At 39.4% G+C, this 1,087,709-nt stretch overlaps 12 protein-coding genes and 1 long non-coding RNA gene across 41 annotated transcripts in view; 6 read left to right on the top strand and 7 right to left on the bottom strand.

The window, feature by feature from the left end:
• The first annotated feature begins 6,549 nt into the window (after positions 1-6,549).
• On the top strand, positions 6,550-100,222 carry LOC109420223 (transmembrane protein 184B). Of its 5 annotated transcripts, XM_062853801.1 has the most exons (10): positions 6,550-6,682; positions 31,245-31,788; positions 77,011-77,176; positions 77,242-77,500; positions 85,388-85,557; positions 85,630-85,796; positions 85,886-85,960; positions 86,030-86,114; positions 95,720-95,923; positions 96,272-97,542. In XM_062853801.1, exons 2-9 carry the CDS (start codon positions 31,573-31,575, stop codon positions 95,896-95,898), a joined length of 1,317 nt encoding a protein of 438 aa, XP_062709785.1. In that variant the 5' UTR covers positions 6,550-6,682; positions 31,245-31,572; the 3' UTR covers positions 95,899-95,923; positions 96,272-97,542. The 5 variants fall into 5 exon arrangements, with proteins under 5 accessions (XP_062709785.1, XP_062709782.1, XP_062709786.1 ...); XM_062853798.1 differs by lacking the exons at positions 95,720-95,923; positions 96,272-97,542 and adding an exon at positions 99,743-100,222; XM_062853802.1 differs by lacking the exon at positions 95,720-95,923.
• Positions 100,223-116,992: 16,770 nt separating this feature from the next.
• On the bottom strand, positions 116,993-117,724 carry LOC115265746 (uncharacterized). The gene is made up of 2 exons (XM_029871692.2): positions 117,567-117,724; positions 116,993-117,503 (listed from the first exon to the last, which is right to left on the bottom strand). Exons 1-2 carry the CDS (start codon positions 117,568-117,570, stop codon positions 117,073-117,075), a joined length of 435 nt encoding a protein of 144 aa, XP_029727552.1. The 5' UTR covers positions 117,571-117,724; the 3' UTR covers positions 116,993-117,072.
• A 13,189-nt stretch (positions 117,725-130,913) lies between these two features.
• Positions 130,914-153,012, top strand: LOC109420225 (natterin-4). Of its 2 annotated transcripts, XM_062853796.1 has the most exons (3): positions 130,914-131,271; positions 151,894-152,142; positions 152,488-153,012. In XM_062853796.1, the coding sequence occupies exons 1-3, from the start codon at positions 131,265-131,267 to the stop codon at positions 152,916-152,918; spliced, it is 687 nt and encodes a 228-aa protein (XP_062709780.1). In that variant the 5' UTR covers positions 130,914-131,264; the 3' UTR covers positions 152,919-153,012. The 2 variants fall into 2 exon arrangements, with proteins under 2 accessions (XP_062709780.1, XP_062709781.1); XM_062853797.1 differs by lacking the exon at positions 151,894-152,142 and having other exon boundaries at positions 130,945-131,271.
• Positions 153,013-153,685: 673 nt separating this feature from the next.
• On the bottom strand, positions 153,686-173,090 carry LOC109409967 (NFX1-type zinc finger-containing protein 1). Its single transcript, XM_062853795.1, has 5 exons — positions 172,739-173,090; positions 169,449-170,047; positions 167,515-169,335; positions 154,229-154,543; positions 153,686-154,163 (listed from the first exon to the last, which is right to left on the bottom strand). Exons 1-5 carry the CDS (start codon positions 172,932-172,934, stop codon positions 153,999-154,001), a joined length of 3,096 nt encoding a protein of 1,031 aa, XP_062709779.1. The 5' UTR covers positions 172,935-173,090; the 3' UTR covers positions 153,686-153,998.
• A 4,302-nt stretch (positions 173,091-177,392) lies between these two features.
• Positions 177,393-191,901, top strand: LOC109420228 (uncharacterized). Of its 3 annotated transcripts, none has more exons than XM_019694563.3 (7): positions 177,393-177,609; positions 177,817-178,103; positions 187,179-187,238; positions 188,847-189,391; positions 189,857-190,373; positions 190,442-191,198; positions 191,266-191,901. In XM_019694563.3, the coding sequence occupies exons 2-7, from the start codon at positions 177,843-177,845 to the stop codon at positions 191,655-191,657; spliced, it is 2,532 nt and encodes an 843-aa protein (XP_019550108.3). In that variant the 5' UTR covers positions 177,393-177,609; positions 177,817-177,842; the 3' UTR covers positions 191,658-191,901. The 3 variants fall into 3 exon arrangements, with proteins under 3 accessions (XP_019550108.3, XP_019550107.3, XP_029725815.2); XM_019694562.3 differs by having other exon boundaries at positions 177,812-178,103; XM_029869955.2 differs by lacking the exon at positions 177,393-177,609 and having other exon boundaries at positions 178,024-178,103; positions 187,436-189,391.
• A 2,375-nt stretch (positions 191,902-194,276) lies between these two features.
• On the bottom strand, positions 194,277-195,025 carry LOC115260243 (U3 small nucleolar ribonucleoprotein protein IMP3). Its single transcript, XM_029861173.2, has 2 exons — positions 194,788-195,025; positions 194,277-194,709 (listed from the first exon to the last, which is right to left on the bottom strand). Exons 1-2 carry the CDS (start codon positions 194,922-194,924, stop codon positions 194,301-194,303), a joined length of 546 nt encoding a protein of 181 aa, XP_029717033.2. The 5' UTR covers positions 194,925-195,025; the 3' UTR covers positions 194,277-194,300.
• A 770-nt stretch (positions 195,026-195,795) lies between these two features.
• On the bottom strand, positions 195,796-196,947 carry LOC109410039 (kxDL motif-containing protein CG10681). Its single transcript, XM_019683579.3, has 2 exons — positions 196,689-196,947; positions 195,796-196,627 (listed from the first exon to the last, which is right to left on the bottom strand). Exons 1-2 carry the CDS (start codon positions 196,853-196,855, stop codon positions 196,054-196,056), a joined length of 741 nt encoding a protein of 246 aa, XP_019539124.3. The 5' UTR covers positions 196,856-196,947; the 3' UTR covers positions 195,796-196,053.
• Positions 196,948-215,148: 18,201 nt separating this feature from the next.
• On the top strand, positions 215,149-705,678 carry LOC109409965 (lateral signaling target protein 2 homolog). Of its 10 annotated transcripts, none has more exons than XM_062853793.1 (7): positions 215,149-215,290; positions 216,797-217,384; positions 232,090-232,650; positions 251,741-251,929; positions 675,159-675,437; positions 695,195-695,616; positions 703,421-705,678. In XM_062853793.1, exons 3-7 carry the CDS (start codon positions 232,234-232,236, stop codon positions 704,565-704,567), a joined length of 2,454 nt encoding a protein of 817 aa, XP_062709777.1. In that variant the 5' UTR covers positions 215,149-215,290; positions 216,797-217,384; positions 232,090-232,233; the 3' UTR covers positions 704,568-705,678. The 10 variants fall into 10 exon arrangements, with proteins under 10 accessions (XP_062709777.1, XP_029725810.2, XP_062709776.1 ...); XM_029869950.2 differs by having other exon boundaries at positions 215,167-215,360; positions 217,225-217,384; XM_062853792.1 differs by having other exon boundaries at positions 215,167-215,360.
• LOC134288567 (uncharacterized) lies at positions 447,875-455,298 on the bottom strand. The gene is made up of 2 exons (XM_062853788.1): positions 452,617-455,298; positions 447,875-452,557 (listed from the first exon to the last, which is right to left on the bottom strand). Exon 1 carries the CDS (start codon positions 454,117-454,119, stop codon positions 452,905-452,907), a length of 1,215 nt encoding a protein of 404 aa, XP_062709772.1. The 5' UTR covers positions 454,120-455,298; the 3' UTR covers positions 447,875-452,557; positions 452,617-452,904.
• Positions 612,819-621,950, top strand: LOC134288566 (uncharacterized). Of its 4 annotated transcripts, none has more exons than XM_062853785.1 (3): positions 612,819-619,262; positions 619,354-619,431; positions 619,529-621,950. In XM_062853785.1, exon 1 carries the CDS (start codon positions 612,907-612,909, stop codon positions 615,052-615,054), a length of 2,148 nt encoding a protein of 715 aa, XP_062709769.1. In that variant the 5' UTR covers positions 612,819-612,906; the 3' UTR covers positions 615,055-619,262; positions 619,354-619,431; positions 619,529-621,950. The 4 variants fall into 4 exon arrangements, with proteins under 4 accessions (XP_062709769.1, XP_062709771.1, XP_062709770.1 ...); XM_062853787.1 differs by having other exon boundaries at positions 619,507-621,950; XM_062853786.1 differs by having other exon boundaries at positions 612,819-619,431.
• Positions 705,679-731,543: 25,865 nt separating the features above from the next.
• Positions 731,544-738,056, bottom strand: LOC134286912 (uncharacterized). The gene is made up of 4 exons (XM_062848608.1): positions 735,321-738,056; positions 732,743-735,277; positions 732,427-732,523; positions 731,544-731,971 (listed from the first exon to the last, which is right to left on the bottom strand). Exons 1-4 carry the CDS (start codon positions 738,054-738,056, stop codon positions 731,544-731,546), a joined length of 5,796 nt encoding a protein of 1,931 aa, XP_062704592.1.
• A 61,256-nt stretch (positions 738,057-799,312) lies between these two features.
• LOC109409964 (hepatic leukemia factor) overlaps positions 799,313-1,087,709 on the top strand; it is a 682,849-nt gene continuing 394,452 nt past the window's right edge. The window contains exons 1-2 of one of the 10 annotated variants that reach the window (XM_062853779.1): positions 799,313-799,879; positions 831,083-831,496. In XM_062853779.1, coding sequence (XP_062709763.1) covers positions 831,393-831,496 — 104 coding nt within the window. In that variant the 5' untranslated portion in view covers positions 799,313-799,879; positions 831,083-831,392. Of the gene's footprint in view, positions 799,903-830,790; positions 831,497-1,087,709 lie in introns of all 10 variants that reach the window. The other 9 variants (XM_062853780.1, XM_062853778.1, XM_062853774.1 and 6 more) reach the window with 9 other exon arrangements.
• Positions 825,138-827,277, bottom strand: LOC109397963 (uncharacterized). The gene is made up of 2 exons (XR_003897549.2): positions 826,722-827,277; positions 825,138-826,659 (listed from the first exon to the last, which is right to left on the bottom strand). It is a non-coding gene; the product is annotated as an uncharacterized LOC109397963 (long non-coding RNA).

The raw sequence follows: 1,087,709 nt of genomic DNA, 5'->3' as shown, positions 1-1,087,709 counted from the left end.
GGCTAATTGTGATTTCCATCGTTATTGGCATGTGATAGCAGCCTACAGAAAAGAGAAAAGTTCATCTCTAAATAGGTTTTGCTGTCGTCGATCGGTGGCTCAAACGGTGAATCAGTTGGTCGGTAGTCGAACCAGAAATGTTGAAGACCACTAGAGTTGACCGTAAAGTTGTTCAATCTTCTTGATTTCATTTGTTTACCATTAGAGTCAAGCTTTTATAATTGTATTGTTAGAGCAAACTTTGCTAGTTTGTACATTGCATTTATTCAGTTTTTGCAGTGTTGAATTATTGAATTATCTTATATCACCTTTTAATAAACCCGAATGTAAAGAAAAATGCAATGCATCGTCACACTGATAATGCCAATCTAAAGGATTATTGCATGACAAGTGTGGAATTACTGCATTTCGCATTGCAAAGGTTGATATTCAGTCTAATTCGTGCAATGTTATAATGCTTGTGGTTACTTGGGAAATAACATGCGAAAGAGAAATGGCGTGGAAAATGTGATCAGTGAATAGATGTGTGAAAAAGAAAAAGGTGGCGACGCTAATTACAGAGCAGTGAATGTAATTTATGTGAAAGTGAGGTATTTAAAATGAAATAGCCAATAAAATGGTGAAAATCAAATTGTGAAAGGGAAACCCGGATATAAACAGCGGGTATCATTGCCCCGCTTTTGTGCGCTCTCTTTTGTGCTTGCTGCTGTTCATTTCTGTTCAAGGTCAAGCGCTGAAGGTCGTTCGGCGCGATTGAATTGTGCTTGTGGAAATGTACTTCACAGCATCACAGAGGTATGTTATAATAGAAGATTCGAATAATGGATTGAGTTTGGCTGATCCGAAAGGCTGACTACTGCAATGAATAGAGTCACTGTGACTTACAAGGTGAAATTAAAGGTAAGTCTCTTTTATGTTGAGATCCGTGTACTGTTACAATGTCGGCTTATGTTCGAATGGTAAGAATTATGTCTCAATCTCAATGTGCAATGCAAATGCAACGCAAATGGTATTTCCTCTGTAAGGGGCGAGAATCCATGCGGGAGATGGGAGTACTACGAATCATTCAATACCTTTAGGACTAGATTTGCTTTTCGGTAAAGCCATGTGCAATATGAATGATTATTTCCAAGAAATTTCCTGCTTTCCCTAGCATGAGTACCTATGTGTTGTATTTTGGCGTAAATATTTATAATGTGGAAAAATCAATCTAGTGCCCCGTATCAGAATACATCAGTATCCTTTGACTTCTCCATCAGCCAATGGTTTTGGAACAGTACATGAAAAAATCGGTGTGAACAAATCAAAAGGGTTAGACGCAAAGTCGTTGCCATTGAGGGCGAATGGGACGGTCGAGGAAATATCCACCGTTGCTCTGTTGCGTTGCTACTAAGATGGTAGTCTCGGATTCTGCTTCATATTGTGGAGCAGAACCATATCGTTGCGTATGCTCTCTTGCGGTGCATACACTGATTGTTTTGCAGCCTCTTCTGTGCAGCGAAGGTCGAGATTACCATCTTCAAGGCCGCGAGGCAGGTTGTTGGAGAGAGAAGGAGGATAGAAAGAACAACACGTCGTCCCGTATCACCTTCAGCTCGTGATGTTTTTCTGTTACCTTGACGACTTGTTGAGATTCGGGTCCAAAATCTCCAATGAAGTGTTGAAAAATAATGAAAATGTATTCTATTTCCGCACACAAGCGCAGATCAAGCAGTGGTTCAATTTCGGTGGAAGAAGAGATGTTTAGGAACTGGTAAACTTGATTTTTTTGTCACGATCTTCAGGGATTTTATTTTAATCTTGAAGTTATAGCTATATCGTTGATGTCACTACATTTTGTCATTTTAAACATGTCAACATCGAAACATTTCTGTACGCTAACACGAAAGCCAATGATACGAATGACGTTCAATGTTTACAATCAAATTTGAAGTAAGTAGACAAGGTGTTCGCGTATGCCGTGGTTAAGCGAATACTTAGATTCAGATAGATGCGAAATAAGCCTCACTAAGATTGGGCTGATAACAATTGTTATGAATGGCGTTGAGGTATTTGGTATTACAAATGTTTTAAAAATAAAGTACCAGACGAAAGTTATGGTATATTGACACTCTGGTGATCTTGCTCTTATATGATGCAAAAAGTGAACTTCTCTTGGATAATGTAAGGAAAACGTGTAAATGTGAATAACTCTGGGATATCAAGAAAAAGTAAAACATCACTGTTCTATAACGCTTTTGTACGAGGTGTGTTGGCTTGCAAATTATGTGAGATTTGTATCATTTTTCTTTAAAAATGCGAGACGAGAGTTAATTATTAGAAAAGGATCGCTTTTGAATAATGCGAAGGAATAGAATCGCTCTTGAATGATGCGTAGTAAAAGTTAAACGACCCTGAATGACCCGAAAAGTTATTATTCGCTCTTGGATGATGCGAGTTAACAGTTGAACGCTCTTGGATGATGCGAAATACCAGACAGTCGCTCTTAAATGAGGCGAGAGTAAACAGCTCTTGGATGATGCGAGAATATAGGACCGCTCTTGGATGATGCGATTGAAATGGTAAAAGTTTTAAAAAGATATGAAAAGGTCACTTTCGCTCTTGGATGATGCGAGATAATAGTTGGTCGCTCTTAAATGATGCGAAAAGTAAATCGCTCTTGCCGAAATAACAGGCAATGGCTCTTAAATGAAGCGAAAATAAACAGCTATTAATGATAAAAAAAATCGCTCTTGGATGATGTGATTGGGCGGGTAAACGCTCCTAAATGAAACGAAATTTATTTTCGCTCTTGGGTGAGATGACAGTTGCTCGCTATTGAATGATGCCAGAAGTGAATCACCCTTGGATGATGTGAAAGAAAACAGATAAATGCTCCGCAAGAAAGTGAAAAGTTAATATTTTGCTGATGCGAAAACACTGGAATGTTTCGAAAGATAATTATTGCTTTTGCTGCCATAGACATTGATTAAAAAAAAAAAAACTCTTTCAATCGACGTTGAGATGATGCGGAGAAGAATGTGATGGTGTTATTTCTATATACTGGTCGAATTGTGATTTAAAGTGGTATGTTCGTCACTCTTAAATGATGTGAAGATATGGAATAGAACTAGAAAATTATCTATGATGCCTTTACTATACTTGCCTTGCAATATGTCAGCATGTTAGAAAAACGTAAAACTCATTGCATAGAATGTCTATTAGACATTTTTACCTTTAATTAACCCTCCAAAGATATAAGAGAAGGTGCACGACGCTGGAGTAGTGCACGTTCCGTGTTCATATCTGGGTTATATTGACCCAGTGTACGTTCATTATCGGTCTCGCGTTAGCCTAATGAATAAGTCCTTGGATTGCCAACCCAGAGAACAACAAGTTCCATTCTTATTTCAATTGGAAAATTTTCCCGACTTTCTGGGCATACAGTATTATTCTGCTCAACACACAATACAAAAAAAAATCATTCAATGACTGTCAATGGAAGTTCTTCAAATAGTATCTGTGAAAGTGCTTATATTTAAAGAGAGAAAGGCCAAATCTAAAAGTTGACCCGGAAAGAAAAACAAGAAAGACGTTCAGTATTCTAGGTGCGCTGATAAAAAAACAGTCAATCAGGGAACAATCTATGTTTGGAACTATGTATATTGTGATCGCATCAATAAGTGACTAAGAAACAGGTATGGTGTAACCTCACGAGAAAAAAAATGATGATGGGTGAGTCTAGTTGGCGTAAGATGCTTATTACTTTTCTACTTTAATGACTGTTTATACCTATTTACGAAAGAAACAAAAGTATGAAACACTTGTAAAGTCATTAGTGCAGTAAAACGACAAAAAAAAGTTTAAGAAGGCTAATGTGCAATCTATTCATCAGAATTATCACGGTTATTCTGTAAGTACTGCACGAGTGCCGGTTGGCACGTTATGTTTCAGCCAATAAGGCAGTGTAAGTATCGGTTGACAAGTATCCGCATGAAAAAAAGGAAATTACAGTAGACATTCGATAACTGCAACATGTTTACGTTTCACTTAGCAAATAAAATTCGATAACTGCAACAAGACGTCAAAGAACTGTCAGTTGATGCAGAATACAGCCAATGTGCATACAGAAATCATCGAACTGCAGCAAAAGTGCATGTGAAAATCTTCGCATCGCTGTAGACATTCCTTTTTGACGGAAAGCGGTGCGATAACTGCAAAATCGTTGCACTTAGCGGACTTGTAGTTAAAAAAGCATTGCAGTTAAAGCGTTTGCACCGAGCGAACGTCTATTGCACTGAGGTGATTTTAAAATAGAGAGAAAAAGGCGGAAAGCCGTAAAAAAAAGTGATTGGAAAGAATACAAAACATAGGCTGTAGATAGGAAGTCGAAAGTCGAGGAGTGAAATAAATTGAGTTAGATCTAGTGAAAAAAACTAAGGTTGTAGCTAGAAGTTTGAGTGGAGTGTTAATTCCAGAGTAATCGAGTGATAGGTTCCGTCATATTGACCATCACAAGCGAGTTCGCCCTTTACAGTTAGGTGGAACGGTGTTTATACGAACGATTTGGACGAAGTAGCGACAAACTTGGAAGTTGGCTGCACAGTTAGACTTGGGAATACTAGAAAGTATCGACGTTCGATACCGCAGTGGATTATATTGAGCTCGTGATTCAGAAGTATGGAAGAGGGAGCTAAGCGGAAGAAGACAAACTCTTTTTTTTTTGCTGCAAGGTAGATTTCCGAAAACGGTTTTGATTTTTCTGGATCCGCACAATTAACTCTACATATACACTGTTGTGATGGCAATGCAGATAAATACAAAATCACCAATATACGTTAGCTATGCATCTTACACTGACCATTTTGTACAATCAAATGAGCGATTAGAAAAGGCTACAGTTAATAATGTAGAGAATTCAATACAAAGAATAAAGAGATGGAGATGGAGATCAATCATTTGGTATGGTGAACCGAATCATATATTCGAATAAGTAGGTTTCATTTTGGAATAAGCAAAATTTCATGCTATTTAAAAACATATTTTAGGCTGTGATTCATGATAGTACTGCTGTTAAAACATATATAACATTGTTCATATAACACCTACAATCACAGTAAATTGTTTTCGAAATCAGAAAAAAAAAACAAAATAACAATCATCACAATATGGAAAAAAAAATCGAACAAAATTAAAAGAATCACATATTAAATGCTTGAAAACTATTTGATTATGCCCAAGGTAAATAGGAATAGAAATTATAATATAGACTAGTCAATAGAGAACATGGATAGCCGATAATTATGCAATTATAAGTTTTGATTCTAAAAACGGAGGCGAATGTAGGATTATTTTGTGTTGTTGTTGTATTTGGCATCGTAGATTATCAGCACATCTTTACAGTATATTTATTTAGGTTGTGCGTTTATAAGTACAATGGAACAAGTCGGGAATGGAATATGATGCTGACCTAAAGTTGTTGAATGAGAGAATAGACAGATTGTTAACCACTGCCGGAAAGTTAGGATTTGCAAACGTTGGCTCGTAGCATCCCATGTATGATTTCGAGCTCGGTTTTCAAATCAATGTGGAATTGTGACAAAACCAAGAACGTTATTTCTGTATAAACTAACACAAATCGTTAAACGCATCTAACATAGTCGCATGTATTTAGTGCTTGCAGATTTGTAATGCTTTTAGGCAGGTGCATTTGACTGGTTTATAGAGATAAATTGGGGCTTGCTAAAATGGTTTCAAAAAACTTAAAGTAGATATTCATTATTCATCTTTGAGAGAAAAGGGGATGTGGTAGATCCTCTAGTTATAGCATTCGGTTCTTATCATGCCGAACCGCGTGCGGTCGACGCGCACACGAGAGCTACACGAATATAAGTGCTTGGTGATTGACTGAGGCAGTCTCTCCCCTACCGTGCGCTAGAATGGATCGTCGGCTTACGCAGCGCGCATAATATTAATTATATCTTCCAAGGTCGTTACCACAAGGCCCTTTTATTTTTTTCTTATTTTTAGCTAATTCTACTTATTCTGGATTATTATTATCGATAATTCAAGGAAAGTTAAAGAGCTACTCAAAATTATTGGAAAACATGAAAAATAACCCAAATTTACAAAAGGGCCTATCTGATTTGAAGGAAAAATTTCAGTTAGGCCCTTTTATTTTTTCCTAATTTTAGCTGATTTGAAATATTTTGGATTTATTTTTATCTATAATTCAAGGAAAGTTAAAGAACTACTAAAAAATATTGGAAAATATGAAAAATAATCAAAATTTACAAAAGGGCCTATCTGATTTGAAAGGTAATTTTCAGTTAGGCCCTTTTGAATGCAGTTAGGCCCTAAAAGATTATTCAATTTCAGATAGGCCCTTTTAGAATTTATTTAAAATACGGGTAAAATAGCTCTTTTCTCATTGATTAAGGTGTTATGGGATAGCTTAGGTAGATATTGATAGGAATAGTGAAAAATCGGGTTTGTTTACATTTTGCAGATAGGCCCTTTTCAAATGTTACGCTAGAATCTTTCGACAAGACGTCACTTTTTTACCTTTTTTACGCTCCTTGCATCATCCTCATCATCCGCGCATTCGAGTACGGGACGTCGTCATCGTCGGAGTTGTCTCTTTGTCCGTCTGTGCTGTGCGTGGTTTCGATTGCGAAAAAGTTTTCCTTCATTTTCCCTGCAGGTAAAATTGATGAAAATTTGGTGCTTTTCACCGTGGTTTCGTGAGTGATTCCGTTTGTGGGGTGCAGCAAGATAAAATTCATGTTCTAACGTGGGAAAAAGTGCTGTTGTTTTCGCCTGAAACTGGTCCTAGAGAAAGTTTTTTGGACTGTGCTAGCAGCTGCTGGTGAAGAAACAAGATTCTGACTTTTTTTTTCATTCCGTGGTCTTGCGCGAAAGTGTGTTGGGTACTTTGGTGTAATGGTATTTATTGTGGGGGAAGCGCAGGAAAAGTTCGGGTTCAACATGATCAGTGCCATACGGAAGTGATAATGGCTTGGATTTGCTCTGGAAGACTGTGAAATAAGTCGTGCTGTTGGTGTTTGACCTTGAGGATTCGGAAAATACAGGTGCCTTCCGGCCGTATCCTTGGTGAAAATGTCTGCCGTCGTCACCCACTTTGATCCTTATGGTTGTTTTTGACAGACAACGGCAGAAGGTGGTGCTTTGAGAGTGGGTGGTAAAAAGGAGTGATGTGGGAATAACACAACGTCAAAATCAATAACACGCAAGGATTTTCCTCCCAGGATATTAGTCTCCAGATGGTGTAACTCAAACATCCTGGTAAAGTCCCCTTCCGTCTGAACTAGGTAAGTGGATTAATTTTATCTGACTTAGTGCTAGTGTTTAGCGTTTTATGTTTTATGTTGTGCGAGCGAAGTTCGCTCGAACCGTGTTCGAAACAACTTTTTCTTTCACGCTCTAGAAGTGAGCTGATGCCTGCTATGTAGCAAAGCCTACAGCCTGCAATGCAAAAGGCAACTCGCGCAATCACCTTGAGGGAATCAGTAACAAACATCAGCTCCAACAGCGACCGCACCGCAGCAGAAGCAGAGCGGAGTGTAGATACGTCTTCTCGTTGAAAAACTAAAACTAAGTAATACGACGTCAATGACGACGACGACGACGACTAGCGAGGACCGGGGAGGGGGAATACCCACGTATAAAAGTCGTCCAATCTGTGGTTGTAAAAGTATGGATTGACACTGAAAAATGTGTCCAGTATAGGTACTGCAGATAGCATGCTAGGTTTGATGTGAACTTTTCTTGAAAATAAGATACATACATATTGTGGTCTGACATACTAATCACTCCTCCAATACACCTGAATACACAGACATTGCATTAGCCATGTGTAGGATAAAGTCGATTGATTGCTCTTGGCTTGGGATTAATGTTGGCTATGCTTTATGCCAGAACAAATCGTCAAGGTGGCGCGGATGATAAAAAGCAAATGGATTTGGTGAACGTGGGCCCATATAGCCGAGGCGGTAAACGCACGGGTATTCAGCATGACCATGCTGAGGGTGACGGGTTCGATTCCCGGTCGGTCCAGGATCTTTTCGTAAAGGAAATTTCCTTGACTTCTTTGGGCATAGAGTATCTTCGTGCCTGCCACACGATATACACATGCAAAATGGTCATTGGCAGAGGAAGCTCTCAGTTAATAACTGTGGAAGTGCTCATAGAACACTAAGCTGAGAAGCAGGCTTTGTCCCAGTGAGGACGTTACGCCAAGGAGAGAGGAGAGGAGGATTTGGTGAACAATAATACAAAAATTTAGCAAATTCATAAAACTTATCGGAACATTTTCTGGGCCTCTCAGATTTAATCATTGTCCTAATTTGTGGTATCGTTGTTGCTGCATTTCGATGCGGACTACTTGTAGCAATCACCGTTGGCTTTACTTATTTACCACTTTTAGTCCTGAGCACCCACGGTGGTGCCGAGGGCCGAATTGAAAGATCTCCATCCTGGACGATTGCTCGACATCAGCTTGCCCTTGTACCAGGTCAAATTTCTGTCAACTTCCTTCATTTCGCTGTTGAGGCTGCGCCGCCATGAGCCTCTGGGTCTGCCTCTGCTGCGATGTCCTGCTGGTTTCCAATCTATCGCTTGCTTGCAGGTTTCGTTCCCGCCACTGTGTAGAGTGTGGCCAATCCACTTCGACTTCCACTTTCGCTCCAGAATTTCTGTCACTATCGTCTTTTGATGACATTGATGATGGAGCTCCTCGTTGGAGATCCAATTGTGAGCCCACGACGTACGAATTATATACCGCAGGCATCTATTGATGAAGACCTGCAGCCGTTGAGTATTCTCCACTGATACACACCAGGTTTCACTGGCGTATATCAGCACAGATTTCACGTTCGAGTACGGAATTCGGATTTTGTTGCGTCGACTAATCTGGTTGTTTTTCCATACATTTCTTAAACTTGCAAAATCAGCCCTCGCCTTCTTGACCCGTGCACCTATGTCGATCTTGGTGCCACCATCGGTCGCCATTTTTGGCTATCAAGATATTGGAAGCTTTCAACTTTCTCTACTACTTGCCCAGCTACCGTGAAACTGGAAGTGTTGACCCTGTTAACATTCAACGATTTGGTCTTGTTGGCGTTGATGGTAAGACCTGCCGCTGAGGAGCGATTGGCAAAATCACCGAGCTTGCTCTGTATTGAGTTATTAACACGTCTGTTTTGGTTAATGGTAACAGTGGAAGTGAAAATTTTTATTTAAACATCTATGCATAGCCTACTACAATTTGTTATTCTAGGGGGTCTGGTACGTTTGGCATAAGGCCGTTTGGCATAAGAACATTTGGCATAAGGACGTTTGGCATAAAGGACATTTGGCATAAAGGACGTTTGGCATAAAGGACGTTTGGCATAAGGGACGTTTGGCATAAAGGACGTTTGGCATAAAGAATATGTGAAATATATTTTCCCTCTGGAGAAAAAATAAAGAACAGCCTTCAAGGGAAAGAAGGCAAACTTGTTGTTGGTGCATTATATTGGATCTCATATTTTCAAAATAACCTTTTGCTTCCATGAATTTGTTTTTTTTCGGAAGGGGAATGTTCCTTCTTTTGTATATAGGCTGTTCTTCATCGATACAAGCAATTTAGATTCCGGTAATGGTTCTTTCTAGCAAATCATCCTTGTCTGCATATTATATCCATAAAAGTTATGGCATTATAATGTATTATCCTTCTTTTGTATACTTATCCTTCTTTTACGTTAAGTATGTATGTCACTTTTTACTGAAATCATTTTATGCCAAACGTACTTTATGCCAAATGTCCATTATGCCAAACGTCCTTTATGCCAAATGTCCTTTATGCCAAGTGTCCTTTATGCCAAACGTCCTTATGCCAAATGGCATTATGCCAAACGGCCTTATGCCAAACGTACCAGACCCATTCTAGGTTGCTACCCACTAGCGTTCGGTTGCTATCTAACATCCCCGCTCAACCGAATAGTCCTAATTTATTCCTAAGCGTCTCGAACTGTCCACGTGGTAATCCTTTGGTGAACAGATCTGCCAACTGCTGATTTGTTGGGATGTAGCAAATCTTGAACAGTCCTGCTTGCAGTTTTTCGCGGATGAAATTGTAGCGTATGTCAACATGCTTCATCCTTCGGTGGTCACGTGGTTCCTCAGCTATACAAATGCAAGACTGGTTGTCTTCGAAAAGCGGTACGGGCTGCAGCAACTTGACTCCAAACTCCAGAACAAGATTCCGTAGCCAGATTGCTTCGCAAACTGCATTACTGAGCGAAACATATTCCGCCTCCGTCGAAGAAAGTGCAACTGTACTCTGCTTCCGAGTCGTCCATGAAACTGTTCCACCAAAAACTTTGAAGACGTTTCCTGAGATCGACTTGCGGTCATCCGAATCGTTTCCCCAATCAGCATCGGCATAGCCCTCTAGCGGTTGAGAGTCTTCTAGTCTCCGGAACACCAGTCCATGATTCACGGTTCCCTTTAGGTAGCGAAGAATGCGCTTGAGGTGACTCCAGTGTACGTCCGTAGGTGCTGACTGAAATTTGCTGAAAAAGTTCACAGCTGCACTGATGTCGGGTCTTGATGAGAGTGCTAGGTACGTCAAACACCCAATCAATTCACGATACGGTTGAGCCGTTATCGGTTCATCCTTACGCCGTTCCAATTTTAGATTTGGTTCCAATGGTGTAGCGGTTGGTTTGCACTCTCTCATGCCAAATCGTTGCAGCAGGTCGCCGACGTATTTGGGCTGGCTTATCTTCAACAATCCTCGTGCTTCGTCTCGGTCTATTTTCAGGCCCAAAAACATCTTCAACTCTCCAACATCGGTCATTTCAAATCTTGATGATAGCTTCTTTTTCATTTCAGCAATCAATTCCATACGGCTTGACGTCAGGATGATGTCATCAACATACAGGAGAAGATAGATTACATCGTTCCCCTTTCGCCACCAGTAGAGGCAGCTATCTAACTGCGAACGTTGGAATCCAAGCTGTAGAACGAACTGATGAAATTCTGAATTCCAGCTTCGTGGGGCCTGCTTCAATCCATACAGGGATTTCTTCAGTTTGCAGACAAGATCGGGATCAGCTTGCTTGAGTCCTTCGGGTTGCCGCATGAAGATTTCCTCCTTCAACTGTCCGTTTAGGAATGCGGTTTTTACATCCATTTGATGGATATGATACCCCATTTGATTTGCTACCGCCAGTAGCACACGCACCGTGGTTCCTCTTGCTACTGGTGCGTAGGTCTCGTCGTAATCGAATCCTTTCCTCTGGGAATAGCCCTTGGCGACCAGGCGGGCCTTGTAACGGTCGACATTCCCAGCCTCGTCGTTCTTGATTTTGAACACCCATCGACAGTCGACGATGTTCTTCCCGTGCGGCTTCGGAACGAGTTCCCAGGTCTCGTTTTTACGCAGTGACTCCAGCTCACTCTCGATGGCTGTCTTCCAATGGTTCCAGTCGTCTCGCTGCCGTAGCCCTTCAATCGTTGTCGGCAGGTTCTCTACGAACGATTCAGCATTCAGCGCAAACGCCCACGTCGAATCGTGGTCATCGGAAACACCTGAGAAACATTCAGCAGCAGTAGTTGCCCTTGAGCCGGTAATAAAATCTAAAAACTTACCGGGGAGTCTGCGCTCCCGTTCGCTGCGCCTCGTGACCACTTCTGCGGGGCAGTTGACACGTTCTGGTTGCGAAGGGAGCGCGCCGGTTTCATCGTCATCAACAGGCTTGTCATCATCGGATGTCAGGTAATCTTCAAATTCATCTCGTTCTTCTTGAGATTGATAATCGATCGCATTAACAGGCTCCTCAGGTTCGGAGTGCGGTTCCAGTACCGCATGGTCATCCGAAGCTTCCGACTCCGCATAGCTTCGGCACAGCGTCCGGCTGGACACCTTCTGTTCCTCAGCACCACGCCTCTTCTCGTCGAATATCACATCTCTCGAAACGAATATCTTCCTCTTGCGCGAATCCCAAATTCGATATCCATTCGTAGTGTAGCCGACCATGATGTTCTTCTCCGATCGCGCATCCAACTTGTCTCGCTTCTCCTTTGGTATCCAAGTGTACGCCATTGATCCAAAGATCCGCATCTTATCAATGTTGGGCTTCTTTCCATACCATGCTTCAAATGGTGTTTTCTTTTCTTTTAGAGCTGACGTCGGACTTCGATTGGTAACATATGCAGCAGTAACCACCGCCTCGCCCCACATGGATTTGGGTAAACCAGCATCCTGTAACATCGACCGGGACTTCTCCAGCAGCGTGCGGTTCATCCGTTCCGCAACACCGTTCTGCTGGGGGCTATATGGAACGGTTGTCTCGATGCTGATGCCTTTACTGCGGCAGAACTTGCGAAATGATTCTCCGATGTACTCGCCGCCGTTGTCGCACCTCAACCGGGACACCTTGGACCCGAAGAACGCTGTGACCCGAGCATAGTATTCCTGAAACTTCTCGCTTACCTCATCCTTGCTTCGTAGAAGGTAGACCACCGTGAAGTGACTGAAGCCATCTATGAACGTCACGAAGTAACGCTTGTTGTCCCAGGTACTCGGTTTGAATGGTCCACAGACATCCGAATGCACCACCTCTAACGGCCGTGTTGGGCGCCGCTCAGCAACATCATCGAACGATTGCCTGGTTTGCTTCGCTTGAATACACACCTCGCATATGCACCGACCGGGCCAATCGGAAATCCTCGCTGCTGTCTCTACCATACCGTGCTTCCAAAGAGTCTTCATGCTTGCTTCTCCGAGGTGACCAAACCGCCGGTGCCACAAATCGTACAAATCTTGCTTTGCAGCCATCGCACCTGGCTCGGAAGATGCACCTCCACTCTCACGCAGCTCAATATTCATCTTGTACAGCTGGCCGGTCCGCTGACCTGTGGCAACCACGCGTCCATTCTTCAAAACCGCCACTTTACCGTTGGAAATGTTCACAGCCATGTCGTTGTCTTCAACTCGTCGCACGGAGAACAAGTTGCACTCCAGTTCCGGGACGTACAAAACTTCTTCAACCACCGCCGGGAGCTTCTGGTCACCGACGATCATGTTCACTCTCACCGTCCCCGCATATTCCGCTGTAATCGCTTGACCAGATTTGGCTACTGATATACGCACCTTTTTCGCCAACGGGTGTAGCTCCTCGAAGAACGCCTTGCTTCTAACCATATGGTCGGTGGCTCCAGAGTCAAGATACCAGTCGACATTCATATCCGCCGTTGTCCTGGTAACCGTAGACAAACAGTCCGCCGTGGTAGCGACGAAAGCCAACTCCGTTTCCTCGGCAACGTTTGCCCGATATTTTGACTTCCGATACGATTTTCCTCCGCTTTGACGGTTGCCTTGACGACCAGACTCGTTTGGTGAAAAATTGTCCGGACACTCCGCTCGCTTGTGCCCAAACTTACCGCAACCGTAGCACTTCAGTCCCGTCTTTTTACCTGCAAACGCCGCATCGCTCACGTGTCCAGCTTCATCATCGTGGCTTGAATTCGCTCTCTTCACTTGTTCATCCAGAAGCCGCTTTTTCACGTACTCCAGAGTTAGCTGTTGGGGTTGGATCGTCTCCAGAGCAGTGATGAGCGCTTCGTAGGACTTCGGAAGTGCCAGCAGCAACTGACACACGACGTCTTCTTCCTGCAGATTGACTTCAACCGCCCTCAGCTCGCGCAGAATCTTCTCGAACCGCAGCAAAAATTGCTTCACATCGCCACCTTCAGGCAATTTCAGTTCTTGAAACCTTTTCTTGAGGATCAACTTGCCAGCGATTCCCACACGTTCGAAAGCGTTCCGGAGAGCGTCCCAGACATCTTTGGCCGTCTTCTTATCCTTCACGTATTCCAATTGGTCTTCCGCGATCCGATGAATCAGCAGGTTCTTGCACTTCCGATCCAGGACCCATCGAGCTTCGAGCAATTTCTTCTTCTCGGCACGTACCTCAGCAGAGTCGGTCGCCAGATCCCTCGAATACTCCTCCTCGTCGATGGCCTTCGTCAAGCAACCCAGCATGTTCTTGTCCTCGAGTAGAACTTCGATCCGGAACTTCCAATTGCCAAAGTTGGATCCATCGAACAACCAAAGCTTGTCCTCCGTCATCTTGATGAATTTCGTTGCTTCCGGAAATTTAATTACCTTTCAACTCCTTCCTTTCTGTCCTGGGCCAATAACCTATTGAGTTATTAACACGTCTGTTTCGGTTAATGGTAACAGTGGAAGTGAAAATTTTTATTTAAACATCTATGCATAGCCTACTACAATTTGTTATTCTAGGTTGCTACCCACTAGCGTTCGGTTGCTATCTAACACTCTGCATATCAGAGCGCCGTTGAGCTAGGAGAGCAACGTCATCAGCCAATTCGAAGTCATTTAGGTGCTCCGTGGCAATGGGTTGCCACAGCAATCCACGATTTGGCTCACGATCAATCGCACCAACCAGGAACTCATGGATTACGATGAGGACCAGTAGCGGTGATAGCAAGTAGCCTCACTCCAGCAACAACCCGGATGGGATCGGCAAAACACCGTTGTGCAGTACACGGTCACGGTGCAACACGGTCGGGATGGTTCCACCTTCACCAAAAAGCTCTACGTAATCTGTCTGTTGCAGCACTATATATCTTCCAATTCCGCGGGTGATACAAAGTTTCACTATCAAACGACCGATATCAGTAGAGACAACTATTTAATAACACGGTTAAACGAATGTAAACGATGTTTGAAAACCACGTATAAAACAGCTACAATTACAATGACAGTGTTGCCAATTTCCGGCATCCAGTCGGCCGGAAATGTCGCGGTTTCCCATATGTTGCAAAATAATGATGCAGTAGTTGTGCAGATACTACGGGGTCAGCTTTGAGCATCTCAGCTGACAAGGGTAATGCGTCAAACCCTTGCCGGATCATGCTGAGGTGTTGATGGCGTGGCCGACACTTGAAAAAGGTTTCCAAAGTATTCGAACCAGCGTTTGAAATGGTCAGCCGGGTCGGTCAGTAACTGTCCAGACGTGTCTTTCACGGGCATCGTAGCATTCATCTTAGTCCCGCTAAGGCGACGTGAAACATCGTAGAAGAGACGAATGTCGCCGGTGTTTGCAGCTGTCTTGCCTTCGTCGGCTAGGGAGTCCACCCACGCTCTTTTGTCCCGTCCACATGAGCGTTGCACTTCTTTCTCGAGAGCCGAATAGCGCTGACGGGCTACGACTTTGGCTCCTCATGTTTTCGCTCGTTCTATCGCGGCTTTGGCGTTCCTTCGTTCCTCTATCTTCCTCCAGGTATCATCTGTGATCCACTGCTTTTCCGGGTGCGTAGCTCACCCAAATTATTCTCGCCGGTGGCGATGATGGCGCTCCATTGATCTTCTACGTTTCCACCTGCTGGAACATCCGCAGCACGGTTCTCAAGCTCCTCGACGAAGGACCTTTTAACCGCAGCGTCTTCCAGTCGGCGTGTGTTGAACCGGCGCCCGATTTTCTCTTCTTGTCAATGCAGTGGCGTCTCCGAACCTTATTTTTATCTGTTCAACGACTCTAAAACTTGAATTTGCGGAGAATTCAGGATCAGAATCAAATTGAAAATGGACGGAAACGAAGATTCTTGTCATTTTCTACAAATTACATGATAATTTGATGACAAACTTCAAGAATTAACGTTCGTAATACATTTGAGGTTAGGGAGTAGCCACTGTGTCCTGGTAATGCGCAGTCGGATCTCACCGATTAGGAGATGGTGGTCGGGCGCAATGTTGGCACTAGGTACGTTCGTTCCTCACATCAAGAAGGCTCCATCTTCTTTTTTGACTGATGCAGCAGTGATACAGATGTGGTCGATTTGATTTTCCGTGACGCCATCGCGGAAAACCGTGACTTCACTTTATGCACTGATCGATGGGGAAAGAGCGAACCCCCAATCACCCCGCCGCATAACTCTGCAAATAGCTATTTCTCCGAGACCATGACGTCCGATGACGTGCTCATATTCCGAGCTGTCGGAACCAACCTACGTGTTGTAGTCGCAACATGAGGATCTTGATATCACCTTCCGCCCTTTCGGAACCTTGTCCACGACAGCATTCAGTTGACTGTAAAAGTTCTCTTTGTCATTCATTTCGGTAGCATCGGTTGGCTTTAAACGGACCTAGTCCATTTTGTAATTTGAGGGTAGCTTTCCCACCAATTCCTGAACAAACATAGGGTTATTTAAAAATCCGCCAGCTTAGCCGCCTCCAAAATTGCTTCACGGTTATTGCGAACTGCATAAAAGCTTTTAAGCGATCGGCCCGTCGCGCTTGTGCATTTCGGACCTTCGTAAGGAGCGTCTTCAAAAGTTGCTCCCGTCTACCAAAAATACGGCGAAGGACATTGATGATATCCGGTACCGAATTCGTTAAGACCAACCGGCTACGAACCGCTTCAAGGGCATCGCCTTGAAGACAATCTTGAAGTCGTTTTACATAGTCCATGTTTAACCCTTTCCTTCCCATGACTTTGAACGACTATATCTATGCCAAAAAAGCGTTTACGAAAAAAGTGGTAGAATAAAAATTATTGCCAATTGGCTTAGTTTTTCGAAATAAATGAAAAAAAATTTGGTTGTAAATCAATAGGTTTTTGATTTTTTATCAATAGTTCAACTATTGAAACAAGTAGTTAGTAAGTAGTTGGGTTAACCTTATGAGGTTATAACCATATACTAAAAATTATTGCAACATATTCATCTAATTCCGTTTGTCCGGAGTTCGTCGATAATCGATGGTGCTCTAGAGCAACCATGGGAAGTAGAGGGTTAAGAAATCGCAGGCTTCACTAGTTGTATTTTCAAAGCAACTTATGAACATTGCCTACTTCTCTGCTTCGCCTTTTTATACGGGTAGTGTTGAGAACCACTGGATTGACTCTAATGCTCTCGTCGTTCTGCGCGCTCGTCGATAGCATTTCGTTATGCCTTCGGTCGATGCACAATAGCAGATATTATTTGAATTAGAAGTTTTGTAACCGCCGTTTTGTATATACTAACTGGGTCAACAAAGTCCATTTTTTTTGGTTCAAGGCTTTTTTGATTCCTTTTAGCGTCCAAAACAACTGTGCGGAATTTGGGAACGATTGGTTGCTTCCCCGTATTCCGCATTGCGATTGAAATTTGTATGGAATTTAGTATGGGAAAACGTGCTTTTTTTGCATTTTTCTCATAGATCGATTTTTTTGTCTAAAACGATCTAACTAATGACGTTAAAGTATAGCCTAGGATAAGCTAAAAAACTTTGCCAAAGACCGCAAAGTGATCCGACGCTTGTGAAAAAAGTTATTCGCTTGGTAACTTAGGCCAAAAATTGAGATTTTATTATTGATGTTATTCCTTTACATGTTAAATGGCACAGGAGCTAATATAGATCGAAAAAGTTTTGTTCCGAGTTGATGCGATCAAATTTTAATTTTCTCCATACAACGTTGACCCACTCTATTATATTATACGTGTCGTCTTTGTAATGTTATTTTAATGTAAACAAAGTTACCTTTTATTGTGTTTGTTTCGCTACAACTGGGAGTTTCAATAGACAGTTGTCTCCCGAACTCCAGGTCGTAACAGGTAGGTTCTTCTACACGGTTTGGTGAGCTGCTAATTGTTCATAGGATAGGGTCGTGCATTCTTGCATTCCGCACGATTCTTCCGAATACCTTGCGGTCCTTAGGAAACCAATCAAAATTTTCTCGTCTCGGGAGATGCGGATTAACTGCTTTCAGTGGAGTTTCATCCTCGTCAACTTCACTGTACTCTTCACTCTCCCTTAACGAGCAGGGCGGTTTGGACAGCGTTCCACTTTTACCTTGGCCATGCTGCTTTAGCCGGAACTGGACCTTTTTGCCGAACGACAGTTCGTTATCGCTTTTCAGTTCCTCGCCTTTAGTAGCACCTTCCGCCTCTCCGAAAATACTCTCCCCTTTTCGCACCTTGGAACTGTTCGCACAGCTTCCTACGTTCGCTAGCAAACTTAACTTCTTCTTGTAGCTGTCTCTCCAACATATCCCGTTCCTCCTTCAATAGATGCTGTTTGATCTCTCTGTCCTGTTGCGGCTGCTTCACGCGGAATTCATTTTCCTTTTGCCGGTGCTTTTCTGAACGATACACTTTCCTGAACGATACACTCCTTTCAAGTCGTCCTTTTCGAAGGATCGTTTCCTCCTCCAAGCTTTTGTTTGTCCACGGATCGTTGCTCGGCTTCTAGCTTACGCAGTTCTCTGTTTAGGCCTGCTGCTTCTTTGGAACGGAAGATTTGTTTGATTCTCTATCGCTCTTTGACTTCTAATTCCCGTTTTAGTTACGAAGTCCTCTTTCTCCGGTGATTTTGGGACTAGTAGTTGTTGCACTTGTCACAGCTCCAATCCGAATCCCTGCTCGCTTCCGTGACCCCGACGAAAGAGAAGTGTGCCCACGGTTGGCAGGTATCACCTTGCACCATGTCGCAGCTTTTGACTTGTTGTACTTCATGCAATCTCCTACGGTCGAGTCCATTCTTTGAGGTTGAATTCTTTGTTATACCTATTGTCTGGATTAATTTGAAGAAACTGTCTTTGGAATCACTGAATGCGTTGACAGCTGTTAATGCATACGGTGATTCCAAGAACAATTTCCTAAAATTAATCCGAACAGATTTGAGTTCTTGAAAATTTGAGGAATGGCAGCCCATATGAGTGTTTCTTTTTCATAGGCTGTACCAAAAAGAAAAATCTTCATTTTTTTTTATTTGTATAACTTTTTAAATGGTTGGTCAAAGCATTTCCATCTCACACGTTTTTCCCAATCAAGATTTAAAAATTTGTTTCGAGACTGGTTGATCGCACCACGAATTGCGAGCATTATTATAATTACATTTACGGTCACTGATCGCTGACCATTTTTCTTTTTCGGCCATCACATGGGAACGTCCACCACCGAAAAAAAAACTGCAAACTTCATTCAAGGCCCTCAGCAACAACAAACGTGTGGTGGTATATTTTTTCCGCGATGCCATCAGATTGTGCCATTGATGTGTAAATGTTTGCATCACGAGTTTGAATTCTGACTTTTGTTTTAAACTGCGATATTGTGCAACGATTAGCAACAGCAAAAAGTTTTACTGTTTTTTTTTGTGGTAGTAATCAATAAGCATACACATTAGAAAACTCGCTTGCAGACCACTAGTCTCGTGTGAGGGGTTAGCTGATTAAGTCCGAGCAGAGACTTTGGTTCGAGTAATGTTCAGGCAGCCGAACATACCTGGATATATGCCGATGCTGGCTGTAAAAACAATCTGACTCATCCGAAATATCAGTACTTTCAACATCGTGAGAAGGTCGCACACTAACGGTTATCATTTTCTATTTTATCAAAATGGTCAGAAATATCAGTGTGGGATTCACAAGCTTTCGCTAGATACCCCTCAACAGAGTAAAAATAACAGTACAACAATTCATCGGCGAAGGAGTATGTTAAGTGGCTAAGCATACGTACGTATACTATTTGCGCCGTTAGTGCTTTTGGAGGATTATTCGAAACGAAGTGTGTGTGTGGCAATTTAGGTATATGGTATTAACAACTTCAATGTGAGAGCGTTTCTCGTCACCCAGCCAGTTGGCAATGATAAATTTAACTTATTTCCGAAGCTTGTATAGAAGCAGGTAGTGCGCTGTTATCAGCCTTGGTATTGAGGAGGTACTTCGTTTGATAACGCATACCAGATCTTATCAGTAGTGTCTCTGTCGACTGCCAGTTATTGTACGAACAGCGTAATTGCTATTTTCCGCAAGTTGTTGATGAGTAACAGTGGAACACTGTTACCTGTTAGACATAAAGGAACAGTTTTGATTTTTTTTTTGCTTTTGAATAGTATTGATGAGAAAGCGATTTACTCCTAGAGTTGCGCTCAATCATGTGTGTGGTACTAACTACAGTACACTTCCTCTCTTCCGCTTGTAGTATTCTCTATTCTTTGCCAGTTCAAGAACACAGTGACTCAAAGTTCTGCTCAAACAGCAGCAAATTAGGTATGAAATCATGAAACTCTCGCTGTTTGCACCATTTCATTGCAGAAACGGAGAATTTATCAACTCCAATACAACAATCTAGCTCACTACTACAAATCTACTACTCCACCATGCTATTGTTATATCTTCATTGTCGGTAATTGTCAACTCGATCACTGTGAGTGGATTATGAATTTGTACTTATCAGCACATAGTTTTCATATACTTTCAAAATAATGATGTACATCACTTTTCAATATTGGAACGGTACAGCTATTGTCTGTAAGAAGATCCAAAAAAGATTTGATATGTGTAAAAAGAAGATAGAACATTTCATATATTTTATGGAATATTTTGCCATACCCTGTACAGCCAAGTGCTTGGACCTTCGTATGAGGTGTTCCGTTGCGACCGTGGACCTAGAAATAGTCTTGAGAATATTGGAGGTGGTGTTCTTGTTGCGGTAAAAAAGAACTAAAATCCAAAACGATCGATAACGACTCCTGGGCAAGTGTGGGTTCAAATCGAACTGTCTGACCGCAACGTGTACTTGTGTGGGATTTACGTTCCTCCTGGGGCCCGTAGCATAATGAAAATTTTACTAATGATATTAGTCTTGTAGCTTGTAACTTGTAATTTCCTGTTGCATAAAAATCCTACAAGTACAAGTTACAAGTCCAATATTACAAGTCGGTTGGACTAATATTATTATTATTATTTTTTCTTTAATTTTTATTTTTGTGTATTTTAACTTAAATGCTAATTCTACACTCACTAATATTATTAGTAGAAATTACAAATGTCTGTTGCATTAACAAACTACAAGTAAAAAATATTAGCTATGACTTGTACTTTTTCTTACAAGTCTCAAACGTCTTGTAAAATAATTTACAAGTTAATTTGATTCTTGCAGAAGTCATATTTAGTTTGAAATATATCGATTTTCCATTTTCATGAACTTATAGGATAAAATTTAGGATCAAACATTTCCAGATTGAGTTTAAATAAGGGCGAAAGTAACATGAGAGAGTTCTCTTCATCGACTCTCTCTTCTGCAAATTAAAGTGACAAGATTCAAATTCAATTGAGCTTTTTTAAACTTAGACACTATATTGCATCGTAACCTAGCGATTTATGACCAAAATGTGCAACCATACTTGCATCTTGTCACTTTAATTTTCTACTTTAATTCCAGATTTCGACGATTAAGTTCAGTACTATGTATCCATCGGCTTTGTATTGAGAGATAATTGCGTTAGTGTACACGTCATTTTGTACACAAAAATCATTTCTGCTGAGTTTCTCAAGTCCTCCAAAGTTTCTACAATACCCATCTTTGAGTGGTGGTTCTTGGCAAAGTTGTGTATTATGGTCACTGCACCAAATCACAGTCGCCGCGACTGTAAGCACACGTGAAGTTGCAGATGCGAAATAAATTTGAATCAATTGTTTATATTGCGTATCATTAAGCTAAATAAGAGCTACAATATGCACTAATTGGAATCGAGTTGCGACACATAACAAAACCACTCGATAAAACAATAAAAGAAAAATATAAAAAATGTGTTACTTTATTTGGTGATTGGAATACCATACTTTTTAACAAATTCATTTCGTTAGAGCGGCCGGAAATGATCCGAATAGCACATGGTTTTGTTCATGTATCGTATCCAAAATGCAAAATCTCGGAATTTATGACGTTATTTCTTTACGAATATCTTCTTAACTTTTATTTCATTTTTCTTTTGGATGTTACTCGAAAAATACAGAAAATGAACAAACAACAACTGTCATTTCAAATTAACAGTGAAATATCGGATGAACTTTGACAGGTACACAGCAAAAAAAATTCTTGTGATATCGCATCATTTTCGCTGCACATCAGTCGCGTCGTAAAAGTGATGTAAACAATTGCATCATTTTCATGCAACAAATTAGCCGCCGCAGCTTGAGAGTGGGTCTAGCAATAGCTAGAACCGGATCTATAGATGAATCATATATAAGTAAAATATTGGCATGGATTCGTACACAGATCCGTTGATTGTCAGGCATATCCCTTACCTCTCAGCTATTTTACTGAATTAGAAGAAAGGTGATAAATATGATACTGCTTCTAGGTATCTGCTGGAATTGGTTTGTTGATACTTTCCGGTGCCAACCAGGGTGTGCATGGTGAGTGTGATAATTGTTGGAAAACGATGCAACAGAGTGAAATTACGTTCGAAAATGAATACATAACCAGAAATTACGCGCCTAGATATTACAAAATTATTTGCTGTGTAAATGAACCAAAACAACTTGTATTTTTATGGTCACTAATATTACAAGTGCTAATAATATTAATGGAAAATCGAGCCTTTATGCAACACAAATTATTAGCATTTGTAATATTAGTACTTGTAACTTGTAACGTGTAGCTAATATTATTAGCCCGATTATGCTACAGGCCCCTGACCGCACCCGCGATATCGCTTTGATTGACGCACATATCCTATCGACTATGCATATGGTTGATGTAGCGACTGCTACTGATGAGATTATTGTGATCGGAGAATTTAACCTTTCCGGTATTTGTTGGAAGTCGTCCCGCGACGGTTTCCTTTATCCTAATCCAAGCTGTTCTACCTTCCATGCCGGTGCAACCCGTCTTATCGACAGTTACAGTACGCTGGCCGCTAGTAATGTACCACTGAATGGTGATGTACTAACCACGATTGGTGTTGATGATACAACGATTGTGAGAGCAGCCAGACAATTGGAATCATCGACCGACGGTGTTCCATCATCTTTCCTAAAAACGCATATTGACGAATTAGTCGACCCTATCCAGTTGGTGTTTTCTTTGTCCCTAACTAGCGGATTTTTTCCTTCAATCTGGAAGAAGGCAATCGTGTTTCCCGTTCACAAAAAAAAAGACGATCGAAAGGATGTCAATAATTACCGAGGAATATCATGTCTCTGCGCCATCTCGAAACTATTCGAGCTTATTGTTATGGAACCGCTGATGTCTCATTGCAAGCCGTACATCAGTGAAAATCAACATGGTTACATCTCGGGTAGATCCACTACCACCAATCTCTTGAACCTTACATCTCACATTACGGACAGCATGGCTGAACTAGCCCAAACAGATGTGGTCTATACAGATTTGAGCGCTGCATTTGACAAGATTAACCATGCTGTGACGATCGCTAAACTTGAAAGACTAGCGATTGGCGGCCAGACACTACGCTGGCTCTACTCCTACCTCACAGAACGCTTACTGACGGTTGGACTTGATGGGCATATCTCGGAAACTTTCAAGGCTACTTCTGGAATACCTCAAGGAAGTCATCTGGGTCCCCTAATTTTCCTGCTGTATTTCAACGATGTCAACTACGTTATCAAAGGCCCACGATTAAGCTTCGCACACGATTTGAGAATGTTTCTGCGCGTGCGTTCTATCTGTGATGCTACGATGCTTCAAGCTGATTTGAATGCCTTCGCGAACTGGTGCAGTTTGAATCGTATGGTTAACCATGAAAAAATGCACCATTATTTCGTTCTTTCGGAGAAAACAGCCAATCCTGTTTAACTATCAGTTACACGGGACAGAACTAGGATTCATCTTCCGTATTGCCAAGGACTTTACCGACGTCTACTGCCTTAAGTCACTCTATTGCTCGCTCGTTCGTTCGACTCTTGAATATTGTTCCGCTGTCTGGCTTCCATACTATCAGATCAGAACGGCATAGAAAGGATTGAATCGGTTCAGCGTCGCTTCATCCGTTTTGCACTTCGCGTGACCCTCACCGATTGCCGAGCTATCATAGTAGATGTCGATTGATACACCTCGAAACGCTACAAACACGCAGAGATGTTGATAGAGCGATGATAATCGCGGATTTGCTGCAAGGGAGAATAGATTGCCCTGCTATTCTTGCACTGATCGACATTAGTGCACGCAGCAGAAAACTACGAGCTAATGCCATATTGCCATGTTACGATTGCCGCTCCGACGAACTCTTTTTGGACAAAACAGGGCAATGATTGGCCTGCAACGTTGTTTTAACAGAGTATTTTTATTTGTTTATTTATTTGTCACCGTCTTCAGAAAAACTGTACAGACTGATTATTGCTTATACTAAATTAATTCTAATAAAATTTCTAAATCGATCCCTGCTTACATTAAAATCAAAAACTTCGACTTCGTCGAGTGCATTGAAGCACCGTTCAAGCGGATGGTTTTGTCCAAACACGGTGCGATGTCGAGCAGCCCTGAAGAGAGATCGCTGGCGCGTTCGTCGTGCCGGTACGAAAAATTGAGCTTGCTGAAGCAGCTCAGGACAGTCAATTCGGTTGCTCAATAGATCGAACGCAAACATCAGTTGAAGATACACTCGACGCTTGTGCAGTGACTCCAACCTTATCAGTTGGCATCGTTCGTTGTACGGAGGCAGCTGTAGCGGGTTAGACCATGGTAGTCGTCGTAAGGTATAACGAACGAAGCACCGTTGAACCCGTTCGATACGTCCAATTTGAGTTTCGTGAAATGGAGCCCAGATCTGAACTGCATACTCGAGTATACTTCGGACAAGCGAGCAATAAACAGTTTTGAGAGCGTACACGTCATGGAATTCTGAAGCATTTCGACGGATGAACCCGAGTACCGCAAAAGCCTTAGCGGTTGTTGATGCCACGTGCTCGTTAAAACTTAATTTGCAGTCCATTATTACTCCTAGGTCCTTGATAGAAGTTACACGGTCTAACGCAATACGGTTTGCTCTGTACGCAAAGTCCAACTGTGAATGCGATTTGCTGAAGCTGATGACTTTACATTTGATTGCATTCAGTTCCATTCCGTTTGATGCGTACCAAGAAGCTACAACGTAGCGTAGTAGCGTCAGGTTTTGACTTCCATCTTCCCAGGCAAACCATCCGTCGTAGTTTTATCAAAGAACTCACCTCCAGGATAGTGGAATGAATTGTATTGTAGTTGTTTTGTTTTGTTTTAAGTATTATTTATACTGTTATTTGACCGAGCTTTGTTGTTATTTTTAAATGAAAACCATAATTGGGACAGTAAGTCTGTTGATGCAATAATAATAAATAAATAAAATATTATGCACGCGTTGCCTAAGCTGTTAGTCTTATTCAACGATGAATTAGTAAAAAAGCAAATGTTGAAATAAAAAAATATCATGAAGTGGAAGGTATCTTTCAAGATTCGAACTGAGAATATAAGATTGTCAAGCTCATTTCTTTACCCCACAACCACATCTTCATAGTGGAAAGATGATTCCCAAAGTGGTCAACCATATGAGTGTTTACAAATGCAGCTATCGGGGATAGGGCTACATGTCTGGCGTGAGGGACCTGAATCAAAAGTAATATCGCTTATCACATCAGCGTTTCCCGAGCTGGAAGCCGCGATCCACTGGTGGGTAAAGTGAGAACATAGAGGTCGGTCTTAGTATTCAGGTTTCCAGCGGTTTCAAGACAACTGCATATTCTAAATTTGCGCGCTAAACTGAGCCGAAAAAAGAAATTTTCATAATTTTTGGAATCCGGGAACTAGTTTGAAAACCAATTTGAAGTTCGTGTGGGATCAATAAGTTGAATTGCCCCATGGTAGATTTTGTTCTGGGTAAAACTTACTTGCCATTAGTTGCCAAATGGCGAAATAAAAGAATCTGTTTGAAATTGATTTAAGGTATAAAAAAGTATGGAATACAGCGGTTTTAAAAAGGTACTCTTTTGTATTAAACTTTAAAAACATTTTTTTTGAATAAAAAAAAAATCATTGAAATTGGGTTGCGAGTTTCAAAGGCTCGAGAAACGCTGGTTTATCACATTCTATTTTTAGACAACTGGAACCTGTAACACATACTTACATACATAATGTATCGGAATGTGTTTCGCATTGGCTCGCGATACAAAATCGGTAAGTGAGTGCATACTCGTGTTCTGTACTGTCGACCCGAGCAAAGTTTAATAACGATTGTATACCAAAATCAGTTAATAAATATCACACATAATTTACTAAAATTATTTTCAGTTTAGATGAATGTTGTTGCCTCAACAACAAAAATATTACCCATCGCCACGAAACAGCCAATAAATTCTTATTTCCCTCTGCTCGGGACGTGCACCCTTTGGTGTGAGTGTGTACATTTTGACCATCAACATATAAGCACGATAAGACACCACTTATCGATTACAAAAATAGAAATGAATTTCACAATCTTGCCTAATGATGCGATAAGATTGCACCGTATTGCGCATTTCCCACTCCACTAGACGCCTTTCGCAGTTAGCATAAGTGCGGCATCGTGGATAAAACTGCGATTTCGCATCGAATCGTGTCGGTGTCTTCTGCGCACTTATACATTTTAAGATGCTGAATAAGTGCGCACATGACACGGACACGATTTGAAACGAAATCGCACTTCTATCCACGATCCCGCACTTATGCTAACTGCGAAAGGGGTCCAGTGGAATGGGAAATGCGCAATACGTTGCAATCTTATCGCATCGTTAGGCAAGATTGTGAAATTCATTTCTATTTTTGTAGTGTGTATCTACAGCTACATGAAAATTATAGTCGTTGATGACAGTGGGTGCCAAAAAAAAACTGCAGACCGAACGCTCACAACCGGAATTGAATCAAGAACCTTTGGATTGCTGGCCCTACCCACATAGCAACATGACTAATTCCACACCTTGACGCTGAAGTGGCAAAAAGCATCATTAAAATACGTTGTGATTTTTTGCCTCATCAAAATTGACGGTACTTAACTATTTGCAGATGATATAATAGGAAAGGGTCTCCAGTTAGCCTAGTGGTTAAGGCTATGGATCGCCAATCCAGAGACGGCGGGTGTGATTCCCGTTCCATTCGAGACACTTTTTTCAACTCCTTGGACATAATGTACACTGAAAGACGGCTTGCAGTTATGACAAGCAAAAAAATGTTTTCAAATTTACTATGGCTAAACATAATCTTTAACCCATAAACGCTTCTTGTGTGCATTATGTTTCCTCTCATATCAACCGGTTCGATAGCCGAGTGGTAGCGTGCGAGCCTGGTGATCTCAAGATTCTTGGTTCGAATCCGGTTGCCAACAGAAACTTTTTAAAATTGTAAATCGGGTCCATGGTCAAATTGAAAACATTAATCTGTTGAAGCCGTTTTTCTGTGTATCATTGTGCTTGCCTCACAATACACAAATTTATGCAATGGCAGGCAAAGACAGCCCTGCAATTAAGAATAACTGAAGAAGCTAGTGGAATCCCACATTTCGGTTTGAAACGAAAAAATAAACAAAACCTCCAACGCTAGCCTAGAGGAGTTGGAGAATTACTCCACAACAAGTACGTCTTCAATAAATTATTTCTCATCCTGCGAGGTACGCCCTGATCCACTATCCAGACAGGCCTTATGCTTGAAATGGGAGGATAAGTAACTGCAATTTCTGGCAGGTACCGCGTTCAGCATCTGTGTCATCATAAAAGATAGCAAACCCACCGGATAGTTGTGGTTGATAGTAGGGTTCAAATATGTGCTCCTGATTCGTCCGGGTATGATACCGCGATTGGGCAAAGGATTTCTGGGCTCGGACATCTCCCTGGCTTGTTGGCTCTCCTACCATAATCGAGGAGTTCATAATACCGATAAAAGCTGCAATTATGTTTCCCCGAACAGTTCCTTATTATATGTTGAAGTTGTCTTCTGATATAGGTCGTTTTGAATGTGGGAAGAAGTAATTCGAACTTACTTCCTACTTCTCTTGGTGGCACTAAATACTAAGGATACGAATATTGCCACAAAATATCAAAATACTGGTTGCAGTAGATCATCCGAAATCGAATCGAAATCGAATCGAAATCGAATCGAAATCGCATCGAAATCGAATCGAAATCGAAGCGAAATCGAAGCTAAATCGAATCGAAATCGAATCGAAATCGACATTGAATCGAAATCGAATCGAAATCGAATCGAAATCGAATCGAAATCGAATCGAAATCGAATCGAAATCGAATCGAAATCGAATCGAAATCGAATCGAAATCGAATCGAAATCGAATCGAAATCGAATCGAAATCGAATCGAATCGAATCGAAATCGAATCGAAATCGAATCGAAATCGAATCGAAATCGAATCGAAATCGAATCGAAATCGAATCGAAATCGAATCGAAATCGAATCGAAATCGAATCGAAATCGAATCGAAATCGAATCGAAATCGAATCGAAATCGAATCGAAATCGAATCGAAATCGAATCGAAATCGAATCGAAATCGAATCGAAATCGATTCGAAATCGAATCGAAATCGAATCGAAATCGAATCGAAATCGAATTGAAATCGAATCGAAATCATATCGAAATCGAATCGAAATCGAATCGAAATGAGATCGAAATCGAATCGAAATCAAAATGAAATCGAATCGAAATCGAATCGAAATCGAAATCGAATCGAAATCGAATCGAAATCGAATCGAAATCGAATCGAAATCGAATCGAAATCGAATCGAAATCGAATCGAAATCGAATCGAAATCGAATCGAAATCGAATCGAAATCGAATCGAAATCGAATCAAAATCGAATCGAAATCGAATCGAAATCGAATCGAAATCGAATCGAAATCGAATCGAAATCGAATCGAAATCGAATCGAAATCGAATCGAAATCGAATCGAAATCGAATCGAAATCGAATCGAAATCGAATCGAAATCGAATCGAAATCGAATCGAAATCGAATCGAAATCGAATCGAAATCGAATCGAAATCGAATCGAAATCGAATCGAAATCGAATCGAAATCAGATCGAAATCAGATCGAAATCGAATCGAAATCGAATCGAAATCGAATCGAAATCGAATCGAAATCGAATCGAAATCGAATCGAAATCGAAATCGAATCGAAATCGAATCGAAATCGAATCGAAATCGAATCGAAATCGAATCGAAATCGAATCGAAATCGAATCGAAATCGAATCGAAATCGAATCGAAATCGAATCGAAATCGAATCGAAATCGAATCGAAATCGAATCGAAATCGAATCGAAATCGAATCGAAATCGAATCGAAATCGAATCGAAATCGAATCGAAATCGAATCGAAATCGAATCGAAATCGAATCGAAATCGAATCGAAATCGAATCGAAATCGAATCGACATCGAATCGAAATCGAATCGAATCGAATCGAAATCGAATCGAAATCGAATCGAAATCGAATCGAAATCGAATCGAAATCGAATCGAAATCGAATCGAAATCGAATCGAAATCGAATCGAAATCGAATCGAAATCGAATCGAAATCGAATCGAAATCGAATCGAAATCGAATCGAAATCGAATCGAAATCGAATCGAAATCGAATCGAAATCGAATCGAAATCGAATCGAAATCGAATCGAAATCGAATCGAAATCGAATCGAAATCGAATCGAAATCGAATCGAAATCGAATCGAAATCGAATCGAAATCGAATCGAAATCGAATCGAAATCGAATCGAAATCGAATCGAAATCGAATCGAAATCGAATCGAAATCGAATCGAAATCGAATCGAAATCGAATCGAAATCGAATCGAAATCGAATCGAAATCGAATCTAAATCGAATCGAAATCGAATCGAAATCGAATCAAAATCGAATCGAAATCGAATCGAAATCGAATCGAAATCGAATCGAAATCGAAATCGAAATCGAAATCGAATCGAAATCGAATCGAAATCGAATCGAAATCGAATCAAAATCGAATCGAAATCGAAACGAAATCGAATCGAAATCGAATCGAAATCGAATCGAAATCGAAATCGAAATCGAATCGAAATTGAATCTAATCGAAATCGAGTCAAATTCGAATCGAAATCGAATCGAAATCGAATCGAAATCGAATCGAAATCGAATCGAAATCGAATCGAAATCGAATCGAAATCGAATCGAAATCGAATCGAAATCGAATCGAAATCGAATCGAAATCGAATCGAAATCGAATCGAAATCGAATCGAAATCGAATCGAAATCGAATCGAAATCGAATCGAAATCGAATTGAAATCGAATCGAAATCGAATCGAAATCGAATTGAAATCGAATCGAAATCGAGTCAAATTTGAAACGAAATCGCAATCCAAAAAATTTAACATGTGTGGTAGAGTTTTCTTACTGTCAACAGTCTACCTTGAACGCATACTTTTCTAATTACGCTAGCAGAGTATCTAATCAACAATGTCATCGCTACCGCGACGCTGAACCGTTATTTAGTGGCTGTTTTAGATCGAAGGTTTGCAGACGGTGGTCATCTTCACAACACCACAATGGCGAAGAGCTAATGGTGAAACGAGCTAGAGTTGGTCTCACCTTTTTTCATCTTCTACCGAAGCTAATGGCAAAAGCTACAGTAGCATCGTTCCACATTGTTATTGCTAGCTGTTTCGAAGAGCGTCCAATACCTAGCCACTATCAGCACTTGGCTTGCTTCGCATCGCGTCATGGTGCTTCCAAGTGGAAAGAATTGCCATTCGGGTGGTGCTGTACCTAGGTACTACCGTACTCCGCACGGCAATGCTTGTGGTGTGGTGGGTGTGTAATTTGTAGTTTCCTGAATGAATGCTATCTGTTTTTCAGCGAGTTGCTTCAAACTTGTTCAACGAAGGGGACGACGGTGTTGTCAAGGTTGCATGGTTTGATTATGGTTTTTGGCGAAAATTGTAACGTTTTTGCTACACACAAGAATAATAAAAAAGGGGGGTTTGGTAACTGTGGTTGTCTTGTGTGTCTGTATTACGAAATACGGGAAAAATCTATCACGAACCATACATCTTAATATTGTTTGTTTTTCTTATTCTGTTTTACTAGAGATACTTAGAAATCTTAATGAAACCGTACTAACGCAAGATTATCAATTCTCCTTCTCGTTTCAGTGCGACTTGCATCACACATCGTCAACCACCAACAGCACGCAAAGTGAAAAGTGAAAAGCCCCAGAGTAGATTTTTATTCCCACCATTGCAATTGCATTGCTTTGGGTGGGTATCGCGCAATTACGTTATGTGCCGTGTTCGCGTGGCGTGGTCTCCCGTCTGCTGTATCTGAAACGCTCCCCAGCGCCCAGCCCCAGCTTGTTATCGCATTACACCGCAACAACCAACAACGGTTGGGTCGGGTTGATCTCGTTTTCCACGGCGACGGCGACGACGACGACGACTATTTGGGTGATCTTTGTTATTGAATTTCTTTCAGTTTTCAGGTTTTGTAACAGTGGAAACTGGTGCAGAAGAAGCAAAAGCTGGGAAAGTGAAAGTGTGTTACAACTGTGCTGAGGGGATCATTCCGGAGGGTCACTGTGCGGCAAAGTGCGTTCTAAATGTAGGTTACAACAAGTGATAGTGCCAAGCAATTCCCAGAAGTTGTATAGGGGAAAGCTGCGAATCTTAGTCGAAGCCTCTTGGCTCAAATCTGTGAAAGTGAAATACGGTGAAGCGGATAAGGTACTGTCCGGGTTCGTGCACTGTACTGCATCCCGGTTGGACAACGGTGGCGCAGGTGTCTACGGGAGCAAGGCAGCAACATGAGCAGTACGGAACATCCACCGGGAGATCTGGTCAATGGTAGTACGATCAGCCCGAAGCCGACTATTGTTGTCCACCATAATGGGGCAGCGGCGGCGCTGGGCATCGATCCGCTGATTAGCCACGTCGGTGATGGTATCTTTCTGCAGACGAAGACCGCCCAGGGACTGGCGGGCATCTTCGTGTGGATTGCGCTGTTCATCACGTGTCAACAGGTAGGTGCCGGTGTTGAATTATAAACTTTTTTAATGTATGATGAATGGGATATTTTTGAGTACTACCAGTGACCGTATGTAAAAATCATATGTTTTAAAATTTTGATAGACTGCAAAAAAATCTCAAGAGAATAGACACTAGCACCTGCTCAGCCTTCTGAAATACTTCTCTGCTCAATGCCTTCTGAAATACTTCTCTCCGGGTAACCAGATGCACACTCTTTCCGGAAAGGGAATTTCGTAAGATCACTCGTGATTCTGAACTCAAAGTAAGGTGTCCAGCTTTAAATCAAAAATGACTCCAACGTACTTTACCTGTTCAGTCACATCGATTTCAGAATCAAAGAGACGCAAAAGTCGAACGCGATTACGGTTTATCCTTTCCGTGAAAATAACAATAGAAGTTTTACTTGGATTAACCGAAAGGCCATATTGGCGATACCAAACGGTTACAACCCTCCGCATCAGGTTGAAAAAGGTGTTGATGCACAATGTTAGATAGTCGTCGGCAAAACCATAAAATTTAATAGGAAAACCACTATTATTTATTTGTTCACTATCTTCGTCATGGACGCACAGATTGTTTGATTAAACTAGGTTCCTAATTCTATTCTTAAACTCTTATTTAGACATATTAAAATCGAAATCTACACTAACTACATTAAAAGCTTTCAAACACGCACAAAAAGGACTATTTTGACCATAGTTGGTTCTATGAAGCGGGATTGCAAGAAGCGTTGAGCTACGGAATCGTCTCGGTGGAACATTTAAGGGAATTTCACCAAGAAGTGTAGAACAATCGATGTTACCATTGAGGAGATCAAAGACGAACAATCCTTGAAGTTTAACTCTCTTCGTCGCCAAAGATTCTAAATTAATGAGCTGACAACGGTCTGGATAACTTGGAAGGTTAGTTGGATCCGACCATGGAAGCTGCCGCAACGCAAATCGCAAGAATCTACGTTGTAGACGCTCAATCCTTAACGTTTATTATTGAGTTGCTTCAATAGCGTGTCTGCTTCGAGATTCCACAAAAGTGGCGATAAGACTCTCTCTTGGAGACATCCACAAACACTTAATTTCCTAATTGCTGCTTGACGCAATGTCGCGAAGAGATGTCGGTTTTTGAGCATTTGGTGCATCCAATTGGAAATTATTGGATATATACCATGACCCCATGCGGCTTCCAATATGACATCGGTAGGCACGTTGTCAAAGGCACCCTCGATATCTAAGAAAACACCCAAGCAGTATTGCTTTTGTGCGAATGCCTTCTCGATATCATAAACAACCTTGTGTAAAAAAGTTACACTGGACTTGCCAGATAGGTAGGCATGTTGGCTCATATGAAGAGGCACGTTGGCCAGATGTACATCACTGATGTATAAGAAGAAAAAAGGTCAAACTGATAGGTCTGAAACTCTTTGCTTCTTAAACTTTACAGTAATAACCCGCCACGATTTGGGAATATACCGTGTAGCACAACTGCAAATAAGTTTTTTTTTTCAAAACATGTTTGCCATAATAAAATCTCTTCTGAAGCAAAATAAATCCTATCTGCTTCATTAGTTTTGAAGAAGCAAAACTCTTTTGTGCCCACTCAATCGATTCTATAGTTACAACACTCCGGGCCGAAGCCAGAGATTCATAATTGCAAGAAAAGATATCAGGTTCATTAGAAGATATAATAGTGAAATCGCCATTTGGTAAACGAATATCATTCACTAGAAAATCATTAGATTTTGTTTAACCGACTGATTTCACTCAAACTGCACAGCAAAAAATATGAAAGTTAAACAGCATGTAAATTGAACATTAATTGAAATTTGCAGCAAAAAAATGTAAATTACCAGCATTTAACGTCAGCCGAGCAGCCCGCTGCTGGTCAGACGGATTGTTTACAGATTTTAAAGCATATTCGCTTGAAATTTACATGCATCTGCTATAAATCACTCTCCGTCATCATAGCTAATCGAACGGCTGCTCGTAGCTATGACGGTTTCCCCGTTGTCTCTCTCAGTACACTGCTCTCTGCAGCAGCCGAAGCAGGTCGACAATTCGTTCGTTTTGGTGGAAGCAGTTTAGCTTTGACTGTCTGCTACTCAACAAGCTGAGATAGCCGAGAGTAGTCGGGCGAGTTATTCACATCCCAAGGATCTGAGTTCGATTCTCGCTCAGAGCTCAATTTTACTTTAATATCTGCAATGTAATTTTAGGATCGCACAAAAATTCCCATCATATACGACGGGGTCCTATTGTTACATTCGATTTGTCGTAGTTTTACAGGTTTTTTTTTCGTACTGTGTGGAAACATTAAGTACAAAGGTTTTTCCAGCCGGATCGTTCAGCAGACCGGAGAGGTTTCTTGTAGGCCTTGCGAGCCGATCTGAAAGCCTCCGAGCCAGCCGAACGTCATCTGTTCCAACTCTTTTTACATTGTTTCCTGAGTCCTCTCTTGTAGTCCTCACAGACCGCATGTAGCAAGCTTCTTCAAAAGCTTACATAATAAAAGTCGTTGTAGTATCAATTCAACGGTATCATCTAACTCACTTGCAGTGTCAAAAGATGGTGAAGATGGAATTTGGACAAAAATACAGGAGAACTTATTTAAAATAAATCCAAATTATTGAAAAATTTTGGCCGATACTTGAAGAGGCGAACTTTGCAGTTCTTGTTGAGTGAATATATAAAGGATGATTTTAAACTAAAAGATACATTTACTGCGTTTTTTCAAGGAAAAACAAGGAACAAGCTCACCGATCATCAATCATTTACTCGAGCACCCGTCGACCTATCGCTTGAAACGATACGATCGTGCGACACTATTTTTCAACACTCGCATACACAGCAAAGAACAACATAATACTAGCAAATAAGCAGATAATAGCGAACGCGATCGATTATGCTGCCATACTCACCCCTTACAGGAGCGATGCATGCACAGCAAAGAACAACACAATACTCTGTTCAAAAAAGATGTAGGGTAGTTAATCAAAAGTTGAACCAAATTGCGGCTTTCCGAAGTAGCGCAAATTTTGAGTGATTTTTTCTCCCACATGGAAATAATTTACTACGGTAACATATTATGTACGTGAAAGCCACGGGTATAAGCTTTCTGTTAAGTGGTAAAAAGTTTGTATTTGCACCGAATTTCATTTGAAAATTCGATTATTCGTCAACTATGATTTTAATCTTAATTTGAACCATCGTAATCATAATTTGAACCAATTTTAATCTTAATTTGAACCACTGGCGGCAGCAGCTCGAGCATCTCCCACAACAGCCAATTTCGTGCTGAACAATAGAAAAACACATGGATCTGCTAATTCCCATAACTATTTTTCATTAGGCAGTAGAATTTTAACTAAGAATATTCTAAATTCTTCAGGAACTTGGAAACAAAATTTGGATTTTTTCATCCCCCAAGAGTAAACAAAACAACCACTAGCGCAGTCTGCCGGCCAACACGGGAAGCTCGCCCCCGTTTACTAGTTCAAATTTAGATTACAAATGGTTCAACTTAAGATAACATTCTCCAAGTAAGAATTACTTAAATTTGATAATTTTATGACAAATAATGCGGAATATTACTCGGTTGGTCAATTCTACGATAAATAAGCTTTCATTTGACTTGTTTACATATTGCGTGTGATACAATGCATGAGCTGTACGAGTGCATCGAAAATGTGCTTTCTCTGGGGGGAAATGGGTGAAATTACAGTGATTTTTCAATTGCCTGTTTTCTATGACAAAAACGCTTTTTTCAATGCTTTTAAAGTCCATGTTATCAGGTTATATTACGGAAAGCTGTTTAACATCTTTTTCGGGACAATATTTGCCTAAAAAGTACGTCGTTTTAATGAATTTCGAAATGATTCAAATTAAGATTACAATTTGACTAGTTCAAAGTTTGATTTCTTACCCTAGTGATGATCAGATAAATATTTATTGATCTGACACATGTCAATTGGTCAGATCGTGACTAATTCTGCTAAAGCAAAGTGTTATGTCTAAAGCCTGGAACACATAGCGTCCGTTTCGTTGAGGTTTGCGTTTTTTTGACAGTTTTCCCATGAGAAATGTGTCAAACTACTGTCATGCACACGCAAACGTATGCATTGTGTGGGCCCAACTAACAATCACTCATTTAACAGGCACCGTTATGATGAATTAATTCAGCATAATGTTGAATAACATTTGAATTATTTTCACGTACAACCTATGTTCGGGTTTTGTTCACACAAATTTGGAGAAGTTATAAGGCATCATGTTGTGCACCAACTTAATTTTTTGTTGTCAAAACGTTTTACAAATGTACAAGAAAGTTATTATTAAGCTTTGGCAAAAATGACTGAAAATAAATAAAATGCAAAAATGTTGAACTCTCACGAGAGTAATTATTTGCTCTCATTTTGAGAACACCTATTATGAAATAAGAATTACATATAAAATTACCTAAATCCGGATTAGAACTCGAGACCTGTCGATTGCCAGCCGCATGCCTCCCTATCTGCGCCATCCTAGAGATGGTGAGATACAGCACCCAAAGCAAAACATAATCTTCCCATGACTCAATAATGATCACTCCTGAACTTGTGTTCAGCAGTGGTGAATTAGCACAGCACGAGGTAATCAACTGAACAACGCCTTATACTTCAACAGCTGTTCAGCTCAAAACACGTGTTTTCCATTCTGATTTCGCTGTCAGTATTTTTATCGCACTGTGAGAAAACTTGTATCGAATGCGGCCAAAAAGTGTTGGTGCTTATTGAAGATATTGTTTCCAGACAAACTAATTGCGATATGAATATGTTTTTATTTTTATTATTAAATATCGATCTTCAAAAATGTATGACAATATGTGGTGCGGTATGGTCTTGGACATGGTGCATTCACAGCATCTGTTCAGGTAATCTACTCATGCTCAGTCGAAGATCCGTTAAGCAATTTTTTATTTATACTTTTGTCATGAAATCTTGATATTATGTTCAATAAATAGTGCATAAAGATGTATAGGAATACTTGAAATGTGTCGACTTATGAATGCTGTTTCGTTATCTAGTTGGCTGTGGGAACAATATTCAGTAAACACGACAGCACTGAAATGTCAAATGCATGGATCCAAGCGTCTCATACAATCGAACTGCTACGGAAGATAAAAAAATATAATAATCAAGGTACAAGATATCTTGTTACAGACTAATAATAATAAAAAAATGCCTCATTTTTACGTTGATTACGTCTCTTGGTACTCAATGTTACCAATTCTATTTTGTTTTATTTTATATGATTCATTTAAAATTTTGGTTCTTAAATAACTTGTTTGTCTAAACAGTTTTAGCCATGATTTATCCCATAATCCGAACAAAGTTTCGAGTCAAACTCTGACGGGCTGAAGGCGTTTATTTGACAAGTGAAAAGCACATTGTTCAGGAGCATATGCTTATCGATACATCAGCTAAATAAGATGCAGACAAATGTTTTGTTAAACTTTTTTGTTAAGGAATCAATGCTTGTCGAATAAATTTCTTGTTAAATTTTTGAAAAGTGTTTGAATTTATCATTGTTGATACCGATGAGGAAAGTCGAACATTGACTATTTTCTCAATTGAAAGATCATTTAAACAGTAATGTGTAGAGCATAATTTTAGTTCAGCTATCATTACCATTACTAAGCAACAATTCAGCAAGCTTGCTTGTTTGTGACTTGCAATTGTTAGTTGGGGGGCACTTAACACTTCCTCTCTAGCAGAAGGTTGGGCGGTTGCCTATGTTAAGTAATCCAAGATCTGTACTACTCAAAGCTCAACTGCCGTTCTACGCTTAATTGTCCCATGTTATATGGGATTCCCATATTACATGGGACAATTGGGCGTAGAACGGCAGTCAAGCATCCGTCATCATTTTTCAAAAAAAAGAAGTTTTCTCGCTGTAAATCAAAATATCGACCATGAAAATATATTCACTGCATTCTACTCCTCATGTCATAGCAAAGAGTTTTGTTTTGAACGAAAAAACTATTTTCAAATGTTTGATGATGACGATGATTTCAATGACGAAGTACTCCATCAACCTGGACCTCATGTCTGAGCTGTTATAGATGATATGGTGAGTATTAGCCAAGAATTAGTGGAAAGCCTTTTGAAGTGTAGTATGATATGACTTGTTTGAAAGCAAACGTAGGGGGTGGTACATCATGCGGTAAATAAACCGAACAAAAGACGAATTGTTGAGGTTTCCAGCAGATATATTAAGGTGAAACATCAAGGAATCCCATTGCAATTTTGCATACAAACTTTAGAGGCACAAATCTGACGAACGAAGCATCAAACCAAGCCGCACTTGTTTATCCTAGCTTTGCTCACTTGCAAAAAGAGGCAGCTTTTCCAAATCAAGAGCATTTGTTTACGAATTTCCAAGATTGGTGCTCTTGAAAACGGGAGTAGGGGACGAAGTCGGCCATTGTGGCAGCCATGTTTGTGTTCTCTGAAGTTTCTCCTTAATAGAACGCAATCGGTGAAATACCAGATTGAAAGTAGTGAGTTGGATTTGTGTATGGTGAGATGATCAATTCTCCATTTCTGCAATGAAATGGTGCAAACAGCGTGGATATTATTATTTCTTGATTAATTTGATGCTGTTTGAGCAAAACTCACCATACAAAAATCCAGCTCACTACTTTCAATCTAGTACTTCACTGATTGCGTCCTATTGTGATAGCACATACATCTCTGGTGGTTGGTTTAGAGATGAGTGTACACACCACATTTTTTTCGCCGAAAATCAGCAAATTTTTGCTGAATTTTGCCGAGCTGTAATTTCAGCAAACCGTTCAACAAAAAAAAAACTACTGAACATTTCAGTAATTTCAGCTGTCATCGCGATTGTTATCGGTTTACTGGATGATCAGCAAAATGTGCTGATAGCAACGATTTCGTTGTTGACAAGCACGCATGCTCGCGGCATGATACGCGAGTTTGCCATTTCATTTTAGTGAAGGTAGCAAACACCGAGTTCACAAGATTTCCTAGATAGAAATTCTATTTACAAAGCAAGGTTCTTGTACTAAGGCCACTTGGGATGCACCATTTTGCATAAGTCTGCAAAGATTGATCGATTGATTGTTCTTTTATGCTGAAGATTGATCTGAGCTAGTCTAACCGTAGCTACTAAACTTTTTGCAATCACAGCGCAATAAAGAACAGCAGCATTAAAACCAGATCGGTGACGTTTGGAAAACGCTAAAGGCGAGGATACACAGAATACACTGTGAAAATCGCATAATGCGAAACCATATAGGTGAAAATTTAAATTAATTAACAACATCTTCATAATCCCATCAATTATTATTATTATTATTATCTTTATTTACGAGATTTTCCGCCCTGGGCTGGTTCATCTCGGAAATCCCATCAATATTTAACCTTAAGTTTAAGACTAAAGAAGAGCAGCTGATTGTCTCAGAGAAACACAGCACCTTTGCTTCGGTTAGAGCAGTAAGGGCAAAATACTGTGAAAGGCGCCCTGGTACTCCACTGGTGCCGTTAGCGGTTAGGTTTTTATTAGAATCCCCTAACCATTCATTCCTAGGCATTGTAAGCCGCATCACACCATGAATTAGGGGTCACCTGTTAGTGGACCATTACCACCGGAACAGGCGTCCTGTCGTGTTGTTTTTAGCCAATTGAGAGAATCGCTATCAACACTACACAGCTGCATATCTAGGCTGAACGAGAAAAGAAGTTAATATTGATGATCAAGTTCTTACGGGCTCGAACAGCCGTGGGTGTTTAGTCTTTAGTACTGAGTTGTTCCTTGCTTTGCACGCATTTGGTGGAGACGTGCGGTAAAAGCCAACTTTCACATAACAATGGTCGGTACTAATATTCCCTCTCTCTACCTCGGCAAGGTCGTGGCTGGCGCCGTTAAGCCTGGAACACATAGCGTCCGTTCCGTCGAGGTTTGCGTTTTTTTTTGACAGTTTTCCCATAGGAAATGTGTCAAACTACTGTCACGCACACGCAAACGTATGCATTGTGTGGGACACTTTATTGTACCGTTAAAGAGAGCCTCTGAAGGTTGCATAGTGAGAATAGTTGACCACTCTAATTATTATTCAGTTGATTCATCGTGCAACTGTCATTGGTTCGGGTCAATCACGGAGTATCAACCATAGATATGTGCAGTCAGTCTACGACAAGCTAAGATAAGCTAAGAAAACACTAAAGTAGTCAAAATTTGTAAGTTATATAATGAATCTAATCAAAGCGTAGCATACCTATGAACTGTGGTTACCATCGCCCTTTATATCACGTAATGACACCATAACAAACGCCACAAAAAGAAGGGATAGTCTGTTTCTTATAGCTACCTACGAAAGGCAGCCGAACCCCAAAAAACAAAAAATAAACTATGACAGCAGAATTATGCCATCCGAAAGGAGGAACAACTAGAGGGGTATATATCAACTCACTCATCCGTCACGGAAAGCTTGCAAAACACGATAAACAAACCTCAAACATACATTAGAAGCGAATAGAGTCAGTCGGCTCCACCATGTGTGTGGTAGCCGCGTCCGGCAAGCACGAGAGTGTATATAAGACTAACTGTTCTTCTGTTACGCTGCGTGGAGTGAGTCGGCTGTCGTGCCTGCACGAAGGTGCCTGTATGCGAGCGAGTGTACTGTTCAAAGGTGAACGGGTAAGACACTCGTCACCACATCCCCTTTTCTATCATCTAAGTTCGTGCATTAGCTTGAACTTTTCTTAAGTTCGACTAACGCTTGTATTAATCTAGTATCTAAACATCATATCCGATAATCACCACTTCAATACAATGATTTGATGTTGCATTTCACGAATTAACAATACATATTTACTGCTACTCCGTGAACATCTAATAATGTTCCTGATTGCTGCTTTATACCATCCTTTATACATGAGTTATTATGAGAACTACACTGACTCCTGTATCTCAGCTGACATCTCCTATCACTCCTTCCTTGAAATAGCGTATCTGTTTATTAGGGATTCAGTTGACGTGCCTTCTTTGTATTACTTGTCAGACAAAACGAGATTTTCTTATGATTAAACACCAATCACCATTTGACCAAAGGTTACGACAAACAACTATAATCGTAAAGAGTTCTCAGTGCAAACATTCTGAAAGTACTTGTATACCTATCTCAACACGATTTTCTCACTTGTCGTTCAACTTGCTTTTCCTAATCAATCAGCCTTTTCAAAGTAAAGACATCTGCATTCATAGAACAGATAGTTTTGCTGGACATGTGACTGCACCTGACTGTTGATTGGAGTGGACGTTACCCTACTAACAAAAGTAGCTGCATAACGCCTTTGGAAGAAAGTTCACTTAAACTCTCATACAGCAAAAATATTAGTGGGGTAGTATCTGATCATTACATTTTTTTTCTACACTTGTTGCTCCCCTTACTTCCCATTGGCTTACTATACATTATTACACTATTGATTCTCAAGTTACGAACTCACTAGTTCCTCGTGGGCTTGACACTCAATGGCCTATACTTCCTTATCGCTCTTTATAGATTTTGGTTTTCCATTGTCCTAGTCAAATGCGAGGTCAAATGCTTTCTGTTACACTGATTGTTAAATACACTTATATAAACAAAATATCAACATGTTCCATGCTCCCTGTATGTTTTTTTTATTTCTCATTCGTGTGAGCACAATGCCAGACGACGGACTAGATGGAATGCTCAGTTGAAAAACTAACCTGATGGTTACATAATACAGTCAAATCATTAACCATTTTAACAACACGGGTCCACGAGTCTACAAAGCCACGTATCCTTCAAAACTGCATAAACATGTCATGTGAGCGGCCTGTCATGACGCAAATGACATTTTGGGTTCTGGATATTTCTTCCACTTGAGATACGTTTTATGTGAACATCCAGTGCAACCTGCGTGGTGATTTCCAAAGTATGCAGCTTGAAATTTTAGAACCATTCATATTTTAGCTTGATTTCGCAGCTGCATCGATCTATGTACTCGGTGGCCAGACTTCCCGAAATACAATTACTCTCAGCAGTTCCAGTTTTATTACGGACTTCACCTCAGGCGAATTTGATCACCACGCTTACCGTTCCCTACAATGGATCAATCAGCGCTTCCTGTCAAGTACAGCCTCAGTGAATTCAATCACATGATTTTCTCTGTGGTTCCAGTGAATTTAATCACAACTCCTCATTAAAGTCCACTGACATACACTTGGTGGTCAGTTTCTCTTTTCTTCTGCTTAGTAAGCACCTTCATAAATAATAAATATGAACTTACTCTGCCAATAGCCATTTTCCATTATTATATCGTCGTGTGTATGTATTTTTTTTTTTTAATATGAAAAGTATCTGGACTGACCATGAATCGAACCTGTCATTCTGAGCTTGGTCTAGCTGAATACCCGCGCATTCGTAGTTTTGGCTGTATGAGCGAATATAACTACTTTGAATCATTGTAGAACTCTGCTTTAACACACTTTTGTACAATCGTTCCAATCAACTTTTCTTTTTCTTTTTTTTTCTGTATTAATGCGATTTTAATCCCATGCTAGTTCATCACGGAAAACAACAATATGTATGTTGAAATTCTGTTCTTTTCAATTAAATTACTCTTTGTATACAAGTTTTCAACAATCATTTGATATGTAGTAAATATATGTACGCAATAAACTAGATGTACATTCATTCCTTATGTATGCCTAAACGGGCATCTCCTAGTGGCAAAATTCACTAGACGTTCTGTACTATGTAACTGTTGCAGTTCATTTTGGAATCACTGATTTTTTTTTTTTTTTTTTACGCATAAACCGTTGATTTTTTTTTCTGGGATTTTCTGCCGTAGGCAGGTTCATCCCGGACAAAACCGTTGAATTCTATATGACAGATTTAACAGTTGGCGTCATAAAGATCTGCTGACCCAGAGCTGCCATTCACTCTGTGTTCCATACTTAGAATTCTGTCGATCCATTGCAATTCACCGATTCTCAAATAAATTTATGTAGTTGTAAAGCAGAAGCCCTAACTCAAATAACGAAGTTTTGTATTTTTGATATCGCGTTTTAACATATGGTAGTTCCAACATACATAAAGATAATGTGTTCATACTGTATCAATAATAAAATATCAACTGTGTTACATTTTTGGATCAATCATATTTATAGTTGCCTCTATGGGTCCACTTTTTTTTTGTAACTGAAACAACAAAGTAGGTAATGCTTCGAAACAATGTATACAAAATACAAATGTATGTTTGATAAAATGATTCTAACGTAGCAAGGGAACAAAAACAAGTCTTGTATGCGTTTGTTTTATTGTAAGAGGTTGACCATCCTGATAACATTTTCTAGCACAAAGGCATTACCATAAACCCAATATAAGATATTATTGGTGTTTCTTCACGCAAGTTAGTTCAACCAGAATCCTTAAGGTGAAACATCAAGAAATCCCATTACAATTTCCCATACAAACTTTAGAGGCACAAATCTGACAAACGAAGCATCGAACCAAGCCGCACTTGTTTATCCTGGCTTTGCTCACATGCAAAGAGAGGCATCTTTTCCAAATCGAGCGCATTTGCTTACGAATTCTTAAGATTGGTGCTCTTGAAAACGTGAGTAGGGGTCCAAGTCGGCCATTGTGGCAGCCATATTTGTATTCTGAACTTCTTCTCTATGATCTTTGGTTACCTAATGCGACGAAGCATGCTTATCAACCAATTTTTTTTCTATGAGCTCTTCCGGCTTCTATCAACTGAGACCTTATGTACCGATAGATCTGGTTTTCTTTTAGACTCGTGTAGCAGATGTAATGAAACACTGTATAACTTAAGGAAGCGAACATAGATTACAATTTTAAAATATTCTTTACCGGACCAGGAATCTATCCATGTCACTCTCACCATAACTCTGCAGAATAGTTTTTCGTTTGATTCATCGCATCCGCTATATATACTTCTTTTAGGCACTCTTGATGAATGCAAGCTCCTCTTATTTCTTTTATGCAATATACTTCTTTTTCTGTATATAAGTGAATTTAATCACTCACAACTTCCTATGTTTTCAGACGGTCACTAAGTGAATTCAATCACAGTTTATCATATGAACTTTCTAGTGAATTGAATCACATGCCTTTTCGTGGTGTTCAAGTGAATTTAATCACAATATCCTGTTTTTTTTTACAGTGAATTCAATCACAGACTCTGTATTCTCAGTGACTTATTCATTTCCTTCTCATTACCTCATTAGTGAATTTAATCACGTTCCTTCCTATGATTCCCAAGTGAATTTAATCACAATAACATCGCAATAGTATTTAATGAACTTAATCACAAGCCTTCATGCACTTCCAGTGAATTTAATCACAAACCAATCACAACCTGTGCGATATCAGTTTTATTGAAACGTTTAGCTTAACAAATGTTTGATACATGACGTGGATTTGGTCTGACTCTGAAATGCACGACAACTTCACCAGAAATTCCGCAATTGTTTGACGTGTGATGGTTTAATTAAATCCGTTGATGCAACTATCTACCCCATGAGATATCACAAGATTGATTTAAGCGACTGTGACCAAATTCCATGAGAACTCCTCGATACTTCTTCGAGAAGAATGACTTGCTGAGACTTTTGCTGAATTTAATTCAAACCCAAAAAAACCTGATGATCGATGACTTGACTGTACTTTCTAAAACAAGATGAAAGCGTTAAACCCAAATGCGAACATCTAAATAAGTTTCCTTTTTTTTTGACTATTTATCATCAGCTCATGCATATTCACAAAAAAAAACTCGCTTACATCATATGTGCCACGTATAAGAAAGCTTCTCAAATCGCTGTTTTCCACAACCACATGACAAACACCAAGAGCCTCCACAGAAAAACGTGAAAGTTTCGCCACTGACTTGTACGATGAGCACACGATTCAATAGGTGATAGAAGCTTGTAGGAGCTGATAGACATGTTGTAATAACACAGCAACATTCCTACTGAATGCACTCATTCAATCAAAGATTTTATAAAATCAAGAGTGAATTTATTCACAATTTTTCACGGTATTTTTTCCCATTATTAGTGAATTTAATCACAATGACACCTTAGTTTTTTCTGGCAATTATTTGAGTTCACTCAACTAGACCTCGTGCAGTTCCGTTTTTTTTTTTTTTTTTAAACAAGGTCACTTACTGTGTTGCTAGATGCATCATATCACATTTTATTTGGCATAAAATACAACAATTCCTAGATAAAGATTAATCAATCAATCAACGTCTCAACGGCACAAAATATGTTTATCCTTAAAAACATTTGAATCATCCTTCCATTTCCATACTCAATAATAATAAAGTACATACCCGTCAGTGCAAATCCTTCATCACGCCAACGCATCTGATGCAGCCGAGGCCACAATCAATATACAATGTTCTCCTTCACCGCGGCCCCCAGTAATATTATGATACACACCTTCAAACAACAGCAGCAAAGACACACAGCTACACGATCTGCGTTCCCTTGCTCACTTGCTATCGATCAAAAGCACATTCATTGAAAACCACACTCTTCTTGCATGTTGCGCGCAGGGAACAATGGTACAAGGTCACCATTTATTTTCCTGCACAAAGCACCCACGCTTCAACCGGCGTCACATCGTTGCTTTCTCTTTTCTTTTGTTCGCTGCTCATTTCACAATCTTGCTGGCGACCAAATCGATGCACAAATTACATTATTTGATTCTATTTCAATTATTCAATCACATTCACGATCAAATTATCAATTCACTTTCTTTCACGCTATATTCCCATTTTCTACGATGAAAATGTATCACGTTTCCCCCGCATGAACGAAAATCACATTTTTTTTTTTTTATTCACTGCACAGCAACTTAAACTCTTTGAAGAATTCACGATATGAAAACACAGAAAACAAACGAAATTTAATTCAATTGAAAATATTTCACTTCACAACGCAAAACTCGTTTTTTTTTTATCCTCGTCGCCACTTGTGGTAGCCGCGTCCGGCAAGCACGAGAGTGTATATAAGACTAACTGTTCTTCTGTTACGCTGCGTGGAGTGAGTCGGCTGTCGTGCCTGCACGAAGGTGCCTGTATGCGAGCGAGTGTACTGTTCAAAGGTGAACGGGTAAGACACTCGTCACCACAATGTGTAGACGATGTAGGCTACCGGAAAATATGTTTATTTTGCTAACTTCACGTGGGTTGAAGTCCCTTCCCCACGGCAGGACTCAACCCAACACCCTCTTATAATGTATATATAACACTCTAGAATGAGATGTGTGCAGCACAACATTAAAGAACACTTGCATATGCAAAAATGCTTGTAAATGTTTATAGGCCTGTAGCAATTACGTTGTTGAATTTTCAGTTAACAGTATTGACAATTAATTAGGCTACGATTCAAACTGAGATTCAAGCTGACGGTTTTTTTGGTGGCATCCTTATGCTAGACTTTTATTTTCGATGTTAGGTATGTAACTTCGTGTGAAAACGAATACATAATAGAAAAAAATACTATGATATTCAGTTGACGCATGACACTGAAACTATCAATTTTCTTGTACCGGAATCATTGCCACACCAAGTTATACGGAGAAACCTTAGCGTTTGAACAAACTCAGACCTAAATTTGACTTTATGCACACGGGGTGGTAGATTCCACCCTGCATGGCCGGATTGATGATGGACGAATGATGTAAGATGCCTTACGCCCCAGATATATGCAGATATGGCCTCCTCACTGCGTCATTCAGTCATTCATCCGTAACATATGTGCGCTATAGTTTGGGGAGTGTTGTGTACGGAGTACGTAAAATGCGGTCAGCCAGGAAAAGAGGAATAAGTTGTTTTGGATTTGCTTCCAGTTTTCCTTCTCTCCCCCACTAGCAGCCGCAGAAGACTGAACAACTGTGGAGAAACTGCAAACTACAGTATCGAGCCGAGCAGCTCCAAACCCAAGCCGCTGTGGTCATCATAACGGATCTATAATCCGGTGCAAGAAGAAGAATGTGACGGAAATAGAGCTGTTGTGTGAGCATTTTGCCGCTATGATAACCAATCTTGATGTTGGAAGCAAATCTGCTGATGGGTGGTTGGTTGGTGTGAATTTGTGATACATTAGTACTTGCTTCAGGCGTCACGTGTGATTTTACAGCGGTATTTTTTACCCGCAGGTGTTATGCAGAACTATTTATTGACATTTCATAACTATAGCACAAATATTTCATACTGGTATGCAGTTATTTATAACTGCATTGCTTGGGCTTCTACGAACAGTGCACTTGCAGTGCGCAAAGTTGCTCACAAGTTTCATCCAATTTCTCTTGAGAAAACCTTCTTAATGCACTTCTCTTTGTATTTATATTCTTTGCGAAGTCAAAACAAATTAGCAATTGATCATCCTTGCATTTTGCAGAGGGAAATATACGAAATCTTCAATGTCGCCCAATGAAACAGCTGGTCAAGATTTATGGAGCGCCATCGAAAGTGTGTTGTTTAGTTTCTGTTGTGAAGGATACTTTTCCAACAATTTCAACGACCAACCTTCAGCTGTCAAGCCATCAACACATTCACATTGAATGCCCGAGTGAGTCCAAACCTATGAAGCATGATGGCTTTTAATCACACTTGTGCGTACACTGAGGATACTGCAACTCCGAAATTCATACGAATCAACTATGATTTTTTGCCACAAGAAGTTCTTGCGAAAACCATAGTAATGAACTATGATTTTGGATTCAAAGCGCCAACTATTATTGTCATACTGTTACTGTATAAATTTCATTGCACTCACGTATGAAAATCATACCGATAATGTATAAAAACTGAAACTATGTCTCATGACTATCATACATATCTCGCGCTTAGTATCATACAGGCGTATCTACAATGATCGATTTCTCTTCATCGATTTTCTCTTTGTTCAATAACTTGGCCGGTAAATAATTTTCGGTTGTTTTTGTTGTTTTAGAAGCTAGTCGTAGTCGTCATTTACCGGAATAAACCGAGAGATCATCCGAATATTGGTCGCATTTCCCGGAATAATCCGAAGAGAAAATCGATGAAGAGAAATCGATCATTGTAGATACGCCTGTATGATACTGAACGCGAGATATTTTTATGAAATATTTTGCACAAATAAAAAAAAAATCGCAACCTGGAATCGAACCAGGGAAGTCAAGATTGGCGAGTGCGTGCTTTACTCATTCGACCATCGACGCTTCGGAAGTCGAAGTGGTTAGAAGCCAATAAAAGGTTATGTTGTTTTATAGCAATGGTGTTTCATAACACATCTTATGATTTTCATACGATCCTTCCCATGAGATTTTTCATACGACAAATGTTATGGATTTCGCTTTTCAATGTATGAAAAGCATACGAGAACTATGAAATGATGAAAAAAAATAAAATTAACTGGTTCATAAGATGTAAACTATGAAAAACATACGAACAGTATCCTCAGTGTACGTACAGTCTTGAGTTTCAAAAGTAGAGGTTTCCTTTCATTCAAGTTTGTTTTCGTTAAAGAAATAAAATAAACAGGATTTGCTCAACCCTGACTAGAACGTTATTGCCAAGCAACCCGTTAAGTGAAGGCGTGGTAAGAAAATGCATAAACCATTTATTTAGGAATAAAAAATAGGAGAAGGTCGTTCAATCGCTTTGTTGAGGAGCGTTATCAATTTCAAATTGAACAAAACTTCCGTTATAGTTTATTATTTCATATAAAGTTTCGTGACAGGCTATAAGAATTTTTTAGAAAAAAAAGAAAATAAAGATGGTACCTACATGTGACATTTTTACAAACAAATATATTTGAACGCGAACTAGTTAACTAGTTAACGAATATTTTGGCTAAAATTACATAAAACCTACAAGGCACGGGCAGTTTTTTTTTACTTAGTACACGAACCATATTCTACCAACAGCTGCATTCAAACCAGCAGCAAAACAGAGAATGTATAAACCTAATATTTCATTTTGTTTCCCGTGTAGTTATTGTGGCCGTTCTACACATTCTGTTGATCCAACCACCCAGCTCAGTGTATATTGGGCAGTTGTCGTCTGTTTTCAACATGCAGCACGCTCGCTAATTCTGCCTGTCTATGCCTCCGATACCTCTTCGTTTCTTTGCGCTGTTTGTTGATGGCGGAAAAACATGTTCCACGGCGCGTAACATTTATTCGCGAAAAAAGCAACATGAAGTAACTGCACTATACAGCAGCAACCACTGAGAATATACCAGGGCAGTCAGTAGTGGTTGGCGAAATGCGACCCACGGGCCACGTTAAGGTTTCTCTTCTACATGCTGGCTCCTAATAAATTTAAAATTTTGAAAATAAGGCTCAGATATCATAAAGACAATGAACATGACGAATATTTTTAAAATTTTCATACACCAGTTTTGGTGATGTATCTAGTAATACCTACTAAAATGTTCAGGTTTTCTGTTTGACCTTATTAGAAAAATAAATGCGTAACTGTAGGCAGTGCGTCTATAACCAAATAAAAAAAACTGAGATTGTTAGAAAATTTAATATTACCCGAAAATCGCAATTGGAAGGTCACGAGAAAATGAACTCGTACTTGATTCGATTTTAAGTATATGTTAGTGTTTTCCTTACAAAATGCAAATACCTAAATTCTTCACATGCGGAAAATATTTTACCTTCATAAATCTTGAAAATTAATTGTATTTTCACACATTTAATTTTGAATATCTATTTCTTTATTTTATGACGAAATTAGAAAAGCTGAACACAGCCAGAATAGATTGTTTACCTTTTGCATAGGTTGGTGTATTGAACATCAGTAAAATCGATAATAGAAACTACCGAAATAGTTCTGCTGTTTTAGTTTCGTCAAAAAAGTACCGAACAAATAATTAATTATTGAGTGTGCAGACATAAGAATGATAATATGATTGTTGTTGACATGTTATTCAAACAATTGACTACAGAGGTTTTCAGAAAGTACCTGATCGAACACTTGAGGGCATTTCTGATGAACGTGTTACGTAGTTTCCGTAAAATGCTTTTTTAGGGATTGCTGAATATTTTCATACAGAAGTTATAAAGCAATTTTTAGTGTAATTAGTGGCTATTTTTTTGTAATAGCTTATGTAATACTTTAAACCATTCTATGATGAACAATTGTATTGAGTTCGCGAGAAGACTGATTTATAGCATACTTTCATGTTAACCGTTCATCAGGTTATCAATAAACCCGTAATTTGACGTGTCGCAAGCATGGGTTTGGGTTACTTTTATGTTTTGCCACTTCCGGTAATCTGAAATGTGATCAGAGTCTATTTTCTGGCTAACGTTCTTCAGGTTATCGAAAAAGCCTTGATTTTATGCGTCGCAAGCATGAGTTTGGTTCACTTTTATGTTTGGCCACTTCCAGTTAAACACCTGGGCCCTGTAGCATAATCAGGCTAATAATATTAGCTACAAGTTACAAGTTACAAGTACTAATATTACAAGTGCTAATAATTTGTGTTGCATAAAGGCTCAATTTTCCACTCATATTATTAGCACTTGTAATATTAGTGACCATGAAAATACAAGTTGTTTTGGTTCATTTACCTGTCAAAATTCATCCGACAGTTCACTATTAATTTGAAATGGCAGTTGATATTTGTTTATATTCTGCATTTTCCGCGTAGCATCCGGAAATAACTTCATTTAGTCCGAAGTTTTGCATTCTTTATACGATAGATGAAGAAAAGCATATGCTGTTTGGATAATTTTCAGCCGCTCTGACGAAATATTTTTTTACAAAGTATGGCACTGCAAGTACCTTGATTTTTAGTAAAATGTCCCAAAGATTTAATAGTAATGGTTGAAAAGCAATGTATAAAGATTTAGCAACATGTATTATGCTTCTTGTTAAAATCCCAAGTGATCTGGGATGCAAAAAATGAGCTTTTACCTAATTTTATATGTCGCAACTCGATTCGAGTTAGTGTATGTACACAGACAAACAGACGTAACACTCTGATATTTTGCATCGTACACCGATTTAACGGTCTATTTGAAAATTTGATAGTTGGCCAACTCACCACCCGTGGCGCTCGCATCGTTTTTGCTCGAGTTTGACGTTTGCCCACTACCGCCACCTAGTTGATGGTCAGCCAAACTCAGTCCTTTTAGCATTGGACGAACATGTTTCCGTGACTATGATTTGATTCGAAAAATGTGCGAAGTGTTACGTCTGTTTGTCTGTGGTATGTATATTGTATTAAGGCGCCAGCACCAAACCGAATAGCGACGTTTTGACTAGCGACACTTTTCGACTAGCGACACTTTTTTTCAGTACCGGGTGAGGCGCGCTGTGTGCGTTCAATGTTGCACTATCATATACGTCACTTCCGATGTATGTTGTAAACAACCCAAAATTAGCAAAAATGTTTTTCTCAAAAAAAGTTTTTTGATTTCCAACCGAATTCATAATAGCTCTTGATTAGCTTAATGATGCGCAATACAAGCAATTGATTCAAATTTATTTCGCATCTGCAACTTTACCTATGCTTATGCAGTGACCATAATAATCATAACTTTACCAAGAACCTCCAATTAAAGATGGATATTGTAGAAACTTTGGAGAACTTGAGAGACTCAGCAGAAATTATATTGTGGATACAAAGTGTACATCAACACAGTTTTCTCTTCAATGAGTTTCGAATACATACTGCCAAATTTAATCGTCGAAAACTGGAATTCAGGTTGACATGTTAGATAAATAATATCTTTTGAGTTCATCAAAATGGTAAATCGATATATTCAAAACTAAATATGACTTCTGCAATACTTAATTATTTTACAAGACCTTTGAGACTTGTAATCAAAAGTACAAGTCATAGCTAATATTTCATACTTGTAGTTTGTTTATGCAACATACACTTGTAAATTCTACTAATAATATTAGTCCATCCGACTTTTAGTATTGGACTTGTAACTTGTACTTGTAGTATTTTTATGCAACAGAAAATTATAAGTTACAAGCTACAAGACCAATATTATTAGTAAAATTTTCATTATGCTACAGGCCCCTGGAACCGGTACCGCAACACTACCGGTATTTTTTAATGTGGTTAGCGCCTGTCAACCGTTCATCAGATTATCTCGAATGCCGTGATTTGATGTGTCGCATGCATAGGTTTGCTGTATTTCCATATCTGATCTCTTCCTGGTCCTGAACACCAAAATGACCATAACTTTGGAACGGATGAACCTATCCGAAACGTTTTCAATAGGAAACAATTGAACCAGATTCTCCATCGTATCAATCGTCGGTAGCTATAATCGATCGAGATTTACTACCAAAAAGTGATGTTAGATATTTATACACACACACAGAAATCACCTCAATTCGTCGAGCTGAGTCAAAATGTATATGTGATAAGATCCTCTGCACCTTCTATCAAAAAAGCATTTTTTTGAGTGAACATAATACCTTCTCAGTTCACTTAGAGTACGAAAAAGTGCAAAAGACAATGTTTGTGATGTAGATCAATACATCAATACTGCACGTGCCTAACTCTATACAAAAATTCAAAATAATCGGTTTAAAATTGACTTAGTTATAGTGGCAAGTGCTTAAAATAGGTACACCTGCCCAAATGGTAAAAGACCCTATGTGAAAATGGCGTACAATCATTTTGAACTACAGCCTCTCCCATCCCTCTTAGGGGTGTTTCCAATTATTCATGTAATCTTTTACCACTAAGTTGAACAAACTCGTGAGTACAATTTAAGAAAAGAACTGTAACGAAAATCCAGTGTGACTAATTACCAGAGAAGGTAAGGTAAGTAATTACCAGAGAATCTCTTGCGGGCCCATGGAAGAATTTGATGAAGAATTTCAAGGTTATTGTCATTGGAAACTTTCTGTTTAATTTTCTGCCAGAACCCATGATTGAACTTCTGAAATAATTTTGTGTACGGCTTTTTAGCAAAACATTACAAAAGTTAGAAGAACCTCACGACAGAATTCAAGCGCATCTCTTGAAGGACTTTTTACGTAATTCTTAGCGAGACATACAGGGGATACTCAAAATAACTGGACAGGTAAAATTTTCACTTTAAAAAAATGTTCAACTAGCTGTAACTTTTCGAAAAGAGCATCAAATATTCTCAATTTTTTACTGTAAGTTCATCAACTAGTTGTGTATCAGTTGTCCAAATTTGGAAAAGATCGGGCTATTCTACACGAAGTTAGAAAGATTCTAGAAAAAGGTATAATTATCCGATAGACAACTTCGAGCTGTTATACTCCGGATTCAACAAACCGAATGCAATGAAATTTTGATAATTTATGACTAATATAATGAGCTATTAAAAACTCGATCGAGAGATATGCGAACTACAAAATATTTGAATAGTCCCTTAACGTTAGTAAGGTCTTGGGGTCTTTTCTGACCTTTTTCGAATTTTAGTTCTCTGTAGTTTTTGCTTAACAAATCCTAGCAATCTGAAATTTTCTGACAATTATTTTTTCGCGGAAATAAACTTTTTCCAAAAATAAAAAAGCATTGAACGACCCCTAGGGGCGCTCCTATAAAAAAAGTTACAAATAAGACCCTGGGGTCATTTTTGACCCCATACTTTGAACAGCTCGCAAAAATCAGTGGCTTGTCCGATTTTGGATCTCTTTGGCTCAAATGAAAGGGCGACAAGTCTAGTTTTCAAGACCACCGGAGAAATCCGGATTTGGCCACTATGACCATCGGGAACCTGCTTCAACTGAAAAATGCCGGTTTAGAGACCCTAACTTTGACAAGCTATAACCTTGCAACCAAACAAGTAATCAGGACCGTTCAAGAATCATTGGAAAGGTATTTACGTGGACTTTGATTAGAGACATTAATATTGACTAATTATTGAGAACCGGTTTCGGAAATCCGGAACCTCCGAAATATTAGTTTTCATCGTTGCTCAGTGAAGAGAATTGTCAGACAAAAGAGGCACAAAACAAGCAACAAAGAAGGTGCGACAATTATTAGTAACAGATGGTCGGCGTTAAGTCAGAGGGGACCAAGTAACAAAATTGACGAAAATTAGATTTTTAGGGCATTTGATTAAGAATTACTTAAGCTACTTGGAACATTCACCCAATTTTCTTAATGTTACAATTAACGAGAGTTATAGCACAATTTTCTTTTGATTGAACTGAAAAAAAATCGATAATAGTGTGCAGTCAGAGTGGACCATATGCTTGTTGCCAAGAGAGTTGAAAAAATTTGTATTGGTTAAAATCCAATAAATGAAATAGTTTATCATCAAAATGTGATACGTTTCTAAATCGTATGACTCCCTAACGTATTTTCTGATGAATATTGATCAAGAAAGCACGTGAAATTCCATTTTATTATGGTCAATATCGTAGTTTACAGATTATCTTGTTGAAGCATATTGTGGCATTTCGCGTGCAGACAGAGTGGACCATGTGTCTCCAAGAAAAATAGTTGAAATTACTTTATTCTTCGTAATCCTTTCCAAATCAAAATATGTTTGTTTAGTAACTGTTGGGCATCATATTGAAATATACCAATACCCGTTTGATGAAGAAATTTATTTTACCGATTATTTAGGAATTGTGTACTTGGTTCACTCTGTCTGAACGAATTTTTGAAAAAAATGCCAGTCCTCTGAATAAATTATTATGAACTGTGTAACTACAGTATTTCAAAAACGTACCGAACTATGAAAATACATTCAAAAGTTGCTAGCTATTAAATGTTCAAGTTAAAAATTCTTAAATAGCTTATTAATTGACTACCCTTTATGTGATATTGAGCTGTTGTACTTGGTCCACTCTGACTGAACATAACAATTGAAAATGGTAATCAACAGTGTAATAATAAAAATATCAAATTTCAAACTTTCTGCTCACATCATACACCACTCCTATTAACTGTTGTCCTACTTGTGCATTATTTTTTCATCAAATATGTAAAAACTTGAGTGTGAACTGTAGTTGGTTGAAGATTTTCGAAAAACCGTTCAGTCAGAGTGGACTAAGTACAATCAATTACTAAGCAATTTCTCGGTTTCAAGCTTTATTTTACGTTTTTTCGTGATCAATACAGAGCAATGCTGCGATGAATAGTTATTAAGATTTATGGCAAAAAATCAAGAACATTTGTTGAAAAACTCAAAACTTATAGAGTTGCAAACTTTAAGGTCGTTTTTCTAGAAATTAAGTAGAAAACACATGGTCCTCTCTGACTTAACGCCGACCAGATAATGACATGATCTCGAAAATTTTTGTTGCAGACAAAACGGAAGCTGAATTTGTTGCGTACTTTTCAACTCGTGAATAATCAATTATTACCAACCCAAAGTTGAAACTGTTTGATGATAGATCTTTAGCAGAGTTGCAGTGTTTACCGACTCGAAGTAACCGTTCGAGAATCACAATGCAAGGCTTAAAAAACTCGTGGTGTACGATGTTTATCCTATTATTTTCAAGTTGGGACAAACTTATGTCGCATTGGGTGGATTGTCGCAACAAATACAGGTTGCGACATTGTTGCGCGATGGTTGACTTTTGATTCACTGTCGTTGCTATGTACTTGAAAATCCACAAATGTATTTCCTTTATACATTTTATTGCATAACTTCTCTGCACACTTCACTGAAATGAGAAACATTGTTTAGTACCATTTTTGAAGGGTTCTGGGCAGGTCTGGTCAATGCTGAACGGGATACAGGGATTCCGGAAGGTAGTCAATTGGATAACGACAATAAACTTCGTATAGTTTTCGCTTCAAAACCCGGCGCCACATGGTTCAACCTTCGTGGATTTTCATGTCTGTTGTTCTTGTGAAACACAAAAATCCCTACTGGAAAAAAGCCTGCTTCTCAACTTATGTTTATGTTATGTTTTATGAGCGCTTCTTCTGGTATTTACTGAGAGCTTTTCTCAGCTATTCATTATTTTGCATATGTATATCGTGTGACAGGCACGAAGATATACGTAAGGAAGTAAGGGTAATTTCCCTTACGAAAAGTTCCTAGCTCGACCTGAATGCCTTTACAGCTATGGTTATAGGGGCCCCAAATGAATAGTCATATTGGTTCCACGTGGTCACCGGAGTGGCCACCGGAGAAATCCATATTAAATTGCTCTCAGATTTTTACAACAAATGTAGGATTTGGACAGCTCAGTTTTAATCATTTACATTTATATTAACATTTATTATCCTGAAATCATCCGAGAAAGCTGCAAAAACAATTCTGAAACATGTTTTGCAATATGCCAAACTTCAAGTGTTTTACTAAAAAGTTGCAATGGCTACTTCTTCATCCTAAACTGTAGTAACATGTTGGGGTCAACAGGCACGGTAAAGGCACACTACGTCAGCGTGGTGAACCTAACATAACATCTTACTTAGGACATAGGGGAATCAACGTATTTTGGACACAGCGTTACGCCAATATATTTTGGATACTTCCATTTGTTTTTGCCGTAAGTGTCCAAAAAATATTAACGCGTTGCTGTGTCCAAAATATGTTGGTTGCCCTAGATGGTGTTTTCAACTTTCTTTTCAAAGGAAAATCTGAATAATTTATATTGTGTTGCATATTGGGAACCATTTTGGACCATCCTAACTCAAAATATTGGTGAAACTATTTAAAAACTATTGAAAAACTTTCCCAAAGACACCGTATAGCTACCAAAAAGGCACCGTATAGCTAAAAAGAAGGCATCAAAGCTGTTTCGCCGTTTCTAGCTCCAGAGCCCTAGTGGATTGTATTGAGGTGGTTCGCATAGTTGCTGGAGCTGAGAACTACTGTTCGTAATAACTGGTTAATATCATCATAAAAGTACGTTGCTGAAAGAGTTTTTTTTTGCAACACGTCGACAGGTTGTAAACTGTAGTATATTGAACAAATTGTGTGACGTATTTATATTACTTTTAGAACAGATAAATGATACCAAAAATGCTCAAACAATGCGTCAATTTCAAGTTTTCCAATTAAAATTCCGTTGAAATTTAATACTCATCATCATCATCAATTGGTCCCACTTTGTTTGATTCGTCGCGGATAGGTAAATGGATCGCATGAAAACGCAAACAGAACCGATGCCATCAGAGCAGTGACATTTTGGTATCATAACAACAACCTCCCAGCGACTGGCTCCAGCGGTGGCGAAGCTCGAGAGAACGAAACATAAAAACTTAAAAAAAAAATGTGACTGACGGTCGTCACGATTTGCCACGAATAACATGTTCCAGCCATGGGCTCTTCCTTTTTCTGCTGTTTCGTTGTGGCCTATCGGCTGCCGATGCCGGCCGCCACGCGAAACGAAGCTCCAAAAGAGCATCCAACTTGCAGAAATCCAAATGGCACGCCGATCGCGCAATTTCTGTCGATTCGTTGAACTGCGGTCCTCACTGGATGAGTATGCGGAGTGTAGCAATTCAACAATAACAAATCACGAGCAAAAAAAAAACAATGCCACCCATGAGAGCCACCCTACCGGGTCACTATGGTCCTTGAAGTCTAGTGGCTAAAATGCTCCAGAGTACCAAAGGTACTCTGTTATTTCGAAGAATTAGTACATCATGATGGTGATTTGATGTAGTAAGTAGGTGTAAATTATGATTAACACAAAATCTTTTGACCTTTTTGAAATTGACTTAAATGATGAACAATACAAAGACATATAAATCATAACCGGCACATCGGAATTTTTTGGCCACTTGGTATGCCATAGTGTCCAGGTGTGACGTAGAGGCACCATTTAGTGAAGCCTCGTCGACTGCAGCAGTAGATACCTACATACACTTCGCGGCAGTTGACCTTCCCGCTTCAACACCAGCTAGCAAGCCAGCCAGTCAGTGCCAGTGGTCGCGAGGGGGTTTTAATGGCTTCGATCTTGGTCGCGGTGGAACTATGCGCACGGGGATGTTGTTGTTGGTGTGTGCAGTGTGTGTAATGCGGACGGACCAAGATTCCGTCATCGAACTCAGTGACCAGACCAGCATTATTGTATTTAGCTCTCTTTGTTCTTCACTTGCCCGGCAGAGTTGTAGCCATGGTAGAGGAAAGGCCAGTATCGAACCAGTTTCGACTTTCGGAGCCAGCCCAGAGCAGGTTTGGTGCGAAATAGTAGCGCGTGAATGAATTCAAGTTCGCATTTTTTGTGATGAAGCGCCACCGCAGGATGTTTCACTCGCTACAGCATTATCATCATTATTAAGAAATGTGCATATCATCAATCATTATTATTGGTCAGCAATACTATTTTAAAGGCAGCATTTAACAGAACAACTAAGTTAATTTACTTGAATGCTTTGCTGAAATGCTCTTACTTGAAGTGAAATTCTTAGAGTTTTTTTTTGTGCACCTATGCAGAGCTTTCTATAATATTCTTGAAAAGAAAAATTTTCTTTTTATGGAGAAATTATGGCGGAATTCATGTTTTATTTGGTAATACTGCTTGAATCTGAGTCACTCACTCATGTATCCTGAGCAGCCCTGAAAATACATAGGATCAACTTTAAAGATCTCAATCCTGGGCGACTACTCGCTACAGCCTTGAACTAGGCCCAGGCCAGACTCCTATTGATAGACAACTATGCATCAACGCTACAAACTACCATTTGCCAAAAACAAAAATATTCGTTAAAATGTTATAGACTCAAATTGATGAATATAATTTCAAATTTTATTTCGGTCAAAGGCCGAACAGCCCGACAAAATTTCCACCTCAGACTTGCGATCTCGTTGCAACAATACTTGTGCGAACAATGCCGTGCACGTACCCCCAATCACATTCGTTTGCGTTGCAATGAACTTTGCCTTGTGGTGTAGCTAGCGATGCGAAAAGATCGGGAAGTTCCCACACGTTCGTTTCGACACTCTACAGAGGCATATCAAATGCGGCAGACTTGCGGCTCCGATTGACGACAACTGGCCCTATATATTTGAAACTGTCAAAGTTCATAGTTGGTACGGTATGCTACCGCAATATCGTGAAGACTAAAACTAAGTCCACGCTCACGTACGTACGAGAACGGGTGGTTGAAGTTTCGTAATTGGATTGGATGCATTTATCAAGATGATGCTTCCAGCAGAGAGGGTAACTCAAAAGTTGTTCGAACGCCGTGTTCATGTCCAAAATGCAAGCAATCATTAGGTTCAACGTTAATTACAGTGTGTATTTTAATGACCTTTTCTGGATTGTTCACCATCAGCTACCTATCAGGGCGCTTTTTAAAATTAGTTTCTCGCGACGCCGTCGACGGTTTGAAATATCACCCTACATTCAAAATTTCTACTGGAGCCGATGACGACGCATGCTGGGGAATTACCCACCGAAAACAATACAATGCAATTTGGGTGCCAACGGATCCGGAACCGACTGAATTTATTTTGACCATGAACCAAGTATGAACGAAAAGTTGGTAGCGAATCACGGTGCAAGTTTGTTTGGGGTGCTGATCGGTTGTTAACCTGGTTGTAGTACTTGGAGCAAAACCGTTGGGACTTATTTTATGGATAAATACAACACTTTGAATGTTTCAAAGGATTCCTCGGAGTTCTGGGAAGTTTTCCGAAGGATCTTAGAAGGTCTTGTAAAGAAAACTCCTACAGCAGGATTTTAGTGGAAAAACTGAAGCAATCCATAAAGACGTGTCCAAGAATAGCTGGAAAACCTGCACACCTTATATTTGAAGAAATTTTTGTGAAAATTTAAGGACATACATGCTAGAATCCCAAAATGGCCGCCACAATGGCCGAATTGGCACCTACTCACGATTTCAAGGGCACAAATCTCTTCGTAAACAAAGCCAGCGCACCTGATCTTCTTATTTTAAGCTTATTACAAGTGAGCAAGAACAGAATAATAAAATGCTTTGTTGTGTGAAGCTTGCTTCTTGAGATTTGTGCTTTTGAAGTTTTAATGCACTGTTGTAGCGGGATTTCAAGACGTTTGTCCTTAAGGCAGAGTTAGAAAAAAGATGGTTAACGATTGCAAGAACAAATATAGCAGCTCCTGAAAGAATTCTGGATGCATCACTAAGAATGCAACGCTTTGTTTGTTTCCTGCCTGATCCCTTAGGCAGAGATCCAGGGTAAATCTTTTGAGGAGCTGTGCGCCATAATGCTTGAGGAGTCTCTTCAGGACAGGGTATTTGAAAGAATTTTAGGCAAAATTTTAGGAAAAAAAAAAACTTAAGAGAGAGTACAACAGACGGAATTATAGTCAATTTGGATAGATTTCCAGGAACTTCTGGTGAAACTACTGGAAGAGTCTCTGATGGAATCCGCTCAACAATTTCTTATAGATTTAGATTTGCTGACAGAATTTCGAGAAAATTTTATAGCGAAATCTGTACACTTTTTTTTATTTATCTAAAAAAAATCCGATTTCCTGGAAGTGTTACTGAAGAAAACCCTCGAAATAAAAACGACGAATGTCTAGGAGAAGCTGTTTTTATGGCTACCTTAAGATAACATTAGGCAAAACATCTTATTGAGAGCAGTTGTAGGTAAATTTTTTTGGGAGATTTGGGAAGTACCAATAAAGATTTCCCTGAACAAGGAAATAGTAGATACCCTTGTTATTGGTAAATATTTTTTAAAATAAAATTTCCAAATACATAATATTAGACTACTAAACTTTGGTCCATTTTTGGAAGAAAATTCAGGAGTGATGGTTGGATAAACTTCAGGTAAAATCGGTTTTACAAAACCATCAAATTTAGCCAGGAATTTCTCTAAATTGTCGATTGAAAAAGTTTACATACGTTTTTTGATAACTTTGACAGAAACATCTTTTCGACATGACTTCCTTGAAGTTCATGCAGTTCATCAAAAACTTTCTCAAGAATTTCGTAGAAGTTTGTTTATATTCGGAAAAATCCGGGAACCCGAAAATTGAGTCTGAATGGCTCAACCTGGTTTTACAGTTCCTGGTTGATTGATGATTCAAATTAATTTTTATTTTTTGAAGTAACGATTACTGTATCTATTTATTACATTTTCTTTTGTAAATGAACTGTCAAAATTTAGTAATTTTAACTAATCAAAATTTATCTTGATTTGAGAATTCAAAAGTAATAACCATTCAGTTTCAGTCGAATTTATCTTATCGACTAAGTATTTTTCCAACCATGAATCGGAGATAAAGACACAGAGGAAATTAGATCTCATAATAATTATGTTTTCTGCTGCTAGAGCTCCGTAACTGCAATCCACGATTTTTTTGCCCCATCTCCGGACCAGTTGTGCAATTTTTCGATCCGTTGTGATACATTCGCTTAATTTTCTCACTATTCAAGGCTGTATCAATCAGCAGCATGGTGTATCATTGGGAAATGTCCGACAGGTGTTGTTTTTTACCTGCTATTTTTTTTGTATCCATTTTGTTTCTTTCATCTTGTTACGATCCATCCACTCTAATTCGAATAGCTGAACGATCCATCATTAACCGGAACTGTTTTGAATTTGTCGATTTTTCACATTTTTTTTGTGTGACAAATGGCAATCAATAACGCATTGAGAAAATTAGTTCATATTATCTGGGCACAACACGTACATGTACCCAGCAACCTCATTAGTCACAACATTAAAATCGTCTGATTTCTGATTCAAAGGCTCAATCATGATAAAGCAAGAATTACACATATCTCGATTTCCCCGCATGATTTACATAAATTCAGTTGTTGAGTGTGGTTTCAAAGTTTATGCATTTTTCAAACGCGTTTATCAAAGCCAAGCTTAGTGCTTGGCGTTTCGCTAAATAGACATGACGCTGACTTGCGTCTTCAAATTAATATTCTGTCTAAGTTGTAGTAGGTAGGTAATTAAAGAGAGCCTTACTCTTTGTCTTTACATTAACTATTGAATTATTGGCTGTGTTCGCATCTTGATCCGGTTAAGGATCTTGTCGGATTTGATCAAGGATAAGAATAGACAAAAAGTAGAAAAGTTTTCATTTAATGATTGTTCACGTGCTCAACGCGAAAAACTGAGAAGCATTACTTCAAAAAGCAAAAGAATAAGGAAGATTGTTAAGGAACTGTAGTCCCCCTCTAAACTGTAACATTCTGTAACAACCAAATGACATGTCGGAGTCGATTACGGTTACACTCACGACCAGCCCATAATTTTGCCATCTCATAATCGTAAGACTGCTTGTTTGGTTACTTACTGTGCACAAAGCTTCCTACATTGCAGAGCATTACGTGCCTGAGCCGTCGTTCCTGGGAACCACACAGTGCGATAAAAAGTTACGCGTTCGCTTGCGGTAGAAGCTTTTTTTTTTGCCATATCGTTATACGGTTACTCGAATGCCAGTTTTAATTATGGTGGTGGCGGTGTGGGTGGGTGTCGGGTTAATCACGCGACGACGCTATCAAGCAGCAACATTGTTCCTGAAGTAAACGAATGTAATCCAATCTGCTGCTGTGCGCGTTCATGACTGTCGTCGACGTTAATTTTGCATAGTCCAACGTTCAATTGGCATAGCTTGATTGGTCAGCTTAATAACCGATAAATCTTTGACAGGCTCAGGTTCCTTGTTTATCTTCTCTGCAGTAGTCTGTTATGCGGAAAAAGATTAGTGAAATCTTAGTTCGTCTGTATTTGTTTATTTATTTATCAGATATTTATAGCTGACGTAGTGCCCTATTGGACAAAAGAGCTGTAAATTAGGTTAAGTAGTTAAGATTAAAGTAGCAAACTATAACTTTTTTATAGAACAGGCAAAAAATCTTGTCCCAAATCGCAGAACAAGAAAAAAGGCTACAAATCAGAACTCTAGGATCAAGCCAAAACTCTGGTTGAAACGTAATCTATGATTATTGTACAAATTTATCAATATGTACTTGATTCGGCAAACTTCACGATGGATCAACTCAAACTAAGCAAAAGACATACTTCGCGTCGTTATCATACCGTTCTATCGCTTCTACCCGCAGACTGAATTAATTTATTTGCTTTGAAATTTATGACCCCAATCGAGGGCGTTTGGGGATCACTTTTGGACTAATCACTTTCCAGCACGCACAACAATAGGCTAATTTCGTTGGTATGTACTGTATTGGCGCTCTCTAAAGAGTACAACCGTTAATCGAGCCAAACATCATCATCATCAACAACATCATCATAAAATAGACGGCGGAAAATACGGCGACCGCATCAAGGTATTGGTGTCTGTGCGACTTCCGTACTTAGCATAGTTACACGCGCAGACTTGTCAGCACTTTTTTTAGTAAGAAAAAAAATCGGGTCCAAGTCTACGCTGCATACACATTTTAATTTTTTTTTTGTATAAACGAAAGTCTGCGAGAATATGAGAAGGCCGGTTTCAAAGGCACGCTATTACATACATTTTTGCCAAAATCTACGAGGGGTAAGGGACTCTGAGATGACTAAAATTTGGTCTACAACGATTATGAACGGCCCCTTGCTGGGATTGCTCCTGAACAGCCCCCTCTTAGGAATTGTTTCTCCCAGAATTCTTATTCTTAACAGAATTCGTGGTGGGATTCCTCTAGAAATTTTTGCTGCGGTTTCTCTAGAAATTTCTGCTGTAATTCTTCAAGGAATTTTAACTGTTTCTTCTGCACAAATTCCTCTGGAAACTCATCCATGAATTATTCCGGGGGATTTTTATAAGAATTCCTTCAGATAATATTTTTTCCAGTTTTTCTTGGGATTCCTTCAGTTACTCCTGCTGGAATTCCCCCAGAAATTCCTCCTAGAATTACACCGTGAATTCATTCAGGAATATATCTAAGGATTTTCCTAGGGATTCTTTCACAATTTCCCCTTGGGATTCCTTCAGGAATTCCTGCTACTATAGACGCCTTCAGTTATTCCTCAAGACATTACTCGAATTCCAGGAATTCCTTAGGCGATTTCTCCAGGATTCATCTTTAGATTTCTCTATAGGTTGTCTTCCATGGATTTCCGGGGGATTCTTTTTTGGATTCCTGCTGAGATTCTTCCAGAAATTCTACCGAGGATGCATCCAGGGATTTCTACGGAGATCTGTTTAGGGATTCTAAAAACCCTATAGACTACTTCAGTTATTTCTCAAGAAAACACTAAAATGATTTATTCAGGAATACCTCAGAGGATATTCCAGGATTTCTTTACAGACTTCCCTATGGGGTGGCTTCCATGGATTAGCACTTGGGGTTGGGATTCTTCCAGGATATCCTCGTAGTGCTTCTAAAAGAATATCTTTTGGTAATGTCTAAAAAAATATCTGGTTATTTCTTTGGGAATTCCTGCAGATTGTCTTATTAAACTTATTATTGGAATTCTCCCGGAATTCATGCTAAAATTTCTCAAACCATTTTTTTTCCAGAAATTGCTCTACACACTTAAAAATTCTGAAATTTACACCAGACATAACCATCAAAGTATGTAAGCATTTGTAAGACTGAATTACAGATTGGACTCAATTTTACGCGCATCATGTATGTAAGTACTGGTTAGCTGCGTTAGATGTCAACAAATCCATTTCGCCAGGAACGTAGAATCAGTATCATATTTATCAGCCACCTTTTAACTCGGTGAAATAGCCGAAAGGTAAGTGATATGGTTCACAATCAGCAAATACGGTTTTTTTTTATATCTGTTAAATCGGCTCTAGCGATTGTCTAAGAAAAAAAAAGTTTTATTTTGGGGTGTCGTGGAAGACGTAAATTTACATGTTTTGACCTCTAAATTTGTGTTTTGAAGGCGCTCGTATATGTCAGGTTCAGGACACCTAAAATTACATGATATTTTCTAGGTGTGTAGATATTCCCCTAGAACTTTTGTTTTGGAAACTCCTCCGTGGATTTTTGAAGGAATAGCATCCGGAACTGTAACAGTGATTTCTTCGCAGATTTTAATGGAAATTCCTCTAATGATTCATCGAGGAATAGCTCCAAGATTTTTTCCACATATTCCTCTAGGAACGCCACTAGGGGTTTCTTCGGAGATTGGAATAGGGTTTTCTTTAGAAGTTACTCAAGATATTTATTCAGAAACTTCTCTAGAGGTTTCTATAGAAATTAAGTTAGAAATTCCTGTAGCCTTCCGTCCTGTTATTCCTCAAGTAATTTCTCCAGCGATTCTTCCAAAATCACACCTGGAATTTCACTAAAGATTTCTCTTGTGATTCCTCTTGAGATTTTTTATAAGTTTAAAAGTGTCCCGACCCAAATTGCACCACGGAAAATAGTGTATAACTTTACAATGCATGCATCAAAATGGCTGATTGTTTAACCATATTATGTGTAGATGATGCCATTCAAATTTCATCAGAATCGGTTAGGTATTGACGGAGATATCTCCGGTGCGAGAATATAAGATTTTTGGAATCTTGTACACTCATTCTGAAAATAATTCATGCTATAACTTTATTGTTAGTGTGCCAAAACGTCTGATTAACTATAAGTTTTCAAGATAATAAATATTAAGTGGTAAAATTTTCATCGAAATCGGTTGAGTACTTATTTTTATAAAATTCAAAACTCAAACCGCTTAAGGCGAAACTGGAAGCATTTTCTCATTTTTTCGGTTTTTAATTTTTTATTAAATAACGAAGCAATATTTTCAAAATCGGTTTTCGTGTACATGTAGAGTATGGATCAAGGTATCTTCTGAATTTTTTTGAGGTGGAAAATGTTTTCCATTTTTGCAGAAACCATTTTTCGTGAAATTTTGTTCAAAAATGGTTTCAGCAAAAACAAAAAACATTTTCCACTACAAAAAAAAATCAGAAGATACCTTGATCCATACTCTACATGTGCACGAAAACCGATTTTAAAAATATTGCTACGTTATTTAATAAAAAATCAAGAACCAAAAAGTGAGGAAATGCTTCCAGTTTCGCCTTAAGAGTGAATTTTGGGTACTTCTTAACAATTTTGAGGAGGTTTGATTGCACTATTTCAACCATAAAACTGTCAATATTCCTGCGATTCTCAATAAATTTTGAAAGTGCTAACCTTATATAATAACATGTTTTCAATTTTGAGCCATTTTGGCTTAACACTTTCAAAATTAGTCAACAATAAACAATGCTGCATATTGCGAGTTTTGGCTACATATACGACCAAAACATTTTATCCGTTTGACCAAATCGAATGAAATTTTAATACAATATTTCTATATACATACGCTATCTACAGAAAAAAAAATCATTGTAACCGGTTCAGTATTTCTCACTCAAGCGTTACATATATGTTAAATATTTGTTATTTTTATTCTTTGTACAAGATTCCCAAAATCTAAATTTCTCGCGTCTGAGATATCTCTGTCAATACTAAACCGAATCTGACGAAATTTGGATGGCATCATCTACACATAATAAACTGTTTCTGGTCGAAAAATCAGCCATTTAGATGCATGCAATCAAAAGTTACACATTATTTTCCGTGGTGCAATTGGGGTCGGGACACCCTTTAGGTATAGGTATAGATTATTTCACAGAAATATCTCCAAAGATTTTTCCAGGGATTTCTCATTAAATTTCTCCACGGGTTTCAGGGGAATTGTGCTTCCTATTGTGATAAATGTACAAGCGACAGAGGATGGTTACGGATTAGAATACATTGGACATTAGCGGAATAGCAGCAGAACCATATAGCCACAGCTGTAAAGGCGTGAGTATCCAGCATGCCCTGCTGAGGTGGACGGGTTCGATTCCTGGTCGGTCCAGAACTTTTCGTTAAAGATATTTCCTTGACTTTCTTGAGCATAGAGTATTATCGTACCTGCCACACGATATACACATGCAAAATGGTCATTGGCAGAGGAAGTTCTCAGTTAAAAACTGTGGATGTGCTCATAGAACACTGCTGCACGCTATGTCCAAAGGGAAGTATTATGAAAATCGAATGTACCTCAAATGTCTTTCCCTAGGATCGTAGCTTTGGAACTCTAGTTTCAGAATCTGTGCGGTTTAAAATATTTCATCTTGGGTTTTTTGATATTTCTTATTTTTTATCTATTTTCCCATACAAATATCGAAAAAAGCCATTTTGAGGTCAATTTCGTCCCATATAAAAATGTATGGGAAAAAACCCAAGATGGATCATTTTAAACCACACATTTCCTGAATCTAGAGGTCCAAAAATATGGTTCTAGCGAATACATTTTGAGGTACATTCACTTTTCATAATACTTCCCTTTGGACATAGCGTGTGCTGAGAGCAGAGGAATCAGAGCTGAAAGCAGGCTTTGTCCCAGTGGAGATGTTACGCCAAGAAGAAGAAGAATCAGCGGAAACAGAGCCAGCTGTGCTTACCGTTACCACTTCCATTTCCGTCTACCGTCTTCTGTAGATCATAAAGCTTCGAGAAAGCTGTATTTCAGTAGGTGGCACAAGAAGAACGAGTGAACGATTCGGTAGTTCTGATGTATGAGTAAAGCATTTAGTTTAAAAATGTCCCGATTTTGTTAGCCTAAAACGGTACCAGAGGTTGACAAAATCGGGTCATCATTGTAAATGATGCATATGTAAACCTTTAGCAACCATGGCACATAGATCGGTTTCATAACGCTTGGGTGCAAACTGATCCCTATAGGAGAGCAGTTACTGATAGGAATTTGATGTACAGATGGCAGCAGTGAGCAACGGATTTGGTTTAAAAAATTTACACAGGTTTTGAAATAAATATTGTTGTGGGATAAGCATCTGTAAGCAGGATGCATTCGATATAGGAAAATTCGATCAAAGTTACAGAATTAAGCCGTTAGTACACAGGGTTAAATATTTGCCCAAAAAGAAAACAATGCGCAAACATCTTGTTTGATTCGATCGAAATTTCATTAGTGTTCATTAGTGTCAAACTGATGTTGTTTCTTGAGTTCTTTCCTTGTCAAATATTTGACCCTGTGTACTTCAGGCGTTACTGAAGGCGTTCAAACATTGTATTCCAGGGACAATGAGAGTACATATTGTGTTTTTTAGCCTCGGAATCGATTCCTTCATTCAAAGTTATTGATCACATTATATTCCTTCCGAACAGTCTACAATCATAACTATGGGTCTGTCTGTCCATAAGCTACGTAGATTCATAGGGAGGTGGGGCTGAGGTGGGTTCTGGACAAAGTTTACGGTGCGGTGCAAATTTCGAACATTTTGAACGAACAAAAGTCTACCAGGGAGAGAGGGGGGTGTCTGAAATGACTAAAAATAGTTTATAGACAGCGTGTAGTTACCTACTCTTTCTTGGGTTGCGTGAGAACGCTGAAAAAACTGGTGAAAATGCGGATTTTATAGCAGCAGTATGAACAATAAGTTGTGTGTAATCAAATTGTCTTCCATTCTCGTACAACAAGCTGATTTTGCAATTCCTGATCAAGATCACGAGATGAAATGCATGGATATAGATAGAACAATGCTCGGTTTATCCCCAAAGACGAGAGAACAATGATACAACTGTTGCTTTCGATTCGATATTGACGCTGAGGCACATCCACAGATGAGCCTAATTAAGATTTCTTATAATCCGTCACTAGTGAGCAAAACCAGCCTGATGCTTATGCATTCAATAGAAGCAATTAGCAATAGCTTTCATCGTTGCTTACTACAATTGTAATTTGCGTTTGAATTGATCAGGTAGCGCCAGTTTGTTACAATAACCCAGCTGCCGTCAGCGCCAACGCAAGTTTGATGAATGACTGTATGCAGTTGTCCGATCAATAATATCGATTCAATATAATTAAAGTTCAAAGGCTAAGGTGGCAACTAATTCTATGCTGTTCGTCCGCAGCACCATGACTAAGACTGTCAAGAATACGTCAATGTAATAATTACTGGTGGTAATACGAACACCTTTCATCTTTAGTGCAAGTTGAAATCCAAACATTGAACATCAACCAGTCTAATGAACAATACAGATACTGAACACTAAAATCACAATATGAATATGAGATATCAAGCGTCGCCACTAGACGGCGGTTAAATATGAATGACCAATGAATGGTTTGATATTCCCACTAATAACAACAACCCGCAGACAGCTGAGGTTGTTTCGGAAATACTGAAGCTGGTAAAGTTTCTGTGTAGGTTGAATTTCGCACCAAACAACGCGTATGTTAGCACGAGCCGCACGGGTTGATTGTGTTCCGTTTACAAACATGCAGTAGCAGTGTAAATTTAACGCTAGAGAAGCCACGCCGAGAAAGTTACACATGTAGGTAGCTATGTGTGGTAGCACTACTGGATATAAGCCTACACGGGCAGTAGGGCGCTAGGGCTAATCGATCAATACGTGTATATTTAATCTGTCTAACCTGATAAGTTTCCGAGGTGAAAAGATGATGCTTGTAACTTTTAATTTCAATATGTGTTCAAAATACGATTTTATAGTGAAACATTTTTTGTTAAATTGCTTAATGGAGCCTACCTAACACTGTTTATTTTCTTTTTCGATAATAACTAAGCCTTATTTACGTATAGAGAGCATTAATCTAGTTAGATAGTCCGTCTATCGATATGCACGCAGAAAAAATAGGCGTTTTTAAAACAATAAAACGCATGGTTGATTATCAAACTGAGCATTTACTTCTTCCAAAGTTATATTTCTTTGTTCTTACTTAGAGTTTATCGATCAAAACAACCAATTCCCATCATTCCATATAACGTTAAAATCTTCATTTGTTTCAACAAAATGGGGACCATAAACATGGCCCGGAAGCACTTACACATATTTAAAATTCTTACCCCAACATCGCCACAACGAAGAAAGTGTAGCAAATCTATCACTCCAACTTCCTGGTGCAGTTTTGGCCGTGATGGATAACGTGCAGCAGGTACTCAAGACAGCATCCACAAAAAGTTTATTGGTTTCGATTTTTTGCCTTTTTATACGTTCTCGCTTCCATCCGCTTGTCGAGTGTCTAAAAATATATTTGCGAGCTGCCGTCACCAACACAATCACTATCCGGCTTTGTTAGTGGCAAAAGTTCAGTCGTGTAAAACAATCTGTTATTTTATGCTGAAACTACCAAATCTCTGTTTATTCTAACAAACTGTCAAATATTTCAGCAAATGAAAATATTTGTGTTGTCATTTTTTTCCTGTTGGGTACATTTCCACTGCGACCAATTGTTGATTATCATACAATGGAACAGTTCAGTTTAAACTAGAAATCAGTTTGGAGACGAACCAGCCTCGGGCTGAAGTCTCGATAATAAAGACATGAAGAAATCAGTTTGTCGCTATAGCAAACTGAATAATCGGTTGCATTGAACTAGAATTTAATTGTGTTTACAATTTATTTTTCTGCGTGTGTATTGCAAAACAGTAAAGTTTCTTGTCTCACGTAGCCAACGATTTACTAGCCGACGAATAATATATTTCGATTGAGATCGTCATAGGCTGTCACGTACCATGGCTGAAGTAACGATCTCAGAGATTTTCTTCAAACTGAGTACTCTATCCCATATACTTGAACATTGTTACAGCAGTGGAATTGTGTCAAACACACAAGGTAGGCTATGGTGGTCTGTTCATTTCCTATCGGCCGTTTAAGATATTTCAATAATCCACATTGACAAGTACAGCCGAAGTTGTATATAAAACTATGAAGAGGGTTTAGTATGAGCTAACCAGTGTCAATGTAATGATGACTCAATTTTGTCAGCCCCTGATTTTATCCACTCCAGATTTTGTCAGCCCCTGATTTTAGCCACTCCAGATTTTGTCAGCTTTCTTAGCGGATGTTGTCAGCTTTTTTTACCAATGTGTTATACATGCAGCGCTCCCATTGTAAACTTAATACGAATTCAATTTTATGCCTTTCGATGTCTTATACAAATTGCATGAGACAAGCTTGGTGGTCTACTCATTATTGTTTTTGATTCATATGCAGAAGATTCTGGGTGCAGACCCTGGCTCGTTCCTTTCCTCTTACTTTGTATTTTATCTAGTTTCGCTACAATCTCTTATCTACATATACAGGGGATGGTCAAAATGTTTGGGATAGGCAACTTTTTTTTCTGTCACAAAAAAGTTCAACATGCTATAACTTTTCATAGAGCGGATCAAAAAATCTCAAATTTTGACTGTTTGTCAACCTACTATATGTGTATCATTGGTACAAATTTGGGCTCGATTGATTAATATTTCGCAAAGTTAGAACCGTTCGGGTAAAACACTATTTTTTAGACAACTAATTTTTGAGCTGCCATATCTCGGAAACCAGTGAACCGAATTGAATGAAATTTTGAACGTACACTAAAAATATGTAAATACTTCACAAACTATTAAAACATAGGTATTTTTTAAACGTTGAAAAAAATTATCATGGTTTGACACTTTTTGGATTTTTCTCGAAAAAATTTAATTTTTTTACATCAATGTCAATAAATTTTCGTGTTGATATCCAAAGATTTTCAACTTCTGTTCAACTTCTTATCTCTAATCAGATATATTAGAGCCTATTTAGATTGAAGGAAGAACACATTTAGTAATTTTTGTGTGGTATTGTAAATTTGACTTATTTTCTTCTATATGTGTAAAAATTTCAATATATTGTTGATAAACATTAAAAAAAAATCATTCAATTCGGTTCACTGGTTTCCGAGGCATGACAGTTCAAAAATTAGTTGTCTAAAAAATAGTGTTTTACCCGAACGGTTCTAACTTCGCGAAAAATTTATCAATCGAGCCCAAATTTGTACCAATGATGCACATATAATAGGTTTACAAACAGTCAAAATTCGAGATTTTTTGATGCACTCTATGAAAAGTTACAGTATGTTGAATTTTTTTTGAAGGAGAAAAAAAGTTGCCTATCCCAAACATTTTGGCCATATTATATCAGAATCTACTAGTAAAAAATAAATTTATACCGTAACAGGCTGAATACCGCACTATGGCCAAAACTCCGGGCTGGCCAAAACTGAAGCTTCTACCCTACGGATTGAAGAAGCCGTTTCCCTTCCTTCAAACTTTCACAGCACAGTATAAATCTGTCATATAACGCCTACAAGTTATGCAACCAAGGGAACTGTGCCGCTTTACAGTAATCTTCACACAATCTATCACTTTTCATCTGGCATCCACGCGCCAATACGTGAACCCGTTTACAGATGCAGTGAACTCCGCGGTCTGTTGGCAACAAGCGACTGCAATCATTGTTTCTCTCTCCCCATCCCACATTGAGCTGCAACCTGACGTAGCAGGCGCTATTGTCGTCTAAAAATAGAAGATCATCAATCAATATCACGCACTGAAAATGCCTGTTCGTCCCAATCAGTTATCTCATTGGTTCCGTGTGTGAGTGTAGCTGGTCTAGCGATACTACAGTAGCATCTACGGGCGGTTAATCAATTTTCTTTCTCATTTTTTTGTGTCTTATGGCAAATTTCTTCACCACGGTTTAACCGGTAAGCTAGACTTCCCCATACCTATAGTTAAAACTGGTTTAACGCTTAAGCGATGGTGAAGAAGTCGGCCCTTATACAAATTACATAAAAATCAAACCTTTTTCTTAATGATGTTACGTTTCATTTATTTTGCATAATATTACCTGAGAGCTTTCTTTACCAATTGACCATTTTGCAATCGTATACCTATCATGTAGCAGGCACAATTATACTGGCTAACCCTTTATCCAACTTTTTAAACCAATATCGTATCAGATACAGTCTTCATTCGAGACATTCCTTCAGGTTCTTCTCCTATGATTCCTTCAGAAACTTATGTTGAATTCAAGAAATTCCAGAGATTTTATCCAGAGGATTCCCCCAGGAAGTTCCTCATGGGAGTCGTTAAGAAATTCCTTTTATTGTTCCTCCAGGATTTTTTCTTGGTTTTGGTATTTCCTTCTAAGATTTCCCAAGAAATTTCTACAGCAAATTTATCCAGAGATTCCTCCTAGAATTTCTTTTGTTGTTCCTCTAGGAATTCCTCTTCGGGTTACTCCAGAAATCCCTGCTGGGTTTTCACCAGAAATCCATCCTGATATTCATCAAGGATCTTCGGCATGGACTTCTTCAGGAATACCTCCAAACATTCCTCTAGGGATTTCTCCAGAAATTCTCCTAGGGAAGATTTTTTTAGGAATTTCTTTAACGTTTCCTGCTGGGATTTGTTCCTGTTGTTATTCTTCGATTTCATCACAAATTCATCCTGAGATTCTACAAGGAACTACTGCAGGATATTCTTCGGGGATTTTTCAGGAAACTCTCCACAATTTTGTTTACTGATTCATCTGGAAAATCCTCTAGTCGAGAGAACCTTTGTAAGTTTTTTTTTCAGAATGCGCCGTACAGGTTTCTCTAGAGAACCTGAGATTCCTTAAGAGATTTCCCGAAATTCTCCAGGAGTTCCTTTAGGGATTCTACCGGGAATACAGATATATACCTGAAAGTTTCGCTAGGAATTTAACATATAACTCTATCTTTCAGCATAAGTTATCCTTCTTCTTTTGAAGAGTTGCTCGGTCCGACGTAATGTTTTGATATAAAAAAAAAACACTGATGCTTCCGAAGTCAAATGCGTTGCTCTGCTCTATTAATATCAAATCAGGTTTTTTCTGTCTTCTAGACACAAATTGTCGCACAACACAATTAAACGTGTATGTTACAAACAACATATCCAACACAGCATGATTCATAGTATGCTTTTTGATGAATGATTTTCATTCGTTGACAGCAAGAACTAAACATTATAATCCATGCTGCTCAAACTGTCTTCGCTTCCGTTGCAATCTTCTGTTATTTGATTTGGAACCTAAAGCTTACAATTATTATATGCTGCAAAAAAACTGTGCTCCACTATTTTTATTCTTGTCGTAACGTTCTCCTCGTCTTAGTGTTTAATGAGCACTTCCACAGTTATCGGCTGGAAGCTTCCTCTGATAATGGCCATTTTGCATGTGGGTAACTCTCGCTGAGACCGTCCCACTATTTACACCATGTCTTCAAAAATGTTGAAGGTGGCGATTTTCTGAAAGTCCTCCCCAAAAAAGTAAGGGAAATGCATTTGGTTAGTCAAATTGGTGGACCTCCCGTTAGTTAGAGCCACAAGCATTTTGGCGGACCCCTCGATTTTTGTCAATTGTTGGTTCATTTAAACCGTTATAACTCGAAAGTTTCGCCAGAAACCACCTAAAAACTATAGGTTGTTGAAAAGAGAGAAGATAGGGCTACTATTTACAGTTATAAAAAGTTGGGTCGGCCATATTGATTTTGGCCGCCATCTTGGATTTTTATACCAAAACTGTTTTTTCACCATGTTGGCAACCACCGATTTTCAAAATTTTTGCGTCAATCGAAAGAGGGGACATTTTTACACAACATATCAAAAATTTAGAGATGTATCTTTTTCCTATCAAAAGTTATCTGCACTTTTGTGAATCATGCCACTTTTGCGCACTGGGCCAGGTGCCGATTGTTTACATAAATGCAGCGTTATTTCACAGTGTTGACGAACATTTATTCTAAATCTGAATCCACTAATAAAAAGTTGAAAGTTTCAGCTTTTCAAAACACCAAAAAAGTTTAAAAAGCAATGCCCGCATCGTTGAGAAACAGTTAAAAATGAGAACGATCCTCCGATTTGCCCTAATTTTGCTGCAGGTGCGATTGTGTATACAAGCAGGCGCCAACTTTGATGCTGTTTCGTGTCATTGCCGGTGCGCATGAAAATGTATGGAGAAAACGTGTCATGATTTACAAAAGTGCAGATAACCAGTGTACGCAGAATAAGCCACCGCAAGCGAAAAATAGGCAACAAAGAAAGCACGGCAACAACGTTTTGTTTTTTCGTTAGCAGATAATGACAAAATCACTCCCGAGTTTGTTCACAACAAAAACGGTAGCAATATTTGTCTCGTTCTATTCACTTCGTGATTTTCGCATTGTTTTACAACTGAAACTCAACTCTGAGGTTTGCAATAGTCCTATTTCGTCCAAATGCTTATGAATTCGATAATGTGGGTCGAAAATTTCAGCAGAAAAGCCGGAATATCCGCACACACACGGCAAGCGATGTTTGTTTTATTGCTCTCATCGCCTGACATGCGTTTGTTGCGAAGCGCCTTTGTTACCGACATGCACCGCTTAGGACAAAGCGTTTGTTTTTCGGCGTGATCCGTTTTTCGTACCCTGCAGATAACTTTTGATAGGAAAAAGATACATCTCTAAATTTTCGATATGTTGTGTAAAAATGTCTCAGCTTTCGATTGACGCAAGAAATTTGAAAATCGGTGGTTGCCAACATGGTGAAAAAAATGTTTTGGTTCATAAATTCAAGATGGCGGCCGAAATCAATATGGCCGACCAAACTTTTTATAACTGCAAAGAGTACCTCTATCTTTTCTCTTTCCAACAACCTATAGTTTTAAAGTGGTTTCTGATGAAACTTTCGAGTTATAACGGTTTAAATGAGCCAACAATTGACCAAAATCGAGGGGTTCGCCAAAATGCTTGTGGCTCTAACTAACGGGGGGTCCACCAATTTGATTAACCAAATGCATTTTCCTTACTTTTTTGGGGAGGACTTTCAGAAAATCGCCACCTTAAACATTTTTGAAGACATGGTGTAAATAGTGGGACGGTCTCAGCGAGAGTTACCCATGTGTATATCGTGTGGCAAGCACGAAGATACTTTATGCTCAAGGAAGTCAAGCAAATTGCCGAATAATTCCTGAACCGACCGAGAATCGAACCAGTCATCCTCAGTAAGGTCATGCTGATTATCCGTGCGCTTACCGTATCGGCTGTATTTGCTATCAACCAAATTTCTCGTAGACGAGATAGAGAAGTGCCTAATAAATAATGATACCACCTTACGGCCGTTTCCAATTTCAAACTAACTATGTTCATTGGATAGTATCTGCTCCGACCGAAACATATTACGAGGTTTCAAGGAAGCGATACATTACGTTCTTCTTGTTAGGCTAAAAGGTCACGTTCTAGAAAGGGAAGCATCGGCTGTAAGTATACCTTGCGGAGAAACCCACATGCTACGTGTGGAACGACTGCGTTGTATATGCTATGCAATTGGGCCTTCGAACCCGGTAGCAGCTCGAGCTCATTCCCCCTAGAGGAATAGAGACGCAATTCTCTTGTAAGCGTGGGAACACAGGAAAACCCGTGAAATTTATTGAGGCTAGTAGTGTTTTATGCTACAGGATTAGTTAGTGAATGTGCGAAATCTACACTACATACATTTCGTGATTGATTATCATGCTGAGCTTGTTAGCAGTTCACACTATTTAACTTTCAAATGAGAGTCCGAATGAAATAATTTGGCATACATCTAGTCAAGCACCCGTCTAATGTCGAATTCGTTTTTGAACCTGGGTTAGAACTGGATTGGCGGAAAATGTGTAAACAAGCAAACGTCAAACTAACTCAAACAAACTTTAGTACAAGCGAAACCGAAGTCGGGTTGGGGTTGAAACTGTGATCTCATCCAGTTCCAACCCAGGTTGGAACTGAATCAAAAACGAAAACGACATAAGTATGTTCGTACCCTCATCGGTCGCGTAATAACGAAAGTCGTATTAATCACTACTTATTGACGTCCAATGGAACACATCGTCACAAATTGAACTAAAACGCGGGGTCCCGGTTGTTGTTGGTCATTTCAATATAAACGAGTGGCAACGAGGACAGTCGTTGACGCTGACACATCTATATCAACACACCGAGATGCCGAAGCAGATATGTATGTAGATTCAAATCATCAACATCAACGCCAACTCGGCAGCTGTCCGAAGAGAAGAAGCCAATGAATGCAAATCGGAGCCGATAAATGAATGTTAATTGATAAGCGTTCAATCCTTGTTCCACCTCGTTGTTCCGGTTGTTAAATGACGCATTCTTGAATGTTAGGGGGGATTTGTATCAGGGAAGACTAAGATTGAAAAACATGGCATTTTAAGAGTTGTAACTTGTTATTTGATGACAAAACACGCTTAATGGATTCATATCCTTCTTGCAAAAATATAAGTCCAGTAATTTGTTCAAGTTAGTAAAAGGCAAGTATGAAAAATTGAATCTCCTATTCCATACCACTCCATTTTTGTGAAGCTACATTATCTTACATTACGATACATCGTAGTGTGTTACTCTATATCATGATAATGGAGTTTGTCAACCGATGGACCCAATGTTTTAGTAATGAACTATAAACAAATTCTAATTGGCTAATTGATCCCCCTTTTGTTTCTCTCATTTTCCAGATCTATCAACACCTCCGATGGTACACAAACCCCCAGGAACAGCGATGGATCGTTCGGATATTGTTCATCGTCCCCATCTATGCCACCTACTCGTGGATTAGTTTACTATTTTTCAACTCGGAAAGTGTCTACGTATACTTCTTCACCGTGCGGGACTGCTACGAAGGTAAACTCCGCTCTTCCTTCATATACCTACTTTATTGTTTTATTGAAAATCATCCTTTGTCACAGCGTTCGTAATCTACAACTTCCTGTCGTTGTGCTACGAATACCTCGGCGGTGAGGGCAACATCATGTCCGAAATCCGCGGCAAACCAATCAAATCGTCCTGCCTGTACGGGACGTGCTGTCTGGCCGGAAAGACCTACACCATTGGGTTCCTGCGGTTCTGCAAACAGGCCACCCTGCAGTTCTGCCTGGTGAAACCGCTGATGGCATTCATCATCATCTTTCTGCAGGCCTTCGGACACTACCACGACGGTGACTGGAGGTAAGATTTGTAGGGGGTGGGGATGGGTCAATTCAAATTCAATGAAATGTGGTGTGGTACACGTGTAGAGTGCTGTCAGGAAGATATGATAGTCACTAGAAGAGGGCCGGCAAAACAAAGGGCCATTGTCGCAACCGAGAAAGTGTGCGCTGCTGCTGTAATCGAGATTATGAGTGATTGACATAGGGTTTTGCGCGCAGTCAGTGCGGTGTGAAGTAAATGGAGTCAAGGATTCACAAGCAAGCAATTTCTCTAACAGGTCGTGGGCAATGTTTGGCTCTCAGCTGCGTCATTCTCTGAAATTGTGGAGCTGCTGATTTATTGATTTTGCAATTATGAGCATGAAATTCGGTTTACTGATTTTTTTTGGTTTCATAATATTTGAGGCTCTACATCACGGTTTTCCAGGCTTGCAAATAAGACCTTCCGCTGGGATTTATATAAGAAAATATTCGGTAATTTCTCTCTATAATTTTCCGTAGAATTCTGCTAGGATTCTTAACATCTCCGTGTTATCGTGTAATTTCGAACGATTGCACGCTAAAATTTTGATAACCTTTTGCTAGTATTACACGTTTTACATAAGTAACAACGTATGGTAATGACTAATTCGCAAACAGGCTTTCCAAATGTACATCCTTCTCGCAACAGCCCGCGCAAGGCTGAATCGACACTCTCTTATGTGTGCAGACCATCTCTCGTTACCGTGTGCAACAGCATCAGTGAGAAATGTATCGCCAACAGCACGCACACGCATGAGCGAAAGATGTATTGAAACAGCCGCTGCTTCGGCTGCTTGCCTGACAGTTGCATACTCGAGTCGTATCGAGCCGAGTTGGAAACGTCGTCAGTATTGTTGGCCGCATGGCGATGACAATCTTCGGCTAACCAAGCCGGCTGTCGCGTAAAGGGTGTCATAGGCTGTCACGGTTGCACATGGCTTAACGCTAAAAGTTATTCACAAAATATGTGCTCAATAAATATTTTTTTACAAACATGATATGCCTTTCACAAGATGCCCCAGGGGCGAAAAGAAGTTTGTGCCAGCGTTTGTCAAAATTGTAATCTGGCTAAAATATACCACTGATGTGAGATTCAACTCTCTTTTATATTGAAAACATGGCAGTGCATTTCACATGCCAATAAAAAATAATGCTATGCAAAATACTCTACTAGAATAAGACTTACAGGTACATAATCTCTATTTGAAAAAATACATAATACATGAAACGCGTCGATAATTTTGAGCGTGCGATACACCACGATACTCGACACGTTCATCAGAAGTAAAATGCTCGGGCCGAGCGCAGGGATTTTCGTCACTTCGTGTCCAGCCAACGAGAGACGGTTTGGGCTAGAGCCGAGGTTGTCATCGGCGAACGAACGCACAGCGAAAGCAGACGATGTGAGCAGTTCCCGACAGTGATGTTGTAGGTCGCATGAGTTTTATTCTGTGGGCTGTCATGAACCATGCATTCACAAGGCTGTCATGGGAATAAGAGTGTGACAGCCATCAAAATGCTATCATGATGCGGTACTTTTGGGAAGCCTGTTCGCAAATGTCGTGCACATCCCAAATCTGTCAGAGTGCCCAAAAGTGTCAATTTCCTAAACATGTCAAATTCATGTGGACTACGGCGTGGTTGACGTCCTTGCTGCCCCGCTGGTTCCATCTTTTAATTTCGTGTAATCAGTAGGAACTCATACCATGATTTCTCCTAGAATTCATCCCGGTATTCCATTCAGGACTCTCCCTGAGTTCCTTTCAAGTATACTTCTAAGTATTATTACAGGAACTCCTTCCGGGATTCCTTTGGAAGCACGTCACGCAAAACGAAATTTTCAAACCCCTCTCCCCTCTTCGTACGAGTTTCTCCTACAGTGATAGACATTCATTTAGCCGAGGCTAAAAAATTTTTTAAAAAGTGTCAGGAAACTCATACAAAAGATTTTATGATAAAACTTTTTTATCGTAGTGATAGTGTATCTAGTACTGTTTTATAAAAATGTAATACATCACACTTATATATACACTGAAACAAAAACGAGGGTAAAAACCCTTCAAATGTCATTTTTTGCCTAGACATTCGTTTAGCCGAATTGTACAATTTTAAGAATTCCATAATAAAAAACCATCAAATTTCGAAAAATATCCAACAAAGTCATTTTGTATGGTGATCTGCATTATAGATCGACTTGTAAATCATGAATTAGATCGTTTTTAGAAGTGTTGCAATATTAATTTGGCATGCATCTCATATAAATATATCATAATATTGTAAATGTTTCCAAATTGAGATTTGATGTAGTTATTTTAATCGGAAGTGTTTCAAAAGAATCCAATGAAAGTTTCATGACCGAAGCAAGTTTAAAATTTATGAAAAACAATGTTTTTCACAGAAAAAAAAACGCAAACCATAAAAAAATCACGTTTTCAAGTATTGTTTTGATGAAATATGATGGTTTCACTTGCATAAATCACAGCGTTTACTACTATTACGTCTTCTAATAGCTCCCAATATCTTCTAGACTGTATTCTGGCTGAAATAACATACATTGAACGGCTCATATTTCAAGAAATGGCACCGAAAGTATTCAAATTTCTAGCATAAACTACTTGTTTCATAATTTAGACATTCTTTTCAAATAAAACATGTTAAAAATGAATATGGTTCACAACTAAGACTCATTTATAATATATTTCTTCAGATTGAATGAAATAAGCCAATTGTTTGACCTTATCTTGCATTTTTGTATAAGCACCTGCTTTTGAACAAACAGGGTACAAAAAATCTGACACTTCTTGCAGTTCTTTCACTTTGCAGTCTTCTAACTCATTTAGTAATGCTAGTATCAAACAGGTATACTCCACGGGCATTAGGGCACGTCTTTATTTCAATGCAGAACTATTTATTTTAGCTTTTATCAACCCCCTTTTTAAAGTTTAACCAACCAAAAACTATATATACTTATTTTTTTCATAACATTTCATGCAATAATTTGAACATTTCTTACAATAATTCTGTGCCATATTTTCAAAACTGCTAATCTAGCTTACGTTTGAGTGTTTACAGAAATTGTTTTTCTTAAATAAATTTGTTTATCGTCGCTTCTCCTTATCGGGACATTTTTTTATAATATTTCTCTGAATTTCACAAATAAATAAACTTTTAAGGTCAATTATCTTGCTAACACGTCATAAACTAAATGCCTTGGAGTATATCCTCGAAATATACTCACGAAACTGCAAAAAATCTATTGAAAACCAATTTTTCATTTACCTCGGCTAAACGAATGTCTAGGCAAAAAATGACATTTGAAGGGTTTTTTACCTTCGGTTTTGTTTCAGTGTATATGTAAGTTAAATGTATCACATTTTTATAAAACAATACTAGATATACTATCACTACGCTGCCCATAATCGCATAGTTGACGTAAGCGCCACTGTATTTTTCAGCACACTTTTGAAATTTTATCAATAATTAATGAAAAGTTTATGATTTTTTTCACGTTGATATCTAGCTAGTGATTAGATCTTATGCTCTATTGAATAAAACTGGCCCCAATTATGCACATTTGATAGATATTAGCTTGTGAGTGTTGACATTGTCAATGGTGGTTACGTCAACTATGCGATTATGGGCAGTACGATAAAAAAGTTTTATCATAAAATCTTTTGTATGAGTTTCCTGACACTTTTTTTGGTCTCGGCTAAACGAATGTCTATCACTGTATATTTGTATATTTGTCACAATGGATGGCCCCTTTAGGGTTTCCTTCATAGATTTCCCCAGGGATTCCTTCCTAGATCCTTCCAGGGGTTCCAACCGGGATTCTTTCATTGAATTCTCATGGAACTCTTTAAGAATTTCTACCGGGATTTCTTCAAAAGAAATCTTCTAGCTTTCAATCAGGGATTCCTGAAGGGATTTCTTTAGAGATGTTCCTATTCCTGATTTTTTCGTTAATTTATGCACATCGCTATTCTTCCAGGGACTTCTTTTGGCAGCTTCTCCTGGGATTTCTTTCGGCGTTTTCCCAGGATTCTCCCACACACTTAAATTCAAAAATTGATCTCGGTAAACGGTTTGCCGAGAATCCAACAGCTGATATCTCGGTAAAGTATTTACCGATTCTCGGTAAAGTTTTTACCGAGATTTCTGTAAACCATTACCGAGTCTCGGTGAACTTTGCTGAGTCTCGGTGAACTTTGCCGAGATCTCGGTAAAAAGTTGGATTACCGAGATATCGGCAAAGTTTTGACGACATCTCGGTAAAACTTTTACCGAGATTCAGTGAAAACAATTACCGGGTTCTCAGCTGTTGGATTCTCGGCAATCCGTTTGCTGAGGTCGGCGATTTAATTTAAGTGTGATTTATCCTTCCCGGGATTCCTTTAGGTATTCATCCTTGAATTTTTACAGGTATTCATCAATTCTGTCAAGAAAGCTTCTGGGATTTTTTTCTCCCGGGATTCTTTTACCGAATCCTCTCGATATTTTTTAGGAATTTCCCCCAAGACTCCTTCCGGGTTCTTTCCCTAATTATTTCAAAGATTCCATCAGGGCCTGTACATAAACCACACACCAAAATTTGGCCTTCTCAGACCCTCTCCCACCTTCCCCCTCGTAGATTTTTGTCCTTAAAAAAATTTTGAAATTTGTATGAACCGTAGATTTTGGCCAGTCTACCCCCCTCCCCCCAAAACGTCTACGTGGTTTATGAACGGCCCTTCAGCGATTTATCTAGGATTTTTGTGGGATTTCTCCTAAAATACTTTCACGGAATTCTTCAAGGTTTCCTTCTGGAATTCATCCCGGGATTCCTTTATTGATATAACCTATGATTTCTTAATTGATTTTCCTGGGGATTCTTCCTACCTAGCTTCATTCAGATAATCTTTCAAGGATTCTTCCCGGGATTCCTTTAGCTATTTCTCCTGGGATTCCTTCCGACATTCTTCATTATTTCTTCCCGTAACTCTTTCTGGTATTCCTTCAGATATTCCACCTGACATTAATTTGGGGATTCTCCCTATATATTGTCAGGGATTTTTCATAATTTTCTTCCGGGGTTCCCTTATGGTGTTTTCAAGACAAGGACACCGTCTTCAGCCTGCGGTTGTGCAGACTAAACGAAACACAATACTAGACAACAGACTTAATGAGCATGCAATAAAGAATACGGTAAAATCGAGAAAATTTTCATCGCTCAGAGAGCGAATCGAACCCTCACTCCATAGTATTGTAAGATTATGAGTTTGGTGGCACTAACCGCACGGCCATGAGACACCACGTTGATTTATCCCGATATTCTTCGCAGTGACGATTCCCTATCTTCAAATCTACCTATTCTTCGAGTACAGATTTTGAAACTATATGAAGTTATGAGCTTGTAATAGGAGTACGATGGTTTAAAACAGTAATTTCGGTCATTTTCGTATTATCTTTGATCGTAAATTTGCCGGAGTTACTGATTTTTGGATCGTAGAACAGGTGAAAAGTGGGGTTAGGAGACGCCACTGATTCTTCGATTATTTTTTTCTAGCATTTTTCCCAAGATTTCTTCAATCACCATGTTTTTCTTGGAAATTTCTTCTGGGATTGCTTCATGGATTGAGAGTAGAATTAGCAAACGTTAAATACACATTTAAAAAATGCTTTATGGATTCAACCAGCACTTTTTTTTCTGGAATTCTATTGGGAATGCCTCCCACGATTCCTTAATTGATTCCTCTCGGAATTTCTAGAAAGATTTCTTCAGGGATTTTTTCCGAGATATTTTCTGGCATTCCATCAGGAATTCCTACCGGCTTTTCTTTAGGGATTGTCTCCTGGGACTCTTTCAGGAATTCTTCCATGAATTACTTTCGAGATTGCATCATGGATTTTTTTAAGGATTCAACCTAGATTTTGACCCGAAATTCCATTAGTTGTTTCTTCGGAGCTTCCTTGCGGGAATTCTCTTTCTACATTGATTTTCCCAGGTTTCCTTTAGTGGTTCCTTCTGGAATTTATTAAGGTATTCTTTTGAAGGTTCTTCCCGGGATTCCTTTAAGGATTTTTTTCCAGAATTTTCCAGGAATTGATTCCTTCATTGCTTCTCCCGACATTCCTTCCAGCAATCCTCCAGAGGTTTATTCAGGAATTCCCTCGAGGATTTCTCTTGCAATCTTCCAGGAATTCCTTCAAAGATTTCTACCACGACTCATTCATTGTTCTTCGTAGAGTTTCTGAATGGAATTCTGCCAGAAATTCTTCAGAGATTTTTCTCGAGATTCTTTCAGGGAATCCTTCTAAGATGTTTTTAAAGATTTCTCCAGGAATTTCTTTAGATTTGTTCTACATTGATTCCTCTTGGGATTTCTAAAGGGATTTCTTCAGGAAATTCTTCCGTGATATTTTCCGGCATTCCATCAGGGATTCGTCCTGGCTTTCGTTTATGGATTGTCTGGGACTCTTTCAGGACTTGGACTGGGACTCTTTCAGGAATTCTTTCACGAATTATTCTCGAGATGGCATCATAGATTTTTTAAGGATTCATCCTAGATTTTGTCCCGAAAATCCATTAGTTGTTTCTCCGGAGCTTCCTTCCGGGAATCCTCTTTCTACATTTCTTTTCCCAGGTTTCCTTGAGTGGTTCCTACCGAAATTTATTAGGGGATTCTTTCAAAGGTTCTTCCCGGGATTCCTTTAAAGATTTTTTTTCTAGAATTTTCCAGGAATTGATTCTTTCATTGATTCTCTCGGCATTCCTTCCAGCAATCCTCCAGAGGAATTCCCTCGACGATTTGTCTTGCATTCTTTCAGGGATTCCTTCAAAGATTTCTACCCGATTCCTCCATTGTTCTTCATAGATGTTCTGTATGGTGTTCTGCCATGAATTCATCAGAGATTTCTCTCCAGATTCTTTCAGGGAATCCTTCTGTGATTTTTTTTAAAGATTTTTTTTTAAAGACACGGATACAGTCTTCAGCCACAGGCTCTACAGACTGAACGAAACTTAACACTAGACAACAGACACGACATACATTACGAGCACCAGTGGATACGAGGAAGAAACATTTCTTACGAAAAGTTTCATCACTCGGAGCGAGCGAATCGAACCCTCACCCCATAGCATGGTACGATTATACGCTTGGTGACGCTAACCGCACGACCACGAGGCTCCACCAATTTCCAGGAATGCCTTCAGATTCTTCCCACATTGATTGGGGAAATTTTTGATTGGTCTTGGGATTCTTTCCTAGATTTCTCCTTTTTTCAGGGAATATCCTCTTGAAATCTTTCTTCTCCCGAGTTTTCTATCGGGATTCCTCCTGGGTCTTTTTAGGGATTTTTCTAAGGATTCTTCCAAGTATTTCTTCCGTGATTTCTCCTGGAATTCTTCGAGCGAGGGGTTCCTCTTGTGAATCTTTTCGATATTTCTCCAGGAATATCTATGGAGATTTTTCCTTTGACTAGATTTCTCCAGATAATTTTATCCGTGATTCCTGCGAGGATTACTCTAGGGAGGAGTAGGAGGTGTGTAAAAGGCTCTTCGATAGTGTAACGAAGCGGTATTTATTATGTATGAGAAAATATGCCACGTTGATTGTAAGGATATGGCCAAGTGTATCGTTATTAGGCTTCTTGTAACGTTATCTTCTATACCTAATATAAACGGTTTATTACACAATCATAAAAACATAATGTTCATAAACTATCCCACTCGCATAAAATGTCATGTAATTTATGAACCGTTCATAAATTTGAGGAAATTGAAAATGTGAATTGCGGGTTTGCTTTTCGTGATGACCGAAGCACACATGTGGCACGTACCCACCTACCAACATATGTACAAACAAAACACATTTTCCAATTTCCACACTTTTTCGTTCAATTCCAGTGCCGATGGTGGCTATATCTACATCACCGTCATCTACAACATCTCGGTTTCGTTGGCCCTGTACGGACTGTACCTGTTCTATTTCGCCACCCGGGACCTGCTGACGCCGTTCGATCCGGTGCTCAAGTTCTGCACGGTGAAATCGGTTATTTTCCTCTCCTTCTGGCAGGGTAAGTAACATTCGTCCGGCACAAAACCAAGAGGAAATTAATTTGAATCCGGTTCTCATCCCACGCATGCAGGTGTCGGACTGGCCATCCTGGAAAAGGCTGAAGTAATCTCACCCATTGTGGACGCTGGTGGTTCAACCACATCGGCTGGTACGGTGTCCGCCGGTTATCAAAATTTCTTCATCTGCATCGAAATGCTGTTTGCGGCGATTGCCCTGCGGTATGCGTTCCCGTACCAGGTTCGTACAATCAACCAATCAAATCTGCGGTTTTACTTACAGCAGTGATAGAGGACCATTAATTTCCGCCCTTCCTTCGTTGCTTACAGGTGTATGCCCAAAGCTGCATGACTGACGCGCACGGTAGATCCGTGACGATGCAATCAATATCCAGCAGTTTAAAGGTTTGCATTCCCATTACTCGTGCGCTCCCAAACCCCGTAATCACCCGTCTTATTAAATCTCATTTTTAGGAAACGATGAACCCGAAGGATATTATGACCGACGCGATACACAACTTCCATCCGCAGTACCAACAGTATACGCAGTACAGCTCAGGTTAGTGGCATCAGCATAAAAAAACTGTGTCAAAACTCAAATTGCTCATAATGAGGCTCCCACTATAACGTATGCTAGCAGCTATACGTTCCGCCAGAAAGCAGAAATTTCACTTTTTTCTTCAAGACATTCATCATCTGCACGCTATACGTTATTGTTGAATTCTATTGTTTCACATGATACACTGCCTGCCTACTGCCTACAGAAACAGATTGGTAAAACGGCAGAAAGAAACCGAAACCTTCTGCTGGATTATTTCTTTTGCTACTGTTCTTTTGTTGTTGTTGTTCCTATGGCTGTTATTGTTAGATGTAGTTGAGCTGCTAGCGGTTTCAATTATTTTAGCTTTGATTCTTACCTTTCATATTCATTATGCTATTCGATTCTTGCGATTTTTATTCTTTTTTGAGTCAATGATTTTTTTTAATTTTGCATGATGATTGTTGTAGTTTTTTTTATTGTTTACGTTTTGTAATCATATATTTGCATGTAGCACAAAGTCTCAGGATCTGCTCATGATGGTTGAACTTTCATTTCTACGACAATGTTAGGGACTGAAAAACATATCTTTGCTTTTCCCTAATTTACGTCCAATGGAGAATCATTCTCCATTGCAGCGGGTTCTGAACGAATATCCTCCTATTCCCCTGAACGGAAAGTGCCAACGAATACAAAAAAAGTTATAGAAGGGGATAGAATGTTTATGTTTAGATTAAAGTAAAGTCGAATAAAAAGTGCAAAATCTAAACACAAAAACTGAAATAATAATTTTCTACGGTTTCTTATAAAAAGCATTTGAGCTTTCCATTCCCAACTACCTTACCTTAGGGACAAATATGCGGTTCCTTTTTTTTGTCGATTCAAGAGCAAAGGAATCGTATATGAGTCCATCCGCGGACATTTATTCATTTTTAGGATTAATGATGGCATAGTATGAAGACTACAGTGGGTCAACATTGTATGGGAAAATACAAAATCCCATACAAATTTCAATCGCAATGCGGAATACGGAGACACAATCAATCGCTCCAATATTTTACACAGGTTTTTTGGACACTAAAAGGAATCGAAAAAGCTTTGTTTCAAAAAATCGACCTTGTTGACCCAGTCTAATAAAGACCATTTGCCTTCATATTATTGCAAATAAAAATGCATTTATTAGGTTGACTTTGGGTATTATCGGTAGGTTTGTTCTCTTCGTCAAGGGGTATTTTTGTATCTAAATTGCCCGAATCTTGGTCGTATTATAGTTCAGCTTGGTTGGGAAAAATTTGACGCCAATTTAGAGTTTATGTAATAGGTTACAATAAAAAAACCCTATGACGAAGAGAACAAAACTGCCGAAAAACGTAAGTTCCCGTATATGCATAAAAGACACATTCCACGCACTTGTACACCGCGGTTTTTGAATTTCAGTGAACGAAATTTCTGTGCTCCTACTGTCGATTTTAATTATTTTTGCACCAAAATAAAGATAATTACTTATACTGCCCCTCTTCGCATGTCAGTCCCATGTTGTTTTTCAAAGTGCCTACGTTTTGTAATATAACTCCAATTGTTTACAAAAAAGTGTATTCATGTGATGTATAAACTTTTCGTGGCACATTGATCTGTGAAATGAGGCGAGAAAAATACCAAATTTATTTTAAATGTGCTCGTGAGAGACAAAAATATGATTTGCATTAGAAACAACATGGGACTGACATGCCAAGAAAGGCAGTATATTCTTCTTATAGTACTGAAAATTTGAAAACTCTTTCTAGAAAGTTGCAAATTTCCTGGCGTTCGCTCAAAAATCGTATTTTTTGCGATGGTGTCCCGTTACGCTGTATTTCTTGATTTATTTCGAAGTTAAAAGGCCCAATTCCCAATTAGAAAGCATAAATTGAATCTTCTATTCAAATCTAATCGTTTGATATGCTGGTTAGCATGTATTTGACAACATAAACATTTTTGGAAGCAAAAGTTTGATTCTCGCGCAAAACGTAACGCGTGGAATGTGTTATAGCAGCATTTTATCATAATATTGATTGTTTGTATCCTCCATCGCTGTTTTCTCGACTTGGTGTCTGAAAATTAGTTTATTTTATTGAAAAAAAAAAACAGATGGCATAACCAAATATTCCAGCAACAATGGGCATAGTTGTATTTAGGTCTGTGATTTAGGGCTTCATTACCAACCAAGAACATCCTGAACACCATGACATTTGGAGGAACGAAATAATCGACATACCATTTGATCTAAAAGCTGAACTTGGATGTGGGTTACATCTATATGTATTCATTTAACTTTTGCCAAGAATATCAAAAGGTGTTTTATATTCTTGGATGTTCTAGGTGCTCCAAACTGTCCCATAGTGAAGTCCTTAAAATCCACAATATAATGTATTTTCGCCACGAATAATAGCATTGCATATCCTTCTGGGATCCGTGAAGCTCTTGACATCTGCAATGTCATTTATAGATACTATAGGGATATTCCAGGTCAGCCAAACTACCTTGGAGTTCAGAACTTCAGATCTACACTCGTAACAAGTACCATATCTGTTATACTGAGTAACGTTGCATAATCAACCGCAGTTACTGGAGTAATCTGAAGTCTACTAGCTTAGGGGCCATCCATTAAGTACGTCACTGTCCTAGGGAGGAGGGGGGGGGGGTTGTGAAAGTGTGACAAACAATGTATTGAGTGTAGGAAAAACCCGTACGAAGGGGGGAGGGGGGGGGGGGTGAAAATTCCCAACTTTAGCGTGACGTACTTAATGAATGCTCCCTTATTACAAACCTTTGCGACATACAGGATCGCCCAAACTGTTCTATAATGAAGTCATTCAAATCTACAATAATAGCTTTATATGTTTTCGTCATAAATAATAGTATTCCATAGTCAGCTAGGATGCGTGAAGCTCTTGAAATCTCAAATGTCATTTATAGACACTACAAGGATATTCCAGGTCAGCCAAACTACCTTTGAGTTCAGAACTTCAGATCTACACTCGTAACAAGAGCCATATCTGTTATACTGACTAATGTTGCATAATCAACCGCAATTACTGGAGTAATCTGAAGTCTACTAGCTTATTACAAACCTTTGGGACATTCAGGATCGTCCAAACTGTTCTATAATAAAGTCCTTCAAATCTACAAGAATAGCTTTATGTGTTTTTGCCATAAATAATAGTATTGCATAATCTGATGGAATCCGCGAAGCTCTTGAAATCTCAAATGTCATTTATATACAGGGGATGGGGATAGGATTTAATTCAATTCGGTTTACTGGTTTCCGAGATATGACAGCTCAAAAATGAGTTGTCTAAAAAATAGTAGTGTTTTACCCGAACGGTTCTAACTTCGTGAAAAACTATTCAATCAAGCCCAAATTTGTACCATTGGTGCAAATGCACATATAACAGGTTGAAAAATAGTCAAAATTTGAGATTTTTTGATGCACTCTATGAAAAGTTACAGAATGTTGATTTTTTTTGTGGGAGAAAAAAAGTTTCCTATCCCAAACATTTTGGCCACCTCCAGTACACTACAGGGATATTCCAGGTCAGCCAAACTATCTTGGAGTTCAGAACTTCAGGTCTACTCTCGTAACAGTAGCCATATCTGTTATACTGAGTAATGTTACATAATCAACCGCAGTTACTGGAGTAATCTGAAGTCTACTAGCTTATTACAAAGCTTTGCGATATTTAGGATCGTTCAAACCGTTATATAATGGAGTCCATCAAATCTACAAGAATAGCTTTATGTGTTTTCGCCATAAATAAGAGTATCGCATAATCTGCTGGGATCCGCGAAACTCTTTAAATCTCAAATGTCATTTATAGACACTACAGGGATATTCCAGGTCAGCCAAACTATCTCAAACTCGTAACATCAGCTATATCTGACATACTGAGTAACGTTTCATAATAAATCGCGGTGACTGAACCAACCTGAAGTCTACTATATATTATTATGAACCTTTGGGACATTGAGAGTCGTCCAAACTATCCTGAAGTTCAACTCTTGATAGTAACAGTACTCACAATAAACTTTAAACTGTAATCTATAATCGCCCTAGATCATGAGTCATTTCAAGATAGTTTTGAGATATTCCAGGTCAACAACACTACTCCGGAGACCATAGCTTCATGTCTCTACACTTGTGATAATAGCTTTTGCCACTACTTTAATTAGTGTATCCACTGTACTTACCATAGTAGTTGGAGGAACAATAAGCGTTGTTATATATTTTTGGGATATTATGGGCATCCTTACTGTTATGAAGCTTAGTTGATAAAAACAACCACTGTGACATGAGGCGATTTCGTTTTAGATAATGTTGTAATGTTACACAATATTTTTTTTTTGATAATTTAGCTATGTCGTAGTCTCTGATTGTATTCTGTGAGCTCCAGTAAGTATAATAGATTATGCAACATAACTCCGTATAGCCAAAACAGAAACTTCAATTGCTGTAGATGCTAGATATTAAACATTATAATAGTTTGGATAACCCCGGCTGTTCTTACGATGTCCATTGAACATTCATAAGATTTATTGGATAAGATAGATTACATATCGTAGCTTTGTATAATGAATGAACCTACCGTTGCAGCCGTAGACTTTAGAGTGTAATCTCAAGAACGGTTTGGATGACCTAGGATATCCCAACAGATGCGATACTGTCTATTGGATTTGCAGAAGGCTTACTGGACATGATAGATTACAAATAGTAGCTTTGTATAATTAAAGAAGTTACCGTTACACCCGTAAACTTTAGGATCTAAACTCAAGAACAGTTTGAATGATCGAAGATATCCCGACTGATCTGATACTGTCTATTGAATTTTAAGTAGACTCACTGGACATGATGGATTACAAAGAGTAGCTTTACATAATGAAAGAAGTTACCCGTATGCTTTGGATTCTATACTCAAGAACAGTTTGGATGACCTAGGATATCTCAACTGATCTGATACTGTCTATTGAACTTTCAGAAGACTCACTGGACATGATAGATTACAAATATTAAGCTTTGCATAATGAAAGAAGTTACCGTGGCTCAAGACTACGCGCAGCAGTTAGCAGTGGCTTTACCAACGGAAGAGCAGCTTGGCGCAGCTACACTTGAAGATGGCTGGAGGGACATCCGATCCGCCATAGGTAGTACCTCGGCTACAGCACTAGGCTTCGCGACTCCGAATCACAGAAACGACTGGTACGACGGCGAATGTGAACAGTTGAAAAACGAGAAGAATGCAGCATGGGCGAGAATGCTGCAACACCGTACGAGAGCGAATGAGGCACGTTACAAACAGGCGCGGAACAGGCAGAACTCAGTCTTCCGGATGAAGAAGCGCCAGCAGGAAGAACGAGATCGCGAAGCGATGGAAGAGCTGTACCGCGCTAAGGACACACGAAAGTTCTACGAGAAGCTGAACCGCTCGCGCAGAGGCTTTGTGCCACAAGCCGACATGTGCCGAGATAATCACGGTAATATTCTCACGAGCGAGCGTGAGGTGGTCGAGAGGTGGCGGCAGCATTACGATGAGCACCTCAATGGCGACGTTGCAAGTACCGAAGGTGGCGTGGTAACAGATCTAGGAGTATGTGCACAGGACGAAAGACTTCCGGCCCCTGACCTTCAAGAGATTGAGGAGGAGGTTGGCCGATTGAAAAACAACAAAGCCGCTGGAGCAGATCAACTACCAAGCGAGCTTCTAAAATACGGTGGAGAAGCACTGGTGAGAGCACTACACTGGGTCATTACAAAGATTTGGGAGGAGGAAGTATTACCGGAGGAATGGATGGAAGGTATCGTGTGTCCCATCTACAAAAAGGGCGACAAGTTGGATTGCGGGAACTACCGCGCGATCACACTACTGAGCGCTGCCTACAAGATACTCTCTCAAATTTTATGCCGCCGTCTATCACCGATTGCAAGAGAGTTCGTGGGGCAATATCAGGCTGGATTTATGGGTGAACGCGCTACAACGGACCAGATGTTCGCCATCCGCCAGGTGTTGCAGAAATGCCGCGAATACAACGTGCCCACACATCACTTGTTCATCGATTTCAAATCGGCGTATGATACAATCGATCGAGAACAGCTATGGCAGATTATGCACGAATACGGATTCCCGGATAAACTGATACGGTTGATCAAGGCGACGATGGATCGAGTGATGTGCGTAGTTCGAGTATCAGGGACACTCTCGAGTCCCTTCGAATCTCGCAGAGGGTTACGGCAAGGTGATGGTCTTTCGTGCTTGCTGTTCAACATTGCTTTGGAGGGTGTAATAAGAAGAGCGGGGATAAACACGAGTGGGACGATTCTCACGAAGTCCGTTCAGCTGCTTGGTTTCGCCGATGATATTGATATTATTGCTCGTAAATTTGAGACGATGGCGGAAACGTACATCCGACTAAAGAGTGAAGCCAGGCGAATCGGATTAGTCATTAATGTGTCGAAGACAAAGTACATGATGGCAAAGGGCTCCAGGGAGGAATCACCGCGCCCGCCACCCCGAATTCATATCGACGGTGATGAAATCGAGGCGGTTGAAGAATTCGTGTACTTGGGCTCAATGGTGACCGACAACACCAGCAGAGAAATTCAGAGGCGCATTGTGGCAGGAAATCGTGCCTACTTTGGACTCCGCAGAACTCTACGATCGAATAAAGTTCGCCGTAACACGAAGTTAACCATCTACAAAACGTTGATTAGACCGGTCGTCCTCTATGGGCACGAAACATGGACCCTACGTGCAGAGGACCAACGCGCCCTTAGAGTTTTCGAACGGAAGGTGTTGCGTACCATCTACGGTGGAGTGCGGATGGAAGACGGGACTTGGAGAAGGCGAATGAACCACGAGCTGCATCAGCTGCTGAGAGAACCAACCATCGTCCATACCGCGAAAATCGGGAGGCTACGGTGGGCGGGTCACGTCATCAGGATGTCGGATAGCAACCCGACTAAAATGGTTCTCGAGAGTCATCCGACCGGTACAAAAAGACGTGGTGCGCAGCGAGCTAGGTGGGTCGACCAAGTGGAGGACGATCTGCGGACCCTACGCAGAGTGCGGAACTAGAGACAAACAGCCATGGACCGAGTGGAATGGAGGCGGCTACTATGTACAGCAGAGGCCACCCCGGCCTTAGCCTGACCGGTAAGGTAAGGTAAGTACCGTTGCACACGTAGACTTTGGGATCCATACTCAAGAGCAGTTTGGATGACCTAGGATATTCCGACTGATCTTATACTGTCTATTGAACTTTCAAAAGACTTAGATAGATTACAAATCATAGTTTTATATACTGAAAAAAGTTACCGTTATACCCGTAGACCTTAGGATCTAAACTCAAGAATAATTTGGATGACCTAGGATATCCCAACAGCTCTGATACTGTGTATTGAATGTTCAGAGGACTCACTGGACATGATGGATTACAAATAGTAGCTTTGTATGATGAAAAAAGTCACCATTACACCCGTAGACTTTAGGATTTAAACTCATGAACAGTTTGGATGACCTAGGATATCCAGAATAAATATTCTGCATGATATTCTACCCTTTTCATGCTATTGAGCACCAAAACAACAGAAAAACGTAGAAAAGGTTCTATAATAACGCTGCATTCATTTATGAGTGAATCTACGGATGGTACAAATTTCCTAAATGGAGGAGTTGAATGAATGAATCTAGGGTTTATTTTTTCAAGAATTCCTCTTAGAATTTCTTCAGGGATCCTTCTAGGAATTTCTGAAAATGTTCCCCTATAAATGATCGATTATTACTTATGGAATTCCTATAGATACATGTATATAGATTCTAGATATTTCACTAGAATTCCTCTATTAGATTTCCCAATTCGGCCTCCTCTATGGATTTCTCGGGGGATCCTCTTGGGATTTTTTCCAGGATTGCCTCTTGATGTTCCAATACGAAAATCTGAATGGTATAGCTTCTGAAATCCTTTTACACATTCTTGTTTGAAATTCTCTTGGAATTCATGCTGGAATTTATCAATAATTTCTGCTGTGATTCCTCCTGGAATTGCTCCAGATATTATCAGTTTATCCGGGAATCCGTATTCGTGCATAATCTGCCATAGCTGTTCGCGATCGATTGTATCATATGCCGATTTGAAATCGATGAACAAGTGATGTGTGGGCACGTTGTATTCGCGGCATTTCTGCAACACCTGGCGGATGGCGAACATCTGGTCCGTTGTAGCGCGTTCACCCATGAATCCAGCCTGATATTGTCCCACGAACTCTCTTGCAATCGGTGATAGACGGTGGCATAAAATTTGAGAGAGTACCTTGTAGGCAGCGCTCAGTAGTGTGATCGCGCGATAGTTCCGCAATCAAACTTGTCGCCCTTTTAGTAGATGGGGCACACGATACCTTCCATCCACTCCTCCGGTAATACATCCTCCTCCCAAATCTTGATAATGACCCAGTGTAGTGCTCTCACCAGTGCTTCTCCACCGTATTTTAGAAGCTCGCTTTGTAGTTGATCTGCTCCAGTGGCTTTGTTGTTTTCCCGAGCAACACACATGATTACAAAACAGTTACGACAGCGCATGTAAGGGTTGCACAGAAGTCACTGTGATTTACTGCGCAACCCTTACATGCGCTGCCGTAACTGTTTTGTGACCATGTGTGTTGCTTGGGTTTCAACCGGCTAACCTCCTCTTCAATCTCTTGGAGGTTAGGGGCTGGAAATCTTTCGTCCTGCGCACGTACTCCTAGAACTGTTACCGCGCCAACTTCGGTGCTTGCAACGTCGTCATTGCGGCTCTGCGCGAGCGGTTCAGCTTCTCGTAGAACTTTCGTGTGTCCTTAGCGTGTTTTAGTGGAATTAACTGGAAATTATTGTCGGTTGAGAATTTTATGTACGGTTATTAATTTTACTATGGAATCGGCAGTTTCCACCACAAAATTTATTTCAGTGTGTCTACTAAGTGCAACTACAGTTATACCATAATTTACAAGTCAATTTCGTTTGAACGAAATGGGAACTGACGGACTAATAATTGTTACAGAGTGACTATAACTGTGCAAATTGCTTAAAATCATGCTTATTTTATGACAATAGTGAAAATCTAGTCTAGGTTGAAATTAAATACTGCACAATCCATCTTTGATGGTGGACAAATGTTCACTCCCTAGATAATAATATAGAATCTTGTATTTTATTATTAGTTATTATAATTACTCTACTTCTTGCACTCTGAGTAGAAAATGTCCGATGGCAAAATAGCCTTTTAAATCCAGCCTTTTGTCTGGTATGGGAACATTTACCCTGATTGATTAAGCGTATTTGGCACACGTTTTTCTTATCATCATTCATATCCTTAGGGGAAAGCGGTCAACAAAGAGACGTAGCAAAACAAACAAAAGAAAGTAGCAATCTCTCAATAAGTACAAAATAAACTCAGCAAACTATCATGCTCTAAAAATATTTAAAGAGTAAAGACATTTTAAGCTCGATAGCTAGTACGTAAAATTTACTATATAGGATTGATCCCATCCATTGTAGGGTAGCAAAAACAATTCCGACACATTTTCAATATTGAATGATGCTGGAAATAAAACATTTCAGAATGTCCATCACCGGTCTATCTTGCAAATAAAATAAAACTACCGAGGAAATCACAGGCAGCTCAATACCTTCAAAATTACTATCAACTACGTGAGGATGAACTGTACATAAGCGGCTACAACAGCAGTAACATCAACAGCAACAACAACGCCTTATCGAACACAGGGAATCAATTCTGAAGTCTCTTCGTTCCACAATCTTTGTGTCAGTATGTAGTAGGCTACAAGCACCATGTCACGTGGTACTTGATTCCCACACATGTTTTTATCATTTTTCAACCAACACCGATTTTGTTATCTTAAGCCGATGGAATTAGATTCTTCGGGGAACACACTTTGTGATTTTTTTTGTTAGTTACATCATTTTACTGATATTGATTTAATTTCAGTGACAACACTCATCCACAAACATTCACCAAAGCCGGCAAAATATGCCCAGCATTAGTCACGCCTTTATAATTTCAGCCTTTATTACTATAGCATTCACAAGCCCATTTTAATTTTGTTTTCTTCATTTCTTTCCTATCCATTCATTATTATCTACAATTTGCAGAAGTTGTGTCCCAGCAGCCCTACGAGCGCCTCTAACTGCGATATTGGCTTAAATCAAACCTGACCGCAAACTAACTAACGAAACAAAACAAGTGCCTTCCACCTTGGTGGGCAATGGGAGAGTGAAATCTTCAAACTCAACTGAAAAGAACTCTTTGGTGATCTACAACTGCAGTAACAACAACCGTCAAAGTACATTTTATATTTTAATCCTATGATAGTTTAGTAAGAAAATTCACAGCTCCTGCTCCTTCTGTCTCGGTAGCAAAACAAGCAAGGAAGTTAAATTAAACCTAAAGCTTTTAACATATTTTTCACATGAATTTAACTGAAATTGATCAAACTATTTTAAAATCGGAGAATATTCAATGTGATTCCTACGCAAAACTCTTAAACCGTAGGATTGCAAACGCCGCTTAGGAAATAATCGTGAATGATACTTATTTTACATAGTTTTACAAAGCAGCATTAAAATTAGTAAGCGGAATGAAAACACGTGTATCATAATTAAAGACTTTTGACCTACAGTAAGCAATTATTAGCAATAGAACAATATAGTAACAGCATACATTTAAGACCGTTTGAACCTTTCAAAACTTAGTCTGTGCAACCCGTGAAAAGGTTCTCGACTACCTAACTAGCCCAGACTTTGAACGTACTTATAGGAAAAGCATAACAAGCTTTCTCCTGGTTTTAAGCAAAAAAAAAATGAGCAACTATTTGGAATTCTCTGACATCTGAGAAGTAATATTTGCACGCCAAATATCATTTCCTAACCTTTAATCCACCATTCGCTTCCATATTTGCCTGTTCGTTTCATTTCGTCTTCTGACCCTCAAACTAAAATCATCTCTTGTCTGTAAAAAAAGCTTACTTTCAATGTGATCTATTGATGAATGCTTGCAAATATTACTGCTTGGATTTCTTTCATCTGCCTGCTATTTGAGCATTATCTGCATTGGAATGTACTTACCTATAATAGATGTGTTCGTTTATGTTTGGATTCAAGTGAAAATTAGCGATTTCATTTTTGTTCAATGATGAAGCATGTTGATGTCAAATGTAACGAAACAGTCGTGTTGTGCAAGGACGAAAGGTAGAGTAGTAGGTCGATGTCGGTAGCTGAAAATGTGAAAATTATTGTGAAAGGAAAGCAGGACGAAGGTAAACGGTAGGGGGCGATCGGTGCAAGCACCTTCTATCAACTCCCCTGCTTGTAAGTAAGTACCTTTTTAAGACGATTAAGTAAAAAAAAATATTGTATTTAAAATAGTCGCTGTTGTTTGTATGGTTGTTACATATTGAAAGAAAATTTCCTTATGCATGCATTTTCCTAAAATTTGAATAAACACTGCATTCTGTTTCACGTGATTGATACGTAGGGTAAGAAATCAAACTTTGAACTAGTCAAATTGTAATCTTAATTTGAACCATTTCGAAATTCATTAAAACGACATACTTTTAAGGCAAATATTGTTCCGAAAAAGATGTTAAACAGCTTTCCGTAATATAACCTGATAACATGGACTTTAAAAGCATTGAAAAAGCGTTTTTATCATGGAAAACAGGCAATTGAAAAATCACTGTGATTTCACCCATTTCCCCCTAGAGAAAGCACATTTTCGGTACACTCGTACAGCTCATGCATTGTATCACACGCAATATGTGAACACGTCAAATGAAAGCTTATTTATCGTAGAATCGACCAACCGAATAATATTCCGCATTATTTGTCATAAAATTATCAAATTTAAGTAATTCTTACTGGGAGAATGTTATCTTAAGTTGAACCATTTGTAATCTAAATTTGAACTAGTAAACGGGGGCGAGCTTCCAGTGCAGTGTGATTTTTTTCCTGCTAAAACGTGGATTCGGACCATTGTGCAGTGTTGGCCAACAGACTGCGCTAGTGGTTGTTTTGTTTACTCTTGGGGGATGAAAAATTCCAAATTTAGTTTCCAAGTTCCTGAAGAGTTTAAAACATTCTTAGTTGAAATTCCACTGCCTAATGAAAAATAGTTATGGGAATTAGCAGATCCATGTGTTTTTCTATTGTTTAGCACGAAATTGGCTGTTGTGGGAGGTGTTCGAGCTGCTGCCGCCAGTAGTTCAAATTTAAAATTGGTTCAAATTATGATTACGATGGTTCAAATTAAGATTAAAATCATTGTTGACGAATAATCGAATTTTTCAATGAAATTCGGTGCAAATACAAACTTTTTACCACTTATCAGAAAGCTTATACCCGTGGCTTTCATGTACATAAAATTTTGCCGTAGTAATTTTTTTCCATGTGGGAGAAAAAATCACTCAAAATTTGCGCTACTTCAGAAAGCTACAATTTGGTTCAACTTTTGATTACCTACCCTATGTGTATCAGCAGGAGCAGAAAAACTATCGCAGACAAACAAACATAACACGGGTGAGATTTCCATCAAACCATGCTTCAAACAATCGTTTTGAATTCACGAAGTTGAACATATCACAACCAGAGGCGCGCGCATAGTTTTTGTTGGGAGTTAACGTTTCACACTAACGTTTTCTGTTGACGTTCTGTTACGATAAAATCCTCCCTGCTATGGAGATAGCCTAACTCCGTTCTATTTTGATCAGGTCTGCTGCAGACAGCCAATACGAGAGGATGTAGGTTTGAAACTAATTTTAAACCACTAGTTTAGGCAAATCAACTAAGTATCAATTGTTTTAGGTAGAATTCAATCAATAGTTCAATTGTTCCACCCATTCCTTATTCACATTAACAGTCTTCAGCAGTCCCGATCAAAATAGAACGGAGTTAAATTATCTCCATCGCAGGGAGGGTTTCGTCGTAACACATGGTGTACAGATAAGCTTAGAGGCCTTTACTGGTCCTCGGGCGTTGATCAGCCGCCCTTAACATGGGCGACGTTGTTTGGTTTTATGTTTAGGAGTATGCAAATCAAGTAAGCAATAGTTTATTGTTCTATCTTAGGGTCTTAAGAGTAATCGTGCGCGAGGACGGATAGCAAACCCCAGGTAAGTCAAACCTCATGGCATGCAATTTTACGGTAATTTGTCATTCAGTATCGACTACATTATTGGTAAGTTCTGCTGTAATAGTTAACAATTTACACTCAGCCATCATCATGAATCAAACAATAGCCCAGTTTAGATCAAAGAATCCATCGATCATATCTCGCGCTCAGTATCATACGGGCGTATCTACAATGATCGATTTCTCTTCATCGATTTTCTCTTTGGTTAATAACTTGGCCGGCAAATCATTTTTGGTTGTTTTTGTTGTTTTAGATGCTAGTTCTAGTCGTCCTTCATCGAAATACACCGATAGATCATCCGACTATTGGTCGTATTTCTCGGAATAATCCGAAGAGAAAATCGATGAAGAGAAATTGATCATTGTAGATACGCCTGTATGATACTAAACGCGAGATATCATCTGCTGCATTGTGTGGATTTCAATTTGTTTTCACAGGTGGTAAAAATTCACGCGGCATTCGGGTGTCATCGTACGATCCGGATGATCCCAGTAATCAGCTGACGCAGGGTGGTGGAAATGGCGGATCAGGTGGCACCAACCAAAGCGGAGGAAGTAGAAGCGGAAGTGGTAGCTACAGTACTGGCCACGGCAACTACATTGCTCCACCTACGCTCGGTAGCCAGCGGAAATTTATGGTGGGCGGAGGAGGTGGCTCCCAGAAGGTGGCTACCATCAGTCAAAATTATAACGAGAAAACGATGCTGCTAAGTAGCGACGATGAGTGCCAATAAGAATGGCGTGTCTCCTAGTCGAGGATTTTCTTTCCTTGTCATTCCTTTTCTTTTGTTTTAAATTAACCCTGATGTAGGCAAGAATCATGTTTAACTAATTTCATGTAAATGTTGTAATTTTCCAAAGGTAGAAACGCTTTTAGGCGAACATGAACTTAAAGCCTATTAAGTGGGTTTAGGGTAGGCACCAGTGGCGTCGCGTAACCTCACTTTTTACCTGTGCACCGACCCTAAAACTTGCAATTGCAGGGGATTTATGATCAAAATCGAAATAGAAATGAGTGGAAGCAGCTATTCTCGTCATTTTCTTATTATTACAAGCAAATTTGTTGAAAAAAATCAAGAATTTATACTTGGTGCACAGGTAAAAAGTGAGGTTACGCGACGCCACTGGTAGGCACATATTCAAACTATGGCAAATCACATGAACGACGATCCAAAAAGTGACAATGGTCAGGCAGTGTAGTTATTTATATATGATACATAAAATTATCTTTAGCAGCATTTGTATACATGACAAACAAGTAAAAGTTGCTCTAGCGGCACATACAATTGCGCAGGTGATCCTTTATTAATGTAAACTAATAAAACACAAACCAATTACTCACAAAAGAAATGGTCCGAATTGCAGTTTACAATGACGGGGGTTAGTAAAGGCATAGTATTTTTGTGTATTATAAAATTCAATTAAAATACTATACACAAAACAGAAGATACAACATTAAGTTGTTGTATTTGAAACAGGCACTCTCAAACAAAATGAATAATTTATACAGGATACAAGCTTTTTTTTAGTTGAAAACAATAAGCAAAGTGCGAAATATAGCTAAAAAGTACAATATTCCTGCCATTTTTAAACACCTAACAGAAAAAACGGCATAGAATGATGATACAATGACATCGGTAGACAAATTCCACACATACTGCTTGTTTGTACACTGAACAAAAAAAAACCTCTAGGCATGATCGGATCAAAGGATAATCAGCCACGTTTAGTATTTAACAGATTCTTATAACATTTGAATGAGCCTATTGATTTCAAAAGTTACACAAGTAAAATTGCTTTTTTATTTTTTTCAAAATCCGAAAAATGATGAAACACAGTAGTATGCATACAATTATTGTGCCATCGAAGTCGAAGTACCAGTAAACTAACTTATAAGGGCAAGTGAGGAGCTGCCTTTGTTTGTGGCACTGTTTACCACTCGGTGTGTTGAAACACAAAAGCACTAGGCAAACTGGTGTATATGTGAGAAGTATTGTTTAACTAAGTATAAATAGATGATGACATACGTCGGTCTCCTTCTCGTTCGATGCTGCATATAGCATTGTGAGCATTACAGTAGCAGAGAGCAAATCATTATATAGAAAACGTTCTGCTTTTAGTACGCTCTGAGAGGAACAATGAAATGGCGACGTAAAATACACATACAGAGAAGAAAGCTGGTGTAATTTCTAAAATAGCATATATAATATATTGAAAATTATTTTAAAGAGCTTAATTTTTTATTGTTTAATATCACATCTCCAACTAGCATTACTTCCCCATGTACCAAGGGGAATGACATAGCCTTTTTGAACTGGAATATCCGCATTTATCCGTTTCTAACCGTCGCTAACCGTTGCTAAGCGAGCTGCTAAGTGAGCAGAAATTAGACGGTTAGAAACGGATAAATGCGGATATTCCGGTTAGAAAAGGATATGTCATTCCTCTTGCCATATACAGTGCCTTTGAAAACAATACCTAACAGAAATAATATCAAGCTAATCTCATTATCATAGATAAGTAACCCCTGAATTTGGTATTTAATTATAAGCGAAAAACAATAATTCGCTAAAGGATGGGAAATTTTAGTATGAAAATGTTTCAAATCAAACCCAGACATTTACGGCATCTAAACATTACACATGAGCATGAGATGACCGTACAATTCGTAGTTTCTACTCCGTTACTGACCAGAATAGTCAACATTGCGCAGGAAACCAAAAGGAAGGGTCCTGGGTGTAGCTTTCCATCCTCAATGTTACGGCATCTAAACATTGACACGGATCATTATCTTGGATTATCCAGCGTCACGAGTTCAAGAAATAACAAAGCGATGCGTTTATTTCTCGACCAAAATGGTTTCTACACATTATCGCTAGAAGCTACAAGAGAGGATAGGAAAAGACCAACAGATCCTGTCAATGTCAACAGTTTATGGGAGTTCATCCATGAAACAATAACTACAGCAGTGCAACTGTGAAATGTCATAAAACACTGGTTAAATGTGACAATGATGGATTCCGTTTAGGCTGGTTTAGACTGTTCAATTAAAACGAGCATCTCACTTGAAAGCTTTTCGAATATGTGCAATCCAAATGGAATCATGTGTTAAGACTAAGCAAATGACTTGAGTGTCCACCTGAATGCATTTTAGATGAAGCAAGTGTTTACATTGTTCAACTTGACAGATGACTTGAATGCAACTTACTTGAATCGCGGGTTTAGTAAGGACAAGTGAGATGATTTCGTTTGACTTGAATGAAAAAGTTCAAGTCAAGTGAGTTCGTCAAGTAAGATGAATGGTGGTGTTTACACACGTTCATTTCGCATTCAATTTGGGACTTTCAGTTTAGGGTAAGAAATCAAACTTTGAACTAGTCAGATTGTAATCTTAATTTGAACCATTTTAAAATTCATTAAAACGACATACTTTTCAGGAAAATATTGTCCCGAAAAAGATGTTAAACAGCTTTCCGTAATATAACCTGCTAACATGGACTTTAAAAGCATTGAAAAACGCGTTTTTGTCATGGAAAACAGGCAATTAAAAAAACACTGTGATTTCACCCATTTCCCCCAAGAGAAAGCACATTTTCGGTGCACTCGTACAGCTCGTGCATTGTATCACACGCAATATGTGAACACGTCAAATGAAAGCTTATTTATTGTAGAATCGACCAACCGAATAATATTCCGCATTATTTGTCATAAAATTATCAAATTTAAGTAATTCTTACTTGGAGAATGTTATCTTAACCTTCTTCGTGCATTAGCTTGCGCTCACCTCGCTAACCTAGTACACGTTTAGGGGTCATAATTGTAGGAATAATATGTGTTATAAAGAATGGTTATGTAGATATACTGAAGATTAAGATTAAAATATCTGTTTTGAAAATCTTTACATATACAATCAGAACTAAATTCAAATTCAATTACATGATTTGCGCTAGTGTGCTAGCTCACATTTGGAACGATTCGGAAAATGGACAGGCTCGAAGGATGAACACGAAAGAAGCGCGTGTGCTGCTGCACGAGCAAGTTTCCAAGAACCGACCTGAACGTCGCCAGCCAGCTGATGGATGATACGCAATATGCGGAGAGGAGAAAGGGGGTTGAAAGAGAAAATTCATTTGAATGGGCATAAACGGGAGAGTGGAAAAAGACAATCAGTTTGTAGAATGATGTTATGAAGTGATGTTGTGCGTGTTGTTTGTGAATTAAAAATTGTGCAAAATAAAAAAGAAAATGGAGTATGTAAAAGTGAAATTTTACTTGTGTTTTCAATTTAAATTCACGAATCCCGACAATGGCACAGTCGGTAGTGTTAATTGAAATGTAAGTTTTTTTAAGTGAAATAATAACAAATGTCCGAAAGATTGGTCGGTGGAGTTTTATTTGATTTTGGAGAGTGCTCCGAATTGTTGGGTACAGGACGTCCAGCGCGGACCGATACAAGGTGCTCGATAAGGTGAGTCGATATTTTGTTTAGTGTGATGGAGGACAAATGATTGTGACTAGAGGATTGCACTCGGTAAGTTTGGTAGTAGCGAGGTTGCTAATGATGACAATTTATGCACAGTGTTAGCTACGGAGTGATCTTTTTCAATTTTTCGATGCTTTTGAAATCTTCGGTATGTAAGTAAAATATATAAATAATGATTTCAGGAATCATGCAAGGGCAATAAGGCATTTTATGAGACGTTTCAAATCAGCTGTTTTTTTTTTGAATGTTTACCAGTTTTGAAGTCCAACCGGTGGGCCCATCTCGGCCCATTTATTTACATTTTCGCTAGCATAACATGTGATACGGGCCCATTTAATAAACGGGGTTCATTTATCTGCAAAAATGCGTCAAACCGCCCACTATAATTAATATCCGTAGACCGTGGGATGTTTTTTCATCTGCTAGTGACATCATACAGCTCGGGGGATTGAAACATGTCGCATTGAAAACCGAAACATCTCTGCCAGCAATAATCTGATCAGCGCTCACCACATGTTATGCCACTTTTCGAGAAAACAAAAAATTCAAATGTAAACAATAACAATGAGCGGCCCACTGGTAGAACGTCTCGTAAAATAGCTTATGCAGTTTTGTTACAGCTGGTGCGGATTTTGCGATTTTTACGTTTGGTCATTCGTTGGTTGTGGGAGTGCAGTGGGTTGTTGTCATACAAATGGAGCCTTGCGCTGGAAATGCATGTGCACTAAGTAATTGTTGACAAATTTATTGCTGTGTTATTGTGAAATTTAGCGATTTGCTATTTATATCGCGTAACTTTTCACTAGAAGAAAACGTCATGTAATTTAGTGAAGCAAGGGAAATATTCAATGAAAAACGCAATATATTTTGGAACTACAACCTAAATGCAAGGTTCGTCACCAAACCAAACCTATAATTTTCACAATAATAAAGGAACAATATTGAAGAAGTTTAAAAAAAAAATCGGCCACGATTGTTAAATATTATATTCCGTAAAGTCTGGGATGTTAAATCCAACTCTAGTTGGGATTTGGTCAGTGTGTCCAAGAGGAGCACTGGCCCCGGATGGGTAAAAAAACCCAACTTTAGACCTGAATTGAAAAAGTTGGTCGTCGCTTCATTGGACGTAGATCCGGATGGATCAAAAGGAAGGTCGAAATCCAACTCTAGATCGGAGTTGGTCAGTGTGTCCAAGCTGAACACTGGACCCGGATGGGTCAAGAAATCCAACTTTAGACCTGAATTAAAAAAAAAGTTGGTCGTCGCTTCATTGGACGTAGATCCGGATGGATCAAAAGGAAGGTCGAAATCCAACTCTAGATCGGAGTTGGTCAGTGTGTCCAAGCTGAACACTGGACCCGGATGGGTCAAGAAATCCAACTTTAGACCTGAATTGAAAAAGTTGGTCGTCGCTTCATTGGACGTAGATCCGGATGGATCAAAAGGAAGGTCGAAATCCAACTCTAGATCGGAGTTGGTCAGTGTGTCCAAGCTGAACACTGGACCCGGATGGGTCAAGAAATCCAACTTTAGACCTGAATTAAAAAAAAAGTTGGTCGTCGCTTCATTGGACGTAGATCCGGATGGATCAAAAGGAAGGTCGAAATCCAACTCTAGATCGGAGTTGGTCAGTGTGTCCAAGCTGAACACTGGACCCGGATGGGTCAAGAAATCCAACTTTAGACCTGAATTGAAAAAGTTGGTCGTCGCTTCATTGGACGTAGATCCGGATGGATCAAAAGGAAGGTCGAAATCCAACTCTAGATCGGAGTTGGTCAATGTGTCCAAGCTGAACACTGGACCCGGATGGGTCAAGAAATCCAACTTTAGACCTGAATTAAAAAAAAAGTTGGTCGTCGCTTCATTGGACGTAGATCCGGATGGATCAAAAGGAAGGTCGAAATCCAACTCTAGATCGGAGTTGGTCAGTGTGTCCAAGCTGAACACTGGACCCGGATGGGTCAAGAAATCCAACTTTAGACCTGAATTGAAAAAGTTGGTCGTCGCTTCATTGGACGTAGATCCGGATGGATCAAAAGGAAGGTCGAAATCCAACTCTAGATCGGAGTTGGTCAGTGTGTCCAAGCTGAACACTGGACCCGGATGGGTCAAGAAATCCAACTTTAGACCTGAATTGAAAAAGTTGGTCGTCGCTTCATTGGACGTAGATCCGGATGGATCAAAAGGAAGGTCGAAATCCAACTCTAGATCGGAGTTGGTCAGTGTGTCCAAGCTGAGCACTGGACCCGGATGGGTCGAGAAATCCAACTTTAGACCTGAATTGAAAAAGTTGGTCGTCGCTTCATGGGGCGTAGATCCGAATGTATCAAAAAGGAAGGTCGTAATCCAACTCTAGATCGGAGTTGGTCAGTGTGTGAAACCTGAGCACTGGACCCGGTTGGGTCAAGAAATGGAAATCTGTTAAAAGAAATTATGAAGCAAATGTTGGAATTTTTTTCCAAGCTTGACGCTAGATTGGAGCAATTGAGCCTGAACACCTCAATCCAAGATAGTGTAAGTGAGGTCAGAGATTATGAATAGTTGGAAATGGAAACCTGTTAGAAGAAGTCCTGAAGCAAATATTAGAATCTTTTTCTGAGCTGGAGCTAGATTGGAGCAATTGAGCCTGAACACCTCAATCCAAGATAGTGTAAGTGAGTTCGAAGATTGTGAATAGTTGGAAATGGAAACCTGTTAGAAGAAGTCCTGAAGCAAATGTTAGAATCTTTTTCTGAGCTTGACGCTAGATTGGAGCAATTGAGCCTGAACACCTCAATCCAAGATAGTGTAAGTGAGGTCAGAGATTATGAATAGTTGGAAATGGAAACCTGTTAGAAGAAGTCCTGAAGCAAATGTTAGAATCTTTTTCTGAGCTTGACGCTAGATTGGAGCAATTGAGCCTGAACACCTCAATCCAAGATAGTGTAAATGAGGTCAGAAATTAGGAATAGTACGATATGGAAACCTGTTAGAAGAAGTCCTGAAGAATATGTTAGAATCTTTTTCTGAGCTTGACGCTAGATTGGAGCAATTGAGCCTGAACACCTCAATCCAAGATAGTGTAAGTGAGGTCAGAGATTATGAGTAGTTGGAGATGGAAACCTGTTAGAAGAAGTCCTGAAGCAAATGTTAGAATGTTTTTCTGAGCTTGACGCTAGATTGGAGCAATTGAGCCTGAACACCTCAATCCAAGATAGTGTAAGTGAGATCGGAGATTATGAATAGTTGGAGATGGAAACCTGTTAGAAGAAGTCCTGAAGCAAATGTTAGAATCTTTTTTCTGAGCTTGACGCTAGATTGGAGCAATTGAGCCTGAACACCTCAAATAGTGTAAGTGAGGTCAGAGATTATGAATAGTTGGAAATGGAAACCTGTTAGAAGAAGTCCTGAAGCAAATGTTAGAATGTTTTTCTGAGCTTGACGCTAGATTGGAGCAATTGAGCCTGAACACCTCAATCCAAGATAGTGTAAGTGAGGTCGGAGATTATGAATAGTTGGAGATGGAAACCTGTTAGAAGAAGTCCTGAAGCAAATGTTAGAATCTTTTTCTAAGCTTGACGCTAGATTGGAGCAATTGAGCCTGAACACCTCAATCCAAGATAGTGTAAGTGAGGTCAGAGATTATGAATAGTTGGAAATGGAAACCTGTTAGAAGAAGTCCTGAAGCAAATACTAGAATCTTTTTTTCTGAGCTTGATGCTAGATTGGAGCAATTGAGCCTGAACACCTCAATCCAAGATAGTGTAAGTGAGGTCAGAGATTATGAATAGTTGGAGATGGAAACCTGTTAGAAGAAGTCCTGAAGTAAATGTTAAAATCTTTTTCTGAGCTGGAGCTAGATTAGAGCAATTGAGCCTGAACACCTCAATCCAAGATAGTGTAAGTGAGGTCAGGGATTATAAATAGTTAGAGATGGAAACCTGTTAGAAGAAGTCCTGAAGCAAATACTAGAATCTTTTTCTGAGCTTGACGCTAGATTGGAGCAATTGAGCCTGAACACCTCAGTCCAAGATAGTGTAAGTGAGGTCAGAGATTATGAATAGTTGGAAATGGAAACCTGTTAGAAGAAGTCCTGAAGCAAATGTTAGAATCTTTTTCTGAGCTGGAGCTAGATTGGAGCAATTGAGCCTGAACACCTCAATCCAAGATAGTGTAAGTGAGGTCAGAGATTATGAATAGTTAGAGATGGAAACCTGTTAGAAGAAGTCCTGAAGCAAATACTAGAATCTTTTTCTGAGCTTGACGCTAGATTGGAGCAATTGAGCCTGAACACCTCAATCCAAGATAGTGTAAGTGAGGTCAGAGATTATGAATAGTATGAAATGGAAACCTGTTAGAAGAAGTCCTGAAGCAAATGTTAGAATCTTTTTCTGAGCTTGACGCTAGATTGGAGCAATTGAGCCTGAACACCTCAATCCAAGATAGTGTAAGTGAGGTCAGAGATTATGAATAGTTGGAAATGGAAACCAGTTAGAAGAAGTCCTGAAGCAAATGTTAGAATCTTTTTCTGAGCTGGAGCTAGATTGGAGCAATTGAGCCTGAACACCTCAATCCAAGATAGTGTAAGTGAGGTCAGAGATTATGAATAGTTGGAAATGGAAACCAGTTAGAAGAAGTCCTGAAGCAAATGTTAGAATCTTTTTCTGAGCTTGACGCTAGATTGGAGCAATTGAGCCTGAACACCTCAATCCAAGATAGTGTAAGTGAGGTCAGAGATTATGAATAGTTGGAAATGGAAACCAGTTAGAAGAAGTTCTGAAGCAAATGTTAGAATCTTTTTCTGAGCTGGAGCTAGATTGGAGCAATTGAGCCTGAACACCTCAATCCAAGATAGTGTAAGTGAGGTCAGAGATTATGAATAGTTGGAAATGGAAACCAGTTAGAAGAAGTCCTGAAGCAAATGTTAGAATCTTTTTCTGAGCTTGACGCTAGATTGGAGCAATTGAGCCTGAACACCTCAATCCAAGATAGTGTAAATGAGGTCAGAAATTAGGAATAGTGCGATATGGAAACCTGTTAGAAGAAGTCCTGAAGAATATGTTAGAATCTTTTTCTGAGCTTGACGCTAGATTGGAGCAATTGAGCCTGAACACCTCAATCCAAGATAGTGTAAGTGAGGTCAGAGATTATGAATAGTTAGAGATGGAAACCTGTTAGAAGAAGTCCTGAAGCAAATACTAGAATCTTTTTCTGAGCTTGACGCTAGATTGGAGCAATTGAGCCTGAACACCTCAATCCAAGATAGTGTAAGTGAGGTCAGAGATTATGAGTAGTTGGAGATGGAAACCTGTTAGAAGAAGTCCTGAAGCAAATGTTAGAATGTTTTTCTGAGCTTGACGCTAGATTGGAGCAATTGAGCCTGAACACCTCAATCCAAGATAGTGTAAGTGAGATCGGAGATTATGAATAGTTGGAGATGGAAACCTGTTAGAAGAAGTCCTGAAGCAAATGTTAGAATCTTTTTCTGAGCTTGACGCTAGATTGGAGCAATTGAGCCTGAACACCTCAAATAGTGTAAGTGAGGTCAGAGATTATGAATAGTTGGAAATGGAAACCAGTTAGAAGAAGTCCTGAAGCAAATGTTAGAATCTTTTTCTGAGCTTGACGCTAGATTGGAGCAATTGAGCCTGAACACCTCAATCCAAGATAGTGTAAGTGAGGTCAGAGATTATGAATAGTTGGAAATGGAAACCTGTTAGAAGAAGTCCTGAAGCAAATGTTAGAATCTTTTTCTGAGCTGGAGCTAGATTGGAGCAATTGAGCCTGAACACCTCAATCCAAGATAGTGTAAGTGAGGTCAGAGATTATGAATAGTTGGAAATGGAAACCAGTTAGAAGAAGTTCTGAAGCAAATGTTAGAATCTTTTTCTGAGCTGGAGCTAGATTGGAGCAATTGAGCCTGAACACCTCAATCCAAGATAGTGTAAGTGAGGGCGGAGATTATGAATAGTTGGAAATGGAAACCTGTTAGAAGAAGTCCTGAAGCAAATGTTAGAATCTTTTTCTGAGCTGGAGCTAGATTGGAGCAATTGAGCCTGAACACCTCAATCCAAGATAGTGTAAGTGAGGTCAGAGATTATGAATAGTTAGAGATGGAAACCTGTTAGAAGAAGTCCTGAAGCAAATACTAGAATCTTTTTCTGAGCTTGACGCTAGATTGGAGCAATTGAGCCTGAACACCTCAATCCAAGATAGTGTAAGTGAGGTCAGAGATTATGAATAGTATGAAATGGAAACCTGTTAGAAGAAGTCCTGAAGCAAATGTTAGAATCTTTTTCTGAGCTTGACGCTAGATTGGAGCAATTGAGCCTGAACACCTCAATCCAAGATAGTGTAAGTGAGGTCAGAGATTATGAATAGTTGGAAATGGAAACCAGTTAGAAGAAGTCCTGAAGCAAATGTTAGAATCTTTTTCTGAGCTGGAGCTAGATTGGAGCAATTGAGCCTGAACACCTCAATCCAAGATAGTGTAAGTGAGGTCAGAGATTATGAATAGTTGGAAATGGAAACCAGTTAGAAGAAGTCCTGAAGCAAATGTTAGAATCTTTTTCTGAGCTTGACGCTAGATTGGAGCAATTGAGCCTGAACACCTCAATCCAAGATAGTGTAAGTGAGGTCAGAGATTATGAATAGTTGGAAATGGAAACCAGTTAGAAGAAGTTCTGAAGCAAATGTTAGAATCTTTTTCTGAGCTGGAGCTAGATTGGAGCAATTGAGCCTGAACACCTCAATCCAAGATAGTGTAAGTGAGGTCAGAGATTATGAATAGTTGGAAATGGAAACCAGTTAGAAGAAGTCCTGAAGCAAATGTTAGAATCTTTTTCTGAGCTTGACGCTAGATTGGAGCAATTGGGTTCTTTAGGGGTATACAGATTATTACATAATCGGAATCTCCGTCCAAAAATTAGTCGAAATCCAAAATTTCATGATTTTTTATGCCCGGGAACTATTTTTAAAATGCATTTAAAGTTTGTATGGGGAAAATTTTTTGTTCGGGGCGAACTGTCACTTTATCGATTGAACTGTCATTCTATCCACGGAAGTTAAAACTGTTTTGTTTATTTAACCATCAAAACAAAGGAATTGAAACGCAATAAAATCACCTTATACTCAGAAAAATGAGCTCTTTCGATTAGGCTAAAGAAAATAGCAATATTCAATTCGTTAAACAACCCAATTGAGCCTGAACACCTCAATCCAAGATAGTGTAAATGAGGTCAGAAATTAGGAATAGTGCGATATGGAAACCTGTTAGAAGAAGTCCTGAAGAATATGTTAGAATCTTTTTCTGAGCTTGACGCTAGATTGGAGCAATTGAGCCTGAACACCTCAATCCAAGATAGTGTAAGTGAGGTCAGAGATTATGAATAGTTAGAGATGGAAACCTGTTAGAAGAAGTCCTGAAGCAAATACTAGAATCTTTTTCTGAGCTTGACGCTAGATTGGAGCAATTGAGCCTGAACACCTCAATCCAAGATAGTGTAAGTGAGGTCAGAGATTATGAGTAGTTGGAGATGGAAACCTGTTAGAAGAAGTCCTGAAGCAAATGTTAGAATGTTTTTCTGAGCTTGACGCTAGATTGGAGCAATTGAGCCTGAACACCTCAATCCAAGATAGTGTAAGTGAGATCGGAGATTATGAATAGTTGGAGATGGAAACCTGTTAGAAGAAGTCCTGAAGCAAATGTTAGAATCTTTTTCTGAGCTTGACGCTAGATTGGAGCAATTGAGCCTGAACACCTCAAATAGTGTAAGTGAGGTCAGAGATTATGAATAGTTGGAAATGGAAACCAGTTAGAAGAAGTCCTGAAGCAAATGTTAGAATCTTTTTCTGAGCTTGACGCTAGATTGGAGCAATTGAGCCTGAACACCTCAATCCAAGATAGTGTAAGTGAGGTCAGAGATTATGAATAGTTGGAAATGGAAACCTGTTAGAAGAAGTCCTGAAGCAAATGTTAGAATCTTTTTCTGAGCTGGAGCTAGATTGGAGCAATTGAGCCTGAACACCTCAATCCAAGATAGTGTAAGTGAGGTCAGAGATTATGAATAGTTGGAAATGGAAACCAGTTAGAAGAAGTTCTGAAGCAAATGTTAGAATCTTTTTCTGAGCTGGAGCTAGATTGGAGCAATTGAGCCTGAACACCTCAATCCAAGATAGTGTAAGTGAGGTCAGAGATTATGAATAGTTGGAAATGGAAACCAGTTAGAAGAAGTCCTGAAGCAAATGTTAGAATCTTTTTCTGAGCTTGACGCTAGATTGGAGCAATTGAGCCTGAACACCTCAATCCAAGATAGTGTAAGTGAGGTCAGAGATTATGAATAGTTGGAAATGGAAACCTGTTAGAAGAAGTCCTGAAGCAAATGTTAGAATCTTTTTCTGAGCTTGACGCTAGATTGGAGCAATTGAGCCTGAACACCTCAATCCAAGATAGTGTAAATGAGGTCAGAAATTAGGAATAGTGCGATATGGAAACCTGTTAGAAGAAGTCCTGAAGAATATGTTAGAATCTTTTTCTGAGCTTGACGCTAGATTGGAGCAATTGAGCCTGAACACCTCAATCCAAGATAGTGTAAGTGAGGTCAGAGATTATGAATAGTTAGAGATGGAAACCTGTTAGAAGAAGTCCTGAAGCAAATACTAGAATCTTTTTCTGAGCTTGACGCTAGATTGGAGCAATTGAGCCTGAACACCTCAATCCAAGATAGTGTAAGTGAGGTCAGAGATTATGAGTAGTTGGAGATGGAAACCTGTTAGAAGAAGTCCTGAAGCAAATGTTAGAATGTTTTTCTGAGCTTGACGCTAGATTGGAGCAATTGAGCCTGAACACCTCAATCCAAGATAGTGTAAGTGAGATCGGAGATTATGAATAGTTGGAGATGGAAACCTGTTAGAAGAAGTCCTGAAGCAAATGTTAGAATCTTTTTCTGAGCTTGACGCTAGATTGGAGCAATTGAGCCTGAACACCTCAAATAGTGTAAGTGAGGTCAGAGATTATGAATAGTTGGAAATGGAAACCTGTTAGAAGAAGTCCTGAAGCAAATGTTAGAATCTTTTTCTGAGCTTGACGCTAGATTGGAGCAATTGAGCCTGAACACCTCAATCCAAGATAGTGTAAGTGAGGTCAGAGATTATGAATAGTTGGAAATGGAAACCTGTTAGAAGAAGTCCTGAAGCAAATACTAGAATCTTTTTCTGAGCTTGACACTAGATTGGAGCAATTGAGCCTGAACACCTCAATCCAAGATAGTGTAAGTGAGGTCAGAGATTATGAATAGTTGGAGATGGAAACCTGTTAGAAGAAGTCCTGAAGCAAATGTTAGAATCTTTTTCTGAGCTGGAGCTAGATTGGAGCAATTGAGCCTGAACACCTCAATCCAAGATAGTGTAAGTGAGTTCGAATTCGAAGATTGTGAATAGTTGGAAATGGAAACCTGTTAGAAGAAGTCCTGAAGCAAATGTTAGAATCTTTTTCTGAGCTTGACGCTAGATTGGAGCAATTGAGCCTGAACACCTCAATCCAAGATAGTGTAAGTGAGGTCAGAGATTATGAATAGTTGGAAATTGAAACCAGTTAGAAGAAGTCCTGAAGAATATGTTAGAATCTTTTTCTGAGCTTGACGCTAGATTGGAGCAATTGAGCCTGAACACCTCAATCCAAGATAGTGTAAGTGAGGTCAGAGATTATGAGTAGTTGGAGATGGAAACCTGTTAGAAGAAGTCCTGAAGCAAATGTTAGAATGTTTTTCTGAGCTTGACGCTAGATTGGAGCAATTGAGCCTGAGCACCTCAATCCAAGATAGTGTAAGTGAGGTCAGAGCAAAGGTCATAGATGGTGAAATGGAAATGTGGTAGAACAGGGGTTTTCAGACTTTTTGGCTCGCGGTGTACGATCTAAAAACCGCTGTGTTAGAAGAAATTTCGAAGGAAATGTAATTTATTTTCGAGCTCGACGCTATTTAATTACACTATCATTAATGTAATAGTAAGCAGAATATTCCTCAATCCAAGATTTTGTTATAATTGCATTTCATGGATGGCTAGATATAATAATTTGATAGTAACTAAAAAAAAGAACCGAAGCGTAGGTTTTTTTAAATTTTTACTTTAAATTTAATTGGATTGTAGAGTGTGTCAATATTTGTGGTAAGTATTATATAATATTGAATATAATAATTATTGATTTCTCTTTTCAGGATTTCATCAAATCTGGAAAATCAAGTGTTAACATATACATTGATTAGAAGAAATTCAATATAAAAAAAATGCAATGTATCCTTTACTTAAAAATGTAATTTCTTAAATGTATAATTACGCTTTCGACATTTATATCAAAATTGTACGTAATCAGTAATTTTAGATACAGGAAATTCATTTGATATTTAATCATGAGAAGAGTAGGGGTGAAGGAAGATGTAGGAATAATATGTGTTATAAAGAATGGTTATGTAGATATACTGAAGATTAAGATTAAAATATCTGTTTTGAAAATCTTTACATATACAATCAGAACTAAATTCAAATTCAATTACATGATTTGCGCTAGTGTGCTAGCTCACATTTGGAACGATTCGGAAAATGGACAGGCTCGAAGGATGAACACGAAAGAAGCGCGTGTGCTGCTGCACGAGCAAGTTTCCAAGAACCGACCTGAACGTCGCCAGCCAGCTGATGGATGATACGCAATATGCGGAGAGGAGAAAGGGGGTTGAAAGAGAAAATTCATTTGAATGGGCATAAACGGGAGAGTGGAAAAAGACAATGAGTTTGTAGAATGATGTTATGAAGTGATGTTGTGCGTGTTGTTTGTGAATTAAAAATTGTGCAAAATAAAAAAGAAAATGGAGTATGTAAAAGTGAAATTTTACTTGTGTTTTCAATTTAAATTCACGAATCCCGACAATAATGACCCCAATGCACGACGAGGGTTAAGTTGAACCATTTGTAATCTAAATTTGAACTAGTAAACGGGGGGAGCTTCTAGTGTTGGCCTGTAGATTGCGCTAGTGGTTGCTTTGTTTACTCTTGGGGGATGAAAAAATCCAAATTTAGTTTCCAAATTCCTAAAGAATTTCGAACATTCTGAGTTGAGATTCCACTGCCTAATGAAAAACAGGTATGAGAATTAGCAGATTCATGTGATTTTTCATTGTTTAGCATGGAATTGTCTGTTTTGTGAGTTGCTCGAGCTGCTGCCGCCAGTAGTTCAAATTAAGATTAAAATTGGTTCAAATTATGATTACGATGGTTCAAATTAAGATTGAAATCATTGTTGATGAAAAATCAAATATTTCAATGAAAGTCGGTGCAAATACAAACTTTTTACCATTTAATAGAAAGCTTATACCCGTGGCTTTCATGTACATACGATTTTGCCGTAGTAAATTATTTCCACGTGGGAGAAAAAAGCACTTAAAATTTGCACTGCTTCAGAAAGCCGCAATTTGGTTCAAATTTTGATTACCTACCCTACTTGGATCAAGTCACTTGCACCGTTTAAACCAAGAATTAAGTAGAAAGACGTATTGACGCTGCGAATAAGACTTTTGATCCGGACTGCGTATCCAGCTTAAGTCCCGTAGCTTGCAAACACAAAGAAGCCTGCTTTATATAATACGCTGATTTTTTCAATTACCATCAGGCTTGATAATGCTCCTCGAAATCAAAAGAGTTTTGCAACATGTTCTAGAGCGGTGTTTTGCTTTTGCCTCGTCGCGAGGGAGCGAACGAACCCCAAACAGAGAGGTAATAAAAACTGAGCGAGGAAGAGGGGAACAAAAAAAGAGCCGATGATTATTTCGGATTATTGAGTGCGATTTTCGCCTCGAGAGTCTTTCTTTGTATGGGAGTGGAACTCGCGAGAGCTTTTTGAGTGTGAGTGGACGTGAGAAACACAACAAGCAATTATGAGTGTTGGACGAACTCCTCGCTGCGCGGCAAGCTCGCGCTCGGTGCTGTTGAGGATTTGCGTTGTGATTTCTGAGTTTTATTTTAACTCCTCAGAAAAACGCCAAAATCGCTTCCTCATTTTCTCGCGAGTGAGTTTCTGTCAAGCCTGATTACCATCAACGGCCACGAGACGTGGATGCCAAAAAAGGCAGACCGAAGTGTGGCGCAGACGCGTGAATCACGAGATGTAGGAAGTGTACAAAAAAGAGAATATTGTGAAACGTATATAATACGGCATAGCTCAGTGGGCTGGACACGTACTGCGAATGCCGAAATAAACAATGTTCAGCAGGGAAGTAGGTAGAGTTCGGCTACATATCGTTGAAAAATACCTGAGAACTAGGGTGGCCCACAGTTATATGAAAAACAAAAATTTCGAAAAATGTCAAGCCTTACCTCCTAAATCAGTTGTTTTGGACTCCCAGGAGCTACATTCAAAATTTGAGCAAAATCGGTTGAGCCTAAGGGGGCGCTCAAAACGCTTGAAGTTTGTATGGGAAAACAGGGCCAAATGTATGCAGAAATTTTAAGATTTCGAATTTTGCCGCTAGGTGGCGCTGTAAGAGTTCAATAATCAAACCCTTTGGTATTATTGTAGATGACCATATGCCAAAGAACTTTGTCGAATACCGCGTAGTGATCTGACGGCTGTGAGAAAAGTTATACCCTAGGCAAAGTGAGGCAAAGTATTGAGATTTCATTATTGATATTATTCCTTTACATGTATTGGAAAAACGACAATATAGTTTATCCTCAATTTACCTAAGGTATAACTTTGTTCTCAGACGTTGGATCACTTTGCGGTCATCGATAAAGTTCTTTGGCATATAGTCATCTACAATAATACCAAAGGGTTTGATTATTGAACGCTCACAGCGCCACCTAGCGGCAAAATTCGAAAACTGAAAATTTCTGCATACATTTGGCCCAGTTTTCCCATACAAACTTCAAGCGTTTTGAGCGCCCCCTTAGGCTCAACCGATTTTGCTCAAATTTTGAACGTAGCTTCTGGGAGTCCAAAACAACTGATTTAGGAGGTAAGACTTGACATTTTTCGAATTTTTTGTTTTTCATATAACTGTGGGCCACCTTACTGAGAACCCTAAACGTTCGGAGAATCTGGAAAAAACCGTCTAAGACCGACGAAATTTTAGTTCTACTATGTTAAGTATCAAGATATGAAACTCCTCTAAACCGCCCAACTGCTCCGTGTACAAAAGAAATATATTACGCCTTGGAGAAATTACAATGGACCATAATTTTGTCTCACGTATGTATGGCTTACAATTTATTCTCATATTTAAATTTATACATCAAATACACACAAACACATTCCATTTTATCGCTCACACAGCACATCATAGGTCGGCAGCGACACTTCCGCTCCTCCATAGGGAATATAGCAACATCCGTGCGACCGTTGCACCTTGCCAATGGTTTGAGATCCTTCATGGAAAGCCCGACCGACGTACAATAATTCGCCATCAGCAGTGTTACCTCCCACCACAGCATCCGGTGGGATATTTCCGCCCGATGCACTATCCCAAATCAGCTCCTTCTGGCAGAGAACTTCAAAATTTTCGACAAACACTTCCTCTCCTCCATATGCAATATAGGCCGCATTCTTCTGGGGAATCACCTTGGCCGGTAAGACATCTCCGGCATGATTTGCTCGTCCAACATAGAGCAGTGTACCGTCACTATCCTGTCCACCGGATACCATGTTGGGCGGATATGGCCCGTGGGCGTTCGTCCAAACCCATTTGGTTGCTGAAACAACCGTTGAAGTCCATTATACTGTCGATCAAACAACACGATCAAAGATTGTCTTACCCATTTCCTGTTACAGTTCAATCGATTGTGCGTACACCGCGAATAATGTTCCGATACTGACACGTTGCCAGAGGGTGGAATCGTAAAATAGGCTGCTCGTTGGGAGTCTATAGAAAGATGGTTCTACCATATATAGGAGGAAACTGTTTATCTCTTTCTCGGGGCGAATTGTGTTTGTAACGCATACAAGTGATACAGCTCTTATCTACTATTCATTGAGCTTATTTGCACTAGATTTGAACAACTGGTTCAATTCTTCTTCATCATCTGTGCAGGTGAATGGTTCATTATCGAGCCATTAGTCACCGAGTAAAAGCACCCTGCACCGTATGAGTATTCTAGAAAGTTGTTGCCTTGTTGGATTTGAACAACGCATTCAATGTTTTGTGTTCATAAAAACGTTTTACCAGAACGGTTTCACTTCGTTTCCGGAAATATTCGCTTGACTAATGATGACTTCACAAATTAGTCAATATTCTGCGATTCATCGTCACTTACAGAATTGATACATGAAGAATCAGCGAATGGTTTTCTCGTAGAAAACTTCATGCTCTGGCATTTTTTATATATATGACATCAACCGGGGTCTCCAGTTAGCCTAGTGGTAAGGCTTAGGATCGCCAATCCAAACCCGCCGATTCCCGTTCCGGTCGGGGAAATTTTCTCGACTCCCTGGGCAATGCCAGTGGGCATCATTGTACTTGTCTAACAATGTACAAATTCATGCAATGGCAGGCAAAGAAAGCCTTTCAATTAATAATTGTGGAAGTGCTCAAAGAACATTAAGTTGAAGAGAGGCCGGCCAAGTTCTAGTTCCCACTAGAGAGCCATAAAGAAGAAGATCAACCGATGTAAATATGATATACATTTTTGTGCTCAATAATAAATGTAAATCTAAAACCTTTATAAAGCCTGTATCCGCAATATTCGGGACACAGAAGTACGTCAGTAGCTCTGTAATGAATCAGTAAAATTGGCCAAATAATTGACTGAAAACTCTTTGGTGTATGTTTATCATTTGTGCCAAATTTCATAAAAATCGATGCATTACTTTTAACTGTGGATGGAAAACAAACAGACGTGGTTTTAAGCATTTTGTACAATCATGATCAATTTTCATTCGCATACTAGATGGTTCTTTTACACTACAGTTAAAAGTTCTGTGATGATACTTATGAAATTTTGTTAGCAGTTATGATACTTATAGAGAGACTTTCTTGCAAAATTTCATCAACTTTGATCAATTGGTTTGAAAGCTACTGGTATTAATAGGGGTGGGTGTTAGTAAAAAATTTTCGTGTTTTTCATGTGCGATTTTTGCCTATTTATAACTTTTGAATTTCTCTGTCAATTTTCATGAAATTTTCACAGAAGCTAGTTGATTATGTGTATATTATGCCTGCCAAATTTGATTATTATTTGTATAGTACTTTCAATAGTACAATCGAAACAAAAGAGGTTGCTGACTAATTTCTGTCTGAGGGGCTAAAATCACGATCAGTGCCAATAAATGTTTCCACTATAAAATTGTTGATAGCGCATCGATTTTTTTGAAATTTTGCCTATGCAACAAATGTAGATTGAGAGGTTTGTGTTCAAAATTTCAACCATTTCCTTTGCCAAATTCAAAAGTTACAGCCAAGCTTGCTATTTGATGAAAACATTCGCGAAATGATGCGATTTGCTTTCGACAACGAATACGTTTTCACCCATCCTCGCTTTATTCAATCAACCTCCCATACGAGTAGCACACGAACGGTCTCAACACTGATCAGCACAGTTGACTCTTCCTTTTCGCCGTTGAGCCGTTGCGTTCTAGCCAAGCATCCCTTTTCATCGCTTTCGATGCTTTTCGACAGCTTATCGCGAAGCATCGTTGGCTGGAAGCTTTATTAGTATGGTATCGGTACATGCGAATGTTGCTTCTGTGTGCGTGTCGAGCGTTCGTGCCGTAGCTTCGCAAACCAACCTATTCGGTATGGTTCGGCTGTTCGGGCGAGCGTGTGGCGGCACATGAGGCTGTGACCATAGTGGGTAAGGTGAGATGCGATCGGATGCGATAAGTTATGAGATGAGAAGAGGGATGTTTGATAGGCCATAGTGCATGAGGTTTTCAATGAGGGTGCGCATGTTGTTTTCACATCCTTTTTCGCCTATTTCGTGCGCATCAACGACTCGCGTGATTTGATCGATGAAGTCGCTTGTATGTTGAAGCGCTTCTTTGGATGTGGGTAGTGAAATGATCGTTTCATCTATAAGAGCGGAAAGATAAAATGCACCCGCTTTTTGTTTTGCGCGGGCCGTTTTTTTTTGCTATAACTTAGTCAGTTTTGATCCTGTTGCAATTGCAAAAACCGACCAGTTCAAAATATATCTGGTGTAACTTACAAGATTGAGATTATTGAATTAATTATTTGAGAAAAGAATGTATAACATGTAATTATATCCGCGTGATGTCTTTATGTATACACATATTTTTACTTTCCGAACTGATTTTCGGCATTAAAACATTACTTGATTGTGCTGACCTCGGCAAAAAGAAACAAAAATTCGGCAAGTATGTATTATTGGATATAGGTTTTTTTTATTACAAAATTTTCGGCGATAGCTATGAGAAAAGATGTCTCTAATAACTAGGGTCTGGGACCATTTGGGCAGCAGCACCTATTTTGGGCACTTGCTGCTATAACTCAGTCAATTTTGAACCGATTGACTTGATTTTTGAGACACGATCAGAAAGGCACAGTATCTAGCCATGTACAAAAATTCAAGTCAATCGGTTTTGAATTGACTGAGTTATAGCAGCAAGTGCCCAAAATAGGTGCTCCTGCCCAAATGGTCCCAGACCCTACATAATATTCATCATAAGGACTGTATCGTTAATTATGAGTACACCTTTGAGGCCCTGTATTAAAAAGGCTAAGTCTTATTTTGACAACTGCTGTGTATGTTGCTAGCGTTGTAAACAAAAGATAACCTTCATTAAAAGTTAAAGTTGTTTCTCAAGTGGAGCAACGCGAGTGTTTACGGATGAGAAGCGAAAATCGATTGTGACCAGGTACTGCTATGAAAAATGATTATCGCAAAGAAAATTAGCAAAAGTTGGAGGTGTTAGCGTTTTTTCTGTCCAAAATGCTGTCAAACGATTCGGTATGCGTAACACACTGATAGACTCACCCGGACGGGACAGAAAACCAGGTGCGTTCAAGTCAAATTTGGACAGCAAAATTTGCAAAATCTTCAAAAGAAAAAAGGAGGTATTCATCATAGATTGCGCAAAAAAGTGTGGAACGACTATTGGTATGGTTCAGCGCGCCAAGGAGCGTAATTCCCTGAAGACTTACCCAAAACAGAAGTTTCCAAAAAAAAAAACAGTCAAATTCTGGCGGATTATGTGAAAACTCGGGCTCGGAAACTGCACCACGATATTTTGAGCAAAAATTACATGTGCATAATCATGGATGATGATACGTATGTAATATTGGACAACAAGGCACTTCCAGGGGTTCAGTTTTTCACTGTGAAGCATGGCACTGATGTTCCAAATTCGGAGAAATCGATTTTTTGCAAAAAAGTTGGGAAAATGTATTCGTTTGGCAAGCAATTTGTCAAAGTGGTATGAAATCGTCACCTTTCTTCACCGTCCCAAGTATGAACGTCGAAACATACCGGAAGGAATGCCTCCAGAAATCAATTCTGCCACTCATCTGAAAGCACAAAGGCCCTACATTATTTTGATCGGATTTGGCATCCTGCCACTATGCGCGTGACACCTTCGACTGGTATGAAGAAAACAATGTCCAATTTGTGGAAAAGGAAATGAACCCTTCAAATTGCCCGCAAATTAGGCACATTAAGAAGTATTTGGCTTTGATGAAAGGGAAACTACGGCAAAAGGATAGAGGAGCAGAGGACGTCATCAAATTAAAGAAAAACTGGTCCAACCCAAGCAAAACCATCGACGGAACGGTTGTCCAAAACCTTATGAAGAACACCAAGAAGAAGGTGCGAAAGCTGGCAAGATCCACGAAAAGTTAAATATAAAATGATACCATGGGCTTTTCTGATGGTCAATAAACAATGTAATTGAATTTAATTTACAAAATAAATAAAACATTTTCAGATACAGCAATTTTCAGGTGTACTCATAATTAACGATACAGTCCTTATATTAGGTAAAAGAGTATCAATCGAAATTGATGTCACACTCTTTTCGTTAAGGGATCTAGTTTTGCCTGACAAAGAAAAAGCAGAACTTTTCAATCAGAATCCTTTTAGCAATTAAGTTGAATACCATAAAACCTTAAACTTTCTACCTTGCACATGAATAACATGCACTGAACAAACGACCATATCAAACATTGATCACTTGATTCAAATCCCGAACAAAAATGTTTTCTTATACACATAAAATAACAAAATTATGCTGTAAAAAAACTTAAACGATTTGATGGGATACTATTTTATATGCAATGAAATATGTTATTTTACATGATGATCGATAGACAGTATGATTAATTTTTATTACGTCTGGTCCATCAAAATGCATGTCATGTGAAAAAGCATTGAGTAATGTTTAAAAACAACAACATATTAACGCATTTTATATTACCTACTAGCATTCCCAACTCATTAAATCCGCATTGCTTTACATACACAACGAGCGCAATCATAAAATCCATACCCGACAAGCATTCTCTTGCGTTCTCTTGCGATCACATGCGTCGAAGCAGCTCCATCGCATCTGCGCACTCATCGCAACTCATCTACTATGTTCGGTTCATGCGTTCTGCATATAGTTTCCACAGAGTGTGCTTCGCCGCTTATCCGATCTCTTTTCTCTTTGCATCGCACCTCAGCCACTATGTGCTCAACGTCAGATGTGTGCAAAATCGTTTGTGATTTACATCATGTTCGTTTTGCCACCTCTTTGCTGCTGGTCATCGCTGATCAGTGCACAGTTCAATCGCACGCGATAAATATACAGTTGATGAGTTGTGATGAGCACTAGTGAGGTGATAATTTGCATCATTGGTTACAGCGCTGACAAGCAAATCTAGGGGCTGTACAAAATTCAATGGCGCACATTGTACTCTTTCGTTGCTACAACAAACAGTACTGCACCGATTCACATGAAATTTAGTAGGCGAAATGAACACATCACAAGATGTTATTGGACAAAATTTGAGCAATTTTAATGTATCTATTGCAGAGTTACAGCTGTATTTCTGTGTCCCGATTATTTCGGATACAGGCTTTACCTACTTCCCGTGGTTGCACCAACGATTTTCGGCGAACTCCAAAGTCCAGATAATCAAAATAAGATGAATATGATACGATGAAACAATTTTTAGAATATTATTGTAACTTTTATTGGGGACTTTCTTTGCCTGGTATTGCAGGAATTTCTCCGGTCTCTGACATCCAAGTCTTTAGGACCGTTCACAGATTACGTCCAACATTTTGAGAAGGGGGAGTTATTTTTTTTTTCTAAGCAAAGAGGGTTTTTCTGCTCAACACCTCAGGTCCAGGTAGTGTGGGGTCGGGGACCGTCTCCTACAGGCAAAGTATTCTCATTGTCGCCAAACCCTACGTCTCTCCGGAAACCACCAAGAAGATACAGTGAGTTGACCTTTTCGTAGGTAAGTGAGACCCTATCGCCTATCAGACAGCACACAGAAGGACGAGTCGACCTGCCCCGACCTTACCGGGGACCCCTGCAACCACGGGCTCGGATCCAACCCATTAGACAGACGCCACGACAGCAACGTTACCATGATGTTTTCCACGAGGCAACTTATTCGCTATAAGGGTCGAGTTCGACCACAGGGCACCGGTATGACCAACGTACTCAATTCCGAACTCTTGTACCACCTCTTGTTTAGCATCTCAACTAGCCCCTCCTCGAGTCCACGTGTCACCTCCTCTGTAGCTCCAAGACGATGTGGTTAACAGCCAAGAAACGACATTCCAGCCAAGCTCGTCTTAATCTGTCCTAACACATCATGTCCGGAGTCGCGTCCCCTTCCGCATGTGGCAATCACGCATTGTGCGAAAACACGGGCACATGAACAAAACGTGTTTCGTTTCCTCTAAACCTGCACAAACCAGCATGCGGGAGAACCCGCATGACCAAAACGGTGTAGATACATACTGACTAAAGCAACCATGACCCAAAAGGACCTTCAGTCAGGTGGAATGGTACTTCCCCATGGCGCCTATTGACCCAACTATCTACCCTCTAAATTAACCTTTGGGTCCTTTGTTGGAACTGTCTCTAGCACGCTGCCATTTAACCATTGAGGCCAACCTGACAGTCCTGCGTATTTCCCTTGTGTCGCACATTTCGATGTCTTTTATACAACCACACACAGCCAAAAATAATTCAATATGTCATCTTTTCATGCTTAGGGAGCATTTGCTAAGATTCACTCAGAAATTCATGCTGGAATTTATTCAGTGGATTTTGAAGGAACTTCTTCAGGATATCATCCTTATTCTTCTCTAGGAAAACTTTTTCTTTGATTTCTGCAAGAGTTTCTCTAAAGATTCCAAAGAAATGTCCTGAAGTTTTCGTAGGGATACGTCCAGGTATTCCGGATGGGATTCCTCCAGGATTTTCTTCAAAGATTTTGCATGATGTTTTTTCCAAAAAAAAATTGTTGTGATGCCTCTAGGGTTTTTAAAGGATTTTTTATGATTACTTCAGCAATTCCCTTTGAGATTTTTTCCATGGATTCTCGATGTGATCTCTCTAAAAAAAATTGATTAGGATTCCTCCAGTTCCAGTCATTCATGCTATAATTCCTCCAGAAACTTCTGCATGGATTTGTACTGAAATTTCTTATGTGATTCCATGAATTTCTTTAGGAAACGCAAGAGACCTATATTCATAAATTTACCAGGAATACTATTGCCTTCCCGTTAATAATTTCTTCGGGGATATCTCACGGATTTGCAGGGAATGCTCATAGAATTTCATGATATAATCCAGGATTTTTTCTAGGGATTGTTCTAGGGGTTTCTTCGGGGGCTTGTCCACTGATTTCTCAAAACGAAAATCTTACAGGGATTGATCGGAGAATTTCTCTAGCAATGTTCTGTATGGTTTACTCTAAGACTAAGCGGAATTTTCCAATGAATTTCCCGTTACTGGCGTTAGCACTTCCCAGTATCACATAATAAAGAGTTTCTATTGCTATAATGTTTGGAGTTTAATGGCTGGTATTCCAAGAGGGATGTTATGTCAAGAATAAGTAGAAGATGTAATAGCTGTGCTGTTAAGAGCTAAATAACATTTCATGTACAACTTTGACACCAAAACTCTCTTAAAATTTTGAAACAGTATAATACTAGACTGAGTGGAAGCTTGATTCCAGGAGGGGTGAAATATAATAAAGACTGTTCTATAAATCATACTTATTATTTAAAGAGCAAAAAGTTGGAACCAAAAAATACGAAATTGTCCCATAAACTCGTTAATATTACAACTCTCATCAAACTGAAAAAGAAAAACAGTGTTTGGATGATCTCAAGATATCATATTCATATTAAAATATTCGAAATTGGTTCATTGAAACGCATAACATATGTGTTTATTTCTTATATACTATGCTACAGTAGGGGATACTGGGTAGACTTGATCCCTTTTTCTCAATTTGCCTGTAACTTTGGGGACACAAAACTAGATCTGATTTTGATAAAAAAATGGCGGGTAAACATCTATTGCAAGTTCATTAACAACAGAAGTCATTTAAATTATTGTTAGACTTATCAAAACTACGATTTTTATGGAGGCATGTCTTATGATGTATTTTTCAAAAATGGGTGACACTTGATGCCCTTTTCAGCACATGGTTCATTTAAAGGGAAACTAACTCCAGAAGTTTCATATTCATTTTCTTGTATTTTTTGATAAATATGGTGTATTTCAAATTGTAAGATTTTCTTAATTTTTAAGGATATGCCGTATTTTGAAAATGGGGCGACTTGATCCTCCTTTTCATGGTTTGTACTAAAATAATAATTATCTTACACATTTTATCATTGAATATACTAGAATTCCAAGTATATAGAGGCTTCCGAATAGAATTTTATTTTTCTCATATATAATGTGTGTGTAATCCTCGACGTCTAAAAGCTGGTCGCAGTGATATTATATACCCAACAGGGAATAAAAAAAAATCCTCGAGGGTTCAAGTCTCCCCATGTCACTGTTGTGCAAACTTATCTGCAAAAATTAAAATATTTGTATAACATCCTTATTTGGATAAATCTTGGGATAAATGCGTTTGATAGTATTTTGTTTGAACTATGTGCTGTGAATTTTTAACACAATTTGGTTCAATTTACACAAAGTTATTGAGATTTTTCAGAATCGCCCAAAAGATTTCTGAAGGACTGAAAACAAACTACCGTGAGGTCGTCATTCACCGCTCATTTTGGGTCAATCATACAAAAATAATCAAATGTTAGTAAAGTATCGTAACAAAAGTAAATGTAACATGCTGCCACGTTAAAAAAATATCATTTCATAAAGTTTTTATATGGGAGTACCTGAAATCACGTTCTTTAAAAATATTTCCCTCACTGCGCTGCAGGGCAGCATGGAAACTGTTGAGGACAAACAGCGGGAAAAATATATAACAGGTATAAAACAGTTAAACTCGTAAAAAAGTCCATTTCGACAAAATAGGATGAACTGAACATCATGAATCATCAATATTAGGGTGAATAAAAGTTATGAATAGTTTATGTGGCTTCATGAAAAAATAATCCAGTGAGCGGTGAATGGATGCATGAGCGGTAATAGGAGCCAAGAGATAACACATTTCAATTTTATTTTTTTCGATTGTAAACATATTTTACGATCGTTGCTGCTAATTAACATTTCATTTCAGCAGGATTCAGGTATAGACTGTTTCAGAAATTATAAATACACTTTGTTTATTAAACTAAATGAACTGTTCTTATGATTTTACCCAACTTCTTTCAGAGTATAGCATATTGTACTCCATATTTTTATATTTCGTTTAAATTGTCTTGATATTTTAAAGAACAGTCGAGTTCTCTAACAAATAACTTAATTTTTTAAATTTGCATTTGCACAAAGGTGTTTTTAATGATTTTAACATTATTCATCACTAAATACTAAAAATTATCTAAATTTTAATCACATTCGATTTCTCAACAAGTTGTCTAAGAAATGCCTTGATCAGAATTTGGGAGAAATCGATAAAGGCATTTCCACAACATTTTTTCGGAGATCAAGTTTCTTAATTTTTAAGGTTTTCTACGGATCATAAGAACTACCACACAGTTTCTCAGCTTTCCTGAACGCATTTAATCTAAACAAACTTATTTTTTCAGCTCATTCGATCCTTCAGATGGCAAAGCTTGTCATACCATAAAAACGAATGCTGTAAGCAGTTATTAAGACATTCGTTTGCTTAACGTTTGTTGCTACTGGTGTTGTTGAGAAATTTGAAACAAAAAATTTTGTATTGAGAAGGCCCGTAATGGTGGTTCTTGGTCAAATAATCCAGTAAAAATTATTCTCACCAATCGAGAAATATCTTTTATTATCGATACAGCAATTTTTATTGTGTTTGGAAATTAAATATTTTATCTGTGAGATTTTTTACTTTTCTACCATGCTACATTTTTTGACCACTTTGTGCAACTTCAAATTTTAATCATCTAGTTTACAGAGCCCTATTTTTTAACTTTTACCAGAAACATCAACAAAATTGATATTATTTGCTTCGTTAGTATGTTTACTATAAGAGCTAGAAGAAACTTTTGTGGATATTGTGCTCAAATTGAAATGGCAGTTAATCGTTAGTGTATTTATAATTTCTGAAACAGTCTATAAATGTATCGTACGATATAAATAATATTTTAAAAATATGTAGCTGTGGCGAGCGTATCACTAATATGTACAGTAGACGTTCGATCGGTGCAAACGGTTTAACTGCAATGCTTTTTAACTGCAAGTCCGGTAAGTGCATCAATTTTGCAGTTATCGCACCGCCATCCGTCAAAATGGTGCGCCATGTTAGCCCAAATGAACAGTCGGATGAAGTTCACGTTCATTTTACGTCAGTTGCTGGTTTGTTGACACCATGGTTGACACTGTCAGGCGTTGCAGTTATCGGATTTTCGTTCGCTAAGTGGAACGTAAACATGTTGCAGTTATCGAACGTCTACTGTAGCTTATTTGACGTACGATGTTAATATTATTTTATATTTCAGATTATCAACCGAAGAATCTAGTAATTCAACCAAATGCCAACAAGATGACGAGGAAACCAGGATGAATTAGGCAGACAACTGATTCGAAGCAGTCTAACAATGGTGTGCCTGCGTTAACCAAGCGTATCCTTTGGAGTTTACCCTTCCACTAACAACACCCAAATTCCCGTGACACCTAGGCCTGAGAGATCGTAGAGTTGTCTGCATTTTTCATAGGTGTCCAAAACTAACCATCCTTTCCCATTCCTCAGCAGTCGCAAGGACGTGGCCAGGACAGTGCTCGACCATTGGAGGATTGCGTCAGTCTTGTCTAAGAGTCAGAGATTAGTCCCAAATCTCCGTGCTTTGGATCGAACGGGAAGGAGGCAACCCTCATAACAGCGGTCTAGGACTGTACCACCTACGAATTTGTGCGACTCGCTTAATGCTAATGCTAAATGCTAATGCTAATTGGTTTGGAATTGACTGCGTTATAGCGAAGAGTGCCCAAAATACCGGCCGCTGCCCAAGTTCGCTACCCTATATGCATAAATTTACCAGGAATTCTATTGCCTTCCCGTTAATAATTCCTTCGGGGATATCTCACGGAATCCTCATAGAATTTCATGATTTTATCCAGGACTTTTTCTAGGGATTTCTTCGAATATCACATGAAATAGAGTTTCTATGGTCATAATGTTTGGAGTTTAATGGCTGGTATTCCAGTAGGGATGTTATGTCAAGAGTAAGTAGAAGATGTAATAACTGTGCTGTAAAGATCTAAATAACTTTTCATGTACAACTTTGACACCAAAACCAAATTTTGAAACAGTATAAAACTAGACTGGGTGGAGGCTTGGTTCCAGGAGGGGTGAAATATAATAAAGACTATTCTATAAATCATACTTATTATTTAAAGAGCAAAAAGTTGAAACAAAAAAAAAAATACGAAATTGTCCCATAAACTCGCTAATATTACGACTCTCATCAAACTGAAAAAAAAAAGTGATTGGATGATCTCAAGATATAGCGCATTTAGTTCACCACTGAACTATCGCACGAGTTTTCAAGGGTGCGAACACGTAAATAAATGTGCGCGATTGCAACCAATCAACTCGATGTGTTCAGAGCACTTATTCAGCATATACCAAAGAAATAGGGTGCCGAAGACATCAACTGGATTTGATGCAATCGCGCACTTTTATTAAAGTTTTCGCACTTATGAAGACTAAGTGCGCAGTCCAGCGGTGAACTAAATGCGCAATATCATATTCATACTAAAATATTTGCAATTGGTTTATTGAAACGCATAACATATGCGTTTTATTTAATTTTTATATACTATACTATAGTCAGTACACTTTTAGTCAGAGAAAAACTCATTTTTCAATTATAACTGCAATTTGCTTGCACAATTTTGATTGTTGATAAAAGTTTATGATTTTTATTTTATGTTGTATTACACACAACTTGTAAACTAAATAGTGTAAACAATGCGTTGTTTCACTGAAACTTTGATTTCACAGATAATCAAGTGTGCATTATGTGGACAGGCGATTTATACAGAATTATCATGTACCTAATTGCAAAAAAAAACATATTTCATGGTACGACGTGTACATTCCCGACAGTTAAATTCCACGTCCCGGATTAACTGAATTTATCGCGTGTTCCGAAAATATTCCACTGCATCCTCCCGTTGGCCGTTATGTAAGTAGCGCCAGCTCAGCATTGGTATGGTTTTATTATAGTCTTTCCTGTTGTCAAGATATTGTGCACTTTGTGCAATAGGTACACCTACATGGAAAAAGGGGGCCAACATTTGATCGAACGATTGATACGATTAGCGGTTCTCAAATGGTACATCACGGACCTCTTGTTTGGTTGTCTGATAATAAAATCACTCATATCTACTATGTTCGGCTCGTATAAAAATCGTTGGAATTTTGGCATAAAATTTATTTATGACTGTTATATTATCCAGATAGTTGTTTGATTAAAACAAGTTTAAAGATGTGTCCATGCTAGAATGGAAGCCAAAGCAAAAATACAACCATGAAGTTCATTAGTACATATGTAATACATAGATTGTGACGATGGGTATTATCGGCAGGTTTGAGTTTTTGTCGATCAGGTTTCCTTAAACTAAGTCGTACAATTCAGCTTGGTTAGAAAGGATTTCAGGTTAATTCGGAGTTCAACAGCTTTCAAAAAACCCTCCCATGACGAAGAGAACAAAACTGCCGATAACACTAGTTTACAGCATTTTTGAACTCGGTAAGCTAATGATCGTTTTTGGTGTAGAATCATGCCCTGAGTTCGAAAACCACAAGGAAAAAAAATACAGTAAAGCGAAATTTTTTTCGACTTTCCATACAAGGCTGATGATTTGAAATTAATTTTTTTTCTATTTTTAAGCAAAGTCGCTCACTTCACACATGTCATTCTCCGTAATCGTTGATCCGATTGCGCTGATTTTTTTACTGTAACTCGCCTACATATAATATGTCAAATTAACGTTGAGAAAGAATTTTTAAATTGTTTTTTTCTTATTGGAAAAAATACATTTCTTCACATATTTTTGGAAATTTTGCTAAAATTTCAGGAGATCGTCTCTAAAACTCGTCAATATCTTGAATTTCATCAATCTGACGCAAAACCTCCCTTCAGATGATCGAATGGTATTATATTCAGCTTTTAATTTATGGAAAAAGATTTAAAATTGGTTGAACAAAATGAAAGATATTTGAATTTTAGTAAATTCCATATTTTAAAAAGTTGTAAAACTCGATATTTAGCTAAAACTCAAAAACTGTTCTACTTAAAATTTTTTGAAGCTCGGTTTCGAAATAAGCACTAAATTGTGCTTCAAAAATTTTGGTCGTTGACAAAAGTTCACGACTTTCGTTTTATTTTGTAAACTTGTGTAATACACAATTTCCCTTACATTGTCATCATATGCTTTCGAACAAAGTGTTGGAACTCCTGAAAACTGAACAGGTGAATGTGAATATCGACAGAGTATTATTACTCATAGAAACCTATACTTGCAAAACTGATTCACTGCATATGTAAAAATCCCACATTCTATCCCTTTGGGGCCATAAGACCTCCCAAGAAGTTCCGCTGATAAAAGGTCTACCTACTGTGTATCACTTGTTTGTGATAATGTGCGCATCGAAAATAAATACATAAACACGATATCAGTGAGAAGCTGCACAAAGATAACGAGTTTTATCAGCCGACCAACGGCTCAGGTCATTTCAATACCACCTGGACGACATGTGTCTAATGAAACTTCTTGTCGAGGTGTAGATTTTAGCAAGGTTCGAGAAGCTCCAGAGTTGCAGTTAGACGATTCGCTCCGGGCCAACCAGTACGCATTACGCAGAAGTGTCTCGACGGACCATCCCCAAGTGTCCCCCATTTGTGCCATCTGTAAATACCTACTACTAAGCAATCAACATGACCGGTAAGTGTGCAATCGAACTATACTATCATCACATCATATACCTTTTGATTATACACCGAGTGTTTGATATTGGTTCACTTCAATAAGTGATAATAGTTGGAGCTGTTATCGACAACAAGGCGGCTGTTTTATATATCTTAGTGAGGCGAATTCATCGTAAAGAATGTTACTACTTTGTATATAATAGTTTCAGCCTGTTTGTTTCGGATTATATATCAACAACGAATTATAACGAAACATCTGCACGTACCTATATTTCAAAATGATCAGAAAGCGAGATTTCAAGAATAACTGTCAGCAACTGGTGATTGGATTGGTATAATCGCTAAATGATAATCCTCGCCTCACTTGTCTAAATGTGCCTGAGGTAGAATTGGTTTACGTGTTATTACGAGACTGCATTAGATAACCCTTTCCTTCCCACGACTTTGAACGACTATTTCTATGCCAAGAAAGCGTTTCCGAAAAAAACGCTCGAACAAAAATTATTGCAAATTGTCAAAGTTTATCGGTCAAAAACGATGGTGCTCTAGCTATTTTATGTACATTTTTTAATCGTAAAATTTTTAATATTCAACCAGTTTAAAACATGTAGTTTAAACATTTAGTTGCATTATGATGACTTGTAACGTAAGGGTTTTCAGCCTTAGGTACGCGGAGCATTTCATATCAATAAATTGTTTTGTGGAGCACTTATAATAGCGCCGAAGCATACCTCATGAAAAAAATAGCATTATACAGGGTGTTGGGTTCGTGAGTGCAAACTTTTTAAAGGGTGATAGAGGACCATAAATGGTGAAAAAAAAAATGTTCTACGCATATGGTCAAATCTCAACCGTTACGTAGTTATTGAACTTCCCACGTTTTTCACTCTCATTGACTTAACTGGCTATAACTTGAAAATGGTCAAACTTATCGCAATGTTTTATCCTTATTCGAAAGATTATTAAATTTTCTATCAAATGGTATCTTTGAATCGATTGGTTTAATTAAATAACATAAGTTTTCTAGAGCAAAATAGCTCAAAATAGAGTGTTTTAATTTGTATTTGTCAATTTTCTTTGAAACATGCGTAATAAATAAAAATTCTTTCTTTGGCAAAGTGGTGGCCCCTGTTCCACTTAAAAATTCGTTCTTGGACACCAAACTTCTAGCTCTTATCGTTTTCTTGCAATTTTGATTTAAATGTGCGACACAGTGCGCAAAAAAGTGCTTACCTTGACAGTTGCAAATTTATGACCTAAAATGCGATGTTTAAATAAAAATTGCAAGAAAACGATAAGAGATAGACGTTTGGTGTCCAAGAACGAATTGTAGAGTGGAACAGGGGCCACAACTTTGCCAAAGAAAGAATTTTTATTTATTACGCATGTTTAAAAAATAATTGACAAAAACAAATTAAAACACACTATTTTGAGCTACTTCACTCTAGAAAACTTAGTCACGGTGTGTCTGGTGGACAACATTATTTAAAAAAAATCGGTATCGCTAAGATACCCACCAAACGAAAGCTAAGGGTCCCACCTTTCATTTGAGACTTAAATGAGAAAGTTCTATCGGCGGGTCTAGAACATTTTTTTTTTGAAATAGTGTGATGTTTTTTGTATTTTCTCGAAGTACTAAGTAATAACGAAAAGCAGTTTGTCCATTGCCAACATGGCTTTCCGACGGAAGGTTTTTTATATGATGTTAACTACACTTCCCACAAAAGCATAATAGTCCCATGTTAATAAAAAAACCAATAAACAGTAGTCAGTTTCGTGGTTATGGGCAGTAATGCTTAAAAAATTGTAATAGTATCAAGCAGGTGGACATGATGAGTTCAAATTTCAATTTACATGTGTACCACATCTTGCTCTAATACTCGTAATTATTATTAAATCACTGTGTTGATCCTTATAGAGTGCATTTGGTAAAACTTTCAATTATTTAAAGAATTTTATTATTTTCTCTATTGAGCAATGCACGATATAAGCACAGACTAACAGGCGTAACACTCTTAAATAGGGCTTGGCACATGCATTTAACGATGAATTCAAATTTCGTTTGATTTCCGCGATTCTTTCACCAGAGGTGCTAATGTTAGAGTGCTTTGATGTTTGCAAGTGTACACGTTGCTGAGTGATACAAACGAAACTTACAGGAGACATGTATAAAAGTGTCTCAGGTGGGTCACGACACATAATTTCACGCTAACGCCGCTCAGCACTAAAGTGCATAATTTCCAGAACCCTTGCACATCCACAAAATCAGCTCCTGTGTCCGTAAAATCGTTAAATTCGCAAAAAAATTTGTACAGTAATCTAGCTAGATTTACTAGTGACCTTGGAAAACAAATAAAATATCGACATTTCGCATCTAGACGAGTGTACGAGCTGTTTTTGAGAATGTGTAACTGTAACACACTTTTGTGTTGCCTGGAAATTATGCACTTATGAGTAGGGCTTACACATTTTAGTGCTGAGCCGTTTTACTGTGTTGAGAAAGTCGGTCCTACAATAATGGAGCAAAACTTAAATAAAAATTGCGTTGATTTATTTAGTTTTTTTGGTAACATAGGTACTTTTTCATAATATCTAATTATTATCCGAGATTTTTGGTTCTCAAGGCCGCCATTAACATAATCGTCATCATTGATAAATCAAAAGCGGTTTTCTCGTCCAATACAGATATTTTCGTATCAAAAATGTATTTACTGTACTGCTGCAGGAGAATGGAGTACAGTGATTACATTTTCAATGCAAACATGAAATCTCCCTTTTACATCTTTAGCAGAACTGCAACGAGCACTATCTTTTTGAATCATCGGTAGTAGTACTAGGTCTGCCGCGTTTTCTCGTAAATTAAGAAGAAACTGTAGTTCTTTCAGCACTACATGTTTCGCAATTACAGCAAATATCGATACTCTGCGTAGAAGACTCAAATTATATTTATACTCAAAGAGAGTAATTCTAAAGGGTATGATCTCATCATTGAACGAATAAACTTTAAATGAGTAATTGCGATATATTATCGTGGGATAATACCAACTTCTATATCTGGTATATTTCAGAAAAAGTTGATCAATAATCTCAATAACCTGCAAATACAAATAAAAACAAATTGGGACTTTTCTATTTTATTCTGTCTTTTTTTGTATGCTCAGCCATATAAAACAAATATCTAAATCTGTGAATATCAACTACCTTCGATGATATTGATGGTTGCAGAAAAAGCTTCTTCAAACACAGCACGCACACCTTGGTACGGTTTTCATCGTGACTATGATTTCATGTCATAGTTGTTTCTCTAAAAGTTTGGAGCAAAGCTATGTTGAAATTGAATTTCTTTTATTTTTTATGATTAAATACCTAATGTTATACCACACAGCAATCCTTCAAATTAGCGAAAAATGTTAATTGCTTTTACAAGTACCAGAAAGGGGCACAAAATGAACGTATAACCGCCTATAATGGAACGTAGTTATTTTATCTAAGCTATTGCCAATTTAGAGAAAATTTTCCACTTTACGGAAGATTGAAAAGCTACCGCAGCTGTCAGACTGATAATTTTCACCAATGTATCATCAATCAGTCCAAGGATACCTTGGATCGAGCCTTGGATACGACGCCGATGATCATTGTTTGTTGTTGTTTTTCAGAACATTTCACTTTGCAAGCATACTTTGATTTGACCAAACTTTTCAATGATACGATCATTTTCATGGCTACGGTAGGACTTTGACAGCTGCGGTAGAACTCGGCGGCTACCGCAGAGTGGAAAGTTTTCTAAAAATCCGCAATACTTTGTTGATCGTTATATTTTTATTGACATCCAAGTCATGGCCTACTACGACTATAAAACTTTTCGAACATTTGGCACTGTCGATAAAAACGAGGAGAACGACGGTCGAAATAACTTCTTCTACATGTCAATAAGGAGAAGATGGTTAACACATATACCTAAATATTGGTAAAATTCTATTACAACTCCCTTAAATATTTTTTTTACACTTGTCTAGGCAACATTTTGTATGGAAATTTTTGAATATGTTTTTACCCGTTTACTCTTTTAATATGATACGTTACTAATGAGGGACTTCATACGAGCCCATTAGCTTACACTCAAGGTTGAAAGGATGAAAATGCAAGTCTTAGACACATTCCACGCGTTACATTTTGTGCGAGAATCAAACTTTTGCTTCAAAAAAATAATATGTTGTCATATACATACCAACCAGCATATAAAACGATCAGATTTGGATAGAAGATTCAGTGTATGCTTTCTAATTGGGAATTGGACCTTTGTATTTCGAAAGAAAACAAGAAATACAGCGTCGCAAAAAATTACGAATTCTGACCGAACGCCAAGAAATTTGCTACTTTCTAGGAGCAGTTTTCAAAGTTTCAGGTACTTTTAGAAGAATATAGATAATTATCTTCATTTTTATGCAAAAAGAATCAAAATCGACAGCAGGAGTCCGAAAATATCGTTAAATGAAGTTCAAAAACCGCGGTGTAGAAGTGCGTGGAATGTGTCCTTATAGTAATAAATTTTTGAAAAAAAAAATTGTTCTAGGACCGCCGATAGAACTTTCTTGTTTTAGCCTCAAATGAAAGGGGGCACCTTCAGCTTTCGTTTGGTGGGTGTTTTAGCGATACCGATTTTTTTTTAAATAATTTTGTTCTACCAGACACACCGTGTAGTTATTTAACTAAACCAATCGATTCAAAGATGCCATTTGATAGAAAATTCAATAATCTTTCGGATAAGGGTAAAAAAATTGCGATAAGTTTGACCATTTTCAAGTTATAGCCAGTTAAGGCAATGAGAGTCAACAACATGGGAAGTTCAATAACTATGTAACGATTGAGATTTGACCATATGCGTAGAACAATTTTTTTCACCATTTATGGTCCTCTATCACCCTTAAAAAAGTTTACACTCACGAACCTAACACCCTGTATATTTTCCTTAATTCAAAGACACCGATTAATCTCATACTAAGAGAAGTCTTCTCTTTCTGACTTAATTTTTTATAAACATCGCTCGCTTTGTCGATGATCACGATGACCGGAGTATATGGGGTAATTCTCTGGGGTTATTTTTTACAGATCCCTTAGCTATGACAACATGTTTGGCGGATGTATGCAAACTGCTTATTCGACAGACTTTTTCTCAAAGCTTTCTAAACAAACACCTTCAAGATTTCGTATGATTCCTTCACCGAGAATTGTAATATATTCCAGATATTTGTGGTAGATGCCTTATACTATCTTGGCATGTACTCAGCTGATTAAATTCCAAAATTTGTATCAAATACCATCAAAAGGTCTTTGTAAATGCTTCGGCAGGTTACCGACAAGATGTGTGATAAATTATTTCTAGTGCTGTCATGGTAAAATCCAACTAACGTCAAGTTCCACGATTTCAGCGATACATTCCCATGGATGAATAAGGTAGCGAACCACTTGGGCAGCGAACGGTATTTTGGGCACTCTCCGCTATAACTCAGTCAATTCCAAACCAATTGACTTAAAATTTTGTACACGGCTAGATACTACATGTATCTCATCGTGTTACAAAAATTGTGTCAATTGGTTCAGAATTGGCTGAGTTATAGCAGAAAAGTGCCCAAAATAGGACCCCTGCCGAGATGGTTCCACTTCCCTACCTGGAGGAATCTCTTAAGGAACTGCTTGAGCAATTGATGGAATAACTTCTGAAAGAATCTATTGAACAACTTTTGAAGTAATCCCTGCTGAAATTTCTGAAGTAATTCTAGGAATATTGAAGATGTCTACTGATATTTATACTTTCGGAAAGAAAGTATAAGCTGAAGAAATTTCAAAAGGAATTAAAAAAAATCAAAATGAATCTCTGAAAAACATTTAGAAAAAAAAAACAGGAATATTTTAAAAAACCATAAATGATTTTTTGAAGAAATTCTAGCAGGAATACCTGAAGAAACACCTAGCAACCCTTGGTGAAATAGCTAACAAACCTCGTGAGATATTGAAAAAATCCTGGAGAAATCCCCTAATAAAAATCCTAAACATTTTTTTATGAATACCTGGGTGAATCCATAGAGAAATTCCAAGAGATACACTTGGAGAAAATCCTGGAGGAATTTCTAGGAAAATACATAAATAGAGGAATACCCGGCAGAATTTCTGATAAAATCTGCGTGAATTTCTACAGGAATCTCTGCAAAAATATCTTCCAGCATTTCCGTAGTTTTCCCGTATGATTTTCAAAATAAATCTACGAGGAGTTTCCAAAGGAACCCCTGAATGATTTTTTTTTTTGAAGAATCCCTGGGAGATTTTTTTTTCAGGAACTCGTGAAAGATTTTTAAATGAATCCTTGTTGAGAAACGTAGTAATCGATGCCTTGGACAGGTTGCTTGGGTAGACACCTAGCAACCTGTTGTTACGGAAGCTCAATAGCACCACACATTTTTTCATCACTCCTGTATCATCCTGTATGTTCGTTCAAAGTAATCCATGGAGAAATTTGTAAAGAAATCTCTAGAGGAAAATCTGCTGATATTTCTGAAGCAATTATTAGTCGAGCTTATGATAAAAGTCATGAGAGATCTTTTGAAAGAATCCCTCCAACAATTTGTGAAGGAACTCTTGGGATAGTTTATATAGAAATTCAGTCAGAATTTCCCAAATGGATGTTATTTTGTTTAAAAAGAGTCTGAAGCAATTTCTAAAGAAGTCCCAGGACGAGTTCCTAACAGAAATTCAAATTTGAAAAAAAAAATCCCTGGAACAATTTCCAAAGCAATCTTCGGAGAAAGTTTTGAAATATTTTTTTGAAAGATCGTTTGAGAAAATGATTAAAGAAATTTCCGATGGATTTTTTCGGAAAAAAATCTAGAAAATCCCGAAAAACATAGGATAAATCTTTGAAGGATTTTTTTTTAATAAAACCTCTGAATGTATTTCTGCAGAAACTCATAGACAACTTTCTTACACTTGTCTCACACTTGTAAACTTCTGGAGGAATCCCTATTGGAATTTCAGGAGAAATTGGAAGTTGCTTTCGGAATATCTGGTGAAATCCTTATAAGACATTCCAAAGTAACCCCAGTACAAATGTTTGAATGAACTTTTAAAACATTTTCTGAAAAACTCTGAAATAGTTTCTAAAGGCTTTGCTGAAAGTTTTATTAAAAAAATCTCTGTAGAAATTTTTGAATAAATGTCTAAAGAAATTTCTTAAGGAATCTCTGAACGAATTTTTGAAAGAATCACTGGAGGAATTTCTGCTCAAATTCATAGATATTTTTTTTAAAAAAAAATCAGGAATTTCAGAAGTAAATCATAAAAGATGCTCTTAAATATTTCTTGTGAATTTCTAAACAAATCTGTGGAGGAAATTTCCGAATAGACGGGCTTGGTGGTCTAGTGGCTACGCTTCTGATTCGTATGCAGAAGGTCCTGGGTTCAATCCCTGGCCCGTCCCTTTCCTCCTACTTTGTATCTTTCTAACTACTTTCTCTCGCTCTTACATATACAACTCATGTATATTCATATGTTCATAGCCATCGCTAAAACCAGAAACGAATTGAAAACGTCGTTTCCCTTACTTCTAACTTCCACAGCAGTGTATACAGGGTGTTAGGTTCCTGAGTGCAAACTTTTCAAAGGGTGATAGAGGACCATAAATGGTGAAAAAAATTGTTTTACACATATGGTCAAATCTCAACCGTTACATAGTTATTGAACTCCCCATGTTTTTGACTCTTATTGCCTTAACTGGCTATAACTTTAAAATGGCTAAACTTATCGCAGTTTTTTACCCTTATTCGAAAGATTTTTGAATTTTCTATCAAATGGCATCTTTGCACCGATTGGTTTAGTTAAATAACTAAGTTTTCTAGAACAAATAGCTCAAAATAGTGTGTTTTAATTTGTTTTTATCAACTATCTTTGAAAAATGCGTAATAATTTAAAATTCTTTCTTTGGCAAAGTTGTGGCCCCTGTTCCACTCTACAATTCGTTCTTTGACATTAAACTTCTATCTTTTGTCGTTTTCTTGCAATTTCGATTTAAACGTCGCATTTCAGATCATAAAATCGCAATTGTCATGGTAAGCACTTTTTTGCGCACTGTGCCGCACATTTAAATCAAAATTGCAATAAAACGATAAGAGTTAGAAGTTTGGCGTCAGAGACCTAATTGTAGAGTGAAACAGGGGCCACAACTTTGCCGAAGAAAGAATTTTAATTCATTACACATGTTTCAAAGATAATTGACATAAGGTACCCCGGGGCAAGTGAGAATCCGGGGCAAGTGAGACCTACGGCTAAAATTTTATCTATTTTTTGTTTTTAAGGCAAACATTCTTCATGGAAAACATAGGTATCACACCAACGGATACTTTGAATTCAAAAATTGTTATTGTTCCCACCATAAAGAGACCATATATGTTATTGTTGTTCATATGTAATTTTCAATTCACTAAGTGAGATTAACGTACTCTACTATATTCGTCGTTTAAAAATAGGATAACAAATTAAGTAAAACTTTTTCGATTGCATGATAATATTTGGAGTGCTTCCAAGTTATTTTAATCGAAAAAGCTGTAATTTATTATCATCTATTACCTTTAGCACAGATAACAGATGTTTATGCTAGTACAAATTTTTCGCAGAATCCTGTGTAAATGTTCGAAACGATATACGTTGGCTCACTACCGCCATCTACTCAACTGATTGCGGCATTACATCTAACTTGAATGCAAGAATAGTTCAAAGTTCCAGTTTCATTCAAGATCGAATACAATCTTGAATGTAAAATTGCGTAGTGCATGCAATCTTGAAAGCGATCACTGACTATCGATCACTGCGCCATCTCTAAATGATTGCCACATGAGTTTCAGCTGCTCGTTACATACGAAATGGCTGTTGAGCATTTTTACACACATTGCCAATATAAGCATAAACGTCTGTTATCTGTGGTTAACTGCTCTCACTTGCCCCAGTGCATTTCAGCATCTGGGGCAAGTGAGACCTATGAGAGTAAACAAACACAATTTCATAGTTTGATCTCGCTTTCTTCAGCCTAAGTCGAAATTCACACAAAAGTGAAGTAAAAATCGGTGCCTTAAGTAATCAATCGTTGAATTATACTTAATTACATACTTCTGTTCTAATGATGAGGCTATTGTTTAAAATGGTTAAGTCTTGGGAGCAATATATTTGTTCGAAATCATCTATTTTTCATATTTTCGTCTAAGCAAATTCCATTATTTTATCGTTTTTTGCTGCATAATGAGTTTTTGTGAATGTTAAGGAATTGGCCATATGTACAGTATAAAAAAAAATGGAAAACGACGTATTCTAAGTTCACGATTAAAAAGTCTTTATTTAATGATCGTAAAATTATGTAAGCGAAAACATAACATCTGTAAATCTTGAAAAATCTTTTGGCGAGATACATCAACTACGTAATATGAAAAACAAGTTTGAAAATCTTTCGGCATTTAACTTTATGGCGCTGTTTGTATAAATGAAATCATTTTGTTTTGCACGAGCTGCTAGAGTTCAATCAATTACATAATTTATGCACGATACCACAAAACTCTTCCAACATAAATCGCTAAACATAGTTATTCGCATAAGATATTTATAATTTATGCTACCTTACATATATGCAGCAACTATACTAAGCCATTTGTACAAAAATTCCGAATAGGTCCCACTTGCCCCGTGTTACGGAGTAAATGAAGATCTCGGGTAGAACAGACGACAGTTGTGACGACTGTAGTATACGATCTTCTAAATGTTTCCAAAGCTTTTCTGGGCGACAGTTTACAATAGAGCTCGTTCAGTGAAGTTCTAGATTTTTAGCTGATGGCTGGAAGGTAAATTCTTCGTTTCTGCATAGAAATTATGCAAAAATCGTGGGTATTATGATTCCTTGCCTTATTTAATGCAGTTAGAACAAAACTTTGAAAACCTTGTTGCAAGAAATAGAGAAATGGAGAAAACAATAACACAGGTACCCAAAGTTTTGCTCAAACAGCATTAAATAAGGCAAAGAATCATAATAGCCAAGCTTTAAGCGTCATTTCATTGCAGAAATTGAGCGTTTACCTACTCACTATAGAAAAATTCATCTCATTACCACAATCTAGTAGTTCACTGATTGCATCCTATTGGTGGTAATTCGTCCTGTTTTAGGCGCAAAATAAACCAAACATTTTTCTACACATGTCGTTTTTAAAGTTTGGATCACTACCTTTGTTCACAATTCAGAGAATAGGCATAAAATGTGAAATCATCTAGAGAAAAGTGCTCTCTTAGTTTAGGAAAATATGTATGCAATTCCTAATTAAACCTTAATTCATTTTTAGTTTCTATACTTTCGCTTCAGTTTGCAAATTTTGGATGGAAAGTGTATTAATATTCTGCAATAGAACATTTATCATTGGGAAATCTGAAAAATACTGCTTAAGATCAAAATTAGCTCTTCACATTTCCACCTGCAACCAGAAATAGAAAGATCTGAAAATTACTACCCAAGATCAAAATCAGTTCTTCCACACATTTATCTATAACTTGAGCTTGAGCTTGAGCTTGAGCTTGATTGACCGCCCGTGGATGCTACTCCAGTATCGCCAGACCAGCTACACTCACACAAGGACCAATGAGATAACTGCCGGGGACTAGCAGGCATCTTCAGTGTGTGAGCGTTGGTGATCTTCTATTTTTAGGCGACAATGGCGCCTGCCACGTCAGGTTGCAGGTCAATGTGGGGAAGGGGTAAGGAAGTGATGATTGCAATCGTTTGTATCCACATCTGGCCGAATATACCTCTGCGCCAGCACAAATTCATGCGGATGTTGGAGTGTTGGTGGGAATTGGTTGGCAGAAGGTTCACACATTGGTGTGTGGATACCAGAGGAAGGTGATAGAATTGTGTGTGTGTTTTTTTTTATTATTATTTTGAAGATGTGCGGCACAGCTCGCTTGATTGCATAACTTGTAGGCGTTTTCTAATAGGATTGTGACACTGTGCTGTGAAAGTTTGGAAGGAAGGGAAACGGCTTTTTCAACCCGTTTCTGTTCTAGCGACGGCTATGAACATGTTTATATACATGAGTTGTATATGTAGAGAGCAGAGAGAAAGTATATAGAAAGATACAAAGTAGGAGGAAAGGGATGGGCCAGGGATTGAATCCAGGACCTTCTGCATATAAATCAGAAGCGGTAGCCACTAGACCACCAAGCCCGTCCTTCTTCCACACATTTATCTATAACATTCGAAAATTGTAAGATCTGAAAACTACTATTCGAGATCATAATTAGTTCTTTCACACACTCATCTACAACATCGCGGGGTTCGTTCAAATATTACGTAACACTAAAGGGGGAGGGAGGGGGTCTAGCGCTGTGTTACGCTTCATACAAAATTTCAAAATTTTTCATACAAAAGTTGTTACGTGGGGGGGGGGGGGGAGGGGGTCTAAAATGGCAAAATTTTGCGTTACGTAATATTTGAATGAACCCCGGGACCAAACCAACACAACTACCATGACTCGCAAACACCTTGGAAAACGTAGAACTTGATGCTCTTGTTACCTCCTATTTTCAGATATGAGTCGTAGTGCAGTGGCAATATCACTGCTCATAAATTACAAGGTCATAAGTTCGATTCCGGTCGCGGCCTTTTTTCTTTTTTTTACTCTAGTTTATCTGTCAGATCATTTTATGATATTGGTTTGATGTGATACAGCCCAGATCTCCCCAGATATAAGTCTGTTCTTATAATATCAAAATGAGATATTATTATGTTCTTCCCATACTAATTTTTGATCTTATTTTTGATCTTTTATCTCTTATGTCAAACAAACCAATAGCTAATTATGATCTTGAGTACTTCACTGAGGAATATCAAATTATGATATTGTTTTGATTTTTACTTCTACTCGGGATCCGACGTTTCGGGCCTTTATTGCTCCTTTTTCTGAGGATTAGAATGGGTTAACGTTTTTTTGTCATGAGCTGGTCTTCCGACTGCAAATGCCGAAAACCATTCCAATATGAAAAAATATTTCGAAAATATGTTTGTTTTTAGATTTTTTTATGAAAAATTATCTGAATTGCTGAAAATTCTAGTGGAATTCATAGGGTAGGGTTATTTCTTTCCTTGTAACACCGCTAGCCATCATGGTTTCTCATAGCGGAAATCATGATGGTTACAGGTCGCAAGCCCTGGTAAAGTGTGGAACGTTTTGATGGCTGTGATTCCTGACCATCATGTAATCAAAATCCCAGGGATACTCAAGTGACCATACTGTTGGGTTGTGGGGGTTGCGTGTGTGGGGTGCAGATATTGACAAGCATTGCTATGGATCGTTAGGGCTGAGTAGGAGCGGGGAATGGATCTACGATTGCTTAATTGCGATTATACCTACTTACTGGTATAGTCGTGGTTCAGCAGTGGTGGTGCCGCCTTTCGCTTGTGTTCGGCCTAGGTGGTTTGTTTAGGCGGTGCGGGTAGGTCTGTATGTACTTCGTACGTGCAGTGCGTACGGCTCCTACGGCTCAGCATTGTGGTTACTTGGGTAGTGTAGGATAATTGGGTTTGGGACTGAGGGGGTCGTCATTGATTCTGCCGACACCATTGCGTGCTCATTGTTGACGGTTGTGTTGGTGACGATTTCTTCAGCTTTAGAATCTCATTTATTCCACGCACAAACTTTGGGAGGAGGGACTGCTTTGTAATGCAAGAGAGGGATTTAAACTCTGCGTTACGGGTTGGGTGAGGTCATGCAGATAGAAGCAACCCAGGTGACCATGCGGCTCGGGTCGTGATGGATGCATGAGTGCAGTGTGTGTGGGGTGCGCTACCCTGTGGGTGCAGTTGAGTCCGGGTTGGAGTGGAAAGAGACCCTTCTCTACCCTAGATCGGTTTCGGTTGTACGGACGGGGTAGTGTTTGGCTTATTTGTGACGTGTTGTGTGGGATTTGCGGCCCGAGCTGCGCGGTTACTTAGGAAGTATTGTGCTCTGCAATCTAGATTTTGGTTTTAAGATGAAGCTATGGCTGGGCTGTGCCTCGGATTTGTTGGGCGCAGGTCGGGAGAGCTGATGGCGGTTTGTGCTGGAGGGTTTGCTCGATTGGTTAATCACTGGTGGTGGCCAGTTGATTGACTTGTCGGCGCTGCCTGTCATTTGGTTCTTGGGGTTTGTGCTCTCGAGATTCGGGGCGTTGCTTCGTTGTATCTTCGCTTTAATACTAATATTTCTTGTTTGATTTAACTGACTGTTATGTACAGGCGCTTAACTCATTCTATTTCATAGATTGCCAGATTTAAGGGTAATGGTTCAATAGGGTGTTAGCAATCAGAGTGGATTAGAACGAGTTGGCGCCTACAATACACCAACACTAACACACATACACCAATACTTACACGCACACATGCACCTACAACTAGCTGTAAAAGACCAGTGGGCGGGACAATGGTGCCTACCCAACAGTTGTAGGTGGGGTGTTTGGCTTAGCTACATGACTTGGTCCGGCAAGCCCATAAACATCAATTGGTAGACGTATTGCCTAGTGAAAAGACAACGCAGATGGGCGAAAGCCAGGGGATGCGTTGATAATAGCAGAATAGCAGAATAGAAAAATTATCTGAATTGCTGAAAATTCTAGTGGAATTCATAGGGTAGGGTTATTTCTTTCCTTGTAGAACTCACGAAAGAATATTTAACGCTTTTCACAAAAGATTTGTAAAAAGTATGTGCAAGATTTTAATAGTGTTTCCCGTAAATTTAGCAAACCTTGGATTTTCTGAGAAAAATCATGTGAAGAGGTATGTGACATTCCAGAAAAGAAAACCTGAAACAATTCAAAACTATTTTTAGTTCCTCTGGACCTCTCATTACAGTAATGCTCGTTGCATACTGGTTCTAGGGCTTGCTTTCAATAAGAATTTTTTGCCTTGTACGCCTGTGTACAAAAGTTCATTCACTTCTAAAGCTATTTTACTGACCACGATTTTAGCACGGGTCGAGATAAATTTTAACTGCATTATTTGATTTAGAATTTGTTTTGGATCGATGTTGGCGTTCCGGTATTACGGTCATCTTAGGGAATCGGACCGACACCGGCGGAGATGGTCTAAAATTTGCCGGAATAAAACAACACAGACAAACAGCCGTAACACTTCGAAAAATTTTAGTTTCAAACTACTAAAATGACTGAGTTTGGCTGACCATGAACTAGGTGGCGCTAGTGAGTAAACGTCAAACACGAACAAAAACGATGCGAGCGCCACGGATGGACAGTTGGCCAACTATCAATTTTTCAAATAGTTTGTTAAATCGGTGTACGATGGGAATTATTAGAGTGTTACGTATGTTTGCCTGTGAAAACACTATAATGCGATATATCAAATCATGCCAATTTTTATTATCTTGCTCAACTGCGTCGAATTGATTTCGGATTTCAAATTCAAGATGGTGGACAAAATTTGAGATGGCCATTTGTTATGGGTATGATATCCGGAGCCCATAAATAATAAACAGAAAATCCAAGATGGCTGAACGAAATTTAAGATGGTGGGCTGAAACCAAGAGGCGATTTTTATATGGAGTTTTTGGCAATAAGGGTATTTTTCTTAAATGGCGTAGGCACAAAACGTCGAAAAATGTAACGTCGAATGCCGAAACGTTGAATACCAGAACGTCGAATGCCTGAACGTTGAAAGGTACAGAACGTCAAAAACGAGTAATCAAAACAAATAGTGAGAGGAGCGTATCTGGTGTGCCTTTGTCTTCCACGCCGAGAACCAGGTATCGAATCCCACTCACATAATGTGAGTTCTTCCTTCGGAAGGGAAGGAAAGCGTGGGTCCCAAGATTAACAAGCCTTGCACTAAAAATACAGACACAAAAAAACGAATTCCATTTTGTCCTTTCGACGTTTTATCTTTTTGACGTTTTTGACGTTTTGGTATTCGACGTATCTAAAAAAATAAAAATGGTAAATTGATTATTTTAAAAACGCTGGTGTCTGCGTTTTTTTTCTTTCGGAAATATCATTCATAATTTGTTAAGGTATTGCAGTGCCTTTGATTGCTTTCACGCCTTCAGGCAGTTGCTACCTAAACCTCAGAGCTGCCTGCTGGCACTCTGAACTTTTCGCGTTCGCAAAAAAAAGTCATAAACATATCGTCCGGTCTCGTGGTGAATCATTTCGCCATGATTTACGGTCTGGTTTTATATTTCAAATTATTAGGGTAAAAGCCCCCTTCTTCGGCCTAGTACCTATATTCATCTCATTTTGTCTCAAGGACTAGAGATGTGCGCCGTCGAGATTTATTACTTCACGCCGCCGGATGTTTTGATTTTCTAGCACGCCGCCAGCTTAAAACTCATCACGCCGCCGAACTTAGAATTTCCCCAATAATTTTCAGAAAATAATCGATTTAAATTTAAACGCTCCCAAAATGAATGCATGTCATTCATTGCCGAATAAACAAAATATTTCGTTCAATGATCTTGTTGAGATTTTAGTTACTTTTTAGTCACTTATATATCATCATATAAAAATCCTAGCAAATATCATATTCTTCACACAAGGAGTATAAAGCATGCAATGACAGCCAATAAAATGCCTCCAAAATCCCTCTAAAATCCCCTCGGACCCAATGTAACGCATCTGAACCCCCACTTGCACCCGTTTAACGCACGTGAGATCCTCGGAAACCCCCGAAAACGTACCAGTAACGCCTCCAAACCCCGTCGAAAATCCTCTGAAACTCTCTGCAATGCTTTCGAAAACCCCCCGGAGATCTTCTGGTACCTCGCGGAAACCCCTGGGAACCCCCTGAATTTCCCCTGTGCAGACGCGCCAACTTGATCAAAGTATTGGGGGGGGGGGCAAAATCGCCAAATATTGATGGGGCAAAACCATGATTGCCCCCCCCTAAGTTGGCGCCTATGCCCCTGTGACTTCCATTTGCTCACCCTTATAAACACCCTTTAGCCGCCGTTGCAATAGTTACCGTCATTATTAAATATTCTTATGCACAATATTGGTTCTGAGTAGCTTTCCCTTAATTTATGCAGGTCATAAAAAAGGTGCATGAATCAAAAAGTGCATTAAAATAACATGCATAAATTGAGGTTTTAGTGTATTTACATTCTCATATGCAAAGTATAGTTTGTTAAAATGTTTCGCTATATGAGATGTAAAAGAGCGAAATATTGTATTCTCATTTTTAACGCCGCCGCCGCCGACGACCAAAAATGATGTTTTAACCGCGGCGCACATCTCTGCCGAAGCACCAAAGCAAGCATCACAGCGGTGCCAGACATCAAGAAACAAGTAGTTAATTGAATGAGATTTGGTCACTACAAATACGATGTTTTTTCAATCAGAATATGGTCGTTTCTTGGTTTAACATCTTGGTAATCGAACTTCTACGCAAATCGATCAATAATTTCATTTTCCAACGCCATTTCTTTCAAAATATTTGGTTTGGTTTTCATCTAAATATGCTGCTACCGCCCAAGCTTTACGAACTATCATCCAGTTCGGCAGCACTGATTTGCCAATCAGCTGTGAATGTATGCGAGTGCAAAACGTGGGGAGCGAGCATAGACGATTCGTCGCGCCGCACATTGTTGTGACTTCTCCTTTGCGAGAGAGGAAAACAATCACAATGAAACTGTCACCTGCTAGGAAAAGGGAGTGCGTTAGTGGGTGAGTGCAGAATGCTCTACGATGAGAAAATGTGAGAGTGGTTGTGGAATTGCTGTAAATACTGTTGAGATGAATAAGGGGCCACCCGGTGGACCGCGATGAGATGAAAATTTTACGGTGTGCTGAAGATAGGTGCGAGTGGCTCGCGATTTGTGATCGCAATTAAATCAAATATTGAAGGTAAATCCCACTCTAGTGCATCGTAAGATCAACAGTGGAAGTGAGCACGTGTGTTAAAGGTTTGTATCATTAAGTTTGAAGCGTATACATTGCGCTGTGAGTGATTTTTCATGTTGCACATCCTTAATGAGACTAAGATAGGCACAAATACCCTACTTGTATCCATATGTAGAGGATGGATGTGTTGTGTACCTTCTCTACATATGCTCCAGAAAACTTGTTTATCCACAATCGCAATAATTGGGGTCTTCCGCATCTCTTCGGTACTGCCACTACAGCCCCTTGGCATATGTATTTAAATCACCTCCAAAACAATAACACTAACCCACCTCTCTCGGCTAGAGAAGCCACCTAACGCCCAGCCCAGCCCAGCCAAAGTCGAACCAGATGTAGATCGCGGAAACGTGCGCGTTAAAGTGCAACATCACCGGAGCCCCGATTTGAACCAACTCAATTATGGCTGATAGTTGCAAATTTTCTGTACCCTCCCGCCCGTACTTTACGTTGGTTGGTAATAACTAATTAGTGGGTAAAGTTCGCTGTTTTTTTTTCGTATTTTTCCACGCTGGCAAGTTAATTTGGCGATAAATTTAATTTTCACCCGCTCCACTTTTCATTATATGCATAAAATACAGAATGTAAAAAAATTGAAACAGTTTTAATGCCCGTTAATAAGAAGAAATATACCAACAATGTCTTTTAGAATCATTGGAATTATAAAATTATTTATGTTTAGATTTTTTTGGCTCGACAAAACCAAACTAGCATTTTTTTAGGTCCCACTTGCCCCGGGGTACCTTAAACAAAATAAAACACACTATTTTTAGCTATTATGCTCTAGAAAACTTAGTTATTTAACTAAACCAATCGATTCAGAGATGCCATTTGATAGAAAATTCAATAATCTTTCGAATAAGGGTAAAAAAACTGCGATAAGTTTGACCATTTTAAAGTTATAGCCAGTAAAGGCAATAAGAGTCAAAACCATGGGAGTTCAAAAACTACGTAACGGTTGATATTTGACCATATGCGTAGAACAATTTTTTTCACCATTTATGGTCCTCTATCACCCTTTAAAAAGTTTGCACTCAAGAATCTAACACCCTGTATAACGCCTACAAATTATGCAACCAAAGCGAACTGTGCCGTTTGACCTTCAAATCACCACACAAGCTATCACTTTACGAACACTATAAATATCCCCTATCCATGGATCGCATCACCGACCCAACGGTGACTCCCAGGTCTGGTTGTGGGAACGCAGAGGTGCTCTCGGTCTCTAGTAGCAACAAGCAGCACACTCTAAACATTCCATTCCCTTCCCAGCTGACTATAAGGACTTGGCCGGTGCCGTTATTGATAAAAAATGTATGAGCTGCTTAAATTGTACTATGAGAATAAGTGGAGTGCCCCATTTGAATCTCAGTGAAATTGGTACCAGCTCAGATCAATCACGGAGGAGCAACCATTGACGTGTATAGTCAGATTTGATCGTTGATCGTTTTTTGATCGAAATCCGTAGAGGACATTTCCGAATAAACCCATGAGAGTTTTTTTTGAAAGAATCCGTGAGGGAATTTTTGGCCGAATAGTGGGACAAATTTCTGAAAAAAAATTCTTCACGCAAAGATTTTTAAAAAGAATTTCTAAAGACATTTTTGAAAGATTTTGTAAAAGAATCTTCAAACGAATGCCTAGCGAAACTTCTGAATAAATATGCAGAAGAATTTCTGAAATAATCCCTGAATGAATTTTTCTAACAATCTCTGAAATGATTTGTAAAAAAACATTGAGGAATTGGTAAAGCAATTCATGCCAGATTTCGTAACTAGACCATTGATTATGCGTCGTTTTCAAAATTTGTTACTGAATTATTTGTGAAATATTTTCTGAAATAATCTGTAACATGATGATTTGATTTGGAATGTTTTCTTCGGAGGCCGTCGTAATAAAGGAATTTCTTATGTAATTTGTAATGCCTGGTTTAGATAGTGTAAGTGACTTGATTCCAGTCAGTTGAAAATACCCAATAGAATGCGAATTGAACGTGTAAACACCACCATTCATGTCACTTGAGCAACTGACTCAACTTGAACGAAGGTTGAACATGTTGAACTTTTTCATTCAAGTCAAACGAAATCATCTCCCTACCTTGTCTAAACCGGCGATTCATGTGAGTTGAATTCAAGTCATCTGTCAAACGAGATGCATTCAATTCAGGTTGTTTACTTACCGCACGAGTTGAATAATGTAAACACTTGTTGGAATTGAGATGCATTCAAGAGCACGCGAGTGGACACTCAAGTCATTTGCTTAGTCTAAACACGTCATTTCATTGGATTGAAAATGTTTGAGAAGTTTGCAACTCAGATGCTCATTTCAATTGAACAGTCTAAACCAGGCATAAAGATTTTTTTTAAGTATTTTTCGTATTAGTTCGTAAATTAATTCCAGGGTAAAACCTCGGAGACATTTTCAAGGGAATCCCTGCATGAAATTCTGAACTTTTTGATTTTTTGGGACATTAATGCATGCAAAAAACTTAATTGTATTTGTCCACTGCTCAAAATATTGGCGTTTGAATCAACCATACATATTTTCGGAGGCAAAATATTTCGATCATACCAGCTAGCGAGATAGTGATTTATCTATTATTTAGCGAGAATTACTAATATATGCCAAAAACTCCGAGCCTATTATTGAAAACTCAGTTTTCATATGTTTTGATACATTTTGGTATACAATTTAAATAAAAATAAAATAAAAAAATTGCTTCGACTTTCGAAAATTTAAATATCCACTAAACCGAGGTATACCTGTAGAGGGTTAAGGACCATGTTCAACAATTCATTTCCAAAGACATCCAATTGTTTCCATGACAAAACGGTAAAACTTATATTAGCAAAATTTACAGTTTCGATACATTGAAAAAAAAAATCCTGGCCAAAAACTCTTTTGAAGAATTTATGACAAATCAATGGAGAAGACATTTGTGGTAGTTTCTAGAAAATTTTCAAAAACACTAGACAAAGTTTCTTAAAGAGTTTTAACGGCATTTTTTTAGAGAATTGTGGATTTTCTTTTTAGAAATTGCTAGAATAATATTTGTTGTATTTTCTGAGTAAAACTTTGGGAAAACTTCACGAAGATTGTTCCGAGGTTATAATTTTTTCCACCACGTTTCCTTTTAAATCATTTTTATTTTCAATTTATATCAAAATTCACTGTACTTCCACTATTCAAAACTTGTTTACCCATACAAAAAAACCTTGCGAATGAACTGGCGAAAGCCGTGTTAATCTGTTTTATTACCTTCACAAGTTCAGGCAGAAATTCTTCTAATAATTCTTCAGGAGTTTCTACTACCGAAAGTCTACACATTATTTTTCTCTCCCTGAGGATTTGTGAAACATTATATTTCAGCACAATTCTGCTATACTGAAGAAACATAGAAAACATGAATCCTTCCTATTTTCGCTGTTGGAGCGGACCTGGTTGGATGGTTAGAACACGTGATTATCACGCCGAGGACCTGGGATCAAATCCCACTCCCGACAAACTCACAAAATGTGAGTACTTCCTTCGGAAGGGAAGTAAAGCGTGGGTTCCGAGATGAGCTAACCCAGGGCTAAAAATCTCGTTAATACAGATAAAAAAAAAATTCGCTGTAGAAGTTTTCCTAAAATAATAAACTCATGAAAACTGCTTGTCCCCCCACAACATAACTCAGGCCAACCTCCTCCCATCGGGTTCATACACGGTTACCTTCGAAACGATCAGCCATCGGGATACGAACTATCCTACGGATATCCGCCTGTACCGACTGAACCGATCCAACACCACCCATCGCCACCACCAAAACAAGAATGTGATGAATTGCCGCCACCATCACCATCCTCATCGTCCTCCAGTAGTGATGATGATGATAATGAAAAAACCCATTCGCAAACGGAATTTGTCTTTCAAGATGATCTAATCGGTAAAGCAAATAGTTTCTCATCTATCTCTCTGTATTGCGCAATGTGACTAAGTATCATAACTAGGGTAATTCTTGCTAAAACCAGACCAACATTTATGTCTTCGAATTCCTTTTTGTATTTTAATCTTTTCCACATATGAGTTCGAAGACAAATTAGAAATGTTGATCTAATATAAGCGTAACTTTCTCATCTAACCTATCCTATTTTGAGTTGTTTTACCGTGTGACTAATATTTCCCGGATGGTATGGCATTCTTCACTAACTTGTTATGTGTGGATTCTATTACTTACATAAAATTTATCGCAAACAAAAACACACTTCTAATCCCATCCCGTCTCTTCCAGGAGGCTGCTGGCAACACTGCAACGTGGAAGGTCCCTTCCCGACCAACATGGTCCGTGCCGGAGTGGATGCCGACGGATCGGTCATCTTCGCTGGGCGTGCCTTCCACGAGGGCGAGATGATCCCGGCCAAGGTGATCCCATCGAAGAACGCGTGCTACATCTGCTTCGGCGGTGAGGAAATCCTGAAGGAGGACTTCGAGGTGCTCCGTCAGGGTGATTTCGTGTGGGAGTTTGCTGCCAACGGTGTCGTGCCGGAGGGTGCCGTCAAGATGGGAGCCACCGTCGATGGGGAACCGCTGTATATGGGCCGTGCCCTGCACTGCGGAACGCAGACCCCCGGCAAGGTGCACTCGTCGCACGGTTGTCTGTACATTCCGTTCGAGGGCGCCGAGATCAGCCATGCTGAATATGAGGTTCTGTGCTTGAAGTAAGATGGATCTTGAAAAAAAAAAGCGTTTTGGCCAGGAATTATAAGAGTTTTTTGTTTGTGAGTAAATATACATGTAATTTTTGTAAAATTTTAAACTGGACTTTTTTTAACACGCACTTTTTTATTATTCTTCATTTGAAGGTGGAAGCTTTCAAAACAGTTTCATAAATACAATTTAAAATTCTTAGGCTCCTAATCAGCAATCGTGTTTACAAATAGGAGCAGGGCGAACAACGATAATTAAGTGATACAGTACCACTGCTAATCAACATTGCTTGAATAAAAGCGTAACGTTTGTATTAAAGAAATATGATAACATCTTGTTGTTAAGCTATATCAGTGTAGTTAAATACCCACGCTTTTTGCACCATTTCATTGCAGAAATGGAGAATTGACCTTCTCACCATACAAAAATTCAGCTCATTACTACAAATCTAGTACTACACCGAACGTGCCCCATTATAAGCATATGAGGTTGTACAAGGAGCCAGGCTATAACTGCTCGGTGAAAGATAAAATAGTGTTCCTTTTATTATTGCTCACGGTTAGATCTTGGCATACCAAGTCTTTGTATGTAGTCTTTGCTCCTTGATGTTGTACAAGAAGTATACCTTTTCAAAAAATCCGGTCATTCGAGGAACTGACTTTCAGAGAAAGGGGGAAATGATATTCGAAAAATCGATATTTGGGGAAAGTAGCCGAATCGACTCCAAATTCTCCTGAATTAAAGTAAGACGGGTCATTCGGAAAAAAAATCACGTACTGCACTTCTATATTTGCGAATAAATATATTTGTGTTTTCGTGGAATTCTATAAACTAGACGAGTATTCCTCTTCTGAAGAGAAAGGGGTTTATCAATTCATTTTAATCTGCTACTAGCGGCATATAATTCTCGTTACTTATATTCATGGATAAGGAATAAAATTGTACGTAAAATTCATTTTATATCGATTGTTAGAGACGTTTGTTAAAAAATCTGCTTGAAGGTTTTAAAATGGTGCGATTACCGCATAAAATGTAAATATTATAGCTTTATATTAGTATCGTTAATCAAAATCCTGCATCGTGTCGAGTTGTCTTTCAGTAGTATCCGGTCACCTCTTCCTGATAGCACAAGCAGGTCCGATGCGGATACATCGACCCGTGGCAGAAGCTGTCGCACTGATGCCCACATTCCTTCACCACGCGGCACATGTCCTGACAGCCACCGAATCCAACCTTTTCAAACTCATCCGGATGTTTGATCTAAAAGAAAGACAAATGCTAGACTTAATACCAGATCACTATGCTATGCACAAACCGTTCCGCACCTTAATAATATTCATATGCTCTTCGCACATCAGCTCCAGCGTGTCGCCGATGGCCGAGTGTTCTTCCAGTCTTTGTTCAATACTTTTCCAAATCTTGCTGCAGCCCGCCAGCAGGCTCATGTTGCCCACCATGTACAGACCGTTGCGGGCCCGGGACAGTGCCACGCAAATCCGATTGCGAAACGCCAGGAAGCCAATCGAGCCGGACTCGTTGCTACGGACCAACGAGAGCAGGATAATTTTGGCTTCCTCGCCCTGGTAGTTGTCCACCACCGTTATCCGGATGCCGTGCAGCTTTTCGTGGCCCTTGCGTTCCTGGAAATTGATTTTGATACATCAAGTAACATCATACATCATAAGTACCGTGGGGTGTCCTAATTTCGTGTGTCTATGATTATGATCTCAAAATGTTATCAGTTAGCAAAATTTGGACCCGCACAAAATTAGGGCACGTTACAGCATACCAGTAAAGCCGTTAGTACACAGATCAAATATTTGTTCAAAAAGAAACCAATGCTAAACAACTTCTTTTTTGACACGATCGAATTTTCATTAGTGGCAACCTGATGTTGTTTCTTGAGTTCTTTCCTTGTCAAATATTTCACCCTGTGTACTTCAGGCCTAAGTAATATCGACAAAAGTATAGGAGAAAATTGAGCCCATAGTTTGTAAATTTCGCTAGTGTGGGAATAGATATAAACTTCAGAAATGCCCCATAAATTAGGGATTATTTTGTTTTTCTCTTGATAGACACGAGGAAGAGCGGGATAAGTGCCTTCCCAACGAACATTCACTCATTTAACCAATATTGCAATGACATTTTTATTCCACATTTGATTGAATTACAGTTTAACATTATTTCATCACAGCTTGTAATCAAGCGTTGTTCAAACAAAAGTGGAGAAGTTATTCAGCAATCTTTTTTGCAAGCGCGATACAGCCGGAAGTAATCTGTGTTATATCAGCCTCATATTAAACTTGTATTTAGCTATAATAACCTGCTGCGAAAACAAAAACAAATTGAAGTGCGAGGTGCAATCATGTTTATTTGTCGCATCTCAACGCATTTATAACACACATGCTCTTCTAAAAATTTCTCAACTTGGGATTCGAACTCGTGATCTCCCAATCGCCCGTCGCATGCCTTGCCGACTACGCCATCCTGGAATTGGTTAAGTTGCTCGTTGAAAGTGTAACATCTTCGCAATGCTGTGAAACATCAATATTCAGATTTATGGAAAGTTGTAAATATTTATTTAAAAAAAGTTGTGAAGATGACTGCAACTTTGAAATTGCTACGAAAATTAGCAAATGTTTCGAATGTTTTGCATTGCAAACATCAATACATATTTAATAATGAGGAACGTTCCAGTACTGCTCTATTATAATCACTTTGACCTGTTGTTCAATCGAAAAGTGATAATCGAACAAATAAATCATAAACCCGTTTAAATAGCTTACTGTTAAGCCATTATTGAACGTTCCCACAATAGCTGAAGTATTAACATCGCAAGATTTGTTCAACTTATGTTTACCACAATAATCAGCGTTCGGAAACTGTTGAACATAAGCTTTTTAACGCTTAGAAAAAAGTTTTTCTTCAGCATATATTAAAGCTAGTAAGGGCAAATCGAACAAACAAAAATTGATGACGTTTTTTAAGCTTATAATTAAATTGCTGTTCACATACGTGCCAAATGTTGCATTTTGGCTTATTTACAATGTAAATAGCATCATTTCAGCTTATTATTCAGCATTTGGTATTGTTCAGCTGCGGATGTTATAAACCAACAATAGTTCGACATGTATGCTTATTAATGACTTTGAATTGTTCCTTGGGTTGCCGTGTGCAGCATAGTTGTCCCATGAATCCATATTAACATGTTACAACTGGTCGGCGTTCAGTCAGAGTGGACTACGCGATTTTGTGGTCAGGTAAAGATAAGCTGAGGAATGGGGCACGTTCGGTGTAGTACTAGATTTGTAGTAATGAGCTGAATTTTAGTATGGTGGGAAGGTCCATTCTCCGTTTCTGCAATAAAATGGTGCAAAAAGCGTGGGTATTATGATTCCTTGCCTAATTTGATGCTGTTTGAGCAAAACTTTGGATAACTATGTTGTTTATGTTGCAAGAAATGGTGAAAATAACAACACTGTTGCCCAAAGTTTTGCTCAAACAGCATCAAATTAGGCAAGGAATCATAATACCCACGCTTTGTGCGCCATTTCATTGCAGAAACGGAGAATGGACCTTCTCACCATACTAAAATTTAGCTCATTACTACAAATCTAGTACTTCATCGATCTGTCCTATTCGTTAAACATGAACATTTCGGCGTTATTTTGATGCAGATGTGTCATTACGTCAAAATCAAAGAATAATAGTTAATCTGAAAATAATGCCAGAGATTTGAAATTTCAAGTGCTTGCAGAACCTTTCCTTGAAATCATTGAAAAACAGATGGTCCGGTTTGACTTACCGCCGACCAACTATGCTGCACACGGCAGTGCCCCTCTTCCTTCCTTCCTTCTGACAAAATGACTTGGTTTTTGTATTAGATTGATACGGCTAATACTGGACCTATCAACGACGTACATGCGTGTCGGGGATCTCAGTACTGTGTATTTCTGGGAGATTTCGGTGTTGCAGCAACTAGCCTCGTTCATCGATTCCATATAGCATACAGTAGAGCACTATCTTCGTCAGTTTCGGGCAATGTTCCTCCAGTTTCCCTAAACGTGTATGGATTGCAGATTTTCTTCAACCGCGTGCAGCCAGCGCGTTCGCGGCCGATCACGAAGTCAGGGTGTCCATTCCAATTCAGTTTTCCGATTCCCGAATTTTTCGCGGGTATGGACTAACTTCGCGAGTATGTACGAACGCAAATTATTGTTGTAGTAGGACGCTCCTCAGTGTATTTTGTATATACAGTTTTAATTTGATCTATAACTTGATACTAATTTTATAGATTTCCTGATTTCATAAATTATGATTTAAAAAAAACTTACTAACTCTACAATCACTGGTATTAATTTCCCCTTCTTACACGAAATTTAGGATTAGAGTTAGTTGAAAAGGTTCTTTCTATAACAAGGAAATGGAATCTACACGGTGTTCAATAAGTTCGGATACACAGTAAAATTGAATTTATTTCCCATCTGTAATTCTGATTTGCAAAGTGAATGTATTCATTGAAAGCTCATATAATACTGATCAAATACAGTATATGTTTTGAAATAAACTGTCCTTAATCCTTTTGTAATAATTGCAAATGTGTATCAAGTTCCTTTCGGCCGGCACGCACGTCTTTCTTTGGCATTTGGTCTAGTTTTTATTGATTAATGATGTTAAGTTAAATCAAATTAGGTTGTTGTCCTCAGCATTAGTGGTAGCAACTATGACCATACGAAATAATGTATAAGATTCAGATTGGGTGAAGTACGAAGTCATTTTATTTTGATCTTTGGAATTGCTTAAATTGTCGCTGTACCTGTTTTTATGATTTTTGTATTGTAAAAAAGCAAGGCAGCGTTATATCTCAATTTAATTCTTAATTATCTTTTCCAAAACATGATTATATCCCTATTATGGCAAATTTTAACCAAAATTGGCTTTATATAATGTATTAATGCCTTTTTATAGATTTAAGCACATTTTGACTAAACTTGCAAATTTATTGCCATATCATCACTGAAATAGCAGTGTGAAATTTTTGTCCATTAATTTAGTTATTTTAATTTAGTATAGTGAGATGTAAACTCAAAAGTCAACATTTTATACTTCTGTAGCATGAGCAATTTTTCGAAAATTATACCAGCGTGCCGGAGCTATCAAATATTAGATACATCTAAGGCTTATCAAAAAAAGTAGAAAAAGACGTTATTCAAAACCATGTGCTGCATTTGATCAGTTTTATATGATCTTTCAATAAATACATTTACTTTGAAAATCTGAATTACAGATGTGAAATTATTTCAAGTTGTATGGTGTATCCGAACTTATTGAACACCGTGTACATGAAAATATTATTGAAACTGATGTCACCGTGTCTGATTTTTTTCACGAAATTTTTGTTGAATATCATTAAAAAAATCGGTAAAAAAATATCGAAACATTGTTGGTAAACCTGGTCTTTAGACACTAATGTATCAATTATTTGCTACATTTTATGAAAATCTCCATCTAACTTTTTGTTCTGCTTCCATTGTCATTTTAAACAATTTACTTGCTGAATCCAAAATCTTTTGACATCGATTTTCTCCGAATTTTGAAGTAAAACGTTTTAGTTCTTTTCCAAGATTAAATAATATCTTGAGGATATTCAACATTTCTTCCTTTAGGAAGTACTCCTTGGGTTCAGCCAAAAAAAAAATCATGAAAGTTGTACCTACAACTTCTTTTAAAATGCTTAAAATGCTAATATTGCCGTAAACATATCAGGGATTCTATTGTATTATGCCTCTCAAGAAAAATCAGAATATGGCGGTTATCTACCTCTGGCTTCTGATATTAGCGCGACAGTCACTAATCATAACAGCGTCACCAGATTTAAAAGTATATTATTCCATTATATGGGGTTTGACAGCAAGAACACTCATTCCACTGAGCCACTCTTGCCGTTTGTCACAAATACATTCAAAAACATCTGTCACTTCGCGAAACCCACGTGCTTTTGTTTTTGGCGGGAACACTTTTTCTTTTGTTTTGCCTAGCGACTGTCATGCGGCGGTATGCCCTGCGAGCGTACGACCGCCGCAGGACTCTAATAAAAGATAAGCGCGACAATATACTCTTCCGGGGATCCGAGCGATGCTTCCAGGAAGTAACATTTTGAAACATTTCTTCACAGATTCCATAGAAGATTCTTCTGTGGCTTCTACTACTATACTAAGGAAATCTGTAGGAAATTTCTTATGGGATCCCATCAGAGAGTCTTTCATGAGCATGAAAATTCGCTGTAATTTACAGTGTTGTACTTACTCTTCAGAATTTTATTTGAATTTTACCTAAAGCTCCTCTAAAATTCTGTACAGAAGCGGATAGGCACAATATCACTGTTTTTCAATAATTTTCTCCTTGACTTCTGCCAAAGGGATCAAATTTAAGAGATCTGGCAGAAATATATGAAGAGTTCCACTAAGAATGTCACCAGAATCCCTCCAGAAACTGACACATTTTTTTTTCAAACGTGAAAATCTCTTCGCCGTAAGTTACTTGTGCAGGTTTACTGAGTTCGCCAGGAATTGCGATTTTCCTAACAAGACTCAAAAAGTCCATCGTGACATCTTGCAGAAATCTGAAAATTTCGCCTAAGAAGTATATTCTGATTTCTTTTACATGAATTTATCAAGATCCAACAGAAAATACTACAATTCCTGAGAGGCTGCCTTTCTAAAAAAACATATTCAACCGGCAACTCTGTTAATGTTGTTATCATTCTATTCAAGACTTGCTTGACACTAATGATAGACACCATAAAGATTTTTCCCAGTGCCTTTTACAATTTCCCGTGTTTTTCCCGTATTTTTCCCGGTGGTTTCTAATTCCCGGGTTTTTCCCGGTTTTCCCGTATTTCCCGGATGAATGGACACCCTGCGAAGTTGCCACCTCCACGTGGTCTCATAGTATGGGTCTGCTGCTTTTACGCGGTAAATATTAGAGTTAGAATATGGCGTCCTTGGTGATAATTGTAGGAATAATCTACAACTTTGCCGAACACCACATTTCAATATTAGGTTTCTGAACTGAGTTATGGACAAATGAGTCAAACGATTGCCAGGTGATTTTTTTTTGTCGGGTATATTATCACTGCTATTTTCCACTGCTGTCGTTTTTTGACCAATTTGTTTCACCCTATGTCTACTATAGTGAACATTTACCTAATAGAAAATATATATTGAAATCGAAGAATTTGGTTGGTTTGTGATTTAGGTTATATTTTTCCCTTGTCGCTTCTTTCAAAACAGGTGAGTGTGTATTTTGCCCCGGCAGCAGAAGATATTTCCAAACAAGATTTCTGATATAAAAAAGAAGAAAATATAAAAATGTTAAGCATGTAGATACAGCAAAACTACTTGCATGTGTTCTAGAAATATCAGGTTTTAATCGACCTGCAATAAATTACTCATTAATCTTATTTTAGATGGTGTGAAAATTATAATTTCCATGCACAAAAAACGGAGAACGCAACTTTTTCGTGTAAAATCAAGTATAATTTTAATTTCGAATGTTTCTTTCCTGAAACTACGTTTTAGATAAATGTACTAGGGAATTGGAGCCATCTCGGCAGGGGTCCTATTTTGGTCACTTTTTTGCTAAACTCAGCCAATTCTGAACCAATTGACACAATTTTTGGAACGCGATGAGATACGTATAATATCTAGCCGTGTACAAAATTTCAAGTCAATTGGTTTGGAATTGACTGAGCTATAGCGAAGAGTGCCCAAAATACCGGCCGCTACCCAAGTGATTCGCTACCCTATATTCTCAATTCATTAAAAGTTCAAAAAAGTTCGCATATTTTAAAATATTGAGGGTGTCCATTCTGCCCCGGGTGTCTACACTGCCCCGCCTACCCCTACACGAGGTAATCTGTTATGGCTTATTTCTTTTCACTGAATCGTACGCTGCTTCAAAATCAATGAATGATGGTGCGTCTCCAAGTTATATTCGAAATTTATCTAGGACCATCCGCAGGTTAAACATTTGATCCGCCGTTGATCGACCGTCACGAAAATCAGCCTCGTATTTGCCGACGATGGACTGCTTAAAAGGTCTTATTCTGTTGAACATGACACAAACTGAGAACTTTCTCCCGATTCCCCTGCTTAACACTGTAAATCGACCAGTCTTGGTTCGCAATGTGGCGATTCGGTTCTCTAAAAATTCCATCCACACGGGTTTTTGTGAGTAGTAAACTGTAGATCTTCTAGGTCCTGATACCTGGATGTTTAGGATGCTTACTGAACTTGTTAGTAGATAACAATTCCTCAGCATTGTTATTCGGTGCCGGTACATGGGATTCGTCCCGCGAAACTGCGTCACTGATGTGACCATTTCAGGCGCTAATTCCTCATGGAGTTCCTAATTTTGCTGATTGTATTATGTATGTATGGGAAAATAGGCTATGAGGAGTGTCAAACACCTGCCAAAACTGCTATCTTATTTATGGATGATCCCTGATGGAATATTGCTTGAATTTATTTATTTATTTATTTATTTGTGTTTACATCAACAGACTTTCTGTAGTCCCAATGATATTAAGAACTTAAAACTATTTAAAAATGTCACAAATCACAAACAGAAATTACATTACGAGTCACATGTGTACAATATTTCCTACTTAAAATTATGTTAAGTTATTGAAAAAGTCAGTGAACCTTCGCTTTATTACGTTCCTTGTCAGATGGAAGTCAAAGACTGATGCCACACGGTTGAAAATACGTTGCAAACCTAGTAGAGCACTTCTTATCCCGTAATTGTTACGGCGAAGTGGAAGCCTCAGCATCGAGCTGTTCCGCAGCAGCCGTGGTTGAACATTGATGTTCACTTGTCGTAATATAGAATCACAATCTATTCGCCCTTGAAGAGTATCGGCCACGGTCAAGGCTCTACAAACATCCCTTCGTACACGCAGAGGTTGCAAATCAATCAACTGACACCGCCTTTCGTAGCTCGGAAGGCGAAGCGGGTCCCTCCATGGTAGCCTACGGAGCGCGTATCGGATAAATCGACGTTGAACTGATTCGATTCGCTCAGTGCCGTTATTGTAGTTAGGACTCCAGACTGCTGATCCGTATTCCAGCGTTGATCTGACGAGGGAGCAGTAGAGCGTTTTCAGACAGTAAATGTCGGTGAAATTTTTCGCAACTCTGAACACAAAACCCAGGGTTCTCGATGCTTTATCTACGACAAAGGATATGTGGTGAGAGTATGTTAGATGCGAGTCCAACAGCACGCCCAGATCTTTAACACACTGCACTCGTCCGATAGGCGTGTCAAATATCTTGTAGTCGAAAGGCACTGATTGCTTTTTTCGCGAGAAGGAGATGCATGAACATTTTTCAGGGTTAACGGTGAGACGATTAACTTTACACCACTCTGCGAAACAGTTGACCTGCTCCTGAAGTAAGCGGCAGTCTGTAGTTGAATGGATACGCAGGAATAACTTCAGGTCGTCCGCAAAGGACAGCCGAGGAACTTTGAGAACCAGATGCACGTCGTTGAAGTAGATAAGGAAAATCAACGGTCCCAGATGACTACCTTGTGGTATACCTGACGTAGCGCAAAAACTCGACGAGCGAGAGTCTCCTATTGCCACTATCAATTGACGTTCTGTGAGATATGAACGGAACCATCTCAAGAGGCTACCACCAATTCCAAGTCTATCAAGCTTAGCAATCGCAATGTCGTGGTTGAGCTTATCGAATGCGGCAGATAGATCAGTGTATATCGCATCCGTCTGAGTGCGCTTAGTCATACTATCGGTGATATACGACGTGAAACACAGCAGATTTGTGGTTGTAGAGCGACCAGTAGTAAACCCGTGTTGATCCGCACTTATATATTGTTTACAATGCGCATTAAGGAAACCCATAACAACCAGCTCAAACAGCTTCGCTTCCGCATTGAGTGATGTGATTCCGCGATAGTTGTTAACATCTCGCTTGCTTCCTTTTTTGTATACAGGAAACATCTCAGCCGTTTTCCAGCACGATGGAAAAATGCCAGTAGACAGAGAGAGCTGAAAGATCAATCGAAGTGGTTCCAGCAAATGTCCAATGTTGTTCTTCAGGAAGACAGATGGAACACCGTCAGGCCCCGGCTTGAACGAAGTTTTTAGCTGTGATGCCGCTTTCGAGATAGTGTCCACGTTTACACTAGTAATAATGAGCGTTTGATTAGCCAAGGGAACGTTTCGTGCTGCGCTGGCGATGTGATCAGTGGAAAGCTGTTCGTTTTCAAACACACTTGCGAATTTTGTAGAAAACAGATTGCATATTTCCTCTTGCGTTGAACCGATTACGCCGTTCAATACCATGGACGATGGCAACCCTGCTTCTTTACGCTGCTCGTTCACGTGGCTCCAGAAGGATTTCGGATGCGATTTAAGCCGTCGCTCTATTCTCCTCTGATATCGTTGGAAGCAGAAACGACTCAAACGCTTGTATTCGTAGTTCAATCTTACGTAATAGTGTTTCAGTGGCATAGTGCGAAATTTAGAAAATCGTTTAAGGGCTGCCTTTTTGGTCCTTTTCAGCGATCGAAGATCACTGGTCATCCACGGAACCTTGAAATCAGTTCGTACGACTTTCTTTGGAACGTGTCGATCAATGACATACCCCAAGATGTTGGAAAAGGTTTGCGCTGCGATGTTCACGTCGAATGCATCTAGGATGAGCTCCCAATCCAGGTCAGACAACACTTCAGCTATGCTACGTATATCAGCTCTCCGGAAATCGTAAGACACAGCAGATCGGTTGTTGATAAAATCGCGAATGACATTTGTTTCGATGGCGACTAATAAAGGTGGATGATGGCGAATAACCTTAACTAGAGGAGCTGGTGCCATCTAGATACTAGGAGCAGTACTGCGACCACTCACAAAACAGAGGTCAAGCACACGGTTGCTTTCGTTCAAAACGCTATTGATTTGAAATAGAGTGGCGGTACTGTAGCTGTCTAGAAGATTTACCGCTCCGACGTGAAAAGTAGAATGCTCGTGATCAGCACGAAGAAAACCACTGTGAGTTGGGAACCAAGCTATGCCGGAAAGGTTGAAATCGCCCAGCACCATCGTTTCGTCACAAAGATTTGCGATATTCGTAACAACTGCGACAGAGTTACAATATGCATCGATAAGATCCACATCTCTAACCCGATCCGGAGGGATGTATAACGCGCATAGGAAAAGTTGGCGGTCGCCAAGCTGGATTACCACCCAAACTTGTTCAATGATGTTCCATGAATCGTTCTCGATCAGCCTAGCTTTTAGCCTGGAATGAACTGCTACGAGGACGCCTCCTCCAGTAGCCTTTCGACTGTTATTTGCATTCCTATCGCATCGGAAAACTTCGTATGCATCTCCAAAAATGCAGCTAGAGGTAGTACGGGGGTCTAGCCATGTTTCGATTAAGACGATGACATCGAAGCACTGGTCCAACACAGCTAAATGGTAGTCTTCCAGGAGGCCGTTCATCCCGCCTACATTTTGGTAGTAAACTGTAATGTTCGAGGGGTCAATTTGCCGAGGGGTCGCAGCACTGGAAATCGGGAAGCCATCATGTGGAGAAGTAATAACTTGTTGATTATACTTGCCGATAGCTGAAGTTCGGAAGGCCCCGTCAACCATCCCAAACACAGGACCGGGACGACTGCTGGTCGCTGGCGGGAAGGGCTCGACTGTGCTGGGAGGATCAGGGGCTTCCTCAAGACTGGCGGCAAATGTGCGTCCCGGTGTCGAATCGGAGACTACGTTGGTCGAAGCTGAGCAGTGGGTGGAACTGTGACGAGTTCGAGCAGTGTCGGATGTCGTTTGTCTGGAAGGAGTACCGTCGGTTTTCCTGCAAACCGAAATGCTTTCAGGTGGCGCAATGTTTATTGGTTCACTATACTTGCCGATGCTAGGAGCTCGGAAGACCCCATCAACCGTCCCAAACACAGGACCGGGACGACTGCTGGTCGCTGGCGGGAAGGGCTCGACTGTGCTGGGAGGATCAGGGGCTTCCTCAAGACTGGCGGCAATTGTGCGTCCCGGTGTCGAATCGGAGACTACGTTGGTCGAAGTTGAGCAGTGGGTAGAACTGTGACGAGTTTGAGCAGTACCGGATGTCGTTTGTCGGGAGGGAATACCGTCGGTTTTCCTGCAAACCGAAATGCTTTCAGGTGGCGCAATGTTTATTGGTTCACTATACTTGCCGATGCTAGGAGCTCGGAAGACCCCATCAACCATCCCAAACACAGGACCGGGACGACTGCTGGTCGCTGGCGGGAAGGGCTCGACTGTGTTGGGAGGATCAGGGGCTTCCTTAAGACTGGCGGCAAATGTGCGTCCCGGTGTCGTATTGGAGACTACGTTGGTCAAAGCGGTACTAGGAATTCGGAGGACCTCGTTGATTATCTCTATCTCAGGACTAGGACGACTGATGGTCTCCGGCGGGAAACGTTCGACTGCATTGGGAGACTCCAAGACTTCGTCAGGGCTAGCGGCAAACGTGCGTCCTGGTAGCGAATTGATGCGAATCACAGTAGAAGCTTGATGTAGCAGGGGTAACGGAACCGCTTGTCTGGAAACCGAAAAGCTTTCAGGCGATGCAAAACTTGATAATTGATTGTACTTGCCGGTTTCAGGAGTTTGGAAAACCTCGTCTCCCAGCTCACACGCAGGACCGGGACGACTGGAGGTCGCTGGCAGGAAAGGCTCGACTGCGGTGAGTGGAATAGAGGCTTCCTCAGGGCTGGCGGCAAAGTTGCGTCCCGGTGTCCGGATATTAAGGATGCGATGGTAATTATTCGGAGAAGACGAAAATACATAGTCTGCGCTGCGTCTAGGTTGCGATAATAGCGTCTTGTCTGGTATCAACACAACGGTTCGACCCCCGTGGTTGGAGTTGAGTATTGAGATGGTCCAGGCACTGGAGAAATTGTCACGGTCGGCGAGTCCAGACGAGGTAACCACATGTTTTTTGAGTTTCCGTTTTCAAATTCGCGGAACAGAATTCCCTTAGGCCATGTTTCTGCACTCAGTGCAATTTCACGCAATTTAGGATCTAATCCAATTTTGTACGAGATGAAACTCAAGCGACTCATGTCAGCATCCTTTTTGATCAGCGGCACAACCTTAACAAGGTCTTCACATTGTACACAATCCTTGACTAACTTTTCGATAGATTCTGGTTTAACACTTGGATGGATGCGAGAAAGATACAGCCAGAACAGTTCTTTGGGTTCGGGAACTGTAAGAACCTCGGTAAAAGCGTTGTCCTCCGTTGCCACTTTAGTGCCACCAACAAGTGGTTTACTAGGCGAGATTTCATGGCGGCGTCGTTTCAGTGGAGGTTGACGTGGGGGAAGTTCAGGCTTCAAGAGTGTCGGAGTTGACAATGCAATCCCCTTTGACAACTGAGCAATCTGCTGTCCTTGCTTAGCTATTTCCTTCCTTAATTCAGCATGGGCCTGTTCTTGCTTCTCGGTAATCGCCTCGAGCGCACAGCCAAAAGACACCTTGGCTGATTTGAACCGACAACATTTCATGAGCTTGGCGCATTCATCGCACATCCAAGCTAAATTTGGACAAGATTGAACAATGTTCATGAAAGGTTTGTTGAGCTTCGCGTTGGCAGAGCACCGTAAATGGATCATCCTGTCACAGAACGCCATACAAGTAACTGATTCTTCATCTGATTTAACAGGCTTAGCGCAATGATCACACGCAGTAGACATGATGAGACAGATTTTGTTACACCGGTGGAGATGCTCTAACTTGCACGCAAGAGTTGGATGCAACAGCGTAGCTATGTCTATCCGAAAAGTACGGTAGCCGGAAAAGTGCACAAAGGGAACAGCGAATAGGAAAACAGAGTTCACTGACGAAATCAAAACGACGTTTTCTCTATCAATTCACTATCAATACGTAAATTTTCACTGCACTAATGTTCACACAACCTTTAACTACAGGTCAGAGCAAAATGCGACTGTTTGACACGGGTAAACACAGTGGTAAAGTTACAGCAGAAAAATAACGATACGGAACGAAATCAAACAAAGAAGAAGTGTGAATTTCTTATACATACAGTATCTTCGTGCCTTCAGACGATATACGAATGCAAAAAATATCAATTGAAAAAGAGAGCTCTCAGTTGGAGGAAGAGCTAATAGAACACTAAACACTAAACTGAGGAGCATTCCATCCCTGCTGCAAGCTCTATCCTATTAAGGAAATTATTAAAACTCATGGATGAATCTCTGTCCAAATTTAAATAAATCTCGCGTTCAGTATCATACAGGCGTATCTACAATGATCGATTTCTCTTCATCGATTTTCTCTTCGGATTATTCCGGGAAATGCGACCAATATTCGGATGATCTCTCGGTTTATTCCGGTAAATGACGACTACGACTAGCTTCTAAAACAACAAAAACAACCGAAAATTATTTACCGGCCAAGTTATTGAACAAAGAGAAAATCGATGAAGAGAAATCGATCATTGTAGATACGCCTGTATGATACTAAGCGCGAGAAATAACAATATAATCCTTCTGGTATGAGCTTAATGACACCACTCACCTGCACCAGATGCAGCATCTGTCCATTGTACGCCGTCAAAATGACGATATCCTCCGGTCGATAACCCTGCGCAACCAGATATTCTGCCAGCCCGAGTACAAACTTGCCCTCGAAACTGTTCTTCTTGGACTTTTCATCGTCCCTCCCAGCTGCATCCTCCGGGACGGTATGCGTGAAAAAGAACATATTCTTCCGCATACCTTTCACTTTCGGTCGCCCCCGGACCGTGTCACTGTCCGTCAGGTTCCGATAGATCGTTGGTCTGATCAGGTCTGCCATTTCCGGACGCATCCGGTGTTGCTCCTCCAGGCAAACCACATTGACCTGGTTTTTGATCATGCGCTCGAACAGCGATATGTCCATTTGGTAGCGTTGCGCTAGGGCGTAAACGCTGGTGGTCGGACGTAGTTGGAAGTGGTCCCCGATTAGGATGCAGTGTTCGGTAAAGGGGGTTAGAGAAGCGACGATGTGCGATTCCAGGACTTCCGCAGCTTCCTCAATTAGGACGATGGGGGATTTCAGGAGTTGCAGTAGGCTGTGATTACGGGCGGCGAAGGTAGTCGTCATACCGACTACTCGGATGTTCTTGACGAATTCGTAGTTCGACAACTGGTTCAACTCATGGATCCGACGGGATGATTGCTGGAGGCGATTGAGACATTGCACAATCTCTTCGCTGCTGCCCTCTTTCTGGAGCTTTTCGAACTCTTCCATTTGTTTGAGATATTCTTGTTTGCTGTTGTAGTAGCATGTTCGCAGACGCTTATCGATTAGCACGTCTTCGTTGAGCTGCTTAACGTTGTAGCTGTCCAGTAAGGCATGCTTCGATTGGCTGCCCATGCGAACGATGCTATTGCTGTAACGTAGAACCCCGCTCAGGAACTGATCTAATGCATGGTTGGTCAGACAAATAAGCAGAATTTGATGCTCGGTGTTCGACAGGAGGGCCTGAACTATTTCCTGACCAATAAATGTTTTCCCCGTGCCGGGAGGTCCCTGGATCAGAGCAAATTTGTGTGTCAACGCCAACTTGAACGCTTTGTACTGTGAAGGATTGAGCCCGATCGGGGATCCGCTTTCGGGCCACTCGCTTGGAACTTTTACATTATACAACTGCCCTTTGTGGCTGAACATGGCCTTGCGGTCCCGGGAGATGTAATCCGGGTACTGATGCTGCGATTGTGTGTCCACAATGTAGGACTTCAGTGGGAACGTGTCCGGTTTGAGATTCTTCACCACGTTAAAGACGTGGTGATACGGCTCGAAAAATATCTCACTCTCAATCATCAGAAGTTCCCGGTTGAATATGTCGTTCATGTTCTCCACCTTGATGATCTCCACACAAATGTACCCATTGGAGAGCTGCTCTCCATCGCGGTGACTGATGATGGCCACAATCAGATCGTCAAACTGCACTCCGGAAGAGAAGCAAACCATTGAACCGTGCATCAGACGTTTGGAGTTCGCCAAACCCCACTTACTGAAGCGTGTCGATTTCCCAGCACCAATGGCGCGCTCCATCGGATCCAAATCCACAATTACCAACTCTTCTTTGGCGGACCGACGATTCACATTGCCCGGAAGTAGTAGCTTGACGCACTCGTGAACGCGAATGTTGTCCCCGTAAAAGGGCTTATCGGAGCCACTTTTGTTGTGCGTTACGTACGCCTCTATGCCTTCCCGGAGCGGGATCATAAAGTCTTCTTTCAGCAAATTTAGGTGTACCTCCAGATAGTGGTCTACCGAGGGAAATTTTCCACTGACGATGTTCGGTTTCAGTTCCGCCCCTGTCCCTTTCAACTCTTCCAACGTTGGATATATCTGAAATAGGAAATACATGTTTTTTTTTTAACTCGATGAGACGATGATCAATTTTAGTGTAGAAACATGTCATGAGAGCAAAACGGGATAGGAGAAATATGGTCAAAACTTACACTCCAATTCTTTACACTGCTACTGGGTACGACGCCTCCAGCTCCAAGCGCGTCCGCTTTTACGCTGGCCTTCGCCAACACCTCCGTAAGTTCTTCCAAGAACTTCGTGATCCGCTTCCTGTCGCCAAGAATCCTCCGAACATTTCCAACCACTTTCCCAACCGCGCCCAGCATGTCCATCACGCTAACGCCCTGAACCTTGCCCTTGTTCTTCTTCTTCCGGGCTTCCGCCTGGTTAGTACTCCGTTTGAAAAACATGATCAAATTGTTCCAAAAGTTTCTCTCCTTGACCAACACCAGGAACAACTCCTCGTTGATCTCGAATACCGGCAGCGCCGCGATCTTGTTCATAATCTTCATCGTTACCAACATCAGCTCGTCGCCGCACTTTTCCTGACTGAAAGTCTTCACAAATTGCTCCTTCTGGCTGTAAATATCCAGCAATACCTCCCGGCTTTCATTTTCCGACAGATTTAGCAGCTTCGAATAGGGAATCTTCTGCACGTAACCGTTCTTATCTTCTGGCAGGTGAAATTTCGTTTCCGAAGTTCCCGCCGACTGGGCCGCAACAAACGGATCAAAATAATTTCCGCCGACATCTGGAAATCGATCAAAATCCTCAAACTTTCGCATATTCCATCAAAACCCAAACACTTACGTTGAGCACATAGTGGCTGAGGTGCGATGCGAAGAGATAAGAGATCGGATAAGCGTCAAAGCACACTCTGTGGAAACTATATGCAGAACGCATGAACCGTACATAGTAGATGAGTTGCGATGAGTGCGGAGATGCGATGGAGCTGCTTCGACGCATGTGATCGCAAGAGAACGCAAGAGAATGATTGTCGGGTATGGATTTTATGATTGCGTTCGTTCTGTATGTAAAGCAATGCGGATTCAATGTGTTGGGAATGCTAGTAGGTAATATAAAATGCGTTAATATGTTGTTTTTAAACATAACTCAATGCTTTTTCACATGACTTGCATTTTGATGGACCAGACGTAATAAAAATGTATCATACTGTCTATCGATCACCATATAAAATAACATATTTCATTGCATATAAAATAGTATTCCATCAAATCGTTTAAGTTTTTTACAGCATAATTTTGTTATTATATGTGTAAAAGAAAACATTTTATTTTCTCTGTTCGAGATTTGAATCAAGTGATCAATGTTTGATATGGTCGTTTGTTCAGTGCATGTTATTCATGTGCAAGTTGGAAAGTTTAAGGTTTTATGTTATTCAACTTAATTGCTAAAAGGATTCTTATTGAAAAGTTCTGCTTTTTTTGTCAGGCAAAACTAGATCCCTTAACGAAAAGAGTATGACATCAATTTCGATTGATACTCTTTTACCTAATATAAGGACTGTATCGTTATTAACCATCAGAAAAGCCCATGCTATAATTTTATATTTAATTTTTCTTGGATCTTGCCAGTTCTCGCACCTTCTTCTTGGTGTTCTTCATAAGGTTTTGGACAACCGTTCCGTCAATGGTTTTGCTTGGGTTGGCCCAGTTTTTCTTGAATTTGATGACGTCCTCTGCTCCTCTATCCTTTTGCCGTAGTTCCTCTTTCATCAAAGCCAAATACTTCTTAATGTGCCTAATTTGCGGGCAATTTGAAGGGTTTATTGCCTTTTCTACAAATTGGACATTGTTTTCTTCATACCAGTCAAAGGTGTCACGCGCATAGTGGCAGGATGCCAAATCCGATCAAAATAATGTAGGACCTTTGTGCTTTCAGATGAGTGGCAGAATTGGTTTCTGGAGGCATTCCTTCCGGTATGTTTCGACGTTCATACTTGGGACGGTGAAGAAAGGTGACGATTTCATACCACTTTGACAAATTGCTGGCCAAACTAATACATTTTCCCAACTTTTTTTTTGCAAAAAATCGATTTCTCTGTATTCGAAACATAAGTGCCACGCTTCACAGTAAAAAACTGTGCCCCTGGAAGTGCCTTGTTGTCCAATATGACATGCGTTTCATCATCCATGATTATGCACATGTAATTTTTGCTCAAAACATCGTCGTACAGTTTCCGAGCCCGAGTTTTCACATAATCCGCCAGAATTTGACTGTTTTTTGGACATTTCTGTTTTGGGTAAGTCTTCAGGGAATTACGCTCCTTGGCGCGCTGAACCATACCAATAGTCGTTCCACACTTTTTTGCGCAATCTATGATGAATACCTCCTTTTTTCTTTTGAAGATTTTGCAAATTTTGCTGTCCAAATTTGACTTGGACGCATCTGGTTTTCTGTCGCGTCCGGGTGAGTCTATCAGTGTGTTATGCATACCGAATCGTTTGACAGCATTTTGGACAGAAAAAACGCTAACACCTCCAATTTTTGCTAATTTTCTTAGCAATAATCATTTTTCATAGCAGTACCTGGTCATAATCGATTTTCGCTTCTCATCCGTAAACACTCGCGTTGCTCCACTTGAGGAAAAACTTTAACTTTTAATGAAGGTTATCTTTTGTTTACAAGGCTAGCAACATATAAACACACAGCAGTTGTCAAAATAAGACATAGTCTTTTTAATACAGGGCCTCAAAGGTGTACTCTTAATTAACGATACAGTCCTTATGATGAATATTGTGTACTTATTAGAGACATCTTTTCTCGTAGATATCGCCGAAAATTTTGTTTTTTAAAAAACCCTATACCCAATAATACTTACTTGCCGCATTTTTGTTTCTTTTTGCCGAGGTCAGCACAATCAAGTAATGTTTTAATGCCGAAAATCAGTATAACAGTCTCATATTAATTTAAATTGAAATCAACACTCAGATAGCCCAATTCGGAAAGTTAAAATAGGTGTATACATAAAGACATCGCTCACGCGGATATAATTACATGTTATACATTCTTTTCTCAAATAATTAATTCATTAATCTCAATCTTGTACAGTTACAACAGATTTTTTTTTACTGGTCGGTTTTTGCTATTGCAACAGGATCAAAACTGACTAAGTTATATCAAATAAAAAAACGGCCCGCGCAAAACAAAAAGCGGGTGCATTTTATCTTTCCGCTCTTAAAGATGAAACGATCATTTCACTACCCACATCCAAAGAAGCGCTTCAACATACAAGCGACTCATCGATCAAATCACGCGAGTCGTTGATGCGCACGAAATAGGCGAAAAAGGATGTGAAAACAACATGCGCACCCTCATTGAAAACCTCATGCACTATGGCCTATCAAACATCCCTCTTCTCATCTCATAACTTATCGCATCCGATCGCATCTCACCTTACCCACTATGGTCACAGCCTTACCGTCGAAAAATCGTTTGGGGTTGGTACGCAACGATTCCAGCAGCAAGCTGGCCGCAGTGTCAACATCTTGCCCAGCTTCGGCCGAAGGATCCTTCTTGATGTCAACCACAAAATCGTCGATATCCTTGCTGAACCAATCGTCGTCGTCATCGTCCAACGGCGGCGGTGGCGGTGGGGCTCCTCCGGTGTTGGCCATTTTCCACGGTGCGTGTTGTTCGCGGTTCCGGTTGGCCGGTTTTAGAACCGGCGGAAATAAAGCGATTTTGTTGCGCGGAGGAGAAGCGAGCGTTTTTGGCTCGACCGCGGCAGAGTAAACAAAAACAAGACAAAGATGGTGTGAGTGCTGCGTGAGTGGAAGACTGGAAAGTTTCCAGTGAGCGCTAAGCATGTATGTCGTAACATTTGCAAAGGGGATATTATTAGAGCCGATGCACATGGGCGGTGCGTCCACGCAGCGTGCACGCAAGTGCGTCCTGAGTTACACTCAGAAATAAAAGTATACACGGAATTACTATTATTTATGCATTTTGTATCCACATCTCTCTCACTCTCTTTCTGTTTTCATGCTATCTGCCGTTTAGCCTGGGTTGAAGAGAAGTGTTTCGTCAACCCAGGTGAAGCACCAGATAGCATGAAAACAGAAAGAGAGTGAGAGAGATGCAAGGGGAATGACATATCCTTTTCTAACCGGAATATCCGCATTTATCCGTTTCTAACCGTCGCTAACCGTTGCTAAGCGAGCAGCTAAGTGAGCAGAAGTTAGACGCGGTTAACGACGGTTAGAAACGGATAAATGCGGATATTTCGGTTAGAAAAGGATGTGTCATTCCCCTTGGAGAGATGCGGATACAAAATGCATAAATAATAGTAATTCCGTGTATACTTTTATTTCTGAGTGTACACACAATCAGCCTCCTGTCACGCGGCCATGTTTTTGAGGTCAGCATCAAAATCCAGGAACGATTATTGACTGTGGCTGAATCATATCAATAACAATTATAAATTTTATGGAAACTTTATTCCCGTGACGAAGACGAGCTGATACTATTACGACTTCATTTTTAAATAAATAATGGCGAAATTAAAAATCATGTTTTGCTTAAACTAATGATATTAAAAGGTGAAAAATAAAAATTGGTTGTGAAAAAAGTTTCGCCGCTTTTGATTTTTGCTCCTGGAATTATGTTTATTTATAAACTTTGCGCTGTCATGGGGAACCAAGCCGCCGAGCCGCCGCTATTGTGTTCAACGAGGCGGCTGGAAGTGGGAACCAGAGATGTTGGCTCGTTATTTTCCTGTGGGGCAGTATTGCGATGACAGGAGGCTGCACACAATCAAATGGAGAATGCACACGAGAACGCAACGCTGCCGCGCCGCAACCGCGCCACACCGTGTGCGGCACGCAATACCAACGCATGCCCCACAGGAACGCTGCGGCGACGCAGCGTGAATTCACGCAGCGTCAATTAACGCTCGTGTGCATCGGCTCTTAAGCCTGGAACACATAGCGTCCGTTCCGTCGAGGTTTGCGTTTTTCTGACAGTTTTCCCATGGGAAATGTGTCAAACTACTGTCGTCACGCACACGCAAACGTATGCATTGTGTGGGGCACTTTAATCGTCGCAGCAGAACGATCAGAACCAACTCGAAGTTAAGCCTGGAACACATAGCGTCCGTTCCGTCGAGGTTTGCGTTTTTTTGACAGTTTTCCCATGGGAAATGTGTCAAACTACTGTCACGCACACGCAAACGTATGCATTGTGTGGGGCACTTTACGCCGAATTTCTAGCGTAGCATGTGATAAGGGCCTAAGCCAAAAATGTAAACAAACGAGATTTTCCGTTATTCGTATCAAGTTTCACGTAATCTATCTATACACATCCTCACCCACGTCAAAAACCTATTTTACCATGATTTTTTTTGATGATTTTTCAAAAGGCCTAAGTAAATTCATAGTTGCTTTTGGGTTTAAGTCGAAGTAATACATTATTCGAAAAAATATTTGGTAGTGGTTGTGCCTCGGGTTGTGCACAATGGGGACTACTATTAAGCCTACCAAATATTTTTTCAGTAAAAGCTTTCTATTTCAAGTAATTCAAGTTTAGATGCTTTTCACCATACAAAATAAAATGGATTTATTCCTGCTGATCAACTGTGGGTGTGCGTCAAGCGCACTGAAAATATTACACGTTCGAGCCACATGTTTCAAACATGAATTTTCACCACTTGGGAAACATCTGAATTTAACGTGTCAAACCAGTCATAAATCTACTTTTCGAAATCATGTGTAAAACACGTTAGTTTGGCATCATAAATGTCAATTTTTTTTAGAATATCAGTACCAGACACCCTGCTGCTGCGGGTCCCTGTTCACCAAAAATGAAGTATGCTAGGACATACTTACCGCGGGCGAGTTCGGTGATGTACATTACGTTATAGGCGAACCATCTCCATTATCGATACATAAACATACTTTCAAACACGATAAAATCATGTGTAAAAGACAGTGGTTCAAATCCTCAACTATTCAACATCTGATTCAAAGGAAATACACGTTAATATAGCGTGCTGTTTTGAACGATACATTAACGTGTAAAAGAACATGGATGAGGCGTGTCGATTATTTTCAGTGCGGGTAGTCCATTAAGTTGATTTTAATACGAAAACGGCTACTTTGTAACGGATACTTAAGTAACCGGTGGAATACAAGTAGTCGGTAAATCTACAATATTTATAAGCCTACCAAATATTTCTAGATTGAGTTTAAATAAGGGCGAAAGTAACATGAGAGAGTTCTCTTCATCGACTATCTCTTCTGCAAATTAAAGTGACAAGATGCAAATTCAATCGAACTTTTTTACACTTAGACCACAGACAAACAGACGTAACACTCTGGTAATTCACATCGTACACCGATTTAACGGTCTTTTTCAAAATTTGATAGTTGGCCAACTGCCCAACCGTGGCGCTCGAATAGTTTTTGATCGAGTTTGACGTTTGCTCACTACCGCCACCTAGTTGGTGGTCGGCCAAACATAGGCCTTTTAGCATTGGGCGAATATGTTTCCATGACTATGATTTGAATCGAAAAATGTTCGAAGTGTTACGTCTGTTTGTCTGTGCTTAGACGCTAGATTGCATCGCAACCTAGCGATTTATGACCAAAAAGTGCAACCATTCTTGCATCTTGTCACTTTAATTTGAAGAAGAGAGAGTCGATAAAGAGAACTCGCTCATGTTACTTTCGCCCTTATTTAAACTCAATCTAGATTTTTTCAGTAGTTTTTTCAGTAAAAAGGACAGCAACAATATCGATCATCACAGAGAACAGACATCCAGGCTAGAACAAATTTCATTCGGAAAGTTGTGTAAGGATTTGAATATTTACTTGAGTAAAGTTGCAAACCAATACACGATGACAACACTAACGCCACCAAACACCATATTGCCACAGTCAGTGGTGAATTGAAACATTTCAAGTGGTGAATTAAATTAGTATGGGAAATTAACCGATTGCAGCGCCACGCTATTGCCACTTGTGTTGCCGATTTCAAATGGCCGTTAAATTCCTTACACAGTTTCGGAACTGGACTTGGATGTCTGTTCTCTGTGGTAGAATATATGATCCGTCTTTTTCGTGCATGTGTGTGGTCTGTCAAAATGACCTGAGAAATGTCAAACCTTTTCATGGCTAGCTTTGTTGGTGTAATTAAGAATACAAAATAAAATGGATTTACTCCTGCTGATCAACTGTGGGTGTGCGCCAAGCGGGTAGTCCATTGACGTAAAATGAACGAAAAATTCATTTGACTGTTCATTAGGGCTAACATGGCGCACGATTTTGACGTTTGGCGGTGCGATAACTGCAAATTTGTTGCATTTACCGGACTTGCAGTTAAAAAGCATTGCAGTTATTGTGGCGTTAGCACTAAATTGGTCTCCGAAAAAAACTTAATTGACTTCCGCTGCCTTTCCTAATGCGTTAAACATTACGTCGGAAGTAGTGCGCTGTACAGAAAACCAGATTTACTGTACAGCGCACTACTTCCGACGTTATGTTTAACGCATAGGACAGGCAGCGGAAGTCAATGAAGTTTTTTCGGAAATCAAATTAGTGCTAAACGCACAATAAACTGTTTGCACCGACCGAACGTCTACTGCACACTAAGATCAGCTCGGTATTTTTCCCATCTTTTTACTGAGTTCTCAACAGCAGATTTAGCTCGGTACGCTCGGTTATTTATTTTGCGGATATTCTGTAAATGAGTTACCGAGCTCAGCTCACAAACTGTCAAAAGTTACTGAAGCACGGTAAATATCGTTACTGGTGAACGGTAAATACGATTACCGAGTGTACCGAAATAAATCTGCTGTTGAAAACTCAGTAAAAAGATGGAAAAAATACTGAACTCAGTGAAAAAATTACTGAGCTGGAACATCTGAATCTTAGTGTGTGTATCAAAATAAAGACCCGTGCAAATCGATTATCGATAAAAAAAATGCATGAAGGTTTTTTGCTTCAGTTTGCATTGTTTTATTACCACAGTTGATTTCTGTTCCATCACAATCCTATCCCCCTCGTGTGTGGACCATGTGGATCATGGTTTTAACGTTCTCCTTTCGGCTGTCATTCGTCATTCCGCTTTTTACTTCGGCGCGTGCCTTTTTCGCAGCAGCAGCAGCACAGCAGCGAAGCCGCAAAAGGAAGCGAAAGCACTTTGTGAAAATTTTCTAGTTTGTCGGCGGTCCACCATTCCCAGTCAGTGTTCTAGTTAGCTTTAGTGCTGAAAATAAGTATCAAATTGAAGTGAAACCGGGCTTAAAGTGAACGCCAAGTGACGAGCTTTCGGAAAGTGGTATTTTTTATACAGGTGCGTTGTTAGTGTTTGAGGAAAAATGGATTGAAAGATTCGGCTGATGAAGCCACCGGGTTTCGGCTGGGGGGACGCCATTTTAGTTTGGAAGATCATGATTTTCTCGTTTGATGGCGTGTCCGGTTAGAACGGGGAAAGTGATTTTCCGGTTATATTTCTTGTGTGTTGAAAACTGGATTTCGTTTTGTTTATTTTCCAGAGCAGACACGCTGAATCAGTGGCAGTATAGTATGACGCGCGGCGGTAGAGGAGGATATTCGAGGGGTTCCCGTGGGGGAAGTTCCTACCGTGGGGGTGGTAGCTATCGCGGATCAGACCACCACGGCAGAAGTAGTTACAACGGGCGGGATAGTTCCCGCAATCGTTACAGTGGCGGAGGAGGAGGAAGCTACGGCGATTCGCGGTCGTCCCGTTACGATAGCGATCGGTATTCTAGACCGGATAACCGCCAGGGAGGTGGGGGTGGTTATAAGCGCAACGATTCCTACAAGGTAAGTGTTGATTACATAATAAATCGAATCGATATTTTCAATATTATCCTAGAATGTATCGTAAAATGTATTAAGAAAAAATATAAGAATTAGTTTTAAAATCGACTTATGTAATTACATAGTGTTACCAATTTAATTCCTATTCAAAATCTTCAAAAACTACCAACAAACTATAATACACAACAGATTGTAATTTAGAAAACAAACAAATCGACAATAATTTTTCATTAAGGGCCTATCTTACTTGATCGATTCATCTGTAAAATTAACTTTATGTTAATTTCCCTGGGCTTGGATTATATCTTCCAGGAAGCTTTGATTTCAGGCATGTGGTCGATGGCCTTTGCAGTAATGATTAGAATAGCTGAATGTATAATCAATGGCAAACAATTCTGTAAGAATCAGATCTCCAAGTCATCTGATATAGTTATACTGATCATGACGCTGCATAGTATATCGAACATTTGTCGAAGTCATTTATGTGCCGGGAAAATATAATTCCAAGTTGGAGAGAATATTACAAACTGAGGGAGGGTAATTGGCCCAGTCAGACCCCTGAATGGGCAATGTGGGTTAGTTTATGGGAATGCCATTGAAGGTTTGTAATATTCTCCGAGGCTTTCGAAATCCAACAGGGCGCGTCCCCGGGTTGCGGATAGGGGGAAAAGGGAGATTTTTCACATTTGTACTGTAATCAACCAATGTGGTATTATCTCCTATGGTGTTGTAGTGCGAATGAATGATCTCATTCTATGGGAATTCGAACCTTGTAATGTATTGTTTATCAACTTCAATTTTCTAAGCTTGATAAGGTTTTGAAGACAAACATGAGATGAGAGAATTGCCTAATAGGAAAGTCACATCAGCAAAGCTTTTACATATGCAAATGCTATCCATGGGGTCATGTCTAGCATTTAATATGTATGGCAATGACTGGTTCTTACCTAGCAGGGGTACTACAAGACCACGCGGACAATTCGATTAAAGGCTTAATTGGGGATAATATATTTTCCAGAACTGAAGGGACATTTTTTCCGGGGTGACTGGCGAGTCGGAGAGGGTAGAAGTTTCCGTTTGTTATAATTGACAAAATAAACAATCGGGCGCTTTTTCTTTCTATGACTTGCTTGGTATTTTGTGGATTATTGTTTTTTTGGTTTTGGAAGGTATGCGATTCACTATTGAGCCTTAAAATTATTTTGCATCTGAATAGCATTGATATCGTCAAGTCTGCACCAACACCCTAATCCCACACCAAAATACCCTTTTCCTATCCCATGGCGTTTATGTGGTCAGCAAAGACTATTCAGCCATTACCCCTCCTTATCATCGGCTTTGGACTGACTTGCGCTCTCATTGCCCCACCAAATGCTGCAAAATGAAAATGAAAATGAAAAATTAACTTTATGTTAATTTTATTCATCTCCTTTGTATTTTAACCAAAAAATCTTTAAAAAACGCAATACACATTCTGTAATACAAAAACAAATTAAAACACACAAATTTTGAGCAAATTGCTCTAGAAACTTAGTTATTTAACTAAACTAATCGATTCAAAATTGCCATTTGTTAGAAAACTCAATAATCTTTCGAACAAGGGTAAAAAAAAAACAGCGATAAGTTTGACCATTTTCAAGTTATAGCCAGTTAAGGCAATTAGAGTCAAAAACATGGAAAGTTCAATAACTACGTAACGGTTGAGATTTGACAATATGCGTAGAACAATTTTTTTCACCATTTATGCTCCTCTATCACCCTTCAAAAAGTTTGCACTCACGAACCCCCTGTATAAATAACGCTGACCCACTCTAACGGCTATGTGGGTAGCAAGCGTAAACCGGAGATCGGTTCGGGAAGACTTCCATCGCTAAGGAACTGTTAGTTGAAGCTGGATGAAGTCAATGCCGAAGAGTATTCAAGTAAGGTTGGAAACACGCCAACGTGATAGCCATCCCGAAGGCAAACAAGGACATCACCAATCCAGGTAATTACCGACCGATAAGTCTGCTGAGCAGCCTAAGCAAAGTTTTCGAAAGGGTAATCCTCGCACGATTAAATCGTCACCTGGAAACGGAAGAAGTCATTCCAGCGGAGCAATTCGGTTTCAGAACGATTCAACGGTGCACCAACTCGCTCGCATCACGCAAAAGGTAAAACACGGATTTCGAACGGGCAAATCAACTGGAATGATTCTTCTCGATGTGGAAAAAGCCTGACTCCGTGTGGCAAAATGCCATCGTATATAAGCTCTTCCGATCGAACCTCCAACTCTACCTGGTCAAGATTGTGCAATCGTTTCTTTCTAATCGGACTCACGGTTGCCGTGAATGGTGAAAACTCTAGCACCCACAACATCCCGCCCCTTTGGTGTGCCTCAAGGACCAGTCCTGCCTGAGTCCGATTCTCTACAACGTCCTCACTTCTGACGTACTGATGGTAGACGTTGTATCGTACGCATTCTTTGCGGATGAAACTGCTTTCCTAGCGTCGGACAAAGATCCGCAAATAGTCGTTACTCACCTCCAAGCGGCGATGAACAATCTCCAGGAGTTCCAACGAAAGTGGCGAATCAAATTGAACGCAGGAAAAACGCAGTCGATTTTCTTCACGAACAGGCGTGTTGCTCGACACCTTCCCCACAGGTCGATTACGGTCAATGGTCAGCCAACTACATGGGACGATGAAGTCAAATATCTTGGAGTGCTGTTCGACAAGAAGCTGAAGTTCGACAAACATGTGAGCTACGTCGCCGGAAAGGTTGATCGGTCTACCAAAGCGCTGTACACCCTGCTGGATCAACGGTCGAAGCTGCACATTAAGAACAAGCTGCTGGTGGTCAAGTGCGTCATCCGACCAATGATCACCTATGCATTGGCGGTTTGGGGAAGCTGTGCTAAATCTCACCGCAAAAGGTGAAACAAAACAAGCTGCTCAAGATGATTCACAACTTAAACCCTCGGTGTCCGACCGACGATTTCCACAAGCTGGCCGAAGTCGACACCGTCGATGCAAGCATTGAACGAGCCAAGAGATCCTTCAGGACTTCCTGTGAGATGTCAGCGAATCCGCTCATCGGAGCACTCTTTCCTCAACATCTGTGATACTAGTTTTAAGATAATCTGAGATCTAGGTTTTTTTTGCATTATTTTCCCTAAAATAGCCGAACCTAGCTAGTAATTTTTGTTCTGTGTATTTATGTCTCATAAAATGAATTGAATTATTTTCTCCCCTGGGCTTGGATTATATCTTCCAGGAAGCTTTGATTTCAGGCATGTGGCCGATGTGCTTTGCAGTAATGATTGAAATACCGTCTACCCTCGTTGGTTTGACCGCATCTAATCCAGTGTTGGTAAAATCACACTCAAAGCAGACTCATGAACCGTTCCCGCGTGAGCAAACTCGCGCGCGATTCTGAATCATTTTCTCACGCGCGAGATTTTCATGCAAAATCTCGCTCTCACGAGTCAAGCGCCGAAATCTCGTTCGCTTGTAAAACGAATCCAAATCAATTTGAACGACATTCATTGTTATTGTATGTTAGATTTACTTTTGTTATATCGTATAATCCTAAAAACATTGATGTAAATAATAAGAACACCAAGAAATAAAGCAACGAGTGAAATGGCGAGTCAACTCATGCATGATTTTTTCGGCGGTGAGTTTGGCGAGTCAAGAATCGATCGTGAAACAACTCAACCATGAGATTTGAGAATTTGAGTTTTTACCAACACTGATCTAATCTGAACACTTTTTAATTTGACCCCCGCTAATCTGCACATCGTTCAAACTAAAAATTGTTCAAACGTCATTCTGCTCATGGAACGGGGTGAAACGGAACGCAGAATCAAAACAAAACAGCAAAAAGGGTTGCCATCAGTGTGTTTCACGATGCCCACAGGGTTACTAGAAGTTCAAATTAAAAAATAAACCCCGTTGGTTTGCATGAGATGTCGTTCAAACCAACGGGGGTAGACGGTAGCTGAATGTATAATCAATGGCAAACAATTCTGTAAAAATCAGATCTTCAAGTCATCGTCATCTGATATAGTTATACTGATCATGATGCTGCATAGTATATCGAACATTTGTCGAAGTCATTTATGTGCCGGGAAAATATAGGTAATTCCAAGTTGGTGAAAATATTACAAACTGAGGGAGGGTAATAGGCCCAGTCAGACCCCTGAATGGGCAATGTGGGTTAGTGTATGGGAATGCCATTGAAGGTTTGTAATATTCTCCGAGGCTTTCGAAATCCAACAGGGCGCGTCCCCGGGTTGCGGATAGGGGGAAAAGGGAGATTTTTCGCATTTGTACTGTAATCAGCCAATGTGATATTATCTCCTATGGTGTTGTAGTGCGAATGAATGATCTCATTCTATGGGAATTCGAACCTTGTTATGCATTGTATATTAACTTCAATTTTCTAAGCTTGACAAGATTTTGAAGACAAACATAAGATGAGAGAATTGCCTAATAGGAAAGTCACATCAGCAAAGCTTTTACATATGCAAATGCTACCCATGGGGTCATGTCTAGCATTTAATATGTATGGCAATGACTGGTTCTTACCTAGTAGGGGTACTACAAGACCACGCGGACAATTCGATTAGGGGTTAATTGGGGATAATATATTTTCCAGAACTGAAGGAACATTTTTTCCGGGTGACTGGTGAGTCGGAGAGGGTGGAAGTTTCCGTTTGTTCCTCTCCTCTTCTCCTCTTCTTGGTCTTCTTGGCGTAACGTCCTCACTGGGACAAAGCCTGCTTCTCAGCTTAGTGTTCTATGAGCACTTCCACAGTTTTTAACTGAGAGCTTCCTCTGCCAATGACCATTTTGCATGTGTATATCGTGTGGCAGGCACGAAGATACTCTATGCCCAAGGAAGTCAAGGAAATTTCCTTTACGAAAAGATCCTGGACCGACCGGGAATCGAACCCGTCACCCTCAGCATGGTCATGCTGAATACCCGTGCGTTTACCGCCTCGGCTATATGGTTTCCGTTTGTTATAATTGACAAAATAAACAATCGGGCGTTTTTTCTTTCTATGACTTCCTTGGCATTTTGAGGATTATTGTTTTTTTTTGGTTTTGGAAGGTATGCGATTCACCATTGAGCCTTAAAATTATTTTGCATCTGAATACAGGGTGTCTACTACCTGGAAAAACCTGGAAAACCGGGAATCCTCAGGGAATTTTATTTAACAGGGAAAAACCTGGAATACTCAGGGAATATCTTGAGTACTCAGGGAAATTTTACTCCGATAACAAAAACATGTATGAATAAAAACGAAAAACCTGGTAGTAAAAATCAATATAGAAATTTCGCTACAAGGATTTTTTCCAGAAATTCTATCAGGGTTTCTTTCTGGAATTTCTTTAGAAATACCTCCTGGAATGTCTCCCAGGATTTCTTATAAAATTCTTTCCGCATTTTTGACGCTATTTTTTCTTGGTATTCCTTTTTGATTTTTTCCGGAAAGGTATACTTTCGGATTCCTTCCATGATTCCTGAATTCCAACCGATTTCTACTGGAGTTTTTCACGAGGATGCTATTTCTTCTCGGAGTTCCTCCAGTGTTTTGCTCAAAGAAATTTTCCTAGGATTTCTACCAGAATTTATCCCAGATACTCTATAAGAATTTCTGTCGGGATAAATCGTGGAATTTCTTTCGGCATTCCTCATGGAAATTTTACACGATTCCTTCCGGTGTTCCTCTTGGGACTTTCCCAGAATTTCTTTCGAAGTTGCTAAAAATGTTATTCCTGGGGTTTCTACTATAGTTCCTCCAAGGCAGGGTTTCTGAAGGAGTTTTCACGAAGTTACTGCTAGAGTTCCTTAAGAAATTTCTTTCATTTTTTCCTGTGATATCTTTAAACAATTGCTTTGGGCTTTCTTCAAGATGTTCTTCCTGGTGTCCAACAGGAATTTCTTAAAAGTTTTCGCGAACTTCTCTCACAAGATTCCTTCCGATGTTGGTCATGAGATGTCTCTCAGAGTATTTCTTAGTTTACCCTGGAATTTCTCCTAAGATTTTTTTTTCCAGAGTGCCTTCTGGGATTTCCACAGGAGTTATTGCTTATATTTCTCATTGAATTCTTCTCTTGCATTCTTTCAGAGCCAGGCTGTTCCTTGTAGTTGTACCGGATTTTTTGCAGTAATCTACCTGGATTTTTTTTACAGATTTTCTCTGCATTATTCCTAAAATTCTTCTCGGAATCTTTACCAGAAATTGTCCCGAGATTCTGGATTACTCCTTTAGAGATTTCTACCAAAGGGATTCTTCTAAACAGTTAAAAAAAATCACCGACTTTGGTAATGTTTTACCGAAATCTCAACAATTAAGTTTGTTTTGCAGGAAAAAAATCGGTAAAGGTAGCAACTTTTATCTAAATTCGTTACAGTTTGACAGATAAACGATATCACTTTACCGAAATTTGGTAATTTTTCTTTCTGAGATGACCGAAAATGAGTCTACGTAGTTTATGGACAGCGCCTTATAGGAAATTCTTGGTGAAATATTCGAGAGAATTCAAATAAAATCTTGCGAGAAACTCCGCTGAGTGTTATTGAAAAAATCTCGACAGGAACTTCAGGAAAAACCTGAGAAAAAATGAGACATCTCGAAAAAAGTTCTAGGTAATAGTAATCCTGAGAAGAAATATTAAGGACATCCAAGGAGGAATTCTGAAAACCTCATTGAATCCTAAAAGCAGCTACGGACAAAGTTCCGCGAGGAAAACAAAAGAAATATCGGAAAACTATCGATAAAATCCTGATATAAGCTATTGGATAGCTATCCCGGGAAACCACTAAATAAGACACGGACACTGGCTTCAGCCGGCGGCTGTACCGATTGAACGAAAACACGGAGTGGCTATTTTCGGCAGTTTTGTTCTCTTCGTCATGTGGGGTTTTTTGAAATCTGTTGAACTCAGAGTTGGCATCAAATCCTTCCCAACCAAGCTGAATATTATCAAGTTTCAGGCAATTTGGCCGACATAAATCCCTCATGACGAAGAGAACACCCCTGCCGATAATACCCTAAGTCACAATTTAAAATTTAAAAAAAATACTGGCTTATTTTTTTAATTACAAACTTTCAAAATTTCATCTGGAAAAACCTGGAAAACTCAGGGAATTTTATTTTGAGTTATGAGTAGACACCCTGGAATAGCATTGATATTGTCAAGTCAAATTTTGGCCATCTCAGACCCAGCCCCCCCCCCCTCCTCCCTCGTAGACTTTCGTCCATACAAAAAATTTGAAATTTGTATGGAGCGTAGACTTTGACTAGACCACATCCCTCCCCCCTAAAAGTCTACGTGGTTCATGAATGGTCCCTCAGCCATTACCCCTCCTTATCATCGGCTTTGGACTGAGTTGCGCTCTCATTGCCCCACCAAATACTGCAAAATGAAAATGAAAATGAAATTATTTTCAATCATTGCAACATTATACTTATATTTGCGGGCCGCCCATTTGCGGAGCTGTGCGGCCAATTATTATCTTTTCATTCCAGAAACGACCGTTTTGAAGCAAGAAGTGTCCCAATGGCCAACACAAACGGGACTTGTCCGAAACACACAAGATAAGTACAACAATTTTATAATCAGGCACCCAACTCTTTCTACTAGGGTATCGCGCCACTTGGGCGGTGGCTTCTATATTCGTCTGTTTTCCACTATAACTCAGTCAATTTTGAACAAACTGACTTGAAATGTTGTACACGGGTAGATACTATACCTATCTCACCACATTCCAAAAGTTGTGTCAATTGGTTCAAATTTGACTGAGTTATAGTGGAAAACAGACGAATATAGAAGCCACCGCCCAAGTAGCGCGATTCCCTACTTTGCTAATAGATAATGCAATATGCATACTTTATTATCAATTATTTGTTTGTTTGCGCGTTTATTTATGACACTATTGAAGCATTCGTGTCGCCGCGGAATAGTTTACAATTTATCTTATTTACATTTTTCAATTCACTTTAAAGTATCTAACACTGCTTTTACAATTGTGTATGTAAACTTGTATCTTAATCATGTTCATTATTAATAGCAGTCTGATAATCCAAGTCTAGTGATTTTTTTTCCCAAGGAATAGAAAGAGTTGGTGTCATAATCAATACAATACAGTCAACTTTCGTTCGTTGCACTAAGCTCGTAGCCCAGTTATTGAAAGACTTTCACTAGGTGGGCTGAGTTTTGAGCTGTCAAATAATCTCTAACAATAGAGATTCAGGGCTACCAACCTTGATAAATCATGCTTCACGTCAAAAAGTGACGTTTGACTTCGTTTTAACTGGGCTATAGCCCACCTAACGGGCGCCCAGTTAAAACGTAGCCCACCTAAACGTAGCCCAACGACCGAAAGTTGACTGTACTTGAAACTGGAAACTCCTTATTTCCCCCTATGGGTTATAGGGAGGGGCGGGACATTCGAGCCTACTCATCAGTGGAAAGGACTTGCTATGCTAATCGGTTTAGCATAGGGCAGATACAAGTCTACTGGTAGACGTATCGCCCAGCGAAACAACGCAGATTGGCCACGGCCCGGGGGTGCGTTGATTATAACAGAATAACAGAACAGAAAATGAATTGAATTATTTTCTCAGTTGAAAGGTAAACCAAATCTCTGAAGTGTAAATGTGAATAGTAGATATAAGAAAGTTGAATTCTGGACAAATAAATTAAATTGAAAAAGTAACAAGCACTAGTGAAAAATCATTGGTTGGGATGTCAATACCCCTTCCGGATTCGCCAGACCTAGTTCGCCATCTTACCAATAAATGTCGATGGAAACAGTAGTGAGTTTGAGTATTGCAATTTGACACATGAAGAAATGAATCACATTGAAACAAAACATCTCCTAGAATAGATTATTATACAATCTACAGAAGAAGATTGAATAAATTTAAGTGTTAACAATACAAAATGTTAGGCTAAACTGCATCCTTAGATATAATTTTCCAGATTTCACAGAAACAAATTAATTCATTTTTAGGAATATTTTTCCAGTTACAAAATTACAGAATTACAAAACACTAAGCTGAATTTTATGTATTGTTACAGGATTCGCGAGATCGCCGTTCTCCCGACCGCAAGAGACCTCGTACCGAACATACTTCTCAGGTAATTATTCTATCGAAAGAAACAATAGGTATTTGATGCGTCCACAGAAAACTGAGGTTTATAGATTTCAAGACAATTTCAAAAAGAGCGCTAACAGTTGTTCCATTATTTTGCAATTCATAATCGACATTGGTTTTTACTTGAGCTAATCTATTTTTTTCTGTTTACTGTACCCTTTCACAAATCCTTATTTAAAGACGAAGAAGAGTAATAGAACAGATAGTATGAACTATTTTCACAAGCTTCCTCTTTGAGACCAAAACTGTACGAAACCTTGAACGAAATAATCTTTCAAAACTGAAAAGCATTACCACGATTCGAACAGAATCGGAGAACGAAAAAAAAGTGTCACAAGTTTGGTTGCATCGAGAGAGAAGCGCAGGAAATGCTTGAAAGAACCGGTTTGAGTTAGCCCCAATTTCATCTCCATCCAAGTAATCGAACGAGCAAAATCTGCACAGTCTCCGGATTGACCCCGATCGATGCATGGAGAGTGAAATCTATCGGATTGGGAACAGAGAGCAAGCGAGATTTGCACGAAGAGAACGGCAGCCTTTCTGTAGAATTTTCCAGTGCACCCAAATGTTATTGCGATTCAGTATTTCTCAAGTGGAATGAATATCAAATGGACTGTGACCGTCGCCAGCCGCGTTCCGGCAAACCCACTACCGCCAAGGGATTGAATGCGATTTTGAGAGTGAGATCAGTTTTGTGTTAGAGCCACGTGACGCGAATAACATCTCTTCGAGTCCGATCTCGGCCAACCTTCGTGTGTAGCTGTTGAACAGAGACTATTCCAATCCTCGTCAGGATCCGGATGAGTGTGCGCAGCTGGAATGAGCCCTACCTTGTTATAGCTAGTTTGTGTTTGTCCACCTTTGCGCGATGGCGTTTGTACCAAGTGCGGAAACGAAGTAGGAAAAGACATATAAAAAACCATTCTTCGACCTTCGAGATGTGTAAACGATTGGGAGATTCCTTCAACGATGAGCTTCTTGCGGGATCTAGCGCGGAGCCGGATCCGAACAGAATATGTTATGTTGTATTTTTTTCCTAAAGCCAGCGCATAGAAGCTGACCGCTTTCCAGAGGAATCCTGCACCCGCGAAGCTGATAGGGCTTCTGAAGGGCAGCGGCCAGGATGTCTCCTCATCTGTTTGTGTTTTCTCTTTGTCCTACCAACACACTTGACTCATCGCGTGGCTACTGAAATTACTACCCACAGTACAAGACACAGAATGCGGGGGACGACCAGGAAATGTGTGGTCCGAATGTTTCTTATCTTTAGCCAAAATAGAGAATAACTACTAAAAAAGCTCACATTATAGCACCAAACCACCAACAATAAATCAAAAATATAAAAATACCAACATCCAATACTCTTACTCATAACTAATTTCTCAACCTCAATCTTCATCAACTCCGATATCTTTCCTGCGCCTGTATGTACCGATTCACGCACTCACACACACAATCACATGCAATCATGCGAATTGTGCGCTCAAATGTGTGTTTGTTCCGGATGTCGTGCGGAATGTTACGAAATGATCGGTTCCATCTTCGGCGATCGGCGGCAACATCATTCATTATTGGATGTGATAACCAACAGGGAGGTCGCCGAGATTATGGTGGTAGCAGCGGAGGCGGAGATTATCACCGCAGAGATAGTAGTGGTGGTCGCGGTGGCTCTTCCAGTCGGTACCACGATGGTGGCAGCTCATCCTACGATAAACGTGGCAATGATCATCATTCTTCGTCGGTTGGTAGCAGTGGCGGCGGCGGTGCAAACCGTGATCGGATGGACAATCGCAGCAGCAGCCGGGGACGCGGCGACAGATCCCGCGAACCGATGGGACCGCCGCGATCGGTTGTTCCGCGGAGCAACAACAACCGGGGACCGCCGATTCGTACGTCGATGGGTTCGCGCGGGTCGGCACCGATGTCGACGTTGCGTCGGGGTTCCACAAGAGGTAGGCTTACGAGTCGTTTCAGGAACGATGGACGCCGCGGGATGATCACCAGCCGTATGGGCAGCAGGCGGGACGTGCGGCCGCCAATGCCCAGGAGACGGTTCCCACCGACTCGGGGCGGACGTGACGGCATCGGACGGATTACCAAGCGAACGATCATAGAGTCCTCCAGGGTGTCCAGGAAGTAAGTGTTTTTATAGTATTTTAGAAACAGTTCGGGTTTTGTTCATATTTCAAAGGAAAATTATTGTGTTAGTATGCGCTCAAAATTTGGAAAGTAGGGTCTCAGTGTCATTAGTACTCTTACGCTCCCATGTTCATTATATTTTAAAACAAGCGATTACGGCACCGATTGATTCCAACAAAAATACAAAAATAAGAAGCAACCAGCGCTTCAATCCTTTGTTTTCAATAGAATGAAATTAGGACATTGGAGGAAACCGATGCCCTACTTGCGTTGCACGAATAAGTATGATTAGCTTCGTCGGAAAACCATGTTTTTCCATTACAACTTTCAAACAAAACAAAAAACACCGGAGACGCAACGTATTACATCCAAATTTTAGAGATTACACAACAGGGCTTGTTGTTCGTATTAGTGGAAGTAAAATAGAAGAAAATAGACTGACTCAAGTCCTCACACTAACAGGGCTCTTATCAAGCGCGCTCTGGCTGCTGCCAAGGAGTTGGATGACGATCAAACAACAGAAAACGAAGGGGAAGACGATGATGAGGAGGAAGTTGAAGTGAAGGAGGAAGCTATGGAGGGCGACGATGAGGAGATCCAAGACGAAGCTAGAGAAGACGAGGAAGAAGAGGAAGATGATGGGGATAAAACTGTCAAGGATGAGGAGGAAGAGGAAGAAGATGCCGAAGAGGGAGATAAGGCCGAAGAGGACGCCGAAGACAAGGAGGAAGGTGACGACAAGGCAGATGAAACCAAAGAGGGTGAAGATGGCGAAGGCGATGAAAAGAAGGAAGCTCCCTCCACTCCGAAGAAGACCGTCAAGAAGGTGGCTGCCAAGCCGAAGGGTACCCCAGGAAGCGAAAAATCCACCGACAAAGACGGAGAAAAGAAGAGAGACACCAGAATCAACACAAAGTACAGCAAGTCCTACATCAAGTTGAACTGTGTTCAATGCCACACTAAGTGCATCACCTTCAAGGTAATATGTATTATTCACTTAAATTGAAGATCTTCAATAACCGAATTCCGCCCTTTTTCTATTCACAGGAATATCAAAACCACTTGTTCCGCGGATTGCATCGTACTGCGATGCGTCGCATCGCTAACAAGACCCGTGACAAGCTGATTGAAATGCGTACGGCTCAACGGGCAGCCCAGAAGGAGGAAGACGAAAAGGTCGACGAAAACAGCGAACAAAAGTCGTCGTACTGTCTGCTGTGTCAGCTGAACTTCCGGCAGCCAAAATCTGTCCATCAGAAATCCGATGGGCACAAGGAGATGAAACGATTCCTCATGCCGTACTGTGCCACGTGCAAGATCGGGTTCAAGAGCCCCATGGCATACGAAGCTCACCGGGCATCGCTGGAACATCTCAAGTTCAAGGCCCGCATCGAACGATACGCCAAGGAGGAAACCGGCGAGGATGGCGCCGAGATCGATCTGGAGAACTTTACCACTGTCGATGAGGTAGGCAACGTGGACGAACCCACCGACAGCAGCAAGGACAATGCGTCCACACCGAAGAAGGGCGATTCCGTCGGAAGACCCGGATCGGACGACGAGGATGACACCGACGACGAAACCGTCATCGGTGGAGAACATGTCAAGAAGGTCGAAGTGCAGTACTGTGACCTGTGCAATATGTATCTGCCCAGAAGGGAAGACCCGGAAAAGATGTTGGCGATGCACTGCAAGACCCGATCACATCTCAAATTGTACATCCGCGAGCGAGAGGATAAGAAACTGCGGGAACGGGCCGAGCGAATCCACAAGAAGAAGCTTAGCGATGCGAAGGCCAAGAGAGGTAAGATAATTGATGAATGCAATCAACTAAAACGGATCAATTCAAACTTCTTACTATTTTTTCACAGATGCCAAGAAAGAGAAGGAAACCAGTGTTTCTGAGGCTGATACCAGTGTGAAGCAGGAAGCCACCGAGAAGAAGGCCGGCGAGGAAGGGGAAGGCAAGGATGCCACCACGGACGACCAGATGTGGGAGGTGGTCGACAACGACATCGGAGATTTGCTGCGTGAAGTCGGTGGCCCAGGAGAGGACGCCGAAGAGGAAGAAGACGACGAGAAAGCCAGCTCCGAACGGTACGATAAGTTCAAGCACACCGAAAAGAACGGACTGGACCAGAGCAACATTCATGACAGCACAGGCGAAGAGGAAGTCGCATCGACGGACAAGAAAGCCGGCTCCAAGAAGGCCACAAATGGCGACTCCAGCGTAGCCGACAAAGAAGTCAAGGCTGAAGCCTAAACCGGCGGGTGGACACAAGTGTTTGATTGTAATTGTGGTAACAATAGTGTTTTGCTGTAAGTCATTAAGGTAGTAAGTGTATACCTTATCTCAGTTTTATATTTCCAACCTTCCTTTTCATCGATTAGGATAAGAATATTGAACTATTATACATTAAAGAACAAACTTAACCGTAAAAGGATAATGCTAAAAGCTGTCGTAACTATAGAACCTCACATTGAAATAAAGGAAAATTAAAACCAAATTATTCTGTTCTTGTTGTCGTGAGAACGTGCATGGCGTAGCTCGTAGCGATTTGAGCTAACGAGTTTATTTTGTTCTCGATTTGTCAACCAATAGGTATGCCGTCCTCAGTGATTGTTGAACACCTTTGGAAAAATGGAAGCACATGGAAGCATTTTTCCCATTTCTTGGTCAAGTTGGTAACATACGGCTCTTGTGAATGCCGACTACCCCCCGCTTGACGGTTCACAACTACAACGAGGTACTTATATTGGCAAGCAAGCGACGGCTGTCATCGGATAGGGCTGCTTGCAAAGTGCTATCCTAGAACATAGTCCGTCGTCTATCACCTAAAACGAATGAGTTTGTGAGAAGCTAACAAACCTGCTGTAACATACACTAGAAATTGATATGTTTTTATTTGAAGTGTAGAACAGCTAATTTCATTACACATACTAATGCAGTGCATAAGGGGGTAACCTGACAGCAAGGAATAATGTCCCTTGCTCCTACCAAAGTTTAACTGTTGACAGAAGTGAATAGATTAGTTCTTCTTAAACTTCGACCGTGATCCTGACTAGACGTCTTTCTTAAGGCAGCATCCATTTATTACGTAACGCTAAAATCGACATTTTTTTACCCCGGAATAAGACCGGTGGTGCTCCACGGACACGAGACATAGACGAACATGTTCGAGGAGGACCTGCAAGCACTCGGAATTTTCGAGCGACGCGTGCTGAGGACGATCTTTGGCGTTGTGCAGGGGAATAATTTGTGACGGAGAAAGATGAACCACAAGGTTGCTTAATTTTACGATGAACCCAGCATTCAGAAGGTGGCCAAAGCCCGAAGGATACGGTGGGCAGGGCATGTTGCAAGAATGCCGGATAAGAACCTTGCAAAGTTGGTGTTCGCTACTGATCCGGTTGGTACAAGAAACTACAAGAAGGCGTGGAGCGCAGAGCAATGAGAGTCTAATGGAGGTGTGGAAGAGATACTTTGTGTGCGTGAGATCCGTGTTTGGTGCAAAACATGTCACTACTACAAGCAAAGCGAGCTCCCATAAGAACGCGTGTCAAATAGTGACGTCACTATTTGTGTTTACATTTTTCTTTGCATACTAATACATAGCCATCTCTTCTTCTTCCCCACCTGTAATATACTCTCATTGGGTGTACACCGCGTCCACCAATCAGCGTTTGCAAAGTTGTCAATATTTTTGTTTTTATACACGCACACCAATGCAACTACACCAAAAACGTTCGTTTTTTTCAGCGAAAAGTGTAGCACGAAACGGTGTAGCATCGCCACAAAAACGAAAACGACATATGGTAAAACCGAATACTACTTTATCAAGTTATTTTCCCATACTAACGGCATGCGTCACCGACGGTATCGCCGCCTGTTGAGCTAAGGTGGTACCATAGCTAAGGTGGTACCGTTGTATAAAAGTGTAAGAGTGTATTGGTGCGAGTATGAAGATTTACACACACTATCATGAATGCTTCCACCTTCATCCGTGATGGCGCTGCTAACAGTGACTCCCGATTGTCAGCAGTGCTGCAAGTCTTCTTGATAAAGAGGTCTTCGGTAAAACGGAGTAACTTTGATAGTTTTACAGCAAATTTCCTTAATATTTTTCCATGTAACAGTTTGTCACCTAGTTTAATATTTTCAAAACAAGTAGGTACTGATGTATCCGTTATCGATTGCAATTGAAAGATTCGATGATTTTTAATATTTTGAGTGACTTAATTTGTCATATGAGCGAGAATCAGATTTTAAGTTTGGTGTAACTTAGTGCCCCAAAAACACATCAAATCTTAAAACATAATCACAGATTGGAACCTTAGGAATATGAACATGATTAGACAAGTCTTGTTGATCATATCAGAAAGAATTTCTATATCAAAACATGGATTTTTGACTAAATTTTGTATATAAAAATGAGTTTGTGGGTTACTGAGTGAAAAACACAATGAGTTTAGCTATCAAAAGCTATAGGGTAATTCATGTATTTTGGACAGGCTGAGGACAACGTTGACAAAATCGTCCCCTAGCTTCCTTAGAAAGCAATGAATTAAATGCTTTGGCTGTTTTCCTACTCTCCGCATTGACCAATGTGGCGCTAGCTTCTATGCGCGAAAAATCGCTAAAAGTAAATCGCAAAAATATTGTATGGCGAATAGCATCCAATGGCGTATTTCTCGAAGTGGAACTCCATGATTTAGCAGTATTTATGGCTAAACATAATTGCCCTGTCCAAATTATATATACCTGAGGGTGTCCAAAACTGTTATAAGATAAACTTCACAATGCCTGTCGCACTATCAAAGTTACCCCGTTTTACGGTAGGTATGTAGGTATGTATGCCATTCCAACACTAACGAATAAAACTTCATTTAACAAAACATCCATTTATTACATCTCAAAGTCGTCCCTCATGTCATTGTACTCCAGCACATGCTTCCGTATCGCCGATCCGTCCACCCACGTCACGAAGTCCTCCAGCGTTCGGGGTACCAAAAACGCCGGGTCCTTCACCACATCGGCACCGACCCGGACGTGGCCGTGCTCGATCATCTGGGTGGCGTGTTTGATGTTTTCGGACATTTTGTTGCGCAGCAGCACCACCGGCACCCGCCTCCGACAGAACGACGAAGCACTGATTTTGCTGGCATTTTCCAGATCCCACTTGGTCGGGATGAGACCCATGACGTATAGCTTTTCCAGCAGCAACCCGCTCATCTCCGTTCGGAAGGGGTGCTTGGGGTCCACTTCGGCGATTTTACTCGCCAAATCCCGGATGTTTCGTGACAATTTATTGTATCTACGAAAAAAGCAATAGCGACCGTCGTCATTCGTTATCAAAAATGTTCGAACGGTTCGAAACCAGGTAGATACTCACGTAGTGTAATCCTCGCGCCTTTGGACGTTGTATTTTCGCATCACCTTCGCCTCGTTCAGATTGTTAGTTTCCTTCCAGTTGAAGAAATCGACCTTTTTGAGCAGCTTCTGCTCATGGAATTTCAGTTTTCGCACCATTTTACACCAAATTTAACTAATAAGCCCTCTGCAAAGAAATTGAGTAGTAAACGAAATACAGAACAACGGGCTTGAGGACTGATTCAAAACAAAATTCTCGAAGCTGAGTCGGAGCATGCTTGTGGAACATGTTTTGACAGTTAGAACCGTGCTGTCAAAATTTGAAAGGGGTAAGAATGTTGACTGCAAGAAGCAAATTACCACAGTTTATACTGAATTAGTGCACGGAGAAAATCAGATGTTCATGTTGGTGCCCAGGAACCTATTTTTTAAGTTTGAATAAATGCTAAACGTACGACACTGATTCTTCATTTAGGCCCTAATGAACTGACATTTTCGATTTCTCTTCATCGATCCTCTCTTTGTGTTATTACAGATTGTGTATTGAGTTTTCCTTAAATTTTTGGGTTGAAATGCGAAGGAGATGACTACATCTTGCTATAAAAACAAAAAGAATAATGATTTTGTTCGTTTTGACCAAGAGTTAGCGAGAGAGTCGACGAAGAGAAATCGATCAAGTCAGTTAGGCCCTTATGAAAAATCATTGTCGACTTATCTACAATGTAAATGCCGTGACAAGTTATATGGCTGCGCTAGTGTTGTCCACGCTAAAATAAATAAATAATTTGAACAGACAAACAGACGTCTCACTCAACCCACTCCCCAGGCATTCCCATTTTTAACGGACTACTTAAATATTCTGTAGTTCGTAATTCTCTCGCTCATGGTGCTCGCATCGTTTTTGCTCTTGTTCGACGTTTGCTAACTAACGCCATCTACTTAATGGGTTTGCGAAACACAGCGTAATTAGCATTGGGTGATTATACTTTTGTGACAAAGATTTTAATCGTTTTCAATAAAAGGAATAACGTATTTTTAAGGTGAAGCCTTTAAACATTTATTATTGTTTACGTTTAAGTGAAAGGAGATATAATTAACGAAACACAGATTGTATTTAATAAATAGATTAAATTAGCTGATTTTAAAACTACTTATGGAAACTATTATAATTTGTACATGTAACTAAAAACTAAAAGTCTGATTCATATATGCTATTAGTAGAGCTTTCAACACATAATAGAAATGACATATGCTAAATTACCCACGTCAAACCATCCTATCGCCACCTCTAACCGGTATCCGAAGTACACTCGGACGAATCGTTCGAGTTATCCGTGGAGCTGCTATGCGTCGACAGCAGCGAGCTCCGCTTCGGATCGATGGGGCTGGTTTTGCCCGACTTTCGATTTTCCGGGCTTTGTTCCATCTTCATGTAGCTAACAGTAGTATTCTCCTGGCCCATCTGTCCACTTCCGCTGGGTTTCTTTTTCTCCTTCTGGGATCCTTGCTTCTGCAGCTGCTTCACGCTTTCAACCGAAGCTTGCTGCTTCACCGGAGTGGCCGTCCGCGATGGATTACCCTCGTCCAGTGTTTCTGCTCGGCTGGCCGTATCGATTTCATCCTCCTCATCGAAGCTAATCGTTTTATTCTTGGCTTCTGCTTCGGCGAAAGGACCCGGGTACTGGGTGCTAAGTTTCCCCTTGATGTTCCGTATTTTCTTGAAGATGTAATCCAAATCCTTTTTCATTTCATTGAGCAGTTTGGTGTGCTTCTTAAAATCATCGCTCGCTATCTTTAATCGGCTCTGACTCAGCGCATTGCAGTTAAGCAGCATTTCATTCGTTTTCTCGAAACGCTGCAACCTGAATACAAAATTATTACAGAAAATCGATAATTTCTTCACACCCCCTTATAAACACTTACATCTGCTTCTGAGCACGTATCATCACTTCGACATCGGTTTGGTTCACCAGTCCGGCCAAACCTTGCACGAACACTTCCGGCGCGGTATAGTTCTGGAAACATTCGATGCTAAATTCACTCTCCGGCCGGCCGGAGTGCATGCTGCTGCTCATTTCGGAATTATTCATAGTTCCGCGAATGAAAATTAAATTTCCGTGACTGAAACTGTTTCTACACAACTTTGTTTGGGCTGGTCAGCTGTGCACGAAAATAATCCAAACAAAACATTTTTTTTTGACAACTGGAAAGTGTTGATTTTATAAAGGGCCAAAGCACGATAATGTTGTACCACAGTTGATTATTGTGTCACACGCACGCTCGTTCAAATCGACACAAAAAATCAGTTGAAAATTGGGTTGTTTAGTAAATTAAATATTGCCATTTTCTTTAGCCTAATCGAAAGAGCTCATTATTCTGAGTATAAGGAGATTTTATTGCGTTCCAATTCCTTTGTTTTGATGGTTAAATAAACAAAACAGTTTTAATTTACGTGGATAGAATGACAGTTCAATTGATAAAGCAACAGTTCGACCCGAACAAAAAATTTTCCCCATACAAACTTTAAATGCATTTTAAAAATAGTTCCCGGGCACCAAAAATGATGAAATTTTGGATTTCGAATAATCTTTGGACGAAGATTCCGATTATGCAAGAATCTAGATAGCCCTAAAGAACCCAATTGGGTTTTTAAATTTTGGAAAATACATTGATTTTTGATTTTTAATGAATGGTGATTTGATGTTGCATGAAGAAGAAGAAGAAGAAGAAGAAGAACCCAGGCTGCACTATGTTGCTATATCTCCAGTGGCTATGTGAGAAAGGACACCAATCCCAATAAGCGATATCCGAGGCGATATCATACACACACTGTGGGCTAAGGCTCAACTAAATAAAACGCCAAATTTCATCTTAACACACTACCCAAGTAACCACAAGCATTATATCATTGCACGAATTAGACTGAATATCAACCTTTGCAATGCGAAATGCAGTAACTCCACACTTGTCATGCAATAATTCTTTAGATTGGCATTATCAATGTAATGATGCATTGCATTTTTCTTTACGTTAGGGTTCATTAAAAGGTGATATACGATAATTCAATAATTCAACACTGCAAAAACTGAATAAATGCAATGTACAAACTAGCAAAGTTTGCTCTAACAATACAATTATAAAAGCTTGACTCTAATGGTAAACAAATGAAATCATGAAGGTTGAACAGCTTTACGGTCAACTCTAGCGGTCTTCAACATTTCTGGTTCGACTTCCGACCAACTTAATCCCCGTTTGAGCCACCGATCGACGACAGCAAAACCTTTTTAGGGATGACCTTTTCTCTTTTCTGTAGGCTGCTATCATATACCAATAATGATAGAAATTACAATTTGCAAACGTGCAGTGTGCGAAAGGTGTTTTAATCGAGGTTTTGATTTTCTTATATTGATTAAATATCTTCTTAAATGCATTATGTATTTATTAGAATGTGATGAACTACTATATTCTATTACATACGAAATATTCGTTTTGCCCTCTACTGCAATTATTGAGACATAATGAACAGTTTCCTTTTAGTTTTTTTTTTTCCTGTTCGGGTGAGCCACTGCGACCAGTATTTAGATCTTTTGTGGCATTACCCGTATCCTTAGTATTTAGTGCATGTCGTACTACTCCATTGTCATTGAGAGGCAATGAAGCATCGATTTCTGTACAGTTCCTGTTTTGTTATCCCAGAGGTGTAAGAAATCGATTGCGGTGAAAAGGTTCCGTTATCATAGAGATTTAAATCTCAGTGAAAGAGCGCCCCTAATCAAACACAATCCATTTGCATTCTGAGAAAAACAAAACTTTGGTACTGATATTTATCCATGCATCGGAACTCTAGCCCCATCCATGTCTTGCTTCTAGTTTAGTCCCAGGACAACAAAGAAAAACCCGGGACTTTAGGCTAGTTGCAAAACTCTGTCAAATTAGAGAATGTGTTCTGCAATAAGAATGCACGTGAGTCCTTGAATTACCAGAACTTAACAGTCCTTGATAGGTTAGTACGCAATCAGATACGTAAAGCATGTTTGTTTTCCTAACATCAAGTGTAGTCTCGGGTAGGCAAAGTCCGATTCTTTAACTATCAGCAAGGCAGAATAAATGCAATTTTTGAAACTGTCACCAGTAACAAGGACTTTGTACCATGAATCCTTATTACCAAAACACATTACCCCAACTTGACAAACCGGATGTCACTAGGGTTCGGTTTGGTAGATCTTGAACCGTAACGCAACACATAAAGGCGATCTACCAACGTTACGGGCTCCGTTAAAGATCGAGCATATTTTAAACCCCCTCAACCATTCATCCATCAGCACGGGTCGCCTGACACCTTGGATTGGGGTTCCCTGTTTAGTGGACTTTTACCCCCGGAACAGGTGGTCCGTAGTGTTATTCTTAGCCAATTGAGACAACCGCTACCGACACTACACAGCTATCTAGGCTGATCGGGAAAAGAAGTAAACATTGATGGTTAACTTCATATGGACCCGAACAGCCTTTTAGTTAGTGAAATATCTGTTGTTATCACTGCAGCAGAAACGCTCCAAGGCGCCAGCGCATATGGAACTCATCTAGCGGTCTTTAACACTTCTGGTTCGACTCTCGGCCCGGCGACAAAAAAATAATGGTTAAAACATTCATGTGTGGGGGCATCAGTACCGTCGATAACGAAACAGTGCTAAAAATAGATTTTTGTTTTGGTTTTTCGTGTTGCACGAATCAAGCATGTGCAAATGCAAATGTACAGCACATGCACTTATGTTACTTTAGCAATGGCTGTCAGCGTGCTGCAATATGTGGCACTAATTTGATTTTAGTGGGGCCCTTTTCGACTTTAATATTGCTTCAATGAGGTGTTTAAAGTAATGTAGCATTATATTCACAATTTTAATTATCAATATATAGCAAAATTGATGCACTTATATACGGCTTCGTGGTTACTTGGGTAGTTTGTATTCCAACATCTGTACTAGCTGGGAGCGGACCTGGTGTGATGGTTAGAACACTTGACTATCACGCCGAGGACCTGGGATCGAATCCCACTCCCGACAAACTCACAAAATGTGAGTTCTGCTGAATTGGTGTAGTGGCAGCCCCCTGGTAGAATAAGTAATAATATTGAACGGTTAATCCCCCGGCTGATGCGAAGACAAATGTCAGTTGAGTGACTGCTTAAGTGTATGTGTATAAGTAAGAGGACGACCAAGCATTATGCTGAAGATAAATGTGTATTATTGTTTATATATAGGATACTGCAAGATGACGTCACGAAGCTATGCACTGACAGTTCACAGAGCTTGTTTACATGGACTTAGTTTCTGACCAAGTTCCGGCAAAATTGCTTTTCGATAGAACTTCGGAATAATGAGAGTTGGACGATTGGTTTTGTACTAGTAGAGCTGAATGTACTCGATATTTACGTATCACAATGATATCGGAACGGAAAACGAGATTTAAATTTTTCGCCGGTCGTTCAAAATTCTAACACCTTGTAAACAAGCTCGCTGAACTGTCAAACAAAGTGAGGTTAGACCGGTGCTTGCAGTACTCTATTTTAGTCCGCACTACTCACTGGTTGTAAATAGATGTTGTCGGGAACGCAATCATAGTTTGCAATCAATTTGATAATTCACGAAAATCCCGGGACGTGTTTCGGTCGGTCGGTTCGATTGTGAGACCGTGTGCTGGGATTCCAACAGGTTATTGGCCCAGATATTGCGAACGAAGTGCGTTTTTCAGATGTGCAATTTTTTTGCGTTCAGTGGACGTTCCAGACTGTTTGTTTTTGCCTCCCTCGGGCGAACCTAAATGCTGCAGTCGAAGAGCTGATGCAGATTTAGTGTTTTTTCTTTTTTCGGGAGAAGTACCGTTGGCGGTTATGAAGGCCAACTAAAACGATATAGTGGTACGGATTGTGTAAACGAAGCCAGTGAGTTAAATTGAGGAGGAGTGGCCGGCAGTTGCGCTGAATGTAGAACAGAAACAATTTGCCGCCGGGTTCATTTTGTTGTTTCCCCACCTGTAAGAACGTTTTGTGTGTGGTCTACTTATAGCTACCTATACTATGGGTCTGTCTCAATTGGGATATTAAAAATAATTTTAATTAAATTTGACAGTTCGAAAATTATTTTTCCTTGATTTTCGAACTGTCAAAAATAATTCTGCTCCAGAGCAGACTTATATTTGACAGAACGATAATTTTCGTCCTCACCGGCTCGCGCATGCGCACGCTTGTCCACTGGTGTTTGTTTACATATCGGCTTGCGCTTTTCTCTTTGTTTCTCTCTTGCTTCGATTTTGAGGTGGGCCCGTCTATGCGTCCGTAATAAATATAATGTAATCATTTTTATCATAGAAATATGTGTATGGATTTGGTATGGATGAAATTTTGTTTAATTGTACTTTACTGCCTATGATCGCATATCAGTCCTATATTTGCTGGGTTTCCTATTCATATGGGACAGTTATGCGATCATGGGCAGTTTATCCTGCTGAAGTCCGTAGCTTGATTGGCGACGGATAGCGAAGTGTTTTTCGTTGAATATAGTTCAAGAAGTCGGCATTAGATAAATATTTCGATCGTGTTGATTTTCTTCCCTGCTCATAAAAATCAGTAGGTATTTAAGCTGTTTTCCCTGAAAGGGGATTCGAACACATTCTTATATTTACTAGCTGCCTCGGCAAACTTCTACAACTGTTGACCGCCCTCTAGATTAGTTTTATTTCGATCATGGTGAATTTCTTCCCAGCTCATTGAAAAACATTAACTTCACTATTTTCATATTTTTTTTTATAATGTTGATAACTTTTTCGACGTATAAACACTGCCACCAAGAATACGGGTCGAACCGTGCAAGAGTCATGCTGATGGGTTTATCCGTTCGTGAGTTTTGTTGCCTCAAAGGGACTTCATTTTTATATACACCCAAACCTTGTTTTACGTCCACTTTTGCTTTAGCGAAATAAAAATCTACTGCCAAATAATAATCAAAAAAGACATTTTCATATTTTTGTACACTTCTCCTAATCACGGAGATGTTTTAAAAAATATAAAAATGTTGAATTTGCTCATTGTCTTGGCGGTACATTTTTTTGTCGCTTAGCCAAGCATGGACGTAAAAAAAGGACGAGGTGTATATATATTTATAATTTATATTTATAGATAGGAAGTGAAGTGGTCGTAAACGATCGAACGTATTCACGCTACCTCTTGATTCCCTTTTTGTGTATGTGAAGTCAACATAAGGAAGTGCAAAAAAGGATTTTTTTCTGCGCACCTCTTATAAATATTTATCCTAAAACTTCTCCAATATTTCGTCCAGGAATCCCTCCTAAAGTTCCTCAAGGAATTTCTCATTTGCAGTACTTGCGGAAATTCTTCCCGCAATTGCTCCAGGAGTTTCTGAATTTCTCTGGAAGTTTTTTAATGAACTTCTCTAGGGTTTTGTTAGGAACTCCTCCGGAAGTTCCCTCAGAATTTTCAAGACACCCAGGAACAATTCCTCAAGTTTTTTCAGGAATTCCTCACAAATTTCTTCTATATTCTTCCGAAAGTTTCTTCAGGAATCTCCCTAAAGAGTCACATGCTGGAGAAATTGTGCTACGGAAGAACCGAAGAACCATCAGTGAGAATTTCTAGTGAGAGGCAACTTGGAGGAATAAATGAGGAAAGCATCGAAGAAATTTCAAGGCAAAATAATATTTTGTTTTTAAATTTTCCGACAAGTTTTCATTTCTGAGCGGAATCATTTTTGGTAAGGCAACATTGTCAACATCGATCAACATTGAAGTGTTTAAATTGGACCAGAAAAAAATTAAATTTGACAGCACAATGATTTTCGAGCTTTGAAATAATTTTCGAACTGTCAAATTTGATTAAAATTATTTTTAATATCTCAATTGAGACAGAGCCTATAGTGAGACTGTGTGAAGGGAGGTGGATTAAAACATTTGCTTGTGTGGACACAGAATATCGTAGTGCGCAGTGGTCCAAAAGGTGAAAATTGTGCGACATTGTACCAGTTGTGAAATGGCAGAGGCGAAAATTACCTTCGATCGGTTGAACTAGTAATCCTACATTATAGAGATCTGCGGAGGCGGCCATTGTAAGCCAATCGTGCAGAAAGAACTGTCAAAGTGTGAGCCAAATGAACAGGCTGATCGTTCGTAAGAAGGCGTCGATTGAACGGTATTGCAATCCGAACTAAATAAATTAAAATTATTTATTTTTAATATCGAGAAATTGACGGTATATGTAAGTTTAGTAAAAAGATAGAATTTAATTAATTCTGCTTTCAAAAGCTCAAGCTTATGACGAAACTTTTGTTGCTGCACTTCTCGAAAAAACTTTCATTGCTGCTTCTTGCTTTAGTTCTGCCGATATGTTTAGCTTAACACTTTGCAATAAATTTCAGATTTCATCGATTGCTCCGCTATTTTTTTCAAAATTTTGAAAAAAAATTCTATCATAATTAGAAAATGTAAACAAAACAACTTGAACCACTACGAAGTCACGCACAAAGTTTGAACATCTAGCTTTGCAGCAAGTGTTGGCAGCTGATGCAAACAAAATGAACAGCGTTGCCGAATCGACATATGTAACTTCCGCTTATCTCTATGTAGAGGATTTCTAGGTTGAACGATGTCAACTGGTCGACATGGAGGTTCAGGATGGAGCTCTTGCTTATGAAGGAAGATCTTTGGTTGATTGTGAAGGATCCAAAACCGGAGTCAGCGGACATAACCCCAGCTTGGACTAGGAGAGATGAAAAGGCTCGGGCAATGATTGGGTTGGCGTTGGACGATAGCCAGCTAATCCACGTCATGGAAGCCGTTACTGCGAAGGAAATGTGGGAAAAGCTGAAGTCCTATCACGAGCGAGGATCATTGTCCAACAAGATTCGAGTACTCCGGAAGCTTTACTCAATGCGGTTGGAGGAAAACGGAAATATGTCGGATCATCTGTTGGCGGCGTCGGAGCTGGTTCACCGTTTAACTAGAATGGGAGAGTCGCTGAAAGAACACCTGGTAGTGGCTATCCTGTTATCGAGCCTGCCGGAGTCCTACAGCCCACTCGTGACAGCATTGGAAGGACGTCCAGAGGAAGATCTGAAGGTGGATTACGTCAAGGGCAAGCTGCTGGATGAGTGGAGAAGAAAAAGTGAGATTCGTGTGCAGGCTAGTGCGCAGGAGAAGGATCAAGAAAGCGCAATGAAGTCTACAGCGCAGTTTGGAAGCCGAAGAAGTGTTCGAGTGTGCTACTACTGTGGACGAGGAGGCCATTTCCAGAGGAATTGCCCAGTGCTGTTGGAGGAGACCAAGGCTAGTATGAAACAGCAAGAAGAAGCAAAATCGATAAGTGTGGAGCCTATGGATTCAGGAGCCGATGGTGTTGCTCGACAAGTATGCTTCGCAATGACTACCGAAAGTGCTGTGACTCCCGGAAAATGGATAATTGATACTGGTTGCACGAAGCACATGACGAATGCGATTTCAAACCTCGGCTGGTGGAATCCTTGTAGCGAAGATGTGATATTAGCGGATGGGAAAAAGGTCAGAGCAAAAGGTCATGGTGAAGGTAGAATTTTAGGAGTACGGAAAGATAGCGAGCAAATTGATGTCACTTTGAATGAAGTTCTTTATGTGCCTGGATTGTCAAAGAATGTGCTGTCGATGAGCCAGATAACAGAAGATGGATTCAAAGTGATTTTCGGTCACAGGAGTTGTCAAATCATGGACGGTGATACAGTGATTGCAGTAGGTGAAAAGAGCGGGGGTTTGTACTATCTTAAGTATTAGGAGAATGATTCAGACTCAGTTTTGATCCAGGAGGAGTTAACAAGTGACACGATGAGATTGGGGGGCTGCACTAAGGAGGAGTGTTGAATTGGTGTAGTGGCAGCCCCCTGGTAGAATAAGTAATAATATTGAACGGTTAATCCCCCGGCTGATGCGAAGACAAATGTCAGTTGAGTGACTGCTTAAGTGTATGTGTATAAGTAAGAGGACGACGAAGCATTATGCTGAAGATAAATGTGTATTATTATTGTTTATATATTTTAGTCCGTACTACTCACTGGTTGTAAATAGATGTTGTCGGGAACGCAATCATAGTTTGCAATCAATTTGATAATTCACGAAAATCCCGGGACGTGTTTCGGTCGGTCGGTTCGATTGTGAGACCGTGTGCTGGGATTCCAACAAGTTCTTCCTTCAGAAGGGAAGTAACTCGGCACCCTATGCAACAACGGCAGCAGCAGTGCTGCTGTTAAATCAAAACAAAAAGCCGTTCGTTGGATCACTACACTAGTTTACAGTATTTTTGATCTCGGTAAACTGATAATCATTTTTGGTTTAGAATCATGCCCTGAGTTCAAAAACGCGAAGAAAAAAAATACAGTAGAGCGGAAGGTTAATGATTTGAAATCGATTTTTTTTCTATTTTTAAGCAAAGTCGCTCACTTCACACATCTCATTCTTACTAATCAATGCTCCGATTGAGCTGATTTTTTACTGTAACACGCCTACATATGATATGCCAAATAAACGTTGAGAAAGAATTTCTAAGTTGTTTTGTTCTTATTGAAAAAAATACATTTCATCACATATTTATGGAAATTTTGCTAAACTTTAAAGAGATTTTATGGACGATATCGCCAATATCTTGAATTTCTTCAATCTGATGCAAAACCCTCGGCAAAACCTCCATTCAGATGATTGAATGGTATTATGTTCAGCTTTTAATTTATGGAAAAAGATTTTAAATTGGTCGACCAAAATGCAAGATATTTGAATTTAAGTAAATTTCAAATAAAAAAACGATCATCACGATCGAAAACGCTCAACGATCAAATCTGACTATACATGTCAATGGTTGCTCCTCCGTGATTGATCTGAGCTAGTGCTAATTGCACTGAGATTCAAATGAATAAGGGCTGGGACACTCCACTTATTCTCAAAGTGCAATTTAAGCAGCTCATACATTTTTGATCGATAACGGCGCCGGCCACGTCCTTACAGTCAGTTCGGAAGGGAAAGAAATGTTAGAGTGTGCTGGTTGTTGCTACTAAAGACCGAGATCACCTCTGCATCCCCACAACCAACACGGACTGGGGTATTTGTTAGACGGAAAGGATGGGAGATCTGGGAGTCACCGTTGGGTCGGTGATGCGATCCATGGATAGGGGTTTATTTATAGTGTTAGTAAAGGTGATAGATGTGGTGTGTGGTGAATAAGGTGAATAAGGGCAAGCGGCAAAGCACGCTTTTGGTTGCATAACCTGTAGGCGTTTATGTACACTGTGCTGTGAATGGAAGTTAGTAGGGAGGGAAACGACTTTTTTCCAATTCGTTTCTGGTTCTAGCGATGGCTATGAACATATGAATATACATGAGTTGTATATGGGTAATTCTCACTGAGACCGGCCCACTATTTACACCTTGTCTTCAAAAATGTTTAAGGTGCCGATTTTCTGAAAGCCCTCGCCTAAAAAGTAAGAAAAATGCATTTGGTTACTTAAATTGATGGACCCCCCGTTAGTTAGAGCCACAACAATTTTTGCAGACCCCTCGATTTTGGTCAAATGGTGGCTCACTTAAACCGTTATAACTCGAAAGTTTCTCCAACAACCACCTCAAAACAAATTGTTGTTGAAAAGAGGAAAGATAGAGCTACTATTTACAATAATAAAAAGTTGGGTCGGCCATATTGATTTTGGCCGCCATCTTGGATTTTTATACCAAAACATTTTTTCCGCCATGAGGGCAACCACCGATTTTCAAAATTTTTACATCAACTGAAAGCTGGGACATTTATACATAACATATATAAAACAATTAGAGATGTTTTTTTCTTCTTTCAAAAGTTATCTGCAGTTTTAAAAATTAAGCCACGTTTTCTCCATACATTTCCATGCGCACCGTCAACGACATGCAACAGCATTCGAGTTTACGCCTGCATGTATACACAAAGGCGCGTGCCGCAAAATTTGGCCGATTCAGAGGTTTGTTTCCGTTTTTGAATGTTTCTGAATGATGCGGGCATTGTTTTTATAACTTTTTTAGTGTTTTGTAAAGCTTAAACCTTCAGCTTTCCATTAGTGGGTTCAGAATTTAAATTCGTGTTCGTAAACACTGCGAAATAACGCTGCGTTTATGTAAACGGCCGGCACCGGGCCCAGTGCGCAAAGGTGGCATGATTTACAAAACTGCAGATAACTTTTGAAAGAAGAAAAAGACATCTCTAATTTTTTGATATGTTATGTATAAATGTCCCAACTTTCAATTGATGTAAAAATTTTGAAAATCGGTGGTTGCCCTCATGGCGAAAAAAATGTTTTGGTATAAAAATCCAAGATGGCGGCCAAAATCAATATGGCCGACCCAACTTTTTATTATTGTTAATAGTAGCTCTATCTTTCCTCTTTTCAACAACAATTTGTTTTGAGGTGGTTGTTGGAGAAACTTTCGAAACTTGGCTCACTTACACCATTTGACCAAAATCGAGGGGTCTGCAAAAATTGTTGTGTCTCTAACTAACGGGGGGTCCATTAATTTGAGTAACCAAATGCATTTTTCTTACTTTTTAGGCGAGGGCTTTCAGAAAATCGGCACCTTAAACATTTTTGAACACAAGGTGTAAATAGTGGGCCGGTCTCAGCGAGAATTACCCATATGTAGAGAAGAGAGAGAGAGAGAGAGAGAGAGAGAAAGTGGATAGTAAGATACAATAAAGTAGGATGAAAGGGACGGGCCAGGGATTGAACCCATGACCTTCTGCATACGAATCAGAAGCGGTAGCCACTAGACCACCAAGCCTGTCTGTTCTCAAATTTTCACTGTAAAATGATTATCTAGTTGTGTATCAGTGATCCAAATTTGGAAAAGATCGAGCTATTCTGCACGAAGTTTTAAGGACTCTAGAAAAAAGGTATAATTGTCCATTAACCAACTTTGAGCTATTATATCTCCAGATTCAATGAACCGAATGAAATGAAATTTTTATTATTTATGACTTGTATAAAAAGCTATGATAAACTTTTGACTTAACTTAAAATTCTTAACGCAGAAGAAAATTACAACAATTAAAGTATTTTTCTAAAAAAACACCAAATTATCCAAAACTTTACCATCGTTTCAAAATTTAAGCTGCTTATGATAATTCATATCCATTCCCTCTAATTGACTTGAATATAAATATGTTTTGAAGGAAAGTAACAACATAGCCGGCAATAAATTGAAAAAATAATGGGATGCATATTAAAACTAGACCAATTTACTAAAAAAATATAAGCAACTTCACGAATTAGTTACATGGGTCTCCCCCAGGGCTCATGCTTAAACCCCCTTCTTTACAACTTTTACGTTAGAGACATCGACGAATGTCTCGTGGAAAATTGCTCGCTACGACAGCTTGCGGACGACACCGTGGTCTCTATCACCGGACCAGAGGCGGAAGATCTGCAAGGACCACTGCAAGATACCTTAGAAAATTTGTCTGCTTGGGCTGTGAAGCTGATCTCAGCTGATCTCGGCAGATCTAGAGCTTCAATTTTTGGGTAGGGAACTCACTCAAAGTCTTTCACATATGTATCTGGGGGTCTGGTTCGACTCTAAAGGCACCTGGGGAAAGCACATTAATTATCTGTATCAGAAGTGCCAACAACGAATCAACTTCATGCGTACACTTACCGGAACATGGTGGGGAGCCCACCCGGAAGATCTGATAAAGCTTTATCGCACAACGATACTGTCGGTTCTCGAATACGGTAGCTTTCAGGGTAGCTTTTGTTTTCAGTCCGCCGCGAAAACACACATCCTGAAGCTAGAACGTATCCAGTATCGTTGTCTTCGGATCGCGCTAGGCTGCATGAACTCGACGCACACAATGAGTTTGGAGGTACTACACACTTAAATTAAATCGCCGACCTCAGCAAACGGATTGCCGAGAATACAACAGCCGAGAATCCGGTAAATATTTTCACTGAATCTCGGTAAAAGTTTTACCGAGATGTCGTTAAAACTTTGCCGATATCTCGGTAATCCAGCTTTTTACCGAGATCTCGGCAAAGTTCACCGAGACTCGGTAATGGTTTACCGAAATCTCGGTAAATTTTTTACCGAGAATCAGTAAATATTTTACCGAGATATCAGCTGTTGGATTCTCGGCGAACCGTTTACCGAGATCAATTTCTGAATTTAAGCACAGACAAACAGACGTAACACTCTGATAATTCCCATCGTACTTCGATTTAACGATCTTTTTCAAAATTTGATAGTTGGCCAACTACCCACCTGTGGCGCTCACATCGTTTTTGTTCGAGTTTGACGTTTGCTCACTACCGCCACCTAGTTGATGGTCGGCCAAACTTAGTCATTTTAGAATTGGGCGAATATGTTTCCGTGACTATGATTTGGATCGATAAATGTTCGAAGTGTTACGTCTGTTTGTCTGTGATTTAAGTGTGTATGCGTACATGCTTCCGTTTAGCCGCGTGTAAAGTGTACGCATATCGCCTCCACTTTAGCATCCTATTCAACAGCATATGCCAGTGTTTCCCAAACTTTTAGGAGGTATCGCCCCCTTGGAGCTTGACAAAAAACATTTTCGCCCCCTAAAGAGATTTAGTTTTTCCATGATGAAAGTCTGAAAATATGCTTAGCGGAAACCTTTGAAGGTCAACTATTTGACACAATAGGACAAAATCGGAGAAGTACTAGAATTGAAGTAATGAGCTGAATTTTTGTATGGTGAGAAGGTCAATTCTCCGTTTCTGCAATGGAATGGTACAAAAAAGCGCGTGTATTATGATTCCTTGCCTAATTTGATTCTGTATGAGCAACTTTGGGTAACCACAAGCTTTGAACACTTTTATGTTATTTAGTTTTATTATTATGCATTCGAAACCAAATGTAACAATTTTCAGGTTTCTAGAAAATATTTGTGCCGCTCCTGGTGCCGCTGGTGATTCACACTCTTGGTGACGACGTCCTGCTGCAAAATAAGTAACTAAAATAATTATGGGCAAATAAAAATAAAAACAAAGCCGCCTTACCTTTTAACCCTTTTAACACAGTTCTAGCGCCTCGATTCAGTTAACTTTTGATACAATCAAGGAAATGAAGGAGAAATCAAGAGAAAACCATTTTTTTGTCTTTGCTGCGCACAGTACTCGATAATAACAAATGACGGAGCCTTTGGTTGTCATTTTACTGGCGACAGAAGATATACAATCTCCTCAGTAAAGTCTAGCAGAATGTTCGGTAGAAAATTGATTATCGTTCAGTACGACACAACATGATTGCCGACTATTCAGTAATATGTCACTGAAACTTTTGACAGTTCGTCTTTACCGAACACATCGGTACAAAAAATATATGTACACAGTTAATTATTTCGAAAAAAAATACGGAAGTTCCGTAACTAATTTTGCTGATGTCGTTATAACCAAAGTTTAATAACCGAGTGCACAGCAATTTAATACCATTGAAGAAGTTATCCGCAATAAAAAATACCGAACATCGAGAATAGGATTAAGTGTGTAGTACTTTACTGGTTGCGTCCTATTGCGGCAAAACTGGTATTCAACGTATGTAAATTAGTATCGCGCTCATTTTCATTGAGCTGTAATGCAAATGTATTGATTGTAAGCATTCAAAAAAAACTGTATTATTCCATGTACAGTAGACGTTCGATAACTGCAACATGTTTACGTTTCAGTTAGCGAACAAAATTCGATAACTGCAACGTCAGATAGGCGTCAACAACCCATCAATTGACGTTAAATGAACGAAAAATTCATTCGATTGTTCATTTGGGCTAACTTGGCGCACCGTTTTGACGGATAGCGGTGCGATAACTGCAAATTTGTTGCACTTACCGGACTTGCAGTTAAAAAGCATTGCAGTTAAACCGTTTGCACCGACCGAACGTCTACTGTAAAATAATACATTTTTGTATCATGTTTGTGCTATTAATATTGTTGAACATTTGCGAACACATGTTATGCTCAACCAGATGTTTTACCAGTATTCAAAAAGGGGGTTCTTCAACACCCGAGATGTTTGATTACAAGTACCGTAAACTGGGGTGTAGTTGATCAGTGGGGTGAACCTGATCACTCAATTACGCGCGGATATCGACTTTCAAGGAAGCAACAATTATGTTTTAATCATTCGCAATCCAATGACGTAACATTAAAATGGAATAGTAACTTTCTTGAAAGTTAATATCCGTGGGTAATTGAGTGATCAGATTCACCCCACTGATCAACTACACACTTAGGTTACGGTACTCAAATAAGACTGATGGGAAATTGAAGAACAATTACAAAAATATCTTTTATGCAAAACGTTCAACTCAGGAATATTGGTGTTTTTTAAATGTAGTCAGCTTTGATCAGTAATTGAAAATTAAGAAAATCCAGTGATGTGAATTCACAAGCTTCCGAATGAATTGGAATACGTTTTGTTGTCAAATAAGTAGATATGCAAACATGTAGTCACTACTCGGTTTTGAGAAAAAAATTCAAAATAGCTCCTAGTAATTAACTATGTTTGGAATTCCTCCAGGAAGCTTACTTGAAATATGTTCAAACAATGTGTGACTTTCATTCGATAATTGTTCTAAGATTCATCTTAAACTTGATGATTTTTATTGAAATTTTCATGAAAAAACGCATACATATAAATTAAAAACAAAACTTTCTTATCGAGTCAAAAAAAAACCTGTTCCTTTTATAATTTTGCAAAAAAATTATCATGAATTTTCGCCACAGAAGTTGGCAAAATGTTAGATTCTTAAACATGGCGGCTTCGCACCCTGGTAGTTCATATAAACATCGAAAATTCGGTATAATTTAGTCATTCTAGGAACAGACATTTTTCAACAGTCCTAGAAACAAAACATCTTGTAAATGTGAAGGAGTTTTAATGATTTAGTTGACATTCTGGACTTGTATTTCAATACGTTTGATATATCTCAATTATTTAAAAAATCGCCCCCTTTTTAAGTATTTTCGCCCCCCCTCTCTCCCATTTGGTTTTTCAAATTATCGCCCCCTTCGACCTGATTTTCGCCACCCGGGGGACAATTTCGCCCACTTTGGGAATCACCGGCATATGCGATACTGTGTATCGTTCTCAAAGTCCTCTACAAAGAGATCGTTTACCGAATACAGGAGAAGATTGACGCAACTCTCCGACGGCAGCAAGCAGGATTCCGTGCAGGACGATCCTGTGTGGATCATATTCTCACGCTCCGTATCATTCTGGAGCAAATCAATGAATTCCAAGAGTCTCTCTACCTGTTGTGTTCATTGATTACAAAAAAGCTTTGGATCGTCTCAATCACGGAAACATATGAAAAGCCCTCAGGCGCAAGGGTCTCCCTGAGAAAATCATCGGTCTTAATGAAGCACAATAGGTACAGGGCATTTTCATGCAGAGTATTTACTGTACAACGGTGTTTTGTCCGATCTCATCCGGGTCGTTGCTGGAGTGAGGCAAGGATGTAGGAGTGTATCAAACAATTGTCCGTACAGCAATTTTTTGGTAAAAATAATTTTTCATTCTAATGTTCATAACTTTTTTATACGTCATTATCAAAAACGCTGAAATTTTGACGAATCATGAATCATATATTAAAGCTCCATTGGTAAAATTTTGAGCGAGATTGAATAAGTTTTCTGAAAGTTATAAAACTTTTATTAAAACTTATAAGATTTTCGATCACACAAGTGGCATTTGGAAATTTATCACATTTTGATCAATAAAAGTGCCAAGTGTTTTCAACGTTTTTAAACTCTCTTAATGTAATATTTTTACACAGGACCTACTAAACTACATATGAAGAGTAGGTCCTATGTATTTTTCGTTCAGTTAATGCACTTTTATTGGTGGAAAACGTTTGGCAGATTATATGTGCTAAATAAGGTAAATTTTTAAACATCGTCAACTACATAAGCACGTTTTTCATATTTTTGTAGTGAATATAAAACCTCTAAAGTAGCTGCATATGAAAACCTTAGGTATCAGCTGTAAAAAATTGAAAAAGTTTCATCGAGTACATACTGAGATATAATGTTTTAATAATGTGTTCAAAAATCTTATAAGTTTTTTTAAAAGTTCTATAACTTTCAGAAAACTTATTCGATCTCGCTCAAAGTTTTACCAATGGAGCTTTAATATATGATTCATGATTGGTCAAAATTTTAGCGTTTTTGATTGACGTATAAAAAAGTTATGAACATTTGAATGAAAAATTATTTTAACCAAAAAGTTGTTGTACGGACAATTGTTTGATACACTGTAGTATCACCGCTACTGTTCCTCATCGTAATCGACGAGATCCTTGGTGAGTTCGATTGACCGTGAACCAAATCGTGGATTGCTGTGGCAGCCCATTACCATGGAGCACCTAAATGACTTCGAACTGGCTGATGACGTTGCGCTCCTACACACCAAATTCCAATTGCTTCCAGCACAAAAAATCAGTAAAATAAATTGCTGAATTTCAGCAAAACTTTTGCTGAATATCAGCACAACGTTGCTGATCAACTGTCAAAATTGCTGGGTGGTTCAGAAAGTTGAAAAATAATTGCTGATACTCAGTAAATTTGTATTGCTGAATGAAATCAGCACAAAAAAAAATCAGCAAAGTTTGCCGAATACCAGCAAACAAAATTTGCAGTGTAGCTCAACGGCGCTCTGATATGCAGAGCAAGCTCGATGATCTTGCCGATCGCTCCTCAGCGGCAGGGTTACCATCAACGTCAACAAGACCAAGTCGTGGAAGGTTGACACGGTCAACCCTTCCAGCTTTACGGTAGCTGGGCAATCAGAGGGAGAATGTTGAAAGCTTCCAATATCTTGGCAGCCAAAGGGGGGCCGAGGGTGCAAGGTTGTTAACCGATAAATTATCGACAGTTTAACTCATCGCAAACTCGATAACGATAAAGGTTGCTCGATGATCTCTCGATAACGATAATCAAACGATAAATCAACGCAAAGATCAACGTACCTTCGATAACTTTGCGATAAATCTAATTACCCTAGTAACGGCATCAACAACGGTTCAGATCGCGAAGAAAATTTTTCGGAGACGTTATCGAGTCGATAATCGTTATCGTTATCGACGATAAACGATAACAGACGTTAACTTTATCGCCGATAACGATAATTTATCGATTAGCGACCTTGCTAGGGTGGAATCAAGATCGACATGGGTGCGTGGGTCAAAGATCAAGTAAGCAAGGGCTGCTTTTGTGAGTTCAAGAAATTTATGTACAATCAGATTAGCCGACGCACCAAAATCCGAATTTCCAACTCGAACGTGAAATCTGTGCTGCTGTACGCCAGTAGGTAAAACGTGGTGTGTATCAGTTGAGAACACTCACCGGCTGCAGGTCTTCGTCAATAGATGCCTGCGGTACATAATTCGTGCATGGTTGCCTCACAATTTGATCCACTCCATTGTCGATGTCATCAAAAGCCGATAGCGACAGAAATTCGGGAGCGAAAGTGGAGGTGGGTCGGCCACATTCGACACAGGGGCGGAAAAGAAAACTGCAAGCAAGCGTTAGATTGGAACCCAGCAGGAGACATAGCAGCAGAGGCAGACCCAGAGGCTCATGGCGACGCAGCCTTTACGAGGAAATAAAGAAACTCCACAGAAATTTGACCTGGACACAGGTCAAGACGATGGCTGGCAATCGCCTAGGATGAAGATCTTTCAAATCGATCGTCTGTATCACAGTGAGTGCTCAGGACTGAAACAGACAACAGCCTTCAGGTTCACAATTCTTGATGATGAATTCTCTAATTTTGAAATCATTAAACAGATCAAATACAATCTGGTTTGTTGAGTACAATTAATGAAAATTTGATGACCAGCTACATATAGTTACAGTTACCTTGCATAAAGTTCCTTGCAATTCGTCCATACCTGACATCCTGTTCCACGATGTGTGCCGGTACCAAACAGTCGGTAAATTCAATTCCGAAAAGTAATGCTGTCGACCGCGTGCTCGCTATTGAGCTGTGAGCCATGGCTGTAGCACCTATTATGCAGCACGCACGATGCAGAATTGAGCGTCGCGATAAACCGACGAACGGAGAGAAAATCGCATTTTCATCTCCTCTCGCACGCACGGTATGAGCGCCGCGACGTCGGCGTTTTGCAGTAGTGCAGTGAAAATGCACGACTGCAACAGCAACCAACAAAACATATGATCTGGCATACAGCAGCAGAACGAGCAGCACGCGGTAAGCCAGCCAGCCAGCAGTGCAGAAACTCTTTCCTGCATCGACGTCGCGACGTCTAACCAACTCCGATCGATCCGAGTGGATCCAGTCGGCAGCGAGCAACGAGCCAATCGGCGACGACGACGGTCGGTCGAGTCTCCTTCATTCGCCGTTTGGAGCGCGCTCGGAGTGGTTGCTTGGTTTATAGACGTGTACGACCGCGTGGTGCATGGTGTTTGTTCTATTGTACAGAAGAACCGTGATTGTTGCGTAGCGTGAGTGCCTGCCTGCAGACAGACAGAAGAATAGCCGGTCCGCTGCGGTCCGGCCTGTGTTCTGTGCTTGGTTGGTACTATGGGGAGAACGAAAATTATTTCCACGTCTGTCCGTGTCCATTTGTTGTTGGTTTGGCAATAAGCAGCGCGCGGTGACGGGATTTGAATTATTTATGTTTTTATTCGTTCCGGTTCGTAGAACACGCGTCCACCGCCGCTCAGAGTGCTGTTGCTGCTGCAATGGTGAAGTGCTTGGTTACACCCTCCGACGAGGTATCCAGAAGTTAGAAGAAGCGAGATTCCGGTGTTGTTTTCGATGGGGCCAGGCGTGCTTGGTGAAAGGATGGAATTCTTTTCCGCGTAGAAGCAGTAGTGTGAACTAAGAGTTAACAAGCTTTTCGAGGTTGATCAGAGATTAGCGATCGCCGCCTAGCTGATACGGTTGGCCGAATTTAGTTTTTCGTCAACCGTGGAGTGCCCGATTGGAATAGTGTTGAAACTGAAGCCCGCGTTGTCGGCTTTAAAGTGGTTGCGATCATAAATTACATCAGTTAATTGATTGTTGTGATAAGCCGAACAAACACTTTGGATGAGACCTGCGAAAACTGCTTGAAGTGAAGGAAAAGAGCCTTTCATTCAAAACGATCTGCGCTCAATGATGAAACTCGTGATCGCGTGAGGCTGATGAAGATTCATTTCGTACGTCCGTGACAGTGATTGCAGAAAATAAAATCACGGCTGGAAAATGGTTTAGAAAACCGGAAACCCGCCGCCATAAAAAGTGTATTCAGAGTGTATTTTTATCTCAACTGAAGAATCTCCACCGGCTGCAGCAGAAGAAAACGCGCCAACCGCTCGCTCGAAACGCTCCGAAGCAGTGCAAAGCCGACTTGTATTATTGCATCAAACGATCTACGGTGGGTGGGTGCAAGCCGCTGCCGTTTGCTCGTCGGTCGTCAGGCTTCAGTGAGTTCTATGAAAAAGTAAAGCACCGGAGTTTCGATTATATTTTTCGGATTGTGCAAAACCGTTGTAGGCCGTGCTGGCTGTCTATTGAAACATGGCGACCGTTTTCCGCCCAAAAGCATCATCAATCGAATTGCTACCAGAGGTGGCCCCAAGCGCCGCAACGCAAGTTCACTCCAGAGAAGTTGTTATAGAGATGCGCGAAGAGGATTTAGGTTATGTTTATTTACATCACGCCCAATAACAATCAATTTTTGCGGTGAACAAAATTATATTTTCGCGTGCGTGTTAGTTTGATTTGCCCATAAGATGTCAAGCATATAAGTGACGTCATGCTTTGCACTAACACACTTTCACGTTCTTTCATGTTGCGCTTTGTTTCCCATGTTTTTCTATTTCCTTGAATTTGCTCGATTGGGACCGCGTTTGACGGTTCAATTGGAACCTTTGGTTTCAGTCTTCGCGCATCTCTATAACAACTTCTCTGGTTCACTCCACCTAAAATAAACCGGCTTCCGTCTCTTCCACCCACTTTGTTAGGGCAAACGTGCAGAATCAGCTGTTTCAGAGAATAAATCCACCAAAGGGGACGCGTCCCTTCCTGCATGTTCGCGTGACAATAGAAAGTGACCGTGTGCCGATTCTGTTGTCGAGTTGTTGCTATATCTATCGCTATTGCCGGTCGTGGTGACTGTGTTGCACTGCAGGGAAGAGAAGTTATTGCTTAGTGTGCGAATTTTTATTGTTTGAAGAAGAAAAGATACCGACTGGAGAACGAAGAGAGCGCAAACCACCCCGAGCTCCGCGAGTCAAGGTTATTTGGATACGGTTGCCAAACTGAACCTCCTGCCTGTCTTAGGACGGACTCAGCACCGGCGGATGGTGTGTGGCCTTACCATTGGCTTTTTTTTGTGTGTGGCTTTGATGTGTGATTCTGTTATACTTTTTATTCGTTTCTGATGTGATAGCTGGTGATACGAGAGATTGCCTGCAGCTGTTTGTTGTGTTGTGTGTGCTCTTTTTTAAGTGAGACGGAAATTACGACGATGACGATGAGAGTAAAATACGGATAAGGTGTGGTGTTGACAGCAGCCTATAGTATAGACACTAGCAGCAGTGTTTGTTCAGGTGAGAAAAACTTTTTCTAGTGGGGCAAGTGCTTCAGTTTCTAACTAAATCAAAGACATATTGATGTAATATCCTGCTAAAGCAGCGACTTCTACTCTCTAGTCATAGTGCATGATGTCTAAACCTCATAATAAAGTGTATCAGTTTGGGGCCGTTCATTAATCATGTAGATCAAATCACAAGATCACACCTTCTTCCCCTCGTAGACTTTTGTTCATTCTGTAACCCTCGAGTTTACTACACTACAACTTTCGAACATACTACAAAAACCCAGAATAATCCACTTAGTGGTGATAGTGCCTCTCTCGTCGAATACAAGAAATAGACAAAATGATCGGAAAAAGGAAGACTCACACTTTTCGAAAAATTGTCAACTGGCTGTAACTTTTCGTAAAATGTATTGAAAATTTTCAAAATTTCACTATTAGTTGACCAACTAGTTGTCTAATGATGGTCCAAATTTGGGAGAATTCTGCATAAAGTTAGTACGATTCTTTCTAAAGATAAAATTATTGGATAACCCTTTTTGAACTCTAGTTTCATTGAACCGCTACTGTTTTTTTTTTCAAATATGGTCTAATATTTTTTTTCTATATGGGATAGACAAAATGATCTGGACAGGAAAAATTTTAACTTTTCAAAAAATGGACAATTAGTTGTAACTTTTCGAAAAGTGCATCGAAAATCTTTTTTTTTTGAAAGTTGATCAACTAGTTGTCTATGAGTGGTCCAAATTTGGGAATGATCGGACTATTCTACAAGAAGTTGGAAAGATTCCAGTGATTGGCATAACTATGCGATAGCCATGTTTGAACTGGTCGGGGTTCTGCTAAACCGAACCAAAGACCATTTTTTGAAAAATTAAGTTTTCTTATCCTTTGGATGAAGAATAAGATGATCTTCCTTCCGTAGAAAAATCCAGTAATTCTGACAGCTCTTCGTGGAGGAAATTCATAACTTCTGTTTGGCAGAAAATACAAAAAAATAAAATTGCATCCAACCAGAGTGAACTGTAAACCATTCCATAGAATCAGCGAAACATTTTAGTTTTGGTCCAGATGATGAACATTTCAAGTTCTCCTCATCGTCGTCAGATTTCTAACTTCTAACCGACTCATAGTAACAATCTATGATAGAGTTGAACACGTAATTAGAAATATGGATGTTGGAGGATCCACTTATGTTTCGATGGCGCTGATCACCATTTTTCCAAATCACATTCAGCCAGACCGAACCAAATCCACTGCATTTTAGAATCATTTTTTTTCTCAACAACACAAAAATCAACTGGTTTTAAATATGTACCTGGATTATGTCGACACTCCTCATACTGATAATTTAACACAGGAGCCGTCATTGAACAACAAGGCTAATTTGAATAATAGAGTTTGAAAAAATCAAACCCTTAGTTCGCTTTGGCTGATCGAAAAATGGTGCTTTCACGAAAACCATCCTTGAGAAGAAATTTTTAAACTTGATTCAGACTTAACGACTGACCTTCAGCTAGGTAAAATGACCTAGAGGTAACGGCAGAACATTTTCATGGTTTTCTTCAACTAGCATAAATTTGAAGTACACAAATTGCTCCACTTTCACATCGCAGGACCTCAGGACATGCAAGGATATCATTGGACATAATCACTCTTGCTCTGTGCCTGCACATACATTGCCTATGGAAAAAAAACATGGGTGGGAAGGGCTGGGCTGGGTGGGCTTCCACCGTTCATATTTCAAACTATTTTGAGACCTCCGTACTACCATACTATACGCGTCGTTTCTGACTGATGTAAAGGATTGTGAGTGATATCGATTTCAACTTCATAGACGATGAAAAATCAAGATTTTTTTTACAATCCGGATGGTTTCCTCTAAAACAAATAAACACAGTCAGCCACACTGAACTATAAACCATATTCCAATGTTTTTGTTCAGCCAGAGTGAACTGAGTGCAAAGTACCAAGAAATTAAATGTAATTATATCAATGATTTCATATAATTTAAATGTATACTTCATCTCTGATGGTTAATAAAGGCTTGTAAGTTACATATGTGAGGAAAAGCTTCAAATAATCTTGACTGTGGTTTATTTGTGACTTGTTGAACTTTAAGCTTAATTATTTCGGAATAATGTTTTTGGCGCTTAGTTCGGTTTAGCAGAACCCCGGCCAACTGTTCTATCTCCGAGTTAAATGAACTAAATGAAATGCAATTTTGAGCATCTGTGGCTTCTATAATGAGCTTTGAAGAACGAAATTAACGAAAGATATTTAAATGAAATATAATTATCATCTTGAATTTTCGAACGATTTTGAATTTTTGGCTGATTTGGTGTTATATTAGAAAAATAACCTGTTTGTTCTCAACTAGTTCTAAGTATATTTCTATAGGCTCGCGCCGAACCCGCCCATAATCTAGTACCGCAAAATGGACTAGACAACTGTAGTAGTGCTAGAAACTTATAGAGTTAGGTTTGAATTAGCTTGTAGTAGTAGCCATGAAAGCTTCCTGCTTGAATAGTCTTAATTTAAGAAATTAGTCTAAGTTGAACTCCCAAGACATAAACTACTTCTTAAATTGTGCCTTATCCAAGTTCCAAGTCAATAAAGTTATTCCTAGAGTGCCAAAAGTTGTTCTACTGTGAAGAAGAAATCCTCCTAGTGGCAGTAAGCTGTAACACCGCGAGCTTTGTGGAGCGTGAAGTAGCTCAATATCCTATACCGCACAGCATAGAGCTACTCTACAGCCAGAATCCGATTTTCCACCTGTGAAATTCCACCGGAAATCCCGAACCTGCCCCAACATAACCTAATCGCTATAATTCAATTTCTTAAGGGATTCCTCTAGGAATTTATTTGGAGAATCCTCCAGGAATTCCTTCCAGAATTCCACTAGGAATTCCTTCGGGTATTCCACTAGGAATCTCATCAGGGATCCCACTAACAATTTCTTCAGGGATTCCACTTGGAATTCCTTCACGGATTAATCCAGGAATTCCTTCAGGGATTCTTCCAGGAATTCATTTAGGGATTCTTCCAGGAAGACTCTTGCAAGAATTCCTATGCGGATTTCTCCGGGAGTTCATATGACGATACCTCAAGGAATTTCTTTCGGTATTCCTCCAGGAATTCTTTCGATACTTCCTCCAGGAATTCCTTTGAAAACTCCTGCATGATTTCCTTCGAGGATTTCCAGGAAAAGATTGAGGATATCTGCCTTGAGCATTCGCTAGAAAAAAAATCTTGAGTGATCCCTGAGGGAATTTATTGAGAATTCTGTGGGGAAATGTCTTGGGTCTATCCCTGGAGAAATTTCTGGAGCAATTACTGGAAGTATTACCGGAGGAACGTGTGGATGTATTCACAGAGAAATTTCTTGAAGAATTTACGGAAGAATTTCTGGAAGAATTTCCTGGCGAATTTCTTGCGAAATACCGCAAAAAAATTCGGAGAAATTTCTGCAAAATTTGAAGAGCAATCTTTTGAGGATGAATTTTGGGAGAATTTCTAGATTTACTCCCAGAGAAATTTTTGGAAGAATTTCCGGACAAATTTCTGGAGGAATTTCTAAAGGAGTTCCCGAGCTACTTACTTAGGGAATATCTGGACGAATTTCCACAAATTCCCAGAATAATTTCTGGAATAATTCTCGAAAGAGAATTTCTGACGCAACTCCCAGAGGTATTTTTGGAGGAATTCCCAGAGGAGTTTCTGGAGGAATTCCCGGACGGAAGGAGCTACTTCACTGAAGTATTTCTGGGAAGATTTTGTGAACGAATTTCTAGAGGAATTCCCAAAGGAAATTCTGACGGAATTCTCTGAATAACTTTTGGATGAATTCCGAGAGGAAACTCTGAAGGAAGTAGGCAGTAATTGGAGTAATTTCTTGTTGAAATTCCGATGGAATTTTTGGATGAATTCCTGCAAAAACTTCTGGAGAAATTGAGTGATCCCTGAGGGAATTTCTTGAGAATTCTGTGGGGAAATGTCTTGGGTCAATCCCTGGAGAAATTTCTGGAGCAATTACTGGAAGTATTACCGGAGGAACGTGAGGATGTATTACAGAGAAATTTCTTGAAGAATTTACGGAAGAATCTATGGAAGAACTTCCTGGGGAATTTCTTGCGAAATACCGCAAAAAAATTCGGAGAAATTTCTGCAAAATTTGAAGAGCAATCTTTTGAGGATGACATTTAGAAGAATTTCTAGATTAACTCCCAGAGAAATTTTTGGAAGAATTTTCGGACAAATTTCTGGAGGAATTTCTAAAGGTGTTCTCGAGGGAATATCTGGACGAATTTCCACAAATTCCCAGAAGAATTTCTGGGATAATTCCCGAAAGAGAATTTCTGGAGCAACTCCCAGAGGAATGTTTGGAGGAATTTTCAGAGGAGTTTCTGGAGGAATTTCCAGACGGAAGGAGCTACTCGAGGAATTCACTGAAGTATTTCTGGGAAGATTTTGTGAACGAATTTCTAGAGGAATTCCCAAAAGAAATTCTGACGGAATTCTCTGAAAAACTTTTGGATGAATTCCGAGAGGAAACTTTGAAGGAAGTAGGCAGTAATTGGAGTAATTTCTTGATGAATTTCCGATGGAATTTTTGTATGAACTCCTGGAAAAACTTCTGGAGAAATTCCTGTAGTAATATATTGATGAGTTCCCGAAGGAATTTCTGAATAAATTTATAAAGAAACTTCTATAAGAGTTCAGAGAAAAATCTCATAGGTATTCCGGAGGAATTTCTTGAGGGATTTCTTGAAGATTTTCCAGATGAATGTCTCAAAGAATTCCTTGAGGAATTTCTGGAGATATTTTCGGAATTGTTGAAGAAATTTCTGGAGCGATTCCCGAAGAAATTTCTGGAGGAACTCACTTATGTTTTTCTGGAGGTATTCCCAGTGGAAATTTAGGGAAGAATTCCCGAAGCCATTTCATGAAGATTTCTCGGCGTAATTTGCAGAGGAATTTATTGAGGAATTCTTTAATCAATTTCTGGATATACTTTCAGTGGAATTTCTCGAGAAATTACCAGAAGAACTCCTAGAAGAACTGCTGGAGAAACCTCTGGAAGGAGGAGACTATTTTCCTGCTTGCCATTCATCAGGTTATCGAAAATGCAGCGGTTTGATGTATCGCATGCATGGGTTTGTAGCATTTTCATATCGGTTTCCTTCCTGAGGTACCGGTCCGGAACACGTAAATGGCCATAACTCCAGAATGGCTGGACCAATCCGAACCAGTTTTCAATAGGAAACAATGGGACCAGATTCCGCACTGAATGAACCGTCATTCATTGAAATCGGTTGATGTTTACTGCCAAAAAGTGATGTGAGTTTTTTTGTACACACATATACATACACACAGACATCACCTCCATTCGTCGAGCTGATTTGATTGGTATACACACTAAGAAGGGCTCGGCAAACGCCGGCACCGCTGATTCTCTGCAAACATTCATACTGAATCTCGGTAAAAAATGACGTTTGTTAGCTGAATTTCGGCAAAACATTTCCTGAACCTCAGCAAACCAACAACGTGATTGCTAAGATCTTATTGAAAAACAAGTTTGCTGAGCCCTCGGTGGTGCCAATCTCGGTAAAAAGCAAGAAAAATTGCCGAGATTCAGCGAAAAAAATTAAGTGTGTATGTGACTCGACCCTCTGGATGTTCTTTCAAAAAGTCAGTTTTGGAGTGAGCATATAGCCTTTCCAGTACACTTGGTGTATGAAAAAGGTAAAACAAAAGCGTTCGGTAAATCATGCTTTTAAGGAGAAACTTAAAAATATACCAATATGGCTGCCACAATGGCCGACTTGGACCCCTACTCACGTTTTCAAGAGCACAAATCTTAAAAATTCGTAAACAAATGCGCTCGATTTGGAAAAGCTGCCTCCTTTTACAAGTGAGCAAAGCCACGATAATCAAGTGCAGCATGATTCGTTGCTTCGTTCGTCAGATTTGTGCCTCTAAAGTTTGTATGCAAAATTGCAATGGGATTTTTTGACGTTTCACCTTAATCATGTGTTTACTACAACTTTAAACAAGTTTAAAGAAAGGATTACGATGCAAATCCTGATGAAATTTGAAAATTAGGATGGAATATTAATAAGCTCGTAGAAAAACGGATGGTACTGTAATAATCTTGACTAATTTGATGGATACATACTAGTAAACTCTGGAGAAAACTTGTAATTTCGAGAACTCTTTCAGTGACTACAAGTTTTTTTTTAGATTTTTAGGGATATGCTTGGAATTAGATTTATAATTCGTTTTGTAATTCCCCTGAGGATTTCTTCTGAGCTTCTATCTAGGGTTCTTCCTTGTATTCCTAACGGGGTTTCTTCTTGGGCTGCTACCGCTATTCCTTATTTAGATTCTTACAGAGTTTTACTTACCGAATTCTTTCTGTGATTTCACCCGCAGTTTTTTCTTGAATTCCTGGAGGTTTGTTTTAATTTCTTTCTAGATTTGTCCAGCAGTTTCTCCCAAGAATCCATCCAGGGATTATTCTCGATTTGCTCCCGGAGTTCTTTCCGGGAGTTTTGGCGTTCTTCCCAGGTTTTCTGACAGTCGTTCATGGGTTTGTACCAGAGTTTCTAGAATTTCTAGAGGAGTTTCTTAAATGAAACTTCCCGGGATATCTTCCAGAGTTTCTCGGGAGATTTCTTCCGAAAACCCCATTAAAATTCTCTTAAAATTCCTTCGAAGATTTATATTTGTGCTTTTCCGGGAAAACTTTCCAACAGTTTTTCCAGGGATTTTTGCGGTACTTCTGGAGCACTTTTTTTCCAAGCTTATCTAAGAGTTTCTCGCCACATTTCTCTAGTAGTTCCTTCGGAAATTTCTCTTAAAAGTTTGCAGACTTCTAGGGAGTCGTAGGAAAGGGCAATAGAAGGTTGCAGAGATGATTTTCATGAGGTTTGTGGGGGTTTTCAGGGGGTTTAACAGGGTGTAAAAAAAGTTTCTTGGTACACGCCTATAAGATTTTAGGGGGCTCAGCGGGTTCCAGAGCACTTTTCTATGGGTGTTTCAAGAAGGTTATGGATTTTACGGATTTCAGGTGTTTTTAACAATTTTCAAGGTTTCAGTTTGAGAGCGTTGAAGAAGAAGGAAAATTGTGTATATGTTTGTACCTAGAAAGGAATTAAATAGAGGCACTGAGCTGGTAGCTATATCAGTCAGTGCCTGGGATTGGAACAAAAGCCTTGTTTTTTGTCGTTTCAACAAATTTCAGGGATGTTGAGAGGGTTTCAGGGACGTTTTAGGGAATCTCAGAAGCATCCAAGAGATTTTTGGGGGCATTTCTAAGGGTTCCAAATAGTTTCGGAGGTATCGAGGATATCAAAGCTAATCTCAGAGAATTTCAGGGGTCACAGACTATCGAAATAGGAATCGAAAATATGTGAAGATTCAGGTTACTGAAGTCAGTTTCACTTAATAAGTGTTTTTCGAATACTCGGAAACGCAGTTGCGCAATTCAATGATACGAAGTTCCATAATCGGATTCACAGCTATCACAGGCAAATGAATCAGCTTGCTGAATATTCGCCATGTGATAGCTGAGTCGGCAGTGGCCAGTTAACGCTTTGACCAGCATGTTGCAATTCTGCTTTGACAGATTTGTTAGATACTTTGCAACCCCTAGAGATGGCTCAGTACAATATAATTTTGTTTGACGACATGACTCCAAACTATTCCAGTATTGTTTGTGCTGAGTGGCATGGCAGCCCAGGTAATCTGAAACTTTACCCAACACTTCGATACCGGAATAGCTGGATCAGAACCAATGAAGTCATGTGATGCTCCAGTACAAGCTAACGCATCAGCCATTTCATTTCCAGCGATGCCAGAATGGCCAGGTACCCATACATGGTAAAAAGCGTTTGCGTCAGCTTCTCGATTTGAGTTCGACAAGCGATAACTATCTTTGACCTAGAGTTGGCCGAAGCAAGTGCATTCTGGCTATCTGAATAGAAGTATATTACTTTGCCGATTACGTGCTGCTGAAGTGTCGATTGCACTCCGCGCATAAGAGCAAGGATTTCGGCCTGAAAAACGGTGCAGTGTCTACCAAGTAAATATTGCCTTAGCTCACGAGAATAAACACCAGCACCTGCTCGACCTTCGAGAGGGGAGCCAACAGTGAAACATACGATGCCGCCTGAAATACTTCTTTCCAGATATCCAGATGTCCACTCTTCCCGGGAAGGGAATTTCGTGGAAAATGTCCTATATGGGAAATTACAAGCAATTGTAAGATCACTTGGAGCAAGGACAATTTTGTCCCAATTTACCAAAAGTGGAAACAACGAGGTGTATGTAGATGTGTGGTTCACAGGAGCTTCCTCTAGTAAACCGAGTACCCGTAGATGGTAAGTGCAAGAAAGTGCTTCTTGTTTGAGATGAATGTGTAGAAGAGCAACGTCAAAGAGAACTTCGAGCGCTGCCGTGGGAGTTGAAGAGAACGCTCCGCACATCGCCATTAAGCACATCCTTTGCAGATGGCCTAATTTTGATTGGATCGTTCTCATTTCGCTCTTTTGCCAACACACAAGGCATCCATAGGCAAATATTGGCCGAACAACAGTTGTGTAGATCCATTTGATATACTTGGGTTTAAGACCCCAAGTTGTACCAAAGGTTCGCCGGCATTGCCCGAAGGCATTACAAGCTTTCTTGATTCTGAACTCAATGTGAGGTGTCCAGGAAAGCTTGGAATCAAGAATGACTCCAACGTACTTTACCTGTTCAGTCACATCGCTTTCCACGGACCAGCACGAATCCATTTTAATCGATGTTTTTAATTTACTTGATATTTTTGTATACTATTCCTTTTCATGTGAGAAACCATTTTTTCATATCAAAAGTTCATATTTTGTCTCGACTAACTTTCAAATAGGGCCTATGAAAAAATGGAACACAAGCAAATAAAAAATTATAACACGGAAACGGCTTGTTCGATCGGAAAGGTGTCTTCAGCAAAGTTGTAGAATAATATATGGCGGCTCTCAGAAAAATACACATTGAAAAATTTATTTAGTTTTTCTTCTGAAAAAACTGAATTTTGTTACTAAAAATTAAATATCTCAAAAAGTTATTTTTTTACCTTAGTGTTTTTTTGTGAGAATAAAGTTTATTCTGTTAGCTATCATCTGTGAAATTTTTATAGTGGTAAAAAAATGTACAAAAAAGTTACGGCACTTTGAACATTTTTGGTTGCGTGTTTTTATAGAGTGCATGACGAATTTCCCGCAAACTAGATTTTGGGGTTGGCAGCACCCTCTCAGATTTCAATGGAATTGTGTAGGTATGAAGACTATGTACTTTAAAGCAACGTTGCATACTTTGTTGTTTTTTTTTTTTAATTTATCTACACTAATATTTGAAAAGGGCTTAAGTTTTTGACTATTTTATTTATACCAATAAAAATAACATGACCTGCAAAAAAGTGTGGTATGTGTGACTTTAAGGAATTTGTGTAAACTTTCAAGTAAAACATTGAAATATTGAAAAAACGATCACGCTAAAAAAAGTTTAAAAATAAATTAAAGTCAATTTGGAATACATGCCCATTTGCGAAGTTAAATTAATCCTATTTCGGAGAACCAAACCCCACACCAACCAATAAGAATAGAATTCAAAATGGATCAAAGTAATTAAATTGCTATTATCTAAATCTAACCCAACACAAAATGTTTTTTTTTGAGTCAAACCAATTTTTGGGTATTTTTATACGTGGATTTTCACATATTGATATTGAACATAGCTTTACATGTTTCAATTATGAATCTATCCAATACAAAGAATATAATTTAGGATTCTCTTTTGAACCAGAACACCAGATTTGTTACACAGAAATTCAGAACATCAACCAGAAGTCGAATTTCAACTTAAAAAAATTCTTATTCATAAGAGAATAAAATAAATACTTTGCATTAGATAGACTTGTAATTTAAACATATGGAGCTATGTTTAATTTAATATCTGTAAAAACGCACTGGATAAAATCTTTTGTTTTCTACCGAAGAGAAACACGCAAAATGATGACATGAAGTATTTGTTGTTAGGAACCGTCCATTAAAGACGTAGCATTTTAGAGGAAGTTTATGATATTGCTAGGAGCCTTCTATTAGGTATAGGAGAATATACTTTAAGAGGGGAGGAGCTGTCAAAAATGTTCTACTAATGCTACCGTGATTTCGAATGCAGCGATATGGTCAAACTCAAACATTACAGAATCCTTGAAAAAGGTCCAATAAGAACCGAAACGTCGGGTTAAGAAAACATATAGTTCTTTTTGATTGACCAAATTAGACTGAATTGCCAATTAAAGATATCATCCAACGTACAGTCGATCACCCAAAGAAAGTCAAACTCAAAGCAATAAACAAGTACGACCACGATTCTCATCAGTCAACGAGATTGAAACTTTTACTACAAATCATTTTATTGCAATAGGTAAATATCATTTAAAATAAAAAATCAATAATTTTGCTTTCGGGATGAAATTGATCAGTAAATGAAATACCTTTGCATGTGCCAAAAATATGTTTTCCACCTGAATTAACAACCCCAGAATGCGAAATGCTGCGCAAAAGTTTAACGAGTTTTCTCAATTTTTAATTATTCAAATTTTAAATTTAATAAATTTCATGAAAACGCCTTAACCCTCTACTTCCCATGGTTGCTCTAGAGCACCATCGATTCTCGGCGAACTCGGGACAAATGGAATTAGATGAGTATGATGCAATAATTTTAAAAATATGGTTGTAACCTCATAACGTTGATCCAACCACTAACTACTTGTTTCAATAGTAGAACTATTGATAAACAATCAAAAACCTATTGATTTACAACCAACAATTTTTTCATTGATTTCGAAAAATTTACCCAATTTGCAATAACTTTTGCTCAAGCACTTTTTTTGGAAACGCTTTTTAGCATAGATATAGTCGTTCAAAGTCGTGGGAAGGAAAGGGTTAAAGTATGCACTTTTCATACTGAAAAAGTGATTACTTCCGAAAAGTGCAATTTTATGTATAAATTTAAATATTTATAGAATTTTTGATTATGAAATCGTGTTTAGCAAATACTTGGCAGCTAAAAGGATCCATTCGAATATTCATAAAATGTGCGATACAGCCACGGTAACAAAAGTTTGAAAGGGTATTTGAGGTTCGCCAAACACACAATTACGGAAAATAATGAATTTAATATAGAAATATGTGACTAATTGACTGTAAAACATGTAACTCATCATTCAATAATCCTTTAGCCGGATGATGGTCATTTTCTACAAATTGTTTTAAGTTTAAAGCAATATTTTTAACAAATGAACATGACCCTCACGTCGATCAATTTCATCCCACTGATCAGTTTCACCCGAAATCACGGTACCTCAGAAATGCTTTTCTTCAAAAGTGCGCATCTTGCGATATATGGTAAAATTTTCAATAATTACAAAAATCTCATGTTTTGCAAATTGAAATAATTTTTCTTATTTGCATTTTTTTTACTTTTAAAGCGTATTGACATTTTTCAATGTTATGAAAGTTCACATGATTATCTAAAAGTCACCCATACATAACTTTTTTGTAGGTAATGTCATTTTTAAGTTATATTGAGTAAAAAACGGTCAAATACTTTAGACCTTTTCAAATATTAGTCTAGGTAAATAAAAAAAAAAACAACGTATGCAATCTTGCTTTAAAATACGTCTTTAAAGCTAAGAAATTCCATTGGATTCTGAGACAGTTTTGCCAAACCCCTACGGCGAGTTTGCGTGAATTCGTCATACACTCTAAAAAACACACAACCGAAAATGTTCAAAGTGCCATAACTTTTTTGTACATTTTTTACCATTATGAAATTTGTACAGATGGTAGCTAACAGAATGAACTTTATTCACGAAGGTAAAAAAATAACTTTTTGAGATATTTAATTTTTAGTAACAAAATTCAGTTTTTTTAGAAGAAAAACTAAATAAATTTTTCAATGTGTATTTTTCTGAGAGCCACCATTTATTAATCTACAACTTTGCCGAAGACAGTTTTCCGATCAAACAAGCAGTTTCAGAGATATGATTTTTCATTTGCATGTGTTCCATTTTTTCATAGGCCCTATTTGAAAGTTAGTCGAGACTCAATAAAAAGTTTTAATATGAAAAAATAGTTATTTATATTGATTAGAACAGCTGTGCAAAATTTTATGCAAATCAAAAATGCAAAAATAAAAAAAAAATGTTTTTTTTTGTGCTGCTTCGTGGAAAGCCTCCATTACGGTTTTGCCTTTCCGTAAAAAGAACAATAGATGTTTTACTCGGATTAACCGAAAGGCCATATTGGCGACACCAACCCTCAACTACCTGAAGGGCGCTTTGCATCAGGTCGAAAAGGGTGGTGATACACATACCGACTAACAATGTTAGATAATCGTCGGAAAAACCATAAGTAGGAAAACCGCTATTATTGAGTTGCATCAATAGCGTATCTGCTACGAGATTCCACAAAAGCGGTGACAAGACTCGCCCTTGGGGGCATCCACAAACACTCAATTTCCTAATCTCTGCTAGACGCAATTTCGAGAAGAAGTATCGCTTTTTGAGCATTTGATGAATCCAATTGGAAATCATTGGAGATATGCCATGTCTCCGTGCGGCTTCCAATATGGTATCGAAAGGCACATTGTCAAATGCACCCTCGATATCTAAGAAAACACCCAAACAAGATTGCTTTTGAGCGAATGCTTTCTCGATATCGTAAACAACTTTGTGTAAAAGGGTCACAGTGGACTTTCCAGATTGGTAAGCATGTTAGTTCACATGAAGAGGCACGTTGGCCAGATGAACATCACGGACGTGATGATCCACAATGCGTTCTAAGCATTTCAGAAGAAAAGAGGTCAAACTGATAGGTCTGAAACTCTTTGCTTCTTCATACGACGCACGACCCACTTTCGGAATAAACTTCACAGTAATATCCCGCCAGTATTTGGGAATATACCCTGTAGCAAAACTGCAAACAAGTATTTTTTTTTTTCAAAACATGTTTGAAATGATCAAATCCCTTCTGAAGCAAAATAGGATAAATCCCATCTGCCCCAGGAGATTTGAAAGGAGCAAAGCTATTAAGTGCCCACTAAATCGATTCTATAGTTACAATACTCCGAGCCGAAGCCAGGGAATCGTAACTACAAGAAAAGACATCAGGTTCATCCGAATATGTAATATCCACACATCCAGGGGAGTGTGTACTGAATAAGCATTCCAGAACTTCCTCATCAGAGGAAGTCAGATCGCCATTTGGCAAACGAAGTTCGTTCACTCGAAAATCCTTAGATTTCGCAAGGATTTTGTTTAACCGACTGACTTCACTCAAACTGGAAACATTTGTACAAAGATTTTTTCAGCCGGATCGTTCAGCAGACCGAAGAGCTTTCCTGTAGGCCTTGCGAGCCGACCTAAAAGCCTCCGAACCATCCGAACGTCGTTTGTTCCAACTTTTTCTACATTGTTTCCTGAGTTACGCCATATCAGAGTTCCACCAAGGGGTTCCTCTTGTGATCTTCACAGACCGTAGCGGGCATGCTTCTTCAACAGCTTCCATGATGAAGGTCGTTGTAGTTTCAACGGCATCATCTAAATCACTTGGAGTGTCAATGGATGGTGGATATCCATGAAATTTGGCCGCAGCCAAATCAGTAAAGAGATCCTAGTTGGTTGACCGGGGATTCCTGAAACGCAAAGTTTGTGAAGTAACATTTTAAAAAATATGTCGATCGATGATCAGATAAAGATTCTTCATTTGACACATGTCAATTGGTCATCTCGTGTCTAATTCTACTAGAGCAAAGCACTACCTATGTCTAAAACTTCATCTCTAGCAGATACCTAGAAGGTTGGGCGATTGACTATGTTAAGTAATCCAAGATCTGCATTACTTAAGTTCTTCACCAAACTGTAGCCACTCAGGTTAATGTCTGAGCTGCATTAGCATCACGGCCAATAATTAGCGGAAGGACTTTTGATGTGCAGTATGCGATGACTTGTTTGAAAGCATCCGTAGTTGATCATGCGGTAAATACACCGAACTATTAACGGGTTTCCTGTTGAGGTTTTCAACAGATACATCGATTGTGATAGCACATACATCTCTAGTGGTTCGTTCAGAGATGAGTGTAGCAACGATTGCGTTGTTGACAAGCACATAGGCTCGAGGCATGACACGCAAGTTTGACATTTCATTTTTACTGAAAGTAACAAACACTGGGTTCACAATGTTTCCTACATAGAAACGCCCCTTAAGGTTCTTGGACCTGAGTCACGGCTGCTCAACTCCCATGGTACAGGCTGTTGCTGTTTTTTATGCTGAAGATTGATCTGAGCTATCCTAACCGTAGCCACTACCCAAACCAGGCAACAAAGAATAGTAGCAATAAAACCAGATCGGTATCGATTGGAAAACGTCAAAGGCGAGGATACACAGAATACACTGTGCAAATCGCATAATGCGGAACCATATAGGTGGAAGTTTAAACTAATCAATGACATCTCCAATCCCGCTCTTATCTAACCTCAACTTTGAGACTAAAGAAGGGCAGCTGATTGTCTCGGAGAAACACACTGCACCATTGCTCCAGTTAGCGTAGTAAGAGCATAACACTGTTCCGAACTTTTGTTAAAGATTTTCCTTCTCTTTCTCTTTGCAGTGTCTGAGTGCTTACTACATTCTAGAATCCCGTCCAAATGCCTTCACCAAATTAGTGCGACGTATCGATAAACCGTCATCACGCGGAAACAGCAAAGTGGTGTTTACTGAAGAAAACAGAAAACCACCAACCCAAACCCTTACAATGTCCAAAACGATCGAAACGCGCCTGCAGAGCAACGAGGTTCGAATTCCGAAGAAGACGGAATTCGACGTGTCCTCGTCGGCGGCGCCCAGTCAGTACTTCAAGAGTTCCTTCGCCCGGTCGTTGTCCTTCAGCCAGAGCGGAGGCAGCCCGTACGGTGCTGGCGGCGGTGGTGGATCCGATCAGCACCACTTTACCCGATCGCTCGATTTCGAGGTGAACTTTGGGCTGGCCACCATCCCGGATCAACCGTCGGCGCAAACGACGCCGTCCGCCTCGCCGGTTTACGATCCGGAGCGCGATGGCGGTGGCGGCGGCGGCATCGGCAGTAGCAATGCGAAAACCAAACTGGTGAACGGAATCGCCACCAGCAACGGAGGGGTCGTCAAAACGCTGTGGAACTACTCCAAGGGATCGGTGAGTATTTATAGACTGGTAGCAGCAGCGGTGCGTTGCGTTGGATCGGCGAGCTCTGGGTTTTGTTTCCCCGTTAGGGAATTTCGGAAGCCTCTAATGAGCGTGCATCATCGACCCAGTTTCGTCATGATTGTGGATGAAATCATCACGTTCACTAGCGATTTTCAGGGAATGGTTATTGTCTGGGGCAGAGGTGCTCAATCTGGCGAAATGTCAAAGATAATGTGTGTTTCGTAAAAGTTGTTCATTGAGATGAATGGAACCGAAGTTTAGTTCCGAAATATTTTTCGAACGAAATTGGGGCTATGATGATTAACCTGGGCTTGTTAGGGAAATATCTGTAAGTAAAAAGAAAATCGGGTTAAGTACTGTTCCTTTGAATTCCACTAACAATTTGCATCCTTTGACAGATACGTATTTCGACCTCAACTGTAAAGTCGTCTTCAGTGTCTTGTACTTGAGTCGAGTCAAGTACAAGATACTGAAGACGACCTTACAGTTGAGGTCGAAATACGTATCTGTCAAAGGAGGGAAATTCTTAGTGAAATTGGGGTGTTTTATAAGTAACTAAATGTGTTGAAGATTCATGAAACCCTTTACCATAGATTTATTTTGTAGTGCATTTCTAAACTTGATATTTATGAAAAACGAAGTTACAAACAATGCACAATGGTCCGAGGACCGTATTTATCTGGAAAAATATTTATGCCTTGAATATTAGTTTGTATATGCTGTCTTCGGGCAAGTTTCTTTAAATATATTTTTTTTTCTATTTTTTTTTCAGGTAAAATAAGGATGATCCAAATCATTCTCAAAATCATAATGTAAACTTTTTATTGTTTCCATATGTTCTATAAAGTTGGAGATGAGTTAATTCTAAATAACTTTGCCGAAGTAATCACATTCCTATCTCTTATAGTTTTCTTGATATTATTTTTTAAAGAAAACAATTAGAGTGACACCCGAAAAAAAGGGTTTCCTTGTATAACTTTTAATGCATTAATTTCTCGAAGTTCTAGTGCATTCAATATGCAACATTTTTTCCAAAGACAGCAAAGATCTATATTCTCAATTTAAAAAGTTAATCATGGTTTTCTTCTAGAAATGGCTTGTTTTTGACACTAAATATCTTAGAATAGCGCAAGCCGATTTCAAATCTTTAAGTCTTGTTCGAAAGATCTAATTCACATCAATGGTGTGAACACGAAAAGGGTATTTTTCGTTTAAAGCGTTCAAATTAATTTTGAAAATATGTGTTATCAGAAGTAAAAAAGTGATTAGAATAAAGTACCATTCAACCATTAAAAAAATATTGGAACAAAACCGTTTCTTCTGAGGAATTTCAATTTCTAGTCGAATTCCCATAGAAGAAACGGTTTTCTTTCATTATGTTTTGATAGGTTATTTTTTTTTGAAATTTTGGTGAGATCAATTGTAATATGACCGAGTGACGAATGTCAATTTCAACAATGACCGAGCGGTTTAGTTCACTCCTATACAGTGTTTTTAAATAATAAATTTATGATTCGATAATAATTGGTTTGGTTATAGGGCACTGCATGAACTTTCTCTTTTACTCTTACAGAAATTTTGTAAACAACAAGACCAAGAAACGTCAAAATCCCATACAAAATCAAAACTATGCAATGCCCTTTTGTAGGTACCGTCATTGGGGGTAACATTGATCGAAATTTTTCATCTTTCTTGATTAATTCACGTTTTTGGCCGTTCGTCCCACCGTGCGGCGGCCAGGGAGGTTTTATAGGGGAGCGCAGAGCGGGGTGTCAGGAGATCTCAGCGGTGTTTCAAGTGAATCCCAGTTGGTTTCAAATGTTGAGCAGATACGTGATAGCACAGGAAATCAAACTGTCTTTTACGGAGATTCGAAACGGATTAAATATATTTTTCTCTCTACCTGTCAAACAGAATAATCCAAGGCTAACTTGATCTTGCACAACATAATGTATAGTCCAACTGTGGTCCAACATCAAAAGGTACCAGGTGGTCTCAGGGACGTTTAAGAGGGTCTCAGGGTACTCTTTAGGAGCTTTAGGGGGTTCCATGGGGATCTCAGGGGAGTTCTAGTGGGTCTCAGCGTCATTTCAGGGGGTTTCAGGGGGTACTTCGAGGCTTCAGGGGCGTTTCAAGGGGGTCTCAGGTAGTTCCAGGAGGTACCCGAAGGTCTCAGGGTCGTTTAATGGGGTCTCAATTGCGCTTAATGGAGTCTCAAGGGATCCCCGGGGTCTCATGCAGGCGTTTTGGGGATTTCGAAGGATTTCAGGTGCGTTACATGGGATTCGTGCAGGCTTTAGGGGGATTTCGAAGGCATTTCCGGAAGTTTAAGTGAATTTCCAGCTTGTTTCAGAAGCGTTACGTTTGAAATGCCCATCCATTTGAAATTCTCGTGAATCCACTTTTGATTAAATTTTAAGGGTGGTACTGAAACCCTTCTGAAATGACCCTGACCTAAAATGCCTCGAAACGGCCCTGAAACCTCCATAACCCCATTGAAACGCTATTGAATTCATCATCAATTTGAAATGCCCCTGAAAAGCCCTTGGAACGCCTTTTAAAGTGATCTGAAACGCACCAGAAAATGCCTTGAAACACCCCTGAGAAAACGTTTTTAGAGGAAATCGATCGAACCTAAAACAACTCAATCTTTTAGGGCAGGGGTTTTCAGAACTTTTGCCTCGCGGTGCCCTTTTTAAAATGTAAATGCTGCTCGTTGCACCGGTTAATAAATTTTAAAGCATGAAGATTTAAGCTAGCCTAAAATTCTGTTTTTCGTATGATACCATTTCAAATTGCATGTATTTGTCATTGAAAAACAGTATATGATACTTACTAAGTGATATATTTTTGGTACATATATGATTATGGCACAAGATTTCTTCTCAAACTTTAGCAATGTACTGAAAAGTTAAAATCGTTACTGAATTCATGGAGAAATTCTTAGGAAATTTCCTGCAGGATTTTTGTGGATTATTTTCTAATAACGCAAGCTTTTTACTGGAAACACTTTCTTTCATAAATTCCTTTCAGACAACCAGTCGTGCTCATATTTTGGGTCATTCTAGGAAAATTTTCAGCCTGATGTTTGGTGAATAACTTGTGAGGTCATGGGTTGATATTTTCTCAGTTCATTGGTGACACTGGAGAAGTAATAATAATTGGACTTCATCTGAAATTTTCAGCGATGTTTGTAAAGGTCTATCAGCAATTGCTTGTATGCTTACAATTAAAAAAAAATAGCTCCAAAATCTATCCACCACCATCTAAAATCAGGAAAACTCGCAATAAACAACACGAATGAACCATAGTACAAAAAGTACAAGATAATAGAAATAAAACTTACAGATAAACCACAAAACATAACCTGACAGTCCACAGCCCAGCAAAGCGTGCTAGCGGCACGCCTATAATGACTATTTTTTTTTTAAACCACGAACCATAGTCCAAACATAATAAAAAAGTTTTATGCCTCCCTGAAGAAGGCAAAAAATTAAGGGCCGAAACGTTGAAAGCTATAAAATAAATCCGCCTAAAAACAGTCAAAAACATGTTTTGACCGGAAAAAGCCAATTACAGAGGGACCATAAATTAAGTCAGTTTTTAAAGATCTTCTTCTTCTTCTTCTTTATGGTTGTACGTCCCCACTGGGACTTGGCCTGCTTCGCTTCAACTTAGTGTCCTTTGAGCACTTCCTCCTCTCCTCTCCTCTTCTTGGCGTAACGTCCTCACTGGGACAAAGCCTGCTTCTCAGCTTCACAGCAGTGTTCAATGAGCACTTCCACAGTTTTTAACTGAGAGCTTCCTCTGCCAATGACCATTTTGCATGTGTATATCGTGTGGCAGGCACGAAGATACTCTATGCCCAAGGAAGTCAAGGAAATTTCCTTTACGAAAAGATCCTGGACCGACCGGGAATCGAACCCGTCACCCTCAGCATGGTCATGCTGAATACCCGTGCGTCTACCGCCTCGGCTATATGGGCCCTTCCACAATTATTGAATGAAGGGCTTTCTTTGCCTGCCATTGCATGAATTTTTATATTGAGAGTCAAGCACAATGATACACTATGCCCAGGGAGTCTAGAAAATTTTCCCACCTGGAACGGCAATCGAACCCGCCGTCTCCGGATTGGCGATCCATAGCCTTTACCGGGGCCGGATCATAACGTCCGAGGCCATAATATCCGGGTCATTATGGCACGTTTTTTGCGAAATAACGTCCGAAAATTTAGATGCGTCATAATATCCAATGTGCCTTCTTACCTAGGACTTAGTGGCGCACCTATACGTTTGGACGTTATGCCCCAGAAAAACGCGCCATAAAGCCCTGGGACATTATGGCCTCGGACGTTATGATACTGCGCCGCCTAACTGGACTGGTTTTAGAAGATGACACTTTTTAAAAGATTATGATCCTGGTGCTTTTAGATGGGGTTAAAACTCCTTCAGACATCCTTGAATACTCTGAAACTTTGAGGAACTCACGAAAATCTCCTGTCCCTAAGTATTTTAGAGGCCTTGAAATCCCCTTATACACTTTAACAGGCACCTGAAAACTCTCCTGAAATCCAATGAAAACCCCTGATACATCCTCGAATGCCCTGAAACATCTAGAGACCCACATTAATGTCTCTAAAAATCCTGAATCACTCTAAGGCCTCTTTGAAAACCCCTGAGAGCCCCTGAAATCCTCTGATACTATTCCTGAACGCCACACACCAATCAAACCACTGCCCTCCGCCCTAAATGCACCAAAACTTCTTGGTTCCTCTGAGATTCTCTTAAACGACCCTATATACCTCTGAGTAGCCGTGAGATCTATTGAAACGTGCCAGATAGCCCCTAAAAACGATTAAAATGCCCTTGAAAACCCAGAACCCTTTCAGTACCCTTGGTGTGACCCTGCAAATCCTTGATGTTCCTCGAGACGCTCTGAAACGCCTCTTCAACCCTCTTAAAACTTAACGAAGTCACCTAAGACTTCATGACATCTCTTAAAACTGCCTGAGACACTCTGATATGCTCCTGAAACCCCTGAAACTCTCTGAAGCTCTCTTAAATCCCTCTGAAGTACTCCTGAGCTCCCATGAAATCCCTTGAGCTCTTCTGAAATACCAATGGTACCTCCCGAAACCCCCAAGAAACTCCACAAGACCCTTGAAATCCATTGAAGCCCCTTAAACCCTCTAAGTCCCTGAAACTCCCCTGGATCCGCCTAAAATTTCCTGTAACCTCTCGGAAATCGCTCTGAAACTCCTGGAAGTTGCTCTTTTTTCAATGCAGCACTTGTGAACCTCAAGCACTTGAACCGCTTCCTTGATGCATTTCGAGTGCAGTAGCCTACATCAGTGTGACTAATTTGTTAGTGTCAATCAGCTCAAATAACGCTCGCTATAAAGTATCCAAATCTGGTTGCACTCGTCGACATCCGTACCCGGGCAAAAACAGCCAAATCCCCATATAGGAGACAGAAAGCTAATAATCAACCGATCAGCTCGTGCGGGCCAAAATGCCGAAATTTTCTTCTCGCGACTGTTGTTGATGGTTAGTAGCCAAAACATCACGCAATGCCTGTAGGAGCTAGATCTTCCATGCGTCGCCTGTGATGGGCCCAACCTAGAATCGCTCTCGCTCGCAGCGCTGCCCAGCCCTATTTAGATCGTGTGTGGCGGAGTGTGATACTTGGCATGCCGCCGGGCCGGAGAAGATAGCGCACATTCCTTCGCGCCTCGATTGCCGCCGTCATCATCATCGTGTGTCGTCGTCGTCGTTCCGGGTCGATTACTATACCGCGGCGCGGGTTCTAGAGGATGAAGATGATGTTCGCCGGCGGCGGTACCAATTAACATTTGGCCATCATTGGAGAGAGGTGCCGAGTGAAATGCATCTGTTTGATTCGGGCGGGCTTTGGGTCTCCGCCGGTCCGCGCCGCGCCGCGGAATGTAAGCGTGTGGATCGCGAAAATATCTTTTTCCTCCCGGCGGCGGTGGCGGCAGCACCCGAAAAGAAAAGATAGCTAGTGAGCGTGCCGGGAGGAACGAAAATTTATTACTCATAAAATCATTAGCATGGGATGGAACCGGGAGGTGAGTTGATTTTGCTGCGTTCAGTCAGCTAGTGGCGAAAGCGGAGGAAATAATCACGAGACGATCTTGTCGTGTTGCGATACGATCTCGGGAAGAATGGTGGGATCTGGGAGTGTAGACGAGCTGTGGAGTTCCACTTAAATGATGGTTGAATTTAAAAATACAGTTTTTCAGCTGAAAATACTAAAAAAACAGGCAGAGTAATCTTATTTATATGATGTCATGAATAAGAGTATGATAAATATAAACTCAATCGAAAATACTACATGTATTTTATTAGACAAAGAATTTCAAATGACAAAAGTTACTTCATGAGCAAGTTCATGAGTTACTTACTTGGATCAGGTATCAGTAGGTATCAGAAGGTTGACTCCAGAGGCACGTTCTCCTTCATTTGTGAAATTTGTGCCATCACCAAAATAACAACCTATTTCATCATCTACCTGAGTGATAAGCAAGGAAACAAGGATTTGGATGGGGATAGGCACAGGTAGGGAAATAGGAAAAATACCCTGGAAGAGGGTACTAACGCACAATGGGTTCAAACAGCGCCCTGAAAAGGGTACTGTAATAACGTATACAGCGAAAGAGAGTCTATAGCTTTTTACCACAGCGGGTTAAGAACAACAGAATATCCTGAAGATTCAGGTTTCTGAAGTCAGTTTCACTTAATAAGTGTTTACCGAAGACTCGGAAACGCAGTTGCGCAAAAACTGGACAGTTACATTTCAAATGATACGAAGTTCCATAATCGGATTCACACCTATCTCATACAAATGTAACAGCTTGCTGAATATTCGCCATGTGATAGCTAAGTCGGCAGTGGTCAGTTAACGTTTTGACCAGCATGTTGCAATTCTGCTTTAACAGATTTGTTAGATATTTCGCCACCCCTAGAGATGGCTCAGTACAATACAATTTTGTTTGACGACATGACTCCAAACTATTCCAGTATTGTTCGTGCTGAGTCCAGCCCAGGTGTCAATCTGAAGCTTCACCCATCAATTGGATACCGGAATAGGCAGCTCAGGACCAATGAAGTCATGTGATGCTCCAGAGCGAGCTAACTCATCAGCCAATTCATTTCCAGCGATGGAAGAATGGCCAGGTATCCATACAAGGTGAACAGCGTTTGCTGAATTCAGCTCATCGATTTGAGTTCGACAAGCGATATCTATCTTCGACCTGGAGCTGACCGAAGCAAGTGCTTTAATAGCAGCCTGGCTATCTGAACAGAAGTATATTACTTTGCCCATTACGTGCTGCTGAAGTGCTGATTGCACTCCGCATATAAAAGCAAAGACTTCAGCCTGAAAAACAGTGCAGTGTCTACCAAGTAAGACTGATGCAGCCTTAGCGTACGGGAATAAACACCAGCACCTGCTCGATCTTCGAGAAGGGAGCCATCAGTGTAACATACGATATCGTCTGACATATTTCTCTCCAGATAATCAGATGTCCACTCTTCCCGGGAAGGGAATTTCGTTGAAAATGTCCTATATGGAAAATTACAACCAATTGTAAGATCACTTAGAGCAAGGACAACTTTGTCCCAATTCACCAAAAGTGGATAAAACGAGATGTGTGTTGAACTGCGGTTCACAGGAGTTTCCTCTAGTAAACCGAGTACCCATAGACGGTAAGTGCAAGAAAGTGCTTCTTGTTTGAGATGAATGTGTAGTGGGGTAACGTCAAAGAGAACTTCGAGCGCTGCCGTTGGAGTTGAAGAGAACGCTCCAGACATCACCATTAAATTAAGCATATCCTTTGGAGATGACCTAATTTTGATTGGATCGTTCTCACTCCGCCCTTTTGCCACCACACAAGACATCCATAGGCCAATATTGGACAAACAACAGTTGTGTAAATCCATTTGATATACTTGGGTTTTAGACCCCAAGTTGTACCAAAGGTTCGCCGGCATTGCCCGAAGGCCATACAAACTTTCTTGATTCTGAACTCAACATGAGGTGTCCAGGAAAGCTTGAAATCAAGAATGGCTCCAACGTACTTTATCTTTTCGTCACATTGATTTCAGAATCAAAGAGACGTAAAGGTCGAACACCATTACGGTTTCGCTTTTCCGTGAAAAGAACAATGGATGATTCACTCGGATTCACCGAAAGGACATATTGGCGACACCAACCCTCAACTACCTGAAGAGCGTTTTGCATCAGGTCGAAAAGGGTACTGATGCACATACCGACTAACAATGTTAGGTAGTCGCCGTTAAAACCATAAGTAGGAAAACCGCTATTATTGAGTAGCCTCAATAGCGTATCTGCTACGAGATTTCACAAAAGTGGAGACTGCCCCTTGGGGGCATCCACAAACACTCAATTTCCTAATCGCCGCTTGACGCAATGTCGCGAAGGAATGTCGGTTTTTGAGCATTTGGTGAATCCAATTGGAAATCATTGCAGATATACCATGACCCCGTGCGTCTTCCAATATGGCATCGAAAGGCACGTTGTCAAAAACACCCTCGATATCTAAGAAAACACCCAAACAGGATTGCTTTTGAACGAATGCCTTCTCGATATCGTAAACAACTTTGTGTAAAACAGTAGCAGTGGACTTTTCAGATTGGTAAGCATGTTGGTTCACATGAAGAGGCACATTGGCCAGATGAACATCATGGATGTGAAGGTCGACAATGCGTTCTAAGCATTTCAGAAGAAAAAAGGTCAAACTGATAGATCTGAAGCTCTTTGCTTCTTCATACGATGCACGACCCACTTTCGGAATCAACTTTACAGTAATATCCCGCCAGGATTTGGGAATATACCCTGTAGCAAAACTGCAAACAAGTACTTGTTTCAAAACACGTTTGAAATGATCAAATCCCTTCTGAAACAATATAGGATAAATCCCATCTTCCCTGAAAGATTTGAAAGGAGCAAAGGTATTAAGTGCCCATTCAATCGATTCTATAGTTATGATACTCCGAACCGAAGCTAAAGAATTATAACTACAAGAAAAGACATCAGTTTCATCCGAAGATGTAATATCAACACATCCGGGGAAGTGTGTACTGAATAAACAGTCCAAAACTTCCTTACCAGAGGAAGTGAAATCACCATTTGGCAAACGAAGTTCGTTCTCTTGAAAATCCTTAGATTTTGCAAGGACTTTGTTCAACCGACTGGCTTAACTCAGACTGGAAACATTTGTACAAAGGTTTTTCCAGCCGAATCTTTCAACAGACCAAAGAGCTTTCTGGTAGGCCTTGCGAGCCGACCTGAAAGCCTCCGATCCAGCAGAACGTCGTCTGTTCCAACTCTTTCTACATTGTTTCCTGAGCTTCGCCAGATCAGAGTTCCATCAAGAGGTTCCTCTTGTGGTCTTCGCAGACCGCAGAGGGCAAGCTTCTTCAAAAGCTTCCATGATGAAGGCCGTAGTAGTATCAACGGCATCATCTAAATCACTTGGAGTGTCAATGGATGGTGAGTATCCATGAAATTTGGCTGCAACCAAATCGGTAAAGATATCCCAGTTGGTTGACCGGGGATTCCTGAAACGCAAAGTTTGCGAAGTAACATTCACATGCTCAAAAAAGATGTAGCGATGGTCAGATAAAGATTCTTTATCTGACTCATGCCAATTGGTCAGCTCGTGACTAATTCTGCTATAGCAAAGCGTTATGTCTAACACTTCCTCTCTAGCAGTTGCGAGTCAGCCACGTAGCCGCCGGCTAAGAATAAGACTACTAACCCCAATTCAAGGTGCCAAGCAACCCGTGCCGACGAAAGAGTGATCGAGGGAGTGAAAAAGATGCTCGATCGTTAACGGAGCCTGTGGGGTACCTGGGCACCCCCCCACAGTATTTCGTCCATTACCGCGTTAATGCAGGGCTCAGGCGTGATTCTTTCCCGTGCAACTCGTGGGATTAACTATGAAATCTAATCAAAATCAAACAAAATAATCAGGAGGTAGTGGCGAGGCTAACCCTTTTCGCAAGAAGTGGGTAGGCGAGGTCTCAGCCTAGGTCTCAGCTAAGGAACAGCGAGGAGTCAGGAGCGGGAAGCTGCGCACACAGCTCCAGCGTGGGAGCTCCGAACCATTCCCCGGCTAGCCTGCTGGCGGAGACGTGGATGATGAGGCCATCAACCAAAAGCGAGAAGGGCTGTCCGCGATTAAGGTGGCTGAGCAGCAGCTAGGCAAGATCATCGACTTTGCGTCCACGAAATCAACATATTCAAGTAATGATCTGAAAACGGCGCTGTTGCGACTTCATAAGTCGATGGACGACGCCAAGCAGGATCACGTGAGACTCGTGAAAGTTGCAGCAGTGGTGGAACCGGCGAAAGTAAAGGCTACGAAGTCTACCCAGACGGAAGCCTTCGCTTTCGGAGGAAGTCCAAAAAGTGTGGCGGATGCGACTGCTTGTGACAAGCACTCGCAGATGCGGGTGAGGCAGCCGTCAGGTGAGGAGCTGTCTGGCGATACCCGCAAAGCTAGAAGAATACTAACCGCGAAGGTCGGCAGTAACACCCCATCCAGGTGTCCCGGAAGGCTGGGAAAGGTGGGCCTGAAAAGGCTGGCCCGTCTCGGATGGAAGGGAACAGGGAGTTGCGACCGTTGTTAGGTCCTCAGCAACCTCAGAGAAGGATGAAACAAGGACCCACCTTGGATGAAAGTCGAGCGGAGGAGGAAGAACAAAAAACCGCAGGTCGAGAAGATCAGGGTCGCCAAACCAAGAAGCCGACGCGATCGTCATCAAAACCGAACTGTCTAAGTACTCGGACGTCTTGAAGGCGATGCGAAGTGACGCCAAGCTCGTTGATCTGGGAGCCGACGTGCGCAGTATTAGACGTACTCGTACCGGTGAAATGATCCTTGAACTCGAACCCGACAAGGAACGCAGGGGTCCCAGGTAACAATTTGATGTTGATTAAGCGCTTCTCTAGCTTATGCTAATCAGCCTTAATTTGAACAAAAGCTGTGCAAAAGAACTGTAAACATTTGTTCAGCTCTTATATACCCAATTTTGGTGATTTTATCCAGCCATAAGTTGATTTGAGCTCTCCATGAAGCTGGATTAAGGTTGAAGAAGCGCTCATATCTGAGCGAAGAACGCTTTTCAGCCTTTATTCAGCAAATGGGAATGATTTATGATTCTATTTATAGAACAGATAAGGATCAGTCGAAGCTTTAGAGTCGCTTAATCATCTTTAGTTCAGCAATTCATCATCACTTATGCAGCACTACCAAATAAAAAAAAAAATCAGAATTAGTCCAACAGCATTTAAGCCAGAATTGCCAGGACTCTTGGTCTAGATGTAGAATAGTAGTTCATAATTGCTGAAATTGAAATATATAAATGATGATTATAATTGAGAATCGAACTTCGGTGCACTGATTCATAGTCACATACCTTAGCATCTGCTCTACCTGAAATGGTAAGAGCTTGGTGATTTGTGAAAGAACAAGCTATACCGTCGTGTCTGAATAAAGGTTGAGCAATTTTGAACAAAGGCTGTGTTGAGGTTGAATAAGCGGTTGAAGTAATTTGTTACGAATGCATAGACTAGCTGTCAAATCATCATTGTTTTGTTTACAGTTCAGTGCTCCTCGCTTCGCTTATCGCAAAACAGCGCTGCAGTCAGAGAAAATTAACAGAAACACAGGTAAATATTTATAATTAATATTCCACGGTGTGGATAACAAGTATCTGTTATCTATTTTTAGAGAACGCTGGTAATTTCGCCGTTGTCGAAACGGTAGAACGCGGAAACACGACGACATGCTCTAAATTATGGATGTTGCTTGTAATGTACTCAACCCCATAGATAGTTTTGAAATCCTCAATATAGGGTGGATGTACCAATTATGGCACTATCTAAGAAAAACTATTTGTACAAAAATAACGAGAAGATCTACGAATGTCATCAATATGTTAAAAGATAGCTAAGTTTCCACACTTTACAGGAAAAATATAGAAACGGAGCCAAAACTACTTTTAGTATTTATTACAGCCTGTGCCAATGATAAGAACCCTGTACCAATTATGGTTACATTTTTTAACTTCGGTTCCTTTTCGCACCATTTGCATGCATTCCTATTTGCACTATTTCCATGGAAGCCGAAATTTTAAGGGAATTGATTTATTTCTACCATAATTTGAGCAAAATGTGGAATTTAAAAGAGTGCAACCATCTTTTGTGAACGTGATCTGTTGTTCACAATTTTTTTTGCTGGTTTACGCCGTTAAAGGGTGAAAATCAACTATGGCGAATGATTGGTACTATAACCAACACTTACCCTACTTCTCATACATCAGTTAAGTAGTAGTGTTGTTCATGAGCATCAGTTGAACAAATAGTTACTGCAACAAATAATAGCAAGAAATGCTTATAAACACACTCATTTAGAATATCTTTCAAGACTACAATCCCTACGTTATTAAGGAAACTTTTCTATTCTACTCTAGATCGATGAATTTCTTATGGAAGATGGGTATTTATGAGGGGAGTTGTTAATTTTTCAATGTCCCGAGCACACAGTTTTCCTTCGTATCCGAGACTTCCATCTCGCCATCCGATTAGACAACGTTTCATAATTCCAACCTCAAGCAAATGAAGGGAATCTGCTACCACAAAATCCTTAATCATGTCGAAACCAGGTACTTTCAAAATTGAAGAATTGGAGACGACAAAATCCCATTCTTTATTTTCTGAAAATATGGTCTTCAACACTTTTTCACATTTCTCATGTCTTTTTTTAAATTGCGGTAATAAGTATCATTCACTTTGAATGTTATTTTTGATTTACATTTTTGTGAATTATTATGATCCGCACAACTTTCTCACTGATGGTTTGTTATTATCATTAAAGGCTTAATAAACGAGTCCTAGCGCATAACTTTCAATATTGTAGAAAGGCTGGATAAATGGATATAGAGAAGTTGGATAATCTTCTATTGAGTATCATATTCAGCATACTTTGATAATCTGAACAAAAGATGCTTTGTAAACTCAACAAGCTGCTTTTCAACTAGATGTTCAGCTTCCGGCTTTTTCAGCTGTTGGCACTATTAACCAACCATTGTTCAGCATTAACTCTCACAGTTCAGCTGCCATTGTTACTTGGGGTGCCACCTACAAAAGTTTGGCGGAATAGGCCCCTGGCCAAGGGATCGAGGTGAGGGCTGTTACAGCAGACACGACTCTGGTGAAAAAGCTTGACGAGGTCACCGAAGCAGAAAAGCTCGTGGCGGCACTGCGGCAATAGTGTGACCATTCGACTGACTATGTCCATCATACTGCTGCTTGGGGGTTGTGCCATGGGCAACAATGCTGTACTGGTATGGCGTGATATCTGCCGTATCAACGGTTGCACAGAAATTTCAGAACGAGCTTGCTGCAGCCGTTGGGGCCGACTTTCTCCACGTATTACGATTCTTTTGCGTGGTGAGCTGTTCAACCCTGTGTCGCGATGTTCACCTTCTCTTACGAATACTAAATCGAACTCGCACTACTGCCGCATGATCCTTCGGCCTCCGACATTTGGTTGATCAACGTCTAGCTTTTGCTGGCGAAGTTGTCGTTACTCCTCCATAAGCTGCTTCTTCTCCTCGATCTGGAGCTGTTCTTCTCCAAGTTTCCATTTTTCAGCTCTTACGGTTCTCTTAGCTCATGCTCCTTCATCACCTTATTCTTCCCCGATTACCTTCAGTTGAGCAGCCGCACGAGCGCAGGATGTTTGACTCACCGGAATTGAAGGAACTTAAGAACTTGTCAGCTTTTAACTGCTTCGTGCGTTTTGGTTTATCGACGCCTGCACATGTGAAGAGTTCTGATACGTGTCACAAACGACCATGTGGGCGTCTACCGACTCCGGTCGATTGCGTGTTTTGTATCATGATCTCCATCCATTGCTTCTATCTTCACGGCTTTTTTAGCCCGTATGAAGTTGATCATTCTTCTTTTCCTGGTCAATCTAGATAGCTGTGTAGGTCGGTAGTGGTTAGTTCGACTGGCTAGGACCGCCTGAGTGCACTAGTCAAGTTACCCCTAGTTCCTGGTGTTATGCGGCTTTATGCTTGCCGTGCCTAGTAATAAATGGAATGAAACGGTTCCTGTGGAGTACCAGTGCGCCCTTCACAGTATTTTGGCCTTACTGCTGCCCTAACCGGAGCAATAGCGCAGTGGACCTTGTGTTTCTCCCAGACAATCAGCTGCCATTCTTTAGTCTCAAACTTGAGACCGAATAAGGGCGAGATCATGATGATGTTATTGATTAGTTTAAATTTTTACCTATATGGTTTCGCATTATGCGATTTACACAGTGTATTCTGTGTGTCTTCGCCTTTGGCGTTTTCCAATCGATACCGATGAGGTTTTATTGCTGCTGTTATTTTTTGTGCTATGATTGTAAAGAGTTTAATCTTGCCTAGTTTGGGTAGTGGCAACGTTAGGATAGCTCAGATCAATCTTCAGCATTAAAGACCAGTAATGATAAATCTTTGCGGACTTATGCAAAATGGTACAACCCAAGTGGTTTTAGTTCAAGAAGCTTGCTTTCGTAAGGGCAATTACTATCTAGGAAACCTTGCGAACCCGGTGTTTCCTAATTTCACCAAAAATGAAATGGCAAACTCGCGTGTCATGCCTCGAGAATGTGTGCTTGTTAACAACGCATTCCTCTCTGAAATGATCACCAGAGATGTATGTGCTGTCACAATTGATGTGTCTGTTGGAAACTACAACAGGAAATACGTCTATTGTTCGCTTTATTTACCGCATGATAAACCATTCCCTATTGATGCTTCGCATACTGCACTTCAAAAGAGCTTCCGCTAATTGTTGACAGTGATGCTAATGCTCACCATATCATCTGAACCAGCTCATATACACATATTAAGAGACTCCAGTTTGGTGGAATACTTAAGTAGCACAGATCTTGGATTACTCAACATAGGCAACCACCCAACCTACATGGTATTTGCTAGAGGAGAAGCGTTCGACATAACGCTTCGCTCTAGCAGAATTAGTCACGAGTGACCAATAATTGGCATGTGTCAGAATCTTTATCTGACGACCATCGTGACCTATTTTTTTTTGACCCCCGCATGCTCAATGAACATTGCTCATCTATAAGGTATGCGCACAGCCAAATCTGGCCAAAGAAAATCAAGCAGTAATAATTCATTCCAACTTGTTCCCAAACCAAAAGCAATTCATCGTAAAAAAGCATTAATTTACTTTAAATCAACATCAAGACATTGCTGATTTGACTTGTTATATCCGTCATCTCGAGTTTTGAGCTTAAGTCCTTCCGTAAAGTTTTGCACAGTACCTTCGACCGCATGCCAAGAAATTTTTACCACCTTTGTGTCAAAACCAATCTTATTTTTCGATGAAAGCTGTCGTTCTTGACATTTTTTGAAGGTTCCAATTCACGGTTACTCAATATTTTTCAATTGGGTTGAGTTTTGAAGTGTATGAGATTTTACGTTTTTTGGAAAAATGCAGTACAATTTCTACATAGTTTTCTGCATACAAACGCAAGCATTCTCCGCCAAAAACAGGGGACAAAAATCATTTCAAATCAATACACAATATCTAAGCTTTTGAATAAGGGGTGCCAGCCATTTTTCCCGACATTTCCCGTAGTGAAAAAGGTGATTTGCTGTACATGTATTTCTAAAAGTTCGGTTTTTCAAATCACAAATTCATATTGTTTACCAAACTATGTATTTCTTGCCAAACTTCGATTTTTTCTTGCTCTTAAGTTGATCTGCAACCTTTCCAGGTTGTAATGATGTATAGAACCGAATACTTGAAAGCTAACTTAGGTCTGCGGGGACGGTCGCTTTCATGTACATTGTGAGATTTTCAGCACGTTTGTGCAAAAACTTTTCGAGGACTTCTTGTTCCCTTGACTCTATTTTAAACACAATGTCAAAATATATCCCAAAGTAAATATTTTTCGATTCCTTACACAATAAGCTTTCATTTGCGCCAGAGATTGCCACGATTCGTTGAAAATAGAGAAATTTCTATCCAAAATGCGGTGGCTAGATTTTGCTGTGTGCATACCTTATATTAAGACCGTGCGATCAAGGCAATCATAACCATCGCATGTTTTTTTGTTCTGAGCAATGCATTTTTTTCCAACGTCGTATTTTCCGACAGTTTTTCGGGCAGTTATGCAGATTTTTGAAATCGCTACTGCTGCCGGAAGCTATTTATAGCTGGATCGTGCATCGTCTGTCCTCTTCCGTGGAGTAGGTATGTGATGGAAGTGTCTCTTGACGTGGTGTCATACCTAGTACCTTGAGGGTATCTTACAGTGCAGTGCAGTACAGCAGTGGTTGCATCAGTTGGGAATTCCTTTCCGACGCGATCGATACCCAGCCGGTCAACCAGTAAGGGAGCAATTACACTACTCGACGGATGTATGGAACCATGAATAATATTGCGTAACATTAAAAAAAGAAAATAGCACCTATATCATCTTGAAGTTCTGTCGTATCTGCCAATTTTAGCTTAATTTCAAGAAGACCGCCTAAAACAACAAAATGAAGTCCAATTAGTGTTGGAGAGGTTCTGAGAGCCGTCATATAATCTGAATAATTGTGTCTTGGTTTTACGATGATTCTAAAGATATCTTTGAATCTATTTGACTTAAAAGTGTGACTTAGGCGAATTCGGTTTCATCACACATGCAGATCACCAGGGTTTTGAGATATTCAGGGTGATGCCACGAAGTTTATACACTTGCGACCAGCAGTGTACTTTCCTTTCACCTGAAAATGTCTTTCATTACGCGAGTGCGTTTCACCTATAGGGATACCAACGCGCTACACCTCAGCCACCATAGTAAAACTTTGACGAGTGGGGTACAAGAATTACATATATCACAGCAGCGTCTATTTTTGAAACGAATGCCCACGTCGTCGGACGGCGACGTCGGACGGCGACGCGGTGCATAAGAAATGGAATTACTGAAGCAGATCCAAGAAGATTCTCTCGCGACGGGAATCGTTACTTTTCCGGTGTTTGCTGCATTAAGTGCACTAGTGCTGCACACCTTGTCGTCGGTAGGTACTTGCACTGCACGCACATGCAGTTGGAACTGGATTATGGATGATTCACCGACCGGGATCATACCTATGAACGTTCTAAGAGGGGGGAATGGGATCAATCAAGTCCAATGATTGATGATGCTCCCGCGGATTGTCGCCATACGGTTAATGCGTCGTCGTCGTCTTCGTCGGACGCACGATGGTATGGTGCATCATCATTATGGTGCAGACTTTGGAGATTATTTATTTTTGTGTGATGTTTTTGAAACATAAACAAGGTGAATTTATGACTTGTGTCTGTTTTGTTGCTATTTAAGAATTGGAATGTAGGTCGATTGCTTGCGGTGGTTGGCTGTGAATACGGAAATTCGGGATAGAATTGGATTTTCACGGGAGTACTGAATTTCCTTTCTTCCAAGTTTAGAGTACATCAGTAGACTTTAAGCCTATAAATCGTTATTCTACAAACCAAGGAGAATTGAGTCCAATCAATCATTCTCCAATACTCCACCTTTCGTATGAACACGCGCAGACGCTGTGGTATTTACAAAGTGCTGTGGGCGAGCGATTGCATCATCATTTCCTCCCTCTCCTTTTATTTACCAGCATTCTGACGTAGCAGGCGTCATTAGTGACTAAAATAGAAGCCCAAGTAACAATGAATGCTGAACAGTGAGAGTATTAGCTGAACATTGGCTGGGTAATGGTGGCAGTGGCTGAATACAATGACAGCTGAATATAGGTCAGAAATATTGCTTGTTCAACCTCTTAAATCAGCCTTCATCATCTCTGTAACCAGCTTCGAAACGTACACCAATACGCAGAATTAATCATCTGTTGTTCAACCTTTAATCAAATAATTTTTGACAGCTGGCCCAAGCCGTGTTTTCCCGGAGTCCACATAGCTTCTTCAGCCTCAATCAGGCTTGTCCGCACTGAGCGCGTGAAAATTCTGCTCTTTTGATTTACACCACCAAAACCATAATATTTATGTAATCTTTCTATCTTACCTGGTAGAAGGATGTTTGAATATCCTGAATGTCATTTCGAACTGTCAAAAAATCGCACCACAGTGCCGTACTGAGCGCGCAAAGAGAAATTCACTGGGGTGAATTCACCCGGGTGGAATTCTCTTTGCACGCACAGTGTGGCACTGCGGTGCGATTTTTTGACAGTTCGAAATGACATTCAGGATATTCAAACATCCTTCTATCAGGTAAGATAGGAAGATTGCATAAATATTATGGTTTTGGTGGTGTAAATCAAAAGAGCAGAATTTTCATGCGCTCAGTGCGGACAAGCCTGGCCTCAATACAGCTTTAGTTCAACTTAAGTTCTTGATTATTCAGATACAACAAGCATTGCTCTCGTTTTCAAGGATATGTATACATTTGTGTGTGGTGTAGGTGATATGGTGAGTGATATAGTTCCGAGGAGTTCCGAATTCTATTCCCAGTTTTCCCATAGATAAATTTATACATTCCAAAGCATCTCTTCTGGAAATAGAAAGCCGCAAATGCTGAAAATGTGTTCAAAACAAGTTTTTTTTTCAAATTTTTTAACCAAATTCAATAATTTTAGCGCGTATTAAGCTTTAAATCAGCCTTTCAATGAACCTCAAACCAGCTTAAGGTTGGATAAAATCACCAAAATTAGATGTTTAGGGGCTGAATAAACGATTGTACATCTTGTGCTCAGCTTTTTTCAAATGAAGGCTGCTTTTAAAATGGTTGAAATAACGATTTGTCAGCATCAAATTGTTACCTGGGAGTTCACCAGCACTTTCGCACTAAAGAGACCTGCTAATCTTCAGCAGTCACCTCATATTGGTTCCTAGCTCCTAGGGTAGAAGAAGCTTTAATGTGTTTATTACGATAACATTCATACTTTAGATCTATTTTACGTACACGACTGTTGTCAATATTCTTACCCTTTTTTCATTCTTCCGCTTTCTCCAGGACTCCAGAACGGCCTCTCCGGCAGGAACCCCAACGAAACTCGCGATGGCAACAGTGGCCGCCACTGCGTCCCTAGTTGCAACGCATCCACCATCCGCATCTTCAGTGTTGCCGTCCGGCTCCGGCTCATCGTCGTCCACGCGAAAGAGCGTTGAAGCCAACGAGATCGAAGTTCTACGACTACGAAAGGTAAGCCGGGCATCGATCGGTCATTGTGATCGATGATGGCGCTGACGTTTGTTTTTTTTTCTCATTTTGTGTTCCACGCTTTGGGGGTAACTCAGAACAGCTGTTGGGTCCGTCTATATGGGGGGAATACGGGGCGCACAACCGTTCGTTATTAGCCTTCCAACAGCCTTGGCATTTTCGACGATCGCGATCGCACCAGTTACTGCTTGGCTTTCATTATTGTTATTATTGAAACTGGCGTTCGACCATTCATTTGCTGTTGCTGCTGCAGACGCTGCATTCGTAAATAACAAATCGGCGAGCACGCCATTAAAAATAGAGAGCACCAAATCTCAGCGATCAGTCAGTGGGTCGATCGTTGCAGGGAAAATTAGCTGGAAAACCAAATGATCGCAAGGCGATCCGGAGGGGAGTGGGCAGAAGATATACAGACTGAGAGCCATTCAGACTGTTCTAGATTTAAATTAATACATGCAACATGGAATTCTTAAAAAAAATCTTTAATGAAAAAGTTTTGACCGAAAAAAAGTCTGTTAAAGAACAAGGTTGCCAGTATCACAGAATTTGAATCACAATGAACTGTCACTTGTCAACTGGCATTGGGCGTACTTGTATAGGGCATTGCATGAAATTCTCTCCTTTCTCTTTCACTCTTACAGAAATTTTGTAAACAACAAGGCCACGAAACGTCAAAATCCCATACAAAATCAAAACAGTGCAGTGCCCTATTGGAATTGAGAGAGGCCATCTTTTCATTAAAGAATTTTGAAATTCCCTTTATTATGTCGATTGAGATGACTATGAATGGCACCGCTTCTTCACGTTTTCTAATGATTTGTCATTTTAATTCGACTCACCTCTTTGATTCAGAATCGCCCAATACTTCGCTGATCTAAATTAGGCAAAAAACGAAACTACTGTTTATAATGGAATTTCGTGCCCATACCAGTCGCCAGTCGATCAAGATAAAGATCAAACACCAAGGCGTTTCCTCTCTTTTCTTTTGAATCTGCAGGCAGCGCCGGCAAATGAATGCTATTTTGAACGCGCTACCAGCTGTTGAGATCTGAAGAAAGGAAGGTTTTGGAGGAAGACGTTGGCTGGGAAATTAGATCAATGAAATGAGATAATTTTCTCCGGTTCGATTCGAATTATTGGCAGTGTTGTTGTTTGGGAGATCTGTGAGTTAAGAGTAATTGCTTGATTTCAAACACGTCGTGTTTTGTGGTGTAGCTGCTGAAAAGTTTTTTACCGATGAAGGCAAAAGTTGAGAAAAAACATTGAAGTACAACGAAATTGACAAAAATACGAAAACAAACAAAATACTTACATAATATTTCCTTTTTTTTTTACAAAAATACAATCAAAATCGAAATCCGAAATCGAATCGAAATCGAATCGAAATCGAATCGAATCGAAATCGAATCGAAATCGAATCGAAATCGAATCGAAATCGAATCGAAATCGAATCGAAATCGAATCGAAATCGAATCGAAATCGAATCGAAATCGAATCGAAATCGAATCGAAATCGAATCGAAATCGAATCGAAATCGAATCGAAATCGAATCGAAATCGAATCGAAAATCGAATCGAAATCGAATCGAAATCGAATCGAAATCGAATCGAAATCGAATCGAAATCGAATCGAAATCGAATCGAAATCGAATCGAAATCGAATCGAAATCGAATCGAAATCGAATCGAAATCGAATCGAAATCGAATCGAAATCGAATCGAAATCGAATCGAAATCGAATCGAAATCGAATCGAAATCGAATCGAAATCGAATCGAAATCGAATCGAAATCGAATCGAAATCGAATCGAAATCGAATCGAAATCGAATCGAAATCGAATCGAAATCGAATCGAAATCGAATCGAAATCGAATCGAAATCGAATCGAAATCGAATCGAAATCGAATCGAAATCGAATCGAAATCGAATCGAAATCGAATCGAAATCGAATCGAAATCGAATCGAAATCGAATCGAAATCGAATCGAAATCGAATCGAAATCGAATCGAAATCGAATCGAAATCGAATCGAAATCGAATCGAAATCGAATCGAAATCGAATCGAAATCGAATCGAAATCGAATCGAAATCGAATCGAAATCGAATCGAAATCGAATCGAAATCGAATCGAAATCGAATCGAAATCGAATCGAAATCGAATCGAAATCGAATCGAAATCGAATCGAAATCGAATCGAAATCGAATCGAAATCGAATCGAAATCGAATCGAAATCGAATCGAAATCGAATCGAAATCGAATCGAAATCGAATCGAAATCGAATCGAAATCGAATCGAAATCGAATCGAAATCGAATCGAAATCGAATCGAATCGATCGAATCGAATCGAAATCGAATCGAAATCGAATCGAAATCGAATCGAAATCGAATCGAAATCGAATCGAAATCGAATCGAAATCGAATGGAAATCGAATCGAAATCGAATCGAAATCGAATCGAAATCGAATCGAAATCGAATCGAAATCGAATCGAAATCGAATCGAAATCGAATCGAAATCGAATCGAAATCGAATCGAAATCGAATCGAAATCGAATCGAAATCGAATCGAAATCGAATCGAAATCGAATCGAAATCGAATCGAAATCGAATCGAAATCGAATCGAAATCGAATCGAAATCGAATCGAAATCGAATCGAAATCGAATCGAAATCGAATCGAAATCGAATCGAAATCGAATCGAAATCGAATCGAAATCGAATCGAAATCGAATCGAAATCGAATCGAAATCGAATCGAAATCGAATCGAAATCGAATCGAAATCGAATCGAAATCGAATCGAAATCGAATCGAAATCGAATCGAAATCGAATCGAAATCGAATCGAAAATCGAATCGAAATCGAATCGAAATCGAATCGAAATCGAATCGAAATCGAATCGAAATCGAATCGAAATCGAATCGAAATCGAATCGAAATCGAATCGAAATCGATCGAAATCGAATCGAAATCGATCGAATCGAATCGAAATCGAATCGAAATCGAATCGAAATCGAATCGAAATCGAATCGAAATCGAATCGAAATCGAATCGAAATCGAATCGAAATCGAATCGAAATCGAATCGAAATCGAATCGAAATCGAATCGAAATCGAATCGAAATCGAATCGAAATCGAATCGAAATCGAATCGAAATCGAATCGAAATCGAATCGAAATCGAATCGAAATCGAATCGAAATCGAATCGAAATCGAATCGAAATCGAATCGAAATCGAATCGAAATCGAATCGAAATCGAATCGAAATCGAATCGAAATCGAATCGAAATCGAATCGAAATCGAATCGAATTCGAATCGAAATCGAATCGAAATCGAATCGAAATCGAATCGAAATCGAATCGAAATCGAATCGAAATCGAATCGAAATCGAATCGAAATCGAATCGAAATCAAATTGAAATCAAATCGAAATCGAATCGAAATCGAATCGAAATCGAATCGAAATCGAATCGAAATCGAATCGAAATCGAATCGAAATCGAATCGAAATCGAATCGAAATCGAATCGAAATCGAATCGAAATCGAATCGAAATCGAATCGAAATCGAATCGAAATCGAATCGAAATCGAATCGAAATCGAATCGAAATCGAATCGAAATCGAATCGAAATCGAATCGAAATCGAATCGAAATCGAATCCAAATCGAATCCCAATCGAATCCAAATCGAATCCAAATCGAATCCAGATCGAATCTAAATCGAATCCAGATCGAATCCAAATCGAATCCAAATCGAATCCAAATCGAATCCAGATCGAATCTAAATCGAATCCAGATCGAATCCAAATCGAATCCAAATCGAATCCAAATCGAATCCAAATCGAATCCAAATCGAATCCAAATCGAATCGAAGTCGAATAGAAATCGAATCGAAATCGAATCCAAATCGAATCCAAATCGAATCCAAATCGAATCGAAATCGAATCGAAATCGAATCGAAATCGAATCGAAATCGAATCGAAATCGAATCGAAATCGAATCGAAATCGAATCGAAATCGAATCGAAATCGAATCGAAATCGAATCGAAATCGAATCGAAATCGAATCGAAATCGAATCGAAATCGAATCGAAATCGAATCGAAATCGAATCGAAATCGAATCGAAATCGAATCGAAATCGAATCGAAATCGAATCGAAATCGAAATCGAATCGAAATCGAATCTATTCGTAATACAGTCTGAATTTACAGTGTAGGCAGTTATTTTTGTAGTTTCCTTTTACAAAATTTAATACATTTGTTCGAAACTATGTAGAAACATATACAACGAATTCCATAACAGAGTGCACCCAGTTGAAACTATGTAGATTCGCAATTTGGCGATACACTGCTCGCCTCAACCTGTGTTGCTGTTGAGCATTCTCCTTCTATTAGATTTGAGACAATTTAAACTCTGAGATTGCGCCATCTCGACCATACTGTGTACCATCGCTATCCATGTGTCGTCCTGCCGGACTTTCAACCCAGAAGGATGACGTTGCTGTCGAGTGGCATCTTATGGCACGTCCCTCAGAGCATAATTTCAATATTCATTGTACAAATCGAAATTGATGTTCGCTGCCAACCCCGGATGAACATTTTACGGAACCACCGGTTAACCGGTTGTTCCTTCTGCTTCTATAGTGAAACATTTTTGGCAACCAACCGACCTCGAAGACAGTTCGGTTTATGGGTAACGAGGAAAATTTTGAATACCGTTTGCCAAACCGTCGTCGTCAACGGGAAGTTGCTGTATCTAACTAGTTTTCTGCTGCGCGGATGAAAGACGCTTTAAATTGCTGGGATATTATAAATTGTATGTAAGACCTGCTTCACGCTAGGCTTTCGGATAGAAATGCGCTCGATATAAAAAAGGGGGAACTGCAGTGTGTGAGATAGAGAGTAATGAATTCATTCATTCAGAGGCCAAGCTAGGTTTGTTTGAGGTCGTAAATTTCTCTCTGATAATTGTTTACGACGTTTACAGCAGGATCAGTTTTGAATAGCTTTAAATAAATATTCGAAGTTTATGATGATATGGCGACCGTTAACAAATTGCCATATTTTGGTGATGGTTCTATAAATCAAGTTTTCAGTCCATTAGCAATATCTTCCTCATAGGTGCGCCAAATTATACCAAGGCTTTGTGGCAACCGCCTATAATGATACACCTTTCCAGTTGAACGCACTCCACAGTAGATTGGATATTTCAGGATCAGGAAGCTATATCCATTACGCTCGCCTAGCTACCGAGTGCACAGAACTGTATCAGAAGCTTTCACTACCTGACCGGACAGCCAGTTGAAAATCAAAAATTAAAATTCAATAATTAATCGTTCTAGCAGGTCCAATTAATGTGGCGGTTTGCTGATCAGGGTGACCAGAAGTTGCGATGCGATGAATACTTGTTCAGTTGCTGGTTCAATCGTACTTATTTGGGAGTATGAGACTTATAATTAATCTACGCAAGTCATTTTATTGGTTTTATCAAAGATTTAAACCAGTTTGCTTCCTAAATTTAAACTCTTCATGACTTAATCAAGCCTCAATAAAACCTCCAATGATGGACTAAGGGATTGGCATCTGGGATTTCCAGCATTCCTGGTAATATTCAAGGTCTTGTCATAGAACAATTGCATTAAATAAGCTTCAAAACTGTGTTAAAACTATATTAAAACCATTTATGTTCAAAGAAAATAGTTTTAGCTTTATCATATCTTTAAGAAGGTTTTAAAACAGTAACCAATCCGGTCACCCTAACGACAATGTTCTAGCTTGCTAAAAAGTTGTGAAACTTGCCGTGGTTGTTGTTGTTGTCTATACTCTCGATCGCCGAGCATCGTACTCAGCTCAACCGCCGCATGGCACGGTTGTTTTACTAGTTGGTGTCTACTCCCCGTAGGTAGGTACCTACCTACAAACGAAATCAAATGCACGACATGGATCGTTGCACTCCAGCAAACACTCTGCTCTTCCTCTCTTGTCTCCTCGCTGCCACCATCAGTTCACTCCAAGTCAGGTGTAATGTGTTTCAAGCGTTCCAAGCGTTCAGGCCAAGTAGGGTACGCGTCGAAAAACGCGAAACTTCATCACTCTCGTGGCAACGACAACAACAGCACGTTTTTTGGCATTGCACCATGTAGCCGAAACGGTATCTACCGTGACTTGGGCGACGCAAGATCTTGAACCAAGATCACGGAACAAGATCTTCGCGGGAGATTTGAGTTTTATTTTTCTTGTGATGAACGAGGGCGGTTGGCACTAATCTATTTTGAAGTGCCTAAAATTTGGAACTATGGAGGAGAAGTTAAGTAGGTTGAAACAAAAATTGAAATGGAATGGCAATCAATTGAAGTGAATGGCGTTCGAGTAACTTCCAATGGGTGTAGCCGATTAATGGCTATCGGATTGCATTCTAACAACAAACAAATGATAACTCAATGACATTTTTGTTGCAAATAACAATCTAATGACATCCAAATGCCTCTTGAATGGTAAAAGATGGAAAACAAAATGGTATTCGAATGACATCCTAATGGCCCCTGAATATCAATCGTGTGACCATCAAATGGTAATCGAGTGGCAATCAAATGGCAATCGAATGACTATCACCTGTCAATTCAATCATAGAGAATAAACTGGCTGTCGAATGGTAATTGAATGATAATCCATTGACTAACGAACCGCAATCGAATGGAATCCGAATGGCACCCGAATGGCAATTGAATGGCAATTGATTGACAATTGAATTGAATGTTTGTTTCGTGTTGTGACAGTTTTCACACTTTCATATGAAGGCCCGATCAATAACAGCACTGGCCATCGAGTGGCAATCGAATTAGAATCGATTGCCACTCATTGGCAAACATAATGGTAATCGGATAGCCGTCGAATGGCAAGCGAATGACAATCGGATGACAATTGAATAACAGTTGAATGACAATTGAATGACAATCGAATGACAATCGAATGACAATCGAATGACAAACGAATGACAATCGAATGACAATCAAATGACAACCAAATGACAACCTAATGACAATCGAATGACAATCAAATGACAATCAAATGACAATCAAATGGCAATCAAATGGCAATAGAATGGCAATAATATGGCAATAGAATGGCCATTGATTGGACATCGAATAGCAATCTAATGGCTACGAATAGCAATATGAATAGCGATAGAATGGACATTCAATCGTAATTTTATTAATCATCAAATGAAAATCAAGTGGCCATAAAATAGCAATCTAATGGCAATCAATTGGCAAACAATTGGCAACGGAATGTTCATCGAATGACATTGGTATAGCAATCAAATGACAATCGGGAAGAAATTTCATGACGATTGAATAGCAAGCTCATCGCCATCGATTGACAATCGAATGGCAATCGGTTGATAATCGAATGTTAATCGATTGACAATCGAATAGCAATCGATTGACAATCGAATGATAATCGATTGATAATCTTATGACAATCGATTGATAATCGAATGACAATCGATTGATAATCGAATGACAATCGATTGATAACCGAATGACAATCTATCGAATAGCAGTCGCATGGCAATCGTCTGACAACAGAATGGCCATCGATTCGCCATCGGATATCAATTATTAGCCATCCAATAACAATTTAAATGGTAATCCAATAACAATTTAAATGGCCATAGAATGAAAATCGAATAGAAATTTCATTGGTCATCGTGTGACAATAGAATGATTATAGAATAGACAACTAATGGCAATCGATTGACAATCGAATGGCAAATGGTTGAAAATCGCATGGCAATCGAGTACCATTTGAATGGCAATAGAGTGTCGATCAAATAGCATTCTAATAGTAATCGCTTGACAACCAAATGGCAATTAAATTGCAATTTAATCAACTGATAACCAACGTTCTAATGTCAATCGAATGGCATACAAATGTCGATCTAATGGCAGTCGAACAGTCATCGAATGACAATCGATTGGCCGTTGAAATTGCCATTCAATGACAATCGAAATTTTGATCGTAATTTACTCGAATGGCAATCGAATAGCCATAAATTGGTTATCGAATGGCCACCGATTGGCCATCGAATGGCGATCGATTGACAATCGAATAGCAATCAAAGGGTAATCGAGTGACAAACGAATGACAATGATAAGGTAATCGTATGGTAATTGAAGAGGAATCCAGTGTCAATCATTTAATATTCGATAGATAATTGATTGGCGATCATATAGCCATTAAATGGCATTTGAATAGCAGTTGAATTGCAATCGAGTAGCAATTTAATGGCCATCATGTGACAATAGAATGACAATCGAATAGCAAACCAATGGCTATCAATTGACAATTGAATGGCGAGTGGTTGAAAATCGAATGGTGATCGAATTGTCATCGAATGGCGATCGAATTGATGATAGATTGGCAGCCAAATGACAATAAAATGGTAGTAGAATGACAATCGAATATTGATCTAACAATCAATTGAAATTCGACGTTACAATGCCAATCGAATGGCAGTCGAATGTCGATTGAATGAAAATCAAATAGTCATCGAGTGGTAATCGAATGACAATCAAATGGCCATTCAATGACAATCGAATGGCAATCAAATACTTGATCGAAAAGCACTCGAATGGCGATTGAATAGCCGAATGGCAATCGATTGGAAATTGTATTACAATCGTGTGACATTCGATTGGCGATCCAATAGCCATCGAATGGCATTAAATTGGCAATCGAATGATAATCGAATAAACAACGGATAATTATCGAATGGCAAGCAACTGTATTGGCAATCGAATTTCATTCAAATGATCATAGATTTAGCGATCGAATGAAATTTGAATAGCAATCTATTAATCATTATATTGAATGCCAATGGTATGGCAATCTAATGGCAGTCGACTAGTCTGCACAAGACAATCGAATTGTAATTGATTAGTCATCGAATGGAAACCGAAATAAAGTGCGGTTGGAATAGAATAGCAACCGAACTAAAATGGAATTGGAATGGAATTGGAATGGAATTGGAATGGAATTGGAATGGAATTGGAATGGAATTGGAATGGAATTGGAATGGAATTGGAATGGAATTGGAATGGAATTGGAATGGAATTGGAATGGAATTGGAATGGAATTGGAATGGAATTGGAATGGAATTGGAATGGAATTGGAATGGAATTGGAATGGAATTGGAATGGAATTGGAATGGAATTGGAATGGAATTGGAATGGAATTGGAATGGAATTAAAATGGAATTGGAATGGAATTGGAATGGAATTGGAATGGAATTGGAATGGAATTGGAATGGAATTGGAATGGAATTGGAATGGAATTGGAATGGAATTGGAATGGAATTGGAATGGAATTGGAATGGAATTGGAATGGAATTGGAATGGAATTGGAATGGAATTGGAATGGAATTGGAATGGAATTGGAATGGAATTGGAATGGAATTGGAATGGAATTGGAATGGAATTGGAATGGAATTGGAATGGAATTGGAATGGAATTGGAATGGAATTGGAATGGAATTGGAATGGAATTGGAATGGAATTGGAATGGAATTGGAATGGAATTGGAATGGAATTGGAATGGAATTGGAATGGAATTGGAATGGAATTGGAATGGAATTGGAATGGAATTGGAATGGAATTGGAATGGAATTGGAATGGAATTGGAATGGAATTGGAATGGAATTGGAATGGAATTGGAATGGAATTGGAATGAAATTGGAATGGAATTGGAATGGAATTGGAATGGAATTGGAATGGAATTGGAATGGAATTGGAATGGAATTGGAATGGAATTGGAATGGAATTGGAATGGAATTGGAATGGAATTGGAATGGAATTGGAATGGAATTGGAATGGAATTGGAATGGAACTGAAATGGAATTGGAATGGAATTGGAATGGAATTGGAATGGAATTGGAATGGAATTGGAATGGAATTGGAATGGAATTGGAATGGAATTGGAATGGAATTGGAATGGAATTGGAATGGAATTGGAATGGAATTGGAATGGAATTGGAATGGAATTGGAATGGAATTGGAATGGAATTGGAATGGAATTGGAATGGAATTGGAATGGAATTGGAATGGAATTGGAATGGAATTGGAATGGAATTGGAATGGAATTGGAATGGAATTGGAATGGAATTGGAATGGAATTGGAATGGAATTGGAATGGAATTGGAATGGAATTGGAATGGAATTGGAATGGAATTGGAATGGAATTGGAATGGAATTGGAATGGAATTGGAATGGAATTGGAATGGAATTGGAATGGAATTGGAATGGAATTGGAATGGAATTGGAATGGAATTGGAATGGAATTGGAATGGAATTGGAATGGAATTGGAATGGAATTGGAATGGAATTGGAATGGAATTGGAATGGAATTGGAATGGAATTGGAATGGAATTGGAATGGAATTGGAATGGAATTGGAATGGAATTGGAATGGAATTGGAATGGAATTGGAATGGAATTGGAATGGAATTGGAATGGAATTGGAATGGAATTTGAATGGAATTGGAAATGGAATTGGAAATGGAATTGGAATGCAATTGGAATGGAATTGGAATGGAATTGGAAATGGAATTGGAAATGGAATTGGTAATGGAATTGGAAATGGAATTGGAAATGGAATTGGAAATGGAATTGGAAATGGAATTGGAAATGGAATTGGAAATGGAATTGGAAATGGAATTGGAAATGGGATTGGAAATGGAATTGGAAATGGAATTGGAAATGGAATTGGAAATGGAATTGGAATTGGAAATGGAATTGGAAATGGAATTGGAAATGGAATTGGAAATGGAATTGGAAATGGAATTGGAAATGGAATTGGAAATGGAATTGGAAATGGAATTGGAAATGGAATTGGAAATGGAATTGGAAATGGAATTGGAAATGGAATTGGAAATGGAATTGGAAATGGAATTGGAAATGGAATTGGAAATGGAATTGGAAATGGAATTGGAAATGGAATTGGAAATGGAATTGGAAATGGAATTGGAAATGGAATTGGAAATGGAATTGGAAATGGAATTGGAAATGGAATTGGAAATGGAATTGGAAATGGAATTGGAAATGGAATTGGAAATGGAATTGGAAATGGAATTGGAAATGGAATTGGAAATGGAATTGGAAATGGAATTGGAAATGGAATTGGAAATGGAATTGGAAATGGAATTGGAAATGGAATTGGAAATGGAATTGGAAATGGAATTGGAAATGGAATTGGAAATGGAATTGGAAATGGAATTGGAAATGGAATTGGAAATGGAATTGGAAATGGAATTGGAAATGGAATTGGAAATGGAATTGGAAATGGAATTGGAAATGGAATTGGAAATGGAATTGGAAATGGAATTGGAAATGGAATTGGAAATGGGATTGGAAATGGAATTGGAAATGGAATTGGAAATGGAATTGGAAATGGAATTGGAATTGGAAATGGAATTGGAAATGGAATTGGAAATGGAATTGGAAATGGAATTGGAAATGGAATTGGAAATGGAATTGGAAATGGAATTGGAAATGGAATTGGAAATGGAATTGGAAATGGAATTGGAAATGGAATTGGAAATAGAATTGGAAAAGGAATTGGAAATGGAATTGGAATGGAATTGAAGCTCGAAGCTCCTGAAATAAACTTAGGAAATAATAATGGTAAAGGAGCAGATACCATGACTCTTCCTAAACATAATTCTAAGAAGATTGCAAAAACAAAGGCAATTCCATTTCGAACCCTTCCTCTATGTTTGTATACTCAACTCATATAATTAGACCCATTGTATGTAACTATTGTCAGAAAAATAGCAAACCACTAAACATAAACCCAGGCAGGTACACCAACATCAGGTGTATCTCACGACTTCGGAGGACGCTTGCTGGCTGCGGCTGACGGGGGTGGTGGAAGACCGCATGCATGCACGCTCGGTGCATGCGATACATACCCCTCGGTACCAATAATGGATGGCCAAACATGTGGATTTGACAGGCGAACAATGATGGTTTATAATAACAGTCGCAGTTCTCCGAGGCTTGTTTCAACTCACCAAGGACAACCCCCGCGTAGAACTGGCCGGTCGCCGATCGACCATCAGACAACTATTCCAGCAGCGCTGTCCCCCGCACCCATTCTACCGGAGTCTACAGAAGTCGTCCACACAGAAGTCGCGGATGTGGACTTTTGGACGTCGTCGTCGTCGTGGGAAAGTCATTGCGATCACATTCTTCACTATTCTAGCACGGTCGGCGGCTCGCTAATGTACCCCCCTCGCACAATTACCGGGAATGTAAATTACGGCAAATCGAAGCCAATCTCGTGCTGCCTCTCGTCGTCGTGGAAGAATTCAAATCCAACCGAGTCATTAGAAGCCACCGCATCATCGGCGGAGAGCCGCTGAAATGAGAACCATCGCAATGTGTTGTAGTACCTAGCAGTGAACTGCATTCAGCAGGCAGAGGTTTTGTTGCTCCGGGGGGCACTACTCGCCGGCTCGTTATTGATCAAATAGGCACGAGAACCTTATGGTAAAGGAGGCGCTATGCACTGCTTGCTTACAGTCAGGTGAAAGGATGCGAAACTTGCCGGAGAAATCGTGACGTGGATAACTTTGAACCGCGACGACGATGGCGATGACGGCATAGTGCCGACCCACATTCGATCAGTAATATGGCTTCTGAGTGGTGATGATGGTGGCCTACAGTAACATATGTATAACAGAGCGTGGACTAATTTTTGACACGGCCTTGACGTTGGTGACCTATTGCTGTTTGGTAATAGCGGGCTGCATGCATATTTGGCATGGCAAATGAGTTTTTTTCTGCTGTTTTAGTCACGTTTGATGTGGAATGTAAACGAAAATGGCAAAACTTTGAAAGATTTATATTAGAGTGGCAATCCGTATTATGGGACATAAAGGGTCACGGTACCATGAGTAATTCTATGCTTTCTAATTCACTATGGTCGAAAACAATTCGATAACGGCACTTATAAAATTGGGATCACCCTGCTGAACAGATGGAATATAAGTAAAATCAACAATGCAATGGCTGCTTTGCAAATACCGAAACCACGAATCACGGATTCAAAGCTGAAAATGCTAGTGTGAGGGTTAAAAAAAACTGTAACAGGATTTCTGAAACGTTTTTGGGGCATACATTATTGGTGAAATTTATAGATGAATTGTCGAAGAAATTCATGGCAAAGTCACTTACGGCAACAGCAATCAGTAGGTTGTTTAAGAGAGATTACTTAGAAAATTGTATTGATGAGTTTCTGAAAAAAAAATTCTATTGGAAATTTGTGATGAATTTATAGTGGTATTCATGGAGGGATTGCTACAGTTTCTTTGAAGATTTATGTCAAAAAACGCTTTGGCATTTCTTGAAAGGCTTTTTAGAAGAACTCTTGGAAACATTCGTGAAGATTTGCGTGTATTCCGCTTGTGATGAATCTTTCAATGGAATTTCAGGGGGAATACTTGTAGAAGTAGAAAACGGAATTAAAAAAAGGTAAATTTTTGGAACATTTGGAGATATTCTAAAATGAAGTTTCTTTTTTTTTGAAACAATTAAAGAAAAAAAAACTGCTGGAATTTATTTCAGGGTTTTATTATTGAAAAAAAAAAATGAATCACTTTGAGAGAAAGTCAAACATTCAAGTAGAACTAGGGTTTGGCATATTTCCTTAAATGGTGTATAAAAACAGAAATCCTTATGATCAAGAGTGTCACAGAAACCATTCTTGCCTATGGAAGTATAACATAGAACATTTTATGACCAATAAATTATATCAGGAACACTGCAAGGCGTTCCTGAACAGAAACACTGCAACAAGATATCCAAAACTGTATTCAAGGATTACTATAAGGATTACTATAAACTTTTGAATAATGATAAATTGTATGAATTACCACGATTTTTTTTTTCAGTTGGAGTTCTTTTAGTATAAATATTTAAATAATTTAAATTAAATATTTTTAAGAAATATTTAAATGATTGGTTCAGATTTTTTCTTTACAGGGTTTTTACTTGAGAATTCTTTCTGATATTGATTCAGGTATTTCTTGGGTACTATAGGATTGTGAATTTTTTGTTTTGTATAGGGTTTTATTGATTTTGTTTCTGAGAATTCATAGTTATAGATTTCTACGGCACATACTTTTTGTTATATTACTGTAAATTAGTATTGCATAATACGCTACGCTGTAACATATATAGGAGATGTTCATACGAGATATTTTTGATTTCTTTGGGAATTCCTTCTGGGATTTCTCCAGGGTTTTTTTTATTCACCCAGGGATTCCTTCAAGAACTTCTTCCGGGACTCCTCCAACAATTCCTTCAAGAATGCTCCAGAAACTTCTTCTAGGATTTCTCCAGAAGTTCCTTTAGTTTCTTCTGCGATTCCCTCGGGATTTTCTTCTAAGATTACACCAAGAGCTCCTTCATGAAACCCTCAAGGTATTTCACATAGAGTTTCCTGCGGGACTTCTTCAAATGTTATTTCGGTGACTGCTTCGAGAATACCTTACAAGATAAATTCCTTCTTAGATTCCTCCAGGTACTCCTTGCCTTCCAACAAATAACATATTTTATATTTCCCCCCAATCATTATATCGTAGTAAAAGAGTTTAGGAGAGTTGAATACACTCTAAAATTATTTTTTCTAAAAATACGGAAATAAAATTTTTCATGATATAAAAATAAAAATAAAAATATTTCAACAGCAATTTTACAATCCCAAAATGTTTTCATTTTAAAAATTCGGTATCCAAATAGGCGTTCAGTGTAGGGATGCTAAAAAATTAAAATTAGAAAAATCAAAAACCCAAATTCGCAAAATAGCGAATTGAAAAGAATCACCTTCTAAAACACACCCTTAGAAAATTAAACCGAACTCGGTTAAATTTGAACCGAGTTTTTATCTGCTGAACTCTCGGTGAGCTGTTCGGATGAAAGCTTGATTGATTGATTTGTCTTTATTTAAGAGACTTTCAGTCAGATGAAAATCAATTAACCGAGTGTTCTTTACACATTTAATTTGGCCCTAAACGTCAAACTTACCGAAGTGGTCGGTTGGATCCAAAGCAAAATAAAGAAACCGGAGATCGGTTGTTTTGGAATATTTTCGGAGTTTGGATAAAAAAAACGAATAAAAATAATGCCGATATATTTTCTTCGCATATTTTATTAATCACTCATTTAAAACAATCATTAGGTTACATTTTATTTGAAGTAATACGGATTCCGAAAGCATTTTCGTTCCAAATGTTGGTTCCATATTACCGCGGAGGAGCTTGCTCGCATCCTGATGTTGCGCGTGGGTATTGCGGATTTTGCCCCGTAATAGACTCACACGCGGAAAATTTTGTTCCACCAAAATATTCTCCCACTGTATTTCCCATAAGGCTATCTGACGTTTAATCACCTTTCTCTTTTTGGCTCCCGAGGAGGATAGGTTTGTTTTCATAGGGAAATGTTTCCCTATGTAAACATTAAACAAAACATTGCTATCTTCTGCTGCTGCTTGAGAGAAAAGGGTGATGAACGCCAGATTGCCTTATGGTCCACTGCACGAATTTATTCTGGCCTGCTTACTCTCACACGAAATTTGACGTTTGAGAGGTGTCGACACCGCTCAAACGTCAAATTTCGTGTGAGAGTAAGCAGGCCAGAAAAGATTCGTGCAGTGGACCATAGATTGGGTTTTGTCACTGCTAACGAAAACAACATTGAACGTACGCTCTCCGTTGGTGCAATGAATATATGGTTCGTCCTAACGAGCCTGGATAAAACAAAGAGGAGAAACGTCAAAATTGGAACAGTCGATTTGCTGTCATCCCCATAGTTCCAATCGAGCAGGAGACCTGACAAAACGATAAGGATTCGCCACTTTGGTACTCGAGACACTTTAGTTCGTTCAGCTGCTAACTGCCATGCAAACTGACGTGTGAGTATTTATTTTTTCTCTTTGAAGATTTGCTCGAAAGTCTATCAACGAATAAAAAATGCAATATCAACTGGAACAAAGTAGTAATAATGGAATCAAGCACACGTTATTTTGAACTTAAACGGTAACATTCAAATTATAAAATCACTTAACACCATTCTCAAGTTGACTCCTTCCGAATTCGCAAACGCAGGGGCTGTAACACTAGTGATTTCCAAATAATTTCCACAAAATAATGGAACATCCATCGGGACCAACGTTGAGAAAAACAAACACGGCTCACCAAATGTTAACCGTTATGTGTCCGACAAACTTTTTGCTTTTTTCTACACCGTGTATTTTAAATGGGTGCTGGGTACCCGGGTACCCTGTCGGCCTCATAAGGGTTAAGCTCGCCAACTCGGTTCTCTCGGTATCTGTCTAACATAATTTGTATGTTCTCTGGAAGAACCGAGCTTTTCGGTAGTTAATGACATATGAATCTGTCATTTCTAACGAACATTCGGTTTCATTCAACAAAATATCGAAAACATACCGAAACCCTCGGTTTATCAGTTGCAATCGATTAAGTTCGTTTAAAAATTTTACCGAGTTCGGTATTAAAAACTAAGAGTGAATGTTTAAATAGATTTCAAATGACGAAAAAGGATATTTAGATCAAAATAAAAATAAAATGGGTATAACAGGGATAATTGAAAACTTATTTGCCAGACTGTCCGGATGTTTCTGGCCGCAGAAGATGGACGAAGGTCAATCAAATATACTGAAACGTCCGGACAGTCTGGCAAAAAAGTGTTTAGTTATTTCTTGCCGAAAACCAATCGATGAACCACCTGCACATCAAAGCGCGGCGATTAAAACAATAATAACAATTAAACATAAGCAAAACCTGCCCTACTGCTGAGTACAATCTAATAGAGAACCCGTGGGTTCAAAACTGACGATAACGACTTTTTCTCACAATTTGTTCATTTTTAACACGTTGTGCCCAAACCTTCATAAACCTTGCATTTGCCAAACAAGATTATGTTTCTATGTATATTCGGTGTACGGCCATTTGGTCGCATATCGTTTGACAGAGCGTTGTTTAGCCGAATGCCATCTGACCGAATGAGTCGTTTAGCCGAATGCCGTTTGTCCGAATGTTGTTCAAATGAATTCATAGACTTTTTGAGACCTTTTGCCATTCTTTCTAGTTTTACCAATTGGGGTATTAGTTTGCGCGTAAGCTGATAAAATTTCATCAGAGATGTTTCCTTCCTTAAATCATAGGTTGTTATTTAGAGCAATACTGATGTGCGAAACAGTCGTATGATCCTTTTGACCAAATGGCGATCGGCCAAACGGCATTCGGCCAAATGACCGGAATCTATTTTTATGGACATGACTGGGATGGGACCGCATAAATTAAAAAAAAGTTTGCGCTGAGGGAATCTAGTTTCCGAGAACAGGTCTTGCTCCTGTAATTGAGGGGGTTTTCAAAAAGTTCTCAAATAAGGGGGTTCCAAGGGGCTCTGGGGGCGTTTCAGGAGGTGGTTTCAGGAGTTTTCAGGGCAATTCAAGGGTTCTCAAGTGTTTCAAGGTTTTTTGAGTCATTTAAAAGAGTTTCAGGGTGTTTTAGGAACATTTTAGGGGCGTTCCTAGAGATTTTAGGGACGTTTGGTAGCATTTCAGGGGCGTTTCAAGGGGTTTATGAACCCCATGGACTGCAACGCCTCTGAATTCCGCCGAAAATGCTCTGAAACTTAAACTTCCTTAGATGCCTCTAAAATCCCCCTTAAACCTCTTCGGTCCCCATGTAACGCACCTGAGACGCTCCGAAACCTCCGTAACACCTCTGAATTCCGCCGAAAATGCTCTGAAACTTCCTGAAATGCCTCTAAAAACCCCCTGAAACTCTCACGGACCCCATGTAACGCACCTGAGAGGCTCCTAAACTCCCGAAAACTCCTCCGTAACGCCTTTGAATCCCTCCAAAAATTCTCTAAAACTTCCTGAAATGCCTCTGGAATCCCCCTAAAACCACTTCAGACCCTATGTAATGCACCTGAGATTCTCCAAAACCCCGAAAACGCCTCCGCAACGCCTATAAAACCATCCTAAAATGCTCTGAGACTTCCTGAAATACCTCCGAAACCCACTTGAGACTCACTCGGAACCCATGTAACGCACGTGAGACCTACGGAAACCTGCGAATACGCACCTGTAACGCCTACAAAACCCGTCGAAAATCCCCTGAAACTCTCTGCAATGCTTTCAAAACCCCCCTCAGACCCCCTGAGATTTCCCTGGTACCCCGCTGAAACCCCTTGGGGCCCCCTGAAATGCCCCTGTAACTTTCCTTTGCTCTCCCCTATAAACACCCCCTGGCCACCGTTGCAATAGTTCTCGTCATTATTAAATATTCTCATGCACAATATTGTTTCTGAATAGCTTTCTCTCTTTTTATGCAGGGCATGAAAAAAAGTGCATACTTTAAAAGCGCATAAAAATAGCATGCATAAGAAGAGGTTTTAGTATATTCATTGATTTCATGATCAACCATGCTACGAATAATTTTATTATGATTTGCAACTACTAGTTTGTACTAACTCTTTTTTCTTTTGTTTCTAGGTGAGTCCTACATTTTCGATGGGATTCGCATACAATATACTCTTAAGTTCAAGGGTAAGCCTAGTTTTAGCAGGGTAAGTATTTTTTTCATTTCTTATTATTTCCGGAGAAATTTACGGAGAAACAGGGATGGCATTTGGCACTGAAAATGTGCACATTGCAGCTCATTTTCATATTAAAACCGCGCACACTTGCTCAAACACTGAGGAGCGTGCCATCCCTGGTGAGAAATTCGCAAAAAAAATCTCTGAGAATATTCCCGCAAAAATTTCTGCACAAGTTCTTTGGCAAATTCTCTTAAAAGTATCTCTGGGAAAATTTCCCATGAAAGGGTTCCCTTCAGGAAAATTCTTTTAAATTTTTAGAACGCACGCCGTGCGGGTCCTGAAAAGGTAACTTTGTATTAGTGAGGAAACATGACAATTGTTTTTTAAATGAATTTGTGATAAGTTTTATTTTAACCTACTAAGGAGTAGCCCCTTAGCATTACATTTGCTAGCTCTACCAAATGGCACTAATTGAAAAGGATAGTTAATGCAGGAAAAATATGACATTGAAGTGACAAATTGTTGATTCGTACAAAAATGTTAACGGATTAAGCGCCTGAATGCCAATCTATTTAATTCAGCTCCGGCAGGGTCATCAAACTGTTGGTTGTTGAACTTGATTTTTGCTTCAATTTGCTCTATAAATGGGAACAAACAATCGAATCAAAGCAATTTCCTGCACGCAACACGACACTAATGGAAAAAAAACTCCAAAAAGCATCTATCAGCAGAACCCCATTCTTGATCCATTCTTTGCTATCGAAGTATCACACACTTGAAAGTAAGAATCGCTGAATGGAGTTCGCTATCACACCGCAAACGCTGCCGTCTTCATTCTGGTTACCCAACCCTGATCACGTTCCAATATGAACGTCTTCATCAACCAGCGTAGTGCTTCGATTTCCATTCATTCAGCAGTGCTTGGCAGTTGACGGTTGGCACACACCAATTGGACCCGTGTCGTGTTCACGAGAACCGTAGATAAGCGTTGTGCTGATGCTATGCAAAAGATTCTGCATTGTTTCAAATTCAAACTGCGAACGACCAGAACTTGGCAACTTAGTTATACTGCTTAGAGAGCAGCAGCAGGAGCAGCCGCAATTAAGCCGTCACATGTGCTGCTGATGCAGCATGGCTCCATACCTCACAAACCCATGCTGCCGGTCGCTATCGTGACAAAACGCGAAGCCTAAGCTGACAGGTTGACGTGATTTGCAGTTTGCAACTCGCATTCTTTGCTGCTTTGTTGTTTGGGTGGTGGGATTACCTATAGGTAACCTGGCACTGAGATTAGCCGGGTCGGTCGGGAATCGGTTCCGTATGGGTACGGTAGCGAGTGGACTACTTTAATTGGATTTGTTCAGCGGTGGCAACCCGAGTAGAATGAAGGAATAACACTTTTACATTTAGAAAATTTTTTGAAACAATTTTAATGATACTTATTTTAAAATTTCTTGTTCAATTTGCTATGCAAAGCACTCTTCGGAACAAATTTGACAATTTGTTTAAATTAAAACTTCTTACCAAATTTGTTGATTCCTCTTTTCGCTGGAATGCTTTCGTCTGCTTTAGTAATTACCAGAACTTTCTGAACATCATTCAAATTATTCTATGTTATTATAAAAGGTATATGCCTTCCTGATCGGGAACGGCTCAGACGGATCCCACGCGAACCATTGCCTGTGCCTGTTTGAAAAGCTATAATTTCCAAATCAGCGATTTTCATTTATCCTCAGTTGTGCTGACAGGTCGGATGCCGATGAACTTTTCAATCGAACTTGCAAACTTTGTAGTACTCATTAAAAGAAAGAACTGGAGAAAATTTCCAAAGAGTTGTTACCTAACGAACTACCGTTGAAGATGGCTATCGAAAAGAGATTCCACAAAACTTTTTGATTCTGTCTGGCAAGTCTGGGCTGGTCTTTCGACAGTGACACACGTTCGTTCTATTCTGGCGAACGGACAGAGGGGCAGGCAGAGGCTCGTCAGGTTGCTGCGAGGAGCTCGGTTGATACATGTACTGAATTTATAACGAAGTGCGCATTGCAGACGCCGAACAGTTCTCTGTTCTCTGGTCGAAGCAGTTCTGCTGCCGGGTTCGGCCTGTGGGGATTTGGTGTCTGTCTCGTCGTAAAGTATGGTCGGGCCTAGCAATTAAGGCCCGATAGTAGATAGTGTTGTGCATCCCATAAAATATTTTGATATTCATGAAAGGCACCAACCGGCTCGGACTACTAGAACGAACAGTGAGTATTCGAGTGTGAATAGGTCACACTTTGGGGCCGCTGATAATCATAGATTCCGATTGATCATGATCATGCTAGCTGATAGCGGGGAACAGTTTGAAGACAGGTTTATGCACCTGTTCATAATTTGTTTTCATTTACAATTCCATATTTTTATTCGTACGGTAAACGAGGTGTGAGCAACACTGACTTGTATTCCGGAAAGCCAATCACGTAGTATCGGTTTGTTTGATTTGAGTCAAACAGTCGTGCAATCAGAAGGAGGTGGAAAACGAACAGATCGTTATCTTCTACCGTTGGGATTTCTATTACACTGCAGATTTGAGCACAGGGTCTTGTACCATTTGGGAAGGTGTTCCTATGTTGGGCACTTGCCGCTATAACTAAGTCAATTTTATGTGGAGCGGACCTGGTGTAATGGTTAGAACACTTGACTATCACGTCGAGGACCTGGGATCGAATCCCACTCCCGACAAACTCGCAAAATGTGAGTTTCTTCCTTCGGAAGGGAAGTAAAGCGTGGGTCCCGAGATGAACTAGCCTAGGGCTAAAAATCTCGTTAATACAGATAACAACAACAACAGTCAATTTTATACTTTTGGAACACGGAGAGTTACATACTTCTTCTTCTTCTTCTTGGCGTAACGTCCTCACTGGGACAAAGCCTGCTTCTCAGCTTAGTGTTCTATGAGCACTTCCACAGTTATTAACTGAGAGCTTCCTCTGCCAATGACCATTTTGCATGTGTATATCGTGTGGCAGGCACGAAGATACTCTATGCCCAAGGAAGTCAAGGAAATTTCCTTTACGAAAAGATCCTGGACCGACCGGGAATCGAACCCGTCACCCTCATCATGGTCATGCTGAATACCCGTGCGTTTACCGCCTCGGCTATATGGGCCCTGAAGTTACATACAATATCTTTAAATAGTATAAACTTTTTTCAGTTATAGCCAAAAGTGCCCAAAATAAGTTGATCTGCCCAAATGGACCCTGCAATACGTTGTTTTTAGACTGTTTGAATACTTCTACTTCTTCACTGACTGTTCGGTACTATTTTTGATGAAATTGGAACAGCAGAACCTAGCAGAACTATTTCGGTAGTTTCGGAAATAATTTTTTTTGCAGGTCCAATACAAAAACATTTAGAAACGCGAGAAAAGGGTAAATAATGCTGTTTCGTCCAAATACTACCGAACTCTTCATTCAAAATTAAATGTGTAACAATCCAAATTTAAGTTAAAATAAACAAAGAGGAGAAGATGGGATAGTTTCAATTTACTTCGGCCGCAAGCGGAAAAAAGAAGATCGACCAACGAAATCCGTGTTGAGTGGTTCAAAAATTAGGCATCGCGAGTGGACTTGAACAGCGAAAAATAAATGAAAACCGTGCTTATCGAGTACCCGTCGCGAATGTAACGTTTTCCGGTGCAAGAAACGCTCCCGACCAGAGGGCAAATCTGTTGGTTGGTGCGGATTTGGAAAAGAGATGAGTAGTTCCGTGAGAAAACTGTGTTAAAAAAGCATGCTGCTATGGCAACAGAGGCGCTGTGCGCTAGTGTATTTACTTAGATCACGAAAACATACAATTTACTTCAGTTTCGGGAATTGAAAAATGTCGATATTAATAAGGTTTAATCCGACGGGTTATCGGTTGTGCAGTTTGTTTGTTTGCTTTTGGTTGTTGAGCTTGTTAGGCGAAGAGCGTAATTTGAAGGAAAATAAAAATTTACATTCTTATAAAGTTGTTCAAGTGATTGTTAGTGTACAAAGAAAAAAGTAAAAGGAAAAAATGTGTACATCGTAACGTTCCGAAACCTGGCATGCGTGCAAAAGATTGTTAGCAGGATACTACAGCAATTTCTATGTATCTATTAAGAAAACTAGTTGGCTGATGAGACGGAAATGGAATCCGTTTCTGTTATTGGTGTACTCAAAGTGCTGAATTTGGTGAGTTCGTTCTGATTTGAATTATTGTAGTTGTAGATATCACAATCACGATTACTATGTGTATTCCTTTTGGTATATTTACTATTTTATTTTCTACTAGCTGGCCCGGCAAACTTTGTCTTGCCAAGATGTGGGGGTTTGACATCGGTTCAGTTTTTACAGCACAGCACTCTAGATTGATTTTATTTCGATATGGGTTGAGTTTGCTCCCAGCACATCAAAATTCATAACTTTCACTATTTCCACGCCTTTTTAGTTGATTTTTGTTACTTTTTTACTTATAAACACAGCCACCATGAATACGAATCGAACCATGCAAGAGTCATGCTGATCGGTTCATCCGTTCGTGAGTTTTGTTGCCTCAAAGGAACTTTAAACTCATTTTTATATATATATAGATGTATTTTTTTGTTTTTATACGGGAAGGGATCACTTTTTTTCTCGTTTCAGAGAGCGAGTAAAGGCGCTTAAGCCTAGGCTTTGTAGCCTGGACACGAGGGTTAAATTCCTTTGTCCCATCCCAGGAAGATGAGCATCGACGGAGTGACATTAACCTTCTTAGCAAAGTCACTCCCAACGTATTTATTTCACATTCATCCTAACATACTATGCTGAGCGGTTGGTACGAGATGTCCCCGTTATATAGCTTTATTGTGGCATCAATATCCACAACAAGACGCTGCACAGTAGGCCTGGCCGCTTCAATTCTTGCACTACATCTGCGATGTGCTGCAAGCATTGATAATGACAAGAAAAATGATAGAAGTAGTCGATTCTATCATTTTCCAGGATTCTTTCAATGAATGGCTGTGTATGTGTAGACTAGACTAGACTAGACTAAATAAACAAAGAGGAGAAGATGGAGTTCCAGAAGCTATTTCTGCAATTATTCCAGGAGTTTCCTCCCAGGATTGCTGTAGGGGTTTCTTCATGCATTTGTCTAAGAAATCTTTCAATGATTGCTTACGTTGGAAAGGGATTCGTAAATTCTTTCAAGAATTAATTTGGAAATTACCCAAATTACCAAATAATCTGAGCCTCAGGAACGCTTTCATAGTTTCATTTGATAATTCTGGATGAATTCATGGCTAATCCAGTTTTTTTTAATAGTTCAATTAAATTTAGGCATGCTTCATGAGTTAATGGTATATTACTGAAAGATTTCGCAAAACAGAGTTTTCTGGCTTGCGACCCACTATTGATTGTAATTGAATTTTGTGGCCAACCAGCACATAGGGTATAATCGGCAGGTTTGTTCTCTTCGTCATTAGGGATTTTTGTCGGTCAAATTGCTTGGTCGTATAATTCAGCTTGTTTAGGAAAGATTTGAGGCCAGTTTAGAGTTCAATAGGTTTCAAAAAACCCCTCATGACAAAAAGAAACAAAACGGCCCCGTAAGTTCCCTAATTTCATATCATTGGTTAATAATTTTAACATGTTTGGGTTGATTTTTTGAATAAAGAGCACTTCCAGCTCAACGCACAAATCGCGTAGACCCGACCTTTTTCAATTCAAATGAAATACGGTTTTTTATGTTATTTGTTTTGCTATATTCTCACCCAAAGGGCGTATGAAGAAAAAAAATAGCAATCTTCTTCATAAAACTCGGAAACAGTTTGCTGGATTGAAATGATGTCTTCGATGTTGTTTAAGGATATTTGAAGGACTTTAAAAAAAATGCTCTGAGAGTAATATTCATGGCGGATCTATGTTAGATATCATTTTTTAGCAACCTTATCCTTCGCTTATTTTTCAATTATTTTTCTGTAGCCTCTGGCCACAGACAAACAGACGTAACACTTGCGAAATTTCCATCGACCACGCTTTTAACGATCATTTAAAATTTTCATAGTTGTGGTTTTCACAACCAGAGGCGCACGCATCGTTTTTCTATGCGTTTGACGTTTCACACTAGCGCCTTCTGTTGACGATATTGTACACAATGATTCGTGCATCTTTTCCACCAGGTGATGGTAGTGTGAACTGGGCGATGGATTTCCATGAAAATCGTTCAAGGTGTTACGTCTGTTTGTCTTGTAACGATGTCATTATCTGTATGTTGTTCGTTAAATATTTAGTTCAGATTACCATTATATTAAAATAGCAAATCATTTACAATTAATAGAAGCCTTAGAAACTTTGAACCAGCCTAAGCCATATTCACCGCCAAAATGTTCATTTGTTCATCCGCCACTTTTCGTTTGCGCTAAAAATTAAATGAGTTCCCACTGCGAAATGCGCGCAATTTTACCACACAGCGTGATCAGAAATGCTGGGTTTCTCGCTTTGCAAGCTGTATCTACAGCGTACATCGACCCGTTGAGAATCCTTTGAAGAGGTATTGACCTTTCCCCGATTCTTTTCCTCCCATGATTTGAGCAGTCGGTAAGGTGGTTGATTAAAACGGTTCGTAGAATGAGATGCGAAAATGCGCGAATATGACTGTTGTTGGGAGCGGGAGAGCAACCTTCGGGATCGCGAATATCACTTCGTGATTTCCGGTGACGAAATTAATTATATGACGGTTGATCTGAGGATCCTCAAGTTTTACAAGATCACTTCGAACTGATCTGTGGAAGAGGCAGGAGTGGCCCAAGTTGTTCTCGCGCCGTGGTGTTCTAGAAAAGGTAGTGAAGTGACTTTAAGAACCTTTTGACCAGTGGAACTTAATCTGTTAAATCCTTTCCCTTAGTTTTCCCAGTTAGTTTTGTGTGTGCAACTGTTAGTCGGCGGTGTGTAATCGTGTGTGGCTTTGTGGAATCCAAGGTAATTATCGTGCTACTTGTGGTTTTGTAACGTTGTGCTTACACGTGCTATGTGCAATAATTATTCGAATTTAGATTCGTGGCAAAGGCCGTCAGAACGCCCGACACACCACCATCGAACCGTCAGTGGCCATTTCTGACCCCACCATCAGGCTCCGAAGTTTCCCCGGAGCACGCCGGAAGAGGGCCGCGTCCGTCACCAAACGCGCCCTAGGCAGGGCATATCGGCAACCAGTTACCAAGCGAACACGTTTTTCGTTCCGTTGGTGACGACCAACGGAAACACCGACGCACGTGCAGCGTCGTCGTACCAAGTCCACATGAATCGGTAGATGACCATCGGTTCACCCCCATGACGAGCAGCAGAAGCAGCGGTTAGAGCGAACCCCACCCTCCCGCCGGCGAACAGCAGCAAGTTCACCGCCACCCCTTTCCGTTCATCCATCGAGCGGCGCCGTCATCGTGGTCATCTAAAAAGGTCGTGAGTACTCATGAATTTATTCCTATCCATGCGCATGTGATTTTCTTTTCCACGCCGCAACATAGCTACACGTTGCAAGGCGTAAACACGGCATTTTCTATGCTCGCCGTGAAGTGAATTTGATTGCACAAAACCCCATTGCGTTTGCGGGGCAAACGAGAGATTGCACATAAAACCACACCACAGCCAAGCACACACGATAGATAGTCAGTCAGGGACCAGACAGATGGGAAAGGTAGAAAGAGCGTAGAGAGAGGAAAGAGCGTAGATGAAATGAACCTTATTGTATGGAAGTTTGGGTAGAATAAATACGCTGATGCAAGATACTTGTTTATGGCATGTCACTGGGAAAGGTTTCAATAAACACTGTGGGTAATGAGAATTGGAACCAGTGTATTTAATTAGGTCCCGATGAAGTGAAGTTGGTCGAAGGTTTTTCATGTTACACGTGTTTCGTCTGTAGGATTTTCTTGTTCTTTGTTTTACTGGGGAGGTTGGCTCCGAAACCAACCGGGCAACTTTTTATTCGGATACAGATTGGTCCGAAGGGAAATTGTAGACTTGGCCAGTGATGAGAAACCCCGTCATCCCTTTTTCGTCATCGACCGGGGTTGCAATCACGTTTCTGGCAGTCCTATTAGTAAGTCGTTACTAGTAGCGGAATTTTTGCGTCCAGTTTTAGTCAGCCACCTTACTTCCCGTCCAAATTTGGAAAACTGAGCCTTAATCCCCTGAAGGTCTCAACGGTCGGGCAACCCTACACTTGGTAGATGGTCTCCCTCGGGAGTGGCGCTTAAGCCATCGTACTTGATAAAAGGGAAGTTAGCGAGGCTGACGGTTACAGTCTGTGGATGAAGGTTTTGGAGGATTCCGAGATTTTTTTCGGAGATTCTTCGCAATCGGTTTCCATGGTTTTCCACGACAATTCATCCTGGTATTCCTTTGGGTTTTCTTCCAAGTGTTCCTCCAGAATATACTTCGAAAATTCTTCTAGGAAAACATTGATGATTATGATGATGGAGGAGGACAATTTCTCTAGCGATTTATTTGGTAATCCATTCTGCGTTCTCGAGCGTTGGGCTGAGAATCTCTATAATAAAAAATAAAAATAGTTCATTCAGAGTTTTCCTCCAAATAAATTTTTCTAGGAATTTCTTCGAGAGATTCTCCAGAGATTCAAGAATTCTTAACAGTTCCAGGTTGAGTTCTATATTTAGGAGTTTATACACTCTAAAGCGTATTCCACCAGCATGTGTACAGACATCAAATGAAACTTCGAATTCGCCAACACGAAAATTCTAGAAAGGATTGACAACCAGGCAAGCAGATCCATTTCGGAGGCTTTCCACATTAAGCTACTTACTTGGTGGTGAAAAATTGTAAATATGCAGCGAGAATGAGGAGGGATCGACTCAGTGTACAACGGTCTAGTGGGTAAAATCCGGTCGCTCTCAACATATTACGAACGCAATTAAACCAATACGAAGATGAATAGAAAAATGAAAGGGGTTAGTAGTTTAGTAGTAGGGGTGAAGAAAATTGTAAGACGAAAAATCTAAAATATACTTTAGATCTGACGATGGCTGAAAGTCAACCGAAACTTTATAAATCGTGTTTCAGTGTGTTGTAATCACCGAAAAAAAATATAACAATTTCTAAATGAGGGGGTTAGAAGCAAAGGGGTGTAAGTGACAAAAACTCACTTTCGAGTAAATGAGGTTTAAAGTTTTTGACCAATTTTTCATCCCATACAAAATGTATGGAGGTTCAAAATCAACCCAATTTTCTCTGATTTATTGTAATTTTTCCAAACATCGTAGAAACAATCTTAAAAAAGTTCCTGAAAGCTTGAAATCTGAAGAATTTTATGATATGCTTAGCTCAAAATCGACAAAATGGTCACTTACACCCCTTTGATTCTGGGCCCCTCAAATATATATCTTTCAAGAATTGCTTTTTCTTGAGGAGATACTGCGGAAACTCCTTTAAAGCCATAGTCTAGTTTGGTCTGTAAATACTCTTTAGGCTATAGTTTACACTTACATATTCTTCTTTCAATGCTGGGAAATGAAAAACTCAACTACTTCTATCCATTTGCTTGTCATTATTATTGCTTGTAGCACATCGTATATGTATTACAAGCATTAAAGCAGTCTGGCCTACTATGCAAAGTTAGAAAAGCCTGTGAACGCTTAGTAACTTCCTTCAATGATTAATTTTGAAATTTCTCTGAATTTTTTTACGTGAATTACTTCTAAGATAACTTTGGGAAATCTGGCAAATCAGGCACTTTTTCGAGAATTTCTACAAGTGTTCGTTCCATTTCTAAACTGATTTTCAAAGAATTTTTAAGAATTTACCTCACGCCTCACTCAAACATTTGTCTGCAGATGGCTCAAGGGACTGCAATGAGATGTGCCTAAATTTTTTTCTAAATAATTCTAAATAATAATACTTCTCGAAACTGAAAAATAATAGATTTAGTATTTTAATGTTTTTATTGAAGGATTCTGTAGGGAGTCAGTCAAAGCATAAAAAAAAATTGAAGAATTCCAGAAAGAATCAATTTGTGAAAGTGCAGCTTTTTTAATTTTTATTATTGTGTATTGAAAGTGCTGCTGAGAGAATTTCTGGATGAATCTTATCAGGTGTGATTTAATAAATTCTTGGTGGAATTCCCGAAGTAAATCTTAGTTTTTTCTTCTATAAATGCTTTAGATGAGATAGATTAGATAGAAATCACAGAATTGACAAATCTTTGGGAATATACCTAACTAAATCATTTGCTGGAGCTATTTCTAAAGGAATCTCTGAAAAAATTTCCTAAATATTTTGCGAATGTATTTCTACTAGAAGTATTTGTAAAGGAACACTCCAAAATCGCTCAGCACTAAAATGTGTAAGACCTACTCATAAGTGCATAATTTACAAACCACACCAAAAAGACAATTACTAAAACACATTAAAAAAATCAGCTCTATCGTCCGCAAATTCATAAAATTGGCAATAATTCTAGTACCCAGCTAGTTGCTAGGTAGATTGCTGTACTACAAATTTATTCTTTTACCATATACCACGTGGATTTTTCTTTGTCCACGTAGACTTCTGAAAATATCTGCATGAACATGTACACTGTACAGGGTCTAACTCGTTTTGATAAACAAACATGTTTCTGTCGCTGTAGGTTCTATCTCGATCCACCAACGCATATCGATACCGTTATCAGAAAAAAATATCTTCGCGCTTTTTCTTAAGTCTATCGACATGCGTGGGTGTGTCGAGATAGACCTCGATGAGAGATCTTCTTCTTTATGACTCTACGCTCCCACTGGGACTTGGCCTGCCTCGCTTCAACTTAGTGTTCTTTGAGCACTTCCACAGTTATTAATTGAAGGAAGGACTTCCTTTGCCTGCCATTGCATGAGTTTGTACATTGTGCGGCAAGTACTATGATACACTATACCCAGGGAGTCGAGAAATTTTCCCGGCCGGAACGGGAATCGAACCCACCGTCTCCGGATTGGCGATCCATAGCCTTAACCACTAGACTAACTGGAGACCCTAATATGATGAGAGATATGCGATAACTTTAATAATGATTCTTGGAATAGTCTAATTTCTTAACGAGTAAAATTTTGAGTTATTAAGTGTCCTGTTAAAATTTGAAGTCAATCTGTCCACTAGAAACCGAGATTCGACCAAAGCGTACTTTCTTCTGTCCAGTACTGTATATCGGTAGAAAGGATAAGCGTTATTTTTTTTCTAAAACAAACCTTTCAATTACTGTAAGTAATTCTAAAGAAAAACCTAGACGCCAAAATTTCACTAGCAGGTTTAATCAAGAGATTCGTTTATCTTCTAAATGCTTCCAGAGTGTGACGTTATCTTGTAAGGTCATACCTTCCGTATTGTTGCTTACTCTATTTTGTTCCCTGAACTTCTTCCCGACCAAACGAGACTTTTCCACAAAAGCATTTCATTGTTTTCCCATCAGTTGGCCAACAGCTGTAAATAATGAGTCAGGCTTTCGAACCGAGCGGGCAAAATATTTTCTGAACAGAACAATAAACGAACTTTAGATAACACTGCACCGTTGTCTGCCATCCACGATGCCTTTTTCCATTCATCAGCCGAGCCAAGCCCACCGCTTCCCCTAGCAACCATTAAGGGGGAAATGGTATAGCTTCCACTGACGTTAACACACTGAACTTCTGGAATGACATGACACAAACTGAAACGAGAATTTCAACCTCTAGCCCGGAAGTGGTGTGGCAGTTTTAAAACCTAACTTGCACTGCAGGACATTTTCATCCGATCAATTCAATTCGCATTTTTATTACAGCACTGACCATTAAAAGTCCATTAAAATGTTAAGAAACCATCGTTGCATACGCAGCGTATCTCTTTCGAAAACCGAAACCATTAACTGCATCGTCGTAACATCTTCGACGACGTGCAGTTCTTCTTTGTTCCCACAGTGCTAAACCTCATCCCGACGAGCGAGGACCCGACCGTAGGAAAAGTTTCGTCCTATGGCAACTGGGGTAGGGATACCTCACACCGGAAACGACCATCAACATCCCTCCCGTCGACTTTCACCTCTCCGAAGACCTGTCTGGCTGCTCGCCGCACTCGCTGCCTGCCTGTTTCGAGCGAGTCTCGTGTCTGTCTGGCTGGGTTGGAGCTACGATAGAGCCGAACCGTTCATGCGGAAATAGTATGATTACGATACGACATCCCAGGCGCTACTGACAGAGGACGGGGACAGGGGACGAACCATCCTAGTAGTAAAGGAATGCTCTCTTCGCTTCCGCTTTTGTCCTTTTCGTCCCAGCATAAACTGGATCGGGATTCGGAAGGATACAGGCTCTGTATAGTTCAATAGTGTGCCTGGTTACAGACGCCGACGACGAAAAGCACAAGCGTTCATAAGGGCCGACTAGCGGATAGATCCATTAAACGAGGGGGATGGTCGGAGTGGAATGAGGGAAACTATTTTTTCGGAGCGAATTTCTTCGGTTCAAGGAATAACTGGAGCGGTTGTTGCTGAGAATCTACTGCTGCTGTTGGAAACTGCAGTTTTCTTTTCTTGCAAGTCATAGGAGTTTTTAACAACGTCATATTATTGAATGTGGGGAAATTATGGGCTGGGATTTTTCCCTGATAAAAACTGCCATGGAGGCTAAGGAGCCTGTTTTTTTGTCTTTAAAGCAATCCATTTACGTCGTAGATTGTTTTGTAAACAGTCCAGCCAAAGTTATTATTTTTCATAGGTCAGCTTCCATATCAGACAATAATAATAATAGGGAGACAACAATGTAATAGTACATGCTTTACTTCCTGAGAGATTTATGAACATGCTTTACTGCTGGATGATACATTTGCTCTTTAGTAGGGTTTTGATTACCAAAGAATCGTATGAGCTTTAACGAACCTAGTGTAGAAATCTACTTCGTCATATGGGCTAATTTCCGTCATATCAGACGGAAAATACCCAATAATTACAGATAATCCAACTTGCCTTTGCCAATGGCTTATCAGATGGAAGCAAAAAGATGTAGACTATCAATAACCAGCCACTGTAGAACTGGAAATCGAATAGTTATGTGAAATTTCTCGTTTCTATTGAACATTTGTCTCCTTTTTTGTACGACGAAGGCAACCGCACCAAAGCAGCAGCTATCCGAATTGTTCTACATCACCGTTCAATTTTTACTTCCCCACATTCAGTCGTTGAACCAATGTTCAATTTACATCCCTCAAAATTCTCAGAAATGTAATTCAGGTTGTGCCCGAAATACACGTGGACTAGACGGAAACAGAATTCGAGGGACAATTATTCAATCTTATTACAGGTATATCTCGTTGCTTGTTATTTGCATTTGACTTCGAGGATTTACCCTGGAATTTCTTTACAAATTGCTTCAAAAAAAAAAATAACTCGGAATTGCTTCAGAAATTATTCAAAGGGATCCCTTCTGAAATTCCTCAAGGGGATCCTTCGGAAACCCGACGGTATCCGAAGAAAATATCCCAAATTAAACCATCATGTTATTATTATTTCACATTATTTCAGAAAATCTTCCATGTGCTTCTCCAGAAGTGTCACAAAGAATTCTTGTGCGGAAAATGGCATGAATTGCTTCACCAATTTCACAAATCATTTTGAAGACTGTTTGAGAATCTCGGTCAGGGATTGCTACAGAAATTCCCCTGGATAATTATTCAGAAATTTCTCTAGGCATTTGTTTGGAGCATCTATTGGAAAGTACTTTAGTAAATCTACAAAAAAAAATCTTTAGTAATTCTTCTAAAAAATCTTTCGGATATTTGTATTCGGCCAAAAATTTCCTCACGAATTCTTTAAAAAAATTCCATGGATTTATTTGGAAATTTTCTTCAGGGATTTGTTTAGAAATTCCTCCTATTCTACAAATTCCACAAAAATTTTTTTAAAGCATATTGTATGATTTACTTCTAAAACTCCTGCATTTTTTTTCCAAAAAAATATTCATGAGCAGAAATTTCACCAGGGATTCTTTTAAAAATTCGTTCTGAGATTCCTTTTAGAACTGTGCCAAACTTTTTAGAAAATGTTTCAAGAGTTTCATAAAAAATGTTTCAAAAGTTCCATAAAAATTCCATAGTTACTTCAGAAATTCTTCCAAAGATTCCACCAGAAATTCCCACAGCAACTTCCAATTGTTTCCTCAAACTCCACCAGGGGTTCCTCCAGAAGTTTCACAAAAAGTTGTGTAGGAAAGTAGTGTAGGGTCTGGGACCATTTTGGCAGGTGGGCCTATTTTGGGAACTTTTTGCTATAACTCAGTCAATTTCAATCCGATTGACTTGAATTTTTGATCATAGCTAGATACTGTACGTATCTGATCGTGATCTAAAAATCAAGTCAATCGGGTAAAAATTGGCTGAGTTATAGCAGGAGAAAGTGCCCAAAACAGGTCCCAGGCCCTACGTGTTTCTGCAGAAATTCCCTCAGCGATTTCTTTAGAAAATCGTTCAGCGGTTTACACTATTTTTTCGGGACTTTTCTAGATTTTTTTTCCGAAAAAACCTTCGGAAATTCCTTAAAGCATTCTCTCAAACGATCTTTCAAGGATTTATTCCAAAACTTTGTCCAGGGTTTCCTTAAGAAATTGCTTCAGGGATTTTTTTGATACATATTTGAATTCCTGTCAGAAAATCTTCCTGGGATTTCTTTAGAAATTCTTCCAGGAACTCTTCTAGAAAAAATGTGAGATCCATCCAGGAATTTTCTGCAGGGATTCCAATAGAAACTACCCCACGGTTTCCTTCACAAATTTTAAAGAGGATTCTTCCAGAAAATTTCCCAACGCTTTTATTATAAATTCGACTAATATTTTTTTTTCCGAAATATCTCAAAATTTTCCTCCAGAGATTTCTTTACCTAAAAAAATCTACCACAGATTTTTCGATAATTCTTTCATGGATTCTTGCTGAAATCCAACCTAAGATTTATTTAAAACCTTTCACGAGCTCCTGAAAAAATCTTCCTAGGATTCTTAAAGAATTTCTTTCATGGACTCCCTTGCTTTCGTAATTCAATCAGATTTTTTTCACAAAATCTTCAAGGAATTCCTATAGACTTTAGAATGTCCTCCAAAAATTTCTCCAACTCGTGAAAAAATCTAGCACGTATAGCTTCCAAAAAATGTTGCATGGAATCCTTTAGAAAATACTTCAAGAATTCCTTTCAAAAAAATCTTGCAAAGATTGTTCCAGAAATGCATCTACGATTTTTTTTAAACTTTTTTCATAGGGATTTCTTTAGATTTTTTTTCAAAGCATTCATCTAGAAACCTTTCATAAATTTTTCTGAAAAAGCTTAATGGATTTTGAAAATGAATCAAAATCAGAATGAATTATTAGAAAAGAATCAGAAATTCAGAACTCAGATTTTAGAAAAGAATCGGATATTTTCTCGGAAGCTTCATAAGGTATTTTCTCCAAGGATTGATTTAGAAATTTTACAAGAGCAAGGAATGAAATTCCCAAGATTTTTTCCCATTCCTTTAGATATTTTTTCAAAACATTTCTCTTCCAAAAATTGCTCCAAAGATTTCTTAAGAAAGTCTTAGAAAATCCTCCAAGGTTTCCTTCAGAAGTTGTTCTATAGATTCTTTCGGAGACTTTAATAAGGATTCCTACGGAAAGGCTGGAAGACATTTTTGCAGAGATTCCTGCAGAAATTCGCACAGAGATTTCATCATAATTTCCGCCGGGTATTCCTCTATGTATTTTCTCAAAAATTCCTTGAGGATTTCCTTCAAGCATACCTGTAGGAAGTTCTTTATGAATTCCTCCAGGAATTCATTAAAATGTTTTGGATTAGTGGATTCCTCCAGGATTTTGTTTCCAAAAATATCTCAAGAGGTTATGTTAGGTATTCCACCAGGGGTTTCCAGGCGTTTTTTTAAAGTATTCTTCCTGATTTTTTTTTCCAGAAAAACCATCTATGGATTCTTAAAATATTCCTGTTTTTTTTTCAGGAATTTATTTAGAAATGTTTTAGTTTTTTTAAATTCCTTCTGAGATTCTTTCAGCGATACTTTTTCAAAAATCTTTAGAGGCTTCTTCAATATTCCTAGAATTACCTCAGAAATTTCATGTATCGAAAAACAACAGGCCGAAGTTTTAAATTCGGAGGATCAAAAGGTCGAAAACTAATTTTCAAAAAAAAAAAAACTAATTGCTTAATCATTTTCGACTTTTTGTTTTTTGTTACGGGTACAATAGGGTCCTAAAATGAAAAATATTTTCCCGATTTTGTTATATAATACGAAGAAGCATGCTGTTCTGATTTCAATAGTATTTTTTCCGAACTCAAACAATGCCAGAACAGTAAATAAACTCGAAAATAAAATAATTTGGTAAGCAGTTCTTGTTTGTTATTCGAGGTCAATCTTGACGTAATGAAAGTGGAACGGCGGATTGCAAAAGACATTACATTAGCTCACTTTTGACAGCAAATGTTCCTGTTGGACATACACGGTAAACAAAATTTACCCAAAATTAAGTGTTAAACCAGAAGTGTTGCCAAAATTATTAAAAATTTAAAAAAGTTATTTTATGGGCTTTACTTAATAGGAATACTTAAAAAAATGAGTAAATATGTCGTATTGATCAATGCTTGATCGATTTTTGCAGAAATTGAGATAGGCCCTTAGGAACCTATTGCCAGTACGATTCATCTGCCGGGTACATGGCCCAACAACTTTTTTTTAGGGGTAGGGTTCTCAAAAGTTAGACTTTTGGTTTTTTTTTTTTTTTTTGTAGGGTAACTTATCACTGCGACCAATATTCTGATCTTTTGTGATACACCACCCGCTTTAATCTATGTAACCACATATCAAGGCGATAGGTCACTATGAGCAGAGACCCTCAGCGCATGATCGTCGGATGTTTCCCCGGAGGGAAGAATGTGTCGTATAAAATTAATTACTTTACAAGGCTGTAAGTACCATATTTCAGAGGGCTGTAGGAATCCCTTATCAAAATATCTTACTCTTGTAGTAAAGAGTGTAACACAGTCACATAATAAATGTGCAGAGGTTTCAGATTCCTCATCGCAAAATCGACAAGTATCATCTTCAACTTTTCTCATTATTTTCTTGTGATAATTGGTAAGACAGTGTCCTGTTATTAGTCCTGTATATGTGCACAGGTCTTTTTTGGACAGTGAAAGAAGCTTGTTTGTAATTGATACATTTGGAGTAATGAACTTTTTAGATTGTCGTGCACCTTGGGTTTTATTCCAATTTGCATGAACCATAACCCTTTCCCAGTTCCTCAGTTCCATTTTTATGGAACATGGAGAGTTGCCACAAAAAGGCTCTGGGCCTAGAAGAGGTTTTGATGATCCTATTCTTGCTAGTTCGTCTGCCTTTTCATTCCCATCTATTCCTTGGTGCCCTGGCACCCAGTAAATATTTATGGTATTGTTAGCAGATAATTGCTGTAGCAAGAGAATACATTCCCATACTAACTTCGAATTACAGCTGTAAGATTTTAAAGCAGTTAACGCTGCTTGACTGTCCGAGAAAATGCAAACATTTGAATGCTTGTATTTCCTCTTCAAACAAATTGTGGCACATTCTAGTATTGCTTGTATTTCAGCCTGGAAGACGGTTGGCCATCTACCCATTGAGACTGACAAACTAACACCAGGGCCTATTACTCCAGCTCCCACTTGATCGTTTTGTTTCGATCCGTCGGTATAAAAAACGATTGAACCTGGACGAATTTGTGGTCCGCCTTCATTCCAAATGGTACGGTCCGGCTCTTCTACGTTATATAAACGATTAAAATTGAACTGCGTTTCCATCCAGTCATCATTGACTGTAACTAATGGATTGATTTGAATTTCTTTTAATATACTTAAATGTCCTTTGATGTCACCATCATAGAAGACCTTGATGAACCTAGACTTTTGGTTGGTCAGGCAATTGACCACATTCATTGCAAAACCACTCTCAGCGTGAGAAATACCACCAGAAATCATGCATGTAGCATCCACGTTTCCGTTCGAAGTTTCTCGCAGGCAGCAAATCTAATCGATTTCTTGCTCCAGTTAAGTCATAGTAAAGTAATCTTCGAAAGAATATGCGTGAATTGTGACATTTCATAATTAAAATAAAGCACGGAACTCGCAAATTCAACAGATAGAATTCCACACATGGGTCGGCTTATGTTACTGGCTTAATCTTCCCAACCAATATACCACAACCGACGACGACGACGTCCACAACGATACCGCCTGGCGTCTAGCAAATTAAGACGGACACAGCCAGCCAGTCAGTTTGCTTTTCCTGGTACCAAACAGATTCTCCATAAATCCCGACGATGAACGCACTCGATATACACTCGCTTGGACGAGACGAGGCGCTGCAACCGCATTACGTTCGATCAATTCGATCTCCAACGCCATGCATGCCAATGCATATAAACAACGTGTTGACAAACTGTCACCGCCGTCGCGTCGCGTCGTAGTCGTCGTCGTCGTCGTCGGCGACTTGCATGGAAAACTGCGAAGCACAGTAATCCAATACATTTATTTGCGTCAGTCAATCAATCAGAGCATATTTTCAATCTGTTCCAGCAGTGGTTTGAAGCGACGTGCACTCGTCGACAGGGTTGCCAGTTGCAAGGTACACAAATATAGGACAGATAACTCTTTAAAAATATTAGTTTTTTTTTTACATTTGGAAAATGTGGTGTTTTTAAATGTTAGGCTACTTTATTTTCCAAAATGAGTTACAATTTTTTAGATATTTAAACGAACGTATATACTTCTCATTGTTTCAAATGTTCCGCTCACAGCAGGGATAATAAATGTCACGGAATGTCCAGTCCATGGATAAAATGTCATGATATTTTTCAAATTCATCATTTCTTGTGCGAATTTTCCGTCTGTGAGCATTAACAATCAATAATGCTGGTTGGTTATTGAATATTAATGATGTCGGTGATGGACATTTTTCACTTGGGGCAGTGAATTTGGCCAATTATTAAATTACATGGTCATGATATTTTCCATTCCTGACCGACAGTGCTCATAGCATCCACGAAGTAAACAAATCTCCTAAATGTTGTTCATAGGCTTCACTGATAATGACTGGGCTCATCACAATCTACAAGGAAAAGAGTAAATTCTATTTGAGGGGGTTAGAAGCAAAGGGGTGTAAGTGACAAAAACCCACTTTCGAGTAAATGAGGTTGAAAGTTTTTCACCAATTTTTCGTCCCATACAAAATGTATGGAGTTACAAAATCGAGTCAATTTTCTCCGATTTATTGTAATTTTCCTAATCATCGTAGACATAATCTTCAAAAAGTTCTGAAAGCTTGAAATCTGAAGAATTTTTTGATATGCTCAATTCAAAATTGACAAAATGGTCACTTACACCCCTTTGCATCTGGGGCCTTCATTTAATAAATAGGATATCCTGATCAAATTAATTTAGAGGTAACAAATCTGGCATCCCTGCTTCCACACGGAACCTTTATTGGATTTATTTTAAACTGACTGACGCCAGCATCAATTCAATCGTCGAGATTTAGATCGCATCTCAACCCGATGTGATGCTGGCCAGCTTCATATATCGCTTCTATTCGCGATTGCCCGCAAATAGATGCTTGTACCTACAATATCTAGTTTCATTGACTCTCGCAATTAGGTTGGAGAGCAAACAGCAAATAGCAACGACGATTCGACACGGTGACAGACGACGACGACGATGGGCGCTCCGCCGATACTGCCCAGAAAGAAAACGGAAAGTGAAGTGCAATTTTGAGCTTTTAATTTCCCGATTCGATGGAAACTGGTTTTCCCTTGAAAGCTCTCCACATGGGCGCGTGGTATCCGGCCACAGTTGCTATTCGAAACCTTGTGGTAGCGTAGCAGCAAGCGGCACGGCGATGTCATAATCGTACTGGGCCGTTCCCGTCTGTGGGTCCACCCTCTACGAAGGAAGACCAACAAACAACACCCCTGTTTCAACTGTTTCAGTGACTGTCAAACTGATGGTTGAGTTTCAATCAGTAAGTTGTTTATACCATTAGTAATTCATTCAATACATTTTTTTATCCGTATTAACGAGATTTTTAGCCTTAGGCTGGTTCATCTCGGGACCCACGCTTTACTTCCCTTCCGAAGGAAGAACTCACATTTTTGCGAGTTTGTCGGGAGTGGGACTCGATGCCAGATCCTCGGCGTGATAGTCAAGTGTTCTAACCATCACACCAGGTCCGCTCCTCATTCAATACATAATATTTGTTTCTAGAACATGTTTTCCTGGTAAACTAAACTTAACGGTTGAGATTTCGGTAAAAAAAAAAATCCAAAAAATCTTGAGAATTTGTCTTTGAAAAAGTAAGTAGCTCAAAGGAACTCGTCTTTTCCAATGATTCAGCTGGAAAAATTTATCTGTGGAAATATTCAGCGAATCCTCCCAATAGGTTTATCCTAGGATTCATCTAGCAAGTCGTCTCTAGCAGACTCCTCTAGGGATTTGTTACAGTATTTCTATGGGAATTACTCACGGTATTCCACCCAGGTTTCTTCGTGGAATTCTTTTTTTTATCTGTATTAACGAGATTTTTAGCCCTAGGCTAGTTCATCTCGGGACCCATGCTTTACTTCCCTTCCGAAGGAAGAGCCCACATTTAGTGAGTTTGTTGGGAATGGGATTCGATCCCAGGTCCTCGGCGTGATAGACACATGCTTTAACCACCACACCAGGTCCGTTCCACTAGGAATTCTTTTAAAGATTGTTCTCCAAGAAATCCAACCGGGATTCTTTGAGAGTTTCTTCGCGTTATTCCCAAAGGAATTCCTTACAGGGAACATTTAGAATACTACAGGGATTCCTCCAGGATTCCTTCGTGGATTTCTCCAAAGATTTCTCCAGGGATTTCTTCTGGATATTTTTCCGGATTTCTCCCAACGATCCCTCCTGGGACCCGATTATTGTTTTCTGCTTGGATTTCTCCCAATATTTTCCCGGCATTCCTTCCGAAGGGTTTTTTGAGAGGATTCCTCTAGGATTTATTAGAAATCGCGGTATTTCTCCCATGATTAAATCAATGGTTCCTCCTGGGATCTCCTGATTGCTTCCAGGATAACTTTTGGGAATTCCGATATTCCTCCATAATTGCTCCCACAAAATACCCACGAAATTCCCTCAGGTTTCTTCGATGAATTTAATCAAGAAATCCTACCGGAATTCTTTCAGAGTCTGGTTTCTGTATTTCCAAAGGGATTTATTACGGAAATGCTTGAGAATACCTTCAGTAAACCCATTATTATACCTCAGACATTCCTCCCGGGATTCTTATAAAGTTTCCTTTCGGGATTCTTCCAGGATCTCTCACGGTATTTCTCCCGGGATTCCTTCATTGATTCCTGTTGGAATTCCTTTGAAGCTTTCTCATGGAATTTATTGATTTCTTTCAATATTCCTCCTGGAGTTCCGCTTGGGATTCTTCTAGCAATTACTCCCAGAAATCTTTTAATGTTCCTTGTAGGATTTTTTCCTAGAATTCCACCAGGATTCCTACCGGGATTTTTTTTCATGAAGTCTCCTGGAATATCTTTTGAGATTCCTTCAAAAATTCATTCGGATGTTTTTCCTGAAATTTTTTCGAAGATTCGTTCAGGTATCTTTTCGAGATTCCTTCCGGAATTCTTAAAGGGATTGCTTCTGAGATTCCAGTTGTGTTTTTTTTTCAGAAATTCCGCTAAGATTCATTCAGGAGTTGTTAGTGGGATTCCTCTAAAAACTTCTGTCAAGATTCCTTCACGAAACTCTTCTGGATTCTTTTAGAGATTCCTCCCGGGAATCCGTCACGGATTTCTTTAATCATCATCTGCGGATTTCTTTTGATGTTTCTCCCGGAGTTCCTTCAATGTGTTTTTTTTTTCTGAGATTGCTTCCGGTATTCCTTCCAGGATTCTCTCAATACCTTCTCAGCATTCTTTCAGGGTATTCTCTTGGCACTGTTTCCGGGATTTTTCCATAGATTTTTTTTTCAGCATTCCTCCATGGATGCCAACTGAGATACTTTAAAGGTTTCTTTCCGTAATTCTTTAAGGAATTCCTCAATTGATTAGTCTTGGGATTGACCCGGAATCCCTCCATGGATTTTTTCCGGTTTTTTTTTTCCGGAATTCCTGCAGGGATTCCTCCCTCGGATAAGATACGAACCCGCCAAGGGCTGAAAGTCTTTATAATAATTACAAATCAATCAATCAATCCCTCGGATTCTTTCAGAGGTTTCTCCCGGGATTCTTTTAGATTTCCATCATAATTTCCTTTATAAATTCTCCCTAGTATTCTTTAAGGGATTTCTTCCGCGATTCCTCCAAGACTCTTTTAGGAACTCCTTCATTGATAAATTTCGGAATTCCACTCAAAATTTGTCCCGGGATTCCTTAAATGTTTTCTCTAGGCATTTTCCTGGAATATCTTCATGAGTTTCTTCTGAGTTTGCTGCAGTGATTTTTCAGAGATTCTAGATTCCACTCTATATTTTTTCAGGAACTTTTCTACGATTCTTCTTGGTACTTTGCCCAGGATTTCTTTCGAGACATCTCCGGGTTTCCTCCATGGATTCTTTCATGGATTCCCTCTGTAATTCTTTTATTGATTCCTTCCAAGATTTCACCATGACTTATCCGCTATAACTTCATTTTCCTGGTGCCAGTCTTGGTGGAACTACCAACCAAGCAGATCTGTTGAAAGTTCAGGTCGTACGGCAGAAGTTTCACGCATTCGATGTATTCGTTCAATACACGGCCTTCATACCTAATTGCACCTTCTATAAATTTTCACACTTGTTCGCAGCCTATCATATCCACTTTGATCTCTACTCCCTTACACTCTGAGTAGAAAATGACCGGTAAAGCCATAAAATGATAAACTTTTTTAGTAAGTGTGACAAATAATATACAGTACTGGACAGGATAAAGTACGCATTGGTTGGTTTTTCATACAAAATGCTCAAGTTTGGTGCTCTGAATCTCAGCTGTTAGTGCACATATTGACTTCAAATTTTAACTGGACACTCTTTATAGCTTGAAATTTATCGTGTTAGGAAATTAGACTATTCCGTACAAGATTTTAAAAATTACGCAAACCTTTCATTTCAAGAAAAATAAAAAATAAAATGATTTGGGAATTATTCTAAAATATCAATATATAGACAAATATATTTTTCGGCAAAGTTGATCAGTCTGACAAAACGAACAACTTTTCCAAACAATCGTTTACTTAAGATATTTCATTAACAAAATAATTGATAAATCGCTTTTAGTCATTTTTCTTGAAATGGGAGTTTTACGATATATTGAAAGATTTTATGCAGAAGTTTTTTTTATTTTCACAGTTCATATTTTAAGTTACTTTGAATGTGCTGGCAAAATTTGAGATCAATCGATATATTATAAACTGAGATTCCATCCCTCAAACATGAGCATTTTGTATGAAAAACAGCCAATGCGTACTATATTCTGTCCAGTCTTGTAGCAGTGTTTGTGAAAGAACTGTTAACATACTGCAATATCTTATATACACATATTTTATATAACTCCGACCGTTTGGTACAATAGAACACACATCCTCCCATTTTCAAGGCCTTACATAAAAAGTAATACAAATGGGTCGAGAAACTAGAGTAATGCTGCTCAAGCCAAGGCTCTATAGCCACGATGCAAGGAAGAAATACCTATGTTCCATCTCAGGAGAAGAAACGCCAACTATAACGGAGTGTGCATTAACCTTCTTAGCTACGCCACTCTCAATGATTTTATGTTCAAAACCTATTTCCCGAAACGAAACGGTTTGTGTCTCCGTTTCTTCCTTCATTAAATTTGGCAAGGATGGCCAATCATGTTATTAATAAGTGGATCATCTGTACTTAAGTCTGTAACTAACCTTTGTTACGCCCACTCAGTCCCAAGGACTTCCAGCCCACTCAGGGTCGGCTAGTTCCACCGAGGCTTCGCAAGAAGAGGGTGGCTTTATTCTGATTTTACCTAAGTCCCTACGGCCCTATCTCTGCCCTATCGCAGTACTTACGATTGGTTATGTGTGGTATCAGTGTAGGGTCCTGATGACGCTGCTTGGAACCGGGTGACCGTCCTATCGTCCTGGCCGTCGCTGGTCCTCGTGGAGTGGCTTCACCGGCCGCAGTTTCAAGAGCTTCGGGCACTGCCTCCCAATCACTTATTGGTATGGCAATTAGTGTGCAGTCGGACTCTCGACGGGTCGGTCCTCGGCCGGCCGATTACGGTAAGGTTGACCGTAGCATCTTACAAATATCAATTTCTTGATTTTGCTTTGGCTAACCAAGCCATGTGGGAAATAACACTGTTGAAAATGCTTTGACATCCATGTGCATCCATTGTTCATCGAGCACATGTTCTGTTGTGCACATACCATATAAAACTTCTGTTGTGCACATATGCCATATAAAACTTCTTCATTGTATTCATTGAATATGGTCGTAAATATCTCCAACAAATTTTTTGAGAACTCAGCTTGTATTTTATTAAAACAAATCAAATCTGCGGGAGTGGATCTGATGTGATGGCTAAAGCTCGTGTTTATCACGCCGAGGACCGACATACTCACAAAATGTGAGTTCTTCCTTCGGAAGGGAAGTAAAGCGTAAGAAGTAAAGGCAAGCGGAAGTAAAGTAAAAAATCATATCTGCGAAATTCATATCTACAGCATTTAAAAAAAAAACCATCGAAGTTTTCTCTAGCATTCTTGTTAGGATTTCTCAAATGTTATTTCCATCAGAAATTATCTAAAAACACATAATTCATAACGTCTTCAGCCAGAGGCTGTATAGACTGATCGTTATCAACGCGAGACAACGAAACAGGTACATAACATCTAGTGTACCAGCAGAGAATAGTCGGTTTGATGAAAATTGTTTCTGGCTATGGTGGGAATCGAATCCTTAATTTGAGGCTCACGAGAATGCAACGCAGTGCCGACTGGTTGTTTAGTATTGCGACAAAAGATTATTTCTGTAGGTTGCGAATCGTTTGGTTAACATTAGAGCCTTATCGTGAATGGTTTTTTTTTTTCACCGATTTAAACGTTGCAAGTGATAATTTGCGAAAATAATTCAGAATATGGAAGATCATTTCTTGAGAAACACTGTCTTCGCTAAAGCTACCCAAACGAGAATCGCATTTTCGATTGATCATGCTTTTCGCAAACAACCGGCGCCGCCATTGTCGTAACTTTGCTCTTCTGGAAGGAAACGTTCCTGTCTCGTAGAGCTAGCGACAGTTGTTTCCCGTAAACCCCCATCGTCGTCGTCGTTGACCTACCGTTGTTGGATATTTGCTTGATGTACCTGGTGATCAGTACGGTATGCTGTCCTGTAGGTAATCAGCTGTCTTGTAACGAGACGCGCGCAGCGCATACTCACAGCTAGATACTTTTCCTCGTGGCGTAAGAGAGAGAGATTGGATTGATGATTGTCGTTGTCGTCGACATCATCGCTGCACCACCGTCAAGCTCGTCAATCAGCGAGCGAGCGGGTACAAGCTGGGTACCTACTGGGTCCCACAAATTGTGACGCAGACGACAAACGCCACTGCCGCGCCGCCAAGCAGCGCGCTTTTGTGCAAATATCAGCCAAACGAGACGACGACGGGGGAGGTTTTTGGGCTCCACTTCCGCGTGCATAAGACAAGCTTTTCACCACCCTTCGGGGTAAGGGGGCGGGAGAAGCATGAAATGGCAAGAAACGCGACAAACAAATGGGTATTGTACCGCAGTTCCTCTTCGGGTAAGCAGGGAGAGGAAGTTACATTTGGTTACACTCTCGTCTATCCACCCGCAAAGCTTGGCGAGTTTGGCGGGAGACAGTAGCTGCTTAGTTAAATCACTGGTTAGGAAAAAGTAGTAAAAGGTGGTAAAAGTATCGTGACTTATGCCTCCTTCTACAACAATATAAGCGTTTTTTTGCCTTGAAGGTTGTTTTAGCTAGGAGATTTATCTGAAAGTGGCCGGTCATGATGACATTTTAATTGAAGTTTGATGGACCATCAAAGGATGGTCTACGGTTGCTTGTTTGTTTTCTGATTATGTTGCAGATTGTAACAACCTTACAGTCTCCTCAACAAAATAATGTAAAACAAGATTGCTCATTTTTCAATTTAGTGGAAATATGTAGATCTACATACTCTACCATCATTGTTATGTGTATATCTGCCAGAAATTTTTCTTTCCGGTCATCACGCATAGCGGAAAGTGGCGCAGTCTTATGTTGCACACTATTGGCCGTTGCATAAATCCTTCGCATACTGCTCCGATCCATGCTTTCTTAGGCTTTAGCAATCACATTCTGGGGTAGATTCGCTTCTCTTCTGCTCTTACGCTCTTTATTGAGCCTGCTACAGGCCACTAGCTCTCAACTTTTGGTAGCATTCTTCTCATTCGCTGTTCATTGGCACTCCTCCGTCAAAACAATGATTGCGTTGGCATCACTGACCAGTACCTTTCATCTGTTGTGCTGTTGCAGTCACTATGTCATGGATTCATTTCCATGAGTTGTTGACATCGCAATGCATTGCCATATCGGTTGTTCTCTCCTATCGTCTTTTCTAGTTTTCTCAGTTCCTTGCGAAGGCGAGCAGTTTTGGTTATTAACAATTAGAGATATCCAAATGGGTCGTATATTCGAAACACAAACTCATTTCCAACATACGAACAACTCGGGTGTTGCCATTTGCATACCCATTAACAACTAAAACGCATGTAAGTATGTATATGTATGTATGACTATGAATTTCATTTCAGAGCAAAAGTTAATTCAGCCGGTTGAATTGCATCAAAAGAGCTGTTCCATCAATGACGATGCTCCATGGCAGCTGACTTTCAGCCTATGTTGCATTTGAAGAGGAACTCTTTATGCTCATTACCAAAGCGGGCGGCGCGGCAGAGGCGGCTTCGACAGTAGTGGTGATGGCGGCATCCATGATGATGATGGGTGATTTAATTGAGCATTATTACATGCTCTGCTGGGTTTCATGTTGTGAGCCAATAGGGCCCACTATGTGCTCGAGTATTTGTGAACACATTCGACAACCCAGTGCCGCCAGCATATTCAGGGGGTCCAAAAAGTCAATGCACATGGATTCGCCGACGACATGCTCGGAATGTGCCGCCGCCGCACAACACACATCAGGAGGGAAGAGTCATCTCTAAGAAAAACAACTCAGCCAGAGCCAGTCTAATGAATACGACCCGGCGCTCGGTGGTGGCAAATTGTGGACCAGAAATGGTGCAGCCTTAAACTGCTCGGAAAAATGGATGAAACGTGCACAAAGTGTAATCAAAATTGCATTTTGAATGGAGGCAGGAAACGACTTCCCATTACAATCAGGGACCGGGTCCGGGTTCGGGTCGGTTGGATCGGTTGGGAATGCGCTTTTTTTCTGGGCCGGCGGTCAATTGCCGGTCGACCAGATGGTGTTAGGAATTGTTGACAAAAACGGCGTTCAACAAAACTGCCCATCGTATGTATTGTTTTTGGGAATTAGGTACAACCTATCCTGCAGCTTCGGCCCATCTGAGCCATTATGCCAGACAGTGTTTTTCATAATGTGTTCTGTCGCAACTTCTGCTTGGTCTTGAATGTAGCTCCTCTACGGATGCTGTGTAATAGACTGGTCTGTCGTATTCCTATTAAAATTTTCATTGAAAAAAAAAACTCTAAATTCTTTTCTTCCGGTGTTGTGGAATGTTTGATGTATGACAAAGCATGATGTATCTGATTTAAGAATTTTTGGAAATTTTGAAACAGTCTGTTGCATTCCCAAGTGCAAGCAATCAAAATGTGTATGTAGTCACACTCAGAACGGTTTGCCATAAGGGAACGTCCATAAATTACGTCACGCAAAAATTGCCCATTTTCAACCCCTCTATGTCACACTTTTTGTATGAGAACTCTGAAAGTTTTGTATGGGTCGTCACACTTTGCTGAATCGCCCCTCCCCCTAAAAGCGTGACGTAATTTATGGACGTTCCCTAATGAACATCGAATCATATGCTATTTGTTCAGGTCATTACGGCAACAAACATCAACTTTAGTTAGCCACACATTGGCGCTAATTACCATTCACTAATAACAATGGTGATCTGCGCATAACTGTCTCACATAGATATACATTTGTGTATTTTATGGGATAGTTACGCATATTATCGGAATACATATAACCGCAGTGAATTTTACAGTACACATCCCGAGCATAGTATAATTCCGAACAAATACCAAATCAATACCAATCGCTGCTCTAACTAAACTAACTAAAATAACTAAAACTGGTATTGCGATGTTATCATATACAATATCATGAGTGCATCACAATAACAATTTTAGGTATTTGAACTACTGTATCATGAAGAATTATCCGAAAAGTAAATATTAACCAACTTGAAAAGATTTATTCTGCAACTGTATGATTAACTCTGTCTGTAAATAGTCTACAGACTTGCTTACTTTACACGATTGAAAACATAGAGATGACCAAAATGAGAAACAAAAAATAAAACGAATGTAAACTCAACACAGTCACACATAACACACGAAAATTGAAATCGTTATCTATCATTTTGGAATTGTAGACAGAAAGTAACGAAACGGTGCGAATCTTGATAGCATAATATAATATTATGGTTTTCAGGGTAAAAACGGATTTCCGTAAGTTGAACTAAGCAAAATAATTCTAGAAAATACTGATAGTTATATTTATAGATAAAAATCAAATGACGGCTGAGATTGGAAAAACAAAATAAATGACGAAAAAGCAATGACTAGGTAATGTGTTAATTGTTTGTTGAGTGTCTTGTCTTGGAAATGAATATGATTTAAACTTTTCAAAAAAAAAAAAAAAATAACATAATCCTTGAAAAAGATTCGGTACGAATCGAAACGTAGGAGTAAGAGAACATAAGGCTGTTTTTTTAAATTTCACAATTGAATTGAAAAGCGAGAAAAATCTAATCAATTAATTTCATGAAATAGCAGAAAACTTTCATTTGGATTCAGTCGATATTATTAACCTTCTTCGTGCATTACCTGACGCTCAACCCATTGACTTGGCACACTCTCAGCTGGGTCATAATGACCCCAATGCACGACTAGGGTCATAGACCTACAGGCGATTCTTGTATACAATCTAAACATTTTCACGAGAGATTTTCAGAAGTTTATTGAGAAAAATCCGGGATATGTTCGGCAGTTTATACAGGAATTTCGTTCAAAAATTCGGTCGAAATTTTCTTAATTTCAGCTTTTAAAAATATCCTCGACGTTCTTTGAAACTATTGCCAGAAATCAATATTTGTATTTTTAGCTTTGGCACGATTGTTTTTAAATTTTTGTCTTGAATTTCTTTTAGAAGAAGGTTTTGCCAAAACAGGGATTTTGCAAGAGAGAGCTTTAGCTGAAATTCTCCCAGCAATACTTTGAAGAAGTTTTGTTAAAATTGGTCGAGGTTAACTCTCTCATTATTCTTCTATGTATTTTGCTTAAAATGTACTCAAGCAATCAGAAATTTGTTAAGGAAATTTAACAGAATTCAGAAATTCTACTATGAGTTCAGTTTACTCTGTTTGAAAATATACCTGCAAATTAAAGTGGCCCACAGTTGGGTCAACGTTGTATGGGAAAATTTAAAATTGATCAGATTCAATCGTATCAAAGGTTTTAAGATGCCATTTAAGGTGCCAAATAACTGTGCAAAATTTGGGCATGATTGGTTTAGCCTACATTTTGCGCATCGCGATTGAAGTTTGTATGGGATTTTACATGGGAAATCTTACTTTTTCGTGTTTTTCTTGCAAGTTGCTCAAAATTACCCTATACCATATAATCGCTAATATTAAAGTATAGCCCAGGATGTTTTGAAAAACTTTGTCGAAGACCGCAAAGCGATCCGATGCTTGTAGTTAACCCACGAGCGATCGCGCTGTTGTATTTTGTACAACACGTTGAAAAAATCTCGCTTTTTGTACTCAGCATTAGCGTGGTGCTGACGCAGGTAGTCAACCGCGCGAGTTACGGAAGGTTAAAGATACACTCTTCGAAAGTCAGGCCAAAAATTGAGATATTATTATTGATGTTATTCCTTTACATGTTAAAAGATTAGCACACTCAGGCGATCAGTAGGTTATAACTTTTGTTACAAGACTCGGATCGCTTTGCAGTCTTCGACAAAGTTTTTCAGGACATCTGAGGCTATACTTTTACATAAACGGTAGAATACTTTCAGAATAATGTTATTCTTTTATAAGGAAAATTCAAAAAATAAATTTTCCCATGTAAAATCCCATAAAAATTTCAATCGCGATGCGCAAAGTGTAGGCATGACTGATCGCGCTCAAATTTTGTACAGTCGTTCAGGACCCGAAATGGAGTCAAAAAAACCTTGATCTGAAAAAAACGACCTCTATGACCCACCCTAGTGACTATATGCCAAACAACTTTGTCTAAGACCGTAAAGTGATACGACGCCTGTTGAAAAAGTTATACCCTAGGTAAAGTGAGGAGAGACATTATGGTTGTTTTCCCAGTACATGAAAAGGAATAATATCAATAATGAAATCTCAATGCTTCGCCTCATTTTGCCTAGGGTTTAACTTTTTTCACAGTGGTCGGATCACTTTGCGGTCTTCGACAAAGTTGTTTGGTTTACAGTCACTTACAATAATACCAAATGGTTTTATCATTAAGCACTTACAGCGCCACCTAGCGGCAAAAATCGAAAATTTAAGATTTCTGCATACAAAAAAAAAACAAAAATAAACTTTCTGTGATTCACAGCTGCGGTCTCCAAATCCTGTCGGAAATTTTCCAACATTGACTCTAAAAATATTGCATGTGACTTCATGGGGATTGTTCTAGAGTAAACTATTATAATTACTATGAACTACCAAACTTAAGCAATGTGGAAATCCCATCATCATCATCATCGTTATCAAAGATTTTCTTTTTGACTTTGGAATTCCCTGAGTATCCCGAGTTTTTTTTCCGGTGTAATGAATCTCCCTGATGATTCCAAGTCTTCTAGTTCTTTCTTCTAGTTTATAGATCTTACTCAATATTCTGAAGAATCCAAACAATTGGTTTAATTATGAATCCTGAAAATATTTTTTTCAATTGAGTGGTTTCTTTTCAGTCAGTGTTTTTTTGATTTTTTTTTAAATTTTTAGATTTGTCTTGATTTTAGCATAACCAGTTTTCAACGACCAAAAAAGGACAGTTCACATCATTAGTTTGCCACTTTGACTTTAGTCTAATTTTTTAGAAGGGCATAGAGAAAAGAGCATTGCAAATTTTTAAGAAAAGTATATATCTCAGAAACGGTAATATTTTATAGCAATTCATGGAACTATAAGGAGAGCGTAAACTCGTGCAAAAGTTGTATTTTCTATACCTATTACCCCACTAATGCGACACCGACTGTTGTCGAATAACCGGGGTAAACTTTTAATTCGACAAACTGGTCACCTTACACCATCTTGCTCATTGAAATTTGGCAATTCTATTTTTGTTTTTGTTTTGATTTCCGGATTTGTTAAGAAACATAATTTCAACAGATATTGCAGTTGTACGAAAGAAAAGCTAGTTCTTTCTACGATTGTTTCCATCCTCAGTTCATTCCGGTTGGTCTCCAGGCGGTTTAGATGTCGAATAGCACCAACTCAGAACTTCCGGAATTGTCGGCTGCAAGAGGTGGTGCTGCGGGTGCGAGTATAAGCACAGTATCAAACTGTTTTGCATTTATAGTGTACATCGCTGTAACATTTGAAAACTTTTTAATTCGACATTTGTCGAATAAGCGGGGTACGAATTAAAAAGTGTCGTATTAAAACGTGTCGAACCAACGGGGTAAGACGGTAATAATAATTAAAAAAAAAACAGTTATTTGAAAAAAAGCTATGATTTTTTTACTTTATTTATGTTTCAGCGGACATACATATGTATATGAATTTTTGGTTAGAAATTTTCTCAGAGTTTTTCAGTAATTCTGCTATAAGTTCAGTAAATAGAAACCTGTAATCCTACAGTGTCATTATTTTGAAAAAAAATCTTGCTAGTTCTTTTGTGAAGTCCGTATGAATGTAGTTTTTCCGTTTTTTCTCTTCAGAATGTTTTCATGAATTTCTGTTGCAATCATGCCTAGAAGCCGTCTTGAAAATACTTTTCAAAACACTACCCTCCTGAGCATTCTGTCAGAAATTGCTTCAAATTATTGATTGACTTTCTCTATGAATATTTATAAAATTCTTTTTTCAAAATCGACTATTTTTTCGAACTTTTTATCGTGGTCATCTGCATGGACTGTATAAAAAGATATACAGAGATCGAAAAAAGAGTGTAAAATTCTGTGATATATGATGCACATGATTGGAGCGTGGGATATCACAGAAGTTTACAGACATATCATGTAAAAGTCATAAAACATCATGTAAACTTCCATTATATGTCATGTAATTCAGTATGACTCTGAATATTTACATGACATATAACACAAATTTACATGATATATCTGTAAACCATCATAACACTTAGTTGACAAATCTAAAATGAAGTTTACATGACGTGTAAATGCCATTATTTCTATCTGTGTAAGTTAAAATAAAAAAAATGTTGTCAAAAAGTGGGCTGCCGAAAAAAAAATAATCAAAAAACGGAAATTCCACATATAAATTGTGTAGAGATTCCTTCAGAAAAAAATCAAGATAAAAAAATACAACGAAAAACCTCAAAGATTTTTAACAATTTTCTTTAAAAAAACTTCGATGGTCCTTAACTGAGGTCTACAAATTCCATCGGAAATCTTCCAACATTGACTCCAGGAATTTTGCATGAGAACTAGAAATCCTAAGTGACGTTGAAAACCCTAAAAATGTGAGGTAAACCGGCGCAAGATAAAAGGCGAAGTTTTGATAAGAGTTCATTACAATTTGGGAAATTTTCATTTATCAAGAGATTGTTTGATTCAAACACTATGTGTTATGATATGACACTCGAATATTTTATCTTGATTAGTTAAAATCATGTTATGCCACTGTTTCCCTTTACCCCACCCGTTTCAACTTGTTACGGTGTACGTTTGGGGAGTCACCTATGCCCGAGCAGGAGAAAATAGCTGAGGAATACCAAACTCAGGTATGGAAAACCGAATACCTACAACCTGAATGAGGTATTAAGAAGCCCTGCATAAGAGGTAAAATACCTAAAATAATAACTGGTTCATATTCTGCGCATAACACGTGAATAATAACATCAGGTATGGTAATACCTGAATAATAATCGGCAATTTTTCCATACAAATAGCATTTTTCACCTAAGACATCAGATTGCCATAAAAATGTGCTGTGCTCACGACTATAATACGGCCCCACAAAAATGTTTAATATTTTCATATTTCAAACAGCGTTCGAAGTAAAATAGTAATTTACATTGCACACTGGGCCATGAGCGCGATCTAGCAAGTAAAAACCTCTAGCATTTTGGGAGTGCATTTTTTTGAGTTGGTGTCTTCGGAGACTTGTGTTTATTTTGCCTGTACTTTAATGTGGTAATGAAAGTTAGTTGGTAATTTTGACGCATAGGTGGCGCTGCGATACTAACTTTTTTTCTTACATCCTAGAGGTTTCCGGTCTTCTGCAAAGTTGTAGAGCGTGCAAAAATAAGTAAAGTCGCTGAAGACACCGAAGTTGTGTGACTTCAAATAACAAAGTTATATTAAAAATAGTAAAATTTAACTGAAATTAACGTTTTTATTGTTATTTTTAATGTTATTAGCAGATGTATCACTTTTAACGCCTCACACGTGTCAATCGAAGTAGCCTGCATGTAATGATACCAACTTTACAATTCTTCGGTGAATTTATAATGGTGTTTTTAGCAAAATAGTAAAAATTACTATGATTTTTAATAGCAGATTTATCAAAAAGTTGCAAAATTCGGCAAAAGTTGATAAATGCTTTAAAATGCACCACTCAAGATCTACCAAATCTGAAAATTTATCGAAGGTATAATTTGGTGTTTTTGAGATATCTGGATTGAAAGAATCAGTGTATTTTCAAGCAGTTACAACTATTTATTTATCCATATACTATTTCAAAAGCAGTTGAAACGCTTCTGGAAATTGTAACTTTTCATTAGTTTTGTAATTCTTATGGAGGGTCATCACCGGATCAGAAGTCAACAACAGACGATTGAATACGTCCGTTGTATTCGCCAGACGGTTGAACTGGCGAGAATGGTGTTCACGAAACTTTCTGACCAATTTGTTCCGTCTTTCTTGTGCTTCTTCAGATAGAAGGCCAATCGGAGCTTCGCAATGGCTAATAATCGTTGATTCATTAACTAGGATTCTGTCCACCGATGGTGATAGAGGGTAAAAGTCATAGAGATAAACAAACAGCTGCCTTGTTTCTTCTGCATAAACCTCAAATTTGTTGACGTCGATTTCCAACTTTGACGATAATGCGCAAAGGATTGAAGCGAATCGATGAATGATTTCCTTGTCAATGCCAGTTATTCTGGCCGTTGTCAATAGTATCGATTGTTGTTTGATATAGCTATGATACTCACAGGGTAAAACCATAATAAAATTATTCGTTCAATCGAACATTCAACATTCAATATTTCAGCACGATCGATTCAACAAATGTATGCGAAAAATAGTTGACCATTTTTAGTAATCAGAGCTTTAGAACAACATAAAACTCTTAATTTAAAAGTGATCTGTGGACATCCAAAGGCAAAATCATTGAGGAATTTAGAATTGCTTCTCTTTCAAAATTATTTAGCTATAAAATCAATATTATAAAACAAGATATCTCGAAAACACCAAATTATACCTCCGTCAAATTTTCAGATCTGGTAGATCTTGAGTGGCACATTCATCAAATTTTGACGAAATTTGCTACTTAAAAAAAAACTACTAGTCAAAATCATAGTAATTTTTACTATTTTGCTAAAAATACCATTATAAATGCTCCGAAGAATTGTAAAGTTGGTATCATCAGATGCAGGCTACTTCGATTGACACGTGTGATGCGTGAAAAGTGATACATTTGCTAATAACATTAAAAATAGTGATAAAAACTTGGATAAAAACGTTAATTCCAGTTGAATTTTACTATTTTTAATATAACTTTGTTATTTGAAGTCACGCAACTTTGGTGTCTTCGGCGACTTTACCTATTTTTGCACGCTCTACAACTTTGCAGAAGACGGGAAACCTCTAGGATGTAAGACAAAAAAGTTAGTATCGCAGCGCCACCTATGCGGCAAAATTACCAATTAACTTTCATCACCACAATAAAGTACAGTCAAAATAAACACAAGTCTCCGAAGACACCAACTCAAAAAAAATGCACTCCCAAAGTGCTAGAGGTTTTTACTTGCTAGATCCCGCTCGTGGCCCAGTGTGCATTGCTTTAGTAATGTACTGATTGCCATCGTATAAAGGTTTCGGTTTGAAATCCATCTGTTGAAGGAAATCACATGATAAAAAAAAGACACGTGCAGACAGTTCCTATTTTCAGTGTTTGGTGATGTACAACTTTTCAGGTTTGTTGATGCATTTTACACCGATTTATTCCACCGATAATCTATCAAATATCTTCCACGCAATGAACTCGTTACATATTTTACTGATTTTTATGATGTAGCGGGATGATCAATTAATAAACTGCACGCGCAGTGAGCTAGCATAATTTTTTGTCGCACCGTTGTCGTTGTCGAACGAAGTGCAGTATTTGAACACTGCGTCAGCCAGCACCGTATGGTCGATATCAAGACCTTGATGACGGACACAAACGATGAAACGATCGCAACGACACGAGCACGGTCATCAAAAGGATTTAAACCCCCATTCGGGTGTGCTTTCGAATGGAAAGTCTGGGAAAATCAATAGCTGTGCCTGTGCACCAACCTCCCGATAATGACACTAAATCGGTGTGCGGCATTCGAGTGGAAGATAGGGGATCCGGAGGCTAGAAAGGTGGCATCAGCAGCCACACACTTGACCTTTGAACGGGAGATTGTACATCAAGGTACACTTGTCATGGAGCTACCGGCCATTATACGTCCAAATAGGAGGACCACCACCGTAGAAGCTGTGCGCACCGCACACCGATGGCAATGCTTTCCCATTGAAAGTGAAGTGAACTGGCTGTGAAGAGAGGTTGGTGGCCTTTTGAACTGCAGGATGACGGAAGATGTGCTCGCATGAGATATGGCTGCTGTTGACCGACATCATCATCGGATGCAACAAATTCGCTGCTGCAGTAGCTCTCGCCACCATCACAGATTGTAAAGTTATATCCTGCTGGAGGGCAAAACGTGACCAAGCGGCGAAACAGCATCGATAGGGCAAACGGCAATTGATCGAGAGCAAGCGCCAGTTGACCTTTCTTCCGGTAGTAGAGGGTTTCTCCAATCAAGTCGAAGCAGCAAGATTTTCCTATGTACGGCAGCAGCACGTGTGTGTTTCTCTGTTCTTCTGATATTTTCCCCACTCGCTTTCCGGTATAAACTTTTAACGATGCAATATGGTTTGCATTGCACCGTAACAAACAAAAGTGAAAATCTCATCGACCTAATTTCAAACGTTCTGAACTCGGTGCATGGCATCGAATTGGATTCGCTTCATTCCTCTAGTGAATGAAACACTTTTTTTTTGGTTTCCGAAAACCAACTGACACGCTGACTCGTTCAATTCCTATTATGAAACTTCTCGTTACTGTGTAGATGTGATTATTAATATTGTTCCTGTTTTGAAGTACACATACTTATTGCTTAAGTTGGCATCAACATTTCAAAAGGGCGTAACTTCTTTTACAACCAATTACTTCTCACATAGCTGTGCATCGTATATCATTCATCTTACGCAATTCACATCCATTAAACGAAAGAGGAGGATTTTATCTTTCTATTTGTGCTAGTGGATTGCTCGGGAGGGATGAGATACGGTCCACAGCTTTATGAGAAGGCATTGGTTGCAAAAGCAGTTACGCCCTTTTGAAATGTTGGTGCCGAAGTAGTTAATTATTGTCACAAAAGTTTTTTTTCATTGAATCAACAGAAAGCAACATAAGCACATCTCGAATACATCATAACTTAGAGCTTGTTGGTAATACTGTTTCACCCATTCCTAATCAATTTTATATAGGGTAAATCGCCAATTGTTGCACGGCTAAAAATTCGCCAATTGTTGCACACCCCATAAGAATAACATGGAGTGTGCAACAATAGGCGAGTTTTTAGCTGCGCAACAATTGGAAAATTACCCTACTTACACATTCGAATGCTGCATTTATACACGACTGAAATTAGCCCACTTGAAGAAAATCACAAGCCTTACGATTTATGTAGGTACAGTCGTACTTCCTAGAAGATTTTGCTCGCTTGGTGTTGCATCGTAGGCGCAGCAGTACTCGAGCGATGAGATTGGCAGTCGAAAACGACATTGGAAGAAAATTTGACGCCCATCCATCCATCCCACCTTGTTTGGGAACGTACGGTTGAGAGTGTGAATAAAAATTTTGCATCACACATGTCGCCGTGCGGGAACGAAGAAATCAGAATTTCAAAAGTGTGTTCTATTTCCGCCGTAGCCGTCAACGGACCGCAATCGTATGATATGGTTTTTGGTTGGTACAATCTTTAAGAAGCTGGGGGTTCCAGTAATTTACTGTGTAGTTACCGCCGCAGCTTTAATAAATATGGATTGCTTTCTGCAATAAATAAGATGCGAGAGGCCGTCAAGTGCCGCCGCTGGTCGGCCCACTGATCATCAATATCGATGATCGGTGATGTCGCTCATAGGCTTGATGGTCGGAACAGATGATGGAGGTGGGAAATATGGCTTGTGGCTAGGTGATAGCCGGAATAATTCGAGAGTAAAGTATGTGAATTGATTTGTATGTGAATTGCATGTAATGGCCGGAATGGCCATGGCCCATACAGTCGCAGCTGTAAAGGCGTGGGTATTCAGCATGACCATGTCGAGGGTGATGGGCTCAATTCTCGGTCGGTTGAGGAATTTTTTGTATTGGAAACTTCGTTGACTGCCTTGGGCCTAGAGTATCTTCGTGCTTGCCACACATGCCTACCACATGCAAAATTTGCATTGGCAGAGGACGCTCTCAGTTGATAACTGTGTAAGTGATCATAGAACACTAAGCTGAAGTAGGTTTCGACCCTGTGGGGACGTAACGCCAAGATAAAGAAAACTAAAAAAATAACCACCTGTAGAGAAAAAGAGCTCATTATTACAAAATCGTTGATTGTTACATTTTTCTATTTCCAAACAATCGATGAACAGTATGTTACTAAAAAACTGCAAATACCCGAAGGAATAATTATAGAATTCGTAAAGGTAGGAATATTCGGAGATATTTATGAACAAACCGTTAAAAAATATCAAAGAACGCTTGTAGGAATTTCTGAAGTAATTCATGGAGTTTTTTTATTCAGAAATCTCTCAAGAAATTCAGGAAAAAATCATGCTTAACTTTCTGAAGAGTCTTTATAATACTCAAGGAATCTCTGGAGATACAGGGGATGGCCAAAATGTTTGGGATAGGCAACTTTTTTTTCTCTCACAAAAAAGTTCAACATGCTGTAACTTTTCATACAGTGCATCAAAAAATCTCAAATTTTGACTGTTTGTCAACCTATTGTATGTGCATCATTGGTACAAATTTGGGCTCGATTGATTAATATTTCGCAAAGTTAGAACCGTTCGAGTAAAACACTATTTTTTAGACAACTCATTTTTGAGCTGTCATATCTCGGAAACCAGTGAACCGAATTGAATGAAATTTTGAACGTACACTAACAAAATGCTTCACTAACTATTAAAACATAGATACTTTTTAAACGTTGAAAAAAGTTATCATGGATTGACACTTTTTGGATTTTTCTCAAAAAAATGTATTTTTTTACATCAATGTCAATAAATTTTAGTGTTGATATCCAAAGATGTTCCACTTCTGTTCTCAAATTATCTCGAATCAGATATATTAGAGCCCATTTAGATTGAAGGAAGAACACTTTTAATAATTTTTGTGGGGTATTGTAAATTTGACTTATTTTCCTCTATATGGGTAAAAATTTCAACCCGGTATAAATTAATTCGCCGTGAGAAAATATTACATTTTATAACTTCGTATTAAGTATCAATATATTGTTGATAAACGTTAAAAAAATCATTCAATTCGGTTCACTGGTTTTCGAGATATGACAGTTCAAAAACTAGTTGTCAAAAAAGTAGTGTTTTACCCGAACGGTTCTAACTTCGCGAAAAATTAATCAATCGAGCCCAAATTTGTACCAATGATGCACATATAGTAGGTTGACAAACAGTCAAAATTTGAGATTTTTTGATGCACTCTATGATAAGTTACAGCATGTTGATTTTTTTTGTGGGAGAAAAAAAGTTGCCTATCCCAAACATTTTGGCCATCCCCTGTATATCTAAAGGAATTCCTGGAAAAAAATCAAAAGAAATTCATAAATGAATTTCTGCAAGATTTCTTTAATAAACTCCTTAAAGAATTTCTAGAGAAATCTCTTGTCGAGTTCATGTAGAAATCTTTGGAAAAATACTTGAACAAAATCCAGGAGAAATATCTGAAGGAATCCATGGAATGTTCCTAAATAAATTTTGGGTGGATTTTCTGGTGAAATTCCTAGAAGAAAACCTAAAGTTTAGTTAAGAAAAACCTCATGTGGGATGCTCAAAGATTCTCTATAGACATTTTTAGAAGAATTTATGGGGAAATTTAATCTAGTTCCTGGAGTTCCTGAAAGAACTCCTGGAAGAATCTGTGGACTTTTTTCTGAAGGAATCGCTGGAGGCAAATGGAAAGCACAGATAAATAGATAGGGCTCTGTTAAAATTCTTAGAAGAAGAGATATTTCTAGTTATAGATATTCCTGTTAAAATTACTACATTATGTTTTCAGAGAAATTTCTGAATGAATTCCTGAATGACTGCATAGAAAAGTTCCTCTAATTCTGAAAAAGTTTCTCAAAAAATGCATGTAAAGAAATACCCGAAATCCTGAAGGGATCTCCTTCAAGAATAGCTGGAAAAGTTCCTAAAAATATTACTTCGGAAATTTAAAATGGAATCCATGCAAACATTTCTGAAGAAATCCGTTGAGAAGTTCGTGAAGGAATCCCTAAAAAAACTTTTGAAATCGTTGGAGAAATTACGTAAGAATCTTAGGAAGAATCTCTGAAGGAATATGAATAAACTTCTTAAGTATTATCTGGTTGATTTTACAAAGGAGCCAAGGGCTGAAAGTATCTTTAATAAAGACAAATTAATCAATCAATTATAAAGGAACCTTCAGAAGATTTTCTGCCGAAATCCATGCAAAAATTTCTGAAGGTGTCCATTTCTAAAGAAATGCTTGCAGAAATTTCTTAAAAAATTCTTGAAGAAATTTCTGAAGGAATCCCTTGAGAACTTTTTCATGAATCCCTGCAAAAATTAATGAAGATATTCTAGGAGGGATTTCTAAAGAGTTCCATGAAGCTTTTTTGGAAGGAATACTTGGAAGATTTGATAACGGATTCTCGGAGGAATTTACAAAAGAATCTCTTATGTAATCTCTGAATCAATCTTTGGAAGAATTTCTAGGGGAATCATTAATGTAGAAGGAATTTTTCAAGAATCATTTTCTAAAAGAATCCCTGGAAAAATCCCAAGTATGCCTTTGAAGAATTTTTGATGGAATTTTCGTAATCTGACGGAATTACTGGACCAATTCCTGAAGGTTTTCCGAAAAAAAAAACACAGTGGGATTTCCATAGAGAAATTTCTGGGGTAGTGGACAGAGGAATCCATGAAAAAATATCTCTAGAAATTTGTGATAGAGTTAGAGGAAAACTTATGTAAACGAATCACTGGAATTTTCTTTTTAAAGAGGAATTCATGCAGCAATTGATGAAGCAAGCTATGGATGATATTTTAAATGAATTAATTCTTGGATCAAAACCCTGGAGGAGTTTTCAAAGAAATTTTCATAATAGTTTGAAGAAGGCTCTCTGGAAAAATCTTAAGTAAGGAATTCATGGAGAAATTTCTTGAGGAATTCCTGGTGGATTTTGTATAGCAACTCTTGGAAAAATTCCAGACATTGAAATATGGGAAGAATATTTGAAGGAATTGTTAAGGGTCCCATATACCCGAGGCGGTAAACGCACGGGTATTCAGCATGACCATGCTGAGGGTGACGGGTTCGATTCCCGGTCGGTCCAGGATCTTTTCGTAAAGGAAATTTCCTTGACTTCCTTGGGCATAGAGTATCTTCGTGCCTGCCACACGATATACACATGCAAAATGGTCATTGGCAGAGGAAGCTCTCAGTTAATAACTGTGGAAGTGCTCATAGAACACTAAGCTGAGAAGCAGGCTTTGTCCCAGTGAGGACGTTACGCCAAGAAGAGAGAGAGAGAGAGTTAAGGGTATTTCTGAAGCAGTCCCTGGAAGTTTTTTTTTAAAGAATCCCTGGTTGACTTTTTGAAGGAATCACTGGAAGAACTTTGAAAGATAATTGTGAATAAAAACCCTAGATTTTAAGATAAAATCTTTTTAGAAAATTCTAAAGAAAACTCTGGAGGAATTTCTGATGACATCCTGAAAGATTTTTTGAAAGAAGGCCTGGAGAATGCTGCTAAAAATGATCGAATACTAGGAGAAACTTCTGAAGGATTCTTTAGACTAACTCTAGAAAATCCCTAATAAGCTTCATGAAAGCCTCCCTGGAGAAAATTTTGAAAATATCTTTGGAAGCTTTTCCACAGGTATTCTACGAAAAATTTGAGAAGAAAACCTGGAGAAATTTCTGAACAATTACTGCAGGTAGTTTCTGAAGAAGAATCTTTGGCGGATTGTTTAAAAGAATTCGTGAAGAAATTTCTGGAGGAATCCATAAAAAAAACTTACGAAAGGAATTCTAGGAGTAATCAGAAGAATTTCTAAAAGAATCTCTCAATGAATTTCTATGGAGAAAATTTTGAATAAATATCTCGAGGAATTTGTGAAGGAATCACTGATTTCTAAGGAAGCTCTGGATAAATTACTGAGAACATCCATGGAATATTTTCTGGGGGAATCCCTAGAGGAATTTCTGAACGAAATTCTGAAAAATTTCTAATGCAATCCTCTGAAGATTTTGTCAAAGTAGGCCTGGAGAAAATCGTTGAGGCATTCATGAAAAATTTTTGAATATTGAGAGAAAATTCTGAAGGATTCTCTAGACTTATTTTAGAAAATACTTTAGAAGCTTCATGAAAGCTTTTCTGGAGGAATTTTTGAAGACTTGAAGACTGTAGAAAACAGGAGTTCTTCGAAAAATTCGAGAAAACCTGCAGTTTTGAAGATTTCTTGGAGGATTTTCTGAGACAATCCATGCAAAATTGTTTGTTCTGTGAGAAATTTGTGGCGGAGAATTTTTTTTGAAGGAATCACTGCTGGAATTTCTGAAACAATCGCTGCAGAAATTTTCCGAAGAATAATCTTTAGTGGATTGTTTGAAAGAATACGTGAAAGAATTTCTAGAGGAAGCCTCGAAAATTTTCCGGAAGGGATCCCAGGAAGAATCAAACGGATTTCCGCGGGAAATTCTAAAAAAATGCTTGGAGAAATTCCTGAATAAATATCTAGAGAAATTTATGAAGGAATCACTGATTTCCAAGGAAACCCTGGATGAATTGTTGAGAATTTCCATGGAATGTTTTGAAAAGAAGTCTTTGGAGTATTTTCTGGGGGAATCTCTAGAGGAATTTCTGAAAAAAATTTTTGGAAGATTTTACGAAGGAACATCTGGAAGATAGTCTGAAAGAATCATTGGAGCAATTTATTTTGGAATCCGTAAAAAAATTTCGTATACTAGTAAACGTCATGAAAGCCTCTCTGGCTGAATTTCTCAAGAAACCCTTGGAAGGGTTTCTACACTTATTCTTCGAGAAATTTTTAAAAGAAACTTGGGGGAATTTCTGAAACAATTCATTCTAGATTTTTTAAATTGTTATTTGAGATATTTTTGGGGAAATCCCTAATAAATTTCCGAAGGAATCACTGCAGGCATTTCTGAAACAGATACTGCACAAAATTTCCGAATTATTTCTAGGTGTTTATTTTTTTAAAAGAATACGCGATGGAATTTGTGGATGAATTTCTGGAGGAATCCCAAAATATTTTTCGGTTGGGCTACCTGGAAAAATCGTAAGAATTTCTGAAAGAATCTCTGAGGGAATTTCCGAAGGAATTTTTGGATATTTTTTCGAGTCCTTTGAGAAACTTCTGGAGGAATCCCAAGAGCCATTTGTCAAGTATTTTTTTTTTAAATTCTTAATCACTTAACATAATTGACAGCTCTATTTTGTCCACTGGGGCACTACGTGAGCAATTTCAATTGACAGCTGCACTTACATTTTGTACAGCGCCTAGATTCTGTTTTACTTTATCGAACTGGTTGCCTTTCTGCTGCTTTCACTTTTTCTACTTTATACCTAGTAGAATGATGAGCACAAGGATGATGATGGATGGCCGTTGTTCCTATCCAGTCCGATTGGGGGTCCATTATGAGTAGCAAGTTCGCCGATGTCCAGGTATCCGGGTCCGTTTGAGCCATGGGGCTCAGAAGAGGGTCAGTGTCAGTTGCTCTCGGGGGAAAAGCAACTGACGAAAAATTGCAAGTGCCGGGGCTGGAAATCAAACCCATGACCATCCGCATATGAAGCGAACGTGACCATCTACGACACGGGCCCCGGCTAATTTCTCAAGTAAACCCTGGAAGATTTTCTAGAAGAATGCCTGCAGGAAATGGTTGAGGAATCCATGACAAATGTGTGAATACTAAGAGAAACTTTTGGAGGATTTATTTTAGAACAATCCCAGAATAAGTTTTGGAAGAAATCCTTGGAGGGTTTTTCTGAAGGAATCCTCCGAGAAATTTTTGAGGTAATCCTTGGTGAAGTTTTTGAAAAAATCATGGAGAAATTGCTACAGCAATCCAACCATGTTTTTTTTATTTGTTCTTTGAGACATTTTTGGAGAAATCCCTAGTGGAATTCACGAAAAAATCACTGGAGTAATCTGCGAAAAAAACATTCCGAAGAGATTCCTGGAGGAATCAGAACAATATCTGAAGAATTCTTTGAAGTGTATTATAAAGTAATCCTTGGACAAAATTCTGAAAGAATTCCTGGAGGAATTTCTGAAGAAAGTTATGCAATATTTTCCGAAAGAATTCTTTGATTAACTTTTGAAGGAATTCCTGGTGGAAGTTTCAAAGCAATCCCTGCAGAAAGTTTCCAAATGAATTCTTGAGGAATGTTTTTAAATGGAAATTTCTAGACGAATCCTTGGAAACATTAAAAAAAACCTGGAAGAACTTTTGACATAGGGTCTTATACCATTTGGGCAGGTGTACCTATTTTGGGCACTTGCCGCTATAACTAAGTCATTATCAAACCGATTGATTTGAGTTTTTGTATAGAGTTAGATACTGTACGTGCCTAACTCTATACAAAATTTCAAATCAGTCCGTTGGAAATTGACTGAGGTATAGCAGCAAGTGCCCAAAATAGGTACACCTGCCCAAATGGTACAAGACCCTAATGTTGGAAGGTTTTGAGAAAAAACTTTTGGAATTATTTCTAAAGAAATGTCTTGAGAAAACTCTTGGAGGAGTTTCTGAATAAATACTTAGAGCACCACTAGTGGGGAACCAATCGATCAAGGTTTCAGCCCTAACAATCATTTGAATCCTCAGATTTGTGGTTTCGTAAATTGTAGGTATGGCTTCGTCTCACCTTAAAGAATTCCTGGTGAAATGTCTGAACGAATTTTCGGATGAATTTCTGAAGTGTTTTAGAAGAACACGCAAGATTTTCTAAAAAAAAACATCTTTGAGAAATTTCTGAAGCAATTTCTAGTAGAATTTCAGATGATAAATGTGTGAAAGGTTTTCTTGAAATTCTTTCGGAATAATTTTTGAAAGAATCTCTTGACGTTTTTGAAAAAAAAAACCTTGGAGGAATTTCTGAATAAATATGTAGGGGAATTTCTCAAAAAATCCTTTTGAAATTTCTGAAGGAATCCTCGGAGGAATTTCTGAAGGAATTCATAAAGTTATTTTTGAAGCATTACATGCAAGATTTTCTAAAAAAAATCTTTGAGAAATTTCTGAAGGACATCCTAGTGGAGTTTCAGGTGAAATCTGAAATCTGAAGAAAATTTCCAAATATATTAATGAAAGATTTTTTGAGAGAATCCGTCCTTGGGAAATTTCTGCAGGAATCCTTGAAAAAATCCTGAATCAATTTCCGGATTTTTTTTTTGAAAAACCACGGAAATATTTTCAAAGGCATCGTGGTAGAATTCAAGGATGTTTTCGATCACCTGGCAATCATTTGACTCATTTGTCCATAACTCAGTTCAGAAGCAAATTATTGAAATGTGGTGATCGGCAAACATGTAGATTAGTGTTTTTCCTACAATTATCACCAAGGAAGCCATATTCTAGCTCCTATGCGTATGCTATAAGAGCGCTAGTACCACCTACTTATACTAAATGATCGAAAAGTCCGATCGCCAGGGGATCGAAAACATCCTTGGTAGAATTTCTGAAGGATTCCTGAAGAAACTTGCGAAGAATATTTCTGTGATATTTCTTTTTTTTTGAAAGACCTTCTGAAGGAAGCACTGGAAGCTGTCCCACTCATAGAGATTTTACGCTTATTTCTGTTTCTGTAAGAATACGGCATATTCTAATTTATTTTTTTTCTCTTTACAGGTATGTGAGATTATCCAATTATAAAAAATAAGGTAAATGCTCTTCTACTTTTTCGCCTAGCTTTGTATTTCTGTATTTCAACGTTTTTTTGACTATTTATTAGACAGAATATGTGGTCATTTCATCTTCGACCAATCACGTTTTAAGCATTCAACTGTTCTACTTTTGTTTGCCAAAACTTTTTCATTTGTACATATAATAACACTCCAACGCATATATCACGACGATCACGAACCGAAAGCCATGCGTTCGTTCGTTGGCCAACAAATGAAAATTATGTTAGATTTTTTATTGTTCCGTTTTCCGGTGCACGCTTGACGTGATCGTCTGATTCTATTACCCACCATAGAATAGACAAGACAGAACAAACCAGCATGTCATCGTCATACCTCTATGTCATTAGCCTAGCGCAGCGTGTAGTCGCGTTCTATACGCATCGATTCATGTAGGAACCCGCGCCGCCGCTGCCAAGTAGAGTGCTTATTAAGTGGATAACGATGACGGTGCATTCGAATGCATTAGTTGCATAAGTATTGAGCGAGTGCAATCGCGGCACATAGTGGCCGTTTTGTACTGAGTTTTTTTTCCCAACGTTGTTGTTTGGATGTTTCTTTCAGAAAGAAGCCCCACGTGATTGTGTTTGCATTTTTATTATGAACAACCTTGAAAGTTTTGATTTTTGCATTTCCAATGCAAGTATTATGTATCACCGCGCGCCGTTGAATTCTTTGCCCGACATTGAAACTGTTCCAACCAGTAGTCACAGAATGTAAACACACATATCCCACTGCACTGTTGTCGTGCTGCTGGATGCTTCCGGATGGATGGCGTTTCTGTTTGGGTTCGGTTATGCTGATGATCGGGAACATTATAAACGTTCTTGAGCATTGTATAGGTACATTACATATCTGTTGTTGGGTTCCCACAGAGGAAGCCGGTTATGAAAAATGTCTCGTTGGGTGCGGTTTGAATTTTTAAATGAGGGGAGCGATCACCGGAAGTGAACCAGAGACATTTGAAAGAGACAATTATGTTGTTAATGTAATAATATTTTTTTTTTCTTTACCGATGTTATAGCCTTAGCAATAATGACAGGAGAATTAGTCGAACAAAATAAAATAAAACTAACGGTCATTTATACGACGAGATGCAAAGAGAAGATTTTTTCAACACATGTAAATGTGCCAACGAGACCTGCTGAATGCGATAAATATACATAAGGTTTTTGCACCTAGTTTCATACAAAACTTTATGGAATCAATGTTCATAACGCAACTTATTGAGAAGATTAAAGATATTTTTGGGATGTGCTTGATCATCCGAACTAAGTTCAGAGCATAGAGTTTACGGTAGAGTGTGTTTTTTTTCTTTCCAAAAATAGACGAAAATAGAAATTTGTATGCTTTTCTAGTTTTAAGGCACTCCGAGTTGGAATTCTCGAGTCTTTATTTATGGATACTCTCACTTTAATTGTCCTAACTTTTTAGTTTTTAACCGATTTTCACTACTTTTGCATAAATCTCTTCGAAATGAAAAAAAAAGAAAAAAAAATCTCTTCGAAATGAATTCATATTTTTTTGTCTAAATTAACGTAAATATTATTTTCACGAGATTTAATATTTTATCTATTTTTAACTCAATCTCTTGGCATTTCTACTTTTCAACTGCTTTCAATTTTCAAATCGTCTCAGTTTGTTCTATTGTCTAAATATGTTTTGAATAAACTGGGCCAAAAAATCGTTTCAACATTGATATTCTTAAAAAGAACGTCAAAAAAACACTTATTTTACTAGAAAAATGATTTAGGTTTTGGGTAAATTTTGATTGGCTTCATGTATAGTTTCGGTCCTTAAGTTTGAAGTTAATTCTAAATAATGCTTAGTGTCTGATTTTGAAGATATCTGTGAAGAAAAAATTCTTCAACTTAAATTTAAAAAAAAACAAGTTTGTAGGATTTTTGTTTTATTTTTTAAGTTATGTATTTTTAACTTAAACCTAATTCTGCTCTCCAATTTTATAGGAATATTTTGGGTAGTTTTTGGTGAAGAGTTTCATAGAAAACTATTTAGATTTATTGAAGTTGTAAAGTCTAGCAAAACATGCTAAAAGATTTGAAATCGGTCGAGCTCTTCACAGGTGAAATGGTAGGAAAAAAAGTAAAAAATATCAAAAAATCTTGGTTTTCTAAAAAAATGACATTCTACAAGCTAATTCAATCATTAATTTTAAAGGGTTTCATGCAATAAACATCGGTGGAAAATCGAGAAAGTTATGATAGCTAAAGGTTGTCAAAAATTCATCTTTGATGCGTTTGCACCTGTGTGAAGAATTAGCTCTAAGTTAAAATTCATGAATATAAAGAAATTATAGAAAGTTTTTTTTTCTTCCCTCAGAGCCTTTTAACCACTGCGTCCATTGTTTAGGAGTAATATGGTATTAATTTGGTGCTAGTCATAGAAAGTTTGCGCCACCTCATAACCCTCTAATACCCAATTTTTTTAAATTTGATCTAAATAACATTTTTCGTGGCTTTACCGTTGTTTCCCGCCCAGCGAGCATCGTTCTTTCATTCGCCGTCTTCTCCTAGTGCAGTGTACTTAAGTGCCGCGTTCCCTCGTCGCTTAGTCGAAAAGATTTCAAACGTTTTTACCGCCATCTTTCAACGGAATTTGCTACATTTACGCATATATTTTGTGTATTTGCTTCTTTTCCAAAGTTTGTCCAATTTGCAACATCGTTCAGGTAAGCTTTAAAACTATGAAAAAAAAGGAATATCCCATTAAAGAAACTCAGTGTGGTGTGGTGGTTCAGCCATCTTGATTTTTGATATTAAGTTCTATTTTAGCTAACAGAAATACGTTGTATTACTTTAAATTAATATGGTTCAGGGTAAGTCATGCCTATTTACTAGATGTGGGAATTTCATTTGAAATACCGCTCGACAAATTTTACAAAAAATCGTGTTATGGGATGAAAAGACATAGAACAGAAGTTTGGGACCCTAGAAGTGTCATTTTGAAAGAATTGTTGAAAAATACGGGAACGGGACTTCACAGTTTATGGCCGAAGTTTGAATGGAGAACTTGGCATATATTGCATATATTTTGGCGTTTCCGTTTTTTTTAGGTTTGACTTATTTTCTAACCCCTAGAAATATACACGCACGTTCTAATGTGCATATGAATTGAACACCTCAAGTTCTCCATACAAGCTTCGGTCATAAACTGTGAAGTCCCGTTAGGCCGATGCAAATATTATTTTTCTTTTATGTCCGAGACCTCGCATCAGGTACGAGGGGGGGGGGACAAAAATAAATAAGGAACAAACGAAAAAAAAAACTATTGAAAAATTGGAATTTTTACCAACTATTGAAAAAAATATTTTTCAACTATTGAAAAATAGTTGCTTGTAGAAAAATTGTCTATTGAAAATGGAGTCATGAGGCGCCATGTTTTTGTTCGCCCCTTCAATATTTTGAGATTTTTGAAGGGGGGGGGGGGGGGGGTGACATAAAACAAATTAAATATTTGCATCGGCCTTAGAATATTTTTCAAAAATTCTTTCATTATGACACTATTATGGTCCCAAACTCCTGTTCTTTTTTTCTTTTCCCGTAACGAGAATTAGTGCTGAACGGTTGATAATTCAACGACAATTAGTGTGGACAAATGGCTACTGTTACGCGTATATACCTTGAATTTCTCATTCCAGAGTAGTTCGGCAGTCCTGAATTATCTTCGAAAGGTGTCGTAGTGGCCTTCGAAATACCAAGAGATTCGTGGATCTCGGAAAGTGATTAGTGTTATTGGTTATTGGGTTATTAGTGGAAACCACAATTTTTACTGTGCTTGATTTGAAGAGTTGAACTACATGGCAGTTTGGATGACCTAGAACATCCCAGAATATGATGAACTGTTTTACATTAGTAATGATGACTATCCGAACACGTCTAGTCTAGTCTTTACTAATACAGCCATTAAGAGGAAAAATATATTTTTTATCTGGTTCATTTATTTGGGGCTCAATCGCGTACGCTTTACGGAGCCGAAGATCTTTTTGTACCTAATAGTATACATTATACAGAGACAATAACTTTTTAATGATATCTCTTAGTAATGGGTGGAAGCCAGGGTACTCGTGGCAGCTCGAGGTTAGAAGGTCACATTTTGAGGGATGGACAGGGTAAGGATTGGACCAATGGTTTCACTGCAGCTCATCCGGGGGTGAATCGCATTTTGCTAGCGTATTCGATGTCTTGTGGTGTTGGAACCAACTTGTTGTGGGGCTTGGTCTTGCGGATGGCCAGGAGCAGCTTGGTAACACAAAGAGGACAAAACAGAGAAAAAAAGAAAACCGGAGAAGAAAACACAAGCGAATTAAACTTTTATACCAGCAGAGCGAGAAAGTCGAAAATACATCCCATGTACCGTCAAGGCGCCATTCACCGTGGGGGCTCCATTCACCGTGTGCCTTCGAATATTTTTTTCATTTTTTACATATTATGATTGAATGATATGACAATTTCCCTTCAATTTCACCAATACAACATTCTGTTGGTGAAATTGAAGGGAAATTGTCATATCATTCAATCATAATATAGAAATAATGAAAAAATATTCGAAGGCACACGGTGAATGGAGCCCGCACGGTGAATCGCGCCTTGACGGTATGTGACATCGCGGGTCCCCAACACATCTCTCACAAGAACAAAGGGTTGTCTACCTCGGGCTTCAAGGGTATCCAAAAGTAGTGCTCTGGAGGCGTCATTATCCGGGCATTGCCAAACTACGTGGTCGATGTCATCATAACCGGAACCGCACTGAGTGCAAACATTGCTCAACCCGAGGTTAATCCAGTGTAAATGCGAATCTAGCGAGTAATGGTTGGACATAAGTCTTGACATTACGCAAATAAAATTGTGACTTACATCCAAACCATACCACTACACTCGTAAAGAAACATTAGGAATAATGGAATGTAGCCACCGTCCCAGCTGACCATCTCGCCAATCATATTGCCAACTTTAAAGAGAACTCTGGCGAATAAAATGGAGAAATTCATCATGTGAAATTCTTCTATCATAGATCTCACCTTCCTGTGCGCCCACCTTTGCGAGAGAGTCCGCCTTCTCATTGCCATAAATTGTGCAATGTGAGGGAATCCATACAAAGGTAATCTTGTATGATCTTTCGACCAGATGGGTGCCTGTTCCCTTATTTTTTTTAAGATAGTAAGATGGGTGTTTTACAGGTTTCATCGACCGGAGTGCCTCAATCGAACTAAGGCTATCCGAGAAGATGAAGAAATGTTCTACGGGCATGTTGGAAATCATCCCCAAAGCGGAGTTGATTGCTGCCAGCTCAGCAACATAAACCGAACAAGGTTGCTGAAGTTTGCGGTGAAAGAGGCAAAATCTTAGAAAATGATAAAATCGTGAAAATAAAATTATAAAAGTATCAATTTTCATTATAGATACCACAAAGTAAGGTTACAATTTCTACAAGGTAGGCCAGCAACGCATGTAAACAAGATGCTTCAAAGTAAACATGTGTTGTCATTGCTATTTTTTGCGCAAAGTTGCTTGCATTAAAGTACGAGGTAGCAGGTTATGTTTTCTCTTGTACTCGTTCGATCTGCGATATTAACTACGGCTTCATCGAATGGCTGTTATTCAGAAGGTATCGCCTTCTAAATGCTGTTCACCGTGCTACAAAACATCAACGCTGCATTACATGTATTGAAGCGGCCAAACCCACTGTATAGCGTCATTGAAAACTACCATAGAACAGCGGCATCTCCATATAGTATGTGTAGCAAAAACGTTGGGAGTGACGACGCTAAGAAAGTTAATGTCACTCCGTTGAAAGGATTTTCCGCCTTATGCCCAGGCTCAAATGCCTAGGCTTAAGCGCCATTGCTCGCTCTCTGAAATGAGAAGGAGAACTTACGCGATAACTTAAATAATAAACAAGGAAGTAATCCGTGTCATTAACGAGGGTAGTCAATTATTCACACTTGAATGACTATGAAAAATACTGGTTATATGCTAGTACTTACCTTTTTACTTTTTTTAGACTTCCACACGTTCAGAGTGTTCCAGATTGTCGAGGAGCCTCAAACGCTAATATTCATATTTCCCTCAATCGGTGATTCAATTTTCAACAACTTTGCCAAAAGCAGCATTCACTTTTACTTATAGTGGTGATTTTTACGATCAGTTTTGAGATTATATTCTGACCTCTCTGGCCTCTTTGCAATTGAAGAATCTCAGAGAAAAACATAAAAAAGTTTTCAAAAATCTTCTGAAGGATCTTGCAGATGGGTGAATTGTACAAACTTGCAAAGTATCATTGAATTCTACAAGTAATATAGCTAGATTACTGTGGGAATTCCTTTAGAGATTTCTCCAGGAATTCATATAAAGATTCCTCCAGTAGTTCTTCTAGAGATTCCTGCAGGGAAGGATTACCATTGGGGTTCCTCCAGGAATTTCTCCAAAAATTCATCCAGCGATTCCTCCAGGAATTGCACTAAAAATTCCTTTATGGATTTCTCTAGGAGCTCCTCCAGGGTTTCCTCCTGGAAATGCTCCTAGGATTGCACCAGGAATTTGTCTAGAAGTTCTTCTAGATATTTCTCCAAGATGTCTTCCAGGGTACTTCAGGGATTCCACCAGGATATCTTCCAGCGATTTCTCCAAGAATTCTTCCACGGATTCCTCTAGGAACTCCCCCAGGAACTGCTCAAGAGATTTCTTCAGAAATATATCCAGGGATTCCTCCAGGAATTCCTCTAGAAACTTCTCAAAAAATTCCTCCTGGATTTTTTCAAGGGATTTCACAAATTTCTCCAGGGATTCCTCCAAGATTTCCTCCAGGAATTTCACCAGGGTTTCCTTTAGGGATTCCTCCAGTAATTTATCCAGAAGTTCCTCAAGGGATTCCTCCAGGATTTTCTTCTTTCAGAGATGCCTCCGGGAATTCTTGCAGAGATTGCTCTAGGAATTCCTCTAGTAATTGCTTTAGACATTTCTTTCGAGGTCTCTTTAAAAATTTATACAGGGGTTCCTTTAGAAATTTCATAAATTCTTCCATCATCTTTTCCAGAAGAGCACCGAAAAAGTTCTTCAGGATTACATGAAGATTTTTTAATTACCTTAACGATTTCTTAAAGAATTCTGAATTTGTATTAGAATTCTTTAAGATAATTTAAGAGCGATGCATACAAGAGCCAAAAAATTCTTCAAGAAGTCATCCATGATTTCTTTCACAAGTATTTCCAAGAAATCTTTAGGAGTTTATCCACGGATTTATACAGAAATCCATCCATGAATTCCTTCATAAATACCTCCTGCTGTTCCGAAAAAGGAATTCCATCATAAACTCATCTTGCGATTCTTTCAGGAATATATCCTGAGGTAATTTTTTTTTTCTCCAAGAAATCCTTCAAGAAATTATCCATTTATTTTTCAATAACTCCTCCATAGATTCCTCTAGGAGTTTTTTCAGGGATGTTTTGAGGGTGTTCCTTCAGAAAGTCTTACAGAGGTTATTCCAGAAAATGGTCAACAGGCTGTTTATCCCCCGGGAATACCTCAAGAGTTTTCTCCAACGAATGTTTTAGGACTTATCTTAAGATTCCTTCAGGAATTTCACCACGGATCTCGTTTCGAGTTTTGTGTAGGAATTTCTCCAGATTTTTTTTTTAGAATTTCTCCAAGAAGTTGATTGAAAATTTTCTAGTGATTCCTTAACCAATTCCTCCAGTAGTCTTTTCAAAAGTTACTCAGGGATTCCATTAGGTTTTTTTTAATAGTCCTCCAGGTCCAGGGATCCTTCTAAACCACACGCATGTCATAGGATTTCCTCTAGAAATTTCTTCCTAAATTCCTTCAAATTTTTCATTCACATTGCAGCGCTTCGTCCAGGAATTCTTTCAGGTGCGTTCCACTTTTTTTCCAAAAATTCCAATATTTAAGAATTTTTTCAAGGATTCTTTTCAGGGATTCTTACAGGGATACCTCCAGGGTTTCATCCAGTGAAAGTTTCAAGGTTTTAACAAAAAAAAAAACATCAAGAATTATTTCTAGGACCCTTTCAGGAATTCAACAATTGACATTTCTATAGGATTATGATCAGAGATGAGTATCATCCATCCATCCGATCAGGCTAAGGCCGGGGTGGCCTCTGCTGTACATAGTAGCGGTCTCCATTCCACTCGGTCCATGGCTGTTTGTCTCCAGTTCCGCACTCTGCGTAGGGTCCGCAGATCGTCCTCCACTTGGTCGACCCACCTAGCTCGCATCGCTCCACGTCTTCTTGTACCGGTCGGATGACTCTCGAGAACCATTTTAGTCGGGTTGCTATCCGACATCCTGATGACGTGACCCGCCCACCGTAGCCTCCCGATTTTCGCGGTATGAACGATGGTTGGTTCTCTCAGCAGCTGATGCAGCTTGTGGTTCATTCGCTTTCTCCAAGTCCCGTCTTCCATCTGCACTCCGCCGTAGATGGTACGCAACACCTTCCGTTCGAAAAATCCAAGGGCGCGTTGGTCCTCTGCACGTAGGGTCCATGTTTCGTGCCCATAGAGGACGACCGGTCTAATCAGCGTTTTGTAGATGGTTAACTTCGTGTTACGGCGAACTTTATTCGATCGTAGAGTTCTGCGGAGTCCAAAGTAAGCACGATTTCCTGCCACAATGCGCCTCTGAATTTCTCTGCTGGTGTCGTTGTCGGCGGTCAACAGTGAGCCCAAGTACCTACACGAATTCTTCAACCGCCTCGATTTCATCACCGTCGATATAAGTTCGGGGTGGCGGGCGCGCTGATTCCTCCCTGGAGCTTGAGCTTGATTGACCACCCGTAAATGCTACTCCAGTATCGCTGGACCAGCTACACTTGCACAAGGAATCAATGAGATTGTCTGCCGGAGACTAGCAGACATCTCCAGTGTGTGAGCGTTGGTGATCTTCTATTATTAGGCGACAATGGCACCTGCCACGTCAGGTTGCAGGTCAATGTGGGGAAGGGGAAGGAAGTGATGATAGCAATCGTTTGCATCCACATCAGACCGAATATACCTGCGTCTGCACAAACTCATGCGGATGTCAGAGAGTTTTGGTGGGACTTGGTTGGTAGAAGGTTCACACATTGCATTGGTGCGTGGATACCAGGGTATGGTGATAGAATTGTGTGTTTTCATTATTCTGAAGTTGTGCGGCACAATTCACTTGATTACATAAATTTGTAGGCGTTATCTAATAGGATTCAGATACTGTGCTGTGAAAGTTTAGAAGGAAAGTAAACGACTTTCTCTAACCATTTCTGTTCTAGCGATGGCTATGAACATGTAAATATATATGAGTTGTATATGTAGAGAGGAGGAATAAAGTATATAGAAAGATACAAAGTAGCAGGAAAGGGGCGGGTCAGGGATTGAACCCAAGAGCTTCTGCATATGAATCAGAAGCGGTAGCCACTAGACCACCAAGCCGTCTTTTCCAAGATTGCCAATGAGCATAGATAAACTGAATGACTAATTACTGAAAGAACTCCATGTCATGAACGACATTACAGTCAGGTTTTTTTTACGCGGGGGATACGTACCGCGTAAAAAAAAACTCAGTTCAAAATTCAAAAAACGGCTTTGGGACAGAAGGTCGAAGGACAAATGGTCGAAGGACAAAAGGTCGAAGGACAAAAGGTCGAATGGACAAAAGGTCGAATGGACAAAAGGTCGAATGGACAAAAGGTCGAATGGACAAAAGGTCGAATGGACAAAAGGTCGAATGGACAAAAGGTCGAATGGACAAAAGGTCGAATGGACAAAAGGTCGAATGGACAAAAGGTCGAATGGACAAAAGGTCGAAGGGACAAAAGGTCGAAGGGACAAAAGCTCGAATGGGACAAAAGGTCGAATGTAGACCAATTTACCAGCTGGTATTTCTCGCTTATAAGACAAACATTTTTGAGAAGTCTTTGTTGCCGCTCATTGAAAGAAACATTGTAGTGCTGTTATAGAAATCATATGCATTTCAGTCACTATCATTTCCATAGGAAATTTTTCCTTCTTTTGTTTGTAGGCTGTTCTTTCAAGTTCTGTTAATGTAGTATTTATTTAATGGCAATTTAGTTTAGTTTTTTGTTCAGGAATTTTTCCTTCTTAAATTTATAGGCTGTTCTTTTAACTTTTGTTAGTGAAATTGACTCCTTAGGGACTTATTTTTCAATCAGAAATTTTTCCTTCTTCTTTTCAATATCTGTTCTTTCTAACTATACTGCAGAAACATTCATTAACTACTTGTGCTTAGTGATGATCCACTCTTGGATTGATAGGTAGATTTTAATAATTATACTGTATAAGTAAACAATTTCATTTTGTTTGCTCATACAGGCGTTACGCCAAAAATTGAGAATTTTCGATCCCCCTCTCCCTGTTCTACACTAATTATATTGCTTGTTACACTTTTGCAAACCACCCTCCCCCTATAATCGTGACGTACTTCATGGATCACCCCTATAATACCCGGAGATTTGTCCTTTTCTAATTTATAGACTGCTTGACTTTATTTAATCGCATTAATGATTGGAATTTCAAATGAGAATATTCCGATCTATGATTCATCCTTCTTCAACCCATAGGCTGTTCTTTCAAGAAATCAGAGATGGCATGCTCCTCAGTGCGAAACGTGTGAAGAGAAAACATACACTCTACACACGACTTTCATCGAGAGCGAGGGTGAACTACGCAACTTTTTTCACACACAAACCACCCGCTCACCCTCAAAATGAGTGGTCAAACAAATGTTACCACAAACATGTTTTTTTTCAGTTTCTGCGTGCACATTTTGTGCGCGCAGAAAATGTGCACACAAAAATTCGTGTTGAGAGCGCACTCAGTCGTGCTTCCAGTGCAATACTGTGTGTACCATAGGAGTATAAAAGTACTTGCTTGTCTAAGATATCACATAAATCACAGACAAATAGATGTGACACAAACGAAATTTCAATCTCATATATCTCATGATCCTGACTACTTAATAGAAAGTTGGTGTCTTCGGCAAAGTTGTTTGACTGGTCAAGGATTAACCGATAATAAGATTTAAGATTCAAAATTCCACCGCTCGGCGGTGCTAGTGAGCTAAAAATATTTGTTTTTCATAAATATCAGGAAAATTTGCCAAAATATACAACTAGCGCCGCGTAGCTGTTGAAACTTGAACCAAACGGTAATTATTCTGAAAGCCCTTGATCTACCAAACCATATTGCCGAAGACACCATCTTTCTACAAAATGAGGATGCTGAGATATGCTTAATATAAAATTTGTTTACTCTCTAGCGCCGCCTAGTGGTAGAATTTTAAATCTTAAGTCTTATTATCGGTTAGACCTTGACCAGCCAAACAACTTTGCCGAAGACACCAACTCTCTAAGTAATCAGGATCATGAGATATATGACATTGAAATTTCGCTAGTGTCACATCTACTTGTCTGTGATTTATGTGATATCTTAGACAAGCAGATGCAACACTGACAAAATTTCCATCCCATATATCTCAGGAACCTGATTACTTAGAGAGTTGGTTTCTTCGGCAAAGTTGTTCAGCTGGTCAAGGCCGTGTGATTTGTGATTTCACCGCTAGGCGGCGCTAAATAGCGTACAAATTTTACATTTCACATATCTCAGCATTCTAATTCTTTAGAAAGATGGTGTCTTCGGCAAAATTGTTTGGTAGATCAAGGGTTTTCAGGATAATTATCGTTTGGTTCGAGTTTCTGCAGCTAGGTGGCGCTAGTTGCAATTTTTTGCAAATTTTCCTGATATATATGAAAAACAAAATTTGTTAGCTCACTAGCACCACCTGTTGGTGGAATTTGGAACCAAAATATTCATCAACTGTAAGTCCTTGACCAGCTTAAGACGTCTGCTTGTCTCTGATATCACAGGATTTGATACCCCTTAGCGGGTTTTTGACTTACTGGCATGCACACATTGCGTGTGCACTGAGTTCTGTTTTTTCTGCGTGCGCGCAGAAATTGCGCACTGGGATTATGATCTGCGGGCTCTCATTGCTCTCACGCAGCACTCTAATCACCCGCACAAAAACTCTGCGTGAGAGAAATTATGTACATTTCATTGTGCGTTTTTTCTCTTTCTCTTTGTAAGGTAAATGAAACTGAGAAGTTCAGTGAAAGATGAGCGTAAATGGGCACAATTTCTGCGTGACATACCATGCAAGGAATATTATTTTTCATATTTAACCTTAACTTAACATTACTTTTCATCATTTATGGGCATCTATTTCGAATTGCAATGCGGTAAAAATTGCTGCATATAAGCTATTGCAAGTTTTAGAAGACACTTTCCTATTTTCAAATAATGATTGTTTTGAAGTTGTTGAATAATTTTGCTATCACTCGTTCTATTTTTTAATCGTCGTTTTTCTGTTGAATTCTGATCACTTTTTTATGTCTTCCAATTTGTCTTTAGTCTATTTAACCTCTTTACCCTTTTAGACCTTTTGTCCATTCGACCTTTTGCCCATTCGACCTTTTGTCCCATTCGACCTTTTGTCCCATTCGACCTTTTGTCCATTCGACCTTTTGTCCATTCGACCTTTTGTCCATTCGACCTTTTGTCCATTCGACCTTTTGTCCATTCGACCTTTTGTCCATTCGACCTTTTGTCCATTCGACCTTTTGTCCATTCGACCTTTTGTCCATTCGACCTTTTGTCCATTCGACCTTTTGTCCATTCGACCTTTAGTCCATTCGACCTTTTGTCCATTCGACCTTTTGTCCTTCGACCTTTTGTCCTTCGACCTTATGTCTTTCGACCTTTTGTATGACTGTATGTAGATATTTAAAAAAAAAACTTTGGATGGGTTTCTACTGGAAAACGAAAGTTTTGTAGATATTAACAAAAAACTATAATGAACTCCAGAAGAAATAATTCACGGGTAAAGGAAAATCCTTAAAATTCCAGAAGTTAGTCACGATGATTTGTGTAGAAAAAAACTTGCTATGAGTGCTAATTTTAAGATACTCTTGGTTTGAGGATACTCTATACTCTTGGTTTGAGGTGCATACAAAAATTCTTTGAAACTTCAAAGCGAATAAAGATAACCAACTATAGTTCTGATTAACATGAATCAACCCGAGGTCGCTTGTTGAATGTCTTGATCCAAATTGAACTAGAAATCATTACTTTCATTCGAGTTATGCGCCCTAGCTTCGTCGGTGATATGAATCTTGTTCACTAATTAGTCCTTCAGAGTGTGGCGCACAGCAGCAGCGATTGTTGTCGGAGTCGGCTAATTCGCATGTGTGGGAATTTACATAACTGTGTCATGTGAAGAAGAGACTCGACGATCTCCAAGGTGGGTTCAGCTTCGGTGGAGAACATTCCGGTACAACTGTCACTTTTCATCTACACTACCATACCAGTAGAGGTCTCGTCTGTCTGTGACCGAACTTCCATGGGTTTTATGGGACACACCGCGCCGCCGTCTTCATCAAACTGAAAAAAACGGCAACTGCTAGCTGTAGCACTAGGACAAGACAAGGTAATAAAAACAATGGACCCCGTGTCGTCGAATGAAAGCAACACAATAATGATCGCAATCTGGCCACCACACCGATGTGACGCGACCAAGGGGACGGCAACCTATTTTTTTACTATGGAGTTTGACAGGTTGGATTGTGCCTCCTTACGTGGAGCATAAATTTATGCTCCAGTCAAAATATTCACTAACACAGTCGTGAAATTTGAATGTTTACCTTTTTACGAGGGATATCTGTGCAAAACGCTTACATCACATTAGATCTCATAAAAGTGTTGATCATGAAAAAGCGGCATTAATTGATAATTTTCAATTTCAGAGTATCGATGTTTAGGTAAAGTTCCTACAGACAGTGGTAATTGTTTGTGAAAAGACACACAACACCTCTTTTCGCAAACTTTGTTCGCCAAAGTGCGTTTTTCCTTATTTTCTCCCGCTGCTGTATTGAATGAATGTTGGTATTAGTGAGCTCTGGTTGCGCATGATAAGCGGCAACAAAATCAGATCACCGTAGCATCCCCGTGGACGCGACAGTCGGGTGTGAGTGCGGAGTTGCTGGAACAACTAAAAACAAAAGTGCGCTTTTACTGGTTCAGATGTGATTAGAGGAGCTTCTCTCTCAATCGGAGACGAACCGGAGAGACCTCAAACGAACCGGCTTGACGTCCGGATGGCATTTGACATGGTGACCCACATTGGGCGGGGTGTTTTACATTTTTTACGCGAAGGTTTTCCATTGCGGAGAATACCTTGATGAGCATAGGTAGACATACGGACGGATGCGAGTTTATGTACGGGTTACGATCGAGCGTGTGGATAACTTCGCAAGGAGTCTCGGAGAAGTTAATTAAAATTTAAGTGCACTCTGTGTAGTGCGTACAGGTTGTACCTAGTTGAATTATGTGACTCATTAGGAGTCGAGAGCTTAATAGACCTACCGAGCAGCAGGTCCCTCGAAAGATGTAGCCTTCAACTCAATACAATGTGATCGCGGCGTAACGAGCAATTCAAAAACCGAAGTCGGGTGAAAAGCAGCATGACGCAAATGTGCTTCGAAATGTACTGAATTTCAGGAATCGAAGCGGGTCAAACGATGACAAAGATCGCCAGTTAAGAGTTGTTTGCTTAGCAGGTAGTGCAGCCTGGGCACCGTTGTCCTCTGACTTCAGCTAGATTGAGGAGGTATGTCCAGAGCGTCTGTTCACCAAGGAGGTGCGGCTCAAACAGCGTCTATTCTGGCATCCAGCGGCTGAGTATGAAATGGTCCTCCACCGGAAGCTGTACCAAAAGTGTGGCAGTCCCACAACGGTGAATAGAAGACCTTTGGTCAACAACCTACTGTTCTCGATACCTAAAAACCGTTACAGAAACCGGAAATGAAAAGTTACGAACTGATTCAACGGCAACGAGTTTTAGCGCAACACAACGGACCAGAATTGGAACTTGGAATGTATAAACACTAGCCCAGTAGGGTAAATTGGCTCAACTAGCCAATAAGGCATGCCGTATGAAGCTTGAGATCTTAGAATTGGAGCGAAGTCCGTTGGCCGTTGGAAAACACAGATTAGCGTCGGGCCAAATTCTGCTACACTCTGGCCTTCGAGGCGAACGCGCTCCTCGTCACCGTGGAGTTGGTTTCCTGCTCAGCGCTCACGCCCACGCTGTGCTAATGAAGTAGGAACCTATGAATGAGAGGATAGTTGTAGCCAGTTATAGAACATAGGTTCGAAACATTACCATGATCCAATGTTCCGCGTCAACCGATGCTGTTGAATTACAAGACAAAGAGAACTTTTACAGCCAACTGAATGCTGTCGTGGATAAGATTCCAAAAGTTGATAGCATGATCCTCATGGGCGACTCCAACGTGAAGGTTGTTGATTCCAACAACTCGGACAGCTGAGCCTATCATGGGACGCCGTGGTCTCGGAGAAATGAGCCAGAACGAAGAGCTGTGAGAGTTTTGAGACAACAATGATATGGATATTGGGGTAAAACCGACCACATTGCATCAGCCGGGAAAGGAGACGGAGCCTTCTTCATGTACGGAACAAATGTAGCGCCAACATGTCCAACCATCATCTCCTAATCGACGAGATCCGACTGCGCATTGATAGGCTCCATCGACAGGACGAGAAATTCGGGCGCTGGTTCAACTCACGCCGACTGGAAGACGCTACGGTGAAAAGGTCCTCCGTGTCGAGGAGCTGCAGAACCGTTCTGCGGATATTCCTGAAGGTGGAAGCGTAGAAGATTAATGGAGCGCCAACAAGAACGCCTTCATCGCCACCGGCGAGCATAATTTGGGTGAGCTACGCACCCGGAGAAAGCAGTGGATCACAGATGATACCTGGAGGAAGACAGAGGAGCGAAGGAACGTCAGAGCCGCGATAGAGCGAGCGCCGTAGCCTGTCAGCACTATTCAGATCTCGAGAGAGAAGTGAAACGCTCATGTAGACGAGACAAAAGAGCGTGGGCGTACTCCCTAGTCGACGAGTTGCAGTTATTCTGTAACATATGGGAAATCACGACATTCCCCTTCGACTAGATGTAAGGCGTCTTAGTAAAGGAACCCGAAAATGGTGATCTGACTGTATGCGATAATTGGCGGGGCACCATGTTACTGTGTATCGTTCTCAAAGTTCTCTGCAAAGTGATCATTAACCGGATACAGGAGAAGATTGACGGAACTCTCCGACTGCAGCACGCTGGATTCCGCGGACGATCCTGTGTGGACCATATTGTCACGCTCCGTATCATCGTGGAGCAAATCAATGAATTCCAAGAGTCTCTGTACCTGATGTTCATTGATTACGAAAAAGCTTTCGATCGTCTCAATCACGGAAACATATGGGAAACCCTCAGGCGCAAGGGTGTCCCTGAGAAAATCATTGGCCTTATTGAAGCACTCTACAGGGCATTTTTGTGCAGAGTCTTGCCCGATCTCATCCGGGTAGTTGCTGGAGTGAGGTAACGATTTATACTATGACCGCTACTGTTCCTCATCGTAATCAACCGGATCCTGGTAGGTCCGATTGATCGTAAACCAAATCGTGAGTTGCTGTGGCACCCCATTACCATGGAGCACCTAAACGACTTCAATTTGACTGATGACGTTGCTTTCCTAGCTAAATGGCGCTCTATTATGTAGAGTAAGCTCGATGATCTTGCTGATCGCTCCTCGGTGGCAGATCTTATACCATCAACGTCAACACCAAATCATTGGATGTAAACACGGTTAACCCTTTCAGCTACACGGTAGCTGGGCAAGCAGTGGAGAATGTTGAAATCTTTTATTATCTTGGTACCAAATGGCGGTTGATGGTTGTACCAAGATCAACCTAGGGGCACGGATCAAGAAGGCGAGAGCTGCTTTTGCGAGTTTAAGAAATGTAATGAAAAACAGTCAGATTAGTCGACGCACCAATATCCGAATGTTCAACTCGAACGTGAAATCTGCGCTGCTGTACGCCAGTGAAACCTGGTGTGTATCAGTGGAGAACACTTAACGGCTGCAGGTCTTCATCAATAGGTGCCTGCGGTATACAATTCCTGCATAGTGGTTTCACATTTGGATCTCCAACGTGGAGTTCCATAGTCCGATGTCATCAAAAGCCGATAGCGACAGAAATTCGGGAGCGAAAGTGGAGGTGGACCGGCCTCACTCTACGCAAGGGCGAGAACGAAATCTGAAAGCAAGAGTTAGATTGGATACAGCAAGACATCGCAGCAGAGGCAGACCCAGAGGCTCATGGCGGCGCATCCTCAACAACGAAATCCAGCAAGTCGACAGAAATTTGATCTGGCCACAGGTCAAGGCGATGGCTGGCAATCGCCCAGGATGAAGATGTTTCAATGCGGTCCTCTGCATTGATCAGGAATGCAAGTAGTTAATAAGTTTAAGTTGAAACGCGATCAATTATGCGTCGGTTAAATGTCAGCAAATATTTCGTAACAGTAGGAAAACTACTACTAAATCACCGTAAAACCCCTCTACGGAATGCAATGCCACCCGCAAGTGACCACGCACAAACAAACCGTCCGATGTTTGCAGTATTTTGGCCTGATCATGCATACACCAAAGTAGGTAATCAATTCACTGCGTTTACATCTGTTATCACGGTTGGTTTGTGCCACTAATCACAGCACACCTCAGCCAGTAGTGGAGAAGGGCGTTACCCAGGCTGACTATATCTTCATGGGAGACCGACCGCCACCACCGGCAGCATGATGGGTGAAACATAGCTTCACTATGTGTAGGAAAAATGTGACGATCGCCGATGATTTCTCGTTTAATCAAATGCAACATCTATCGGTAGCGATCATAACTACCTCAAACGACTTTGTTGCGTGCTATGTGTATCCTGGGTAAATAAAGCGAAGATACAAAACGTTCAAACGCCGCCGCTTTTAAACATTCACGCACAAAGTCCGTTACCCAGCGAGCGGAGGCATTGAAAGGTGAATGGAATACGCACATAGTCCGGCTTGGCCCATCACCGTCAAACTGAGAATCCGTTGAACCAGAACTGCGTCGCCGTGTCCATAAACAGACGACCATACCGTTCTCCGTTCCGTTCGTACGATCGTGAGCTCCTGCACGCCGAGAATGCGCACCCGTTCCCTGTCAATGGGTAGGTCACCAGTAGTAGCACACGGTTCAGTGGATTCGCTTCCTCATTTCGCAGCTTGTCCACCGAAAAATTTGTTTTTCGTGGCGGGCGACTAGAAGTGCTTCCTTTTGGAACGGGGGAATGCGCTTTGGGGTTCTTGGTCTTGCTGCTGCACACGTGAACACTACTAATTGACAGCTGGAAGTAGAGTTACCTTGAAGTGTATTTAATGGCCGAATCAGTATATGTAGCAGGGGGAGTAATGTACGAAAACGTCCGTCGTTGATTCAGTCCAGTCGAATGAGACGTCACCTGATCAGGAACTGAGTGCAAACAAATTAATTAACCAAATTGGCCAGGTGGACGCGTTCCGGTAATTACCAATTTGTAGCTATGTTGCAGTTTGGTTTCTTCTTCTGCTTCTTCATGGTGTAGCGTCCCCACTGGAAAAAATATTGCTTCTCAGCTTAGTGTTCGATAAGCACTTCCACTGTTATTGACTGAGAGCTTCCTGTGCCAATGACCATTATGCATTTGTGCATCGTGTGGCAGGTACGAAGATACTAGTCTATGCTTACTTATGCTTAAGCAAGTCAAGAAAATTTCCTTTACGAAAAGTTCCTGGACCGACCGGGAATCGATTCCATCACCATCAATATGATTATGATGTCAATTTCTCGCGTTTGGTTTAGGCTAACCAAGCCAAGTGGAAATTACAACTTTTGATTGCTTCGACATTTATGCATGTACACAACAAAAACACATGTTTCATGAACAAATTGAGGTTTGAATTATGAAAAGAAATCCACGTGCTCCAGGTACCTTCAGAGGAAAGGAAATGGTCAAGTGGCTCCGTAGCTTGGAGGAAAAAAGCGCCCGTCTAGCGAATTGGGAGTCGTGGGTTCGATTCCCATCGGAGCACGTGGATTTCTTTTCATTATACCAATCTCAATTTGATCATGAAACACGTGTTTCTGTTGCGTGCAAGAATGTCAAAGCAATAAAGCGTTATAATGATCATGATGAAAGCCCACGCTTTCAAAGCTGTGGCTGTATGGGTCTTTGGTTGGCGTAGTAGAGACAACACTTCCCAATCTCGGTTTTTGCGGCCCCCCAGCAGGTCACAGGCTCGCTTTTCCTACTAATTTTAGCAAGCCTACAAGAGGCTGATCCGCCGCGAAAACAGAGTTTGGGAAGCGCGGTCTAGAGGAATTCCTGAAGGTATCCCTGCAAGAATTCCAGGAGGAATCCCTACAGGTATTCTTAAAGGAATCTCGCGAGAATTACTGGAGGAATTCCAGGAAGAATTCCGGAAGAAATCTTAGGAGGAATTACTAAGGGAATCCCAGGAGGAGATTCTGTAAAATCCCAGAAAGTACTGGAGAAGTCGCAGAAAAAAATCTTGGAGAACTTCTGAAGGAATCCTAAGAAGAGTTCATGGAGGAATCACTGTAGCAGTTCCTGAAGAAACCCCAGGAGGAATGCTGCAATCAATCCCAGGAGGAATTCCTAAGGCAATCTCCAAGGAAATCCCTAAACAATTCCTTGGGGAAGTCCTGGATTAATTTCGGGAGGAATCCCTGAAAGAATTCCAGGAGGAATTCTTGAAGGAATCCCAAAAGAGTTCTTGGAGGAATCCTTGGGGGAATTTTTAAAATAATACCTGGATTTTTTCTGAAACAATCACAGAAGGAATTGTCGAGTGAATCCCTGGATGATTTCTTGAAGGAATTCGTGAAGAAACCCCATGAGGAATACCGGAAGCAATCCCATGAGGAATTCCTTAGGAAATCCTAGAAGAGCTTTCTTCACGAATTCTTGGAAGAGTTTCTGTAGGAGTTCTTGGAAATAAAAAATCTGAAAGAATGCATGTCTGAAGTAATTTCTGGACAAATTATTTAAGAAATCCTTGACTCTTGAAGGATTTTTTGAACAAAATGTTTAAGGAATTCCTGCATTCATTTGGAACAATATCTGGTTTAATTTTCTGAAAGAAATATTCTAGCAGTGTTTTTGAAGGGATATACGGAGAAATCACTGAAGAAATCTTTAAAAGAATATCTGCAGAAGTACCTGAAGGAATCCTCGAAATAAAGCATTGGAACAACCACTGGATGAACCTCTAAATTCCTGGAGTGAAATCCCTAGAGGAATTCTTGAAGCAATCTCTTGAGGAATCCATATTGGAATCCTTGACGGAGGCTATGGGAATATTGCAGAGATTGCAGAAGTATCTCTAAAATTTCTGAAAGATTCGTGGGAGGAATTTCTGAATCATTTCTTGGAACAAGTCCTGAAACAATCAATATCGGAACCCTGCAAGGCTTCCATAGACGAATTCACGAAGGAGAGTTCTTGCAGGAATCCCTGGAGATGTTCTCGAAGAAATACCTGGAGGAATTTCTGGAGATAACCGTGGAGGAACTCCTAAAAAAAAGTTGGCGAAATTGATTGTAGTTCTCGACAAGAAAAGAAATTGATAAATTTATTTTTCAATCTATTTTTTAATCAATGTTGGTTTTTTATGTTTTTTTTAAATTTTCACAGGAAATTTTGAAGAAATTTAAAAATTATGTACTTGAATTGGAGACATTTTCGAGGAATTTACGGATGTACATAAGTTTTGAAAGAATTTCTAAAAAAAATGGGAAAAAATATTTAATTTAATTTTACAAATTTTTGTCTGGAGTTTCGCCTGGAAGATTCTTTCCCTATATATGTTTTTATTGATTCGTTGGGTTTTACAGTAGCACAATGTTTTTTTTCTATTTTTTTTTCAAATGGTCCACCAAAAAGCTCAGTCCTAATAGTGAACAACTAGAAATATTTTCCCAAATCCTGCTGGAAATTCACGAGTTCATTGCGTAATACAATTTTGAAGGGAGTTTCAGAACAAAAAAAACAAATTATGGAATATGAGAAGTAAGTTCTGAAAAGATATTCTGCAGAGAATTCCTTTGTAAAATTTTGGAGAAATTTACATTTCAAAGAAAGGGAGAAAATTTTGGGAAATAATCCTGAAATTCTGAAAAAAAAACTCTTGTGTTTGCTTTATTTGTTTTTCACAAATTGATATTGGGTGTTCCTCCTCGAACATCTTTTCTCTTTTTTGGAATATTTTGTATCCATTATTCCTACAAGAGTTTCTCTGCTTTAGCTTGACAGCTTTTTATAAATTATCCGCAGTGGTTTCTCTAACAAATGTTGTAGAATTTGCTCCAGAGTCTTCGAAGAATAACTGTTGCACAACCTGTGGGAAAGAAGTGTTTAGGCAAAAGTACATAAAAACAAAATTCTACGAGTCTTGTACAAGTCAAGTACGAGACACTGAAGACGACCTTACAGTTGAGGTCGAAATACGTATCTGTTCTTGAAGAAATTAAAAAAAAAACAGTTCTTAGCACGATTTTCTTTTTAATAAAAATTCTGAAAAAATCAAAGATCTACAGAGCAGAGATTTGAATTTATACCAACAGACACTCTTTTAGAAATCTCTCCATCTCCATCTCAGAAACATCTCTGGGGCATTTTTTTTTAATTTTCCCAACGAACAATCTTCTCTTCTCAATCTAGCCACGCTCACCCCACTGATCACGTTTTGCGCCGAAAAACTTCCCGCGGCGAAAAACCTTCTCAGTCTAGTCATGCCTATACTCCTGTTAACATTTTGCGTTAAGCAACAAACTTTTTTTTTCAGAATCAGCTACAGAGCTACAGAGTTATTCTTAAAAAATTGAAAGACAAGAATTACTGCCAACCCGAAGATGAGTTGTTTTGAAATCCATTAATGGCTTTCATTAGTTGTTTCCAATATCTACTACTTAGTCATACTCGAAAAGGTCAATAAAGATCTAAAAGCAAAACCACTTATTATCATGTTCAAACAAATCTCTATACCATAATCTGATTTGAGGAAGGATCATAAATTAATTTACTTCTAATCCTACCCTTCTAGTCAAATGTTGATTAGCCTTGGATCTAACCTGGCTTCGTATCTACTACACAATTTGGCATCGGCAGGAGCTTGCGCAATACCGTCATGCTGCAATCCGCTGTCCTACCCAGCTGTAAACTGATACCCGTTGAATCCCATGGCGCTATTTCACATAGGCATTGCACAATTTGCGTGTGCACCATCGACGTTCGACCCAACAACGACAGAGCTCTCATCATGGCTCTCATGGTTCCAATCCCTCACAAGCACCCATCAACCCCATCAGGCCTCTCGTGAAGTCCCTATGCAGTAGGTAGTTGCCGTATCGGCATTCAGGATGGCCAATTATTTATAGGTAGACGTCTGCGGCCTCGGCCGCCTCCCACATACCGAGTCCATCTTTTAGAGACAGACTACAACCAGACGGTTGAACTGGCGGCTCTGCTGTGAGGTCATAAATCATTGTTGTTGTGTCTGGCTGTGTGCTCCCAGCCCACGGAGCTTAAATTTCCCAAAAGGACACTTAATTTGCAAATTTGCCGACGATGGCGAAAAATTTCGCCCGCCGCTAATAAATGATGGCTGCATGTTGCAAGTTAGACATCCGAATGGGTAAGGCACACCGGAGCAAGGAGATCGAAAAATGCTTCTGAATTTTCCAATATTGATTGTAAAAAAAAAGAAATATGGACTCCAACAAAACTTAGATGCATAGCTTTTTGTTTTGAAAATAGAGGTTTCAGTTATCTCTAATGTTGCAAGAACCTAGAACGGCTAATTTGTCTCGGATTGTTAAAAATAAAAATAAAAAAATATGGGAAAAAACGAAATAAAATGAACATGGCTCTGACAAAATTAAGATGATGGTTTCCAATCTTGAAATAATGGTTTCAGTTGCCTCCAATATTGAAGGGACCGAGAACGCTTTTGAATTTCTCTAAATCTTTTGTAAAAACAAATATAAAAAATAAAAAAAAATAAAAAAAAGAAATAAAAGAAAAAAAAAACAAAAAAGAAACAAAAACAAAAGTAAAAATTCTTGAGATGCGAAGCGAGACATACACAATTACAAAAAAAAACATGTGGTTTTAGTTATCTCCAACTTGGGAGAACCACAGTTTATTGATGAAAAAAAAAGGAAATATGAAAAATGAAATAAAATAGATATGAGCTGCAACAGAACTAAGACGAGTGGCTTTCTGATTTGTCAATAATGGTTCCAGTTATCCCCAATGCTCCAAGCCGTGATCGAACTTTAGCCTTCCGCATCCGATTGAAGGCTGTGTGCGGTATTGACGGTATACAACAGCAACGCCGTCTACGTAACTCAGATGTTGCACTTGAGCAATTTGAATACAAATGCCCCGCCACCACCATAGAGAGGAAAGCTTTCGCGGAACCATCGATTCTGCAAATCGATGCATGTTGTTGGGTTGAATTCGACTCTTTGGTGGTGATGCGCTCGACGGACCTTATTCGTCTGTTTTTCACCACAAATGGCGGCCTGTCAGTTACGCTCCACTTGATGATTTTTCTTCTCGAACACGCAACAAGAAGAAAAACGACCTGCTGCGAAAAACAATTCACTCTGTTGGTGGCTCATTGTCTGGAAGCTATTGAATTGTAATGCTAGATTTAATCTATCCGTCTCGAAGAAGTGGATTTACAAGTGAAGGGAGTTGATTTCGCTCATTTGTCGAATGATCTGATGCACAGGACGGGTGGATTTGGATCTGCAAGCTAATCTTACGAAATTTATGTCAATTGTCGTCACTTTCTACATCGTCGCTGGTACATGACAACCCCTCAGTTATCCCGACGAATAGGGCCATTGTTTTCCGAACCCTTCAATTCACTCTTTGAACCATCGAACCGTATCACGTCGCTTGTCAGGAGAGTGATACATTGGTTCAGTTCCCATCATCTTGAAGTCATATTGTTAGCTGCCGGCAGAAGCGTCGCCGATTGATGAGCCCTAATGAAATCTTCCTCATGCCATCAACGTCAACGGTGTTGCAGTAAAGGTAGGAGTTGCAACTTCCATACCAACAGTATGGTGCGAAATGAAGAAATATGAGTTCATTTTCATTCGAAACAATAGAATTACGTACGTTTCTAAGCTGGTGCATCTTCAACTGTTGATGTACCGTTTTCGACGTAGCTGGCTCTTAGTTTCCCACCGAAACAGGTATTGAAATGACACTTGTTAGCTTGCTAAATGATAAAGCAACCGTTTTTCCGATTTAAAAATCGAAAACAAAACAGATTCTGATGAATGTTTTAATCCCCGGAGGGGTTCTGTTCAACTCCCCGGAGGGATTCTGTTCGAATCCCCGGACGGCATTCTGTTCGAATCCCCGGACGGGATTCTGTCCGAATCCCAGGAGGGATTCTGTCCGAGTCCCAGGAGGGATTCTCGCCGAATCCCAGGAGGGTTTCTCGCCGAATCCCAGGACAGAATCCCTCCTGGGATTCGGCCAGAATCCCTCCTGGAATTCGGCCAGAATCTCTCCTGTGATTCGGCCAGAATCCCTCCTGGGATTCGGCCAGAATCCCTCCTGGGATTCGGCCAGAATCCCTCCTGGGATTCGGCCAGAATCCCTCCTGGGATTCGGCCAGAATCCCTCCTGGGATTCGGCCAGAATCCCTCCTGGGATTCGGCCAGAATCCCTCCTGGGATTCGGCCAGAATCCCTCCTGGGATTCGGCCAGAATCCCTCCTGGGATTCGGCCAGAATCCCTCCTGGGATTCGGCCAGAATCCCTCCTGGGATTCGGCCAGAATCCCTCCTGGGATTCGGCTAGAATCCTTCCTGGGGTTCGGCCAGAATCTCTCCTGTGACTCGGCCAGAATCCCTCCTGGGATTCGGCCAGAATCCCTCCTGGGATTCGGCCAGAATCCCTCCTGGGATTCGGCTAGAATCCTTCCTGGGATTCGGCCAGAATCTCTCCTGTGACTCGGCCAGAATCCCTCCTGGGATTCGGCCAGTATCCCTCCTGGGATTCGGCCAGTATCCCTCCTGGGATTTGGACAGAATCCCTCCTGGGATTTGGACAGAATCCCTCCTGGGATTTGGACAGAATCCCTCCTGGGATTCGGACAGAATCCCTCCTGGGATTTGGACAGAATCCCTCCTGGGATTTGGACAGAATCCCTCCTGGGATTCGGACAGAATCCCGTCCGGGGATTCGAACAACATGCCGTCCGGGGATTCGAACAGAATGCCGTCCGGGGATTCGAACAGAATCCCGTCCGGGGATTCGAACAGAATGCCGTCCGGGGATTCGAACAGAATGCCGTCCGGGGATTCGAACAGAATCCCGTCCGGGGATTCGAACAGAATCCCGTCCGGGGATTCGAACAGAATCCCGTCCGGGGATTCGAACAGAATCCCGTCCGGGGATTCGAACAAAATCCCGTTCGGGGATTCGAACAGAATCCCGTACGGGGATTCGAACAGAATCCCATCCGGGGATTCGAACAGAATCCCATCCGGAGATTCGAACAGAATCCCGTCCGGGGATTCGAACAGAATCCCGTTCGGGGATTCGAACAGAATCCCGTCCGGGGATTCGAACAGAATCCCGTCCGGGGATTCGAACAGAATCCCGTCCGGGGATTCAAACAGAATCTCGTCCGTGGTTTCGAACAGAATCCCGTCCGGGGATTCGAACAGAATCCCTCCGGGGAGTAGAACAGAATCCCTCCGGGGATTCGAAGAGAACCCCTCCTTCAAGCATTCATCAGAATCTGTTTTGTTTGTTTGTTCAAAAAAAAGAGAAAAGATGTTCGAGGAGGAACACCAGATATCAATTTGTGAAAAAATAAAGCAAACACAAGAGTTTTTTTTTCAGTTTTTTTTAAATTTCTTCCTAAACTTTTTTCCTCTCTTTAAAATGTCAATTTCCCCGAAATTTTACAAAGGAATTCCCTGCAGAACATATTTCAAGAACTTACTTCTTATATTCCATCATTTGTTTTTTTTTGTTCTGAAACTCCCTTCAAAATTGTATTATGCAATTAACTCGAGAATTTCCAAAATATTAATATGTATGTTATGTATCAGGACTGAGCTTTTTGGTGGGGGGGTAGTTGGTGGGCCATTGAAAAAATAAATAAAGTACGAACTACTGTAAAACCCGACGAATTAATAAAAAATATGTAGGGAAAGAATCTTCCAGGCGAAACTCCAGATAAAAATATGTAATATTAAACTAAATAATTTTTTCCTATTTTTTTAGAAATTCGCTCAAAACTTATCTACGTTTTCGTCAAAACATAAATTCATCGAAAATGTCTCCAATTCAAGTAGATAATTTAAAAAAAAAAATAAAAAAAAAATTTTGATTAAAAAAGTAGATTTGAAAATAAATTTAAAAAAAGAAGAGAAAGAGAAAAAATGGGGGAGAAAATTTAGCTAAAATAAGAAATACAAGATTTTTTAGGAATTCTTTCAAAAATTTTTTTCAAAATTTTAACAGAAGATTTTTTAAGAATTATTTTTTTTAAATCTTTCAATAGCATATCGAGAAATTCCTCTGAAGTTGCACCGTGCAACTATGTTGTTCGTCAAGGAAAAAACTTGAGACATTTCACGATAAAAAATATCTGTTGGAATTGCCTGAAGAAATCCTGCAAATTTCCGAATGAAATCACTTTCGCAAGAAAATTCATAGAATCATACTTAAATGGAATTCCTGGATAAATTAAAAATTAATTCATGAAGAAATCTTGTGAGAAAATGAAGCAAATTCTTGAAAGAAATTCTAAAGATGCTCTTGAAAGGAATTTCGTGAAAATTTTTGGAAGTGAGTTAAAAAATAAATAAATAAAAACATTTAGAAAATTTAGGATTATGTGAGATCTGTTCCAATGATAGTGATCTAGAGTGCGGGTTAATACATGGGTGAAGTCAGAGGGTCAGCCAACTTATAATTATCAAAGTTCCAGAAAAAATAACTTTGAAGTAATTCAAAAACATAATCAATATAATTAACCATTTTTTTCTTGTCGAGAACTACAATCAATTTCACCAACTATTTTTTTAAGAGTTCCTCCATGGTTATCTCCAGAAATTCCTCCAGGTATTTCTTCGGGAACATCTCCAGGGATTCCTTCAAGAACTCTCCTTCGTGAATTCCTCTATGGACGCCTTGCGGGGTTCCGATAGTGATTGTTTCAGGACTTGTTCCAAGAAGAGTTTCAGAAATTCCTCCCACGATTCCTTCAGAAGTTTTAAGAGCTACCTCTGCAAGGATGCATCGACAAATTCCTCCAGGAATATTCCCATAGCCTACATCAAGGGTTCCAACATGGATACCTCAAGAGATTGCTTCAGAACTCCTCTAGGGATTTCACCAGACTTTACTCTAGGAATTTAGAGGTTCATCCAGTGGTTGTTGCAATGCTTTATTTCGAGGATTCCTTCAGGTACTTCTGCAGGTATTCTTTTAAAGATTTCTTCAGGAATTTCTCCGTATATCCCTTCAAAAGTACTGCTAGAAAATTTCTTTCAGGAAATTTAACCAGACATTGTTCAAAATGAATGCAGGAATTCCTTAAACATGTTGTACAAAAAATCCTTTAAGAGCCACAGGATTTCTTAAATAATTCGTCCAGAAATTACTGCAGACATTCTTTCAGATTTTTTTCCAGGAACTCCTACAGAAATTCTTCTAGGAATTCGTAAAGAAAAAGCTCTTCTAGGATTCCTCGTGGGGTTTCTACAGAAATTCTTCCAAAAAATCCTCGAGGGATTCACTCTGGAATTCCCTCTATGATTGTTTCAGAAATAACTGCAGGTATTATTTTAAAAATTCTCCGAAGGATTCCTCCAGAAACTCTCTTGGAGTTCCTTTTCGGAATTCCTCCAGGAATTCTTTCAGGGACTCCGCCCGGAATTAATCCAGGACTTCCTCCAGGAATTGTTTGAAGATTCCCTTAGGAATTCCTTCTGGAATTGATTCCAGGATCCCTCCTGGGGTTTCTTCAGGAACTGTTCGAATCCCAGGAGGGATGCTGGCCGAATCCCAGGAGGGATTCTGGCCGAATCCCAGGAGGGATTCTGGCCGAATCCCAGGAGGGATTCTGGCCGAATCCCAGGAGGGATTCTGGCCGAATCCCAGGAGGGATTCTGGCCGAATCCCAGGAGGGATTCTGGCCGAATCCCAGGAGGGATTCTGGCCGAATCCCAGGAGGGATTCTGGCCGAATCCCAGGAGGGATTCTGTCCGAATCCCAGGAGGGATTCTGTCCGAATCCCAGGAGGGATTCTGTCCGAATCCCAGGAGGGATTCTGGCCGAATCCCAGGAGGGATTCTGTCCGAATCCCAGGAGGGATTCTGTCCGAATCCCAGGAGGGATTCTGGCCGAATCCCAGGAGGGATTCTGTCCGAATCTCAGGAGGGATTCTGTCCGAATCCCAGGAGGGATTCTGTCCGAATCCCAGGAGGGATTCTGTCTGAATCCCAGGAGGGATTCTGTTCAAATCTCACGAGGGATTCTGTCCGAATCCCAGGAGGGATTCTGTCCGAATCCCAGGAGGGATACTGTCCGAATCCCTGGAGATTAGTGTTTTTTTCTACAATTACACTGGTCGACAGTGGATCACGCACTTTGACCACTTGTTCCATTTCTGATAAATTTTGGCCTGCTGATTCCGAATCTAACTTCGGAATTGCTGTAACACGTACAGTTTTTGAGAAAAATAAGGTTTTTTTTCACAAAATTTCATATTTTAATAAAAAATAAACTATTGTCTTTATATTATTATTTTTTTCATCTGCTCATCTCAAAAAAATATTTATTTTCGATAGATTTTGATCCACTGATTTAGAATTTGACCTTAGAATTTCAGTAACACGTACAGTTTTTGAGAAAAATGGGGGTTTATTAACAAAATTTCATATTTTCAGAGGAAATAAAATTATTGTCTTTTTAAATTTGAAGCATTTATCTACTCATCTTAACCAATATTTTTTTTAAATAGATTTTGATCCACTAATTCGTAATCTGACCAAAGAATTACTGTAACACGTAAAATTTTTGAGAAAAAGGGATTTTTATTCACAAAATTTTATATTTCCATGGAAAATAAAATATTGTCTTTATAGTTTTATTTTTTTTTTATTTGCTCATCTTAACCAATATTCATATTCAATAGATTCTCGTATACTGATTCGGAATCTGACTTCAGAATTCTGAAACGCATACAGTTTTTGAGCGAAATAGGGTTTTGTTTACAAAATTTCATTTTTTCCTAAAAAAATGAAATATTGTCTTTATATTTTAAATTTTTCTCTGCTCATCATAAAGAATAATTACTTTTAATGGATTTTGATCTATTGATTCGTAATCTGACATAAGAATTTGTGTAAAACGAATTTTTTTTGAGAAAAATTGGGTATAATTCACAAATTTTCATATTTTCATAAAAAATGAAATATTGTCTTTATAATTTTATTTTTATTATCTGCTCATCGTGAACAATATTTATATTTAGTGGTTTTTGAGTCACTGATTCGCAATCTGACATAAGAATTTGTGTAACACGTAAACTTTCTAAGAAAAATAGGGTTTTATTCACAAAATTTCATATTTTCATAGAAAATAAAATCTTGTCTTTATAATTTTAAATAACTGATTCAGAATGTGACTTAAGAATTTGTGTAACACGTACAATTTTTGAGAAAAATGGGGTTTAATTCGCAAAATTTTATATTTTCATAAAAATAAAATACTGTGTTGTTAATATCATTTTTTTTATCTACTAATTATAACCAATATTTATATTCAAACGATTTTGATCCACTGATTCGGAATCTGACCTAAAATTTTGTGTAACACGTACAGTTTTTGGACTGAGTTCACGAATTAGCGCGGTACGTATCCCCGGCGTGAAAAAAAACCTGACTGTGCAAATACATAAGGACAATTCGCTGAATTCTTATCATACCGTATAATTTCTGTAGCACGTACAGATTTTGAGAAAAATAGAATTATATTTACAACATCACATATGGTCATTAAAATGTTGTCTTTATTTTTTTTTAATCTACTGCTCATAGAAACAAAAATTCATATAAAATATTATTTGATAAGCTAATTTAGATTTATTGCTCAAAAACTCTGTAAAACGTGAGAATGTGAAATTTTGTTGATAAAACCCAACTTGAAAAAGAAATGAATGTGTTACATAAGTTCTAAGGTTAGTTTCCGAATCGGTGGATGACAATCTTTTAAATATAAATATTGATTAAGATGATCAGATAAAAAAAATTATGAAGACAATAGTTTATTTCCTACGGAAATATGAATTTCATGAATAAAACTTCATTTTTTTTTCAAAAATTTCACGTGTTACTGAAATTCTTTGTTCAGATTCTGAATCAGAGGAATAAAATATATTGAAAATAAATATTGGTTAGGATCAGCAGATAAAATGAAATAAAATTAAAAAGACAATATGGGGGCATCCATTTAGTACGTCACGCTCAAAATGGGAATTTTCAACCCCCCTCCCCCCTTCGTACTTTATGGATGCCCCCTATATTATTTTCCATGGAAAATATGAAATATGATGAATAAAACCATATTCTCTCAAAAATTTTACGTGTTACTGAAATTCTTAGGTCAGATTCTATATCAGTAGTGGATCAAAAATTGAATATAACTATTGGTTATGATGAGCAGATGAAAAATTCAAAATTATAAAGACAAGATTTGGTTTTGTAAGAAAATATGAAATTTTGTGAATAAAACCCTATTTTTCTCAAAAAAAAACTACGTGTTACGGAAATTCTTAGGTCAGATTTCGAGTCAGTATATGAAAATCTAATAAATATAAATATTGGTTAAGAAGAGCAGATTTAAAAAATAAAACTATAATGACAATAGTTTACTTTCTTTAAAAATATGAAATTTTGTGAAAAATCTACATTTATCTCAATAATTTCACGAGTTTTTGAAATTCTTAGGCTAGATTTTGAATCAGTGGATCAAAATCCACTGAATAAAAATATTGGTTATGATTGGCAGATACAATAAATAAAATTATGATGACAATAGTTTTTTGAAATATGGTGAATAAAACCCTATTTTCTCAAAAAATCAAGTGTTTCTGAAATTCTTTGTCCAGATTCTGAATCAGTGGAACAAAATTTATTTAAAATAAATATTGGTTATGATCAGCAGATAAAATAAAATAAAATTATAAAGACAATATTTTATTTTCCATGAAAATATGAAATGTGATGCATAAAACCCTATTTTCTCAAACATTTTACGTGTTACTTCTTAGGTCGGATTCTGAATCAGTGGATCAAAATCTATTGAATATAACTATTGGTTATGATGAAATTTGAAATGAAATTTTTTGAATAAAACCCTATTTTTCTCAAAAAACTTTACGTGTTACAGAAATTCTTAGGTCGAATTCCGAGTCAGTATATAAAAATCTAATAAATATAAATACTGGTTAAGAAAAGAAGATGAAAAAATTAAAATAATAAAGGCAATAGTTTATTTTCTATTAAAAAACGAAATTCTGTGGAAAAAAACCATTTTTCTAAAAAAAGTTACGTGTTACTGAAATTCTCCGGATAGATTTTGAATCAGTGGATCAAAATCAATTGAATATAAATATTGGATATGATTGGCAGATAAAAAAAATTGTAATGACAATAGTTTATTTTCTATGAAAATATGAACTTTTGTGAATAAAACCCTATTTTCTCAAAAATTCCACGAGTTACTGAAATTCTTTGTTCAGATTCTGAATCAGTGGATCAAAATCTAATGAAAATAAAAATTGATTATGAACAGCAGATGAAATAAACTATAATTATAAAGACAATATTTTATTTTCCATGAAAATATGAAATATGGTGAATAAATCCTTATTTTCTCAAAATTTTACGTTTTATTGAAATTCTTGGGTTAGATTCTGAATCAGTGGATCAAAATTTATTGAGTATAACTATTGGATATGATGAGTAGATGAAAAATTCAAAATTATAAAGACAAGATTTTGTTTTGTATGAAAATATGAAATTTTGTGAATAAAACCCTATTTTTCTCAAAAAAAATTACGTGTTACTGAAGTTCTCAGGTCAGATTCCGAGTCAGTATATGAAAATCTAATAATTATTAATATTGCTTAAGATGAGCAGATAAAAAAAATAAAATTATAAAGACAATAGTTCATTGAAAATAGAAAATATAAAATTTTGTCAATAAAACCGTATTTTCTCAAAAATTTTACGTGTTACTGAAATTCTTAGGTCAGATTAAGAATCAGTGGATCAAAATCTATTGAATATAAATATTAATTATAATGAGCAGATGAAAAATTTAAAATTAAAATACCAATATTTTATTTTCTATGACATATTAAATTTTGTGGATAAAATCCTATTTTTCTCAAAAACTGTACGTGTTACAGGAATTCTGAAGTCAGATTCGAAATCAGCGGGCCAAATTCCAATAGAAATGGAACAAATGGTCAAAGTGCGTGAAAAAAGTTTCAATTTTGTCGACTAGTGTTATCACCAAGGATGCCACAACTTCTGATAAAGTTTCTTTAAAAGAATCTGTTTGAAATATTTTTGGGGGCGCTACTCAAGTTAGGTAACGATTTGAATAGGAAAGAGGATACCTCTATAATATCTTACGTTACCTGGAGACACAAACGTCTACTTGTTTACGCGATAGTCGTTATTATTGCATGGTGGCTCTAGAGAGGAGATGTGGATTATTCTCATCAGGGTTCAAAAAATCTACTGAAATTCTTTTTAACTGAATGCTTTTGACAACTCTCACAAGATGCAAATGCTGTGTGGCAAAAAATGTTCAAAAATGTAACGCCGCAAGTGATGCAATGCAGTAAAAATTACTGCGAGCTTCTAAATGATTTCTTTTAATTATTTTTTCTTGTATTACAGGCAAAATAATAAGTTTTTGTCTTATATATAAACCACCTTTCTCACTATTGCCCTTGAAGGTTTCCACCCCCAAGTGACAATAAAAATATAATCTTTCAACTGCCGACTGAGCCATCTGCACCATTTTGCGCCAGAAATATTTACTTAAGGTGAAAGTTAATATATGAAAGAGTTAAATATAAGAAATGATCCATAAAAATCTGAAACGACGCTTTCAAAAAAAAAATGAGAAATGGTCCATAAAATATAAGAAGGTCCATGACATCTAGAAAAATGACCCATAAATTTTGGAAATGATCCATAAAACAAAGAAAATGATCATTAAAACTATATTGTCTATAGTTGGATGAAGAAATCGTCCATGGTTTTATAGATCATTTCCAAAATTTTTAGTATAATTTTCCATATTTTATGCATCGTTTTCTGTTTTTCAAGGATTGTTTCCTTGATTCATCTCATGGAGCAGTTTTTGAAAACCCAACATTTTTTATTGATAAATTTTCGAAAAGACGAATCCATGGATCGAAAACACTGTTTTATTGATTTTTGGTATGAATCTATGGTATATTAAAAAGTAGTCTATGGATTGGTTGGCAATTTTTTATCCATTATTCGTTGCGTTTTATGTGCAAAAGAATATTACTCCCCAGGAGGTATTCCGGTCGAATCCTAGGAGGGATTCCCGCGGATCACTGTTCGATTCTGTTGAAATTCCCCAGACGATCTTTTGTTTCAATTTGTAGGTCAGGAATTCCTTAAATTATTCGATGAAGTGTGTTTCTTCTTACTTAATTTCCAATCGCACCATCTCCAACATTTTTCGAATTGATTCTCTTGTTACTGCCTCAACATAATATTAAGGGTTTCATCTAGCATCGTATCCCGACCATAGAAACCAATCGGTCACGTGGTGCATATTCGCCTCCAAACATCATAGAGTTCAGCTCTCCCACGACGACACGCCAAAGTGTGCACAATGCACAACACACCCAAATGGATCCCGTCAAGTGGAACACGAAACCTTCCCGACCTAATAACAGCTATCAACGACAGTTGCGAGAGAGTTGTGGGAGGGCACGGTCATTGGACATCGAACGCGCATCGTACCACACGGCACGGGCGGACCGAGGAGAAATGTACCAAATGTTGGATTCCGATGCAGCCGCCGAACCCAAACCTAAAGGGCGTAGTTCCCCGTGACGAAATGGATTCGAAACGCATGATCACATACTAGGAGGCAAAATGCGACGGCAAAGCAGAGGTGAATTACTGTGAGAACTGACACGGGCCAGTCGTAGCTCTGCGCGGTGGTGTGCCTTGAATTGAATGCTGTTTTCGCAATCGAGTATTTTCGAGTTTTCACATTTCGCGGCGATCTGCAACGACCACACCGCTCCACGTCAATGATGGCGACGAATGGGCCCATGACACGGCTTCCGGCGTAGGATTTCCCAATAACACTTTTGGCTGACAAGACGTCTTCTTCGAAGAAAATGATCACCTCTCGGTGGATGACACTGAGTGCTGTGGAGCTTGATGACGGACCGGACCGTAGATCACTTGTTCTGCAGAGACCCGCGCATGACGAAACCTCTGCATTAATCTAAACTTAATTGTCATCGAACTGCGGAATGTTGTCGGATGTTTGTATATGGTGGTTGTTTGGAATTCACCAGCTACAATTTGGTGGCATTCGCTGAGAAAGATCGCTGTCCTTAGTGGCGTGGATCACTGAGAGATCAAGGAGGTACCCACTGGCGGCGCGCGCAGTCAACAATGCGTGACCGATTTGGTTGGAATTTGATCGCATGATGACGACGACGACGAACCGCAGAGCGCGGTAACCGTTAAGCGAACCTGTCCAATTGTCACGAAACAGAACACCCCGGTGTTAGCTCTAGAGACGGGCGGATGAAGCTGTTTCGATGCCTTTGAGTCGAGGATTGATGGATGGTGTGGAGCTTGATTTCATTAAGTCATATTTAGTGCAGTTTCCGTCGGCCTTGGTTGAGGCGTCGAACATCAACTTTATGAGCGGTGAAGGTCAACATCAGGTTGTGTGATAAGACTTCGAACATCTCAGAGATTTCGTAGAAAGTCCGAGTCATGGACCACCCTCCCTCTGACTGACTGGCCGGTGATGGGTTTGTGTACGGAAACCATCAACGTCAACCTTATTATACGCCCTCCCCAGTCAATAGCACGCACAACTCTAATGGCATTGTGCCAACAACAACGATGACGAAGACGACACGGTGACCTACTACCGGGGCCAAACGCGTTAATAGCCAATAGAAGCTACCGTACTGTCGCGTCGTGGTATCTTGCTGCTATAGTTAAGATCGACGTGCGTCCGTCACGCTTCACCGGATTGATCGACAGGTTTCGTCGCTATGGCGGGGCTGGAGGAAGGGCTTCTGTAACCCAAGATGAGCTGATGTGATCAACTCGGAAGCCGGTGCTATCATTGGCGTAAAACGGAATGAAGGGGATACCGAGTGATCCCTAGTGTTTTCCGAAATTTAATTCAACTACGATAAACATGAACAAGAAGTAATAACTCACTTTAATCAGTCACCATATCTTGGGACTGAAAAAGTCTATAATAAAGAACTAATAGAGTTCAAGAGATGTTTACGAAATTCTTGATTATTTGCTGGAACTCCTCTCCAAATTGAAAATATGTATCGCCAACATTACCCATTTCAGACCCACCCCAAGCAACACACCTTGTTATGGAGAAGTTTCTCGTACTTCTCCAAAACATTTTTCAGTCATGGGATAAAGTTGCGGCAACATGTTTCATGACTTTTGCATGACCGAAAAAGCGCACGTTTTTTGTTTTGCAAAAGTTTTGACGTAATGGAAACAAACTTAATGAAAACAAACAAACATGTTAGCAAGATGTTATGAAATACATATTATATCCTAAAGACGGGAGTATTTTTGTGGTGTTTATGACTTTTAAAATACAAAATTCGAACATCAGCTGACAAACAAGAGTAATTATGAGAACATAAATACATGAAAGTATAACTGATTCTTTTTATCTTGACAGCAGCTCGTCTGAAAAGGGCAAAGTAAATCTTGAGATGAAACAGACTCAAAAATTAAATGGAGAAACCTGAAAAACAATTCAAAGTTGAGTGATCCCAAGGCCAAAAAAGTGTGCGCTTTTAAATTTATCGTGGATAATGGAATTTTACCTCCACAAAATTGATGCGCTATTCGATCGACTGAATATTTCTGAAAATTCTTGTTGATTTTCAACGACCGCCATTCGACTTCTTCAACAATCAATATGGCGGTAGCATCAAAAGGCTAGCACGAAGAATAAACAGTGCCAATCAAAAACATTCTCACATGAGATTTTTTAGTATTTTTTATTTTCAACAAACTTATCAACAGCGTATTTTTTTATTCGTACTCCTCGGTAGGGTCAACACAAAGATAATCGATTAACAAATATTTTTAATGCACCAATTTTTCAAATAATGTTCTTTCACTTAATAATTTCAAATTATTATAGACGCTCAGAAGCTACATGATGCTTTGGAGAACATTGATATCCCATATGATAGTAAGAGAAAGTGTTTTGCGGCAAATATTTTACATGTTACGTCTGGTTGTCTCTGGTGTTGCTGTAAACAATATTCATGCATCAAGGCCAGTTTTCGCATGCTGCTATCAAATAATTTCTATTAATTCTTTTGATAGTGAATATTTTTTGACATACACTGTAACTGACATAACACATCGCCTAAGCAGCATACTTGTCACGGTAGAGAAAGTTTTTGTTATACAGAAGTCATTGTGACTTACATCTAGCATTGTTGCCTATAGTGGTTTCTGCTTGCGTGTACGTACACGTTGCATCACACGAACACTACTTGAGTTACTGGTCAAAATTAGTAAACAAAAATCAGCTGTTCCCGGTAAAATCAAACACGAGCGTTTTTCCAACCAGTAGATTTGCATTAGTGTTTGTGACACCGTTGCGAGAACTCAATTTGAAGGGACGACTGTCAAAAAATGTGTTATGATGTTTTTAAATATGTCATACAAAAGTATTGGAAAACAACATATAACAAAAATCTTAACATTCCATTGAGAGTGCACCTAAACATCAGTCAGCTGATTTGCACAATAACGTAGGTATGTAAACATACGGAAAATGGCAAAATTTCATCAAATTGAACCGTTCTTCGTCGCTGTGTCGCCGCAATGGGATGAAAAAAACGTAAATGCATCCCCGCTTGTACGCTGAAGACGACGTTTCCCAGCAACATAACAAAAGTAAAAGAAGAAGGAAGAGATAAGCGTTGCGGCCAGGCCCTTGGCATCAATGAAATTTATCGTAGCCAACATCTAACTGCCTTATACTCATATTCGTGCAAATTGAAACGAGCGTGTAATCAACAAACGCAGCTTTTGTTTGATGTTGTGAGCCACACACGAAATCACATTCACAATGCGTGTTTGTTGGGTTGCTTTATTCAACTTATCGCATGCTCCTCTTACCGTACATTAATATTAAAGCGAGCTTGAAGTGCTTTGTGATCATAAGCGGTGGAAAAAATGATTCCAAAAACTGATCAACAAACCAAAATAAACGTTAAACAAAAAATTGTTGATGTTTTTGCATTTGACAGTGGGCGCTATTTATTAGCGCCCAGGACATCCTGTCTACCAAGATTCCAATGCATTGATATAGGCCGTGTCAGGGGCCTGGTTGCGGCAGTGTGATGCCTTCCAGCGAGTGCGGGAGACTGAGGATAGCTGACGAGATATTTCTGGTGATTGACGATGAAATCGCGGAATGTGCGGGATCAATAGCGGCCCAAAGCTGGAGGAGAACATCCACAAATCCATCTGCTCCAAGCGGAATCTTCTCTCGCTGAACCAAACAGTAGAATTATTTTGATCTGATGGGTTCCGTGTTCACGAGCGAATGTAAACAAACATTTGTGCGTATTTCATATTATTAAGGAATCATGTTATACGTGTGGTTGATAAAACTAACCTACAACATATTTGACAAACTTGAGTAACAAAACCATTGCCTTGTGGCGAGACACATAATTTCAGAGTTTGTTTTCAAAAAACATATTGGAAACATAGTTTTGAATGCACATGTTCTCTAAAAACTTGTGAAAACTATTTTTTTACCAGGGATGTTTTCGAATAACTTTTATGTAACATATTTTAACATATTTTTAACTGCAACTTGTTTCGATGTGTTACTTGGGACTCCCTCCCTTTGCGACGATTTTCGTATGAAAACCCATTTTTTCTATGGATTGTAGCGTTACGCTTGACTATCCTTCCCCATACAGCGTTACGTAATTTATGTACGATGCCTAATGGCTAAAGTAGCGAACCATGTGTTGTATTTTGAGGGTGAAATATTTAGCGATATAACTTCATGTTAAGTTCCTGTAGTCATTCAGTTCAACTTAATGTCCGAGTACTTGCCAGCAATTCAATCTGCAAGTTCACTAGATTTGAATGATTAGGCAGGCTTTAAATTCTGTGTAGTAATGTATCAGCCGGTAAAGGCGCGGGCATTTAGCAATACCATGATTTTAAATTAACTTCATTGGTCATAATGAATACATAATTATAAGTAAAAAGGTCATCGGCATAGGAAGCCCGTAGTTAATAATTGCTCATACATCAATTTGCTGAGTTGCAGGCTTTGTTTAGTCGAAAGGTTACGGCAAGAAGAAAACGATATAGGGGAACTTACGTATTTTCGGCAGTTTTGTTCTCTTTGTCATGGTTTTTTTTAAACCTGTAGGTCTCAGAGTTGGACTCAAATCGTTCCCAACCAAGCTGAGTTATATGCCCAAATTTCAGGCAATTCGGCCCACAAAAACCCCCCATGACAAAGAGAACAAACCTGCCGATAATACCCTTCGTCACCCTATTTGATTGCATTTTCAGGAGCAACACAGGTAAATTATGCATTACTGTTCTAATTACATGTATTATATATTGCTTTTCATAAATCTCAAACGGAGCGTTTGGTACGGTACACTCAGCGAAGTAAACAAACTACCGAATTTCTTCAAAATACCTTATGAAATTTAGCCATAACAGTAAAGTATGGATGCCATAAGAATGCCTTATGAAAAATGAACATGCTTATTATGACCTAATTACATAAGATAAACTTATGAAAAGAGCAGAAAAATCACAAAATGATGCAGACTGGAATCGATCCATGAACGTCGAGATCACTGAGCTCGTGCCCAACCCACGCGGCTTTCGACGCTTGAGAAAATCGTGTTGCTAAATGTGTATGAAAGCCAAACTGTGAGTCGATTCTGCGTCACTGACCTTATGAAAATCTTTTTAGCCGTTATTAATTGTTTAAAGGCCATTTCATAAGTTAGACCGTATGATAATCTTAGGTTTATTTGCCCGAGTGTATGTCCACGCATCCCTCCTCCCCTGTAGATTCAAGAATTGTTTCGAAGTTTGATTCTACTTAGTAGTAGTACATATATTTGAACTCGAGAGAATTCAAAGAATCATCTTTTCGGCAAACACAACGCAGTAGGCCTGGCCGCTTTGCTGCTTGTAACAGATCTCTGATATGCTGCAAGTTTCAATATTGACAAGTAAAATAATTGGGCATAATCTAACCCAATTATTTTCAGGATGCTTTCTCGTACTGGCTGCGTGTGTGTTAGATTAGATTAGATTAGATGACTAAGATTTTTCTTCAATTTCTCTCAGAAATTTCGTCAAAATTTCTTTTTTTGCCTTTCTCGTACACCAAGTGTACGAGTCAACTCAGCTCGACAAATTGAGGTGGTGTCTGTGTGTGTGTATGTATGTGTGTATGTGTACACAAATAAACTCACGACACTTTTTGCCAGTAAATCTCAACCGATTTTAACGACCGACGATTCATTCGACGCGGAATCTGGTCCCATTGTTTCCTATTGAAAATGGTTCGGATCGGCCCAGCCATCCGGAGTTATGGCCATTTAGGTATTCCGGGCCGGAACCCCAGGAAGGGATGTGAAAATGTTACAAACCCATGCATGCGACCCATCAAACCGCGGCATTTTCGATAACCTGATGAAAGGTAAGCAGCAAAATAGTTTCAGACCATATCTGAACCGGTAATGTTCCTGAACCGATTCCTGGTGTCCCGCCGGAAGTGGCCAAATATAAAAGTGAGCTAAACTCATACATGCGAGCCATCAAATAGCGGCTTTTTTGATAACCAGCTGAATGGTAAGCAGGAAAATAGTTTCCGACCATATTTGAACCGGTAGTGTTCCGGAACCGGTTCCGCATGTCCTGCTGGTTGTGGCCAATAAAAAAAAGTGAACCAAACCCAGGCATGCGACACATCAAATAGCTGCTTTTTCGATAGCCAGGTGTACGGTAAGCAGGAAAATATTTCAGACCATATCCGAACCGGTTGTGTTCCGGAATCGGTTCCAGGTGTCTCGCCGGAAGTGTCCAATTAAAAAACTTAACCCAACCAATCCCATGCATGCGACACATCAAAACGACGGCTTTTTCGATAACCAGATGAACGATAAGCAGGAAAACAAAATCAGCATTTGTCTGTCCACGTGGTTTATAAACGGCCCCTTAGTGGCAATAGATTTCTGTGTAAAACCTTGTTAACTCAAATAACTCTATTCAAGGAAATTATGGTGGCAGACAGAGATTTTCATGTATAGTAGAATTGCTCGCCTTGTCTTGTATAAAAATTTCAAAAAAATATATTCCCGATTTTCTACATACGTATCTATTGTACAACCATTGGTTTGGATTGAAAACATTTACTTTTGAACCTGAAAATTGAATTTAAACACCAAAATAAATATATTTGAAAATCCAATTTTTCAACAGTTGAATTTGAGCTTCTGAATATATATCACAACATGCAGAAAACTACAATTAATTTTCACTATAAGTAAAATAAATGCTACAGCTTGATTCATCGAATTATTTTTATTCTAGTTAAAACATGTTTTAAAACTCGAATGTTTGTAAGCATGTCTTGTCCGGAAATAGATAAGCGATTTTTTTCAGTGTTCTCAAAATTCTGAAGTACCTGTAGGCACAGGCAACATATATTTTTCTAAAAAAAAATAAATCAAACGTCTGAGGACACATGTTTTCGAATATCCTATGCAAAAAAAAGAAACAAACTGTTTCGAATTTGGGTACCGTATACCGGGGTCAAATTGATCTCCGGGTCGAAATTGATCGGATGTTTTTCTGATAGATAAAGCATACTTGGAATAGAATCCTCTCAAATATCGTTTGGTTTCAGATTCGAACAGCACGATACTTGTAAGGAAACTATTTTAAGTATGCTTTATCTAACAGAAAAGCGTCTGATCAATTTCGACCCGGAGATCAATTTGACCCCGGTTTACGGTATTTGGCAAAACCGTAAAAATAGTTTGTGTAGGAGATTTGAAAGTTTTTTTTTTATTTTAAACATTGCACATACTAAAACCCTTTTAATGCATAAGCGCTTTACAGGTATCAATGAAAATACTTTGAATATAAAATAAAAATACAAAAATATAAAAACTGTTGTATTTTAAGAAAATGGTTGTATTCGTAGATTTTGATAAACCAGCCTATTGCAGAAAATTCAGAAAAAAACAACTTTTGGAGCTATTCTGGAAAACAATGAAGTTATTCGTTCAATACACACTCTTACTTAAGTTATTGAATTGTTATTATTATTAAACTTTACCCAAAAAGAAAAAATAAAATCATTAAACAAAAAAAAATCTCGTGTTTGGATGATTTGTTAGAAATATTTCTTCTTAAAAAACCTACAAGATTTTTGTCATGAATTTAATCAGAAAAGATTTGTTGCTAGGCACGTAAAATTCAAATGAATTTTAATAAATTCTAAACTTTCCAACATTTTCAAATTTCATTTTTCAGCTATTACTTAAAAACTGTTCTATTTAATGAGCGTGATTCCAAAATCAGCACGTCTTTTCGCATAGTAAATTTTGGTCGTTGATGGTCGTTCATGATATTTATTTTTATAAGTGTAATATGAGCCAGAAATTCAGTTAGAATATTCCCGAGAATTGCAGGTCAAGAATCAATACATAAAAAAAATCTCAAAAGATAGCAGAAATTCCTGAAGATATATCCACTTAAATCTCGGGAGAAACCGCTAAAGAAATTGCGTAGCAGCCCTTAAAATAATAACTGAAAAGATCATGGGATGAGTTCTCTAAAAAATCCCGGGAAGAATCAGTGAATGCATCCCGAAAAAAAAAACTATGAAAGAAGCACGGGCATACGCGCTTACTTGTGACATAGTTGGAAGGGCGAGGCCTCTCAAAATCAATTAAATTCGAAAAATATCGACGTAGTTTGTCTTATTTCGAGAGTTTAGACCTTGAAATTTTAAATTATTTTTTTGAATTTTAACCTATTTCACCCTATATTTATAGTTTTAGTGAAAAAATCGCTCTATATCCGATATTGATATTTTTTTATAGTAATGTTGCAATCATCAACTTTACAGAATGGGAAGGTGGTGATGGTATGCGGTGCTTCCAGAGGAATCCTAACATGATTTCCAAAAGAAGCCTAACAAGAATTCCAGGGGAATCCTAATAGGAATTCTAAACAAAGTTTCTAACAGGAAATCTAGTATAATCCTGAGAGTCATTCCGGTGAAATATGTGGCAGGAATTCCACGGGAATCTTGGTAATAATTCCAGCAGAATCCTGACAGAAATTCTAGTAGAAACATGGCTGGAATTCCAGATGATGTTTGGCAGGGAGTCAAGGGAATTCTGGGAGAATTCCAGGGCAATCCTAACAAGGCTCCGATGGTAATCCTGACTGCGATTTCAGTGGGAATCCTGACAGGGATTCCAGTGGGAATCCTGACGTGGATTCTAGCGGAATCCTGGCAAGAATTCCACCAAAATCTTGACAGTAAATCAAGCATAATCCTGACAAGGATTCTAGAGGAATCCTGACAAGAATTCCAGGGGAATCTAAACAGGGGTTTCAGGAGAATCTTGACAGGGATTCCAGGAGAACCCAAACAGGGGTTATAGGAAAATCCTGCTGGATTCCTCCTGACAGGGGTTCCGGGGGAGTCCCGACAGGGATTCCGGGAGAGTCCTGACTGGAATTCCGGGGGAGTCCCGACAGAGATGATAGGGAAATCGTGACCGGATTCCTACTGGAATCCCTCTCAGGATTCCAACTAGAATCCTTGTCCGGATTCCCACTGATCATGATTTCCACTGGAATCCTTGTCAGGATTTAGGGTGAAATCTTTGTCACGGTTTTCACAGGAATTCTTGTCAAGATTCTAACTGAAATACCTGCAAGAAACCCTCTGGAATCCCTGTTAAAATTATGCTAGAACTTCTGCCACAATTTTGGAGGATTTCCTGACAGGATTCCGCTACAATTCACATCAGGATTTCCACTGGGATCCCTGTCAGGATATCCACTGGAATCACTGTCAGGATTTCAACTGGAATCCCTGTCAGGATTCCCACTAAAATAATAGTCAGGATACCACTAGAATCCCTGCCAAGATTTACCTTGAATCCCTGGAATTCTTGCCAGGTTTCTATTAGAATTCCTGCCAGAATATCGCTAGACTTTCTGCCAGGATTCTGCTGAAATTATTGCAAAGATTTCCGTGGAATTCCTGCCAGATTGATTTGCACTGGAATCCCTGTTCTGATTCCCCTGGAATTCCTGTCAGGATTCTTGTTTGGTTTTCTTCGGAATTCCAGTTAAGATTTCATCATCAGTTATGTTGCTGGCTTTTCAGTCTTCTGGGAGAATCAAAACAAATATATGTTTTCTTGATCCGCTCCTTATTGGTCCTTATTGGACATTTTTTCAAGGATTCGAAAGTCTAGCTGTTTTTTCGTTATCGTGTTTGTTTGAACAGTTAACCGTCATTTATGTTTAGTTTTCCAGAAGTGTTTTTACTATAGTAACAAACACACACGATAATGAAAAAACAACTAGACTTTCGAATCCTTGAAAAAGGTCCAATAAGGACCGAAACGTCGGATCAAGAAAACATATAGTTGTTTTGATTCTCCCAGAAGACTGAAAAGCCAGCAACATAACTGAAGACATCCAACATACAGTCGATCACCTAAGTTAAGATTTCACCTGAATAATTCTCAATATTACACCGGATATCCTGTTGGGATATCACCGGAAATCCGGTTAGCATTCCTTCGGAACTCTTATTAGAATTCCTCCGGAATTCCTCCCAAGTAACATTTTTTAGTCAAATAGACTATAAGAGTTTCTTAGAACCATTATGAAATCAAAATACAAGGTTTAAGGTTTTGTGACGGTTCTCAAAACCTCTACAAGACTAATTGGTCAGCAAAATGTTACTTGGGCTGTAAGGATTCCTTTGGAATTCTTGTTAGGTTTCCTTCGAAATTCCTGTTAGGATTTCTCCGGAATTCCTTTCAGTATTTCTCTGCAATTCCTGTCAGGATTCCTCTGAAATTCCTGCCAGGATTCCTTCGGAATTTCTATCAGAGTTCCTCTGGAATTTATATCGGGATTTCTTTTTTCCAAAATTCCTGTCAGCATTGTCCTGTTATCCCTGCCAAGCTTCCCCCGCAATACCTGTCAATATTCTCCTGATGTTTCTGACAGGATCTTCCCTGGAATTCCTGTTAGGATTCCTCTGAAATCCCTGTCAAGATTTCTCTGGAATACCTGTCAGAATTCTTCTGAAATCCCTCTGGAAGCACCGAACACCGTCACCATCTTCCCATTCTGTAAAATTGATAACGTCAAATTGGAACATTACTGTGCAAAAATATCAGTATCGGTTAGAGCGAATTTTTCACTAAAATTATAAATATAGGGTGGAATAGGTTAGAATGGGTCACTTCTTGAACTCAGCACCGCATACCATCACTGCCATCGAATTCTGTAAAGATTAAACATCAGGTTTGTACATTTACTGTACTATAAAAAATTATCGGCATGGGATGTAGGGGGCTATTTTCATTAAAATTACAAATTAAGGGGGAAAATAGTATAAAATGGACCATTTCTTGAACTATGTTATTACTGCCATTAAATTTGAATAACATCAAATTGCAGCATTTGAAGCTATAGACGTTATATTTATCAATACTTCTAATATAGGGTGAAATGGGGTAAAATAGACATTTTTTGGACTAAGCATAGTATGATGTTATGGTCATTGAATTTTGTAGATATAATAGCATGAAATTTGTTCATTCATGTACAAAAAATATGAATCAATTTAAATTACAGGCAGGCATACATTCATTAAAACTATAAATTAAGGGTGGAATAGGGCAAAATGGGTCACTTATTAGGCTCAGCACTGCATGAACTCTTCATTACTCTATTCTGTAAACATAATAGTATCATATTTGTCAATTTATATACATAAAAATTAGCTGCAAGAAGACTATTATACTGACCCCTAGGATATATTTATTTTGCTACGCTAATGCTTCCAATATAAGGTTGACATTGAATTTCAACCTGTTCGCGACTCAGAAATACGATACACCAAACACACAACAATTACAAAACCACTCTAGCGTGATATGAGGAGGGCGTCGCCGTCGTCACGTCGAAATGATCTCGTGGAAACTGAGCCCACTTTGGCGGGATTGTTGTTGCGTTATCTCATCACTACGCCAAACTGTGAGTAGATTGCCGCATTTAAGTGCGGGGTGAAAACTAGAACAACACCGCCACGGCATGCGATGATTTTGCAAAGATTTAACGCAGGACAGGGCACACAGAAGCCGACTAACTAACCTGAGAAGCGAAAAATTATGGACTACATCAGCCAGAGTAGTTGTGTTTATTTCTGCTCAGCACACGATGACACTAATGACAGTATTTTTCGAGATGACAACAAGTAGAGCAGGTCGGTCGCGATCGCCACGAACATGGATGCCCTAGTGGCGGCGCGCTCGGCAGGTAGTCAGTGGTGTTCATTCATGAGACGTGATAGTGATCTCGACAAGGGTTATGGCTTGGGTTCAGGACGGATCGTGGCCAGATGAAGTCTCTTTTGGTTTTCGCCGAAATCGGTGATGAAACTCAGATGAGTTTCATGCGACAATGCACGAATGGGGTGCCGGCAGATGCGATCTTGCAACTCATAAAATAAACTAGGCAGAAAAATTTGCATATGATTTTAGATACGAGAATTTGCGTTGCTTACAAACGTGTCCGATGAATCTTGAAAGCTTGGATTCAGAACTTTCTTTTGTTAGTTGTTTTTTTGCTAATATCTTCAATTGCTGATTCCATGTACAGTTTTAGACGCGTCAGTCCGCAACAGACTTTCTTTCTGCGTTTTCGGTAAATTGAACCTCATGTGGCTTCGTAAACAAACAATTCAATCAGAACTTAACGGACTTTCTAGCGACAATCATCATCACTTCCCGTTTCCCATAGAGCACAATTGCCGTAAGCCACACGAAAACCGTGTACCTATCTACCTACCGCCGCGCAGCCAAGATCTAACGGTGCTGATCGCAGATCGACGAGCCGGCGAAATTCTTACACGCGATCCCATGGAGAGATGTCTTTCGCGTGCTTCGCTGACGACGCTCACTGCTGTGATGTATCGGTCCATTGACGACATAACTGACTGACGGCGGTGTGATGCCTTAGAGCTTATTCCTCTTCGAAGAAAGCGTAGGAAGATTCCCATCAACCCAACCAGCAGTCACCTCGCCATCTAATCAAGCTGGGAATCAGTTCAGACAGGTGTGCTGGTTGATGCTAACCTCGGTGCGCGGTTTCTAATCACACTACTGCAGCACTGCGTGGCGCAATTAGCGGGATCTTCTTTCGAATTTTCAAAGCCTTAATATTAACCGTCTCTCGATTTGCCGGTTTTACGACTAATTGTTTTGTTCATGAGCCCTCCTGCGATGGTTGAGGAGGTCAAGCCCTGAAGGTAACTTTTCCAAAAAATAGCTGATGAGATGGCAGCCATTAAAGATGACAGGCTATTGAATGCTAATAACCGTCTCAATTGCATCTGCTGCAGCAGGGCTGTTAAATGGCTTGATTGCCTCCTCTCGATTTTTTTCTTGCCAATTGTGGTTTTTGTCGTACCTTTTCGATTTCATTTCCTGCCCACTGTGCGGCTGCCAGGTTATGAATTTCTCGAATTAATTATTCGCTACTGGGCATCTGAACGTGTGGAAAAGTGTCTTGCTGCACAGGTTGGAGAAATCGGTGTAAAAAGTACCTTAGGGTTCCATATACCACGTGGAAATTAGTGGTGGAGGAAGGGGTACCTTCGCTTCTGCGGACAAGCGTGGGAATTTCTGCAATCCCTATTCTAAATACATGTACGAAAATTAAAAGATAAACAAAAGCTTGGATGTGTTCTGATAAAACGCATACGAGAGTTACAATACGAAAATCGAAAATGACGTGAAGAATGACCCAAAAGCTTTCTTTAGTTTTGCCAATAGTAAAATGAAAACTAATAACTTTCCGTCGTGCATGGTGTTTGAAGAGGTTGTTAGTAGTGATAGTCAAGAAATCTGCAATTATTTTGCCAAGGTTTTTCATAGCGCTATAGTTAGCATTTAATGATTCTTTCGATCGAGAATACTTCGACTATTTGCCAGAACATACAAGTAAAGCCTGTATCCGCAATAATCGGGACACAGAAGTACGTCAGTGGCTCTGTAATGAATGGATAAATTTGGCCAAATAATTGACTGAGAATTCTTCAGAGTCTGTTTATTATTTGTGCCAAATTTCATAAAAATCGAAGCATTACTTTTAACTGTGGATAAAAAACAAACAGACGTGGTTTTAAGCATTTTGTACAATGATGATCAATTTTCATTCGCATACTAGATGGTTCTTCTAAGCCAAAGTTCAAAGTTCTGTGATGATAATTATTAAATTTCGTTAGCAGTTATGATACTTATAGAGACACTTTCTTGCAAAATTTCATCAACTATGATCAATTGGTTTGAAAGCTACTGGTGTTGATAGGGGTGAGTGTTAGTGAAAATTTTTCGTGTTTCACTTGTGCGATTTTTGCCTATTCATAACTTTTGAATTTCTCTACCAATTTTCATGAAATTTTCACAGAGGCTAGTTGATTATGTGTATACTATGCCTGCAAAATTTGATGATTATAGGTACAGTTCTTTTAATAGTACAATCGAAACAATAAAGGGTGCTGACTTATTGCTGTCTGACAGGCTAAAATCACGTTTGGTCCCAATACATGTTTCGTCTATAAAATTGTTGATAGTGCATAGATTTTTTTTGAAATTTTGCCTATGCAACAAATGTAGATTGAGAGGTTTGTGTTCAAAATTTCAGCCATTTCCTTTGCCAAATTCAAAAGTTACAGCGTTGACAAGCAAAACTAGGGGCTGTACAAAATTCAATGGCGCACATTTTACTCTTTCGTTGCTACAACAAAAAGTACTATACCGATTCACATGAAATTTTGTAGGTGGAATAAACACATCTTAAGATGTTATTAGACAAAATTTGAGCAATTTTAATGTATCTATTGTAAAGTTACAGCTGTATTTCTGTGTCCCGATTATTGCGGATACAGGCTTTAATATTTCAGGCAGCTCTATCACAGGGATCTTAACTGCATTAGGAGGACTGGATTCTTCAAAAGGACCAGGGCCGGATAGAATACCTACTTTTCTTTTGAAGAAGCTCGCTACCTCTTTCGTTAAGCCCTTGTTTTGGATTTTCAATAACTCTCTTGCTAGTGGTGTATTTCCATCGCAATGGAAGCAATCGTTTTTAATACCAATCTCTACATCCGGTAATCGTTCAGAAATAAAAAATTATCGTGGAATTGCAATTATCTCATGCATTCCAAAGTTATTCGAAGCCATTGCAAATAAAAATATTTAATCAGGTCAAAAATGGTATTACAAATAGTCAGCATGGCTTCTTTAAATCTAGATCCACAATTACTAATTTGCTTGAGTTACGTGAATTTCACTTTTGCTGCTATGGACCGTGGAAACATTGTCGAGGCGTTATACACTGATTTTACCAAAGCATTCGATAGGGTTGACATCAAACTATTGCTTTTCAAACTACAACGCGCGGGATTTTCAAGTGAACTTCTGACATGGATTGAATCATATTTATCAAACAGAATACAGCCAGTTCAGTTTAAAGGAAAGATATTTAATCACGCCAATGCTACATCTGGTGTTCCACAAGGCTCACATTTAGGGCCTTTATTTTCCATTTTATTTATTAATGATGTAACTCTCATATTAAAACGACTAAGAGTTCTGATTTATGCTGACGATATGAAATTATATATGGAAATATTGAACAAGGCAGATTAAATAGAATTTCAACGCGAGGTTGATGTTTTTCATAATTGGTGTCTAAAAAGTCTGCTTGATATAAATGTTAAAAAGTGTTACATAATATCCTTTACAAGGAAGCGCGAGCCATCCAATTTCAATTGCTTGCTGGGCAATGAACAAGTGCTGAGACAAACCAAAGTAAGAGATTTAGGAGTATTGCTGGACTCTAAGCTTTCTGTTGTTGATCATTACAACTCAGTTATTCATAAATCTCAAAGTATGCTTGGCTTTATTATAAGATTCAGCTATCATTTCGAAGATGCTTACACAATAAAGACTCTATATGTGTCATATGTGAGATCAATACTAGAATATTGTAGCGTTGTTTGGTCTCCATATCAAGATGTTCATTCAAATCGTATTGAATCTGTACAAAAACAATTTTTACTCTTTGCTCTAAGAAAACTAGGATGGGCATCCTATCCTCTTCCGTCGTATGAGTCCCGGTGCTTGCTTATCAATTTAGAATCTCTTAAGAAAAGAAGGGAAATTGCATGTATAGCTTTTATAATCGATCTCATCTCACAACGCACTCAATCGGAAGATTTATTAGCGAGCCTAAATTTTTATGCTCCATTTCGCTCTTTAAGATCACGTAACATATTTCAGCTCAAATCGCTACGAACTTCATATGCTATAAACGGACCAATGAGCTCATTAATGAATATCTATAACAAATACTGCGAAATAATCGATTTAACTATGTCAAGACCACTACTAAGGAAAGTCCTAAATGGTAGATCTAATGACACATAAAATGTTATATAAGTATCAATATGTATCTGTAAATTTATACATTAAGCTTGTAGTCTACAATGATTGACGAAATAAATAAACAGATAGTAACTCTAAAAAAAAAAAGTATGAAAAAAAACTTCAAGAAGATTTCGCTTAAATGTTCAGTTAAATAAAGACAACCAGATAGAAAACTACACTCTCAATTCATAGTTAACATTACATGTGTTCAAACAATGATTGTCTTCTAACACCCTGGATTTATCAGTAAATTTTATTTTTTTTAGGAGAAATCTTGGAAATTTTAGGGAACTTTGTCAGGCATTTTTTTCATGCTCACATTTTTATATGTTCTGTAGCTCTTCGTTATTAAAATAGGGGCATTCCGCACTCTCTGAGTGTGCCTACGAACAATAGTGAGAGCATGAGTGGACATCTATGGACCGAAGGAGATGGTGAATTGCGAGGAAAGAACGTGGGGTGAGGTGGGCGTTGGATTCAGGTTGGCTTTCTACTTCACAGAATTGTTACTTGTTCTGACCCCACCAGAACTACGTGGATTTTTTCGCAATTTTGCCACTCAGTTTGTTCATTTTTTATCACATAAAGACTGGACTCGAAAAAAATGAGACACAAAGAATAATGTATAACTTTTGATTGCGTGCACAAAAATCGCAGATTTTTTGACCAGGAATAGTACATTATGTGTAGCTAATACCGTAAAAATTTCATCAAAATCGGTTAAGTGTTGGCGGAGATATCGTCGAATGAAGAGACTTACCATTTGAGAATCTTGGGCGAACAAACACTTTGAAAAATATCTCTTTTTTTACCTAAAACTGTAGAGCCAAAAATACTGAACCGATTTCAATGAAAATTTTTCTGTACTATAAGTATGTATGTAGTAGTATTGTGACAAAATTTCATTCAATTTGATCTAACCGTTAAAAAGTTAGAGACATATATGTAGCTCTCTCTCTTCTTGGCGTAACGTCCTCATTGGGACAAAGCCTGCTTCTCAGCTTAGTGTTCTATGAGCACTTCCACAGTTATTAACTGAGAGCTTCCTCTGCCAATGACCATTTTGCATGCGCATATCGTGTGGCAGGCACGAAGATACTCTATGCCCAAGGAAGTCAAGGAAATTTCCTTTACGAAAAGATCCTGGACCGACCGGGAATCGAACCCGTCACCCTCAGCATGGTCATGCTGAATACCCGTGCGTTTACCGCCTCGGCTATATGGGCCCTATGTAGCACTATGTCGCAATAAGCAGATGTGGTTTTTGGTATAGTGACATTCCCATATAGCCGAGGCGGTAAACGCACGGGTATTCAGCATGACCATGCTGAGGGTGACGGGTTCGATTCCCGGTCGGTCCAGGATCTTTTCGTAAAAAGGAAATTTCCTTGACTTCCTTGGGCATAGAGTATCTTCGTGCCTGCCACACGATATACACATGCAAAATGGTCATTGGCAGAGGAAGCTCTCAGTTAATAACTGTGGAAGTGCTCATAGAACACTAAGCTGAGAAGCAGGCTTTGTCCCAGTGAGGACGTTACGCCAAGAAGAGGAGGAGGAGGACATTCAAAATTCTCTAACTTTTAAAGTGTTCAACAAAAATGGCTGAAATTTCCTGATTTTAAAATGTTAAAAAATGCCCTAAATTTGAAAAACCCGTTTTTTTGTTTGAATGGTTAAAAAAAAGTACTCAACCGATTATGACAAAATTTTTACCACTTATTATGTCTTACTCGGAGAACTTACAGTCAAATTTTCAGACGTTTTGATGAGCTAACACGAAGTTACAGCTTAAACAATTTTTAAAATGGACACCCAAAATTTCCAAAATCTTATTTTATTGTATCGCCAATATTTGCGCCAATACTGAACCGATTTTGATGAAATTTTTAGGGTATTAACTACACACCATATGCTATTCCTGGTTAAAAAATCAGCTATTTTTGTGAACGCAATCAAAAGTTATTCATTATTTTGTGTCTCATTTTTTTCGAGTTCAGTCTTTATTGTGCCTATGAACTTTAGGCATTACATATGTTTAAAAAGTTCTTTTTTTTTAATTTTTATTTTTTATTTACTGATCATTTACTGCACACAAAAACTCATTACCGGTATGAATAAAAATACTTTGAATAAAAATACAAAAAAAAAATCAAAACAATTGCTTGTTAGGAAAATGATTGTATTCTCGCTATACAAAATTGTGCCCATACTTTCTGGGACACTCTATAATAACACTTGATTTGCTTAAAAGTATTCTGACGAAAATCATAGTGACATGGCTTACAATTCTTGAAGAAATTTCTTGCATAATTTCTGAAGTCGCTTTGAGCTCTTCGATAAGGATACCCTTATCGTTTTTATAACATTATTTCAGGATAATTTTAAATTCTTTATGTCAAGAGTAACTTTTAAAGAAATTCATAGAGACAAACAGATGGAACAATTTTCGACGAACTAGTAGAATTTTCGAAAAAAAAGTTTCGTAAAATCATGTAATGGCATACGAAACGAGTTTTTTGTCAATTGTAAAATATTTGAAGAGTAATTTATAATTCAATATAGGGTCCAGTTATTTCAAAATATTTTATAGCATATTCCTAATTTTTTTTTCTGGTAAATCATTATATACATTGCTCGCAATGCAAATTTCTTACTTGAAAGAAAATTTATGGGTGTTAATCAGGACCAATTATATTTTACTGATGGATCTCTGATTGAAGATATTGCGGGTGTTGGAGTATATAACATTTTTTTTTGGCTTATTTCTTTGAATTGCAAAGTCCTTGTTCAATTTTTATGTCTGAATTGATTGCTTTACATTTTGCATGTATCCTTATTAATAAATGTACTCCCAATTTGTATGCAATATGTTCTGATAGTATGAGCAGCCTACGTGCCTTAAACTCAACCAACTTCAATGTTACAACTCATCACTTAATTTTGGAACGTAAAAAAATATTTGATTCACACTCTCAAGGGTTTATTATAAAATTTTCATGAGTTCCTTCACATTACAATATTTATGGCAATGAGCGAGCTGATTCATTGGAAAAAATGGGTGTTGCTCCTGGAATCATATTTGATCGAAATATCATTGTATCGGAATATTATACAAAGCCTAATAAATATTGATTTTAATAATTGGCATTTTTTGGAATTCTAGTGAAAAAGAACGTTGGCGTTATTCTATTTGTCCCTCTGTAAATCTTTCTCCACGGTATACAAATATGTCCGCCAGTATGAATTGAATTTGTTGCTTTTTAAAATTTGTTTCGGATCATCACTTTTGCAAATGTTATTCATATTGTATCAATGTAGAAGACGCAAATTTATGTGATTGTGGAGATTTTTATGGAGATATTGAACACATCGTGCTCTCTTGCTCAACATTTATTGAAGTCAGAAGTCAATTTTTCCGTGTTTTAAAAATTTCGAAGCTTTCTATTTTTGAATCTTTTTTTTTCTTTTTATTACCGTGTATTTTCACAATGAGCTAATTCTACGCTTAAATTCCTGAATCTGTTCGAGATATTCTTGGAAGCAAATGTCCTCCTATTTTAAAAATATTGTACAGCTTTTTACGAGAAATCTCCTTTTCTTTTAGGTTCTGCTTTTGTTTTTTTTTTTTTTTAATTTATTTTCAGGCTTCAAAATTTGGATTTGTTAACGATTACTACTTTCGATGACTCGGATGTTCCAGGACTATAGCTCAGATATGAAGCGTTTCCGCAAGAGCCTTTAGTGTTCAATAATTGGAAATTTTTGGAAAATATGAAGAGGTTTTGTACCTTTTTGAGGAAGATTCCAAAAGGAAATCACTCACAAATCAAAGGAAATCAAATCTTCCAAATTTTTAGTTAAAACAAAATTAATTCATCTAGTAATTTGTATCTGCTCATTTAGTGGATTTGTGAAAATTAGTTCCTTGAATTATTTTCACAAAAACTTGAGAAAAATAAGGAAATTTCATTTTTTGTAAATGAGTAGTAGGGTTTCTACTATCTGAAAATAAACATGGAAACCGAAAACTTTATAAGAGTTCTCTCAGAACATTTTTCGCGAATTCCACCGATGTTCCTATTGGGGCTTTCCTAAAAGATCTGCTCGGGATTTTTCTCAGAGTTCCTACAGCAGTAATTCCTGGGATATCTACTAGAGCTCCTCCAGGGACTTGTTAAGGTTTTTTTCAATCCCCTGCAAATCCAGAAGTTTTTCTCGAAATGTCTCCTGCGATAGCTTACGAAAATCCCGGAGAAATATCTCCACCAAGATCGAAACATCGCAAGACTTATTGGAGAAAACTCGAGAGAAACTTTGAGAAAGAAACCCTGAGAAACCCAGGGAAAATATTAGGAAGGAACTCTGAAAACTTTTAAGAAAATTTCAGCGAGGAACTACGAGTGAAATCCCGCGTGAAAATCCAAGAGGAATATTGGAAAATTTCCTACAAGAAATCGCTAGTACAACTGCTGCAAAAGCGCGAGGAAAATTTTTGGAAAGCTGTCCTGCAGAGACATTGTGAAAGCCCCAGCAGAAATCCTGGGATAAATTATGGTAGAATTCACAGGAAGAACTCTCAGAAATCATGAAAGAACCCCGCAAACATATCTTAAGGAATTATTTATGGGAGCAAATACGTAAAAAATCTCTGGATGGAAACTTGTGAAAACAGGATAAAAAATAAATAAAATAAAATAAAAATACGCAAACTTCCGGAAAAAACCTATGATAAATTTAAGAAAGAATTCATGGGAAGAATTTAAAGTAGGAATTGCGGTAGAAATCTGAAGAGGAATTTCGGAAGGAATTCAAGAATCATTCGAGAGAAATCCTCTAAAAAATTTACGAAAGAAGCAAATCTCTGAAAAATTTCCTAATCCTTAAGGACAAGGTATTTGGAGTACATTGCTCAAAATTTCTAGAGCACCGTTTTTTAGAACCGTTGAATGGATTTGGATTAAAATGCATCACGCTGTTGACAACCACTGAACAATTAGCGTGATGCATTTTCATTCCAATCCGTTCAACGGTTCTAAAAAACGGTGCTCTAGAAATTTTGAGCTATGTACTCCAAATACCTTGTCCTTAAAGTAAAGAAGTATTATTCCTAATTACCAAGATAGTCGTCACTGCCCGTTTATATTTTCTACTTCTTGCCGTATCGATTTTATGTGCCCAACACAATTGAAATTTCGAGTTTTTCATATGATTTCATCGAAATCTCAAAATTATTACACCACTAGAACAGAGCACAGACATCCAAGTTCAGTTTCTAAACTGTGTAAGGAATTTAACGGTCATATTATGGTCTATGGAATTACTGATTGGACTCCTGAATGTTTTACTGGTTTTTTATAGTACACCTCTGATAAAAATGTAAAAAAATGCCCAATCGATTTTTGTTTTATTAAAAAAAAAGTTCTTGTAACGGTTCAGCGCTATTGTGGATTTTCTTGAATAATAAAATTGACCTACATATTCCGTTACAATTTTTAAACAATTATTGAGAATATTTCTGTATAGTTATATAATGTAAACGTAATAAAATTTGGGCTTACTTTTCAAAAATAATCTAAAAGTATATATAATTTAATATTTTTCAAAACCTTAACAGAAATGTCCTTAAAAATTTAGTCAAAATTTTAAAGAAATTACGCAAGGTTCATTATCTAAGAAATTCCACTAAATCTGAATTAAAATTGAGTTTATATACTTCGAAATTCCCCCTGGGAAAATGTGAAATATTCGGGGATTTATATTTTGTTTTTTTTTTTTTGAGTAGACTCCCTGTAATATTTCCCAGTTATCTAGAAAATATAAACGATGTTGTAAAGAATATTTTACTAGGTTCATTGAAAATCGAACATTATTGAATTACATTTTTTTTTAATTTTCCAACCCTGGCCCTGTGGTTCCAAGGAATTTGCCTCTTTGGAGCCACCATCTTCATATGTCTGTTTCACGTTTAGCATAGTTAGCTTTGCGGCTAGCCTTCCAGGTTTTCGTCCGTCTGGATCTCTTGCGAACACTAGTTTTGCGGGGTTGTTGTCCGGTATTCTCACAACATGCCCTGCCCATCGTATTCTTCCAGCTTTTGCCTCCTTCCGGGTGCTAGGTCGCCGTAAAGTGCAGCGACCCGAGTGACTCCAGTGACTCGAAGCTCTCGACGCTCGAACACTTCGAGTGTTGGCATGTCCTCTTCGAGCATAGAGTAAGCCTCGTGCCCGTAGAAAACCACCGGTCTTATCAGCGTCTTGTACATGGTGCATTTGATGCGTGGGTGAATCTTCTTCGACCGCAGGTTCTTGTGAAGCCCATAGTAGGCCCGACTTTCACTGATGATAGATGAAGTCCTCCATCACCTCAAAGGTATCCCCGTAACACTGCCACCTAAGCTTGCTCTGTCGTTCGTGGTTGCTCTAGCCAGAGCCGTCGTGTACTTTGTTGCTGACGCGTTCACCACCAGTCCGACCTTTGCAACTTCGCGTCCTAGGCAGGTGTACAGTTCTGTCATCCGCAAAATAGGCAAATTGGCCGGATTTCATGAAAATTGTGTCCGGCTGTTGAGTCCGGCTCGTCGCATAACACCTTCCAGGACATTAGAGCCCGCCATCACCGTAGTCCTCGGCAAGATTCGAACGCACCAGACAGATCGCCCGAAACCCCTTCTTACGCAGTTGATATTGTCCATCGTCGCTTTTATCAGTCTAGTGAGCTTTCCGGAGAAGCCGTTCTCGTCCATAATTTTCCATAGCTTTTTGCGGTCGATACCTACCTAGATACCTACTGCGGTACGCCGCTTTGAAGTCAATGAACAGGTGGTGCATTGGGACCTGGCATTCGTGGCACTTTTGGGGGAATTGCCATAAGATGAAGATCTGAAGATCGTTGTCGAGTGGCCGTCGATGAAACCGGCTTGATAACTTCCCACATTCACTTCAAGTGAAAGACGACGAAAGATGATCTGGTATAGCATTTTGTAGGCTACATTCAGAATTGTGATCGCTTGGAAGTTCTCTCACTCCAACTTGTCATCTTTCTGCTAGATTAGAGAACGCGTTTTATCCCGCCTTCCCCGATGTATTTTTGCCTTGTATACGAGAAAGAGTTCTCTTGTCGACGACTTTCCTCGCGCCGTTCCCGACTGTGGCGCGATTCAGATCCACAAGACAAGAGCTGATTATGGCATGATTTATGCGAAGATCAACAGCTTTCGTTCGTATTTCCAATGCAATGCAATGCTACTACTGCTGCGTTGACTGGTGGAGTTATGTCGACCAGGTACAGAGAGTTACTATTGAAACAAGCGTGCCGTCGCCGCCACAGTTACCACGGAAGCCATGTTGTCAGCCATGTACCTATCACTTACACGTGCGGGTGTTTCACTGCCTAGCTACCTAACTACTGCTCTGTGTGGAAAATGGAAAGTGCGAGACCGAGGCCTCGAGAGGGAAGAATTAAGCCGATTGAGATTCGTTGAGATTTTCCATGGATGATTTGTTGGTTGGTGAGAAGTTGGGCAGGAAGACTGTTTATCATGATTTAATGGTATGATTTGATGAATGGTTTATTCAGATGGGGGCTACTGATGATGGCTGGAGGGAAACGGGAGGGTTTTTAAACTACATTATTCATAGCTGTGTTTATTATCTGTGTCAACTAATGAGACTTTCTCATTTTTTTTTTTCTATTTTCAGGTAAGCCCTTGTTATGATAAGTAACTATGATCGACAATTCCAAGGAGTGAGTACGAAGAAACAATACTGGGTATTTTAATCATTGAAAACTATAATTTTATCAGTCGACTCTTTTGATAAACTGTTTGAAATCCCATCATTATTTTGAAAAATTCTATTTTGGCAACGACTGCATAACCTTGTAGGTGAACTAGCTTCAGGCTGATATTCTTCTTAATAAAGCTAGTACTAATAACGGCTCTATAACCCTTGATTCTCTGATAACCCTCCGTTAACCGCGACCATGGCACATTGAGCAACATCAAAAGATCCCACATCATTGCTTCCACCATTAACCATCATCGAAGATATTGCACCCATAAAACTACCGTTAACAACGCCGAGACTGACTGACTGCTAGAAGAGCCTAATTAAGAATTAAACCACAATGAGCCCGACTCGAAACAGCAATGTTAGAGCTGGACAAAAAACTAGCCCCAAAAATTAGCGCCCAATTAGTTTGATATAATCGCTTTTGGTGGACCAAGGCTATTAGGTCACTTTGAGAGCAATTGCTTGGACCTCTAAATGTTTACAGTGCACGGTGGCGTTGATGTTCAAAACACTTTTTTTTCCAACCATCATTTGTTCAGAACTGGCACTCTGGAAAAACTCTTTCGACTGCTTCGGACCACGCCTGCAATCAACGCGCGCAACTGTCCGTGGTCGCAGCGGGCTCGCTTATTATCGATTAAGTTCGACCAATCGATCAATCAATCGATCCCCGTACGTCGAAGAGAAACAAAGCCAAGCGCTTGCCCGCCCGAACGAAAAGTGCAAATTTTCGTCATTTTCAGCTGTTTGGCTGCTTTCCATTTCACACAGAGCAAATTGCCAGTTGATACAGCTGTGGCCCAGTTGGAAATCTTCAGCTGACGGTGCTCGAAAGGAAACTCTCCGCGGTTCGGAATGATGATGACCTTCCGGGATTGGAACTCCGTTTTTGGTCACATTTAAGAGGTAGGATGGTGACACTTTCACACGTCTTCACGCGTTGCTACTCAGCCGAAGGAACGCTGAACGAAAAATCATTAATCTGCGTAGGACTATGTAGCACAGTGCTGCTTCTTGAAATGATCCGAGCGACGATCTCTGCGCCACCATCTTCGGTCTCGATAATAGGTCGTCATTGGGATCAATTTTTCGGAAATGTGAACACCACCGTGGCACATGGAAGCGAACATTTGATTGACTTCAAATTGCGCTTGATGATGGTTGATCTTGGTCGCGGTCCCCGGCCCGAGAGCGTCAACCTACATGGGAACCGTTTTTTTGAGAAGGTGAAACTTCCGAATTTCGGACTCGCATCAATGCAATGAGCGAGCAGTAGGTAATTTGACGTTGGGTTGCAATCATACTTTGAAGGCAAGGTTCAAATTTCAAGCGGTAGAATCAAATCACTAATTGTAGGTATGCCTTTTTTGACGATCTTGAACTGGTAGCACAGAACCTTCTTAAAACGCAAATTTTTATTGAAATTATGTATGATACAGTATACTACAGTATTGGTACAAAGTAGTTTTCTAAATAACCCTGGAATTTGAAATGCAGTATTGTTATAAATAACAATGTCCAAAGTAGCCCCCATCCAGTTCTATATGACATGTGTCCGATTGGTGTATGAACAAGTTTTTGTTTATTGATGGATTTAGTTCAAATTTTGCATACATCCTACATACATACTCACAATTATAATGTCCAAAAATTTTGGAAATCCATTCACTACTCTGGGAGTTTTAATGTCATAAAGTTGAAAAAGCATGAAAAAGTGTATAAAGAAGCCCCGCACGACGGTATGCAATTTCGTAGAATTAATATAATGCCCTCTGATTTTTTTTTAAACTTAAACTCTTAAACTCAGCTGATTTTGAAGTGATATATCTCTTGACTCTAGGTCATTTTATCCAGTTAATGTCCGGTCGTTAAGTTTGAATCAACTTCTAAACATTCTTCTCAAGAATTGTTTTTTTTTGTGAAAACGCCGTTTTTCATTCAGCTAAAGCGAACCAAGTGCTTGAATTTTTTCAAGCTTCGTTACTCAAATTAGCCTTGTTATTCAATCACGACTCCTGAAATTAATTAGCAACAAAAGATGTATCGACATAATGCAGGTATTGCAAACTAATAGATTTTTGTATTGTACAAAATTAATTAATTATCAAATACATTGGAATTAATTCGGCCTGGTTAATTGTGGTTTGAAAAAAAAAATGGGTATCGAAACACACATATTTTTCATAAAGTGTTCTCACAGATTGCTACTATGAGTTTGTTTTTTTTTTTCCTGTTGGATACGAGTTGGTAAGAAGCTAGAAATATGAGGGCGATGAGGAGAACCTTCATATAACTGTAGTGTTCATCACCTGGTACAACATTTTATAAAAAATCGCAGCATTGGTTTACAATTTTCTTTGGCTGGATGCATTTTAATTTTTTTAATTTATTGCCAAACAGAAATTTTGGATTTACTCCTTAAGGAGCTGTTAGAATGGAATGAATCAATTATTATATGTCAGGAAGATTATCATTTTCTTCATCCAATGGTTAACCCTCTAATACCCAACCCCGCCTTTAGACGGGGTATAGTTTGAGCGTTTTTGTAATTCTTGTTTCGTGAAAAACCAAATTTTTATAATTTTGGCTGATATTTAGGACTGATCTGTATATTTTTGGTGTATTTTTAAACGTATTGTTTTTGGTGTATTTTAAAACGTATTTACATTTTTAAAAAATCATTGAAAAATAGATGTTTTTGTCACCTTACAGAAGTCATTGTTTATTCTGTATTGATTCACTACAATTGACATATTTTAAATATTTCTTAAATCATTCTAATCCTATTTCAATAGTTTAAGGGAGTCCAATACACTCTAAAATTATTTTCCTTAAAATTACATGGAAAACAAAATTTCCCATGAAAAAAAATATTTCAACAATAATCATAAAATCTCAATATGTTTTCGTCTCAAAAAATCCGTACTCCAAATAGGCTTCCAGGAAAAATAAAAAAGTGTGGGGATGTTCAAAAATAAAAATTAGAAAAATCGAAAACCGAAATTCACGAAATCGAGAATTGAAAAGAATCATCATCCAAAACATGTTTGAATCGATTTTAGATGACGAAAAATGATATTAAGATCAAAATCAAAAATTTGGGTATTAGAGGGTTTAGAAAACTCATCTATATATATAAAAATGCAGTGGCATACGTGGGACCGCGCATAACTTGCGAACGGGTGGTCCGATTTGTGTCGTCTAAATTTTGTTCAGTTAGTTTTCACCCAAGGAAGGTTTATGAGGCCTAAACCATGGGAAAATTGAGAGTTTTTGAAAATCGGGTTTTCATACACATTGAACGGGGACTTGGGCGCTGGGCTAGGGACTTGAACGTCAAAAAACGCAGTAGGCAAGACAAAGTTTGCCGGGTACAGCTAGTTTTTATTAAAAATTGTTCGGTTAAGTAGAACCCCGACCGGTTTAGGCGCTGTTCATAAACTACGCAGACTCAATTTTTGCTATTTCAGACCCCCTCCCCATTCTCCCTCATAGACTACGAAGTTTATGGCCAGGCCCTTATGTGTAACTGAAAGACATTTTCAAAAGAATAATATAGCGTACCTTGATATTTCCTTTAAAAGTGTATAAAAACCGAACTTTGAAAATATTGCTCCGATATGTAATACAAAAAAAAAATGAGGAAATCCATTCAGTTTCACCTTAAGGCGAAACTGGAAGCATTTTCTAATTTTTTCGGTTTTTGATTTTTTATTAAATAACAAAGCAATATTTTCAAAATCGGTTTTCGTGCACATGTAGAGTATGGATCAAGGTATCTTCTGAATTTTTTTGAGGTGGAAAATGTTTTGCATTTTTGCAGAGACCATTTTTTCGTGAAATTTTGTTCAAAAATGGTTTCTGCAGAAACGAAAAACATTTTCCACTACAAAAAAATCAGAAGATATCTTGATCCATACTCTACATGTGCACAAACACCGATTTTAAAAATGTTGCTTCGTTATTTAATAAAAAATCAAAAACCAAAAAATGAGGAAATGCTTCCAGTTTCGCCTTAAATCTCATGAGCGCTTTTTGCCCCGCCATAATCACCCCTGAGGCATCTCATTGTTCCCCTCCCCCTCATAACCTCATGATCCAATATTTTGCGTTTTTCTCCCTATTTATGAGGGCTGCTTTTGATTTTGATCCGATTCAATATCAATATTTCCATGAGACGAAAACTAGACGATAAACTTTTATTGCGCTACTGCAATCAACTAATAAAGAATCCTTATCTGCTTTAACAATACTATAGGTGAAATGTTAAAAAAATAAAAGAAAATAAAATGGTTTGAATTTCTTTTTGTTGCAAATTTTGCAACACAAATAATTTTACATTATTGGGCTCAGAAGTATAGTGAAATCACAAAAATAATCTACAATGATAATAAAATCGGTGGTCGCAAACCATAATTCTGTATTTTAACGAAGCTTCAGCAAGAATTTAGACGGATTAAAAAAACTACATAAAACCGAAAAACTTCACTGACCATTGAAACATGTTTTTTGACAATTGAAAACAAATGATTAAAAAGAAATTTTACAATACCACCCCAAAGTTTAACTTCTGGGATTTAAAAAAAAACGTTCTTTTTTATTTTATTAGAAGACCCTTCAATAATTTTGGCTACTGTGAGTCATTCAAAAATGGATGTTTGGTATAAATTCTTTCATGCACCCCCCTTTGCAGCTTCTCTTGAACTTCTGCTTATCCAAAAATATGTTTTTTTTAAATGGAAAATCGTATTTTTAAAAACCTCAATTTATCATTGGTTTTTTTGCTTCATAATCCTTTCTTGGGTGAAAACTAACAGAACAAATCGGACGTTGAATTCGCAAGTCCCACGTAAGCCACTGCATTTTTATATATAGATACCATCTATCAAAAACTATTCTAGAAATAACATAGTTCACTTTTTGTAGAGGTATAGTAGAAATTCCTTGCGGAACTCATGTTCGCCGAGCGTCGTATTTATAACTTTTGAAGTTAAGTCTCGCCGCAGGGCTGTAAAATGTCATAAAAATGTCATTTGATTATTTGCCAATTTCACTGCCACTGTAAACACATGTTTATCGATGATATCGTTATTTCACCATAACTTACCAGCATTATTGAAGGTTTGCGTTCGTGGACGGACATTTGCACTGGAAATGGTGGAACTAGAAAATGTCGTGATATTTTTCCATGACATTTCCGTGCCATTTTACAACTCTGGTGTTTCCCAACCCCTCCTCAGACCCATTGTCGCCCCTAACGACGGTACTGTATTCGGATAATATTCACAATTCATACATGGGGGTGTTCATAAACCACGTAGACTTTTTGGGGGAGGGGGGTCTGGCCAAAGTCTATGTTCCACACAAATTTCAAAAATTTTGTATGAACAAAAGTCTACGAGGGAGGAGGAGGTTCTGAGATTGCCAAATTTTGGTCTACGTGGTTTATGAACAGACCCATGGTGTACAATTAACTTCATAATTGGCTGACTAGGTGGCGCAAACGACATCTTGTAATTCCTTCCGAGAATCCGGTACGGATTTCTCTCAGGATTTCTCCAAAGGATTGCTCCCGAGTTTCTCTCAGGTTGACCTTCCGAATTTCAGGATTCTGTCATGGATACACCCGGGATTTATTTCGAGATTTCTTTAAATTTTTCTTTACTAGGTTTCTGTCTCGGATTGCTCCAGGGGTCCCTTCAAAAATTTCCTCATTGGTTTCTCCCGGGTTACCATTGGTTCCAGCATTTTCCCGGGATTCCTTCAGCGATATACTCCTGGATTGCTTTCAGTACTTTATGGATTTCTCTCGGGGCTTCTTCCTATATTCATTCATGTATTCCTCCCAACAATCATTCAGAGATTCTCTTTGATTACTTCAAGGATTTCTTCCGGGATTCATTATTTGAGTTAGGGAGGTTAGGGGTATACTAGACACGTTTAAGCAAATGAGTACGTTAAGCGTGTATAACAGAGAAAAACTTAACATATTATTGATTGGCTTACAGTTACAACTTTAACTTGTTACCTACGTATTTCATTCATTTGCAGAAGGTAGAAATAATGAATCGTAAACTGTGTGTCTTCTAGTACTGGCAGGAAGGGTACGGGGCGAAATGGACTCTTTTGCATATTGTATGCTATACCTTTGATTACATTGACTAGTTAAGTAATTTGCCTACGGAAATCAATACTACAAATATAATACTCCATCTTAGAAAATTTACATAACGTTAAAGTTGATTAAATAAACTTAATGCTAAAATAATCGGATTGATTTTTTCCAAGCTCTCTAAAACGCCCAACAGTATGCAATGTGCGTACATCCAATCGCATTTGCCAGTACAGTATCGTTTCGATTTTATCACGCCCCTTTTCAAAAATGCTTTTAAATATCCTACAAAATCTATACACATTTTGAAAAAAATTAACATCGTAAAACACGCCTTCATCATTCGTCTTGAAGAAGAGAGGAAACAATTGTTCTCAAATGTAACATGAAATTATTGAAAAATTAAGGACTAAAGTAAGGAGGGCGTGATGAAATCGGAACATTACTGTATTCGTTTCGCTCCGAATCGACTACAACATTAAAATTGCTATTTTAAGTAAATTCTGATCAAATAAAATAGTTCATCCATGTCCAAATCTGAGTATAGATGCAAATAAGGTAATGCAATGCTTATTTTTATGCTGATAAAACCCAAACGTTCACAATACCTTATTTGCGCTGCTTCAAAATTATATGAACTCCACCATATGAAAAATAGATTTTATTTTGAAGATATGTTGATTATTTTGATAGGGTATAAATGGTACCATTTAAAAATAAAACAACACCTTGTTCCTTCACACGTATACATTAAAATTTTAACCTTAAAGTCAATGATTTCGACAAAAACAGGGGTGTCCATTAGTCCATTTCACTCCGGGTGTCCATTATGCCCCGATCTCCCCTTCAAAAACGTGAGGCTAAATGCAGCATTCAGAGAGTAGACGTAAGGGGTCCAGCCGATTGGATCAGATTGCCTTAACTGATTCATTTCACAGTACGATCGAACGCTAAATGAACGTTCCAAACTGCATGCATTCTCAACTGATTCTAAACTTCATTCATTACCAGAGGTTCCCAAACTTTTTGCTATCGCGGCGCCTTTTGAAAATTTTCAAAAATGTCGCGGCGCACCTATAATTTTTCTACGAAGAATTTCAATGATTTTAACAGGGGGAAGGTTCTGGTCGACATTCCTTTTTCAATCCGGAATATCTAAAAGAAAGCCGAATAAATGAGCATGAGCATGAGCATTGGTGACCGTATCTACACTTCGTAGTTGCTACTCCGTGATTGACCAGAGCTAGCGGAATTGTACAGAGAACCAACAGATGGGGCTTAGGATTAGCACACCATCCTCAATGTACACGTTCCGAGAGCTCAATCTTTATTGGGTCAATAACGGCGCCGGCCACGTCCTTACGGTCAACCGGGGAAGGAAAGGAATGTTAGTCCGACAACTGTTGCTACTAGAGGTTGTATATACTACTGTGCCCTCCACAGTTGTCACGGGAAGGAGTTTTTGTTAGTAGGGAGAGATAGATAGTCACATAGATCAGGATTCACTTTGATAAGCAATGCGATCTACGCAACCGAAAACATACACAAAACACATATATTCACAATTGCATCACCTCACAATTTGGAAGAATGGTGAAACCTTGGAAACTCTACATTGAATCTTGAAATATGCCATATGGATAGACCGAGATCTTGCGTCACCTCGCAATTAAGAAGACTGGTGAACCAATATAAATATTAACTGTTTATCAATTGTAATACCATGAAATCGATAGGACGAGATCCTGTGCCGACATCGACGATGAAGGACTGTGCACGCTCAGAAAACCGTTCTGATTAACGTGAACAAACAAACGCAAATATGAGAACAAGCAAATATACACCGTAAACTGGAACTAGTTCCAGCTGTCAATATGGTCGTTCTAGAAAACGTGAAATCTAGTTCACGGTGTACATTTCTTATTGTTGTTATCGTTGCTATGCATAGTTCCTGTTCGTTCCCGTTGCCGTGATTGGGAGTTCACGTATATCGGAACGGTTTTTTTTGCGTGTGCAAATACAAAACTACTACAACAAAGTTATAACAATAATTTGGCCAGCACCTTTAATTTGCGGACTGTACAAAAACACAGGTAAATAATAAAAACAATCAAATACAAGAATACTATTCTGTGTGGAAAATGAAGTAAAGTATTAGTAAACACAGGCCATCTATTTGTTTAAATTTTAGTTGAACATTTACTTTTAACAATAGTATGGAAGAGCTCACCCATTGTATCCGTCGAAGTATATGCATCTGCATCAGCGTTACAAGTCAACTGTCATCATGATGACCATTCATTGCCGTGCATATAACATTGCAACTGGGCAGCATACTGCGCTGCTATCCGACCGAACCGAAATTTCTCCCTTGCCGCTGCTGGCATCTCAGTCGTTCCCGAAAAAAAAAGCACTTTCCCCTCCAACTATCCCAAACGACGGCGCGCGAACCGAATTCAATGCAGACTGGATGCCATGCAGCTGCTGGCACCTCAGTCGATCCCAAAAAATACACTTTTTGCCTCCAAATTTCTCGAACGACGGCTCGCGAACCAAACTCAATGCAGACAATTACCAACAATTACCCGCAGATATCGACTTTCAAAGAAGCAACAATTCTATTTTTACCATTCGCAATCCAATGACATAACATTAAAATGGAATGGTAACTTCCACTATTACCGATTGCAAGAGAGTTCGTGGGGCAATATCAGGCTGGATTCATGGGTGAACGCGCTACAACGGATCAGATGTTGTAACGTTTTGCGTTTTTTAGTTATAATCGAGAAGAAAAATAAATAAATAGACCAAAAGTTATTTAAATTTTTGTTTTATATTTATGTTAACGATATTGAAATATTTTATTTGTTTGTAAAATCGGTCCATGCTTGTTACTTATGCTCGTGTATGTCATAGTATGTGTTAAAGCTTTCGTGTTAAGCGCTTTTATAGCATGATGCGCATGGCGCTTACATACATACTTTTTGGCGGATTACAGTCGCGCTGCATTTTTGTCGCCATGCATGAAAATCGCCATGCCGAAATAGTTGGCGCGATTTGGAATAATAGTTAGCGATTTCAATAGTGGGACTTTTGAAAAGCGGTACGTTTTCGAGGCGCAAACGACATTCTAACTCGGTCATTTCGCTACGAGTACGGCTGGAAAGCAGAAGTGCGCGAGTTAAGTCCAAGTTATTCGAAAGTTTTTCGAGAGTTTGAGTTGAGTTTAAGATTGAGTTGAAGTTAATTGAAGTTTATTACGGTGCAAGTTATTTTTGCAAATTAAAGGTAAAAGTAGTGAGTGAGTTTCTTAATGTAAAAGTGATGTTAAACGTTTTTGGTGTCTTTCTTTCACGTTTAGTGGACCGAGGTCCGAGATTTCGCGGTTTCTGCTGAATTTTTATTGAGTTACGGAACTATCTACGAAAAAAGGTAATTAAATTCTAATTAAAGTTAAAGTGCTTAAATCTAGTAGTAGTTCCTGATGGACGTGTAGCGCCCAGCGCTTTTTTCGTACGGCTGGTTTTTGTGAATTTCGTTCGGCAACCGTCATCGCTGAATCGGGGAACTTCTGGTGGAGTGTACCGCCATTTCCGTTTGGATCAACGCGACCCGTGTGCCCAGCAAAGGCCCGCCTCCAGTAGGCATTTAAACGGAGGCGTGAGTGAAGTCGCTCGTCCATAATCGTAGCGAGGTTCTCCCGTCGGTCGCCAAAAGCCGAAGGTAAGGTCCCGTCCGTCAATCCCCGAGGACCGGAGTACGAGAGGCGATTCGCTGAAGCGTGTCGTCAATAGCACGCCGCGAATCCGATCCAAATTCGGAAAATAGGAAACGTACTATTCCCCGCTCGGTCATAGCTGGAATCTAAGTACGTGAAGCCGGGTCGCTGGGCTTTTAGTGCCTTCCTATTGACCGGAGGAGGATCCTCCCGGGTACAAGCGGCATCCGCCGTGTCCCTCTCGAGCAGAACGAATCGGAAGCTTCCAACCAGCCGCCACTCCCTCCGCACCGGTAATTCGGCCATACCGCACACGGGTCCTTCGTCATCGCTGCGCGCCAAATCGCAGCACGGTCACGCCGGCGAACACCATTGCTGACCGCCATCTCCGAACGTCGAAGTCGTCGCCATCTTCGAGCTACGTCCCCCGTCACCGAGCATCGTATCGTCGAAAAACCTGCGCAGGTACGTGAAGAGCTTTTTTATACATGGCCATGTTTGCTCTTTTCCATCCCGTATGAATATCTTCCGTCCAACACGAATGAATTCCTAGAATAAATAGTAGAAAGTTTGAAATTTCGTTTAGTTCCGTTACGTTTCACATCGCTTAATTGAATAAACATACTCACTACCTTACGTTAAGTTTTAGTTCCGTTACTTTGCTCGGATGAGTAAGAATCCCTTCGGTTTTCCCTAAGTATCTTTTAGCCTGTGAAAGAGTTGGAGTTAAATTTGCGTTCGAAGAAACTCTGCCGTTTACCAAGAACCGTTCAAAACCGTCCCTGAGTGAAACAGTCTCTTGCAAAGTCGGGCAAATTTCAACACGACCGGTGGTCTCTCTTTGAGAGTGGCGCTTAAGCCACCGTGCTTTAACCAAATCCTCAAGAGTAGTTTACGAACGGTTACATTGTTCGCCATCCGCCAGGTGTTGCAGAAATGCCGCGAATACAACGTGCCCACACACCACTTGTTCATCGATTCAAAATCGGCGTATGATACAATCGATCGAGAACAGCTATGGCAGATTATGCACGAATACGGATTCCTCGATAAACTGATACGATTGATCAAGGCGACGATGGATCGAGTGATGTGCGTAGTTCGAGTATCGGGGACACTCTCAAGACCCTTCGAATCTCGCAGAGGGTTACGGCAAGGTGATGGTCTTTCGTGCTTGTTGTTCAACATTGCGTAAGAAGGTGTAATTAGGAGAGGGGGGATAAACACGAGTGGAACGATTTTCACGAAGTCCGTTCAGCTGCTTCGTTTCGCTGACGATATTGATATTGTTGCTCGTAAATTTGAGCCGATGGCGGAAACGTACATCCGACTAAAGAGTGAAGCCAGGCAAATCGGACTAGTCATTAATGTGTCGAAGACAAAGTACATGATGGCAAAGGGCTCCAGGGAGGAATCACCGCGCTTGCCAAATGAACTTCTATTGACGGTGATGAAATCGAGGCGGTTGAAGAATTCGTGTACTTGGGCACACTGGTGACCGCCGACAACGACACCAGCAGAGAAATTCAGAGACGCATTGTGGCAGGAAATCGAGCTTACTTTGGACTCTGCAGAACTCTACGATAAAACAAAGTTCGCCGTCCCACGAAGTTAACTATCTACAAAACGCTGATTAGACCGGTAGTCCTCTATGGGCACGGAGCATGGATTTTACGTGCAGAGGACCAACGCGCCCTTGGAGTTTTCGAACGGAAGGTGTTGCGTGACATCTACGGCAGAGTGCAGATGGAAGACGGCACTTGGAGAAGGCAAATGAACCACGAGCTGCATCAGCTGCTGAGAGAACCAACCATCGTCCATACCGCGAAAGTCGGGAGGCTACGGTGGGCGGGTCACGTCATCAGGATGTCGGATAGCAACCCGACTAAAATGGTTCTCGAGAGTCATCTGACCGGTACAAGAAGACGTGGTGCGTAGAGTGCGGAACTGGGGACACAAAGCCATGGACCGAGTGGAATGGAGACGATTCCTGTGTACAGCAGAGTTCACTCAGGCCATAGCCTCAAAAAAGTTGATGAATTCCCAGGAAAAAAATGATAAATATTTAACAGAAACTGTAAAGAAATCTGCTGCATTTTCACATTAATGAAAAAAAAAACGAAGTGAACAATTTAACCCTCATAACATGTTAGGTTTTCCGCTTCACGATGGTGTAGTGCACGTTCAGTATGCCTTTCTGCGTCATATTGACCCCAACATCCTACTAAAATTAATGTGGTGTGATTCTGATTATGTTCAAATTAACCAGGTCTCTTTATAGCTCAAGGTAGGCAATTTTAAAATATTCATTTGTATTAAATTCATCCAGACTTTGGGACCAAATAAGTCGAAAAAACGGTACTTTAATAATCTACTTTCGATAGGTATTAATTTGGGAACGTAGCATTTCATATGGTACCCTCTACGATATTACTCCATCAATGTCGTGGCCGCAGATAACGACATGTTCTCATTCCCCACAAATTTTCCATATGTTGAACATTTCTTTGTCCTGTCTCAATTAGGCTGGGTTTGATATCGTGCACACATCTTGCCTTTGTCCATTACATTATTGGAGTGTCACTCTCGCAAGTCCAAACTTTTGTTTTTCCCACGAACATTACACATGCACCCTTTGCAAAGTCGCAATTCACACCATTTGCCAAACAAAGAGCCTGCTGGTGGTCACACATGCGGGCCTATATGATTTCTGTTCATTTCACAGCCAAACACCCCAGCAAACGTCGCACCGCGACAATTTGTCATAACAAACAACACCGCGCGATTAGACGCTGCGTGATACATTTCCTTCAAGCGCCCGAAATGGTCACAACCGGGCGGATGACGGGCGACAGCGGCGACCAACCAACAGCGATACAAGATACCGGGAAGTTGTTACTTTGCATGCTGATGGGCTCCAGGAGGAGTAGATTGCCGTAGTCGTCGCCGCAGAACACTTGTCATTTCCTTGCAGCACATGCAGCATTGTGTGTCCCTATCGTTTCTTCAACCAGACAAAGCGTCGAAGCGACAAAGCGAATGAGCTGAGCTCACTTCCTGTGTGTGGACGACAAAAATCAACCACCAGAACGGCAATAAATTGTGGTTGGTACCTACAAGGGAGAGCACGGCTTGGGTGATAGTTGCAGAGCACTTGCGCGATTCTCCACAGACTGTTGCTGTTGGTTGGACTAAGAATAAATGTATCGTTAAGTGCATTGACACTTGGAGGAGCTGCGCGGCTCTAGTACCGGGACAGGTGCCGACTGTCATTATTGCTACAGTCAGTCAGTGAAAGCTTCTTCTGGCCGGGTACTGCGTCGGTTGAAGTGTTAAACCACGCGCGTTCCAATTGGGAACGACGCCGCCCCGCTGGGTAATTGCATTAGCTAAGGTTGATACGATCGGAGGGGCCATTCCATCTTCCACGGTTTTATTGCTTCAGGGGTTTTCAGATCTTGTGGCTTGCGGAGCACTTTTGGCAATAGAGTTGTTGAGTGGTCCACCAAATTCTCAACTTCATGGCATGCAATTGGAAGCTCAAAATTTTGAACTTTAACTTAATTTACGAAATTCAAGCACAATCTTTGTAAACTGATTTTTTTGAGTAAAATTTCTAAACTAAGACATCGGGATCAAAATGTTAGACTCGCTTGCTGGAGGTAGAGATTTTTTTTTAAGTTTTGTGAAGCAAATAGTGCCCCGGTTATCACAATCTGAAAACCCCTTCTATTACTGTATCCTATAACTGCAACATCATGCACCGTTTTAATCGTCCACTGTCAAAACTTTTGGCGCGTGCGTGGGTTCACCTAGCATCCAAGTGCAGTTAACGGCCGCTGTCGGTCGGCTTGTCTCTCGACGACGGTTCAAATGCCTAAACCAGATTTCCTGGGCATGATTTTCCACCAAACAACAACAAACAGAGCCAGAGCGGCACGCACGCACTCACTCGTTGCGCGCTGTGGCGCTAACGCGCAGGCGGTTTTTACGACGCGAAGATAAATGGTGATGAATGGATTTTGCTGACTGCTGCTTCTGGCTGGTGCAGCAGCAGTGCTTGAGTCAAGTGGATTGACCGCCGAAGCCGCCGCCGCACCAGAATGCATTTCGTTTGCACTTATGAAGTGTGATGGATGATGACGTCTAGTGGTGATGGGCAGACGGTGCACGGGCAGAGTAGAGAATATTTCTGAAGAATACTCATTATTTGAGCTAAAGAGGACCTACATTTCGGAGGAAGAATTTACATATAGAGTTATTGATACATCGGTGATTTCGAATGAAATTCGAGATACCTGTGACCATGAGAGATGACTTTCTCTCATTTTATTGACAAAGCTCTCAAGGCTCCTGGCAAATTCGTACCATACTTTTAGGATTTAGGATATTCCACGATTGAAACACGAAAAGACTCACAGTTATTTTTTGGAAAAAAAAACTCTTGCGACTTACTCTGTTGATTCTGAATAGGTTTGTTGTAAAATATTCTCAGTAATTTCTTGAAGATAGTTGTGCAAGTTCCTGGAGAGGTCCTTGACGATATCTTCTCAATAGCCTTAGTCAATTCCTGATGCAAAACATACACACTCGCCCAGTCGAGTTTTTGCATAGCAGCAGCCATGGGTACCACTAGAATCAAACATTGAACGTCATGCGTTTAGCCGAGATTTCAGCAAATGAACTTTAAGTAGGGGAGACTGAGGAGACTTGAACCCTGGGGAAACTTGTTCCCCCCATATTTTCTCGAAATCAAAAACAGTTTTCTTCTAGCATATTTTTTCCAAAACTACATCTTGACAGGTGACAATGTTTTGGTTACAGTTGATTTTGATTACGCATTGCATCATTTTTTAATGGCTGATGGGTTGTTTTCAGTCCTTCAGAAATCTTTTAGGCGATTCCGAAACATCTCAATAACTTTGTAAAAATTGAACCAAATCGAGTCAAAATTTTACAGCACATAGTGTAAATAAAATACTATCAAACGTATTTATTTAAATAAGGCTGTTATATAAATATTTTAATTAATGCAGCTTGGTGTATACAACAGTGACATGGGGAGACTTGATCCCTCGAGGATTACACACACATTATACATGTGAAAAATAAAATTCTATTTGGAAGCCTCTATTTACTCGGAATTCTAGTATATTCAATGATAAAACGTCAGATAATTATTATTTTATTACACACCATTAAAAGAGGGATCAAGTCTCCCCATTTTCAAAATACAGCATAACCTTAACAATTAAAGGAAATATTTTAATTTCAAATTCACCATATTCATCAAAAATACAAGAAAACTTAAAATGAAAATGAATATGAAGCTTCTGGGGTTATTTTCCCTTTAAATTAACCATGTGCTCAAAAGGGGATCAAATATGGCCCATTTAAAAAAAAAATACATCATAAGAAATGCCTCCATAAAACACAGTATTGAAAATTTTAACAATAATTTAAAGTCCTTCTGTTGTGTATAAACTTGCAATAGATGTTTACCTTCCATTCTGTACGAAAAACGGATCAGGTTTTGTGTTTTTCTTGATATTACTGGCAAATTAAGAAAAAGGGATCAAGTCTCCCCAGTCTCCCCTACAGTTTTGTTTAACTACTCCAATCAAACATCAAACAAAAACTCACTGACTTGCCTGAACGCAATGTGAAGCAATATGAAATACCAAAACAGTGCGAATCGGCTGTTTTTGAGTATGACGTTTGCGCGTTTACATAGATTGAATGCTACCCGAATGACTCGTTCGGTACGAAATTGGAGAGAAATAGAGAGTTAGCCTCAAGTTAGCCTATGGATCACCAATCTGAAGACGGCGGGTTCGATTCCCGTTCCAGTCGGGAACATTTTCTCGACTCCCTGGGCATACACACTTAAAATAGAATACCGAGATCGGCTGTGCGAAACTCGGTTAAAGTTCATTTGCTGAAATCTTGGCTAAACGCATGACGTTCAATGTTTGATTCTAGCGGTACCCATGGGTGCTGCTATGCATAAACTTGACTTTTTGCTGATATCTCAGTAAAATTGGGATAGCCGAGCGCTCGGCTGTGCGAATCTCGGTAAAAGGATGCAAATTAGCCGAGCTCAACTGAGTGTGTAGTGTATCATTGTCCTTGCCTAATATTATACAAATTCATGCTATGGCAGGCAAGGAAAACCCTTCAATTAATAACCATTGAAATGCAAAAAAAAAAAACGAACATTTGCAACATCGATCACCAAAACACATTCAGTCGATTCATTCGGGAAGCATTCACTAATTCAATTAGCAGTACTGCATCCTTCCAATGAACACCAAATGAATGTTTCGAATCGAATGTATTCCCATTCGTTCATTCTTCCTTCGTTCGCCTTTGACATTCGCCATTGCAGCGTTTCGAGTTTCTTCTGGCGTTCGCCGATGAAGCAGAGCACTTAATGAAAGGGGAGATTTGCAAACTCACTTCCAATCGTGTGTGGAAATAAGAGAGTCAAACAAACACAATAATTGAGTGAGTATTTCCCATGCTTGATCCTAATTTACTGCTCTCTAGATGCCAACCTACGAAAGATACATTGACTGCTGTGTTGTTTCATTTTCGTTAGAGCATTTGCAATGTTTCGTTAGAGCAGGACATTGTCAATCGACGATAATTCGTGCTGGCTTGTCGAAAAGTTATTGGTGATAGAGCAAGGAAACGATTGCAAGACCATTTGCTAACAAAGCGGACCCTTGGTCGAGCTCACGAGGCCCTGCTAACAAACAGTTTGTATGGGAAAGTGAGTTTTTTTTTAAGAAATACGCATACCTCTTGCCTTCCGAAGGACGAACTTACATTTCCTCTCAGGCGTATTTCAATTTATTCATGCAATTTTTACCCACTACACACTCAGTTGAGCTCGGCTAATTTTCATTCTTTTGCCGAGATCCGCACAGCCGAGCGCTCGGCAATCGCAATTTAACTGAGATATCAGCAAAAAGTCAAGTTTGTTCATAGCAGTACCCATGGGTGCCGCTATCATCAAACATTAAACGTCAAGCGTTTAACCGAGATTTCAGCAAATGAACTTTAACCGAGATCCGCACAGCCGATCTCGGCATTCTGTTATAAGTGTGTATCAAATAGAACAGTGATTCCCAAAGTGGGCGAAATCGCCCCATTGGGGCGAAAATCAGGCCCAGGGGGGGGGGGGGGGGTGTTGCGAAAATTTGAGAAATCAAAATTGGGGGGCGAAAATACTAAAAAGGGGGGCGATTTTTTCAATGATGGGAAACATCAAAAGTATTGAATTATAAGTCGAGAATGTGAACTGAATCATAAAAACTCCCTGACATTCAAGCTTACAGTTCAAGTTTTGTCTAAGATAATAAAAAATGCTGTGGCTATTAAACATAAGCATCGACTTAATTCTACATAATTATTGGTATTTATGTGTGTTCTTGTGCAAAATTGCTAGATGTATTTCTGAAGGGTTTATGTGGTTTATAATGAACATTCATGAATCGTGATTAGGTTTTGTCAAAATTATGAAAAGAACATTTTTTTTTCACGAATTGATGGGAAAAATTGCGTTTCAACTCGTAGGCGGACTTATTAATGGAATTTCCAAGCAAAAACATGAATAGGGTCAGGGACCATTTGGGCTGCAGCACCTATTTTGGGCACTTGCTGCTATAGCTCAGTCAACTTCAAACCGATTGACTTGAATTTTTGCGCATGGCTAGATGCTGTGCGTATCTGATCGTGTCTCAAAAATCAAGTCAATCGGTTCAAAATTGACCGAGTTATAGCAGCAAGTGCCCAAATAGGTGCTCCTGCTCAAATTGCCCCAAACCCTATCAGTCGAATTTCAGAACACTTTTCTTATGAAATTCGTATCACAGTGTTTACAAACAATTGTGTTTGAAAGTATTTCAGAGAAGCTTCTCGGAGGAATTCCAAACTTAACTGAAGTTCATTTGCAAGCATTCCAAAAATTCTGCGTAAAATTCCATTTAAATATGCCATATTTACTTATTTGACAATTTATTTAAAACACAGAAAGCATTCAAATTTATACGAACCTCGTTGATTTGAATCTGGATGTGGATTTGGAAAAACGTAACTACATTTGAAAATACACCGATATTTATTATTAACTAGCTGTCCCGGCAAACGTCGTACTGCCTGCCTACTGTGTTTTTTGGCGTACGGCTTCATAGGGACGTCCCCCGCAAAGTCATCTGTATGGGAGCCCCCCGTTCCAAGGACTGGAGAGGTCCCGCACCAAGCTAAGAACCTTCCCCGGTCCCAACAGCATCCACATACAAAATTTCACACCGATCGGTTCAGTAGTTTTCGAATGCATAGCGGTCAGACAGACAGACAGACAGACAGACAGACAGACGGAAATCCATTTTTATATATATAGATATTTTTCCTTATTATCGGCAACAAACCGATATTTTTCTGAGTTGCACTTTTTTCACATAACATATGTTTGTAATTGTTTTCAAATTCTCCACCAGTCTGACTACTTGTGACCAAACATTGACTCTCAGTCGTTGAAAAAGTCCTTTTAAGAACAATGATAAAACATCTGGTTGGGATTATCGAGTGTTCATATGTGTTCACAGTTTTTTTCTATTTCGATTAATAAATGTTCAAATAACAACGGTTTGAGGAGTTGGCATAAACACAATTTCAATATTAGTTCAGCCTTCTACTATAGAAATAATAAAATCTCACCTAGGGGGGCGAAAATATTTTTTTGAAGCTCTAAGGGGGCGATACCTCCTAAAAGTTTGGGAAACATTGAAATAGAAGAGACTCAGATCTACCTGTTGCTGGTAAAAGATTGCATGAATGAACTGGCAATAAACTAAGGAGAAACACGTTTTTTTTTTATTTTTTGTTTATAAGTATTTTAACTTAAAGCTAATTCTACAATCAAACATATTAGCCTAGAGCTGACGTGTTGTAAAAATCATTAAAATAAACGAAAACATATGCAAAAATACATTGATTTGATGAAATAAAATTTCTTAATAAAGTAAATATCAACGAACTTAGTTATTCCAGGTTTCCAAATTTCGGCGGCCAGTTTTGCGCCCTGAGAATCTTATTTGTATGATTTTTTTTCAACCTGGACGATCTCGAGATCCCCGAGGAAATTTAAAAAGAAGAAAAATTTCTAAGTTGCTTTCTGAAAAAAAAATATAAAAAATCTTAGTCGCATTTCTGCAGGTTTCATGAAAACATCCGTGAAGAAATATCTAAAAGAAGATGTATACAAAGATTAAAAAAAGATTCTTTAAAAAAATCGAAAAAAATCTGAAGAAGACCACTAGAAAAAATTCTTGTGCTAAGTTTAGAAAATTTCCTATAAGCACTATAATCACGGAGACAAATTTCGTTCGTTTGAAATAAAAGTATTAATGTTTATTCGATTAACTGATAAAATATTTAAAACTAAAGTTTTAATTTTTAAAACTAACGCAATTACATATTGATTTCGACAATACCCATTGAGGAGCCCGTTCCGCCGTCGAGAACATAAACAAGTCCTCTAAAAAATGCAAGGTTTACCAAAAGTTTCCACGAAATCCTGTTGTTTTCGGGAGTGTGTGTTATCTAATAGATGTACACTTGATGGTGGCATTGGAAGTACAACACGGAAGGTAGTTTTTCCAGGGAAGGAAATTACTTAATAAGTTTAATGGGAAAACAAATATTTCAGTAGGGCCGACCTGCCACAGAAAACAAAAATATTTACTTTAATTTCTAACATAATCTGTCAGAAAATGCATTTTGGTTTCACACATGGATTGCATTAGCTTCAAAAGTGACGTTTTGATTTGCTCCAAATAGTTTTATTTTTGTGGTCTGATCAAATTAATTAACAATTCATTTGAATTTACCTCAAATATTTTTGATTTTAACATAGTTTTTTCTGCGTAATAAAATCCTTGTAGGATTTTCTGAAGGAATTCCTGGAGGAACGTTTTTCTGAAGCAATCCCTGGAGAATTATCTGAAATAGAAAATCCTCGATAAATATTCCCACAAAATATCTTGAGAAATCTTTAAAGGAATCCCTGTAAAAATTCTTCGGAAATATTTCTGGAGAAATTTCTGAATGGAATTAGAGGAGACATTTATGAAGAAATCTATAGAGGTAATCTTGTATGAATTCGAGAGAAAATGCATAGAAATGGAATACTATGTAAATAATTACCCGGAGGAATACCTGAGGAAATATATGTATGAATTTCTGCTGGAATTCCTGGAATAACTCAAAACATCATGCAAGAACCTCTGAAGGAATCCCTGCAGAATGGCCTGTAGAAATTTCTGAAGCTATTCCTGGAGGAGTTCGTGAAAAGACACCTTTATACGAGCTTCTTGAAGAATCCATGGAATAGCTGTAATACTTAATTTCTGAAGGAATCACCGGAGGAATTCTGTGGAGGATTTTCTAATGCAATTCCTTTGAGATTTACTGAAGGAATAATGGAAGGAATTTCAGGATGATGTTTTTAAAGGATTGAGTGCCGAATTCCCGAAATAATCTTTGGTAGATTTTATTAAGAAATTCCTGGAGAAAATTCGGGATCGCAGCAGTTCGCGAACGCGTGCCGATGTAAATTTTTTTCGCTGTCATTTTTTTTTCATTTCCGCGAGTTTTTGATTTCCGATTATCTGAGTTAATATTGTAATGTATTTTAACTTCCAAGAGTTTTAGTTTAAACAGTATGTTTTCCTGGACTTCACGAAAAGGCAGACAGAAGAAAAAATATCTAAAAGTGTTTCCTGAGCATTTAAACCCGGTGCGAGTGGTGTGAGGGACGTGTGGTTCTTTCGTTAGTGCAGTTGCGATCACGTTGATCGGAATGGGGTCGAAAAAGTGCATTTCTTATCTTTCTGGGTCCGATGGTGGTCCCATTGGCCGTCATCTGTTGGAAATTTGAGGGGTTTCACTCTGCTGGTAGTGCTGGTCAAGTTGTGAAAGTGTGTATGCGTGCGCACTATAACTCCTGCTCCTGCTGATGATGTTGGTGCATATTTATGTTTGGAGCGTTGCAGATCAATTGCACGCAAAGTGAGAAAATGCATTCGTGTGTTTTGTTGTTCAACTCTGACTTCTCCGGGGGAGACTCCGGTACACTACTAGACAATCTGTCGGTTGACTGATTTTGGTGGAAACAGACTTTTTCAAATCATCGAGTAGTGCTCACGTGTAAATGAGGGGCCATGTTATTGTTGAGAAACTGGTACGCGTGGGATTTGGCTGGTAGAGATGACCAGTTCATCTCAATGTTGTTCTCTGGCGGACGTGACAGTATATCGTTTGGTGTAGGACTAGCAATGGAGCAATAGGAGGATGCATCCCTGATTTGGTGAGTTCGTTTTATGCTGTTGTTGTATTGTGGAAGCTTGCTAAAATATGTTTCATGGTGGCGATAATATCCAGATCCAACCTAAGTTCATATTCTTGCTGAAATTATCATTCAAATATTTTTGGTAGAACAGCATATTTGTGTCAATTTTATATTTTTGTTGCGCTTACTATATGGGCTTATATTTCTAAACATTTGGGGAAGGGATCATTTTAATTTTTTTCGTTTCAGAGAGCGAGAAATGGCGCTTAAGCCTAGGCTTTGAAGCCAGGACACATGGAGAAATGCCTGTGCCCCAACCCAGGAGAAGACGCCAACTATAACGGAGTGTGCATTAACCTTCTTAGTAGCACCACTCCCAACGATTCCATATTCAAACACACTTCCCCTAAAACGAAACGGTTGGTATGGTTGTCCCCGTTTCTTCCTTCATTCAATTCAAAAAGGTTTGTCAATCATGTTATTCATAAGTGGATAACCTGATTGCCTTAAGACCTCTTAGCGTGTCAGCTCAAATTTTGCTCTTCTTATTTTAATCTTATTCCAAACAATCATCAAGCACGATAGTAGTTGTGTAGCCTTTCTATACCATTTCCATAAACAAACAAACAAAAATAGCACCTCTTTGTCTCGGTATCTCCAATGTAAACATCTCGAGAATATGAATCATTCGAAAGCAACTCAAGCAGGAAACTACTCTTCTTCAATGAATAACAAGGACACATATCGAAATGTCACGAAAAATGTTAGATTTTTTAAGTAACAAGCTAGAAATTATCGAATTATTTTGGTACGCTCTCCCACTGTTTATGTTTGCTGCAACAGCAGTGCTGGCGGACCGCTTGGTGAAGATTTCGTAAATTATAATGCTTTGCTTATTTCACGAACAATTGTGGTAAAAAAGTTTAAAAAAATAATCACCCCACAATTTAATTTTTGATTTTATGACGCATAACCAATGTGTTTGATTGGATTTTTTAATTGATTTCGATCAATTTCATTGATGCTTTGGCCAGCAGAATCGACATCACTGCGTGTAATGATCGATGATTGTGCGCGCCAAAAGACATCACCGCGCTGCCGTCGTCGTCGTTGGTACTGCGGTGGGTGGTAAACACCGCCAATCACATTTTGAGTGCGGTCGAAACAAATCGTTAAAAATTTCTACTTTCGAGTGAAATAATGCTTAGTAATCGTGATTACTTGGAAAGAGGCTTGTATTTGAAGTAGTGTGAATACATTTTTATGCCGAATATCTCGCGTGAAATTGATTATTTTATAGAATAAGATAAGTGTCGACTTTTTACAAATATGTATTGGTGCAATGTTGTGTAAAGTTGATTTCGGTCAATGATTTTGAAGAAGCCATTTTGCGATGACACGCTAAGGGGCCTTAAGCTTTTGAATTATCTTCCAACCCATTAGTCTGCACAGTGGGCCTGGCCGTTTTAATATTTGTGTCACATCATCTCTGATATGCTGCAAATATTAATGCTGACAAGAAAATATCGGAAGAAATTTTGATATTTCCAGGATGCTTTTCAATACTGGCTGTGCAAGCGCTAGATTAGATTAGATTAGATTAGAAATTCCTGGAGAAAATTCTGAGGAAATCCATTCAGCACTGTCGAAAGAAGTTCGTGGAAGATTTTCTATGCACGGTATGTTGGGAGAAATTTCTGGAGAAATCTATTGGGGAATTTTCGAAGCAATCCATGGAGGAGCTTTTTTGGAAAACTTTTGAATGGGCAGAAGAATTCCTAAATGAAGGATTTGTGAATTTAAAATTTTCTGAAGTGATCGCTGGAGGAATTTATAATGGAATCCGAGAAAGTCCATGGAAGGTTTTCTAGAAGAAGTTGTGAAGAAATTCCTCTAGAGGAAGTTTAAAAAAAATATGGAAGAATTTCTAATGATATCACAGCCAAGTTTTCTTAAATATCCCAGGAAGTATTTCTGAAGGAATCCCTGGAAGAATTTCTAATGGAATACATGGAAGAAAAACTGAGAAAATCTGTGGAAGGTTTGCTAAAGAAATACTTGCAGAAATTTTTGGAAGAATCTCTAGAGCAATTTCTGAAGCAAAACAAGAATCCCTCGAGAATTTTCAGAAGCACTTCTTTGAGAACATTTACGAATCAATCATCGAGAGATTTTTTTTCAAAGAATCCTTGGAGAAATTTTTGAAGATGGATGGCTCTCTGTAGGTCCCTGGAAGGCTCTCTGGAGGAATCCTTTGAAGATTTTCTAAAGCAACCCACGCAAGATTAATAAAGTCTTTGTGAAGCTTCTGGAAGCATACCTGGAAATTTTGAATAAAAAGTTGGAGATTTTTTCAAAGCAATCCCTGTAAAAAAAATCGTATGAATGTTACAAAGAATCTTAAAAAAAATTGGAAGAAACTCTAGGGGGACTTTTTGGAGGAATGCTTGGAGCATAGGACGTACAAAAAAAATCGGTGTTCGAAAAGTCAAGGTGCTTGGCTCTAAATTGAAAGATATGCATATTTGAAGCATTTTTGTAGAGCATTTCAATTTTCTAAAACAAAAATATTTAGAGGTTCGCCAAGGCATTTTTTTATAAACTACCCTTTTAAATAAAAATTCTCAATAAAATCATATTTTCATGATATTTGTTCAACTTTTGATTTTTCTGAATATTTTTGTATTTTTGTCAGCAAAGTTTTGCAAATATTTAAAATATTGTTCATTCACCAAAAGCGTTATATCTCAGCTATGTAGAAGATTATTTTAAATCCCTTTTATTTTGAGAAATGACGCATATAAATTGTTGGTAAATTTTGATGACAAATAGTTAAAAATTGTCATTTTATCCAAACAAAAATACAAAAATATTGAAAAAATTTAGAAATTGAAAAAATATTTCGAAAACATGTTTTTTTTCGAGAATTTTCATGAAAAATAAACAGAATTGCTGAAAACTCTAGTGGAATTCCTAGGCTAGGGTTATTTCTGATGAAATTTTACAATTTTACAAGATTCGCAGAATTAGACGTGTACCTAGTTGGATTTTTTTGCAGAATACTAGGAGAATTATGCTCTGGATTTCAAGAGAATTGGGAATAAATGAATTTTAGTAGATGTTAAGATGCTTAATGGTTGAGTTTCCGTGAAAAATTGCTGCAGGAATCCCAACTGAAGTTCTTGGAAAATTGATTTGATTTCAGAACTTTTCGTGGAACGCACGATGGAATATTCAACGCGTTTTTCGAAGGTATTTATATTCAAGATTCTAATTATATTCCCGGTGAATTTTTAAAAAGAAGACAATTACACCGTCTTCGACCTTGCGGCCTCTACAGACTGAACATTACAAACATACGACAAAGTATAACACATATAAGACCCAGTGGCCCAGTGGAGAATTTTCCATTCGACGAAAAGTTTTCCCCGACTGGAGCGGGAATCGAACCCACACTCCGAGGCTTACAATTCATAACATTTAATTCTCTTGGACGTCTCACTACAGTAACGCCAATATTGGTTTTAGAACTTGTTTTCAATGACATTTTTGCATTATTTGATTTAGAATTTTTTTCGTATCGATGCTGGCGTTCCGGAATTATGGTCATCTTTGGGATCCGGAACGACACCGGCGAAGGTGGCCTAAAATTTACCTAAATAAAACGCTATAATACGATACATCCAATCACGCCGGTTTTCATAATCTTGTACAAGCTTGACGAATTGTTTTAGGAGTTCAATAGTAGTGTGAAGACAATCTAAGATGATGAACCAATATTCAAGATGGTACACAAAAATTGAGGTGGGTGTTTACCATGGCAAGGATAACCTAACAAAGATACTCAAAGCCTAAAAAACGGACCAAATTCCAAAATTGTGAAATTTTGGGCTTTAAAACCATGGGTATATTTGTTATGGGTGGTAAGATATCCGCAGTCCATAAATAATAAACAAAAAATCCAAGATGGCGGAACAAAATTCAAAATGGTGGACTGAAATCTAGACGGCGATTTTTATACGGAGTTTTTGACTGTAAAACTATGCATAATGGGTATATTTCTTAAATGGCTTAGGCACAAAACGTCGAAAAACATAACGTCGAATGCCAATATGTCGAATACCAGAACGTCGAAGGCCAAAATAAAATGTCAGAAGGAACAAAACGTCAAAAACGAGTAATCAAAACAAATAGTGAGAGGAGCGTATCTGGTATGATGGTTAAAACACATGCCTTTCACGCCGAGAACCAGGTATCGAATCCCACTCATATAATGTGAGTTCTTCCTTCGGAAGGGAAGTAAAGCGTAAAGATTAACAAGCCTAGCACTAAAAATACAGATAAAAAAAACGAATTCCATGTTGTCTTTACGACGTTTTGTTTTTTTGACGTTTTGGTATTCGACGTTTCTAAAAAAAAATGTTTAATAGATTATTTAGTAAACGCTAGTGTCTGCGTTTTTTTTTGGAAATATCAGTCATAATTTGTTAAGGTATTGCAGTGCCTTTGAATGCTTTCACGCCTTCAGGCAGTTGCTACGTAAACCTCAGAGCTGCCTGCTTGCACTCTGAACTTTTTGCGTTCGTAAAGAAAGTCATAAACATATCATCCGGTCATGCGGCGATTCATTTCGCCATGATTTACGGTCTGGTTTTATATTTAAAATTAATACTTGTATCCATATGTAGAGGATGGATGTGTTGTGCCCCTTCTATGCTCCAGAAAACTTGTTTATCCACATTCACAATAATTGGGGTCTTCCGCATCTTTTCGCACTGCCACTAACTGCCCCTTGGCATATGTATTTAAATCACCTCCAAAACAATAACACTAACCCACCTCTCTCGACTAAAGAGGAGCTACCACCCAACCCAGCCTAGTCGAAGTCGAACCAGATGTATTTAGATTGCGGAAACGTGCGCGTTAAAGTGCAACATCGCCGGAGCGCCGATTTGAACCAACTCAATAATGGCTGATAGTTGCAAATTTTCTGTACCCTCTCCTGTAGCCCCGTACGTTGGTTGGTTGGCTGGTAATAACTAATTAGTGGGTAAAGTTCGCTGTTTTTTTTCGTATTTTTCCACGCTGGCAAGTTAATTTGGCGATAAATTTAATTTTCACCCGTTTGCGCGCCGGGCGGCGATGCCGATGAATGGCCCAGCTGGGATGGGAGAAATTGTGGAGGCTCTGAAACGTGTGTAGGCTTGAGCACGTCTGCCTTACTCACTCGTTCGAATGTTTATAGGTAAGTGCAGACGGGATTTACCGGTTGGTTTATGGTTTTACATTGATGGAAAACTGTTTGACTGACACATTTGTTGGTATTATTTATGGAAGAAATTCGCCACATGCAGAGCGCTGTATTTTATGATGGAAACAAAACGCAAACTGTTTTTGGGTTTGGAAAGTGCAACCTGTGTTAGTTTATGGATGTGTTAAATCTTGGTAAATTTATCAGATAATCAAACAAAAAAACAATGTCTGGCGTTGCATCTTAAATTTTAGTAAGGCAGAAACTAAGCCTTCTCAAAAAAATAATGATCTAAAATAGTTACTTTCTTTTGACCATTGTATCGGAGGTTATTTGTTCTCAAAATAAAATTACCGTCCTTCATGTTTGATTAGTGTCCATTAGTACTGCTGTTATGGTAATATCAAATTACCTTATTTATGTCCCTGGTCAGCTGGTAACATCCCGCTTGTTCGCTATAAAAGCATCTATGACAACTCTTTTCCCATCATTCGTACATTTTTCATAATGAGACCTGTATCGAGTTTCCATCATACCATGCTAGTCTACATACTAATATTTGTCGTCGGAACAACACAGTTAGCCCATAAGCTAGGAGAGCTTGTTCGGAATGAATCTCTTAATCACGACATACAGTTTGGTCCGGTTAGAGGGAAGCCACGGTCTTAAGTTGATCAGTAACTAGCAAAGAAAATCTACATTCAATACATAAAATTATTTGTACCCTGTAAAAACAAAAATGTGCAGCTTCAATTTTGGAATAAACAAAATATGTTACGTATTTCTTAACAAAAATCCTAAGTGGTGTTGATTGATTTCAAATCATGAGTTTTATGTTTATATAAACACATATCATTCATTTATTTAGTATTACACCAAATTCAAGATAAAGCTGAATCAACAATATTTCTCCATAATACACGGTTCGTGGCTGCCGTTCTCCATCCTCGGTCACGCCCAATGCTCGCCAAGTCACGCTCCACCGTATCCGCTCATCGTGCTCTCTGCGCTCCACGCCTTCTTGTGCCAACCGGATCTGTCGTGAACAGCAACTTTGCAGGGTTTTTGCCCGGCATTCTTGCAACATGCCGTGCCCATCGTATCCTTCCGGCTTTGGCCACCTTCTGGATGTTGGGTTGGGTTCGCCGTAAAGTGCAGCGAGCTCGTGGTTCATTCTTCTCTGTCACACTCCGTTCTCCTGTATACCGCCGAAGATCTCCTTATAGCACGCGTCGCTATAAGTGCGCTCCGAGTGCTTTCAGGTCCTCCTCGAGCATGGTCCATGTCTCGTGTCCGTAGGAGGACCACCGATCTTATAAGCGTTTTGTACATGGTGCACTTAGTGCGTGGGTGAATCTTTTTAGACCGCAGCTTCTTCTGCAGCCCGTAGTAGGACCGACTTCCGTTGATGATGCGCCTTCGTATTTCACGACTCACGTTGTTGTGAGCCGTCAGTAAGGATCCGAGGTAGACGATTTCCTCCACCACCTCGAAGGTATCCCCTTCTATCGTAACATTACTACCCAGACGGATCCAGTCGTGTTCGGTTCCGCCTACCAGAATGTACTTTGTTTTTGAGGCATTCACCACCAGTCCGACCTTTGCTGCTTCGCGTTTCAGGCGGGTGTACAGCTCTGCCACCGTTCCAAATGTTCTTGCAATAATGTCCATGTCGTCCGCAAAGCACACAAATTGACCGGATTTTGTGAAAATCGTTCCCCGGCTGTTGAGCCCGGCTCGTCGCATCACACCTTCCAGAGCGATGTTGAAGAGTAGGCATGAGAGTCCATCACCTTGTCGCAGTCCCCGGCGAGATTCGAATGAACTGGATAGTTCACCCGAAACCCTTACGCAGTTTTGCACACCGTCCATCGTTGCTTTATTCAATCTAGTCAGCTTCCCAGGAAAGCCGTTTTCGCCCATGATTCTCCATAGCTCTGCGCGGTCGATACTGTCGTATGCCGCTTTGAAGTGGATGAACAGGTGATGCGTTGGGACCTGATATTCACGGCATTTCTGAAGGATTTGCCGTACGATAAAGATCTGGTCCGTTGTCGACCGGCCGTCGATGGAGCAGACTTGATAGCTTCCCACGAACTCATTCTTTTTAGGTGACAGACGACGGAAGATGGTTCCCATATAGCCGAGGCGGTAAACGCACGGGTATTCAGCATGACCATGCTGAGGGTGACGGGTTCGATTCCCGGTCGGTCCAGGATCTTTTCGTAAAGGAAATTTCCTTGACTTCCTTGGGCATAGAGTATCTTCGTGCCTGCCACACGATATACGCATGCAAAATGGTCATTGGCAGAGGAAGCTCTCAGTTAATAACTGTGAAAGTGCTCATAGAACACTAAGCTGAGAAGCAGGCATTGTCCCAGTGAGGACGTTACGCCAAGAAGAGGAGGAGAGGAACGACGGAAGATGATCTGGGATAGCACTTTGTAGGCAGCATTCAAAATGGTGATCGCCCTGAAGTTCTCACATTCCAAATGGTCGCCTTTTTTGTAAATGGGGTAGATTATCCCTTCCTTCCACTCCTCCGGTAGCTGTTCGGTTTCCCAGATCCTGACTATCAGCCGATGCAGAAAGATGGCCAACTTTTCTGGGCCCATCTTGACGAGTTCGGCTGCGATACCATCCTTACCAGCTGCTTTGTTGGTTTTGAGCTGGTGAATGGCATCCTTAACTTACCTCAGCGTGGAAGTTGGTTCATTTCCGTCCTGCTGCACTGGCGTCGTCGATTCCTCCGTTGCCGTGGGCTCCCGTGCCTACGTTCTCCACGCCGTTCAGGTGCTGATCGAAGTGCTGCTTCCACCTTTCGATCACCTCACGTCCGTCCGTCAAGAGGCCTCCGTCTTTATCCCTGCATATTTCGGCTCGCGGCACGAGGCCGTTGCGGGATGCGTTAAGCTTCTGATAGAACTTCCGTGATTCTTGGGAACGGCACAGCAGTTCCATTTCTGCACACTCCGCTTCTTCCAGGCGGCACTTTTTCTCCCGAAAGAGGCGAGTTTGCTGCTTCCGCTTCTGTTTGTAACGCTCCACATTCTGTCGAGTCCCTTGCTGCAGCATTACCGCCCTCGCTGCGTTCTTCTCCTCCAAAACCGTTCTGCACTCTTCGTCGAACCATTCGTTCTGTCGATTCCGTTCCACGTACCCGATGGTGCTCTCGGCTGCGTCGTTGATGGCTGCTTTCACTGTACTCCAGCAGTTCTCTAGAGGGGCCTCATCGAGCTCGCCCTCGTCTGGCAACCCGGCCTCGAGATTCTGCGCGTATGCTGAGGCGACATCCGGTTGTTTCAGTCGCTCTAGGTTGTAGCGTGGCGGTCGCCGGTACCGTACATTGTTGATGACAGATAATTTTTGGCGCAGTTTGACCATCACCAGATAGTGGTCGGAGTCGATGTTGGCGCCATGATAGGTCCTGACGTCGATAATGTCGGAGAAGTGCCGTCCGTCAATCAGAACGTGGTCAATTTGAGATTCGGTCTGCTGTGGCGATCTCCAGGTGTAACGATAAGGAAGGCTGTGTTGGAAAAAGGTGCTACGAATGGCCATACTTTTGGAGGCGGTGAAATCAATGAGTCGTAGGCCGTTTTCGTTCGTTTGCTGGTGGGCGCTGAACTTACCAATCGTCGGTCTGAATTCTTCCTCCTGGCCTTCCTGAGCGTTTATCTCCTATGATGATCTTGACGTCGTGGCTTGGGCAGCGATTGTACTCGCGTTCGAGCTGCGCGTAAAATGCGTCCTTATCATCATCAGCGCTCCCGGAGTGTGGGCTGTGCACGTTTATTATGCTGAAGTTGAAGAATCGGCCCTTGATCCTCAATCTGCACATTCTTTCGTCGATCGGCCACTAACCGATCAGGCGCCTCTGCATATCACCCATCACGATAAAAGCTGTTCCCAACTCGCGTGTGTTGCCGCAGCTCTGGTAGATGGTATGATTACCTCTAAACGTTCGCACCATGGATCCTGTCCAACACACCTCCAGCAGCGCTACGATGCCGAACCCGCGGTCCTTCAGTAGATCGGCGAGTATGCGGGTGCTCCCAATGAAGTCGAAAAATCGGCAGGTCCACGTATCAATTTTCCAATCGCAAGTCCTTTTTGTTCGCTGGGGTCGTTGCCGTTGTATTATTCTTTTGCCGTTCGTATTTTTCTGTTGCTGATTTTCCATTACAATGTTTTTTTTTGCGGCTGTCTCGTAGGGCCTGACACCAGCCCCCTATATTCCGGAGGACCATAGTGCACAGTTGAGCTTAGAGTTCTTCCCTGGCACTCGGACGTTGATCAGCCGCTCCTAACATGCATGGGAATCAGACGCTGTTGTGAGCCGCTCCTCCTGGAGAACAGACGCTCAGGTTTACCGAAGCAAACCCCCCCCTTCCCTGTCAGCCTACGACCAAAGTTCCCACCGGGGTTGGTTGCCCGATCTTCCCTAAGGTTGCTCATAGCTTCCGGCAGGTACCGCGAGGAGGTAGGGATAGGAGTTGCTGGGCAGAGGCTAGTGGATCACAATAATGGGATCTGAATTGCGCAGCATACCCAACCTTTACCGAGTCACTTTCACCATGTTGTGGTCATAGACGATGTTAACTCCACGATTGGTCCTGAAGTCGATAATGTTGGAGAAGTGTCGTGCGTATATCAGAAAGTGGTCGATTTGTGATCCCATTTGCTAAGGTGATATTCAGGTATAACAATATTAAGAGAGGCCTTCAAAGTGAAATCGATGAGTCGTAGGCCATTTTCGTTCGTCGGGTAGTGGGCTCTGAACTTTACAATTGTCGGTCTACATCGCTCGTTCGCCTGCTTCTGCTTTAGATCGTCTTTGAAGATCTTGACGTCGAGGTTTGGGCACCGGTCGTACTCCAAAGTTTTCACCCGGGGTTGATTACCTAATTAACCCTAAGGTTACTCCTTGTTCACCCAATCTGTTCCACGTTGTACTAGGGATAAAGTTTTCTAGGTAAAAAGCCGTGAACTTCAATGGGATCCATTTTATTCGTTAGATACACATTTATAACAGTAGAATCAAAGGGAAATTCAATGGCTCAATATTTACCAGTGTTCGCAAAATCAAGTTATTACTGTTCTTCAAAAAAATCAGATTATTTTGGAAATTTCCATTCGTGTGGAAAAATTTGTTCTGATTATTTTGTTGTTGTTTATGTGAGTTTTGGAATCATCACTCATCTTCAATAATTTTCCCCCAATCTACAATGCATCATTTGCCTATTTAGCTATGGAAACCTTCCGCTCATCAACTGGATATTCAATTTTGTTCTATATAAACAGCTATTTGCCATCGTCGACCATCAGTACATTCTGTGCAACCGAAAAAACCTAAATCAGTGACAATCAAGAACCCAAAACAATGAAGACAGCTTTGCTCGTCCTCGCCACAATGACGATCATCTTGGTCCACTCGGCTTACGCCGATAACAACCAACCGGGTCAGCAGCCAATGATGGGACCCTCTCGTGACAACAACAACAACAACGGCAGACCCGCCATATCCAACCCGATGATGATGGAATCACAGGGACCACAAGGCGGTCGCCAATCCTCGCCACAGAACAAACAACCGCAGCAACCGTCATCCTCCTCAAATGTTGGTGTTGGAAGTGGTGCTGATATGCCAAACGAACCTAATTCTCGCCGTCGACACAGACCTCATTGGGGATAAAGAGGATACTGCGCCTGGATGACGTCGCAGATGTGTAGCTTGGGACACTGAAAGATGAATAGTTCAAACTGTGTGCACATGTGAAGACTAGCTGATTTGGTGTTGCATGTGCTTTGGAAGTTTCATCAGATTATGCAGCTTGGAGTTCTACTTCAAAAATCGATAAGAGTCCTCAAAAAAGGAAGTTTTATAGGAGAAACGGTTCAGAACCTTTAAGGTGATCTTCAGCGATAATGTAAAGAGGAAAATTTACCTTTCGGAAGCTACACAAAATGACCAGGATCAATTAAATAGTTGATAACGATAATGTTCATTTGAAACTTTGTCCTATACATCGTGAGTTTTTGTTTGCTTTTATCGTTTAACAGTACTTAGATGCATCTACTATTAAGTAAGTGTTTTTTGTTTCTTATTGACGGATGGTCAAACCTTCAGAATCAGAAAATAAAAGTATGTAATTGTTTGAATTGTTTCTTTTGTCCCAGTTAACCGCGAACAAAATCCACTGAAATTCGATGAATTTGCTTACACTAGTTTACAGCATTTTTGAACTCTGGGAGCTAATGATCATTTTTAGTGTAGAATCTTGCCCTGTGGGAATCCGATTGTCGTGAAAGCAAACACAGACAGACGAGCGATTGCATCATCACTTACTCTCCATTCCACGCATTGATCAGCAATCTGATGTAGCAGGCACTATTCCTCACACAATAATTATTTTGCATGTGTATATCAATGCTCAACGAAGTTAAGGATATTTTAATTACGAAAAGTTTCTGGACCGACCCGGAATCGAACCCGCGGCATGTGCTGAACACCAACGCACGCCTTTACAGTTGTGCCTAAATGAGCCATTTAGAGTAGTAACTACGGGCGGTCAATCTTGCTGTAGCCCAAGCGATAAGAGGACACGTTGACTGTTATACACAATTTATTCATATTTTATTGGAATCCACATCATACCATATTATCTACAAAGAGCCTGTACAGTTTCCAAATTTCCTGTGTACACTTCTCCTTCGACTGCTGTGGACCATCATTTGTGCTTCAGTAGCATCATGTTAGTTTGATTCCTTTGACTTTCTACCAGAAACAACATTCAACCGCATGACACTCTCAAATCGGAGTCTTCACGTGAGAAAAATACTTTCACGAACAGTTTGCCCCTCTCCGGCTTCTCAGGGTTTCTTGGAACTCGGCTGAGTTACCGTTCCCGCTTTGGGTGTGGTTTGTCCTGTTGTTTGTTGCTGTTGTGATTCCGGTACGGTAGTGGTTGGTTTGTCCTTCGTTTCCCAGGACTTGTCTTCGACGCTTCTGTCACCGTACGCTGAGCCGACCACCATGATGGCCGCTATTAGGAGGAAAAACAGAGTTAGTTTCATTGTTGGTTGGTTTTCTGCGTTTTCACTGATTTAAGCTTTTTCGGTTTAACGTCTCAAAATGTACTGAATCTGTATGTACCCACAGTTAGGTTTTTATAGGTGGAATACAGTCTGATGTTGTTGTTGGGTTTTCCAATAACATGTTTTTGTCATTACGTTGATAATGATGATTGTCATGTTAACAACTTTGGCTGAATAACAAACGGTTCGAATGTTTCTAGATTTCCTCGAATTTACTAATTTGCAATACTTGCATGTTTAGAGATAGATGACTTAAAATCTAAAATGAATGAAATTTGTATTTCTGCGTGGCATTAGTATGCCTAGGAGCGAGCTGCCAGTTTGATCTGAATGTCAAGTATCTTGCTCTTTAGCCCGCTTAGAAAAATGCTGTTTACGTGAAAGTTGCTCAGAAAACTAAAAACTTTCACATAGAAAACAATTCAGTTCGAGAACAGTTAAAGCTTTCAAAACTTATTTCGTGAGTTTTATAGGAAATTTTTATTTGGAAATCCCTATATTTCCTAGAAAACTTATTTGAAAACTTTCGAGGAGTTTCTTTGGATTTTTTATTTTTTTTTATTTTTTTTGTAATGTATTACTCACATGTAGCGCATTCGCAGTTGAACAGCAGCAGTAAAATCATTTTTATTTTTTTGTGACGTAAATTGTTTTAACTTATATTTATCAAAATGCAAAGTATTTCCCAAAAAAAATAAGTGGGCCAATTTTTTCGAATAATGTTTCCCCCTTCGGTTAATTTGCCCTTTGATGCTTCTCGCTACAAAATATTTTTGCAATTTGCTTTCAGAGATTTTTGGCACAATGCGTCACGCTGGAGAGTAGGAAGTTTATGCAGTCCATTGATTCAGCACTTCTTTCGGTCCTTCTGCTAGAGAATTTATTTGGGAATTTCTCTTTGGCCATTGTTTTGAAAAATTATCATGCAATTCCTTTGGAAATATCTTCGATTTTTTTGAAATTCTTTGGCAATTCTCCACGCAACTCTTGAAAAAATGTAAACATTTAGTGGCTACGCAGTAGGGTGTCCCAAAATTGAAAAAAGTGTCAAAAAGTAAACTTGCTCACCCCTAGATTGATAGATTAGGGCCTTAGCAACAATAGTTCCATACACGAAAACTCAATTTAAAAATATTTAGAGGCTGCTCACATCAGTTTTATGAAAAATGGACGATTTTTGATATTTTTACCAAAAATATGCTCATATGAGTTGAAAATTAAAAGAAATAAACGTCATAAATCTCAGTAAATCATAGTTATGGGTCCCACAAACAAAGTTTGGAGGGAATTGAGGTCATCAAAGTTGATTCCATATATTTGGTATAAGATAAAATATCTAAAAATCCTGATTTTGTAAGCAATTTTTTGACACTTTGTCTATTTTGGGACACCCTGCTTAGCAGTCTTTATTCTTTAGTCTTTTATTTTTTTTTCGGAAAATTGTTCCGGATTTTCTTTGGTTATTTATTTTGAGAATATTTTAATAACGCTTTTGGGGATTCCTCAATCATTTTTTTCTGATTTCATTCGATTATTGCGATCATTTAACTTTCTTTGGAAGTTCCTTCGATAATGCTATCTGCATTTTTTTTTGTTTTAATTTGGTAATGTATTTAATATTTTACAATATCTTTTTGGTTTTCGTTCAGCAAATATTATGGAAATTCATTCAAGCGGCAAAAAGTGCCCTGCAATTTATTCGTTTCAACAAAATAATGGACGGGGATCTTGTGGGTCATCTGAAGATCATTAGAGACTTCGATCTGAACTCAAGTATAAAAACAGTGGAAGATTGGATGATTACGAAGACCAACTATGATGTTCCCTTTGAAGTGGTGAAACCGAGCCGCTATGTTTGGGATTCTGGTGGGCCAAGTTTACGTCCAGGTTCTATAGTATTTTATACTGACGGTTCCAAAATGGGTGAAAATACAGGGGCTGGAATCGTAGGCCCTGGCATCAATAAAGCTATACCAATGGGATACAGTCCCACTGTGTTTCAAGCAGAAATTCATGTAATTTTGGAATGTGCTTATACATGCCTCAAGAGAAACTACAGGTTTGCGAAAATCTGTATCTTCTCAGATAGTCAAGCTGCTCTGAATGCGCTAAAGGCATTCACGTGCCAATCTAAGCTGGTGTGGTAGGGTGGGGCTAATTTCAAAAAATCTCTCCGGGATATGATTTCCCAAGTGGAAAGTGATCTACTAGTCGAAATATATGAGCTGTACAAAAATTAGCGATTTCGGTTGATATTTAGGGGTGGCGCAAAGGGTTTAAGTGAATTTTTTGCTAGAACAAACTTTCAAAAAACATTTCAAATTTAATATTTAAACATAACATTTCTAGACTAAATCGGTGTTTCTAGAACCCAATTGGGCCAAATTTGTGCGATATCTCCACTGGTTTCTGAGATATTTGAAAAAATGTCTTATTTTGGTATTCAACACAAAAAATACCAAAAGAAAAACGGTATTTTTTTTTCAAATATCTCAGAAACCAGTAGAGATATCGCAATTTTGAGCACAAATTTGGCCCAATTGGGTTCTAGAACCACCGATTTAGTCTAGAAATGTTATATTTGAATATTAAATTTGAAATGTTTTTTGAAGTTTTGTTCTAGCAAAAATTTCACTTAAACCCTTTGCGCCACCCCTAAATATCAACCGAAATCGCTAATTTTTGTACAGCTCACATATTTCGACTAGTAGATCACTTTCCACTTGAGAAATCATATCCCGGAGAGATTTTTTGAAATTAGCCCCACCCTACTGGTGTGGGAATGCATTCTTTCTCTGAAGCAATTGGCCATTAGGAACGAAGTTATATTATATTGGGTTCCAGGTCATTGTGGAATTCAAGGAAATGAAAAAGCCGACAACTTAGGAAGACACGGTGCAGCATCGTGTTTTGTTGGTGGCCCTGAACCATTTTGTGGAGTTCCGGAGTGTACACTTAGAATGAAACTTGAAACCTGGGAAATGTCTATGGTAGAATCTAATTGGAATGCCACGGATACCTGCAGACAAGCTAAAAGATTTATAAGACCCAGTGCAGCAAAAGCCAAGGCCATTACCCGAGCAGAGGGGAATATCAAATTGATAACTACGAAATCACAAAACCTGTTTTTTATATCTTGTTGTGTTATTATTGAATTATCAAGGTATTACACGCAGAAAAATATCGATACGTTAAACCTAAAAACGCGTCTATTCGCTTCTACCATTCTTGTATGCATTGAATCAATTTATATCTTTATTTGATTCTATTCTACTATATAATCAAAACAACAATTTTTTTAAATTGAAATCATATCTGCGCCAGATTGTGTTGTCAACAAACATTTATTATTGTGTCTATCAAACATATTTTTAGAATCAACAATCTGGATGTATTACGATCACCATTTTGATTTTGTAAAGTAAACAGTGAACCTTTTTTTTGTGCGAAATTGCTGAGAGAAAAGTGCTTCGTGCAAAAATCGTTATTTCGGTTGTTTTTTCGATTTTTGTTTTGCTCTGGTTTTTGCTACTGTTCATAAAGGTAAGTGAACAACTGCGGTGTTGTAATTTTACTCATAAAATCGATCATTTCAGCAATTTTTCCGCAGAGGAGGAACGATTTTATGAAAAAAAAGGGGAAATCGTATGAGGAAAGATGAAGGTAATTTCAGAACGACTGATTGATTTATATGATTGCTAATTTTATTTAACTTCAGAACTTGTTTTTTTAGATCGAATATTCAACAAAGTTACCATTGCCGCGCCACACTATCTTGAAACGTTATCAGAATGTATATAGTAGCATGCATTTAATCTTAAATTGTGTAACTTGACATATAGTTTAGAGTAATGTTTTATTATGTTCTTAATGAAAATAAAATCTAATTAATAAAACTGTTTTTAATATCAAAACATAGGATGGGTCAGTTTTAAAATTTATGTTTGTTGAAACAACAAATATGAATATTAGTTTCAATATGGCTTCTTTTGTTGCTTCAACTCATTGTTTTTATAGATTTGATAAATCGTATTTTTGTTTCAAAAAAAGTTATGTTTTGGTTGTGACAGCTTGTTGTTTTCGGGCATTTTTAGAAACAACAAATTCAATTGTTGTTATGAATTTGTGGATTTGTTGAATCAACAAAATTAATTGGTAAGCTCTGAGTCTACAATAAAATTTGTTGAAACTATGCAGAATTCTTTTGAGTTTACAATATATTTTTCTGCGTGTATGTTTCCATAACATGTTTTGTTGGACAATCTTATTTTGTTATGACCAAGCTATTGGTATACAGCAATTAAATAACATTTCAATATTACATTTTGTTGTGGAACAAGTTTAGTTATTATTTTATTATTGAGAGTGTACAAATACTTTATGCTATTGCTATCGAAAGTAAGGGTAAAGTGTACGCATATCGCCTCCACTTTAGCATCCTATTCAACAGCATATGCGATCGTTTGATATCAAAACTAATTTTGCTTTCGGAATGTTATCAATAACTCTTTAATATCAAAATTTGTTATTGAAACATTTCCCAAATTCACTGTTATTAAGTTGTTATTGACACTAACAAAACATGTTATTGAATTGATTTTCCAGGAACAAATTTTTGTTATGTGACTTGTTATTTTGCCGCTTATGACAGACAAGTTTATAACTCAACATGTTATGTTAATAACATAAAACTTACGAAATCCATTGTGCAGTTATTTTACCAAAATAACGCATTTTGTTATGCTGTTGTTATTCTCTTCTGCTCAGGTATTAAATCTGAACAAAAAAGATCTCAGGGTAATAACCGGTCTGATGACTGGGCACTGCCCAAGCAGATATCACTTAAATAAGATTGGTAAAATTCAATCTTCTGAATGTCGTTTTTGTCAAACGGAAAACGAAACTGCTGAACACATTCTATGCAAATGTGGAGTATTATATAATTTAAGGTCGTCAATATTAGGGAAAGGGTTATTAGAGCCCTTGGAAATTTGTCAGTTTAATCCGAATAGGGTAATCGACTTCATAAAACGAGTTGAGCCTAATTGGGATCAAGTGCTACATCAACCAATGTCCATCACATCTCAATTGTGACAGGATATTTGATAAGCACTAAAGCAAACATGGGTCATGCCACAATATTCCTACACAATGGAGCAGTGGTTTCATAAGGGATAAGGGATGGAAATTCATTGAAAAAATCCTTCGAGAGCTCATCAGACAACTACTTTATAATTTCCTCCGGCATTCCTCGCTTTGATTTCTTTCTGTAATTCGGTCTTCAAATTCACGGTAAAAATCTCTGACAATTTCACTTGATTTCGATTTTTTTATTATTTTTCTGTAGACTTCTGATTTCTAGCCGCAAAGTTTTTCAAGTAACCTAGGCTGGGAAAGAATCCTTTTCCATTTTTTTTCACTTTTCAAATTCTTATTTTTTATTTTTATATTTTTTTTCAATTTATAATGTGCCTTATATGAAAAATACATTTTAGAAACAATTTCCTAAGAAATACACATTTTTCAACTATTTTTCCTGCATTCAAACGTTCTTAAGATTAACAGTACTACAAGGGCAACACATGTTCTAAAGATGTCTCCGTTAACTCATGGGGTCAATAAGGGAATAATACCTCGCGTTTAATTTCATTTGAAAACAACAAACGCAAATGAAGACTTGGATGGTTCAGAAATGTTGAATATCTCAAGAACTCAAAAGGAACCTATCGGAAAATCTCAAATTCGAACCTGTAGCAACATCAACTATCGTTGGGCAACGTAATGTGCAAACTCCCATTGAAAAACTTCGTTAAGAAGAATGTTATGGGGGTGCAAATCGTACTTATTTGTGCCCGACTCGACCCAGTGACCCACCGACCTTACTCCGTCCAGAAGTCCAAGGAAATGTTGATCTCGTATATTTTCAAAACTATAGTGTTGTGCGAGTTTGTGTTCAAAATTTATGTGACTTCTGTTGAAAAATGGGCTGTTGGCGATTTTTTGAACTTTTATTTTTTACCTGGGGTCAAACGGGTTAAATATCAAAAGTTCCATAATCAAATGAAATATGCATAAATAATTCAAAATTGTCCATAAATAATTGGTTTTCAAACAATAAAAAGCGTCGGGAATGCAATAAATAAATCATCAATTGCATGTAAGTGATATAAGTTTCCCATCAAAAAAGTTTGGGTGGATCTTCACAAACGCAAGTCATATAATCTGATTGTTCTTTGATTATTGGTCAACACACCTTCCCGGATGGTTAATGTAACTTATATGCAGTTACTTGCACATCAGTTTTCCATGCAATCACTAGCATAGTAGGGTCACAACTCTTCCCACCTGGGGTCCGATAATGACTACAATTATTTCTATTATAAGTCTCCTAAACAAACCGTTTCTGCGTAAAAGTGAAACTTTTAATTGCTCTATCTCACCCAGCATATTGCTCTGACACTGACTGCCATCACACCACGGGAAGAAGGCGAGACACAGGTCACCACGGGTTCACATCGGACCCACTTTGCACGAACTCTCTCGTTCATTTTCAATCTGGACAATTGGACCATCTCAACATCGCCGACCAGGTCGCTCGCGGTCTCCGCAAAGAAAACGCCTTCTCATGGCAGAAAGGCAACTGCCAACTGAAAGGAGATTCAACTGATATTCAAATCTTGTGTTGAATCAGTTTGGTTTGGCTGTCGGACTCAAAGGATTCGGTGTGTAACATTTTGTGGAGTGGTATCTCTCTGATCAATCGCGCCAAAGGAGTGCCCTCACAAGCAGGTGACCCGGTTTTTTTTTCGCTAAGGGGTTTCCAGGTCAGATTCCACCAGTCGGACTGGCGACGACCATCAAAAACCCTTTCGCTTTCTATTACATGTAGGGTAGCAGCCCCCTGGGCAGTGGCCGGTATTTTGGGCACTTTTTGCTTGAACTCAGTCAATTCGAAACCAATTGACTTGAAATTTTGTACACGGTTAGATACTCTACGTATCTCACCGCGTAAAATTGGCAGAGTTATAGAAGAAAAGTGCCCAAAATAGGATCCCTGCCGAATTGGTTCCACTTCCCTAGGTAGCTACGTGCCTAAACAAATCATAGCAGCGTTTGTAGAAGCGTCGCGAGAGTAATGTCCATTGTGTTTTGATAAACTTTGCCAAAGAGGTTTCTGCCCTATCATCATCTGGTCTGACCTGGCATGGAAGCCCATCGCCTTTTAGATGGGCTCAAACTCCAAGAAGACCCTAAGATGGGGCTTCGCTTCTAAACGACTTCTTTATTGAGCGGTAATAGACAAACCGTGCGATTGTGGGGTCTTCTGTAGTAAATAGTAGCACATTCAGTCAACCATTGAAAAGCAGACAGCCGCAGCATCACGCAGAGCCATTAAGCCTCACGGAAGAAATTAATGTTGGGTCTGCTGCGTTGAGCTCAGGGTTGTGCAGTTTCATGATGGTTAATGTCGAACGACACTCGCTTTAACCATCACTTCATACGACAAACGCAGTCCATCAAAACATAATCGATTCACGCAAAAGCCACTCAAGCCAACCCTCGTTCAATGCAGAGTCAACCACATCCAGCAGCAGCGATCGTCTCTTGTTTTCGAACCACACGATGAAACACCGAAGCGAGTTTTTGTTCTACACCTTGCATTCTATTCATAGGGCGAGCTATGTTTGTGTTTGCTACGCCATGCAATACTACTAAACAAATTGACCTTCATCCTGGCCCTTTCAGATGAGAGTCACCCAGCAGTGAGTGACATAGCTCTGCGTCGAAACGACGGTTAACAAGCGTTCGGCTGCTCAGGAGATGTGCAGAGACAGAGCGGGGCGGCGGCAGCCACCGTATCAATGCGTTCGTCTCGAATGTGTTCGTTAGCAACATAGAGACGGTCGGCTGTTGCGTTGATGGAGGAAGAAGGGCAATGTTGATGTTGCGGCTTTTTTGTGTTATGATGGTGATAATGCACAAGACTGGTGCAGAGGGCCAATTTGAAAGATCTCTATCCTCGGCGATTGCCAGCCATCGCCTTGACCTGTGGCCAGGTCAAATTTCTGTCGACTTGCTTGATTTCGTTGTTGAGGCTGCGCCGCCACGAGCCTGCCTCTGCTGCGATGTCCTGCTGGGTTCTAACTTGAGCTAACTTGAGCTACTGCTGCTGCTGCAGTCAGCAGCAGGTCGAACAGTTCGGGTGATGTTGCATGCCCGATGCCAATTTCATAGACCAATAAAGTATCTCTCACCGACGGAACGACGACGACGTATGCATTAGGCGCTACCACAGTCAGTGTTGTGGTTTGGTGATGCTGCACACACGGCGACGGGTTTCACCGCAACTGGTGGTACCTATGGGCGCGTTATGAACGACGACTGCGCGACGATGAGCGGAGATTGGGTATCTGCTGCGGTAGCAGCAGCCTAAAGTGTAAAATGAACCCCAACGAACGTAACGACTCAATTGATGTTGCAGGTCATAAGAGTAGCGCATATGTTAAGGGTTCAGCCAGCGCAGTAGGTAGCAGCATTAGGCTGAGTAGTGGAACCGATCGCAATGGGAATTGGAGCTAGAGGGCCTTCGCTTTGTATGTGCTCCGTGGATCATCGTGAGATTTCTGCAAAAGGGGTATGTAATGAGCGGAAAATGTATGGTTTTTCCATGGTGGAAGTACTTTTCTCGAATAGGTGCCATTTTAAAGGTTTTAAATTACTCGGAAGTTATGAAATGGGGGTATTATCGTAATGCTCTGTTCACTGTTTCAGATTCTCCTCTGTGAACTTGGACGGTATGGATAAATCACTATGTATTGCCAGTAATATGCACAGCTTTGTGCGTTAATCAGAGATGGAAACACTCTCATCGTGAATCAACTCGCGAGTGTAAAAGCAACAAACGGTTTACTCACGGTGCCGAGAGTAAGCCGTGTGTGAGTTTATTCGCACCCGCTTGCTTCACGAGTATGAAGCAAAACCAAAACAAAAACACTCATGAATTTTTATTCACGAAGAACAAGTGGAGATGCGGGAATTGCATTTTAGTGCGGTTTTAATAGCAAAACAAGTAATTATCCATTAGATAGTAGTGTTTTGTGCTTTATTGTTCCTGAAAAGTTAATCTGTCGGCCGTGTAAATTCGTTTTTTCACAAAATTGAAAAATGTTCAGAGCTGCTTCGCGAATCAATCACGAGTGCGACCAGCTTCGTTAGCTCGCGAATGAAGGAAGTGCGAATATATTCTGGCTTCTGTTGTTCACGAGTAGGATAGCTTTGCGTTTGTGTCTACTCAGCTGCATTCCTCACTGTTTTCCATCACTGGCGTTAATTGACTTAATTTCATAATACATTCTCAATTCCTCGATGTCCTTAGATATACCTCGATTATATAGACCCTCGATTTTATGTACATTTTTTATGATTAAATTGTTAATATCCCATCAGTTTAAAGCTTGCATTTTGTATTATCATGACTTAAAATGCAGAGGCTTTCAGCCTTTTGACATGTGGAGCACTGCATATAAAAAAAATGTTTTGTAGAGCACCCATAATAGCGCAAAGCTTACCTCATGATAAACTAAGTTTTAAATATTTACCTTAATCTTATACTTCCCTTCCTGATTTCATTTTTGCCTTTCTCGTAAACCAAAGTGTACTGAAAAGCTATCACGATTATTCTCATTTACGGGCGTATCCACTTTCGAACGTATTTGGTTCGTTCGAATCCGCAGTCCATTTGATTTTGCTGGCGTAAACGGGAATGCGAATGGTTTATGCTCGAAAGTGAATTCGATCGAAAACAAGAATGAGGGTGTATATGTTCACACAAAACCGAAATTTCGATAGAAGACATGGAGGGTCAAGTCACATATACCAATCAACTCAGTTCGACAAATTGAGATTATGTCTTTTTTTTCCTTCTAAACCATAGGGGGATAATCTGCCCAACAGACACCCTAACAGAAGGTTAGGGTACTGTAGGTCTGAGGCCGTCTTCTACAACAAAAGTAAAAGCCGGGACTACTCTCTCCTCGTTCCCACGAAACCATTCCTATGGTCGCCAAACCCTACGTCTCTCCGGAACCACCAAGAAGGTATTGCTTCAGAGAGGGGCTAGTGCACATCGCACCCTCAAGGTTAGCTGCGTAGCCTAGCAGCAACGAACATCGATGACTCGCTCTGGAGAGTCCATCACGGTAGCATGCTGGCGCTTAGCCAGTTTCCCGAGTGGTCCTCGCCACTCCCTTTGTCCTCGGAAGGCGGGCAGGGTCAACCCCGCCCGCGCCCTACTGCTGAGCGGACATCAAGAACTGATGCCCACATGCAACCCGATCTGACTTGCCGGCAAAGGAAGGGTATCACTACCCTTCAGGCCCTATCAGATGCATCCGTAGGTTGCAGACAGCAGGGTCTCACCTACCCCGACCCTTGCCGGGGACCCCTTTCCAACCGCGGGCTCGGATCCAACCCAGTAGACCGACGCCACGACAGCACCGCTACCGGGACTTCCTCTCCGCGGCCACTTAAATGCTGTAAGGGACGATCTCGACCGCAGGGCACCGGTATGACCTACGAAGCCGACTCCGAACCCCTGGACCACCTCTTGTACTGCATCTGGACTAGTCACTCTCCGAGTCCACACGCCACCTCCTCTGTAGTTCCCAGACGATATGGGTGATAGCCGTTGAAACGGCGTTCCAGCCAAACTCATCCCTACACATCCTCTGGACCAAGTTGTCCGGGTTTGTGTCCTCCCCGCATGTGGCAAGCATGCGGTCACGGATTGTGCGAAAACGCGAGCACACGAACAAAACGTGTTCCGCCGTTTCCTCTAAACAATTGCACACTGGGCATTCGGGAGAATCCGCATGCCCGAAACGGTGTAGATACTGTCGGAAGCAACCATGACCTGTAAGGACCTGTGCATAGACCTAAATATTCCCACGCACTCCGATATTCAAAGTCAATTCAACTGAAACAAAAAATGCATTTTCACCCCACATTCCCAACAGCTGCCCGGGGGATTTTAGATTCAATTTTCATCGTAGGGTCTACCTACCTCACGCGCGGCATTTTGGAAGCAACGAAAATCGCACCATTCGTTATTGACCTAGTTTTTATAACCCATCATCGTCCGGTGGTGGCCGGGTGCGATCGTGTTGCAACGCGTTAGGTCCGGTCGGTGTGATGCAATTTCAATTACGCTTGGGACAACGATGGGTAATAAACCCGAAAGAATGATATGGAACCGCGACATCATATTGATCGCGCTGGAACAAAGATTGTTTATTTTTGTTTCGAAATCAAGGCGCCGAATTGGCCGGGTAAGGTTCTGAACTCAGGTGAACCTTAGCTGGAATGTTCTGAAATTTGAGACACCGTATTGGCGGCATAGGGCGCCGGACTTGTTTTGCACTCGATTTGTTTTGACTTCGAGTAAACTGAAAGAAAAGAATGTGGGGGTATAATTTCAACGAACATCCGAGGCGGGGCTCGGCTAGGGTTCACTGTGCCCAAGTAAGGTACACTTCAATAACAAAGCGGGTGCTTTGTTTTGGAGACTTTGGTGCCAAATTCCAAAGACGATGAGGATGATGATGGTGACGATGATGATGATGAGGAGAATGATAATGACGTCGATGGTGGGGTTCAATTCTTTCACACACCCAAGCCTTGTATACGCTCAAGTGAGGCGGGGCTAGAAGATGTAGGCCTTGGTGTAAAGATTCTCAGTAGGTTTTGTGCGAACACGCCCAAGTCAGGCGTGGTTAGGAGATTTAAGTTTTTCGTTGGCATTAAGATTCTTGGTAGGGTTTTGGATACGCCCAAGTTGGTTCGGGCATTGTTAGGAATTATCATGACATCTTCGGCAAGACGAGAATGATCGTAGGAATTTTAGACACGCCCAAGCTGGTTCGGGTATTGCTAAGAAATTTAGGCTATAAATACGGAGGCTTTGGCTTCAGTCGGGGCCAGTAGTCGGAGAGTTCGGTGACAACGTTAACGCAGGCAGCACATCGGATAAGTCTTGAGCTCCCATGTGGGACACCTCTAGATACTGTCCAAATAAAGGCTGTAGGTAGGACGTAGTAGTCGGGTCAAGAAGAAGCTGGAAGTGTCTCTAGTAGTTCGGTGCAGAAATACTGAAAATGTTAAGGTAATATAAGAACAAGGGAATCGTTGTAATATAAGTGATGGTTTGTGATACTTCAATATAGTTTATTAAAACTGTGTCGGACTGTAATGAAATGAAAGATATCACATTCCGTGTAGTGTTTAATGCTGCCCCTGGACGGTACAGGGCGCTTCACCTGTGTGAAGTATGAAGTATGAAAAGGCTGATCAGTTGGCAAAACAAGGGTCATCCACTCAATTCATAGGACCGGAGCCATTTTTTGGATTGGCTCCAAGTGCCTTAAAAATGAAATTCAAGATTTAAGAAGAATTTAAAATTAAGCGTAACTGGATGAACATAACTGATTCTCGTCAATCTAAGCGATTCATCACACCAGACGCCATTAACACACTAAGGCTAATAGACCTGAACAAAAATGACCTAAGTACTTACACTGGACTAATAACTGGCCACTGCCCTTGCAAACACTATCTGAAATTGATTGGTAAATGGCAAGAAGATAAATGTCGATGTTGTAAATTAGAGACTGAAACGTCTGAGCATTTATTGTGCGAGTGTGTTGCACTTTATCACAAGCGCTGTAGATTTCTGGAAAGGGGCCTAATGGGGCCTCAGGAAATTTGGGCTTCTCATCCCAAACATGTACTAAGTTTCATACGGAACGCGGTACCTGATTGGGACAAACGCCATTTGCTGTGAGGATAGTCACTCCTGATAGTGTCGGTTCTTTTCAGTACGGCAATAAAAAAAATGAAGAGGATGACGCCACAATAGATCAAATCAATTGTCGCAGTGGCATTATGTCCCCAACAAGGAAAAAAAAAGGACCTGTGTCAGGTGGAATGTAACTTCCCCATGGCGCCTATTAATCCAACTATCTACCCTCGGTATCAACCTATGGGTCCACCTTCCTTTGGTGGAACTGTCCCACGCGCGCTGCCATTTGACCATAGAGGCCATCCTGGCAGTCCTGCGTATGCCTCTTGTGCCGCGCATTTCGAAGCACTCTATGTCCTCACTGATAAAAATGCTGATAGGCACCATACCAGTAATGACGCAGAGAGCGTCGTGTGACACGGTACGGTATGCGCTCGCAACCCTCAGGCACATAAGCCTGTAAGTACTTTCCAGCTTCCGTCGGTAGCATTTAGTACTTAGCGCGGTGCCCCACGCCGGGCCGCCATACCTAAGTATGGACGTAGCAACACTAGCCAGAAGCTTGCGCTTACTGGCGTACACCGCAGAGCTATTGGACATCATCCGGGACAGTGCCGCAATAGCTGTGGAGGCTCTTTTACAGGCATAATCGACGTGGCTACCGAAGGTAAGCTTATCGTCGATCATCACGCCCAAGTGTTTGACGGAGCGCTTTGACAGGATAGTACACTCTCCTACACTGATCTCCGTCTGCTGCTCCGACTTCAGGTTGTTAACAACCGTCACCTCTGTCTTGTGGTGAGCCAGCTCCAGTTTCCTGGACCGCATCCACGCCTCCACAACCTTGATCGAGTGGTTGGTAGTCAACTTTACCTCCTCGATCGTTTCACCGTAGACTTCGAGCGTAATGTCGTCGGCAAATCCGACAATCACCACTCCCACTGGATACTCTAACCTCAACACCTCGTCGTACATGACATTCCATAACACCGGACCCAGGATGGAACCTTGCGGGACTCCTCAGGTTATGTGAAAGCACTTCCGACCCACTTTCGTGTCGTAGACTAGTACACGATTCTGAAAGTAACTTCCCAGAATCTTGTACAGGTACTCCGGTATCCCCAGACGCAAGAGCGCATTGGCAATAGCAGACCAGCTGGCGCTATTAAACGCATTCCTTACATCCAGAGTCACTACCGCGCAAAAGCGAATTCCCCTCCTCTTAGGCTCGAGTACTTTCTCGGCGGTTTTTGTAACCGACAAGATAGCGTCTACGGTGGACCTCCCCTTCCGGAAGCCGTACTGGTTACTCGAAAGACCATTTTCGCCCTCGGTGAACCGCAACATTCTATTGAGGATGATCTTTTCGAGCACCTTCCCCGCCGTGTCAATCAAGCATATTGGTCTATATGCCGACGGGTCTCCGGGTGGTTTCCCCGCCTTTGGCAATAGTACCAGGCTCTGCCTCTTCCAAGCTTCTGGGAAAACTCTCGTCCAGGCATTTCTGCATAGCAGACCTGAACATCTCGGGAGCCTCTGCAATGGCTACTTTTAAGGCCATGTTCGGAACTCCGTCCGGACCTGGGGCCTTACCTACGCTAAGGGACTTAGCTATCCCCGCAAGTTCCACATTGGTGACCCTCTCCTCATCGCCAGCCCCAGTCCCCGGCTGTCCTACGAAAGGAGGCCAAGGATTAGGATCATGACGCGGAAAAGTCCTCCAATGATCCCCTCCAACATCTCTGGAGATTGCTCTGTATGAGCCATCACACCTCTCGTCTTGGCCATAACGATCCTATAGGCGTCACCCCACGGGTTCATATTGGCACTCTGACAGAGACCCCCAAAGCAGGCCTTTTTGCTTGCTCTTATCTCGGTCTTAAGTGCGGCTTTTGCAGCGGCGAACACCACCCGCCGTTCGTTTCGCTCTTCCTCTGATCGTGCTCGCTGCATCCGCCGCCTAGCCCGTAGGCAGGCGCGGCGCAGGTCCGCAATCGAGATAATGTCTGTGAGTATGTATGTGTGTATGTATGTATGTATGTGTACAAAGAAGGTCACTCTTTTTAAGGCACTTCCCACTGGCCGGTTTTTCGGATTATAGCTCGAATCGAACCGCATTGTTTGCTATTGAAAATGGTCCGCATCGGTTGAGGCGTTCCTGAGTTATGGCCATTTTAATTATCCGGACCTGCACCTGCAGAACTGGATGTATATAAAACTGAACCAAAGCCCCACCATGCGACACATCAAACTGCGGCGATTTTTGTAACCTTTAGCATGGTAAACGAATTTTGTGCGGAAATCAACACTGGAGATTAGAAACTCTACGATATCGACCCAAAATTTAAGATGTCAGCCTAAAATTCAAGATGGTGGTTCCAAATTAAAGATGTCGGCTGTTTAAAGGAGTTTTAAACTCCAAAACGATGTAATTTGGGCATATTAGGTATGGAAAAGATGTTCGGAATCCAAAAATGGCGACCAGAATACCCAAGATGGCGGCCTTAAATCCAAGATGACCATACCTAAGGTGGCAGCCCCACCACGGTGGATAGGGGACCTTAGGAAAATAAACTATTGTTCTCGAAACCAAAACCCGTTACAGAAACCAAAAATGAAAGATTACGAACTGATTCACCGGCAACGACTTTGCGTGAAACAACGGAAAAATTGGAACATGGAATGCATTATTTCTAGACCAGCAGTTTAAACTGGAAAAACTAGCCAATGAGGCATGCCGTATGAATCTTGAGATCGTAGGACTGAGCGAAGTCCGTTGGCCGAACTTTGGAGAAACCAGATTGGCGTCGGGTCAAATTCTGCTATACTCTGGCCTACGAGGTGAACACGCTCCTCGCCACCGTGGAGTTAGTTTCCTGCTCAGCGCTCCCGCCCACGCTGCGCTCATGAAGTGAGCACTCATCGATAAGAGGATAATTGTAGCCAGATTCAGAACACGGTTTCGAAACCTTACCATGATCCAATGTTACGCACCAACCGATGCTGCCGTAATGCAACAAAAAGAGAACTTTTACAGCCAACTGAAGCCTGTCGTGGACAAGAATCCAAAAAGTGATATCAAAATCCTCATGGGCGATTTCAACTCGAAGGTTGGTTCCGACAACTCGGACTATGAGCCTGTTCTGAGACGCCATGGTCTCCGAGTAATGAGCGATACTGGCGAGCTGTTTACAGATGGCAACAATGATATAGTGATTAAACCTTAAAGGATGTGGACAACCTTTTTGCATAGTTTTACTTATAGCTTTTGAGCAAGTGGGTAGATTTTCAAAACTAAAACGTTTTCAAGGGGATTAGTTGTGCTATCATATGAATATATGAAGATTATGTTGTTCTTCACTCGATTTCGCGTTTTATTTCTATGTACATATGATATATTTCAATGGAAATTGCACAGTATTCTTTGTTCGGGTTGGGGCTGTTAGAAATGTCTTATGTCCTTTTACAGCTGTAACATAGACTTCCAGGTTATCCAAAACGTCCAGAATTTTTAAACATTGTTAGTTGTGTATGCTTTTTAAACCACTTGAACTTGATGCATTACATTTAAAGATACATTTTAAAACATGAAATGATTTTAGTCATGACCTGGTGATGTTCTAGGCAACTTAAAATAGCTCTGGAGTTCTGATTGTGAGGCCTTTACCTGTAATAGTATATCAAACTAATGTATGCATATCAGAAGTGATATAATTAGATCCATGCATGTAAATCAGAGTATGAAAGACCAACTGCACATCAATGGCGATACCTAAGACCATCCAAATCATTTTGGAGTTAGGGCCTTTATTAATAACGCATCGGATGCATTTCAAACTTGGTATAGTGCGTTTTGGAAGTCATAGAAGATCAGTTGATCATATAATCATATGATACTTGAATACACATCATAGAGGCATCCAGGATCACCCGAATTATTCTGAAGTTGAAAAATGTGGTTTGGATTTTGAATGGTATATCTACAGAAGTGTATAAACATCAGAATTTGCCCATTTGATTCATACACATAGTGCAAGCCATGGGAGAGAAGTTTCCAGAGCATCAGAGATATCTGAGGTCACCTTTCAGTATTATGTGGTTAAGGCCTTCAGATCTACACTCGTAACAAAGCATCTTGCACGTTCAAAACTTGGTGTATTGTCTTTTAGTAGACATTGATGATAAGTTCAACTATATACAGTCGAGTCTCTTACTAAACGAATTCCTATTAAACGGACTCCTACTAGACATGGGTGAGCGTTATAGGAGACTAAGAGCCCAAGTAACACACTTGTCACCGAAGAGTCACGGCGGCGCAGGTTTATGTTGCGCAAAAGTCACTGTGACTTACTTCTAGCAAGTAAGTGTTTATTTGTTAGAAGTAAGTCACAGTGACTTCTGCGCAACGAAAACCTGCGGCGCCGTGACTCTTCGGTGACAAGTGTGTTACTTGGGAGCTTGTGGGATTTCGGCTTTTTGAGGGTGCGGCCAATTATCTCGGGTGTGTTAAGACATAGCTCCATACTTTCTTCGGCAAAGTTTTAGGGCTTTCAGAACTTTGGTTCATATGATTAGTTGGCAACTTGGCCGCTAGAGGCCCCATTATCAGCTTGATACTAAATTGCACTACAGGAACCATATCAGAATGTTAAGCAAACGTTACGATATGCGACAGCTCAAGACCCTGATAATTTGGAAGGATAGTGTCTTCGGGAAAGTTGTTGGGTACGCCAATAACTTACAGATGATAAGTTGCGAAATTCTAAACTCCTCCACTGGGCGGTGCTAGTGAGTATGTAAATTTTTAAAAACCTCATATCTCGGAAGACATAGCGCCATACTTTCTTCGGCAAAGTTTTAGTCTATCAAGTGTACTAATATGATCATTCATCTCATTTGATTAAAACATATAATACAAGTCGTAGGAAACAAATTTTCAGTACATCAGCGATATCTGAAGCATCATTTTTTTCATATTATATGGTTAAGGCCTCCAGATCTACATTCGTAACAAAGCATCGGCCACACGTCAAACAGACTATAACGCGTTTTGGTAGTCATAGAAGATCAGTTGATTGACGTGATACTTGAATATACATCATAAAAGCTTCCTGGATCATCCAAACCACTCTGAAAATGAGACATATGGGTGGAATTGTTTATGATCTATCAATGAAGTGCACAAATATCAGAATTTTCCCATTTGATTAATATATGTAATTTCAGGCCCGAATTAAGGTTTTTCGGGGCCCGGGGCCGGAGCGAATATGGAGGCCGCTCGGATGTACCCATGCATCTTTTTTTTAACAGTACTTGAGCAAAATGAAAAATAAAGTTAGTGTTCAAGCAAAAATGGTTTTTGTAAGGGCCCCTAAAATGTGAGGGTCTAATCGACATAGGTGCACAGATCAAGAAGGCAAGGGCTGCCTTTGCGAGTTTAAGAAATGTATGGAAACCAACCAGATTAGTCGACGCACCAAAATTCGAATTTTCAACTCGAACGTGAAATCTTTGCTGCTGCACGCCAGTGAAACCTGGTGTGTATCAGTGAAGAACAATCAACGGCTGCAGGTCTTCATTAATAGATGCCTGTGGTATATAATTCGTGCAAGGTGGCCTCACAATTGGATCTCCAACGTGGAGCTCCATCATCAATGTCATCAAAAGCCGACAGCGACAGCCTCAACAACGAAATCAAGCAAGTCGACAGAAATGTGACCTGGCCACAGGTCAAGGCTAAGGCGGGCAATCGCCCAGGATGGAGATCTTTCAATTCGGCCCTCTGCACCACCGTGGGTGTTCAGGACTGAAAGCAAGTAAGTACTCTTTTGAAGGATTCTTCCGAATCTAGCCGTGTTCACACCACTTTTACTTTTCACGACGAATCATTCGCTGCCGGGAAGTTGTATTGTGAAGCACTTTCTTCCCCCGAAAAGATATCCACAAAGCCACTTGGAGATCACCCAACCATCAAACAGAAAACCAGATCTACTACGTTCTAATCGACGGTAAATTCTTCTCGGATATAACGAATGTCCGCACATTTGGATCACTACCTAGTCGTTGTATACATGCGCTCAGAACTTTCGGCAGTTATTACCACGCCTCGAAGTCGAACGCCGCGGCTCAACTCGAGCAGCTGCGTAACGTAGAATAGGCTCAAGAATACGCGCAGCAGTTAGCAGTGGCCCTACCAACGGAAGAGCAGCTTGGCGCAGCTACACATAAAGATGACTGGAGGGACATCCGATCCGCCATATTTAGGAAGCACCGCGGATGCAGCGCTAGGCCTCGCGACCCTGAATCACAGAAACGACTGGTACGACGGCGAATGTGAACAGTTGAAAAACGAGAAGAATGCAGCATGGGCGAGAATGCTGCAACACCGTACGAGGGCGATTGAGGCACGTTATAGACAGACGCGTAACAGGCAGGACTTAGTTTTCCGGATGAAGAAGCGCCAGCAGGAAGAACGAGATCGCGAAGCTGTACTGCGAAATACGGAAATACGGAAGCTCTACGAGAAGCTGAACCGCTTGCGCAGAGGCTTAGTGTCACAAGCCGCTATGTGCCGATACAATCACGTGAATCTTCTCACGTGCGAGCATGAAGTGGCCGAGAGGTGGCGGCAGCATTACGATGAGCAACCTCAATGGCGATGTTGCAAGCACCGAAGGTGTCGTGGTAACAGATCTAGGAGAACGTGCGCAGGACGAAAGATTTCCAGAGATTGAGGAGGAGGTTGGCCGGTTGAAAAACAACAAAGCCGCTGGATCAGATCAACTACCAAGCGAGCTTCTAGAATACTGGTGAGAACACCACACTGAGTCATTACCAAGATTTGGGAGGAGAAATGGATGGAAAGTATCGTGTGTGTCCCATCTACAAAAAGGGAGACAAATTGGATTGCGGGACCTATCGCGCGATCACACTACCGAGCGCTGCTTCCAAGATACTCACTCAAATTTTATGCCGCCGTCTATCATCGATTGCAACAGAGTTCCCGGGGCAATATCAGGCTGGATTTATGGGTGAACGTGCTACAACGGACCAGTTGTTCGCCATCCGCCAGGTGTTGCAGAAATGCCGCGAATACAACGTGCCCACACATCACTTGTTCATCGATTTCAAATCGGTGTATGATACAATCGATCGAGAACAGCTATGACAGATTATGAACGAAATCCCGGATTCCGGGATAAACTGATACGATTGATCAAGGCGACGATGGATCGAGTGATGTGCGTAGTTCGAGTATCAGGGACACTCTCGAGTCCCTTCGAATCTCGCAGAGGGTTACGGCAAGGTGATGGCCTTTCGTGCTTGCTGTTCAACGTTGCGTTAGAAGGTGTAATAAGGAGAGCGGGATAAACACGAGTGGAACGATTTTCACGAAGTCCGTTCAGCTGCTTGGTTTCGCTGATGATATGGATATTATAGCTCGCAAATTTGAGACGATGGCGGAAACGTACATCCGACTAAAGAGTGAAGCCAGGCAATGATTGGTGATAAATGTGTCGAAGACAAAGTACGTGATGGCAAAGGGCCTCAGGGAGGAATTACCGCGCTTGCCAGATGAACTTCTATCGACGGTGATGAAATCGAGGCGGTTGAAGAATTCGTGTACTTGGGCTCACTGATGACCGCCGACAACGACAGCAGCAGAGAAATTCAGAGACGTATTGTGGCAAGAAGTTGAGCTCATTTTGGAATCCTCAGAACTCTACGATCAAACTAAGTCCGCCGTCACACGAAGTTAACTATCTACAAAACGCTGATTAGACCGGTAGTCCTCTATGTGCACGAAACATGTACCACGTGCAGAGGACCAACGCGTACGGAAGATGTTGCATCTACGGCGTGCAGATGGAAGACGGGACTTGGAGAAGGCGAATGAACCACAAGCTGTATCAGCTGCTGAGAGAACCAACCATCGTTCATACCGCGAAAATCGGGAGGCTACGGTGGGCGGATTACATCATCAGGATGTCGGATAGCAATCCGATTAAAAGGTTCTCGAGCGCCATCCGACCGGTTCAAGAAGACGTGGTGCACAGCGAGCTAGGTGGGCCAATCAAGTGGAGAACGATCTGCGGATCCTTTGCAGAGTGCGGAACTGGAGACACGCAGCCATGGACCGAGTGGAATGGAGACGGTTACTATGTACAGCAGCGGCGACCAAGGCCTTAGTCTGATCGGTAAGGAAAGGTAAGAGTGAACGCGCTACAACGGACCAAATGTTCGCCATCCGCCAGCTGTTGCAGAAATGCCGCGAATACAACGTGCCCACTCTTTTCAAATCGGCGTATGATACAATCGATCGAGACCAGCTATGGCAGATTATGCACGATTACGGATTTCCGGATAAACTGATACGATTGATCAAGGCGACGATGGATCGAGTGATGTGCTTAGCTCGAGTATTAGGGACACTCTCAATATTATTGTTAATTCGCCATTGATCTTTTATGAAGTTTAGTGATGTGAACTAAGTCTATTTATTCGAGCTTGCTTGACAAAGTGTGGAATTAAAATGAGCTTAGTCATTTAGTCAATTGAGCTATTTCTTGATGTTTAGTGGCATCATACATAACTCTGAAGCACGTGTTTTAAGCTTGTTAGAGCTAAACGGCATCACCTGAATCATTAGGAGCTACTTTTCTGTAATTAGGTAAAATCTGGATCATGTAAAATCGTCATTAGGGACAATGAAAATTCGCGATTTCGCGGAAGCCGTGAAATCCGCGAAATTGGGCAATGGTTGCGAAATTCAAGAAATCCCGCGAAATGACACGAAATCTGAGAAAATTCAGAAAATAACCTCAAAGTTTCGCTAATTTTAAAATTTAAAAAATAAATTGGCTGATAAATTTTACCAATGTAAAATAATTTAATAGTTTAATACATTTTACATCAACTTCTTTTCCAATTTTTCATCAAATTGGTTACTTCCCCTGTAAATTTATGATTACGTCTCATAAAATCCAAGTGAATGATTCGTTTCGCATGCAAAATTGATGTTTTCTTTATCAATACGATCAAAAATATGGTGCCGCGAAACTCGCAATGTTGGTCTGCGAAATTTGAGAAATTTTGCCGCGAATTTCCATTGTCCCTAATCGTCATGAAACTTTGCTCTTAAATTAGCCAATGAAACCTATCGGACTAACCCCAAAAAACTCCAAACAATCTCTTTCACATCTTTAACATCTCTCCGCAATCTCCCAACATGGCAAAAAAAAAAACAGAGCTCTACCTCCTTGTGTTACCCACACACCGTGTTGCTCCTATTACCGAACTAATTCCCCTGCAAATAGCATCAATGTAAACCGTACCACAACAAACCGCCTCGCTCGCTAAGAGTGCCGCCGGCCGCCGCCAACAGTTACCTACCCGGTCATTTGCGCGATGAGGTGCCCGCGTGTTGCATAACCGCCCCATCGAAGAAACACATGTAATGAAGGGAAAATTCATACCATCATCAAATGAAGCAGCTAAAAGAATGCAAAAAAATCACTACTTACACAGGTAGCGCCATCGCGCGCTGCTACACCACCAAACGAATGACGAATGACGACGATCAACGGCGGCGGCCTGGTTGGTGGGCTCCAGCCGAGTCGGGCTCAATGCTGCTGTTGATGGGACGGTAATTGATCATGAATAATTAATATCATCTCTCCTCGTTCAGCAAGACAGTCAGTCGTCTCGTCAGTCAGTGCGAGGCAGACGATTTCGGGGGATGCCTCTCGGTTGGGTGTACCTACCTATGAGATGAGCAGGAACCTACATGTGGCTCTTTTTAAATGAGCAATTCGATCTCTGCTGGGTACAAAACTACAAAACACAGCAAAAACAACAATCACTCGGCATGTGAAAACGAAAGTGACTGAAGAGGCCGCGGGGTACTTTAGAGAGGAAACAACAGCGATGAGCAATACGGAATTTGCTATCGATCGTCGTGGTGCGCTGCTGAATGGCTGTAGATCATTGCGCACTACTGGGGGTTTCCGCTGTTGAAGGGGGATGATGGCTTCGAATATTGCATGCATGGGGTCAAAATTGATGGACCTAAATTTGGGGAATTACCATTGAGATAAATTTGCTTATCACTATGAACACAGCGATCCACTACTTATTCTTTGCTATCTTTCTTATCTTTGCAGGTATGTACCGAAAAGTTCAATTTCTCTCAACAATGGGTCTTAAAATGATAAGTAAGTTATACAACAGGTAAACTAACTTATCAAAATTATTCAAATCATTCTTTACTTTTTGTATCGAAATCGAATCGAAATCGAATCGAAATCGAATCGAAATCGAATCGAAATCGAATCGAAATCGAATCGAAATCGAATCGAAATCGAATCGAAATCGAATCGAAATCGAATCGAAATCGAATCGAAATCGAATCGAAATCGAATCGAAATCGAATCGAAATCGAATCGAAATCGAATCGAAATCGAATCGAAATCGAATCGAAATCGAATCGAAATCGAATCGAAATCGAATCGAAATCGAATCGAAATCGAATCGAAATCGAATCGAAATCGAATCGAAATCGAATCGAAATCGAATCGAAATCGAATCGAAATCGAATCGAAATCGAATCGAAATCGAATCGAAATCGAATCGAAATCGAATCGAAATCGAATCGAAATCGAATCGAAATCGAATCGAAATCGAATCGAAATCGAATCGAAATCGAATCGAAATCGAATCGAAATCGAATCGAAATCGAATCGAAATCGAATCGAAATCGAATCGAAATCGAATCGAAATCGAATCGAAATCGAATCGAAATCGAATCGAAATCGAATCGAAATCGAATCGAAATCGAATCGAAATCGAATCGAAATCGAATCGAAATCGAATCGAAATCGAATCGAAATCGAATCGAAATCGAATCGAAATCGAATCGAAATCGAATCGAAATCGAATCGAAATCGAATCGAAATCGAATCGAAATCGAATCGAAATCGAATCGAAATCGAATCGAAATCGAATCGAAATCGAATCGAAATCGAATCGAAATCGAATCGAAATCGAATCGAAATCGAATCGAAATCGAATCGAAATCGAATCGAAATCGAATCGAAATCGAATCGAAATCGAATCGAAATCGAATCGAAATCGAATCGAAATCGAATCGAAATCGAATCGAAATCGAATCGAAATCGAATCGAAATCGAATCAAAATACAGTCGATATTCAATTGAACGGAAAATTCTAATCAAAATCGATTAAAATGCGGTTAAAATTCCATACGTAGATCAGATTCCGACAATTTTTCAACTGCTTCATCAAAGTAATTAATCATACGAAACCACTCTCGCAATAATAAATTCATTCAAATTTGCTCTCTTAATTTGAGCAAATATGGTCCGATTCAAATCAATCAACTACCGGCTGCTGTCATCGCTGGAAGACATCCATCGATCAGACGAATAAAAGAGGAAGGAAGCAATGACAAAACCGGGGCAAAACCACGAGTCACCAGACAACTTGACACCGTCGCGTCACCGTGAACAGCATACGGCTTGAAAGACACATTTCGATCTCGTAGGTATACCCCCTGTGTCCATCTGCGGTAAGGACGCTGCGCTGCTGGGCGCACGCGACAACTATATATGTTGCGCGTTACGTTCATTGCTGTGCTTGACCAACCGGCAACCGAACCGGCTCAGTTCGATCTGTCACTCGATATGATGACCGCGGCTTTCGGTTTGATGAGGTGTGGACCTCCACATCTTTGGATGTGATTTGATCTCTGCTCTGTTTGCCGGGCAGTTTGTGTAGATGATGGAAATGACGATTAATTGGTTTGCTACAAATTGAAGACCGGTAGTCAAATTTTGCCAGCTGGGTTCAACGAAGTGAGCCGACAGCATGACTCACCGACGAAGTTTTGGAGGACCACCCGCACCGGATGCCCGCGGGGCCAAGGCGGTTCAAGAAACCCTTCTTAAAACAATCGTCGTTTATGTCACACGCCGAACGGCGACGGCGACGGCAATTATGTTAGCATACTAATTCCCTTCCAGTGATAGGCATATATTTGTTTCGTTTTTGGTGTTTAAAATGTCATCAGCTGCTGTGCCATCTCCGGTCGGGTGGTTGGAATGTCTTTTGCTTTGGAAGAAGGTGTAGGGCGACACGCGACGGTGCGTAGGCATTTAAAAGATACGGACACGAATTTGAATGAGCCCAGAATACAGATGAGCCCTTGTAATTAAAGCTGATGATGTTGGGTGGAGGAGGAATCGTGACGCTGGTGCTGTGGAACATTGAGATAAATGCTATAGCATACAAGGGCGGATGTCGAACTCTTTCGAGGGCTTTGAAAACTAAAAGTAATTGTAATGTTTTTTGATTACATTTTACAAATGCCCTTGCCAAAAACGCACGGATTGAAGAAACCGTTTCCCAACCTTCAAACTTCACATCACAGTACATAGTCAAACTACCCAAGTAAACTATTTTTTTTAAGAAAATAGGCTAGAGGAGGTTATTATAACCACCATAAAACCAAACATAAAGATATCAGGTTTCATTAAGGTTTTCAAAACGTCCGCAAGACTGACTTGTCGTCAGAAAGCCTGCTTCTCATCTGCAACACTTGCTTGAGGTGAATATTTATTCGGGAATAGTTCTTAGAGTTTTCCTCAGAATTATTTCTAGAAATAACAAGAATCTATAGAAGTTCCTCAAGAGCGTGCTTTGGATTTTTTTTTTAATTTTTCGGAAATTTTCTCATCATCTTTTCGGGAAATTCGTCCAACGAATGCTGTAGAATCATGATTAGCTTGAAGCAGTTCTCTAGAAATTCTTTCATAATTTAAACTCATAGTTTTTATTCATTCGAAAATCTATTTGGTTATTTCTGTATTGTTTTTCTACTAAAAATTTCGACCGCAGTATCGAGGAAAAAAAATCCGGATTTACAGCTTGTTTCAAGTACTGCAGAAATTAATCGATTCCATCTAATTCAATTTTTTTTATCTTTCTGTCAGCCAGTGATTGATGGGTTTTAGCTTATTCTGCAAGAATTCCAAGAAGAGAATCCTTAAAAAATATGATTTATTTACTTTACGCCGTTCTAGGAAGAATCTCAGAAGAAGTTCCTGGAGGGAGTTCCAGAAGAAATGCCTCGGTGGGATTTGTGGAAGAATTCCTAAAAAAGATCCTGGAAGCATCCGGGGAAAAAAATATGAATTTTTCAAAACATTTTTTTATGAATGATTTCCAACAGTTTTAGAGCAAGCATTTCTCTGCTGAAAAACTTTAAAACTAGTTTTCCTATTTTCTTTCATTTCATTCATCATTTCTTGTGGCTTCGTGGTCATGCGGCTAGTGTCCCCAAGCATTTAGTCGCATCGTGCTAGGAGCGCGGGTTCGATTCCCGTCGCAGCTGTCAGGAAAAGTTTTCGGCTGTGCCACTGGTCGTTGCATGCTAGTCCGTTGTCTATTGTCGTGATTCCTTCAAAGAGCGAATAGATCACTGGAAGTACTAAACGTGTCCGTGTCTTTTTTATGTTTCCGACGTTTCGATCCTAATTAGTTCTTCTTCGGGGAATTGTTGTTTTTTTTTGGTGCAGTAGTGGAATTTGAAAGTTTCCCGGTTTAAAAAAACGAAGTCATTCCAAAAGCAAGGAAAAGCAATTGTTTAAAAACTACTATTGGCCAGAACAAGCATCCATTTATTCGATTTCCAGAAGAAGATTCAAAAGGATTGAAATGATATAAACAGAAGAAGAAATATCCCCGAAAAGACAAAATCGCCACAAAACGATCGCTGTCAATACAATTACTTTTCTCGACATATTTTTCTTGGGTTTCTCTGTTTTTTTTTGATGGATCACCTAGTTTTTTGCCGAAAGATCTCTTATTTTTGGCATTAATATTTATGAAACAGTTTTACGAGTTATCCATTGAATTATCCATTCTGATCTTATGCAAAAAGAGTTTTAAGATTTTTTGTTTCTAATATTTTTATTTAAATTTTTATTAATCGTTTTACTTCATAATTACATGAACAAATTGTACCATAAGTATCAACTCAGAGAGGACTTACTCTAAATTTCACTAGCTTAGCATAAAATCCTAAAGAAATTCCTGAAAATACATCTTGTTTTTATTTTTTAATTTAGTAAAACTTGTCACGAAAATTCCGTGCGCCAGACCGTAAAGTTATTTTTGAAGTTTTTTTTAGAGACAGGGTTGTACAGAATGGACGAAACTTAACACTAGACAACGGACACGACACACATTACGAGCACCATTGGATACGAGGAAGAAACATTTCTGGCTAAAAGTTTCATCGCTCGGAGCGGGAATACAACCCTCACCACCTAGCATTGTACGGTTATACGCTTGGTGACGCTAAGCGCATGGCAACGAGGCTCCGGAACTGTGTGGGAAATTTTATGAAGAAGTTATTAGAATTGCAATGCAGAGAGAATCCGAGGAGAAATTTATCTTTTCCTAGTTTTTCTATATTAGAATTTTTTTCAAGATATATTCTTGAAATTGCCATAATTTCTTTAATAATTCTTTCCATGCTTCCATGTGTTTGCTTGTTTCATTTAAGCTTTTTCATTTTGCTGGTGCTAGTTGTGGAAGTAGCATCAGAAGATGCGTCGCCTCGTGCACAAACATAGAAACTCTTCCGAAATCTTCTTGATATTTGGTTTGCCCTAAAAACTAATCTTCAAACTCCTCAAGAAATCCGCTCATTTTTGTTTCACATGAACATCTTCCCACATGAACATCTCGACGGATTATTTTGCAATCTGGGACTTAGCGCTCTGAGCATATCCTGCAGATTTTTTTTTTAATTTTGTCCATATTTTGTTTTACAATTCCAAAAAAATATTCAGAAGTTAATATGCCCCCAAAATGTTTTTGAAAGAAATTTGCAAACTCAGCGTTAGATTTACCCATTCTTGATTTGCTGCAGACTTTCGGTAAAAAAAATCGTTGCCGAATTTATGACTGCAAAGTAATGATATTATAAAATGTGCCGTTTTATGATATAATGACTAGAACTTGATGACGTTTTTCATGAATATTTCATTATCCTTTTCATAAACAAATAAGCCATAGTTGCCAACGGCGTCATGATAAAGCGATTCGTATTATCATTTATCAAGCATCATGGCATTGAATCATGAAACCATGACGCTGAGTCACGATATTATGCATTCAAACAAATGGAAAAATTATGCAAGCGAAATCATAAATTAAAATTAGGTAGTTTCATGAATGAGGCCTATGCACAGAGAACAGACGTCCAAGTTCATGTAGTGCTATTGTGTAAAGCATTGCAACGGTTGTTTTGAAATAACTGGGAATGTGGCCATTACGCGGCGCTGTCAAATTTCGAATCGGGGTACAAATTTGTCGTTGTTTTACCTTTTGGCGTTAGTGTCAACAAGTGTGCACGCTAGTATAGTTCCACCAAGAGAATGTGTTGGTTTTACTTGGAAAACAATAATTGAATTCTTGTTCAACTTGTTTCTTATTGAAAATAATGAAACCAATTATCAATGGGTTGCTCAAATTTTGTTGCTGGATTAGTGAAATAATCATAAACATCTTGTTATGTAAGCTAATACAGCTCAGAATCTGAGTAGGAAAATTTAAAGGTGCGCTAGTGAAATATTTCTTCAGAAAGCGCTATCATGGTGTCGAAACAAGTTTTTGAGTGGGAAAGTCACCGTCGATGTCGCTACTGAGCTTGTTTTTTCTTTACACAAGATTTTCAAGCAATTTTGTTCGAGCATGTTCGTCTGTTCTCTGTGGCCTATGGTTCCATAAATTAAGAGAGTTTTAGAGAGTAAATGCGTCATGATTTCATGACAAAATTTAGCGCTTTTTAGTACTAAATACGGCACACGTAACGTCGAGGCTATGGTAAGGACTGTTCAATTTATAAAACGGACAACTTTATAAGGCTATAAAAAGAAGACGCATAGTTCAAATTTAACCAACCTTGCTTCGTTATTCAGTACATCATCTGTCATTATAGTGATAATTTTTGAATCGAATAAAAATAGTTTTATTTTATAGAAAATCGGCCAGGTGTTAAATAGGGTGAATTTTTCGATTGCTGAAAATTGAAAATATATATAAAATTACTGTTCACATATGGTATATCGTTTTTAATACCTGAAAAGTATGTGCCATGCTGCAGCAGCATGAGTAATAAACATTTTGGCAAAATTTAAACTCAATCGGGAAATTAAGAGTTGAGATATTAAAGTCTCAAGTGAGATTAGATTTTTTCAATTAAATTCAATTGTAAAGCAAAAAGGGCATGAAAATATTAAATAATAATTTTTTTTATGCATCCAGTCGAAAGTGTGAATAATATGGTTTTAAATGCAGAAAACTGCTTCTTAATAGCATTGCTGGTTTGGTTACTGTGCGCTATTGCAGACACAGTAATCAAAACAGTTTCGTTCTTTGAAGGTTCTTACAAATAACAATGCAACCTAATGCAAATTTTGCATAACAATAATGTTGGAAATGAAAACTCCGATTATTATTAAATAAGGTGTACAATAACATAGGATCAACTTTGCTGAAAAAAAATAATAACAAGATTCGCTAGAGTCGAAAATCTGCATCAATGGAGCAAAAAGTATGCAATTTTTTAATATGGCCATCTTTATAAATTAAATTTTTGATGAAAAATGCAATTATAAGTAAATTTTTCTTCTGTATCATTCAGAGAGCAATAGTCTGCTACTCTGGACAAATTTTTAGCTGAATCCGTGATGCTATTGTAACACAGGACTTAAATGAACATTTTTTCATAATTTCTATGAAAATAAGGCAACTCACCATATCAAGCCGGAGAGCGCTTGGTGCATTATTACTGACCAACTATTAAGCTTTACCTTCAGTAGAATAGTATAAGATTCCAATACATTTAAAACTTCATGAAAATGTGCATATTAAGTATGTGGAAAGATATGTCGAATTTTGAGAAATGGGTTTTTATAGATGTTTTACGAAAACCGCTTCAGTTACACAATAAAGAACATTTTGCTTAATGTTATATTTTTCCTACATATGAGAATAGCTATTGAAAGTTATGCAAAAAACTGCTAATGGTTTTATTGAAAAATAAAAAAGATATCGCACAAGCAAGCTGTCCGTTTTATAAATTGAACAGTCCTTAAAATGAGTGTTGATTTGATGACCTTATTAGTGGCGTCATTTTCATCACAAATTTATCGCGAAATCATGACTCATTTAACCAGTTTTGGGATCCATATTTTTTTTCCTGTAAAATTTGTGGGTAATGTTTTAAGAAAATTTCGGCTTCATTTATAAGCAATTTCATTTTATTTTTACAAAACACTTTACGTTTCCTTTATTTATGTTTCGTCAACGTTTTACAAGAATCTGTGCATTTAATTCAGAATGAAAATTTCCTCACATTCGTTGGAGTTTATTCGAAAAATCGGTCAAATTCTTCGCAATCCAAATAAAATCATGTATTCAAAGAAGGATTGAGCAGAAAGTTTCAAATTGAGATGGATGTAGCTTAAGAAACGACCAAAATATTTCAATTATTAGTTTTGCCCACCAGATCATAATACGCCATCATAGTGCAACGAAGAAAACTTTCTCTGCGGTTTTTATCGACAGGGATTGATCTGATAAATTGAACAGCTTGTACTGCACTCTGCAGCAGTCTAGAATAAGCTTAAGTTAAAATACACAAAAATAAAAACTAAAAAATGCATTCTGCAGCAGTGAAATACAACTTTGAAGTGCCACAGAGCTTTTGTGGGGTGTGATTTGAAGGTTGATTCAACAACCCAAGCAACAATTCAAAATTATTAATAAGCATGCCAGTTGATTGAATGTTCTACAAAGGCGCCGACAGTTGTACAAGAGTATATGTTGAAAAAAAAATGACGAATAAATGTTTCATGCAGTGGAAACTGCACGTTTGTTAAATATATTTCTGCTCATTGAATAACTAATCCTACAGAAGTTTAAAGACAGTTGCTTAGGTATTTACATCATCTGTCGAATAGTGCTCTAAAAATGATAGAATGCAAGCTGCTTCCGACGTATTGGATGCCGTTCTTCCACACATGATCTACGATGGAACAAGTAGTTTATCTAAAGTTTAACAACTATTGCCTGATCATTTTATTCATGTACACTGATATAGCTTAATAATTAGAAGTAATCAGGTTTCTTTAACACAAATGTTACGCTTTTACTCAAGCAATGTTGATTAGAAGTGGTACTGTATCACTTGATTATCGTTGTTCGCCCTGCTCCTATTTGTAAACACGATTGCTGAATAGGAGCCTAAGAAAAGCATCCACGGCTACAAGCTTGAAGACCAAACAAACATCTTGCAGAAGCTCAAAATATCACACTTTTAAAAACATTCTGACTCACCTTTTATACTACACGCTCTAAAACCAGCAACATCGGCAACAAAAACATCAGAAAATGCAGCTGAAGTGGATCCTGGGTGGCTCCTCTATTTGGAATTGACGAGTACCGTGATTTCGGGTGAAATTGATCGACTTGAGAGTCATTTTTATGTGTTGAAAATGAAGCTTTAAACATTAAACAATTTGTAGCAAATGATCATCATCTGGTACAAGGGATATTGAATGATGAGTTTACATGTTTTACAGCCAATTAGTCACATATTTTTGTATTAAATTCAATATTCTCCCAAACTGCGTGAACTTCTAAGACACATTTAAACTTTTGTTACCGTAGCTGTATCGCACATGGAACAAATATTCGAATGAATGTTTATAGCTGCCAAGTATTCGCTAAACCCGATTTCGTCATCAAAAATTCTATAAATATTGAAAATTATACATAACATTGTACTTTTCCTGAAGTAATGACAATTTAGTATGGAAATTACATACTTTCAGGCGTTTTCTTTTGATTTATTAAACTTTAAACTTTAATAATTTAAAATTTACTAAACTTGTAAAGGTTTTGCATAGTTTTTCGCATTCTAGAATGGTTAATTCTGGTGGAAAATTCATTTTCGCCACCTACAAAGGCATTTCACTAACTGATCAATTTCACCCCGAATCTAAAATTTCTGATTTTTCATTTTAAATTATATTTATTGCCATAAAATGATTTGCAGTAAAAGTTTCAATCTCGTTGACTGATGAAAACCGTGGACGTACTTGTTTGATAGCATTGAGTTTAAACATATCGAACTATTCGAAAATTTGAAGCCAAACACTGTGAAAAGTGGTCAATTTCACCCGAAATCACGGTAGATTATCCACTATGGTGGCTCCGGTCCAGCCGGGCGCAGGAAGCTGTTCATATTTTCAGTTACTTGGAGATATGCACAATCATTACACATTTTCCTCTCGACACGAAAATAAAACTCGAGCGGTGAAAATAAAACAAGGTTCACTTGTGTGGGTGTTTGAATAAAAAAAAAAGTTCGAAGAGTCACCAATCTTACAACACAACACCGTGAATTACTGACGGACTAGCAAAATAATCAACATGCGTGCCTTATGATTAAACGTTGCGGTAACAATTATTCAAACATTGATTAGCTTTAAGGACAAGGTATTTGGAGTACATAGCTCAAAATTTCTAGAGCACCGTTTTTTAGAACCATTGAATGGATTTGGATGAAAATGCATCACGCTGTTGACAACCACTGAACAATTACCGTGATGCATTTTCATCCAAATCCGTTCAACGGTTCTAAAAAACGGTGCTCTAGAAATTTTGAGCTATGTACTCCAAATACCTTGTCCTTAATGTTTATGAAGACTATTTGTTGAATAACACATTTAAGCAATGTTTAACCAGCTTATGTACGGTAATGTATTCGACTCGGGGATTGAATATTTATATACTGCTTTAAATCTTCGTGCGGCTTCGTGGTCGTGCGGCTAAGGTCACCAAGCCTTTAGTCGCATCGTGCTAAGGAGTGCGGGTTCGATTCCCGCCGCAGCTGTCAGGAAAAGTTTTCGGCTGTGCCACTGGTCGTTGCATGCTAGTCCGTTGTCTAGTGTAGTGCTTCCTTCAAAGAGCAAATAGCTCACTGGAAGCATTAAACGTGTCTGTGTCTTTTAAAACAAATAAAAAAAAAATCTGCCGATTCACATAATTCGGATTGAAGCAGAGCGGATGCAAACGACTGTGAAACAAAAGGCCCAGAGTTCGAGTCTTTCCATTGATGTGATTTGTCCCATAAAAATGCAATAAAATGGAGATGTTGTGGCTATATGATCAGAGAGAGAGAGAGATATACCAGATTAAATACAAATGCAGAAATGTAGAAAGTTAAATCATTTTTGCAATTTCATGGTTACAATGATATTTAAGAAACATTTAAGAAACGTTTTTGTAGCAATTGTAAAACCGTATCTATTAATAGAAATAAATTTGCTAATGCACAATAATGGTTTCTTAAACCATTCTTAAACAAATAAACAAATAGCGTCATATAACATTGTTGATTAAACGTTAAAGAAAAGTTTATGATGGTTGTGTAAATAGTTGATAGTTCTAACGTTGAACAAGAGTTTCACAACCGATGTACGACCATTGGATAAACAATCTTTGCATCGTGCTTATAGAACGGTTGATGTTAAATAGATTCTTATTTTCGATCGAACAAGAGTTGAAGAACAGTTTTATTTCAAAACTATTCAAATATAATATGACTTGCAGTTTAATAACGTTGCTTTGAGAAACATTTCTTAAAGCAAAAATTGTTTCTTGGGAAGTCAATGTGGTGAAGTAAAAATTGAACGGCGAAGAAGAACAATTCCGCTCGCTGCTGATTTGGGGTGGTTGCCTTCGGCTAATGCAAAACGACAAAAATTGTGAAATTGCAAGAGAAGTGAAATTGAAACGTTTAATTTTGCGTAATTATTCGATTTTCAGTGCTACATGGGGTGGTTATTGATATGTATCATACAACTTTTTGCTTCCATCTGATGAACTATTGGCAAAGGTGGAATTGTAATATCTGTAATTATCGGCTATTTATCGTCTGATATTACGCGAATTAATGCATATGACGAAGTAGATTTCAACCCTATAACCTAGACTGGATTAATAGATTTGCCAACAATTTTATTGCACGAGATGAATGACCAATGAAAGGTTGGAATCTCAGGTAATAAATAAAAAACAACAAATTCTATTAAAGTATAATAAATATAATGTAGTATCATGTGCTGTACTACATTTCAAATTTGACTCATATTTTTAGCAATATGAATGCGAGTTTTCTCAGATTTCAGATCATGCTCACATACATATGTATAATGCGATTGTTTTGATAAGTAAGAAATGGATTTTGTGAATTCTTACAATAAAAAAAATGATGCACGCTCTCCTCAATCGAAGTAGTAAAACACACATTTAGTGTACATAAAAAATAGATGTCAACTGTTTTATCAGATGACAGCTAACCATTAATTTTACAAATTTCTAGCCACCGATGCACCATCATGATTAAACCAACCGAGCTTAACAAACCGTTTCCCGAGCATCGCACTCAACGCATCTACAGTTCATCTCGAAACGTTTTCTGATCATCCACGTGAAACAGATAAAAGCTGTGCTACCAACGTGGTCCACTAAATTATGCTGGTGGTTGGTAAATTCTCGACTTGAATATCTCACCGAGCTAGATGAGGGAAGTTCCCCTCTACGACGACGCAGATTGTGTGAGAAAAAATCATCGCCCAGGGAAAGTGTGACTGATCGCGTTTCTTCCGCGAGGCTTTGTTTTCGTTGTCTACTAGCGAAGCAACGTAATCAAAGTGACAAAATACCCTAAAGTGGGCGCGTAATTACCATCTTGGGCGCTGCAGCACAATAGATGAAGGTGGGCGGTGTGTCGTCGCCGGTGTCAGTGGTGTCTTCGACGAGATTTTCCCAGCTAAGGGGGATGCAACACTTGTTGACGAGTCAACAAGCGAAATCAAAGTCAAAAGCCGACACTTGTTATTGTGATCGCGGTGCAATTGTGTTTGAATGGGGACGTTTTGTGACACTTTCAGGAGAAATACGGAAGACGTAACTGCGATATAGATCATTGTGTGATTATTAAACTGTTTTTACTTCCGTTCACGTAAGATCAACCTTAGGTTTTTATATCAACGTACCATCAACGTTGTACACCTGTCATGTACCGGAATCTGATCGTAATCCTAATGAAGACGTTCTATCGATTCATTTTCCTCACATCGCTTCGATCAGTTTCCTCAAAAAAAAAAAAAAAATAAACTAATCTAATTTCACAAAGGTCCGCAAATAAACCAATTTCGCGATCCATAAATAGATCGAACAGATCCAACAGCTGTGCAGCCAATCGATGGTGCTCTAGCAGCAGACTCCCGGTAGAAGATGCCGCAAGACGAAAATCACCTTCGACGTTCGATGGCTGATCGACTGACTGAGGAGGCCGACTTCAGCACGATGCTGCTGGATTCCATCATCGATTCGGATCGGTTTGTTTGTGTTCTATGCCCATTCCATACTCCATCCACTACTGCTGCAGCACTTGACGTTGTTCGCTCTTTCCCACCCAATCTAGGGGAATCTGTTTGGATTCGCGAAATTCCTCACACGAGGCCAATGATCTCCCCAGAATGGGAGAGTGTAATCGTTAAAATCCAATTTATCGCTTTGAGGGGTTATTGGATGCAACTTCGATTACTGCGGATGCTGGCCACGACCACCGATCCTACCTTGTTCGGTTGATAGAAAGCAGACTTTGGCTGAAGTAGCTACACTTGAAAGTCGATTCTGGTCTAGATTGGGAACAATCTCGATTTATCGCAAAAGAAAGGGGTCCAGAATGAAGTGAGCGACTTATGGTGAAGATTATCTTTCTGTTGGAATTTAAATGAATTATGATCAGTATTCTGGGGGGCTTTGTTAGCTCTCAACTGTAATTAATGCGCTACTGAGTAGCATTTCATCCCGATGAAGTTTTACTGATTAGTGTCTACCCTCTATTGGATATGTGGTAAACAATCACTGAAAGCCGCATCACTTCGTTGATATAGTCCATTTTACGAACCGAATGAACTATGAATTAAAATTTTGACAGGATGTGGCATCCTGACACGTAAAAATCATCATGAAAAGTAATTAAGTATCGATTGAGATATATTTTGTTTTTGTTTTCTTAGTAGCTTAGTAGCTTAGAAGCTAAAAATTTGCTAAGCTCGTCCTATTAGGACATAGGAATCCCCTGGACTTCCAGGCATAATTCCCGAAGGAATGCCATAAGAAACCTTTGAACGAACTGCAGGAAGAATTCCTAAAAAAAATCTCTTGGAAGAATCTCTGATAAAAACACGTGGAGGAATCCCTGAAGGTACAGCTGCATGAAACCTTGAAGGATCTTCCGCAGGAATCTCTGGTGGTTCTCTAAGAAAGATCCCTCCAGAAACTTCTGGAGAAATCCCTGATCGAAATTTTAAGGGATTTACGCAAGCGATTCCAGGAAGAATCTCCGAAGGAATTCCAGAAGTAATCCCTGAGAAAATTCCAAAAGGAATCTACAAAGAATTCTAGTAGGAATCCCTAAAAAACTCCAGCAGAAATTTTCTAAAAAAGCTGCAGTGGGAGTCCAAATGATTTTCAGGAGAAATAATTGAAGGATGTTCTAGAGAAATCCTCGAATGAATTCCAGGAGAAGTCACCGAAGGAATTCAAGGGGAAGTCTTGAAGGAATTTCAGGAGGAATTGACGAAGAATTTCCAAGAACAATCCCCAAAAGAATTCCAGAAGAAATCCACGAAGGAATTCCAGGAATTATCACCGAGAGAATTCCAGGAGCAATCCCCAAAGGAATTCCAGGAGGAACCCACGAAGGATTTCTAAAAGGAATCCAGGAGGGATCCCCGAAATTACAAATGCAGAAGGAGTCCCAAAGGAATTTCTGGAAAAATCCTCCCCTCGAAAAAATTCCAGAAGGGATCCCTGAGAGAATTCCAGCAGGAATCTTCAAAGAATTTTGGATTTCCATGAGACATCCTTGAATCCTTCTCGAAGAATCTCTGAAGAAATGCCTAAAGAAATTTAGTTGAGGAAATTTTTGAAAAAAAAAAATCCCTGATGGAATACCTGGAGGCATCCCTGAAACCTTGAATCCTACTGGGGAGATCCCTGAAGGAACTTTTGGGGCAATTTCTGAAAAAAAAAAAATACTACTACACTGGAAGAATCCTCGTTAAAACTCCTGGATTAATCCCTTGAAGAAGTTGAGAAATACCTGAAGGATCTCCTAGAGAACTCTCTAAAAGAACTCCTGAAAGAATCACCAAAAATCTCCATCCAACTGAAAAGACGAAAGAATTCCAAGAGAATCCCAGAAGTAATTTCAGGATGGATCCCCCAAGAAATTCCAGGAGTCCCAGAAAAAAAACTCGTGCAGAAATTACTGAAGGAACTCTATAGAAATATGTACTAGAGAGATCTTCTGAAAAAAAAAATCATGATGAAACTCTTAGAGACATCCCTGAATCTTCCTGGAGACATCTCCGAAGGAACTCCTGAAGAGATCTCTAGAAGAACTTCTTGAGAAATCCCTAATTAGAATTTTAAAGGCATTTTTGAAGGAACTTTTGCAGGAATCTGTTTCCTGAAGAAACTCATGTAGAAATTCCTGAAGAGTTGTCTGGATGAATTCTTGATAGCCCAGGAAGAATCTCTGAAAAAAACTTCTGGCGAGATGTGAATGATGAATGAAATCTAATCAAAAATGAAAAAATAGACCTTGGAAGCCCAGCAGCATATGCGACCGCGTGGCAATCCGCTCCTTTCGCTCTTTCTAGTGCTATGCTGAACAGTAAGTTCGAAAGAGCATTGTCCTGTTTAATTCAGTCTGTCTAATGTCGCGTCAATAGGTAGAACGTTCTGGAGCTCTTGCCGACAACTCTTTGGTTGAGCCCTAGTATCCTATAAACACGCATAAACCTGCCTTGAAACCATCCCTTCACATTGTGGGATTCATCTCCCATTGGCTTCACCCCGAATCGGTTGACCTACCAACTTCTCGGAATTTACCAAAATCTCAACCCGCGCGCGCACTCATACACACACTCACGACAGACCCAATTTGCCGCTGGAAGACCTTGAAAGCCCCAATAACTACACTTTCCTTTCAATCAATTCTCGCGCTTAGTATCATACAGGCGTATCTACAATGATCGATTTCTCTTCATCGATTGTCTCTTTGGTTAATAACTTGGACGGCAAATAATTTTCGGTTGTTTTTGTTGTTGTAGATGCTAGCCCTAGTCGCCCTTTATCCAAATACACCGAGAGATCATCCGAATATTGAACGTATTTCCCGTAATAATCCGAAGAGAAAATCGATGAAGAGAAATCGATCATTGTAGATACGCCCGTATCGGCGGTGACATAGTAGAGAGTTGCGTGAAGCGAAGCGCAGTGCGACGCGTTTGCGTTCAAACAGCTTTTGTAAGCGCCAGTGCAAAACGCATGGTGAGACGCGTTGACCAGTCAGAGTGAACGCGAATCACAGCGTCGGCAGCTGCGTCAAACCATTCCGTCGAGTGCTTTCACGCGCGTGCATGCACAAGTTGCTGTACGGGGAACTGATGGTTGCTAGGACCGTCTCATGATTCTGTGCGCCTGGTGTGTGGTGTGTGCTGTTTGAGTGAATTCGTCATGACGGGGTTGAGTTTGGTCGTGGTTTGAGAGTTCTCATTATGCTGATGGTTGTGATTATGGTGGTGGGCATCGGTAATTTTGCTTCGGATACGCGTCACAAAGCGCGTCACTGTGTCATGCTTCGCGTTGCTCGACGCGTGTATGAAAGCTGATCGACAAACGCGTTGCGCATCGCTTCATGCGCCGCCTTACTATTATGATACTAAGCGCGAGAATTTGATGCGCGCGTACGCAGTTCGTTCGCATTCGGTTTCGTTCCGTTTTCCTCGCCTCCGATGAAAGTGAATCTCTCTCTCGCGCTCCGACGATTCAAATGACTGACTTGCTGCTGCGTTCCGGCTGTTCGCTGATAATGCGTCAGTAGGCTGGTACTGATGGTGAAGATTATCGCTCGTGCATGAGCCTCTGCACGAATTTGCCCTGTCCTGCTCACTCCCACAGAAAGTTCGAAAACAGCGCGCACAGTAAAAGTCAAATTTGACTTTTACTGTGCGCGCTGTTTTCAAATTTTCTGTGGGAGTGAGCAGTAGGCCAGATTCGTGCAGAGGCTCATTCCAACAAAAGCGCCACAACTTGTTCGCGATCGAAGACCGAGGGCTTTTTCCCGGTGCTGGTGGAGGATCCAACCTGCAAATCTTGCCACTATCATCCATTTGCACGCCACATTTGGATATGCTCTCCCACCGCACCGTGTAGGTAGAGAGTATCCGAGTATCGTCGTCCGTTGTGATGATCATCATCATTCGTTTCGGCTGACGACGGCGACGACGACGAAGGCCGACAACGCGTTCGCCGGTAAAATCATCGGCATGCACAGCACCGAAAGGGTGGCGCTAATCAAGATAAATGGCATCTTTGGCGCGCACGGAGTTAAAACTTCGTGCCGTGGACTGCGCGCCGCTCGCACATAAATCGGAGCGGGAATGAAAGTACCAACACCTCCAATTTTCTACGGCATACATTTCTAGGCGACGAAAACGCCATCGTGGCTCACTATGAGCCAGAGAATGAATAATAAGAGTCAAAATTCACGACATTGCATGCCTGTTTTTGCACAACATGACATTTAAGATAACATATCGACACTGATTTTTCATTTGGGCCTAACTGACATTTTCGAGTTCTCTTCATCGATCCTCTCTTTGTGTCATCACAGAATGTGTATTGAGTTTTCCAAAGATTTTTTGGTTGAAATGCGAAGAAGACGACTACATGTTGCTATAGAAATAAAAAGAATAATGATTTTGTTTGTTTTGATCAAGTTATTACACGGTCAGAAAATTCACTCATTTTGGAGCTAAAGTGGGACAACTCAAAAATGAGTAAATTTTATTTCCAGCGATAGCGCTGGCCCAAGTGCGAAAATCTCATCAGTTTAAGTTGTATAATATTCTTGCTGATGTGAAGAATATTATACGGCTTAAACTGTTTGGATTTTTGCACTTAGGCCAGCGCTATCGCTGGAAATGCAATTTACTCATTTTTTGAGCTGTTCCACTTTAGCTCAGTTTTGTGTAAATCTTACTAATTTTAGAGTAACTTTTTCTTAGCGTGTAGCGAAAGAGAGAGTCGACGAAGAGAAATCGATCAAGTCAGTTAGGCCCTTATGAAAAATCATTGTCGATATAACCAACAATAGTACGCAACAATACTTGGTTTGTGGTTGCCGCTTTCCATCGTCGATCACGTCCGATGCTCATCAGATCACGTTCTACCTGATCAACCCATCTTGCCCGCTGCGCTCATATCTTTCTCGTAACAACTCGCTGTTTCGTAGGTGGACTTTCCGGATTTTGCAGAAATTTTGGACCTTGATACCAACGGCAATCCGGATATAATAAAGGTACCGCGTTTTATTTTCAGGCATCCGTAAAATTTTCAAGAAAGTGATACCGTATAGCGCCATTCATCCACAGCGACAGAATTTCGACAACACGGAAAGACACGAACTAGTGGTACCTTGTCCAAAGCTCACGTGAATGCTCCGCAATAGGCTCGTCCCAGTTTGTACCTGTCCGCAAACTCTACTTGTGTGGAATTTTGAGCCGCATCAGTAGTTTCCTTCCAAGAAAAGCTTTACTGCAGTTTTACTTTGCGCATATACACTCTCACCTAACATATGTAATTACATCATGGGGTAGGGCGTGCAAGTCTAAACTAAAAAAGCTGCAAACAATTCAAAATAGGTGTCTCAAAATTATTTTCAAGCTACCGTTGTTAAATTCGTCAAATCGCTTATACTCAGATTTACTCCACAACATTCTACCTGTAATAGGGCTATGCGATGAGCAAACTCTACTTTTGGTCCAAAAAGTGCTACACTGTCCTGCGACTTTGAACAACTTACCCATTACTGTTGTACCTCGGATTCGCAGCTCCAGGCAAGCCAACAATTTGACTAGGTCCCGTGCGTTTTCAAATTTTGGTCAAAATCGGTTTTCGTTTATAGATCCAACCAAATTCAACTCTTTACCACGTAATATTCAACAGATAAGTAATAATATTACTGACGACAATGATTTTTCATAAGGGCCTAACTGACTTGATCGATTTCTCTTCGTCGACTCTCTCTTTCGTTAATAACATGATCAAAAGAACCAAAACCATTATTCTTTTTATTTCTATAGCAACATGTAGCCGTCTTCTTCGCATTTCAACCAAAAAATCTTTGGAAAACTCAATACACATTCTGTGATAACACAAAGAGAGGATCGATGAAGAGAACTCGAAAATGTCAGTTAGGCCCATATGAAAAATAAGTGTCGATTTCATTACCTTTAAAACTAATTTTAAACGCTATCTTAAAAATCACATATCACAGCTAGTAGTTTCGTCATATCGGATCGTATTTTATATGAATGTAAATGTATGTCAACCACCTGCGAACAATTACGTTTCTTTTGTTATTAGAATTATTTAGTTGTAATTATTATTTTTTTGTTAATCTTGTGTGCTTCTTTAAAAGGATAATCAATCCACTAGAAGTATTTTATAGATTTGTTTTGTTTATATATATTCTGTTTTCCTTGCTTGTTTGTCCCAGCCATTAGTTTTTGCTTTTGTTTGATTTGTTGTGTTGCCCACGGCTGGGCCTTGAGTGTCCATTACCAAGGGGCTCAGCAATGAGTCTTTTGGTGTGGGGGAGAGGGGAGGGTCACTCAAAAAAAAAACTCTCCTGCATCAGAATCCTCCCTTGAATGACGATGTGTGCGATGAATCTTAAGGGATCGTAGAGCTTCGTCACAATAGGCAGGATCTGAAATAGGCAAGCAGGAACTTCCAGGTGATATGAAGGCGTCTTCCAACGGAATCCATGTGGCGTTCAGAACACGTTTGCATGTTCGTTCTTTAGCTACTTCCATTGGTATACTGATTGCTGTGCTCGTCTCTCCTAGTCGGTATACACCTAGGTCTACACATTAAGATGACTTCGGTAAACACCGGAACCGCCGTGACTCAACAAATTACATACATACATTTATTTGCTCAACATCACATTTAAGACAAGATATAATTAACAATACACTCCGCGAAGTAAACTACCTAATAACTAAGTAAATTCCTTAAAATAGCCTTAATTAGCCATAACTGTAAAGTATGGATGCCATAAGAATACCTTATGAAAATTGAACATGCTTCACGGTGTGCTGAAAACCGTTATTAACAAATAAAAATGTCCACCCAAACGGCACCCGGCATTCGAAAGATTTACTATTCTAGTATCTCCTCTGAAAATTTGAAAATCTTTCATCGAGGGAAACTAAAGTTTTTGTGATTTGAAGATTTTGAGCCATTTCAATAGGATTTCCTTATATGAGTAGCACGCACGGTGTGCCTGATACCACTGTTAACAAATAAAAATGTACTCCAAATTAACACCCGGCATTCGAAAGACATACTATTCTAGTAACTCCTCCGAAAATTTGAAAATGTTTATCGAGAGAAACCAAAGTTTATACTGTTTGAAAATTTTCCTCTATTTTCATAGAATTAGCTCATATATGACAATATTGTCATAGGCTCTTCAAATCATAAACGAAATATTAAGGAGTTTCACAAACACCATTCTAAAGATACAACATTCAAACAACTTCTCTGAAAATTTGACAACATTTCATTGAAACGATCGCAAATTACAGTGGTTTGAAAATATAAGTATGATAAAGTATATTGAAAATGTAGTAACTTCATAGAATATTATTGCAATTTCTCATGTTCATCATTCCTCGCAATGAATATATATTTTGTAATTCATCTAAAACTTTGATTATATTTCACATTTTTTGCAATACATACTTTTACAAATCTCAGTAGGTGTTTTTAATGTGTTTATAGATAAAGCGATAGTATGCAAATCTCCAATGAAATTGAAATCAAAGCTTAAAATTGTTGTTACTAATGATCATTCAAATGTAAAATTTCTAAAAGCTGGCTAGCAAACCGATTAGCATTTAGGTTTACTTTAAAAGCTTCAATATCTTCAACATTATGCCAACGATTTACAAAGCTTCCTAAGAATACCAAAACCTTGGGCTGTTAATTCACTTTAACTCTCGATTCACCATGAAACGTTTTCAAATTCACCGACAAGATACCAACATATTTACAACGTGATTTAAAACAAAAAAAAAACCCTTATTAATCCACCTAGCGGTGATGGTGCCTTTCTCGTGACATAAAATATTCTTTCAACAAAACACAAGTGACAAATTAAGTCCATGGTATGGGAGCAAAGTTCATAATTATTAAATAAGTTTCTCTCTGAACGATGACATGCATTATCAGGAATCGATCAGTGCAATAATAATTGTTAATTTTGTTCTCATAACAGCGCCAGAGCCGGAAAAGTAACTGTGTACATTTGACACAGCGGTGAGGCTGATGTAGTAGTACACAAATCTGCACTCTTAAAAAATTAGGAATTTACACATGACGTAAACCATCAACATACGTAAACATTTCATGACTGAATGGCAAATTTGACTCAATTTTACATCCATCATGTAACCACAGAGAACAGACATTTAAGCTCGAACAAAAATACGTCGAAATCGTGTGTAAAGGATTTAAGTGTACCTCAACGCCACCAACGGAGACTGCCCCACATATAAAGTCGATTTGACCCAACGATGGCAGTGTTCATCGTTAAAATACACTAGCCCACAAAACGACACGAGCGCCAAACGGCCAAAAACGGTGAGCACTGGAAACAAAATTGACAACACAACAATGTAAGTGGTGGAACGCTAGCGCCACGCAACGGGGGCATAACCACATACTTTGATATGACCGTTACATAGTTTTACACAAGGCAGAAGGCAAAGATAGACGTCTGTTCTCTGTGATGTAACTTCGAGTTGGTTGCACAAGATGTCAACAAATCTATCTGACCAGATAGGTAGAAACAGTTTCACATTTATCGTCTATTTCACAACTCGGAGATACAGCCGAGATGTAGGGTATTGGTTCCCTTATTAAGCATGTGGCTCACATTTTCATCCTACGAAAAACAAAGGATTAAAGCGCTGTTTGTTTTGTTTCTTATTTTTGTATTTTTTGTTAGAAGTGAGCACCCATGAAAACACAAAGAACGGAATCAATCGGTGCCGTAATCGCTTGTTTTCGAATAGGATGAATATGGGAGCGTGAGATTACTGATGGCACACATACCCTATATCACGTGCCTCTCAATCAGCAGATTAGATTTCAAGTCCGGTTTGTTTTTTTTACATACGTATGTTTTATCTCTCGCTTCGGCTCTAGCGATTGCTAGCTCGACTTTATTTGTGATAGAAGACGTAAATTTGTCTCAAACGGGCCGCTCCTTTTATGTGCATCCAAGTGAGCTTTAATTTACATGATTTTTTCTAAGAGTGTGGGTAGGACATATGGACTGTCCAACCTAGCATTTTTTGTGGGTAGGATATGTCCTAGCAACTCCTCGCGCCACTTTTAAAGTCTTTAAAAATATTGATAAAATAACGACCGTCTTTGATAATTTGATAACGATTGCTGGCGTATTTTCGGTCCTCGGGTTGCTTATAAAACAACTGTTTTAATTAAAGCCGACGTTTCGAGCGTTTATTCACTCATCTTCAGGGCAAACTACAATTTACATACAAAGTTTGAGTAGTCAAGTCATTTATTATACAAAAAATACTCACATCAAAAGTTGTTTTTAGGTCAAGTAGGTTTGGACATGGACTGATGGAACGACTAACAACATTACACTGTAATTATACATACAAATTTCGGACATAATGACTTGATTCGTTTTTACAATAATTAAAATATTGGACGGAGCACAAACTTACACAGCTTTCACCTAGGCACATCTAAACAGGTTTGAATTAAAATGTCTATGAGTGGAGACGTCAAACGAAAAGATGGAACATAAAGGACGGAAACATTAACAGAAACAGGGAATCACAGCGTGCTGTGACGATGTTCTGCTATCTTTCTCCGTTCGTGATTGAGTGCAGAAGACCCGAGTAAACAACACTCAAATTACTGGTGTCGGTTCTATAGTTAACCGTTTTGGTGTCACAAAAAATGTGACACATTTCAAGAACTTGAAGTGCGTTCAAACGATTGTCCTGTTCTAGAATTTTAGTACCAGGTAAATCGAATCGGTGTTCGTTTTCAATCACATGGACCATCAACGCCGTCTTTTTGAATTCTTCCTCCCTCTCCGTCGCTCTGTTCGGGTCGGAAGATTTCAAATCTGTGTATCGGTTAATGAGAGACCGATGCCCAGAGAGACGGTTTTTCAACTGTTGCGTAGTCAGCCCAATGTATGCGCAGTCGCAATCGGCGCAGGGAATGCGGTAAATCACATTTCTCTTCTCCAACTGCGGCGTTGCATCTTTGAGCTTCGAAAACAACAGTCTGTTTGTTTTGACGCATTTGAAGCCCAGTTGAACGTTGGGGAAGTTTCTATTGATGACTTTTGCGAGAGCCGGCGTGAGCTTCTCTACGTGGTGAAGAGATCGATACACTTTTGGTTCGGGATGTGTACTGCTGTTGCTCTCATGTGTGTTTGTGTTCTTGTTGATATATCGGTTTATCAACCGATTTATCAATGAACTTGAGTAGTTGTTGTTTAGCAGATAATCCCGGACCAACTCTTTCTTCTCATTTTCTGATCTGCACGTCGACAACTTGAACACTCTCCCAATAAAGCCAGTGGCCGTGTTCAGTTTTTGTGTGAGAGGGTGAAATGAAAAATAATTCAAAATGCGCCCCGATGCTACAGGTTTTTTGTACCAGTCGGTGACGATTTTTTGCTGCGCTGTGCGTATAAGCAGCATGTCAAGGTACGGCAGCTGATTATTATTTTCCACTTCACATGTGAATTGAATGTGTGAGTTGAACTCGTTGAGCGCATTTCTCACATGTTCAATCATGTCGATTGGGAGAGCGGTGATCAAATCGTCGACGTACTTTTTCAAAAATGGAATAGGAATATCAATCCCTTCAAGCACGTGATCTAGCAATGTTTCCATCACTAAATCTGCAAGAGCCGGAGACAATGGGTTACCCATTGCCGTTCCCGACTTTTGACAGTAGAAGTTGCCACGGTGGACGAAATAACTGGAGGAGAGATTGAATTTAATTAGTTCTATGAACATTTCGACATTCTTTATTGTGGTGTTTTTCTCGATCATACTCCAGTTCTTTCGCACCGCTTCTATCGCAACGTCCCGTGGAATACACGTAAACAGGCTTACCACATCGAACGAGACCAATACATAGCCTGGAGGCAGGTTGATATTGTTTATGAATGTGCAGAATTCGTATGAATTTTGCACATTGTATTTGTTGTGGTCGATCGAGCGATGTAGTATGTCTGCAAGGTACTTGGACAGATCATATGTCGGGCAATTACTCGGGTCTTCTGCACTCAATCACGAACGGAGAAAGATAGCAGAACATCGTCACAGCACGCTGTGATTCCCTGTTTCTGTTAATGTTTCCGTCCTTTATGTTCCATCTTTTCGTTTGACGTCTCCACTCATAGACATTTTAATTCAAACCTGTTTAGATGTGCCTAGGTGAAAGCTGTGTAAGTTTGTGCTCCGTCCAATATTTTAATTATTGTAAAAACGAATCAAGTCATTATGTCCGAAATTTGTATGTATAATTACAGTGTAATGTTGTTAGTCGTTCCATCAGTCCATGTCCAAACCTACTTGACCTAAAAACAACTTTTGATGTGAGTATTTTTTGTATAACAAATGACTTGACTACTCAAACTTTGTATGTAAATTGTAGTTTGCCCTGAAGATGAGTGAATAAACGCTCGAAACGTCGGCTTTAATTAAAACAGTTGTTTTATAAGCAACCCGAGGACCGAAAATACGCCAGCAATCGTTATCAAGTCTTTAAAAATATCACATCACAAATACCACTTTGTCTGATGGTCCGAACCTGTGGAATAGAGAACATTGGGCTTGTGCCTTTGGTATGGTCCACTGCACGAATTTAGCCTGCTTACTCTCACGAGAAATTTGACGTTTGAGCGGTGCCGACACCTCTGGCTGGCCAGAATAAATTCGTGCAGTAATAGTCTATTTTACGAAACGACAACAGTGTTGATATTGATATTGATACAGTAAAACCTCCATGAGTCGATATTGAAGGGACCATCGACTCAAGGAAATATCGAGTAGTGGAACAAAAAGCCTTTGGGAAGCTTTTTAGGGGACCATCATAGTAACCCAGAAATTATTTTTCAGTATGGAAAAAATTACCTCCATGAGTCGATATCGAGTCAAGGAACATCGACTCATGGAGGTTCGACTGTATTAACACTCACGGGCTTGGGCGCAACCTCCTGTCAAATTTTCATTCATGAAATAGGCTAGAGGAACTGGTTCACCTAGCGTGAATGAGGATGAAGCATCTGTCAAAGAAAAAGTAGATCTTCATAGGCTAGAGGAACTGGTTCACCTAGCGTGAATGAGGATGAATCATCTGTCACTTTTAGCATTTTTTTATATGAAGATCTACTTTTTCTTTGACAGATGCTTCATCCTCATTCACGCTAGGTGAACCAGTTCCTCTAGCCTATATAAAAAAATGCTAAAAGTGACAGATGATTCATCCTCATTCACGCTAGGTGAACCAGTTCCTCTAGCCTATGAGCGATCAGCTGATCCGAAACGTTTCGTAAAATGGCTCATTGAAAATCAAAACGCGCATTCATGCAGAAATATTTCCACTTGGCCAAAGAGTTGGTCTTCCTTAAATATCCAATTTAACGCCCAGATGTATGCAACTTAGCGTTATCACTTACCGTTACCTGACGTGCCATTGCCTTACTACATTCATACACCGAGGTAAATTTCTACTCAGTCACTGAGTTGGTCCAACTCAGAAAAAGAAAAGACTTTTATTTTCTTACTTAATTTCCGTTAAGTTAAAACTGAGACAACTCAATGAGTTGCCTCACTTCTAACTGAAACTGAGCAGGAAAAAAATAATTTGGAATAAATCCATCTCAGTAACTGAGTAGAATTTTTTCTCTTAAAACATCTTAAAACCCAACGGCCAATAAGAACATTTATTTCTCTTATAAGAAAAATTATATAAGGGAATAACCATAAAAAAACGTAACGTTCGGAGTAGGAGGGGGGTTTGGGATAGTTTGACACGTAAAAACGCACAGAAAAACCCGTGCGAGAGGGGGTGGGGATGTACATTCCCAATTTTAGCGTGACGTACGTAATGGATGCTCCATGATGACTGTTTTTATGATTAAACAGCATCCTGTTTGCCAGATACACGTTGATGGGGAGGGGGGCTTCAACAAAGTGTGAAAGTGTGAGCATTTTTTTTTAGAGTTCTCATACAAAAAGTGTGACATAGGGGGAACGGGGTTTGAAAATCGGCAATTTTCGCGTGACGAAATTTATGGACGTTCCCTTGTGATATCACGTTTCCGAAAAATGATGACGGACACTGAGCGAAAAATTCACTTACACCGAGAAAACTTTGGCAATGGGTTGTCCCACTTTTAACGGAAACTGAGTAAGAAAACAAAGGATTTTTCAATTTCTGAGTAAGACCAGCTCAGCCACAGAGTAGAAATATTTCTCTGTGTAAATTTTACTGGAAATCTAAAGTAGATTTTTTCCATCTAACTTAACATTTGAAGCTTAAGGTGATACGGGACACCGTGTAATTTTTACTATCTTCCATCTCTTTCATCATCATTCGTCTCAGAACTTTGAGGATGCAAATCTAAACTTACAGTGCACTGATTAAACTGAAAATTTAGTCGATTGTTCATTGTATGTGAGCAAACGAACGATCAATTTTCCAAAACATTTCATGCAGCAGAACTTGAGATTTGCATCCGCAAAGTTTAAGCGCAATGATTGATGATTCTGATGACGCCCCGTAAAGCCTTAAATGATAAGTAAGTGAAAATATCCAACTAAAAAAACCAATAAAAATTAAGTGGAATTTTTCACTGCCAAATCATATAAATTCACAATATTCTTTAGTATTATTTTACATGTTTCTGCTCTTATTATTATTTTATATTAAGGCCGGACGGGACGGTGGTTGCATCGTCCGCCATTACTCTGTTGTTAGTAAGATGCAAATCTCAACTTTTACTTCATATTATTGACCAGAAATTAGATCGTTCATTTGCTCACTTGTGGTGCGCAATCGACTAAAGTTTCAGCTACGTCAGTACAGTAGAAACTGATATTTGGTTCTTCAAAATCGCGAGGCAAATTGTTAGAAAGAGAGGGAAGATAGGAAAAATTACACGTCGTCCCGTGCGGCCATAAGGTAAATTCAAAGATTTGAACAAAGAGGAAACATTTTGGCATCATTACAATCATGCATGGTTCGTTAGTGATGGCAGACAGCTACATGCTTCTATTTTGCTTGCATACTTTCGACTGCAGTAAAATCCACTTGAAAACCATATACAATTTATACAGTGCGAAATTTCCAATAACTTTCCATTGGAGATTCACTATACTTTCAAGCGGGTTTCACTTAACTCATGTGAACTCACTGAAAAATTGTTTTTTGAACTTTTACTTGACTTTTTCCAGTGAAAGCAAAATGAAATTTCTTCTCAAAACGCGGAAAGGCAGTATCCGCGATCAACTAGGTAAATATCCTATACCAGTGATCCTCAGCCTAACTGTCTTTGCGGGCCAAAATTGAATTCTGAATCGAGACTGCGGGCCGCAAGTCGTTCAAGAGTTTATTTTCAATAATTTTCAAGATTCGACACATTTGCAGCCGATTTAAAATAGTTATTTTAGGAGCAATTTTCAAAAGAAATTTAGTATAAACTCATTGTTTAAGCGAAACACACTGTTCTTAACAACAGTTTTGAATATTTTCGGAACAAAATTCAAAAAAGTAGTCTTCTACAGTTTGCAAAATTTTCAAAAATCTTACTTCTATTGAAAAACGCTAATATTGGTAAAACTTCAGTACACTTCAACCTCATTTTACGTCCACCATTGACTGAGTTGCAAAAAATTCTACCGTGTATGTGAACAGACTAAACATTTTCATACTTCTGTAAACATCTATAGATTGAGGAGAAGATTCAAAAAATATAAAAGTTTTCAGTTTGCTTATTGTTTTGGCGATGAAAATTTTTGTAGCTCAGTGAACGTAAAAAGGGACAAGGTGTAGTTGATATTCATTCTCATGAAAGTTTTAAAATACATATATGGTAAAATTTCTGAATTTCATTACGGAAAATTTGAATGGGACACTTTCTAATACATTTCAAAATCAGTTTGCGGGCCGCACAAAACCTGGTGGAGGGCCGCATGCGGCCCGCGGGCCGCAGTTTGGTGACCACTGTCCTATACGAACGTAATTTAAGGACAAACGTCTTGAAATCCCGGTTCAAAAATGCATCAAAACTTCAGACGCACAAATTTCAAGAAGCAAGCTTCAAACAACAATGAATTTTATTATTCTGTTCTTGCTCACTTGTAATAAGCTTAAAATAAGAAGCTCAGGTGCGCTGGTTTTGTTTACGAAGAGATTTGTGCCCTCAAAATCGTGAGTAGGTGCCAAAGTCGGCCATTGTGGCGGCCATATTGGGATTCTAACAAGTCTGTCCTTAAAACGAAAACCTTCGGCTGCCTCCCGTCCGTCACTTAGCATCGCCATCGCTATCGAACCATGAATGGCAGTGAGTATTTTGAGTATACTGTTACCAATTTCTGACTTCAAAAACAAAAATATACGTAATGAAAATGTTTTAAATTTGAATGTTAATGATTTTTTCTCAATTTCAAAAAATCTGTACCTTTTGCAGAAAATCTGTAATCTGTACCGAAAAGTTAAAAAAAATCTTTACTTTTACAGAATAATCTGTACCTGTGGCCCAGTGTTGCCACAGGTACAGATTATTCTGTAAAAGTACAGATTTTTTTCAACTTTTTGGTACAGATTCTGTACGGTACAGATTACAGATTTTCAGCAAAAGGTACAGAATGGTACAGATTTATTGAATTTGAGAAAAATACATTAAAATTCAAATTAAAAACATTTTTAATACTGATATTTTTGTTTTTAAAGTTCAGAAATTGTTAACAGTATACTCAAATTAAGTGTTTTTCATAGTTTAGACTGAATGTAATGCTCTTTTTTGTGTATTTTAAGCGATTTTAAATCAAATGTGGTACAAATTTGGTACAGATTTTTCGAATGTCTGGTACAGATAAATAAGATTTTTGAGCCTTCGGTACAGATAAAAATGTGGCAACACTGGTGGCAACACTGTTAGGACGGGCTGGATCCTGGATGATCTCCCTAATGGTTCCCCTGTTAAAAAGGAAACTTCGAAAAATCAGGATATGTTGCCATCATCACACTCATACGTGGTTCGTTAGTGATGGGCGACAACTCTAGGCTTTTTTTGCTTATATGTATAGCACGTTAGCGCCGCTCTTTCGTCGTCGTCGTTTTCTCTCACATTCTCTCTTACTTTCGTTCTCGTGGTGTGCTGCGGGCTGCGGCGTCCGTCGTGGCGGTCGTCGCGCACCAACTTAAGCAGGCTGTTACACCTGTCGCTCGGGTGAAAAATGCTGGTCCGGATCACTAAATTTGCCATAATTCCGAAACGCCTTGACCGATCCGAATCATTTTCAATAGCAAACAATGCGGTAAAATTCCGGTTCGATTCGAGCTATAATCCGAAAAATCGGCCAATGGGAAGTGCCTTAAAAGTGAGTGAACTTATTTTGTTCACAGACACACATACATACACACATACAGACATCATCTCAATTCGTCGAACTGAGTTGATTGGTATATGTGACTTGACCCTCCGAGCCTCCTATCGAAAATTTTTTTTTTGAGTGAACATATAGCCTTTCAGTTCACTTAGGTGAACGAGAAAGGCAAAAAGATACCACACTCTAAGAAAGTTTATGTAATCATGCCACATTTTTATTTGTATTCGATTAGCAGGTAGAACTATGAAATATTAATTAGATTCTCAAACTACGGTAATGGAATGATTGCTGTTTACATTTTCATTGATTGCTCTCAGTTGGCGCCAGCAGTGAAAATTGCATACAAGAACTTTTATAGCATCTAGTTTCCAGCGCTGACAGCCCGGTGGCGACACCATCACTTGTATTCAATGCATCGTGTGTGCTACTCTCGGTTGTCAACTTTCCAAAATTCTCACCTCAAGCTCACGGAAGCATGGTAGTCAAGAACTATCAAATCGTATAGAAAGATCGCGAAAAACGTTAATTGTTAGAATATGGGATGGTTTTGTGAAAAGTTAGTGATTAGAAACCAACAATGGTTTGAAAAGGCAACTTTTAGTGTTTACTTCATGTTCCGGAAAAACTTCTTCACCGAGAAAATTCGATTTTACTACCACAGAAAAAGTGCCATCTGTGATATTTCTGGTTTGGAATGTCGATGTATAGACATTCCTCTCAATGGAATGTTGCCAAATTTTCAGAGAAGTTGCTTGAATATTTATTGTACTTTTGAAATTTGTGAAACTCATGACACCATTCAACACTAGTTCGCGTTACGGAATGAGAAAAAAATAATCGGGGTTCGGGACCCTAGAAACTCTAATGTGTATATCAATTGAACACTCCAAGTTTTCAATTCAAACTTCGGTCTTGTACTGTGAAGTTCCGTTCCAATATTTTTCGAAAATTCTTTCAGTATCACACTTCTAGGGTTCCAAAACCTTGTTCTTTTTTTTCATCTCATAATTCGAAGTTTTTTTTAAATTTTGTTGAGCAGTGTTTTTATTTGTTTATGATATGAAGAGCACCGTATGACAATATTCCCATATATGAGTTAATTCTATGAAAATAGAAAAAAATCTTCAAACAGTAAAAACTTTGGTTTTCCTCGATAAAAATTTTTCAAATTTTCGGAGGAGATACTTGAATAGTAAATCTTTCGAATGCCGGGTGTTAGTTTGGAGTACATTTTTATTGGTTAATAGTGATATGAGGCATACCATGCGAGCCTATTTACTCATATCAGAAAATCCTATGGAAATGGCTCAAAATCTTCAAATCACAAAAACTTCAGTTTCCCTCGATGAAAGATTTTCAAATTTTCAGAGGAGATACTAGAATAGTATATCTTTCGAATGCCGTGTGCCGTTTGGGTGGACATTTTTATTTGTTAATAACCCAAGTAACACAGAAAACATCTTCTCAAACAAAAATTGAAAAAGATGTATTATAAATGCTATATACGTGTTTCAGAAAACATGTTTTGTTGTAACAAAGCTCTAATTATGTTTACCGATAACAAACAACAAAAATAAAATTTTATTCGCTTGTCGGCTTCATAATGTATGAAATTTATTAATTTTACAATTATACAACATATATAGAACATCAATCAAATGAAAAATGTGAATTAATACATGTTTCGGTCCCATATGTCATTTATCTTACAGTTTGCTCTTCCAAATGGTGTCAATATTCACAACAAACCAAATCAGGATTCAACATTTTTTGGTTTCGTTTTTTCATCACTAATGTTGTAATTGTTCCGTTATCGCATCAAATAGAACTGACAACTTTTCAGTAGCGCTGTAATGCAGGTTATGTTGATTGTGTACTCGTCAGCTTCCTCGTCCTCCTTCCCACGTCAAAGTTCTCCCGGGATTGTTGATATTTTTAATATTTAGCTGGTAGCTGCAGATGACTGCAGATAATCAGTCGAGACAGTGAATGTGAAGTGCACTGGTACCGGGTAGAAAAGATACGATGAGCTCTTTCGTCATTTATAGCGCACTTAATTTTGGGGACTGCTAAATTCCTGGTCATTACCTTACGCTGGATGCATTGTTATGATTACATTCGCGAACTATCCATCCATTCGAGGATTATTCCAAAGGCTTAATCTTTGAAAAACGTATAAAATGCAGTAGATATCTTACGAATAATGTAAAACTATCGAGAATACGGATTGTCAACAAAGCGAACATCACGATTATTGGCAATAGTTTTTTGACATTTGGCAGCTCTACACGGAAACAAATCTGATCCTATTTTTATGATTCACAGATCATAAAACAAAAAGGTTTATCATTTTATGAAATCATGATCACGAATCATAATTTCATAAACTGAGCAACTACTATCATGATTCGTTGCAACCATTTTTCCGAGCTCGAACTCATGACCATTATCCGAGCAACTAATATCATGAATCGTTGCAACCATTTTTATGAGCTCGAACTCATGAAAATTTTCAAGCGTTACGCGCACTCCGCACACCTGTCAAAACGTGGTAATTCAGTGTGTGGTATCGCTGGCGAATGGTGACAAAAATGTAAAAAGCCATTATTTAAATGGGAATATAGATTTGAATAATTATTATATTGTTCTTTTTTTTGTGTTCTTAGTGGTCTAGCGTGGAATCGAAAACATTCACCCAAAGAAACTGTAAGTAAAAAAAGTGCAGAAAATGTTTTATAACGTTTTTTGTTCATTTTTTAAGTCTATTGCACGCTATCGTTCTCGTTTCAGCTCCGTCCAATTGCGTTCCGGCTTCCTTTGGTCGAGTTCCGGCGTGAAACGACACCAGCCCCATCCCGACTACATCTTTCCGTTCTTGTCGGCTGCATAAAACGGCGCAGGCACTGTCCCGACAGCGTCCAGTTCAATTGTTGTTCCGGCTCCGTTTAACGACACGTGAGTAAAAAAAACTCTTGAAAATCTCTTCTAAATGAGAGTGAAAAAATGATTTCTAAGTAACATTCGATTGCACGTCATCGTTCTCATTTCAGCTCAATCGGCTGCGGCTTTTAATCCTCGCCTGAATCCGTCCAATCCCGCAGCACCGTCCCGACCGCATCCATCTGTTCTCGTTTCGGCAGCATCAAACGACGCAGGCACCGTTCCGACAGTGTCCGATTCCTGTGCCGGCTCCGTTCAACGACACCGACTTTGCTCCAACTGCATACAGCCGGGCCTCTTCATTATTCGCCCCGTACCTATTAGATTCCGTTCCAGCTCGGTCAAACAACAGAATAGCACCGACCCTGTTCTATCTCCAAAAAATGCAAAAATTGTTTTATATAAATGATACATCAACTAGAAAATCTATAAGATTTATAAGCGATACGCACCCGAAGCCATGATCCGAAATCTCCAAAACATGATTTAGTTTCATGGTCCTATAAAATCTGTCAGATTCATAAGCGATGCGCACCCGAAACCATGATCCGAAATCTCCAAAACATGATTTGGCTTCATGGTCCCAGAACATCTGTCAGATGCGCACCCGGAACCATGATTTGAAATGTCAATAACATGATTTAGCTTCATGGTCCCAGAAAATCTGTCAGATTCATAAGCGATGCGCACCCGAAACCATGATTCGAAATCTCAAAAATATGATTTAGCTTTATGATTTCAGGAAAAAAGTAACGCATTGATAGCGTTACGAGACAATGGATCATACTATCATGATCATAAATCATGGTGTATTTTTATAAAACGAAAATGTACTAGGCTCATGAAATCATGAGTCGTTTTTATGATTTTTGGGAGCAGATTTTTACCCGTGTAGGTTCGCCCAGGAGTAAGTTATAATTATGTTATTTTCGTGTAGTTATGATTGTTGTAAAACAAAACCGTAAGTTTGATGCGCGTATGTTGTAAAAATGCTATCAAGTCATATTATAAACGTTACCAAGGCACCCACTATGATTGAATGTTGAATAGTTGTCTGGATGTAATTTGGAAGTCATTTAAACATTATTTTAGCAAAAGCATATAAAAATGTTCATACTCCCAAAATAAAAAATAGATTACAGTAACGGTTGAAAAGATGATGACTTTCTTTTTTCCTCAATATGTCAATTGTCCTAACACTGGTTTTTGCTGTTGCAAAATTATCAAATATTATTGAATATCAAATTTATATCTCACTTGCGCCATTATCTGTAACAATGGTTTACAATGTTTTATGTTTCGCACCATTGGTTCAATCAAAACGGTATTCATAACATTTTAAACGGCACTGTTACTCTTTCGTTAAAGCAACCATGTTGCTTCCTCAAGTAGATTCAGAATAAATTCTTGCCAATCCGAAATTATTGGTTGAATAATGTTGATTTTTTTACGAAATTAGGTGGCGCTTGATTTATGACCGAATAAAAACAGATGTTTCGCCATAAATGTTGAACCGCAGGTAAAACATCACTGCCACCACTGAGAAAATCTCATTTCAGAACTCTTAATCTGATTAATTTAAGATGTTGAATCCATCACGGCCATCATATTACATTTCGGATTGAACAGTCTAAGTATATTTATAAATAAAATTTATTTTGTTTCATGTTTGCTTTTGTTTTGTCAATGCCGTTTCACAATATTTTTATTGGTTTGTTATGAATATGGCTTTTGCAAGTTGTTTCACTTTCAAATAGCTTAATTTCAACACATGCAAATAGTTTGATATATAACTGTTTTATTTATGCTATATCACTTGGAAGCAACCTCATTTCAACTAATAAATGTTATTGTATTATATTGCAATTTCGCTAGTATTTATTGTTGACAATTTACTCAATTATAACAAAACATCACTTGAACGTTTGATTGAAGGTTAATAGTTAGTAGTACAAGTGTATTAGAATACATCTTATATAACTCGCAAGATGTTCTATAAGCCGCCATTTTTTGCGCTGTTTTGAGTTTATAGGTGTTCGACATTAAGTAAATATAACACGAAAAATACAACTGAATAAGTATTAAAGGTGCATTTTCAATTATTATATAACAAGTTGTGTTACTTGGGAACGGTTTTTGACACACCGTGCGCTTATTATGACCTAATTATTACAGCTTGAGCTTGAGCTTGATTGACCGCCCGTGGATGCTACTCCAGTATCGCCAGACCAGCTACACTCACATAAGGACCAATGAGATAACTGCCGGGGACTAGCAGGCATCTTCAGTGTGTGAGCGTTGGTGAGCTTCTATTTTTAGGCGACAATGGCGCCTGCCACGTCAGGTTGCTGGTCAATGTGGGGAAGGGGTAAGGAAGTGATGATTGCAATCGTTTGTATCTACATCTGGCCGAATATACCTCTGCGCCAGCACAAATTCATGCGGATGTTGGAGTGTTGGTGGGAATTGGTTGGCAGAAGGTTCACACATTGGTGTGTGGATACCAGGGGAAGGTGATAGAATTGTGTGTTTTTATTATTTTGAAGATGTGCGGCACAGTTCGCTTGATTGCATAACTTGTAGGCGTTTTCTAATAGGATTGTGACACTGTGCTATGAAAGTTTGGAAGGAAGGGAAACGACTTTGTCAACCCGTTTCTGTTCTAGCGACGGCTATGAACATGTTTATATACATGAGTTGTATATGTAGAGAGCAGAGAGAAAGTATATACAAAGATACAAAGTAGGAGGAAAGGGACGGGCCAGGGATTGAACCCAGGACCTTCTGCATATAAATAAGAAGCGGTAGCCACTAGACCACCAAGCCCGTTGCTTATTATGACCTAATTACATAAGATAAACTTATGAAAAGAGCATAAAAATCGTAAAATGATGAACGTCGAGATCACTGAGCCGAGCCAACCCAAGCGGCTATCGACGCTTTCGAATATCGTGTTGCTAAATGTGTATAAAAGCCAAACCGTGAGTCGATTCTGCGTCATAAACCGACCTTATGAAAATCATTCTAATCGTTATGAATTGTTTAAAGGCCATTTCATAAGTTAGACCTTATGATAATCTTAGGTTTATTTGCCTGAGTGTAGTACGCCACAATACAGTCAGGTTTTTTTTTTTACGCGGGCGATACGTACCGCGTAAAAAAAAACTCAGTTCAAAATTCAAAAAACCGCGTAAAAAAAATCTCACCATTTCTCGACGAATCATGCAAAAATAAGACGATGAAATTTTTTTTTGTATGGAGTTTTCATTTACGCGGCCGCGTAAATGAAAACCGCGTAAAAAAAGACCTGACTGTACTCGGTTTGTGGCTGCCGCTCTCCATCCTCGGTCGCGCCCAATGCTCGCCAGGTCACGCTCTACCTGGTCCGCCCCCATCGTGCTCTCTGCGCTCCACGCCTTCTTGTGCTAACCGGATCAGTAGCAAACATCAGCTTTGCAGGGTTGTTGTCCGGCATTCTTGCAACGTGCCCTGCCCACCGTATCCTTCCGGCTTTGGCCACCTTCTGGATGCTGGATTCGCCATAAAGTGCAGCGAGCTCGTGGTTCATCCTTCTCTGCCACACATCGTTCTCCAGCACACCGCCGAAGATCGTCTTTAGCACGCGTCGTTCGAAAGTTCTGAGTGCTTCCAGGTCCTCCTCGAGCATGGTCCATGTCTCGTGTCCGTAGAGGACCACAGGTCTTATTAGCGTTTTGTACATGGTGCATTTGGTACGTGGGAGAAACGTTGTTGTCAGCCATCAGTAAGGGTCCGAGGTAGGCGAATTTCTCCACCACCTCGAAAGTATTCCCGACTATCGTAACATTACTGCCCAGACAGATCCGGTCGTGTTCGGTTCCGCCTCCCAGCATGTACTTTGTTTTTGAGGCTTTCACCACCAGTCCGACCTTTGCTGCTTCGCGTTTCAGGCGGGTGTACAGTTCTGCCACCGTTCCAAATGTGCTGGCGATAATGTCCATGTCGTCCGCAAAGCACACAAATTGACCGGATTTTGTGAAAATCGTTCCCCGGCTGTTGAGGCCGGCTTATCGCATCACACCTTCCAGAGCGATGTTGAAGAGTAGGCATGAGAGTCCGTCACCTTGTCGCAGTCCCCGGCGAGATTCGAATGAACTAGATAGTTCACCTGAAATCTACACCCTACACCGTCCGTCGTTGCTTTAGTCATCTTCCCAGGAAAACCGTTTTCGTCCATGATTCTTCATAGATCTGCGCGGTAGATACTGTCGTAAACTGCTTTGAAGTCGATGAACAGGTGATGCGTTGGGGCCTGGTATTCATGACATTTCTGGAGGATTTGCCGTACGGTGAAGATCATGTGCGTTGTCGACCGGCCGTCGATGAAGCCGGCTTGATAACTTCCCACGAACTCATTTGTTTTAGGTGATAGACGATGGAAGATGGTCTGGGAAAGCACTTTGTAGGCAGCATTCAAAACAGTGATCGCTCTGAAGTTCTCACATTCCAAATGGTCGCCTTTCTTGTGAATGGGGCAGATTACCCCTTGCTTCCACTCCTCCGGCAGCTGTTCGGTTTCCCAGATCCTGACTATCAGCCGGTGCAGACAGGTGGCCAACTTTTCTGGGCCCATCTTAATGAGTTCAGTTGCGATACCATCCTAACCAGCTGCTTTGTTGGTTTTGAGCTGGCGAATGGCATCCTTAACTTCCCTCAGCGTGGGAGTTGATTCATTTCCGTCCTCCGCTGCACTGACGTCGTCGTTTCTGCCGTTGCCGTGGTTTCCCGTGCCTACTTTCTTCACGCCATTCAGGTGCTGATCGAAGTACTGCTTCCATCTTTCGATCACCTCACGTCCGTCCGTCAAGAGGCCTCCGTCTTTATCCCTGCATATTTCAGCTCGCGACACGAAGCCGTTGCGGGATGCGTTGAGCTTCTGATTGAACCCAGGTAACCACTAAGCATTTGAATAAGCCGTACAGCAGCCCGTATAATGCATTCGAACTGCTTGCTGCCCTACATAAGCAATTCGAACGCATAACTGCCTTCAAATAAGCATAAGCTGTGCTACGCAAAAGCTTTTGGTTGTTAATTAGCATTTCAACTGCTTGAGGGGTTTTCGATTGGGAGCTATCAGAATGCTTCAAAACTGCTCTTCAAGTGCCAAGAGCAAAGAGGATGGGTGATATGTTATGCATTTCACAGCACATGTTGTCTTTCTCTTACAGGGTCAACGCTTTTGTTTACAAAGTTGTGCATCACATTTGCTTCTTCGTTTTCCCTCACTCATTCATCAGCTCAGAAGCAAACATTGCTGGTTTGGATTGGGAACTTGGCCATCAGGAAATAACTAATTCCCATTTTCTCGGAAAATGTGTCCTGAATAGGTGGTCAGGTGGATGTTTTGGCGGATCATAAGATAATTCAAAAGAGGAATGCTCAACACACAATGAAATACCTCTTTGAAAACAAGTTTGTGAATTGACTCTGCTGCTGATGCTGCTGCTGACGGTTCAAGATGCTACAGCTGTTCCGATGGCGTGCGTTAATTTTATCCCCAATATAAAGAATGCTTGGAAAACCATTCTTTATATTGGGGATCAAATCAACGCACGCCATCGGAACAGCTGTAGCATCGTGAATCAGTAGCAGCAGCAGCAGCAGCAGCAGATTTATAAGTTAATATGATTGAGTAATCTTCGGATCGTAAGTTCAAACCCAAATCGCTACTAGAACATGCAAAAAAATAACACCAGGCTGTTCCACGTATGAACATGGAATATGAATGAACACCATTCCGTTCCACGTACCCGATGGTTCTCACGGCTGTGTCGTTGATGGCTACTTGCACTGTATTCCAGCAGTCCTCTAGAGGGGCCATATCGAGCTCGCCCTCGTCTGGCAACGCTGCCTCGAGATTCTGCGCGTACACGCTCAGAAAACCGTTCTGATAAACGTGAACAAACAAACGCAAATATGAGAACAAGCAAATATACACCGTGAACTGGAACTAGTTCCAGCTGTCAATATGGGCGTTCTAGAAAACGTGAAATCTAGTTCACGGTGTGCATTTCTTATTGTTGTTATCGTTGCTATGCATAGTTCACGTTTGTTCCTGTTGCCGTGACTGAGAGTTCACGTATATCGGAACGGATTTTTTTGCGTGTATGCTGAGGCGACATCCAGTTGTTGCAGTCGCTCTAGGTTGTACCGTGGCGGTCGCCGGTACCGTACATTGTAGATGACGGAGAGTTTTTGGCGCATCACCAGATAGTGGTCGGAGTCGATGTTGACGCCACGATAGGTCCTGACGTCGATAATGTCGGAGAAGTGCCGTCCGTCAACCAGAACGTGGTCAATTTGAGATTCCGTCTGCTGTGGTGATCTCCAGGTGTATCGATAAGGAAAAAGGTGCTACGTATGGCCATGTTTTTGGAGGCGGCGAAATCAATGGGTCGTAGGCCATTTTCGTTCGTCTGCTGGTGGGCGGTGAACTTATCAATCGTCGGTCTGAATTCCTCCTCCTGGCCTGAGCGTTTAATTCTCCTATGATGATCTTGACGTCGTGGTTTAGGCAGCGATCGTACTCGCGTTCAAGCTGCGCGTAAAATGCGTCCTTGTCATCATCAGTACTTCCGGAGTGTGGGCTGTGCACGTTTATTATACTGAAGTTGAAGAATCGGCCCTTGATCCTCAACCTGCACATTCTTTCGTCGATCGGCCACCAACCGATCACGCGCCTCTGCATATCACCCATCACGATGAAAGCTGTTCCCAGCTCGCGTGTGTTGCCGCAGCTCTGGTAGATGGTATGATTACCTCTAAACGTTCGCACCATGGATCCTGTCCAACACACCTTCTGCAGCGCTACGATGCTGAACCCGCGGTCCTTCAGTAGATCGGCGAGTATGCGGGTGCTCCCAATGAAGTTGAGAGATCGGCAGTTCCACGTACCGAGTTTCCAATCGCAAGTCCTTTTTGTTCGCTGGGGTCGTTGCCGTTGGTCTCGGTTCGTATTATTCTGTTGCTGATTTTCCGTTATAATGGTTTTTTTTACGGCTGGCTCGTGGGGCTTGACACCAACTCCCTACTTTCCGGAGGACCATAGTGTACACAGTTGAGCTTAGAGTCCTTCCCTGGCACTCGGACGTAGATCAGCTGCCCCTAACATGGGGATCAGACGCTGTTGTGAGCCGCTCCTTTTGGAGAACAGACGCTCAGGTTTGCCGAAGCAAACCCCTCCTGTTAGCCTACGATCAAAGTTCCCACCGGGGTTGATTACCCGATCTTCCCTAAGGTTGCTCGTACACGCTCAGAAATCCGTTCTGATAAACGTGAACAAACAAACGCAAATATGAGAACAAGCAAATATACACCGTGAACTGGAACTAGTTCCAGCTGTCAATATGGGCGTTCTAGAAAACGTGAAATCTAGTTCACGGTGTGCATTTCTTATTGTTGTTATCGTTGCTATGCATAGTTCCCGTTGGTTCCCGTTGCCGTGACTGGGAGTTCACGTTTATCGGAACGGATTTTTTTGCGTGTAGTTTCCGGCCGGTACCACGAGGAGGTAGAGATAGGAGTTTCTGGGCAGAGGCTAGTGGATCACAATGGGATCTGAATTGCGCAGCATACCCAGCCTTTACCGTGCCAAAAACTCATATAGATTGATTTTTTATAGGGGATGCATAAAATCTTAGGTGGTTTTCTTATTCTTAAGAGCAAAAATTTCTAATGCATAATATTCTCAAGTGTAATTACTCCTTGTTGATGAGAGCACTGAAAGATTAAAAAAATATATAAGTGAAGGCGCTCATACTGCAAGTAACATTTTTTTTATCTAAAGGGCTGGTTACTCAGCGAGTTTGCGGCTGCTCCTGATGAAGCTGAGGGATCTGCAGTTCCTCGTACCGAGTTTCCAATTGCATGTGAATCTCAAGTCCTGTTTCGTCAGCGAAGTTGTTGCCGTTGGGCTCAGTTCGTAGTACTCTGTTGTCAAACATAAATCCCCTAACTGTTCAAAGGACCTTGGTACATAGTTGACATTCTCAGGCGTCGATCAGCCGCCTCTAACATGGGGAACAGACCACCAGGCTTGCAAAAGCAAACCTCTCTTTCCTGAGAGAGCAAAGCTCTTCTCTTTCTTCGTTTTATGACTTCAATTGGGTTTGTAATATGCGTTACCCAGCCTTATGATATCATTATCATAGTCCACGTTTGTTAATTTTGTTCTTGAATTTTGACGTACCAGATTAGTTTCAGTCCCATAGTGCAGCGATGCATTGAGCGCCTTCCCCAGCCTCTGGTGATGACTGTCGATCAATTTTCGTAGTGCGCTCGGCGCAAAATGTGGGAGAGTTGAGCAAAACTCTCACTCGAGCAAGCAGCCTGAACCGCCTGAACGCGCAGTTCGACTAAGCGATCTAATGTAGCCCTCATTCGAGGCGGTTCTTTTGAGGCACCCGGGATGTGAAAAATCGCTGTCATTAATCGTACGCGCCGTATGCGAAAGGGCTTCCTAGGCGCCGCGCTGCTGCTTTCGCCACAACTTCATGGGTTTCAGTTTGAAACCAAACATAATGGATACGCGCCTAGATTGCAAAGAATTTGGAACTCGGTGTGACAAAGCTCTGTTTAGAAAACCGTAAAGATCCGAAATAAATGGTAGATTTTTCATTCGAGCAGAGATTGGCTCATCATCATTCGGGTTCAGGTTGAAAATCAAGCCAAGGGAAATGCTGAGTTACTCACGTACTCAAGTAGGTATCTATCTATACATGAATGTTGAAGAAGGTGCATACTGCATACACTGTAGCAGTAGATGAATAATAAAATAGAAGTCGATGAAGCAATTGCGCATAAAAAAGGAAATGGTTTGTTTGAACGAAGTGCTGGGTGGTTCGCACTTGTACTACTGGTTGGCCGTCCGTCCGATGATGAAAGAGCATGTAGCAGTAGATGTATCCACCAGAAGCAGGTGTAGTGTTTTACTTTTGGTACAGAGACTGGTCGGTTACTACATCCCGATGCGGTGGGTTGGTTCGACTTAACGCCGCCACCGCCGATGACAGTCAGCATGTTTAATATCAGCTCTCTTTTGCTGGCAAAAGAAACATGCTGGACTCATCTATCGCTGGACCGGTTCAATCATAGGGGGATGGATGTAAAGAAAAGAAAAGACTTCTTTTCATTTCACGAGCTGTTGAGAGCTACACTATACTTACGTGTGGGAGGTGTAGGGATATATCCTACTGAGTGTTACGGTTGTCTAGTTTTGATGTTTTACTTCTGTTGCCGCATTTTCATCATCTGTTGAGCTGTAAGAAGTGTTTTGTATTGAATGTAAAAATCGATGTTGGGATGGGTGGTATAATAGAAATAGTTAAGATCTGTTAAGATGTAGTCTTACAAAACAACTCTCAGTGTGTATTGCTTAGTTTAATGAAAAGGTACAAAAGTTTGCTTGTTCACTGTGAGTTGAAGATTGGAACCTTTATGGAACATTTTTATCAGATACCTAGAAGGCCCAGCGCCCTATTTATAGGACGGGTTACGTACAAAAGGCTGAAACACGAAAGGCTGAAATAACAAAAGGCTGAATTACGAAAGGCTGAATCACAAAAGGCTGAAAATGTCAAAAGGCTGAAATAACATAAGGCTGAAATAATGATTCGACTAGTTTTCAAACGGCGAGCCTAAAGGCAGTCATACGAGCCTAAAGGCAACACTAACATCACAGACAAACAGACATAACACTCTAATTATTCATATCGTACACTGATATAATGATCTTTATAAAAATTTGCTAGTTGGCCGACCCCTCAGCCCTGACACTTGCATTGGTTTTGCTTGAGTTTTACATTTGACGCACACTACCTCTCATTGGTTGATGGTTCATTGGACGAACATGCTTCCGTTACTATGTTCGAAATCGGAAAGCGTTAGGACTGTTTTTCCGCGCTAAAGTATGCATTATTGATCGCCTACATAACTATGACAGTATTTCTCCAAAGAATAGCATATATTTAAAAGAAGGAAAAATCTCTGATCACATTGTTGGCAGCTGTAATGGCAACCAATCTCCATAACAGCATGACTCGAAAGAATAGCTCATGCTCAAAGAAGGAAAAATCTCCAATTGAAATACCATCAGTCATTTTTTGTGTTAGTTGGTATGCACTCTTCACTAAGCACATTCTATGACGAGGACTCATATATGTAGCCGATCTGGTTAGCGAACGAGTAGTCATGCTGAGGGTGATGGGTTCGATTCTCCCTCGGGCCAGAAACTTTTTGTAATGGAAAATTCCTTGACAACAGCGGGCATAAAGTATCTTCCTGTCTGTCACACGATATATGTACCAATGCAAAGTGGTCATTGGCAGAGAAGGCTCTCAATTAATAACTGTTGAAATGCGTATATAAGCTGAAAGCAGGCTTTGTCTCAGTTGGGACGTTACGCCAGAAAAAAAAGAAGAAGAAGTACTATAACTCATTTCCTGCATTTTTGCAATTTCAGCCTTTTGTGCATTCAGCCTTTTGAAATTCAGCCTTATGTTACTTTCAGCCTTTCGTGTTCAGCCTTTTGTGCATTCAGCCTTTTGAAATTCAGCCTTTTGTTAGCATCCCTATAGGACAGTTCTATTGAAGTCATACCTTGAGAATAACCCTATGTTTTAGTTTGATGTTTTAGAAGAAGTTGTTCAGAAGATCCATACTTCGTACATGGTCAACAATAAACTTATAATAAAATTGGCTCACTGTTAACAGTTACTGACAAGGGAAGGTTATGATGATGTCATCTGGGGATTTCAATTCTTTCAAACAGCTTTCCCGGAATTCTTTTATGGATTCGTCCAGGATATTCATAGGGAATCTTTTTGAGATTCTATCAGGGACTGCTACAGGATTCTTCTAGGGATTTCTTCAGGGATTTTCCATAATTCTTCCTTGGCCGGCATTCCTTCTCGTGTTTCTGTCAGGGATGCCTGTAGGAATTCCTTCCAGGTATCATTCATTGAGTCCTCCCGGGACACCTTTATTGATTCTTCCGGGTTTCCTTTAGGGATTCTTCCAAACATATAATTCTGGAATCAAGGATTATTCCGGAGTTCCTTCGGGGATTCATTCATGAATTACTTCAAAAATTACTCCCGAGGTTTTAAAAGGGATTCCGTCCGAGATTCCTGCAATGATTTCTTCAGGATTCTTTTCTAGGTTTCACTTGGAGTCCTAGGATTCCCTCAGAACCCTCTATGGGATTATTTCATGGAATACTTCCGGACTTCCCTTAGGGGTTGCTACGAGGTTTTTATAGGGATTCCTCCGGAGATTTCTGCCGGGGTTATCTAATTAATTCCCAAGGGAGGGGGGGGGATGGGGTGTTTGGGGTCAGTGTTTGCTGACGAAGGATTCAAAGGAATTGCTGAAGTAGTTTCCACAGACATTCACGAATAAATTTACGAAGAAATTCTCAAAGAATATAAGAATAGTAAGAGTTCCCAAAACAATTGCTTCATAAAATTCCAGAGGAATAACCGAAAAAACTTAAAAAAAAATCTCTAGAAATTTCGGAATAAAATTCCGAAAGGAGTTTCCGAAGAAGATCCCAAAGTAATGATCGAAGAAGTTAGAAAGAGATTTTGTCGAAGACTTTCCTGAAGACACTGCAGAAAGGATTTAACAGATAAATTGCTTAAGGATCATCTAGAACCATTGCAAAATGAAAAAAATGTCGAAAAAATATTTTATAAGCATTTCCTTAGAAACTATTAAGAGAATTAACAAAAACATTACCAAAGGACAATTTCTAAAGGAATTTCCGAAGAAATTATCTATGAAATGGATTAAAACATGTCCAAAGGATTGAGCAAAGAAATCCCCGAAGAAATGCCAAAGGAAACCTGAAGAAAATTGCATTGCTGACTAAATTTTCAATTGCATTATCAATATATTTTCCAAACGAATTCCTTGAGACTTTAAAAAATGTGCATTCCAGCTTTTTTTAAAGAATTGTTTCATTGTTTTTTAAATAAGTTGTTTTTTTTTTTACTTACATTGTGATTATTCTTAAATTATTAAAAACTTCGAGTCAGTCTGCATACCTTCGAGGATAATTTAAATAGAATTTGTTCTTTAGTATACACTGGACTCTCTTTTTATACCATTGCATGCATCTGGGGGTACATTAATTAAAATGGGTCTAAAAAGGCGACATTTTGTGCATACATCAAGCCTAGCATAATATGTGAAATGGGCCTGAATACTTTTTGTAAACAAAAAGGATCCAACTGCATTCACCCACGGACACCAGCACCGTTAACAGATACATTGTTCGAAGATTGCTCTTTCTCATAAGGGGTATTGACATGCGTGGGCGGATCAAGATGTACCCTACAGCAGCTGAAACATGTTTGTTTACAAAAAGCACGTTCCTTTTCACATGTTATGCTAGAAGAGCCCTTAATAAGAAAAGTCTAGTTTGTGAGAACAGGTTTTGCTCTTGAACAGTAGCCATTTGTAGTAGGGCCAAGGGGGTTTCCAGGAAATTCCCAGAGGGTCCAAAACCAGGAGATTCCAAGGGGCTTCAGGGGCATTTCAGGGGATGTTTCAGGGAATTTCAGGAGTCTATTTAAGGCGTTCCAGATGTGTTGGGTGTTTGAATGGGATTACGGGAATTTCAGGCGAGTTTCGATAGTATTCAGAGAGTTTTAGGGACGTTTCAAGGGACTTTCAGGGTGATCCAGGAACCTTTAAAGGGTGTCACATGGGCTTTAGGAGCATTTTAAGGTTTTAGAGAGTTCCATGGGGTTGATGAACGTTTTAAGGACGTTCGTTGTTGGGAGAGTTTGATAGCATTTTCAAGAGGGGTTTTTGGACACTTTTAAAGATGTTTCGAGGGGTTTCAGGGGCATTTCAAATTACTTCTGATGAATTCAAGGGCGTTTCAATGAGATTGCGGATATTCCAGGGGCGCTTCGAGGTATTGCAGACCAGGGTCGTATCAGGGGGTTTCAGCAACACCCTTGAAGCAAAAGGGGGTTGAGTGGCTTTTAAAATGGAGAATGGGTATTTCAAGGACATTGAAATGGGACTATGAGGGTTTCAGTGGCGTTTCAAGGCATTTCAGTTGCGTTTCAAGAGGTTTCAAAGGTTTTTAAAAAGCGGTCTGTTAAAATCCTCTGAAGCTTCCTGAAATACCTTCGGTATCCTCTGAAATCCCAACAGACCCCATGTAACCCACCTGACTCCCTCCGAAACCATCAAAAACGAACCTGAGACGACTCCAAAACCCGTCGAAAATCCCCTGAAACTCTTTGTAATGCTTTCGAAAACCCATCCAAAAACACCCCATCGAAAATTGGTTCCCACATTTTCACACGTCCGGTTCTCGAGTTACCTGCATTACTCTTGGCAGTTTTCGGAATCACTGGAACTCCTGGTCATCTGCCATTTCATTTATCCATCATGTTGATTTGTGATGCAATAATGACGGCCATGATGGTAAAAGCATTACGACGATAGTGGTGGAAAATACTGTACGGCGCATAGCCTAAAATCCCGTGGGAGCCCCAGGAATGCCACTGAAACCATTTTTGATTTCTATGTACCCCCTGAAATCCCTTTGGATCCCCTGGAACGCCCCCAAGACCACCTAAAGCGCCTCAATTACCCCCTGGAGCCGCTTGAGGCCCCTTGATATGTTATTGAGACTCTTTTAAACGCCTCTAAGACCTCCTGCTAACTCATGCTAAACCCTGAAATGCCCCTAAGACGCGCCAAAACTTCCATGGAAGCCCATGAGACGCCCTGGAAACCCCCTGAGACCTCCTGAAGCGCCGATGAGACCCCCTGGAACACTCTGAAGTACCTTGAGAGGACCCTGAAACATCCTGGAATCACCGGAAACATTCAGGAATTCCTTTGACATGCCCCTAAGATCTCCTGGTATCAGAAGGCCGGTGCCAGAGGCACGTTATCCTCCATTTGGGACATTTGTTACAGCTTCAGGAAAATAAGTCGTACTCTACCGAACAGCTTCTCCCAGAGAAAATCAATTGTTTTCACAGATTTCTGGAAAGACGCAATTTTGTTTTTTTTTTCTAGAAAATTGAAATATCATTTAATGTCTTCAGGTGTATAAACTCTGGTATTAGTGCCTAACCAACACATATGACACAGAAGAGTTACGACAGCGCTTATTTGTTCTGCGCAACCAACACCTGCGTAGCCGCGACTCTTCTGTGACATATGTTCTCTTGGCTATAAAGTTTATTCCTGAAGAAAAAAAAATCAAAATTGAGATACAGCTGAGTTAAAGTATCGTTAGTCTATACTATACTATATTTTGAGCAGTTGAGCGTATATTGGAGTATCAAACCATGAAATGTCACGGAAATGTCATGAAAAAATGTCAAGACATTTTTCAGTTCTACCATTTCTAGTGAAATCTTCACGTGAACACAAACCTTCAATAATGCTAGTTAGAAATGGTAAAACAACGATATTATCGATACCCATTTTTTAGTTAGGGTAATGAAATGTGCAAAAAAATGAAATACAACTCGGATGGTGAGAATACTTGAAAGCCCTGTCTGTCTACCAGAATCTTGTTGCTAATTAACAGTTGCTGAGTAGTGGGTATTCAGGTGCCGTACGAACCAATATGTATCTCATTTTGAAGCCGTTTCTATATTTTGAGTTGGCCAGCAGTTTCTCTTTGGTGAAGCGGACCTGGTGTGATAGTTAGAACCAGTGCTGAAATAGTAGTTTACGCAACAAGGTGCAGAATGATGATTTTTACAGCACGAGCCGTACATTTATCCAACGAGGCTTGCCAGGGACCTGGGATCGAATCCCACTCCCGACAAACTCGCAAAATGTGAGTTCTTCCTTCGGAAGGGAAGTATAGCGTGGGTCCCGAGATGAGCTAGCCTAGGGCTAAAAATCTCGTCAATACAGATAAAAAAGGTTTCTCTTTGATACTCACCAGGGATATCTTCAGTAATTGTTCCAACCGACCAGTTATTCTGCCAACAAGATTGTTAGGAGGTTTCTAGTATTTTTATCTGAAATTTACACCAACATGATCAAAATTAAACACACATAACACTTGAACATCATCATACTTGGCCCACAGACAACATTACGTACCCTACTAAGATTGGCATCTTTTATTCAATCAATTTTATTTAATCAGATAAGTATACACTACTGAGCTAGTCACAATCACCGTGAAGGATATTTACCCTGCGAGTAAGCTAATGAGCCAGCATCAATTTCAATCACCCATAATAATAAGTGCGATGGTCGTCGCTGGTGCCGGTGCGCGTGGTCAATCTCGTCTTCATCCAGAGCTTATGTTGATGATGATCATCATCACTGCACGCAGTGCTGGCTGGTTGCATCGCGCTGCTCAGCTGCCTCATCTATCAAGCAGCAGAGGAGAAGCTACCAATCAATGACAGTAAACATGATCACCCAGGCTAAGCAAACGCACCAACATCGCCGCCGCACCATGCGCCACCACTGCTGCTGCTGCTGCTGATTAGGTGGTAGAAGTGTGCAATGCTACACCTGTTGTCGATCCAATCTTGTGGAGCTGCGCGCCACCATTTCCTCGTGTCATGCAGTTAATCTGACACGGTCTTCCTTTCGCTTTCTGACCACTAGCACTGTGGTGGCAAACAAGTACCTATCATGCAGCTAGTTACGATAGCAAAACGTTAACGATGATGTCCCGTGGTATCCGATGCTGCTGCGATCGCACATCATCCGTGGAAGATCAGCGATATTGGTGGAATCAGGAAACATTAAACACCTCATCGGACATCGAAGCCAACCGGTGCGGTGCTCTGTCAGCCCTCGTTGAACATGATTCGCACATAATCCTCGATGACACACGCGCAGATCGTCGCATCGCGTCGCGTGCAGGCATATCAATTTGCAAATCATTGCGTATTCCGGGTGCTGCGCTGCTGCTGCTCGGTTGCTCTTCAACCTGTTGAACCTCTTCAATCGAGCTGTTGTGCTGAACGATTCGGATTAGTTTCACATCAAGGCAGACAACAACGGGACAATCCGCATTCGGCAGTTATGTAATGTATTGCGAAATTCGCATTTGATAAGCCCTAGGGCTGATAATGACTCATCCACTTCCTGGTGGAACAACCTATTCTGCTTCAGTTATCCGCGGTAGTCCAGTTACGGATACGTAATTCTTCCCTGTAGCGTTGATTACGGGTCGCGTAATGCTGGAACCCTCCTCGTTGTTCGCGGGCGATCTGCGGGTGATCACACATCACCAGAAGCAATTAATTAAACCTCGACCTCTCTGGAAAATAGAAAACAAATCAGTTTCTCGGTCGGCAAAAATAAAAACGCGCGAATAAATTGATTTTTATCTTTTGTTGGTGACCCCTCAATGGGTGCGATGATCGATCACAAACCGTCCTACATTATAGGTAAAGTTGGTAATGAGTGATCCACTTATGGTAGGGTCTGTTCGCTTTATACTCTCGTTATATGCGGACTGCAAACTCTCTGCTGATAGAAGCAATAATACAGTTCTTCTTAGAAATACAATTTTTACCTAAATGGAATTGAAGGTTGCAAAGAGGTTTAGGAAGTGTGAGTGGCTAAGGTATTTAACCTTCCTTTTGCATCACTTTGCGAGCAGCTCGTTGACGTAGTGCACGGTTTGGGTCAAAAAAGACCTTAATGCCAGAGGAGGATTAAAGGGGTACATGCGGGGTTTCAGAGGGTTTTCAAGGGAGTTTCAGGAAGAAGCGCTCAAAGGCATTGTAGGGGGTTTCGGGGGCGTGTTCAATGGGTTATGAAGGGTTTTTGGAGTCATTCCAGGAAGCTTTAGAGGTTTTTCTACGGGTTTTAGAGGCGTTACATGGGGCGTATTAGGGGGGGTGCGGAGGGTGCCATGTGTGTTACAGAGAGCATGAGGGAGTTACAGGAGTTCAAATGATTTCCAACGGGGTCCTGAGGCGTTACGGAGGCATTTTCAGGAGATTCGGAGATTCTCAGGAGCGTAACATGGATCCAAGGGAGTTCAGGGGGTTTTCGCAGTACTTTAGGATGTTTCAGAGGGGATCCAGAGGCGTTACGGAGGCATTTTTAGGAGTTTCGGAAGGTCTTTGCAGGAGCGTTACATGAGCTCCAAGGGAACCTCAGGAAGTTTTCTGTGGCATTTCAGGGAGTTTCAGAGGATTTTCGGAGGGTTTCTAAGAGTTTCAGATGCGTTACATGGGATTTTGAGGGAGTTTCAGGGGGTCAACAGTTTCGATGACTGCTGTTAGTTGAGTTCTAGGGGGATTTCGGAGGCGTTTTAAAGCGTTTCATATTTTTTTCGGGCGGTTCTAGAAAGGATTCAAAGCGTTCCAGACTACTATCGCTTGTATATCAGATGACCTATACTCAAGGGAGTTCTTGAAGAGTCAAACAAACACTGAACTCCCCCGTCAACAGCACATAGTTTTGTGAGGCAGCTTGCACAGGCTATTCATTCGAACACACAAGCTATGCATGTAGATTGGATAACTTATGTTTAAGAAAGCACTCCGTCTCAAACTCCTCTTAATTGCATTGACTACTTCTTTCCCGTAAACCAACCTTAACCGTAGTATTAGGTACTCCAACTGCCCAAGCAAATTCTATTTAGGTAATGGAGGTTTCTTAATAGATTTTACCTGAATGGATTCCACCTGAACGGAGGTTCCATGAATTCCGGAAGGAATTTCAGGAAGAATCTCGGAAGCTATTCCTTAAGGAATCTCGGCAGGAAATCCTGGAGCAAGTCCTGGAGGAATTCCGGAAGAATTCCTTGAGGAATTCCGGAAGAATTCCTTGAGGAATTCCGGAAGAATTCCTTGAGGAATTCCGGAAGAATTCCTTGAGGAATTCCGGAAGAATTCTTTGAGGAATTCCGGAAGAATTCCTTGAGGAATTCCGGAAGAATTCCTTGAGGAATTCCGGAAGAATTCCTTGAGGAATTCGGAGGGAGTTCCAGAAGGAATTCTGGGATAATTCCAGGAGGATTTCCGGGATAATTTCAGAAGGAATCCCGGGAGAACTCCTGGAGGAATTTTGGGAGAATTCCAGGAGGGATTCCGGGGGAATTTCAGGAAGAGTCTCCAGGGAATTCCAGGAGGAATTCCGGGGGAATTTCAGGATGTATTCCGGGGGAAATCCAGGAGGAATTCTGGAGGAATTCCAGGAGGGATTCCGGGTTTTTCTTAGAGAAATTCCAGGGGTTTTCTTGAAGGAACTCTGGGGATATTCATGGAGGAATTCCGAGATAACTCCAGGAGGAAATCTGGGGTAATTCCAGGAAGAAATCTAGGGAAATTGCAGGAGGATTTCCGGGGAATTCCAGGAGAAATTCCGGAGGATTTCCTGGATGAACCCCAGATGAATTCCTGGACGAACTCCGGGGGAATTCCAGGACAAATTCTGGGGGAATTCCAGGAGGAATTCAGGGGAAATTCCAGGAGGAATTCCGGGGGTTTCCAGGAGTAATTCCGAGGCTTTTCAGCAGGAATTCCGGGGTAAATCCAGGAGGCATTCCGGGGGAATTCCAGGAGGAATTTCGGGGAATTCCGGGTGAATTCCAGGAGAAATCCCAGTTGGAATTTCAGAGGGAATACCAGAAGAAATTTCAGTGGTATTCCAGCAGGAATTTCAGTGGTATTCCTGCAGGAATTCTAGTGGAATTCCAAAAGGAACTCCAGTGGAATTCTAGAAGCAATTCTAGTTGAATTCCAGTGGAATTTCAGTAAAATTCCAGATAAAAAAATCCAGTTGAATTCCAGGCGAAATTCCAGTGGAATTCCAGGAAAAATTCCACGATGAATTCCGAAAGAATTTCAGGATGAATTCCGAGAGAATTTCTTGAGGAATTCTAAGGGAATTCCAGGAGCAATTCCGTGAGAAATCCGAGAGAATTCCAGGAGGAATTCCAAGAGAACTCCAGGAGGAATTCCGAGAGAATTCCAGAAGAAATTCCGAGAGAATTCCAGAAGAAATTCCGAGAGAATTCCAAAAGAAATTCCGAGAGAATTCCAGGAGGAATTCCTAGAGAATTCCAGGAGGAATTTTTAGAGAATTCCAGGAGGAATTTTTAGAGAATTCCAGGAGAAATTCAGAGAGAATTTCGGGGCAATCCAGGAGCAATATATCAAAGGTAAAGGAAAGCATTCCTGTATGAACTCCTTGACAAACTTCTTTATTTAGTACTCCAAAACTTTCTTAGGGTATTGCTTGAGGTTCGGGAGTTCCTTTTGGAATCGTCATACACACTCTTGCAGGAATTTCTCTAGGAGTTTCTTCAGAGATTTCTCCAAGAATCTCTTTAGGAATTACTGCAGGATTTGTTTGGGAATTTTTTTTGGAAGTTTATTCAGGAGTTCTTGAGTTCCTTTGGTCATTGCTCCTGGAGTTGCTTTGGTTTGCTTCCGGTGTTTTATGGAGAAATTCATCCTCGAATTGCTGTAAAAGTTCCTGCCGGGATTCTTTCAGCAGTTTATTTTTTAATTACTCTTAGAATCAGCTTTAGGGATTCGTTCAATAAATAAAGCTTCTTGGAGTTCTTGCAGATATTCTTTCCAGAGTTCTTTGAAGCAAGAATTGTTTCAGGAACTCCTGCTGAAGTTTTTTCGCGAGTCCTTACTGAAATTTATTTAGTTGTTCATTCAGGAAATGCATCGCGAATTTCTGCAGGAATTCTTGCTATCATCGCCCTGAATTTTTTTTTTAAATTCTAGGAGAGTTCCTTCAGGAGTTTCTCCCAAAAATACCCTTGAGTTTCTCTAGGTATTCCTTTAGAAATTGTCATCTAGTTGTTTTTTTTCCACAAGTTCATTCAAAAATTCTTGCAAGCATTTCATCAGAAACTTCCTTTGTGTCTTTTGAATTCCTGTGCAAATTTCTTTAGGAATTCTTTTAGGGAATCCTTCTGTAGATGTATATTAAAAAAAATATTATGTGTTTTTCAGTCAAATGTTTTTTTCTGTAGGAACTACTGAAGGTAATCTTCGACGAATTGTAGAAAAGCTTCGAAAACAATTTCTGCATAACTTTTTTGATGAATTCCTGATAAAATTTCTGCAAAATCAATTGCAAAAAAAAATCTGATGGAATTCCTGAAAGCTCTTCTTATATAATTCTTGAAGTATTTTGTAAAAAGACCCCTGAGAAAGTTGCTTCAACAATTCCTAGTTGAACTTAGTAAGAAATTTCAAAAGAAATATTTGGCAGAATTCTTGAAGAAACACTTTGTGGCGTTCGATGAATCCCAAGGCAAGATTTTGGATGACCAGCTTGAGGAAATGTCGATTAACTTATTAAGAAATTTCTTCTGAGATTTCTGGAGAAATCCCTGCGAAGTCTGGTAGAAATTCCTGAGAAACCGAACTTTTAAACTTCTTTTAAATTTCTTTTCTTTATGTGGAACTTTTCGACTCTTTTTCTTCTTCTTCTTTGCGTGACGTCCTCACTGGGAAAAAACCTGCTTCTTAGGAGAACTTCCACAGTTATTAACTGAGAACTTTCGCTGCTAATGACAATTTTACATGTGTATATCATGTGGAAAGCACGAATATACTCTATGCCCAAGGAAGTCATGGAAATTCGCTTTACGAAAAGTTCTTGGACCAACCGTGAATTAAAATTGTCACCCTCGCCTTTACAGCTGTGGGAATAGGGGCCTTAAACCTTTTGACTCACCTTATAAGAATTGGAACTACCGGAGGATTTCCTTAAAGATCTCAACCAGAAACTCCTGGAGAAATCCTTTGAGAAGTTGCTGGGGAGACTCTCGAAATAATACTTCTAGAATTTCTTGGAGGAATTCCTTGCAGAGCTCCTGGAAAAGCCTCACGGCTTTCTAGAGAAACTTTTGGACGAGCTCTTGTAGAAATTTTTTTGAAGGCCATTCTGAAAAAAACTGATCGAATTTCTTGAGATTTTCGAAAAATCTTCTATAGGTTCTTTTTTGAGGTATCTTTCCTTGATACATCTCTGAATTCATTTAAAAGAATTTATGTGCAGTTCACTGGAAAATCACCGATAAAATCCATTTTAAACAATTGGATAAACCTTGGAAGTAATCTCTAAAGAAGTTCTTAGAAGGACACCTGATAAAGTTGCTAAAAAGTACGAAAAATCCCTGAAGAAACATCATGAGGGACCTCTTAGGAGACAATTTTGGAATAATTATTAAATTCAGTGCTACTATTTCAAAAAGAGATACCCCCTGAATAAATTCCTGAAAGTTTTTTATTTACATCTAAAGAGAAATTTCTGATGAAATCTCATTTTCAGCATTGCAGAACTTCTTGAGGAGGCCCGGATAAAAGTTTAGAAAAAATATATAAAAACACCTGGAGAAACTGTTGGGAAAATTCTTTAAAAAAACTTGAATGTAATTCCTGGAAGAGCTAGTAGAAAGATTCTGGAGGATCTTTTGGGAAATATTCAGATAGGGGAAATTGTGTATTTTCGGCCGTTTTGTTCTCTTCGTCATGGGGGTTTTTTGAAACCTGTTGAACTCAAAGTTGGCCTGAAATCCTTCCCAACCAAGCTGAGTTATATGCCCGAATTTCAGGAAATTTGGCCGACAAAAACCCCTCATGACGAAGAGAACAAACCTGCCGATAATACACATCGCCACCCTATATTCATTGAGAATTTATACTTCTTGTAAGTCAATGCAGAATGAGTTGAAATTCGAAACAAGATTTTTCCTTAATTATTTTGTTTGAGGGAACCGATGATTAACGTTGACTTTTGTATATTTAATTGGAATGGAAAAAATATATGTTTTCGAAAATTTCTAGAGCATTGAATTCGGAATTTTTTTCCTGGAGATCCCGTGTTATTTCTAATAGATTTTGTAATGAAATTACAAACGTTGATTGTAGAAGCTTTGTGACAGAATTCAAAAATAATCATCAATAGGTTTGTGGAAGAATAATAAAATAAAGAAATAGTGAAAATTTCTTTTAAATATTTTTTTTCATATGGATCATTTATTTTTACTGGACTTCAAATTTAAAATGTTCGAGCTACTAGATTTCAGTTAAGGAACATAATTCCTGAATGATTTGCAAGAAAAAGTTAATTTCAACACCTTTCAATGCTGCAAGAAAAGTATTCAATCGATAATTGTCAATTCCATCGAATGAAGAGCGCGCTGCAAAACGACTTCATTGATGTTATTTTCCCCTTTGAGCCGCCCATCAGATATACATATCCGTGTCGGCTTTACTCACCGCCCCATGTATCAGAGAATCGATAAACCTGATCAACTACTGATCAAGTTGATGGAAAAGATTTCAATCTGAAAGTGGCGCAGCCCCTTTCGCGCCAAGAAGTTGAACCAAATAGTTCATTTGTATGGTTGCATCCGCATTTGGTTTACGTGGTTGACTTCATCCTTCTTCCAGAAAATGACGCTTTCTCCCATCGTCTTCAAACCTCTTCACATCATCGAGGTGAGACTGATGATGTAACGAATTTCAATCACTGAGTTATTGACATTTTATAGAGTGATGTAAGTGATCAGATCAATTTTCAGTGTATTTTATACATATCTAAATAGTTGAGCAATATTTGACTGCTATTAAATAGTGACGTATGACCACAGTCTACGCTCCATACAAATTTCATTTTTTTTCTATGAAAGACGTCCACAAGGGGGGAACAAGGGTTTGGGAGGAACGAAGGGCATTCAGAGATTGCCAAAATTGGTCTGTGTGTGTGATTTATGAAAAACCTTACGAAAGCTGTATGTAATCAATGCATCAGTTTTCTGTGAAAAAAAAATCTATGAACTCGGAAAAACTATGCCCGAACTAGCGAGAAATTTTCAAACAAATATTTTTGAGAAGGTAGTTTCATAAGTTTTGTTGGCTGAAATTTTTGGAATGCACTTGTTTTTTCGGTTTTGAGTTATGGCCAATTATGTGAAAAATGACCATATAATATATGCGTACATAGTTATTTTTCACAAAATTGACCATAACTCAAGAAAGAAAAAAAAATCCATTTAAAAAATTTCAGCGATCAAAGCTTATAAAATTACCTTTTCAAAAATATTTTTTTGAAAATTTTCCGCGAGTTCGGGAATAGTTTTTTCGGCTTTTCTTCTGAGTTTTTCCAACGGTGGAAAATTTTGTGGAAAACTTTTTCCACTTCATATTTTTTTTTGATTCCTGAGAAAATTTGCTTTCATTTTCATTAAAAAACATTGTTTCAACAATGCTTCGTTCTTGAGTTATAATTTTTCAAAGAAAAGGCTTATATGATACATTTGAACATTTTTCAACAAAATTGGCGATAACTCAAAAACGAAAAATAGTTCATTCCAAAAATTTCAGCGATTAAAGCTTATGAAATAACCTTCTCAAAAATATTTCTTTGCAAATCTTCCACGAGTTCGGGCATTGTTTTTCCGGCTTTTCTTTACGAATTTTCTCAACTGTGGAAAGTTTTGTGGAAAACTTCCAGTTCAATTTTTTTTTTTTTTGATTTCTGAGATAATTTGCTTTCATTTTCTAAAAAAAAAACTACGTTTCTATGATGCTTCGATCTTGAGTTATGATTTTTAAAGTAAGTAGTGTCAGGGGAAAACAAAGAATTTCCACCTGAGTTTTCCGGGAAAATAGGCGACCCTGAATTTTTCTCAATTTTTTTTGTTCATATATTCATAGGCCCGCCTGTGGAAAAATTTTCATGAAAATCTGAGACCCTTCAGCCCAATTTGTACGATAATAAAAAATATGCCCATTTGCGATCTACAGCACTGCACTATCTAGGTAAAGCTGAGTTTTGTGTGAAGATTCCTTCAAAACAATGGATCGGTATCTTAAATATAGTGATGAAAACTAATTTCTACCTCATTTCGGCGCCATTCAAGTTCAGGTCGCAAGTGGAAACTGCTCACTAGATTTCGCACGATTTTCGCCAACCCCTTACTGTGATGATGGTGGGGCGGATGCAAATAGCGGCCAACAAAAGGCGCGTCATGCGTGACTAAGGTCTTGGTGTGGTGCGCAGTCGTAACGGCCAGTGCATTCATCATAGAGTCTTTCTTTAACGGGTGCTCTCTTAGGTGGTCTATTGTTTGCAGCGTGGATAAGATCTTGCCTTTTGGGTGTCTAGCTAGCTTTTAGATTTGTTCGCGTTGAAACGAGTGTTTTCCGTCTGCGAAACGACCGTTTGAGAGAAAACCGCGAAACTTTTTTTTTTGTTTTGAAGGTCATTGTTTGTGATGAGTAGGCATTTTCATTCAACGGATCTTTAGGATGATGTAGGGCCACACCAGACGGAAACTTGCAGGGGTCATACGTTTGCTTCATAGGCGGATGGCCATGGGTGCGTTCCCGGAATCTTGAAAAATTCCTGAAGGTTTACAAAAAAACTCCTGGAAGATTTTCTGATGGAATCCCTAGAGGATTTCCTAGATAAATTTATGGAGGAATTGTTATCACAACTTCTGAAGGATGTCCAGGAACAATTCCTGGAGATGGAAGAATTCCTGAAGAAACTTCTGGGGTAATACCTGGAGGAATTCTTGGAGGAGTTCATGGAGAAATTCCTGGATAAAATCCTAAAGGAGTGCCGGGAGAAATTCCTGGAGGAATCCATGTGAGAATTGCTGGAAGAATCGCTAAAGGAATTCGAGGAATAATTTCTTTATGAATTCCTGGATAATGGCTAGTTTCCACTTCGTATGTTCTGTATGTTACGCCAATAACGCTTCCCGTGCAAATCAAATGAAGCTGTCACTTTTCCACGCGGATAAATAGTCCGTGTTATTATTCCGTAAGGAAAAGTAGCATTTCTCCCCAAATAGATCAGTTGTCAGAATTACTTGTGGGAAAAGGAGGAGTTTTACTTGAGCGCTCTACTTGGAATCTGGAAACTTAGCTTAAATCTCTAGTTTTGAAAGAAATCCCTAAATAAATTTCTGAAAAAAAAATCCTTGAGAAATTTCTAGAGGAACTTCTAAAGGAATTCCTGGTAGAATGGTTGGAGAAATTTGTGGAGCAATCCCTGGAAGAATTCCTGAAGCAGCTCCTGAAGGAAATCTTTGTGAAATTCCTGGTTGAATTCCTGCAGCAATTCCTAGAGAAAAGTGTGAAAGAATTCCTGGTGGAATACCTGGAGGAATCCCTGGAAGAAATCCAGACGGTATTGCTAGAAAAAATCCTGGAAGAATTCCTGGATGAGTTACTGACAGACTTTATGAAGGAAATTCTGGAGGAGTTCCTGGATCACCGAGACAACCAGTAATCATATATAAGATGTTGTATTAGATGATAAAGTGGAGGCCATATGCGTACTTGCCTCCTTTTAGGCGCATGTAAAGTGTATGTAAAGTGTACGCCTCCACTTTAACATATTCTGCAACATCTTACACGATCACTGATTGACTGGGCAATTCCTGGTGAAATTCTTGGAGGAATTGCTGAAGAAAATCCTAGGGTAATTTCTGGAGGATTCCTCGTGAGAACCTGCAGAAATTCCTGGATGAAATCCTGGAGGCATGCATGTATGAATTCCTGGAGGAATCCCAGGAAGAAATTCCTGCATAAATATGTATAGGCGTTCAGCAAATCATCGCTGAAAGAATTACTGGAGGTATCTCTTTAAAAGTCCAAAGGACGAATCCCTGGTAAAATGCCTAGGAAAATTCGAAAAAATCCTTGATGGAATCCCTTGAAGAATTCCTGGAAGATGAATTCCTGAAGGAATTTTTAAAGGAATCCCTGAAAGAACTCTCAGATGAATCCCTGGAAGAATTCCTGGATGAATTTCTGAAGAAATTTCAGGGGGAATCTCTTAAGGAATTCTTGGAGGAATAATTCCTTAAGAAATTCAAAAATTCAATTAGAAAACAGAAGGAATCTTGGAAGAAATTTAAAGGAGAATTTCTAAGAGAATCGTTAAACAGTACTGGGTTAATTCCTGAAGAAGTTCCATAAAGAATACAAGGAGGAATTCCTGAGGGAATCCTCAGAAGAGTTCCAGGGGGAATCTTTGAAAGGATTGAAAAAAATCCTTAAGTTGTTACTGAAAGAATCACGGAAGAAATTCCCTAGTGAATCCCTGAAGAAATTCTTGGAGGATATCCTAGAGATTCCTGCATGTAATGATTCCCGGAGGAATCTCTAAAGAAGCTGCTGGAGGCATCTCTAGAAGAATTCCTGGAGTAATTCCTGGAGGAATGTCTCTAGAGGCATTTCTGAAGGAATCCTTGGAGGAGTTTTTAGAGGAAGCCCTTCAGCAATTCCCAGAGGAATCATTGGAAGAATTCCTGAAATCCCGAAGAAATCCTATAAAATCGGGGAATCCCTGTTGCAGTTCCTGAAGGAATCCCTGCAGGAGTTCCAGAAGAAACCCTAGGAGGAATCCAGAAATTTGGAATCCTAAGGGAATCTTTAAACAGTTCCAGGAGGAAGTACTGGATTGATTTCTGGACGAGCTCCTAGAGTTCCTGAAAGAATTTCAGGAGGAATCCTTGAAGGAATCCTAAAAAGATTTCCTGAGGAACTCTTTGAAAGAAATAAAAAAAAAGTCCTTAAGTTGTAACTGAAAGAATCACGGACGAAATTTCCGAGTGAATCCCTGGAGAAATTCTTGGACAAAAAATCTGGAGGAATTCCTGAAGAAATTCCATGATGAATCCCGGAAGGATTCCCATGAGGAATTCTTCAGGAAATCCAAAGAAAGCTTTCTTTACAAATTCTGGAAGAATTTCTGTAGGAATACCCAGAAAAAATTCTGATGAAATCTATGTCTGCAAAAATTTTCGAACGATTAATTGTAGGAATCTTTGGATGGACTCCCAGATTGTTTTGAACATGTTTTTATGTAATTCTTTGATTATTTTTAAATAATCTCTGGTAAAATTTTCTGGAACGACCCTTGAAGTTATTTCCGCAGAAATACGAATTATTCCAGATTGAATTATTGGAGCAACCTCTAGTGGAATTCTTGAAGGAATATTTGGAGAAATCCCCGAAAAAATATCTGAAGGAACACTTATAGGAACACTGAAGGGACCTCTGTTAACATTCCTTTTGGAATCTCTGAAGAAATTCCTGAAGGAATCCTCAAAAAAGCACTGGAATCATCACTGAAGGAATCTCTAAAGATATCCGAGGAAAAATTTCTGGAGGAATGTCTGGTGAAAGCCCTAGAGGTATTCTTGAAGGAATCTTTGCAGCAATCCATGATGGAATCACTGAAGGAAGTTATGGAAAAAAATCTGGAGGAATTCATCGATTTTACAGAAGTATCTGTACAAAATTCTGAAGGAATCGTGGGGGGAGTTCCTGAAGCATTTCTTGGAACAAACCCTGAAACAATCACTATGGGAACCCTGCAAGATGCACATGGAAGAATTTACGAAGGAGAAATTCCTGATGAAGTCCCTCGAGGAATTCCGGAAAGAATCCGTGAAGATGTTCCTGAAGAAACATCTGAAGGATTGTTTTTCTTAAAGTGTCCTTAGAAGAAGGCACGCCCTCCTGCCCTCCTCTGGCTACGCCCATACTCTTAGGATCCTCTGGAGAAATCTTAGAAAGAATTTTAGAACACTCCGTGAATGCACTTCTGGAGGAATTCTTCTTCTGGAATTCATCCTGAATCTCAAAAATAATTCTAGGAGGAATCCGAGAAGAAACTTCCGTAGGAAAATCAGAAGGAATTTATAGAGAAATTCAAAGTGAACGTCTGAAGAAATGCCAGGAGGAATTCATGGAGGATTATTACTCTGCAGCAGACGAATTCGATGATATTTTGATAGTTCACCCAGTAGCCCATGGCTGTGTATATAAAATAATAAATATTAAATACTCGGAGTTTTCGGCTATGCAGTTTTAAGATTTCAAACGGTAGTTTGTCAACTGCCCGACGTTTCGGCTGTTTTTGGCAGCCTTCTTCTAGGGGAAATTTTAAGACTGAATTGCCGAAAACTCCGAGTATCAGAATCTACCAGTCGAAAACCACTGTAAAATAAATATTAAATAATGAACAAAATAAAGAACAACTTAAAGTAACGGTCTTGGTAAAAAATGCTGCTTAAAACGGTTTGAAGAAGACTTCATTTTTTTTATATTTGTAAAAATAGTAAAATTTTCGTTAAACGTTGCAAAAGGAGCGAGTAAGAAGTCTGGCATGCAAATGAATGTCACTCCCATCATATGGTCGCAGTGAATACAACGAGGATAAGCTTGACGATTAACTCGACCAAGACAAAGTATATCGGCACCAACATTTCAAAAGGGCGTAACTGCATTTACAATCAATGCCTTCTCACAAAGCTGTGGAGTGTATCTCATCCCTCTCGAGCAATCCACTAGCACAAATAGAAAGATAAAATCCTCCTCTTTCGATTAATGGATGTGAATTGCGTGAGATGAATGAAATACGACCCACAGCTCTGTGAGAAGGCATTGGTTGCAAAAGCAGTTACGTCCTTTTGAAATGTTGGTGTAGGTAAAGACAGAGGCAGTCCTAGGGGTATTGGTACTGAGGTATTGGTACTGAGTGATTGATGGGATGTATTACAAGTTTTTGAAGAATTCGTTTATCTTTGCATACTTATAATAATGACATTTCCCGTAAATTGGAGAGACATAATGGCAGCTGTCGATTCAAAATTTCCAAATTGCTTTCAACTTATTTGCTGAAACATTTTAGTCCAATTTTAATGTGAAACGTGATTTCGCATTTAGTATTACTAATCTGGTTTCGGCTCTCCTGGATGTCTGCAGTGGCAAAATATTGGTGGAAGTTAATACAATTTTTAACATTCTGTATTTTCTTTTCTATTTGCAGGTAATGTTGATACATATTACATTGAAGAAATGAAAACGTAAGTTAAACTTTTCATAAAGTACTTCTTATAAGCCTTCGTTACATTACTATTTGACATCTGCGTAACTAGCATCTTAAAAAATCGAAGATATTCTCTAGTCATATACTCTATATTGCTTATTTAGTATATTACCAGTGGAATCATCCATTCATTCAACAATCATATTTCTAGTGAAGTAACAAAAAAAAACCCTCAATTTGTCGAACAAATGCGCCGGCCCGTAAATCTTTTATTCATATCGCATCAATTCTAGCATGGCGTTTGCAATTACTTATTGCGTTTTATGTTGGTACATATGGTGGTATGGACCCATTCGTCGTCGTCGCATTCGCATTCGCATTGCATTCGATGCAACGAGGCATCAAAAGGCCACCCGGGCGACCATATCTCGCACTTCACCGAACTGCAGCAGAACTGCATTCTTTCATTCAACTGCAACGCTGGCGCTGCTGCTGCCGCTGCTGGAATGAAAATAAAAATGCTCAACCAAAACACACCGACCTGCAGTACTTGGGTCTTGGATGCGATTTATAGTGACCGCGAGTGGCCATTTCTGTTGAGTTGTTACTGGCTTTGGCGTTGTTATGATATCGTTTGTTGGGTTCCAAAAATGTACCAGGCGAGGTCTTCTGGTTGGACTGATGTGCAAAAGGGGGAGACAGGGCGGGGTAAGATTTTTTTCATTTCATAAAACGTGGTTCACTTACTTAGTATGTAGCTATCTCCCTACTTGGTAAGTACCTTCAGCAGAGCGCTGCTGGGCGTAGGTATGCCATTTGGAGAATCATATCATCGCCTTATTCATTGTAACAGCAGAGCATTTGAAATTACCGTACGAAAGAGTGTATCCTGTTAGTTTTTAAATTCACATTTTTTCTTGTTTGAATACTTTAAGAATATTATTTGTTTTCCTTATTCTCCATTGTGTTGCGACTGGTGCACAACCTGCTTTTCAGCTAAATGTTCAAGGGCACTTTAAGTAATTAACTGGAAGCTTTCATATTGGATTGACAGTTTTTTTGTATTATCATATTTTGTAACTGACATTGAAACAAATCTTTAGTCTAGAAGATGATAATGGGTAGTCTAGAAAATATCCATTAATATCGGAATTCGAACCAGATGCATGAGCGTTGATTGAAAACATTCAAACAATGTATTATTGTTGCACCAACTTTCTTCTGTTTTTGGTTTTGCTGAACAACGTTACACCGTTCTACAGTACTCAGCACCGATTAACGCTGCTTTCCACTACGATAAATAAATCATATTCAAAATAGTTAACCGAAACGCCAACATACCTCTGCTCAGAAGTGAAAAGGTAAGCTTTTTGGTTTTTCTAGGCCCTCCGTCGTAATGGAAGTTTGCGTCAGATTCTTTGCTTGGAACCGTTATGGGGTTGTTTTGCGAAAAGGTTTTATCTCCTTTAGGTAGACTATGATGGGAAAATGAGATCATTTATAAAAGTTTTAGATAAACAAATATCATTGAGGACAACTTGTGCTGCCGTGAAAAACGGCCATAAACGGCTGAAAGTCGAATGACCTGATTTCAAATAAAACCACTAGATACCTATCCACCAAAGAATGAAATGTGAATCTCATTTGGAATCACTTTCCGCATTCTCCAGGCCGAATTCATTATGGATTGCACTCACCCACTTAAACACTCCACCACTGGAGAAACTGACTGCACATTTCTGAGAGGTTTGCCACATGCCTTTCTCTAATGAATTCGTACGTTCTTGGAATACGATCGCACCCACTTCAGGCTGGTGGAATGTTTGCTTTTTTCATGTTGCTTTCTTGGATGCGGTAAAAAGAGGTTACGTTCTCGATCCCACCAGATTTTTGTTTTTATACTGATGTAAGATTTGCAATCACCTATATTAACGATCACGAATTGATTCAAGTGGTTTATTACAAAATGATTTCATGATTTTGCATTAGCTTAGCTTAGACTGACTTGTCTATTGCTTCTCCGGGATTGATTTGAACTGGTATGAATTGCACTGAGATGCAACTGAATTGGGGACAGGGACACTCCACTTATTCTCAAAGTGCAACATTTTGGATCAATACTGACGCTGGTCAAGTCCTTACACACAGCAAAAAAAATCTTGTGATATCACATCACTTTCGCTGCACATCAGTCGCGTCTTAAAAGTGATGTACAAATTACATCCCTTCCACGTAGCAAATAAGCCGCCGCAGCTTGAAAGTGAGTCTAACAATCGCTAGAACCGGAACGATAGATGTTTCATATATAAGTAAAATATTGGCATGGATTCGAACACTGATCCGCTGATTGTGAGGCATATCCCTTGCCTAGGCGTTATTGATAGATTCACATTGTGCTGCAAAAGTTAGAAGGAAGGGGTAGGGCTTTTGAACCCGTTTCTGTTCTAGCGATAGCTATGAACTTATGAATATACATGAGTTGTTCCACCCTCTTCAAGGCCAAATGCAAAGTGTTGAAACGTCGGATAGAACAAAACTACTTATTTTGATCCCGTAGACTGCGAGAGCCAGTAAAAACCAAAAAAATAATCCTGTTGAATCTTTACGTTCTTAATAATTATATATTACAGAAAGATCTCACTAGATTCAACCGAAAAATTCTTCGAAGATCTAGTCATGTCGAAAATAAGAGAATCAAGAGATCTTCTATTGTTCTTCAACTAAGATCGTTGGTTGGACACTCATGGCTATTTCTTCAAAAAGTGCCACTTCAGGAATGTTTAGCAAACATTTACAGTGATCAGCTTAGTAACCACACTGAATATTCCTGGACATTTCCTGCTCAAAAGAATTTAATGCAGATGCTGTCAGTTTTCCCTTAAAATTGTTTCAAAAGACATCTGTTAAATATGTCCGTATGTCATCCTCCTTTCTCCACTAGAGATTTTCTTAAAATGTTTTCTTCAAAAATCTATCGGTTCAAAAGCTTATCCACAGTATTTCTAAAAATAATTTTAAAATATCGACTTTGTTAAAATATCACGTACTGATCGTGACTAACCGTGAGATGATCGCGACGATTAGATTAGATCAAAACAATAACAATCCGGCATTGACGGGTCGCTGACGTACAACCTGACATTTCCAATAATGCCCAACGTGATCCAATGGGAGCTTGCATGCAATGTTGTACCCTACAAATGTTCTGGTGACATATTAGTTACTCCTATTTGAATTCAGTGTTGCGAGTAATTCTATTAGATTAGCATATTAATCTTATTGAACTACAAAGTTGAATTGGACATATCGATATAGAACATTGACCACTTGTAATGACCTAACAAATGAAATAGGGTGCCTGTACCAGTTATCGCACTACCTAAGAAAAACTATTTCTACAAAAATAAGAAGACCTTACATTACAGACCTTACCATTACATTACAAGACCTTACATTATTTTTTTTCTTGTTGATTTGCATCATTAAAGGTTGAAAAATGACTATGGTGAATTTGAGGTACTATAGCCATAACTGGTACACTAAGCCTACAGAATCATTATCTACAAACCAAATCAAAACTGTGTTTAAGTTTTAACAGGCTTAATGGATACCTATAGAAAGATCTCTTCAGCTACTTTTCAAGATTTTCCACAAATGTTCCGTAGGAAAGAAGAAAAATAAATTCAACATTTTAAAGAGGATTTTTGGTGAAAGAGTTTAAGATTTTTTGATTCAATTTTTGAAGCAATTTCAGATTTTTAATATATTTCTGAACATAATTTTAAAGATGCTTCCCAAGTAACACAGCTTGTTATAAAAGAGTTTAAAATTCACGTTTAAAACAGAACCAGCAGTATTTTTCCTGTATTATTTACTCCATTTCAGACACTTGTATAATCAAAACAGCGCAAAAAATGGCGGCTTATAAAACATCTTTTAAGTAGTATAACATGTATTGTAATACTCTTATGGTACTAATATTTTCTGTGAATTTAAATGTTGGACACTAATATAGTTATCTTTCAGTAAAATAGCAGTACAAAATACTAGTTTTATACAAATTCAATTATTTGGTTAGAAAAAAGCTTTTTTAAAAATATATAGCTTGCAGAAACCATTTATATAACCTATAATTTGCATGATTTGAAATCAAGCTTTTCACAGGAAATACAACTTGGAAAAAACATTAATACAACTTACTTAAAAGGGGCGTGTCTAACTGTCATGATCGTTCACCATGCAAAACGTATTTAATAACAGTGCAACTATGTATTCAAAATGCTTAAGTTCAATCCAATATGAACTATGCAAAGATGAATTCGATAATTGAAAATAATTCTGTCTTGATGGACAAATTATGAAAACTGTCATGCTCAGTATTGATACAACTGTTTCACCTGCAGCTCAAGATTTCTAAAACAAACGCGCTTCAGAGTTGAATTGGAAAACGAAATTAAAATTATCCAAATTATTTAATTTTGTTGGGCATTTTGAAATTGACGCAAAGAAACAACATGGCAGACTTTTCAGTGCCGTTAGAAAGTTTTATGACCAACTTAAAATCATACATAACTATATCTGAGCGTACAAGATTATGTGGATTACGGTTTTGAAGAAATTTGATTGCATTATCATTAAAATGCGTTTATTTTTTTGCCCCTGCATTATAATAACACAGCAAAATAAATTTCTGTCATGTAAAATTCAATTATTAATATTTTGAGTCGGTACTGTTCTGTAAACCACATTACAAACAACTCAGCAAGAAAATTTATGATAACAATTATAATACGTCTTCAAAACAATTTTTCAACACATTCACAAATAAGTCTTAATTATGTTTTGCGGCAATCATTCAAACACCAATATAACTATGTTACAACTTACGACTTTGCGGGCAAAAAATCTATCAAAACGTCAAAATTTGTTGTTATTGTTTAGTCTATCTTATCCAACTGAAGCAAAATTTTACTGAGAAGAGAATTTGGTTCTCATATTGTGTATGTCAATGGTGCAAAATAGTGTCTGCTGGGTTAAAGTTATTTTAGTTTCATGGCATCTATTAAGGTAAACTTCGAATAACTAATGTTTGGAGCACGTCAGGTGCGAGCTCCGAGCAATCTTGTTTTCCCTTGCATGTGCCGTGGTGAATTTTCTACCTCATTGGATCGGCCTGACAATGTTGAAATCTAGTTTAACTGAGATCTCAATGATTGTTCAACATGTGTTGCATCATAACGAAACGTCGTTTTCTCCAAAAAAATCAGATCGTGAAGTATTGAAAACCGAATTGAAATTCGCGAAGCGGAATATTGTAGTAAACATTGCATTAATTGCTTTCGTATTTTGATTGGTAGGATGTGTATAGTTCGAATTATGTTGTATAATTGTGCGCTAAAAGTATTGGAGACATGATGAAGTCACAGATATTTTGTTTCACTGTTTGTTCTCGACGAACTTAATAAATACTTGGTTATAACACCAGATGTTCTCCGATTCGCTTATAACACAGTTATATGACATCTTTTTGAATTATTATTTCTCAAGATGTTTTCTGTGTTACTTGGGTTTCTGAGTTTGAATGTTGAAAATAAGTTTTTCAATTTTTTTTACCAAGTACTAGTAGTGTATTCGAGGCTACTCCAAGTTACTTACTGAGTTACCAGCTCTTTCGATAAAAAAATCTTATTTACCAGAATGAGAATACACTTTTCTAAAAAAAAGCACTCTTTTAAACAACCTATGTGCGTTTTTCAAAGATGACAATCTTCTACAGATTCCTCAAATCTTCCCTTGATTACTCCCAAAGCTGATACATGGATACATACTGAAATCTTCTAAGAATTACTTTCAGAAAATTTTCTACGGATTCCTGTTACAATTTCTCCAAACAATCTTTTAGGAAATCTTATACGGCATTCCAGAGTTTCCTCCGGAAATTTATTATAAAATTTCCGACTTTTCCTTGAAATTCGCCTTGAGTTTTTTTTTCGAAAATTTCCTACGGTATTCCTCTAGACTGACTTCCTCTGAAATTTCCCCATGAATTTTATCAGTCGGAAAATCTGTTGAAATTCCTTCAGCTTTTAAGAAATATGAAATACCTTCAAAGTTTTTGTCATAAATTGCTCTAAAAGTTGTTTTAGAAAATATTTCACAAATCTCTCTCATAATTCCTCAGACAAAAATTAAGAAATTGCTCGAGAGATTCATTCATAATATTTTTCAAGGATTCTTTCAGAAATAACTCCAGTAGTTACTTTTAAAATTCTTTCTGAGGAATTTTTTTAGGGGTTTTTCTTAACGAATTTCTCCAAAGGTTTCATGAGAGAACCTTTGATTGATTTCTTCATAAAATCTTCTAGAGATTCGTTTAAAAAATCCTTCAATTTTTCTTTTTCTCTAGACTTTTTTCTCAGAGATACTTCCGTTTTTTAGATTCTCTATTCTCTCTTATTTTTCAGAAATTATTACAGGGACTTCTTAACTGTTTGACGCGTATGGTGTCTGTAGAGCACCACCACTTTTTCATGAATTTGACCTAAACCAATTCACTTCAATATTGTGAAACAGTGATTAGAAAAAGGCTAAAAGCTTATTAGAGTACTTGTACAGTACACTCTACTTATTGGTTCAACAATAAAACTTTTGAAAAACAATCAATAACTTTTGGTTTACAATAAAAATCTTTTTATGCGATTGCGATACGATGATTTCTAACAACTTGTCTGCCCATATTCGCATAGTCGATGTAACCACCAACGTCTGCTCTGATGGGAAAACACGATTTTATAGATTTTTTTCCGGATTTACATATGCACCGACTATTTGAATGAAATAATCTGTCAGTTTCGTGGATTACAGCTACAAAAAGTGAGCCGCAATGATTTTAAGATGTTTCATGTTATTTTTCCATATTTAAAACGTGTACGTCAGTTTATGCGACCATTCAGTCGTTTTGATTAAAGATTACACGGATAAGTTGACGTAACAACCAGATTGCTATGACCGTTATGTTAGCTATTACGGTTCCCGTTTTCTGAACACGTGTTAGATTTTTTTCCGTAATGTCCGTCTTCTTCTTCTTCTATATGGCTCTACGTCCCCACTGAGACTTGGCCTGCCTCGCTTCAACTTAGTGCTCTTTGCGCACTTCCACAGTTATTATTTGAAGGGCTTCCTTTGCCTGCCATTGCATGCATTTGTATATTGTGAGGCAAGTGCAATGGTACACCATGCCCAGGGAGTCGAAAAAAATTCCGACCGGAACGGGAATCGAACCCGGGTCTCCGGGTCGGAATGTCGGAATGAATTCGTGCGTTAAATACATTTTTTGTTGATAAGCAGCAGTCCCGACTCGAAAGAAGATGTACTAACCGTGGTTTCAGAAAAAAAGCTAACACGTCACATTCTGAAAATGTGAACTATCTGATAGTGCGGTCGAGCGTACCATAAAGCGTGGGCATCGTAGTAAGATTCACAGTTGGTCGGATTTAAATCAGATTGGACCAACTGTTTTTCAATGATTATGGGAAAATGTCCTGCAAGAAATTGGGATATCAAAGCATGTGCATTATTTCTTGAAATACTATGATTCCTTGGCTTATCTTTACCTGTCCAAAAAATTGCCTAGTCCAATTGGACTTTACGCCGACCAGTATTCTTATTTCGTTTAGGGGTCGTTCAGTGACAGTGGGGGGAGGGGGGGTCTGAAAATCCGGAAAAATTATGGACGTCATATTTGAATCGACCTTTATGTGTGCAAAATACCGGAATTAACATTAATCTCCAGGCTCTGCGATGGATCCTAACGGATTCGTCCACTGCACCTTGCAATTAAGGCAGTCTATGTTGAAAAGGTTATTTTATGCCTTATCCAAAATATGGTGTTGTACGTAATTATTTATTAAGAAATACCTTAGTAATATTTACAATTTTTTGAGATTTACTTGATAAACTGAAACATTAAGTGTCACCCGCGGGCCTCATTTATTGTTTCTCATATTCGACAAATTACGAAATGTTATGAAACTAATTCCATTTAAATAACCTTGTACTATTCCTCTACACTAAGTTTTTACAATTAAATTAGTACACATCAAAAGCTCATACACCCAACGCCTAATCAGATAGATATGGATTTAATTTATCTAAGTTTTAGAGGATGTTTACGACTGGGAAGAAATGTTGAACTGTTGTGGCTTTCTCAGTCTAACAGGATTAAAACGGCTATGCCAAGCTCCTGACCGTTTCACTTTTGTTAGACTGAAAAGCCACAACAGTTCAGTAGTATTGTTTCAATGATGGTTTTGAAACAAAACGTAAAACTTATAATAGTTTTGCTGTGGAATTATTTTACTCGTGGCTAACCATGAGTTTACAATTTCATTAATCAATCAGGTGCCACAAAAACTCACGTTTCGGGTTTCAATGAGTTTGCTTCAAGCACTTAGTAAGTAGCTGAAAGGGGGTTTGAGGAGTTTACGTCGTAATTCAGAGGAAGCGATAGAGATCTATCACAACCAAAATATAACTGTTCATACATGAGGTGTTTGGATTCTATACTTAGGAGATTTGACAAACACCCATTTTAGAGTAATTTAAAGTAAGCACGTTAACTGCGAACAATACTAGCCGCTAACCAGGATCACGGCATATGGTGGCGTTGCATGAACTACAAATTGTACCAAGTATGTAAATAAATCGATACAGTATGAACCCAATTTTGTAAGCCCCACAAACTTTTTGCTCTCATTAACTTACGGTCAAACTTTAACTAATTCAATCATGTTCATCGCTAAACTACTGCTTGAAAATCCACTGAGATATTTAAGGAGAACAAAAAATGTATCCCCGAAACAGGCTGACAAAATCGGTTAACTGATGTATAATGAAGCGGATAAAACACGGCAGGCTGCGGTGGGCTGGGTACGTAGCTCGTATGCCAGAGAAATGACAAACTTATACCATATTAGCAGAGAACCAGAAAGGAGCCGTTGGCTTCGTGGTAGGGTGCGCACGTTGGCCTTTTAGGTCTTCCTCAACTGCATTTTGCGGCCCTAAGAGCACCTTTAACGGTGCGCTTCTATACCCCGTTTGGCAGCCCTCCATCATTACAGCAAACTTTACCGTACGCTGCTGGATGCGCTCGCAAAATAGTAGCGCTATGGGTGGGTGACCAAATATAATAGCGGGACAGTTGCGCTGCTAAAAAATATATGGGAATATGACAGCCCTCCCGATACGAATCAAGGTGACTGATTTGATTGCTACCGGTGTGGAAAACGGTGGTTAAGTTAAAATGGTAGCGCTGCGCGGGTTGCTCGAATAGTAGCCGCCGTTAATGTTGCTCTAAGGGGCTCCAAAATCTCAGGGCGACTGGAAGCGATTGATCCAGGACTAAGACCAGTGGAAACGATTACTTCAATCGGCGTAGTCTCACCATTAACGAGTTGTAGGCTTTCAAGGGGGCCGGATCACAACGTCCGAGGCCATACTGTCCCGGTCGTTAAGTCGCGTTTTTTTTGCGAAATAACGTCCAAAAGTTTGGATACGTCACAATATCCTATGTGCCTTCTTTCCTTGGACTTCATGACATATCTGCATGTTTGGACGTTATGCCCCGGAAAAATGCGCCATAAAGCCCTGGGACATTATGGCCTCGGACGTTATGATACTGCGCCGCTTTCAAGTATCAATTTGTTAAATTATTCGCATGTTGTTGTCAAAGCATCATAAATGTTTCAGTATCTACATAGCATCCATAGTAAGTATTAAACATAATTGATAATATTCACTATGAAAGTTGTTGATATTGAAAATGATTTTCAGGCATCTGAAATCAAATAATTAGATATCTCAAATATAAATTATGTTTATGTCAATAAATTATCCCAATAAATTGTGTTCAATCACGTTTTATGGGGAGATTTTAGTTTTCTTGTACACAGACGTCAGTATTGCGACCACATGGTGGTTACGTCAAAACGTTCTTTTCAATATACTCACATGTTTTAGAACAAACACATTTTTTAATAATTGGAGCATATGCTATACATGGTGTAGGATATGTTAAGCTAAAAAAGTGGATTTTGACCTATGTGGCGTTTACATCACCTATGCGAATATGGGCAGTTGTGTTCAAGTACTTTTGATTCGAAGATTTTTTTGCCAATCAAAACATTGAAAAAAGTCGTGGGCGAGAAGGGGTTAAGGACTCATCTAGGAACTTTTTCACAAATCCAAGAACTCCATTGTAAATTCTCGAAGGTCAAGGAACATATACATACATTTCTTTAGGGACTCCTCCGAAAATTATTCCATGATATTTTTGATGGTTCAGATTTTTTTTTTCACGAAATCCCATAGAAACTCATACAGGGATCGCCTGAGGATTATCCTGATATTATTCTATATTTTTTGGCAGAAATTTATTCAGATACCTATAGGAACCTCTCCGAATCCAGGAATTCAATCGAAAACTTTTTTACACATGTTGATTTATTTGTTTCTCCAGAGATTCCTCCAGCGATTTTTATCACTAATAACTAAGTAAATGTACCCAAAATCTAATATGTAAGTTTCGCGCTTTGATTGTTTTTACAAATTAACTGCACAACATCGAGCATGACTTTCACTTGCAGTCAGTATCTTTTTCTTTATCTACCTTGTTGTTCATGAAATGTCACTGCTTGTTCATGAGCACAGTAAATGGTGGCACAGTTAGCAGAATTTGGAAACGACACAACACAGTGGGGTTGTGACACTTCCCCCCGGTATGCCAACTCCAAGACTTGGCCTACTTTCCTTCGTTCCGGATGTCGAGAACTGCCAACTTGACAGCTGGTTGCTCGTACACTACTGTACCGATTACCTGGCCCTTAGGCCAGCAGTTCCGTGGTAGCTCCGGGTCCACAATCACGACGATATCACACCCCCCCCCCCACCCTAAGGGCATTACCTTCTTAAACCACTTCGTTCGCTTTGTGATTTCGGGTAAATAATTCCGAAGCCAACGTCTCCAAATAAGATTCGCCATTATTTGGGACACCTGCCATCCCCGTCGCACAGCTTGAACGCTGTCATCGAATAGTGTCAGGGGTTTGAAGCCATCCGATGACCCCAATAAAAAATGGTTTGGAGTCAGAGCTGGCTCCGATTCCGACTCATTGTCCACGAGAACATCAGTAAGTGGACGACTGTTGAGAACAGATTCGATCTGCGTTGACCTGCGTAGTTCCTCGTCCGTTGGTCGCCTACACTTCAGCACTTCAGCACGTCAAATTCCGCTTCACCGATTGGATCAACGTCTCCCAGCTACCGCCCATGTCGGGGCTGGACGGTGGGTTGAACTGCCAAGACGTAGCTGGTGTTGTGAACTCCTTCGCCATTTCGTGCTTATCAATCGCCTTCAGAGCGTCGCGTAGCTCTTTGGATGCGCTGACGAAATTTATTTATTTATTTATTGTCGTCCATCAATTCGTAGACCGTTACAATTGTTTATATACTAATAGCTACAGTAATATTATACTTGCATTAACCTAATTGCGCCTGACTTCTTGCATAAAAAGCTTTTTAAGCATGTTCCTACTCATAGTTACATCGATTCTATCGCTATGTTCATTATAACAAGACATTATCATGTTTAAAGGCCCATTTGTTCGATGACTGCTTTTATAAAATAAGTTTCTATTCCTCTATCGGAGTAAAAGCACACTAGTGTGTCTCGACGAGCGATGAAATTGTTCAACGCCATCATACACGAGCTGGTGCTATGGAAGTTAGCAACCTCAATATGAAGATCCCGGACAGTTAGACACGCCAATAAGACCCCCCAACGCTCTCGACCCTTCGCCCCACTAAGACTTCAATAGGCCCAAAGAAATCTACGCCTACATGGGAAAATGGCCTGGTGATGGCAGCCATTCTCGCCGAAGGAAGCTCTGCCATCTCTGGTGGTGTAGGTGTCACATCCCGGTTCCGACACCATTGACAATCGCATCGCATCTTGTGAAGTGTTTGACGAAGTCGTGGAATACAGTACCTCGTTGGCTACAGTCGCATAATTGCGATGATGGTACCTCTCAAATCCACTAGGAGAATTTTGGTGACTGGATGGTTGTCCGGAAGTATTATCGGGAGTTTTTCGTCCGGAAACAGGAAAGAGTACTTCGCAGCTCGATTGTTCATTCGCAAAACTTTGTCTTCGTCCACGAATGGGCTCATCTTGTAGATCTGGCTGCGACTGTTTTGTTGTTATTGCTTCCGCATTGTTCCATTTTTCGATCCCTCCTTCAGCACCAACATCTCTTCGTGATACACCTCTTGTTGCGCCTGCCAAAAAATGGTACAGCTGAGCCTGTTGCAATTCTTCACTAAACAATGGTCCCTGTCGTTTCGCTTGTACATTACAATTACAATGGTCCCTGTCGAACCGCTGTACATACATATGCCGAAACTTTTAGCAGACGTATCCAGCTTGAGTAGCCACCACCACTGGTCCCGAACTTTCCTGTGCACCAGCACACTGGTACGAAGCTCTTCGGTCGTAGTTTCTTGGTTGTACGGGATAACAGGCCAATCTCGCTCCGCTTTCTGCATAAATGCCGGTCCTAGGAACCAGTGATCATCGTTCGTGCCATCATCTGCTACGTTCCACTCTGATTTGACCCAGTTCCATTCGTTAACTCCCGTAGTGTCTAGAATTTCACTCGTTCTCGCCGCAACGTACTGGCTGTAACGACGGTGATCGGAACGTAACCAGCACAGTACGTTACGTGAGTCGCACCAGAAGAAGCGCTGCGACACTGAAAGAGACAATGACTTCATAGTGCTGTTGGATAATCTCGCTCCGATGACAGCAGCCTGGAGTTCCGAACGCGGCGTTGACAGGTACTTCAATGGTGTAACCCGTGTTTTCGCCCCGACTAAAGCACATTCGATGATTCCATTTTCTTCGAACCGTAGTTACACTACTGCAGCCATCCTTTCATCTCCAGCATCCACAAATGTGTGCATTTGAATCTAAGCTCCAGTTGTTGTGATCTGGCGGAAACATCGAGGTATTTGAAATTCCTCCAGCTTCGGTAGCAATTTGGTCCACGTCTGCCAATCGTCTAGCTGCTTGCCTTCTATTTGATCATCCCACTTCTGTCTCTTACGCCATACTTCTTGAAGTGTAACCTTGAGTATCATTAGGAATTGCGAAATGAGTCCCAATGGATCAAAGATACTCATCAGGATCCGAAGAAGTTCTCGTTTAGTAGGTGCTCTGGTTCCGTCAAACAGTGCTGCGTCAAACCTGGTCCAACAGATCTTAAAGGTGAAACAGTCGGTTGAGGTGTTCCACCACATCCCCAAGACTTTCTCCGTCGCAATGTCGGCTGCTAGGTTTAAGGACTTCTCACTCGTCGGGCTTTTGTTCAGCGCATTCAAAACTTTGGCGGAATTGGAAACCCAGTTTCTAATATCAAATCCGCCTTGAGCATGAACGTGGCTTCATCTTCCGTTTCGGTGCTGGCAAGCATGTCGTCCACATAGGGCTTTTTTCAATGGCTTCAACTGCAAGGGGGAGCTCGGCACGGAACCTCTGAGCATCCTGGTTTTTAACAAATTGCGCTATAGTTGGCGATGACCGTGCCCCGACGATCATTATGAGGACAACGAACGTGCTAGATTCTTCCTGATTCACCGTGTCATTCCATAGAAACAGCTGCCCAGTCAACCAGTGATCGTATAAGATGTTGCATAAGATGTTAAAGTGGAGGCGATATACGTACATTTTACATGCGCCTAAATGGAGACATGCACTCATATGGCCTCCACTTTATCATCTTATGCAACATCTTGTACGAGTACTGGTTGTCTGGGTGGTAAAACTGGTCTTCTGAACGTATTCCGATCTGGAGAAACATTTCGCGAATGTCTCCACAAATACCGATGCGGTTTTCCCGAAATTGGTTCAGGACGGCCACTAACGAGCTTAGCAAGTCCGGACTAGTAAGCAGCATAGAGTTGAGACTTACTCCATGTACGGTTGCTGCAGCATCCCATACAATACGGATTTTTCCTGGTTTGTTGGGATTTACAATCGGAAACGTGGGAAGGTACCAAGAGTGACCTTTGTTTTGCTCTGTCTCCTTCTGGTTTACCTTCCTAATGTATCCTTTCGTTTTGTATTCCGCTAGTTTCCCATCGTGGGCAAGCTTCAGATTGACATTTTTTGGCTAGCCGCCTTTCTAGACACTGGAGCAGCTGCAAGGCCATTGGCCGGCTGTCCGGCAGGCGTATTTTATCGGAACGTCAGAGCAGTCCGGTTTGGTATCTATTGCCGGTGACCTGCGTGAGCGAACCGAGCAACATCAAGGCCCTCTCGTCGTCTCTGGATACTGAGGAAGATCGTCCACCCCAGATGGGTCTTCACGGCGATGGGCTCGCCTTCCTTTCCCTCTCGGCACCGCCTTACCAACGAAACATTGGCATGCTTGACTCCTATAAGGATCCTTGGTTGGACACAATTGTACGATTCCACTGGGATACTGAGAGATGCTTGTACTTCTTCTGAAGTACCTCGACGTTCAAGCTTTGATATGGTACCTCAAGCGCTTCAACCGTCCACACTTCGCTTAGCTCAAACCTTCTTCCCGCCGATCCGGAAATTCCTATGTCCACACATCTTGACTTCTCCTCAAAACGGTGAGTTCGAAAGCCGTTCAAAAGTTTCAAATTATGATTACCTACCCTAAACAGTTTCTTTATAAAAGTTGAAACACATAATAGACTAAACATCCAAAATTTTGACATTATGTCAATTTCATAGTTTTGTGATTTTTCAAAACTGGGGGATGCATAGACTTTAACCATCTTGCATAGAAAAGTATACCTTCTTGACATGTTAAATTTCAAGCCAAATGAATAATGGTGCACGCAGATATATAAACTCTAAAATCAATGCAGTTCCAATTCAACCCAACCAACTATATAGTTTACTATAGTGACCAAGCTCGATTAGATTCGATGAAAAAAATAAGTAAAAATTGAATTGATCCTGAATATTTTCCGTTATGGCAGTTTATAAAAATAAATTTTAATCTTTCGACAGTTACTCGTTTATTAATAAATTGTGTTAACTTCTAGCACCGGCTGTAGATGATAAATATGTTCATTTATAAATCCACACCCAATTCAGATTCAAAAGCGATATCAGCACGAACAATCTCAAGTGTAAAGAACTGTATAACATGTTTAGTAGACACCACCTTCAAGGCCGTTTCATAGTCTGGACTGCTCTGCAATATCGCCGCCGCCGCCGCCAGTCAGATTTTGTGTGGGTTCAACCAATCCCTTCTATTTAGCTCTCCTTAATCGCGGCCACAAATCATACCGCACACAGCACCACAGGCTATTGAATCGCTATGAAATATCACTTACCTGATTGAAGTTCCTCGCCGACGCGTTGGTGTCCACTTGAGGGCTTCTAAATTGGAACGAAACTCGTTGTAGTCAACTGTTTCTGATTTGGGGGACTCCAGCCGCTCACGGTTTCCAAATTTGTGATGTTACGTTTAGCTCAAATTATTTTCGAATCAAACCATTTCATTCACGAATTCGAAACACTATTGTTGTCTGGCGTCAGGAACTTTCCGTTAACCTTCAACTAATGGGACATCAATCGAAAACTCATTAAGCTCCTTCCCGCTTCTGAAGGCGAAGGCCGCCTCCAGAGTATAAAACTCCAACCATTTCCCAACTGAAACCATCATCCGGCTTCAGTTGTTCCACCGAGTAACTTCCGTTCCCCCAGCAAACCGTATCGACATGAAACTGTCTCTGTTCTTCCTGGCCACGATGGCAGTGGCCTTCTGCATACTGGAGGGAGCTGCTGCCCAGCGTGGACCACCATCCAGCGGTGCCCGTGGAGGACGGCCAGATTCCGATGATGGCGAAATGGCACCATGGGGAGATGCTCCAGACATGGAAGAAGCACCGGAAGAGGGTCCTCGCGGTGGACCCGGAGGCAAGGGAGGCAAAGGTGGACGAGGAGGCCGAGGTGGTCGCGGACGTCCCGGCCAAAGCGATGACGACGATATGCCGTTCGGACAGTTTGGCCAAGACCATGGAAAGGGCAAGCAGGGCGGAAAAGGTGGTCCCATGGGTGGCTTCATGGGTGGCTCCATGGGAGGCCCAATGGGTGGCTCCATGGGTGGACCCATGGGAGGACCCATGGGTGGACCCATGGGTGGACCCATGGGAGGAAAGGGTGGAAAGCCGGGTAAAATCGGCAAGGAGAGCGAGGGCAGCCGTGGAGGACGTGGGGGCCATTAAGGTGTCGCAAATCCAATGAATAACAAACAATAAATAACTGCATTGAGTTAATAGTCTTCTAGAGCAAACTACTTTAGTTTATTTTATTGGTCCGTTGAATCGGGTACCGTTTGTTCGACCCCAGCAAAAGAACCGTTTTGCAGAGTACAGCACGAAACGCCAATCCTAAGAGCAATTAAATCACGCGTCCACCATCAGTAAAGTGATTTAATTGTTTCAGTCTCGTTCGCACCCACCTTCTCTATTCGGGAATTGTCTGGCCACCTAAACGCGCCATCACGAACCAGATTAGGTGCAGGTCTGTGTCGAACCTGTGTGGTACCTAGAATATGTGTGCACCACACCACAGTATGATTTACATATGCACATCACGAACCTTGGGCCGAAACGCGGCAGAACACCGTTCGTTCTAGTTAGAGCTTGGTGTTTATCCGCAATGGAAAAGTTCGCAGTCGAAGCTATTTCGCTGGAAAGTAGTAAATTAGATGAGCAAGCAAACAATAAAAATGAAACAGAACATCACGTCGCACCCTTTACCTGTGTTTCACAATGGGATAATCGGAATAATATTGGTCAAAAGATTAGGAAAAGTAATCGGAAATTCCTCAGGGAGTTCTCTTTGGGACTTCTATGGTGATTAATCTGCTAACTTCTTAAGAAACTCCGCAATTTTTTTCCTTTGGAAAATTTCGTTGTGCTTTTGCCAGGAATTTCTTTAAAAAACTTGATTTGCTTGCTCGGCAAGAACTTTGGAAAAGGTCTTTAGCACTTTCTTAAGAGATTTCTCAAGAAATTAATATGAGAATTACTTCCACTATGCTTTCGGTATACTTTTTGTGAATTTCTTTGCAATTTCGTTGTGAATACCTGTGGTAATTTTTTTTCTTGAAAATTTCTACAGCAATCCATTTGGAATCTTTTCTAATGATTTCCTTGTGAACTTGTGAATTGATTCTGTAATTATCTTCAACATGTCTTGAAAATCGTTCCGATTACTTCTCCGACGTTTCTTTAAATTTAAATTTGAAAAAAATCCAAAAAAGCTCTTAGGAAACTTCTACGGCAATTTCTTTTTATATTGAAATGCTCCACATTTTCTTGGAAATCGGAATTTCCTTCTGTAATTCAAAGGCAAATTCTTTCGGCAGTTTCAACAGCTAATACATGAATTTAAGTTTTAAGATAAATTTCCACATGCATAACCGAAGTAATATAGAAATACATTACCAGAAGAATTTCCGAAAAATATTCTGAAGGAACTTTCCAAAGAATTGCCTGAGAAATTGACAAACGAGCGATCCTTGGAATTCTCGGAGGAGTTGCCAAAAAAGTTTCTTCTGATATTTTTAATCAAATTTACAAAGAATTATCGAATGGTTTTAAAAAATGCTTAAAGAATTCTTAACAAATTGCCAAAGAAATTTCCAATGAAATGTACGAAGAAATTTGCAAAGAAATTGCCCATGAAATTCCCGTTCAAAGAATTTCAGAAGAAATTTCTATAAAATAGGCGAAGAAATTCCCAAAGACATTATAAAAGAAATCCTCAAAGAAATTGGTACAGGAATTTATTCATTGTGACCCTGGAACAAAACGTAATACAGTGAATATATTTACAATGCAAACAGATATGTTTTGAACGAGAAAACTGCTTTCGAAATTTTAATGGTAACGGTGATATCAATGACGACTTCTTTAGCCTTAAAATAATAACAAGATGTAGACAATGACCATAATTTGTCTCCAATGATGAGTTCATAAGTTTTATAATTTATTGCATACATGCTTGGGCATCAACATTTCAAAAGTGCGTAACTTTTGACGCAACACGCAATCCACCACGACTGTCGAAGAGATGACCAACCTTTCCCCTGGTAGTGCCTGTGATTTACGTGAAAAATATATAAAAAGATCCACAACTTTGAAAGAGCCTGACGTTCACAAAAGCAGTTACGCCCTTTTGAAACTTTAGTGCATATTTCTGTTGTAACTCTCTAAAGCCCAACCCCGCTTTGAGACGCGGTATAATTTGAACATTTTTGTATTTTTTTTTGAGCAATTATTTATTTATTTTTTTATTTTTGGCTAATTCTGCATATTTCAAATTGGTATTTAATGCTTTCTCGTTGTTACATTTTTGAGAAATCAATACAAAAATTGAACCGCATTAATTCACACATATTATATTTTTCCCAGCCATTCTATTATAGTAACAGAACTTAGTGAAATTAACCCTCTAATACCTTAGGACGAGATATAGTTTGAGCATTTTTTTTTTTTTTTTTGTAATTTTTGTTTCGTGGACAATCTTTTTTTTTTTTTTATTTTTTTATTTTTGCTGATATTTAGGACTATTCTGTATATGTTTCAGTCACCTTGCAGAAGTCATTGAATATTTTGTATTGAATCGCTTAAATTTACATATTTTTTTTTCCCAAATTATACCATCATAGTAATGTAGTTTAAGGGAATCGAATACACTCCGAAGAGACGAACCAGCCAAGGGCTGAAAGTCTCTCTAATAAAGACAAAATCAATACACTCCGATTTTTTTTTCTTTAAATTACACGGAAAATAAAATTTCCAATGTAAAAATATCAAAATAAATATATTTCAACAATAACCATAAAATATCAAAATGTTTCCGTCTCAAAAAAATCGTCTCCCAAATAAGCTTCCAGGAAAAATATAAATGTGTGGGGATGTTCAAAAATAAAAAAATAGAAAAATCAAAAACCGAAATTCACAAAATCGAGAATTAAAAAGAATCATCTTCTAAAACATGTTCAAATTGATTTTAGATGACGTAAAATGATATTTAGATCAAAATAATAAAATTGGGTTTTTGAAGGTTGAATATACTCTAAAAATATTTTCCTAAAACATAAGGGAAGAAAAGTTTCGATAAAAAATACAAAAATTAGGATATATCAATGATAATCCCAAACTTTATTTAGATCAAAATCAAAACTTCGGGTATTCATTTTTCGAAAACTGTTTGCTTAGTGATCTTCAAGCACTTTTATAAACTTTGGCACACATGTATGCATCCATTCCATAGAAAAACGATATATGTAGTGCATTTCCGATTGTCGTGAAACTTGGTGGGCCTGTAGTTCTTCGGAAATAATTAGACCCGTATTTTTTTATTTCGTCATTAGGGTGATCAATTTTCATATAGGGTGGTCCAAAAAATTAAGGTTTTTCAAAACTAAAAAATTTCAAAAAATCGTAACTTTTGAACCAAAACAAATCATAAAAATAGTTCTAAAATAACTCCCAAAGAAATTGACGAACAAGAATCACAGAAATTGTGCAGGTTCTCGAAGCATTTGGCGAAGAAATGCTCAAAAACTATCGATGGAACTCGTAAAACGATAAAGGATTTTTGGAATTTGCCAAAAAAAAATTCCAAATGTATTATTTAAAAACAAAATCTCAAATTCGCAAAAAAAATCCGAACCAAATTGAAAGGAGTTTTCTGAATATGTACACATTTTGCATTAGATTGATGAGAATTGTGCTACCCGTGAGTATATGGTTAAATCTCCTTAAATTTGTGCAAAAAAAAAAAAAACGAAAAAAATCTGCTCTACTGTATGTTTTTTTCCTTCACGTTTTCGAACCCTGGGCATGATTGTACAAATTAAAGCGATCATCAGCTTTCCGACCTAAAAATGTTTGTGCAATTGTCAAATTATGCTAACCCTTTTAACAAATCAATTTCTAAAGGGATTCCTTCCAAAAATACCGGTTGCATACCCAAAGAAATTGATGAAAGAACTATTGTTTCTGATGGTTACGATATCGTACGATATTTGAAGATATTGAAGGGTATCCTGCGAGGACCAGAGAAGTGATCTTGATTTTCAGGAAGTATATGTTCTTATATTTCACACTTCACATACGAATCAATATTATTGTTGATTTTTAATGTCTGGGAGCACATTCAAAAACATGAAAATTCGCCATAAATATTGTAGTAGTTCATAGTCGATTATATAAGCAATTTAACATCCAACCAAAATGAGAAAGTATGTAATCTTAATACAAGTATTCATAAATCTCTAAAGTAAGGTTAACCATATTCTAAACAGCTGGTTCCATCAGAGAGTCTTTCAGGATTACACACTTAGATTAAATCACCGACTTCGGTAATATTTTACCTAAATCTCAACCGTTAAGTTTTGTTTACCGAAAAAATCGCTCTAATTTCCTGTGTCACTCACTCGCTCTTCAAATTTTTATTTGAATTTTGCCTAAGGCTTCTCCAAAACTGTACCGAAGAGATAGGTACAATTTCGCTGTGAATTCTGACAAGCATTTTTCAAGAATTTTTTTCTTGACTTCTGGCCTTCATGAACTTTTCCGGTGTTTTCGCAAGAATCTTGCTGTCAGGATTTTCCAAACAAGACTTCAAAAAGACCTTCGGAATATTTAGAAGTGTGCATATTTCACCTAAGAAGTATTCAGATTTTTTTTACATAAATTTATCGAGATCCAACAGAAACTACTAAAATACCTGAGAAGCTAGCTGTTTAAAAACAACAGAAACCTGTTAGAGAAGTGTTGGCAGGCCTTGATTTGGAATACATGGAACTGATTGTCCGCCATTTGGTCGTGTTGTTCGTCCCTGTCTGTAACCGTCACCTTCCGTTTGTCCTTTTCTTGTCGTTGTCTACCGATTAAGTCCCTTTTTTTAGTTCCCTTACAGATCAGGACATTTTGTCCCATCAATATGTTTCCCAAGTATTATTTTGATGACCAATAAGTCTTGTAGAGGTTTTGAAACCCGTCATAAAACCTAATACCTTTTATTTTGGTTTTATGATAGTTCTAAGAACCTCTTCTAGACTATTTGACTAAAAAATGCTATGTGGGTTAGCATAAGTTAGCAAATAATTTATTTTAAGTCCCCTTTCCCAATTTTAATTTTTTGTTATCGTTAAGCCAATTTCGGCTCAGTTATGACAATGTGGCACCCGAGCCTTCCAAATAAATAAATAATTAAAAAAAAAAATAATCCCGGGTAGATTTTTGGTGGTGTGGGATTCCTGGAAGAATCTGTGGCTGAGCATATTTTTGACACTGGCGCCGCCTAGCAGACAAATCTCGAACTAAAATCGCTGTTGCCAGGTAGTTTTTTACCTGCTGAACACGTCTAGCTCATTAGAGTTTCGAGATATACATATTTGAACTTCCTAAACAGTGGTCCCCACCCATCGGATTAATCACGAACCTGAGACTATGGATATTGCCAGGTATTTTTCAGCTTGCTGGACAACTTAGCCAAAGACGGTATCATTCCCAGTCAACCAGTGATCGTATAAGATGTTGAATAAGATGTTAAAGTGGAGGCGATATGCGTACATTTTACATGCGCCTAAATGGAGGAATGCATGCATATGGCCTCCACTTTATCATCTTATGTAACATCCTATACGATTACTGGTTGTCTGGGTTCTATCTCATCAGAATTCTAAGATAAAGAGGTTTGGACACTTTGATACTAGGTGCCACCTAATGGATGAATCACGAACCATATACACAATTGTCAGATAGTTTTTACCCTGCTGTTAAAGAAACTATTTTTCTATCTCATCGGGAACTTGAGGTTTCTTCTTTTTCTTCTTCATGGCTCTACGTCTCCACTGGGACTTGGCCTGCTTCGCTTCAACTTAGTGTTCTTTGAGCACTTTCACAGTTAATAATTGAAGGGCTTTCTTTGCCTGCCATTGCATGAATTTGTATAATGTGATGCAAGCACTATATCCAGGGAGTCGAGAAATGTTTCCCGACCGGAACGGCAACCGAACCCGCCGTCTCCGGATTGGTGCTCCATAGGCTTACCACTAGGCTAAATGGGGACCCTTGATCTTGAGACTTACTTTGTTCAAAGTATGCGACCAATTTTGGTACCCCAAAACAATCCGAAATAATACCAGAGCCATGTGGAGTAGATACCCATTAGCGTGGTTCAAAAAATCATTTTTGCTCCACACCGCATATTCGATTCCTTACCAGATTATATGCCTTCTTCCAAAATTTGAGCTCATTTGGTTGAAAACACTGCACAAGCCCTTCAAAGTTTGTATGGGAATTACTATGGGAAAACGATGTTTTTCATTCAATCGACCGTAGAATTTTTCCAAGTGCCCTAGAAGGTTAGTTGATCCTTGGTACTCCTAAGCTACTGTATCAGCTACAACTTTGCCGAAGACTGCATTCAAATCGGACGCCTCATTACCCAGTCAAGCAGGGGCCGTAAATGATGTTGAATAAGATGTTAAAGTGGAGGCGATATGCGTACATTTTACATGCGCCTAAATGGATGCATGCACTCCACTTTATCATCTTATCCAATATCTTATACAATAACTGGTTTTCTGGGTAATTAGTTACCGATTTTGAAATCTTTACTCATGATGATTAAACTATTCGGTGGGCATCGCTGCATTTTGCAGTACAACATAGTAGCCATGATTTCAGTGTGCTATCTTTGGCGCCATATGCAGTAATGTTGCCTGCTGGGAAGCTGGATGATCACTGTTAAAGTTCGTCCAGTTGGATACAAATCGATAACTAATCAATGAGGCGTCCGATTTAAATGCGGTCTTCGGCAAAGTTGTAGCTGATACAGTAGCCTAGAAGTACCAAGGGTCAACTAACCTTCTAGGGCACTTGAGGAAATGCTACAGTCGCTTGAACAAAAAACATCGTTTTCTCATAGTAATTCCCATACAAACTTTGAAGGGCTTGTGCAGTCTCAATTTCCAACCAAATGAGCTCAAATTTTGGGAGAAGGCATATAATCTGGTTAGGAATCGAATGATCGGTGTGAAGCAAAAACGTTTTTTTGAACCACGCTAATATCTATGTCCCCGGAATCTCAAATAAGAAGAGTTTTTCGAGAAGTTGTGAAGTTTTCATCGAAGTCCGTCGAAAAATAAAAAATAAATGTTATGACCATCTTCTAAAAGTGGTTGGATGACATCGCTGGAATTTTTTTCCAGTTGAAGCCCTACATAAATAGAATTTTAAACGAAAGGCAGGAAAAGTTCTGAGTAAGCTTTTTCACAAAAAATAATAAATTTATTTGAGATACCTATTCGGAAACAAATAACAGAAGGATTTTCTTGTAACAGTTCGTGGAGAAACACCTGGGAAATTTACTTCTTTCTCGATTTATTACCTGTCTTGGTTTATGTTGTGTTCGATCAGCTGTTAGCTGTGGCAGTGTTGGCAAGCGTCGTGGCTCAAGGTGTAGACCTCCCATTTTGTGTGTATCCACCCATTATCTTCAAGGGTGCTGGCAGTAAACGAGACTAGTGCAGTGTAAAACCAAAAGATGGGCTTGTTGGTCTAGTGGCCACCGCTTCTGATTCATATCCAGAAGGTCCTGGGTTATATCCCTGACCCGTCCCTTTCCTCCTACTTTGTATCTTTTTATATACTTTCTCCTCCTCTCTATAATATACTATTAATGTAGGGTGATTATCGGCAGGTTTGTTCTCTTCGTCATTGGAAGTTTATTGTCGGCCAAATTTCCTGAAACTTGGGCATATAATTCAGCTTGGCTGGGAAGGATTTGAGACCAATTTTGAGTTCAACAGCTTTCAAAAAAAAACCCCATGACGAAGAGAAAAAAAAACTGCCGAAAATACACAATTTCCCATATATTCACATGTTCATAGCCATCGCTAGAACAGAAACGGGTTTAAAAGCCGTTTCCTTTCCTTCCAACTTTCACAGCACATTATCAATCTATCAGATAACACATACGTATTATGCAAACAAGCGAACTGTGCCGCATTATCTTCAAGTAATCTTTCACCTCACGCCTGGCATCCACGCACCAATGTGTGAACCCTTTACCAGCCATATCCCACCAACACTCTGACATCCGCATGAGTTTGTGCAGACGCAGAGGCAAGCGCAGAGGTATATTCGGTCTAATGTGGATTCTAATGCAGTAATCACTTAGGTCCCCTTCCCCACATTGACTTGAAACCTGACGTGGCAGGCACCATTATCGCCTAATAATAGAAGATCACCAACGCTCACACACTGAAGATGTCTGCTAGTCCCCGGCAGATATGTCTCATTGGTTCCTTGTGTGAGTGTAGCTGGTCCGGCGATACTGGAGTAGCATCTAAGAGCGGTCAATGAAGCTCCAGCTCAAGATTGTGCAGTGCAAAACCAAAAAGCCGACAATCAACCGTGATATGTACACTGGGATAGACAAACTGGTTAATTTCGAGCCCTGAAGAAGACCCCAGTATCTGGATCGAAACGTTAGAAAATCGACATTTTTTTACTGAAAGCCGAAATCCACTGAGAGAGATATCTGGGAGAAGTTACGGAGAAATATTTTATATGTTTCGGCGATTATTTTGACGAGATGATGATCGCACTTGAAAAAATCTCAATCATAAGATGTGAGATTTTGTGTTTCTACGAACACTGATTCTGACCCTATGCTTTGTACTGCGTCCCACTATGCTACGATTCAAATGATGTTGCTTAAAAATAGAAATCGTACCATAACTTGTCTGGAAGGCATTTGTACTTGGCAGATAAGAACGGTTCCTCTATTCGGTGGCATAGACACGACAGCAGAACAGAAGACAATGACCGTATGTGTGTAACTTCCAACTTAGGCTGTGTCGTTCCCCCACCCAACTGAGGGCACCCACTTAAAGAAGACGCCCTTCCTCCACCATGAAAACCGAAAGAATAGAATTTGCAAAAAAAAACCTCCTACCGAACTATCAAACTAAAAGTTGCGCTCTGGTAAAATGAAATTAAACAATACAAAATGATTCGAAGGGAGAAGAAGTAGAAAAAAATAAAGTCAGCACCATTCTTCACGCAAGACCTGCGATGCATAACAATTTGATATCCGCTGCTGAAATTGCGGGAAAACATGCGGGCAGGCAGCAGAAAAGTGAAGCAATTCTTACTGAGTACAAAGTAGGTACTGAGTGAGTTGAGTGGAGTGACTGACAGCTCCAGATGGTGGTGGCGTCGTCGATTTGCACCCTACGGAGAAAGATTCTCCGGCGTTGATTCCGATTCATGATTCATGGCTGCTGCTGAGTACTGGCTAGCAAGATGACTGATGACTGGACGACGACGCAATGCATGGTCGTCGTGTCGGCTTTGTTTCCTTCGGAGTGGGAAGTTTCACACTCATCGTGCCGTGGCCCAACTTGGCTTATTGAAGGTACCTATATGTTATGGGGAATTTGCGTGGGGAAGACCATGCCTTTTTTCGTTGGACGCCGGATGGTGTTGAATGACCTCCGGGTAATAAAACTTGTGATGGTTAATGCACGTGTGGAAATTTGCATACATATGGGTTTGCACCAGAATCATGGCAATTCTTAATAGGACCTAAGATTCCTGTGTAGTAATATTGCTTGTAATTTTGATATATTCAAAATGTATTACAAAATTCAAGATTTTTAAGCAATTTCTTAATCTAGAAGTCGTTTCCAGGCGTTTCAGGGTAATTCAGAGGTATTTCAGGAGGCTTCAGAGGCTTTCAGGTGCGTTTCACATGGATTTCATTTGTGTTTCAGAGGCGCTTCAAAGCGTTTCAGTGCAGGTTTCAGGAGGTTTAAGGGTGCCTTCAGGAGGTCGCAGGTGTGTTTGACTGTGCTTTAATAGGGGCTTTAGAGGCGTTTCAGAGTGTTTAAAAGCGTTTCAAGGCGTTTTAGGACGTTTTAATGCGTTTCAAGAGGTTTAAGGGGCGCTTAAGGGGGCTTCAGAGGCTCGCAGGTGACTTTTACGAAGATTTCATGAGGGTTTCAGAGGCGTTTCAAAATGTTTTAAGGCGTTTCAATGCGTTTCAAAGCGAGACAGGATATCTCAGGAGGTCTTATAGGGGTTTTAGGGAGCTTCAGAGGCTCTCAGGTGAATTTCTCGGAGGTTCTATAAGGGTGTAAGAGGCTTTTCAAAGCGTTTCAAGGCGTTGCAGGGCGTTTCAGGAGGTTTAAGAGGGCCTTGAGGGGGCTTCAGTGGATCTCTGGTAAATTTCACGGAGGCTTTATATGGATTTCAGAGACGTTTCAAAGCGTATCAAGTATTTCAATGCGTTTCAGGGCCTTTCAGGAGATTTCACAGGGGTCAGAGGCTCTCAGGTGGCTTTCACGAAAGTTCAAAATGGTTTTAGTGGGCGTTTCAAAGTGTTTAAAGGCGTTTCAAGACGTTTCAGGGCGTTTTAATATGTTTCAGAGTGATTCAGGAGGTTTAGGGGGCCTTCAGAGGATCGCAGGTGAATTTCACGGAGGTTTCATGAGGGTTTCAAAAGCGTTGAAACGCTTTGATTCAAGGTGTTTCTATGCGTTTCAGGGCATTTCAGGGCGGCTTCCAGTGAATTTGAAGGGGCTTCAGAGGATTTCAGGTACATTTTGCGATGGTTTTATAGGGATTTCAGAGGCGTTTCAGAGCGTTTTAAAGCGTTTAAAGGTGTTTTAATGCGTTTTAGGGCGATTCAAAGGCTCTCAGGTGAAATTCATGGAGGTTTTGTAGGGGTTTTAGAGGCGTTTCAAAGCGTATCAGAACGTTTGAAGGGGTTTCAAATGCATTTCAGGGCGTCCCAGGAACTCAAGAGGGTTCTTGGAGACCCTTAAAGATTCTTCGAATTCAAAACTTGGTAGATCATAGATACCTGAGGTTGTGTAACTATGAACCTTAGTCGTAAATCTCTTAGAGACAACCAAATACGTTAGTAGACCCGATGACCTATACTCAAGGAAGTTCTTGGAGATCCTCAAACTGACAACGACCTCACCACTTGAGCCTATGTAAGCCTAGATATCATTCATAATACTCCAATAGATCACTGATTACGCTTGTAGACCAGATGGCCTTAGCTCAAGGGAATTCTCGGATATGCTATACAATCATAGAACCAACCACTTGATAGAACATAGATGCCTGGGGCTGATACAACTAGTAGCTCTCGTAGATTCGATGACCTATACGCAAGGAAGTTCTTGGAGATCCTCAAACTGACAACGAACTCACCACTTAACAACACATAGCAACATGAGGCTGTGTAAGCATAAATTTCATTCATAATGCTCCTATAGTTCACTAATTACGCTTGTGGATCAGATCAGGCCTAAACTCCAGGGAGTTCTCGGATACTCTTAAACTTTTAAGCCTTAAACACTCCGTAAACTCTTAATTCTGCTTTTTTCCCGTAAACCCACTTTATCTGTAATCTTGAGTACCGTAAACCGGGGCCAAATTGATCTTCGGGTTGAAATTGATCAGTCGTTTTTTCAAGTAGATAAAGCATTTTTGGAATAGTTTCCTTACAATTAGTATTAAGTATCAGCTTCCAACAGCACGATACCTAAAAGAAAACTATATTAAATAGGCTTTTTCTAACGGAAAAACGTCTGATCAATTTCGACCCAAAGATCAATTAGACCCCGGTTTACGGTACTCCAACTGCTCTGAACGTAATCAAATTCCATTTAGGTAACGTTACCTAAATGAAGGGACCTAAATAGATTTTACCTAAATGGAGTTTTCAGTGTATTAATATTTAATACTTTTTTGCTTTTTCTTCTTACAGGTATGCCGCAGATATTTGTATTCTCTACATGAAACGTAAGTGATCAATATATTGTTAAAATTGACAAAGTTATAGCGAAAGGTGTTCAAAACAGGAGCCTCTACCCAACTCAATGGTCTCACACTCAACACCGTATGGATTCACTGTAGGCTAAATCAAGTTCGGTTCTGTTTGAAGTATCACAAATGTAATTATTAACATAAGCACTTTCCAGTCGAGCAAATGTGTAACCATTCCCTCGCTTACAAAATAATCCAATTCTCTGAACCTGAACCTGTTCCTGCGCCAGGTGGAGCCCGAGCATAGTTTCGCAATGCTACAAATTATGCAACCCCGATAACCATGACATGGCGACGACGATGGCTGCATTAGAGCAAGAACCACACTGGCAATATGTTCAAGTTGCAAATACGTGGTGCAACTCGGCTTCATCGGTTGCACAGCAGACTGTTTAATCTCGCAACTCGACAAATTGAGTTATAACCATCCCTCACGAAAGTTAACCGTGCCTGCTTAGCCTGCCTAGAGATAACCTCGATACCCAAAATGGCATGTAAATAAGAAGGCAGTACAATTTGCGCCGAAAGGCCCTCTATGGTCTCTACCGCCAGCGACGTAAAATTGATCAGATGAGCTGAGTGGTTGCGAAGTGCAACTTCACTGATTTGTTTACTGAGTACCGTCGCGTCGGCGTCCTCAACGGACCGAGTAAGAAATGGCAACGAAGAATCCTTGACAAATAATTCTTCTTGAAACCTTTTTGTTTGCGCATGAAATATTCATAAGCATTTCTTTAACAATATGTCACTAAACTGTACATTCATTGATACTTTGACCTTAAATCCAAAACATGTCTTTGCCAAAACATTTCAGAATCTCTTCTTCTTTTGAAATTTATTTTTCTCGGGTATCGAAGTTGATGCACCAAAACAACTATTAAGTTCCATTGCGATCCGGGTAGTTACTTCTGGAGAGATACAACTGATCCAACCGGCCGGCCGTTCAAGATCTGTCGAGCATTAGCAAATAATTATGCAAATATATATACAATATACATACAAGGCAAGGCAGCCACCTTTAAGGTCTTCGTCAGTTGTTGGCGTGGCTTACCGATGTAGACGGCGCGCGGCGTCGTCAATCAACGAACCTAGATCAGGTTGCCAAGATTATGCGCTCACTCGCGTTTCTCATTCCCAGAAAACGCCGGCTCCGTTTGACTTTCGGCTTCAGCATTCTGAGGTCTTCAAGTTTTTTTACAATCGACTGGATATCAACTGAACCATCTTTCACACACTCCAAAACTGATGTGAACGTTATGACCCTACCGGCGCGTCTAAGGTCTAACCTCTAACCAGGGTTGTGAAATGTCATGGAAAAAATGTCATGACATTTTCCAATTCTACCATTTCCAGTGCAAATTTCTGCCCGTGAACAAAAACCTTCAATTATAATGCTAGTTAGAAATGGTTAAATAACGATATCGTCTATACACATTTTTTACTAGGGGCAGTGAAATGTGCAAATAACGAAATGACATTTTTGCGACATTTTACAACACTGCCTCTAACACAATGTTCAGTGTTTCTCAACTAGAAGTTCAATGTTTTGCAGGAGAGAACTTCATGATTTCAGAAACCGGTTCAAAATAATTTTGTAATTGTACTGCTACTTAACCTTCCTAATCCATCACGTTGGGGATAGTTTGCTGAAGTAGTGCATGGTTTGGGTCAAAAATGACTCCAATGCACAAGGAAGGTTAAGCTTCTTACTTACTTTCAGTCCTGGGCATCCATGGTGGTGCAGAGGGCCGAATCGAAAAATCTCAATCCTGGGCGATTGCCCGCTATCGCTTTGACCGGTGGCCAGCTCAAATTTTTGTTGATTTGTTTTATTTTGTTGTTAAGACTGCGCCGCCATGAGGCGCTGGGTCTTTTTTTTTTCATCTAAACCATAGGGGGAAAAATCTGCTCAACAGACACCCTAACAGGAAGGTTAGGGTAGTGTGGGGTTAAGGCCATCTTCTACAACAATAGTAAAAGCCAGGACTACTCTCTCCTGGACCCACTAAAACTCATTCATATGGTCGCCAAACCCTTCGTCTATCCAGAACCACCAAGAAGGCATTGCTTCAGAGAGGGGCTAGTGCACATCGCATCCTCAAGGTGAGCTGCGTAGCCTGCAGCAACAAACATCGATGGCTCGCGGAGAGTCCATCACGGTAGCATACTGGCGCTTAGCCAGTTTCCCGAGTGGTCCTCACCACTCCTTTTGTCCTCGGAAGGTGGGCAGGGTCAACCCCGCCCGCGCCCAACTACTTAGCAGACATCAAGAACTGATGCCCACGGGCAACCCGATCTGACCTGCCCGCAAAGGAAGGGTATCTCTACCCTTCAGGCCCTATCAGATGCACCCGAAGGTTGCAAACAGCAGGGTCTCACCTACCCCGACCCTTGCCGTGGACCCCTTTCCAACCGCGGGCTCGGATCCAACCCAGTAGACCGAAGCCACGACAGCACCGCTACCGGGACTTCCTCTCCGCGGCCACTTAATCGCTGTAAGGGTCGATCTCAACCGCAGGGCACCGGTATGACCTACGAAGCCGACTTCGAACCCACGCGCCACTTCCTACTTGAGTCCACGCGCCACTTCCTCTGTAGCTCCCAGACGATATGGGTGATAGCCGTTGAAAAGGCGTTCTAGCTAACCTCATCCCTACACATCCTCTGGACCAAGTTGTCCGGAGTTGTGTCCTCCCCGCATGTGGCAAGCATGCGGTCACGCATTGTGCGAAAACGCGGGCACACGAACAAAACGTGTTCCGCCGTTTCCTCTAAATCATTGCATACTGGGCATTCGGGAGAATCTGCATGCCTGAAACGGTGTAGATACTGTCGGAAGCAACCATGACCTGTAAGGACCTGTGTCAGGTGGAATATAACTTCCCCATGGCGCCTATTAATCCAACTATCTACCCTCGGTATCAACCTATGGGTCCACCTTCCTTTGGTGGGACTGTCCCACGCGCGCTGCCATTTGACCATAGAGGCCATCCTGGCAGTCCTGCGTATGCCTCTTGTGCCGCGCATTTCGAAGCACTCCCTGTCCTCACTGGAATGCTGATAGGCACCATACCAGTAATGACGCAGAGAGCGTCGTGTGACATGGTACGGTACGTGCTCGCAACCCTCAGGCACATTAGCCTGTAAGTACTTTCCAGCTTCCGTCGGTAGCATTTACTGCTTAGTATGGACGTGGCAACACTAGCCAGAAGCTTGCGCTTACTGGCGTACACCGCAGAGCTATTGGACATCATCCGAGACAGTGCCGCAATAGCTGTGGAGACTCTTTTCCAGGCATAATCGACGTGGCTACCGAAGGTAAGCTTATCGTCGATCATCACGCCCAAGTGTTGACGGAGCGCTTTGACAGGATAATGTACTCACCTACACTGATCTCCGTCTGCTGCTCCGACTTCCGGTTGTTAACAACCGTCACCTCAGTCTTGTGGTGAGCCAGCTCCAGTTTCCTGGACCGCATCCACACCTCCACAACCTTGATCGAGTGGTCGGTAGTTAACTTCACCTCTTCGATCGTTTCACCGTAAACTTCAAGCGTAATGTCGTCGGCAAATCCGACAATCACCACTCCCACTGGGTGGGTAATCTAACCTCAACACCTCGTTTTATATGACATTCCATAACACCGGACCCAGGATGGAACCTTGCGGGACTCCTGAGGTTATGTGAAAGCACTTCCGACCCACCTCCGTGTCGTAAACTAGTACTCGATTCTGAAAGTAACTTTCGAGAATCTTGCACAGGTACCCAGACGCAAGAGCGCATCGGCAATAGCAGACCATCTGGCGCTATTAAACGCATTCCTTTCATCCAGGGTCACTACCGCACAGAAACGAATTCTCTTATGGTCGAGTGCTTGCTCGGCGGTTTTTATTACCAACAAGATAGCGTCTACGGTGGACCTCCCCTTCCGGAAGCCGTACTGGTTACTCGAAAGACCATTTTCGCCTTCGGTGCTGGCGCGCTGGGTCTGCCTCTGCTGCGATATCCTGCTGGGTTCAAATCTAACGGTTGTTTACAGATTTCGTTCCCACCCTTGCGTAGAGTGTGGCAGACCCACCTCCAATTTCGCTTCCGAATTTCTTTTACTATCAGCTTTTGATGACATAGTGGCTAAGGCTTTAGATCGTCAATCCGGAGACGGCGTGTTCGATTCCCGTTCCGGTCGGGAAAATTTTATTGACTCCCTGGGCGTAGAATATCATTGTACTTGCCTCACAATATACAAATTCATGCAATGCACAATGGGAAAAAATAGGTATAAAACGCGAATATTCAATATCTTTGTTCGGAGTGAACGTATTTGAATGAATTTTTGGCACAAACTGCAAAAATCTCTACAGTTTCAGATAAAAGGGGTGTCGCTCGCCGCACGATGCTGGAAATTAGTGTATCGGGCCCGGTTTACCCCATTCTCCCTCTTTTTCACCATTTTGGGAAAATCCTGTTGGGCGAAATATTTTTTTTTTAATTTGTCTTTGTAAACTGTACTGTAAAACTGGAAGGCTTAACCGTGTTTACATTCAACGATTTGGTCTTGTTGAGGTTGATGGTAAGAACTGCTGCTGAGGAGGGATTGGCAAGATCATCGAGCTCACTCTGCATATCAGAGCGCCGTCGAGCTAGGAGAGTAACGTCATCAGACAGTTCGAAGTCATTTAGGTGCCCCATGGTCATGGGCTGCCACAGCAATCCTAGATTTGGTTCGCACAGCCAATCGCACCTACCAGGATCTCGTCGATTACGATGAGGAACAGTAGCGGTGATAGTATACATCCTTGCTTTACTTCAGCAACGACCCGGATGGGCAGAGTACGAAAATGCCCTGTACTGTGCTTCAATGAGGCCGAAAATTTTCTCAGGGACACTCTTACGCCTAAAGGGCTTCCACATGTTTTCGTGATTGTGATGGTCGATAGCTTTTTCGTAATCAATGAAATCCAGGTACAAAATTAGTAGAGGGTACTCTTGGAATTCATCGATTTGCTCCCGGATGATACGGAGCGTGACAAAATGATCCTTAAAGGATTGTCCGGCACGGAATCCTGCTTGCTGCCGTCGCAGAGGTTTACGTCAATCTTCTCCTGTATCCGGTTAAGGATTACTTTGCATAATGCAAATCTTAATTTGTTCATCAAACACGTGGATCCGTCTGGAGTTCCGTCAAAAGCTCTTTCCAGGATTGTTCCAGGAAGTTCCACGAGATTCTTCCAGAGATTCCTGGATTTTTGTAGAAATCAGTTCTGATTCCATCCTTCTAGGATTACCTTAGTAATTTTTCCTGTAACACTTCCAGGTATCCTTTCCGTGGTTTCTTCACAAACTTTTTCTAGAATCCCTCTAGGATTTATGTGATTCTTCAGGGAGCTATAACTAAGTTGCTTTTTCCTGTGTTTATTCAAGGAAATCCTACAGGAACTACATGAGGAATTCCATAAACAAAATACTCCAAAAAGTTCATAATAAACTCCAGGATGATTTCCATTACAAACAATTCCTTGGTAGAAACCAAAACAAAAGTCCCTAGATGATTTCTGGAAAGAGTTCTCGAAGATATCCCTGAATCAGTTTCTGAAAAAAAATCCTAGAAGAAGCTCTAAGAGGAATTCCGGAAGAAGTTCTTGAAAAGTAATTCCCCAGAAGAAATTACCTGAGGAATCCCGGAAGGAATTTTCGAAAGAATCCTGGAAAAATCCCAGAAAGATTACCTGGTGAAATTATTGTAGGAATCCCAGAAGGAATACTTGAATCAGAAGAAGCTCCAGAAAAAAAAACGGAAAAAGTTCCTGGAGGGATCTTGGGGAAGCATTTAGAGGAACACTGAATGAAGTTCTTGTCAGAGATCTTGTAGGATTTCTGAAAAGGTTTCAGAAGGAATTCCTAAAGAATTCCCAGAAGATACTTCGAGAAGAATCTCGTATGAAATTCCAGGAATAAATCTTTACTGATTGTTGCAAGGATTTTTTGGAAAAATCTCGGTAAGAATTTCTGATACCATTTCCGAAAGAACTCCTCGAGAAATTCTGGGTCAAGTTGCTAGAATTTCCAGGAATACCATGTGGAAGCCCAAAAAGAAATCCAGAGACATCCTAAAATAAACTATTCGGGAATCCCGAATGAAATTCCTGGAGGATTCCAGGAACTCCTTGAGAAGTTCTGGAAGAAATCTCTTGAAGTCCGAAACGTGAACAAAAATGTCACAAAACGTCAAAAACTTTGAACAAATTCTTTAGCAACTGCGGTTTGCATTGCCATATAGGCTGTGCCAATTCAATTGTTTCGCTTTCTCGCTCCCTAAAGATTTCTTCAAATTTCTTTCAGTTCCGAAATTCCTCTAGGTGTTGGTTCCGAGATTTCTCCAGGAATTCTTTCTGGGAATCCTTAGGGATTCTTCCAGGAGTTTCTCCTGCGATTCCTAATGAGATTCCAGGGTCTCTTTTTGAGATTTCTTAAGAGATTCCTTCCGAAACTTCTTCTTCTGTAATTCTTTCGGGACTTTCAGGATTTTTTTAGGAATTTATTCCAGAATACTTCCAGGAATTTCGTTCCAAGATTTCTCAATGAATTCATTCCAAGATTCCTCCAGAAATTCATTCCGACATTCCTACAGGAATTCTTTCTAAGATTCATCAAGTAGTTTTTCCTTGAATATCTCCAAGAGTTCCGGGATACCTCTTGAAATCCCTTCTCGTAAAAAAAAATTAAACTCTTGGAGGAGTCCTAGAAGGAGCAACGTTCAGAAGATTTTGAAAATATCACGGCAATAAATGCTGCAGAAGAAAATACATCTACAATGTTTTTTAACAAGATATAACTGATCTAGATTGATTCAATTATATCTAGACCAGTTTGGATGGCTCTAAAAGATAACTCAAATAAAATCAATCTAAGTTCCCAGAGACGAGATGCCTCTACGAAGCATCCCCAGAGCACAAGAAGATTTTTCCAATAAAGATAGCAACCTAAACAAGCAAAATTACGTAATTAATAAACGGACCCTTAGGCCACATGTAATTTTTTGGCAATCCTGACGTTCTAGAAATAACATTCTTTGATTTAAAAATGAAATTTGAAATAAAAAATTGTGATTCGATAGTACGTACGTTTCGATAGTACGTACACTAAACGAAGCGATGGTGTATGTACTATCGAGGTATGCCTGTATTCGAAAGAAATTTTCGTTAGTCTGAGGTATAAGCATATAATCAGCCACATATTGAGGCAAAACCTGCATTTTTACAGCACTTAAAGCGCATATTACGTGGGCTAATTTCCATTTAATGACCTACTGTAAAGGTGCATCTCTATTTCTTATTGCTTATCTGGGAAGTTTCTGTTGGAATGGTGATAAACATAAATAATATGATCTGATTGAATTTTTTGAAACTGTATGAGTGGATTTCTTTAAGAATTGAGTTTAAGAAAGGATATTCTTGTGAATTTTTGTAGATTTGGCCAAGCAGCAATGTCTTCATATCGGGTTTCGACTGTGATGACGTACAAAGCTTTAGGAAATGGTTAATAATAACGAGTTGCTTTATTCTTTTTCGGTCCATATGGAAGGATTTCTAGGATTCGATTTTGTACTGTTTCTTAACAAAATTGTCCGTATTAAACATAAATAACACTAGGAGCCTCGTGATCGAAAAATTGTAGTAACTAAATCTTTGAATGACTATATCTCAGCGATGGCTCGATTGGTTTTTGATTTTTTTCAACAATCTTTTGCCCAAATTGAACAGAAATATTTCTATGGATGTTCAAATTTCCTCTAGAAAACCTCATTTGGTGCTCATTTGATTGTAAAAGTTCAAAATATTTCAGTAAACATCATAAATCTTAGTGGTTCAAATGAATATAGTATAAGATAACTGGATGCATATCGTTAATCCAACAAAAAAAATATTTTGAGCATCCCTTGCGCTCCCGATTCAATGAATAATTGCGATTGAATTTCCAATTGGCTATATCTCATCGATGGCTCTACCGATTTTCAATATTATTTTGCCAGTTTCTAGTCCGAATCTTCAAGTATCCAACAATGGACTAAACATCATTCGGGGGGGTTCAAATTTCCTCTAGAATCGATATTATTTTTTTTTTCGACATGTTCACCTAATTGTAAACGTTCCCGTACACATAATTGAAGTGTGTGGTTCAAATGAGAATAGTTCCTATCAGATAAAATGTTTTCAACATCCCTAGCGCTCCCGGCATGGTGATCAACAACTAGTTGAAACTATAGTTTTAATCAGCTGTATCTCTGCGGTGGCTGAACCGATTTTCAAAATTCATTTACCGGTATGTTGTCCAATTATTCAAGTTCAGACAATTGAACAAAATATATTTAAGGGGTGTTCAAATCTCCTCCATACTTATGCAACAGATACGTTTTTTACCATTTTTTCTTCACCGTAAAATTTGAAATATTTTGTAATTATTGAATATTACGTGTTTCAAATGAGAATAGTATTGGATTGAAAATACATTTACCAATCTCTTATCATTATCTTCAAGGTGCACACAATTGAACAAAACCCATTTTTGGTGTGTAGTGTGTTTATAACATTTTAATTATTTTGAACACCTGTATTTCAGGAGTGCAAAAATTTCCTCCATACAGTACGACGTTTGCCGGTGCAGCTAGTATGAAAAGAAAATTGCCAAACCTAGAAAGAGTGGCACTTTTTCTAGATCTTTATCTTCAAATCTTAGGTATTAGATTCTGATAGATTCCAGGTCAAATTAAGTACACAGGAACTCTATCGCAATCTATAATGTATGCTAGCCGTAGAAATAAAATAATTCAACTCAAATCCCTGAGCTTCTTCCTCTTTTTGGCGTAAAGCCACAGCTGGGACAAAGTCTCAGCTTAGTTTTCATAGTTATTAACTGAGAACCTCCTCTGCCAATGACCATTGCATTCAAATATCATGTGGTAGGCACGAAGATAATCTATGTCCAAGGAAGTAAATAAAAATTCCATCATGAATAGTTCCTGGACCGACCGTGAATCGAGCCCGTCACCCTCAGCATGGTCTTGTTGAATACTTGCGCGTTCACCGATATGACTATGTGGACCCTTATTTTCTTTATTCATAAGTCAAGTCAATGGTATAACATTTGTTAGGTAATAGCGAAAAGTGCTCTACATAGGTCCCCTTGCCCAAATGGTCCCACACCCCATATCGTGTCATACAGTTACGACATTCTGAAACAATTTCGATCCAATTATAACCTAAAATTAGCCACCTTGGAGCCGATTTACGGATTTACTGGGCATCAGTTCCGGGGTCATTTTCAGACCAAAAACAGCAAGGTCATACAAATCATCCTACAGAAAATTCACATCCAATTCCGCTTCTGTTTGCCTTCACCAACACCATCCATCGCACCGCGCTAATTGAGCCGACGACGACGATCACGGCTCTCGGTCCTCTTGGTGCACCCCCTTGCGAACCAGTTTAATTTCTTTTGCCCAAACCGAGCCACTCGTCCACCGCACAGGCTGTCGATCGTGTCGTCAATCGGCACGGGCGATGCGGCGCCGACGGAGGCATGCAAATCGTCCCGCGCGCGGGCACCGGCATAAAAGCTGAACTATTCGCCCGCCTCAACAGCGGAAAAACGATCGTCGTCGTTTGGTCGCGCAACCTCCCGCCCAGATTGGGTGTCAATAAATTGCAATTGAAAGGGAAATTGCAACGAAGCGCCGCCATCGCCACCGCGACCATGCTTGACGCTGCTATTGATTGGTGACGACGACGACGATTCCGAACGCGCGGCGGACCGTCGATTGTCGATTGTCCGTCGCGAAAGTTTAATTGAGTTCGTTTTTTTTTTTTTGGTTTGCCAAGCGAGGACAACCTGTCGTCGGCGTTTTGTCGTTCGGCGGAAAATGGCTGGCTGGCGTCGTCGGGTTGAGAAATTCTACAGAGTTACTGTCGGCAGATCCGGGAAGGTGACTCGGGTTCGTTCAATGATCGAGCACTTCAAACGATTTACGAAAGACAATGGAGCGCCGAGCTTTCGTTCTCATTAGTGTCATCTAAGTTCCAGTTTACCGGAACAAATCTCAACTACTACTACCTTCTGTCATAGTTCCCATCGCCGTTGTTAATTATAGGGGGAACTCGAATCAGGTAATTGGGCTACCAACGACGACGTCGTCGGTACAGTCCACTTGTCTGCATTGTTGTGTACTTATCTACGGATGGAGCAATTAAGGGAAACATCTCTCACTGGCAGTGACTACGGCATTACAGTCGGTTTTAAACGTATCCCCTGGTAACACTAAGTCGTCTATGATCTTAAATTTGATTTTGGAATTGGAAGTGGAGGCCATATACGTTCTTGTGTACGCATGTTTTCTTCACTTTGGCATCCTTTATTAAACATTCCAGGTATTTCTCCAAGAAGTTCCACAGAAATTCCTCCTGTGATTTCTTTTAGAAGTTCCCTGGGATTTCTTCAGCTATTCCTCTAGATATATATTCAAGAGTAGTAGCTGAAATTTCTTCAGGGAATCTTCTGGAGATTTCATCAGAAACTTCTTCAGGGATTCTTTCAGAAGTTCCTGCTCAAATTCCTCCTGAAATTCATTTAGGCATTCCTTTATAAAGTATACTACAGTGATAGACATTCGTTTAGCCGAGGCCAAAAAAATTTCAAAAAAGTGTCGGGAAACTCATACAAAAGATTTTATGATAAAACTTTTTTATTGTAGTGATAGTATATCTAGTATTTCTAGTACTGTTTCATAAAAATGTGATACATCACACTTACATGTACACTGAAACAAAAACGAGGGTAAAAACCCTTCAAATACCATTTTTTGCCTAGAATTGCATAATAAAAAACTAGCAAATTTCGAAAAATATCCAACAAAATCATTTTGTATGTTGACCTGCATCATAGATCGACTTGTAAATCATGAATTAGATCGTTTTTGGAAGTGTTGCCATGTTAATTTTGCATGCATCTCAAATAAATATGTCACAATATTGTAAATGTTTTGAAATTGAGATTTGATGTAGTTATTTTTATCGGAAGTTGAAATAATCTAATGAAAGTTTCATGACTAAAGCAGGTTGAAAATTTACGAAAAACAATGTTTTTAGCAGAAAAAAATAATACATACCATCAAAAAAATCACGTATTTAAGTATTGTTTCGATGAAATATGATGGTTTCACTTGCATAAATCGCAGCGTTTACTACTATTACGTCTTCTAATATGTAGCTCCCAATATATTTTGACTGTATTCTGGCTGAAATAACATACATTGGACGGGTCATATTTCGCGAAATGGCATCGAAAGTTTTCAAATTTCTAGCATGAATTACTTGTTTCATAATTTGGACATTCTTTTCAAATAAATCATGTTGAAAATGAATGTGGTTCACAACTAAGATTCATTTATAATATATTTCTTCAGATTGAATGAAATAAGCCAATTGTTTGACCATATCTTGCATTTTTGTATGAGCATCTGCTTTTAAATAAACAGGGTACAATAATTCTGACACTTCTTGCAGTTCTTTCACTTATCAGTCTTCTAACTTATTGAGTAATGCTAGTATCAAACAGGTATACTCCATAGGCATTAGAACACGTCTTTATTTCAATGCAGAACTATTTATTTTTACTTTTTTCAATCCCATTTTAAAGTTAAACCTACCAAAAACCAGTATACATAATTTTTTCATGACATTTTATGCAATAATTTGATCATTTCTAACAATAATTCTGTGCCATATATTCAAAACTGCTAATCTAGCTTACGTTTGAGTCCATACAGAAATCATTTTTCTAAAATAAATTTGTTTATCGTCGTTTCTCCTTATCGGGACATATTTTTATAATACTAGCTGTCCCGGCAAACTTTGTCTTGCCAAGCTTGTGGTGGCTTGACAGCTTTTGAGCTCATTTAAGCACCGCACTCTAGATTGGTTTCATTTCGATCGTGTTGATTTACCTCCCAGCTCATAAAAAATAAGCGAATTTTCAATTTTTGTACTGTTTTAGTAGATTTTCGTAACTTTTTGTACATATAAACACAGCCACCACGAATACGAACCGAACAGTGCAAGAGTCATGCTAATCGGTTCATCCGTTCTTAAGTTTTGTTGCCTCAAAGAAACTTCAAACTCATTTTTTTATATATAGATTTCTCTGAAATTCACAAATAAATAAACTTTTAAGGTCAATTATCTTGCTAACACGTAATAAACTAAATACCTTGGAGTATATCCTCGAAATATACTCACGAAATCGCAAAAAATCTATTGAAAACCAATTTTTCATTTACTTCGGCTAAACGAATGTCTAGGCAAAAAATGACATTTGAAGGGTTTTTACCCTCGTTTTTGTTTCAGTGTATATGTAAGTGTGATGAATCACATTTTTATAAAACAGTACTAGATATACTATCACTACGATGAAAAAGTTTTATCATAAAATCTTTTGTATGAGCTTCCTGCCACTTTTTTGGTCTCGGCTAAACGAATGTCCATCACTGTAGTAACTCTAGAGACTTCTTTTGGGAGTTGATGGAGATTCAATGGAGTTTCTTGGAAATTCAATTAAAACATTCCTTATAAAGTCCTGTAGAGATTTCTTCGGAAATTCTTTCAAGAGCTCCTTTAAGAATTCCTTAACAAATTCCTTTGAGAATTCCTGCAGAAGTCCTTCAAGGTTTTTAAAAATTGTTTCTTAGGTTTCGTCAGAACTTGAAGTATTTTTAGGCAAAGTACGTTTTATTGGCAAATTGAGAGATAAATTTGTGAAAAAATTACCACTTGTTTTGGTGGGATTCGAACTCACGACTCCGTTATCGCTAGGCCGGCGCTTTAACCAACTAAGCTACAGAATAGAAAGTTAACTGGATTCGAAGCACCACCCTAAGCCGGGTCCGTCTTTCACAACTTTATCTCTCTTTCGGCTCTTAGATACCAATCTCCCGCACTCTCGCGGCCTACGAACAACAACGAGCAAAATAAGTTATTATTTTTATTAGACCGGTGTGCTTTTTGTTACAATTTTAGTTATTTTAACATCATCTCCTGCACCTAGTTTATAACATAATTAGTTATACATTTTTTTTATAACATCATAACACAATGTGACATATTTTTCTAGTCGGGTGAGTTTCTTTAAGAACATCTTTGAAAATATCTTCAGAAACAGCACATCTGAATACAGATCTGAGTAAATCCTAAGCAATTCCTGGAGCAATACGTGGAGGACTATGTTCCAAAAGAATCTCCTTAGAGTTTTCTAGAGGAATTTCTTAACAAATGTCTGAGATAATCCCTGAATACATATCAAGAGTATTCCTCCTCTCGAAAAACGTCAACAATAATTTCTGAATTCCAAAAAATCCTAGCAAAATTTCTGAAAAATAATCTCCGAATGTCTGTGAAATAAATTTTCTTGGAACTGCAACTTTTGATGAAACCTTTGGTAGAATTTGTGAAGAAGCTTCTAGGAAAAACCTTTGATTTTTTTTGTGAAATTTCTATAGGAACTGCTGCAGAAATCCCAAAAAAACTCCTGAAAGGCAATTTGATTATATTTCTAGAAAAGTTCTATTACAAATGTTTAACCTTTTGAAGCCGGAGGGTTCAATATGACCCCGACGATGAAATCGAGCATAAGAAACGTGTTCGAAGCCAGCGAGGCGAAGTTTGCGACTGCGAAGGCAAAAAAAAAAAAATTCCGGCTCCAAAGGGATAAAGAAATACATGAAGAAATACATTCAGGACTTCAGTAATCCTTGAAGGAAACTCCCAAAGACTCCCTGAATGAATCCCAGGAGCAAATCCTGAAAGAAACTCCTAAAGAAAACCAAAGGAGAATTCCTGAAAGAATTTCTGGCGATATCTCTAAAGGTCATCGTGATAGGAATAGATCTAGGAATAGAATTCTAGGAGGAATCTGTAGAAGAATTCTTGCTGAAGTCCTGCAAGAATTCCCTTCTGTGATAATTATAGAACCTTTTCGTGACAATATAATATATGGAGGGGTGTCCCCGAAATAAATTATGATGAACGTAATAATGAGTCATTTTCATTGAGCCGTACCAGTACATATAGGGGGCGCTGAATTTTGAGAGCCTTAAGTAATCATGACTGAACTAGAAATTTCCCAACAGTTCCTTTAGAGATTCCCCCTGGAATCCACAGTTTATTCCAGCAGTTCCCGCAGAATTTATTTCAGGAGTTCCTCTGCATATGGTCGAGGAATGTCGCTCCAAAGATTTCAACAGAAATAAATTCAAAATTTTTTGCCATGTTTTTTTAATGTAACCACTAGTTTCGGACATTTATCTTGATTTTTTTCTGGGGGTTTCTGTGGTATTTCTTTCGTAGTTCTATTCCGACCTACTTCCGAGACTTCTCCTATGCTCCTCCAGAGACTCGTTAGATACCTTCAAGTATTTATGCCTTAAAATGTTTGTCTAGATACTCATATAAATATTTCAGGAATTCTTTTGAGTTTTTTCAGGAATTAATGCACGGAATTCTCCTGGGATTTCTTCAGAGACTTTTTCTGGCATTATTCCAGGGAATTCTTGCTGGTAATCATTTTCCAAATATTACTCCAGAAGTCTTAATTTCTACAAAACATCTTTTTGGAATTCCTGTTGTTTTTTCCCGGAATCCTACTCATTTTCTCCAGAAGTTTCTACACAGATTCCATTAAAGTAGCAGTTCAAGATATATTCTTTCAGAGATTTTTCCAGATTTCCTCAAACCTCCTCAAAGAAACCTTGCGGAATTTTCCTTTCTCAATTCGTGATGGCGTTTCTTTAGTGGTTTATGCAGGAAATCTTATAGATATTTATTAGTGAATAACTTCTCCAGAGACTCCTTGTAACGATATTCATGGCTGTTCTCTTTCTTGTAAGTTGCTGGCACATTCCAACAGTACCTCTTTCATTGCTATCGAATATAAAATCGCATAATGTCATCATAATTGATTCTAGCTTATGCGAGTTTGTATGCACACTATAAAGAGTTTATTTTTACTTATATGCGATGTTATTCGTACACCAATGTGAGTTAAACTGACATAATAAGAAAACTATCGAGTGAAGTCATATAATCATCGTATTACGCAATTATGCGAATTCAATTGACACTTTCCGAGTTCGCTCGCTTGCTTTTGCAAATAAGTTAAGATCATCGCAATAAAACAACATAATATCGTCTACTACGATGTAGTCATACTTTCTAATAGTTGATTTGCATTCCTAATGTAACTTAACCGGAAATTTCGCAATAAGCTTGAGCTTGAGCTTGATTGACCCCCCGTAGATGCTACTCCAGTACCGCCAGACCAGCTACACTCACACAAGGAACCAATGAAATATTTGTCAGGGACTAGCAGGCATCTTCAGTGTGTGAGTGTTGGTGATCTTCTATTTTTAGGCGACAATGATGCCTGTCACGTCAGGTTACAGGTCAATGTGTGGAAGAGAAAGGAAATGATGATTGCAATTGTTTGTATCTAGGGGCCCATATAGCCGAGGCGGTAAACGCACGGGTATTCAGCATGACCATGCTGAGGGTGACGGGTTCGATTCCCGGTCGGTCCAGGATCTTTTCGTAAAGGAAATTTCCTTGACTTCCTTGGGCATAAAGTATCTTCGTGCCTGCCACACGATATACACATGCAAAATGGTCATTGGCAGAGGAAGCTCTCAGTTAATAACTGTGGAAGTGCTCATAGAACACTAAGCTGAGAAGCGGGCTTTGTCCCAGTGAGGACGTTACGCCAAGAAGAGGAGAGGAGGAATTGTTTGTATCTACAGCAGACCGAATATACCTCTGCGTCTGCAAAAATTCATGTGGATGTCGTAGTGTTGTTGATATATGGTTGGCTGAGGGTTCACACATTGGTGAGTGGATGCCAGGCGTAGGGTGATAGAGTTATGTGCTCTATTATTCTGAAGATGTCTGGCACATTTCGCTTGTTGTATAAGCTCATAGGCGATATCTGTTAGATTGACACTGTGCTGTGAAAGTTTGAAAGGAAGGAAAACGGCTTTTCAATCTGTTTCTGCTCTAGCGATGGTTACGAACATTGGAATATACATGAGTTGTATATGTAAAGAAGAGGGAGAAAGTATATAGAAAGATACAAAGTAGGATGAAAGGGACGGGCCAAGGATTGAACCTAGGACCTTCTACATACGAATCAGAAACGGTAGCCACTAGACCTCCAAGCCCATCTTAAATAACAGATATTCCTCCAGGAATTTATCCAGAGCTTTTTTCAGGGTGTGCTTAAAAATCCACCAGAGAATTTGACACGGATTCCACCGCGGTTGCCTCCAGATATTCTACTAAGGATTCGGGCATTTCTTCAAGAATTTCTTCATAAACCCAGACATTTGTCTATAAATTCAATTAAATTGAATAATTGCTCCATGGACAATAGTCCTCAATTATTATTCTAGAAATTTGATTTTGTTTCACAATGTGGTGTAGATCCTAGAGGAAATAATCTGACATAGTTTCTTGCTACAGGAGATAGACACAAAATAAATGGAAATTTTGTGTACGTTTAAGGCCTATCAGTACACTAATCTGCTGAGTTGACATGCATTAGCTATATCGTAAGCTGATATTAATTGTCTAATAAATGCTAAGCAGTTGCTCAGCAACCGTTCAGATAACCGGATCCAAATGCATTGTTTCCGCTCTGCGCAGTCACATTCTTGCCTCACATACATCATCAGCAGGAATTTAATGAAATAAGACCAGTTCTAAACTATCACATTGTCGATCACCGCGCGAAACTAGATCCGCGTGCTCGGTACTCAATACCCATGAAGATACCTTATTTGGATGATGGTGCTATAACCTTCATCAGTCGATCACTTTCGGGGCTGAACCTATGTGCATGCAAATTGCAGTAGCTGCGCTGAACTGGGTCCGTGCCTTCGAAGCTCAAATTTGTTGAATATGGGAGGCTTTTTGCCAAACCGTGCGTGTGCCAGCCAACACTTTTGCACATCCACCGCCATGATACGTTCATCATTAGCATTTTTAATGGTACGGATTTCAGGGCCGCAAAAAAAAACTAGAGCAAATTGGACCAGAGAAGTACGAATCAACCGGGTACACCGTGTGATCAAAACAAACCACTAATGATATGCAAACGCAGACAGACGGAAAGCCCTATCGCGGAACCAGCATCATCTCGTCGTCGGCATCAATACAAGACAATATAGACTCATCAACGCGAACGCGTTGTTTCCATCGATGATGATGGCAAAGTTCCAGACATATTGAAAAAGACCATTTGCCCCTTTTTTACATTTTTATTTGTCGTTGACGTCATAAGCATGCATACATCACGTAGCAAAATGAGTAATGGCAAACGATTTTTGTGATGGATTAAAGACTCTACTGTACCATAACAAGTAGGGTGTCCGGCCATTTGGCCGAATCATGATCAAAAGCATTCAGAAGAAGTTTCCGACATTCTAATTGCCAATATGATCATCAGAAATATTTCCTTCTTTTAATAATAGGCTATTCTTTCTAGTATTGATAGTGAGGGCTTAGTTGGCGTTGAAACTGCCTATATTTTATGAAAGATTTTTCCTTCTTTGACTCAGGCTGTTCTTTCAAGTTATACTGAGGCTGGGAACGGGGGCATGGTTACTTAAGTTCATCATTCATTTTTCGGCCAAACGGCATTCGGCCAAATGGCGTTCGGCCAAATGACCCGGAACCAACAAGTAGGATAACAAGTTCATTGAACATGATGCTGTTTTATCTTTACGATAAAACCTGTGGTGTGGACCGGTGGAGTCTGGCTAGTCGGGGTTTCAACTGCACGTAAATTATGAAAATGTCAAGAAGTATTTTTTTCTGAGTATTTTATTAGCGCACTGAATAGTCTGACTCGTGTAATCATACAAGAGCCCACGATTCAAACTTCACCAAATTATAACTTTTAAACGTATGCTCATCACGTGTGTGCAAGCGCGTATCCCCGTGGAAACTTGAAGCGCCGCGTGACTCAAACAAACGGCGAACTGATGAATGGGGTCTTTAGGACTGACTGACTGCATTGGATTGCATGGTGTGGTGTGGTCATGATAACCGGTGCTGGTGTGCGGAGATGACCAAACGCAACATCGCAAACCCCCGGTAAACAGTAAACGTCACGTACCCACCATCTAATGGGTGTCCCCTGAACGTATGTTACGTGGGTCCCCGAAGCACGAAGAGATCTCTGAAGAAAAGATGTTGGTGCTAATAGATTTAAAATATATGGCCCTTTTCGGAGGTTGATGGCGTGCCACCTTGTCACTCTCTTCGCTCTTTTCGCATTGCTATGCTGCCGGTGCGTGTAGATCGAAACTTCCGGTCCCAGGTGGTGACTGAGGACTGTGAGCAGCATAGGCGTCGGGTAGCATAGACGGGACATGGTACATTAGGCAGCGCAGTGTCAATGCCGCCAGGCATAAATGTACGCGGCGACGGTCACCGCAGAGAGCCAAGAGTGGCTTATTATGACACATTGAAATACTGTGGAGGCATGATTGCTTCAGTAAGAAAAGCATCATTTGATGATGCAACTGATATTAGGAAAGAATGGCCAAATACCAATAATATGCAGAGTTGTCGTTAGACTTTTTTTTAGGATAAATGAATGCATTTTCTGTCTATGAAAACCGATTTTGAAAATATTTCATCGTTAAATATTTACAAAATTAGGAAATGCATTTATTTAGTTCCGCCATAAATTGATCTTCTATGCAAAATACCATAAAATATCTTTTTACTAATTCCAAAATTCAAAATTCTGCATTTTTCTTTAAAATCAGAGCAACGTAACATAACGACACATTTGCTCGAAAGGCTCTAGCGAGCTCCGGATAGAGTGTTCTATTGAAATATAAAACTTATATTGATCAGTTTCAGTAGATCTAGATAAAAAAACCCAGATTAATCCACCTAGTGGTGATAGCGCCTTTCTCGTCGAATATGTACTCTAAGATATTTCCGTCGCCATAAGCCGAAGTGTTCCTGAATCCTGAAAATACTCTAGAACGGAACAAATATCATTTTCTTCTTTTGTCACAGTGCTCCTTCGTCAATGAGGGGATGGAGTTGATAAATAATAAATGTATTGAATGAAAAAAATACTCAAACAATGAGGCAAAACCGCTTAACTCATCGGGTTTGGTAAGAAATTTTCCTTAAAATTTAAAAATTTATTGGTTTATTCATTTGTGCCCTTCCTCAAAATGTTGAATTCCGATCCAAAATTTCTAAGGGGGACCCCTCTTGGTTTAAGAGAAAATCGAAATTTGTGTCAGCCTTGTTTAGAAAAGCAAGAACCTTATCAAAGCCATAATCGAATTTGTGGTACTTATTACGATCAAAAATCGCATACCACAACAATAGGCAAACTGTTCCTATTATGGAGGTAAAATTTAATTTCGGATCCTAATGTTGCGGTATCCCATTGAAATCATATGGGATACCGCAACATTAGGAACACTACCGCAACAATAGGAACACTGCAGCAGAAATATTAAGGAAAATATTTTTTTTTTAAATAGATTTTTGGGCAAATCTTAAGCACACAAAAAGTGCAATCTCGTAATTTACGCATAATACATCCATTAAAAATGAATATTGGTAACATTTCAGTCGAAAAAGTGCTCAAACGCCACTACCGCAACATTAGGTACTACAGTCAACTCTCCACAACTCGATATCCAAGGGACCATCGAGTTATAGAATTATCGAGTTATAGAACATATGGAGGACCACGACCAAAAACCTCGAAATTAAATTTTGTTGGTTTTTTCATCAATGTGTTGAGCTGGAAATATTGTATTTAAAGATTTTACTTCTCGAATGAAAAAATGAGCATTGCACAGTGGTCTCAAAGATGTGTCGAGCTGGTCAAAATTGTTTACGCCTAAACTAATAGTTTTGGCTATATGCTGTCTTCAGGTAAGTGTTTTTATATTTGTTGGACATTCTTATAAATATTATCAAATTAGGGTGACCCTAATAATTCCCAAGGATTCAATATAATTTATTCTAATTTTTTTCTTATAAGGCAAGGAAGTGTTCCATAACGATCAAAAGGATTTGATTTCAAATTATTTTGCCAAAGGAATCATAGTTCCCTCTCATGTGGCTCGAGGTATTTTTATAGAAAAAAGTTAGAGTGACACCTAAAAATGGATTTCTTTCAATAACGTTTTATTCACATTCGTCTTCGACAAAAAGTGTGTATTTTTATTTGTATGTCAAGTGTTCAGAACAAAGTATTCCAAAAAAATCAATCAACTGGGTCTTTAATTTATGAATTATACGAAAGAATGATTTCATACAAAAGATCACCTTTTTCTGAGCCACTTTTGTTTTTATTTCAAATTTTTAAAACTATGTTTTGATACAATCAATTTCAAAGAGATTTTTAAATCACCTTTTGACAGCTGCTGCTCAACTGCTTGACAGCTCCGTGCAGTACAAAATCCAAGAGGGGTGATTCGTGGAATCGCTCCCATACAAATTGATTTTAAATAAGTCCCGGGTACTAAAATTCATGAAAATGTGTATTTCGACCCAGTTTGGCATGCAGAATATGGAGTCATCTCAACATTGTTCAAAAAACCAATTAAAACATATTTAATGTAAACAATTTCTCTTTTAACCTTCCTTTGGCATTAGGGTCATTCATGGGGTCATTTTTGACCCAAACCGTACACTACGCCAGCGAGCTTGCACAGACGTGATGCCAAAGGAAGGTGAATTTTTACTATTGAAGGTGCCGAACATTACTTTGGGAAAAATATTGATTATCAAATGATGTAATAGTGCTCGAAAGATTAGCAAATGAAAAGTTATTGCAATGGAACCTTTTTCAATATCACCCAGCCAAAGGAACTTTGATTTTTTCAGCAAACGTGTTTAGACTTAATTGCTTTTCCACTTTTGTAGAACATTTCATTGGAAAACTGAAAAGTTGATATTGTGGTTTGAAAACCATTTGGGCCACCCTATTGTAACAATATAAAAAATGTTCAAAAACATTTAAACACTTTTCCGAAGACAGCATCTAGCAAAAAATATCAGATTAGGTGTTGAGTTTTTGTTCAACTAGACACGGTTCTGGGACCATTATGCATGGCTAGAAAATAGATAATTTTCGATACATCAACTTTTTCGTTTTCGTCTTTTCAAAAATTAATCTTTTGAAAACTACTTCAAACGATTTTTAACTATACGTTGCTCAAAATACACTGGTTATTTTGAGCTCGCAAACTGACATCGAGTTATGGAGATAAAATTACATTGAGCGAGACATCGACCAAAGGAAGCATCGAGTTATGGAAATATCGACTTATGGAGAGTACGGTATATGGGAAAATGAAGGGACCGACAAATCCATCGAGTTATAGAAAATATCGAGTTATAGAACATCGAGTTGTGGAGAGTTGACTGTACCACAACGAAGGGAACAATTACCCTAGCCTTTATTTTATTATCATTGGTTATGCTGCCGTTCTACGCATGAGTATTCCATGTTATATGGGATTCCCATATAAAATGGGACAATTGGGCGTGGAACAGCAGTATAAGATTGATGTAAAAGTTGTCAAAACAGTGCAAGCAAGTAAAATTTCCCGTAATAAAACCCATTCAAATTTCAACCGTGTTACAGAGCGCGATGGCTCAACCAGTTGCATCAAAATTGTGCGCAGTAATTTAAGTGCTATAAAATTAAAATTTTCCCATACAACGTAGATTCATCCTACTGTATAAATACGCCTCAGGAAAATGGTGGGATTTGACACGATCGCTTAAATTTTTATTAACATTTTGTTCTTTCACGCATATGTATCGCTCGCATCGATTTTGTTTTGTTGTAATTTCAGCGATGCATCTAATCCTGATTCCGCAACACTGCCGGTAATCTTAGGTGTGGTCAAAGCTTGGGTCAAAGACTGTTTTCCTGCTGCCCGTTTATCTGGTTATCGAACATTTTTGATTATTTGATATTTCGCATGCATGGGTTTGGTTCACTTTTTTAAACTGGCCACTTCCGGCGAGACATCTGGAAACGGTTCCGGAACACAACCGGTTCAGATATGTTATTAAGAGGATTGATTGGTGATTATCGGTGATAAACAGCTTGTTTAGCGTTAAGCGTTTCGACCTACTATTCTTCGGTCATCATTAGACGCATTCAGCAGGATTCAACTTCAACTTCGTCAGTTTACTATATTAGCAATTCAGATATGGTCTGAAACTATTTTCCTGCTTACCGTTAATCTGATTATCGATAAAGCCGCTATTTGGTGGTCCGGTGTGTTCCAGCGGGACACCTGAAACCGGTTCCGGAACACAACCGGTTCAGATATAGTCTAAAACTTTTTTCCTGCTTACCGTTCATCTGGTTATCAAAAAAGTCGTACTTTGATGCATAGCATGCATGGGTTTGGTACACTTTAATAGTTTACCACTTCCGGCGGGACACCTGGAACCGGTTCGGGAACACAGCCGCTTTAGATATGGACTGAAACTATCTTACTGCTTACCGTTCATCTGGTTATCGAAAAAGCCGATCTTTGATGTGTCGCTTGCCTGGATTTGGTTCACTTCTTTAGTTGGCTACTTCCGGCGAAACCTGGAACGGGTTCCGGAACACAACCGGTTCAGATATGGGCTGAAACTATTTTACTGCTTACCGTTCATTTGGTTATCGAAAAAGCCACTCTTTGATGTGTCGCATGCATGGGTTTGGTTCACTTTTTTAGTTGGCCGCTTCCGGCGGGATACCTGGAGCCGGTTCTGAACACTACCGGTTCAAATATAGTCTGAAACTACTTTCCTGCTTACCGTTCATCAGGTTATCGCAAAAGCCGCAATTCGATGTGTCGCATGCCTGGGTTTGTTTTCTTTTAATTGGCAACTTCCAGCGGGACACAACCGGTTCAGATATAGTCTGAAACTATTTTTCTGCTTACCGTTCATCTGTTTATTGAAAAAGCCGCTCTTTGATGTGTCGCATGCCTGGATTTGGTTCACTTTTCTAATTGGCCACTTCCGGCGGGATACTTGGAGCCGGTTCTGAAACACTACCGGTTCAAATATAGTCTGAAACTACTTTCCTGCTTACCGTTCATCAGGTTATCGCAAAAGCCGTAATTCGATGTGTCGCACGCCTGGGTTTGTTTTCTTTTAATTGGCAACTTCCAGCGGGACACCTGGAACCGGTTCCGGAACACAACCGGTTCAGATATGGTCTGAAACTATTTTCTTGCTTACCGTTCATCTGGTTATCGAAAAAGCCGCTCTTTGATGTGTCGCATGCATGGGTTTGGTTCACTTTTTTAATTGGCCACTTCCGGCGGGACACCTGGAACCGGTTCCGGAACACAACCGGTTCAGATATGGTCTGAAACTATTCTCCTGCTTACCGTTCATCAGGTTATCGAAAAAGCCGTTGTTTGATGTGTCGCATGCATGGGTTAGGTTCACTTCTTTAGTTGGCCACTTCCGGTGGGACATCTGGAACCGGTTCTGGAACACTACCGGTTCAAATATAGTATGAAACTACTTTCCTGCTCACCATTCAATTGGTTATCGAAAATGCCGCTATTTGACGTGTCGCATGCATGGGCTATGTTCACTTTTATATTTGGCCACTTCCGGCGGGACATCCGGAACCGGTTCCGAAACACTACCGGTTCAGATATAGTCTGAGACCATTTTTCTACTTCCCGTTCATCAGATAATCGAAAATGCAGTGGTTTGATGGGTCGCATGCATGGGTTTGTTGCATTTTCATATCTGGCCCCTTCCTGGGGTACCGGTCCGGAACACCTAAATGGCCACAACTCCGGAACGGCTGGACCGATCTGAACCATTTTCAATAGGAAACAATGGGGCAATATACCGCGTCGAATGAACCATCGGTCGTTGAAATCGGTTCATATTTACTATCTAAAAATGAGGTGACCTTTTTGTACACATACACACACACACACATACATACACACACACACACATACATACACACAGACATCATCTCAACTCGTCGAGCTGAGTCGATTGGTATATAACACTTGACCCCTCCGGGGGCTCTATCGAATTTTCGTTTTTGGAGTGAACATATAGCCTTTCGGTACACCTTGGTGTACGAGAAAGGCAAAAATAAAGATATTTACATTTATTTTGGAATAATCATCGAACTTCGAGGTCTACATGATTAAACCTAACCTAACTCTAATAAATACAGTAAATGCAAGCGAGGACGAAGTAGCCTATTCTTGAACACATTCACAGACAAATTAAAATCAAACAGATGATACACTTGATTAAAGACACTACACAGTACACATGGAACGAATTGGCTCATTTCGTTTGAAAGAGTACGGCGGAAAGGTAGGTGCAAAAAATCTCGACCCCGTTGCGGTCTTTCAACAGCATACATTCCAGTCATTGCTAAAATCTTTGGAGCATCAACTTCACATAACAAGACCTTTGCGACGAAGATAGCCTTTTGGTCATGTCGCCTTTTGAACAACGGTTCCATCCCTAAAAGCTGACAGCGATCAGCATAAGGAAAATGTTCGTAACTACAGTATGACGCATAAAAAATGCGACATTCCATTTTTTTGCAGTATTTGATGATTTTTAATGAAATAATCCCAATGAATTAAACTTTTTTGGATTAGGATACAATAAGGAGGTCATTGTCATATAGGATCTCTAAAATTTTTGTCAAAATATTCATTGGTTACGTATATGGGATACCTTATAATTGTTAAGAATTTCTAAATAAATTCAAGTTTTCCTATAATTTTCATAGCAAATTGAACTAAGATAGGCTCAGTGTACCAGTTATGGCTACAGTACCTCAAATTCGCCATAGTTGATTTTCAACTTTTAACGATGCAAATCAACAAGAAAAATATGTGAACAATAGATCACGTTCATAAAAGATGATTGCACTCATTCAACTTTCACATTTTGCTCAAATTATGATAGAAATAAATCATTTTCCTTAAAATTTCGGCTTCCTTGCACCCTATTTCGCCATAGTGTACCAGTTATGGCAAATGGTACAGGGTTCCTATCATTGGCACACGCCGTAATAAATAGTAAAAGTGGGTTTGGCTCAGATTTTATATTTTTCCTGTAAAGTATGAAAACAAATCTATCATTTGACATATCGACGACATTCGCCGGTCTTCTTCTTATTTTTGTAGAAGTAGTTTTCCTTAGGTAGTGCGATAACTGGTACAGGCACCCTAAAAACTTTTAAACACATGGAAACCATGAAGAAATATGTACTCTTTAATACGCCCATGTTTGAAAAATATTTTAAAAATAATTTCAAATGTTTAGGAAACAAAAACTAAAAAAAGTGCTACATATTAAAAACCGTATTTAAGATAAATTAATAAAAAACTTAACACTAGGGGGATTCACTTAACAGCGTAAACTGATTAAACTGATTAAACGTCGCGATCACCAAGGCAATCTTTGATTATTTCATTCGCAAAATCATGAAACATTTCAAATAAGCAGAAAATCATGGCTTACGCAGCAATTTAATCTGTTTAGTGATTACCCCTACTGTTAGAACATTTTTCAAAACATTTTTTTGTCGATGAAGGCATATATACCTACCTTTATGATAGGTACAAATACTATGTACTTAAAAACAATTTCATGATTAAAACATAATATTTTCTAAAAATTATCATTTGTCAAATAATTCAATTTTCACAAAATGTCTCTTAATTTATAAGTTAATATTTTTTTCGTGCTTGTCCGACAAACCAACCAACTCCTGAAGACCTTATCCAGCCATAAAAGTACTATTTTGAAAATAAAATTTGATTGAATGTGATTGAAAGCAATTGAAAGAAAATTATATCCTTAAAAAACGGCCTCTGGCGCGTGGACGATTTCGACATCCATATGATCAACGTTATATTTCCGAAGGTATTTGCATGGAAACAGTCTATGTTCCTTTGCCATTATAAGATTAGTGGCGCTACTATACTATCCAATAGATACATGCGAGGTTAATCAGTTCGAAGTAGGGGAACGATGACTTTGAAAACTGTCGCATTTTTTTATGGGTCATACTGTATTAGTCCAAGGAAGAAATCTCAAAGCATATCTGACAAATTTGGATTGGACAGCTTCTATCCTTGTAATCCAGTTGTTGACATGCGGACTCCACACAACTGAGCTTGTATCCAGTATGGAGAGAACAAGTGCATACTAAAGTGCTCTCAAACAATACGGGTCGCGAAATTGGTTAGCAACACGCATGATGAACCCTAGCTTCTTATTTGCCTTTGCAATAATGTGGACATAATGGTTCTGGAAAGTCAACTTTTTGTGAAGAACTACGCCTAAGTCTCTAATTTCTGTTACTCTCGTCAATTGCTGATTATGTATGCTATACGGAAATTCAATGTCAGTTTTCTTACGGCTAAGACTTATCACTAAACATTTAGAAATACTAACAATTAGAAGGTTACGAACACACCATGAAGCAAACGAGCCAAGTAAACATTGTAGCTGCTGACAGTCTTCAACAGAACGTATTTGAAGGTACAGTTTCAAATCATCAGCGTATACTAGTTTACAGCCTCGAGGGAGTAAACAACACACGTCGTTGAAGAATATTGCAAATAAAAGGGGGCCTAAATTTCTGCCTTGGGGAACTCCTGAATTGTTGCAAAACGAATGTGATTCTGTGTCACCTATTTTAATAGATAACTTGCGGTTGCATAGATACGATTGGAGCCAAATAACAAGATCTTGCGATACTCCAAGACGATCCAGTTTAGCTAAAAGAATCCGGTGATCAATCCTATCGAATGCAGCTTTGAGGTCGGTGTACACCGCGTCGATTTGCACTTCTTCGTCCATTCCAGTAATGCAAAACGATGTGAATTCAAGTAAATTGGTACTAGTAGAACGACCGGAATAGAAACGTCGTTCGGTTGAGATGTACGAATTCATTTTACGGAACAGCATCTTTCCCATCAGAATCTCGAAGAGTTTAGAACCAGCGCATAGAGAAGTTATTCCACGGTAGTTCGCGATGTCGCGTTTATCACTTTTTTTAAACACCGGAAACATGTACGACCGTTTCCAACATTCCGGAAATTTTCGGTTCCGAAGCGACAGGTTGATCAAGCTACGTAGTGGTCGGCGCAGTACTCCTGCACATTTTTTAAGCAACAAGGAAGGGATACCATCGGGTCCTGGATTCGATGAAGACTTCTTTCCACAAAGAGAGTAGTACCAGTCAATCTAGATAAATTTGCCAATGACCACAACCCTCTAGGATGCTTGGCAAGTGCACTAGAGCGTTTATTAGTCGACAGCTACATTTTATCGTAGCTAGGGATGCTCAAGATGGTTAATGATATGTTGTATTTCCTCTACATTATGGTTGTGGAGCCTCGTAGCCGTGCGGTTAGGGTCACCAAGATTCTAATCGCACCATGCTATGGGGTGAGAGTTCGATTCCCGCTTCGGGCGATGGATTTTTTTCGTGAGAATAGTTCCTTCTCTGCATCCACTAGTGCATGCTCCGTGTGTCCCCTGTCTAGTGTTAATTTTCATTTAGTCTGCAGCCTCTGGCTGAAGACGGTGTCCACGTCCTTTTTTTATTTATCCTTTTGCATTCATTTGATATTGTCACAACCTCAATTTAGCATGCAAATAAAAAAAAATGAGAATCTCCGGAAATATTGCGACAGGAATCTCCGGAAGCATCTGTGGAGATATCTCAATAGGATTTCGATGAAAAATATTAGAAGGACTTCTTGTATACATTTCTGGAGGAGTTCCTAAAACAATATTCCCATAATTTCCTTTGGAGATTTTTGGAAGAACTCTTATAGCGATCGGAATCTATGATGAAATTCCTAGAAAAAAAAAATATAAGGTACTTCTAGAAGAATTTATAGATAAGTTCGCAGAGGATCTCCTGAAGACTTCTCTTGGAGAATCTTTTTAGATTTCCCTGGGGATTTCTTGAAATATATCCTGAGGGATTATAGGGAATGTTTGTGGATTCCGTTTTGTATACTACGTTTTCTATACTATACCGTTTTGAATATTCTCTTGTAATCTTGTTCTGTGTCAGTGTCAGTTATCCACTGTCAGTGGATAACTAACACTAAGGAAGATTACAAGTGGTAGTCAAAATACGCGTATCTGTCAAAGGATAAGCAAAAGAAGCCGGAATTAAATGGTACAATAACTGATTACGCTCATTCGAAAAATGGATTTACATAATAGAATCTTCAATCTTGATAAATTCCACCAACAACACAGACTGCTCTAAAGCTAGATATGCGGAATGCAAGAGTAAGTCCCGGCTTCAAAGTCAGTGGACATAAATGCAAATGTGTTGTGGATTGGCACCTTAGCCGAAAAACGAATGGATTTGTGAAAACAAAGCCGTCCCAAAAAAAAAAAATCGAAGCTCGAAAAGTCAAGGTGCTCAACCCTTAAATGAAAGATATACATATATGAAGCATTTTTGTAGAATATTTCGATTTTCTAAAAAATCGTTTAGATGTTCCGCCAGGGCTGGTAAAAGGTCTATTTTTGAGCATTTTTTATCAAAATTTACTAAAAAATACATGTTTCATTTTTTATTTTTTATTTTGAGAGTTTTATCTGATAGAACTATTTATATGCGCCATTTCCCCAATAAAAAGATTAATTATTTTTGGAAAAAATGTTTTTTTTGGGAATTTTAATGTAAAAGAATCATTTGGCGGAACTTCTGAACGGTTTTTTTTTTTTTTAAAATCGAAATGTTCTACAAAAATGCTTCAAATATGCGTATATTTCATTAAAGAGTTGAGTACCTTGACTTTTCGGAAATCGATTTTTTTTTGGTATGGGCTCGGTGTCAGTTCGGTTTTCTATACTGCAGAATCGTTACTTGTTCTGCAGCTTTGTTGTTTGAAACGGCGGTCTATCGAATACGATTCATTATCCAATTTGACAATTAATGTTGCTATACCTTCTAATCACAAGTTTTCCGGTATGTTTTAGACAAACCGGCAAATATGGTAAAAGCCAGTAAAGGGCGATATGTATAAAACATTGAACTGGAGATATCTCTGGAGGATTACTGGAACCTCTCCAGAAGGTCTGGAACAGTGCTGGGAAAATTCGCGAAGATCATCCTGCGGAGTTCAAACTACGCAAATCACAGCTACCTATGGTTACTACTGCAAAAGGACCCGCTACTGTAGTTAAGTTTGTTGAAATTCATTAGTAGCAATATGTTGCTACGGTAGCTCGCACCTGTACTTTTGTTCAAATGGGAGTTTGTGTATGTATCAGGTTATTCAGGGACAAGGCTTCAATACATATGGTGCTCTGGTGACGGTCTGGAGATAGGTCGGATTACTGAATGAAGTGACGGCTGGGTACAGTTGACAGAATTGAACGAGAAGTCGGGGACATGACCTCTTTAAGAACGGTAGAAACGAAACGGCGTAGTCAACTTCTGTCGAAACACGGATAATGCATCATGACATGAAGGTCTAACGGGAAAGGTGTGTTTGCTGCAATACCTAATCAGATGAACTATGAGGAACGGCTTCTTGGGGAGTACGGTGCTTCGAATGCGATGGTCTTAATAAAACATTCCGGTACTGTCGAAATTCGCTGGTTAGATCACGAAGGCCGATTAGCGATCGTATCCGCTTATTGGCATTAAACGTCAAATATGCCACAATATTCGTTTGTTGGGATGGGGCTACCTACTTGCAACTTATTCAAATGCCCTTAGACTCACATAAATGACCAAATAGTTCTCACGAACCACACTCATAATTGCACAAACCTGCTGTACATAGGAGTAGGAGCATCGACGTGACAGCGGTCAGACGTTAGTTTGACATCGATTTTTGAGATTCGAATAATTTTCAGTTGGGTCATATCCTAAGCTATCGAAACGCTCCAAGTATTGAGCCCGGAACAAATGAATCTGATTTACATGACAAACGAATTTCAATGACATTCATTTGGAGCTCCCACACTGTACCTGCTACTGTTGCAATTTTTTAGAACGCCTACTATATTGATCCAAACAAATTGCTCCCGTATATGAAAAGACGTCGCTCCAATCATCAAATTCGAGCAAACTACTGTTACTATTCCCAGCACTGGTCTGGAGAATTATCCGTAGGAAATTTTTGGACAAGTTCCTATAGTGTTTTTGAATTTTGATTGATGAACTACTGGAAAAATCCCCAAAGGAATGCCTGGAGGAAGTCTCTGGAGAAATTTCTGCAGGAATTGCTGAAGGAATCTTCAGGGAAATCTCTCTTCGGAAACTTTTGAAGGAATATCTGGTGGGACTCAGTGGAATCTCTAGATGAGTTCGTAAAGATCCTCCATCTAAATTTCGGTAAAGGATTCTTGCATTATTTTCTGGAAGAATCTTCCGCGAAAAAATCAAAGAGACATCTCTATAAGAATTCTTAGAGATAGGGAATATGGCTGGATTTTTTTTCCAGAATTCCTGAAAAAATCTCGGAAGGAGTATTTACAGAAATCTCTGTTAGAATTTCAGGATGATCTTCTGGAGAAGCATTTTTAGGAACTCCCTCTGCAGAAAAATTTCTGCAGAAATTTATAAAACAATCTCGGGCGACACCTTCATAGGAACATGTTGAGGAACACATGGAGAAGCTCCTGGTGAAATATCCGAAAAAAAAAACCCTGCAGGTTTCCTCGGAGAAATTTCTGAAGGAATTTTGGGATAAATTTCTGGAGGAGTTTCAGGACGAATTTTGAGTGGATTCTTTGAAGGAATTCCTGGGGAAACTCTAGTGGGATCTCTGAAGAAAACTCCTGGATTCTTGAAATATTTCTTAACCCTTATGTGGCCGACGGGGTACCCGGGTACCCAGCGCCCATTTAAAAAGCACGGTGTAGAAAAAAGCAAAAAGTTTGTCGGACACATAACGGTTAAAATATTTCTGGGAGCTCTTTTTTGATTGTCAAGAGATTTAATGGATTCCTGAAATCTCTATAAGAATCTTTGAACAAACCTGGAAAAATCCCGAGAGGAGCTAATGAAACAATTTCTAAAAATCCCTAATTTCGTTTCTAAATTTTGAAACACGGAAAATCGGAGAAAACAGTTTTAAAGTGATAAATGCTCATCCAGCATCATGCAAAGTTGTTTGGTCAAGTGGTGACTTTGAAATCTTCAAGAACTGCATTGAGTATTGGTTTCCTTTCGAAAGCCCTCTGAAACTCCCAGAAGCTTTCCTGAAACCGACTGAAATGACTAGTAACTTAAACGGGAATACCCAGAAATTTATATTAAATTCTTAAGAAGTTTCTCTGTAACTTCTTAGAAACTTAGGAATTCCTTCGAAAGTAACTCCAGGAGATTTTAAAGGAATTCCTGCTGGAGTTCCATCGAAATTTCTCAAGCAGTTGGGGATATCATTCAGAAGCTGCATCGGAAATTGCTGCAAGCTCCTCAGACAATTTTTCCTTATTTTCTTCCAAAATTCCTCCAGCAGTTGATTTAGTATTTCTCTGATTGATTCCGGTTTTTTTCCAAAAGTTTCTACAAAAATCCCATCACGAGTTCCTTCGAGAATTTCTGACCGAATTCTTTCAGAAATTTATCCAAGAATCGACTCTTTTCTGGCGCTCCTCGGGAAATTCCTTCTGGATTACCATCAGAAATGCTTTTTAAAACTCCACAGGGGTTATTTATAAAATTCCATCAAGGAGTTTTCACTAGGAATTTCTATGAAAATTCCAGGATTATTAAAGGCAATTTCAAGGGTTTCCTTTAGGAAGTTTTTCAGATTCAGAATATCTTCCAGACGTTCCTTCAATAGTTTATACAAGTAGTTTTATGGATGCTTCGTTGGTGACGCAACAAACAGGAATGTGGTCTTAAAGCCCTATCTTTATTCTTGATCACACCGAAAAAAAAATGAATCAGAAGAACGTACACCTTTAAGACGTAATGATTATAGTGACCTGGTAAAGCTGAGGTAATATGTTCAGTTTTATAGGTTTCAAATACTTGTTTTATTTACAAGGCTATACAGGTACTGCTGATGCGTTTCATCATACACGACTAACTTCCCTAGCTTTGAAAAACCTCCATAGCTTTGAAAAACCCCACTTCCAATCCTGTAGCGTTTCACTGCTGTCGTTGTTTGTCACGACCGCGTGTACCTCCATACAACTCATCACGCCCGTAAACCTAAACATCCAAGGCATCCGAGTCGGCCCCCTGTGTGTAACAAATAATTGCTCCTTCGTAATGAGCCTTAATTTATCGCACCAAATAACACAATCGTCTTAAGGGCCCAACGTGTGGTCTTTTCTATACAGAGGTACCACTTCTCTCTCGCAGTAGGTATGCCCCACTGATGAAGTGCCTCCCTACATGCTATCGGAACAATCGTTACGTAACACCACTGCACTCCGCCGCCATTGAACAGCCACGAGCGCACAGTTAGTCACTCGGTCAGCCCTCGCGCTCTCGGGGAAGTTCCCTGCATGCTGCTAATCCAAATGGGCACAAATCCGTGCACTCCGCACACGGCGGATCGAACGTCATTGCCATTGGGCTGCCCGCCGCCATGCCATAATACCGACTGGACAAACGTCAGCGCGAACAACAATCTCTCCCGCCAGCCCAGCCAAGCTGCCTTTCAACTGCACTAATGCGAAAATTGACCGGAAAATTGATTGAGCGACCACCACACTTTTCGAGTCCCCGACGTCACCGAACAACAGCGAACAGCGCTACGTTGACTGACTAGTGAAGGTGTGTGATTACGCCCAGGAAATGACGAACACTCGATTGGACTGGCCCTACGGGTTATGGAGTCCGGTTGGAGCCCGACTTGGAGAAACACAACGACCTTGTGGACACAATTCCACACTCGCACGCTGCTGCAGGTTGGGGTTCAACTTTCTTACAGAAGGTGGTAGCTTCATGTATCGATTGGCGTCTTTGTCGCAGTCATCTTCGTCAGTTGGTCGGTAATGGGATTATGGGACGACAACACCACCATCACCCGAAAGGGAACACAATCGACGACGTGGGGGTACTTATTTTCACTTTTACCTGCATTTCCTTTTCGCTGGACGACCCAGTTTGGACGGGTTAGTAATTGCTCGATGCCCCACTCAGTCGTAACGAGCGTTCCTGGTGGAAACAACAGCTTCTGCGACAAACATAGAAAGGGGTCAAATATGAGCAAGGAAAAATCACTGTTAGGGTTTAAAAAGGTCGCACGTAAAGGACACATTAGAACGGTGACTTTTTACGATTGTCGACAACTGAGGAAGTGTTTGTTTCGAATGATGAATTACCAAAAGCACTCACAGTGCCAAAAATCTGTAAGGTACACCGGGACAAGTTGAAACGGGTGGGGTAAGATGAAACAGCGGGTTATCATGATGTTTTCTAATGATGACATACAATTTGACTGCCATGACACATAGTTTTTGATTCAAACAATCTTTTAGCGAAGGATAAATTTCCAAATTGTATTGAAATCTATTTCAAAATTTCGCGTTTCATCTTGCCCCACCCGTTTCAACTTCCCCCGGTGTACCTTATTGCTGGTAAAACAATGTGTCTCTCAATATCGTCCAATCCAAGTTAATTTATTTGGAAAGTCTTCACTGCGTTTTGCTCATGACGCGTTGCCTTGATAGAACACAGACGCAGGCATGACCACAATGAGCCATTCTTGGACACGTTCTTGCGCCGTACGCTCTATAAGGGAGTTGTTCAATGTGATCCACTAATTGCGAAGTTGTATTTAGCTTATGTGGAGTAATTGTTGATTACGTTCGTATGCTTGGTGGAAGCAGACTGTGCGAAAAGAGGTTCCGAACCGACTGCAAAACATAACATTGAAAGGAAGTCAGGAGCAGGAGCAGGACTGCTGAACTCACTGTTTCCAAAAGGCCAAAATTGCGGTCGAAATAATTTAGGGCCCTAATGAATTTTATAGAATCATTGAAGATTTCTTGAAAGAATCCTTAGGCGAAACTTTGCCTGCATCTTTGAAGATTTTTTTGAAATTTATTTTGGACCAATTCCAGAAGTTATCCTCGGAGAAATATCTGAAGAAATCCTTGGATCAACCCTTACTGTTACTGAAACAGTCCACGGAGAATGTGAAGAACTAGCATAAGCGTTAAGTTTCACAAAAATAATAAGATTAAAAAACACCTCGGAAGAGTTCTTATTCTTAAAAGAATCTTTGGAGTTACTTTGGAGAAAATACTGGAGCAACACTAGAAGGTAAAACATTGGAGGAGTTTACGAAGGAATCCCTAAAGCAGTTTATGAAGAAAACTTCAGAATAATTGGCATAGAAATGTTTGGAGGGTGTCCTGTAGCGTTCTTTAGAGGAATTTCCGAAACTATTACTGAAAGAATTTCTAAATAAACCTTTTCAAAAAAATCCTGAAGGAATCCTTAAAGGACTTCCTGAGCGAATCATTAGGGGAATTTCTGTTATGCTGAAGTCAAATCATGTCATTTTCTTCAGCTAACTAATTGCTATAATTTCTGTTAGAATCCTTGAGGAAATGTCTAAATACACTTTTGTAGCAATTCCAGAAGGCTTCCTAGAGGAATTTGTGAAAGGGATATCGAAAAAAAAAATCCTTTATCATTTCTTAGAGAAATACCTGAAGGAATCCTTGTAGGAATTGCTGAAGGTAGCCTTGGAGGACATCTTGAATGATTCTCTGGAAGAATTCCTACATAAATTCCTGAAGCTTTAAGGAATGCCTTTGGGAAGGTTTTGGACGATAACTGATAGGAACTACTGTTGAAATCCTTAAAAGAACATTTTATTGAATACTTGGTTGATTTTTTTGAAAAATCTTTGGAGAAATTTTAAAAGATTTCATGAGAATATAACTGAAGGAATCCTTGGAAGAATTCCTGAAGCAATACGTAAAATAACGAATTCGTGAAGAAATCTTTGGAGTATCTTGGGTTTTAAAGACCATTGACAGAACATGCTGCGAGCATGTGAAAGCGGAAAGAGAGAAATCGTAACTTGCTAAGTGGCTTAGTTGGTTAGAGCGCCGGACTAGCGTTATGAAGTTATGGGTTGCGAATCCCACCAAAGCAAGTGGTATTTATTTTTTTTTTCAAATGTATCTCTCAGTTTGTCAGAATTCTCGAAAAGATTTCTTGAGGAATCATTCGTGCGAAATTAATGAAGAAGGATTTCCTGTAAGAGTTCATGGAGAAATTCCTTATGAAATCGTGGGATTAATTATTATTATTATTATTATTTTTCTTTATTATCGAGATTTTCAGCCCTCGGCTGGTTCATCTCGTCGTGGGATTAATTTCTGAGGCGTTATTCGTAAAGAACAACATGAAGAATAGGCTGCGGCTTATTTTTCAAAAGATTCGGACAAAGATAGGTAACAGAAATATCTACAAAAGCAAGCTAAAAAATTTGAAATTGGTCAAACGGTTAAAAAGTTATCAGACTCTAAAGTTAAAATTTTTTGTAAAAAGAAGAAAAAAATAAATTAGATCTTTAAAAACTTATATTTTGCGTGACTTTGGAAAAAAATAATGTTCTACGCGTTTATTTGAAACTTAATTTGTGAGAGATTCATAAAAAAAGATTGATAATCGGTTGAAAATTGAAAAAATTATGGCACTTGAATTTTTGGCTCAAACTCAGAGGTTTCTCTTTTTGTGTCATTTGAATCCAGAATAGCTTACGAATTCCAGGTTTCAACAACTTTTGAAAAATAAGCCGCAGCCTAATGAAGAAGTAGATTATAGCAATTAATGAAACATTTCTAGCAGCTGTCGAAAAAACCTCTTGCAAAATCGTAGTTGTTGTCGATTTTGTCAGATTCTCAGCGAGAGTATCTGTCGATGCTATGGAATATGTCTGGCGGAATTCCTCAAATCATATTCGCCTTTATGTTGTAGCAACCCCTAAAAAAACTCAAAATTTGAAGACACAATGTGTGTTTAACTGTCAAATTGAGAGTTACATTTTCGAAAAACAAATACCACTTGCTTTGATGGGATTCGCATCCATGACTCCATAACGCTACCCAAGTAACAATGAATGCTGAACAGTGAGAGTATTAGCTGAACAGTAGCTGGTTAATGGTGTCAATGGCTGTACACAATGACAGCTGAACATTGGTCTGAAGTATGGCCTCTTTAATCAGCAATATATAGATGGCTGAATATCAAGTTGAATAGCATATTATTTATCTGGGTAACCATACACCAACATGCAGAATTAATCATCTGCTGTTCAACCTTTAATCAAATAATTTTTGACAGCTGACCCAAGCATGGTTTTCATGAAGTCCACATCGCTTCTTCAGCCTCAATACAGACTTAGTTCAACTGATGTACTTGACTATTAAGACACAACATGTAATGCTCTTGTTTTCGAGGAAATGTATACAATTGTGTGTGGTGCAGGTGCTAAGGGGTCGTCCATAAATGACGTAGCATAATTTTGACGATTTTTGACACCCCCCTCCCCCATTGTAGCCTTTTTTCCCATGCCTTATACATGGCTCGTAGCATTTTCGGACACTCCCCCCTCCTCCTAAAATGTTACGTCATTTATGGACGACCCCTAAGGTGAGTGACTATAAATCTGGAGGTTCGAGTTCAATTCTCAGTTTTTCCACAGATCAACTTATACATTCTTATAAGTTCTGACGATTTTTTTTCAGTAGCTGCACCATTTTCTCCACTACTTTGGCCCGAAATGCCTTTGGTAACATCTATAAAAAATTCTGTTCTGAATTCTGTTTTTCTGTGAATTTTCAAAATTCTGTATTTAGGTTAATTAAGAGGGCATCCATATAGTACGCCAAGCTCAGAGGGGGATGGGGGGGGGTGGTTCTGAAGTGTGACAAACACCCCCCTTCGAATGGGGTGCGAATGGGTCAGGAACCGAATTTGTTCCGCATTGACAATAAAGCAAGTTAATAAAGTTCTGGTCAAGGTTGATACTACTTACCAATAATATATTATAAGACGGTTATAAGTTTGAAATTCTAAAATGTGTCAATCCACCTAAAAGTGTGATGTTTCTTCGTAATTTGTAAGCTTTTTTGTATGATTCATCAAAAATTAACTAATTGCTCTAGAAAGCCAATTTTTCACCAACTGCTGGAAACTACGAGGATGACATCATAAAATTTTGGATTTGATATTCGCAATAGTTGATGAGATAATGTTTTGACCCAATCTTGCCCCTCTGACCCATTCTCATGCCATGCCATGCTATTTGTAATTTTTAAAGCATTTCACCCTACAGTGAAGCCTTGAGTTTTATTAACGAGTTGGATCAATTAACTGATTTCAGTGCACATACCTGCACCCTGTAGTGGCTATAAAAAAAACTTTTAACACTCATCTCGATAAGCTCGAAATGAATGATCCCCGCAGTTTCATTGGTTTTTATGAGTTGTTTTGAATTTTAAATGTAGTCGGTAGTGCCACACGAACCAGAAGTCTGTCTCTCTCACTGACTGACTGTAGGTACAAATTGCTTACACCCACCTTTGACCGTGCATCAGAAAGCTGTATTAAATGGTAGCCCATTTTATGACCCTGTTTTAATTGCACGTGACGAGTGAGGTACCTACTGGCAGCATTCTTCCGTCCGATGAGACCTTGGACGACGTTGAAGCCGATTTGCGAAAGCGCCATTGTAAACAACGTCATCGTTGCCAAATTAGTAGACATGTTTGGATGGCAAAACTTTACTTGTGTTATTTTATTGTGAGTTGTGTGTATTGATCAAACTTAACTGGCTACCCAAAACTGAATAATTTAAAGTATGTGTGATGCTGTTTGAAAGTGGTAACAGCTCAATTCTAGAAAGAAGTGCATTCGAAGTTTTTCGTGTCGAATAAAGTAGAAGTAATTATTTCCTGTACATGATCATTATGTATCAACATAAATGTTGTCAATCAATGGCTACTTAAAAATCCATAAATAACACGATGTCGATTGATGTCAGATCATTAATTACGAACTTTCTTAAAGGTTGATCATTCCCAGCAGATGATTTCTCAGTAGTGTGTAAAGATCGTAAAAATATCTGCATAAATCATGCAGTAGCAGATTTTTTATGGCGCCATTTAGGTTCGTACCTTGGTTCATACGGTCCGTCTACCACGACGATCCGCTTAACAAAACCGAAACAACACAATGTACAACAATGCCATAATTGTTAAAGCGCGATTCTTCACTTCAAACTCCTTCCTCAATCTCGCCGAAAAGGTCGAACCTTGCTGTGCCGGGCCGGGCCAAATTATAACTATCTTTTCCATACACCATTAGCAATTATCATTACGACGAAGGCGCAAGTATAATTTGGCGATCCCACCCCAACCAGTCAGTCAGCCCAGCAGCACAAGGAGTGCATCCCCCAAAACCCAAAGCCAGCAAAACGAGCCCAAATTAGCAGCGCAATGATCAAGATGAGCCGGTCCAGCGCATGGCAGCGCCAACCAACAACGCAACGGAGCAGTTGTAACGAGGAAAACCTCAATTCAGTGACGGGTGAGAAAAAAAGAAGAGGAGCGCCGTGTAATAAATTTCACATTACTCATTTTCCGCCCTCAACAACGGTTGGGTGGGAGATCAGGGTAAGATATGTCTTTTTTTAATTATGTCTGAACATCTCATGGTTTTTCTGGGAGAAACCCTGGAATTGGAATTTTATGGAGTAAACTCAGAAAAAAAACATTACCAAAGGGATAGGAGAAATAATTCATCTGACGCGATTCCTGACAAAAGTCTCAAAGTTTGCAAAATTCTTTCAGATTGACCCTATAAAAGGTGTACGATTTCTTCGTAATGTTTTCACAGAAGTTTTATGGATATATGCATATCATGGATCATTTCCAAAATTTTCTGGATTATTTTTTTAATATTTTGATCGTTTTTATATGTTCTATGGATCGTTTCAGCCATTTCATGTACCAGTTTATGAAATAGTGTTTTTTTTACTGCTGAATTTTACGAAAAGCAGGAATCATTCGACACATTTTCATGGATTTAAATGACTGCCTCATGATTTAAAAAAAAAAATACACGGACACCATCTTCAGCCAGAGGCTGTACAGACTGAACGAAACTTAGCACTAGACAACATACATAACACATAGTACGAGAACCAGTCGATAGGAGGAAGAATCCTTTCTTGCCAAAAGTTTCATCACTCAGAGCGGGAATCGAACCCTCACCCCATGGCATGGTACGGTTATACGCTTGGTGATGATAACCACACGGCCACGAGGCTCTACAGGGAATATTGAAATTTGATTTGGCAATTTATCATGGATCGCTTTCTTAGTTGTACGACGCAAGTCATAAATAGGCGCCATGTTTATCTAAATTCCAATGTTCTTCATGAATTGTGAAAGGTATGAGTACTTTTGTTAAGAGCCATGCTTTTTCTCTCGGTCTTTGTCCATTTCTACATACATATTAGAGTGGGTCATTTTAATCATACGTTGAAATCTTTTGTCTAATATCCTGTAACTAATAACGTTAAAGTATAGCCTAGGATATGCCGAAACATTTTGCCGAAGACCGCAAAGTAATCCGACGCTTGTGAAAAAAAGTTATTCACCTGGTAACTTGGGCCAAAAATTGAGATTTTTTTATTTTTTTTTACATGTTAAATGTTAAGCATCACCAGGCAATCTGTACGTTTTAATTTTTTTCACAAATGTCGGATCATTTTGCGGTCTTCGGCAAAGTTTTTCGGCATATCCTAGGCTATACTTCAACGTCATTAGTTAGATCGTTCCAGACAAAAATTTCAATTTATGAGAAGAATGCAAAAAAGCACGTTTTCCCATACTAAATTTCATACAAATTTCAATTGCAATGCGGAATACGGGGAAGCAACCAATCGCTCCCAAATTTTGCACAGTTGCTTTGGACGCTAAAAGAAATAGAAAAAGCTTTGTTCCTAAAAATCGACTTTGTTGACCCAGTCTATTAGCAAAATATATATCCTTCAGAACAGGGGGTTTCAGACCTTTTGGCTCACGGTGCACCTCTAGGGGAAGAAATCCTTCGGAGGTGCACCTCATGATTGCCAAAGAATGCAGTTTGAAGATTGTGATAAACTCCGTCATATCTTCGGGTAAGATCCTTCGGAATGCCGAGTGAGTTCTTGAATGGATTTACGATGTAACTCCTCCAAAATTAGTGATAATTTTAGATCGAATTCCTAACGAGATTCTCGACGAAGTCCTGCGTTTATCCCTCAATGATTTCTAGCAAGTTTTTTTAAGGATATTTTTCAAATACCATTGCCAAATTCCATAAGTAATTCTAGATTCCTTTCAGTTTTACATATATTCCTTTGGAAATTTCTAGGATCCTTTACAGAAGATATAATATGTCTCCAGACAGCCCTTCAGGGATTCCTTTAAAAATTTGTTCACGAATTCCTCCGGGATTTCTTTCCGAACATCCGCAATGAATTTTGGTAAAAGATTTCTCTTGAAATTTTTCTAAATTTTTTTTAAACAAATCCTTGTAGAAATTCCAGCAAAGGTTTCTGAGGGAGAGTTTCCAGAAATTTCTTTAGCAACTCTTTCTAGATTTTTTTTCAGAAAATTCCTTGGGTCTCTTTTACAGTAATTAGATAAACAATTTATTCAAAAATTCGTCCAAGAATTCTTTTAGAAATTCCTCTATGGATTCAATTTAAGGACAAGGTATTTGGAGTACATAGCTCAAAATTTCTAGAGCACCGTTTTTTAGAACCGTTGAACGGATTTGGATGAAAATGCATCACGCTAATTGTTCAGTGGTTGTCAATAGCGTGATGCATTTTAATCCAAATCCGTTCAACGGTTCTAAAAAACGGTGCTCTAGAAATTTTGAGCAATGTACTCCAAATACCTTGTCCTTAAAGCTTATTACATAAATGTACTAAAGATTTCCTTCTGAAACATCACTTAAGACTCCTTCGGTAGTTTGAGGATTTTTCGTGAATGTCAGTAAGAGATTACCTTAAACATTTCTCCATGATTTATTTTTCATTTTCAAAATTTTCAGTAATTCCTTCGGAAATTCTTCCAAGCATTCTCGTTTAAAATATCGTCAGAGGTTACCGAAAAAATACATAGAAAGTTTCTTCTTGGAATCCCTTCTGCGTTTCTTTCAGAAATATTTACAGGGACTCCTTTAGAGATTCGTCCGGGAGTTTTTTGAGATATTATTCCACAGATATTTACAGAAATATTTAATGAAATCACATATAACTTGAAGGAGTTATTCATCGAGGGTTACCTGAAAGAATTTCTAAAGAAAAGTTTAAAAATTTCCTGATGAGATCTAATTTTATTGAAACAATTTCAGAAACAATCGTTGGAGGAGCTCCTTGCAAAGTCCCTGGGGGGCTCCTGAGATTCACCACAAAAGTTCAGTCAATTGGACGCAGTGGTTTAATTTCCCCAACAGAGGGGCGAGAAAAAAAAACGTCTGAGATGGCTTTGAGGGAAATGGTAGAAGAATTTTATGGAAAATTTTAGGAAAATTTGAGGAAAAAATCCTGGAGAAGTTTCGGATAAATTTCCTGCAGGCATTTTTAAAGAATTTTTTGAGGAATTTATGAATTGAATCATGAAGAAGTTTCTGAAGCAATGCTCGAAAACAATTCATCGGGCATTCGTGCGGATATTGCAGACAAAGGTACTAAAAGAATTCTTGAATAATTCCCCTAATGAATTTTTGAAGGATGACTTGGAACAAACCCTGCAACAACTCTTGGAAATATTCTGGATTCTTGAAAGAGTTTCTTCCTCAATACTGCATGGTATTAGTGGAAAAACTCTCTGATACAATTTCCCTAGAAGAACTTGTCAGATATTCTTAAAGGAATCGAAAAAGAAATACCCTTGGAAACTGGAGAATGCTGTGCAGTAGTTCTAAGAAGAGATTTTCTTGAGATATTCCTGGAGAAACGTCGAGAAATAACTCCTGAAGTGATTTCTAAAGGAACTCCTGAAAGAATCTTTGAAGGTATTTTTTAAGGGTCACCGGAAAAAAAATTGAAAGAATCCCTGAAGGAAGGTTTCTATAAATTTCTAGAGAATTTTGCGATCCCACTCGCAGAAGAATATCTGAGGATTTTCCAGGAAGCCCATGGAAAAACTTCCAGATGAATCTATTCAGAATTATCTGGAGGAATTCCTGAAGAAACGTATGACAGAATCCTTCGAGGAATTCCCGAAAAGAACCCTAACAACTAAAAAAAACGATTTTACCTTGACAGCACTGGTTTAAAATGAGTTTTAGAAAAGAATATCCTCAGAAGAGACGTGCGACTTTGTGAATTTCTATCGAGAGGAATCCATTATAAATTTTCCGGTAAACGTCCTTAAGGGTTCTCTCTGAAATATACAGCAAAACTCTTGTAAGGATAGTTTTTATTGAAATTTCTGATTTACATGCGTTTGAAACTTTCACACAAATAGATAACAAATAGACGTTTTTTAGCATTTCACTAAAAAAATAAGGTCACGCCGATTACGCCGCCGCCGCCGCTGCCTCAAATTACTATAAGCGCCGCCGCCGGTGAAAACTGCTTCGACGCACACGTCTAATGTAAATGTTTCCAGAGGAAAATTTGTATGAATTTTAGGCAAAAAGTTGCGAAGTATCTGGGATGTCATCAGAAACTTTCGAAGTAGGTTTAGTAACTATTTTTGAAGACATTTGAGCAAACGAATTTGGTGGAAATAAATGAGTAATCGATGATTACACAAGTTTACAAAATAAAACGAAAGTCGTGAACTTCTGTCAACGACCAAAATTTTTGAAGCATAATTTAGTGCTGATTTTGAAACCGACCTTCAAAAAAATTTAAGTAGAACAGTTTTTGAGTTTTAGCTCAACATTGAGTTTTACAACTATTCAAAATATGTAATTTACTAAAATTCAAATATATTGCGTTTTGTTCAACCAATTTTAAATCTTTTTTCATCAATTGAAAGCTAAATACAATACCATTCGATCATCTGAATACAGGTTTTGCGTCAGATGGATGAAATTCAAGATATTGGCGAGTTTTAGGGACGATCTTCTTAAATTTTAGCCAAATTCCCAATTTTTTTTTGAAGAAACGTATTTTTTTCAATAAGAAAAAACCAACTTAAAAATTCTTTCTCGACGTTTAATTGACATATTATATGTAGGCGAGTTACAGTAAAAATTTCAGCTCAATCGAAGCATTGATTACGGAGAATGAGATGTTTGAAGTGAGCGACTTTGCTTAGAAATAGAACAAAAATCGATTTCAAATCATCAACCTTGTATGGAAAGTCGAAAAAATTTCCGCTCTACTGTAATTTTTTTCTTTCGCGTTTCCGAATTCAGGGCATGATTCTACACCAAAAATAATCATCAGTTTACCGAGTTCAAAAATGCTGTAAACTAGTGTTACTAATCATCTGTATCAATTTCTTATATTTTTTTCAAAAAATCTTCATAAGTTTTCGCGAAATTCTCATAGAGTATTCTATGCAGCATGCATCTATATCAGTTTTGCCATAAATTTACTCATAGACCACTAAGGTAAAGCTTTGTCTCAGTTGTGGAAATGTGGAAAATAAGGTTTCAAAATATTTTTTTAAGATTTAAAAATACCTACAGGGGGTGGCCAAAATGTTTGGGATAGGCCACTTTTTTCTTTCAGAAAAAAGTTCAACAAGAGTGCATCAAAAAATCTTAATCTTAACGTTAATGAACGTTTAAAATTTCATTCAATTCGGTTCACTGGTTTCCGAGATATGACAGCTCAAAACTTAGTTGTCTAAAAATAGTGTTTTACGTGAACGGTTCTAGCATCGCGAAAGATTAACCAATCGAGCTCAAATTTGTACCAATGATAAACTTATAAAATATTGACAAACAGTCAAAATCTGAGAATTTTTGATGCACTACATCAAAAGTTACTGCATGTTGAACTTTTTTGTGGGAGTATAAAAAAATGCCTATCCCAAACATTTTGGTACACACAATTAGTATAGGCCTAGGTATAGGCTTTTCTTTCAATCGGCGCATCCTGCACTGATTCCCTCTTAAGGTCATGTTGACTCTCACTCGCCGAGTTGCTCCGTCGTCGTCATCGGCGTCAGTGATGGATTGCTGCTGCTGCTGCAGCTTGATGCCTGCCCGACTCTCTGCCTCATAGACTCTCCGCCACTGCACTGGAGCAATTAAAATTGATGCGTTTTTAAATTTTGCTCATCTACTCGCGAAACGGTTTGCTTTTCTGATGATGGTGCCCAACCGTGCGCGGTGCGCGCCACATCAACCTTTTCACCCGCCATCGCATCGTGAGTTGTTTTTGGTTTGTGCTTCGCAGTTTATTTTTTCGTTTTGCTGCAAATATGGGTAGATAGATAACCAAGTGTTTGTAGCTCTTGTTTGGTTTCGGCTTCAGTCTAAATGAATTGGGAAATTTCTCATCGTTGATGAGGACCGATGCAACTCTACGGCGCGGTGCTTCGCGTTGATGATGGGAACGTTTGGCACTAATGTGTGAGCTTAGACGGCTTACTATTGTGGGCTTTTTGGGTGGCGCGTATTACATCAGGCAATGTCGGCTTAATCGCTGACAAAGATAACCAAGGGATGTAAGTAAAATTGGTTTTCAGATAAGTCATTAAATAGTGTGGATGATATACTCTATACGATGCCCATCGCGGTACAAGAAATAACTCTTTACTTTTGCTGGTTCTTCTTCATAGTGTCTCATCTTATAAATTGAGATAGTGCCTGTTTCTCAGTCTATTAGCGCTCCAAGTTTTTAACTAAGAGTTTGTTTTTCCAATTGACAATTTTTGCTATATACAAATCATGTGGCATATATGAAGATATTTAAGCAAATTTCTATTGCGAAAAGATCCTGGACCGTACCGGAAATCTAACCTTAATATCCTCTGCGTAGCTTTGATCTTGCACATGGCGGCGGACACAGGCGCAGACTTGTGACGCGTGCCTTAGCGAGCTTCACGAAATCCTCGCATATCTTCCGCATCAATGTTCTTTTGTCTTTTTTTCGTTTTTGTTTGTGCATTGATCTTTTGGTTCTTGAGTAAGGACGGGCTTAGTGGTCTAGTGGCTACCGCTTCTGATTCGTATGCAGAAGGTCATGGGTTCAATCCCTGGCCCGTCCGTTTCATCATACTTTGTATCTTTCTATCCATTTTCTCTCTCTACTCATGTATATTCATATGTATGTTCATAGCCACCGCTAGAACCAGAAACGAATTGCAAAAAATCGTTTCCCTTCCTTCCAACTTCCATTAGCACAGTGTATATAATGCCTACAAGGCGCTGTTCATAAATTACCTAGACTAATTTTTGGTCATCTCAGACCCCCCACCCCCCTCCCCTTTCGTAGACTTTTGTTCATACCTTCATAGAAATCACCACACAATCTATCACCTTACGGACATCCCCAATCCATGGATCGCATCACCGACCCAACGGTGACTCCCAGATCTCCCATCTTTTCCGCCTAACAAATACCCCAGTCCGTGCGGGTTGTGGGGATGCAGAGGTGCTCTCGGTCTTTAGTAGCAACTACCAGAACACTCTAACATTCCTTTCCCTTCCCAACTGACTATAAGGACATGGCCGGCGCCGTTATTGATCATGAAGGTATGAGCTACTTAAATTGCACTTTGAGAATAAAGTGGAGTGTCCCAGCCCTTATTCATTTGGATCTCAGTGCAATTGGTACCAGCTCAGATCAATCACGGAGGAGCAACCATTGACATGTAAAGTCAGAGTTGATCGTTGATCTTTTGGTTCTTGAGTAAGTGTCGGACACATATTGACCGTGACAGAACATCTTGTGAAAAGCCTTACGTCCAGAATGCCCGTTAATTCCGCAATTAAAATATCAATACATACTCGATTACCACACAGATCCCATTATTGGATCAGACGCGTGCCCGAGACTCACCAACCCCGTCCTTCACTAATCATATACATCCCACCTCATCTTGAACCCACCAATTACGTAATTTTCGCACAAATTACCAGCTCATGATCCGGTCAGCAAATTCGCCACACTGACTTTGTACATCCCGTCCTACTGCAGAGGGACCCAGTCAGACCCATAGCCAAGAAACTGACCTACTCTGCGCCTTGGACCACTGACTGTAGGTATTGTCTGGCGCTTCAAGACGGCGCGGCGGTGGAATGCGGCTGCGACGATGAGTGGGCAGATCGTACCACCACCGACCGACCAGTCCTTGATCACTGCTGTGCTGTTTTTTTTTTTCCTTCTAAACCATAGGGGGATAATCTGCTCAACAGACACCCTAACAGAAGGTTAGGGTAGTGTAGGTCTGACAGGCCGTCTTCTACTACAAAAGTAAAATCCAGGACTACTCTCTCCTCGTACCCACTAAACCATTCCTATGGTCGCCAAACCCTACGTCTCTCCGGAACCACCAAGAAGGTATTGCTTCAGAGAGGGGCTAGTGCACATCGCACCCACAAGGTTAGCTGCGTAGCCTGCAGCAACGAACATCGATGACTCGCTTTGGAGAGTCCATCACGGTAGCATGCTGGCGCTTAGCCAGTTTCCCGAGTGGTCCTCGCCACTCCCTTTGTCCTCGGAAGGCGGGCAGGGTCAACCCCGCCCGCGCCCTACTGCTGAGCGGACATCAAGAACTGATGCCCACGTGCAACCCGATCTGACCTGCCCGCAAAGGAAGGGTATCACTACCCTTCAGGCCCTATCAGATGCACCCGTAGGTTGCAGACAGCAGGATCTCACCTACCCCGACCCTTGCCGGGGACCCCTTTCCAACCGCGGGCTCGGATCCAACCCAGTAGACCGACGCCACGACAGCACCGCTACCGGGACTTCCTCTCCGCGGCCACTTAATCGTTGTAAGGGTCGATTTCGACCGCAGGGCACCGGTATGACCTACGAAGCCGACTCCGAACCCCTGGACCACCTCTTGTACTGCATCTGGACTAGCCATTCTCCGAGTCCACGCGCCACCTCCTCTGTAGCTCCCAGACGATGTGGGTAATAGTCGTTGAAACGGCGTTCCAGCCAAACTCATCCCTACACATCCTCTGGACCAAGTTGTCCGGAGTTGTGTCCTCCCCGCATGTGGCAAGCATGCGGTCACGCATTGTGCGAAAACGCGGGCACACGAACAAAACGTGTTCCGCCGTTTCCTCTAAATCATTGCACACTGGGCATTCGGGAGAATCCGCATGCCCGAAACGGTGTAGATACTGTCGGAAGCAACCATGACCTGTAAGGACCTGTGTCAGGTGGAATGTGACTTCCCCATGGCGCCTATTAATCCAACTATCTACCCTCGGTATCAACCTATAGGTCCACCTTCCTTTGGTGGAACTGTCCCACGCGCGCTGCCATTTGACCATAGAGGCCATCCTGACAGTCCTGCGTATGCCTCTTGTGCCGCGCATTTCGAAGCACTCCATGTCCTCACTGATAAGAATGCTGATAGGCACCATACCAGTAATGACGCAGAGAGCGTCGTGTGACACGGTACGGTACGCGCTCGCAACCCTCAGGCACATAAGCCTGTAAGTACTTTCCAGCTTCCGTCGGTAGCATTTAGTACTTAGCGCGGTGCCCCACGCCGGGCCGCCATACCTAAGTATGGATGTAGCAACACTAGCCAGAAGCTTGCGCTTACTGGCGTACACCGCAGAGCTATTGGACATCATCCGGGACAGTGCCGCAATAGCTGTGGAGGCTCTTTTACAGGCATAATCGACGTGGCTACCGAAGGTAAGCTTATCGTCGATCATCACGCCCAAGTGTTTGACGGAGCGCTTTGACAGGATAGTACAGTCTCCTACACTGATCTCCGTCTGCTGCTCCGACTTCAGGTTGTTAACAACCGTCACCTCTGTCTTGTGGTGAGCCAGCTCCAGTTTCCTGGACCGCATCCACGCCTCCACAACCTTGATCGAGTGGTTGGTAGTCAACTTTACCTCCTCGATCGTTTCACCGTAGACTTCGAGCGTAATGTCGTCGGCAAATCCAACAATCACCACTCCCACTGGATACTCCAACCTCAACACCTCGTCGTACATGACATTCCATAACACCGGACCCAGGATGGAACCTTGCGGGACTCCTGAGGTTATGTGAAAGCACTTCCGACCCACCTCCGTGTCGTAGACTAGTACACGATTCTGAAAGTAACTTCCGAGAATCTTGTACAGGTACTCCGGTATCCCCAGACGCAAGAGCGCATCGGCAATAGCAGACCAGCTGGCGCTATTAAACGCATTCCTTACATCCAGAGTCACTACCGCGCAAAAGCGAATTCCCCTCCTCTTAGGCTCGAGTGCTTTCTCGGCGGTTTTTGTAACCGACAAGATAGCGTCTACGGTGGACCTCCCCTTCCGGAAGCCGTACTGGTTACTCGAAAGACCATTTTCGCCCTCGGTGAACCGCAACATTCTATTGAGGATGATCTTTTCGAGCACCTTCCCCGCCGTGTCAATCAAGCATATTGGTCTATATGCCGACGGGTCTCCGGGTGGTTTCCCCGCCTTTGGCAATAGTACCAGGCTCTGCCTCTTCCAAGCTTCTGGGAAAACTCCCTCGTCCAGGCATTTCTGCATAGCAGACCTGAACATCTCGGGAGCCTCTGCAATAGCTACTTTTAAGGCCAGGTTCGGGACTCCGTCCGGACCTGGGGCCTTACCTACGCTAAGGGACTTAGCTATCCCCGCAAGTTCCACATCGGTGACCCTCTCCTCATCGCCAGCCCCAGTCCCCGGCTGTCCTACGAAAGGAGGCCAAGGACTAGGATCATGACGCGGAAAAAGTCCTCCAATGATCCCCTCCAACATCTCTGGAGATTGCTCTGTAGGAGCCATCACACCTCTCGTCTTGGCCATAACGATCCTGTAGGCGTCACCCCACGGGTTCGTATTGGCACTCTGACAGAGACCCTCAAAGCAGGCCTTTTTGCTTGCTCTTATCTCGGTCTTAAGCGCGGCTTTTGCAGCGGCGAACACCACCCGCCGTTCGTTTCGCTCTTCCTCTGATCGTGCTCGCTGCATCCGCCGCCTAGCCCGTAGGCAGGCGCGGCGCAGGTCCGCAATCGCGTCAGTCCACCAGTAAGCCGCTGGCCTCCCATTTCTAGGGTGGACTCGCCTAGGCATGGTCGCATCACACGCACGTGAGGGCACCGCTACCAGCTCGTCGCCGTCTAAACCGATTAAGTTTCGCTCACGGCGGAGCGCCTCCCTAAATACCCCTTCGTCGAAGTATGATGTCTTCCACCTGCGAGGGCTTGGCCTTGGCCTAGCCGCCTCTTCTTCTATCCGCTGTCTGCTGTTGTTGTAGTCGATACTGTAGCGAACCGCCAGGTGGTCGCTGTGAGTGTAGCCATCATCTACTCTCCAGTTCGAACTACTTGTTAAGCCAGGACTACAAAAGGTCACGTCAATAATTGACTCCGCTCCGTTTCGACTAAAGGTACTCTTGGTACCGACATTAGCCAAGTCGACATCTAAGATGGCCAGTGTTTCTAGCAGGATCTGACCCCGCTGGTTCGTGAAACGGCTTCCCCATTCCACAGCCCAGGTATTAAAGTCGCCCGCTATTACCACCGGCCTTCGCCCTGTTAGCACGGTCGTTAAGCGGTCCAGCATTTGCGTGAACTGCTCGATCGGCCACCGCGGAGGCGCATAACAGCTACAGAAGAAGACCCCGTTTACTTTGGCGACCACGAAGCCCTCATAGGTAGTAGACACCAACTCCTGAACGGGGTATTTACCCGTCGTCCATATCGCCGCCATTTTCCTGGTCCCATCCGCGACCCAGTTGCCGTTGCCGGCGGGTACTCGGTATGGGTCCGATATGATGGCGATATCCGTCTCCCACTCAGAAACTGCCTGACAAAGCAGTTGCTGAGCCGCATCACAGTGGTTCAGGTTCAGCTGCGTTACCTGCACTGTGATTTGTTGTTCACTGCGGCTTTCTTGAAGGCCGGGCACCTTGGGCCACCCATCGGATGTCTGTTGTTCGAGGATTTCCCGGTACAGATCATGCAGATGGGCGGACTCGTGCAGCTTTGGGCCTTATGACCTTCAGCGCCGCATCGCCTGCACAGTTTGCGCCTGTCAGGGCCTTTGCAGTCCCACGATTTGTGTCCTGGTTCCAGACACCTGAAGCAAACCTCTGGTGGCTCGTGGAATGTCAGGTGACATACACACCAACCCACCTTTATGCTCCCTACTTTAACGGACTTTTTGACGTCCGCCACAGGTAGCTGAACCAAAGCTATCTGTGTCCCTGCTGGCCCTTTCCGTAGCTTAACGGCTGCGGCGGCCACCTGCACATCGCACTGTTGCCGCAGTGCCGTGACGAGCTCTTCCACTTCGGTGATCTCATCGATGTCCTTGACCTTCAGAGTCGCCTCATGTGTCAGAGCCCTCACCTGCACACCCTCACCAAGGACCTCTTCTGCCAGCCTCTTATAGGCGGCGCCCTTGTGCTCCTTCTGGCGCTTCAGCTCCAGGATCATCTCGCCCGTACGAGTACGTCTAATACTGCGTACGTCGGCTCCAAGACCCTCAAGCTTGGCGTCGCTTCGCATCATCTTCAAGACGTCCGAGTACTTGGACTGTTCCGTCTTGATGACGATAGCGTCGCCTTTCTCGCGCTTGGCACCTGCCCTCCTACGCCTTGGCTTGGCGTCCTGCGCTACTACCTGCGGATTCGCCTTCTTCTTCCTCTTCCGCTCTACCTTCGTCCAAGGGGGGTCCTCCCCTTGGATCGCCCTACTCTGTGGCTGTTGAGGGCCCACTAGCGGTCGCAACCCTTTGTTCCCATCGTTCCGGGACGGGCCAGCCTTTTCAGGCCCACCCTTCCCAGCTTTCCGGGAACCCTGGCTGGGGTCCGACCTTCCGGCATTATTACCGACTTTCGGGGTAATGATTCGCCTGGCCTTGCGGGCACCGCCAGACAGCTCCTCGCCTGACGGTTGCCTCGCCCGCTTCTGCGATTGCTTGCCCCGTTTGTCGCGAGCAGTCGCTTCCGCCTTATTCGGACTTCCTGCGAAGGAGAAGGCCTCCGTTTGGGTAAACTTCGGCACTTTCTCATTTGCAGGCTCCGCTGCTGCAGCAGTCAGCAACGCGAGTGCCGCGTGCTCCTGCTTGGCATCGTCGATCGACGCCCTAAGTCGAAGCAAGGCCGTTTTCAGGTCCTTGCTTATGTTCGACTTAGTGGACGCAAAGTCGATGATTTTGCCAAGCTGCTGCTCAGCCACCTCTATTGCGGACCGTCCTTTGGATCCTCGGTTGACGGCCCTCAACAACCACGCTCCGTCCATAACCTCCACCGGCTGGCTTGCCGGGAAGTGGACTGGAGCACCCACGCTTGAGCTGCGTACGCAACTCCCAGCGCCTATCTCCTCACTTCTCCTTGTCGGAGATCTCATCAACCCGCTTCTTGCGAAGGGGTTGATCCCACCACTATTTCCACCTAGATTCTGATTTCTATTTGACTTCATGATTAAATCCCACGAGTAGCACGGGAAAGAATGTCCACCACGCCAGAGCCCTGCATTAACGCGGTAAGGGACAGCTTACTGTGGGGGGTGCCCAGGTACCCCACAGGCTCCGTTAAAGATCGAGCATCTTTTTCACCCCCTCGATCACTCATTCCTCAGCACGGGTCGCTTGACACCTTGAATTCGGGTTAGTAGTCCTATTCTTAGCCGGCGACTACGCGGCTGACTCGCAAGCGGGGGGGTGCGTCAGGCCCCAGGACTTTCGTCCCTGCTGCCCTGTGTGTCCCTGCTGCTGTGCTGTGTTTGCCTTTATTTGTCGATTTGAGCTTTGCGCAATAATGCATCCTCCCCCTGATGCATGCTGTTCGCATATGGACAGGGGGGTCGGTATGTGTGTTGTGCACGAGTGTATGGACCACTGACTGCGGACGTCGTCGATGATCGTTCGGCACGATTGCGCGCCGCGCGGTGGTTGTTGAGGAGGTCGGTCATTGTTATTAGGTTGATGGGACATGGGGCTGCATCTAGCAACATAGCATCCGTGGCTGCGCGTAGATCAGCTGGTTGACGGCTGGTCAGTGGCGCACCACGAAGGTAATGACGATAGGTAGATTACCGAAAGGTAGTAATTATCGTATCTATTGGATGTCAATTTTACAATCACTTCTCGGTTGGATCCGCGCGGGGGCGTTCCGATGCACGATCGATCACGTTACGTGTTGTTGGTCAGTACATGTGGGTTGGAACGTTCAAGCTACATACAAGCTTCGGACAAAGATGATTGGTTAAAGGTTACGCGTTGTACTCCGAATTGTTGCCCGTTTGTTGTGGTCCAACTCAACAAATTCGTTGAAAAAATATTCGGGGTTTACCCAAGATAATTGCCGGCGGGATCAGTGGCGTAGTTAATATTTGTCTTCAGGGGGTATCTGATACCAGAGTTTTATGGCAAAATTTGTCGAGCTGTTATAGCTTTTGCTGAAAAAAAGGGCCAAGCTTCATTTCTGATGGAACAATATTCTGATTCTAAAATTAATTTGGAAGAAACTGATGAATTCAGGTGATTACTTAAAAATTGAACATCGACGAAATCCATGAAAAAATGATCAGAAAATGATTTTAGAATAGGGTTGGGGCTTTGGAATAAACTGACCACTAAAAAATAAAATAGAAACATATCCTGAAATCTTCGTCTCATTACATACATTTATTTGTTCAACATCACATTTAAGACAAGACATTATCATCAATAGTACGCCACAAAACTTGGTTTGTAGCTGCCGCTCTCCATCCTCGGTCGCGCCCAATGCTCGCCAGGTCACGCTCCACCGCCCATCGTGCTCTCTGCGCTCCACGTCTTTTTCTGCCAACCGGATCTGGAGCAAACACCAGCTTTGCAGGGTTGTTGTCCGGTATTCTTGCAACAAGCCCTGCCCTCCGTATCCTTCCGGCTTTGGCCACCTTCTGGATGCTGGGTTCACCATAGAGTGCAGCGAGCTCGTGGTTCATCCTTCTCCGCCACACACCGTTCTTCTGCACACCACCGAAGATCGTCCTTAGCACGCGTCGCTCGAAAACTTCGTGCGCTTGTAGGTCCTCCTTGAGCATGGTCCATGTCTCGTGGCCGTAGAGGACCATCGGTCTTATTAGCGTTTTGTACACGGTGCATTTGGTGTGTGGGTGAATCTTTTTCGACCGCAGTTTCTTGTGGAGCCCATCCGACTTCCGCTGATGATGCACCTCCGAATTTCACGGCTCACGTTGTTGTCAGCCGTCAGTAAGGATCCGAGGAAGACGAATTCCTCCACCACCTCGAAAGTATCCCCGTCTATCGTAACATTACTACCCAGACGGATCCGGTCGTGTTCAGTTTCGCCTACCCAAGTAACACAGAAAACATCTTCAGAAATAAAAATTGCAGAAGATGTTTTATAGTAGTATTATAAGCAAACCTTCCAGAGAAAACCAACTTCTTATGTTATTATTTAGTTGAAATTAAGTTGACATAAAACAAACATGAATAAAAATCACATTGACACAAGCATGCATAAAATTTGCTACTTTTACAATTATATAGCACTACAAAAACAACAAATTCAATTTGATTTATTGATGATCAATTGCGAAGTCTTTTATGGATTGTTGTCAATGATTTCGGTAGACTGATCAGCAGTAATATCTCTAGAAAGAATTAAGCATCCACCGATCTCAGTTATCGTATTACCACGTCATGTTAGGCCATCGCCATGTTCTGAGCACTTTGATAAACCATTGATCAACCACTTCAACCTTTCGGAAAGCGGTCTTTTGCGCCAGTTTTGTTCGGAATCCTGATCCCACTTCCCAAATAATGCAAAAAATACCGCACCACACAGCTTGCGCTCAAGACACCGTGAATGTTGATGTCGTAAATTCCGAAGCTGCTAACACATGCTGGGGGCCGGAATATAGATCCTGACAGGTCCCTGTGTCACAAATCCTACGAACTGTGAAATCGTTCATGCTTTGCGCGGCAGGAAACTAACTTCGAACACGGGGTGGTCGGGTCAATCATCGACCACCAGGAATCCCGTGGAGTCGACAAAATTCCGACGGACCAATACAGACAAGCAACGTGAATGTTGTTATTGCATTTTGACATTTGACAGATATAGTTAAATCGCGTGAAATGATTAGCTGTAAAAGAGTTAAATCAGTGTCGCAAAATACTTTCTATAACTAAAACATGAATCTGTTGCGAAGTAGTTCGCGAAAAGTAATTTTTACGTAATTTCAACTTATTTACAATGACAACACTAGATTTGAATTGTGGTTTGTATTTCACTAAATAAAATTATGCAGATCACAGTACCGCCTAAAAATATAAGTACACAAAGAAAAATGCAACACAAATTTACATTTTTTTCTTTTTGTTTTTTATTAATTGGTAGAAATTGTTTTCCTTAATATTAACACATTCGGTTCGCAATTGAAGTATGATCAGTTGTTTGAGTTACAGGCTAAACTGTAATTATGGTTAAAATTTCAATTATTCCTTAAACATTCAACCGGTACTGTAATTCTCATGGAAATCTGCCATATTGATTTTCGAGATGATTTTAAAGAAATATCACAAAATTTTATAAATTTTATATACATTTTCAAATTTGACACAATGGCGCTTGAATTATGATGAAGTAAAACCAGGAGTTTCGCAGTGAATCTAGCCGCGCATGTGAAAAAGCATCGCCTCCACTGAATAATTCCCATTTAATAAATTATACTATCAGCATAGTTTATAAGCTGTCATGTATCATAGCATCCATCATTTGGAAACAAATATCATGTTGTTGCAGTTATCAGTACAATTGTGTTCTGTCCGTTGATACGGCACGTGTACTTATTCATGTGGTGTCAATACTCAATTTTATATTTTATTATGGGATCTCACAAGCTATATTACCTTCAAATAACTTAATTCCAACTAATGCTAATGGTATGTATCACTGGCATAGCCACGGGGGGGGTTTTAGGGTTAAAACCCCCCCCCAGAGCCAAAATTTGTGGAACAAATTTTCAGTATAAAGCGCTTTGCGACGCAAAAATTTTTCGGCTGCGCCGCTTTTTTCAAACTACGAAAACAATTGCTCATTACTGTTTACCAAATGTAAATGTCCAATCAAAAAAGGTATCATTGACCGTTGAAAACCCCTCCCAGAGACAATTTCTGGCTACGCCACTGGTATGTATTATAACAGCATTCTGTAAGCTGTATTCCTTGAACAATACCTTATTCCAACTGATGATAGTGGCTGCATTAAATGGGTATTTTGTTAGTTGTCAATGAAGACAAATATCTTATTTGCAACCAATTAACATTCAGCGGCTGAGTGGAACGTACCTAGATCGACATTATTAGTACTATACGTGTATTAGCATACATCTTATATAACTTATAAGATGTTATATAAGCCGCCATTTTTTGCGCTGTTTTGATTATATAAGTGTACCATATTATGTAAATAATGCAAGAAACATACAACAGATCGAGTATGAAACATGTAATTTTAACTGTTATATAACAAGTTGTGTTACTTGGGTACCAGCATGTACTTTGTTTTTGAGGCATTCACAACCAGTCCGACCTTTGCCTTTGGGTGTACAACTCTGCCACCGTTCCAAATATTCTGGCAATAATGTCCATGCCGTCCGCAAAGCACACAAATTGACCGGATTTTGTGAAAATCGTTACCCGGCTGTTGAACCCGGCTCGTCGCATCACACCTTCCAGAGCGATGTTGAATAGTGGGCATGAGAGTCCATCACCTTGTCGCAGTCCCCGGCGAGATTCGAATGAACTGGATAGTTCACCCGAAACCCTTACGCAATTTTTCACACCGTCCATCGTTGCTTTAATCAGTCTAGTCAGCTTCCCAGGAAAGCCGTTTTTGTCCATGATTCTACATAGCTCTGCGCGGTCGATACTGTCATATGCCGCCTTGAAGTCGATAAACAGGTGATGCGTTGAGACCTGGTATTCATGGCATTTCTGGAGGATTTGCCGTACGGTGGAGATCTGGTCCGTTGTCGACTGGCCGTCGATGAAGCCGGCTTGATAACTTCCCACGAACTCATTCGTTTTAGGTGACAGACGACGGAAGATGATCTGGGATAGCACTTTGTAGGCAGCATTCAAAATAGTGATCGCCCTGAAGTTCTCACATTCCAAATGGTCGCCTTTCTTGTGAATGGGGCAGATTACCCCTTCCTTCCACTCCTCCGGTAGCTGTTCGGTTTCCCAGATCCTGACTATCAGCCGATGCAGACAGGTGGCCAACTTTTCTGGGCCCATCTTGATGAGTTCAGCTGCGATACCATCCTTACCAGCTGCTTTGTTGGTTTTAAGCTGGTGAATGGCATCCTTAACTTCCCTCAGCGTGGGAATTGGTTCATTTCCGTCCTCCGCTGCACTGGCGCCGTCGTTTCCTCTGGTGCCGTAGTCTCCCGTGCGTTCTCCACGCCGTTATCGAAGTGCTGCTTCCACCTTTCGATCACCTCACGTCCGTTCGTCAAGAGGCCTCCGTCTTTATCCCTGCATATTTCGGCTTGCGGCACGAAGCCGTTGCGGGATGCGTTGAGCTTCTGTTAGAACTTCCGTGTTTCTTGGGAACGGCACAGCAGTTCCATTTCCTCGCACTCCGCTTCTTCCAGGCGGCGCTTTTTCTTCCGAAAGAGGCGGGTCTGCTGTTTCCGCTTCTGTTCTGATGAGGCGACATCCGGTAGATGGTATGATTACCTCTAAACGTTCGCACCATAGATCCTGTCCAACACACCTCCTGCAGCGCTACGATTCCGAACCCGCGGTCCTTCAGTATATCGGCGAGTATGCGGGTGCTCCCGATGAAGTTGAGAGATCTGCAGTTCCACGTACCGAGCTTCCAATCGCAAGTCCCTTTTCGTCGCTGTGGTCGTCGCCATTGGTATCGGTTCGTATTCTTCTCTTGTTGATTTTCCGGTGCTAGTCTTTTTACGGCTGGCTCGCAGGGCATGACACCAACCCACTAACCCAGGGAGCTGGGCTTGCCTTCCCGGAAGCTACGGGTTCTGCATTGGCATTTCCTCCAACTACAGTGCTAAATAGCTAGGCTCAAGCGCCAGTCTTCGCCGGGGGTGGTGTTTTCAATGGGCGCCCAGGAGATAATATTTTACCTGAGCTTCCACCCCCATATTTTTCATATTTCTGCTAAAAAATATCATTGGGTCACAGATGTTTTGGCAATTCTCAAAGGGGGACGCCACCTCAAAAAGGTTGGGAACCCCTGGACTAGAACAATCGAAGTTGCACAGAGAACCAATGAAAGAGGCTTGGGACTAGCTACACACTCTCAATGTGCACAACTCGAGAGTTCAATATTTGAAAGCCAATAACGGCTACTAGAAACCGTGGAATCCACAGCATTCCCACAGTTGTCTCGGGAAGGAGTATTTGTTAGCAGGGCAGGATAAGGTGTGGATCTTGAAGCCACCCTTGGTAGATGACATGGTTCAATAGTTTTTCGCATGCAACATTCTCGTCCCCATCACTCTTACCAGAAAATCGTCGGCCACCCGAAAAGTCTGGAGCGATTCGCTGTATTTTTCTGTTGTTAAAATGTACGATTAAGTGTGAATCGACAAAAATCTGACTGAAGTTATATGTCACTGTACAACTAGGACGTCCTTCCAGTTCTTGTGAATATGGTGTGACTTTGCTAGGTTGCCCGTACAGCTTATTTCGTAAAACCAATTTCTCAAAAAATATTTGCAGTACCATATGCAACCCGAGCAGAGGAGAATACCTTCCAAATACCATGCAAAGAGCAACCTGTGATTTAATACCAAAAATTGTAATTGCTATGCTATTTTACGAAATTTTATGAGAACATCATAATAACAATTGGAAGTATTTGAGCAGAGTTTGGTATTGATGCGGTATTATTTTATTTGACAGTGACATTGACCAAAGGAAAAGTTTTGCTATTACATCTCAGCGCTATCTAAAAATGTTCAATTTAATAGCAAGAACGGTTATTGCTTTGTTATTCAATTCCTTTTAAGTAACAAAAATTGGGCTTTAAATTTTTGGTATGAATTCATTATCGAAATAACAAGACTTGTTATTTTCTAGGTGTTCCTTACACAAAATTATGGTATTCGTTTTTGTTATTTTGCCTCTTTCTTATTACAGCCAAATGATGCCCTTCATCGAGGTATAATGGTATTTAAGATTAATACCATGATATGTTATTCAGTTGATTTTTTTTCTGCTCGGGAATACAAGATTTTCAATAATATTTTTTATTTATCTATATATATAAAAATGAGTTTGAAGTTCCTTTGAGGCAACAAAACTCAAGAACGGGTGGACCGATCAGCATGATTCTTGCACGGTTCGGTTCGTATTCGTGGTGGTTGTGTTTATATATACAAAAAGTTACGAAAATCAACCAGAAAAGTAAGAAAATTGATAAAGTTCTGATTTTTCAAGAGCTGGGAAGGAAATCAACACGATCAAAAATGAAACCAATCTAGAGTGCGGTGCTTTTGAGCTCCACAGTTGTCAAACCACCACAAGACGGCAAGACAAAGTTTGCCGGGACAGCTAGTTTATGATAAAATTTTCATACACTGTTCAAGGATTTCTTGTAGAAACTGTTTGGAAAAATTTCAAACTTTTAAAGGAATACAAGTAGAAATTTAGTATGTAAATTTAGCTCAACAAACTTCTGGAGGAGCTTTAGCCAAAAATTCGCATGACAAATACAAAGTGGATTACTATGCGAACGCCAGGAGGAAATCTTAACTAACCTCAACAATATGTAAATACCTGTATGGTATCTTTTAGAAGTTACCCTAGAAACACAGGGAGGAGCATTTGTGACTCATAAGTCTCTCAAATTATTCTCTGAGGCAAATGATATAACAAACTTGAACAATTTTTGAGAATTTCGTTGAATTTTCATTGGGAAATTCTATAAAAAGATTGTGTAAGACATTTCCCATGACAAGATTCCGACACAGACTTCGGATTTCATGGGCAATGAATTAAGGTCCCATTAGACATGACAAATATTTGACTAAACAGTCCTCACAAATGACCAACACAACGTGAATCATAGCAACCTTGGATGAATGTCGGACTTAATGACAAATATTTGCCATAATGGCAAACAGTCTAATGGCACCTTTACCGTATTTCTTTATTAAGAAAAAAGTTTCATCTATATGTGTAATCAGAAGCTCATAATGGTATTTCTGATAAATTCCAATAGAATATCTCAAAATATTCAACCAGATCTTCATGTTGGTCTTCCAGAAATTCCGCTGTATCTTTTTCTGGCAGTTTTAGTTGCATATGAAGTTCAGTCATAAACTTGGATAAAAGGAGCGGCTTGTTGTGTTGGTTAAAGCATAACGTCGAGGACCTGGGATCGAATCCCACTCCCGACAAACTCACACAATGTGAGTTCTTCCTTTGGAAGGGAAGTAGAGCATGGGTCCCGAGCTGAACTAGACTAGGACAAAAATTCTCGTTAACCTTCTGCCGACTAGAGGTTACAGGTTGTGTTATTTTGATGCAATGATTTTTGTAAACGGTTGTTATAAAACATGTACCGTAAGTAGTAAAAATAACAAACAATCTAACAAAACTAGTTTTCATTAAAACAAAAATATAATAAGTTGAGATATAATCATAACAACATTATATAAAATTTTGTGAGAATAAACTTGCAAAATCATAACAGAATTATTTCAAGTTCTGTTATGTATTTCATAACAGATTTGTTACAATTTTCGTTATAAATCCGAGCCAAAACAACAAAATAACAAAAAAAATATCAAACTTTTTCGCAACAACACAAAAAATTTTACAAGTTCTGAAATAATTTTGTTAAAAATATAACAAAGATCGCAAAAAACGAGTTACGAAATTATGTTAGAGGCAATTATATTACAATGCATAATATAACAAATGTTGTTATACACCTGTTTGAATAAATTAAACATTTTTTTTTTATAATTTTGGTACTAAAATTATTACAAATGTTTATATAATTTTGTTATGGATATTCGCATGGAAAAATCCTTATAACAGAATTATAAAGACAGTTGTAACAATTTTGTTATGATCTTGTTATCTAAATATCATTTTTCGTCATCTAAAATCGATTTAAACATTGCTGATTAATTTTCATAAATATTTTTTTCTAGTATTTTCGGCATAAAAGGGGTCGTTTCATTCTGGCACCTGTAGAAAAAATATCGACATAGTTCTGATATAAACTTCTGGCTCAAATGCATAAAGAAAAGAAATTATATATGTAGTGATATTTTAAACAGAAATTCTGAAAGTTCATGCAGGAATTTTGGCGGGGACCCATGTTCAATTTCTATAAGATTTTCTCACTTTATTTTCGACGTCATTATCTGTGACGGAAATGATTAAATCTATCGATCATTTTTACAAGATATATCAATTGTTATTTCCTCAGGAAATCCATGGATTTTGCTTGGAATTCTGCCAAAAATTACTTCTTTATCGGATGCGACTGGGGTTACGAACAAAAGGCTGAATAACGAAAGGCTGAAATTACAGATGGCTGAATGCATCAAAAGGCTGAAATAACATAAGGCTGAAACAGTGATTCGACTAGTTTTCAAACGCACCAGCCTAAAGGCTAACCTCAACACTAACAACTCAGACAAACAGATCACGCTAATTGGGAATAATTAAATACATTCATTGATTTTACGATCTATTTGAAAATTTGCTTGTTGGTCGATTACCCAGCCGTGGCATTCGTATTGGCTTTTCATGAGCTTGACGATTGACCGTCCTACCGTCTCTAGTTCATGGTTGGCCAAACTAAGCCGTTTTGTGGGAACATGCTTCGGTTACTGTGTTCTGAATCGGAAAGTTTTACGACTAATATTAAGACAGTATTTTTCAAAAGAATAGCATATATTTCAAAGAAGGGAAAATCTCTGATATTGTTATAGTAGCCGTAATGACAACCATCTCCAAAACAACATGACCCAAAAGAATAGCTCATTTTTAAAGAAGGATAAATTAACGATATGAATATTATCAGTTCCTTTTTGTGTTCGTTGGTATGCACCATTATTATTATTTTTTCAATATAAGCTCAGTTTCAAAACCAGGGCCCATGCTGAAGGCTACGCGTACGATTCGCGGTCGGACCAAGTACTTTTCATTATGAAAATTGTATTGACTCCCTTTGGCATTGAGTATCTTCGTGCCTGTTACACGATATGCCAAAGCTGAAAAGCAGGCTCGATCTCAGTTCGGGCGTTACTCCAAGAAAAGGAAGGCGTGCTATAACTTATATATGTATTTTCGAATTTTCAGGCTTTTCAATTTCCAGCCTTTTGTAATTTCAGCCTTATGTTACATTGTCTTGATTTCAGCCTTTCGTATTCAGCCTTTTGTACATTCAGCCTTTTGAAAATCAGTCTTATGTTACTGCGACTGCGATAGAATTTAACTTTGAAATGGCTTTTCCAGTTTTGACAAAATTCAAATACAGCTATTTAATCTTGTCTGAAGTTTCGATCACACTTGGGACCTTGTTCGACAGAACAACACTGGATGAAAAATTGGCAACTGAGACCCCGAAAAAGAACCCAAATGTGACCGAAACATCGAACAAGATTAAACAGCAGTATTCTGTATCTTTTTTCAGCAAGAATATCAGTAAGAACCTCGGCACTACACAAAACACGCGGCGCGAGACAGGACACAACACTTATAGTTCTTGAGCGATTCCAAGCAACAGCATCAAAATTAAGGAAAATTTTTAATTCATGATTTTCTATTGAACTGAAACTTTGCACAGTTTTTCAGTTCCATCTAAATCGCCATTTTTCGATATCAAATTTTTATTTAGAGCCACGACTAACTTTTCAAAAGGGTGTATGTGAAAATGGTTCAAAAATATTCAAAAATATGCACAGCAAAAACGGATTGTTCGATTGCTATGAATTTTTCAGCAAAGTTAGATAGCTAAATGGTGATTTCTAAGAAAATATACACTGTGAAAAAAAATCTATTTTATCATTGAAAAACATCATTTTTGTCACAAAAACTCAAATATCTCAAAACCCTATCTTTTTACCAACTTGATTTTTTTAGGGAAAACGGTGCATTGTATTAGCAATCTACCATAAAAATTTGGTGATGGTAAACTAATAAACAAAAAAGTTATAACATTTCAAAAATTTCACAATTTTTACATTTAGTAAAAAAATTTTTTCTGTGTAAATTATTTCGGCCGCGAATCGCGATTTGATGCTGATTTTATTGTTCAGCAAAGTTAGATAACTAAATGGCGATTCCTAAGAAAATATACACTGTGAAAAAAAATCTTTTTTAACATTAAAAAATATCATTTTTGTCACAAAAACTCAAATATCTCAAAACCCTATCTTTTTACCAACGTAATTTTTTAGAGAAAACGGTCCATTGTATTAGCAATCTACCATGAAAATAAACAAAAAAGTTATGACAATTCAAACATTTCACAATTTTCACATTTAGTAATAATTTTTTTTAGTGTAAATTATTTCGGCCGGAAATTGAAGTTTGATGCTGATTTTATTGTTAATGGCCTTGCGTGAGTAAAACAAGTTGTTTTTATTATATATTATATATACATATAATATAATATACTATGTACCGTAATGTTCCGATTTTATCACGCCCTCCGCGCATTAGTCGTTTATTCATTAATTTGCTGTTACATTTGAGGACAAGTGTTTTCCCTCTTCTTCAAGATGAATGTTGAAAGCGTGTTTTGCAACGTTAAAAATATTGAAATGGGTATAGATGTTGAAGAATATTACAGGGAATTTTTGAAAAGGGGCGTAATTAAATTGTTTAAACAGATGTCGCTGATGGCAATTTCTCAGTTGTTGTCGTTTTCGAACTTCCTGCGCCCTGCTTTACCGATGATATACAGATGGCTCGTTTGTCAAATTCTAGACGGCAGGACGTGCAAATGCGTAATTTTGTACACAATGTGGACATTTGGGCATAACCAGTCTCTTTCAGTTTATCTATGGTGCTTTCGGTGAGATTTCGTAACTCTTTTGAACATTTTTTTTCATCAAACGGTCTACAAGAGAGCGTTGAGTTGAAGACCTTTGAGAAAGCGACTGTTCATCTTGTTCGTTAGATTATAATAAACAAAATCACTTATTAATTTTAACTTACTTGTTTGGTGTTGGTGGCTGAAGAAAAAAAATACTATACAATTTTTAATATTCATAGCGGTAGTATTTTTTTGTTTTTTTCGTGAGCATTGTCAGGTATGTATACAGACAAACAAACGTAACACTGGCGAAATTTTCATTGACCACGCCTTCAACGATCATTTTGAATCTTGGTTGTGGCTTTCATAACAAGAAGAGCGCCCATCGTTTTTCTTTGCGTTTAACGTTTCACACTAGCGCCTTCTGATGACGATATTGCACAACGCAGTGTTTCGTGAAACATTTCCACCAGGTGGTGATAGTGTGAACTGGGCGATGAATTTTCACTAAAATTGTTCTAGGCGTTTCGTCTGTTTGTCTGTGGTATGTACCTCTTATGCATTTGTTGTTGTTGAAGTTACTCGCATTCTTCCGATCATAAAGTCTGTTCTCTACACACTTAATTTTGATTACCACCGAGTTCGGTAATTTTTTGACGAGATTAAAACTGCTGAGCACCGAACTCGTTCAGCAAAAATGCATTGTTTACCTTTTCCATACGATTTTGACAGTTGTTTTACTGAGCCTCAGTAAAATCGATTACCGAAACTACCGAGATCGTACTGCTGTTATAATCTCGTCAAAAAAGTACCGAACAGGCAATTCAGAAATAAGTGTGTAAGAGGGATTTTTTTTGCGGATAAACTAGACGTATACGCGTATAAAAAAACTTTTATTATACAGCTTTTGTCTTAAAAATAAATTCAATTCCATTTTTCTTATAATCAACAGCTTTTCAACACTATCAAGGGATTTTTTCACCAGTCACGTACAATAAAAAGTATGACAATCTCAATATTTTTGATCACAACACTGGATCGCGTCTAAGTTTCAAATAGATACTATAGTAATTACGAATAATCAAACTAAAGTATCATGAAAACAACTTGTTTAATTCAGGCGGTAGCCTTTACAATAAAATCAGCATCAAAATATAATTCTCGAAATAATTTACACAGAAAAAATTTTTTTTTTGTTACTAAATGTAAAAATTGTGAAATGTTTGAAATGTCATAACTTTTTTGTTTATCAGTTTACCATCACCAAAATTTTATGGTAGACAGCTGATATAATGGGCCATTTCCCCTAAAAAATTGAAGTTGGTAAAAAGATAGGGTTTTGAGATATTTGAGTTTTTGTGACAAATATCATATTTTTTCAAAGTAGAAAAAGAAATTTTTTACAGTGTATATTTTCTAAGGAATCATCATTTAGTTATCTAACTTTGCTGAAAAATTTATAACAATCGAACAATCCGTTTTTGCTGTACAGCTTTTAGAATATTTTAGAACTATTTTCGCATACACCCTTTTGAAAAGTTAGTCGTGAGTGAATATGAAGGTTTAATATCAAAAAATGGCGATATATATGAAATTGAAAAACTGTGCAAAGTTTCAGATATTTTTGAAATGGTCGCTCAGGATCGACTGACATGACTCCGTGGAATTCCAAAAAGATTACAAAAAATTAAAAGGGGTTTTTATTTACCTTTTAAGTCGACCGGTTTCGGGCTCGACGTTGCCCATCTACAGGACGATGTCCGACTGATTACGTTAGGCACTAATACAATCGTACTGCGTACAGTACTCGTCGACGAAAATGCTGTTGTTCTACTGAATTCTCAGCTTTGTCAGTTTGAAGAGGGGTGACTGTATCAGGGCATCGTCTTCATTCATGAGAGGACGATTCGCTGTGGCAATGTACATGGACTCCCATGCGTTTAGCTGTGTAGATTTTCTAACATTCTTCACCAGCTTAACATTTTCCCAATCCCAATTCCCAATCCCAATTCCCAATCCCAACTCCCAATCCCAATTCCCAATCCCAATTCCCAATCTCAATTCCCAATTCCCAATTCCCAATCCCAATTCCCAATCCCATGCTGCGGTAAATTAAAACCCCTTTTAATTTTTTGTAAGAACTATAAGTGTTGTGTCCTGTCTCGCGCCGCGTGTTTTGTATAGTAGGGTGCCTGTACCAGTTATCGCACCACCTAAGAAAAACTATTTCTACAAAAATAAGAAGAAGACCGACGAATGTAAACAATCAGTCAAATGATTGATTAGTTTTCATACTTTATAGGAAAAATATAAAACCGGAGTCAAAACTACTTTTAGTATTTATTACGGCGTGTGCCAATGATAGGAATCCTGTACCAGTTATGGACACATTTGTTAATTTGGGTTCCACTTCGCACTATTTACATGCATTCCTTATGGGATTTGCCGTAACTGGTACACTGTGGCGAAATAGGGTGCAGGGAAGCCGAAAAGTTAAGGAAAATGATTTATTTCTAACATAATTGAAGTTTGAATGATTGCAATCATCTTTTGTGATCGTGATCTGTTGTTCACGGAATTTTTCTTGTTGATTTGTATCTTTAAAGGTTGAAAATCAACTATGGCGAATTTGAGGTACTATAGCCATAACTGGTACACTGAGCCTACATCTTTTTGCTAAATTCGCAATGAAACCGTCAACGTTAGAGAGTTATTTTCGAGTGTCCTAACTAACACTTCCCATAGCTACGCCAATGATCGCGATGTTTTTTGTTCTCTCGGGTTATGTGGTCGGCCCAGTATGTCTGGTGAAATATGGTGAACAAATCGGTGAGTGGCATGTTGCCTTGATGAAGGTCGAGTGACCGGTGCTGCTCACTGTACCTACGTAGGTAGGAACTGTTGAGTAGGTGATTTTTATTATGTCAAATTACCACAGTCTCTGGTTTGTTCATCGCCAAAAAAAGGCGTTTACGAATGATCGATGAAGGCAATCTGTCATAATCTAACGAATCATTGAAAACGTAATGGGCCATCAATGGTTGAGTTTCTAGGACGGGGCGTACCAACTTAGAACTTGAAGAATCATGTGCGTGCATTCCTTTGTGTAACAATCAGATTTCATTCTGTTGGAAGCATCAAGGTCGTCAGGTATTGACCAGTAGTAATTTTTCACCGCTAGCAGACATCCCACGCCTTCCAGCAGTCCTTGCTAGGAAAGGCATTTTACTACCGGACGACTTCTGCATCGCGATGTAATTCGTCGCCATTCAGAGCTAAAATTAACGACTTTTCAGTGAAGTATGAGCAGTCGACGACGAATCGATTCCACGCGGTAGATCAATTAATTAGCCGGTTAGCCATGCGCAGATCTCCGCAGATCTGCGCCCACTCGTATGGCACTTGGCAGTTGAGACACTATGCAGGAAAACGCAAAACAGCCCCCGTAATCGATTCAGTGGTGATTTATGAATGTTGAAGCGGTGGGAGGGCGTATGAGATTACTACTGCATGCTGGAATGGCAGGGCTCATCCAAAGAACCATTAATTTTGACTCCTGCGGCGGAGCGATTCGTGAACTGAGTGGCGACCGTGGAAAATTGACGACGCTGATGGTTGTTGGTTGGTGGCACGCTGCGTAGAAAATGTGGGACATGGATGATTTGGGTCGGTAGACAGGCCCTGTGATGTTCGTGAGCAGCCGCGGATGGAAAGAGATCAGTCGATGACCGTGAAGAGTTTTATTGCATAACCCTGGTGGCACACGTATGGTGAATTTATTTGTTTTTAAGTGTCAGATCGACGCCTGATCCTTGTAAGGTACTTTACTGCAGTGTTCAGAGGATTTAATGGTTCAACATGACTCGGACGATAATCAACCGACCCTAACGGACGCTCCAAATTTACCGTAACAGAAACGCGTTAGGGGGTGCTCAGAAAATGTCGATTTGTCCGTTTCGTAATAAATGGATCCCACCTTACGATATCATTAAATAAATCAAGACCATCAGATTTCCTTGCTGATGAAAGTTGATTTGAGTAGCATCTAGCGATTTTATGACTGCCCATCAACTTAACTAAACGAGCAAAACATTTTTATGATTTATACTTCTTTCTCAAGAGACCTCAACCCATTGTTTGATTTTAGTTTACTCATGCACTAATCACGCTCCTTCTTCCGTTCTTTTTCAGGTGAGTTTCCCACCCAGCATTCTGTGGCACTTTCGTTCTTTGGTTGAAGTTCAAAAGAAGGTAAGATAGATAAGCATTGAAGTGGTTTCCTCTACAGAAGTCGTTGACTTGACATGAAAGTGCAACCCCGCGCGCAAGTTTCATTTTCCACGGGTTTTCTCTGTCGTGGCAGTTGGGCTGTCTGCTACAACCGCAACCACGTCTCGCAACGCCACCACCGACGACCGCTGGCCCGTAACAAAACTTCGTTCGGTTAGAATGATGAATGATGTGCAACGTTAATGACCTCTTGACAATGGGGCGGCAGTTTAAGCTGTTTGTTTTCGCTCGGTAACGATATTGAAGTGCCTGTAAGACATGGCTACTTACATGGCGGCGTGTTTAGTCTCAGCTGGGGTTTACCAACTGCGGTAGCAACCATGTTCACTGCAGCAGTTGAAATAAGATACGACCGACGCGAAGGCTGGACGCTGGTCTTAGATTCTAAACTACAAATGTGGTGCGGACAGGTGGCTACCACACCGAATGTTTTCCCACGACAATTTTCCAGCTTGTTGATGCATTTTATGGACGTCAAACATTGAGGGTTATTTGTGTGAACTGGTTAGATTCAATATGTTTCTTGTGCCTGGTTGTTATGAAGTAATACCATTAATGGCATTATATTGAATGTTTCAGCCGTTGTTTCCTCATGGGATTTCTGCAGGAGTTCCTTCAGGTTTTCCTGCAGGGAAATCGTGAATTTCTTGTGTGTTTCTTCAGGAACAACTCCAGAGAATATTTCAAAAATTCCTCCTAAGACTCCCCCAGAAACTCTTTCCAGAAATCTTTCAGGAATTCCCCTTGGAATTCTTACAAGAAATACTCCAAGTACTTCTTCCAGGGACTGTTTAGAAATTCCCGTAAGAATGCCTCTTGGAATTGCTTCCAGGATTCCTCCTGAGGTTTCATTAGGAACTCCTGTAGGGATTTCTTCAGGAACTGCTACAGGGATTCTTCAAGGAGTTCCTCCACGAACTTTTCTTAGGATTCCTTCAGGATTTCTCCAAGAATTTCTTCAGGACTTCTCCAAGAATTCCATCTACACGTTCTTCAGGAATTCTTTCGGAGATTCCTCTAGGAATTCTTCTAGGGATTCCTCCACGAATTTCTTCAGGGATTCCTTCAGGACTTATTCCAGGGATTCCTCTGGGAATTGCTGCAGGGATTCCTCTAAAAATTTCTCCAGGGATTCCTACATAAATTTATTATTACTATTTATTAACGGTACTTTATCATTATTGTGGCATTCGTGTCATCCTACAGAAATGTCTTTAGAGATTCCTCTAGAAATTTCTCCTGAAATTTCTCCAGGAGCTTCTCTAGAGATTCCTCCGTGAACCCCTACAGGCATTCTAGGATATCCTCCAAGGATACCTTCAGGGATTCTTCCAGGAAATACTCCAGGGTTTCCTCCAAGAATTTCTCCCCAGGGCTTCACTCGGGAATTCTTTCTGTGATTCCTTCTGGAACAACTTATTTTAAAAAATCCTCCAAAGGTTCGTCTAGGAACTCTTTTTAGGATTCATTCAAGAATTCCTTCTTGTGTTCTTTTAGGAACTCCTCCAGGAATTAATTCAGTACCTTCTCCAGGCATCCTTTGGGATTCTAAGGTTTTTTTTCAGAGGCTCATACAGGAATTCCTCCAAAGATTTCTCCAGAAATAACTTCAGGAATTCCTCAAAGAATTCCACCAGGATTTATCCTGGGCATTCTTCCAGGGACTCCTCCTTGGATTCTAGCAGAGATTCCTCCAGGAATACCCCCAGATATTTCTCAAGGAATTGATTCAGGGACTCCTCCAGGAAGTTCTCCAGCAATTCCCCAGGAGTTCTTCCAGGAGCTTCTCCTAGGATTGCTCCTGGAATTCTTCCTGAAAATCCTCCAGGAATTCATGCAGGTATTCATCCAGGGTCTGCTTGAGGAATTCTCCCTGAAATTACCCCAGGGATTCCTCCAAGAAGAGAATCTAGGAATACCTTTATAAATTCTGTCAACAATTCATTCAGGAATTTCTCCAGGAAATCCTTCAGGGATTTCTTCAGAAATTTTTCCACGGATTGTCTCAGGGATTCCTTCAAAATTTCCTTCGAGGATTTCTGCAGGAATTCTTCAAGAAATTCCTCCAGGATTTTTTCGAGGGATTTATTTTTCTAGCAATTTCTCTCAGAGTTTCTCCTGAGATTCCCCCAGAATTTCATCCAGTAATTGTTTCAAGAATTACTCTCGAGATTTCTCCCGGTATTCCTTCAGGGATTCTTCTTGCAATTCTCACAGGAATACCTCCAGGCATTCCTCCAGGATTTTATCAAGAAATTTCTCCAGGAATCCCTCCATGAGTTTCTCCAGGAATTGATTCACGAATTGCTCCTGGACATTCCTCAGAAATTATGTTATCAATTTTTCCAGGAATATCTCCAGTTAGCCAGGGTCTCCAGTTAGCCTAGTGGTTAAGGCTATGGATCGCCAATCCGGAGACGGCGGGTTCGATTCCCGTTCCGGTCGGGAAAATTTTCTCGACTCCCTGGGCATAGTGTATCATTGTACTTGCCTCACAATATACAAATTCATGCAATGGCAGGCAAAGGAAGCCCTTCAATTGACAACTGTGGAAGTGCTCAAAGAACACTAAGTTGAAGAGAGGCAGGCCAAGTTCCAGTGGGAACGTAGAGCCATAAAAAAGAAGAAGAAGAATCTCCAAAAAATCTTCCAGGCAATTCTACAGGATGCTTTTAGGAATTTTTCAGTGATTCCTGCAGGAATTTCTCCAGGAATTTCTTCAGAGATTTCTTTAGGGATTCCTACAGGGATTTTTCCAGCGATTTTTCCAGGGATTCCACCAAGAATTTCACCAGGAAATCTCCAGAAATTCCTCCAAGGGTTCTTCCAGGAAATTCTCTAGGGATTTCTTCAGAAATTCTTCCAGAAAATTCCCCAGGAATACGATTTTTTTAACATTCCTTCAGATATTCCACTAGGAATTGCTTCAGGGATTCCTCCAGGGATTTCTTCACAAATTTCTCTAAGGATTCCCCCACGGAAATCCTCCAGGAATTTCTTCGATAATTTCTCCAGGAATCCTTTCAGAAATTCCACTAGAAATCGCTCCAGAATTTTCTCAAGGGATTTTTTCAGAAATAGAAAACTTATAGAAGTACAAATCTCCCAGATTTCCTCTAGAGATTCCTTCAGAAATTCATCCAGTAATTCTTTCAAGAATTTCTTTAGAGATACCTCCAGGAATTCCTCCAAAATTTTTTCCAGAAATTGCTCCTGGGTATCATTCAGAAATTTTGTCAGCAATTCCCCCAGGAAACCCTCTAAAGATTTCCTCAGAGATTCTTTCAGGATTTTTTCAGGGATGCCTCCAGGCATTCCTCCAAGAATTCCTCCAAATATGCTTCCAGGAATTGCTTTAGGGATTTCTCCGCGAATTTCTCCAGTGATTTTCCCTGAGATTACTCCAGGAAATCTTCCAGAAATTCCTTCAAGGATTCGGAAATCCTGGAGCTCAAGGGATTTATTCATAAATTTCTCCAGAAATCACTCCCAGAACTCCTCTGGAGCAAGGATGGGAACACTCACTTGCAGAGAGTTACATTCACTTGATGTTTTCTCAGCTCAGAAGCGTGCAATCAAGAAATGATGTATGGACGACTTTTGCCTTGTGGTTAGGTCTAAAAGTTTTCCGAATAGAGTAGAGGTCGCACAAGCATACCGAAGTCGTGAAGGAGCTACGAAAGCAACTCTCCACGAGGTGAATGTAAATTACACTCACCTCGTGGAGAGTCGCTTTCACAGCTCTGTCACGACTTTGATATGCGTGTGCGACACCTACTCTTTTCGGCAAACTTTTAGACCAAACCACAAGACAAAAGTCGTCCATACATCATTTCTTGATTGCACGCTTCTGAGCTGAGAAAACATCAAGTGAGTGTAACTCTCTGCAAGTGAGTGTTCCCATCCCTGCTCTGAAGATCTCTCCAAAAATTCCTCCAGGGATTGCTCCAAGAATTCATCCAGGAATTTCTCCAGAATTCCTGCTGCATCTCATACAAGAACTGTTCCAGGAATTTCTCCAGAGATTACACCAGGAATATGTTCAGATGTTCCTCCAGAGATTGCTCCTGGGATTCTTGAAGTGATTTCCTTAGAAATTCTTCTCAGTTTCTCTTCAAAATTTCATTCAGAAGTTCCTTCAGAAATTTCAGAAATCCTTCAATCATCTCTTCCAGGGATGTACCCAATTTTTGCCGGCTTAGTGAAAAGTTTTTTGGGTGCGGCTGAGGATTGATCCCATGACAATCAGTGGTATCACTACAAGTTACTCACTGAGTAAACAGGTCTTGAGATTAAAAAACATCTTCCAGCGTCCTTGAAAATATAAGAAAGTGAGCTATTTAAGTATATTTTTAAAAAATTTTGCGTTTCCATTCATCGAAAATAGTTGGACCCATATTTTTTTCATTTCGTCATTTTCAGGGTGGTCAAAATAATCATGGTTTTTCAAAACTGAAAATATTCAAAAAATCATAGCGTTTGATTTAGTTGACCTATTTTAAACATCTTTTGTTTTGTTTGAAAGCTATTGAATTCTAGTTTTTTCGGAGATATACGCCAAGAAGGCCAAACTGTGTTGGGGTGTTAAAATTGAATTATAATAGTTTTTTCACGTTTCCATGGTCTCGGGACCAAAGGGGTACCGTGGTATTATATTTTTATCAGAAAGTTCAGCGAATTTAGCGTAACGTATCGAAAAATCAGAGATGTATGTTTTTTTTTTCTTTTTTGAGACATGATTTTTTTTAAAATAGAAGGTCAAATTTTTCCATACAAGGCACTATTTTAAATTTGATTATATTTTGAATCCATGGATACCAAAAACACCAGGAATCACTAAAAAATCAATCCAATGTGTAGTTCAATGAGGATTTACAATATAAGGCAGTTGTAGAGTAGCTATTACTAAAAGTCATTTCTCGAAAACTTAAAAACATGTTCCCTGAATTCTCTGATAAAAATATAAAACTCGGTTCAAGACCATGAAAACGTAAAAAAAAAACTAAAATATTTGCATTTTTTTTTGGAAATGTGGAAAAACTAATATATTTGAATATTTTTGCACCCGTTTACACAATTTCGTTCCTTTAACGTATTTTTCCTGAAAACTAGGGAAAACAAACAAAAGATGGAAATTTAAAATCGGTCAACTGGTTTAAAAGTTATGATACTTTGAATATTATATAAATATATAAGCTACTTCTGACAATGTTCCCATTTTTTGTGCCGAAAAATATGTTCAAGTGTGTTTGTGATTCTTTCCAGGAATCTCTCCAAATATACAAAACTATTTGCTTCCTTCAAAATTCCTTCCAGAAAGTCTTCCACGGATTATTTTTGAAAGTTTTTTCTTTACATTTTTCACGCATTCCTCCAGAAATTCCTCTAGCATTTTCTTTTGAGGATCCTTCTGAAATTTCTTCATGGATTCCTTTATAAATCTTCCATGGATTCCTCAGAATGTCTTCCATAGGTTCTTCCGGAAATCCGTACCTGAATTATTCCAGGAAATCATCCAGGGATTCCTTCAGAAATGCTTTCATCAATTCCTTCTAAGAATAAAAAAATCGGATTTCCTCCGGCAATTTCCTTATTCTTTTTTTTTTAGAATCTTTTCTACAAACTCTTTCAGAAAAAATCTTCTCAAATTTCCTTTAGAAACTCTTTCAGAGATTCCTAATGGAACTTCCTTGGAGATTTCCTAAGAAATTCTGTATGGATTTCTTTAAGAAAAATTCTATGAATTCTTTCCAAAATGGCTACCCGAATAACACATATGTTGTAGATGAGTCTATATGACTCCTATATGACCAAATTTGGTCACATTAGAGTCATACCGACTCATGTATGACATGTGTGCTACTAGGGTAAATTTTAAGATAAAAATCTGGAGTAATTTCTGAAGCTATCCAGAAATTACTCCTGAATATGATCTTGAAATGTACCAAGGTTCGTTTACGAATTTGTTAGAAGTAAGCCACAATGACTTCTGTGCAAGCATAACCTGTGCCGCCGTAACTCTTCTGGGCATGGCTCTTTAGAAATTCTAAGAATTCGTTGAAAAAATCCTTCGGAAATTTCACCAGTTATTCAGAAATTTTTTAAGTTTTTTTTTTCATAAATTCTTCCAGTCAGTGGCTTTTTCCAAAAAAAAAATCCAGAGATTCCATCAAGTGCAGGAATTTCTTCAAGAAATCCACTAGAGGAATGTGAGGATGATTCCTACAGAAATTTCTTCAGAGATTCTTGCGTTACTATTTTCAATGATTTAGGTAGGCAATTCTCCAAACATTTCTGCTAGAGTTCGTACAGGGATTCAGATTTTCCTCCAGGTATTCCTCCTTGTAGTTCCCTTCCTCCAAAAATTTCTCCAGGCTAACTATACGCATTGCTCCACGGATTTAAGGAATTCATTCAGATATATAACGGTTTCGGCCAATCATTCGGATATCATCAAAAGTTCCACCAAAATTAGTCATCCAAGAAACATTCAGATATATTTCTTAAGGATTCATACAAGAACTACTTTTGAAATATCTTCTACTGCAGCCTTTCATGAACTTCTTTACCGACACGTGTATTTCTTGTAGAACTGATGGGTCGCGACCCATAGTTTGAGAATGGTGCTCTAGGGTGAAGATTACTGTAGGCGTTTCTCCAGGCTTTTATGTAGAGTTTCTTTCAGAAATATGTTCACATGTTGACTCAGGAACACTTTTGAGGATTTCTCCTGAACTTTCCCTAAAAATACCTCAATAAACTTTCCAAGGAAGTCCACCAAGAATTCCCCGAGGATTTTCTCCAGGTTTTTCTCGAGTGGGTCTTTAGGAACTCCTCCTGGGGTCCCCCCAAGAATACCCCTGGGATTTCTTTAGATATTCCGAGAGACGAACCAGCCAAGGGCTGAAAGTCTCTATAATAAAGATAAATCAATCAATCAAATAGACATTCATTAAGAGGTTCATTCAAGATTACTTCCTGATTTCTACAGGGATGCTCCTGGAGATCCTTTCAGAAATTACTTCAGGGATGCATTCATAAATTCCTGATCGGGTTGCATCTGAAATTCTTTTAGGGGTTTCTCCAAAAACATCTCCAGAGACTTATTCAAAACTTTAAAGAATTTCTTCAGGAATATCAACGAGTGATTTTTTCAAAAGTTCTTCCATGGATTTTTTCAGAAAATCCTCTAAAAATTTCCTTAAAAATCCTACAACGATTCCCTTGGAAATTCTTCCAAAGGTTATTCCCAGAATTCCTGGAGAAATTCTATATATTCAGATATTTCTTCAGGGACTGTTTTCAGAAGTTCTTCCGGAAATTGTCCAAAATTGTACGAAAGAAACATTTTCAAAGCAGCATAATCTTTGAAGGAATTATCATGAAAATCTACGGTGAACTGTCGGCTGGAATTCCTTTGAAAGCTCTCCGTAATATCTTTGAAGATGCCTAAAAATTTTTGAAATGTTTCTGGTGAGATTCCATGACAACAATTCCTCAAGTAATTTCTGAAGTTAATTCTGGATGAAATCCTGGATAAATGCCTGGAAAAATACCTGAAATAAGCTCCTTAAGATATACGGGTATGAACCAGCCTCCGGCTGAATTTTCACATAATATAGCGCTTATAAATAATAAACTCCTAAAGGTACCTCCTAAGTTCTCAAAAAAAAAAAAAAAAATACGAGTAACTTCTAGAGGAACTCTGGAAGTAGTTCTAAGGAAAAAATGCTTGGTAAATTTGTAGAGGGATTCTCGGAGAAATCCGTAATGGAATTTCTGAAGAAATATCCTAGAAAATGTTAACAGGAATCACTGCAAAAATTTCAGACAAAGTACCGGTGTAAGTCATTAAGAAACTCCACAACCCTTTGAGGGTTCTTTGGAAGATTTTCTGAAGAAATCCTAGGAAGAACTACTAATACTAAAAAAAAACTTTCGGAGAAATACCAACACATTCTTTGGGAATTGTGCAAAAGAAAAGAAAAAAAAACTTTTTTTGGAAACCTTTGGAAAGTTTTTGTTGAGAATCTTCTAGAAGAATTCTTGTGGAAATCCCAAGGAAAAAATCTAACAAGAAGTATATACATGAAGAAAAGTACATTCAACCCCCTAAGACCCAACCCTGCCTAAGTGTAGAATAAGTATGAGTTAAAATAAGTTAAAAAATTAAAAAAAAAGAAAAAAAATCAACCCTGCCTTTAAACGGAGTATAGTTCAAGGATGTCAGATAATTTTTTGAAAGATCTGTATCATTATTTTCAAAAATCTGTATCGCGTACAAAATTTGGGTGAAAAATGTGTAAGGTACACCGGGGCAAGTTGAAACAGCGGGTTAACATGATGTTTTATAATGATGATAAACAAGTTGATTGCCATAAAACATAGTTTTTGATTCAAACAATCTTTTAGCGAAGGATAAATTTGCAAATTGTATTGAAATATATTTCAAAACTTCGCGTTCCATCTTGCCCTACCCGTTTCAACTTGCCTCGGTGTACCTTATCTCATAAAAAACAAAATAGTCCTTTAGCTCAAAAATCTGTATTTCTTGTATAACGAAATCTGTATGGTTGCTCAAAATCTCTATAATGCAATCTGTATAGTGTATATACGGCATCCCTGGTATAGTTTGAGCATATTTGTATTTTTTTCTGACCTGGAAAATCGAAACTTTTATATTTTATTTGATACCTATTTAGGACTTTTCTGTATATCTCAAAATAGTTTTTGGTGTCTTTTGAAGCGTATTAATTTTTTTATTCATTGAAAAACTGACGTCTTGTTCAACTTTTAGATGTGATATTTTCTTTTGTATTGAATCGCTACAATTAACGTATTTGAAATGTTTCTCTAATCATTCTATTATAGTAAATGAGATTAAGAGAGTACAACACACACTGAAATGATTTTTCCAAAACTTAGACGGAAAATAAAATTTTTCATGAAAAAAAATAAAAATAAAAATAAAAATGTTGTAAAAAGATATGAAATCTCAAAATGTTTTCGTCCTAAAAAAGTGGTATGGCAAATAGGCTACAAGGAAAAATATAAAATTGTAGGGATGTTCAAAAATAAAATTTGGAAAAATCAAAAATCAGAATTCCCAAAATTGAGAATTAAAAAGAATAATCTTCCAAAATATGTTTAAATCGATGACAAAAAATGATATTTAAATAAAAATCAAAAATTTGGTTATTAGAGGGTTAACAAGTTCGATAGCTCTCTTGTTGAGAAAAGAACTATGGATTCTCTGTGAAATTTCGACAGCTCTAGTCAATCACGGAGAAGCAATTATCAATTATTAAAAACGGTCAGCTCAGCTCAAGCTCATGCTTATCTTCTTGCACTGTAAACTGTTTGAGACATGTTTCATGTTAAGATCCCACACAATTATGATTGCAAAACCCGATCGCGCCTTATTTTCAACAACCATGCTTCCAAGCTCTACGAAAACCTTTGATCCTTCGCTGAAAAAGCCCATTAAACGCAAGTCACACCTCCATCCAGTAGTGTGTGCACCAAATCCCATATTTCACTTTCAAGCAATTAAGCCTCACTAAACCAGCTTGTTCGTAGTTACAGCTTAACCAATAGAGCGACCACAGCTATCCCATAGAGCAGCACTTGCAAAAGGTCAACCCATCATCATCGTCGTTGTGTTGGAATCGTCCCTTGTATTAAAGCCCATCCCAAAAAAGTGCCTCACGTCGTTGTCCCACCATGTACCCGAGTTAACTACAAGACCTCTACTGTATCTTTCTAATAACAATACGAGCACCACGAACGGACCTGTCTGTGGACACGACCTAACGAACCCAAACTCGGTCGGTCGGTCGCAAGTATCTCCCACAAATTTAGCAACTAGCTGAGCCAGCCATCTGACGAACCCTAGTACAAGCGCTGCGGGACGACCACGCTCTGGTGCAGCGGAGGATGGTTCTTTTCGAAGCGTACTCCACCTTTTTTTTCGTTTAATACGATCATCACCAACCATATGACTATAAAGTTTCAGGTTTTTGGTTCCTCCTCACCCGTGTCCCCTTTTGGGCTGCCGGCATAATAAGTCCGTGGAATGAGTTTTACCCGGAGAGGTGTGTGGTAGGGGTAGGGGAGGCTTATGTGTGTCGGTTGGTTGCAATATTATTATTTTAACACTGTATAAAGTTATTTTCGCTACGGAATCATCCATACCGTGAAATTGGGTGAGATTGATCCATTACATTCAATATTCTGTAATTTTGTGAAAATGTAACTGAAACAGTACACTCTTTTCATTGTGTAAGTAGTCCTAGCCATTTGGGTAGGCATCAATACTAAAGTGATATTGGATACTATTTTTCGAAATTGTTTAGTTATTTTATTTTTTTTATAAGCAAGATTTATTTATTTATTTTTTTTGTTCAGTAAATTTTACAATTTCATTAGATTGTTTTTTTTTTATTTATTAATGACACTTTACACTATTAAGTGCATTCGTGTCAAGGATTGACTTAGATTGGTTTGTTTTTAATATCTTGGGCAAGGGTAAAACCTCCCAATGTTACCCCACTTCACGGTGCCGGGTCAGCGATGTAATATGTTGTTAAGCGGTTGTGGTAGTACCTACAACAGATGAGCGGATCGTGTGTATTTTTTTTTATTTCGGTAAAGCAGGGCCCACTCTTCCTGTAAGACGATATCCCAACGAGCTCTAGAGGACAAAAAATACGAGCTCCGGCCAGTTCTTGTTTGACTTTCATACCGTTCTGAAGTATCCGGTCATGTGTGAAGTATTACTTTAATTGGTGATTTGATTTAGTAATTAAGTAGTGACATAAGTAGGAAAGACTTCTGGTATTGAAAAGATTGTTTAAAAGTATTCTCCAGTGGTTCCTGAAGGATGAATTTGCTCATGGATAAAATTTTGCGATATCGAATCAAGGTAAGCTAAAACCAAAAATTACCACTCGTGGACGTAGCAGATGCACTCAATTGTTCCTTTCTTTAACTGAAATAATGCATAGTGAAGCCGAACATAGACCAAAAATGGACAAGATTTGAAATATGTATTTCATTAGGTTTACATGGAGATAAGAAATGTTCTGTGGATAGAAGACAGACTTGGTGATCTAGTGACTATTACTTCTGATTCGTATGCAGAAGGTCCTGGTTCAATCCCTGGTCCGTCCCTTTCCTCCTAGTTTTTATCTTTCTAAGTATTTTCTCCCTGCTCTCTACTTTTACAACTCACGTACATTCATATGTTGGTTCATAACCATCACCAGAACCAGAAACGGGTTGAAAAAAGTGTATCAGATAACGCATACGTGTAATGCAACCAAGTGAACTGTGCCGCATCATGTACAGACCCGAGCAGAAGAGAATATCAAAATAATAACAACGAAATCACAAAACCTGTTTTTAAATCTGGGTTTGTTATTATTAACTTATGAAGGCATCACTGTTCCATAGCATATTCTGTTGGGCAATCTTATTTTGTTATGATCGTGCTATTGGTATATTTTCTTTAAATTACATTTCAATAACATGCTTTGTTACAGCACATGTTCAGTTATTATTGTGTCATGACTGTGCAAATATTTGATCATTAATATTACAACATAACAAACTTTGCTATCAAAACTACAGCATTTGAGATTTACGTTGTTCACAGCATTCCGTAAGGCACTGTAAGGGAAAATATTATTTTGTCATCAGTTCGTCTTCTTTCTGACATTACATTTTAACTGTGACAGAGTCAACTTATCAACCTTTTGTTTTATAAGCACTTTGAAAAGTATACCTGTTTTTATGCCAGTTTCAGTTAGATATGAGTACGAATATAGACAGTGTAATAGAGTGTTAGCCATTTTATAAAACGTTTTTGATCAGCTGGTGGAATTCAAGGACGAAAAACACATTGTCGACAAAAATATCAAAAAAGAAAAAGAAAAAAGATCTCTTAGAAGAACCTCATTGATTATTTTTAGACATTTTATTTTTATTGATTTCACTGCAACGAGCCCACTTAGATTTACTTGGATAAATGTGTCAAAAAATTAGGTTTCAAATCATCGGTAGTTTTTTTATGTTAATTTGTTTGGAAAATATATGAAAACTATTGTTTTTCTCTGTTTTCGATAATATATCGCTTGCGCCAACAATAGGCGTCCCAATTATGAGTGAAAAATTTAACAATATGTAGATCATATTGTTGCGTATACCATTGAATTCATATGAGATTTTGGAGTTCCTTTCCGCAACAGTAGGTACAAAGCAAATCTTGTTTTTAGATTGTTATCAATAACTTATTCATATCAAAATTTGTTATTGAATATTTTACTAATTCGCTATTATTAAGTTGTTATTGAAACTAACAAAACATGTTATTAAACTGGTCTTCAAGGAACATTTTTTGTTATCATTTTTGTTATTTTGCCGCTTATGACAGACAAGTTTATAACATGATGTGTTATGTAAATAACATTAAAATAAATCTTTCCGTTACTCAGTTATTTTGCCAAAATAACATATTTTATTATGCTGTTGCTATTCCCTTCTGCTCGGGGAACAATAAGCACATAATTCTATCTCCTTATGCCGCGCATCCACGCACCAATGTGTGAACCCTCTGAACCCCCTAACACTCCGACATCTGCATGAATTTGTGCAAACACAGAGGTATATTCAGTCTCAATTTCCAACTCCAGATATCTATGCAGTGGGCCAAGTTCTTGGACATATTCTGAGTAGATATCTAATTAACATTTCCTTTCTATCCCCGCTGATTGTAAGAACCTGGCCAGGTGTCGCGAGTTCGTTAAATGAAAGGTTTGTCAAGTCCCAGGCAACTTTTCTGGCGCATTAAACGTCTCTATCGACAGCCACCCCAGGATGTGTACGGTCGGCTATGCTATGTTACACAGAGGTATATTCAGTCTGCTGTGGATACAAGCGATGGTAATTATAACTTCCTTATCCTTTTCCACATTCATCTGCAACCTGACGTGGCAGCCGCTATTGTCGCCTAAAAATAGAAGATCATCAACACTCACACACTGAAGATGCCTGCTAGTCCCCGGTAGATATCTCACTGGTTCCTTGTGTGAGAGTAGCTGGTCTGGAGAAACATCTACTATGGATAGACAACATGATCGGAGCAGACAAAATCTATCCCAACTAACAATCGCAAGCCACAAACAAGCGTGCAAGCTGAATTGTTGCTTTATAATAGTAATGATTGCTGAACTAAACTTATGCTTTACACATTACTGTACAAAAGTTTTTTCAATTGAAAAAGTAGCCAATGTTCACTCTTTCGTATCGGTATTAACACTGATAATTTAAAACGCATTTCAAGAGTTTAATAAGCTAAGGATAAGGACTCCGGAGATATTTCAAGAAGCTGCAGAGGATTAGGCAGGTTTCAGAGGCGTTTTATACCTATTTTTGGAAGGTTTTGGAAGGGTACATTGAGTCCGAGAGGGTTGAGGGGGGTTTCGGAGGCGTTTCAGGAAGTTTTTGGGGGTTCCGGAGGATCTCAGGCATGCTATTTGACTTGCAGTAATTCCTGTACAGACTAGTTTAACAAGACCTTTTTTCTGCTTCTTGTCAAGCTTTTGTACAAATTAGTACATGCATCTGTATAATGTGCTTTTGACAAGTCGAATAAGCGCTTTCGTTCCACTATACTTCGACTCAGAGTACAGGATGAAAAAGACGTGTTTTTTACTGAACAGCAGCTGAAGTAATGTGTTGTTTAATTGTTAACCATTATTGTTCTGTGCTAACTCACCACTGCTGAATAGGAGGCGAAGTGTGATTATAGCCCCGCGAAGTTTATATTTTTATTTGAGTGCTTCAATTCAACATCTCTACGATGGTGCAGATAGAGAGGCATGCGACTGGCAATCGAATATTGATTTAGATGAATTTATGTGTAGTTATTATTTCATAATAGTAGTTCAAAGCATAAGTACCATTCATGAACTCTCGTGGAATTTAAAAAAAATGCCATTTCATTTATTATTACATAATTATTTTCAAAGGTTAAGTCGCGGTAGATGTGAACAAAAAAACTAGATGTTTCAGGGTACTTTTAGAAGCGTTTCAGAGAGCTTTCAGAAGCGCTTAAAGAGTTGTCACGGGTCTTCCGGTCATTCCAGGATGTTTCAGGAGGGCTTTCAGGGCTGTTTTAATGAGTTTCAGGGCGTTTCAAGGGGTTACAGGAGATATTGAGGAGGTTTCAGGTGCATTTCAGGGGAATCTAAGATGCTTTTAGAGCCAGGTGGGCTTTTAGGAGCGTTTCAAGGCGTTACAGAAAGTTTCAGATGCGTTTCAGGTATTTTAAAGTGGTTTTAGCAGGATTTCGGATGCATTTCAGGAAGTTTGAGAAGCTTTTCGGTGGATTTCAGAACCATTACAGAGGCATTACATATGAGTTTTCAGGGGTTTCAGATCCGAGCTGGTGAATACCAAACTTAGGTATGCAAAACCCAATACCAACAACGTGAATGAAGTATTAAGAAGCCCTGCATTAGAGGTTAAATACCTAAAATAGTTGGTGAGTATTCCATGCATACCACGTGAATTGTGACTTCAGGTATGACAAAACCAAAATTATAATCAGCGATTTTTATATACAAATAGTGATTTTTCCAAAATTGATTAATACCTCAAGCAGTCCTGAATACCAAACCAATAACTCGTTGAGGTATTTTGCATCGATGTCTCAATATCTACACAACACCACAATAAACTATTTTAAATACCAGGACAACTGACCAACACCTTGTCTTGGTATGATACCTGATTTTGGCATGCTGCAGTTACGTGTCAGATATTCGTTCTTACTCGGGGAAGGCTTCAGGTGCATTACTGAGGTCCGAGGGGGTTTTAGAGGGATTCCGGAGACATTTCAAGAAGTTGCAGAGGGTTAGGCGGGTTTGAGAGGCGTTTTACAGCCACTTTTGAAAGGTTTTGGAAGGTTACATGGGATCCGAAGGGGTTAAGGAGGATTTCAGAGGCGTTTCAGGAAGTTTTTGGGGGTTTCGTGGGGTCTCAGGCACGTTATAGGGAGTCTGACGGGATTACTGGGGGTTCTGGAAAATTTTGAAGCCCCTCGAAACGCAACTTAAATCTCCCTGACACGTCCTGAAACACATTGGTACGCCCTTAAAAGCCCAACTGAAACATCAAAGAACTCCCCGAAACCCCCTGAAATCCCCTCAAACGCCTCTGAAACCTCCACGAAACGCCTCGTAACCCCTTGAAACGCCTGAAAAGAACGCCCTCTCTCCTGAAACATCCTACAACCCTTTGAAATCTATAATCTAACATCTATCGTGACTTGACTGGTTTTTACGACCTTTTTTTTCTTCAAATAACGCGGTTTTTTTACGCGGTATCATTGCCGTCGTAAAAAAAAAACTTCTGTGTATTTGTTTTCAGTTTTTGCTGAGAATTTCGCGAAGAACTCAGCCCTATAGGTAGCATATCAGAAAGTTGGGGTGTTTCAGGGCCATTTCAGGGGTATTCAGGGGGTTTCAGAGCGTTGCAGGGTCTCAGTGAGATTTCAGGGAAATTTTGAGGCGTTATTTTAAGGAAGTTTTAATATCTTGTCAGAGGTTTTTCCTGTGAGGTTTTCAGAGCCGGTCCAGGGAGTTTCTTGGGGTTTCAAGGAGATTTCAGTAGCGTTTTCAGGTAAATCATGGGGTTTAAGGTGGTAACAAAAGTTCAGCTTATTGGACACAGTGGCTAAACTTCCCTTACAGGAGAGGAAAAAAATGGTGGTCTTATGGCTGTTTCAGGCGGTTTCCGGAGGTCTCAAAGGGGTTCAGGTGGCTTCAAAAGAATTCAGCGGTGTTGCATGTACTCACAGAAGAATTTCATGAAAGTTTCAAGCCGTTTTAGGGTGTTTCAGGAGTGTTTCAAGTCATTTCAGGGAGTTTTCAGGGAGTTTGAACGGCCTCAATGGAGTTTTGAGGCCGACTAAGGGTGTTTCATTGGGTTCCAAGGGGATTTCAGTAGCGTTTTAGGGAATTTAATGCGACCTGACCTTTTGGCCTTCGACCTTTTGTCCTTCGAACTTATGTCTTTCGACCTTTTGTCATAGATTCAGAGCATTATTTCACAGTGACTGGTTTTCTATCTGTATAGAAAACCTAGTGACAAGTAATAACACTAGTTTACAGCATTTTTGACCTCGGTAAGCTCATGATCATTTTCAGTGTAGAATCATGCTCTGAGTTCGAAAACGTGAAGGAAAAAAATTACAATAGAGCGGAAATTTTTTTGACTTTTGGTTGATGATTTGAAATTGATTTTTGTTCTATTTTCAAGCAAAGTTGCTCCCTTCATACATCTCTATTTTTGTAACCAATGCACAATGGTCTACGAAACAGATTTAAGAGGAAAGATGCATTCAGTGCCTTCAAATGATTTTCTAGATTAATATGGTCTTCTACAAAGATGTTCCAAAAAATAAGGCCCTCTTTTCAATACACATGAAAATTAGGGTGGTCCATATTTTCAAAGAAATTGGGAACCAAACTTTTTTATTTGCAAGAATAACTGTATACATTCTTCGGAAAAGTTGTAGATCTATCAATTTTGAGCAAGTTTGCTGAAGACACTTTTTATGTAGCATTAAAATTGATTGATCTAGAGGTCTTTTTCTGAATAAACTTAGGGTGGTTCAAGAAAAACCGGTTTTCTGGCGTTAACATTTTCAATTTCGATTTTTCATCAAAGCCGCCCAAGAAACACTTGTAGAGCATTTGAAGACGCGTCGTTTCGTGTGCTGAGATGGTCGTTATCTCTTTTGGTTCAAAAGTTACAGGCATTTTTCTTAAAAAATCATAGTTTTTAAAAAAGGTATTATGACGGGTTGGAACAAACATAAAAAATATTTTTTGCCCGCATTCAAAAGAAGAAATGTTGTTATAAAACATATCAAAAAATTAGAGGGGTGTTATTTTTGTAACTCAATTGAAAAATACTTGAACAGTGCCTATTTTTTCTAGAAAATCGTCAATATCTTTTGAACGGAATGACGTAGCAACATTCTCAGCGCACGAAAATGTGCGTTTTTAAAGCTCTAGAAATGGTTCTTAAACAGCTTTGATGAGAAATTTGAAACAAAAAAGATAAAGCGGTTAAACTGTTTTGACCAAATTTGGAGCATTTTCCCATAGTTTTCATAGGGTGACGCTAGAACAAATCGTTTTATTGCTTTTTCTTTTTTGTTTCAAATTTCTCGTCGAAGTCGCCTAACAACCACTTTTCGAGCTTCCAAAAACGCGCATTTTCGTGCGCTGTGAATGTTGCTACGTCATTTCTTTCAAAAGATATTGATGATTTTGTAGAAAAAATAGGCACAATTCAAGTTTTTTTTTCACCTGAGTTACAAAATTAACACCCCTTTAATTTTTTGATAAGTTTTATGACAAAATTTCTGCTTTTGAATACGGGCAAAATGTATTTTTTATGTTTGCCCCAACCCATCAGAAACCCTTTTTAAAAAACTATGATTTTTTTTAAGAAAAACGCCTGTAACTTTGAAACCAAAAGAGATGACGACCATCTCAGCGAACGAAACGACGCGTCTTCAAATTCTCTACAAGTGTTTCTTGGGCGAATTGGGAGATGAAATTTGTGAAAAAAATCGCGGTCTGGTGGGATTCGAACCCACGACTCCGTATTCGCTAGACCGGCGCTTTAACCAACTAAGCCACAGAACAGGTAATGGAGTCGTGGGCTCGAATCCCACCAGAACGCGATTTTTTTCACAAATTTCATCTCCCAATTTGCCAATTAGCAACATTTCGTGCCTTCTTAATTACAAGTTTTTCCAGTATGTTTCAGACATACCAGCTAATCTGATAAAATGCCAGTAAAATGGGCAATATGTATCATTGTTTCTTGGGCGACTTTGATGAAAAATCGAAACTGAAAAAGTTAACGCCAGAAAACCGTTTTTTAACCACCCTAAGCTAATTCAGAAAAATACCTCTAGATCGGTCAATTTTAAAGCTACATAAAAACTGCGTTCAGCAAACTCGCTCAATATTGATAGATCTACAACTTTCCCGAAGAATGTATACAGTTATTCTTGCAAATAAAAAAGTTTGGTTACCCATTTCTTTGAAGATATGGACCACCTTAATTTTTATGCACATTTTAAAGAGGGCCTTATTATTAGAGACAACTTTGTAGAAGACCATATTTGCCTAAAAATTCATTTGAAGGCGTTGAATGTATCTTTCCTCGTAAATCTGGTTCGTGGACCACTGTGCAATGCTCCGAATGTGCTGAAATTTTCACTGTAACTGGCTAGCATCTAATATTTTAAATATACGTTTAGAAAGAATTTTTTAATTGTTTTTTTCCTTCTGAAAAAATACATATCTTCATTATTTTTTGTGAATTTTGCTATATGTTATGGAGATTGGCCTATATAATCACTAATATCTTAAATACCAATAATTTGATGCAAAATATATGTTTAGATGATCGAAACATATTTTATTCAGCTTTCTATTTTTGCAAAAAGATTGAATATTCGTTGACTGAAACGCAAAATATTTTAATTTTAGTAAATTCCATATTTTTAAAAACTGTAGAGCTCGATTTTCAGGAAAAACTCAAAAACTGTTCTACTTAATTTTTTTAATAAATCTTGATATCCAAACATAATTCTGCATCATAAATTTTGGTCGTTTATAGATGTTCATGACTTTCGTTTTTTTGTTAACTAGTGTAATTAAATAAATACCATGTGGCAGGTATTTCGCATGAAACTTCCAGAACTATTTCTTGTGGAATCAATTATGGCAAGGTTCCGGAGATCTCGTGCTGACGCGCTTTCAAGTGGCATCAAAACATAAATTACTGAAGAAAATGGAGCCTCGTAACCGTACGATTAGGGTCACCAAGCATCTAATCGTACCATGCTATGGGCTGCGGGTTCCATTCCCACTCCGGGTGATGTAATTTTACATGAGAATTCTCCTGAACTGCTGGTGCATGCTACGTGTGTCCCTTGACTAGTGCAGCCTTTGGCTGAAGACGGTGTCCGCGTCTTTTATTTAAATCTCGATGGATTTTTTGAAACTTATCATTGAATAAAAAGATGATGAATGTCCTTGATGAGATGTATAAGTGCTGACAATATGTTACGCCGAAATCACGCTTTATGACCGACTTTTCGAATATGTAGAACCACTGTGCATACATGAAAGCCACATGTTTCCAACAGTTATTAATGAGTCTGTGGGAAAATAATGGGAATACTTTTGCGGGACATATTTCATTCGATTGTGTGAGACGACGACGACCATTGTAAACCATTGTTGACTGCTTTTGTAGTCAGATAAATTCTTCCTTTTCTCTGAAGGTATTTCTTTCTCGTGCTGAGAATGGGCACCATTCCAACCAGCATCAACAGCAGCGATCCACCAAATTCCAGCATTTCTCCACTGCAAATACAATGACTCGTGAAAAAGACCTTGCCCCATTGGAGTTTGTCGCACAAAAAGTGATGCAGTTTTCCCCGTTTCGATCTCATTAACATGCGTTCGAATGTGGATTACTCCGGCGCGCGGCGGCGCTGGGTAATTAATAAAACATGGCCTCCAGGTGGCGTTGGTCGGTCGGGTTCGGTACGGGTATGTGCGGTGTGAATTCTGCCGTGTGAGCTCTGTCACCTCGCCTTGGATTTTAAAGTTGTGCTGCGTTCCGTTGCCAGACCAGCCAGTGCAGTGATGGGGGCGTATCAATAATGTATGGATCGCATTTTTGCGCTGTCGTTGTTTTCAATGAAGGAATTTTGCTTTCAATTGGCGCCAACCATAAATCACACGGGACATGCTCCACCCCCGCTGCATCGACTGGCTGGCTGGCTCTAGCTGGTTGGCGTCTCTGGGGTGTCAATTTCAATAACACGGCCGAATATTTTGTTAATTAAACGATGTACGGATGTATGGACGAATATTGGGGAAAACTCCGTTTTCTTTTAATACAGGGGATAGACAAAATGATTGGGACAGGCAAAATTTTCCCTTCTCCAAAAAAATTCAAATGGCTGTAACTTTTCGAAAAGAGCATCAAATATTTGTGTATCAGAGGACAAAATTTGAAAAAGATCGGACTATAATGCATGAAGTTATAAGCATTTTAGAATTACTCGATAGCCAACTTTGAGATGTTATATCTCCGGATTCAATGAACCGAATGCAATGAAATTTTGACCATTTATGACTTATTTAATGAGCTTTGAAAAACTTTAGACATAACTTAAAATTCTTAACACGGAAAAAAATTATAACGATTAGATTATTTTTCTAATAAAACACCAAATTATCTTAAATTTCAACATCGTTTCAAAATTCAAGATGCTAATCATAGTTCATTTAAATTCCCTGTCATTGTCTTGAATACAGATATGCTTTGTGTGGTATTCTAACTCTTCAATATTAACTAGCCTTATATCATCGAGATCAATTACTAGAAAACACACTTCTTTTCACAGCCCGTGTGCTCTGGCCTCTCGTCTCTTCGGTCCTCGACCCACAACTGTATTCGGCCTCTCGGGCACTCTTCTCAGGATGCCACATCCTCCCCTTGCAAGAATGTGTGAATACTAGGGATAAATTTTTAATGGTCTTTCAATAAAACTGCAACATAAACTACGACACTTAGGTAACCTTAGAAATCATTGTAACTGATACCTCTTCTATGTATAATTATGTAATTCATCCGTTCATATGTTTATAAATGTGACTATCCATGACTGTGATAATTTAACGCCGATCTATTGTAATTTTCTAATATTTAATCTGTTTACTTCTCCTATGTTGCCCACCAGGCTACCTATATATGTGGCTTTGCAAGCTGACGTTTGAAATCCTAATTCATCTCATCCTTTTCTTTCCCACAAAAAAAATTCAGTGTTCTGCTTTCATTTCCTTTCGTTGTCATTCCTTCCATTTGGAAAACTGAAATTAGTCACTTTATGCAAAGGCCCTTTATTTAAATAATGTCATGGAACTGATAAGAAATCATAATTGGTTCATTGACTCTCCGACACATTTGTTTTACTTAGCCTCGGAATGAAGAAAAAAAAACTCTACTACTGGTCAAAGCCATAAAGCCTGTAACACATAGCGTCCATTCCGTCGAGGTTTGCGTTTTTATGTGACAGTGAAAATGGGAAATCTGTCAAACTTCTGTCACGCAAACGTAACCATTTAGTAAGGCACTTAACACTGAAGTGAAAAGGCCACTAAAACAGAATCGTATAAGTTGATAAGTTTCCACAAACCAAATCTCTCAAACTTTCGAAAGAAATCAGGTATTTCTATTTTTTTAGAATAAGCACACAAAATATACTGAGAAATACATTACGGTTAATATGTTACCAACAATTGAAATTATTAATCCACCAAAGAAACAAAGTTTCTAGAAGACCTATTCCATTTGGCAACGCGTACACTGCGAGTCAAAAAGTTTAATATTTCGAAACTCAACCAATGGCTTTTAATAATAAACAGTGTACACAAGTATAATCAAACTTGCATCTTGTCACTTCAATTTGCCTATTCTAATATGTTACTGTACGACCACCGATAGTAGCTTAAATTCGTCTATTGTTTTTCGCTATACATAATTTTGCTAATCCACGTTCCTGTCGCCAACCAAATATTCCCATGCGAGTAAATTTATAAAAAAAACAAAGGTCTTTAGCTTGAGATTGAGCTTGAGCTTGATTGACCGCCCGTGGATGCAAAAAAAATGCAAGTAAGTAACAAAAACCATCCTTTGAATTTGAGAAATGGTATTTGCACAAGCAAACAGGTGCTACATCTACCGCACTTTAACCTAGAAAATGCTATCTCCATTCCACAAATACGAAATTAGTCTATGATTTTACCGTCCAGCATCGGTAACCTATCTTTAACACAGGCGCATAGTTTCAATGCGTACCACGGCGAGAAGAAGAAGAGGACTGTAGTTCGCAGTAACCTGACTCCAGTACACAGTGGTGCGTTGCTGAACAAAAGGCAGCCAAAACCTCTTACTCATAACTCCCAAAAACGTATGAAAATCACGATATCTATCGCAAGTTTCCAACAAAGTACATCTTACACCAATCGAGAGCACTGGTCCTAAGCTTACAAAATCACACAACCCATCGCAAGCGCAAGCATCCTACTACCTGATAGTTCCAGATCAATTTTGACTAAAAAACGGGTAACTTTCAAGAATAACGAAGGATTTCAGGCAGCTTTTTCGCAACTTAAATTCCATACATGTGATCTTTACATATCTGCGAACAAAGTCTTCAAAGCAAATATCACAGTTCAAGAGGCTGTCAAAAATTCAAATTTCAATGAATCAATCTGAAATTTTGAATTTAGACAGTTGAAATATTTGGGAAACTGACAAAAATATTACATCTACATTAAAAGCATTTTCATTTTTTTTTTGGGTTTCGAACGCTCTCGCACCACTGTGCAGCGGGCAGATCGTCAGCTGAGTGACTGGCGCTTTCCTCCCCCGGACATCAACAACCCAACAAAATTTTTATGCTTAGGGTAAGAAATCAAACTTTGAACTAGTCAAATTGTAATCTTAATTTGAACCATTTCAAAATTCATTAAAACGACGTACTTTTCAGGCAAATATTGTCCCGAAAAAGATGTTAAACAGCTTTCCGTAATATACTATGTGGAGTTTATGTCACCGTCGAATGTTATATATTACGATTATTGATTATTTTCGGTGAAAACACACACTAAAACTCGATTATACATAACGTTTCGGCCTACTCAACTTCAGCCATCATCAGATCTGTAAAATTTATTGCGGTTTCATTAGTATTTTTACAAACATTTCTTACATTCACAATTTTCTTTGATACCCACATTTACTGCATCAATCGATCACCACCAGTGTGGTTGCAATACTAACCCCCCTTTCGCTGCTATGTGTTGTGTTCTGCTACTTCGTGTTGATCGTTTTCGGGGTCGTTCGTTTGTTGTTGGTGTGTGCGTGTGGTTCGGCTCCGAAGTTTGCACACTAGGCCGTTGTAAGCCGAGTCGATCCCTCCACATTCGCGCTGCATGTTCACTGTTCGTGCTTCGCCTAGCAGCTTGATGTGGAAGGCCTCTGCTATCGTTCTGCTCGCCTGGTTTTCGATTTTTTCCAAAATCTCCGTTTTGTTGAAATTGAAATTGTGTCCTTCGTCGATATGGTGTTGCGTTAATCCCGTCTTGGCTTCCTTTTTCCTTATGTTCGTCCTGTGTTCGTTGATTCTGGTTTCGAGCATTCTTCCGGTTTGTCCCACGTAGACCTTTCCGTCATTTGTGCCGCAAGGGACGGCATACACAACATTTTTCGTTCTTTGTTTCGGGATGGGATCCTTTAGTCGGCTGAAGACGGTGTTTTTTATTTTGTCTCGGGTCTGGTATGCCAAACTTATGCCGTGTTTGTTGAGAAGCTTTGACAACTTCTCGCTTAGACCCGGGATATACGGCGTTGACACGTACTTTGTCTCCTTTTTCTCCTCCCTTTCTTGTAGGCTGTTGTAGTGTCGATCTGTTCTGTATTTTAGCATTTTCGCAACAAACCAAGTTGGGTAGTGGTTCTTACGGAGAATTTGTTTTACTATGTTAATCGTGTTGTGTCTTTCCTCTGCATCCGTTAATTTGATTGCTCTGTCTATTAGCGCTATTGCCGTATTGCGCTTATGTTGGAACGGGCTTTCCGAGTTGAAGTCCAAATACCTTCCATTGGCTTGTTTCGGCGTCCACACTTTCACGATTTTTCCATTCTGCTTGTGCAGTGTCATGTCCAGAAATTTGAGTTTCCGGTTCTCCTCCCTTTCAACCGTGAATTGCAATTTTTCATGAAATTCATTGAAAGTTTCTACTATTGTTTCAATGTGTTCGTGTTTGGCGATACAGAAGCAATCATCTACGTAGCGTCGGTATACTTTCATCGTTATTTGTTTGTTCTCCAGCTTCCTCATGCTTTCCTGTTCTAGGCGCTCCATAACCAGGTTTGCAACGACTGGTGAAAGTGGGGAGCCCATCGGGACGCCGAAGTTCTGTTTGTAGAATGTTCCTCTGTATGCGAAGAAAGTGGATTCCAGCACCAGCTTAACCGCCGCGACGAAGCTGCTCTTGTCGATTGGTGTGTGATCTTCTATCTCTTCCCATCGTCGGTCTATGCACTCTAACGCGTAGTCTACCGGCACGTTGGTATACAGCGATGTGACGTCAAGCGAGAACATTGTTTCATCCTCACTGATCTGTGTCCCTGATACCTCGGAGGCGAAAGTGAAGCTGTTGACGACATGAGCTTCAGTTTTTCCAACAATTTTCCCAAGGATGTCCGATAGATATTGGGCTAGTTTGTATGTTGTGGACCCAATGGTCGATACCACCGGGCGCAACGGTCTACCTTGTTTGTGGATTTTAGGTAGTCCGTATATACGAGGGGGGTGGCAGTTGGACACATTCAACCTTCTGTGTGTCCGGCTGTCGATGTACCGTCTATCTTTCCATCCATCCAAAATCGACTTGATCTTTCTCGCGATCCTTGCTGTTGGGTCGAAGCGAATTTTCTCGTAGGTCTCGGCATCTTGAAGCATGCCCTCCATTTTTTCTTCGTATTCCTCCGACGACAATATCACTGTCTTGTTGCCCTTGTCAGCCTTGGTCAGTAGTATGTTCGGATGTTCTTTGAGAAATTTTCTGCTTCTTCCTACATCTTTCGCGATCCATTCTTGTTGGTGATGGCGGGGTTGGTTGTTGTAGTTGATGAAGTTGGACATCGCAGTTGCTACCTCCGCTCGGATTTCCTCAACGTTGTCTTTGTTCTTGATTGCTCTGTCGATTTCGGCAACTGTCTCGATGTATGGAAAATTTCCTCGGTTCGGTACGTTGTAGTTCGGCCCAAGCATCAATGTTCGTTCCAGGTAGTCTGGTATCGCTGCTTCAGTCGTGTTTTCCACCCATTCCGCCTCGTAGCTCAGTTCCGCGACTCTCTTTCTCTTAAGGCACTCAAGTTTCTTGATTTCTTTATCCTTCGTGGTCGCGTAAACTCTCACAGTTTTGTCTTCCACCATTTTCTTAGCGCGCACGAAGTCCTCTCGCTCTAACAGTCGCTCCAGAGTGTTTCTAAGATCGGTTTTTGCTTTCTTTGTTCTTGCTACCGTTCTCTTGCCATCGGCTATCAGCTCACTGATTAATCGGATTTTTTGCTTGGTTAACACTTTCTCCATTTGTCGGTACGATTCTTCATTTTCCAGGTTGACGTGCACCTTGTAGTTTAGGCACACTGGTATAACCTTGCATTTCCGGCAATTCAGTAGGAACTTGATGTGGTTGCTAGATTTCGCTAGCTTGATTGATGTTCTTTGAAACCGCTGCAGCACATCTGCTGTATGGCTGCCATACTTTTCTGCTACTTCTCTCACAAGATGCATCTCCCTTCCTTAATCAAACGTTTTCACTATGTGGAGTTTATGTCACCGTCGAATTCGACGGTGACATAAACTCCACATAGTGAAAACGTTTGATTAAGGAAGGGAGATGCATCTTGTGAGAGAAGTAGCAGAAAAGTATGGCAGCCATACAGCAGATGTGCTGCAGCGGTTTCAAAGAACATCAATCAAGCTAGCGAAATCTAGCAACCACATCAAGTTCCTACTGAATTGCCGGAAATGCAAGGTTATACCAGTGTGCCTAAACTACAAGGTGCACGTCAACCTGGAAAATGAAGAATCGTACCGACAAATGGAGAAAGTGTTAACCAAGCAAAAAATCCGATTAATCAGTGAGCTGATAGCCGATGGCAAGAGAACGGTAGCAAGAACAAAGAAAGCAAAAACCGATCTTAGAAACACTCTGGAGCGACTGTTAGAGCGAGAGGACTTCGTGCGCGCTAAGAAAATGGTGGAAGACAAAACTGTGAGAGTTTACGCGACCACGAAGGATAAAGAAATCAAGAAACTTGAGTGCCTTAAGAGAAAGAGAGTCGCGGAACTGAGCTACGAGGCGGAATGGGTGGAAAACACGACTGAAGCAGCGATACCAGACTACCTGGAACGAACATTGATGCTTGGGCCGAACTACAACGTACCGAACCGAGGAAATTTTCCATACATCGAGACAGTTGCCGAAATCGACAGAGCAATCAAGAACAAAGACAACGTTGAGGAAATCCGAGCGGAGGTAGCAACTGCGATGTCCAACTTCATCAACTACAACAACCAACCCCGCCATCACCAACAAGAATGGATCGCGAAAGATGTAGGAAGAAGCAGAAAATTTCTCAAAGAACATCCGAACATACTACTGACCAAGGCTGACAAGGGCAACAAGACAGTGATATTGTCGTCGGAGGAATACGAAGAAAAAATGGAGGGCATGCTTCAAGATGCCGAGACCTACGAGAAAATTCGCTTCGACCCAACAGCAAGGATCGCGAGAAAGATCAAGTCGATTTTGGATGGATGGAAAGATAGACGGTACATCGACAGCCGGACACACAGAAGGTTGAATGTGTCCAACTGCCACCCCCCTCGTATATACGGACTACCTAAAATCCACAAACAAGGTAGACCGTTGCGCCCGGTGGTATCGACCATTGGGTCCACAACATACAAACTAGCCCAATATCTATCGGACATCCTTGGGAAAATTGTTGGAAAAACTGAAGCTCATGTCGTCAACAGCTTCACTTTCGCCTCCGAGGTATCAGGGACACAGATCAGTGAGGATGAAACAATGTTCTCGCTTGACGTCACATCGCTGTATACCAACGTGCCGGTAGACTACGCGTTAGAGTGCATAGACCGACGATGGGAAGAGATAGAAGATCACACACCAATCGACAAGAGCAGCTTCGTCGCGGCGGTTAAGCTGGTGCTGGAATCCACTTTCTTCGCATACAGAGGAACATTCTACAAACAGAACTTCGGCGTCCCGATGGGCTCCCCACTTTCACCAGTCGTTGCAAACCTGGTTATGGAGCGCCTAGAACAGGAAAGCATGAGGAAGCTGGAGAACAAACAAATAACGATGAAAGTATACCGACGCTACGTAGATGATTGCTTCTGTATCGCCAAACACGAACACATTGAAACAATAGTAGAAACTTTCAATGAATTTCATGAAAAATTGCAATTCACGGTTGAAAGGGAGGAGAACCGGAAACTCAAATTTCTGGACATGACACTGCACAAGCAGAATGGAAAAATCGTGAAAGTGTGGACGCCGAAACAAGCCAATGGAAGGTATTTGGACTTCAACTCGGAAAGCCCGTTCCAACATAAGCGCAATACGGCAATAGCGCTAATAGACAGAGCAATCAAATTAACGGATGCAGAGGAAAGACACAACACGATTAACATAGTAAAACAAATTCTCCGTAAGAACCACTACCCAACTTGGTTTGTTGCGAAAATGCTAAAATACAGAACAGATCGACACTACAACAGCCTACAAGAAAGGGAGGAGAAAAAGGAGACAAAGTACGTGTCAACGCCGTATATCCCGGGTCTAAGCGAGAAGTTGTCAAAGCTTCTCAACAAACACGGCATAAGTTTGGCATACCAGACCCGAGACAAAATAAAAAACACCGTCTTCAGCCGACTAAAGGATCCCATCCCGAAACAAAGAACGAAAAATGTTGTGTATGCCGTCCCTTGCGGCACAAATGACGGAAAGGTCTACGTGGGACAAACCGGAAGAATGCTCGAAACCAGAATCAACGAACACAGGACGAACATAAGGAAAAAGGAAGCCAAGACGGGATTAACGCAACACCATATCGACGAAGGACACAATTTCAATTTCAACAAAACGGAGATTTTGGAAAAAATCGAAAACCAGGCGAGCAGAACGATAGCAGAGGCCTTCCACATCAAGCTGCTAGGCGAAGCACGAACAGTGAACATGCAGCGCGAATGTGGAGGGATCGACTCGGCTTACAACGGCCTAGTGTGCAAACTTCGGAGCCGAACCACACGCACACACCAACAACAAACGAACGACCCCGAAAACGATCAACACGAAGTAGCAGAACACAACACATAGCAGCGAAAGGGGGGTTAGTATTGCAACCACACTGGTGGTGATCGATTGATGCAGTAAATGTGGGTATCAAAGAAAATTGTGAATGTAAGAAATGTTTGTAAAAATACTAATGAAACCGCAATAAATTTTACAGATCTGATGATGGCTGAAGTTGAGTAGGCCGAAACGTTATGTATAATCGAGTTTTAGTGTGTGTTTTCACCGAAAATAATCAATAATCGTAATATATTTCCGTAATATAACCTGATAACATGGACTTTAAAAGCATTGAAAAAAGCGTTTTTGTCATGAAAAACAGGCAATTGAAAAATCACTGTGATTTCACCCATTTCCCCCAAGAGAAAGCACATTTTCGGTGCACTCGTACAGCTTATGCATTGTATCACACGCAATATGTGAACACGTCAAATGAAAGCCTATTTATCGTAGAATCGAACAACCGAATAATATTCCGCATTATTTGTCATAAAAGTATCAAATTTTAGTAATTTTTACTTGGAGACTGTTATCTTAAGTTGAACCATTTGTAATCTAACTTTGAACTAGTAAACGGGGGCGAGCTTCTAGTGTTGGCCTGTAGATTGCGCTAGTGGTTGCTTTGTTTACTCTTGGGGGATGAAAAATCCAAATTTAGTTTCCAAATTCCTAAAGAATTTCGAACATTCTGAGTTGATATTCCACTGCCTAATGAAATATAGGTATGAGAATTAACAGATTCATGTGACTTTTCATTGTTTAGCATGGAATTGGCTGTTTTGTGAGTTGCTCGAGCTGCTGCCGCCGGTAGTTCAAATTAAGATTAAAATTGGTTCAAATTATGATTACGATGGTTCAAATTAAGATTAAAATCATTGTTGATGAAATATCAAATATTTCAATGAAATTCGGTGCAAATACCAACTTTTTACCATTTAACAGAAAGCTTATACCCGTGGCTTTCATGTACATACGATTTTGCCGTAGTAAATTGTTTCCATGCGGGAGAAAAAATCACTTAAATTTGCACTGCTTCAGAAAGCCGCAATTTGGTTCAAATTTTGATTACCTACCCTACAACCTCTTACAACCAATCACAATCAGCCACGATCCAAAACATCGTGAGTACCAGGCGACACACACCTCAAAATCTATCTAGTGAAGTTTGTAGTTCTAATGTTTGAGCAAACAAGTTTTGCGTAGTTAATTTTTTTTTTCAAATATATATCGGAAATTTGTCTCTCATGTGTGAAGACACATTTGTTTTTTCTTTCAAACTGCAAATACAAAAAACTGAAACCTTTCACAAATTAACGAGCTAATCGTATAGAATTGATTTGTTTTAGCATGCTCGTACGCGTGCCGCTGCCGTTAGTCGTCGCTGACTTACTGACCCTCCTCAAACCGTTGCAAACTCGCCGCACACATATCAATGCATAAATAGAATGACGCAAAATAGCGCGAAGCTTCGGTTCAAACATCATTCACTCGCGCCGTTGGGCCACGTGTTTCCAAAACAGTGCTGCCAAACAAGTTTCTATTACATTATTTGCAAAATAAGAAAATAAAAAAAACGGTAAAGCATAAAAGAATGCCGCATCTCTTATTTCCAGTATATTCTTACCCAAATCGCTGTATATTTATGCGAAATAACTTGCTTACATAAAATGCAAATACATATCTGGTGTTCTTGGTTTCGGACCATTTTTTTTTCTCAAAACAATACTCCTTTCTACACTAACGTTATCTTTTCATGTTACATTCCCTTTAAATTAATTTAATAATGTTTTTTTTAACTGTTAAAAAACTTCACAACTTTTTTTATTTCTTTTTATCGCTCAGTCTATTAGCCTTGATCTGACTTAGCTTAATACTGATGTTGGCCTTGGGCTGAACCCGGCTCAACTCCACAAAGCATGGCAATGAGTTGAAACTCTACGCAAGCTTTTTTTTTTTAACTGTATGGTCATGAGCGATACTCGAATACTCGACACAATACTTTCTTCCAATTCATAGTTCAAACTGCCTGCTAATGAGCTAGCATTCGTTTTCTGCACTGTTGCATTGGCCATGAGCTTCACTCGGCGCAATGAATATGTTGGCCATGGGCTTGACCCGACGCAACATTTTAAATGCTTGGCAATGAGCTGAAACTCTACGCAAGCATGAATTTCTCTGTTTTCACTGTATTGGCCATGAGCTATACTCGACGCAATACATATGTTGGCCATGGGCTTTACCCGACGCAACATTCAAAATACTTGGCAATGAGCTAAACTCTGCGCAAGCAATTCTCTCCACTAAGTAGGAAAATATATATTTCTGGCAACAATTCCACATGAAGAACTCACCCATCTTACCATCTCACCCTCTGCCAAGCTGATACTTTTCGGCACCATTCTCGGAACTCACTTCAACCACAACAAAAATTCTCTCATTTTATAATTTCAACTTTTTTTATGTTTTCGCACCATAAAACTATTGAAAATATCATGGCAGGATCGCCAATGTGGTATTCTAACTCTTCAATATTAACTAGCCTTATATCATCGAGATCAATTACTAGAAAACACACTTCTTTTCACAGCCCGTGTGCTCTGGCCTCTCGTCTCTTCGGTCCTCGACCCACAACTGTCTTCGGCCTCTCGGGCACTCTTCTCAGGATGCCACACTTTGAAGGAAAGTAACAACATACGCAGCAATTCATTGAAAAAGTAATGGGATGCATATTAAAAATAGACCAATTTACTGAAAAATCATAATATTAATGAAAATTTTTCTTTTGTAAATAATTTCAAGTTGAGTCAAACGTTTTTCAGAGCTCATTATGTAAGTCATAAATGAACAAAATTTTATTGCAATCGGTTCATTGAATCCGGAGATATTACAGCTCAAAGTTGGCTATCGGATAATTCTACCTTTTTCTAAAATGCTTATAACTTCGTGCAGTATAGCCCGATCTTTTCCAATTTTTTTCCTTTGATACACAACTAGTTGATTAACTTACAGTGTAAATTTGAGAATATTTGATGCACTTTTCGAAAAGTTACAGCTAATTGGACATTTTTTGAAAAATGAAAATTTTACCTATCCCGATCATTTTGTCTATCCCCTGTATCTTATATACAATGACCCCACAATTTATGGTTTTGCAATGACCATCATGTAGCGCTTTTTTGATTAATTTGCTGATTCAGAAATAGTCGGGTACTAATATACTTGATTAACAGCGTTTGCCGAACTGATATTCTTGATTTGAGTTCGATTGACGATGACTTACTCCAACTTAGGTTGGACGAAGCAAATGCTTTTAAAGAATTTTGACTATTTGAATAAGAGTATATTGCTTTGCCTATTAGGTACCTCTGCTGATGGCACTTCACGTATGCCAAGATTTCAGTCTGAAAGCGATGCAGTGTCTACCAAATGAGTAAAAATTATGTAAAGTAATGTTCCAATTTTATCACGCCCTCCGCGCGTCAGTCCTTATTTTTTCATTCATTTGCTGTTCTATTTGAGGGCAAGTGTTTTCCCTCTTCTTCTGAATGTTGAAGGCGCGATTAGGTACATTAAACAGTAGTCTTGGCTCACGAACTACCCCGAATTTTCTTTAACAGTTGCTACTCCAGGGAGTTTCTTAAGAGATTTCTACATTTATTCTTCTCCCTGAATTACAAAAAAAAAATAAAACTCCATGCTCAGGGTGACGGATTCGATTCTCAGTCTTCCTTGATTTTTTTTTTTGGTCACAGAGTATCTTCGTGTCTTTCACGGGTGGAAGCTTGGGAGTCTTTCTCACACACACGGGAAAAAAATCGTTGCCGGATCCATGACTAAAATGTTATGAAATCATAAAGCTTGTCGCTTCATGATATTGTAACTACAAGTCATGATATCGTGACGTAAACAACGATTATCATGAATAATAATAACTGATTCCATCAACAAAAGCCATGGCCGTCAAAAGCGTTATGAAAAAAATAAGCTCGTTTTCTTAAATTGAATACCATAAAGCATAGTCATGGTAGCATGGCTCTGAGTCATAAAACTATGACGCTGAGTCATCTCATCCAGACGCTGAGTCGTATAAACATAACGCAGAGTCATAAAATCATGAATCACAACAAACGAATTTGGGCACTGTAAGCGTTACGCAAACCCTCGCACAGAATCACCTACGCCATTTTTGTCACTTCTGTCAAGGCGCCTTTTGTGAGCGGCAGTGTTTTCCGGTGAGATTTTTTTTTTGGTTTTCGATAAAGTGTATTGAATTGTTCTTACTTAAATAGTAGTAAACTATATAATTATTGAACTACATTCCAGAAGTTGAAAGTGAAAAAACTCTATATTCCGGCACAAAACTCCGGCCAGCTTCATCAGCAGCAGAACAATCAAGCTCACGTAATGATTTTATTACTACTAACAATTTATACAATTAGGCCTTGCTTTATTTTATTATATATATATTTTTAATAGAAATCTTTTCTTTTCTATGCAGACGGCGGGCGACATGGAACATAAAATCAGCACGCGCTTGGATTTCCTTAAGAAAAAATTCGAGAACCTTAATTTGCAGCCGCAAATTGTTTCGGTTGGGGCATCGCGGGGAGAAGGAGCAGTGCTCGTTATTTTCGGGGGAGCGGAGTACAAGGCAGACCACATCCTCCATGCCATTTGCATTTGCATGCAAGTGATATATGTTTTGAATCTCCAGTATGCACCAGACTGCAAGCCCCTCTGGATGTTCTTGCAGGCTCATCTGTTCAAAATCCCAGCGGTAGATCTACCCAAAAGCACCCGCGATTTACTGCGGGCTATTGAGTAGGTTGAAGGCACAATGATGAATAAATATTGACAAATACCAGAATCATAAAAATTACTTCAATATTCAGGAACCTTGTTCATGATTTCAGAGTGCGTGCTTCACGATAACATGACCTTAAATGCCACTTTGCACCAATTAATCCGATAGTATAAATTACAAATACTAGAATCATGCATACTGCTTTTGTTTTTATAACATTAGGTAATAAATTTAGAACATGCTTTATGATAACATGACCAGTACTACCATTTTTCGCAAATCGATCCAGTACCATAAATGACAAATACTTGCACCATGAGCAATGCTCAAGCTTTCATAAATTTAGTTCATAGTTTGAGTACGTACTTCATGATAATATGAACCGACTTACCAAATGTCACTAATAAAACTGGAACCATAAATGACAACTACTAGTTCTATGAATACCGCTTCTGGTTTTATGAATCTAGTTAATAGTTCTGGTATTCATGGGCATGATATCATGACTTAACTTACAAATTTTTGTCAATAAATATTAAAAACGTAACGCCAAGGTGACGTTACGGCAACATGAGTCATGAAATTATGACCTTTTTTTCTGGTGTATATTTATAACATGAAAACACACATTTTACGCGAAATCATGACTCATTTAGCAGGTTCCAAGCAGCGGATTTTTTCCCGTGCACCCGTGTGGATTACCACCTTTGGCGCTTCCTTCGGGGAGTGACCGGGCTTCAGGTCTCTAGACAGCTCAAGAGGAGGATGCCCAGGATGTGGAGGGGGTTCAACAGTGGGCTCTGTTGGATTCCCATAAAACGCCACACATCTGCAAGCAAATCCGTACAACCGACTTGGTACCGCTTCCAAAGTGCCTTAGCCCAAACACCCGGAGTGCCAGCCGGCACATTAGGATCGATGCCAGTAAGACCCTAACTATAGCAAACTGGCAGCACATGGACATGGACACGAGCAAGGAATACGTATATCCTACCAGACGCTACAAAGCCGACAACCGTGCTATTCCACTACCCTAGTAAGAATGGGTGACACCTATCCGAAACGGGAGTGGGCTAATGGTATGGTTGCCCCCGTCCCGTTAAAACCTTGGCAGGCCTCCAAGTACGTTCCGAACTCGCCACCCTAGCCGGTGAAAGTAGGCTCAGTTGAACATTCCTGACTATTGCCGATCTGGCTCTGAACACGGTTCCTCATAAAAGGATCCTCATCACCATGGGATCACGACGGCAACTACTTACGACGGGCGAAGATAGCGGCTTGGAGGGGGGACCCAACCAGATGGAGAAGAACAAAAATAACACCACAACGGAGGTAGCAGATGATAAGGAGGCGAGCGCATTCCTAAGGAGTAGTAGGTTGACACGATCGCCGGTAGAATCTTTCAGTATCGCGGCAACGGATAACAGCAGGTGGGCAACATGGACTCTTTGGACCAAAAGAGGTAACGAGTCAAATGTCCAGCGGTAGCACTATAGGAGGGCCCCCGGTGTCTATACCGAGCAGCAGCACCACTCAAGAAGGTTTATAACTTGCGACCCAGCCAACCACATATCGTAAATCATTGTGTGGAAAAAATCGTATATTTTCATATATTGAATCAGAATTGTATAATAGTATGTATATTTGTTGACAATGAATGCGTAAAATCGCATTTCATGACAAATTAAATTTCAATTGCGATTTTGTTTCATATAGTCGTCTCCGATCATAAAAAGTGCGAGATACTATCGGTAGGATCGCACAAAATCGGATAGAATCGTGAAAAAAATATACATTCTAAGTGTCAAGCTGCAAGTTCGCTAGCATCGTATATATGATGTCGTTGAATCGTGGAAATCGTCGCTTCACATCGTATATGAATCTGCTAAATCGAGCTTGCTACCTAAAGGTATGATGAAAATCGGTGAAATCGTATACAACTATAACAATGTTGTATATTGATCGTTTGCGTCACACTTGCGTCGTATACGAAGTAAATGAAATCGTAGAAATCGTATATTCATTTTTACAGTCGCATATGATTGTTACTGCACTTTTAATAGTCGAATCTTAATCTTGAAAATCGTAAATGGTTTTGTTTACATATTTGTATGATGGAGAAAAAGAAAAAAAAGTATTCATCACAAATTTGTATTTTTGTTGTTGTTGACACATTCCAACCATGGTAGCAATAATTTCAACCAAATATATAGGTTTTCATACTAGCAGATGACTTCCAATAAGTGATGTATAGATTCCTACAACGATGTGAATTCCGGGCCTCTTGCACGGCACCACTTTTTGTGCCACTCAATGCACAATAACAACGCTCTAACCGCAAGTCTCGCACCGTGTCATGCTAATTTTTATTCGTTTCATGCCATTCACTTTGAACTCTCTATTTTCAACTTGGCAATATAGCCAATAGAGATGACGCGCAGTTCTCAATCAAAGGACCTAAGTTCGATTCCCATTGAACACCAATTGTTTTTTTTATTTGAAAATCTTGAGTCGTATATTGGTACTCTCAATCGTAATAAGATCATGCCTAATCGTATATTTAGACGGATAAAATCGGCGAAATCGTAGAAATTTTTCGAGAAATCGTAAATTATGTTGGATGGAATCGCAGTAATCGTATATATGTTTCGATATGGCCTCCACTTTAGTATGTATATGCCTGTTTCGTGCATTGAATACGATTTCTTTGGTGCTATATATGTGTGACAATTTCAGTTGCAATTTCGATATAGCAACCAAATTGCTGGCTGGGGAGGCCCAAGGTGTCAATGATGGAGTTGAACAGGAAGGTCATCGAGCAGCACGAATACGTAAAAGGCCGTAACAACGTGCACACTGAGATCAAGCAAAAGGTGTCAAGCCTCAGGTATGCCATGTTGGAAACTGACCGCGAGATCTGAGACTGCTGAAAAGGCTTTGAAGCTGGCTTTGGAGCAGATTGCGGCGATGGTAGCATCAACCAAGTTACAGGAGACGCCGAAAGGGCGCAGAAATAAGAGCTCGAACAAGTGGGATAGATGAACGCCAGGCGAGGAGGAACGCCCGAAGAACACAAAGAATGTTCAAGGTAGCGAGGAGTCGAGCGACGAGAGAGCCAACAGCGATAGGAACGTCGTCAAAAATCGCAAGGAGAAGAAGAAAAATCAGTCCAAAAAGGAGGAAACGAAAGGGAACAATCGGATCGAAAAAGGAAGAAAGTCGGCTCGAGACGAAAGGAGATCCAAAGAGAACAGGCAAGAACACCGTCTTCCCCATCGAGGGAGACACATATGGGAGACGCCCTGCTAGTCAAGGCAAACGACCAACAGCGCAGCAATCCTCAAGAAAGTCCGAGAGGATCCGGAGTTGAAGGAACTGGGTGAGAACGTGGTGAGAACCAGGCGCACTCAGCTAGGAGATATGCTCTTTGCGCTAAAGAAGTTCTGTCTACCGAGAGCAGTTCGCCAAGTCATTGGGCGTCGTCGGAGATGGTGGGAACGTGAAGGCTTTGTGCCAGGAAGCAACGGTCAAATGCCGATACCTGGACGAGATCATAACAGTGGAGGAGCTTGGTCGTGATCTGAAGACGCAATGCGAATTGGGAGAAGATGTTCTAATGATCCGGCTGACGCAGGGGTACCAAGGCACACAAACAGCGATGATTCGACTGTCGGTGCCTACGGCTATCAAATTGTTGAAGGTAGGCAAGGTACGAGTTGGGTGTTCGGTGGGCCGTTGAGGGTCGCCACCCAAATAGCAAGGAGTGACCGCAAACGCGTGTTGAGATGCTTCAAGTGCATGGGCTTTGGACACATGTTGGCCAACTGCAAAGGCCCAGACAGATCTGAACAATACAGAAAATGCGGAGAGAAGGGACACTTTGCGAAGGACTGTTCGCATGCGCCAAAGTGCATGCTCTGCACAGCGGAAGAAGGAAACGTACATTCAACGGGTGGATACAAGTGCCCTGCATATAAGAAGGCGATCGCAGGCCAACAGTGATGAAGATAATGCAGATCAACCTGAATCATTGTGATACCGCACAGCTACTGTTGAGGTAGTCAACAACGGAAGCAAAGTGCGACGTTGCGATTATTGTAGAGCCGTACCGAGTTTCTCTCGGTAACAACAACTGGGTGACAGTAGCATGGGAATGGCTGCTATACATGTGATGGGAAGATTTCCTATTCAGGAAGTGATTGCAAACACGTACGAAGATTTCGTTATCGCCAAAATCAACAGTATCTTCGTAGGCAGCTGCTATGCACCCCCAAGCTAGACAGCGGAGAAATTCGATCGGATGCTGAAGGAGTTAGCCGACAAGCTGGTTAGACGTAGGCCAGTACTGATCGGCGGAGACTTCAATGCGTGGGCCGTGGAGTTGGATAGCAAGCTAACCAACGCAAGAGGTTACAGTCTGCTGGAAGCACTAGCGAGTTTTGAGGTACAACTGTGCAACGTTGGCACCGTAAGCACGTTCAGGAAAGACGGACGGGAGTCGATCATCGACATTACCTTCTGTAGTCCAACGCTAGCGAGCAACATGAACTGGAAAGCAAGCGAAGAGTACACCCACAGTGATCACCAGGCGATCTGCTACAGCGTTGGCCAAAGGAACCCTAAGGCCATACAGAGAAACAGAACATGCGAACGAAAGTGGAAGGCGAAGGCCTTCGACAAGGACCTCTTCGTCGAGGCACTCCGTAAGGACAGCGACACTCCAGACCTAGATGCGGTAGAGCTAACAAGAGCGATTACAAGAGCTTGCGACACTACAATGCCACGAAAACGGGAGCCAAGGTACAGACGACGTCCTGCGCATTGGTGGAACGAGACACTCGACACCATCCGTGCTGCCTGTTTAAGAGCCAGAAGACACTATCAGAGGGCAAGAAACCGTCCGGATAGGGCGGAGCGGAAGTTGGCGTTCCACCGTTGGTGACCACCAACACCGTATGGTGAGGAATACGAAGGTAGTGCGGAAGCGCGGCAGGTCTCCAATGTCGAGCTAGAAGCAGTGGCGAAGAAACTGAAAGCGAGCAAAGCCCCGGGTCTGGACGGGATCCCCAATGTGGCGTTGAAATCGGCGGTCCTAGCTTACCCCGATATGTTCAGGACGGTAATGCAGAAATGCTTGGAAGAAGGTCACTTCCCAGACATATGGAAGGTACAGAAACTGATGCTGGGTCATTAGGCCGAAGGTCATTAGGCCGAAGGCCATTAGGCCGAAGGTCATTAGGCCGAATGGTCATTAGGCCGAATGGTCATTAGGCCGAATGGTCATCAGGACGAATTGAAAGTTAGCCGTTGTTTTTACCTTTTCCAACAATTTTTGACAAAAACTAGTTTAACAATGGAACTAGAAAGAATAGCCTATGTTTTAAAGAAGGAAAAATTTATGAATTGAATATCAGCAGTTTCAGCGCCAAAAACTATTTCAGCAATGATACTAGAAAGAACAGCCTATATTTAAAAGAAGGAAAAATTCATGGGTAAAATATCAGTAGATTCAGCATCAATAAAGTATCTTCGTGCCTGTCACACGATACACACATGCAAAATGGTCATTTGCAGAGGAAGCTCTCAGTTAATAAGCTGAGAAGCAGGCTTTGTCTCAGTGGGGACGTAACGGCAAGAAGAAGACCCAATGACCATTCGGCCTGATGACCATTCGGCCTAATGACCATTCGGCCTAATGACCATTCGGCCTAATGACCATTCGGCCTAATGACCATTTGGCCTAATGACCATTCGGCCTAATGACCTTCGGCCGAATGGCCTTCGGCCTAATGATCTTCGGCCGAATGGCCTGACACCACAGAAACTGGTTCTACTGCCAAAGCCAGGAAAACCACCGGGGGAGTTCAAAAAAATATGATTTATCCGGGGGATGGGAGGGAATACAAGAACCCGCTGCCCCCCTCTGGTTCCGCTCATAAGCTCTCCTAGAGATCTTCACATACCGCAGAGGCTAAAAATAATAAAATGAAGAATGCCCACTCCGCTGATGCTCGGAGGTACACTACCACAGCGCTATCTCCGGAAGAAAGTTCAACCTTCATGCGATGTGTGTTATACTGATTGTATGCGGACAACAAAACATACGCACACCACGTTCTTTTTATAACAGATCTCGGAGACTATTACAGAGAGCATATTTTTATTCTTTGGTAATGGATAAGTTTCTTCAAAATCACCCACGGTGAAAAACATTGTGGTATCAAAGGCATCATTCAAATCACTTGGAGTGTCATTGAATGGTGAGTATGCATGATATTTAACTGAAACCAAGGGGTCGTACGTCACGCTCTCAGGGAGAGGGTGGTTTCGCAGAATGTGACGGCTCATACAAAAAATCATGAGGTCCAATACAAAAAGTGTGTCATAGGGGGAAAGGGGGGGGGGGGTGGAAGAAGGTCGATTTTTGCGGCGTTACATAATTTGTGTATCACCCCAAATCAGTAGGATATCACTTTGATAACCGGGGGTTCCTAAGACGAGAAACTTGCGAAGTGGCATTCAAATTTAAAAAAAAGTTGTAATTTTGACAAGATTAAATTTCTTCATCCGACACATACCAATAGGTCAACTCATGATCAATTTTACAGAGTAAAATGTTATGACTTATACTTTCTTCATAGTAGATTCCATGAAGGTTGAGCAATTGTCTATTCACAGTAAACGAAAAATCTCTTCTACATAAGTACAATAAGTACATATTCCATCAAACCGGAGCCACTCAAGTTGATACCCGAGATTCCCCAGAATAAACGGTATGAGCATATAGTACCACGGCCAACAATTCGCAGATCAACAAACAACAGACGTATTTTCTGTTGACGTTTAGAACAGATACCTAAGTTTTAACAGTACTTACATCTCCAGTTTTACGTCCTTAGTCGAATGTAGCAAAGGTTACATTGTTGGTAAGCACACTTGCTCGAGGCATGACCTATGAACTTGTCGTTGCAATTTTACTGAGTGTAGCAAACGCCGGGACCAGAAGGTCACCTAGATAGGATTTCACCTTACGAATGTAAGGTTCTTTGGATAAATCCACTTGTACTGTACCATTTTGCATAAGTCGGCAAAGTGATCGGTATCGGCGAAAATACCTGCTTCACACCTGGAATTAAAGGTCACCTATTAAGTGGATTCGTAACACTGGAACAGACGACCCGTAGTGTTGTTATTATTAGTCGATTGAGACAACGGCTAAAGAAATTAACATTGATGATCGATCTTATTTGGGCCCGAACATCCGACAAGTTTGTTTCCATGTTTCAAATACCATTATGCATACCAAGATGGAAAGCAAATGACAGAGAAAAGCCCCAGCGGAATAGGAAATATCCGCCCGAGTGACGTTTTGTGCTTTGATTTACAACTTAATGCGTGTTGTTTACGGTATCTGTCAGCTGCCTACCTTGCCTGGTAGCACTAAAACACCAGTCATCATAGAGATAGTCTTACCACTGAAGTGCTCAACTCGTGAAAAAAAAAACTACACCGAAGCAAGAACATAATAAATGTGTAACAGCATCGAGCCGGCACTAATGATCATTTCACAGGAAAAAAAAGCGTACATATATGCAAAGGTTCCCCTAAAGTTCAACGACACTTATTACGCTCGCTCCGTACCGGTTTGGAGCGGAGAAATTTTCCGGCTGTCATATAGCGTTACTAGCGCGAAATGCTTTTGTGTATCTACCAACTTGTTGAAGATCAAATAGGAAGTTTTTTTTTATCTAACGACCACGCGCACAAATTTGGCACCTTATTTCCTTGACCCACTAAAGCTGAACCGGAGAACCCGTTGATCGCTGCTGATGGGCTTGGAGCCAACCTATCTAATAAATCTGCACCGAAAAAAAAAAGCAAAACGGTTACCTTCCCCCAGCAGCAGCGATGTGGTCCCAGAATTATACACTAGCAGCAGCGGCTGCTTAACAACAATACAGTACCTTCACCCGAAAATGCGCTGGTTGGGAGTTAGCTCATAGTTGCCGCGGTCTGCCTGGATCTCCCCAAAAGAAATTGGACGGAGCAGAATTAGAGCATGCAGACAAAATTAATCGCAGCTTAGCGCTTCGTCGACCGGTAATCAGATTTATTGCGCTTTTGGTTTTAACGATTTGGCGATGGGTTACTCTTTTCTAGCCTAGTCAGCTAGTCAGTCAGCTGATGAAGTTTTCAGTTTTCGGCAATGTCGCATTTCCCGTTCGTTGGATGGCGAAGAAGAGGGCACGTTTGCCCCCGTTCGTTCCGAAGCGGTTCTGGCGGACACATATTCGAACCAATTACCAAGTTTACAAACTGGGGATAGCGGAGAATATGTTTCGATTTGGGTAAGAATACTTTAGAGCGGGAATGGAAGGGAGAAGTGTGAACATTGGAGTGATGGCCATTTATCTTCATTACCGTAACATTGTATGATGAAAAATTGCATTTCCGCCAACAAGAGGCTGTTGACGGTCTGGAATTAGAGCAACCAGAAAGAGGTCATCTTTAGCTCATCATAGCTTCTCCTCTATTCTTCTTGGGGTAACATCCCCACTGGGAAAAAGCTTGCTTTTCAGCTTAGTGTTCTAGCCAGTTAAATTTAATGCAGTCGAACTTTTTCCCTTCGCATTCCATCACACAGAATCTCCTTAGAAAATTCAACTCCAACTGTTTGACGTCAACCTCAGTTCAACTTTCGCCATTTCATTCTTTCACAACCTGCGTTCCGTTGGGGTTGTAAAATTGAGAATTAATCAAAACCGAGTCTAGTTCACTGTACCGTTGACCCAGTTCGGTAAATTATAGACCTAAAGATCGCAGCGTCAAAAATTACTTTGACGGGCCATTTACACTCGACATCGGCCCGGGCAGGCTGACGCACCACATTTCACCGCGCACCCAGCAGTCAGCACCCCGATGATCTCGGCCATCGTTTTTCAATCATCGGTCGTCTATTTAAAAATTATCGCTATCATCATTATCGTGCCGTGCTGTGCCGTGCCGATAAATTACCAATCAATCTGCATGTCGTCGAATTTCGTAGCTTCTGCGCATACTCTCACCAACATTTGCAGCGCACAGCGGTAGCCGCCGCCACCGCCGTTCAGAAAGTGGTGGCAAAAACGCGATAAGCAAGCAACCAATCACGTACAAATCTGGTACCGCTATGCGATCTGCGGTGCGGATCACGCACCTGCCAGAGGAAAAGTTGGCCCGACTAGGAAGCAATAACTGATTTAAAGATTTTTTTTAACCAAAACATTCCACAGGATTACCCCACGGACTTCCTCTGAAATTCCCCAAGGAATTGCTCTGGAATCCCCTAGGGAAATTATCTGGAATTTCTCACGGAATTCCTCTGGAATTCTCCATGGAATACCTCTGGAATTCTTCAGGGGATTCCTCTGGAACCCTCCACGACATTCCTCTGCAATTTCCCACTGAATTACTCTGAAATTCCCCACGGAATTCCTCTTGAAAATTCTCCAGAAAATTCCTCTGTAATTCTCCATAGAATTCCTCTATAGCTCTTCATGGAGTTCCTCTGGAATTCTTCACGGAATTCCTCTGGCATTCCCCACGTAAATCCTCTGGAATTCCTCACGGAATTTCTCTGGAATTTCCCACGGGATTCCTCTGGAATTCCCCACAGAATTCCTCTGGCATTCCCCACGACATTCCTCTGCAATTCCACACGAAATTCCTCTGGAATTCCCCCCACATTTGGAATTCCACACGGAATTCCTCTGGAATTCCACACGGAATTCCTCTGGAATTCCCCACGGAATTCTTCTGGAATTCCCTACGGCACACATTGGAGTAAATCACATCAAAACCTGATCATAAGTGGAAAAACTCAAAATGAAGTAATTGGGTTTTCCGTTGTGTTTTTGCCAAATGTAGTTATCGTGTAATCGTTTGACAGCTAAGCAGTGTACAAATGATTTGTTTACGCTTATCAGAAGAGGTTAAGTGAAGCTGAAGTTTGGCCGTTTTCTTTGATATAACTCACAGCGCGTGCTAGTTTTGACCGTACAAAGTGAATGAAATTGATAGTCAATCAATTCAACAATGCATTTTGTTAAAGAAGGTTAATGTTGTTATTCTGTTAATTTGAAACCCAAACAAATTGACGTTGAATTTACATACAATAAATGAAAATATTGAAAATAATATTTGATGGAATCCTTTACCGTACATTCAAAATGAAATAAGTTGATTTTCCGGCTGTTTCCGGAAAATCTGCATTTAGTGTATGATAAAACTATTGTACCTCTTTCAAATGCAGAAAGAAAACCTTCCGGATGTTTCCGATTTCAAAAGTTGCAACACTTTGAAAAAATCGTGATAATTATATTATTATATGATATTATTTGCCTTAACCCTTTGAAGCCGAAGGGGTCAATATGACCCCGGCGATGAAACCGAGCATAACAAACGTATTCCACACCAGCGCGGTTGCGGCTGCACTGGCAAAAAATCCGGCTCCAAAGGGTTAAAACACTATTTGGCCCTCTGAACGTATTTTGCTAAAAAAACTAGAACTCAACAGCTTTCAAGCATAAAAAAGAAGTTTAAAATCGGTCAACTGGTTCAAAAGTTGTGATTTTTTGAAAAATTTTAGTTTCGAAAAATCTTGACTTGACTATGAAATACGTTTCATTACTAATTTGGGTTGCATTTGGGTTGTGAAAATGCGTCAAAATAATTTTGATCAGTTTTGATGTACTAGGTGCTCCACTGCGCGGCATTCCTCTGCAATTCCACACGGAATTCCTCTGGAATTCCCCACGGAATTCCTCTGCAGTTTCACACGGAATTTCTCTGGAATTTCACATGGAATTCCTCTGGAATTCCCCACGGAATTCCTCTGGAATTCCCCACGGCATTCCTCTGGAATTCCCCATGGAATTTCTATGGAATTTTTCTAGAATTCCCTACGGTATTCTACTAATGTTTTTCACTGGATTGCTCTGGAATTCCTCACGGAATTTTTCTGTAATTCCCCACCCCTCGCAGTTCCTCTGGAATTCCTCATGAAATTCCCCAGGAATTTTTGAAGGAATTCGTCTGGAATTTTTTAAGGAATTCGTCTGGAATTTCTCATGAAAGTCCTCTGTAATTTTCCATGAAATTCCTCACAAAATTTCTCTGGAATTCACCATGAGACGTCAAAACAAAAAGATGGAACATAAAGGACAGAAGTGCTTACGACAAGCAATCGCAGAAGCGTGTGATACAGCCGTCAGGTGAGGTTACCAGGCGGCGCTCCCAAGGCTAGGAGGTTGTTAACCTCCAAAGTCGGCAGTGGGTGGGCCTGAACAGGGCCAACCTGGGATGCAACTTATGTAGTCCTAGACGTACTCGTACAGGCCAAATGATCTTCGAAATCAAGCGAGACAAAGAGCTTAAGGACGCTGCCGCCTAAGTACAAGTGTCTGGGCGGAAGAGGTCCTTGGCGAGTGTCGCGTTCCGAGGAGAGGGCTCCCACAACGGAAGCGACTCTGAAGGTTAAAAACCTAGACGTCACGGCACTGCGGCAACTGTTCGAGATGCAGGTGACCACAGGAAGCCTTGGTACGGCTACCTTTGGTAGACGATACCAAGTCCGTTAAAGTAGGGAAGATCAAGGTGAACTGGACGGTATTCTAACTAACCATACACAGGCCGGAGGCTTGTTTCAGGTGTCTGGAATCAGGACACAAGTCATGGGACTGCAAAGGCCCTTACAGGAGCAAGCTGAGTAGGTGATGTGGTGATGAAGGCCACAAGGTACAAGGCTGCACGAGTCCACCCAAGTGCTTGATTTGTTCCGGGAAATCCGCGAACAGCAAACACCTTACGGGAAGCCCAAAGTTCCCAGGCTTGAGAAGAGCCACAACTGACAAATCACAGTGCAGGTAACGCAGCTAAACCTGAACCACTGTGACGCAGTTCAGCAACTGTTTTGTCAGGAAGTTTCTGAGTGGGGAACGGATATCGCCATCATAGCGGACCCATACCGAGTACCTGTCGCAACGGCAATTGGAGCGCGGATGGGTCCAGGAAAATGGCGGCGAAATGGATCCCATGCAGGAGTTGGTGTCTACTATCCATGAGGGCTTCGTGGTCGCCAAAGTAAACGGGATCTTCTTCTGTAGCTGTTATGCGCCTCCGCGGTGGTCGATCAAGCATTTCACGCAGATACTGGATCATACTGACACGACGAATGCCGATGCTTTACCGGGTGATTCAACACCTGGTCCGTGAAATGGGAAAGCCGTTTCTCGAACCAGCGGGGTCAGCGGGGTACCGGAGTCGATCATCGGCGTTACTTTTTGTAGTTCTGGCCTAACAAGTAGTTTGAACTGGAGGTTAGACGACGCATATACTCATTGCTATCACCTGGCGGTTCGCTACAGTATCGAATACTACAACGACAGGCAGCGGGTAGAGGAAGAAACGACTAGCCCAAGCCCACCGAGCCCTTGTAGGTGAAAGACATCATACTTCAACGACGGGGTATTTAGGGAGGTGCTCCACCGTGAGCGAAACCTACTCGGTCTAAGCGGGGCGATCTGGTAAAGGTGCATGCGATGTGATCATGCCTAGCTAAATCTACCCTAGAAATGGGAGACCACCGGCATACTGGAGGATTCAAGCGATTGCGTACCTGCGTCGCACCTACCTACAGGCTAGGAGGCGGATGCAGCGACTGGTGGTGTTCACCGCTACCAGGGTCGCGTTGAAGACCGGGATAAGGGCAAGCAAAAAGCTTTGAGGGTCTCTGTCAGAGTGCCAATACGAATCCGTGGGGTGATGCCTACAGGAACGTGATGGCCAAGACGAGCGACGAGAGCTGTAATGGCTCCAGCAGAGCAATCCCCAGAGATCTTGGAGGGGATCAACAAGCGGAACTTTCCGCTTCATGATGCTAGTCCTTATCCACCTCTCGTAGGACTGCTAAGGATTGAGCCTGGTGATGAGAGGAGTGTCATTGACGAGAAACTTAAGAGAATAGCCAAATCCATTAGCATATGTGAGGCCCCAGGTCCAGACGGAGATCCAAACTTAGACTTAGAAGTAGCTGTTGCAGAGGTTCTGCTATGCAGAAACACCTGGACGAGGGAGTCTTCCCAGAGGTTTGGAAGCGGTAGGGCCTGGTACTGTTGCCAAAGGCGGGGAAACCATCCGGAAACCCGTCGGCATATAACGGCGTAGAAGGTGCTAGAGAAGGTCATCCTCAATAGACCGTCGAGGCACACCCTGATGGTGTAAATGGATCTCTCTAGTAACCAGTTCGGCTTCCGGAAAAGCAGGTCGACCGTATACGCTATCCTGTCGGTTACAAAGACCGCCGAGATAGCGTCCAGCGCAAGAGGAGGTGTGTACGCTAATGTGCAGTAGTCTGTCGCCTTGCCGCAGTCCACGACGAGATCCGAATGAGCTGGATAGTTCAACCGCAAGAACAGCATTACTTTGATTTAAACTATAGAGATTCAATAAATTGAACTACATCAAATCAATCTTAACCTTCCAATTGCGTCACGTTGGCAGCAGCTCGCTGACGTAGTGTACGGTTTGGGTCCAAAATGACCTTAATGCCAAAGGAGAGTTAATTGCCCAAACCTACTCAACTGGATGACAACATCACGTACAATTCAAAACATGCAAATAGGTGACTGAACTCCAGCCGTCAGTGGGACATTCAAATGGACCGTATCGATAGCGGTTCTATCAATTATTCCGCTGCGCTCCCGGGTTCAAGTTCATCACCCGCTCTCTTCGTCACGGGTTCGAAACGCAGGCGTAGGAAGTACGCCAACAATTTAAGCTCATTTTCCGGCTCAAAGCCAGAATCGTCCCGACTAGGTACTAGAAGAGCAATTGTTTTGTTGTTTTGCTTGGGCCGACCCTCTACTTCTCCCCTCCTGTGTCGATCGAACGTATAGATTGAAACCAGAGTCAAGGTGCGCGCATCTTCCAGCGAGCGTGCGGCACAACCTAGGTTACCGTAAGTGTAATTGACTCGTTATTTCATGATCTTCACGATCGTCGGTCGGTAGCCAACCAGCCAGGCTATGCGCCAGGTATCTCCTGTTTCGCCTGTGTCTGTTCTTCTACCCATTCGCTAGGCATTTCTATTAACTGTCTGCCTTGCCTACGCTCGCAAGAGGGTGGCGATGGCGGGCGGCGCGGTGCGCTGGTAACTGATCCGGATAGAGCGATCAAGAAGCAGAACTCTTGCTGCATCAGGTAGCAGGTTAAGCACCTTCACCGACATTCGCTACAGATTGTTTATTTACCAGCCGGAGGAACGAGTGGGGCTGCCTGCAGAGATAGTTATTCATTATTCACGGCTGTTTACGTTTGTTCCTGTGCGCTTTTGGTCGTCGCTGCTAGTCGTCGACCTCGAAGAGCGCTGAACCTTGATCGGTCGACCGGTGCACGACTGGCTTACTGATAGTGGGGATGGAGTGAAGAGCAAGGTGCGATCAACGATCAAGTTCTTACGCAATCCAATCTTCCAACTGAGAATGAGGAAGCATTCTGTCTGGAGAATCTGGATACCGCTTTCCACTGGATGGGGGATTGAAATTGATTGCATTCGGTGAAGCATGTGCTTTCTTTCTCCTGGGGAAATTGATTTTGCTGCGAAATAAATTGGCGTTTTTGCGGTTCACTAGGCATTCCGACTGGATGAATGTGTCAGATGTGTACCATTTCTGATTCATTTATGAACATTTGGAAAAACTTCCACAGGAACATAGGAGTTTCTGATTGAAGAATGTATTGTAGGAATTGAAAAAAATCAAAATTTGTTTTTGAGATTTTTTTGGGGAAATCATTGGAATATTCCTTGAGGAATTCCTAGTAAATTTCTTTGGGAATTCCTGGGGCATTATTTGGAGATTCAATTGAAATTCTTTGGAGAATTCCAAAGGAATTCCTAGGAAATTCCTTGGGGAATTCGTTGAGCAATTACTAGAGAATTCCTTGGAAAATTACTCGAAGAACTCTTGGGGATTTATTCCGGAATTCCTGGGGAAATTTCTAGAAAATTCCTGAAGAATTGCTCGAAGAATACTTGAGGAGTTCCATGAGAAATACCTAGGACATTCCTTGAGGAATTCTATAAGAATTATCTAGGAAATTCTTATGACGTTTCTTGAGGAATTCCTACAGAATGACTGGGGGAATTCCTAGGAAATATCTTGGGTAATTATTCCAAGGGAGATTACTGGAGAATTCTTTGATAAATCCTGGGAAATTCCCTTAAGAAATATTTGTGAAATGCTTCAGAAATTCCTGAGAAATTCCTTGGGGAATTCCTTGCCGAATTCCTGGGGAATTCCTTGCCGAATGCCTGGGGAATTCTTCAAATAATTCATGGATTTTTTTTGGAGAAAAACTGGAAAAAACTGAACGAATTCGTTGGGGAATTCCTAGTAAATTCTTTGGGGAATTCCTAGAAAATTACTTGGAGAATTCCCAAGGAATTCGTTGAGGAATTCCAAGGCGAGTTCTTCGGCAAATTCTTTGAAGAATTCCTGGGGAATTCCTTGAAAAATTCTCAAAGAATTGAAGAATACCTAGGGAATCCATGGAGATTTTTTTTTGGAAATTCATAGGGAATTCTAAAGGTAATTCTTAGGAAATTCCCTAAAAACCTCCTATAGAATTCTTGAGGAATTCTTTGTTATTTTCTGGGAAATTCCCTGAGAAATTCCTTGGGGAATTTTTGGGGAAATTTTTAGGAAATTCCTTAGGGCGTTTATGAGAAATTCCTTGGTGAATTCCTGGAGAATTCCTTGGGAATTACTTGAAGAATTTCCAGGGATTTGCTTGGTGATTTCTTAGAAAATTCTTTGAGGAATTCCCAGGGAATTCTTCGGGAATTCTTGGAAAATTCCTAGAGAGTTACTTAGAGAATTCTTTGGAAAATTCTTAGAAAATTCCTTGGGTAATTCCTATGGAATTCTATGGAAAATTCTTTATTAATTCCTGGGGAATGCCCTGGGGAAATCCTTGGAAAATTCTTGGGGAAATTCTTCGGATATTATAGGGAATCCTTGGAAATTCCTTTAGGAATTCCTGGAAAATTCCTTGACAAATTCCTAAGGAATTCCATGAAGAATCCTGGAGAACTCCTTTTAAGAATTCCTGGGAAATTCTTTGCGGAATTTCTAGAGAATTCCTTGAGGAACTCTTGGGAAATTCCCTGAGGAATTTCTGGGGAATTCCTTGGAGAGTTCCTGAGGAATTGCTTTGGGACTTTCTGAAAAAAAAAACATTCCTATTCCATATTCCTTGGAGACTTCCATGGGGATTTCCAGAAGATTTGCTTAGAAAATTCCTGCATAAATCCTTTGTAATTGCTTCGAGAATTTCTATGGTAACTCTAGGGAAATTTCTTAGGAAATCCTTAGGGAATTCCTTGGGGTATTCTTGGGATATCCTCGCGGAATTTCTTGAAAATAATTTCTGTGGAATTTTTTGGAGAAATCCTTCAAGAATTCCTTGGGAGTACCTTGGAGAATTCCATGGGAATTCCTTGGAACATTCCATGGGAATTCCTTGGAATATTCTTTAGGAATTCCATGAAGAATTCCTTTAAGAATGCCTTGAGAATTTCTTGGAGAATTTCTTTTTGAATTCCTTGAGAATGTAATAATTCCTGAGGATTTCCTTGGGGAATTCCTGAGGATTTTCTTGGGGAATTCCAGAGGAATTTCGTGGGGATATCCTTCGTAGAGAATTTCTTGAAAAATGTTTTGGAATTCACAGTGGAATTCCTTGGGGATTTCGTAAGGATTTTTTTTTGGGAAATTCCCCTCGAATCCCCTTAGGGAATTACAGTGGATATCCGTGGGGAGTTTCGTTAGAAACTCCAGAGGACTTTCGTGAGAAATTCCAGAAAAATTCCGTTGGGAATTCCAGAGTAAATCCATGGGGAATTCCAGAGAAGTTTCATGGGGTATTCAAGAGTAACTTTGTGGGAAATTCCAGAGGACTTTCGTGAGAAATTTCAGTGGAATTCCGTGAGAAATTCCAAATGAAATTTTTTCAGAAATTATTGTTAAAATTTCGCCAGAGGTTCCTTTAGGTATTGTTCCATTTCATGGATTTTCTTGGGCATTTTTTTTGAAAATTCTTCTTAAAAAAATCAAAAAGATTCTTCTGGAAGCCTTTTTTTTAATTTTTATATTCCTGAACCTTAAAAGAATTTCTCTGGGCATAAATTTGGATTTATGCAGAATATTTTTTTTTCGAATGAATTTCAATTATTGATGTAGAAATTACTCTGGAATCTATTCCTTGGCTTCAATTTCTCAAATCCCTTCAGAAATTGCATTATATATTTTCTGATAATTCCTTAAGGAGTTCTTCCAAAGATTCCTCAGAGGGTATTCTCAGGTATTCCTCAGAGGGTTCCCTTACAAACTTTTTAAGAGATTTCTACAATATTTCCACCAGTGCCTTCATAAATTCCTCTACGGATTTTCCAGGAATCTCTCTAGGATTTTCTCAAGCATTTTTTCCTTGGAATTACTTGCAGAGTTTCTTTAGAAGTTTCTGATGATTTTTATTTCCATGACTTAAGGGGATATCGTAAGAAACCCAGATATTCTGGGTATCCCCGGCATTCTTCCAGGAATTGTTCCAGCAGCAAACTCATCAGAAATTGCTCCAAGATTTTTTAAAGAATCCCTCCAAAAAAATTTATAAAATTATTCTTGGGAATTTTTAACGGTATCTCCGGATTTTTTTTTATAGAAAAATCCTTCAGGGATTCCTTAAGCAATTCTTCAGTATTTTTGCACTACATATTTCTTAAAGAACTTTTGAAAAACACATGGAGAATTATCTTAACAAATTCTGCAGGGATCTGTAATGACATTCTGGGAGAATTCTTCCAATAAACTACTTCAGACATTCAGATAACCCTTGTGTGCGAGTTTCTTGGTAAATTCTTTCGGAAGTTTTCCTGGCTTCTCCGAAAGTTCCATCGGGAATTATTTCAAAAGTTTCTTCGGGATGGATACTTCTCTACGTGTTCATTTGGAAATTATTTTCTTGTGGGTATTCCTTGATGTATTCCGAAATTACTCCAGGAGTTCCTTCAGGAAAAATCTTCAACAGGTCCTTCAGATATTTTTGCAAGATTTTCTTGGAAAAAATCTTCAGGATTTACTTCGGCTAGAAAAAGTTCTATCGAAAGTTTCTCCAGCAATGCCTTCGAGAGTTCCTCCTGAAATTCCTCAGACAATTCCTACGAAACTTTCGTCTGAATTCCTCAGGAGTTCCTCTGTTTTTTTTTTCAGATTTTCTTTCGACAACAGATGATTCGTGCATCCATAGAGGATTTTTATTTCCCTTAAAAACTTCAGGAGAATTTTCCAAATGTACTCCTGGAGGAATTCACCGAGAATTTCTCAACCAAGAAGAAATTTTCAGAGTAATTCGTGCGCAAGAACTTGTCCAGAAATTCCTGAAGGAACTCTGGAAGGAATTCACGAAGGAACTATTATAGGGAACTTCTGGAAGATTTTTTGGATTGGGTCGTTTGAAACTTAGGATGAGGAATATAAGCAGAGGTTTAGGAATGAACTAGCCTAGATGTTCGGGAACGTTTACGCTTTGGGACCTGTTTTCCTACCAACCGAAAGGAATGCTAGAATTTATTAGAAACCTTCTACAGAGGCGCCGTAGGCACATTCTTAGCGTTCCGAAGGCAAAGCTCATTCCCGAAATTGTTTCGACTACCAACAACAATCACTAGCGCCATCTCGAGACAATCGTCGTTTGTTAGCCAAATCTTCCTTTTATTGCACGATGTGCATCACAACGGACGGGACGGATCTCATGTCTGACACAATTATTCTGTCTGCGCAAAGGTTAGATGCCGCGTTGCAAAGAAATCAGCGCAAAGATCAAGCTCATGACAGAGGCGCAAAGGAAACCTTTTGCAACGGGCCTGATGACATCTTTACGGCCGGGAATGCCGCGTGTGTAAATAAAAACAAACGATGTTCTCAGCGCAGTGATACGATGATGCGTCGTCGTCGTCCGTCGGTCAACAGAGACGGCGGCCGGCTGACGAGGTGCCAGAAAGTAAAAGGTGACAAATTGCTTGCTCCTGGTCCGGCGGATTCCCATCTCTCGGTGTAACGCAACGCGGCGATCACCACAAGGAATGAAGACGACTCCACAAACTGTACCGCCATTATCACCACCATCACTATCGTGCTCTTGTCTGTTCCCAGGGGATCACGATGGAATGCGAACGAGACGAACTAATTAATTCTGACTAATTTAAATTAAGGAAATGCCGAAATAACAGTGCACGAGATGGGGCATTTGTGCGTGCGCGCGGTATGTTGCACTTATCGGGCGGCAAGAAATGCGCGCACTTACTTCTTCTGTGGAAGAAGCGAATGATTCGGCGTGTTCGGCGAGAATTGGTCTCTCCGAAGCGGCCCAGCCCAGCCAGCAGCGATTTGACGCAAAACATTTAAATTAGTTGCAATTAATCAGTGTTCTGGGCTTTTTGAGACGGATATCTTTGAGGCGGATCTGTCATAAACTTTGGAATTCTAATGAATGGAAATTTGTTAAGCCAGGCTTTGACATTCCCTAATCACAGTGCCGCCGGCACATGACAGATGAAGGAGGTGCACTAATCCAGGTCGCAATCTGTCATATTGGACAGTGAAGGTGCTCGAAAATCAAGGAGAATACATTTTACTAAGGTGGCGCAGATAAACATTGCAAACCACTGGTTGTCTCTTCCATTCTTCTGGTGTTCTTATGGAACTGAAATAGTGACGTCACTATTTTAGTTGCATAAGAACACCAGAAGAGTGGAAGAGACAACCAGTGGTTTGCAATGTTTATCTGCGCCACCTTAGTAAAATGTATTCTCCTTGCTCGAAAATATCATGCTTAACAGAATGTTGAGGTACACCGGTGGTGTAAATGGTCTCTCGAGCAACCAATCGGCTTCCGAAAGGGGAGGTTAACCGTAGACGCTATCCTGTCAGTTACAACATGCATGCTTCCTACATGCGGGGAGGACACAACTCCGGACAACCTTGTCCAGAGGATATGTATGTAGGGATGAATTTGGCTGACATTCCGTTTCAACGGCTAACACCCACATGGTCTTGGAGCTACAGAGGTCGTGCTAGCGTTGATGTCGTGGTTTGTGTCTATTACGTTGGATGCAAGCACATGGTTGGAAAGGGGTCCTTGGCAAGGTTGAGGCAGATGGAGGCCCCATGCCGGCATGGCCTTCTGTGTGCTGGCTGATAGGGCCTTACTTGCGGGATTACCAAAGAAAGTCTGGGTAATCTAGAAGGAGTTCTATAAAAGATTTTCCATAGGAACGCCTGGAGAAGTTTTGAAAGGTATATTCACGGTGAAAATCATTTGGCATTTTTTAAAGGTAGTCCGTGACATTCACCTTAAATATTCAAAAAATAGCATTTTTTCCGTGACTTTCTTGCAGAACTGGTCTAGCCGCACAAGTTTTTCATACACCATATTCTCAGGTTCAGCTTCTAAAATAAGCTGTAGGTGATTGAATTTAGTTATGACGAAATGAAATTTTCAGCACTGGGTATATTGCAAGGTATTTTGTAATAAATTAAAAAGGAATTTCTGGAGAAATCGAAGAAAAAAATGCTTCAGGAATTTTTGAATTTCCTCCTCTCTCCTCTTCTTGGCGTAACGTCCTCACTGGGGCAAAGCCTGCTTCTCAGCTTAGTGTTCTATGAGCACTTCCACAGTTATTAACTGAGAGCTTCCTCTGCCAATGACCATTTTGCATGTGTATATCGTGTGGCAGGCACGAAGATACTCTATGCCCAAGGAAGTCAAGGAAATTTCCTTTTTTACGAAAAGATCCTGGACCGACCGGGAATCGAACCCGTCACCCTCAGCATGGTCATGCTGAATACCCGTGCGTTTACCGCCTCGGCTATATGGGCCCTTTTGATCGTACTTGAAATTTTTGTATATGCGTTTGGAAAATCTAGTGTAGAAATACCTGAAAAATATTGCGAAAGAACTCTCGGACCCCTAGAGGAATTTTCGTTTAGGGGCTGTCCATAAACCACGTGGTCATTTTTTTTGGGACTTGTCCCGCGTGGTCATTATTCCATACAAAAATTTTCATTTGTCCATACAAAATGGTCAGGGGCCAAACCCCCCCCCCCCTCATGACCACGTGGTTTATGGACAGCCCCTTAAGCATCTGAAAAAAAAATCCAAATGAACTTCTTGTATATTTACCACAGAAACTATGGTAAACATCCACCAAATAAAAGCTAAAGGTGATAAGAGTAAAATGATCTATCAGGGGTTATTTTCCTATTTAAAATTTGGATGAAAAATACCCCGTCGCGCAAGAGCTGCTGCAGCTTCTCCTCAAACAAAACTTTTTCATAACTGTCCATAATTTCGTGATTAACTCAACATTTCTAACACTTCTATTCACGCAAATTTCGTTCAATAACAATAACAATAATTAAATCTCATCGGTTCAATTCATTAGCAAGTGAGAAGAAATGGTCTTCAGTCAGTTTGCTTCACCAGCCAACCAACCGATGAGGAACAGCGGTCGCAGATGTTCGCTTGGCTCCCTGTGCGTGCTCCTTCGTAGTGATGGTTGGCGTCGATAACTGATCGTATATATTTTGATATTGACTCGGATCCAAGCACTGAAACATCTATGAAAAACTTAGAGAATGATCATAACTTAATGATTTGATGCATAATAACCAAAATTGTACCAAAATTGTACCAAAATTGTCCATGTTGCTCACGTCACTGCAGAATTATGGCAGTGAAGTGGCACTAGTAAGTGCTTATTGTTTTTGTATTGTGTTTATTGTTTCGGCCTTTGATCTATTTACTTCCACAATCTGGAGGATTTCGAAGGCATTTCAGGAAGTTTCAGAGCATTTTCGGCGGGTTTACGAAACGTTACGCAGGCGTTTTCGGGGGTTTACCGGTTTCGGATGCATTGCATGGCATCCGAGAGGTTTTTAGGAAATTTCAGAGGCATTTCAGAAAATTTCCGCGAGTTTCAGAGGCGTTACAGTCGCTTCCTTTCAATGCCTTGAAACGCCTCTGAAACCTTCATTCATCCCATTGAATTTTCCCTGAAACCTCTTGGAACGTCTTCAAAAGGTTCCAGAAACCACCCCCCCCCCCCCCCAAAACGCACCCGAAACGACCCTTAAATGTTTGGTTGATCTTCAAATATCCAACTTTGCTATTGGTCAGAAGTTCCTAGAACATTTTTTGCTATTGTTTTCAGTACTTTGTTACCCGAGAACAATTTCCTGACTAGAGTGCCGAACCAGAATGGCTCTGACACTCCAAATCCCTGGCTTCTGGTCTAAGCCACGGAAGCCGTTCAGGGTGGGCTACACCCGCCTCTTTTCCAGGGTCGGCTAAACAACTAGCGAACGGGGGGGTGCTGATCAGAGAACAAAACAACGCACTCGGTCTACTATTTTTTATCACTTTTAATTAGGAATAACTGACGTTGTATGGTGTGTAGTGTGTGTGGGGAAGATTCGATTGCCGGCCGGCTTAGCTGGAACTGCTGGATGGGGCACGTGCTCGTCACGTGAGGTGGATGTGATTAACCCTGAGCGCCGCTGACGAAGATCCCGCCACTGCGGATCGCTATAGGGCACCAGGCGGTCGTATGACACGTTGTCGGAACTTGGAGCTAGACCAAAACGTGGTCAGCACCTGCTGGGTCCTGTTTGGTAGCAATGTCGGGTCTAAGAATAGGGTCACGTGGGTCTTTTCTGGGTAGGGTAACGTACCTGAATCTTCATCAAAACCTGTTAATAGCTACTGCGAGACGTGAAGCCCTACTGCCTCTATTCAGACCCATTTGTCTATTTAACAACGTAATTCCGTCAATACAGAGTCCAAATCCATCCGTTAGCGCTAGTTGCTTATATGTTAAGTGTTTTTTTTTTTTCATATTAGCCCTATATCTCCTAACAAATACTAATGGGATTATTTCAATTTATTAATGAGCTAAACATAGGAATTCTTATTGGACTATTTATGATTTGATTATGTTACCAAAAAAACAAGAAGATCAACATAAAATCGACGGTAGTAGGGTGAGCGGTATTTGCCACTCACTCTCCTCACTTTGCTTGGCTATATAGGGTAAACCACCCGAACAACGTTTACCTCTTATATCAATCATACCAATATCGCGTTTTGTTCGTCAATACTTGACCTCTGCTCGGGATGCCTTTAAAAGGTTCCGAAAATCCCCTGAAACGCCCCTGAAGTTTTATCAAACGTTCCAAAAAGCTTTAGGAATACTCTTAAAAAACTTTTCTGAAATCATCTGAAACTCTTTGAAATGCCTCTGAAATGTCTGTAACACTTCTGAAACCGCTCGCAACGCTAAGGCTTAAATCGCTCCCTCTCCCTTAGTCACCCTCAAAGCCCATTGACACGTCTCTGAAACCTCAATACAATTGAAACGCCCTTCAGGGGCCCCGTAGTCCCAACAAAACCTGTCGGAACGCCCTCAAAAGGCTCCTGAAATTACCTGAAAAAAAAAAAGAAACGTCCCTGAATCCCCTTGGAACTCCCTTTTTTGGTCTTTTTCTGGGCAGTTCCTGGAAACACTCTTGACCCCATCTCGAATACCCAGAAGCTAGACCAGTCCTCGCGAACTAGATTCCCTCATTGAAGCTTTGACTTGATTTATGCACAAAACTCCCTCTTTTTATGCCCATTTTAGCACATTTTATTTTTTGCATCTCCAGTCAATGGCATAAAACGAGGTTTTGTTTTACTTAATCATTTATTGAAAGGCTCATGCGCCATTAGGCATAACGGAGCCAAGTTCATTTGAAATTATTATTTTAACAATTTCGTGTTGTTTTCTTATGCACTATGTTAGCTTTAGGGAACCGTGAAACTCGCTCTTTTGGTCGTGGTTAGGGAGAACCAAAATTGTTTTGGAAGGGATGAGATTCTGGGTTCCTTCCGTTGAGATTCAGTACCGTAAATTTTTTGACGTTTGACGTCGAGTGGACAAACGACCTGTAACGATACAAACAAATGAGTTTCGAAGGGGGCACAACATGGATAACCAATGCGATAAGAAGGAATCACATGACTACATCAATTTTCCTTACATACTCGTTAATGAGCTTCGTGTATTCTAGGTCCAGTTTACCCAAAACATCTCTAATGTCTTCCTTTTCTAGTTTCCCTTGGGCCCTGAGGAATGCACATAAATCGGATCTGGCAATACCGTTTTCGGGACATTCCTACACAATATGGTTGATATCTTGATAGCACCAGAGCTTCAACGATTGATATCTGTGAGCCATATTCAATAGAAATGCGAACCACGAGAGTAGTGATTGACTTGATAAAATCTCGAGCTATGTCCAACCCCTTAAACCACGGTTTCTTCGACACCTGTGGGAGAATGGAAAGTAACAACCTGCCCAAATATCCACCATCCCATTTTTCTTGCCAAAAAAATTCATCAAAGGCGATTTGTCGGTCATTAATATCACCTTCCATATCGCCACCTTCGCAAGCCAATCCGCCTTCTCATTGAATCTCCAGAAACGAGAAATGCGAAGGAACCCCCTTAATAATATATGATTTATTCGATAAATTATTCAGAATAGGTCGTGTTTCGCTTAGAAAATGCTGGGAGCTCTTTACCGCCCTCACTGAATAAAAAGAAGTTCCAGTGTATCAGACTAAAGGAGGTTGTGAAAAACACTAGTAGTATGAATATAAACTCCAGGGAGGAATCACCGCGCCCGCAACCCCGAATTTATATCGACGATGATGAAATCGAGGCGGTTGAAGAATTCGTGTACTTGGGCTCGCTGGTGACCGCCGACAACGACACCAGCAGAGAAATTCAGAGGCACATTGCGGCAGGAAATCGTGCTTACTTTGGACACCGCAGAACTCTACGATCGAATAAAGTTAACCGTAACACGAAGTTAACTATCTACAAAACGCTGATTAGACCGGTCGTACTCTATGGGCACGAAACGTGGACCCTACGTGCAGAGGACCAACGCGCCCTTGGAGTTTTCGAACGGTAGGTGTTGCATACCATCTACGGCGGAGTGCAGATGGAAGACGGAACTTAGAGAAGGCGAATCAACCACGAGCTGCATCAGCTGCTGAGAGAATCAACCATCGTCCATACCGCGAAAATCGGGAGGCTACGGTGGGCGGGTCACGTCATCAGGATATCGGATAGCAACCCGACTAAAATGGTTCTAGAAAGTCATCCGACCGGTACAAGAAGACGTGGAGCGCAGGGAGCTAGGTGGGTCGATCAAGTGGAGGACGATCTGCGGACCCTACGCAGAGTGCGGAACTGGAGACAAACAGCCATGGACCGAGTGGAATGGAGACGGCCACCCATCCTTAGCCTGATCGGTAAGGTAAGGTAAGAATATAAAGTCAGTAAGAATATAAAGTGTTGTCATTTTTCTTATTGGAATGCTCTCTGTAGACAACGCAGCATATTTACTACTATAATAAAACCCTAAACTACCAAACAAGCAACACTGTTTTAAAATTGTTAGTGAGATACCAGTACTTATTTGAAAATATAACAATGGAGAAAATATTATACCATGTAAAACATTGAAAAACTGTTACGGTACACTTAATCTACGCGGAGTTAAAATCAACCCATATAAAGTCTTATTTGGGAATCCCCAATTTTTCAAGTGCCTCTATATTAAAAATATTTCTTTAGCAGCTAGTCTATGCTAACATATTTTTGTGTGTGAGTGCATTAGTCTGGGTCAGTACTGAGCATACATTGGGATTGGGGCAGGTTGCGTTGCGGAAGGAAATGATACCATGAGTTCAGATTTGATATGCAGAATACCTTATGGCGTGAAGCACTTTCTGGTATAATCGATCCCTACGACTATTCCGCAACTATGAATCGACACCAGTCAACCAGCCAGGAGTAGGCGTCCACCGTCGAACAGAAGGGATCCGAATCATGAATGAATGCAGAAACCCATACGGCCGTGGTGATGGCGGCTAGAAGTTGCGTTCGATAATAACCAAATGATGGTGCACCCATCTCCGTGGTGGTCAACCACACGGACTAATACTGTGGTGGAAAACGCGAAACACGCAGGCGGCCCGAGCGTGATTTACGCGCTTCGTGTTCAAAGTGGAGGGAAAACTGTGTCCGGCATGCATGCGAATGTTCTACGGCTGGCGGCGGCGTCGGTGCACGATGAAAAGCGTATGGATGGCACACTACTGAAACTGATGGCGACCGCTTGGCTTTTCAATCAAGTGGGGTGTGAAAACGCATTCGGGTCACCGCGGGAAAAATGTTTGTTTTGACTGAGCCGGAATGCTGGGTGCAATATGGATGAGATGTTTATTTGATACTTTGTTGCCCGTGCGTTCGGATTATGAAACTTTGAAGGGAAGTAAGTAATATTTTCGGGCATTTTATGGACGAGATCTTGGCAACGAATCGAAGGATCGAAGTGGCTGAATAATCGATTGTTATTACATGGTGTTTTTCATGTTTCTCTCTGTGGTAACTTCAGAAGTCCATTTCAACACATTTTCCTATTTCATTGAACGCACCAAAAATGTGGCGCGGTAATAATATGCATATTGACCAAATTTGGGCAACAATCCAAAAAATCGACCGCAAATCTAGGTCAAAAAGAGAAAAAAAAACTTTCAAACGGCGACTCCCTTAGAGCCGCATTGTGATTCTTATTTATGATTCACGACCAAAAACTCCATCTTCCGATTCTATCCACTTCTACGTCTTATGGCAACCTCTCCTATCTAGATTTCCTGGACCTACATTCAAATCGTCGGATTGTGTGGGCACTGATCCAGATATTACTAGCAGATTACAAACAAGCAACCAAGAGCCAAACCTATCCTCCTCTGAGCGCACAAACGTCGTTGGTCGCTGAACTGCTAGCTCGTTGAAAACGAAATCGACACAGTCCCGGTTTGAGTCGCCACCGTGTGGTCATGTTCTACAGCCATTCACGTTAGGTCAGGTGCGCGGACTAGGACGACTTGAGTCGCCCACACACCGACGCCGAGAGTCTAACAAACCAGACGACATGATTTTTCGTAAACTCGACTTCCCACTGCGGCTGCGGATTGCCAAATGGTTTAACTTGAACATAAATGAGCGAGTTTGCTACGCTGCGACGCCGCGCCGCCACCAGCTTGGCGACTGCACACCAGAAACTGGATTGCGCATTCTGTTCGAGTGGGAAGAACTGTGGGAATTTCTTGCACCGCGCAGGAAATCTGTGAGACAAACCTATCGAAAAACGATTGATTAATTTTAGTATACAGATAAAATTTTTAGTATAAAACCCACATATTTGTGAATGGCGCGTAAGAATTTCCAAACCTCCCTTCCCCCAGAAACCCTTACGTAATTAATGGACGGACCCTAACTGGAGAGCCCAGGGGATTGCATAAGAGATATTAAAAAAAAATTGTCCCATCTAATGAACCATATGGATGCTTTTCTTTTTCGTCTTCGTAACGTCCTCACTGGGGCAGAGTCTTATTTATAGGACAGCATTTTTGAAGTGAGTATCTTGAGAATATAACATTTTTTCAACATACTGTTTTCGTAGAAATTGTTCAAAAGATCCGTGCATGGTGAACAATTAACTTCAGAATTGGCAGAATGGGTTTCCGTTATAAGAGTAAAGAGCTCTCTATTGGCTTATATTACTCATTTTCGACGTTTTGTCTTTAGATTTTGTCCTTAACCCAGCTAAGCTCACTAAGAACTCACCATTTTTCCTAATTATTTTAAAGGAAACCCATTCTTTCACTTTTCGAGGTTTTGTCCATTCGACGTTTTGGCATTCTTTTTTTTTTTGAAAATAAGACACGGACACCGTCTTCAGCCAGAGACTGTGTAGACTGAACGAAACTCAACACTAGACAACGGACACACGGAGCACGCATTGCCCGGAGCGGGAATCGAACCCTCACCCCACAGCATGGTGTGATTAGAAGCTTTGTGACTCTAACCGCACGGCTACGAGGCTCCACGAAAATTCGCTTTGATTAATCGTTTTATGCGTTCTGTCCTTTCGAAGTTTTGTCCCTTTGGACGATTTGGCATTCTACGTTTTGGCATTCGACGTTTTGTCTTTCGAAGTTTTACTAAGAACTCACTATTTTCACTCACCTTTTTAACGGTTGATTCAAATATTCGGTAGGTGATCGATTTACTACTCTTGGCGCTAGCATCGCTTTTGCTCCTGTTTGACGTTTGCTCATTGCCGCCACCTAGTGGTGGTCCGACCAAACATAGTACAATTAGCATTGGATGGTTACGTTCTCGCACCGATTTGTTTTTTCAAGAAAATTTTTTTTCTTGGTGTTACTTCTGCTTCTCTGCGTTTTTTTTTCTTTTTCGTCGTTTTGGCATTCGACCAATTGGCAGTCGACGTTGTGGAATTTCATGTTTTGTTTTTCGACTTTTTGTTCCCAAGCCATAAGCTCACTAAGAACTCTTTGTTCTTTCGACGTTTCGACATTCGACGTTCTGTTTTTCGACGTCTTGTCACCAACTGATTTAAGATTAGATAATATCTCAACCCAATAAATTTATACAGTTTTAATATTTTGTGCAGATATGGTTATGTGGCCAAACTAGTCTGGTTTAGCAATTCCTCCCGATAACTCCATGGATTCCACCCAAGATTTCACTTCGAATTCCTTCTAGTATTCAACTCAGGATTATTTAAGTATTCTTCATAGGATTCCTCTAGGCCTAGTTAATCCAATGAAAATACTCTTGATTTTTCCGGGATTTCTCGCTGGCTTCATCTATTGCAATGCATTGATTTCTTATTGGCTACATTTAGAGGTTTCTCCCGGATTTTTTTTACAAATTTCTTCTGAGTTTCCATCAAGGGTTCCTCCAGGCATTTCTCGTGTAAATTATTTCGGGGATTTTTTTTTTAATTTCTTCGTCAATTTCCCCCAGGATTCATATCGGGTTTTTTTCTTGGGTTCTTTAACCCTCCTCAGATGTTAGGCTGTATGGATCATATTGTCCCCAACATCCATATCAACAGGGTTAATTGATTCTTTCCGGTTTCCTTAAATGATTTCTCCTGAAATTTATTTAAAAATTTCTCCCAGAATGTCAAGAATTCTTTCTGTTTGATTTTTTCTGAAACTTCGTTAGAGATCCTCCCCATATTCTTTCATGGATTGGTGGTGGGATTCCTTTAGAGATTTCTTCTAGGGCTTTTTTCAGGATTTTTCCCTTTCTCGTACACCAAGGTGTACCGAAAGGCTATATGTTCACTCCAAAAATGAAATTTTGATAGAATCCCCGGAGGGCCAAGTCTTATATACCAATCGACTCAGCTCGACGAGTTGAGATGATGTCTGTGTGTATGTATGTGTGTGTGTATGTATGTGTGTGCGTGTGTATGTGTGTATGTGTACAAAAATGTCACCTCACTTTTGGATAGTAAATATCATCCGATTTCAACGCTTTTGTTTTCAATCGACGCGGAATATTGTCCCATTGTTTCCTATTGAAAATGGTTTGAATCGGTTCAGCCGTTCCGGAGTTATGGCCATTTAGGTGTTCCGGACCGGTACCCCAGGAAGGGGCCAGATATGAAATTGCACCAAACCCATGCATGCGACCCATCTAACCACGGCATTTTAGATTATCTGACGAACGGTAAGCAGGAAAATAGTCGCAGATTATATCTGAACCGGTAGTGTTCCGGAACCGGTTCTGGGTGTCCCTCCGGAAGTGGCCAAATATAAAAGTGAACCAAACCCATGCATGCGACATATAAAATTGCAGCTTTTTGTATAACCTGATAAACGGTAGACAGGAAAATAGTCTCGGACCATATCTAAACCGGTAGCATACCGGAACCGGTTCCGGGTGTCCCACTGTAAGTGGCCAAATGTAAAAGTGAAACAAACCTATGCATACGACACATCAAATCACCGCTTTTTATGTAACCTGATGAATGGTTAACAGGAAAATAGTCTCAGACCATATCTGATCCGGTAGTGTTCCGGAACCGGTTCCGGGTATCCCGCCGGAAGTGACCAAATATAAAAGTGAACCAAACCCATGCATGCGACACATAAAATCGCAGCTTTTTCTATAACCTGATGAACGATAAATAGGAAAATAGTCGCAGACTATATCTGTACCGGTAGTGTTGCAGAACCGGTTCCGGGTGTCTCACCGGAAGTGGCCAAATATAAAAGTGAAACAAACCCATGCATGCGACACATCCAATCACCGCTTTTTCTGTAACCTGATGAATGGTAAACAGGAAAATAGTCGCAGACCATATCTGGTCCGGTAGAGTTCCGGAACTGGTTCCGGGTATCCCGCCAGAAGTGGCAAAATATAAAAGTGAACCAAAACCATGCATGCGACATATCAAATCGCCGCTTTTTCTGTAACCTGAGGAACGGTCAGCAGGAAAATAGTCTCAGATCATATCTGAACCGGTAGCATCCCGGAACCGGTTCCTGGTATCCCGCCCGAAGTGGCCTAATTCATACATGCGACACATCAAATCATGGCCTTTTCGATAACTTGTACGATCAGCTAGAAAATAAGCTTTGCCCACATTAGAAACTACTGATAGTGTTCCGGAATCGATTTGAGGTATCTCGCTGAAAGTAGCCGAATGTAAAAAAGAACCAAAAAAATATTCGCGACACATCAAATTGCCTTTAAGGTATCCTGATGAACGGTTACCAAGAAAAAATATCTCAGATCATGCTTGGGAAAACTAGTAGTGTACCGGAATCGGTTTCCGGTGTCCCTCTTTTTTTTTCCTTCTCAACCATAGGGGGATAATCTGCTCAACAGACACCCTAACAGAAGGTTAGGGTAGTGTAGGTCTGACAGGCCGTCTTCTACAACAAAAGTAAAATCCAGGACTACTCTCTCCTCGTACCCACTAAACCATTCCTATGGTCGCCAAACCCTACGTCTCTCCGGAACCACCAAGAAGGTATTGCTTCAGAGAGGGGCTAGTGCACATCGCACCCACAAGGTTAGCTGCGTAGCCTGCAGCAACGAACATCGATGACTCGCTTTGGAGAGTCCATCACGGTAGCATGCTGGCGCTTAGCCAGTTTCCCGAGTGGTCCTCACCACTCCCTTTGTCCTCGGAAGGTGGGCAGGGTCAACTCGCCCGCGCCCTACTGCTGAGCGGACATCAAGAACTGATGCCCACGTGCAACCCGATCTGACCTGCCCGTAAGGAAGGGTATCACTACCCTTCAGGCCCTATCAGATGCACCCGTAGGTTGCAGACAGCAGGATCTCACCTACCCCGACCCTTGCCGGGGACCCCTTTCCAACCGCGGGCTCGGATCCAACCCAGTAGACCGACGCCACGACAGCACCGCTACCGGGACTTCCTCTCCGCGGCCACTTAATCGTTGTAAGGGTCGATCTCGACCGCAGGGCACCGGTATGACCTACGAAGCCGACTCCGAAGCCCTGGACCACCTCTTGTACTGCATCTGGACTAGCCATTCTCCGAGTCCACGCGCCACCTCCTCTGTAGTTCCCAGACGATGTGAGTAATAGCCGTTGAAACGGTGTTCCAGCCAAACTCATCCCTACACATCCTCTGGACCAAGTTGTCCGGAGTTGTGTCCTCCCCGCATGTGGCAAGCATGCGGTCACGCATTGTGCGAAAACGCGGGCACACGAACAAAACGTGTTCCGCCGTTTCCTCTAAACCATTGCACACTGGGCATTCGGGAGAATCCGCATGCCCGAAACGGTGTAGATACTGTCGGAAGCAACCATGACCTGTAAGGACCTGTGTCAGGTGGAATGTGACTTCCCCATGGCGCCTATTAATCCAACTATCTACCCTCGGTATCAACCTATAGGTCCACCTTCCTTTGGTGGAACTGTCCCACGCGCGCTGCCATTTGACCATAGAGGCCATCCTGACAGTCCTGCGTATGCCTCTTGTGCCGCGCATTTCGAAGCACTCCATGTCCTCACTGATAAGAATGCTGATAGGCACCATACCAGTAATGACGCAGAGAGCATCGTGTGACACGGTACGGTACGCGCTTGCAACCCTCAGGCACATAAGCCTGTAAGTACTTTCCAGCTTCCGTCGGTAGCATTTAGTACTTAGCGCGGTACCCCACGCCGGGCCGCCATACCTAAGTATGGATGTAGCAACACTAGCCAGAAGCTTGCGCTTACTGGCGTACACCGCAGAGCTATTGGACATCATCCGGGACAGTGCCGCAATAGCTGTGGAGGCTCTTTTACAGGCATAATCGACGTGGCTACCGAAGGTAAGCTTATCGTCGATCATCACGCCCAAGTGTTTGACGGAGCGCTTTGACAGGATAGTACAGTCTCCTACACTGATCTCCGTCTGCTGCTCCGACTTCAGGTTGTTAACAACCGTCACCTCTGTCTTGTGGTGAGCCAGCTCCAGTTTCCTGGACCGCATCCACGCCTCCACAACCTTGATCGAGTGGTTGGTAGTCAACTTTACCTCCTCGATCGTTTCACCGTAGACTTCGAGCGTAATGTCGTCGGCAAATCCGACAATCACCACTCCCACTGGATACTCTAACCTCAACACCTCGTCGTACATGACATTCCATAACACCGGACCCAGGATGGAACCTTGCGGGACTCCTGAGGTTACGTGAAAGCACTTCCGACCCACCTCCGTGTCGTAAACTAGTACGCGATTCTGGAAGTAGCTTCCGAGAATCTTGTACAAGTACTCCGGTATCCCCAGACGCAAGAGCGCATCGGCAATAGCAGACCAGCTGGCGCTATTAAACGCATTCCTTACATCCAGAGTCACTACCGCGCAAAAGCGAATTCCCCTCCTCTTAGGCTCGAGTGCTTTCTCGGCGGTTTTTGTAACCGACAAGATAGCGTCTACGGTGGACCTCCCCTTCCGGAAGCCGTACTGGTTACTCGAAAGACCATTTTCGCCCTCGGTGAACCGCAACATTCTATTGAGGATGATCTTTTCGAGCACCTTCCCCGCCGTGTCAATCAAGCATATTGGTCTATATGCCGACGGGTCTCCGGGTGGTTTCCCCGCCTTTGGCAATAGTACCAGGCTCTGCCTCTTCCAAGCTTCTGGGAAAACTCCCTCGTCCAGGCATTTCTGCATAGCAGACCTGAACATCTCGGGAGCCTCTGCAATAGCTACTTTTAAGGCCAGGTTCGGAACTCCGTCCGGACCTGGGGCCTTACCTACGCTAAGGGACTTAGCTATCCCCGCAAGTTCCACATCGGTGACCCTCTCCTCATCGCCAGCCCCAGTCCCCGGCTGTCCTACGAAAGGAGGCCAAGGACTAGGATCATGACGCGGAAAAAATCCTCCAATGATCCCCTCCAACATCTCTGGAGATTGCACTGTAGGAGCCATCACACCTCTCGTCTTGGCCATAACGATCCTGTAGGCGTCACCCCACGGGTTCGTATTGGCACTCTGACAGAGACCCTCAAAGCAGGCCTTTTTGCTTGCTCTTATCTCGGTCTTAAGCGCGGCTTTTGCAGCGGCGAACACCACCCGCCGTTCGTTTCGCTCCTCCTCCGGTGTCCCTCTGGATGTGGTCAAATGTAGAAGGGAACCCAACTCCATGCATGCGCTTCATCAAACCGCGGTTTTTTCGATAAGCTGATGAAAGGTTTTCAAGAAAACCAGCTCAGATTACGTTAGAGACCACCGATAGTATTCCACAACCGGTTTCAGGTGTCCCGCCGGAATTGGTCAAATGTAAAAATGAACCATGTAAATTTTCCGGAACCGGTTAAGGGTATCCCACTGGAAGTGGACATACATAAAAGTGAATCAAACCCATGCTTGCGGTACATCAAATCGCTTTTTTGTCAGTAACCTGATGCATGGATGATAAGAAAATAGGCACAGCCACAGAAGTTACTACCGGTAGTGTTTCGGGTAACCTGATTAACAGTTTTCATAAACTCAGATCACATTTGAATATACCGGTAGTGTTACGGAATCATTTCCGGGGGTCTTGTAAGCAATACAAAATATACTCAGATTACATAAGAGGCTACCGGTGGTGTTGCAGAAGCAGCGTTGGGTGCTTTAGCGAAATTACGAAAGTGAACTTAATGAATGCAAGCGATAGATATGTGTAAGAGAACCAAAAACCTAAAAAAACTAAAGCGATCTCATCAAATCACACCATTTCAGATTCCTGAGACGTAAATTTACAGTAGGATGGATCAACGTTGTATGGAAAAATTAAAATTTAGGCGCATCAGCCCGGAACATTCTTTTAAATCTTTATTTGCGTCTAAAATTACTACGCAAAATTTTGATGCGGCTGGAGGGCGAGCTCTGTAATGTGGTTGATATTTGAATGTGATATAGCATTGGCAATTCAAATTACTACATTACAAATTCTACATGAATTTTGCAACCAATGATAATAAAATATAGCTGAAATGTGCAGATAAAACTTTGTCAAAGTGTTCTGTTGAAAAAGTTTAATCCTGGCTAGTAATTGTCATCTTGGTATGAATCAGCCTCCAGTAAAGGTGGTCAAGCAGCCAACTGAAAGGACTGATACTTTCAGCTCTGCCCATACGTTGAATATAACGATGGAATAAGTGCCCCAATTCGATGATGACCTTGATAAAATTCTTGATTTTCAGAAATTAACAAATTCGTAGGTGGTACAGTCCCAGATCGCTGTTATGAGCATTTCCCCCTTCTCGTCCATTACCAAAGCACAGAGATTTGGGGCTGATCACTGACTCTAAGGCAAGATTGATTGCGTCGACGGAAAGATCATGAGTACATATTCGACGAGAAAGGCACTATCACCACTAGGTGGATAAATCTGGGTTTTTTCGTCATTGCATCAGGGATTTTTGCATTATTTTATTTTGGTACATATTCCCTTAGGGATTTCTCTCGGATTTCCTTCCTGGTTCTTTCACAGATTATTCCCGTGATCCCTTTCGAGGATTCCATATAGGGATTTCTTTATTGATTTTGCCTCTCAAGATTTATTCAGAGATTCTTTCATGGATTCTTCTCGAGATTTATAACAGATCTGTTCAGCAATCCCTTCCATTATTGATATCACCCGGGGTTCCTTTAGGGTTTTCCGGGTCCACTTCTGCCTCTATTTGAGGTTTTCTTCACAAAAAAAAATTAGGGATTACTGTTGCGTTCGAACGGCTATCTCAGTCTTAATGGATTAGCGCTTTATTTGACGATGTTTCGGCCATAAGTTTTGGCCTTTTCCAAGGGATATATTTTTTTTTTCAAGGATTTCTTCAGATTTTTTTTTAAGATTTTTCATTGTTCTCTCCCGAGATTTTTTCTGGATTTCCCATCGAGTTTCCAACAAGGATTTCTTCAGGAATTCCTGCCAGGAATGGTTCAGAGATTCTTCCCGAGATTTTTCCATTGATTTCTCCTATAATTATTTTATGTATTTCTTCCGGTATTTTCCCGGGCTTCCTTTAGCGATTCCCTCAAAGTTTCATTCGTGATGTTTGCCGAGGTTTTCTGCTGCGATTAACCTTCCGTAACTCGCGCGGTTGACTACCTGCGTCAGCACCACGTTAATGCTGAGTACAAAAGGCGGGATTTTTTCAACGTGTTGTACAAAATACAACAGGGCGATCACTCGAGGGTTAATATAGGTATTCCTCAAGCACTACCTCAATGTTACATCAGTGGTTTTTCCCGGATTTCCTAGATTAATTCCTACTGATTGTTTTTCCCAAGATTCTTATTCCTTCCTACTGATTGTCCTCCCAAGATTCTTTCATGGATTATTCCTGTCCTATTATTCGGGGATTCCTTCAGTATTCTTACTGGGTTTCCTCCAAGGTTTTTTTTAGGGTTTGCTCCCGGGCTTTCTGCAAGAATTCCTTCTGGGATTCCTTTAGGATTTATCCCGGAATTTTTTTTTCATTTGGCGATTTTTTCCTAGATTTATTAAGGGTTCTTAGAAGGATTCTTTCCGGGATTGCTTAACGATTTTGTGACGGTAATCGTTCATTGATTTCTTTGAGTCTCTCGTAACCTTTTCCGGCATTCTTTAATTTATTCCTCTCATGATTTATATCAGAGCTCCTTTGGGGTTCCTCCTGGATTCTTACAGGGATTCCTACAGAAACATATTCCGTGATGCCTTCATTGATTCTTCTGGGCTACCATTAGAAATTTATGCAAAAATAAAATGTATTGGGTTTTATGACGTTTCTTGAAACATCTTCAAGACTAATTGGTGTTACCGATAAACATTGGAACCCTACAAATGCTCTTTTATTTTACGTATCGGGCCCCTAAGTTGGTCACTTATATACGAATAATAAAATGAAGCATTACAAATGTACAAAAACCATCACAAGCTATTAACATGCAATACAAAACATAAATTGTACTCTGTTATCCAAATGGATAACAAAATCCAATCCAAGGATGACGATGAGGTTTCATTCATTCATTCTTGGTCTGTCAATGAATTTTGTGATCGTATTTTTTCTGGCATCAGTTGCTTATATAGCACTAGTTTTGTCTAAGAATGTCTGATCTTAAGGGTACACCTTGATTCGGGCAACAGTATCAGACCGTCTACATTTTGATGTTCGAGCTAGGAGACAGTTTGCTTGGCTTGTACTTAACTGTTGCCAGAATTGGTCTGAGCGCTAGAAATGCTTATTAAAGATCAGGGGACAGATGTACAAATTACAGTATAACATACACCACAAACTAACAATATGGTCTCAACTAATTACAAACGTAACATTGGTCAAGGGCAATTCAGTAGTATTGAGGGATCAAAGACGTTTCTAGGGATTGGGCAATTTAAGGGGGCGGGGGTCTCAAGAATCTTTGAAGGGCGTTACAAAGAATTTCCGGGGTGTTCCAGTGCATTTCAGAGGCATTGCAGAGAATTTCAGGGGGTTTCAGGAATGTTTAAGGGCATTCCTAGAAGTATTGGGAGCATTTTATAGCTTCTAAAGCCATTTAAAGGTGTTTAAAAGGGTTTCAAGGGCATTTAAAATTGGTTATTATGATTTAAGGGGCGTTTCATCGGGATTATGGAAATTTCAGGGGCGTTACGAGGCATTTCAGGGCCGGGTTGTTTCAGAAGCTTCAGGAACACCCTTAAATCGAAGGGGTTTCAGGGGCATTTCAATGGGGTTATGGATATTTCAGAAACGAATTTTGAAAACGACGTATAATCAATGCTACACCATGGATTGTACGTCGTTTTCAAAATTTGTTACTGATTTCAGGGTTTTAAATCATTTCAGCTGGCTTTTTGTGAAAAAGTTTCTGATAATCATCTGTAACTTCCTGAAGTTCCTCCGAAATCCTCCTTAAATCCCTTGGACCCCAAGTAACACACCTGAGATCCTCCAAAACTCTCGGAAATACCTCCGTAACGCCTCTGAAACCCGCTCAAACTACGTTATTATTATATTTTATTAAAGACACTTTACCAAATAAGTTGGCATTCGTGTCCAACAAATTACGTTGAAGCTTCCTAAAATGGCTTCGAAACCCCCTTGAAGCTCTCTTGGACTCCATGGTACGCACCTGAGACTCCGAATCGTTCGGAAACGCCTGCGTAACGCCTCTGAAATCCGGTGAAAATGTTCTGAAACTTCCTGAAATGCCATACGAAAAAAAACCCTGTGACCTCTTTAAACGCCCCGAGAATGTGGTACACGCCTGAAACTTCTTAGGACCCTCTGAAACATCCTTGCAATCTCCCTTTGATCTCCCTTATAAACGCTGCCAGTTGTTACAAAAATAAAAGAAAATAAATTATTGCATATCATCAACATAACACGATACACAGAACTTTACAAATGCACAAATAAGAGACATCACAAATTGACGCAACACGACACATAACAGAAATATGCCCTGCTATCCAGATGGATAACATCTTCCGATCACAGGATGACAAGGTTTCATGTATTGATTTGGGTCCATCAGTCATCCTGGAATTGTGTTTTAGTTGGCAGTATGCCTTCTAGTTCACAGTAGTTGTTACTGTATTCATAGCTTGGTTTCGTCTAGGAAAACTAATCCTAATCGGGCATCCCGTTTCGGGGTTTGATACTTGAGATCAACAACTTGAAGTCCGTGACAGGGAAAGGTTTACATCTCTACACTGAGGATACTGTTCGTATGTTTTTCATAGTTTACAATCAGATATTTTTATTTTTGTCATCATTTCATAGTTCTCGTATGCTTTTCATTCTTTGAAATGCGAAATCCATAAGACTCGTCGTATGAAAAATCTCATAAGAAGCATCGTATGAAAATCATAAGATGTGTTATGAAACACCATTGCTAAAAAACAACAAAACTTTTATTGGCTTCTAACCACTTCAACTTCCGAAGCGTCGATGGGCGTATGAGTAAAGCACGCACTCGCCAACCTTGACGTTCTTGGTTCGGTTCCAGGTTGTGATTTTTTTTTTTAATTTGTGCAAAATATTTCATAAAAATATGTATGATCGTCATACGACATAGTTTCAGTTTTTATTCGTTATAGGTATGATTTTTATACGTGAGTGTTATGAAATTTATACAGTAACAGTATGACAATTATAGTTGGCGCTTTGAATCCAAAATCATAGTTCGTAACTATGATTTTCGCAAGAAATTCTTGTGGCAAAAAATCATAGTTGATTCGTATGATTTTCGGAGTTGCAGTATCCTCAGTGTAGTACTTGACCGCTGCCAGAAAGATGGCAATCAAAGTAGGATTGCATCTCATGGGCCTCTTTTTTTCCAGAACCCTATAAATGTGCATTAAAATTATGGGAATATGTACAAGGAAAAAAAATACATACAAAGAACGCAAAATAATAAACTTTTAACACATTAAACAATTATTCTGTCTTATAATTGTAACAAATATTTATACCCGTAACACAGTTACCGTCAGTATTACATTTTCTTATGAGTAAGACACCTTGGGCGTTAATGGGTAAACAATGATCATTTTGTATGTGAATACAGACGCAAATGTTCAAAGATAATCTCTGCCTAAGGAAGTCAAAGAATTTTCCATTACAAAAAGTTCCTGGACCAACTAGGTATTGAACCCGTCACCCTCAACATGGTTGAGGGCTGACGCTTCGGCTATTTGCGCCCTTAGATATACTACGACCCGAAACCAAATCCGCATTCAACCAACATTATTTTCTGCAACCCTGAACGATTAATGAACTCACATTGCGCTCCAATCGACAAATGTCGGCGGCTCGGCTCGAGCTCGTTCTTTATTCCGCACCAGAAACTTGAGCCTTAAGTCTCGAAAAATTGCGCAAACCCAACTCACCTATTCCTATCTAATCGGACCGACCCCCGGAAGAAGGGGATGATTTATGGAGCCGAGCGTCTAAAATGCCATATCCAAACGGTCGTCGGTGGCTGCCGCGCCGGTGAGCCGCAATTCCTCGCGGATCGCGGTAAGGTAACCAACCGTTTACCGGGGCGATGATAAATTTATTGATATCATGAACTACCCCCGGTCCGTTCGTCTGTTTTGCCAAACGTTGAAACCAAACTTTCGGACTGTAAATCACACCTGTTAAGTATGTACATATCTGTCTGCCTGCCTGGACTACGCGCGTTCGGTGTGGAATGGAAACAACTGCCACCGATTTTCATGGTCTTGTGTTCCCATCAGGTAATGGTTGAACCTTCATAGCTACTTCATTTTTTTCTCTTCTGTCTTATAGTTTGTTGAGCGTTCAATTGAAGTTTACCGAGCGTTAAAGTAGTTTGGTTTTGTTGTGCTGCGCGGCGGTGGTTGAGAAGTGCGGAAGGAAAACACACTCGAACGATGTCAAAATATTTGAATGGTTGGCGAAGAGCGGCGGCGGCGGTGGCGGTTAGCTGAAGGCAAACAGACGAACGTTTTGGAAGAAACTGAAGGGTACCGAAGAACAAGCGGTTTTGGTGGGTTTGTTATTGATGAGTTATTTTAAATACAATCTTTAAGAAAAAGCACATCTACTGGCGAATTTAGGCGCATAACTTTCTTGCTGATGAACCATGGGAAAGCATTTCTTTTCTTCAAAGAAATTGTATGACGAAGTTTTACCGACTGGTATTTCGAAATCAACATTAGTTTATATTCTCTTACCGACTTTTCGAACTCTCTAAGCTGAATACTCTCTTCGAATGAGTGTAATCAGCTTTGTACATTTAAAGTCCGCCCTGTTATGCTTATCCTTTGACAGATATGTGAATTTCGACTACCACTTGTAATCTTGCGGATAACTTGTAAGGGTTCGTAGTACCCCCTCAGCAGGTTGGTGAGATTTTGTCGCGGTCTAGTGTAGTTTCGTCTGTTTGTTTATTTAAAATTCAGGAAAGTGTTTGTGGTGTTTGTTTCCACTCTTTGTGTTTGCTGGTCACCCGAAAAGGACGCAGCCATATATGGCAGCTACCATCACCCGTCAGCATTAGCCACCAGATGACTCTGCCTTACCTGAAACATGGCCGTAGATAATGGTAGCTCTCAGGTGGTAGCGAGAGGAGGCCATTAGAATCTTGCAGACGAAAGGGATACAGATAAATTTGAAAATATATGGCATCCCTGCTCTTCAGTTATCACTTGGCTCATCTCAATTTTCACTCCTCACAGCCACACGCACACTGCACTCTTCACCTCATAGTTCATTTGAACTTCTCATTGAACACTCAACATTGCCCACTTCTCAGTGTTCATCATTTGTGGTACATCTTTGTATGCGTGTAATTTGAAGATATGATAACTTTAGAGAAAAAAAAGAACATGGGACAACTTATGATTACAAAACTGAACCTGGGACAAATTGACTTGAATGTTTTTATAGAGTTTCCGAATAAAGTACACTAATTGAGGATGGTTTCTGAGAGTATACGATGAAAAGTCAATATCTTCAAATAGTATGACACTTGAAAAAAGAGTATGACATTTTTTTTTAAATTTCCTGAACGTTACATAACTACCAATGTAGCAGTGGATATTTTTTATTGTATTTACCTTGCAATTACGAAGTTCAATGAAACGAGCTCACAAATTCATATGTAATTGTTCATTGCTCCATTGCTGACCAGAAAAGGGGTAAACATTATTAGACCAAACTTGCCTGCAAAAATACTGATTGTAAGAGATTATAATGTTTTATTGACTCTTAAAAATTTAAAATACATAACTTCAAGAATTCTACATAGGGGAAATTACCTATTCTCGGCCGTTTTGTTCTCTTCGTCTTGGGGGGTTTTTTGAACCCTATTGAACTCAAAGTTGGCCTCAAATCCTTCCCAACTAAGCTGAATGATATGGCCAAGTTTCAGGTGTTTTTGTTGACAAAAACATCCATGACGAAGAGAACAAACCTGCCGATAATACCCAATGTCACCCTACTACCCTTTTTTTCAATGGTTTGAATCATGACCGGCATGAAACTGTAATTTGCGATTTTTTTGTGGAAATGAAATAAGGCATATACAAATTTCATTTTAACTTTTTGTCTCCGCCACACCTCTTTGTCAAAGTCAAGTACGATATCTCAATCTGACTATTGTTAAGTTAGTTGCCAAGATTGTATGCGCAGCACTTCAAGTATCAGTATGTCGGCTCTGGAGGCACGTTCTCCTCCATTTGGGAAATTTGTGCCCAGCACTTAGGAGAGATTATAAAAAAATATTCCAGGCGAGTCATTCTCAAAAATGGTATTATTTGATCAGAACTTATTGCAAAAAGGTTTTGCAAACATACGTTATTTTTTAGAGCAACATATTAAGTACTTGTATGCTTGTAAATGGCAAGACGTTGACGTCTTCCAAACAAAGTATATTCCCAAAGTAAGATTTTTGCTACGCGTTCCTGCCTGGCTTTTTAACATTTCCAGATCTCCAGGTACTTTTCTTCCACCTATAATCCACACTCAAAAGCATGATCGTTCTTATTTACTCAAAACATCTGATCCTGGCCAGACACGACAGCTTCCTGCTGCATTTCAGTGTCCAGTCCAGACTTAACATCTATAGGTTCAAGGTTCGTAAGAATCGTTTACCTCTCGTTAGCGAACATGTGTGTTGATGAACCGCAAAACAACACAACATGGATGGAAATCTACCTCAGCAGTTAAACGGCTACTTGTATTGAATTTTTTTCGACCAGATCGGGTAGTTGACGCTTTAGCAACGGATTTTCCCAATTGTGGGTAGGCGATTAGTTAATCCAATAATGGCTGATGTCGTTTTACGTCTTCAGTCAGTTTGCTCTTATGTGTCGAAGGCAAATGTTGCGTTTATTGCTAGTGCAAATAATCTAATTTTAATTGATAAGTGTGTAAATCATTAGGCTCGGTTGCGTTGAATTGCACGCTAATAACCATGGATGGTGTGGATTGCCATGAACGCTTTGATTTCTTGAAAAAGAAGCCGATTCTTTTGTCGCAAAGCAAGGTAAGTGTGATTTGTGTGACAAATTATTGACACTTAGATGGGTTAGACAATCGTTAAAATAATTGAATATACAAGTGGAAAATGTGTCAAACCTCATAGGAACGAATTGATTAATTTCGGAAAACAATCGCAACTTTGTTGACATTTATTGCAGGGAAGGAATATAAGCGTTGAACGTGAGCTTAAAATACTTTCTGATAACACTGGTCGACAGTGGATCACGCACTTTGACCACTTGTTTCATTTCTGATGGATTTTGGCCCGCTGATTCCGAATCTGACTTCGGAATTGCTGTTACACGTACAGTTTTTGAGAAAAATAGGGATATTTTTCACAAAATTTCATATTTTCATAAATAATAAACTATTGGTTTTATATTATTATTTTTTTCTGCTCAGCTCAACCAATATTTTTATTAAGGTACCCCGGGGCAAGTGAGAATCCGGGGCAAGTGAGACCTACAGCTATATTTTTTTTAATTTTTCATTTTTAATGCAAACATTCTTCCTGGAAAACATAGGTATCACACCAACGGATACTTTGAATTCAAAAATTGTTATTGTTATCACCATAAATAGACCATATATGTTATTGTTGCTCATATGTAATTTTCAATTCGCTAAATGAGATTAACGTACTCTACTACATTCGTCGTTTTGAAATAGAATAACAAATAATGTAAAACTTTTTCGATTTCAGGTTGATGTTTGGAGTGCTTGCAAATTATTTTAGGCGAAAAAGCTGTAATTTATTTTCATTTATTACCTTTAGTTAACTGCTCTCACTTGCCCCAGTTCATTTCAGCATCTGGGGAAAGTGAGACCTATGAGAGTCAACAAACACAATTCATAGTTTATTCTTGCTTTCTTCATCCTATGTCGAAATTTACACAAAAGTGAAGTAAAAATTCGGCGCCCTAAGGAATCAATCCTTGAATTATACTTTATTACTTCTACTATGACGATGAAGCTATTGTTTAAAATGGTAAAGTCTTGGGTAGAACATATTTTTTTTTTCATATTTTCGTCTAAGCGAATTCTATGGTTTTTTCGTTTTTCACTGCATAATGAGTTTTCCTGAGTGTTAAGGAACCGGCCATAAAGTATGAAAAAATTGGAAAACGACTTATTCAAAGTTCAAGATATAAAAATATTTATTTAATGACCGTAAAATTGTGTAAGGAAAAACATAACATCTGTAAATCACGAAAAATCTTTTGACGAGATTCATCAACTACGTAATATGAAAAGCAAGTTTGGAAATCTTTCGGCAATTAACTTAATGGCGCTTTTTGTATAAGAAATATCAATTTGTTTTGCACGAGCTGCTAGAGTTAAATCAATTTTTTCTCAGTGATTCGTTATTATATGTGTTACGTAATTTATGCACGATACCACAAAAATCTTCAAACATAAATTGCTAAACATAGTAATTCGTTTACGATATTTCTAATTTATGCTGCCTTACATATATGCAGCAACTATATTAAGCCATTTGTATTAACATTCCGAATAAGTCCCACTTGCCCCGTGATACGGAGTAAATGAAGATCTGCTCCACTTTCCATTATATGCAAAATATACAGAATGTAAAAAAATGTGAAATAGTTTTAATGACCGTTAATAAGAAGAAATATACCCACAATGTCTTTTAGAACCATTGGAATTTTAAAATTATTTATGTTTAGAATTTTTTGGCTTGACAAAATCAAACTAGCATTTTTTTGGGTCCCACTTGCCCCGGGGTACCTTAAATAGATTTTGATCCACTGATTCGTAATCTGACCTAAGAATTACTGTAACACGTAAATTTTTTGAGAAAAGGGGATTTCTATTCACATAATTTAATATTTCCATAGAAAATAAAATATTGTCTTTATAATTTTATTTTTCTTATCTGCTGAAATTATTCACCGCTCATCATAAACAAGAATTACTTTTATTGGATTTTGATCCATTGATTCGTAATCTGACATAAGAATTTGAGAAAAACGTATTTTTTATTTTTGAGAAAAATTGGGTATAATTCACAAATTTTCATATTTTCGTAAAAAATGAATTGAATATAAATGTTGGTTATGATTGGCAGATAAAAAAAATTGTAATGACAATAGTTTATTTGCTATGAAAATATGAACTTTTCTGAATAAAACCCTATTTTTCTCAACAATTTTAAGTGTTACAGAAAGTCTGAGGTAAGATTTTAAGTCAGTATATAAAAATCTAATAAATATTAATATTGCTTAGGATGAGCAGATAAAAAAAAGAAAATTATAAAGACAATAGTTTATTTTCTATGAAAACATGAAATTTTGTGAATGAAAACCTATTTTCTGAAAAATTTCACGAGTTACTGAAATTCTTTGTTCAGATTCTGAATCAGTGGATCAAAATCTATTGAAAATAAAAATTGATTATGATCAGCAGATGAAACAAAATATAATTATAAAGACAATATTTTATTTTCCATGAAAATATGAAATATGGTGAATAAATCCTTATTTTCTCAAAATTTTAGGTGATATTGAAATTCTTAGGTTAGATTCTGAATCAGTTGATCAAAATTTATTGAGTATAACTATTGGTTATGATGAGCAGATGAAAAAATCAAAATTATAAAGACAAGATTTTATTTTGTATGAAAATATGAAATTTTGTGAATAAAACCCAATTTTCCTTAAAAAATTACGTGTTACTGAAATTCTTAGGTCAGATTCCGAGTCAGTATATGAAAATTTAATAAATATTAATATTGCTTAAGATGAGCAGATAAAAAAAATAAAATTATAAAGACAATAGTTCATTGAAAATAGAAAACATAAAATTTTGTGAATAAAACCGTATTTTCTCAAAAATTTTACGTGTTACTGAAATTCTTAGGTCAGATTAAGAATCAGTGGATCAAAATCTATTGAATATAAATATGAGTTATAATGAGCAGATGAAAAAATTAAAATCATGACATATTAATTTTTTTGAATAAAATCCTATTTTTCTCAAAAACTGTACGTGTTAGAGGAATTCTGAAGTCAGATTCGAAATCAGCGGGCCAAATTCCAATAGAAATGGAACAAATGGTCAAAGTGCGTGAAAAAAGTTTCAATTTTGTCGACTAGTGTAATCAGTGCCTAATTGAACTTACAATCTTGTAATTAAAAGTGTCTATAGCTGTTGGATAACACCAAAAATAATAACATCAAGAATGGTATCTCTCCCCGCTTCCTACGAAAACGTCTAGCGACAAGACCAGAGGTCCTCTGTAGACTCATCAAAATGGAAACAATGTGTACAAGTGTTCGTGATCTGTCAAAACTGAAATAGGTGTTAATTTCATTTTCATATAAGTACATGTTTGACTGCTAACATACATTGCTAAGTGATGGAAATTTGATCCATGGATAGTGCAGTGGACGTGTCTACCAGTGGGTGTTTTTGACATTATTATTTTATGATCAACACTCTATCTTATTATCATAATTTTTCCATCATTAGTGTAACATATAAATAACCAACGTCACAATATAGTATATATGCAACATAGTAATTACAAGTAGCTCTCTTTCTCTGCAAACAAATTTTAATTCCTACGAGTTTTGAGTTTGTCGGTATTCAAAAAGAGCCCATAAGAGCATAAGATAAGGTGAAGATATGACGAAGCCACAGCTTAAATTTTCAAGAGCACAAATCTGAAGAACCAAACGTCGGATTGCGCTGAAAAGTTGATCGATTGGTTACCCGCTGATGGTGACCAATCGATCAACTTTTCAGCACAATACGACATTCGGTTCTTCAGATTTGTGCTCTTGGAAATTTGGGCTGTGACTTCGTCATATCTTCACCATAAAGCATTCCAAATTCTAGCACAAAGTAGAGCCGTCACTACTGAAATTTAATATCCCTCTGGCATAGGTACCGTCTACTAAATCCTTTATTTTTCCACGCAATCCTCCTCGCTACATTGCTGCACACTTTTGCCGATCTTTGCAAACTGCTTGACGGTTTACGAACCGTTAAAGGAATGTGCAGCGTAACATCATTATACGGACAGCGACAACGACTTGGCTGTCTTCTTTGGATCATGCCCGTATCGTACCTACACTACATGTTCCATTTCGCAAATCTTGGCTTGGATATCCCCTCCTATTACGGGATGTTTCTATTCGCTTCCAACAATAAAGAAAATGTACCGCTGCCGCCGGTTTTCCACTGCAATGCGAGTTAGACAAATGAACACGCGTTAGCTGTCATCGTCGGGGAGCAGCTAGGACAAGGGACGTACAGTGTCGGACAAAACAATAAGACCACCAGCTATTTTTCATACAAAATAGCCAAGTTTGACGATGTGATGCTCGGTTTCTAGTGGATCGATTTGGCTGAAATTTTGGCAGTCGCCATGGAGTTACGTGAATTTCGATTTGTATTTAATTGATTTAGTTCTGTTCACCACATCAAAAGTTACTGATATACGAAACGACAAAATACTAGGACCATCTTCAGATTGCCATGATCAAACGATATATGAGATTATCTGATACTTGATGATAGATAAACAAGTACTAAAATTAAGGATGCCATTTAAATTTGGGGACATTTTTATTGATTTGACCACAAATAACCATCATGAAAATCTGGTGTTAGAATTTTGTCGCACCGTATATCTGTAACTTTGGAAGTAGTGAACAGAACTCAATCAATATGATACAAATCAAAATTCCAGTAATTCAAAGTCGGATGTCAAAATTTCAGCCAAATCGGTTTACTAGAAACCGAGTACCATACCGTCAAACTTGACCATTTTGTACGAAATAGGACCGGTGGTCTTATTGTTTTGTCCGACACTGTACATACCTACTCCATGCGTTTTCATAAGTTATGTTCTAGAGATGGACTGCAAACTGTCTGTCATTTGATTCCTTGGCGGTGTGGATGATGAGGATCAGAGTAAAATGCGTTTTCTAAAAAAAAAGACCCTAATGGAACTCTTCTTTGTATCGTTAAATTTTATATTGAAAAAAGTAACTTTTTGCTATAGTAAATCGAGCTAAGTTTTGCTTCAATTGTGCAGAATGAAACATAATAAATATGTACTGAATTGGAAATAGATTACCATTTCACTTGTGCAGCTGCATCAGTATCAGTAAACCGTATTTGAAAATATTGGTTCAGTGTTATAAAACCAATAAAAAAAATGAGGAAATGCATCAAGTTTCGCCTTAAGACACAATGCTTTTTTGCACGTTCAACCAATAATCAACCAATAAAGTGACTGTGGAATTGCTTTTTCGAGTGCGCTGATGCTATGTGTTGTGTCGCTGTGCTAGACAGGGTTCTCCCAGAACTGTGTGACGTCGCCGGAAGCCCTTGCCCATAATTAGGCTTGTCGTTTCTGATGCAATTGAAGAGCTCCCTTTCGTTAATGTTGAAAATAAAAACAAAATCGCACTGTTCCTTTTAAGTAAGAGTTTGCATCCTTTGGCAGATACGTATTTCGACCTCAACTATGAGGCCGTCTTCAGTGTCTCGTACTTAACTTGACTAGCGAACATTCTAGATTGGAAGCCCCGAATATCATACCTTCGTCATCAATCGCCACAATGCCTGAAACTTTGGCTATGGTAATATACATCAATAAGATCCAAATCTCGTGTTCTGACTTAAGGGATGAAATAGCTGCCGATCTCCTAATTTCATAGCTAAGTTCCAAGTGTCATCTTCGATCGTCTTTGCTTTCAACCTGGTATTGATAGTGCTGTTGTACGGGTTACGATTGCATCGGAAAGTTTCGTAGCCATTTCCAAATAAGCATAGCTTAAAGTGGTTCGAGAATCGAGCCACGTCTCCACAAGACCGTACATTCCTCCTACATTCTGATAGTATCAGGCAGAGATTTATTTGAAAAGCGAGCATACTTGCAAACACATGGAGTTCAAAAGACCCTATTTTTTTTCTTTATTTCAACCCGACTATTTTGGGAGGGACTTCCTCAAAACTGGCGGTAAATGTGCATCCCGGTGGCGATATGGACGAAACGAAAGAAGAGAACTGGAGGATGTCACTCAATTGTCGGTCATTACATCTCAGAAGCTCAAGATTATCAGCTTTGCTAACACAGGTGCAAATGATATTCCTATCCTTCTTCCCAAAAGACCACGAGGTTCTTGAATTGTGCAGGTTGAAAATAGTTGACCAGCTCCAGGTTTTTTATCTAAGTTCATCTATGAATTTTTGTATGGTATATTTCAAAATATGTTCACCTAGATTTTGCAATTTTTTGCATCCTGAATGTAGATCTCAGAAAGTCTTTCTACTTAAATTTCTTCTTTTTCAAAGTCTATCAGAAATTCCTTCATTAGGATGCTCGGGGGAAATTGTCATATGATGCTTGCATGATCTTTCCATTTGCTTTAGAACATACAAAAGCTTTCCATTTTTAGGCAACTGACGCTTGTTCAAGATATCTACGATACTCTGTCTTCCGACAGTACTAGAAACGATTGTTTTTGGCCGGTGCTGTGAGATCAAAGCCAGTTAGAAATTAAAAAAAATCTTACTAAACCATATGGTAATGAAAAGGCAAGCCAAACACATATAATTAGGCAACCTAACTTATGGCGGACGATAGACACTACGACTCTTGAAGAGCGGACCAAGGATCGGATCCCACTTCCGACATACTCACAAAAAGTGTGTTCTTCCTTCGGAAGAGAACTGAAGCCATCAGTCCCGAGATGAACCCCGGACCAGAAATCTCGTTCATAAAGATTAAAAATAAAAATAAAAATAAAAAAACGAGCCTTGAAAAACGCTCCCGTCGGTTCCGGGAAGATAAACTCAGTTCCCGGGATTAGAGGGTTGGTATCAGGCCCTGCGAGCTAGCCGTTAAAAAAACTATAAATCAACGAAAGTGGCTTGACAACTACTGGATTTATAATGGTAATTCCTTCCCCAAATAGTTGCTTTAGACATTCCTCCAGCTTATTCATGGATTTGCCAAGGAATTCTCACATAAGTTCCTTGGCAAATGTCCTCTAACATTAGCTGCAGAAGCTCATTCAAGAATTATTTCAATAAAAAAGCTACAAAAGCTTCCGAAAGAAGTCCTTTAGGAGTTTCATTGCAAATTTCTTAAAGATTTTTTTTCGAAAACTAGTTCTGAAAATCACTCCAGATATTCCCCGAGTAATTGTTTTAGGTTACACCATAAGTGCTCCCAAAAGCACGTTTGGAATTTCGGAAAATACTTTGACAATTCCTTCTATGTTCATTTCAGCAGTAATATCTTGAGTTTTTTTTAATGTGTTTAGTTAATTTTAAAATATATTCGGTTTTTACTTCGAAAGTTTGTCTGGTTTAACCTCTGGTAATTTCTTCTGTAATTTATCTTGTATTTCTATCGGCAATTCCAATGAAAATTTTCTACGGTAATTTTTTTGAGAATTTTTCAGAAATTTCATTTAGGATTTTTTTTTTGGCAATTATTTTGAGAATTCCATCGGCAATAATTTTGACCATTTGTTTGGAAATTTCTTCGACAACTGCTTTGAAAATCATTTCGTAAATTCTGTCTGTGCTTACTTTGGAAATTATTCCAGCAATTCCCTTCAGAATTGATTCATCAATTCCATTGCTTTTGAAAATCATTCTTTAGTTTCTTATGGAAATTGCTCCTGTATAGTTTCTCAAGCAATTGATTTGTAATTCCTTCGAGAATCGGTTCGTTGATCCCTTTCTAAATTCCGTTGGAATTTGGAATGCCTGTGACTTTTTTCATTAATTTCATCAAAACTGCCTTCGAGAATTTGTTCTGGGAATCCTCCGAGAGTTTCTCCAAAGGGGTTGCCATAAAATGTTTAAAAAGATTCTTAAAAACTTGCTTGAAGAGTTCCTTCCAAAAAATCTTTCTGAAGCTTCTCTGTGCATTTCTTCAAGAATTATTCACTTAACCTAATTACCAGCTATATTGGCTACTCGGGCACTGCGTGAGCGATTTCAATTGACAGCTGCACTTACACTTTCTCCAGCACCCACAGATGTATTCTATTCTCTTTTATCTTTGTGCTGATTTCACCGCTCTTGGGGGGAAGAGCAACTGACGAAAAATTGCAAGTGCCGGGGCTGGGAGTCGAACCCATGACGACCATCCGCATATGAAGTGAACGCGTGACCAACTACACCACGTACTCCGACTTCTTCAAGAGTTCTCCTAAAAATTACTTCAGGAGTTTTTCCTGGAATTCTGGGTGTTCCTTCGGGCATTCCTTCAGTAGCTTATCTGAAAACCCAACAAACTTTGTTGCTGTACAAAAGATGAATAAGCCGCTCTTAAGCTTGATTTTGAAAATCTTGGTTGAATAAGCTGTTATTCATCTGTCATTTTTACTTGCGAATTCTTCCATTATTTTCCAAATATTCCTCCAAGAGGAATCAATTCTAGAGTTTTTTCGGGTGTTGTTCAGGAATTTATTTTGATACTCCGTCAACACTTTTAATAGGAATATCTTCAGGCGTTCTGTAAGTAATGTCTTCAAGAATTTATCATGAAATTCTTTCAAGTATTCCATCTGAAGTATCTCCCGAAAAATCTCCATAATTTCTTTATTATGTAGTTTTTTAGAGAATTGCTTCGTGAAATCTTGCCAGAATACCTTCAAAAGCCTCCTGCAGGTTTTTCAAGATTTTCTCCGAGAGCTTCTTCAAAACTCCTCAAGGAATTTCTTTGGGTTTCTTTTCTATAATTTCACCACGGGTTCCTGTTTAGCACTTCTAAAGAGTTTCAGACAATCCCGCAATGAATTTCCCATAAATTCTTTCAGATGTTTCTTTGAAAATTATTTTGGGGATTTTCTCACTATCAACTAGTGCGCTTCTCTCAGTTTTTTTCCAAAACTCCTGCAGAAGCGTCTCATAGGGATTCTGCAGAAAATACTACAGTCTGCGTATGATCATCACACCCGATTTGAATACTCTTCGGAACCATTACGATTAAAGTAATGTTCAGAGCGATCATTAGGAGTACATACTTATAGTTTTAATAAGAAAGCAATAATACTTGTAGATTTCGTCTATGAGTGTTTCTACGAGCTGCTCACAACAATGGTGGTGCAACTCCCGGAGTAATCCCTGTAGGAAATTCAGGAAATATTCAACAATTAATTGGTACAAATCCGAAAAAATCACAACAGAAAAATTTCCGGAACCACTTTTCAAGAAAACTCTGGAGGAAGTTTAATAGAAAGGAGTGTCAATATAAAATTCAGGTGGATATTCTTCCCGGAAGAATATCCAGAAGGAATCTCGAAGGAACTTCCGGGCGGGCTTTCTGAAGAATTTCAAGGGGATCTTGTGCAGGAGCTTCTGAAGGGTCTCTCGAAAGAATAATTAGCGAAGAAGAGTTTCCTGGAAAATTTCTGGAAGAATTCAATAATAAATTTCTGGCAGTATCCCCGGATAACATTTTGAAAAAAAAAGACTTTTGAAGATGTCCCGGAGAAACTGCCGGATGAATTCCTGCATCAAATTTCAGTTGCATTTCTGAAAGAAACAAATCATTGAGGAACTTTTGGTACAATTTCTGGAAGAACTCCTTCAGAAACTAAAAAAAACTTGCGATAGAAGTTCCGGACGAGTTCCTGGAGTAACACTCGAACGAATTCCTTAAGGTACTTCTAGACGAGTTACCAGAAATATTCTTAAAAAAAAACCGGAAGAACTGCTGAAAGAATTTCTGAAGCACCTTTTGGAAGAGATTAAAATTGAATTTCTACAAAAGTTACCAAAGAAACTATTAGAAATATCTTCGCGAGACCACCTGAAAGAATTCCCGAAGCAAATACCGGAAGTATTTTCGCTGTTATTTCCAATCGATCTGTTGCAATAATTTCCAGAGGAACATCTTTTCCCGGAAGAATTCTTTGAGGAAATCCTAGTGAAACTCCTAGAGATATTCCCAAAGAAACTCCTGAATTAATTCTCAGTGAGGTTACTAGAGGAACCGTTAGAGAAATTCCCAGTGGCATTTTTACAGAAAATCCCAGTGGAGTTCCTAAAAAATTCCCGAAGGAACTGGTAGAAGAATGGTAGAAGAATTCCTGGTGAAACTGCTGGAGAAATTCAATTTCTTCTAGAGGTTTCCCTACCGTTTACATTTTGTAATCATTAACAGTATATTGATTCTCGTAAACATGTTCATACACTCGGATTTGTATAGTTTTCTCCGGAATATGTATCTAGATTCTTTCTATAACCATAAGCTATCTCTAGGAATCCCTGACCGATCGATATGCGTAGTTTAGTACTCAAAACGAACACCGGTGGAACTGAGTGGAATCCCTAATGGAATTTCAGCTTGAATTTTCCGCGAGTTCTACCTGGACTTACTTCAAGACTTTCACCTGGGATGCTCTAGCAAATTTCACCTTTCACTTCAAAAGTTCCATCAGGAGTTCCACCTGAGAAATCTCTCTGAGGTTCCACCTGGGATTTCTCCAGGAGTTTTTCCAGTAGCTCCATCTATAACTTCTTCAGCAGTAGCGCCTAGGCTTCCCTTGCTTAAAGTATTCCCAACAAGATCTTAAACAGGAATTTCCGAAGAAATTTTTGGAAAAAAAAATCCCAAAGAAAGCGATAGAACCCATCGACCGAAACGTCGGGAAAGTAAAAAAGAATCTGAGCAAACCATCCAAATTTAAATCAAACACGAATATGAGATATTATTCACAATTCCCATTTCACCCAGGAAAACTTTGTATCCTGTTGTTTGTTGAATGAATAGTCTTGTATCTTTTAAATGACACGATTAAGACTGAGTCAACTTTTTTTTATCATTGTAAAGCTGATATTATTCCTGTTTTACAAAGTTATTCTACCTATCTCCGACAAAGCACAGTAATTCGGAAGAATAAATTTCCTTGGAGAGGACTATTTATCCCTTACCTTAACTGGGGAAGACTGCTTGGACCAAGTCCGCAACCGGCCGGCGGTGTGGCGCAGCGCGGAGCAAATGTGCAACAAATTTGCATTTAATAAGCAAAATGGTCGTTGTAGTAAGAACCGTTCGCGATGCGACGTGCGAAAATTGTCGGATGAAAGAGATTTTAATTAACGAGACATTGTCAGACTCTGGATGCGGCTCGGCAGGATCCTGGTGGGTTATGGACGAATGGAGGAGGAGTTTGTTTGGGTCTGCTTCTCGTGCCAGCGTACTTATATGAGATAGGTTTGGACGACTAATGTGCTCTAATCAAGTTGTGGAATGACGTGACCGTAGTAGTAGGGCTACTCGGATGCAGGGGTGCCAGATTAGAATTATTAAAATTATGGTCTTTGAAACAAAACTAAAGAAATATTTTATCAACAGCTTCAATGAACATGTCTGAATTGTTTATTTGAAAATCTAGTTTGCATCATGATAAAAATGATGAAACCTGACATGTTTCCAGGAAATTTCTTTTTCTTTAATAGTTTTGAGAATGTCTATATTAAATCCCAACAAAATTCGAAGAAGTATTTGGCATCACTGGTTTAAGAGTCGCATAGGAAGTAAAATTTGCTAATTAGGAATTCCATCTGGGAAATTTGACGGCTGACGATGGAATGTCTTCCGCGATGGTATTATTTTTGGACTTGAGCAAAATTGTTTATGATCTTTGTTTGGTCATAGGCGGTCGTAATTGTTTTGATATGATGACGTTGATGACAACGTGTAGTCAAGAGAATGTTACCTCTGAGATGAACTAGCCTTGGGCTAAAAATCTCTTTAATAAAGAGAAAATAGCCCACCGTATAAAACTAGTACCACATGTAGTAGCACCGCTTATTTTTTTCAATACATCGTTCTTCTTTGGGAGTTTTCCAATATATGAATGTTAATTGAATCAAAATTAACAACGAACATGAAGAGAAGACCAGGCGAAGCGGCAATTTGGCGTAAAAAGCATGCCAAAAGTGTGTGTTTTCACTCATTTGCCGAGGTCACAATTTTCACCGAAACATCATCGTCAATTGACCCGCACGGCTCCCATTATAGGCTAAATTGGTTTATTGTTTGTTTTCCATTGGCAATAATGCTTTCCGATGGCATCATTATCTATTTATGACCGATTATGCTCGGATATTGGCAAGCGTGTCTCAATGACGAATCAATTGGGATAATTCCTCTTCGGACGGACTGTCAACGAAATTAAAAAATAAAAATAAAATCAATAAATCATCCATGCTCTTCTTTTAGGGTTTACTATGTATAATGGTCATTCACAATTTTTGGAATATTTAATATTTTATTGGACAAACTTTTTGTGAATATATTTTATAAGTTTTAGTAAGTACTTAAAAAAATCTTGTCGAACGATTTTTCAAAGAAATTGGACAATTGAAAGATTTTTTTGGGATGAGTTCTACAAAAAGCCTGTTCAGGGTTCAACATCCTTAATCGGAGTTAAAGCACATTACCAACAAGAAGATGCAACTTTCAACTTCAAACACCACGAACGAGTTTTACTTTGATGTCTCACAAAAGAGCAAACCAGAACCGAATTGATTTGTCACGTCTTTGTCTTCCTTTGTAATTAGCACTCCCCAACGCCACATTTGTCCTGAGGTGGCAGTTCATCTCTGTTTGAATTCCCGCTAAAAATCAACAACAGCGCTGACAGCGCGAACAATGCGTAGCGTCGTCGCATTCCACTTGAAACGAATCATTACTTTCTTTGGCCTGTTCCTCATCGCGATCCATTTAACCAACTCTTTGTTTTTTCTTCTCATCTTCTACCCATCTTCCAGGAATGCCAAAATCTCATCGAGGAGAATCGCCGTCTGGTGAATCTGGCCGCCAATAGCGGATACGCTATCAACGGTGTGATGAACGGTGGTGGTGCTGGTAGCAGCACTACCAATGGAATCCTAGGCAGTGCAGGAGGAGCAGGAGGTGGAAGCGGTAGCAGCAGTCTGGCCACACTTGGGCTTGGCCTAGCCGGCGGTGGAGGAGGACCGACCTATTCCAATGTGGAAACTGTGATCCTGCAAACGCAGGTGGAAACGCTGCAGTGGCAACTGAAACAGGTGAGTATGAGGTCACGCGCATTTGTTGGTTGAATACAACATGCACTGTTCTTCAGTATCATAGAGATAATCTGACACATTAGGAGTTTTTCAAACTTACTGAATTATCATGCTTTGATATCCATGCAAACAGCAGAAACACGAGCTTGGTGCACAAATTGAGATTTAATGAGCATGAGCATGAGCATTGGTGACCGTACACTTCGTAGTTGCTACTCCGTGATTGACCAGAGCTAGCGGAATTGCACAGAGAACCAATATATGGGGCTTGGGATTAGCGCACCTTCCTCAATGTACACGTTCCGAGAGCTCAAACTTTTTTGGGTCGATAACGGCGCCGGCCACGTCCTTACGGTCTACCGGGGAAGAGAGGGAATGTTAGTTTGACAACCGTTGCTACTAGAGGTTGTATGTACTACTGGACCCTCCACAGTTGTCACGGGAAAGAGTTTTTGTTAGTTGGCGGGATCAATAGTTACATAAATCAGGATTCGCTTTGGTAAGCGATGTAATGCATGTAACCGTGAGCATACACAAAACACATATACACAGAGTTGTGTCACCTCACAGTTAGGAAGAATGGTGAGTCCTTGAAAATTCTGAGTATTAATCTAGAGAATGTCTTATGAAACGAAAAAGATCTTGCGTCACCTCGCAATTTAGAGAACTGGTGAACCAATACGCAGTGATACTTGCCTCTGATACCATGGACTCGATACATTGAGACTAAACTCTGTGCCGACACCATCAGTGGCGGACCGCACAATTCAAGGGAAGAAATACTGAAACATATTGTAAAACAAAAAACTGAGGTCAGCACCTTGAAGTGCCGGAAAAAAAAATTGTTTAGCGAGAATTTTGGCCGACACTTGAAGTGACGAACTTTACAGTGCTTGCTGCGTAAATTCTTGAAAGATTGATATAAGTAATATATACAAACTTGAATAAATAAATAATTAAAAATATATATACAAACAGAACTAGGTAGAGGAAGTGATAATTTGCAAGATGCAATTTTGGAAATTGACGAAAACAAAACACATGTCGACACTCATGGTGACGAACTATACAAATTCGATGAAAGAATATTGAACAGATACATACACACATACATTAAAATTAGACACAAGCTATCATCTATTATGAATCAAGAAGTTAATGAAAATAGAGGCAATATAGAGGAGAGAAACAACAAGGAATAAACTCACCGGATTATCCCCTGCAGCACACCAGAAAGTCCCTCAGGCTATCACGCATGTTCACTCGTTCAAGCCACTCGCTGGATCTTCCGTTTTCTAGCTACTATGTTAAAGTGCCCTTGATAATGCGCGACACGAACTCAATACCGAAACACAAAACAAAAAAAAAACTTTTCCCCAACTATCCCAACGACCACGCGCTACCCGAACTCTATGTTGACTCTACCTCGGGCTCGGAGAACGACCACGCACATGACACAAACCGACGACGACAGCGCGACATTTTTCTGCTGACTTTCGACGCCACCTCGAACACACTGAACTACTACGGGGAACGACGACGATAGCGCGACGGTACCGAACCGAAAACCAGCGGAATTTTTCTCTTGGTGAACAAATTGAGATTTAAATTGTGAAAACTAATCCACGTGCTCCGGCGGGGATCGAACCCACGACTCCCTATTCGCTGGATAGGCGCTTATTTCCTCCAAGCTACGGAGCCACTTGATCATCTCCGTTCCATGCTATGTCTGAACCAGCCACGTATATGACATCCCTATTCCCACCCAATAGGATTGTTTGCAGTCAACATCAATTGGGATCCCCCATTGACAATGCATTTGGGTTCCCTAAACATTGGTACAAGATGCGAGAATCGAAAACGTGACGTCATTGCACCCTGATGGAACCAGCAGTTAATAAAAATCAAATGTACATCGGGTTTCTTTCCACCTAACATCAGTATTCCAAGCTATATGTTCATGTGCAGAAGGTTTCAAAATATTCTATCGGTGAAATTTTGTACATTTTGTGTGGGAGGGAAATTGGCCGATAATGAGAATTTCATGCAAGTTTGTATGAAAAGCAGCTAAAAAGATGAACAAATCAAAATTTCCCCTATGAAATATTTTAAAAGTTTCCGCATATGATAATAGAGCATGAGTTTTGATATCCTGTGGGAAGAAACCCGATGTACATATAATTTTCATAATCTGTTGGTTCAGACACAGCGTGCGTCCCCTGTAGGCGAAGGACTGAGTTCTTTCAGAAAGGTTTGTCCGCGTTTTCTCAAGGTTTTATTCAGGAGTTGATCCTAGGATTTCTTTGAGTTATTTTCCTGAAATTCTACAACTGTTTCTCATGGGATTTCTCCAGCAAATAATTCTGAAATTTCTTAAATATATCCTTCTGGAAAATCTCCTTGGTGGTTTCCAATAATTTCTTCAAGAGTTTATCTCGAGTTTTTTCTGTGAAAATATTTCGAAACTTCTTCTCAAATAAGACCGGGTTTCTTTTGGCGATTTCTCCAGTAGTCCAACCGAGGAATACTTCCAACGGTTTTCAGTGAATTCTACCAGTCAGTTTTGCACAAAATCTTTTATAATCTTCTTAAGTTATTTCGAGATTTATCACATAGATTTGCCCAGAATTTCTTCTAAATCTGTTTCCGGGATTTCTGTTATATATTTCACACAGGTTCTCCCGGGAGTTGTACTGGAACTCAAGATTTGTTCCAAAGATCTTCTCGGGCTATCTCTTTCAGAGGTTTTTTTTCTGTCACTTCTATCAAGGTTTTCTCCAGCAGATTACTCTGAAAATTTCTCCTATGTTTCCTAAAGGGACTTCTTATGCAGGCTCCTCTAATGATATCTGCAGGAGTTTATCTTGCATTTTTCCCAATTTTTTCGGGAGGTTCATTCGAGAGATTTTTACACGATTTCAGATGAAGTTCCACCTTTGACGTCTTGCGGATATCCTGCCGGGGTATCTAATAGAGATTTTTCTAGAATTTCTCCAGATTTTCTCTAAGAGTTGCTCATGGGATTTCTCTTAGATGTTTTCCCGGAGTTTCTTTCAGAGTTTTTCCTGAAAGTTCAACAACAGTTCCCACAGGTATTTTTCCCTGAGGTTTAGCAATGATTTCTCCCAGAGTTTATCTCAATCTTTCAATGGGAGTTCCTTCCAGTGTTTTCATGGTAAAATCAGAGCTGGTTACTCAAGGTTTCCAAATTTCAGCGCCCCTATACTGGTACGTCCCCAAGGAAATGGCTTCACTATTGCGCTGGATTAAGAATTATTCTGAGAAAACCCTTCAATGAATTCACACTTTCTTTCTGTAATTATCGCTTAAGGGATATTCTTGCTAGAATTTCTTTTATGAGTCTTTCAAGAAATCTTCTTAAAATTTTAAGAAAATTCGCCAGGATTACCTACAGGAGCACCGCCAGTAATTTCTTTGGGGATTCTTTTAGGATTTAACAAAACAATCTGGAAGGTTTAGAGAAAGAAGACTGTTGCAGGATATCATAGAATGATTTTAACAAAAATGCCTCTAAAGATTCTTTTTAGTATCCCTTCAGAATGCATCTCTGCCCATGCAGTTCTTCAAACATTTCTCCAGCGGTTCTTTGAGAAATTACATCCCAATTTACTCCTGGGATTCCTTAAAGGATTTTTTAGGAAGCTCCTTCAAGGATTGCTACAAAAGTTTATGCTAGTACTCCTTCAAATCTTTCTGAAGGAATTCCTTTAGAAATATTCTCAGATTTTTTTCCAGGAATTTTTCTTCGGGATTTCATTAAAAATTCATCTGGAAATTCTTCTATATTTTTTTTCAGGGGTTTTCCCATAAATTCCGCTAAACTGCTTCAAAAAAAAATACATCTAAGAGAATTTTCTCCCAAAGATTCAGAGATTCTTTTAGAAATTGTTCTAGAAGTTTTTATTAGAAATTCTGATCTTAAACGTTAAAATACACAAAAATTAAAAAAAAAGATCTATTTCTTGTAAATTTTTCAGAAATTATTGTTTGATTTTCTCCAGAAGTCCTTTCAAGTATTTTTTGATTCTTTCAAGATTTTCTCGAGAATTTGTTTAGAAATTACTCTGGATTATTCCCTAGAAATTGTTCATAAAGTTCCCTCTGAATTGTTTTCAATAGTTCCGTCTGGTATTGCTCCTGGCACTGTTTTGGAAGAAATTTTAGAATCACTTTTTATAAATTTTAGAATCTTTTTAATAATGTGGCTTCGTGGCCGTGCGGCCAGTGTCACCAAGCATTTAGTCGCATCGTGCTGAGGAGCGTGGGTTCGATTCCCACCGCAGCTGTCAGGAAAAGTTTCCGGCTGTGCCACTGGGCGTTGCATGCTAGTTCATTGTCTAGAGTCGTGCTTCCTTCAAAGAGCGAATAGCTCACTGGAAGCATTAAACGTGTCCGTGTCTTTTAACCTTAGTAAGGTCTTGGGGTCTTTTTTGGCCTTTTCCGAATTTCAATTCGATATAGCTTTTGTTTCGAAAGACCTAGAAATCTGAAATTTTCAGACAATTATTTTTTTGTGGAAAACTATCATTTCCATTCATCCAAAACATTGGACGACCCCTAGGGGAGCTCCCATAAAAAAAGTTACAAATAAGACCCTGGGGTCATTTTTGACCCCAAACTTTGAACGGCTCTCAAAAATCAGTGGCTGGGCCGATTTTGATTTTCTTTGGCCCAAATGAAAGCCACACATGTCTAGTTTTCAAAACCCCCGGAGAGTTCCGGATTTGGTCACTGTGGCCACCGGGAACCTGCTTCAACTGAAAAATGCCGCTTTAGAGACCCTAACTTTGGCAAGCTATAACTTTGCAACCGAACAAGTAATCAGGACCGTTCAAGAATCGTTGGAAATGTATTCACGTGGACTTTGATTAAAGACATTAATATTGACTAATTCTTAAGAACCGGTTCCGGAAATCCGGAACATCCGGAAAGTAATGTTTTTCACGATAATGTGCTAGAAAGCACATTCATATTATTTACAGGACAGAAGTTTTTGCATCAAACTTCTTTAGGCCATAATACAATCTGCCGAGAACTATTTCTGTATGTTTCTGGTTATGTCCCGTCCTTCTGGAACCGGTTCCAGGGATCCCACAAGATGGCCAACGAGTTGAGTGTAACGAAATTGAACGGTTTTCCGCGCTAAGCACATCTGCGTTGGTTAACTCATGATGAAATCTCAATAATTTTACATGCTCCATATTGTTGTGATATGTAAAAATATTGTTGGACATTGTGGTCTTATTGGCCACCGGAGTAACCACCGGAGAAACCCGTATTGAGGGACTTCCATGTTTTTGCAACAAAGATAGGCATTCGACGGCTCTAACTTCATGATTTTTCATGGCCATGTGGCTTCTGGCATTAAATAGAAGAATTGACCATTCTGGTCTGTTTTGGCCACCGGAGTGACCACCGGAGAAATCCGTATTGAGGGAGTTTCATGTTTTTGCAACAAAGATAGGCATTCGACGGTTCTAACTTCATGATTTTTCATGGCCATGTGAGTTCTGGCATTGAAAAGAAGAATTAACCATTCTGGTCTGTTTTGGCCACCGGAGTGACCACCGAAGAAACCCGTATTGAGGGAGTTTCATGTTTTTGCAACAAAGGTAGGCATTCGACGGCTCTAACTTCATGATTTTTCATGGCCATGTGACTTCTGGCATTGAAAAGAAGAATTGACCACAATAGTCTGTTTTGGCCACCGGAGTGACCACCGGAGAAACCCGTATTAAGGGACTTCCATGTTTTTGCAACAAAGATAGGCATTCGACGGCTCTAACTTCATGTTTTTTTCGTGGTCATGTGGCTTCTGGCATTAAATAGAAGAATTGACCATTCTGGTCTGTTTTGGCTACCGGAGTGACCACCGGAGAAATCCGTATTGAGGGAGTTTCATGTTTTTGCAACAAAGTTAGACATTCGATGGCTCTAACTTCATGATTTTTCATGGCCATGTGGCTTCTGGCATTGAAAAGAAGAATTGACCACAATGGTCTGTTTTGGCCGCCGGAGTGACCACCGGAGTAACTCGTATTGAGGGAGTTTCATGTTTTTGCAACAAAGATAGGCATTCGACGGCTCTAACTTCATGATTTTTCATGGATATGTTGCTTCTGGTATTAAAAAGAACAATTGAATATTCTAATTCGCTTTGGCCACCGGAGTGACCACTGGTGAAATCCGTATTGAGGGAGTTTCATGTTTTTGCAACAAATATAGGCATTCGACGGCTCTAACTTCATGATTTTTCATGGCCATGTGGCTTCTGGCATTGAAAAGAAGAATTGATCATTCTGGTCCGTTTTGGCCACCGGAGTGACCACCGGAGTAACTCGTATTGAGAGACTTCCATGTTTTTGCAACAAAAATGGGCATTCGACGGCTATAACTTCATGATTGTGTACTATTTTGACTATTTTGGTCTGCTTTGGCCATCCGAGTGACCACCTGGAGAAACACATACTAGGGAACTCCTATGTTTATTTTTAAACGCTCATCACCAGAAGCAGTCTTTCGACGGCTCAATTTTCATGCTTCGACACGCGACATATTATCTTTATGTTCAGTTGTTATTCTTATTGTTCAACAAGGTTATTCTGTAGTAGAGGCAATTCATGTTAAAATATACTGCGATTCTTGTAGTCTGATACTGCACTGTCAATGGTAATATGGTTAGTTCGAGAATTGAGGATAGTTTTACTTCGGTTCACAAACAAACCTTTCATCGATATTTTGGTTAACACCACTTAACGTTTTGGTCGTCTATGTTCACTGTTCTTGAAAATCACATCGTTTCTTTTCATTATCTTTTTAGATATGTCCACATTATTTGTTAGTACTTGATATGCTTTCTCCTTTCATGCTGGCTCTATTTTCTTATACTTACGTGAAGTCAGCTTTTTCAGAATGAAAAGTTGTCTTAGTTGGTATGAGAAGGGCTTTCTTGAGGAAGACCAAGGATCGGTATATTCGCCTCACTCCATTCATATTCACTCCTCTTTGCTGAAGCGAATCGAAAAAGATGCAGCAAACGGATCGTCGTGATCAAACACGCAACCCCATCACCAGTGGGAAGCGATGAGCCAACTGCTTGACATGAATATTCGTTGCCATTCGTCGCAGTTTGGATCGCAAGCGAATGAATGAATGGCGAATGGTGAAGAATGCTGGTGAGCGATCAAAGCGGCTATTATCATAAGTAGAAGAGAATTTTTGCATGTAATGCATACATTTTTACTGTATTGTTGTTGAAATGCTAGATTAGCAAAGAAACTAATTCGAAAACATCATAAATTCGTATGCACAATATCAATCGCATCACTCACGAATCGCATTCGCTTGCGATGCGAATGTGGACGAATGAGTAATTTCCAAATATGGCTTCCCACCGTTCGCCGGAGTTTGCTATCGTCGCTGACAAGCATACACACGAACTAAAGCGACAACCGTTCGCTGCTGACTGTCTTCGAATGTGGAAGAAGATGAAAAGTGGAAATCAGGAACCCTGAGGAAGACAAACAATGTTTCACTTGAATTAGGGAATTATCAAGTTCTGCAATCGAGGAATTCAGTCACAAATATTATCCATTTAGTGAGTTTTATGTACATTTCCAATTCTTTAAATTTTTTTAATTAAATTAATTCGTCTAGTAGTTTCAACTGGCATACTCTTAAAAGTTCCACGGAGGATTCCTTTCGAGTCCGACTGACATCAAGGTATACAATTAATAAAATGTGCATTCTGCCCAGGGGCAGAATTTCAAACCAAGTATTTCATCAATGAAGAATACAGTCTCTCCAAGAATGCAGAATTCTGAGCTATGAGATTTTTAAAATTTGCGTGTTTACTGGGGCCACGTGGAGGCAGAATTCTGACACATGTGTCCCATTTTGTGCAAGTCTATGTCATACTGATCAACTTTGCCGAAGACACCATCTTCCTAAGTTATTAGGATTCTGAGCTATACAATTTCTAAAATTTGCAAGTTCACTAGCGCCACCTAATGGCAGAATTGCGAAACAAGGTTTCCCTTTTATGTAAGTCTATGTGATACTTGTCAATTTTGCTGAAGACACCAACTTTCTTAGTTATCGGGGGGAGCGACACTAGTTTTGCTGAGCCGAAAAACTTCAAAAAAAAGTCGAATAAAACCGGTAAAGGCCGCCTAGTGGCAGAATTTTGAAACAAGTGTTTATTTTTATGTAAGTTTATGTCATACTGATCAACTTTGCCGAAGACACCATCTTTCTAAGTTATCAGGATTCTGAGCTATGAGTTTTCTAAAATTTGCATGGTCTCTGGCGCCGCCTAGTGGCAGAATTGCGAAACAAGTGTTTATTTTTATGTAAGTTTATGTCATAATGATCAACTTTGCCGAAGACACCAACTTTCTAAGTTATCAGGATTCTGAGCTATGAGTTTTCTAAAATTTGCATGTTCACTAGCGCCGCCTAGTGGCAGAATTGCGAAACAAGTGTTTAATTTTATGTAAGTTTATGTCATAATGATCAACTTTGCCGAAGACACCAACTTTCTAAGTTATCAGGATTCTGAGCTATGAGATTTCTAAAATTTGCATGGTCTCTAGCTCCACCTAGGGGCAGAATTGCAAAACAAGTGTTTATTGTTATGAAAGTTTATGCCATACTGATTAACTTTTCCATAGACACCAACTTAATAAGTTATCGGGGGGAGCGACACTAGTTTTGCCAAGCCGAAAAACTCCAAAAAAGTCGGAAAAAGACGAAAAAACCGGTAAACGCCACCTAGTGGCAGAATTTTGAAACATGTGTTTATGTTTATGTAAGTTTATGTCATACTGCTCAACTTTGCCGAAGACATCAACTTTCTAAGCTATCAGGATTCTGAGCTATAAGTTTTCTAAAATTTGCATGTTCACTAGTGCCACCTAGTGGCAGAATTGCGAAACAAGTGTTTATTTTTATGTAAGTTTATGTCATACTGATCAACTTTTCCGAAGACACCAACTTCGTATGCTATCAAGATTCTGAGCTATGAAATTTCTAAAATTTGCATATTCACTAGCGCAACTCGCAACTTCGCAACTCATCGTCAGTAAGTTATTGGCGTACCCAACAACTTTTCCGAAGACACTATCCTTCCAAATTATCAGGGTCTTGAGCTGTCGCATATCGTAACGTTTGCTTGACAACCTGATATGGTTTATGTAGTGCAATTTAGCATAAAACTGTTGATGATCCCTCTAGCGGCCAAGTTGCCAACTAATCCTATGAACCAAAGTTCTAAATGGTAGATCTTATCAAGCCCTAAAACTTTGCCGAAGAAAGTATTGCACTAACTCTTAACACACCCGAGATAATAGGCCATACCCCCAAAAGGCCGAAAACCCATAAGCTCTTAGTCTCCTATTAAGTGGATTCCTATTGCGCCCCCCGACCAGTGATCTTATAAGAGTCTCGACTGTATTTATAACTTTGTATATACAGTCGGTGTAGGTTGGAAGAGACTGGCCAGGGCCAGGGATAAAACCCAGTGCCCAGGAGTAATCAGGAACCTTAAACATTAAACCACAATGTCCGTCAAATGAATCAGAGCCTTAATTGGGTTCTTTAGGGGTATCAGGATTATTTCATAATCGGATTCTCCGTCCAAAAATTAGTCGAAATCCAAAATTTCATAATTTTTGGAGTCCGGGAACTATTTTTAAAATTCATTTAAAGTTTGTATGGGGAAATTTTTTTGATCGGGTCGAACTGTCACTTTATCGATTGAACTGTCATTCTATCCACGAAAAAATAAATAACGTGTGATGAACATTCAGCTACGCCTCTGACAACATCACGATTGGTAACCCCTAAAAAATTTCTTGCGCCCCGTTGTTGAGCCTCATCATCATATGCTCGATCATTATCCTCGTTTCGTTCCAACTACTTTGCGTGGTCTCCCCCAAACCAAACTGTCGTTAATTTATTCTTCATCATCACTTCGTCGTCGTCGTCGTCGCCGTCGCCGTGGACCGAGCCAGTGCCAAAACGGACCAGAATGGTCAATTCTTCTTTTTAATGCCAGAAGCCACATGGCCATGAAAAAACATGAAGTTAGAGCCGTCGAATGCCTATATTTGTTGCAAAAACATGAAACTCCCTCAATACGAATTTCACCGGTGGTCACTCCGGTGGCCAAAGCGAACCAGAATATTCAATTGTTCTATTTAATACCAGAAGCAACATGTCCTTGAAAAATCATGAAGTTAGAGCTTTCGAATGCCTACCATTGTTGCAAAAACATGAAACTCCCTCAATACGAGTTTCTCCGGTGGTCACTCCGGTGGCCAAAACAGACCATTGTGGTCAATTCTTCTTTTCAATGCCAGAAGCCACATGGTCATGAAAAATCATGAAGTTAGAGCCGTCGAATGCCTACCTTTGTTGCAAAAACATGAAACTCCCTCAATACGGATTTCTCCGGTGGTCACTCCGGTGGCCAAAACAGACCAGAATGGTCAACTCTTCTATTTAATGCCAGAAGCCACATGGCCATGAAAAATCATGAAGTTAGAGCCGTCGAATCCCAAGTAACAAAATTAATTTTATAATGCTTTTGAAGTATTCTTCAACACCTGTTCTTTAAAACCATGCATAAATCAAATTGCTCTACAACACGACATCAACTCAACCATAAACCCGCCATAAGATCAAAGAGGCCCATCCTAAGATGCTCTTGGAGAGTTGTTTTTAAATTTCTCTTAAAACTTGTTGTACTTCCCAAGTTGTCCTCAAGGCGAATTGCTCTCTCCTTGTAGAATTCTTGAAGTGCACGATAAAACGATAATAAATTTGTCAGTGTTGTTGCTGATGCAACTTTTATGTCGACAGAAAAGTTTGGTGAATTAAATTGAAATTAAAAACACAATGAAAATGACACATTATTGTAATCGGGATTAATTTATTACACAAATTGGAAATATTTCCGGAATGTAGCAAGGATGCCAAATGCCAAGCAAAATTCATCGTATATATGTTGCAAGATACTTCCGAAAATTGCAACGCGCTTCCATTATAACGCACTAATAAAATATTTAAAAATATTATTCCTGGTCATGCGAACATTGCTCATGAGTTTTCTCAACATGGCTTCCATTGAAATCTAGGCCGCTGGTCGGTCCATCATCGATGGTTTTAATCAACATCACCATAAGATCGTCTTAAATTTCTTTCAACTCATGCCAGAGCTAAAAGCATAACTCAAGAATACTAGGATTTATAACGTTCTCAATGCAGTCTGGTTGGTCTCCATCAAGAACGTCTTAAATTTATTTCATCTTATGCAAGGGTAAGAAGTATTACTCAAGAGTACTCAGGTTTATAACGATCTTGATGTAGGTTTATGCAAACTCCGCCGAGAACGTCATAAATCATGTACGCCAAATTGTAAACAAACGATAAATTATCGCACCGCGGTGGATTTTGTGAACTTCGTGCGATCATCAGCCCGGTACCGTTGTCAACCAGGCAGAGCTTTTTCGGGAACCGGCCTTGATGTGGTGCAGCGCCTTATTCCTCCGATCAGCATTTCCAACAGGTAAGTGATTTTGCTGGTCGATTTTTTGACTCCCGACTGGATGATCAAACCAACCTTATTTCGGATGCTGCAACCGGAGGAACTTGGCACTGCACCGCGTCGCGGTTGGGTTTCCGGGTAGGTGTTCTTGATTGGCAGCAATAATGGAACGATGAGAATCAAAATCTGATGCTTGAGTTTTTTCTTGTATTTTTCATGTACTAAACTGTTCTCATGTGAGAACAATTGCTCTTGATCAAGAACGGACGATTGAAGATAACTACAAGAACCTTATAAAACTGAAAATAAGTTCAACAGTTCTTGTTGTGTTTATGGTTTTATGAACTAAACCTCAAGTATTCTTGGAGGTGTTGTTAAAACCACATATTGATGAAGAATAGTTGTGCTCAGCTGAAACTCCGATAAGATCAACTAGAATATGCAATGTTCCGATAAAACTATCATAAAAACAAATAAAACCAAATAGAATTAGGATTGTTACTTGGGATGCCTATCTTTGTTGCAAAAACATGAAACTCCCTCAATACGGATTTCTCCGGTGGTCACTCCGGTAGTCAAAACATACCAGAATGGTCAATTCTTCTATTTAATGCCAGAAGCCACATGGCCATGAAAAAACATGAAGTTAGAGCCGTCGAATGCCTATCTTTGTTGCAAAAACCTGGAAGTCCCTCAATACGGGTTTCTCCGGTGGTCACTCCGGTGGCCAAAACAGACTATTGTGGTCAATTCTTCTTTTCAATGCCAGAAGCTACATGGTCATGAAAAATCATGAAGTTAGAGCCGTCGAATGCCTATCTTTGTTGCAAAAACATGAAACTCCCTCAATACGGTTTTCTCCGGTGGTCACTCCGGTGGCCAAAACAGACCAGAATGGTCAATTCTTCTATTTAATGCCAGAAGACACATGGCCATGAAAAATCATGAAGTTAGAGCCGTCGAATGCCTATCTTTGTTGAAAAAACATGGAAGTCCCTCAATACGGGTTTCTCCGGTGGTCACTCCGGTGGCCAGATAAGATCACAATGTCCAACAAGATTTTTACATATCACAACAATATGGAGCATGTAAAATTATTAAGATTTCATCATGAGTTAACCAACGCAGATGTGTTTAGCGCGGAAAACCGTTCAATTTCGTTACACTCAACTCGTTGGCCATCTTGTGGGATCCCTGGAACCGGTTCCTGAAGGACGGGACATAACCAGAAACATACAGAAATAGTTCTCGACAGATTGTATTATGGCCTAAAGAAGTTTGATGCAATAACTTCTATCCTGTAAATAATATGAATGTGCTTTCTAGCACATTATCGTGAAAAACATTACTTTCCGGATGTTCCGGATTTCCGGAACCGGTTCTTAAGAATTAGTCAATATTAATGTCTTTAATCAAAGTCCACGTGAATACCTTTCCAACGATTCTTGAACGGTCCTGATTACTTGTTCGGTTGCAAAGTTATAGCTTGCCAAAGTTAGGGTCTCTAAAGCGGCATTTTTCAGTTGAAGCAGGTTCCCGGTGGCCACAGTGACCAAATCCGGAACTCTCCGGGGGTTTTGAAAACTAGACATGTGTGGCTTTCATTTGGGCCAAAGAAAATCAAAATCGGCCCAGCCACTGATTTTTGAGAGCCGTTCAAAGTTTGGGGTCAAAAATGACCCCAGGGTCTTATTTGTAACTTTTTTTTAGGGACTAAGGAAGGTTAAAGAATAAAAAAAACATATTTTGGAATTATTTAGACCTTCCTTCAGGGATTCTTTCAACCGTTCCTGCAGAAATTACTTTTGAATCTATTCCTCAGCTTAGGAGTTTTTCAAGATTTTTTTTTCTACGAATGCCTGGAGAACATTCCCTAGTTCTTCCATGTATTTTTCCAAAGATTCATTAAAAATATTAGTTTTATTTCTTTTTAGGGAATTTTCCAAAGAATTTTTCTTTGATTGTTTTTGTTTCTGCAGGGATCTTTCAGAAATTTCTCCAGGTAATTAGTTAGGGATTTTTGTGTAATCCCTTCAGAAGTTCTATAACATTTGTTTATGAGAATTCCTTCAGGAGCTCTTCCAAGAATTCTTTTAGAAAATCCTCCAAGGATCACTCAGAAATTTATTATCAGATTTGTTCATGAACTTCGCCAGTACCTTTGTCTGCGATTTGTGCAAGACATTTTTAATAGATTCCGACAGAAATTCCTACAGGTTTTTCCTGGAATCCCTCCATAAATTTCTTAAGTGTTTTCTCATTGGAATTACTTGCAGAATTTCTCCAAAAGCCTTATGATTCTCATATCTTTAAGTGTTTCTTCAGGTATTATCCTAGACGGAATTCATCGTTCCAAAGAGAACTTCAGAAATTGCTTGAGAAATTTTTGCCTAATTTTTATCCAGAAAATTTTCAAGAATTTCTTCTATGAGCTTCCAAAAATATCTCCTGGAGTTTTTGAGAGATTTCTAGAGACTATTCTCCAAGGATAACTTAGAAATTCCTTCAGGGTTTCTTTGGAAAGCTCTAAGGTTGATGTTTTTACAATTTATGGAACTTCTGAAAAATCCCTGGTAGAATATCTGCAAAACAACATGGATCTCTAAAGACATTTCACGAGATATTTCTAAAACAAAACTCTGTACTAATTTCTACAGAAATCTGAGGGAATTTCAAGAAAGAATTCTTGGATACAGCCTAGGAGAAATTTTCGAAGAAACTCCTGTACAATTCTGTAGATCTAGATGAATTTCTGAAAAACTACATGGAAGAACTTTTGAAGAAATCCCTTGCTGAAATTCTTGGAAAAACCCATAAAATTCTGAATAAGTCTCTGGGAATAATAATATCTCCTCAAAGGAGTTTCTAAGAGAACCCCTGAAGGAATTTCTGAAGAAATCTTCAGTAGAATCTTTGTAGAAACCTTAGCAAGTACTTTTGAATGAAACTCTGGGGGAATATCTGAAGAAATCCCTAAGAAACTCTTTAATGAATCTCATGGGAATTTTCTTTATGAATCTCCTAAATAGACGCATGGAGAAACCTTTCGGGAAACACTTGATGGAGTTCCTTGAAAAAAATATTTAAAATGAAAAACAAATCCACCGGAAGCGTTTTTGCGAAAAGAAAACTTTGGTAGATTTGAAGACCGAATTCCTGAAGAAATTTCTGAATGCATTTATGGACTAATTTTGGAAAAAAAAACCGTAGAACATTTCCTTGCGCTTTGAATCTTGGGACAAATTGATGGAGGAATCTCATTGTAAATTTTTGAAGGAATTTCTAGGGAAATTTTTAAAGGAATCCCTGATAATTCTGGAGGAGTATTTGTAATAATTTCTGAGTTCTCGTTTGGATTCCTGAAAAAAAAAAAATGTGGGAAACCATTCAAAGCTTACAAGTTTTTTTTTTTTTGAGAAAATTCTGGAGGATCCTCTAACGAAGCAAATTCTAGTGGTACTTCTGAAGCATTACATAGAAGATGTTTTGATGAACTTTGGAAAGAAATCCATGGAAGACTTTCCAAAAGAAATTCCTGAGTCTATGGAGCAATATCGGTAGGAATCCACGGAAAGTTTTATATAATGATCCTATACTCATTTCTTAAGTAATTCCCAGAACACTTTCTCGAAAATTGTAAAGGAAATTGAGAATTTTCTTATCAATCTAAGAATTTCTGAAGGTGTTCTCAGAGAATGCTCCGAAGAAATTCTTGGCAGAATTTCTTAATTCTTTGTAGAACTTTTTAAAGAAATGCCAGGAGGAATTTCTATAGAATTTCTATATATCTATAGATTTCTATAGAATCTATATTTCTATAGAAATATCTGCACAATTTTTGGATGAAATATCTGAATTAATCCCCGTAAATAACTGAAGAAAATTTCCGAACTAATTTTTGATAGATTTTCTGAATTTCAGGAGAAATTTATGGGGTTATTCTTGAACCAATTTCGCAAGAAATCTTCGAAATATTTCGTAATTCGGAGGAATTCCTAGAGGAATCCCTGGAAGAAGTTTCAATATTACGAAGTGTTTTAGCATGCTTGAGAGCACTTAAAATGGGAAGACTCACAAACTTTTTCTTCATATACAAAAACATATTTGTGGACGATTTCTTATACTTTGTAAATTTTTAGGGGGAATCTTTCAGAAAATCTCTCACAACTTTTATTATAAATTCGACTAATAATGTCTTCAGAAATATCTCCATATTTTCCTCCAGATATTTCTACACAAATTTCTCCAAAGATTTCTTTGAAAAGATTATTTGATAGTTCTTTCATTGATCCTTGCTGAAATCCATCCTAGGGTTCATAAAAAATATTTCACGAGTTCCTGAAAAAATCTTCCAGGGATTCATAAGGACTTTTTCAGGGACTTTTTTGAAAACTCTTCGTAGATTTACTCTAAAAAACTGTCCAGGAATTCCTGAAGATTTAGTTAGAAATTCTTCCACAAAATCTTCTGAGGATTCCTTTATACCTTAGAATGTCCTCCATTTTTACAAGAACTCCTTAAGAAAGTCTTGCACGGGTAGCTTCTAAAAATATTGCATGGATTTCTTTAGAAAATTCTTCAAGAATTCCTATGTATTTTCTCAGAAATTCCGCCATGGCGGAATGCCATGGTGGAAATCCTGCAGGATTTCCTCCAAGCGTGCCTCTAGAAATTTCTCTCTGGATTCCTCCAGAAATTTATTAAAGAAACTGTTTAGGGTTTTGATTCAGGGATTTCTCCAGAAAATATTTCAAGAGGTTTTGGTAGGTATTCCACCAGGGGTTTCCAAGTGTTCCTTCAAGTATTCCATCAGGAATTTCTTCAGAAAATCCATCTATGGATTCTTAAAATATTCCCGTTTTTTTCAGAAATTCTTTCAGGAATTTCTTCAGAATTTTCCATTTTTTTTAATTCCTTCTGAAGTTCCTTCAGCGCTACTTTCGAAAATATCTTAAGAGACTTATTCAATATTGCTAGAATTACTTCGGAAATTTCAGCTGCAATTTCTTCAAAATTTGCTCCATAAATTCTTTCAGAAGTTGTTCCAGCAGTTCCTTCAGGTTCAGAGATTCCTACAGGAATTAATCCATGGGGAATGTATCAGTGAAGGGACGCTGAAATCGTGGGACCTTGACTAACTAGATCTGATTTTGCTGAAGCATTACAATGGCCTTTTTATGGAATTAGCTACAAACTGTGGATTTTAATCAGCTGAGTACACCCCAAGATAGTTTAAGGCATCTACCTAAACATATCAGGAATATATTACAATTCTTGGTAAGGAAGTCATAAGAAATACAGAAAGAAGTTTGTTAGGAAACTTTAGGAAAAGTCTGGCGAATGGGCATATAGAGGAACTTACGTATTTTCGGAAGTTTTGTTCTCTACGTCAGCGTTTTTTTTTTGAAACCTGTTGACCTCAAACTTGGCCTCAAATCCTTCCCAACCAAGCTGAGTTGGGCCATGGCTAAGAAAACAAACCTACCGAGAATACCCTTTGTCACCCAACTCCGCTCATCGTGATCATCGAGAGAGCGATATTTATCAAAATTGAAGTCAGAAGGGAAAGCATGAGATAATGGCAAATATATAAAAGTTCAAATCGAGAGTCTATATAATCGAGGGTCCACTAAATCGTGGTATACTTGTACTGCGTTTATTCAACAATCTGTTGGTATTATATTCAAAAGTTCTAGTGTAGTAAATTCTTTTTAATTCATATGAACATGTTTCACTGGTCGTATTGGTTCCGGGTCATTTGGCCGAATGCCGTTTTGCCGAAAATTGAATTATGTATTCCAAGTGGCATGCCATTGTTCAGTTTAACTCGAAAGACCAGCCAAAGATTGAAAGAAGCAAAAATCTGACAAAAAATTTCAACGCCAACTGATTTCGTTAATGGTAAAACTAGAAAGAATAGCCTATGATTAAAAGAAGGAAATACATCTGATGATCACATTGGCAGCTAGAATGTTACCCGAAGTTTGTACTCACTTCTGAATTACTCCGTTCATAATTCGGCCAAACGGCATTCGGCCAAACGGCCGGAGACCGGTCGTATTTGCTACCAAAAAATGTAGCAAACTTAAAATTCACTACTTTTTATTCATACCGCTCAATGTTGCAACCGAAATTCCGTCACGATACTGATTGACAATCCGACTGCTTCGCTGATGTTAATAACCGTGTCGTCGCATCGTCTGCGCCGACAACAACACTCCAGATCACCAATTCCATCATCCGTAAACGAACAAACGATCGTCATCAGTCAAACAGATGTCGTCGAAAATTACCAGCAGAGTTTGTGAAAAACCCCGAACGAGAAAACTCTCTTCAACCTCAACTCAGTTCGGCTTGATGATGGGTGTTTTCCATGCAGACCGCTGCCGATTGTGAAACCGCACACAGCCAGCCGTAAGCCTGTAAACCATCTGCTGTTTTGTGAAGTTCAATCAGATGGCGGCGGCGGCGATAACACACTGACGCTGAACTGACCGGTACGCAGCGCGGTGCATTTGCCAAAAAAAAAAGCGCTGACGTATGATCCACCAAAGCCCAAGCCCAACTGACCGAGTGATAGTGAACTACATTTTTTTACCGATCCACTCGAGCGTGTTTTTGTTTTTGAGTGATTTTCTCCACACTTTTTCGCTTTGGTCCGATGTGCAGCGCTTCATCAATCGCAACGGACACGAATCTTGTTCTAAAATTCGTAATGAAAGGTTACGATCAGACAGGGACTGTCAGTTGTCAGTGGTGATCCTCAATATGAACTTCTTTCTCTACCTCGAAGGGATCGTAACATTACGATCCGATACGAATACCACCATGTGTTTTGTTTTTGGCGGATGCATTCCCAATCCGACATTTGCTGCTTTGCGTTTCAGGCGGGTATACAAATGCTGTGGCGATAATGTCCATGTCGTCTGCAAAGCACACAAATTGACCGGATTTCGTGAAAATCGCACCCTGTGTGTTGAGCGCGACTCGTCGCATCACACCTTGCAGTCAGGGCGATGCTGAAGAGTAGGCATGAGAGTCCGTCACCTTCTCACAGTCCCCGTCGAGATTCGATTGAACCGGATAGTCCACCCGAAACCCTTACGCAAATTTGTAAGTTCACCGTTTCTTGTTGCTTTCATCAGTTCCGTCAGCTTCCCAGGACAGTCGTCGGCATTTCTGGAGGATTTGTCGTACAATGAAGATCTGGTCCGTTGTCGACTGGCCATCGATAAAGCCCAAGGGGACGGCAACCTATTTTTTCACTATAAAGTTTGACAGGTTGGATTGTGCCTCCTTACGTGGAGCATAAATTTATGCTCCAGCCAAAATATTCACCAACACAGTCGTGAAAGGGCCTGTCCATAAACTACGTAGACTCTTAGGGGGGACGGGGGGTCTGGCCAAAGTCTACGCTCCATACAAATTTCGAAAATTTTGTATCAAGAAAAGTCTACGGAGGGCGAGGGGGGGTTCTGAGATGGCCCAAAATGAGTCTACGTAGTTTATGGACAGCGCCAAATTTGAATGTTTACCTTTTTTACGAGGGATATCGGTGCAAAACGCTTACATCATATTAGATCTCAAAAAAGTGTTGATCACGAAAAAGCGGCATTCATTGATAATTTTCAATTTCAGAGTGTCGATATTTAGGTAAAATTCCTACTGAGAGTGAGATTTGCTTGTGAAAAGACACACAACACCACTTTTCGCAAACTTTGTTCGCCAAAGTGCGTTTTTCCTTATTTCCTCCCGCTGCTGTATTGAGTAAATGTTGGTATTAGTGAGCACTGGTTGCGCATGATAAGCGGCAACAAAATCAGATCACCGTAGCACCCCCGTGATAAAGCCGGCTCGTTAACGAGCTTGCCATCATCAGGCAACGCTATCGCGATAATCTGCGCCTATGCTGATATCCGATTGCTTTAGTCGCTCTAGGTTGTACTCGTGGCGGTCGTCGGTATCGCACACTGTTGTTGACGGAGAGTTCTGGGCGCAGGTTGACCATCACCAGGCCCACTATCAAAGCCACTACGATGGGTCCTTATATCGATAACGTCGGAGACGTGTCGTCCGTCAATTGAAACGTGGTAGATTAGGGACTCCTTCTCCTTCTTGCTTAAAATGTTCGCACTAACACTAGCCAAAATACTTCAGGTAACTAACGAACTCTTTTGTAACTCTCCAGGTCGACTCCAGCCGCCAGATGTACCGCGCCGTGATGGAAGAAGTCGTCCGTTACCTGGACCGGTGCCACCGAAGTCTGGACGCACTACAGCCAACCGTCATCAACCGCTCAAAAAGTGTCCTCCAGGTATCGAAAGTGCATACCAGCAGCACCGGAAGCAACAACAACAGCATCAACCACGATTCGGACAGTAGCAGTGCCAGCAGTCCCCGGGCCCGCAGCAGTACCAATCTGAGCGATGTGCAAAAATCCTATACCAAAAAGCAGCTGGAACTGTTGAGCCATCATCACCACCATCAACAGCAACAACAACTGCAGTCGCATCCTTCCACCAGTTCGGGCACCGCCACACCACTGCTGGACGAGGATTGTGCCCCGCCTTCACCTGCCAGCTCGTACAGCACTTTTCGAGATTTTACGTGGTGAGTATCCAAGTTTTATTATAGCAACACTTATTCTAATTGGTTTTATAAAAATCCTAGCCAAGCGCAATCATTGTAGTTTTGAGGTTCGCTTTAAGTTTACTTGAGATTACACAAGTTTTCTGTTAATCTCGGGTAGTCATCTTTTTGGTTCTTTGTGTAAATGCAGCTGATATGGCAAAACTGGAGTTGCAACTACAATTGATTTGTCTTTATTTAAGAGACTTTCAGCTCTTGGCTAGCAACTACAAGTGGTCGTCAATCAAGTTCAAGTAAAAACTTCAATTTCTTCATATTATAAAAAAAAATGATGATTGAGATAGTGTTGATGCTCCAATTGGTAGATAATAACAACTTGAAAATCAAGATAACAAATTTGTTTCCTAAATGATTTGATATAAATAGATTTTTCAAATTCTGGTAGAAAAACTCCTGCTTGTTCCAAGCAGAGTTTTCAAAACAATCTGCAGAAGTACCATCACAATGTAGTAGGAGGACCCCCTATCTTGTCGCCCAGCATGCAACGGATCTTCCCACCACCCGTAGCTGGGCCGTGGTATGGTTGTGGACATCAACCACACCATCCAAGCGACGAACGGCCACCTCGTAAACAAAACGATCCGCTAATTTATAGGTTGCACGTGTTAATTATGGTACACACAAACAGCTGACGACGAGCTGCTGCTACCGGCTGCGGCTGCCTAATACATCGAACGCATTGGACGGGTTGGATGCATCGAAAACAAAACAGAGAAAAACACGCAGCATCCCAATGGCAATGCTATGTTGATCGTTCGACAGTTTGGTTGTTGCGGCCGTAGATCCAGATTATTGCCGGCTAGTCTGTTCGCACGGGATCTACAAAGCGAGGGAGACATAAAAAAGTGAGAAGAATTCACTTTTAAATGGACGATGGCTTTCTTGTTGTTCAAATTGCTTTTCTTCCCGACTATAGATTTTTTGTGTAACGTTGGATTTAACGGTCTCACTTCACATACTCTACATTGCACCCAACACTTCATACAACTAACAATTGCATAGACACGCGTCGTTGCAGTAGTATCCACTGTCTACAATGGACGAGTGAATGCATCATCATCCCCTTTCCCCAATTTGATAGATATTATTTTTTGAAATAATCCCATAACCTTTCATAAAATCAACCCAGATGTAAGATATACAAAGGAAATGCATTTTTCTTTGACGCGAATATCTTTTGATTCGATTCCCGAAAGACGATGCCGCCACGTCGTGGAATTCGTTCAGCCACACACCATACAAAACGCATCGCATCATTATCAGCACCTCAGCGTGCATCGGAGCATCACACGTGGCAATAAAAAATACGGATTAGTGTCAATCGGACAAATTTCGGTTGTTTAGCGTTTAAGACTGGCAACCAACCGGATTGAACTATTTTCAGTTTAGATTCAGTGAATTAGTTCGCGATCCGCTATGGTTTGGGGTGATCGTTTGTTGTCGTCTACTTTTAGAAATGTTTACATGTGGTTTGTTGGGGCTTAGAAGCTATGTGTGAAGGATGCTCACAGAGATACTAAATATGAATTTCCATTCATTGAGTAAAAGCGGTCCCAGTTGGTTTTCTTTGGGTTTCTATAGCTTTCAATTGAATTTGATCCGGATTGATAATCGAACTTGAAACGTAATTCAGGAGATCCTCACCTCTTTTATTAATATTTGTACTGCTCCATATAGTATGATGGGCATATATATAAATACACTAACGATTGTCTGTCATTTTAATTTTAGAGTAATATGCAGAAAATTTTCCTAATAGGTCATGTAGTTAACACCTTAAGAATACAAATAATACCAACTTTGTTACCATTTGATGCAAAAGATAGAAAATCGAGATCTTTAAACCAAAGGCTAAAAAATGGAAGTTGCACAAAACGGTCATGAAATATAAGACAGTGGAATATTAAAAAAAATCACAAATGAAACATTTCTTTACCAACATTATGGAAATTGCTGTATCGAAAAGAAAAGATGTTTCTCATTGGCCATTTTGAAGGACTATCATTAAAATCCTTCATAATGTAAAAAATAGTAGGAAAATTTTGAACTACACTTGTTGAAACAAACGTTGAACAAACTAATACCTCAAAACTGTTTATTACAGTCGCTTTGATAGTATGACAAGCTTTGCCAGCTGAAGGATAGGAAGATCTGTAAAAAAAAACTTAGTCGTAATGAAATGTGTTCATAAACGCTAAAAACGCTTGATCTTATCAAAAGGCTATGGAAACGGCCTCATGGTTTTTTTTTCAGGTTTTGATGATGGCATTTCTTAGGCAAGCTATAGGGGTAGCGAATGTGATAATTTATGGAATTTAGTAAAAAAAAATAGTTTTGAAAACACCCTTGTGCAAATGAAAATTTTGTCATGAAGTAAATAATTAAAGATTTCGATTGTTTTTCAAAATGTCATGACAGTTTACATGAAATGTAAAAAAAGTGGAATGCAATATACTGTATTCTGAAAACAATTGGTTAAAATCATCAAAACACATCTTTTGATTAGATAAACAAGGTGTATTTATAATTTCTGAGACAGTTTATATGGAAAGAAAATCTTATATACCTACCTGCAGAAAAAGTTACTGTAAAACCCGTTTCGGGGTTTTGAACGGGCATTTCTATTTTATAAAATGTTAATTTTAATAATCTCACCAGGTATATGAGAACTCACGTTTTTCTCACAGTATATGGAATTTTCGTTCCACAGTGACTTTTCTTGTTTTGATGAAACCTTTCAGATAATTAGGTTTAGTGTTCATGGAATGAACCGAACGTGCCCATTCTTCTTTACGACCAACGATGGAGGCACATCATCAACGTCTCCTGAAAAATATGCTGAAGCAATGCATACCTCAGTTTTTCCCTGGATTGTTGGGAGCTCCTTTTTAATCGCGGCAATGTCTTTGGTAATAAACTCAGTGATTGGGACAAGTTTTGTTCTGCTACTTACTAAAGTGGCTGTTTTTATATTAGACTAACTTTCGTCGTGCAAGATTCTACAATTTTGCGAAGAGCAGCCCATTACTCTTCCATTTTTTACCCAGAGATCTTGAATTAATGCCACGTCTAACTGTTCTCTTTTGGTGAAGATTTATTTGAATAATTATCATGGTACTCATTTTTTACAATTTTATTTATAATTCATTTAACAAATAAGTAACATACTACATATAACACCATAACACCGTTCAACACTAGTTCGCGTTATAGGATTAGAATAAAAAGAACAGGGGTTTGGGACCCCAGAAGTGCCATAGTGAAAGAATTTTTGAAAAATAGTAGAGCAGGACTGCACAGTTTATGAACGAAGTTTGTATGGAGAACTTTGGGTGTTCAATTGATATACGCATTAGAACGTGCCGGATATACTTCAAGATAAACCATTAAATAGAGCGCAATTTGCCCGAACTGGCAATTCAACAACATCGACTCTTCTTTCGTTATTAAATAAAATAGAAAAAAAAAATAACAGTAAGAAATTATTATTGGCAACCTTTCTAGATGCTGAAGGCGCGTATGACAACGCTAGCTTTGCATCGATGAAAAGAGCCATGAGTAAACGTAATTTTTCAAGAAGTTTAACCAATTGGATAGAAGAAATGCTGTCATAAAGGGACATATCAGCATATTGAGGAGATTCAGTTGTAAAGGTAACAGCTATACAAGGCTGTCCTCAAGGGGGAGTAATATCTTCCCTACTCTGGTCCCTGGTTGTTGATGATCTTTTAACAAAACTACAGCATCAAGGTTTTGAAGTTGTTGGATTTGTGGATGACATTGTTGTCATTGTCCGTGGTAAATTCGATAATACTATTTCTAACCGAATGCAAGAAGCATTGAGATTTACTTTAGCTTAGTGCAAAAATGAAGGGTTGATTATCAATCCCTCAAAAACAACGATTGTTGTACCTTTCACTAGGAGACGAAAAATCTCTATATGTATCAGAACTGAAGCTAGGAGATGTCAAACTATTTTTATCTCTAGACGTCAATTTTTTAAGAGTTGTACTAGATAGTAAACTCTGCTGTAATAAACATGTGGAAGAACAGTTATGAAAAGCTAGAAATGCTTTCTGGGGCTGTAAAAGCCATTGTGAAACGCTTTATTACTTATGCTTCTATTATTTGGAGGGATAAGACCAAACAAGTTACTACTCAAACAAAATTAAACAAGCTACAAAGGCTTGCAACATCTTCACTACTGGGGCAATGCATAGCACCCCATCAAACGCTTTGGATATAATGCTAAATCTTCTGCCATTGCATGATTGTATTCAAATAAAAGTGTTCTAAGTATGAGATGGTCCTTAAATCTCAATGATTACAGTCTTAGGGGACATATGAGCATACTAAAGATTTTCGAAATCAACTGACGGGCTGATATAGTTGGCCCTGGTGTCAACGCTTCATTGCCACTGGGAAGATGGACTATAGTCTTCCAGGCTGAAGTGCATGCTATTTTGGAATGTGCCGACATATGCCTTAAAAGGCGCTATAGAAATGCTTATATTTGTATATGTTCGGATAGCAAAGCAGCGTTGAACGCTTTAAAGTCCAAAGTGCATACCTCGAAACTAGTCTTGGAGTGCTCGAAGCTACTGCAGCAATTGTCCTGTCGTAAAAAGGTTAATCTGTATTGGATTCCTGGACATCGCGGAATAAAAGGAAATGAAAAAGCTGATCAGTTGGCAAAACAAGGATCATCCACTCAGTTCATAGGGCCGAAGCCATTTTTTTTATTAGCTCCAAGTGCCTTAAAAATGAAATTCACGATTTTAGACGAGATGAAAATTAAGCGAACATGAACATAACTGATTCTCGTCAATCTAAGCGATTCAATACACCAGACTAACATACTAAGGCTACTTAATCTGAAGAAAAAAAATATGACCTAAGCACTTACACCGGACTACTGGCCACTGCCCTTGCAAACACTATTTGAAATTGATTGGAAAATTGCTAGAAGATAAATGTCGCTTTTGTTAATGAGAGACTGAAACCTCTGAGCATTTATTGTGCGAGTATGTTGCACTTTATCACAAGCGCTGCAGATTTCTCAGGAAATTTCGCTGCAAGATGCCTCAGGAAATTTGGGCTTCTCATCCCAAACATGTACTAAGTTTCATACGAAATGCGGTACCTGATTGGGACAAACGGCATTTGCTGTGAAGTTAGTCACTCCAGATAGTGTCGGTTCTTTTCAGTACGACAAAAAAAATTAAGAGGATGACGCCACAATAGATCAAATTAATGGACGCAGTAGCATTATGTCCCCAACACGGAAAAAACCTTTACTCGCGGAAGTTCTTGGGGGTCATACATCAGGGATGTCATGTATACAGATTTATCTGTATTATACAGATTTTTGAGTATCCGTACAGCATTCAAAATAGTGATCGCCCTGAAGTTCTCACATTCCAAATGGTCGCCTTTCTTGTGAATGGGGCAGATTATCCCTTCCTTCCACTCCTCCGGTAGCTGTTCGGTTTCCCAAATCCTGACCGGTGCAGACAGATGGCCAACTTTTCTGGGCCCATCTTGATGAGTTCAGCTGAGATACCATCCTTACCAGATGTTTTGTTGGTTTTGAGCTGATGTATGGCATCCTTAACTTCCTTCAGCGTGGGAGTTGGTTCATATCCGTCCTCCGCTGCACTGGTGTCGTCGTTTCCTCCGTTGCCGTGGTCTCCCGTGCCAACGATCTCCACGCCATTCAAGTGCTCGTCGAAGTACTGCTTCCACCTTTCGAACACCTCACGTCTGTCCGTCAAAAGGCTTCCATCCTTATCCCTGCATATTTCGTGCTCGTAGCACGAAGCCGTTACAGGATGCGTTGGGCTACTGTAGAACTTCCGTGTTTCATGGGAACGGCACAGCAGTTCCATTTCTTCGCACTCCGCTTCTTCCAGGCGGCGCTTTTTCTCCCAAAAGAGGCGGGTCTGCTGTTTCCGTTACTGATTGTAACGTTCCACGTTCTGTAGGGTCCCTTGCTGCAGTATTACCACCTGTGCTGCGTTCTTCTCCTCCAAAATCGCTCTACACTCCTCGTCAAACCATTCATTTCGTCGACTCCTTTTTACGTACCCGATGATGCGCTCGGATGCGTCGTTGATGGCTGCTTTTACTGTTCTTCAGCAATCCTCTAGACGAGCCACGCCGCCCGAGCTCGTCATCGTCTGGCAACGCTGCCTCGAGATTTTTCGCGTGTGCTGAGGCTACATCCGGTTGCATCAGTCGCTCAAAGTTGTACCGTGGCAGTCGCCGGTACCGTACATTGTTGATGTCGGAAAGTTTGACCATCACCATGCAATGGTAGGTTAGCGCCACGATATGTCCTGACGTCGATCACGTCGGAGATGTGCCGTCCGTCAATCATGACGTAGTCGATTTGCGTTTCCGTCTGCTTTGGTGATCTCTAGATGTAACCATAAGGGAGGCTGTGTTGGAAAAAGCTGCTATATATGGCCATGTTTTTGGAGGCAGCGAACTCAATGAGTCGTAGACCGTTTTTGTTCATCAGCTGGTAGGCGCTGGCGCTGAACTTTCCAATCGTCGGTCTGAATTCCTCCGCCTGACCTACCTGAGCGTTGAAGTCTCCTATGATGATCATGACGTCGTGGCTTGGGCGGCGACTATACTCGCGCTTTTTTTTTTTAATTGAAAGAAAATTTCCCCATAACGTTTAAAGCTCAAACGATTTCTCTAAACTGCTGAATGTAACTGCTTAACATTTTGCAATCCCTTATTTGTGTCACCATCTCCAAGCTCCCAGGCTATACGCAATCTCAGCAGTTATCTGCATCTCAAACTGCAACAAAGATGCACCAATCTGCGATGATGATCCTCATTTTTCGAACCAACAACACGCACAGTACGAAATCATAAATTACCTCGAAAAATTGTCGCCATTTACCGATCCCCTGCTTGCCCACCAACGGCTCAGCCATTAATCTGCGCATAAACACTTCGACTCGTGACGATCCAATTAAGTCATCATATGCCCGAATCAGCAGCACTGCACCGCTGCCCTGACTGCAGTCTCAGAGTGGACCAAGGTGACACTGATGTGGCCTGTGCCTATAAGGGCCCTCTGCCTCTGTCGCCGGTCAGCAACCATCCAACCAACGCAACGATACTCCAACGGTCGTTGATCTCGATATTTTATTATGGGCGGTAAAGCATCGAGGTCGTTAATTTGTTCGTGTGATGTAGGGTATCGCGTTACTTGGGCGGTGGCTTCTATATTCGTCTGTTTTCCACTATAACTCAGTCAATTTTGAACCAATTGACTTGAAATGTTGTACACGGGTAGATACTATACCTATCTCACTGCATTCCAAAAATTGTGTCAATTGGTTCAAATTTGACTGAGTTATAGTGGAAAACAGACGAAAATAGAAGCCACCGCCCAAGTGGCGCGATTCCCTACTCATTGGAAATCTGATACCTTCGCCGACTGTCGGTTAAGATTAGTCCAAGATGCTTATTTGATGCTAGGGATAGAACATTTTGCGTTGATTCTACGACGAATGGAGAATACCGTGCAGTTGGTTACTTCTTCCGGGTTTCTGGTGAACTTTACTGCAATCCAGGATTGAATTAGCATATAGGGACCGTCGATTAATGGCGTAGCAATTTAGGGGAAGTCAAGCACTAGAGCTATGTAGAATCTTCTTACCAATTAACCAATTCGTTGACCGAGCCTTTGGTCAATCTAGTTAATCGATCAACTAAACATATTCTTTCTCTTCCTCTATTCCAGGCGCCGTTCACCGAAACGCACCCAGACTCTGCCAATTTCCAGCGTCGAAGTTGATCCGGAGAAGCTGGCCCAGGAAGCGTTCCGGTTGCTGCGGACGGTGCAGAATCTGCTCAACACCCAGGAACCGACCCTGTCGCAGTCGTCCACCGCCCTCGATAGCCTTCTGTTGACATCGGCGGCCGGATCCGCCACGGGAAGTACCTCCACCCTCACAGGAATCGGCGGAGGAGCTGCGGTCGCAGGAGGATCAGGTGGAGGATCGTCAGCGGCTACGGTGCACCACCATCACCATCATCACCACATGCCAGGAGCGGTGGAAGCCATGTACGGCGGAGTGGTCAATGCCAGGAGTAATGTCGGCTTCAGTCGGAAGCTGAACATGAGAGGGAGTCGACTGTCGCTGAGGAGCAGTACGGATGACTCGGTGCATTCCACGTCGTCGTCGAACAAAACCGAAACCGATGAGGACAATACGGATAGGCCTTCGCCTCCGTTGGGCCATCACCTGCATCACCCGCTGGTTCATCAACATCAGAACGGAGGAGGCAGTAGCAGTAGTAGCAGTACCACCAGCAGCAATAGTGGCCATTTAATCAACCACCGTCACAGTGCAAACATCGACCGAATCAAGGAGATGATGATCTCCAGCTCGGCGGAAGATGAAAGTGGGTTCAGCTCGATGAACTCCTTCCAGGAGATTGGCCTTCCATTGATCAACTCAACTCTGCTGTCGTCGTCTTCCGCGGCGTCCAATTCGGCTGATTCCAACTCATCCGCCGCTTCCTCGACGGGTTCGGTATCCTTCGTATCGGACGAATCTTCCGACCTGCAGGAGAATACCGTAATCCCAATCAACGCCAATGCCACAACGATCGCCATAAACCCACCTTCATCGATGTCCTCTTCGTCGTCCAACTCTACCCTCACCAACACCAGCAAGCACCTCTCGGACAAGTTGGGCATCCCATCGTCCTCTCCGAAGGCACCGGAGATACCCGCCCGAGTAACGCAATCCCCCGCCTACGAACACCATAACCACTTCATCAACCACCGACGGTGGGACTCGGCACCGGTGGTGCCGCCGAAGTTGAAAATCCACGGCACCGATTCGGATGGGGGCGTCTCATCGCGGGTGCTGTGGGTGTAGCGGTGATAGAACTCGGCGGCTAACGCGGCATGCACCGTAGTAGCCGTGCCGTCGCCGCCTTCACTATCCTCGCATATGCGCTTGCTCCTTAATTTCGCTTGCTGTAAACTCACCCGAAAAATTAACTCCAGGAAGTAGGTCAGGATTTTCTCGTGGTTCCGCTCTGTGGGGTCCAAGTCACTGGATTCACTCACTCCACCACAAACCGTTCGTCACAGCAATGTTCACCAAACTAAATTCCTTGAGCATGTGACTTTCTTCGTATCGTACTGCAAAGTTGGCCCTTCCGTCAGTGTTACTTACATTTGTTTTAGCGTGTAATAATGACTGCTCAGAAGGGGGATAACGGTTGTGAAGCCTTTGCAATTCACTGTTTGATAAACTTTGTTTGTGACGAATGGAGATCGAGCTCATTAAAGGCGGATCTATCCAGTCTGACCCCTCCAGTCTTAACACTAAAACCTCTTTTTCATGTATTTATGAACTGTTGAAGTTCTTCCAATATGCGTTGTTTTGGATGTTGCCGAACGGTTGAGAGAAAAGATCAGTAAAATATTGCATTTATTTAAGGGAAGTACAGTAGTTGTACATCTTCCACATGACCACTCGGAAGCAAATCTGGAGTACGTCGGAGTGTCATTGTACATTTTACCACGAATCATATTTTATTACCAAAGCTAATAAACTCAAAACATGATAGTCGCGTGATAAGGTTTGTTGGAGCGTTTGTCGGCGGAAGAAAGTGTTTTTGCTCAAACGTGAAGCGTTTGTTCGGAAACGCTTCTCCTGCGCATCAGATTCGAGCAGATAACGGATGGGAATTTGCTTTAACGTCCAGAACTAATATTTTAATTGCAATAGACGATTAACTAATGAGCATTTATATTACTCGTGTACTTAATCTATAACATTACTATTATACTACATACTAAGATCACCATTATTATACTTTAGGCATCTTAAGTGTAAAACTACTACCCGTCGTAAGAGGAAACACCAATAGATTATTTTACACTATCGAACGCATCTTTGTATTGTACCGCTGTGAAGCGAATCGATTACATAAATTAACCTGTATCAAGTCGAATATCCTAACTACATACAACTATTATATTATGAATGTTTGTGATAATTTATTGAAAATGTTTTGAAAATCAGTTTATTCCTTTGAGAACCCCGTATTGAAAATGCCACTATTAGAAAATTTTAAGTTTCGAAACTGCAATACCGAGTTGTACAAATTTGTGTTTGCCGCTGCGGAAAGAGACAAGAAGAGAATAATCTTCCAAATAACCCGTAAATTTTCGAACCGTATTTTTATAAAAGCTACTTCTCGACCGCATTTTAAACTAACTTTAAAGCAGATAAAAGTTACTAGAACCACGAACCGGAAATAGCTATCACGCCCATTATCTATAGCAACCTATTTTACCACTAGAGCAGTTTACACAACTACTACACTACAATTCTTGCAAATAGAACCACTACTGCTGCAGTGAAACTTCTTCAGCTCTACCTACGTTAACGTTAAAATAATGTTATCACTTAGTACGGAAAAAATGCCAATCGGAAAATGCAGAAAAAAAAGCATTAATAAAATCGATTCATATAAACTGTGCGTTGCAATTTATTCCGGAGAAAGAAATTTCCATGCTTACAAAAGTTTCCGTTTGGACGTTATTTCCCAAAAAAAAATGTGACTTAACGACCGGAGCAGTATGGCTTCGAACGTTGTGATCCGGCCCCATCTGAGCCGATCTGATAGAATCTGCTTATTCTTTTATTGCTAACAATAGCTACTTAGTACGCATCTACGCATTTCAAGCATTTTAGGCGGCCAGGTCTTATTGTACCACGTTATTTGTTGGGGCTTGATCCACCGCCCACAACACGTAAAGGGGTAAGGCCTCCAGAAGAACAATCCTTGGGGGTAAGTACTTTCCTTTTGCTGTCCATCTCCGCGATCCAGAATTCAGGGGGATTTAGCTCTCCTAGAGCTTCCTGCTGGATCCTTCCAGCGTTCTCCGATTCCTTCCACAATCACATTAAGGTGAATATATAACGAAGCCACACCTCGAATTTTCGAGAGCACAAATCTGAAGAACCGAATGTCGGTTTGAGCTGAAAAGTTGATCGATTGGTTACTCGCTGGTGGTGAGCAATCGATCAACTTTTCAGCGCAAACCAACATTCGGTTTTTCAGACTTGTGCTCTCGAAAATTCGAGTTGTGGCTTCGTCATATATTCACCTTAAACAGTGAGATTTACGGTTACACTATTTATTGCACGCTCATACTACACAGAACTACATTTATTTAACTAGTCAAGTACTTTATTACAACATGTACATAATTTGTCTTAAATTAAAACCTTGGTGACCGTTCACCTGATAGTCTGAAATGACACTGAATCCTACAAAGCCAGGTTTCTTTCCGATCGATCCGCTTCGATCGTGTAATAATGACGTAATCATGCTGCTCTCTGCTCATTTCCTCAAAGGATCTCATTCTATACGAAAGTTGATCCATTGGTGTGTTTCAGGGTGGGTTAAAGGGTAACGCAGCTCCTAAACATTATTGATTCCACTTATTTTATTCAATTTTAATTTGCGAATCAAAAGAAGTGATCTCGTCTCGCACAACTCGCAGAATAAGCGCTATTGAGTGTGGTCATATCTTTGCTATCGCACGTTACCACTATGGAGTTGTCCATACGTACGTAGACTAATTTTTGACCATCTCAGATTTCCCCCTCCCCCTCGTAGACCTATGTTCATACAAAATTTTCAAATTTTGTATGGATCGAAGGCTTTGGTCAAACTACAAGCATCCCCCCGGCCCCTAATGGTGATAAGCACCAACGCGTCTTAGCCGCGATTTAATCTGGGATTTACCAAATCCGAGATTAAATTTGATACCCCGTTTGGTAAGCACCAAAGAGCTTCAAGCACAGAGAACAGACGTCTATCTTCGCTTTCTGCCTTGTGTAAAACTTTGTAACGGTCATGTCAGAGTATGTGGTTATGCTCCCGTTGCGCGGCGCTAGCGTCCCATCACTTACATTGTTGTGTTGTCATATTTGTTTCCAGTGCTCGCCGTTTTTGGCCGTTTGGCGCTCTTGTCGCTTTGTGGGCTAGTGTATTTTAACGATGAACACTGCCATCGTGGGGTCAAATCGACTTTATATGTAGGGCAGTCTCCGTTGGTGGCGTTGAGGTGCAGTTAAATCCTTTACACACGATTTCGACGTATTTTTGTTCGAGCTTAAACGTCTGTTCTCTGTGCTTCAAGAGAGGATTTAACAAAGAAAGCGCGCAGCCATTTTCTCTCTCGTGATTGTCCAGCTCGCGGAAATGTCAATTCAGTTAGCTTCAGCATTCAATCAGCTGGTGTTTATTTACTCTTTTTTTCGTGCAAAAAAAATGTTTGTTTCTCCTGCGTGATGGCCCATGATCGGTGGGCAGGAATTTCGCGATGAGCGTTGGATGCACAACGCAAACGTAATTTACCCAACGAGGATAAGTGGATACTATCAGACGCCCCACCGCTGTCAGTTTTCCAGTTCAAACAGAAAGCACCACATAACCCGCCCGGCGGCTGTGTGCGCAACACATTTCACCCGGGATTCCTCGAGAAGCTCTTTCCCAGATTTTTTTTCCATTGCTTCGGTGGATCATGCCAGAAATCTCTACACAAAATTCATTCCTAAATTCCTCCTTATTCACCAAGAGATTACAAAACTTGCCGTAAAATATTTTTGTGAAATTTCAACCAAAGTGCCTCAAGTGCATATTGCTTCAGGATTTTCTTTTGAAGTACGTAGCTCGAAACGTTCATCCATGATTATTTTCTTCAATTAGTTCAAGGATTCCTCAAATCAAAATTTCTGTAAGGTTTCTCTAGCAGAAACGCCTGTGGGTCAAAATTTCCGTTGAAATTACTTCAAAATATCCTCACGGAAGTACTAACACACATTCCTACGAGAACGCCTTCGGAAATTCGTCCACGAAATTCTCCTGGCATTCATAAAGGAATTTCTCAAGAAATTGCTCCAATAATCCTTACGGGAATCAATTCAAAAATGCTTAACTGAATTCCTACGAGAGAACCTCCAGAAAATCCTCTGGGAATTTTTGGAGGAATTTCGTCGGGAAACTAGACATTATTCCGAGAATTTCTGCAGGAGGTCCTCCGGTTATTCCTGAAAAAAAAAAACTCCGCGAGTTCCTTCTAAAACTTCGCCTGGAATTCCTTCAAAAATTCCATCGGCTATCCTTCCAGAGATTTATCCACGAATTCATCTGGAAATTATTCGAGAAATTTCACTGGCAATTTGTCCAGAAATTGCTTGGAGAACTACTCCATAAAATCCCCTGGAAATATCTCAACACATTACTCTGGGAAATCTTCGGTAGATTCTCTGGGAATTTCTGCGGGGATTCCTCCTGGATTTCCTTTGGAAATTCCTCCAGGAATTCCTTTAGGATTTCCTCCAAGAATTTCTCCGGAAATTCCTCCAGGGATTTCTTCGAGAATTCCTCTCGGAATTTCTTAAGAAATTCCTCCAAGAATTTATCCGAGATTTCCTCCAGCAATATCTTCGGGAATATTCCTCCAGGAATTCCTTCAGGGATTCTTCCAGGAACTCTTCCGGTAATTTCTCCAGGAATTGCTTCGGGGATTCCTCCAAGAATTTCTTCGGAAATTCCTCCAGGAATTTATTTGGGAATTCCTCCATGAATTCCTTCGGGAATCCACCAGGAATTTCTTCGGACATTCCTCCAGGAGTTTCTTTGGAGATTCCTCCAGGATTTTCTTCGGGAATTCCTCCAGCAAATCCTTTGGAATTTTTTTCAGGAAATTTTTCGGGAATTCCTCCAGTAATTTCCTTAGAAATTCCTCCAAGAATTGCTTAGGGAATTACTCCGGGTTGAATTCCTCTAGGAATTTCTTCGGAAATTCCTCCAGGAATATCTTCGGGATTTTTTCCAGAAATTTTTTCGGGAATATTCTTGCAGTGATTTCTCCAGGAATTCCTCCTTGAATTTCTTTGGAAATTCCTCTGGGGATTCCTCCAGGAATTTGTTTCGGAATTCCTCCAATTTTTTTTTTCGGGATATCCTCCGGTGATTTCTCTAGGACTTCCTTCAAGGATCACTCCAAGAATTTCTTCAGAAATTCTTCCAGGAATTTCTTCGGGAATTCCTCCAGGAATTTCTTCGGGAATTCCTCCAGGAATTACTACGAGGATATCTTCAGGAATTTCTTTAGGAATTCCTTTGGAAATTTCCTCGGAAATGACTGCATGAATTTCCTTGGGAATCCCTCCAAGAATTGCTTAGGGGATTCTCCAGGATTATGTTCAGGAATATTCCTCCAGGAATTCCTGCGGGGTTACGGAAATTTGTTCGGGGATTCCTCCAGGAATTCTTCCGGTGATTTCTCCAGGATTTTTTTCGGGGATTCCTCCGAGAATTTCCTCGGAAATTCCATCAGGAATTTCTTCGGAAATTCCTTCAGGAATTTCTTCGGAAATTCCTTCAGGAATTTCTTCGGAAATTCCTTCAGGAATTTCTTCGGAAATTCCTTCAGGAATTTCTTTGGGGATTCCTCCAGGATTTTTTTCGGGAATTCGTCCAGGAATATCTACGGACATTTCTCCAGGAATTGCTTCGAAGTTTATTCCAGGAATTCCTTTAAGAATTTCTTCGGGAATTCCTCCAGGAATTGCTTCGGAAATTGCTCCAGGAATTTCTCCGGAAACTCCTTCAGGATTTTTTTTGGGGATTTCTCCAGGATTTTCTTCGGGGATTCCTCCAGGAATTTCTTCAGACATTTCTCCAGGATTTGCGTCGGGGTTTCTTCCAGGAATTCCTTCGGAGATTCCTCCAGGAATTTCTTCGGAGATTCCTCCAGGAATTACTTTACGGATTCTTCCAGGAATTCCTTCGGAAATTCCTCCAGAAATTCTTCTAAAAATTCTTAGGAGGAACCCTTCAGAAATTTATTCGGGAATTCCACCATATTTTTTCCGGGCGTTCCTCAGGAAGTTCTTCCATAAATTTGATCGGAAATTCTTCATGAAATATCTCAAGAAATTTCATTGGATATACATCCAGAAATTCCTCCGATAATACCTTCTGAAAATCCTCTGGGAATTCCTCTAGGATTTTCTCTTGAAATTCACTTCAAATTTCCTCCGGGAATTCCTTCAAAAATTCTGCCATGTATTCCTCAAGAAAGTCCTCGAGGAATTCACCCAAAAACTCTTCTGGAAACTGTTCCAGATTTTTTTCAGAAATTCTTCCGGGAATTTGTCCTGAAATTCCTCCTGAAATTCCTCAGAGAGTTTCTCCAGAAATTCCTACGGGAATTCGTCCAGAAAGTCCTTAAGAAAATTCTCATGAAATTCTTCTGATATTCCTCCGAGAATTATAGAGAATCCAGATATGCTTCCTCAGTGAAATTTCATAAAACTTCGGCAAAGATCCTCAAAAAATGTCTTCAAAAATGCATAAGAAATTTCCACATGCATTACTTAACGAATTCTTCAAGTACATCAGAACATCCTCAAGGCTTTCCTTTAGGGACTACTCAAAAAAATTTTGCAGCGGTTACTTAAGAATTTTCATCGGAATTTCTTGAGTAATTTCCTCAGAGAATTCTCAAGGAATCCTCAAAAAATTCCCTCAGTGATGGCTTCTGGAGGAATCATCAAAGGAATATTTGGAGGAACCCTCAAATTCCTGGAGGACACCCCGAAGCAAATCCTGGAGGAATTCCCGAAGCAATTCCTGAAGGAATTTCCGAAACAAAACCTGGAGGAATTCCCAAAGCCATTCCCGAGGTAATTCTTTGTGGAATTCCTGAAGAAATTCCTGGAGGAATTTCCGAACAAAAAAATCCTGGAGGAACTTCCGAACAAAAAAATCCTGGAGGAATTTCCAATAAAAATCCTGGAGAAATTGCCGAATAATTTCTTGGAGGAATTCCCGAAGGAAGTCCTGGAGGAATCTTCCCGAAGGAATTTACGAAAGCATTTTTGTAGGAATTCCCGAAGAAATTCTTGGAGGAGTCCTTGAAGGAAATCCTGGAGGAGTCCCCGAATCAAATCCTGGTGGAATCCCCGAAGGAATTTCTGGACGAATTCCCGAGGAAATTCCTGGAAGAATTTCCGAAGAAATTACTGGAGGAATCCCCAGGAAATTCTTGGGAGGAGTCCCTGGGGGAATTCCTGGAGGAATCCCTGGAGGGATTCCTGGAGGAATTCCTGGAGGAATTCCTGAAGGAATCCCTGGAGGAATTCCTGGAGGAATCCCTGGAGGAATTCCTGGAGGAATCCCTGGAGGAATTCCTGGAGGAATCCCTGGAGGAATTCCTGGAGGAATCCCTGGAGGAATTCCTGGAGGAATCCCTGGAGGAATTCCTGGAGGAATCCCTGGAGGAATTCCTGGAGGAATCCCTGGAGGAATTCCTGGAGGAATCCCTGGAGGAATTCCTGGAGGAATCCCTGGAGGAATTCCTGGAGGAATCCCTGGAGGAATCCCTGGAGGAATCCCTGGAGGAATCCCTGGAGGAATTCCTGGAGGAATCCCTGGAGGAATTCCAGGAGGAATCCTTGGAGGAATTCCTGGAGGAATCCCTGGAGGTATTCCTGGAGGATCCCTGATGGAATTTCTGTAGGAATCCCTGAAGGAATTCCTGTAGGAATCCCTGAAGGAATTCCTGTAGGAATCCCTGAAGGAATTCCTGTAGGAATCCCTGAAGGAATTCCTGTAGGAATCCCTGAAGGAATTCCTGTAGGAATCCCTGAAGGAATTCCTGTAGGAATCCCTGAAGGAATCCCTGTAGGAATCCCTGAAGGAATTCCTGTAGGAATCCCTGAAGGAATTCCTGTAGGAATCCCTGAAGGAATTCCTGTAGGAATCCCTGAAGGAATTCCTGTAGGAATCCCTGAAGGAATTCCTGTAGGAATCCCTGAAGGAATTCCTGTAGGAATCCCTGAAGGAATTCCTGTAGGAATCCCTGAAGGAATCCCTGTAGGAATCCCTGAAGGAATTCCTGTAGGAATCCCTGAAGGAATTCCTGTAGGAATCCCTGAAGGAATTCCTGTAGGAATCCCTGAAGGAATTCCTGTAGGAATTCCTGGAGCAATCCCTGGAGGAATTCCTGATGCAATCCCTGAAGAAATACCTAGAGCAATCTCTGAAGAATTCCTGTAGGAATCCCTGAAGGAATTCCTGTAGGAATCCCTGAAGGAATTCCTGTAGGAATCCCTGAAGGAATTCCTGTAGGAATCCCTGAAGGAATTCCTGTAGGAATCCCTGAAGGAATTCCTGTAGGAATCCCTGAAGGAATCCCTGTAGGAATCCCTGAAGGAATTCCTGTAGGAATCCCTGAAGGAATCCCTGTAGGAATCCCTGAAGGAATTCCTGGAGGAATCCCTGAAGGAATTCCTGTTGGAATCCCTGAAGGAATTCCTGTAGGAATCCCTGAAGGAATTCCTGTAGGAATCCCTGAAGGAATTCCTGTAGGAATCCCTGAAGGAATTCCTGTAGGAATTCCTGGAGCAATCCCTGGAGGAATTCCTGATGCAATCCCTGAAGAAATACCTAGAGCAATCTCTGAAGAAATTTCTGGAGGAATCCCTGAAGGAATACCTCGAGGAATCCCTGGAGAAAATCCTTGAGCAATCCCTGATGGAATTTCTCGAGGAATCCCTGAAAGAATTCCTGGAGAAATCCCTAAAACAATTCCTGGAGGAATCCCTAAAGCAAATCCTGGAGGAATTCCTGAAGCAATTCCTGGAGGAATCCCTGAAGGAATTCTTGGAAGAATCCCTGAAGGAATTCCTGGAGGAATCCCTGAAGGAATTCCTGGAGGAATCCCTGAAGGAATTCCAGGAGGCATCTCTGAAGGAATTCCTGGAGGAATCCCTGAAGAAAATTTTGAAGGAATCGCTGGATGAATTTCCGGAGGAATCCCTGAAGGAATTGCTGGAGGAATCCCTGAAGGGATTCCTGGAGGCATCCCTGAAGGAATTTCTGGAGGAATCCCTAAGCAACTCCCGAAAGAAAACCCTTAAGGATCTCTTGGAGGATTTCCTGAAAAAAAAAATCCTGGAAGAGTCCCTGAAAGAATTGCTGGCGGATTCCCTGAAAAAAATCCTGGAGGCATCTCCAAAGGAATTACTGGAAGAATCCCCGAATGAGTTCGTGGAGGAATCCCCGAATAAATTCCTGGAAAAACCCCCAAAATCCAAAATGTACGTGGAGAAATCCCAGTAAAAAATTATATGAATTCTTGGAAACATCCCAGACGGAATTCTTGAAAGCAATCCGAGTAGGAACTTTTGTAGGTGTTTCTGCAAAAAAAAAATAAGAAAGAAGTCATAGAGAAAACATTGCAGGAATTTTCAATGGAACCCCCGAAGGAATTTCTGGAAGAATCTCCGAAGAAATTTCTCGAGAAATCTATGGAAAAAATCCTGAAGGAATCTCCGACGAAATTTCTGGAGGTATCCCCGAAGTTATAGTTGGAGAATTCTTGAAAGTATTCTTGGAGGTATTCCCGAAGGACTCCTCGGGGGGAGTCCTAGATAAATTCCTCAAAGAATGTTTGATAAAATTCCTTACGGATTTTGCAAAGGATTTCTTAGAAGCATCTTTGAAAAAATCAGAGAAATTCTTAAAACTTTTCCTGGAGATCTCCTAGAAAGTATTACTACGAAGAATCCTTGAAGGTACTCGCAGATAAAGATAAACAAAAACAAAACCATGAAGGAATCTTCTAAAAATCCCTAGAAGCATCTGCGAAGCAATCCCTGGAGGCATCGCTGAAGCAATTCCCGGAATAATTGCTACAGGAATTTGCGAGGGAATCCCGGAGAATCAAAAAAAAATCTTTTTATAATCCACGACAAAATTCCCAAATGTGTTCTTGAAGAAAATCATGAAAAAAAAAAATCTGGAGTTTCTGAGGGAATTCCTGGGAGAATCCCCCTAAAAAATCCTGCGAGAATCCGCGAAGGTATTTCTGGAGGCATCTTCAAAAAAACACGACGGCAATTCATAGAAATCCTGGAGGCATCCCCGAAAAAAATCACTGATTCACTGGTTGATTTTTTACTAGAAGCAGGCTTTGTTCCAGTGGGTAGGTTAAGCCAAGAATAAGAAGCAAAAGCCTCTCCTGCAAGCCGCAGATGGAGATCTCCATGCCGATGTTCCAATTCTGTGGCGGGAACATACACAAGTTTCGTTCCGTTGCTCCGTCAATTCAAGCGGTAAATGATAGTGAAATTCAGTAACATTCCAACGTTGCCACAAGTCCAGTTGGATTTCCTCCGAAAAATACTGTTTTACTATTAAAAAGTAATTTTAACTTTACGCCCGCCACAAAAACTCCAGTTTGTTCTACAGTTTGTTTTGATTATTATGCTCTGACGTTTTCCCAACATAATTGCGTAGCAGGCGTGCTCCGCATGCAGCCAGTTCTTGTAAATCCGAGATTTATTTTTAATGCGCCGAAATCGGCGCACTAAAGTTAAATCTCAGATTAAAATCAAGGATAATACCGTGTGGTGCTTGAGAAAATCGAGGATAATACGTGATTGGCGTCTAGGACGCTGTGGAGCTTACCGCCATAAGTGTCATTGATAGTGGACACCCGGACCGTCCAACCTAATATCACAGCTAATTGGTGATTTGATGTTGCATGAAGAAGAAGAAGAAGAACGATGGTGTTTAGAAAAAAATCCTATCCCTACAACACAGGGAAAGATTTTGAATTGCCTCTATAAAATCTAAAACAAAATCTAATTAAAAACGGTTTGTTGTACGGTGTTAGACTTTGGACGGACTACATATTGAACGCATAAATTTGAATTTAATTTTTTTTTTCTTGATAAGGTACTTAATTTGTAGTCCGTTCAAAGTCTAACACCGTACATCAAACCGTTTTTAATTAGATTTTGTTTTAGATTTTATAGAGGCATTATAAAAACTTCCCCTGTGTTGTAGGGATAGGATTTTTTCAAAACACCATCGTTCTTCTTCTTCTTCTTCATGCAACAACAAATCACCAATATGCTTGTATGTAATTATTACTGTGTAATTCTTCATCAGACGTATCAATTTCAAGTGCCTTTCTAGGCAAGCAAAGCGGACAACAATGCAGCAAGATTGGAACAAATATTGTAGAATTCTCCATCGGAAATGTTTGTACCAGAACAGGACCCTTTAGAAAAAAGGAGGGCTTTTTCAGAGAGAAAAACCCTCAATAAAAAAAAATATTCAATACGTTTACCTATGTCTTACCAATTTATCTGAGAGTTGTATCAAGGTATTTAAAACATCCTCATTAAAGTCTTAAATGCTACTGCCGAATGATTATTTCACGGCTGAAAGTGAACGGTGTCGCTCAATAACAAACGTATAACAGTTACAGCGGTACCGCCTTGTTTATCTATTTCGATGTGGCCTCGAATGCAGCAATGAGTAATGCATAACAAACGCTTAGTGGGAGCGCCATCTTTGATTTCAACATAAAACTTTTTTGTAAACCATAGAAAATATTCACCCTGAACATGTGTTAGAATTTCTATGAAATCGAATAGTGGATTAGTGTTTTGAATAGCTTTTATTGGATGTAGAATATTTCTTTGGTTGGAGTTCTTTTGAATTATCACTAGTGGTAATGAGCCATAGAAGAATATATTTTGATTTTTTTATAAGATTATCTCATACTCTGGGTTGATTTTTTTATGGTGTTGCAAACGCTTAACTTAATTCCACGGTAAAGCAACTCTGCTGGAAACGGATTAATTTTAACACGTTCCCAGGGAAAGTACCGAGTGACTGGATCAAACAATGCACTCAGCGAAATAAACTACCGAAATTCATCAAAATACCTTATGAAATTTAGCCATAACTGTAAAGTATGGATGCCATAAAAATACCTTATGAAAATTGAACATGCTTATTATGACCTAAGATAAACTTATGAAAAGAGCAGAAAAAATCACAAAATGATGCAGACTGGAATCGATCCATGAACGTCGAGATCACTGAGCTCGTGCCCAACCCACGCGGCTATCGACGCTTGAGAATATCGTGTTGCTAAATGTGTATAAAAGCCAAACTGTGAGTCGATTCTGCATCATAGACCGACCTTATGAAAATCGTTCTAGCCGTTATGAATTGTTTAAAGGCCATTTCATAAGTTAGACCTTATGATAATCTTAGGTTTATTTGCCTGAGTGTGAAGTAAATTTAACCCAAGAGCTAACGAACAGAAGTTATTTATCACAGGTTCAAACTTTTGTAATTTCGATCTTCACAAACTAATTCCTAGAAAAAAATGTCCAAAACTTTATTTCATTCGGATTATCCTGGGTAGACGGGAATATCTTAATCGATCAGATGTAGATGTCAGATCTTAATATGTATTGATGAATAATTAAAAAAAAATACTTAATATCTGCTCATTATCTCATTGTTATATTATTTCAATATTTGTACTTATCTTGGTCTTCGAAAAACATCGTGAAACCCGCCGAGGTACTTACTTACCTTACTGGTCAGACTAAGGCCTGAGTGGTCTCTGCTGTACATTCCACTGCCGTTTACATTCTACTCGGTCCATGGCTGTGTGTCTCCAGTTTCGCACACTGCGAAGCTTGCTGCGAAGGGTCCGCAGATCGTCCTCCACTTGATCGACCCACCTAGCTCGCCGCACCTTGTCTTCTTGTACCAATTGGAGCCTCCCGATTTTCACTGTGTGGACGATGATTGGTTCTCTCAGCAGCTGATGCAGTTCGTGGTTCATTCGCCTTCTTCAAGTCCCGTATTCCATCTGCATTCCGCCGTAGATGGTACGTGTAGTACTATAGAGTATATGGAAAAAATGTATGAAAATGTTTATAGCAGCGTTATAGATAAATCATTGTAAATTATTTCATTTTCTAATAATTAATTTTCCCATACAATATAAACTTTGTTTTTCCCTCGGTGCAATCATAAACATCACGCGAGAGCTTTCCTTCTTCGCTTCAAACACGAGCAACTCAAGCAGCACGATGACCACAAAGACGCATGGCAAGCACCGATGGAAAGCGCGAGAGAAGGGATGTAGAATCCATCTGCTGAATGACGCGACCAGGCCCCAGGCATGAATGAAATTTATCGTAGCCAACATCTAACTGCCTTATACTCATATTCGTGCAAATTGAAACGAGCGTGTAATCAACAAACGCAGCTTTTGTTTGATGTTGTGAGCCACACACGAAATCACATTCACAATGCGTGTTTGTTGGGTTGCTTTATTCAACTAATCGCATGCTCCTCTTACCGTACATTAATATTAAAGTGAGTTTGAAGTGTTTTGTGACCATAAGCGGTGGAAAAAATGATTCCAAAAACTGGTCAACAAACCAAAACAAACGTTAAACAAAAAATTGTTGATGTTTTCGCATTTGACAGTGGGCGCTATTTATTAGCGCCCAGGACATCCTGTCTACCATGATTCCAATGCATTGATATAGGCCGTGTCAGGGGCCTGGACGCGACGGTTGGTGAATGAGAGAAAACCACGAAGGAGAAAACGAGACAGGAGGCTTTGAGCGTGGTGGTAGCAGTGGATGCCGTCGTCGGTGCGGGACCTCAGTCTGTTAACGGTTTTTGACGCGGAAGGGTTGTGCATTAGTTTGGGGTTGAGATTTGTACAAAAAAAATGTGCTGATTGGATTTTGTGGAAAAAAAAAATAAAACAAAAGAAATAATATTAATGTGCTGAAGGCATTTAAAAGAAAATAACATGTTTTACTGAATGGAAGAATACGACAGTACGGAACACCTGCCGTTCAAAAACTCCAAGGGTGCGTTGGTCCTTTGCACGTAGGGTCCATGTTTCGTGCCCATAGAGAACTACCGGTCTAATCAGCGTTTTGTAGATAGTTGACTTCGTGTTACGGCGAACTTTATTCGATCGAAGAGTAAGCTCAATTTCCTGCCACAATGCGCCTCTGAATTTTTCTGCTGGTGTCGTTGTCGGCGGTCACCAGTGAGCCCAAGTACACGAATTCTTCAACCGCCTCGAAACGTCGATAGAAATTCGGGGTGGCGGCCGTGGTGGATCTTCACTGGAGCCCTTTGCCATCATGTACTTTGTCTTCGACACATTAATGACTAATCCTATTCATCTGGTTTCACTCTTTAGTCGGATGTACGTTTCTGCCATCGTCTCAAATTTACGAGATATAATATCATTATCATCAGCGAAAGCAGCTGAACGGAATTCGTGAAAATCGTTTCACGTCTGCTTATCCCCGCTCCCTAATTACACCCTCTAACGCAATGTTAAACGGCAAGCACGAAAGACCATCACCTTGCCGTAACCCTCTGCGAGATTCGAAGGGACTCGAGAGTGTCCCTGATACTCGAACTACGCACATCACTCGATCCGCGACGATGGATGGATGGAACTTGATCCATCGTATCAGCTTATTCGGGAATCCGTGCATAAACTACCATAGCTATTCTCGATCGATTGTATCATACGCCGATTTAAAATCGATGAACAAGTGATGTGTGGGCACGTTGTATTCGCGGCATTTCTGCAACACCTGGCGGATGGCAAACATCTGGTCCGTTATAGAGCGTTCATCCATGAATCCAGCCAGATATTGCCCCACAAACTCTCTTGCAATCGGTGATAGACGGGGGCATAAAATTTGGGAGAGTATCTTGTAGGCAGCGCTCAGTAGTGTGATCGCGCGGTAGTTTCCGCAATCCAACTTGTCGCCCTTTTTGTAGATGGGACACACGATACCTTCCATCCATTCCTCCGGTAATACTTCCTCTTCCCAAATCTTGGTAATGACCCAGTGTAGTGCTCTCACCAGTGCTTCTCCACCGTACAGTCGAGACTCTTATAAGATCACTGGTCGGGGGGCGCAATAGGAATCCGCTTAATAGGAGACTAAGAGCTTATGGGATTTTGGCATTTTGGGGGTGTGGCCTATTATCTCGGGTGTGTTAAGAGTTAACGCAATACTTTCTTCGGCAAAGTTTTAGGGCTTGATAAGATCTACCATTTAGAACTTTGGTTCATATGATTAGTTGGCAATTTGGCCGCTAGAGGGACCATCAACAATTTGATGCTAAATTGCACTACGGGAGCCATATCAGGTTGTCAAGCAAACTTTACGATATGCGACAGCTCAAGACCCTGATAATTTGGAAGGATAGTGTCTTCGGGAAAGTTGTTGGGTACGCCAATAACTTACTGACGATGAGTTGCGAAGTTCGAAATTCCTCCACTGGGCAGCGCTAGTGAGCAAGTAAAATTTCAAAACCTCATATCTCAGAATCCCGATAACTTAGGAAGATGGTGTCTTCGGCAAAGTTGATCAGTGTGACATGAACTTACATAAAAATAAACACTTGTTTCGCAATTCTGCCACTAGGCGGCGCTAGTGAACTTGCAAATTTTAGAAATATCATAGCTCAGAATTCTGATAACTTAGGAAGTTGGTGTTTTTGACAAAGTTGATCAGTATGACATAAACTTACATAAAAATAAACATTTGTTTCGCAATTCTGCCACTAGGCGGCGTTTACCGGGTTTTTTCGTCTTTTTTCGACTTTTTTGGCGGTTTTTCGGCTTTGCATGTTTACTAACGCCGCCTAGTGGCAGAATTGCGAAACAATTGTTTATTTTTATGTAAGTTTATGTCATTCTGATCAACTTTGCCGAAGTCACCAACTTTCTAAGTTATCAGGATTCTGAGCTATGAGATTTCTAAAATTTGTATGTTCACTAGCGCCGCCTAGTGGCAGAATTGCGAAACAATTGTTTATTTTTGTGTAAGTTTATGTCATTCTGATCAACTTTGCCAAAGACACCATCTTTCTAAGTTATCGGGGGGAGCGACACTAGTTTTGCTGAGCCGAAAAACCGCCAAAAAATCGAAAAAAGACGAAAAAAACCCGGTAATCTCCGCCTAGTGGCAGAATTGCGAAACAAATGTTTATTTTTATGTAAGTTTATGTCATACTGACCAACTTTGCCGAAAACACCAACTTCCTAAATTATCAGGATTCTGAGCTATGAGATTTCTAAAATTTGAAAGTTCACTAGCGCCTCCTAGTGGCAGAATTTTGAACCAAGTGTTTATTTTTATGTAAGTTCTTGTCATTCTGATCAACTTTTCCGAAGACATCAACTTTCTAAGTTATCGGGGGGAGCGACACTAGTTTTGCCAAGCCGAAAAACAGCCAAAAATATCGAAAAAAGACGAAAAAACCCGGTAAACGCCGCCTAGTGGCAGAATTGCGAAACAAGTGTTTATTTTTATGTAAGTTCATGTCACACTGATCAACTTTGTCGAAGACACCATCTTCCTAAGTTATCGGGATTCTGAGATATGAGGTTTTGAAATTTTACTTGCTCACTAGCGCTGCCCAGTGGAGGAATTTCGAACTTCGCAACTCATCGTCAGTAAGTTATTGGCGTACCCAACAACTTTCCCGAAGACACTATCCTTCCAAATTATCAGGGTCTTGAGCTGTCGCATATCGTAAAGTTTGCTTGACAACCTGATATGGCTCCCGTAGTGCAATTTAGCATCAAATTGTTGATGGTCCCTCTAGCGGCCAAATTGCCAACTAATCATATAAACCAAAGTTCTAAATGGTAGATCTTATCAAGCCCTAAAACTTTGCCGAAGAAAGTATTGCGTTAACTCTTAACACACCCGAGATAATAGACCACACCCCCAAAATGCCGAAATCCCATAAGCTCTTAGTCTCCTATAACGCTCACCCCTGTCTAGTAGGAGTTCGTTTAATAGGAGTCCGTTTAATAGGAATTCGTTTAGTAAGAGACTCGACTGTATTTTAGAAGCTCGCTTGGTAGTTGATCTGCTCCAGCGGCTTTGTTGTTTTTCAACCGGCCAACCTCCTCCTCAATCTCTTGAAGGTCAGGGGCCGGAAGTCTTTCGTCCTGTGCACATACTCCTAGATCTGTTACCATGCCACCTTCGGTACTTGCAACGTCGCTATTGAGGTGCTCATCGTAATGCTGCCGCCACCTCTCGACCACCTCACGCTCGCTCGTGAGAATATTCCCGTGATTATCTCGGCACATGTCGGCTTGTGGCACAAAGCCTCTGCGCGAGCGGTTCAGCTTCTCATAGAACTTTCGTGTGTCCTTAGCGCAGTACAGCTCTTCCATCGCTTCGCGATCTCGTTCTTCCTGCTGGCGCTTCTTCATCCGGAAGACTGAGTTCTGCCTGTTCCGCGCCTGTTTGTAACGTGCCTCATTCGCTCTCGTACGGTGTTGCAGCATTCTCGCCCATGCTGCATTCTTCTCGTTTTTCAACTGTTCACATTCGCCGTCGTACCAGTCGTTTCTGTGATTCGGAGTCGCGAAGCCTAGTGCTGTAGCCGAGGTACTACCTATGGCGGATCGGATGTCCCTCCAGCCATCTTCAAGTGTAGCTGCGCCAAGCTGCTCTTCCGTTGGTAGGGCCATTGCTAACTGCTGGATTTTGATCCGCTATGTTGAATTTCAAGACGGGGTCGAATATCGATCTTTGACTTCTACTCAACGCGTTAAATAGCATAAATTATGGAGTATTGGCCGCCATCTTGAACCCCAATTCTCATATAACTAAATTTGGTTGAGGAATTCCAGAGGCATTTCAGGGAAATAAATATATTTCGCATTGGAAATGAATCTCATCGATAGTGACAGTATGCAGTCTTTGCAGCATCGTTTACGCCACCTAGTGAGCAAGTCAGAAATTACATTGTTCACGAGGAACAAGGTATGGATGTAATGGGCAACTTCTCAGAAGACAGTATTCTAAAATTTTGCCTAACTCTGGAGATATTCACGTCAACAGGACTGTCCTATAAATAGAACGCTGAGCGGATATGGATTAAGGCAGCGACAAATTATTTTTATAGGTCTGATACGCGTAGAAATTTCGCAACAAAGCCACATTTCTAGGCAAAACTGACCCACTAAATAGCTTCCATCTAAAATATTATTTGTGTAAAATTTTTTGGATAAAACACCTCAGGCATACATACACTGTGATAACTGGTGGGTAGACGTGAGGTGGATTGATAGATAGAAGCACCACTTCGATGAGCACCCGAATTGCAACGAACTTACCCCCACGATGTTAAGGACAGACTTGTTAGAATCCCAATATGGCCACCACAATGGCCGACTTTGCCACCTACTCACGATTTTGAGGGCACAAATCTCTTCGTAAACAAAACCAGCGCACCTGAACTTCTTATTTTAAGCACCCTTTACATTTCTGATTAAGTCTTATATTTGTGTGAACTAAAAAAGCTCAAGTTCATAGATACCCCTAACTCCCCTAACTGCACAAATCTGCAGCTCTCAAAACATCGTCATCAAATCAAGCATCTCTTTCGCTCTGCCATCAGCTTTGATTCAATCAAAGCTAGAAATTTACTCTCTTGCCAAACGATTACACACGACGAAATTAATTTTACGACCCAATCACTCAGGAGCAGTGGCGGCATCTCAGCTCGCGACCGCGAGTCACTCCACTCCGATTTATACCTAGGTACCCTCCTCTAGATGTGAGTTTGTGAGTGCGGTCGTCGTCGGCGATTATGTGAGTTGCCGCAGCGCGCAGTTGATGAGACTGGTGTTTGTGTGATTTGTCCATACTCCAGTCGGACGCATCCATCGCCGTCGTGGTTTACACACCTCTACCGCGTAGCTACAATACCGGATTGGTGACCACGTGCTCTTTCGTAGAGCTTCCAGTCATGTTTGATGGGATGGCGAGACGCGAGGGAACGCACCGTAATGCTTCGATTTTGTTTTTGCGGGAATGCTCTTTTCAAGCGGAATCGATGTTTGTTTTTATTAGGAAGCCAGACTTTACACTATTCTCAACAGTATATGTAGGTACCTCTACATAGTGGCATGGGGTTGAAGGTGAGAAGGGGTTCTGAAGGTCAAACTGAGTTTTCAGAAATAGAATTCAACTAATCATCACTTTTGACGATGGCCGAGTCCCGGTTCGAACGGTTCAATACATACGATAGCCGAACCAATACACCTTCGCCTAAACCGCCCTAACGGTGTTGTTGGTCCGTGGAACGCACTCGAAGAAGCCGTGCCTCAGCCTTGGAGCTTCATCAGAGCCAGAGGGAGTGATAGATGTCTACCGACCTATCGCGACTTCATGCACGAATGCACGAACGAAAAAAAGAAAGATCGTGCAAACAACACGAGCAAAGTGGCGGCGTCGGTGAATTTCGTCACGAAAAGGTCGAACAGTGTGCCTCGCATAGCTCTACTTTGCATGAGGAAGGCGAGGTAGAGGAGAAAAAACACGTCGATTTAAAAATAAGAACAGAAAAAAAACGATAGAATGTTTGACGATCGGAATCGGTGCTTCGGTCGCTTGGTTGGTTAGTCAGTTCTACACAGGCCAATGACTATCTATAGCAGACTAACACATACCGTACACACCGTTTGAAACAAGTCCCTCCCTAATGGTTGGCGGTCAGTCGCTGATCTATGGTTATCCTCTGGTGCAGGGATTCTCAATTCATTTAGACACAGACGATACAACCTAGTCAAGTCTAGCAAGATTATATCAGAACATGGTTTTCCGGCGAAACTGATTAGGCTGATACGCGGATTGCAGAAAAATGTCGACATCATTTGTGACCTTGGATGGGTTGAAGCAGGGTGGTGCTCTTTTTAATTTGCTGTTCAACATTGCACTCAAGGAGCGATTAAGAGGACTGACGTGCAGAGGAATGGCACTATCATCACACGATCGCACATGCTCCTCGGCTTTGCGGACAATATTAAGATCATCGGCATCGATCGTACTGCCGTGTGCAGCATAGTTATCCCATGTTCTATGAGAATGCCTGTTAACATGGGGCAACTGTGCTGCACACGACAGCGTAGGGCAGTGGACGAAGGTTATGCTCCTCTTAAGAGAGAGACAATGAGGATAGGCTTGACGATTAATTCTACCAAGACGAAGTACATAATAGCGGGTAGAGACAGAGGCATGCCTAGTGGTTTTAGTGTTGTAGTAGTGATTGGAGATTTTTTTTATCTTTGAACATTTGTGACATGTGGCGATGACGTTTCTCGTGAAGTGAAAAGGCATATTACAACTGCGAGTCTTTTACGGATTGCGTAAACAGCTTACGTTCCATAATTTGCATATGCAATGAAATTCGCTCTATATAAGACGTTGATTCTTCCGGTTGCCCTTCACGGTCACGAGGCGTGGACGTTAAAAGAGGTGAACCGAAAAGCTTTTGAAGTTTTTTTAACGCAAAGTTCTTCTTCTTCTTCTTTATGGCTCTACGTCCCCACTGGGACTTGGCCTGTCTCGATTCAACTTTTTTTTTACTTCTAAACCACAGGGGGATAAATCTGCTCAACAGACACCCTAACAGGAAGGTTAGGGTAGTGTGGGGTTAAGGCCGTCTTCTACATCACTAGTAAAATCCGGGACTACTCTCTCCTCGACCCACTAAAACACATTAATATGGTCGCCAAACTCTACGTCTCTCCGGAACCACCAAGAAGGTATTGCTTCAGAGAGGGGCTAGTGCATATCGCACCCTCAAGGTTAGCTGCCGTAGCCTAGCAGCAACGAACATCGATGACTCGCTCTGGAGAGTCCATCACGGTAGCATGCTGGCGCTTAGCCAGTTTCCCGAGTGGTCCTCACCTCTCCCTTTGTCCTCGGAAGGCGGGCAGGGTCAACCCCGCCCGCGCCCAACTGCTTAGCAGACATCAAGAACTGATGCCCACGTGCAACCCGATCTGACCTGCCCGCAAAGGAAGGGTATCACTACCCTTCAGGCCCTATCAGATGCACCCGAAGGTTGCTGACAGCAGGGTCTCCACCTGCCCCGACCCTTGCCGGGGACCCCTTTCCAACCACGGGCTCGGATCCAACCCAGTAGACCGACGCCACGACAGCACCGCTACCGGGACTTCCTCTCCGCGGCCACTTAAGCGCTGTAAGGGTCGATCTCGACCGCAGGGCACCGGTATGCCCTACGAAGCCGACTTCGAACCCCTGGACCACCTCTTGTACTGCGTCTGGACTAGCCATTCTCCGAGTCCACGCGCCACCTTCTCTGTAGCTCCCAGACGATATGGGTGATAGCCGCTGAAACGGCATTCCAGCTAACCTCATCCTAACACATCCTCTGGACCAAGTTGTGTCCTCCCCGCATGTGCCAAGCATGCGGTCACGCATTGTGCGAAAACGCTGGCACACGAACAAAGCGTGTTCCGCCGTTTCCTCTAAACCATTGCACACTGGGCATTCGGGAGAATCCGCATGCCCGAAACGGTGTAGATACTGTCGGAAGCAACCATGACCTGTAAGGACCTGTGTCAGGTGGAATGTAACTTCCCCATGGCGCCTAATAATCTAACTATCTACCCTCGGAATCAACCTATGGGTCCTTTGGTGGAACTGTCCCACGCGTGCTGCCATTTGACCATGGAGGCCATCCTGGCAGTCCTGCGTATGCCTCTTGTGCCGCGCATTTCGAAGCACTCCATGCCCTCACGGATAAGAATGCTGATAGGCACCATACCAGTAATGACGCAGAGAGCGTCGTGTGACACGGTACGGTACGCTCTCGCAACCCTCAGGCACATAAGCCTGTAAGTACTTTCCAGCTTCCGTCGGTAGCATTCAGTACTTAGCACGGTACCCCACGCCGGCCCGCCATACCTAAGTATGGACGTAGCAACACTAACCAGAAGCTTGCGCTTACTGGCATACACCGCAGAGCTATTGGACATCATCCGGGACAGTGCCGCAAAAGCTGTGGAGGCTCTTTTACAGGCATAATCGACGTGGCTACCGAAGGTAAGCTTATCGTCGATCATCACGCCCAAGTGTTTGACGGAGCGCTTTGACAGGATAGTGCACTCTCCTACACTGATCTCCGTCTGCTGCTCCGACTTCCGGTTGTTAACAACCGTCACCTCTGTCTTGTGGTGAGCCAGCTCCAGTTTCCTGAACCGCATCCACGCCTCCACAATCTTTATCGAGTGGTCGGTAGTTAACTTCACCTCCTCGATCGTTTCACCGTAGACTTCGAGCGTAATGTCGTCGGCAAATCCGACAATCTCCACTTCCACTGGGTACTCTTACCTCAACACCTCGTCGTACATGACATTCCATAACACCGGACCCAGGATGGAACCCTGCGGGACTCCTGAGGTTATGTGAAAGCACTTCCGACCCACCTCCGTGTCGTAAACTAGTACGCGATTCTGAAAGTAGCTTTCGAGAATATTGTACAAGTACTCCGGTATCCCCAGACGCAAGAGCGCGTCGGCAATAGCAGACCAGCTGGCGCTATTAAACGCATTCCTTACGTCCAGAGTCACTACCGCGCAAAAGCGGATTCCCCTCCTCTCGAGTGCTTTCTCGGCGGTTTTTCTAACCGACAAGATAGCGTCGACGGTGGACCTCCCCTTCCGGAAGCCGTACTGGTTGCTCGAAAGACCATCAATGAACCTCAATATTCTATTGAGGATGATCAACTTCCCCGCCGTGTCAATCAAGCATATTGGTCTATATGCCGACGGGTCTCCGGGTGGTTTCCCCGCCTTTGGCAATAGTACCAGGCTCTGCCTCTTCCAAGCTTCAATTTAGTGTTCTGGATGTGCTCAACCACAGTTATTAATTGAAGGGCTTTCTTTGCCTGCCATTGAATGAATTTGTATATTGTGAGGCAAGTACAATGATACTCTATGCCCAGGGACCCGAGAAAATTTTCCCGACTGGAACGGGAATCGAACCCGCCGTCTCCGGATTGGCGACCCATAGCCTTAACCACTATTGGCTAACTGGAGGCCCCCTAACGCAAAGTGCTGCGGACAATTTTTGGTGCGAAAAACAAATGAAGTATGACACAGACGCATGAACCACGAGTCATACCAAGTGTACAAAGATGCAAAAATTGTGAATCGTTTAAAATACGGCAGACTTCAGTGGACTGGACACGTAGTGCGAATGTCGGAGAAAACAATGTTCAGCTGGGAACCAGGTAGAAGTCGACGATTCCGGTGAACTACGGTGAACCGCAAATCACAGGAATATGTCTGAGAACTCTTTCATGGATTCCTCTAGAAACTCTCATTTAAGAACTTCCTCAGAGATTCTTCTAGAAGCTCCCTCAATGATTCCTCCGGCAATTCTCTCAGGGATTCCTTTTGGGATTCCTCCGGAAATTAATCCTCTGAATTCCTTCTTCTGAGATTCCTCTAAGAATTCCTTATGGAAAATTTTTAGAGTGTTTTACCTGGGACTCCGTGCTGCCGTCGGACGCATAAATGTTTCATGCTACATTTCAATATTTTTGAGGTTTTTATGTCAAGCGCATTATTTTGATAAGTAGTTATTTTTGAAACATTTTGCCAACATATGAATTGATATATATTTCGATTATTGAATTGCGTTGAAGTCAATCAAATGCGTCAATATCCAAAGTTTTTTTTGAAACTTCAAATTCGTATTTCTCGTGTTTTTCTATTGTAACTTTAATGCGTCCGAGGGCAGTGCAAGACTTATCTAAGAATTTCTTCTGGGATTATCCTTTTCACATAGCTTTCTCATGGATTTTTTCGGAATTTTCTCCAGAGTTCTGTTTCTAGGATGTTGTTTCTCTTTTATTTTTACTTAGATGTTAGTTTCTCCGGGATTTTTTTTCTGAGGATTGATTCCTTCGCAAATTTCTCCGACTAATATACAAAAAAAGCGTTCCAGATACATCCTCCGGAGCATATATATGATACATTAAGAGAATTTTCCAATTATTCCACTATCAAAAACATTTTCAAAATATCTCAAGAACTTTCACCTACACTTAGTAGGAATTTGTACAATTGTTGCTCCAGGAGACTTTCGAAGTGTTCCTTCTGGTAATTGCTCAAGAATTTATCATGAAGTCTCTTGATAATTTATACTCAAAAAATCTCTTGAACTTTTTTAAGAATTCTTTCAAAATATTTCTTCAGTGTTATTTTCAAAGGTTTGTTCAGTCATATCAGGAATTTACCTGTAGGGTTCTTCGAGCAATTTCCTTTCGAGATTTACCCAGCAGATTCTTTAAGAATTTTCTCTGGAATTCTAAAGAAAATTTAATCAGGGTTTTCTCCAGACTGCCTTCAAGCATTCGTCAAAGATTCCTGCAGTCATTTGCCCAGGATACGCATTTGGAAATTTCAGGAATTTTCCCCCGAAAATTCTTTCAAAAATATCCCCAGGAGTTTCTCTAGAAATTTCCAAGAAATTGTTCCAGGAATTCCCCCAGAAACGTTCTCAAAAATTTCCTCCGTAACTCCTCTTGTTTTTTTCTAAAAATTTTCTTTGGTTTTCCATTGGCAATTTCAAAAGGAATTCTTGCTGATTCTTCCCCGGCAATACTTTGAGGATGTTTTTCAGAAATTCCTTCAGGATATTTCCTAGAAATACCTTCAAGGGATTTGTTTCATAAATGTTTGCAGAAGCTCCTCTAAAAATTGTCTCAGGATATTTGTCGAACGTTTTCCAGAAATTCCTTCAATATTTCCCCAAAGATTCCTCCAGAAATTTCCCAAGTATTTCCAATCCCTCAGGAATTAACCCAGAAATTTTTTTCTGGAAATGTCCTAATAAAATTTTCTAGAAATTTCCCCAGGAATCTCTTCAAAATATTTCAAAGGATTTCCATTACGGGTTTTCCCATATTTTTTACGGAAATTTATGCAGGAGTTCCTCTGATAATTTCCCGTGGAATTCTTCCAGAAATTAACCCAAAAATTTACTCCTCCACGAATTTCTTCAGCTATTCTTTCGAAAATTTCCTCGGGAATTTCCCCAGAAATGCAAGAATTTCAAAAGAATTTCTTTCCGGGATTCCACAAGACTTCTCTCGGGAAGTTTTTCAGAAATTCCTCCAAGAAATCTTCAATGAATTTCTATACGAATATTTCTGGAAACTCTTTCACGAGTTCTTCCAAATGATTGACTGATTGATTGATTTTTCTTTACAGTGACTTTCAGCTCTTGGCTGGTTTGTCTCTTAAACATTTCTTCCAAGATTTTTCCAGGAATTTTTCAGAAATTTCATGAGAAAATAGGTAATGAATTACCCCGAAACTACGTACAAGAATGTAAAGGGAGATTCTTTCAGAAATTTCCTGATTTTTTTTTTTGAAAATGTGCCTGGTAATTCCCCAGGATTTTTTTTTCAGAAAATTCCCCAACAATTCCTCCAGACATTTTCTCTAGACTTCCCCAAGAATTTCCCCAGAAGCTTCTTCAGAAATTTGTAGGAGTTTCTCCAGGATTTTCATTGGAAATTTCAAAAGGAATTCTTTCAGAAATATTACCAGAAAAAAAATGTTCTAAGAGTTTCTTCAGGAATTTTACTGGAGATTATCTTCTCCTTCATAAATTTCCCCAGGACTTTTTTCAAGAACTCCTTCAGAAATTCTTTCCAAAATTTGCTCAGGAACCCCTCCAGGAGTTTACCCTTGAAGACAATTTAAGAATTAACCATCAACCGCCCCCCCCTCCTCTCACAATTTCTGCCAAAAATTTCCTCATATTTTTCCAACAATTATTTAAGAAATCTGCCAAGGAAAGGAAACTCTCCAAGAATTTTCTATTTCCCCAGAAATTCCTTCAAAAATTCCACAGAGATTCATTCGGGAGTTTACATTAAAAATGTCTGTCGGGCCAGGCATTGAAATGTGAAAATAATTCATTTTTTTAACGTTTTGCTAAAACTCAACAAATTTTACTGAAAATTCACCATAAAATTTTGCTGAACTCTCCAGCTTGTCTAAATTAAGCAACATTTTGCTGAAAGCGTTGGGTGTGATAGTTCTTATTGGGAACTGGTGCTTTCTCATAATCTGTAGGAAACTCAAAACAAGTGTTTAAATTTCTAAACTTTGATTAACCCTCTAATAACCAAATTTTTGATTTTGATCTAAATATCATTTTTCGTCATCTTAAATCGATTTAAACATGTTTTGGAAGATGATTTTTTTTTAATTCTTGATTTCATGAATTTCGGTTTTTGATTTTTCTGATTTTGATTTTTGGACATCCCCACACTTTTATATTTTTCCTGGAAGCCTATTTGGGTTACGGATTTTTTGAGACAAAAATTTTTTGAGATTTAATCATTATTGTTAAAATATTTTTTTTTAGGATTTTTTTTCATGCAAACTTTTATTTTCCGTGTAATTTTAGGGAAAATAATTTTAGAGTGTATTCGACTTCCTTAAACTATTAAACTAGGATAGAATGATTTGGAAAAAAAATAAAATTTGCTAATTGTAGCGATTCAATACAAAATAAACAATGACTTCTGTTAACGCACATAGAGCGACGACGTTCAAATTCAATCCCGGTATCACTAATTAGATTCGCGCGGTGATATTCTGAATACGGAACACTGTTTACTTCGCGGTTAATGACCTTTATTCCGATAAATGAAAACACACTTGTTTTTAATAACAAAGTAGCGGAGATGTGTATTTCGTCCCGAACGCGGCGGAGGTTTATTTACTACTAACTGCTGTTTCTCTAATCAACTGCCTCTGCTAGGTAGAGGCAGCTAGATCGCAATACACGATCGGGAGGCGATCGGTATAAAAAGCCTATTCAATATAGCGTATAGGGGCAAATAGTGTGCGTTCGGTGGACGTGAGTAACCACACGCTAGGGTGGCTCTCACAACATAAATTGATTATTCTAGTTTAAGTCTGGCGCAATCATACGCCGGCCGCCTTGAAAGCAGCGGATTTCAACTACTAATTTGATAACCTAATTCATGATGATAACCTAACATGGGAATTCAGTTGGTACTTGGAGATCTACTTCACACTATTCCTAATCATCACTCTCTTCTTCTTTCGGTGCTTATGTTCCGCGGGGATGGTCCACGGACATCGATGGGATGGTTTCTGGGTGGTCGACTGTCGGCGACGACGAAGGGCTTTCTCCGGCTCGCTCTCGTTGCCAGTCTTCTTCGGCTACCGTGCGCGAAACACGGTTCGGGGTGGTGACGAACTTCTGGTCTTCGGATGCTTCATGGTACATGTTCGACGGAATCGGCTGCTTGCTCTTCGGGAAATACTGTGATTTGGTTTCTGACGATGAACTGTACGGCGGTATGCCGGTGGTGGATTCTTCGGTGGGCTTGACGATGCGGATGGTGGTCCGAGCGAGATAAACATCGATCGCTAGAGGATTCTTCGGGGTGTCTTGGGGCGTCCTTCGGTTGTCCTGTGGTAGTCCGGCGGTTGTCCTGCGGTCGTTCTCGACGACGAGGGAGGGGGTCAACGTTGCTGCAAATGAGAGGGTGCTTTTTCACTTGGATTTATGTACAATACAACAACTTGCCTGGAGCGGAGGCCTCCGTGGCCTCCGCGGCCGCTACCAGCGGCGGTGGGGATGTTCAATCGGATGAAAACGTGGTGCGATACAGACCGAATACAGGTGTCAAGGCTGAACCAAACGGTCGCGGCGAGCTCTTGCCGCATCTCGGGCTGATCCGGCAACTATGACGACGGTCGATGAGTTGGCCAAATTCTAACTGACGCTACAGCATGCTAAACCAGCGGTGGTGGTCAGGTTGTACCTCGACGGGATGGAAGTGATTAGGTTCGCAAAGTGACAGATCCGATGGACTCGGAACAAACGGGTTGCTCGAACTAGAGCTTCGATTTGACTGACAGGACATCACAGGACTTCATAACTGGACTGGACGCTCACGACTACCTTCACCAACAGACGATTATACCTCGAATCGGTGGACTTATGGACAGGGTCTTGGGCGGAAGATCGGTTGGCTCCAAACAATACGTTGTCCCGGAGACCCGGGACGGGTAGAACGACGGCTATGGGGTATAAACATTCCTTAAGTTTTTTGAAATATTGATAAAATACATAACTTACTGGGATGCGGAGGCCGCAAGGACCTCCGCGGGTGCCGAAGCACCACCGGTGGAGGCGAATTATGCCTCATCGCTGGTAGATGTTGCGTTATCCCTGATTGGAAGAACGCAAATCTTCGAAATCGCTCGTCGGAAAACCCCATTTGCTGTGCGCACGTCTACCACGCGGATGTTATCGTCGGAGCCTCTGAATACTTCGGTAACGCGGCCGAGGTTCCACTTCAACGGCGGAAGCCGCTCGTCCATCAGCAGAACCATGGTTCCAACGGCGATGTTATCCCGCTGGCGGGTCCACTTGGTCCGGTTATGCAAATCGGAGAGGTAAAGCGTGCTCCACTTCTTCCAGAGCAGCTGGCCGTAGTCCTGCGCCCTTTGCCAGACGGAGAGACGGTTAGCTGAAACATTCTCCAGATCGGGTTCAGCAATCGCCGTCAGTGGACGTTGAACCAGAAAATGTCCTGGCGTAAGCGCCTCGAAGTCTCCAGGATCATTGCTGAGTGGTGTGAGGGGCCTGGAGTTTAGAACCGCTTCGATCTGGGTGAGCACCGTCTGCATCTCGTCATACAGGAGAGTCCGAGTTCCGATGATCTTTTTGAAGCAGTTTTTGAAGCTTTTTACGGCTGCTTCCCACAGACCACCGAAATTAGGCGATCTGGCCGGGATGAACTTAAACTCGATTCTCTCATCCGTGGCGTTGCTAGCTACAGCGTTTTGGAATTGCTGCTGCTCGAACAGGTTTAACAGCTGCCGAAGTTCCCGCCTGGCTCCAACAAAGTTCTTGGCATTGTCGCACATGATTACGGCTGGACGTCCTCGACGGGCCGTGAAACGCCGCAGGGCCGCTAGGAACGCGGCCGTGGTGAGGTCGGCGACTAACTCCACGTGAACGGCTTTGGTGACGAGGCAGACAAATATCGCTACGAAGCACTTGACGGGAGAACTGCGACGCTGTGGGTAGGTGACCAGAAACGGGCCGCAATAATCTACACCGACCTTGAGGAACGGTGGTGCCGGGTTGACCCTTTCAGGTGGCAGCTCTGCCATCAGCTGTTCCTGGCATCTAGGTTTGATTCGGAAGCAGGTAATACACTCATGCAGGACCTTTCGCACGAGGTTCCGAATGCTCGGGATCCAGAATCGTTCTCTGGCGCTTGCCATGACAACTTGTTGTCCGGAATGAAGCATCTTCACATGGTAATGACGAACTACCAATGTGGCGAGGGGATGACGGTGATCGATGATCATTGGGTGCTTCCGATTTTCAGAAACCGATGCGTTCCGGAGCCGGCCGCCAACGCGGAGTATCCCATCTCGTAGTTTGGGATTCAAAGACGATATTCTGGACGACTGCTTCACCTGATCCTCCCGGGACAGACTTGCAATCTCCTCCGGGAAACATTCTTCTTGCGACAGACGAACCAGCTGCAACAAAGCTTCTTCGTATTCCTGCGTGCTGACTGAACCGAGTTTCCGGGCATTTCGGTTAGCTCTCTGGGCGTTGTGACGGAAGCGACGCATCACCGCTACCAGTCGGACTAGAGCGAACAGCGACGAGCGGAGCGAAAAGATCTCGTTCGGAGTTGCTGCTTGCAGCGGTAGGGCTACGGACTTTCGTTCTTCAAGGGAAGCAGGATCGAGCTGTTCAACGTCGACTTCGGAGTTCTCCGGCCAGAAATTTCGACCTTGACTCAGCCAAACTGGACCGTTGAACCAGAGGGAGTGATATTCCAACTGCGTGGCCGAAATACCTCGCGAGAGTACGTCTGCTGGATTCTCGATGCCTGCGACGTGATTCCAGACTCCACCCTTCGTCAGGTGTTGGATTTCGGACACCCTGTTCGCGACGAAGGTCTGCCATCTGGATGGTGTGGACGCAATCCAATGCTTCACAATGTTCGAATCTGTCCAGAAGAACGACGGAATTGTCAGTCCAGTGGCTTGGCTGACCTTTTCGTAAAGATGGCTTAGCAGAAGAGCAGATGAAAGTTCCAGTCGGGGCGTCGACTGCTTGCGCTTCTTCTTCTTCAAATCCTCCAATGGCGCGACTCGTGACTTGGACATCATCAGCTGAACGCGCACAGAGCCATCCTCGTAGCTACATCGGAGGTACAGACACGCGCCGTATGCGCTGTCGGAAGCGTCGCAAAATCCATGCCATTCGATCGTAGTGCACTCCTTGGTGTAACCGACCCATCGTGGAATACGGATGGACTCGAGAGCACTCAAGTTCCTGCGGTACTCCAACCAAATAGTTTGCAGGTTTTCCGGGAGCGGATCGTCCCAGTTCACAAGCAACTTCCACAAAGTTTGGATGAAGATCTTGGCTTCGACGACCACCGGTCCTATTAGTCCCAAGGGATCGAAAAGCTTGGATGCATCGGAAATCACGATTCGCTTCGTAACCACCGGTGTCGTATTCCACTTTGGCACCGTGAAGTAGAAATCGTCGGATGAAGGGCACCAAACAAGGCTCAGCGTCTTCACGGTAGCGATCGACGACGGGGAATCCATCTCGAATACAACTCGATCATCCCGTAGATGCGGTTGCAGCTCGCTCAACACTTCTCCGCAGTTCGAATTCCACTTTCTCAACATCATACCGGCAGAATCGGTCAGGTTGACCATCTCCTCCACTAATGCCTTGCCTTCTGCAGGGCTATCGACGCCAGTGATCATGTCATCGCCGAACAACTTTCGCTGCGGTTGGGTGGGTGGATTGACCTTCTTCTGCTAGCTGTACTAGGCAACGTGTAGCCAAAAATGGAGCGGATGCGGTTCCGTACGTAACGGTCGTTAACTGGAACACCAGGATAGGTTCCTCTGGCGTGGCTCTCCACAAAATCAGCTGTAGTTTCTGATCTCGTGGCTGCATTTTGATCATCCTGTACATTTTCGCTACGTCAGCTACTATGCCGATTCGGTGCAGGCGGAAACGAGCGTGTATTGAGATCAGGTCGTCCTGAACAACGGGGCCTACCATCAACCCATCGTTGAGGGAATCGCCGGACGTGGTCTTGCACGAAGCATCGAACACAACGCGAAGTTTTGTTGTTGTGCTGTCCGGTTTCAATACAGCGTGGTGCGGCAGAAAGTAGCACACTGATCCAGACAGTTCCTCCTCATTCACTCTCTCCATGTGGCCCATCGACGCATATTCCTCCATGAACTCGCAATACAACCTCTTCAGTTCTGGGTTCGTAGCGAACCGGCGCTCCAAGCTCATGAAACGACGCTCAGCGCTACTTCTGGAATTTCCCAGGTGATCGATAATATGCTCCTTCCTAGGCAGCGATACGACGAAGCGTCCGGCTTCATCGCGGATAGTCGTTTGCCTAAAAATCTCCTCGCATGTGGACTCTTCCACGGAATAGGTGCTCGTTAGGTGACAACTTTCGAGCTCCCAGAAACGAGTGAGCTGTTCTTGGAGTTCTGACGTGGAACAAAGCGTAGTGGTCGTTGCAGGTGCGGAGATTGTGCTGTTGCAGATGCGACCGGAGACGATCCATCCAAAGACGGTGTTCTGGAACGTCGGTCCGTCCTCGTTGAGCCTGAACCGCCCATCCTGCAGCAGATCGAGATAATATTCGGCGCCGATGATCATGTCGATCTCTGATGTTCGGTAGAACTCCGGGTCAGCTAAAACGATGTCGGCCGGCAGCTTCCACTGGCTAGTTTCGAACCCTTCGTACGGGAGTGGAATAGTCAGCTTTGCCAAGACGTTGAAGCGTATAATTTCCTCGAAGTCCGAGATGCTGGCAAAACGAGGGCTGACTGTAGCACGAACAGCTTTCTGCGAAACGCTTCCCGAACCGCCAATTCCCTTCACCGCCAAATAATCAGGGAACTCGTCCAGGTCCATGCGGCGACAAAATTCAGAGGTGACGAAGCAATACTGAGAACACGAGTCTAGCAGTGCTCTGGCCAGCATTGATCGCCCGTTGGCATCGCAGATACGCACAAGTGCGGTTGATAACAGAACTTGTCGTGTGGAGGGGTTTGTTTGTGTTGGGAGTGCTACAGTGTGTTGCGGTGTGTCTGAATGGTCTGTGGCGATCTGTGGGTTGGTGCTATGCGATTGTGTCTGTACGATTGACAAGGAAGTGCTGGGTTCGTTGTGGTTTGTGGTTGGTGCTTTTTGGTGTGTTGGTTTTCCCGGTTGTGTTTGCTGTGTCTGAGATGGTTGTTCACTTGGGGGTCGTTTTGTCGTCTGTGTAACGGAGGATTGCGGGTTGACACTGTTGCTATCAGCGTGAAGCAGGGTGTGGTGTCTCCTCCCACATTGACGGCATGATCCTTTGCTGCAATTCCACGCCAAGTGACCCGACGATAGGCAGTTCATGCACAGGCCATTCTTCCGAACGGCATCGTAGCGCTCCGAGATCTTCCACTTCTGGAACTTCTTGCACATGAACGCCGGATGGAACGCTTCCGAGCAGAAACAGCACCGGCCGAAGGATGTGGACGAATGGCTGACGCTTACCTTGGGCTTCTTCACTTCGGCGGAGGGAGGTTTGCTCACTCCAACTGATTGAAGAACTGCACAATGGTTCTTCAAAAAGTTCATCAGGTTTCGGTAGGTGGGCACGTTCTTGGAGTTGTGCGACGACTCCCAGAACCGCAGGGTAACACCGTCCAACTTGGAACAAACCATGTGGACTAGAATAGTGCTCCAGCCATTGGTGTCCTGTCCCAGCTTCTGCAGCATCTGCAGATTCTTTTCGAAGTCGCTGATGAGCTGGCTCAGCGCTTCGTAGCTCTCCTTCCGCATCGGTTCAATGCCAAAGATGGCGTCGAGATATGCCTTCACGATGAGCTTCTCGTTGTGGTAGCGCTCCTCCAATGCAGTCCAGGCAACTGCATAATTTGCCGCAGAAAGTTCAACGGTGCTGACTTCCTGAAGGGCCTCGCCCGTCAACGATGAACGAAGGTACGTGAACTTGTCCATGTCGGTGAGCTCCCGATTCTGGTGGATCAAGCTACGGAATGCATCGCGATACGACACCCAGTCTCGAAGTTTACCGCCGAAAGTTGGTAGCTTGATCTCGGGCAGTTTCACTCTCGAGAGGGTACTTCCGGCAGCCGTGCCTGACGCCCCAGGACGATCAACCTGCTTCTTCGGACGCCGCTCCATCAACGCTGCCTTGGCCTTGCAAAAACGGTTCTGCACATCACTGGTTATGGCTTCACCTTCCTCGTCTCTCTTCTTCGATGCACTCTCCAGCCTCGCCTTTCGAGCCTTCTCTGACTCCTCTGGATCAGGAACTTCGTCATCGGCAACTTCATCCATTAGCACTTCAATCTTATCACGCACATCGAAGAACTCATTCACAACACTTTCCAACAGCTGCAAACGAACTTCAACTTCTTTTCGATCACGCTCTTCTTCAAAGTCACTGACGAAACTCTCCACTAACTCTAAACTGTTCAGAAGGCGCTTCTCCTTCTTGAGCAAACTTCTCAAGTCTTCCGGCTTCATTGTCACTACCTTGAGTCACTTGTTAGTCCACCAAAGTCACTGTTCAAAGCTATAGCACAGGAAGTTCGTTTGCACTGATCGAAAAATCACTTCACCTTCACCGCAAGAAGATCACTGTTTGAGCCACTGTGCATTGGTGACAACGCATCGACTCGACGTTCCACGCGCCGCGAGACGAACTGACCAACCCAATGATTGACAACAGCGGAGGGGAATTCAACCAACGAAAAATCGAGCCAACCAGGTACCAGCGGAAACCAAGACCAGCAACACAACGAACGAACCACAGGGACCAGAACCATATGAGTCAAAAGACACACTATCGCATGCAAAATGGTCTTTTATTATCAATCCCACAGTCTGATGGCTATCGTCATGCATCGAAGCCACAGACCAACACACGCAATTACTTCCCTGTGTCCGGAATCGCCCAATCCACGTCTGTCCACTGGTCGTCTCGTCGTTCGATCACTCCAAAATTTCTCCCAGCTCGGTCTCGTCCAACAGCAGCAGCAGCAGCAGCATCAACAGCAACGGCGCGGCGGCGGTGCACCAGTTCACCACAATCCATTTTATGCGATGGCGAATTATCACTAGGCACTTCTTCGACGGCGGCGGTGCGCCAGTGCTCTACAATTCACTATCGCGATGGCGGGATATCACTCCGCACTTTGTCCGCGATCCACAATGGCACTATTCTTCGGCACCAGTGTCCATCATCCGCGACGCACTATCGAACCACGCGCAACTGTCCGATACCGCGATTGATCCGGCTCGAAGGACCAATTTATGTTAACGCACATAGAGCGACGACGGTTCAATTTTTCAATCCCGGTATAAGTCACTAAGGGCGCGCGGTGATATTTCCACTGTCGAAACACTGTTTACTTCGCGGTCAATGAACTTTATTCCGATCAAAACACACTTGCTTTGGCAACAAAGTAACGTAGATGTTTATTCGCAAGAACCGATCGCGGCGGAGGTTTATTTGTAACTAACTGCTGTTTCTCTAATCAACTGCCTCTACCTAATCAACTGCCTCTACCTAGCAGAGGCAGTTGATTAGAGAAACAGCAGTTAGTTACAAATAAACCTCCGCCGCGATCGGTTCTTGCGAATAAACATCTACGTTACTTTGTTGCCAAAGCAAGTGTGTTTTGATCGGAATAAAGTTCATTGACCGCGAAATATCACCGCGCGCCCTTAGTGACTTATACCGGGATTGAAAAATTGAACCGTCGTCGCTCTATGTGCGTTAACAACTTCTAAAAGGTGACTAAATTTAAAATACACCAAAAACCATTTCAAGATATACAGAACAGTCCTAAATATCAGCCAAAAATATATAAAAAAAATGATTTTACACGAACCAAAAATTACAAAAATGCTCAAACTATACCCCGTCTAATGGCGGGATTGGGTATTAGAGGGTTAATGTTAATCTTTAATAATACACTCTAAATGTCGACTTTGTTTTTTAAAACAATTTTGTTTCAAGATGACCTTCACCTTCAAACATTACACTACTCGGGCCAAAAATTATTATTTTTCTTCATTCAATCCGCGGGCCGGATCCGACCGTACGTTGGGCAGCCCTGCTATAGGAATGACTTCAAACATTTCTTAATGAATTCCTTCAGGAAATTTAGCAGGAATTTCATCAAGAATTTTCTCAAAAGTTCCTTAAAATATATCCCCGAGAGTCCTCCAGGAATTTCACGAGGTATTCCTTTAGGAATTTAAAATGGAAATCTTGCAAGAGCTACTCCTAAAATTTCTTCAGGAATTTCGCCAAGCATTTTTCTAGGACTTCTCCAGAAATTCCTTCATGGTTTTCAAAAGGAAATTCAAAAGTAATTCTTTCAGAAGTATCTCAGAAATTTCTCCAGGTATTTTCCCAGAAATTCTTTAACAAATTCAAAAGATTTCTTTCCAAAAATTAACCAGGATTTCCAGTAGCAAATATCTCCTTGTTGTTTTTTTCTAACTTCCCAGGAAATTTCCACAAAAACTCCTCCAGAAATTTCTCCTGAACTTCTTCAGAAATTTCCCCGGTAATTCATCTTAAAATATCCCCAAAAATTCCACCAGGAATTGCCCCTGGGATACAATAAGGAATTTCTTCAAAAAATCTTTAAGAAATTTTCCCAAAAATGCTTCTCAAAAGTTTTCCCAGAAATTCCTGCAGAAGTTTTCCTAGGAATTCTTCCAAGAACTTCGCCATAAATTCAGTCAGGAATTCTTGTAAAATAAACTAAGAAATTTCCGGAATTCTTCCAGTAAATTTCACAGGAATTTTTCCGGCATTACCATTACAAAATGTCCCCAGGAATTCATTTAAAAAATTTTTAAGGAATTTTTCTATGAATTTTCCAGGAAAATGTTGCAAAAATTTCTGTAGCATTCTCAGAAAAACCTTGGAGATATATAAAAGGTGATTCCTAGGGTCGAAAATTGCTGCAAAAATTTCTGTAGTAAGCTCAGAAAAATCTTGGAGATATATAAAAGGTAATTCCTAGGGGAATTTAAAGAGATATTTCTGGATGAAGTGGTGATAAGACTACCTCTTGGGGGCTTTCCCAAACACTCAATTTCCTAATCGCCGCTTGATGCAATCGAAAATCATTGGAGATATACCATGACCCCGTGCGGCTTCCAATATGGCATCGAAAGGCACGTTGTCAAAGGCACCCTCGATATCTAAGAAAACACCCAAGCAGGATTGCTTTTGAGCGAATGCCTTCTCGATATCGTAAACAACTTTGTGTAAAAGAGTCACAGTGGACTTTCCAGATTGGTAAGCATGTTGGTTCACATGAAGAGGCACATTGGCCAGATGGACATCACGGATATGATGATCGACAATGCGTTCTAAGCATTTCAGAAGAAAAGAGGTCAAACTTATAGGTCTGAAGCTCTTTGCTTTTTCGTACAACGCACGACCCACTTTCGGAATAAACTTGACAGTAATATCCCGCCAGGATTTGGGAATATACCCTGTAGCAAAGCTGGAAACAAGTAGTTGTTGTTGTTGAAGCAAAATAGGATAAATCCCATCTGCCTTAGGAGATTTGAAGAGGCAAAGCTATTAAGAGCCCACTCAATCGGTTCTATAGTTACAGTACTCCGACTCAAAGCTAAAGAATCATAACTACAAGAAAAGACATCAGATTCATCCGAAGATGTAATATCCACGCATCCAGGGAAGTGTGTGCTGAGTAAGCATTCCAGAACTTCCTCATCAGAGGAAGTCAGATCGCCATTTGGCAAACGAAGTTCGTTCACCCGGAAAACCTTAGATTTCGCAAGGATTTTGTTTAACCGACTGACTTCACTCAAACTGGAAACATTTGTACAAAGGTTTTTTCCAGCCGGATCGTTCAGCAGACCGGAGAGCTTTCCTGTAGGCCTTGCAAGCCGACCTGAAAGCCTCCGAACCAGCCGAACGTCGTCTGTTCCAACTCTTTCTACATTGTTTCCTGAGTTTCGCCAGATCAGAGTTCCACCAAGGGGTTCCTCTTGTGATCTTCACAGACCGTAGAGGGCATGCTTCTTCAAAAGCTTCCATGATGAAGGTCGTTGTAGTATCAACGTCATCATTTTTGTAAATCACTTGGAGTGTCAATGTATGATGAGTATCCATGAAATTTGGCTGCAACCAAATCGGTAAAGAGATCCCAGTTGGTTGACCGGGGGTTTCTGAAACGCAAAGTTTTCGAAGTAACATTCACATGTTCAAACAAGATGTAGCGATGGACAGATAAAGATTCTTCATCTGACACATACCAATTGGTCAGCTTGTGACTAATTCTGCTAGAGCAAAGCGTGATGAGTATTGCATCGATTGCGTTGTTGACAAGCACACATGCTCGAGGCATGACACGTGAGTTTGCCATTTCATTTTTACTGAACGTAGTAAACACCGGATTCACAATGTTTTCTTACGAAAGTAAGGTTCTTGGACTAACGCCACTTGGGCTGTACCATTTTGCATAAGTCTACAAAGATTGATCGTTGCTGATTTTTTGTGCTGAAGATTGATCTGAGCTATCCTAACCGTAGCCACTACCCAAACTATGCAAGATTGAACTCTTCGCAACAACAGCACAATAAAGAACAGCAGCAACAAAACCACATCGGTATCGATTGGAAAACGCCAAAGGCGAGGATACACAGAATACACTGTGTAAATCGCATAATGCGAAACCATATAGGTGAACATTTAAACAAATTAACAACATCTTCATAATCCCGCCCTTATTTAGCCTCAAGTTAGACTAAAGAAGGGCAGCTGATCGTCTCGGAGAAACACAATACAACTGCACCATTGCTCCGGTTAGCGCAGTAAGAGCAACATACTGTGGAGGGCGCCCTGGTACTCCACAGGCTCCGTTTGCGGTAAGGTTTTTATTAGACCCCCCTAGCCATTCATTCCATTCACGGTAAGCATGAAGCCGCATCACACCATGAATTAGGGGTCACCTGTTTAGTGGACTCTTACCACTAGAGCAGGCGGTCCGTATTGCTATTCTTAACCAGTTGAACCAACCGCTACCGACACAACACAGCTATCTAGGCTGATCGGGAAAAGAAGTTAATGTTGATTATCAACTTCATACGGGCCCGAAAAGCCGCAAAATGGCTTTCATATACCTGAGACTTTACTGTAGTATAGTAAATTATTTCCATGTGGATAAAAAAATCGGTCAAAATTCCCGTTGCTTCAGAAAGCCGCAAGTTGGTTCAACCAATGGTTACTTACCCTAAATGTACTTTTTAAATTGTACAAAGTAAATGAACTTTATTTACAACATCTTGATTTATTCAGCGTAAGAGACTATTCGGGTAAATGTCGCATTAGGGTGAATGTCGCATTCAGGTATTTGGCATTCGGTATATGTTACATTCGGGTAAATGGTTTTCGAATAAATGTTACAGAATCCTGCAGTAAGCCTAGTGGTTAAGGCTATGGATCGCTTATCCGGAGACGGCGGGTTCGATTCCCCTTCCAGTCGGGAACATTTTCTGGACTACCTGGGCATAGCGTGTCATTGTACTTGCCTTACAATGTAGCCCTTCAATTAATAACTGTGAAAATGTGGACCAAGGAAAAGGGAATGCTTGCACCACGGTCGGAAGAACATAATGAGAAACTAGAGGGCTAAACTGGTCTACAAAACCGATGCGGATACATACGCCGAGGTGTTGAAGGCCATGTGGGGCATCTCTCACCGCTGGGGGCGCTTGTAAAAAGCATGCGACGAACCAGGACTGGAGAGATGAAGCTAGTGATAAAGAAGGCGGTGACCAAGAAGGGCACCTCCTACAAGGAACTAGCCCAAGAGGTATTTGGCGAGAAGGTGCTTGTGAAAGCCCTGAGGGCGACTCTCCAGTGCAAAACCTGGACACATCAGTTGCTTCGATTGGGACCTTCTTTGCCAAATACGAGGCTGAAAAATACAAATGCGAAGAGTGCGACTAGAAAACCTGATGAAAGGAGTTCAACACAATGCAGGCCGAGTTAAAAATGATAGAGGAGGACAACGAAGTTCTGGATGCTTATCTTAAGGAGCGTACGGAGTTCTAGTGAACTTACTACCGTGTAAAAGGTACGCAACCAATGAAATACTATCAAAATCGATGATGTTCATCCAAATTAGGCATATTCGTGGAAGCTAGTACATTTTGCCGAAAAAAGTTGATGAAACTCTGATCTGGCCAAGCTTAGAAAACAATGTAGAAAATGTTGGAACAGACGTCATTCTGTTGGATCGGAGGTTCTCAGTTTTGCGAGGCCAACAAGAAAGGTCTAAGGTCTACTAAACGATCTGGTTGGAAAAATTTTTGTTCACATGTTTTCAGTTTGGACAAAAGTCAACGAGCGGGGACGGGGGTCTAATATGACCAATGTTTAGTATACGTGGATTATACCAGCCGCATATTGTCGATTAACACACCCGTGATGTTCATTTGATTATGTATCGTGAAAATTAATGTGAAACATGCCTACTAATCTGAGTACGACTGCTCCAAGCCAAGACGTCAAGATCATCATAGGAGATTTAAACGCGCAGGTAGGCCAAGAGGAGAAATTCAGATCTACGATTGGAGAGTTCAGCGCCCACTAGCAGACGAACGAAAACGGCCTTTCAGTCATTGATTTCACCGCCTCCAAAAACATGGTCGTAGCACAGAGAACAGACATTTAAGCTCGAACAAAAATACATCGAAATCGTGTGTAAAGGATTTAAGTGTATGTACCTCAACGCCACCAACGGAGGCTGTCCCACATATAAAGTCGATTTGACCACACGATGGCAGTGTTAATCGTTAAAGTACACTAGCCCACAAAGCGACACGAGCACCAAACGGCCAAAAACGGCGAGCACTGGAAACAAATATGACAACACAACAATGTAAGTGATGGGACGCTAGTGCCGCGCAACGGGAGCATAACCACATACTCTGATATGACCGTTACAAAGTTTTACACAAGGCAGAAAGCGAAGATAGACGTCTGTTCTCTGTGGTCGTAGTACCAACAATAGTACCTTTTTCCAACACAGCCTCCCTTATCTTTACACCTGGAGATCACCACAACAAATGGAATCGCAAATCGACCACGTTCTGATTGACGGACGGCAATTCTCCGACATTATCGACGTCAGGACCTATCGTGGCGCTAATATCGACTCCGACCACTATCTGCTGATGGTCAAACTGCGCCCAAAACTCTCTGTCATCAACAATATACGGTATCAGCGACCGCCACGGTACAACCTAAAGCAACTAAAACATCCGGATGTCGCCTCAGCATACGCGCAGAATCTCGAGGCCGCGTTGCCAAACGAGGGTGAGCTCGATGAGGCCCCTCTAGAGGACTGCTGGAGTACAGTGAAAGAAGCCATCAACGACGCAGACGGGAGCACCATCGGGTACGTGGAACGAAATCGACGGAACGAATGTTTTGACGAAGAGTGCAGAACGGTTTTGGAGGAGAAGAACGCAGCGAAGGCGGTAATGCTGCAGCAAGGGACTCGACAGAACGTGGAACGTAACAAACAGAAGCGGAAACAGCAGACCCGCCTCTTTCGGGAGAAAAGCGCCGCCTGGAAGAAGCGAAGTGTGCAGAAATGGAACTGCTGTGCCGTTCCCAAGAAACACGGAAGTTCTACCAGAAACTGCTGTCCCCATGGCTATCCCAGATCATCTTCCGTCGTCTGTCACCTAAAACGAATGAGTTCGTGGGAAGTTATCAAACCGGCCTCATCGACGGCCGGTCGACAACGGACCAGATCTTTACCGTATGGCAAATTTTCCAGAAATGCCGTGAATACCAGGTCCCAACGCATCACCTGTTCATCGACTTCAAAGCGGCATACGACAGTATCGACCGCGCAGAGCTATGGAGAACGATGGACGGTGTGCAAAACTGCGTAAGGCTTTCGGGTGAACTATCCAGTTCATTAAAATCTCGCAGGGGACTGCGAAAAGGTGACGGACTCCCATGCCTACTCTTCAACATTACTCTGGAAGGTGTGATGCGACGAGCCGGGCTCAACAACCGGGGAACGATTTTCACAAAATCCGGTCAATTTGTGTGCAGATCAGGTGGAGCGTGACTTGGTGAGCATTGGGCGCGACCGAGGATAGATAGTATTGTGGCGTACCATTCTTGAATATGTCTTATCTTAAATATGATGTTGAGCAAATAAATGTATGTAAATATGGACATCAAATTGAGTTCAGAATCAAGAAAGCATACAAATCAAACATGTCAAATGGGTTTTCACAAATGTTGTTCGACCAATATGCCCTTATCTCCATTCCAATAACTGATTTTCTTCCGTTTTCATAAGGTAGATGATCAAAAAGTTTTATAATTTTAGGGCAATGGTACGAATTTTGCTATATGAGGGGAACATGCCTACGGAGTCGCGGTCTTTTGATATCTGATCAACAATAGTTTTGATCTATTTAGTTTGGTAAGACACTTAATCTAGATGTTAATATTTGAGACTTAATATCTTGGTCATCAATCAAACCCTCCATGCAAATATCCTCAAATTGAGAACATCTTCTCTACCGTCATTCACCATGAGCTGTGAATCGTCTAAGAAAGCAGACCTTTCCCCTCACCCATGTCCCCCCACCCTCTACCTCAGTTTTCACAAGCATGCATGCATTTCACACCAGAAAATACAAGTCGTTGAAGCGACTGCCATTCGTTCACCGTCTTCGTATCCCCACATTCACATGGAAGACAGCCAAAATAAAAAAAAAACACCTTCCAACAGACGGACAGAGCTGTTGACTGTTGTTTGCTTAAATTATTCACTAAATTAAACTCTTGGCTCGAGCGGCAGCGAACGAGCAAACGAAGGAATGAAAACGAACACGAAGATGTGCCGCTCACGCTTTCAGGCTGAGCTCAGTTTAGCATGCGCGCGCACATGGTTTGTTCTATACCGACTAGACGGTGAGATCGGTCACTCAGCTTGATTTTCGTTGTATGCTTAGAATCGTACACATGATAGTGTTGCGAGAGATTCTAGAATTGCTGCATGCTAACTCTCCATAGCTCATTTGACATGATCTTTAAGTAACCCCTAGAGTAACCATCTTTGAGCAAGGGTTGCCGGAATCCCTCGATGTGGGACTTTTTTCATTCCCGTCCTTTACTATCCTGACGTAGTCGTTTATTTAGCAGCCATGTTCCATCGAGTGCTTACCGAAGTGCTGCTTTCACCTTTCAATCATCTCACGTCCGTCCGTTAAAAGGCTCCCATTTTGATCAGTACATATAAATATTGGCTAGCAATACGAAGCGTTAAGGGTTAAGGTTGAGCTCCTGACAGAACTTCTGTATTTCATGAAATCGAGTCAACAGCTCCATTTCATTATCTTCAAGTCTGAATGCATAAAATCTAAAATTTCTTGGAGACACTGCTCACCATCACCGTCGTAGTCTATCTAAACACAACTATGAGTGAGTGCTCCTAATCACATGTGCTTCTCTCCTAAGGAGACAAATCATACCCCGATTGCGATAAGAAATGATAGATAGCGCCGTAACCCCTTCGTTGACGTGCACACACTTGCGGTACGACCGAACCTACACCGACTACGTCACGTGATAACGTTAGAGGTTTGTTTGTAGTTTCTCCATTCCTTGCATCAGTCCAGACAAACGACGACTCCGAGACTCAACAGACTAGGCTCGGTGTGCGTTTTCTGCCTCCATCAATTGACCGTCTTGCTCGCTATCGCGTCCGTGTAACATTGATCAATTTTATTGCCGCGCTTCATTAGACTTAATCTAGAACTGTCGTGTGCAGAGCAGATAATAGATATCACTCGGTTGAATGAATGGAGAAGAAAAAATGTCTTCATTCGGCTTCTCGCCAAGCCGAGGGGACTTTTGGGGGGATCTACCCTAAACACGAGGTGGGGAACCGCGGGGTATTTCCGTTTGTCACGTGCTTCTCGAGGTGGGATTTCTCAATATGTGTGATATACAACTGCACCGACCGAGCTAGACGAGCTTGCTTCATCACACACCCGCCTCTGCAGCATTATACACACCATCAGCACCACCAGTCACCGTAGGCAATGGGTAATTAGCTGTCGGCTGCTGCTTCTCGGAATTTATCGCCTCCGAGCATCTTTGGCTCCTGCTTTGAGATTCTTTGCGTATCTGATCCATCAAATAAAAATTTGTTGTTTGTTGTTTACCACTGGTTCTAACCAGCGGCGGATTGCTATCGGACGCGACACGGTATGTTTGTGCGCCGAATGGGCAAAACAGCGACGAGTGCTGAACGTTTCAAAGCGTGACGTTGGACGGTAACTCACTGAGCCGATTGAGCGAGGTATGGTTTATTCCATGACAAATCGACAAGATCTGCTTCTTCGATAGTTCTTCTGTAATTCAATGTAACACAATTTATTAAGTACAATTGACGAATTTCGCCCCAAATCGTATTCGGAGTTGGCAGCACCCTCTCAGATTACAATGAAACTTTCTGGGTATGTACACCAAGACTAGATAAGCCACTTTGCATACTTAGTTTCTTCAAAATTTATCTGGACTGACTTTTGAAAAGGGCTAAACTTTTTTTATGGATTTTTTAAAAATGTTTTTAATCAAAAAATGACTACTCCTACAAAAAAGTGTTGTATGGGTGATTATCACAAAATAAGTCAAATTTTAAGAAAAAAATACTGAAAAAAATCCAAAATGAGCCCTACACTGAAAAAAATCATTTCTAAAAATTCAAAGTTGATTTAAAAAAAAAACACCATTTTTGATTTTGATGAAATTTTGTCTCAAGACAGGTAATTATGTTCCCTACCAACCGTCCATACATCACAAGATAGGCACTTTTAAGGAAAAAAAGTTTTTCTAACAAAAACTTTTTCATGTCCAAATTATTATTTTTTCAGTGTCTTTTTTTAAAAACAAACTAAACCAGTGAAGGTTATCTAGTAATCTCAAAATGCAATGAAATTTATTGTGTCATATGCGACAATGCAATGCACCCATATTCACGCAGCAGCACTCTAGAAGTACGAAACAATATACAATTAGAACACGCATTTCATACGTGCTGCTGTAATTTCTACCCAAACGTTTCTACCCCATGTTCTTACCTAATATTAGGTAAGGCTATTTATTAGATTCGAACTACCTAATCGAAAAAAAAAACAAATCAAGAGTTGTACCTAAAGCAAATATGAACAAAACAAGAAAATGAATCGGTATCATTCAACGTGTTACTTCTCTTTGGTTATTAAAGGCAGTTCTGAAAAGTAATGGATCAATCGTATACATCAAAATTCAACAAATTCAAGTGCAGTGCAAAAATAAACAATCCAAAGTGCAACCGTCATAATCTACGGGGCATGTCATTAAGATTGATAGATAAAATTCATTCCATGGGATATACACATGAAATCGACGAATCGATGAGTATTTGTGAGTCATGTCGAGGATTGATAAGTCACAACAGAAGCCCGAATACGAAAAAACGCCGATCGGATGGAAACGACGAAACTATGCAACCATCATTTAGTGGGCAGCAACATCATGATGTTCCAGAACCAGAACCGTCAAAGAGTGGTCAACAAATCGAACATGAGCTGGGTAAGTAAGCCTTCAACGTGTTAGCTTCTTTTATATAACTCATTTTGCAGCTCGTTGCAAAACTACATTTTTCAGTATTCTTCGTATTTATCCAACCCGGCAAGCCTCGTTGGATAAATGTACTACTTGTGCGAAAAAAAAAATCATTTTTGCAACTCGTTGCATAAATAACTATCATTAACTTTCCACTGCATTCATTATTATATTGTTAACTTTTATCTTACAGATATGGTACTATCTATTCCATCATTGGAGTCAATTCCGTCAACAGATCAACTACAGGGTCCCCATAATATTGAGAAGTTTAATACCATTGCTGAAACATTGAGTTTATCGCCAATCTCATCTAGAAACATGAGAAGTATGGAATATCGCATAAACAAATCATTGCAGATTACGAAAGCAGTTCGAAAAAATATCTTCGGAATAGATTCAACGGATGTTGGCAAAGTGGAGGCGTATGACGAGATAATTATGCAGTTGAAGGATAAGTTCAATCACCCTACAACTGACAGAAGCGAACAGATTAAAATACTATCTGTACTTCCTAAGTCTTGGTCGGTAAATAAAATCACAAGAGAGGTTAACGCACCAATGAATATGGCGAGGCAGGTGAAGGATCTAAACAGGGTATTCTTTGTACCACCGAAAAAAGAAGGGGGCATGGTATTGATGACGATACAAAACAAATAGTAAGAGAATTTTTTGATGATAATGATATCAGCAGGCCAATGCCAGGAACAAATGATTTTGTTTCTGAGGTTCGAAATGGAAAAAAACAACAAGTTCAAAAACGACTTTTGATGATGTCGCTCAAAGAGGCTTATATGATTTTTGTAGATATGTACAAAACTGTGAATATTGGTTTCACAGTATTTACACAGTTGCGACCAAAGCATTGTATTTTACTTGATTCTACTGGTATACATAATGTATGCATATGTACTATTCATGAAAATGTAAATTTAATGTTCAACAGTATAAGAGTTGTGTCACAAGATGAAATAATACAAAAAATGCTTTGCGATATTTCCACCAGAACAGATAATTGCTTTTTCCGTGCTTGTGAAAAGTGTGCTTGTAATGAACACATTGAAGAGGAACTTACATTGATATTAGAATCAAATGACAAAGAAGAGATTATATTTCAGCAGTGGTTGAATACTGATCGCTGTAATTTAGAAACGATTATAAAACCTGTTGATGAATTTGTTCCGTATCTTGTTGATAAAATTGACAAACTTATAACACAAGACTTTATTCATAAACAACAATCATCATTTCTCAGAAATAAAAAAAGATACATTAAAGGATGATGAAATTCTTGCGATTTGTGATTTCTCTGAAAACTATTCATTCATAATTCAAAACGCTGCTCAAGGATATCATTGGAACAACTCGCAAGCAACAATACACCCATTTGAAATTTACTATATGAAAGATAATAAACTTGTAAATGTTAGCTTCATTATCATATCGGAAGTAATGGCTCACGATACAGTTGCAGTCCAGTTGTTCATCTCACAAATGATAGATTTTATGTAACAATTAACGAACTTTTCTAAAATTTATTTTATGTCTGATGGGGCAGCATCACAATACAAATATAAGAAGAACTTTGCTAGTCTATGTAGATTCCAGTCAAAACATGCATTAAGAGCAGAATGGCATTTTTTTGCAACGTCCCACGGTAAAGGTCCATGTGATGCTATTGGTGGCACTCTCAAGCGAATGGCAAAGAGAGCAAGTCTTGCTCGAGATTATGGAAATACCATAACAACTCCACGAGAGTTATATAACTGGGCAGTTGTACAGACAGATAAAAATATAACTAAATTAAAATTCTGTTACGTATCCACTGAACAGTACATTAAAATGTCAGAAGATCTCGAAGAAATATATAATAACGCCAAAACAATACCAGGCACTCAGAAATTCCATAGTTTTTTGCCTATTCCTGGCGACAAAGTAAAGGCAAACAGGTATTCAAATTCAGAAGATGAACCAAAAATATTTAGTATGATCGGAAAAAAATAGAAAAGAACATGTTTGAAATTGGCTCTAAGACACATATATATATATATTTGAAAAATTCATAATTATAAATAATTGTATATTTAAAAGTGCACTTCAATACATATTGCGATCAAACATTACATTTCCTAAGAAAATACATTTGTAATATTTTGAAGTTTTTAATGTATAGGAAAACCCTTCCAAATGATTGAATAAATAACACAAAATCTCCTAGAAAATTGAGTTTCATTGGATTCTGGGATTGTTATGGCCTTCACTGGTTTTATTGTTGATAACAAAATACACTGAAAAAAAAATCATTCGAACAAGAAAAAGTTTTTGTTAGAAAAACTTTTTTTCCTTAAAAGTGCCTATCTTGTGATGTATGGACGGTTGGTAGGGAACATAATTACCTGTCTTGAGACAAAATTTCATCAAAATCAAAAATGGTGTTTTTTTTTAAATCAACTTTGAATTTTTAGAAATGATTTTTTTCAGTGTAGGGCTCATTTTGGATTTTTTTCAGTATTTTTTTCTTAAAATTTGACTTATTTTGTGATAATCACCCATACAACACTTTTTTGTAGGAGTAGTCATTTTTTGATTAAAAACATTTTTAAAAAATCCATAAAAAAAGTTTAGCCCTTTTCAAAAGTCAGTCGAGAAAAAAAATTAGAAAAATGAGTATGCAAAGTGGCTTATCTGGGCAAGGTCTACACACCAAGAAAGTTTCGTTGTAATCTGAGAGGGTGCTGCCAACATTTGTTCGAGTTGGCGCGAAATCCGTCAATTGCCATTCGATTCTTTTTGCCCTAGATATGACCGTTACATGTTGTACCCGTAGACAAAACGGTAGCTATAGTTTTGTTCATCAGACGCAATTTTGGTATCAACTCCAAATTACAATTTATTATAGGGTATGTGTGCCATCAGTAATCTCACGCTCCCATATTCATCCTATCCGAAAACAAGCGATTACGGCACCGATTGGTTCCATTCTTTTTGTTTTCATGGGTGCTCACTTCTAACAAAAAATAGAAAAATAAGAAACAAAACAAACAACGCTTCAATCCTTTGTTTTTCGTGGGATGAAAATGGGAGCCACATGCTTAATAAGGGAACCAATACCCTATAAGATGGCGACCGTGACATAATTTAAACATTTTTATTGATATCATATTTCCTAGCAAAGATACTTAAGTAACAATTCCAAACCCATTAAAGCTCAAGCAGTATTAAATAACGAATATGATGCCAGAGTGTAGGGATATGCGTCTATTTGATATGCAGTTAACATATCCGGGAAGGACAGTCAGTGTGGAACTTGGAGGTTACCCCAAGTTATTCATTAAGTAATCAGCTTTTGAGATTTAAAACATCTTTTCTAATACACTGTTGATGGTTTGACATCAATGTGCACAACAGAACATGTGATCGATGACCAAATTGAGATTTGAATTATGAAAAGAAATCCACGTACTCCGGTGAGACCAGAACTAACGACTCCCAATTCACTAGACGGGCGCTTCTGTTCCTTCCGAAATTGCTCCATGAATTTCTTTAGAAAATCCTCTTCTAGGAATTTCTTTCACGAAGACTTCCATAAATTACTATTGAACGCTTTTCTATGATATCTTCCATGATTGAAATTCCTCTAGAGAATCCTTTAGATATTTCAGTAATTCCTGTAGAAAAGTTTCCATAAATTTTTCAAAGAAATTCTTCTAAAACTCGACTTTGCTTTAGACATTCTCATTGGGATTCATTTGGATTTTTTTTTTCTAAATTTCTCCAAGGAATCCTTTAAAAATTTCTACAGCGAGTGCTCCAGATATACAAGATATTTTCGTAATTTTTTTCAGTGGTTGGTTCAGAAAGTTTTCCCGGGATTCCTTCAGAAATTTGTAGACATTTCTTCAAGAAATCAGCCAAATATTTTAAGAATTGCTCTAGTTAACTCTTTGAAAAATTCCGCAAGAATAAGCTCAGGAATTTAGGGATTTATCCAGAACATCTCTCCAGAGATTCATGTAAGAATTCAAGTAGGGACGTCTTCAGAAATTTCTCTGGAATTTCCTCTAATGATAACTAATAGAATTTCTCCACGGATTCTTTGAAAAGTTTATTCAAAAATAATTTCTCGGAATTTCCACAGGAATAACTTTAGAATAGGGATTTTTATAGAACCGTACCTAGGAAATTCTCCAAATGTTCCTACAAGAATTGAGGGGCCCAGATGCAAAAGGGTGTAAATGCCAATTTTGACGATTTTGAGCTAAACATATAAAAAAATCTTTAGATTTCAAGCTTTCAGGAACATTTTCAAGTTTGTTTTTACGATGATTAGAAAAATTACAATAAATCGAAGAAAACTGGGTTGATTTTGCAACTTCATACATTTTGTATGGGATCAAAAATTTGTGAAAAACTTTAAACCTCATTTACTCGAAAGTGGGTTTTGTCACTTACACCCCTTTGCTTCTAACCCCCTCAATTCCTTCAGACAAGGATCGGTATATTCGCCTCACTCCATTCATATTCACTCCTCTTTGCTGAAGCGAATCGAAAAAGATGCAGCAAACGGATCGTCGTAATCAAACACGCAACCCCATCACCACTGGGAAGCGATGAGCCAACTGCTTGACATGAATATTCGTTGCCATTCGTCGCAGTTTGGATCGCAAGCGAATGAATAAATGGCGAATGGTGAAGAATGCTGGTGAGCGATCGAAGCGGCTATTATCATAGGTAGAAGAGAATTTCTGCATGTAATGCATACATTTTTACTGTATTGTTGTTGAAATGCTAGATTAGCAAAGAAAATAATTCGAAAAAAGCAAAAATTCGTATGCACAGTCAGAGATGTCCATATCCTCAGTGTGGGAAAGAGAAATAGAAAATACACCACTCACGCTGTGCATCTGAACAGGAGCCCTTCTCTTATATGTGGATCCACCACTGCGATTCGGATGCGCGCAAGCTTGGTGGGTAGAAATAAATCTCTTAGCTCCCTGAGCACTAGGCCACACAACAGTGCGGCGAGAGCGATTTAAAACTCTCTTCGGTGAAAGTGTAAAAAATCACCCGGGCGCGCGCTCCAGTGAGGTTTTTGCGCCAGAGTGCGCGCTGCGGTGAAACACCGGAGAGTTCTCGCCCCGGCGACACCATGGTGATAATTCGGTGACTGCTGGGTGAAAACACGGGAGAGCGCCGGAGAGCGATGCGCGCGAAAGAGTGAGCCACACTCGATCCAAGGCGGACGAGCAAGCGCACGCACTAGCGCTTGGTCTACCTACCACCTAAAACAAGAGAAACTGGCTTCTTGGTGTGGTGAAAAATGTTCCTATCCCCAGTGTTGTCGATAAACTGACGCCGCAGTGAATCGCTACGGTGAAATGCCATCTCTGTGCACAGTTACGGGAGCAAATGGGGGATATATTTCCGATATCTGTGGAGCAGCCCGCAAACTCAATTATATCGGTGCGGATCAGCTTTAAGCTGAAAGAGTTCACTTTATTAAATTTCTGTTTATAAATTCATCGAAGCAACTTACATTTATCGGTATTCGCACATATCAAACATCTGTCCCGTCCTTTGTCCCGTAGCCTTTCTTCATTGCATATCTGTGATATTATTTTAGGGTTAGATTTTAGTTTCATTAGATTTAAGAGAAACCTATGGTGATTACTTACTGTGATAATAACTAGTCTAAGAATTCATTTAACTATAAAGATTTTAGCACTTAGTATAAGAGTAATTAACTTCAAATAGCAATATTAATTGCTATTTGCACTTCTCAAGCTTGCACATACCGATCGTCCACAAACCGAACAAGCGGAGTGACAATTACCTATCTCATCCGTTCATACTCTCTTCATTTGGTTGTAATGACAGCAAGGCGGGAAGTGTTGGCAGCAACAATCGCATCACTCACGAATCGCATTCGCTTGCGATACGAATGAGGACGAATGAATAATTTCCAAGTGTGGCTTCCCACCGTTCGCCGGAGTTTGCTATCGTCGCTGACAAGCATACACACGAACTAAAGCGACAACCGTTCGCTGCTGACTGTCTTCGAATGTGGAAGAAGATAAAAAATGGAAATCAGGAACCCTGCCTTCAGAAGTACACCCATACTTTGCTTCAGAATAACTTTCGGAAAATCCTGCAAGAAGATTGCTCCAGGATTTTTTTTTCTAAAAACTTCCTAATTCCACTTAAGATGTAGAGTTCTGTAAATTCTTCAGGAATTCTTTCCGAAATTCCTCCTCGTACTCCTTCTCCAGTTCTTTTAGAGACTTCTTCAGGAATTCCACTACTTACTTTCAATCCTGGGCACCCACGGTGGTGCAGAGGGCCGAATTGAAAGATTTCCATCCTGGGCGATTGCCAGCCATCACCTTGACCTGTGTCTAGGCCAAATTTCTATAGCTTTGCTTCATTTTGTTGTTGAGGTTACGCCTCTAGTCTGCCTCTGCTGCGATGTCCTGCTGGGTTCCAATCTAACGCTTGTTTGCAGATTTCGTTCCCGCTCCTGTGTAGAGTGTGGCCGACCCACCTTCACTTTCGCTCCTAAATTTCTGTCGCTATCGGCTTTTGAAGACATCGGCGATAGAGCACCACGTTGAAGATCCAATTGTGAGCCACCATGTACGAATTTTATACCACAGGCATCTATTGATGAAGACCTGCAGCCGTTGAGTCTTCTCCACTGATATGGTCCACTGCACGAATTGATGCTGGCCTGCTTACTCTCACAGAAAATTTGACATTTGAGCGGTGCCGACACCGCTCAAACGTCAAATTTCGTGTGAGAGTAAGCAGGCCAGTAGAAATTCGTGCAGTGGACCATACGCCAGGTTTCACTGGCGTACAACAGCACAGATTTCATGTGGAGTTGTGTATTCAAATTTTGGTGCGTCGACTAATCTGGTTGTTATTCCATACATTTCTTAAACTCGCAAAAGCAGTCCTTGCCTTCTTGGTCCGTGCATCTATGTCGATCTTTGTGCCGCCATCGGCCGCCATTTGGCTACCACGATATTGGAAGCTTTCAACATTCCCCACTGATTGCCCAGCTACCGTGAAGCTGGAAGGGTTGACCGTGTTTACATCCAACGATTTGGTCTTGTTGACGTTGATGGTAAGACCTGCCGCTGAGGAGCGATTGGCAAGATCATCGAGCTTGCTTTGCATATCAGAGCGCCGTTGAGCTAGAAGAGCACCGTCATCAGCCAGTTCGAAGTCATTTAGGTGCTCCACGGTAATGGGTTGCCACTGCAATCCACGATTTGGTTCACGGTCAATCGCACCTACCAGGATCTCGTCGATTACGGTGAGGAACAGTAGCGGTGATAGGATACATCCTTGCCTCACTCCAGCAACGACCCGGATGGGATCAGAAAACACACCGTTGTGCAGTACTCTGCACGAAAATGCCCTGTACTGTGCTTCAATGAGGCCGATGATTTTTTCAGGAAGACCCTTGCGCCTGAGGGCTTCCCACATGTTTCCGTGATTGAGACGGTCGAAAGCGAATCAATGAACACCAGGTAGAGAGACTCTTGGAATTCATTGATTTGCTCCAGGATGATACGGAGCGTGACGATATGGTGCACACAGGATTGTCCGGCACGGAATGCTGCTTGCTCCCGTCGGAGAGTTGCGTCAATCTTCTCCTGTATCCGGTTAAGGATCACTTTGCAAAGGACTTTGAGAACGATGTTACAGTCAGGTCACCCATTTTGGGTACCTTTACTAAGACGCCTTGCATCTAGTCGGCCAGCTAGCCGGCCGCAGGGTTCTGTTAGATTTCATGCTACGGATGGCTGTTTCTATCTCCTGCACAGCTGGAGCTCCGGTGTTGACACGGGAAATGCGTCGAATCGTTGGCGAATCATGCTGAGATGTTTATGGCTGACACTTGAAAAAAGTTTTCCAAAGTGCTCGAACCAGCGTTCGATCAGCCGGGTCGGTCAATAATTGTCCAGACGTGTCTTTCACAGCCATTGTAGCATTCATCTTAGTCCCACTAAGGGGCTGTCCATAAACCACGTGGTCATTTTTTTGGGACTTTTCAAACCCCCCCCCCCCCCCGCGTGGTCATTAGTCCATACAAATTTTTTTATTTGTCCATTCAAAATGGTCATTGGCCGAACCCCCCCACCCCCCCCCCCCCCTCATGACCACGTGGTTTATGGACAGCCCCTAAGACGACGTGAAACGTCGTAGAGGAGACGGATGTCACCACTGTTAGCGGCTACCTTGCATTCGTCGGCTAGGGAGTCCACCAACGCTCTTTTGTCCCGTCTACATGAGCGTTTCACTTCCTCCTCGAGAGCCGAATAGCGCTGACGGGCCACGGGTTTGGCTCCTCGTGTTTTCGCTTGCTCTATCACGGCATTGGCGTTCCTTCCTCCTCTCTTTTCCTCCAGGTATCATCTGTGATCCACTGCTTTCTCCGGATGCGTACCCAAATTATTCTCGCTGGTGGCGATGATGGCGCTCCACGGATCTTCTACGCTTCCACCTTCCGGAATATCCGCAGCACGGTTCTCTAGCTCCTCGACGAAAGGCCTTTTCACCGCAGCGTCTTTCAGTCGGTGTGTGTTAAACCGGCGCCCGATTTGCTCTTCCTGTCGATGGATTCTAGCAATGCGCAGCCGGATCTCGCCGATTAGGAGGTGATGGTCGGACGAAATACCGGCACTACGTTTGTTCCGCACATCAAAAAGGCTCCGTCTCCATTTTCGGCTGATGCAGATGTGGTCGATTTGATTTTCCGCGACGTCATCACGGGAAAACCAAGCCACTTTGTGCACTGGTCGATGAGGAAAAAGCGATTCCTCAATCAAAAGGTCACTGTTGCCACAAAACTCTGCAAACAGCTCTCCGTTCTCGCTCATTCACGGAGAAAAATTAGACCGGTTTGAAATAACAAACCTGTTTCTTGATTTTATCACATGAAAAATAGTCATTATTACCCAAAATTTTGTTGGTTCAAACTCCCTTTTTCGGTTTGAAACAAACGCCTGATTTTGTTGTTTATACACGGTGTTCAATAAGTTCGGATACACAGTAAAATTGAATTTATTTCCCATCGGTAATTCAGATTTGCAAAGTGAATGTATTAATTGAAAGCTCACATAATACTGATCAAATACAGTATATGTTTTGAAATAAACTGTCCTTTATCCTTTTGTAATAATTGCAAATGTGTCTCAAGTTCCTTTCGGCCGGCACGCACGTCTATCATTGGTATTTTGATCAGTTTTCATTGAGTAATGGTGTTAAGTTAAATCAAATTAGGTTGTTGTCCTCAGCATTAGTGGTAGCAACTATGGCCATACGAAATAATCTATAAGATTCAGATTGGGTGAAGTACGGACTCATTTTATTTTGATCTTTAAAATTGCTAAAATTGTACCGCTGTACCTGTTTTGATGATTTTTGTTTTGTCAAAAAGCAAGGCTGCGTCATATCTCAGTTTAATCCATGATTATCTTTTCCAAAACTTGATTATATTCCTATTGTGGCAAATTTTAACCAAAATTGGCTTTATATAATGTATTTATGCCTTTTTCATAGATTTAAGCACATTTTGACTAAACTTGCAAATTTATCACCATATCATCACTAAAATAGCAGTGTAAAGCTTTTGTTTATTAATTTAATTATTTTAATTAAGTATAGTGAGATGTAAACTCAAAAGTCAACGTTTTAGACTTCTGTAGCTTGAGCAACTTATCGAAAATTATTCCAGCGTGCCGGAGCTAACAAACTTTAGATAGATCTAAGGCTTATAAAAAAAGTAGAAAAAGACTTTATTCAAAACCATATGTTATATTTGATGAGTGTTATATGACCTTTCAATAAATACATTTACTTTGAAAATCTGAATTACAGATGTGAAATTAATTCAAGTTATATGGTGTATCCGAACTTATTGAACACCGTGTACTAATGGCCATGTTTCTATAGCAAACGAAAAAAAGTATTTTTTTTTTCAAACCATCATGTTAGTTGTTGTTCAACAAACACGCAGTTTGTTTTTACTTATTTCAAGATTGTTCATCTCCAATGAGGAAACTAAGAATCAAACCAATCATATAATTTGATTCAACAAAACCTGCCGGTTGAATCAAACCGATTTTTATTTGAAGAAAAAAACAACCGGAGCTTTGGTTCGTCACTTCAATGTTATCGTGACACAGGTGCTGTCTGCTCTAAGCTCTGTCGACGTCAACTATATTTATTCTCGAAGGAGCTTTGTGCAACTGACCACTGAATCATCTTTGACAAGATTCCAGGACATTTTGGATTTTGTTGTTCTTTTGAACGACGAACAATGACATTACTAACTGAACTAGCAGGTTAGCTTTTTTGGATTTTCTAGTGTTAAATTTAATAATTATTTAATAACTATCACCCCCTTTTTATTCTCGTTAGCCTACATTTCAGTGAAGGAGAAACCTGAGGAGAAACTACTATGGAGCATGCCGGGTGTTGTCGGCGTTTCCGCAGTTGAAGAGGAATCCGGATCCCGTTGGATGTGACTGAATCAAGGACTGAATTCACATTGGAAAGGACAAATAGTGGCGTCGTGATCGCCTTTCGTTGCTGCTAATGCGCTCACTCGATAAAAAACAGAATCATCTGCTTACTTTCTACCAGAGCGAATTCTATCGGTGAAAATTATCAAACATACCTATGGATCTATCGTTTAATGAAAGTTATATTTCAATGAACTTTATAAATAAAACAATACACATTTTTTTTTCAAATTTTGTTTTTATACAAGCAAGTAGCGGAATTTATACCCCAATGTAATTTCAAGAAACACGTTGTTCAATTTATCCGGCATCATTAGTTTGTTTCAAACTAAATTAAATTAGATACGAACTAAATCTGTTTGTTGAATCTACAAACATTTCCGTTTAAATCGAAAATTATGACAATAAAACAATCAACAAACGAATGTCTGTTGAAACTAACTCACAAATTTTGGTTTGTTTTAACCTCAGTGGGTAGTAAAATCAAACCACTATTTCTTTGGTTCTTTGAAACTTTGGGCACGTCTTGTTAGCAGCTACTGCAGTTTCAAAGCTGTAATTAATAAATGTTTAGTTTAGGGTCGAAATTGCACAAATAATTTCACTTACATTTTTGTGTACTTCTTCCTATCGAAACCCTTCAAGTTGCTTGCAAGAATGCGATATTGCGTGACTAATGCCTAATAGTTAATAGATGGTTAACATTTTTCAATGGAAAATTCAATTGTGTCGAAAACATACGCACAAACCAATTCACGAACTTCACTAATCACGTCATCGTACCAATAGGCTTAGGATACTGATAAACGTTTGAATTAAGCAATTTATAGTTATTAAATAGAATAATAAATTTACCCGGCCAACAGTTGATGTGATACTCGATTAGTTAATCAATACCAGAAACAATTGTTTGAGAAAAATGTATGCTAAACGACCAGAAATTGTCCTCCTCGATTGCTTATATGATTCAGCATCACCTCGCACTTTTGCCTTATCATCATTCGATCAGATGTAAATCTATTTCGCTCGCATCTACGCTTCCTACCGTCACCTACCTTTTAGACAGTAGAGGGTGATACGGAACTTACCGTGGCGTTACTGAACACTGCTGCCCTGTGGTTATTTTTTACAATCTACAACAACAAAAACAACCAAAAATGATTTGCCGGCCAAGTTACAAACCAAAAATAATATTGATGAAGAGAAATCGATCATTGTAGCTACGCTCGTATGGTATTAAGGTCGAAGGATTCGTCATTGACAAAATCGTCGTCATCAGAAATTCGAAAGCAGTTTTCTCACTCAAAACTTGAATGATTCCATTGAAAATGTATTCACTCCATTCTGCACCCGCAATACAGTGAATACATTTTTATTGCGGAAATTTAATCTTTGTACGAGAAAACTGCTTTCGAATTTTCAATGATGACGATTTTGTCAATGACGAATGCTTCAACCTTAAGCCTGAGATATCTTTTTTCGTCTAATCTAAAATCGATTTAAACATGTGATTCTTCTTAATTCGCGATTTTGTGAATTTTGGTTTTTGATTTTCCATTTTTATTTTGAACATCACTACACTTTTATATTTTTCCTGGTAGCCTATTTGGGACAACTGATTTTTTAAGACGAAATCATTTTCCGATTTTATCATTATTGATAAAACATTTTTATTTTTCATTTCTTTTATGAATTTTTTTATTTTCCGTGTTATTCTAAGGAAAAAAAAACCCAGATTAATCCACCTAGTGGTGGTAGTGCCTTTCTCGTCGAATATGTACTCATGATCTTTCCGTCGACGTTTGCCGATCCTGAGAATACTTATACGCTAAATACGATTCATGTAAAATTTAACCTTGTGAAAAAAAATGCAAAAGAGGGAAATTTTCCATTCAATATTAAATCCCAATGAGAAAAGCGAGGGCTCAACCAGCCGCACCCAAATTGTGCACAGTAATTTCAGACGCAAAAGGAGACTGGAAAAACTTTATTCAGTGTTGATGCGACAAATTATAATTTTCCCATAATAAGTTGATCTATTCTACTTTATATTAACACCGCACAGAGGCCCAGTTTTTGGGAAAAGCTGACAGAAATTCAAATTTTGAACGTGTATCTTATGGGTTATCGATATATCGATCACTCGTCTATAATGTCATAATCATTGAATAGCTTTTAAAGAATTTGAAAATGTTGATTTTGTATCTAGTTAAGATACTGAGTAGCTGCTGATGGAAAAATATTGCATTTTTGATAATGAACATAAACTAGTTTAACCCTTATGTGGCTGACAGGGTACCTGGGTACCCAGCGCCCATTTGAAAAGCACGGTGAGGAAAAAAGCAAAAAGTGTGTCCGACACATAACGGTTAAACGAGTGCGAAGAGCTGCCAAAACATTAGCGCCATGGTGATATGTATATAGCTAAATTGTATGAAAAACAGTTATTTTGTTCAGACTTCGTTCGAAGAAATCGGAAAATAATGAAAATGCCATCAAAATGAAATTGAGGTCTTAATAATACTGGAACCTTATTCATTTAGGCTAAAACTAGCAGACTACTGGCATTTTTTGCCAGATATTTCAAATCTGGACCCCTGTGCACCACATGAATTTGAAATGATGTGATTTGATGAGATTGCTTTGGTCACGATTTTATTCTCTTGCATATATGAATACTTCGACCATTTCTTCACTTTAAATCTTACCGTCAGTGGGGATGTCATTGGGCGAAAACTGCATAGTCCATCCCTTTGTAGGTCGTTTCAACAATATTTTAGCTAATCAAAGTTGAATTCAGTAGACACGCCTAATAGCCTAATTGAAAATGGCCCAATTTTACCCCTTCTAGGGGTGACAATGGGCCAAACACGAAAAGTCAAACAAAATTGTTCAATGTGAGAAAATATTGCTTGCAAATCAAATCTATTGAATATATAGATTTAGCTTGAATCTTACATTTATTTCAAAAACAAACACCGAATTATCCATAAAATAATATGAATACTCTCAGTTGTTGTAATTCACATTTGTAGGGTTCTCGTACTGACCGGTGTTCAGCCTTTTCTACTACACTCTTAGAAAAAATCATGTAAATTTAGGTTCTCTTGGATGCACATAAAAGGACCGGCCCGTTCCACTCAAATTTACGTCTTCGAGCACGAATAAAGTCGATCTAGCAATCACTAGAACCGAATCGACAGGTAAAACATGAAAGTAAAATACATTGTAAAATGCTTACCTGGATTCGATCACCGGTCTTCTGATGGAGAGGCCACCACTATACCTCACGGCTGTATCACCGAGTTGAAAGATTGATGATAAATGTGAAACTGTTTCTACGTACCTGGTCAGATAGGTTTGTTGACATTTTGTGCAACCAACTCGAGCTTATATGATGAATGTAAAATTGAGTCAAATTTGCCATTCAATCATAGAATGTTTACGTACGTTGATGGTTTACGTCACGTGTAAAATTCCTAATTTTTTAAGAGTGCAGCAATTTTAAAATGACGATTTTGTACAGTACGCTTAACCATGATATTCACAACACGTTTTCTTAATGGAAAATCAACAAAATGTGACTTTTTTCTACAGCGGATAGTCAACGCAAGTTATATGAACCAAATACTATCCACTTTTTGATAATCACTTTTATAAATGTTAGTATTTTGAGCGAGTGTCACCCCGACTGGCGGTACCCAACATTTACCAGGCTGTCGAAAAAGCCACGATTTGATATATCGCTCACATTGGTTTTGTTCACTTTCATAATTCCACTATTTGATGTACCGCATGAGTTTGGTTCAATTTTACGTTTGACCATTTTCGGCGAACACCTGGAACCGATTCCATGACACTACTGGTTGTCCCAGATATTGTCTATGGCTGTACATCAGGCTGCCTAAAAAGCCGCGAATTGATGTGTTGCATGGGGAGCATCCATTAAGTATGTCACGCTGAAATTGGGAATTTTGGACCCCCATCCCCCCTTCGTACGGGTTTTTTCCTATACTTCATACATTGCCGTCACACTTTAAAAAACCCCTCCCCCTCCCCTATGATTATGACGTACTTAATGGATGGTCCCATGCATGATTTTGGTTCACTTCTATATTTTATCATTTCCGGCGGGGCACTTCTTACCTGTTCTTCAACACTACCGCAATTTGGTGTGTCGCATGCATGGGTTCGGGTCACTTTTATATTTGACCACTTAAGACGAGGCACCCAAAATCGGTTCCCGGGCAGGACCTGTTGTCCCAAATTTGGTCTGAGACAATGTTCTTGCTAACCGTTCATCAGGTTACCGAAAATGCTGCCGTTTGATGTGTCGCATGCATGACTTTGGTTCACTCTTATATTTGGCCACTTCCGGTGAGCAATCCGGAACCGTTTCCGGAACACTACCGGTTCAGCTATGGTCAGAGACTAATTTCTTGCTAACCTTTCATTATGTTATCAAAAAAGCCGCACTCTGATGTGTTGTATGCACGGGTTTGGTTCACTTTTATAATTGGCCACTTTCATAGGGACATCCGGAAACGGTTCTGGAACACTACCGGTTCAGATATGGTTTAAAACTGTTTGCCTGCTAACCGTTCAACAGATTGACGAAAATGCAGCTGTTTGATATGTCGCATGCATGAGTTTGGTTCACTATTATATTTGGCCAATCCTGCAGGACATCCGGAACCGGTTCCGGAACACTACCGGTTCAGATATTGTCTAATACTATTTTCCTGCTAACCGTTCATCAGGTTACCGAAAATGTCACTGTTTGATGTGTTGCATGAATGGGTTGTGTTCGCTTTTATATTTGGCCACTTCCGGCGGGACTTCCGGAACCGGTTCCGGAACACTACTGGTTCAGATATGGTTTTAGACTATTTTCCTGCTTACCGTTCATCAGATAATCGAAAATGCCGTGGTTTGATGGGTCGCATGCATGGGTTTGTTGCATTTTTAAGTCTGGCCCCTTCCAGGGGTACCGGTCCGGAACACCTAAAGGGCCATAACTCCGGAACGGCTGGACCGATCCGAACCATTTTCAATAGGAAACAATAGGACCAGATTACGCGTGGAATGAACCGTCGGTCATTAAAATCGGTTGAGGTTTACTGCCAAAAAGTGATGTGAGTTTTTTGTCCACACACATACACACATACACACACACACATACACACATACATACACACAGACATCACCTCAATTTGCCGAGCTGAGTCGATTGGTATATATGACTCGACTCTCCGGGCCTTCTATCAAAAAGTCATTTTTGGAGTGAACATATAGCCTTTCCAGTACACTTAGTGTACGAGAAAGGCAAAAAGATAGTATTCAACTCCCCTAAACTCGTCCACTATCATAGAATGATTAAGGAAATATTTTAAATATGTTAATTGTTGTGATTCCATGCGTCTCAGGGACGTATCAGAGGTCCTCAGGGGGTTGCAAGGAGCTTTAGGGGCACTTTAACCGTAGTGTGGCCAGCAAAAAAAAAACACCCGTAGAATGCTGGCAGGGTACCCGGTACCCACGAAACTGAGACGATCATATCTCCGTCTATTTTCCACGATTTGGTTAGACCGGTCCGATCATCGTGAGTGCCGGAAAATCCGGATTTCCGGGCTTATGTTTTTATACAAAACAATGCTCGGAATTTTCTGTAGGTCAGTGACAATATCGGTATCCTAAAATTGATTCAGCATATAGTATCTGATCAGCCTGGGATCATAAAACGTGTTGACTTTGTAGCTGCGATTTTGGATCAGGCTCCCGTGGGGTCATGGCTGACAATGGCCACTATACGGTATCCTAGGCTCAACAATGTTGAATTCAACATGGTATAAGGACATGCTCCCGAAAATCCGGATTTTCCAAACACTACATTCATCAAATCGGCGCAACCAAATATTTTCTAGATAAATAATGATTTTTTCAGTTAAATGAGACAAAAGTTTTTAAAATCGATGAAAATTTGACGGAAATATGATCATTTCAGTTTCGTGGGTACCAGGGTACCCTGCCGGCATTCCACGTAATAAAAAAATCAGAAACCCCTCCCCCTGCCCCTCCTCACTTAGAAATTCAGTCAACCACATCAATAGATATATATTCACGAGTTCTTAGATATAGCAGAGTTTCAACTTCCTACTCTTAATAATCATAAAAAATATCGAGATTTGAAATCGAAAAAGGTACCCGGGTACCCTGCTGGCCACATAAGGGTTAAGGGGTCTCAGGAGGTTCCAGGGGAGTGTCTAGAGGCTCTCAGTGGCGTTTCAAGTGGACCTCAGGGATTCCAGGGATGTCTTGGGGGCTTTTAAGTGGGTTCCAGGGACATCTCAGGGGTCTCAGGGAGTTCCATGGGACTCCAGGGGGTTTCAGAGGCGCTTAAAGAGCGTTTCAAGAGGCTCGCGTGGATTTTGAGGGAACTCAGGGGCCTTCCAGGGGTCTCAGGAGTGCTTCAGGGGGTCCTAGGTGGTCTCAAGGGCTTTACAGGGGGTCTGGGAGTCCCAGAGGATCCCAGGGGGTATTAAGGGTGCTTAAGGGGTGCTTGAGTAGCATTTTCAGCTTCATGCGAATTGCGGATGACGAGATCCGCGCTCCTGAAAATGTGAGTCACAAATGAACATGGACGCGCTCCCATTTAACCTTCAGGAGACTTAGTCAGTTTGATGGAGTACTTGTAACCAGGGGGTCTTCCTGTATCTCATTGAAACATTCCAGAAATCCCCGTAATCAATTGGAAATGCTCCAGAAACGCATTGGAACGCCTTTAAAAGGCACAAGAAGACCTCTGTAATGCACCTCAAAACCTCTTGAAACGCAATAATATGCCCTGAAAACCTCGCAGAACGCCCTTTAAAGGCTCATGAGTTGAAGTTGAAGTCTCTTAGGTAAGTGAGTAAACTACTCTCCAAGACATAATACACCCTTAAAAACAGTATAATTTACGGTTAATTACTACATATGCTTGGACGATGCTGGGTCATTAGGCCGAAGGTCATTAGGCCGAAGGCCATTAGGCCGAAGGTCATTAGGCCGAATGGTCATTAGGCCGAATGGTCATTAGGCCGAATGGTCATTAGGCCGAATGGTCATCAGGACGAATTGAAAGTTAGCCGTTGTTTTTACCTTTTCCAACAATTTTTGAGAAAAACTAGTTTAACAATGAAACTAGAAAGAATAGCCTATGTTTTAAAGAAGGAAAAATTTATGAATTGAATATCAGCAGTTTCAGCGCCAAAAACTATTTTAGCAATGATACTAGAAAGAACAGCCTATATTTAAAAGAAGGAAAAAATCATGGGTCAATCATATCAGTAGATTCAGCATCAATAAAGTATCTTCGTGTCTGTCACACGATACACACATGCAAAATGGTCATTTGTGGAGCAGACCTGGTGTGATGGTTAGAACACTTGACTATCACGCCGAGGACCTGGGATCGAATTCCACTCCCGACAAACTCACAAAATGTGAATTCTTCCTTCGGAAGGGAAGTAAAGCGTGGGTCCCGAGATGAACTAGCCTAGGGCTAAAAATCTCGTTAATACAGATAAAAAAAAAATGGTCATTTGCAGAGGAAGCTCTCAGTTAATAACTGTGGAAGTGTTCATAGAACACTAAGCTAAGAAGCAGGCTTTGTCTCAGTGGGGTCGTAACGGCAAGAACCATTCGGCCTGATGACCATTCGGCCTAATGACCATTCGGCCTAATGACCTTCGGCCGAATGGCCTTCGGCCGAATGGCCTGACACCTGCTTGGACGAGGCTAGAAAGCCTGTATCCGCAATAATCGGGACACAGAAGTACGGTTGTGGCTCTGTAATGAATCGATAAAATTGGTCAAATAATTGACTGAGATTTTTTTGGTGTATGTTTATTATTTGTGTCAAATTTCATAAAAATCCATCCATTACTTTTAACTGTGGATGAATATCAGACTGACGTTGTTTTATAGTATTAACCCTCTAATACCCAACCCCACCTTTGGACGGGGTATAGTTTGAGCATTTTTGTAATTTTTGTTTCGTGGAAAATCAAAACTTTTATATTTTTGGCTGATATTTAGGACTGTACTGTATATCTCAAAATGATTTTTGGTGTATTTTAAAACGTATTTACAATTTTTAAAAATCACTGAAAAATTGATGTTTTGGTCACCTTTCAGAAGTCAATTTTTATTTTGTATTGATTCGCTACAATTGACATATTTTAAATTTTTCCCAAATCATTCTATCCTAGTTTAATAGTTTAAGGGAGTTGAATACACTCTAAAAATATTTTCCTTAAAATTACACGGAAAACAAAATTTCCCATGAAAAAAATTTTAAATTTAAATATTTCAACATTAATCATAAAATCTCAAAATGTTTCCGTCTCGAAAAATCCTAGAGGCTTCCAGGAAAAATATAAAAGTGTGGGGATCTAGGTGGGGATGTTCAAAAATAAAAATTAGAAAAATCAAAAACCGAAATTCACGAAATCAAGAATTAAAAAGAATCATCTTCCAAAACATGTTTAAATCGATTTTAGATGACAAAAAATGATATTTAGATCAAAATCAAAAATTTGGGTATTAGAGGGTTAAACAAAAAAAAAATGCTTGGTTTTATCTTCAGAATTGCCAAAGAGTTCACGGATGTCTACTGCCTAGAATCTCTGTACTGTACTCTTTCTCGCTCTATATTAGAGTACTGCTCGGTTGTTTTGGCAACCCAGTACAACAATGCTGTCCAAAGTAACATGCAAATGGTCATTGTCAGAGAAAATTCTCTGTTAATAACTGTAAAAGAACATTAAGCTGACATGCAGGCTATATTCACTTTGGGACATTAAACCAAACCGAAGAGGAGGAGCGAAATTGATATAAGGAACAATAAATGTAAAAATATTCATAATACAAATACTAAATATGTAGTTGATTTGACATGGAACGACCCACACATATGTGACGTCCGCATAGGAGGGGGGGGGGGGGGGGGGATGGTCACACCGTGTCACCGAAGACCGAAAGACTCAAGCAAGTAAATGAGCAGTAAAAAAAACAATTCCGACAAGCCATCATCGCTTCGCTGCTAGAAAAAGCGCGGAGAAATCATGCCAATAATAATTCTCAAATGAACGAACGTGTGTCGTGTGTGCTTTTTCTGTCGGTTGTTCTTTTTTCCCTTGCGTCATTGGTTGTTTTGTTCAATAGTGGCGCAATTTGCCCGCTGTCTGTCCGCGATTGCTGGGTGGTGACTGGTAGCGCTAGTACGCTGCGTTGCGAAGAGGAGGAGGAGATTAGGAACCCATTGGTAACCTATCAACTGTACCTCTATAGGTACGTACACCTTCAACCGGCTCGATGGCAGTGAGCCGTCTTAACGACATAGACTGAAAAAAAAACTCTCAGAACAAAAACAAGTCTAGTGAGATTGCGTTTACGTTTGTCACTGTTGGCTTTCCAGCCATTGTTGTTGGAACCGAATGTAGAATGTATGTGCGTTTCCGTGCGAATCATTGTTAGACAGATTGATTGAATTGGCGGGCAATTTGTGGAAACTTATCGTGGCGTATGTCGAGTTGAGAGAAATATGTATGCCATTGGTTTGCTGACTGGGGTTGAGTTCATGGCAATTAAGGCACAATATATTATGCAGTTGATGTAAATTCAAGATAGAATCTTTATGCTCATATATAAACAATCATGATTGTTTTCTATTTTTTGTATCTTTTCTAATCATCTAATGCACTTTTTTTTTGTTTCATATTAGAATATTCCTATTTTTTTATTTCTATTATATAAGCTTCTCTTAAAAAGTTGAAGTTTTAAGAGGGAAGTTAAAGAGTTTTTAAGGCGAGTTGAAGTTGAAGGGTGCAGGAAGAATATAAACCTTATGGAACTGTCCATGAGTATCTGCGGGGTGACAGTAATTTTCCCAAAACGAAATATCCAAAAAAAGCCGTAGAACAGAGGAAAAACCTTTCGTCTTTTATTTTTAATATTTCTGCTTGGCAAAACTAATGTCGATTTTCAAGACTGAGAGTGCCAAATTGCTCCGGTTAGTCTAGTCAAATTAAAAAAACAACGTATGCAAAGTTACTCTAAAATACAAAGTCTTAATACCCACAAAGTTTCCTTGGATTCTAAGAGGGTGTTGCCCAGGCCCGTGCACAGAAAATGTGAAAAGGGAGGGTTTTTCCTCATTTTGGCAAAGGGTGGAGGGGTGCCTAGTGTATAGGGCATCGGTAATGGGAAGGGTTTAACCCCCAAAACCCCTCCCTTGTGCACGGGCTTGGTGTTGCCAACCACTGGAGGAGTTGTCGTGAAATACGTCCATTCCTTCGTATTTCTCCGAGGATTTCCACGTAATTTCCTTAAAATATCTCTATGTTTTTGTTAGTTGAATGATTTTCTTTAAAGTTCCTGCCAGGATTACTTCAAAGGTTTCGCGGGAATTCCTCCAGAAAGAGCCTTCAGAAATTACTATAAGGATTCTTGAACGGTCTCTCCACATACTCCAGCATTTGTTTTTGATTTATAATTTTTTTTCTGAGAATTTTTTTTGAAATACCTTCGAGCATACCCCTAAAATTTTCAAAGAAAATTCTTTTAAAATTTGATTAGGTCTTCCAGAAACTTATCGAAACTATTCAACTTTCAGAATTTTTTTCAAGAGATCCTACGGAAGCTCCTCCAAAGATTTATCCGAAAACTGGAAAAAATTCTGAAATTCCTGAAATTTCTCCAGCAACTCCTCAAGAAATCAAATATTAATTTCTCCAGAAAGTTCTGCAAGGATTCTTCCGGAATATTATTCTAAGATTCCATCTGAAACACCTACTTCCTCTCAACAAATTATGTAGTGTTTGCTCAAAGATTTTTTTTTTTCAAATAGCTTCTCAGAACCTAATCTGGTAAATATCTTCAAAACTTGCTCCTGTAATTTCTCTGAAGATTCCTGAATATCAGCCAAATTCTGAATGAAGCCAAGTTTTGTACAGTTTCCTGAGATAATTCTTGAAGGAGTTATTCGAAAATATTTTGGATTTCTTATATTTCATAAATCGTTCTCTTGCTTTCAATGGATCATTTTCTATTTTTTTAGTTTAGTTTTTCAGTTTATGAAATTTTGGAATTTCTCATCGCAAAATTTTACGAAAGGATCATTCGACAAATGCCGAAAATGCTCGGAAATTTCCTGAAATGCCTCCGAAATCCCCCTATATACCCCTCAGACCCCATATAACACACTGAAACCCTGTGAAACATGAATCACATTTCAATCATTGCGCATAAATAACGACAATGAGGCAACCTACATTTGTTACGACGATCCTCCCAATGCGACATAGGTTTGTCCCAACTTGAACGAACAGATTAGGAGAAAGACCGTACACCGCGTGTTTAGAGGTGTGTAAGCCTTGTATTGCGATTTCCGAGGGGTTACTTCGAGTCGGTAAACATAGCATCACTGTTGAAGATCTACAGTCAAACAGTTTAGATTTTAGGTTAGTAATAATCGAATATTTACGAGTTGAATAGTACGTAACAAATCTTACTTCCGTTTTATTACCAACTAAAATTTGCGACAGTTACAAATATAAGTAAAGAATAATCGTTGCGCCTTCTTTGTTGTTTGTTTTTGTTCAAAAAACGGCTCTAAAACCCGCCGAAAATCCTCTGAAACTTCCTTAACCCTCAAATGGATACCTGGGGTCCATTGAACCCCAGAACCACTTTGAAGTTGTCGAAAACAAGTTTGGATTGACCTATCGGCCCATTTCTACAGTACCTTCTAACTACACCGCGATGAGTTATTTGTGCAAAAATACCAATAGTCTCATGGCGTACTATGGGTTATTCTCGATATCAAAGTTGAACCGGGCAATTTTGTACCCCTGGGGTCCGCACAAAATTTGATTGTATCTTTTATTATAAAATAATTGAACCGTAATTAGTCCAGCAGATTGCGCTAGTGTGTATTTAAATTACGGATTGAAAGCTTGAATATCTTGCATAGAATGCATAGAACGTTCGTGTCTTCGGCAAAAGTGTTTAATGTTTTTCTGAAAGCTGGCATACATATTCGCTCAGCATCCTAGACACCCTGACAAAAACGTCCTCAAAAAAGTAAACTCCTTTTGAGGTGACCCAGTCAACACAAAGTCTTATATGATGTTGAATAGGATGCTAAAGTGGAGGCTATATGCGTACCTGCTCCCATTTAACCGCGTGAAAAGTGTGCGTATATCGCCTCCACTTTAGCATCCTATCCAACATCATATGCGATCGTGTGTTGACTGGGGAATGTCTTGATGCAATATAATGACAAATAATACCAATACTTCTTATTTGATGGATAATTTACTTCAGAATTGATTCACCAGGTGGCGAAAGTATAGCTTCAAAGATTCATATGGATAAGACCTTCGAACCACAGTTCGAAAATGTAATATCACAGAGAACGTCTATCTTCGCTTTCTGCCCAGTGTAAAACTTTGTAACGATCATAACAGAGTATGTGGTTATACTCCCGTTGCGTGGCGCTAGCGTCCCATCACTTACATTGTTGTGTTGCCATATTTGTTTCCAGTGCTCACCGTTTTTGGCCGTTTGGCGCTCGTGTCGCTTTGTGGGCTAGTCTATTTTAACGATGAACACTGCCATCGTGGGGTCAAATCGACTTTATATGTGGGGCAGTCTGCGTTGGTGGCGTTGAGGTACACTTAAATCCTTTACATACGATTCCGACGTATTTTTGTTCGAGCCTAAACGTCTGTTCTCTGTGGTAATATACATTTGTTAGGTACTTGATATCTCGATCGAGAGAAAATATTCTATGTTGATGACTTCGGCAGAATTATTTATATGAATGTAATTTTTCAATTTCAATAATCTCTGATTTGAAATCATCCCACTAGATGGCGCTCCTGCACAATTAATTTATTTCGTCGATATCTCAGTCCAACGAAAAGATATAATTTTGGTATTTTCTGTAAAGATGTTCATCTGACTAAGCGTTACCCGTTGATATAGTTATTAGTTATTAATACTCCTACCGGGTGGCAATGGGAATGCTGAATTTTGGCCCAGTGAAAACATACAAAGTCAGCATCTTTGTCAAAATCGCACAAATTATTGAGAGCCAACTTATCTGAAAAAAAAAAAATCATGTTCGAAAACACCTCACTTGATTCCTTTCAAGGTTTCTTCAGGTATTTTTCTACAAATTCTTTTAGGGATCCGGGTATTTTTCAGAGGTTCATTCAGGATGGCTTCATGAAGTTCCAATAATTGCATTAGGGGTTCTACAAAATTGTCACCAATAATTCCATCGATGATTGCTCCTTGGATTCTCATACGAATACCTTCAGGAGTTTTTTCCGGAATTAAAAAAAAAGACAATTACACCGTCTTTTACTTTGCGGCCTCTACAGACTGAACATTACAAACATTCGACAACGGACAACACATATAACACCCAGTGGCCCAGTGGAGAATTTTCCGTCCGACAAAAAGTTTTCCCCGACTGAAGCGGGAATCGAACCCACACTCCGAGGCTTACCAGACACCTAAATGACTGCCGCCGCTAACCGCTCGGCCACGAAGGCATGAATTTGTGAAGGAACTCTTTCTGGGATTTTTTTTTCAAAAAATAATACAGGGATTCTTTTAGTGATTCTTGCCAATGTTCATTCAGGGCTTTATCTAGCAAATCCGCTTATCCTCCGGATTTTTTTTCAGAAATTCCTCCAGGGATTGTTTTAGGAACTCCACCAGCGATTCAACTGAAGATTCATAGAACGATCCCTCAGAATTCCTCACGGTATTCCTCCTGGAATTCCTCCCAAGATACAAGAATTTCTCATGGTAGTTCTCCAGGAATTGCTTCCGGGATTCCTCTAAGATATAAAATTCAAATGCTTACTAGCACCACTGTGTCTAGGTTGTGCGACATCATAATCTATTAGTACACACTAAATTTATTATAAAAAAAATCTCAATAAATAATAAGCATCCCGATGTACGACAGATTTAAACTGTACATGCTTATTAGCGCCACCTAATGGCAGAGTTCCGAATCAAATGGGTCATCAACTGTGAATGTTTAACCTACCAAACAACTCTAAAGACACCATCTTTCTAAATAATCAGGATCCTGAGATCCATGAGATATGATATTTGTATACTCACAAGCGCCACCTTGTGGTGAAATATCAAATCAAACGGTTCATCATCTGTAAGCCATTACCCAAGCAAACAACTTTGCCGAAGACACCAACTCTACTAGCAGTCAGGATCTTGTGATATATGAGATGTTATTTTTTTAGTGCTCCATCTGTTTGTCTGTGATGTCTCTTTTGGTTCGATAAAATAATACGTATCGCTAAATTTGAAAATTATAAAACACCTCTCTACCCCTCGTAACAAAATTTGTATGGAAAATTTTGAAATTTTGAATAAAGCGTAACACAGCGCTTGACCCCCCTCGCTCCTCCCAACGTTAAGTAATATTTGAAAGACCCCTTTTGAGCCGCAGGACATGTATGTCTACCCATCTACAGAAGTGCGATTTACCCTATTATTTTGAGCGTCATGTCCGTTTGCTAGATACGTTTTATCCTATTGATTGGGAGCGTTTGGAATGCTCTCTTGCGCCACCTAGCTGCGATTTCCTGTACTAAATTGTTTATCACTAGATAAGCCTTCGCAGTCAACCCGTGATCGTATAAGATGTTGAATAAAATGTTAAAATGGAGGGGATATGCGTACATTTTACATGCTCCTAAATGGAGGCATGCACGCATTTGGCCTGCACTTTATCATCTTATGCTACATCTTGTACGACTACTGGTTGTCTAGGTTGACATACCTAACATCTTTGCTGAAAACAATACCCTTTTAAAAAGTTAGGATCACGAGATATTCGAGAATATATGTTGGGGTTCAATGGACCCCAGGGTCCCAAAACGGACCTTCATTTAAGGTATTCATTTGAGGGTTAAATACTTCCGAAATCGCCTTAAAATACTTTTGGACCCCAAGCAACGTACCTAAGATCCTCTGAAACCTTCGAATACACCTCTGTAGCGCCTCTGAAATTTGACGCAAATCCTCTGACATTTTCCTAAATGCCTCCGAAATCCCCATAAAACTCCCTCGCACTCCATTGAACCCTCCAAAACCCCCGAAAACGCCACTGAAATTCGCCAAAACACCCCTAAGATCCCCTAAAGCGTCCTTGAGACCTTGTGGATCGCCCTGGAGCCCATTGGAATGCCTTGAGATGCCATTGAGGCCCTTTTGAACGCCCTGAGAACTCCTGGTACTCCCTAAAATGGCCCTGAATGACCTAAGCCATCATGGAACCCTCTGAAACCCCTGAAGCCTTGGGTACCCGGAAACTTTAGTGTTTCATCTGCGATGTGAAAAGACGTCTTAAACTGTGAATAGTAATTTTAACATGCACCATAATCATCATAAGTCCTGTAGTTTTAAGACGAAAATAATAGTTTGGATGTATCAATTCCGATCCTTTCGGTTGCTCTACACGGCAATGAGTCCTGAACGTTAAAGGAATTCGACTAGAGAGCATTTGGTGTCTTAAACTTAACAACAGGTGAAAACGGTAGGTTACGTTGGGCTAGTAACACCTCTTATATGCTGGAAGAATGACATGTGATCATATTTAGTGAAGAATTAAGAAGAGGCTGGTGACTCAGGACTCAGGAGCAGCCTGCGCATACGGTTGCTGTTAGCAGTTGAAGTAGGCCTAAAAGTACTCAATGTCCTAAAACCGGGTCCAATCACAATGGTCCACGGAACAGATTTACGAGGAAAGATGCATTCAGCGCCTTCAAATGATTTTCTAGATTGATATGGTCTTCTTCAAAGTTGTTCCTAAAAATAAGGCCCTCTTTTCAATATACGTGAAAATTAGGGTGGTCCATATTTTCAAAGAAATTGGGAACCAAACTTTTTTATTTACAAGAATTAATATATACATTCTTCATTAATGTTGTAGGTCTATCAATTTTGAGCAAGTTTGCTGAAGACATTATTTATGAAGCTTTAATATTGACCGATCTAGAGGTATTTTTTTAAATAAGCTTTTAAATAAGCTTAGGTTCAAGAAAAACCGGATTTCTGGCGTTAACTTTTTCAGTTTAGATTTTTCATCAATGTCGCCCGAGAAACACTTGTAGAGCATTTGAAGATGCGTCGTTTCGTGTGCTGAGATGGTCGTTATCTCTTTTGCTTTAAAATTCACAGGAATTTTTCTTAAAAAATCATAGATTTTTAAAAAGGTGTTAGGGAATCGCGCCACTTGGGCGGAGGCTTCTATATTCGTCTGTTTTCCACTATAACTCAGTCAAATTTGAACCAATTGACACAACTTTTGGAATGTGGTGAGATAGGTATAGTATCTACCCGTGTACAACATTTCAAGACAGTTGGCTCAAAATTGACTGAGTTATAGTGGAAAACAGACGAATGTAGAAGCCACCGCCCAATTGGCGCGATACCCTATGACGGGTTGGGGCAAACATAAAAAATATTTTTTGCCCGCATTCAAAAGAAGAAATGTTGTTATAAAACATATCAAACAATTAGAGGGGTGTTATTTTTGTAACTCAAGTGAAAAATACTTGAAAAGTGCCTATTTTTTCTAGAAAATCGTCAATATCTTTTTAACGGAATGACGTAGCAAAATTTTCAGCGCACGAAAATGTGCGTTTTCAGAAGCTCTAAAAATGGTTCTTAGACAACTTTAATGAAAAATTTGAAACAAAAAAGATAAAGCGTTTAAACTGTTTTGACCAAATTTGGAGCATTTTCCCATAGTTTTCATAGAGTGACGCTAGAACAAATCGTTTTATTGCTTTATCTTTTTTGTTTCAAATTTCTCGTCAAAGTCGCCTAAGAACCACTTTTAGAGCTTCAAAAAACGCATTTTCGTGCGCTGAGAATGTTGCTATGTCATTCCGTTCAAAAGATATTGATGGTTTTCTAAAAAAATAGGCACTTTTCAAGTATTTATCACTTGAGTTACAGAAATAATACCCCTCCAATTTTTTGATATGTTTTATAACAACATTTCTTCTTTTGAATTCGGGCAAAAGATATTTTTTATGTTTGCCCCAACCCATTATTAACCCTTTTTAAAAAACTATGATTTTTGAAGAAAAACGCCTGTAACTTTTGAACCAAAAAAGATAACGACCATCTCAGCGCACGAAACGACGCATCTTCAAATGCTCTACAAAAATACCTCTAGATCGGTCAATTTTTAAGCTACATAAAAAGTGTTTTCAGCAAACTTGCTCAAAATTGATAGATCTACAACTTTCCCGAAGAATGTATACAGTTATTCTTGTAAATAAGAGGGCCTTATTATTAGAGACAACTTTGTAGAAGACCATATTTGCCTAAAAACTCATTTGAAGGCGTTAAATGCATCTTTCCTCGTAAATCTGGTTCGTGGACCACTGTGCAATGGAGACAGATTTTTCATTCGTTGTAGATCGAAGCGAATGTAGCCCACCAAGTAGGTACCCAAGAAAGAATTCATTTTCATGTTGCATGCAATCGCATCGTTCACGTCTATTTGCAATCAGGAACACGCGTCTGATCCAGCAGCCTCAACTGATGGCTGCCAGCGACCTTATGGAAAAACACGATCATGAAGTGTACAGGGGATAGACAAAATGATCGGGACAGGCAAAATTTTCACTTTTCAAAAAATGTTTAATTACCTGTAACTATTCGAAAAGTTCATCAAATATTCTCAAATTTTTACTGTAAGTTCTTCAACTAGTTGTGTATCAGTGGAAAAAATTTGGAAAAGATCGGACAATTCTTCACGAAGTTATAAAGATTTTTGAAAATGGTAAAATTATCTGATAGCCAACTTTGAGCTGTTATATCTCCGGATTCAATTAACCGAATGTAATGAAATTTTGACCATTAATGACTTGTATAATGAGCTATGAAAAACCATTGACTTAACTTAATATTCTTAACACGGAAGAAAATTATAACGATTAGATTATTTTTCTAATAAAACACCAAACTATCCAAAACATCAACATCGTTTCAAAATTCAAGATGCAAATTATAGTTCATTTAGTTTCCCTCTAATTGACTTATTTATAAATGCGTTTTGAAGGAAAGTAACAACATAGCCGCCAATAAGTTGAAAAAAGTAATGGGATGCATAATAAAAATAGACCAATTTAGTAAAAAATCGTGAAAAAAATTAAATCGCTATAACTTTTTCGCTTGTTAAAAATTTCAAGTTAAGTCAAATGTTTTCCAGAGTTTATTATATAAGTCATGAATGGTCAAAATTTCATTGCAATCGGTTCATTGAATCCGGAGGTATAACAGCTGAAAGTTGGCTATCGAATAATTTTATCTTTTTCAAAAATCTTTATAACTTCGTGAAGAATTGTCCGATCTTTTCCAAATTTTGTCCACTGATACACAACTAGTTGAAGAACTTACAGTAAAAATTTGAGAATATTCGATGCACTTTTCGAAAAGTTACAGCTAGTTGAACATTTTTTGTAAAGTGAAAATTTTGCCTGTCCCGATCATTTTGTCTATCCCCTGTACATGCAGTATACCTAGAAAAAAAGCCAAAGAAAACGTTTGAATTAACTTTGCGAACGAACCTCAAAATAGACTGATTGTTTTTTGCCTAATCTCTCTGTTCAGTTCGCATTTGCAAACTGCTTAGCAACTAGCTCATCGTTCAGCCGCTCGAGTTGGCCCAACGACCGTAGATTACTATAGCAGCGTACGTATTGACACATCGGCTGATGTGTGACTGACAGGTCACCAGAAATACTCCCGATCCGTGAAGGCAAACCCGGTTTGTGGGAAAATGGTTGAAGTACGATGTGTAGAAAAAAATCGAAAACTTCGACTCCGAAAGTGTATTTTTACCACTGGCCGTCCTTTTCCCGGAATGTTCAATCCTCATTATATGGCAAGCACTATGCTCTCTCTAGATGCCGGGTTGACGACGTACAACTTGTGTGTACGAACGGTACCAGTAGTATTTGCTGACACCAGCACAGCAGCGTCTAACGCGGCGACGACGACGACGGCGAGAGCACGCACGAGGCGCGCGGAATACATTATCAGTTGGAAAACATGTGTAAGCAAAAAATAATTGAAAGGAGTTTAAACCAAGCAACAACATCGCGGCTCTCGCACCATACCACGCCACACCACTCGTCCTCGGGTGATAGGAGCATGAGAGGATGATGGCAAAGGAAGAACAAACAAACCTGCCTTCGCTTCCCGGGTCGCTTCTTTGCCGCTTCGCATGCGTCTCGACACGATTTTAGTTCGACGACCATCCTTCGCCGGCGGCCGTCGACGTCCTATCGCAACCGTTTCATTCGACGCAAAACATAGGGAGAGATTGGTGGTCGTGGTGGACGAAGTTTGTGTACTTTTCCTATTCGTGCGGTCGAGTTCATAATAATAATATTAAAATTCATGTGACTCGAATACTTGCGAGGCAACACCGCTGCTGATCGGGTGCTAGCCTTTTCACACATTCGCAGAAACACTTCGAACTCACAGTCGACAGGGTTTTTGCGATTGTTAGAGAAGAAGTTTGGACATCGCGATGACAGTTACGTCTATAATTTATGCAGATTCAATAGATCTAATAATCGGGATCTGTCGAATATGATTCTTGTGGTAACTAGTAACTATGACATGATTATTAAGAGGGGTCCTATGACTGCTGTTTCGAATATGCTTGATACTAAATATTAAGATTTCTTATGAAGCATTTTTCATCCTTCGAAGAAAGCTATAGAAAGTTCTGTATCTTTCATGCAGTGTTTTTCGCATCCCAATATTTTCTTGTGTTTTTATTGACACTTCAGATAGACTGTCTTATTCACAACCAAAGGCAACCACATGGGTTTGCCACTTGAGTGTCCGTCGTCCACCGGTTCTCACTAGCAGGCGGGGAGATGATTGCGCGTTCGGAAATTGATGGGGCACCATACCATGTGGTACGCCGCGACTATGAGTGCGAAAGATAAGACAAACAGCCAGCAGACACAGCACACCAAAATACTGGCGAGCGAGCGCCAGCGGTGAGTGGTTCCTAATCGTAGCTATCGCGCATGTCGGAGACCACCGAAACTCTCAAGAGAAGCTACCGCACGACGACGATTGCAAAGCTAGAATAGAAAAGAACCTCTACTTCGACTACGGTGGTGTTGCTGAGTGTGAATGAAACTTTGTTGAACGAAATTTGAATATGTTTTGACGAGTGCGATGGCGAGGGGGGTGATGATTGTGCATGACTTTGATGAAACGGATTTTGGCTGGCTATGAAGGATTTGCAGTTTGAATTCGTTTTAATTGGTGATCAGCGTACTTAATAAGAGATTTGTTGCACTGAACATTTTAGTTTTTGTATTGTTTTTTTTTGTATAGGCGATATGGTAAATTGCGCTGGTATTTAGTAAGACCATACTGAGAGTGCCTTAGTTTGATTCCAGGAACATCGAGGATCTCTTCGTAATGTGAATTTACCTATGCTATACTGCCCCCACTCGTATAGCAGTCCCATATGAATAGGAAACCCAGCAAAGATGAAACTGTTATGCGAGTGGGGGCAATATACGAATGCAAAATGATCATTAGCAACGAATGCACCCCTCACTGTAGAAATACTCATGAAAAATTTCACTAAGAAACAGGTTTCGCCAAGAAAAGGGATCGTATAATAATTTCGAAAAGTACCACACTCAGTCAGATCTATGCAAGATTTTTTTCGCACAAAAGTTTTAGAGTCTTTTCTTTGGGGTTATCTCTAAACTCTAAACAAGACCACTTATCATCATAATTATCTAAAATCCTGCCATTGGAGTAGAACTCTTGGTTATTCCTCGAACGATTCTTCACCAGGTGATGAGTTCGATAAATACAATAGTTTTAGGATCGTTTGATGAAAGAGCCAGATTTCAAATTCACATCCCGTCACGAGCACGGACGCGCTTGAAAAAGCATTATAACACTCAGTTGAGTATTTCATCATCTTGAAAAGTTTAGCATCACCTGATCGCTGATCGGTTCTCACGTTGTTCTTTAGTCCTCTAATAGCTGTCTTGACCTCATCTAGTGGTGGATATTTCACAGCCTGTCCTTCGTCGTCAATTCCAATGCTGTCTTTCGCTCTTCCATTTCCACAAATCAACAATACCTCGAAGCGCTCCTCTTGGCAGCCACCATTGGCATTGTTTTATCTGTCAGCAAATTTCCATAACGGTCGTTGCACATGACGGGAGAAGGCGTTGTTTATCTTAAAGCAAAACAAGAAAAGCTACCAAAAATTGAGATATGCCTTTTTTTACTAATTAATGTATTAAAAACGTACAGAAAATGTGATAAATCATAATCCATTCGTTGTATTAAGATGCGTTACACGGTTCCACAGGTTCCATACTACTACACACAAACACCTCTATTCAAACCCGAGAAGTTGAACCGGGTTGCGTCTAAAAATAACTTTCGCTTCGCTGCTGAGCTTCGCGTCCTATAGGGCACTTGCTGGCTTTGTTTAGTGTGCCCAACAGACCCATTTGATTTTGCTGGGAAACGTTTCGTAACGCGATTCTCATAACAAAGCGTTACCAGCAAAATCAAAGGGTCTGTTGGGCACACTAAACAAAGCCAGCAAGTGCCCTATTGTCTACTAGGAATTTTCCACTTGCAAACAGCACACTACCGGATGCGGGCTTTTCAGTGCACAATGGATCTAGAGTCATATTTACGAAGATAAAAGTGTTTCTGCCAAGTTCCGTCATTTTTTTTGCATCATTGTTAAATGAGTATAGTCACTCTAGTGACCATCAAAATATCCAAAAATCTGCTGATTAATTATTCTCTATGCAATTTTAAAATGTTCTACAAAGTTGTATCAAATTGGCAAAAAAAAAACATTCAAATGATTAGAACTTGTCGAAAAGTATTCAATAAATTGCATTTTTTTCCATTTGGACATATTTTAGTCGAGTCCAACGGTACATAAAGACCAATATATTAGTAATAAACTTTCAAAATTTAATTCTATTCGGTTCGCTCAATCCCAAGGTACAGTTTGATAAACGGAAGTCAAATAATAGGTATTCTACTAGAAGGGCTCTAATTTCGTGTATAGAGTTAATCAATCAAGCCCAAATTTGTACCAATTATATCTAACTCGTTGAGGAACAAGTAATAAAATTTGAATAGTTTTGGTGATAATTTCCACCAAAGGTTACAACTTGCAAAAAATGTTTTAGGCAATTTATAAAACTTAGCATACTAAGACCCCAGTAACATTTTGGACTGTATAATTTTCGATAAGCATCACCATATAGAAACCAAATCAATCGTATAAAGTGCACAAAACTGCTATATACGCACCAAAGTGGAGGCGATATACATACTTCTGGCGACTGTTTTCGATTTCCTATGATCAGAAATACGACATCTCAATCAAACGATTTAAACGACCAAAAAGGACTTTGTGTGATTAGTTATACGAAGTTACAAAATATCGACCAAAAAAAGTTGAAAACCAGCCTCGAACACAGAACCTCGAGATCATGAGTCTGATACTATACCACTGCACCAACTAACTGCTCTTGAAATGATGTTGGCATTTATGCCAATATAAACTTAACTTTCTTGCTGTGATACTGTTTTGTCACTTTCCCATACATACTGGTATGAAGACTGGGTAGCAAATCTTCCTAAGTCCTTACGATTCCGTTCAATATTTATTTGTTCTGATATATCATATTGAGATCTGTCAGATTATACAACATGTAGCGAACTCCAGTTGGCGCTATTTACAGCTAGTAATGTTTACAACGTTCGCATCGCTCGGTCGCCGTCGTCGTCGCGGAAAAATGTTGTTAAAAATTAGAAAATTTATTATTCTGGATTGAATACTTGCGTTATAGTGAAAGAAGTGCCAGCGGTCAAATCAGTGCTTCGTTTGATGGTCACCGGCTAAGGAAGAAATCGTTGGATGTGTCCCGAATCATGGTACAACGCCTCGCGCTAGTGAAAAAAAAACATCCTCCGGGATAGATGGGTTGGGTAGCATTATTTGCAAAGTGAGAATCTGGTGCCGGAGCGGGAATTCCATTCTTAGACGTTTAGTGTGGATACGGATCAAGTTTTATCGATTGGCCGGGTGTAGATACCGTTTAAAATATTTGCGCACCGTTATTTTCGGGGCGGATGGGCGATGGTTTTGCACCGCGACAGTGTTTCAAATTAATTTCAGCAGCTCAATGGGAACATGGCCCGTCCCAGTGTTTAAGTTATATTGAAGGCGTGTAAGAAGGGTTAAAAGAGTGAATCGGATGGTGAGTGCTTTTGGGATGCATGGAAACATCAGTAGATACAGAAAAAATGTAAGTACTGGCATTGTAATAAGAAATATGCGACGATCCGATGGTGGCGGTCCAGTGGTGGTGAAAGGGTCGGATGACTATGTCAATGTGATTTAGTTCGATATTTTATATATCCGTTCAGTCGATACCATTCAAAGCGAATACGAATTGCGTTATATATGACTTATTTTAATTTCAACTTGAACGATCATAAATCAATCGCTATGACAATTTATATACAAACTGTGTTATCGTTGTTGCTACAAGATTTAGCATTTTAAACGATTATGATTTTAAATCCAAGGAAATGCGATTCGAAGTGAACCTACTTATACGATATGTGGTTTACTGGGACGGGCTTGGTGGTCTAGTGGCTACCGCTTCTGATTCGTATGCAGAAGGTCATGGGTTCAATCCCTGGCCCGTCCCTTTCATCCTACTTGTATCTTTCTATCCACTTTCTCTCAACTCTCTCTCTCTCTTCTCTACATATACAACTCATGTATATTCATATGTTCATAGCCATCGCTAGAACCAGAAACGAATTGAAAAAAGTCGTTTCCCTTTCTTCCAACTTCCACTCAAAGCACAGTGTGTATAACGCCTACAAGTTATGCAACCAAAGCAAAACCTTGACCTTATTTACCTTATTCATCACACAATCTATCACAAACACTATAAATAACCCCTATCTATGGATCGCATCACCGACCTAACGGTGACTCCCAGATCTCCCATCCTTTCCGTCTAACAAATACCCCCAGTCCGTGCTGGTTGTGGGGATGCAGAGGTGATCTCGGTCTTTAGTAGCAACAACCAACACTCTCTAACATTCCTTTCCCTTCCCAACTGACTATAAGGACGTGGCCGGCGCCGTTATTGATCCAAAATGTATGAGCTGCTGAAATTGCACTTTGAGAATAAGTGGAGTGTCTCAGCCCTTCATCATTTGGATCTCAGTGCAATTGGTACCCGCTCAGATCAATCACGGAGGAGCAACCATTGACATGTATAGTCAGATTTGATCGCTTTTTTTATCATTTTAACCTTCGCGTACCCAACGTCTATTTCGGATGATTTTCGAATCTTGAATCAGCTATGAAAAAGGCATTTCCCAACCGATTTTTTTGAAGTCAATTGCATTCGCTCCAGGTTTGTCCAAATTGTCAAGGACTACCCTACTGACAAAAGTAGCTGCATAACAGCTTATGCAGCAAACGCTTTTGAAAGGAAGCTCTTATAAACACTTATACAGCAAAAATGTTAGTTGGGTACTATACGGAACCGGTTCACCCATCCGTTCCGGAGTTATTCCAGATTCCGTTGGGGTCATGACCGGCCGGAAAATGACACATTAATGCATTTTACTCTGAATCTATAGTTATTTTTGAAATTTGCACATATTATACGCCAGGAATACATAAACTTTATTACTGCAAGGAACCATTGACTTGAAATGACACAATCAAGTAGTCTCATGAACCGGATATGTCCCGGGTGCCCCCAGGGATGTGGCCAAAGTGGACATTCCAGCAACATTGTCAGAATCATTCATGCGGCACCTCAAACTTCATGATTTGTCGAAACGTGAAGGAAAATAGTCCTTCCACACTCCTAAGACTCCTCGGGAACGGTCTGGCCATACCCGGAATGTTCCGGGTGCCCCCAGGAATGTGACAAAATTGGCCATTTCCACAATGTTATCAAAATCAACCGTGCGACACCTCTAACTTCATGATTTGTTGAAACCTAAAGGAAAATAGCCCTTCTAGGCCCTTATGGCCACTTGGAACCGGTCTGGCCATACCCGGAATGTTCCGTATGCCCTCAGGGAAGTGGTCATTTCTCAAACATAGCCAAAATCAGCCGTGTGACACCTCAAACTTCATGATTTGTCGAAACATGAAGGATAATAGTCCTTTTAGGCTCCCATGACCCCTTAGGGTGGTTCTGGCCACACCCGAGATATTCCGGATGTCCCCAGGAGAGTGGCCAAATTGGCCATTTCCGCAACGTTGGTCAAATCAAGCGTGCGGTACCTCAAACTTCATGATTTGTCAAAACGTGAAGGAAAATAGTCCTTCTAAGCTCTTATGACCCCTCGGGAACGACCTGGCCATACCCGGAATGTTCCGGGTACCCCAGGGATGTGACAAAAGTGGTCATTTCTACATTGTTATCAAAATCAGCCGTGTGCCACCTCTAACTTCATGATTTGTTGAAACATAAAGGAAAACAGACCTTCTTGGCCCTTGGGACCGGTCTGGCCATACCCGGAATGTTCCGGATGCCCTCAGGAAAGTGGTCATTTCTCAAACATTGTCAAAATCAGCCTTGTGACACCTCAAACTTCATGATTTGTCGAAACATGAAGGATAACAGTCCATTTAGGTTCCCATGACCCCTTAGAGTGGTTCTGGCCACACCAGAAATGTTCCGGATGCCTCCAGGAAAGTGATCAAAATGGCCATTTCCACAACGTTGAAACCAATCGTGCGGCACCTCAAACTTCATGATTTTTCAAATCATGAAGGGTCCTTCTAGGCTCTTATGACCCCTCGGGAACAACCTGGCCATATCCAGAATGTTCCGGGTGCCCCCAGGAATGTGACAAAAGTGGAAAAGTCCATAACATTGTCAAAATCAACCATGCGTCACCTCAAACTTCATGATGTTAAAACATAAAAAATAGTCATTCTAGGCCGTTATGGCCATTTGGGATCGGTCTGGCCATACCTGGAATATTCCGGATGCCCCCAGGCAGGGAAGTGGTCAAAATGACCATTTCTATAAAGTTGGTCAAATCAATCGTGCGCACCTCTAACTTCATGATTTGTTGAAACATGAAGGAAAATAGTTCATCTAGGCCCTTATGGCCCCTTGGGACCGGTCTGGCCACACCCGAACTATTCCGGAAGGCCGCAGGGAAGTGGTCATTTCTGAAATATTGTCAAAATCAGCCGTACGACACCTAAAATTTCATGATACATGATGTATGATGTATACATGATGTATGTCGAAACATGATGGGAAACAGTTTTTCTAGGTTACCATGACGTCCTAGATACACCCGAAATGTTTCGGATGTCCTTCCTCCCAAAATTTTGGTCAAATCAATCGTACTACACCTTAAACTTCAAGATTTTCCGAAATGTGAAGGAAAATAGTACAGTATGCGGCAGGAAAAAATGCGAAAGTGTTTTTCAACTTCAAACCTCATTTTCGTCCATTTGACATTAACCAATCTATGTGTCAACGTTCCATGATCTATAATAGGCTAGTTTTCTGAAAAGTTAATTAAAAAATTCCCATTTTGGTCACTAACCTTTACAGGGCGGCACCTGAAGATGAAGACAACCAGAATTTTCAAACCACAGAAAATCGCACAGGTCGCTAAATTTCGCATCTGATAAAACAAAAATTTTGATTTTCTCTACAATATCATCAAATATATGTACTTATTTCATCTGGTATGTGAAACTACATGACTCTGGATCAGTGTGGTCTGGTTGTTCATCGAATTTGAGCTAATTTTGTTACTGCTATAGTCATTTTGTTTAATGACCATTGGGCGCGCAGTTTATTGATATCCGTTTATTAGGCCTACATTATCACATGTTAAACATCAAATGTGTTCATTTTTATTTTTCAGTGCTAGAATATAGACATTGGCTGATACACTGTCATGAAAAAATAGTCATATATATCCCACATTTAGCGTGTAATAGTGCCTTGAACTTTTCGCATTTTTTCCTGCCGCACCCTGTACTTCCAGGCTCCTATGCTCTTTCTGAACGGTCATACCTACCATGGCTGTCAGGGAGATGACCAAATTCGCCATTTCAACAATGTTATCAAAATCAAGCGTGTGATTTCTAACTTCATAATTCGATGAAGCGATGAAGTCATTCTGGAGAACTTCAAGCATTTGAAACTTAACCCGAAATGTTCGAGATGCCATCTTTACAGTGCTGTAGTTTTTTCGAAAAATAAAATAGAATAAAGAAGATTGAGAGCAATGAGCATTCGGGATCAATCTGGTTGGCATAGAATATGCTTCGAAGAATTCACAAAAATGGTGATGATAACAATGTTGAGAGCATCAAACGTGAAATTGAGATATAAGATTTTTGAGACATGAATATAATGTTGTATTTGAACATGCATGGTCTGAACTTTGGTTATATTCAGGATGCCGGGTAAATTACATAACTTCAAAAATAACGTTAATTGTTAAACTTTTAAATTTTCATATTTCAACCGTTTGCAACATTCATTTTTCTTCGCATTTGAATTTGCAACAGAATATTTGTATAATTCCGCTTGTTCCATGTTCTCTACAAATTGCCTTGACACATGAGGAACATTTACTATGAATTTTCACATCCTTGGATCGGCATCAGAAAAAAAAAACCTTTTTTTTCGATCGGAGACGAATCTGAAATCAGGATGCAAAACCCTCTCTGGTAAACCCTTTTGGCACAACATCAAATTAGCAGTATAAAAATGGGTTTTGTATGCAATGCATTGCAATGGTTGAACACTTATACAGCACTTAGTTCACCACTGGACTGCGCACTCATCTTCATAAGTGCGAAAACAAATAAAAATTCGCGATTGCATCAAATCAATTTGATGTCTTCGGCGCACTATTTCTACGATCTATGATGAATAAGTGCTCTGAAGACACCGAGTTGATTTGTTGCAATCGTGTACTTTTATTTGCGTTTTCACACTCGTGAAAACTAGTGCGATAGTCCAGTGGTGAACTAAATGCGCTATATAACAATTGGACAAGTTATCGTTACTCCAACACATAATACAAGTCTTTGTCAAAGGAAGATAGTTACCATACATTTCCTCATAACTTTTCAGATATGTGGAAATTTCATCGATTACATTGCTTGACAAACCGAAAGGTTTTTATCGTTGTTTTGCGTATTCAAGGGCCAATTCCTTTGCAAGCCAGTCCAGAAATTTACGTTTTCTGGTTTTATCGTTGCGGTAGTAATGAGAGTTGGCTGCTATGAACAGAAAAAATGCATTCGATTCCTGCGTTTACATGCGACACCACCTTTCAACTTATTACACACCAGAACCACATTCGGCTTTGGCATCGATAGTCTGAGCGTCAAATAGTCTAAGGTCTTTAGGATGATTATAATCATAGAATCATGCACTTTGATGTGTCGCAAGATTGATTTCGACACGTTGTGATAAGGCGCTGTTTATTTTTATAAACTGCCATTTTGACCACTTGCAATGGGGCATCCGGAATATTTCCGGTCTGGCCAAAACCACTCTAAGGGGTCATGGGAACCTAAAGGGACTGTTATCCTTCATGTGCCGACAAATCATGAATTTTTAAGGTGTCATACGGCTGATTTTGAGTATGTTTGAGAAATGACCACTTCCCTGAGGGCATCTGGAACATTCCGGGTATGGCCAGACCGGTCCCAAGTGACCATAAGAGCCTAGAAGGGCTTTTTTCCTTTAGGTTTCAACAAATCATGAAGTTAAAGGTGTCGCACGGTTGGTTTTGATAACATTGTGGAAATGACCACTTTTGTCACATCCCAGGGGGCACCCGGAACATTCCAGGTATGGCCAGACCGGTCCCAAGGGACCATAAGGGCCTAGAAGGACTGTTTTCCTTTATGTTTCAACAAGTCATGAAGTTAGAGGTGCGCACGGCTGATTTTGATAACAATGTGGAAATGATCACTTTTGTCACATTCCTGGGGCACCCGGAACATTCCGGGTAAGGCCAGGTCGTTCCCGAGAGGTCATAAGAGCTTAGAAGGACTATTTCCCTTAACGTTTTGACAAATCATGAAGTTTGAGGTACCGCACGCTTGATTTGACCAACGTTGCGGAAATGGCCAATTTGGCCACTCTCCTGGGGACATCCGGAATATCTCGGGTGTGGCCAGAACCACCCTAAGGGGTCATGGGAGCCTAAAAGGACTATTATCCTTCATGTTTCGACAAATCATGAAGTTTGAGGTGTCACACGGCTGATTTTGGCTATGTTTGAGAAATGACCACTTCCCTGAGGGCATACGGAACATTCCGGGTTCCCGAGGAGTCTTAGGAGTGTGGAAGGACTATTTTCCTTCACGTTTCGACAAATCATGAAGTTTGAGGTGCCGCATGAATGATTCTGACAATGTTGCTGGAATGTCCACTTTGGCCACATCCCTGGGGGCACCCGGGACATATCCGGTTCATGAGACTGCTTGATTGTGTCATTTCAAGTCAATGGTTCCTTGCAGTAATAAAGTTTATGTATTCCTGGCGTATAATATGTGCAAATTTCCAAAATAACTATAGATTCAGAGTAAAATGCATTAATGTGTCATTTTCCGGCCGGTCATGACCCCAACGGAATCTGGAATAACTCCGGAACGGATGGGTGAACCGGTTCCGTATAGTAGTCCTTGACAATTTGGACAAACCTGGAGCGAATGCAATTGACTTCAAAAAAAATCGGTTGGGAAATGCCTTTTTCATAGCTGATTCAAGATTCGAAAATCATCCAAAATAGACGTTGGGTACGCGAAGGTTAATCGAATTTATAAAGCATGTTTTTGTACATACCACTAGGCGGAGCTAGAGGTCAAGCAAATTTTAAATTTCATTTGTCTCAAAACTCTGGTCATTTACAAAGTTGGTGTATTCGACAATGTTGTTTGGTAGGTCAAGGGCTTACAGTTAATGATTGTTTTGAAATTTCACCACTAGGAAGCGCTAGTTACACATTTTATGCAAATGAATATTTTTTTTAGTAAAGTAATCAAAAAGCTGTAATTTTGTTTTCTTTGAACGTATTTAAGTCAAGTCAAAGGTTTTTCAAAGAGATATGTATTAGTCGGGGTACGATCTTCACGAAATCCAGCCAATTTGTCTGTTTTGCGGATGACATGGATATTATCGCTAGAACGGATATTATCGCTTTGGAATGGTGGCAGAACAGTACACCCGCCTGAAACGTGAAGCAGCAAAGATCGGACTGGTGGTGAATGCGGCTAAGACAAAGTACATGCTGGTAGGTGGGACTTAGCGAGACAGGACAAGCCTTGGCAGCAATGTTACGATAGACGGGGATACTTTCGAGGTGGTAGAAAAATTCGTCTACCTCGGTTCCTTGCTAACGGCTGACTATAACGTGAGCCGTGAAATACGAAGGCGCATCATCAGTGGAAGTCGTGCCTACTATGGGCTCCAGAAGAAACTGCGGTCAAAAAAGATTCACCCCCGCCATGTAAAAGACGCTAATAAGACCGGTGGTTCTCTACGGACAGGAGACATTCGCAACTCCCTCACGACTTCGGTATGCGTGTGCGACCCCTACTCTATTCGGCAAAGTTTTAGACAAAACCACAATGCAAAACTCGTCCATACATCGTTTCTTGATTGCACGCTTCTGAGCTGAGAAAATAGCAAGTGAGTGTAACTCTTTGAAAGTGAGTGTTCCCATCCTTGACTATTGTTATAATTTTTGTTATTTTACCAACCGCTTATAATTTTGTTGTTCGTTTATGATCGGTTTTAGATCCAATCCAATCCAATTCTATACTCATGGGAGTTTTGGTTAACCTTAGACCAACCCCCACCCCTGGCTCCAACATATTCGCCTTATAGGTCTTATATGCCCTTCAGTTTCCCCCGCAGCAACTGTTCATAAAAAAATAAATCTTAATACATTTAAATACCATTTAGGTAATGCTACCATGCAGAAGTTAGAGTGCTGGACATTTTCCCTGGTTTAGCATTTCGAGCAGAAGGGAATAATGTGTTATTTTAGAAAGATAACTGAATAATGAATCCAGTTCCCAAGTAATAACATTAGTTTACAGCATTTTTGAACTCGGTAAGCTGATGATCAATTTTGGTGTAGAATCATGCCCTGAGTTCGAAAACGTGAAGGAAAAAAATTACAGTAGAGCGGAAATTTTTTCGACTTTCCATACAAGGTTGATGATTTGAAATCGATTTTTGCTTTATTTTTAAGCTAAGTCGCTAACTTCACATATCTCATTCTCCATAATCAATGCTCCGATGTAGCTGAATTTTTTACCGTAACTAGCCTACATATGGTTTGTCAAATAAACAATGAGAAAGAATTTTTATATTGTTTTTTTTTATTGAAAAAAATACATTTCTTTAAATATTTTTGGAAATTTTGCTAAAATTTAAGGAGATCGTCCCAAAAACTCACCAATATCTTGAATTTCATCAATCTGACGCAAAACCTACATTCAGATGATCGAATGGTATTGTATTCAGCTTTGAATTTATGGGAAAAGATTTGAAACTGGTTGAACAAAACGCAAGATACAGGCATACCTCGATAGTACGTACACCACCGCTTCGTTTAGTGTACGTACTATCGAAACGTACGTACTATCGAATCACAATTTTTTATTTCAAATTTCATTTTCAAATCAAAGAATGTTATTTCTGGAACGTCTGGATTGCCAAAAATTACATGGGGCCTAAGGGTCCGTTTATTAATTACGTAATTTTGCTTGTTTAGGATGCTATCTTTATTTGAAAAATCTTCTTGTGCTCTGGGGATGCTTCGTAGAGGCATCTCGTCTCTGGGAACTTATGTTGATTTTATTTGAGTTATCTTTTAGAACCATTAAAACTGGTCTAGATATAATTGAATCGATCTAGATCAGTTATATCTTGTTAAAAAAAAACATTCTAGATGTATTTTCTTCTGCAACATTTATTTCCGTGATCAAAATCGTCTGAACGTTGCTCCTTCTAGGACTCCTCCAAGAGTTTATTTTTTTACGAGAAGGGATTTCTAGAGGTATCCCGGAGCTCTTGGAGGAATCCCGGAACTCTTGGAATTCAAGGAAAAACTACTTGATGAATCTTAGAAAATTTCTGTAGGAATCTCAGAATAAATTTCTGGGGGAATCTTGGAATTAATTCATGTAGAAATCCCGGAACGAAATTCCTGGAGGTATTCTGGAAGAAATTCCTGAAAAGTTCCGAAAAAATTACAGAAGAAATTCTTGATGAAGTTTCGGAAGGAATCTCTTAAGAAATCTCAAAAAGAGACCCTGGAATCTCATTAGGAATCGCAGGAGAAACTCCTGGAAGAATCCCTAAGGAATCCCAGAAAGAATTCTTGGGGAAATCTCGGAACCAACACCTAGAGGAATTTCGGAACTGAAAGAAAATTGAAGAAATCTTTAGGGAGCGAGAAAGCGAAACAATTAAATTGGTACAGCCTATATGGCAATGCAAACAGCGGTTGCTAAAGATTTTTTTCAAAGTTTTTGATGTTTTGTGACCTTCTTGTTCACGTTTCGGACTTCAAGAGATTTCTTCCAGAATTTCTCAAGGAGTCCCTGAAACCCTCCAGGAATTTCATCCGGGATTCCCGAATAGTTTATTTTATGATATCCCTGGATTTTTTTGGGCTTCCAGATGGTATTCCTGGAAATTCTAGAAACTTCACACAGAATTTCTCTAGGAGTTCTTTCGGAAATGGTATCAGAAATTCTTGCCGAGATTTCTTCAAAAACTCCTTGCAACAATTAGTAAAGATTTATTCCTGGAATTTCATACGAGATTCTTCCCGAAGTATCTACTGGGAATTCTTTAGAAATTTCTTCTGAAACTCTTCCAGAAATCCCAGAAGATCCCTGACAAGAATTTCATTCAGTGTTCCTCCAAATGCTTCTCCAAGATCCCTCCAGGAACTTCCGTTTTTTTTTTCGGGAGATTCTTCTGATTCAAGTATTCCTTCTCCGATTCCTACAATAATTTCACCAGGTAATTTTTCAAGGATTTTTCTAGGATTCTTTCGAAAATTCCTTCCGGGATTCCTTCCGGGATTCCTCCGGTAATTTCTTCTGGGGAATTACTTTTCAATTACTTCCGGGATTCCTCTTAGAGCTTCTTCTTGGAATTATTTCAGAATCTGATTCAGGGATATTTTCGAGAACTCCTTCCAGAAATCATCTAGGGACTTTTTTTTTTGGTTTTTACCAAGAGCTCCGTCAGGAATTCTTGCAGACCCTTCTGAAATTCTTTCAGATGTTTGTAATGGAAATCCTCCTGGAGTTTATTATGAACTTTTTGGAGTATTTTGTTTATGGAATTCCTCATGTAGTTACTGTAGGATTTCCTTGAATAAACACAGGAATAAGCAACTTAGTTATAGCTCCCTGAAGAATCACCCAAATCCTAGAGGGATTCTAGAATAAGTTGTGGAGAAACCACGGAAAGAATACCTAGAAGAGTTACAGAAAAAATTACCAAAGTAATCCTATAGAAGGAGTAATGCTGAAGGATTCTCAGAATTGATTTCTACAGAAATCTCTGGAAGAATCTTGTGGAACTTCCTGGAACAACCCTGGCAAGAGCTTTTGACGGAACTCCAGACGGATCCTGTTAAGGAATCTCAGAAATAAAACTCCTGGAAACCCCAGAGCCAGAGGGAACTTCTGATGAAATCCTAAATAAACTTCTGGAAGAATCTCATTAAGAGTTTACGGAATCCCAGAAGAAAGCTATGGAGCAAATTTGTGGACAAATCACGAGGAGAGTCCCTTATGGAATTCTTGTGGAATTCCAGAAGGAACTTCTGGGGTGAAGTTATAAAACAGCACACGCACGCATACCCCCCTTTTTTAAATTAAATCCAACCACTCATGATAAGCTGGCGAATCCTAAACAACAAAGCCACGAATCGGCCAAAACTAAGAACATTTTCTTTAGCAACCGCGGCTTGCAATGCCCTACGGTACTCAAAGTTGTTTAAATTTCCAAACTCATAGAAAACTGTCAAATATTTCATCCGTATCGCAAAAAAACTGTTAGGTATTTGTTGGAAAACAAAAAAATAACAAGTAAGTGAACTGAAATCAATGGTTTGGATAATTAACTTGATGGGTTTGATTTATGTTTTGGAGAGCATTCTTCGCCGATAAATTTAGTTTTTTTTATTACCACAATAGAAGCTGAGAAGCAGTCCTCCCCAGTTGGGATGTAACGCCAGAATGATGATGCCAGATATTATGACTGGCAGAAAATATCCATGTAAAGCAAAGAATACTGCAATCATTACATTAAACGTATTCGTTCATGCCTTTCATTTCGCTATATTTTAAAACTGATTATTGAAAATCCGTTTAATAGGAGTCTGCATAACACAAATTCATAGTATCGGAGTCTCTGCTACACGTCTACTAATGATTCGAACTCATTTTTGTAGATTAAAAGTTAACTAAATTTTGGTGTACGTACTATCGAGGCAAAATGTGCGTACTATCGAGGGTACGTACTATCGAGGGTACGTACTATCGAGGGTACGTACTATCGAGGTACGCCTGTATTTGAATTTTAGTAAATTTCATATTTTAAAAAATTGTCAAACTCGATATAGAGCTAAAACTCAAAAACTGCTCTACTTAAATTTTTTTGAAGCGCTGTTTCGAAATCAGCGCCAAATTGTACTTCAAAAATTTTGGTCGTTGACAGAAGTTCACGACTTTCATTTTATTTTGTAAACTAGTGTAATGAATGCTGATCAGTGAGAGTATTAGTTGAACAGTAGCTGGTTAATGGTGTCAGTGGCTGAATACTATGACTGCTGAATACTGGTCTGAAATATGGCTTGTTCAACCTTTTTAATCAGCAAAACATACATGGCTGAATATGAAGTTGAATAGAATATTCTTGATCTGCGTAACTAGCTTTAAAGCATACACCAACATGCAGAATTAATCATCTTTTGTTCAGCCTTTATTTAAATAATTTTCGACAGCTGACCCAAGCATGTTTTCGTGAAGTCCACATCGTTTATTCAGCCTTGATACAGGCTTTGTTCAACTTATGTTTTTAACTATTCAGATACATCAAGTAATGCTTTTGTTTTCGAGGATACGTATACAATTGTGTGTGGTGTAGGTGCTAAGGTAAGTGACTATAAATCAGAAGGTCAAAGTTCAATTCCCAGTTTTCCCACAGATTATTTTATCCATTCCGAAGCATCTCTTCTGGGAATATAAGCAGCTAATGGTAAAAGTAGGCTCACGAAAGTGTTTTTATTTTTATTTCCACACAACTGATAAATTTAATTGATTACTGATTAAGCACATATTAACCCTTAAACCAGCCTTTCGAAGAACCTCAAATCAGCTTAAGGTCGAAAAAATCACAAAAATTAGATGTTTAAGAGCTAAATAAAGGATTGTACCTCTTGGGCTCAGCTTTTGTTCAAATGAAGGCTGATTTGAAATTGTTGCAAAAACGTTTGTGCAGCATCCAATTTTTACCTGGGTTATAACATACATATTATGTAATAAAGGGCTAAAATATAAACGACTCATAAGAAAGTGATCATTCTTCATAAATAATTCCAAAAGTCCCAGTGAAGAAACAGGGATATAAGCAGTAATAAATAACAAAATTTCCATAAACAAATAAAAAAATGCATAAATAAATCAAAAGTTTCCATAAATAATTGATTTTTGAGCAATTAAAAAACGTCAAAAATGCAATGAATAATTTAATTGTTGCAATAAAAAAGCCAATTCTCCCACCAAAAAACTTCGAATTCTCCATAAAAAAATTTGATTTTTCCATAATAAATTAGAAAATTCACAATAAAAAAATATCGGAAAAACAATAAATAATTCAAAAAGTGCAATAAACAAAAAAATAAATTATCAATAAATGTCAAAAAACGAGCAATAAACGTAAATGCATTTTGAGACAAAACATTATGTAGACCATGCGGCGAAGCCGCATAGAGGATTGAGGAACTGAGGCGGCAGAAGGCCACCGAAGTTTCCGATATCCGATGCACCGCAACTGCATCGATTCGGTTTAAGGCAAACCACAGATCCAAGAATTTGCCCGGTATAATGCAAACATAGATGTTATGCCTTTTTAGGTCCGACGAGCGATAGCGAGTTCGGACAGCAAGCAATTGCTCGGTAAATTGCAATCATAGTTACGCAAGCTTTTCAGTCGTTTCAGGCATATAAGTGCGATTCAACATTTCACTGCCTCATACTTTTCTGCATTTGTTTTTCATGGGTAATTTCGTCATTTTTTATTGCATTTTTTTAATTTTTTATTGCTTTTTCGATATTTTTTATTGTGAATTTTCTAATTTTTTTTGGAAAAATCGGATTTATTTATGGAAAATTCGAAGTTATTTGGTGGGAAAAATGGCTTTTTTTATTGCAACAGTTGATTTATTCATTGCATTTTTGACGTTTTAAATTGCTGAAAAATCAATTATTAATGGAAACTTTTAATTTATTTATGCATTTTTTTATTTGTTCATGGAACATTTGTTATTTATTACTGCTCACACCCCTGTTTCTTCACTGGGGTTTTTCGAATTATTTATGGGAAATTTTGTATTTATTTTGGAACGTTTATTTGTCTGCCATTTAAGTTGACTGTCACAAGCAGCAAAACATAATAACAAAAAATAAAAAAAACAGGTGACAGTTTGATGCTGAATAATCATGTTTCCAATCATTTTAAAGCAGCTTTCTTTTGAAGATGTACAATCATTTATTCAGCTCCTAAACATCTAATTTGAGGTTCTTCGAAAGGCTGGTTTAAGGCTAATATGTGCTTAATCAGTTATCAATAAAATTTATCAGTTGTTCAGAAATTGTGTAAAAATTATTCAGACTCTAAACATCCCAAGTAACACACATGTTATATGAAAGTTACGACAGCGCAAGTTTTGGTTCTATAGAAGTTTATTTTACGTTATTTCAACACAATGTTAGAATTACGTAAAATAAACTTATATACAACCAAAACTTGCGCTGTCGTAACTCTATTATAACATGTGTGTTGCTTGGGATCTAATTTGATTTTATTCAACCTTAAGCTGGTTTGAGGTTCATTGCAAGGATGATTAAAGGTTTAATATCAGCAATCAATTAAAATTATTGAATTTGGTTTGAAATAAAAAAATAACATTTTTTGAGCTTATTTTCACCATTTGCGGCTTCTCATTTCCAGAAGTGATGCTTATGAATGTATAAATTAATCTATGGCAAAACTGGGAATTGAATTCGGAACTCCTGATTTATACTTACTTACCTTATCACCTACACGACACACAAATGTATACATATCCTAGAAAACGAGAGCAATGCTTGTTGATACAACAAACAAATCATCAATAACATAAGTTGAACTAAAGCTGTATAAAAGCTGAAGAAGCTATGTGGACTCTGTGAAAACACTGCTTGAGTAAGCTGTCAAAAATTAATTGATTTTAGGTTGAACAACAGATGAATAATTCTGAATATTGGTGTAAGTTTCAAAGTTGATTACAGAGATGAATAATATACTATTCGACTTTATATTCTGCTATCTATGTATTGATGATAAAAAAGTTTGAACAAGCAATACTTCAGACCAATATTCAGCCATTGTATTCAGCCACTGCCAGCACTACCCAGCCAATGTTCAGCTAATACTCTCACTGTTCAGCATTTATTGTTACTTGGGATGTTCCTGGAGACCATGTTCATATTTGGTTTTATTAGATTCAATAACAGCTTGATAACAATGAATTTTGAAAATATTTCAATAACAAATTCCGAAGTCTAGCAGTTACCCCGAGTATTTTTTTATCAAACAAGTAAAAAAAACAATGTAAATAACAAAACTATCACTGATAAAATATCTATAACATTGTTAGCTATTATTTAAAACTAGGCTCTATGACTCACGAACTCGCTAATAAAACGAGTTCCTTCACTCTGGTGTAAGAATTGTTTTGGAAAGATTTTAAATTGGTATACTACAACGCAAGATATCTGAATTTCAGTAACCCAAGCAACACATATGGTTACAAAACAGTTACGGCGGCGTATGTAAGGGTTGCGCAGGAACTCACAGTGACTTCTGTGCCACCCTTACATACGCTGCCGTCACTGTTTTGTAACCATGTGTGTTGCTTGGGAATTTTTATATTTTTAATTCAATTCAAGCTGTTATTCAAAAATAAATTGTTCTACTTTAATTGTTTTAGGAGCTGAAAAACTGAAGATTTCTGAGAATCTTCGACAGGTGTATAAAATATCGCAGAACATTTTTGGAATATTGAAAATATTTCTCAAATTATTAATGTTTTTGACACTTTGTGTGGATTTACTTCTGGATTCCGGTAATTCAGGACTCTGCAAGGATTCTTCTAAAAAGTTTGCTTGAATTTCTCTAAAACTTTCTCTGATAAGCAGAAATTTCACGACTTTTCCAAAAAAAATCTCAATGAAATTCTCTAAGGATTTGGTCAGAAACTCCTTTTATATAATATCTCCAAAGATTTTTAAAGAAATTACTGTGATCATTTGTCCAGAAATTAGTCCTAAAATTGCTCCGAAAATTTATTCGAGGAGGTCTTCCGACGACGGATGTTTTTCTCCAATTTTTTTAAAGGTATTTATGTGTTCTTCCTACGATGGGTTCTGCAGAAACTTTTCAAAAGATTCTTCTAATAATCCCTACAATTGCTCAGAGAATTTGTATACAATGATAACGAAACTTATACTTCAGTATAACATTATATTGAAATGATATTGGTTTAATCCATACCACTACCTTGATAATAACGACATGAAATTATCCTATTCATTATGTTATGGGAAAGTAATGCTTGATTATTTAATAATATCGAAACTAGATATAAAAACAGGTTATGCGGTTTCGTAGTTATCAATTTGCTATTTTTATCTGTTCGGGATGTCGCATGAACATTAGCTACACGCTATTCAAATATGTTCACTTATTATCAATTTACAAGTCTTGCTTGCCGTGTTTCTGATGGAGCACATGACTATTCTTACAACTCCTAATGTAAGCCCCATTCTGTCCAGAACACGCGGAAAATCGCGGAAATGCATCGGTAGCACTCAGAACCACACTTCGATTACCGTGTCCCACCAAAGCGAGGCGCTATCACCACTCACCGTGATCGCATGCACTAACTAGCAGTGGAACACTCACGACCGGATGGTAGAGGTATGGTCCGCCAATACTCACACACGTTTTCCACACCGATACGACGACCGCCGCTGTCGTCGTCGTCGTCGTCATCGTCAAATCGAGCGCGCAGCACCACACCGCTGCGGCCGGACGATGACGGGGCTCAGTCGGAGAAAAAATCGAGCGCCGAATAGTAGGGAGACTCCTCTTCTCTTCTTTTCGTCAAGAGTGTGTCGTCTGTCTTGTGACCGCGCGAATCCTTTTGGCAAAAACCGTGTCGTCCGGTCCGGTCTGAGTGTGCTGTCGTTCGACGGGGTCTCGGCGTTCTGTCCTATCCCGTTCGCCTGTGCTACTACTGTGCGCTGTTGCGTACGACGACGACGTGTGTCCTTTCTTTCGATCATCCTTCGTCTCGGTCGTCCCGGTCCGGTCGGTGTCCGGTGGGTGTGAAGAAAAGGCGAAAAATTAAGCGCTGGAAAAACCGAGGCGTGGATCGCGACCAATCCGTGTGTGTATTGCGCGATTTTTCATGCCGGTTCAGCCGCGACGACTACGGCGACGCGCGTCCGAAAGTGTGGTGCGTTGAGTTCTACGACGTCGACGTCCTGATTCTTTATCCTGATCTCAACCAAGAAGCCGAGGCGGCGAGGCGAATCCTTGTTTTGTTTTGGGTTTGCCTAGTTGTGAAGGGTTAGTGAGGAGAGAAGTGAGTGGTGAGGAGGAGGGGGATCTCACGGTGTGTGTGCGCGCGAGGAGAAGATTGAGGCCGTACTCGTAATTGGATTCCTCGAAGGAAGAGAGTGATGGAAAAGGGGGTGGGGGAGTGGGGGGTTCTAAGGGACGAGTGCCCTTTTGGACTGCGTTTTCTTCGTCGTCGCCTGTTTGGTCGTCAACCGCGCGCGCGGAATGGGGAGCTTGAACCAGAATCGAAGATAACTCGAACTGTGTACAGTAATCCGTGCGTGTAGGGGACACTCTGATACTACTGTGAATGGCTACGAAAGCATTCAATTAATTGAATTGATTATTAGGAAACTCAGTTCAAAAGTGAAATGCCAGAAGGAAGAATAAGAAGATGAAAACATCATACGTGATGGCTAATTGGTTCCAGCTCGTCATAGATCACCAAGCGTTCTTATCGAGGATCGAGTGAAACAAAACATATTGAGGGAGACGCATGGTAGCTTGTAGTTATTAGTAGAGAAACAATTCGCATCAGATTAGCTCTGAAACGATGGCTAACATTTTAAGCTCGTCGTTATTTGTTAGCTGTCTCATATAAAATGCATCAGAATTTATGTGTGAAAAGAACTTAACAAGTATCGTCTTTTCCTATTGGCTGTCGTGCACACTAGTGCTGTGAATAGTTAGTGAACGGCATCATGCATGCCGAAAACATAACACCGCGATTTTTGACGGAGTTTGACAATCCTTTTAGCTGCTCCAAAACATGAGAAATCACTAGCGTGGAGTAAGTGACGGCGGTTAATATCCCAAGGAACATTGTAAAATCAAAATATATTTATGGAGGATTTCAGAACCAGCGTAAAGCAAAATCTCTAAAGTTTTATGACGGTTCATATAGCCTTTTAAAAACCAAGGATCTACTAATTGTTACCTGAGAATGTATAGCTGTTTTCGTTTTCATGGAAATGTTGAGCTACCATGCGCCCCCACCAAGATGCAGTGAAACCTCATGCATACACTGTCGTAGTCAGGGAGGGTGGCAGGGACTCCAGACAACTTATTTGTGTTTCTCTCAAATGTTTACTATACCGAAATTCAGAACAGATCAATAACAAGAAACCGGAAGCGCGAAGGCTTTTAACGGCATGGGTTTGACAAATGTGTGCAAGTTATCCTGGAACAGTGATATATTTTTTTTTATTACAAGTGATCTGCTTTTGGAAGCCATAAGGAAGGCAGCACAAAGGGGCTGTCCATAAACCAAATAGAAATACACTAGAACGCCAATGGCGCTGTACTCAGTTTTCCTATTTAATTATTTTAATAACTTTAGTTGTAATAATTGATTATGTTTAAGTGCCCATCTTGTAGAGGGCCTTTTGTTTTGGTAAACAAAATTTATTTGACACTTATAGTACCGCTACTGACGCTATAAGGGCGAGGCAAACTAGATGTTAGTCACACGAATAGTCGCGACATTGGATTTCTGTGGCTGGTTATTCTAATATAAACCACGTGGTCATGAGCGCTTTGAACATCCTGTGTTTTTGCAGCCTGCATTATGATGAACCTCATCTCCGTGAATCCTGGGAGTTAGTGATAGTGATTTTTTTACCAGAAGTCTTGATAAATTCTTTGATTTGTTAAGGAACCTCTAAAGCAGGTTCATCACTTCAGCTCAGCCATCTTCGTGGACCAAAATTCAATTTTAGGAAGATTTTGTGGACCGCCATTCATTAAAGAACAAGTTATTTAAGAATTTGTTATCAGTAATCTACAGGATTCTATACAAAACCTATTTGTTCGAGATTTTGTTTTCGATTTTTTTTTAGATTTAGTGGATCACGAAAAATTTGTTAAGGAACCCGTGCATAATTTGTAGGAGGTTTTACAGGAAAGAAATCGTAAAGAAAGGAGAGAGAGAGAAAACCAGAAGAAACTTAGGATTTCTTAAAATAATTAGAGGTTTCAATTCAAACTGAATCCGTAGTGGGAAATCTGTCGTAAATCTGAGAAAATTCCTAAATAAAATCCAGTTCTTTTCTTAAGTACGTTTTTTGGTAAAGTTCAGTGAGTGAATCTGTTCCAAATTTTGCAGTTCTATAATCAAATATTGCTAACATACTGTTTTAAAAAATGCTTGAAAATTTGAATGACACACACAGATGATTTCGTTATTTCTTGGATGGAGTTGACCAAAAAATCCACAAATAGTTGACAAGTGTCTTGAGGAAATCTCTCAAGGTACTAATAGGACACGATATGTAAAGTACTTGTGTAGTAATGAGCTGAATTTGAGTACGTTGAGAAGGTAAATTCTTCTTTTTTTGCTGTGGAATGGCGGAAAAGCGTGGCTATTAAGATTCCTTGACTAATGTAATGCTGTTTGAGAAAAACTTTGGGTAATTACCGAACAGTTACCCAAAGTTTTGCCCAAACACCATTAAATTAAGAAAGGAATCACCATTTTATTATAGAAGCGGAGAATTTACCTTCTAACCACAATGAAATTCAGCTAATTACTACAAATCTAGTACTTCACCAATCGTGTTCTATTAAAAATTCACGACGTTCTTCTTAAGAAATCATACAAGTTGATGTTCAGGTGATCGTGAAGATATGTACTGGCATTTTTATAATATATCATTAGCACTCAATCTTAATTTCGATGGATACACCAATAATTGTTGAAAGTATATCATCGAAACATTGGTTGAAAAAAGGGGCGTCGTGAATAAATGAGGCTGATATCTCTGCTCTCAGATATGAATTAAGGAAATCTCAAAAAAGTCCTACCTTGATTCGCTCAAAACTTTCATTTCCATTTTTTTTTCCGGAACAGGATTTGCCCAATGGATGTTTACTAAGTTATTGCAATACTTGATAAATAAATATATAAAATAAATAGGTGAAAACGTTTCCGTGACTTATTACGCATGATTTAGAGTCGAAAAAAACATATGTCATCACTTTAAATTTTACTTTATTGATCAAAGTGTGCAAAAAATGCGATTTCACAAAAACTAGAAAGTGGCTTTTGCTTTATAACTTTGGGTAGACGCATCTATTATAGATCTTTAAAATGGACATTGTTCTTGAAACCTGTCCGGTTCCATTGCAAAAAAGTTCAGAAATCGGTTGGAAAACGGCCGCGAAATGCCTTGCCAAAGTTGGACTTCCGACTTTTTTTGGACCCTTGGTAGTTCGCGCTAGTTTTTACCTCGTCTGTAGTTTAAGTGATAATGTGTATTTTAACCTACCTGTAGATATTTCGCTACACGGTTTTTCCATCAGACTTTGTTACTGAAACTTCTTTAGAAGTACCTCTTGGAATACTTCCCGGGATTTCTCACAAGATTCCTTCCGTATTTTTCTCGGTACTTCGTTTCAAAATTCTCTCTCGGCAATTTGTCTGGATTCTTAGAAGCATTTTTCCAAGATTCGAACATGTTTTTCGGTATTAACGGGGATCCTACAGATTTTTTTCTGAATTTGTGACAGAAGTTTTTCCGGTATTGGTCACTGAACTCTTCGTGGGGTTTTTCCCGAAGTTCCTTCTTCATTTTGTTAAAAGGAGTTATCGTGGAATCTCTTTCAGGATTTATTCGAGATCTCCATGCGAGTTTCTTCCAGGATAAACGGCAAATGTTGTCACAGATTTTTTTCCTTTTTGACTTATTTATTTATAGTTTCACTCGGGATTTCTCTGGGAGAAGTATTCCTCCCGTGATTATTCTCCAACAGTTTTTTCAAGAAAGTTTCCTTGCACTTCCCTGGATTTCTACAGGAGTTTCAATCAAGAAGTTTCCTTAAGAGTTTGCTAGATATCTTTCGGGTTTCTCTTAGGACTTCTCTCAAAATATTCTTTCCGATGTTAGTTCTGGGATGTCTCTTAGAGTTTTTCTGAATTTATCCCGGACGTTCTCCTAACATTTTCCTCCGAATTGCCAGGCTTTACCTCGTAGCTGTTTACCGAATTTATTGTAGTGATCCGCCTGAGATAGCTTTCTTTTAACAGATTTTCTGAGGATTATTCCCAGAGCTCTTTCCGGAATCTATAACGGCAATTCTTTTCAGGATGTCTTTAATAACAGCTTGTGAAGTTATTGAGGTTTTGTTGGAATTTTCCAGAAGTTTTTCTCGGAATGTTTCCTGAAATAATTTGCGATTCTTTCGAGAAGCTCCACAAAGATCTATTGGAGAAATCTCAAGAGGAAAGGATGGGACAGCACGGATAAAAGTTTTCAGGAGGAAATATTATAAGGAAAATCAAGGAGGAAAATAATGAAGTCCTCTGAAAGAAATCCTGGGAGAAACTACGGGCAAAATCGCACAAGGAAATCCAATAAACATATCGGATGTTTCAGGACGAATTTTTAGGAGAAACTTCTGTGAAAATCACTCAGAAATCCAGAGAAAAGCTATTGGGAAGCTACAGCAGAAAATCACTAAGAGACATTTCCGAATGAATCAAGCGCATTGGAAAATCCTCTGGAAGAAATTGCGAGATGTAATGCAACAGAAATCCCGTGAAACTTCTGGAGAAGTCCTGGAAGGAAGTCTGGTAAAAACATCAGGAATTACGCATAGTAATCCAAAAAGAAAAAAAAACAACGGAAAATAACTCGGAACTATTTATGGGAGAAATTACGTAGAAAACCTCTGAATAGAAACTTGGTGGAACTGGAGAACGTAAAAAGAACATCACGGACATCTAGTTCCTATAAGCCTAATATAAACCTATTTTACCTGAATTTTGCGTATAAATTCACCATAGATACACGTAACTTTTTATTTGAGTTAAATTCCTCAAAATTTCTTTTAAGTTATTTGATTCATATTTTCCACATAGGTATTCCATAATGCAATGGTCAGCCTTGTTGAGAAATTCCTCTAGTTTATATGTTTGCCATTACCAAAACAAAAATTCAAAAGAAGTTTAGAAAATCCTCTCAAAATGCTTAAAATATCCAATCAATATCTTTTCAGTTTTCTGTTCTATCACGAGTAGGTGAGTAAATCAGTTATTAATAATTGAATTACTGAAGAACAAAAACTGATATTGGTTTGATTGAGATAAGAGGTAAAACATCAGAAATAATATCAAAATCTTGCGCTCAATAATAGCTCGTTAAGATATTAGAGGATCAAAACAATGGCAGACAAGATTTGTCGACTTTTTTATTGAAAAAATAAAAAAAATGCCAACATCCAGCATTGAACCTACGACCTTAGGATTCACAGGCGGCGATGCTTACCACTCAACTGCGGCTCACTGTTGTGAATATCATGGCAACAAGAGCATAAGGTTCTTCGTTTCCCCAGCTCAGAAAGGGGCACATGGTATTTCACTAACATTGAGCCATCTCTTTGGGTGTATGTGTTAGAAGAGCTAAATTTGTTCTGATATAAAAATTTTCAGATATTTCGATAAGAACAAAACTGATATCATATCACTTTGAGTTATTGGTGCAATATTCTTTAAATTTTTGAAAAACGCATCAAAATCACATCGAGCTTTGACAGCAAAAATGGCTCAATTTAAGATTTGATTTAGATATTCTCGTCTGCCCGGGATACCCTGTCCTGAAAGTAGACCCAAGCCGGCAGTTCCCAAGGTTGGTCCACATCAAGGTATCATTGAAATGAACTTCAGAGTGGTGCCGAAAGGCCTAAGACTGTAAATGTACAGGATAGTGTCCAAGATAGATTTTGATGCGTATTTGCATTTTCTTGAAAACTCTATAGATTAATAATAATAAATTCATATGGAGAATATGATTCATTTTGTTTCAATTATCCAAACAAATAAAAATGTTTTCATCTATTCTGACCTGCAGGAATTTTTTTCATTCTTCGTAATCTTCAACATACAACATTCAACATGCTAGGACATCAATGATTGGTTTTATTTGGCATACAATTTTAGTATGCTCTGAACAAATAGAGGAGAATGTGCCTCTGGAGCCGATCTACTGATGCCCTAAACACATTTAAATTACCACGGGTTATTTTCAATCTACCATGCATTACACATAAGACGTTCCTTTTTATAATCCAACGATCATTTCAATTACTATTCGCAAAGGTTCGCCACCTTAAGAACTCCAAAAGTTTGTCCTAATGTTTTATGATGCATATTTCTCGTGCTATTACAGAGATGATGAAAAACTGTAGGCCTCAAACATCGTTATTTAAAAAGATTTGGCGCCGAGGACCTGGTATCGAAAACCACTCCTGTCAAATTCATGAAATTTAGGTTTTTCCTTCTCAAGGGAAGTAAACCCGTGGGTCCCGAGATGAAAAAGCCGCGCGTTAAAAATCTCTTTATTAAAGACATGTTATAACTTGTTTTTTTTTAATGCTTCCATGACTACTGAAAGTTTTTTTTTTTGAGGTTTTAAATTTATTAATTTTAATTCATTCGCCTCCAAACTACTGAAAGTTCTCTTTGATTTATTCCATTTATCTTAACAATGTACGTTAAAAATTATTTTGAAAAATATTTTGATTGTTATATATGAAAAATTGGAGAAAAACCTTTGGTGGCACATGTTGGAACACTTTGGAAAATCTTATCAAGCTAATCACGGAGAAATGGTTAGGTATCTTTAGAAAATCCCTTAAGATTCAGGAAATACTTCTGAAAAACCATAATTAATCCACCTAGCGGTGATGGCGCCTTTCTCGTGCCTTCGAAAACACATTTCAACACACCTCAAGTGACATGTTGATGAATATCGAACTTTCATGCGTTTAACAGAAATTCATTTCATGGCATCAGAGACCATATCGTTAGTCTGATTTTTGATTTTTGAGCCGCAATCTTGAAGTTTGAGCCCCCATTTAGGATTAAAGTCCGGCAGCTTGGAAATTCTGGTCGCTGTTTTTGGACTCCAGACTTCTTCCCTATTCCAGATACATTCATATTGAATGGTTTTAGAGCCCAAAACTCCATTAAACAGCCATCATTTTGAATGTTGAGACGCCTTCTTCGATATTCTGGTAGCTATTTTTGATCTCCGGTTGTCTTGAAGTTTATGCCGCCATCTTGAATTTTGAGACGCCATCTTGAATATTTTGGTCACCATCTTAGATATTTTAATCGTCATTTTTGGACTCCAGATTTCATCCCAATACCAGATATACCCATATTGCATGGTTTTAGAGCATAAATTTCCATTAAACAGAAGTCATTTTGAGTTTTGAGCTGCCATTTTGGATTTTAGACCACCATCTTGGATACTCTGTCATTTTTGGAGCCCAGATTTCTTCTTCATATAAAATAAACCCATATTGCATGGTTTCAAATCCTAAAACTCCATTAAACAGTCGCCATCTTGAATTTTGAGACGCGATCTCGGATATTTGCATATCGCCACTCGTCATTTTTGGACTCCAGACATCTTTAATACCAAATATACATATATTGCATGGTTTTAGAGCCTGCAACTCCATTAAACAGCAACCATATTAAATGTTGAACCGCCATCTTGGATATTCTGGTCGCCATTTTTAGAGTCCAGACTTTTTCCCCATACCAAATATACATGTATTGTATGGTGTCAGGTCCTTAAACTCCATTAAACATTCACCTTATTGAATTTGGAGCCGCCATCTTGAATATTAGGCTGCCATCTTGAATTTTGGACCGAAATCGTGGAATTTCTGGTCTCCAGTGTGTATTTCCGCATGGAATTCGTAAACCATGCTAAAGGTTACAAAAATCGCCGCAGTTTGATGTGTCCGCATGATGGGGCTTCGATCAGTTTAAAATACGGCCAGTTCCACCGGTGCTGGTCCGAATCACTGAAATGGCCATAACTCCGGAACGCCTCGACCTATTTGAACCATTTTTAAGTGCAAACAATGCGGTAAAATTCCGGTTCGATTCGAGCTATAATCCAAAAAATCCGCCAATGGGAAGTGCCTTAAAATGAGTGAACTTTTTTTGCGCATGGACATACATACCTACACTTGAACTAAGTTGATTAGTATATGTGACTTGACCCTCTCAGCATTCTAACGAAAATTGTTTTTTTGAGTGAACATACAGCCTTTCAGTACACTTCGGTGTACGAGAAAGGCAAAACAATACTTTCGAGCTTATTTGTTTTAGAAAACTAAGTTATTTAACTAAACCAATAGATTGAAAGATCTTTTTTGATAGAAAATTTAATAAACTTTCGAATTAGGTTTAATAAGCTGTGATAAGTTTGACCATATTCAAGTAATAGCCAGTTTGAGGCAAGCAAATTCAAAAACATGTAAAGTTCAATTACTACGAAACGGTTGAGATTTGACCATATGCGTAGACATGTTTTTCACTTTTATGATCTCCACTATCACTCCTTAAAAAGCTTGCATTCACCAATCGGGACCCCCCGGAACCGGTTCCGTAACACTACTGGTTCAGATATGGTCTGCTACTGTTTTCCTGCTAACCGTTCATCGGGTTACCGAAAATGCCGCTGTTTGATGTGTCGCATGAATGAGTTATGTTCAATTTTATATTTGGTCACTTCCGGTGGGACACCCAGAAACGGTTCCGGAACACTACCGGTTCTGATATGGTCTGAGACTATTTTCTTGCTTACCGTTCATCAGATTATCGAAAATGCCGTGGTTTGATGTGTCGCATGTGTGCATGATTTGCTTTCATATTTGGCCACTTCCGGTGAGACATACGGAACCGGTTCCGGAACACTACCGGTTCGGATATGGTCTGATACTGTTTTCCTGCTAACCGTTCATCAGGTTATCGAAAATGGCGCTGTTTGATGTGTCGCATGCATGGGTTTCGATCTCTTTTATATTTGTCAACTTCCGGTGGGACATCCGGAATCGGTTCCGGAACACTACCGGTTCTGATATGGTCTGAGGCTATTTTCCTGCTTACCGTTCATCAGTTTATCGAAAATGCCGCTGTTTGATGTGTCGCATGAATGAGTTACGTTCAATTTTATATTTGGCCACTTCCGGCAGGACACCCAGAACCACTTCCGGAACACTACCGGTTCTGATATGGTCTGAGACTATTTTCCTGCTAACCGTTCATCAGATGATCAAAAATGCCGTGATTTGCTATGTCGCATGCATGGGTTTGTTGCATTTTCATGTCTGGCCCCTCCCAGGGGTACCGGTCCGGAACACCTAAATGGCCATAACTCCGGAACGGCTGGACCGATCCGAACCATTTTCAATAGGAAACAATGGGACTATATGCTGCGTCGAATGAACCGTCGGTCATTAGAATCGGTTGGGGTTTACTGCCAAAAAGTGATGTGAGTTTTTTGTACACACACATACACACATACACACACACGCACACACATACACACACACACACACACACACACACATACAAACACACAGACATCACCTCAATTCGTCGAGCTGAGTCGATTGGTATATGTGACTCGACCCTCCGGGCCTTCTATCAAAAAGTCATTTTTGGAGTGAACATATAGCCTTTTCAGTACACTTAGTGTACGAGAAAGGCAAAAAGATTAAGTTGCGTTGAAAAAAAAGAAAAGAAGTCAAAAATAATTCTGTGAGAATTCTTCATAAAGTTTATGAACCAGTGTCAAGTAAAATCTTGCAGTTCCTTGTCTTGGTGTTTTTTTAAATATTGAATATTTTAAATATTGAGAAGTGTGTTATTGATTTCAAGAAAATCTTAGGAATAAAATTTAAATTCACTACCGATCAAAAGTTTGAGGTCACTGACTCAAAACCATGTCAAATTAAGCCCATATATCATCCAATTTACGTCCGATTTCAATTACCGAGGTCCTTTTCCAAAGTTGATAAGTCAAATATATTTTGAACATGATAAATGTTTTAAGATGAGAGTGGTAATATAACCTATTTCCTATTAGCTTCAAACTGCTTCTTGTCGAACTTAGCTTGAAAATCTAGGATGAAAGTGGTTAAGTAATTTTAATATGTAACCAATTAAAAATTCAAAGTCATCCCTCAAGATGATGTATCAGATAAAAATTTGGGGCCACTTTAGTAAAACATGGAAAAGTTTTTTGTTTTATGTTTTGTCATCTTTTATTTAATTTTATTTTTTCCTGACTTACGCTTCCAGCATGCTACTAAACCGTTCAATTGTGCTTTACTTGCATTTCGTGTACATGTTTCAAAGATCGACATTTTCTTACATTGAATTCAAAACTTCACAGATAAAAAAATGATATTTACACGTCATGTAAAGTTAATTTTAGTCATGTAAATTTAGTGTTATGATTGTTTACATGATATATCTTGGAAATTTGTGTTATATGTCATGTAAATACTTAGAATCATGCTGAATTACATGAAATATAATGGAAGCTTACATGATATTTCATGACTTTTACATGATATGTCATGTAAATTTCTGCGATACCCCACGCTCCAATCATGTGCATCATATGTCACAGAATTTCACACTCTTTTTTCGATCTGTGTTCAATGCTAACATTCACAGGATTGTAAATCAGTTTTAAACGTAGATGCAGCCAGTTTGAAACAGCTATGTCGAAGATACCATGTTTTTTGCCTTTCTCGTACACCAAGGTGTACCGAAAGGCTATATGTTCACTCCAAAAACGAAAATTTGATAGAGCCTCCGGAGGGGTCAAGTCTTATATACCAATCGACTCAGCTCGACGAATTGAGGTGATGTCTGTGTGTGTGTATGTGTGTGTGTGTGTATGTGTGTGTGTGTGTATGTGTGTGTACAAAAAAACTCACATCACTTTTTGGCAGTAAACCTCAACCGATTTTATTGACCGACGGTTCATTCGACGCGGAATCTGGTCCCATTGTTTCCTATTGAAAATGGTTCAGATCGGACAAGCCGTTCCGGAGTTATGGCCATTTAGGTGTTCCGGACCGGTACCCCAGGAAGGGGCCAGATATGAAAACGCTACAAACCCATCCATACGGCACATCAAACTACGGCATTTTCGATAACTTGATGAATGGTAAGCAGAAAAATAGTCTCAGACCATATCTGAACCGGTAGTGTCTCGGAACCGGTTCCGGGTGTCCCGCCGGAAGTGACCAAACATAAAAGTGAACTAAACCCATGCATGCGACATATCAAACCGCGGCTTTTTGGATAACGTGGTGAACAGCAAGCAGGAAAACATTCTCAGACCATATCGGAACCGGTAGTGTTCCGGAACCGGTTGCAAATGTCCCGCCGGAAGTGGCCAAGTATTAAAGTTAACCAAACCCATGCATGCGACATATCAAATAGTGGCTTTTTTGATATCCTGATGAACAGTAAGCAGGATAATATTCTCAGACCATATGTGAACCGGTTGTGTCCCGGAACCGGTTCCGGGTGTTCCGTCGGAAGTGGCCAAATATAAAATGGAAATAAAACCATACATGTGACATATCAAACCACAGCTTTTTCGATAACCTGATGAACAGTAAGCAGGAAAGCATTCTCAGACCATATCGGAACCGGTCCCAGATGTTCCGCCGGAGGTGACAAAGTATAAAAGTTTATTAAACCCATGCAAGGCACATATCAAATCGTGGCTTTTTTGATATCCTGATGAACAGTAAGCAGGAAAATATTTTCAGAACATATCTGAATCGGTTGTGATCCAGAACCGGTTCCGGGTGTCCCGCCGGAAATGGCCAAATATAAAAGGGAACCAAACCCATGCAAGCGACACATCAAATCGCGGATTTTAAGGCATCTTGATTTGACATAAAAAAAAGTTTCCGGCCATATTGGGGACAACCGGTAGTGTTCCGCAACCGATTACGGTTGCCCCATAGGAAGTGGTTCAATGTAAAGGAGAACCAAACCCATAAATTCGACACATTTAATGACTTTTTAGGTAAGCTGATGAACGGTTAACAAAAAAAATCATAGACCATACTTTGGAAAACCAATAGTGTGCCGAAACCGGTTCCAGGTGCCCCGACGGAAGTGGTCAAATGTAGAAAAAAACCAAACGCATACTAGCAGCACACTAAATAACGGCTTCTTCGATAACACGAAGAACGGTCAGCAAGAAAATAGTCTCAGGTCAGTAGTGTTCCGGAACCAGATTCGAGTGCCTCGCCGGAACTGGCGAAATGCACGAATGCACCAAACCCATACATGCATTACATCAATTTGCGACTTTTTAGGAGAACTGATTGATAATTTGCATGAAACTAGGCTAAGACCACATCAGGGACAATCGGTAAGTGGTAAAATGTGAACCGAAAGTTGTAAATGTCAAATTGAATCAAATCCATGCGTGTCGTACCATAAAACCACGCTGATTCGACAATGATTGCTGCCAAATTACCTGTGTAAATTTTCAATTCGATAAACTAACTCTATTTTAGTTTTGTTTAGATTGTATGATTTGTTTTTGAACACAAATCTTACAGATATTGTGGTGGTACGAATTGATAGCTAGTACATTTTACGATTGTTGGCTTCCGAGGTTCACTGCGGTTGATCACCAAACGGATCAGGTGTCGGAATGCACCAAATTAGAACTTTCGGAAGTAGCAGCTGCACGAGGAGCCGCTGCGGGTGTAAGTAACATCACAATATCGTATCATTCGTATTTACAGTGTATTACACTGTGACATTTGATCATTTTTTTAATTCAACAAAATTCGAATGAGCGGGGTACAAGTTAAAAAGTGTCTTATTAAAGAGTGATGAATACGCGGGGTTTGACAGTACATCAAAAAGCAGCTTTTTTGATAACTTCTTCTTCTTCTTTATAGCTCGACGTTCGCATTGGAACTTGGCCTGCCTCTCTTCTACTTAGTGTTCTTTGGAGCACTTCCACAGTTAATAATTGAAGGGTTTTCTTTGCCCGCCATTGCATGAATTTGTATATTGTGAGGCAAGTTCAATGATACACTATGCTCAGGAAGTCGAGAAAATGTTCCCGACCGGAACGGGAATCAAACCCGCCGTTTCCGGATTGGCGATTCATAGCCTTAACCACTAGGCCAGCTGGAGACCCTTTTTTGATAACACGATGATCGATTCGTAAGAACATAGCCTCAGACCATATTTTAGACAACCGGTAGTGTCCCGAAACTAGTTCTGGGTGTCCCACTGGAAGTGGTCAAATGTAAAAGTGATTTGTACCCATGCATAAGATAAATCAAATCGTGGTTTTTTTAGGTAACCCGATGTACGTTAGCAATGATATTGCCTCAGACTATATTTGGGAGACCCGGTGGTGCTCCGGAACCTGTTCCGGAAAGTAACCAAATGTACCATGCGACACATCACATCATGGCTTTTTTTAATAACCTGAGGAACGGTTAACTAGAAAATAGGCTCATACCACATTAGAGACTACTGGTAGAGTTGCACAACCAGCGTTTGATGCTTCGCCGGAACTACGAAAGTAAATAAAATCAATGCAAGCGATAAATATGTGTAAGAGAACAAAATATTGACATATTAAACCCACATGCAAACAGACGTCTCACTATACTCACTACGTTCTTGTTTTTAACGGTCAATAAAATATACCCGAGCAGAAGAAAATAACAACTGAATAACATATCAAGGTATTTAATATTTAATACTATCATACCTTGATATGCCCTTCATTAGGTAGTAATAAGAGGCAAAATAGCAAAAACGAATACCATAATTTTGTATGAATAACACCTCAACAATAATAAGTCTTGTTATTGCAATACTGAGTGCATACCTCAAGTTTCAAACACACTGTCAAGTGCTATATTTGTTATCCACAAGGTATTGAATAGCAAAAGAATAACAATTCTTAGTATTCAATTGTACATTATTTCGATACCTCTATTTGTTATCAAGCAGGGATTCCATAACACATAAATAACAACTCTTATTATCATTTTTTCGAAACTTCATTTTGTTATCGAATAGGTATTGGTAATTTTCAGTATAAAGCGCTCTGCGACGAAAAAATTTTTCGGCTGCGCCGCTATTTTTAAACTACGAATACAATTGTCCATTACTGTTTAAAAAATGTAAGTGTCAAATTAAAAAAGGTATCATTGACCGTTGAAAACGCTTCCCAGAAACAATTTCTGGCTACGCCACTCTTCCAAACAAAAAAGTTTTAATAAAATTAAGAAGTAACCTTATTTCTACAAATAATACTGTCTCCAGAAGCGTATTTGTAAACTAGAAAATGGCTAACATCAGTTAAGTAAGACATATATTACAATATCGCCCAAGCCTTCGCGACCTATCAAAAACCAGTGGGTCGCTACCCATAGTTTGAGAAACGTTGCTTTAGCAGATTATGTCGTCTTGTTCCCACATACATAACTGGGACAGAACCTGCTTCTCAGCTTAATTCGGAAAGAGTTCCGTCGTGTACTGAGTACACGCTCCATAAAAAATGCACGTGTGTGGTATATAACGTGAGCGTGGTGTCGCTGAAGGTGGTCGAAGACGCGACTACTCGAGAATTAAGTCACAGATAAATAGACGTAACAGCCATTACAATTTTCTTTAAAAACCTATCGCCCAGTTTACTCTATGGTGCACATGTTTCACAAAGACGCTAGTATGAAACGTCAGAGAAAAACGATGCGCGCGCCTCTGGTTGTGAAAGTCACAACTTGTAAGATTAAAAATATCGTTAAAAGCGTGGTCGTTGGAATTTTTGCCAGTGTAACGATTGTGATTCAGTATTGTTTTAAAACATCCATGTTTATTAAAGCTGCCCCTGCCTTACCATTTTGCAAACGTACATCGTGTGGATGGCACGAAATCCTCAAGGAAGTTATTACCTATTTCCATTATTTGAACGACTTGCAAAATAAGCCTGAAAATCACAGATCCAATAGTCTACTCACCAGAAACTCGCCCATACCTCGTTTTTTTTATTGTGCTGTAGAAATTGCGACAATGATTTTACATTTCATCGTGTTTCCATCGTCATCGCTAGACCAAATCAAACGCGTATTATCTGAGTGCCGGTGAATCATTTCCAGTGTCGTTTCGTCACCTAAAAATAAGAAAAAACATCCCAAATCCCAAAATTAATTCCCCCTTACCCGTTCAAAAGTGATTCGCCATCTAGCCGCAATGTGCTCAAACCCTAACCAGCTTTCGCTGATGAAAGGCCCCCCTCTTTTGTGGACGGTGGCGCCTTGTTCAGCTGGCTACGGGATTTTGCATCGTTAGCCGTTACCGTCCACGAGGGGTAGCTAATGAGCACTCCAGCTTACGCTGGTATCTGTCCGGCTGTTTTGCAGATGGCGAACAAAGCACTCCGCAATCCACGTGTTTCGTGTTGTACGCCTAGTCTCATCTGGACATTGGGCCCTTGCAGAGACGACTTTTATTACGTCCGGGCCACTCCGATTCACAGCTGTGCAAAGAAAAACTTAAGGAGTTTCAATTATTATATGTATTTATGTAAAGGAGATGTGGTAGCTAGATATACTGCTTGTTAGACGGAGTACCCATATTATTACCCAAATACGAGGTAAAAGACGCTAAACAGCATCTTCAGCCAGAGGCTGTACAGACTGAACATAACTTACACTAGACAACGGATAACACATACGACACCCAGAGGCCCAATGAAGAATTTTCCGTTCGAAAAGTTGTCTCCGACTGGAGTGGGAATCGAACCCACACTCCGTGGCCTATAATACGCTTAAACGGCTGACGCCGCTAATCGCATGGCCACGAAGTCCAGGTTCCATTAGACATGGCTAAGATTTGGCCAAACAAGCCCAACACATGACCAACACAACGTGAATCATAGCAACCTTGGATGAATGTCGAACTTCAATGGCAACTAAGTATTTGTCAAACAGTCTAAGGCATCTTAACATGCGGAAATCCAGTAATGAGGTGGTGCAGCCGATGTTAAAATAATGTCGAATTCGTTTTTGAACCTGGGTTGGAACTGGATTGGCGGAAAATGTGTAAACAAACAAACGTCAAACAAACTCAAACAAACTTTAGTACAAGCGAAACCGAAGTCGGGTTGGGGTTGAAACTGTGATCTCATCCAGTTCCAACCCAGGTTGGAACTGAATCAAAAACGAATTCGACATAAGTATTGCAGATTTCACCCCAAATTGGACTATCACACTTTTACTGGACGCAAAAGTATGATAAAAGTGCACATTTACCTCGGATCATCTTGACGTCTTCGGTACACTTATTCCTTCATTTACGAGGGCACCGAAGACCCCAACTCGATCCAACGTGGTCCTGCGCCGCACTTTGAACGTGCGTGCACACTATTGTTTCAGTCCAATTTGGGGTGCAGTCAGCAATAGTTTCCAGTCTGCAATATAAACCCTATAGATTCCATAGACTCGCGGAGGCGAAGACAATTGTAGCCAAGCGAACTGTCAGTTCGTGTAGCCAAACGAGCATGACGTCACGATTTCAATAGCGATAATGGATTACTTGACGTCATATTTGCTCGGTACACTCTAAATTCACGGTAAACACACTAAAATCGTATTGCCCAACCATGTCTCAGCGAGTCTACGGAATCTATAGTGTCTATAGTCTGCAAGCGTACTATCCTGGCCCTGCATAATCTATTATCCTAGTTTTGTTAGCTGGAAATGGAAACCCCGGAAACTACTCCCACATCCCCCGAAAGCACCCAAAAGCCTATGAAACGCATTTAAAGATCTCTAAATCCTCTTAGAAGCTCCTTTAAAAGCCTCGCTCCTGAAACGCTTGCGAACCCCTTGAATCCCTAAGAAACACCAATGAAACTCCCTTGAAGGGCTTGAGAGAGCCGTTAAGGGCGGACGGGACGGTCGGGTAAATATCCGCCATTGCTCTGTTGCTACCAAGATGGTAATCTTAGATTCTACTTCATATTTTGCAACAAAAACCTATCATTGTGTATGCTCACTTGCACTGCACATGCTGATTGTTTTTCAGCATCTTCAGTGCAATAGAACTCGAGATTACCATCATCAAAATCGCGAGGCAAATTGTTAGAAAGAGAGGCAAGATAGGAAAAATAACACGGCGTCCCGTTTCACCTTAACGATTAGCGAGAATCAGTTAATATTACCATTAGCTAGCTTGAAAATGCGTAAAATTTAGGTTCTTGTACAAATGTTTCAAACCATTTTAGAAAATGAAAACGAATTTAATTAAATGGGAACTATACAAAATGTATGCCTTTTTAGATGTTTAGTAAATGTACGAAATAATAATTAACGAATTATTAGATTGTCAGCGCTGTTAAGTGCCGCAATATTTCGACACGCGAAAGTCGTTTTTCCTTCAAACCCTGATGTCAAACCTAACGTGGAACGTAGTGCGCTAGAAAGCGGATCTGAACCGGTACCAATCGCACTATGCATTACGTTAGTTCCGACGTAAGGATCAGAAGAAAAAAATAATTTTCATGCATCGAAAATTCCAACTTCCAATTACGCAAACAATACCTTCGTTCGGAGTAACAATGGTCCATCGATCCCACGGATTCAATATACACGGTAAAAAATCTGCACTGTGATATAAACTGATTGGCACTTGAATTCGCACTACTGTTCAATCAGTTTGTTATCAATTACATATCATTTCTAGCGTAACATTTGAAAAGGGCCTATCTGCAAAACGTAAACATTGAGAAAATCGCATGAGAAGATTACCTCCCAGATTAGTTAATTCTATTTAAAAGCGATAGACTTTTTTTAGGTGTTTTATTCCATCTATTGACATGTATGGGAATCTACTTTATGGTTCTGTGCATTATTTGCATCATACTTTAGCAAAAATTCCATAAATAAAGTATTTTAAACATGAACGGCAGATAGGCCCTTTTACAATCTCAAAATCAGTTAGGCCCTAACAGTTAGGCCCTTTTATCGTCGGCAATTTTAGTTAGGCCCTTTTATTTTTTCCTTTTTTTAAGCTAAGTTTCATTATTCTGGATTATTGTTATTGATAATTCAAGGAAAGTTAAAGAGCTACTCAAAATTATTGGAAAATATGAAAAAAAAACTCCAAATTTACAAAAGGGCCTATCTAGTTTGAAGGGAAAGTTTCAGTTAGGCCCTTTTATTTTTTCTTAATTTTAGCTAATTTGCAATATTTTGGATTTATTTTCATCTATTATTCAAGGAAAGTTAAAGAACTACTAAAAATAATTGGAAAATATGAAAAATAATCGAAATTTACAAAAGGGCCTATCTGATTTGAAAGGTAATTTTCAGTTAGGCCCTTTTGAATGCAGTTAGGCCCTAAAAGATTATTTAATTTCAGATAGGCCCTTTTAAAATTTATTGAAAATACGGGTAAAATAGCTCTTTTCACATGTCATTAACAAATCAACAACTTTTCACTTTGGATCGTATTGCTTTTTACAGTAGTGCAATTCGAAGGGATTTTCTGTTGATTTCTCTGGTGGGTTTGTTTTGGTCCTCAAATCAACACTGACAGCATTGCGATCTCAAAGGAAAGCACTTCTGATCATGTTGATTACGACATTGAATAGTTGAGGGATTTTTCCCTTATATCTAGCGTGCAGAATTTTTACCGTGTAAGTCAGAGAATCCGACGGTGGATGCAAAGTATCTTACACTGAGGCAAAAAAACTTAGGAAGAGCATAAGATCCCCTTAAGATTTGATGACACAACGATTATCGTTGAAAGCCATAAATTTCACTTATGATTAAGAGAGGAAAAATTTCATGTCCAGTCACTTATCAAAATCATAAGTTTTGCTTAGGAATATCATTGGATCAAAACTATAACTATCGTATGTTTGCTCTTATTGAAATCAACTACTGAAACTTATAGAAATCGATATTGGCAATTATGAATGTCAAGTCGCAAGCAACATGATATTTGTATTCATTTGTTGTGGATTTTTTGATGAAATAATTCTGCTTTAACTCATGTCATGTGTGTTGAATTACCGTGTAAGTAAAATGATCGATTTCTCTTCAACGATCACAAGGCATAAAGTGAAAAGGAGCGTATTCGACTGTACTTTTAGTTAAGAATGCAAGTTTGCATGCGGTTTGTTTTTACAACACAATGTATTGTGCGTTTAGCACTAAATTGAATTCCGAAAAAACTTCATTGACTTCCGCTGCCTTTCCTATGCGTTAAACATAACGTCGGAAGTAGTGCGCTGTACAGTAAATCTGATTTTCTATACAGCGCACTACTTCCGACGTAATGTTTAACGCATAGGAAAGGCAGCGGAAGTCAATGAAGTTTTTTCGGAAACCAATTTAGTGCTAACGCCACAATAGTCAAACTTGCTTCTTATCACTTTTACGAAAAACTCTGGAATCAATTAAGAGGAATCGATCATTTTACTTACGTATAATTCCGTGGTTGTTGATTTAAGAGAATTTATGGACACTTAAAGAAAATCAATTTGATTTTGAGTGTCCGATAGCTCCGGAAACTAATCTGTGAGTAATGCTTCTTTGTCTAAGATGCAGCTAGCTGGAATCCATACCCTCATTGTAAAGATTTTCATAAATTTCAATTATGGCTTTTTCACAACCATGTCGCTTATGTCAATCGTAAGTTGTAGATATGAAACGCGTTCGCGACAACTATGAAATCAATAAGCGATAAATGAAACAGGAAAATTTTCCTTTCATAAGTTGCAACTTATTAAATTCCTGAGTATTTTTGCCTCAGTGTAGAATTATGTCGCAGTGGAAATGTACCCAACAGGAAAAAAAAAATGTATTCTAGTAGTATAGCACACAATATGCATTTCCGACGTATTCTAAAACGTGCGATATAGTGGCCCAACGTCATCCCGCTTTGGCCCAATGTCACCCTGCACGACGGTACCCTTGGATTAAGACCGACCGCAACAGCACCCACTACGAAACCCGCCACCCCACCCTAAACTTACGTTTTTGCACGATCTTGCCCTTGCCCCCGGGTACATGAATCACCAGCTCTTGATTGAGTCTCGACCGCAACTGAAGCGGCCGCCGCAGTTCCTCCTTTAGCACTTCGAGATTCCAGCCGACCCACAGGGACACCTCCGGCCGGGTGATTTCTGTACTAAATACTGGCTGGTTTCTGTGGAAATTTTAACACTAAACAACACAACTCACAATAATTTTATGTTTAAAACGGCAACAACTATTTATCATTGATAAAATAAATAAGCGCACACTTCTGACTTGACTTCGAACTGGATGACACTTCTCGCGCAACATTTGAAAAAGTCATATATTCTGAATGAAAACATTGATAACATTAATAACATCATATTTTGATGTAGGTATTTTCCATCGCATTGTTAACGGGTTCATTCGCATATTACGTAACGCTAAGAGGGAAGGGAGAAGCGTACCGCTGCGTTACGCTCCATACAAATATTCAAAAAATTGCATACAAAATTTGTTACGTGAGGGAGAGAAGGGGTCTGAGATTTGGAAATATTGCGTTGCGTAATATGCGTATGAACCCAAATGGCTCAAAGGCACAGCGGCCGATTGCACGCAGCAACCATGTCTCTTTGACCCTCAAGTGCATCGCATTCAAGATCAGAGTTCATTGTCAGCATGATGGACAGCACAAGTTTGACACTTGATTGCTTTGTAATTACTTGCCAATGTTTTTATGGTTGTACTGTGAAATACGAATCCAAAATGTGAAGGAAAATGCTAACATTCAAAATTCTCAATGATTACATTTTGAGCATAGGCCATTTTCAAATGGAACGCGTGAAGTATGAATGCTATAGACCACTTCACGGCGAAATTCTATCTCTTTTACTCCTTCAGAGAGATTGAAAACAACAGGACCAGTACCTGTCAAATTTGACAGGTGTTGGTCCTGTTGTTTTCTAATTTCCCGTAGGAGAGAAAGAGAGCGATTTCTTGATGACGTCACCGTGCAATGGGCAATGAGCGCTTGCACGCTGACGTCATCATTATCTCCTTCTCTTTCTTTCCTTCGGCGTCGGTCCATAAAGCCGTCCTTGCCCTCAAAAAAAATTTGAGGGCAATGTTTACAAATCGTATGGGAATTCGATGAGGTTATGTTTTTGATGCAAGCCTCTATTCAGTGTGGGTGGTCAGTGGTAAAAGTTTGTTGTGTTTATGTGTTGAAATTCCCACAAAAATGTCGCAGCCGTAAGGAAAAAATGTCAGAGCTGGCCAGAGGACTTGCTTCCCTGTGGGGCGATGAAATCCGGCCCTAATAATCTCCAGGTTTGTGCTGGAAGAAAAGCCGCCTGCCGTTGCAGCTGCCGTAGAGCACAATCAAGATCCGGTGTGTGTCGTCGACCAGAATTGTGTCGGAACGGTCGGAATCTGTTGTGATCTATATTTATGATGATGGCCGATCGGTAAGTTTGAATGGGGTGGAGGGCTAAGAGCTTTCTAAAGTTGAGCCACTAAATAGTCATATATCATCGTGCGGAGTGACAATGGGCCACTGTTTCGCACATTTAGAATACGACGAAAATGCATATTATGTGCTAGACTACTAGAATACATACTTCCGGAGAAATTCGCGAAAAGGTCGTAACTGACAAAATACACACAATTTAAGTGATTATAAGAGTAAAAAGAGGCTAGATTTTCCTACTAAATACTCACAAACTTTCCTTGATGTCACTTGTAATCTTCCTCAGTGTTAGTTATCAACTAGTTTTAGTCGAAATACGCGCATCTGTCAAAGGATAAGCATAACAGAGCGGAGTTGAAAGGTACAAAACTGGTTACACTCATTCGAAGAGGGTATTCTGCTAAGAGAGTTCGAAAAGTCGGTATAAGGTTCAATCTTATCTTACAGCATTAAACCCAATTCTCAACTACTATCAAATTATCATTATCTTTCTTATCACGGTTCTACTAACCTTTCCATTCCCGACTGAGTTTTCACCGCTAGACTCAGAACTGCAGCGGAAGCGTTTCCAACCACTTGAACATGGCAGCTGTTTTCAGTCATGCTTTCGGAAGAGTTCCGGAACATGGTCTTCGTTCTTCTAGAAATCCTACGTTTTTTGGCATCCTGTCTCTTCACAACACATGCTGTACTATTTGCAGTGAATTTTGCTGAGCACACGGTCATGCCCAGGGACCATGGAAGTTTCGCCATAGTAAATTTTGCTGTAGTTCCATCTGCAACAAAAGGCGCCCAGACTTAAACGACAGCCAACCGTCTGGAGGACGGATGGATCAGCTCCCTACGGCTGTAGATATTGAATCTAAACGCCTCCTCACATATCCACTATCCAGTTTGTGCTTCACTATTGCTACCGGCAGTTTTCGTCCCCGAATTACGCTGCAACACAAATAGTAAACCCCCCAATTTCCCATCACTTTCACACACATCCCCTTTCTTAACACGCACTATCAGGATAGAAACGAATCACTTCCGGATCCTTTGTAGGTAGGATCTTTCCACTTCACAATAACCATTGCACTGCACCCACATCTTCCGATTCTGATGTTGCTTCTGCCGGTAGCGTTTTTCGAGGCGGGTTTCCCCGTCGGAAATGTTTTACTCCACTGCTTCGGCCTTTAGAGCGGGGAATTAAGCACCAGAGGGACCGGAACGTTTTGATTCGGCGACAGCCGCGGTGGATGTTTACCGGCAATGTAGTTTTAGATCCGTTGCGACTCAATCTACGGGAACTACGGCGCGGCGGAGGAACGAAAACAAATTCGCCTTGACGGAGGCTCTCTGAGAGAATTGCGCTGTGCGTGAAAACAATTTTTTTTAACATGGGAAAGGATAGGATCTGCATTTTCAAATGCTTCTAATTCTTTATAGAATTTTTTTTAAGCAAAACGTTCTTAATGTTATCGAATGAGATTTTGATACGCTATATTATAGACATAACATTGTGATTTAAAAACATTTTGTCTAAAACCAGTTATAGTGTAGCTAATTGAAAGTATATTGCAAAACATTAACTCTTTTTTCAATCTGAAGTCCCTAAAATATTTTAGAAGCATTTGAAAATGCAGCTCCTATCCTTCCCCATGTTAAAAAAAAATGTTTTCACGCACAGCGCAATTCTCTCAAAGAGTTCCGTCAAGGCGAATTAACTCGCGCAAACGACGACCGACGAAAACAAACTCTCTAAAATAAAAGCTCTCATTTTTGAGTAGCGCCCATGCCGCACAGGGACTGTGTTGGAAACACACATTTTTTAAAATTGCTCGTACGCTCACATTTTTGCAAAATATCAATATTTTTCGGTATTTGAAGGTGGTTTATAAACCCAGTGAGGTTGCCATGTCGAAATTATTGCAAAATAAATACATGCTCATGTGAGCGTACGAGCAATTTAAAAAAAATGTGTGTTTCCAACACAGTCATGTGCGGCATGGATGTTTACTAAAAATGTGCAGGCCGAACACATTTTTGAGCGTACACTCAAAAAAATTTACACGTCTGAGTAATGTAGATTTGCGCAAATTGTAAAACCAGTGAATGTCACGTGTAAAACTTATAGAATCACCAATATTATTTTTGCCCCGACCTATAAACAATCCACTCAATTTTAATGTGGATCCCACATGGAATTTGAATTTTTTACGTGTGCATTCAGATTGAAGTGCCAATAAATATCCCTTTTCAATCTAGTTGAATTCAACTTTAGAATTCATAAATGTCACATTCTTTTTAACATGAATTTCGTATTTTGATACACATGGAGTTCATATTAAGCTACCCATTCAATCCTCCGGGCCAAAGTTGAAAATTTTCATTTTCAATGAGTGAAATTCAACGTGAAGTTTGAAGATTCTCAACTGAGGGATCAAAATAAAATTCATTTTGGTGAATGAATTTTTTCACCTATTCATTCATTTTTCTGTCACTGACAAATTTCACTGAGAAATAAAACTGGACCGTAACTCCCGATCATACTTCCAATTACCTCAAAACTTGTGTAAAGTAGTTAATTAGAATATTAATTATGTTCTCTATTTGTCCATTAAGTCGGATTGTGCGTCTGTTAACAGAAATTGGACATTTTACGACGTGCGAAAAAATATTCGTGACAGAGAATTGAATGAAAAAAGAGAGGCATTCAGCTGACAATGAATGTGGCCAAACACGAATGAAAAAATGAGAATGTCAATCTTCACTTTCAATCTTCGAATTTTTTACTCTCTGCTCCGGGCATTAAATACAATGTGAGTGCCCTTATTTCACGCCAACTCATAGTTTTACCACAGACAAACAGACGTAACACCTTGAACGATTTTCATGGGAATCCATCGCCCAGTTCACACTACCATCACCTGGTGGAAAAGTTGCACGAATCGCTGTGTTGTGCAATATCGTCAACAGAAGGCGCTAGTGTGAAACGTCAAACGTATATAAAAACGATATGCGCGCCTCTGGTTGTGAAAGCCACAACTATGAAAATTTAAAATGATCGTTAAAAGCGTGGTCGATGGAAATTTTGCAAGTGTTACGTCTGTTTGTCTGTGGTTTTACTTTCACGAATTTAGTTTTGAATTTCAAATGAAGCGTTGATGGTAAATTAGTATAATGTAACTTCAAAACACTTCTTTTGATATTCAAATTAACTCGTGAAAGTAAAAAAAGAGCTCGCGCGAAATATGAGCACTGCACTGTGTAAGGAAATTCGATGCTCTTTGATTCTTAAAACACAATGTTTGTAATTTTAATGACAATTTATTGATGCTTTTGTAAAAATTTCACGCCTTACTTACTTGGACACTTGGAGTGAGCCTACACCAAATGAAATATCCTTCTTCCAGGATCCGGATCAATTGCATCCGATCCCCTTGCACGAATGCTATCAGATCCTCTTCATCCGTAGCAAGCATCTTTTGCGCGGTCTCCCACGGAGTCGCTGGCTCAGTTGAAAATGGAGGAAAATCATATTCGCAGCTGCATTATGCTCTTCCGCCTCGCGGGTAACGCCATTATCGCATGCCACTAGCGCTCCAGCTACACAAATTCTTCCACCACATAACACCGAGTCTATAACCACTTCACTCAATAGTTAGCACGGTATGCCTGCAAAAACAGAAAATGTAGAAACAAATTGCTTAAATTGGTTCTGGATAATGTTAAATTTTGTACTTACACGAGATTCTGCTGCTTCCGAGAATCCTCCACCAGTTGGTCGCCATGATGGAAAACGTTTGACGGTTTTTTTTCGTGGTTCATGTGTGACCAGTTATGGAATACATTTGTAATAAACAGTAGCGCAAATTCATTTGAAATATTACTTCGATTTCAATCGTATCACATATGAAATCGTAATGTTTTGACTGTTTGGATACAGTTAAAAATGAAGCTTTTTCAGTGCCAAATTTAATCAACACGATATCGAAATGAATTACATGTGATTGGACGATGTGGGCCTTGCCGTGGAATATATGTGATGCATCAGATTATTGTAATGTGTAGGAAACTTATAATAAACGGGAATAACACATCAGTCTAACGTTTTCGTTTTTGAATCAGCTCATAAGTCAAAACACGTGAATCAATCGTGTCAATTTTTTTCAGTGTAGCCGTTTTTGCGTGAATATGTCCGACGCTTGTTCTCTGACGTTTGGCTGCACCGTGAGGGCTGTTTACACTGAACGGCGGCCTGCGGTGAAAATTACTATTCTGAGGGTCAATTTAAATGCACAACGCCACTAAATTTGTGCAGACTGAGTTTCGTTTTAATTCAACAGAATTATGTTTTCAATTTTACCATGGACTCGATTTTCAATAAAAAAAAGTTTCTGTTGGCAACCGGATTCGAACCAAGAATCTTGACATCACCAGGCTCGCACGCTACCACTCAGCTATCGAACCGGTTGATGTGAGAAGAAACAAAACGCACACAAGAAGCGTTGGTGGGTCGATGATCATGTTTTGCCATGGTAAATTTAAAAACATTTTTGTGCTTGTCATTACTGCAACGCTCCTTTCAGTGTAGGCAAAATCGTGTAAAATTAATTGTGTTTCAGCTGAAATTTATTGTGGATTTACCGGCTACTTGTATTCTACCGGTTACTTGAGTAGTCGTTACAAAGTAGCCGTTTTCATATAAAAGTCAACTTGATTGTCAAAAAATAAATGTCGCTGAATAGCTAGTGGCAACAAGAAATAGCGCATACAATAAAAATGATTAAAAACATTTTTAAGTTACTCTTTTTATAAAACGGCTACTTTGGAGGCCATACACGAAAAAAAATTTCCATATTGAATGTATAAGAAAATGTTATACTTTTTTGCCATTTCGTTTTTCTCATATATCTCATCTGTAAGTGTATTATGAAGCATAACATTCAACTAATAAAATCTATAATTCTAGCTTATGAGTGTTATTTAGTATTTTTAATAACTTGTATTAGAAGTGTTATAGTACGTATGCGTTGAACCTGATGAATTTTATTGCCGTATATTTTGGTTATGGAAACTTAATAATTTAATTTCATGGTGAAAAAAAAAACGAAAACAGATTTTGAAACACTCGAAATAATTTTATTCTCTCATTAAAATTGCCGTTACGTTAACTTAGCAAACGAACATGAATCGGTTCTACGACCCTCCCAAAGCTGCTTCATGCTGGAGGAATCTTCCCCCATAGAATTCCACTGCGCTTGCTTCCACAGCAGTTGCCTTCCACCGGATCCCAGAGCGACGCAGTTGGTGATCCCTTTCAGCTCTCCGGCGTACATTCATGTTCAGCTCAAGGCTGGTCCGCTCTCGAGAAGGCAACAACGATGACGATCTTCCTCTAGTTGCCAGTGGACCTTTATTTTCCCAGGCCAAGGAACTCGAAAGCGCCGGAATGAGTATTGCGATGGTAGGGAACTTTATTGGGGCCGTTTTCCTGTCGAAGAGAAAAGTTGTGTTAGCGTATAGAAATAAAGAAAATTAATGTATGATACCTACCGTGATCTTTAAGCACTTCCTTTTTGCGCAATTTGCTCTGCCATTCGATTAGTTTTCCCTGAGTTTTAAAAGAAACAGAGGAAAGCACACTTTTCAGCGAAGCGATGATAACAATGGCTTCCTCCGTTGAATTTACGGCGACAACGTTTGTTTGTATTGGAGTAAATGTTCAAAGCACGATCTTATATTCTGTATTAGTTAAAACTTATACTTTTTCACCATAACACAAAACTTATACAGGGTATAAGAAAATGATATAGCTTTCATTATGTTTCCAAATAAACATAATTAATTGATGTTATGAAATCAATTACGGTGTAACTAATGAAAAATATCAATTAAACCTTATATATTAAATCACTAAATTTCTTTTCGTGTACTGAAGCGACCGATAGAATACAAGTAGCCGGCAAATCCACAATAACACATAATGTAATGTTGATGGAATTCATGAGATATATAATAATAATGCTTTAACATGTCTAAAGGGTCTAACTTGTTTTGTAAACAAACATTGTTTCTGTCGCTGTAGGGTCTATCTCGATACACCCACGCATTTGGGGGCCGTTATCAGAAAGATCTATCTTCGTTCTTTCTGATAACGGCCCCCAGATGCGTGGGTGGATCGAGATAAGCCCTACAGCGACAGAAACAATGTTTGTTTACAAAACGAGTTAGACCCTTTAGACATGTTAATGCAGATATATATTATCTCAACTGAATATGTAACTTTACACGAATAATAGCGCAAACTTACATTTGGAAAGTGATTATTATCGTCGCACCACCAAATCGAAGTCGTCGCTAGAAGCACATGCGAAGTTGCAGCTGCGAAGTAAATTTTAATCTATTTTTTCTGTTGCGCATCATTAAGCTAATTAATAGCAACAATATGCACTAATCCAAATTGAGTTGCGACATTTCTAAGTAGGTTGAAAATCAATTTTCGCACGTTCGGTCACTTCGTATTTCGACCAAAAGCATAATACACGATGCGCTTTTAAGCGTGAATCGAGATTAAACTCTGATTATTTTTAAATATTTTTTTTCTGTGATAATTAATTAACCTATTTTTTTTTTAATATAAAATTTAACGAAATTATGGTCTCACTTATCAACACTGTATTTAAGTAATTCATAACAGATGGTGAATGAGTATAACTAAACTATGCTATGATGTTTTATCGATGTATAGTTTTTCTTCTATTAGTCAACACTTAGCTTAAAATCACAAAAATATAATAATGGAACCAACTTCATTCGAGGTGTAACAAGTTATTTACGGGACGTTTTGGATCAGCTCATCACGCTTGTTATGAATGAAAATTTGACAGAAGATGGTGGCGTACGATCTGAAGCTAATATCAATATTATTTCATTTCTCGTTTCCTTATATGGACAATTCTAACAACATGTTTGATTGCAAACATGTGTCGTCATGCGTGGCAAAAATAGTTTTAATAGTAGAACTTGTTATTTACTTATTATCACTGATAAATCAACAAGTAGCATAACCAAGAGCATAAGAATACCAACATATGCTCTAATAACTGAAATTGTTATTATGATGTTCTCATAACATTTTGTAGGATACCATCGCAAAATCAATTTGAGATATTATAGCAAAGGTTGGTATTGATATGGTATTAATTAGGTATTCCCTTCTGCTCGGGTAACCTAGAATGTGCAGAAAAAACTTTATCGAAGACCGCAAAGTATGATCTGTGAATGTGTAAAATTTATATCTTAGGGGCTGTCCATAAACCACGTGGTCAGGGGGGGGGGTTCGGCCAATGACCATTTTGTATGGAAGAAAAAACAATTTGTATGGACTAATGACCACGCGGAAGTCCCAAAAAAATGACCACGTGGTTTATGGACAGCCCCTTAGCTTGTTAGTATCGTCTTGATATTGATCAGCTCCCAATGTTAGTAAAGGTACTCAAGCAGTCAACTGAGAAATCTGATATTATTCAGCTCTGCTTATACGCTGAACACAACGTCGGAGTATGTGCCATCAATAAGTTTTAAGTCAATTCAATGATGGCTTTGATAAAATGCTTGCTTTTCTTAAAAAATATCAGGATTCAGGAACACTTTGACTTACGTCGATGGAAAGATCGTGAGAACATATACGACGAGAAAGGCACTATCACCTCTAGGTGGATTAATTTGGTTTTTTATCTAAATATTGTGTTTTTGAAAAAAAAATGTTAGGGTAATAATTGAAAAACTTTTTCTTCAAAAACTTTTTGTGTATTAAATTCCCCTATACACTTTATTCCGAACTCTTGTAGAGTATTCAGTTTTGAATATTTTTTATCCTCATTTTAGAAATTGTACATGTGAAAAACGCCTATTTTCATTACTTAATATGTTGGAATGGCGCTAAGGATTTCCAATCTGTTGGCACCTTCTGATGATCTTACTTCCATCTCCTCATCGAGAGATAACTAAAATAAGTATTTTTGTGTTTTTCTTTCTGTGCAAGGTAACCCCTGAGAAAATCGAGATACGTCATTGCGACTATGGAAACGCATGGTAACTAGTTGTCACCCGGTAGATTATCAGTTGGCTTTCAGTGGAACGCAACAAACTACCATGCGTCTCATTATTCCATATCTATAAGACAACCTGAACGCGTGGTAGGTATAATTGACGAACGGAACCAATCAGCCAAAACTCTATTCCAATTCGAAAAGAATGATAATGATTGCACTGCGATAACGGTAACCGCGTAGATAAAGTGCGCCTTGCGAACGGGGATTACTGTAACACGGGATTCATCCATTGGCGGATTGTGGGTGGAATTTTCTGTTGTGTGCGAGTCGATTCTAACAAGAAGAAACACAGTTTGGGAGAAGCTTTTACCAACACACGCCAACGAAGAACTTAGGGAAGGCTCTTCTGTGAGAGAGCAGAACATAACTAGTGCGAAAGCTTTCGGGCGCTTCCCTGTACTTCCGTGCTTTGTATGTGTGCATGTGCGCGGGTGGAAAGGATACCACCAGGAACAACACAAACCGTCCTCCTCGTCGTCGTCGTCATCATCGGTGGGATCTGTCAGGAAGCTTTTGCAGCCACACGTGAACAGAGTGGACTTCGCTACGGACGGACACATGCTGTCCTGAGCTGTGAGACTGAAGAGTCCTATTCAAGCAAAAGCAATATCTAGCAAGTTAGTGTTCTGTTTTCCGAAAGGGGCTTTTGAGCCTGAGTGCTTCTGTGAAGTGAAAAGTTTGTTGATTCGTTGAAGAATAGTTGTTGAGAAGAAATAAACGAGCTTTAAGCGAGTGGAAATTTGTTTGGAAAAAAAGTTCTTCCTGGATATAGAATCCTCCGTATCGACGAGTGAGAGCTAGTTGGAGCCTTTCCCCGTATATCTACTTATAGTGAAAAACAATTGTTTTGTCGTGCACCACTACAGCGTCAGGTTCTGGCCCATAAATCCTCCTACAACCCACCAATACAGGCGGGTGTACCCAGTGGACCCAATACAGAGCGGGAGAGAGACTGGTCGGTCATGCGAAGGAGGCCACCAGCTAGAATACGGAATCCTTGAAGCAACCCAAAGAGAGCCAAGAGGAGCCTTCCGAAAACGAACCACAGATCAATTTTCCGACGCCTACGGATGGTTGTTGTTCGGTGCCCTTGCGGTGAAGAGTCAATCTGCCAAAGGGCAGGTGAATCCGCTAATTAAAGTGTAGTGATTTTGTACTCCCTTCGACCATATCTCGTCGTTCGTCGTCTGTGTAGTCTACTGAAGAAGAAGATTCGACAACCCTCCGCCTAAATTCGTGTGCGACCAGAGAGTGAAATATTTTCGATTCTCGAGTGAAAAATAGCATCCTCCGACGACGGGTGAAATCGGCCAGCCAGGCGACGAAGAAGACAGAATTGACAGATGACTCTGCTGCACGACCGCTGCCAAACCGCAACAAGCAATCGGTGAAGTGCGTGAAGTCAAAGATTCGGACTTTTCGGCACCCAAGCGTGTCCCACCGAAAGTGTGGCGGTCCTTCGAGGCCGAGGAAAAGAGCGTGTTTTGTAAATAGAAAATCACTTCTAGGTTTTAGTACGGCGTTTCTGATATTCTCTCTTCCGCCGACTCCAACCCGCGTCCTGCTGTGCCGTCGATTCCTCCCTCCCATCGCCGCTCGTTGGGACGGAAAAAGTTGACATCTCTAGCGCAACGTTGTTGAAGTTGAAGTTTTAGAAGAAAAGAAAAAAAAAGTGTTGTAAAGAAGCTATTCCTACATAGGGCAAAGTCCAAACGGCAAAGCAAAGTTGTTACCCCAAAAATAAAAGTTATAGCATTACAAAATAGCTGCTAAGTGTTGAATATTTTCTATTGAGTCTAGGTGAAGAAAGTTGCTACCTGAATATAATCTAATCGTTAGAAAATAATCCAAGCGCACTACTGTTGCAAACCAGTTCATCTGAGAGAGAAGAAAAAAGTGATTGTGAAATCCTGAAAGTTGTTTCGGAAGGATCGTCACCCCATCCAACACCTACAGCAGCAGCAGCAGTCAAGCAGAGCAGCCTAGTTATATTAACTAACAGCTCTGCCCACGTCCACACAACAAAACCAACCAACAAACGCAGCAGCCCTTCCCCACCACCACAATCACGATCGCCACCAACATCCTAGAGGAAGATACCTTCACCATCATGAGCGACAGAGATCGAGCTTCGCCAACATTGATCGAGTCCGGATTAAAGACGCTGATAGGAGGCCGCGACAGCAACTACCCCCTGATAAGCGGGACGAATGGTAAGTAGCTCGATTCTAGTCAGTAAGATTCCGGGACGATAGCAATAAAACATCAGTGCCACCCACCACCATCGCATCGGTCGAAAGCTAAAGTTTATAGGGCTCGTCCGGTTCTGATGGGTGGTTGGGTGGTTTTGGGTCCTCATGGGCTCACGTTTTTTCACATGCTGCATAGCAGCACTATACTGTCGGTTTGGTTTCGGAGTATTTGTGATGGATTAATGGATTCGGTTTGGATGGTTTGTGCTTTCGTCCATACCAACTACCACCGATATAGAAGGATGCGAGTTTTCTGTAAATTGTACTGCTATAAAAATTGGTAAGAATGGTTGGATATTGTTTTCGGGCTATCGCGTAGCACGACATAGACCATAATTTGGATGTATGGATCTTTGAAACCCAAATTTATCATGAAGATAATTGATATGTTGAAATTAATGATAGATCCTATAGTGCGGGGTTTTTCAGGCATTTCGGCTCGCGGTGCACTTTTTTGGAAATAAATTGCTCCACGGTGCACATGTCCATGATTGTTAAAAAAAATTCAAATTCGTCAAAAAAAAAAACTCGTTTTTTTATATTAATTCGAAGGTGCGTATGTACTCGTCATTTTTTTTTTCACCACTGTCTTACGTTTTTTCCTCACTATCGGAGGGTCTATGTCTATGAAGTGACATAGTTATTCGAATCGGAATATTTCTTGCTCAGAATGTTTCTGGAAACTTTTAGACAAGATCTTTATAAACGCTGAATGAAATCTTGAGCCGAATTAGTGCTATTTTGTTTTGAACCTCGGATAAGTCCTTCGACGACTACTGTATTATTTCTAGTGTGTTTTTTGATAGACGTTTTTCCAAGACTTTTACTGAATTCCTTAAAAATTTCTAGCAAGACACTTGGAAGGTTTATTTTCAGAAACTTGGCATATACATATTGACAATATATTTGATAAATTTCTTCCAGGCACTCTTGTCAATTCGAAAGGAAATTTCTATGAAAATCATAAGCACGTTGACAGTTGAATTCCTGGTTAACTGATTTCGATTTTTGCCTTCTCTGGAATTAAGCAAAGCCACAGAAATAATAGTGAGATTTCTCCTGAATTTTTTTTAGCATAATAATTCAAGATACATTGGAAATACCTTCCATTATGAGTTTTTGGAAAAATATAACATTTATTTGGAAAGTTTTGGCAGACTTGTTTCATGATTCTTTACGAATATCTGAGACGGTGTTTGCTGGATTCAAGGTTGACACGCTGGCTGGAAAAATGGAAATTTTGCTCTCAATTCCTTGCAGCGCCTTCCAATAATTCAGTTGTTCTAATTAACTTGAATTATTTTTCATGAAATGTGTAATGAATTTGAATTTACATTTAAATACGCAAGACTTTCCTGAAGTGCTGCGGTGCACCAAGTGCACCGCGGTGCACGATCTGAAAACCGCTGCAGTGCATTGTCCCATGGCACTGTTCTGTTTTGTTTTGTGTGAGAATTTAAAATGTGCCTATGTGCTGCTGTCACTTTTCTACCCTGTCCATGGTAGAATGATGAGCACGAGGATGTTGATCTGTGGCCCTTGTTCCTTTTCCATTCCGATTGGGGGTCCATTATGAGTTACCGTTAGCCGATGGCAACTGATGAAAAATTACAAGCGCCGGGGCTGAGTTCTTCAAATATCCTTAAATATCTTCGAGGACATCATTTCAATCAAACAAATCGTTTTCGAGTTATAGTTTTGAAGTATGGACACCTGGAGTCCATTGGACTCCACAACAAGATGTTTGTATCTTTTGATCGTGACTCCCTACAATCATGCTGTCTTCGACAAAACTGCCCAATAGACAAAGGGCAATCCTGTAACGAAGAAATTGAATCTAGATTAGTACAATAGTTCGCACTAGTGTGTATTCCAATTATGGATTGAAAGTTATATTTAGCTTGAATATCTTGAGATTCTGAATGTATAGAAAGTTTTCGTTTTTGGTAAAAGTGTTCAATACATCAAGGACTATTTGAAAATGAAAATTATGTTAAAGTTTTACTGGAAAATGGCGCTAATTAGCCCATGTATACCAAGCGTCCTTTATATCTCAAGCAACATGCGACCTCAGGACACTGGTTTTGAGGTGAGTATCTTGAGAACAATACAATATATTTACATGTTGCTCGCAATACCAATACTTCTTATTTGGTGCATAATTAACTTTGAATTAACTCACAATCGGGCACAAATGTAGCTGCAAAACTACATACATGATCGAGATAGGCAAAATTTTCACTTTTTAAAAAATGACTGTACCTGTAACTTTTTGAAAAATGCGTAAAATATTCTCAAATTTTTACTCTGAGTTGGTCAATTAGTTGTTTATTAATGGTCCAAATTTGGGAAAGCTCGGGCTATTCTACATGAAGTTAAAAATATTCAAGAAAAAGGCATAATATTCCAATAGCCAGCTTTTGACTGTCATATCTCTAGATTCAATGAACCGAATGTCATGAAATTTTGAACATTCATGACTTAAATAAATAAGCTTTGAAAATCGTTTAACTTAGGGAAGGTTCATTCATTACGTCCATCATTTTTCGGGATTTCCAGACCCTCCTCCTCCCTCTGTCACGCTATTCTCCACCACCTTATACACGTACTGTCACACTTTCATAGACCCCCTCCTCCCCCAAATATTGGACGTAATTTATGAACGTTTCGTTAACTTAAGATTGTTAACACGAAAAACAATATAGCGATTAGTTTATTTTTAATAAAACACCAAATTAGCCAAATTTTCTACATCGCTTAAAAATTCAAAATGATAATTATAGGTTAGTTGATTTGATGAAAAAGGAAAAAGCAAGAGATCCGTTTCATAACTACTGAATTGCAATTCGTTTTGATGATCATTCGATCTAATGATCTTTGGCATAATGACCTTCGGCCTAATGACCCTGCATCGAAAAGGTATCAAGCCATTCGGCCTAATGACCTTCGGCCGAATGGCCTCAGGCCTTTTTTTAACATGCCCGTAGAATTCAGGATAAAACATGAATAAATATCTACGACGTTCTGGTTGCTGCTAGCCACAGTGTTATTTTTTGTCGATTTCTCAATTAATTTTGTAGGGTACGTTCATAAACCACGTGAACTTTATGGGGGAAGAATGGATCTTTTCATAATCTATGCTCATTACAAATTTAAAATGGACAAAAGCTTACGAGAGGAGAAAAGGAGTTTCTCAGATGACCAAATTTTGTCTGCGTGGTTTATGAACAGCCCCTAATCAGGGATGGGAACACTCACTTTCAAAGATTTACACTCACTTGCTGTTTTCTCAGCTCAGAAGCGTGCAATCAAGAAACGATGTATGGACGACTTTTGCATTGTGGTTTTGTCTAAAACTTTGCCGAATAGAGTAGGGGTCGCACACGCATACCAAAGTTACGACAGAGTTGTAAAAGCGACTCTCCACGAGGTGAGTGTAATTTACATTCACCTCGTGGAGAGTTGCCTTCGTAGCTCCCTCATGACTTCGGTATGCGTGTGCGAACCCTACTTTATTCGGCAAAGTTTTAGACAAAACCACAATGCAAAAGTCGTCCATACATCGTTTCTTGATTGCACGCTTCTGAGCTGAGAAAATAGCAAGTGAGTGTAAATCTTTGAAAGTCAGTGTTCCCATCCTTGCCCCTAATTATTGATTTTTGCAAGGGAGTGTCCACAAATCACGTAGAATTTTTCGGACAATTTCCAACACCCCTTTACTCCTCGTAGCCTGCCCCCTTAAAATGCTTCATTTATAGACGCCCATAGAAACACATTGGGGCTTTTATGTTTCTGTTTCTACATAAGACAAACCGTTTTTTTTGACATGATGATCAATAAATTGGGACAAGAAGGTCAACTTTTTGGAACCTTTCAGCGTCAAAAACAGCTGTACAATATTTGGGTGTGATTTGTAGTATCGCCGTATTAGCCTAGGCTATGCTATAAAACTTTGTCGAAAACCGCAAAGTGAATCATCGCTTGCGGAAAAAGTTACACGGTTTTTTTGTTGTTGTTATTTTCTTACATATTGAGTGTTAGGTATCACCAGACGATCTGTACGTTATAGTTTAAGTCACAAGTCGTCGATTGGCAGTCTTGAGTCTATTTTGAGCCCTATTAAACTAGTGCTTCCCGTACCACCCCCATAACAAATTAGTCCATCAATATTGACATTTCAACGTTTAGTCAATCCGACTAGACGAGAAAACGATACAAATTGAGTCCCTGAAGAAGCTTCCTTACGAAGTGAAACGTTGAATGAAAATTTAATCATTGTTTTCAATCAATTCGATGACTGAATCGACAATTGACCATAACCTTAAAGAATCGCTTTATGTAATTATAAGAGGAATTCCTCTCGAGATTCTTTCAGGGCTTTTTCCCAGGATTTTTTGAGACATTGTTTCCGGGATTTGTCATTGTTTCTCACAAGGCTCCTTCAGATTAGTCTTCAGAGATTTCTCCCGGGATTTTTTTATATATGTCTCCTGGGTTCACTGGATTCTTCAGGGATTGCTTCCAGGGTTCTTTCACGAACTGTTGTCCAGATTCTTCAGGGATTTCTCAAGGACCCTATCGAGTCTTTCTTTATGGATTCCTTCAAGAATTTCTTCCGGAATTACATCAGGAATTCCTTTGGGAAATCCTAACTGTATTCCTTCATTGAGATACCTTCCGAGATTTCATTGAGTTTAACCGGGTTTTCTTACAAGATTTATCCCGGGATACCTCTCGGCTTCCTTCCGGGACGTCTTCCGGTATTTTTTCAGATATTTCTTGCAAGATTCATTTAGGATTTTTTCCTGTAATTCATCATTCATTTCTTCCTGGACCCCTTCAAATGTTCCAGGATGTCTTCAATTATCTTTGCCAAGATTCTTTTATTAATTTCTTTTAGCATTCTCACTGGGATTCCTTCAGCGATTTCTTTCTGCAATCTCTTCATTCATCATTCTCCTCTGATACCTCCAGGATTCTATGAAGGATTCCTTCAGGAATTCTTTCGGGCTTCCTTCAGGGAGTTCTACCAAAATTCTTTCTTTGATTCCTCTCGGGATTCCTTTTCAGAATTTCCCGGAATTCTTTCAGGGAATTTTATCAGGATTCGTTGAGGGACATTTTCCGGAATTCCTTCAGGGATTTCCTTCGAGGATTATTTCTGGGATTCTTTTCAGAATTTTTCAAAAAATTCTTCTGGAATGCCTCCAAGATTCTTTTGCGGATTATCTCTTAGACTGCGTCAGGGATCCTCCAGAATGCTTCCTGGGTATTTCCTGGAATTCGCTCCGGGCTGCCTTCCAGGATTTCTTTACATTCGTCCCGCTAGAACTAATTCTGGACAAAATGAACCTTTGCAGATTTCTAAGTGTAGAGTTAGCGTGATGTTAAAATACACATAAATAAAAACAAAAAAAAACCTTCACATAGTATGTCCCGCGTTTTTAATCAATGTTATGATGTTTTCGATTTTAGTGTTTCTCGTGCAGTAAATAAGGATAAATTTAAGAATGTATTGTGTTAGAGCAAGATGGGCGTACATGTCATTGGGGTTTGTATTTTAACCTGTTGACGAATAAATAAATAAATAAATAAATGGATAAATAAATAAATAAATAAATAAATAAATTCGTCCCAGGACACCGACATGAATTCCTTAAAAAATTGCTCACGGGACTCATTCAGAAGTTTCTCCAGGGTTTTCTTCGCGAATTGCTCTCAGGAAGCTATTATTTTTTCACAGGTTTCCTTTAGGGGGCATCCATTAAGTACGTCACGCTTAGAGGGGGAGGGGGGGTTTGAGGAAGTGTGACAAACAATGTATTTGGTATAGAACAACATGTACGAAGGGGGAGGGGGGTTGAAAATTCTCAATTTTAGCGTGACGTACTTAAGGAGAAACTTCAAAGAATACAAACATGGCTGACACAATGGCCGACTTGGCCCCCTACTCACGTTTTCAAGAGCACCAATCTTGAAAATTCACAAACAAATGCTCTAGATTTGGAAAAGCTGCCTCTTTTTACAAGTGAGCAAGGCCAGGATAAACAAATGCGACTTGATCCGATGCTTCGTTCGTCAAATTTGTGCCTCTCAAGTTTGTATGCAAAATTGCAATGGGATTTCTTGATGTTTCACCTTAATGGATGCTCCCTTAGAGATTCTTCCAGAGATTTATTTGGGGATTTTTCTAAAGATTCTTCCTGGCATTCCTTTAAAAAAATTTTCCGGAGTTCCTTCTGAGATTCCCTCATTGATTAACCTCGGAATTCCTTCCGATATTCTTTAATGTATTCCTTCCGGGATTCATTAAGGAATTTCTTTTGAATACTCTAGCTAGATTTTAATAATTGAATGAATAAAGATGGTTATTTGATGCTTTGGGGCTCCTCTAGACTACAACAATGCTCCATAACCCGAAAGTCTTTGGATTAATTGACATCTTCACATGTGGAATCCAACAAAAATATGCACATGGGACCCCGTTGTAACCTTTGTCTCCTGGGATTCTTTTAGGGATTTATCTGAGATAAATATTCAATGGAACTTCTTTTGAGACTGTCAAGTGATTCCATCAGGGATTTATTCCAGGATTACTTCAGATATTTCTTTAGAATTTTTTCTACGTTATCTCCTGGGATTTCTTCAGGGACTTCACTCGGGCTTCCTTCATGGAGTTCAACCTGGAATCACTCAAGAAATTACTCCCAGGATTCCTTCATTTAGTCCTCCCGGGATTCTATCATTGATTTTTCCAGAGTTAACTTTAGCGATAACTCCCAAGATTTTTTCAGGGATTCTTTCAAACATTCCCCCAGGATTACTTTTGGGATTTTTCCTAAAATTCCTTCATTTTCTTCCTAGGGGGTTTCTTCCGGTATTCTTTTATGTATTGCTCTCGAGATTCATTTAAAGATTTTTTTCGAGTAATTCTACTGTTTCTGTCAGAGGTTCCTTCTGATATTTATACCCCGATTACTTCTTAGAAACTTTCCGGATTTCCCTTAGGAATGTCACCCAGGATTTCATCGGAGATTTCTCATAAGATTCTTTCAGGGAATCTTTTCTTTCTGAGATTTTTTTTATGAGTCCTTCGAGAATCCTCTCTTGATTCTGCAGAGATTTCTTTCAGCGTTCCGCTGGAAATTTCTTCATAGATTTCTCCTAAGACTCGTTCTGCGATTTCTCCAGCATTCTCTTTCGATTGTTTGGGAGATTACCCCAAGAACTTTCCATTGATTGCTCTCGAAATTCTGACGATTTTGTTTTTCAGAGATTCCTCCCGCGGTTCCTTCCGGTATTCCTCCTAGGACTTTTCCCATTTTTTTCCTGAGGTTGGATTCCTCCGGACAATATTCTCGGGATTTTGATTATCCCAATGATTTCTTTATGTGTCGGAGTAGAACATTCTTCGATAGTGTAACGAGTCATGTATTAGGTCATATGGTAAAATATACTTCGAATGCCTGGAAAATGTGAAAAATTTATTACAAATAACAATGCAGTTTATGCAGATTATGCAGTTTATTATGGACAATGCTATTTATGAATTTTATCTTACGTACAGTGCAGGCATTTCTTCCGAAGGTCAAAGAATTCTTCCTTCGTTTCATCCAAGGACAACTTCTTGGAAGATTTCTTCTAGAACTTATTATTATTTATTTATCTTTATTAAAGAGATTTTCAGCCGGCGGCTGGTTCATCTCTTCCTCCTAGAACTTATTCCGGAGTTATTTTAGGAACTCGTTCCGGGATTACTGAACGAAAGGCTTCCGGTGTTCGTCATCCATTGCCCAACATTTTTTTTATGAAATTCCTTTAGCAGCTTCAAAAACTTTTTCTGGAAATCCTGCAAAAAATACTCCTGAAGACATTCCAAAAATAACCCTTAAGGAACGAACCTTAATGGAATTCTCACAAAAACAGCTGGAGGATACCTAGAACTCCTGGATGCATGCCAGGTTAGGCTTTAGGAATTTCAGAGAATAAAAACTCTTGAAAGAATTACAGACAGAACGGCTGAAGGAATCCTGGATAGACCCCTGAAAAAATATCAGTTGATTCGCCTATGTAAAATAGCGTTGGAGTTTTCCAGAGTCACTCCGGAATCTCTCCGTAATCTCAAAAGAAACTCCTAGAAAAATCCCAGAAGCTTCTTAAAGAAATCCTGAAAGGAAGGAGTTGATTCCGGTAGGAACTTCTGAAGGAATACCGGAAGCAATCGCTGTTAAAATTCTAAGAACAAGAAATCTTTGAAGAATCTCTCGGATAAATCCCAGAAGCAACTTCTGGTCAATCTTGAAAAATCTTTGAGGAATCCCAGAAAGAACTCCAGGAGGTATCCGTAAAGGAACTCCTGAGGAAATCCTCGATGGAAGTTCTGTAGGAATCCAAGAACGGCTCGAAGAATCTGCTTGAAAAATCTCAGAAAGAACTTCTTAAAAAATCACAGAGGAAACTTTTAAGAATTCCCAGAAGGAATTGCTGGAGGAATTCTCAAAAAAGGAATTCCTTAAAGGAACTTCTTGATGAATCCAAGAAAAAAAAAACTTCTTGAGGATTCCCAGAACTAATTCCTGCCTCGAAGGAATCTCTGGAGAAATCTTGGAAAGAACTTTTAGAATTATCTCTGAAGGCGCTGCTTGAATAACTAAAGAAGGAGCTCCTGAATGAATTTCAGAAAGAACTCTAGGAAGAATCTGAATAGAAACTTCCGTAGGAAAATCAGAAGGAATTTACGGAGGAATTCAGAAGAAACTTCTGATGGAATTTACAAAGGATTATTACTCTTTAGTGAGCGTATTTGCTGGTATTTTTTTATGAAGTTACTCAGTAGCCGATAGCTGTATATATATTAGCGTGATTAAAAAAAAAGTTGTTGCATCACACCGTTTATTCGGTTTTTCACCAGATTCTTTTATTGAAGATCAACACTACCAAATTTGAACAATTTCGTAGCACTTTAGTTTTCGAGTATATTCTGTTTTTCATTGAATGATCAATATCAATCGATTTATCTTACTCGATGGATGATTTTTTCCATTCTACGTAGTATAAGTGTATCTAAAAGTAATCAGATATCGCTAGTCCACCTGATTTCTTAGAGTGTCCAATGTAGACCCTTAAAAGGTTTATAATAGTGTTTTGGATTGGTATTAATGTTGGTAAATTAGACAAAAATATGCTATAAAAACGGTTTAGAACGAAGTACTTAATAAAATCAATTAACGAATACATGTGTGCATACAGTTTCTTTTTAGAGAAATCGATCTGGAACAACATACCATATTTCAAACAACATGCTATACATGAAGATTTATTTTCTGTTTTCGGATTACTCGTTCCGGTTTTTGGTGAACTATTCTAGAAAAATTTGAGACAGGATGCCTGGAAAATTTAGCTCTTACATAAGGGCAAGTTGCTATAACAGTTTCCAAATAAATATGTTTGAAAAATTTCCGTATTGATTGGTGAAAAACTTGGTACAATAACGAACAGTTTGTTCTGAACATGTTTAGGCATCAACAATAACTACAAAAGCACGCTAAAAAATGAAATTGATCAAGCAGGTAAAAAGTTGTCGTTAGGGTTCGTTAGTTGAAAAAAAAAAAGAAAAAATGAAATAAAAGAAATCTCAAGTTTCTCATTTTGCGTGAAAACAGGGGTCTTTTTTTTTTTTTTTTTTTTTTTTTTTATTATTAAAATAATTCGTGTTTTACAATCGAAGTTTACATTTTTATGTTTACCAGTCTAACACACATTTAAATAGTTTCCGAATTGCTTTTTGAAAAACGCTCTATTATTCCATCTAATAACTCTTATGCTTTTCTGAAACCAGTACAAACTTAACGAATGCTTTTGTCTTGCCATATAACTTATACTGTGCACCGCCAGCCACATTGCTGCTTTTAGTCTTGAGTTCTTTTCTGGAACAAACCAAGCTAGAATCTCATCAAGGTTTACAAACTCTAGGTGAAGCTTATTTCGAATGATGTCAGAAACCCATTCGCGAATTTCAACCGTTTTTCTGCATTCCACAATGCGATGGAAATTATTGTCAGGAGTCCGACAGGTATCACAGTTAAAATCAGGTATTCTGCCGATACCGTATTTAGTGAGCTTTTCTTTGTTGGGAATAACGTCATTAAAGAGCATGAATAAATTCGATTTATCGTCCGAGCACAGCCAATTGGAGCTCCAGTTCGTCCACAATAGCACCCAATTCACGTCAGGATAATCCATTTCAGCTTTGATGCATATGTTTTTCCTATTTATGAAGAAGTTGTAAAGCATGTTGGTTGATTCACAAATGCTGTTGTTTATCAATTCTGATCCTATTTCAATCCATTCTCTTCCGTTTCTTGTTAGTTGTGCTTTTTGGACATACTCCAGCAAGTAGTTTTCCTCTCCAAGAAGCAAGTTTCTTATGAAAAGTGCTTTGCATTTTGCTTCCGGATCAATTAGACGGAGGCCACCTTTTGTATAATCCAGGTACAACTGGTCTCGCGCAACTCGTAAGATATGTCCACGCCAAATGAAGTTTCCACAAATACTTTTGATTTTAGCCAGATGACGGTTCTTCGGAGGTAAAATCTGGGCTAAGTACCATAATTTGGATAGAACAAACGTGTTCAATATCCAAACTTTTTCCAACAAGTTCAAGTTCCTTGATTCGTTTAGTGTCACTCGATATTGTATAGCTGTTATCAGTTTTTCGTAGTTTGCATCAATCATTTTCGACCAATTATCAGCAATCACAACTCCTAGAACATTCATGTTATCCACTTCTTTGAATATTTGCGGTCCAGACGAGATGTTATTTAGCCTCAGAAAAGAAGATTTTTGAAGGTTGACTTTTATTTTAGCATATATCGAGAAGGAATCTACTATTTGCATAACCAAATCGAATTCTTCCTGAGTTCTGACGAAAATAGTAATATCATCAGCATATGCGGTTAACTTAATAATTTTCCCGTAAATTAAGATACCACTTATGCTATCATGTATGCTCCTTATTAGAGGCTCGATGTAGAGGGAGAACAGGACCATACTGAGCGGGCATCCTTGTCGTACTGAAGATTTTATCAAAATGTCCTGCGATAAAAATCCGTGGTAAAGTATCTTCGAGCTCGCTTTACCGTATAACAATTTCAAACAACTGATAAGCTCAGCAGGAAACCCGTATTTGTCCAACACTTTCCACAAAAAGGAGTGGTCTACTTTGTCAAACGCCTTCTGTAGATCCAGGCTAATAATAAAGCCTTTCAATCGTTTAGACTCCATTGAACGCGATATAATTCTCCGGAGGTTCAAAACATTAGTTTTACATGATCTTCCTGCAATCAACGCCGTTTGTTCTGTTCCTATCAGGGATTCAAGAACCAAGGTGATACGATTGGCCAAAATCTTACAAAACAGTTTGTAATCCGTGTTAAGTAAGCTTATAGGACGGTGATCTTCAATATTTCTTCTTCGTCCTTTTTTTGGAATTAAAGTTATTATTCCTTTAGCAAAATCTGTGGGAGGGTTAGTTTGTCCAGAAAGATATGAATTAAAAAGCTTTTCAAGATCTTCTTTCAAGACTTCAAAGTGTTCTAGATAAAATTCGTAAGTCAACCCGTCTGGCCCAGGTGACTTCTTTTTTGAACATTGCTTTAGTGTTCCAAGGATTTCTTCCTGTGATATATAACGAATCAGTGTGTTGGCCTCATCTATGTTCAATTGTTTTTGGATGGACGATAGCGGGTCATGGTTTTGGTCAGTTACATTTTCACTATCTTGACTGAAAACCGTCGAGAAATGCTGATGAACTTCTGACATAGTAAGATTTATTTTTCTGTCGCCGTTCGCTTCTGGGTTACTTTTTGAAATAGGATCTTTATGATGTAATTGCTTAGAGACTTGAACAATACTTAAACGCTCCCCTTCGATCAACGAAGGATCTTTGATTTTTGACTGCAAGTTTTCTAATCTTTTGTGTTCGAATTCCATAAGCTCCATTTTCACTAAATTGATCTGTTCTGTGGTGTTTTCCCCAGCATGCTGTTTTCGAGTTAATGTTTGCAGTTTTGCGTATAGTGCATCCTTCTGTTGATTGACTGATTGGTATGACTTCCAAGATTCGTTTTTGTAAAAACTTCGAATTTTCGCTTTAACAGCATGATTCCACCAAGAATTGTGGTCCATGTAGCTAAGTCTGCTTTTCAACTTTCCGTATTCAGTCCGAAATCTTTGACTTATTTCCGGATTTGATAGAAGACTAGAGTTAATTTTCCAATACCCTCGGCCGCGTGGATTGAGACTAGTCGGCTGGATCCCTATTTTCAACACAACAGCGTGGTGATCCGAACAAGGAACGCCAACTGTCGAAACCTGTCGAACTCGATCAAGGAATTCTTGATTACCATAAATTCTGTCCAGTCGAGAAGCAGTTGGCCCTCTGTAGAATGTAAAATTTGCAGATTTCTTTTCACTCGCAATGTCTTTGAAGTTAAAAGCATTCACTAAAGTTCGTAAACCTTTGGATACGTTTTTTATACTTGAATTAGAATCATTCGGCTCGAGAATGCAATTGAAGTCTCCGAGCATAACAGAGTACATACAATTCGTTTTGCTGAGGTGCACAGTCATTTGGTTCAAAAAAAGATCTTCACGTTCCCTTTTCTTATTCGTGCCTGAATGAGCGTATACATTAACAAAATTAATATCATTAATGACGACTGATATTATTCTTCCTGATGGATCTAACACAAATGAATGAAAATCTATATTATCCTTGATGAGCACACCTGTGCCCTTTCTGTCAATGCTAATGTTGATCAACGAAGTATACGATGGTAAAAAAGAAAAATTATCGAATGCTACCTCTTGTAAAAAGGCAACGTCGATATCAAACTTTGTAATAAAATCTTTCAACAGCGACTTGTTGATGTCCGTGTTGATGCTGTTCAGGTTCAACGTTGCAATATTGAATACAAAATTCATTTCACATAATTACAATATCTTACGGCTTATTTTTTGGATTTTTTGTTCTTTGATCGAAGTCGTTTTACCTGTTTTTCCAGAAGACCTCCGGAGCTCAATGCTACCCCTGGTTTAGAGGTAACTTCGGGCTCTGTCGATGACGCCTCAGATTCGTCCTGTCGATTCTCGTTGACGCTAGCTGCTTCGTGACCCCGCTTCCTGTGCTCACTGTTGCTCTTCTCGATAACCATTTCCTCGGTTGAAACTGCTCCGGTTGGAGCTACTTCGGTTGCCACCACGTCGGGCTCTGCCGCCGCTTCTGGTTCCTGATCTTCTGCTTCCTGGATCGCTTCTGTATCTGCTACAGCTGTAGCCTGAGAGGATGCCTCGTCAGTGCCGCCACGAGTGTCGTCCTGAATACCGGATATCTCGCAAGGGGCCAGCAATCGTTCTGCTGCAACCACACGCGATGTGCTCGGACGTTGGTTGTCCGGTGCCAAATATTGTGTGCGCTGACCGGATGGCCCTTTGCTTATGCCGCCAGTCAAAACACCTGCGTACGTTCCGCTGTTCTGCTTCAGTCGTTCGTTCACTGAAATCCTTTTCGGGCAATTTTGCTTCACGTGGTCCGTTCCGTTGCAGACAAAACATCTCGTCTGCATACCCTCGTAAAAAATACGAGCCTGAAAATGCTGAATGTGCACCTGTGATGGTAACGCTTCCGTAACCTCCATGTGCGCGCCTCGGACACCGTTTAGAATAGGATATCCTGTGTCCGGTCCATATCGCTCGCGTACGAGCTGGTGTATTTTGCCGTATTTTGACAAGACGTTTGCCACGTGCTTATCTTCAACCTCAATGGGAATACCGAAAATCCGGATGTACTTGAAATCACCCCTTGCCGTAGAAAACGAAACCGTTGTGGTTTGTCCGTCATCGTACGCGAAAATGTCCGTAGTCGGACATCGCAGCAATTCAGCCTTCATTAATTCTTCACTTTGGAACTTGACGTACACGCTGTATTCCCTCGGTTCCCGAAACATTGCTGTAAGCATGTTCGGCTTCCATTCTCGCTTCCTGAAGAAAGCAAACACCTCTTTGTCCGTAGGCATCTTTGACTTCGCATCGAACCTCACTTTCACACAGTTGGTGTGGATGTTCCTTAGCTCCATTTTGTTCCGTACCGATTGCTTCGCCCCAAGGTCAATATCACAAAGCTTTTGCTTAACAATAGCCTGACCGGCCAAATGCTTCCACTGTGAAAAACACACTGCTGTAGATCTCGCACTTCTATCTCCGCTGACGGCTGAACACGAACTGACACTTTAGTTTTCGAGTATATTCTGTTTTTCATTGAATGATCAATATCAATCGATTTATCTTACTCGATGGATGATTTTTTCCATTCTACGTAGTATAAGTGTATCTAAAAGTAATCAGATATCGCTAGTCCACCTGATTTCTTAGAGTGTCCAATGTAGACCCTTAAAAGGTTTATAATAGTGTTTTGGATTGGTATTAATGTTGGTAAATTAGACAAAAATATGCTATAAAAACGGTTTAGAACGAAGTACTTAATAAAATCAATTAACGAATACATGTGTGCATACAGTTTCTTTTTAGAGAAATCGATCTGGAACAACATACCATATTTCAAACAACATGCTATACATGAAGATTTATTTTCTGTTTTCGGATTACTCGTTCCGGTTTTTGGTGAACTATTCTAGAAAAATTTGAGACAGGATGCCTGGAAAATTTAGCTCTTACATAAGGGCAAGTTGCTATAACAGTTTCCAAATAAATATGTTTGAAAAATTTCCGTATTGATTGGTGAAAAACTTGGTACAATAACGAACAGTTTGTTCTGAACATGTTTAGGCATCAACAATAACTACAAAAGCACGCTAAAAAATGAAATTGATCAAGCAGGTAAAAAGTTGTCGTTAGGGTTCGTTAGTTGAAAAAAAAAAAGAAAAAATGAAATAAAAGAAATCTCAAGTTTCTCATTTTGCGTGAAAACAGGGGTCTTGAGTTAGCCTAGTGGATCGCCAATCCGAAGACGGTGGGTTCGCTTCCCGTTCCATTCGGGAAAATTTCCTCGACTCCCTGGGCATAGTGTATCATTGTGCTTGCCTCACAATATACAAATTCATGCAATGGCAGGCAAAGAAAGCCTTTCAATTATTAACTGTGGAAGTGTTCAAAGAACACTAAGATGAAGCAAGGCAGGCCATGTCCCAGTGGGGACGTCCAGCCATAAAGCAGAAGAAGAAGAAGAAGAAGAAGAAGAAGAAGAAGAAGAAGTAAAAAACCTCCAGAATTTAAAAAAAAAATACCACGTGGTTTATGAACAGCCCCGTTCATGACTTGAAAATTTAATTTTGAGACGCATGCCCCAGCATTTAATTTTGATATTTTTGGCTCAAACATGGAGGTTTCGCTTTTTATGTGACTTGAATCAGGAAAAGCATATGAATTCCAGGTATCTTTCGAAAAATAGGCCGCACCCCACTGAGCATGGGAGAATTGCGCAGATTTTGATGAAACGACAGTGCGTCAAATTTTATGAATGTTTGTACTCGACCGGAGTCCTGCAATTCCTCTTCCCTCTTCGCGCTCACGCTCTGCCTGCCTGCCGATCAGCGTGTTGTGTTGGTATTAAACTGATAAGACTTCCACGGCCGCCGGAGGGAGCGAGGCCAGTTGATGAGAAGTGGCAGGCGGCGAGATAAGGCATTGGCACAGTTTGATTAGAAATATTGCGGTGAGTTGGTTTTGCTTGCTGTGCTAGGCTGCTGCTTATTGTTGCTGACCGAGGAAAGAGTGCTCAAATACAAAGGTTCAGATGTACGTATGCTAAACAATTTTAAGATCCGGTTATTGATTGTTTAATTATTTTACCTAGGTGATCAGAAGGGATTATCGTATTTCAGGATTAATTAATTACTCTGATTTGTTTAGACTTTAGACGGATTATGTCTGAGTCAGATTTGTTTATAAACTTATTGAAATGTTCCAATATAAATGCATGACAAAAGCCTGAATACAAAGAAGTATTCTTTGTTAAATGTCATGCAAATGTTTTTTATTTCTAATTTTTGACCTTTGTTTTTCCTTTGATATTTTTATATAGTTTTCATTTTAAATTATACTTATTTTCATTTCTAGTTTTATCAATTTTTCGCATTTAAATTTGCTTTAATAGAAACAGCCAAGTTTTTATATTAATTTGGTGGAAGTTTTCAAGATTTTATAATTTCGTGCAAAAGCTTATGATAAACACGATAAATAAGCACAGGCAGACGGTTATATCCGAAATCAACGATGCTCCCTCGAATTTGCTCAAACTACCACACGAAAGCATATCGATAAAATTCACATTGCCCAAGGATGTCCCGCACTCCCGCTGTGCTGGCTGGCTGGCTGGCAGCGTTCATCGGCATCCTGCTAATGCTTTTTCCGGTATCCTCGATTATAATTCCGAAAGAAAAAACCACCGGCACTAGTTTCCTACTTCGTTCGTTTGATGATGGCGAGTTATTTGCCTGTTATGTTCGGTGATGTATGTATATTAGCCTGGGGTAGTCGGAATAAAAACGCTCATTGCACACCGAGAGCCAACGGCATCAACAACAACGATGATGATATATTCTATGTTTATGCCCGGTATATTTGGGCACCCGCCCCGGTCGAATTGCTTGCTGGTTGGTTGGCTGGATGGTACCTGACGAAAAAGGTTTTTTTTTCCTGTTGGTTCCATGCTAGGGCAGTTTGCTTTCAGGTTGTTATTGAGCCCATTTGTATGATTAGTGTATGGCGTTTTCATGACCCCTTGAACTGCGGGGCTGGCTGCAGTGATGATTTGGCGTGGGTGGTTGAACATATCGGCTGCTGGTTTTTCGAAGGGGTAATTTCAATTCACACAAAATCGATCTTTTTTGTGCTTCAGTATAAAAATAATTGGTTAAAACCGTACAAATATGGTTTTTGAGGGTACCGAGTGCTAAGTAAAATCAGAATATGCTGACGTGGCCTCGTGCTCACGAGGATCACACGTTGGTTTTGTATGGTCATGAGTTCAATTCCCGCTAAGAGAATCCCATCATTGAGGATTTCGAAGGAACGCTGGTCCAGAATTTATAATTTTGCTTAGGATTCTCAGAACATTTGTGATTTGTGACCATGCATGGAAGGAAAACAGGAATTTCGAATTTGCGTGTAGCTGGAGAAAATTATGTGTTATACGAACAGTTCATCGCTCCTGCTCGGGCAACCAGGCTCGCCATTTTATTCCGCCTCTAGTTCTAATATGCAAATATAATCAACCAGCCAAACCCCCAAAATTACCGCCGCCTGCCGGTTTGCTGGAGATGAATACCTAAACAAACCACCACCATCAGCCATCAGTAGTGGGCAACGAGACCGGCCCAGTTGCTCTCGTCGCGCGCGTATTGCAGTGCTATAAAGCCATAAACTGTTATGGTGGCAATTGTCCTTGACAGTTTTACGCGGCCACGATCGACAACGGACGGTCACACCGACGACGACAACGTCCGCCAAGAACCTTCCGGATCGGCAAAGCGAGATGCGAGGCTGGATCGAGAGTTTTCCTATGTGCATCGCGACCACCGTCGAACGACACGCACGGATAGACCTTTCGCTCGGTGCAGGAACCACCTACGAGCGCTTTCCTTTCCTACATTAGTATGGAGGAATAGCACTTTCCAACAACGAAACGGAGTGGGCCCGGGACATTTTACGATCCGTTACCGTGCGTGTGGTCATAAAATGGGGTTTAAAGTTGCAATGTGCCCAGGATTGGGAACGCTTGGTCGATTAAAATCGGGTGGTTTGTTTGGGTGACTGGCGAGTAAGCTAATTTGAATTTATGGGAGGACTAAATTGGTTTAATAATTTCCGTAATGAATTCGGAATTAAGATATAATGAAAAATCAACACAATCTTAAAGTGAAAAATAATGATATTATAATAAAGTTACAATGCATGGAAGATACAGTTTTCCCATGTACCCCTGCGTGCGACCCCTTCCATTTCTCCGCCCATATGTATCTCAAGTACAAATTGCATGCAGGAATGGAACATCGTTATTGCAATATGGTTTGCCGTTTGGAAAACGGAGTTAAATCATTCTTCAGTTATCCTAGCGGTTAAGGCTATGGATCGTCAATCCGGAGACTGCGGGTTCGATTCCCGTTCCGGTCAGAAAAATTTTCTCGACTCCCTGGGCACAGTGTATCGTTGTGCTTGCCTCACAATATACACATTCTTGCAATGGCAGGCAAAGAGAGCCCTTCAATAAATAACTGTGGAAGTGCTCAAAGAACACTAAGTTGAAAAGATTGAAGGACAAGTTCCAGTGGGAACATGGGGCCATAAACACGAAGATGAATTCTTTCTGACTGATCTTGTAGAAAAGTGTTATAGGCAAAAGTCTAAGAGAAATTTCTGAAGAAATGTCTTAAAAAAAATAGCAAAAACATTTTTGCTATTGATTTCGCCGATTTTATCCGTCTAAATATACGATTATGCATGATCTTATTACGATTGAGAGTACCAATATACGACTCAAGATTTTCAAATAAAAAAAAGCAATTGGTGTTCAGTGGGAATCGAACTTAGGTCCTTTGATTGAGAACTGCGCGATATCTTTATTTGCTATATTGTCAAGTTGAAAATAGAGAGTGCAAAGTGAATGGCATGAAACGAATAAAAATTAGCATGATACGGTGCGAGACTTGTGGTGAGAGCGTTGTTGTTGTGCATTGAGTGGCACGGTGGCACCAAAAGTGGTGCCGTGCAAGAGGCCCGGAATTCACGTCGGTGTTGGGATCTATGCATCACTTATTGCAAGTCATCTGCTAGTATGAAAACCTATATATTTGATTGAAATTATTGCTACCATGGTTAGAATGTGTCAACAACAACAAAAATACAAATTTGTGATGAATACCAATTTTTCTTTTTCTCCATCATACAAATATGTAAACAAAACCATATACGATTTCCGAGATTAAGATTCGACTATTAAAAATGCAATAACAATCATATGCGCTGTAAAAATGAATATACGATTTCTACGATTTCGTTCACTTCATATACGATGCAAGTTTGACGCAAACGATCAATATACAACATTGTTATAGTTTTTTACGATTTCACCGATTTTCATCATACCTTTAGGTAACAAGCTCGATTCAGCAGATTCATATACGATGTGAAGCGACGATTTCCACGATTCAACGAAAGCATATATACGATGCTAGCGAACTTGCAGCTTGACACTAAGAATGAATGTTTTTTTTCACGATTCTATCCGATTCTGTGCGATCCTACCGATAGTATCTCGCACCTTTTATGATCGGAGACGACTATATGAAACAAAATCGCAATTGAAATTGAATTTGGCATGAAATGCGATTTTACGCAATCATTGTCAACAAATATACATATTATTATACAATTCTGATTCAATATATGCAAATATACGATTTTTTCCACACAATGATTTACGATATGTGGTTGGCTGGGTCGTGAGGCTAATGTCTCCCAAAGGTTCCTGAAACCAAATTTCTACTAGAGCCGTAGCTCTCTGAACCTCCCAAAACTGCTTTGCAACACCCCTGAAATAGCTCTGAGAATCCCTCAAACCCCCTGTAAGTCAATGAAATCCACCGAAATGACCACTAAAGCTCTGAAACGTCATTGAAACCGCTTTACAATGCCGCTGAAATCTCCCTTCAATCCCTTGAGACCTCTTTAAACGCCGCCGAATTTGCCCTTACAAACCTAAAACCCACTAAGAATCCTTGAACATTTTTTTTTTCGTTCTATTGCTAATGCTAATGCTAGTTCTTTACAAAGAAATTCGCAAGACAGAGAGGGATTTGAAACCTTCTTAAATGTCCCTGACATTCCCTCAAATCCACTGAGAATTTTTGCCCGCCCTTCAAACCGCATTAAATGCACTTGAACCCCTATAAAAGCCTCTGGAACGACCCTTAAACCGCCAAAACAGCCCTGAAACTCGCTGCAAAGTACCTGGAAACCATCTGAATTTCAAGGAGGCTTATTGAAATGCACCTAAAACTGTCTGAAACCACAGAGAGCAGACGTTTAAACAAGAACAAAAATACGTCGAAATCATGTGTAAAGAATTTAAGTGTTTTCAATGCCCCACATATAAAGTCGATTTGACCACACGATGGCCAGTGTTCATCGTTAAACACACTAGCCCACAAAGCGACGAGCGCCAAACGGTCAAAAATGGCGAGCATTGGAAACAAAAATGACAACACAACAATGTAAGTGATTGGACGCTGGCGCCACGCAACAGGAGCATAACCACATACTCTGATATGGCCGTTACAAAGTTTTACAAAAGGCAGCAAGCGAAGATAGGCGTCTGTTCTCTGTGCTGAAACCCCCTGAACTAACCACAAGATCCACTGAAACCCTCTAAAACTTCGTGGAAGTTCCCTTGAAAACTTTTGTAAACACCCTGAAATTTCATGCAACTCCAATGAAACCCCCAAAACTACTCCTAAAAACCATCGAAATCACTTAACCTGTATCACCACCTGTAAAGACCCTGAAATGCCTCTGAAGAGACCCCTGAAATGTCCTGGATCTCCTGGTAAGCGCCTTAGACACCATGATACCTAAAACCTATGGAGAAACGTCCCTTAATTTACCTGAAACGTCCTGCTAAAACCGCAAAGAACAGACGAACATGCTCGAACAAAATTGCTCGAAAATCTTGTGTAAAGAAAAAAAACAAGCTCAGTAGCTGATTATTTCACTAATTCAACAACAATATTTGAGCAACCCATTGATAATTAGTTTCATTACTTCCAATACGAAATGAGCTACAATAAATACAATTATTGTTTTCCTAGTAAATCCAACGCATTCTCTCGGTGGAACTGTATTGGGGTGCACCACTATATTAACAATATACGTCACTCTTACGATTTTTGGCGACTCCTTTTTAGTGAATGTGTCGCCACCAAGCGGCAGAAGAGGTACTACTACACACTCAATGCATGCGCCATCCAAATGACGTTTATTCTGTCAAGCTGTCATTGCATGGTGGGGATGCCCATTTATTCCTAAATAATCGATTAAACATCGATTTTTTTTCAACTACTCAAATTAGAAAAATAAAATATTTATTAGCTCAACATTTTCTGGCGTGCTAAACCAACTTTATCTGAATCTGAACCTCCTCTTACTTTTCTGTTCGCATTTTCACATGTATTTTTAGAGCACTCTCTACCGAATTTATAATAAACTAGCTGTCCCCGGCAAATTTTGTCTTGCACACTGTGTTTTTTTGTTCTTGAATTTGCGGAGAAATTAGGATCAGAATCAAATTGAAAATGGACGGAAACGACAATTCTCGTCATTTTCTACCAATGGACTACCCGCTTGGCACCCACCCACAGTTGATCAGCAGGAGTAAATCAATTTTATTTTGTATGATGAAAAGCATCTAAACTTGAATTATTTGAACTAGAAAGCATTTACTGAAAAATATTGGGTAGGCTTTATAGTAGTCACCATTGTGCACAACCACTACCAAATATTTTTTCGAATAATGTATTCCACTTCGATAAATTTGCCTTTAGTTGCTACTCGCCATACAATATTTTTGCGATTTACTTTTAGCGATTTTTCGCGCATAGAAGCTAGCGCCACATTGGTCGATGCGGAGAGTAGGAAAACAGCCAATGTAGTTAATTCATTACAAGCTAATTTGATAAGACAAATCAAGAATTTAGGCTTGTTGAACAGGTAGATTTAAGGTTAAGAATCACCACTGAATAAACGGATGCTGCCTTTATAGCTTAAAGCACAGAGAACAGACGTCTATCTTTGCTTTCTGCCTTGTGTAAAACTTTGTAACGGTCATATCAGAGTATGTGGTTATGCTCCCGTTGCGTGGCGCTAGCGTCCCATCACTTACATTGTTGTGTTGTCATTTTTGTTTCCAATGCTCGCCGTTTTTGGCCGTTTGGCGCTCGTGTCGTTTTGTGGGCTAGTGTATTTTAACGATGAACACTGCCATCGTGGGGTCAAATCGACTTTATATGTGGGGCAGTCTCCGTTGGTGGCGTTGAGGTACACTTAAATCTTTTACACACGATTTCGACGTATTTTTGTTCGAGCTTAAATGTCTGTTCTCTGTGCTTAAAGTGTCCAACATAGGACCCTCTACCTAATTGGTCTCACACCCCAACTTTAACTTATTAAAGCCGAATACTTGAAGTACGACTTGACATGAACTGAAGCACATTGTAAAATGAAAAGAAAACACGAATGAACTAATCCCAGAATCACTTTCTTGAATTTTGCCGTTCTTATTATCGTGTATAAAGTTTTATAAAATCTAGCTTGACCTCTACATAGAAATTCTGTGTTCGATGTCACGAAAAGTTTTGATAATAAAACCCACATTCCCATGAAGTCTACGGGTGACTTCCAAATTATATACGTTTCTTTACAAAGATACGTCCAGAAACGACGAGAAAATGCTTTGTCAACGAAAACATGTTCACTTTTTTAACACCAACCTAAAATGGATTATTGAATTAAAAGTAATTGTCCTGGCCAACACTGTAGACACGTTTTTATATGTAGTTCTATGAAAAAAAAAAAAATAATCTGAAAAATAGTTCAAAGTTGTCAGGGTTTTCTCGTACACTTCTCTGGCCGATTTTTTTATTCTTATTTTTATCAAATTTAAACACTTTGAGTGCAGGCATCGTCGTGAAAGATATAATAACCACCCAAGTAATAGAACTAACTGAATAACAGTTTCTTAACCCTCGAGCAGTCGCGTCTTTGATTACCTGCAGCGACGCCGCGCTCACGCTGTGTACCACATGCGTGCATTTTTCATGGTGCGTGTACTCAGTACACGACGCGACCACTCCCGGTTTAAGCAAAAGTTTGCTTAGGAGAAGTTTGTTCCACTCTTGTACAACAAAAATGTTTGTTGGGCATTTAACGCGTTATCGAGCTCCACGAGTCTGAAAACCACATATCCGATCCAAATTGCGACATGCAAATATAATTTCTCACGTTTAGTACCTTCCATAGCCCGTAGGGTCTAGCTGCAACGATCGATTTTCCAAACTACCAAGAAATATGATCAATAGTTGAATGATCTCTTGGTAAAGTCCTGGTATGACTAGGAAAAGTACAGTATTTTGAACAACAACAATAGGGTATTTAAGCCACCGACGAACCGACGTGACAGCTAGAACAAATAAATTCAAATTTGTTGTCCGCGACGCCATGATGAAAAATAGCCGAACACTATCGCCGTTATAGAGGGCTCGCGATGATTTGATAGCTCGACACCAAACCCCCGTGTGTTCATATAGGAAACGGTTCGCGTCTGTGCTGATTTGACAGAAGCGATCGCTCGCTTCGCTGGTCGACCGTTAAATTAGGGGGGGGGGACAGTTTTGAATCGCCACTATCACGTCGGTTCGTCGATGTTTAAACACTGTCAAAAGTACGACTCCATCAAGGCGCAGCATTGGTAAAGTTAACTTTTTTCACTGCTCCATAGAAATACAAACGAGCCATTTCTGTACAGAAAAGTAAATTCTCTTCCAGATGCGTCTACAACACATTATACGATCAAATAGAGGAGCTTTAATCCGATGAATGTCAGCATGGGCATTAAGAATGATGATATTAAAAGCCATTGTCAAAAGAAAATAACAACCACCAGGGAAAAATATAAGTTAACTTTGAGGATAGAAAATTAAAATTATGATGTTAAACGATTTCGGTGTCGTTACAATGAGGGAGCATTCAAATTCGTCTATAGATGTATTCCTAGATGTCATCTAATGGAATTTTGTTTTGTTGGCGTATATTTTAAATCGATTATATATTAATCGATTATTTGGGAACAAAAAAACTTCAACACCCCTAAGATCTTCTTCAAGAAATGTCGCATTGCACGGTAAACTAAAATTGATCAAAATACATTTATTGACTTTTTCTGACAACAGGTGGTGCTGAAATCATTCGCTAACGGTGTCTCCATGTCGTTGTATGTAAAAACATGAAGTGACCTATATTGTTAATATAGTATATTTGGGTGCACGCCTGGCAACACTAGCGCCAAAAGGTAAAACAACGGCAAATTTGTACCCCCATTCGAAATGAGACAGCGCCGCGTAATGGCCACATTCCCAGTTATTTCAAAACAACCGCTGCAATGCTTTACATAACTGCACTACATGAGCTTGGACGTCTGTTCTCTGTGCTAAAACTGCTCTGAATCTCCCTTGAAACGTAACGCACCCTTGTAAAACCTCAATAAACTCTCTGGAACGCCTCTGAAAACCCCTGAAACACTTATTAAATTCCCTGGGACGACCCTGATATCCATAGAGAAGGTTCTAAAACACCCTGAAACATTCCTAGCATACCCTAAACTCCCTGAAAACGGAAATGAAATCCCTTGAAATGTGTCTGCTAACTCACTGAAACTCCATGATGCCCCTTGAAAGCTTGCTTAAGCTTGAGCTTCATTGACCTCCCGTAGATGTTACTCCAGTACCGCCAGACCATCTACAAGTACACAAGGAACCAATGAGATATCTGCCGAGGATAAACAGGCATCTCTAGTGTGTGAGCATTGGTGATATTCTACTTTAGGCGACTATGGCGCCTGCCACGTCGGGTTGTAGATCAATGTGGGAAAGGGGAAGGAAGTGATGATTGAAAGCATTTGTACATCAGACCAAACATACCTCTGCGTCTGCACAAATTCATGCGGAGTGTTGGTAGGATATGACTAGCAGAGGGCTCACACATTGGTGCGTGGATGTCAGGCGTAAGATATAGAATAGTGTGTTTATTATTATTCTGAAGATGTGCGACACAGTTCGCATGATTGCATAACTCGAAGGAGTTATCTGATAGATACTGCGCAGTGAAAGGTGGAAGCAAGGGAAACGAATTTTTGTCAACCCACTTCTGGTTCTAGCAATAGCTATGAACGAACATATGAATGTACATGAGTTGCATATGTAGAGAGTATAGCGAAAGTAGATAGAAATATACGAAGTAGGAGGGAAGGGACCAGGGATTGAACCCAGGGCCTTCTGCATACGAATCAGAAGTGGTTATCACTAGACCACCAAGTCCGTCTTGAAACTCCATGAGGCCCCTTGAATGGACCCTTAAACTTTCTAAAAACCCCCTGAATCAGCTGTAAGATCCCCTGAAATCAATTAAAACTCCTTGACACGCTTCTGATAACCATCTGAACCTCACTGAAACTCCCTGGAACGCTTATAAAAAAACCCCTTTTCAATCCCCAAAAACGCTCATGTATCACGTTAAACATCCCAAAAATCCGTTTAAACCTCCTGAGACCCTCTGTAACGACCCCGAGACCTCCCTGAAATTCTCTGAGACCCCTGATACACTCCTGAAATCCTTAAGATCCTCTGATAAGCACCTGAACTCCCATGAAGCCCAATTAAATCCCCTGGAACGGTCCTTAATACCCCTTAAAACTATCTGAAATTTCATGGAACGCTTCTGAAAATTCTCAGAGAGGGCTCTGAAACCTCCGTTAAACGTTTCTGAAATCTCCAAGAAACCATCTGAAACACCCTCAAAACTCATGAAATCGACCGAAGTACTATCAAAATCTACCCTGGGTCCCTGTATTGCTCACCCCCTTAAGACCCTTTAATTCGCTCATTTTCTTTTCTTGTGGAGCGAACCTGGTGTAATGGTTAGAACACTTCACTATCACGCCGAGGACCTAGGATCGAATCCCACTCCTGACAATCTCTAAATGGTAGTTCTTCCTTCGGAAGGGAAATACAGCGTGGGTCCCGAGATAAACTTGTCTAGGGCCATAAATCTCGTTAATACAGATAAAAAAGTCTTTTCCCTCCAGATGTTTGACCCAAATTTATGCTAGTAATATCACTTCAGACATTTTTGAGTTTTAATATGTAATTGTTACTTGTTTAGTTTGTAGTAAATCTTCAGTGTTTAGTTTTACTGTCACTTTACGACATTTCTGTATTTTCTTCATGAAAAAGTTTCACGATTTCATAGATGAAATCGTTTTTTTTTGTTTGCAAAATCTTCGACTATTCCATACCCAAGCACGTCGTATAAGAGTTACGTCTGTGCATGTTTCAGTTGTTTGGAATGTAAATATGACATGTTTATAACACAATGCTATAATTACCTCAAATTACCTTTTATACAACCAAAACAAGCACTGTCGTAACTTTTATATGACATGTGTGTTGCTTGGGTAGAATGTCCAGGTCCACGTTTTTATGGAAAATATTTTTAAAAGTTTAAATTTATTGCCATATGCATGAATTTTCGTTAAAATACTTGAAACAGCATTTTTAAATGTTTTGATTGTTTCACGCATTCGATGTATTCTTTCAATACTTCTATAAAATTTTCACACTTGTTCGCTACCTAGCGAATTCTATCATATCTATCATTTCATTATCCACTTTGATCTCTACTCCCTTATACTTATGAGTAGAAAGAGACCGATATAGCCACAAAATCATCAAGTTAATTATAGAATACGGTCGATAAATCAGTACATGATTTAAAAACAAAGTTCCTTAAAGATTTAAGGAAAAATGTCACTGAAAGTTTTTTTTGTTACTTGAAAATAGGGAATGACAGTTTATTTGGAATGATGTAGAACTTTTTTAACAAATTGTGGTAGTGCCGCGAAATTTTGAAAATTGCCAATTCCGTCCCATATTAAGAAGTTTTGGAACCACTGTGTTATAGAAAACCCAACTGTACATCTACATGTGACGCAAGGTATTCTGCAATCACTTATCGCGTATGTAGGGCACACGTGCTGTTTACTCAGACTTTCTTTACGGAAATCTCAATCAAACAAGTCCACCACAACTAGACAAGTTGTTGATGAAATTTCCTGGCGGGAGCCTATTTATTGTGTTAATTACAACCCATCCAGGGGAAACAAAGTGCTTGAGAGCACCTCATGCTGTCTGGATGGGCGCCAGCGATTAGAAATGTTGGCGTAAGGATTATTTCCGTGTAAAAGCTGTACTCTGTAAATGAATTGTTCAATGTGGGGGTAGGAAGACGGATAACGTAGCAAAACAGGTACCGAGACATGAGAACAATGTAGAGAAGCTGACTAGTTTCACTGCAGTTCACCCGTAGAATTATTTAGTGCTAACTATCCAGATCTGGAAAGCTTTCAACTGATATCGCCATCCCCACGATATGGCAACCCAACAGCAGGGCCCAGAGCAGCTCAACTGCTTTTATTCCAGACACATATGCGCATACGTTATAAAGAAAATAAGCTCTTCCATTCTCGTTTGCTCAACATAGAAGTGGATAATAGTAGCAGCAGCAGCAACGCGGCCTACAATGTTGTCTGTCTCCGCCAGGATGAGATGCTGAAAGGACGACGTCATTTCCGAATGACGGTGCTTACCTAGGTACCTGCAGCATTCCGGACAGCAGGAGCTTCAGGTTTTTGACAAAACCCCGTTCCGCACGACTGATGGCAGTGCCGCCGCTGCTGGTGGAGACGTGTGTCGAGAAATGCTTCATTTCATTATTCCCAACCACGAACTCGGCGAGTGGTGGCTCTTATCTAAATTCCCTCCTTGATGCAACCGGCGAGCGGCTTGGTGTGGAGCTTTGTCGACTAACACTGTGTACTTGGGCGCTTCCGACCCGACGCCTAAGTTACCGACTCTTAAACCGGGAGTTAGTGCCTCCCCGATAAGGCATATTCTCTCTGTAAAGTGCATTCCTGGGACCTGGTATTTAGTACCCGTCACATTGACAACTCCCACACACCGCCATCGCCGGCCACGTGTTCCGCTTCGGTTCCTTATCGCTTGGCTGTACTGCTGTCGCTGCTATTTCAGTATTCTGACGAACTTTACTTGACCAGTGGAAAAAGTGCTATCCTTGCAACCGGACCGGATCCACAACGTTCAGGCAGAGGCACCTCAACGTTAAACATCCTCGGCTCCAAAAAAAAAAAAAGGAACCAACGTGCAAAATAAAATCGATGACTTTTCGGCAGCAAGCAACTACCAACTGGTTCGAACATGACATGGCAGAAAACGAGCTGCCTGCCACCTCTGCACTGGCGTAACATATACAATGGGATCCATGTTTGGTTGTAGCCTTTTTTTGACTCACGTTTTGCTTTCTCCTACGGTTGGGGATGCTGAAAGGCGGTAAGTTTATTTGCAATAACAATTTTGAGAAGGGAAACTTTTTTTTAGGACTTTAGGCAGTTTTTTTTTCAGAACAAATTTACGGTGGTATTGGTTAGAATACCCCATTTTTGGTCAAATTCACCATTCTGAAGAAGAAAAAACATGAATTCTGTTATATTTCGCCAAACTGTCTTTGCGGATATTTCAGAATAGGTTTCCAGGAGAATTACAAATTTTGATATCTCTAGGAGGGGTTGAGAAACAGGAATTTAGCGCGACATTCGTTAAACCCGTTTCCTATTTTTTTTATTAGGGTTAACCACTACCAAACCCTTACCGCCACCACCAAGAGCCTCAATTTGAGAAACAAATTTTCCGTATTAAAACCTTTTAGAAGAAAAATTTCGGCTGTGCCCCTACTTTTAAACTACGACTCAAATTGAATGTACATGGCATCATTTTTTACAAAAAATAAGTGTCAAATAAATAAAGTATCTTTAATCATCGCAAATCCCACCCACAGTAAACTTCTGACTTTGTCACTATACCCAAACAACCCGATTCCGTTTTTTTTTCTAAAAATTTTCATTGGGCCCCAGATGTTTTGTCAATTTTTGAAGGGGGTCGCCACCTCAAAAAGGTTGGGAACCTCTGCCTAAGTTGGTTAGTAGGATTCTGAAGGCGTCGTTTTTGACAAGTAAGAAGAATTTTAGTTTAAAGCTTTTTTGGTATTCTTGAACTTTATCTATAGAGCAGTTCTAACCCAAATCACGAAAAAAAATACCAAATTTGACTCGATATTTTTCAATTTGAATGAAATTTTGATCATGCGCTAGATATCTTAAATAATTTTTTTTGCTATTTTTATTATGTTTCGGTGGATAGCGGACTTCAGTCTCAAAATTTGTCAAATGGCTCAGGATGGTGAAATGCTTCTGACTATTGTTTTTCGATTTTTTCATAGATTTTCAAAGCAAGCCAAAATATTTTTTTTCTGATATTTTTGATATCAAAATGGATTCTACACACATATTTTAGTGGAAAAAACTTTGCATAATATTTTGTCCACATCCCACCATACTTTTTCAAGCCACGGACACGTTCATTTTTCCAGTGAGCTTTTTCGCTTTATTTTTAAGGAAGCACGACACAAGACAACGGACTAGCAGGCAACGCCCAGTGGCACAGCCGAAAACCTCTCCTGACAACTGCGGCGGGAATCGAACCCACGCTGCTCAGCACGATGCGACTAAGAGCTTGGTGACACTGGCCGCACGACCATGGGCACGGAGCCGCACAACTTGAGTTACAGTAAATAAAAAAATAAAATAAAAATAAAAATATAAAAATGAGTATTGTTAAATGTTGCAGTCTTAAAAATTACACATCTGAGAAACAATTGGTCGGCGTTAAGTAAGAGAGAACCATGTGTCTTCTACTTAATTTCTAAAAAACGACTTTAAAGTTTGCAACTCTATAAGTTTTGAGTTTTTCAACAAATGTTCTTGAATTTTTGCCATAAATCTTAATAGTTATTCATCATAGCATCGCTCTGTATTGATTGCGAAAAAACGTAAAATAAAGCTTAAAACCGAGATATTGCTAAGTAATTTATTGTACTTAGTCCACTCTGACTGAACGGTTTTTGGAAAATCTTCAATCAACTACAGTTCACACTCAAGTTCTTACATATTTGATAATAAAAAAAATAATGCACAAGTAGGACAACAGTTAATAGGAGTGGTGTATAATGTGAGCAGGATGTTTGTAATTTGATATTTCTGTTATTACACTGTTGATTACCATTTTCAATTTTTATGTTCAGTCAGAGTGGACTTGAACATTTAATAGCCAACAACTCTTGAATGCATTTTCATAGTTTGGTACGTTTTAGAAATATTGTAGTTACACAGTTCATAATCATTTATTCAGAGGACTACCATTTTTCAAAAATTCGTTCAGACAGAGTGAACCAAGTACACAATTCTTAAATAATCGGTAAAATCAATTTCTTCATGAAACGAGTATTGGTACATTTCAATATGCTACCCAGCAGCTACTAAACAAACATATTTTGATTTGGAAAGGATTACGAAGAATAAGGTAAATTCAACTATTTTTCTTAAAGGGCGATTTCTTCACCCTGGCTCAAGCGTTAAGCCAGGTTTAACTGTATGGGTAAGCCTGGCTTACCGGTTAAGCCGAGGTGAAGAAATTGGCCCTTAGAGACACATGGTCCACTATGTCTGCACGCGAAATGCCACAATATGCTTCAACACGATGATCTGTAAAATACGATATTGACCATAATAAAATGGATTTTTACGCGCTTTCTTGATCAATAATCATCAGAAAATGCGTTAGGGAGTCATACGATTTGGAAACGTATCACATTTTGATGATAAACTATCTTATTTATTGGATTTTAACCAATACGTATTTTTTCAACTCTCTTGACATTAAGCATATGGTCCACTCTGACTGCACACTATTATCGATTTTTGCAGTTCAATCAAAATAAAATTGTGCTATAACTCTCGTTAATTGTAACATTAAGAAAATTGGTTTAATGTTCCAAGTAGCTTAAGTAATTCTTAATCAAATGCCCTAAAATCTAATTTTGTCACTTGGTCCCCTCTGACTTAACGCCGACCAATTGATCTTTTTTTTTATAAGAACACTAGATCAGTAGAAAAATCTCGAATAACATTTCACAACAAATTCACTGTAACAATCATACTTAGATTGAAAGTAGGAAAACAATTATGCATAGTTTCTCATTGAAATCTGTACGTAGAATCTATTTTCGATGTCTAAATCTCAAAAAATGTTTCTGTTTGCTTAGGCTGACACAAATATCAATTTTCTCTTTTGTCACAAACACCCCCCCCCCCCCCCCCCCCTTCGGAATTTTTTTTTCGGACATCGACATTTTGAGGGGGGACACAAATAAATTATTTAAGAAATTTAAAAGTTTTATAGTGAAATTAGAGTCGTCGAGAAAATTTCCAAACAAATCCGATGAGTTTGACGATTTTGCCTATTTGTTTGGGTTATTTTTCATCGAAAACATTTATTTTTTATCATCCCCCTCTTGACAAGTCAACAGGCAAAGTGGCAAAGTGATAAAAAAATCAAAGCGTTTGGTTTTTTGAAAAAAAAAGGAGAATATATAACATCCAACATAAATCCGCGATGAATATATTTCTCAGTGTATTCAGTTTTTTTTCTGAAAGTCCTTGAGATATGTTCAAATATCCTCGAAAACATAATTTCTTTACAATAAACCGTTCGAGTAAAATTTTTTTTAAGAAATTTTTTCGTTATTTCAAACGCCCTATCCAAAAAAATTAGTTAAGGTAAAATGGTTGGTTATGGTTGATGCAAAAGTAAATGATTCATGAAATCCAGTGCATGATCGAAAACATATTCAAAGTGAAAAATAACGAGTCAGAAATGGCAATTTTTTTCGTGTTTTGGGCTGGAAATGCTCTATGAATTTCAGGCATCCCATAGAAAATCGAAACCTTGAAACCTACCAAGGGTTTGTGGCTCATCAGAAATTTTCAAAACTATAAATTGAAAAGTCGTAACTTTTTATCAGGGTGGACAATTTTAATCTTCTTTTTTTTTGTTTGAAAGGTATCGAATTTATCAGGGAATTTTAGGAAATTTAGGAAAAATTGAAATTTGGCGTAATATATGAAAAAACAGATGTTTGTTGTTTAGTTTTTAAAATATTACTTTTGGAATATAGAGAATTATATTGTAAGTTTGCAGGAGACAGCTAGTTTCTTTTGTTATTGGGTTTTCAAATTTAAAAAAATGTGTTGATTTTTTAATTTGATACGAAGGAGCACGTTTTTCTGAGCCACTATGATTTTTTTTTTCAGATTTTTAGAACCTCATTTTGGTACCTTAAATCTATTTCGAAGAAATTTTTTTGAAATCACCTGTTGACAGCTGTTTGACAGCTCCGCCCAGTACAAAATGTGACGAGGGGTGATTCGACAAATCGCTCCCATATATGCAAGATAGAACCAAAGTATTTTTCTTTGATGATGAACTCTGGAAAAATTTCAAAGAGAAATGAAATCGTGTGGATCAAAATGTAGCCATCATGGATCAATTCTGCTCGAAATCTGGTCACGTCTCCGGAGAACCAGGTGACCGGAAGATCCAAAATAAATGATCTTTAAGTTTTTTTACGATGTTCAGAAACGTCTCAAAAAGACAAATGAAAAGGAAAGTCATCACCATGTTTCAAAAAAAAAAAAAAACAGTAATAATAAAATAAATAATCATAGTTTTCAGGCCCTCAAAACTATTATTATTTTTTTTATTTGGAAATCGATTGGATTTTTTCACAAGTTTCCGGGACATCTCTACACACCAAATTTTTATTGCTGGAAATCAGCAAATTTTTGCTGATTTTTTTTGTGCTGTAAGTCCAGCAACTCTTCCAGCAAAGTAAAACTTGCTGATCAATCAGCAATGCCAAAATCCAGAAAAGTGACAGCTCGTTTGCTGAACGATCAGCACTATGAATTTTGAATTTGCTGGTTAACCAGCAATCGATGGTCGAGTCACTTTTTTTTTTGGTTTTGCAGTGATTTTTAGATTCAATCTCAATCAAAACACAATTAAGAAGAATGAGATTGTTTTATTTGAAATATTGTAGTCAATAACATTTCAGTACTATTTTCATATTTAATTTTCAATCATCTTAATTTACTCCCATGGCACATCCAGCTCGAATACAAATGTTCTGCTTCTGAAACATCCAACACCAGTGCTAAAAGTGAAAAATGACAAAAAAAATCACATTTTGATTTAACAATTTTTATATCTACTTACTGAACAGCTCTTCTGTAAGATATCCTCGTATGGTTTTCATGATTCTAATTGTAGTTTGAGGATTAAACATAACTACAATTAATAAAGAGCACTTTATAACGACGGGAAACTGAAACAATAAATTTGTTTTAGGTCCTTTGTTGACAGTTCGACCAATTTGCTGATTTTCAGCAAAAATGCTATTGCCGATATACGTTCAGCAAATTTTTTTGCTGATTTACAGCGAATTCATAAATCGATTGCTGGTTTATAATATTTTGACATTTGGAGTACTGATTAGCAGCAAATAACAAAGTGCTTGCTGTTATACAGTATTATGGAAAACTGAAAACCAGTAAAGTAATGAAGGTGTGCTGCATATCAGCAAAAACTTGTTTTGCTGAAATGCTTTCAGCAATTTGGATTGCTGGATGACTGAAGGAAAATTTGGTGTGTGAAATGCTTTCAGCAATTTGGATTGCTGGATGACTGAAGGAAAATTTGGTGTGTAGTATTCCCACCAGAAATGTAGCGAAAATGTGTCCATAGATCCTCCGAAGCCTCAGATCTCAGAAATCATAAAGAACGCTGGAACACATTTTATTATTTATTTTTTCAAGAAATAACACCAAAAATCCCCTCATTTTAAGATTACGTAGGTTTTTTAAAACAAAATCAAAACATCTTTTAAAAATGTATCAAAGTTTCAAATTATACAAAATATTTATAACAAGACGGTTGCTTCATAATCAAACGCTAATGTGACTTAAATGCTCGAGTGCAACAGCCTAAACTAAGTTCGCGTAAATTTGCCATTTCAACTAATATCTGCTAAAAATGAAACATGGATATTCAACCCTCTAGTGGAGCGGACCTGGTGTGATGATTAGAACACTTGATTATCACGCCAAGGACGTGAGATCCAATCCCACTCCCGACAAACTCACAAAATGTTAGTTCTTCCTTCGGAAGGGAAGTAAAGCGTGGGTCCCGGGATGAACTAGCCTAGGGCTAAAAATTTCATTAAAACAAATTAAAAAAAAATCACCGAACCCCTCGGGTATAGTTTGAGCATTTTTATATTTTTTTCCAGGGCAATCAAAACTATTATATTTTGGCTGATATTTAGGACTGTTCTATAAATCCTGAAATGGTTTTTGTGTCTTTTAATGCGTAGGTATTAACATTTTTTTCTAATTCATTGAAAACATATGTTTTGGTTACCTTTCAGAAGTCATTGTTCTTTTGTATTGAATCGCAAAAACAATTATATATCAAAAAACCTTTCAATCATTCTATTACAGAAAAAGAGTTTAGGAAAGTTGAATGCACTCCAAGATTATTTTCTTTAAAATTACACGAAAAAAAATGAAAGTCTCTTTATAATAAAGACAAATCAATCAATCAAAAAAAAAAACGCGAATTAAAAAAAACCCTTCCAAAAAATGTTTAAATCGATTAGATGACGAAAAATGATATTTAGATTGAAATCAAAAAGTTGGGTAGGGTAAGTGTACCAATTATGGCTACCGTACCAAATATTCGCCATAATTGATTTTCACCCTTTAAAAATGTGAACAACATATCACGTTCACGAAAGATGGTTGCACTCATTTAAACTCCACATTTTGCTCAAACTATGCACTATAGGGTATCAGGCGGACAAAAATCAGAAAAGTGACTTTCACCAATGCTTGTTCTGAAATTTTCTATCAATGATAAACATATAAACTAAGAGAAACCCAGAATTTCAAGGTTCTTGCTTGGGCATCAAAGTTAAGTAAAGCCAAAAAAATCGATTTTCGCTATAAAACAACATATAATTTCAAATCGATATTTTCTAATTTATATCATTATTATCTATTGGTTTCAATACATCATTGGTAAGGTAATGAAGCAAGCTTTCTTGCAAACAGGTGGTTTTGTGAAATAGTTGAACAATTGTAAGAAAAACGGTAAAAGAAGAAGAAGAAGTTGGAAAAGGCATGAAATTTGAATTTTGTCAATCGGCATCTTTTTTTTTCCCACACATTCCCAGGCCCAAAATCAATTTAAGGTCAAACTTTAGGTCAACACTACTGATTTTCAATGCGAAATGCTGCGGTAAATTGCGGTCTTGGGAGATTCAGCGTTATTTTTGCATGGGAATGCCCCTTGAGATTAAACAACGATTCTCACAAAAATTAGGCAAATTCCCTTTGAAACTCATTTTTGCAGTAACTCCACAATATTTTGATCATTCCGAGTGAAGAATACAAAAAAATAGGAAAAAAATAAAGGAATCCAATTTTTTTAAAATATATCATCAGTTATTCGTTCATATTGAAAATACGTCCTTATCAAAACTTGTTCGAGATGCTTAAAAATCTTCATTAACAATATATTTTGGCCGAACCAGCTACAGACAACTCAGAAATCCTCGAAAATGTGATAAAAATATTTTTGTCCTCCTGCTTGTATGGGAATCCCCTATAGTGCTATGGTAGAAATAAATCATTATCCTTAAAATATCGGCTTCCTTGCACCCTTTTTCGCCATAGTGTACCAATTATGGCTAATCCCATAAGAAATGCATGCAAATATTGCGAAAAGAAACCGATATTAAAAAATGTAGCCATAACTGGTACAGGGTTCCTATCATTGGCACACGCTGTAATAAATACTAGAAGTAGTTTTGGCTCCGTTTCTATATTTTTCCTGTAATGTGTCGAAACTAAGCTATCTTTTAATATATTGATGACATTCGTTGGTCTTCTCGTTATTTTTGTATAAATGACTTCAACTATTAGCTCGACTTCGGTGCCTTGTGCTTTACTCGACTACGAGACTTGATTATCCGAGAGGCCTCACCAAAATAGTTGTTCGCCACTGTAGTTCCAACCTTCAAAGTTCCACGTATTTTGGATCCTTTCGAACGTCCAATGTGGAAAACAATCTGACTAGGAGGATATGGTCGCTGGCGAGGGGGTGATGACAACTACAACAGTGGACGACTGCGACTAGTTTCGGTCGGTGGATCGATGTGTGGTTTTGTTGCTGATGCATGGTCCCCGTTCCGGTCGATACGAAACGGTAAAACGATGATGGCTGTCTCAATGTTACCTATGTACCTAGTAGAAAACCCAAAAAAAAAAGCGACAGCTCCGAACAGGAGTTCAACACTCAGCCTTGTGTGATGGGATGTTGTTAAATTTTTGTTAAACCATTCGCCAGTTGCCGGTTTTGGGCGCAAAAAGCGCGTTATGAAATGTTCAAATAATTGCATTTCGACTTAGCAGCACCCGGCCGGCAACCGGGCGCGTGGCTTGGCTATCGCCCGAGGGCTAAGTTTGGTGCATCGCCGCGTTAATCGGTGACGAATCCGTCCAAGGTTTAGTTGCAAGTCATTTGGTCTAATGCTTGGCGCCACTTACGAGTTACGTTCGATGCAAATTGGATGCATATTTGTCGAGTCAGGCTGATATTCATCTGAGGGAGGAGTCAGTTGATGCCGGTTAGAAGTGGTGGTTCTGGGTACGGGCGTTATGGTCCTAAAAGAATATAAGAAACTTTTTGACTGCCGACTGCTGTTTGAACAGGAGGTCCTATTTTTGACACTTTCCACTATAATTACATTAATTTTGTATCAGTGTGCTTCAGGTAATAAATATCTGAAAGAAGATCTGATAATGGAGCTTCTTTGCCAGTTGTCTACACCTTAGCAATTTAAGTTTGTTTTCCAACATGTCATGCAGCTCACATCACGTGCAATCTTCATATTTTGGCAAGGAAAACCGTTTCTGAATCATTTCATACCACTGTCCGATTTTGTTGGGTAGTGAGTAGCATCAACTCCCCCCTCCCCACCACCAACTGTGCACCATCTTCACTTTTACCATCTCCGTCATCGTATGCCTCATCGGATGCAACACATTCCGCGCGAAATTCTATTTTTGACAGCGTGGCGATGAGATGAAAATGCTTACAATTACCATCTCCCGCAAGTACTTGCCCTGTCTTAGAGCAGCTGTGGTAGCATTCAATAATTACGAAAAAGGTTAACATTTTTAGATTGTTTTACCGATACTCTTAAATTCCAAAATATCCAAATTTTGTTATTAGTTTGCCTGATCCTATGGCTATTTCATGTAAATATCTCGTCACGTAATTTATTGACGTCAGTCACCCACGGCAGTCAGCCATTTCACCAGTACAATCTGACTGCAATTTGCTGAAAAGTTCATATTTTTCTGACAAGAACCGTTCTGAGCGAGTGAGTGAGTGCGTGCGTGTCGGCAACAGGCTAGTAGTGTACCGCGCGGGCAACCGCGCTAAGACCGCGTGCGATATGTGAAATGTCAAGTGCTTCTAGGTAAACAACCTCAAAACGTGCTGCGTGGATCCGGCTTAATTGACCGAAGCTCGATCCACGCCGGCCGCCGCGAGTACACTGTGGATCGTGTAAGTACGAAGTGTGGCCAAGGGGATGAATGGGGGTGGTGGATGGAAAGACAGCAGGAGATGCATCTCATACAAGCTGAATAATATAAGCTTTCTTCTCGTTGGTTGCAAACCAAATTCTATGATATCCCGCGACCGATGAGGAAACACTTGAAACTGGACCGAGCAGCGAGGTGGCTGATTCGCGGCAGTTAATCAATGATTCGGAAATTTTAATTGGATTGTGCAACCACTAGCTGTAACATCTTGAACATCTTTGAGTATTTATAAATTGCTTGTGTTTTACAAGATGGGTATTTCTTGCGTGGCCTGTGTATCATGCAGATTATGACATCATTAGAATTTGTTGTAACGTTCAAATCTAGCCTTGCTTAAGATTTTGAGATTAATAACTTATCACTTCCCTGAACACAACATGATTTCATGCATGCTATGCAACCCGTGAAAACTAGAATGATTTAGTATTATGAAAAGTTATCTCTTCATCAATCCATACTCTATCAATGAAACTCTTAGCTTTTTCTCAATGGAATTGTAATGCTAAAAAGAAGTGAGCATAATACAATTACACTAACCATAAACTCATTTCACCAATCAAGCGTCGCGACAAACAAAACCCCCACACTGTCAAGTTCAATGTGGTTCACACAGTTAGTGCGAGAGGGAATTTTCATATTGCCCTGTTGACACATTTATTGCCATCATCATCCTGTTGCCTACGACCGACGACGACGACTACGATAATGATTGTTTACGCTGTAGGTGCATCCATTACACAATCGTTGCAGTGAAGGAAAATGTGCATGGTTGTGCTTTACTCGGTTTACTCAATCATACTGGTTTGATGAACAGTGAATTCATTTCAAATACATTTATTAACCCTTTGGAGTCGGAGGGGTCATATATGCCTCTATATAGAAACGACTGTAATTCACACGTTCAATAAAACAGAATATCATCTTCGGCAAAGTTGTTGCAAATTGAGTCTTCTATTAAGGACAGACTTGTTGGAATCCCAAAATAACCGTCACAATGACCGACTTTGGCATCTATTTACGATTTCGAGCGCACAAATCTCTTCGTAAACAAAACCAGCGCATCTGGTCTTCTTATTTTCAGCTTATTACAAGTGAGCAAGAACACAATAATAAAATGCACTGTTGTTTGAAGCTTGCTTCTGGAGTTTTGTGCGTTTGAAGTTCTGATGAACTGTTGAAGCGGGATTTCAAAACGTTTGTCCTTAAGGAAAAAATGTTTTTTTTTTGTATTGGAGATTTACCTGATAACCTAGAACAGGGGTTCCCAACCTTTTTGAGGTGGCGACCCCCTTTAAGAATTGTCAAAGCATCTAGGGCCCAATGAAAATTTTTAGAAAAAAATATGAATTCAATGAACGAAACCGAGTTTTGTGGGTACAGTGACGAAGCCAGAAATTTTCTGTTGGAGGGATTTTCGACGATCAATGATACGTTTTTTTTTAATTCGACACTCATATTTCGTAAACAATGATGTCATGTACGTTTAATTTGAATCTTTGCTGAAAAATAGCGGCGCAGCCGAAATTTTTTTTCTTCTGAATGCGTTTTATACTGAAAATTTGTTCCTCCAATTGTGGCTTTTGGGGGTGGTGGTATACAAAATTAAAAATTGGTATAATTTACACAAAATAGAAAAAAAAATTACAATTGTTCGGTAACATCGCGGCCCCCATGGACTGGCTTCACGGCCCCCCAGGGGGCCGCGGACCACCGTTTGGGAACCCGTGACCTAGAACATCCTAAACACCACAAAGTTTGAAGAAATTGCCTTGAGCGGCCCCCAGGGGACATCAATGTATTGTTAGTTTGAAGAAACACATCAATATATTGATACCGTGTGAAGGCAACATCAATATACTGATGCAAATATTGAGGGAAATCAGAAAAGATTGATTTCGCGTTTCAATATTTCCCCTCATTTCCCCTCGATTGCGGTAGCCGAGAGCAGCCGAAGCGAGGTATGTTTTGTGCAAGTCACCAGCATTTGTTTCGATCGACATCATAAAAAAAATCGACTTTTGTGTGGAGCGACTCAGTTTGGCTGACCCGGGTCGATCTCGGTGGAAATATTGTCGAGAATTATTGACAAAAAATTATTGACAATACTTCTGTCGTCTGGGGGCCTGCTTTATCTGTATTAACGAGACTTTTAGCCATAAGGCTAGTTCAACTCGGGACCCACGTTTTACTTCCCTTCCGAAGGAAGAACCCACATTTTGTGAGTTTGTCACGTACTTTAACCATCACACAGGTCCGCTCCACTCTTCCAGTCTATTGCAATTAAAAACGACGTTTCATTTAAAACCGACGTTTCGGACACATTCATTGTGCTTTCTTCGTCAGTAATATCAAAAGTTTTTTTCATATTCTGGGATGTTCTAGGTAGTAAAGTCCTTCAAATCTACAAGAATAATTTTATGTGTTTTCGCCATAAATAACAGTGTTGCATAATCTGCTGGGGTTTGTGAAGCTCTTAAAATTTCAAATGTCGTTTTAAGCTATAGGTATATTCCAGGTCTGCCAAACTGCCTTAGAGTGCGCGCCGGGTCAATTTAACTGGCGGCGGTGTGAAAAAAATCGTCGGCGATTGTTGTATGTACACTTAAACCCCAAATTTACGCTCATTTTTTTTGCGCCAAACTCAATTTGCGTTTTCGCAAAGAGATGAGATGAGATGAGAGATGAGAGATGAGATGAGAGATGAGATGAGAGATGAGATGAGAGATGAGATGAGATGAGAGATGAGATGAGAGATGAGATGAGAGGTGAGATGAGAGATGAGATGAGAGATGAGATGAGAGATGAGATGAGAGATGAGATGAGAGATGAGATGAGAGATGAGATGAGAGATGAGATGAGAGATGAGATGAGAGATGAGATGAGATGAGAGATGAGATGAGAGATGAGATGAGAGATGAGATCAGAGATGAGATGAGAAATGAGATGAGAGATGAGAGATGAGATGAGAGATGAGATGAGAGATGAGATGATAGATGAGATGAGAGATGAGATGAGAGATGAGATGAGGGATGAGATGAGAGATGAGATGAGAGATGAGATGAGAGATGAGATGAGAGATGAGATGAGAGATGAGATGAGAGATAAGATGAGAGATGAGATGAGAGATGAGATGAGAGATGAGATGAGAGATGAGATGAGAGATGAGATGAGAGATGAGATGAGAGATGAGATGAGAGATGAGATGAGAGATGAGATGAGAGATGAGATGAGAGATGAGAGATGAGATGAGAGATGAGATGAGAGATGAGATGAGAGATGAGATGAGAGATGAGATGAGAGATGAGATGAGAGATGAGATGAGAGATGAGATGAGAGATGAGAGATGAGATGAGAGATGAGATGAGAGATAAGATGAGAGATGAGATGAGAGATGAGATGAGAGATGAGATGAGAGATGAGATGAGAGATGAGATGAGAGATGAGGTGAAAGATCATTATATTATAGGGACCCGGGTTATTTGGTCGAATTGCATTTGGTCGAATGGGTTGTTTGGTCGAATGCCGTTTGGAGGAAAAATGAATGATGAAATAAAATGACCATGGCATTGTTTGCCTTTTCAGTATGTCTCAAAAGAACAGCCTGTGATTCAAAGAAGGAAAAAACTTTATAAAATATCGGTAGTTTCAACGCCAACTAATCAATGAATATCAAAACTAGAAAGAATAGCCTATGATTGAAAAAATAATTACTTCTGATGATCATACGGCAGCAAGAATGTCAAAAACTTCCTCTGAATTCTTTTGATCATGATTCGGCCAAACGGCATTCGGAAATACGACCCTTTCGGCCAGATTGTATTCGGCCAAATGGCTTTCAGCCAAACGACATTTCGCCAAATGAACTGAAACTTAAACTTTGCTCTTCTTCCTAGCACTTTCGGTTCTTGAGATATTCATGTGGCCCGTGATCATAGATTGGAAACCACTGATCTTTGCAATACAAAGATCATGAATGACCTAGAATATCCTAACAGATCTGATACTGTATATTGAACTTTTAGAAGACTCACTGGGCATGATAGCAATGTATAATCAAAGAAGTTACTGTTATATCCGTAGACTTTAGGATCTAAACCCAAGAACATTTTAGGTAACCTAGGAAATCCAGAAAAAATATTCTGCATCATATTCTACCTTTTTATTGCCCTGAGCACCAAAACCACAAAAACTCTATAATGACGCTTGGAAAAATTCCGGATTCAAAGAGTTTAAATAATAATCAAACTTGAAAAAAAAAAAACAGTGTGGTGTTGCAGCATTTGGGTAGAGGCTTCTATTCTGGGCACATTCCGCCAAAACACAGTCAATTTCAAACAAATTCACTTGACTTTTTGTACATCATGATTACAAATCGGCAGATACCCAGCTAACACAAAGTCGTATGTAGAAAATGATGCTAAAGTGGAGGTTATATGCGCACATGCTTCCATTTAACTGCGTGTAAAGTGTACGCATATCACCTCTACTTTAACATCCTATTCAACAGCATATGCGGTCGTGTGTTGGCTGGGTAGCTTTTGATAAACGAAAAAGACATCTTCAGTTTTAATAAAAATACCTCACCTCTCGATTGGGGCAAACATATTAAAAATCGGTTGTTGCGAAGTTGAAAAACAAGTTTTGCAATAACTAGTCTCTGGTTAGCCTAGTTGCTAAAGCTATGGATCGCCAATTCAGAGACGGAGTGTTCAATTCTCTCCGATCGGGAAAATTTTCTCGACTCCCTGGGCATAGTGTATCATTGTGCTTGCCACACATTGTACGAATTCATGCAATGGCCGGCAAAGAAAGCCCTCCAATTAAGAAGAAATCATACGTATCAAGCATACAGCGAGTTTTATTGCGCCAATATCACTACTATCTGTTTTCCCTTACATACAAATTCATTATTTTATAATAAACACATATCAGTAGTTAATCATGAATGGCGCTTGATTAATTATTAGAACACAGATTGTTGTACCACAATCCATCGCAGACGCCTCGATGACAGCCGGTCCCATATCAGCCGCGCCCCAAATGAATTGTTGATGAAGCTAATTAAATTTAGCTAAAATTATCTCCATCGTCAATACGACACCACCTGGTTCCGCACACACCACCGACCGTTGCTGCATTCATTGTATACTTCTCATTGTAAATCGGATCGTTATCACGCGTAGAAGCGCATATTTATCGCATTACCCGTGACGAGAGATAACGCGACACGCCAAGCCAACTCCCGCGCCAAACCTTATAATCACCATCAACGACAGCGACGACGACGACAACGACGGTGGACGGGGCCTTCTCTGCCAGCCAGCTAATCACACTTCTGCAATGCCGCTCAACACGCGGCAAAGCCTTATCGCGGCGCATAACCCGTTCGAATGAGTAACGTGGTTGTAAGTAGTACCCTAGCAAAGAGGTGATGAAAGTGTGGTGCTAATCATTCCTAGCCTCAATTGACACATAAATCAATTATCTCTTCCAAGTGCACGAGTCAAGTGACGACGACGACGACGATGTCTCCGATAGTAGAGCATTCCGCCATCATCCAGATGAACTGTGGTGCTGTTTGGACTGTGTGGTCCCACGTGATAAAAAAACACTCGATCCGAACGGCAAACAATTCGATTATTGACCGAGTGTTAATTAGTTTAAGTAATGGAGAACTCTGCACCTCGCGAGGGAAAGCATTACTGGAGAAGATCTCCTTAGGTTGGAGAAAAATGTGACCAAGAGACCCCCTACCATGCACCATGCACTAGACTTACGGAGTTGTGAGTGATCGAACGACGTTTTCCCTCCTCGCTCGGTTCGTGCTCTGATAAGTACAACAATCATGCTGATGTATGACTAGCATACGCAGAGAAGAAGGGGGTTTCTACTCGGAGTGGAATGTCGCTCAAGAGATACTCACACTAAATGTATTGGCTATCAAAATGATCGATGACTGTTGAGTTGAGGGATTTACTACTATCGCTTCGGGTGGATAGTTAACGCGTACTTGATGGAGCAGTTCATGTGAAGTTAAGCTTGCGAGGTGTCATGATAGTGAATAATATGTACCAAATACGACCGATACAAGTGTAATTGATATGAATTTTAAATCAATAGTTGAGAAAATTTAAAGGTAACCTTCCACAACTCAGTGGCGTCTCGTAACCTCACTTTCAACCTGTTCAACGACAAAATTTAGAAAATTTAGAAAATTTAGAAAATTTAGAAAATTTAGAAAATTTAGAAAGTTTAGAAAATTTAGAAAATTTAGAAAATTTAGAAAATTTAGAAAATTTAGAAAATTTAGAAAATTTAGAAAATTTAGAAAATTTAGAGAATTTAGAAAATTTAGAAAATTTAGAAAATTTAGAAAATTTAGAAAATTTCGAAAATTTCGAAAATTTCAAAAATTTAGAAAATTTAGAAAATTTAGAAAATTTAGAAAATTTAGAAAATTTAGAAAATTTAGAAAATTTAGAAAATTTAGAAAATTTAGAAAATTTAGAAAATTTAGAAAATTTAGAAAATTTAGAAAATTTAGAAAATTTAGAAAATTTAGAAAATTTAGAAAATTTAGAAAATTTAGAAAATTTAGAAAATTTAGAAAATTTAGAAAATTTAGAAAATTTAGAAAATTTAGAAAATTTAGAAAATTTAGAAAATTTAGAAAATTTAGAAAATTTAGAAAATTTAGAAAATTTAGAAAATTTAGAAAATTTAGAAAATTTAGAAAATTTAGAAAATTTAGAAAATTTAGAAAATTTAGAAAATTTAGAAAATTTAGAAAATTTAGAAAATTTAGAAAATTTAGAAAATTTAGAAAATTTAGAAAATTTAGAAAATTTAGAAAATTTAGAAAATTTAGAAAATTTAGAAAATTTAGAAAATTTAGAAAATTTAGAAAATTTAGAAAATTTAGAAAATTTAGAAAATTTAGAAAATTTAGAAAATTTAGAAAATTTAGAAAATTTAGAAAATTTAGAAAATTTAGAAAATTTAGAAAATTTAGAAAATTTAGAAAATTTAGAAAATTTAGAAAATTTAGAAAATTTAGAAAATTTAGAAAATTTAGAAAATTTAGAAAATTTAGAAAATTTAGAAAATTTAGAAAATTTAGAAAATTTAGAAAATTTAGAAAATTTAGAAAATTTAGAAAATTTAGAAAATTTAGAAAATTTAGAAAATTTAGAAAATTTAGAAAATTTAGAAAATTTAGAAAATTTAGAAAATTTAGAAAATTTAGAAAATTTAGAAAATTTAGAAAATTTAGAAAATTTAGAAAATTTAGAAAATTTAGAAAATTTAGAAAATTTAGAAAATTTAGAAAATTTAGAAAATTTAGAAAATTTAGAAAATTTAGAAAATTTAGAAAATTTAGAAAATTTAGAAAATTTAGAAAATTTAGAAAATTTAGAAAATTTAGAAAATTTAGAAAATTTAGAAAATTTAGAAAATTTAGAAAATTTAGAAAATTTAGAAAATTTAGAAAATTTAGAAAATTTAGAAAATTTAGAAAATTTAGAAAATTTAGAAAATTTAGAAAATTTAGAAAATTTAGAAAATTTAGAAAATTTAGAAAATTTAGAAAATTTAGAAAATTTAGAAAATTTAGAAAATTTAGAAAATTTAGAAAATTTAGAAAATTTAGAAAATTTAGAAAATTTAGAAAATTTAGAAAATTTAGAAAATTTAGAAAATTTAGAAAATTTAGAAAATTTAGAAAATTTAGAAAATTTAGAAAATTTAGAAAATTTAGAAAATTTAGAAAATTTAGAAAATTTAGAAAATTTAGAAAATTTAGAAAATTTAGAAAATTTAGAAAATTTAGAAAATTTAGAAAATTTAGAAAATTTAGAAAATTTAGAAAATTTAGAAAATTTAGAAAATTTAGAAAATTTAGAAAATTTAGAAAATTTAGAAAATTTAGAAAATTTAGAAAATTTAGAAAATTTAGAAAATTTAGAAAATTTAGAAAATTTAGAAAATTTAGAAAATTTAGAAAATTTAGAAAATTTAGAAAATTTAGAAAATTTAGAAAATTTAGAAAATTTAGAAAATTTAGAAAATTTAGAAAATTTAGAAAATTTAGAAAATTTAGAAAATTTAGAAAATTTAGAAAATTTAGAAAATTTAGAAAATTTAGAAAATTTAGAAAATTTAGAAAATTTAGAAAATTTAGAAAATTTAGAAAATTTAGAAAATTTAGAAAATTTAGAAAATTTAGAAAATTTAGAAAATTTAGAAAATTTAGAAAATTTAGAAAATTTAGAAAATTTAGAAAATTTAGAAAATTTAGAAAATTTAGAAAATTTAGAAAATTTAGAAAATTTAGAAAATTTAGAAAATTTAGAAAATTTAGAAAATTTAGAAAATTTAGAAAATTTAGAAAATTTAGAAAATTTAGAAAATTTAGAAAATTTAGAAAATTTAGAAAATTTAGAAAATTTAGAAAATTTAGAAAATTTAGAAAATTTAGAAAATTTAGAAAATTTAGAAAATTTAGAAAATTTAGAAAATTTAGAAAATTTAGAAAATTTAGAAAATTTAGAAAATTTAGAAAATTTAGAAAATTTAGAAAATTTAGAAAATTTAGAAAATTTAGAAAATTTAGAAAATTTAGAAAATTTAGAAAATTTAGAAAATTTAGAAAATTTAGAAAATTTAGAAAATTTAGAAAATTTAGAAAATTTAGAAAATTTAGAAAATTTAGAAAATTTAGAAAATTTAGAAAATTTAGAAAATTTAGAAAATTTAGAAAATTTAGAAAATTTAGAAAATTTAGAAAATTTAGAAAATTTAGAAAATTTAGAAAATTTAGAAAATTTAGAAAATTTAGAAAATTTAGAAAATTTAGAAAATTTAGAAAATTTAGAAAATTTAGAAAATTTAGAAAATTTAGAAAATTTAGAAAATTTAGAAAATTTAGAAAATTTAGAAAATTTAGAAAATTTAGAAAATTTAGAAAATTTAGAAAATTTAGAAAATTTAGAAAATTTAGAAAATTTAGAAAATTTAGAAAATTTAGAAAATTTAGAAAATTTAGAAAATTTAGAAAATTTAGAAAATTTAGAAAATTTAGAAAATTTAGAAAATTTAGAAAATTTAGAAAATTTAGAAAATTTAGAAAATTTAGAAAATTTAGAAAATTTAGAAAATTTAGAAAATTTAGAAAATTTAGAAAATTTAGAAAATTTAGAAAATTTTGAAAATTTTGAAAATTTAGAAAATTTTGAAAATTTTGAAAATTTTGAAAATTTAGAAAATTTAGAAAATTTAGAAAATTTAGAATTTAGAAAATTTAGAAAATTTAGGAAATTTAGAAAATTTAGAAAATTTAGAAAATTTAGAAAATTTAGAAAATTTAGAAAATTTAGAAAATTTAGAAAATTTAGAAAATTTAGAAAATTTAGAAAATTTAGAAAATTTAGAAAATTTAGAAAATTTAGAAAATTTAGAAAATTTAGAAAATTTAGAAAATTTAGAAAATTTAGAAAATTTAGAAAATTTAGAAAATTTAGAAAATTTAGAAAATTTAGAAAATTTAGAAAATTTAGAAAATTTAGAAAATTTAGAAAATTTAGAAAATTTAGAAAATTTAGAAAATTTAGAAAATTTAGAAAATTTAGAAAATTTAGAAAATTTAGAAAATTTAGAAAATTTAGAAAATTTAGAAAATTTAGAAAATTTAGAAAATTTAGAAAATTTAGAAAATTTAGAAAATTTAGAAAATTTAGAAAATTTAAAAAATTTAGAAAATTTAGAAAATTTAGAAAATTTAGAAAATTTAGAAAATTTAGAAAATTTAGAAAATTTAGAAAATTTAGAAAATTTAGAAAATTTAGAAAATTTAGAAAATTTAGAAAATTTAGAAAATTTAGAAAATTTAGAAAATTTAGAAAATTTAGAAAATTTAGAAAATTTAGAAAATTTAGAAAATTTAGAAAATTTAGAAAATTTAGAAAATTTAGAAAATTTAGAAAATTTAGAAAATTTAGAAAATTTAGAAAATTTAGAAAATTTAGAAAATTTCGCAAATTTAGAAAATTTAGAAAATTTAGAAAATTTAGAAAATTTAGAAAATTTAGAAAATTTGGAAAATTTAGAAAATTTAGAAAATTTAGAAAATTTAGAAAATTTAGAAAATTTAGAAAATTTAGAAAATTTAGAAAATTTAGAAAATTTAGAAAATTTAGAAAATTTAGAAAATTTAGAAAATTTAGAAAATTTAGAAAATTTAGAAAATTTAGAAAATTTAGAAAATTTAGAAAATTTAGAAAATTTAGAAAATTTAGAAAATTTAGAAAATTTAGAAAATTTAGAAAATTTAGAAAATTTAGAAAATTTAGAAAATTTAGAAAATTTAGAAAATTTAGAAAATTTAGAAAATTTAGAAAATTTAGAAAATTTAGAAAATTTAGAAAATTTAGAAAATTAAGAAAATTTAAAAAATTTAGAAAATTTAGAAAATTTAGAAAATTTAGAAAATTTAGAAAATTTAGAAAATTTAGAAAATTTAGAAAATTTAGAAAATTTAGAAAATTTAGAAAATTTAGAAAATTTAGAAAATTTAGAAAATTTAGAAAATTTACAAAATTTAGAAAATTTAGAAAATTTAGAAAATTTAGAAAATTTAGAAAATTTAGAAAATTTAGAAAATTTAGAAAATTTAGAAAATTTAGAAAATTTAGAAAATTTAGAAAAAATTAGAAAATTTAGAAAATTTAGAAAATTTAGAAAATTTAGAAAATTTAGAAAATTTAGAAAATTTAGAACAATTAGGAAATTAAAAAAATAGAAAATTTAATAATTTAGAAAGTTTAAATAATCAAAAATTTGGATACTTTAAAAAAAATAAAGAATTAAGAATATCAATAAATTTGGAAAATTTGGAATATTTGAAAAAATTGAGAATGTGTTTTAAAAAGTTTTATAAATTTAAAATTGTTTTATGTGTAAACGTAGTGGAGCGGACCTGGTTAGAACACTTGATCACAAAATGTTCTTCCTTCGGAAGGGAAATAAAACGTGGGTCCCGAGATGAACTAGCCTAGGGTTAAAAATCTCGTTAATACAGACAAAAAAAAAAAAAAATATGTGTAAAATTTACGCATCTGAAATCAAATTGGATATTTAAAGCACCCCAGTGTTTTCTGAAACACAAAACTTGACCCTGAAAATGTTATGATGTGTATTGCGTGCAAGTAAAATGGCAATGACACAGCATTTTTTATCCAAAACCTTTCGCAAAAAAAAAAAACATGTCCCAAAGGCATGATCTGTTGTTTTCAGTTTCAAATCTTTGCTTGGTAGTCTGAAACAAACCACCACTTTTTGATTGACAGGTTAGAATGCATGAAAACAAGCTTCAAACGACAGACAGTAGCTTGGTTAGAGGCATTCTCAAATATCATTACAAAAGGTCTTATCTGAAAAAATGCATATTTTTCGGTATTGAGATAACAACCGAGATGTAACAAAAAAATGATGAGGTTTTCGGAAAAAAACGGTTTATTGAAATGGTAATATAAGTCCTATTAAATAAAATAGGCAAAAATTTGTCTCGTTTCTTATTGCTCCAATCGATCAACGTTCAGCCAACGATCTGAAATAGTCCCATTCGCTGAATCAACCCAATACCGCAATCTAGACGGACGCAAAGCTACTACTACTTCCGCTTTCACTCAAGTGATTTCTGTTCGGAATTTTGGTGAGAGTACGGTGCGAAAGACACCACAGTTTTCCAATGATTTAGAACGATCAGCGATAGATTTCTGTTCATCACGCGGTCCCCCTTTCGGTGAACATCAAACTGTCGAATGGAAATAGATTCGAATTTATTTCATTTTGATTAATCGACACGAGTAGGTTCGTACGAGAGTTGGAAGTTCGCGTGCTGTTGCTGCTGATTTCGTTGAACGATCCTCAAACAGGGATGGCGGACACCAAAAATAGGATCACGCTCACGTCGATGTCGCTGTCGAACGAAGAAACATGAGCCAAATCGGTGCTTCTTCCTTGTACGTGTGGTTGTACCGTGCGTGGCAGTGTAACTGCACAGCTTAATTTATTCAGATGATCCTTAAGTCTAACACAATAACGATTCTTCAGTAATCACAATAGAGAATTATTATTTTATAGTTTTGTTTGAACGTCCATGAGAATATTACAGAACGGGAAATAACTTTGCGAGAAAATCTGAGTGAGGAGAATCCCCTTCGAAATGTGATATGATTCGCTATAAAATAAATTATACTGACGAATAAACGTATAAATTAAAAAAAAAAACTGGTGGTCAAATTAGAAGAAATATTCAAAAAAAAATCTACATGGAACGAGCTCACCAATTTATACCATTTTACAATGATAACGCTTATCCAATCAAATAAAATGATAAAACGATTGAACAAATCTCTTCGATAGAATAGGATTATATTTCTCTTGTTGGAAGTCTGCGTTATCGTTTTAAAATGTAGGGTATTTTTAAACGGTGAGCTCGTTCCATGTTATTTATATTTTTTTTATTTTCAGGAGTATGGTTTAACGTGAACTGCTTTTTTTAATTTTAATATTTTCTGCGAAATATACTCAAATTTCAACAATGTGACCAAATTCACACGCAACTACGATATCGAAGTGCGGCTTCTTAAGACGCAACGTAGAATGTCCCCCTGTTGCGTTTAGGGTTTTAGCATCCAAATAAGACAACAAAAATGCACAATTGAAACGTCACATCGCCGTTTTCGTGGTGATCGTGGTAGTGGTAGTTATCGTCGACGTCGTCGTCGTCGCCGGTCAAAAGTGATAAATATTAATCAACCAAGAAGTCCAAACGAAGCAGAGAAAAAATATGACGAAAGATAAACTATAGTCTGTCCCATGCGTTGTCGACGTTATCGTTTTTCGGAATACTTCCTTAATCCGGAGTAATTAGCCTTAGGTAGACGGGGCTGTGGGGCACAATAAGCAATGTAGGTTATACTGCTCGACTCGAAAAGAACAATCATTACAAAGGTTCAAATTTAAGTAGAACGAAAACATGTGAAACCAAAAATTTCTTTGATTTACGATAGCTAAATTTTTAGTTTTATCATGGTTTTATTGTGAACCTTAAATCCGTTTTTCGTAATAAAAAGCGATTGAACAAAGTTTTTTTTTTCTTATAAGGAAATCCAACCAACGGAGAGCAATCTCTGGGCCACTAGGTACCGTAATGTCACGAAGAAGAAAAACGTCGTATCTCAAACTAAACCCCCGTGACAGTTGAAGGAACCTGGAAGCACTTTTTTGGGGATCACGTGTTGCCGAGTGCTTAGCATAGAATTGAGAGGGAGTGTTTAGCTGGAGCGCGTTATCTTGCGTGTTTGCCGAAGGGTAAACCTCACCACAAGGTGTCCAAGTCCAACACGAACGCAGTAGCTTGAGGTTGATTAAGGAAAAAAAAATGCTTGATTAGAGATGACGTTATCACGAGTCGCGTCACGATGGTTATCGTGTGTAAACGGTGGCATGGCGGTGCGGTGTGGTGTAGATGAAGTACAAGTCTAGATAATGTCAAGCGAAGTTTTAACGGGTTTATTATGGGAATGCATGATCAAATTCCAAAGAGGAGGATTTACATCCGCATGGTGACAGAGCATTTGGCCAAAGGTTATTATTTTCTAAATCTTCTAAATTTTCTAAATTTTCTAAATTTTCTAAATTTTCTAAATTTTCTAAATTTTCTAAATTTTCTAAATTTTCTAAATTTTCTAAATTTTCTAAATTTTCTAAATTTTCTAAATTTTCTAAATTTTCTAAATTTTCTAAATTTTTTTAAATTTTCTAAATTTTCTAAATTTTCTAAATTTTCTAAATTTTATAAATTTTCTAAATTTTCTAAATTTTCTTAATTTTCTAAATTTTCTAAATTTTCTAAATTTGCTAAATTTTCTAAATTTTCTAAATTTTCTTAATTTTCTTAATTTTCTAAATTTTTTAAATTTTCTAAATTTTCTAAATTTTCTAAATTTTCTAAATTTTCTAAATTTTCTAAATTTTCTAAATTTTCTAAATTTTCTAAATTTTCTAAATTTTCTAAATTTTCTAAATTTTCTAAATTTTCTAAATTTTCTAAATTTTCTAAATTTTCTAAATTTTCTAAATTTTCTAAATTTTCTAAATTTTCTAAATTTTCTAAATTTTCTAAATTTTCTAAATTTTCTAAATTTTCTAAATTTTCTAAATTTTCTAAATTTTCTAAATTTTCTAAATTTTCTAAATTTTCTAAATTTTCTAAATTTTCTAAATTTTCTAAATTTTCTAAATTTTCTAAATTTTCTAAATTTTCTAAATTTTCTAAATTTTCTAAATTTTCTAAATTTTCTAAATTTTCTAAATTTTCTAAATTTTCTAAATTTTCTAAATTTTCTAAATTTTCTAAATTCTCTAAATTTTCTAAATTTTCTAAATTTTCTAAATTTTCTAAATTTTCTAAATTTTCTAAATTTTCTAAATTTTCTAAATTTTCTAAATTTTCTAAATTTTCTAAATTTTCTAAATTTTCTAAATTTTCTAAATTTTCTAAATTTTCTAAATTTTCTAAATTTTCTAAATTTTCTAAATTTTCTAAATTTTCTAAATTTTCTAAATTTTCTAAATTTTCTAAATTTTCTAAATTTTCTAAATTTTCTAAATTTTCTAAATTTTCTAAATTTTCTAAATTTTCTAAATTTTCTAAATTTTCTAAATTTTCTAAATTTTCTAAATTTTCTAAATTTTCTAAATTTTCTAAATTTTCTAAATTTTCTAAATTTTCTAAATTTTCTAAATTTTCTAAATTTTCTAAATTTTCTAAATTTTCTAAATTTTCTAAATTTTCTAAATTTTCTAAATTTTCTAAATTTTCTAAATTTTCTAAATTTTCTAAATTTTCTAAATTTTCTAAATTTTCTAAATTTTCTAAATTTTCTAAATTTTCTAAATTTTCTAAATTTTCTAAATTTTCTAAATTTTCTAAATTTTCTAAATTTTCTAAATTTTCTAAATTTTCTAAATTTTCTAAATTTTCTAAATTTTCTAAATTTTCTAAATTTTCTAAATTTTCTAAATTTTCTAAATTTTCTAAATTTTCTAAATTTTCTAAATTTTCTAAATTTTCTAAATTTTCTAAATTTTCTAAATTTTCTAAATTTTCTAAATTTTCTAAATTTTCTAAATTTTCTAAATTTTCTAAATTTTCTAAATTTTCTAAATTTTCTAAATTTTCTAAATTTTCTAAATTTTCTAAATTTTCTAAATTTTCTAAATTTTCTAAATTTTCTAAATTTTCTAAATTTTCTAAATTTTCTAAATATTCTAAATTTTATAAATTTTCCAAATTTTATAAATTTTCCAAATTTTCAATTTTTTTAAAATTTTTTAAATTTTTAAAATTATCTAATCTTGAAAAGCGGAACATTACTACACCGGTTTAGTCGTATATGTTAGTTTTTTCCTCGTCGCTACTAGCAGTTTGTTCAGTTGTTCCGATTGCTGAATCCATTATCAGTTCGGAATATTTTATTCCGGCTACCGCCCAGCCAGGCACTACCGTCCGTTGTTGCTACACTTTTACTGACCTTAGCCGGCGATAGATGTTTGTAAATTATTATACCATCAGCATCAGCATCGGTGCCCCAGTTGCTATCATCATTCGTTCCCAGCCAATCGCGGTATCATGTATTGTGGTCGTTCGTTTAGATTATTAATTTGCGACCCTGTGCGATTTGGAACGGGTTTGTCGTTCGCATGACGATGATGATGATGCCTTTTGGCGCCTCAGCTTGTTTTATTTTAGATCAGTGACAGATGGGTATCAAATTTTGAAAAGGATCTTAATTGCAGTTATCATGATGACTATAGCTTTTAAAACTGTGGGAGTTAAGCGCTCCTTCAAATCTCAACTGCTCACCTATTTTTCATACTCTTCTTCGGTACCCTAAACTAATGCATTTTTATTTTTTTCTCTCATTTCAGGTAATACTCAATTCTACAATTAGATAACTGAAAAGTAGTAAGTCAATTAAAAGAGTTAGTACCAAATTATTTGGTGTGTAATTTTGAAAATACAGCCTTAAAAGGAGGACAAATCATAATTGTAAGTGAAAATGCAGAATAATTGCAATAATGTCATTTCATCGGTCTTAGTATCAGAGTATGCTTTCTACACAAAATGTTATAATTTGAAGAGCTTGATCAAATTCAATTTTGTTGAGATCTTAGATGCAGCCTTAGCTTCGATTAGTAATTTTAGGATTTCTATTTTTCACATGTTCAAAAATTCTATAATTTCTACCAAATTTTTAAGCATGCGTCTTCCATTTTATTTATGAGGCTTTAATACAATTATAAAATAATTCTAGCACAACCAAAGCTCAGCGAAGCCTTTGCAGAGTTGGTAATTAACAATTATATAATTTAGAATGTTTTCAAACTGAAGAAAAAAATTATAAAAAATATATCTGAACAAGTCAACTACTTTCAATGGGATGCGAAATGAAGTCAATCGATTCAGCCTTAATTATTTCCGCAACAACCATTAAGTTTCCTTTCAAAATAAAAACCGATAGTGATCGTGATGTATAACCTCAAATGACCTCGTATATGATGATGTATACCTCGTTAGGTAGATCCTTAGATTTATTCTTTTGTTTCCTGAGGGGAAGCAATATGGCTATCAAGGCTCAGATAGCTCATGTGGTAAAAATGCAGTTGTTCAACAATTAATTGCTGCAGGAGTTAATAGGTTCAATTTCCATTAAACCCTGGATTGCTTCTGAACGAAAGTATGCTTTTCCACGTTGAGCTTAACACGATAGACGAATGAAAAATTGATCAATTGACGAAGAAAATCTCAGCCAAAACTGTGAAATAGCTCAAGCTGAGAAACAAGCCTCATCCTAATTGGAAAGTAACGCCTAGAAGAAAACAAAGGCTCCCATAAAACGGAATCGATAAAGAAATCGACTTCAATGAAATTATCATCACCGTCATCGTCGAGTGAGAAGGTTACAACTAACGATTTCTCGTAGATTATTGACACGGTAATTGCGTTTATTTGTCGGTGATGGTTGAGCTTAGGGCGGGATGGGGAATCAAACATAGATACATATAACCTAGAACAAAAGACGTCACGCACACGGTGTGCTGATTGTTTCTAAGTAGATGGCGAAATGGTACCATGAATATTGTATGGCAAATTATACTTCGGGCCGCATTTTGAGCCGTTCATAGCTTATCGATTTTTTTTAAGTTTTGCTCACACTCTGAAAGGCTTTGATTTCCAGCCTTTCATGTTTAAGTGCATAAGAAATCTAACAGCTGAATACTGAGAGACACTGATAGAGGCGCGCACCACGGATAAAGATGATAATTCATGATCACCTTGGGCCAGGCATCAACGAGAGAAGGGCAAGATGGGATCTGAAAAAGAGATAACTACGGGCTTTTGAGTTGAACTAGAATTCAGACTCAGAATTGCTGTCATAATAAAAACTGGGCTGGTTATCAAATTTCAGCACCCCATATAATGGAACATCCGCATTGAAATTATTTAAATATTGTGCCTAGAGAGATTCCGGGGACAACCCCTCAATGAATTATCATTCCATGATTTTTTCTGTATTTTTTTCGGAAAGGCATCCAGCAAAAATTCTGTGGGGTGTGGACAACTATAGTGTCGTTCCCCTTGCTTGCCCTTCCCCTAGCAAGCATCAGTCGCAGCAAGCATCATGCCGAGGTTGTCAGTGTGATGCTGTCTCATTGAGGAGTGGAGCTTTGGCGAAGTAAGTCGCCTTGATCGTGAGTCCCGTGCTATGCCAAGTGATTCAACTGTAGTCTGCTAAGATGGCCGGGAACGGATTGAGTGAGTTACGCAATATTCACAAATTTTTGTAAAGATTTGATTTATATTTTTTCCCATGTACCCTTTTACAGTTATCTCCATGATTTCCTCCAGGAACACCGCCATGTTTTTTTTATGGATTCATTCAGGATTTACCAACACAACAGATATTCTGGCAGAATTCCTGAGATTTAATTGCGCAAGAATACCTTCAAAGATTCCTCCAGATATCCCTTAAGACGGCATTCATATCTATGTATTTCTTTGAAAATTATTCCAGTGATTTTTTCAGGGATACACATGTTTATGTTGCCCTTTACATGCTTGTACCAATTTGCTGGGAAATGCGTGAAAATTAGAAGCCACAGAATGTTGATTAATTGGCAAATTGAGAGATGAAATTGTGAAAAAAAAATCGCGTTCATAGTTTTAGGGGGAACTAAAAATGTCGATTTTGGCGTTTCGTAATAAATGGATACTGCCTTAGATAAGCGATAAAAGCGCTGGACTAGCGAATACGGAGTCGTGGTTTCGAATCCCAGCAGAACGCATTTTATCTCACAATTTCATCTCTCAATTTGCCAATTAATCAACATTATGTGTCTTCTAATTTTCATGTTTTTTCCCAGTTCTCTAGGGATTCTTTCAGGAATTCCTCCAGGAATTCTCCTTGGATCTGTGTTTTTTTTAAAAGATAATTCTTAAAAAAAAACATCTTGGAACTAGTCCACGGGTTTCTTCTGAAATTCCAACTAGGATTCCTTCGGGGATTCTTTGGAAAATACTGTTGAAAATTTCTACAGGAATATATGTATTCCATGTATTTCTTTAAACTTTTCTGGAAGAGTCGAGAAATATAGTTAGAGTTTACTCCAGGACTCTTTCTTTGAGATTCCTTCAAAAATTCATCTAGAATTTTCTCGAAACGTTTTTCTATGAATTTCATCAGAGTTTTCTCCAAAACTTCCTACAAAGATTTCTTCAAAAGACGCAGTTCCAGCATAAATTCATCAAGGGTTCTCCTTCGAAAATTATAACATTTTCCCAGAATTTCAGGGTTTCTTTCAAACATTTAGATACTTAAAAAAAGACACTACACCGTCTTCAACCAGAGGTTGTACAGACTGAACAAACACCAACATGAGTCAACGGACAACATACGAAACACCCAGTGGCCCAGCGGAGAATTTTCCGTTTGACGAAAAGTTTTCACCGACTGGAGTGGGAAATTAACCCACACTCCGAGGCTTACGAAACGCCAAGATAACTGGCGCCGCTAGCCGTACGGCTACGAAGCGCACAATTTAGAAAATTCTCTAGAAAACTCTCAACAGATTTTCCTGGAAGTTCATCCGGATGTGTTACCAGAGTCTATTTTAAGTTTTCCTTCAGGGGTTTACTAGGATAAATTTAGTCCTTAGATTTCTTTTAGAAAACTTCAGGTATTTTTTTTTTCGAAAATTTTCCGGTGATGCTTCAGGAATTTTTCCAAAGTTTCTCTCAGTAATTCCAGTAGGAATAAATCCAGAAAATATTCCCAAGCGTTTTCAGGAAATTTTCCAACAAACTTTTCTATGAAAACCTGCATAGGGTTCTATAGTTCCTCCGGGTATTTTATCAAAAAAAAAAAATCCCAAAAAAATCTTCCAGAATGATTGTTTTGTTTCTGCAAGATTTCAATCAAGAACTTCTCTAGGTAGTAGGGTAAGTGTACCAGTTTTCGCCAAAGTGGTTCCCTATTTGGCCATAGTGGAAATTTAGAAAGTTTTCAAGCTTTGACCTATTATGAATGTTTTAGTAGCAAGCATTAAATGATGCAAAATTTGGAACTATTCCAAAGAATCACTATGGCCAAATAGGAAACCACTATGGGGATAACTGGTACACTCAGCCTACTTTAGGGATTTTTGAGTACTCATCCCTTCAGGTCACCTTTTTAAGAATTTTTTCTTAGAGTCTTTTGAAGACCTTCTACGATTTTCTTCAGGAATTTCTCCAGAAATTTACCAAGCAATTTCACCTATGAAAATACTTTCAATGTTCCTCCAAAAGTTTCTCTTGATTTTTTTTCTGCGAACTAAGAATGTATCTTAAGGAGTTTCTGCAAATATTTTTCCAGTTATTTATTCAGAAATTTATTCAAAGATAATTTTAGAAAATTTCTTCAGGATTTTTTACTAGGAATCTTTACAGAAAATTATCATTAATTCCTCCTAGTTATAGGAATTTCTTTCAGACAATCCTCTGGGCCCAGGATTTTGCTTTGAATTTCTTTAGAAATTCTTTCAATAATTTTTTGAGGTATTTTTGGGTAGTTTTTAGAAAACTTCTGATAAAATTCCAGGAGGAACATGTATTTCCAACAATTCCCGCAGCAATCCCTGAAGAAACTTCTGGAGATATATCTGACGGAACAGCAATTCTTGGTGAAACTCTTGGAAGAATTTTCGAACAAATCTGTGGAATTTTCAAAGAAATTTTCGTAGGAATTTCCAAAAAAAAACCCATGGAAGAAATTTTCAACAAACCACTTGCTGAAATTCCTGTGGAACTCCTTAGAAGATTTGTTTCTGAGGAAATTATGTAGAAGTCTCTGGAGATATTTGCGAAGGAATCCGTGAAGAAATTTTAGAATAACTTCAAGTAGGAGTTTCTGAAAGAGTCCCCGATGTTTTTTTTTTGGAGAAATCTCGAGTAGAATTCCTGTAGAAATCTCAGGAAGCAGTGTTGAATAAATCTTCAGAGGCATACGCGCCAACTTTTGACGTAGTTGAAGAGGTAAAGTCTGTCAAAATCAATCAAATTCGGAAAACATCCACGCAGTTCATCTAGTTTGGGCATATTCATGTGAAAACTAGTGCATTGAGCTGAAGAAAAAAAAAATAATATTGTCCAATTTTGGAGAGCTTTGCCCCCCAGCTACGCCACAAGTTGGCGCCTATGTCTAGAGGAATATCTGAAGAAATTCCGGAGAAATTCTTGCAGGAATTCCTGGAGCAATATCTTAAGTACTTCCTGGAAATCTCTGGAAATCTTTGGTGGAATTCCTAGATAAGTTTATTAATGGCAATTTTATGGAAAATTCATGGAGAAATCTTTCAATAAAATTCTTGGAAGATTTTCTAAAAGTGTTCCTGGAGTAATCTGTGAAGGTATTTCGAAAGGAATCCCCGTAAGAATTCCTGCGGAAACCTCCTAGAGAAGTCCCTAGATCTAACGTTCCTTAGAAAAAAAAAATAGATATTTCTGAAGAAGTTTCTGTAAAATTCCTAGGAAACATTGCAAAATTTTGTAATTACGTGATTGATCATGGGTTTTTGTAAAAAAAAAATGCAAAGAATATTCTTGTAAGAGGCTGTTGGAATTTATTTAGGTAACCCATCAATGACTTTTTAGGAAATACAATTGTACAAAAAATCCTTTATTTTTGAAATTCCGACCCCTCACGAACTCAACAAAAAAATTCAAAAAGCTATACATATTCGTCTCAAGATTTTGTTTCTCTGAAATGCAGCTCTTCAGTTTTGGACATTACATGAATACAAGACGAATTATATTTTAAGCAAAATATTTAAAACCAGGTTAAGTTAAATATTTATCATATCAATCTAGTTTTAATCTAATGCTCAGGTTCCCCTGAATACTATGTTTTGTGATGCATGGCGGCTTCAGTCCCATATGGCGGCAATCATAACTATGGTTTTCGTTACTTACTCTCAGACCTGGGCACCCACGGTGGTGCAGAGGGCCGAATAGAAAGATCTCCATCCTGAGCGCATGCAGATTTCGTTTCCACTCCTGCGTAGAGTGTGGCCGAGCCACCTTCACTTTCGCTCCCGAATTTCTGTCGCTATCGGCTTTTGATGAATCGTCTATGTCTCCTATGAACTCCACGTTGGAGATCCAGTTGTGAGGCCACCATGTACAAATTATATACCGCAGACATCTATTGATGAAGACCTGCAGCCGTTGAGTGTTCTCCAATGATACACACCACGTTTCACTGGCGTACAACAGCACAGATTTCACGTTCGAGTTGAAAATTCGGATTTTGGTGCGTCAACTAATCGGGTTGTTTTTCCATACATTTCTTAAACCCGCGAAAGTAGTGATCAGTGCACCTATGTCGATCTTGGTGCCGCCATCGGCCGCCATTTGGCTACCAAGATATTGGAAACTTTCAACATTCTGCACTGCTTGCCCAGCTACCGTAGGGAAGGAAGGGTTCACTGTGTTTACATCTAACGATTTAGTCTTGTTAACGTTGATAGTAAGACCTGCCACCGAGGAGCGATCGGCAATATCATCGAGCTTGCTCTGCATATCAGAGCCTCGTTGAGCTAAGAGAGCAAAGTCATCAGCCAGTTTGAAGTAATTTAGATGCTCCATGGTAAGGGGCTGCCACAGCAACCCACGATTTGATACACGATCAATCGCACCTACCAGGATCTCGTCGATTACGATGAGGAAAAGTAGCTATGATAGGTTACATCATTGTCTCACTCCAGCTACGACCCGGATTTAATCGGTCAAGACACCGTTGTGCAGTACTCTGCACGGAACGCCCTGTACTGTGCTTCAGTGAGGCCGTTGATTTTCTCAGGGACACCCTTGCACCTGAGGGCTCCCCACATGTTTTCGTGATTGAGACGGTCGAAAGCTTTTTTGAATCAGCAATGAACACCAGGTAGAAAGACTTGCTTCAGAATGATACGGAGCGTGACAATATGGTCCACACAGGATCGTCCGGCACGTATTCCTGCTTGCTGCGTAAATCTTCTTCTATATCCTGTTAAGGATCACTTTGCAGAGGATTTTGAGAACGATACACAGTAACATGATGCGCCGCCAATTATCGCATACAGTCAGATCACCCTTTTGGACACCTTTACTAAGACGCCTTGTATCCTTACTTACCTTACCGATCAGGCTAAGGCCGGGGTGGCCTCTGCTGTACATAGTAGCCGTCTCCATTCCACTCGGTCCATGGCTGTTTGTCTCCAGTTCCGCACTCTGCGTCCTCCACTTGGTCGACCCACCTAGCTCGCTGCGCTCTACGTCTTCTTGTACCGGTCGGATGACTCTCGAGAACCATTTTAGTCGGGTTGCTATCCGACATCCTGATGACGTGACCCGCCCACCGTAGCCTCCCGATTTTCGTTTTAAGGACTATGGTTGTTTCTCTCAGCAGCTGATGCAGCTCGTGGTTCATTCGCATTCTCCAAGTCCCGTCTTCCATCTGCACTTCGCCGAAAATCGTTCCACTCGTGTTTATCCCCGCTATCCTAATTACACCCTCTAAAGCAATGTTGCACAGCAAGCACGAAGGTTCATCACCTTGCCGTAACCCTCTGCGAGATTCGAAGGGACTCGAGAGAGTCCCTGATACTCGAACTACGCACATCACTCGATCCATCGTCGCCTTGATCAATCGTATCAGTTTATCCGGGAATCCGTATTCGTGCATAATCTGCCATTGATGTTCTCGATCGATGGTATCGTACGCCGATTTGAAATCGATGAACAAGTGATGTGTGGGCATGTTGTATTCGCGGCATTTCTGCAACACCTGGCGGATGGCGAACATCTGGTCAGTTGTAGCGCGTTCACCCATAAATCCAGCCTGATATTGCCCCACGAACTCTCTTGCAATCGGTGATAGACGGCGGCACAAAATTTGAGAGAGTATCTTGTAGGAAGCGCTCAGTAGTGTGATCGCTTTGTATCCAGCCGACCGGAAATGTCACGGTTTCGGTAATGCGTGGAACCCTTGGCGGATCATGCTGAGGTGTTGATAGCGTAGCCGACATTTTGAGAGTGCTCGAACCAGCGTCTCAGCTGGTCAGCCGGTTCGGTCAATATGTAGCTGTCCAGATGTGTCTTTCACGGGCATCGTAGCATTCATCAGTCCCACTATGTTGACGTTCAGAGAAACCAGATTATTTCAACAATGATCTGTATCAATACAGATTTTTCTGTATCGCCTTATTTGATGGTATAGCAGCAAACACCGAGAGTCCTAGATTTCAATAGAAACTGTCCTTCATCCACCGTGGTGAGGCTGCTACCTAAGATATTGCTTCCGGTGGAGGAGCATTTCGTACTCAGCCGCTGGATGTTAGAACAGACGCTGTTTGGGCCACACCTCCTTGGTGAACAAACAGACGCTCGGGACGTCCCTCCTCAATCTAGCTGAAGTCAGAAGGACAACAACAGTGCCCACGCGGCTCTACCAGCTAAGCACACAACTCTTAGCTGGCGGTCTTTGTCATCGTTTGACCCGTGGAAGCATGAGGTAGGAACTTGTGAGGACCAGAGCTATGTTGGATTCTCTCCGTTTTGCAGCCCGTACGGGTCTCTCGACGTGGCAGGTCCCACAACAGTTAAAATGAAGTAGATAAATTTCCATTGAATATCGACTAACAGATATTGAACACCTCTGTTGTAAATTTAATATATACCCAATTTCCCGCCCACTCAAGCAAATAATTGATATAGCATGCCATAATTTCACTCAGTCCCAACAATTGTTCCCTAACGAAAATTTACAATCATAATGGCTTTGGCTCGAATCATCATTCTGACTACTGCTGGTGACCGGATCGAGGGAAAACGATATGTGAGTAAGCACTACTACCCACCAATCGTTGCGTTGTGGTAGGTTAAATGTAATTATTATTAACTATTATTATGTCATTACACCACCGACCACCCGCCCAGTACCCGTATCTTCCACTCCATATTTGTTCGGGAACGGAAAAGTAGGGCGGGCGGAGACGAGACAGGCCCCTGGGGCATATTGAATTCACTGTTCGCTCTGTCATTTCTAGCCGTTTCGTGTCATACACGCTTTTACATACATACGACTTCGTTTAACGATTTTGTTCAAAGGCACGACTGGTTGGCTACGCCACACACCCCATATATCGCATTGGTACTGATGGCGGTGGTGGGTGGGGATGATGTGTTTTTCGATTACCGATAGACCGCAAAACGGCTACACGGAACGAATGCACTTTTTATCGGTGCCATTGTAGGTAAGCTCTCAGAAAATTACCGTCACGTGATAATCACCGTTTGTAGTCGGTCGGTACTCGGTAGAGGCAGTCAGTCACCCAATCCCCACCCACGAGCGAGTGAGTGCGCCGAGGAAATGTCACCCGCTGTGAAAAGTTCCTGCCCGGTCAACTAACCAATATAGGGTCTTGTACCATTTGGGCAGGTGTTCCTATTTTGGGCACTTGCCGCTATAACTAAGTCAATTTCAAACCGATTGATTTGAAATTTTGTATAGAGTAAGGCACGTACAGTATCTAACTCTATACAAAAACTCAAATCAATCGATTTGAAAATGACTTAGTTATAGCGGCAAGTGCCCAAAATAGGTACACCTGCCCAAATGGTACAAGACCCTACAACAACTCCGCACTGCTCGAGTTGAATATCAGTGAGAGCGGCGAACAAACAAGTGTAATTTCGCTGAATCGTGCCGGCGCATTACAAATTGCATCAGAAGATAAAGTGAAGACCTCATTACGGAATGAAGCTGTGCTACCGGCATACGCTGCTTCTGCTGCTGACTGCGATGCTAGAATGCTACTGTTGTTATGGCGATAAGCTCTGGACACCGCCACTGGCTGCTGGCTGGAGTCATCTCCGTACAAAAGGGATTACATTAGCGCACTCTTCATGTGTTGGTTGTTAGTTACATCTGTGTCGAACACTCCGCCCCGGCCGGCCCGTGACCGACGACGACGCCCTCTGATGGGTGATGTAAGGGGGAGCGATTTGTTTACATTATCAGTGGCATGTATCGCCATCGTCGTCGTCGTTTGTTACTGGACTGGAAGTGCTGTAAGCCGACCTAGTGCAGATGACCCGCATGTAGTCGCCCGCTGCTGGCGACAGGTTGCAATGTAGGGCATATCAATTAGGTAGGCACATGCAACGGGAGAAGTTGCATGCGGGATCAGCTTTTCCCATGATCTTGAAATGGTGATTGTATGGAAAAGGGTAATTTTGAGTCACTGCGTTGCGTTCGGTAGACTTAGGTTTTCTAAATCCAATTTTTAATTTGGATGTGTCAATGTCATTATGGTAAGGATTTTCCATGTTGACAAAAAATCAACTTTCGTTCTACCCAGCTTTAAATTTCACCTTTTTTATTTCCTCCCGACTGGAAACTCATAAATCTAAAGCTCAATTCCATTTTAAAGGCATTTTCATTTTTTGTCGATTTCTTCGAACAAAATCCAAACAAAATTGATGTTTTTCATACAATTTTACTATACACATATGATCATGGCGCTATTGTTTTGGCAGCTCTTGGCAGCTGCATTTTTTTAACGGATTCTGCATACATAAACGAGCATTTGAACGGAATTTCCCCGAGGGGAGTAGAGGGGAGCGATTTGTAAGATACTTTGAAGTAAAACTGTAAGAATTTCTCGTACTAATAACATGTAATGTCAATTTTGAAGCCTAAAGTGTTATTTTGATCTCTTGCTCCATTGCAGATGTCTAATATACACAAGAACCTACAAATAAACTTTTGAAAGCAATTGTATTACTTATATCAATAGACTTTTGTAGTGGTTGAACTTGTTTGTGATCTTAAAAAAAATACAGCACTTTTCTCATCAGCAACTATTCAATGCTGTAAAAGGATACAAAATCAATACAGTAAGGACCCGATTTTGTCAGCCCCATTTTGCGACGATAACTTTTTGCTCTCATTATCTTAAGGTCACATTTTAAGCAATTTATTAATATTTATCATCAAACTACTGCTGAGATGCAGAACATAAAGGAATAAAAAGTTTAAAAAACTGTTCAAGTTTTTGAAGAGAGCAAAAAATGTATTCCGAAGAGGGGCTGACAAAATCGGGTCACTTATGCATTTCCAATTTTTTTTAAATGCCAGTTAGTGCTCCTGGTATTATGGATAAATGTTCTATATACTGTATCCCATATATAACATGTTCAAAAATTGAGTGTCTGCCAGCTTTTCTCAAAATTGGACCTCCGCGGCTCCGACATGTATTATCCCAGATTCATCAGAGAATAATTCAAATAATTTCTTTTCGGAGAAATAAATTTAAAAGCAAATATTTTTCTAGCGATCAATTCAGATGTTAAGGCTGTCCCGGAAAAAAAAATCGATGTTTGAAAAGGGGATTGTTTTTTATTATCGTACAAATTGCACAGGCAGGGCTCATGGATATATGAACAAAAAATTGAGAAAAGATCAGGGTCGTCTATTTTCCCGGAAAACTCAGGTAGATTTTTTTTTTTTGTTTTCTCCTGACAATATGTACTTATTTTGAAAAATCAAAGCTCAAAACGGAGCATCGTAAAAACAAAGTTTTTTTAATGGAAGCAAATTTTCTCAGAAATAAAAAAAAGAACTGGAAAAAGTTTCCGCTGAATTTTTCACCGATGAGAAAATTCATAAAGAAGAGCCCCAAAAACTATGCCCGAACTTGCGGAAAATTATAAAAAAAATATTTTTGAGAAGGTTATTTCATAAGCTATAATCGCTGACATTTTTGGAATACACTTTTTTTTTCTTTCCTGTGTAGCCGAAATTCATAAGATTGTGTTTTATAATAACGGCAGAAGCGTTTTTGTGCTGATAAAAGAACTATTTTTCGAGCATTTACATTAAAATTTGCTAAAAAATTGAATATGCAACTGTGTATTTCAAATGATGAAAGTTTTATTCGGTAGTACTATTCATATGCGTCATACTCGATAAAAATAAAAAAAATGCTCATGAATTTTTTTGATAATGTTGATGGAAAATGCTAAAAAATAGTCCTTTTTTTAGCACACACAAGTTTCTGCGTAAAATGAACACAGTATTCCAAAAACTAATACCCTTCAAGAATGCCTTTGGGTCCATATAAAAATACAAAAATATTGAAAATATTGAAAAGTTAAAAAAATGGCCATTTTTAAAAATATGCCATGGCGGAACCTTAACATATTTTTTTAAGAAAATCAAAATGTTCTACAAAAATGCTTCAAGTATGCATATCACTTTGACTTTTCGAACATCGATTTTTTCGATTTCGATTTCGATGTGTTTTATACAAAGATTTGTTCAGGATTCTTTTTACTAGGAATTTTTCTCGGGGTTTCCCGAGTAGTTTCCCCAAGTATTCCTCCAGGAAGTTCTTAAAAAGTTCTTCCTCTGGTTTCTTCAAGAATTTCCCTGGAATTTCTTCGGATATTCCTCCAGAGTTTTATTTTAACTTGCTTCTTAAGATTTCAACAGGGTTTTACTGAAGATTTCGCCAGAAATTGCCAGGGCTTCAAACGGAACTTCCTGCTGGGTTTCCATCTGAAATTCCATTTTATTTCCAGAGACTTCTCCGGAGAATGGGAATTTCTTCGGGAATTTCAGCAGAAGTTGTTCCATGGAGTTTTTTTTTATCTTTATTTAAGAGGTTTTCAGCTTCAGAGCTGGTTCGCCTCCTCCTTCCATTCCATTTCCATTTCCATTTTCCAAAAAATTTTTTTATATGTTTTACCAACCCTATCGAGATTGCTTTGGAAATCCTTCTCAGGGTCTCTCCAACATTTTTTAGAGAAATTTGTTCAGTGATTTTTGCAGGAATACCAACAATTTTATTATAAATTGCATTTGCGGTTCCATCAGAATTATATCCTGAGATGACCTTAGAGGTCCCTGCAGACATTCCATCAGTGAATAACCAGACGATCTTCCAGAAATGGCACAAACATTGCCAAAGAATTCTCTAAGAAAATAAAATCCTCCAGGGTTTTTTTGAAGGAATTTCTAAGAAACCCCTAAAGAATTGTCTCCAAAAGTTCCCTTAAAACTCCTGGAGATGTCTTTGGAAACACCTGGAATATATGTTTGAAGGAGGAACCACTGGATGAAAATTCCGGAGGCAATTTCTGAGTTATTTCTTGAGCAATTTCTGGGCGAATGTTTGGGATAATACCTAGCAAAATACCTGAGGGTGTTTCTTAAGATACCCCTTTTCATCTCAACAAATAATTCCAAGGAAAAATGTTGAGAAACTTCTGGAGAGCTTCTTGGAAAAAAATCCTTAGAGGAATTTTTGAACGAATCTCTTCAAAAATGTCCGTAGAAATCGCAGACGAAGGTATTGGTGGAATTCTTGAAGAAATCCCTCAATAAATCACTGGAGCATTTTCTGAAGGAACCGTTGGAAGAACTTCTGGAAATATCTTTGAAGGAATCATCAGAAAAAAAAATCCTTTATAATTTCTGAAGGCATATCTTAAAAAAAATGTAGGAAATCCTGTAGAAGTAGTTTACAATATCTTTAAGGATTTTTTTGGAGAACCACTGATGGAATAAAGAAAATGAATGTTCCAAGGAATCTTTGAAAAAATACCTGAAATAACTGGAGAACCCTCTGCAGGTATTCATAGAAAAAATCCTTTAAATCGATGAAAAACGCTGTGGAATGGATTATGGAGTAATTTTCTAGGAGTTGTTGATAGAATCCTTGAAAAAAAAAATCTGAAAGAATCCCTGAATGAAGGGATAAACAAATCCAATGCAATGCCTGAATCTGCATTTGGAAAAAAAAAACTCCTAGAGGAACTTCCAGGGAAACCCCTTGAAAATTTCAAACATGCCTGAGCGAATTCCTAAACAAATAGAGTAAATACCTGAAGAAACCTCATGATAATTTCAAACAATATTTCTAAAAAAGTTTCTGGAGAAAATCTGTTTTTTTTTCATGGGAAAACCCTAGAGAAAATTCTGAAAAAATCTCCGAGCCTTTGTGAAAAAAAATCTCATGTAATTGTATCTTGTTCAGAAACGTTTTAGAACCCCTGTAGAAATTTCTTGCAGAACTCCTTGAAAAATTCAAGGAGAATTTCGTGGGAAATACCAGGAGAAATTTCGGAGAAAAAACTGGAAGTATTCTTTCAAGAATGTTTGAAGTTATACCACAGAAAAAAGACGTTTATGCTCGAAAAAAATAAGTCAAAACCGTGTGTAAAGTATTTAAGTGTACCTCAACCACAGAGAACAGACATTTAAGCTCGAACAAAGATACGTCGAAATCGTGTGTAAAGGATTTATGTATACCTCAACGCCACCAACGGAGACTGGCCCACTTATAAAGTCGATTTGACCCCACGACGGCAGTGTTCATCGTTAAAATACACTAGCCCACGAAGCAACACGAGCGCCAAACGGCCAAAAATGGCGAGCACTGGAAACAAAAATGACAACCCAACAATGTAAGAGATGGGACGCTAGCGCCGTGCAACGGGAGCATAACCACATACTCCGAAATGATCGTTACAAAGTTTTACACAAGGCAGAAAGCGAAGATAGACGTCTGTTGTCTGTGGCATAACTACATACTCTAATATGACCGTTACAAAGCTTTACACAAAGCAGAAAGTGAATATACAGGGTGTTAGGTTCGTGAGTGCAAACTTTTTAAAGGGTGATAGAGGACCATAAATGGAGAAAAAAATTGTTCTACGCATATGGTCAAATCTCAACCGTAACGTAGCTATTAAACTTCCCATGTTTTTGACTCTTATTGCCTTAACTGGCCATATCTTGAAAGTGCTCACACTTATCGCAGTTTTTTCACCCTTTTTCGAAAGATTATTGAATTTTCTGTCAAATGGCATCTTTGAATCAATTGGTTTAGTTAAATAACTAAGTTTTCTAGAACAAAAAGCCTAAAAGTAGTGTGTTTTAATTAGTTTTTGTCGATTATCTTTGAAAAATGCGTAATAAATTAAAATTTTCTCTTAGGCAAATTTGTGGCCCCTGTTTCACTCTACAATTCGTTCTTTGACATCAAACTTTTATCTCTTATCGTTTACTTGCAATTTTGATTTAAACATCGCATTTCAGATCATAAATTTGCAATTGTCAAGGAAAGTACTTTTTTGCGCACTGTGCCGCACATTTAAATCGAAATTGTAAGAAAACGATAAGAGCTAGAAGTTTGATGTCAAAGACCAAATTGTAGAGTGGAACAGGGGCCATAACTTTGCCGAAGAAAGAATTTTAATTTATTACGCATGTTTCAAAGATAATTGACAAAAACAAATCAAAACACACTACTTTTAAGCTATTTGTTCTAGAAAATTTAGTTATTTAACTAAACCAATCGATTCAAAGATGCCATTTGATAAAAAAATCAATAATCTTTCGAATAAGGGTAAAAAAACTGCGATTATTTTGACCATTTTCAAGATATGGCCAGTTAAGGCAATGAGAGTCAAAAACATGGGAAGTTCAATAACTACGTAACGGTTGAGATTTGACCATATCCGTAGAACAATTTTTTTCACCTTTTATGGTCCTCTATCACCCTTTAAAAAGTTTGCACTCACGAACCTAACACCCTGTATACGTCTGTTCTCTGTGGTTGTACATGAAAGAATTCAAGCATGAACTTATATAGAAATAATTGAAGGTATTTCCAAAATAGAATCTTTTATGAAATTCAAGGAGGACTTTTAGAAGAAATTTCTAAGAAAAACCGTGAACCAATTCCAAGATAAATTTATGAGAATTTTCTTAAGAAAATCATGAAGAAGTACCAAGAAAAAATCCTGTGGGAATTTCTAAAAGAGTCTCTAGATAAATTTTCTGGGAAATCTATTGACCGGCATGCACTTTTAAAGGATACTGAGGAAACTTTAGAGGAGTACTTACTTGAATCACAGTGAACAGACGTCTATCTTCGTTTCCTGCCTTGTGTAAACCTTTGTAACGGCCATATCAGAGTAAGTCGTTATGCTCCCGTTGCATCACTTACATTGTTATGTTGTCTTTTTTGTTTCCAGTGCTCGCCGTTTTTGGCCGTTTGGCGCTCGTGTCGCTTTGTGGGCTAGTGTATTTTAATGATGAACACTGCCATCGTGGGGTCAAATTGACTTTTTATGTGGGACAGTCTCCGTTGCACAGTGTTTTATTTTGCCGATTTCGTGCGCTTTTTTAATAACGTTTCAACCGATGATTTTTGCGATATAGTTTCTTCGGAGAAGTTTCTACATTAGACCAGGTGCTTCTTTTGACATAAAGAGTTGAATGATCAATCCACCTATAAGTGAAATGAAAAAAATATTTTTCGAAAAATGCATATAGACGTTTGATGTCTTCGGCAAAGTTGTGCAGAATGCAATTTTGAACAACTATGTCGAAGACGCCATAATGCTGAATCTCATACTTTACGAGATATATTGCGTTGTATGTGCATGACCCCTAGAAATCATATATTTCATCATAACTTTTTAACGGAATTTTTTAGATTTTTTGTGTCTTCTACAAAGTTGTTTGGAATGTAAAAATACATGTTTTTGCTGAACATTGAAAAACGCTAGCTTTTAAAATTACAAAGTTATTTACAAATTACTGATATTTATAGGGTAACTTCGAACTCGTCTAACTGCTTTCGGCGCAAAATGGCGCAGAGAACCGTTTCGAATAATGAAACAACTATATTTCTATTCACTACATGAAAATGGCTTAAACTTTTGTATACAAGTGTATTCTTTATGTGTTATGGTAAATAAACAAACAATTATCAAATATAGAAATTATTTAAAAACTTCTTCATTTAACGAGATAGAATGTCGCAATGTTCAACAAAATTGTGTATTTTTATATGCTCAACAACTTTGCAGAACATGCAAATAATGTAAAAATTATGGATTAAAAGTTATAATAAAAATCAATTTCTGAGTGATTTTTAAATATGTTTTTTTTTTATAATTCGTTAAAATAATCATAGCTTTTTACCAAGATTTTCTACAATTTTTGTATGTTCTAGAAAGTTGTTGAGCATACAAGAATATACAATTTTGCTGAACATTGCGACATTCTATCTCTTTAAATTAAGAAGTTTTTAAATAATCTCAATATTTGATAATTGTTTGTATATTTACCATGACACATAAAGAATACACTTGCATACAAAAGTTTAAGCCATTTTTATCTAGTAGAAATATAGTTGTTTCATTATCCGAAACGGTTCTCTGCGCCATTTTGCGCCGAAAAAAGTAACAAGAGTTCAAAGTTACCCAATAAAAATCAGTAATTTGTAAATAACTTTCTTATTTCAAAAGCTAGCGTTTTTCGATGTTCAGCAAAAACATGTATTTTTACATTCCAAACAACTTTGTAGAAGACGCAAAAAATCTAAAAAATCCCGTTAAAAAGTTATGATGAAATATATGATTTCTAGGGGTCATGCACATACAACGCAATATATCTCGTAAAGTATGAGATTCAGCATTATGGCGTCTTCGACATAGTTGTTCAAAATTGCATTCTGCACAACTTTGCCGAAGACATCAAACGTCTATCTGCATTTTTCGAAAAAATATTTTTTTCATCTCACTAATAGGTGGATTGATCATTCAACTCTTTATGTCAAAAGAAGCGCCTTGTCTAATGTAGAAACTTCTCCGAAGAAACTATATCGCTAAAATCATCGGTTGAAACGTTATTAAAAAAGCGCACGAAATCGGCAAAATAAAACACTGTGCGTTGGTGGCGTTGATTTACACCTTAATTCTTTACACACGATTTCGACGTATTTTTGTTCGAGCATAAACGTCTGTTCTCTGTGTTTATAGTGCTCTGGAGTAATACAGCATCTTGAGATAACATCTGTCTCTTATTGATGGCCTACATTTAGGTCATTTCGGGACTTGATCAACTAGAAGACTTCTCTAACAGGGACATCAAAGTGTAGACGTCTCATATTAAAATCTGATTCGGGGGGGGGGGGGGGGGCGGGGCATCCCAGGGCATCCCAGATTACGATTAGGATTAGAAATTCCTAGACAAAAATCAATCTATGAAAGTAACAAATGCTACGAACAAAAGGCAACATGCCAGAAAAAATACGATTACAGGATTGACTGATGGGCTAACAACAATTATGAAACCTAGTCATCCTGGGTTCGGAAATTGTTATCCACTAGGATAACAGTGCAACATGTTTGTTTAGTGTTGTTATATGTGATGTCTTGTTTTACTACGCATTTGTATTGTTTCACTATAATGTCATATTCTATTTTAATGTGCTTTTGTAGTGCTTCATTAAGCAGAATGATCGTTGGGTCAACTGATCACTGTACTTCTGTTCTATTTCTACTTTTACTCAGTTACTGGACTGACCGAAAATCGAACTCGTCACCCTCAGCATGGTCGTCATGTTGAATACCCACGCCTTCACAGCTGTGGCCCATATAGCCCTAGATAAACTAGCCTTAAGTTAACAATCTCGTTAATAAAAGATAAAGAAGATTTTTGTTTCTTGATGTGAATTTGAAGAATAGAAGAGTTTTATAGTTTTTCAAATACACAGAAATAAAAAAAAAAGATGTATAAATTTAAGTTAAGTAAATAAACAAAGTTTGAAAAAAAAATCCATCGGGAAATTGTACTTACCCATTTCTAGTGCAATTTGCATAGTTCTGTCCACTTTGCTTTCTATACGATACATTAACTCCAATTACCAACTTTCCATGCTGAGAGAACAATACCGTTCAGGAAAAAGTCATCATCGTCGTCATCATCATTAAAACCGAAGAATAGATGAATGAATGAATCCCTCATCACGTCGCTACACTCAGTGGCTCGTGACGACGCGACGCGACGTGATGGGTGATGTGTGGCTGTCAGTCAACCTGCTTCTGATGATGGCTGCTGCAGTCGCTAGAAAACATACCATTACATGATGCAACTGCAAGCGTATATACCTACCTAGGTGCATACATACCTATGGATAGAACACGCGCAACCTCTGCTGCTAGTAGGAACAACCAACAGCGCGGCGGTGACCACAATAGATCAGATTGGCTACATCGCTGCGCAGCAAGGGAGCAATAAAATAATGGATGATAATTGACGATAAGCTGCATCTCGGGGGTGGAGGGCGGACCGATCTGTGAACGATGCTATGAATTATCAGGAATTGCATAGGGAAATGCTTGGTGAAATGTCGTCATTGAGTGTCTTCAGAGTAGAAATTTTGCAAAATTTCCGTACCAGGAATTTGTACCTGACAGTTTGGCATTACTTGATCATCCCTAAGGAGGAAATCTCACCTTACCCGGTCAACGTTGACCGAGAAATACGTCTCTAGAATGTGTCTCATTAGCGAAGATCGCTTATCTCATGATGTCAACGGAGGCAGAGACGACGACAGAACCGTGCTGGTGAAGCTGCCAGTTGGACTGGATTGATTGATGACGAATGTTCGACATGCGTTACTGTCTTTCTAGGGGAAATTGGTTTAATATGTACCGGTAGGGTGAATTGCTCCAATCCAATATTCTCCTGATAAAAAGAAATCCGATAAAATATTGTTGGACTGATCTTCTCAAACACTAATTTTTTTTTTAATTTTCTACAATGGATGACTTTTTAATTCTTCAACCACCCAACCTAATTTACAGCTCTTTTGTCCACTAGGGCACTGCGTGAGCGACTCCAGTTGGCAGCTGCACTTACACTTTGTACAGCGCCCAAAAGTATTCTATTCTAATTCTACTATATCGAACTGCACAGAAAAAAATATGTAATTAAAATTCAGCGAGAAATCATGCACATAAAGGGAATGCTAGAGTCAGTGCATTTTTACATTAGATATGATGTAAAATTGCATTACCATGGTGTAAATTTCCGCCAACCATCGCGTAAACCATAATGGACACCAACCGGTTATGCGACTATTAGCGGAAATTTACACGAACGTAACGTAGTTTTACATGATATCTTATGTAAATATGCACTAACTCTAGCATTCCCTTTATGTGCATGATTTTTCGCTGAATTTCACATGACTATTTTTTTCTGTGTGGTTGTGTTTGCGCTGCTGTCCCTTTTCTATCCTGTCCATGGTAGAATGATGAGCACGAGGATGTTGATGTGTGGCTCTTGTTTCTTTTCCAGTCCGATTGGGAGTTCATTATGAGTTGCCGTTAGCCGATATCCAAATTTTCGGGTCTGTTAGAGCATATGCTCAAAATAGGGTCAGGCATCAGCCGCTCTCGGGAAGAAGAGCAACTGACGAAAAAATGCAAGTGCCGGAGCTGAGATCGAACCCATGACCATCCACATATGAAGTGATTGTGAAGCCACTATGCCACGGTCCCCAGCATTCACTAAAACTTATTATACAGCCATTATTTCATAGAAAAACGATATCGTGCAACTCCAATTGTCGTGAAATTTGGTAGGTTTGTAGTTGATCAAAAATAATTGGACCCGATTTTTTTTGATTTTGTCATTAGGGTGAACAATTTTCAGATAAGGTGGTCCTAAAAATCAAGGTTTTTCAAAATTTAAAGAAAATTAAAAAAATCATACACATATAGAAAAAATAATGTAGAATGACATCTGGTGCACATAATCGGAGCGTTGGATATCACAGAAGTTTACATGATATATCATGCAAAACTCATAAAATATCATGTAAACTTTCATTATATGTCATGTAATTCAGCATGACTCTGAGTTTTTACTTGACATATAACACTAATTTACATGATATATCATGTAAACCATCATAACACTAAGTTTACATGACTTGAATAAAGTTTACATGACGTGTAAATCTCATTATTTTTATCTGTGTAACTGTTGAACCAGTTGACTGATTTTCAACTTCTTTTTTTTTTTGTAAGCTATTGAATTGCAGTTTTTAGAAAAAAAAAAAAATACGTTGAAGGGGCCAACTTGCGTTGAGTTGCAAAAAATATGTTTTTATTTAAGATTTTTTTACGTTTTTATGATCTTGGGACCAAAGGGATATCCTGGTTTTATATTTTTATCAGAAAATTCAGGAAATTTAACTTAACACATAAAAAAAATATGTTTTTTAGTTTTTGAGATATGATTTTATGAATATAGAAAGTCATATATTTTAACACTAACTGCTCTAAAATTGCCTGATATTGTAAATCCTTATAAAACAATACCTTATTGCTTTTTTGAGTGATTCCTGGTCTTTCTGGTATTCATAGTTTTATAAGGATTCAATATATAATCAAATTAAAAAAAAATGATTTGTGTGGAAAAATATGTCCTCTTATTATAAAAAAATCGTATTCCAAAACCTGAAAAAACATACATCTCTGATTTTTTGATTTGTTACGCCAAATTTCCTAAATTTGCTGATAAATATATAAAACCACGGTACCCCTTTGGTCTCAAATACATGAAAACGTAAAAAAAATGCATATTTTATGCATCTAAACACAGTTTGGCCATTTCAACGTATTTTTTATTAAAACTTCAATTCAATAGTTTTTAAACTAAAAAAAAGAAGTTTAAAATCGGTCAACTGGTTCAAAAGTTATGATTTTTTGAGATTTTTTAGTTTTTAAAGCCTTGATATTTAGAATCACCCTAACTGATCACCGTAATGACGGGAAAAAATACGGTTCTAATTATTTCCGATGAACTACAAAGTTGCACGATATTGTTTTTCTATGAAATGGCTGATATATACATGGTGTTAGGTTCCTGAGTGCAAACTTTTTAAAGGGTGATAGAGGACCATTAATGGAGAAAAAAATTGTTCTACGCATATGGTCAAATCTCAACCGTTACGTAGTTATTGAACTTTTCATGTTTTTACTATTGCTACTTTAACTGGCTATAACATGAAAATGGCCAAACTAATCGCAGTTTTTTTGAGCCATATTTGAAAGATTATTGAATTTTCTATCAAATGAAATCTTTGAATCGATTGGTTTAGTTAAATAACTAAGTTTTCTAGAGCAAATACCTCAAAAATAGTGTGTTTTTATTTGTTTTTGTCAATTATATTTTTAAAATGCGTAATAAATGAAAATTGTTTCTTAGGAAAAGTTGTGGCCCCTGTTTCATTTTACAGTTCGTTCTTTGACATCAAACTTTTACCTCTTATCGTTTTTCTTGCAATTTCGATTTAAACAACGCATTGCAGATCATACATTTGCAACTGTACAAGTAAGCACTTTTTTGTACACTGTGCCGCTGGAGCAAAAACAAATTAAAACACACTACTTTTGAGCTATTTGCTCTCGAAAACTTAATTATTTAACTAAACCAATCGATTCAAAGATATCATTTGAAAGAAAATTTAATAATCTTTCGAATAAGGAATAAAAATCGCAATAAGTTTGGTCATTTTCAAATTATAGCCAGTTAAAGCAACAATAGTTAAAAAAAATATGGAAAGTTCAATAACTACGTAACGGTTGAGATTTGACCATATACGTAGAACAATTTTTTACCATTTGTGGTCCTCTATCACCCTTTAAAAAGTTTGTACTCAGGAACCTGTAGTATGTACCCGGAGGGACACTTCCAAGCACACCAGCCGAATCCTGCAGCCGAAGGAGGAGCAAGACCTTCTCGGCCAAAATGCTTTACAAGACTGACGTTTCATTTCGTGTTCATCATTTACTTTGTTTTTTTTTCGGTGGTGCATCACCGCAACTGATGCTATATGCTCTATTCATCTTTTTCTCAGTATCTCTAAAGAATAAAATGTAGGGTATTGGTTCCCTTATTAAGCATGTGGCTCTCATTTTCATCCTACGAAAAACATAGGATTAAAGCGCTGTTTGTTTTGTTTCTTATTTTTGTATTTTTTGTTAGAAGTGAGCACCCATGAAAACACAAAGAACGGAATCAATCGGTGCCGTAATCGCTTTCTTTTTAAATACACAGACACTTTTAATGCTTCCAGTGAGCTATTTGCTCTTTGAAGGAAGCACGACACTAGACAACGGACTAGCATACAACGCCCTAACCCCAAAAAGCCGAAAACTTTTCCTGACAGCTGCGGCGGGAATCGAACCCGCGCTCCTTAGCATGATGCAACTAAAGGCTTGATGACCTTAGCCGCACGACCACCAAGCCACAAATTTCGCTTGGATGAATAGGATGAATATGGGAGCGTGAGATTACTAATGGCACTCATACCCTATACAAATCTCTTATCTTAGGGTAAATTCGTTTTCCGAAAAGCCCATCTTATGATCAGAACCTTTTTAGTAAACTTTCCATCATCATCGTCATCTTCATCATCCTTTATCCTACGTCCTACGTTATTAGTCCTTCTCCATAATCATCCTTCATTCTTCATACTTCATCATCATAATCATTATCATCATCACCATAATTTTTCCTTCTTTCATACTTCATCATCATGGTTATCATAATCATCATCATCCTTCATCCTAAATCCTACATTTTTCATACTTCATACAACTTCATTCAATCTTTATTCTTCATCCCTAATCATCATTATCATAATTATCATAATCTTCTTTCATTCTTCATCTTCCTTCTTACATCACAATCATCATCATCCTTTATCCTCTATTCTTCATACTTCATCATCATAATCATCATAATCATTATAATCATCATCATCATTCTTCATTTTTCATCATCATTCATCCTACACTCTTTATCCTTCATCATCATCATCACCCTACATCCTTCATCCCTCTTCCTGCATTATATATCTTTCGTTATTTATTCTACATCTTACATCCTTCTTCCTTCATCCTACATTCTATAGCATTTATTATTCATCTTCTACAAACTTCTTCTGTCGTCCTACATCCTTAATTCTTCATCCTTTATCCTCCATCATCATTATCATAATCATATTCATCAAGTTTCATCGTTTTCATGGTTCACCTTTCTTCATTATCATCATCAGCCTTCATTCATCATCAGCATTATCCTTCTTCCTTTATCCTACATTCTGTGAGACGAACCAGCTCAGGGCTGAAAGTGTCAGAGGCTGATCAATCAACAGAGAAAGCTCTCGGTAGGCAATAGTGGAAGCTAGTGCATCAGTGCAATTTATTCACTGTTTAAATTAAGGACAACAGAACACAATTGCTTCTTCTTTGAAACGCAAAAAGCGCAAATTTTAAATCGTTGTGCAACTTGAGCTAGGGGGAATGATAAAAAAAATGAAAAAAATATATTCAGACTCGAACCATGGACACCAGGAGTATCAACCACTCACCTTACACACTACACCAGAAGCTCTGTGAAAGATTTGCTGCTCAATGCGCCATAAAAGCTACTGAAGTTACGCGTTACTTCATTGTATCGTCTTTGCCACAAGTTAGAAAGCTGTCAAAATGAAAAGACGCGCAAGTTTTCCGCAACACATTTGGAACCTAATCTGAACAAACAAACCACAGTAAGATGTTTCATGTGTGTTACATAGCACATTTAATGCAAGCTGACTGTATTGCCACTTGTGAGGAATATGTAAGCTCCGCCTCCATAAATCGATGTTATTTGTAATTCATATGAAGCAAAGCTGCAACTTAACGATATTCGGAGTTTAAATGCAACTCAACTGACAAGATGGAAGTTGCGTGCGCTTTTATTGCAACTCTTTTAGACCAAAGCATAGAAAACCACATTTTGGATGATGTTGCAGGTGCTGCTTGGGTAGAGACGTAGGGTCGAAGAAGAAGCAAAAGAAAGGAAAAAGATAAATATAAGTAAAAAAAGCGGAAGAATAAGGTGTAGAGGAGAATACTAACCAAAAACAATTTGGAGTTCATATAGCTTTAAGCTTATTCTGACGGTAGTTACAAATCCTCAACTCCATACATTATGATAGTTTGAAGAGCCTACTGAAATCATTTTGACTTGAAACGTAGTAACATGATATTGCAAGCCAAAATAGTTTTCCTTTACAGCTACCCTTCGTCCTCATTTTCTCTTTCGAAACAAGTACGTCCCCGACTGTACCGACTGATGGATAGCCACACCGAAACCCGGACAAGTCTTCCTCCGCTTGCGGTTTTCCCGTACGGACATACTCATGTGGGAGATTTAGTTAAAGTGATTTATGATTATTTTTAACCGACAACCCGAACAAAAAAAAAATAAACAGAAGGTCAAACCGGAGCTATACGTTACCAACCAACAAAAACGGATGGAAACATTGGTTGTGACGAAGGAACGATACCGGGAGACCGGATGAATGCTAGGTTTGCGTAGCAGTAGGCAACGGAAATGGATAGACGACCGACGTCAGTAACGAGGACGGGTCGACAAGCTTAAGCGTTTGCTGGTCGGCGGCGGAACTATCCCGCCGAAAACATATCCGATTCGATTTATAACCTAATCGCATCGATACATCGCAAGGCATATCGTGGGTAATAGAAATCTTGGCATCGGGGGTTGGTAATATCGGTCACTTTCGGAAACTCCCTTGCGGTTTGGGACTGGCTTCGACAGCGGACTACCTCACTGCGGAATTTCGTTTGATCCGTACTTTGCTACGGTTCTCGATTTATAACCTAGTGGGTTTTGCTTCATGCTCGTTCGAATGGTACCTCATGGGTTTGAAACGTACTGGAACTATGCTACATATGTATGTAGCTGGTTATGTAGGAATGTGCATGGAGGAAAGCAATATGGAATCACGCGCCCCAAACACGATTCAATATTGGAAGAATTGATTACAAAGCTCCGGACTCCGATTTTGTCGTTTTTTGATTGCCTATTTCCGCCGCTGCGCACGAAGGGTGACAGTGGCGAAAAATGTCCAAAAATCAAATAATCGTATACATCAACAATCGTAATATCCGTAACAAATCGTAATGTCGGTGACAACACACACTAAAACATGATAATACATGACGTTTAGGCCTACTTAATTTCACCCAGACAACCAGGAATCGCATAAGGATGCACGCTGTACATCGTATAAAGTACTATTTTAAGTCACTATCGCATATATGTACAGCTGATGGACAATTTCCATCGCATATGATGTTATTTTTTGAACTTACTGCGATGTATCTGGTAAAATCATATAAGAGTGCAAATTAACTTTTATAATGCATGACTACATCGTAGTAGACGACATTCCGATGTTTTGTTGGGACGAACTTTGCTTATTCGCAAATGCGTTCGAGTGAACTCGCAAATGCGTTCGAGTGAACTCGCAAAGTGTCAATTGAATTCGCATAATTGCGTACTGCGATGATTATACGACTTCGCTTGGTGCTTTTCTAATTATGTCAGCTTAATTCGCATTGGTGTTCAAACTAAAGCGCATAAAAGTGAAAATAAACTCGTTCAAATGTACATACAAACTCGCAAAATCTAGAATCGTTAACGTTGGCATATTGCGATGTGATATGTGATAACAATGAAAGAGGTGCTGTTGGAGTGCCAAAAAGTTAAAAGAAAGTGAAAAGCCATCATTATGGTTACAAAACAAGTTACAAAGTCATCATTTTTGTTTTGTTGACCTTATAATTAACAATGGGTGGTGCTAGCAAGAGAGGAGTAGTGGTAACTGTGAGGGAAATCATGCTACATCATTTTGATTTCCAAAGAGCCTGCCGAACACGTACAGCGCACGGAAACCAAGTGCATTCCAACAAGCACTGAGGTGAGTTAGAAAGTCATGACATTTAATCAGTGTGTTTCATAAGTAGTGTTTGGTGCTAAGTGTGAAGTGCGGCTCGATAATCCAAAGGTTATTAGTTCGATACTTAGGTGACAAGATTTTTTTATTTCAAATATTTTAAGCCGCATAAGGTGCTATATTACGTCGCAATAGTGCATACCGTACATCGCATAAGATATCGCTTCAAGTCATATAGCGTCATTATTTTCCCGTCAATGCACGTATATCGCCTCCACTTTTGTATGCATAAGGCACTTTTACTGCATCTTATGCGACGTAACTTTACCGTATAAAAGTACGTATAACATGAACATAAACTTCCTTATATGTGCAAATTGGTTGTCTGGACAGCCATCATCAGTTTTTTTTATGCATCAATCGGTCACCACCAGTGTGGTCTCACTGAACGGGGTGGCTCAAAACTTCATATTCATGAGTTTCTAGTCGGGAACAATATGGAAATTTGCTTTGTAACCAGCTTTTTGTAACCAGGAAGCTTTGTAACCAGGATTTTTCTTCAGTTTTTCCTTCATAATCTCTCCAGAAATTTTGCGAATTCTTTTGGAAATACTTTTCAGATTCCTTTGAGTATTTCTATAGAAATTCCTCCAGGAACGCTGATGGAATTTCTCCAGGAATTCATGGTGAGAATCCTCTAAGAAGTCTTGCTGGGTTTCCTCAAGCAATTCGTGCAGAAAAAAATCCAGGAATTCCTGAAGGACTCCCTTAGAGCAATATCTGCAAGAATACTAACTGGAAGTTCTTGAGAAATTCCAGCAAGATAGCTTGATAAATTCAGACAGGAGTTTCTGAAGGGTTCCCAGCGAGAATTTCTGGATGTATTTTTGATAGGAATTCCTAGAGGAATCCTTTCAGGAATCCCTACAGAAATTATTGGAGGAATTTCTGGAGGAATCCTGGCAGAAATTTCAAGCAGAAATCCATCAGGCATTCCCGGATCATTTCCAAGAGGACTACTTAAATAATTTTTGTGGAGCGGACCTGGTGTGATGGTTAGAACACTTGACTATCACGCCGAGGACCTGAGATCGAATCCCACTCTCGACATACTCACAAAAATTTGAGTTCTTCCTTCGAAAGGGAAATAAAGCGTGGGTCCAGAGATCAACTAGCTAGATAAAGGGCCAAAAATCTCGTTAGGCCGTTCACAATGCTGTTTTATTTTGTATGGCGAGTTTTAAAAATTTTAAAACTCGCCATACAAAATAAAACAGCATTGCGAACGGTCATAATACAGATAAAAATATTATATAATTTCTAAAAAAGGTTAGGTTAGGTACCTTTATTAGAGAACCCGAGGCTGGTCTCTAATTTCTAAAGAAATTACTTTTGCAATTTCTCTACGGTTTCCTCCAAAAATTCCTCGTCAGATTTCCTCCTAGGATTCTTCAAAGGAGACCTCTTAAATACATGTATGTATACTGGAAAAACCTGTAACTAGAAGGCACGAAATGTTGCTAATTGACAAATTGAGACATTTGTGAAAAAAATCGCGTTCTGGTGGGATTCGAACCCACGACTCCCAATTCGCTAAGCCAGCGCTTTAACCAACTAAGCCACAGAACAGGTTATAATTCTGCGGAATGGAAAGTGACACCGAAACCACACGATGAACACTTCTTTTTCGTAAACCCGTCACTCGCGTTTGTGCCCATAAACAACAAGTGAGAGCGAATTGTTTCAGACATACCAACAAATCTGGTGAAATGTCAGTAAAGGGCAATATGTATCATTGTCCCCTTAAAGATCTTCCAAAAATTCCAGGTATGAATTCTTAAGAGATTTCCTCTCGGAACACATCTTATTATTACTGATGGAATTCCTTCGAAAGCTCCTGCAGAAATTCCTTCAAAATTCCCTTCTAGAATTTCTTCAGGTTTGTTGTCTTCTCTTGTCTTGTCTCTTGAAAATCCTCCAGAAATTCCTTGGTGATTCTCCGCAGGTGTTACATTGACACCCCAGAAATAAAATCCATGAGAATCCCTTCCAGAAATGTCAACAGGAATCCCAGTAGCAGTCCTGAATGAATCCTAGCAGCTGCTCCTTAGACAATTTCATACCAAACTTCTAAAAAATACAGTCGGAATTGCTGGAGACCAGCAAGAATTGTTGATGATAATGCAGAAGATTCTTGGACGAATCCTTGCAGAAGTTCTGGAGAAATCCCAACAGGAACTCCTGGAGGAGTCCTTGAAAAAAAATTAAAAAAAAACAGGAGACATTTTTGGAGGAATCCATGAAGAAATCTCTTGAGATGCATCAAACATATTTTTAGATGGATTTCCAAGGATTTCCAAGAGTTTTTTTTTTTGATCTGCAGGTATCTGGAGAAATCGTTAGAGGAATTATTGCGGGACTTTTCAAAAAAAAAAATGCTTGGAGGAATTCATAGAGAAATTCTTGGAGAGTGCTCCGGACGAATCACCGGAGGAATTCATGGAAATTACCCCTTGCAATCCCAACAGAAATTTCTAGAGAAACTCAACAGGCATTGCTGACATTCCTTTCTCTGCAGAAATTCTCCACCAATACAATGCCTGATAGGATTTTATTAAAATTCTCTTCAAGATTTTATTTAAGGAATTTCTCTTAAAGTATCCACAAAAAATGACACATAATCATACATAAGGTAATAGCCAATAGCCAATATCTTCATTTATCAGAAAGGGTAATTTCTATCGCACTTTTAGGTGGATTAATCATAATCGTAAAAATCCTAAAATGAAGGGTTAAGTATATAGAACAAACTCTTCTAAAACACGAAAACACCATATCGCAAATGCCAATAGAGTAATGTGGGGCAAAAGTGCGCACGGGGCAAAAGTTCGCAGTGGGTCTTTTTCTGAGCACGAGTTAAGAACCCAAACAAATCTGTATGGGTTCGACACATAATCAGGTCAGTCACTCGTCAATAAAAATTGGAACGATTTCGTTATGGTTTGGCAGAGTTATGCGAAAAAATGTGTTTCTAGGTGTTTTGATAGAATTTTTGGACCTTTTGGGATAAGAATTTGTAGTAACAGGAAGAAGAAGAATCTCATAATCTCTTGATGTCGGAGATTCGTTATTCCATAGTAGTTCAAGAGGTGCACTCGGATAAACAATATACTACTAGTGCTTCTTGCAGAAAGGGACATTGTTAAAACTTCGACAGTGGGGCAAAAGTTCGCACTAGATTTCTGAATGTAAGACATCAATATAATTACAGAATCTTTGAAGCAATGATGATTTTGTATAGATTCCACTATATATGTACAATGTGTGTAGTATGCACCCAGAAATCGTTCCGGCAGAGGGTTTGAACCTAGGTTTGAACTTAGTTTTGTAAGAAGTTCCATTGTAAGGCAAACATTATGTTCACCCATTTAAATCAAGAAATGAAAAATTGCAAAAAAAAACATTTTAAAACATTTTCTTAGTCATCCTCGCCGTGTCTTTCCATATGTTTCTGAAGTTCTTATGTTCATCTACTTTACCGGGGTCTTTCATAGCTTAGCTTGTAAATTGACAGCTATAACTCTTCGCCATACTGACGAGGATAAGATTCGATTACGGTCCCGTTCAACAGTTTTGCTACATATTTGTTTTTTTTTTCATGTATTCTGTTCAACACGTATCTCTATGATTACCCCACAATGTATTTTGACAACTTCAGTAACGCTGGAAAGGACAGCTCTTAGTTAATAGTTGTGGAAGTCTTCATATAACACATTTTATACATAAGATGAACACTAGGTCGTTTTCCAGATGGGCCGTAATGCTAAGAACAGAAAGAAACAGATTTCATGGCTAGAGTGAAAAGACGAACATGAATTAACAAGGAAAAAATGAACATCACACCAATAAACTACCCTGTACTAGGTGCGAACTTTTGCCCCTCATAATGCGAACTTTTGCCCCCACTATGGGGCAAAAGTTCGCATTGGAGTACATGTATTAAAAATTGTATTACTAAAACTACAAAAGGAACGCGAAAAAATCTAGTACTACATTTTGAAGGCAACATGATAGGGACCAGTTTAACGAAGAAAAATGATATTGTTTTCTTTTCGTTTATTAGTTATTTTGCGAAGTCTGTTAGGTGCGAACTTTTGCCCCGCATTACTCTACCGCAAAAAATAAGGGAATGAATGAAAGACCCAGTACATTTAAACCTCACTTCAAAGTGGGAGGATTAATATTGTGCATTAGTAAAAATAAATGGGTGGAACAGAGGAAGGCTACAGGAGCCCTTCAGTGGGTCCCAATGGGTTTCATGTGGGTACCAGGTGATCTCTGGGCGGTTCAAGATGATCCCAGGGTCGTATCGGAGAGTTTCAGGGGATTCTATGGGGAATCCAGGGGGCTCAAGGACGCTACAGGGCTGCAGGGGGTCACAGGATTTACTTCAAAGGGTCTTAGAGAGGGTACCAGGTTACTTTGAGGGCCTCAAGAGCCGCTTTCGGGAGGCAACGAGGAGTTTCAGAGGCTTTGAGGGGGTACCAGGAGATCTCAGAGGCGTTTCAAGGGGGTATCATAAGGTCTCATGGGCGTTTAAGGGGGTCTCAGGGTCGTCTTAAGGGCGGTTAAAGATTCAGGGGGTACCAGGAGATCTCAGAGGGTGCCAGGAGATCTCAGGGGCATTTCAACGGGGATCCATAGGGTTTCAAGGGCATATCTGAAGATCTCAAGTGGGTCCCAGGGTATAGCAGGTTCTACTGATACCCCCTGAAATCCCCAAAAATCCCCTGAGACCCTTGAAACCCCCTGGGACTCCTTTAAAATGCCCCTGAGATCTCCAGGGACCTCTTTAAATGCCCCTGAGATATACTAGTACCCCTGAAGCCCTCTGAAACGCCCCTGAAATCTACGGTAACTCCTCCTGAGACCCCCTGAAACACCTCTGCTACCTATGACGCGCCCCGAAGGCCACCATCTTTTTCTTCTTCTTCTTCTTTATGGCTCGACGTTCGCACTGCAACTTGGCCTGCCTCTCTTCAACTCAGTGTTCATAGAGCACTTCCACAGTTATTATTTGAAGGGCTTTCTTTGCCTGCCATTGCATGAATTTGTATATTGTGTGGCAAGTACAATGATACACTATGCCCAGGAAGTCGAGAAAATTTTCCCGACCGGAACGGGAATCGAACCCGCCGTCTCCGGATTGGCGAACCACTAGGCTAACTGGAGACCCACCAGGAATCAGAAACCCCCTTAAACCACCTGAGATTACCCTGAGACTCATGGGACCCCCTGAAACCCCCTGGGACTCTTTAAAACCCTGGACTCCCTGGGATCTCCTGGTATTTCCCTGAAACCAGTGTTCATGAGGCCTCCTGAAATTCCTTTTAACCGCTTGAAGTACCCCTGAGGCCCTTTGGATTGGAACCCCTTGAGACCTGCAAACTCGCCCCTGAACGCCCGTCAGTTCCCCTTCGAGGTTTCTGAAAACCCCCTGGAACTCCCTGAGATGATGCCGAGATCTCTTTGAACACCCTCTTTGAACGCCCCTGCAACCTCCTTTTCCTTTCCCCTATAAATGTCCCCTGGTTGCTGATGTTACCGTCATTACACCTTTATCCAACGACCTGTTGAAGTACCCTTGAAAGGCTTCTGAAATCCCCTGAAACAACCTCATGAAGCCTCTTGGAACACCCTTCTGGACTCCTTGCGAACTTCCAGGAACCCCTTTGTACCCAACTCAAATGCCCAGGGGCTCCGAGGTATTTCAGGGGACTTTGAGGAGGTACCAGGAGATCTCAGAGGCGTTTCAAAGAGATTGTGGTGGAAGGGGGGTTCAGGGGATACCATAAGGCCTCAGGGGCGTTCAAGGGGGTCTTAGGGTCGTCTTGGGGCGTTTCAGAGAGATTCAGAGAGTGCCAGGTGATCTCAGGGGCATTTCAACGGGGATCCATGGGATTTCAAGGGCATACCTGGAGATGTCAGGGGTGTTTCAAGAGGGTCCCAGGCGGTGGCAGGATCTACTGGTACCCCTTGAAACCCCCTGAAACTCCTGGGACTCCCTTAAAACGCCCGTGAGATCTCCAGGGACTATGGGTACTCCTGCAGTCGTCTGAAACGCCCCTGGAATCTACTGTTACACCTCCTGAGACCCCGTGAAACGCCCCTGATACCTGTGAAGCGCCTCTGAAGCCCCCTTAAACACCTGAGATGACCCTGAGACACCATTGAACGACAAAAGATTATTGCAACCTTAGCAAATTACAAATAATCTATAAAAAATCAAAAACCACTCCATAACGAATGAACATAAATGTGCAATGTTACCCATAACACAGAGAACAGACGTTTAAGCTCTGTTATCGAATTTCAATTGAAGCCAATTTTCAACCGGACAGATATCACTGTGCGCCCGAATTGGAGCCGTGTAATAGCCGTCAAAGAGGCCCATTTTCCATTCCGTTTGACAAATTTCCACGAATGTTGTCTGTGTCGTAAAAGAGCGGAGAGCTCAGATTCCATCACCGTATGGCCTGCGCCGTGCCGTGCCCTTCTAGGTTTTCCATCCACCATGCTTTCCGCTCGTCGGGCGGACGGAAAACGATTGTTTATAAAAATCAACATTCCCTCGCGTGCTCGCGCAATGAATCGAATTCCGCCGATAGGCCCTTCGATCCGGAATTAGATGGAAGGGTCCTCTGACTGAAAGTATTGAGGAAAATCAGCTGGCGGCATTGGGATCTGGGGGTGGGGCAAATCAAACATAAACAGCCAAACCTTGAACTTTCAGTTTTTGTACTCACTCTCGCTCGCTCGCTCGTCAATCTGAGTCAGCCAACAACGTTGTGCTGTCAGAGCCAGTCAGTCCGATGATTTGGACGACGGGAAGCTTGGAATGGTGGGTGGCATACATCATACATCGGGATGGGTGATTCATGCAAGTCGGGATTTCCCCACCCATTATTGGGGTTGTGCGTACGAAAATGTGGGCGTTAAATTTGATGGAATACGGATGGATCAGGCTCGTTGTTCATCATAATCATTCAAGGGAAATTTTCACCGCTATTCACCGGAATCCAATGGGAGGTAAAATGAGTGTGTGAAATTTTGTTATCAGAGATTTATTTTTCATCGGGTTCCATGTACAATCGAAGATCGGTAGAATCAGTATTTTTGCTCTAGAAAATTATGAGATTCCCGACTAGAAAAATCTATCAAGTTTATAACACATTGTGTTATGATGTTTTAATTTTTTTCTGTAACTTACTATGTTATAAACTAGATGCAGGATGATGTTAAAATAAAGAAATTGTAAAAAAAAGTACACCGGTCTAATCAAAATAATAACCTATTTTGTTATGATCTGATCAATATTATAACAAAATATGATATAAATTTTAGCTTCAAAAAAACTAGTTCCTATCATATTTTGATATAATTGTACAAAATGATTTTCTGAATGTCAAGTAATTGAAACTAAATTATTTCACAATGAGTTATTAAACAACATTTATAACATAATCTGATATAATTGGGATATAATATTTTTAAACCCCAAAGATATTAAAACTTGATTATATCACAATGAGTTATAAATATCAGGGTTTGTTATAATAATGTTATATTTTTGTGAGAATCTTCTAGTCGGGTTGCATAGAAAATCTTTAAGGTAGCTCCTGTAGGAAACCCAGAAGTATCTTCTGGAAGAATCTAAGGAAAACTCCTAGAGAACTTACAGAAGGAAACCTGGAGAAATCTCAGAAAGAACTCCTGAAGAAATTTCAGAAGGAACTCTTCGGAAAATTGCAAAAAGAACTTCTCATGGAATCTCAGAAAGCACTCCTAAAGGAATCCCTGAACGAACCCCAGGAGTTATCTCGGAAAGAGTACTATGAGTAACTGCTTTAGGACTCCCTGCAGGAACTCCAGGTAGAATTCAAGAAGAAACTCGGAGAAATCCCAAAGGAAACGTCTGGAGGAATCTCAGAAAGAACTCCTAGACTGATCTCAAAAGGAACTATTGAAGGAATCCTAGTGGGAATCCTAGAAATAACTCCTGAATGAATCCAAAATAGAAAATTGGAGAGATCCATGAGGAAATCCAAGAAGTAACTCCTGGAGCAATTCCAAATAGAACGCTTAGTAGACTTCCAGAAAAGGCTCTCAAAGAATTTGCAAAAGGTATTTCTCGTGGAATATCCGGAAGAATTAGGATCTAAAAGAATAGCATAATAAACTCCTGAAGCAATCCTAGAGGGAAACTTTGGAATAACTGCTGAAGGAATTCCTGAAGAAACTTCTGGAGTAATCTCAGAGGTAGTGCTAGAAATAACTCATTGAGGAATTTCTGAAAGAACTGGTAGAATCACAGAAAAAACTATTGCAAAAATCCCAGAAGAAACGTCTGGAGGAATCTTATAAATAACCCCTACAGAGATCCCTCTTGTAACTCTTGGAGGAATCTTAGAGGACATCCTTGAAGAATATCCTGGATGCATCAAGCAGGAAATCCTGGAGAAATCCAAAAGGAAATCCTAGAAGGCACTCCTTGTGGAATCCCAGAAAGAATTCCTGAGGTAATCCCAACAGGCACTGCAGAAGGAATCCCGAGAGAAATTTATTGACAAATCCCAGAAGGAACTGTCGACGATGTCTCTGAAAGAATTTCTAGAGAAATTTCAGAATGAACTCCTGGAGGAAATCCCAAAGGTGCCCGACTAGAAAAACCTATCAAGTTTATAACACATTGTGTTATGATGTTACACAATTTTTCTATAACTTAATATGTTATAAACTAGGTGCAGGATGATGTTTAAATAACTAAAATTGTAACAAAAAGTACACCGGTCTAATCAAAATAATAACCTATTTTGTTATGATCTGATCAATATTATAACAAAATATGATTTAAGTTTTAGCTTCAAGAAAACTAGTTCCTATCATATTTTAATACATTTGTACAAAATGATTTTCTGAATGTCAAGTTATTGAAACTAAATTATTTCACAATGAGTTATTAAACAACATACATAACATAATATGATATAATTGAGATATAATATTTTTAAACCTCAAAGATATTAGAACTTGATTATATCACAATGAGTTATAAATAGCAGGGTTTGTTATAATAATGTTATATATTTGTTAGAATCTTCTAGTCGTCTAGTCTAGTCAAGTCTAGTCTAGTCTAGTCTAGTCTTATTTTTGTGATGATATTGTTAGAAACGAATATGAAATAAATTAAAAAACGAAATTTATTTGGGAATATGAAGAAAATCAAAAAACGAAAAAAATGGATGAAACATTTAATGGCTTTAAGAACGGGAAATTTTAAAGGATTACTTTCGAATTATTAACCTTAGGTTGAAAAAGTAAGTGAGACTTAATCACATTAATTATAATTGTCAGTCAAAATTCATACCATTAAATGTTTACAGTTTTCCATTAAAATTTAGAATACTATAAAAAAATATGAAAGAAGAATAAAAAGCTTCATAATTTCCAACTTGTGCAGCAGAATCTCTCGTTTTTTTCCTTTGCACAAGTTTCAACGTGGGAAACTAATTTAAGTTTTCATTTCTTTTTTGGCAATGCCATTACTCTGATCCCAGTCGAACCATAAAGCAAAACAATCAATGTCAATTATATGCACCAGAGAAAGAAATATAAATTTAACATCACGGAAATGACCACTAACTATTCCTGGTTCCTAGTCTGCCCGGGATATATTTCATGCAGCTGTTATGATGATGCAAGAAGCATTAACATAAACTTTCGAAAATAAAATAGACATACCCTTGCTTGCGCAGGGAACATTCTCTTCCTTTACTGTCATAAACTGTTCCCTTTTTCCTAGACACGGGCATTATTCTATATAAACTTGAAACTGCCTTTTCGCTGGCGATGGATGCTACCGGCGAGTTTTAGTGTGCCGCCAGTAATCTCCTCAATCCTTGATGAAGTAGTGGCCATAAACAGCGACGACATGCTGCTTTTCGACAACACTAATCACCGCACTAGATGAATCATGAGGTGGACCAAATATTTATAAACCCTTAGCAGCACCGTGAAGACCAACAACATCAACAACGACGCACCCGAATGGAGCAGCAGTGACTTGGAGGCCCTGCCTGGCACGCTGGTGCTGACGGCAACCTTCGTGGACGCCGAAAAATAAAGTCACCCAGCCAGCACCGCGAGCGGAGCACGAGACGCGCTCGTTTGCCGTTATCCACAAACGACTAATGAGTGATAAATGGCGACACCATGTGTTCCGTTGTTCTATATCTGGTTAGTGGTATCCATTGGGAACGGTGGGAGTGGAGTGCTGCCAAGCTACAAAGGGGCCACTAATGGGGAAACTCGATCCGAACGATCGAGGGGATTTTCTCTGCTTTCACGTTTGCATCAGTCGGTGGAGTGTTTGACTCTAATTTTCAAGTAAAGTAAAGAAACATGATCTTGGTTCGTCATACAATTTCGGAAACTCAGAAATTCTTCATGAAAAGAGCATAGGTAACCTGCAATTCATAGTTACTACTCTGTGATTGACCAGAAAAATCAAAATTACACATGGAACTAATCAACAAAGATGGCAGGGCCCATATAGCCGAGGCGGTAAACGCACGGGTATTCAGCATGACCATGCTGAGGGTGACGGGTTCGATTCTCGGTCGGTCCAGGATCTTTTCGTAAAGGAAATTTCCTTGACATCCTTGGGCATAGAGTATCTTCGTGCCTGCCACACGATATACACATGCAAAATAATCATTGGCAGATGAAGCTCTCAGTTGATAACTGTGGAAGTGCTCATAGAACACTAAGCTGAGAAGCAGGCTTTGTCCCAGTGAGGACGTTACGCCAAGAAGAGGAGAGAGGAAGAGGAGAGGAGGGAGCATCCGAATCCACCTTTAGACTCATCGTTGGCATCGTGCATTAAAAAACAGCCCATCGCTAAAACCTCGTTAATCCACCGAGCGACACCAACCTGATTACACATTCAATGTAACTTCCAGTGCCCATAACACCGAATTAACTTTATTTTCGCTTCAGAATCCCGCCTCCCACACCTTGCTCACAGTAGGTACAGATAAAATGCAATTTAATTCGCTGTCCGCAATGTTGGTTTTCATTCGAGCTAGCATGGAAGGACACTGGTAGAAATGAGAGAAAATCCTGAGCAAAAAAGAAAAAAAAACGCCGTCACCCAAATTATCTGCATTCAGGATATTATTACAGCTTCCCTCGCTTTCTCTGTTTGGCCCTGTGGTCCTGTGGATCCTGCAAATTACACGGATAATTAGTTTTTTCACCGCAACCAGCAGTGCGATACGGGCAGTGTATACTTTGTCCGGTGAATAGGTACGGATTGCGGTCGGGTGTTTCCGGTGTTTCGGGAAAAATCGATGTTTTTGAAAGGGGTTTGGGACAGGGAAAGCCACCTTGATTTAATGCTATTTAACAGACCATAACGGCGAAAACGAAATGTTAAACGTGTGACTATTTTCGGAATTTGAAATGGTGGTAGGCTCTTTCGATTCGTTTCCTTCGGACTTTGGGTGAATGTTCAAGGAAATAATGTTGGTTGTAGGAAGTGGAACTGTAGGGACTTGAAATACGTAGTCGAGAATAGGTGGAGAGGATTTCCTTTAACAAGGTTGGGAGTTGATAAATTGTTCAGTACATACATTTCAAAGAGATCCGAAGCGAATTTTATTTGTTCTACAATTGTAAGAGGAAAAAGCTTGCTATTCAAAGTTTTTTACAGCTGTAAAGAACATTAAGTTTTAAAATGAGTTTTATCCTTTGATTATAACAACAACTAGTAGGCAATGAGAAAACTCAAAAGTATTACTTGGAATGCTGTTTGAACAACTTCGATTGAATTTCAATGACTACCCAAAATGATATCAAACGACAGCATTCTAATGAAATTATACCACCAATTAGATTCTTCTCTCGGCCATTAAGCATTTCAATGATCACATGTCGTGTCATCATTCATTTGTTGCGAAAACATTCGCCAGCTAATACCGTTTGACAACGCGGCATTTTATCTGCTATGTAAAAATCTTCGTCGTTCATTCTACTCCTAAAACTGAAAATTTACGATCGAATGTTTTTCAAATGCATGCGAATCACCAAGACTTTGTAGGATGTTTAACTCGAGTGGAAATTTCCGCCGAACGAATTCGCGATGATGCTTAGAAACTGCTGTTAGCGTTGATTCCGCGAGACGCTTTTTCATCCTTTCGTTTCCCCCATCACCTCCCTCAACCTCTTCTCTCCGTATCGAGTATAAATAGACTAGTTTAATTTTAGTCGCGGTATTTCACTTGCATGTAATTTTAGCGGTTAGTCTTTCGCTTAGTTTTGATGTCGCTCTGTGTCTTGCCATTTCCGATGGATGGTTGTTCTTCTGCTGATGCCTACGAAAGACGCACGCACAATCGACAACGGCGATAAATTGGTAAATATGACTAATCATGAGGTAAGGCGGCTCATTCCTTTTTCTGATGGTTTGGTATCACTTCGTTAGGTGGGTATTGCGACTGCGTTACACTCACCTATCTATTCCTCCTTGAAATAAATTCATTTCCTCGCATTTACTTACATGCACATTATTTTAATTCAATCAAAACTTGGTCGAAGAATCACTTACTCAGATTTTCGTATCAGTATTTTTTTTTTCTATTTTTTTTTCGTGATTTTCACAGCCGAATAACCTGCAAACATCAACTTTTCCGAGGTCTCACCAATTCTTTCGGTTGAATGCTGAGATTCAGTAAATGGCATATCAGTTAATAGTTGTACTAAGTTCACGGTTGTGCGCGTTTTTGCTGAGACAGCAAATCTGTTTTGAGAGTGAAGATTCTATGTGCAAACATAATTAATTCATAAACAAAAAGTAATCAAAGTACCAGTTTCATTTAAGCACCAATCAAATAATGCGTACACAACTATATTATAAATATTATCATTGGAGTGAATCACTTTTCAATGCGTCTAATTTGAAACAAAAACATAAAAAAAGATCGATGAAAAAGAAAGTGCAAAATGAATGTCTTCCGCGAAATTTTCCCCGTCATACGAAATGTTTTGCGGCATTTTCACTCGGTCGTCATACAATGTTTTTCTTCGTTGCTTTCGTTAACGCGTCAACGCTGACGACAATCGTGATGACGCCTAAGCAAAGACTAAAAGTGATACACTAACAGAACCCTTTATCATCTTGATCCATGTGTCCGGAAGATCAAAGCACAGTGGAGGTATGATCAAATCATTAACAAATAGTGTGGTGGTTTTCACATTTTATAATGTTATTGAGAATCATTTACGCTCAGATCCAACATAGTTTTAAAATAATAAAGCTTCATGCGGGAGAGCGTGAAACTTTTTGCCTTTCTCTTACACCGAAGTGTACTGAAAGGCTATATGTTCACTCAAAACACGAATTTTTGATAGAAGGCCCGGAGGGTCAAATCACATATACCAATCAACTCAGATCGACGAATTGAGACGATGTCTGTATGTGTGTATGTATGTATGTCTGTGCGCAAAAAAAGTTCACCAATTTCTAAGGCACTTCCCATTGGCCGATTTTTCGGATTCTAGTTTGAAACGAATGAGAATTTAACCGCTTTGTTTGCTATTAAAAATGGTTAGAATCGGTCGAGCCATTCCGGAGTTATGGCCATTTCAGTGAACCGGACCAGCAGCGGTGGAACTAGCCGTATATAAAACTGAACCAAGACCTATCATGCGACACATAAAACTGCGGCGATTTTTGTAACCTTCAGTATGGTTGACGAATTTTATGCGAAAATAAACACTGGAGACAAGAAATTCCACGATGTCAGCCCAAAATTCAAGATGGCAGCCTAATATTCAAAATGGCGGCTCCAAATTCAGGGTGGCGGCTGTTCAATAGAGTTTTAGGCTCTAAAACCATGCAATATGGGTATATTTGGTATGAGGAAGATGTCTGGAGTCCAAAAATAACGATTAAAATATTCAAGATGGCGATCAAAATATCCAAGATGACGTCTCAAAATTCAAGATGGTGGCATAAACTTCAAGATGGCGGCTGTTTAATGAAGGTTTAGGCTCTAAAACCGTAAAATATGGGTATATTTGGTATGGGGAGACAACCGGAGTCCAAAAGTAGTGACCAGAATATCCAAGATGACGTTTCAAAATTCAAAATAGCGGTTGTTTAATGGAGTTTTAGGCTCTAAAACCATTCAATATGGGTGTATCTGGTATGGAGAAGAAATCTGGAGTCCACAAATGGCGACCAAAATTTCCAAGCTGCCGGACTTAAATCAAAAATGGCGGCTCAAAATTCAAGATTGCTGTTGTTTTTGAAGAGTTTAAGGCTCAAAAATCAAATGTCAGATAAACGATATGATCTCTGATGCTTGAAATGGTTTTTTGTTAAACGTATAAGAATGCGATATTCATCAGTATGTCACTTGAGTTGAGTTGAAATGTGTTTTCGAAAGCACAAGAAGGGTGCCACCATCGCTAGGTGCATTAATTATGGCTTCTGGACTAAATGCCATATTTGAGTCTTAGTTTGAATTCGCTATGATAAGACAAAAATAATATTTATGTTGCACTCTATTTTTGGATTTGATTTTAACTTAATATTTGAAAATCATCTCGACTACACAGATCGAAAGAAAGTGAACATTTCTATGACATAATGGGGGTAGGCACATAACCGGAGCGTGAGATTTCCCAGAACATTAATTGATAAGTCTTGTAAATAACACTAACACTAACACAATAACAATCATTCAAACTTTCGTTACATATAAGTATGGCACACACACGCACCATGGGTTCCAGTAAAAAACCTTCAGGTAATTCTGAAAAAATACCCTCCAGCGATTCGTCTAGGAAATCTACCAAAGAATTTTCAATAAATTGTGGTAGAAACGCCTTCCGAAATTTCTCTAAGAACACCTGCAGGAACTCTTCTAGAAATTCTTAAAGAAAGTTTATAATTATAGAATTAAGAATGTTTTGCTAAGTTTTACAGACATTACCCTAGAAAATAAACCATCCTTGCATTCCTTCCGTTATTACCTCATGGATTCCATTAGAAAATCCTCCAGGAAGTATCTTGCAGAATTTCTACTAGACAACTTCCATGGATCGCTTCAGAAATTAAGCTTTAATTTCATCCTCGTGATCCTCCAGAACTTTCTCCAAGAAGAAGTACCCTCGTAGTCGTGAGGTTACGGTCATCAAGCTTCTAATCGCACCATGTTAAGGGATGAGGGTTGGATTCTCGCTCCGGTCGATGAAACTTTTCGTTAGGATAGTTTTGTCGCCGTATCCACTGGTGCTTGATCCGTGTGTCCCCTGTCTAGTGTTGAGTATTTTTCAGTCTGTACAGCCTCTGGCTGAAAACGGTGTCCGCGTCTTAAAAAAAATAATTCATCTCTAGAAAATCTTCTATGGTTTTCCTAATAAACTCTTTCGTAGATTTGTCAGAAATTTATTCGAGAATTCTTTTAGAAAATCATCAACGTATTCCTTTAAAAATGCTTTCATAGATTCCTTAAAAAATTACAAGTTCAGAATTTCTCTAAAAGTTCACCAAAGAAGTAGATTCTTTCAGGGATTCCATTAGATTTTTTTTTCTCGAATGCTTCCATTGGCTTCTTCAGTAAATTTGCCAAAAAATCCATCTTAAATTCGTACAGGTTCTTCTTGTAGAAGTCTGCCAGAGATTTGTTGAGGTCAAATCACACAAAAATGTCTCCAGGAGTTTCTATAGGGGTTCATTCAGAAAATTCTGCAGGAGTTCTTTCAGGGAAGTAAAATTTCTCCACGGATTCTCTAAGGAATTTATTCAGATGTGTTTCCTAGCAATTTCTACAGGACTTACTTTCCTTTTCTAAAATCTTGAGAGTCTTTATGGGTTCTTACCCAAGTAACATTTTTTTATCAAATGGACCAGAAAAAGTTGATGATGATGAACCTGGGCTTGTTAGGGGAACTCAATGGAACAGTGCTTAACACGATTTTCTTTTTACTTAGTTCTTAGAAATTACATAAAATTGAAAGAAAAGATATTAGATTTTATGACGGTTTTCAAAAAGCTTTACTAGGTATTACACCCAAGAGTTTCCTGAGGAGTTTCTCGTTGAATTTCTTCCTAAAGCTCTTCAGAAATTCCTCCTAGAACTCCTTCAAGAATTTTCCTGGGATTTCTTGATATTCCTCTACAGATTTATTCAAAAGTATTTTCCGAGATTTGTACAGGGATTTTACAGCAGACTTCTTCAGAAACTCTTTCAGGGGATTTTTTTTTAGTAATTTCATTCAGATTCCTTCTGAAATTCCGTCAGGGATTCCGTCACAAATATTTCTCTAGAGTTATTCAGATTTTTTTCATAAATATTTACTAGGGATTCCTTTAAGAAAAACTATGGAGTTTTCCTGAAATTCCCCCACAAATTTATTTCAAAATTCTACAGAGATTCATTCGGAAATTCTTCCAAGGGTTCCTCCAATAACCCCTTGAGAAATTCCTTCAAGGATTCCCGCATTAGTTCATGCAAGAACTTTTTTTTAAAGAAATTTCTCTTGCAGTTCCGTCAAAAATTTCTTTGGCGATTTCTGCTGGAATTGTTTCAGGTGTTCCACCACGGATGTTTTCAGAAGTTCTTCCAGAAATGGCACAAACATTGCTGGAAGAATTCTGGAAATTATCCATGAAGGTACAGCGAATAAACAACATTATCGGGACAAGCAAAATTTTCACTTTTCAGAAAATGGTTAATTTTCGAAAAGTCCTTCAAATATTCTTAAATTTTTACTGAGCTAGAACAGATCTGGCTATTTTTAGAAATAATCTAGGAAAAGGCAAAATTAGCCGATAGCCAAATTCGGACTGTTATATCTCCACATTCAATGAACCGGAATATTATGAGCATCGAAAAACTTTTGACTTAACTTAAAATTGTTTATCAGAAAGAAAGTTATACAGTAATGTTCCGATTTTATCACGGCCTCCGCGCGTCAGTCCTTCATTTTTCATTCATTTGCATTTGCATTTGCATTTGAGAACAAGTCTTCCCCCTCTTCTTTAAGGTGAATGTTGTAGGCGCGATTTGCAACGTTAAAAATATATAAAATGCGTATAGATTGTGTAGAATATTTAAAAGCATTTTTGAAAAAGGGCGTGATAAAATCGGAACAATACTGTAGCGATTTATTATTTTTTGAGAACAGTTACAGCTAGTTCACCAATTTTGAAGAAGTGAAAATTTTGCCTGTCTCGATCATTTTGTCTATCCCCTGTATTTCTTAACTTAGCCTTGGATTGTCTTAAGTGATCCCTCGAAAACTCTCGCTGATTAGTTTGAAGATTCCTAGAATAAATTCTTGGAAATTGCCTGAAGGGATTCCTAAACAAAAATTTCTCAAACAATTTCTGAATTTATCTCTGGATGAATATTTGGGAGAATACCTGAAGAAACTCCTTAAGATAGCTTCTTAATTACTAAAAAAAATCTCTGGATGAATTCATGAAGTATTTCCAAGAAAAATTGAGAAATTTCTGAAAAAAATGTCTTTTAAAAAAGTTCCCGAAGAAATACAAACAAGGGACTGATGGAATTATTGAAGAATTTCTGAGAGATCTCTGGATGATTTTCTATGGTATTTCTTGGAAGGACTCCTGCATATACCTCTAGAAGACTTCTTAAAAGCATTTCTTGTACAGTTCCTGAAAGCACTAGTGCATATAAATCTCTTCAAGAAGTACTACTACCTGGAGAAATATCCAAAGATTATCCATGAAAAACAAAAAAAAAATAGGTGGAATTCTGGAAAATGTTTTTATTAAATTAGTATTTGAATAAATCTTAGAAAGAATACCTGAAGAAAGAGATTTCTAATGAGCGTTCGTCAAAAAAACATTTTAAAAAAATGTCTAAGAATAGATTTTGAAGTAATTGCTGCAGGAATTTCTAAGAGAACCTCCGGCAAATTTCCCGAAAATTTGAAAAAAAAATCCCCGAAAAAGGACTCAATTAGTCCGTAGCAATTTCTGTAAGAATATCTGGAAAAACTTCTGAGAAACCTTTCGAGGAACTGCCAGAAAAATCTCTTGGGTATTTTCTAAAGGAATTTTTAAATAAATATGTACCTGAGAAATTCCCTGAATACAGGGGATGGCCAAAATGTTTGGGATAGGCAACTATTTTTCTCCCACAAAAAAATTCAACATGCTGTAACTTTTCATAAAGTGCATCAAAAAATCTCAAATTTTGACTGTATGTCAACCTATTATATGTGCATCATTGGTACAAATTTGGGCTCGATTGATTAATCTTTCGCAAAGTTAGAACCGTTCGGGTAAAACACAATTTTTTAGACAACTCATTTTTGAGCTGTCATATCTCTGAAACCAGTGAACCGAATTGAATGAATTTTTAAACGTTTATCAACAATACATTGATACTTAATACGACGTTATAAAATGTAACATTTTCTCACGGCGAATTAAGTTATACCGGGTTGAAATTTTTACCCATATAGGGTAATTGATCCGATCATGGAGGAGTGAAGCACTGGGTTCATGCTTAAACCACAATTGTATCGCCCCAAGCAAATTTTTTACATGGATTGAATTGAAAATAATAAAATCTATCCTTTATCTACGGGAAAATAACGAAATATTGCCACTTTGAGGTTGTTATGAGCATTTTATTTGTTTTTATCTAAAAGAACATTGTGTTCCTATTGTTGCGGTATTTGTTCCTAATGTTGCGGTATCCCATTGAAATCATATGGAATACCGCAACATTAGGAACACTACCGCAACAATAGGAACACAGCAGCAAACATATTAAGGAAAATATTTTTTTTAAATAGGTTTTTGGGCAAATCTTAAGCAAACAAATGGTGCAATCTCATAATATAAGCACAATACATCTATTAAAAATACCTTTTGGTAACATTTCAGTCGAAAAAGTGCTCAATTGGCCATTACCGCAACAATAGGTACTACCACAACGATGGGAACAATTACCCTAGAGGAAAATAAGTCAAATTTACAATACACTGCAAAAATTATTAAATGTGTTCTTCCTTCAATCTAAATAGGCTCTAATATATCTGATTACAGAAAATTTGAAAACAGGAGTGGAAAATCTTTGGATACCAACACTAGAATTTGTTGACATAGAAGTGAAAAAATTACATTTTTTCGAGAAAAATCCAAAAAGTGTCAATCCATGTTAACTTTTTTCAACGTTTAAAAAGTACTTATGTTTTAATAGTTTGTGAAGCATTTACATATTGTTAGTGTACGCTCAAAATTTCATTCAATTCGGTTCACTGGTTTCCGAGATATAACAGCTCAAAAATGAGTTGTTTAAAAAATAGTGTTTTACCCGAACGGTTCTAACTTCGCGAAAGATTAAACAATCGAGCCCAAATTTGTACCAATGATGCACACATAATAGGTTGACAAACAGTCAAAATTTGAGCTTTTTTGATGCGCTCTATGAAAAGTTACAGCATGTTGAACTTTTTTGTGTGAGAAAAATAGTTGCCTATCCCAAACATTTTGGCCATCCCCTGTATATGGAGTAATATCTGAAGAAAGCTCTGGAAAAATTAAAATAATCGATTCTTAAAAAGCTTCTTGAAGATTTCTGAATTTCTCGAGGAAAACCCTAGAGAAATTTCTGCAAGAATATTTGAAAGAATCTTCGAATCTGTGTAAAATAATTCTTCTGGAAATGCATCGTTTGAAGAAATCCCTTGTAGAAATATTTGAAGCATTTCTTGAGATTTTTTTGGAAGAAATCCCAAATAAAAACTTCTGGAGGTAGTTCCGAAAGTATTTGATAAACTTTAAAATAATTCCCATAGGAATTTTGAGTGGTGTCCCTAGAAGACATCGTGTAGAAGTAGAATCTTGAGTAACCAGCTTTGATTTAACCATGACATTACTGATTCCTACAGTTTTGTTCTTAACCGCAGCAGCGAGATCACAGACAAATTTTATTCGGCCTATTAAGAATCCCTCATAGGATTTAACAAATTAAACTGCATCTTCAGTCGTTAAACGACGACGACGACGACACTATCCCTTGCATCCCACCGAATTCGCTGAGTCAACCACACGCGCTTACACTCGCCACAGGCGCTTTGAAAAACGACCATTGGGAAAAATCTAAAGCGCGTGATGTTTTGCTGACGTTGATTTTCCGACGATTTAGTGAACGAACGATAGAACGGCTAGAGTTAAGACGAGAGAGAGAGAGAGAGCGCGCGCGCATTTAACTCATAAACCCCGAGAAACCAAACATCTTCCCTCTGAATGATCCGCGATTCGATAGAAGATCCAAGACGGGATCAGATGGTGGCTAATGTCGTCAGTTCTTTATAGTGCTCAAGAAGAGGCAACGACGAAAACCATTGGAGCTTAGATTTCCCCAAATCGCGATCTCGAGGAAAACCTTTCCCCGATGGTACGTCACAAAGAAAACATGTTCCCCCCCCTCCCGAAACAACCGACAGAGATAGAGACGCGCTCGCTCAATGTCGGATGCCGGTGACGACGACAGCCACGACGAAAACGACGATTCAGAGAGATGCTGCTGCCACCACCACCAGAATTACCATTTCATTTGGTTGTTGCTGAAAATAAAACACTCACGCCAAACGGTCGGTGAGGGGCATCATCACCACCGGCTGCTGATGCTGTCGTCAGAGCTGACTGTGGTTGATTTTTGTTTGAACGATGGTCGGGCATCCCGAGTGGAGTACTTACTATATGTGGTATTGTCATTAGTATGGAATAGTTTTATAGGAATAATACACATAGTCTGTTGAATAACTACACTTCAATAAATACTTGGATGTTCAGGGCAACATTTGTTTGAAAGTTACCATAACACAAATAGTTACGATAAGTGTAATGGTAAATGAGTAATTCTATTAGGTGAACGATTTCTCATATAGTTACTTTTATAATAATAGTAGTGTATGATATTCAAATTATATCAAAGTTCATAAATGGTAAGCATAACATTTCTGACAGATACGTGGATCTTTATGTTTTTAAAGTTACCATACCACAAAAAGTTACGATAAACGCATTGATTATTGTATTTCAGTAGGACGATGCTTAATACTCTTAATTTTAATATTATTAATGTATGATATTCAAGCTTGGCAGTTTGTACGATCCAACTGACATAATACTATTTAACTTATAATATAAACAATAGACAGCCACGAGTAGAATCATATTAAAAAAATCATTGAGGTTTTTTTTTCAAAATACAAATGGCGGACTCGCGATATGGTTGTCTTATAGTTTTCAACTCGGTCCACAGGGTTCGCGAAAGTCAGCCGTGAAGATAAATCTCCCACTGGCACTGACAGCACAACGAGACCGGTGTTCCCGGTCTTCGCGCGGCCAACTGCTTGTAGGATAGGAGAAAGATGACATTTGCGTACGGTGCGTGGCCGCGGAGGCGACTGTTGCCTGCCTCGGGTGCGGACGGAAAGATGGGTCACTAATTAGAATGCATATCGTCCCCGTCCCCGGGTGTGTAGGATCGGCTCTTCTTGAACGGCTGGTAAATGTCAACATTGGCGGATGAGTGCGTCACTCAAGCGTTATGTGCCTTACCGGTGCGGTGCGGTGATGGTCTCAGTGGGGACTACGACAGTGCTGGGGATTGTTAGATGACGAGGACTAAAATTTGGCATATTGCAGAACGGAATGCTGAGCGTGTGTCAGCCGGTTGGTTTGACAGATTTTTAGTTTTTTTTCTGTTCTTTCGAGGGGATATACAGTTTCTGGTTCGTTTTTCTGTTATTGCAATTCAGAGGGAATTTGGAAAAAAAATATTGGACCAACGACAATTTTGCACTCAACTTAAATTAGTCCAATCTTTTTTTAATAGTCAAACTAAAATGTTTAATCTTGATTCAACGAACGGAATCCTCTTGCAACAGGTAACTATAAGCTTTGGGTATACGTCTGCTTCGAGGTATGATCTACTTTGTCATACGGCTATGCAATGTTGGGCGCGGAAAAACCGTTCCACATTTAGCAGACAGACAGTCCCAGCCAGCCCAGCCCACAGTGAATGGTGCCAACTATTAATTATGACAATATGTCACACAGTTGTAGCCTTTGCGAGTGCAGCTTATCCAATTTCGAAGCAGCCTGGGTGAGCTGAGTAGTTCTGCACAGAACTAGTCAAGTGAGGGTTGTTCAGTTGGGATGCAATGTTATTTTATCCGAAATTCTTGGATTGATGGTGTCGAAATGAAATAAAGTTCAACAACAGGTTGCATACAATGTTGCGTGCAAGTTTACTCAATTGTGCATTCATTATCGATGCAATTAAACCCTAAAACTTCAGTAGGCATCAGCATTGAAATCATTACTCAAAATGAAGAAGCGTTCCTTCAGGTTCAACTCCGGCAAGACAGCTTTCCGAACAGCATGCACTACTTTCAGCAACAAATTGTATAATATTACATGCAACTGTCCCAACGATGCCGCTACAGCGACATTTCTCTTCCGCCAGTCGTAAGTAATAAATTTGCAAGAAGAAGGATCCAAGGACCAAAGGGGCACAAATCATTCCCAGAGCCACGACATAATTGATGACGACCAGTTGCCACCAGTTTGCTCGCTGTGCTGGGAAAGGAAATTTATGCCCTAATTAGCAGTGTCAAAGGCAAATCGTGCCAAAAGAGTTCAACTGAGAGGCGTTTCAGCGGAAACCCATACTGGCAGTTAATTTTCCATTATACAAGTATTTCTTGTATACTATTTTAATTCTTAATATGCTTAATAATTTCGATTGTTTTACCTTTACGAATCTAATGCATGTTATTTTTTTCTGTTTTCAGGTAAGAACAAAAACAGTAGATGCTATGGAAAGGTAACCCATTTTTTTCATCATATGCAAAACTAAATTCAATCTGTCGAATTGATGTAATGAATAAAAAAACGAGTAACAGATTATTATTATTATTATTATTACTTTATTACAGAGATTTTCAGCCTAATGCTGGTCATCTCTCACGAGAAACACGGGTTTCGGTACCAAATGAGCTTTTATTAAGAAATTTTTAAACATTCAGATGATTTATTATGCAGCGGTCATTGGCTCGGCTCAATCACAGTTTGTTTCTAGGCATCACAAAGAAGATGGATCATTCAAAGCCATCTGGGCTTACCTAGAGAAATTCCCGAAGAAACTGCTGGAGAAATTCCTGAATGTACTCTAGGAGGCATATTTGAAGGAATCCCTGAAGGATCTCCTGCAAGAATCTCTGATGAAATGCTCCTGGAGGATCTCCTGAAGGGACTCCTGGCAGAATCTTTGAATGGCTTCTTGGAGCAGTAAAAAACTCCTGAAAGAATCACCGTAGGAATTTAAGAAAAAACTCCTGAAGTAATCACAAAAATTACTTCAGGTGGAATCACTGAACGATCTTCCCTTGAAGGAAGTTGTACGATAATATTTTGCAGAAAAATCAGTTCGAAAGACGTACCCGGCGTCGGAGTTTGTTTCTACTCATTGCAAAGGAGACAGATTGTTCAAAGGCCAAATGTTACGGGCAAGTTGTGATTACCTGGAATCCCGAAGAGAATCTCGTGGTTGATACCCTAGAAGTTGCATTAATCTCTGAAGGGACTCCGAGAGAAATTCCTTAGTGTGATCCAGGAGGAATCTTTGAAGGAATCCTTGATGCACCTCTAGCAAGAATCCCCGAAGAATGCTTCTGGAATAAGAACTGGGACAACCCCTGAGGAAAACCGTGCAAAACTCCTGGAGCAATCACAGAAGGGACTCATGGGAGAATCCCTGATGGAACTTAGAGAAATCACAAAAAAATGCAGGTGGAATCACTGGATGAACTATATGAGTAACACCTAAACGAATTACTGGAGAACTGCATGAAGGAATTCCCAGAAGAGCCTATGAAAGAATTGCTGGAAAAATCTCTGTTTCGATTTCGAGAGAAATTTCTCTGAGGGTATTTCCGTAAAAATCCCTGAAGAAATATCTAAAACAGAGCTTCCCAAACTCGCTTTTCGCAGCGCCCCAATATGTCGCAGGCTCGCTTTTTCTAATCGTTTAAGTGAACCTGCAAGATGGTGTTGCGCCACGAAAACAGAGTTTTGGAAGCGTAGATCTAAAAGAATCCTTGAATGAGATACAGGAGAAACCTCTAACGGATTTTCTAACGGAATACCAGAAGGAACTCCTGAATTCCTGAAAAAAATGCTGATGAATTTCAAGAAAAAAAGAATGAAAGGATTAATGCATGGGTTAATGTAATAATTCCCGATGTTGTTTCTGGAGGAATTCCTCAACGAGCTCTTGAAGGAGCTCCAGAAAAAAATTCTAGAGAAATTCCTCAAAGAATTTTTGTAGGAATCCCTGAATAAGAGAAAAATTAGCAATAAGTTAAAATTTTACAAAAAAAAATACAATAAGGAATGCACAAAAAAAAATAAAAGAAAGGAATCCATTAAAAAGGTTCTCGGGGAAAATCCTGACGGATTTCCTGGAGAAATCTCTGCATTAGTTATAGGAGGAGAAATCCCCACAAGAATTCTTGGATAATCCCTGAAGGAATTCCGAGATAATTTCATGAGAGTTTCTAGTGGAATCTTCCAGCAATTTCAGGAGAAATCCCTGAAGGAATTCTAGAAGGAATCTCCGAAGAATTTCTGAAAGAATCCTTGTAGGACTTCCTGGAGACATGCCTCCAGAAATACCAGAAGAAATTAATCAAGAAATTCAAGGTGGAATCATTGAAAAAATATTTCGAGGAATCCCCTGAAAACACTGATGGAATTCCTCAAGGATTTCCTAATGAATTTTTAGGAGAAATGTATGAATAAACTCCAGGAAAAAACCCTGTCAGAACTTTAAAAGTAATCTCTGAAGAAACTCGTGGATGACCCAACTAACAATTGCAAGTCACAAACAAGCAAGCTTGCTGAATTGTTGCTTGATAATGGTAATGATAGCTGAACTAAAATTATGCTCTACACATTGCTGTTTAAATGATTTTTCAATTGAGAAAGAAGTCAATGTTCGACTGTCCTCATCGGTATCAACAATGATAAATTAAAACACATTAAAAGTTTAACAAAAAATTTATTCGGCAGCATTGAAAGTTTTACAAAACACTTATCTGCATCTTATTAAGCTGATGTATCGATAAGCATATGTTCCTGTACAATGTGCTTTTCACTTGTCAATTAAACGCCTTCAACCCGTCATGGTTTGACTCGGAACTTTGTTCGGATAATGGGATAAATCATGACTAAAACTGTTTAGACAACCAAGTTATAAAAGAACGAATATTTTAAATAAATCACATAACATCAAACAGAATAGAATTATGTGGCTCAACATTGATTGGCAAGAGACGTAATCAACGTAAAAATGAGGCATTTATTTATTATTAGTTGGGATAAGAAATACCTTGATTATTATATTTTCTATCTTCCGCAGCAGTTCGATTGTACGAGACGCTTTTATCGATGCATTTGACATTTAAGTGCTGTCTGTTAACTGAATATTGTTCCCACGGTCACCTAGATAACCAAACAGCATTCAGAAATTGACACATTTCAAGCTTCCCTAAACATTCTTGTGTACTATTTGTTGAACATAATATCAAGATTCCATGACGAAAACATAAATGAAAAAATTGCTTAACGGATATTCGACTGAGTATTAGTAGATTACCTGAACAGCTGTTGTGAATGAACCATGTCCAAGACCATACTGCACCACATATTGGCATACATTTATAAAGATTGATATTTAATAATGAAAATAAAAAACATAGTCATTTCGCTATTAGTACGTCTGAAAACAATATATTCAATAAGTACCAACACTTTATGGCCGTATTCGATACAAGTTTTCTCACCGTACGATAAAAATACTGACAGCGAACAGAATGGAAAACACGTGTTTTGGGCAGAACAGCAGTTGAAGTATAAGGCGTTGTTCAGTTGATAACCACGTGCTGTGCTAATTCACCACTGCTGAACACTAGTTCAGGAGTGATCATTATTGAGTTAAGGGAAGATGGTGTTTTGCTTTGGGTGCTGCAACTCACCATCTCTAGGATGGCGCAGATAGGAAGGCATGCGGCTGGCAATCGACAGGTCTCGAGTTCTAATCCGGATTAAGGTAATTTTATGTGTAATTCTTATTTCTTAATAGGTGTTCTCAACATGAGAGTTAATAATTACTCTCGTGAGAGGTTCATTTTTATTTATTTTCAGTATTTTTTGCCAAAGTTTAATAACAGCTTTCCTGTATATTTGTTAAATGCTTTTAGCAACAAAAAATTAAGTTGGTGCACAACATGATGCTTTATAACTTCTCCAAATTTGTGTGAACAAAACCCGAACGTAGGTTGTACGTGAAAATAATTCAAATGTTATTCAACATAATACTGAATTAATTCGTCATAATGGTGCCTGTTAAATGAGTGATTGTTAGTTGGGGAGCCCCTGAAGAAATCCCGGAAGAACATCCTCTATTGATTGCTGTAAAATTCAGGGAAAATCTCTAATGAAATTCCTGAAGAGTTTGCTGGTGAAAGTTCTTAAACAGTTTCAAGAGAGATTCCTGAAGAAGATTCTGGATCTGGATTCTGAATCCCTAAAGGAACTCTGGGAGAAATCAGAATCTAGGAGAAAAACTCCTGAAGGATTTCAAAAAGAAATTCCAGTGGCACTTCCCTTATGAATCCTTCAAAAAACTACTGCAGAAATGTCTGAATTAGTTCCTGAAAGAACCCTAGTGGCGAAATGCTCCTATAAATTCCAAAAAAAACTCCTTAAAGAATTCCTGGCAAAATCCTCCAAGAAAATCCCAGAAGGAGTTCCAGTAGGAGTCCCTTAATCATTTCTTGTAGGAATTTCTGAACGAGTTCCTGGAGAAATCCCTCAAGGCATTTGAGATCAGATCTTGGATCAGATTTCTGAAGGAGTTCCTGGAGGAATCCTTGAAGAGGAAATCTTTAAAAAGATATACCACGAAAAATTCCTGAAGAAATTTCTAGAAGAATTCAAAAAGGAATTCGTAGAGGAATCTTCTAGGAATCATTGAAAGAGTTTATCAAGAAACTTGTCAAGAAATTCCAGGAAAAATCCTACAAAAAATCAAGGAGGAAATTCTGAAGAAATCTCTTAAGGACATAGTTGCAGGGGTTTCAAAATGGCAGCGAGTATGGCAGCCAGTCTCCCCCTTACACCTCACTCCCCTCACCACAGTCCTCGAATAGCGTGGAGGGTGGTGAACAAATTCTCCAAATTTTTCTTGCTTACCTTGTAGAAATGCACTCAGGTTGCTACTTGTGGTAGACAACTATATTTCTCATCCGTCGAGAAGCACTACTGTTAATTTTTCACTTTATTTCCACAATTTCGTACTAAAAAGAAGCACTCACTGCACTTTTTATCTTCGGCAAGTACGTTGCCATTTTTTTAAAATCACTTTTTACTAATCGTCCATACAACATAGTACTGAGATAAGTTGATCGAATGTTAAAAACTATATTTACTTTCGCCTAACCAGCCGTTTATCGCGAAAAACCGACGTGTTTTCCACTTTTTTGGTCGAAAATTCGAATCAATTTTAATCGCGATTCGTCAGAACGGAAAAAACGTACCGTGAAACTGGGTTGTTCAACGCAGGGTTAAATTGATCCAACCACTGTACGCGTTCATCGCGAAACAAGGCAGTATTTTTGCCAAACATTGTAACTATTTTAAAGATCATACTGCTAATATGATTACACTAAGTAACAGAACAATCGGTCGCTGTTGTTAAAATTGCACACATTAATATTACCCCATTACACGGTAGTTTTCTACAGCCAGAGATAGGAAGTGTGAGAGTAGAGAGGAGAGAGTTGTCAAAAAAACGTAAATAAAGCGGCGCAGAATGGGAATAATTTTAACAATATTGGGCAAATCATGAATTCAAATGATTTCGAAAATGTTTTATAAGAACAAATTGTGTCGGTAAGCAGATTCAATAAGTCTCGTGGGTGCAAAAATGCTAAGGTATGTCTGCTTTTTAAAATGGCTCATTTTTGCAGATTTGTTTTTGCTTGTTTGACCAAGTTACACCTCACTGTGCGCCGTCTGATTTGGTTGTTTTGAGAGGGTGGCTGAAAGGGTGATTAGAGCGGGAGCCAAGCTTATTGTTGTGATCTCAAGCAACCTTCACCTTAAGGAATTCCTGGAAAAAATCGCTGAAAGTATTCAAGAAGAAATTTCTGTGGGAGTTTAAAAAAATTCCCAAAATCCATAGAAAATTCAATGTAAGAGCTCCTGGAAGAATCCATGAAGGAGTAGGGTCTTGTACCATTTGGGCAGGTGTGCCTATTTTGGGTACCTGCCGCTATAACTAAGATACTGTACGTGCCCAACTCTATACAAACATTCAAATAAATCAATTTGAAATTGACTTAGTTTTAGCGGCAAGTGCCCAAAATAGGTACACCTGCCCAAATGGTACCAGATCCTACATGAAGAAATTCCGGATAATATTCCATAAAGAATTCTTGGAGAAATTCCTGGAAAAGTCCCTGGAGAGTTCAGGAATTCGATGAAAAATAATTCAAAGAATTCAAGCAGAAAATCTTGACGGAATTCCTGGAAGAATCGCAAAAGTAGTTACTAGACTACTAGATCAATCTTTGAAAGATTTCTTCAAGAAATTCCTCAAGGAATACCAAGAGAAGTCTCCTAATGAATTCCTTGCGTAATTCCTAAACGAATCCCTGTAGATATGTACTGCTGGATGAATCCCGAAATTTCTGGAAGAATCCCAGAAAAAAATCCAGAATAATCCCTTAATAATCTTGGACGCTTTTATTAATTGAACCACCTCTACTCTATGTCTTGCTTGAGCCTCGCAGTTCAGGATTGTCAGGGACGTTGTTTCGGTGCAAATTTAAAGTCACTTCTAGAATATTAATTTCTCTGTTCTGTAGCTTGTTTCATAAGTTTGTCATTTGGTGCAATGGGATGAAAAATTGGTTGGTTACTTAACCCTAAAAGGGATACCTGGGGTCCTTTGGACCCCAGGCGCCTTTCAGAGCTCGTCTTTGATGGAACACACTCAGCGAGGTGACGAAACTGAGGCCATGAAGGTATCCCTTTTAGGGTTAAAAACTCATTTACTCGAAAGTGGGTTTTTGTCACTTACACCCCTTCACTTCTAACCCCCCATTTGTGTTTTTACCAGAGACTTATGATTCCACCTATACTTCAAATATGGCTAAGACGAGAATAAACCAGCCTTGGGCTGAATTTCCCCATAATAAAGAGGTTTAAATGATAATTATTGTTCCAAGATTATTTGTAAATGTATATTAACACTCGAAATACCTTAATAAAAAACTTTACGCGGAAGACCGTGATCAGAAATAAGTGGGGACTTTTATTTTGAACAGCTCGTTCTCAGCCGCCTGTGAACCGGCTTTCAATTTTCTTTCAGGGATCTTCGACCCAACATGATTTCCTTTAATTTTAAATAAAATTAATATAAAATAAAATTCATGTTTTAGAGATGCTCATTTTTCCTCCAGGATAGCGTGAGTAAAGAACATTTTTATAAAATCTTCTGTTTTTTTATTTACATGCCAAATTTAAATAGTGACAACCAGAGATGCCATATATGTAGATTTATCTGTAGATTTTTGAGCATCCGTACAGATTTCGTTTTATGTGCAATACAGATTCTTGAGCCTCTTTCTATTTTATTTTTGTATGGGATACAGATTTTTTACCCAAATTTTGTATGTTATACAGATTTTTCAAAAAATCAATTACATCTCTGGTGACAACATTGAAGTACAGCAAAAGGAAATATGTGCCAATGCTCCGTAATGTAGAGGCAGTACAAAATATTTGGCACTTTATTTTTACGGCTTTGGTTCTGGTCTAGATCTATTTTAACAAATCAGTTGCATCTTTCGATATGCTATCAAGTTAGTTAAATCTGCATCCTGAAGAGTCGGAGTCTTTGAAAAGTACCTTGGATTGATTTGTGCCACATTTACAAACCATTGGTTTTGATTTAGAATAACTGGAACTGCTCTAGACAATTTGTTTCCTTTTTGAATGTCTGTCTAGTTTTCTGGATATGCATCCTAGAGAGCTGCAGTCTTCGTATTAATTCTTATGTTTTATTGTTGCATTATATTTTTCAGGGTTCCTGATTTCCACTTTTCATCTTCTTCCCCATTCGAAGACAGTCAGCAGCGAACGGTTGTCGCTTGAGTTCGTGTGTGTGCTTGTCAGCGACGACAGCAAACTCCGGCGAACGGTGGGAAGCCACACTTGGAAATTATTCATTCGTCCACATTCGCATCGCAAGCGAATGCGATTCATGAGTGATGCGATTGATATTGTGCATACGAATTATTGATGTTGTCGAATTATTTTCTTTGCTAATCTAGCATTTCAGCGACAATACAGTAAAAATGTATGCATTACATGCAGAAATTCTCTTCTACTTATGATAGTAGCCGCTTTGATCGCCCACCAGTATTCTTCACCATTCGCCATTCATTCATTCGCTTGCGATCCAAACTGCGACGAATGGCAACGAATATTCATGTCAAGCAGATGGCTCATCGCTTCCCACTGGTGATGGGGTTGCGTGTTTGATCACGACGATCTGTTTGCTGCATCTTTCTCGATTCGCTTCAGCAAAGAGGAGTGAATATGAATGGAGTGAGGCGAATATACCGATCCTTGATTTTAATATGGTTTTGGTATGGATCTACTGTAACTAATCTAGATCAGATTTTTTTTGTATAACTCTCCAGAGCTTTAGATACACATCTTGGAGGCCTAGCAGTCTTCGGTAAAGAGGTGGTAAAGTCGGATTAGTTGGTACTACATTCTTAAGTCTTCGGCTTTGATCTTAATTAACTGATCTAGACCAGTTTTGGATGTATATTTTGGAGGGTTGCAGTCTTTGAAAGATACTTTGTTTTGGTCTTTACTGCATTTTTACGTTTTGATTGTTAGCATAGAACAACTGCAACTAGATCTAGATCAGTTTATCTTTCTATGACTCTCTTGTGCTCTTGTGCGGTACACTTACCGCAGGAATTTTCCTCAGTACTTTAAAACGCTGGTTTCTTCGGCAAAGTTATTTTCGAAACAAAGGGTTTATAATTTTTGAGCCGTTCCTTTCAAGTTTATGTCACTACAAGGCGCTAGTGAGTACGCAAATTATATAACAAATGTATTTCAGAATGGTTGCATCGGCAATCATGTTTGGTAAGTCAAGGGCTTACAGCTAAAATTACACAATAATTTCGAAACCATATAAATAATTTAAATTTCTCGAAAAGTATGTAACCAGCTGTAACTTTTATCTTTTCAAACATATTTTAGTTGAGTCAAATGTTTTTTCAAACACTAATATATTTGTCATAAATGTACAAAATTTCATTTCATTTGGTTCACTTAATCCTGAGGTATAACAGTTTAAAAACGGCAGTCGAATGAGAAACATATTACTAGAAGGGTTCTCTCTTCAAGTTGACTTAACCGATCAAGTCTATTTATAGCTTTGGCACAAATTTCCCTAATAGGGGAGAACGTGCCTCTGGAGCCGACTTACTGATACTATTTATATCTAACTAGCTGAGGAAATAGCAGTCGAAATTCGAGAATGTTTGCTAAAAACTGAGCATGAGCTTGAGCTTGAGATTATTGACCGCCCGTGGATGCTACTCCAGTATCGCCAGACCAGCTACACTCACACAAGGAACCAATGGGATATCTGCCGAGACTAATCGGGCATCTTCAGTGTGTGAGCGTTGGTGATATTCTATTTTTAGGCGAGAATGGCGCCTGCCACGTCAGGTTGCAGGTTAATGTGGGGAAGAGGAAAGATGTGATGATTGCAATCGTTTGTATCCCCAGCAGACCGAATATATCTCTGCGCTTGCACAAAATCATGCGGATGTCGGAGCGTTGGTGGGATTTTTTTGGCAACGGGTTCACACATTGATGCGTGGATACCAGGCGATAGATTAGTGTATTTATTACTCTGAAGATAATGCGGCACAGTTCGCTTGATTACATAACTCGTAGGCGTTTTATGATAGATAGATTGACACTGTGCTAGGAAAGTTGGAAGGAAGGGAAACGACTTTTTCAACCTGTTTCTGTTCTAGTGATGGCTATGAAAATGTGAATATACATGAGCTGTATATGTAGAGTGATGAAGTATATAGATACAAAGTAGGAAGAAAGGGAAGGGCCAGGGATTGAACCCAGGACTTTCTGCATAGGAATCAGAAGCGGTTGCCACTAGACCACCAAGCCAATTCGAGAATGTTTGCTAAAAACTTCATAAAAAGTAACTGCTTGTTGAACATGTTCTAGGTTAAAATTTAAATTCCCTTTCGAATCTCGTGGAGATTCCACCTCGAATCTCCTGTAATCTCTTGGAGACCCTGGAATCTCGTGGAGATTCTCCCTGGAAAGAAGAATATCTTTCTTGGAATCTTGTGACAAGATTCTCCCTCTGGATGTTTTTTTGAGACACCCCCTGAAATATCGTGGAGAATATCGCTGGAATCTCTTAAACCCCCCACCCTCTCCTGGAATCTGATAAAAAATCAACCTAGAATCTTGTGGAGATTTCCTTTAGAACATATACTGCATTTCATCAGTGTTAAGTGGCCTTTCAATAAATTAATTTATTTTGAAAATCCTTATTATAGATGTGAAATGAATTCAATTTTAATTTGTATGAGAACCTTTTGGACACGGTGTAAATAACATTTTTTTCTATCTCGTCGTAAACTTTAAGAAAGTCGATGTACTGCTCTATTATATAAATAAAAAAAGCTTCTTCAAACACACAAGTAAGACCCATTTTGAAAAATCCAGAGAGCTTTGCTCACATCCAGTCTGGCGCTGTTTTTATGGTACAACATGTGGTTTCCCTCAGCAATTTACATATTCAATATGAGCTCCTCGCAATTCCCGTCGTTGTCGTCGCCGCCGTAGTTTTCAACCAGCCTCGTTATTTTCCTTTTGTCTGGTCCGCCTGTTATGATGGCAGAAATAGATATCTATACGTGCTGCAAACCGTCTTCCTTCGAGTTTCCAATCCCGTTGTAATGTGCGAAAAGCCAGACGAAACCAGGCTGGCTGCACGGGAGAATGGCCGTTTTGAAGCGTCTGCGGCAAAATGTAATAATTGAATGACTAAACATAAATTGGATCACCTTGCTGCTGGTTGCCGTTCGCTTACGTGGAGGTAGTCGTCGTCGTCGTCGGTGTCTAGCACCGCCGCCGCCGACTCAAGACAGGTAATGGCCGGTGGAGCCGCCGGTATGTTCCTTCCTGAGGCAGCAGCCTATTAGGACGCATTTTGAAATTCAAACACATCCTACGAGAGATCCAACGTGGTTGTTTGTTTGCCGACACTTTAGCATTTTCCTGCTCCCGTGGCTCTGCTGGATCTGGTTGTTGGCTGTCGGGGCAGACCCTTCAGAGCCAAACCAGCGCAGCGTAGAACCGCATCATTTTCCCATTTTGTCTTCGATGGGGCTCTAATCAGTGGTTTCTGCTAGTGCCGGTGCTGATGGTGTTGTTTGCTGTTATCTGTGCGCGGTGTTCTCCAGCTGGTGGATGCCACCTTAGAGAAGTGGGGACCGACTGAAGTTCGTTTGAATATTGATTAGATGGTGGTGGTCTTCCAGTGCAAACAGCAGCAAAATGGTCCGGAGTCAGCTCCTCTAGTTGGGAAATCTGTTTCACCGCAATCTCCCGGCAAAGTCGTGGCCAGCGACGATGCCCATGATGATGACGCTGTCCGTTCAAGCTGATTAGATACGATTTATGAAAATCGTGCCACTGTGGTTAGCATCCCACATCAAATTGAAACATAAAATCAAAGATCAGCACAACTTGCTGAGGCTGGAACAAAGGAAAGCTTTTGGCGGTTGGGTGATATATGGCGCTCTGGACTAAGTTGGTCACAGGTGGGTTTAGAAGAATGGGAAGTGATGAGTCATTTGTGGCGAAGATCAAGTGACTGTGAAGTAGATTAAATCTTTGCATTCCATCTAGAGTTCTGTGGAAGCACACTTCAAATATGTGATTTTATAAATGGACATATCCAAATAAGTAGGATCCTGAACCTATAGTTTTCAAACCTTTGTCATAAAAGTATATACTATTATTTTCAACTGATTTTTATTTAACCATTTGAAGCATAATTATTTTTGAGGAACCAAAAACCGTCGAACAAACGGTCATAACTACTTAATTGATCCAGCGAAGTTGTAAACTATAATTTTTTAACGAGTGATACGTACAGTTAACGTAGGTGTAAACGACGTCACTACGAACACGCAATAGCAGAGGCTTCCTTAGCCGAACCGTATAACTCAGTCAGCAAATGACCTGTTGTGTCATTGAACTTACCACACTATATTCAAACGTAAAACAGGCTACGTCCTAGCTGGGATGTCACGTCAGAATGGAGCAGAAGCCTCAGAAAAATAATCAAGAAGTAGATTTGGTAATATATGGCCAGAATTAAACCCAACTCAAACGAACGTGTAATGAATTTACTACTCCTTGAAAACGCTTGGTTCGTTGAGTTTCCTTTTTCTCTCTTTCTCCCCAACGAAAAGGCTTCTAATCTGAAACATCTTTATGTTAAATTGGCTTCTGTTTCCTTTCATTCTCCTGCACACGACAACAAACAGCAGCATTTAACTCGTTTTTATTTTCCTTCTTTGGTCATCTAATTTTCTCTGACTCCAGCAGCTTTTGGCCCTCGTACCTTGGCCGTTTTCGTCCCTCATTTTATTATACCAATAACTTCATCAGATGCTGGTGGTGGTAGCGTTCAAAATTAGAAAAGTTTGCACGCGTCAGACTTCAGCAGGTGCCACTGGCACTGGCACTGGTGGTGAGATGGCAGTATCTTGTGGCAGTGAGGTATATACTTTGAATATGTGGTCATAAAATACTCCGTTATAGGGTTTGCTTCATTGGTCTTCCAGGGATATTTTGAAAGTTAATCCTTTTAAGGAGAAATAAAGAAAAGAGTTGATTGAAAGAAAACGGAGAAAACTTTTTTTTTATTTCAGTCGAGAGTGGAAGAAGCAAAGTATAACGCTGAAACAGGAGTAAAAGTTATTCATAAATATGGCTCTCTGTTCAAAATCGATTGAGCTCCAAAATCAATTTTTCAATCAATTTTTAAAAGAAATATCTAGACAGTTTACAAATTAAACCCATTCGTCAATCCCAAGTAACACATTTGTCACAGAGGAGTCAGGATCTTGTTGCGCAGAGTCACTGTGGCTTACTTCAAACAAATAAATACTTACTTGCTAAAATTAAGTCGCAGTGACTTCTGTGCAACAAAAACCTGCGCATCTTTGACTATTCTGTGACGAGTGTGTTACATTTTTTTATGAATTAAATAATTTGTTGATCAGATACCCTAGAGGTGGTTCCTCGGGTTATGTTGAATTCGAGATGGCTCAGCAGTCTTGGTGGGAATTAAAAACGAGTTGTGTAAATCTTTCCTGACGTTTCGATCCGTTTGAGATCTTTTTCAAGGGTTCGAAGTGAGTACACTGAGAAAATCGTGACCACAAAAAAACTAAAATTAACTACTGACTCATCCAGAAACATACAATTTTTTCATATGACAATTTCCCGTTATGCAAAACCAATCTTGACGAATAAACAGTAACAAATCGGTAACTTAAAATTAAATTATAGCAATGTAACATTATTTTGAAAATTGATCAATAAATTATTTTAGAACCCTCAAAAAAGATCCCAAACGGATCGAAACGTAGGGAAAGATCTGAACAACTCGTTTTTAATTCTCCCCAAGACTGCTAAGCCATCTCTCAAAGTTCTTCACAATTTTTTGCCTTCTGGGAAAAAATACAGAAATTGCAGAGGAAATACTTCCAAGAATTTCCGAAGAAGTATCTCTAGGAGTTCTTCATTCCTTATTCTTTATTCAGAAAATCCTCCAAGCAACCCTCAGAAAATGATTGAGAATTTATATTACAATTTCCTCAGTACTGTTCTCTACAATTAAATTAAATTAATAAGCTTTTATAGCATTTCTGCTAGTATTTCTTCAGACCCAACCTAACCTAAAACCTAACATCTAAGGAGGGTTCAGGAATTCCTTTAGACAATTCTTCAGGGATTTCCTTCAGGGTTTCTTTGAAGAATGATTTTAGTTTATTTTGTGTAATTTCTGAAAGAACTACTGAAAATATTCTCAAGCGGAATATCTGAAGCAATTCGTGTAGGAATTCCAGTAATTGTTTCTGATGGGACCGCTGGAGCATTTTCTAAACATAATCCTTGAAGGAATTTCGGCAGGAATCCCTAAAATAATTTCTCGAAGAAATCCAAAGAATTTCCGAAAGAATCAATGTAAATTAAAAATTCAGGAGAATTTATGAAAACTCCATGGAGCACTTTGGTTCTCCAGTTAGTCTAGTGGATAAGGCTATGAATCCGGAGACGGTGGGTTCGATTCTCGTTCCGATCGGGAAAATTTTTTCGGCTCCCTGGGCATAGTGTATCATTGTACGTTTGCCTCACAATATACAAATCCATGCAATGGCAGGCAAAGAAAGCCCTTCAATTAATAACTGTGGAAGTGCTCAAAGAACACTAAGTTGAAGCTAGGCAAGACAAATTCCAGTGGAGACGTAGAGCTATAAGGTGAATATATGACGAAGCCACAGCCAAAAATTTCAAAAGCACAAATCTGAAGAACGATTGGACGGTTTGCTCTGAAAAGTTGATCGATTGGTCACCACCAGCGGGTAACCAATCGATCAACTTTTCAGCGCAAACCGACACGTGGTTCTTCAGATTTGTGCTCTTGAAAATTCGGGCTGTGGCTTCGTCATATCTTCACCATAAAGAAGAAGAAGAAGAACTTCGAAGAAATCCCTTGCTAATATTCCTGAAAAAATCTCGAAAATTCTTAAGAAGTTTCTGGAGATATATATCGTTAAAGGTATTTGAGAAGCAATCCGACCTAGCATTTTTGAAAGAATCCCTGAAGGACTTTTTAAGAATCCCTGCAGAAATCTCAGATAGAACTCTGGAATGAATTTGTAGAGGAACGTCTGAAGAAATCCCAGTGATACTCTTGGAGCAATCTTTTTTATTGCGTTTATTAAACAACAGATCGATAATTCCTGCAGGAATCCATGGAGCAGTTCCGGAAGCAATCCATGGAATGATTCTTAAGGAATCCTTGGACAAATTTATGAAGGAACGCCTTAAAAAGATCTTCTGAAGCAATTTTAAGTAAAATTTCTTATAGAATCCTTGGAGGAATTTCTGATGCACAAGAGAAAATTCTGTAGAAAATTTTAGCAGAATTTCTGAAGCAATCAATAGAAGATGTGAACCCGACTAGAAAATTGTAACAAAAACGTAACATAATCCGAACAAACCATGCAAATCATGATAATTATAACTCATTGGGATATAATCATGTTCAACATCCCTGGTGTTTTCAAAAAACCATAACTCAATTATATCACATTATGTTTTAAATGTTGTTTGATAACTTATTGTATGATAATTTAGTTTTGATTCTTCGGCATTTGAAAAAAAAGTGTTACAAAATTAATTATAGAATTATATTATAATTCTGATAGAAACTAATAATCCTGAGGATGAAATTCATATTATAATTTGTTATAATTTTGATATGATTATAACAAAATAGGTTATAATCTTGATCAGACCAGTGCACTTTTTGTTTCAATTTTAGTTATTTTAACATCATCCTGCATCTAGTTCATAACACAATTAGTTATAGAATAATTTTATAACATCATAACATAATATGATATAAACTTGATATAATTTTCCAGTCGAGAAAGCTATGAAAGCCAGTAATGCTGCGAACGAAAGGCAATCTGCCAGAGAAAATGTAAACACAGGATTGACTGATGGACCAACAACATTAATGAAACCTCGTCATCCTGTCATCGGAAATTGTTATCCATTAGGGTAACAGGGCAAAATTTATGTTCTGTGTTGTATATGTTCATGTGTGATGTCCTATTTTATTACGCATTTGTAGTGCTCCACCAAAATGTTATATTTTAATATGCATTTGTAGTGATCCAATATTTTTTCGTAATATACTTTCTGAAAGGAACCCCTGAAGGATTTTCTAAAGGAATTGACAAATTTTGAAAGGAATCTAGGGAAGGTTTTATGAAGAAGAAGAAACTTAAGAAAACCTTGGAAAAAGTTTCCGCAAAGTTTGAGAACCCCTGGACTAGAGCATAAGATGCTGAGTGCAGTAGATGTTCTATTTAAGTTTATGAGATTTTTATATAACCAAATTCAATACAAATAAGAGTTACATTAGGTAAAGTACTATTTGCTTGCCACTCGGGATGTCTCAGATATATTTATGAAATTTGATAAAGAAATAAAAAAAAAAATCTGATGAATCTTGGAAAAAATATAAAATTATAACTAGAATATTGGATGGAGTTTTGGTTGAATTTGTTTACACAATGGAAAGAAAGTATTTTATTTTTAAGAATGATGTGATGACGTCTCTAAGAAAATATTTGATGAAGTTCATTGAGATATGGGTGATACTCCTGAAAGATTAATCGACAATCAAGCGTAATTGTGGTAGAACTTCTAAACGATTGACTTACAAACATTCTCATAGATTAGGATTTTTCTAGTTTTCCGCAAATTCAGAGTTCCAAAGAAATTACCTTTGAAACTTTTATTGAAACTCCTTACAGAAAATATGTGAAGGTCGACTAGGAATGCGTGCCCAACAGGCTGTGCAAAAAAAAACAAAACAAAAAAGGCACAACTTTATATTTTCAACCACGATCATTTACCTGATAGTACTGTTCATATATGTATGAACAAGCTCGATCATCCAACCAATACAGTTTTGATTTTCTGTCTAAATCTCTTCAATATGAATAATTACGAGGATAACAAAGCCCGATCATATGAAGTTTCGCCAAAATTTGAATAATGTGCAATCATTAAAGAGGTACTTCCTCAGTCTCCAGACACAAATGTTTTCCACAGATGCTTCTCATATGTATAGAGACCATCAGTTAAAAATATAGTGCATGATTTTTTGAGCATTTTGTTGAAAATGCGTCCGAGTATGGGGTCCATATAAACGAAATTTGATTTAAAACCCTCAAGAATAGAAGAATACAAGAATACTGAAAAAATGTTAAAAAATGAGTTTTTTTAATAGTATTTTTTTTTTAAATCATCCTGGCGAACCCTCAAAGGTCTTTTTTTTAGAAAATCGAAATGCTCTACAAACATGCTGCAAATGCGAAAATCTTTCATTTTAGAATTTTAGATTAATTCGTCTTATTTTTTTGGACATCGGCTTTTTGGGTCTGCCTAGTGTTCATGGCCGTGTGTTCAAGTGATTAAAAAAGCGTGGTTTCACTTAGGGGGTTACATTCGGTCATGAACCAGAAGTTACGAAATATCTTTGGTATAGTTAACATAATTTCAGAAATCCAAAATGAACCGTTAATTTGAAATCCCTCCTTACTATCATCAAAACACACCAAAAGCTTCAAAACAGCTTAGCTTTTGCTCAGCAAACAGCCTGTCTAACGGCAGCTAGCTCGACGGAGAACTTTGGCAAATTCAATCCGAAGAAAATAAGCACCATCGCATTATCATCATATCAAGCGAAAACTTCTTCTGCCTGCCATCGGAAAACTTTTCCCTTCAAAACAAACGCAAATATCTTTGGGATTTCCACGGCAAATACCTGTCCCTCCCCACGTCGTCCTTGCATGTATCTCGGGAGAAAGATATTGAGACCCAGCGAAAAAAAAAAACTTCGAAGGAGCAAAATTTCGCTAATGCGAGAAAGAGAAAGGAAAGAAAAACTGCATCCAAGATGCAGCCAAACGAGCAATTTGCTTCGCCAAGATTTCTCGCTCACCCCAACTAGTCAGTCAGCCAGCCATAAACATATGAGCCCGGTCCCATAAGTCACACAAAAGTTATTTATTGGGAGGGGGAAAAGGCTTCGCTCTCCGTTCAAGGCAAGCTCTAGCAGCCCAAAAGCCGCCAATCCTTAGCTGACGAGGATGAGTTTGGGTGGTTTCTGATTTGTTTAAGGGGGGAGTGGGGTAAAATGCTTCGTTTTAGAACCGGAATGAGGCAAAAGAAATATATTACCATGGTACGAAATATGAGAGATGTTTTAGCTTTTTTTTATCTGTATTAACGAGATTTTTAACCCTAGGCTAGTTCATCTCGGGACCCACGCTTTACTTCCCTTCCGAAGGAAGAACCCTCATTTTTGTGAGTATGTCGGGTGTGGGATTCGATCCCAGGTCCTCGGCGTGATAGTCAAGTGTTCCAACCATCACACCAGGTCCGCTTTGTTCTAAATGATTAAGTTTAAATGGGAAAAAAATAAAAATATATAAAATCGTTTATAAATGTAAATAAAAATAAAAACAATAGTTTCGTAGATTTATTTTTTTATTTTTGCTCTTTACTAGCTTCATTTTATCGTACCTTTTTCTTCGTAACTTCCATTCATTTTTGGAAGCTATCTCCTTTATTTCAAACATTTTGGAATGAAAAAAATGTAGAAATTCGTCAGAAAACACGTTTTATTTCGCTCATTCCTATCCCAAGCAGCCATTTCTCTCAATCGAATGCCACGACGCTTTCCTCATGGTCACCGTTCATTGGCGAATGCGGAAACAGTCGGTCTAAGCGACTACAACTACGTCGACGATCTTACTACACACATAATGTGTTTTAAATTTAAATTAGTTTGGAAAACTGTCAAAACATGTAAGTCGAAATGGCGACTCACAACACTATCTATTCGGTGGGGTGGGGATCGTAAAAGGAGGATCCTCAACTAGATGCTATAACTTTTAGTTTATTGAGTGTTTGAATTATGTGTAGGTGGGCAGCGGTGCCTTTCTCCTGTGTAGCGAAACTCGTTTTTTTTTTATTGATTTCAAATGAATGGTTTATTTTTGTCATTTTCAAACCATTAAGCAATTTTCGTTCTGTTTATTCTGCCCTGAATGTCAGAACCAGTATATTATTTGCGCCCCCTGACCTTCGGTTCCGTTTCCGATTGGAACGAACATGCATGCATATTTGTAGGGTGAAGTGCTGTTCCGTCATAACAGCTAATTTTTCGGCTGTGTTCAAATTGAAATTGAACAGTAACCTGCAAGTGGACCACCTCTATATTTGTTCCTATGAGGAGAACATGAATTTAATGAGTCACCATCAGCCATCCACTCTTGGCGTTGCTCTTTTCGTTGACAGGAAGAAAACATTTCATGAATACTACTTCGTTCAGTTATATGATCACATAACTGGAAAAGAAAAGACAATATTAAAAAGACAAAAGCTAGAAGTTTTAGAAAACAGAGCAGAACTAAATCGACGATAATCTAGAGCAGAGCAGAGCAGAGCAGAGCAGAAGCAGGAGCAGAAGCAGGAGCAGAAGCAGGAGCAGAAGCAGGAACAGAAGCAGGAGCAGGAGCAGAAGCAGGAGCAGAAGCAGGAGCAGGAGCAGAAGCAGGAGCAGAAGCAGGAGCAGAAGCAGGAGCAGAAGCAGGAGCAGAAGCAGGAGCAGAAGCAGGAGCAGAAGCAGGAGCAGAGCAGGAGCAGAAGCAGGAGCAGAAGCAGGAGCAGAAGCAGGAGCAGGAGCAGAAGCAGGAGCAGAAGCAGGAGCAGAAGCAGGAGCAGAAGCAGGAGCAGAAGCAGGAGCAGAAGCAGGAGCAGAAGCAGGAGCAGAAGCAGGAGCAGAAGCAGGAGCAGAAGCAGGAGCAGAAGCAGGAGCAGAAGCAGGAGCAGAAGCAGGAGCAGAAGCAGGAGCAGAAGCAGGAGCAGAAGCAGGAGCAGAAGCAGGAGCAGAAGCAGGAGCAGAAGCAGGAGCAGAAGCAGGAGCAGAAGCAGGAGCAGAAGCAGGAGCAGAGCAGGAGCAGAAGCAGGAGCAGAAGCAGGAGCAGAAGCAGGAGCAGGAGCAGAAGCAGAGCAGAAGCAGAGCAGAAGCATAGCAGAAGCAGAGCAGAAGCAGGAGCAGAACAGAAGCAGAACAGAAGCAGAGCAGAAGCAGAGCACAAGCAGGAGCAGAAGTAGAGCAGAAGCAGAGCAAAAGCAGGAGCAGAAGCAGGAGCAGAAGCAGGAGCAGAAGCAGGAGCAGAAGCAGGAGCAGAAGCAGGAGCAGAAGCAGGAGCAGAAGCAGGAGCAGAAGCAGGAGCAGAGCAGGAGCAGAAGCAGGAGCAGAAGCAGGAGCAGAAGCAGGAGCAGGAGCAGAAGCAGAGCAGAAGCAGAGCAGAAGCATAGCAGAAGCAGAGCAGAAGCAGGAGCAGAACAGAAGCAGAACAGAAGCAGAGCAGAAGCAGAGCACAAGCAGGAGCAGAAGTAGAGCAGAAGCAGAGCAAAAGCAGGAGCAGAAGCAGGAGCAGAAGCAGGAGCAGAAGCAGGAGCAGAAGCAGGAGCAGAAGCAGGAGCAGAAGCAGGAGCAGAAGCAGGAGCAGAAGCAGGAGCAGAAGCAGGAGCAGAAGCAGGAGCAGAAGCAGGAGCAGAAGCAGGAGCAGAAGCAGGAGCAGAAGCAGGAGCAGGAGCAGAAGCAGAGCAGAAGCAGAGCAGAAGCAGAGCAGAAGCAGAGCAGAAGCAGAGCAGAAGCATAGCAGAAGCAGAAGCATAGCAGAAGCAGAGCAGGAGCAGAGCACAAGCAGGAGCAGAAGCAGAGCAGAAGCAGAGCAGAAGTAGAGCAGAAGCAGAGCAAAAGCAGACCAGAAGCTTTTTTTAACTGGAAAATTGTTACTCAGCTCTCCTGAATATTATAAATTTGCCTATGTATTTTTCTTATCTTTCTGCGCTTTAACAAACATACAATAACAATTCATGTCATAGCTTCCATACAAATTCTCCCAGAAATTTGTCAACGGCCTATTAAAATATACACCAAATATTCATTAGGAAGTTTTCTTCAGGGTTTTTTTTAGCTTCAGGAATTATTTCAACATTTACTAGTTATGTCTCTGATATTTTTCAAAAGAATATTTTATAAAATTTAACATGTATTGGTTCAGGAACTCCAGTATAAATTTCTTTGAAAAGTTTCGCCAGATATTTATCAAAAGATTAATTTAGAAAACCAATCATGGATGTTTTCAGAAAAACCTCCATGGATTTCAATAACAAAATCTATTTTTTAGGATACTCCTCCGGTGGTTTAAACATAAATTTGCCATGGAATATTTAAGAAATTTCGCCTCGAATACCTTCCGAGATTTCTCTAAGAATTCCTTTAGGAATTCTTCCTGGATTTCGTTTAGTGAATTCCTCAGTTTCCTTTAAAATTTTCTCAAAAGTTTTCTGGAGAATTTTCCAAAAATGTATTCAAGAACTCAATTATAAAGCCTTCCTTGAATTCCTCCTGAATTTGCTCCATGGATTTCTTTATAAAATTTCTCCAGGAATTTCTTTCAGACACTCTTACACGAATTCCTTTTTGAGTTCTTTTAACCCTCCTTTGGCATAAGGGTCAACCGTACACTACGTCAGTGAGCTGCTGCCAAGGTGGTGCAAAAGGAAGGTTCAAAGATCTTCCATGGATTCCTTAAGAAATTCCTTTGACATTTTTTAAGAATTTTCCTTAGGTGATTTATCAAAGAATTCCAAAAAAAGCGTATGTGGGTTTCCTTAGAAAATCCTTGATAGATTCTTTCGTAAATCCGTACAAGAATTCGTTTTCGGAATCATCCACGGATTTCTTCAGAATATTTTAAATTCAGAATTTCTCAAAAAGGTGCTTCAGAATTTATTTAGAGATTTAGACATTTTCCTGAAGACTCCGTCGCAAATTCTTAATTAAATACCTCAATAACTTTGTCCAAGGACTCCTTTAAGACATCTATGTTTTTTTTTTTTAAACTTGGCCATGGATTCCTTCAGAAGTTACTTCAGGAAGTCGATTTTACAATTCACAAAGATTTCTTTCAAAAACTCTTTCAGCGGTTTCATCACAAGTATTTCCAGGTAATTTTTAAGAAACTTCTACAGTGCGTTCAGCAAATAGAATTTTCAAAAAAAACTCCTTTACGAACTCTTTTGGGAGAATTTCAATTGTATCCTTCTAAAGTTCCTTCACGGATTACTGTTTGAATTCTTTTTGGGATTCATTTTAAAAATCTTCGAAAATTTCACCAGAGTTCGTTCATGAATTTTTCAAAGAAAATCTTCCAGGGACTTCGAACAGGTATTTCTTCAAGAAGTCAACCAAAGGTTTATTCAAAAATCACTTCACAGATTTCAACGATAATTGCTGCAAGAATGTGTCCAGAAGCTTCTTCAGGGAATCATTTATAAAATACTGCAGGAATTCCTCCAGAGTTTTTTGTATTATTACTTTCTGTGATTCTGGCAGGAATTTCTTCAGGATTTCCTTCAGATTTTCCTCCACGTATTTCCCAAGAAATTTCTCTGATATTTCTACTTAAGATAACTCTATGAATTCATTAATGAATTCGTCAAGGAATTTATAGTGATATACTGCCTTTGATTTTCGCCCGAAATTGTTTTAGGAGTATATCAAGAGTGTTTTTAAGAGATCTGTACCGAAGCTAATCGAAGAATTTCTCCACGAATTTCTGAAAGAACTCTTTATGAAATACGTACACAGTTTGCTCCAGGAATACCTTAACGAAAACCTTTTAAAATTTTATCAAAAACTCCTTAATAAACTTTTCCAAGAATTCCGCCAACGTTTTCTCGTAAATCATCACCATAAAGTTCTAAAAAAAATACTGTGATTTCTTCAAAAATTTCCCTGGGATCTTTACAGAGATCTCTCCAGAGATACATTCAAAAGAACTTCCTGAGACATCTACGAGTAATCTAAAAAGATTTCTCAAAAATTACTTCAGAAATTCATGGAATTTTAGGAATGTTTTCAGACTTTTTCGAAAGTTTTTCCATGGAGTTTTTTTTTCAGAAATATCTCTTAACTCAAAAAAAGAATCTGAAGAGCCTTCGCAAATTCTTTCGAGAATTTCAAGATATTTTTTTAAGGAGTTGCTCCTGTGGTTCCGTCAGAAATATCCTCTGGGATTCCATCAGGGGTTTCTGCGAGAATTGCAAGATATTGATTCAGGATTTTTTTCAGGAATTTTCCAAACTTGCACAAGAAATTGCTGAAACAATACTTGAAAGATCCCTTTAGGAATTCATGCTATGCCTTTGAAGATTCACGGAGACAGTTCTTGAAAATTTCTGGAAAGATTCTTGGATAAAAAGTCCGAAACAAATGTCGAAGTTAGTTCTTAATGAATTTCAGGACGAATGCCTAAGGGAATACCTGTAGAAACTTTTAAGATACCCAACGAACATTATTGCTGAACAATAGATGAACAAACCATTGTTAAGCTTAATTTGGAAAATTTTGGCTGAACAAGCTGTTATTCAGCTATCATTGTTAGTTGGGTACCTTCTCAATTCTAAGGAAAAAAAATACTTGAAAAATTTCCGATGATATCCTTAAGTATCCGGAGATGAATATCTGTGGATATGATTTTGAAATGTCTACAGGAATTGAAGACAAAGGTTCTTGGGGAATTCCTGAAGGAATTATTTAATAAACTAGCTGTACCCGGCAAACTTTGTCTTGCCTACTGCGTTTTTGACGTTTCAAGTTGCTATCCAAGACCAAGTTCCTGATCACAAAATAATGGAAGAACGATTTTCAAAAACTCTCAATTTTTCTATGTTTTTGCCTCATAAACCATCCTTGGGTGAAAACTAACAGAACAAAACTAAGACGATCAAAATCGGACCTTCCGTTCGCAAGTTATGCGCGGTCCCACGTATGCCACTGCATTTATATATATATATATATATATATATATATATATATATATATATATATATATATATATATATATATATATATATATATATATATATATATATATATATATATATACATATATATATATATATATAGATTTCTGAGGTTTTTTTCATCTTGATACCTTTGGAGATTTTTAATTTTTAATTTTTAATAAAATTTCTGAAGAAAATTTTCCTTTAGAATTTCCAAATTAATGCCTGATAAAATCTCTTATTATATGCAGTAATTCTCGAACGAATCTCTGAAGAATTTAAAACAATAATTTATGAAAGCGTTCCTTCAAAGTTTTCTGAATTTCTTATGCAAAACCTTACAGGAATATCCAAAAAAACAACAAATGTCTTTTAAAAATCCTCCAAGAATTGTGAAGTTTGAATAAAACTTTGGAGAAATTCCTTGTAGAAGTGCTATCTAAATTTCTAGAAGAATTTTGGGAAAAAAACTCGTGAGGGAAATTCTGATAATATTTCGACAGGTCTCAAAATGCCTTCAAATGTGTTTGAAGAAATACACGAATGAACTGTTGTAGCAATCCTTGAAGTAATTTCCCAAGGAATCACTGAAGGAATCCCAGAAGGATTTCTTTTTCGAAAACTCGTGGACTAGTGCCAGAATGAATCTTGTAAACAATTTCTTCAGAAACTCCTGAAGAACTAGAAAATACTCCAAAAATTTTAGTTTTATAAAAATCCTGGAAAAAAATTATGAACTCTTTAAAAATTCCTAAACGAATCTCTAGCGGTGTCTCTGGAGATCATCGAGGTGAAAACTTTGAAGAAGTACATGACAAGAAGTATATTCTAAAATAAGTCTCAGGGTAATCTTTACAAGAATTCTTACTGAACTTATAAAAGGTGTTTCTGCAAGAATGCTCCTTCCAAGATTATTAGAAAACAATAATGAAAAACTTTTTCATGGTTCTCATGGAGGAATTAATAATAATTAGGGACAATGTTAAGGTCACTTCCATGGGGGCGTGCCAGTATAGGGGCGCTGCAATTTGGCAGCCTTGAGAAACCAGCTTTTAGTCTTACCATAACAGTACTGTTTTTCACCTAGTCCGAGAAATAAGTATCATATAATGATGAAATGTTGAGATACTCGAAGATAAAGATTAGAGAATAGGAAGATTTAAGAAGAAAAACGTAAAAAAGAAGCTAAAAAATGAAAATAAAAAATAAAAATAAAATGTTTATAACTGAAGTGATTACAAGACTGCTAGTTTGGTACACTGAAGATTTGTAAGGATGAAAAACTGTAGAAAGTAGAATGCATACTGGAGGTTCAAAGTGCAAAAAAAATGACAGATGGTAGTTTCGAAAAAAAAATGTAAAAATATGAAGAATTAAAAAATAAGTAAATTGACAATTTTGATCATTGGAAGATTGAGTGATTAATTAATCCGGGAGCGGACGCGTCGTGTACTGAGTACACGCGCCATAAAAAAGCACGCATGTGGTACACAGCGTGAGCGTGGTGTCGCTGCAGGTAAACAAAGACGCGACGGCTCGAGGGTTAACAGAGAAAACTACAATATAATTGGAAAATATAAACTCATTAGTTTTCAGAATTTCTGTTTTTTTATTCATCTATTTTTCTTTTTTTACTTTTAATCACCAGTAATTAAATCTTTACTTTTGTCATTTTTTCATCGTACAATTTCTAAGTCTTCCAGCTTTCCATTTTCTTAATTTTTCTACATATTAATCTTCCAACCTACCAGCGTATAGCATTTTCCACTAATCTTCCAAAAATCTTCGAAAATATAATCGTTTTCAATTCCTGACTTTTCTTTTTTGTAATTTTTGTTGAGCTTTCATTTTCTAATTGCTCTCTAATAGCATTTCCATGCTATGTTTTTAAATGTTCAAATATTCTTCCATTTTAAAATCTTAACAAAAATATTGTCTTATCCCAAGTAACAATTTAAATTCCTTTTAGATTTGTTTATTTTTATGGAAGCTTTATCATAGCATGAAGAATTCATGAAACATTTATAGTTGTTTTTATCAAGAGAAAATAATCTGCGTTCGTATGCGGTTTTTATGCTTTCTTCAATTTAATTTTGAAAATTGCGCATAAAACAACTTGACTCCCTAAGGCATTTGATCTTATAATAAGTTTTAAGACGTATTTGAAGTTATTTTCAACACATAACATCATCAAACTTTATTAAAAGTTTATGCTTCGTTTATTCAAGTACAATTCATCTGAGTTATTCTCCTTTAAAAACTTCTTAAACTTTCAATTCTTGAGCTAGAGCCACTAGTCTGGAACAAAAACTAAGCGGAATAATAAAATCTTATTAATTCAAATAATACATTATGCAATAAATTGGCTTTTTTATGCAAATATAAACACTCAAACATTTTTGCTCACTGTTAATTTTGCCGTTTTGATGCTCAAAAGTAATCATATCGACGAAATATTCATTTTATAGCCAATCAAAAATGCGAGTAGCTTGCTGAGGTCGTCCAACCTTCAGCCAGTTACTCACACAGGCCACAGCAGCTTGAATCGAAAATGAAATGGGTACTTACTGTGACTCTTCTCGTGCTTATGCTAAATAGTGTAATATGTACTAGTAAGTTTTAGAAATGCACTTATTAAATAGACGAAACTATAATAGAATTGGCACTTCCTGAAGCAAAATGTACAGAAACAACTTTCTAGTTCCAAAAAGGTAAACAAACAATTGTCAAAGGCGGTAATTCTTGAATAAAACGAATAAGTTTCATTTAAGACGAACAAATCTGCCTTAAGATCATCACTAGTAAAACAATCTTCAATAAATGCTGTAGATTTCATGCAAGGCGACTTGGTTCCATCATTGTTTTGAGGTGGTTTGGATTAAAGGTAATAACAATTGATGGCGGCTGCATGAGTTTTGTTCGCTTGGAACGGCAGCCATGTTTAGAAAGAATTGAAAAAGTGGCGTAGACTTTTGTTTTTATAGGAAATTTATGTCTTCGTATATTTATGAATGATATTATTTTTGAGGCGCTTCGTTATTTTCGTATGTTTTGGGTGGCATATCAACGACAAAGTGGGTATGGCACGGAAAATATTGATTCCCTGTCATCAATGATCTGTCAGGCAATTTTGATGCATTAGCCATTTCAATTTGATGAAAATTAATTCGCAGTTCAATTAACATTTCATCCATGAAACAAAACTAGTTCGCGTCTGCATAATGCTGAGGTAAAAGATTTCATTTATCATGCACTATTAGCATTTTTGAGAAAGACAGCTAAAAGATCAACATGCTTCAAGCTATTCTTGTTAAAGTTTCATGAAGTTCTTATAACCAATCATCTGTGTTAGGACATAAATACAACTAGTTTCAAAGCAGTCTTCAAAACCAGTCTTGAAGATCTCCTGAAGAGTGGGCCAGATTAGTCTTATGGATAGTTTATACCTATTTTATCTCGGATTTGCAGAACAAAGAGCTTTATTGCTAAGTTTTATTATTCAATCTTAGAAATTACTTCAGGATTGCCACAAAAGTATAATTGTTACTTGGGTAGATTTTCATTAAATTAAATTCTTCTAACTTTTAATGCGTTTTCAGAACTTTTAGTTTTTTTTATTCATCTTCTTTTTTTTATTTCTAATCACCTGTTATCGAATCTTTACTTTTTTTTATTTTTAATCATCGTAAAGACTTTAGAGCTTGAAAATAAGAAAACTACAGTTTTATTAAACATGACAATAAGGAAAATATGTCATTAAAAAATGAATGGCTGCCAAATTGGAAAACTTTGAGAACTGGAGAGACTAAAAATATTTTTTTTTTGTGTGTGATCAAATAATTCGGAAACCGATTGTGGCAAAACTCAGCGAGTCCCGCCAAAAGGATGACGACTGTCGTCTTTCACCATTTTGGCGCCGTACCTTGAGTACACATACCTACCTACATCAAACCGGCAGGTACATGTACACACAGTTTTTTGTCGCCACCGTGCCATTTGAGTTTTTCCTTTTCATTGCCGCACAGCACTCAACTCGTCGAGGAGCTCGCTAGCCATTCAAGGACGTACTAGTTTTTCCGACTTTGGCCACTCAATTGCATGAAACAATAACATCTCGTGGAGCACACACTTGACCAATTGTGACTATGGGAACGTCCATAAATTACGTCACGCTTTGAGGGGGGAGGGGGGGTTCAGCAAAGTGTGACGACTCATACAAAAATTTCAGAGGTCTCATACAAAAAGTGTGACATAGGGGGGAGGGGGGTTGAAAATGGTCGAATTTTACGTGACGTAATTTATGGACGTTCCCTATTCTTTCTTACATGGGATAAGAATTCTACCAAAACAAAAACCGCATGTCAATCAATCTCGCAGGCAACGCACATTAGTACCAAAATGTCTACGCAAATACCTCCCGACAACGCGATGTTGAGCGTTGCTACCACCAACTAGGGGTATCGCAACATCTGGTCTTCTTTCAACAATTATTTGGACGTCAATCTTGACCATTCTGACGCAGCGACGACGACGTTGAAATTCGCGAGGGCCAACCATTAGGCGACAACGTTGCGGCACCACCACGAGCTCGATCCAATCATCCTACTACGTACCTAACCTACAGGGGATAGACAAAATAATCGGGACAGGCAAAATTTTCACTTTTCAAAAAATGTCCAATTAGCTGTAACTTTTCGAAAAGTGCATCAAATATTCTCAAATTTTGACTGTAAGTTAATCAACTAGTTGTATATCAGTGGACAGAATTTGGAAAAGATCGGGCTATTCTGCACGAAGTTATAATCATTTTAGAATAAGGTAGAATTATCCGATAGCCAACTTTGAGCTGTCATATCTCCGGATTCAATTAACCGAATGCAATGAAACTTTGTCCATTTATGACTTATATAATGAGCTTTGAAAAACGTTTGACTAAACTTGAAATTATAAACAAGAGAAAAAGTTATAGCGATTTCATTAATTTTATGATTTTTAAGTAAATTGGTCTATTTTTAATATGCATCCCATTACTTTTTCAATGAATTGCCGCCTATGTTGTTACTTTCTTTCAAAACATATTTGTATTCAAGACAATCAGAGCGAATTTAAATGAACTATAATGAGCATCTTGAATTTTGAAACGATGTTGAATTTTTAGATAATCTGGTGTTTTATTAGATAAATAATCCAATCGTTATAACTTTCTTCCGTGTTAAGAATTTTAAGTTATGCCAAAAGTTTTTCAAAGCTCATTATATAAGTTATAAATGGTCAAAATTTCATTGCATTCGGTTCATTGAATCCAGAGATATAACAGATCAAAGTTGGCTATCGGATAATTATACCTTTTTTTAGAATCTTTATATCTTCGTGCAGAATAGTTCGATCTTCTCCAAATTTTGTCCACTGATACACAAACAGTTGATCAACTTAGAGTCAAAATTTGAGAATATTTGATGCACCTTTCGAAAAGTTACAGCTATTTGAAATTTTTTTAGAAGGGTAAATTTTGCCTGTCCCGATCATTTTGTCTATCCCCTGTAGGTTCGATGGATGCGGAGAAGTCATTTCGCTTCCCGGTTTCGATTTCCCAAATGGCGGCAGCGAGGAAATCCATTCCTCGGTGTGCCCGTAGGGCGACGATGAATGAATTAGTCCGAGGTCGGAGGTGGAGAGGGTGCAGAAGGCACTGTTCCTGGGAACAGTAATTTTCTTCGCAATCTCATAAGATTCGGGCGAGTGGTGGCATCGTGTCGCGGAGAGTTTTCTGCGGACGTGGGATTTAATGTGGATTACGAAAATTAATGACGGATTTGCGATGGAAGTGCGCTTGGATTATTACATTTTTCTTTGGCATTTGAAAAGAAATCGATAAATTTTCTTTCGATGCTGCGAAATATATGTTGGTTTCACAATTAGCTGGAAGATATATATCTCTTGGCTGCAATATCCGTCGCAAGAATTTTTTAAAAACATTTTCTGAAATTTCTCCATGTCGTTCAAGTTTTTGACGCTGGAGGGGTCATACATGACCCTTAAAGATAATGAGCTGTATAAATATCATCCACTTGATAAAATTGAACTCTGAATTGACAGTCATTTGCAAATTTTCACTTAGGGTATTGGTTCCCTTCTTAAGCATGTGACTCCCATTTTCATCCTACGAAAAACAAAGGATTGAAGCGCTGTTTGTTTTGTTTCTTTTTTTTTGTATTTTTTGTTAGAAGTGAGCACCCATGAAAACAAAAAGAACGGAATCAATCGGTGCCGTAATCGCTTGTTTTCAAATAGGATGAATATGGGAGCGTGAGATTAATGATGGCACACATACCCTATATTTGGGAAAAAACAGGAGTAGGCTTCTTATGCAAGTCGGGGTCTCCTGTTAGCCTAGTGGTTAAGGCTGTGGATCACCAATCCGGAGACGGCGGGTTCAATTCCCGTTCCAGTCGGGAAACTTTTCTCGACTCCCTGGGCATAGTGTATCATTGTACTTGCCTCACAATATACAAATTCATGTACATAATGGCAGGCAAAGAAACTGTGGAAATGCTCAAAGAACACTAAGTTGAAGACAGGCAGGCCAAGTTCCAATGCGAACGTCGAGCCACAAAGAAGAAGAAAAAGAAGAAGAAGAAGCATGTCGGCTTTCCACATTCAACCATATTCATTGATTTTTTTTCCCGCCAGAACATTCAACATCACAACTATTCACGCTTGCATTCACCAGCTGAATGCAGCGCACCACATTAAACTTGACAGTGTGGAAAATGTACGTTTTCATTTTTACTTTTATGACCGATGCAAGTTTCATCCTATAACCTCAGTCAGTGGGCGGGCGGGCGAGCGGATAGTGGGTCTTTGTCCCAATCCGTACCAATTCAGTGAACAACAAGTCGCCCCCTTAATGCTAGAACTAGGTAACTCGTTTTGGAAAGTACGGGTAAAAATGGCTGGTAAAACTTATCCTGTTATAAAACAAACACTTTGTTGGTCTTAAATGAAGCATCAATATGTGTTTTTGTAGTTTCAATCGACAAGCTTTTGTTTATTGTGGTGAGCGTTCAGATGTAAACAAATTGCTCGCGATTTCGCAAAACCAGTTACCTAGTTCTAGCATTAAGGAGACGAAGTGTTTTTCACATATAACCGACATGACATTCAGTGGCCCGTTTGCGTTCCTCCACCAAACTAAACTCCACGAGTGTATGACCGTCCGCACTGTTCTGACTTTTATTGCTCAAACCATCGTCAAAGATGCGGTCATCCGCCTCTTGCTTCCCTAGATCGGGCAAGCCGAGAATGTGCACTGCAAACTGGCTGCAGAACAATTTCTCTAATTTCGTTACGGAACGGCTGCTGGCTGTCGTTGGTTTCTTCAATTTTTGTCCGGATCGTCTCCGGATCAACGAAAAGCGCGTTGACCGCAAAATGGATGCTGCTGATGCACAATGAAGGCGATGAAAGGAACTCGGTGTCATCATCCATGTGCTAGTTTCTCTCGTATCGTCGTAGCAGACCAAAAGAAGCAGCAGCAGCAGCAAAGGATACATTCTTGATAGTGCTTCCTTCCGGAATGGGCGCGATTTGAATGGAGAGACGATGCTTTGCGACGTGACGGAGGTGACTTTGAAGGGAAGGCCATTGTTGAGGAATGGGAAATGGCGTTTTGTTTCTTGCTTTTAAGATATTTGAAACCTAACTTTCCAGCCAAAGAATATTCCTTGGATTGACACTACAGCATGTGGGCTTACGAAAACCTTTTGAGCATTTCATATCGTAATCGAAAGCCCATTTGGTAAAGTTAGGGTGTTTCAAGAACGCATCTGTAATCCACATTTCCTTCTTCCAATTTTACTCAGTGCATTGACACACCCATCTCGAGAAGGAGGGAGGTAAATGTCCAACTCATCGCAGAACTATATAAACCGAACGAATCATTTATTGCTCATTTCAGCTTGTTGATCCGGATTTATCCAATACGTGCCGTGGTTTAACCCAGAGGATACCAGTTATTTCTGTTGGATGTCGAACAGTGTACGAAAACAAACAACAGGCTAAGTTGCCGGGAATGGAACGACACTGTCGGAATGCTGATTAGCTACAAGGGGACTTGTTTTTATTCTACGAACGGCATGTGGATGTAAGATTTATTCCATCTATTGCAACTCAATTTGTTAAGGTTTTCAGAAACATAAACAAACTGAGAAAAAAATCGGCTTATCTCACAAACCTCTTGAAGAATAGTTCATATAATTGAAGCCATTGCTCTAAGACTGCGGATTCAAAATAGAAACAACATTTTACTCAGAGCTAGTTTTTTTTTTTTTGATTTTCAGAAACAATATTTTGAAAGTATTTAACAATAGTTTAATATTCTCTTAAAAGGCATGGATTTCTGATTATCCATCGATTTTTCTGGTTAGTTCTATAACATATTTTCATCGCACCTTCATACTTAAACCCAATTGATCACTCCTAAGGACAGTATTGGTAAAATCAGCTACATTAACACAAGGAGCCCACGAGATAATGGCTCAAAGGTATCTTCAATGCGTAAGTGTTGGTGATCTGCTATTTTCAGAGAGAATCATCGCGTCAGCCATGTTAGATTGTAGATCAAAAATGTGGGAAAGGGGAAGCAAGTGATTATGCAATCGTTGTGTTAGGCACAGCAGGGTAACAACTTCTATAAAGTCCTTATGTTTTTAAAAGTTGTTTTCAGGCCCAAAGTAATTACGAAATTAGGCCTTTAGAAAAAGTGGGCTGATGAATAAAACTTACTAAAAACCTTTCTACTTGTAGTATCTAAACATAAAAACCCAAATTAATCCACCTAGAGGTGATAGTGCCTTTCTCGTCGTATATGTTCTCACGATCTTACCGTCGACGTAAGTCAAAGTGTTCCTGAATCCTGATATTTTTTAAGAAAAGCAAGCATTTTATCAAAGCCAACATTGAATTGACTTGAAACTTATTGATGGCACATACTCCGACGTTGTGTTCATCGTAAAAGCAGAGCTGAATAATATCAGATTTCTCAGTTGACTGCTTGAGAACCTTCACTAACATTGGGAGCTGATCAATATCAAGACGATACTAACAAGTTAAGATATAACTTTTTACACATTCACAGATCACTTTGCGGTCTTCGATAAAGTTTTTTTTTGCACATTCTAGGTTATATTTTATTGACCGTTAAAAACATGAACGTAGTGAGTATAGTGAGACGTCTGTTTGTATGTGGGTTTAATATGTCAAGATTTTGTTCTCTTACACATATTTATCGCTTGCATTGATTTTATTTACTTTCGTAGTTCCGGCGAAGCATCAAACGCTGGTTGTGCAACCCTACCAGTAGTCTCTAATGTGGTATGAGCCTATTTTCTAGTTAACCGTTCCTCCGGTTATTGAAAAAGCCGTGATGTGATGTGTCGCATGGTACATTTGGTTACTTTCCGGAACAGGTTCCGGAGCACCACCGGGTCTCCCAAATATAGTCTGAGGCAATATCATTGCTAACGTACATCAGGTTACCTAAAAAAAACACGATTTGATTTATCTTATGCATGGGTACAAATCACTTTTACATTTGACCACTTCCAGTGGGTCACCCAGAACTAGTTTTGGGACACTACCGGTTGTCTAAAATATGGTCTGAGGCTATGTTCTTACAAATCGATCATCGTGTTATCAAAAAAGGGTCTCCAGTTGGCCTAGTGGTTAAGGCTATGAATCGCCAATCCGGAAACGGCGGGTTTGATTCCCGTTCCGGTCGGGAACATTTTCTCGACTTCCTGAGCATAGTGTATCATTGAACTTGCCTTACAATATATGTACAAATTCATGCAATGGTGGGCAAAGAAAACCCTTCAATTATTAACTGTGGAAGTGCTCTAAAGAACACTAAGTAGAAGAGAGGCAGGCCAAGTTCCAATGCGAACGTCGAGCTATAAAGAAGAAGAAGAAGTTATCAAAAAAACGGCAGAGGGGGTATTTTCGGCCTTGGCAGTCTTTTAACGGCAGCAAAAACGGCTATTGAATTGTAACCCGACGGTTTCGGTTATGTATTTAACCTTTCTCAAGGATTATATGCTCGTTTTCTTGTTGGATTTAAAATTTGGCTGTTCTATGTACGGAGTCATGGGGTGATGGCGTCCGCTATGGTGCGTTTGTACCGATTTGTTTGAACCTCACTGTGCTTTCAGTGGAGCTTTTTTGTCGGATTCGCAGCTTTTCAAAAAAGCTCCACTGAAAGTACAGTGAGGTTCAAACAAATCGGTACAAACGCACCATAGCGGACGCCATCACTCCATGACTCCGTACATAGAACAGCCAAATTTTAAATCCAACAAGAAAACGAGCATATAATCCTTGAGAAAGGTTAAATACATAACCGAAACCGTCGGGTTACAATGCAATAGCCGTTTTTGCTGCCGTTAAAAGACTGCCAAGGCCGAAAATACCCCCTCTGCCGGTTGTAATACCTACAGTCGTAACGGAACACCAGGTTATCAAAAAAGCTGCTATTTGATGTACTGTCAAACCCCGCGTATTCATCACTCTTTAATAAGACACTCTTTAACTTGTACCCCGCTCATTCGAAATTTGTTGAATTAAAAAAATGATCAAATGTCTCAGTGTAATACACTGTAAATACGAATGATACGATATTGTGATGTTACTTACACCCGCAGCGGCTCCTCGTGCAGCTGCTACTTCCGAAAGTTCTAATTTGGTGCATTCCGACACCTGATCAGTTTGGTGATCAACCGCAGTGAACCTCGGAAGCCAACAATCGTAAAATGTACACGGAGAGACGAAACTACCCAAAAGTGAGTTCTTTCCACCCAACTTCGGGAATGCGTGCGTCAAGCCAATTTTGAGTTAATATAATCGATGCTTTTGTTGGGTTGTTCCCGCTTGCTTCCATGTGAAAAAAATATGAAAAAAAGTTTTTTCCACCCAACCGAAATTTTGACTAGGTTGTATTCACTCAAATTTGAGTACTGTACTAGAAACTCAGTGTTGGCTTGACGCACGGAACTGCAAAAGTTGGGCTGTTTCTCTCTTCACTCTCTGACAACAACAGAAAGAGCGCATGAAAAGGGAGATGAAAAATATCTCAAAATTGAGTTTAAAAGTACCTAATTTTGAGTTTTTCAGTTTCTCCGTGTACAAGCTATCAATTCGTACCACCACAATATCTGTAAGGTCTGTGTTCAAAAACAAATCATACAATCTAAACAAAACTAAAATAGAGTTAGTTTATCGTATTGAAAGTTTACACAGGTAAATTGACAGCAATCATTGTCGAATCAGCGTGGTTTTATGGTACGACACGCATGGATTTGATTCAATTTCACATTTACAACTTTCGGTTCACAGTTTACCACTTACCGATTGTCCCTGATGTGGTCTTAGACTAGTTTCATGCAAATTATTAATCAGTTCTCCTAAAAAGTCGCAAATTGATGTAATGCATGTATGGGTTTGGTTCATTCGTGCATTTCGCCAGTTCCGGCGAGGCACTCGAATCTGGTTCTGGAACACTACTGACCTGAGACTATTTTCTTGCTGACCGTTGTTCGCGTTATCGAAGAAGCCGTTATTTAGTGTGCTGCGTGTATGCGTTTGGTTTTTTTTTCTACATTTGACCACTTCCGTCGGGGCACCTGGAACCGGTTTCGGCACACTATTGGTTTTCCTAAGAATTTATGGGTTTGGTTCTCCTTTACATTTGACCACTTCCGATGGGGTAACCGTAATCGGTTGCGAAACACCACCGGTTGTCCCCAATATGGCCGGAAACTTTTTTTTTTGTTAAATCAAGTTGCCTTAAAATCCGCGATTTGATGTGTCGCTTGCATGGGTTTGGTTCCCTTTTATATTTGGCCATTTCCGGCGGGACACCCGGAACCGGTTCTGGATCACAACCGATTCAGATATGTTCTGAAAATATTTTCCTGCCTGGATATCAAAAAAGCCACGATTTGATATGTCCTTTGCATGGGTTTAATTAACTTTTATACTATATGCCACCTCCGGCGGAACATCTGGAACCGGTTCCGATATGGTCTGAGAATGCTTTCCTGTTTACTGTTCATCAGGTTATTGAAAAAGCTGTGGTTTGATATGTCACATACATGGTTTTGTTTCAATTTTATATTTGGCCACTTCCGACGAGACACCCGGAACCGGTTCCGGGACACAACCGGTTCAGATATGGTTTGAGAATATTATCCTGCTTACTGTTCATCAGGATATCAAAAAAGACTCTATTTGGTATGTCGCATGCATTGGTTTGGTTAACTTTAATACTTGGCCACTTCCGGCGGGACATTTGCAACCGGTTCTGGAACACTACCGGTTCCGATATGGTCTGAGAATGTTTTCCTGCTTACTGTTCACCACGTTATCGAAAAAGCCGCGGTTTGATATGTCGCATGCATGGGTTTAGTTCACTTTTATGTTTGGTCACTTCCGGCGGGACACCCGGAACCGGTTCCGGGACACTACCGGTTCAGATATGGTCTGAAACTATTTTTCTGCTTACCATTCATCAAGTTATCGAAAATGCCGTAGTTTGATGTGCCGCATGGATAAGTTTGTAGCGTTTTCATATCTGGCCCCTTCCTGGGGTACCGGTCCGGAACACCTAAATAGCCATAACTCCGGAACGGCTGGACCGATCTGAACCATTTTCAATAGGAAACAATGGGACCAGATTCCGCGTCGAATGAACCATCGGTCATTAAAATCGGTTGAGGTTTACTACCAAAAAGTGATGTGAGTTTTTTTGTACACACACATACACACACACACACACATACACACACACACACATACACACACACAGACATCACCTCAATTCGTCGAGCTGAGTCGATTGGTATATAAGACTTGACCCCTCCGGAGGCTCTATCAAATTTTCGTTTTTGGAGTGAACATATAGCCTTTCGGTACACCTTGGTGTACGAGAAAGGCAAAAACTTCACAGATTTTACTACATTACAATGCAAATACAACAATGCATTGTTGGCATTATTAACCACATTTTCCAACATGTAGTCTTAACATCTTTTGCACTAGCTTTAACTACAAGTGTTCAGTGCAGAACTGCCAGAACAAACCTGATCCTCGAAATACTGCGTACTTGTACAAACTTGGGGCTCTATGAAGGAGTTATAGGTACATTCGTCTGGAGGACAATTTGAAATGTAAACTATATCCAAGAAATCTAGACACATTCGCACTAGTAGAAAAATAATATTGTTCTTAGATCATGCAAATGTTCCGGCAAGTTGAAATTGCGATTTTCGGATTTTCAACCTAAATTCCGTTTGGGGGTTATTCCAAACCGATAACCAAAGAAAAATATTTGATGTTTCCCTTATTTTATCTCAGTATTAAGTGATTTTTGGTGGAAATATTTGCAGGGATCCTTTCAAAACTATTGCCTGCTAAAATTCGTCACTGAACTCCGACCAACATTTTCTAGAAATGCTATTTAGAGGTTTTCCCGATGGTGTAATCAAGTGATTTGCGTGATTTCTATGGGAGTAGTTTCTATCATTTCTTAAAGTATTTTTACGTAGAATTTCTCCAAGATTTTCAATTGAGATATTTTTCACAGGTCCTCACGAGATTCGAGATTTTCATTGGACATTTTTGCTATATTTCCCCCAGGAGTACTGCCGAGATTCATGCTAGAGCCCCGTACGAAAAGTCTGTATCTTCAGATATTTCTCCCAGAATTCCTCCATTGATTTCTCCAAGTATTTTTCTTGGCGTTCTTCTGGATTTTCTGTGAAGATTTCTCTTGGAGTTCCTTTTAGGATTTCTGGAATTCCTGCTAATATTTTTCATGAAGTTAGTCCTTCCTGATTTATGGCAGTTTTTTTCGTAATTTCGCACGGAGTTCCCTCCGGGATTTACTCTTTTTTGTAGGATTCATCTCCTAGAGAAATACCAGATTCCAAAAAAAAATCTTTCATGACATTTCGCTCATGGAGTTCAGGGAGCATTCTTAGGATTTCTCCTTGAACTCTTACTGGAATTTTAATGCGGTCACTCTTAGAATATCTCCTAAGATAACCTCAGGAATGCCCTGTGAGGAGTTAGAGAAAAGGGAGCGGAACTACAGGGGATGGCCAAAATGTTTGGGATAGGCAACTTTTTTTTCTCTCACGAAAAAGTTCAACAAGCTATAACTTTTCATAGAGCGCATAAAAAATCTTAAATTTTGACTGTTTGTCAACCTATTATGTGTGCATCATTGGTACAAATTTGGGCTCGATTGGTTAATATTTCGCAAAGTTAGAACCGTTCGGGTAAAACACTATTTTTCAGACAACTCATTTTTGAGCTGTCATATCTCGGAAACCAGTGAACCAAATTGAATGAAATTTTGAACGTACACTAACAACATGTAAATGCTTCACAAACTATTCAAAAATAGGTACTTCTTAAACGTTGAATAAAGCTATCATGGATTGACACTTTTTTAATTTTTCTCGAAAAAATGTAATTTTTTTACATCAATGTCAATGAATTTTAGTGTTGATATCCAAAGATTTTCCACTTCTGTTCTCAAGTTATCTCTCATCGGATATATTAGAGCCTATTTAGATTGAAGGAAAAACAAATTTAGTAATTTTTATGTGGTATTATAAATCTGACTTATTTTCCTCTATATGGGTAAAAATTTCAACCCAGTATAACTTAATTCGCTGTAAGAAAATATTACATTTTATAACGTCGTATTAAGTATCAATATATTGCTGATAAATTTTAAAAAATCCATTCAATTTGGTTCACTGGTTTCCGAGATATGACAGTTCAAAAATAAGTTGTCCAAATAATAGTGTTTTACCCAAACGGTTCTAACTTTGCGAAAAATTAATCAATCGAGCCCAAATTTGTAGCAATGACGCACATATAATAGGTTGACAAACAGTCAAAATTTGAGATTTTTTGATGCACTCTATGAAAAGTTCCAGCATGTTGAATTTTTTTGTGGGAGAAAAAAAGTTGCCTATCCCAAACATTTTGGCCATCCCCTGTATAAACAAACTGAGAAAAAAAATTCGGCTTATCTCACGAACATCTAGGGAATGGCTCATATCATTAAAGCCATTGCTCTAAGACTGCGGGTTCAAAAAAGAAACAACATTTTACTCAGAGTTAGTTTTTTTTGATTTTCAGAACAATATTTTGAAAGTATTTAACAATAGTTTAATATTTTCTTAGAAGACATGGATTTCTGATTGTCCATAGATTTTTTCTGGTTAGTTCTATGACATATTTTCATCGCACCTTCATACTTGAGCTCCATTGATCACTACTAGGGACAGTATTGGTAAAATCAACTACATTAACACAAGGAACACACGAGATATTTGCTCAAAGGTATCTTCAATGCGTAAGTGTTGGTGATCTGCTGTTTTCAGACGAGAATAATGGCGCCAGTCATGTTAGATTGTAGATTAATGTGGGAAAGGGGAAGCAAGTGATTTGCAATCGTTGTGTAAGGGACAGCACGGTTAACAACTTCTATGAAGGAAGACCTTATGTTTTTAAAATGTGTTTTCAGGCCCAAAGTGATTACGAAATTCGGCCTTTAGAAAAAGTGGGCTGTATGAATAAAACTTACTAAAAACCTTTCTACTAGTACTATCTAAAAATAAAAAAAAACTGCACAGACTTTACTACATTACAATGCAAATACAACAATGCATTGTTGGCATTATTAATCACATTTTCCAACATGTAGTCTTTACATCTTTTGCACTAGCCTTAACTACAAGTGTTCAGAGCGAACTGCCAGAACAAACCTGTTTCTCGAAATACTGCGTACTTGTACAAACTTATGGCTCTATGAAGGAGTTATACATTCGTCTAGAAGACAATTTGGAATGTAAACTATATCCAAGAAATCTATACATTCGTATTAGTGGAAAAATAATATTGTTCTTAGATCATGCAAATGTTTCCGGCAAGTTGAAATTGTCGGAACATGATTGTGATGCTGCAATTTCCAGGTGAGTTTGGGAGTATCAAAATTATCTGGAAATTCTTTCACAAGGATTTCTCCAGGAATTCCATCAAGATTATTTCCGAATTTCAGAAGAGACGAACCAGCCAAGGGCTGAAAGTCTCTCTAATAAAGACAAATCAATCAATCAATCCGAATTTCTCCCAAGTATTCACATATTCCTCCCCGATTTTTTTTTGTATTTTTAACTTAAATTCCATTTGGGGGTTATTCCAAACCGATACTTAGATTTTGCCAAGATTTTTCTCTTATTTAATCTTGGGATTTCAGTGATTTTTGGTAGAAATATTTGCAGGGATTATTTCAAAACTATGTCTGCTGAAATTCGTCACTGAGCTCCGACCAACATTTTTCCTGGAATGCTATTTAGAGATTTTCCCGAAGTTGTAATCAAGTAACCTGCGTTGTTTCTATGGAAGTAGTTTCTGTCATTTCTTAAAGTCTTTTTACGACTTTGCATCGGTTTTTGCAAGAGTTTCTATTGAGACCTCACAGGTTCTCACGAGATTCGAAATTTTTATTGGAGATTTTTACTGTATTTCCCCCAGAAGTACTGCCGAGATCCATGCAGGAGCCCCTTACGAAAATTCTGATTGCTCCCAGAATTCCTGATTTCTCCAAGTATTTTTCTTGGCGTTCTTCTGGATTTTCTGTGAAGATTTCTCCTGGAGTTCCTTTTAGGATTTCTGGAATTCCTGCTAATATTTTTCATGAAGTTGGTCCTTCCTGATTTATGGCAGTTTTTTTTCCTAATTTCTCACGGAGTTCCCTCCGGGATTTACTTTTCTACGTAGGATTTATATTGGAAGTTCCTGAGAGTCCCCCTATAGAAATACCGCAATCCAGAAAAAAGTCCTTCATGACATTTCGCTCATGGAGTTCAGGGAGCTTTCCGAAGATATCTTCTTGAACTCTTACCGGAATTTTGCTGCGGTCACTCTTGGAATACCTCCTGGGACAACCTCAGGAATTCCTTGTGAGAAGATAGAGAAAAGGGAGCGAAACTATTGGAGAAAATCAAGAAAAACACCGGTAGAAAATCTGGGTAAAACACTGTAAATACTTCCTTTAAGGCGAAACTGGAAGCATTTCCTCACTTTTTGGTTTTTGATTTTTTACTAAATAACGAAGCAATATTTTCAAAATCGGTTTTCGTGCACATGTAGAGTATGGATCAGGGTATCTTCTGAATTTTTTTGTAGTGGAAAATGTTTTTCGTTTTTGCAGAAACCATTTTTGAACAAAATTTCACAAAAAAATGTTTTTTTGCGAAAATGGAAAACATTTTCCACCTTAAAAATAATCAGAAGATACCTTGATCCATACTCTACATGTGCACGAAAACCGATTTTGAAAATATTGCTTCGTTATTTAATAAAAAATCAAATACCGAAAAAATGAGAAAATGCTTCCAGTTTCGCCTTAAGGAGATAAATAACACGATAACTATGCAGGTTCTAGATTATTTTACCAAAAACCTGTACTAGTTTGCTTCAAGCACACAATGTTTATTGGTATTCGAGGGTGACGGAGACATCGAAAGTCCTAGATTTTGAAGAAAGTTAGCAAAATTGTGCTTCGCCTCACATGATTCAAATGCTTTCTTCTTCTTTTTTTTACTTATTCGTTTATTTGGAAATTATTTGTTATTTTTTTTACATTAATTTTACATTTACCTTTTTTAATGTTTACTGCCTTGAATACTCTGTTAGCTTAGGAAGCTGAAGTACTCGCGGCTTTTCGAGGTTGGGGATTACAAAAAAAATGGGAAGGACGGATTTAGGGGACTTAAACTAAATTATTTGCTATCTTATACTAAAACACATTGATGGAACAAAATGTCCTGATCTGTAACGGAATAAAAAAAAGGATTTACAGTAGACAACGACAAGAAGAGGACAAACGGAAGGGGACAACAAAATCAAATGGAGGTCAACGAAAACAGGCGACTACATTAAACTCTGAGATCAACATCTTTCAAACCTTGTTTCAAACACTGGTAAATCAGGTCCATGTATTCCAAATCAAGTCCGGCCAACACTTCTCTAACGGGTTTCTGTTGTTTTCCTCGGACCCAGGGAAATTCATGCAGCTCAGATCAGACTTCACGATACTCATCGCATCCCCATACGGCATGTTCGATATCCTGGTAAGCCACGCCGCAGACTCAGAGATTGCTTTCCGAGAGCCCAATACGGAAGGTATGTGCTTCTAACAAATAGTGGTTGGACATCAGCCGACACATTACACACGAATGGAATCGCGGCCTTAATCTAACTCTTTGAACCATGGCTTCTTCGACACCTGTGGGATGATAGAGTGCAACCATCTACCCATCTCTCCATTTGTGTTGCCAGCTGATCAAGGTCTCCTGACGGGCCAATGCAAAAAAAATCATCGAAGGCGATTTGACGCTCGTAAATATCGCCTTCGCTAGCGCCCCCCTTAGCCAGAGAGTCCGCTGTCTCATTGCCCGGAATTAAGCAATTTGAAGGGACCCAAGCTATGGTGATGATGTATGAGCGTTCGGACAAAGCACTCAAGACTGATCGTATTCCTTTCAGGAAGTACGCTGAATGCTTCAGCGGTTTCATTGACCGAACAGCCTCCAGAGAGCTTAGGCTATCGGTAAAAATGAAGTATGTAGTGTTCAGGGGGAAGAGTGCGAATGTACTCTAAGGTGTAGTATATAGCCGCTAGCTCAGCAATGTATACCGAACATGGCTTTTGAAGCATGTAAGTGGCGCTATGAAATTCGTTGTAGACACCGAAACCAGTCGAATCATCGGTTTTCAAACCGTCTGTGAAGAACTGTCAGTCCCCACTAACATGCCCAAACTTACTTGCAAAAATTTGTGGAATTCACACCGAACGAAGATATTCTGTTACACCGGTGATCTCATCCTTCATTGATAGATCAAAATCCACAGAGGACCTGTTGAAGTCTGAGAAGTTACCACGATTGGTATTACATGGAGATGGGCTTACCTTCCTAGCAGGCTTGTTGTTCTTTAGTCCTCTAGTAGCTGTCTTGCGTTGGATGCTCCACAGAGTGTTCGTCGTATCGATTAGAATTATGTCTTACACTTTTCGGTTCCCACCGTTCAACAATTTCTTGAAGTGCTCTCTTCACCTGGCAACTACCATTGCTTTGTCTGTCAGCTAGTCTCCATCATGGTCGTTGCACATGACGGAAGAAGGCGCTGTTTTTCTCCGCATGCCTTTGACACCTTTGTAAAATCTCTGCATATAATTCTGTCCCATAGTCTCTTGCGCCTTCTGAGTAATCGTAATTTCCTCATGCTCTCTTTTCTTGTTTGCAGTGGATTCGTTTTTTGGCTACTCCTGCTTCCCTATATCGCATACCCCTGCTCTGTTGGGTCCCCGACACCAGTGTCGGGTTTTTAGAAATATTATGTTATTCTCTGGCACTCTACGTCGAAAAACCCGTACTGATTGATTACTTCAGGTTAAATTATGGAATTATGGAAATGGATTTCAGCAATTAATATGCAAAAAGGCATTCTTTTCAAGTAACACTTCAGAACGTTACCTAAATGGCATATGAATGTGTTCAGAAAAGTTTGAGTACTGATTAGATTAGTTTACAGGAAAGGAATAGCGAGTGAGGTTATGGGAAGTTTGGGGGTGTTCAGAGGTGTCAGATCAGGGGGTTTGAGATTAGCTAATGTTCCCTAAATACTTTAAAGTATGAGTCATCAAATCTACATGCATAACTTGTTTGCTTGAATGAAATTCATTCTTGTACAGCCTCAAATAACGATGTGCCATCAAGTGGTAAGATCAATGTTTGTTTAGGAATGTGCAAGAGCTCGCTTGAGTATAGGTTATTGGATTTACAAGCGTAACCTGTCTGGAAAGTCTTGAATACTTTCTGACACCTCCTGGAACGTTAATGAAACGCTTTAAAACGCCTCTGAAATTCTCCTAAAGCTCATCTTAAATGTATATATGCTCCCATAAGCCAACTCAAAATCGCCTGTAACGCCCCTGAGAACCTCCGGAATCTTCTCTTTCGCCTTTGAACCCTTTGAAAAAGTTTCCTAAAATGCCTCCAAAATCCTCTGAAATTGTCTCCGACCTACTGTAACGAACTTAAAAACCTCCGAAAACGCTTCTGTAACGCCTCCGATATCCAATGAAAAACCCTGCGAACCCTCACAAACAACCTCGGAAACTTACTCAAGTTGCTCTGACAAAACCCCTGAGAGCTCCTCGGATCCTCTGTCACGCACATGATACCCTTTGAAACTCCTAAAATAGTCCTGTACCGCCTCCGAAAACCCCTGAATTCTAATCGCCCCCCTATAACGCCTTTGAACACCCCCCCCCCCTTCCTGAAACTACCTTGAAAGCCCACTAAAACCCCACATGAATACTTTCTAAATCTCCTAGCCACATCTTCAACTGCTTTGAAACCTGGAAATCCATTTAGATAATAAACTGCATCCATTTAGGTAATGAATCCATTTTGGTAACCAATTTATTTAGACAATCCCGGCTTATTACTTAAATGAAGGTTTTAGCGTTTTGTTTTCCATCATAATACAGGAATTAAACGGCTACGCAGTCTTCAATACGGAAAACGAAGTTTTTTGTTTGCCCGACGTTTCGACACTGGGGTTTTGTGTCATCTTCAGGGGTAACTAATTGTTCGTTTTTGGTCTTATGTTTCGTCTAACTGTAACTGTCTGGTTGTTTTGTTGTTTGTTGTTGTACAGTTAGACGAAACATAAGACCAAAAACGAACAATTAGTTACCCCTGAAGATGACACAAAACCCCAGTGTCGAAACGTCGGGCAAACAATAAACTTCGTTTTCCGTATTGAAGACTGCGTAGCCTTTTAATTACTGTAGTAAACTTCTCAGTCGATCCGCCAAGAGGGTTTTCCATCATTATATCTTGAAAGGCGTTATTATGGTTTTACGGTGGTTCTAAGGACCTCCTTAGAACCATTTGACATTACTGGTGCTGGTTGCAAAATGGTCAGTCGGCATGGAGCATCCAACAAAGCTCTGGCAGTCACAAGTTTCTTCCTCATGTTTCTAAAGGCCGCCAGCAGAGTTATCTGCTTAGAGCCTGGACACTGTTATCCTTCAGACTTCAGCCAGATTGAGGAGGTACGTCTCGAGCGTCTGTTCACCAAGAAGATGCGACTCTAACACCATATGTTCTGGCATCCAGCGGCTGAATATGAAATGCTCCTGCACCGGAAGCTATACCTAAGGTAGCAGCCCCACCACGGTGGATAGGAGACCTTAGGACAACAACCTACTGTTCTCGAAATCCAAAAACCGTTACAGGCATCAAAAATGAAGTAAGTAAGTAGAAGCTGACAATAAAGGTGCCATTACACTGTTGTCATAATGCCAAATCAAGCAATATTTGCCATTAATGTCCGACCCATGATTCACGTTGTGTTGATCATTTGTTGGGCTTATTTGTTAGCCAAATATTTGTCATGTTTAATGGGATCTTAACCCTTCAGCACGCGCGCTGTTGTAAACAGTACAGCACTACTAAAAAACCTCGCTTTTCGTATACAGCGCGAGCGTGGTGCAGTTTCGGTTGCTTGATGGCGCGCGTCCTGGAAGGTTAAGTGTTACGCGGAAAACTGTCGCCTGAATGATCTCTCTTGAGAGCTTTCGAGTAATTTTATGTGGCAATCATTGGGAGTCTGTCTCTGTGTAGAGCATTTTCTATTGATAAAAGCTTCTGTATAAAAACAATATTTTGTAATGTTTAACATTATGGATATATCCGATAGACTTGTGATTGATTTAGAAAAACGCATAGTTTAAATTTAATAAGACTCTCGAGAGTTAACAATTTCCAAACACAATTTGTCTTGACTAAACCCAGACAACCAGCCATCGTATAAGTTGTTGCATAAGATGATAAAGTGGAGGCCATATGCGTACATGCCTCCATTCAGGCGCATGTAAAATGTACGCATATCACCTCCACTTTAACATCTTATACAACATCGTATACGATGACTGGTTGACTGGGAAGCTTCTTGAAGATCATCCTCCTATTCTAGCATCTAACCAGTTGCCTTCTCTAGTTTATGTACTCGCTGCCGCGTTCTTCCAAAGGTCGAGCTCATCTTTCTTCTCATGATGGCCCCGTCTCCGTCCGTAGCACAAAAGGTCGTCGGCTGTAGATTGCTGTAAAATTTATTACATTTTCCAGTCTGCACTGTGCATCTCAGCTGGTACCAGAGAAAAACCACTTCAAAGAATGAAGTTCACGTGGAGCTACAGGCTCTGTTCTGTGTGCAGTCTGGAAGCTTCGTTTTTATTTTTTTATCTGTGTAAAACATAAAGGAATTTTTGGATCAACTCAGTTTAATTTATTCAAACTATGAAATATTCAGAAATTCTTTTGGAAATAAATGATGATGTATATTAGGAACTTTATGAACAATCTTGATAGCATTTCAACTATTATATTTTTTTTCATAAACTGTTACTTCCAAACGGAACATGTGTCTTGAACAATTGTTACCTTTTATTTTCAAAAAAAAAAGCGCAATTGAATAGCTATAGAATCTGGCTCAGGGGAGCTACACTTCTCTCACATGCTATTATTCACCTAGAATGCCAGGAAAAATAGTTTTGATTATAAAATTCCCTCTGTTTCGCCGTTGAGCTCCATCCCTTATTGCTGTTTTATGAACCCCAGGTTGTGCCAGAGAGTAAGATATTCAGTACACCGGAGCAACAAAAGGATCAAACTCCGAAATATTGTATGACATCCACTTGCCACCCACCCGACTCAACTATAAGTAGGTATTGAAAACAGTAGACTCAATTCTCCCGGACGGTCTCCAATCTCCAAGCTTACCAAAACGACCGAAACAAGCCACGTGAGATCCCACGTACGAACCGTTCACCCGGCACATAAATGCATATACATTTTGGAATCGAATTCCATTGGGTGTCTGGGTGGGGAAACGCCGGCACCGAAGGGAGCAAGGATTCATATTTTTATTGTTATTATGCCATCAACAATCGAGGAGAGCAGTCGAAGTAAGGCATGGGCAGGAATAAAAACCCTCATTGCAATAGATAAAATATTCTATGGCAAAAGAAAATCCACTTCCAGTCGATTGTTTACCCTTGCTCGCTCGCAGAATCGGAAAAGAAGGGTAGGATGGTGCAAAGCAGCTGCATTTCGGTTAGTAATTTTCCCAAATGACGAAATTGAATTTGCAGAAATGGTTCCCTCCTCCTACCCAATGGTCTCAATGCCATTCCAAGTCTCAGTTTGGTTGAATAGGGGAATTCGCTACAAACCGATTTTTTGTGAAAAAAACTCAAGGAGCATTTCAAGTCAAACTCGATTGGAAACAATGCGGAATCATTCTACGTGTGAAGTGGACCTGGTGTGATGGTTAAACCTCGTGACAATCACGCCGAGGACCTGCGTTCGAATCCCACTCCCGACAAACTCGCCAAATATGAGTTCTTCCTTCGGAAGGGAAAAGTAAAGCGTGAGTCTCGGGATGAATTAGCCTAGGGCTAAAAATCTCATTAATAAAGACATACAAAAATCTACGCTGAACAATACCATCAGTGGAAACAGTAACTAGAAAATTTCACACATGCAGACATACTTCTACTCAGTCTGTTCGTCTAAAATCATTCCATCAAAAACATCAAGTTCGATTTACCCCATTCTCCCCTTACCTAGTTTCACAAGCGCAGTTACCCCCTATATAGCACACTACTTGGGAGTGCAAATTCCGTCCATGACTTATCTCGGGCCGCGCATTTGAAAGATTTATGAAACCAACTTTAACTGGTCAATTTGTAACTGTCAGCGTTCGGCAAACGTCGTCGGTTCTCCCCGAGTTGGCTGGTTGAGTTCAAACTTAGTTGTCATCTGGGACTTGGGGCTGGGAGAAAAAGAAACGGCAGCCCTGGGAGGTGAAAGCTTTCAGGAAAAGTGGTGCCGTACATTTTTCATCATTTTGGGAGTCCGGGAAAACCGAAATCGGAAGCATTCTTTTTCGCTTACTCACGATGATGCCCCTTGGCTTGGCCCTGCTGTTGGTGGGGGTTGGGTCATTCGGGAAAGCAATACAATGTAATGAGGTTTCCAACAACCACCGGGATTGTATGTGCGCTGTGCATCTACCTAACACTACCTACGTACGGTTCTGGTTTTAGCGAGGGCGTGATTTTTGCGTGATGTTTACTTGTTTTTCAGGGACTGGTAGTAAACAGTCTTACTCATTCCGTTAATTATTTGGTGTTGTGGGAGTGAAATCACTGCAAATGAGTGGATTGCGTTTAATTTCAAATTATTTTTGTTTTCTGCTTTCTCCATGTTCTGATGGTGAAGAGAAACAAACTGTCAGTAACAATTTATGAACATTTTCGATAACGCTTGTTTCTTCTTTGTCTTTTCAGGTAAGAATCACTCAGCGATCAGAGTTGTTTTACAATCACGATCTATTAAAGTATGTATAAAAAGCTTCATCACAATTGCAATTTAAACATATTTAACTATTGCTTCAAAACGGCGCTTTGAAGCCCTTCAAAGTAACATGTTTTGGCCAAATAGACTAGAAGAGCATCTTAGAACAATCACAAACCAAATTTGAGGCGAAAGGTCTTCGATTTTCATGAAAATTTCACCAGAGGTCGAGGTCATGGATATATGATCATATATGGGTCATTCCATATGCAGTGACCGAGAAAAAGTGAAAGCGTGTTATCGACCATCATGGATTTTGCCCAAATTTTGTTGGAATGTTTGTTTAAATTGAGGGAAAAAAAATCCAAATTTTGGTGTCGATCGAATCACCCCTCGGTCCGTGGCAGCACCCCTCGTCTTGACCAATACAAGAAAAATCCAAGTTTTCTTTTCCTTTGCTTAATTTATAGCCTTTAAACTATAGCATAAACTCATTTTCGGCCTTCCGCTTTTTTGAAGAAATTTGTTAGAGAAATCCAGGAAAAATATTATTTTTTCGGTACAGTGTTGCCAAACATGTTATTTTTCAATTTTAAAATTTAAAATCGATTTTTCGTCGAATGAACATATTTCGATTCCAAAAATTTTGATTCCATCGTGTTTATCAGACATTTTCCAGTCGGAAAAGCTCAACTCCCCGAGATATTTTTAGCCGTTCCAAAGATACAGCGTTTTTAAGCTGGGAAAACTTTTTCTCTAATATATAAAATTTTTCAAACTTACACGTTTTGCTAAGAAAACATTATTCGATGCACTTGAAAGGTGTATTGGGCTGATTTACACCAAGGAGAATAAAAAATTATGTAAAAATAATAATACGACAGTGTTGCCAGTTTATCAGTTATGGATTTATTTGAATGGATAACAATAAGTTGCTAAAGTTTAAAGTTTATGTATTAAAGGCTTATTTTAATTGAAATTCTACCTATGTAAACATTAATGTTGACAAACATTTCAATTTTAATGTAGAAATCTAAATTGCATAAGAACTTTTGTATTAAATCAAATTATCAAGCAAGAATCGTAAATTCCTTTTTTTAAATTCTATTGCTATTGGTAACAGTGGCAGTGGTAAATTGAAATGTATGAAAATATATGGAATTAAAAAAAATATAGTTGGCCGGCAAACGCTAGATGAAATTCCGTGATTTTGCAAAATTTTCGAAAACATGAAAATCGGCCGATTTTTGATAATAAATCCCCGTAATAGGTTTTGTGAAGGTTCTCAAAATCTCAACTACAGGGTTGGTCAACTCTGAGGAGAATTCAAAGAGTGATGCATTTTTTTACACAACACTCACGGCTTGCTTGATGCGCATTGCTCTGGCGACTTTTTTTCTCTCACTTCGTCTTGCACTTTTGTGCAAACGTAGCTGCGAGAAAGAGTTTTATCTTCTCGTACACTTTCCGAGTAAAGAGCAGATGACTGACGGTTTTTTACAGTTCGCTTGATAGAATCATTCGAACAGAAATTATCTTGGTAATTCTGGCTTTTTCACATTGTTGGATCTCCTAAAGTCGATAGATTGCTTCCGGACCGAAATCTATATCAAGGATGGGTTTTCTATGGTAGCGGGTCAGTGTAATAGCTCTGATACGGGCCTGGCAGATACCTACAAGCTATTGGTCAAGCTTTTCTTATGGCATTTAATATCTACTTTATAAAGAAATTTAAACCAATTCTCTCGTCTGGGTTCAAAAGGTAAAGTAGCTGCTCATTGTACCTGATGTAGGGTCACTCAATTTACTTAAATTTTTAAAGACATAACTCAGGCGTTGTAATTGGTGGGGAAACGTAATTTGCAGGACGCCAATCAACGATGACACTGACCCCGGAACGTTTCGATGCTGTACAATACTAAGTTCGTCCGCAACACGGCTTTGTAAAATAAAACACAGCACGACGCAAATTTGTGAAATCAGAACCCTCCCGGGAAGGTGAATCCCGACAAACCGTCATGTTCAAGCAACTTCGTTTGGAATGGCCTTGACAGCTGATGCAAATTTACTTTTCATTGTGAGTTTTGCACCCAAGCTTGGGTTGCTTCCATGGTAACATGAATTCTTCCACGTACTTCCTACACATGCGAGCAACGGAAGAGAGTGTACGTGCACAGACTACTCTAACTCCCGGTTGAAAATCAGTGCACTTTGCTCCTTCTCTAGATATCACTTTTCGGCAAGAGAGATTTTTCTCTTTGTCACGAAAGTGCATCATGGCACACTTCTCTATGCTGCATATAAAACTACTCTTTTTAAGTACAAGTGCGAGGATTGACCAACTCTGACTAATTATTGGTCATCAAAATGTTGCTTGAGACAACAAGAGTAGATAAGATAACCATTGATTCTTTTCATACCGGGAATTGTCCGTAGAATTTTTTACTTCATAATTCTTGTTGGTCCATTAGTCAATCCTGTAATCGTATTTTTTACTGGTAGGTTGCATTTTGTTGGCAGCGTTAGATGGTTTCATGGTTTGAGTTCTGTCCAGGATTTTCTAATCCTCACGTTCAATGGCTACGCACTGAAAATGTGTGCGGCATACTCATTTTCGACCAAATCCCACGCCGCTCATTGGGTGTGCCGGGACACAAATTTTAAAGCAGCTCGTGCATTCACATGTGCATGTTTTGACGTAGGACTACGTCTCTCTTTTTTTTTTTTTGTTTTTATTTTTGTGTATTTTAACTAGTTGCTAATTCTACACTCACTACGTCTCTCTTTTTTATAGCGAGTGTCATTTCAAAATTCTGATCATCGAGACCGTTACGTTTGCAGGGGAGATTTTGCGCACCTTTACTTGGATATTTATTAATTGGCTTCTTTAACGGTGTTGAGATAATTCGACATTCTGAATCTGCATGCCAAACTGAGCCACAATCCAAATTTTCATGAATTTTGGAGCCCGGGAACCTTTTTAAAAATCAATTTGAAGTTTGTATGGGAGCGACTTGCCGAATCACCCCTCGTCGCAGTTTGTACTGGGCGGAGCCGTCAAACAGTTGCTCAGCTGTCAAAAGGTGATTTCAAAAAATCTCTTTGAAATTGATTTAAGGTACCAAAATAAAGTTCTAAAAATCTGGAAAAAATCATTGTGGCTCAGAAAAAGGTACTCTTTCGTATTAAATAGGAAAACCGATACATTTTTCAAAACATAAAACCCAAGGAAACTGCTGAATTTAATCAAAAAGCTATTGAAAACTCGAAGTCTGTCTTAGCTAACCAATCACAAGCAAGCATTAGAACGATGGCGACATGATGCAAGTTATATAAGTGGCGCACACACGGAATAATCACTTTTAGCCATTTGGCCTCAGTAGCCCCCTGACCTCAATACAATCCAGAATATCTCTGGAATGGTTCCGGATATTACGTGACTACTTGAGTATAATAAACTTCCACCAATTTATGATCACTTAAAAAAATGGATCAACATTAACTAAATGTCAGCATTTTCAGAATGAGTTCTCGGGGGTCGGATACGCGAAGGTTAATAGCATTAGCCCAACATGGTTCGACATTTCGAATGAACTGCACTACCGTACTGGGTGTTGTTCTCCAAATGTCAGAGGCTTCTAACAGCTCTTTGACAAAGAACTTACGTCTTGTTGTAAAGAGTGCCGGACAGTGGCACAGTAGATGTTCCGAGTCTTCTTTATCTGTGCCGCAAAAGCTACACATATCATTTTCAAGTTTTCCCATGAGCTTCAAGTGATATCGGTTCGGACAATGACCTGTTATAAGCCCAGTATGCTAAGATCTTGCATTTCAGCCTAATTTTCTATTGGTACATCAACAGTTATAAGCTAAGAGCTTGTGTCAGTAATGAATGATTTATATAAACTTGGCAATTAATCTAGCCCAAAATATCTGATATTCTCGACGATTTTTTCCGCTACGGTCTCATATAGAGTTTGCAAACATATTTTTTACTCACATAACACTTGATTTTTTTCAGAAAAGATGAATTATGAATTCGTAAAGTATTTTTTCAAAAATAAATCAAAAATTATTCATGAATTTCTTCAAAAACTCCAATTGATCTTTCTTATTTATCATTCCACAGAATATTTTTCGCTTGTTACGCTGGAAATTGCGCTTGAAGTTCAAAAGAAAAAAATCACAAGAAATAGGATCCGAAATACCATCACGATATCGTCTTTCTGAAAAAAAAACTACATCACTCTTCTGGAATACCACCAAAAATTCTCTTGGAGCAAGTTTTTTTTCAGAAAACTCGAAAATTTCTCCAAGTATGTCTGGGTAGTTTTTTTTTTATTATTTACATATTCAAATTTACAGCTCCTCTGTCAACTAGGGCAGTACGTGGGTAGGGATCATGCTAAGGACTGTATCGGAAATTAACTATAAACGTTCAAAATTGCCTGAAAAATAATCTGTTCAAAATAAACATAACTTTATTTTTATAGAAATCTCTTAAATAAAGAATGGCAGTTCTGATTTTCAAAAAATAATAATTTAACTTGGACTTTTATCTCAAAGATTGCACATATGTTTTTAAAATTTTGGACACCTCCTAAAAATTTAAAATTGCGAAAACTGTGGGAAAATATACAATTTTTTCTCTCATTTTTGCGCAAATATATTCTTTTTCAGAATGCTCATGATATAGGAAAATTATTTTTATCAAGAAAAAATCCCTCCGCAGTTTAGGGCAATTCTTAAAAATGAAAAAAGGCCATTTTTCGAGGAACTCTTTTTTTATACGTCTTCAAAGAACGATTACGCAAATAAAAAAATACGTAAAGTTGAAAATTTGCATTTTTTTTTCGATTGGGTATGTATTTAAATCTATTGAAGAGGTAGTTTTAACAGAGAACGGAATTTTATAACCTCTGAAGATATTTAAAATAGAGCGTCAAAGTTCTACCAAAAAGTAGGAGTTTTTTGGGAAAGACCGTATTCTTAATGTTGGAGGTTTTTCTATCCAAAATAAGAATTTTAAAAGTCGGTTTTAAGTGATATGTTATGTGTACATAACTGCTAGTAATAATCATTATTTTTCAGATTTTTCCCCGTACAATTTTTTTTCGCTACAAATGATTGAAACGTTAAAAAAATTTCAAAAAAATGCAGTTTGTACAGATTGTTATTTTGTGTGGTATACTCATAGAATCATATTTTCAATAATACTAAACATTTTCCAAATTTCTTCAAGCTGTTCTAAACTTAACTATATTGTGAAGATTTCATAGAAGAACCGAAATAAAAAGACCAACCATGCTTCGAGATAGAACATTTTGAACGTTTATAGTTAATTTCCGATACAGTACTTAGAACGAAGAGCACGTAGTGTTGTTGATGGTTGATGTTGTTGTTCGTCAGTATATCAGAGGGAAAGTCCATTTAGTTGCCATCGGTCGGTTATCCAGTTGTCAATTTTGTCAGAGCAGGGGTTTTCAGACCCTTTGGCTCACGGTGCACTTTTCTGAAAAGAATTCCATCGTGGCACACCAGCGAAATATACAATGTGCAATGCAAATTGTGGTTTAACAGCACTGGTGTTGATACAAACGGTCGTATTTATTTGTTATTTGTTTTTTTTTTGTTTTATTTATCTCAAACTATAGGAATAAGCATTATTCACGATCAAAACGAACAATTTGCAACATCAGATTGTTATTTTAACACTAGACTTTTAAAAAGGGTCTAAGCACAAGTTACCTAAAAAAAAAAGAATGTATCCCAAAAACAATTTGTCCGACTGATCAGTTTTTTTTCGGCAATAATTTAGACAAACAATGGGACTTTATGAAACACGTATACACTGTATAAAAAATGTATTTTCATTTTATTCAAAAAATAAAACTTAAAAATAAATTATTTTAAAGTTATATTTTTGATTTTTTACATGTTTTAGTGGACATATTTTGCAGTTTATTACACTTTGAGTTAAAAAGGAGAAATGATGGATAAACAAGTTATTATTGTTAAACAAATATGAGTTTAAAAAATGCGTTGTAACTTTAGTATGAATGGGTGTAGGAGAAGGACAAACATAATGTACAGTTTTTCTATAAGAACTTGTCTGTGGAATCTACTTTTGATACCAAAAAATCAAAAAATATGTTTTCTTTTGCTTTTGAAAATCCATGAAAAATAAAAATTCAAGAAAAAATAGAAAGACGCATTTGACAATCTAGGGCTACCTACTTGGCAAATTCAAGGCTAGAAGTCTGCTTTCTTCAGAAAAACAAAAGAAAGAAGGGAAGGGTTTTTGGAAAATTGATATTATTTGACATCTTACATACATTCGCAATGAATATTATATTATCAGTGGGTTTTTTTTTTCAGTAGACCTTCAAATATCCTGCAATATCTTCAAAGACATCGTTTCAACAAATTAAAAAAATGTCGACTTAAAATTGGCATATTTTTCGTGTTTTGGGCAGGAAATATTCGACTTATTTCTTCCATAACTTCGTCTAAAAATTATGCCGGTAATGTTATCATGGTTTTTTGATGAAGTTTCTTCAAATTAAATTTTACAAAATCTGTTCTTCACTTTATACTTCTTATTTAGAGTGTTGTGTCATAATTTTATTGGAATGAATTTGAAACTATTACGATGAATTTGGACTTAATACATACCCCTTTTGAAATGGAGCGCAAAAAAAGGGAAATCTATATACAAATGGCTATACTTTGACTCTCCAGAACTTTTAGATTTCCCAACAAAACAACAATTATTTCTCCTTATTTGAAAGAACTACACTTTTTCTTTCGATTTCTAGCTTTGACTATCTAGATTAATCGGAAATAAAAAATATGCTACCGATAAATCTTTTTTAATGTTTTACGGTTTTTGTCCACAACGTTGTAACGTCACGCTACTAATTCCCATTTTTAACATACTTTTCCAATGAAAAGTAACTTTTCAACAGATTCACCCTCCTTTGGCATAAGGGTCATTTTTGATCCAAACCGTACACTACGCCAGCGAGCTGTTCCCAACGTGATGCAAAAGGAAGGTTAAATTGATTGGACATTTTACAAGGAATCCGAATATGCAAAAATATTTGAGGGTTTACGGTCGAATTTACGAGTTATAGTGGAAAATCTGACAGGCGGAAAAAAGGCGTCAAATCCTTGTAACGTCACGGTAGAATATGTCATTAGGAGAAAGCTCACTTAATACTTATCAAATACAGTATATGTTTTGTAATAAACTGTCCTTTATCCTTTTGTTATAATTGCAAATGTGTCTCAAGCTCCTTTCAGCCGGCACGCACGTCTTTAATTGGTATTTCGTCTAGTTTTTATTGAATATTGGTGTTAAGTTAAATCAAATTAGGTTGTTGTCCTCAGCATTAGTGATAGCAACTATGACCATATACGAAATAATCTATAAAATTTAGGTTGGGTGAAGTACGGAGTCATTTTTTCTTAAATCTTGTCGCTGTACCTGTTTTAATGATTTTTATTTTGTAAAAAAGCAAAGCTGCATTATATCTCAGTTTAAACCATAATTATTTTTTCCAAAACTTGAGTATATCTCTATTGTGGCAAATTTTGACCAAAATTGGCTTTATATTATGTATTTTTGCCTTTTCCATAGAAACAAGCACATTTTGACTAAACTGGCAAATTTATCGCCGTATCATCACTGAAATAGCAGTGTAAAGGTTTTGTCTATTAAACTATTTATTTTAATTTAGTATAGTGAGCTGTAAACTCAAAAGTCTACGTTTTTGACTTCTGTAGCTTGAGCAACTTATCGAAAATTATTCTAGCGTGCCAGAGCTAACAAATATTAGATATATCTACGACTTATAAAAAAGTAGGAAAAGGCATTATTCAAAAACACATGCTGCATTTGATCAATGTTATTTGACCTTTCAATAAATACATTTTTTTTTATCTGTATTAACGATATTTTTAGCCCTAGGCTAGTTCATCTCGGGACCCACGCTTTACTTCCCTTCCGAAGGAAGAACCCACATTTTGCGAGTTTGTTGGGAGTGGGATTCGATCCGTGGGTAGAAGTAAAAAAGCTCCATGAGATCTCAGCAATCTCATTTTTGTGGTCTACTGAATCATTCACTATCAGGGTCATCAAAATGTGAACGTCTCGTATTAAAACCAGAACCGAGATGGATTAGAAATTCCTAGACAATACTCAAGCTATGATAGCAACTAATGCAGCGAACAAAAGGCACCCTACCAGAGAAAATACGATTACAGGATGGACTGATGGACCAACAACATTCATGAAACTCGTCAATTATATGTTCTGTGTTGTATATGTCCACCTGTAATGTTCTTATTCATGATGCAGGGTCATTAGGATGAATTGCAATTCACTTATGAAACTGGAAACAGATCTGTTTTTTTTATCTTTTTCAACATTTATTGCCAAAAACTATTTTAACGTTTAAAAGAAGGAAAAAAATATGATTTGAACATCAGCAGTTTCCGCGCCAAAATCTACTATGTTATGTCAATGATACTAGAAAGAAAGACCTATGTTCAAAAGAAGGAAAAAAATCATGCTGAGGGTGACGGATAAAATATCCTTTCCATGAAGAAATTTCCTTGACTTCCTTGGTTAAAGTGTATCTTCGTACCTGTCACATGACATATGTACACATGCAACGTGGTCATTGACAGCGGAAGCTCTTAGTTAAGGCGAAACTGGAAGCATTTCCTCTTTTTTTGGGTTTTTGATTTTTATTAAATAACGAAGCAATATTTTCAAAATCGGTTTTCGTGCACATGTAGAGCATGGATCAAGGTATCTTCTGAATTTTTTTGGGGTGGAAAAAGTTTTCAATTTTTGCAGAAACTATTTTTTGTGAAATTGTATTCAAAAATAGTTTCTGCATAAACGAAAAACACAGAAACCAAAAAGTGAGGAAATGGATCCAGTTTCGCCTCGCCTTAAGAACTGTGGCTCATAGAGCTCATAGAACACTAAGCTGAGAAGCCAGTAGGGACGTAACGGCAGAACTAAGACCCAATGAGACCATCCGGTCTAGTGACATTCGGCCGAATGACCTGACACCATAATTTATTACGCATTTGTAATGTTACACTATTAGATGTTCTATTTTACAGTGCTTCATTATATTTGCGTAATGTACTGTAAGACTATTATACCAAAATTTTCATATCCGTCATCTGATGTCGAATCAAACATTTTTCGCACGGTTGGGCAAACCAGTTCTAGGCTGTATAGTTATTTAACATTCATCTTAACTACTCCTGTTCATTAGTGCTTCTTCTATTTCTATATATTCTTCTTTCTTACGTATATTTCCCACAAAAATATTTATAGATAAAGCGGAACCTTGCCTTTCAGTACTGTACTGAATTGTACAGTAGGTATATTAGGTATTTCAATCCCACTCGAATACAATCGGCTCTTCAAACCTCCAGACTCCAGAGGTAGGTGGTCCGGTCCGAGCCGCCGCGCCGACAGACCATTTTCATCGGCTAGTTTATTTTCAGCGGATTAAATTCGGAAGAATTCGCCTGAAGCGTGCTGCCCTCGGCTCATCACCAGGAGCTGTTTTGATATTTATTCACTCATTCTGCCAGACTCATTCTCTTCCCCAGCCACCGCTGGCCCGCAACACTGCACCGTAATGTTGTTTTAGATGTTTTCCACGATGGACACGAAAATCTTTGAACCATTTGGCGTTCTGGCATTTTGTTTCCCCTTTTTCGCTTGATTCTATTCGCTACCGCTAAGTAGAAGGTACCTAGCTGAGGATTTGCGTATGTGTCTTCGCTTCGACTCGAGAGTTTCGATGAATTAAGATGTAGGTATTAACTCACGAACGACGACGATATACACCGAGAAAAATTTCTACTCAATGACTGAGTTGGCCTTACTCAGAAATCGAAAAATCCTTTGTTTTCTTACTCAGTTTCGGCTAAAAGTGGGACAACCCATTGGCAATGGGTTGTCCCACTTTTGACGGAAACTGAGTAAGAAAACAAAGGATTTTTCGATTTCTGAGTAAGACCAACTCAGCCACTGAGTAGAAATTTTTCCCTGTGTACGCACTCCGCGACTCCCGCTCAGATGGTGTGGCGTCAGACGGCAGCGCCAGCGGTTGAGAAAAGTGCTTTCCATCGGCAAAGAAAAACAGAAACCTGGCGCGAAGATGAAGGGGTTTCGATGAAAACATTTATCTGCCTGCCTCTCGGGGGGAGTTATAGGCAGCTAATGCCCCACTGACGACGACTACTGACTGGCTCTGATGCTGCTAACTTGCAGTCTAAAGATATAAATATCCGTCGTTTGGATGGTAACGGAGGAATCTGTCTGGTGAAGACGGGGGTGCAAACGTTGAATGAAATCCGAATATTTTCGGAATCATGCCGAATGCAATCACATGGTTGGATGGTGCGGTGCAAAATTGCGGTTCGATCCGGACGGAGACATTTGTGGGACGTAAAGATCTCGACCTCAAAATTATTCGGAAGAATAAGAAGATTATTGGGGATTTCTTGTGTTGCAAAACAATTGCGGAATGCGTGGCGGGTGTGAGGTCATAATTCACGACGGTAATCATTTGGGATTGTTATTGCAAGGGAATTTTCGTCAATTTATTTGTTTTTGCCGTTTCTTCATGAGTTTATTGAATTCTCTATAAAGTTCAACGTGTTTATTTACCACGTTTTCACCAATTCTTTATGTACTAATAGCAGTTGCATTTCCTCGCACTCCGAGGCGTGTTTTTCTTTTTCTCCTAAAAAATTCTGTTTGTAGCGTCGAATGTTTTTACGGGTACATTGCTGCAGCATTACCGCCCGCGTTGCGATCTTCTCCTTTCAAATTGCTCTGCACCCAATGGGGATCTCGACTGCGTCGTTGATGGCTGCTTTAACCATGCTCCAGCAGTCCTCTAGAGGGGCCACATCGAACTCGGCCTCGAATAGTTACGATAGATAATACCGTGTCGGTCGCTATACATTGCTGATGATGGTATGTTTTCAGCGCAGATAGACCATCCTCATGTAATGGATAGAGTCGATACTAGCACCTCTATAGGTCCAGATGTCGACTTTGCCGGAGTAGTGCCGTCCAGCGATCAGAACGTTGTCGATTTTTGCTTTTCTGTATGCTGTGATGTCCAGGTACAACGATAAGTAACGGAGTATATTCTTAAATATATAACGGCGCATATGCCGCAAGAATGTGCTACGAATGGCCATGTTCTTCAAAGTGGCGAAATCGTTTTCATTTGTCAGCTGGTGGAAACTGAACCTTCTAATCGTCGGTCTGAATTCCTCCTCCTGGCCCACCTGAGCGTTTAGGTATCCTATGATGATCTCGAAGTCGTGGCTTGAGCAGTGAGCAGTGATCGTACTCGCGTTCGAGCTGCGTGTAGATTGCGTCCATCATCAGCGCTTTCGGCGTTCGTGTTCGGAGACATTTCAAGAGCCTTCAGAGGATTTTCGGCGGGTTTCAGAGACGCTACATAGGTGTTACAGAAGCTATTTCGGGGGTTTCGAAGGGTTCTAGGCACATGACAAGCGGTCCAAAGAGGGTTTACAGTCCCGGGGCCTGACGAAACCCCCCGCTTGAGAGTCAGCCGTGTAGTCGCCGGCTAAGAATAGGACAACTAATCCCAATTGAAGGTGTCAAGTGACCCGTGCCGAGGAATGAGTAATCGAGAGGGTGAAACAGATGCTCGATCGTTAACGGAGCTTTTGGGGTACCTGGGCATCCCCACAGTATTTCATCCCTTACCGCGATAATGCAGAGCTCTGGCGTGGAGGACATTCTTTCCAATGCAACTCGTTCAATTTAACATGAAATTAAGTCAAAAACTAACAAATACAAAATGGAAGTGGTAGTGGCGAGGCTAATCCCTTCACAGGGAGTGGGTTGGCTAGGTCTCTAGAGGTCTTTGCTTTCGCAGTAAGTCCTATAGATGTGGCGGGATGCGACTGCTTTTGATAAGCACTGAGGTGAGTTAGTAGTTAGGTGAGGAGCTATCTGGCGGTGCCCGCGAAGCTAGGCGGATCCTAACCCCGAAGATCTGCAGTAATGCCGGCAACTCGGACCCCAGCCCGCCATCCCGGAAAGCTGGGATGGGTGGGCCTGAAAATGCTGACCTGTCCCGGATGGAAGGGATCATAGACCGTTGTTAGGCCCCCAGCATCCACAGAGTAGGGCGAACTAAAGGAAGGATCCAACCCCCCCCAGGGACGAAAGTCAAGCGGAAGAGAAAGAAGAAAAACTGCGAGTTGAGGAGATCAGGGACGTAAAACCAAGAAGGCGTAGAAGAGTAGGTGCTAAGCGCGTGAAAATCGACGCGTTTTTCATCAAGTCCGAATAGTCCAAGTATTTGGGCCCCAGATCTGGGAGCCGACACTCGCAGTATTAGACATATTCGTACGGGTGAAATGATCCTAGAGCTCAAGCGCAACAAGGAACACAAGGGCACCACCCGCAAAAGCCTGGCCGAAGAGGTGAGGGCTCTTACAGCAGAGGCGACTCTGAAAGTGAAGAACCTAGACGAGGGTACTGAAGCAGAAGAGCTTGATACGGCACTGCGACAACAGTGCGACTGCAGCTGTTCGGCAACGGAAGGGCCCGGCAGGGACACGGGTAGCCTTGGTGCGGCTACCTGTGGTGGACGTAAACATGCCCGTTAAGTAGGGAAGATCAAGATGGGCTGGTCGTTTGCCATCTGACCTTCCATGAACCATCGGAGGTTTGCTGCAGGTGTCTGAAATCAGGACACAAGTTATGGGACTGAAAATGCCGTGACAGGAGCAAACAGAACAGGAGATGCGGCGCCGAAGGGCTTAAGGCACAGGACTGCACGAGTCCCCCCATTTGTCTGATTTGTACCGGGAAATCTGTGAATAATAGGCACCCAACGGGTGGTCCAAGGTGCCCTTGAACGCCGCGCAATGAACAAATCACAATGCAAGTAACGCACCTGATCCAATGTGACGCAGCTCAGCAACTGCTTTGTCAGGCGGTATCTGAGTGGGGGATGGATATCGCCATCATAGCGGACCCATACCGAGTACCTGTCGGCAACGGCAATTGGATCGCGGATGGGTCCAGAAAAATTGCGGCGCTATGGACGATGGGTAAATATCCCGTCCAGGAGTTGGTGTCTCCTACCTATGATGGCCTCAGGGTCGCCAAAGTAAACAGGATCTTCTTGTGGGTGAAGGCCGGTGGAAATAGCGGGTGACCTTAATGCCTGGGCCGTGGAATTGGGAAGCCGTTTTAGGAATAAGCGGGGTCAGATCCTGCTAGAGACACTGGCCATACTAGATGTCGACCTGGCGTATGTCGGTACTAAGAGTACCTTTGGTCGGAACGGTGCGGAGTCGATTATAATCTGGTCGACAGTAGATCACGCACTTTGACCACTTGATCCATTTCCGAAGGATTTTGGCCCGCTGATTCCGAATCTGACTTCGGAATTGCTGTAACACGTACAGTTTTTGAGAAAAATAGGGTTTTATTCACAAAATTTCATATTTTTAAAGAAAACAAAATATTGTCTTAATATTTATAATTTTTTTATCTGTTCATCATAACCAGTATTTAAATTCAATAGATTTTGATTCACTGATTCAGAATCTGACCTAAGAATTTTTGTAAAACTTTTTTTTTTTGAGAAAAATGGGGCTTTATTTACAAAATTTCATATTTTTAAAGAAAATATACTATTGTCTTTTCAATTTTAATTTTTTATCTCCTCATTTTAGCCAATATTTATATTGATTAGATTTTCATCCACCGATTTGGTAACTAACCTAAAAATCTCTGTAACACGTGCAGTTTTTGAGAAAAATGGGGTTTTATTCACAAAAGTTCATATTTTCAAAGAAAATAAAATATTGTCTTTATAATTTTAAAGTTTTTATCTACTCATCTTAATTCATATTTTATATTTAAAATATTCTATTTCACTTATTCGTATTCTCACCTATGAATTTCTGTAACACGTAAAATTTTTGAGAAAAATATTTTATTCACAAAATTTCATATTTCCATGGAAAAAACTATTGTCTTTATAATTTTATTGTTTTTATCTCCTCATCTTAACAAATGTTTATGTTCAATGGATTTACATATACTGATTCGAAATCTGACCCAAGAATTTCTGTAACACGTACAATTTTTAAGAAAAATAATTGTTGGCGTAAGTAAAAGGAAAACACAGTCTGGGTAGTTGCCAAACTGGGCAGCTTCAAAGTTGCAAATATATTTCAATTAATTCAATAGCATATACAAAAAAAAAATGATCTACTTACATTTCTGGGTAACAACCTAATTAACCTGCGCTACAATGGGGTTTTATTTTTTCTCAAAAAATTCACGGGTTACAGAAATTCTTAGGTCAGTTTCCGAATCATTGGATCAAAATCTATTAAATATTGGTTAAGATGAGAAGATAAAATTTTAAAGACAGTACACTAAAACCCCAATTTACGCTCACTTCTTTTGCGCCAAACTCAATTTGCGCCCCCCGATTTACGCACTAATTCCCAAATAACGCTCCCCCCATTTACGCACTAATTCCCAAATAGCGCTCCCCCAATTTACGCTCCTTAGGCGTAAATTGGGGTTTTAGGTATTCGAGAACAAGTAACATGTGATACATATGATACATAGAGGGTTAGGGTAGAGGGTAGGGTAGATGGTTAGGGTAGAGGGTAATGTTAGATGGTAGGGTAGAAGGTAGGGTAGAGGGTAGGGTAGAGGGTAGGGTAGAGGGTTAGGGTAGAAGGTAAAATAGAGGGTTGGGTAGAGGATTAAAGTAGAGGGTTGGGTAGAGGGTTAGGGTAGAGGGTAATGTTAGATGGTAGGGTAGAAGGTAGGGTAGAGGGTAGGGTAAAAGGCAAGGTAGAGGGTAGGGTAGAGGGTAGGGTAGAGGGTTAGGGTAGAAGGTAAAATAGAGGGTTGGGTAGAGGATTAAAGTAGAGGGTTGGGTAGAGGGTTGGATAGATGGTTCGGGTAGAGAGTAGGGTAGAAGGTAGGGTAGGTTGAAGGTAGGGCTGAGGGTAGAGTAGAGGGTTAGGGTAGATGATTAGCGTAGTGGGTAGGGTAGAGGGTTAGGTAGTGGGTAGGGTAGAGACAATGATGGAGGGTTAGGGTATAAGGTAGGGTAGATGATTATGGTAGAGGGTAGGGTAGAAGGTAGGGTGAAGGGTTATGTTAGAGGGTAGGGTAGAAGTAGAAGGTAGGATAGAGGGTAGGGTAGAAGGTAGGGTAGAAGTTAAGGTAGAGGGTTAGGGTAGAGGGTAGAAGAGAAGGTAGGGTAGAGGGTAGGGTTGATGATTAGCGTTGAGGGTAGGGTAAAGGCTTATTGTAGAGGATAGAGTAGAGAAAAGGATAGAGGGTAGGGTTGAGGGTTAGGATAGAGGGTTAAAGTAGAGAGTAGGGTAGAGGGTTAGGGTAGAGGGTAGGGAAGAGAGGAGGGTAGAGGATAGGATGGAGGGTTAGGGAAGGATGAAATGAAAGATGAGATGAGAGATGAAATGAGAGATGAGATGATGGATGAGATGAGAGATGAGATGAGAGATGAGATGAGAGATGAGATGAGAGATGAGATGAGAGGTGAGAGATGAGAGATGAGAGATGAGATGAGAGATGAGATGAGAGATGAGATGAGAGATGAGATGAGAGATGAGATGAGAGATGAGATGATGGATGAGATGAGAGATGAGATGAGAGATGAGATGAGAGATGAGATGAGAGATGAGATGAGAGATGAGATGAGAGATAAGATGAGAGATGAGATGAGAGATGAGATGAGAGATGAGATGAGAGATCAGATGAGAGATGAGATGAGAGATGAGATGAGAGATGAGATGAGAGATGAGATGAGAGATGAGATGAGAGATGAGATGAGAGATGAGATGAGAGATGAGATGAGAGATGAGATGAGAGATGAGATGAGAGATGAGATGAGAGATGAGATGAGAGATGAGATGAGAGATGAGATGAGAGATGAGATGAGAGATGAGATGAGAGATGAGATGAGAGATGAGATGAGAGATGAGATGAGAGATGAGATGAGAGATGAGATGAGAAATGAGATGAGAGATGAGATGAGAGATGAGATGAGAGATGAGATGAGAGATGAGATGAGAGATGAGATGAGAGATGAGATGAGAGATGAGATGAGAGATGAGATGAGAGATGAGATGAGAGATGAGATGAGAGATGAGATGAGAGATGAGATGAGAGATGAGATGAGAGATGAGATGAGAGATGAGATGAGAGATGAGATGAGAGATGAGATGAGAGATGAGATGAGAGATGAGATGAGAGATGAGATGAGAGATGAGATGAGAGATGAGAAATGAGAGATGAGAGATGAGAGATGAGAGATGAGAGATGAGAGATGAGAGATGAGAGATGAGAGATGAGAGATGAGAGATGAGAGATGAGAGATGAGAGATGAGAGATGAGAGATGAGAGATGAGAGATGAGAGATGAGAGATGAGAGATGAGAGATGAGAGATGAGAGATGAGAGATGAGAGATGAGAGATGAGAGATGAGAGATGAGAGATGAGAGATGAGAGATGAGAGATGAGAGATGAGAGATGAGAGATGAGAGATGAGAGATGAGAGATGAGAGATGAGAGATGAGAGATGAGAGATGAGAGATGAGAGATGAGAGATGAGAGATGAGAGATGAGAGATGAGAGATGAGAGATGAGAGATGAGAGATGAGAGATGAGAGATGAGAGATGAGAGATGAGAGATGAGAGATGAGAGATGAGAGATGAGAGATGAGAGATGAGAGATCAGAGATGAGAGATGAGAGATGAGAGATGAGAGATGAGAGATGAGAGATGAGAGATGAGAGATGAGAGATGAGAGATGAGAGATGAGAGATGAGAGATGAGAGATGAGAGATGAGAGATGAGAGATGAGAGATGAGAGATGAGAGATGAGAGATGAGAGATGAGAGATGAGAGATGAGAGATGAGAGATGAGAGATGAGAGATGAGAGATGAGAGATGAGAGATGAGAGATGAGAGATGAGAGATGAGAGATGAGAGATGAGAGATGAGAGATGAGAGATGAGAGATGAGAGATGAGAGATGAGAGATGAGAGATGAGAGATGAGAGATAAGAGATGAGAGATGAGATGAGAGATGAGATGAGAGATGAGATGAGCGATGCGATTAGATATGAGATGAGAGTTGAGATGAGAGATGAGATGAGAGATGAGATGAAAGATGAGATGAGAGATGAGATGAGAGATGAGATGAGAGAAATTTCATTTCATCCTAAAATTTATGGTTTTTGAAAATTTTGCGTGATCATGGATTAAAATTGATATTTGAATTGCATCTGTATTATAGATACTGCTCTTTGAGATGAAAAATCCGAAAAACATTTGGACAACTTGCTAGCACTTTCGGTGTATCAGAGATTCCCGTTGCTCTTGATTTCATATTGGGAACCACTAGGCTAAGTTGATCCAATAGCGTAGAATCCAAAAAACTTTTTTAGTTCGTCGTCACACGTCACGGTTCTTGAGATATTCACGTGGCCCATGTCCATAGAATGGCAACCACTGATATTTCAACATATCTATATCAGAGATACTGATCCATGAGATGATCAATCCGCAAAACATTTGCTCTTCTTCCTTGCACTTTTGGTTCTTGAGATATTGAGATGGCCCGTTATCATAGATTGGAAACCACTGATTTTTCAATATACAGGTCGGACTCGATTATCCGGGGGTTCAGTAAACCGGGGGCCCGATCATCCGGGGCTCGATTATCCGGAAAAAATGGCTCGATTATCCGGGAACCAAATAATTTTTCGTTTTGTTTGTACAATTTTAGATGGAAATATGTGAAAAGGTGCAGCAAATGTCAAATACAACACCCATAAATCAAATTCAGTCTATTTGAGAATAATTTTTATTGTGCAGATTTTTTGGCTAAAATATCATTTTCAACATATATAGTTATAACCATGCCAGCCGTTGTGATTAAGGACTATAACACCATACTAGCTTACTTCTATGTTTATCGAACTGTTTTTGGTTGATACATCTTAAAAATAAAATAAAAAAAGTATGGCTCGATTATCCGGAAATTCGATTATCCGGGGAGATTTTATTTCGGAGTCACCCGGATAATCGAGTCCGACCTGTATCTATATCAGAGATACTGATCCTTGAGATGATCAATCCGTAAAACATTTGGTCGACGTTAAGTCAGAGGGGACCAAGTGACAAAATTGACGAAAATTAGAATTTTAGGGCATTTGATTAAGAATTACTTAAGCTACTTGGAACATTCGACCAATTTTCTTAATGTTACAATTAACGAGAGTTATAGCACAATTTTCTTTTGATTGAACTGCAAAAATCAATAATAGTGTGCAGTCAGAGTGGACCATATGCTTGATGTCAAGAGAATTGAAAAAATATGTATTGGTTAAAATCCAATAAATAAAAAAGTTTATTATCAAATTGTGATACGTTTTCAAATCGTATGACTCCCTAACGCATTTTCTGATGATGATTGATCAGGAAAGCACGTGAAATTCCGTTTTATTATGGTCAATATCGTATTTTACAGATCATTGTGTTGAAGCATATGCTGGCATTTCGCGTGCAGACAGAGTGGACCATCTGTCTTTAAGAAAAATAATTGAAATTACCTTATTCTTCGTAATCCTTTTCAAATCAAAATATGTTTGTTTAGTAGCTGTTGGGCATCATATTGAAATGTACCAATACCCGTTTCACGAAGAAATGGATTTTACCGATTATTTAAGAATTGTGTACTTGGTTCACTCTGTCTGAACGATTTTTTGAAAAATGCTAGTCCTCTGCATAAATTATTATGAACTGTGTAACTACAATATTTCAAAAACGTACCGAACTATGAAAATACATTAAAAAGTTGTTAGCTATCAAATGTTCAAGTTTTGAATTCTTCAATAGCTCATGAATTTACTACCCTTCATGTGATATTGAACTGTTGTACTTGGTCCACTCTGCTTACTTACCTTACCGGTCAGGCTAAGGCCGGGGTGGCCTCTGCTGTACATAGTAGCCGCCTCCATTCCACTCGGTCCATGGCTGTTTGTCTCCAGTTCCGCACTCTGCGTAGGGTCCGCAGATCGTCCTCCACTTGGTCGACCCACCTAGCTCGCTGCGCTCCACGTCTTCTTGTACCGGTCGGATGACTCTCGAGAACCATTTTGGTCGGGTTGCTATCCGACATCCTGATGACGTGACCCGCCCACCGTAGCCTCCCGATTTTCGCGGTATGGACGATGGTTGGTTCTCCCAGCAGCTGATGCAGCTCGTGGTTCATTCGCCTTCTCCAAGTCCCGTCTTCCATCTGCACTCCGCCGTAGATGGTACGCAACACCTTCCGTTCGAAAACTCCAAGGGCGCGTTGGTCCTCTGCACGTAGGGTCCATGTTTCGTGCCCATAGAGGACGACCGGTCTAATCAACGTTTTGTAGATGGTTAACTTCGTGTTACGGCGAACTTTATTCGATCGTAGAGTTCTGCGGAGTCCAAAGTAGGCACGATTTCCTGCCACAATGCGCCTCTGAATTTCTCTGCTGGTGTCGTTGTCGTCGGTCACCAGTGAGCCCAAGTACACGAATTCTTCAACCGCCTCGATTTCATCACCGTCGATATGAATTCGGGGTGGCGGGCGCGGTGATTCCTCCCTGGAGCCCTTTGCCATCATGTACTTTGTCTTCGACACATTAATGACTAGTCCGATTAGCCTGGCTTCACTCTTTAGTCGGATGTACGTTTCCGCCATCGTCTCAAATTTACGAGCAATAATATCAATATCATCGGCGAAACCAAGCAGCTGAACGGACTTCGTGAAAATCGTCCCACTCGTGTTTATCCCCGCTCTTCTTATTACACCCTCCAAAGCAATGTTGAACAGCAAGCACGAAAGACCATCACCTTGCCGTAACCCTCTGCGAGATTCGAAGGGACTCGAGAGTGTCCCTGATACTCGAACTACGCACATCACTCGATCCATCGTCGCCTTGATCAACCGTATCAGTTTATCCGGGAATCCACTCTGACTGAACATAAAAATTGAAAATGGTAATCAACAGTGTAATAATAGAAATATAAAATTTCAAACTTCCTGCTCATATTATACACTACTCCTATTAACTGTTGTACTACTTGTGCATTATTGTTTCATCAAATATGTAAAAACTTGAGTGTGAACTGTAGTTGGTTGAAGATTTTCCAAAAACCGTTTAGTCAGAGTGGACTAAGTACAATCAATTACTTAGCAATTTCTCGCTTTCAAGCTTTATTTTACGTTTTTTTGCGATTAATACAGAGCGATGCTGTGATGAATAGTTATTCAGATTTATGGCAAAAATTCAAGAACATTTGTTGAAAAACTCAAAACTTATAGAATTGCAAACTTCAAAGTCGTTTTTCTCGAAATTAAGTAAAAGACACATGGTCCTCTCTGACTTAACGCCGACCATTTGCTCTTCTTCCTAGTACTTTCGGTTCTTGAGATATTCACGTGGCCCGTGACCATAGATTGGAAGCCGCTGATTTTTCAACATATCTATACCAGAGATACTGATCCATGAGATGATCAATCCGTAAAACATTTGCTCTTCTTCCTAGCACTTTTGGATCTTGAGATATTCAGATGTCCCGTGATCATAGATTGGAAACCACTGATTTTTCAACATATCTATATCAGTGATACTGATCCTTGAGATGATCAATCTGTAAAACATTTGCTCTTCTTCCTAGTGCTTTCGGTTCTTGAGATATTCAGATGGCCCGTGACCATAGATTGGAAACCACTGATTTTTCAACATATCTATATCAGTGATACTGATCCTTGAGATGATCAATCCGTAAAACATTTACTCTTCTTCCTAGTACTTTCGGTTCTTGAGATATTCATGTGGCCCGTGACCATAGATTGGAAACCACTGATTTTTCAACATATCTATATCAGAGATACTGATCCATGAGATGATCAATCCGTAAAACATTTGCTCGTCTTCCTAGCACTTTCGTATCTTGAGATATTCAGATGGCCCGTGATCATAGATTGGCAACCACTGATTTTTCAACATATCTATATTAGAGATACTGATCCTTGAGATGATCAATCTGTAAAACATTTGCTCTTCTTCCTAGTACTTTCGGTTCTTGAGATATTCAGATGGCCCGTGACCATAGATTGGAAACCACTGATTTTTCAACAACTCTTTATCAGAGATACTGATCCTTGAGATGATCAATCCGTAAAACATTTGCTCTTCTTCCTAGTACTTTCGGTTCTTGAGATATTCACGTGGCCCGTGACCATAGATTGGAAACCACTGATTTTTCAACAACTCTTTATCAGAGATACTGATCCTTGAGATGATCAATCCGTAAAACATTTGATCGTCTTCCTAGCACTTTCGTATCTTGAGATATTCAGATGGCCCGTGACCATAGATTGGAAACCACTGATTTTTCAACATATCTATATCAGAGATACTGATCCATGAGATGATCAATCCGTAAAACATTTGCTCGTCTTCCTAGCACTTTCGTATCTTGAGATATTCAGATGGCCCGTGACCATAGATTGGAAACCACTGATTGTTCAACATATCTATATCAGTGATACTGATCTTTGAGATGATCAATCTGTAAAACATTTGCTCTTCTTCCTAGTACTTTCGGTTCTTGAGATATTCAGATGGCCCGTGACCATAGATTGGAAACCACTGATTTTTCAACAACTCTTCATCAGAGATACTGATCCTTGAGATGATCAATCCGTAAAACATTTGCTCTTCTTCCTAGTACTTTCGGTTCTTGAGATATTCACGTGGCCCGTGACCATAGATTGGAAACCACTGATTTTTCAACAACTCTTTATCAGAGATACTGATCCATGAGATGATCAATCCGTAAAACATTTGCTCTTCTTCCTAGCACTTTTGGATCTTGAGATATTCAGATGGCCCGTGATCATAGATTGGAAACCACTGATTTTTCAACATATCTATATCAGTGATACTGATCCTTGAGATGATCAATCTGTAAAACATTTGCTCTTCTTCCTAGTGCTTTCGGTTCTTGAGATATTCAGATGGCCCGTGACCATAGATTGGAAACCACTGATTTTTCAACATATCTATATCAGTGATACTGATCCTTGAGATGATCAATCCGTAAAACATTTACTCTTCTTCCTAGTACTTTCGGTTCTTGAGATATTCATGTGGCCCGTGACCATAGATTGGAAACCACTGATTTTTCAACATATCTATATCAGAGATACTGATCCATGAGATGGTCAATCCGTAAAACATTTGCTCGTCTTCCTAGCACTTTCGTATCTTGAGATATTCAGATGGCCCGTGACCATAGATTGGAAACCACTGATTTTTCAACATATCTATATCAGTGATACTGATCCTTGAGATGATCAATCCGTAAAACATTTACTCTTCTTCCTAGTACTTTCGGTTCTTGAGATATTCATGTGGCCCGTGACCATAGATTGGAAACCACTGATTTTTCAACATATCTATATCAGAGATACTGATCCATGAGATGATCAATCCGTAAAACATTTGCTCTTCTTCCTAGTACTTTCGGTTCTTGAGATATTCAGATGGCCCGTGACCATAGATTGGAAACCACTGATTTTTCAACAACTCTTTATCAGAGATACTGATCCTTGAGATGATCAATCCGTAAAACATTTGCTCTTCTTCCTAGTACTTTCGGTTCTTGAGATAATCACGTGGCCCGTGACCATAGATTGGAAACCACTGATTTTTCAACAACTCTTTATCAGAGATACTGATCCTTGAGATGATCAATCCGTAAAACATTTGCTCTTCTTCCTAGCACTTTTGGATCTTGAGATATTCAGATGGCCCGTGATCATAGATTGGAAACCACTGATTTTTCAACATATCTTGAGATATTCACGTGGCCCGAAACTATGGATTGGAAACCACTGATTTTTCAACATATCTATACCAGAGATACTGATCCTTGAGATGATCAATCTGTAAAACATTTGCTCTTCTTCCTAGTGCTTTCGGTTCTTGAGATATTCAGATGGCCCGTGACCATAGATTGGAAACCACTGATTTTTCAACAACTCTTAATTAGAGATACTGATCCTTGAGATGATCAATCCGTAAAACATTTGCTCTTCTTCCTAGCACTTTTGGATCTTGAGATATTCAGATGGCCCGTGATCATAGATTGGAAACCAATTCAACATATCTTGAGATATTCACGTGGCCCGAAACTATGGATTGGAAACCACTGATTTTTCAACAAATCTATGCCAGAGATACTGATCCTTGAGATGATCAATCTGTAAAACATTTGCTCTTCTTCCTAGTGCTTTCGGTTCTTGAGATATTCAGATGGCCCGTGATCATAGATTGGGAACCACTGATTTTTCAACAACTCTTTATCAGAGATACTGATCCTTGAGATGATCAATCCGTAAAACATTTGCTCTTCTTCCTAGTACTTTCGGTTCTTGAGATATTCAGATGGCCCGTGACCATAGATTGGAAACCACTGATTTTTCAACAACTCTTTATCAGAGATACTGATCCTTGAGATGATCAATCCATAAAACATTTGCTCTTCTTCCTAGCACTTTTGGATCTTGAGATATTCAGATGGCCCGTGATCATAGATTGGAAACCAATTCAACATATCTTGAGATATTCACGTGGCCCGAAACTATGGATTGGAAACCACTGATTTTTCAACATATCTATATTAGAGATACTGATCCTTGAGATGATCAATCCGTAAAACATTTGCTCTTCTTCCTAGTACTTTCGGTTCTTGAGATATTCAGATGGCCCGTGACCATAGATTGGAAACCACTGATTTTTCAACAACTCTTTATCAGAGATACTGATCCTTGAGATGATCAATCTGTAAAACATTTGCTCTTCTTCCTAGTACTTTCGGTTCTTCAGATATTCACATGACCCATGACCGTAGGTTGGGAACCACTGAACTTAGCAAAACTGCTAAATTATTGATTGTTACTAAATAACTTATAACCTTTTCACAGGTTAGGAATTTTATGATTTCGATCTTCACAAACTAATCATAAAATTGAAAATAAAACACTCCCCCGATTTACGCACTAATTCCCAAATAGCGCTCCCCCCAAGTTACGCTCCCCCAATTTACGCTCCCCCCGTTTTGAGCGTAAATTGGGGTTTTAGTGTATTTTATTTTCTCTAAAAATATGAAATTTTGTGTTTTTCTTTAAAGCTGTACGTGTTACAGAAATTCTTAGGTCAGTATATGAAAATCTATTAAATACAAATATTAAGATGCGCAGATGAAAATTTGAAAATTATGAAGACAACAGTTTTTTTTCTATGAGGATATGATTTTTTTTTGTAAAATTCCATTTTTCTCTAAAATTTTACGTGTTACAGAAGTTTTTAGGTCAGATTCTGAATCAGAATATAAAAATCTATTAAATACAAATATTGGTTAAGATGAGCAGGTAAAAATATTAAACTTATAAAGACATATGAAAATATGAATTTTTTTGAATAATCCCTACTAAAATTTTACCTGTTCCGGAAATTCTTAGGCCACATTCTGAATCAGTAGATCAAAATCTTTTCAATAAAAAAATGGATTATGATGAGCAGGTGGAAAATTGAAAATTATAAAAACAATATTTTTTTTATATGAAAGTATGAAATTTGTGAATAAAACCCTATTACAGTAAGGACCCGATTTTGTCAGCCCCATTGTGCGACAAACTTTTTGCTCTCGTTATCTTACGGCCAAACTTTAACGAACTTATTAAAGTTTATCATCACAGTACAGCTTAAATGCTGAACATAGATGGATAAAAAGTTTGAAAACTGTTTAGGTTTTTGAGGAGAGCACAAAATGTGTTCTGGAAAGGGGCTGACAAAATCGGGTCACTTATGTATTCTCAAAAATTGTACGTGTTACAGAAATTCTTAGGTCAGATTCCGAATCAGTATATGAAAATCTATTAAATACAAATATTGGTTGAAATGAGCAGATAGAAAAAAAATAAAATTATAAAGACAGTAGTTTATTTTCTATGAAAAAAATAAAATTATAAAGACAGTAGTTTATTTTCTATGAAAATATGAAATTTTGTATTTAAAATTCTATTTTTTTTCAAAAATTTTACGTGTAACAGAAATTTTTAGGTCAGATTGCAAATCATAATATGAAAATTTATTTAATATAAATATTGGAAAACATGGGCAAATAAAATAATAAAATTATAAATACAATAGTCTATTTTCTATGAAAATTTGGAATTTGTGAATAAAACCCAATTTTTCTCAAAAAAAAAAAAATACGTGTTTCTAAAATTATTAGGTCAGATTCTGACTCAATGGATCAAAATCTATTGAATATGAATATTGGTTATAATGAGCAGATGAAGTTATGAAATTATAAAGACAATATTAAGTTTTCTCTGAAAATATGAAATTTTGTGAATAACACCCTACTTTCTCAAAAATTTTACGTGTTACAGAAACTCTTAGGCCAGTTTCTGAATCAGTGGATCAAAATCTATTGAATAAAAATATTGGTTATGATGAGTAGATGTAAAATTGAAAAATATAAAAACAATATTTTATGTGAAAAACTGAAATTTGTGAATAAAACCCTATATTTCTAAAAAAATTTACGTGTCACAGAAATTCATAGGTCAGATTCCGAATCAGTATATGAAAATCTATTAAATACAAATATTGGTTGAGATGAGCAGATAAAAAAAATAAAATTGTAAAGACAGTAGTTTATTTTCTATGAAAATATGAAATTTGTGTTTAAAACCCTATTTTCTCAAAAATTTTACGTGTTACAGAAATTCTTAGGTCAGATTGCAAATCAGAATATGAAAATCTATTGAATATAAATATTGTTAAAGATGGGCAGATAAAAAAAATAAAATTTTAAATACAACTAGCTGTCCCGGCAAACTTTGTCTTGCCGTCTTGTGATGGTTTAACAACTGTTGAGCTCAAAATAGCACCGCACTCTAGATTGATTTCATTTCGGACGTGTTGATGTCTTTCCTAGCTCATGGAAAATCAGTTCTTTATTAATTTTGTTACTTTTCTAATTGATTTTTGTAACCATTTGTACATATAAACACAGCCACCACGAATACGAACCGAACCGTGCAATAGTCATGCTGATCGGTTCATCCGTTCTTGAGTTTTGTTGCCTCAAAGGAACTTCAAACTCATTTTTATATATATAGATATTCTATTTTCTATGAAAATATGGAATTTGCCAATAAAACCTAATTTTTCTCAAAAAAATTACGTATTACTAAAATTATTAGGTCAGATTCAGACTCAGTGGATCAAAATCTATTGAATATGAATATTGGTTATAATGAGCAGATGAAAAATTTAAAATTTTAAAGACAATATTAAATTTTCTTTGAAAATATGAAAATTTGTGATTAAAACTCTATTTTTCTCAAAAACTGTACGTGTTACAGGAATTCTGAAGTCAGATTCGGATTCAGCGGGCCAAATTCCATTAGAAATGGAACAAATGGTCAAAGTGCGTGAAAAAAGTTTCAATTTTGTCGACTAGTGTTGTTGACGTTACTTTTTGTAGTCCTAGCCCAACAAGTAGTTCAAACTGGAGAGTAGACCATAGCTACACTCCCAGCGATCACCTAGCGGTTCACTACAGTATCGACTACAACCCTAGAAATGGGAGACCACCGACACTCAAGTGATTGCCGATCTGCGCCTCGCCTGCCTACGGGCTAGGTGGCGGATGCAGCGAGCACGTTCTGAGAAAGAGCGAAACGAACGACGTGTGATGATCACCACTGAAAAAGCCACGCTGAAGACCGGGATGAGGGCATGCAAAAAGACCTGCTTCGAGGGTCTCTGTCCGAGTGCCAACGCGAATTCGTGGGGTGATGCCTACACGGTCGTGATGGCCAAGACGAGAGGTGTAATAGCTCCTACAGAGCAATCGAGGAACTCTTTACGTGTCATGGCCGTAAGACAACCGGGGACTGGGGCTGGTGATGAGGAGAGGGTCGTCGATGTGGAACTTGCGGGGATGGCAAAGGCCCTTATCGTCAGTAAGACCTCAGGTACGAACGGATTTTCGAACCTAGCCTTGAAAGTAGCTATTGCAGAGGCTCCCGAGATGTTCATGTCTGCTATGCAGAAATGCCTGGACCAGGGAGTTTTTCCAGAAGTTTGGAAGAGGTAGAGCCTGGTTCTATTGTCAAAGGCGGGAAAACCGACAAGACGGGAGAAGTGCTCGAAAAGATCATACTCAATAGAATGTTGAGGTACACTGAGGGTGTAGATGGTCTCTCGAGCAGCCAGTTCGGCTTCCGGAAGGGGAAGTCGGTCGTAGACCCTACCCTGTCGGTTACAAAAAAAAAACCGCCGAGATAGCGCTCTAGCGTAAGAGAAGGGGGATTCGCTTCTGTGCAGTAGTGAATCTGGATGTATGGAATGCATTCAATAGTGTCAGTTAAGCGGCTATTGCCGATGCACTCCTGCAGGGATACCCGGGTACCTGTACAAGATTCCCGGAAGTTACTTCCAGAATCGAGTACTAATTTACCACACAGAGTTGGGTCGGAAGTGCTTTCACAGTCTCGCAAGATCCCATCCTGGGTCCGGTGTTATGGAATGTCATGTAAGATGAGGTGTTGATGTTAGAGTTTCCGGTGGTGGTGGAGATCGTCGGTTTTGCTCAGGATATTACGCTGGAAGTCTACGGTGAATCGATCGAAGAAGTGGAGTTGACTGCTGCCCGCATGGTCAAGGCTGTGGAGGCGTCGATGAGATCCTGGAACCTGGGAATGGTTCATCATGAAACTGAGGTGGTGGTTGTGAACAAGCGGAGGTCGGAGCAGTAAGCAGTGATCAGTGTAGGTGACTGCACTATCATGCCGAAACGCTCCGTCAAATACTTGTGGTGATGATCGGCGATAAGCTTACCTTCGGTAGCAACGTTGATTACGCCTGCAGAAGAGCATCCATAGCTATAACGACACTCTCCCGGATGATGTCCAATAGCTCTACAGTGTACGCCAGTAAGCGCAAGCTTCTGGCTAGTGTTGCTACGTCCATACTAAGGAATGACGGCCCGGCGCGGAGCACGGCGCTAAGTACCGTAAGCTACCGTGGTAAGCTGGAAAGTAATTATAGGCTGATGTGCCTGAGAGTTGCGAGCGCGTACCGTACCGTGTCACACGACGCTCTCTGCGTCATTACTGCCTATAGGCATCCTTATCAACGAGGACATGGAGTGCTTCGAAATGCGCAGCACAAGAGGTATATGTAGGACTGCTAGGTAGGCCTCCATGGTCAAATGGAAGCGCACGTAGAACACGTTTGGAGTCGGCTTCGTAGGCCATAGCGGTGCCCTCCTGTCGAAATCGATCTTTACAGCGATTGAGTGGCAGCGGAGAGAAGATTCTGGTAGCGTTGCTGTCGTGGGGTCAGTAGTTGGATTGCAAAACAGTTGGGCAAACAAAGGGAGTGGTGAGGACCACTCGGGATACTGGCTAAGTGACAGCATACCAACTTGCTGGACTCTCCCAAGCAAGTCATTGATGTTGGCGTTGCCTGCAGCAACACAGCTAACCTTGAGGGTGTGATGTGCACAAGCCCCTCTCTGAAGCAATGCCTTCTTGGTGATTCCGGAGAGACGTAGGGTTTAGCGACCATGGGAATGTGTTAAGTGGGTCGATGAGAGTGTAGTCCTGGCTTTTATGTTTGTTGTAGAAGACGGCCTTAACCCCACACTACCCGAACCTTCCTATTCGGATGTCTGTTGAGCAGATTTTCCCCGCCATTGTTTAAAAAAGGGGGTGTTAATGGTCCTATGGGTTTTGGAGGTAATTCAGGAGACTACAGAGGATTTAAGACGGGTTTCAGAGACGTTAGAAAAGCGTTACAGAGGGTTTCGGTAGATCTTAGATACGTTACAGAGGGTCCGAGGAGATGTCAGAGACTTCTGGACGATTTTTAGTGTGTTACGCCTTGAAACGTCCCGAAAAGCCCACCTGAAAGATCCAGGAACACCTGAAACCTCCTGAAATCTCCTCAAACGACTCTGATCCGCCCTCAAACGTTCTGTAACTAAAAGCCCTTCTGAAACATCCTAGAACCCTCTGAAGCCCTAAAACCCTCTGAAAGGCATCTGAAACCTCCTTGAAACGCCCCTCAAAGCTTACCCGAACATCCTGGAACCCCCTTAAGCCCCCTCAAATGCATCTGAATCATCCCTGAAATGTCATGTAACCCCTTAAAATGCTTCTAGTAGTCCCCCTTGCGGTACCGTTACCGCCGTTAAAAAAACTTCAGTGTGATGATGCTGCAAAGAAGTTAGTTTCGAGGTTAAAGAAAATTTTTATTTGGAGCTGGTTCTTTAGTAGATCTTCCTTCCTAATACAGCATATATTGCACTTCTAAGTACACACAAAATCAGTCTAAGATAATATCAGTTTTTGCAGCGAAATTCCACTTTGAGAAAATTAGGTCACATTACACCCCATTTCGCTGAATTTATAACTAACGTGGCACCGTGCCATCTCATTTCGGTTCCTCCACTCAGCATTGTATCTCTACATTTAATTTTTCATCTCCAATTTATCCTTTATGATACTGTACCGACCGGCTCCACCCGGCTCAGTCAGCACTTGCCGGCATCTACTAGCTAGTCAATGTTCTTGCCACAGACAAAACTATACAAGTGGTAACTGTCCTCCCACAATCCTTCCCACCAAAGAAATTTTCAGTTTTGGCGTCGGTCGCTGTTGAGACGTCTTTCTGGCGATGTACTGCTCCGTAACCCTTCTTGGGTGCCACATGGGGTGGTGTGGTGGATGGAAAAGGCGCCAAGCCCTGTGCTCGTCGGTCGGCACATGAGGATGAATGGGAATGAACTGTTCTGACAAGAAACTCGGTGGTAGTGAAGGTACCTTCCTGCAAACTCGATAAGAACCCAATGGCCGTGCAGTCGTCATTCCAGCGAAGCACATTCTTCTGGGCCTAGACGGACGACGACGGTGCGCTAGTTGACTCTTTTTTTTTTTGCTCAGTGTTTCGCTCTATCTCTTGTCTGGCTTGCAGCTAAATTATTGATTTGTGTCTTTTTGAAGGAACCTGCACCAGGTTTGGAATAGCAATAACCTTCTGCCACTATTGCACTGCAACCAGAAACACGATGAACGAGTGCATGATGGCGAAAGGTTTTTGCGACATTAGAAGAACCATTTTTCCACAATAAAATCGGAAGGGCCTATCCATTCTATGAAGTAGGCAGGCCCTTGGAATGCATTGATTTACTCCGTTTTGGCTTGCCACGTATTTTATGCGCGCATCAATCCAGCTGTCATGCTCAGTATTGCTTACGGCGACCCGAGGTGAACAATATGTAGCGCTGGTGCATTTCTGCTGTTGCGGCACATAATAATGATAGCATTTTAGGACACATTCTTCACTGTGCTTTTTTTCCTTCGTTTGCCGAACAATCCCACCACCCACACCGGAAGGCACCAAACCAAACCCGGGTAATATGGTTCACAAAATGGACCAGCTTTCGGCCAAACAAACTTTGCAGTTTGCCCCCACCACCACCCATAGTACCATTTTGTGTAGTTGCGCTATCTTGCCACACCAAACTCGCGGGCAAATTTTGCGGTCACGATGCACTCCGTGACGATGCATGACTTTCGTGACGCGAAGAAGGCACAACCGCGGAACAGACACATAAGTCACTGTTGCGGTGATCATTTCTTTCGTTCCTTGCCGGTTTTCGCAGTCGAAGCACTCCACGTTTGGAATGGAGGAGATCCGTACGCGGAGTAAATCACGTTCGCACTACAAATCAACAGCAGTAGTGGGTACTTTTTCCTTTTAGTTTGAGGAAAACGAGTTAAATAATCACTGTCGCCATTCGTTTTCCCGGAATGGGATAGGGGGTGGATGGATGGTATTCAGTGTGGAACGTGAGGACCTTGTTGTCCTTTCGAATTGCTGGAGGGATACAATGTTTCTCCTAGCATAAGGATATTTGCTCTGGTGATAGTTGATTTGATTTCTGGTGAAATATAGCGAATTTGGGAACCAGCGTGTTTTTTATAGTTATCAGTTTTGTTGATTTTAATGTGAACGTGGTAATTTGTTTTAAACTGAGTTTGTAATAACGATTATAAAACCGGGCCTTTATAGCCGATGTGGTTAACGCACGAGTATTCATCAAGATTATAGTGAGTGCGATGGGTTTGATTCCCGATCGGTCCATGAACTTCTCGTAAAAGTTCCTTGACTTCTTTGGGTATAGAGTATCTTCGTGTCTGTCACATGATATACACATTGATAGAGAAAGCTCATAGTTAACAACTGTGGAAGTGCAAATCGAACACTAAGCTGCAGGCTTTCTCCCAGTTGCGACGTAACGCAAGAAGAAGAGGAGGAACTCAAATATTTTGAGACTGTTTCTTATTAAAAATATGAGATTCGACCTTTGATTAGATTATTGCACTTCTCTTCTTCTTCTTAATCATCCTATTATTATTATTCTTCTTCTTCTGTGTCTTCTTTTCCTTCTTGACGTAAATGTTGCATTCATCCTGATTTAAACTTTTTACGGCGATTTTCTTTATTCCCAAATAGTCAATGAAACTCTCCGGTGGATCGCAGCAAGTCGTGCTTGCGAAAAGTCGCGTTTGTCAGAGTTCTTGCGTCCGAGTCTTTTTTTTCTGAAATTTCAAGAAAAATGGGTTTGAATACCGTTGAACCCCTGGTTCGCGGATTAGAAGTCGGGTGAAAACCAGGCACTACCTTTGGCTAGCTCCCGGTGGGTTGCGTAGCTGTTGAAGTTGGACGATCGTTTGGCTGAGGCACGGACTTTGGCGTTCTGCGGTGGAAGAAGCTTTGATGTGGACGATTTTTTCTGGGAATAAGTGAAGCTTTGGCTTAGCTTTCAAGACCTCCCTCCCCTCCTCCACGGAAGAAATATTCGTCGCAGTAGGAGAAATCGATTCGGCGTCCATTTGAAGCGTTTCCGGTGAGATCTATCTAATTATGCAGGGTTCATTTGAATTTGACAACAATATGAGTGAAAAATTTATAAGTTTTATTCTGGGAATGCGATAGAACAGTAGTAAAACAATTGCTGTCAAATTAAGATGGGCCATATGTCCTTAATGATTGATTTTGTATGTATCACTTTATTTCAATGCATCACTAAATACGGGCCATCTGCACAACATATAATGTTTTGAAGATGGAAGTTTAAACACAATATATATACCCATTGGGTATTTGTACTGTGTTTAGGCGGGGCTTGTTGTAAGTGAAAGCACAGAGAACAGACGTCTATCTTTGCTTTCTGCCTTGTGTAAAATTTTGTAACGGTCACTTCAGAGTATGTGGTTATGCTCCCGTTGCGTGGCGCCAGCGTCCCATCACTTATATTGTTTTGTAGTCATTTTTGTTTCCAGTGCTCGCCATTTTTGGCCGTTTGGCGCTCGTGTCACTTTGTGGGCTAGTGTATTTTAACGATGAACACTGCCATCGTGGGGTCAAATCGACTTTATATGTGGGGCAGTCTTCGCTGGTGGCGTTGTGGTAAACTGAAATCCTTTACACACGATTTCGACGTATTTTAGTTCGAGCTTAAACGTCTGTTCTCTGTGGTGAAAGTGACTTCGGAATGGACGTGAGTAACCAGACATTCTGAAACGGGTCACAGGATCCCAACAGAGCTACAATGGGGTTTCGATTTTGGCAACTTTTTTTTTATTTTCAGTTGCCAAAAACGGAATTGATGCTAAAAACGGAATTTTTTTTCGTCAACATTTTTTAACATTTCTCTGTTTGTAAATGATTACATAATATGCCTAGTTATCGTTGTGGAACCATTCGACAATCTAACCCCGGAACAGTTAGTTCGATCATATTTTCGTAGAGCAGCTTGTAGCCTCATCACACTGCTACAAATGAATGGATCTCTAAAATCAAATATCCTAATGCGTGTAGCTAGAAATATTTGTTACTTTTTGAAACATAGTATAAATCAAGGGGAATGTCATATCATATTCTAACCGGAAAATCCGTTCCTAACCGTCGCGTTAAATCCAAGGTTGGTCATGATTTGCTTTATGTTGATGAGCAAATGCTCGACTTGTTTGGTTAAATATTTATCAAGTTGAATGCTTCTTTCAAGTCCGTTTTTGCCCGTTTTGGTTGGAAGAGTGGAGATGCCAACTTCCCTTTAAAACCATTATGTAGAAAATGGCGTACTCTTCTTCTTCACATTCATGGGGGCTTTCTTTAATGCGGTGGCTATAATTTTATGATCTTGTTTTTTTTTAATCAAGTTGAGTATAATTACAATTGATTGCTTATCAATAGTTCTGCTATTGAAGCAAGTAGTGAGCATTAAAGTTTGCCAAATTAGTTAACAACCTTGTTTTTAAAACTATACCATCATATTCATCTCATTCCATTTGTTTCGAGTTCGAAGAAACTCAATGATGCTGTAGAGCAAAAATCGGAAGTAGGGATTTGCATTTTATCACAACTGAACATTTACGCCATAACAAGGGTATCATTTATTTAAGTTTTGAATAATTATTCCTAATACTTTCTGTTTCAGCGATAAAGGTAAATTATTTTATTGATGTATTTGTTGTGTTTTTCGCATATTACATCTCATCCAAATTCCAACATAACTTAATCATACTAAATTCCAGACCATTCTAGTTCCAAAATCCTATTTCCATTCTATTTACGAGAGCGTCGGTGAGTCGCTGGCATCTCGATAAATAGATATCATCCCTTCCCGATTATCCCTTCCCATCCACATAACGTGTTTCTTATCGTTTCAGAGAGCGATCAATGGCGCTTAAGCCTAGGCTTGTTAGCCAGGACACATGGTCCAAATGCCTGTGCCCCATCCCGGAAGCAAAAAGGCCCATGGAGTGACAAAATTTCTTAGCTATGTCACTCCCAACGTTGGTGTTAAAAATCACTTACACTCACATCAACACATCAACATGATCAACTCAAATACACTTACACAATCTGAATCTTGCCACATCACTCGCTTATAGTGAATCCCCAATCAACCCTTTCCAAATATCCAACTCCTTGACACCTATGGGGGCGCCGGTGAGTCGCTGGCCTTTCATAAAGTAGGTGTCATATCATCACATCCTTTCCTATCCTCGTAACGGAGAAGATGGGCGTGGCCGGCAATGGAAGTTTTCATGTCTTTTTTACTTCAATCTCTGATTGGATAGCTGTTCCTTCCCAAATAGCATTCCATAAGCAATTAGAATAGGAGTATTAAAGTTTTAGCATGACAACTTTCAGTATGCAATCTACGAATTACTCCGTTACAACGCAACGCAACGCAACGCAAATAGTCAATGAAACTCTCCGGTGGTCCCTTTGGAGTCATATTCATATATGACCCCGACATAGAAACGGTTGCATCAATTCACACAAACAATGAAACAGAATACTGTCTTCGACAAAATTGTTGCAAATTGAGTCCTCTAAAAAATGGGAATATGTGTATTTGAGACTTAACTGACAGTCAAGTATAGAATTAGCTTATTGTTAAAATACACGTTAATAAAAACAAAAAAAAGAAACTTATCTGACAACCTAGAACATCCTGACACCATGAAGTTGGGAGAAACTAAATAATTGACATTCCAGTTGCTCTAAAAGCTTATTTTGGATATAGGAGTAATTCATATGTATTCATTTAAACTTCGTCGGGAATATCAAATGGCGTTTTATATTGTAGGATATTCTAGGTGTTCCAAACTGTCCTGTTGTAAACTCCTTCAAATCTACAAGAATATCTTTATGTGTTTTCGCTAGCATTGCGTAATCTGCTGGGATTTGTGAAGCTCTTGAAATCTCAAATAGCATTTAGATACACTATAGGGATATTCCAGGTCAGCCAAACTACCTTGGAGTTCAGAACTTCAGCTCTACACTCGTAATAGTAGCCTTATCTGTTATACTGAGTAACGTTGCATAATCAACCGTGGTTGCTGGACGAATCTGAAGTCAACTTGATATTATTATAAACCTTTGGGACTTTCAAGGTCGTCTGTCTTATATTAAAGTTTTTCAAATCTACAAGGACAAATTGTATGTGTTTTCACCATAAATATTAGCATTGCATAATCTGCTGGGATCCGTAAAGCTCTTGAATTCACAAATGTCATCTAGAAACACTATAGGGATATTCCAGGTCAGCCAGATTACATTGGATTTCAGAACTTCAGGTTTACATTCGTAACAACAGCCATATATGCTATACTGAGTAACGTTGTATATTTAACCTTGCATATTGGACCAATCTGAAGTCAACTTGAACTTGAACTTTTCAACTTGAATTATGCACTTTTGGCACATTAACGGTCGTCCAAACTGTCCTGAAGTTTAGCTCTTGACAGTAACAGTAATTATTCTCACAATGATTTGAAACATTACACATCCAACTGTAACCTGTAATGAATAGTCTAGGATATCCCCCCGACTAATCTGATAAGACCTTTTGAACTTTCAGAAGACTTACTGGACATGGGAGAATACAAATCGTAGCTTTGCATAATGAAAGAAGTTACTGTTAATGCACCCGTAGACTTTCAAAAACAGTTTGGATGACCTAGGATATCCAGAAATTATATTCCGCATCATATTCTACTCTTTCTATGCTGTTGAGCACCAAAAACCACAGAAATACGTAGAGAAAACCCCATGATAACGCTTGGAAAAAATCCGGCTTGAAAGGGTTAAAGAGCTTTTGAACTAATTTCTGAAAAAAAACCGTGGAATAGTACTTCAATTCATTCTATGTTCAAAGTCCTGTATGAATCCTTCGGACGCTGAAGTCTGTGAAGATATTTCTGTACAAATCCCCGCAGAATATTCACAAAGCATACTTGTAGAAATTTACTAATCAATTCCAGAAGAATTTTCTGTAGCGGTTATATAAACTACATCATAAAGCAAACATAAAATCATCTTAGATTTATGATGGTTCTCAAAACCTCGTGATTGCAAATTGATCATCAAATTTCTTAAGGAATCCCGACAGGAACTTCTGTAGAATTTCCCTCAGAAATTTTCTTTGGAATCCTTGTACAAATTTCTCAAAGAATACCTGGAAGTATATCTGAAAAAAAAAACGCTGGAGCAATTTGTGAAAAATATCTGAAGAATTTCTTAAGAAAATATCTGAAGGAATACCTGAAAACGGAATAATTTTTAAAGGAATCCGTGTAAAGTTGTCTGACGGAATCCGTGGAAGATTCTTTGAAATAATCCCCGAAGTCTGAATGAATTGTTGGGTAGAGAAGTCCTTGGAAGGTTTTCTAGAAGGAAATCTTTAAATTTCTGGAGTAGCCTCATAAAGAGTGTCTGAAGAAATTTTTGGAGGATTTTCCTAAGGTATCCCTGGAAGAATTTCTAATGGAAACTTCAAAGAAATCTGAAGGACTACTGATTTTTTAGGAAATTCCTGGTCGCTTTTTTGAAGGAATTCGTGGAATATTCTCCGAAAGAATCATCAGAGCAATTTCTGAAGAAATCCATAAACCATGCATTCAAGAAGTCCATGAAGAATTTTCTCGAGAAATTCTTGGAGAAACTTGTGGAGAAGTTTCTGAAGAAACTTGTGGAGAAATTTCTGAAAAATTGCGGATTGGAATTCCTGTATATAACTACTTGGAGATTTTCTAAAGGAATCAATGCAGTTCTTGGAAAAAAAAACTTCAGGAAGAATCTCTGAAAGATTTTTCAAAAGAAATTTTGTACAAACTTGGAAAAGGACTTGCGGCAGATATTATAAAGAAAACCTTGGAAATTGGAAAGAAAAAATCTATTTGAGTACATGGAAGCATTTCTTGAAGAATCCTTCGACGATTTCATGTAGAAATCGCTGCAGAAATTTCTGCAGAAATCCGTGGAAGATTTTACTAAAAAAAATCCCTGGAGGAATTTCTAAAGAAAATCTCTGAAGAAATCTCTGAAGTACTTAAAGAATAGTTACTGAAAGAAAAAAAGGGATGTTTTACGAATGATATTCTCGGAGGAATTTCTGAATGAATTCTTGGAAGATGTTTTGAAGGCATCCCTGGAGCGGTTTTAAAAGGAGTCCTTGGAAAGCTGCTTGATTGAACTACTGAAGGGATGATGATTTACCTGGGCTTGTTAGGGGAATATCTGTAAATAAAAAGAAAATCGGGTTAAGTACGGTTCCTTTGAATTCCACTAAGAATTTGCATCCTTTGACAGATACGTATTTCGACCTCAACTGTAAGGTCGTCTTCAGTGTCTTGTACTTGACTCGACTGAAGAGATCCATCGCATTCTACACGTCTTATACATCTTAGGTAAAAAGAACAGGTAACTTAATCTAGGTTTTTTTTTTTGCATGCTCGGGAGAGTCAAGTACAAGACACTGAAGACGACCTTACAGTTGAGGTCGAAATACGTATCTGTCAAAGGATGCAAATTCTTAGTGGAATTCAAAGGAACCGTACATAACCCGATTTTCTTTTTATTTACTGAAGGGAATTTGAAGGAATCCACACACTTAATTTTGATTACCGAGTTCGGTAATTTTTTGACGAGATGAAAACTGCTGAGCACCGAACTCGTTCAGCAAAAATGCATTGTTTACCTTTTCCATACGATTTAGACAGTTGTTTTACTGAACCTCATTAAAATCGATTACCGAAACTACCGAGATCGTACTGCTGTTATAATCTCGTCAAAAAAGTACCGAACAGGCAATTCAGAAATAAGTGTGCATGAAGGCCTTTTTTCGAAATTTGTAGAGAAAACCACAGATATATTAGAATATTTCCTGTAAGCGTCTTTTGACTGATTTCTGAAGAAATTTACACAGGAATTTCTGAAGCAAACCATCCAATAGTTTTTCGAAGAATTTCTGAAGAAATCCTTGGAGGAAATACTTCAGAATTGCCCTGCAAAACTAATCTGAGTTTTGAGAGAGTGCAAGAAAGGCTTTTTGTGGATATTTGAAAATTTTCCCAAAATCTCCCTGAACAAATGTCTGAATATATTTTTGAAAGATCCCCGGAGACATATATCAACAAATAAGTAATGCTGCAAAACTTGTCAGTGAACTTTAGTAAAATGCTTGGAAATAACTTTGACATACTCACTGACCAGATTGTTGAAGAGCTTTCAGATAAAAGCTTCCGCTAGAATTTAGAAATTTCCGAAAAAGATAGTAAGTAATTTTTTGACAATTTTTGATGATTTTTTTCTCACATGAAAAAAGAAGATACATTATAAAGTAAAAACAAGGTAATTTTTTAGAACATGTAAACTGTTAAATTATCGAAAATAATCCGTAATTTTTGTTTGGTTAACGAAAATATGCTATTAGAAAAACACAAGATCAGTCTTGTCACAGTAAATTGTTTAATCTTGACAACATGTAAATTATGTATATAGAATGTATAAGAGGAATCATCCTTTCCTCTTCTAGCCTTACGCATTTTCGGAGCCCATCCGGAATTCTTGTAAGTAATCTTTTGTGCTTTCTCAAAAAAAAAAAATAATGAATAGATGTTTCTTTCCAATTTCTTCTGCTAATTTTTCCAAGGATTTCTTTTTAATATCTGCCGCAAATCCTTTCCCAAGTTTGTACATAGTTTCTTTTGAAAAATCTTTTAAAAATTCTTCCTGAAGTTTTTCCAAGAACTGCATTGATTCCTTTAGAAAATCTTCAAATGGTTGCATACATAAATGAAAATTTTATGGTATTAGCTACATATAATATACTATTCATGGTAAACAAATTAGCTATTTTGGCGAACGCAATCAAAAGTTATACAATATTTTCTTTGTGCCAATTTCATCGTGGACACCCTTTACCAGGACTCCTCTAGGAAGTTTATGTGGGATTCCCAGGGAATTATTGATGATCCTTTGGGGTTCTTTCAGGAGTTTGTCCTGAAATTCCTAAAGACATTCTGTCTGTGATTTCTTCAAAATATTTTACCAGGATTCCGCCAGGAAGCACTTCCGAGTTTCATCCAGAGATTTTTCAGGGATTTCTTAAGTAATAACATCTGAAATAACTTCAGGAACTCCTGATCCCTTCATCCTCCAGGAATTCCATTCTAGATTTTCCCAATTGTTTCTTTTTGAATGTCTTCAGTTTTTTTTTACTTCCAAAAGGTATCGCTGAGAACTCCATGATTTTTACTTGGAATTTCTTTCGGGATTTTTCCAGGAGTTCTCTCGGAGATTGCTTCAGGAATTCGTTCCGAGATTCCTTCCGAAACTCCTTCCAAAATTCTGTCAAGGATTCTATGTGAGATTCCTCCCGAAGTTCCTTCTGGGACTTCTTCAGGAATGCTTTCTGAGATCCAACCAGGGAGTATTGAAAAAAACTTCTTGCAGTGTTCTTTCAGAAACTTCTCCGGGAACTTCTTTTGAGATTGCTTCTTCGCCGGGAAGTTCTTCCGGGATTCCTTCCAGGACCTCTGCCGAGATTCATCCATGCAATGATTCCTCTGCAGAAACTTCCTCCAATACTCTTTCAGGAACTCCTTTCGGATTTTCTACGGAAGCTCCGCCAGGGATATTTTTCTGGGTTTCTGTCAGGAACTGAATCCGGAATTTCATCAGGAAATCATTCATGGATTTCTTCTAGTACTTTTTCCAGTATTTATTTTGGAACTCTTTCTGGGATTCCAATTGGAGCTTATTCCGGGAAGTTCGGCAGGAATTCTTGCTAGGAATCATCTGAGAACTCTTCTCTGTTTTCTGGGATGTTTCTATTTTGAATCCTCCAGCAGTTTATTATGGAGTATTTTAAGAAATTCCAAATGCAAGCAGTATTCTGGTTTTCCTCAGAAGCTATTACGAGAATCTCGGATGGAATTCCTGGAGGATTTCCAGAACTCCACGAGAAATCTTGGAAGAAATCCTATAACGGCCCAGAAGGAATCTTGCAAGAAGTTCCTGAGATGAAACCTGTTAGGAATCTCAATAGAAAATCTTGGATGGGCCCTAGAGAGAACTTTAGAAGGAACCCCAAAAACAATCACAGATATAGCTCCCGGAGGAATCACAGAAGAAAATCCTAAAAAAAAATGCGGAGAGACCACTGAAGGAATTCTTGGATGAATCTCAGGAAAAAAATCTGGTATATTCTTGCAAGGAGTAATCTTAAATTTTGGAAGGATCAAGGACTCCTGAAATTATCTCAGATAGTATTCCTCAAACAAACCAGGAAAGAATGCTTGGAAAAATCCCGTGAGTGCTTCCTGGAGGAATTCTGGCTTGAACTTTTGCAGGAATCCTAGACGGGACCTCTTCAGGAATCTCAGAAAAAAAAACTCCTGAAAGAACCCCAGTACTGTATCGCAATTAACTAAATTCTAATGTTTCACTTTTTCTTTCTTTATTTTCAGGTAAATAACCCCAATCCAAGTATTACTTTGCCCACGATAAAATTGCGCATAGTACAAGGTTTGAGCTGTAGATGGTGGAGCAATTACTTTAAAAGTGCTTAAGACACAGCACAGTGGACAAAATCAAAAAGCATATATATTCGCTACATACCTAGTTATCGTTTTTCAACTACGCACCGAAAGTATTGGGGTTCAAAAACAAGTAGAACTCTTACTAACACAGCGTAACAAAAATTAACTTTTAGTCTGTCTCAAGAGCATACTTACAGGGGATAGACAAAATGATCGGGACAGGCAAAATTTTCACTTTCCAAAAAAAGTTCAACTAGCTGTAACTTTTCGAAAAATGCATAAAATATTACCAAATTTTTACTGTAAGTTCGTCAACTAGTTGTGTATTAGTGATCCAAATTTGAGAAAGATCGGGTCATTTTCCACAAAGTTAAAAAAGATTCTTGGAAACGTTAAAATTATCCGATAGTCAACTTTGAGCTGTTATATCTCCGGATTCAATTAACCGAATGCAATGAAAGTTTGACCATTTATGACTTATATAATGAGCTATGAAAAACCGTTGACATAACTTCAAATTCTTAACACGGAAGAAAATTATAACGATTAGATTATTTTTCTAATAAAACACCAAATTATGTAAAACTACAACATCGTTTCAAAATTCAAGATGCAAATTGTAGTTCATTTAATTCCCCTCTAATTGACTTATATGTAAATGTGTTTTGAAGGAAAGTGACAACATAGCGGCCAAAAAATTGAAAAAGTAATGGAATATATATTAAAAATAGACCAATTTGCTAAAAAATCGTGAAAATATAAAATCGCTATAACTTTTTCTCTTGTAAACATTTACAAGTTAAGTCAAATGTTTTTCAGAGTTCATTATATATGTCATAAATGGTCAAAATTTCATTGCAATAGGTTCATTAAATCCGGAGGTATAATAGCTCAAAGTTGATTATCGGATAAATTAACCTTTTTCAAGAATCTTTATAACTTCGTGGAAAATGGCCCGATCTTTCCCAAATTTGGACCACTGATACACAACTAGTTGATGAACTTACAGTAAAAATTTGAGAATATTCGATGCACTTTCCGAAAAGTTACAGGTAGTTGAACATTTTTTGAAAAGTGAAAATTTTGCCTGTCCCGATCATTTTGTCTATCCCCTGTATGTGTCTCTGACAGATTTTGGGCCGCTGAATCCGAATTTGGGCTCGGATTTGCTTCAGCACGTCACAACTTTGAGCTATACCCCAATTTATAGGGCAAAATATGCGAATTTGACTTTTTGACTGCCAGCCATTAAGCAAGGAAATATATTTTTGAAGCTATCAAAATGTTAATTAGTCAATTAACATCTATTTTAACGACTCATGCAAAATATTTCGTTTTACCAAAACGGTTCTAATAGAATTAAGCATTTTATGTTTTTTTTTAATTTTTTTTTATTCCTTACATTTATTTGGTAGGCACTCTGTGTTCATGACCGCTACTGTGCCGATTTCGTAGTGTACCTGTAGCTTACTGTTACAAGATCTATATTTAGCCCTATTCTTTACTACCTCGTTCTCTATCGCATACCAGTAGAAGTATGTAGGAAGAGATGCTTCTCTGTCGTCTATTGTTGTTCGGTCGTGATGTGTGGATAGGGGGATTAGGGGCATAATGGACACCCTAAGCAAATGAGTATGTTAGGCCTGTATAACAGACAAAAACTTAACATATTATCAGTTGGCTTACAACTTTAACTTGTTTCCTACGTATTTCAATCATTTACAGCAGGTAGAATGTCATTATTGTAAAGAAATAATGAATTGTAAATCGTGTCAAAAAACACACAGCCTGGTAGGAAAGGTACGGGGCGAAACGGACACCCATCGGGGCATAATGAACACCCCTACATATTTTATGCTGTATCTCTGATAATATCGACCAGTAAAGTAATTTGCCTACGGAGATCAATACCACAGACATAATACTCCATCTTAGACGAGTTCACATAACATCAAAATTAATTAAATAAATTTTAAGCTAAAATAATCGGATTGATTTCTTCCAAACTCTCTAAAACGCCTAACAGTATGCACCTCGCGTACATCCATTCATTATTGTCAGTGTTCATTTCGCCCCGAATCGACCACAACAATGAAATGGCTATTTTGGGTAAGTTCCGATCAAAAATATAATACTTCATCCATTGCTAAATCTGTGTATAAATGTAGATAAGCTAACAATTCACTTGTTTTTTATGGTGGACACACTCAATCACTCGTAATACCTTATTTGCTGCTGCTTTGAAATTATAAGAAATCCACCATATGAAAAACATATTTCAATTTCGATGATATTTTGGTTATTTTGAAGGAATATAAATGGTACTTTTAAAAATAGAACCATGACTTGTTCCTTTACACTTATGCATTAAAAGTTTTACATAAAAGTCAACGGTTTCGGCAAAAACAGGGGTGTCTATTTCGCCCCGGGTGTCCATTATGCCCCTAATCCCCCTACATCATCGCGTGGTCGCGTGGTTGGTTCATTACCGTGTTGTTGTGGTGTCGTGTGAGGCATATTGCCTTCGAAGAGGGTCAAGTGCCGCAGTCACCATCTGACACTGATGGAGGATGGATGTGTCCCCTGTGCATCGCGCTCCGTGTTGTATCATCCGGTGGCTGGACGAGGTGTTTTTGAGGGGGCTGGGAATCGAACCCATGACCATCCGCGTATGAAGCGAACGTGCAGCCTCGAGGCCACGAGGCCCCCTCACATTTTATGTTTGTAAGTAAACTTGCATGCAACTTTTGGTGGGTGACTTATATGGGGAATATTGTACCTAACATAAATCGCTTAAAACTATCAAATTCGATTTGGTAATACGAAATAATTTGCATGAGTCGTTAATTTAGATGCTAATTGGTCAATTTACTTTGATTGCTTAATAGTTATTTATGCAACAAGTTGCAAAATGATGATTTTTTCAGCACGAGTCGTACATTTATCCAACGAGGCTTGCCGAGTTGGATAAATACGACGAGTGCTGAAAAAATCGAGTTTTGCAACGAGTTGCATACAAAGTTTTTTGTAATTGCAAAAAATACCCATTCAGTATAATCCTTGGTATTTGCTACCCGTACTTTCAAGTCGAACCACGTGGCAGCATTCATGCGCGTCAGCGTGGTGCTTTTGTTTGATCAGGTAGGCTATGATAGGGTAGGTGTCAGAAATTTGCAAGCTCTCGTCGTCGTCATACCGCAACCGCACCATGGCAGGAGCAAAAGTAGCTTCAGCTGCTGCTTCTACGACTGTTCTGCAGTCCTAATCTGAATCTGGATAGTCTTGATTCGGATTCGAGCTCATCAGAGGATGTAGAAGTAGCAGCTGTGTTTACGGTAGCCTCGAAAGTTATCGAAAAGTGGGTGCTGGCAAAGGTGCCGAAAAGTGCTACTTTTCGACACTCTTAAGAGTGCCGAAAAGTAGTACTTTTCGGCACTTTTGTTTTAGTGAAGAAAAGTAGGCCGTTTCAACGTTACAACCGCGAGTGAAAAGTAGGGGAAAACGCAACGCAATTACAAAAAAATATTTCCATGCTTAATGGCTGGCAGTCATAAAAGCCCAAAATCGCATATTTTGCCCTATTAATTAAGGTATAGCTCAAAATTGTGACGTGCTGGAGCAAATCTGAGCCCGGTTTCGGATTCAGTGGCCCAAAATCTTTCAGAGACACATAAGTTTGCTCTTGAGACAAAAAAATGTTGCGCTGTGTAATTCAAACTATGGAATTCATAATTGGGTACCATCTTAAATCGATGGAGAATTATGATGTCTTGAAGATGCACGCATATTTTTTCCACTCCATGAAAACCTCCCATTTCACTTCCGCTGCCATCAGCTGAAGTAGAATTCCATAGCGGATTCCAACTGTTCGACATGCCCTTTTCGGAAAATCTACCGGAACAAACGGAAACACAAAGAGAGAGGGAGACGAGTTTAGGGGACGGGAAAATCACATAAGAAGACAAATCCACATGGGGGAGATGTCGTGTTCGGTTCCTGCCCTACATGTGTAGTACACAATTAGCAAATAGCAAACTCGTTTTGTTTTCCTACTGCTACTAGCAGCTGACTGCTGGAGCACTGGCTAAATCAGTTTCGAAGGGGAATAATCGTGGAAAATGCGAAGCAAAACGGTTTCCCTGAAATCAATTAGTTACAAGCAATTTGTGCTTGAACTTCTTGTGATATCTGAGGGAAAGTCAGGAGGGAGTTCGGTGAGGTACACGAACGACGGGACGATTGTTTTCACACGTATTTGTGCTTGTTCCAATTGGTTGGAAATCTTCCATTCGTAAGTTATTAGGAAAAACTGATATGTTGGGTCAATAGGAAAAACTGAAGAGAAACTCAGGCAGGGGAGGTGGAAGACTGGAGATAATATATTAATTAAAGAAAAGCGGTGAACTAGGTAGCTGGCACTTTCATTAAATATTCATCAAAGGCAATGCGAGTATAATTAATAATTAAGATGTACGGTTTCATGAGAGATGGCCGGAGGAAAGATCGGCTGGAAACAAGAGGTATCCATTGCATTCATGAGATTTCAAAATCTTATTCCAGAATCTTTCAGAAACTTAAACGAGCTTTGGACCAGTTACAAGATAAGCTTTCCAAGCATCTGTAAAGGAACTTTTCAAGCTTCTGTAGAGAAACTTTCCAGGCTTATTTAAAGAAACTTTCCAAGGTTCTGAAGAGAAGCTTTCCAAGCTGCTGCAGAGAAGCTTTCCAAGCTTCTGTAGAGAAGCTTTCCAAGCTTCTGTAGAGAAGCTTTCCAAGCTTCTGTAGAGAAGCTTTCCAAGCTTCTGTAGAGAAGCTATCCAAGCTTCTGTGGAGAAGCTATCCAAGCTTCTGTAGAGAAGCTTTCCAAGTTTCTACAGAGAAGCTTTCCAAGCTTCTGCAGAGAAGCTTTCCAAGCTTCTGCAGAGAAGCTTTCCAAGCTTCTGCAGAGAAGCTTTCCAAGCTTCTGCAGAGAAGCTTTCCAAGCTTCTGCAGAGAAGCTTTCCAAGCTTCTGCAGAGAAGCTTTCCAAGCTTCTGCAGAGAAGCTTTCCAAGCTTCTGCAGAGAAGCTTTCCAAGCTTCTGCAGAGAAGCTTTCCAAGCTTCTGCAGAGAAGCTTTCCAAGCTTCTGCAGAGAAGCTTTCCAAGCTTCTGCAGAGAAGCTTTCCAAGCTTCTGCAGAGAAGCTTTCCAAGCTTCTGCAGAGAAGCTTTCCAAACTTCTGTGAAGAAGCTTTCCAAGCTTCTGTAAACAAGGCTTTCCAAGCTTCTGTAGAGAAACTTTCCAAACTTCTGTAGAGAAGCTTTCCAAGCTTCTGTAGAGAAGCTTTCCAAGCTTCTGTAGAGAAGCTTTTCAAGCTTCTGTAGAGAGGCTGTCCAAGTTTATGAAGAGAAGCTTTCCAAGCTTCTGTAGAAAAGCTTTCCAAGCTTCCGCAGAGAAGCTTGCCAAGCATCTGTACAGAAGGTTGAGCTTCTATGAAAGATTTTCCCATTTTCATTTATAAATTTCCTGTTGACAAAAAGTATCAAGATAAAATACACCAATCGATACCAGCTTCAACAAATAAGGTGTCAATCAAACAAATTGAAAATTTGCTGGTAGCACCTCTTCAAGCACAAATGGACTCTTTCATTCCAGACGCAGTGTGACAGTGAGCAAACGAATTTCCACGCTCGGCGAATCCCAATTCGCAACTGCCTTACCCACAGAGCTGCAGTTGGGTGTCATTAATCAAACCCGATTATAAACCCATTAATCAAACCACGAATGTCAACGAACGCGTGAAACGAAGCGCTTCCTACACCTTCCGGGCGTTTGAAATACCGGGAAAACAAGACGAAACAAGACGAAACAAGGCGAGTATCCTGTGGGAAACCGTAAAACAAAAATCGATTGATTGGGACCTATTTCATGAGTCCTATTTGGAAGCACTTGGGTATTGTGCTGGTTGAAAGGGGGGCATTTTGTTATCATCCTAAAACATCACTTTCGAGTCAATCAGAGCTGAAACAATCCTTAATCAATAAATAAAACAAATTCATCTTCTACGCATCCATACTACTAATAATGTTGTTCCTCTTTTTCTCTATTTCTCTATTATCATGTTTCGCTATCCTTTTATTTCTCTAACCCTATATTATTTATCTATTCCTCTAGTTCTGTACTCACGATCTATTCTTTATTCTTGTTTCCGCTGATTCATCTGTTCCTTGATTCAAAAATAATATATTCATGTCTCTAATATTCTATTTCTAATTTCCTCTATTCTTTTATTCCCTATGTCCTCTATTTCTCTAACTCTATTCCTTTCTATCTACAGTACTCTATTCTTCTATTTTTCTAACCTTCTATCTCTTTTTTTTTATCAACTCCTCTGTTAACGCCAAGAAACAGATCTGACTTGAGCTCGGGCCATAGGAAGATTAGGGACTGAACGGTTCGTAGTAAACAGGTTCGGATACACGTTCACGGTATGTGATGTCCATCATAATCGCATATATTTAGAAACTATTTACAAATTTGTACACAACGAATTGTTATAATAATAAAGCACTAACTGCTATCCCCACTCGTGAACTGCAGGGGGACGCAGGACGAGAGGTCGCGCGCGGAGCGCAGGTTGACTGCGACGTACGATCTGTTTCGATCGGCGATAAACTAACTACTGCTGAATTGGTTTGTTGCGAATCAGTGTGGAGACGGCCCAGACTACAAATAGTTATTGTTCCAACACTTTGGCGATGCGCATTATCATCCAGGCTGGTTGTATATTGATAAACGATCAGCTGTGTGGAGGATGTCGTTGGGTGTATACATAGTGGCAAAATTGATTGCGAAGCAGACAGTGTTCGGATCGCACTATAGGCTAGGATGAGTGGCCAAAATATTAACATTCACGCTTCGGCGTGAACATCCTCTTTTCTCCTTTTTCTCTCTTTTCACCATTCTATTTCTCTGTTCTTCAAATCCTCTAATCCTCCATTTTACTATTCATATCCTTATTCGTAGTCTTCCTTATAACGCGATGACTCATAGTTCAATCTTCATTTTATTATCCCACTCCATCAAAACGCAACCATTCTCACAACCCGTCGCCTCCTTTTCAATAGAATACTCGGTAAATTCACTCGTTTGCGGCTTCACTTACCACCAAACTGCTCCCAATGCAATGCACTCAATCATGTTCGACGCGGTGCGGTTCATTTTCCAGCTCATCTTTTCTTTTATTCAACATTCAGTAGAGCCCCCTGCCCCCGCTACTGAATCCCTCTAGCTAAAGGTCGACAAAAGGCCACCACACGTTGCATGTGTGCCATGGGAGGAGTGTGTGTGTGATTGTGTGCACCATCATGCCCTGGAGGCCAATTTTGAACAACCGCACAGTTTTCGAAGATGCAGGACGACGACGACCGTTCCCAAAAGGTGGAAAGCCAAAACGCCCACGCGGGAACAGAGAGTTTACCCGTATGTGGACTGCCTGGCTGCGGACAACCTTGGGGAATCGAAGCTTGTGGCTTCTTCGTGCATATGGACGGCCGTCCATCCATACTGGATGAAGGAAAAGTTCCGAAATGGGGTAGGCTAGATGGTTTTTAATAAACAAGACACAGTACGAGGATGGCTGTTGGCATTTGATGGGTGTTGGTGGTAGAAGTAGGGTTGCTCCACCGGCTTCCCAGCCAGTGAGGTTTTGGTTGTTCGGAACTTCGGAAGTTCGATGGTTCAATATTGCAACGGAAGATGTGTTTGTGGTGTACAATCAGACACATGTTGGTTTGTTTTTTGAGTGGTTATTTTGGGCATTCTAAGATTTGTATGGCTAGCGATGGTCTACTATAATGCGGATAATGCAGTCTACGAAATGCCTAAAAATAGTTTACATGAATTACTATGAGCACTGTTCATGGGATTCTGTATCTGTATGTGTTTTGGGATCTGTAGCAACCATTTTCAGAGATTCTGGAGATTGAGTGTGGAATCTGCGTTTGAGTATGCTGGAGAATCCCTATTAATAAAGTCCGAAAGATCCTTGCTAAGGCATTCCGCCACTTCAGAGAGCGGTTACATGAATATTAGGGAAGTAGTGGAACTTCGGAGAATTGAATAATATTGAAAAATATCCTTTCAAAGATTATAGACAAATCTCTTCCAAGGATTTTAAGCCACCAACCCTTCTCTTAATCAGAAATTCAAGAAGAATCAGTGGTTCTGGGAAATCATATGTCTTACTTACCTTACCAATCAGGCTAAGGCCGGGTTGGCCTCTGCTGTACATAGTAGCCGTCTCCATTCCACTCGATCCATGACTGTTTGTCTCCAGTTCCGCACTCTGCGTAGGGTCCGCCGATCGTCCTCCACTTGGTCGACCCACCTAGCTCGCTGCGCTCCACGTCTTCTTGTACCGGTCGGATGACTCTCGAGAACCATTTTAGTCCGGTTGCTATCCTACATCCTGATGACGTGACCCGCCCACCGTAGCCTCCCGATTTTCGCGGTATGGACGATGATTGGTTCTCTCAGCAGCTGATGCAGCTCGTGGTTCATTCGCCTTCTCCAAGTCCCGTCTTCCATCTGCACTCCGCCGTAGATGGTACGCAACACCTTCCGCTCGAAAACTCCAAGGGCGCGTTGGTCCTCTGCACGTAGGGTTTATGTTTCGTGCCCATAGAGGACGAGACCGGTCAGCGTTTTGTAGATAGTTAACTTCGTGTTACGGTGAACTTTATTCGATCGTAGAGTTCTGCGGAGTCCAAAGTAAGCTCGATTTCCTGCCACAATGCGCCTCTGAATGTCTCTGCTGGTGTCGATGTCGGCGGTCACCAGTGAGCCCAAGTACACGAATTCTTCAACCGCCTCGATTTCATCACCGTCGCTATAAATTGGGGGTGGCGGGCGCGGAGATTCCTCTCTGGAGCCCTTTGCCATCATGTACTTTGTCTTCGACACATTAGTAACTAATCCGATTCGCCTGGCTTCACTCTTTAGTCGGATGTACGTTTCCGCCATCGTCTCAAATTTACGAGCAATAATATCAATATCATCGGCGAAACCAAGCAGCTGAACGGACTATGTGAAAATCGTCCCTCTCGTGTTTATCCCCGCTCTCCTTATTACACCCTCTAAAGCAATGTTGAACAGCAAGCACGAAAGACCATCACCTTGCCGTAACCCTCTGCGAGATTCGAAGGGACTCGAGAGTGTCCCTGATACTCAAACTACGCACATCACTCGATCCATCGTCGCCTTGATCAATCGTATCAGATTATCCGGGAATCCGTATTTGTGCATACTCTGTTCTCGATAGATTGTATCATACGCCGATTTGAAATCGATGAACAAGTGATGTGTGGGCACGTTGTATTCGCGGCATTTCTGCAACACCTGGCGGATGTCGAACATCTAATCCGTTGTAGCGCGTTCACCCATGAATCCAGCCTGATATTGCCCCACGAACTCTCTTGCAATCGGTGATAGACGGCGGCATAAAATTTGGGAGAGTACCTTGTAGGCAGCGCTCAGTAGTGTGATGGCGCGATAGTTCCCGCAATCCAACTTGTCGCCCTTTTTGTAGATGGGACACACGATACCTTCCATCCATTCCTCCAGTAATACTTCCTCCAAATCTTGGTAATGACCCAGTGTAGTGCTCTCACCAGTGCTTCTCCACCGTGTTTTAGTTACTCGCTTGGTAGTTGATCTGCTCCAGCGGCTTGTTTTCAACCGGCTAACCTCCTTTCAATCTCTTGGAGGTTATGGGCTGAAAATCTTTCGTCCTGCGCACGTACTCCTAGATCTGTTACCACGCCACCTTCGGTATTTGCAACGTCGCCATCGAGGTTCTCATCGTAATGCTACCGCCACCTCACGCTCACTCGTGAGAATATTCCCGTGATTATCTCGACACATGTCGGCTTGTGGCACGAACCCTCTGCGCGAGCGGTTCAGTTTCTAGTAAAACTTTCGTGTGTCCTTAGTGCGGTACAGCTCTTCCATCGCTTCGCGATCTTGTTCTTCCTGCTGGCGCTTCTTCATCCGGAAGACTGAGTTCTGCCTGTTTCGCGCCTGTCAGTAACGTGCCTCATTCGCTCTCGTACGGTGACTTCAAAGACTTCAAAGAAACCTTCGAGAGTCCCGGCAGGGACTCCGAATGTCTGGCAATAACACTCGAGAAGCCCGAGTTGAACCCAGAAGGTGTTCAGGAGAGTTCCCAGCAGAGACCTCAGATAACTCCTTATAAGGGATCCGCAGAACCCCCAGCACGTGATCAAGAGAGTTCCTGGCAGAGACTTCGTATGATTTTTGGCTGGGGCTCCGCGTAATTTCTGATCGTCGTCGTCGTCGTCATGAATTCTTGAGTACCCTCGTCCGATATTACGTACAATATCCTTCTGATACTGCAAGTATCAGAATACTTGTGAATTATAAATCTCTCTTTTCTGAAAAGAATCTCCTTGCTCAACCCATAGTTAGGGCCTGTCCATAAACTACGTAGACTCTTAAGGGGGGAGGGGGGGTCTGGCCAAAGTCTACGCTCCATACAAATTTCGAAAATTTTGTATGAACACAAGTCTACGAGGGGGGAGGGGAGGCGGGTCTGAGATGACCGAAAAAAAGTCTACGTAGTTTATGGACAGCGCCTTACCAGGAATTCCAGGAAGAATTGTTTGAGGAATTTGTAGAAGGATTCTTAGAGCTATTCCTGGAAAGATTTCCAATAGTATTGTTGGTAGAATTCCTAGAGGTATTCTTCAAAGAGCGAAAAATGCTCACTGGAAGCATTGAACGTGTCCGTGTCTCTTTTTTTTTAATTCCTCCAAGAGTTCCTCTGGCAGAGTCTCCAAATAATGCTCCTGAAGAATCCGGGCAGTAGCTCCGGATAATGTCTGGCTATGACACACGAGAAGTCGCAGCAAGGACATCTGAGAACCCACGGAAGATGTTCAGGAGAGTTTCCGGCAGGGACTCCGGACTCCCAGCAGGTGATCAAGAGAGTTCCTGACAGGTACTTCGGACGATACTTGGTTCGGACTCCGCATAACTTGTGCTGACCGTGGTCAATTTCCGACAGAGACTTAAACATTTTATCGTGATAGGTTCTAGAGTATCCTCGTCTAATATGTTGTACAATATCCTTCTAAAATTGCAAAAATGTGAAACAAGTTTGTGAATCATATATCTCTTTTCTCAGAAAAGAATCTCTTTGCTCCACACATAGTTTCCAGGAATTCCAGGAAGAATTCCTAGAGGTATTCTTGGAAGTATTCTTCGAGGTATTCTTGGAGGAATTCCTCCTCGAATTCCTTTTTATTCCCTGACAGGAATCCTGTATAATTTCCATGGGGACTCTGGCGAATTCACGGCAGGTGCTCAGGAAGGCAAGGGCTCTGAACAATTTACGAGAGGAACTCCGGAGAACCTTCAGAAGATGCAAAGAAAAATTCTTGGCAAAGACTCCAACGAATTCTCCTGAAGAATACTTGCAGGGACTCCGGATACTGTCGAGAAGCCCTAGCAAAGACTTCGGTGAATCCTTGGGAAGTATTTAGAAGGTTTTCCAACGGGATTTCCGGACAATTTTTGCTGATACTCAATTTCTGATACTTTTTGGCTGGGACTCCTGAGAGTCGTCGTCGTGTCCTCGTGCGATATTTCAGAAACTGCAAGTTTGTGAAACATTCTTGTGTATCATAAATCTCTCTTCTCAGCAAAGAGTCCCCTTGCACCACCCATAGTTTCAAATTATACAATTAATTTCCCAACAAGTCTCGTAAATCCCAACCCTTCGCCGGCGCGTAGGACAGCCAAGCTGTTGAAAGCTACTTCCTTCCGACACCCGTAGCCAGTGAAGAGAATTGTCAGACAAAAGAGGCACAAAACAAGCAACAAAGAAGGTGCGACGATTACTCTTTATCCCTACTGGTAACAGATAATGACATGATCTCGAAATTTTTTGTTGCAGACAAAACGGAAGCTAAATTTGTTGTGTACTTTTCAACTCGTGAATAATCAATTATTGCTAACCCAAAGTCGAAACTGTTTGATGATAGAGCTTCACCAGAGTTGCAGTGTTTATCGACTCGAAGTTACCGTTCGAAAATCGCAATGCAAGGCCTAAAAATCTCTAAACTCGTGGTGTACGATGTTAATCCCATTATTTTCAAGTTGGGACAAACTTATGTCGCATGCGTTTGTTTGTCGCAACAAATACAGGTTGCGACATTGTCATTATTGTTGCGCGATGGTTGAATTTTGATTCACTGCCCGTAGCAACCACCACGGGCGACGCGGCGCGGGAAGACACCATGCTGCGTTTCGCATTACTCGCCACCGTCGCGTCGCCGGCAACCTTTGATAAATAACTCTCACTCTGGCAGCAGACACCAACTTGGGAGTTGGCGTCGACGTCGACGTCGTTTTGCCAGTTGTATATTTTAAATCACCCCTTTTCCCCTCTGCCCCCAAACTGCTGCTGGGAGAACCTCATTTGCGATATCCGTCCTAGCCGCCAGAACTTTATTGCAACTGAATGCTCTAGATATGGAGGTACCTATTGGTGGTACCCTGTGTGGTTTTATCCTCAACTGAGCAGTGAAAAGTAACTCTCCCACTATAACATAATTGTGTGCGGTAAGTTTTCCTTTTTGCGCGCCAACACCGGAGTCGTAAAAGATCCCCCCACCCCCTCGAAGAGTCCTTTCCCAGCGAATGTTGTCGTCGTCGTCGCTGTCTGGCATGAAGAAGAATTAGCCGGCGATATTTCAAGCTCCGAGCTATTTGCGCTTGGAAGCAATAGGAAGAATGGCGGAGCAACCTTGGGGCACAAGTCGGAAACATCGAAGTCGGCCTCCACCGAAGCGATAAGAGAAACCATCCACCAACTCCTGCTGCAGCCCTGGAGCCGAAGAAGCAAGCCGAACGGAAACTTTTCCGGCGCGCGGGTGAAAAATGAAACACAATATGCCGTACCGCCACCCTGTTGCGGTACATGCTGACTGGGGGAAAGGTTGGAACCCTCTCCTGATGCTCGATGCAAATGGGAGCTCTGTGTGTGTGTGGAAGCCATTGAAAACCACTGTGGGAACAACTTGCTACGGAACGCGCCGCCCGCCGGTGGATTGTGGTGGACTAGCTACAGGGATTTGAGGGTTGGATAAGAGGTTTGCCTCCCTCAGTTTTTAGGTATTCGTCGAAGTGCTGCGGAATGCTAAAGTTTTATTGGGAAAATTTCGCTAGTGGGAACGATGGAAGATTTATAACAATGGGAAAGGACGTGGATAAGGTATTGCTTGGGTTTTCAGATGATGAGTGAGTATATTTCCGCTAAGAAGTAAATTTCATGATTTTTTATTATAGTTTCACTGTTGAAATACGTGCTAAAATGAGTGTTTGCTTTTTGAAATGGATCATGATTTCCAGAAGCTATTCCAGGAAGACTCCTATAGGAATTCCTGAAAAATCACAAGATAATCCTGGAAAATATCTGGAAGATTTCCGCCAGAAATTCTTTTAAGAATTCCCCAGGAATTCTTCCAAACAATTCCAAGAATTCCTCCGAAAGTTCTTCCAAGAATTTCTCCGGGTATTCTTGCAATAATTCCTCCCGGAACTATTTCAAGAATTCTTCCAGAAATTATTCCTAGAATTCCTTCAGGAATTATTCAAAGAATTCCTACAAGAATTCTTTCGAGAATTTCTCCAAAAACTCTTTCAAGAATTCCTCAGGGAATTTGCCCAAGCATATCTCACGGAATTCCTCAAAAATTCCTCCAGGAATTCTTCCAAAATTCCTCCAGGAATTCTTCCAAAATTGCTCCAGGAATTCTTCCAAAATTCCTCCAGGAATTCTTCCAAAACTCCTCCAGGAATTCTTCCAAAATTCCTCCAGGAATTCTTCCAAAATTCCTGGAGGAATTCTTCCAAAATTCCTCCAGGAATTGTTCCAAAATTCCTCCAGGAATTCTTCCAAAATTCCTCCAGGAATTCTTCCAAAATTCCTTCAGGAATTCTTCCAAGAATTCCTTCAGGAATTCTTCCAAGAATTCCTTCAGGAATTCTTCCAAAATTCCTCCAGAAATTCTTCCAACATTCCTCCAAAAATTCTTAAAAAATTCCTCCAGGAATTCTTCCAAAATTCCTCCAGGAATTCTTCCAAAATTCTTCCAGGAATTCTTCCAAAATTCCTCCAGGAGTTCTTCCAAAATTCCTCCAGGAATTCTTCCAAAATTCCTCCAGGAATTCTTTCAAAATTCCTTCAGGAATTCTTTCAAAATTCCTTCAGGAATTCTTTAAAAATTCCTTCAGGAATTCTTCCAAAAATTCCTCCAGGAATTCTTCCAAAATTCCTCCAGGAATTCTTCCAAAATTCCTCAAGGAATTCTTCCAAAATTCCTCCAGGAATTCTTCCAAAATTCCTCCATGAATTCTTCCAAAATTCCTCAAGGAATTCTTCCAAAATTCCTCCAGGAATTCTTCCAAAATTTCTCCAGGAATTCTTCCAAAATTCCTCCAGGAATTCTTCCAAAATTCCTCCAGGAATTCTTCCAAAATTCCTCCAGGAATTCTTCCAAAATTCCTCCAGGAATTCTTCCAAAATTCCTCCAGGAATTCTTCCAAAATTCCTCCAGGAATTCTTCCAAAATTCCTTCAGAAATTCTTCCAAAATTCCTCCAGGAATTGTTCCAAGAATTCCTCCAGGAATTCTTCCAAAATTCCTCCAGGAATTCTTCGAAAATTCCTCCAGGAATTCTTTCAAAATTCCTTCAGGAATTCTTTCAAAATTCCTCCAGGAATTCTTCCAAGAATTCCTCCAGGAATTCTTCCAAAATTCCTCCAGGAATTCTTCGAAAATTCCTCCAGGAATTCTTCGAAAATTCCTCCAGGAATTCTTCCAAAATTCCTCAAGGAATTCTTCCAAAATTCCTCCAGGAATTCTTCCAAAATTCCTCCAGGAATTCTTCCAAAATTCCTCCAGGAATTCTTCCAAAATTCCTCCATGAATTCTTCCAAAATTCCTCAAGGAATTCTTCCAAAATTCCTCCAGGAATTCTTCCAAAATTCCTCCAGGAATTCTTCCAAAATTCCTCCAGGAATTCTTCCAAAATTCCTCCAGGAATTCTTCCAAAATTCCTCCAGGAATTCTTCCAAAATTCCTCCAGGAATTCTTCCAAAATTCCTCCAGGAATTCTTCCAAAATTCCTCCAGGATTTTTTCCAAAATTCCTCCAGGAATTCTTACAAAATTCCTCCAGGAATTCTTCCAAAATTCCTCCAGGAATTCTTCCAAAATTCCTTCAGGAATTCTTCCAAGAATTCCTCCAGGAATTCTTCCAAGAATTCCTCCAGGAATTCTTCCAAAATTCCTTCAGAAATTCTTCCAAAATTCCTCCAAGAATTCTTCCAAAATTCCTCCAGGAATACTTCCAAAATTCTTCCAGGAATTCTTCCAAAATTCTTCCAGGAATTCTTCCAAAATTCCTCCAGGAGTTCTTCCAAAATTCCTCCAGGAATTCTCCCAAAATTCCTCCAGGAATTCTTTCAAAATTCCTTCAGGAATTCTTCCAAAATCCCTCAAGGAATTCTTAAAAAATTCCTCCAGGAATTCTTCCAAAATTCCTCCAGGAATTCTTCCAAAATTCCTCCAGGAATTCTTCCAAAATCCCTCAAGGAATTCTTAAAAAATTCCTCCAGGAATTCTTCCAAAATTCCTTCAAGAATTCTTCCAATTAAAGGTTTTTTGATTCATACAACTGTATGCATCATATCCTGAATGAGGAATGAAATTCAGCGAAAACATTTTTGGTCATTATTTTTATTAAATTTTTATAACAGAAAAACTGCTTTTCAATTTCCGAAAAATGATGACCAAAGCTTGAATGTTAACTTACTTAAAAGGTAATGATTAAGATTCAAATACATACACCGCATACTAAACCATTTTTAAGAGGCCGATTGCCCTTCTACAAACACGCTTCATCCAACTTCCAGCAGTTATACTAGCTTTCCAACCTGGAGTCCAACATGGTGGGTGGAAAGGTGTTTCCAAACATCTGTTTACTTCACACACGGACCTTGTTTATCGAATCGAATCGGCGTGCAAATTTATAGACGTATTTATAAACTTCCAACAATCGCTGACTGCCTCCTGCAACGGACGGACACCTTACCCTTCTTGTTAGTTTGGTGTGGTTTGGTTGGCACACTCCACCGACGCCTACACCAAGCTGAACATGGATTCCCCGTTGCAATTAGTGCAGAGCATGATTGAAATACTTCACCACCAGAGCGCGCAAGAGAATGCACCAACTCAATTCCAGCAGGTTTCCTTCAAATCAAACAACTCAATCGGAACTGCCATTCCTTTTAGCATTTGTACCTCTCTAGTGTGGGTATGTATGTGTTGGACTCAGACTGTTGGCGAGCTGAGTGGGCAGAATTCCGGTGAAAAGACTCTGCACTTGGCATACTGATGGATTTACCTTGACTTTAGCGTTTTATCCTAACCTACTTACACACAGGTCTAGTGTATATCTAATCCGAGCTGGTTGTAAGCCGTGTAGCAGCGAACGTGCGGGGAATTGTCCAACTTGGCACACAAAAGCAAGCCCGAGTAGCAGCGGCCACCAGCGCCGTCCGTCAGAGCTCGGGTTCAATCCGATTGGGGAAGGTACAATCTTCCTTCAGTCATTATTTCCATTTCCCTATAGAGGACGATCGGCGATGGTGATGGTGGCGGCCGAAGTCGATTATGGTTGCTTCCTGGTATGTGGGCTCGTCCAGAAATTACGTAGATTGAAACGGGGGGAGGTCTCGCCAAAGTCCACGGTCCATACATATTTCGAAAATGAAAATCTACGAGGGGTGGGGGTTGGGTTTTGAGATGATCAAAAATTGGTCTACACGTAGTTTATGAGCAGCGCCAACGACCCACGATGATGGAGTTGGGGAAAGTGACGAGTGGGTAAGTTTGCCTAGAAAAATGGTTTGAGTGGGCGTGAAGAAGCCTAGAAAATCGATTTATGTCCAGTTGGATTGCTATGGACGAATGTTCCTGGAGTAACAAAGAAATTCAACTGAATCGGTTGACATTTAACGTGGAATAGAGGTAGATTGGTTTGCACTCAAGGAGATGATCGTAGAATAATAGAATTGTTTATACATATATTATTGTAGTATTGCAAAGATAAGTCCTTTTTTACCGAAATGCCATGTTCTTACTTTTTGTCATAGCTTGTTTCCCTTCAATAAATTGACACTGATAGAAAATGACCAAATCAGTAACAAATTTTGAAAACGACGTATAACACTTGTTTACAGCATTTTTGAACTCGGTAAGCTGATGATCGTTTTTGGTGTAGAATCATGCCCTGAATTCGAAAACGCGAAGGAAAAAAATTACAGTAGAGCAGAATTTTTTTCGACTTTCCATACAAGATTGATGATTTGTATTATATTCAGCTTTTAATTGGGCTACGTACAAAAGGCTGAATTACATAAGGCTGAATGATCAAAAGGCTGAAAGCATCAAAAGGCTGAAATATATCAAAAGGCTGAAAGATATCAACATGTTGAAAAGTTTTGAAAGTTGTAGAGAATCGAATGAAATGCCATTTTGGACATTTATGGCTAATCTATTAGTCTTTGATAAACATTTGGCTGGACTTAAAAATGATCATAGGAAACAAAAGAATCTTTGCTCGAAAGTACATTTGGTCAAACGGTCATTTGGTCAAACCCCATTTTACGGAAGAGGAAGTATATGACATTCAATCGATTTGACTATTCATCGAATGGACATCTGGTTACGTGAGCTAACTCTAACTGATGGAAAGACATTCAAGTGGGACATAATGTTATGGATTTCGGTATCATAATGTCTATGTTATTGTACTTTCTTCAGTATCATATCGGCCAATACCCCGCTAATACTAAACTATTTTAGCTCAAATTGACAAAGGATTTCGCCAACAATTTATTTCCACTCGTTTGAAGTATTATGTGTGTCAACACGGAAACTAGGTTGAATGAGTCTTAGATGTAAACAATTGTTCGGGTAATTCGGGTAATAAGCGGTAGTTGAGGCAAAAACTATTGTACCTAACTGTTGCTCAAAAATGTTTGAACTTTGTTCAGTTCTAAATTTATAACGCGTGCGAGATCTAAATTGAACACTAGCGAAATCCGCGAAACTGAAATGGCCATACCTCCACCATGTTTCCACAGATTCTTTTGGGCTAATTCAATCTCCTTTTATTGAAGAGTGAACCAGTCCGAGCATCGTGTGTTTCGAAAAATATAAATTCCTGGAGCTGTATTTCAATATCCGAGACCACAATGTCGTACCAAAGGATCTATGATGCATTTCCCTGTGACATAATATAATAACGTCCAAACATGTAGATGCGGCACAAGGTTCTAGTCCTAGGAAAAAAGGACGCATAGGATTTAAAGATGAAGATAAGCGCATGTGAACTCAGAGTGGAATGGGAACCGAGCGGGCGCTCTTAAGCAGCAAAAGTTCTGACAGGCAAGTTCAATGCTTTGTCGACCAAAAAATTTAAAGAGTTCAGTTCATTTTTGGCTCACGTTCTGTTCGAATACAATACTGCTTGAAAGAATAGCCTATTTTATAAGAAGGAGAAACATCTGGTAAAAAGTAAGCAGCTTCAACACCTGAACTTAAATTATGGTTCTTCCAACATTTTAAAAGAAGGAAAACCTTTGATAAAAAAAGATGCAGTTATAACCAGTGCTGAAAAATTCATTTCGTCATATCTAAATTCAATCACCTACAGCTCATTTTAGAAGCTGAACCAGAGAATATGGTATATGAAAAACTTGTGCGGCTAGACCAGTTCTGCAAGAAAGTCACGGAAAAACCGCTATTTTTTGAATATCGAATAAATGTCACGGGCTACCTTCGAAAAATCCCAATGATATTCACGGTGAATAATAGTAGTTTATCCGTGACTTTCTTGCAGAACTGGTCTAGCCGCACAAGTTTTTCATATACCATATTCTCTGGTTCAGCTTCTAAAATGAGCTGTAGGTGATTGAATATAGATATGACGAAATGAAATTTTCAGCACTGGTTATAACATTCAAACACAGTAAGAACAGCCTATGTTCAAAAGAAGTGGAAATCTCCGATGAATCGTTTTTAAGGAATATGCGCACGCAGAAGCTCGCTGCATTTTACACATTAGTAAGAATGCCAACACTGAATATATGCAAATACCTCAAAAGAACAGCCTATTTTTAAAAGAAGAAACATCACTCACAGGTGAGTTATTAGTATGCAAATATTATCATCAAACCTATCCGCTTGGTCGTTATACTGTAGGGGGGTGGGGGTAAGACGGACATGTTTAGGATACACTCTATTTTGACAGTGTAAACAATACGATAAGTAAAATTTTATCTTCATACTATTTACCTCAACTAAGGTACTTTACAGTCTGCAAGCCGACTTTGCAATAAAATATGATTTTTCATGACTTTTGAGATAATTTAAAAGTGTACTCCAAATGTATGTTTTTTCAACAGTGTGGGTAAGACGGACCGGTAGGGTGGGTAAGATGGACAGGTTTGGAAAATTAGCTAATACGCCAGTAATTGTGTTGCATGATGATTATGGCCGTTTATAATCGGTAGACCAATCATAGTAGAATCTAAATTTGGCTAAGGGATTCATAGCGAAACGTGTTGTTGGAAATTAAAATCTATTTTATAAATTGAAAACCTCCATACCTCCATGCCTAACAGTATGCAATGCTCTGGTAATTTTACAAAGTTCAAAATGATCCAACAATAAAAATTCTAATATAATGATTTTTATTAACAAAAAATCAATATGAAATGCTTTACATGGCTTCCGCAATCATTTTTGTACTCCCTAGATTTCAATCTGTGAACAATGTGTGAGTTTTAATGTGTTTCTCATGGCACTATCAAAGAAACCCCAATACTGTCCGTATTACCCACCCTCAAGCCGGACCCGTCTTACCCCCACACAACGCAAAATATTCATTCCACCACCGTTATTCATAATCCATGTAATTTACCTAAATTTCGTTGTGTATAGGACGGAACAGTTTAAAACAACCAGTCAGCTCAAGATAAAATGCGAAAGCTAAGCAATTTAATGTTGAAAAAGCTTATTTATTGACGCCCCAAAGTTAGATCTCATCACAATAACAGCCTTTTGTTATTTCAGCCTTTTATAATTTCAGCCTTTTCTTACATATCCGTAGTTTCAGCCTTTTGTATTCAGCCTTATGTGCATTCAGCCTTTTGAAATTCAGCCTTATGTTACCATCCCTTTTAATTTATGGAAAAAGAATTAAAATTGGTTGAACAAAACGCGAGATATTTGAATTTTATTTAATTCCATATTTTAAAAAGTTGTAAAACTCGATATTGAGCTAAAACTCCAAAACTGTTCTACTTTAAATTTTTTGAAGCACGGTTCCGAAATTAGCGCTAAATTATGCTTCAAAAATGTTGGTCGTTGACAGAAGTTCACGACTTTCATTTTACTTTGTAAACTAGTGTAATCAATGCTACACCATTGATTATAAGTGGTTTTCAAAATTTGTTACTGAAATAACAGCAGTCAAAATGACGAACGGCCTAAAATAATGAATTAATCAACTCCACACCAAATCGATTAAACTTGATGATCATCAATTCGAATAAACATTTGCGCGACTTCTGATATAGGAACGCACTATTGATTATGCTCCACTTCCACAATTTATTCTCTCTTATAGAACACAGACATTGATTTAGCAATTAAACTCCAGCGCTTAGGTATCCACCTCACAAAAACGTAATCAATTCATATAATTACTGCGTCTCCAAAATTAAGCCGAACCACGTACGACAAGGTTGGCTTTATTGAGCGTGCCAACAATATGCTGTCTAGCTAGCTTATAAGCTAGAACACATCAACTTCACCGGACCACACACATGAATATGTATGCTAGCACCACTCTCGCTCCATCATACGACGTCCAACTGGCTCATACGTGCACCCAAATGCTCAAAAAGGCTCACACCCACCCCATCCCCAGATCGCTATCGGTGTTAATTGATGGTGATGATAATCGTTATTGTTATTATCATTGTAGTCCGGGTGGGATCGCCCCGGCGGCCTTAAGTCTCAGTCCCTGTTTGACAATATAGTCGAGGCGTACTAGCACGTCGTCGCATTCTGGTAGTTTTAATCGATGCTCGGCCCGAACGCCAAACAGCTGGTCCTTTACGGTTGTTGACCATGGGACTTGTCTATTTGCTATACGCTGTGATTGCATGCATTGCATGTGAATAAAGTGAGGGTAAATAACGATTTTACTGCTGAAAACAATCTCGAGCTTAAGGCCTGTAGGATTTTTGTTGTACATAAAAGAAGCTGGAATCAAGGCTTTTCAGCTACATTATTGAAATTTTTGAATATTTCATATTCAAAGGCACTTCATGGATGATAATGGTTTCTCTTTCCGCTTGTTTCGTGCAAAATATACACCGAAAAGTAAACGTTTTCCGTTTGGAGTTCCTACTTGCCAATGATATTCTATAGGTAACAATTGTTCTCGAGGCCCTCCCCGTAACTCATCCCACAATGGCTAATTGGTGGCGTAGCAGCAATCTTAGAACGTAAAGAGCCTTGAGCTGTAATGTTTCAGCAGGAAGGAAAGCGTCATTTTATGCGTGACGAGTCACAGATTGAGGATTTTCCTTTGAATCGTTGGTCTTTGTCTTAAACGAATGGCACATGGCCTTCAGAATTTTCTGTAAAATTTCTCAATGCGAAATCAAGCTGATTGTTGGAAGAATTCCTGGAATTCTTGGGACAATTCCTGCAAGAGTTCTATGAAGAATTCCTGGAGAAATTCTTAAAATAATTCCAGGGGGAATTTTTAAAGAATTCCTGGAGGAATTCATGGTAGAATTCCTGGTGGAATTCCTGGAATAATTTTTGGAGAAATTCTCGGAAGATTTTCTGAAAGAATTATTGGAAGATTTCCTGAAAGAATTTTGGAAGATTTCCTGAAGGAATGCTTGGAAGAATTCTTGGAAGAATTCATGAAGAAATTCTTGGAAAACTTCCTGGACCAATTCTTGGAATAATTCCTGGAGAAATTCTTTAAAAATCCCTGGAGAGATTCATTGACTAATTCAAGGAGGAATTCCTGGAAGAACTTCCGGACAAATTCTTGGATGAATTCCCGGCGGAATTCTTGGGAGAATTACTGGAGGAAATCTTGAAAGATGTCCCGGAGGAATTCTTAAAAGAGTTCTCAGAGTAATTCTTGCAAGAAATCCTAGAGGAATTCGCAGAAGTATTCCCACAGGAATTCTTGGGAGAATTCGTAGAGAATATATTCCTGGATAAGTTCATGGGAGAATTTCTGGAGGAATCCTTGGAAGAATTCCTGAAATACCTGTAGGAATTCTCGCAAGAATTTCTGAAAGAATTCTTGGTAGAATTCCTGTAGGAAATCTTGAAAGAATTCCGGGAAGAATTTTTGGAAAAATTACGTGAAGAAATCTTGGAAGATGTCCTAGAGGACTTCTTGGAAGAATTTCTAGAGGAATTCCTACAGGAATTCTTGGAGATCTTCCTAGAGGAATTCATGAAGGAATTCCTAGAGAAATTCTTGGAAGAATTCCTAGAGGAATTCTTGGAAGAATTCCTAGAGGAATTCATGAAGGAATTCTTAGAGGAATTTTTGGAAGTATTCCTAGAGGAATTCTTGGAAGAATTGCTAGAGGAATTCTTGGAATAATTGCTAGAGGAATTCTTGGAAGAATTCCTAGAGCAATTCTTGGAAGTATTCCTTGAGGAATTCTTGAGAGAATTGCTAGAGGAATTCCTGGAAGAATTTCTAGAGGAATTCTTGGAAGAATTCCTTGAGTAATTCTTGGAAGAATTCCTGGAGGAATTCTTGAAAGAATTCCTGGAGGAATTCTTGGAAGAATTCCTGGAGGAATTCTTGGGAGAATTCCTGGAGGAATTCTTGGAAGAATTCCTGGAGGAATTCTTGGAAGAACTCCTGGGGGAATTCTTGGAAGAATTCTTGGAGGAATTCTTGGAAGAATTCCTGGTGGAATTCTTAAAAGAATTTCTAGTGGAGTTCTTAAAAGAATTCCTGGAGGAATTTCTGGAAGAATTCCTGGAGGAATTTTGGAAGAATTCCTGGAGGAATTTTGGAAGAATTCCTGGAGGAATTTTGGAAGAATTCCTGGAGGAATTTTGGAAGAATTCCTGGAGGAATTTTGGAAGAATTCCTGGAGGAATTTTGGAAGAATTCCTGGAGGAATTTTGGAAGAATTCCTGGAGGAATTTAGGAAGAATTCCTGGAGGAATTTTGGAAGAATTCCTGGAGGAATTTAGGAAGAATTCCTGGAGGAATTTTGGAAGAATTCCTGGAGGAATTTTTAAAGAATTCCTGGAGGAATTTTGGAAGAATTCCTGGAGGAATTTTGGAAGAATTCCTGGAGGAATTTTGGAAGAATTCCTGGAGGAATTTTGGAAGAATTCCTGGAGGAATTTTGGAAGAATTCCTGGAGGAATTTTGGAAGAATTCCTGGAGGAATTTTGAAAGAATTCCTGGAGGAATTTTGGAAGAATTCCTGGAGGAATTTTGGAAGAATTCCTGGAGGAATTTTGGAAGAATTCCTGGAGGAATTTCGGAAGAATTCCTGGAGGAATTTTGGAAGAATTCCTGGAGGAATTTTGGAAGAATTCCTGGAGGAATTTTGGAAGAATTCCTGGAGGAATTTTGGAAGAATTCCGGAGCAGAAGAAAATAACAAGTGAATAACATATCAAGGTATTTATCTTAAATACTACCATACCTTGATATGCCCTTCATTAGGTGGTAATAAGAGGCAAAATAACAAAACCGAATACCCAAATTTTGTATAAATAACACCTAGAAAATAACAAGTCTTGTTATCTCAATAATAAATACATACCTAAAATTTCTATTGCTGTATTTGTTATTCCAAAGTTATTGAATAACAAACTCATAGCATTTCTTGTTATTAAATGTTTCATATGTTCGATGACTTCAGCAAATCTTGTTCTTCGGTTATTTTCACTGCTGAATTAGCAAATACTACATCAATACCAAACTCTGCTCAAATACCTCCAACTGTTATTGTGATGTTCTCATAACATTTCGTACAATAACGCTGCAATAACAATTTTAGGTATTAGAGCACATGTTGCTCTTCGCATGGTATTTGTAAGGTATGCCCTTCAGCTCGGGTTCCTGGAGGAATTTTGGAAGAATTCCTGATGAAATTTTGGAACAATACTTGGAGGAATTTTGGAAGAATTCCTGGAAGAATTTCGAAAGAATCCCTGGAGGAATTTTGGAAGAATTTTTAAAGGAATTTTGGAAGAATTCCTGGAGGATTTTTGGAAGAATTCCTTGAGGAATTTTGGAAGAATGCTTGGAGGAATTTTGGAAGAACTCCTGTAGGAATTTTGAAAGTATTCCTGAAGGAATATTGGAAGAATTCCTGTAGAAGGTTTGGAAGAATTCCTGTAGAAATTTTGGAAGAATTCCTGGAGTAATTTTGGAACAATTCCTGGAAGGATTTTTGAAGAACTCCTGGAGGAATTTTGAAAATATTCCTGGGGGATTTTTGGAAGTATTCCTGGAGGAATTTTAATGCGAGTTCTTCCTTCAGAAGGGAAGTACAGCGTAGGTCCCTAGATGAACTAACCTAGGACTAAAAAATCGTTGATACAGAAAAAAGAATAATAATTTCAATCATTTGCATTGGGTTGTACCAGTATAGGGGCGCTGATATTTGGAAACCTCTGAAAAACTTCTAATGAAATCACTAGTGGATTCTCTGAGTATATTTCTGCCTGAATTTCAAAAGATTTATTGCCCTAGTAATATTTTCAGTCAAATAGACTAGAAGAGGTTCTTAAAACCATCATAAAATCAATATAAACGACATTAGGTTTTATTATAGTTTTCAAAACCTCCACAAGAATAATTGTCTATCCAAACGTTGCTCCGGTGATCGAATTCGAATGTCCATAAATAATAAGAAAAAATCTTAAAAGGATCCCTGATGGGTATTTCACGATTTTTTTGAGGAATTGTTACATGGATCCTCGAAGGGATTTTTTAGATTGAACTCTTAAAAAACTTTAACAGGGTTGCCTGGAAGAATTCCTACAAGGACCTTTGGAGCCTGGAGGAATATCTAGCAGAATTATCGGAAGAATTCCTTGAATAATTCAGAGTGGAAGGTTTCCTAAAAAAATTCTGGAAATATTGGCAGAAGATCTAAAATCATCATTAAAAAAATCTCGAAAGAGCTTCTGGAAGAACTCCTGATTCAACTCTGGAGAAATTCTTTAAAAAGCTTGTGGGAGAAGTCTGGAAGCATTTCTTAAAAAATCCCAGATAAAATTCCTGGAGAAATTCATTCAGGAATTTGTACAGAAATTCCCTATGGCATTTCGAAAGAAATTTTTAGCCTACTTCCTTCAGTAATACCTGGAAGATTACTTAGAAAAATACTTGGAGAATCCACTAAAGCATTACCAGGAAAAATGTAGAAAAAACCCTTGAAGAATTTCTGAAAGAACTCTTGAGGGAACTTCTTGAATAATTCCAAAAAGAAAATCCGGATGATTTCCAAGAGGATTTCTAAAAGTTCCAGTTTAAAAATTCTAGATAAATTCAAGAAAGAGTTCCTAGAGGAATTCTGAGAAAAAATCCTACGAAAATTCTTGGAAGAATTCCAGCATTTTTTTTGAAAGAATTTCTATCTATTTTTGGAAGAATTCTTAAAAGTATTCTAGGGATTATTCTTGGACATATTCTTGGAATAATTCCTAGAGGAATTATTGCAATTCTTCCTGCTGGTATTCTTGGAAGATATTCTAAAGATGTTCTTGGAAGAATTCTGTCCGCGCGCAGAGCGAACATAGTTTGTAAATGTATGTCACGTGTGTTCCCACAGTAACAGTATTCCAATCCCAAAATCCCATCCTACTAACCCCGAGTCGACCGCGGGATATTTCGGTCTCCCTGCTAACATTTACATGTGTTTGTGTGTAAAATGAACACGCACTTCCCACTCGAACGACAGTTGCGCAGCAGGCTGGCTGGCTGTTGAGAGCGACGACAACGACGATGCGCACCGTCGTCCGCCGAGGAGACGAATGAACACGACGAACGAGAGTACGAGAGAGAGAATCGACGACGACGAGAGAGCGGCGGCGGCGTACAGCCGTGGTGACGACCGTGACGACGGCTACGCGATGCGTCGAGAATGTTCCATCGGCGGCGGCGCGAATGCGCGCCTAGAATGTTCTGGAGCACGTGATCGCGGTAGCGTGTATATGGGGAATGGGGTATAAAAGGGAGTTATGTTCCGTATCATTATTCAGTTTGTAATAAGTTATCGAAGTGTTAACATTAAAGTGAAGTAAAAGTGGAAAGAAACAGTGAAGTGTTTTATTAAGTCCCTGGAGTTCGGATACCAAACCAGCCTTTTTCAAGGCTAAGAAGGAGTTATTCAGGATAATTTTCCGTCTCTCCACCGGACTATTGTCCTCTGCTGTTGGCACTCCTTCAGAGGAAGGAGTCGGCCCTTCTGCTGCTAACCGAGTGTCCGTGATCGGACAAATTCCTTGAAGAGTTCTTCCAAAAATTCTTCCTGGAATTCTTCTAGGAAATTCTCCTGGAATTCCTGCAGAAATTCTCCAGGAGTTCTTGGAACTCGTCTAGTATTTTTTCTTAGAATTCTGCCTGAAATTCTATTAGTAATTCTTTAGGGATTCTACTTGGATTGTTTTTTACTTTTTGTTTTATTATAATATTTATTGTATATTATTGTATAAATTGTATATTATTGTATAAATCACACTGTGCTCGTATACATACATCGTACACCCTTAGCAAACGGCATAATGCCAGAAGCTAGCTCCATTCAGATATCAAACAACAAAGCATAAATCTTGATCGAGTAATCCCGATTAGCATAATTGATTAGCACACCTTTCAACTCCGGAGAAATCTTACCCGCCCAGCATTGCATCCCAACAAGAACACCTTTTTCCACCTCATCGATTCCATTCCAACCGGTCCAGCAGCAGCAGCAGTAGCAGCAGTGAGTGGCAAAAATCTCCTAATTTGCCAAACTTATTAAAATGAATATCGAGTTCGAACTTGTTCGAAGTTGTTTTTCGCAATCGCTCGCTCGTTGTTGGAGCAACTTTGTTGCAGCACCGGACGGGCATCTGCCAAAGGAAGTGTAAAATGAAATGCTCTCTCTTTCTTGAAAGTGAGGATATTACAATGAAGAAGGAGTGGGGCGTAACAAACATTGCAAGTGAACGACACCAGGGTTGATTATCCCTAAGGATCTGCTGGCTGCCTGCTACTGACCTAGCTCAGTGCCTGGTGCAGGCCCTTCTACCGAAGGGCAGAGAATGCAGGGGACACACGGGCTTCCGCCCGTGTAATGTTATTTAGTTTTGCACGGTATTCGTATTCGTTTTGTGTGAAAACAAGTCAGAAGGGCTCGGTACCAGCGTGGTACCAGTCAGGGCGACAGTTGTTGTCGGTGAGACACCGACAGTTGGATGGAACGGATTGGCTGGGGTATTGGAAATTTGATTAATGATGATGAATGGGAAATGGAAGGAATGTTGGAGCAATTGTTTTTTTGCAAAGGATTCTGTTCAAAGAAATTTCTGTTACTAGGCAGGAATGTAGAGCAGAGTATGTATAAAACATTGTATCTATGAATAAGCACAGAGAACAGACATTTAAGCTCAAACGAAAATAGGACTTAAAAGGATTTAAGTGTACCTCAACGCCATCGACGGGGACTGTCCCACTTATAAACTCGATTTGACCACACGATGGCAGTGTTCATCATTAACCCTCTAATGGATACCTGGGGTCCATTGGACCCCAGAGCCACTTTGAAGTGTTCACAAAAAAGTTTGGATTGATATATCGGTCCCGTTTTCACAGTACCTTCAAACTACAACTCGATGAGGTATTTGTGCAAAAATAACAAATATTTCATGGCGTACTATAGATTATTTTTTATGTCAAAGTTGAACCGGGCGATTTTGGTCCCCTGGGGTCCATTGGACCCCACGACACGAATGATTGTATCTTGTGATCGTCACTTCCTAGAATAATGCTGTCTTCGATAAAATTGTTCAATAGACCAAGGGCAATCTTGTGACGAACAAATTGAATTGGAATTAGCTCAGTAGGTGGTGCTATTGTTTATTCAAATTATGGATTAAAAGTTAAATTTAGCTTGAATATCTTAAGATTCGGAATGTATAGAAAGTTTGTGTCTTCGGCAAAAGTGTACAATACATCAAGGATTATTTGGTAATGTAAATTATTGTAAAGTGTTTCTGCAAAATGGTACTAATTAGTTCGTATATGCCCAGCATCCTAGATTACCGAGTGGCAAGCGTCCTTAAATAAGTACGCTTCTTTTGAAGTGAATATCTTGAGAATAACACAATATAATTACATTCTGTTCACAATACCAATACTACCAATTTGGTGGATAATTTACTTCAGAATTGACTCACCCGGATACCTCCAGGAATTCCTCCCAAAATTTCTGAAGGAACTCCTACCAGGATTCTTCCAGAAATTAATACAGGGATTCTTTCAGTAATTCCTCCCGAGGTTCCTCTACGATTTCATCTGGGAAATCCACTTAAAAGCCCTCCGGAAATGACTCCCAAAACTACTTCAGGAATTTCACCAGGGATTCAACTAGGAATTCGTAAAAGGATTCTTCCACAAATGCTTTCCGAGATTCCTCCACGAATTTCTCCCAGAATTTCTTCAGGAATTTGTCTCCGAATCGCTCCCGTGTTTTCTCCTGAATTTCCTCCCGGGTTTCCTGCATGAGTTTTTCTAGGAAATCCACTTGAAATTCCTCCTGGGGTCTCTTCAGGAATTCCTCCGGGGGTTGCTTCAGGAATTCCTCCTGGGATTTCTCCAGGAATTCTTACCGGTATTTCTCAACGAATTTCTCCCGGGATTCCTCCAAGAGTTCTTCCTGGCATTCCTCCAGGAATTCCTCTCGGGATTCTTTCAGGAATTTCTCCCGGGATTCCTCTAGGAGTTGCTCTCGAGATTCCTCTAGGAATTTCTGCCAGGATTCCTCCAGGAACTCCTCACGGGATTCCTCCAGGAGTTCCTCCCGGTTACGGAAAGGAAACGTTGAAATTTAAATTCCATTTTATTCGATTTTTCATGAAAATATATTTTGTATCACAGAGAACAGAAAATTGTCTCGAAAGCTGTGCAAGGATTCAATTTTTTTAGCGTTGACAACACTAGCGTCACCTATGCGGCAAGTTGCTACAATTAGTGGTGAGTACGCATATCTACATAAGTTTTATATTCACCACCGACAACAGCGTGGGAACATTGGGATAGCAGCGCCACCACGATGTTGCCACTTGTGTTGCCATTTCAAATGAACGTTTAATTCCTTACACAGTTTTGAAACTGAGCTTGGATGTCTGATCTCTGTGCTTGTATGGAACGTTCTATGCAAGCCTCATAATTAAGTCATCCTGTATTTTCAGAAAGCAATGGAAAATTGTGTAGATTATGATCAAAGTATAATTGTATATATCCCATAATCTGTAATATAGACACTATAGATTCCATATGCTTTCCAAGGTGCAGACAACTGTAAGGGGCCGTCCATAGATGAAGTGGCATTTTTGGGTGGTGGGGAGAGTCTCTGATTATGCTACGAGCCATGTATTAGGTATGGGAAAATAGGGGGAGAAGGGGGGTGTCAAAAATCGTCAAAAAAAATGCTACGCCATTTATGGATGGCCCATAACCAAGCGATCTGTCAATTCGTTTAGCCAAACGAGATTTACGGAACGATAACGACTGTGGGTTGTGTGACGTCATTTTCTATTAGTACACACTAAATTCACTATAAAACACTCTAAAATTGCGTAATTCAACTATTTCTCCCCAAGTCTGTAGATTCTATAGTGTCTATATTCGGTAGGTCCATGCCCTGCCAAATAACAGCTGTAGACACCATCTCTATAAATAATAAGCATCCCGCATCAGCGTCTCCCAATAGGAGAGTTCGTATCAAATGGCTCATCAACTGAACATTTTTGACCTACCCAACAACTAAGACACCATTTTTCTAAGAAATCAGGATCCTGAGATATTATGAGATAAAAAATTTGCATGCTATCTAGCACTGGCTAGTGGTGTAATATCGAATCAAATGGTCCATAATCTTTAAGTTCTTGACCAACCAAACAACTTTGCCGAAGACATCAACTATATAAGTAATCAGGATCCTGAGATATATGAGAATTAAATTTTAATAGTGTTACGTCTGTTTGTCTCTGATTCCTCTTGGGTTTATTCAAATATTACGAAACGTAAAATTTGACTACTTAAGGGCTCCTCCCTTCTCCGTGTAACAACTTTTGTATGGAAAATTTTGAATGAAACGTAACACAGCGCTAGACCACCTCCCACTCCTTTGCGTTACGTAATATTTGAATGACCCCTTTTGACCCGCTGGGCATATATGTCTACTCGTCTAGAGCAGTGCGATTTACCCCAATGTTCTAAATTTCACCAGGTTAGGCCCATCGGGCAAAGTGGTGTTTGTGATATGATAATTTTGAAGTAGTAGTCGTGTCATGTCAACTTCGGCAAGCCGAAATCGCACGAAGTTGCCGAAGGTGACGTCACGATCCAGAAGCTGCGAACAAATTTCCTGGCGAACGTGACGTCGCGATCAGCTGATCGGTTTGTTTACATATTTTTATCGACAAATACAGGCAAACATATACGTTCACCCGGACCTGTGAATAATTGACATCGGATTTACCCTATTGTCTCGGTACGTCTTGTCCTTGTCCGCTTGTTTAGGTACGTTATATCCTGTAGATTGGGGGCATTTTTCAATGCTCACTAGCACCACCTAGCGGAAACTTCCCGAACTAAATTGTTCATCACTAGATAGGCCTTGACTTTCCTAACATCTTTGCTGAAAACATCACCTTTTCAAAAAGTAAGGATCACGAGATACGCGAGAATATATGTTGGGGTCCAATGGACCCCAGGGTCCCAAAACGGACCTTCATTTAAGGTATCCTCTTGAGAGTTAAAACACACTAGCCAACAAAGCGATACGAGCGCTTTTATGCCAAAGACTGGAAACAAAAATGCAGGCCCCTGACACGGCCTATATCAATGCGTTGGAATCATGGTAGACAGGATGTCCTGGGCGCTAATAAATAGCGCCCACTTTCAAATGCGAAAACATCAACAATATTTTCTTGTGGAGCGGACCTGGTGTGTTGGTTAGAACACTTGACTATCACGCCGAGGACCTGGGATCGAATCCCACTCCCGACAAACTCACAAAATGTGAGTTCTTCCTTCGGAAGGGAAGTAAAGCGTGGGTCCCCGAGATGAACTAGCCTAGGGCTAAAAATCTCGTTAATACAGATAAAAAAAAAAAAAAAAAAAAGAAAAGAAAAATTTTATGCTGTCATTTTTTTTCTCGCGTCCGCATTTTCTTGTTTTTAAAAGTTTTTCTGTTTTTGTTACTTGTGAATAGAAAATGAGTTCTTGAATTGTGTAGCGTAATTATTGGAAAATGTGTTACCAAAAAAAAGTTGTTCCCCATCATGAAGTGGAGTGGCAGTTGGTAAAGATGGGGAAAGCATCGATGGAGCAAGCAGCAACGCCGACCGCTTTGACACGTAGTCGAATTGGATGACCGACATTGAGAAGGCAGACGATTCTATTGATACATTTCCCGGGTGAGCGAATTCCATTTAAAGGCTTAAATATTTTGTGTTAAAGATGTGCTGTTTTTCTTTCTTATTTGCGGTTGGTGCGTGGGTTTATGGAATTGGAAAAAGCAGTTCGGGGGAGCTACTTTAGATTGGAGTGCGTTCTGGCGTCCCTTTTTTCTTTCTTTGCGTGCAGACGGTATGAACTTGTCTTGACTTGTGCATCGACGAACAGCATTCATCAGCATTCACCTGACCCGGGGGCTCTGACACCGGAGCGGGGCCGTTTTCAATCAGAATCTTCCAATACTGAATGGAGGCGGTTCCGATCTGGTGTCGGAGTTCTCGGGTCAGGTGAGTGCTGTTCGTCAATGGAGTGGTTTATCGTGTGAAACTCATCAAAATAGCGTGGAAAAAATCGGTGGGGGTAAAATGGACAATCGATGGGGTAAAATGAACAAGTTGTTAAAAGTTATATAACAGTTTGTTTTTAAATACCGTGGTTACACAGTTATGGATCACACACGGTTACGGATTAATTAAATGTTTACGATCGTATGTTGCAGCTTAGCATGGCATGGCGTGGCATAGTATAGTGATTATGCTATGAAGACTATGCTATTTTATGTCATGCTGTGCAGTTAGGCGACATTTGACCGTAAACATCGAATTGATCCGTAACCGTGTGTGATCCATAACTGTGCACCCACGGTACAAACTATCAAATTTCATACGATACCTTTATTTTGTTGTTTTTAAACTTTTAATACAAACTTTGAAACACACTTAAAAAATTATTGTAAATATAGTGTAAAAAACAAGCACTGTTTTTGGATGAAAATTATATTTTGTTGATGGAAAATATTTTTTTATAACTTTTTACTTCAACTATCTCACGATATGTATGACGGCTGATGATTCTGGAGTTTGCAAAAAAAAATTATGAAATTTTAGTGAAATTTGAACCGATTGTCTATTTTACCCCCATTATTATTTTACCCCCATTATTATTTTTAATTTTTTTTCGGTCAAATATATTTATCTACGTGGACTTTATCGGCGTAGGGTGTAAAACTTGTAATAATTTGAAAATAACGTAGAGCGCTATCGACTGAAAACTCTGTATAACCAGGGAAGTTTTTCGGCTTCGCAGTCATCAAACGCAATCAAACGACTAAATATCGTTCTTCATCCGACGTTTCGGTGTTTATTACACCTTCTTCAGGGAATTAGAACTTGCAATCGTTCTCGTTTTGTGGGCTCGGTTTTAGCATGATCCGTCTAAAATTTCCAAAAAAGTGTTGGCAAAAATCTTTCTGAACAACAAAAAAACGTTTTTTAAAAATATCTGAATTCGGAAACACCTTCACTATCCAACCAACGGTCATTTTTGGAAATTTTAGACGGATCATGCTAAAACCGAGCCCACAAAACGAGAACGATTGCAAGTTCTAATTCCCTGAAGAAGGTGTAATAAACACCGAAACGTCGGATGAAGAACGATATTTAGTCGTTTGATTGCGTTTGATGACTGCGAAGCCGAAAAACTTCCCTGGTTATTTGAAAATAACTTACGAACGAGAAAACCTCAGCAATAATATGCAGATTTTACATCATTTCCGATTTTTCACGTGATTTTTTTTTAAGTTTTTGTCATTTTGAAGAGGTTTATTTCATTTTAATGTTCAAGATCAGCAAAAGTATAATAATTCATGCTTAGGCATAAGCTTCAATCGTTAAAACATTTTGAAAAACAATAAAAGCCATGAAACTGTACCCTGTGCATTTTACCCCACCTGTCCACTTACCCCCACCACCCTTATGAGAATTCCTACCAAATATTTATAACAAAATACTGTCTAAACTTTAGATAAAATCGTGGAAACTTTTACCGATTCCATAATAGACTCGCAGTTATGGTTTTAAGTAGTTTGTCGGTTAATAATACAGGGTATTTAATCCAGTCGGGGAAGGGATCGTTATATTTTCTTCTCGTTTCAGAGAGCGAGCAATGGCGCTTAAACCTAGGCTTTCGAGCCATGACATAAGGGGTTAATACCATAAATACCTTTGTCCCATCCCAGGAAGAAGAGGAGCCCCAACGGAGTGACATTAACTTTCTTAGCAACGTCACTCCCAACGTTTTTGCTTCACATCTATTACACATACGATACAGAGCGGCTGACGAGATGTCGCCGTTCCATAGTTCTGTTCAATTGTATTCAATAACGCTGCACAGTAGGCCTGGCCGCTTCAATACTTGTAATACATCTCCGATGCCTTGCAAGTATTGATAATGACAAGAAAAATGGTAGAAGTAGTCGATTCTATCATTTTCCAGGATTCTTTCAATGAATGGCTGTGTATGTGTAGACTAGACTAGACTAGACTAGATAAAAAAAAAAAAAAAATATTTTGTATAACGTTTATTTTGGTTTGTTGATCAGTTTTTGGAATCATTTTTTCCACCTCTTATGCTCACAAAACACTTCAAACTCGCATTAATATTAATGTACGGTAAGAGGAGCATGGGATTAGTTGAATAAAGCAACCCAACAAACACGCATTGTGAATGTGATTTCGTGTGTGGCTCACGACATCAAACAAAAGCTGCGTTTGTTGATTACACGCTCGTTTCAATTTGCACGAATATGAGTATAAGGCAGTTAGATGTTGGCTACGATAAATTTCATTGATGCCAGGGGCAAAAATGACAACACGACAGTGTAAGTGATAGGATACTAGCGCCACGCAACGGGAGCTTAACCACATACTCTGATATGACCGTTACAAAGTTTTACACAAGGCAGAAAGCAAAGATAGACGTCTGTTCTCTGTGGAATAAGTATGTTCAAATCCCAGGAGAGATTCTGTTGAATTTCCCGAATGCATTCTGTTTGAATCCCAAGAGGGATTCTGTTCAAAACCCAGGAGGGTTTCTGTACGAATTCCAGGAGCAATTCTGTTCGAGTCTAAGGAGAAATTCTCTTCGATTCCCAGAAATCTCAGGAGGGATTCTGTTTAACTCCCAGAATACATTCTGTTTGAGTCCCATGAGGGTTTCTGTTCGAATCCCATCAGAGATTCTGTTCAATTCCAAGCAGGGATTCTGTTCAAATCTCTGCAGGGATTATGTTCAAATCTCAGTAGGGATTCTGTTCGAGTTCCAGGAGGAATTCTGTTCGAATCTAAGGAGGAATTCTCTTCGAATCCCAAAAGGAATTCTCTTCTAATCCCAGGAGAGATTATGTTCGAATCTCAGCAGGGATTCTGTTCGAATTCAAGGAAGGAAATCTGTTTGAATCTAAGGAGGAATTCTCTTTGAATCCCAAAAGGAATTCTGTTCGAATCCCAGGAGGGATTCTGTTCGAATTCCAAGAGGAATTCTCTTCGAATCCCAAAAGGGATTATGTACAAATTCCAGGAGGGATTCAGTTCAAATCCCAGAATACATTCTGTTTGATCCCAGGAGGGATTCTGTTCGAATCTCAGCAGGGATTCTGTTCGAATCTCAGTAGGGATTCTGTTCGAATTCCAGGAGGATTTTTTTTTCGACTTCCAGGAGGGATTCTGTACGAATCCCACACGATTCTGCTGCTCGCGTCTGCAACACATTCTCGTGGCTCAACTTCTTTTCACACATTAAACCAAACATAAATGAGTCGTATCTTTTGTTGGCACGCGATCAGTTCCCAGCAAAATCCCCCATAACCCGTCATAACCAGTTCCCAAAAGCTAGGCATTTGTCGTCAGATTTGCAAAAGATCGTGTACTTCAAACATAACAAACCGCCGCAAATCGTCATCATCGTCGTCGGCGTTCGTTGTCTGATGGAGCGAGGTGTCGTCGCGGTGCAGAACAGCCACTCATGCATCCACCATCTGCCATGAGTTATGTCTGACATCAACCGAGGTTTAATGATGACAATAAAATTAATTTCCGCAGCTCTGCGGTCGATTTTGAAGGCTTAAGCTGTGTCGTTACGGAGTGTTTGGTGTTAGTAACGAAGCATTTTGGAATTATGGGCTTATGGAATCTTAAATTGGTGTTTTTAGAACAACGACTATAACTTTAGTGACCCATAATCCAGAGACGCCTAAAGGGTGTATTCGATAAAATTGGGACACAGAAAATTTTGTATAACTTTTGATTGCGTTTGCCAAAATAGCTTATTTTTTGACCATGAATAGTATATTATGTGTACCTGTGGTAGCCGCGTCTGGCAAGCGCGAGTGTGTATATTAGACTGACTAATCTTCTGTTGTGCTGCGCACAGTCGGTCGGCTGATGTGTATCCACGAAGGAGCATGAATGCGTGCGAGTGCATTGTATTAAGGTGAACGAGTGAAGACACTCGTCACCACATCCCCCTTTCTATAATCTGAATTTGCGCATTGGCTTAGAGTTCTCTAAAGTCCGAATGAACCTTGAAACGTCGAGTGTCAGAATCGTCTTAACGCCATATGGGATAATCATGAATTTAATGTAGTGATTCGATGCCACACTCCATGAATAAAGTACACCTACTAGTACTCCATGAATTTCCTATGATTCCCTTGATCCGCACGCCATCATCCTTCAGGTAATCATGAGGCTGCCGCCAGACCAATACTTTCAAGTTTCTGCAGACCGGCTCCGTCTCTCCCCCCATATAATGAAGTGTGTCCCCTAATCAAGGACACAATCGGCCGGCCTTGTACGACTTATCAAAATGTGACACCGTGGCACTCTCCTGCCTAAACACCAATCAGCATCTGACCAATGATTACGCAAATAACCATGACCACATAGTGTTAAACTACTCTAAAGGTATTTTACCATGGCAGAGCAGTTGCTCCCCTTACTCATCATAGGTTCACTATACTTTAACACACGCATATTATCTATAAGTTCCGAATATACGACTTCCTCGAAAGTCTTCTCCTTTCAACGAATAATTACTTATTATTAGTTATCTTTGAATTGTGAGTCTGTTCTTCATTTGTCCTAGTCAAACGCTTTCAGTTGCACTGAATGTTCTCTTGTATATGCAAAAACATCAACATGTAAATCGAACCCAACCGTACGACCATGATACTTTGAATATTCTTTGCAATCGCAAAAATCTTTCATGTGAGCAGCCTGGCTTGAAAATAACGTTATATTTTGCTTTCCCATTGAACACCTCTTCCGATAGTCACTCTTCTAATATGTGACCACTGCAGTGCAGCTCTCATGTTGATCACCCAAAGTATGCTGCTAGATCTCATTTCAGCACAACTCTGCAGCACCACCATGCACTTTGTAACCCGACCTTCCGAAACACACCTTCTCGCAGTAGAACCAATCCAATTATCTCGCTTTACTGTATTTCTTCCTCAAGACATCCTTAGGTAGAACGGATGTTCATCCCTGTAAATTTAATTACCACATTTACCATCCTCCATAATGGATTCTTGTAATCGAATCCACTGCTTCTTGAACACCCTCAGTGAATTTAATCACAACAGCACGCTTCCAGTGAATTTAATCACAAGTCCTCACCATGTTGCACCGACCTACACCTGAACGTCTTAAATCCTCCTCAAGGCGCAACGCACCAACTAGGACATCGTCTGCTTCTCAGTCAAGTAAGTGCTCGACCACCTTTACACCACCTGAGATCTCCCTAAAATGACAAACTTGCAACTGAATGCGGAGACACTCCACACTTAAGAAATCCAAGGAAACTACGATTAAGTCTTGCCGAACACTCGCTCATCCACTGCTTCGATCATAGGACCGGTACAACTAATCACATTCCTAACAGAGTCCTGGACACTGTTTGGTACAACAACTCCAAACAACGCGGCTTCAAGCAAAAACTCGCTCCACTTAATCAAATCACTCGAGTGCACTCCTTGCATTCAAACTTGGAACACTTGTCTAATATGTAACAATACTGCGCATCAAACCAAACAGACCCATTGAATACCTTAGGCTACAAACGGACATCTCCCAGAGGCAGAGCTCACTTTGTGTGAGCACATCCTTGATCAGACCGCTGTCAAATTCGTTTCAACTGCAGAACAATATCACTTAACTCCATCAACTTTCACTCTGACTAAAGCAATTGTCAAGCAGAGTACTTCATCAATAAAGATGTGAGCCTGTACCATCATATTGAGTTGTTCTGAAAAGTCTCACGAAACCTAATGTAAGAAATCTATATATGGGAGAACAAAACAAAATGTTTTGAAAGTACTCATAAATTCTTAACACATAGAATATGGAAACAAGTCACTACAACACATGCATTTGGATTGAGCAATATCCTAGGATCCTATATCAACACTCATAGAAGATCACAAGACATGCAGTACTATGTACCAGGGTCGTGCAATTTCGAAAGGAAAACATGACGTACGACGACTGTAGCAAATCGTTTCCCATGCGAACGGACTGCTGTGATGCTTCATCTCTCACCCAGCAACACACTCGTTCGTTGCTGCTACAGAAACAAGCAAGGGGCCTGCAACTCTAAACTTTCATAGATTTCCGTAAATACTAGAAAATACTAAAGAATACTAACGGAAAATCACATCCAAGCAAGCAGCTTGCTGTGATTGAAAATAAGAGCATTGACTAGAGCGAAACAAATGTCAAGCTCCCACGGATCTTGGGTAAGATTGATTCCCAATTAAATATGGGAGTTTCTCATTGTACAGGACCGGGTGCAGGCCACGCCACGGCCGGACCACGTTAAACGATTTTTGTCAGCGGTACATTCCTTGATAGGGACCAAGCTGAGCCATTTAGAAAGCAGAAACCCCCCAATCATCTCTATATTTCCTTGTTTCGATTAGTAATTCTCCTTGACCGCAACCCATTACAGTGTTTTTGGTGTAATACACAGGTTCGTTAATAGATCCAAACAATACGACTATTTAAAGCAGTTTTCCGTTATGTATTTATATCATAATGACAATTATTCAAATATATCACAACTATGAAGACCTTTAAATATGTACAGTTATTTTATGCAATAATCCTGTTGTTGCACGGTAACATTTTGATTGTTCTGGTACAATGAAGCCCTGCTTCATCAACCCTGGAAAACTTTTCCTCTCGACCTTAGCTGGCGAATCAGCCAACGGAGCTGGACACCTCTGTAAACTCATTAGTCACCGGAGCCGGCTGAACCTTAAGCCATCGGCCCAGCCCTTCGGTAGTCCTTTACGACTGCTGTAGCCGTCCGAATCAGCAACCATCGGCCAAACTATTCTGTGATCCTAAACGACTGCCTCTGTCGACAATCGCCGCCTCGCACCCACGCCTCCATGCCTTCTCTTCGCTACGCACGAGATCAACCACAATCCGTTGTCAAGGCCGCTGATCCGATCGCCGATTCGTGACCCCTGATCCCATCCCGTTGGTCACCGTAAAGCGTCTACACGTCCGTCAACCTTGGTGATCAGAAACAGATGCCCAACTGTGTCACCCGGCCTTTCCTGCGCTCTCCTCTACGTTAGCTATCGCGAAGAAATCAAGAGTTTGGTATCGAGACATTCACTGTTAATATCGAAATAAAACAGATTTCAACTTAAACTTAACTGTTCCTGTGCGTACTTACATCACAAATTACTTTATATTCAAGAGGAACTTGTAAACTCTCGTAAGATGAAGATGGCATTCGTACCTCAATAGCACAGACCACGATGACAGAAGCCAAGCAAACAACAACGCTTGACAACCATCGTTGGAAACGTTGCTTTGATTGAGAAATACTTAAAATACTACAAATACTAGTGCTGTACTATTAGTAAAGTTTAGCAAAAGTTTAGAGTTGCAGGCCCCTTGGAAACAAGTGTGTATGAAACATGGGATGATACACTTGGATTTTCGTTTCATTTATGAGTCATTGAAATACTTCAACATGCTAAAAACACTATTTAAACCACATTTTTAAATAGTGGTGCACGTCAATAGAATGATAATTATGTTTTATGAAAGAGGATAACAAATTCGACCACTTAAATCCAATTAACCGGCGCCCGTAACCATTGAGAGACTAGCGCGCACCAGTGAGACACTAATGCTCTGACGGGTGAAGCACAAGCAATGCGACCGGGTGGGAGACTACCGAGTGCTACGATGAGTGGAAAAGTTTTTTTTAACGACCGAGTCATTAGAAAAATGTATGAAACACTTGAAGTGACTCATTCAAATGTTGCATGCAAGTGTATCATTGAAACGAAATTGTACGCCCCTGCTATGTACACACAAATTCCCGACGTAAACATGTCGTCGTTCTTATCGTCCTTTTACGTTGATCAAATTGATGTACTAGATCATTTTGTTCACGTCTTTCAACGATTTGATTTATGTCATCAAGAAGTGTCAGCTTTTCGGAATTTTTTTTTCACCTTCTAAATGTTGTACACCGTGGTACCAGTCTGGAACAAAATATGCGTTCTTGGACTTGACACTAATTTCACATTTGAAGCAATCATATATCCAGTTTGATCCATGGAACTGTTTAATCCATTTCTCGTTAAACCGTCGAAACGAAGCAACTACCAGGACAATACATGAGAGAAACAATGTATACACAAAACTCTGTCCGGCTACCAACGTAGCAAAGGAACAAAACTACGCCAATTTCATTACAAGTGGCCCCTTAATGGTATGGTTATCCTGATAACATCCTCTATCACAAAAGCACCACCTAAAATTCAAACCAAGATATGATATGAAAAACAATTCTGCCCTTTTCCTGATGCCAGCCTGTGAAATCACTATCTTCCATGTTTATTTCTCCCTTTGACGCTGACCACCTCAGTGTTTCGCTTTACCATTTACACTCGTGTAGCAGATATCAAGAAATAATGTATATCTCAGGTGAGCGAAAAAATAAAAAGATCTTCCATGGGACCAAAACTTGAAGACTCTCTCGGCAGGATCACGCTGAACAGCCCCTCTCCCAGCCTCATAGCTTATATGTGTTCCCTCATCCTCCGTGTACTCAAATATCTCTGTTGTACTTTTTATTCAATACACTTCTTTCTCCTTCTGCATGTAAGTGAATTTAAACACAATTCTTTATGTACTCAGGCGGTCAGTCAGTGAATTTAATCACAGTTGGTCCCATGAGCTCTCTCAGTAACTCAATTAGCCGATTTCACCACATTGTTAGTGAATTTAATCACATGACTGTTACCTATCCGTGGTTTTCAAGTGAGCTTAATCACAACATCGTCTTGCTCTTAGTGAATTTAATCACAGTCCTCTCAATGTGTCACGTTCTTCTCATTATCTTAATCACAAATACCTTCCATATGTGTTCAGATAATCCAATCACAATATCCTTCACGCACTTCTCGTGAATCTACTCACAAACCAACTATGTACTAACGATAAACTCCATCAAAATGTTTAAATACATGACATGGACAACATTCGGAAGGTGAGGAAAATTCGTCAGAAATATCGCGATTACTTGGTGAGGTCTATTGAAATCCGTTGATGCAATCAACCTCTACATACAACCTCTAGCTTTGAACAAACTGCATAAAAAACCGCTGGTCACTTGAACTAAATTATGGACTTTATGGAGTATTTGTTGAATTAAGTTCAAAATCAAAATAGTGTCATGAAACGTTGAAAGTTTATTAAACTGGGTACGATTGTCTTAAAGTCTGGGCCTTTTTTTATATTTGTGGATGGCATGATAATTTTCAACCGTATGTGTGCATTGATAGCTAGAATGCACCATCCGCAACAAACCGAAAGCGTCAAACCCAACGGCAGATATCGAAATTAGTTGTTTTTTTTTCTACCATCAGTGGAATTTATGCATTCTATGGATTGTAAAATAAACTGCGGCTTATAAGAAACTCATTCTACATCAAATGTACTACGCACATGCTTATCCAATTGGTGTTTTCAATAAACAAGCGACTAACTCCCTGCGAGTTAGAAGGAAAAGAAAAAGAAACGTTGTGTACATTTCATTATTCCTGAACTATACAGAGAACAACACGGTTCAATAGGTGCTGGAAACTTGAAGAATGGCATTTTTATTTATATTAACATAGCAGCACTCAATAAAAAGATTTTATAATACCAGAAGTGAATTTAATCACAATATTTCAAAGTACTATCTTTTATCAGTAGTGAATTTAATCACGATGTCTTCAAAGATTTTGGTGCAATAATGGGCGTTCACAAAATTTAGATTGTGTTCCATTGCACCTTTCTATCACTTTAGATACGAGATCAACCGAATTGATAATACTTGCATACCTCTCAGTAACAAAAAACAGCACACATCCTTCATCGCGCCAGTGCATCTGGAGCAACGCCGACGCTACAATGCATATACTCACTGTGTTCTTCCACGGCATCACCGTACCACAACATCACACCGCATTTTGCAGTAATTCCAATTTCCACCTTCATCCAGCAGAAACAGACACACATTTGCACGATCTGTGTTACATTGATCCTCCGCGGTGGATCACTAGCACATTCACTGTAAAACACTCATCCATGCCGCGCGCATCGAACAATGACTCAAGGTCAACACTTTTTTTCTGCACAAAGCAACCACGCTACAAGCGGCGTCACATCGTTGCTTTCATTTTTCGCCTGCTGGAAAATCAAAACTCTTCACACTATTAGCCTTCTTTCTTCACTTTTTACGATTGATTTTTTTTAAATTATTATATTTTTTCATTTCTTTCCGATCTATTTGCATTTTTCACCAATAAACACCATTTTTTCTCGTATGTATTCCAATCACATGTTTTTTTTTTCGCTCCAATGCAACTAAATTGCTCAGTCACTTTGCGATATACTAACACAAAATATAAGCACAAATCATATCAATCAAAAACGAATAAAAAACGCGAACCTTACGCGGTAGAACTTGATTTTACTTTTCATCCTCGTCGCCACTTGTGGTAGCCGCGTCTGGCAAGCGCGAGTGTGTATATTATACTGACTAATCTTCTGTTGTGCTGCGCACAGTCGGTCGGCTGATGTGTATCCACGAAGGAGCATGAATGCGCGCGAGTGCATTGTATTAAGGTGAACGAGTGAAGACACTCGTCACCACAGTACCTTATACCATAAAATTTTCATTGAAATCGGTTTAGTATTGGCGCAGATATTGTCGATATCATAAAATGAGATTTTAGTAAATTTGAGCACCCATTTCAAAAAAATGCTTAGGCTATAACTTTTTTGTTACCCTATCAAAACGATTGCAAATTTCACTCGATATTCTTAACATAGTATCAATTAAGTGGTAAAAATTTGATCGAAATCGGATCAGTACTTTTTCTGGTAAATATTCAAAGCTCAAATCGCTTCAAGGTAAATTTTAGGTACTTTTTAACCATCTTTAGTTCTGCGTGCACTATTTTGACTGTAGAACTGGTAACACTGTCCCAATTTTTATAAAACTTTGACAGTGTAAAATTGTTGTGTTAAACTATTTTCAGTGAAAATTTCAGCCATTTTCGTTGAGTGCTTTCAAAGTAAGAGCAGTTGAATTTCACTATACCAAAAACCACATCTGCTTATTGTGACATAGTGCGACATATATGGCTATAACTTTTTAACGGTATGATCAACATGAATGAAATTTTGACAAATTACTTCTACATACATTTGGAGGTAGCTATCGACTGAGGAATCTGGAAACCTGGGACGATTTTCGGCTTGGCAGCCACTTAGCTTAAACAAATTGGCCGTTGGTAGTGTTGTTAGAAGCGCGAACCGAATTCTGCGAATATTATTAGTGTTCTAGAAGTGGATCCCAACGTTTTTTTTAAATATTGTTTTAGACGGATTATGCTTTCACAAAGCTTTTCAGAACGAAAGCGATTAACACTTCTAATTCCCTGAAGAAGATGTAATAAACATCGAAACGTCGGATGAAGGAGAATATCTGATCGTTTGATTGCAATTGCGACTGCCAAGCCGAAAATCGTCCCAGGCTTCTACATACATACTTTACGTACATAAAAATTTTCATTGAAATAGGTTCAGTATTTTTGGCTTCAGAGTTGAAACGGCAAAAAAGTGATATTTTCCAAAATGTTTGTTTGTCCAAGATTCTCAAATGGCAATTTCCTTGTTTCAACGATATCTCCGCCCATACTCAACCGATTTTAATAAAAATTTTATGGTATTAGCTACACATAATATACTATTAATGGTCGAAAAATAAGCTATTTTGGCGAACGCAATCAAAAGTTATACAATATTTTCTGTGTCCCAATTTTATCGAATACACCCTTTACTTGTATCAATAAATATTCGACATTGAAGTGAGTGAAACACATCACATGACAGATCGGCACAGAAACAACGAAAACGACAATACATCCCTCTCCAACACTTTCCAAAAGTGAACCAGAACTGTCTGCATTCCACACACCACAATCAACTTTCCGCTTGAAATCGATTCCGGAAATGGGATTCGGCTGCAAGCAAGAATCAAATAGGAACGCATGCAGCCATAAATAAAAGTAGGGATCTGTGTCTTTCATGCTGCTTTGGGAACCGCTTGGCTGGCAGCCTATTTGGTGCGAACACAGAATATTTGGTATTCATTGAAACAAATAATTTGTTTTGGGTTCTGCTAAACCGAACCAAAGACCACTTTTTGAAAAATTGAGTTTTCTTTACCATTGGATGAAGATATTGATGATCCTCATTCCATGTAAAACTGCAGTAATTCTGACAGCTCTTCGTGGAGTAAATTCAAAATTTCTGTTTGGCAGAAAATACAAAAAATAAAATTGCATCCAACCAGAGTGAACTGTAAACCATTCCACAGAATCAGCGAAATGTTTTAGTGTTGATCCAGATGAAGAACATTGCAAGTTATGCTCATCGCCGTCAAATTTCTAACTTCCAACCGATACATAGTAACAATCTGTGGGAGAATTGAACACGTTATTAGAAATACGGATGTTGGAGGATACAATTATGTTTCAATGGTGCTGATCGCCATTTTTTCAAATCACATTCAGCCAGACCGAATCAAATCCGCTGCATTTTAGAATCTATTTATTCTCAACAATACAAAAATCAACTGGTTTTAAATACCTGCTTATGTCGACACACCTCATACTGATAATTTAACACAGAAGCCGTCATTGAACAACAAGGCTAATAAGAATAATAAAGCTTGAAAAAAATCAAATACTTGGTTCGCTTTGGCTGATCGAAAAATGGCGTTTTCACGAAAACCATGCTAGAGAAGAATGTTTAGAACTTGATTCAGACTTAACGACTGACCTTCAGCTAAGTAAAATGACCTAGAGGTAACGTGCTTGGTTATTACTTTACGGACCCAAGTTCGAATCTCTTTAATATTTTTGAAATTTTTTTGTCTTAGTTCACTTTGGCAGGTCATTTTCATGGTTTTCTTCGACCAGTATAAATTTGAAGTACACAAATTGCTTCATTTTCACATCTCAGGACCTCAGGATATGCAAGGACATCATTTTACATAATCACTCTTGCTCTGTGCCTGCATGCACCGCCTATAAAAAAACATAGGTGGGAAGGGCTGAGCTGGGAGGGCTTCACCCGTTCATATTTCAAACTATTTTGAAACCTCCATGCTACCATAATAAACGCGTCCTCTCTGATTCATGTAAAGAATTGTGAGTGATATAGATTTCAACTTCATAGACGATGAAAAATCGAGTTTTTTTCACAATCCGAATGGTTTTCTATGAAACAAAGAAACACAGTCAGCCACACTGAACTATGAACCATATTCCAATGTTTTTATTCAGCCAGAGTGAACTGAGTACAAAGTACTGAAAAATTAAATGTAATTATATCAATGATTTCTCGTCTCGTCTCGTCGTTCGTACTGACGTGCATCTGCAGTTCGTTGAAAATTGTCGGTTAATTCTGTTATTCCGTTGTCAAAATTCGCTACCGTTCGTGATTACAGTTATTTATGTGATGTATCATTAATTGTGAGAGCTGGTAACAATCTGGAACGTGATACAAGTCAATATTCGACCTGAAAGTTTTCAACTGTCCATTCTACTCCATTGTTGGTAACCGATTTGTGATTTTGCCGAACAATAATGTCTTGCCAAAAATGTTTGCACACAGTGGACTGCAAAACCGATCTTTTCGTTGTATGTGAAGGAAAGTGCTACAGAACCTTCCACGCAGCTTGTGTTGGTGTTCCAGAAGCAAGTGTTTACTGTATCGACAAAAACATTATATGGATGTGCGACGAATGTCTCTTCAACCTTCGCGAAAGCCAGCGCAAAGAACAATCCATCGCGCATGAAGTCAATGATAGTGCCCCTCGACCCATCGCTACCGAGTTAACCGACATCACAACTCGACTAGCTAAGGTGATGGAAATGATTTCATCTGTCAGTCATCACGTAAAATCTTCTGATCATGGGATCGATTCACCGCCGCACCATTCCACGCCCGTCCAAACAGTGCTGCATGCGGGTTGCAAAAATGATAAAAGCAAATGCTCTAACGAGGTGTCTCAATTTCAACTATCGAATGTATCGTCCCTTGGAAACGATTCGGGTACCTTCTCTTTGTTCCTCACGAACATACACGCACAAGTGACTGAAAAGGAGATAAACGATTTGGTAGTGGAATCGTTAAACGTGAATCCCAATAGCCCGATATTAGTCAAAAAACTTATACCGCTTTGGCAATCGGAACGCACTCTCGAATATGTATCGTTCAAAGTGGTGATTAATGATCAATACAGGAAAGCTGCGCTACAAGCGGACTCATGGCCTTCTGGAATTATGTTCCGCGAGTTTTTTGAGCGACACAGGAATACATGGAAGCCAGTCAAAAGCTAAGGTCGATTTCTATTCAATGAAAAGTAAACGTATGTTGTAATTAAATTGAAAAAAGATATGAATGAATTTCTGTTTTCTGATATTTTCTGAGTAGAATTGAGCTGCTGTACGTTTTAAATTATATGTATTATGTGTGTGCGTATGCATTATAGTGTTTCATTCATGTATGCTTTGTAAATCGTAAATAGTAGTAATTGTTATATCTTGGTGATTATTTACGTTAATTTAGTTATAAGTATCAGTCTGTACAGTATCTACTGAAGACGTAGTTAAATAAATAAATAAATAATTTACATGTATTCTTCGTCTCTGATGATTAATGAAGGCTTGTATGTTACATGTGTGTGGTAAAGTTTCAAATAATCTTAGCTGTTGTTTATTTGTGAGTGGTTGAACTTTAAGCTTAATTATCTCGGAATAAAGTTTTTGGCGCTTAGTTCGGTTTAGCAGAACCCCGGCCAATTGGTAAAGTGTTTTTCTAATGGCTGCTGATTCTAAATACATATATTACAGTATGTAGTATGGCGTCAACCTAGTATGTTGCACCTACTAGAACGGCAACACACTAATCAAAAGCGAACCTGTGCCTCAGCCAACCATTCTTCCAACGTCCTCTTTATATTGTACTTTTGCAGATGCAGTAGTATGTGTGTGTACAGGGGATGGCCAAAATGTTTGGGATAGGCAACTTTTATTCTCCCACAAACGAATGATTTTTTTAACGTTTATCAACATTATATTGATACTTAATACTACGTTATGAAATGTTATATTTTCTCATGGCGAATCAAGTTATACCGGATTGAAATTTTTACCCATATAGAGGAAAATAAGTCAAATTTACAATACCGCATAAAAATTACTAAATGTGTTCTTCCTTCAATCTAAATAGGCTCTTATATATCTGATTAGAGATAACTTGAGAACAGAAGTGGAAAATCTTTGGATATCAACACTAAAATTTATTGACATTGATGTAAAAAAATTACATTTTTTCGAGAAAAATCCAAAAAGTGTCAATCCATGATAACTTTTTTCAACGTTTAAAAAGTATCTTTGTTTTAATTGTTTGTGAAGCATTTACATATTGTTAGTGTACGTTTAAAATTTCATTCAATTCGGTTCACTGGTTGCTGAGATATGACACCTCAAAAATGAGTTGTCTGAAAAAAAGTGTTTTACCCGAACGGTTCTAACTTTGCGAAATATTACTCAATCAAGCCCAAATTTGTACCAGGGATGCACACATAATAGGTTGACAAACAGTCAAAATTTGAGATTTTTTAATGCGCTCTATGAAAAGTTATAGCTTGTTGAACTTTTTTGTGAGAGAAAAAAAAGTTGCCTATCCCAAACATTTTGGCCATCCCCTGTATGTACGATCCCAATTAACATTGGCTATTGAATTAGTCTTTTAGAGTTATTGAAAACCTCTTTAAAACCTAATACCTTCTATTTTGGTTTTATGAAGGTTCCATGAACCTCTTCTAGGCCATTTGGCTAAAAATGTTACTTGGAATTGTCAGTGGGCGAGCGAATGCAGCATCATTGACCTGCATCCTATCCACGCAGATCCTACTATCGTCCGAAAATTTCCAGTTCTGATACCCTGACGATGTCTATTGAAAAATTTGTCCTAAGATTGCATAAGATCTATCAAAGCACTGTCAATTTAACAGAACGAAAAAACCTTTCTAAAGTCAGACTGGGGAAAAGTGTTTGTATCTCAAACACTTTTTCCCCCGATCTGACTTCAGTATTGAACACAAGAGGCGCCAACTGTATAGCAAGCAGTCTGTCACTCCGGAAGCGCTTGCATTGACAGGTTCTGTTTTCTGATTCTTTTATCCTTCCGATACCAGCTCAGCTCTGCTCTCCGCGGCACCACGGAGCAACAATTTATTCCTGTGATGGAAAAACTAAACGGAAGCTTAGCTACCTTGAGAGTTGAAAAGAAGGCAATACACACTATACTGCTGAAAAAAAAAAACGAAACGAATGCTGCCATTGCATTACTCGTATGAGTAAGTTTAGGTCTTATGCTGCTGCTGCATCACTTTCACTAAAGTCAGGTTGATTGAAGTTGAAAGACGTATCGATGTCTGGTAGGGTGGCTGCTATTCATCCTGTGAGTACCCATCAGTTACTTTGAATGGCGAGAACAACAGACTGCTGTTTGGAATGCATCGCTACTTCCATTGTATTGATGGGTTTTATTTTGTTTTGAATACTGATCAGTTGTCTTAATATTTTGTTTCCAATTTACAAGAACGTCACTTGTAACAGAAAACTATTAAAATTTTAACCCCATAAATCCCTACCGAAATTCCTCTACGGACTATTTATAAAATCTATCAAGGATTGGTCCTGAAATTTTCTTCATGGATTTCTATAGTTGTTCTAGTATATCTTTACAAATCATGCAAAAGCTTTCCAAGTATTTCTTCAGAAAATCTCACGAATAATTTTTAAGAAATTATGCCATGTGTGCCTTCGGAGAATACTTCAAGGAAATCTTCACAAATACTTCAATACTTCAAGCACAGAGAATTCTCTGTGCTTCAAGTGATTAAATGGTACATATTGCCCTTTACTGGCATTTGCTGGTATGTCTGAAACAAACTGGAAAAGGCACGAAATGTTGTTAATTGACAAATTCAGAAATGAAACTAGTAAAAAAAATCGCTCTCACTTTTAGTTAGTGGGCACAAACGCGACCCAAGCGTGTTACTTAGGAAGTATGTTGTGGATTGGCATCTAAGCCGAAAGAAAGATAGGTTTGTGAAAAAGGAGTGTTCACGAAGTGGCTTCGGAGTTTGGCTTTCTATTCCGCAGAATCATTGCTTGTCCTGTGGCTTAGTTGGTTGAAGCGCCACTCCAGCGAATACGGAGTCATGGGTTCGAATTCACAAATTTCATCTCTCAATTGGTCAATTAGTAACATTTTGTGCCTTCTAATTACAAGTTTTTTCGGTATCTTTCATTGATTCCTATCGAAAATGCTTAGTTTCTTTAGAATTTTATACAATGTTTCTAGAGATTATCCCAGAAATCAATCAAGGGTTTTTTTTAAACCTTCCCTGGATTCCTTAATGGATTCCATTCGGAAATCTTCCAGGAATGCCTTTCGGAAAGTCTTCCACGGATTTCGTTCGAAAGTTCTCCAGAACATCTTCCATGGATCGCTTCAGAATTTCCTCCGGATTTTGATTTGCGTAATTTTCCTTAAAGGATCCTTCATAAATTTCCAGAAAAGCTTTCTGGGATTTCCTACAAAAAAAATGCCCCAAAGAGGAATCCTTTTTCAATAATCCCTTGGAGAAATCCTCTAGGAAATCATCCACGGGTTCCTTCAGGTATACCTTCATGAATACTTTAAGAAATGCGGGTTCTTGTATAAATCTGTCATCATTCTTCCAAAATTAATCTATGGATTATTGAGAAATTACTCCATAAATTCAGTCCCTAACCTTATCAAGGTTTATTTCAAAAACTCCTCCGGTATTTTTTTTTTCAACCATTCTTGCAGTGATTTGTCAAGAAATTCCTCCAGGGCTTCCATAGGATATTCCTGTATGATTTTTCCAGTATTTTCCCAATAATTATTTCAGGTAGATTACTATTTCCTTCTGAAACTCCGCCCTGGAATGACTGAAGAAATTCTAGGGTTCGTTTAAAAATTCTTCAGAAATTTCTCCATGAATTCTTTACAGTTTTCTACAGAGATTTCTTTAGAAATTATTTAATAATCTCTTTCAGTGATTTCTTCACTAAAAATGGACGTTTCTTCATAAATTCGTTCAGATATTTCTTCAGTCCACCAGCGATTTGTTCAGAAATTGCTCTAGGGATTCCATTGAAAATTTCTTCTTGAATGTGTTCAGAAAATCATGTAGGAATCACTTTCAGTGATTCAGGCAGGAATCCTTCCAGGGATTCCTGCAGTAGTTCAAATAGAGATTCCTGCAGGATATCCTCCACAGATAAAAATAGTGAGAGTTACATGTCATGTAAACTTCAGTTTAGTCATGTAAACTTAATGTTATGATGGTTTACATGATATATCATGTAAATTTATGTTATATGTCATGTAAACACACAGAGTCATGCTGAATTACATGACATATAATGGAAGTTTACATGATATTTTATGACTTTTACATGATATGTCATGTAAACTTCTGTGATATCCCACGTTCCAATCATGTGCATCATTTGTCACAGAAATTTACACTCTTTTTTCGATCTGTGTCCAGATATTCCTCCATGTATTTTCCCAGAAATTTATCTGAAACTTCAATAATTTTTTCCCGGACTTTTTTAGAAATTTATTTAAAAAAAATTCCTAGGAATTTCTACAGATTTTTAAGAAATTTATCAATTGTGTTTTTTTTTTCTAGGGATCATATCTATGCGTCCTCCAGGTATTCCAGCAGTTTTTTTTTCTAAAAATTCCATCGAGGATTTCCCAAAAAGTTTCTCTAGATATTTCTACAGAAAGTGCTTAAGAAATTCCAGAATTTTCCTAGGATTTCTTCGGATATCTTTCCGGAGATTCAGTCAAAACAGCTTTTTTTCTACTAAAGGTTGCTTCAGAAATTCATTCAGGTTTTTTTTAAATTTCTTGCTGGGATTTCTTCTGAAATTTCTTTGAGAACAAATTTTTAATTACATATCTTTTATCCAATATTTTGGGGATTTCTTCAGGAATTTCTTCAATGGGTTGTCCATGGAGTTTTTCAGAAATTTTTCAAAAAATTGCATTTCAATTTTACAGCATTTGCTTCAGGAATTCTTCCTTGGGTTTCTCTACGATTTTTATTAACTTTGTTCTTGCAGTTCTTCCTAAACAAATCTAGATTGAGTTCAAATAATGGCGAAAGTAACATGATCGTTTTCTCTTTATCAAATTCAAACATATGTCCTATGCATTTCTACAGAAGTTCTTTAAGAAATTTCTAGATTTTTCTTCTAAGGATCTTTGCAGACGCTTATCTACGCGTATCTCTAAATTTTATAGGACTTTTTTTTCAGAAATTCGTTCACAAATTTGTCAAGAAACTTTCCCACAAATCTCTCATTTATTTTCTAGAAATTCCATCAAGGGTTTCCCGAGAAGTTTCTTCAGATATTTCTCCAGGAAGTTTTGAAGAAATTTTAGAATTTCCCTGAAATTTCTTCGGATGTCTTTACAGAGATTCAGTCGAAAATGCTTCCTTAGATTTTTACAGGGATTCTACTGAAGATTTCTTTAATAAATTCATTCAGAGTTTCTTCCAAAAATTCCTGCTTGGATTCCTTCTGAAATTCCCTGTGAGAACATATTTTTTAATGGATATATTTTTTCAAAATTTTGGGGATTTTCAAAAGTTCATGCATGGAGTTTTTCAGAAATTATTCAAAAAATTTCTTTATGAATTTTCCAGAAATTGGTTCGGGAATTCTTTCCAGGGTTTCTTTACGATTTTTAAAATTTGTTCTTGCACTTTTTGGTGAACAACTCTAGATTGAGTTTAAATAAGGGCGAAAGTAATATGATCGACCGCTCGTCATTCACTTTCTCGTCTTCAAATTAAAGTGACAAGATGCAAAGACGATTGTTCTATCATAAATATCTCCTGGAATGTCTTTAGAGACCCCTGCAGAATGTGTTCAAATATTCCTCCTGAAATTTTTCATAATTTCTTCCAGAAATTGCACAAAAACTACTAAGGAATCCTTCAAGGAATCCTTGAAATAATTTTCAAAAAAATTCCTAGAGAATTATTTCAGGAAATCCCTTAAAAAAATCATGGGGATTCCTCAATAAACTTCAAGTGGATTTTTTTGTTTGTTTTTAGGAGCTCCTGTACAAAAAATCCTCAAGCAATTTCTGGAGCTATCGCTTGCTTAATTCCTACATGAATGGCTTGGATAATACCCAGGATAATATTAGAATAGACTTTTATAGTACCTTCTTACTTCTCTGAAAAAAAACTTGAGATACTTCTGGAGAAACTCTGCAAGTAATTTCAAGGAAAAAAAAATGCTTAAGAAGTTCCTGTAGGGATTGCTGGAAAATCTGTTGAGGAATTTCTGAGACAATATCTTAAAAAGTCTCTGAAGGAATTCGCAGATACATTTATTATACAATTTCCAATAGGAATTTCCTGGAGAAATTCTTTGGAGAACCAGTGAATTTATTCAAAAAATAAATTTTTAGGGTATCATTTGAATAATACCTGGGAGAACTGAAGAACCGTCTGCAGGTGTTTTTTTTTTAATCCTTGACAAATCCTAATTAATGGATTCTGGAGTAATTTCTGCAGAGATTGATGAGAGAATCTTTGGAGAAGACAAACTCTGAAGCATGGTCTGAATAAAGTCCTGAAGAAACTTCAAGAAGAATCTCTTGAGCGTTCCTAAAGAAATTTACAAATAAATGCCCGAGAAAATCTTTGAAGAAATGAACTAACACCAGAAGGACCCTCTAGAGAAATTCAAGCTATAATTTCTGAAAAGTTTTTGCAAAAAAAATCTAAAGGAAAATCTTAGAGGAATTTCTGAATGAATCTCCGAATAGTTGTATGAAAATGATCCTGGGATTGTATCTTTTGAAGAATCGTTTGAAGGAAGCCTGGAGAAGCCCCTGGAGAAATTCATAAAAGAATTTTCTGAGGAATCTAAAAAAACAGTCCTGACAGGATTGGGAACACTCACTTGCAAAGAGTTACATCCACTTGCTATTTTTTCAACCTCCTGTTTTTTTATAGTATGCTTCTGAGCTGAGAAAATAGTAAGTGAGTGTTCCCATCCTTGACTCCAGGATCACTTTGGCAATATTTGTGAAAAATCTGAAAAATGTTTGAAGCATGAACTTCTGTGGCCAGGAGCTTCCAACAGAATCTCTATAGGAATCTCAGGTCGAAATTTAAATGGAATTTCTGAGGAAACCCGTGGAGCAGCTCCAAGATGAATCTATTGAGAAATGCCTAGATAAACTTCTGATTGATTCCCAGGGTGATATTCTAGGGGAATTCCTGAAAAAAAAAATCAAGAAAAATTAATTGCATCCCTGATAGTGTAAGAATACTTAAAGGAATCTTTAGTTGAATACTAGAAATTTTTGGCGAAGTTCCTGGAGGGAATCCTGGAGGATTTTTTTGGAAATTTTAAGAAGAATCCTTGGTAAGCTCGTAAAATTTATTCCAGCAGGAATGTCATTTCCGCGATAATTACAAAAAAATCGTGAAATAATAATGCATGAAAAGGTTTTACCGAAATACACTAAATTATATTTTTAAGCGATTGTTTGTTCCGCGTAAAACAATCGTGGCATTTGGACGAGCATCATTCCCAGGTATAATACGAGACCTTATTAAAAATCTACATTATTAATTAGCTCCGTGTGAGGATTATGTAACCAATTGTAACGAAATGACAAATCTAACTGTTCTCTCTTCTTTTTTTCCCTTTCAGGTAACTACAAATCAATGAATATATAATCACCAGATGACATTGAGATGAGAGCATCGTACAAGGTTAGAAAATTACCATGAACACCATTGATATTTTCCATTTTTTCCCCATATTTTTTTTTCTTATAAATGGTATTTTGATTTTAGATAATTTGATAATTGTTTGGATAGACCCTGTTTCTCAGATCAGTATTCTACAGTTCTGGGTCTATCCAAACAATTATCAAATTATCTAATTATCCTCTCGATTTTACCTTAGTACAATCTGTTATAAGAATGATTTCATCCACTGCATAAATGCGGAAATCGTTAGCGAAAAAATGCGAATAACTTTACTACACCGGCTATCCATCAATCATCACAATGCGCAGTGCATTTCTTATCGAAAATCGAACAGTCAAATCCAGCTACTGACTGGCAAAAGCAGCGCAGGCTGCTGACTTTCACGTACCAAGATTAGACCACTGCAAATTTCAATAAGCGATTACCCCGTGCCGGGCCATAATTACCCACCTACATACATGGCGGCGGCGGCGACGCGGCAAGCTGGAATTGATGTCCGGTTCACCCCACCAGGAAAAATTCGGTCCCAATCCTCGGCCGCCGGTCCGAGCAAACAAGATAAGATTAGATTCGGTCAGCAGACACATTGTACAAATTTCGCACTCGACACAAACGCGCAGACTACAACCAGCACCACAGCACAACACCACACCCATATGTTCGGATTCGTCAACTTAAACTTGGCACTGGATTTGAAAAGAAGCGGCCCGGCGCTGCAACGAGGCAGAATGAATGACACCTCCCTACGGTGTCTAGGTCTACCTACCGAAATGCTCTGCTCTGCCAGTAGCCAGGAAGTGGATGGTCCTTTAGTTTGCTCACAGAGCGTAATGTAAGAGTTGCCCTGTCCGTACGCGGGGGAAGACCTGGCTGCTGCTGGTAGCGTGTCGCGTGGAAAACCGGGCTGGTCATATGACATTTCTGTGAGTTCAGCAGATAAATATTTAAACTCGTGACTTTGGACGCTGATGTCGCCGGGCCGCGTGTAGACGCTGCACTGTCGTTCAGAAGTCAAATTTACTAGGAAAGAGCATTTTCAGCCCAAAACACGGTAAAATATGCCATTTTTGACTATACATTTCAATTTGATAATATTTTGTTTATGCACTAGATTTCGTGAATAATTTATTTCTGCATCAACACATAATAATAGGAATTTTTGAAAAGGTCGTTTCAAAAAACAACTATATTCTTTTCTTCAACTCTAAAATTAATTGTTGGATTGAGATAATGTCTTCGAAGATGTTTGAGGATAAATGAAGCATTTTAAGAAATAAAAAAAACACGCCGAGAATCATATTCATCGTGGATCTATTTTAGATATCATCCCAAGTAATATTTTACGTTTTGTTCGGCTCTACAAGAGATCTTCATGACCAATTTTATAAAACTTGCAATAAAACTGAATCATACATCAAAACCTCTTGATAACCTCTTTAAGAGCATCTTCCGGCTAAGTGGACCACTCTCGGAGAGGTTTTGCGAACCGCATTAAGAGTAGCAATAAACCCGTTTTAAAACCTAGTTGAAAAATTTTCCATTCTCGATTGTTGTTGTTGTTTTTTTTTCAACAAAAAATATGACAGCTCAAGATGCAGAGAAGCTTCTAAGATGGCACGTTAATTTCAGGAGGATACATCATTCGTAAGTAGAAAGCGATCATTTCAAAGTAATATTTTAGTAGTTATTGTGCTGGTAGGCTTATGCGCATTCGAATTTATCGTGAATATTGGGGTTGCAGAATCATAAAATTAATGCGCTTCGAAAATAGAGAATATTATCATCTTGGAATAAAATAAATCAATTTGTGAATTTGTTAAAACTATCTCGAATCACAAGAAAACTCAGCAGAGAGAGTTTATTTATGTGAGCATGTTATGAAAATGGTGTCAAACTATCAATTCATTGCTTATTTAAGCAAAATAACTATTTTCCATTCACGTAAGCTAATTCTTCAATATGGCGACGACCATAATCAGCGAAAATAAAACGAAAGCAAGTTTACTTTTATGATGACCGCAATAAACCCAGCAGTTTATGCTTTTCCACCAACAGATGTCGTTACTAATCGAACGGATCGCCATCTGTTGAGAGTTTTAACAGTTTTATTGTGGTAATAATGATTGCCAGAAGGTTTACAAATTGGAAAATTTTTGTTTACTCTTAAAATCTGACTTTATGGATATCTTCAAGTATACTATAAAACATTTTATCAATGGTTTTCATAAAAGCAGTCATAAAACTGTGAGTTTTAATTATTGCTGTAATAAAACCTTAATAAAAATCAAACAAAACCAATCTGCAATGGAATTGTTACTTGGGATATAGTTTCAATTTTCCATAATTCCTTCGATTATTTTGTAGAACGCTGACTTTCAGCATCAAAATTTGCCTAGTAGTCGAAGATGGCCAAATGCTTCGAACTATGTTTTCTCTATTTTATTTTTATTTTTTATCGATTTTAAAGGCAAGCAAAAGGAACAATTTTTGAAAATTTTAATGTTAAAAATAGATACGTACAAGTTTCAACGAAATAACTTGTAAAAAGCTTCAAGAATTTGACCACCCTGGACTACTTGGAAAAATGTTAGGTTCTATACAGCTTTATACAGAAAAAAAATAAAAAACAAATGAATGGTAAAGTATTTGAAATTTTGAAATTTAATGGCATCCTATATAATTCAACGATGAATGTAATAATGAAGTGTATTTTTTCTAAAAGTCCTTGAACATCTTCAAAGACACCGTTTCAATTCAACAAGCCGTTTTCAAGATATATATGTGATCGCGCACGGGTGGACCTATTTAGTTACGTTGTGATATTTATTATATGAAATTAAAGTACGGGTGATTACCCAGCCGTCCTGCCATGGCGGAGGCACAAGAGTAAACTGATTTTATTTACTGTATTATATGTATAGCAGTGTGAGTATAGTGTAGGGTAGTTAAACGTTTAATTGACTGTTTGTACGAACATTATTTTTTGCAGAAGAAAATTAGTTTTTTTTTTTCATAAAAACTTTTTCAAAAGTTAGGCGAGGAAAATGGTTACGTGCTGATGTAAAAGAAATTTAGGAGGAATACCTAGACGTAATAAAGGAAAATCATCTTTAGATGGAATTGCTGTAGGAAAAGACTGAAAGGAAAGAACACCAGTGAACTTGCCCTAACACAAATGATTTGTAAAACCTTTTCTGGATTTTTTTTTCTTTCTAAAAAAGCCATCGTCAAACCATTTATTTATATAGAAATCCTTAGCCAGGCTTTCAGAATGAATTTTCGTAGATTTTTTTTACAGTTTTATTCAGATAAAACTACCAGACGTCAGTGGCAGCTTTGCTGCCAGATGTATATGGGTTTCCAGAATTTTTGATACTGCATTTCACAAATGTCTGGTAGATCCAGACAAAATGCTGCCCTGAAATTTGTAAAGGTATATCCTCAATCCTCATATACTTACATACATCATCCAAACTTTCTGGAAAATTCCATCCAGATAATTCAAAAATTGATCTGGCATCGCTGATCTGCTGTTGTATAGGTAGGGCTTGTTACGATGACTATATGCCCTTTCACAGAATTTATACATGCAGGATCATCTGAAATCATTTCCGTTGCACAATTAATAGTAGTGTAATAAGTGTAGCCAGAGGGGGCAGGGGGGCGTGCCCCTTGGAGTCCGTTAGTTTTCTTTTAACTTGAACCAATTTAAGAAGAACAAAGTTCCAGAAAAATTTTCTCAAGAAATAAACTATGTATTTTAATCCTTAGTTATCACACTTTTCTTACTCCCACCATTCCTTCATAAAATTTGGCAGATAATTCTGCAAGGATGCATCGACGAATTACTCCAAAACATCCCCATATTTTCCTCCATAGATTCCTTTCAAAATTCATCTAAGGATTTACCCAGACATACCTCCGGGAGTTTCTCCTAGTGTCTCTTTCGAAGTTCCTCCACTGATTGTTCCAGTGCTTTTTCCGAGGATTTTTTCTGAAATTTATTCAAGGATTCCCATAAAAATGTCACCCGAGATCCATCTAGATATTTCTGCAAGTATTCCTTCAGAGATTATTTCAGGGATTTCTACGTGTGTATATTCCTGCAAGAATTCCACTAGATCCAATGATTAATGATAATCCAATGCAGTGAAGAATTAGCTGTTAGGTTAAAATTCATAAATATAAAGAAATAAAAAAAATCCAGTTATTTAAATAATAATCTAAGAATCCATTCAAAGTATTTCTGCATTCGAAGTATTTCGTGGAATTGTTTCAGAAAATTTTACCTTAGATTATTCAAAAATTAATCCAGGAATTGTACAAAATATCTTGTAGAAGTCCATCCAAGGACTCCTTCAATAATTTGTTCAGAAATTAGCAGGAATTCGTGAGGAAACTCTCCTGGGATATCCTAAGGAATTTCTCATGGGATTGCTTCCGGGATTTCTTCAGGAATACTCCAAGGGATTTGTCCAGAAATTGCTTCAGGGTTTAAGTTCTTCTAGGAATTCATCAAGAGAACTCCTGCAAGGGTTTCTCCAGGAATTCCTCCGAGAATTTCTAAAGAATGTACTTAAGAAATACCTTTAGAGGTGCCTCAGGAATTCCCCCAGAGATTATTCCAGGTATTGTATTATTCCAAGATTTCTCCAGGAATTAGTTCCGGAATCTCATTAGGAAATCCCCCAGAAATTGATTCATAATTTTCTCTCTCCAGAAATTTTACCAGAAATCCTCCAGGGATTCCTTCAGAAATTTTGCTAGGGATTTCTCCAGGAATTCTTCCAAATTTTTTTCCACAGATTCATCTAGGATTTTTTTTCTTTCGGAGATTCCAAGATTTCTCCAGGAATTAGTTCCGGAATCTCATTAGGAAATCCCCCAGAAATTGATTCATAATTTTCTCTCTCCAGAAATTTTACCAGAAATCCTCCAGGGATTCCTTCAGAAATTTTGCTAGGGATTTCTCCAGGAATTCTTCCAAATTTTTTTCCACAGATTCATCTAGGATTTTTTTTCTTTCGGAGATTCCAAGATTTCTCCAGGAATTAGTTCCGGAATCTCATTAGGAAATCCCCCAGAAATTGATTCATAATTTTCTCTCTCCAGAAATTTTACCAGAAATCCTCCAGGGATTCCTTCAGAAATTTTGCTAGGGATTTCTCCAGGAATTCTTCCAAATTTTTTTCCACAGATTCATCTAGGATTTTTTTTCTTTCGGAGATTCTTCTCCATCGACTCCTCTAGGGATTCTTTTACGAATTCCTCCAAGCATTTTTCCAGAAATTCTTCCACGCATTCCTCCAGGAATTCCTTCAGGTATTTCTCCAGGCGTTCCTCCAGGAATTGTTACGTGCATTCTGTCAGGAAATCTTCCAGATATTCCTCTAGGCATTACTTCAGGAATTCCTCCAGAGATTTCACCAGGGATTCTTCCAGAGATACTTGCTTTAGTTTGGAGGTTTCTCCGTGAAATTTTCCAGGGATTTCTCCACGAATTTCTTCAGGAATTCCTCCAAGGATTTCTCCAAGGATTTCTCCAGGAGCTTCTCCAGAAATTCCTGTAAGATCTACAGATATATCTCAAGGGATTTCTTCAGATTTTTTTCAGGGACTCCTCCCAGAAATTTCTCCAAGAATTTCTCTAGGGAATCCTCCCGGAATTGCTTCAGAAGCTCCGCCAGGAATTCATTTCAGAAATTTCTTCAAGAATTCACTTTAGAAATTAATCCAGGGATTTCTCCAAGAATTCAAGGGTTTCCTCCAGGACTCCACCAGTATTTTTTCAGGAAGTGAAGTTCTACAAGGCATTCCTCCAGAACTTCCTCCTGATATTCTTTCAGTAATTGCTTCGGGAATTCCTCCAGAAATTCCTCTAGGAATTTGTCCAGGAATTCCTTCGAGAATTGATCCAGGGATTCTTTCAAGAATTCTTCCAGGAACTGCTTTAGGGATTCATCCCGTAGTTTCTGCAGGTATACTTTAATAAATTCCGCGAGAAATTCCTGAAATTCATCCAGGGTTTCTTTCAGACATTCATGCAGGAATTCCTCCAGGGAATCATCCTGAAATTCCTGTAGTACTTGTTTTTTTTTTTTCAGATATTCCTTTCGGGATCACTTCAAAAATATATTTAGCGGTTCCTTCGGAAATTTCAGAAATTCTTCCACCATCTTTTCCGGAGATGCACCCAAGAATTTCTCCAAGATTACCTGAAGATTTTTTTTTTTAAATCTTTAAGAATTTCTACATGAATTTATCCAGTGATTTGCATTGGAATTCTTTAAGGTTATTTTAGAGGGAAGTCATCCAGGAATTTCCTTCAATTATTGCCTAGAAATCTTTCAGGAGTTATTCCACGGATTTGTTCAGGAATCTAACCATGAATTTCTTCAAGAAGATCCCCTACAGCTCCTGTAAAGGATTTTTTTTTCTGAAATTCGCCCTGCAATTCTTTCAGGAATATATCCATCTTTTCCGGAGATGCACCCAAGAATTTCTCCAAGATTACCTGAAGATTTTTTTTTTCAAATCTTTAAGAATTTCTACATGAATTTATCCAGTGATTTGCATTGGAATTCTTTAAGGTTATTTTAGAGGGAAGTCATCCAGGAATTTCCTTCAATTATTGCCTAGAAATCTTTCAGGAGTTATTCCACGGATTTGTTCAGGAATCTAACCATGAATTTCTTCAAGAAGATCCCCTACAGCTCCTGTAAAGGATTTTTTTTTCTGAAATTCGCCCTGCTATTCTTTCAGGAATATATCCTGAGATACTTTTTTTTTCTCCAAAAAAAAATCCTTCAAGAAGTTATCCATTGATTTTTTCAAAAACTCTTCCACAGATTCCTCAAGGAGTTTTTCCAGGAATGTTTAAAGGGTGTTTCTTTAGAAAGTGCATCGGGGATTCATTCAAAAATTTGTTTAAGAACTCCTTCAGTGATTCCCGCGGGGATGCCTCAAGGGTTTCCTCAAATTATTGTTTTAGGACTTATCTTTGGATACCTTCAGGAATTTCACCTGGGATCTCCTCCGAGTTTTGTGTAGGGATGTCTCCAGATCTTGCTCCAGATTTTTTTTAAATTTTTACAAGAGGTTGCCTACACATTTCCAGGAAATTTTTCAAGAATTTCTCCTGAGATTCCCTTTTAGGAATTCTTACAGGGATACCTCAAAAGTTTCCTCCAGTGGAAGTTTCAAGGCTGTTACGAAAATACCTTCAAGGATTCTTCCAATGATCTTTCTGGCAATGCCTCAATTGACACTTCTATAGGATTATGCTCTGAGATGAGTACTTGAAATGAATTTCTATCTGTTTGTCTGTCTGTTTGTCTGTCTGTTTGACCCTTATGGATTCGGAAACTACTGGACCGATCGGTGTGAAATTTTGTATGTAGGTATTCTTGGGGCCGGGGAAGGTTCTTAGCTTGGTGTGAGACCTCTTCGGTCTCTGGAACGAGGGGCTCCCATACAATTGACTTTCTGGGGACGTCCTTATCCCAAGCAGCACCTGCAACATCATGCAGATTGTGGCTTTCTATGCTTTGGTCTAAATGAGTTGCACTAGAAGCACATGAAACTTCCATCTTGTCAGTTGAGTTGCATTTAAACTCCGAAATCCGTAAAGTTGCGGCTTTGTTTCATAGAAATCACAAATTACCACGTGTTTGACATCGATCTGTGGAGGCGGAGCTTACATATTGCTCGCAAGTGATAATACAGTCAGTTTACATTAAATGTGTTATGTAACATGCCTGAAACATCTAACTCTGGTATGTTTGTTCAGATTAGGTTCCATATGCGTTACAGAAAACTTGAGCGTCTTTTCATTTTGACAGTTCTCTAACTTGTGACAAAGAAGGTGCAATAAAGTAACAAGTAACTTCAGTAGCTTTTATGGTGTGTTAAGCATCGATTCTCTCACAGAGCTTTTGGTGTAGTATGTAAGGTGAGTAGATAATACTCCTGGTGTCCATGGTTCGAGTCTGGACAAAATCTTTTCCCAACTTTTTTATCATTCCTCCTAGTTTATGTTGCATAAGAATTCAGAATCTGCGCTTTTTGGGTTTCAATGAAGAAGCAATCGTGTTCTGTCGTCCGTAATACAAACTGTGAATAAATTGCACTAAGGTTGCCGTTATTGGATTAGCAACAAGTCGTGTTGCTTGGGATGGAGCTGTATGTCAAAAAACACAGTAGGCAGGCAGTACGACGTTTGCCGGGACAGGTAGTAAGTATGTAAAACTGCCTTTAGGGAAAATTCCAGTAAGGATGTACTCAGAACAACACAACCAGATCCAGGATATTCCAAGAAGGAAATCGTGATGAAAATTCTGGGTTAGTTCTAATAAGTGTTCGTAGTTTCTAAAAGAATCACCGCTACCAGCACCACGCTGATTTGTATAGAACCGGCGACAAAGACTGTTTGATCAACCACAGTAAGAAGCAAGTTCTGCTCCGGTTGGGATGTAACGCAAATAAGATTCCCCAATTGCGCCACGGTGCACTAGATCAGGAAAGGGACTATCCAAAATAGTAAAAATATGAGAAACTCTGGGTGAGATGCGTTGGCGTGTCAGAGCTACCGACTGGCCCGAGAGAAAGGCATGATACCTACTTGTGAACGGATAGTTGCAAATCAATTTATTTTCCTCTATTTGTGGCGCTGCTTCATTTCGCGGCCGACGCTGGATATGCGCCAAATCCAAAAATGTGGGATTTTTCAATTTTTGGGAGCCTGATGGTGGACTGTTTTGGATGAGGATCGTTCGGTGGGCAAAGACGGTTACGAGAAGAATATTCCGATCTGATTAATCATAATATTTACTGATCGTCTGTCTGGTTGTGCCGTACAAGTAAACACACCTTAACCGAGCTTAGTAAACATCAACGAATTTTATTCAGTGACGGAATCTGTTTACATTTTGCTTTATTTAAGTCTACAATCGAGCTCTTTAAGTTCCGGTGCGTTTGATAGCGAAACACAATTACATTAAATTGACATACTTTCTACTACTGAGGATTTGTTTCGCACACTAATTTAGTGTTATGTTATTTAATATGGTGAGCCCGTTCCACTTTATTGTTCAAGATGTTGCAAAACCCAATTAACAATACCAAACTTACACAACCTTGACATTCGATCCCCGTTTCTGATTTCACAAACTTTTAATTAAAATCTCCTCTAAGTCCTAATCGATTCCGAAGTAGATGATTACACTACCAACTGCTTCCCCTTTGAGATGTCATCGAACCGCCCAAACATCCTCTCTTTAACAGGTATAAAATGCGAAACAAAATTTACATATTCCATTCTGTGCCCATTTGCGTTCGCTACTCGGATTTTTTTCTCCCTCGCTTTCGCCTTCACCATCGCCATCATCATCATCCTCGTCGCAGCAAAAGGAAGAAATAATTTCCGTAATTGGCATTGCTGAGATTGTTCCGAACAACACATGGTGCTGCTGCTGCCGCTGCCTGATTCTGCCTGGTTGGCCACCCTCGTGCCTTGCTCCGGGCACTTTTCTCACGTGAACTTTCCCACACACATCCCGACACATCAGCGTTGTACAAGGCGGCGGAGGATGCCTTACAGAGCTCAAAACATTCCTCAAACTGCCACCATAACCATCTAAGCTACGGAATCGCTGTCGTCATTTCGAACGAACATCACCCGCATAATCATCGCTGACGATGACGATGGTTATTCTCTCGGTAGTGACGTCAGCAAGTTTCACCGGATGGCCGACTTACTATCGCATTAGCGTGTACGTACGTATGTAATAATGATACCGTCAGGCTGCCACCCACCCCACCCCATGAGTAACTGTATTGGTGAGTGGGTGGGAAAGTTCTTAGAAGGAAGGAGCTTTCAGTCGGAGAGAGTCTCTCTCACACACCACTACAATCGAAGTATTGTTGTGGGAAACTCAAAATGGGAGTCAAAACAACGCGATTGAGTGCCCGAAGTGGAATGGGATGAGTGACCACTGAATGACGTTTGCAGGACCTGCGCAGATCCAATGAGATCGATGAGTGTCGTTCGGTGAGAAATTATGGTTTGTTTTGACTGATGTTTTATTGTTTTACACGTTGATCCGACGAGACTTATTCTTGCAAATTCATTTACCTATTTTTTTTTTTAATAAAAGATGGACAGAACTTCATCTCTTATTTATTTTAAATTCAGAACTGGTTTCCACAAAGCATCGAAACAATTCCTAACAAAACAATATGCAGTTCAGAGGTCGCGTCCAAAAATCATATTTGTTAAAACGGAAGCATGTGGTGTCTAAACCTGATAAGAGTTTCTTGTTTTCGCTGCACTGACTGGCAAACTCGGTACAGCAGCTGCGACTCTTCTCAGCAAGATAAGCCCCTTTGGCCAAGCCTACCTTGACACGGAGCACGCTCTCATCAACTGCGTCGTCAACGGTGCGACGATGGAGGGTTGGTTCAGGTTCAGGTTATCGCCATCAGCATGATTGTGTATTTTGTGCAAGGCAATCCAAATTTTTCGAAGTGTTCGACTGATACCGAATATGACGAGATTTATTAGCAACCTTGCGTCATAGTGGTGTTAGTTTTGTTTTCATCGAGCGACTTCCATTGCAATGATGACGATCTTGGTGTAATCTTCAGTGATGAAATAAGCTTAAGTAGAAATGCTGGATTTTTTGTTGCAACAAAATATGCTGCTTCATTCAAGGATTCATTGGAGCAAATAAATAACTTATGATAGGGGTAAACATTTATGGATGCATTTTTTTTGTGATGAAGAGCTATGTTACACGACCAAACAGACTTCTTGGAGTTCATAGAACATCAGCAGAAACTATGAGATACTTTCAAGGTATTCCGGATTGTCCAAGCTGTCCTAAAATTCAGAAAATGGGAACTACAGCCCGAACTTTACCTACCAGCATTACCTGAGCATCCCTTGGAAGCTCAATCAATATAACAAAGTGCTTCTAGGAATTCCTATCGCAGCTTTAGGAACCTCTATCATACTGCTAGACGTAGGG

The sequence above is a fragment of the Aedes albopictus genome, chromosome 2 (assembly GCF_035046485.1).
Source record: "Aedes albopictus strain Foshan chromosome 2, AalbF5, whole genome shotgun sequence".
In the NCBI taxonomy this organism is placed as follows: Eukaryota; Metazoa; Arthropoda; class Insecta; order Diptera; family Culicidae; genus Aedes; species Aedes albopictus.
Note: the sequence above shows the minus strand (reverse complement) of the source record. Positions and strands in the feature narration are given on the sequence as shown.

Bases quoted from the DNA above. Each gene is read 5' to 3' on its own strand.
- LOC109420223 (XM_062853798.1), top strand. From the start codon at position 31,573: ATGAGCAGTACGGAACATCCACCGGGAGATCTGGTCAATGGTAGTACG. The intron at 31,789-77,010 runs GTAGGTGCCGGT...CTCATTTTCCAG, and splicing joins TGTTCATCACGTGTCAACAG to ATCTATCAACACCTCCGATG. The intron at 77,177-77,241 runs GTAAACTCCGCT...CCTTTGTCACAG, and splicing joins CGTGCGGGACTGCTACGAAG to CGTTCGTAATCTACAACTTC.
- LOC109420225 (XM_062853796.1), top strand. The intron at 152,143-152,487 runs GTAAAGCAAATA...CGTCTCTTCCAG, and splicing joins CTTTCAAGATGATCTAATCG to GAGGCTGCTGGCAACACTGC.
- LOC109409967 (XM_062853795.1), bottom strand. From the start codon at position 172,934: ATGGCCAACACCGGAGGAGCCCCACCGCCACCGCCGCCGTTGGACGAT. The intron at 170,048-172,738 runs GTAAGGCTGTGA...ATCGATTTCCAG, and splicing joins CCCCAAACGATTTTTCGACG to ATGTCGGCGGAAATTATTTT. The intron at 169,336-169,448 runs GTAAGTTTTGAC...TTCCTATTTCAG, and splicing joins GCAGTGTAAAGAATTGGAGT to ATATATCCAACGTTGGAAGA.
- LOC109420228 (XM_019694563.3), top strand. From the start codon at position 177,843: ATGACGCGCGGCGGTAGAGGAGGATATTCGAGGGGTTCCCGTGGGGGA. The intron at 178,104-187,178 runs GTAAGTGTTGAT...GTATTGTTACAG, and splicing joins AGCGCAACGATTCCTACAAG to GATTCGCGAGATCGCCGTTC. The intron at 187,239-188,846 runs GTAATTATTCTA...GATAACCAACAG, and splicing joins GTACCGAACATACTTCTCAG to GGAGGTCGCCGAGATTATGG.
- LOC115260243 (XM_029861173.2), bottom strand. From the start codon at position 194,924: ATGGTGCGAAAACTGAAATTCCATGAGCAGAAGCTGCTCAAAAAGGTC. The intron at 194,710-194,787 runs GTGAGTATCTAC...CTTTTTTCGTAG, and splicing joins AGGCGCGAGGATTACACTAC to ATACAATAAATTGTCACGAA.
- LOC109410039 (XM_019683579.3), bottom strand. From the start codon at position 196,855: ATGAATAATTCCGAAATGAGCAGCAGCATGCACTCCGGCCGGCCGGAG. The intron at 196,628-196,688 runs GTAAGTGTTTAT...TTTTGTATTCAG, and splicing joins ATACGTGCTCAGAAGCAGAT to GTTGCAGCGTTTCGAGAAAA.
- LOC109409965 (XM_062853793.1), top strand. From the start codon at position 232,234: ATGTCCAAAACGATCGAAACGCGCCTGCAGAGCAACGAGGTTCGAATT. The intron at 232,651-251,740 runs GTGAGTATTTAT...CGCTTTCTCCAG, and splicing joins GGAACTACTCCAAGGGATCG to GACTCCAGAACGGCCTCTCC. The intron at 675,438-695,194 runs GTGAGTATGAGG...GTAACTCTCCAG, and splicing joins TGCAGTGGCAACTGAAACAG to GTCGACTCCAGCCGCCAGAT.
- LOC134288567 (XM_062853788.1), bottom strand. From the start codon at position 454,119: ATGATCGAGAAAAACACCACAATAAAGAATGTCGAAATGTTCATAGAA.
- LOC134288566 (XM_062853785.1), top strand. From the start codon at position 612,907: ATGGTGGAAGACAAAACTGTGAGAGTTTACGCGACCACGAAGGATAAA.
- LOC134286912 (XM_062848608.1), bottom strand. From the start codon at position 738,056: ATGAAGCCGGAAGACTTGAGAAGTTTGCTCAAGAAGGAGAAGCGCCTT. The intron at 732,524-732,742 runs GTAGACGTGCGC...TATACCCCATAG, and splicing joins CCGACGATAACATCCGCGTG to CCGTCGTTCTACCCGTCCCG. The intron at 731,972-732,426 runs GTATAATCGTCT...TCTCATTTGCAG, and splicing joins CATAAGTCCACCGATTCGAG to CAACGTTGACCCCCTCCCTC.